The sequence below is a fragment of the Heptranchias perlo genome, chromosome 8, assembly GCF_035084215.1.
Source record: "Heptranchias perlo isolate sHepPer1 chromosome 8, sHepPer1.hap1, whole genome shotgun sequence".
NCBI lineage: Eukaryota > Metazoa > Chordata > Chondrichthyes > Hexanchiformes > Hexanchidae > Heptranchias > Heptranchias perlo.
Genome location: NC_090332.1, coordinates 48,433,042 through 49,519,021, shown reverse-complemented (window position 1 = coordinate 49,519,021; position 1,085,980 = coordinate 48,433,042). Strand labels below are relative to the sequence as shown.

General features: G+C 44.8%; 2 protein-coding genes and 1 long non-coding RNA gene across 3 annotated transcripts in view; 2 read left to right on the top strand and 1 right to left on the bottom strand.

Moving 5' to 3' along the window:
* The first annotated feature begins 224,910 nt into the window (after positions 1–224,910).
* On the top strand, positions 224,911–819,071 carry rps6ka2 (ribosomal protein S6 kinase, polypeptide 2). The gene is made up of 22 exons (XM_067989092.1): positions 224,911–224,994; positions 225,187–225,240; positions 608,812–608,928; positions 619,533–619,614; positions 682,444–682,524; positions 692,262–692,341; positions 696,227–696,333; positions 706,638–706,675; positions 706,809–706,951; positions 721,879–721,949; positions 723,064–723,152; positions 724,891–724,955; positions 746,406–746,508; positions 769,569–769,699; positions 774,062–774,184; positions 777,615–777,704; positions 784,233–784,391; positions 795,237–795,398; positions 798,268–798,344; positions 804,359–804,476; positions 808,285–808,422; positions 811,132–819,071. Exons 1-22 carry the CDS (start codon positions 224,950–224,952, stop codon positions 811,255–811,257), a joined length of 2,199 nt encoding a protein of 732 aa, XP_067845193.1. The 5' UTR covers positions 224,911–224,949; the 3' UTR covers positions 811,258–819,071.
* Positions 819,072–930,124: 111,053 nt separating this feature from the next.
* On the bottom strand, positions 930,125–1,013,921 carry LOC137324826 (chitin synthase chs-2-like). Its single transcript, XM_067989553.1, has 16 exons — positions 1,013,766–1,013,921; positions 993,490–994,523; positions 992,622–992,711; positions 986,784–986,969; positions 973,176–973,350; positions 968,210–968,276; positions 967,427–967,457; positions 964,311–964,356; positions 963,212–963,229; positions 961,733–961,874; positions 956,759–956,959; positions 940,440–940,724; positions 936,212–936,391; positions 933,502–933,880; positions 930,837–930,892; positions 930,125–930,261 (listed from the first exon to the last, which is right to left on the bottom strand). Exons 1-16 carry the CDS (start codon positions 1,013,919–1,013,921, stop codon positions 930,125–930,127), a joined length of 3,183 nt encoding a protein of 1,060 aa, XP_067845654.1.
* Positions 1,013,922–1,065,353: 51,432 nt separating this feature from the next.
* LOC137324609 (uncharacterized) overlaps positions 1,065,354–1,085,980 on the top strand; it is a 20,807-nt gene continuing 180 nt past the window's right edge. Inside the window, exons 1-2 of the long non-coding RNA XR_010963679.1 lie at positions 1,065,354–1,066,853; positions 1,083,659–1,085,980. The exon at positions 1,083,659–1,085,980 is cut by the window's right edge and continues 180 nt beyond it. This is a non-coding gene — a long non-coding RNA (uncharacterized lncRNA). The remainder of the gene's footprint in view (positions 1,066,854–1,083,658) is intronic.

Below are 1,085,980 nucleotides of genomic sequence, written 5' to 3'. Positions count from 1 at the left end.
CCCACCAGTCACGGAAAGCCTCAAGCGTACCGGCAGACACCGCGTGCTCCTTCTCCAGAGCCACCTGGGCCCGGAGAATGCCGCAAAGCAGAGGCAGACCGTCGAAGCGACCACCCACACGAGCCGCGTCTGACCTAGACCTGTGGATAGCCACCTTGGACAGGCCCAGAAGCAGACCCACAGGATGTCCTCCGACTTGCTCGCCCCCTTCCTCACCGGGTGGCCAAAGATCAGGAGTCTGGGACTGAAGTGCAAACAGAACTTGAGGAGCAGCCTCTTTAAATTGTGGAACAGTGGCTACAGCCTCCCACATCCTGTGAATAAATGGAACACGGATTGACAAATTTCTATTACACACTTTCCCCTTCCACACCAATAATTATAAGTGAAAAAGAGAAAAGTGAAAAAAGGGAATCTAGCCTTGGTATCCCTACTTACAAAAGTATGGGTCAAAAGGCAGAGCCCTGCTACGTCCGGCAGGCTACTTGGATAGGCGTTCTTTTCACACTTAAACGGGTACAGTGGCGCATGTAAGTTGTATTGGAAAGCTTTTTCCATATGTTCATAATAAACATATATACTATGATGACATTATTCACAACACAGAAACAAAAACGTCACTGTGACACCCTCGAGACTTTTTAGTCACCCAAAGCAATAACAAATCATTCTTAACACGCATTCCAGCTAATCAACAATTTACACTTCTATAGTGCTCCTCTCTTTTTAATTCTTTCATGGGATGTGGGGGTCGCTGGCAAGGCCAGCGTTTATTGCCCATCTCTAATTGCCCTTGAGAAGGTGGTGGTGAGCCACCTTCTTGAACCTCTGCAGTCCGTGTGGTGAAGGTTCTCCCACAGTGCTGTCAGGAAGGGAGTTCCAGAATTTTGACCCAGCAACGATGAAGGAACGGCGATATATTTCCAAGTCGGGATGGTGTGTGAGTTGGAGGGGAACGTGCAGGTGGTGTTGTTCCCATGTGCCTGCTGTCCTTTTCTTTCTAGGTGGTAGGGGTTGCGGCTTTGGGAGGTGCTGTTGAAGAAGCCTTGGCGAGTTGCTGCAGTGCATCTTGTAGATGGTACACACTGCAGCCACGGTGCGCCGGTGGTGAAGGGAGTGAATGTTTAGGGTGGTGGATGGGGTGCCAATCAAGCGGGCTGCCTTGTCCTGGATGGTGTCGAGCTTCTTAAGCATTGTTGGAGCTGCACTCATCCAGGCAAGTGCTAGGATGATAACAGAACTGAGAAGTTACACCTATCAGGAAAGATTGAACAGGCTGGGGCTCTTCTCTCTAGAAAGGAGAAAAGAGGGGTGACTTGAAAGACGTCTTTAAGATTATGAAAGGATTTGATAGGGTAGATGTAGAGATGATGTTTCTACTTGCGGGGGAGACCAGAACTAATGATCATAAAAATAAGATAGTCACTAATAAATCCAATAGGGAATTCAGGAGAGTGGTTAGAATGTGGAACTCACTATCACAAGGAGTAATTCAGGTGACTGGCATAGATACATTTAAGGGGAAGATAGATAAACACATGAGGGAGAAAGGAATAGAAGGATATGTTGATGGGGTTAGATGAATAAGGTTGGGAGGAGGCTCGTGTGGAGCATGAACACCTGCATAGACCTGTTGGGCCAAATAGCCTGTTTGTGTGCTGTACATTCTATGTAATTCTATGTAATATCATGGTATCATAGTAGGTACAGCACAGGAGGAGGACATTTGGCCCATCGTGCCTGTACCGACTCTTTGAAAGAGATATCCAATTGGTCCCATTCCCCTGCTCTTTCCCCATTGCCCTGTAAATTTTTTCCCTTCAATTATTTATCCAATTCCCTTTTGAAAGTTACTATTGAATCAGCTTCCACCAACCTTTCAGGCAATGCATTCCACATCATTACAACTCGCTGTGGAAAATAATATTTCCTCATGTCGCCCCTGGCACTTTTGTCGATCACCTTAAATCTGTGTCCTTTGGTTACCAACCCTTCTGCCACTGGAAACAGTTTTTCCTTAGTTACTCTATCAAAACCATCCATGATCTTGAACATCTCTATCAAATCTCCCCTTAACCTTCTCTGTTCAAAGGAGAACAACCCCAGCTTCTCCAGTCTCTCCACATAACTAAAGTCCCTCATCCCTGGTACCATTCTAGTAAATCTCTTCTGCACCCTCTCTAAGGTCTTGACATCTTCCTAAAGTGTGGTACCCAGAATTGAACTCAATACTCCAGCTGAGGCCTAACCAGTGTTTTATAAAGGTTTAGCATAACTTCTGTGCTTTTGTACTCTATGTCTTTATTAATAAAGTCCAGGATCCTATATGCTTTTCTAACAGCCTTCTCAATTTGTCCTACAACCTTCGAAGATTTGTGTATGTGCACCCCCTGGCGTCTCTGTTCCTGCACCCCCTTTAAAATTGTACCATTTAGTTTATATTGCCTCTCCTCATTCTTCCTACCAAAATGCATCACTTCACACTTCTCTGCATTAAATTTCATCCGCCATGTGTCTGCCTATTTCACCAGTCTGTCTATGTCCTCCTGAAGTTTGTTACTAACCTCCAAATTGTTTACTACGTTTCTGAGTTTCATGTCATCTGCAAACTTTGAAATTATGCCCTGTACAAGTCCAGGTCATTAAATACATCAAAAAGAGCAGTGGTCCTAATACTGACCCCTGGGGAACACCGTTGTATATTTCCCTTCAGTCTGAAAAATAACCATTCACTACTACTCCCTGCTTTCTGTCCCCTAGCCAATTTTGTACCCATGCTGCCAGCATCCCTTTAATCCCATGGGTTTAAAATTTGCTATTATGTGGTACTTTATCAAATGCCTTTTGAAAGTCCACATACACAACATCAACTGCACTACCCTCATCAACCCTCTCCGTTACTTCATCAAGAACTCAATCAAGTTAGTCAAACACAATTTTTCTTTAACAGATCCGTGCTGACTTTCATTTGTTGGCCCAAACTTTTCCAAGTGCCAATTCATTTTGTCCCAGATTATTGTCTCTAAAAGTTTCCCCACCACCGATGTTAGGCTGGGTTTATCACTCTCCCCTTTTTTGAATAGGAGTGCAACATGTGCAATCCTCCAGTCTTCTGGCACTGTCCCCATATTTAAAGAGGATTGGAAGATTGTGGCCAGAGCCTCCACAATTTCCACCCTTATTTCCCTCAGTAACCTAGGATACATCCCATTTGGACCGGGTGGCTTTTCTACTTTGGGTATTGCCAATCTTTTAAGTACCTCCTCATTATCTATTTTTATCCTATTCAATATTTACTGCTACAATAGCAGCATCCTCTTCTCTAATAGAGTCATAGAGTCATAGAGTTATACAGCACGGATAGAGGCCCTTCGGCCCATCGTGTCCGTGCCGGCCATCAGCCCTGTCTACTCTAATCCCATATTCCAGCATTTGGTCCGTAGCCTTGTATGCTATGGCATTTCAAGTGCTCATCCAAATGCTTCTTGAATGTTGTGAGGGTTCCTGCCTCCACAACCCTTTCAGACAGTGAGTTCCAGACTCCAACCACCCTCTGGGTGAAAAAGTTCTTTCTCAAATCCCCTCTAAACCTCCCGCCTTTTACCTTGAATCTATGTCCCCTTGTTATAGAACCCTCAACGAAGGGAAAAAGCTCCTTAGTATCCATAATGAAAATGGATACAAAGTATTAATTTAGTGCCTCAGCCATAAGAAGATATCCTTTTTTGTCCCTAATCGATCCCACCCTTCCTTTGACTACCCTTTTACTATTTATATATTTATAAAAGACTTTTGTATTAGCCATTAATCTAGTCTCATACTCTCTCTTTGCCCTTCTTATTACCTTTTTTAGATCTCCTCTGTACTTTCTGTATTCAGCTTGGTTCTCTACTGTATTATGAATCTTACATTCATCATAAGCATCCTTTTTTCCATTTCATTTTAATCTCTATATCTTCAGTCATTCATGGAGCTCTAGCTTTGAATGCCGTTCCTTTCCCCCTCATAGGGTTGTGTCAATTCTGTACTGGAACCAACTCCTCCTTGAAGGCCTCCCATTGTCCACTAATGTCCACTATTCTCTGGGAAAAGAACCACTTCCTAACATCTAACCTAGTTCTGGCCTTACATAACTTGAAATTGTGTCCCCTGGTCCTCCTTAACCTATTTAGTTGAAACAAACTGTCTACACATCTTATAAACCTTGATCAAATCACCCCAACTTCTATGCTTCTCTAAAGTGTAGTGTCCTAGCTCTTTGAGCCTATCTTGATAACTAAGATGCTTCAAACTGGGAATTAATCTACTGGCCCTCCTCTACATCTTTAGAACATTTCAAAGAGCTTTGCAACCAATGAAATATTTTTGAAGGGTAATTACTGTTATAATGTAGGCCAACACAGCGGTCAATTTGTACACAGCAAGGTCCCACAAACATTGATGAATAAATGACTCGATAATCTGTTTTAATGGTATTGGTTGGGAATAAATATTAGCTAGGACCCCTCCCCTGTGCTTCTTCAGATAGTGTCATGGGATCTTTTACATACACCTGAGAGGGTAGGCAAGACCTTAGTTTGACATCTCATCAGCAATTCTTGACTGTATAGCGAACCCTCAGTCCTGCACTAAAGTGCCAGCGTAAATTATGTGCTCAAGTCTCTGGAATGAGGCTTGAACCCACAACATTCTGACTCAGAAGTTAGAGTGTTACTACTAAGCCAAGGCTAATACTCTTCTATGTGACCACTCATCCTCTTTCCCTTCTTTTCTCACCTTCCAAAGCATTTCCCCCTCCCCCTTCTGCATACACCTCCACCGGGGAGGTGGGATGGTTTTCCTGCTCTTAGCAATGTTGTTTATGTAATGGGTATGCAAGGGTAACAACTTTATTTAATTCCAGTTGGCAAGGTAAACACTGATCTGGAAACTCCTGAGGCCCTGCTCTGCCAACGTAAGTGCGGCGGGGCAGTACTTATGCCTGTGGAAATCAGAGGAGGCTGTCCCTCCCGGAAATTCCAGGGTCAGCTCATTTAAATAATGCTGGGAGACAAGGGTGGGAGTCCTACCCACAGGGGCCCAGAAATGCTGGGGATCCTTGAAAATTCTGTTACAGGGCAGAGCAAGGGTGTAACTTCTCAATTTAAAAGTCTCCATGCAGTTGAGCATCTAATTTTTCAGAGGCTGATGTAGAAGTGCTGCTGGCACTATTTAGAAAATGGAGGAATGCCACAGTTGAAGTACCAGGCAGGAGGCCACTACATGCTTGAGTATAATTCATGTGGAAGGAGCTGGCTGTGGTTGTTAGTGGGAACTCCATAATCCCAATGAACCACGTGCTGTATCGGAGGATGTTTAATTACTTTACTAAGTCAGCAAAGGTTTTCAAATGAATAACAGGGCAGAGAAGTGAATCAAAGGGAAAATATATATGTATTCCATTGGACAAGGTCAAGCAATGCCCTTTAGAGTATCATATGGCAGTGTGTCCCTTCTCCCAGAAGCAGTGTCACTTGGCAGCAATTATGTTCAATGTTTTATATCTTGTAATGCATGCTAGCACACTAAAGTCTGACATACTAGGTCCTTGCTCCTTGACACCTAATCTTGCTACCATCCATTCCACAAATCCAGACTGCTTGTGAATGCAGGATCTAGAGAACAGCAGCAGCCAATAAACACAATGCATTCCTCCTGTCAGACAAGATAATAGATAATGCCAAGGAACACCAAACTATTGGAGGAAATGCCAACATCTGGCATTTGACACCAAATGACGAGGAAACAAAGGACATAATTGGCTTACACTCTAGCCTGGCAGTTGGGGATGAAGATATGGGAGTCTTTGTGCCAGGCAATAGAATTGTTACTGGAAGACTCCAAAGCACTACTCAATGAGCAGCCTGATTTTGGCATGCACATCATTGTAATATTCCTTGTGCCTGTTGGTTGTCATGGCAATGGATGTCATCAGCCAAGTTTGGAGAAGGTAGCCAGAATTCCCTATTCCCTATTCAAGATCTATTCCATCTCTATGGAATAGATCTTGAATGTTGGGCTGTTGCAGGATGCAACAGTTAGGGTAGATCCCAAGATACATGGAGGACGCTCAGATCGACATCGCATTCTACCAACACATTGACTGAATAATATCCCATAATTGTCTGATGCTAGGGGATTTAGGTGTTCAATGCCATCTACGTTTCCTTGCAGTCCTCAACTTCTTGTGCATATGTACTAAATACAGATATTAGTAATATTGCACATTGTGTAAACTGGGAAATATTTGCTGCACATTTGTCATTTTAACTTTGCTTCAACTTAAGGACATTCAATGACTGGAGTATTTAAGTAGAGATCAATGGAGGACAGCATCAGTGGAACTACTAATGCTACAAAAAAGGCCTAACCAGCTTGATGCTAGAAAAAATAATTCCTACCATGGATTTTAGCTCTAGTTTGGAGCTGATGGAGAAATCCAATTTCCATCTGCAGTGACAACTGCCATTGCTACCTCAAGTTCCAATGATCTCAGCAGGGTTTAACACCTCCAACTGTGACATAAAGGTGTAATTCCACCATAGAAATTAGCTGCAGAAAGTCAAGGTTCAGTTCCTGGTTTGTGCAGATTTAGCTAATCTCAGCTGGGTTAGGAAAGGGAAAATCAACCAGGGTTCTGAGTCATTCTGCCGGACTCCTGCCAGTGTTACAGCGGGAGTCCACATAAATGGTCCCTTTGTCCTTTGTTGGAGCTGATGATGACAGGTGTTTCCCAACAATCAAAGCAACACTCCTGTGGGATGGCACTGATACCTTTGTCTCCTGGTTGCTTGTAAGAGACTAGCCACCTTCTTGCCTGTGAGAGTCAATACGTGCTTGTCTATCTCATTTACAAAACCAGCATTTAATGCATCATACACAGTGACTTTAAAGAAAGTGCAAGTGTTATTGTGTGTTAAGAAGGGCCACCATATGCTTAAAGCATTTAATGTGAAGTATCACCCTGTGCTGTCTTTCTAAGATGAGTACTCCTTCTTACTGCCGTTTCTGTACCTCTAACTCTACCTCTACCTCTAGGGCTAAGTGCTTCCTGATATGAGACAAGCACTACCATATTTGTTGCTGAGGGCTACTGGATAAAGAAGGCCCGCTGTCTCTGTGTGCAAACAACCCAGGACTGACCAGGGTCGTTGTGCTGGACCTGAGCACCCCAGCTTCCTGTCTGTCATCTTCAGGGTTCGCTCTGACACCCTTCTCCTCTTCTTGGTCCTTGTCATCAATATCTGGAAGTCCATGTAGATAACATCCATAGACACTCCTTTATCTACCATGTTAGTTACCTCCTCAAAAAATCCAACTAGGTTCATTAGGCATAACTTGCCCTTTAAAAATCCGTACTGGCTCTCTTTGATCAGTTCATATTTGTCCATGTGCTCAGTCACTCTGTCTCTAATAACGGATTCTAGTAACTTCCCCATAACGGACGTTAGGCTAAGAGGCCTCTAACTTCCTAGTTTATCTTTCCTACCCTTCTTAAATAATGGAGTGACATTGGCAAGTTTCCAATCCAAGGAGGCAATTCCTGAATCAAGAGACTTTTGGAAGATCATGACGAGAGCATCTATAATTTCTTTACCTACCTAACCCTGGGAGGAAACCACCAGGTCCTGGAGTTTATCTATCTTTAGGCTCATTATTTTCCCGATATATACTTAAAAGGAAAAAAATTGCAGGGCTATGGGGATAGGGTGGGGGAGTGGGACTAGCTGGATTGCTCTTGCATAGAGCCGGCAAGGACTCAATGGGCCAAATGGCCTCCTTCCATGCTGTAACCTTTCTATAATTCTATGAACTCCAATTGCCCTATCCGAATGCACCATACTCCAACCCACTCGCCACTACTACTCCACATATTTCCTTTTTCACCATCATCCATGATTGAGCCCCTCCTTGATAAGTATACAGCTTCCCTTTGTGCTACTCTAGGCAACATCCTCTGTGTCTACTGCAGCTCGCACCATTGACTCTGTCACACTGTCTCATGCGTTTATTTCAGCATAAACCACAGCTACCTTCCTGGCCTTTAGCTGTCATGGCCCCAAATTCTTTAAGTCTCTACCTAAGCCTCTCCTTCTCGCTACCTCTCATCCATCCTTCAAAAGGCTCTTCAAAACTTCTTTGCTCATGAGCCAGAAATTGCGCAGAGAGGCAAGGCAACGCTCACCATAGCTCATGCGAATTTAATTAACGAAAATATTTACTGGGGGCTCTGTGGTGTCGAATTGCTTGAATTTGAACTTTAAAAAAAATGTGTGCTATCAACCCAGCCTCTTAGCAGCGTCAGTTGCCGCACGGCTGGAAAAGTCTATAAGGAGAAGTCACGCCCACAGTTTCATGCTGCATTGCTTAAGCAGGCAAGCAGACTTCATTCAGTTAATGTTAGTATTCTGTATGTCATTGTAAATAAAAATTTAAAATATTTTTATGAAAAGCCAAAGGAATAATTGAACTAAATTAAAGAGACAGAAGGGACAAGTAAAAAAAATGTTTAATTTTTTTTAACTAAAATTTTTTTTTGTAATGAGAAAAACTATTAAAATAAGGAGTAATATGAGACTCCACAATTTCAAAAGTTAATTTTAAGTTGTTTGGCAGTCATTAAGACTATCCGCGCTGTTAAAACTTAGTTTAGACCTGGTATTTTTAAGCATAACTGTTTGGTGGCGTAATTAGTTTCTTTCCAGCTGGGCAGATAAGCAAGTTGGTGCTTTTTCAATGATTTCTCTGATTAAAGTGTGTGATGGCCCTTTAATTCGAAGCTGTCATATCGCCGGTTAACCATTGGGAGCAAGTTCACAACTTCCAAGTTTCACTGCGCATGTGAAAACACGGGAACTTTCTCCTTCAGTTCACCACTAAAAACTGAGAGTAGTGTTGAGCTCCTCCATTATTTTGGGAGTGATTTCTGGCCCCATGTCTTCGATCACCTCCCGTTAGTCTTTTCCCATCAGTCCTTGGTCTCTGGTTTCACGTCTGTGAAGTGCTTTGGGACGTTTATTATGTTAAAGGCATCCTATCAGAGCAAATTATTGTTGCGGCAACGAAAAGGACATTGAAGCTTTGAAATAATGTCTGAGCAATTAATGATTCTTTTTCAAACCACAAATTTAAGATTTTGTTTAACACTGTAGCTGGATAAAATGTATTGCTGTATATTTTAAAGGCTGCGTGTTCTTCACAAGCAGTTACAGCATCATGAAATCTGTGGGTAAGTTAGTGTTGAAAACAGTGCAGATATCATCAAGGGACGATGATGCCAGTTACTATTTTAGAACAATGGACGTGATAACAGCTTTATGTGTATTCAAGCACAATGATGTCACACACTTATTTTTATCCGGGATTAAAGCTTTCATTTTTTTGTCAAATTTCAATGACTCCAAGGAAGGGTCTGGGAAACTAGTTTTTTAACAGCTGTTGCTAGATATAGATTTGTAATTTGCAAACCGGATAAAAGGGTCACAATGAACAGTAAAACGGAACAAAACTACGTGGAGGATCCAGTGAGATTTTTTAAAGTGGAATCAACAATAAGTAAAAACCTCCTGGAAGACATATTTTGGCAAATAAAACAATACGAATTGTGCTTAACCATCTGAGACTCTAAGATTTAGGATCTGACTTTACATAGAATTATATAGGCTCCGATATTTACGGGGAGGTGGGGAGGGAGTGGCAGCGACTTTTGGCGGCCGGGAAACCCAGAAATATGGGGAACGCAGACATCCTGCCGAATTTAACGGCAGGACCTCATTTGATTTTTTTTTCTCTGGGGAACGTCCGACAGAGAGCCGGATTGAGAGGCTGGCTGGCTGTCGGGCAGGAAGGCCTGCGGTAGAAGGCCACAGCCGGGGACTGGAGAGGTGGGAGGGAGGAATCACGTGGGGGGAGGGGGGAAGAGATCGTGGGGGGTGGAATCACAAGAACATAAGAACATAAGAAATACCATACAGCCCCTCGAGCCTGCTCTGCCATTCAATAAGATCATGGCTGATCTTCGACCTCAACTCCACTTTCCCACCCAATCTCCATATCCCTTGATTCCCCTAGAGTCCAATAATCTAACCATATCAGCCTTGAATATACTCAATGACTCAGCATCCACAGCCCTCTGGGGTAAAGAATTCCAAAGATTCACAACTCTCTGAGTGAAGAAATTCCTCCTCATCTCAGTCTTAAACGGCCGACCTCTTATCTTGAGACTATGCCCCCTAGTTCTAGACTCTCCAGCCAGGGGAAACAACCTCTCAGCATCTACCCTGTCAAGCCCCCTCAGAATCTTGTATGTAATTCCCCATGTCCTCTATTAAAATCTCCCCAGACTCTAGTGAGTACAATAGGATCATTCTCATCTTTAATGGACCCTAATTCTCTAGCCAGGGCGGCTTCGGGGATCTATTTTCAGTGTGTTGTGCCATGACCGCTCCTTGAGGGTTACTTCTCACACTGGTTGTTATCATATTTACAGGCTGGCTTCCCCAATCCCCACAATCAGGATTATTACAACGTGCTGCCTCTCTACCCAAAGAATCCCAATTTACATCATCTCCTCCATTTCCTTCTCCTACCCAACAGTTTGGTTTTCCTGTGGTAAAAGTTGATACAAAGACTGCCGGTTGTCCTAGTTTGCCCTGCAACTCATATATTTTCACCATTTATCTACGAGCTGCTCATGCATCTTCTAATTGTTGTCTCAAGACATCGTTTTCTCTCATTAATTCACCAATCTACATTTCATTTGCTGCGCTCCTAATCCCTGTGCAGCCTCAGTAGCAGCTCCTGCCTGTAACTGAGTCAAAATACATGTCAAATCTCGATTCCTACTTTCTATTTTTTTGCATTTCTTTTCTTTTTCTTCTTTGTCTTTTTGACTCTTGCATTGCTTGTTTTAATTTTTCCTCATTTCTCCGAGCGCTGAAATGAGTTGCATATGTCCGTAACAACTGTCTACCTTTGTCTAATTTCAACTTCTTGTCATCTATACTGTGGATTCAAATATTCCGTCTCCACTTGTCAGTAATAACACTAAATCTCTAACATAAATTCTCTCTAGTTTCTTTTGTAAGGCCTTTTCTACCTCTGCTTTTACTTCCATAGTTACCGAATTACTGGTAGGCGGTATCACCTCCTACACTCCCTAAAGTTTCTTTCCTTAATCAATTAGGTACGTCCCCATGTCAGTCCTAGGACATTCCTTTAGCTCAAATTCAATGTACTGTTTGTCACGTCCTGCTGTGGTCGCCAATTATGTGAGACAAATTTGGGCCTGACAGCAATTGGTTACAGTGATTGTTCTTTTATTTTGAGCATAAGCAAGGATTAATACATACAAGTATATAAGTGGTAATTTTACAGAGAATAAGGAATTATATTACCTGGGTACTTGTATTTTGGCTGGTGATAGAGATTATGGGTAACAATCCAATATCATTTACAATTACAACTGAATAGAACAATTTAAATACCAGTGAGGCTAAGGAATATCATTCAAACTTTGAAAACATTGCAAATAAACCGATATGGGAGATCAACCCATATTAATTGAACAGCTTTAAGATGCTAAATGCCCAGCAATAAGATGCCTTAGGCAAGAATGGCAGAAGCATTGAATGCCTGTTGCTGGCTGAATTCTGGAGGTGAGCTAAATGTTGGAATTCACAGAGGAGGAAATTAATTGTTCCAATTTAACCACTGCTTCTGCTGAATGGTGGTGTGGGAGTGAGTGAGAACGAAAAGGGGGTGAATTCATATCATTCAGATGAAATAATATTTTTGGATGGGTGGTGAAAAATGGGATTTTTTTTTAGAACATTCACATCTGGGAAGATTGAGCTCACTATTCTATATGGAGCTTTTTCAGGTCTCCAGATGAACCCCTTCAAGTCATCCTTCTTGTATCCTCCAGATTCTGTGCCTGGACCTTATAGATCAGGCACCATATACTTAACCAGGCCCTAAGTCTGCTCAGCTACCTATTTTTGAAGTGCAGAAAATTAACTAGGCATAACACCAATAAGTAACTCCTCATATCATCTAGCCCAGGAGTCAAAAAGTAAGAATTTGCATTTATATCTAGCATTTTATCATGTCCTGAGGATGTCCCAAAGTGGTTCACAGCTCAATTAATTACTTTTAAAGTACAGTCACTGTTCTGTAGGCCAACCCAGAAACCAATCTGTACACAGCAAGTTGGCAGAAAGACTATTATTTCATGGAGGTGTTGGTTGCAGGAAGAATTTTCACCAGGACATCATGGGAGGAAGGCTGAGCATGGGATCATTCACGTCCACTTTAACAGGCATAAGGCCTCATCTGAAAGATGTCAGCTCAGACAAAGTGTCAGCCTAGATAATATGCTTAAGTCTTGGCGTGGGACTGGTGCTTGAACCCACAACCTTCTGAATCAGAGGCAAATGTGCCACTAGCTTATCTCAACTGACACTGAGCGAGAAGTTCTTAGCTCTCTGGGTGTGTTCACGTGTACGTGTGAGTGTTTGTCTGCAGGGTGAACACGCAGTTTCCCTCTTTCCTTCCCTCCCTGAAATCCAGCCTCAGGACCTTTGTGTCTTAACATTTCTCATCTGTGGAGTTCCATGGGAGTCTTTTCAAAGCTGCCACCTGGTCCAGTTTTAGAAAGGAGAGATTGGTGTTTGAATGGGATTGATAGAAATTTCTAAATATAATCCAGACATCAAAGAGTAACTTTCTGCTTCACACACCTGGTGAAGAGTCTCACCCACTGGGAGCAAATATTACAAATTCAGGTGTTGCTGTGCTTGATTTGTCAATCATCTTGGTTGCAAAATCATGTGGAGTACATGCCCGATTTTCCAATATGGACTCCTGGTGGACAAAGCCAAAGTTGGAACAAGACTGCCTTGAGAAGTCAATTTCAGAGATATCAGTAATTGGATTTATATCAAATTTTCATTATCGAAGTAAATATTAAAACCTCAAAATTCCTGGTGGGTCGCTGTGCTGCTGGAGGTGTGGTAGGCCCAGATTTTCACCCGCCTGTTGGCCCTGCAATTGACCCCTTCCCAAATCCCATGGTTATGGTCATTAACATTAAGGGATTGGGCACCCACACCATTTGAGTCACTTCCTGGGTGTCTGGCTCATGGAGGGCAAGAAATATCACACAGGTCATTCTGGCCAAAGATTACTTATTTTTATAAATTGCTGTTATTTGCTGTTAGGAAACCGACAATGTGGGCCCCATTTCTGGCAGTATGTAATGCTGGCAAGCAAAGCATGCTTTCGAATTGGCAGGGGTACCTTGCATCATTGCAAACAAGGTGGGTCTGATTGCATTTCCAGCAGCTGGCATTATCTCACCAGTCCCATCATTTTCCAGTGTTGTCAGCATGGAAGCAGACAGGTGCAGACATAGGTTCTGTCCCAAATTTCCCTCCCCCTAACTTGCATGATATTCACGCTAGAAAAAGTGAGCAATTTCAGGACTCAGAACTCATGCCATGCTCACGTGCCATGTCTTGCTCCTATCCTGCTCCCTGTTCATTTTTGACTTGGCAAAATGACAACTGGCTTACCATGGTTTAGTGAAAGAAGGAACTCTTCTAACTGTGTTTACCTGTCATTCAGTAAGAATGTAATTTCACAAGGATGATTCTTACAGGTGATTCTCCTCCTTCCTTCCTGGCCGTCCTGGTTATCATCTTTTCTCCTCCTCCAATTTTCTCCCCTTAGTTCTTCCCCTATGATGGGCAAGCCTTGGTGGGGCATAGTTCCTGAAGCACAATGGGATATCCTAAGGACACTATGGCCAAGAAATTGCTTAGAATAGAATGGTGAGCTCAACAGCACTCACCGTTGTTAGTGACAAAATTGAGGAGCAAGTTCCAGCGTTCGCACATGTGCAGCGAAATGCGGAAATCAGGAACTTGCTCCTTCTGGTTCACCAGCGATATGACAGCTTCGAATTAAAGGTATATCGTCGACTGAAATCATTGGAATCAGCGAACAGCGCCAACTTGCTCATCAGCCCAGCTGAAAAGTAACGAATATCACCACAAAACAGGTATATTTAAAAATAGCACCTCTAAGCAAAGTTTTAATGACTGCCGAACAACTAAAAATTAACTTTTAAAAATGTGGGGGTTTAAATTGGATAAGCCCTGAAACCAGGCCCAGGTGTTATGGTGCGCAATTAACCCGTACTCAGTTGTTGAGATGCAGGCAGCACGTGAGATTCGTGCTGCCTGATAATCTCCATGATTTCTGCATGCGGCCAGCACTACCTGTGCTGCTGAGTGGCTGCATGCACCATATATGGGGGCCCGGTTATGGTGCGTGGCCAGCTTTTAAAGACAGCCAGTACCTCTTAAAGGGGAAGTGCACTGTCAATTCAATTGGTGGTGGAAGAAAAGTCTAATGGCTGGACCTGCGAGAGAACGTGCACCAGGTGGACGCATGGAGGGCCTCCTGTATCCGCACAGTGGCAGGAGGCTCTCTAGGCACCAGCTGCAGAGGCAGTGGAAGGAATTGGCGCTGGAAGTAAATGCCAGGAGCATTGCAACACACACGTGGATGCAATGCAGGAAAAAGTTCAATGATTTGACACTAGTAGCCAAGGTGAGTGAATTCAAGTGTCAAGTGGTACATCCTACCAACTGCACCACTGATCCAGCACAACACCCCCCATCACCCACCCACCTGCAAACGCTTCCCATCTGTATGCAATGCTGCATCTCACCCTCACATAGTATCACACTTGCAAGTCACACACCCACAACTCACAAGTCACACACACTGGCAGCTATTCAACCATGGCAGTCACATCACCCAAACATCTTGCAGGACACTCACTGACACACTTCCCTCTGTCTTGCAGAAGAAGGTGGCACATAACGGCCAGCAGCAGGAAAAACCTGGGAGAGGACAGGTGCGCCTACATGTCCTCATCCTCATGGAGGAGACAGTGCTGGGGATCATTGGACGGGCCGTGGCTGTGGCCGTGGCCACTGGCAATGCTGGAGGTATCGATGATGAGGGTCTCTGCATTCCTAATCTCCTTCTCGTTTCCCCCATCTCCCTCATCCCACAATCTTTTCTGATTCACATGCTGCAGATGGTGTTAGTATGCACATCTTACTTTCTCCTCTCCCCACTCCACAACTCAACCAGTCTCCCATTGTCATTGCAGATACCCAAGAACTGGAACCCGCACCGTCCGAGGAGGAGGAAGACACCAATAATGAAGCCGCACCGTCACTTGATCTGTCACTTTCAGCCACCAGCTCAGATATTGACACTGCATGACCTTTAGAGGCTAGGTTAGAGGAGGGATCTGCACGTGGTCAGACACCAGGCACAAGTGCGCAGGAGCCAGGGTGGGGAGAATAGATACCACAGGTGCCAACTCACCAGGGGGTGAGGTCGCTCACTAGTTCTGCTGCCGAGGAGTCAGATGATGACCTTGATGGGCCAGGTTGCAGAAGACGGCTGATGGGCGTACACCACCAAATGCCTGGGGCACTGGAAAGCCTGCCAGAAAGCCTCAGGGACATAGAGGAGTCCAGCTCCAACTTGGCAACAGCGCTTTGTGCAGAGCTTGGAGCCCATCCATTCCCACATGGAACAGGTGGTCACCTCCATCAGCACACCTGTGGAACCCACCATGATGCAGTGTCTGATGACTGACGTCACAGCTTCTACTGCAGCACAAGCATCTGCCATCCAAGGTCTGACTGCTGCTTTGGAAGCTCAGACTGCGGCTATAATGGCTCTGGGGACCATTGTGGAACGGGACTTCCAGGGCATCACAGTAGTCCAGCAATCAGTTCTCCAGCAAATCACCAGGATTGCTGTGCCCCACCCCGGGAGAGTGGCAGTGGCACAAGGCAGTCAGACCTGTTGTCCTCTCTCAGGATGAGAGCATTCCTGCTCCCATACCTGTCACTCCGCTAGTGCCCTTGCTGTTGCCTGTCAGCCAACCAGGCCAGACTGCTGCAGCCTGCTGCGATGGTGCAGTCTGAAGCCGGGCCCTCCCGACCCAGAGCTGCTCGAGGTCGTCCTCCACGGCCATCTGCACGCTCCTCAATTGAAGGTCAGCAGCCTTCACCACCCATGCTCCACCCACTGGGGATGCACCTTGTAGGAACACTAGAAAAGGAAAAGGCACACAAACGACAGGCACTAAGGGACTGCACAAGGGTGAATAGTGTAATGTTGTATACATGATTTCATGTGTAAATTTATAAATTTGGATTTGAAGTCGCAGTTGGTGGTGCATTTTATTTATGTGATGAGCTGCGGGAGGAAGCAATGTGTAATCATATCTTGTGGGAAAGGAAAGGTGAGGAGTGTAGGACTGTTAGTGACTTGGGAGGTGCCGTTGAGGTTAGTGATATCTCTCATGAATAAGGTGAGCATGCAGAGCCATGGCAGACAGGGCCTGTGCACCTTGTTGCCTCCTTGCCTCTTCCTCCACATCCTCCTCCTCCTCCTCCTCCTCCTCTTCCTTTTCCTCCTCTTCCTCTGCCTCTGGCTCAGGATCTTGCCGGAGAGGCAGTGGTAAGGGCTGTTCCCTCATAAGGGCGAGGTTGTGCAGCACGCAGCATACCACGACAAATCTTGACACCCGCTCAAGAGAGTGCTGCAAGGCTCCTCTAGAATGGTCCAGTCAGCAGAAGAGTTGCTTTAGGATGCCTACAGCATGCTCGATGATGTTCCCTGTGGCCACATGGCTCTCATTGTAGGCTTGCTCTACATGTGTGTGGCATTCCTGACTGGAGTCATCAGCCACCTCATGAGGGGATAGCCCTTGTCACCCAGTAGCCAGCCTTCGACTTGCCGTGCCAGTTGAAAGACAGGTGGGATATTGGACTGCTGCATAATGAAGGCGTCGTGACTGCTGCCAGGGTAGTGGGCATTGACCTGCATGATGCGCTGCATGTGGTCACACACCAGCTCCACATTGAGGGAGTGGAACCCCTTTCTGTTCATGAAGATGGCCGAGTTGAGATGTGGAGCAGTCAATGGCACCCTGCACCATGGGGAAGCCTGTAATGCGAGCAAACCCTCGTGCTTGCTCATTCTGCTTCTCTCTGTCAGGAGGGAACGTGATGAATTTGTTTCTGACTCCCTACAGAGCCTCAGTGTTCTCCCTTATGCAGCAGTGCACTGCATACTGCAAGATGTTGCATATATCGCCAGCAGAGGTCTGAAAGGATCCAGAGTCGTAGAAGTTTAGTGCCATGGTTACCTCACAGCCATAGGCAATGCTTTCCTTACCCTGCTCTGAGGCTGCAGTAGTGGCTGCAGCAGTTGACATATCTCTGTGAACCTCTTTCGTGAAACGCAGCCATCGGATGCATTGATCGTCGCTCAGGTTGAGGTAAGAGATTTGGCCCCTGAGGGCCCTCATTGGATTTGGCCTCTTGCTCAGTGCCCTGAGACTCATCCTCATCCTCCCTCCTCTTCTCGCAGCTCGATCTGCTCTGCGTGTCCTTTCTGCATGCTCCCAGTCGTGTTCAATGCCCAGTGGGAGCCCTAGCAGGCTACCCATGGTTGGCAGCAACCTTGTTCAGCACACGGTTGTAAATGACACCAACAGTAATGAAGGACCTGTCAGACCACTCTTTATATAATATTACAACTTTCTCTAAGTATAGGAAGCTTCAACAAACACATACCAGCAGCCAGAAGCAATAATCCAGCAACTAACCTGCAACACCTGCATGATCCCTATAAATAGCACTGGTGGTGGGTCCTCCGGGCCGTCTACGACCTCTTCAGCTCAGCGTGGTTAAGACAGTGCGTTGGCTGGAGCGTTGATTTCCAAAATCGTATCTGTCCCTTTAAATCAGTGTTACATACTGATCTACGGCATATTCTCCCTACTTTTCATGGTGTTCATTATCTGCGCGTGCACAAACGCCTTTACCAAGATGGCATCTGGCGCATGTCACGCTAGAAGTGTGCGCATGCATTCCGGACGCCATTTTGGGTCCTTAGAAGTTTACGTTGCACCTACACAATGGACGCTACGTGGCCCAATTTATAGCCTGTGGAGTCAGTTCATAAGTGTTAAACAGAATATTACAGCCAAAACCTGTGTGAGCCAGTATAATCAGGGCAATGGTGTTCATTGAACTGACTCTATTAGGAAAGAAAGAACTTGCATTTATAGTTTTTTTTATGAAGACTGTGTGGCACAAGGAACTCTGTCCTTTTCTCTTTGGGCCTGAGTTTATCTTTATCCTAGTGCTGATAGGTCCTTTGAGAAGCTTGTGCAGCCTCAACCTAGTTGGTATTAGGTGCAGGAGTGCTGACAACTTGACACTTAATTGATAATCTCATTCAGAGAAGGCCACAGGCTGGCTTTTGTACTAAATAAAGAACTTGTATTTATATAGCATCTTTCATGATGTCCCAAAGTGCATTTATAAATACAAGTTCTTTTGAATGAGTTCCCTTTGAAGTGTAGTCACTGTTATAATGTAGGGAAACGCAACAGTCAATTTGTGCACAGCAAGGTCCCACAAACAGCAATGAGATACATGGCCACGTAATCTGTTTTCTGTGGTATTGCTTGGAAAATAAATGTTGGGCAGGACACTGGGAGAGACTCTCCTAACCTTCTTTGAAAAGTACCATGGGATCTTTTACGTCCACCTGAGAAAAAGAAGAAAGACTTGCATTTATATAGCGCCTTTCACAACCTCAGGACGTCCCAAAGCGCGTTATAACCAATGAAGTACTTAAGAAGTGTAGTCACTGTGTAATGTACGAAACACAGCAGCTAATTTGCGCACAAACAGCAAAGAGTTAAATGATCAGATAATCTATTCAATGATGTTGGTTGAGGGATAAACATTAGGCCAGATACCAGAACTCCCATCTCTTCTTTGAATAATGCCATGGATCATAAGAATTTTTTAGCATTTTAAAACTTTTATGACAATTTAATTAATAGATTGTGAACTCTCAAATGATTTTTCCAAACTTCCTAAGATAATACTGTATATATCATTATACTAAAGGGAGGATAACAAGTTTTATGTGGAAGGAAATTGCATCCTATCTAACTCTTTTGATTAATTATCTGGCACAGGACAGACTACTTTTTATATGTACACATTAAGGAAGTGAGGATGTAGAAGATAAAGTTGTAGTATGTTCGCAGGATACCGGGTCACCTCGCAGCATTGATTCACAGCATATTTTTTCATTTTAGTGCAAAAATGACAACCCTCAGTTTTGTGACACTGAGGAAAACAATTTGGATGCAGAAGTGATGAAAAATTATTTTTTAAATTAACAAGCAATCAATTAAAAAGTAAATAACATTTGCTCAGTGGCTCAGTTGATTTATATAATGAGTAGCTGAGTTCCACAGGGCAGGAAGGTCATCAGTTTAATCCTTGACTGTGCTGAGGTAGGTGCTTTCATGTAGCCAACCGGCTGGATGGAACCTTAGATGCCCTGAGGTTAAACTCCGGTGTCTTCAGTTCCAGCTGCCCCCGGACCATGGGAATACAACAACCTTTAGAGCTCTTCGAGAACACACCTACTTCTGTCACAGGATATGATGTAACCATAGTGTGTGATAGTCACTAATAAATCCAATAAGGAATTCAGGAGAAACTTCTTTACCCAGAGAGTTGTGAGAATGTGGAACTTGCTACCACAAGGAATAGCATAGATGCATTTAAGGGGAAGCTAGATAAGCATATAAGGGAGAAAGGAATAGAAAGATATGCTGATTGGGTTAGATGAAGCAGGGTGGGAGGAGGCTTGTGTGAAGCAATAACGCTGGCACAGACAAATTCGGCTGGAAGGCCTGTTTCTTTGCTGTAGACTATGTAATTCTACGTAACCAAAGCACCATGTGCTATTCTCTTGGTCTGAAAAATGGGAGAAACCAGTTTTATGCAGTTCTGTAGTACAGAGATGAGGGCCCCGAACAGCGTCGGAGGCGGGGGCAGTGGGAAATGTGCGTGCAAGCTCTGGAGCGGGTGGAGCACTCAGAAACAATGGAAACATCAACGCCTAGATAATTTTAACTGCCGGGCCTCATTCCCATAAATTTTGTCCAACTTTTAAAAAAATTCGTTCATGGGATGTGGGCGTCGCTGGCGAGGCCGGCATTTATTGCCCATTGCTAATTGCCCTTGAGAAGGTGGTGGTGAGCCGCCTTCTTGAACCGCCGCAGTCCGTGTGGTGAAGGTTCTCCCACAGTGGTGTTAGGAAGGGAGTTCCAGGATTTTGACCCAGCGATGATGAAGGAACGACGATATATTTCCAAGGCGGGATGGTGTGTGACTTGGAGGGGAACGTGCAGGTGGAGTTGTTCCCATGTGTTTGCTGCCCTTGTCCTTCTAGGTGGTAGAGGTCACGGGTTTGGGAGGTGCTGTCGAAGAAGCCTTGGTGAGCTGCTGCAGTGCATCCTGTAGATGGTACACACTGCAGCCACGGTGCGCCGGTGGTGAAGGGAGTTAATGTTTAGGGTGGTGGATGGGGTGCCAATCAAGTGGGTGGCTTTGTCCTGGATGGTGTCGAGCTTCTTGAGTGTTGTTGGAGCTGCATTCATCCAGGCAAGTGGAGAGTATTCCATCACACTCCTGACTTGTGCCTTGGAGATGGTGGAAAGGCTTTGGGGAGTCAGGAGGTGAGTCACCCACTATAGAATACCCAGCCTCTGACCTCTGTTGTAGCCACAGTATTTATGTGGCTGGACCAGTTAAGTTTCTGGTCAATGGTGATCCCCAGGATGTTGATGGTGGGGCTTCAGTGATGGTAATGCCGTTGAATGTCAAGGGGGGGTGGATCTTGCTTGAGATGGTCGTTGTCCGACACTTGTTTGGCGCGAATGTTACTTGCCACTTATCAGCCCAAGCCTGGATGTTGTCCAGGTCTTGCTGCATGCGGGCAAGGACTGCTTCATTATCTGAGGGGTTGCAAATGGAACTGAACACTGTGCAATCGTCAGTGAACATCCACGTTTCTGACCTTATGATGGAAGGAAGGTCATTGATGAAGCAGCTGAAGATGGTTGGGCCTAGGGCACTGCCCTGAGGAACTCCTGCAGCAATGTCCTGGGGCTGAGATGATTGGCCTCCAACAACTATTACCATCTTTCTTGGTGCTAGGTATGATTCCTGCCACGGGAGAGTTTTCCCCCTGATTCCCATTGACTTCAATTTTACTAGGGCTCCTTGGTGCCACACTCGATGACATGCAGCCTTGATGTTAACGGCAGTCACTCTCACCTCACCTCTGGAATTCAGCTCCTTTGTCCATGTTTGGACCACGGCTGTGATGAGGTCAGGAGCCGAGTGGTCCTGGCGGAACCCAAACAGAGCATCAGTGAGCAGGTTATTGGTGAGTAAGTGCTGTTTGATAGCACTGTCGACAACACCTTCCATCACTTTGCTGATGATTGAGAGTAGACTGATGTGGCGGTAATTGGCCGGATTTGATTTGTCCTGCTTTTTGTGGACAGGACATACCTGGGCAATTTTCCACTATGTTGGGTAGATGCCAATGATCTTTACCCTAGTTAGTTATTTGAGGCCATTAAGAGCCAGCCCTGTTGCAGTCAACTGAAATCCCCTTGATTTTGGAAATGTTGTGTAATGTTGGGTCAACCTCTCATGAGATGTTTTGACACCCAATTGTCATAGGTGATTGACTTTTGAGGCTATAATTGTTTCTATCATTTTGGTAATTTCTTTGGTGCTCATGAAGGTGAAAAGTATTAACACTGAGAAATGAAACCCTTTCCCATTTCAGTCACCCAGGGGGTTAAATTATTTATTATATTTCTTGAAATTATTTCTTGTGCTAGAGTTAAGTGTGTGTTGATGTGCAATAATTTGGTGCATTAACACATTTTGCTCACATTTCCAAAACCATTCCTTGGGCTGAAAAAGTTTAATGTACTTTAATGCACAGGCTCAGCATTAATGTTTTTTTTGGCTTGTTAAGCACGAATTAATGATAAATATGCAAAGTCACACATGCTTGTCTGTCATTAATAAAGAAAGGCCTTCAAAAGGGAACTGGATAAGTCCTTGAAAGTAAAAAATTTGCAGGGCTAAGGGATAGGGCAGAGGAGTGGGACTAGCTGGATTGCTCTTGCATAGAGCTGGCATGGACTCGATGGGCCGAATGGCTTCCTTCCGTGCTGTAACCTTTCTATGATTCTATAAAGTATTCGTAGTCTTTAATCATATAGATAAATGTTTCAATGGCTGGCTCATTACTTCTCAGCTAAGCTCATTAACATACCAATCCCCTTTTTGTCTCAATGGCATCAGTCTGCCTCTGTCTAGGTGACAGAAAGTATGCTGTACCTTTGAGAATTAACCATTAAAAATCTCAAACCTGAGTTCATATCAGGAATATAGCTCAAACCAAAAATTCCTGCTAGATCAATTAACCAATTATTCCTCGTCATGACATTAAATTACTGAGTTAAAGGTCCAATAAAAAGATGGCTATTCCTAACCATAGTTATGGAAAAGGACAAAGATAGAATAGGAGTTAAAGTTCTAAATTGGGGAAAGGCCAATTTTACTAAGCTAAGAAGTGATTTAGCAAAAGTGGACTGGAAACAGCTACTTGAAGGTAAATCAATGTCAGAGTGGGAGGCATTCAAGGGGTGCAGAGTAAACATGTTCCCACAAAGAAAAAGGGTGGGACTGTCAAATCTAGAACTCCCTGGATGACAAGGAGCATACAGGGTAAGATAAGGCAGAAAAGGAAAGCTTATATCAGACACCGAGAACTCAATACTGCAGAAAGTCTAGAGGAGTATAAAAAGTGCAAGGATGAAATTGAAAAGGAAATTAGGAAAGCAAACAGAGGGCATGAAAAAATATTGGCAAGTAAAATCAAGGAAAACGCAAAGATATTTTATAAATACATAAAGAGCAAGAGGATAACTAAGGAAAGAGTAGGGCCTATTAGAGACCCAAAAGGTAACTTGTGTGTGGAGGTGGAAGATGTGGGTATGGTTCTTCATGAATACTTTGAGTCTGTCTTCACAAAAGAGAGGGACGATGCAGACATTGTAGCTAAGGAGGAGGAGTGTGAAATATTGGATGGGATAAACTTAGTGAGAGAGGAAGTGTTAAGGAGATTAGCATCTTTCAAAGTAGATAAATCATCAGAGTCGGATGAAATGTATCCCAGACTGTTAAGAGAAACAAGGGAGGAAATAGCAGAGGCTCTGTCCATCATTTTCCAATCCTCACTGGATACAGACGTGGTGCCGGAGAATTGGAGGACTGCTAACATTGTACCATTGTTTAAAAAGGGAGTGAGGGATTGACCGAGTAATTACAGGCCAGGCAGTCTAACCTCAATGGTGGGTGAATTATTGGCATCAATTCTGAGGGTCAGGATAAACCATCACTTAGAACGGCACGGAGTAATCAAGGACAGTCAGCATGGATTTGTTAAGGGAAGTTCGTGTCTGACTAACTTGATTGAAATTTTTGAGGAGGTAATAAGGAGGGTTGATGAGGGAAGTGTATTTGATGTAGTCTACATGGATTTTAGCAAGGCGTTTGACAAGATCCCATATGGCAGACTGGTCAAAACGGTACAAGCTGATGGGATCCAAGGGAGAGTAGCAAGTTGGATCCAAAACTGGCTCAGTGACAGGAAGCAAAGGGTAGTGGTCAACGGGTGTTTTTGTGACTGGAAGTCTGTTTCCAGTGGGGTTCCGCAGGGCTCAGTACTAGGTCCCTTGCATTTTGTGATATATATTAATGATTTGGACTTAAATGTAGAGGGCACGATTAAGAAGTTTGCAGAGGATACAAAAATTGGCTGTGTGGTTGATAGTGAGGAGGAAAGCTGTAGACTGCAGGAAAATATCAATGGACTGGTCAGGTGGGCAGAAAAGTGGCAAATGGAATTCAATCCGGAGAAGTGTGAGGTAATGCATTTGGGGAGGACAAACAAGACAAGGGAGTATACAATAAATGGGAGGATACTGAAAGGTAGTGAGGGATGTGCACCTGAAGTACCGAGACCTACAAGGCTACGGACCAAGTGCTAGAAAATGGGATTAGGCTGGGTGGCTCATTTCCGACTGGCGTGGACACGATGGGCTGAATGGCCTCCTTCAGTGCTGTAATTTTTCTATGATTCTATGATGCTATAACTACTGATCTTAAAAAATCTTACAGGCTTATTGTGAATCTGCAGCTGGATTGGTTCTTATTGCACTACTAATAACAATTAAGTGGCTGTTTAGGGTAGTTAATAATTCTAACAGGTACACTCGGTTTGGCATTACTTTTAGTTTATTGCATCCATGCTTCCAGAAAGCACAAAAGGTAAAGTTGTGTGTTTCTGTGAGTAGATCAACAAAGGTCAAAAATTGTCATTCCATCCCCACATAACACACACTACCTGTGTAGTGTAATTTTTTCCCACATCCTAAATTCATCAAGTACTTCCAGATGAGATAATGTACACTTAATGCAGAGTGAGGCTCCTTTTATTCTGCCCTATTGTATCAGTACAAGTACAATATTTTCCACTTCCCAACCACCCTTCATGATTAGAATTACCAAATTTGCCAAAGGCCAATGGCTAGTATGAGATTGCATAAACTCCACATTGGATCCTCACAGCTAGCAGAGAGCAAATATGTTCTATTATTTCCTCCTCTCTGTATGGGGTAATGGAACCAGTCACCATTGAGTAGCTTGGACTAATGACTTAATGGTAAGTGTTGTCAGGTAATTCAATCATAGGCATAGACACATCTGATATTCACACATCCATACTTCCAGTAGGAGTCACTAGCTAGAAATCAGGACTAGGAACTACTGATGGACTTTCTCCTCGACAGGCTGGTAATTGAACCTGCAGACTTCGATTGTCTGTATAAGCTTAGCTACTCATTGGACTTTAAACTCACTGAGCCACCTGAGAACCTGGCCTTTTCACCTCCCAATTCACTTCCCTTCCCCCCTGAAGGCACTGACTCAGAGTGGGCTATGGTTCATCCCTTTGATACCACGCCTAAATTTGTAGTGTTTTCATGCTCGCTTGTGAAACTATTTAATTTGCATGGTTACAGCTAATGTTCAGTTGGTTGGTTTCAGTTACAGCTGACATTGAATTACATTGTGAAAAAGCAGTAAATCACTTGTTAGCTCTTGGGCAGTGAATGCAGATAATTACCCTACATTTATTGCTAAAATCACCTTACCAACTCCAGCCTTGATGTCCAGCTGTTTCTGAATAATCTGTTAAAAACTTTCAACTTAAAGATCTTTAAAAAAAAATTAAGCTGATCTTTCATTAACAATGGAAGTTATTTAAATTGTTAGCTGCCTCCTGTAAAATCCATCTGTGGTTATGTCCTTGAGATATATTCTGTTAATGCATGTCCTCCATGTATCACTTGATTTAATAACCAGTTAGCCAACATCTACTTATTAACAGACTTCACAATACTAAAAAAAACTTTAATGGGACCTGAGGTGATACAATAGCAGAGAAAATGCATAAAATTGATGCAAATATTGATCACTTTTTAAAAGCTTGTTACATCAAGTTACATCGAATCTACAGCACAGGCCTTTTGGCCCAACTGGTCTTTGCTGGCGTTTATGTTCCACATGAGCCTGCTCCCACCCCTCTTCATCTAATCCTATCAGCATACCCTTCTATTCCTTTCTCCCTCATGTGCTTATCTAGCTTTCCCATAAATGCATCTAAGCTATTTGCCTCAACTGCTCCTTGTGGTAACGCATTCCACATTCTTACCACTCTTTGGGCAGAGAAGATTCTCCTGAATTTATTGGATTTATTAGTGACTATCTTATTTTTTATTCTTTTTTTAATTCGTTCATGGGATGTGGGCGTCGCTGGCGAAGCCAGTATTTATTACCCATCCCTAATTGCCCTTGAGAAGGTGGTGGTGAGCCGCCTTCTTGAACCGCTGCGGTCTGTGTGGTGACAGGTCTCCCACAGTGCTGTTAGGAAGGGAGTTCCAGGATTTTGACCCAGCGACGATGAAGGAACGGCGATATATTTCCAAGTCGGGATGGTGTGTGACTTGGAGGGGAACGTGCAGGTGGTGTTGTTCCCATGTGCCTGCTGCCCTTGTCCTTCTAGGTGGTAGAGGTCGTGGGTTTGGGAGGTGCTGTCGGAGAAGCCTGGGTGAGTTGCTGCAGTGCATCCTGTGGATAGTACACACTGCAGCCACAGTGCGCCGGTGGTGAAGGGAGTGAATGTTTAGGGTAGTGGATGGGGTGCCAATCAAATGGGCTGCTTTGTCCTGGATGGTGTCGAGCTTCTTGAGTGTTGTTGGAGCTGCACTCATCCAGGCAAGTGGAGAGTATTCCATCGTATTCCTGACTTGTGCCTTGTAGATGGTGGAAAGGCTTTGGGGAGTCACTCGCCGCAGAATACCCATCCTCTGACCTGCTCTTGTAGCCACAATATTTATGTGGCTGGTCCAGTTAAGTTTCTGGTTATATTTATGACCTCTAGTTTTGGACTCCCCACAAGTAGAAACATTTTCTCTACGTTTACCCTATCAAACCCTTTCATTATCTTAAAGACCTCTATCAGGTCAAACTATCAGAGGCCTGCTCTTTTCAAGAGAAAGAGCCCCAGCCTGTTCAGCCTTTCCTGATAAGTATAGTCTCTGGTATCACCTTGTGAATCTTTTTTGCACCTTCTCCCATGCCTCTATATCCTTTTTAGAATATGGAGACCAGAACTGTGCACAGTACTCCAAGTGTGGTCTACATGTTTGAGACAATATTATAGCTTTGGTAATTTAAAAAAAATCTTTGGACCAAGTTATATAGCCCAGTTGAGGATTGGCAGTTGGCCTCTTTCCATTGCCACTCTTTAACCAACTATTAGGTCCTGTCCAGGAGTGACTTGTGATAATCTCTTTCTCTATCTCGAACATTGTCAGTACCATATTTCAAAAGTGTAGGTGCTTAGTACAAGAAGTATCACATATACTTTTTAAAATCATGATTTATAAAGATAAATTTTTCATGGGAGTTATATTTCAATATTCAATATTCAATGAAGTAAACTTGATTAAATGATGACTCACTGAAAAGCAATAATACATGAGGTTTTTTTCTATTCATTCATGGGATGTGGGCATCGCTGGCGAGGCCAGGATTTATTGCCCATCCCTAATTGCCCTTGAGAAGGTGGTGGTGAGCTGCTTTCTTGAACCGCTGCAGTCTGTGTGGTGAAGGTTCTCCCACAGTGCTGTTAGGAAAGGAGTTCCAGGATTTTGACCCAGTGACGATGAAGGAACGGTGATAAATTTTTTTTTCAAAAAATATACTTTATTCATAAAATTTGCAGCAATACATACAATACAGTTGTCATATCACATTCCAAACGTACACAATACAGATTATACAATTTTCAGGTTACATCAAGTACAGTTCAATGAACACATTGGACATAATTACAGTTCATGACACTCTAGGGTGCCTCATTGCAATACACTCAATACACATTTTTTGATAACAGGTACGTTACAGATTCTTTACAGGTTCATTACAGATTCATTACAGTTACATTACATCAAATAAAATTTTACATTCTGCCCGAGGGGGTTTTTCCCTGATTGCAGCCCCTCGGTGTACAATGGCGGGAAGGCTCTAAACGGTTGCCTTTCCCCATAGAGCCTTTGCGGCGGCCGCACCCATCCTCAGTGCGTCCCTCAGCACGTAGTCCTGGACCTTGGAATGTGCCAGTCTGCAACACTCGGTCGAGGACAGCTCCTTGTACTGGAAGACCAGCAAGTTTCGGGCAGACCAAAGGGCGTCTTTCACCGAGTTGATGGTCTTCCAGCAGCAGCTGATGTCCGTCTCAGTGTGCGTCCCCGGGAACAGCCCGTAGAGCACAGAATCCTGTGTTACGGAACTGCTCGGGACGAACCTGGACAGATACCACTGCATCTCTCTCCAGACCTTCTTTGCAAAGGCACATTCCAGAAGGAGATGGGTGACGGTCTCGTCTCCACCGCAGCCTCCTCTGGGACAGCGCGCGGCGGCGCTGAGAGTTCGGGAGTACATGAAGGATCTGACGGGAAGGGCCCTTCTCACCACCAGCCAAGCTAGGTCTTGGTGCTTGTTTGAAAGCTCTGGTGCTGAGGCGTTCTGCCAAATGACATTGACTGTCTGCTCGGGGAACCAACCGACAGGATCCACCATCTCGTTTTCCCTCAGGGTCTCGTGGACGTTACGTGCGGACCACTTGCTGATCGCCTTGTGGTCAAAGGTGTTTTTCTGCACAAACTTTTCCACGAAGGACAGGTGGGGCGGAATGGTCCAACTGGACGGAGCGTTCCGTGGCAGCGTGGCCAGGCCCATCCTTCTCAACACCGGGGCCAGGTAGAACCTCAGCACGTAGTGACACTTTGTGTTTGCGTACCGAGGGTCTATGCACAGCTTAATGCAGCCGCACACAAAGGTGGCCATCAGGATGAGGGCCACGTTGGGCACGCCTTTCCCCCCTTTCTCTGGAGATTTGTACATCGTGACCCTGCAGACACGGTCCATTTTTGATCTCCAGACAAAGCGGAAGATGGCTCGGGTGATTGTCGCGGCGCACGAGCGAGGTATGGGTCAGACCTGTGCCACGTACAGCAACACCGAGAGCACCTCGCACCTGATGACCAGGTTCTTGCCCACGATCGAGAGGGATCGTCGATCCCACAGTCCCAGTTTCTGCTTAACCTTGGAAATGCGCTCCTCCCAGTTTTTGGTGCAGGCCCTGGCTCCCCCCGAACCAGATCCCCAGCACCTTCAAGTAATCCGACCTGACGGTGAAGGGGACAAAGGATCGGTCGGTCCAGTTCCCAAAGAACATGGCCTCGCTCTTGCTACGATTTACCCTGGCCCCCGAGGCCAGTTCGAACTGGTCGCAGATGCTCATCAATCTGCGGACCGAGAGCTGATCCGAGCAAAAGACGGCGACGTCGTCCATGTACAGGGAGGCCTTGACCTGAGTGCCTCCACTGCCTGGGACCGTCACCCCTCTTATGCCCGCATCCCTCCTGATGGACTCGGCAAAGGGTTCGATGCAACACATGAACAAGACGGAGGAGAGAGGACATCCCTGCCTGACTCCAGATTTGATCGGAAAGCTTTCTGATTCCCACCCGTTGATTGAAACTGCACTACTGATGTTTGTGTAGAGCAGTTGGATCCAATTGCGGATTCCCTCCCCAAACCCCATTTTGGAGAGCACGTCCATCATGTACGTGTGGGATATTCTGTCAAAGGCCTTCTCGTGGTCCAGGCTGATCAGGCAGGTGTTCACCCCCCTGTACTGTACCTAGGCGATCGTATCCCGGAGTAGCACCAGGCTATCAGAGATCTTCCTGCCGGGTACGGCGCAGGTCTGATCGGGGTGGATCACCACCTTCAGGGCTGACTTGACCCGATTGGCGATGACCTTGAACAGAATTTTGTAGTCCATGTTAAGTAGTGAGATGGGTCGCCAATTTTTGATTTCTTCCCTCTCCCCCTTCTGCTTGTAGATGAGGGTGATGATGCCTTTCCTCATGGAGTCTGACATGCTGCCTGCCAGGAGCATACCCCCGTACACTTCCAGTAGGTCTGGGCCTATCCAGTCCCACAGAGCCGAGTACAACTCCACCGGTAAGCCGTCGCTTCCGGGAGTCTTACTCTTCTCGAAGGAACGGACGGCCTTTGTCAGTTCGTCCGAAGTTAGCGGGTGATCCAGACTCTCCCGCTTGCTGTCGTCTAGAACCTCCGTGATAGACGACAGGAAGGACTGGGAGGCCACCCTGTCTGTGGGCTTCGCGGATGGTGTGTGACTTGGAGGGGATTGTGCAGGTGGTGTTGTTCCCATGTGCCTGCTGCTCTTGTCCTTCTAGGTGGTAGAGGTCGCAGGTTTGGGAGGCTGCTGAATACATTGTTAACATACAATAATCTTTCTTCCCCTTTCTAATTCTGCAGCTCATACATAAAAGAGGTACAATGACTTTCTTTATCACTGTAAAGAAACTGCACGTCAGTGAAATAGGATCATTAAAAATGTTTCACATTAATGAACGCCTAACAATCAAACCTAATCAACAATTTGCATATGCAAATTAGATTCCATTCTCCTGTTATAATTAACAGGTAATTTATGCATCATTGTACAAACTTTACATGCAGTTCGTAGAGATATTACTAAACATGCTATTTTAATCACTACATTTTTCAGCACAGCATCTGTTAAACAACTCTAGCCATTTGCAAAGTCACAAATTGTCACAAAAAGTTGGTTTAGTTGGTACATAGTCGAAGAGAACCTGTTGGAACAGGTTCGATCTATGCATTAGCTGATCTCAGGCAGAGTGGCAGTAGGAATGCTACAATTAGCCTCAGCATCTATGGACTAATGAGGCGAAAAAATAAACTAGGATTTCCACTCCTGTGCAATTTTGTGGACATCAAGTAAGAACAGGATTGAGCTCTTCTGTGATGCGCTCGCATAACCAAACAGTCTCCCAACACTCTTGTTTGTATATAGATGAAAAGAATGCAGTAGATATGGTGTAGGTGGATTTCAGAAGGCATTCAGGAGGTTTGTTACAAAAATTCAGGTATAGGGTATAAGAAGAAATGTAGCTGACAGACAGGGATCAAATTGGTAGGGTTAGTGAGGGTTAATCAGGTTCGAGAAGGGTTGGAAGTGGTGTACCCCAAGACTTTTGTATTTGACATATATAGAGATAATTTGGATTGAGGCGTAAGGAGCATGATATCTAAATTTGCTGCTGAAACAAAAGTAGGGAGCTTGGCAAACAATGAGGACTGTGAAAGTCTTCAGATCAACATAGAAAGGCTAGTAGAATGGGCAGACAGGTAGTAGGTGGAATTTAATGCAGAAAAGTGTAAGGTAATACTTTTTCGGAGGAGACACAAGGAATGCGAATATACACTAAATGCAAAAATGCTGAAAGATGTGGAGGAACAAAGAGACCTGGGGATTCAAATATTTATTTATAGAAATATAAAGAACATGTTCAGTTAGATAAAACCATAAAAAGCACTTGGGGTTTTATAAATACTGTTGGGTACAGAGTCGGGAAAATAAATAATGATAAATTAGTACAAGACAATGGTTAGGCCACAGTTAGAGTACTGTGTGCAGTTTTGCACACCCCATTATACAAAGGACATTAAAGCCCTAGACAGTGTACAGCGTAGGTTCACCAGAATGAAACCAGGCGCGAGAAACTATAATTATGAAGAGAGACTTGAGACACAGAGACTATTTCCATTGGAGCAGAGAAAGCTAGGATGAAAACTAATAGACTTTTTTAATATAGTGAAGGTTTTGATAAGGTGAATAGAGAAAGACTATTTCCTCTGGTTGGGGAGTCAGTGACGAGGAGTCATCATTTTAAAATTGTCCTATTTTTATCACTCTTACTTTATTTTAAAGCGAAATATACCTTATTCTACCAACATGTTTAAAATACTGTACTCACCTTTTTTACTCAGCCTTTGTCTATTTTGGAGCTGGGAGCGATATTGGAAAAAAGAAGCACAAGAGTGACTGAAACCAGCTCCAAAAGCTGTTTTCCCCTGCCAATTGAGGCCTAGAACTATAGAGACTGAACTGATCACCTGATAGATTTCAGCTCTCAGTGGTTCAGTAGTACCTCCTGGAACTGATTTCCACATGTGAAATATTCTAGGTTGAGTAATGACCGTTTCAAGTCACCTTGTAACTTGTTCAATTACATGGATTCTGACCTGCTCAGACCACGCAGCCTCTGAAACCATTGATCAGGCAAGTATCCCACAAAAATCAGGGGCAATGACTAAAATTGTGGACACACCAAATGGTTGGACCAGAAATTAGCAGTGCCTGCCATAACTTTATTGATGCCCTTTGGTGTCATTCCAAGATTTTTTGTTACACACATCTCCTCCCCGCCCCGCCAAATGAAGTCGAAACCTCAATGCTATAAAGTGGAATATGGTAAGGAGGGATGTATCTGGGAATATCTGCTATGCCATGAAAGCCCCCTGATTATCTATTGTTTTCATTTTACTTCTTTTTCTTTACCTTTAACCTTCTTAGAATCATAGAATCATAGAAAATTTACAGCACAGAAGGAAGCCCATCGTGTCCGCGCCGGCTGAACCACCCAGCCTAATCCCACTTTCCCACATTCGGTCCGTAGCCCTTGCAGGTCATGGCTCTTCAGGTGCACATCCAGGTATTTTTTAAATGAGTTGAGGGTTTCTGCCTCGACCACCCTCTCGGGCAGTGAGTTTCAGACCCCCACTACCCTCTGGGTGAAAACAAAAATCCTCATTTCTGCTCTAATCCTTCTACCAATCATTTTATTCTTCTCTCTATTTAATTCTCTCCCTTACTATCTTTTGATCACTCTCCATTTTTCTTCAGTAATGTCTCATGTCTGGTTTGGTTTACATTATAATTAATTCCTTTTATGTATACATGGATTCTTTGATGGTTCTGCTGGTTTAGGTAAAATGTAGTGAGCTATGTAAGACCCCTGTTTTGATCCAGTCTTTATTGAGTTAGCTGATCTCAGTTGGAGTAGTAGCTTAGGCACTACAATTACCCTCAATGTCCCTGGGTTTGGGAGGGGAAAATTAGCTCAGCTTCCCACTCTTGATTGTTATTCAGCGGCATCTGCTGGACATGCATATGGATGGATACTGGGTGATGATAGAATTGGGCTTGGCTGTCATGCTCCCATCGTTGAATAGTCTGCTACCACTCAATATCTAGATTCACAAATGCAGAGTCGCTGACTGGGTGAGGTAGCAGAGGTTGATTGGCGTCCATGGAACCATACTCCCAAAACAAGTCAGCAACTTTAAGAGAGCAGGTCAGGAGTTTCCCACAGCTCCCATAATCCCATAGTTTGATTCTCCTGGGTCCTTGACAACTTGAGGGAGAATTGAATTCATACTGTTGGAAGCTAACATTCCTTAGTCAAAGGACCCATTCTATGTCTGGCAGTTGCAAAATGACGTACACTTAATGTGATCCACATATATAACTGCTGAGTAATAAGTAGGCAAGTGGGATGATCAACAAAATATCTTCCTTTCTCTGCTGAAGGCATTGACTCTTGTGGTATCATTCTGTGGAGACCAGCAGTTCTCTAGTGCCTTACTGAAGTGGCCACTATTTATGTGTGAACCTAGACAGTGATTTTACTGTGAAATGCACCAAATCCTCTCTCCACTTGACGGCCATACACTGGAAAGTACTCAGGAACATGAATTGTTTTCCCATCCCTAGTCCAGGGGCATGGAGGCCAATTGCAACGCTACTACTGCTGGTCTGGCTGAGGGCCCTGACCAGGATTTGATCCTGAGTCCTTCTGGTCTGAATGGCTTGGTCCTACATCAAGAAATGTGTTTACCCCCTAAGCCTTTGGAAGAGCTTCAGACTCATTTTCTTAATCCATGAATTCTGGGTCATCTCATAAAGTCTAAGACATCTTGGCATTCTCTGCTTGCCACAAATTTTCAGTGAAAGTTACTGTTTCTTCTGAAAGAAATGTAATCCATTTCAGTGTGTCTCATTACTGAAAAAAAGATTAAGAACCCTCCAGTTCCCTCACTTTTCAAACACTGCCACTGTTTTTTCATAAAAGTCTCACTGTTTTCACTGGTCTGACCTTGGCATTGCTGTGGATACTGCATTCTTGGGGAATTTATGTCATTAACACCTTCATTTGCCTTGAATAATGCCTCAGGGATACACCAGCATTGCAATTATAAATTAATGTAACACATTTTTGAAAACCAACCACTTTTACTTCTACTGATGGCATTTGTTGGGCTGAGGTTATACCATTAAAAAAAATCATCATTCACATTATGGTAAGCATTAATCTGTATCATGAGGCTATGTGGGTAAATGCACCACTTAGTGTACTGAGCTATACAGACCTCGAAGGACCCAGATTTTGTTTTACAATTTTCTGCCTTCCTCACCTGAAGGCAACTACTCCTGCTGCGGTATGGTTCCACATATGCCAGCAGATGTTCAGTTTCTTGCCCACCTGCACATTCTGCATGTGTGAGTCTGGACAGGAAAAGGACATCACAGCCAAACCCAAAGGTGTCCACATACTTTCCAGCAGGGGTCGCTAGATAGTGATCAAGAGCGAGAACCCTGATTTTCCCCTCCCTAGGCCATTGAGCGCTATTGCCAATTGTACTTTATCTCAAGGGGGCTGGATCACAACTGGAAGGTATACTTCAGTTGTACAGAACCTTGGTCATACCCCATTTGGAGTACTGCGTTCAGTTTTTGTCACCAAACATCAGGAAGGATACATTGGCCTTGGAGATGGTGCAGCGCAGATTCACTGGAATGATATCGGGGCTTAGTGGGTTAAATTATGAGGGCAGGCTGCATAAACATGGCTTGTATTCCCATGAGTAGAGAAGATTGAGGGGTGATTTGATTGAGGTGTTTAAAGTGTTGAAAGGATTCTATAGGGTAGATATGATCTGGAATGCACTGTCTGAAAGGGTGGTGGAAGCAGATTCTTTCAAAAGGGAATTAGTTAAATCCTTGAAGGGAAAAAACTTACGGGGCTATGGGGAAAGGGCAGGGGAGTGGGACTAATTGGATAGCTCTTTCAAAGAGCTGGCACAGGCACAATGGGCCAAATGGCCTCCTTCTGTGCTGTAACATACTGATACTATGATTCAGAGAAACTATTTCCTCTAGTGGGGAATCAAGAACAAGGGGACATAATGTTAAAATTAGAGTTAGGCCATTTAGGAGGGAAATCAGGAAGCATTTTTCACATAAAGGGTCTAGAAACCTGGAATTCTTTCTCCCAAAAGGCTGTGGATGCTAGAACAATGGGAGTTTTCAAGACTGAGATCATTAGATTTTTGTTGGGTAAGAGAAACAAGGGATATGGAGCTAAGATACGTAAATGGAGTTGAGGTACAGGTCAGCCATGATCTAATTGAATGGCGGAGCAGGCTCGAGGAGCTGAATGGCCCACTCATCTTCCTATGTTCCTACTGACTCAGCTGCTGTTCCGGCTAAGATTAACTAGCTCAGAACAGACCAGGACTTAAAGTTGACATCTTCTGACCTGTGTTGTGTGTAGTGCTACACTGGGTAGAGTCTTTACCCCTTGGCAATAGTAGGAGCTGGAAAGTCACAAATTCAATCTCTGGTTTGTGCTGAATTAGCTAATGTAAGCCAATATATATAAATTAATGTAAGTGGTGAGGGCACTGAAGTTGGTCTCAATGCTCCCAGGTGATGAAGGGGAACAACAGGCATAGTTACCACTTATGATTATCATCTGCCAGAAAATATGTTTGCTCAGACATTGTGTGAGGACTGGCTCAGATGCAACTGTGCTGACCGCCCGAGTCCAATAGCCTGCCAGTGCTTATTGTTTAGGCTCACACATGAAGAATGGTCACTTGGGTGAGGTGCACAACAACAACAACAACAACAACAACAACAACACACATTTTTATAGCTCCTTTAACATAGTAAAACGTCCCAAGGCGTTTCACAGAAGTGTAATCAGACAAAATTTGATGCCGAGCCACATAAAGACATATTAGGACAGGTGACCAAAAGCTTGGTCAAAGAGGTAGGTTTTAAGGAGTGACTTAAAGGAGGAGAGAGGGGGAAGAAAGGGAAGAGGATAGAAACTGGCAAAATAAACAAAGAAAGGTTTGCCAAATCTTTTCTTTCACAAGATAATGCCTCTTTATTTGATTGGAAGACTTCAGTGCAATGTAATATGTGACTCTCTCAGCAGTATTGTCAAGGTTTATGCATCGGAAACATTTAATTATTGTTGAGAAAAAATTGGTATTGATTGGAAACTCAATGAAGTGAATAGAACTGTGACTATTTATTTATTTTAAGCTGAGACACACAAAGAAATAATGACTAACATAACTGATGCTTACACCCTCATTTCTGAAGGCACTGGCTTATGATGTAGCATGATTCCAATGTGATCAAAAGGAGGCTGAGATTAGCTAACTCTACAAATGGAAAATGTAACTTTTGCGAGATAAGAATAAAATTAAAGCCCCAGAGCAATGCTTCTACATCTTAATATCCTGGGTAAACATTGAAAGTGATCAAATATATTCATATGCTAAATATCACCATACAAAGGATAAACTGAAAAATTAGCTCATCAGTTAGTACTTTTCATTAATGATTTTAAGATTCTAATCATAAAACATTTACTGAAGCATTCTTCTGTATCAGCGATGTTGTGACTAAGTCACAAGTAAGCTATTATGAATGTGGTAAGTAGAGGTGTGTCTAGGTATATGTTTTACTCTTCCAATTTTTTTCCTGCTTTTGTCTTGTCCTGAAGGCTAGGATATGGATCCAGAGGAGTCAGCAACCCCCTGCACCTCCCCAAAGTGGCCATTCTTTATGTGTAGCGAAAGTTAAAACAGGGTATTGAACTATGAAGGGGAACACGGTGGAGCCCAATCCAAGATTACACGCACATTCTAGTGTCCTGACCAGCATTCATTCCACAATCAAAAACAATTTATCTCATCATTCATTCATTTGCTGTTTGTGGGACCTTGCTGTCTGCAAATTCTGTGCTATGTTTGCCTAGTTTGCCTGCATAACAATAACTATCCTTCAAGCGTATAGTCACTGCCTGTGAAGCACTTTGGAATGTCCTGAGTACGAGAAAGTGAGATATAATTGCAATTTTTTCTTTCTTATGAGCTAACTCAGCACAGACCAGTGATGAAATCAGGAACCTTCTTGTCTGTATGGCTTGGTACCACAATAAATGGCACGTTTACCAACTATGTCTTCAAGGAAGCTCTGGTCAATATTCTCAGCATAAATCTGGCACCTTGTAACAAACCTACCACTGCTTCAGCAGGGATTAGCTAACTGATCTCTGAATCCCCAGATGAGGAAGGGGAAAATCAGCAAGAGTTCCCAGTCTTGATCGATATCCAGCAACGCTTGTTGGGCGTGTGCTTGTTTGGACACTGAATTTGGTTGCGATGCGCTGCTGCTGTTGAATTGTTCACTGACTCTCACATATGAAAAATGATCACTTGGCTGAGGTACCGATGATGCTCCTGGAAAGATCTTCCTGAAAGGAGTCAACACCTTGTGTTGAGGATTAGGAGAGGCAAGAAAATTGGTGGAAAAAAGAAGAAAGTACAGGAAATACTTGGGGCTCGATTTTAGGATCGTGTTTCCGGCGGGTTCCCAGCGGGGTGGCCCCGAAAATCCCGATCTCCGGTCACGTGACCGGATCGCGACGAAATCCCGGCCACTTCCGGGTACCGCGCTGACGTGCGGGGCTGCGCGCGCAAGCCCCGCTGGTGGGAATCCCGCAGGCAATTAAAGCCAGCGGGGTTCCACTTGAGAGTACTTACCTTGCTCGTTGTGGTCAGTTAATGAGCTAAAGCAGCTGTCAAAAGAGGAAGTGTGGGATTTTCGGTTCAAGGCAGTGAGTTTCCCACACTGGGGGAAACAGTCTCCCTCCAACCAGGCGTGTTGCAGCCAGTAGCCTGTGGCAGGTGCCAAGGTGCGCTCCACGGGGGAGAGCCCTCACCCACGCAGGAGGCCACCGCGTCACATAGGGCAACCCCTGCCCTCCACCACCCCCCGCCAAGCCAGAGGACAGACCGACACGAAACCGCAGCCCCAGTCCGAGGAACCACACACCTACCCTGCACAACCCCTCAGACCAACACCTGCCAGTTGGGTGGTGTGTGGAGACCCTCGGAGGACGAAGAGCATGACCAGCACCAGCAGCCTCGCAGTCCACGCCGTCCGCCGCAGAGACGTGGATCCCCCCAACACGGTGTTGTTGCACGCCCACCTGCACAGCAGGAGGGAGGGCTACCGCAGAGAGAGACGCGTCGCAGAGGGCACTACCCTCGCCACAGGGTCCACAGACCGAGGCGCAGCTCCCCGGACCTCTCCGAGCAGCAGTGCACAGGGAGGCGCAGATTCGCTCGACATGTAGTCGTGGAGATCTGCAGCCTCTTTCATGCCGAGCTGCTCCTGGCTGGCCCCAGCACCAACTCCTTACCTGTCGCTGGCAAAGTCACCACTGCCCTCCACACCTTCTCCTCCGCATCCTTCCAGGGTGCAGCCGGCTACACCGCCGATGTCTCTCAGTCGTCTGCGCGGACGAGCCCTGCAAATACACCTGCACCTACTCTGCAGTAACACGATGGGTGGCATCAGTGGTGGGTCCTCATAGTGATACCCAGGAGCGGGCATTATTGGACACAACGGACAGGATTCGCGGAGACATGGCAGTGGTGGTGTCAATATAATGTGTGCTGTTTGTTGCTCTGAAATTCAATATGGGTAACACCCATGACAAACCCTCAGACACCCTTGTGCACCCCCTTCATGCTGACGAGACGTTTGCCTTACGCTGCCTACTGCACATATGTGATGCATGCCCTGTGGCTGCAGCACAGGTGGTGGCAGGTTGAGTGAGGCTGGCCGTGAGGGAGATGCACGAGAGGGTGAGTATGGGATGGAGCAATGAGATTGTATGAGGAGTCGGTTGCGTGTTAGTGGCAGGGTGAGTACTGGCGAGGTGAGTAGGTGGAGGTAAGATGAGGATGGGGTGTGAGTGGGTATGAAGGGTGATGTGACAGAATAGTGTTGGCGGTGCCGAAGGAGATGTGGGGTGGGGGCAGTGTTGTGGCAGACGGAGTGTAGGGGAAAGACTTTGTGTTCTCACTGCGGCTGACCTACTGCGGTCATTGCAGCGCCTCCTGCACTGTATGCAGGTGGGCGATATGTTGGTGGCGCAGGTGACCCCCTCTGCCACCTCGAGCCAGGCCTTCTTGGTGGCAGAGGCAGGCCGCTTCCTCCCGCCCGCCGGGGGGAAGATCTGTGTCCTCCCCCTCCTCCTCACCCCATCTGATGATACCTGGGGTGAGGCATCATTAAACTGGGAGCAGCCTTCCCCCTGGGCTGCTCCATGCTGCAATTTGTCCCATTGGTTGCAGCATCTGTCAGTGGAGGACTGCCCCTTTAACTAGAGAGCCTCCAGCTGACAGATCGTACTGCGCATGCGCAGCCCGACCGACGCGCAGGCCAGCGCCGTGGACCCCGGAGGAGCAGGTAATTGGATCCTATTAGTGGATTGCCTGCTACGATCGCGTGGGCAACCCACTAATTTCGCCGAGCGTGTTGACCATGCTCCCGGAGGACCACCCGCTGGGAACCCGCAGGCCTGCTAAATTCGGGCCCTTGATGTGAAGGAATTTTGTTCCATTGAATTCTGATGCTTATGGTAGAGTTGCTATTACAGCAATTTTCTTGCCAATAGCCTGCAAGTGCAGAACAGATGTTTAAAAAGATATATACTTACAATTAAAGATTTTTTTTAAGCAGAGGAAAAACGGTCTCCATCGTGTCTGCCATTTTGGCTGAGGCCCAGTTCAAGGAGCTGCAGCTGCACATTTCTACCCACCTGCAGCTTGACCCCATTTCCTTAACAGTACGTTATACAGGGATAGACTCACTTTTGGATCCGCCACTTCACCTCACCCTGCACTAATGCGGAAGTCAGGGGACTGGCTGATTTGATAGTGTGCTGCCCTAAGCGTGTTAAGTATAACTAATTTAAAAGTGTAATGTATCAGTAGGAATGAGTCTTACTTTAAAATTTATTTAAAATAACACTTACGGAAATGGCCTTTCTGCCTACATTTTAAAATTAATTTTCTCATCGTACTCTATTGTCATTTTTAAAGTAGTTGCCTCATTGTTTAATATCAGAAAATAAAAATCTGTTTCTAAAACTTGAAAGAGTCAAGGCAAATCCCAGGAGCAGACATTTCGGTTACTTTATCTCTTTATTTAGACAGCCACACATGGTGCTGTTTCTATAACAAATATTGTGCAACTTCCTCATGGTGCAGGGCATCACCTACGTGTGAGATCTTCCACAGAATTTTGGGGGATTGATTCTCCTGGAGGCATTTAACACAGATGTCATCATTTAGTCGTTTCATTGGATTTATTTTCCTTCCCCTGCCGACGCCGACTTATTTCAAGGTGGTAAGGTAACAAAAGGATAGGGACAGCTGGCATATGTAAACACCTCGTGACGCGCCAGTGTTTTCTTTTCCACAATGCAGAAAGGAATGGGCCACACCAAAGTTATTTTAAAAAGAATTAACTGTGCAGAATTGTTTTAAACAGGAATGTCCCTCTGGGGGTAGAGAAAATCGTTTTCAACGTGAAATTCCCTAAGAAACTTTCTGCATGCTGCTTTATATATCTGTTGGTTTAGCTCTGAAAACAACCTCAGAAGACCTGACCTGTTAAGGAAAGGAAAAGACTTGCATTTATATAGTGCCTTTCATGATCTTAGGATGTCCTAAAGTGCTTTACAGCCAATGAAGTACTTTGAAGTGCAGTCACTGTTGTAATGTGGGGAAGTGCTGCAGCCTATGTGCGCACAGCAATGTTCCACAAACAGCAAGGACCAGATAATCTGCTTTAGTGATGTTGGTTGAGGGATAAATATTTACCAGGACACTGGAGAACTCCCCTGCTCTTAGTACCATGGATCTTTTATGTCGACCCAACAGGGCAGATGGGGTGAGGCCTAGGTTTAACATAGAAACATGGAAAATAGGAGCAAGAGTAGGCCATTCGGCCCTTCGGGCCTGCTCCGACATTCAAAATGATCATAGCTGATCATCTAACTCAGTATCCTGTTCCCGCTTTTTCCCCGTATCCCTTGATCCCTTTAGCATTAAGAATTATATCTACCTCTTTCTTGAATACATCTAATGATTTGGCCTCCACTGCCTTCTGTGGTAGAGAATTCCACAGGTTCACCACTCTCTGAGTGAAGAAATTTCTCCTCATCTCGGTTCTAAATGGCATACCCCGTATCCTGAGACTGTGACCCCTGGTTCTGGACTCCCCAGCCATCGGAAACATCCACCCTGCATCTAGTCTGTCTAGTCCTGTTAGAATTTTATATGTTTCGATGAGATCACCTCTCACTCTTTTAAACTCTAGTGAATATAGGCCTAGTCGACCCAATCTCTCCTCATAAGTCAGTCCTGCCATCCCAGGAATCAGTCTGGTAAACCTTCGTTGCATTCCCTCCATGGCAAGGACATCCTTCCTCAGATAAGGAGACCAAAACTGCACACAATACTCCAGATGTAGTCTCATCAAGGCCCTGTACAACTGCAGTAAGACATCCCTGCTCCTGTACTCAAATCCTCTTGCAATGAAGGCCAACATACCATTCGCCTTCCTAACTGCTTGCTGCACCTGAATGCTCGCTTTCAGCAACTGGTGTACAAGGACACCCAGGTCTTGTTGCACATCCCCTTTTCCCAATCTATCACCATTCAGATAATAATCTGCCTTTCTGTTTTTACAACCAAAGTGGATAACCTCACATTTATCCACGTTATACTGCATCTGCCATGTTCTTGCCCACTCACCCAACTTGTCTAAATCACATTGGAGCCTCTTTGCATCCTCCTCACAGCTCACATTCCACCCCAGCTTTGTGTTGTCTGCAAACTTGGAAATGTTCCATTTAGTTCCCTCATCCAAATCATTGATATATATTGTGAATAGCTGGGGCCCAAGCACTGATCCCTGCGGTACCCCACTAGTCACTGCCTACCGCCCGGAAAAAGACCTGTTTATTCCTACTCTCTGTTTCCTGTCTGTCAACCAATTCTCAATCCATGCCAATATATTCCCCCCAAATCCCATGTGCTTTAATTTTGTATACTAACCTCTTGTGTGGGACCTTATCAAAAGCCTTCTGAAAATCCAAATGCACCACATCCACTGGTTCTCCCCTATCTATTCTACTAGTTACATCCTCAAAAAAACTCCAGTAGATTTGTTAAGCATGATTTCCCTTTCATAAACCCATGCTGACTTTGTCCAATCCAGTTAATGCCTTCCAAGTATTCTGTTATCACATCTTTTATAATAGACTCTAGCATTTTCCCCACTACTGATGTTAGGCTAACTGGTCTGTAATTCCCTGTTTTTTCTCTCCCTCCTTTTTTAAATAGTGGGGTTACTTTTGCGAACATTTCTGGGAACATGTCATCTGAAAGACGGCACCTCCTTCAGTACTGCACTAAGGTGTTGGCCTGGCTTATGTGCCCAAGTCTCTGGAGCGAAGACATATTACATGGGGTCTCTGCCATCTTTGCATTGCACAGATAATTCCTGGGCTCCCTAAAACCCACTGCCAGGAGGCATGTGAGGCCAGCTGGGAGAAGGGGAAAGGTGAGTGTCCATTCTAATTCATTCTCCCTCCCCTTCCCTGGAAGAAGTGTTTATCTTCCCACTTGGTCAAGATTGGCCTCTCACAAAGTGGGTAATCATGGTGGTAAACCTGTGCTCTCTATCTTGCAGCATGCTTGAAACCCTCATCCATGCCTTTGTTGCCTCTCGACTTGACTATTCCAACGCTCCCCTGACACCCCTCCCATCTTCCACCCTCCATAAACTTGAGCTCATCCAAAACTCTGCTGCTTGTATTCTAACTTGCACCAAGTCCTGTTCACCCATCACCCCTGTGCTCGCTGACCTATATTAGTTCCCGGTCCGGGAACGCCTCAATTTTAAAATTCTCATCCTTGTTTTCAAATCCTTCCATGGCCTCACCTCTCCCTATCTCTGTAACCTCATCCAGCCCTACAACCCTCCGAGATCTCTGCGCTCTTCCAATTCTTGCCTCTTGCGCATCCCCGATTTTAATAGCTCCACCATTGGCGGCAGTGCCTTCAGCTGCCTAGGCTCCAAGCTCTGGAATTCCCTCCCTAAACCTCTCTGCCTCTCTCTCCTCCTTTAAGATGCTCGTTAAATCCTACTCCTTTGACCAAGCTTTTGGTCATCTGTCCTAATACCTCCTTATGTGGCTCAGTGTCAAATTTTGTTTGATAATTGCTCCTGTGATGCACCTTGGGACATTTTAATACTTAAAGGCGCTATATAAATGCAAGTTGTCGTTGTATGGATCTGAAACATGGACACTGCTTAAGCAAGGCATGAAGAAGCTGGAAGCATTTCATTAGCACTACAACACAGGTAACAACGAGAACCAGACTGGAGAAGATTGAAGCCATCATTAATTGTCACACTGGGCATTCTTTGGTCAGCTCGCCCATCTTGGAGACAACGTTCCCCTAAACCGATCACTGCAGATCGGAATCAAGGTCTGGAAGGGAAATCGACCCGGAGATTGCTATGGGGTCGTTCTCGGTTGACTTGGCTATATCAGATCAGTAACGGTCCAGTGGAACTCTCTGATGCTTGGAATGAAGCAATGGAGCGTAGTCATGGACAGTCAACGCTACGGACCTCTGCTGTCTAAGCAATTACTTTGCTTGTTTGATGAAGGTCCATTGGATCTCAACCCTATGGTCTTCCCATTACAGCTTTTAACAACAACCCTGAGCTAAAAAGGTAGGAACTCAATTTAGCATCTTCTCTGAAGGACAGCATCCTCCAACAATGCTCAGTCCTTAAACAGAATATCCATTCAAGTCTTGGTGTGGGGCTTGAACCCATAACCTTCTCACAGCAGAGGCAAGAGTGCTACCAACTCAGCCAAGTTGTACGGGGTAACTTTTTGAACCTGCAATTTTCCAATATATATGAGTGGCAGGCAAGCAGGTACTTGGAAAATGACCTCTTGCTAAGTATAGGATAATTAAGCATTTAGCATTTGGCCCTGGAGTTGGAACTTGGAATGGGACCCGATTAGCTGGTTCTCCACCCCACTTGCCATGCACCAGCGTTTATGACAGCAGTGGATGCAGGGACTTCTTGCACCTGACTCTTAAATCCTGATGGCACTGAATGAGATGTGACTAGCAGGATGACATCATGCACCAGAATTCCCACCAGTTCCACCTCGTTATCTCCAAAGTTATGTATGACTACATGAAGCAGGTGTACATAATGTGCCAGGACATCATCCTGTCGGAAATGTAGCTAAGAACATTTTGATAGGCTGAGTTCTATAGGGCAACAGAATGGAACAATTGGTCGCCATAAGGAGAAAAAGCCTTTTGGGGAAAGGATCTTCATCCAGCACTGCTGACTAACAGATCGATGCTAACATTTCATCCCCCCCCCCCAGCCCCCCTCCACCCAGCTCCACCCCCCCCCAGCCCAGGGCCCCCCCCACCACCCCTACACCCAGCAGGTACCCCAGCTGCATGGCAAATGGCATGAGTGCCCAACTACTTCATGCTAATACCCTTGACACCGAGAATTTAGATGCTATCAGTGGCAATACTGGCCAGCGGGCAGAACTCCCACTCTGCCATTGTTATGGTAGTGGATCATGACTCATGGATTTTCAGGGCCTTTACATTTAGGGTTTTATCATACAATAGGGAACATATAAACCAAAAAAGTTCAGATAACATTGTGCTGGATTTTACTGTAAAAACAACGGTGAGGCTAACACTGCTCACCGTTATTTATGTGCAAATCAGACAGCAACTTCCAGATTTCCACGTTTAACTGCGCATGTGCGGTCGTCGGAAGTTACTGGTCCTCCAAAAGCTGCCTGAAAATGGCATCTCACTGTCTGACTCACCATTCAAATGTATTGAACAGCGTGTGGTTCCTGCACTGACATCGTTGATACAGACTAAACTTGCCAAAAAATGTTAGGGCTTGTCTATTCCAGTTTAAGTACTCCTTTAATGGCGTGGTAAGTCTTAATTACTGCCAAACAACCCTTCTGGCACTGAAAATTAACTTTTACAAGTGTGGAGCCTCATTACTTTGGCTTTTAATTATTGTTGGACATTTAAAAAAGAATTAAATACATTTTTTTTCTTACTTTTTCTTTCTTTTTTTCTCTCTCTTAATCCAATCTTTCTTTCCCTCTATTTCGCTTTCTGTACCCAATTTGACATTGAATTTGCTATTCCAACGTACATTTCCTGGTTTAGATTCTGTGCTGTTCATTAACGATTCATCAATCTGATTGGTTAGGGAGGCACACAGCTGCTTGCCCTGTTCACACAGGTGCCAGATGGCCTGTAGAGGGCACTGCACTGTTTGGATCTCTAACTTACTGTGCAAAACCCCTAGAAAGTCTATGGGCAAGTGCAAGTCTAATGAACGGCTGGCACAGTTTGTTTGCCGCTCCCAGCAAAATCAGACCCATTACATATCATCGATTGCAAGATGTTCCACAGCTTGCAAATCCACATAGACTGTAATGGAAAGAACATCTGGCACCACATTGCTGGAATACTGTGTCATGTGGTGAATAGCAGAAGACTGAATGAGAAACCTATCCAGGAGATTGAGAGAGTTCTACACTGGGAAACCAAGTAGGTCAAATAAACTGGATTGTAAAAAAAACTCCAGCTGCCACAGCTATAACACCTGCTGCAGGATACATAGGCCAACAGAGCAGTAACTGAGGTTGTTTTTAACAGCTATACCCTTTAAATGGAAAGCTACTGCTTGTAGTACTGGTTTCAGAGTTACAACTGCTAAGCTCATTACTTTACAAAGAAAGACATTTTTTGTTTTCGAGCAAGAAAGTTGGAGACCATCTGCAGTGCAAGCCCACTAAGACATACCAGCTAAACATGAAAGAGGGAGACAGAGCAAGAAGTTACATTTTTCCTGTCCTTCCTGAAAGCTCAGAGTGTTTCATGTTCTAAAACATTGTTGGGTTTGACACAAATCAGTTGGCAAATCCAACATTTCTGCCACACTGAAGAGAGGTCAATAGCCTTCATTGATTCTCCCTGCTCTGGTCAACAACATTCCTCACACAGTGGCCTTCCATTCCAAACATTAACAAAGAACACATTTTTTTTTAACAGCTGTTACCAACTCAGTAACCCTTGAATACAAACTACACATAAAGATATGCTAATAACCCATCTGCTGCTTTCCCCCTTCTCTTCAACAGTAAAACCTAGTAAAAATACTTGCTTAAATACATTGTTCTGAAATCATTTAAAACTCGTTAAATTGTACTCAATCTGTGGAATAATGAAACATTTATGAAGTTACAAAAGTTTGTTGAATAGCTTGGCATTCAGTTTAGCATATTATAGGGCCTCCTGCCAATAAGGATTAGGTTAATAATCTCCTAACTGAAGAATAAGAATTTAAAAGCAGTAACTGAAACAATTGGTTGGATATCACTTTACCACCAAACACATACAGCTCCAGGCTATTTCTCTATTGTCCTGTTGATAGTACAGCTGCAAATTTGCAATTTGTTGTGAATTTGTAGCTGGTTTGTAGTTAAGATGCTAATTAAATGGTGCAGCATTATTTACTCTGATCGCTGGATGACAGGTTTAATGCAAACAGGGAATCAGGGGATTTGCATCAGCCAATATGTTTACACTGGAGATTTTATAAACACAACACCATGTTAATAATACTGCAATATAATCATTGTTAAAGTATCCTGGTATAAATGTGCTCTTAAAACTCAGCCTTGGGGGTCTCTTGTTCAATGCTAACAGAGCGTTTACGAGTGTTCCCCTTAGAGGAAGATACCCCTAACAAAAAAGATGGTCTTCGCCAAACTAAAATTTCAAATGATAATCATTATATCAAAATCAATAAGACAGTCAACCCCATCCGGTACCCACCAGTCACAGAAAGTTATAGCTGCCTAGGGATGATTTGCATTGGTGGTTTCATGTTTTCCCTTCTGTTTTCCCCAGGCAGACTAGAAGAATATGCACCTGCTCCCAGCTGATCTGGTGCATGTTTCTGATTCATAGCAGTGTAGTTGAACAGCAGTCAGGTCCCTGACAGTTTAAAATTCCACTCTATTGACAATGGTTAGAGTAAGAAAGATCCAGAATGCATTTTGTTTCTTTAAAGAAAAAGAACAGTCAGTTCTCCCAGGCCCTCGCTCTCAATTCCTGCTGCTGCTGCTGCTTTCTCTTCCAATTCCCATTCTGGCACTCATAACTAAGTCTCGCTGATGATTTCCCAAGTCCCACTGCTTTATACTGCACCATGTTGTTCAGTAAGAGATGCAAGTTCCCCCTCCCAATGATATTCTCCCTTCTTCTTATATTGGAGTTCAGGCATTAGCGACCCCTCTGGTACCTCATCCAAGTGACTGTTCTTGATATCTGAGTCCAGGCAGTGAGGTCTAGTGGTCATGTAACCACCAGGTGGAGGGGAAGATCTGAAGGTTTTATATATGGTGCAAGTACTGTCGGTTCCTGAAGCACGACTCTCCTATACCTGGCTGTAAACCTAATGTTAAACTTTTGGGACTCACAAGGGCAGCTGTTACAAATTGGATAGGCAGGTGGTGAAGAATAGAATACTAGAGCCTAGTCTTCAGTTGCTTCCGAGCTTTTATTCACAAAGTTCCACATTACATCCACCACACCATGGATCAGCTCTCTTATAAATGGATATAAAAGCGTTCCCAATTGATATGCACCACCTGAATACAATTAATACTAATTGATATAAATCACATGGATACAATTAACAGATTCCTTTCTGTCTCTTTAAATAAAAAAATAAACTTTATATATACAATACAAACAAAAATCTCAAAAATCAAAAACTTCCATATTCTGTACAATTTATACTGTTCACAACATTACATTGTGAGGCCACTCTCCTCCATGACCCCTAATAATTCCTTTGTACATGTACCTCTTCTTGTAAAACAATCTGACAGTTGGTGGCTTGAATCCATCCTTTTAATTTTAGAGATTTCCTTTCTCTCCAGCATTTGTTTCAAGCCAACAAGATCAATCCATAATCTTTTCTCACTCACATTTTTCGTAGAGTGTACATTATCCCACAATGAACGATTGTCTACGTAACATTCAATGGGTATACTATCTTCAGTACTCCCATTGTACAGGATGTCATTCAAAATATTTGCCAAATAGAATCCCATATCCACTGTGTCGACAACAGCCAGTGTTTCAGCAGCCAGAGTACTTTTAACAACCCTTTTTATTTTCTTAGCTTCCCAAGGTAAAGGACAACATTTCCCATTCTCATCCATAAGAAACACTATGGGCTCAATTTTAAACTAAATTACAGGTGCGTTGGGGGTGGGAGGGGGGCTGCGAAAATTGCAGAAATGCAGAGCAGGTTTGGAAGCCGGCTCCAACCTGCCGACTTCCGAGTTTCCCACAGACGCACCTGTGTGTGCAAGGGCATCCCGAATCTGGAAGTCCCGCCGGCTTATGACAGTTAAAGAACCAAATGTACCTCATTGAGGTACTTAAGGCACTTTACTTGTGACCTATTAGGTAGTTAGAATGATTTTTAACTTGCCTTGGCGGCTTTCCCACAGCTTCTGATTCACACCTGGATCAGACAAAAAAGAAACAAAAATAAATTAAATAACAAACCATTGCACAAAGTTAAAATATAAAATCAACCCACCTTTCCACCCTGCTCCGATGTCCAATGTCTCCCTCTCCAATCTCCCCCACTTCCCCCCCCGATATCCCCTGATCTCCCCCTGATGTCCCCCTCTTTTCCCCCTGATGTCCCCCTCTTTTCCCCCCGATGTCCCCCGATCTTCTCCTCTCCCCCCAATCTCCCCCGATCTTCCCCTCTTCCCCCCCCATGTCCCCCAATCTTCCCCTCTCCCCCCCATGTCCCCCAATCTTCCCCTCTCTCCCCTGATCTTCCCCTCTCCCCCCCGATCTTCTGTTCCAGTGCCGGATGACGTCTCTCTCTCTCTCTTTCTCTCCCCCCTCCCTCGGCGTTGCAGCTCCTGTCGGCGACCAGCCAGTCAATCAGGCTGGCTGCTGGGGGCAAAACCTAGAAAGAACTTTAATCACAATCAATTACGATGTGATCGCATCGGAAACGGTAAGTATTTTTATTCGGGTTTGCCACGCGCATCTTCACCACCACCGCTGCCAACCCACCACCATTTCAAAATTGAGCCCTATGAAACCAGCTGCACTAGAATACCCATCAGGAAGATTAGCATATGAAACATCGCTAAAGATAACTAGCTCCATTTTCTTTGGGTCACCTAAGGATAGGAACTTAAGTATGCATTTGTCTAATTTTAATTTTTTTGTAATGTTCTATTTGCCCTTAAAACATTCTCCAATATGGGGTGTTTCATTGAAATGCTTAACTCCAACACATTAAATCTAGCATCTGGTCTAGTCTGAGTGCATAACCAGTTCAACTGACCAATCAAGCTTCGTAATTGCATTGTCTCTTCTTTAGGTATAACATCACCTTTCTGTGATGGCCTAGTACGATTCACCGGAACGGGAGTAACACTCTCATGAATATGTTGCCAAAAGAGCCAAAAAGATTTTTAAGATTACCTTTCCAGCAGTGGAAGAATCCACACGAACATTTGTATCATCCAGTTTCTCTTCAAAACCCTTAGCTAACAACCTCACTTTAGCCTTAAAAGTCGCATCTGCAAGGAGTTTTTTTAGTGCAAACTCATCTATGTGATAAAGCTGGTTGACCCTTATCTGTTACCTCAGAATAAACTACAAATTCTTTTCAACTATCTAACTCCCTTTTTTTGCCTCTCTTACTCGTTTATCCTCAAGTTTATTGGCAGCCACCAAAACTTCATGATCATGAGGACTTCTGCTTCTAGTTCTGTTACATAACTGTTCTGTGGTCTTTGTTTCATTGTCTGACCTAGTCAAGCTACGTCCTCTACTTCCACTTTTATGTCTGTAGGGACAACTACTGCGAGATCTCTCTCTCTTTCATCTCGAGTTCGTGATCGTTTTCTGACGTGAGATTCACTTCCGGACTTCTTATCCCTACTTGCACTCTCTACTCTGCCAGTCTGTGGACCTCATATCATGGCCATCATCCTGAACATTCAACCAAAATTTAAACCCATCAGTAGCTTTCCAAAATTGTCACATCCCTCCATTCATTAGTCCCTTCTGGAACATATGTCAACCTTGTACCCACTTTGGGCAATTGTTCTGTGAATGTGATAGCTCTGTCATGTGTTTCTTGATCACTGACATTACGACTGTCCAGCCTTTAATAAGAACATAAGAAATAGGAGCAGGAGTAGGCCAATTGGCCCCTCGAGCCTGCTCCGCCATTCAATAAGATCATGGCTGATCTGATCCTAACCTCAAATCTAAAGAACACAAGAAGTAGGAGCAGGACCCGGCCACTCAGCCCCTGGGCCCGCTCCGCCACCCACAGGGCCTTGACCGATCCGAACTCAGCTTCATGTCCAATTTCCTGCCCGCTCCCCGTAACCCCTAATTCCCTTTACTTCTAGGAAACTGTCGATTTCTGTTTTAAATTTATTTAATGATGTAGCTTCCACAGCTTCCTGGGGCAGCAAATTCCACAGATCTACTACCCTCTGAGTGAAGAAGTTTCTCCTCATCTCAGTTTTGAAAGAGCAGCCCCTTATTCTAAGATTATGCCCCCTAGTTCTAGTTTCACCCATCCTTGGGAACATCCTTACCGCATCCACCCGATCAAGCCCCTTCACAATTTTATGTTTCAATAAGATCGCCTCTCATTCTTCTGAACTCCAATGAGTAGAGTCCCAATCTACTCAACCTCTCCTCATATGTCCACCCCCTCATCCCCGGGATTAACCGAGTGAACCTTCTTTGTACTGCCTCGAGAGCAAGTATGTCTTTTCTTAAGTATGGGCACCAAAACTGTATGCAGTATTCCAGGTGCGGTCTCACCAATACTTGATCTACTTCATTCTATATCTCAGGAACACATATCAAAAAATCATGAACATTGGAGGCACAAGATACCTGGTTTCCTTCTATCAACTGCTCAGAGCCCGAGATTGTATAATTAATTCCAAATAATCGTGAGGAATGAATCCTAACAGTTTGATTGCCATGTTGGACAAGTACTGTCTTACCATTTCAAACTATTACCTTACCAGGGCCTTTCCATTCTCTATGACCCTCTCTCCTGAAATCTCCTGAATTGAACTCTGTCTCAGATGGTCTAATACGATGCCTCAGTGCTCTACGAATTTTCTCTGAAACCTCAGCCTTGATAAAAGCCTGACTTCCTGCATGCATAGCATTTAATTACTCAGAAAAAATGGCACTAATTGTAGTATCTTCTAGAGCAGGAGAATTAACACAAAGAACAAAAGGTAATTTGGGATTGCGCCCTCAGACTAGTTGGTAAGGACTGTATCCTCCAACCATCCGAAGAGAATTATTTGCATGAACTGCCCAGGCTAGGGCAATTGACAATTTACGCTCTGTCCGATCAGCCAAAATTTTATGCTCCATGCTATTGATCACAGCATGATTCCTTTCACAAAGATCATTGCTAACAGGCTCTCAGCTGCTGTATTCATGACAATTATATTCATGTTCTCACATATATCTCTGAACTCTGCGTTAGTGAATTCAACTCCATTATCAGTCAAAAACTTTGCTGGTATCCCAAGTCCAGTCCCTATCCATTTTTCCATAATTTTATCTTTAATAATCTTCTTCTCCTTACTATATATTAGTGTAGAAATACTAAATCTCGTAGCTAGGTCAATAAAATGCAAGATGAAAACATTTCTGTCCCATAACTTTAGATCCATGGCAACTAACTGGTTAAAGTCACGTACTTTACAATAGGAAGTGGGAGCGTCCGTCTATACTTCTTACAGATTTCACAGCTCTCACTAATCTCTTCTGTGAGCCTCGTATATTCCTGCATCTTTTAGCAAGATCTTTAAACGTTGACAAGTAGGGTGGGCAAATTGTCCATGTAACGCTTAGACAATTTTTTTTTCTCTCTTATCCTTATCGCCTGATGCCATTTATACTTGCCTAACACGCTGATGGGAAACATCAGGTTTTATTAAAGGGATACTATAATGCCGGGACTGGATAAACTGCAAATGAACTGATTTCCCAAAAATGATTGCCTCATCATGTTATATGTCAAGTTTCATTTTTGCCTTTTTCATATAAGGTTTACCCAAAAGCATAGCTTTCTCACTAGAGACTACCCAATAGTTATCTTACACAGAATTATCACTCTGAGTGACCTTAAGGTGTTGTCTTCTCCAAACCTAAAACACGTAGAACTTTTATATTCCTTAACCTTGCTTTGATCCTCATTACTTAGTGAGTCAAGATAACATTTTAACCAATCTACCCCGCATACAGTTGAAGTACATGCACTAACACCGCACAATTATCGAAAGCCGTGACTAATATATTCATCATAGGATTAAAGCTCCTCGTGACCAGTATAATCTGTTCATGTTTATCATTATCTTCATCTTCTTCCTCAGAACTATTTTCTTCATGCATCATTACAAAGACCCTGCGTCTTTGCTCTGGGCAATTTGCCTCATAATGATACTTAGAATCACATCTAAAGCATTTCCTGATTTTTCCTTGGGCATTCCTGGAATTCATTCGTCCATTATTACTGTCCCAATTTTGTCTTCTGTTGATATAATTGGATTTTCTGTACCTGCTTTCATAACTAATCTGTCTGTCTTTAATCCTTCCGTCATATTGACGCCTGCATCCGGCCTCTTGAAAAGTTTGAAACCTGGACTGGCGCCTGAGTTTAGTATCTGGAACATTTCGAAACCTGGTAACCATTGAATCTCCCATTCTTTGTGTCACAGCAGAAGAGCCCATTTGTTCCAGGAAGGCTGAAGGAAATGACGATTTCCCCAGGAATTTTTTTAAGGCAGCAGACATTTGATCCAACAGAGTCTCCTTTTCCAAGAACTGGACACCAGTTAGGACCAGTTGCCTGTCCATATGAGACACCTTAGCACAATCTAATAATTTAAATGCTAATACCGATCCAGGGTTTCCCAATTTGAACTTTGTCAACCTTTTGTACAATTTGTTAAAGTCCATGATATACTCTTCCACTGAATGACCATCTGTTTTCTGAAATCTATCAAATACTGACCAGGCCTCATATGCACTTAACAAGTCATCCTTCTTGTAGATTTTATCCAGAAATTATATTAGAAAGGTAAAACCTTCATCATTATCCAAAAGATCTGCATCCATCTCAGAAAATACCTTACTTCTGATTTTACATTGTTCAGGAAGCAACAATGCCTTGGCCATACCTTGTTTTCTCTTTGGTAGAGTAGTAACCCGTGTCCACATATCAACCTCATTCTTCCACTGGTCATACGGTTTAAACTCTGAGAACTTTGGAGAGAAATCGTATCTTGATGATTTAAACTTGTTTTTTGCCAATTTTCACAATAGCCACCAGGCTTTCGAGTTTTGTTTTTTTATGTCAAAAAAAAATCATAGTTTCCAACCTCCACCTTTAGGCAACCATTCTCTGCTACCATGTTAAAATTGGATAGGATAGGATAGGATAGGATAGGATAGGATAGGATAGGATAGGATAGCCTAGTCTTCAGTTGCTTCCAAGCCTTTATTCACAGAGTTCCACATTACGCCAACACCACACCATAGATCAGCTCTGTTATAAATGGATGCAAGAGAGTTCCCAATTGATACGCGCCAGCTGAATACAATTCACACTAATTGATATAAATCACATGGATACAATTAACAGCAGCAGCCTGGAACACCAACTGAAGAGTTTTACATTTGCCTGGAAGCTCACGGTACAAGAATCAGGGGGAAAACTCTCCAGTGGTTGGAGTCATACCTAGCACAAAGGAAGATGGTAGTGGATGTTGGAGGCCAATCATCTCAGCCCCAGGACATTGCTGCAGGAGTTCCTCTGGGCAGTGTCCTAGGCCCAACCATCTTTGGCTGCTTCATCAATGACCTTCCCTCCATCATATGGTCAGAAATGGGGATGTTCGCTGATGATTGCACAGTGTTCTGTTCCATCGCAACCCCTCAAATAATGAAGCAGTCCGTGCCCGCATGCAGCAAGACCTGGACAACATCCAGGCTTGGGCTGATAAGTGGCAAGTAACGTTCGCGCCAGACAACTGCCAGGCAATGACCATCTCCAACAAAAGAGAGTCTAACCACCTCCCCTTGACATTCAACGGCATTACCATCACTGAATCCCCCACTGTCAACATCCTGGGGGTCACCATTGACCCGAAACTTAACTGGTCCAGCCACATAAATACTATGGCTACAACAGAGGTCAGAAGCTGGGTATTCTGCAGCGAGCGACTCACCTCCTGACTCCCCAAAGCCTTTCCACCATCTACATGGCACAACTCAGGAATGTGATGGAATACACTCCACTTCCCTGGATGAGTGCAGCTCCAACAATACTCAAGAAGCTCAACACCATCCAGGGCTTGATTGGCACCCCATCCACCACCCTAAACATTCACTCCCTTCACCACCGGTGCACAGTGACTGCAGTGTGTACCATCTACAGGATGCACTGCAGCAACTCGCCAAGGCTTCTTCGACAGCACCTCCCAAACCCGCAACCTCTACCATCTAGAAGGACGAGCACATGGGAACAACACCACCTGCACGTTCCCCTCCAAGTCTCACACCATCCCGACTTGGAAATATATCGCCGTTCCTTCATTGTCGCTGGGTCAAAATCCTGGAACTCCCTACCTAACAGCACTGTGGGAGAACCTTCACCACATGGACTGCGGCGGTTCAAGAAGGCGGCTCATCACCACCTTCACAAGGGCAATTAGGGACGGGCAATAAATGCTGGCCTTTCCAGTGATGCCCACATCCCATGAACGAATAATAAAAAAAAGACCTATCCTTCCAATACTAGTGCAGGTCTCACACAGTATAAAAACAGTTAACAGTCGAGCATTATCCTACCCTCACCTGATTTACCCACAGCTTTGATCACAGGATAATAATTAGGAGCTGGAGCCTTGGCTGATTTCTTTCCCACTTCCTTAGCCCAGGGCAGTGAGATTGTCATGCCCTATCCTTACCCTAACTGAACACAGACTGTGATTCGAACCTTGGTCCTTCCTGGTCTGTGTGATGTATGCCACGCTGATTCTTAAACTGTGGTGCCTCTCCTGGTGGGGTGCAAGTCCTGTGTTATTTTTAACCTGTCTGAATGATACCCTAGTGATACTCTGGTGATTCCTGACGATTGGCAGCTGTCCATACCAGTCGCACTCTCTTCTCTTTCTTCTGCGGGCTCTCCTCAGAGAAAATGTTTTGCTCTTGCATACAGTCAACTATGATCCCTACCAGGTGGACAGTAAAATCAAAGCTGCGTTCACCAATAAGTGCATCATGGGAAAAGATATGCTAAGGGAATGGAAGTCCCTCTGCTCCCTTGATAGCTCAGCGAGTTTATCCAGTAAATAGCTAAGCTAAACAGAACAAGAAAGTTCCAAGGTTACTTCTCAGTCACTGGTGACCGCAGCTTCAAATTGGCCTCAGCAGCCTAATCTAGGGAGGTAAACAATTGGCCAGGGTTCCTGCTCCTGATTCAAGAAACCCCATTGGAAGTGTGTGAACTTTGGGACTAATTGAATAGCTGGCCTACACTCACATTTGAGGCTCACACATGAGTAATGGCCACCTGGGTGAGATGCGCTGGTCACTAGGTGGTGTGGGACTGTACCCCAGCAAGAATTGATCGCCTTTATGAGAGGAGGGAAGGGGAGGGGATTAAATTAATTAGACAAAAATGTCTTTATGCCAGCTGCAGAAATTTCTTTAAGTGGTCTCTTTACTGAAGCCAATCTGCCATTTCTGAGATCAGCAGCATTGTACTGCACGTTTGATCTTGTTGCAGAAATGTGCCATGTCTTCGTCAAACCTAAAATGTAACTGGGGCTTTACTGTGGAGGATATGCACTGGATTCTCAAAAGTGTAGTGGAGGAGTACAAGCATCTGATCTCTGGCCGCTTAGTGAAGAAGGGGTTGTGTATGCATCAGATGTGTGACGGCCTGAGAAACTACGTGTTGAATTGATGTTCAGTGTTGTGTTCCTTCAATGGCTCATTTATGGTAGTTGTATTGCATTTGTGGCATGGATTCAGGCTGAATTAGGAGCTGGATTTATGCCCTGGTTGGTTGCAGGGCATAAATCTAGTCAATCCACTGCCACCTAGAAAAAGGGGCCCCCAATGGCTCATTAAGTAAAGACAACATGTAACTAAGTCGTACAGAACAGGAGGTCCCAGGTGTGATTCCTGCTCTGTACTGAGTTTGATCTCAGCTGAAGTGTTACAATTTACCTCATCATCCCTGGGCTAGGAAGGAGAATGTCAGCTTTACTTCCCACTCATATTCTCTACCCAATGACATCTGCTGGATAACGTGTGTGCGAGTATGCATGTGTGTCTTTGCATGTGTGTGTTTGTGTATGCATGTGTGTATGCGTGTGTGTATGCATATGTGTGCACGTGTGTATGTGTGTGTGTATGCACGTGTGTGTATGCACACGTGTATATGCATGTGTATGTATGCATTCAAGCGTGTGTGTGCGCATGTGTATGTATGCGAGTGTGTGTATGTGTACGCGTATGTATGTGTGTGCATGTATGCGTGTAGGCATGAATGTGTATGTGTGTATGTGTGTGTATGCATGTGTGTGTGCGTGTGTGTATACATGCATGTGTGTAGGCATGAATGTGTATGTGTGTATGCGTGTGTGCGTGCATGTGTATGCATGTGTATGCATGCATGTGTGTATGCGTGAGTGTATATGCGTGTGTGTGCATGTGTGCGTATGTGTGCATATGTGTACACGTGTGTATGCATGTGTGCATGTGTGTATGCACGCACGTGTGTGTATGCATACTTTAGTGTGTATGTGTGTGTATGCTGCTTGTGTGTGTATGTGTGAGCACGTGTGTATGCATGTGTGTGTGCAAGCGTGTATATGTGTGTGTATGCGTGCACATGAGCATGTGTGAGTGTGTTTGCATGTGTGTACGTGTACATGTTTATATGTATGTGTTTATATGTGTGTGTGTGTGCATGCATGTGAGCGTGTATGCACGCTTTAGTGTTTATGTGTGTGTGTATGTGTGCATGTTTATATGCATGTGTGTGTATGTGTGGGTTTGTAGCATGCTTTAGTGTGTATGCATATGTATATATGTGCGTGTGTGTATGCATGTGTGTATGTTTGCGCATGTGTATATGCATGTGTGTATATGCATGTGTATATGCATCAAAGGTCCGATTTTAATCTCCCCCCATGTGCGATGAAAAGCGGGTGTGTGGGGGGTTAAAATATCGTCAGCGTGTGAGGCTCTCACCCCAGGCAAGCAAGGGCCTCATTGATTTGCAAATGTTGGGGTCTGATGATGTCATTCAGACCCCAATGTTATTTGAACCCCGGGTCGTGCAATTCACACACAGTGCTGATCGTGCCCAATAATGCTGGTGTGAGAAGGCTCCAGGGCCAGAAGAGGCCAACGGAAGTATAAAAAAAACTTTTTGATGGCCTGCTCCGGGCTCCACAAGGAATCCTTGGGCCTTCCCTGCTCCGGGTTTCCCTCCACCCCCGACTGTGATCATATCTGTAGCCTACCTCCCAACAATCCACTTACCTGACTGCCAGGACCATTCCCATGGGTCCCTGCTGCGCATTTTGTCCTTCCCGTGGGTGGGAGTTGGGCCTGGACTATGTTCATGAAGCCTGGGATTTAAAATGGCCCGGGCCCCGCGCCCCATGTTTGCTTCTCATTCTAGGTTAAAATCAGGGCTATACTCTCTGAGCCACAAGTGGTGTATGACTTGGTGACACAGAGGAGAGAAAAGGATACGAGTGAGTAACATATCCTTAAAAGAGATCTCAGGGCAAAAATTCCTGCTGTTAATATGAATGAGGGAACATACACATTCAATCTTTTTATTTAGATTTATTGATTGGTCGAATGACTGATCAAATGTGATGTGGAACAAAGCTTCACAGCTTGTTGTTTAAAGAATCCCTGATCTAAGCAGAACATTTTTTGGCAAACCAGCTGTGTGCTTATTTTAATTATTAGACAAAGGCACTTTTGAGAGATTTACTGCTAAGAAAGGAAAACCCAAACATTCCTTAGTAGTGTACGGTGTTTTTCAAAATGTGGCATTTTCTGTGTAATTTTTTTGATAGTACTGCTTTCACGTTGGCTCCATATCACTGGAAGGAGGATAATAACATGGCAACCTAGGGAGTTTAACATCTTATCACTGTTTTTGATGAAAGAGGTTGAAGGCTAATGAAAGAGGGACCACATGATGAAATATTTTTGTTCAGAATCCAGCTGAACATAAAATGAGTTATGAGTAATTCCTGAAGGGTTATAAGTATTGTATTATTTTTCTTCTGTGTATTTCTTTTGCTAAAAAGTTCTTACATTTTTCTTTGCCCTTCTAGAATCATAGAATTTTACAGCACAAAAGGAGGCCATTCAGCCCATCGCATCTATGCCAACTCTCTGAAAGAGCAATCCATTAAGCTCCATTCCACTTCTCTTTCCCAAAACCCTATATCAACTATTCATCCACTTCTCTTTTAAATGCTATTATGAATTCTGCTTTGACCACAGTTTTTGAAAGGCTTTCCATATCCTAATAACCTTCTGCATAGAGAAAATCCACTTTAACCTCTCTTTGTTCTTTTGGTGATGATCCCCCTTAGTTACTAACTCCTTTTAACCTACTCTGTTCTAATGAAAATAGCTCCAGATTGTCTAGTCTCTCTTCATATCTAAAGCCTTTCACCCCTGGTGTCATCATAATGGCCCTCTTCTGCACCCTCTCCATGGCCTTGACATCCTTCCTAATGTAGGGTGCCCAAAGTGGGACATAATATTCCAAGTGCCTTACCTCTTTGTTTTTGTGTTCTATGCACACATTTATAACACTTATGAACCCATATTCTCTTTCTATAGCTTTATCAGCTAATTCTACTTTTAAAGACTTGTGAATGGTTTAAGTCTCTCTGCTCCCCTATACCTCAGTTTCCCTGAGCTATGCATTCTATCTCAGCTGGAATGAGGGGACAGGTGATAATTTTCAAGGCCTCAGTCAACTCTAAATGTGAACAATCTCCATTTTGAAAATCTAATCAAAGGAAGAAAGAAAGGACTAACATTTATATAGTATCTTATAACATCCTCAGGCCACCCCAAAGCACTTTTGAAGTGCAGTCACTATTATTATTTACAGAAATTATAAAGTTATACAATTATGGATACAATACACGCATATATCAAATGACCACCTGGCAAAATCACAGATTTATGCACAAGAGAAATTCAAAATGGACATTCTAATTGAGCAAATTGGAGGACCGACAATGATGCTATGTTAGCTGTGAATATTAATCCAGGAGTGAATTGCAGAACAAGTGTGATCATTTCATTTTGTAACTTGATACATATCTATTAGTATATTAAGAATCTTGTGTATAGCGCAAGCTTCCTATAAGTGTGATATTTACCACCTATAAGACTTTTCTGTCATACTTTTTCCATCACATTATTTTAATCATGCCCTGTCATGCTTAAAAACTTGCTTATTTATTGCACTTATCCCTGATTCAATCCTCTCAGCTCCATCTCCAAGGTAGGTGGTCCTGTAACTGTGCTCACAGTGGTAAGTCAGGAAGCAGCTTTAAGTTGTCGAAAGCAGTTACTGTGCTTTTACTAACAACTCGCTGTACAGCCAATGAATTAGAAGAAGAAGAAGAAGAACTTGCATTTATATCGCGCCTTTCACAACCTCAGGACGTCCCAGAACGCTTTTCAGAAAATGAAGTACATTTGAAGTGTAATCACTGTTGTAATGTAGGAAATGCAGCACACTTTGCACACGGCAAGCTCCTATAAACAGCAATGTGATGATGACCAGATAATCTGCTTTAGGTGTTGGATGAGGGATAAATATTGGCCAGGACATCAGGGAGAACTTCCCTGCTCTTTGAAACGGTGCCATTGGATCTTTTACATCTACCTGAGAGGTCAAACGGAGTCTCGGTTTAATGTCTCACCTAAAAGACGGTGCCTCTGACAGTGCACCACTGCCTTAGTACTGCACTCAAGTGCCAGCCTGGATTATGTGCTAAAGTCTCTGTAGTGGGACTTGAAGCCACAATCTTCTGACTGAGAGGCAAGAGTGCTACCACTGAGCCATGGAAACCAGGCCTATTGTAAATAAAAATTACCTGTGAAGTGTAGTCACTGTTGTTTTGTAGGCAAATGCAGCAGCCAATTTGCACACAGCAAGATCCCACAAACAGCAATTGATATGTATGGTACTTGCATATTGTTAACTGAACACTAGATGGCACCCTGATGGGAGTAAGCACATTGTAGCAATTATACTCCAAAGTCTCTCTTGTATTGCTTTTGTTATTCTTTGATAGGAATATTCTAGAGGGTCTGGAAATAAAAGCAGCTAGTTATTACCACACCAGTTTGAGTCATCTGTTATTTGGACATAACTAATGAGATAAATAAGCTGAACTTTTATATCCACCTGAGGGGGCAGATGGAGCCGTGGTTTAAAGTCCAAAGGACAGCACCTCTGGCAATGAAATACTCCCTCAGTATTACACTCAAGTGTCAGCTGAGATTATGTCCTGGAGTGGGACTTAACCCCACAACCTTGCGAGTCATAGGCAAGAATGCTATCACTGAGCCAAGGCCGACAGCTAACAGTTTCAACAAGACAGTTGAAGCACAGTAAGTGCTTTGAACAACTTAAAGCTGGCTCCCTAGCCATGTCACGAATGTGGCTTTAGGCCTTTTCTGTAGATGCTGGGGTGGAGTTCCTGAATGTGCGATCCCAGCACTGATTTGGAAGTTTGTTTAAATTATTTAAAGCACATGGTGTACTTATACTGAAATTGCCAACATACAGTCACCAATTATAGTATTAGCCCACTTACTTTAAATAACTAAAACAGACTTCCCAGCTCAGTACGGTTGACAGGAGGAGAGAGATTCTGATCTGCCTGAGGGGCAGAAAGCCCTCTAGGCAACACCTCCGAAAAAGTGACTGAGAAGGTCAATGCAAGGAACTGACATAGAATGTACAGCATAGAAACAGGCCATTTGGCCCAACAGGTCCATGCCGGTGTTTACGCTTCACACGAGCTTCCTCCCTCCCTACTTCATCTAACCCTATCAGCAAATTCTTCTATTTCCTTTTCCCTCACGTGTTTATCTAGCTTCTCCTTAAATGCATTTATGCTAGTTGCCTCAACTACACCTTGTGGTAGTGAGTTCCACATTCTAACCACTCTGTGAGCAAAGAGGTTTCTCCTGAATTGTCTATTGGATTTATTAGTGACTATCTTATGTTTATGGCCCCTAGTTTTAGTCTCCCCGCATCTAATCTATCAAACCCTTTCATAATCTTAATGACCCCTCAGTCTTCTCTTTTCTGGAGAGAAGAGTCCCAGCCTGCTCAAGCTTTCTTGAAGGGTACAGTAGCATAGTGGTTATGTTACTGGACTAATAATCCAGAGTTATAAATTCAAAATCCCACCATGGCAGCTGGGGAATTTAAATTCAATTAATTAAAATAAAATCTGGAATAAAAAAAACTAGTAATGGTGGCCATAAAATGATTGGATTGTCATAAAAACCCATCCGGTTCACGAATCACCTTAAGGTGAAGGAAACCTGCTGTCCTTACCCGGTCTGGCCTATATGTGATGCCAGACCCACAGCAATGTGGTTGATTCTTAATTGCCCTCTGAAATGGCCAAGCAAGCCACTCATTTAGGGATGGGCAATAAATGCTGGCCTTGCCAGCAATGTCCACATCTCATGAATGAATTAAAAAAAACAAACTCTCAGTTCTGGTATCATCCTAGTAAATCTTTTTTGGACTTCTCCAGTGCTTCTATATCCTTTTTATAATATGGAGACCAGAACTGTTCACAGTGCTCCAAGTGTGGTCTAACCAAGGTTTTATATAAGTTTAACATAACTTCTCTGCTTTTCAATTCTATCCCTCTAGAAATGAATCCCAGTGCTTGGTTTGCTTTTTTTATGGCCTTATTAACCTGTGTCGCTACTTTTAATGATTTGCGAATCTGTACCCCGAGATCCCTTTGCTCCCCTACCACATTTAGACTTTTATTACTCAAGCATCATGTGGCCTCCTTATTCTTCCAACCAAAATGTAACAGCTCACACTTATCCACATGGAAATTCATTTGCCAATTATATGCCCATTCTGCAAGTTTATTAATGTCTTCCTGTATTTTGTCGTCGTCCTCCTCGGTATTATCTATACCCCCCAATTTGGTGTCGGCTGCAAATTTTGAAATTGTACTTCCGATTCCCGAGTCTAAATAATTTATGTAAATGTTGAACAACAGTGGTCCCAGCACTAATCCTCGTGGAACACCACTTCCCACCTTTTGCCAATCTGAGTGACTATCCTTAAGTCCCACTCTCTGTTTTCTGTTTTGTAGCCAGCTTGCTATCCATTCTGCTACTTGTCCCTTGACTCCACAAGCTCTGACCTTAGTCATGAGTCTACTATGTGGTACATTATCGAAGGCCTTTGGAAAATCCGAATATATTACATCTACTGCATTAACCTTGTCTACCCTTTCTGCTACTTCTTCAAAGATTCAATAAGGTTGGTCAAGCAAGACCTTTCTTTATTATATTTTCAGTTTCTAGATGTTTTTATATTACATCTTCGAGTAAGGATTTCCATACTTTTCCTACCACCAATGTTAAGCTAATTGGCCTATAGTTCCCTGGACGTGTTCCATCTCCTTTCTTGAATATAGTGTAACAGAGTAAGAAAGGGATGACATGTTGATGGTAGGAAAGATAATGGATTAGCGCAGGATGAAGGTGTTGTGGGGCTGTCGCCGGAAATTGGGCACGGGCCTGCATTATGCGCTGCCTGTGATCGCAAATGAGCTGCCCGTTGATGGAGTGGTGTTCCTTTCTGTTGAGGGAGCTGCCAGGCTGGTGATGGGGAGCATGCAGGGCAATGTGAGTGCAATCTATGCCCAGTTGGACCCTGGAGAAGCCTGTAATACATGCAAAGCCTCGTGATCTCTCGTCTTGCTTTGCTTGGTTCATGGGGAAGGAAGTGTAGATGTTCCACCTGAAGTAGAGAATGCAAATCATCTCCCTGATGCAGCAGTGCACAGCAAACTGGGAGATGTCTCTAAAGTCATCTGCTGAAGCCTGGTATGACCCTGTGGTGTAAAGGTTAAGGGCCACGATGATCTTGACAGCCACAGGCAGTGCTGTCCATGCCCTAGGGCTCCAGTTGTGACTGCAGCAGGTCACAGAGCTCTGTTTTAACTCCTTGTTGAAGTGTAGGTGTTTCACACATTGCTCCTCGGTCAAGTTGAGATAAGAAAAGTGTTCCCTGAACATTCGCAGTGTGTCGGGCCTCCTGCGCAGTGCCATCCTCCTGACTCTTCTCCCAGCTGCCCAGCTCACTTTTGTCTTCTCTGCTGCTCCAAAGGCAGACCAAACAGATTACCCGTGAGTTAAATAAAATATTTGCAAGGCAGGCAAGCAATCCAGCGATCCAATTTCTATGTCACAATCTTTGATTCGCTAACTTGATGGTCTGCTCAATGACGTCTCTCGTAGATACATGGGGCGCTAAATTGGGCCGTGTAGAGCTCATTGTTTCGGCGCTACATGGCCTCGCTGACATCCAAGATGGCGTCTTGGATGCGCACGCACGTTTCCAGAGTGACCTGCGCCGGACGCCATCTTGGTATAGGAGTTAGTGCATGCACAAATACCGAACGTTGGAAGCATGTAAAGTAGGGAGAAAATGCATGCAATCAGTGTGCAACACTGATTTAAAGTGATACACACCATTTTGGACCTTAACACTCAACTCAACGCAGTCTTAACCCCGACCTTCTGAACGTGTCTTACAGTGCCTGGAGGACCCCCACCAGCGCTATTTAAAGGGGCCATGCAGATGTTGCAGGTTAGTTGCTCGATTATTGCTTCTGGCTGCTGGTAGAGTAGGAAGTGTTTTTTGAAGCTTCCTATTCTTATTGAGAATTCCTAGACTACATTTGAGAGTGCTTTGGCAGGTACTGCCTTACAGGTTGTGAAGTTACAACCGTGGTTGAACAACATTCCTGCCAATCATGGGCAGTCTGCTAGGGCTCCCGCTGGGCATTGAGCATGACTGGGAGCATGCAGAGAGGCCACGCATGGCAGGTCAAGCTACGAGGAGACGGAGGACGAGGAGGCGCAGGACACTGAGCAGGAGGCCCTACCCAATGAGGGCCTTCTGGGACCAATTCTCTTACCTCAACATGACCCAGGGGGATTGCATCCGATGCCTGAGGTTCACCAAGGAAGCCGTGACCGAGATCTGTCAACTGGTGCGGCCACAACTGCAGCCTCAGAGCAGGGCGAGGACAGCATTGCCTGTGGCTGTGAAGGTCACTGTGGTGCTGAATTTCTACGGCTCAGGAGCATTTCAGGCCTCTGCTTGTGACATGTGTAACATCTTGCAGTATGCAGTGCACTGCTGCATAAGGGAGGTCACTAACGCACTGTACCAGATGGTTCATCACCTTCCCTCTCCACAGAGACAAGCAGAACGAGCGAGCATGGGGGTTCGCCTGCATTGCTGGCTTCCCCATGGTGCAGGGTGCCATTGACTGCACACATATTGCCCTGTGTGCCCCGCACATCAACTCAGCCATCTTCGTCAATCGAAAGGGCTTCCACTCCCTCAACGTGCAGCTGGTGTGCGACCACACGCATCGAATCATAGAGGTCGATGCCCACTACCCTGGGAACAGTCACGACGCTTTCGTCATGTGGCAGTCCAACGTGCCAGCTATCTTTCACCCGACTCGGCAAGTCAAAGGCTGGCTACTGGGCAACAAGGGCTATCCCCTCACACCATGGCTCATGACACCGGTCAGGAACCCATGCACACGTGCACAGCAGGCCTATAATGAGAGCCATGCTGCCACATGCAACATCGTGGAGCACACCATAGGCCTCCTCCAACAATGCTTCCACTGCCTAGACCAGTCGGAAGGAGCCCTGCAGTACTCCCCTGAGCGGGTGGGCAGATTCATGGTGGTATGCTGCATGCTGCACAACCTCGCCATCATGAGGGACCAGCCTTTGTCACCAGTGATTGGAGAAGACCCAGAGCCAGAGATGGAGGAAGAGGAGGCTGAGGAGGAAGAGGCGAAGGACAAGGAGGAGGAGGAAGGGGCTGAGGAGGAGGAGGAGGAGGAGGACAAGGAGGAAGAGGCTGAGGAGGAAGAGGAGGAGGGGGTGGAGCCTGAAGAGGAAGTGAAGGAAGACGTAAGGGTGCAACAGGAACCTCATGCCTTGTCTGCAAGGGCTCTGCGTGCTTGCCTGATCCGTGCCCGCTATCAATAATTTGAACTACATCCCCCAACTCACCAACAGTCCTACACTCCCCACCTTTCTGCTCCCACAAGACAATCAAATCGCCTTCCATCTGATTACACATTGGTGTCCCTCAGCTCATTGCATAAATAGAAGCCACCACCAAATGCAAAATCAAAGTCTCATTTTTCAATGAACAAATGAAATTATGCAAACATAACAGAACTATTCACTCTTGTGCATTCCCTTAGTGCCTTCTGTTCGTGTGCCTTTACCTATCCTAGTGCTCCTACGAGGTGCTTCCCCAATGGCTGGAGCATGGGTGGTGGGAGGCTGCTGGTCTTCAAAGGAGGAGCATGCAGATGGCCTTGGAGGACGACCTCGAGCAGCTCTGGGCCGGGAGGGCCCGGCTTCAGACTGCACCATCTCAGCATGGGCTGCAGCAGTCTGGCCTGGTTGGCCAATAGGCAACAACAGGGGCACTGGCGGAGTGGCAGGGGTGGGTGCAGGAAGGCTATCATCCTAAGAGAGGACAGGAGGTCCGACTGCCATGGCACCACTGCCACTCTCCCGGGGCGGCGCCTCAGCAATCCTGGTGATCAGTGGGAGAATGGATTGCTGGAGTGCTGTGACACCTTGGAAGCCCCGTTCCACAGTGGTCCCCAAAGCCACAATAGCAGCAGTCTGAGCTTCCAAGGCAGCAGTCAGACCTTGGATGACAGATGTTTGTGCTGCAATGGAAGCTGTGACATCAGTCATCAGACGCTGCATCATGGTGGGTTCCACAGGTGCGCTGATGGAGACCACCCAGTCCATGTTAGAAAGGATGGGCTCCAAGCTCTGCACAAAGCCCTGTGCCAAGTTGGAGCTGGACTCCTCCATGCCCCTTCTCATTATGCGCAGGCTTTCTGGCAGGTTTTCCAGTGCCCCAAGCATTTGCTGGTGTACGCCCATCAGCCGTCTTCTGTAGCCTGGCCCATCGAAGTCCTCATCTGACTCCTCTGCAGCAGAACTAGTGAGCGACCTCGCCCTCCAGCGAGCTGGCACCTGTGGTATCTGTTCCCCCTGCCCCGGCTCCTGCGCAATTGTGCTCGGTGTCTCACCACGTGCAGATCCCTCCTCTAACCTAACCTCTAAAGGACGCGCAGTGTCAGTCCCTGAGCTGGTGAAAGCAAGTGTCAGATCGAGTGACGGTGTGGCTTCAGTGTCTTGGGTATCTGCAATGACAAAGGGAAACTGGTTGAGTTGTGGGTTGGGGAGAAGAGCAAGTAAGACATGCGTGCTGACAGCATGTGCAGCACGTGAGTCAGAAAAGATTATGGGAGGAGGGAGATGTGGAAAAGGAGAAGGAGCATTAGATATGCAGAGACTCCCTTCATCGGGACCTCCAGCATGGCACGTTGTGACGGCTGCAGCGACGGCCCGCCCAATGATCCGAAGCACTGTCTCCTCTAGGGGGGTGAGGCCGTGTAAACGTGCCCGTCTACCCTCAGGTCTCTCCTGCTGCCGGCTGTTATGCGCCACCTTCTCCTGCAAGACAGAGGACAGTGTGTCAGTGAGTGTCCTGCAAGTTGTGTGGGTGATGTGCCTGTCGTGGTCAAATAGCTGCCAGTTTGTGTGACTTGTGAGTGGTGGTTGTGTGGCCTGCAAGTGTGGTACTATGTGTGGGTGAGATGCAACATGCCGAATGCAGCATTGCGAATGGATGGGCAGTGTTTGTTGGTGGGTGGGTGACAGGGTGTGTGATGCGTGGAGCAGTGGTGCAGATGGTAGGATATGCCACTTAACACTTGCATTTGCTCACTTTGACCACTCGTGTCAAATCATTGAACTTCTTTCGGCACTGCACCCAAGTGCGTGGTGCAATGGTTCTGGCGTTTACTTCCTGCGCCACAGCCTGCCAATGCCTATGGTGCTGCAGTCTGGAGGGTCTCTGGCCACCCTGCGGGTACTAGTTGGCCCTCCTTTTGTCCACGCCTTCCACCAGGGCCTCCAGAGCACGTTTAGAGAAGTGTGGAGCCCTCTCTCATGCTGGTCCTGCTATCCTCGTAGCCATCTTTCCCTCCTCCAACTAAGCTGTGTACCTTCCATTTGAAATGTGCACCTGTACCTTTAAGAAGTGCAGGCTGCTGATGACGTGCGCTGTGCACGCCCCATTTCCAACTTCCTCACTCTCCGTGCAGCCTCTCAGCTGCGCGGGTTGTGCTGGCTGCACGGAGATATCATGATAATTAGCAGGCAGCATGAAGTTCACTTGCTGCCTGCGTAGGGTCCATCAGGCGCAGGGTACTCTACCCCTGCCCGAAAGCGACCGTTATCGAATCTTTCCCCCATGTACTTCATTATACCTGTGCTCAGTCACTGTATCCAGCATCCACAGAGGGGACTCATGAGCCAACATCGACGGGCAAAGCCTTAGTCGCCAAGGAGCCAACCTTGCACATTTCTTTCCAGATCAGATAATGGGGAGACGGTGGATTGTCTTAAAATAAAAGCACCATAACTGCTACAGCGGAAGTGAGTATTGATCTGTATGATTCTGTAGAAATGGTCATGACGAGCTGCCCTTTGATGGTGATTTATAAATGCACCACTATTGTGTGCAGGAGCACATCAGGCTCTGTGTGTGCAATCAGTTACATCCCGGACTTTGGGAAATCCTGCCAGTTGGATAAAAATCTAGGGTCCTCTCCTGCTGTTTCCCTGGCCCATGCGGGAAGAGATGAATGAAGTTACTTACTCTGGCAAATAACATGTCATTCAACAGCTTAATACATATTCAACTGCAGATTGACTGAGGCAAAAAAGTTTATGGGTGAAGTGAACTTGACATCCATTGGCAATGCCATGTCTGCCCTGGGGTTTGGCTGCTTGCAACATACACCACAAATCCTTCACACCCTCCCTGATAAGTCAACGCACTTGCACACATTGTTCTTTAGACAAGTCCAGGTAAATAAACCGTTGTCTTTGTGTGCTGTTGAGCAGTCTGCTATGATATAATTTAGCTTGCCTTGTGTCCTTCGTTATTCCTCCTTTTCCTCTTTATCTAAGTGGACAATTATAGAGAGGTTCCAACAGGGATATCCATTTTTCCAAAGAATAAGTTGCTTGTAAAAATCATTGAAAGTTCTCCAGCAAACCCCCTTCATTCATACAATTGATCACAAAAAACAAAATCAACAAAAGTAAAAATTAAAAAAATTAATTCACACCCGAAAGTTGTTAACTATCTCTTTTTATAGCCTTCCCTTGAAACACATGGCCTGACAACCTTGAACATCCAATTCATATGGATAAGTTGAAAAAGCTGTAGCCTAGAGTTTCCTTACCTGTACTGCTTGATTTTCAGGTGGCGACTGTGCCATGATGCATTTTCTGGTGGGTAAGACCAGGGGTGGTAAAAGTGCCCACCTGAAATGGACGGGTGCTTCATTTCAATATTCATTTGTAGGAAGGTGTCAGTTCGATATATTACAGTTTTGACATGAAGGACACATGACATACAGCTGTCCATTTGAAATGGGCATCCAGAGCTGCTGGGCAGCGGTATGAATCTTGGAGGTCACGGAAAGCACACAGCAATACAAAAGTAAGCGTATTAATAGCCAGTTCTTAACTACTTTTCCTTTTTTTGGTCTCTTTTCTGTTGACTCATAAGGGCCAATTTTTACCCCTCCACCCCACCACACAGTGGGAATGGTCCAGGCGGGGTGGTGGGGAGTTTGTATCATGTTCCCAGTGCGTTCCCACGCCGTATCATTTTTACTTGCCTGAATTCAGGCATGGGAAGGCCGCCCGCCCCAGCAGAATGCCTAATTTAGATGACATCATTGGGACGCACATGCCTTTAACTGACTAAGGCCCGCACAGTCTCCAATCCACCAGTGAAAGGATCCTGGCCACAGGAGGCCCAGATGTGTGATTTGTTTTTTAAACGGTCCTTGCTAGAAATGCTCAGCAGCGTCTGTGGAGAGAAGAAGGTAGGCTTAAAGTTTCAGAACCAGTTTCTGACAAAATGTCATAGACCTGAAACTTTAACTTCGTCTCTCCGTAGATGCGGCCTGATCTGTTAAGTGTTTTTAGCATTTCCTGTTTTTATTTCAGATTTCCAGCATCTGCAGTATTTTGCTTTTTCTACTTCCATTTCAGTCTGTAAAAATGTACCAATAGCCATTCTGATGGTAATAACACCAACAGAGGGAAACTGAGGCTTATGTACTCCTGGTGTTGTAAGCAATCTCCTTACACCTGGGTCTGAAAGTACCCTCCATAGGTATTGGGAAGACAGAAACATACAGCATTTCAGGTGCTGATCATGAAAGCAGTTGCCAGTGGATTGTTCTGGGAAGACTTCTGAGCAAAGAAGGTGCTAGAAAGTTCACAGTGCCATATCATAGGCATCCATAAGAAGGTAGGGATAAAGTGAAGCAATGCAGAGGTAGGAAGAGATTACAATAGTAATATTTGGTACAATGCATAAATAGAAGCCGACATTGTCTTTTCTGGTGAGGTTACTGGATTTTTTGTGGCACTGCAGATATACCCTCTGTACAGTGCTGCTGTCACTGATGGTGTGTCTAGGGAGAGGGGAGGCAGCTGGGCCTTGTAAATGTAAACCCTTTGTCAGAACACAATGCAGGTGGAGCGGTTTGTTTTGATGATGTTGGCCTATTTATATTTTTGTTTCTTGGGCTGGTGGACCCACTGGGGATGAAATTCAATTTCGTCTGGTCACAAAACAGGTGGTAGCAGATCGGCCTTTCCATTCCCTGATTGAGGTGATCTTTTACATAATTTAACAGTTCTAGAGGACTAGAATACAAGGAGGTAGAAGTTGTACTACAGCTATACAATACCCTGGTTAGAGCACACCTGGAGAACTGTGTTCAGTTCTGGGCACCGCACCGTAGGAAGGATCTATTGATCTTGAAAGGAGTGCAGCGTAAATTTACTAGAATGGGACCTGGACTCCAAGGGTTAAATTATGTGGCGAGATTACACAAACTAGGGTTGTATTCCCTGGAATTTAGAAGATTAAGGGGTGATTGATCGAAATTTTCAAGATATTAAGGGGGAACTGATAGGGTAGATAGAGAGAAACTACTTCCGCTGGTTGGGGAGTTTAGGACTAGGGGACATAGCCTAAAGATTAGAGCCAGGATTTTCAGGAGTGAAGTTAGGAGACACTTCTACACGCAAAGGGTGGGGGAAGTTTGGAACACTCTTCTGTAAACAGCAGTTGACGCTAGCTCAATTGTTAATTTTAAATCTGAGATTGATAGATTTTTGTTAATAAGATATTAAGCGATATGGGACTAAGGCAGGTATATGGAGTTAGGACACAGATCAGCCATGATCTCATTGAATGGCGGAACAGGCTCGAGGGGCTAAATGGCCTACTCCAGTTCCTATGTTCCTATGTTCCTATTGAATTCAATGTAATGGAAAATTGGGCAGTGTGTATAATGGGCATCCGATCTGCTGCCAGTCATTTTGCGCCAACATTTTCTGGCTTCATTTCAAACCCCATGCAGTTTCAAATTTTTCCTTTTCTTTAATTTCTACCTTTTTCTCACCTTTTTGCTTATGTGGGCTGTCTCGTGTCTTTTCATCTTCTTAATCATTTGTATGTTTTATTAATGTCTTTCCATTCCCTTACTGAGGTGATCTTTTACATAATTTAACAGTTCTAAGCTGTTTGCAAGTCATTGAACCCATTAACTCTCTGTGATTGCAGTACCTGTTGATTCTCCCCCTCCCATTTTTCTCACTATTTTTCCAATCTTGCTAAAATGCTTGCTAATCTTTTAGTTTTCAATTCTGATGAAAGGTTAACTTGTCTTTTTTTTATATAGATGCTGACTGAGCTGTTGTGTATTACTGACATTTCGGTTTCTATGTTAGATTATGTAGACAGTTTTTTCTTTTTGTTTATATAGATAGATTGGTGACTTCCCAGAGTGGTAGGAAATGGCAGTCAATCCGATGCTGTCTATCCACATAAGGGCTTCTATTCTTTCGATTGGCAGATGGTCTGTAATGCCTAGAAAGTGATCCTCCTGATCGAAAGAGCTTGCCAGTGTTTGTCTGTCCACTATCTCCAACAATGGATTGATGAGACAGGCTATCAATCGTCTACAAGATTATGATTAGAGCAAAGCTACAAGGGTGCTGGTATTTAAGTCAGCAGTTAAACAAGATAGAAAGTTGATGCAACTGCATCTCAACATTATAAATCAGTCTAAAATACCTGCCCAGAATACCAAAACACAAAGCTTCACATATCTCCTCTCCCGCCTGTGGAGATATCTGGCAGAGACAGCATTGCTTGAAACTCCAAGCCTTGAATGCAGAAATTCAAATTCAAATGTAGAATTAACCTTCACTTGCTGACTCAGAGTTTTGGAGTATGCATGAGGCCATGGGAAATCTGTAACCTGCCCTTTGGCTTCAAAGCACAATTTCTCCAAGTCTTTTGATGCTCTCAGCAACCACTAGGTACAAATATGTGAAACATTTGTCCTTCTTACAGTTGTCGTCAGTGACACCCTGTTCTTATAATACCTAATGTGTAAAAAATGGTTTTCTCCTAGAAATACAATATGTTGAAAGAGATTAAAGCATCTTTTTAAATTCCTCCTTTATGCCTGAGTAATGAAAATTGGTACATTTCCAAATGTTTTGAAGTTCATTTCACTGGACAAGTTCCAACAGAGACTTCAATGTTCAAATGTATCTTAAGGGAAATATGCACCCATGGGCTGACACTCTAGTTCATGTTTTGCAATTTCAGGTTTATCTACATAAGCCATTGCATGGCCTAGCAACGACCGCTGATGGATATGATTGTACTAGGGTCAGTACCAAACAATCCTCTCACTGATTTGGTTCCATTCTCTGACCTGGTTAAAATATGGTTTTATCAATTTATTAAATGTGTTTTGTTTAGAAAAATACTACAAAGAATAATTTTCAGCAGTGATGTATTAATCACAAACTTTCAGTCATTGTTCCTATATCTATTGAATTTCTGTATTTTAAAGGACATCTTTATGTGTCTCCATTTACAGAAAGGAAAATGAAGAAAGCTGCTAATCTACAGAAATTATTATCGCTTTAGGAAATGTTTTAAATCTGCAAATCTTTTACAAACTAAGTGGGACGACAAATTTGTGAAGCCACTTTACATATTTTATTTCTTTTTGTTTATTCTTGGGATATAGGCAATGCTGGCATTTATTGTCCATCGATAGATGTGCTGAGAAGGTGGTGGTGGGCTTTGTCCTTGAACTGTTGCACTCTCTAAGGCATCAGTGCTCCCACATTGGTGTTAGGTAGGGACTTCCAGGATTTTGACCCGGAGATGATGAAGGAATGCTAGTACATGTCCAAGTCAGGATTGTGTGTGACTTTGAGGGGAACTTGGAGATGATGCTGTTCCTATGACATTGCTGTGCTTTTCCTCTTGGTAGTACAGATTGTGCGGCTAGGAGGTTCTGTCAAAGGTTTCTGCAATGCATCCTGTAGTTAGTACACATTGCAGTCACAGTGTGCTGATGGTGGATACTAAATTCAGTGCAGGGGCAACAATCATACAATCTGCTCTGTCCTGGCTAGTGTCAAGCTTCTTGAGTGTTAGAGGATTGAGAAACCTGAGGGTTTTCTTATTGACCCTTATTAACCTTATGCTGTGCTCCTTGGTGCCATACCTTATTCTAGTACTTCATACCTCATGTCTCATTCTAAGGTGCTACTCCTGGCATGCCCTTTTACACTCCTCATTGAACCAGAGTTGGTATCTTGGTTTGATGGAGGAGTGAGGAATGAGCTAAGCCATGAGGTTAGAAATTATGGTGGTGTACAATTCCACTGTTGTTGCCCCACAGCGTCCCTTGAATGCCTAGTTTTGGGCTGCTAGGTCTGTCCTTGGTCTATCCCATGTAGCATGGTGGAAGTGTCACACTATACGATGGAGGATTTCCTCACTGTGAAGATGAAGGCTCCTACCAATGCTATTGTGGACAGACATGTCTGTGACAGGTAAGTTGGTGAGGACAAGGTTACGCAAGTTATTCCCCTGTGTTCGTTCCCTGGCCACCTGATGCAGGCCCAATCTGGCAGCTATGTCCTTCAGGACCTGGCCAACTTGGTGGTGGACATTGAAATCACCCACCCACAGTGCATTTCATGCCTTTGCTTTCCTCAAAGCTTCTTGGAGCTTCCACCAAGTGGATGCTCAACGTGGAGAATTATTGATTTATCCCTTGAAAGGTTGGTGACAAGTGATAACCAGGAAGTTTCCTTGGTCTTGTTTGACCTAAAGCCATGAGACTTTAAGGGGTCTGGCGTGACTCTCGGAGCCATGTCCACTGGACTGTGTACCACTGTGCGCCCACCTCTGGTGGGTCTATCCTGTTGTAGGGACAGGTCAGACCCAGGGATGGTAATGGAGGAGTCTGGGATGTTGGCCAAAATATAGGTATATGTACAACTATGTCAGGGTGTTGCTTGACTAGCCTGTGGGAAAGCTCTCCCAATTTGGGCACCATTTCCCAGATGTTGGTGAGGAGGATTTTGCAGAGTCAATTATGGAAAGAGAAGATCTTTAGTAGAAATGAAATTGTATTCATAACAATCACAGATTATAAAGAAGTTTAAATTATGTTGAAAAGGCACTATCTCCCATTTTAAGAATAGGCAGCAGACAGTGGCAACCAAGGAAAGGGAATGGCAGAGAGGGAATGGAAAGCAAATAGTGGCAGCCAGGGAAGGGGAGCAGAGAACAGTTAGTGGTAATCAGAGAAAGGAGCAGAGGTTAGGTAGCAGTGGCAACAGAAAGAAGGCAGAGAGGAAGATAGCAGTGGCCGTAGAAATGAAGCAGATAGCTAGTAGCACCAGCTAGTGAAAGGGGCAGCGTGCTGATAGCAATAACTATGAAAGGGGAACAGTCGGCAAGGAGCTGCAGATAGGGAAATTGCAGCAATGACAGGCGCTAGGGAAAACGAGAGAAGATGAGAGTGGAGAGTCAGTCAGAGACCTAGATAAAGGCATAAAGGCTGTCAGATAGAAGTGAAGGAAATGTTTAAGGTCAGATTAGAGAGCCAGAAGTTGTGGAACATAGTCCTTGTCTGAAGATTCCTGAACTAGGATTTGGCTCAGTTGGTGAATGCATCTGTACTCCCTGGTGGAATCAATGGCCCTGATATTTACGGGGAGGCAGGGAGGGAGCAGGGGAGCGCAGTAGTGGGGGGGGGGAAACCCAGAAATCCCGGGGACACAGAGGCCATAGAATCATAGAAATATATGGCACAGAAGGAGGCCATTCAGCCCATCGTGTCTGTGCTGGCTGAAGAAGAGCTATCCAGCCTAATCCCACTTTCCAGCTCTTGGTCCGTAGCCCTGTAGGTTACAGCACTTCAAGTGAACATCCAAGTACTTTTTGAATGAGTTGAGGGTTCCTGCCTCTACCACCCTTTCAGACAGTGAGTTCCAGACTCCCACCACCCTCCGGGTGAAAAAATTTCTCCTCAGATCCCCTCTAATCCTTTTACCAATTACTTTAAATCTATGCTCCCTGGTTATTCACTTCTCTGCTAAGGGAAATAGGTCCTTCCTATCCACTCTATCTAGTCCCTTATAATTTTATACACCTCAATTAAATCTCCCCTCAGCCTCCTTTGTTCCAAAGAAAACAAAACCCTGATTAAACAAAACCCATCTATCGCAATAAAAGATTTGCCCAATATTAGGGTAAGAGTCTATGGACAGCAGAGCATCTTTGTGACTCCTGAGCTGGTTTTCACTTTCGGCTGCAAAGAACAATTATAAGGCTAATTGTTCTGTTACGTATTTCCACAAAACTGCGATGTTCAGTAAGAGGAAAAGGAGGTAAGAGTCTATCCAATCTTTCCACATAGCTAAAATTCTCTGGTCTTGGCAACATTCTCGTAAATCTCCTCTGTACCCCCTCTACTGCAATCACATCTTTCCTGTAATATGGTGACCAGAACTGTACACAGTACTCAAGCTGTGGTCTAACTAGTGTTTTATACAGTTCTAACATAATCTCTCTGCTTTTACATTCTATGCCTCGGCTAATAAAGGAAAATATCCTGTATGCCTTCTTAACCACCTTATCTACCTGTCCTGCTACCTTCAGGGATCTGTGGACATGCACTCCAAGGTCCCTCTCTTCCTCTACACCTCTCAGTATCCTTCCATTCATTGTCTATTCCCTTGTCTTGTTTGCCCTCCCCAAATGCATTACCTCACACTTCTCCTGATTGAATTCCATTTACCTCTTTTCTGCCCACCTGACCTGTCCATTGGTATCTTCCTGCAGTCTACAGCTTTCCTCCTCAAAAAGCAAGGGACCTGTACTGAGCCCTGCGGAACCCCACTGGAAATGGCCTTCCAGTCATAAAAACACCCGTCAACCATTACCCTTTGCTTCCTGCCACTGAGCCAATTTTGGATCCAACTTGCCACTTTCCCTTGGTTCCCATGGGCTTTTACTTTCCTGACCAGTCTGCCATATGAGACCTTGTCAAAAGCCTTGCTAAAATCCATCCAATAAAGGCCAGTCAGTTTAACCTCGGTGGTGGGAAAACTTTTAGAAACAATAATCCGGGACAGAATTAACAGTCACCTGGATGAATGTGGATTGATTAGGGAAAGCCAGCACGGATTTGTTAAAGGCAAATCGTGTTTAATTAACCTGAGTTTTTTGATGAGATAACTGAGAGAGTAGATGAGGGCAATGCAGTTGATGTGGTGTATATGGATTTTCAAAAGGCGATTGATAAAATGCTGCATGGTAGGTTTATCATCAAGATTGCAGCCTATGGAATAAAGGGGGCAGTAGCAGCGTGGATATGAAATTGGCTAGGTGACAGGAAATAGAGAGTGGTGGTGAACAGTTGTTTTTCGGACTGGAGGGAGGTGTACAGTGGTATTCCCCAGGGGTCGGTGCTGGGACCACTGCTTTTCTTGATATATATTAATGACTTGGACTTGGGTGTACAGGGCACAATTTCAAAATTTGGAGATGACACAAAACTTGGAAGGGTAGTGAACAGTGAGGAGGATAGTGATAGATTTCAAGAGGATATAGATAGGCTGATGGCATGGGTGCACACGTGGCAGATGAAATTTAATGCAGAAAAATGCAAGGTGTTGCACTTTGGTAGGAAAAATGAGAAGAGGCAATATAAATTAAAGGGCACAATTCTAAAGGGGGTAAAGGAACAGAGAGATCTGGGGGTATATGTACACAAATCGTTGAAAGTGGCAGGGCAGGTTGAGAAAGCAGTTTAAAAACTAAAGGGGATCCTGGGCTTTATAAATAGAGGCATAGAGTACAAAAGTACGGAAGTCATGATGAATCTCCATAAAACACTGGTTCGGCCACAACTGGAGTATTGTGTCCAGTTCTGGGCACCGCACTTTAGGAAAGATGTGAGGGCCTTAGAGAGGGTGCAAAAGAGATTTACTAGAATGATTACAGGGATGAGGGACTTTAGTTATGTGGATAGACTGACAAGCTGGGGTTATTCTCCTTGGAACAGAGACGGTTACGAGGAGATTTGATAGAGATATTCAAAATCATGACGGGTCTAGAGAGAGTAGATAGAGAGAAACTGTTCCCATTGGCGGAAGGGTCAAGAACCAGAGGGCATGGATTTAAGGTGATTGGCAAAAGGATCAAAGATGACATGAGGAAAAACTTTTTTACACAGCGAGTGGTTAGGATCTAGAATGCACTGCCCGAGGGGGTGATGGAGGCAGATTCAATCATGGCCTTAAAAAGGGAACTGGATAAGTACTTGAAAGGAAAAAATTTGCAGGGCTACGGGGAAAGGGCGGGGACTAGCTGGATTACTCTTGCATAGAACCAGCGCAGACTCGATGGGCCGAATGACCTCCTTCCGTGCTGTAACCTTTCATTGATTCTATGATTCTATGTAGACTACATCAAATGCCTTACCCTCATCGACCCTCCTTGTTACCTTCTCAAAAAATTCGACCAAATTAGTCAGACACGACCTTCCCTTAATAAATCCATGCTGACTGTCCTTGATTAATCCATGCCTTTCTAAGTGACGATTAATATTGTCCCTCAGAATTGTTTCAAATAATTTGCCCACCACCGAGGTTAGGTTGACTGGCCTGTAATTACTCGGTCTATCTTTTCCTTCCTTTTTAAACAATGGTACAACTATAGCAGTCCTCCAATCCTCCGGCACCACACCTGTATCCAGAGAGGATTGGTAATTGATGGTCAGAGCCTCCACTGCTTTTCTTAACAGCCTGGGATACATTTCATCTGGTTCTGGTGATTTATCTACCTTCAAAGATGCTAATCCCCCAATACTTCCTCCCTCACTATGTTCATCCTATCCAATATTTCACAGGGATCGGTGCTGGGTCCCTTGCTGTTTGTGGTCTACATTAATGACTTGGATATGAATGTAAAAGGTATGATCAGTAAGTTCGCTGATGATACAAAAATTGGTAGGGTGGTAATTCTAGGGAATGTGGCCGGCCAAGTGGAAGAAGTGCTAGTAGGTGAGCACTTTGGTGACAGTGACCATAATTTGGTGAGATTTAAGGTGGTCATGGAAAAGGATAGGGAGGGGCCGGAAATAAAGGTTCTAAATTGGGGGAAGGCCGATTTTAATAGGATAAGGCAGGATCTGGCCAAAATGGACTGGGATCAGCTGCTTGTAGGAAAATCCGCATCGGAGCAATGGGAGTCTTTCAGAAGGGAGATTGAGACCATACAATGGCAACATGTTCCCGTAAAGGTCAAGGGTGGTTCCAAGAACTCCAGGGAACCTTGGATGTCAGGGGATATACGAGAATGGATTAAGAAAAAAAGGAGGGCTTTTGGCAGATACAAAAGGCTAAAGACGCAGGAAGCCCTAGAGGAGTACAAAAAGTGCAGGGGGATACTTAAAAAAGAAATTAGGAGATCAAGGAGGGGCCATGAAATAACACTGGCGAGCAAAATAAAGGAAAATCCTAAGATGTTTTATAAGTAAATTAAGGGTAAGAGGATAACTAGGGAAAAAATAGGGCCCATTAGAGACAAAAATGGCAATCTGTGTGTGGAGCCGGCAGATGTAGGAGGGGTTCTAAATGAATTTTTTGCATCTGTTTTCACTATGGAGAAGGACGATGTAGACATAGAAATACGGCAGGGGGACTGTGATATACTCAAACATATTAACATCGAGCGGGAGGAGGTATTGGCGGTTTTAGCAGGCCTAAAAATGGATAAATCCCCAGGCCCGGACGAAATGTATCCCAGGCTACTGTGTGAGGCAAAGGAGGAGATTGCGGGGGCTCTGACACATATATTCAGAACCTCTCTGGCCACAGGGGATGTGCCAGAGGACTGGAGAACCGCTAATGTAATACCATTATTCAAGAAGGGGAGTAGGGAAAAATCGGGGAACTACAGGCCAGTGAGCCTAACATCAGTGGTAGGAAAATTATTGGAAAAAATTCTGAAGGACAAAATTAGTCTCCACTTGGAGAAGCAAGGATTAATTAGGGATAGTCAACATGGCTTTGTCAAGGGAAGATCATGTCTGACTAATTTGATTGAATTTTTTGAGGGGGTGACTAGGCGTGTGGATGAGGGTAACGCAGTGGATGTGGTATACATGGATTTCAGTAAGGCCTTCGATAAAGTCCCCCACAGGAGACTGGTCAAGAAGGTACGAGCCCATGGAATCCAGGGTGCCTTGGCACTTTGGATACAAAACTGGCTTAGTGGCAGAAGGCAGAGGGTGATGGTCGAAGGTTGTTTTTGTGACTGGAAGCCTGTGGCCAGTGGGGTACCACAGGGATCGGTGCTGGGTCCCTTGCTGTTTGTGGTCTACATTAATGACTTGGATATGAATGTAAAAGGTATGATCAGTAAGTTCGCTGATGATACAAAAATTGGTAGGGTGGTAAATAGCGAGGAGGATAGCCTCAGTCTGCAGGACGATATAGATGGGTTGGTCAGATGGGCGGAACAGTGGCAAATGGAATTTAACCCAGAAAAGTGCGAGGTGATGCACTTTGGATGGACTAACAAGGCAAGGGAATACACAATGAATGGGAGGACCCTAGGCAAGACAGAGGGTCAGAGGGATCTTGGTGTGCAAGTTCACAGATCCCTGAAGGCGGCGGAACAGGTAGATAAGGTGGTAAAGAAGGCATATGGGATACTTGCCTTTATTAGCCGAGGCATAGAATATAAGAGCAAGGAGGTTATGATGGAGCTGTATAAAACACTGGTTAGGCCACAGCTGGAGTACTGTGTGCAGTTCTGGTCGCCACACCACAGGAAGGATGTGATCGCTTTGGAGAGGGTGCAGAGGAGATTCACCAGGATGTTACCAGGGCTGGAGCGCTTCAGCTATGAAGAGAGACTGGGAAGATTGGGTTTGTTTTCCTTGGAGCAGAGGAGGCTGAGGGGGGACATGATTGAGGTGTACAAAATTATGAGGGGCACAGATAGGATGGATACTAAGGAGCTTTTTCCCTTCGTTGAGGGTTCTATAACAAGGGGACATAGATTCAAGGTAAAAGGCGGGAGGTTTAGAGGGGATTTGAGAAAGAACTTTTTCACCCAGAGGGTGGTTGGAGTCTGGAACTCACTGCCTGAAAGGGTTGTGGAGGCAGGAACCCTCACAACATTCAAGAAGCATTTGGATGAGCACTTGAAATGCCATAGCATACAAGGCTACGGACCAAATGCTGGAATATGGGATTAGAGTAGACAGGGCTGATGGCCGGCGCGGACACGATGGGCCGAAGGGCCTCTATCCGTGCTGTATAACTCTATGACTCTATGACTCTATAACTACAGTGTCAGCATCATCCCCCTCTTTTGTGAAGACAGAATCAAAGTATTCATTAAGAACCATACCCACGTCTTCAGCCTCCACACATAGGTTACCTTTTTGGTCTCTAAACTCTTTCCTTAGTTATCCTCTTGCTCTTTATGTATTTATAAACCATCTGTGGGTTTTCTTTGATTTTACTTGGCAATATTTTTTCATGCCCTCTCTTTGCTTTCCTAATTTCCTTTTTAATTTCACCCCTGCAGTTTCTATACTCCTCTAGGCTTTCAGCAATATTGAGCTTTAGGTATCTGACATAAGCTTCCCTTTTTTGCCTTATTCTACCTTGTATGCTCCTTGACATTCAGGGGGCTCTAGATTTGGGAGTTCCGCCCTTTTTCTTGTGGGAACATATTTGCTCTGAACCCTCTATCTCCTCCTTGAATGCCTCCCACTGCTCTGACACTGATTTACCTTCAAGTAGCTGTTTCCAGTCCACTTTTGCCAAATCACATCTCAGCTTGGTAAAATTGGCCTTTCCCCAATTGAGAACTTTTACTTCTGTTCTATCTCTGTCCTTTTCCATAACTATGCTAAATCTAACTGAATTATTATCACTACCACCAAAATCTCTCCCATTGATACTCCTTCCACCTGCCCAGCTTCATTCCCTAAAACTAAGGATTTAACGGCCGAACCTCATTATGATATTTTTCTTCTGTTTCTGCTGCCGGGCGGGGAAGCCAGCAGCAGGAGGTGGCAACCAGGAACCGTTGGAGACGGTACCCTGCGACCAGAAGAGATTGGGGCTTGGTGGTGTGGGGGTGGGGGGTTGGGGGGTTCGGACCCCGGCAATTGGGAGGGAGGGAAGGATCGGGGCCTGGTGGGGGGTCGGAGCCCGGCAATCGGGAGGGAAAGATTGGGGGTGGGATGGGGGGGTGGGGGGGTGGGGGTTGGTTTATCGTGGGGCAGGAGGCTAGAGAATGGGACTTGATTTCATAAAAATGGCGGCAGGCGCATATACAGCGGGTTGGGTTGTGTTCCCCAATTTTTAATTTTTAACCCCCACCCCGACCCTCTCCCACCGGTCGTGGGAGGGTTACTATCAACACCAATGTCTTCAGGAAGGGAAGGGAGGGGAGAAAATTGGCAGAGAAATGAGAAAAAAAACGTACATTGATTAAAACCTATCTGATGTCTAAAGAAGATTTGTAAACTGGATCAAGACATTTGGATAGTGTATAATACAATAGGAAAAAATACAGAAGTCAGTATCAATATCTTTGTATTATGAGTGTATTCTGTGTGATAGAGGCTAACACATGGTTTAGATTAGGTTGTTAGGATTCTACAGGGGAATGTTAAGTAAGCAGGAAGTAACAGATTAATTAAGTGTAAGAAGCATTAAATGGTTTGTGTAAGAATTATAGCTAGTTTGGAGACAGCATGTCTAGGTTTCAGTTGTTATTATTCTGGTAAGGTGTGATGTTTATAACATTGCAAAATTGTCTTATCTTTTACTGATAAGAAATGAAATGCATTTACATTTCAGTGAGAATGATATTCATATGCTGCTAGACTAGTAGATGACGTAACATTGCGATCTGCTGGTGTAGTAGCATCACATGACAATAATCTCAGAATCGATAGGTTTAACATTGTCTATCTAGGTGTACAAATAGGCTTTGGTATTCCGTGCTGAGAACTCGCCTGGATTGGTTAGTGGTTCGCGGACAATGATGACTATCCTATTTGTCAGTATATAGATGTATAACTTGCTTGAACTTTCTTTCAATATTAATAAAACCAACAAGTTGATCTACTTCCAGTAGAATTTGGATTAATCTACTTGTTTGATCTAACAAAGACCAGATAGTGAAAACATTCACTTTTTAATTTCCCTTGTCAATTTGTTCCACACCCTTTTCTGTCCTGGTGGTGTTGATTCTTTGCTGAGATAAATTTCCATGGATGCTGAGTGTCCTTGAATAGTTTGTCCAAGTGACCATTATTCTTGTGTAACCCCTGACCATGATTTTCAACATCAATTTGACTATGGGGAGCATAAGAATGGAAGCGAATCCTGTCCTTATCCAACATCTATGCATTTGCAGTTCTAACAGGGGTCACTAGACAGTAATCATGAGCAGGGACACTGCTGACTTCCCCTTCCCTAACCTAGGGACATTGAAGCCAAATTTGGTGCCCTTACTGGCATTCCAGCAGAAATCAGCTTTCTTAGCCCTTGGGTTCGAGGAATTGCAGGTCCGTTGGGGACGGGGGTGGGGGGGGCTCCAAAAATCGGGGAAATCACGTTTGGGTTCGGAAGCCTGTTCCAACCCACCGATTTCTGAGTTCCCCACGGACGCACCTGTGTGCGCGCAGGCGTCCCGAATCCAGATGTCCCGCCGGCTTTAATTGCCGGCGGGATGATAGTTAAAGAGCCAAATGTACCTCTTTGAGGTTTTTAAAGCACTTTACTTGTGACATATTAGGTAGTTGGAATAATTTTTAATTTACCTGGGCAGCTTGCCCACTGCTTCTGATTCATACCTGGTGAAACCAGGCATGAAGGGCCGGATCAGGCAAAAGGAAACAAAATAAATTAAATAAAAAACCATTGCATGAAGTTAAAACACAAAATCAACCTACCTTTTCACCCTGCTCCGATGTCCGATGCCTCCCTCTCTGATCTCCCCCTCTTCAACCCCCCCCCGATGTCCCCCGATCTTCCCCTCTTTACCCCCCCCCCCCCGACGTCCCCCTGATCTTCCCCTCTCCCCCTCGATCTTCCACTCTCCCTCCGCCCCCAATCTTCCATTCCAGCGCTGGATGATGTCTCTCTCTCTCTCTTTCTCTTCCCCCCAACCCCCCGCCCCCCCCCCCGTCATTAATCAGGCTGGCTGCCGGGCGCGAAACCTGAAAAGCACGTTAATCACCATCGATTACGATGCGATTGCATCGGAAACAGTAAGTTTTGTTTATTTGGGTTTGCCACACGCACCTTCACCCCCGCCAATGCCAACCCGCCACCATTTCAAAATTGAGCCCTGTAACTCAGCACAACCAGTTCTAAAATGGCAATCTCGCTCACACAGACCACAAGGATAGCTGATGTGGGAAATGGAGAAATGTCACAACAGTGCAGTAAGAAGCATCATTTTGAGGTTAGGGCTAAGACACACAAGGACTGATAATGCAGCTTTGGGCTTACCCCCCTTATTATCTGGTATGGAGGGCTGAGGTGTGCTCTGTGCCTGATGCACTGAGTGCAGGGCCATACAAGTGTGAAATGCAAGGACTTTAAGAGCCTGTGTACAAGGGTCATATAGAATCATAGAATCATAGAAAGTTACGGCACACCTTGTATGTGCCGGCTGTAAAAGAGCTATCCAGCTTAATCCTACATTCCAGCACTTGGCTGTAGCCCTGTAGGTTATGACACTTCAAGTGCACATCCAAGTACCTTTTAAATGAGTTGAGGGTTTCTGCCTCTATCACCCTTTCAGGCAGTGAGTTCCAGACTCCCACCACACTCTGGGTGAAAAAATTTCTCCTCAGCTCCCCTCTAATCCTTCTACCAATTACTTTAAATCTATGCCCCCTGGTCACTGAGCCCTCTGCTAAGGGAAATAGGTCCTCCCTATCCACTGTATCTAGTCCCGTCATAATTTCATATACCTCAATTAAATCTCCCCTCAGCCTTCTTTGTTCCAAAGAAAACAACCCTAGTCTATCCAATCTTTTCTCATATCTAAAATTCTCCAGGCCTGGCAACATCCTCGTAAATCTCCTCTTTACCCTCTCTAGTTCAATCACATCTTTCCTGTAATGTGGTGACCAGAACTGTACGCAGTACTCAAGCTGTGGCCTAACTAATGTTTTATTCAGTTCTAGCATAACCTCCCTGCTCTTATATTCTATGCCTCGGCTAATAAAGGAAAATATTCCGTATGCCTTTTTAACCACCTTATCTACTTGTCCTGCTACCTTCAGGGATCTGTGGACATACACTCCAAGGTCCCTTTGTTCCTCTACACCTCTCAGTAGCCTCCCATTTATTGTGTAATAGGCTCCATTTGCAATTCAAATAAGGCCTGCACCCCATAATGCAGCTGGTGTGCCTGAGAAGTTCATCAGTTGCACAGTTCTCATTGCAAACAGGTACTGCAAGGGAGGACCATGGGAAATTTTAAAAGGTTTTCCTGGGTGTCCCTGACTTTCTACTTGGGCCAATCAGCTTACCTGCAGCTGGACTGTGGTGCTGAAAAGGCCAATTTTGCTCAGGCACTGCCCTAAATAAAAGTTCCTTTGTAGTGTGGGTGCCAGTGGCTATTTACATTCAGGGTATCCTCTCTCAGCATTCTTCCAGCTTGTCATGAACAACATGCTGGGAGCAACATTCCAATTTGAAATCAGCTGATCTTGGATTATTGTGAGAGGTCAACTTATTTGTGTGAGGGCACATAAAGCGTCTGAGGAAGAACGGTCCCGGTAGTTCTGTGTATTGCAGGGTAGCGGGAACTTCACTTTGTAGCTGGCAATGTTTGATGTTGACATTGGGTGCCCGAAATGCCCAGCTTGATGTACACAATAATTCATCAAAATGTAACAAAAAAGCAGAAATGTTTCACATACAAAGTGAGCTACGCATTATTGTAAAAATAAAAGGTTTGGATGTATGTTACAAGGCCATAATACATTCTTGGAGTTAAAATGACTAGAAATCATTCACTCTTTGCTCTTACAACTTATTCTGCTATTAGAACTCCTTGACTATACTATGGCCTTGTTGCACACTCCAAGTCAATCATCATTCCGTGTGTCAGTCTTCCCAGTTACACTTGCTGAGTTGGTGACATTTGAGTTTCCTCCCCTATTCCCAATTTATATCTAAAATATTTAGCTCTTAGTTATCTGCAGTACATTCAATTTCCATAGAAACAATAAATGTTACATTTACAAAAAATGTTTTTTGGACCCTGTTTTGGAGAGGTGAAGATAAACTATTTTGTTTGGCACTGCTCTCGATAGCAACTGTGACACAATTAGCAGATGGAATTTATTCTGTTGACATGATGAATTAATTTTCCCAGACATATTTTCACAAAGCTATGACTCCAGAATGAGATGGCTGCCATAAAATTGGACCATTTCTGTCTCAGGGATAGGACTGAGTGCTCATCGAAGCGTCCACAACACTTACACGGAGGGCTCCCCTAATACCTAACATGGTACTAGACCATACAGGCAAGGAAGGTCCCAGGTTTTATTCCTGTTGAGTTAGCTGATCTCAGCTAGGACAGTGGCAGGAGTGCTACCATTGGCTTCTGTGTCTCTGGCCCAAGGAGGGGAAATTCAAGCTGGATTCCCAATCCCCATCTCGTGACTCCAGCTAGAAAGTGAATTTGTGTGGCCATAGGGTGAGGACAGGATTGAGCTCAGCTATGACGTCCACATGACTGAATAGCTTGTCAACACTCACTGTCTAGATTGAGGCATGAAGAGTGGATTCTGGATAGCTGCTGGCATTCATAAATGTAAGGAATCTTACAACACCAGGTTATAGTCCAACAGTTTTATTTGAAAATCACAAGCTTTCGGGGCTTACCTCCTCCTTACATTTGTCCACCCCAGTCCATCACCGGCATCTCCACATCATGGCTACTATTGACACCACAAACTGCCGGCTCACAGTGGAGAGGATCTCCAAGAAGATCGCGCATTCCTTACATTTGTCCACCCCAGTCCATCACCGGCATTCATAAAGAACTACATGCCAACAGAAGTCAGTGACTTCAGGGTGAAAAACAATGGAAACCAGGGAAAAAATAATAAAGAACAACTCCTGAGTAATCAATCATGGTGTAACACAATAGGGAGATTTTCTGATTGGTTACACTCAATAAATAGGTGTAAAGTGGGCATAACAAATTGGGAAAATAGGTAAACATCCATTACCAGATTTCGGCCCATTTAGCCTCCCATCCAATTTTGAGGTTGGCTATTGTACTGGCACTGGAAAATCCATCAGTTTTCAAATTACTATATTAGGTCCTGATGGTATCATTTAGATGCCCAGGCAATTCCCTGGTGTTTATGCCAATATAACACTGTTATTTATAAAATGGGTGTCCAGGGATGCTCGTGCTTGCATGGATTTAAAGAGTCCTATAGGAAGATTTGCAGCAACAGTTCTGAACATTTTCGCCTGCTATTTTTTAAAACTGTTTCAATTTAATCGGCTAGGGAGCTATGTGCCATATGTTCTGGCACTGACATTCTCTTGGTACTTCCACAATATTGGGACAGTGGGTTTTCCAATGGAAATTCTCCTTCACTTATGTTTTTTCATGGAAGAAAAGAAGGTGCAGTGGAGGGATGCCAGGTAGGTCAGGCAGACTGTGCCCATCAGTCAGTAGCCTTCCACCTGAGTTTGTAGACAGAAACTTCGCTCTTTTCGTCTGTGGTGAAGTAAATGGCCATATTTATTACAAGCCAGCTGATTCTGACAGCTATTTAGATTACATCTATTTCCAACACCTTTCTTGCAAAGTCTCCACCCCTTCTGGTTTCTCCATTTCCTTCGCATCTGTCCTAAAGATTCCATTTTCCACACCAGAGCTTCTAAAATAAGTTGCTATTTCTTCAGCCAAGGTTTTCCATTGTCTGTGGTCAATCAAATCTTCAGGTATATCTGCCCCATCTCCTGTGCTTCTGATTTGACTCCCTCTCCTTCCTCTCTCAATAAAGACAGGGTACTACTTATCTTTGCTTTCCATCACACGAGCCTTTGGACCCAGTAAATAAAGAAGGAACAAAATTGCGTTCATATAGTACCTTTCACAACCTCAGGACATGCTAAAATGCTTTACAGCCAATGAAGTACTTTTGAAATGTAATCACTGTTGTAATCTAGGTCATCTTCTGCCATTTACAACATGATCCCACTGCCAAGCACATCTTCCCCTCCCTTCTCTACATTGTGGAGTGATTGCTTCCTCTGTGCTACCCTTATTATCTCTTCTATCATCCCCCTTTCTGGAACCTTCTCATGTAATCATTGTAGGTGCCACACCTGTCCATTTATCACATCCCACACCATTATTCAGACCCCGAATCACTCTTCCTCCAATCTAGTATATTGTATTCGAAGCTCAAAATGGAGATATTTGACGAAGCGATTGCCCAATCTACCCTTGGCAAGTTCAGGAAGGCAGATTCCAAGGGTTGCCAAGGTAGGAGAGAATCTGATCAAATTGTGTACAGGATAAATGGCATTGAATTGTTTCAGTAGTATATTACCATCAGTAGTAAATATACATTGCTGTCTCACAAAATGCATTTGATATTGGTAGACAAATTCCTTAGTTTAGTAACTCATAAAATTAACTTGATTTAATTAATAACGGCAAGTGAAGACTTCATAGGATCTTAGTAAGTATGTACTTAGTGCAGAAAAAAATGATTAAAGTATTTTGAATGAAATGAAATGACAGTTAAAAGATGTATAACTGGCCAGTTTACTGGTACTTTGAGGATTGAAATGCAGCGCAGTTATAAACTCTATTGGAAAGAACTGTAAATGTGAATTGGAGGACAGTTGACCTGATTGGACTAGATTAATAGCTTGGAATTCTCCTCTCTTTCATTTCATGGGCAATTGGGGATATTCCAATTTCTAATTTATTCCTTTCTCACATGGATGTTTCCTTCTTCAAAGTCACAACCTCCTCCTGGTAGTTGACGCTATCCTTTCTCAGGATGTCATTCACTCAACCACCACTGCATGCTTTCCCTGCTTTCATGGGAAGAAAATGCAAATAGAAGTTAGCAGCTATAAAGCATAACATTCTTGCTTTCCTATCTGAACGTTTGTGGTTTTTTTCCTTTATTTGATGAATTCTGTGCCTATCATGTTAGTGCTGGGGAATGCAATGTTTTTCCACTTTTTCCATCCAGTGCTGGCAACACTGTAGCATAATTAGACATAGAATAAAGTTCCCTTTACTTGTCCCAACACTATGATTTAACCCCATCCAGTGTGAGCCCAACTATACCAGTGTGACATTTTAATTTGTCACAACAGTCATCCTAATGGCCTCTTTGAGACTGCCAACTTAATGCCAGTTAGTCCCAAATTATGGACAAAACAGTGCTATAGGCCCATGTCCTCTAGGAACTGGCTTAACATTATCCAAATTCATGCTGTGTACAGCCTTTATAGCCAGCAGAGAGAATTTAGTCTGGATTTCAATTCAGGTTGCACGCTGAGCCACTGTGCCATGACGACCGCCGGTATTAACACTTGTGAATCAATGCCAACTTGTTTAGTTTCATCTTGTTGGTTGAAGCCCCACTCTAGAGCTTGAGTGCAAAATCTAGTGCAATACTGAGGGAACGCATTAAACCTGCGACGTCTCCCCTCTCAGGTGGACGTAAAAGATCCATCAGCACTATTCGAAGAAGAGCAGTGGCATTCGTCTGGTGTCCTGACCAACATATATCCCTCAATCAACACCTAAAACAGATGATCTGGTCACTCATATCATTGCTGTGTGTGGGACCTTGCTGTTTGCAAATTCGCTGCCGCGTTTCCTACATTACAAACAGTGACTACCCTTCAAAAGTACTTCATTCTGGCTGTAAAGTGCTTTGGGATGTCCTAAAGTCATGAAAGGCGCTATACAAATGCAAGTCTTTCTTTTTTCATTCATATGACCCTCACAGATGGAAGGGGACTTCTATCCTAGTAGTCTGGGATGGATTCAAGCTTAGGTCATAGAAGTACAAGGACAGTGTTGCAATCCACTGAAGCAGCAGTAGGATCATAGAATCATAGAAAGGTTACAGTACGGAATTGGGCCCATCGAGTCCGTGCCGGCTCTATGCAAGAGCAATCCAGCCAGACCCACTCCCCCGCCCTATCCCCGTAGCCCTGCAAATTTTTTCCTTTCAAGTACTTATCTAGTTCCCTTTTGAAGGCCATGATTGAATCTGCCTCCACCATCCCCTCGGGCAGTGCATTCCAGATCCTAACCACTCGCTGTGTAAAAAAGTTTTACCTCATGTCACCTTTGGTTCTTTTGCCAATCACCTTAAATCTATGTCCTCTGGTCCATGACCCTTCTGCCAATGGGAACAGTTTCTCTCTATCTACTCTGTCTAGACCCTTCATGATTTTGAATACCTCTATCAAATCTCCTCTCAACCTTCTCTGTTCCAAGGAGAACAAACCCAGCTTCTCCAGTCTATCCACGTAACTAAAGTCCCTCATCCCTGGAATCATTCTAGTAAATCTCTTCTGCACCCTCTCTAAGGTCTTCACATCTTTCCTAAAGTGCGGTGCCCAGAACTGGACACAATACTCCAGTTGTGGCTGAACCAGTATTTTATAAAGGTTCATCATGACTTCCATACTTTTGTACTCTATGCCTCTATTTATAAAGCCCAGGATCCTGTATGCTTTCTCAACCTACCCTGCCACCTTCAACGATTTGTGCACATATACCCCCAGATCTCTCTGTTCCTGAACCCCTTTTAGAGTTGTGCCCTCTAGTTTATATTGTCTCTCCTCGTTCTTCTTACAGAAATGTATCACATTTTTCTGCATTAAATTTCATCTGCCACGTGTCCGTCCATGCCACCAGCCTGTCTATATCCTCTTGAAGTCTATCACTATCCTCCTCACTGTTTACTACCCTTCCAAGTTTTGTGTCATTTGCAAATTTTGAAATTGTGCCCTGTACACCCAAGTCCAAGTCATTAATATATATCAAGAAAAGCAGTGGTCCCAGCACCGACCCCTGGGGAATACCACTGTCCACCTCCCTCCAGTCTGAAAAACAACTGTTCACCACTACTCTCTGTTTCCTGTCCCTTAGCCAATTCTGTATCCATGTTGCTATTGCCCGCTTTATTCCATGGGCCGCAATCTTGATGATAAGCCTACCATGCGGCACTTTATCAAATGTCTTTTGAAAGTCCATATACACTACCTCAACTGCATTGCCCTCACCGACCCTCCCTGTTACCTCATCAAAAAACTCTATCAGGTTAGTTAAACACAATTTGCCTTTAACAAATCCGTGCTGGCTTTCCCTAATAAATCCTCAGTCGTCCAAGTGACTGTTAATTCTGTCCCGGATTATCATTTCTCAAAGTTTTCCCACCATTGAGTTTAAACTGATTGGCCTATAGTTGCTGGGTTTATCCTTATACCCTTTTTTGAACAAGGGTTTAACATTTGCAATTCTCCAGTCCTCTGGCACCACCCCCATATCTACGGATGTTTAGAAGATTATGGCCAGTACCTCCGCAATTTCCACCCTTACTTCCTTCAGCAACCTAGGATGCATCCCATCCGGACCGGATGACTTGTTATTGGTTCTGATCAAGAGTAGTTAAGATGGTTAGTTAAGATGGTTAAGATGGTCAAGATAGTAATTTTTTAACCTCCTTTTCCCACCAATTTTCTCCCCTCCCTTCCTTGTTTGCAGGCATTGACTCCTTACTGTGGTATGGTCCCTGGGCACACTCTTGTACATCGTCCAAAATAGCTACTCTTCCTGGGTGACCCTTGACAGTGAATATTGGCAGGTTTTTTACTGCAGAGGTCCACAATAGTCCAGGGATACCGAGGCCAATTGTAGTGCCCTTATTGCCTTCCCAGCTGAGAAAACAAACCAGAATTAAAAACAGAAAATATTAGAAAACATAGCAGGTCAATCAGAGAAAAGCCAGGTAAATTTTTCGCATGCGTACTCTTGATCAGAACTGAAGACTAAAAGATAAGGAAGCATTTTAGTCAAGTTGGTAAAAATAGAGAGGTAAAGCAGGCAGAGGGCTTTGGGGGTGGGGGGGCGGTGGGGGGGATTTTGACAGATGTTGCAATCACAGAATGACCTGCAAGCTGCTTAACAGAAAACTATTAGATGATATAAAAGATTATCGGTGAGGTGATGGAAACACATAAAAAGAACAAAATAATGTGCAATTAGTTAAGAGGGTGAAAAGACACATGAGAGGCCTACACAATCAAAAAGGCATGGAAATGGGGAACTTGGAGAAAGGAAACAACAGAATCACCTGGGGTTGAAACTAATAATATCTGGGTCTTTATGGCTCACTGTTACCCAATGTAATATCGCCCGTCTCTGCCTTGCCTCAGCCTTGCCTCAGCCCATCTGCTGCTTAAACCCTCATCTATGCTCATATTATCTCCAGACTTGACTATTCCAATGCTCTTCTGTCCAGCCTCCCATCTTACACCCTCCATGCACTTCAGCTCATTCAAAACTCTGCTGCCCATATCCTGACTCGCACCAATTCCTGCTCACCCAGCACCCCAGTGCTCGCTGATCTACATCGGCTCCCGGTCCAGCAATGCCTCAAATTTAAAACTCTCATCCTTGTTTTCAAATCCCTCCATGGCCTCGCTCCTCCCTATCTCTTTAACCTCCTCCAGCCCTACAATCCCCTGAGAACTCTGTGTTCCTTCAATTCTGATCTCTTGTGCATCCCCGATTTCCTTTACCCCTCCATTGATGGCCGTGCCATCAGCTGTCGAGGCTCCAAGCTCTGGAATTCCCTCTCTAAATCTGCCTCTCTACCTCTCTCTCCTTCTTTAAGATGCTCCTTAAAGCCTACCTCCTTGACCAAGCTTTTGGTCACCTGTCCTAATATCTCCTTATGCGGCTCGGTGTCAAATTTTGTCCAATAACACTCCAGTGAAGCGCTTTGGGACTTTTTTATTATGTTAAAGGCATTATATAAATGTAAGTTTTTGTTTACTCACTGGACCAGTGGAAGACAAAATAGGCCCCTTTTATCAGGAACAGTTTCACTGAATTTGGGAATATTGGCAGTTGTGCAGTCTGTGGGAGCGCATAGCTCCCAACACCTTGCCTTTGTTGAATCATTTTCTATATTGTTACAATAGGTGGATATTTCTGTCTAAAAGCTCATAATAGCCAATTGTAGATAAGACTGAAGGCCAGTTTCCATTCACAGTGCAGTGACAACAATGAACAATGCAATACTGTATAAAGGGAAAGGCAGCAGCCCACAGCTTGACATATTTTGCTTTTAGTACAATTCAAATGCCGGCTGCCCTTTAAAGAAAATATTTTAGTGCTAATGTCAAGGAAACAGTAATTCTGATTTCCAAGTACACAATTCATTGTATTTAATGCAAGGAGACTCCTGCCAGATTTAGCAGCATTATTGAACTCCATAGTTGGAAATGAGGTCACTTCCTGAGGCGTACACTTTGTGCCTATTTTAGTAGTGATTATTTTTCCAACTTTCTCCTTTATTTTAAGCATTTGTTGTAGTTTACAGTCAATCTGCTTTAACACAAATGGCCTGGCATTTATGTAATAGATCTGTCTGGTATTTCTCAGTGATAAAAGACCTGATGTAACAACCACTGTGAGAAATTGGAACAGTAACACTTCAGTTCCAGTTATTTAACTGGGTCATGCATGGCTGAATTCTATTGCTGACCAACAATGCAGTACCCACTGGCAATAAATCAATCTTTCCAAACACAGAATCAAACCACCCCTATGTGCTCCTTATGCAGGTCACGTGGCTCAGTTGGCTAATCTGGTCAGAAAGTCTTGGGTATGAAGTCTGGCAGGGTTCACTCAGTCTTTTATCCTTCTGAGTTGGATAAAATGAGAATTAGCATGTGAGGAGAAACAGGACACTGCAGGGACTGAGCAGTGTTTGTCAACCTGTTGGCTGGTTGGCAATGGAAACAGGGATTCGCACCACAACTGGTGTTCTGAATGAACACTGACCACTGTGGGCAGCCTTTCTCTTGTGAACTCCTTCTGTCATGAACTCTTTCTGTTCATACTGTAAAGAATAACACCGGCTGGAGGATGCTTCAAGCCATAAGAACAAAGCTCCATGCTGCTGTTACTTTGAACCTTGAGAGTTTTGCACGGTTTTGAAATTGCTCCTAGATTTTTTTTTCCTCCAATCTTCTCCAATTTTCTTTTCATTTTCCTGAAGATACTGGAGTACTGTTCCACTAGTGCCAGCCACCTTCAGTACCTCACCCAAATAGCCAGTTTCAACTTGTGAGCTGGACAGGGAGTGTTGTGAAGCTATTTCTCGCCTCCCTAGCCTGGAAGCACTGAGACCAATAGTGTCCATGCCACTCAGCCAGCAGAATTACCTTATCTCTACTGGCTAAGTAGCATGGTCACTAGAATGGATCTCAATACTCTTTGGTTAGGGAGGGGAGAAAAAAATCAGCTCGGGTTCCTGCTCTTGATTGCTCCCCAGTGAATCCTGCTGGAAAGCGCATGTGTTTCATTGTTCGATGATGAGCCTAGATTTTGCTGTGATGCCTCCATGATATAATGGCCTGTCAACACTTGTGTCCTAAAATTCATGAGAGCCTTTACTGCCACCGCAATGGCAGAGGAGTGGAACCCCCATCTACCCTAGCCAGAAGTTGTTGACCTTGCAGGGACATGGTCATTTGCATGGCTGGGACTGGTGCTTCAGTGGTGCATGCCCTGATACACCCTAAGAAGGTCTACAACCTAGGTGCCCTGAGGCCCTTCTTTGCCAAAGACAAAACTTAAAAAAAACTCTTCAGCTCCCAGCAGAGTTATTGTCCCCGCAGACTAGAGGGTTGAGTACTTTAGTCTAGCAATGGTTTTGGGTCTTTCTAAAGGCCTCAGTGGGATCAATGCCTGCTGTCTGATGACATGAGTTATGTTGAAGCTGACCAAGAGTATAATGGGTAGAATTCCTAGGGAAGCCTGGGAACTCCCCCCAGATATGCCCCCTTGATATGGTGGGGAGGGGCAGGCAGAAGTTCTGCACAAGCCAACTCCTCCACCGCAAGTTAATAAAGCAATGTGAACAGAGCGGAATTCTTGGGCTAACCAGCTTCTGCTCCAAGTTCCTACCCCTCCCTCTCTGGGTAGAACTCTTTCCTTTTGCTCTCTCTCACCTGAGGAATTTCAGGGCCTTACTTTCTAGGCTTCCACATGAACAAAGACCATTTTGGCAAGATGCTGCAGTATCTGGTCTCAGCTGATGTCCACATGCGTGCATTTTCCAGTAGAGTTCACTAGATAGCGATTAAGAGTGGGAGCCTCTTTAGCCTAGGGATGCTTAAATCAGGCCGCAGAGCTCATTGTTGGGTAGTGTATTTGCTGTAACATTAATTTTTACATTACACACAGCCCTTTAATGCTCCTCGCAAACCAGTTTTGATGATTTGTTAGGTAAAGATATTGAAGGATGTGGAGCACAGGTGGTGTAAATGGAGTTACAGAAAAAGATAGGAAGCTAGGAAGAAGAGTAGGCCCTTGAGCCTGTTCCACCATTCAATTAGATCATGGCTGATCTGTACCTCAACTCCATTTACTCGCTTTTTCTCCATATCCCTCAATACCCTCACCAAACAAAAATCTATCAATCTCAGTCTTGAAAATTTCAATTGACCCAGCATCCTCAGCCTTTTAGGGGAGTCATTTCCAGATTTCCACTACATTTTGTGTGGAAAAATACTTCCTGATTTCACTTCTAAATGGCCAACTCTAATTTTAAGACTATGCTCCCTCGTTTTGGATTCCCCCACCAGAGGAAACAATTTCTCTGAACCTACCCTATTGAATCCTTTTATTTTTTTAAACACCTCAATTAGATCACCTCTCAGTCTTCTAACCTCAAGAAAGCCAAGTTTATATAATCTGTTCTCATAATTTAATCCTTTAAACCCTGGTATAATTCTGGTGAATTTGCACTGTACCTCCTCCAAGGCCAATCCTGAGGTTCTGTGCCCAAAACTGAACACAATACTCCAAATGGGGTCTGACCAAGGTTCTGCACAACTCCAGCATAACTACTTCCCCTTTGCATACCAGCCCTCTTGAGATAAAGGCCAAATTCCATGAGCCATTTTGTTTACTTTTTGTACCGTGTACTAGCTTTTAGTGATTTGTGTATATGGACACCCAAATCCCTTTGCTCCTCCACAGTTTCTAGACTCTCACCATCAAGAAGATATTCTAACTTGTCTTTCTCAGAGCCAACATGGATGACCTCACACTTCCCCACATTGAACTTCACCTGTTATAGTTTTTCCCACTCTCTTAGTCTGTCTATGTGACTTTGTAACTTGCTGCTTCCTTTGAGGTACAGACCAGCCTTGATCCAATAGAATGGTGGAAGAGGCTTGTGGGGCTGAATGGCATACTCCTGTTCCTATGCTCCCATTAGGAAATTTTCAGGTTCAATCCCGAGTTAGCTGATCTCGGCCAGGGTAGCGGTTGGGGTGCTATTGTTTGTCCCAGTACTCCGAGCAAGGAAAGGGAAAATTGACCAGGGTTCTTTCAGCACTTAGGTTTTTATTTTCAATTCTATTGTGCAGTGGGTTGCTGCCCCAAAGTGCTATGATGCAAGTTAAACCCAATCAATCTCAGGTTAAAACGCATAAGAATATAAATATGCGCTAAACTATTTAATAACAAATACACGTTTCCTCACTTCAGAGGATCATATACAGTGACTCTGCCGGAAATGTGTGTGGATGAAGGGTGAGGTCAGGATAAGGGTTTTTTGAAATTTGTTCTTGGGATGTGGGCAATACTGGCAAGGCAGCTTTTATTGCCCATCCCTAGTTGAGAGCATTAAAACTGAATCACACAGTAGGTCAGGAGTGTCACAAAGGCCTGATCCTTCCCTGAAGGGCATTTGTGAAACAGTTGGGTTTTAACAACAATCTGGAACCCACAACTAATTTATTGAATTCAATTTCACAACTTGTCAGGGTTTAAAGTCACAATCTTTAGGTTTCTAGTCCAGTATCATAACCAGTAGGCTACCATACCCATAGCTCTGCTGTGATATCCTCCATGATGGAATTGCTTGCTGACTCTTACTGTCAAAGCAACAACTTGAATAATGCCCACTTTGGACTGGAATGCGTGGAACTCTATCGTAGAAAGCGAGTCAACACCTATAGGATGGGAAGGGAGAGAGTAAATTGGAGGAGAAAGAACGGTGAAAGAGTTTGCATGTAAATCCGCCAGCAGAAGGCATTATGAAAGGTAATTGTAAGACAAGTGGTTGAAAGCATTCACATTGGTGTATCTAATGGTTCCTGCTGAGTTCATTTTCAGTCGGAACTTAGGGCTCGATTTTAGGATGGCCGAGCGGGTGTGTTCGTGGCAGGGGGTATCCGAAAATTGGGGTTTCCCAGGGCGGGTCCGGAGCCCGGCTCCAACCCGCCCACTTCTGGGTCCCCAATGACGCGCGCAGATACGCGCGCAGCCCCTGCGTGCGGGACTCCCACTGGCAATTAAAGCCGGCGGGATCCCACTTAAACCAATTATTTTGATAGTTCAGGTCATTAACAGACCTGATTGGGAGGATATTTTAGGAGGGGTGGGATTTTCATCTCAACTGAGCGTGTTTCCCGTACTGGGGGAAACACTCCCAGTTGAAATAGACATGTTCCAGCCACCAGCCTGTGGGAGTTGCAAAGGTCCATTTGATAGATGTGGGAGGGAGACCCTCACTCATTGTAGGACGCCACTCTGTCACTTTGGACAAAGTTTGGCCTGCACCACCCTCCTCCTAACACAAAAAATCACCAACTTGGAACCTCAACCCCAGTGTGCAGACACATTTACCTACCTTGCGGACCCCCTCAAACTTACATCTTCCGGATGGGAGCTGCCATAGCTGCAGTCACGACCTCCTCGGAGGACAAACAGCATCATCAGCCTAGCCGGCCACGCTGTCCACCTCAGACACATGGAGCTCCACAACACAGTGCTGTGACACATCCTCCTGCACAGCAGGACGGAGGGCAACCGCAGAGAGAAATGCGTCGCAGAAGGCACTACCCTCGCCACAGGGACTACAAACTGAGGCTCAACTTCCTGGACCTCTCTGAGGAGCAGTGCATTCAGAGGCTCAGAGTGAGTTGCCAGGTAGTTGAGGACATCTGCAGCCTCCTTAATGACGAGCTGCTCCCAAATGGACTGAGCGCCATCTTCTTACCTGTTGCTGTCAAAATCACCACTGCCCTCAACTTCTTCGCCTCCGGATTCCTCCAGGGTGCCACCGGGGACATCACCGGGGTCTCTAAGTCGTCTGCACGCAAGTGCATAAGGCAGGTCACCAACGGCTTGTTCTGCAGGGCCTCGCACTATATCAACTTCCCCATGGATGACTTCAGCCAGATGGAGAGGGCAGTGGGATTCCACGCTGTGGCTGGCTTCCCACGGGTGCAGGGTGTAATCAATTGTACCCATATAGCAATACGAGCACCTCCACACGAGCCAGGACTGTTCATCAACAGGAAGGGCTATCACTCCATGAACACTCAGCTCATCTGTGACCACCACAAGAGATTCCTTCACGTGTGCGCCAGATACCCTGGCAGCTGCCACAATTCCTTCATCCTCCGGCAGTCCAATGTCCCGCCCCCCTTCCACTCACCCAACACCCGCAAGGGCTGGTTCCTCGGGGACAAGGGATACCCCCTGCACACGTGGCTCATGACACCTCCGAGGAACCCCACCACCGAGCCACAGCATTGATATAACGACAGCCACATCGCTACCAGGTCTACAAATGAACATGCTATAGGGCTGCTCAAGATGCGCTTCAGATGCCTTGATCGTTCTGGGGGAGCGCTTCAATACGCGCCACACAGAATGGGATGCATTATAGTCGTCTGTTGTGCCCTGCACAACACGGCACAACAGAGAGGGGTGCCGCTGGAGGAAGCCCCATCCACATCTGCCACCCATATTGAGGAGGAGGAGGAGGCCGAGGAGGAGGAGGACGAGGTGGAGGAGCAACCCACGGGCAGAACAGCAGCTCACCTGGCTGCTCTTGAGGCCAGGGAGTCACTGATATGTGAACGGTTCTCCTAACATCAGACAGTGTGAAGAGTCCAGCCTTCACCACCTGGACAGAGGAGCGGCCACACCAGCCCACTCCCCCGCCCCCTGCACAAAACAGTGGTGCAACTATACCTACACCCACTGTAGAATGACCCAATGGGTGACATCAAGTGTGGGTGTTCATGGTGAACCTTATGAAAGGGACTTATTGCACAAGCCAGTCAAGAATGGGCAAGATGTGGCAGTCGTGGTGACAATAATAATATTTACTGTGAATGTGAAAGAAAACAAATATAAATAAAAAACATGACAAATCGTTAAACACCCTTGTGCATCCCCTTTGTGCTCACAACACCTTTGGCTTACGCTTCCTACTACTCCTACGTGGTGCTTCCCCTGTGGCTGGAGCAGAGGTAGTGGGAGGTTGCTCTTGTTCATGTCCTGACCGATTAGATGCTTTTCGCGGACGCCCTCTGGGTTTCGGTGCTCGTGAGGGCCCCTCAAAAGACTGCTCCACCTGCACCTGTGCAGGGGCAGACTCAACCACCTGCAGAGGAGGCAGCATTGCGGGTACTGGTTGAGAGGGGGGCAATGGGTGAAACGTGGAAGTGCTTTGAGTGGCGTCCCCACTTCCATGCCCCCTTTCGCCATCATCCCTCTCCTGGTCCTTCTGGCATCTCTTCTCCTATCAAGGAAAAACACAGAGAGGCATGAATGAGTGATGGTTGCATAGTGACCCACTGCATGCATTGGTGTGGGTGGAGGTGACCGTGAGGGAGATGCATGGAAGGGTGTGTGTGAGACATAGCCATGAGATTGTATGAGGATTGGGTTGCGTGATAGTATTCGAATGGGAACTGGGGCAGTGAGTAAGTGCAGGCAAGGTGAGGATGATAGTTGAGTGGATGTGAGGAGTGATGCGAGAGCGTTGTGGTGGCAGTGCAGAAGGAGTTGTGTAGTGGTGGAGGTGATGTGGAAGACAGAGTGTGGGCGAATGCATAAGTTTACTAATTTTGGCTGACCTGATTAGGTCATTAAAGCGCTTCCTGCACTGGACCCAGGTTCGGGAGATGTTACTGCTGCTGCTGATCTCCTCGGCCACCTCAAGCCACACCTTCTTGGTGGCAGAGGCAGGCCACTTCCTCCCGTCTGATGGGAAAAATGTTTCCCTCCTCCTCCTGACCCCATCGAGCAGCACCTGGAGTGAGGAGTCTGAGAACCTTGGAGCAGCCTTGCCTCTGGGCTGCTCCATGCTGCCAATTTGGTTCTTTGCTGCAGGAGGAGCATTGGAGGACTGCCCCTTTAAATAGGGCTCCTCCTGCTGACAGCCTGTGATGCGGTTGCGCAGTGCACCCGCTGCGTAGGTCTAGAACGGGAAACCCGGAAGCACACGTAAGTACCTTCAATTAGACTGCGATCGTGTGCGGAGCACCCCGAATTCACTGGGCGCGTTACCCACACGCCCAGTCGACCCCCCGCTGCCAACCCGCCTCCCTCCTAATATCGGGCCCTTAGAGTTACTGTGAAGTCTGATGCATAAGCTGAACTTCAACCAAGGAGTGTGATATCTGCATTGATTTTTGTGGTAGCTAGGAGTCTGGAACTTAAATGAGAAAATTGGAGAAAATGTTCCTTTTTAAATTTGTAATTACTTTACAGGTGAAATGCTAGAAATGAATTCTTGCTTGAAATTAGATATTGGAGACCCCTGTGTATTGAATGTTTGTAAGTACATTTATTGATCGATGTACTAGAGGTGGGCCATATGTGGTTCTTTAGAATTTATGTGTTCTGTATATTCAGCTCTGTTTCGCTGCAACCCACATTTTCAGCTGTTTATAATTAACAATTTCCAGTCTAAACAGTGTATTTATTTACTCTGCTTTTACAGAAAGCGTTTGTCTCCTGACAGCAGTTGAAAGACAGCTGCAGATCAATGGAAACCCTTAGTGTATGCGTCAGCTGTTATTCTGATAATGTCCAGTATAAGAACTGACTGAGGGAGAATTCTGGGAAAGCTGCTATTTTAATACAGAGACACTAATGGATACTTGGGAGTGTTTGCATGCGAGTATTCCGATTGAAGAATTCAGATGATGTTATAAAGCATGAGAGCCAATCTCAAGCAGTTTTTTTTTTATTCGTTCACGGGATGTGGGCGTCGCTGGCAAGGCCAGCATTTATTGCCCATCCCTAATTGCCCTCGAGAAGGTGGTGGTGAGCTGTCTTCTTGAACCGCTGCAGTCCGTGTGGTGACGGTTCTCCCACAGTGCTGTTAGGAAGGGAGTTCCAGGATTTTGACCCAGCGACAATGAAGGAACGGCGATATATTTCCAAGTCGGGATGGTGTGTGACTTGGAGGGGAACGTGCAGGTGGTGTTGTTCCCATGTGCCTGCTGCTCTTGTCCTTCTAGGTGGTAGAGGTCGCGGGTTTGGGAGGTGCTGTCGAAGAAGCCTTGGCGAGTTGCTGCAGTGCATCCTGTGGATGGTATACACTGCAGCCACAGTGCGCCGGTGGTGAAGGGAGTGAATGTTTAGGGTGGTGGATGGGGTGCCAATCAAGCGGGCTGCTTTATCTTGGATGGTGTCGAGCTTCTTGAGTGTTGTTGGAGCTGCACTCATCCAAGCAAGTGGAGAGTATTCCATCACACTCCTGACGTGTGCCTTGTAGATGGTGGAAAGGCTTTGGGGAGTCAGGAGGTGAGTCACTCGCCGCAGAATACCCAGCCTCTGACCTGCTCTCGTAGCCACAGTATTTATATGGCTGGTCCAGTTCAGTTTCTGGTCAATGGTGACCCCCAGGATGTTGATGGTGGGGGATTCGGCGATGGTAATGCCGTTGAATGTCAGGGGGAGGTGGTTAGACTCTCTCTTGTTGGAGATGGTCATTGCCTGGCACTTATCTGGTGCGAATGTTACTTGCCACTTATGAGCCCAAGCCTGGATGTTGTCCAGGTCTTGCTGCATGCGGGCTCGGACTGCTTCATTATTTGAGGGGTTGCGAATGGAACTGAACACTGTGCAGTCATCAGCGAACATCTCCATTTCTGACCTTATGATGGAGGGAAGGTCATTGATGAAGCAGCTGAAGATGGTTGGGCCTAGGACACTGCCCTGAGGAACTCCTGCAGCAATATCCTGGGGCTGAGATGATTGGCCTCCAACAACCACTACCATCTTCCTTTGTGCTAGGTATGACTCCAACCACTGGAGAGTTTTCCCCCTGATTCCCATTGACTTCAATTTTACTAGGGCTCCTTGGTGCCACACTCGGTCAAATGCTGCCTTGATGTTTATAAGTACGAGATTAGATTCTGCTACTGGGCATTCCCACGAGAAGGAATACTTGTGACTCTGGAAACCGAGGGCCTGCAGCCTGTGATTTTCTGTGTATTAATTTTAATGGATGATAAATGGCAGGGTGCGGGCTCACGATTCCCTGACCTGTGTTGTCTGTGAGCTCTGCTTTTTTTTAGAAGCACCTGACTGCAAAATTGGCCCTTAGATTGTAGTCCTGAAACTTTGTCTGTTGTACACGTGCCTTCACTAAAAAAACAAAATATAAACAAATGGCGTCTGGGACCGAGGTCCAGCTGCGCATCTATACCAAGAATTTCTGCATCACCTTTTGCCATGCAGTACAAGCAGACAGAACTTTTGTGTGTTCTGTTATAATTTAAATGAAATTAAAAAATAAAGCAACTGATGTGTGTGACTTGTTTTTCATAGTATTTTTCTATAACTATTGGGTAGAAATTGGAACCCGTAGCACCCGCTTTACGGGTGCCAATGGGGGCAACGAGGCCTACGCACAAAGGATGCCTGAAAAATATCCGACCTGAAATTGAGTTGGGTATTTATCAGGCGTCCCTGGTGGCCTGCTAAACGGGCATTAGGTCCCTTAAATATGCAAAGTGCAGTCCTAGCACCTGTTCTCGGTCCCTTTCCAGATATTCAATTGCAATGAGCCTGCGCCACAGCCTCAAATGGCTGCTACAGCCTATGGAGTGGCCGTCAACTAATGGTAAGGTTTTGAGAATTTTGTAATAAAAAAAACTCCACAGTCATCGTGATCACCTCCCCCCTCCTCCCACTGCTTGGGCCACTGCATGCTCCAACTCCACATAGTATCATAGTAGGTACAGCACAGGAGGAGAGGCCATTTGGCCCATTGTGCCTTTGAAAGAGCTATCCAATTAGTCCCGTTCCCCTGCTCTTTCCCCATAGCCCTATAAATTTGAAAGTTATTATTGAATCTGCTTCCACCACCCTTTCAGGCAATGCATTCCAGATTATTAAAACTGGCTGCGTAAAAAAATGTTTCCTCCTGTCACCTCTGGCTCTTTTGTTAATCACCTTAAATCTGCACCCTCTGGTTACCGACTTTTCTGCCACTGGACAGTTTCTCCTTATTTACTCTGTCAAAACCTCTATCAAATCTCCCCTTAACCTTCTCTGTTCTAAGGAAAACAATCCCAGCTTCTCCGGTCTCTCCACTCAACTGAAGTCGCTCATCCCTGGCACCATTTTAGTGATCTCTTCTGCACCCTTCCTAAGGCCTTGACATCCTTCCTAAAGTGTGATGCCCAGAATTGAACACAATACTTCAGTTGAGGCCCAAGTAGTGTTTTATAAAGCTTTAGCATAACTTCCTTGTTTTTGTACTCTACGCCTCTATTAATAAAACTAAGGATCCCATATGATTTTATTAGCCTTCTCAACTTGTCCTGCTACCTTCAAAGATTTGTGTATGTGAACCTCCAGGTCTCTGTTCCTGCACCCCCTTTAAAATTGTAACATCTAGTTTATATTGTTTCTCCTCATTCTTCCTACCAAAATGCATCACTTCACACTTCTCTGCTTTAAATTTCATCTGCTATGTGTCTGTCCATTTCACCAGTCTGTTTATGTCCTTCTGAAGTCTGTTGCTATCCTCCACATTGTTTACTACATTTCGAGTTTCATGTCATCTGCAAACTTTGAAATTATACCTTCTATACCCAAGTCCAGGTCATTAATATATATCAAGAAGAGCAGTGGCCCTAACACTGACCCCTGGGGAACACCACTGTATATTTCCGTCCAGTCTGAAAAACAACCATTCACCACTACTCTCTGCTTTCTGTCCCCATGTTGCCACTGTCTCTTTAATCCCATGGGCTTGAATTTTGCTAACAAGTCTATTATGTGGTACTTTATCAAATGCATTTTTAAAGTCCATATACACATTATTAACCGCACTACCCTCATAAAATTCCTATCCCGGGACTTACCTTTGGGCTGTTGTTGGTGAGGCAAGTGGCCCTACGTTCATGCTCCTCAAAGGCACAAGCTGCTTGTGGAGGTGTGACAGTGGCGGCAGCACGTGCATAGAATGTTAATGAGGTCCGAGGCCCAATTCCGGCTGGTCTCGGGCCTCTCAGTTGGGGCACGTGCTGCCTGCACAGTGTCGAGGCCACACCTGCAAATGGGCCCAGATGAATTTCTACCCCTATTTCTCTACTTGGTTACCTAATTGTGGGGGGGGGGGGGGGGGTGTTGGGGAGATGGGGGTGGTGTGGGACGTCCCATAGATTTTCTATATGTGTTGCACCTGCAGTAGTTTGCTGCCAGAATACCAGAATTTTACATAAAGGTCCCTGAGGCAGTGAAAATGCCAGTTTGTGAGGGGATCTTAGCGATGATTAATCAATTGCAGCAACAAATCACTTGCCCTATTGCGATAGATTCCTAACAGTCTAATGGCAGAGTATGCATCCATTTTCTTGACGATTTATACTCACAGGCTGAACTATGCCATGCAAAACCTTGGTGTCCTGTAGGAGCCAGAGTTGAATTTCACACCATACATCCTATCTATCACCAAGATAGCTTATTTCCATCTCTGCAACATTGTCTGCATCCGTGCCTCCCTCTGCCTCACCACTGTTGAAACCTTTGCCCGCACTTTTGTCTCAAGTCCTCCTTGCTGGTCTCCCATTCTCCATCCTCCATAAATCCACCTTGTCCAACACTCACCTTCAAAATCCATCTCTTTGACCAAGCTTTTGGCCACCTCTCCTAACTCATCCTCCATGGTTTTGTGTTAATTTCTTTATTTAATTCTTTTCTTCCCCTTCTGTAAAGCACCTTGGGATGTTTTTTACACTAAAGGCATTATATAAATGCAAGTGTTGATGTATAAATTCGCTGACTGTGTCATTAGTATGGGAAGTCCAGGAATGGTTTGTGACCAGTCCCTGTTCTGAATCCTCAATTCATAGAACCATAGAAATTATAGCACACAAGGAGGCCATTCAGCTCATTGTGTCTGTGCCAGTGCCAGCTCAACATCTGGAGCTATCTGCCCTAATCCCTGTCCTCACCCCTTTCCCTGTATTAGTGTGATATTAGTTGTATAGGGGGAGGGCAACTAGCTGTGATCATTGGTGGTTTAGTGTACCTGCAGGTATGGATTTGGATCTTCAAATTCTACATGTAAATACACCAAGTTAAATTATTGTGCTCACCAAAATGAGGAATATCAGTCCTGGAGAATGGAACACTTTCCATTTTGGGCACCTGATATCAGCATCAAATATCAAACACACTCAACTCAGTTATAATATAACCTAGGTCAGCAATGGAGTATTGCTCTTTCTATTACAACAGTGACCATACTTCAAAAGTACTTCATTGGCTGTAAAGCGCTTTGCGGTGTCCTGAAGTTGTGAAAAGCGCTATATAAATGTAATTTTTTTCTTTCTTTTAATCTGCCCAATCTTGTGTCTTGAAGTGCATCGTCTACAAGCATTGGTGTGGCATTTTTCCATTTTCCGCAACAGACATATGACTTGGTTTTCTGAGTGATGATGGCAATTTAATGTCAAATTCTACTGAACTTCAGTCAGTTTTATGGTGTGGAACCATATCTACTAGAAATTGGAACGGCCAAACCTATTGCAGCTAGGACTTTGACAGCTTTCAGAATGAGTGGAATCTTACAACACCAGGTTATAGTCCAACAATTTTATTTTAAAAGATTCCTTACATTTGTCCACCCCAGTCCATCACCGGCATCTCCACATTCAGAATGAGTAGCATTTTCAACTCTTCTGTATGGACTAAACTGAACCCAGGTTCCAGCTTGCTAATGCAATAGCTAGTCAGAGCCCTCATATTGTGAATATTTAAATTTATAGATTATGAAGCATGAGCTGAAGATGAAACCCAGATAAAATTGGTTCATTACCCTTAATCTTAATAGGATTTGCAGGATCTCAAAGTATTTTTAAATGGAATGGTTCAAATGAGTCACTCATGCATTTTAAGCCAACCGGACCCAGCTCTACAATTATGTAGAGAAAGAACCTTCTCGTTTTTCACTAGTTCTTGGCCATAAAAAAGGAATTTTGAAATAGTCATTGTTCCTGAAAATCTCTTTCAGTGCCAACTGAAAAAGGAAAATGTAATACTACAACATGAGCTAGAGCTTTTTTTAAGCCAGCTTTCAGTCTCTGAAGAAATGAATTTTTTCCCAAATCATTAGCAAATCTAAGCCTCCAACTTATGATCAACCTCTAAACTTCCTGATTCTCTAAAATAGCTAGAATTTCATTCCTAATGTAAATGTTGAACTATTTCACTCAGAGTGGGCCAATGCGATGTTGATTGAATTTGATTTTCCATTGTAGAGTGGATGCCTTTATCATGCATTCCTTTACTATGAACTCTCAATAAAGGAAATTCTACACTCCTGTACAACTACTCAGAAACATTATCCACCTTTTAACTCAGTCAGAAAGGAGTCTCAAATATCCTTACAGTTTCAAGGTGTAGGTGAAACTCCTTATATAGAAATGCAAATACTTGACATTCTTTCTTTTTTAAAATTCTCATTAAAAAAAGTTATTTAGTTTTCTTTCCCTCTTCTTTTAGTCCCAGTGGGCTACGTGACATTCCTGGGTTGAGGTGGAACCCAGGAAACCTGTTCCCAGTCTTTTTCCAATGCTAGTTTTCAGCTGTCCAAGAGATCGCACACACATGCCGACCAGGGGTGAATATCTATCCAATTTCTCCTTGCTACGGGCAAGTCCCTGACCTTTGTTTCACACATCACTCCTCAGGTTCAAAAATGACAATTAGAACTTCACAAGAAAGTAAAGAAAAGCCAAATGGGTTAAAAAGAGTAGCTAGAAAAACATTACATTGGTTTAATGTTAATATAGACTAGCGACAGAAAAACACAGATAATTGTTTCAGCATGCTCCATTGAGATTGGCATTCCCTACAGATACTGGCAATCCCCAAAAAAGCTTCAAAAAGCTAACACCACCTCCAAAAGGCTGCCCTGCATATAGGCCTGACACATTAAGACGAGGAGTTAGCCTGAATACACAATGGGATGTGGGTCTTCCATAGCTGTAGATTAGGCTCCCATTCAACTAATTTTTTTAAACAAGGTTAACTCAAGACTTAAAGTACAGAAAGGTATAGTTTACAGCAGTGGCCAATATAGAAATCACTAAAGGAGTTGTGAGTGATGAAAGCATGAGATTTATTTTTTAGCAGGGTCTGCAGAGTATACCCCCAGAAATTTACTGATATTTGGTGTACTTATTGGCATTTTGGACCCTGCTGTAATTATGTCTTTAGCCATAAATAATTTTTCTAGGAAGGACCAAAAATATGCCAGATATGAAAATAAAAGTAGTTGTAACGAATGCAATAAAAATTGATAGGGTCCAGGCACCAATTTTAACTGGGTTTTGAGCTGGAGGAATGCACAACCCCTATTCCAGAAATGAAGCCCAGGCTATTTTAACTCCTGGGCCTCATTTAAATCCAGCTGGCCAACTTCCCGCCAGAACAGGCAGGAAGTTGGTGGGAAGCAGTGGAAAATTGCACTGGCCGTCTGCTTACACAATGCAACGACTTCTGAGCCCATCTCACGGGGGTCTCTCATCTGGGAAGGGGGGGGTGGTGTGGGGGAGTGTGGGATTGGGAGGCCTAAGCTTTCCTTGTGAGGCCTGGAGGAGAACTCCTGCTTCTACTGGCCCCACAAAGGAAAGAAAATCACATCGTTTTTAGCCTCTCCTTCTCCCCAACATGTCATGACTGGCTTTCACTTGACAGGAAAGCTGTGGAGGCTTCCCCCCTCAGGCTTCAGTTAAAACTGCAGTCGTGTCCTGATGATGTCATACATATGTAAAGAAGGACCTTGCCAGCTTTGGGTGGGTATCTTTGCTGCCTGCTCAAGAGAGCAGGTTAAGATCCCATACCGTGGGATTCTGGTGGCTTTTCGATGGGACCACTGCTGTATGCAGAAAGCGGCAGGGGGTGGGGCCCAGGTCCCAGCTGATTTTCCTCTTTACTGCCGGTGGTTCCCGGGGCTGCCATGGGGAAGGTGGCAGAAGGCCCCAGGATGAGGAGGTAACAGTTCTGAGGTGTCCCCAAAGGAGGGGCAGGGCCTTGAAGTGAAATTCTCACCCTCCATTCTGCCCCCAACATTTACCTGTTGAAGGCTCCGGTCTTGACCGAAGCCTTAAGTGGGACATCTATTACAATCCTAAGGTGCTTCTCCCCCTTTACGCAGCTCTAGGATCCTCTGCTGCTGTGGCGATGGTTTAATTGCAGCACTGCCAGGATTCTCTGCCCTCGCACTGGTGGGCTCTTTCTTGCTTGGGAGCCTGCCTTGCATACGTGATGAGCCCCAATCGAAGGAAATGGGTGGGGGATGGGCCAGACATGGAGCAGGGGGTGGAAATCCCATTTTGCTTTAGAAATCTTGAAACATGAGGCTAGAAATTAACATTGGCAAAAATAGCAGATGAACATTTAAACCATTTACATGCCACTCTTCTGTCTGCTGTGTGAATGGAGCTTTAACCCATTTAAAATAAACTCTAATATGGGAGGCGTGGGTTCTCTCTGCAGTTGCTGCATGGTAACAAAGGGATCTCTACCATCAACGTGTACTAACTGAAGGTGTCCTTCAGAATTAAAGAACATAACTGGGCTCTACAACTCAATCACAAACCATATGGCTCATCTTGGACAGTACACTGTAGTGCGATCCTAAATATGGGAATCTCAGTGAGTTGTTATAAACTATGCAAAATTTATCATCACTCCTACCCCATTCCCTATTTTATTTCCAAACACTGGCACTTCTGCAAGTGCAATGAAAGGAGTGCTCAACTAAACAATGCAATGTGGTCGGACCTGGGAGCATCTTATGTACCTCCAAAAAAATGGCTGCATCTTGGAGAAAATAAACCTTCATAAGAAAACAATCAAGCCTGCTCCAGAAAGTTCCTTCAAGAAAAATAAAGTTTTCAGAATACAAACAGAAAATTATGGAAATACACGGAAGACCAGTCAGCATCTGTAAAGAGAAAATATAGGTTCTGATGATCAGATATGTAAGAACATAAGAACATAAGAAATAGGAGCAGGAGTAGGCCAATCGGCCCCTCGAGCCTGCTCCGCCATTCAATAAGATCATGGCTGATCTGATCCCAACCACAAATCTAAAGAACACAAGAAGTCGGAGCAGGACCCGGCCACATAGCCCCTGGGCCCTCTCCGCCACCCACAGGGCATTGACCGATCCGAACTCAGCTTCATGTCCAATTTCCTGCCCGCTCCCCGTAACCCCTAATTCCCTTTACTTCTAGGAAACTCTTCATCAGAATTGGAAGACTAAAGTTTAAGCAAGCATTTTTAGTGAGGTTGGGAAAAGTAGAGGGGGTGGGAAGGATCAATCACAGTCACAGAGAGAGTGAATGATTGGCAAACTGCTTAGTATAAAACTGCTCGATGATATAAAGGATAACAAGTGAAGTGACGGAGAGATAGAAAAAAGATAAAAGTTCCATTGGGTTAGTACACTTTTCATCTCTGAAATTCAGACCAGATTATAGGCTAAAAATCCTCACTGCTTGCTGTAAGGGTCTTACATAAAATGAATTTGGACAATCTAAACATGACTCTTAGAAGGAGTCAACTATGGCACAAAACTGCTAAAAATTTGGTATTAATTTCACTCAGAGGAAAGAATGGCTAGTGTGGGAAATGGAGAAATTCACAATGGGTCAGTAGATATTGGCTCCTGCAGCCTCACATCAACAGCTGCCTCTGGTATCTCGCCCAAGTTGTATTATTTATGCGTGAGCCTTGACTTTGAGACAGTAACAGTGTCAGTGACACACAAGCACAACTCCACAGATTCACATATCCAGTAGAAGTATCCAGGCAGCAATCAGGACCTAGAACTCTGGCCAACTTCCTCTCCTTAACCCAGGGACTCTGAGGCGAATTGTAGCAACCTAGCACTGCCCATGTGGATGAGGACTCAATCTGGGGGTGTAGGTAATCAGATAGCCTGCTGACATTCACTGTCAAGGTTCACTCTTGGCTGAGGTCTTGAGGCTGCCCTGAAGAACTGTACCCCAGTGAGGCAATCAACGTGTTCAGGAGAGGAGGCGAATGGAGAAAATTCAGAGAAGAAAAATGGGGGAAAAAAGTCTGCATGTGTAATTGATTATTCCCTAGGAGTTTATAAATTTTACATTTGATAAGGTCCCACATTAGAGGCTGTTAGCTAAGTTAGAAGTCCATGGAATCAAGGGAAAAGTACGGACTTGGTTAGGAAATTGGCTGAGCGAAAGGCGACAGAGAGTAGGGATAATGTATTCACATTGGCAGGATGTGACTAGTGGAGTCCCGCAGGGATCTGTCTTGGGGCCTCAATTATTCACAATATTTATTAACAACTTAGATGAAGGCATAGAAAGTCTCATATCGAAGTTTGCCGATGACACAAAGATTGGTGGCATTGTAAGCATTGTAGATGAAAACATAAAATTACAAAGCGATATTGATAGATTAGGTGAATGGGCAAAATTGTGGCAAATGGAATTCAATGTAGACAAATGTGAGGTCATCCACTTTGGATCAAAAAAGGATAGAACAGGATACTTTCTAAATGGTAAAAAGTTAAAAACTGTGGATGTCCAAAGGGACTTAGGGGTTCAGGTACATAGATCATTGAAGTGTCATGAACATGTGCAGAAAATAATCAACAAGGTTAATGGAATGCTGGCCTTTATATCTAGAGGACTAGAGTACAAGGGGGCAGAAGTTATGCTGCAGCTACACAAAACCCTGGTTAGACCGCACCTGGAGTACTGTGAGCAGTTCTGGGCACTGCACCTTCGGAAGGACATATTGGCCTTTGAGGGAGTGCGGCGTAGGTTTACTAGAATGATACCCGGACTTCAAGGGTTAAGTTACGAGGAGAGATTACACAAATTGGGGTTGTATTCTCTAGAGTTTAGAAGGTTAAGGGGTGATCTGATCGAAGTTTATAAGATATTAAGGGGAACGGATAGGGTGGATAGAGAGAAACTATTTCTGCTGGTTGGGGATTTTAGGAGTAGGGGGCACAGTCTAAAAATTAGAGCCAGACCTTTCAGGAGCGAGATTAGAAAACATTTCTACACATTACGGGTATGGTAGCATAGTGGTTATGTTACTGGACTAGTAATCCAGAGTCATGAGTTCAAATCCCGCCACGGTAGCTGGCGAATTTAAAATTCAATTAATTAAATAAAAATCTGGAATTAAAATACTAGTATCAGTAATGGTGGCCATGAAACTACCGGATTGTCGTAAAAACCCATCTGGTTCACGAATGTCCTTTAGGGAAGGAAACCTGCCGTCCTTACCCGGTCTGGCCTACATGTGACTCCAGACCCACAGCAATGTGGTTGATTCTTAATTGCCCTCTGAAATGGCTCAGTTGTAAAATCTTGCTACGAAAAGTCAGAATAAGAATAAAACCGGACGGACCACCCGGCATCGGACCACTCGGCACCGGACACGACAACGGCAAAAAAACACCAAGCCCAGTCGACCCTGCAAGGTCCTCCTTACAAACATCTGGGGACTTGTGCCAAAATTGGGAGAGCTGTCCCACAGACTAGTCAAGCAACAGCCTGACATAGCCATACTCACAGAATCATACCTTTCAGCCAACGTCCCAGATTCTTCCATCACCATCCCTGGGTATGTCCTGTCCCACCGGCAGGACAGACCCACCAGAGGTGGCGGTACAGTGATATACAGTCAGGAGGGAGTGGCCCTGGGAGTCCTCAACATTGACTCTGGACCCCATGAAATCTCATGGCATCAGTTCAAACATGGGCAAGGAAACCTCCTGCTGATTACCACCTACCGTCCTCCCTCAGCTGATGAATCAGTCCTCCTCCATGTTGAGCACCACTTGGAGGAAGCACTGAGGGTAGCAAGGGCACAAAATGTACTCTGGGTGGGGGACTTCAATGTTCATCACCAAGAGTGGCTCGGTAGCACCACTACTAACCGAGCTGGCCGAGTCCTGAAGGACATAGCTGCTAGACTGGGCCTGCGGCAGGTGGTGAGCGAACCAACACGAGGGAAAAACTTACTTGACCTCGTCCTCACCAATCTACCTGTCGCAGATGCATCTGTCCATGACAGTATTGGTAGGAGTGACCACCGCACAGTCCTTGTGGAGATGAAGTCCCGTCTTCGCACTGAGGACACCATCCAACGTGTTGTGTGGCACTACCACCGTGCTAAATGGGATAGATTCAGAACAGATCTAGCAGCACAAAACTGGGCATCCATGAGGCGCTGTGGGCCATCAGCAGCAGCAGAATTGTATTCCACCACAATCTGTAACCTCATGGCCCGGCATATTCCTCACTCTACCATTACCAACAAGCCAGGGGATCAACCCTGGTTCAATGAGGAGTGTAGAAGAGCATGCCAGGAGCAGCACCAGGCATACCTAAAAATGAGGTACCAACCTGGTGAAGCTACAACTCAGGACTACATGCATGCTAAACAGCGGAAGCAACATGCTATAGACAGAGCTAAGCGATTCCACAACCAACGGATCAGATCAAAGCTCTGCAGTCCTGCCACATCCAGTCGTGAATGGTGGTGGACAATTAAACAACTAACGGGAGGAGGAGGCTCTGCAAACATCCCCATTCTCAATGATGGCGGAGTCCAGCACGTGAGTGCAAAAGACAAGGCTGAAGCGTTTGCAACCATCTTCAGCCAGAAGTGCCGAGTGGATGATCCATCTCAGCCTCCTCCCGATATCCCCACCATCACGGAAGCCAGTCTTCGGCCAATTCGATTCACTCCACGTGATATCAAGAAACGGCTGAGTGCACTGGATACAGCAAAGGCTATGGGCCCCGACAACATCCCAGCTATAGTGCTGAAGACTTGTGCTCCAGAACTAGCTGCGCCTCTGGCCAAGCTGTTCCAGCACAGCTACAACACTGGCATCTACCCGACAATGTGGAAAATTGCCCAGGTATGTCCTGTCCACAAAAAGCAGGACAAATCCAATCCGGCCAATTACCGCCCCATCAGTCTACTCTCAATCATCAGCAAAGTGATGGAAGGTGTTGTCGACAGTGCTATCAAGCGGCACTTACTCACCAATAACCTGCTCACCGATGCTCAGTTTGGGTTCCGCCAGGACCACTCGGCTCCAGACCTCATTACAGCCTTGGTCCAAACATGGACAAAAGAGCTGAATTCCAGAGGTGAGGTGAGAGTGACTGCCCTTGACATCAAGGCAGCATTTGACCGAGTGTGGCACCAAGGAGCCCTCGTAAAATTGAAGTCCATGGGAATCAGGGGGAAAACTCTCCAGTGGCTGGAGTCATACCTAGCACAAAGGAAGATGGTAGTGGTTGTTGGAGGCCAATCATCTCAGCCCCAGGGCATTGCTGCAGGAGTTCCTCAGGGCAGTGTCCTAGGCCCAACCATCTTCAGCTGCTTCATCAATGACCTTCCCTCCATCATAAGGTCAGAAATGGGGATGTTCGCTGATGACTGCACAGTGTTCAGTTCCATTCGCAACCCCTCAGATAATGAAGCAGTCCGAGCCCGCATGCAGCAAGACCTGGACAACATCCAGGCTTGGGCTCATAAGTGGCAAGTAACATTCGCGCCAGATAAGTGCCAGGCCATGACCATCTCCAACAAGAGAGAGTCTAACCACCTCCCCTTGACATTCAACGGCATTACCATCGCCGAATCCCCCACCATCAACATCCTGGGGGTCACCATTGACCAGAAACTGAACTGGACCAGCCATATAAATACTGTGGCTACGAGAGCAGGTCAGAGGCTGGGTATTCTGTGGCGAGTGACTCACCTCCTGACTCCCCAAAGCCTTTCCACCATCTACAAGGCACAAGTCAGGAGTGTGATGGAATACTCTCCACTTGCCTGGATGAGTGCAGCTCCAACAACACTCAAGAAGCTCGACACAATCCAAGATAAAGCAGCCCGCTTGATTGGCACCCCATCCACCACCCTAAACATTCACTCCCTTCACCACCGGCGCACTGTGGCTGCAGTGTGCACCATCCACAGGATGCACTGCAGCAACTCGCCAAGGCTTCTTCGACAGCACCTCCCAAACCGCGACCTCTACCACCTAGAAGGAAAAGAGCAGCAGGCGCATGGGAACAACACCACCTGCACGTTCCCCTCCAAGTCACACACCATCCCAACTTGGAAATATATCGCCGTTCCTTCATCGTCGCTGGGTCAAAATCCTGGAACTCCCTTCCTAACAGCACTGTGGGAGAACCATCACCACACGGACTGCAGCGGTTCAAGAAGGCGGCTCACCACCACCTTCTCGAGGGCAATTAGGGATGGGCAATAAATGCTGGCCTCGCCAGTGACGCCCACATCCCATGAACGAATAAAAAAAAACACAAAGGGTGGTAGAAGTTTGGAACTCTCTTCCGCAAACGGCAATTGATACCAGCTCAATTGCTAAATTTAAATGTGAGATAGATAGCTTTTTGGCAACCAAAGGTATTAAGGGATATGGGCCAAAGGCAGGTATATGGAACTAGATCACAGATCAGCCATGATCTTATCAAATGGCGGAGCAGGCACGAGGGGCTGAATGGCCTACTCCTGTTCCTATGTTCCTATGTTACAAAGTGGTCTCAGTTCTATGTCAAATCACAATTTCCAAGCTCTTTGCAGGAATGTTTTATGTGGCAGGTGTTCGGAGGGTCTTGTAACAACAGCTGTATAATAACGAGCAGAAAATGTCACCATGGAACGAGATGGTTTGTTTCTCTGTTAGATGAGTTTGGGAATATTTGTCTCGTTGTGAAAAACTGCAGCAGAAAGGCAGGGGTTGTGCGATGTCAAACTGGGATCTGGAATGCAATATCCAGTCTGTTTCAAATCGCCCTTTCCAAACAAAATCCCACTGATTTGAGCATCATCTCAGGCATGCTGTGGGAAAAGGTAGATGATCATAGAATGATACAGCACAGAAGGAGGCCATTCAACCCATCGTGTCTGTGCCGGCTCTTTGAAAGAGCTATCGAATTAGTCCCACTCTCCCGCTCTTTCCCCATAGCCCTGCAAATGTTTCCTTTTCAAGTATTCATCCAATTCCCTTCTGAAAATTATTATTGAATCTGCTTCTACCACCCTTTTCAGGCAGTGCGTTCCAGGTCATAACAACTCATTGCGTAAAAAAAAATTCTCCTCATCTCCCCTCTGGTTCTTTTGCCAATTACTTTAAATCTTTGTCCTCTGGTTACTGACCTTCCTGCCAATGGAAAGTTTCTCCTTATTTACTTTATCAAAACCCTTCATAATTTTGAACACCTCTATTAAATCTCCCTTTAATCTTTTCTGCTCTAAGGAGAACAATCCCAGCTTCTCTGATCTCTTCACATAACTGAAGTCCCTCATCTCTGGTACCATTCTAGTAAATCTCCTCTGCACCCTCTCGAAGCCCTTGACATGCTTCCTAAAGTGTGGTGCCCAGAATTGGACACAATATTCCAGCTGACTAACCAATGATTTATAAAGGTTTACCATAACTTCCATGATGGAAGCAGGAATGGTTTTAACAATATAGAATGTTGAGACACTGAGAACTGACAACCATCCATTTGGGATGCTGATCATTACTCAGTAGCCCCCTCAGTGATGCTGTTCCATATTTTATTCATTCCATTCACATTAATACTGATGGAAGTTAAGGCCAGAGAGATGATCATTTTCTGGCACATTGTGTGTGCTTTCCAATACTTGGAAATTTGTTTTTGGCCTGTGCCTCCTTGTAGTCATAGGGCCGATTCCCCTACAGTATATATTGGCAGTGCAGGTGCTGATTGAGTGAAGCTGGCCTTGTATTGTCTGATCACCCAAATACAGAACATACTATGACACCATTCTCCTTCTTCTGGGCATTTCCACAGCATGACTAGAGATCTTGTGGGAGTAGATCTCTGGGCAGCAATGAGGTAGCTGAAGTCCGCATTATGACTGTCAATCTGATTCTTCAATTTCCCGCAACTCCGTATTTGAATCTTTTCAGTCCCCTGACACTGAAATGATCCTAATCAAAGGCACAAATGACATCCTCTGTGACTGTGACCGTGGGTGCATCATCCCTGTTCATCCTTCTCGACCTCTCTGCATGCTTTGACACGGTTCACCACACCATCCTCCTTCATTGTCTCTCCACCGTTGTCCAGCTGAGTGGGACTGCCCTCGCCTGGTTTCACTTATTCAGTCATGGCCAGAGAATCTCTTGTAATGGCTTCTCTTCCAGCCACCGCAACGTTACCTCTGGAGTCCTCCAAGGATCTATCCTTGGCTCCCTCCTATTTCTCATCTATATGCTGCCCCTCGGCTATATCATCCGAAAACATATCAGGATCCACATGTATGCCGATGACACCTAGCTCTACCTCATCACCACCTCCCTTGACCCCTCCACTGCTTCTGTGTTGTCAGACTGCTTGTCCAACATACAGTTCTGGATGAGCCACAATTTCCTCCAATTAAACATTATGAAGACTGAAGCCATTGTCTTCAGCTCCCACCACAAATGTTCCCTAGTTACCGATTCCATCCCCCTCCTTGGCCACTGTGAAAGGCTGATCCAGACTGTTCACAACCTCAATCTATTTGACCCTGAGCTGAGCTTCCGACCCCATATCTTCTCCATCACCGAGACCGCCTACTTCCACCTCCATAATATTGCCCGTCTCTACCTCTGCCTCAGCCAATCTGCTGTTCAAACCCTGATCCATGCTTTTGTTACCTCCAGACTCGGCTATTCCAATGCTCTTCTGGCCAGCATCCCATCTTCCACCCTCCATCAACTTGAGCTCATCCAAAGCCAACAGATGCACCAATCAAGGGAGGTAGATCATGGGTTATATTGTTAAGTGTTCTGAATATATCTTGCTCACCAGACTCGTACCACAAGGTGTCAGCTGTGGCTCAGTTGGTAGCACTCTTTACCTCTGAGTCAGATAGTTGTGGGTGCAAGCCCCACACCAAAGACTTGAACATAAGCTAATGCTCCAGTGCAGTACTAAGGGCATTAAACCCAGGCCTTGTCTGCCCTCTCAGGTGGATGTAAACGATCCCATGGCACTATTTCAAAGAAGAGCAGGCAGTTCTCCCTGGTGTCCTGGCCAATATTGTTAAAAAACAGATTATCTGATACTTTGGGCTCGATATTAGCACCCGCTATCGGGTGCGTTCCTGGCGGGGGGGCTCCGAAAAACGGGGATTCCGGGGCAGGTCGGGAGCCCGGCTCCAACCCGCCCACTTCCGGGTTCCCCACAGACGCGCTGACATGCGCGCGCAGCCCCCGCATGTGGGACTCCCACAGGCAATTAAAGCCGGCGGGGTGCCACTTAAAGTATTTATTTAGGTATTTCAGGTCGTTAACAGACCTGATTAAGAAGATATTTCAGGAGGGGTGGGATTTTACAAACAACTGGGATTGTTTCCCGTACTGGGGGAAACACTCCCAGTTCAAATGGACGTGTTGCAGCCATCAGCCTGTGGCAGCTGCAAAGGTCCATTTGACAGGTGGGGTGGGGGGGGAGACACTCACTCATTGCAGGAGGCCACTCTGTCACTTGGGACAAAGTTTGGCCTCCACCACCCTCGTCCTAACAATCAAATTCACCAACTTGCACACCTACCCCGGGGTCCAGACACATGTACCTACCTTGCGGACCCCCTCAGATGTACATCTTCCGATGGGGGCCGCCGTAGCTGCAGTCATGCCCTCCTCGGAGGGCGAACAGCATCATCAGCCTCACCAGCCTCGCCGGCCATGCCGTCCACCTCTGACATGTGGAGCTCCACAACACAGTGCTGTGACACATCCACCTGCACAGCAGGAGGGAGGGCTACCGCAGAGAGAGATGCGTCGCAGAGGGCACCACCCTCGCCACAGGGTCCACAGACCGAGGCTCAGCTTCCTGGACCTCTCTGAGCAGCAGTGCACACGGAGGCTCAGAGTCACTCGACATGTAGTCGTGGACATCTGCAGCCTCCATCATGCCGAGCTGCTCCCGGCTGGCCCGAGCACCATCTTCTTAACCTGTTGCTGTCAAAGTCACCACTGCCCTCAACAACTTCTCCTCCGCATCCTTCCATGGTGCCACCGGGGACATCACCGACGTCTCTCAGTCGTCTGCACAAAAGAGCCCTGCAAATACACTTACACCCACTCTGCAGTGACACAATAGGTGGCATCAGGTGTGGGTCTTCATGGTGATCCTCAGGAAAGGGCATTATTGCACAAACCAGACAAGATTCGCAAAGACGTGGCAGTAGTGGTGCCAATATAATACGTAATGTGAGTTGGTCATAAATTAAATATAAGTAAAAACCATGACAAACCCTCAAACACCCTTGTGCATCCCCTTCATGCTCACGACACGTTTGCCTTACGCTGCCTACTGCACATATGTGATGCATGCCCTGTGGCTGCAGCACAGGTAGTGGCAGGTTGAGTGAGGCTGACTGTGAAAGAGATGCATGAGAGGGTGAGTATGAGATAGATCCATGAGATTGTATGAGGATTGGGTTGAGTGGTAGTGGCGGGATGAGTACTGGCGAGGTGAGTAAGTGCAGGTAAGATGAGGATGAGGTTTGAGTGGGTGTGAGGGGTGATGTGACAGAGTAGTGTTGGCAGTGCAGAAGGAGATGTGGGGTGGGGGCGGTGATGTGGCAGACGGAGTGTAGGGGAATGAGTAATTGTACTCACTTTGGCTGACCTACTTAGGTCATTGCAGCGCCTCCTGCACTGTATGCAGGTGGGTGATATGTTGGTGGTGCATGTGACCTCCTCTGCCACCTTGAGCCAGGCCTTCTTGGTGGCAGAGGCAGGCCGCTTCCTCCCGCCCGCCAGGGGGAAGATCTCTGTCCTCCCCCTCCTCCTCACCCCATCCAATGATACCTGGAGTGAGGCATCATTAAACCTGGGAGCAGCCTTCCCCCTGGGCTGCTCCATGCTGTAATTGTTCCTATTTCATGCAGCATCAGTCAGTGGAGGACTGCCCCTTTAAATAGGGCTCCGCCAGCTGACAGACCTTACTGCGCATGCACAGTCCACCCGCTGCGCAGCTCAGCAGTGGGGAACCTGGAAGACCAGGTAAGTGGATCCAATCAGCCTGCGATTGCGCGCGGGGCAGACTGATTTCACCGGGCGCGTTACCCATGTGCCCAATCGCCCCCCCGCCGCGAACCCGCCGCCCTGATAATATCGAGCCCTTTATTTCATTGCTGCTTGTGGGAGCTTGCTGTGTGCAAATTGTCTGTTGCTTTTCCTACATTACAACAGTGACTTTGCTTCAAAAGTACTTAATTGGCTGCAAAGCGGTTTGGAACATCCTTAGGGAATGAAAGGTGCTATATAAATGTAAGTCTTTCTTTGTTTACCAGTGTACATTTTAACAATCAAAATTGGCTGCATATAATGACACCACTATTCCTGGCCAGAATGGAGATGATTGGGTAATTCCCTGTCAATCATACCTAGAGCCTGCACTGCTGTAAGTGACTGGGATTGATTTTACACACATAATTTGTATGTAACTATCTTCCACTCACAGAGAAATCTCTGTGTTTTTATCGGGATAAGTTGCTTCAGTTTTGGTCATGATCTGTTTGCTGTATTTTGTCGAAACTCTTTTTAAATAGCCTCTGTAGACTGTTTGCTGTCGTGCGCTGTTTAAATAGGCTCTGTTTGCTGAGTAAATAGACTTTGTGTAAATCCTGCCGTAAGTGCCGGTCTGCCTCCAACTCATTGACTGACACAGTGTTGTCAATATACACTCTGATCAAAACTAGCTGACAAGACAATGGGTTCTTCCCAGTGATTATAATATGAATGATGGTACAGCAGGCTATCAGAGTTTGTTTCAACTTTTAAAATGTAACCTTTTATGGTACCAGCTGCTTTCACACTACAGCCAAAGCCCATCTTTCACAGTGTGAGACCACTGTTTCAGGATGATTCTTGATCGGTGGTTGGCTGAAAACACATCTTCTTGTGGTTACCTGGAAATGTGACTCAGCTGCTCTGATGATAACCAAAAAAAATCAGTGACTCAGAGGAGCTACATCAGTTGTAATAGGTCAGTGACGCACTAGGATTACAGCACAGTTAGACCATCTAACTTAACCTGTATGATGGACGCAGCTTGCTGCTTTTAACCATAGAATCATACAGCACAGAAGGAGGCTACTTGGCCTATCGTGTCTGTGCCGATTCATTGAAAGAGCTATCGCAGTAGTCCCACTCCCCTGCTCTTTCCTCATAGCCCTGCAAATTTCTCCTTTTCAAATATATATCCAATTACCATGTTTACAGTGTGACTGAAAATCTTACACCTGCCGAATGTTGACAGCTCTGTCAAATAGCTCGATGATACTCATGCCTAGATTTTCCAACTAGCCTTATCAGTCCATTTAGGTAAGGTATTGGGGAGTGGCTGGCAACTGTGGAACAGTACCTCAGTGGAACTGCAACCAAACACGAGTCAGCACCATCGGGAAAGTGGGGCGGAATATTGGAGGAACAATATATTTTTAAAAAATTGTCTGGAAGATTCAGGGCAGTAGTTGAATATCAGCAATAAACAGCAGGAGCTTCACTCTCCTGGTTTGTGATATCTTGCTTCCTCTGAGGGTCGCCCGCTCTTCTTGTATCTCACCACCAGGAATCCATTCTCCTGTCAATTAAACTTCACTCTTGGAGTCTGAGCGTAGTTGCTTTTTTTTTTAATTGGCTTTCGGGACGTGGACAACAACAGTTATTCTGAGTCAGTGGTCAGTTTAGATGACACGATTTAAGTTTCACACTATTTAGCCCCAGTTTTTTCACTACTTTATGTACATTGCCTAAATGATATATATCACACTGGTAAATCAACCCTTTACACGTGAATCATCCATATTCTTCCTCGCTCATTTCTGGCTTTTGAATAGATTTTCTCTCTATTTTTCATTCAGAGCTTCAAACTGTGCTGCACATGTAAAATATAGGCAAAATCAACTTTTATTTCAATGTTAAAAAGACAGGGGAGGCTACTGTAAATAATTTCATTGTAACCACACAGCCTTCCACCAACAATCTCTCTCCTCCTTCAAAAAACTCCTCAAACTTACCTCTTTGGCCATACCTTTCTCAACTCTTCTAGAATCATAGAAACTTAAGCACAGAAGGAGGCCATTGGTACTTGTATTGAACTGCTCATCCAGTGGTCCTCAAAGGGACTAATCCAGTGACCATGGCTCAGTGGTCGCACTCTCACCACTGAGTCAGAAGGTTGTAGGTTCAAGCCCCACTCCAGAGGCTTGAGCACAAAGTCTAGGCTGACACTTCAGTGCAGTACTGAGGGAGCACTGCATGTCGGAGGTGCTGTCTTTAGGATGAGTTGTTAAACTGAGGCCCTGACTGCGCTCCCAGGTAGACGTAAAAGATCCTATGGCATTGAATCTAAGAGCAGGGGAGTTCTCCCTGGTGTCCTGGCCAATATTTATCCCTCAACCAATATCACTAAAACAGATTATCTGGTCATTATTGCATTACTGTTTGTGGGACCTTGTTGTGTGCAAATTGGCTGTTGCGTTTCCTACATTACGACAGTGACTACGCTCCAAAAATACTTCATTGGAAGTAAAGTGCTTTGGGACGTCCTGAGGTTATGAAAGGTGCCGTATAAATGCAAGTCTTTCTTTCTTTAGTGCAGGCTGTTCAAAAACGAATCAGGTAAACTTTTAAAATGATTTTTATGGGCTCACCACAACACACATTTGGGGAGATCTTGCAGCCTCCTGTCTGATGGAAACAGGGGGCAGCATCCCAAAAATGGTGAGGAATAACTTATCGCCCCATTCCTGCCATTGCTTTGGCTGCCGCAATCTTCCCCAGGGCCTACCGCTGGGCGGCCGGAGCACTCCCATGATCAGGCGGTAAGCCTATTTAGTATGCAATTAGGGTCCTATGACATACATATAGGCAAATGTAGTGGCCAATTTGCACACAAGGTCCCATAAAGAGCAATGAGATAAATGATCAAAAAATGTGTTTTTAGTGATATTGGTTGAGATAAATGTTGGCTTCGACACTAGGAGAACTCCCCCGCTCTTCTTTGATTAGTGCCATGGGATCCTTTACCTCCACCTGAGAGGGCAGGTGGGGCCTCAGCTTAAGATCTCATCGAAAGACAGCACATCACTCCCTCAGTACTGCATTGAAATGTCAGCTTAGATTATGTGCTTATTGTGTGGAATCTATTGACTCAGAGGTGCAAGTGCTACTACTGAGCAAAGGCTGACACCCTAATGATATACCTTTTATTATGCTCAATTCTGGAGAATGTCTTCCATAAATGGAAGCACCTTCAATCATTGAATCGGAAGATCCCTAGTTGCCCTGAGAAGGTGGTGGTGAGCTGCCTTTTTGAACCACTGCAGTCCTTGTGGCATTCTTTGTCGTGGCTTGATTCGGCTGAGGGCAGTTAAGAGTCAACCACGTTGGTGTGGGACAGGAGGCATATATAGGTCAAACCAGGTAAGGATGGCAGGTTCCTTTCCCTGAAGGATATTAGTGAATCAGTTGGATTTTTATGTCAGTCATCTAGCTTCATGGTTACTTTTCCAGACTTTTTAAACTGAATTCAAATTCTCAATCTGCCATGGTGGGATTTGAATTCAGGCCTCTAGATTATGAGTCCAGTAACATAACCACAACGCGTCCTTAAGCAATTCTAAGTATAAGATCATTAAGACACTCACCAAGTACTCAGGGTGATTCATATATCTTAATTATGTAGGCAACCCACTAAATATAAAAATCAGGAACTTGCTGGAGGTTACCTGGTGGTTATGATGCTGCTTTTCCTCTTCAAATTCCAGTTTTGTGGAAAGAATTTAAAAGAATTATCTTTCTCTCCTTATTTCTTATGGGAGATCATGGATGTGCTCTGAATACTTGGTTGATAACTCCAGGTTTAGATACCTAACCTACATAAGCACAGCCAGGTATAGATATACTAAAACATACCTTTCTTTTTGTTCCAAGTATGAGAGGACTTTTAGCATTCTGAAGATATATTTGACAAACATTAATGTCCAAAGTGATACGCTATGATATATTCCTGAAATTGTCCAGCAAACATTGTGGCAAGCCATAGGTCATTCGACTTGAATCTAGGTAAACCTTGAAACTGAAATTTTAATCAGTTAAAGAAAGATTTAAATAGTTTTGACATTTAGTAGGTAAAGGTGATGTCTGATGCAGCACCAGAGCTTACATACTAGAATGTTCAAGGTTCAACCTGTGCTGAGTTAGCTGATCCCAATTGGAGCAACAGTTTTATTGCCAACGTTGGCCTTAGCACCCTTAGGCTAAGAAGAGGAAAAACAATCAGTCAGGGTTCCTGATTATTGTTCAAGGATTCCTGTAGCTGTGTGGACATTGGGTGAGGACAGGATTGGACTTGGCCCGAACGATGTTCAGAGCACCTGCCAGAATAATTAAACATCCTTCCAGCAAAGATTAATGATCACATTGACCACAAACTTATTCTGCAAACTGTTCATAAAATTGTTGGGCCGAATAGGACAATTTTATAACTTGAAATTAGATTGACTGAATAGTGATACTGTGTAAAGAAAGAAAGAACTTGCATTTATCTAGCACCTTTCACATCCTCAGGACATCCCAAAGCACTTTGCAACCAATTAATTACATTTGAAGTGCAGTTTTTGTATTACATAGGCAAAGATGGCAGCCATTTGAGCACAGAAAGGTCCCACAAACAACAATGAGATGAATGACTCATGAATCTGTTTCGGTGATGTTGATTGAGGGATAAATATTGGCTCGAATACCAAGAGAACTCCTCTATAATATTGAGGTTGTCAGCAACACCTTATTTACTAACTGTAAAGAAGTATCATATGTAGGGAGTTAACAGTGTTCTGAAAAATGATTGTGAAACACAGTCAGACAACATTATTACAAACTTACAGAAAGATGGTTTAAATAATCAGAGTTTTGAGTTCCATTTTTAATTTTCAATACAACCACAGGAGGGGTGCTAGGGAGAAAATGTTTATTTATAATGAAAGGTAACGCATTAGGTACTGCTTTTGCATACTAACTATCATATTCCATGGTCAAATAATCTACCAACATTCACTTTAATTACTTGATTTACAAAGATCTCAAACTTTTTTGAGGTATAAGGACATTTTGGAGTCACAGTGTAATTATAATATTAATACAGTGTGTTACATTAAAATACAAATATGATAAATGAAATCAAAATGCAAAACCAGTGCTTAAATTACTATACAAAACATTAACTGTACACAGAGTATTATCCTCAATCTCCACTCCTATCCAGCACCCACATCCACTTACTCTCTCCCAGTGCCAGGCTCTCTTTCTTGTTGCCTCCCAGCACCAGTGCTAGGGGCTCCCTGCTTCTCCCACGGTTCCAGCCCTGGCCTCCTGCTTTGTCCTAGCCCAATCCCCTCTGCCTCTGCCTCTCAGCCTGAATGTCTCACGATTTCTAGTTTCTCTCCCACTCAATGCATGTCACAATGCCTGTAGAATCTCCAACCCAGTACATGTTGGGTGCCATCTTAGTGTGTGCTATTGGTTTTAAAATGGTAAAAGATACAAACTGAGCAAATCGGTCAAACAGCATATGCGACAGGCAGAGAGTGGGAGAACTACAGAAGATAGAGCCACGGAAAGGATAGACTTTACAAAGAGATGGAGAGAGAAAAAGTCAGAAAAGGAGTCTGAAACAATCAGAGACTCAAAGCATCAAGGATAGAAAACATGAAGAGGCATATAGTGAGAAACGGTGAGAAATAAAGATTAGGTTGAAAGAGTAGAAGACAAACAGGCAGAGAGGAGGACACAAAGAGTTAGAGAGTGTGAGACAAGAAGACAAAGTTACAGGAAGACAGTGACAATTAAAAAAAAGTTTGTGAGCAATACCATGGGAGATAGCCAGTTATTATACATGATTATTGTAGCACCTTCCCCTGAGGATACTTGCTTTCTGTTTAAAGAACAGAATCTGAAGCCAAATACTTTCTGGTTGTGTGGTAGAAGGTGCAGCTGAGATGGAGCCTCTGTCTAATGTGTGGCTCTGTCTGTGGTTAAATGCTTCCTCTGCTTCCGGCCTTCAACTGAGTAGGTTGAGGTTGCTCATTTTCGAAAACAAGATCGAGTGTTACCATGGAAATTTATGTGAACTTTTCCTGAGTTTGTGGGTGTGCTTGTGTGTATGTGGTTGTTTTTCATTTAAAAAGTGATGCCAATTATGGGTAGTGAGTTACAACTGATGAATGATGAACACATTTTTTTTAACCTCCTAATAGTTCTGAATTTCAACCTGATAAAGCAGAGTCCCACTATTTCAAACACAAAATGAAAAGAGGAATAGTAATAGAAATAGAAAATGCTGCAAACACTCAATAGATCAGGCAGCATCTGTGGAGAAAGAAACAGAGTTAACGCTTCAGGTCGATGACCTTTCATCAGAACTGGAAGAAGCAAGTACACAGCCAGGGAAAAAGGGGAAGGGGGGGTGGGGGGGTAGGAAGGAATGAAAGGGACGATCTGTGATAGGGTGGAGAGCAGGAGTGATTAAACAACAAAAGGGATGATGGTGCAAGGCAAAAAGATGGGTCCAGAGGAGGTGTAAATTGTAGAATCATAGAATGATTACAGCATTCATACAGAAGGAGGCCATTCGGCCCATCGAGCCCGTGCCAGCTCTTTGTAAGAGCAATCCAGTTAGTCCTATTCCCCCGCTCTTTCCTGGTAGCCCTGCAAATTTTTTCCCTTTAAGTATTTATCCAATTCCTTTTTGAAAGCCATGATTGAATCTTCTTCCACCATCCTTTCAGGCAGCGCATTCCAGATCATAACTAATCTCTGCGTAAAAAAGTTTTTCCTCATGTTGATTCTTTTGCCAATCACCTTAAATCTGTGTCCTCTGGTTCTCGACCCTTTCGCCAATGGGAACAGTTTCTCTTTATTTACTTTAGCTAAACGCTTCATGATTTTGAACACTTCTATCAAATCTCCACTTAACTTCCTTTGTTCTAAGGAGAACAACCCCAGCTTCTCCAATCTATCCATGTAACTGAAGTCCCTCATTCCTGGTACCATCCTAGTAAATTTTTTCTGCACCCTCTCTAAGGCCTTCACATCCTTCCGAAAATGTGGTGCCCAGAATTGGACACAATACTCCAGTCGTGGCCGAACCAGTGTTTTATAAAGGTCCAACATAACTTCCTTGCTTTTGTACTCTATGGCTCTATTTACAAAGCCCAGGATCCGATATGCTTTTTTAACCACTTTCTCCACCTGCCCTGCCGCCTTCAAAGATTTGTGCACATATACTCCCAGGCCTCTCTGTTCCTGTACCCCCTTTGAATTGTACCATTTAGTTTATATTGCCTCTCCTCATTCTTCCTGCCAAAATGTATCACTTCGCACTTCTCTGCGTTAAATTTCATCTGCCATGTGTCCGCCCATTCCAGCAGCCTGTCTATGCCCTCTTGAAGTCTATTACTGTCCTCCTCACTGTTTAGTACACTTCCAAGTTTTGTGTCATCTGCAAATTTTGAAATTGTGCCATATACACCCAAGTCCAAGTCATTAATATATGTCAAGAAAAGCAGTGGTCCTACTACCGACCCCTGGGGAACACCACTGTATACCTTCCCTCAGTCCAAAAACAACCGTTCACCACTATTCTCTGTTCCCTGTCACATAGCCAATTTCGTATCCATTTATTCTTTTACTCCATGGGTTTCAATTTTGCAGACAAACCTATTATGTGGCACTTTTTGAGACGCCTTTTAAAGTCCATATACACAATATCAACCGCATTACCTTTATCGACCCTCTCTGTTACCTCATCAAAAAACTCAATGAAGTTAGTTAAACACGATTTGCCTTTAACAAATCCGTGCTGGCTTTCCCTTATTGATCCACACTTGTCCAAGTGACTATTAATATTGTCCCAGATTATCATTTCTAAAAGCATCCCCACCACCGAGGTTCAAATGACAGGCCTGTAGTTGCTGGGTTTATCCTTACATCCTTTTTTGAACAAGGGTGTAACATTTGCAATCCTCCAGTCCCCTGGTACAACCCCCAAATCTTTGGATTGAAAGATTATGGCCAGCACCTCTCCAATTTCCACCCATACTTCCCTCAGTAACCTAGCATGCATCCCATCCGGACAGGGTGACTTATCTACTTTACGTACAGCCAGTCCTCCTCTTTATCAATTTTGCCTATCCATTTACTATTTATACGCCCATAGAAGACTTTTGGACTCCCTTTTATGTTAGCTGCCAGTCTATTCTCATACTTTGTCTTTGCCCCTCTTGTTTCCTTTTTCACTTCTCTGTACTTTCTATATTCTATATTCTTGTTCTAGTGCTATCTGTCTCTCCCAATCCTTTGTTCACCTTCTTTCTCCTTTCTAATGCTACACCCTGGTGCCCATCCCCCAGCCAAATTAGACTAAACCCACCCCCACAGAACTAGCAAACCTCCCCACAAGGACATTGGTCCCAGCTCTGTTGAGGTGCAACCCATCCGGATTGTACAGGTCCCTCCTGCCTCAGAACTGGTCTCAATGCCCCGGGAATCTAAAGCCCTCCCTCTTGCACCATATCTCTAGCCAGGCATTCATCTGCTCTATCCTCCTATTCCTATACTCACTGGCACGTGTTCATCCAGAGATTACCTCCTTTGAGGTCCTGCTTTATAACTTCTTCCCTTGCTTCTGAAACTCTCACCGCAGGACGTCATCCCTTTTTTTTCCTATGTCGTTGGTACACACATGGACCACGACTTCTGGCTGTTCCCCTTCCCCCCGCAGAATGTTCTGCACCCTCTCCATGATGTCCTTTACCCTGGCACCAGGGAGGCAACACTCCATAAGGGACTCACATTGGCAGTCAGAGAAATGCCTGCTGTCCCCCTGATTATTGCATTTCTACACTTCACTGTGCCCCCATGCTGTCCTTTGCCCCATGGTGCCATGCACAGGACTGCACTCCTTCAAGGTGTCATCACATTCACTGGTATTCAATGCCAGTTTGAGAGTGCCACACACCCAAAAGATTCCTGCACTGCCTGCCTCTTCCTACCCATTCGGATGGCCGCCCACTTGCTATCCTGAACTCTCTGTGGCTGCGGTGTGACCACCTCCTGGAACATACGATCCAGGAAACGTTCAGCCTCCCTTAGGCTCTGCAGTGACTCCAGCAGCCCCTTAAGCTCAGAATCCTTCACATGAAGTGTCCTGCAGTTCCCACATGGTGTAGGAATTGCAGACAATGGGTCTCAGCTGTCTATCCATTATATTTAGAATTTTTTTTTTCCAAACTCCCTTTAGATACTCAATTATTATTAATTTACTTGCTCTTTACTTACCCCGATTAACCTACCCTTTTATTCCGGGTCTCTCAGAGCTCCTCCTCTCTGTTCTTAGTGAATGGAGCTGGTACCTGGGGCTCCTCCCCTGCTGCTTGGTGCTGCTTCTCTCGACTAAATGATCAAATTCTCAAGTTCCCACTCAGTTCACAATCCACTCTCTTCACGATGCGCTTTGTACTTCAGCCTATACGGCAACAGCAGAACAACTATCAGCACCTGCTACCTGAGAAAATGGGATCAGTGTTGAGGCCAAAAGGTAGTAAAGTGCCTAATTGAGAGATGAGGTGCTGTTCCTCGAGCTTACATTGAATTTCTTTGGACCGTGTAGGAGTTCGCGTACAGAGAGGACATGGTGGGAGTGGGATGGAGAATTAAAGTGGTAAGCGACCGGAAACTCAGGGTCACGCTTACGGACTGAACGGAAGTGTTCAGCAAAGCGATCACCCAATCTGCGTTTGGTTTCCCTAATGCAGAGGAGACTGCATTGTGTGCAGTGAGTACAGTATACTAAATTGAAAGAAGTACAAGTAAATTGCTGTTTCACCTGGAAGGAGTGTTTGGAGTCCTCGATGGTGGGAAGGGAGGAGGTGAAAGGGCAGGTGTTGCATCTCCTGAGCTTACATGGGAAGCTGCCGAGGGAAGGGGAGCGGGTGTTGGGCGTGAGGAAGAATGGACCACGGTGTTGCAGAGGAATTGTAATGGCCAACTACCATCAAGCTGCTCGGTCTTATCGTCCAGGGAGTGAGGTTCTCCACACCCTCAATAGTTTCCTTATTCGGCTTAATGTGCAAATGCAGCAACTTCGTGAAACTCACAGGGAGGTTAAGTGCGAGATGCCATTTTCACGAAGCTAATGGCAAATCATCCAGCAACTTGTGGCTATTCACAATTCACAGGGTAGCTCTTTCTCACTGTAAGTTGATTTGCACGTTAATAACAGGCTCATTGTTGTGAAGAAAAAAAATGTCTAGAACAAGAATGTGATAAAATCCCTAATGGCTCATTGTGTAAATGGACTTTTAAAAGGCGTTTGATAAGGTACCACATAATAGACTTGTTAGCAAAATTGAAACCCATTGGATTGAAGGGGCAGTGGCAGCATCGATACAAAATTGGCTAGGGGACAGAAAGCAGAGAGTAATGGTGAACGATTATTTAGCAGACTGAAGAGAAGTATACAGTGGTGTCCCCCAGGTATTAGGACCATTGCTCTTTTTGATATACATCAATGACCTGGACTTCAGTATAAAAGGCATAATGGCAGAGTTTGGAGATGACGCGAAACTTAGAAAAGTAGTAAACAGTGAAGAGGATAGTAGTGGACTTCAGGAGGACATAGACAGACTGGTGAAATGGGCAGACACATGGCAAATGAAATTTAATGCAGAGAGGTGTGAAGTGATGCATTTTGAAAGGAAGAATGAGGAGAGGCAATAGAAACTAAATGGTACAATTTTAAAGGGGGTGCAGGAACAGAAAGACCCGTGGGTGTGCATACACAAATCTTTGTAGGTGGCAGGACAAGTTGAGAAGGCTGTTACAAAAGCATATGTGATCCTGGGCTATATAAATAAAGACAGAGTACAAAAGCACAGAAGTTATGCTAAACCTTTATAAAACACTAGTTAGGCCTCAGCTGGAGTATTGTGTTCAATTCTGGACACCACAATTTAGGAAGATGTCAAGGCCTTAGAGAGGTTGCAGAAGAGATTTACTAGAATGGTACCAGGGATGAGGGGCTTCAGTTATGTGGAGAGATTAGAGAAGCTGGGATTGTTCTCCTTAGAACAGAGAAGGTTAAGGGGAGATTTAATAGAAGTGTTCAAAATTTTATGGGGTTTTGATAGAGTACATAGGAGAAACTGTTTCCAATGGCAGGAAGGCCAATAGCCAGGGGACACAAATTTAAGGTAATTGGCAAAAGAACCAGAGGGGAGATGAGGAGAATTTTTTTTTATGCAGCGAGTTGTAATGATGTGGAATGCATTGCCTGAAAGGGTTGTGGAAGCAGATTTAATAGTAACTTTCAAAAGGGAATTGGATAAATACGTGAAGGGGAAAAATTTTCAGGGCTATGGGGAAAGAGCTGGGGAATGGGACTAATTGGATAGCTGTTTCAAGAGCCGGGACAGGTACAATGAGCCGACTGGTCTCTTTCTGTCATGTATGATTCTATAATTCTATGACTCAATAGGTAAATGCAGCAACTTGTGTGGCACTGAGCCATTCAGAACAGGTTTGAATTGCTAGTCAGGCGGGAGTTAACTGATTTCAGCTGGGACGGTGGTGAGAGCTCACCAATTGACCTCAGCACCTCCATGCTAGGCAGAGGGGGAAAAATTCAGTCAGGGCTCCTGATCACCAGCCAAAGGTCCTCACTGGGATGTGTTCATGCTCAAATGTTTAATAAAGGCAGAATCTGTCTTACTTGTGGTGTGCCCCACAGTCATAAAACAGAGTGATATTCTCTGTCCAGGCTCACCAATGAAGAAAATTCACTTACCTTGTTGGGATGGCACAAAGCCAAAAAGCTTTCCCTCTCCCACTCCCTTGATCGTCTACACCCCAGTTATCTGGAGGTTTTGCTCCTCGTATTGGCTTAGGCATTGCAGGTTGGCTGATCTGCCTCCAGTGCAGGTTCCCTGCTAATGGTCAATCGTAGCCTTCTTACAACGAATCATAGGATACTTATGGATAAGCAAATCCATTCAGTCCATCTTAATTCATCCGTTCAGTACAACCCTACACTCTCCCCATTGCTACATCTAGTTGTTTCTTAATTGATCCCAGGGTTTTGGTCTCCACCACTCTGCCCTGAACCCCATTCCACTCTCGAGCGCTCTCTGAAGAAGAATCTCTTGATAACATTCCTAAAGTTACCTTTTACTAGTTTGAACCTGTGTCCTCTTGTCCTACTCCCACAGTTTATTTCAGATTCACAGTATTCCAGATTAACCTTTTCCACACCATTTATTATTTTTACTATACCTCAATAAGAGAGAAGGACGAGACTCTGAGTATTAGCAGGTGACACACGGTGCACCCCAATGAGCAGCCTATATTACACCTGGTGTGAGAGAATGAGCAGATATTATGCAAGAAGTTCAAAGGGCCATTTGGTGAGTTGGCAGTGAAAAGAAGCCTATCCCTTTGGCAGTACCAAGTTGGAGGTGCAGTTTTAGATACTTAGGAAGTTGAAGAAGTGAGAGGTGGGGCCAGGGCTTTACAGGCTGCATTGCAGAGGTGGTAACATACTGTGAGCTGAGTGCTTGCTATATGCATTGTACAGCCATCCCCTTGCTTTTAGTGAACACCTTTTAGTACCTATCTTTGCACTTTTCCTCAGTCCAGAGAATTATTTTCTCATTTATTCCCATGAGCAATGGATGCATTGAGTAAACAGCATTCACAAGATTAGACACCTCCTGCAATGCTAGGTTTCCACTCAACCCATGCAAATGCACCCAAGAGTGCTGAGGATCAAGGGCCATTTGTTGGCCTGACCGAGGATTCAACACTACAGATTACATCTGTGCCAGCGTCAAAAGATGAAAGTTGGGCTTGTGAATTCAGACCCCACATATCAGCACAAGATCATAAGACAGGTTGGGATGAAGGAGGACCTTAGACCCATTTGATCTCATCTTTGTAGAATATCCAACCCCACCTATGTTCCATTAATATTTTTAATGTCCATTTAAACAGGTGATGGAACCTTGGTTTAATGTTTCATCTGCAGAAACAGAAAAGCAACAACTTCAAATCTGTAGCAGGATTAAAGATATGTCCAAATGGAGACCATTAGGAACAGAATGCTCTCAGGTAACATTTTGCACCACTAGTCTGCTATATTTCCTCTACATAAATAAAGCACAGCTATTCAACAAAAGCAAAATACTGCGGATACTGTTAATCTGAAATAAAAACTGAAAATGCTGGAAACACTCAGCAGCTCAGGCAGCATCTGTGGAGAGAGAAACAGAGTTGATGATTCAGGTCGATGACCTGAAAACAAGCATACTGGATCCTGGAAGATGTTAGAGATGAACAGCTTTCAAACAAGTACAGATCCAGGGAAAAGGTGGGGGTGGCAGGAAAAGAAGGTTGTGACTATTTCCACCACTGTGGTGGAATTAAGGTAATTTGTTATTGTTACCCACAGGAAATGGGGGGACAATATTCACCCAAACCTTTGTCTGGAATGTGTAATTTGATCCAGTTATTGGATCAAATTACACATTCCAGACAGGCTACAGAGTTCAGAGAGCACACAGCGCCGACACTATTGATTTCAGGGAACAGACAGCGCTAACACTACCGAGTTCAGAGAACGCACAGCGCTAAAACTACCGACTTCAGAGAACGCACAGTGCTAAAACTACCAAGTTCAGACAACACACAGCACTAACACTACCGAGTTTAGAGAATGCACAGCGCTAAAACCACTGAGTTCAGACAATGCACAGCACTAACTCTACAGAGTTCAGAGAGTGCACAGCGCTAACTCGACACAGTTCAGAGAGCGCACAGCGCTAACACTACAGAGTTCAGAGAGCGCACAGTGCTAACTCTACAGAGTTCAGAGAGCACACAGCGCTAACTCTACAGAGTTCAGAGAGCGCACAGCGCTAACTCTACAGAGTTCAGAGAGCGCACAGCGCTAACACTACAGAGTTCAGAGAGCGCACAGCGCTAACACTACAGAGTTCAGAGAACGCACAGCGCCGACGCTGCCGAGTTCAGAAAACACTGAGCGCTGACACTACTGAGTTCTGATAGGAAGGGGTGAGGCCATGGAGGGATTTCAACATGAGGATGAGAATTTTAAAACCAAGGTGCTGGTGGACCTAGAGCCAATGTAGGTCCGTGAGCACAGGGGTGGTGGGTGAACAAGACTTACTGTAAGTTAGGGTACATGCAGCAGAGCTTTGGATGAGCTCAAGTTTATTGAGGGTGGGAGATGGGAGGCCAGCCGGGAGAGCATTGGAAGAGTCGAGTCTGGAGGTAACAAAGGATGAGGCTTTCAGCAGCAGATGGGCTGAGGCAGAGGCTAAGACGGGCAATGTTGTGGAGGTGGAAGTAGATGGTCTTTGTGATGGAGAGGAGATGGGGTCAGAAGCTCAGCTCAGTGTCAACTAGGATGCCAAGGTTGCGAACAGTCTGTTTCAGCCTGAGACAGTGGTTAGTGAGGTGCGTGGAATCAGTAGCGAGGGAACAGAGTTTGTGGCGGGGACTGAAGACATTGGGCACTAAATTGGGTGGTGCAGCACCTGTTGTTTCGGCGCTACACGGCCTCTCCGACATCCAAGATGGCATCTTGAATGCACACACACGTTTCCAGCAAGACATGCGCCGGATGCCATCTTGGTATAGGAGTTTGCGCAGGCGCACATAACGAATGCTGGAATCATGTAAAGTAGGGAGAAAATGGCTTCAATTAGTGTGCAATGGCTGATTTAAAATGATAGACACCATTTTGGGATTTAACTCTCAACTCAACGCATAGTCTTAACCTCGACCATCTGAACGTGTCTTAGAGTGCCTGGAGGACCCCCCACCAACGCTATTTAAAGGGACCATGCAGGATTTACAGGTTAGTGGCTGGATCATTGCTTCTGGCTGCCGAGACATTTGTAACTGTTTTTGGAGGTCTCCTAGACTTCAATACTAGGACGCGGGGACATAGCCTAACATTTAGAGCCAGGGCGTGCAGGAGTGAAGTTAGGAAATGCTTCTACACGCAAAGGGTGGGAGATGTTTGGAACGCTCTTCTACAGAGAGCAGTTGATGCTAGCTCACTTGTGAATGTTAAATCTGAGATTGATAGATTTCTGTGAACTAAGGATATTAAGGGATATGGGGCTAAGGTGGGTATATGGAGTTAGGTCACAGGTCCACCATGATCTCACTGAATGGTGGAACAGGCTCGATGCCACTGCCACTTGCTGCCTCCTGATATGCGCCACCTTCTCCTGCAAGAAAGTGGGACCTGTGTCTGGGTGATGTGCCTGTCTTGGTTGAATAGCTGCCAGTGTGTGTGGTCTGTGAGTTGTGGGTGGGTGGCTTACAACAGTGGCAATGTGTAAGGGTGAGAGGAAGCATTTGGTTGGAAGAGTTGAGAAAATATGGAAAGAGTCTGATGGTATGTGGGGGTGATGGGGGGTGTAGCGTGTGGTGCAGTTGGTAGGAGATGCTACTTGACAGTTGACCTCACTCACCTTGACCACTCATGTCAAAGCATTAAATTTCTTCCTGCACTGCATCCATGTTCATGATGCTCTGTGCCTGGCATTGACTTCATCCCCCACTGCCTCCCACTGCCTTTTGGATATATGTCTGGAGGGCCTCTTGCACCCACCCCCCACCCCCCCTGCGGATATAGGATGTCCCTCCTTCTGTCCACCTCTTGCACCAAGGCCTCTAGTGCATCAGCAGATAACCTTGGTGCATGCACTCTCACAGGCCTGGTACCAACTTAGATTGGCAGATTGGTGAGGTCTGGCATGCAGACTGGAGGATGTGGGATTTAGTAGTGCGCAACCTTTATTCAATGTTTTAGCATAGCTCATCACTGTGTAAACATAATGTGGAGATGCCGGTGATGGACTGGGGTTGACAATTGTAAACAATTTTACAACACCAAGTTATAGTTCAGCAATTTTATTTTAAATTCACAAGCTTTCGGAGGCTTCCTCCTTCGTCAGGTGAACAATGTGAAAATGAAATCCTCGAAAAATGTGTAAACATAGGGATGGGACCTGCATCTGTGTTTTACGTGTGTGACGTCTGATCTCTGTTCAGACTCCATGCAGACAGTAGACTGTTATTTTCAGCAAATAACAGGTACAAGCTACCTTTAAGAGATTTCGAAGAAACATCCTCCCTTTACGAGATTGAGCTCCCCCTGGTGGTGGAAAGTGCAAATTGCATTGATTCCACATGCAAGGCCTGGAATGGAATGCTGACTGCAGGTAAGTGCTCGGGTGGGCCGAAACTTGCGTCCTGCCTGAGCAGGGGTCACTGGGCGAGGGGTAATAGCACATCACGCTACCTACACCCAAAAACGACCCCAATCCAATTTTTCCCCCAATGTCTTTGGTCTTCCCAATATTGAATTGGAAGAATTGGCAGTTAATGACAATGTCAGGGTTGGACCTGAGAGAACGGAGTGCTGCATGTTTGGGAGGGATAGATTAGTGTGAGTGTGTGAATTGCTGCTCTGTGGAATTAGGATTATTGACTTACCAGCATTCTTTAACAACTCAAACCAACTTTGGAGTTGCATTAACGTATTTCAGAGAAGGTAAATACACAAGCTGTAACATACCAATATAGCACAGCAAGACTTAGCGTGCAACGTGCCATGTACTCACACTGAAATGATTGGTTAAAAAAAATCACTTACAACAGTTTATGGTAAATACTGCCATCTATTGGAGATAGTTAGCCCTTGCACAATGTAACTACTTTTATAACTGATTAATGTTAATGTTTCATATCATATTCTGCTTTAGCGTTGATGAACCTTAGCATCAAGTTACCTCACACATCAAACCATGCATTCAAGAGAAAATTCTAGAAAAGAGAAGGCTGAGAGAAGTCTTTAAGATATTAATAGGGTTTGATAGGGTTGACGTAGAGAAAATGTTTCCACTAGTGACTTAGATGAAGGGACTGAGTGTACTGTGTCCAAGCTTGCTGATGATACAAAGCTGGTGGGAAAGTAAGCTGTGAGGAGGATGCAAAGACTCTGCAAAGGGATATAGAGAGGTTAAGTGAGTGGGCAATAAGGTGGCAGATGGAGTATAATGTGGGGAAATGTGAGGTTATTCACTTTGGCAGGAAGAATAGAAAAACGGGAATATTTTTTAAATGGTGAGAAACCACTAAATGTTGGTGTTCAGAGAGATTTGGGTGTCCTCATACAAGAAACACAAAAAGTTAACATGCAGGTACAGCGAGCAATTAGGAAGGCAAATGGCATGATGGCCTTTATTGCAAGGAGGTTGGAGTACAAGAGTAAGGAAGTCTTACTACAATTGTACAGGGCTTTGGTGAGACCTGAGCTGGAGTACTGTGTGCATGTTTGGTCTCCTTATCTAAGGAAGGATATACTTGCCTTAGAGACGGTGCAACAAAGGTTCACTAGATTAATTCCTGGGATGAGAGGGTTGTCCTATGAGGAGAGATTGAGTAGAATGGGTCTATACTCTCTGGACTTTAGAAGAATGAGAGGTGATCTCACTGAAACATATAGGATTCTGAGGGGTCTTGTCAGGGTAGATGCTGAGAAGTTGTTTTCCCCGGCTGGAGAGTCTAGAACTAGGGGGCATAGTCATAGGATAAGGGGTCGACCATTTAAGACTGAAATGAGGAGGAATTTCTTTACTCAGAGGGTCGTGAATCTTTGGAATTCTCTACCCCAGAGAGCTGTGGATGCTGAGTCATTCAGTATATTCTAAGATAGATCGATTTTTGGACTCTTGGGGAATTAAGGGATATGGGGATCATAGAATCATAGAGTCATAGAATGGTTACAGAACGGAAGGAGGCCATTTGGCCCATCGAGTCCGTGCTGGCTCTTCGCAAGAGCAATTCAGCTAGTCCCATTCCCCCGCCCTTTCCCTGTAGCCCTGAAAACTTTTTCCCTTCAAGTACTTATCCAATTCCCTTTTGAAAGCCATGATTGAATCTGCCTCCACCACCCCCTCATGCAGTGCATTCCAGATAATAACCACTCGCTGTGTAAAAAAGATTTTCCTCATGTCACCTTTGGTTCTTTAGCCAATCACCTTAAATCTGTGTCCTCTGGCTCTTGACCTTTCCGTCAATGGGAACAGTTTCTCTCTATCTACTCTGTCTAGACCCTTCATGATTTTGAACACCTCTATCAAATCTCCTCTCAACTTTCTCTGCTCTAAGGAGAACAACCCCAGCTTCTCCAGTCTATCCACGTAACTGAAGTCCTTCATCCCCGGAACCATTCTAGTAAATCTCTTCTGCACCCTCTCTAAGGCCTTCACATCCTTCCTAAAGTGCGGTGCCCAGAATTGGACACAATACTACAGTTGTGGCCGAACCAGTTATAAAGGTTCATCATGACTTCCTTGCTTTTGTACTCTGTGCCTCTATTTATAAAGCCCAGGACTCCATATGCTTTTTTAACTGCTTTCTCAACATGCCACCTTCAACGGTTTGTGCACATATACCCCCAGATCTCTCTGTTCCTGTACCCCCTTTTAGAATTGTACCGTACAGTTATATTGCCTCTCCTCGTTCTTCCTACCAAAATGTATCACTTTGCACGTCTCTGCGTTAAATTTCATCTGCCACGTGTCCACACATTCAGCCACCCTGTCTATGTCCTCCTGAAGTCTATCACTATCCTCCTCACTGTTCACTACACCTCCAAGTATTGTGTCATCTGCATATTTTGAAATTGTGCCCTGTACACCCAAGTCCAAGTCATTAATATATATCAAGAAAAGGGATCGGGCAGGAAAGTGAAGTTGAGGTCAAAGATCAGCCATGATCTGATTGAATGGCGGAGCAGGCTCGATGGGTCGTATGGCCTACTCCTGCTCCTATTTCTTATGTTCATGGGAGAATCCAAAACTAGAGGTCATAAATATAAAATAGTCGCTAATAAATCCAATAGAAAATTCAGGAGAAACTTCTTTACCCAAATAGTGGTAAGAATGTGGAACGTGCTACCACAATGAGTATTTGAGGCAAATAACATAGATGCATTTAAGGGGAAGCTAGTTAAGCACATGAGGGTGAAAGGAATAGAAGGGTATCCTGATAGGGTTAGATGAAGTAGGGAGGGAGGAGGCTCATGTGGAGCAGAGACCAGTTGGGCCGAATGGCCTGTTTCTGTGCTGTACTTTCGATGTAACTCGATTTAAGAGCATTTTCTGTCCAATAAAATATGTTGAGTGGGAAATTCTGTGTTGGCTCAATCCAGATAACAGTGTCGTCTATGCTACCCTAATGAGGAATGCATAGCATTTCCACACATCGACAAGCAAAACGCAAGTAGAATTTTCCATTGGTCTTAAACCGTGCCTGGTCCATGTGCCTGGACATTTATAATGTGATGTGTGATTTCCAGACCGGATATAGTAACTGGCATGGAAACTTCAAAATATCCTTTGGCCTTCAGGGGATGTGGAACTAATCAGAAGATAGAGGAAACAGCAATTGAGACATTCATCATCACTATTGTGTGTGGAGCTGGGTTTGAATAAATAATCTAAATAGAAAAGATAGATCCAGAACATTACTTCCAACTACACTATGGGAGTGAGTTCAATCCAGTGAAAGGCAAATTTAGGACTGATGTCAGGAAATTCTTCTTCACGCCACAACAATAACTTGCATTTATATAGCGCCTTTAACATAGTAAAACGTCCCGAGGCGCTTCACAGGAGTGATATCAAAACAATTTGACGCCGAGACACATAGGAGATATTGGGACAGGTGACCAAAGGCTTGGTCAAAGAGGTAGGATTTAAGGAGTGTCTTAAAGGAGGAGAGAGAGATAGAGAGGCTGAGAGGTTTAGGGAGGGAATTACAGAGCTGCTGAAAGCATGGCCACCAACGGTGGAGCGGGCCAGAATTGGAGGAGCACAGAGATCTCGGAGGGTTGTAGGACTGTGGGAGGTCACAGTGATAGGGAGGGGTGAGGCGATGGAAAGATTTGAAAACAAGGATGAGAATTTTAAAATCGAGGCGTTGCCAGACTGGGAGTCAATATAGACTAGCGAGCACCAGGGGTGATGGGTGAACGGGATTTGGTGCAAGTTAGGATATGGGCAGTAGAGTTTTGGATGAGCTCAAGTTTACAGAGGGTGCAAGTGGGAGGCCGGCCTGGAGAACATTGGAATAGTTGAGTCTGGAGGTAACAAACGCATGGATGAGATGAGCAGCAAATGGGCTGAGGCAGGGGCGGAGATGGGTGAGGTTAAGGAGATGGAAGCAGGAGGTCTTGATGATGGAGAGGATATGGGGTCAGAAACTCAGCTCAGGGTCAAATAGGATGTCAAGATTGCGAACAATCTGGTTCAGCTTTAGACAGTGCCCAGGGAGAGGGATGGAGGCGATGGCTAGGGAAAGGAGTTTGTGGCACGGATCGAAAACAATGGCTTCAGTCTTCTCAATATTTAGTTGGATGAAATCTCTGCTCATCCAATACTGGATGTTGGACAAGTAGCATGACAACTCAAAGGCAGTGGACGGGTCGAGAGAGATGGTGGTGAGGTAGAGCTGGGTGTTGTCAGCGTACATGTGGAACCTGACGTATTCTCGGATGATGTTGCTGAAGGGCAGCATGTAGATTAGGAATGGGAGGGAGCCAAGGATGATTGTGGGCATATTTCTAGCCCTAAGGTCATTTGCATGCTGATTTGGAGTGAAAATCAGTAGTGGCAGGCGAGGGAGGCCAGCCACTATGTGGGAGTGGTGACAGCCTCAGAGCTACTGGTAAAAAGTTAACAAACAATTCTAAAATGTCTTACCTTCTGTGGGCTTGTGCATGGCAATGATTGGAGAGCCATAGTACAGGCCCTCATCATCGGGGACATTTTCTTTGTCCCTCAGCTGATCTTTGAATGCTGTATGCAAGGGCCTAACAGGCGGCCTCGGTATCCAGCATTGAATCAGGGCAAACGACACCATCTTTCCCTCATTATACTGGGATTTGCATGTGCTGACTCAATATAGGCTGCCAGGCTCATCGTCTGGAAAACGGAGGTGGGAGGGGTTGGATGGGAAGTGGGGCCAGGGTGGAGCACATCCCTGAGCAAATTGCTGATCCATTCATTCCTGATCCATTGGAAAACTGGTGAGATGGGACTGGAAACCCTAGGTCTATTTGTTTATTTTCTCGGAACCAATTAAAAAACAGTTCAGAGGTTTCCTGCTCTCATGCACTGTGGTGCAAGTGTAAGTTTTGCGTGGGGCAGAAAACCCGGCATGGAGCCCGAGAACTGGGAATTGGCCCGGAGTGCACTGCCTAGACCTTCCCAATTGGGCAGCGCTGGGGAATCATGGGACTTGTGCTTCTGGAATGCATAACCATTAAAGCTTAAAAACTTATGTTAATAAAAGAGAGGCTTCTCAACCCACCATTTTCTGTTGTTTGCTCCCAAAATACAATGTCACAGCTGGGTGCCTGTAAAAAAATAGGCACACTATCAAAGTGAACTGACTTCCTGACCTATCCTGACAGTGATTTTTTAAAAAAGTTTTTGGTTTGCTTTTGTTGTAATTATTTCAGTGCTTTTCCTTTTTGCTTTTTAGTTTAACTTTGCATTTTACTTTTTAACGTTTTTTCTCTCGTCTTGCCATCTGCTGTTCAAGGGAGTTACATTGTGATTGGCAACAGCCCCACTGATAGAATGGCCATTCTTGTTGGAATTCAGGGAGCTAGAGAACAAGGAGGAGTTGCAGAGGAGTGATCAGAGGGAGGTCAGCCTGTGCCCGGGGTGGGTTGCACAGACCTGCCATCGCCCAACTACACAGGTCCGCAGATTCTGCTAGATCTACTTGGGCAAGTCAGAGGAGATGTCCCTTCAATACGTACACTTGACAAGGGGGGCACTTTCTCCAAGTTGTAATTGTGCCCTCGAGGTACCATCTAGTTTTACAAGGAAAAATGTAGCTGGAAATTGAAGGAATATATGCACTGTGACAGATATGTGCATGCCAGCCTGGGTGTCAGTAAGTGACTATGCATCATGCAGCAAAATTGTTTTACAATGATGCGAGATGCTATGATCTGGGAAGATGTGAGTGTGTCAAGGCTTTGCATTGTACATTCCAACTTGAATGAGTAACCTACTGAGGTACAGGTAGGCATGAGATGCAATGAAAGATTATGTGAGGGCTTGGCACGGACAAGTAATAAATTGGGAATAATTTGTGCCATAGAATCTTGGGCCATCTACCCAATACGTGGCACTGTTGCCAATTTTTTTTTAAGTAGACCAGTTTCTTATGCATCTGTTCCTAGGTCCTGGAGGTAGTGTACATCAAGCATTGAGCCTGCTGCCCCTTGTGGAGGGTGCCCTGTAATACCAAATAGGGTGGCAACCCTCCTTGCATCAAACAGGCTGTACAACACCATCACATTGGGTTCCCTTTCACTTCATTTATTCCTGTGACTTCTCCGCTTCAGACAGCCATGACAAAGGCTGACAAGCTTGATAAAGGTTAAAAGAATATTTGTCCCCGTATTCATACCTTTAAGTGTATAAATCCTTTTAAATTTGACCTGTTGGCCAGATTTTCTGCATTCTCCATTAGCTTGCTCCCTATTCCAACTCAAAGTTGTGCAGGTAGCTATGAATTATTATTGAAGTGAGCTGTCAGTGGGGAATGGGGCATTCAGTTCACTGCACTGCTGGACAGAAAATTATAGGCTGGAGGTCCACAGCATGCATCAGGAGCATACAAGCAGAAATGTTACCCTCTGCATCTTTCTGCTTCTGTATCTATTTTTATTTACAAATAAATCTGGACTGTAGTTTAGCCTGTTCACAGTGGTCCAGTGGTGTGATATTTATCCCCTTCTGGGATGATGGGAAAATGTGATGGGCATTCCAGGTATTCTCCAGTAAGTCGCACAGTGTATTGCTGTGATTTGGGGTTAGTATACCTAGGTTATGTTAACCAATGCATGGCGGAGAAATAAGACCCAGGTTTTTGTCTGTTTGTGGAATCTGTAGCCTACATAGTTGACACTGTCCAAGTTTTGCAAAGATGTTATGCATTTTTGGCTTCCATTCATGCTGCTTGTCCTGAGCCTTAAAAGGTCACTGATATTCTAATACTGAACTGCCCTCTAATGTTCTCTCACTGAAACATTGTGCATGCACAGTAGAGATAACACACATTGCATAATGGGGCATGTTTATTGGTCCCTAGAGCTCTCCCTGTGCAAGAAACGTTGGCAAATATGAATGGGGTATTCCTGTGTCCAATTTCACTGTAGTCTAGTGAGGTATTTGTGCCACAGCACTATGGTGATCTTGGTACCAGGCTTCCCGTTTGAGTTATCTAATGGTCAAAAAGTTCTGTATTCGAGGTGGTCTAGGAAGGATCTTCATCTCCTTTTCCTGTTCCCAGCTGAGGAGTTAAGTCACAGCCTGCGGCGGAGAGGGGCACTTTGTGTCGCCCTCTGCTGGCTGAATTTTATTACTGCACCCTTCAATGACCCTAATGGTGTAAGAACAATATTAATTTTCAAATTTGAATTACCAGCATTTTAAATTTATGAATCTGAATCAGAAGGTCAAAAGAAAATCAGATTATCTAGGCTCTCTCCATCTCCAAAACAACACTGATGTCATTATAAAGTTTGGATCCCACATGACAACATTTCAAATACTTGTCCTTTTTGTAGCAGACCATCTGTTCTTCTTCATTTGGCAAAGAAATGTTTAAATATGGTCTCAAAAATGGAATTGATACTGTGGCGTATGATGCTGACAAAATAAAAATAGCACTAGCAAGGAGAGAAAAAGTCAGTCATTTTTGCCTGTAATTTAATTGATAAATGACAGATTGGGCGTCATGGTTTTAATGTCCCTTGCTATGCACTGAGAAAACTACAGTAATTCACATGCATTTATGTCTTCGACCATCATGTAACAAAACAAAAACCTTATACAAATGCCACGGACAAAGCATCCACCACCTTAAACATTCACTCCCTCCATCACTGGCGCATCGTGGCTGCAGTGTGTACCATCTACAGGATGCACTGCAGCAACTCGCCAAGGCTTCTTCGACAGCACTTCCCAAACCTGTGGCCTCTACCACCTAGAAGGACAAGAGCAGCAGGACATGGGAACACCACCACCTGCACATTCCCCTCCAAGTCACACACCATCCTGACTTGGAAATATATCGCCGTTCCTTCATCGTCGCTGGGTCAAAATCCTGGAACTCCCTTCCTAACAGCACTGTGGGAGAACCGTCACCACACGTACTGCAGCGGTTCAAGAAGGCGGCTCACCACCACCTTCTCAAGGGCAATTAGGGATGGGCAATAAATGCTGGTCTCGCCAGCGACGCCCACATCCCACAAATGAATTTTAAAAAGGCCCAATTTAGAGAGACTGTAGCAGACCTCATCAACGGAAAACAAAAGGAAGTTAATGATAATCTTTTGCCTTTGATTTTTAAAGTAAATAATGAATGGTGATAAGTGTCTTTGATGTTCTTAGGAGTTTGTGAGCCTGGGGAGTTTAATTTGCGATTTCTGCGGCTGGGAATCACTTCCTGCAGAGGTTTTTCTCTTCTTACTGCTTCTGACAGGCCCCTCACTGGCAGGATATTGGCCCCCATCCCTCCAACTCCCTACCCCCAGTGAGGGCTTCTCAGGAGCAGGTATGACATTCCCTGTGGGAATCTTTCAAAATTCATCATCATCACAGAGGAGGGCAAGAAGCAACACATAATGGAGCAAAGGAAAATCAGGCATAGGAGCAGGAGTAGGCTCCTCCGGCCTGTTTCTCCATTGAATTAGATCATGGCCGATCTGTATCTCAACTTCATTTATCCTCATTTGTTCCAGAGTTCCAGATTTCCACTACCCTTTGCATGAAAAACTGCTTCCTGATTTCACTCCTAAATGACCTACTTGTAATTTTAAGATTTTCCTCTCGCGTACTGGATTTACTCACCAGAGGAAATAGTTTCTCTATATTTACTCTATCGAATTGCTTTCTCATTATAAACAGCTCAATTAGATCACCTCTCAACCTTCAAAACTCAAGGGAATACAAACCAAGTTTATGCAAACTGTCCTCATAATTTAACCTTTTAAGCCCGATTTGTCTTTTTTGGATCCAAAGACCTCATGCTTGCCCACATTGAACTCCATTTGCCACAGTTCCGCCCACTCACTCTGACTGACTATGCCATTTTGTAACTGTCTGTTGCCTACTTCCCAATCATTTACCAATCCATGTCACAAGGTTACTTGCAATTCCGTGCACTCTCATTTTTGCTAATAATCACTTTTGCAGAACCTTTCAAATGCCTTCTGGAAATCCATATAGATAACATCCATAAACACTCCCCTATCTAGCATGTTGGTGATTTCCTCAAAAAATTCAACTAGATTAGTCAGACATCATCTACCCTTCCCAAATCCATGTTGTGTCTCTTTGATCAGGAGTGCTTCCCCCTGGCCCCACTAGCTTACCTGTTTCCCTCCCCGTGATCTGCCTCCCTCTCCACAATCAGTGCTTCAGCCGTTCCCTCAATGTACAGATTGTGTGTGACAAATGCAGAGGATCGTACATGTTAACGCCGGGCATGCTGGATGTTGTCAGGGCACATTCATCTTTCAAAATTCAGCTACTTCAGGGAAGAAAATCAGATCAGCAGGTGGCTTGTGGTTGCAATGCCTAACCCCTGTGCCCATCAATCACCCCGCTAAGAGTGGCCCGAACAGCAGCAGAGGAGCATGACAACATGGCACATTCCTCTACTAGATTGGTCATTGAGAAGGCGCTCAGGATTTATAGGCACACTTTCACTGCCTCAACAGATCAGGAGGGGCTCTGCAGAATGCTCCAGGTTATGTGTCACGAATAGTTATAACCTGCTGTGCCCTTCTCATTCAAAAAAAGGATGAACTTTGACATTGCTGGTGATGTGGGCTTGGCTCCGTTGGATCCAGAACTTTATGGAAGAGAGCATCACGATGACCTGCACTCAGATTACTCCTCAGTGACTTGCAAGGGGCATCAGGGCACATCTCATCAGTAAAGTCTTCTCTCCTGTGTAACACATTCTACCTTTAACATTACCGTCTTACCTCCCTCTCCCCCACCTTCAATAAACAGACTTCCCCTCAATCCTCCATCCAGCCTACAGCATGACAACACATCAGCCCTTGTTAACTTTACATGACTGTGATTGAATAAGTCAGCACCAAAAAAGTACAGCCTTTCCTGTAAGACTCTAACCTCTATGAATAATAATGTGTGATGTCAGTGCATATTCTATTTTGCTACAGTAAAGTCCAAAGTGAACACAAGCCAACCTACTCTTTCCTAGAATGGTGCTTCCCCTGGGTGGCTACATGTGCTTGCTATCACCTATTCTAGAGCTTCTCCTCTGTGCAACTTGAGGACTGGTATCAGAAGAAATGGTCGGCTGCTTATGCTTTATAAAAGGGTCAAGGCCCTGGAAGGGAGTCACTGCTGGTTGAATCTCTGGAGCTTGTTTGTGGCATCCTGGTGTCATCTCCTATGTTCCACTGGCTGTAAAGAGGAAGGTCAGAGGCCTGAAATATGCTGCTGTCCTGAGAGACAGCAGTGCCAGGCAGATCAACTCCAGCCACTCCACTGGGCCCTGGTTCTGTGGCCCCACTGATCAGTGGAATGGCTGGTCCAATGGCAGCTTTCAGATCCTGATAGACAGCAGCCTGCATCCAGCCACCATGGTCTGGAAGCCACTCTATTCTCTCCCCTATTGCCACCATCTTTTGGTGTAAAAATAGCGCAACATTATGGGACATAATAGATAAATACCGACCAGTGGTTTAGTAGAACAGGGGGACATAGATATAAAGTTAAAAGTGAGAGATTTAGTACAGAAAGCAGGAATGCACAACTGGATTTAGTGGTTGAAGCACAGACCATGCCAACTTTTAAGAATAGGTTAGATGGGTGGTTGAAGGAAAAGGGGGAAGAAAGGAATATGGGAATAGGGCGGTAACATGGGATTAGGACAACTGCTCATGTGGAAGGATAATCATCACCATGGCCCAGCTGGGACAAGCAGTCCATGTTGTAATTTCTATGTAATTCTATGTATAGTAAATATTTTTCATGGGCCTGATGAGCCTTTGGTTGGTTAGCATTGAGTCCATTTACTCTATTTTTTGGTGGCTTTTCTGTCTTTCTGTCTCATATTTACAGAAAGCACTTTTTACCTGCAAATGTGTACTTGAAATAGTGATAACCTGCAACTGTGTCATCCTTGGCTCAGTGATAGCACCCTCACCTCTGAGTCAGAAGGTTGGGTTCAAACCCAACTCCAGAGACCTGAGCACGTAATCTAAGCTGACATTTCAGTGCAGCAGTGAGGGAGTGCTGCACTGTCACAGGTGCCATCTTTTGGATGAAACGTTAAACCAAGGCCTTGTTTGCCCTCTCAGGTGACCATAAAAGATCTCACTGCAGTATTGAAGAAGACCAGAATAGTTCAGGTGTCCTGACAAACATTTATCCCTCAACCAACATCATTAAAGCAGATAATCTGGTCATTTATCTCATTGCTGATGTGGGACCTTGCTGTGCACAAATTTACTGCTGAGTTTCCTACATTACAATGGCGACTACACATCAAAAGTACTTAATTGGCTGTGAAGCACTTTGAGATGACCTGTAAATTCTTTCTTTAACTAGAAGTCTGTGTTTCTGCTTGTGGCTTCGTTTTTCCTGATTTTTTTTTCTTCTGTTGTTCTGTTCTACTAGCAATAAATGCTGACCTCTCCTGCCAGGTAATGCCACAGAGCTGTGTTTTTAACATTTATTTTATTAAATGTTGTTTTTTGTTAGGGATTAAACTTAAAGTTGTGTTCAGTGCTTTAAATTAAAGGCTGGAGTGTGCCTGGGATCCACCCTTTCTTCATTGCCTGAGGCTGCCAGAGCTGCCAGGGTGGTGGAATCCTCAACTATAGCAGAGCCCAGCACGTGACTACAAGAAGCGAGAATCTCCAGCCAAAGTGTTAATCCACAAAAAGCAGGACAGATCTAATCCAGCCAATTACCACCCTATCAGCCTTTTCCCAATCATCAGAAAAATGATGGAAGGAGTCATCATCAGTGCCTTCAAAGGACACCTACTTACCAATAACCTGCTTGTCAATGCTGTTTGGGTTCCACCACAACCACTAAGCCCCAGATGTCATCAGAGCCTTGAAACAGACATGGACACAAGAACTGAATTCCAGAGGTGAGATGAGAGCTTTTCTTTAATTCATTCTGAGAATATGGGTGTCGCTGGCAAGGCCAGCATTTATTGCCCATCCCTAGTTGCCCTTGAAAAGCTGGTGGTGAACTTGCTTCTTGAAACACTGCAGTCCATGTGGTGAAGCTACTCCCACAGTGCTGTTAGGTAGGGAAAAGTAGGAGAGTGAGTTCCCTTGACATCAATGCAGCATTTGGCTGAGTATAGCACCAAGGAGCCCGAGTAAAACTGAAGTCAGTGGGGATCGGGGGGAAACTCTCCAGTGGCTGGAGTCATACCTTTTTTTTATTCGATCACGGGATGTGGGCGTCGCTGGCGAGGCCAGCATTTATTGCCCATCCCTAATTGCCCTCGAGAAGGTGGTGGTGAGCCGCCTTCTTGAACCGCTGCAGTCCGTGTGGTGACAGTTCTCCCACAGTGTTGTTAGGAAGGGAGTTCCAGGATTTTGACCCAGCGACAATGAAGGAACGGTGATATATTTCCAAGTCGGGATGGTGTGTGACTTGGAGGGGAACGTGCAGGTGGTGTTGTTCCCATGTACCTGCTGCTCTTGTCCTTCTAGGTGGTAGAGGTCGCGGTTTGGGAGGTGCTGTCGAAGAAGCCTTGGCGAGTTGCTGCAGTGCATCCTGTGGATGGTACACACTGCAGCCACAGTGCGCCGGTGGTGAAGGGAGTGAATGTTTAGGGTGGTGGATGACACAAAGGAAGATGGTGTGGTTGTTGGAGGCCAATCATCCCAGCCCCAGGACATCACTGCAGGAGTTCCTCATGGTAACATCCTCGTGTAACCATCAGCAGCCCTTCATCAGTGACCTGCACTCTGCCATAAAGACAGGAGTGGGCTGATCACTTATGATTCTATAATGTTCAGCTCCATTCACAACTGCTCCACTAATGGAGCAGCCCCTGCTAGACCCCAGCAGGACTTGGGCAACATCCAATTATCGCATTGACTCCTTGCCAATGTGTGGTTCCGTGGGCACCAATTATGCTTCATTACCTCTGGCCAAGTGAACATTCTTCATGCATGATCCCAGACAATGAATGCGGACTGTCTATTTGATCACGGTGGAACCACAACTGAACCTGATCCTTTCCTTGCAAGCATCTACTCGTAGGCTGTTCCAGCAGGAGTTGCTGGAAAATAATCAGCTCTGGGAATCCTTGGCAATTTTCCTCACTTTTTCCTAGGAAAGCTGAGGCCAATTTTACCACACTTGCTGCTGTGCTGGCTGAGATCAGCTAACACAGCACAGGTTGGCAATTGATCCAGGAATCTTTCTGGATTGTTTGGCTTGTACTGTGCAGTACAGCCTTTACTGAACAACCTTGCAGCCAAAGTCAGAGTTACTATTTTTATCAGATAACCGGTTAGAGTTCTATATTGAGGTTTGAAGAAAGAATATGCATGAATATCAACTATTTGGATCAATGAATATACTTAAGTTTGATAATTAGTACTGGCACTGTTATACAAATGTTCAACACACTTGTATCAAACTCCTCTATCCACTGTTGTAGTGATGGTGTTAATCTGTTTAAAGTAAACAGGTTAGTGCCTCTGTTAAAAGAGTGGAGAGAGGCATTTGTTTTAACTGTGTTAAGCATTCGACAGTAACTGCTCACAGTCTTCATTTTTACTTCACTTATACGGAATTTTACAATAAACAAGTTACAACACAAATTTCAACACCCAGCTGTAAGTGATCTCACGCACACAGCAGTTGGTGAGTGGTTTCCTCTTCGACTTACGTAATGACCCAGATTTTGCTGTTAAAATAACGGTGAGGCTAATGGCGCTCTCCCATTATTTCTGCACAAATGATACAGCAACTTTTGGCGAGGGGCAGGTGTGTGGTTAAACTCAAAAATCCAAAAGTTGCCGTCCGAATTGCGCAGCTCCGCCATTGTCACCATGAAAATGGCATCTCGCTGTCTGTCTCACCACTGAAATGTATTGAATGGCGTGAAGTTGCTGTATTTGTGCAGTAGATACAAACTAAACTCATCACAGAAAGTGAAGTCAAGTCATTTCAAGCCTAAGATCCCTTTTATCAATATGGTAAGTATTAATTACTGCCAATCAATCTCTCTGGCACTGAAAATTCACTGTTACAAGTGTGGAGTCTCATTCCTTCAGGTTGTGAATTGTTTTAGGAGATTTTAAAAATATCAAATTTAAAATTTACATTTTTACTTATCCTTTCTGTCTCTTTTTTTCTCTCTTTCTTAATCAAATCTTTCTTTCCCTCTCTTTATTTCTCTTTCTGTACCTGATTTGACATTGAATTCACTCACTCTCAATCCTTCAATCTCATTGGTTAATGAGATACCCAGTTGCTTACCCTGTTCACTCAAGTCTCAGGTGCCCTGTTTCCCTCGCTGTGATGTTATCAGCTCACACTTTCAGCAACTTGCCACGTAAAAAATTTAAAAACCTAAAAGTGCAAGGGCAAGTCTAACAATCGAGACGGCCTGCTACAGCAAAATCTGGGCCAATGACATGCGCTCAAGTCCTTTATATTTTCCAGAGATAGTGCAGCAAGAGAAATACTACCTCAGCCATAGAATGGGGCATTGGCAACAAGATCAAACAACAAATAATCTCTCAATTTATAGCATTGCCCGAAGGAGAAATGCCTTGGAATCTTTAGCATCCATCTGAACTACCAGAATAGGCAGGCTAGTTCTCCATTTAATGACTTATTTGAAGGACTGCACCTCTGACAATGTAGCACATCCCTACTGCACTTGATGGTCAGCCTTGATTGTGTGCTGAAGTCCTGGAGTTTGACTTGAACCCACAACCTTCTGACTCAGAGGTGAGAGTGATACCAACTGAGCCAAGCTGCCACATTAGGCCTACTTTTACAAGGCTCCTACAGTGGTGGAGAGTCTCGTGGTGCCAAGTGTGAGTCATGAGATCAAATATGTGGGGACTTGCGCCCATTTCACAATGTGCCGAATTATCCGATGGTTGATTTTGAGGGCACAAATGATGCTGCATCTCAGGTAAGTATAAGTCTCATTTAAATTGAATAATCATAGAATCATAGAATGGCTACAGCATGGAAGGAGGCCAGTTGGCACATCGAGTCTGTGCCGGCTCTCTGCAAGAGCAGTCCAGCTAGTCCCTCTCTCCCACCTTTTCCTCGTAGCCCTGCAATTTTTTTCCTTTCAAGTGCTTATCCAATTCCCTTTTAAAAGCCACGATTAAATCTGCCTCCACCACCCCCTCATGCAGTGCATTCTAGATCTGTGTAAAAAAAGGTTTCCTCATGTCGCCTTTGGTTCTTTTGCCAATCACCTTAAATCTGTGTCCTCTGGTTCTTGACCCTTCCGCCAATGGGAACAATTTCTCTCTATCTACTTTGTCTAGACCCTTCATGATTTTGAATACCTCTATCAAATCTCCTCTCAACCTTCTCTGTTCCAAGGAGAACAACCCCAGCTTCTCCAGACTATCCACATAACCGAAGTCCTTCATTCCTGGAATCATTCTAGTAAACCTCTTCTGCACCCTCTAAGGCCTTCACATCCTTCCGAAAGTGCGATGCCCAGAACTGGACACAATACTCCAACTGTGGCTGAACCAGTGTTTTATAAACGTTCACCATAACTTCCTTGCTTTTGTACTCTATGCCTCTATTTATAAAGCCTTGGATCCCGTATGCTTTTTTAATTGCTTTCTCAACCTGCCCTGTCACCTGCAACGGTTTGTGCACATATATCCTGCACCCCTTTTAGAATTGTTTAGTTTATATTGCCTCTCCACACTCTTCCTACCAAAATGTATCACTTTGCACCTCTCTGCATTGAATTTCATCTGCCATGTGTCCACCCATTCCACCAGCCTGTCTATGTCCTCTTGAGGTCTATCACTATCCTCACTGTTCACTACACTTCCAAGTTTTGTGTCATCTGCAAATTTTGAAATTGTGCCCTGTACACCCAAGTCCAAATCATTAATATATATCAAGAAGACCAGTGGTCCTAGTACCGACCCCTGGGGAAAACCACTGTACACCTCCCTCCAGTCCGAAAAACAACTGTTCACCATTACTCTCTGTTCCCTGTCACTTAGCCAATTTTATATCCATGCTGCCACTGCCCCTTTTATTCCATGCACTTCAACTTTGATGACAAGCCTATTATGCGGCACTTTATCAAACGCCTTTTGGAAGTCCGTATGCACAACATCAACTGCATTGCTTGCATCGACCCTCTCTGTTACCTCATCAAAAAGCTCTATCAGGTTAGTTAAACACAATTTGCAAATCCGTGCTGGCTTTCCGTAATTAATCCACACTTGTCCAAGTGACTGTTAACTTTGTCCCAGATTATTGTTTCTAAAAGTTTCCCCACCACCGAGGTTTAATTGACAGGCCTGTAATTGCTGGGTTTATCCTTACACCTCTTTTTGAACAAGGGTGTAACATTTGCAATTCTCCAGTCCTCTGGCACCACTCCCATATCGAAGGATGATTGGAAGATTATGGCCAGCACCTCCCCAATTTCCACCCGTACTTCCTTCAGCAACCTCGGACGCATCCCATCCGGACTGGGTGACTTATCTACTTTAAATGTAAGGAATCTTACAACACCAGGTTATAGTCCAACAGTTTTATTTGAAAATCACCAGCTTTCGGAGGCTTTCTCCTTCGTCAGGTGAGGTGAAGTCAGGAGAAAGCCTCCGAAAGCTTGTGATTTTCAAATAAAACTGTTGGACTATAACCTGGTGTTGTAAGATTCCTTACATTTGTCAACCCCAGTCCATCACCGGCATCTCCACATCATATCTACTTTAAGTACAGCTAGCATTTCTAATACCTCCTCTTTATCAATTTTTAGCCCATCCAGTATCTCAACTACCTCTTTTACTGTGACTTTAGCAGCATCTTCTTCCTTGGTAAAGACGGATGCAAAGTACTCATTTAGTACCTCAGCCATGCTCTCTGCCTCCACACATCGATCTCCTTTTTGGTCCCTAATTGGTCCCACCCTTTCTCTTACTACCCGTTTACTGTTTATATGCCCATAGAAGACTTTTGGATTCCCTTTTATGTTGGTCGCCAGTCTATTCTCATACTCTCTCCTTGTCCCTCTTATTTGCTTTTTTACTTCCCCTCTGAACTTTCTATACTCTGCCTGGTTCTCACTTGTATTATCAACCTGATATCTGTCATAAGCCTTCTTTTTCTGCTTCAGCCTTACTCTCTATCTCTTTCGTCATCCAGGGAGCTCTGACTTTGGTTGCCCTACCTTTCCCTCTCGTGGGAATGTACCTAGACTATACCTGAATCATCTTTAAAGGCTGCCCATTGTTCAATTACTGTTTTACCTGCCAATCTTTGGTTCTAATTTACCCGGGACAGATCCCACTGTTCTCATCCCACTGAAATTGGCCCTCCTCCAATTGAATATATTTACTCTAGATTTTCCATAGCTAATATAAATCTTATGATGTTATGATTGCTGTTCCTTAATGTTCCCCCACTGACACTTGCTCCACTTGATGCACCTCATTCCCCAGAACCAGATCCAGCAATGTCTCCTTCCTCATTGGGCTGGAAACATACTGGTCAAGAAAGTTCTCCTGAACACACTTCAAAAATTCCTTCTCCTCCTTGCCCTTTACACGATTACTATTCCAATCTATATTCGGATAGTTGAAATCCCCCATTATCACTACTCTATGGCTGTTGTACCTGTCTGTAATTTCCTTGCAAATTTGCTCCTCTATACCCTTCCCACCAGTTGGTGGTCTATAGAATACACCCAGTAGTGTAATGGCACCTCTATTGTTTTTAACTCTAACCAAATAGATTTTGTCCTTGACCCCTCCAGGACATCCTCTCTCTCCAGTACTATTCTAATATTCTCCTTAATCAATACTGCCACCCCTCCTTTCTTTCCTTTCGTATCTTTCCTGAACACCTTGTATCCAGGAATAATTAGTATCCAATTCTGCCCTTTTTTGAGCCAGGTCTCCGTTATCGCTACAACGTCATATTCCCATGTGGCTATTTGCCCCTGCAGCTCACCAGCCTTATTTCCACGCTTCATGCATTTACACACATGCACCGTAAACCTATCTTAGGCCTTCTTGTATTCTCTCTTAGTCTGATCCCACCTAATACTGTACTATTTCTTACTCTAGTGCTATCTGTCTCTCCCAATCCTTTCTGCACCTTGTTTCTCCTTTCCAATGCTTCGTCCTGGTGCCCATCCCCCTGCCAAATTAGTTTAAACCCTCTCCCACAGCACTAGCGAACCTCCCCACGAGGACATTGGTCCCAGCATATTCATGCTAAAGAGGTACCATGCCAATTTTCATGAGTCGTTCCAAGATTCCACTCCCCACCATGTACCTCACCCATGGAAAATGGACCCATGACAGATCAAAGAGTCTGGCTGCTTTAGCCTAGTCCCTCAACCAAAATTTTTGGTGCTTTGTGCATTCTTTTGGCAGTGAGCATTTATGTACATCTTTATTTAACGCCTTGTGGAGTTTTTATAGCCTGTGGATTCTGTGTTTTTGCTAATGACTTATGAAGGGTACATTAACCTAGTTGTTATGATACTGGACTAGCAACCCAGAGGTCATGAGTTCAAACTCTATTATGACAATTTATGAAATTGAATTCAAATCTGCTAATTTGTGAACTACAACCAGAACATGACAATGAAGGCTACCCCAAATATGGCCCCATAATGTTGGAGAATGAAGGGATTCCCCCATGTTGGGAATTCCCTCAACCCCAGCCTGCCATTAACTTTGCTACTGGCATGAACCGGGTATAAAGTTCTGTAAAGAGGGCAGAAAAGTGGGACCCACTAGGGTCCGCATGTGAGGGTGATGACCTGGAACGCCTTGGAAATCAAGAGGGTAATCAGCCTTGCTCTTTGATCTTCAGGAAAGGGGATGAGGCCTGCTGGTAGTGCCCCTGAGTGGCTATGCACTGCCACATTTCCTGTGTTCCTTCCTATAGTGGGCATCAAAGTTGCACCCGTACTGACACGGACACCTGATGACTTTGTTATAATTCACATTCTCCAGCTGAGCCAGGAGCAAATGCAGCAATGCACGCTCTGCTGCACTCACTCCGGTAGAGTGAGGCTGTGGATTTTTAGGCCCAAAATCTTCAGAGTCAAAGACGCCGGTATGGTAGTGTAGTTTTTACGTTACTGGACTAGAAATCCAGAGGCTTGGACCAATAATACAGCAAAACTTGAGTTCAAATCCCACCATCACAATTTGAGAATTTGAATTCAGTTTTTAAAAAAATCTAGAAATAAATAGCTGGTATCAGTAAATGTAACCATGAAGCTGTCGCATTTTTGTATAAACCCAACTGGTTCATTAATGTATCTTAGGGAAGGAAACCTGCCATCCTTACCGAGTCTGGCCTCTATGTGACTCCAGTCCCACACCAACGTGGTTGATTCTTAACTGCCTTCTGAAATGGCCTAGCAAGCTGTTCAGTTGTATCAAAGCGCTACAAGGAATAACAAGAATAAAACTGGATGACCCCTCGGCTGCGACCTAGGCATTGGATCAGGACACAATGAGTGTATACCCAGCCCAGTCGACTCTGCAAAGTCCTCCTTACTAACACCTGGGGACTGGTGGAGACCAAATCCGTTGTCATACTGAGGACACCCTCTATTGTGTTGTTTGGCACTACCACCGTGCTATATGGGGTAGATTAAGAACAGATCTATCAGATTAATACTGGGCATCCATGAGTCACCTACCATGTGTCTGCCCATTTCACCAGCCTGTCTGTTCTCCTGATGTCTGTTACTATCCTCCTTACTATTTACTACATTTCCGAGTTTCGTGTCATCTGCAAACTTTGACATTATGCCCTGTATACCCAAGTCCGGATCAAAAAGAGCATACCGACCCCTGGGGGACACCACCTTATACCTCCCTCCACACTGAAAAACAACCGTTAACCACTACTGTCAACTTTCTGTCTCTTAACCACTTTCATTTCCACGTTGCCACTGTCCCTTTAATCCCATGGGCTTCAATTTTGCTAACAAGTCTATTATGAAGTATTTTATCAATTGCCTTTTGAAAGTCCATATACACAACATCAACAGCATTACCCTCATCAATCCTCTTCGTTTCTTCATCAAAGAATTCAATCAAGTTAGTCAAACATGATTTGCCTTTAACAAATATGTGCTGGCTGTCATTAATAACCCATACTTTTCAAAGTGACAATTCATTTTGTCTTGGATTATTGTCTCTGAAAGTTTCCCCACCATCAACATTAGGCTGACTGGCCTGTAGTTGCCGGGTTTATCCCTCTCCCCTTTTTTTGAATAGGGGTGTAACATTGGCAATCCTCCAATCGTCTGGCACTGCCCCCATATCTAAGGAGGATTGGAAGATTGTGGCAAGAGCCTCTGTTATTTCCACCCTTACTTCCCTCAGTAACCTAGAATACATCCCATCGGACTGGGTGACGTTTCTACTTTGAGCGTTGCCAATCTTTTAAGCACCTCATTTTTATCTATTTTTATCCTCTCCAATTTCTCTATGACCTCCTCCTTCACTGTGACATTGGCAGCATCCTCTTCTTTAGTGAAGATCGATGCAAATTACTCATTTAGTACCTCAGCCATGCCCTCTGCCTCCACAAGAAGATCCAGCAGCCTACCAGTTGGCATGGATCACATTCAGTAGAAGTTATTTGCACACATTGGGGTAGGAATTAGTATGCGTTTTGCCCACTTTTTGGGCGTAAAACGGGTGCAATTTCTGGGTTCCAGGTCCTGCACCTAATCTACATGGTAGTATATTAAATCCCATTTATATAAAAACATGTTGGTCCTCACTGTTTTTAGGTGTACCTGACGACTGCCTGAAATCATCGTTGGATCAATTTAAACATGCATTGATGCGTCCTGCACCTGTTTCAGGATCATTCTGTGAAATGCGTGAAAAACTAGGTGGAGTATGTGCTATGCTAGCTCCAACTAGTTTTTTTCAGTTCTACAATGGTCCTTAAAGGGACTGCTGGAGACCGCTGGAGAAATGGTAGGGAAAGTATTTTTTTACATCCCTTTCTGTGGAGCGTGGAGGAACAGGAATATGCCTCTCAGCTCCACAGCACTACTGTGGGCCACTGTTGGCCCGTACTCAGCCTTCCTGCATCTCACTCTTCCATGTATTGGAGTTTGTGGTGTAAAATCAGGGCGTGCAGCTCCCTGCGCACAGTGAGAATCCTCAGTCTCTTCTCCCTTGTTCCCCATTTGCCCACCATGATAACGATCTTTCACTGTTTACCCACAGTCCCTAGGTTTCATTCACCCCTTTACTGGCTGCTCCCAGCCCTGTGGGAAATACTGGGCCCCACAGATACCTAACCTCACACCATTCTCTAGTCCTCTCTCCACCCAACACACAAGCTGCAATCCCCTGAACACCCAGTCACCCCTCTCTCCCTACCCGAGTCAAAATCACCCTAATGCCCAGTCCTCAGTTTCTCTCTATCCCACTGCCCAAGCCCCAATTTCCCAACAACATTTCCCTAGCGCCCCTCTCTCCTCCCACCCAAGCCCCAATCTCCTCGAAGCCCAATTTCCCTCTCTCCCTCTGCCAGAGCCGCCATCATGACTTCCATTTCTCACTCTTATTTCCCCTGAGACCCCATCTCAGACCTCAAGTTCCTATTAACCTTTCCCAGACCTCTAGTCCATTATTACTCTTTCTTCTTGCTCCGAACTCCGATCACCCAACTCCCCTCGTTGCAATCTCCCAACTCTCCCCCGAGTCCTGATCTCTCAACTCTCCCCCGATTCCTGATCTCCCGACTCCCGATCTCCCGACTCCCCCCCGATTCCCGATCTCCCGACTCCCCCCTGAGTCCCGATCTCCCGACTCCCCCCCGATTCCCGATCTCCCGACTCCCCCCTGAGTCCCGATCTCCCGACTCCCCCCTGAGTCCCGATCTCCCGACTCACCCCTGAGTCCCGATCCCCCGACTCCCCCCTGAATCCCGATCTTCTGACTCCCCACTGGGGCTCGATATTACCAGGGCGGCGGGGGGGCGATTGGGCGCGTGGGTAACGCGCCCGGTGAAATCAGTCTGCCCCTCACGCAATCGCAGGCTGATTGGATCCACTTACCTGGTCTTCCAGGTTCCCCACTGCTGAGCTGCGCGTCGGGCGGACTGCACATGCGCAGTAAGATCTATCAGCTGGAGGAGCTCTATTTAAAGGGGCAGTCCTCCACTGACTGATGCTGCAAGAAATGGGAAAAATTACAGCATGGAGCAGCCCAGGGGGAATGCTGCTCCCAGGTTTAATGATGCCTCACTCCAGGTATCATTGCATGGGGTGAGGAGCAGGGGGAGGACAGAGATCTTCCCCCCAGCGGGCGGGAGGAAGCGGCCTGCCTCTGCCACCAGGAAGGCCTGGCTCGAGGTGGCAGAGGAGGTCACCTGCACCACCAACATATCGCCCACCTGCATACAGTGCAGGAGGCGCTTCAATGACCTAAGTAGGTCAGCCAAAGTGAGTACACTTACTCATTCCCCTACACTCCATCTGCCACATCACCGCCCCCACCCCACATCTCCTTCTGCACAGCCAACACTACTCTGTCACATCACCCCTCACACCCACTCAAACCTCATCCACACCTTACCTGCACTTACTCACCTTGCCAGTACTCATCCCGCCACTACCACTCAACCCAATCCTCATACAATCTCATGACTCTATCTCATACTCACCCTCTCATGCATCTCTTTCACGGTCAGCCTTATTCAACCTGCCATTACCTGTGCTGCAGCCACAGGGCATGCATCACATATGTGCAGTAGGCAGCGTAAGGCAAACGTGTTGTGAGCATGAAGGGGATGCACAAGGGTGTTTGAGGGTTTGTCATGGTTTTTACTTATATTGAATTTCTGACCAACTCACATCACATATTATATTGGCACCACTACTGCCACGTCTTTGCGAATCTTGTCTGGTTTGTGCAATAATGCCCTTTCCTGAGGATCACAATGAAGACCCACACCTGATGCCACCCATTGTGTCACTGCAGAGTGGGTGTAGGTGTATTTGCAGGGCTCTTTTGCGCAGACGACTGAGAGACGTCGGCGATGTCCCCGGTGGCACCCTGGAAGGATGCGGAGGAGAAGTTGTTGAGGGCAGTGGTGACTTTGGCAGCGACAGGTAAGAAGATGGTGCTCGGGCCAGCTGGGAGCAGCTCGGCATGAAGGATGCTGCAGATGTCCACGACTACATGTCGAGTGACTCTGAGCTTCCGTGTGCACTGCTGCTCAGAGAGGTCCAGGAAGCTGAGCCTCGGTCTGTGGACCCTGTGGCGAGGGTAGTGCCCTCTGCGACACATCTCTCTCTGCTTTTGCCCTCCCTCCTGCTGTGCAGGTGGATGTGTCACAGCACTGTGTTGTGGAGCTCCACATGTCAGAGGTGGACGGCGTGGCCGGCGAGGCTGGTGATGCTGTTTGCCCTCCGAGCAGGTCATGACTGCAGCTACGACGGCCCCCATCCGGAAGATGTACATCTGAGGGGGTCCGCAAGGTAGGTACATGTGTCTGGACACCGGGGTAAGTGTGGAAGTTGGTGAATTTGATTGTTAGGACAAGGGTGGTGGAGGCCAAACTTTGTCCAAAGTGACAGAGTGGCCTCCTGCAATGAGTGAGGGTCTACCCCCCCGCCACCTGTCAAATGGACCTTTGCAGCTGCCACAGGCTGATAGCTGCAACACGTCCATTTGAACTGGGAGTGTTTCCCCCAGTATGGGAAACAGTCCCAGTTGTTTGTAAAATCCCACCCCTCCTGAAATAATCCCTTAATCAGATCTGTTATCGACCTGAAATACCAGAATAAATACTGTTAAGTGGCACCCCGCCGGCTTTAATTGCCTGCGGGAGTCCCACATGTGGGGGCTGCGCATGCACGTCAGTGCGTCTGTGGGGAACCCGGAAGTGGGCGGGTTGGAGCCGGGCTCCCGCCCCGCCCCGGGTTTCCCCGATTTTCGGAGCCCCCCCCCCCCGCCAGGAATGCTCCCAATAGCGGGTGCTAATATCGAGCCCCTGATCTCCCGACTCTCCCTCGAGTCCCGATCTCCCGACTCTCCCCGAGTCCCGATCTTCTGACTCCCCTCTGAGTCCTGATATCTCGTCTGCCCCTTCATGTCCTGATCTCCTGACGCCCACCCAGTCCGGTTCTCCCGAATCCCCCCGTCCTGATCTCCCGCCCCGAGTCCTGATATCCTGATTTCCCCCCGTTTGGATGTCCCGATGATTGGTCCAGTCATCCAGGGACCAGTTCTCTATGCTAACGAAATGGGGGAGGGGTGGTGATGCCATGGACCGGGGAGGGGTGGGGGTGGGGGTGGTGGTGGGCGGGGGCGCTGCTGCTGCTGCACGAAATTTAAAAGCCGTAGTTCTCCTGAGCCGTATGTTTGACACCTATGTTCCCTCGAAATCTTTTCAGTCACATGCAGAATGAATTTGGGTTTGTGCACTGATATAAAGGCTGCGTACACCACCGTAAAAAACAATCATAACTTTGAATAGAACATCTTTTTAGAAAACATTATTCAGGGTAAATAATAAACAGAACAAATATACAAAATAATGGATACGAGCTGTCAAGGATTTTTAATTAAACAAAACTGCTTATCGAAATTTCAGAAGTAAACACTGTCACCAGAGGAATGGGGACATCATGACTGAGACCCAGAGTCTGTCGATGACAGGCCAGATGATGGAGGAGAAGGCGGCTGTCTCTGGGGCTGAGATGGTTTTCTCTTCTGTCTCTACCTCTCTTTCAGTGTTTATATATTTTGTCTAGGTTTACTTGACTGATGAGATTTGATCTGTATAAGCATATCAAGGTGATTTTCTTTCAAACCATTTGGTGTTTCATTTATATATTTTTCATAAGGCTGAAGCCACGATCACAATCAGCACTTGAAGCTTGAAATGCTGCACATATATCCACTAATTGTGAAACCACATTGTACCGTTCTGCATTTTGTGGACTGAAAGTCACCATGTCCTGAAATGTTGTCAATGACTTTGTTTCAATCTTCTCTGCAATTAGGTACTTGTGGTCATTGTATTGGCTCACAATGAGCTCCATCTCATCTATGATGTTTTGCCCAGAAAACCTTACTTGTTCAAGGATTTGCCTGTATTTATCAACCAGCTTTTCAATATTCTCAGTGCCAAATTCATAGCTGATTTGTTGTGGTGCAAGTGAAGCAAAATCGAAAGTGGACCGTTCATTGAGTTCATTTTCTGGGCTCCTTTCTTTCAGATGATCACCATATTAGGGCATGATGCAATTACATTTTCCAGTTCGGGGCGAGAGCAGGAAATGGCACCGATACAGTCATCAATGTACCGGAAAAAGACATGAAGGAGGGATCCTGAGTAAGACTGGAACAAAGAATGTTCCACGTATACCACGAAAAGGCAGGCATAGATGGGACCCATATGGATTCCCATAGTGACACCTTTTATTTGGAGGAAGTGAGTGCAGTCAAAGGAGAAGAACAAGTTCAGCCAAGCGGAGGAGGGTGATGGTGGGTGGGGATTGGTTTGACCTCCGTTTCAGCAAGAAGTGGAGGGCCTGCAGGCCACCCTGGTGGGGGATGGAGGTGTAGAGGGACTGGACGTCCATGGTGAAAAGGAGACGGTTGGGGCCGGGGAACTGGAAACTGTTAAAGTGGCGGAGGGTGTCAGAAGATAAATTTCATCAACTTTGCTTCCAATTTCCACCCGTCCCTTGCCTTCACATGGTCCATCGTTGACTCTTCCCTTCCCTTCCTTGACTTCTCTATCTCCATTTCTGGGGATAGGCTGTCAACCAATATCTATTATAAGCCCACCGAGTCCCACAGCTACCTTGATTACGCTTCCTCCCACCCCGCTTCCTGTAAGGACTCCATTCCCTTCTCCCAGTTTCTCCGTCTCCGTCGCATCTGTTCTGATGATACGTCCTTCCACACCAGTGCTTCAGATATGTCTTCCTTTTTCCTCAAACAACGATTCCCCTCCACTGTAGTTGACAGGACCCTCGACCGTGTCCGTCCTATTTCCTGCACTTCTGCTCACACCCCTTCCCTTCCTTCCCAGAACCATGATTGTCCCTTGTCCCCAACTTCCACCCCACCAGCTTCCACATTCATCCACCGCCATTTCCACCACCTCCAGCGCGATCCCACCACCAAACACATTTTTTTTAAATATTCGTTCACGGGATGTGGGCGTCGCTGGCGAGGCCAGCATTTATTGCCCATCCCTAATTGCCCTTGAGAAGGTGGTGGTGAGCCGCCTTCTTGAACCGCTGCAGTCTGTGTGGTGACGGTTCTCCCACAATGCTGTTAGGAAGGGAGTTCCAGGATTTTGACCCAGCGACAATGAAGGAACGGCGATATATTTCCAAGTCGGGATGGTGTGTGACTTGGAGGGGAACGTGCAGGTGGTGTTGTTCCCATGCGCCTGCTGCTCTTGTCCTTCTAGGTGGTAGAGGTCGTGGGTTTGGGAGGTGCTGTCGAAGAAGCCTTGGCGAGTTGCTGCAGTGCATCCTGTGGATGGTGCACACTGCAGCCACAGTGCGCCGGTGGTGAAGGGAGTGAATGTTTAGGGTGGTGGATGGGGTGCCAATCAAGCGGGCTGCTTTATCTTGGATGGTGTCGAGCTTCTTGAGTGTAGTTGGAGCTGCACTCATCCAGGCAAGTGGAGAGTATTCCATCACACTCCTGACTTGTGCCTTGTAGATGGTGGAAAGGCTTTGGGGAGTCAGGAGGTGAGTCACTCGCCGCAGAATACCCAGCCTCTGACCTGCTCTCGTAGCCACAGTATTTATATGGCTGGTCCAGTTCAGTTTCTGGTCAATGGTGACCCCCAGGATGTTGATGGTGGGGGATTCAGCGATGGTAATGCCGTTGAATGTCAAGGGGAGGTGGTTAGACTCTCCCTTGTTGGAGATGGTCATTGCCTGGCACTTATCTGGCGCGAATGTTACTTGCCACTTATGAGCCCAAGCCTGGATGTTGTCCAGGTCTTGCTGCATGCGGGCTCGGACTGCTTCATTATCTGAGGGGTTGCGAATGGAACTGAACACTGTGCAGTCATCAGCGAACATCCCCATTTCTGACCTTATGATGGAGGGAAGGTCATTGATGAAGCAGCTGAAGATGGTTGGGCCTAGGACACTGCCCTGAGGAACTCCTGCAGCAATGCCCTGGGGCTGAGATGATTGGCCTCCAACAACCACTACCATCTTCCTTTGTGCTAGGTATGACTCCAGCCACTGGAGAGTTTTCCCCCTGATTCCCATGGACTTCAATTTTACTAGGGCTCCTTGGTGCCACACTCGGTCAAATGCTGCCTTGATGTCAAGGGCAGTCACTCTCACCTCACCTCTGGAATTCAGCTCTTTTGTCCATGTTTGGACCAAGGCTGTAATGAGGTCTGGAGCCGAGTGGTCCTGGCGGAACCCAAACTGAGCATCGGTGAGCAGGTTATTGGTGAGTAAGTGCCGCTTGATAGCACTGTCGACGACACCTTCCATCACTTTGCTGATGATTGAGAGTAGACTGATGGGGTGGTAATTGGCCGGATTGGATTTGTCCTGCTTTTTGTGGACAGGACATACCTGGGCAATTTTCCACATTGTCGGGTAGATGCCAGTGTTGTCACTGTACTGGAACAGCTTGGCTAGAGGCGCAGCTAGTTCTGGAGCACAAGTCTTCAGCACTACAGCTGCGTTGTTGTCGGGGCCCATAGCCTTTGCTGTATCCAGTGCACTCAGCCGTTTCTTGATATCACGTGGAGTGAATCGAATTGGCCGAAGACTGGCTTCCGTGATGGTGGGGATATTGGGAGGAGGCTGAGATGGATCATCCACTCGGCACTTCTGGCTGAAGATGGTTGCAAACGCTTCAGCCTTGTCTTTTGCACTCACGTGCTGGACTCCGCCATCATTGAGAATGGGGATGTTTGCAGAGCCTCCTCCTCCCGTTAGTTGTTTAATTGTCCACCACCATTCACGACTGGATGTGGTAGGACTGCAGAGCTTTGATCTGATCCGTTGGTTGTGGAATCGCTTAGCTCTGTCTATAGCATGTTGCTTCCGCTGTTTAGCATGCATGTTGTCCTGAGTTGTAGCTTCACCAGGTTGGTACCTCATTTTTAGGTACGCCTGGTGCTGCTCCTGGCATGCTCTTCTACACTCCTCATTGAACCAGGGTTGATCCCCTGGCTTGTTGGTAATGGTAGAGTGAGGAATATGCTGGGCCATGAGGTTACAGATTGTGCTGGAATACAATTCTGCTGCTGCTGATGGCCCACAGCGCCTCATGGATGCCCAATTTTGAGCTGCTAGATCTGTTCTGAATCTATCCCATTGAGCACGGTGGTAGTGCCACACAACACATTGGATGGTGTCCTCAGTGCGAAGACGGGACTTCATCTCCACGAGGACTGTGCGGTGGTCACTCCTACCAATATGGTCATGGACAGATGCATTTGCGACAGGTAGATTGGTGAGGACGAGGTCAAGTAAGTTTTTCCCTCGTGTTGGTTCGCTCACCACCTGCCCCAGGCCCAGTCTAGCAGCTATGTCCTTCAGGACTCGGCCAGCTCGGTCAGTAGTGGTGCTACCGAGCCACTCTTTGTGATGGACATTGAAGTCCCCCACCCAGAGTACATTTTGTGCCCTTGCTACCCTCAGTGCTTCCTCCAAGTGGTGCTCAACATGGAGGAGGACTGATTCATCAGCTGAGGGAGGACGGTAGGTGGTAATCAGCAGGAGGTTTCCTTGCCCATGTTTGACCTGATGCCATGAGATTTCATGGGGTCCAGAGTCAATGTTGAGGACTCCCAGGGCCACTCCCTCCTGACTGTATATCACTGTACCGCCACCTCTGGTGGGTTTGTCCTGCCGGTGGGACAGGACATACCCAGGGATGGTGATGGATGAGTCTGGGACGTTGGCTGAAAGATATGATTCTGTGAGTATGGCTATGTCAGGCTGTTGCTTGACTAGTCTGTGGGACAGCTCTCCCAATTTTGGCACAAGTCCCCAGATGTTAGTAAGGAGGACCTTGCAGGGTCGACTGGGCTTGGTGTTTTGCCGTTGTCGTGTCCGGTGCCTAGTGGTCCGATGCCGGGTGGTCCGTCCGGTTTTATTCTTATTATGACTTTTCGTAGCGAGATTTTACAACTGAGTGGCTTGCTAGGCCATTTCAGAGGGCAATTTAGAATCAACCACATTGCTGTGGGTCTGGAGTCACATCTCGGCCAGACCGAGTAAGGACGGCAGGTTTCCTTCCCTGAAGGACATTAGTGAACCAGATGGGTTTTTACGACAATCCGGTTGTTTCATGGCCATCATTACTGATACTAGTATTTTAATTCCAGATTTTTATTTAATTAATTGAATTTAATTAATTAATTGAATTTAAATTCGCCAGCTGCCGTGGCGGGATTTGAACTCATGACTCTGGATTTTAGTCCAGGCCTCTGGATTACTAGCCCAGTAACATTACCACATCTTCCCCTCCCCTCCCCTTTCAGCATTCCGAAGGGACTGTTCCCTCTGCGACACCCTGGTCCACTCTTCCATCACCCTCGACATCTGGTCTCCTCCCCTGGCACCTTCCCGTGCGAGCGCAGGAGATGCAACACCTGCCCCTTCACCTCCTCCCTTCCCACTGTCCAGGGCCCCAAACACTCCTTCCAGGTGAAACAGCGATTTACTCATACTTCTTTCAATTTAATATACTGAAATCGCTGCTCACAATGCGGTCTCTTCTACAATGGGGAGACCAAACGAAGACTGGGTGATCGCTTTACTGAACACCTCCACTCTGTCCGCAAGCATGACCCTGACCTGCCGGTCGCTTGCCATTTTAATTCCCCTTCCTACTGTGACCTCTCTGTCCTTGACCTCTTACACTGTTCCAATGAAGCTCAACGTAAGCTCAAGGAACAGCACCTCATCTTTCGTTTAGGCACCTTACAATCTTCCGGACTCAACGTTGATTTCAATAACTTGAAATCATAACCACTGCTCCAATTTTTTCGATCAGTTAGTGCTGGTAATGGTTCTGCTGCTGCCATTTACAGCTACTCCTGATCAATCTTTTGATTCTTTATCTGTCCCATTACCACCTTCCTTGTCTTGCACCATCATCCCTTTTGTCATTTAATCACTCCTGCCCTCTACCCTATCATTGACCTTCCCTTTTGTTCTTTCCTCCCCTCCCCTCCCTCCCCCCTTTCCCTGGTTCTGTCCTTGCTCAAAAACTTTAACTCTTTTAACATCTTCCTGTTCTGACGAAAGGTCTTTGATCTGAAATGTTAACTCAATTTCTTTCTCCACAAAAGCTGCCTCACTTGCTGAGCTTCTCCAGCATTTTCTGTTTTTATTTCAGATTTTCAGCAACCGCAGTATTTTGCTGATGTCGCTATGGTGATACGGTAAGTAGAGTCTGAGAGCTTCTTCAGGCAATACTTGGCAACTGGGTCATTGTTCTCTGTTTTTTATCCACATAGTATTGAGGAAGAGCATCGTAATTGCACATCAGAGCACTAACAGCAAAATGTCTCGATAGCCACCTCACTTCATTTAGAGGTCAAAAGGACACAGCTTCACATTCTGTGTCATATGCAATTTCCTCAAATTGTCCTTTTCGAACTGAAGATCTGCAGAAGACTGTACAAATGGTTCTCAGCAATGTCTCTATTTTCTTTATCATTGGTACTTTGTTTCAGGCATCAATTGTTCCCAAATCTTCTCGATGGGCTGCACAGTGTTGGTCTACTAAATGCGGAATGGACTGCTTAAGCCATGTGGCAACGCCATTGTTTTTTCCCAGCATGACGGAAGCGCCACCTGAAGTGAACATCACCATTTTCATCATGTCCAGCTGATTCAGAGTGTAGAAGTCTTTTAGCCATTGTAATAGCCGGTGCATTGCAAGAAGTTAACTTAACAATTCCACCAAACACTGTCTTGCTTCCCTGAACTTAAAATAAATGATAAGCATCTTGCTGACTGAAATTTCCATGCTTTCATCAGTAATTAGTGTATGAAATAAAGATTGGTGAATCTCCGACATGATTTCAGCATGGACGATACTGCTGGTTGATTCCAAAAATTCAAAGGCATAGTTTTTGCTACACCAGCTCGCTGGTACCTGGAGATATTTAGCCACGTGGTCGTGTATATGTTGCAGAGAGTGCATGGAGTTGTTCATTTGTACTCCAGGCAGCACATTGTCTATGAGAATCTTTATTTCATCTGGCTTCGTCACTGTCTCTCCATCAGGTCCATTCTATTCTCTTTGTCAGCAGCAGTTTCTGTTCACATATTCCACAAACCAAATCCCAGTGGGCGAGAATTTCTGTTTCTAAGAATAACCACAGCAGATTGATGTGATTTGCTTGATAAATGCCTCTTCATACAGTCTAACTTCCATCCGTCTTCCCATTTCTTGCCAGTGGAGAAATCACCTAATATTTTTGATCCAGCACACATTTTGCAGATCAAGCCCACATCAGCACTATATTGGAATATCTCCCTCAGTTGTACACGGATTTTGCTTCTTGATCCATGAGATTCTGCCTCTACAATTTCATCTAGCCACTGTTCTTTGAATGAGAGACAGGATTTCTTCTTAGCACTGGCTGCATTGTTGGCTGATGCTATTGCCTTCCGCTTAAACACGTGTCTGACGGTGTGGTGCTGCAGTGACTCACGGGCTCGTCTGAGCCATTGTCAGCTGGCACGTCAACAGGCCCCAAATGACTTTGAACTGCATGTGACACGTTCTTGTCTGACACGCTGTTCAGTTGACAGACAGTAAATGAGGATGATGATTTCCCTTGCCTTAACAATTACACTGATTGGTCTAACCGGTGCAATGCAGACTACTCATAAATGTGCACACCTAGATTCCATATCATGGTCTCATACACCTAATAAATTAAAACAACAAATTGAACTGATTGCGTTTTATCCGGAGTCTTATTTGATTTAATTTATCAGGCTGCATTGTTTTTTAAAACAACCAAACTCAGCATTTACTAGGATGCTACCGGGACTTGATGGTTTGACTTATGGGGAGAGGTTGGATAGACTGAGACTTTTTTCCCTGGAGAGTAGGAGGTTTAGGGGTGATCTTATAGAAGTCTATAAAATAATGAGGGGCATAGATAAGGTAGATAGTCAAAATCTTTTCCCAAAGGTAGGGGAGTCTATAACGAGGGGGCATAGATTTAAGGTGAGAGGGGAGAGATACAAAAGGGTCCAGAGGGGCAATTTTTTCACTCAAAGGGTGGTGAGTGTCTGGAACGAGCTGCCAGAGGCAGTAGTAGAGGCGGGTACAATTTTGTCTTTTAAAAAGCATTTGGACAGTTACATGAGTAAGATGGGTATAGAGGGATATGGGCCAAGTGCAGGCAATTGGGACTAGCTTAGTGGTATAAACTGGGCGACATGGACACGTTGGGCCGAAGGGCCTGTTTCCATGTTGTAAACTTCTATGATTCTATTTGAATATTAAACAACCGAACACACTACAGTTAATATAATTATGTATTTATTCAGCTGAACTTTTTACTATGTGCCTGGAATGGATAATTTATATGCAAGTTATTTAACCTGAGCTGTAAGCCCAGAACAAAAGCAATAAATTAACAAGTCTCAAACAAAACTAGAGATTAGAATGAATTCCTCCCCACAAAGTAATGGGGATGTGTAAAAGAACTCCAGCTAAAGCATTAATGTTGTGTTCAAGCACACCTTTAAAAAATAAGTTGGAAGAATACCTAATTATGAATGGGATCGAAGATTGTAAGGGATAGATTCCAATCACGTGGAACATAATGGTTCCTGAGCTGATACCACGGACTGTATGAAGGGAATTGATGAAGGACATACAATGCAAGTTTTAAGGTTAGATTTTCTGCAGTTCTGCCCAGTTTACCGTTCAGGGAAAATTTGTAGCAATGTCATACCCATGATTTTACAAAGACCCCCACAGTTTCTTATGTCACAATATTTTCATTACCCTATATGTTTTGCGATTAGCTAAGTTCATTTGCCTCCATACAGACAAAGCCCTGATCAGAGACCCAAACGGTCCAAGTTACTGTACAACTTTACAGCTTTACTACGTGCGCGGATGGAATGATTAAGTGCGCGGCACACAACAGACTACTGCGGGCCGCGCACGTGCGCAGCTTAGAGGGAACAGTGTTTGACATGCCTGACCATTTACCTGCTTCTGTTCCATATCTCTTAATACCCTTACCGAACAAAAATCTATCGACCTCAGTCTTAAAAATTTCAACTGACCCAGCATCCGCAGCCTTTTTGGAGGGAGAGTCCTAGATTTGCTCTACCCTTTGTGTGAAAAAATGCCTACTGACTTCATTCCTAAATGGCCAACTCTAATTTTAAGATTGCGCTGCCGTCTTCTGGACTTCCAACTCCAGGGTACATGGATGAGTCCTCCCAGTCTTCATCTCCTGACCTCCCCCTCGTCCCGATCTCCCGAATTCCCCCTCGTCCCGATCTCCCAACTTCCCGACTCCCCCACCGAGTCCAGATCTCCCGACTCCCCCACCGAGTCCAGATCTCCCGACTCCCCCCCCCGAGTCCAGATCTCCCGACTCCCCCACCGAGTCCAGATCTCCCAACTCTCCCCCGAGTCCAGATCTCCCGACTCACCCCCCACCGAGTCCAGATCTCCCGACTCCCCCACCGAGTCCAGATCTCCCAACTCTCCCCCGAGTCCAGATCTCCCGACTCCCCCCCCCACCAAGTCCAGATCTCCCGACTCCCCCACCGAGTCCAGATCTCCCGACTCCCTCCCCCCGAGTCCAGATCTCTCGACTCCCCCCACCCCCCCGAGTCCAGATCTCTCGACTCCCCCGCCGAGTCCAGATCTCTCAACTCCCCACACTGAGTCCAGATCTCTCAACTCCCCACACCGAGTCCAGATCTCTCAACTCCCCCCACCGAGTCCAGATCTCCTGACTCCTCCCCCCCCGAGTCCAGATCTGCCAACTCTCCCCCGAGTCCAGATCTCCCGACTCCCCCCCCCCCCCGAGTCCAGATCTCTCGACTCCCCCCACCGAGTCCAGATCTTCCGACTCCCCACCCCGAGTCCAGATCTCTTGACTCCCCCCACCGAGTCCAGATCTTCCGACTTCCCACCCCGAGTCCAGATCTTCCGACTTCCCCCCCCCCCCGAGTCCAGATCTCTCGACTCCCTCGCCGAGTCCAGATCTCCCGACTCCCCCACCGAGTCCAGATCTCTCGACTCCCCACACCGAGTCCAGATCTCTCGACTCCCCCGCTGAGTCCAGATCTCCCAACTCCCTCGCCGAGTCCAGATCTCCCGACTCCCCCACCGAGTCCAGATCTCCCGACTCCCCCGCCGAGTCCAGATCTCCCAACTCTCCCCCGAGTCCAGATCTCCCAACTCTCCCCCGAGTCCAGATCTCCCAACTCCCCCACCGAGTCCAGATCTCCCGACTCCCCCGCCGAGTCCAGATCTCCCAACTCCCCCGCCGAGTCCAGATCTCCCAACTCCCCCGTCGAGTCCAGATCTCTCGACTCCCCACACCGAGTCCAGATCTTCCGACTTCCCCACCCCGAGTCCAGATCTTCCGACATCCCCCCCCCCCCCGATTCCAGATCTCCCGACTCCCCCACCGAGTCCAGATCTCTCGACTCCCCCGCCGAGTCCAGATCTCCCGACTCCCCCGCCGAGTCCAGATCTCCCGACTCCCCCCACCCCCCCGAGTCCAGATCTCTCGACTCCCCCACCGAGTCCAGATCTCCCGACTCCCCCCACCCCCCCGAGTCCAGATCTCCCGACTCCCCACACCGAGTCCAGATCTCCCGACTCCCCCCACCCCCCCGAGTCCAGATCTCCCGACTCCCCACACCGAGTCCAGATCTCCCGACTCCCCCCACCCCCCCGAGTCCAGATCTCCCGACTCCCCCGCCGAGTCCAGATCTCCCGACTCCCCCCACCCCCCCGAGTCCAGATCTCCCGACTCCCCCGTCGAGTCCAGATCTCTCGACTCCCCACACCGAGTCCAGATCTCTCGACTCCCCCATCGAGTCCAGATCTCTCAACTCCCCCCACCGAGTCCAGATCTCCTGACTCCTCCCCCCCCGAGTCCAGATCTGCCAACTCTCCCCCGAGTCCAGATCTCCCGACTCCCCCCCCCCCCGAGTCCAGATCTCTCGACTCCCTCGCCGAGTCCAGATCTCCCGACTCCCCCACCGAGTCCAGATCTCTCGACTCCCCCGCTGAGTCCAGATCTCCCAACTCCCTCGCCGAGTCCAGATCTCCCGACTCCCCCACCGAGTCCAGATCTCTCGACTCCCCCGCCGAGTCCAGATCTCCCGACTCCCCCCCGCCGAGTCCAGATCTCCCAACTCCCCCGCCGAGTCCAGATCTCCCAACTCCCCCCCCCCGAGTCCAGATCTCCGGACTCCCCCACCGAGTCCAGATCTCCCAACTCTCCCCCGAGTCCAGATCTCCCAATTCCCCACCGAGTCCAGATCTCCCAACTCTCCCCCGAGTCCAGATCTCCCAATTCCCCCCCCGAGTCCAGATCTCTGGACTCCCCCGAGTCCTGATCTCCCGACTCCCCCTTGAGTCCTGATCCCCCGACTCTCCTTTGTCCCAATCTCTCGACTCCCCCCTGAGTCCTGATCTCCCAACTCCCTCCCCCCGAGTCCTGATCTCCCGACTCCCCCCTGAGTCCTGATCTCCCAACTCCCTCCCCCCGAGTCCTGATCTCCCGACTCCCCCTTGAGTCCTGATCCCCCGACTCTCCTTTGTCCCAATCTCTCGACTCCCCCCTGAGTCCTGATCTCCCAACTCCCTCCCCCCGAGTCCTGATCTCCCGACTCCCCCTTGAGTCCTGATCTCCCGACTCCCCCTTGAGTCCTGATCTCCCAACTCCCCACCGAGTCCTGATCTCCCGATTCCCTCCATACTGATCTCCAGATTGTTTTGATCCAGTCATCATCCAGGAGCCAGTTCTCTGTGCTAACGGGATGGGGGGGGGGGGGCGGAGAGATGGTGACGTCACAGAGTGGGGCGGGGTGGGGGGGGACGTTGCTGCAGCACGAAATTTAAAAGGCGTAGTTCTCTCGGGCCGTATGTTTGACACCCCTGACCATTCACCCGCTTCTGTTCCATATCTCTTAATACCCTTACCCAAAAAAATCTATCGATCTCAGTCTTAAAAATTTCAATTGACCCAGCATCCGCAGCCTTTTTGGAGGGAGGGTCCTAGATTTGCTCCACCCTTTGTGTGAAAAAATGCCTACTGACTTCATTCCTAAATGGCCAACCCTAATTTTAAGATTGTGCCGCTGTCTTCTGGACTTCCGACTCCAGGGTTCCGTGGATGAGGGGCTTCAGTTATGTGGTGAGATTGAGGAAGCTGGGGTTGTTCTTCTTAGAACAGAGAAGGTTAAGAGGAGATTTGATAGAAGTGTTCAAAATCATGAAGGGTTTTGATAGAATAAATAAGGGGAAACTGTTTCCAGTGGCAGAGGGGTCAGTAACCAGAGGACACTGATTTAAGGTGATCGGCAAAATAGCCAGAGGCGATATGAGGAAACATTTTTTTCCCGCAGCGAGTTGTCATGATCTGGAATACGCTGCCTGAAAGGGTGGTGGAAGCAGATTCAATAGTAATTTTCAAAAGTGAATTGGATAAATACTTGAAGGGAAAAAAATTACAGGGCTATGGGGAAAGAGCAGGAGAATGGGACTAATTGGATCAAAGAGCCTGCACAGGCACGATGGGCCGAATGGCCTCCTCCTCTGCTGCACTAACTATGATACTCTCCCACCAGAGGAAACAGTTTCTCTGTATCCACCCTATCAAATCTCTTAATATTTTTAAATACCTTGAATAGATCACCCCTCCGCCTTTTAAACTCAAGGGAATATAAGCCAAGTTTGTGCAACCTGTCCTCATAATTTAACCCTTTAAGCCACGGAATTATTCTGGCGAATCTGTGCTGTATGCTTTCCAAGGCCAATATATCCTTTTTGAGGTTCGGTGCCCAAAACTATATGCAATAGTCCAGATGGGGTCTGACCAAGGCTCTATACAACTGAAGCATAACTTCCTCCCCTTTGTATTCCAGCCCCTTGAGATAAAGGTCAACATTCCATTAGCCTTTTTGTACCCGTGCACTAGGTTTTAGTGATTTGTGAACATCGACACCGAATTCCATTAGCTCCTCCACAGGTTCTAGCCCACCACCATAAAGAAAATACTCTGATTGTCTTTCTCGGATCCAAACTGAATGATCTTACATTTCCCCACGTTGAACTCCATCTGCCATGGTTTTGTCCACTCACTTAGTCTGTCCATGTCCCTTTCTAACTTCCTGCTCCCATCGACTCAACTTATTGTCCCTCCTAACTTAACTGTCATCTGCAAACTTATATATACAGCTCTCTATTCCTTCATCCAAATCATTGATATTTATGGTGAAATGCTGATGCCTCGTTACAGATCCCAAGGGAACACCACTTTTCACATCCCGCCAATCAGAGGTCAACCCTTCATCCATACTCTCTGTCTCCTATCTCCCAATCAATTACCGACCCATGTCACAAGGTTACCTCCAATTACGTGCGCTTTCATTTTTGCTAATAATCCTCCTCACTAACATCTGGGGACTTGTGCCAAAATTGGGAGAGCTGTCCCACAGACTAGTCAAGCAACAGCCTGACATAGCCATACTTACAGAATCATACCTTTCAGCCAACGTCCCAGATTCTTCCATCACCATCCCTGGGTATGTCCTGTCCCACCGGCAGGACAGATCGACCAGAGGTGGCGGTACAGTGATATACAGTCAGAAGGGAGTGACCCTGGAAGTCCTCAACATTGACTCTGGACCCCATGAAATCTCACGGCTTCAGGTCAAACATGGGCAAGGAAACCTCCTGCTGATTACCACCAACTGTCCTCCCTCAGCTGATGAATCAGTCCTCCTCCATGCTGAACACCATTTGGAGGAAGCACTGAGGGCAGCAAGGGCACAGATGTACTGTGGGTGGGGGATTTCAATGTCCATCACCAAGAGTGGCTCGGTAGCACCATTACTGAACGAGCTGGCCGAGTCCTGAAGGACATAGCTGCCAGACTGGGCCTGCGGCAGGTGGTGAACAAACCAACACGAAGGAAAAACCTACTTGACCTTGACCTCACCAATCTACCTGTCACAGATGCATCTGTCCATGACCATATTGGTAGGAGTGACCACCGCACAGTCCTTCTGGAGACGAAGTCCCGTCTTCACACTGAGGACACCATCCAACGTATTGTGTGGCATCATTGCCATGCTAAATGGGATAGATTCAGAACAGATCTAACAGCTCAAAACTGGGCATCCATGAGGCGCCGTGGGCCATCAGCAGCAGCAGAATTGTATTCAAGCACAATCTGTAATCTCATGGCCCGGCATATTCCTCACTCTACCATTTCCAACAAGCCAGGGGATCAACCCTGGTTCAATGAGGAGTGTAGAAGAGCATGCCAGGAGCATCACAAGGTGTACCTAAAAATGAGGTGCCAACCTGGTGAAGCTGCAACACAGGACTACATGAATGCTAAACAGCAGAAGCAACATGCTATAGACAGAGCTAAGCGATTCCACAACCAACACATCAGATCAAAGCTCTGCAGTCCTGCCACATCCTGTCGTGAATGGTGGTGGACAATTAAACAACTAACGGGAGGAGGAGGCCTGTAAACATCCCCATCCTCAATGATGGCAGAGTCCAGCACATGAGTGCAAAAGACAAGGCTGAAACGTTTGCAAACATCTTCAGCCAGAAGTGCTGAGTGGATGATCCATCTCGGCCTCCTCCCGATATCCCCAACATCACGGAAGCCAGTCTTCGGCCAATTCGATTCATTCCACGTGATATCAAGAAACGGCTGAGTGCACTGGATACAACAAAGGCTATGGGTCCTGCCAACATCCCGGCTGTAGTGCTGAAGGCTTGTGCTCCAGAACTAGCAGCACCTCCAGCCAAACTGTTCCAGTACAGCTACAACACTGGCATCTACCCGACAATGTGAAATATTGCCCAGGTATGTCCTATCCACAAAAAGCAGGACAAATCCAATCCGGCCAATTACCGTCCCATCAGTCTACTCTCAATCATCAGCAAAGTGATGGAAGGTGTTGTCGACAGTGCTATCAAGCGACACTTACTCACCAATAACCTGCTCACCGATGCTCAGTTCGGGTTCTGCCAGGACCACTCGGCTCGAGACCTCATTACAGCCTTGGTCCAAACCTGGACAAATGAGCTGAATTCCAGAGATGAGGTGAGAGTGACTGCCCTTGACATCAAGGCAGCATTTGACCGAGTATGGCACCAAGGAGCCCTAGTAACATTGAAGTCAATGGGAATCAGGGGGAAAACTCTCCAGTGGTTGGAGTCATACCTAGCACAAAGGAAGATGGTAGTGGTTGTTGGAGGCTAATCATCTCAGCCCCAGGATATTGCTGCAGGAGTTCCTCAGGGCAGTGTCCTAGGCCCAACCATCTTCAGCTGCTTCATCAATGACCTTCCCTCCATCATAAGGTCAGAAATGGGGATGTTTGCTGATGATTGCACAGTGTTCAGTTCCATTTGCAACCCCTCAGATAATGAAGCGGTACTTGCCTGCATGCAGCAAGAACTGGACAACATCCAGGCTTGGGCTGATAAGTGGCAAGTAACATTTGCGCCAGACAAGTGCCAGGCAATGACCATCTCCAACAAGAGAGAGTCGAACCACCTCCCCTTCACATTCAACGGCATTACCATCGCTGAATCCCCCACCATCAACATCCTGGGGGTCACCATTGACCAGAAACTTAACTGGACCAGCCACATAAATACTGTGGCTAGAAGAGTAGGTCAGAGGCTGGGTATTCTGCGGTGGGTGACTCACCTCCTGACTCCCCAGAGCCTTTCCATCATCTACAAGGCACAAGTCAGGAGTGTGATGGAATACTCTCCACTTGCCTGGATGAGTGCAGCTCCAACAACACTCAAGAAGCTCGACACCATCCAGGACAAAGCAGCCCGCTTGATTGGCACCCCATCCACCACCCTAAACATTCATTTCCTTCATCACCGGTGCACAGTGACTGCAGTGTGTACCATCCACAGGATGCACTGCAGCAACTCGCAAGGCTTCTTCGACAGCACCTCCCAAACCCGCGACCTCTACTACCTATAAGGACAAGATGTGGAGATGCCGGTGATGGACTAGGGTGGACAAATGTAAGGAATCTTACAACACCAGGTTATAGTCCAACAATTTTATTTTAAAATTACAAGCTTTCGGTGATTATCCCCTTCGTCAGGTGAATGAGTGGAAGGTTCTCAAATCGCATATCTTATATTAGGCTGGGACAGCATCACACCAATCAAAAGGTGTCGTTGTTGTTCAAACAGGCCAGTCATGGAGAACAGCACGTCCCAGTACACTGGATATACATTGTGTTAATTACACAGACAGAAAGAAAGAGACCCAAATGGCAGAGAGAGAGAGAATATTAAAACACATAACTTTTTTTTTCCCTTTTTGCTGGTGGGGTTACGTGTAGCGTGACATGAACCCAAGATCCCGGTTGAGGCCGTCCTCATGGGTGCGGAACTTGGCTATCAACTTCTGCTCGACGATTTTGCGTTGTCGTTTGTCTCGAAGGCCGCCTTGGAGAACGCTGACCCGAAGATCGGTGGCTGAATGTCCTTGACTGCTAAAGTGTTCCCCGACTGGGAGGGAACCCTCCTGTCTGGCGATTGTTGCGCGGTGTCCGTTCATCCGTTGTCGCAGTGTCTGCATGGTCTCACCAATGTACCATGCTCCGGGGCATCCTTTCCTCCAACGTATGAGGTAGACAACGTTAGCCGAGTCACAGGAGTATGAACCATGTACCTGGTGGGTGGGGTCCTCTCGTGTGATGGTGGTATCCGTGTCGATGATCTGGCATGTCTTGCAGAGGTTGCCGTGGCAGGATTGTGTGGTGTCGTGGACGCTGTTCTCCTGAAAGCTGGGTAATTTGCTGCGAACGATAGTCTGTTTGAGGTTGGGTGGCTGTTTGAAGGTGAGTAGTGGAGGCGTGGGGATGGCCTTAGTGAGGTGTTCGTCGTCATCGATGACATGTTGAAGGCTGCGGAGAACATGGTGTAGTTTCTCCGCTCCGGGGAAGTACTGGACGACGAAGGGTACTCTGTTGGTTGCGTCCCGTGTTTGTCTTCTGAGGAGGTCTATGCGATTCTTCGCTGTGGCCCGTCGGAACTGTCGATCGACAAGTCGAGCGTCATATCCCGTTCTTACGAGGGCGTCTTTCAGCGTCTGTAGGTGTCCATCGCGTTCCTCCTCGTCTGAGCAGATCCTGTGTATTCTTAGGGCCTGTCCATAGGGGATGGCCTCTTTGACGTGGTTGGGGTGGAAGCTGGAAAAGTGGAGCATCGTGAGGTTGTCCGTGGGCTTGCGGTAGAGTGAGGTGCTGAGGTGCCCGTCTTTGATGGAGATTTGTGTGTCCAAGAAAGAAACCGATTCTGAGGAGTAGTCCATGGTGAGTTTGATGGTGGGATGGAACTTGTTGATGTTATCGTGTAGTCTCTTCAGTGATTCTTCGCCGTGGGTCCATAGGAAGAAAATGTCGTCGATGTATCTGGTGTATAGCGTTGGTTGGAAATCCTGTGCAGTGAATAAGACGTGCTCGAACTTGTGCATGAATATGTTGGCGTATTGGGGTGCGAATTTGGTCCCCATGGCTGTTCCGTGTGTTTGGGTAAAGAACTGGTTTTCGAAGGTGAAGACATTGCGATCCAGGATGAAGCAGATGAGTTGTAGGATGGCGTCTGGAGATTGGCTGTTGTTGGTGTTGAGTACTGAGGCTGTTGCAGCGATGCCGTCATCGTGGGGGATACTGGTGTAGAGTGCCGAGACGTCCATCGTGGTGAGAAGTGTTCCTGGTTCAACTGGTCCGTGGGTGCTGAGTTTTTGTCGGAAGTCTGTAGTGTCGCGACAGAAGCTGGGGATTCCCTGTACGATAGGTTTCAGGATGCCCTTGACGTATCCAGAGAGGTTCTCACACAGGGTTCCGTTGCCTGATACGATAGGACATCCGGGTGTGTTGGCTTTGTGTATCTTTGGGAGGCAGTAGAAGTCTCCCATGCGGGGAGTACGTGGGATGAGAGCACGTAGGATGCTTTGAAGGTCTGGATCGAAGGTCTTGATCGGTTTGTTGAGCTGGTGGGTGTGTTCTTTGGTCGGATCTGTGGGTAACTGTCTGTAGTGTTCCTGGTTGTCCAGTTGTCGGTATGCTTCTTTGCAATAGTCCGTTCTGTTCTGTATGACAATGGCTCCTCCTTTGTCCGCTGGTTTGATGACGATGTTGCGGTTGGTCTTGAGAGCGTCGATGGCGTTGCGTTGAACTCGGGTGACATTCTGGACTGTCTTGTGAGTGCGGCTGATGAATCTGGCGTTGACGCATCTCCTGTCAGCTTGAGCATACATGTCAAGCTTAGGGCAGCGACCCTCCGGAGGAGTCCAGTTTGACTCTTTCTTCTTCGGTTGCTGTACCGCGGATCCCTCTGTCTGCTGTTCCGGATCGTTGATTGTCTCATTGGGCTCGCTGCTGAAATCTTGGGATTTGTGGAAGAATTCCCGGAGTCTCATTCTCCTGATGAATTCCTCTGTGTCTGCCGTGAGACCGATGGGGTCCATTTTGGTGGTGGGGCAGAAATTGAGTCCTCGGCTGAGAACCTCGATTTCGTCTGGTTGAAGGGTGTGGTCGGACAAATTGACGATAGAATTCCCTGTGGTTGTAACCGTGGTACCGGGGGAGGCTTGGTTGATGCTGGTGGTGATGTCGAGTTTCTCAAGCTTCCTGCGCTTGGTTTTCATGTCGGCAATGTAGTTCCGTTGCCTCGTCTGTTTGGTGGTGTCTCATAGCTGGTCTGCTGTGTCCTGAGTACAGGTTGAGAGTATGGACTCGATCTTGGTTTCGAGGTTGTGGCGTCTGCTGTAGAGTTGGTGTACGAGATGGTTGCGGAGTGTGCGAGAGGTACGACGGCAGAGTCTCTCAGCGTAATCTGAGTTCTATGTCGACTTGAGTGGGTTCTTGATCTGTAGTCCTTTCTCCACGATGTCCACGACACCACACAACCCTGCCACGGCAACCTCTGCAAGACATGCCAGATCATCGACACAGATACCACCATCACACGAGAGGACACCACCCACCAGGTACATGGTTCATACTCCTGTGACTCGGCCAACGTTGTCTGCCTCATACGTTGCAGGAAAGGATGCCCCGGAGCATGGTACATTGGCGAGACCATGCAGACACTGCGACAACGGATGAACGGACACCGCGCAACAATCGCCAGACAGGAGGGTTCCCTCCCAGTCGGGGAACACTTTAGCAGTTAAGGACATTCAGCCACCGATCTTCGGGTAAGCGTTCTCCAAGGCGGCCTTCGAGACACACGACAACGCAAAATCGTCGAGCAGAAGTTGATAGCCAAGTTCCGCACCCATGAGGACGGCCTCAACCGGGATCTTGGGTTCATGTCACGCTACACGTAACCCCACCAGCAAAAAGGGAAATAAAAAAGTTATGTGTTTTAATATTCTCTCTCTCTCTCTCTCTCTCTGCCATTTGGGTCTCTTTCTTTCTGTCTGTGTAATTGACACAATGTATATCCAGTGTACTGGGACGTGCTGTTCTCCGTGACTGGCCTGTTTGAACAACAACGACACCTTTTGATTGGTGTGATGCTGTCCCAGCCTAATATAAGATATGTGATTTGAGAACCTTCCACTCATTCACCTGACGAAGGGGATAATCTCCGAAAGCTTGTGATTTTAAAATAAAATTGTTGGACTATCCCGACTTGGAAATATATCGCCGTTCCTTCATCGTCGTTGGGTCAAAATCCTGGAACTCCCGACCTAACAACACCTTGGGAGAACCTGCGCCACACGGACTGCAGTGGTTCAAGAAGGCGGTTCATCACCACCTTCTCAAGAGCAATTAGGGATGGGCAATAAATGCTGGCCTCGCCAGCGATGCCCACATCCCATGAACGAATAAAAAAAAAATCTCTTGTACGGAACTTATTAAATGCGGCCTGGAAGTCCATATAGAGAACATCCATAGACACATCCATAGATACTCCCCTGTACACTATGTTAGTGATCTCCTCAAAAAATTCTACTAGATTAGTCAGACATAACCTACCTGTCACAAATCCATACTGACTCTCTTTGATCAACTGATACTTCTCCAAGTGCTCAGTCACTGTCTCTGATGATAGATTCCTGTATTCCCCACAACTGATGTTAAACCGATGAGTCTGTCTTTAACTGGTTTCTGCCTTCCTCCCTCCACTCTTAAATAATGGAGTGAGATTTGCAATTTTTTCACAGTTCCTGAATATGGAGAACTTTGAAAAATTATGACTGATGCATCTGCAATTTCCTCACCTATTTCTTTTAATACTCTGGGGTGGAAACCATCAGGTCCTCTGCCATCTTTCAACCACCTCCCAAGCCATAACCCATAGACCCTGTCCAAACCAAGGAAAAATCAAAAGATCAATGTTTATTTACTTTTATTGACATCAGTTATGAGATGTATACCCTACAACTGTGCTTCTGTTTCATGACTCTACAACTTGTGGTTGTCCTAGCCCGTAATCTGAGGCTATGTCTAAATGCTTCCTGAGTGGAAGGAGCAACTGTGTGGCAGATTATTGTTGGACGTAAGGATGGTTATAGTTTTGAACTACTGAGTGTGCATCATCAGATAGTCTGACAACAGCTGGAACCATTTCCAATAATGCAATGGCTGCCAATGTGGTCCACTCTCTGACTTTTCAACAATAATTTGGTGGAACTGGCTCGAGTGGGAGAATGTGTGGGCAGGTTGAGAACTTAACCAGCACTTTAAAACACTGACACGAGATGTCATGACATGGTAGGGTGTAGATCCATGCCTGCAACCCGTCCCCCTCACACTGCTAAGAACATAAGAACATAAGAAATAGGAGCAGGAGTAGGCCAATCGGCCCCTCGAGCCTGCTCCGCCATTCAATAAGATCATGGCTGATCTGATCCTAACCTCAAATCTAAATTCATGTCCAATTTCCTGCCCGCTCCCCGTAACCCCTAATTCCCTTTACTTCTAGGAAACTGTCGATTTCTGTTTTAAATTTATTTAATGATGTAGCTTCCACAGCTTCCTGGGGCAGCAAATTCCACAGACCCACCACCCTCTGAGTGAAGAAGTTTCTCCTCATCTCAATTTTGAAAGAGCAGCCCCTTATTCTAAGATTATGCCCCCAGTTCTAGTTTCACCCATCCTTGGGAACATCCTTACCGCATCCACCAAATCAAGCCCCTTCACAATCTTATATGTTTCAATAAGATCGCCTCTCATTCTTCTGAACTCCAATGAGTAGAGTCCCAATCTACTCAACCTCTCCTCATATGTCCACCCCCTCATCCCCGGGATTAATCGAGTGAACCTTCTTTGTACTGCCTCGAGAGCAAGTATGTCTTTTCTTAAGTATGGACACCAAAACTGTATGCAGTATTCCAGGTGCGGTCTCACCAATACCTTATATAACTGCAGCAATACCTCCCTGTTTTTATATTCTATCCCCCGAGCAATAAAAGCCAACATTCTGTTGTCCTTCTTGATCACCTGCTGCACCTGCATACTAACTTTTTGATTTTCTTGCACTAGGGCCCCCAGATCCCTTTGTACTGCAGTACTTTCCAGTTTCTCGCCATTAAGATAATAACTTGCTCTCTGATTTTTCCTTCCAAAGTGCATAACCTCACATTTTCCAATATTGTATTGCATCTGCCAAATCTCCGCCCACTCACCCAGCCTGTTTATATCCCCCTGTAGGTTTTTTATGTCCTCCTCACTCTCCACTTTCCCTCCCATCTTTGTATCATCTGCAAACTTTGATATGTTACACTCGATCCCCTCCTCCAAATCGTTAATATAGATTGTAAAGAATTGGGGACCCAGCACCGACCCCTGCGGAACACCACTGGCTACTGGTTGCCAGTCCGAGAATGAACCGTTTATCCCAACTCTCTGCTTCCTGTTGGATAACCAATCCTCCACCCATGCCAGAATATTACCCCCAATCCAGTGATTCTTTATCTTGAGCAATAATCTTTTATGTGGCACCTTGTCGAATGCCTTCTGGAAGTCTAAATACACTACGTCCACTGGTTCCCCTTTATCCACCCTGTACGTTATGTCCTCAAAGAACTCAAGCAAATTTGTCAGACATGACTTCCCCTTCGTAAAGCCATGCTGACTTTGTCCTATTAAATTATGTTTATCCAAATGTTCCGCTACTGTCTCCTTAATAATAGACTCCAAAATTTTACCCACCACAGATGTTAGGCTAACTGGTCTATAATTTCCAGCCTGCTGCCTACTACCCTTTTTAAATAAGGGTGTTACATTAGCAGTTTTCCAATCTGCCGGGACCTTTGCCGAGTTCAGAGAATTTTGGAAAATTATTACCAAAGCATCCACAATCCCTACTGCCACTTCCCTCAAGACCCTCGGATGGAAGCCATCAGGTCCAGGGGATTTATCCGCCTTGAGTCCCATTAATTTGCTGAGTACCAATTCCTTAGTGATTTTAATCGTATTTAGCTCCTCCCCCCCTAGAGACCCCTGTTTGTCCAGTGTTGGGATATTCTTAGTGTCCTCTACCGTAAAGACTGAAACAAAATATTTGTTCAGCATTTTTGCCATCTCCATGTTTCCCACCATTAATTTCCCGGTCTCATCCTCTAAGGGACCTATGTTTGCCTTAGCCACCCTTTTTCTTTTTATATAACTGTAGAAACTCTTGCTGTCTGTTTTTATATTTTTTGCTAATTTATTTTCATAATCTTTCTTCCCTTTCTTAATCAATCCTTTAGTTACTTTTTGCTGTCTTTTGAAGACTTCCCAATCTTCTATCCTCCCACTAAGTTTGGCTACCTTATATGTCCTTGTTTTTAGTCGGATACTATCCTTAATTTCTTTACTTAGCCATGGATGGCTGTCATTTCTTTTACACCCTTTTTTCCTCAGTGGAATATATATTTTTTGAAAGTTGTAAAATAACTCCTTAAATGAACACCACTGTTCATGTACCGTCTTACCCTTTAATCTATGTCACTGATGTCACCATGTTATTACGAGGATATGTGGATCAGAGACTTGCCCTTTTCCTACAGGAAAGAAGCAAGAGGGACTCATCAGTGGGCCACACTTACAAGTCTCCAATGGCTTGTTTCAGAATGAAGGAATCTTACAACACCAGGTTATAGTCCAACAGTTTTATTTGAAAATCACAAGCTTTCGGAGATTATCTCCTTCGTCAGGTGAGTGAGTGAATGAGAAGTTCTCAAATCGCACATCTTATATTAGGCTGGGACACCATCACACCAATCAAAGGTGTCGTTGGTGTTCAGACAGGTTAGCCATGGAAAACAGTAGGTCCCAGTATACTGAATACACAATGGGTCAAATTATACAGATAAAGAGAGAAAGAGACCCGAAAGGCAGAGAGAGAGAGAGAGAGAATGTCCAGTTGTATTAAAAACAGATAACTTTTTTTTCTGCTGGTGGGGTTACGTGTAGCGTGACATGAACCCAAGATCCCGGTTGAGGCCGTCCTCATGGGTGCGGAACTTGGCTATCAATTTCTGCTCGACGATTTTGCGCTGCCATGCGTCCCGAAGGCCGCCTTGGAGAATGCTTACCCGAAGATCGGTGGCTGAATGCCCTTGACTGCTAAAGTGTTCCCCGACTGGGAGAGAACCTTCCTGTCTGGCGATTGTTGCGCGGTGTCCGTTCATCCGTTGTCGCAGTGTCTGCATGGTCTTGCCAATGTACCATGCTCCGGGGCATCCTGAGGCTATGTCTAAATGCTTCCTGAGTGGAAGGAGCAACTGTGTGGCAGATTATTGTTGGATGTAAGGATGGTTATAGTTTTGAACTACTGATAGTCTTACAACAGCTGGAACCATTTCTAATCATGCAATGGCTGCCAATGTGGGTCCACTCTCTGACTTTTCAACAATAATTTGGTGGAACTGGCTCGAGTGGGAGAATGTGTGGGCAGGTTGAGAACTTAACCTTAACTTAAGGATGCCCCGGAGCATGGTACATTGGTACATGGTACATTGGTACATGGTACATTGGCGAGACCATGCAGACACTGCGACAACGGATGAACGGACACCGCGCAACAATCGCCAGACAGGAGGCTTCCCTCCCAGTCGGGGAACACTTTAGCAGTCAAGGACATTCAGCCACCGATCTTCGGGTAAGCGTTCTCCAAGGCGGCCTTCGGGACGCACGGCAGCGCAAAATCGTCGAGCAGAAGTTGATAGCCAAGTTCTGCACCCATGAGGATGGCCTCAACCGGGATCTTGGGTTCATGTCACGCTACACGTAACCCCACCAGCAGAAAAAAAAGTTATCTGTTTTTAATACAACTGGACATTCTCTCTCTCTCTCTCTCTCTCTCTCTCTGCCTTTCGGGTCTTTTTCTCTCTTTGTCTGTGTAATTTGACCCATTATGTATTCAGTATACTGGGACCTACTGTTTTCCGTGGCTAACCTGTCTGAACACCAACAACACCTTTGATTGGTGTGATGGTGTCCCAGCCTAATATAAGATGTGCGATTTGAGAACCTCTCATTCACTCACTCACCTGACAAAGGAGATAATCTCCGAAAGCTTGTGATTTTCAAATAAAACTGTTGGACTATAACCTGGTGTTGTAAGATTCCTTACATGTGTCCACCCCAGTCTATCACCGGCATCTCCACATCATTGTTTCAGAATGGTATTGGTGGAGACGTGTGAGCTTAAAAAAAGAGATAATTAACAAGCTAAAAATATCCGATTTCTGTTTTCATACGCATCATTTCTGATTGTTGTCCATTCTGACAATCTTTGCATGTGTTTGTTTTTTGTGGCTCCTGGAGTTACTTTGTCCACCAGTGCATTTTAGGATTCATGATGAAAGATTGTCCAGTCGGATCTGACTTGGATGAAATCCCATAAATCAGTGAGGTGTGGTGTGGCTGGGACTGAGCTTGCCTATGAAGTTTCAGGATCACAGGTAGTCTTTAGCATTCCAAACTGTAATAAAGCGATAAGTAATATTTTTATAGTTAAGCAATGCAGCTCAAAACAAATGGCGTGGGAGTATGGTTATTATCAACAATGATAGACTGAAACTGATAGTTTCTTTATCTACCCTAGCAAATCATTTAATCATCTTAAACACTTCAATTAGATCACCCCTTAATCTTCTATATTCAAGGGAAGACAAGGCTGGTTTATGCACCCTGTCTTCAGAATTTAACCTGTGTCATTCTGGTGAATCTGCGCTGCAGCCCCTCCAAGGCCAGTATATCGTTCCTGAAGTGCGGTACCCAGAACGGAATGCAGTGCCGAAGATGGGGTCTAACCAGAGCTCTGTACAGCTGTAACATAACATCCACCCCTTTGTATTCTAACCCTGTTGAGATAAAGGGCATCAGTAAAGGTTACTGAGGGAAGTAAGTGTGGAAATTGCAGAGGCTCTGGCCACAATCTTCCAATCCTCCTTAGATATGAGGATGATGCCAGAGGACTAGAGAATTGCAAATGTTACTACCCTATTTAAAAAAGGGGAGGGGGATAAACATGGCAATTACAGGCCAGTCAGCCTAACGTCGGAGGTGGGGAAACTTTTAGAGACAATAATCCGGGACAACATTAATTGGCACTTGGAAAAGTATGGGCTAATAAATGAAAGTCAGCACGGATTTGTTAAAGGAAAATCGTGTTTGATTAACTTGATAGAGTTCTTTGATGAAGTAACGGAGACTGTTGATGAGGGTATTGCGGTTGATGTTGTGTATATGAACTTTCAAAAGGCATTTGATAAATTACCACATAATAGACTTGTTAGCAAAATTAAAGCCCATGGGATTAAAGGGACAGTGGCAGCATTGATACAAAATTGGCTAGGAGACAGAAAGCAGAGAGTAGTGGTGAACAGTTGCTTTTCAGACTGGAGGGAAGTATAGAGTGGTGTTTAGCAGGGGTCAGTATTAGGACCACTGCACTTTTCGATGTATATTACTGATCTGGACTTGGGAATAGAGAATATAATTTCAAAGTTTGCAGATGACATGAAACTCAAAATGTAGTAAACAATGTGGAGGATAGTAACAGACTTCAGGAGGACACATGACAGATTGGTGAAATGGGCAGGCAAATGGCGGATGAAAAACAGATAGTAAGAGCTACAAAAAGGGAGTATGAAAAGAAACTTGGAAGGGATATCAAAATCAATACAAAAATTTTCTACAATAATATTAGGAAAAAGAGGGTGGCCAAGAGCAATGTGGGCCCCTTAAAAACTGATAATGGTGATATTGTAAATGAAAATAAGGAAATGGCAGACATGTTAAATAATTGCTTTGCATCAGTATTTACAGTAGAGGAAGAGGATAGCATGCCGGACACCCCAAGGAAATTAATTTTGAATCAGGGATGGGGACTCACCATAATTAGCATAAGCAAATTAACAGTAATGAAGAAAATAATGTCACTAAAGAGTGACAAATCCCCAGGACCAGATGGTTTCCGTCCCAGGGATTTAAAGGAAGTTGGTGAAAATGTTGCAGAAGCCCTAACTATAATCTTCCAAAGTTCTCTCGATTCAGGAACCGTTCCTTTAGTTTGGAAAATTGCACATGTCACTCCGCCATTTAAGAAAGGTGAGAGAGGGAAACCAGGGAATTATAGACCAGTTAGCCTAACATCTGTTGTTGGGAAATTACTAGAATCTATAATTAAACATAGAGTGTCTGAGCACCTTGAAAATTTTCAGCTGATCAGAGAGCGCCAGCATGGATTTGTAAATGGTAGGTCATGCCTGACGAAGCTGATTGAATTGTTTGAAGAGGTGACTAAAGTAGTGGATGTGGGAATGTGTATGGATGTTGTTTATATGGACTTCTAGAAGGCATTTGATAAAGTCCCTCATAAGGTGTTAGCTAATGTTGAAGCTCATGGAATTGTGAGCAAATTATTGACCTTGTTAGGAAATTGGCTGAGTGGCAGGAGACAGAGAGTAGGGATAATGGGCAGGTACTCAAATTGGCAGGATGTGACTAGTGGTGTCCCGTAGGGATCTGTATTGGGGCCTCAACTATTCACTGTATTTATTAATGACTTAGATTACGGGATAGAGGGCCACATATCCAAGTTTGCTGATGACACAAAGAGAGGCAGCATTGTATCAGTATAGATGGAAGCATAAAATTACAGAGAGCTATTAATAAATTAAGTGAATGGGCAAAACTGAGGCAAATGGATTTCAATGTAGGCAAGTGTGAGGTCATTCACTTTGGACCTAAAAAGGATAGATCAGAGTAACTTTTAACTGGTGAAAAGCTCGAAACAGTAGTGGTGCAAAGAGACTTAGGGGACCATGTACAAAAAATAATCAAAAATCAAAAAAGGCTAATGGAATGATGGCCTTTTATAGCTCGAGGACTAGAATACAAGGAGGTAGAAGTTATGCTGCAGCTATACAAAGCTCTGGTTAGACCACGCCTGGAGTATTGTGTTCAGTTCTGGGCACCGCATCTTAGGAAGGATATATTGGCCTTGGAGGGAGTGCAGTGTAGGTTTGCTTGAATGATACCTGGACTCCAAGGATTAAATTATGAGGCAAGATTACATGAACTAGGGCTGTATTCCCTGGAATTTAGAATATTAAGGGATGATTTGATCGAAGTTTTCAAGATATTAAGGGGAACTGATAGGGTAGATAGAGAGAAACTATTTCTGCTGGTTGGGGAGTCTAGGACTAGGGGACATAACCTAAAAATTAGAGCCAGGACTTTCAGGAGTGAAGTTAGGAAACATTTCTACACACAAAGGGTGGTAGAAGTTTGTAACTCTTCTGCGAACAGCAGTTGATGCTAGCTCAGCTGTTAATTTTAAACCTGAGATTGATAGATGTTTGTTAACCACAGGGTATTGGGGAATATGGGGCTACAGCAGGTATATGGAGTTAGGTCACAGATCAGCCATGATCTCATTGAATGGTGGAGCAGGCTCGATGGGTTAAATGGCCTACTCCTGTTCCTATGTTCCTATGTTCCTTAATTTAACGCAGAGAAGTGTGAAGTGGTGCATTTTGGTAGGAAGAATGAGGAGAGGCAATATAAACTAAATGGTACAAAGGAACAGAGAGACCTGGGGGTGCACATACACAAATTTTTGAACGTGATAGGACATGTTAAGAAGGCTGTTTTAAAAGCACATGCGATCATGGGCTTTATTAATAGAGGCATAAAGTGCAAAAGCACAGAAGTTATGCTAAACCTTTATAAAACACTGGTTAGGCCTCAGCTGGAATATTGTGTTCAATTCTGGGCATCACACTTTAGGAAGATGTGAAGGCCTTAGAGACGGTGCTGAAAAGATTTACTAGAATGGTACCAGGGATGAGGGACTTCAGTTACATGGAGAGACTGGAGAAGCTTGGCTTGTTCTCCTTAGAACAGAAAAGGTAATGGGGCGATTTGATGGAGGTGTTCAAAATCATTTTGACAGAGTAAATAAAGAGAAACTGTTTCCAGTGGCAGAAGAGCCGGTAACCAAAGGACACAGATTTAAGATAATGGGCAAAAGAGCCAGAGGTGACATGAAGAAACATTTTTTGCGCGGCAAGTTGTAAAGATCTGGAATGCACCGCCTGAAAGGGTGGTGGAAGCAGATTCAATAGTAACTTTCAAAAGGTAATTCGCTAAATACTTGAAGGGGAAACATTCACAGGGCTATGGGGAAAGAGCAGGGGAATGGGGCTAATTGGATAGCTCTTTTAAAGAGCCAGCACATCCATGATAGGCCGAATGGCCTCCTCCTGTGCTGTACCTACTATGATACTATGATTCCATTAGACTTTTAAATTATTTTTTGTACCTGTCCACTAGCTTTTAATGATTTCTGTACTTGGACCCCGACATCACTCTGCTCATCCACAGTTCCTAGCTTCTGGTCATTTAGAAAATACTCTGATCAATCTTTCTTAGGTCCAAAGTGGATGACCTCATATTTCCTTTCCCACATTGAACTCCATTTGCCACAGTTTTATCCACTCACTTAATCGGCCAATGTCCTTTGCAACTTTTTGCTCCTATCTACACTATTTACTGTGCCACCTAACTTAGTGTCGTTAGCACACTTAGATAGACTGCTCTCTATTCCTTCATCCAACTCATTTATAAATATAACGAAAAGCTGTGGCTCCAGTACAGATTCTTAGGGGACACCACTAGTCACATCCTGCAAATTTGAGTACATACCCATTATCCCCACTCCCTGTCTCCTACCTCCTAACCAATTCCCTATCCAAGTAAATAGGTCGCCTCCAATTCCATGCGCTCTCATTTTTCTAAATAGTCTCTTATGTGGAACCTTGTCAAATGCTTCCTGGAAGTCCATATAAATAACATCCATAGATATTCCCTTATCAACATGTTAGTGACCTACTCAAAAATGTCAACTAGATTAGTTAGACATGACTTACCCTTTACAAATCCATGCTGGCTCTCTCTGATCAGCTCATATTTGTCCAAATGCTCAGTCACTCTGTCCCTAATAATAGATCCAAGTAACTTCCCCACAACTGACATTAGACTAATAGGCCTATAATTTCCTAGTTTATCTCTCTTAACCTTCTTAAATAATGGAGTGACATTGGCAATTCTCCAATCCAAGGGGACATTTCTTGAATCGAGAGAGTTTTGGAAGATCATAACTAATGCATCAACAATTTCCTCACCTACTTCTTTTAAAACCCTGAGGTGGAAACCATCGGGTCCTGGACATTTGTCTATCTTTCTTGGCTCAGAAATTGTTCCCAGCAGCGAAGCAATGGTGCACGCCGCTCAGTAGATTTATACTAACCCAGTTGTGGGGAAGTCTTTACTGGGCGCACTTCCTCTAATAGGAAGCTGAGAAGAGCCCAGCGTTTGCTCCACTCCAGGACTCATGGGAGAAGCGAGAGGATCGATCTCTCCCCTCGACCAATCAGATTGCAGCATTTTTGACATGCTGCGAACAGTTTCTGCAAGCTGGAACATAAAATCCAGGAAGTGAAAGGTACATCATTACAATCATTTGTAAAAACAACTACAGACGGCGAAAAAAAGAGAGGGTAAGAAATAATTGAATTAAATAACAGAGACAGAAGGAAAAAGTAAAAAAAGAATTAAAATGTTTTAATTTTTAAAACTTTTTTTAATGCCCAAAACTATTAAAAAAGGAGTAATAAGCTTCCACATTTTTAAGAGTTATTTTTTAGTTGTTTGGCAGTCATTAAGACTTATCTTGCTGTTAAAAATTAGTTTAGACCTGGTATTTTTAAGTGTACCTGTTTTGTGGCGATATTAGTTACATTCCAGTGGGGCAGAAGAGCAAGTTGGCGCTGGTCCATGAATTCCATTGATTGCAGCCGGCGATATCCCTTTAATGCAAAGCTGTCATAGTGCCAGTGAACCAGAAAGAGCAAGTTCCGGATTTCTGCATTTGACCGAGCATGTGCGAACACCAGAACTTGCTTCTCGATTTCACCATTAACAACAGTGAGCGCTGTTGAGTTCACCGTTCTTTTTTAAGCAATTTTGATTTATTTTTAGTTTTCTGTCTATCGTTGGTATATTATCCTCATCCTCTACTGTGAAGACAGATACAAAGGGCTCAATTTTCAAATAGAAGACCGGGTGCGTTGGTGGCAGGGGGGCAATGAAAATCGGGAAAATCCGGAGCAGGTAAGGAAGCCGGCTCCAACCCACCAACTTCCACATTTCACACAGACACATCTGCGTGCACGCTTCAGGAATCCGAAAGTTCCACCGGAAATTAAAGCCGTTGGGCTGATATTTAAAGCAATCATTAAGATATTTAAACTTATTCATTTTATGGTGACTGAGGCAGGGTTTTCATTCTGCCTCAGTGTATTTCCCGTGCTGTGTGAAACACTCCATGTTGAAGGAGCCGTGATTCAGCCAGCAGCCATTTAGACATTTAAATGCTTGTTTGACAGATGGGGATAAAAGGTGAGTTATTGCAGCAGGGCACTCGATTCTCTCAGACAAACCTTTGGCTGAGAGATCTTTGTGTTCAGACTGAAAATTCTTGGTTTACATTCAGAATTATTCTGTTTACACATATTTACCAACTTTCCAGACATCCTCAACTGACATCATCAGAATGGGGGGCGCAATGGCTGCATTCACCGGTACATCCGAGGACGAGGAACATCACCGCCCTCGTCAAGCACAGCGTGCACTTCCGCCACTTGGAGCAACACAACACAGTGCTGCGCCACAGGCACCTGCACAAGAGCACAGAGGGGAACAACAGAGAGAGTGACGTCGCAGGAGGCACTACCCTCGCTACAGGGTCTACAGACCAAGGCTCAGCTTCCTGGACCTCTCTGAGGAGCAGTGCATACGGAGCCTCAGAGTCAGTTGCCAGGTAGTCGCAGACATCTGCAGCCTCCTTCATGCTGAGCTGCTCCCGGCTGGGCCTCGCGGTATCTCATTACCCGTCGCTGTTATAGTCACCACTGTCCTCAACATCTTCGCCTCCGGATCTTTCTAGGGTGCCACCAGTGACATCGCCAGGGTCTCTCAGTCATCTGCCCACAAGTGCATAAGGCAGGTCACCGACGGCTTGTTTCGACGAGCCTTGCAATACATCAACTTCCTCATGGACGACCTCAGCCAGACGGAGAGGGCAGTGGGATTCCACTCTGTGGCTGGCTTCCCAAGGGTGCAGGGTGTAATCGATTGCACCCATATAGAAATACGAGCACCTCCACATGAGCCAGGACTGTTCATCAACAGGAAGAAGTATCACTCCATCAACACTCAGCTTGTTTGTGACCACTGCAAAAGATTTCTTCACGTGTGTGTGAGATTCCCTGGCAGCTGCCACGATTCCTTCATTCTGAGGGACTCCAACATCCCAGGCCTCTGCCATGTTCCGAGCACCCTTACGGGCTGGCTCCTCTGGGACAATGGATACCCCCAGCTCATGACACCTCTGAGGAATCCCATCTGCGAGCAACAGCATTTATACAATGACAGCCACATCGCCACCAGGTCTATAATTGAACATGCGATAGGGCTGCCCAAGATGAGATTTCAGTGCCTCCATCATTCTGGGGGAGCGCTTCAATACGAACCAGCGAGAGTGGGGTGCATTATAGTCATGTGTTGTGTCCTGCTCAATATGGCACAACAGAGAGGGGTACTGGTTGAGGAGGCCTCATCCCCTCATCCACCATCCACTTCTGCCATCCACATTGTGGAGATGCCGGTGATAGACTGGGGTGGACGAATGTAAGGAATCTTACAACACCAGGTTATAGTCCAACAATTTTATTTTAAAATCACAAGCTTTCGGAGATTATCCCCTTCGTCAGGTGAATGAGTGAAAGGTTCTCAAATCACATATCTTATATTAGGCTGGGACAGCATCACACCAATCAAAAGGTGTCGTTGGTGTTCAAACAGGCCAGTCACGGAGAACAGTACATCCCAGTACACTGAATATACATTGTGTTGATTACACAGACAGAGAGAAAGAGACCCAAATGGCAGTGAGAGAGAGAGAGAGTATTAAAAACCGATAACTTTTTTTTCCCTTTTTGCTGGTGGGGTTACGTGTAGCGTGACATGAACCCAAGATCCCGGTTGAGGCCGTCCTCATGGGTGTGGAACTTGGCTATCAATTTCTGCTCGACGATTTTGCATTGTCGTGTGTCTCGAAGGCCGCCTTGGAGAACGCTTACCCGAAGATCGGTGGCTGAATGTCCTTGACTGCTAAAGTGTTCCCCGACTGGGAGGGAACACTCCTGTCTGGTAATTGTTGCGCGGTGTCCGTTCATCTGTTGTCGCAGTGTCTGCATGGTCTCGCCAATGTACCATGCTCCGGGGCATCCTTTCCTCCAACGTATGAGGTAGACAACGTTGGCCGAGTCACAGGAGTATGAACCATGTACCTGGTGGGTGGGGTCCTCTCGTGTGATGGTGGTATCTGTGTCGATGATCTGGCATGTCTTGCAGAGGTTGCCGTGGCAGGGTTGTGTGGTGTCGTGGACGCTGCTCTCCTGAAAGCTGGGTAATTTGCTGCGAACGATGGTCTGTTTGAGGTTGGGTGGCCGTTTGAAGGCGAGTAGTGGAGGTGTGGGGATGGCCTTAGCGAGGTGTTCGTCATCAACGATGACATGTTGAAGGCTGCGGAGAACATGGTGTAGTTTCTCCGCTCCGGGGAAGTACTGGACGACGAAGGGTACTCTGTTGGTTGCGTCCCGTGTTTGTCTTCTGAGGAGGTCTATGCGATTCTTCGCTGTGGCCCGTCGGAACTGTCGATCGACAAGTCGAGCCACATTGAGGAGGAGGAGCAGGTGAAGGAGGAGGAATCCATGGGCAGAGCAGCAGTTCACCTGGCTGCTCGTAAGGCCAGGGAGTCACTCATATGTGAATGGTTCTCGTAAGATCAGAAAGTGATTAGAGTCCAGTCCTCAAACCACCTGGAAAGCACCAACACCAGCCCCCTCTCCCCTTCCCTGCACAAGACAGTCCTGTAACTACACATACACTCACTGTAAAGTGACCCACTGGGTGGCATCAAGTGTTGCCGTTCATGGTGAAGCACATGAAAGGGCGGGATCACAAATGACACTCAAGAATGAGCAAGATGTAGCAGTAGTGGTGAGAATGATAACATTTAATGTGACTTTAACAAAAAACAAATATAAATGAAAAACATGACCATCTGTCAGACATCCTTGTGCATACCCTTCGTGATCACAAATCCTTAGCCTTCCTCTTCCTACCGCTTCTACATGGTGCATCCCCTGTGGCTGCAGCAGAGGTAGTGGCAGGTTGCTCATGTTCATGCCCTGACTGTTTCGATGCTTTCGGCCTTGACCCTCTGAGTTTTGACGCCCATGAGGGCCCCTCCAAAGACTGCTCCACCTGCACCTGTGCAGGGGCAGACTTGGCCACCTGGAGAGGAGGCAGCATTGCGGGTTCTGGTTGAGAGGTGAGCAACGGGTGAGATGTGGGAGCGCTTTGAGTGGCGTCCCCACTTCCATGTCCCCTTTCGCCATCATCTCTCTCCTGGGCCAGGCCCACATCACTCCTACCACTCTGCTGGACAACAGTTTTGAGGACATGTGTGATGCCTTGTAAGGCCAGTGCTAATGTATCTGTCTGCCTGTCTAAAGCAGCAGAATGTAGTTCACCCTAAGTCTGCACGGCAGTTGTCAGGGCCTGAATGGACTCATTTGTGAGCTGTGCTTGAAGCTCAACGGAAGCTAACCTTCTCTCCATCGCGGACATTCCTGCACTCACCTGCGACATTATCACAGACATTTCCGCAGTTACCTGCGACACTATCGTAGACATTTCAGCAGTTACAGATAGTGTCGCAGGGTTACCTGCGACACTATCTCAGACAGTTGCTCACGTCCCTATGACACTATCTCAGAGATTCCCTCCCGTACCTGTGCCACCATTCCACTCATGCAGGAGTTGGACTCCTTCATCCTCTGCGCTATTGTGGAGAGTGTGCAAGACACCTGTTCCAGCACCTGGCAAATGTGCTGCTGCCCCTCGATCATTCTCCTTTTAAATGATGGCCCCCAGGGTTCAGCATCTGTGTTCAGCTGAGCAGAGCCTGGAGAGGAGTGCTCCCACCGACTCGGACTCTCTGCAGCTGCCCCTGCCACCAGTGTCTGCTCGTGCTCACATGTGTGTGGTGACTCACCAGGTGCCAACCCAACTAACTGAGCACGAGGACCTACCGAGGAGTGAGAATCTGCACTGATGGATGACTCACTTAGATGTGACAGTGCACCCTCAGAGGCCTGGAGCTCCTCTGAGGAATCGCCCTCTCCCATCACTGCGGTTGTTGAAGGGCCTGTAAGAGAACAGAATGCAATATTAAGCATCATCACAGATGTGTCATGTTGCGATGAGCATACTGAGGTGTTCAACATTTTTAACATCAATTTATGTTGTGTGTGATGAATGTTAAAGTTGTGTCACCAGACGTTTGTGAGGTGCCAGTGTCGGCGTCTCTGACGGACAGGCACTCGAGGGTGCGGCTGATCTGCAGGGTCTCCTCCTCCATGTCTGTGAGGACCAGTTTTTGTGGAGGCCCCCCCTCCAGTCCTCGCCCTCTCGCCTGCATTCTGAGCTCTCTTCTCCTAGAAGGGGAGAAAGTACAGATGTGTGAGTGAAGTGACCAACCGATGAATGCATTGCTTTAGGTGAGACTGACCATGAAAGAGATGCATCAGAGGGTGAGTATGAGACATAGACTTTTCATTGGATAAGGATTGGGGTGAGTGGTAGTGGTGGGGCGACAGATGGGGAGGTGAGGAAGTGCTAAGGAATTGCAGGTAAGTTGAGGATAAGCCTTAAGTGGGTGTGAGGAGTGATGTGATAGAGTAGTGTTGGCAGTGCAGAATGAGTTTTGGTGGGGGGCGGGGGGATGGGGGCGGTGATGTGGAAGACGGAGTGTAGGAGAATCAGTAAGTGTACTCACTTTGGCTGACCTAGTTGGGTCATTGAAGTGCTTCCTACACTGGATCCAGGTGTGGGAGATGTTGGTGCTGCTGGTGACCTCCTCTGCCACCTCGAGCCAGACCTTCTTGGTGGCAGAGGCAGGTCACTTCCTCCCGTCCGCCAGGTAAAAAGTTTCCCTCCTCCTTCTCACCCCGGCCAGTAGAACCAGGAGTGAGGCATCGGTAAATCTTGGAGCAGCCTTGCCCCTGTGCTGCTCCAGATTGTATATTCTTGGTCTTTGCTCCAGCAAAAGCCACTGGAGCAATGGCCCTTTAAATCTAGACGCTGCAGCCGACAGCCTGTCATGCGGGTGTGCAGTGCGTCCTCTGCACAACTTTCGGACTGCAAACCCAGAAGCCACGTTAAGGGTCACCAATTAACTCCCGATCGCATGGGAAATGGTAAGTTTTTATTATCTGGGTTTGCCACGTGCCCATTGACCCCCCACCCCGCTGCCATCCCGTTGCCCTTTGAAAATTGAGCCCAAAGTAACTGTTTAGTAACTCTGCCATTTCCTGATTTCCAATTACACAATATTTCCTGCGAGTGTCAATAAGGGACCCACATTACTCTTAGCCACCACTCTCTTTCTCTTAATATATTTGTAAAAACCTTTATCATTATCCTTGATATCCCTCGCAAGCTTTTTCTCATATTCCCTTTTTGCGGCTCTTACTACTTCTTTTGTAACCCTTTGCTGTTCTTTACATCTCTCCCAGTCTGCAGGATCTGTACTGTCCTTTGCCTTTGTAAAAGCCTTTTCTCTTAGTTTTATACTATCTCTCACTTCCCTTGTTGACCAGGGTTGTTTAATTACACACATAGAGCTCTTGCCCTTTAGGGGTACGTACGGGTCTTGTATTCAACCAAATGCTTTTTAAAAACCTCCCATTGCTCATCTGTGGTTTTATCCTTTAACAGTTCTGTCCAGTCGATTGTGGTCAATTTCTGCCTCATCCCTTGGTTCCTGACTCAGCCTTCTCACTCTCAAACCTGATCATCAGATTATTGACTAATTCAGGCTCATTACTCATTATTAAATCTAATATGGCCAGTTCTCTTGTTGGTTCAAGACCATATCATTCCAGAAAACTGTCCCGAATACACACAAAAAATTTGCCGCCTTTGGGACTCGAGCTGTTCTGCTTCCCCCAGTCTATGTGAAAATTAAAGTCTCCCGTTATAACTGTTCTGTTTTTGCAACAAGCTTCTCTGATCTCACTACTTTATAACTGCTATCTGGAGGTCTATAAACAACTCTCACCAAAGTCTTGCATCCTTTTCTATTCCCCAATTCTACCCATTGTGTTTCTACTGCCTGGTCACTCTTACTGATATCCCCTCTTTCTAATGCTGCAATAGTGTCCCTTATCAATATTGCTACTCCTCCTCCTTTTCCAATTTCCTTGTCCTTTCTAAAGACTTTATAACCCAGTCATGCCCAGCTTGTAGCGAGGTCACAGTGATGGCCACTACATCATACCCTTTTAGCTGAATTTGCACTTCTAATTCACTTGTTTTATTTTTTGTGCTACGTGCATTAGTGTGTAGAACTTTTAATTTGACAAAAGGCCCTGAACTGTCCTTATGCCCTGATGTTTTTAACACATGTTTTAACTTACCACATTCCTTGTTTTTTAATCACTGCGGCTCTTTGTAAGAGCAATCCAGTTAGTCCCATTCCTCCGCTCTTTCCCCGTAGCCCTGCAAATTTTTTCCCTTCAAATATTTATCCAATTCCTTTTTGACTGAATCTACTTCCATCACTCTTTCAGGCAGCGCATTCCAGATCATAACTACTCACTGCATAAAAACGCTTTTCCTCACGTTGCCTTTGGTTCTTTTGCCAATCACCTTAAATCTGTGCCCTCTGGTTCTCGACCCTTCCACCAATGGGAACAGTTTCTTCTTATTTACTTCACCATTTGTTTCTCTTTGCAGAATAAAGAATCTCATAATAGAAAGGAGCAGCGAAGCGGGGAAGCCCCTAACCCATTCCGAGGAAATGACCTTCTAAACAGTGGACCTGTGATTGGCAGAGGCAATGACAAAGGTCTGGACAGCTGTGGACTAATACTTACCATTGGTTCTTAATCTTCTTCCACTTATCATTCACAAGCTCAGATCGTCACAAACTTAACATGCACGGCAGCATCATAACACACCATGTACTGGCAAATCACATTTGTTAGAAGTATTGTTGAGTTACTGTAATACTTGTTCCTCTTGTGTTTTCATACAGGTCCCTGAGGAACTGCCAATCACGCTGACTGAAGCTGCTGAGCTTACCGCCTCACAGCACACAGCCGTACTCACTGCACCTGTCACAAGCATCAACACAGATACTTCTGCTGTGATGAAATTTTGATCTTGGGATTGAGGAGGGAGCTTTGGATGAAGTATACAGCATGAGTGAAGAGGAGCAAGTGGAGGTGGCAGCAGAGAGCATGAATGGAGGGTCAGCACAAGGTCACCCTCAGCTGCTCAGCTCTGATTTATTTGTAGTTTGTGCTGTGGTAATTTTCTAAGTCACCATTGTTCAATGGATCAAATTTTCTTGTTCTTGGGCATATTGGATCACCTGGACACAGCACATGGAGGAAAATCGGATGTGGAGGCACATGACTGTAAGGGACCCTGCCTGACTTTTTGTCCAATTGCACCAAGTGACTCCATATGTTTCAATTCTATTTTGAGCTTAGATTTTCCAGTCATAAGACCAGTGGTGTAGGAACCTAACAGGCACAGGGCGACCAGAGAGCCTGGCTATACAAGACCATTGCCCCGATTTTAATTCCCACACGCCCGATGGGAACGGTGCCTGAGGGAGGTTAAAATAGGGGTAGAGTACCTACCTCCCCTTTTGTGCACTCCCGGCTGCTGTCAATTTAACTCGTGACTGTTGGGAAACATGTGACACGCTCACCGCAGGCGGGCGAGGACCTTGTAAATATTCGAAAGTTGGGTTCAATGACATCATTTGGACCCTGATGTGATTTTGACCCCGGGCTACTCTCGCTGAGTGCCAACCATGCCTGGAGAAAGCTAGCATCAGATGGACCCAGGGTCAGAAGAGGCTGAGCAAGATAAGTTTTAAAAATTTAGTGCTCCTCCAGGCCCCACAAGGAAACCGTGGGCCTCTTCTGTCCTGGCTTTCCCCTCCCCTGACTATGATCATCTTCCAACTCCCCTCCGCTGACTTACCTTAGTGATGGGTACAGATCCGTTGGGTCTCCCGGTGTCAGCCTAGCACCGCCTGGAATCCCATTCCCATCAAGTTCGGGCGGAAGTCAATATGGGGTTAAAATGGCTCAGGCCTTATGCCCGTGTGGCTGTGTGAGCCTATCACTCATCCTGCCCCTCCATGCCACACTCACGCCTCGAGTTAAAATGGCGGCTCAAGTATCCATATCTGTGAAATGAGTCATAGCTTTATTTAAATATTATAATACATTTGAGTGAAGCCCAGAACCATTTTCTCTCTGCAAGGCCAGAATTGAGCTGAGAGCTCACTCCTCCAATTTGAAATGACCTATGGGAAGGTCCATGAGTGATGGAGTTTTTAAAGAACCTGAATTTATTTTTTAGCTTTCTTTTTCATTTTGTGCTTATCAGTACATTTTCAGTACAGGCTTCTGTTACTAATTTTTGTTGGTATTTTATGAAAAATGTTCTCATCAATTTTTAAACCTTTTTTGGGGGAATAGTTTTCATTCCCCTAAGAGTACATTAATGTGGAATCTAAACTTGCTGAATATTATCTGCGAATTCATCGAAAAGCTGACTGCAATTGAAACACTTTATTTAAACAGGAAGAGTTAAAAAAAAATGGGACATGAAAAAGGAACTCTTAAAATTTAAACTGTCACAGAAGTTCAGGGAGCAACAAGCTATCTAAGTGAAGAGTACCTGGTGATCAGAAACTTGATTCACCTTAGTAATTTGGATTGATTTTGAAGTGCCCCAATCACTGTATTTCGTGGTTGATGTAGTACAAGATAAAAGAAAGCATGGCAAAGAGACCAGCAAGCATTAGACCCAGGTTGCCCACACCACCCATTATGCCACCAACCGTATCTGTAGGTCCTGGCGTACCAAACTGGGAATTTCTGTGAGGAACTGCTTCTGTAGGCTACAGGTCAGCATGGCACAGTTATAGATCTGCTGCAAGGATACCTGCTGCCTAACTGTACCATAGGATGGCACTACCAGTGACAGTCAAGCTTACTTCCTTCCTCAACATTTTTGCTGCCACCTCCTGGAATGCCAAGTCGAGTGTCCCTCCTCACATCTACATCTACTTCACCAGCATCTCAAATTCACCAGTCACCATCAGAGGGCTCGGATGCTGCACCACCCCATCACTTTCCCACAGATTCTGTTTCCTGCCTACATTTTTATTGTGTTATCCACTGCATTTTGGCAGCCACAGTTTTACTCCAAGTAGCCTTTGGAAAGACAGAAATACCGATTTAAAATATTTGCAATTTCTTTTAAAGGTTCACAAAATTTTACCCCAAAAGCAATCAATCACTTGCTTTCAAATGACCACATCCCTTTAATTTACCCAGCAGCCCAATTTGGTGAGTGCCTGTGGCCAGCCCATTACAGGCCAGGATTTGCCTACATATTTAGTTGGACCTGATACTGGAGGGTCTGTTACATTCTGAGTTTTTTTTAAACCGTGGAATATATTCCAAGGTAAATGGTTCCATGTTCCAAGCTTCGACTACTAGCTGTGCATTGTCTCAAAAATTGGTGCTATGTTCCCTAGGCAAACAACTAAGACCTTGATATAAATTATTATACTCACTGAACACTAAAATAATTTTTGCTGTTTTGCTCTGGAGTAGTCTTCTCAATAGCAGAGATTACATGATGAGAAACCACAGGCACGCATTAATTTGTGGATGGAAACTCAAGATCTGTGCACTCACAACACACTCCCTGTGAGCATTGCATCTGACTAAGAACAAAAGAGCACGGAATCAGCACTAGCATCTGTCAACGCCATCTTCACCAACTATATTCATTCACACTCCTTGAGTCCTAAAATAAGCCAGATATCAGCAGAGGTGATATAAACAATGCATTATGTTCCTCTGTTTTCAACTTCACTGTTATCCTGGTCTGTATGGCTCAGCTACTCATCAAACTCATTTCCTGAGCCACTGATGAAGAATTCCATCCCTCTGTATGTCTTTATATCTCTTTCCTAACCTTTTTATGTGTCTCTTTATTTTTATTGTTTTCCCATCATTAATTTATCCGAAAGCAAAATTTTCTTAGTTTTATTTTCATCTCCTCCTCACTGTCTGTTACCTCACTGACAAAAGGCTCAAAGCATGGGTGTTGATAAAATTCAAAGCCAAAGTACCACATTGCCTCTAGGTCAAAGGGGCACGGATGTATCCAGATGTAAAGTTTTGAAAGGAAGGATGCAGAAACTGGTGCAATGATGCAACGTATTAGACGACAGAATGGTAGATATTGGATTGCAACCAATTGAATTCCTGACCTCAACAATGTCAACTAGCAGTCAGGTGCTTCCCTGCAGAGAGAGGGCAAGAGAGACGGGAAGAGAAAGAGAAAGTCACTCTGAGTTGCTTTTGATCTCTTTCTGGAAGTTAGTTTATTACTGGAGGCCTGAATTTGGGTTGTCTGTCCACATTTTGGACTAGCGATGGAATATTTAGGAGGAGAGCTAGGAAAGGGGAGAAAATACCTTTGTTTTTCTTCCCAAAAATTAAATGACCAAATAAGGAAGGAGGAAGTCTGGCTTTCTCTTTATTTTTCAGTTTGTTTTTCTGTTGCCAGGCTTGTTGCTAAGTACAGTGACATCACAATGGAATCAATGCCTGCTGGTGACACAAGTATTGCTAAGCAGGTCACTGACTCAGTCATTTCATTCTGCTAACAACATATAGACACATAGGCTGTTCATAAGACACCAACAGCTGCTGATATAAATGGTGTTACATTTAATCATTTTGTATTTCAGGATTAACTATTTTTCCCTCTGATTTATGACTTGAAGTTTCTATTGATTATCGCAAATTCTCACATCCTTGGGCCATTGGAGTGGTTTCCGGAAAGGGAAGGCTGGCCGAAAGGATGGCTTTCACCTGAACTGGAACACCATCAATGCCCTTGTGGTGAAGGTAAATCAAGAATGGAGGAGGATTTAAATGACCATAACAGGGAGGTGGAACATCTAGGTTTGAGACTAAAGAGGTAGAGTAGTAAAGCTATTGGAATAGAAGCAGAAGGCTTAGCTGAAATAATTAGAAGGTACTATCAGAAGAGAAAATGAGAGGAACAGGGTATGAGGTAGTGAGAGATAGAACCACTATTGTAGAAGGGGCAATATTCCTAGTTCTAACATTTTCAAGAGAGACAGGGAGGGGAAAAGGGGTTCTTGACAGCATTATTAAGACAATTCATTTGGATAGAAATAGGAAGGGAAATAGTACAACTCTTGGTGTACATTAAAGGTCACTAAACAATGGAGATGAGATAGAGATGGAATTCTACAGACAGTTCAGAGCGATACATAAGAACAAGGCAACAGTTTTGGGTAATTTTAGCTATCCCAAGATAGATTGGTTAAAAGATAATCCACATGGTCAAAGTGTGCAACACTTTTTAGGACTGCTTCTTTGATTGGAGGAAGGAAGTATTGCTTGATTTAGTTCTGGGAAATGAAACAAGGCAAATAACTGATGTGAGAGTAGAAGAACAATTGGGAAATAACACACTTAAGTTCAATTTAAGAATTGAAAAAGACAGTGAAGAGTCGAAGACAATGCTGCTGGAATGAAAAAAGGCAAAGTTCAATGAGATAAAAGGGGATCGGTCCCAAATTAACTGGGCAGAAAAGTTATCAAACAGGTTGACAGATCAGCGGTGGGAAACCTTCAATTATGAGTTAAAAAGATTACAAAATAAATATATTCATAAAATGAAAAGGGTTATAGAATTAGAGATTAGAACTAAACTGAAGCTAATGAGGAATATAGAAAGTGTAGTAGGGAGGTGAAAAGTGAGATTAGAAAGTCTAAAAAAGAATATGAAAAAAGACTAGCAAATAGCATAAAAGGAAACAGTAAGGACTCTTATCAGCATAAGGACGGGTCCAGAGGAGGTGTACATGATAACAGCAGAACCATTACCAGCACCTGCAGTCCAAGAAACTGGGCACAGTGGTTATGATCTAAAGTTGTTGAACTCAACGTTGAGGCTGGAAGACTAAAGCGTCTAAACGAAAGATGAGGTGCTGTTCCTTGAGCTTCCGTTGAGTTTCATTGGAACAGTGTAGGAGGCCGAGGACAGAGATCAGAGTGGGAGTGGGACAAAGAATTAAAATGGCAAGCGACTGCAAGCTCAGGGTCACGCTTGCGGACTGAACTGAGGTGTTCAGCAAAGCGATCACCCAACCTGCATTTGGTCTCCCTGATGGAGAGGAGACAGCATCGTGGAGAGCGAATACAGTATACCAAGTTTGAAGAAGTACAAGTAAAACACTATTTCACCTGAAAGGAGTGTTTGAGGCACTGGATGGTGGAAAGGGAGGAGGTGAAAGGGCAAGTGTTGCATCTCCTGCGCTCGCATGGGAAGATGCTGGGGGAAGGGGAGTGGGTGTTCGGGGTGATTGAAGAGTGGATCAGGGTGTCGTGGAGGGAAGGGTCCCTTTGGAATGCTGAAAGGGGAGGGGAAGATGTGTTTGGTGGTGGGATCACACTGGAGGTGGCGGAAATGGCGGAGGATGATCCGTTGAATGTGAAGGCTGGTGGGGAGGAAGATGAAGTCAAGGGGGATCCTATTGTGTTTCTGGGAGGGAGGGGGAAGGGGTGAGGATGGAAGTGCGGGAAATGGGATGGACACAGTCAAGGACCCTGTCAACCACAGTGGAGGGGAATCCTTGGTTGAGGAAAAAGGAAAACACTGGTGAGGAAGGTGACATTGTTAGAACAGATGCGATGGAGACAGAGAAACTGGGAGAAGAGAGTAGAATCCTTACAGGAAACAGGGTGGGAGGAAGTGTAATCAAGGTAGCTGTGGGAATTGGTGGGCTTATAGTAGATATTGGTTGACAGCCTATCTCCAGAAATAGAGATGGAGAAGTCGAGGAAGGGAAAGGAAGAGTCGGAGATGGATCATGTGAAGGCGAGGAAAGGGTGGAAAATAAAAGCAAAGTTGATGAAATTTTCCAGTTCAGGGCGAGAGCAGGAAGCAGGATCGGCACCGATACATCATCAGTGCGCCGGAAAAAGAGGTGAGGGTGGGGACCTGAGTAGGACTGGAACATGGAATGTTCCACGTATCCCACAAAAAGGCAGGCATAGCTAGAAACCATACGGGTTCCCATAGCAACACCTTTCATTTGGAGCAAGTGACTGGAGTTAAAGGAGAAGTTGTTCAATGTAAGAATAAATTCAGCCAGGCGAAGGAGGGTGGTGGTGGATGGGGACTGGTTGGGCCTCCGTTCAAGGAATAAGTGGAGGCCCCGCATGCAATCCTGGTGGGGGATGGAGGTGTAGAGGGACTGGGCGTCCATGGTGAAAAGGAGACGGTTAGGACCAGGGAACTGGAAATTGTTAAAGTGGCGGAGGGTGTCAGAAGAGTCGTGGATGTAGGTCGGAAGAGAGAAAGGGAGAAAAAATAGAGTTGAGATAGGAAGAAATAAGTTACATGGGGCAGGAACAAGCTGAAATGATGGGTCTACCGGGACAGTCCTGTTTGTTGGTTGGGAAAGAGATAGAAGTGGGCTGTGTGGGGTTGGGGGACTATTGGGGGAAGATCTCCAGAGGAGATGAGGTCAGTGATGGTCTGGGAAACAATGGCTTGATGTTCAGTGGTGGGGTCATGGTCCAGGAGGAGGTAGGAGTGCTGCAAGTTCAGAGGGAGGTAGGTTAGAGTGGGTGAGGTGAGTAGAGAAATTGAGATGACCGATGTCACGCTGGCAATTCCCAATGAAAAGAGCAAGAGAAGGTAAGAAGCTAGAGAGAGAGGTCCAGGTGGAATGAGAATTCTGAAGATGGGAGAAAGGGTCGGCTGTGCGGGGGGAAGACTCCTGGCCAAAGAAGTGGACGCGGAGGTGCAGGCAATGGAAGAAGAGCTCAGCATCGTGTTGAGCTCAAAATTCATTGAGGTGGGAGCGTAAGGGGATAAAGCTGAGGCCTTTGCTGAGGACTGATCACTCGGGATCATAGAGGGGAAGGTCAGAGGGAATGGTGAAAACAAGACAAAGGGTGAGATTGAAGGGAGGGATGGGGTCAGAGGAAAGTGAAGGGGAAGAAGGATCAGGAGGGGTGTTGGTATCTAAGAGTTGTTGAACCTTGACACCTGAAAGAAAGAAAAAAATTGTTTGTTAAAGCGCCGGATGAGGCGAAGGATGAAATGGAACTGGGGACCAGGACAGCTCTGAAATAGAGTGAGTCAGTGCTGCTGAAGAGAGAGGTCGAGAGTGTACTTGTGGTGGTGCATGACGTTGAGTGTGGATCTCAGGAAGCGGCGAGAGCAGTGGCTCGAGGTGCTGTTTAGGCTGGAGAAGAGTTGGAAGTGGTGCAATGAGGAGTGTAGAAGAGCATGCCAGGAGCAGCAACAGACGTACCTAAAATTTAGGTGTCAACCTGGTGAAGCTACAACTCAGGACTACATGCATGCTAAACAGCGGAAGCAACATGCTATAGACAGAGCTAAGCGATTCATCAACCAACGGATCAGATCAAAGCTCTGCAGTCCTGCCACATCCAGTCATGAATGGTGGTGGACAATTAAACAACTAACGGGAGGAGGAGGTTCTGTAAACATCCCCATCCTCAATGATGGCAGAGTCCAGCACGTGAGTGCAAAAGACAAGGCTGAATCCTTTGCAACTATCTTCAACCAGAAGTGCCGAGTGGATGATCCATCTCGGCCTCCTCCCGATATCCCCACCATCACAGAAGCCAGTCTTCAGCCAATTCGATTCACTCCACGTGATATCAAGGAGCGGCTGAGTGCATTGGATACAGCAAAGGCTATGGGCTCCGACAACATCCCGGCTGTAGTGCTGAAGACTAGTGCTCCAGAACTAGCCGAGCCTCTAGCCAAACTGTTCCAGTACAGCTACAACACTGGCATCTACCCGACAATGTGGAAAATTGCCCAGGTATGTCCTATCCACAAAAAGCAGGACAAATCCAATCCGGCCAATTACCGACCCATCAGTCTACTCTCAATCATCAGCAAAGTGATGGAAGGTGTCGTCGACAGTGCTATCAAGCAGCACTTACTCACCAATAACCTGCTCACCGATGCTCAGTTTGGGTTCCGCCAGGACCACTCGGCTCCAGACCTCATTACAGCCTTGGTCCAAACGTGGACAAAAGAGCTGAATTCCAGAGGTGAGGTGTGAGTGACTGCCCTTGACATCAAGGCAGCATTTGACCGAGTGTGGCACCAAGGAGCCCTAGTAACATTGAAGTCAATGGGAATCAGGGGGAGCACTCTCCAGTGGCTGGAATCATACCTAGCACAAAGGAAGATGGTAGTGGTTGTTGGAAGCCAATCATCTCAGCCCCAGGACATTGCTGCAGGAGTTCCTCAGGGCAGTGTCCTAGGCCCAACCATCTTCAGCTGCTTCATCAATGACCTTCCCTCCATCATAAGGTCAGAAATGGGGATGTTTGCTGATGATTGCACAGTGTTCAGTTCCATTCGCAACCCCTCAGATAATGAAGCAGTCCGAGCCCGCATGCAGCAAGACCTGGACAACATCCAGGCTTGGGCTGATAAGTGGCAAGTAACATTTGCGCCAGACAAGTGCCAGGCAATGACCATTTCCAACAAGAGAGATTCTAACCACCTCCCCTTGACATTCAACGCCATTACCATCACCGAATCCCCCACCATCAACATCCTGGGAGTCACCATTGACCAGAAACTTAACTGGACCAGCCACATAAATACCGTGGCTACAAGAATAGTTCAGAGGCTGGGTATTCTGCGCCAAGTGACTCACCTCCTGATTCTCCAAAGCCTTTCCACCATCTACAAGGCACAAGTCAGGAGTGTGATGGAATACTCTCCACTTGCCTGGATGAGTGCAGCTCCAACAACATTCAAGAAGCTTGACACCATCCGGGACAAAGCAGCCCGCTTGATTGGCACCCCGTCCATCACCCTAAATATTCACTCCCTTCACCACTGGCGCACTGTGGCTGCAGTGTGTACTATCCACAGGATGCACTGCAGCAACTCGCCAAGGCTTCTTCGACAACACCTCCCAAACCCATGACCTCTACCACCTAGAAGGACAAGGTCAGCAGGCACATGGGAACAACACCACCTGCACGTTCCCCTCCAAGTCACACACCATTCCAACTTGGAAATATATCACCGTTCCTTCATCGTCGCTGGGTCAAAATCCTGGAACTCCCTTCCCAATAGCACTGTGGGAGAACCTTCACTACACGGACTGCAGCGGTTCAAGAAGGCGGCTCACCACCTTCTTCTCAAGGGCAATTAGGGATGGACAACAAATGCTGGCCTTGCCAGCAACGCCCACATCCCATAAACGAATAGAAAAAAAGCCCAGGCGTCAATGCGGATTCACTTTTGTTCTCAATATATAGATGATTTGGACATGGGTACAGGGAACACAATCTTGACATTCGATGAGGTTTGGCAGACAGTGACGAGGAATATAAAATATTTCAGGAAGACGGTTAAGGGGAGATTTGATAGAGGTGTTCAAAATCACGAACGGTTTTGACAGAGTAAATAAGGAGAAACTGTTTCCAGTGGCAGACGGGTCGGTAACCAAAGGGCTCAGATTTGAGGTGATCGACAAAAGAGCCAGAGACGACATGAGGAAACATTTTTTTATGCAGTGAGTTGTAATGATCTGGAATGCACTATCTGAAAGGGTGGTGGAAGTAGATTCAATGGTAACTTTCAAAAGGGAATTGGATAAATACTTGAAGGGGAAAAATTTACAGGGCTATGGGGAAAGAGCAGGGGAATGGGACTGAAAGAGCCGGCACAGGCATGATGGGCTGAATGGCCTCCTTCTGTGCAGTACCTACCTTTGATGCTATGATACATAGGTAAGTTGGAGGAATGAAAAGACAGGAGGCAGATGCAATTTAATGCGGTAAGTGTGAGATAATACATTTTGGGGAAAAAACAAGCCCACATTTAATGGAATGAACAGAGAGACCGAAGAGTTCAAATGGATATTTTCTTGAAACTGAGTACAGATAGATAAAACCTTTATAAAGCAGAGTAGTATTTTGGGAGCATTAACATTCGGCCGGCAAACTGCTCGGGCGGAAAGTGAATACCGGGGGGCAGCCCGCCAGCTCCGAGCCACTGCACTATCAGGCAGCCAGCCAGTAGATAGATCCATGGGGAATGGAGCAGTCTCAGGAGTTGGGGGGAACCAGAGCAGAGGCTGTCCAGGCTGGATTTGTGGAGCCCAGAGCAACACCCATGCTCCACCTGGCCCCACAAAAATAAACTCAAACTTACATGGGATCCTCTTTGGCTGGATCACCAGCTGATACCCAGTATGCTCCTAAAATGGCAAACGGGGTCCTATGTACCTCGTAGAAACCCAATGGATTAAATGGGCCTACCACCTGTCTCAGACGGGCACTCCGGTCGTCCATTGGTCGGCCCGGGCGAAGATTCCAGTGGCCACAGCGATGGTGAGAACGGGGCGGTAAGTCATTCCCTATCATTTTTGGGGCACTTCCGTTCCTGCTTCCAACCTGCGGGAGGCCTCAAAATCTCCCCCGTGTAGTTCAGAACAATTTATATGTCGTGCTTAAAACAACTCACAACATGACTTGTACTAACTGGTGTTTATGTCAGTTATGCATGGATTAATATACAATACTTACCTATTGTTTCAGGAGGCAGAACCCAGCTTCCTACTGGAAGCACTAGAAGCAGTGCCATAGAAAGCAGAAAACCCAGTACAACTAACCTACTATGTCAACAACTGACCCACACCTTTGCACCTAGCAGTAATGTTAGTTTACCAAGACTAACCATGCAGGAATGCTCGTTACTGCAACAAAAGCACTTCACTTGGGTGCCATCAAGGGGAAAACCACATTCCAGCTCTTTACATGGGTAATGGCACACATTTGATTGTGAAGCGGCCAAACCGTACACATGGGAACACTGATACACTGTGCCATGGGATAATATAAGATTCTTTTTAACAACAACCCAAACTTTGAGTTTCTAAATGTGTACACCACATAGTGGCTATTTCAAGCTAAGCATCGCAGATGCTTGGGAAAAAGATTCGCTACCCTCTTTTCGTGGTGCAATATTCTGTGTATAGTCTGACTCCCTTAAGCTTCTCCACCACCTACATGACACAAGTCAGGAGTGTGATGGAATACTCTCCACTTGCCTGGATGAGTGCAGCTGCAACAACATTCAAGAAGCTGGACACCATCCAGGACAAAGCAGTCTGCTTGATTGGCACCCCATCCACCACCCTAAACATTCACTCCCTTCACCACCGGCGCACTGTGGCTGCAGTGTATACCATCTACAGGATGCACTGCAGCAACTCGCCAAGGCTTCTTCGACAGCAACTCCCAAACCCCCGACCTCCACCATCTAGAAGGACAAGAGCAGCAGGTGCACGGTAACACCATCACCTCCAAGTTCCCCTTCAAGACACACACCATCCTGACTTGGAAATATATTGCCGTTCCTTCATCGTCGCTGGGTCAAAATCCTGGAACTCCCTTCCTAACAGCACTGTGGGAGAACCTTCATCACACGGACTGCAGCGGTTCAAGAAGACGGCTCCCCACCACCTTCTCACTAGGACTGGGCAATAAATGCTGGCCTTGCTAGCGACGCCCATATCCCAAGAATTAATTTTTTAAAATGATCCCAGGAGGCAGGGAACAAGTAACTTACAAAGTAAGGAAAACAGGAAATTAAATAAAACATTACCAGCTTCTAGTGAAATTTGTCAAAGTAAGTTGAATGATTCATAGAATAGCTGCCTCTATAGAATATTTTGACAGGCAATGACTTCATGTAAACGTAATTGTCATTTCTTGTCAGTTAGTAGAGTATGTCACAGTATTATTAAATTATCTGCCTCTCGCTCCAGAAACATCATTCATGTTTCTCCATCATACTTTGTTAACCCTTTAATATATGATAACATAAATGCAGGTAGCCTGATAATAGTGAAAATACACTCACACACACACATACACACACACACACACATCTAAGTAACATGGCATAATAAGTCTCGTTGACCGCTGTCTGCTGATGTTGCAGGTGTTGGTCACTAACTGAATCACATGTGCTAGTCTAACCACAGGCAGCAACTGGTCAAAACCAAACTCTCACTCTTCTTGACGCTCTATATCTTTCCCACTAACACTCAATCTCCCAGCTGCGGTCACTTCTGTTTCCATTCGGCACAACACGAGTAAGCCCTGAAGAAAATGTAAAAGGTATGAATTGTTTATTATTTGAGGCACAGTATATAAAAAGACAGATCACATCTATCTAAACCTGCTAGAAGAAGATTCCTGTTAGAAGAAATGTGTTGGTGACCTTGGGAAATGACATTTAAAAAAATATATTATTTTCTGCTTATTTTCCTTTCTACATAGCAGGGAAGTCCTCGCCTGCCGCTAGAGCATCGAAAGTCTGTCCTTAAAATCTTCTTTGCTTTCACTTTGTGTTGCTTTCCTGCAGCAATTTCCACATTGGGGATGCCCCCTCCAGACTCTCTGTTCCTCCGACTCTGGCCTCTTGTGCATCTCCTCTCCCTTCACCCCACCATTGGCGGCTGTGCCTTGAGCTGCCTAGACCCCACGCTCTTGAATTCCCTCCACCTCTCCTCCGTTAAGACCCTTTGAATAAGCTTTTGGTCACCCCTCCTAATAGGTTCCTTCCTTGGCTCGGTATCCATTATTGATTACGCCTCTTAAACGTGTTATATAAATGCAAGTTGTTGTTATTTCTAAATCATGATTAGGAACACAAGATGGAATTAGCTTTTCCCTGTACTGGGTCCCCCTGGCTATCCCATAATACTGGCTCAAAGAAGGGGAGGATTGGGTACTTAATATTCCTGGCTACAGGGTATTCAGGAAAGATAGGGAAGGAAGGAAAGGAGTGGGGTGGCAGTATTGATCAAAGAAACCTTTATAGTACCGGAAAGGGATGATGTAGTTGAGGGGTTAAAGACAGAATCTATTTGGTTAGAATTAAGGAACAATAGAGGAGTTATTACGCTACTGGGTGTATACTATACACCACTAAATAGTGAGAAGGAGATAGAGGAGCAAATTTATAGGCAAATTACAGAAAGATGCAAGAACTATAGAGAAGTGATAATGGGGTCTTCAATTATCCCAATATAAACTGGGACAGTAATAGTGTAAAGGGCAAAGAGGGGAAGGAATTCCTGAAATGTGTACAACAGAACTTTCATGATCAGTATATTTCCAGCTCAATGAGGATGGAAGCAATGCTGGATCTAGTTCTGGGAAATAAGTGGGGCAAATGGAGCATGTTTCAGTGGGGGAGCATTTGGTGAACAGTGATCATAATATCATTAGGTTTAGAATAGTTATGAAAAAGGACAAGGAACAATCAAGCGTAAGAATACTTAACTGGAGGAGGTCTAATTTCAGTGAGTTAAAAAGAGATCTTGCCCAGGTGGATTGGAATAATAAATTGGTGGGCAAAACAGTAATTGAACAATGGGAGGCCTTCGAGGAGGAGGTGGTTCGGGTACAGAGTAGACACATTCCCATGAGGGGGAACGGAAGGTCATCCAAAGCTAGAGCTCCCTGGATAACTAAAGATTAAACTTGAAAATGAAACAGGAAAAGGAGGTTTATGACAAATGTAAAGTTCATATTACAGTAGAGAACCAGGCTGAATACAGAAAGTACAGAGGAAATCTAAAGAAGGCTAACATAAAATGGAACCCAAAAGTCTTTTATAAACATAGAAATAGTGAAAGGGTAGTGAAAGGAAGGGTGGGGCCAATTAAGGACAAAAATGGAGATGTTCTTTTGGAGGCAGAGGGCGTGGCTGAGGTACTAAATAAATACTTCGCATTGGTCTTCACTAGAGAAAAGGATGCTGCCAATGTAGCAGTAAAGGAGGAGGTGGTAGCGATATTGGATAGGATAAAAATAGACGAAGAGGGGGTACTTAAAAGGTTGGCAGTACTCAAAGTAGAAAAGTCACCCAGTCTAGATGGGATGCATCCTCAGTTACTGAGGGAAGTAAGGGTGGAAAATACGGAGGATCTGGCAACAATCTTCCAATCCTCATTAGATATGGGTGCTTTGAAATGTAGGCACTGTAATGTAGACAAATGCAACAGCCAAGTTGTGTACAGCAATTTCTCACAAACAGCAATGATAAATAATCAGATAATTTGTTTTTGTGGTGTTGGTTGAGGGATCAATGTTAATTAGAACACTTCCCCTCCTCCTCTTCAAATCATTCCACAAGGTCTTTTACATCCACATGAGAGGGCAGATGGGGCTTCGGTTTAATATCTCATCCAACTAACAGCACCTCCGACAGTGCAGCACTCCTCACCTATCAATCTCAGTCTTGAAAACTCCAATTGTTCTAGCATCCACAGCCTTTTGGGGGAAAGAATTCCAGATTTCCACTACCATTTGTGCAAAAAAAGTGCTTCCTGATTTCCCTCCTACATGGCCTAGCTCTAATTTTAAGATTACATTCCCTTGTTCTTGATTCCCCTACCAGAGGAAATAGTTTCTCTGTATCAATCCTATCAAATCGTTTTAACATTGTAAATACCTCGATGAGATCACCTGTAAGTAAGTTGTTTACTGCTCGGTCTTTAATCAAAAAGGCTCTTGTTCCAAAGTAAAGGTTTCATTAAGAAGCTACACAAGTAGTAAAGATGTTAAAATACAATAGTACAAGTTATAAGTACAGTTATAAGATGTTGGGATACAACCTGGCAAAGTTTACACCAACAAGGTTCTCCGGTTGATCATTCCCAAAAGCCCTTGTAATATGATATAGAATGGTTCAGTCGCTCTGAGAATATTCTAACAAATATGTTTTACACTCCTACCTACATACCCATGATCACATATCAATCTGCTGTACCCCAAGCCTGCCCCGTATCTGCATGACAATCAACCTCTCTGCAAGCCAAACATCATCTGCTGACTCCTTATATTCCACAATAATATAGTTTCCAATGCCATCAGTATGTAGACATTAGATAATAATGCAGACATGGGGGTAAATTTTTACCCCCAAGAACGGGTAGGTTGGGGGCAGGTGTGAAGTAAAAATTCTTCATTTTCGGAGCAGAGCCACATCCTAGCTCCAACATACCTACTTCTGGGTTTGGTCCAGGTGCGTTTGGGTTTGCGCGTGCTACTGAAACCCAGAAGTCCCGCTGGCTTTATGTGCCGGTGGTATTTAAAGGGTTAATTAAGGTACTCAAAGTGCTTAAACCTGTTAACTTTTTGTGTATTGACCTACAAAAGCCATTTTAACTGCTCCTGAACGTGTGTCCAGTGGCCTCTGAAACATGCCATAGAAATGGAGGCGAGTTGGAGCCGGCCCTCATTTGACCTTTAAACCAGTGATTGACACCAAGAAATCTCTGTCTAAATGTGAAGAAAAGGTGAGTTTTTGCAGCAGGGCAATCAGTTCTCTCAGACAAACCTTTGGCTGGTAGTTCTTTGTATTTAGACTGAGATTTCTTGGTTTACACTCAGAATTCTTGTGTTCAGACATATTTACCTACAATTTGGACCCCCTCAAACTGTCAACATCAGGATGGGGAGCACAATGGATTTATTCTACAGTGCATCTGAAGAGGAGGCACATCAGCATCCGCGGCAGGCACGATGTGCAGTTCTGGGAATTGCAAATCCACAAGATAGAGGTGCGCCACAAGGACCTGCAGAAGAGCAGAGAGGGGAACAATGGAGGGGCCGAGGTTGCAGGAAGGTCCAGAGGCAAAGGCTGCTCTTCCTGGGCCTCTCTAGGGAGCAGTGCCTACAAAGGCTCAGATTGAATTGTCAGGTGGTCACAGACATCGACACACTCTAAGCTGGGCCTGGTGGCCACACATTGCCTATTGTAATTAAAGTCACCACTGTCCTTAATTTCTTCACCTCCAGATCCTTCCAGGGCGCCACTGGTGACATCACCAGGATCTCTCAGTCGTCTGCACATAAGTGTATTTGACAGGTCATGGATGGCTTGTTTGCCAGGGCATCCGACTACATCAACTTCCCCTACAATGACATTAGCCAGACTGAGAGGGCAGTGGGTTTCCACTCTTTGGCTGGCTTCCCACAGGTGCAAGGCACAATTGATTGCACACAGGTAACAATCCGAGCACCTCCACATGAGCCAGGACTGTTCATCAACCGAAAGGGATATCACCCTATCAATGCGCAGCTGGTTTGCGACCACCGGAATATGTTACTGAAGGTGTGTGCCAAATTCCCTGGCAGCTGCCATGATTCCTTCATTTCGCGTGAGTCCAACATCCCGGCCCTCTTCCAAGCACAAAACAGACTTAAGGACTGGCTTCTTGGAGACAAGGGATACCCACTGCGGACGTGGCTCATAACACCTGTGAGAAACCCCACCAGCGAGGCACAGCAGCGGTTCAACGACAGTTGCATCACCACCAGGTCTGTCATTGAACAAGCCATAGGGATGCTGAAGATGCGCTTCAGGTGCCTGGATTGATGTGGGGGAGCCCTTCAGTACTCACCAGCGAGGGTGTGCAGAATAATAGTCGTGTGTTGCCTCCTGCACAACGTCGCACAACAGAGAAGGTTACAGGTGGAGGAGCTCTCATGCGCTCATGTAGCATCCTCATCTGTCAGCAACAATGAAGAAGACGAGGAGGAGGAGGAGGTGGAGGACGAAGATGGGCAATTCATTGGTAGAGCAGTGGCACACATGGCTGCTCATGATGCCAGGGAATCACTCATATTTGATCGATGCCCATAAGGAGATTTGCAAACTGAAGATAGTAAAATAGTCAGACCGTCTGGAACGACCACCACCATCACCACCACCACCACCATCACCACCATCACCACCATCACCACCATCACCACCATCACCACCACCACCACCATCACCACCATCACCACCATCACCACCACCACCACCATCACCACCATCACCACCATCACCACCATCACCACCACCACCACCATCATCACCATCACCACCATCACCACCATCACCACCATCACCACCACCACCACCATCACCACCACCATCACCACCATCACCACCATCACCACCATCACCACCACCACCACCACCATCACCACCATCACCACCACCATCACCACCATCACCACCATCACCACCATCACCACCATCACCATTACCACCATCACCACCATCACCACCACCACCACCACCATCACCACCATCACCACCACCATCACCACCATCACCACCACCACCACCACCACCACCATCACCACCATCACCACCATCACCACCATCACCACCATCACCATGAAGTCTTCGCGCTCATGATGAAGCACATGAAAGGCCACTTTCACAAAACGGAATCAAGAATGGACAAGATGTGGCAGTGGTGGCGGCAGTTATAATATTTAATGTAAATGTAACAAAAAAACAAATATAAATGAAAAACACGACATTGCGTCAGACACCCTTGTGCAGACCCTTGGTAATTACAAAACCTTAACCTTCCTCTTCCTAGCACTTCTACGTGATGCATCCCCTGTGGCTTGAGCAGAAGTAGTGGCAGATTGCTCAAGCCCCTGCCCTGACTGCTGAGATGCTCTCAGCCTACACCCTCTGAGTTTTGGAGCCCGTGAGGGCCTCGCCAAAGACTGCTCCACCTTCACCTGTGCAGAGGCAGACTTGGCCATTGGGAAAGGAGGCAGCATTGCGGGTACTGGTTGAGGGGTGGGCAACGGGTGAGATGTGGAAGCACTTTGAGTGGAGTCCCCAGTTTCATCTCCCCTTTTATCATCATCCCTCTCCAGCGCCAGGACCACATCACTCCTACCACTTTGCTGGACAACAGCTGGGAACATATCTGTGAAGCATTGTAAGGCCATGGCTAAAGTATCTATCTGCCCGTTTAAGGCAGCAGAAAAATTGGCATCCTGAGTCCGCATGGCCATTGAGATGGCCTGAATGGACTCATTTGTGAGCTGTGCTTGAAGCTGAATGGAGGCTGTCATTCTTTTCATTGCAGATATTCCCCCACTTATCTGCGTCACCATTCCACTAATGCTGGAGGTGGATTCCTCCTTCCTCTCCACTATCGTGGAGCGTGTGTGTGGCACGTCTTCCAGTACCTCCTTCTCAACCCCCTGGGGTTCATACGAACATACGAATTAAGAGTAGGAGCAGGCCATTCGGCCCCTCGAGCCTGCTCTGCCATTTGATAAGATCATGGCTGATCTGATTGTGACCTCAACCCTACTTTCCCGTCTATCTACTATAACCTTTGACTCCCTTGTTAATCAGGAATCTATCTAACTCAGCCTTAAAAATATTCAATGACCCTGCCTCCACCGCTCTCTGGGGAAGGGAGTTCCACAAACCCACGAGCCTCTGAGAGAAAAAAAATTCTCCTCATCTCCGTCTTAAATGGGAGACCACTTATTTTTAAACTGTGACCCCTAGTTCTAGTCTCTCCCACAAGGGGAAACATCCCCTTAGCATCTACCCCTTTTAGTCCCCTCAGGATCTTATATGTTTCAATAAGATCACCTCTCATTCTTCTAAACTCCAGTGTATACAGGCCCAACTTGTCCAATCTTTCCTCATAAGATAACCCCTTCATCCCAGGAATCAGTCGAGTGAACCTTCTCTGAACCGCCTCCAAAGCAATTATGTCCTTTCTTAAATAAGGAGACCAAAACTGCAGACAGTATTATAGACGTGGTCTCACCAATGCCCTGTACAACTGTAGCAAAACATCTCTACTTTTATATTCCATTCCCCTTGCAATAAATGACAACATTCCATTTGCCTCCCTAATCATGGCTGTACCTGCATACTAACTTTTTGTGATTCATGTACTGGGACACCCAGATCCTTCTGTACCTCAGAGTTCTGCAATCTCTCTCCATTTAAATAATGTACTGCTTTTCTATTCTTCCTGCCAAAGTGGACAAGTTCACATTTTCCCACATTATACTCCATCTGCCAAATTTTTGCCCGCGTACTTAACCTATCTATATCCCTTTTGCGGGCTCCTTATGTCTCTCTACAACTTACTTTCCTACCTACCCTTGTGTCATTAGCAAATTAAGCAACCATACATTTGGTCCCTTCATCCAAGTCATTGATATAGATTGTGAATAGTTGAGGCCCAAGCACTAATCCCTGTGGCACTCCACTCGTTACATCTTGCCAACCTGAAAATGACCCATTTATGCCAACTCTCTGTTACCTGTTAGCTAACCAATCTTTTATCCATGCTAATATGTTACCCCCTACACCATGAGCTCTTGTTTTGTGTAGTAGCCTTTGATGTGGTACCTTGTCAAAAGCCTTCTGGAAATCCAAGTACATCACATCCACGGGATCCCCTTTATCCACGTTGCTTGTTACTTCCTCAAAGAACTCTAATAAATTAGTCAAACACGATTTCCCTTTCACAAAGCCGTGTTGACTCTGCCTGATTGCATTGAGATTTTCTAAGTGTCCTGTTATAACCTCCTTAATAATAGATTGTAGCATTTTCCCTATGACAGATGTTAAGCTAACTGGCCTGTAGTTTCCTGCTTTCTGTCTCCCTCCTTTCTTGAATAGAGGAGTTACATTTGCTATTTTCCAATCTGATCGGACCCTTCCAGAATCTAGGGAATTTTGGAAAATTAATACCAATGTATCTACTATCTCTGCAACCACTTCTTTTAAGACCCTAGGATGAAGTCCGTCAGGACCCGGGGACTTGTCAGCTTTCAGTTCTAATAATTTTTTCAAAACCCTTTCCCTGGTGATTGTAAATGTTTTAAGTTCCTCCCTCCCTTTCACCTCTTGATTCACAATTATTTCTAGCATGTTATTTGTTTCCACTACAGTGAAGACGGACACAAAATATCTATTCAATTCATCTGCCATTTCCTTACTCTCCATTATTAATTCCCCAGACTCACTCTCTAGGGGACCAATGCTCACTTTACTTACTCTTTTCCTTTTTAAATACCTGTAGAAACTCTTACTATCTGTTTTTATATTTCTAGCTAGCTTTCTCTCGTATTCTAATTTCTCCCTCCTTATTATTCTTTTAGTCATTCTTTGCTGTTTTTTATATTCTGACCAATCTTCTGACCTGCCATTAATCTTCGTGGAATTGTATGCCTTTTCTTTCAATTTGATACTGTCTTTAACTTCCTTAGTTAGCCACAGATGGTACATCCTTCCCGTAGAGTCTTTCTTTCTCACTGTAATGTATCTTTGCTGAGTGCTATGAAATATCTCATTAAATGTCTGCCACTGCATCTCTATTGACCTATCCCTTAACCTAAGTTCCCAGTTCACTTTAGCCAGCTCTGTCTTCATGTCCTCATAATTGCCCTTATTTAAGTTTAAAACACTAGTCTTAGACTTACTCTTCTCTCCCTCAAGCTCATCTGTGTCCAGCTGAGCAAAGCTTGGAGAGGAGTGCGTCCCCCGATGCGAAATCTCCACAGCTGGCCCTGCTATCAGTGTCTGCTCGTCCTTACCTGTGTGTGTTGAGTCACCAGGTGACAACCCAACTAAGTCTCTAATAGGACCCACTGAGGTGTGAGTATCTGCGCTGGTGTATGGCTCACTTTGTTGTGACAGTGTGCCCTCAGAGGCATGGAACTCCTCTGAGGAATCGTTCTCTTCCACGTGGTGTGCTGCTTCAGCAATCCTTTAAGACCCTGGTAGAGAACATACAGCAATATCAAGAATCATCGCCAACGTTATTTTGCGATGAGGATACTGAGGTGTGCAACAGGTTAATCATTGATAACATCAATTCATGTTGTGTGTGAAGGATGTTAAAGTTCTGTCACCAGCCATTTGCGGGTTGTCAGTCTCGGCATCCCCAACAGCCACGCATTCGACCGTGCAGCTGAGCTCCAAGACCTCCTCCTCCACCTCTGTCACCCCTCCGGTCCGACTCCTCTCTCATGCATTTTGCGGCCCCTTCTCCTACAAGGGGAGAGAGAACAGACGTGTGAGTGAGTGAGGGTGATGGAATCACCCGATGGATGCATTGCTTTGGGTGAGGCTGCCAATGAAAGAGATGCATCAGAGGGTGAGTATCAGACAGATTCATGACATCGCACCAGGATTGGGGTGAGAGGAAGTTCACAGAAAGTGAAGGTAAGTTGATAATGAGCCTTAAGTGGGTGTGAGAAGTGATGTGATGGAGTAGGCTCGGCAGGACAGAGTGTGACGAGGGGGGGGTAATGTGCACCGCAGAACGCAGGTGAATCAGTAACTGTACTCACTTTTCCTGACCTGGTTAGGTCACTGAAGCGCTTCCTGCATTGCACCCACATCCTTGAGACGGTGGTCCTGCTGCTCAGCTCCTCTGCCACTTCCAGCTAGGCCTTCTTGGTGGCAGAGGCAGGGCACTTCTTCCCATCAGCCGGGTACAGTGTATCCCTCCTGCTCCTCACACCGGCCAGTAGCAACACAAGAGAAGAGTCAATGAACCGGAGTTCTGGCCTCATCCTTTGTTGCTCCATCTCGTTAAATTACTCCTTTCTCCCTCAAAATCCATGGTTGTAATGACCCTTTAAATATGTCAGCTGCCAGCACATCATTCGGGTGCACAGTACACCCGCTGCGCAGCTTGGAGACGTGAAACCCGGAAGGCACATTAAGGGCCTTCAAGTGAGTCGCGATCACTCGAGACAACGCAGCAAATTTTTTCAGGTTTCCCATGTGCGTATTGATCCCCCTGCTGAGACCCCACTGGTATGTTAAAATTTACCCCATGGTGTTTCATGACGCACTATTATGACAAGATTTAAGCATTCTTTAGCTGAAGGTTGACATTTATGTGGACACAATTTTGTTGATGCTCCTTACCCGCTAGCCTGGAAAATATTGTTTCTTATATCACCCCTCAATCTTCGATACACAAGGGAATACAAGCCAAGTTTATGCAACCTGTTCTCATAATTTAACCCTCTAGGCATCATTCTGTACAATCAGTATATGTACATACGAACATATGAGAATGAGGGACAGGTAAAAACCGAATGGTCCAGCCAGCCTGACCCAGACAGCTGTGATGCCATACGCATTTAAACATTTTTTAAAAATTCATTCTTAGGATACAGGTGTCACTGGCAAGGCCAGCATTTATTGCCCATCCCTAATTGCCCTTGAGAAGATGGTGGAGAGCCTTCTTCTTGAACCGCTGCAGTCCATGTGGTGAAGGTTCTCCCACAGCGCTGTTAAGTAGGGAGTTCTAGGATTTTGACCCAGCAACTATGAAGGAATGCCAATATATATCCAAGTCAGGATGGTGTGTGACTTGGAGGTGGAAGTGTTCGACAGTTCTTTCTTTATCCTGGATGCTGTCAGGCTTCTTGAGTGTTGTTGCATCACAATACATATACAGCCCCCCCATGTTCTTATGGGAGAGGCAAAAAAAAAGATTAAAAACACAGGCCAATTAGGGGAAAAAACCTGGAAAATTCCTCTCCGATCTCCTGAGGTGATCGAAACTAGTCCAGGAGATGATATTGGTCTTGATTCACGAGCAGGCAACCTGTTCCACAGGTCCGCTATTCTCTGGGAAAAGAAAGAACTGCCTAACATCCAATCTAGTTCTGCCTTTACATAACTTGTAAGCAAGACCCTCGGTCCTCCCTGATTATATTCAGTTGAAATAATTGGTCTACATAAACACAATCTAGCCCCTTCATTATTTTAGAAACTGATCAAATCACCCCTAACTCTATACTTATGGAGACCCAGCATGTTAAACCTATCTGGGTAACTAAGATGTTTTAAATTGGGAATTAATCTAGTGGCTCTCCTCTGCACCCTTTCCAAAGCCTCAATATCACCCACGATATGAGGAGACCAAAACTGGGCACAATATTCCAACTGAAGCCTAATGAAGGTCTTATACAAGGACAAAATGGTACATTTCTTTTATAGTGAATCACTCTGCGAATACACTCTACACCTCTGTTTGCTTTAGCTATAAATTCACAGAAATGACCATCAACCTTTGGAGATTGATGAACTAAAACACCCTGATCGCTCTTTCACATATGAGACTCGATGTTACCAGGGCTGCGGGTTCGCGGCGGGGGGGCTATTGGGCGCATGGATAACGCGCCCGGCGAAATCAGTCTGCCCCCCCGCGTGATCGCAGCCCAATTGGATCAACTTACCTGGTCTTCCGGGTTCCCCACTGCTGATCTGCGTGTCGGGCGGACTGCGCATGCGCTGTATGCTCTGCCAGCTGGAGGAGCTCTATTTAAAGGGGCAGTCCTCCACTGACAGATGCTGCAAAAAATAGAAAAAATTACAGCATGGAGCAGCCCAGGGGGAAGGCTGCTCTCAGTTTAATGATGCCTCACTCCAGGTACCATTGGATGGAGTGAGGAGGAGGGGGAGGACAGAGATCATCCCCCCGGCGGGCGGGAGGAAGCGGCCTGCCTCTGCCACCAGGAAGGCCTGGCTCGAGGTGGCAGAGGAGGTCACCTGCACCACCAACATATCGCCCACCTGCATACAGTGCAGGAGGCGCTGCAATGACCTAAGTAGGTCAGCCAAAGTGAGTACACTTACACATTCCCCTACACTCCATCTGCCACATCACCGCCCCCACCCCACATCTCCTTCTGCACTGCCAACTAAACTCTGTCACATCACCCCTCACACCCACTCAAACCTCATCCTCATCTTACCTGCACTTACTCACCTCGCCAGTACTCATCCCACCACTACCACTCAACCCAATCCTCATACAATCTCATGGCTCTATCTCATACTCACCCTCTCATGCATCTCTTTCACAGTCAGCCTCACTCAACCTGCCACTACCTGTGCTGCAGCCACACGACATGCATCACATATATGCAGTAGGCAGCGTAAGGCAAACGTGTCGTGAACAGGAAGGGGATGCACAAGGGTGTTTGAGGGTTTGTCATGGTTTTTACTTGTATTGAATTTCTGACCAACTCACATTACATATTATATTGGCACCACTACTGCCACGTCTTTGCGAATCTTGTCTGGTTTGTGCAATAATGCCCTTTCCTGAGGATCTCAATGAAGACCCACAACTGATGACACCCACTGTGTCACTGCAGAGTGGGTGTATGTGTATTTGCAGGGCTCTTTTGCGCAGACGACTGAGAGACGTCGGCGATGTCCCCGGTGGCACCCTGGAAGGATGCGGAGGAGAAGTTGTTGAGGGCAGTGGTGACTTTGACAGCGACAGGCAAGAAGATGGTGCTCGGGCCAACCGGGAGCAGCTCAGCATGAAGGAGGCTGCAGATGTCCACGACTACATGTCGAGTGACTCTGAGCCTCCATGTGCACTGCTGCTCAGAGAGGTCCAGGAAGCTGAGCCTCGGTCTGTGGACCGTGTGGCGAGAGTAGTGCCCTCTGCGACGCATCTCTCTCTGCGGTTGCCCTCCCTCCTGCTGTACAGGTGGATGTGTCACAGCACTCTGTTGTGGAGCTCCACGTGTCAGAGGTGGACGGCGTGGCCGGCGAGGCTGGTGAGGCTGTTCGCCCTCCGAGGAGGTCATGACTGCAGCTACGGCGGCCCCCATCTGGAAGATGTACATCTGAGGGGGTCCGGGGTAAGTGTGCAAGTTGGTGAATTTTCTTGTCAGGAGGAGGGTGGTGGAGGCCAAACTTTGTCCCAAGTGACAGAGTGGCCTCCTGCAATGAGTGAGGGTCTCTCCCCCCCGCACCTGTCAAATGGACCTTTGCAGCTGCCACAGGCTGACAGCTGCAACATGTCCATTTCAACTGGGAGTGTTTCCCCCAGTATGGGAAATAGTCCCAGTTGTTTCTAAAATCCCACCCCTCCTCACATAATCCCTTAATCAGGTCTGTTAATGACCTGAAATAGCTAGATAAATATTGTCAAGTGGCACCCCACCGGCTTTAATTGCCTGCGGGATTCCCACATGCGGGGGCTGCGCGCGCACATCGGCGCGTCTGTGGGGAACCCGGAAGTGGGCGGGTTGGAGCCGGGCTCCCGACCTACTCCGGGATTCCCCAATTTTCGGAGCCCCCCCGCCAGGAACGCACCCGATAGCGGGTGCTAAAATGAAGCCCATGGTTTTAATTCTTTTCCCTGTCGGGTGTATGTATGTTTAGCATTTGATCTGCCCATGTGCATGACGCTAGACTTTTCTAAATTAAACATCATTTGCCAAACACGGGTCCAATATCCCAGCTAGATCTGCTTGTAGTAGTTAAGCAGCCTCCATAGTCCTACTCTCGCACATATCTTGGTATCATCTGCAAACTTGCGGCTCATTCCCCCAACACCTACATCTAAATCATCAATGAAAATAGTAAATAGCAAAGGTTCTAACACTGATCCCTGCAGGACACCACTGGTAACCGGTCTCCAAGCAGATCCAAATCTATTGACAACCACTTTCTACCTGTGGGCATTCAGCCAATTCTCAATCCACCCCAGCAGATCACCACTAATTCCACAAGATTGTATCTTGTAGAGAAGTCTCCTATGCGGTACCTTATCAAAAGCTTTCTGAGAGTCAATGTCTACTGGGTTAACCTCATCCACTAACCTGGTGACTTCCTCAAAATATTCAATCAGATTGGTAAGACCTTCTTTTCCGGAAGTTGTATTGGGTGTCCCTGATATTGCCTTCTCTGTCTAAGTGGACATATATTGCATCCCTAATGATTCCCTTGAGCATTTTCCCTTAATGACATCAAGCTAATGGGCCGATAGTTACCAGGTTCTGCTTTACCCCCCTTTTTAAAAATTGGAACTATGTTAGTCTCCTACCAGTCTAAGGGAACAGTCCCAGACTCTAGCGAACTATTAAAGATACGGGCAAGGGGCTTGCACAGCACCTGTCCCATCTTCATAAGGACCCTAGGGTGAATATCATCCAGACCGACAGCTCTACATATTTTTCAGTTCTTTATTCTTTCAAAAACAATATCCTCATCTATTTTAATATTACAATTTTAATATTTTTTATTATCTCCGCTACATCCTGAGAAACATTTCTGATTTGTCCTTTAGTATCATTCAATGGCTGAATACAGTCTTTGATGATCCTCTAACTCTTCACATAGCTGAAAAAGCTTTTCCCATTGCTGCCACAGTTGCCCACGTTCCCTTTTTTTGCATTAACCTTTTAGCTGATCTAATAGCAGCCGTAGTTATTTCAAACTGTTCATGTGCTTTCTTTGTTTTGTTGTGTATTATGTACTTTCAATTTATAAAAATAATTTTGGCTACTTCTTTCTACACTCCCTTCCTTTGATTTTAAGGACATACATGGATTCTACGTGTTTAAGTTTGCTCTTTAAAAGTTGCCATTTATAATTCCGTATCAGTTTCATCCTCACCCAGTAGGATTGGCCAATTGGCCCTTTCAAAATCCTCTGCCACTTTATTAAAGTTTGCCCTTTTGAAATCTGGAATTAATTGTCGGTTTGCAGCACCAGTGGAGTCTACCAGCCGATTGAAACCTTATAATATTGTGGTCACTGTTGCCCAGGTGTTCTCCCACATATATCCCAGTATCAAGTTAGGCTCACTACTAAACACTAAATATGATTACCCCTAGCTTCTTCTTTGACAAACAGTTAGGAAGCAGTCCTGTATTATTCCAACAATTCTTTCAGTTGCATTTCCCATCACTTCAGATGACATACCGTTGCGTCACTGAATTCCCGGAAAATTAAAGTCTTCTATCAAGCAGAGATCACATCTTTCAGAGGCTTTAGAAATTTGTTTCCATAGTAACTCATCATGTTCAGATGCCTGAACTGGCCGTCAATAACAATTACCACTAAATATTTACGAAAGATGTTGAGTAAATTGGTTTCAGTAAAGACAACTGTTTGTGTGCCGCTCAGTAGCTACCTGTGGTTAAATACTGGAAAACTTTTAGACTATATAAAGCCAAGTACTGGATGCATAGTCTAACAAAATAACATGGAGAGATAAAGGAAATTTTGAGGGTGAAATCACTATGGATATGAATGAGCAATAATACACTTATTGCATTCAATTACGTTTTACATTGACTTGCAGTGCAGACCTGCCTCTTCCTTTGTAGACCTTCTGAATCAAAGCCCATAACATAATATTTTTTAAGAATCCCACGCAATGGAGAATTTATCCCACACATGACCTTAAAGATAACAACCCAGGCATGATTTCACTGGAGTCACTTGTAAATATATTTCTACAGCTACAGGACTCCTGCATGCATTCTCTGGATAATATAGCTTCTTACCTTCTACCTATAACAAGCACTGAGAATGTTAACATAAGGAATGGCGAATGGCTGCTTAAAAGCATCCTGGTAAAAAAAAATGCAGTTCCACAGCCAAGAGACTTGGAGAAGGTGAGGGTCCGTTCATTGCTTCCACACAATTTGGTGAACTAAATCTCCAAATGCAGTTACTTGAGGTAAGGAGATAGAACCAGAGTGAGGCCAAAATTCACAATTGTCACCTATGCCTAGCTGTCTGACGATGAAGGATGCAATGTGACAGTCGATGACTCATTCAGAAGCATCTTTGCAACAGCGAGGAGTGTCAGGACATTTTTGGTCATGTTTATGAGGGAATACAGGATCCCTCATCCCTTTGTCAAAGAACTGTTGCATTGTTTATTCTTTGAAAGTATGCCTCTGTGTGTGTGTGTGTGTGTGGAAAGTGATCATAAGAGCCACTGATTTTCAGTATAACAGGGTGATGTGCCAGCAATGTACTGCTGCCTGTAAGTGATTCGAGTACAGTGAAAGTATATTGCATTTACTCAAGGTACAATGTTTGCGTAGGAACAGACGACCTTGTTTTTTTTATCATTTCCAGAAACCTTGTTCCATGCTATCATTGTGAAGTTGGAGGCTTGTGGTGGAAATTGCATAATTTCCTCTGCCGGACTGGTAGTAGCTTTCAAGGCAAAGTGCTCAAGTTCCTTTTTAAGTGATAAAACTATACATTGTCCATTTCTAATGCTGAGAAAGTTATCGTGTTAAAAAATGTGGAAGCTTTTCATTTTTCGCAACAAAAAATCTGCAAGAGTGGTGAGTTTAGTGAATGTGTGTTTGTCTGTCGAACAGCTTTCTTATTACAGTACAATTGGTAAAAGTGTTTGTAAAACTGGCAACCTTATGGACTAAAGAAATAATGGGACAGGCCCTGTGGTATTATTACTGTTATTTTTAATTTATGAGAGACTGATTTTTTTCTTTCCTTTTCTTTCATATACTCCTCAGAAACAAGAGCTAGCATGGAATGAGAACTTTTGTGTAAATGATCAATTTGAGAAGGTAAGATGCCTTTTTAGTGCCATTTCAGTGTCATTATTAAATATCTGGAGTAGGTGCAGCAGACAGTTGTTTCTGTGCAATGAGGTCCAAACCATTGCTAGATACCTTTAATAGTTTAAACACAAACTAGGAACTAGGGACAATGCTGCAGAATTTTTTGCCTTTCCATAGTATATGGGATTTAAGATATCAATTTGATAGTCTCCAAATAGAGTGTGAATAAAACTTGTCTTGAATTGTACTGCAAATCCTGCTGCCAGCCAAAGGCTGCAGTATGTTTTCTGAAATTGCAACAATGAGCTGTCGTTGTCAGACCTAGTCGCAACATGGTGGTACAATGATCTTATGTCGAGGCTCATTTCACTTCTCTGAAAACTCAAAAGAGTTTCTGGTTTTTGAAGATATTTTATGCAATCGAAAAGGAGAAATTATAGTTTACTCTGTGTTTGTAGAAGGTGAGGTTTCAGTGTACTCAGTATATATTTTATGTTGGCCCTACATACATAAACGCCCAGCCTTGTTTAACTAATCAACCAGAATTGCTGTAGCTGACTGATCTGAATTATCTGTCAAATATACTTATATGTGCCATTCAGTTTGTCATTTCATTTGATGTTGACTTGTTATGGGTGACTTTAACCCTGCTCACCTGGTGGAAACCGGGTGAGCGGGCAGCTAAAATCGCCCCGCCGAGGTCCCGCTGCCTTCCCGTAGGCTCCAAGCTTAACCTGCTCTTCTGAGCAGGCGAGTGAGACACCGACCGAAAGCTGGTGGGGTCCTTCTTTAAATATGCATATTGGGTGCTGATGACATTATTGGAGCCTGACTCCTATTTTAACCAGAGGCCTACCCACCAGGCCAAATAGTGGGAAGAAGAACCAGGGCTAGGATAGGCCCAAAAGGTGGTTTTCCTTTTAATTACTTTACTAGTGGAGCCAGGATGAGCAGGAATACTCTGCCAGGTCCAACAAGGAAAGTTTAGGTCTCTCCTGCCCCGGGTTTTCCATCGTCTAGCCCCCGCGTCGACCTCCTGAACCCTCTCCCAACCACTTACCTGAGTACTGGGGACCATTCCTTCGGTCCCCGGTGGCACCTCCTGCCAGCAGACAATCTGCTTTCACCTGTTAGCCAGCTGCCACTTCTCACCGGTTTCGGGCGGGATGGCCTATGTGGATGAGGCCCGGGAGTTAAAATCTCCTGGATGTCATGCTGCCGAGGTCGGGACAGTTTGCACTTGGAGTGGGGAGAAAGTGGGGGCAGGTTTGGGTTATTTCTTCAAACTCCTTAAACTAAATACAGCTCTTTTGGGGAAATGGTGGGAAAGAACAAGCAGAGAAAGGGACAGAGTTTCTATATTCAGTGCAGACACTTTGGACCGTGAAGGTGAGTGAGTATTTAATGTAGCTGCAGGGTGGAGAAACAATGGCCCCAATATTGATGGGGAGGCGGGGAGGGAGCGGGGGCACATGTCAGTGACTGAGAAACCCGGAAATACCAGGAAGGTGGAGGTCCTGCCGAATTTAACAGCAGGACTTCAATAGAATTTTTAAATTCTGTTTTCCTCTCAATCTGGCTGGCTGCCAGGTTGCAACCTGCTGTAGAAAGCCCCAGTCGGGGACCGCTGGGGTCAGTCCCCGGCAATTGAGAAAGGGGTCTTGGGTCGGGGGCTCGGACAGCGGCAGCGAGGAGGGCGAGAGAAATCGCAGGAGGGAGAAATCGCGGGGGTGGGGGGAGAGATCCCGTGGGGGTCGGCCGATCGCGGGGTAGGAGAGATCGTGGCAGAAGGTCTGCTTGAGGGTCCGGAGGAAGCACTCTTGCTCCTCCTGGCCCACAAGCAGTGCTGGAAAAGCACTTACCTGCTGGAACTGACAGCTCCCGCCTCCCTTCATCTGCCGGGTTTCCTGAGCGCTGGGAAACCCAGCCCGCAGCCGTTACATTCAAACGGCTGCCAAAATCTGAGGAACAGAGCCTCATTTAAATATTAAAAATACTGACCCACCTCTCGAGAGCAGGTTAATCGGCTGTCCCCCACGGGTAAGCTGGAAGTAGGCAAGTTCATGGCGGGCTGGGGTCGGGTTTCACATTTTTAACAATTTAACCTCCCTCGACTCTCTTCGCCATCGTGGGTGGGAGGAGGGGGGTTTAAAATTCCCTCCAGTGTAAATGTGACTGTTTAAAGGACAGAGGGAAGTCAAGGAAATGCAAATCTGTGCTGGCTTCATAAAGGAATAGGATCAAAAGGATTACAGATGGTTCAACACAGACGTGTTATTATATATTGGTCCAAGTCAAATCACCTAATGCCATGTTTATTAGAACCCACAAAACTTATATTTTGTTTGAAAGCTTTCTCATGTGGTTAAGATGTTGCTACAACTTTAAACACACCACCACCACCAGCCAGTTTCACTTTAGGTTCCAGGCCACCTGCACCACTCCACCCAAACGCAACAGTTACAGACAAGATTATGGGCACGGAGCAATATTGTTTGTGTGTGTGTGTGTGTGTGTGTGTGTACGTGTGTGTGTGGTATATGTGATGTGTGTGTGTGTGTGCGGCATATGTCTGTGTGTGGTGTGTATGTAGTGTGTGTGTGAGTGACTGAAAGTCTTATGCTAAGATTTAGCTAATGTTAACAGCCTTGTCTTTCACACAAAAGGTGATGCACGGTGTGTGTGTGTGTGTGCGGGGGGGAGATAAAACTAGGAGACTCGCAAAACCCATTATGTCCTTTTCTTAAATATTGAGTAACATCGAGTCTAAGCACAGAAACAGGCCATTTGGCCCAACAGGTCTGTGCCGGCATTTATACTCCATACGAGCCTCCTCCCTTCCTACTTCACCTATTCCTGATGTGGAGATGCCGATGATGGACTGGGGTTGACAATTGTAAACAATTTTACAACACCAAGTTATAGTCCAGCAATTTTATTTGAAATTCACAAGCTTTCGGAGGCTTCCTCCTTCCTCAGGTGAATGTGGAAACACATGTAAAACTGTTTACAATCACCTAATCCTGTCAGCGTACCCTTCTATTCCTTTCCCCTTCAAGTGCTTCTCCAGATCCCCTTAAATGCATCTATGCTATTTACCTCAACTACTCCTTGTGGTAACGGGTTCCACATTCTTGTGCCTCTTTGGGTAAAGAAGTTTCTCCTGAAATCCCTATTTGATTTACTAGTGACGATCTTATATTGATGACCTCTAGCTTTGGATTCCCCCACAAGTGGAAACAACTGGATACAGAAACCTTGGGTAAGGGCCAAGGCCCATAATGCAGGACACCTCTAAGGTTGAAAAGATTGGAGAGAAGATGCATTTATCATGGTAAATCAAGAAATAGTGGTTTGGTGACATAATGTTTAGATTTTAAAAGTTTGTGGGGGTTAAATTCGTGCTGCTTCCTGTTTTACATGGTTACTGTGTGCAGCCAGCCTACTTGTGCTGTTGAGAGGCTGCCCACCACCAGGGGGCCCAGATATTGCGAGTAACTAACACCACTTAAAGGCAGCCTGCACCTCTTAAAGGGAAGGTGCATTGTGGCTGCAGGAAGTGGTGGAAGTCACTGGTGAAGTGAATGTGTGCTGCAATATAGTGAAGCATGGTGATGATGGGAACTCTGGAATTTTTAATGGGCAACAACTTGGCTGCCCAAGGTTTGTGGGACTCTTATATTTTCAAGATATATGATACGGGTTTGTACAGAGATCAGAAATCGCACATGTAAAACACAGATGCAGGTTTCGTCCTTTTTGTTTACTAACTGTTGAGTTCCTTCAAAACATTGAATAAAGGTTGCTCAGCCCCCATCACCCACCTACCAACAAAGTCTTTCAATCAGTACTCAACTCTTCCAATCAGATGCTTCATCTCACCCAACATTATCAATGTTGCAAGCCGCACAACCACAGCTCACAGATCACACACAATGGCAGCTATTCAACCGTGATAGCCACATCACCCAAACATCTTGCAGGACACTCACCGACACACTTCCCACTTTCTTGCAGGAGAAGGTGATGCATAACAGGAGGTAGCAAGTGACAGTGACTCCATGGAATATGAGCCTGCTGTCCTCTCTCAGGATGATAATATTCCTGTCCCACCCCTACCACTCTGCCAGTGCCCTTGCTGTCGCCTGTCAGCTGGCCAGCCCACTCCCTGTAGAGTATTGAAAGTTTATTATAGGAACATAGGAACATGAGTAGACCACTTAGCCCCTCGAGCCCATTCCACAATTCAATGAGATCATGGCTGATCTGTGACCTAACTCCATATACCTACCGTAGCCCCATATCCCTTTATACCTTTGGTTAACAAAAATCAATCAATCTCAGATTTAAAATTAACAATTGAGCTAACATCAACTATTGCTTGCGGAAGAGAGTTCCAAACTTCTATCCCCCTTTGCGTGTAGAAGTGTTTCCTAACTTCACTCCTGACTGGCTCTAATTTTTAGGCTATGTCCCTAGTCCTAGTATTCAATATAGGAGACCTCCAAAAACAGGTACAAATGCATCAGCAGCCAGAAGCAATAATCCAGAAACTAACCTGTAACTCCTGCATGATCCCTTTAAATAGTGCTGGTGGGGGGTCCTCGATGCTGTTTAAGACCTGTTAGCTGTGAGAGATTAAGACAGTGCGTTGGCCGGAGCGTGGAGTTCCAAAATCGCATCTGTCCCTTTAAATCAGCGTTGCGCACTGACCTACGGCATAATCTCCCCACTTTACATGCTGTGGGCGTTCCGCAAACCTCTTTACCAATAGGGCGCCCTGCGCACTTCATGCCGGTAGTGTCTCGGACGCCATTTTGGGCCCTTAGGAGTCAGCGTAGTGTCTACACAACGGGAGCTACGCGGCCCAATTTAGCCCCCTGTATGTTTTAAATATACACAATTCCTTAGGCTTTGGCATGGTAACAATCAATGGTTCATATCGAAGCTACAGTGAACAAAGTTTGGACTGAACTTTCCCCCAGAAATAGCAAGGCTCCACTTCCATTGTTTTTTTTCATTCGTTCATGGGATGTGGGCGTCGCTGGCGAGGCCAGCATTTATTGCCCATCCCTAATTGCCCTTGAGAAGGTGGTGGTGAGCCACATTCTTGAACTGCTGCAGTCCGTGTGGTGAAGGTTCTCCCACAGTGCTGTTAGGAAGGGAGTTCCAGGATTTTGACCCAGCGACGATGAAGGAACGGCGATATATTTCCAAGTCGGGATGGTGTGTGACTTGGAGGGAAACGTGCAGGTGGTGTTGTTCCCATGTGCCCGCTGCCCTTGTCCTTCTAGGTGGTAGAGGTCGCGGGTTTGGGAGATGCTGTCGAAGAAGCCTTGGCAAGTTGCTGCAGTGCATCCTGTGGATGGTACACACTGCAGCCACGGTGCGCCGGTGGTGAAGGGAGTGAATGTTTTGGGTGTTGGATGGGGTGCCAATCAAGCAGTCTGCTTTGTCCTGGATGGTGTCGAGCTTCTTGAGTGTTGTTGGAGCTGCAGTAATCCAGGCAAATGGAGAGTATTCCATCACACTCCTGACTTGTGCCTTGTAGATGGTGGAAAGGCTTTGGGGAGTCAGGAGGTGAGTCACTCACCACAGAATACCCAGCCTCTGACCTGCTCTTGTAGCCACAGTATTTATATGGCTGGTCCAGTTAAGTTTCTGGTCAATGGTGACCCCCAGGATGCTGATGGTGGGGGATTCAGTGATGGTAATGCCGTTGAATGTCAAGGGGAGGTGGTTAGACTCTTTCTTGTTGGAGATGGTCATTGCCTGGCACTTGTCTGGCGCGAATGTTACTTGCCACTAATGAGCCCAAGCCTGGATGTTGTCCAGGTCTTGCTGCATGCGGGCTCGGACTGCTTCATTGTGATGTGGTACTAGATGTGAGCAGTTCGGAAATACAGCTAGAACGTTCTAGCCCTAATTCTCCATCACACACTGCTGTCTGGCAAGCAGTGCCCTGCAATTGCTGCTTTATAGAATGAGCAAACCTAATGAAAAGTTTAAAAAATAGCAAAGAGGTAGAAGAGTTCAGCCTGGGACTGTCAAACTTCTATGAACAGTGGTTAATTTACTATAGGCCTGATTTTAACTTGGGGCGTGCGGGGACTGTGGCAAGTTGTAAGCCATCTGACTCTTCGCAGTGTAAAGCCCGGGAGATTTTAACTCCTGGGCCACATTTAAATGATGGAACTCGGACTCCCACCCAAACCCAGTGGGATTTGCTACCTGGCTGGCGGGCGGAAGTGGGATTGCGGGAGGCAGGTCACCACCGAAGATTCGAGGGAATGGTCCCTGGCATAGGGTAAGTGGTTGGTGTGGGGTTCCTGAGGCGATCGGGGTTGGGGGAGCAGGAAGGAAGCCCGGGGCAGGGGAGGCCTGAGGTTTCCTTGTGGGGCCTGGAAGAGCACTCTTGGCCCACAAAGAAACCGAAATAAAATTGAAAGTAATTACTTTTGTTGGCATCTTCTGTCCCTGCTCCTGCTTGTCATTAAACTTCACTGGCACTGGGTGTCACTGCTGCAATCAACAGTTAAGATCACTTTGGTGTCTGAATGACATCATCAGGCCCCGATATTTAAATATTAAATGAGGCCCTTGCCTGCCTGCACGAAACCTGGCAGAGTTGGTGGTGGGGGCCAAAGACAAAGGCTTCGGTCTTCCCAATGTTTAATTGGAGGAAATTGTGGCTCATCTGGAATTGGATGTTGGACAACCGGTCTGACAGCACAGAGGCAGTGGAGGGGATGAGAGAAGTGGTGAAGAGATCAAGCTGGGTGTCATCAGCGTACATGCGGAACCTGACTCCATGTTTTCGGATGATGTTACCAAGGAGCAGCATACAGAAGCCGTAAGTAGGCCCCACAATGCCATGGCCAAACAGCGATCGATCCAAGAGAGTGCTCGGGCGCATACCCAGCAGCAAACAGGAACTGCTGTGCTGAAATTGATGAGCAAGAGGACCACGCAAAATTGGTCCCGGCGTGCCATGAGGCATCGTTACACAGAAAATGAAGTTTGACCGGCGGGGACTCCGACACCGGGGGGAAAAGAGCAGGAGGGACCGAGCAGTGGCCGGCAACTAACTGCAGTTTTAATGTGGAGTCAGAAAGAGCCAATCTATTTGTTGGCAGTTTCCAGTGGTCCCTTTAAGGACTGTTGGCTTGGCTGCTCTGCACCTGAGAGAAGTGACTGCAGCATATACAGTGCAAGCTGCACTCAGGCACCAAGCAATTTTGGATAGGGGCCTAAAATAGGTGTTGGGCCCCCGATTCGCATAGGCAATAGGCCTAACACCTGTTTCGGGCGGTGATCCTGGACGATTAACTAATGACAAGGAATAAGCATGTGCACGCCATATTGGACCCTTCAGTGTCCGTTTTTTGTCTGGAAAATGGTTGCTGGGCAATCCAATTTCTAGGCCAGTGTTTGCAGAGGATAAGATTCAACAAAGAGACTGTGACTGTGGTGTGCTGCATGCTGTAATGTGGCCTGCGGCCAAACGTCAGCACTGAGCTCGTTGTGGAGGTCAGTTAGCACCCAATTTTACTGTCTCAGACTCATTCCAAGCTGCCACAAAGGGCATCGACTAATCTTCAGTGCACAGAAGTATGAAGTAGATGCTTGATGCATTGTTTGCGAGAGCCAGCAATGTTATCACTTTACCCATGGACAACCTGCAACAGCACTACAGGGCACTGCATTTTTCAAACGGTAGAATTCCCCAAAGCCCAGGATATCTTTGATGGAGCCCATGTAGCATATTGGCCCCTGCAAATAATAACTGGTCATTTATGTACACCACTCATTCCACCAATGTGTAGCTCATCAGTAACCGTCTGCATGGGCTTCCCAGGCAGCAATCAGGATGGCTTTATGATAGACAATCCATTGTGCCACCATCATTTGATCTGCAAAGATAGGACAAAGTTTGGCTTCTACCCACAACCCAGGATCACTTGATGCTGGTGTGGTTGCTAAAAGTGTAAAAATGTTCTGTTATCCGTATTGACATCCCTTACCTAGATGAGCATAAAATACTAAAATATTGGCCCAGATTTTGCAGGAGTGGGGCATCTTGTGGTGTGCTCCGTTAGTCAGACTTTTTCCCTCACCCTCCAGCTCGAAAAATTTTTGCCCTGTAAATTGCTGGAAATTTGAGCTTATAACGAAGGCAATGGGGCATCTGGGACCTGGCAGCATCAACAGTCTATATTCTTAACCAGTGAGATTTAAGGATTGAGACAGAAACAAGATGAACGTCGGGGAAGGAAATAGGGTGAATTAGAGTCAATCAGCTTCAGAAAGAGAAATAAAAAGAGGGAAAGAAAGATTGGATTAAGAGAGAGAAAAAAAGAGACAGGAAAAGTAAGAAAAAAAAATTAAAAATTGAAAATTAGAAATTTTTCAAATCTCTAAGAAGAATTTACTATATGCAGGAATGAGGCTCAACAGTTTATATTGTTCCATTCTGGGCCGGAGAGGCTGGTTGGCATTTGCATTTCCAATTATCATGTTGTGAAAAGGGTACTAACGCTGTTAAGTAGAAGCCCTAACTTTTTGCGGTGAGTTTAATTCAGCAAATGCAGCGAGTTCTTAAAGATAACGGGGATAAGTACGAGCTGCCGTTTTCACGAGGCTAATGGCGGATCAGCACAAATCGTCCAGCAACTTGTGGCGTTTTGCAATTCACGGGGTGTCTCTTCCTTGCCACAAGTTGTTGGACGATTTACACGTTAATAACGGCGAGCGCCATTGAACTTGCTGTTATTTTGGCAGCAAAATCTGGGCCATTGAAATAATAGGGCCCATTCAGCAATCTCGGCTAAAAAATCACTAGGACTGCCATGCATGGCCCAAATTGTGCATTGGCAGAATGGTGAGCTGTCACGCTAGATGCTGGGAGGTCAGCTCATGAACATCATTAACATGCACTGCTTGTGCAAGGCGTGAAGTGGAGGGGACATGACCTGCTCGAAGTGCTTAAGCGCTGCAGTTTAAAATTAAATGGATGCAGTCATTTAAAAGGTTAGTGGCCACATATGGCCATAATGTTGGAGCTCTTTTCAAGGCTCAAAAATTATTTTGAAAAGTTTTCAGCCCTTGTAAAAGCTGCAATGGGGCAAAAGATAATGGGTGTGAGCAAAAAGGACAGAAAACTCAAACAGAGGTGATGGCCCCAACCTTCTGTTTTATGGCTGACAATGCGGATGTGATATTATATGAGGTGGATGCCAGAAGGATTGTCCCGTTTGGAACTCCAAGGCACTCTCCCCAGAGGACTGTAGTGCCTAATTTCCATAGGAGGTGGTAGCCAGAATCACTGCTGTCCACAGTACCTGGGAACAGAGGTGGCAGAAGATGGCACACTTTTAAAGAATCTGGCAAGGTAAGACTGCCCAGTAATACCACATACAAGGTGGATGTTCCAGATTCCATGCCACAGAATGTTACTGTCAACCTGTTCCACATTTCCTGTTCACCTGTGCCAAGCCATTATATAACTTTATAGCCTAGGATAAATTTAAAATAAATGATTTAAAATAAATGGGTTAATGTTGGTATCAGAATAATGGTGATTAAAAAATCTAGGCTTATATCTCGTGCGCACCTATACTTCAGCATAGGTGAAGCCTTGCTCCATGGACTTCAGGTTGTTCCCCACTCCCTCCCCATACATTGGGAAATGCACTAGTGTGATGACATTGATGACCTATGCCATGCTGTTCAGTGGGAAATGACCAATGGATCGACCACCTGTTTGACTCAAGTGTGAGCAGCGCATTGGATATTATAGTGCAAAGCTTAAAAGGAACTTGGACATAGGAACATAGGAACAGGAGTAGGCCATTCAGCCCGTCGTGCCTGCTCCGCCATTTGATAAGATCATGGCTGATCTGTGATCTAACTCCATATACCTGCCTTTGGCCCATATCCCTTAATACCTTTGGTTGCCAAAAAGCTATCTATCTCACATTTAAATTTAGCAATTCAGCTAATATCAATTGCCGTTTGCAGAAGAGAGTTCTAAACTTCTACCACCCTTTGTGTGAAGAAATGTTTTCTAATCTCGCTCCTGAAAGGTCTGGCTCTAATTTTTAGACTGTGCCCCCTACTCCAAGAATCCCCAACCAGCGGAAATAGTTTCTCTCTATCCACCCTATCTGTTCCCCTTAATATCTTATAAACTTCGATCAGATCACCCCTTAACCTTCTAAACTCGAGAGAATACAACACCAATTTGTGTAATCTCTCCTCATAACTTAACCCTTGAAGTCGGGGTATCATTCTAGTAAACCTACGCTGCACTCCCTCCAAGGCCAATATGTTTTTCCGAAGGTGCAGTGCCCAGAACTGCTCACAGTACTCCAGGTGCGGTCTAACCAGGGTTTTGTATAGCTGCGGCATAACTTCTGCCCCCTTGTACTCTAGTGCTCTAGATATAAAGGCCAGCATTCCATTAGCCTTATTGATTATTTTCTGCACCTGTTCATGACACTTCAATGATCTATGTACCTGAACCCCTAAGTCCATTTGGACATCCACTCTTTTTAACTTTTTACCATTTAGAAAGTACCCTGTTCTATCCTTTTTTGATCCAAAGTGGATGACCTCACATTTGTCTACATTGAATTCCATTTACCACAGTTTTGCCCATTCACCAAATGTATCAATATCGCTTTGTAATTTTATGTTTTCATCTACACTGCTGACAATGCCGCCAACCTTTGTGTCATCGGCAAACTTAAAAACGAGACTTTCTATGCCTTCATCTAAATCGTGAATAAATATTGTGAATAATTGAGGTCCCAAGGCATATCCTGCCAATGTGAGTACCTGCACATTATCCCGACTCTCTGTCGCCTTTCGCTCAGCCAACTTCCTAACCAAGTCCGTAATTTTCCCTCGATTCTATGGGCTTCTATCTTAGCTAACAGTCTCTTATGTGGGACCTTATCAAATGCCTTCTGGAAGTCCATATAAATAACATCCATTGACATTTCCCTGTCCATTACTTTAGTCACCTCTTCAAAAAATTCAATCAGGTTTGTCAGGCACGACCTACCTTTCACAAATCCATGCTGGCTCTCTCTGATTAACTGAAAATTCTCGAGGTGTTCAGTCACCCTATCCTTAATTATAGACTCCAGCAATTTCCCCACAACAGATGTTAGGCTAACTGGTCTATAATTCCCCGGTTTCCCGCTCTCTCCTTTCTTAAAAAGCGGAGTGACATGTGCAATTTTCCAATCTAGAGGGACAGTTCCTGAATCTAGAGAACTTTGAAAGGTTATAGTTAGGGCATCTGCAATGTGCTCACCTACTTCCTTTAAAACCCTGGGATGGAAACCATCTGGTCCTGGGGATTTGTCACTCTTTAGTGCTATTATTTTCTTCATTACTGTTGCTTTACTTATGTCAATTTTATCGAGTCCCTGTCCCCGATTCAGTATTAGTTTTCTTGGGATTTCCGGCATGCTATCCTCTTTTTCTACTGTAAATACTGACGCAAAGCAATTGTTCAACATGTCCGCCATTTCCCCATTGTCAATGACAATATCCCCACTTTCAGTTTTTAAGGGGCCAACACTGCTCCTGACCATCCTCTTTTTCCTAATGTAACTATAAAAGTTCTTCGTATTTGTTTTGATATCCCTTGCAAGTTTCTTTTCATACTCTCTTTTTGTAGCTCTTACTATCTGTTTTGTGACCCTTGATTGATCTTTGTATCTTTCCCATTCGCCAGGATCTGTACCATTTTTTGCCTTTTTGTATGCCCTTTCCTTATGTCTTATACTATTCCTTACCTCTTTAGTTGTCCATGGCTGTTTTTTTGGCAAGTAGAGTTCTTGTCCCTCAGGGGTATAAACCAATTCTGTACCACGTTAAATGTTTCTTTAAACATTTCCCACTGACCATCAGTCGTTTTACCCATTAACAGATTTGCCCAGTTTACTGTGGACAGTCTCTGTCTCATCCCATTGAAGTCGGCCTTACCCAAGTCTAGAATCTTAGCAGCTGACTCACTTTTTTCCCTTTCAAACACTACATTGAACTCGATCATGTTATGATCGCTATTGGATAGATGTTCACGCACAGTTAAGCCGTTAACTAAATTTGGTTCATTACTCATTACTAAATCTAGTATGGTTTGCCCCTTTGTTGCCTCTAGGACATACTGCTGTAGAAAACTATCCCGGACACACTCAAGAAATTCACTACCTTTCTGACAGTTGCTAGTCTGCTTTTCCCAATCTATGTGAAGGTTAAAGTCCCCCATTAAGACCACTATGCCTTTGTTACACGCTTGTCTAATCTCTGCATTTATACAGAGCTGCTGCCAGGGGTCCTATATACAACTCCCACTATAGTCTTAGATCCTTTCCTATTTCTCAATTCAACCCATAAGGTCTCTGTTGGCTGCTTACCCCTCGTTATATCCTCCCTTCTCATTGAAGTGATTTCATCTCTAATCACTAAGGCTACTCTTCCCCCTCTTCCATTTTCCCTATCTCTCCTGTAGACCTTATAACCCGGTATATTTAGTTCCCAATCCTGACCATCCTGCAGCCATGTCTCAGTAATAGCTATCATGTCATACCCTCCAATTTGAATTTGAACCTGTAGTTCATTTAATTTATTCCTTGTACTCCATGCATTTGTATATAGAACTCTTAGTTGAGCTATACACCCTAGCCTGGCCTTCAGCTTTGATGCTGGGTTAATCGTCTTACGCCTTCTAGTTTTCACTTTATCTGTAGTGCCTAAAGTACACTTTCTTTCTGCTGCTCTATGCTTTTCCCTTTCACTTGTTCTTGAACAACTGTTTGTACTATATGTATTGTAAATTTCCCCTGGGTCTTCCCCTCTCTTGCTGCTCTCAACTTTACTCCCTTCTGACTCCCCGCTAAGGTTCCCATCCCCCTGCCACTCTAGTTTAAACTTTCCCCAACAGCACTAGCAAACACCCACGCGAGGACATTGGTTCCGGTCCTGCTCGGGTGTAACCCGTCACGCTTGTACAGGTCCCACCTTCCCCAGAACCGGTCCCAATGTCCCAGGAATCTAAATCCCTCCCTCCTACACCATCCCAGCAGCCACGCATTCATCCTGTCTATTTTCCTGTTCCTATACTCACTAGCACGTGGCACTGGTAGTAATCCTGAGATCACTACCTTTGAAGTCCTGCTTTTTAATTTATCTCCTAACTCCTTAAATTCATCTTGCAGGACCTCATCCCTTTTTTTACCTATGTCGTTGGTACCGATATGGACCATGACTACTGGCTGTTCACTCTCCCCCTCCAGAATGTCCTGCAGCCACTCCGCGACATTCTTGACCCTAGCACCAGGGAGGCAACATGCCATACTGGAGTCACGTTTGCGGCCGCAGAAACGTCTATCTTTTCCCCTTACAATTGAATCCCCTATCACTATAGCCCTGCCACTCTTCTTCCTCCCCTCCTGTGCAGCAGAGCCACCCGTGGTGCCACGAACTTGGCTCTTGCTGCTTTCCCCTGATGAGCCATCTCCCCCAACAGTATCCAAAGCGTTATATCTGTTCGAGAGGGAGATGGCCCCAGGGGACTCCTGCTCTACCTGCCTAGTCCTTTTACTCTGCCTGGCGGTCACTCATTTCCTTTCTGCCTGCGTAATCTTTACCTGCGGTGTGACCACCTCACTGAACGTGCTATCCAGGATAGTCTCAATATTATGGATGCTCCACAGCGAATCCACCCGCAGCTCCAGCTCCGAAATGTGGTTAGCCAGTAGCTGCAGCTGAACACACTTCCTGCACACATGGTCGCCAGGGACACTAGTAGCGTCCATGACTTCCCACATAGTGCAGGAGGAGCATATCACGGGTGCAAGCTCTGCTGCCATGTCTAGCCTTAGATTTACACTGCATTCACCTCTCAGACTCTCCTTCCACTCTCGGTCTCTTCTTTTATACTGTGCTCACCTCTCGGACTCTCCTGCCTCACCTGTGATGTCGCACAGTAGTTTTCTCTTGTTGCAGGTCTGCTGCTGCTTTTATTCCCCAATCTTAGTCTTCTGCTGCTCAGGTCCACCGCCGCTCTGTGGAAAAAGTTAGGAAAAGCAAGGCAAAGCAGCACCTCCTTCCCCCACTTCACCGAACTCCCACACTTACCAAACTCTCAGCTGTCTCACTCTGTGCCCGCCGCACTCAGTGACGGTTGCACTAACAGGCCCCTGTATTTCTACTGTTTGTGACTCAGATGAGTCAGGCCTGCTCCTCCTTCAGGAACCAGTTTAATCCAGCCAACCAATTAACTAACTACAGCAGCTCTCTCTGCTGAAACCTGACAGAAACTTAAAAATTTAAACTTTAAAAGTTGATAGCAATTGAACTTAAACAGTTGATGGTCAGTAGTGACTTGGCCAGTCACTGGCAGTGCCAACCCTATGTTGCGAGTTGGAGGCAGGTATCCCTGTTCCAGATAGCAAAGCTCTGTTAGCTGACGCAGAGCAAACAGGTAGCTGACCTCCATCATTGGCTCGTGTGCCAAGGAATGGCACCTGCTGATCTCCCATTTCCTTCTTTCATCTTGTATCACCTCAGACATGGGTGTACAAGGCACAATTTCCAAATTTGCGGATGACAAAAAACTTGGAAGGGTAGTAAACAGGGAAGAGGATGGTGATAAACATCAAGAGGATATAGACAGGCTGGTGGCATGGGCGGACACGTGGCAGATGAAATTTAATGCATAAAAATGCAAGATGATACATTTCAGTGGGACGATGGAGGAAAGGCAATATAAAATAAAGGGCACAATTCTAAAATGAGTACAAGAACAGAGAAATCGGGTGGTATATGTATCTTTGAAGGTGGCAGGGCAGGTTGAGAAAGCAGTTAAAAGAGAATAGGGAATCCTGGCTTTATAAATAGAGACATAGGGCTCATAGGGAAATTGCGGGTGTGTTGGGGCTCTGAAAATTGGGGAAATCCTGTTCGGGTTCGGTACCCGGCTCCAACCGGCAAACTTCCCGGTTCCCCACTGACACGTCTGGGTGCGCGCCCGCCTCCCAAATGCGGAAGTCCCACGATGCATGTTAACATCAATTCATATTGTGTGTGCTAAATGTTAAAGTTATGTCACCAGACGTTTGTTGGGTACCAGTCTCGGCGTCCCCGACAGACAGTAACTTGAGGGTTCAGCTGAGCTCGAGGACCTCCTGCTCCACGTCTGTGAGGACAATGATTTGTTGTGGCCCCCCTCCGGTCCTTGCCCTCTCCCGTGCATTCTGGGCTCGCTTCTCCTATAAAGGGGAGAAAGTACAGACGTGTGAGTGAGTGATGGTGACATGGCCAACCGATGTTTACATTGGTTTGGGTGCGGCTGACCGTGAAAGAGATGCATCAGAGGGTGAGTATGAGACAGAGCCATGACATTGTATGAGGATTGGGTTGAGTGGTAGTGATGGGGTGACTAATGGGGAGGTGAGGAAGTGCTGAGGAAGTGCAGGTAAGTTGAGGATGAGCCTTAAGTGGGTGTGGGGAGTGATGTGATAGAGTGGTGTTGGCAGTGCAGAATGAGTTGGGGGGGTGGGGGCGGTGATGTGGAAGATGGAATGTAGGAGAATGAGTAAGTGTTCTCACTTTGGCTGACCTAGTTAGATCATTGAAACGCTTCCTGCACTGGACCCAGGTGCGGGATATGTTGCTGCTGCTGGTGACCTCCTCTGCCACCTCAAGCCAGGCCTTCTTGATGGCAGAACATAGGTACATCGGAACATAGGAACAGAAGTAGGCCATTTAGCCCCTCGAGTCCGCTCCGCCATTTGATAAGATCATGGCTGATCTGTGTTCTAACTCCATATACCTGCCTTTGGCCCATATCCCTTAATACCTTTGGTTGCCAAAAAGCTATCTCAGATTTAAATTTAGCAATTGAGCTAGTATCAATTGCCATTTGTGGAAAAGAGTTCTAAACTTCTACCACCCTTTGTGTGTAGAAATGTTTTCTAATCTCGCTCCTGAAAGGTCTGGCTCTAATTTTTAGACTGTGCCCCCTACTCCCAGAATCCCCAACCAGTGGAAATAGTTTTTCTCTATCCACCCTATCTGTTCCCCTTAATATCTTATAAACTTGGATCAGATCACTCCTTAACCTTCTAAACTCTAGAGAATACAACCCCAATTTGTGTAATCTCTCCTCATAACTTAACCCTTGAAGTCAGGGTATCATTCTAGTAAACCTACGCTGCACTCCCTCCAAGGCCAATATGTTTTTCCGAAGGTGCAGTGCCCAGAACTGCTCACAGTACTCCAGGTGTGGTGTAACCAGAGTTTTGTATAGCTGCGGCATAACTTCTGCCCCCTTGTACTCTAGTGCTCTAGATATAAAGGCCAGCATTCCATTAGCCTTATTGATTATTTTCTGCACCTGTTCATGACACTTCAATGATCTATGTACCTGAACCCCTCGGTCCCTTTGGGCATCCACTGTTGTTAACTTTTTACTATTTAGAAAGTACCCTGTTCTATCCTTTTTTGATCCAAAGTGGATGACCTCACATTTGCCACAGTTTTGCCCATTCACCTAATGTATCAATACCGCTTTGTAATTTTATGTTTTCATCTACACTGCTTACAATGCCACCAATCTTTGTGTCATTGGCAAACTTAGTTATGAGACTTTCAGAGGCAGGGCACTTCCTCCTGTCCGCCGGGTAAAACACATCCATCTTCCTCCTCACCCCATCCAGTAGCACCTAGAGTGAGGCATCGTTCATTCTTGGAGCAGCCTTGCCAGTGTGCTGCTCCATTGTGGTGTGTGGGTGTTTGCTCCAGGGAAAGCCATTGGTGGACTGCCCCTTTAAATAGAGCGCCTCCAGCCGACAGCCGTGATGCGGGTGCGCAGTCTGCTCCCTGCACAGCTTTCGGATGGCAAACCTGGAAGCCACGTTAAGTGGCACCAATTGACTCACGATCGCGTGGGGAACGGACAGTTTTTATTGGGCACGTTACACACATGCCCAATCACCCCCCTGCTGCCATCCTGCCTCCACTCTAATATCGGGGCCATAGAGTACAAAAGCAAGGAAGTGATGATCAACCTTTGTAAAACACTGGTTAGGCCACAACTGGAGTATTGTGTCCAGTTCTGGGCACTGGACTTTTGGAAGGATGTGAAGGCATTAGAAAGGGTGTGGAAGAGATTTACTAGAATAATTTCAGGGATGAGGGACTTTAGAGAAGGTTGCGAGGAGATTTGATAGAGGTATTCAAAATCATGAAGGGTCTAGACAGAGTAGATAGAGAGAAACTGTTTCCATTGGTTGAAGGGTCATGAATCAGAGGACATATATTTAAGGTAATTGGCAAAAGAACCAAAGGTGACATGAGGAAAAGCTTTTTTACACAGCGAATGGTTAGGATCTGGAATGCACTGCCCGAGGGGATGGTGGAAGCAGATTCAATCATGGCCTTCAAAAGGGAACTGGATAAATACTTGAAAGGAAAAAAATTGCAGGGCTACGAGGATAGGGCGGGGGAGTGGGACTAGCTGGATTGCTCTTGCATAGAGCTGGCACGGACTCAATGGGCCGAATGGCCTCCTTCCGTGCTGTAACCTTTTTATGATTCTGTGATTCTAGACATGAAATATATATTTAGGCACTTTAGAAACAAAATTATTTTAAAGAGTTAAAAAAAGCTTGAAAGAATTTTCACAAAAACATATATTGATAAAAATTTCAGAAATATGGAAAAAGTACTGAAATAACAAGAGAGTACATAAAATGCACTGTAAACTGTGCAAAAAAATATAAAGTTTGAGGCAGTTTAAGAGCTATTGCACCGTTTGTGCTTCCAGTGTGCATAAGGTAAAAAGAACAAAGACAGAATTGTGTTTGGTGTTCATCCAGATATTTTTTCATTAGATCTGGGGCCTAAATGAGGCTCGCACTTGAAATGGGCACCGGAACTCAGCTCATTAAATGTACAACAATGTGTGAATTGCAGCTCAGTAGGAAAATGGCACAGAGCACACTACCCCGATTCTTTCCATACAAGTTGTGCGATGCTCTCCCAGCCACAGAACTGCTGAACTGACCATAATAAGAAAATATAATAATGACCCTTACACATAATCATCCCGGTGAAGAGAACTTTTATTTATTTGAGTAAGAAACCATTAACAGCCCAGAACCTTACTACAGAGGCATATCATAAAATCATAGAATTTTACAGCACAGAAGGAGGCCATTCGGCCCATCATGGCTATGCCGGCTCTTTGAAAGAGCAATCCAATTAGTCCTACTCCCCTCACCTCACCTCTGGCTCTTTTGCCAATTACCTTAAATCTGTATCCTCTGGTTACTGACCCTTCTGCCACAGGTTCTCCTTATTTATTCTATTAAAACCTTTCATGATTTTGAACACCTCTATTAAATCTCCCCTTAACCTTCCCTTTTTAAAATGTATTCGTTCGTGGGATGTGGGCATCGCTGGCAAAGCCAGCATTTATTGCCCATCCCTAACTGCCCTTGAGAATGTGGTGGTGAGCTGCCACCTCTTAGTATTGTATTGCAACCAGCTCTTAGTAAGTGGCTCTTAGAAGAACAACCCCAGCTTCTCCAGTCTTTTCACATTACTGAAGTCCCTCATCGTGGGTACCATTCTAGTAAATCTCTTCTGCGGTCTCTCCAAATCCTTGACATCCTTCATAAAGTGTGGTGCCCAGAATTGAACACAATACTCCAGCTGAGGCCTAACCAGTGATTTATAAAGGTTTCGCATAATTTCCTTGCTTTTGTACTCCATGTCTCTATTCATAAAGCCAAGGATTCTGTATGCCTTTTTAACAGCCTCCTCAACTTGTCCTGTCACCTTCAAAGATTTCTGTACGTAAACCCCTAGGTCTCTCTGTTCCTGCACCCCCTTTAAAATTGTACCATTTAGTTTATATTGCCTCTCCCATTCTTCCTTCCAAAATGCATTACTTCACACTTCTCTACATTAAATTTCATCTGCCATGTTTCTGCCCATTTCACCATTCTGTCTCTGGCCTCCTGAAGTCTGCTACGAGCCTCCTCACTATTTACTACTTTTCCAGGTTTTGTGTCATCTGCAAACTTTGAAATTATGCCCTGTATACCCAAGTCCAGGTCATCAATATATATCAAAAAGGATTCCTGGAGGACACCAATGTACTTCCTTCCAGTCTGAAAAACAACCATTCACCACTGCTCCCTGCTTTCATCTCTTAGCCAAATTTGTATCCACGCTGCCACTGCCCTTCTAATCCCATGGGCTTCAATTTTGCTAATAAGTCCATTATGTGGTACTTTATCAAACGCCTTTTGAAAGTCTATATACACATCAACCCTCTTCGTTACTTCATCAAAGAACTCAATCAAGTTAGTCAAACATAATTTGCCTTTGATAAATCCATGCTGGCTGTCATTGATTAACCCATGTTTTTCCAAGTGCCAATTAATTTTGTCCCGATTATTGTCTCTAAAAGTTTCCCACCACCGACATTAGGCTGACTGGCCTGTATTTACAGGGTTTATCCCATTCCCCATTTTTGAACAGGGGTGTTCATTTGCAACCCTCCAGTCCTCTGGCACCAGTCCTATGTCGAAGGAGGATTGGAATATTGTGGCCAGAGCCTCTGTTGTTTCCACCCTTACTTCCCTCAGCAATCTAGAGTGCATCCCTTCCGGACCAGGTGACTTTTCTACTTTGAGCGCTGCCAAACTTTTAAGCACCTCCTCTTTAACAATTTTTATCCTATCCAATTTCTCTGTTACTTCCTCCTTCACTGTGACATTGGCAACATTCTCTTCTTTCGTGAAGACAGAAGCAAAGTATTCATTCAGTACCTCTGCCATGCCCTCTGCCTCCACAAGAAGATCTCCTTTTTGGTCCCTAATAGGCCCCACCCTTCCTTTGACTATTCTTTTACTATTTATATGTTTATAAAAGACTTTAGTGTTCCCTTTTACGTTAACTGCTGATCTATTCACATATACTCTCTTTGCCCCTCTTATTTCCTTTTTCAGTTCTCCTCTGCACTTTCTGTATTCAGCTTGGTTCTTTACTATATTATGAACCGTACATTTATCATAAGCCTCCTTTTTCTGTTTTATTTAAATATTTATATCTTTAGTCATCCAGGGAGCTCTAGCTTTGAATGCCCTTCCTTTCCCTCCCCCCACCCCACCCCGTGGGAATTATTCCAATCTGTACCCGAACTATCTCCTCTTTGAATGCCTACCATTGCTGATTTACTGTTTTATTTGCCAATATTTGATTCCAATCCACCTCTGTCAGATCCCTTTTCAACTCACTGAAATTACTCCTCCTCCAGTTCAGTACTTTTATATTTGATTGTTCCTTATCCTTTTCCATAACTACTCTAAACCTAATAATATTGTGATCACTGTTTCCCAAATGCTCTCCCACGAAACATGCTCCACTTATCCCACTTCATTCCCCAGAACTAGATCCAGCACTGATTCCTTCCTTGTTAGGCTAGAAATATACTGATTAAGAAAATTCTCTTGTACACATTACAGGAATTCCTCCCCCTCTTTGTTATTTTCCCTGTCGATATTGGGATAATTGAAGTCCCCCACTATCACTACTCTATAGTTCTTACATTTTTCTGAAATTTGCTCTGCGATCTCCTCAGCACTATTTGATGGATTATAATATATATCTGCATGTGCCTTGTCATTGTACCCTGATGCTTGACCATCTGTAGGGGGTGGTGGTGTGTGTCAGCTTCACCTCTGACTACTGAGCGGTCCGAATCGCTCCCACTCCCTGGGTTCTAGACCTTGGACTTATTTGGGGGTTGTGACAAAGTGCAGCAGACAACTGGTTTTGGTGCAAGAAACTTTGACCTTTATTCAAGAGAGGAAATACAACACAACAATCTTAACACTCTAATAAAATGGGGAACACTTCAGTACACGCGAGGGAAATTACAGTAGAAAGATACCTCACCCCTCCCAATCCCACTGTACTAGCTAGGTTGGACTCTAAAGGACCAGGGATAATGCTCACCAAACGAAACCTTGACAGTAATTCACCCAGAGGTAAGTCAGAAATAGATTGTAGAGTAGTAACTTTGCGGGTCTTCGGTTTCTCCCGAGTTGGTTATCTTTGGTCGCAGTGGCTCAATATTGGTTGGTGGTAATATTCGGTTGGTTGTTTCGTAAGGCCCTGTTGCTCTGGTTTCTTCTTGTGTGTCGGCGTGCTTCTAGAGCTGCTGACCTTCCCTGTCGAACTGCTTTCCTTGTTGTCTGCTGGAAACTGCTCTTCTTTCCAGACACAGGCAGAACCAAGACAGTTTCTTCTTGTGTGTCGGCCTGCTTCAAGAGCTGCTGATCTTCCTTGTCAAACTGCCTTCCCCTCGCCTTGTTGTTTGCTGGAAACTGCAAACTGCTCTTCTTTCCAGACACAGGCAGAACCAACACAAGCAGCCCACCAGAGCCAGCAAGCCAGAGAGAGAGCGAGAGAGAGAGAGAGAGCTTTCGCCTTGTGGCTGTCTCTCTTACAATGATGTGGAGATGCCGGTGATGGACTGGGGTTGACAATTGTAAACAATTTTACAACACCAAGTTTACCTGACGAAGGAGGAAGCCTCCGAAAGCTTGTAGATTTCAAATAAAAATTGTTGGACTATAACTTGGTGTTGTAAAATTGTTTACAATTCTCTTACAATGGTCTGTTTAAACAGTTCTTACAAAGTTCTTTGATGGCCTTTTGATGGTCCCAATCATATTGCAAATTGCTTCTCTCAATGTAAACAATTTTACAACACCAAGTTATAGTCCAGCAATTTTATTTTAAATTCACAAGCTTTCGGAGATTTTCTCCTTCATTGTTTTAATTCTGATTTAGAGCTTGTCACATAAGGCTTCCTTTTGTATCCAACGTCCTAGGTGTTGATAGGTTTTGCATTAAAACAAAAGCATGGCCCCACCAGTCTGGAAAACGTTGCCTCTTTCAATGGGAGTGATTGTCGACCCCCTGCGGTCGGTTTTGCATGAAAACAGAGACATGTCTGAAGCAGTAATTCTCCCACCTTCCACGTGTGGGTTGTGGATTGCGTCTGGTGACCTCTCAACTATCCTTCCATTTTTGGATTATAGTCAATGGTCAAAGTTTTCCCATACTCAGGGTAAAGGTGAATTTCTTTAGGGTTTTTCTCTGAGTTTTTGGGGGATCAGTGAATTTTTGAGAATCTTACACATCGTAATATAATTGTCATACTTATCTAGTGCTTCTGGGCAACACCCTGAACACAGCAGAAATCTCATTGTCTACTAATCTTTGACAGGTCATTCTAACCTGATATTACATTATCATATTGTTATTTATATCTTCACATGCATGCAGGTAACCCACTGAGAGTTTCCTTGCAGCTTGCAAAACATTTTCTGTTACGAAGACTGGACAGACAGATTAGATGCAGGGAATATGTTCCCGATGGCTGGGGAGTCCAGAACCAGGGGTCACAGTCTTAGGATACGGGATATGCCGTTTAGAACCAAGATGAGGAGAAATGTCTTCACTCAGAGGGTGGTGAACCTGTGGAATTCTCTACCACAGAAGGCAGTGGAGGCCAAGTCATGAGATGTATTCAAGAAGGATATAGATATATTTCTTAATGTTAAAGGGATCAAGGGATAGGGGGAAAAAGCGGGAACAGGATACTGAGTTAGATGATCAGCCATGATCATTTTGAATGGCGGAGCAGGCCCGAAGGGCCAAATGGCCTACTCTTGCTCCTATTTTTTATGTTTCTATGAAACAGTTGCTCATAATTATTTTCTTTACATCACGAAAGCTGATTCTTAAGAATGAGATTCAATGAAACGTAAGTCAAATCAGGGAATAATTACATAGAATTACATAGAATTTCACAGCACAGGAACAGGCCATCGGGCCCAACTGGTCCATACCGGTATTTATGCTCCACTCACCCTACTTCATCTTACCCGATAACCTTCTATTCCTTTCTCCCTCATGTACTTATCCAGCTTCTCCTTAAAGGTATCTATGCTATTCACCTCAACTACTCCGTGTGGTAGCAAGTTCCACATTTAACCACTCTGAGTAATGCAGCACTCAATGTTTTCTCTGGGACAAATAAACAAATGATAACCTTGTTCTTTTTCTTAAATGTCAAGTTGCTTAGTAAAGCTTTTAAAGTGTCAGATCAATGATGTCTAATGGAATATTTGAGCCATTTTAACAAAAATAAACTCTCTTGATTTGTGATCTCAGCCAAAGTATTAAACAAGAGAATCAGTTGGAAGGTTAGTTGTGTGGGTGAGGGCAGGATCATGAATGGTAGTGACATCACATAACTATCTCGCTGATAACTATTTCCCACATCAGAAAGCAACCATTGAATATAGCTGTGCTTATCAAGTATAATATCAATGTTAAAGTCACTGAAAACTGTTTTCATCACTCAGATTGAATAATCCATGATTTCTTTGGTACTTGTGTTGCGGACACTCGAGAACGATTCCACTTCACAGATCAGTAAATATGATGTGGTGCCATACTGCAGCAGGTGATATTCAAGTGTAGCATTTAAGGTGTGGTGAAATGCAGGAGTGTGTTGATGGTATGGTTAGAAATTATAAAGGGTGGGTTTTATGAGCAAACGAACAGATAAAAATGACAGGCAGAAAAAGACTAGATGGTCCATCAAGCCTGCCCCACACTCACGATGCTTGAAGGGTCTGAAGGGATTATTGGGGCAGGTTATTGAAGTGTGAGAAAGGGATTATTAGGACTGTTTTTTTGGAGGGCGAAGAGATTGTTGGGACTGGGTTTTGGAGTGTGGAGAGATTATTGGAGCTGGTTTTTGGAGTGTGGAGAGATTATTGGGGCTTGTTTTGGAGTGTGGAGAGATTATTGGGGCTTGTTTTGGAGTGTGGAGAGATTATTGGGGCTGGTTTTGCAGTGTGGAGAGATTATTGGAGCATTTTTTTTATTCGTTCGTAGGAGGTGGGCGTCGCTGGCGAGGCCGGCATTTATTGCCCATCCCTAATTGCTGTTGAGAAGGTGGTGGTGAGCCACATTCTTGAACCGCTGCAGTCGGTGTGGTGAAGGTTCTCCCACAGTGCTGTTAGGAAGGGAGTTCCAGGATTTTGACCCAGCGACGATGAAGGAACGGCAATATATTTCCAAGTCGGAATGGTGTGTGACTTGAAGGGGAACGTGCAGGTGGTGTTGTTCCCATGTGCCTGCTGCCCTTGTCCTTCTAGGTGGTAGAGGTCACGGGTTTGGGAGGTGCTGTCGAAGAAGCCTTGCGAGTTGCTGCAGTGCATCCTGTGGATAGTACACGCTGCAGCCACAATGCGTCGGTGGTGAAGGGAGTGAATGTTTAGGGTGGTGGATGGGGTGCCAATCAAACGGGCTGCTTTGTCCTGGATGGTGTCAAGCTTCTTGAGTGTTGTTGGAGCTGCACTCATCCAGGCAAGTGGAGAGTATTCCATCACACTCCTGACTTGTGCCTTGTAGATGGTGGAAAGGCTTTGGGGAGTCAGGAGGTGAGTCACTCGCCACAGAATACCCAGCCTCTGACCTGCTCTTGTAGCCACAGTATTTATATGGCTGGTCCAGTTCAGTTTCTGGTCAATGGTGACCCCCAGGATGTTGATGGTGGGGGATTCGGCGATGGTAATGCTGTTGAATGTCAAGGGGAGGTGGTTAGACCCTCTCTTGTTGGAGATGGTCATTGCCTGGCACTTGTCCGGCGCGAATGTTACTTGCCACTTATCAGCCCAAGCCTGGATGTTGTCCAGTTCTTGCTGCATGCAGGCACAGACTGCTTCATTATCTGAGGGGTTGCGAATGGAACTGAACACTGTTCAATCATCAGCGAACATCCCCATTTCTGACCTTATGATGGAGGGAAGGTCATTGATGAAGCAGCTGAAGATGGTTGGGCCTCGGACACTGCCCTGAGGAACTCCTGCAGCAATGCCCTGGGGCTGAGATGATTGGCCTCCAACAACCACTACCATCTTCCTTTGTGCTAGGTATGACTCCAGCCACTGGAGAGTTTCCCCCCTGATTCCCATTGACTTCAATTTTACTCGGGGTCCTTGGTGCCACATTCGATCAAATGCTGCCTTGATGTCAAGGGCAGTCACTCTCACCTCACCTCTGGAATTCAGCTCTTTTGTCTATGTTTGGACCAAGGCTGTAATGAGGTCTGGAGCTGAATGGTCCTGGCAGAACCCAAACTGAGCATCGGTGAGCAGGTTATTGGTGAGTAAGTGTCCCTTGATAGCACTGTCGACGACACCTTCCATCACTTTGCTGATGATTGAGAGTAGACTGATGGGGCGGTAATTGGCCGGATTGGATTTGTCCTACTTTTTGTGGACATGACATACCTGGGCAATTTTCCACATTGTCAGGTAGATGCCAGTGTTGTAGCTGTACTGGAACAGCTTGGCTAGAGGCGCAGCTAGTTCTGGAGCACAAGTCTTCAGCACTACAGCCGGGATGTTGACGGGGCCCATAGCCTTTGCTGTATCCAATGCACTCAGCCGTTTCTTGATATCACGTGGTGTGAATCGAATTGGCTGAAGACTGGCTTCTGTGGTGGTGGGGATATCGGGAGGAGGCCGAGATGCATCATCCACTTGGCACTTCTGGCTGAAGATGGTTGCAAACGTTTCAGTCTTGTCTTTTGCACTCACGTGCTGGACTCCCCATCATTGAGGATGAGGATGTTTACAGATCCTCCTCCTCCTGTTAGTTGTTTAATTGTCCACCACCATTCACGACTGGATGTGGCAGGACTGCAGAGCTTTGATCTGATCCGTTGGTTGTGGAATCGCTTAGCTCTGTCAATAGCATGTTGCTTCCGCTGTTTAGTGTGCATGTAGTCCTGAGTTGTAGCTTCACCAGGTTGGCACCTCATTTTTAGGTATGCCTGGTGCTGATCCTGGCATGCTCTTCTACACTCCTCATTGAACCAGGGTTGATCCCCTGGCTTGTTGGTAATGGTAGAGTGAGGAATATGCCAGGCCATGAGGTTACAGATTGTGCTGGAATACAATTCTGCTGCTGTTGATGGTCCACAGCACCTCATGGATGCCCAGTTTCGAGCTGCTAAATAGGTTCTGAATCTATCCCATTTAGCTGGTTTTTGGAGTATGGAGAGATTATTGGGGCTTGTTTTGGAGTGTGGAGAGATTATTGGGGCTTGTTTTGGAGTGTGCAGAGATTATTTGGTCTGTTTTGGAGTGTGGAGAGATTATTGGGGCTGGTTTTGGAGTGTGGAGAGATTATTGGGGCTGGTTTTGGAGTGTGGAGAGATGATTGGGACTGTTTTTTGGAGTGTGGAGAGATTATTGGGGCTTGTTTTGGAGTGTGCAGAGATTATTGGGGCTTGTTTTTGGAGTGTGAAGAGATTATTGGGACTGGTTTTTGGAGTGTGGAGAGATTATTGGGGCTTGTTTTGGAGTGTGGAGAGATTATTGGGGCTTGTTTTGGAGTGTGGAGAGATTATTGAGGCTTGTTTTTGGAATGTGGAGAGATTATTGGGGCTTGTTTTGGAGTGTGGAGAGATTATTGGGGCTTGTTTTGGAGTGTGGAGAGATTATTGGGGCTTGTTTTGGAGTGTGGAGAGATTATTGAGGCTTGTTTTTGGAGTGTGAAGAGATTATTGGGACTGGTTTTTGGAGTGTGGAGAGATTATTGGGGCTTGTTTTGGAGTGTGAAGAGATTGGGCTCGAATTTAGCAGGCCTGCGGGTTCCCAGCGGGTGGTCCTCCGGGAGCGTGGTCAACACGCTCGGTGAAATTAGTGGGTTGCCCGCACGATCGTAGCAGGCAACACACTAATAGGAATCAATTACCTGCTCCTCCGGGGTCCACGCTGCTGGCCTGCGCGTCGGGTGGGCTGCGCATGCGCAGTACGATCTGTCAGCTGGAGGCTCTCTAGTTAAAGGGGCAGTCTCCACTGACAGATGCTGCAACCAATGGAACAAATTGCAGCATGGAGCAGCCCAGGGGGAAGGCTGCTCCCAGTTTAATGATGCCTCACCCCAGGTATCATCAGATGGGGTGAGGAGGAGGGGGAGGACACAGATCTTCCCCCCGGCGGGCGGGAGGAAGCGGCCTGCCTCTGCCACCAAGAAGGCCTGGCTCGAGGTGGCAGAGGGGGTCACCTGCGCCACCAACATATCGCCCACCTGCATACAGTGCAGGAGGCGCTGCAATGACCGCAGTAGGTCAGCCACAGTGAGAACACAAAGTCTTTCCCCTACACTCCGTCTGCCACAACACTGCCCCCACCCCACATCTCCTTCGGCACCGCCAACACTACTCTGTCACATCACCCTTCATACCCACTCAAACCCCATCCTCATCTTACCTCCACCTACTCACCTCGCCAGTACTCATCCTGCCACTAACACGCAACCCAATCCCCATACAATCTCATTGCTCCATCCCATACTCAACCTCTCGTGCATCTCCCTCACGGCCAGCCTCACTCAACCTGCCACCACCTGTGCTGCAGCCACAGGGCATGCATCACATATGTGCAGTAGGCAGCGTAAGGCAAACGTGTCGTGAGCATGAAGGGGGTGCACAAGGGTGTCTGAGGGTTTGTCCTGGGTGTTACCTACATTGAATTTCAGAGCAACAAACAGCACACATTATATTGACACCACCACTGCCATGTCTCCGTGAATCCTGTCCGTTGTGTCCATTAATGCCCGCTCCTGGGTATCACTATGAGGACCCACCACTGATGCCACCCATCGTGTTACTGCAGAGTAGGTGCAGGTGTATTTGCAGGGCTCTTCCGCGCAGACGACTGAGAGACATCGGCGGTGTAGCCGTCTGCACCCTGGAAGGATGCGGAGGAGAAGTTGTGGAGGGCAGTGGTGACTTTGACAGCGACAGGTAAGCAGTTGGTGCTGGGGCCAGCCAGGACCAGCTCGGCATGAAAGAGCCTGCAGATCTCCACGACTACATGTCGAGCGAATCTGCGCCTCCCTGTGCACTGCTGCTCGGAGAGGTCCGGGGAGCTGCGCCTCGGTCTGTGGACCCTGCGGCGAGGGTAGTGCCCTCTGCGATGCGTCTCTCCCTGTGGTAGCCCTCCCTCCTGCTGTGCAGGTGGGCGTGCAACAACACCGTGTTGGGGGGCTCCACGTCTCTGCGGCGGACGGCGTGGACTGCGAGGCTGCTGGGGCTGGTCATGCTGTTCGTCCTCCGAGGGTGTCCACGCACCACCCATCTGGCAGGTGTTGGTCTGAGGGGTTGTGCAGGGTAGGTGGGTGGTTCCTCGCACTAGGGCTGCGGTTTCGTGTCGGTCTGTCCTCTGGCTTGGCGGGGGGTGGTGGAGGGCAGGGGTTGCCCTATGTGACGCGGTGGCCTCCTGCGTGGGTGAGGGCTCTCCCCCATGGAGTGCACCTTGGCGCCTGCCACAGGCTGCTGGCTGCAACACGCCTGGTTGGAGAGAGACTGTTTCCCCCAGTGTGGGAAACTCACTGCCTTGAACCCAAAATCCCACACTTCCTCTTTTGACAGCTGCTTCAGCTCATTAACTGACCTCAACATGCAAGGTAAGTACTCTCAAGTGGAACCCCGCTGGCTTTAATTGCCTACGGGATTCCCACCAGCGGGGCTTGCGCGCGCAGCCCCGCACGTCAGCGCGGTACCCGGAAGTGGGCGGGATTTCGGCGCGATCCGGTCACGTGACCGGATATCGGGATTTTCGGGGCCTCCCCGCTGGAAACCCGCAGGTAACCCGACGTGAAAATCGACCCCATTATTGGGACTGGTTTTTGGAGTGTGGAGAGATTATTGAGGCTTGTTTTTGGAATGTGGAGAGATTATTGGGGCTTGTTTTTGGAATGTGTAGAGATTATTGGGGCTTGTTTTGGAGTGTGGAGAGATTATTGAGGCTTGTTTTGGAGTGTGGAGAGATGATTGGGGCTTGTTTTGAAGTGTGGAGAGATTATTGGGGCTTGTTTTTGGAGTGTGGAGAGATTATTGGGGCTTGTTTTGGAGTGTGGAGAGATTATTGAGGCTTGTTTTTGGAATGTGGAGAGATTATTGGGGCTTGTTTTCGAATGTGGAGAGATTATTGGGGCTTGTTTTGGAATGTGGAGAGATTATTGGGGCTTGTTTTGGAGTGTGGAGAGATTATTGGGGCTTTTTTTGGAGTGTGGAGAGATTATTGAGAATGTTTTTGGTGTGTGGAGAAATTATTGGGGCAATTTTCTGGAATTTGGAGAGATTATTGGGGCTTTTTTTGTTGTGTGCAGAGATTATTTGGGCTTGTTTTGGAGTGTGGAGAGATTATTGGGACCGGTTTTGGAGTGTGGAGAGATTATTGAGAATGTTTTTGGTGTGTGCAGAAATTATTGGGGCAATTTTCTGGAATTTGGAGAGATTATTGGGGCTGGTTTTTGATGTGTGGAGAGATAACTGCATCTGTTTTCGAATTTATGGAGCGGTTATTACTTCCGTTTTTTGTGTGTTTGGAAAGATTATTGGGGCTGTTTTTGGAGTGTGGAGAGATTATTGGGGCTGTTTTTGGAGTGTGGAGAGATTATTGGGGCTTGTTTTTGGAATGTGGAGAGATTATTGGGGCTTGTTTTGGAGTGTGGAGAGATTATTGGGGCTTGTTTTTGGAATGTGGAGAGATTATTGGGGCTTGTTTTTGGAGTGTGGAGAGATTATTGGGGCTTGTTTTTGGAGTGTGGAGAGATTATTGGGGCTTGTTTTGGAGTGTGGAGAGATTATTGGGGCTTGTTTTTGGAGTGTGGAGAGATTATTGGGGCTTGTTTTGGAGTGTGGAGAGATTATTGGGGCTGTTTTTGGAGTGTGGAGAGATTATTGGGGCTTGTTTTGGAGTGTGGAGAGATTATTGGGGCTGTTTTTGGTGTGTGGAGAGATTATTGGGGCTTGTTTTCGAATGTGGAGAGATTATTGGGGCTTGTTTTGGAGTGTGGAGAGATTATTGGGGCTTGTTTTGGAGTGTGGAGAGATTATTGGGGCTTGTTTTGGAATGTGGAGAGATTATTGGGGCTTGTTTTGGAGTGTGGAGAGATTATTCGTGCTTGTTTTGGAGTGTGGAGAGATTATTGGGGCTTTTTTTGTTGTGTGCAGAGATTATTTGGGCTTGTTTTGGAGTGTGGAGAGATTATTCGTGCTTGTTTTGGAGTGTGGAGAGATTATTGGGACTGGTTTTGGAGTGTGGAGAGATTATTGGGAAAGTTTTTGGAGTGTGGAGAGATTATTGAGAATGTTTTTGGTGTGTGGAGAAATTATTGGGGCAATTTTCTGGAATTTGGTGAGATTATTGGGGCTGGTTTTTGGTGTGTGGAGAGATAACTGCGTCTGCTTTTCGAATTTATGGAGCGGTTATTACTTCCGTTTTTTGTGTGTTTGGAAAGATTATCGGGGCTGTTTTTGGAGTGTGGAGAGATTATTGGGGCTGCTTTTGGAGAGTGGAGAGATTATTGGGGCTTGTTTTGGAATGTGGAGAGACTGTTGGGGCTTGTTTTGGACTGTGGAGAGTTTATTGGGAATGTTTTTGGAGTGTGGAGAGATTATTGGGGCTGCTTTTGGAGTGTGGAGAGATTATTGGGAATGTTTTTGGAGTGTGGAGAGATTATTGGGGCTTGTTTTGGAGTGTGGAGAGATTATTGGTGCCTGTTTTGGAATGTGGAGAGACTATTGGGGCTGTTTTTGGAGTGTGGAGAGATTATTGGTGCTTGTGTTGGAGTGTGGAGAGATTATTGGGAATGTTTTTGGAGTGTGGAGAGATGATTGGGAATGTTTTTGGAGTGTGAAGAGATTATTGGTGCTTGTGTTGGAGTGTGGAGAGATTATTGGGTCTGGTTTTGGAGTGTGGAGAGATTATTGGGTCTGGTTTTGGAGTGTGGAGAGATTATTGGGACTGTTTTTGGTGTATGGAGAGACTATTGGGGCTGTTTTTGGAGTGTGGAGAGATTATTGGTGCTTGTGTTGGAGTGTGGAGACATTATTGGGAATGTTTTTGGAGTGTGGAGAGAATATTGGGGCTGGTTTTGGAGTGTGGAGAGATTATTGCGGCTATTTTTATGTGGGAGAGATTATTGGGGCTGTTTTGATGTGGGAGAGATTATTAGGGCTGTTTTTGGAGTGTGGAGAGATTATTGGGTCTGGTTTTGGAGTGTGGAGAGATTATTCGGGCTGTTTTTGGAGTGTGGAGAGATTATTGGGGCTTGTTTTGGAATGTGAGAGATTGTTGGGGCTTGTTTTGGAGTGTGGAGAGATTATTGGGGCTGGTTTTGGAGTGTGGAGAGATTATTGGGGCTTGTTTTGGAGTGTGGAGAGATTATTGGGGCTGGTTTTGGAGTGTGGAGAGATTATTGGGAATGTTTTTGGAGTGTGCAGAGATTATTGTGGCTGTTTTTGGTGTATTGAGAGATTATTGTGTCTGTTTTTGGTGTATGGAGAGAATATTGTGGCTGTTTTTGGAGTGTGGAGAGATTATTGGGAATGTTTTTGGAGTGTGGAGAGATTATTGGTGCTGTTTTAATGTGGGAGAGATTATTAGGGCTGTTTTTGGAGTGTGGAGAGATTATTGGGTCTGGTTTTGGAGTGTGGAGAGATTATTGGGTCTGGTTTTGGAGTGTGGAGAGATTATTGGGGCTGTTTTTGGAGTGTGGAGAGATTATTGGGACTGGTTTTGGAGTGTGGAGAGATTATTGTGGCTTGTTTTGGAGTGTGGAGAGATTATTGGGTCTGGTTTTGGAGTGTGGAGAGATTATTGGGTCTGGTTTTGGAGTGTGGAGAGATTATTGGGGCTGTTTTTGGAGTGTGGAGAGATTATTGGGGCTTGTTTTGGAGTGTGGAGAGATTATTGGGGCTTGTTTTGGAGTGTGGAGAGATTATTGGGTCTGGTTTTGGAGTGTGGAGAGATTATTGGGTCTGGTTTTGGAGTGTGGAGAGATTATTGGGACTGGTTTTGGAGTGTGGAGAGATTATTGGGTCTGGTTTTGGAGTGTGGAGAGATTATTGGGGCTTGTTTTGGAGTGTGGAGAGATTATTGGGTCTGGTTTTGGAGTGTGGAGAGATTATTAGGGCTGTTTTTGGAGTGTGGAGAGATTATTGGGTCTGGTTTTGGAGTGTGGAGAGATTATTGGGACTGGTTTTGGAGTGTGGAGAGATGATTGGGACTGGTTTTGGAGTGTGGAGAGATTATTGGGTCTGGTTTTGGAATGTGGAGAGATTATTGGGAATGTTTTTGGAGTGTGGAGAGATTATTGGGAATGTTTTTGGTGTGTGGAGAAATTTTTGGGGCTGATTTCTGGAGCTTGGAGAGATTATTGGGGCTCGTTTTTTGAGTGTGTGGAGAGATAACTGCGTCTGCTTTTCGAATTTATGGAGCGATTATTACTTTCGTTTTTTGTGTGTCTGGAAAGATTATCGGGGCTGTTTTTGGAGTGTGGAGAGATTATTGGGACTGGTTTTTGGAATGTGGAGAGATTATTGGGGCTTGGTTTTGGAATGTGGAGTGATTATTGGGAATGTTTTTGGAGTGTGGAGAGATTATTGGGAATGTTTTTGGTGTATGGAGAGATTATTGGGGCTGTTTTTCGAATTTATGGAGCGGTTATTACTTCCGTTTTTTGTGTGTTTGGAAAGATTATTGGGGCTGTTTTTGGAGTGTGGAGAGATTATTGGGGCTGGTTTTGGAGTGTGGAGAGATTATTGGGAATGTTTTTGGAGTGTGGAGAGATTATTGGGGCTTGTTTTGGAGTGTGGAGAGATTATTGGTGCCTGTTTTGGAATGTGGAGAGACTATTGGGGCTGTTTTTGGAGTGTGGAGAGATTATTGGTGCTTGTGTTGGAGTGTGGAGAGATTATTGGGAATGTTTTTGGAGTGTGGAGAGATGATTGGGAATGTTTTTGGAGTGTGAAGAGATTATTGGTGCTTGTGTTGGAGTGTGGAGAGATTATTGGGTCTGGTTTTGGAGTGTGGAGAGATTATTGGGTCTGGTTTTGGAGTGTGGAGAGATTATTGGGACTGTTTTTGGTGTATGGAGAGACTATTGGGGCTGTTTTTGGAGTGTGGAGAGATTATTGGTGCTTGTGTTGGAGTGTGGAGACATTATTGGGAATGTTTTTGGAGTGTGGAGAGAATATTGGGGCTGGTTTTGGAGTGTGGAGAGATTATTGCGGCTATTTTTATGTGGGAGAGATTATTGGGGCTGTTTTGATGTGGGAGAGATTATTAGGGCTGTTTTTGGAGTGTGGAGAGATTATTGGGTCTGGTTTTGGAGTGTGGAGAGATTATTCGGGCTGTTTTTGGAGTGTGGAGAGATTATTGGGGCTTGTTTTGGAATGTGAGAGATTGTTGGGGCTTGTTTTGGAGTGTGGAGAGATTATTGGGGCTGGTTTTGGAGTGTGGAGAGATTATTGGGGCTTGTTTTGGAGTGTGGAGAGATTATTGGGGCTGGTTTTGGAGTGTGGAGAGATTATTGGGAATGTTTTTGGAGTGTGCAGAGATTATTGTGGCTGTTTTTGGTGTATTGAGAGATTATTGTGTCTGTTTTTGGTGTATGGAGAGAATATTGTGGCTGTTTTTGGAGTGTGGAGAGATTATTGGGAATGTTTTTGGAGTGTGGAGAGATTATTGGTGCTGTTTTAATGTGGGAGAGATTATTAGGGCTGTTTTTGGAGTGTGGAGAGATTATTGGGTCTGGTTTTGGAGTGTGGAGAGATTATTGGGTCTGGTTTTGGAGTGTGGAGAGATTATTGGGGCTGTTTTTGGAGTGTGGAGAGATTATTGGGACTGGTTTTGGAGTGTGGAGAGATTATTGTGGCTTGTTTTGGAGTGTGGAGAGATTATTGGGTCTGGTTTTGGAGTGTGGAGAGATTATTGGGTCTGGTTTTGGAGTGTGGAGAGATTATTGGGGCTGTTTTTGGAGTGTGGAGAGATTATTGGGGCTTGTTTTGGAGTGTGGAGAGATTATTGGGGCTTGTTTTGGAGTGTGGAGAGATTATTGGGTCTGGTTTTGGAGTGTGGAGAGATTATTGGGTCTGGTTTTGGAGTGTGGAGAGATTATTGGGACTGGTTTTGGAGTGTGGAGAGATTATTGGGTCTGGTTTTGGAGTGTGGAGAGATTATTGGGGCTTGTTTTGGAGTGTGGAGAGATTATTGGGTCTGGTTTTGGAGTGTGGAGAGATTATTAGGGCTGTTTTTGGAGTGTGGAGAGATTATTGGGTCTGGTTTTGGAGTGTGGAGAGATTATTGGGACTGGTTTTGGAGTGTGGAGAGATGATTGGGACTGGTTTTGGAGTGTGGAGAGATTATTGGGTCTGGTTTTGGAATGTGGAGAGATTATTGGGAATGTTTTTGGAGTGTGGAGAGATTATTGGGAATGTTTTTGGTGTGTGGAGAAATTTTTGGGGCTGATTTCTGGAGCTTGGAGAGATTATTGGGGCTCGTTTTTTGAGTGTGTGGAGAGATAACTGCGTCTGCTTTTCGAATTTATGGAGCGATTATTACTTTCGTTTTTTGTGTGTCTGGAAAGATTATCGGGGCTGTTTTTGGAGTGTGGAGAGATTATTGGGACTGGTTTTTGGAATGTGGAGAGATTATTGGGGCTTGGTTTTGGAATGTGGAGTGATTATTGGGAATGTTTTTGGAGTGTGGAGAGATTATTGGGAATGTTTTTGGTGTATGGAGAGATTATTGGGGCTGTTTTTCGAATTTATGGAGCGGTTATTACTTCCGTTTTTTGTGTGTTTGGAAAGATTATTGGGGCTGTTTTTGGAGTGTGGAGAGATTATTGGGGCTGGTTTTGGAGTGTGGAGAGATTATTGGGGCTTGTTTTGGAGTGTGGAGAGATTATTGGGGCTTGTTTTGGAGTGTGGAGAGATTATTGGGGCTTGTTTTGGAGTGTGGAGAGATTATTGGGGCTTGTTTTGGAGTGTGGAGAGATTATTGGGGCTGTTTTTGGAGTGTGGAGAGATTATTGGGGCTTGTTTTGGAGTGTGGAGAGATTATTGGGGCTTGTTTTGGAGTGTGGAGAGATTATTGGGGCTTGTTTTGGAGTGTGGAGAGATTATTGGGGCTAGTTTTGGAGTGTGGAGAGATTATTGGGGCTGGTTTTGGAGTGTGGAGAGATTATTGGGGCTTGTTTTGGAGTGTGGAGAGATTATTGGGGCTTGTTTTGGAGTGTGGAGAGATTATTGGGGCTTGTTTTGGAGTGTGGAGAGATTATTGGGGCTGTTTTTGGAGTGTGGAGAGATTATTGGGGCTTGTTTTGGAGTGTGGAGAGATTATTGGGGCTTGTTTTGGAGTGTGGAGAGATTATTGGGGCTTGTTTTGGAGTGTGGAGAGATTATTGGGGCTAGTTTTGGAGTGTGGAGAGATTATTGGGGCTGGTTTTGGAGTGTGGAGAGATTATTGGGGCTTGTGTTGGAGTGTGGAGAGATTATTGGGGCTTGTTTTGGAGTGTGGAGAGATTATTGGGAATGTTTTTGGAGTGTGGAGAGATTATTGGGAATGTTTTTGGAGTGTGGAGAGATTATTGGGAATGTTTTTGGAGTGTGGAGAGATTGTTGAGAATGTTTTTAGTGTGTGGAGAGATTATTGGGGCTTGTTTTGGAGTGTGGAGAGATTATTGGTGCCTGTTTTGGAATGTGGAGAGACTATTGGGGCTGTTTTTGTAGTGTGGAGAGATTATTGGGACTGTTTTTGGAGTGTGGAGAGAATATTGGGGCTGGTTTTGGAGTGTGGAGAGATTATTCGGGCTGTTTTTGGAGTGTGGAGAGATTATTGGGGCTTGTTTTGGAATGTGGAGAGATTATTGGGGCTTGTTTTGGAGTGTGGAGAGATTATTGGGGCTTGTTTTGGAGTGTGGAGAGATTATTGGGGCTTGTTTTGGTGTATGGAGAGACTATTGGGGCTGTTTTTGGAGTGTGGAGAGATTATTGGTGCTTGTGTTGGAGTGTGGAGAGATTATTGGGAATGTTTTTGGAGTGTGGAGAGATGATTGGGAATGTTTTTGGAGTGTGAAGAGATTATTGGTGCTTGTGTTGGAGTGTGGAGACATTATTGGGAATGTTTTTGGAGTGTGGAGAGAATATTGGGGCTGTTTTTGGAGTGTGGAGAGATTATTCGGGCTGTTTTTGGAGTGTGGAGAGATTATTGGAAATGTTTTTGGAGTGTGGAGAGATGATTGGGAATGTTTTTGGAGTGTGGAGAGATGATTGGGAATGTTTTTGGAGTGTGGAGAGATTATTGGGGCTTGTTTTGGAGTGTGGAGAGATTATTGGGAATGTTTTTGGAGTGTGGAGAGATGATTGGGAATGTTTTTGGAGTGTGGAGAGATTATTGGTGCTTGTGTTGGAGTGTGGAGAGATTATTGGGAATGTTTTTGGAGTGTGGAGAGAATATTGGGGCTGGTTTTGGAGTGTGGAGAGATTATTGGGACTGGTTTTGGAGTGTGGAGAGATTATTCGGGCTGTTTTTGGAGTGTGGAGAGATTATTGGGGCTTGTTTTGGAATGTGGAGAGATTATTGTGTCTTGTTTTGGAGTGTGGAGAGATTATTGGGGCTTGTTTTGGAGTGTGGAGAGATAATTGGGAATGTTTTTGGAGTGTGGAGAGATAATTGGGAATGTTTTTGGAGTGTGGAGAGATTATTGGGAATGTTTTTGGAGTGTGGAGAGATTATTGGGAATGTTTTTGGAGTGTGGAGAGATTGTTGAGAATGTTTTTAGTTGTAAACAATTTTACAACACCAAGTTATAGTCCAGCAATTTTATTTTAAATTCACAAGCTTTCGGAGATTTTCTCCTTCCTCAGGCAAATGTTTCAAGATCTTGAAACATTTGCCTGAGGAAGGAGAAAATCTCCGAAAGCTTGTGAATTTAAAATAAAATTGCTGGACTATAACTTGGTGTTGTAAAATTGTTTACAATTGTCAACCCCAGTCCATCACCGGCATCTCCACATCATGACTACAATGTTTTTAGTGTGTGGAGAGATTATTGGGGCTTGTTTTGGAGTGTGGAGAGATTATTGGTGCCTGTTTTGGAATGTGGAGAGACTATTGGGGCTGTTTTTGGAGTGTGGAGAGATTATTGGGGCATGTGTTGGAGTGTGGAGAGATTATTGGGAATGTTTTTGGAGTGTGGAGAGATGATTGGGAATGTTTTTGGAGTGTGAAGAGATTATTGGTGCTTGTGTTGGAGTGTGGAGAGATTATTGGGGCTTGTTTTGGAATGTGGAGAGATTATTGGGGCTTGTTTTGGAGTGTGGAGAGATTATTGGGGCTTGTTTTGGAATGTGGAGAGATTATTGGGGCTTGTTTTGGAGTGTGGAGAGATTATTGGGGCTGTTTTTGGAGTGTGGAGAGATTATTGGGGCTGTTTTTGGAGTGTGGAGAGATTATTGGGGCTGTTTTTGGAGTGTGGAGAGATTATTGGGGCTATTTTTATGTGGGAGAGATTATTGGGGCTGTTTTGATGTGGGAGAGATTATTAGGGCTGTTTTTGGAGTGTGGAGAGATTATTGGGTCTGGTTTTGGAGTGTGGAGAGATTATTGGGGCTTGTTTTGGAATGTGGAGAGATTATTGGGGCTGGTTTTGGAGTGTGGAGAGATTATTGGGGCTTGTGTTGGAGTGTGGAGAGATTATTGTGGCTTGTTTTGGAGTGTGGAGAGATTATTGGGAATGTTTTTGGAGTGTGGAGAGATTATTGGTGCTTGTGTTGGAGTGTGGAGAGATTATTGGGAATGTTTTTGGAGTGTGGAGAGATGATTGGGAATGTTTTTGGAGTGTGGAGAGATTGTTGAGAATGTTTTTAGTGTGTGGAGAGATTATTGGGGCTTGTTTTGGAGTGTGGAGAGACTATTGGGGCTTGTTTTGGAGTGTGGAGAGATTATTGGGGCTTGTTTTGGAGTGTGGAGAGATTATTGGGGCTTGTTTTGGAGTGTGGAGAGATTATTGGGGCTTGTTTTGGAATGTGGAGAGATTATTGGTGCCTGTTTTGGAATGTGGAGAGACTATTGGGGCTGTTTTTGGAGTGTGGAGAGATTATTGGTGCTTGTGTTGGAGTGTGGAGAGATTATTGGGAATGTTTTTGGAGTGTGGAGAGATGATTGGGAATGTTTTTGGAGTGTGGAGAGATTGTTGAGAATGTTTTTAGTGTGTGGAGAGATTATTGGGGCTTGTTTTGGAGTGTGGAGAGACTATTGGGGCTTGTTTTGGAGTGTGGAGAGATTATTGGGGCTTGTTTTGGAGTGTGGAGAGATTAATGGGGCTTGTTTTGGAGTGTGGAGAGATTATTGGGGCTTGTTTTGGAATGTGGAGAGATTATTGGTGCCTGTTTTGGAATGTGGAGAGACTATTGGGGCTGTTTTTGGAGTGTGGAGAGATTATTGGTGCTTGTGTTGGAGTGTGGAGAGATTATTGGGAATGTTTTTGGAGTGTGGAGAGATGATTGGGAATGTTTTTGGAGTGTGAAGAGATTATTGGTGCTTGTGTTGGAGTGTGGAGACATTATTGGGAATGTTTTTGGAGTGTGGAGAGAATATTGGGGCTGGTTTTGGAGTGTGGAGAGATTATTCGGGCTGTTTTTGGAGTGTGGAGAGATTATTGGGGCTTGTTTTGGAATGTGGAGAGATTATTGGGGCTTGTTTTGGAGTGTGGAGAGATTATTGGGGCTGTTTTTGGAGTGTGGAGAGATTACTGGGGCTATTTTTATGTGGGAGAGATTATTGGGGCTGTTTTGACGTGGGAGAGATTATTAGGGCTGTTTTTGGAGTGTGGAGAGATTATTGGGTCTGGTTTTGAAGTGTGGAGAGATTATTGGGGCTTGTTTTGGAATGTGAGAGATTATTGGGGCTTGTTTTGGAATATGGAGAGATTATTGGGGCTGGTTTTGGAGTGTGGAGAGATTATTGAGAATGTTTTTGGAGTGTGGAGAGATTATTGGGGCTTGTTTTGGAATGTGGAGAGATTATTGGGGCTGGTTTTGGAGTGTGGAGAGATTATTGGGAATGTTTTTGGAGTGTGCAGAGATTATTGTGGCTGTTTTTGGTGTATGGAGAGATTATTGTGGCTGTTTTTGGTGTATGGAGAGAATATTGTGGCTGTTTTTGGAGTGTGGAGAGATTATTGGGAATGTTTTTGGAGTGTGGAGAGCTTATTGGCGCTGTTTTAATGTGGGAGAGATTATTAGGGCTGTTTTTGGAGTGTGGAGAGATTATTGGGTCTGGTTTTGGAGTGTGGAGAGATTATTGGGTCTGGTTTTGGAGTGTGGAGAGATTATTGGGACTGGTTTTGGAGTGTGGAGAGATTATTGGGGCTGGTTTTGGAGTGTGGAGAGATTATTGGGGCTGGTTTTGGAGTGTGGAGAGATTATTGGGACTGGTTTTGGAGTGTGGAGAGATTATTGGGGCTGGTTTTGGAGTGTGGAGAGATTATTGGGAATGTTTTTGGTGTGTGGAGAAATTTTTGGGGCTGATTTCTGGAGCTTGGAGAGATTATTGGGGCTCGTTTTTTGAGTGTGTGGAGAGATAACTGCGTCTGCTTTTCGAATTTATGGAGCGATTATTACTTCCGTTTTTTGTGTGTATGGAAAGATTATCGGGGCTGTTTTTGGAGTGTGGAGAGATTATTGGGGCTATTTTTATGTGGGAGAGATTATTGGGGCTGTTTTGACGTGGGAGAGATTATTAGGGCTGTTTTTGGAGTGTGGAGAGATTATTGGGTCTGGTTTTGGAGTGTGGAGAGATTATTGGGGCTTGTTTTGGAATGTGAGAGATTATTGGGGCTTGTTTTGGAATATGGAGAGATTATTGGGGCTGGTTTTGGAGTGTGGAGAGATTATTGAGAATGTTTTTGGAGTGTGGAGAGATTATTGGGGCTTGTTTTGGAATGTGGAGAGATTATTGGGGCTGGTTTTGGAGTGTGGAGAGATTATTGGGAATGTTTTTGGAGTGTGCAGAGATTATTGTGGCTGTTTTTGGTGTATGGAGAGATTATTGTGGCTGTTTTTGGTGTATGGAGAGAATATTGTGGCTGTTTTTGGAGTGTGGAGAGATTATTGGGAATGTTTTTGGAGTGTGGAGAGCTTATTGGCGCTGTTTTAATGTGGGAGAGATTATTAGGGCTGTTTTTGGAGTGTGGAGAGATTATTGGGTCTGGTTTTGGAGTGTGGAGAGATTATTGGGTCTGGTTTTGGAGTGTGGAGAGATTATTGGGACTGGTTTTGGAGTGTGGAGAGATTATTGGGGCTGGTTTTGGAGTGTGGAGAGATTTTTGGGGCTTGTTTTGGAGTGTGGAGAGATTATTGGGGCTTGTTTTGAAGTGTGGAGAGATTATTGGGGCTTGTTTTGGAGTGTGGAGAGATTATTGGGGCTTGTTTTGGAGTGTGGAGAGATTATTGGGGCTTGTTTTGGAGTGTGGAGAGATTATTGGGGCTGTTTTTGGAGTGTGGAGAGATTATTGGGGCTTGTTTTGGAATGTGGAGAGATTATTGGGGCTTGTTTTGGAGTGTGGAGAGATTATTGGGGCTTGTTTTGGAGTGTGGAGAGATTATTGGGGCTTGTTTTGGAGTGTGGAGAGATTATTGGGGCTGGTTTTGGAGTGTGGAGAGATTATTGGGTCTGGTTTTGGAGTGTGGACAGATTATTGGGAATGTTTTTGGAGTGTGGAGAGATTATTGGGAATGTTTTCGGAGTGCGGAGAGATTATTGGGAATGTTTTTGGAGTGTGGAGAGATTGTTGAGAATGTTTTTAGTGTGTGGAGAGATTATTGGGGCTTGTTTTGGAATGTGGAGAGACTATTGGGGCTGTTTTTGGAGTGTGGAGAGATTATTGGGAATGTTTTTGGAGTGTGGAGAGATGATTGGGAATGTTTTTGGAGTGTGAAGAGATTATTGGTGCTTGTGTTGGAGTGTGGAGACATTATTGGGAATGTTTTTGGAGTGTGGAGAGAATATTGGGGCTGGTTTTGGAGTGTGGAGAGATTATTGGGGCTTGTTTTGGAGTGTGGAGAGATTATTGGGGCTTGTTTTGGAGTGTGGAGAGATTATTGGTGCTTGTTTTGGAATGTGGAGAGATTATTGGGGCTTGTTTTGGAGTGTGGAGAGATTATTGGGGCTGGTTTTGGAGTGTGGAGAGATTATTGGGGCTTGTTTTGGAATGTGGAGAGATTATTGGGGCTGGTTTTGGAGTGTGGAGAGATTATTGGGACTGGTTTTGGAGTGTGGAGAGATTATTGGGGCTGGTTTTGGAGTGTGGAGAGATTATTGGGACTGGTTTTGGAGTGTGGAGAGATTATTGGGACTGGTTTTGGAGTGTGGAGAGATTATTGGGGCTGGTTTTGGAGTGTGGAGAGATTATTGGGACTGGTTTTGGAGTGTGGAGAGATTATTGGGACTGGTTTTGGAGTGTGGAGAGATTATTGGGGCTGGTTTTGGAGTGTGGAGAGATTATTGGGAATGTTTTTGGTGTGTGGAGAAATTTTTGGGGCTGATTTCTGGAGCTTGGAGAGATTATTGGGGCTCGTTTTTTGAGTGTGTGGAGAGATAACTGCGTCTGCTTTTCGAATTTATGGAGCGATTATTACTTCCGTTTTTTGTGTGTATGGAAAGATTATCGGGGCTGTTTTTGGAGTGTGGAGAGATTATTGGGACTGGTTTTTGGAATGTGGAGAGATTATTGGGAATGTTTTTGGAGTGTGGAGAGATTATTGGGAATGTTTTTGGTGTATGGAGAGATTATTGGGGCTGTTTTTTGAATTTATGGAGCGGTTATTACTTCCGTTTTTTGTGTGTTTGGAAAGATTATTGGGGCTGTTTTTGGAGTGTGGAGAGATTATTGGGGCTGTTTTTGGAGTGTGGAGAGATTATTGGGAATGTTTTTGGAATGTGGAGAGATTATTGGGAATGTTTTTGGTATGTGGAGAAATCATTGGGGCAATTTTCTGGAATTTGGAGAGATTATTGGGTCTGGTTTTGGAGTGTGGAGAGATTATTGGGGCTTGTTTTGGAGTGTGGAGAGATTATTGGGACTGGTTTTGGAGTGTGGAGAGATTATTGGGGCTTGTTTTGGAGTGTGGAGAGATTATTGGGGCTGGTTTTTGGAGTGTGGAGAGATTATTGGGGCTGGTTTTTGGAGTGTGGAGAGATTATTGGTGCTGGTTTTTGGAGTGTGGAGAGATTATTGGGGCTGGTTTTTGGAGTGTGGAGAAATTATTGGGAATGTTTTTGGAGTGTGGAGAGATTATTGGGGCTCGTTTTGGAGTGTGGAGAGATTATTGGGAATGTTTTGGAGTGAGGAGAGATTATTGGGAATGTTTTTGGAGTGTGGAGAGATTATTGGGAATGTTTTGGAGTGAGGAGAGATTATTGGGAATGTTTTTGGAGTGTGGAGAGATTATTGTGGCTGTTTTTGGAGTGTGGAGAGATTATTGTGGCTGTTTTTGGAGTGTGGAGAGATTATTAGGAATGTTTTGGAGTGAGGAGAGATTATTGGGGCTGGTTTTGGAATGTGGAGAGATTATTGGGGCTTGTTTTGGAGTGTGGAGAGATTATTGGGGCTGGTTTTGGAGTGTGGAGAGATTATTGGGGCTGGTTTTGGAGTGTGGAGAGATTATTGGGGCTTGTTTTGGAGTGTGGAGAGATTATTGGGGCTGGTTTTGGAGTGTGGAGAGATTATTGGGGCTTGTTTTGGAGTTTGGAGAGATTATTGGGGCTGGTTTTGGAGTGTGGAGAGATTATTGGGGCTGGTTTTGGAGTTTGGAGAGATTATTGGGGCTGGTTTTGGAGTGTGGAGAGATTATTGGGGCTTGTTTTGGAGTTTGGAGAGATTATTGGGGCTGGTTTTGGAATGTGGAGAGATTATTGGGGCTTGTTTTGGAGTTTGGAGAGATTATTGGGGCTGGTTTTGGAGTGTGGAGAGATTATTGGGGCTGGTTTTGGAGTGTGGAGAGATTATTGGGGCTGGTTTTGGAGTGTGGAGAGATTATTGGGGCTTGTTTTGGAGTTTGGAGAGATTATTGGGGCTGGTTTTGGAGTGTGGAGAGATTATTGGGGCTGGTTTTGGAGTGTGGAGAGATTATTGGTGCTGGTTTTGGAGTGTGGAGAGATTATTGGGGTTGATTTCTGGAGTTTGGAGAGATTATTGGGAATGTTTTTGGAGTGTGGAGAGATTACTGGGGCTGTTTTTGGAGTGTTGAGAGATTATTGGGGCTGTTTTTGGAGTGTGGAGAGATTATTGGGGCTGTTTTTGGAATGTGGAGAGATTATTGGGGCTTGTTTTGGAGTGTGGAGAGATTATTGGGGCTGGTTTTGGAGTGTGGAGAGATTATTGGGGCTTGTTTTGAAGTGTGGAGAGATTATTGGGGCTTGATTTGGAGTGTGGAGAGATTATTGGGGCTTGTTTTGGAGTGTGATGAGATTATTGGAACTGGTTTTTAGAGTGTGGAGAGATTATTGGGGCTTGTTTTGGAGTGTGAAGAGATTATTGGGCCTTGTTTTGAAGTGTGGAGAGATGATTGGGGCTGGTTTTGGAGTGTGGAGAGATTATTGGTGCTTGTTTTGAAGTGTGGAGAGATTATTGGGGCTTGATTTGGAGTGTGGAGAGATTATTGGGGCTTCTTTTGGAGTGTGATGAGATTATTGGGGCTGGTTTTGGAGTGTGGAGAGATTATTCGGGCTGTTTTTGGAGTGTGGAGAGATTATTGGGGTTGATTTCTGGAGTTTGGAGAGATTATTGGGAATGTTTTTGGAGTGTGGAGAGATTATTTGGTCTGTTTTTGGAGTGTGGAGAGAGTATTGGGGCTTGTTTTGGAGTGTGGAGAGATTATTGGGGCTTGTTTTGGAGTGTGGAGAGATTATTCGGGCTGTTTTTGGAGTGTGGAGAGATTATTGGGGTTGATTTCTGGAGTTTGGAGAGATTATTGGGAATGTTTTTGGAGTGTGGAGAGATTATTTGGTCTGTTTTTGGAGTGTGGAGAGATTATTGGGGCTTGTTTTGGAGTGTGGAGAGATTATTGGGGCTTGTTTTGGAGTGTGGAGAGATTATTGGGGCTTGTTTTGGAGTGTGGAGAGATTATTGGGACTGGTTTTGGAGTGTGGAGAGATTATTGGGGCTTGTTTTGGAGTGTGGAGAGATTATTGGGACTGGTTTTGGAGTGTGGAGAGATTATTGGGGCTTGTTTTGGAGTGTGGAGAGATTATTGGTGCTGGTTTTGGAGTGTGGAGAGATTATTGGGGTTGATTTCTGGAGTTTGGAGAGATTATTGGGAATGTTTTTGGAGTGTGGAGAGATTACTGGGGCTGTTTTTGGAGTGTGGAGAGATTATTGGGGCTGTTTTTGGAGTGTGGAGAGATTATTGGGGCTGTTTTTGGAATGTGGAGAGATTATTTGGTCTGTTTTTGGAGTGTGGAGAGATTATTGGGGCTTGTTTTGGAGTGTGGAGAGATTATTGGGGCTTGTTTTGGAGTGTGGAGAGATTATTGGGACTGGTTTTGGAGTGTGGAGAGATTATTGGGGCTGGTTTTTGGAGTGTGGAGAGATTATTGGGGCTTGTTTTGGAGTGTGGAGAGATTATTGGGGCTGGTTTTGGAATGTGGAGAGATTATTGGGGCTTGTTTTGGAGTGTGGAGAGATTATTGGGGCTGGTTTTGGAGTGTGGAGAGATTATTGGGGCTGGTTTTGGAGTGTGGAGAGATTATTGGGGCTTGTTTTGGAGTGTGGAGAGATTATTGGGGCTGGTTTTGGAGTGTGGAGAGATTATTGGGGCTTGTTTTGGAGTTTGGAGAGATTATTGGGGCTGGTTTTGGAGTGTGGAGAGATTATTGGGGCTGGTTTTGGAGTGTGGAGAGATTATTGGGGCTGGTTTTGGAGTGTGGAGAGATTATTGGGGCTTGTTTTGGAGTTTGGAGAGATTATTGGGGCTGGTTTTGGAGTGTGGAGAGATTATTGGGGCTGGTTTTGGAGTGTGGAGAGATTATTGGTGCTGGTTTTGGAGTGTGGAGAGATTATTGGGGTTGATTTCTGGAGTTTGGAGAGATTATTGGGAATGTTTTTGGAGTGTGGAGAGATTACTGGGGCTGTTTTTGGAGTGTTGAGAGATTATTGGGGCTGTTTTTGGAGTGTGGAGAGATTATTGGAGCTGTTTTTGGAATGTGGAGAGATTATTGGGGCTTGTTTTGGAGTGTGGAGAGATTATTGGGGCTGGTTTTGGAGTGTGGAGAGATTATTGGGGCTTGTTTTGGAGTGTGGAGAGATTATTGGGGCTGTTTTTGGAGTGTGGAGAGATTATTGGGGCTGTTTTTGGAGTGTGGAGAGATTATTGGGGCTTGTTTTGGAGTGTGGAGAGATTATTGGGGCTGTTTTTGGAGTGTGGAGAGATTATTGGGGCTGGTTTTGGAGTGTGGAGAGATTATTGGGGCTTGTTTTGAAGTGTGGAGAGATTATTGGGGCTTGATTTGGAGTGTGGAGAGATTATTGGGGCTTGTTTTGGAGTGTGATGAGATTATTGGAACTGGTTTTTAGAGTGTGGAGAGATTATTGGGGCTTGTTTTGGAGTGTGAAGAGATTATTGGGCCTTGTTTTGAAGTGTGGAGAGATTATTGGGGCTGGTTTTGGAGTGTGGAGAGATTATTGGTGCTTGTTTTGAAGTGTGGAGAGATTATTGGGGCTTGACTTGGAGTGTGGAGAGATTATTGGGGCTTGTTTTTGGAGTGTGGAGAGATTATTGGGGCTGGTTTTGGAGTGTGGAGAGATTATTGGGGCTGGTTTTTGGAGTGTGGAGAGATTATTGGGGCTGGTTTTTGGAGTGTGGAGAGATTATTGGTGCTGGTTTTTGGAGTGTGGAGAGATTATTGGGGCTGGTTTTTGGAGTGTGGAGAGATTATTGGGAATGTTTTTGGAGTGTGGAGAGATTATTGGGGCTCGTTTTGGAGTGTGGAGAGATTATTGGGGCTGGTTTTTGGAGTGTGGAGAGATTATTGGGGCTCGTTTTGGAGTGTGGAGAGATTATTGGGAATGTTTTGGAGTGAGGAGAGATTATTGGGAATGTTTTTGGAGTGTGGAGAGATTATTGGGAATGTTTTGGAGTGAGGAGAGATTATTGGGAATGTTTTTGGAGTGTGGAGAGATTATTGTTGCTGTTTTTGGAGTGTGGAGAGATTATTGTGGCTGTTTTTGGAGTGTGGAGAGATTATTAGGAATGTTTTGGAGTGAGGAGAGATTATTGGGAATGTTTTTGGAGTGTGGAGAGATTATTGGTGCTGGTTTTGGAGTGTGGAGAGATTATTGGGAATGTTTTTGGAGTGTGGAGAGATTATTGGGACTGTTTTTCTGTATGGAGAGATTATTGTGGCTGTTTTTGGTGTATGGAGAGATTATTGTGGCTGATTTTGGTGTATGGAGAGATTATTGTGGCTCTTTTTGGAGTGTGGAGAGATTATGGGGAATGTTTTTGGAGTGTGAAGAGATTATTGGGACTGATTTTTGGAGTGTGGAGAGAATATTGGGGCTGGTTTTTAGTGGGAGAGATGATTGGGGCTGTTTTTATGTGGGAGAGATTATTAGGGCTGTTTTTGGAGTGTGGAGAGATTATTGGTGCTGGTTTTGGAGTGTGGAGAGATTATTCGGGCTGTTTTTGGAGTGTGGAGAGATTATTGGGGTTGATTTCTGGAGTTTGGAGAGATTATTGGGAATGTTTTTGGAGTGTGGAGAGATTATTTGGTCTGTTTTTGGAGTGTGGAGAGATTATTGGGGCTTGTTTTTGGAGTGTGGAGAGATTATTGGGGCTTGTTTTGGAGTTTGGAGAGATTATTGGGGCTTGTTTTGGAGTGTGGAGAGATTATTGGGGCTTGTTTTGGAGTGTGGAGAGATTATTGGGACTGGTTTTGGAGTGTGGAGAGATTATTGGGGCTTGTTTTGGAGTGTGGAGAGATTATTGGGACTGGTTTTGGAGTGTGGAGAGATTATTGGGGCTTGTTTTGGAGTGTGGAGAGATTATTGGTGCTGGTTTTGGAGTGTGGAGAGATTATTGGGGTTGATTTCTGGAGTTTGGAGAGATTATTGGGAATGTTTTTGGAGTGTGGAGAGATTACTGGGGCTGTTTTTGGAGTGTGGAGAGATTATTGGGGCTGTTTTTGGAGTGTGGAGAGATTATTGGGGCTGTTTTTGGAATGTGGAGAGATTATTTGGTCTGTTTTTGGAGTGTGGAGAGATTATTGGGGCTTGTTTTGGAGTGTGGAGAGATTATTGGGGCTTGTTTTGGAGTGTGGAGAGATTATTGGGAGTGGTTTTGGAGTGTGGAGAGATTATTGGGGCTGGTTTTTGGAGTGTGGAGAGATTATTGGGGCTTGTTTTGGAGTGTGGAGAGATTATTGGGGCTGGTTTTGGAATGTGGAGAGATTATTGGGGCTTGTTTTGGAGTGTGGAGAGATTATTGGGGCTGGTTTTGGAGTGTGGAGAGATTATTGGGGCTGGTTTTGGAGTGTGGAGAGATTATTGGGGCTGGTTTTGGAGTGTGGAGAGATTATTGGGGTTTGTTTTGGAGTTTGGAGAGATTATTGGGGCTGGTTTTGGAGTGTGGAGAGATTATTGGGGCTGGTTTTGGAGTGTGGAGAGATTATTGGGGCTGGTTTTGGAGTGTGGAGAGATTATTGGGGCTTGTTTTGGAGTTTGGAGAGATTATTGGGGCTGGTTTTGGAGTGTGGAGAGATTATTGGGGCTGGTTTTGGAGTGTGGAGAGATTATTGGTGCTGGTTTTGGAGTGTGGAGAGATTATTGGGGTTGATTTCTGGAGTTTGGAGAGATTATTGGGAATGTTTTTGGAGTGTGGAGAGATTACTGGGGCTGTTTTTGGAGTGTTGAGAGATTATTGGGGCTGTTTTTGGAGTGTGGAGAGATTATTGGGGCTGTTTTTGGAATGTGGAGAGATTATTGGGGCTTGTTTTGGAGTGCGGAGAGATTATTCGGGCTGGTTTTGGAGTGTGGAGAGATTATTGGGGCTTGTTTTGGAGTGTGGAGAGATTATTGGGGCTTGTTTTGGAGTGTGGAGAGATTATTGGGGCTGTTTTTGGAGTGTGGAGAGATTATTGGGGCTTGTTTTGGAGTGTGGAGAGATTATTGGGGCTGTTTTTGGAGTGTGGAGAGATTATTGGGGCTGGTTTTGGAGTGTGGAGAGATTATTGGGGCTTGTTTTGAAGTGTGGAGAGATTATTGGGGCTTGATTTGGAGTGTGGAGAGATTATTGGGGCTTGTTTTGGAGTGTGATGAGATTATTGGAACTGGTTTTTAGAGTGTGGAGAGATTATTGGGGCTTGTTTTGGAGTGTGAAGAGATTATTGGGCCTTGTTTTGAATTGTGGAGAGATTATTGGGGCTTGTTTTGAAGTGTGGAGAGATTATTGGGGCTTGATTTGGAGTGTGGAGAGATTATTGGGGCTTGTTTTTGGAGTGTGGAGAGATTATTGGGGCTGGTTTTGGAGTGTGGAGAGATTATTGGGGCTGGTTTTTGGAGTGTGGAGAGATTATTGGTGCTGGTTTTTGGAGTGTGGAGAGATTATTGGTGCTGGTTTTTGGAGTGTGGAGAGATTATTGGGAATGTTTTTGGAGTGTGGAGAGATTATTGGGGCTCGTTTTGGAGTGTGGAGAGATTATTGGGGCTGGTTTTTGGAGTGTGGAGAGATTATTGGGGCTCGTTTTGGAGTGTGGAGAGATTATTGGGAATGTTTTGGAGTGAGGAGAGATTATTGGGAATGTTTTTGGAGTGTGGAGAGATTATTGGGAATGTTTTGGAGTGAGGAGAGATTATTGGGAATGTTTTTGGAGTGTGGAGAGATTATTGTGGCTGTTTTTGGAGTGTGGAGAGATTATTGTGGCTGTTTTTGGAGTGTGGAGAGATTATTAGGAATGTTTTGGAGTGAGGAGAGATTATTGGGAATGTTTTTGGAGTGTGGAGAGATTATTGGTGCTGGTTTTGGAGTGTGGAGAGATTATTGGGAATGTTTTTGGAGTGTGGAGAGATTATTGGGACTGTTTTTCTGTATGGAGAGATTATTGTGGCTGTTTTTGGTGTATGGAGAGATTATTGTGGCTGATTTTGGTGTATGGAGAGATTATTGTGGCTCTTTTTGGAGTGTGGAGAGATTATGGGGAATGTTTTTGGAGTGTGAAGAGATTATTGGGGCTGGTTTTTAGTGGGAGAGATGATTGGGGCTGTTTTTATGTGGGAGAGATTATTAGGGCTGTTTTTGGAGTGTGGAGAGATTATTGGTGCTGGTTTTGGAGTGTGGAGAGATTATTCGGGCTGTTTTTGGAGTGTGGAGAGATTATTGGGGTTGATTTCTGGAGTTTGGAGAGATTATTGGGAATGTTTTTGGAGTGTGGAGAGATTATTTGGTCTGTTTTTGGAGTGTGGAGAGATTATTGGGGCTTGTTTTGGAGTGTGGAGAGATTATTGGGGCTTGTTTTGGAGTGTGGAGAGATTATTGGGGCTTGTTTTGGAGTGTGGAGAGATTATTGGGACTGGTTTTGGAGTGTGGAGAGATTATTGGGGCTTGTTTTGGAGTGTGGAGAGATTATTGGGACTGGTTTTGGAGTGTGGAGAGATTATTGGGGTTGATTTCTGGAGTTTGGAGAGATTATTGGGAATGTTTTTGGAGTGTGGAGAGATTACTGGGGCTGTTTTTGGAGTGTGGAGAGATTATTGGGGCTGTTTTTGGAGTGTGGAGAGATTATTGGGGCTGTTTTTGGAATGTGGAGAGATTATTTGGTCTGTTTTTGGAGTGTGGAGAGATTATTGGGGCTGGTTTTTGGAGTGTGGAGAGATTATTGGGGCTTGTTTTGGAGTGTGGAGAGATTATTGGGGCTGGTTTTGGAATGTGGAGAGATTATTGGGGCTTGTTTTGGAGTGTGGAGAGATTATTGGGGCTGGTTTTGGAGTGTGGAGAGATTATTGGGGCTGGTTTTGGAGTGTGGAGAGATTATTGGGGCTTGTTTTGGAGTGTGGAGAGATTATTGGGGCTGGTTTTGGAGTGTGGAGAGATTATTGGGGCTTGTTTTGGAGTTTGGAGAGATTATTGGGGCTGGTTTTGGAGTGTGGAGAGATTATTGGGGCTGGTTTTGGAGTGTGGAGAGATTATTGGGGCTGGTTTTGGAGTGTGGAGAGATTATTGGGGCTTGTTTTGGAGTTTGGAGAGATTATTGGGGCTGGTTTTGGAGTGTGGAGAGATTATTGGGGCTGGTTTTGGAGTGTGGAGAGATTATTGGTGCTGGTTTTGGAGTGTGGAGAGATTATTGGGGTTGATTTCTGGAGTTTGGAGAGATTATTGGGAATGTTTTTGGAGTGTGGAGAGATTACTGGGGCTGTTTTTGGAGTGTTGAGAGATTATTGGGGCTGTTTTTGGAGTGTGGAGAGATTATTGGAGCTGTTTTTGGAATGTGGAGAGATTATTGGGGCTTGTTTTGGAGTGTGGAGAGATTATTGGGGCTGGTTTTGGAGTGTGGAGAGATTATTGGGGCTTGTTTTGGAGTGTGGAGAGATTATTGGGGCTGTTTTTGGAGTGTGGAGAGATTATTGGGGCTGTTTTTGGAGTGTGGAGAGATTATTGGGGCTTGTTTTGGAGTGTGGAGAGATTATTGGGGCTGTTTTTGGAGTGTGGAGAGATTATTGGGGCTGGTTTTGGAGTGTGGAGAGATTATTGGGGCTTGTTTTGAAGTGTGGAGAGATTATTGGGGCTTGATTTGGAGTGTGGAGAGATTATTGGGGCTTGTTTTGGAGTGTGATGAGATTATTGGAACTGGTTTTTAGAGTGTGGAGAGATTATTGGGGCTTGTTTTGGAGTGTGAAGAGATTATTGGGCCTTGTTTTGAAGTGTGGAGAGATTATTGGGGCTGGTTTTGGAGTGTGGAGAGATTATTGGTGCTTGTTTTGAAGTGTGGAGAGATTATTGGGGCTTGACTTGGAGTGTGGAGAGATTATTGGGGCTTGTTTTTGGAGTGTGGAGAGATTATTGGGGCTGGTTTTGGAGTGTGGAGAGATTATTGGGGCTGGTTTTTGGAGTGTGGAGAGATTATTGGGGCTGGTTTTTGGAGTGTGGAGAGATTATTGGTACTGGTTTTTGGAGTGTGGAGAGATTATTGGGGCTGGTTTTTGGAGTGTGGAGAGATTATTGGGAATGTTTTTGGAGTGTGGAGAGATTATTGGGGCTCGTTTTGGAGTGTGGAGAGATTATTGGGGCTGGTTTTTGGAGTGTGGAGAGATTATTGGGGCTCGTTTTGGAGTGTGGAGAGATTATTGGGAATGTTTTGGAGTGAGGAGAGATTATTGGGAATGTTTTTGGAGTGTGGAGAGATTATTGGGAATGTTTTGGAGTGAGGAGAGATTATTGGGAATGTTTTTGGAGTGTGGAGAGATTATTGTTGCTGTTTTTGGAGTGTGGAGAGATTATTGTGGCTGTTTTTGGAGTGTGGAGAGATTATTAGGAATGTTTTGGAGTGAGGAGAGATTATTGGGAATGTTTTTGGAGTGTGGAGAGATTATTGGTGCTGGTTTTGGAGTGTGGAGAGATTATTGGGAATGTTTTTGGAGTGTGGAGAGATTATTGGGACTGTTTTTCTGTATGGAGAGATTATTGTGGCTGTTTTTGGTGTATGGAGAGATTATTGTGGCTGATTTTGGTGTATGGAGAGATTATTGTGGCTCTTTTTGGAGTGTGGAGAGATTATGGGGAATGTTTTTGGAGTGTGAAGAGATTATTGGGGCTGGTTTTTAGTGGGAGAGATGATTGGGGCTGTTTTTATGTGGGAGAGATTATTAGGGCTGTTTTTGGAGTGTGGAGAGATTATTGGTGCTGGTTTTGGTGTGTGGAGAGATTATTCGGGCTGTTTTTGGAGTGTGGAGAGATTATTGGGGTTGATTTCTGGAGTTTGGAGAGATTATTGGGAATGTTTTTGGAGTGTGGAGAGATTATTTGGTCTGTTTTTGGAGTGTGGAGAGATTATTGGGGCTTGTTTTGGAGTTTGGAGAGATTATTGGGGCTTGTTTTGGAGTGTGGAGAGATTATTGGGGCTTGTTTTGGAGTGTGGAGAGATTATTGGGACTGGTTTTGGAGTGTGGAGAGATTATTGGGGCTTGTTTTGGAGTGTGGAGAGATTATTGGGACTGGTTTTGGAGTGTGGAGAGATTATTGGGGCTTGTTTTGGAGTGTGGAGAGATTATTGGTGCTGGTTTTGGAGTGTGGAGAGATTATTGGGGTTGATTTCTGGAGTTTGGAGAGATTATTGGGAATGTTTTTGGAGTGTGGAGAGATTACTGGGGCTGTTTTTGGAGTGTGGAGAGATTATTGGGGCTGTTTTTGGAGTGTGGAGAGATTATTGGGGCTGTTTTTGGAATGTGGAGAGATTATTTGGTCTGTTTTTGGAGTGTGGAGAGATTATTGGGGCTTGTTTTGGAGTGTGGAGAGATTATTGGGGCTTGTTTTGGAGTGTGGAGAGATTATTGGGAGTGGTTTTGGAGTGTGGAGAGATTATTGGGGCTGGTTTTTGGAGTGTGGAGAGATTATTGGGGCTTGTTTTGGAGTGTGGAGAGATTATTGGGGCTGGTTTTGGAATGTGGAGAGATTATTGGGGCTTGTTTTGGAGTGTGGAGAGATTATTGGGGCTGGTTTTGGAGTGTGGAGAGATTATTGGGGCTGGTTTTGGAGTGTGGAGAGATTATTGGGGCTTGTTTTGGAGTGTGGAGAGATTATTGGGGCTGGTTTTGGAGTGTGGAGAGATTATTGGGGTTTGTTTTGGAGTTTGGAGAGATTATTGGGGCTGGTTTTGGAGTGTGGAGAGATTATTGGGGCTGGTTTTGGAGTGTGGAGAGATTATTGGGGCTGGTTTTGGAGTGTGGAGAGATTATTGGGGCTTGTTTTGGAGTTTGGAGAGATTATTGGGGCTGGTTTTGGAGTGTGGAGAGATTATTGGGGCTGGTTTTGGAGTGTGGAGAGATTATTGGTGCTGGTTTTGGAGTGTGGAGAGATTATTGGGGTTGATTTCTGGAGTTTGGAGAGATTATTGGGAATGTTTTTGGAGTGTGGAGAGATTACTGGGGCTGTTTTTGGAGTGTTGAGAGATTATTGGGGCTGTTTTTGGAGTGTGGAGAGATTATTGGGGCTGTTTTTGGAATGTGGAGAGATTATTGGGGCTTGTTTTGGAGTGCGGAGAGATTATTCGGGCTGGTTTTGGAGTGTGGAGAGATTATTGGGGCTTGTTTTGGAGTGTGGAGAGATTATTGGGGCTTGTTTTGGAGTGTGGAGAGATTATTGGGGCTGTTTTTGGAGTGTGGAGAGATTATTGGGGCTTGTTTTGGAGTGTGGAGAGATTATTGGGGCTGTTTTTGGAGTGTGGAGAGATTATTGGGGCTGGTTTTGGAGTGTGGAGAGATTATTGGGGCTTGTTTTGAAGTGTGGAGAGATTATTGGGGCTTGATTTGGAGTGTGGAGAGATTATTGGGGCTTGTTTTGGAGTGTGATGAGATTATTGGAACTGGTTTTTAGAGTGTGGAGAGATTATTGGGGCTTGTTTTGGAGTGTGAAGAGATTATTGGGCCTTGTTTTGAATTGTGGAGAGATTATTGGGGCTTGTTTTGAAGTGTGGAGAGATTATTGGGGCTTGATTTGGAGTGTGGAGAGATTATTGGGGCTTGTTTTTGGAGTGTGGAGAGATTATTGGGGCTGGTTTTGGAGTGTGGAGAGATTATTGGGGCTGTTTTTTGGAGTGTGGAGAGATTATTGGTGCTGGTTTTTGGAGTGTGGAGAGATTATTGGTGCTGGTTTTTGGAGTGTGGAGAGATTATTGGGAATGTTTTTGGAGTGTGGAGAGATTATTGGGGCTCGTTTTGGAGTGTGGAGAGATTATTGGGGCTGGTTTTTGGAGTGTGGAGAGATTATTGGGGCTCGTTTTGGAGTGTGGAGAGATTATTGGGAATGTTTTGGAGTGAGGAGAGATTATTGGGAATGTTTTTGGAGTGTGGAGAGATTATTGGGAATGTTTTGGAGTGAGGAGAGATTATTGGGAATGTTTTTGGAGTGTGGAGAGATTATTGTGGCTGTTTTTGGAGTGTGGAGAGATTATTGTGGCTGTTTTTGGAGTGTGGAGAGATTATTAGGAATGTTTTGGAGTGAGGAGAGATTATTGGGAATGTTTTTGGAGTGTGGAGAGATTATTGGTGCTGGTTTTGGAGTGTGGAGAGATTATTGGGAATGTTTTTGAAGTGTGGAGAGATTATTGGGACTGTTTTTCTGTATGGAGAGATTATTGTGGCTGTTTTTGGTGTATGGAGAGATTATTGTGGCTGATTTTGGTGTATGGAGAGATTATTGTGGCTCTTTTTGGAGTGTGGAGAGATTATGGGGAATGTTTTTGGAGTGTGAAGAGATTATTGGGGCTGGTTTTTAGTGGGAGAGATGATTGGGGCTGTTTTTATGTGGGAGAGATTATTAGGGCTGTTTTTGGAGTGTGGAGAGATTATTGGTGCTGGTTTTGGAGTGTGGAGAGATTATTCGGGCTGTTTTTGGAGTGTGGAGAGATTATTGGGGTTGATTTCTGGAGTTTGGAGAGATTATTGGGAATGTTTTTGGAGTGTGGAGAGATTATTTGGTCTGTTTTTGGAGTGTGGAGAGATTATTGGGGCTTGTTTTGGAGTGTGGAGAGATTATTGGGGCTTGTTTTGGAGTGTGGAGAGATTATTGGGGCTTGTTTTGGAGTGTGGAGAGATTATTGGGACTGGTTTTGGAGTGTGGAGAGATTATTGGGGCTTGTTTTGGAGTGTGGAGAGATTATTGGGACTGGTTTTGGAGTGTGGAGAGATTATTGGGGCTTGTTTTGGAGTGTGGAGAGATTATTGGTGCTGGTTTTGGAGTGTGGAGAGATTATTGGGGTTGATTTCTGGAGTTTGGAGAGATTATTGGGAATGTTTTTGGAGTGTGGAGAGATTACTGGGGCTGTTTTTGGAGTGTGGAGAGATTATTGGGGCTGTTTTTGGAGTGTGGAGAGATTATTGGGGCTGTTTTTGGAATGTGGAGAGATTATTTGGTCTGTTTTTGGAGTGTGGAGAGATTATTGGGGCTGGTTTTTGGAGTGTGGAGAGATTATTGGGGCTTGTTTTGGAGTGTGGAGAGATTATTGGGGCTGGTTTTGGAATGTGGAGAGATTATTGGGGCTTGTTTTGGAGTGTGGAGAGATTATTGGGGCTGGTTTTAGAGTGTGGAGAGATTATTGGGGCTGGTTTTGGAGTGTGGAGAGATTATTGGGGCTTGTTTTGGAGTGTGGAGAGATTATTGGGGCTGGTTTTGGAGTGTGGAGAGATTATTGGGGCTTGTTTTGGAGTTTGGAGAGATTATTGGGGCTGGTTTTGGAGTGTGGACAGATTATTGGGGCTGGTTTTGGAGTGTGGAGAGATTATTGGGGCTGGTTTTGGAGTGTGGAGAGATTATTGGGGCTTGTTTTGGAGTTTGGAGAGATTATTGGGGCTGGTTTTGGAGTGTGGAGAGATTATTGGGGCTGGTTTTGGAGTGTGGAGAGATTATTGGTGCTGGTTTTGGAGTGTGGAGAGATTATTGGGGTTGATTTCTGGAGTTTGGAGAGATTATTGGGAATGTTTTTGGAGTGTGGAGAGATTACTGGGGCTGTTTTTGGAGTGTTGAGAGATTATTGGGGCTGTTTTTGGAGTGTGGAGAGATTATTGGGGCTGTTTTTGGAATGTGGAGAGATTATTGGGGCTTGTTTTGGAGTGTGGAGAGATTATTGGGGCTGGTTTTGGAGTGTGGAGAGATTATTGGGGCTTGTTTTGGAGTGTGGAGAGATTATTGGGGCTTGATTTGGAGTGTGGAGAGATTATTGGGGCTTGTTTTGGAGTGTGATGAGATTATTGGAACTGGTTTTTAGAGTGTGGAGAGATTATTGGGGCTTGTTTTGGAGTGTGAAGAGATTATTGGGGCTTGTTTTGAAGTGTGGAGAGATTATTGGGGCTGGTTTTGGAGTGTGGAGAGATTATTGGTGCTTGTTTTGAAGTGTGGAGAGATTATTGGGGCTTGATTTGGAGTGTGGAGAGATTATTGGGGCTTGTTTTTGGAGTGTGGAGAGATTATTGGGGCTGGTTTTGGAGTGTGGAGAGATTATTGGGGCTGGTTTTTGGAGTGTGGAGAGATTATTGGTGCTGGTTTTGGAGTGTGGAGAGATTATTGGGGCTGTTTTTGGAGTGTGGAGAGATTATTGGGGCTGGTTTTTGGAGTGTGGAGAGATTATTGGGGCTGGTTTTTGGAGTGTGGAGAGATTATTGGTGCTGGTTTTTGGAGTGTGGAGAGATTATTGGGGCTGTTTTTGGAGTGTGGAGAGATTATTGGGGCTTGTTTTGGAGTGTGGAGAGATTATTGGGGCTGTTTTTGGAGTGTGGAGAGATTATTGGGGCTGGTTTTGGAGTGTGGAGAGATTATTGGGGCTTGTTTTGAAGTGTGGAGAGATTATTGGGGCTTGATTTGGAGTGTGGAGAGATTATTGGGGCTTGTTTTGGAGTGTTATGAGATTATTGGAACTGGTTTTTAGAGTGTGGAGAGATTATTGGGGCTTGTTTTGGAGTGTGAAGAGATTATTGGGCCTTGTTTTGAAGTGTGGAGAGATTATTGGGGCTGGTTTTGGAGTGTGGAGAGATTATTGGTGCTTGTTTTGAAGTGTGGAGAGATTATTGGGGCTTGATTTGGAGTGTGGAGAGATTATTGGGGCTTGTTTTTGGAGTGTGGAGAGATTATTGGGGCTGGTTTTGGAGTGTGGAGAGATTATTGGGGCTGGTTTTTGGCGTGTGGAGAGATTATTGGTGCTGGTTTTGGAGTGTGGAGAGATTATTGGGGCTGGTTTTTGGAGTGTGGAGAGATTATTGGGGCTGGTTTTTGGAGTGTGGAGAGATTATTGGTGCTGGTTTTTGGAGTGTGGAGAGATTATTGGGGCTGGTTTTTGGAGTGTGGAGAGATTATTGGGAATGTTTTTGGAGTGTGGAGAGATTATTGGGGCTCATTTTGGAGTGTGGAGAGATTATTGGGGCTGGTTTTTGGAGTGTGGAGAGATTATTGGGGCTCGTTTTGGAGTGTGGAGAGATTATTGGGAATGTTTTGGAGTGAGGAGAGATTATTGGGAATGTTTTTGGAGTGTGGAGAGATTATTGGGAATGTTTTGGAGTGAGGAGTGATTATTGGGAATGTTTTTGGAGTGTGGAGAGATTATTGTGGCTGTTTTTGGAGTGTGGAGAGATTATTGTGGCTGTTTTTGGAGTGTGGAGAGATTATTAGGAATGTTTTGGAGTGAGGAGAGATTATTGGGAATGTTTTTGGAGTGTGGAGAGATTATTGGTGCTGGTTTTGGAGTGTGGAGAGATTATTGGGAATGTTTTTGGAGTGTGGAGAGATTATTGGGACTGTTTTTCTGTATGGAGAGATTATTGTGGCTGTTTTTGGTGTATGGAGAGATTATTGTGGCTGATTTTGGTGTATGGAGAGATTATTGTGGCTCTTTTTGGAGTGTGGAGAGATTATGGGGAATGTTTTTGGAGTGTGAAGAGATTATTGGGACTGATTTTTGGAGTGTGGAGAGAATATTGGTGCTGGTTTTTAGTGGGAGAGATGATTGGGGCTGTTTTTATGTGGGAAAGATTATTAGGGCTGTTTTTGGAGTGTGGAGAGATTATTGGTGCTGGTTTTGGAGTGTGGAGAGATTATTCGGGCTGTTTTTGGAGTGTGGAGAGATTATTGGGGTTGATTTCTGGAGTTTGGAGAGATTATTGGGAATGTTTTTGGAGTGTGGAGAGATTATTTGGTCTGTTTTTGGAGTGTGGAGAGATTATTGGGGCTTGTTTTGGAGTGTGGAGAGATTATTGGGGCTTGTTTTGGAGTGTGGAGAGATTATTGGGGCTTGTTTTGGAGTGTGGAGAGATTATTGGGACTGGTTTTGGAGTGTGGAGAGATTATTGGGGCTTGTTTTGGAGTGTGGAGAGATTATTGGGACTGGTTTTGGAGTGTGGAGAGATTATTGGGGCTTGTTTTGGAGTGTGGAGAGATTATTGGTGCTGGTTTTGGAGTGTGGAGAGATTATTGGGGTTGATTTCTGGAGTTTGGAGAGATTATTGGGAATGTTTTTGGAGTGTGGAGAGATTACTGGGGCTGTTTTTGGAGTGTGGAGAGATTATTGGGGCTGTTTTTGGAATGTGGAGAGATTATTTGGTCTGTTTTTGGAGTGTGGAGAGATTATTGGGGCTGTTTTTGGAGTGTGGAGAGATTATTGGGGCTGTTTTTGGAGTGTGGAGAGATTATTGGGGCTGTTTTTGGAATGTGGAGAGATTATTTGGTCTGTTTTTGGAGTGTGGAGAGATTATTGGGGCTTGTTTTGGAGTGTGGAGAGATTATTGGGGCTTGTTTTGGAGTGTGGAGAGATTATTGGGACTGGTTTTGGAGTGTGGAGAGATTATTGGGGCTGGTTTTTGGAGTGTGGAGAGATTATTGGGGCTTGTTTTGGAGTGTGGAGAGATTATTGGGGCTTGTTTTGGAGTGTGGAGAGATTATTGGGGCTGGTTTTGGAGTGTGGAGAGATTATTGGGGCTTGTTTTGGAGTGTGGAGAGATTATTGGGGCTGGTTTTGGAGTGTGGAGAGATTATTGGGGCTGGTTTTGGAGTGTGGAGAGATTATTGGGGCTTGTTTTGGAGTGCGGAGAGATTATTGGGGCTGGTTTTGGAGTGTGGAGAGATTATTGGGGCTTGTTTTGGAGTTTGGAGAGATTATTGGGGCTGGTTTTGGAGTGTGGAGAGATTATTGGGGCTGGTTTTGGAGTGTGGAGAGATTATTGGTGCTGGTTTTGGAGTGTGGAGAGATTATTGGGGTTGATTTCTGGAGTTTGGAGAGATTATTGGGAATGTTTTTGGAGTGTGGAGAGATTACTGGGGCTGTTTTTGGAGTGTTGAGAGATTATTTGGTCTGTTTTTGGAGTGTGGAGAGATTATTGGGGCTTGTTTTGGAGTGTGGAGAGATTATTGGGGCTTGTTTTGGAGTGTGGAGAGATTATTGGGAGTGGTTTTGGAGTGTGGAGAGATTATTGGGGCTGGTTTTTGGAGTGTGGAGAGATTATTGGGGCTTGTTTTGGAGTGTGGAGAGATTATTGGGGCTGGTTTTGGAATGTGGAGAGATTATTGGGGCTTGTTTTGGAGTGTGGAGAGATTATTGGGGCTGGTTTTGGAGTGTGGAGAGATTATTGGGGCTGGTTTTGGAGTGTGGAGAGATTATTGGGGCTTGTTTTGGAGTGTGGAGAGATTATTGGGGCTGGTTTTGGAGTGTGGAGAGATTATTGGGGCTTGTTTTGGAGTTTGGAGAGATTATTGGGGCTGGTTTTGGAGTGTGGAGAGATTATTGGGGCTGGTTTTGGAGTGTGGAGAGATTATTGGGGCTGGTTTTGGAGTGTGGAGAGATTATTGGGGCTTGTTTTGGAGTTTGGAGAGATTATTGGGGCTGGTTTTGGAGTGTGGAGAGATTATTGGGGCTGGTTTTGGAGTGTGGAGAGATTATTGGTGCTGGTTTTGGAGTGTGGAGAGATTATTGGGGTTGATTTCTGGAGTTTGGAGAGATTATTGGGAATGTTTTTGGAGTGTGGAGAGATTACTGGGGCTGTTTTTGGAGTGTTGAGAGATTATTGGGGCTGTTTTTGGAGTGTGGAGAGATTATTGGGGCTGTTTTTGGAATGTGGAGAGATTATTGGGGCTTGTTTTGGAGTGCGGAGAGATTATTCGGGCTGGTTTTGGAGTGTGGAGAGATTATTGGGGCTTGTTTTGGAGTGTGGAGAGATTATTGGGGCTTGTTTTGGAGTGTGGAGAGATTATTGGGGCTGTTTTTGGAGTGTGGAGAGATTATTGGGGCTTGTTTTGGAGTGTGGAGAGATTATTGGGGCTGTTTTTGGAGTGTGGAGAGATTATTGGGGCTGGTTTTGGAGTGTGGAGAGATTATTGGGGCTTGTTTTGAAGTGTGGAGAGATTATTGGGGCTTGATTTGGAGTGTGGAGAGATTATTGGGGCTTGTTTTGGAGTGTGATGAGATTATTGGAACTGGTTTTTAAAGTGTGGAGAGATTATTGGGGCTTGTTTTGGAGTGTGAAGAGATTATTGGGCCTTGTTTTGAATTGTGGAGAGATTATTGGGGCTTGTTTTGAAGTGTGGAGAGATTATTGGGGCTTGATTTGGAGTGTGGAGAGATTATTGGGGCTTGTTTTTGGAGTGTGGAGAGATTATTGGGGCTGGTTTTTGGAGTGTGGAGAGATTATTGGTGCTGGTTTTTGGAGTGTGGAGAGATTATTGGTGCTGGTTTTTGGAGTGTGGAGAGATTATTGGGAATGTTTTTGGAGTGTGGAGAGATTATTGGGGCTCGTTTTGGAGTGTGGAGAGATTATTGGGGCTGGTTTTTGGAGTGTGGAGAGATTATTGGGGCTCGTTTTGGAGTGTGGAGAGATTATTGGGAATGTTTTGGAGTGAGGAGAGATTATTGGGAATGTTTTTGGAGTGTGGAGAGATTATTGGGAATGTTTTGGAGTGAGGAGAGATTATTGGGAATGTTTTTGGAATGTGGAGAGATTATTGTGGCTGTTTTTGGAGTGTGGAGAGATTATTGTGGCTGTTTTTGGAGTGTGGAGAGATTATTAGGAATGTTTTGGAGTGAGGAGAGATTATTGGGAATGTTTTTGGAGTGTGGAGAGATTATTGGGAATGTTTTTGGAATGTGGAGAGATTATTGTGGCTGTTTTTGGAGTGTGGAGAGATTATTGTGGCTGTTTTTGGAGTGTGGAGAGATTATTAGGAATGTTTTGGAGTGAGGAGAGATTATTGGGAATGTTTTTGGAGTGTGGAGAGATTATTGGTGCTGGTTTTGGAGTGTGGAGAGATTATTGGGAATGTTTTTGGAGTGTGGAGAGATTATTGGGACTGTTTTTCTGTATGGAGAGATTATTGTGGCTGTTTTTGGTGTATGGAGAGATTATTGTGGCTGATTTTGGAGTGTGGAGAGATTATTGGGGCTCGTTTTGGAGTGTGGAGAGATTATTGGGAATGTTTTGGAGTGAGGAGAGATTATTGGGAATGTTTTTGGAGTGTGGAGAGATTATTGGGAATGTTTTGGAGTGAGGAGAGATTATTGGGAATGTTTTTGGAGTGTGGAGAGATTATTGTGGCTGTTTTTGGAGTGTGGAGAGATTATTGTGGCTGTTTTTGGAGTGTGGAGAGATTATTAGGAATGTTTTGGAGTGAGGAGAGATTATTGGGAATGTTTTTGGAGTGTGGAGAGATTATTGGTGCTGGTTTTGGAGTGTGGAGAGATTATTGGGAATGTTTTTGGAGTGTGGAGAGATTATGGGGAATGTTTTTGGAGTGTGAAGAGATTATTGGGGCTGGTTTTTAGTGGGAGAGATGATTGGGGCTGTTTTTATGTGGGAGAGATTATTAGGGCTGTTTTTGGAGTGTGGAGAGATTATTGGTGCTGGTTTTGGAGTGTGGAGAGATTATTCGGGCTGTTTTTGGAGTGTGGAGAGATTATTGGGGTTGATTTCTGGAGTTTGGAGAGATTATTGGGAATGTTTTTGGAGTGTGGAGAGATTATTTGGTCTGTTTTTGGAGTGTGGAGAGATTATTGGGGCTTGTTTTGGAGTGTGGAGAGATTATTGGGGCTTGTTTTGGAGTGTGGAGAGATTATTGGGGCTTGTTTTGGAGTGTGGAGAGATTATTGGGACTGGTTTTGGAGTGTGGAGAGATTATTGGGGCTTGTTTTGGAGTGTGGAGAGATTATTGGGACTGGTTTTGGAGTGTGGAGAGATTATTGGGGCTTGTTTTGGAGTGTGGAGAGATTATTGGTGCTGGTTTTGGAGTGTGGAGAGATTATTGGGGTTGATTTCTGGAGTTTGGAGAGATTATTGGGAATGTTTTTGGAGTGTGGAGAGATTACTGGGGCTGTTTTTGGAGTGTGGAGAGATTATTGGGGCTGTTTTTGGAGTGTGGAGAGATTATTGGGGCTGTTTTTGGAATGTGGAGAGATTATTTGGTCTGTTTTTGGAGTGTGGAGAGATTATTGGGGCTGGTTTTTGGAGTGTGGAGAGATTATTGGGGCTTGTTTTGGAGTGTAGAGAGATTATTGGGGCTGGTTTTGGAATGTGGAGAGATTATTGGGGCTTGTTTTGGAGTGTGGAGAGATTATTGGGGCTGGTTTTAGAGTGTGGAGAGATTATTGGGGCTGGTTTTGGAGTGTGGAGAGATTATTGGGGCTTGTTTTGGAGTGTGGAGAGATTATTGGGGCTGGTTTTGGAGTGTGGAGAGATTATTGGGGCTTGTTTTGGAGTTTGGAGAGATTATTGGGGCTGGTTTTGGAGTGTGGACAGATTATTGGGGCTGGTTTTGGAGTGTGGAGAGATTATTGGGGCTGGTTTTGGAGTGTGGAGAGATTATTGGGGCTTGTTTTGGAGTTTGGAGAGATTATTGGGGCTGGTTTTGGAGTGTGGAGAGATTATTGGGGCTGGTTTTGGAGTGTGGAGAGATTATTGGTGCTGGTTTTGGAGTGTGGAGAGATTATTGGGGTTGATTTCTGGAGTTTGGAGAGATTATTGGGAATGTTTTTGGAGTGTGGAGAGATTACTGGGGCTGTTTTTGGAGTGTTGAGAGATTATTGGGGCTGTTTTTGGAGTGTGGAGAGATTATTGGGGCTGTTTTTGGAATGTGGAGAGATTATTGGGGCTTGTTTTGGAGTGTGGAGAGATTATTGGGGCTGGTTTTGGAGTGTGGAGAGATTATTGGGGCTTGTTTTGGAGTGTGGAGAGATTATTGGGGCTTGCTTTGGAGTGTGGAGAGATTATTGGGGCTGTTTTTGGAGTGTGGAGAGATTATTGGGGCTGGTTTTGGAGTGTGGAGAGATTATTGGTGCTGGTTTTGGAGTGTGGAGAGATTATTGGGGTTGATTTCTGGAGTTTGGAGAGATTATTGGGAATGTTTTTGGAGTGTGGAGAGATTACTGGGGCTGTTTTTGGAGTGTTGAGAGATTATTGGGGCTGTTTTTGGAGTGTGGAGAGATTATTGGGGCTGTTTTTGGAATGTGGAGAGATTATTGGGGCTTGTTTTGGAGTGTGGAGAGATTATTGGGGCTGGTTTTGGAGTGTGGAGAGATTATTGGGGCTTGTTTTGGAGTGTGGAGAGATTATTGGGGCTTGCTTTGGAGTGTGGAGAGATTATTGGGGCTGTTTTTGGAGTGTGGAGAGATTATTGGGGCTGGTTTTGGAGTGTGGAGAGATTATTGGGGCTTGTTTTGAAGTGTGGAGAGATTATTGGGGCTTGATTTGGAGTGTGGAGAGATTATTGGGGCTTGTTTTGGAGTGTGATGAGATTATTGGAACTGGTTTTTAGAGTGTGGAGAGATTATTGGGGCTTGTTTTGGAGTGTGAAGAGATTATTGGGGCTTGTTTTGAAGTGTGGAGAGATTATTGGGGCTGGTTTTGGAGTGTGGAGAGATTATTGGTGCTTGTTTTGAAGTGTGGAGAGATTATTGGGGCTTGATTTGGAGTGTGGAGAGATTATTGGGGCTTGTTTTTGGAGTGTGGAGAGATTATTGGGGCTGGTTTTGGAGTGTGGAGAGATTATTGGGGCTGGTTTTTGGAGTGTGGAGAGATTATTGGTGCTGGTTTTGGAGTGTGGAGAGATTATTGGGGCTGGTTTTTGGAGTGTGGAGAGATTATTGGGGCTGGTTTTTGGAGTGTGGAGAGATTATTGGTGCTGGTTTTTGGAGTGTGGAGAGATTATTGGGGCTGTTTTTGGAGTGTGGAGAGATTATTGGGGCTTGTTTTGGAGTGTGGAGAGATTATTGGGGCTGTTTTTGGAGTGTGGAGAGATTATTGGGGCTGGTTTTGGAGTGTGGAGAGATTATTGGGGCTTGTTTTGAAGTGTGGAGAGATTATTGGGGCTTGATTTGGAGTGTGGAGAGATTATTGGGGCTTGTTTTGGAGTGTGATGAGATTATTGGAACTGGTTTTTAGAGTGTGGAGAGATTATTGGGGCTTGTTTTGGAGTGTGAAGAGATTATTGGGCCTTGTTTTGAAGTGTGGAGAGATTATTGGGGCTGGTTTTGGAGTGTGGAGAGATTATTGGTGCTTGTTTTGAAGTGTGGAGAGATTATTGGGGCTTGATTTGGAGTGTGGAGAGATTATTGGGGCTTGTTTTTGGAGTGTGGAGAGATTATTGGGGCTGGTTTTGGAGTGTGGAGAGATTATTGGGGCTGGTTTTTGGCGTGTGGAGAGATTATTGGTGCTGGTTTTGGAGTGTGGAGAGATTATTGGGGCTGGTTTTTGGAGTGTGGAGAGATTATTGGGGCTGGTTTTTGGAGTGTGGAGAGATTATTGGTGCTGGTTTTTGGAGTGTGGAGAGATTATTGGGGCTTGTTTTTGGAGTGTGGAGAGATTATTGGGAATGTTTTTGGAGTGTGGAGAGATTATTGGGGCTCATTTTGGAGTGTGGAGAGATTATTGGGGCTGGTTTTTGGAGTGTGGAGAGATTATTGGGGCTCGTTTTGGAGTGTGGAGAGATTATTGGGAATGTTTTGGAGTGAGGAGAGATTATTGGGAATGTTTTTGGAGTGTGGAGAGATTATTGGGAATGTTTTGGAGTGAGGAGTGATTATTGGGAATGTTTTTGGAGTGTGGAGAGATTATTGTGGCTGTTTTTGGAGTGTGGAGAGATTATTGTGGCTGTTTTTGGAGTGTGGAGAGATTATTAGGAATGTTTTGGAGTGAGGAGAGATTATTGGGAATGTTTTTGGAGTGTGGAGAGATTATTGGTGCTGGTTTTGGAGTGTGGAGAGATTATTGGGAATGTTTTTGGAGTGTGGAGAGATTATTGGGACTGTTTTTCTGTATGGAGAGATTATTGTGGCTGTTTTTGGTGTATGGAGAGATTATTGTGGCTGATTTTGGTGTATGGAGAGATTATTGTGGCTCTTTTTGGAGTGTGGAGAGATTATTGGTGCTGGTTTTTAGTGGGAGAGATGATTGGGGCTGTTTTTATGTTGGAAAGATTATTAGGGCTGTTTTTGGAGTGTGGAGAGATTATTGGTGCTGGTTTTGGAGTGTGGAGAGATTATTCGGGCTGTTTTTGGAGTGTGGAGAGATTATTGGGGTTGATTTCTGGAGTTTGGAGAGATTATTGGGAATGTTTTTGGAGTGTGGAGAGATTATTTGGTCTGTTTTTGGAGTGTGGAGAGATTATTGGGGCTTGTTTTGGAGTGTGGAGAGATTATTGGGGCTTGTTTTGGAGTGTGGAGAGATTATTGGGGCTTGTTTTGGAGTGTGGAGAGATTATTGGGACTGGTTTTGGAGTGTGGAGAGATTATTGGGGCTTGTTTTGGAGTGTGGAGAGATTATTGGGACTGGTTTTGGAGTGTGGAGAGATTATTGGGGCTTGTTTTGGAGTGTGGAGAGATTATTGGTGCTGGTTTTGGAGTGTGGAGAGATTATTGGGGTTGATTTCTGGAGTTTGGAGAGATTATTGGGAATGTTTTTGGAGTGTGGAGAGATTACTGGGGCTGTTTTTGGAGTGTGGAGAGATTATTGGGGCTGTTTTTGGAGTGTGGAGAGATTATTGGGGCTGTTTTTGGAATGTGGAGAGATTATTTGGTCTGTTTTTGGAGTGTGGAGAGATTATTGGGGCTTGTTTTGGAGTGTGGAGAGATTATTGGGGCTTGTTTTGGAGTGTGGAGAGATTATTGGGACTGGTTTTGGAGTGTGGAGAGATTATTGGGGCTGGTTTTTGGAGTGTGGAGAGATTATTGGGGCTTGTTTTGGAATGTGGAGAGATTATTGGGGCTTGTTTTGGAGTGTGGAGAGATTATTGGGGCTGGTTTTGGAATGTGGAGAGATTATTGGGGCTTGTTTTGGAGTGTGGAGAGATTATTGGGGCTGGTTTTGGAGTGTGGAGAGATTATTGGGGCTGGTTTTGGAGTGTGGAGAGATTATTGGGGCTTGTTTTGGAGTGTGGAGAGATTATTGGGGCTGGTTTTGGAGTGTGGAGAGATTATTGGGGCTTGTTTTGGAGTTTGGAGAGATTATTGGGGCTGGTTTTGGAGTGTGGAGAGATTATTGGGGCTGGTTTTGGAGTGTGGAGAGATTATTGGGGCTGGTTTTGGAGTGTGGAGAGATTATTGGGGCTTGTTTTGGAGTTTGGAGAGATTATTGGGGCTGGTTTTGGAGTGTGGAGAGATTATTGGGGCTGGTTTTGGAGTGTGGAGAGATTATTGGTGCTGGTTTTGGAGTGTGGAGAGATTATTGGGGTTGATTTCTGGAGTTTGGAGAGATTATTGGGAATGTTTTTGGAGTGTGGAGAGATTACTGGGGCTGTTTTTGGAGTGTTGAGAGATTATTGGGGCTGTTTTTGGAGTGTGAAGAGATTATTGGGGCTGTTTTTGGAATGTGGAGAGATTATTGGGGCTTGTTTTGGAGTGTGGAGAGATTATTGGGGCTGGTTTTGGAGTGTGGAGAGATTATTGGGGCTTGTTTTGGAGTGTGGAGAGATTATTGGGGCTTGTTTTGGAGTGTGGAGAGATTATTGGGGCTGTTTTTGGAGTGTGGAGAGATTATTGGGGCTTGTTTTGGAGTGTGGAGAGATTATTGGGGCTGTTTTTGGAGTGTGGAGAGATTATTGGGGCTGGTTTTGGAGTGTGGAGAGATTATTGGGGCTTGTTTTGAAGTGTGGAGAGATTATTGGGGCTTGATTTGGAGTGTGGAGAGATTATTGGGGCTTGTTTTGGAGTGTGATGAGATTATTGGAACTGGTTTTTAGAGTGTGGAGAGATTATTGGGGATTGTTTTGGAGTGTGATGAGATTATTGGAACTGGTTTTTAGAGTGTGGAGAGATTATTGGGGCTTGTTTTGGGGTGTGATGAGATTATTGGAACTGGTTTTTAGAGTGTGAAGAGATTATTGGGCCTTGTTTTGGAGTGCGATGAGATTATTGGAACTGGTTTTTAGAGCGTGGAGAGATTATTGGGGCTTGTTTTGGAGTGTGATGAGATTATTGGAACTGGTTTTTAGAGTGTGGAGAGATTATTGGGGCTTGTTTTTGGAGTGTGGAGAGATTATTGGGGCTTGTTTTTGGAGTGTGGAGAGATTATTGGAACTGGTTTTTAGAGTGTGGAGAGATTATTGGGGCTTCTTTTGGAGTGTGAAGAGATTATTGGGCCTTGTTTTGGAGTGTGAAGAGATTATTGGAACTGGTTTTTAGAGTGTGGAGAGATTATTGGGGCTTCTTTTGGAGTGTGAAGAGATTATTGGGCCTTGTTTTGGAGTGTGAAGAGATTATTGGACTTGTTTTGGAGTGTGATGAGATTATTGGAACTGGTTTTTAGAGTGTGGAGAGAGTATTGGGGCTTGTTTTTGGAATGTGGAGAGATTATTGAGGCTTGTTTTTGGAATGTGGAGAGATTAATGGGGCTGTTTTTGGAGTGTGGAGAGATTATTGGGGCTTGTTTTCGAATGTGGAGAGATTATTGGGGCTTGTTTTGGAGTGTGGAGAGATTATTGGGGCTTGTTTTGGAGTGTGGAGAGATTATTGGGGCTTGTTTTGGAGTTTGGAGAGATTATTGGGGCTTGTTTTGGAGTGTGGAGAGATTGTTGGGGCTTGTTTTGGAGTGTGGAGAGATTGTTGGGGCATGTTTTGGAGTGTGGAGAGATTATTGGGGCTTGTTTTGGAGTGTGGAGAGATTGTTGGGGCTTGTTTCGGAATGTGGGGAGATAATTGGGGCTGGGTTTGGAGTGTGGAGAGATTATTGGGGCTTGTTTTGGAGTGTGGAGAGATTATTGGGGCTTGTTTTGGAGTGTGGAGAGATTGTTGGGGCTTGTTTCGGAATGTGGGGAGATAATTGGGGCTGGTTTTGGAGTGTGGAGAGATTATTGGGGCTTGTTTTGGAGTGTGGAGAGATTATTGGGGCTTATTTTGGAATGTGGAGAGATTATTGGGGCTGGTTTTGGAGTGTGGAGAGATTATTGGGGCTGTTTTTGGTGGGTGGAGAGATTATTGGGGCTTGTTTTGGAGTGTGGAGAGATTATTGGGGCTGGTTTTGGAGTGTGGAGTGATTATTGGGGCTTATTTTGGAATGTGGAGAGATTATTGGGGCTGGTTTGGAGAGTGGATAGATTATTGGGGCTTATTTTGGAATGTGGAGAGATTATTGGGGCTGTTTTTGGAATGTGGAGAGATTATTGGGGCTGTTTTTGGAGGGTGGAGAGATTATTGGGGCTTGTTTTGGAGTGTGGAGAGATTATTGGGGCTGGTTTTGGAGTGTGGAGTGATTATTGGGGCTTATTTTGGAATGTGGAGAGATTATTGGGGCTGGTTTTGGAGTGTGGAGAGATTATTGGGGCTGTTTTTGGAGGGTGGAGAGATTATTGGGGCTTGTTTTGGAGTGTGGAGAGATTATTGGGGCTTGTTTTGGAGTGTGGAGAGATTATTGGGGCTTATTTTGGAGTGCGGAGAGATTATTGGGGCTTATTTTGGAATGTGGAGAGATTATTGGGGCTGTTTTTCGAGTGTTGAGAGATTATTGGGGCTGTTTTTGGAATGTGGAGAGATTATTGGGGATGTTTTGGAGTGTGGAGAGATTATTGGGAATGTTTTTGGAGTGTGAAGAGATTATTGGGAATGTTTTTGGAGTGTGGAGAGATTATTGGGAATGTTTTTGGAATGTGGAGAGATTATTGGGGCTGTTTTTCGAGTGTGGAGAGATTATTGGGGCTTGTGTTGGAGTGTGGAGAGATTATTGGGGCTTGTTTTGGAGTGTGGAGAGATTATTGGGGCTTGTTTTGGAGGGTGGAGAGATTATTGGGGCTTGTTTTTGGAGTGTGGAGAGATTATTGGGGCTTGTTTTCGAATGTGGAGAGATTATTGGGGCTTGTTTTGGAGTGTGGAGAGATTATTGTGGCTTGTTTTGGAGTGTGAAGAGATTATTGGGGCTTGTTTTGGAGTGTGGAGAGATTATTGGGGCTTGTTTTGGAGTGTGGAGAGATTATTGGGGCTGGTTTTGGAGTGTGGAGAGATTATTGGGGCTGTTTTTGGAGTGTGGAGAGATTATTGGGGCTGTTTTTGGAGTGTGAAGACATTACTGGGGCTTGTTTTGGTGTGTGGAGTGATTATTGGGAATGTTTTTGGAGTGTGGAGAGATTATTGGGTCTGATTTCTGGAGTGTGAAGAGATGATTTGGAATGTTTTTGGAGTGTCGCGAGATTATTGGGGCTGGTTTTTAGTGGGAGAGATTATTCGGGCTGTTTTTGGAGTGTGGAGAGATTATTGGGGTTGATTTCTGGAGTTTGGAGAGATTATTGGGAATGTTTTTGGAGTGTGGAGAGATTATTTGGTCTGTTTTTGGAATGTGGAGAGATTATTGGGGCTTGTTTTGGAGTGTGGAGAGATTATTGGGGCTTGTTTTGGAGTGTGGAGAGATTATTTGGTCTGTTTTTGGAATGTGGAGAGATTATTGGGGCTTGTTTTGGAGTGTGGAGAGATTATTGGGGCTTGTTTTGGAGTGTGGAGAGATTATTGGGGCTTGTTTTGAAGTGTGGAGAGATTATTGGGGCTTGTTTTGGAGTGTGGAGAGGTTATTGGGGCTTGTTTTGAAGTGTGGAGAGATTATTGGGGCTTGTTTTGGAGTGTGGAGAGATTATTGGGACTGGTTTTGGAGTGTGGAGAGATTATTGGAGCTTGTTTTGGAGTGTGGAGAGATTATTGGGGCTATTTTTGGAGTGTGAAGAGATTGTTGGGGCTTGTTTTGGAGTGTGGAGAGATTATTGGAACTGGTTTTTAGAGTGTGGAGAGATTATTGGGGCTTGTTTTTGGAATGTGGAGAGATTATTGGGGCTGTTTTTGGAGTGTGGAGAGATTATTGGGGCTTGTTTTGGAGTGTGGAGAGATTATTGGGGCTTGTTTCCGAATGTGGAGAGATTATTGGGGCTTGTTTTGGAGTGTGGAGAGATTATTGGGGCTTGTTTTGGAGTGTGAAGAGATTATTGGGGCTTGTTTTGGAGTGTGGAGAGATTATTGGGGCTTGTTTTTGAATGTGGAGAGATTATTGGGGCTGTTTTTCGAGTGTAGTGAGATTATTGGGGCTTGTTTTGGAGTGTGGAGAGATTATTGGGGCTTGTTTTGGAATGTGGAGAGATTATTGGGGCTGTTTTTCGAGTGTGGAGTGATTATTGGTGCTGGTTTTGGAGGGTGGAGAGATTATTGCGACTGGTTTTTGGAGTGTGGAGAGATTATTGGGGCTTATTTTGGCGTGTGGAGAGATTACTGGGGCTGTTTTTGGAGTGTGGAGAGATTATTGGGGCTGGTTTTGGAATGTGGAGAGATTATTGGGGCTTATTTTGGAGTGTGGAGAGATTACTGGGAATGTTTTTGGAGTGTGGAGAGATTACTGGGGAATGTTTTTGGAGTGTGGAGAGATTATTGGGAATGTTTTTGGAGTGTGGAGAGATTATTGGGGCTGGTTTTGGAGTGTGGAGAGATTATTGTGGCTGTTTTTGGTGTATGGAGAGATTATTGTGGCTGTTTTTGGAATGTGGAGAGATTATTGGGAATGTTTTTGGAGTGTGAAGAGATTATTGGGAATGTTTTGGAGTGTGGAGAGATTATTGGGAATGTTTTTGGAGTGTGAAGAGATTATTGGGAATGTTTTTGGAGTGTGGATAGATTATTGGGGCTTGTTTTGGAATGTGGAGAGATTATTGGGAATGTTTTTGGAGTGTGGAGTGATCATTGGGAATGTTTTTGGAGTGTGGAGAGATTATTGGGGCTTGTTTTGGAATGTGGAGAGATTATTTGAGGAGTTTTTGGAGTGTGGAGAGATTATAGGGGCTTGTTTTGGAATGTTTAGAGATTATTGGGACTGGTTTTGGAGTGTGGAGAGATTATTGGGGCTGTTTTTGGAGTGTGGAGAGATTATTGGGAATGTATTTGGAGTGTGGAGAGATTATTGGGACTGTTTTTGGAGTGTGGAGAGATTATTGTGGCTGTTTTTGGAGTGTGGAGAGATTATTGGGGAATGTTTTTGGAGTGTGGAGAGAATATTTGGGCTGCTTTTTATGTGGGAGAGATTATTGGGGCTGTTTTTATGTGGGAGAGATTATTAGGGCTGTTTTTGGAGTGTGGAGAGATTATTGAGGCTGTTTTTGGAATGTTGAGAGATAATTGGGAATGTTTTTGGTGTATGGAAAGATTATCGGGGCTGTTTTTGGAGTGTGGAGAGATTATTGAGGCTTGTTTTGGAGTGTGGAGAGATTACTGGGGAATGTTTTGGAGTGTGGAGAGATTATTGGGAATGTTTTTGGAGTGTTGTGAGATTATTGGGAATGTTTTTGGAGTGTGAAGAGATTACTGGGGAATGTTTTGGAGTGTGGAGAGATTATTGGGAATGTTTTTCGAGTGTGAAGAGATTATTGGGGCTGTTTTTGGAATGTGGTGAGATTATTTGGTCTGTTTTTCGAGTGCGGATAGATTATTGGCGCTTGTTTTGGAGTGTGGAGAGATTATTGGGACTGGTTTTGGAGTGTGGAGATATTATTGGGAATGTTTTTGGAGTGTGAAGAGATTATTGGGAATGTTTTTGATATGTGGAGAAATTATTGAGGCAATTTTCTGGAATTTGGAGAGATTATTGGGGCTCGTTTTTGGTGTGTGGAGAGGTTACTGTGTCTGCTTTTCGAATTTATGGAGCAGTTATTACTTCCGTTTTTTGCGTGTTTGGAAAGATTATCGGGGCTGTTTTTGGAGTGTGGAGAGATTATTGGGACTGTTTTTGGAGTGTGGAGAGATTATTGGGACTGTTTTTGGAGTGTGGAGAGATTATTGGGACTGTTTTTGGAGTGTGGAGAGATTATTGGGGCTGTTTTTGGAGTGTGGAGAGATTATTGGGACTGTTTTTGGTGTATGGAGAGATTATTGGGTCTGTTTTTGGTGTATGGAGAGATTATTGGGGCTCTTTTTTGTGTATGGAGAGATTATTGGGGCGGTTTTGGTGTATGGAGAGATTATTGGGGCTGTTTTTGGTGTATGGATAGATTATTGGGGCTGTTTTTGGTGTATGGAGAGATTATTGGGGCGGTTTTTGGTGGAGAGATTATTGGGGCTTGTTTTGGAGTGTGGAGAGATTATTGGGGCTTGTTTTGGAGTGTGGAGAGATTATTGAGGCTTGTTTTGGAGTGTGGAGAGATTATTGGGGCTGGTTTTGGTGTATGGAGAGATTATTGGGACTGTTTTTGGTGTATGGAGAGATTATTGGGGCTGTTTTTGGTGTATGGAGAGATTATTGGGACTGTTTTTGGTGTATGGAGAGATTATTGGGGTGGTTTTGGTGTATGAGGAGGTTATTGGGGCTGTTTTTGGTGTATGGAGAGATTATTGGGGCGGTTTTGGTGTATGGAGAGGTTATTGGGGCGGTTTTGGTGTATGGAGAGATTATTGGGACTGTTTTTGGTGTATGGATAGATTATTGGGGCTGTTTTTGGTGTATGGAGAGATTATTGGGGCTGTTTTTGGTGTATGGAGAGATTATTGGGGCGGTTTTTGGTGGAGAGATTATTGGGGCGGTTTTGGTGAATGGAGAGATTATTGGGGTGGTTTTGGTGTATGGAGAGATTATTGCGGCTTTTTTTGGTGTGTGGAGAGATTATTGGGGCTGTTTTTGGTGTCTGGAGAGATTATTGGGGCAGTTTTGGTGTATGGAGAGATTATTGGGGCTGTTTTTGGTGTATGGAGAGATTATTAGGGCTCTTTTTGGTGTATGGAGAGATTATTGGGGCGGTTTTTGGTGTCTGGAGAGATTATTGGGGCAGTTTTGGTGTATGGAGAGATTATTGGGGCTGTTTTTGGTGTATGGAGAGATTATTAGGGCTCTTTTTGGTGTATGGAGAGCTTATTGGGGCTCTTTTTGGTGTATGGAGAGATTATTGGGGCTGTTTTTGGTGTATGGAGAGATTATTAGGGCTCTTTTTGGTGTATGGAGAGATTATTGGGGCTCTTTTTGGTGTGTGGAGAGGTTATTGGGGTGGTTTTGGTGTATGGAGAGATTATTGGGGCTGTTTTTGTTGTACGGAGAGATTATTGGGGTGCTTTTGGTGTATGGAGAGATTATTGGGGCTCTTTTTGGTGTATGGAGAGATTATTGGGGCGGTTTTGGTGTATGGAGAGGTTATTGGGGCTCTTTTTGGTGTATGGAGAGATTATTGGGGCTGTTTTTAGTGTATGGAGAGATTATTAGGGCTCTTTTTGGTGTATGGAGAGATTATTGGGGCTCTTTTTGGTGTATGGAGAGATTATTGGGTCTCTTTTTGGTGTATGGAGAGATTATTGGGGCTCTTTTTGGTGTATGGGGAGGTTTTTGGGGTGGTTTTGGTGTATGGAGAGATTATTGGGGCAGTTTTGGTGTATGGAGAGGTTATTGGGGTGGTTTTGGTGTATGGAGAGATTATTGGGGCAGTTTTGGTGTATGGAGAGGTTATTGGTGTGTTTTTGGTGTATGGAGAGATTATTGGGGCTGGTTTTGGTGTGTGGAGAGATTATTGGGGCGGTTTTGGTGTATGGAGAGGTTATTGGGGCTGTTTTTGTTGTACGGAGAGATTATTGGGCTGCTTTTGGTGTATGGAGAGATTATTGGGGCTCTTTTTGGTGTATGGAGAGGTTATTGGGGTGGTTTTGGTGTATAGAGAGATTATTCAGGTGGTTTTGGTGTATGGAGAGGTTATTGGTGTGGTTTTGGTGTATGGAGAGATTATTGGGGCGGTTTTGGTGTATGGAGAGATTATTGGGGTGGTTTTGGTGTATGGAGAGGTTATTGGGTCGGTTTTGGTGTATGGAGAGGTTATTGGTGTGTTTTTGGTGTATGGAGAGATTATTGGGGCGGTTTTGGTGTATGGAGAGGTTATTGGGGCGGTTTTGGTGTGTGGAGAGATTATTGGGGCGGTTTTGGTGTATGGAGAGGTTATTGGGGCGGTTTTGGTGTGTGGAGAGATTATTGGGGCGGTTTTGGTGTATGGAGAGGTTATTGGGTCGGTTTTGGTGTATGGAGAGATTATTGGGGCTGTTTTTGGTGTATGGAGAGGTTATTGGTGTGTTTTTGGTGTATGGAGAGATTATTGGGGCTGTTTTTGGTGTATGGAGAGATTATTGGGGCGGTTTTGGTGTATGGAGAGATTATTGGGGCTGTTTTTGGTGTATGGAGAGATTATTGGGGTTGATTTCTGGAGTTTGGAGAGATTATTGGGGCTGTTTTTGGTGTATGGAGAGATTATTGGGGCGGTTTTGGTGTATGGAGAGATTATTGGGGCTGTTTTTGGTGTATGGAGAGATTATTGGGGCGGTTTTGGTGTATGGAGAGGTTATTGGGGTTGATTTCTGGAGTTTGGAGAGATTATTGGGAATGTTTTTGGAATGTGGAGAGATTATTTGGTCTGTTTTTGGAATGTGGAGAGATTATTGGGGCTTGTTTTGGAGTGTGGAGAGATTATTGGGGCTTGTTACGGAGTGTGGAGAAATTATTGGGGCTTGTTTTGGAGTGTAGAGAGATTATTGGGGCTTGTTTTGGAGTGTGGAGAGGTTATTGGGGCTTGTTTTGGAGTGTGGAGAGGTTATTGGGGCTTGTGTTGGAGTGTGGAGAGATTATTGGGGCTTGTTTTGGAGTGTGGAGAGGTTATTGGGGCTTGTTTTGGAGTGTGGAGAGATTATTGGGGCTGGTTTTGGAGTGTGGAGAGATTATTGGGGCTTGTGTTGGAGTGTGGAGAGATTATTGGGGCTTGTTTTGGAGTGTGGAGAGATTATTGGGACTGGTTTTGGAGTGTGGAGAGATTATTGGAGCTTGTTTTGGAGTGTGGAGAGATTATTTGGGCTATTTTTGGAGTGTGAAGAGATTGTTGGGGCTTGTTTTTGGAATGTGGAGAGATTATTGGGGCTTGTTTTGGAGTGTGGAGAGATTATTGGGGCTTGTTTTTGAATGTGGAGAGATTATTGGGGCTGTTTTTCGAGTGTAGTGAGATTATTGGGGCTTGTTTTGGAGTGTGGAGAGATTATTGGGGCTTGTTTTGGAATGTGGAGATATTATTGGGGCTGTTTTTCGAGTGTGGAGTGATTATTGGGGCTGGTTTTGTAGTGTGGAGAGATTATTGGGGCTTATTTTGGAGTGTGGAGAGATTATTGGGGCTTATTTTGGAGTGTGGAGAGATTACTGGGAATGTTTTTGGAGTGTGGAGAGATTACTGGGGAATGTTTTTGGAGTGTGGAGAGATTATTGGGAATGTTTTTGGAGTGTGGAGAGATTATTGGGGCTGTTTTTGGTGTATGGAGAGATTATTGTGGCTGTTTTTGGAATGTGGAGAGATTATTGGGAATGTTTTTGGAGTGTGAAGAGATTATTGGGAATGTTTTGGAGTGTGGAGAGATTATTGGGAATGTTTTTGGAGTGTGAAGAGATTATTGGGAATGTTTTTGGAGTGTGGATAGATTATTGGGGCTTGTTTTGGAATGTGGAGAGATTATTGGGAACGTTTTTGGAGTGTGGAGTGATCATTGGGAATGTTTTTGGAGTGTGGAGAGATTATTGGGGCTTGTTTTGGAATGTGGAGAGATTATTGTGACTGGTTTTGGAGTGTGGAGAGATTATTGGGGCTGTTTTTGGAGTGTGGAGAGATTATTGGGAATGTATTTGGAGTGTGGAGAGATTATTGGGACTGTTTTTGGTGTATGGAGAGATTATTGTGGCTGTTTTTGGAGTGTGGAGAGATTATTGGGAATGTTTTTGGAGTGTGAAGAGATTACTGGGGAATGTTTTGGAGTGTGGAGAGATTATTGGGAATGTTTTTGGAGTGTGGAGAGAATATTGGGGCTGCTTTTTAGTGGGAGAGATTATTGGGGCTGTTTTTATGTGGGAGAGATTATTAGGGCTGTTTTTGGAGTGTGGAGAGATTATCAGGGCTGTTTTTGGAGTGTGGAGAGATTATTGAGGCTTGTTTTGGAGTGTGGAGAGATTACTGGGGAATGTTTTGGAGTGTGGAGAGATTATTGGGAATGTTTTTGGAGTGTTGTGAGATTATTGGGAATGTTTTTGGAGTGTGAAGAGATTACTGGGGAATGTTTTGGAGTGTGGAGAGATTATTGGGAATGTTTTACGAGTGTGAAGAGATTATTGGGACTGATTTTTGGAGTGTGGAGAGAATATTGGGGCTGGTTTTTAGTGGGAGAGATTATTGGGGCTGTTTTTATGTGGGAGAAATTATTAGGGCTGTTTTTATGTGGGAGAAATTATTCGGGCTGTTTTTGGAGTGTGGAGAGATTATTGGGGCTGATTTTGGAATGTGGAGAGATAATTGGGAATGTTTTTGGTGTGTGGAGAAATTATTGGGGTTGATTTTGGAGTGTGGAGAGATTATTGGGAATGTTTTTGGTGTATGGAAAGATTATCGGGGCTGTTTTTGGAGTTTGGAGAGATTATTGGGAATGTTTTTGGAATGTGGAGAGATTATTTGGTCTGTTTTTGGAATGTGGAGAGATTATTGGGGCTTGTTTTGGAGTGTGGAGAGATTATTGGGGCTTGTTTTGGAGTGTGGAGAGGTTATTGGGGCTTGTTTTGGAGTGTGGAGAGGTTATTGGGGCTTGTGTTGGAGTGTGGAGAGATTATTGGGGCTTGTTTTGGAGTGTGGAGAGGTTATTGGGGCTTGTTTTGGAGTGTGGAGAGATTATTGGGGCTGGTTTTGGAGTGTGGAGAGATTATTGGGGCTTGTGTTGGAGTGTGGAGAGATTATTGGGGCTTGTTTTGGAGTGTGGAGAGATTATTGGGACTGGTTTTGGAGTGTGGAGAGATTATTGGAGCTTGTTTTGGAGTGTGGAGAGATTATTTGGGCTATTTTTGGAGTGTGAAGAGATTGTTGGGGCTTGTTTTTGGAATGTGGAGAGATTATTGGGGCTTGTTTTGGAGTGTGGAGAGATTATTGGGGCTTGTTTTTGAATGTGGAGAGATTATTGGGGCTGTTTTTCGAGTGTAGTGAGATTATTGGGGCTTGTTTTAGAGTGTGGAGAGATTATTGGGGCTTGTTTTGGAATGTGGAGAGATTATTGGGGCTGTTTTTCGAGTGTGGAGTGATTATTGGGGCTGGTTTTGGAGTGTGGAGAGATTATTGGGGCTTATTTTGGAGTGTGGAGAGATTATTGGGGTTTATTTTGGAGTGTGGAGAGATTACTGGGAATGTTTTTGGAGTGTGGAGAGATTACTGGGGAATGTTTTTGGAGTGTGGAGAGATTATTGGGAATGTTTTTGGAGTGTGGAGAGATTATTGGGGCTGTTTTTGGTGTATGGAGAGATTATTGTGGCTGTTTTTGGAATGTGGAGAGATTATTGGGAATGTTTTTGGAGTGTGAAGAGATTATTGGGGCTGTTTTTGGTGTATGGAGAGATTATTGTGGCTGTTTTTGGAATGTGGAGAGATTATTGGGAATGTTTTTGGAGTGTGAAGAGATTATTGGGAATGTTTTGGAGTGTGGAGAGATTATTGGGAATGTTTTTGGAGTGTGAAGAGATTATTGGGAATGTTTTTGGAGTGTGGATAGATTATTGGGGCTTGTTTTGGAATGTGGAGAGATTATTGGGAACGTTTTTGGAGTGTGGAGAGATTATTGGGGCTTGTTTTGGAATGTGGAGAGATTATTGGGACTGGTTTTGGAGTGTGGAGAGATTATTGGGGCTGTTTTTGGAGTGTGGAGAGATTATTGGGAATGTATTTGGAGTGTGGAGAGATTATTGGGACTGTTTTTGGTGTATGCAGAGATTATTGTGGCTGTTTTTGGAGTGTGGAGAGATTATTGGGAATGTTTTTGGAGTGTGAAGAGATTACTGGGGAATGTTTTGGAGTGTGGAGAGATTATTGGGAATGTTTTTCGAGTGTGAAGAGATTATTGGGACTGATTTTTGGAGTGTGGAGAGAATATTGGGGCTGGTTTTTAGTGGGAGAGATTATTGGGGCTGTTTTTATGTGGGAGAAATTATTCGGGCTGTTTTTGGAGTGTGGAGAGATTATTGGGGCTGATTTTGGAATGTGGAGAGATAATTGGGAATGTTTTTGGTGTGTGGAGAAATTATTGGGGTTGATTTTGGAGTGTGGAGAGATTATTGGGAATGTTTTTGGTGTATGGAAAGATTATCGGGGCTGTTTTTGGAGTGTGGAGAGATTATTGGGGCTGTTTTTGGAATGTGGTGAGATTATTTGGTCTGTTTTTCGAGTGCGGATAGATTATTGGCGCTTGTTTTGGAGTGTGGAGAGATTATTGGGACTGGTTTTGGAGTGTGGAGATATTATTGGGAATGTTTTTGGAGTGTGAAGAGATTATTGGGAATGTTTTTGATATGTGGAGAAATTATTAAGGCAATTTTCTGGAATTTGGAGAGATTATTGGGGCTCGTTTTTGGTGTGTGGAGAGGTTACTGTGTCTGCTTTTCGAATTTATGGAGCAGTTATTACTTCCGTTTTTTGCGTGTTTGGAAAGATTATCGGGGCTGTTTTTGGAGTGTGGAGAGATTATTGGGACTGTTTTTGGAGTGTGGAGAGATTATTGGGACTGTTTTTGGAGTGTGGAGAGATTATTGGGACTGTTTTTGGAGTGTGGAGAGATTATTGGGGCTGTTTTTGGAGTGTGGAGAGATTATTGGGACTGTTTTTGGTGTATGGAGAGATTATTGGGGCTCTTTTTGGTGTATGGAGAGATTATTGGGTCTGTTTTTGTTGTATGGAGAGATTATTGGGGCTCTTTTTGGTGTATGGAGAGATTATTGGGGTGGTTTTGGTGTATGGAGAGGTTATTGGGGCTCTTTTTGGTGTATGGAGAGATTATTGGGTCTGTTTTTGGTGTATGGAGAGATTATTGGGGCTCTTTTTGGTGTATGGAGAGGTTATTGGGGCTGTTTTTGGTGTATGGAGAGATTATTGGGACTGTTTTTGGTGTATGGAGAGATTATTGGGGTGGTTTTGGTGTATGGAGAGATTATTGGGGCTGTTTTTGGTGTATGGATAGATTATTGGGGCTGTTTTTGGTGTATGGATAGATTATTGGGGCTATTTTTGGTGTATGGATAGATTATAGGGGCTGTTTTTGGTGTATGGAGAGATTATTGGGGCTGTTTTTGGTGTATGGAGAGATTATTGGGGCGGTTTTTGGTGGAGAGATTATTGGGGCGGTTTTGGTGAATGGAGAGATTATTGGGGTGGTTTTGGTGTATGGAGAGATTATTGCGGCTTTTTTTGGTGTGTGGAGAGATTATTGGGGCTGTTTTTGGTGTCTGGAGAGATTATTGGGGCAGTTTTGGTGTATCAAGAGATTATTGGGGCTGTTTTTGGTGTATGGAGAGATTATTAGGGCTCTTTTTGGTGTATGGAGAGATTATTGGGGCTCTTTTTGGTGTATGGATAGATTATTGGGGCTCTTTTTGGTGTGTGGAGAGGTTATTGGGGCAGTTTTGGTGTATGGAGAGATTATTGGGGTGCTTTTGGTGTATGGAGAGATTATTGGGGCTCTTTTTGGTGTATGGAGAGTTTATTGGGGCGGTTTTGGTGTATGGAGAGATTATTGGGGCTGTTTTTGTTGTATGGAGAGATTATTAGGGCTCTTTTTGGTGTATGGAGAGATTATTGGGGCTCTTTTTGGTGTATTGATAGATTATTGGGGCTCTTTTTGGTGTATGGAGAGATTATTGGGGTGGTTTTGGTGTATGGAGAGATTATTGGGGCTGTTTTTGTTGTACGGAGAGATTATTGGGGTGCTTTTGGTGTATGGAGAGATTAATGGGGCTCTTTTTGGTGTATGGAGAGTTTATTGGGGTGGTTTTGGTGTATGGAGAGGTTATTGGGGCTCTTTTTGGTGTATGGAGAGTTTATTGGGGTGGTTTTGGTGTATGGAGAGGTTATTGGGGCTCTTTTTGGTGTATGGAGAGATTATTGGGGCGGTTTTTGGTGGAGAGATTATTGGGGCGGTTTTGGTGAATGGAGAGATTATTGGGGTGGTTTTGGTGTATGGAGAGATTATTGCGGCTTTTTTTGGTGTGTGGAGAGATTATTGGGGCTGTTTTTGGTGTCTGGAGAGATTATTGGGGCAGTTTTGGTGTATCAAGAGATTATTGGGGCTGTTTTTGGTGTATGGAGAGATTATTAGGGCTCTTTTTGGTGTATGGAGAGATTATTGGGGCTCTTTTTGGTGTATGGATAGATTATTGGGGCTCTTTTTGGTGTGTGGAGAGGTTATTGGGGCAGTTTTGGTGTATGGAGAGATTATTGGGGTGCTTTTGGTGTATGGAGAGATTATTGGCGCTCTTTTTGGTGTATGGAGAGTTTATTGGGGCGGTTTTGGTGTATGGAGAGATTATTGGGGCTGTTTTTGTTGTATGGAGAGATTATTAGGGCTCTTTTTGGTGTATGGAGAGATTATTGGGGCTCTTTTTGGTGTATTGATAGATTATTGGGGCTCTTTTTGGTGTATGGAGAGATTATTGGGGTGGTTTTGGTGTATGGAGAGATTATTGGGGCTGTTTTTGTTGTACGGAGAGATTATTGGGGTGCTTTTGGTGTATGGAGAGATTAATGGGGCTCTTTTTGGTGTATGGAGAGTTTATTGGGGTGGTTTTGGTGTATGGAGAGGTTATTGGGGCTCTTTTTGGTGTATGGAGAGTTTATTGGGGTGGTTTTGGTGTATGGAGAGGTTATTGGGGCTCTTTTTGGTGTATGGAGAGTTTATTGGGGTGGTTTTGGTGTATGGAGAGGTTATTGGGTCGGTTTTGGTGTATGGAAAGATTATTGGGGCTGTTTTTAGTGTATGGAGAGATTATTGGGGCTCTTTTTGGTGTATGGAGAGTTTATTGGGGTGGTTTTGGTGTATGGAGAGGTTATTGGGTCGGTTTTGGTGTATGGAGAGATTATTGGGGCTGTTTTTGTTGTACGGAGAGATTATTGGGGTGCTTTTGGTGTATGGAGAGATTATTGGGGCTCTTTTTGGTGTATGGAGAGTTTATTGGGGTGGTTTTGGTGTATGGAGAGGTTATTGGGGCTCTTTTTGGTGTATGGAGAGTTTATTGGGGTGGTTTGGTGTATGGAGAGGTTATTGGTTCGGTTTTGGTGTATGGAGAGATTATTGGGGCTGTTTTTTGTGTATGGAGAGATTATTGGGGCTCTTTTTGGTGTATGGAGAGTTTATTGGGGTGGTTTTGGTGTATGGAGATGTTATTGGGTCGGTTTTGGTGTATGGAGAGATTATTGGGGCTGTTTTTGGTGTATGGAGAGGTTATTGGGGTGGTTTTGGTGTATGGAGAGATTATTCGGGTGGTTTTGGTGTATGGAAAGATTATTGGGGCGGTTTTGGTGTATGGAGAGATTATTGGGGTGGTTTTGGTGTATGGAGAGGTTATTGGGTCGGTTTTGGTGTATGGAGAGGTTATTGGGACTGTTTTTGGTGTATGGAGAGATTATTGGGGTGGTTTTGGTGTATGGAGAGATTATTGGGGCTGTTTTTGGTGTATGGAGAGATTATTGGGGTGGTTTTGGTGTATGGATAGATTATTGGGTCGGTTTTTGGTGTATGGAGAGGTTATTGGGTCGGTTTTTGGTGTATGGAGAGGTTATTGGGGTGGTTTTGGTGTATGGAGAGATTATTCGGGTGGTTTTGGTGTATGGAGAGGTTATTGGTGTGGTTTTGGTGTATGGAGAGATTATTGGGGCGGTTTTGGTGTATGGAGAGATTATTGGGGTGGTTTTGGTGTATGGAGAGGTTATTGGGTCGGTTTTGGTGTATGGAGAGGTTATTGGGACTCTTTTTGGTGTATGGAGAGATTATTGGGGTGGTTTTGGTGTATGGAGAGATTATTGGGGTGCTTTTGGTGTATGGAGAGGTTATTGGTGTGTTTTTGGTGTATGGAGAGGTTATTGGTGTGTTTTTGGTGTATGGAGAGATTATTGGTGTGTTTTTGGTGTATGGAGAGGTTATTGGGTCGGTTTTGGTGTATGGAGAGGTTATTGGGTCGGTTTTGGTGTATGGAGAGGTTATTGGTGTGTTTTTGGTGTATGGAGAGATTATTGGGGCTGTTTTTGGTGTATGGAGAGATTATTGGGGCGGTTTTGGTGTATGGAGAGATTATTGGGGCTGTTTTTGGTGTATGGAGAGGTTATTGGGGCTGTTTTTGGTGTATGGAGAGGTTATTGGGGCTGTTTCTGGTGTATGGAGAGATTATTGGGGCGGTTTTGGTGTATGGAGAGATTATTGGGGCGGTTTTGGTGTATGGAGAGATTATTGGGGCAGTTTTGGTGTATGGAGAGATTATTGGGGCGGTTTTGGTGTATGGAGAGATTATTGGGGCGGTTTTGGTGTGTGGAGAGATTATTGGGGCTGCTGCATCTGGTTTCTTGTGGTAGCTTCTCCAAACTGAGTTAAAATGACCGAATTTGCACCTTGTTTGGATGAAACAGATTTTATGATTTTACTCTATGAGCAGTGGTGTGATTCACATGTAATCGGGTATTATTATTTTATTTTGACTATTCTGCATAAACGCAGTTCTCTTTTGAGAGCAATGCATCAAACTGTAGCTGCAAGAGAATGACTGACAGGTGGTTAAAATATATATGTGTTGTGATTTGTGTGCATCCAATTGAACTGTTGGATCGGGGGCAAACCATTTGACACACTACTCGAAGATGTGTAAAAATGTACCAATCAATTAAGCACATCTACAACATAATGATTTGTTATTTTGAGGAGAAACTGATATTGGCAGTTTTAAGGAGAAAGGGACAATGGCTGAGGAGGTGATACCATTTACAATGTCGCACAGGATGGGGCCAGTAAGGGAAGTTATATCTAAGTTTGTTTCAGTTATAAAGAATAATAACACAACTTGGGGTTGAGTTTCTTACTTATGCCTCAAAGCACCTCAAATGTTCACTCTATTGCTGCCTTGTAACGTATTGCAGATGGTAGCTCTGATCTTAACTCAGCCGACTGGTGGGAATGATATGGACGGGGAGTTAAAATGGCAGCCGAGCGGAAGCCATTCTGTTCCCATAGCGTTCCTGACCCATGGCCATTTTACGTGCCAGGATTCTGACAGCGTGGAGGCTGCCCACAACAGGCAGGTTGGGGCCTAATTAAAATGTGAAAGCCATGGCCTGATGACATCATTGACGCCGTGATGCAATTTTAGCTTAAAATTGTGGGAGACCCACAAGGTCGGGGAAACCTGGCGAGAGGTAGCAGAGTGGCCAGAAGAGGCCAAGGTAAGTATATTTGTTTCATTTTTGTGAGGATTCCTTAAGGGCCAGGAGGAATAGGAATGATCTTCCAGGCCCTGCAAAGAATCCTAGGGCCTCCTTAACCTCTGCCATCCATTGCCCTCCCACCATCAGAGCCCTTTGGAGACCCAAATCCAGGGAACCATTCCTTTCTGCCTGATTTCCTGCTCCTGCCTGCTGGTTCTGACATCATTCCTGCCAGTTTCAGGCTGGAGACGGTACAGACACATTTAAATAAGTCCTGGGAGTTAAAATGCTGAGGAGTCTGTGGGGAAATTCCGCCCGCCCCACACCCTGCCCATTCTGGACCCGCCCCAGGTTAAAATCCAGGCTGGTGTGTAGTAAGACATTCAACCCTGTTTCAGTTACACAGATAACTGTTCCTTTCATTATTGTGATTGGCTATATTCTGAATTGGTTCGAATTTGATTCTGGTTTTGGAATGTATCCAAGAAGGTCTAAGAGTCGCCTTAGTGAAGTCTTGAGTTAGGCTGGCGGAAGCCATTGCCTTCCTGACAACAACTTTAGACAATCCCCGAGCATAACAGTTGAAACTCAGCAAAGTAGCTGGATTGTTTGGTTCAACAATAAAGGTTGAGAAAATCAATGGCCGAGCAATACCTCAATGGAGCACCAATGCACAGTACTATACACACCCAGAACTCCCCATGCAATGCAGAAAGACTGAGGGCGCTAAATTGGGCCTTGTAGCGCCCATTGTTTCGGTGCTACGCGGCCTCTCCGACATCCAAGATGGCGTCTTGGATACGCACACACGTTTCCTGTGTGACGTGCGCCAGACGCCATCTTGGTATAGGAGTTTGCGCAGGTGCAGATAAGAGACGCTAGAATCATGTAAAGTAGGGAGAAAATGGATTCAAGCAGTGTGCAATACTGATTTAAAGTGATAGACACCATTTTGGGACTTAACGCTCAACTCAACACACAGTCTTAACCCCGACCATCTGAACATGTCTTAGAGTGCCTGGAGGACCCCCCACTGGCGCGATTTAAAGGGACCATGCAGAATTTACAGGTTAGTGACTGGATTATTGCCTCTGGCTGCCGAGACATTTGTAACCGTTTTTGGAGGTTTCCTAGACTTCAATACTAGGACGAGGGGACATAGCCTAACATTTAGAGCCAGGGCGTGCAGGAGTGAAGTTAGGAAATGCTTCTACACGCAAAGGGTGGGAGACATTTGGAACACTCTTCTACAGAGAGCAGTTGATGCTCGCTCACTTGTGAATGTTAAATCTGAAATTGATAGATTTCTGTGAACCAAGGGTATTAAGGGATATGGGGCTAAGGCGGGTATATAGAGTTAGGTCACAGGTCCACCATGATCTCACTGAATGTTGGAACAGGCTCAAGAGGCTAAATGCCACTGCCACTTGCTGCCTCTTGATATGCGCCACCTTCTCCTGCAAGAAAGCGAGGCATGTGCCTGGATGATGTGCCTGTCATGGTTGAATAGCTGCCGGTGTGTGCGGCCTGTGAGTTGTGAGTGGGCGGCTTAAAACAGTGGTAATGTGTGAGGGTGGGAGGAAGCATCTGATGGGAAGAGTTGAGTACTGATGGAAAGAGTTTATTGGTATGTGAGAGATGGGTGGGGGGTGTAGTGCGTGGTGCAGTTGGTAGGAGACGCCACTTGACAGTTGACCTCACTCACCTTGCCTACTCATGTCAAAGCATTGAACTTCTTCCTGCACTGCATCCATGTTCATGATGCTGTGCGCCTGGCATTGACTTCGTCCCCCGCTGCCTCCCACTGTCTTTTGAGTATATGTCTGGAGGGCCTCATGCCCCTGCGGATACAGGATGTCCCTCCTTCTGTCCACCTCTTGTACCCAAAGTCTCTAGTGCATCAGCGGAGAACCTTGGTGCATGCACTCTCGCAGGCCTGGTACCAACTCAGATCTGCAGATTAGTGAGGTCTGGTGTGCAGATTGGAGGATGTGGGATTTAGTAATGCGCAACCTTTATTCAATGTTTTAACGTAACTCATCAGTGTGTAAACATAGGGATGGGATTTGCATTTGTGTTTTACGTGTGCGATGTCTGATCTCTGTTCAGACTCCATGCAGACAGTAGACTGTTATTTTCAGCCAATAACAGGTACAAGCTACCTTTAAGAGATTTCTAAGAAACATCTTCCCTTTAAGAGATGGTGCTCCCTCTGGTGGTGGAAATTGCAAGGCCTGGAAAGGAAGGCTGATTGCAGGTAAGTGCTTCCTTGAGACCAAACTTGCGCCTTGCCTGCCCAGGGTCCGTTGGGCACGGGGTGTTAGCGCTAACACCGCCCAGAACGGACCCTTAACCAATTTTTCCCCCTGAGTTTTGTAAATGGGGGGAAATAAGTTTAAAAAAACCTCAAAACAGAGACCATTCCTTTCTTGGAATGGGGATTGGCACTAGGGTTGAGTCTGTGATTCGACAGTCCCAGCTACATCGCTCCCACTGGGAACATCGCTCCCACTGTGGAATCACCTCTAATAACTTCATTTAACTCAGATTATGAATCCTTTCATCTACAATGGTGCAAAAATCTCAAAACTCTTCCCTAAGTGGGATTCCTGAATCTGAAGATCTGGAAATCAAGATACATCGAATTACATAGAAATTTACAGCACAGAAACAAGACATTCGACCCAACAGACCTATGCCGGTGTTTATGCTCCACACGAGCCTCCCCCCACACTGCTTCATCTCACCCTATCAACATATCCTTCTATTCCTTTCTCCCTCATGTACTTATCCAGCTTCCCCTTAAGGCAAATGATATGTTGGCCTTTATTGCAAGGAGGTTGGACCAAAAGAGTAAGGAAGTCTTGTGCAATTGTACAGGGCTTTGGTGAGACCACACCTGGAGTACTGTGTACAGTTTTGGTCTCCTTACCTAAGGAAGGATATTCTTGCCTTAGAGGCAGTGCAATGCAGGTTCACTGATTGATTCCTGGGATGAGAGGGTTGTCCTATGAGGAGAGATTGAGTAGAATGGGCCTATACTCTCTGGAGTTTAGAAGAATGAGAGGTGATCTCATTGAAACATATAAGATTCTGTGAGGGGACTTGACGGGGTAGATGCTGAGAGGCTGTTTCCTTTGGCTGGAGAGTATAGAACTAGGGGGCATAGTCTCAGGCTAAGGGGTCGGACATTTAGGACTGAGATGAGGAGAAATGTCTTCACTCAGAGGGTTGTGAATCTTTGGAATTCTCTATCCCAGAGAGCTGTGGATGCTGAGTCATTGAGTGTAGTCAAGGCTGAGATCAATAGATTTTTGGACTCTCGGGGAATCAAGGGATATGGGGATCGGGTGGAAAAATGGAGTTGAGGTTGAAGATCAGCCATGATCTGATTGAATGGTGGAGCAGGATCGAGGGGTTGCATGGCCTACCCCTGCTCCTATTTCTTATGTTCTTATGTTATTAAATGCATCTATGCTATTCACCTCAATCACTCCATGTGGTAGCGAGTTCTTTTCCAGTTGGTTTGAAGACTATGACAAACTGCCTCTCAGTGTCACTGGATGGTAGTGAAGCTTTTACAAAAAGGCTCAAATGCTCAGTTGAACAGCTGTGTGGCCAGCTGTTACTGGGTTACGCTTGTGATCTGATGCTTTTTTGCACCACTAATGAGAACACCGATATTCGGAGGAAGCAATATCTCCTGATCAAATAGTGTGTGAGGCAGCCATGATGGGCCAGATGGTCTTTTCCTGCCCATTATTTTTGTATGTTCATAAATGTACCGATTAGAAGCAACTTTGTTGGCCTAGGCAAATTCTCAGATAGTCTTAGAAGCTCACTAACTTACTCACAATAGGTGAAGCAGGGGCTAAGCCTATGTCTGTAACCTCAGGTACATTATATGATCAACTAACAAAAGCATTGACAAGATGGAGTCAATTTTAACCCTGAGCAAATTTCGGGTGGGGGGTTGGTGTTTCAAGTCGAGTGTGAAATGTGCTTACTGGCCTAAATTTCAGGCCTGGGCTATTTTAACTCCCAGGCCTAGAACAGTTGCTGGCAGGGGAAGATTGGGCAGCCCTTGGTCTCCCGCCGGCTTGCAGGTAAGTGGCGAAGAGGGAGTTTAGGGGTGGTCTCATGGGAGGGGATGGCGGCGGGGGGGGGGGGGGAGTTCGAAACAGAGGAGGCCATGATCTTCATTATGGTGCCCGGTAGAGCCCTCCTGAACCTCCTGTCCTTACAAAGGACATTTTTCACTTACTTGGAAGACCTCTTCGTCCTTCCCACCAGCTGCCAAACTGCTGCAGCGACTTCCCTGCTTAGGCCCCAGTTAAAATGCCATCGGGGTCCTATTGATGTCATGGGACTCCGTATAGCATTTATGAATGAAATTCCCACCCGAATCCAACAGGTGCCTCATTCGCTTCAAAACCAGTATCATTTAAATCAAAGATCGGTGGAAATGGAGCATTTTCGCTGCTCACCTGCTCCATTCCTGCCCAGTGGGGAAAGTTAAAATTCCCTGCCCCCGACATATAATATTTGAAGCGGATAGAGAGTGTTTGGGACTACCTGCAGTCAACTGATGTAGAAGAGGAGAGATGTTACCACCTAAAAATGAAAGAGCATTGTTCGTGTTTGACGTTCTTGATCCTCGTGAAATTTTTATCTCAGTAAATTTTTAATAATCAACCTGATGAATATATATCCCAATGAGCCTCTAGAAGAAAGTATTTTACTGATTGAATCAAACACCAGGCTTCAAAGAGCTCTCATGCCAAATGGTTGCTTAAAGACAGCAGCAAGGTTCATCTGGAAGACCTATCTTCACTTTACAATCAGATGAAACAAAACTCTTTTATTTCAGGTCATAAATAGAACCAAAACAGCGCAGCAAGAATTACAAACAGAAGTTATAGGGATGTGTTTTAAGTTAGTGAATACAGCTCACACTAGCCTGCTATTGAAAGTACCTATTTGTGCTGATGCTAGCTTATAGTTTCTTGTTGCACCTTTTGAAGATATAATTGGGCCAAAATTTGCTGGCAAAATAACGGCGAGTTAAAGGCACACACCGTTATTGGTGTGTAAAAAACCCAGCAATTTGTGGTGAGGTAGAGATACGTAGTGAGTTGCGAATCGCCACAATTGCTGGACGATTTGCGCCTCTCCGCCGTTAGCCTCGCAAAGTTCGTCGTCAACCTTCTCAAGCTTTCCCGGGTATATTCACACTCATGCATATATGGGGAAAAATTGTTCAAAATTAACTTTTGTAACTTACTGTTCCTGTCTGACTTTGCTGCCCATTGTTTCCTCTTTCTAATTTTTCTTTCATTTTTCTTTGCTTCTCTCTTTCCTTTCCTTTCTCTCTCAGTCTTTGAGTCTCTCAATGCACCCTCTTCCTGCCCAACACCAGAATGTAGCCTGTTTTTTTTTATTTGTTCATTGGATGTGGGCGTCGCTGGCGAGGCCAGCATTTATTGCCCATCCCTAATTGCCCTCGAGAAGGTGGTGGTGAGCCGCCTTCTTGAACCGCTGCAGTCTGTGTGGTGAGGGTCTCCCACAGTGCTGTTAGGTAGGGAGTTCCAGGATTTTGACTCAGCGACGATGAAGGAACGGCGATATATTTCCAAGTCAGGATGGTGTGTGACTTGAAGGGGAATGTGCAGGTGGTGTTGTTCCCATGTGCCTGCTGCTCTTGTCCTTCTAGGTGGTAGAGGTCGCGGGTTTGGGAGGTGCTGTCGAAGAAGCCTTGGCGAGTTGGGTGAGATGGGTGAGATCCTGAATGAATATTTCACATCGGTATTTACGGTTGAGAAAGGCATGGATGTTAGGGAACTTGGGGAAATAAATAGTGATGTCTTGAGGAGTGTACATATTACAGAGAGGGAGGTGCTGGAAGTCTTAACGCGCATCAAGGTAGATAAATCTCCGGGACCTGATGAAATGTATCCCGGGACGTTATGGGAGGTTAGGGAGGAAATTGCGGGTCCCCTAGCAGAGATATTTGAATCATCCACCGCTACAGGGGAGGTGCCTGAAGATTGGAGGGTAGCAAATGTTGTGCCTTTGTTTAAGAAGGGCGGCAGGGAAAAGCCTGGGAACTACAGAGCAGTGAGCCTAACATCTGTAGTGGGTAAGTTGTTAGAGGGTATTCTGAGGGACAGGATTTACAGGCATTTGGAGAGGCAGGGACTAATTAGGAACAGTCAGCATGGTTTTGTGAGAGGAAAATCATGTCTCACGAATTTGATTGAGTTTTTTGAAGGGGTAACCAAGAAGATAGATGAGGGCTGTGCAGTAGACGTGGTCTACATGGACTTCAGCAAAGCATTTGACAAGGTACCGCATGGTAGGTTGTTACATAAGGTTAAATCTCATGGGATCCAAGGTGAGGTAGCCAATTGGATACAAAATTGGCTTGACGACAGAAGACAGAGGGTGGTTGTAGAGGGTTGTTTTTCAAACTGGATGCCTGTGTCCAGCGGTGTGCCTCAGGGATCGGTGCTGGGTCCGCTGTTATTTGTTATTTATATTAATGATTTGGATGAGAATTTAGGAGGCATGGTTAGTAAGTTTGCAGATGACACCAAGATTGGTGGCATTGTGGACAGTGAAGAAGGTTATCTAGGATTGCAACCGGATCTTGATAAATTGGGCCAGTGGGCCGATGAATGGCAGATGGAGTTTAATTTTGATAAATGTGAGGTGATGCATTTTGGTAGATCGAATCGGGCCAGGACCTACTCCGTTAATGGTAGGGCGTTGGGGAGAGTTATAGAACAAAGAGATCTAGGAGTACAGGTTCATAGCTCCTTGAAAGTGGAGTCACAGGTGGATAGGGTGGTGAAGAAGGCATTCAACTTGCTTGGTTTCATTGGTCAGAACATTGAATCCAGGAGTTGGGATGTCTTGTTGAAGTTGTACAGGGCATTGGTGAGGCCACACTTGGAATACTGTGTACAGTTCTGGTCACCCTATTATAGAAAGGATATTATTAAACTAGAAAGAGTGCAGAAAAGATTTACTAGGATGCTACCGGGACTAGATGGTTTGACTTATAGGGAGAGGTTAGACAGACTGGGACTTTTTTCCCTGGAGAGTAGGAGGTTTAGGGGTGATCTTATAGAAGTCTATAAAATAATGAGGGGCATAGATAAGGTAGATAGTCAAAATCTTTTCCCAAAGGTAGGGGAGTCTATAACGAGGGGGCATAGATTTAAGGTGAGAGGGGAGAGATACAAAAGGGTCCAGAGGGGCAATTTTTTCACTCAAAGGGTGGTGAGTGTCTGGAACGAGCTGCCAGAGGCAGTAGTAGAGGCGGGTACAATTTTGTCTTTTAAAAAGCATTTGGACAGTTACATGGGTAAGATGGGTGTAGAGGGATATGGGCGAAGTGCAGGAAATTGGGACTAGCTTAGTGGTATAAACTGGGCGACATGGACATGTTGGGCCGAAGGGCCTGTTTCCATGTTGTAACTTCTATGATTCTATGAGTTGCTGCAGTGCATCCTGTGGATGGTACACACTGTAGCCACGGTGCGCCGGTGGTGAAGGGAGTGAATGTTTAGGGTGGTGGACAGGGTGCCAATCAAGCGGGCTGCTTTGTCCTGGATGGTGTCAAGCTTCTTGAGTGTTGTTGGAGCTGCACTCATCCAGGCAAGTGGAGAATATTCCATCACACTCCTGACTTGTGCCTTGTAGATGGTGGAAAGGCTTTGGGGAGTCAGGAGGTGAGTCAATCGCCGCAGAATAACCAGCCTCTGACCTGCTCTTGTAGGCACAGTATTTATATGGCTGGTCCAGTTAAGTTTCTGGTCAATGGTGACCCCCAGGATGTTGATGGTGGGGGATTCGGCGATGGTAATGCTGTTGAATGTCAAGGGGAGGTGGTTAGATTCTCTCTTGTTGGAGATGGCCATTGCCTGGCACTTGTCTGGCGCAAATGTTACTTGCCACTTATGAGGATCGAAACAGTTGCTACAGTGGTTTTTCAGTGTCCTGAACCTGCGAGGTTGCCTTCAGTGTCACAGTGAAGAGGTTTTTGCTGTGTTGTGACATGAAGTTGCTGTGTAAATGGGGAATGAGGCCAATGATCTCAGAGTAGATTGCACTGGAACTGCGGAAGTGAAATCCCCACGAGAGGACGATTTTACACCTCACCTGCAGTGTTCTTCTGCACTTCAGGTTCAAAAAGGACACAGCTGGCAATTTGCCATTAAGGCAATAAAATTGGAAATTTAAAGAAAACACGTTAAACAATTGATTGTCTCTTCTTGGGATAATCTAGGTAACGGTTCCATTGCTCGTAGCTTTAACTGTTTAAGCTGAGTTTTCCTCCACTATTGGGCAGGTAAGAGAAGGAAATGGTGAGAAAATAAAGGCGTGAGACCTGCTGCTGCCTCCCTGCTTCATCCTCGTTTTTCCTCCCTCTCGACCACTCCGGACCACTGCTGTCGGCTCTTCCCTGGCTGCCACATAAATATTGGCCAGGGGACGGGCGGCTGGGGGATGGCGAGGATCAAAACCTGACCTCCCATCCCATTTCCCTTCCACCTGCTTTTGTTACCGCTGCTCCCCAAGACCACTTGGTGGAAGGTTGTCGTCATCTTGGGGTAACAGTGGCAATGGTCACAATCTGCACAAAGAGAGGGAAAGGGCCTAATAGTGGGCTCCTCTCCCTCTATTCATGTCCAATTAACTTACCTTTTTATGGCTCTGTAATGGTCTCCACCTCGTCACGTGCTGGAGTCACTTCCAAACCTTCTCCAATCTTAGTAACAACCATTACTGATAACCATTTGCTTTCTGTCTGTCAACCAACCTTCTATCCATGCTGCTACTTTTCCACTTGTATCATTCACCTGAATTTTCATAATTTGCCTCCTGTGCGAATCCTTATTGAATGCCTTCTGAAAATCCATATGCACCACATCTTTTGCACGCCATCTAACTATCAAATACTTCAAAAAACTCTATTAGATTATACAGATCTTCCGTGGAATTTCTCACAGTGAGTTGGAAGTTTTCGAAGAACGGCAGTTCTGTGAAGTGTTATGATCAGGACCACTGATATCAGCCCTGGTGGAACCCCTGAGATTTGGAAGAACTGGGATGGGGTCTCAGGGTCAAGCGGTATTTTGAGGTGTGCCATTAGTGTTTGGGAATTCAGGGTTCTGACAACACGGGGGGAATTCTGGGATTGCTGGGAGAAGGATCCTGGGATCTGGTGTATTGGGGAAGGAGTTCTCAAGGTCTGGGAGCTTTGGGGTGGTTGTGGGATCATAAAGTACAGGCAATGCAGTCTAAGGGCTTATGAGCACCGAGAGCAGATCAAACAATCTGGGGGGGCAGGATGTCTGATGAAGCTGATTCCTTCTGTGGGTGCACTGGCACAGGACGCATGCTTACCAGGCACCGGAGCAGATACGAGCACTTCGGTGGTCCTGTTAGAGAGTTAGGTGGGTCCTGGTGAATCAGTTTACAAATGAGCACGAGCAGAGAGTGGTGGTAGGGATAGCTGTGGAGAGTCCGTGTCGGAAGGCACCATCCTCTCCAAGCTCTGCTCAACTGGACAGAGATACTGAACCCTGGGGACCATCAATGAAAAGGAGAATGAAAGAAGGTCAAATATGTGAGGTACTGGCAGTTCTGCCAGGCATACTCTCCACAATATCAGAGAGGATGGAGGAGTCCGTCTCAAACATTTGTGGATTGATGTCGCAGGCCGTTGCGAGGATGTCTGCATTGAGAGAATGGCCTCCTCTGTGGAACTTGAATCACGGCACACTAATCAGTCTCTGCAGGCCCTGACCACGGCCGTGTAAACTAGGGATGCAAACATTTCTGCCACCTTAAACAGGATAACAGATACCTTAGCTGTGGCCTTACAAGGAGCCACTAACCTGCTCGAAGCTGCTCCTCTGCAAAGAGGTAGGAGCGATGTGCCGCTGGCCCAGGAGAGTGAAAGAGGACTTGGAAGTGGGAACTCCATTCAAAGCGTTCCTACATCTCACCCATTGTTCCCCCATCAACCAGTACCCAACATGCTGCCTCCTCTCACGATGGCTGAGACTGCCCCTGCACAGGTGCAGGTCGAGCAGTCTCCTGGTTGATCTGGTGGTGCTTGGATTGCCATATGTGTGCAATCAATGGCATCCTGCACCTGTGGGAAGCCATCCAGCAATGCGAATCCGAGTGCCCGCTCATTCTGGCTATTCTCATCACAGGGGAAGTTTACATACTTCCCAATCCTGGCAAACAATCCATCAGTCACCTGCCTTATGCATTTATGTGCAACTGACTGTGAGATCCTTGATATGTTTCTGGTAGCGCCAGAAGGAAAGGAACTGGAGGCAAGGAAATTGAGGGCAGTGGTGACTTTCACAGCCACTGATAATGAATGGCCGCCAGGCCCAGCAGGGAGCAGGTCTTCCTGTAGGAAGCTGCAGATGTCTGTGACCACCTGATGTGACAATCTCAGCCTCTGGAAGCACTGCTCTGCCGAGAGGTCAAGGAAGCTGAGCCTCTGTCTGTAGACCCTGTTAAGTGAGCTGTGCCTCCTGCGAACTCGACCTCTCTGTTGCTCCCCTCTCTGTTGTCCACCTGTAGCTCCCTCCCCAGCACAACCTTGCTAATGTGGATGCTGATTGTCTTCCTCATCTGAAGTCCAATCAAAAGCAGCCATGATGCCACCCATCCTGATGCTCTCTGTGTCAATATCTCCAAACTGTACAGATAGGTCTTCCAACAAGTACTCTCACCAAACCGCTTTCCGGAGGGAACTCAGAAAGCAGCTGTGAGCACTGAGCCTTTATTCATATTGGGACTCCTGACCTTTAACCATCCCAATGAAGTACCTCTAAATCACACCTCCATTTTACTGCGGAGTTTCCCAAACCCCGGGAAAGCTGTGCCAGAGGCATTAATTTCAAATCGCTGCCAAAATCTCCATAAAGGACCCTCATTTAAATATTATAATTATGGATCCACCTCTCCAGAGCGGATTACTCGGCCGCATCCAAACCCACCATGATTAAACCGGAAGTAGGCGCATTCATGGCGGGTTGGGGTTGGGCATCACATTTTGACTGATTTAACCCTCCCCGACCCTCTCTCACCCATCATGGGGCGGGGGGGGGGGAGGGGGGTTAAATTCCTCCCAAACAGTTTTTAGTAAAGATAAATTTCCATCAACAAACAAAAATAACTTCATAAAACACTCAAAAGTTCATAATTAATGCAGTTTCTAAGTTTTTAGATATATGTAAAAAATCATTAAGCCTCAAAAATGGTTAAGGAGAGATTTTTTAACTGAACAGATACAACAAAAAATGATGATTGACTAAAAAATTTTTTACATGAAGAATTCTGTTTTATTTTCTAACCATTAACAAAGAGCCCATGATAACAGCTGTTACTGTTCCCTCTGCTACCTTTTATGTGATAATAGTTCTCACTGTCCCACATCCTGATTCTCGCTTAGTAACAATTGTTTTTGTTCCCATGTGCTGTCTCTTACATAATAACATGTCATTTTTGTCTCTCACATGATAAAGATCTGTTACTGTTCCCACTGCAGCCTCTTCTTTCTGTGAGCAGTTCATTATGAAAAAGCACAATTGTAATATAATTATATGAAATAAAGCTCCAGTTACTTTCAAAGTTTTCTGGAAAAAGCAAAGAAATAGTTAAAGCCGCATTAATTAATGTTCAGAATGAGCAGATTGCATGTTGGGAAATTCAGCAAACGTCATGTGTTCAAAATACACAGATGTGATAGAAAACTTTCTCTTCACTGTTGTGGTAAATATGCCCAGTTGAAGCATTGGATTTTGAAGCAGGCTGAGGCCTTCAAGTAAAAGCTTTGGAAGGTATTAAAAGTCACAAAAGGCAGTTCAATAAATACATGTAATCATGTTATTGTGAACTATGTAAGCCTTTTTAAAAATTTCATTTCAACCCTTATTTTGGACATTAGAAATTTCTGTTACTGAGAAAAAAGGTACATCAGAAATTTTCAGATGAAAGTGAGCAAACCTGCTCCACACCACTGTCTAGTGGCCAGATCCTGAAACTACATGCAGGCTCAAAGCAAGTGCTTTTCAAGGGGAATTGCAAAGAGTCATAGGGGTTTGTGACAGGGAAAACGTGGCAAAGGGATAAGTGCTCTATATGGGAAAATCGTATTACAGCACAACCTACAGACATTACAGGCAATTACAAACTTAACAGGGGTGTGAACACTATTAACATCAGAAAGTCCACGGAAAGCATTTACTGGTGATAGGACATACTGATTTTAATAATGTACAGATTTGATAAACATGATTTGCCTTTAATAAATCCATGCTAGCTGTCTTTAATTGTCCCTCTAGCTGTATTTAATTATGGAATCTACGAGTTTTCCCACAGCTGAAATTAGACTAACTGGTCTATAGTTAGCCACCTTATTCTTCTCTCCCTTCTTGAACAGAAATCCACCCATATCTATCTATCTGTTTTATTAAAAATATTAAAGTGGTACAACCTGGACAGGAGGGAAGTTAATCTGGAGCATTATTTCAAGTTAAACTATGAGGGGAGGACTGAAGGACATAGGTACAAACTGGCAAAAGACAAGTTCAGGACCAATGTCAGGAAACACTTCTTCACGTAGCAAAAAACTGATAAGTAAAAACTGAAGTAATCGTCCGATGGTTAGTGAAGGCAAAAGCTCTAGAATCATTTAAGAGACAATTAGATGCTGCAATGGGGAGATCACAGCTTTCAGTGGAAAGATGAGCAAATTGGGCTATAAGGCCTCTTTCATCGGAACTTATCTTTGCGATTTTTGAGATAGACGGAGAGTGAAAGAATTATAAAGTGTGAGACAAGTAGAGGCAAAGAGAGAGTCTTCAAAAAAAAATTGTCCATGGGCAATGCCACCGTGGATCAACTCACATTGTATTATAAAATGGCTAAGGGTTTACCTCTATAGTGGATAAAATGGTATGAAAGGATTTTCACTGTACTTAATGCTTAGTTCAATAAATGTATCAAATAATAGATTTTGGGGGTGAATTTTCATGGGGGTTGTCCTGAGTATCCACAGAAACTCTGGAAAAATGATGTAGATGGTCCCTATTCACCCCTTTGGCTCATAAATTTAAATTGTTTCACTTCAATGAGTTTTTAAGCACTTATGATTATGTCTCAATTTCATGTTTCCCTCTCTTTTCCCTTCACTAAAAGCCATGTTGCAATTAGGGTGTGTTTACACTGCAAGCTTAGGATCAATGCAGAACGATTTCTGCTTCATACCAGTGCTAAACTTGCAGTGTAAGTCCAGAATGAAGAGGCATGAGATTTGCTAAAGGCAGTAATCTCGCACCACTTCAATTTGACTCCACATGGAGTTTCCTGATTCACAAAATATTGTATTTTAGTGAGAAAATCTCAATTCTGAGTTTCCACGCTGTTTAAACCTTCAGACTGTAATAGGAACCGCAATTACAAGAGGCAGCAACGTAGGACCTAAAAGCAAAGGAACCTCTAAATATAAATACATGAAAAACTTCATGGGGGTTATATTGGATAACCCCCGAAACTGAGCGCGGGGTTCGCGGTGCGCGATTAACCCGCACCCAGTCGTTGAGATGCAGATAGCATGTAACATTCGTGTTGCCTGGTGATTTACCTGATTGCTGCATCCAGCCAGCCCTACGTGCACCATTGAGTGGCTGCTCACCAGTAGGGGGCACAGATATCGCAAGTGGCTAGCACCACTTAAAGGCAGCCTGCACTTCTTAAAGGGGAGGTGCAGTGTGGCTGCAGGAAGTGGTGGAAGACAATTGGGAAGTGAATCTGTGCCGCAATATAGTGCAGCATGGTGATGATGGGACCTCTGGAATTTTGAATTAGCAACAACTGGGCTGCTCAACGTTTACACGACTCTGATATTTGCAAAATATAAGATACTGGTCCGCACAGAGTCTGAACGGAGATCAGAGATCGCACACGTAAAACACAGAAGCAAGTCCCGTCCCTATGTTTACAAACTGTTGAGTTATTTTAAAACACTGAATAAATGTTGCGCACTACTAAATCACACATCTTCTAATCTGCACGCCAGACCTCACTAATCTGCCGATCTGAGTTTGTACCGGGCCGGTGAGACTGCGTGCACCAAGGTTCTCTGATGATGCAATAGAGGCCTTGGTGCAAGAGGTGGACAGAAGGAGGGGCATCCTGTATCTGCGGGTGGGGGGGGTGTGGTGGCAAGAGGCCCTCCAGACATATGGTCAAGAGGCAATGGGAGGCAGTAGGAGATGAAGTCAATGCCAGGCGCATAGCATCACACACATGGAAATAGTGCAGAAAGAAGTTCAATGTTTTGTCATGATTGGTCAAGGTGAATGAGGTCAACTGTCAAGTGGCATCTCCTACCAACTGCTCCACACACTACACCCCCCATCACCCACATAACAACAAACTCTTTCAATCAGTACTCTACTCTTCCATCAGATGCTTCCTCTCACCCTCACACATTACCACCATTGCAAGCCACACATCCACACCTCACAAGTCACACACACTAGCAGCTATTCACCCATGACAGGCACATCACCCAGACATCTTGCAGGACATTCACTGACACATGTCCCACTTTCTTGCAGGAGAAGGTGGCGCATAACAGGAGGCAGCAAGTTACAATGGCTCCATGGAACGTAAACCTGCTGACTTTCTCAGGATGACAGCATTCCTGTCTTACCCCGTCATTCCACCAGTCTGTCAGCTGGCCAGTCCACTCCCTGTAGGGTATTGAAACTTTATTATATACACACAGGAAGATAAGGACAGAAGTAGGCCATTTAGCCCCTCGAGCCTGTTCTGCCATTCAGTGAGATCATGGTTGATCTGTGACCTAACTCCGTATACCCACCTGAGCCCTATATCCCTTAATACCTTTGGTTAACAAAAATCTATCAATCACAGATTTAAAATTAACAATTGAGCTAGCATCAATTGCTGTTTGTGGAATAGCGTTCCAAACTTCTACCACCCTTTGCATGTGCAAGCATTTACTATCTTCACTCCTGCAAGTCCTGGCTCTAATATTTAGGCTATGTCACCTAGTCCTAGGATTCAAGTAGAGGAGACCTCCAAAAACAGGTACAAATGCATCAGCAGCCAGAAGCAATAATCCAGCAACTAATCTGTAACTCCTGCATGATCCCTTTAAATAGCACTGGTGGGGGGTAGGGGGGTGGGGGGGTCCTCCATATCGTTTAAGACCTGTTCTGCTGCGCGAGATTAAGACAGTGCGTTGGACGTAGTGTTGAGTTCCAAAATTGCATCTGTCCCTTTAAATCAGCATTGCACACTGATCTACTGCATATTCTCCCTACTTTACATGCTGCCGGCGTCCATTATTGCACGAACGCCTTTACCATCTGGTGTCCGGGACATGTCACGCTAGACTTGTGCGTGCGCATTCCGAATGCCATTTTGAATCCTTAGGAGTCCACGTAGCGCCTACACAACGGGCCCTACATGGCCCAATTTAGAGCCCCATAAGTCTTTATTAAATGTTGTCGTAGACAGGGGTTGTGCTAGGTAATCCTGTCAGATTTATTCCTATATAATCCCTAATGTATCGACGCAAATCCAGTGCCCTGTTAAATAATACTATACCAATAGATGACATTGTTACTGAAAGATGTAATTCCATTTCCTTTCTTATTTCTACTTATTCCTTGCATTTTATTTTTAGGCATAAATAGAAAAGACTTAAAACAAAGGATTAATTTTCGAATAACAACAAAAAATGTCTTCCTTTCATCAGTCATCCACTTTTCTCTGCTTTGATGCTGAATAAAGAAGCTTGGCTTGAGTAGTGAAAGACAGAAAGGCAAATCAAATCTTTGTGTTTAGAGAGAAAAGGTAGCCTCTAATGACTTGAGTTCAGTGAGCAGGAGTCTGTATTCACTGCAGGCAGGCAGCTGGAGTTCAATATTCTTTGACTTTTTTTTTGTGAAGGGTCAAGCTGGATGATTTGTTTTAAAGTGGATTCTGTGCTGGCAGCAGGTTTAGGAGAGTCACTCAAATTGATGAGCCCATCCATTTTTTTCTCTCTGTGGTATATAAACATCGGCAAGGTATTATTCCTTCTGTAAACAGATAGAGAGGCTGTGTTAGGAAATTGCCTGGCCTTGCTTGCACTTCCCCATCAGCGTGATGACAGACAGACTCATGAGTGGATCTGGTTTTGCACTGTTTTCACCTGATATTGGCTGTAAAACGCAACCTGCATGATCTTTTTAAATCTATCACCACCTTTGAGGGTGATATGTTTGCGGTGACGTGCTTAATCTAAGAGGGTCACAAAGGTTATTAGCAAAGAAGATGAGAGGTGTTTATCTAGTTGAAAAGCTTTCTCCGAGTTCCTGTAGCAGTGATTTGTGGTTTTAAGCAGGAAAATGATGAAACTGCCTCACCAAAAACTCAGAAGGTTCTTTATAAAGAGGGTAAGTAAAATGGTTTCCTCCTTCTGAGATAATTGTTTGAAAGACAGGTCTTTGAAGAGTTTTACCATTACATGTCTGAGTGGGTGGAACTATCAGCTCAAACTAGTTTAAACACAGGCAGTGAGTGAATGATCAGTTGGCTATTAACCCTTAGAAAACTGCTGTGATATTTCTGCATCAAAATTTAAATACATAGAGAATAATTGAGATCTGAGATAGAATTTTACAGACAATAATAGATACTTGGAACAAAGCTGGTTGATAGTTGTAGGCTAAAATGGAGAATTATAGATATCAGAGTTATTATGAGGTAGTAATCATATCAAAAATTTCAGATGATGTCAAAACCATGAAAAGGAATAGTTATGCTGTGTGCAATCGTCATTTCTGTTCCTTGATGAAATTGTAATCTTGGAAATTATACAAACATAGAAATTACAGCACAGAAGGAAGCTATTCAGTCATTACGCCTATGCCAGTGCTAACTCTTCAAATAGAGCGAAACAATTTAATCCCATTTCCCTGTCCTTCCCCCATTGAATTCTTAAATTCAATTCTCTTTTAAATATTGTCATAATCTCTGCCCCACTAGCCAGTTGCGGTAAAGCATTCCATGTCCTAATGATCTTCTGTGTGAAATTATTTCTTTTAATTTCCTTCACCATTCTTTGCGGAGCAGGCTCGAGGGGCCGATTGGCCTACTCCTGCTCCTATTTCTTATGTTCTCGTGATAATCCTGATTCTGCGATCCCTTTGTCATCGATTTACCAACAATCTTTCACTATTTACCTTCTGAAAACCTTTCAGAGTTTTCAAAACCTCAATTAGATTTCCATCTTAACCTTCTCTGTTCCAATGAGATACATCTGAAATGTTCAAGACTTTCTTCATAACATTAACCTATCATTCCTGGTGACATTCTAAATGTACCCTTTCCCTGGCTCTAATTTCCTTCCCTGGTGTCCAGAATCTGAAACAGGTGGTTAATCAATATCTTCTATCATGTAGAAGTATCCATCTATCTCTGTTTCACTCTCGCGCATACATACGCACACACACACACACCCCTACACACACACTCACACTCACACAAAGACACACACAAATAACATTTCTGCTTTAATTGACACTTTGGGCCTGATATCCTGGTCTTGGCCAAGATATAGGAACATAGGACATTGGGAACAGAAGTAGGCCATTCATGGCTGATCTGCATCTCAACTCCATTTTCCTGCCTTTGCTCCATATCCCTTGATATCTTTACCTAACAAAAATGTATCAATCTCAGTCTTGAAAGCTCAAATTATCCTAGCAGCCACAGCTTTTTGGGGGAGAAAGTTCCAAATTTCTACTACCTCTTGTGCGTATAAGTGGAGTAGATCTCCAATCAGTCAACCGGCAGAACCCGTTTCCACTGGGATTCCACTGGCTTTGCATCCTTGCAACAATTTCCAATGGGGAACTTGCCCACATCAAGGGGACATGACTGAAAGAGTGCCCATTATGCCCTCGGTAAGCCTCAACAGAACTCTGCGAATTGAAGAGGACTCCATCCCTGGGATTTGGGATGGGGCCTGTGTATTATGTCTGGTTGACTAGCAGTTCCACTCTGCCAAACTTTTGTTGGCTGAGCGGGTTTCACAAAACTTTGGCCCCTTGGTATAAACTTTACCTGCATAAAAGCTTTTAAAATTTGTTCTCTGACTATTATTTAAATAATTCTGAAAAACAAACACGTAGATAGCATTGGAGGCTGAATGGAAACATTTTTCCAGTTGGGCTGACTGAATGCCACTGATGCATCCTGGGAAACTGTGCACATAGCACTTGCTTAGACTGCAGGTCTGCTTTCAGCTAAAAGACTCAAAGCCCTGGACAAAAATATTAAGTCCAAGCCCAGGCTTCTGGGAGAAGCTGAGACCTTCAAATAACAAGTTTAATGAAGATACTAAAAGGCACAAAAGGTAGTACAGTGGATAATCTGCAATCATATTATTATGAAATATGTAATTTTAAAAATGTTTTTATTTGATTTAGAACCTTATTTTGAATGATTTGATTGGTTCACCGTTTCCTTTCATTTATTGGTATGTTCTCCTGTCTGGTCATTCAGGATTGGTTGTTTTCATAATAACTTAGCAGTCTCTTATTAGCATTTACTTGAAGGCCTCATTAGCAGCACTGGGGAGAGGGAGAGGGAGAGGCCATGACTCTGCTCACACTGTGGGAGAGGGAGGCCATGACTCTGCTCACACTGGGGATGTTCCAGGGTTTAGAAGAACTGGGATGGGGATTCTGGACTGTGGCAGAAGTGTTGAGCTTTTGCGCACAAGGGGTGGGCGCTGGACTTTAGCATCATGGGGGTGGGGGTTTTGGGGTTTAGTAGTACTAAGGTGGGGGTGATCCTGCAGTTTTCCAGTAGTGTGGTGTAGGTCCTGTGGTTTTGTAGCACTGAGAGGGAGGCCCTTGGTTGAGCAGCACTGGGGAGGCTTTTAAAATCTTGGAGAATTGAGAAAGTAAATTCCAGTACTTGGCATCATTGGGACGGAGTGTCACTGGGTGTAACAGAGCCGGGAGAGAAAGATGGTTCTACCAGATCCCAGGACCCTCCCATACTGTGCTACCAGATCCCAGGACCCTCCCATACTGTGCTACCAGATCCCAGGACCCTCCCATACTGTGCTGCCAGATCCCAGGACCATCCCATACTGTGCTGCCAGATCCCAGGATCCTCCCATACTGTGCTGCCAGATCCTGGGACCCTCCATACTGTGCTACCAGATCCTGGGACCCTCCATACTGTGCTGCCAGATCCTGGGACCCTCCCATACTGTGCTACCAGATCCTGGGACCCTCCCATACTGTGCTGCCAGATCCCAGGACCATCCCATACTGTGCTGCCAGATCCCAGGATCCTCCCATACTGTGCTGCCAGATCCTGGGACCATCCCATACTGTGCTGCCAGATCCCGGGACCATCCCATACTGTGCTGCCAGATCCCAGGATCCTCCCATACTGTGTTGCCAGATCCCGGGATCCTCCCATACTGTGCTGCCAGATCCCGGGATCCTCCCATACTGTGCTGCCAGATCCCAGGATCCTCCCATACTGTGCTGCCAGATCCTGGGACCATCCCATACTGTGCTGCCAGATCCCGGGATCCTCCCATACTGTGCTGCCAGATCCTGGGACCATCCCATACTGTGCTGCCAGATCTCGGGATCCTCCCATACTGTGCTGCCAGATTCCGGGACCATCCTATACTGTGCTGCCAGATCCCAGGACCCTCTCATACTGTGCAGCCAGATCCCGGGACCATCCCATACTGTGCTGCCAGATCCCAGGACCCTCCATACTGTACTACCAGATCCTAGGACCCTCCCATACTGTACTCCCAGATCCCAGGACCCTCCATACTGTACTACCAGATCCCAGGACCCTCCCATACTGTGCTGCCAGATCCTGGGACCCTCCCATATTGTGCTACCAGATCCTGGGACCCTCCCATACTGTGCTGCCAGATCCTGGGACCCTCCCATACTGTGCTTCCAGATCCTGGGACCCTCCCATACTGTGCTGCCAGATCCCAGGACCCTCCCATACTGTGCTGCCAGATCCTGGGACCCTCCCATACTATGCTGCCAGATCCTAGGACCCTGCTCCAATGCTTCTAACCCCCAGGAACCCCTGTGAGAATGAAAAAACATTCCAAGGGTTGTGGGGGCTGTTAGCACTGGAGAGTCCATGGGGGTGAATTTCCTTGGAGCTGATCCTTTTCCACTCCCGTAACTTCACCAGCAGTGAGATGGAAACCCCGTTTATGCGCATAAATTCTGCTAGCAGAGCAGAAGCAGGTCAGAGGAAATTCCTGGCCCTGGGGTCTGGCAGCATGAAATGTAGGGATCTAGTAGCAATGGGAAGACAGCCCTGGGGTCTGTCAGACAAAGGCTCAGGATGTATTTTAGGGACAGAGATGGAGGACAATGTAGACTAAGAGCCTTCATCTTACCCCAGCTCTATATCCCTCATCTCCTCCGCTCTCATTCTCCCTGTTCCGCCCCCTCCCCCTCATTCCATCCACTTCCCTCCTTCACCTCCACTGTTCCCTTCACCCCATTCTCGTTTGTATGCTGTCAATAGATGAAAATTTCCTGTTTGTCGATGTGTAATGATTGCCACACTGAAAGATTGGTGATCATGAAATGTCCAATGCAGGTTTATTGGGTGATTATAAAGTGTTGAATAGCAGGATAAAATATGATCAGTGTATATTATAACAGGATCTCTTTCAGATTGTTCTGGGAATACTGTGAATTAAGGAATCTCAGGTAGCTCCACGTATTGCCCTTTTTAAAAGAAAAATAATACAAAAGATTAATTGTATTTAGATTGGAACCGATAAGAACTTCCCATTCTTAAGGCATCAGAGTCAAACACTGCTAAATTCCTAGAAAAGACACGATGAGCTGATACTATTATTTGAACCTTGAATGCGCTCGTATCAAATGCCTCTTGCCGTTAACCTGTTTATTTTAAACCCCAAAGAGTAATATTTGGGCCAATCTCTAACAAACCTGAACCCATCCTGAAAAATGCTAAAACTATAAAGGGTTGAATGCTCACTGAGGACCATGTGCCTCCCTCCTCAGTGCCAGCACCTACAGACAGTTCAAGTTTATCTTCATTCCTACTACACTGAATTGGTTTTAAGGTTGACTTTTTATTTTCAGGCTTGATGCATTAACTCTACTGAGATCTCTGTTGTAATATTCAGCTCTAGAAACATGGAGGAGTTCCTTCTCCCCTTACTCTCCAAGTGTTGATTGAAGAGTCATTTGAAAGCGAGGGCAGGCTCCTCAAAGAGCTAAACCCAAATTTGGGTTGTTAACTAACAGTTTACCCAGGTATCATTATTCAGTCCATCTTTTATGTAAACTGCTGCAGAACAGAATAATCTACTGTAACTAAGTTTAGATGTATTTGGTCTCTGGTCAATAGATTTGGATCAATGCTTCAGTGTTACATGGTGTCCTAGCAGCAGAGCTTGTGCTGGTATGATGTACTGTTCCACATTAAAAACATTGCAGGAATTAATCAGCAACTGTCACCTGCTCTTCTGTAACAAGCAATTATCGTTCTCTTCGGTCTTTTACAATTATTTAAAGTGGATTTTTCCCCTCTCCTCATCCCAGGTCTCCTCTCAGGTCTCTCCCCATTCTCGGGCTGTGAGGAAAACCAAACAGCCAAAAACCTGCTCCATTGCATCTGCCACCATGGATGCTAAGAGATGCACAAGACAGGCATGGGGCACTTACAGATTTTTCCTCCCCTCCTTCTCCATGTGGGGAAAAAGTCTCACCTGCACTCAATGCTTTTCTCTCTGCAGTAGCAGGAGGCCTGCCCACAAACCCACCATTTGGGGAAGCATGATTGCAGACCCGCATGCTACCACTCTGTGCTATATCATGTGCTGATGTGTTGTATTGCCTCTGCAGAATCTTTTAAACAAAAGTCTAGCTCTCTGAAAAGCACTGTCATTTGTAAAGAGTCAACTCCACATTCAGAATTTACTTTAGCACTCATGGGTAGAAGTTCAAACTATGAGCACAAATGATATACAGTCTATTCAGACTACCAGATTTGATCTGGATTTGAATTCGGTTTCAGTGACCTTACTGAAAAATGGCCAACTTTGCTCCTACATTATTGGGACAATGATCAGTAAATTGTTCCAGGATTGAGGAGACATTAACTTCCTGCACTGGAGTATCAGCCTAATTTATGTGCTCAAATCTTGAAGTGAGATTTGACCCCTTAACCTTTTGATTCAGGCAGACGTGCTACCAACTGAGCCAAGCTGACACAAATTGTTGCACATGTGGGCTACATTAAAGGGTTTACTGAAGAAAGGCATTATCTGAGGTCGGTAACATGTAAACCACCTTCTTGGATCCTAGACACATGTGTTCTGGTGACACTTGGGCAACGAGAAAAAGGATGAAAACGGAAGACTTTAACACCCTCATTTAAAAACAAGATGCCCAACTTTTTGATATGCTTGGGCCGATTTTTCTATACTTTGCGCCCGGAATTGATTGTTCCATGAGTCTAAGGCACAGGAGAAAGGGGAGGAGACCCATGACTCGATCCCATTTACAATCTTTTGGCATTTCCGTGGCTACCCATGAGGGGGCAGAATGCTTGTGCCTACCATAAACACGGGCTAAGGGCTGTCATGGTAATGAGGCAAGGGGTGACTACCTGGCCCTCCTGCTTCATTTCCCTCCCCCAATGCTGGAAGGGTGCCCATTTTGAGGGGCAGCCAGAGGCAGTGGGCCTTAGGCCCTGGGCCAAGCCCCCCTCCAATTAGAGTGGGGGGGGGGAACCATGGAATCCAAAGTAAGTTGATTTTATTTGCAGAGAAGGGATTGGCACTGGAGGCCTGCTGGCTGCTGTTTTTGGACAGAAACCAGAAGGCAACAATGCTGGAAGCCATTCCCCCTGCTGCAGGGCAGCAGTGGCTGACTTTCCTCCTGAGCTTTTAGGTGCTAGGCCCTGCCAGAGGATAAGATTGCGCCGTGGGATGATCTAATCTGTATAAATGACCTGGCCATGGAAATACAGGTTTGGTTCATGCCATTGTAGGCGGATGGCACTTTGGATGCATTTCGTCTTCATAGCGCCCAGATGCAGAGGGGACAGGAATATTGGCCCCTTAGTATTTTCAGCTCAGGAAAGACAGAGAATGAATCAATCTATCTCAAGCTTGAAGGCGTTGCACATCTTGGTCTCACTGTGTTTAGGTAATGAACTTAGGACCATAAGAACAGGAGTAGGCCATTCAACCCCTCGAAACCTGTTCTGCCATTCAATTAGATGTTGGCTGATTTATATTTACCCGTCTTTGCTCCATATCCCTTGATACCCTTATCTAACAAAAATCTTTCAAACTCAGTCTTGATAATTTCAATTGACCCAGCATTTACAGCCTTTTGGTGGAGAGAGTGCTTCTTGAATTCACTCCTAAATGGCCTAGCTCTAATTTTAAGATTATGCCCTTTTGTTGTATATTCCCCCACCAGAGGAAATAGTTTCTTTGTATCTATCCTATCAAGTCGCTTTATCATTTTAATCACCTCAATTAAATCACCCCTCAACCTTCTAAACTCAAAGGAATAAAAGCCAAGTTTATGTAACCTGTCCTCTATATTTAACTCTTTAAGCACTGGTATCATTCTGGTAAATCTGTGTTGTTCACCCTCCAAGTCCAATATACCTTTCCTGAGGCACAATGCCCAAAACTAAATGCAGGCACTCCAGATAGGGTCTGACCAAGGCTCTGTACAACTGAAGCATAACTTTCTCACTTTTGAATTCCAACCCATTTGAGATAAAGGCCAACATTCCATTAGCCATTTTGATTACTTTTTGTACCTGTACACTAGCTTTTAGTGATTTCTGTATGTGGACATCTAAATCCCTTTGCTCCTCTACAGTTGTAGTCTCTTACCATTCAGAAAATATTCTGATTTGTCTTTCTCAGATCCAAAATGAATGACCTCACACTTCCACACATTGAATTCCATTTGCCATAGTTTTGACCAGTCATTTAGTCTGTCGATGTCCCTTTCTAACTTTTTGCTCCCATGTACACAACTTATGGTGCCTTCTAACTTAGTGTCATCTGCAAACTTAGAAATGTCCTTCATCCAAGACATTGATATATATGGTGAAAAGCTGATCCCTGGGGAACACCACTTTCACTTCCAGAGAATCAGAGAGTGTTTCTTTTATCTCTACTCTCTGTCTCCTACCTCCCAACTAATAACTAACCCATGTCACAAGGTTACCTCCAAATCTCTGTGCTTTCATTTTTGTTAATAATCTCTTGTGTGGAACCTTATCAAATGGCTTCTGGAATTCCATATAGGCAACATCCATTGACACTCCCTATCCACCATGCTAGTGACCTCCTCAAAACATTTAACTAGTCAGACATGATCTATCCTTCACAAATCCATGCTGACTCTCTTTGATTAGCAGATACTTGTCCAGGTGCTCAGTCACTCTGTCCCTAATGATAGATTCCATTAACTTCCCCACAATTGTTAAACTGACAGGCCTGTAGTTACCTGGTTTCTCCCTCCCTCCCTTCTTAAATAATACAGTGACATTTGCAATTTTCCAAACCAAAAGCACAATTCCCAAATCTAGAGAGCTTTGGAAAATTATGATGATCGTAGCTGCAATTTTCTCACCTGTTTCTTTTAATATTCTGTTGTGGAAGCCATCACATTGTCGAGATTTGTCTATCTTAAGTCCCATTATTTTCTCCATTACCATTTTTTTAATACTTATATTAAATCCACTAAGTTCCTCCCTTTGACTTATTTTTAGGTTCCCTTACATCATTGGTATTTTGTCCTCTTCATCCATTGTGAAAACAAATAAAAATTATGCATTTAACAAACCATTTTCCTATTTTCCATTTCAGTCGCCTCTATCTGTCTTTAATGGGCCCACATTCCCCTCTTTCTCTAAATATGCTTATAATACCTTTTTCTGTCAGCTTTGATATCCCTTGCAAGCTTTTTTTCATACTCCCTTTTAGCACCTCTTATTACTTTCTTTGTATCCCTTTGTTGTTTTTTACAGCTCTCCCAGTCTGCTGAGTTTCGACTTTCACTTGCATTTGTGCAAGCCTTTTCATTTAGCTTGTTATTGTTTCTTACTTCATTTGTTGACCATGGTTGTTTAACTACACAGTGGACCCTTTGCCTTTTTGAGGTATGTACTGGTTTTATATCAAATCAAATACTTCTTTAAATACTTCCCGCTGTTTGGCTGTAGATTTATCCACTAACAGTTCAGCTCAGTTTATGGTGGCCAATTTATTTCTCACCCCTTTGAAGTTTTCCTTATTTAAATTTAAAACCTTGGTTTGTGACTCTCCCTTCGTTCTCTCAAACCTAATATCAAATTCAGTCATTACCATTTGCAAGATGTTCCCTTACCGACAGATTATTAACTAATTCTGGTTCGTTATTCATCACTAAATCTAATATGGCCTGTTCCCTTGTCAATTTTAAAACATACTATTCTTGAAAATCGTTCTAGAAATTCATTGCCTTTATTATTTTAGCTGTTCTACTTGTTTCGGTCTATGTGAAAATTAAAATCTGCCATTGCAACAGTATTATTTTTGCTGCATGCTTCCCTAATCTCTGTATTTATATATCCCTCCACTATGTCACCATTATCAGGAGGTCTGTAGACAACTCCCACCAGACTCTTGCATCCTTTGTTGTTTCCTAACTCTACCCATAGTATTTCCAATGCCTGATCACCCTTACTGAAGTCCTTTCTTTCTACTGCTGTAATTGTATCTTGTATCAATATTGCAACTCCTCCTCCTTTCCAAATTTCTTGACCTTTCTGAAGATCCTATAGCCTGGTATAATTAGTTCCCAATCATGCCCAGTTGTAGCCAGGTCTCTGTAATGGCTTCTACATCATACCCTTTAAGCTGAATTTATTTCTTATTCTACATGCATTCGTGTCTTTTTTCTCCCACTTTTTGACTTATGTGTGGATTTTCCCAACTGACGCCCTTAACTAGTTTAAATCTTTCCCCACTGCCCTATTTACCCTTTCCGCAAGGACACGTGTGCCTCTCCAGTTTAGGTGAAGGCAATCCCATCTGTACTGTCTCCCAAGAGTAGTCCCAGTGTCCCAGGAATAAAAATCTCTCCCCTGTACACCATCTTTCCAGCCATGTGTTGACAATCCTAATCGTTCTCTCCCTGTCTAGTCCAGCACGTAGCCGTAGGAGTTTAGCTCCTTAATCTAGAATTTAACTCCTTGAAGTCCCTTTGCAGAACCTTGAACCTACTTCTATCTATGTCATTAGTTCCCATTTGAACCACGACTTCTGGTTGCTCGCCTTCCCATTCCAGAAGCTTCTGTATTCACTTATTGATGGTCCAAACCCCAGCACCTGGGAAGCAACATATCATTCGGGACTCTAGATTATATCTACAAAAGAATTTATCTAACCCCTGACTATAAAATCCACAATCACCACTCGCTTATTCTTACTACTTGTACTTTCCCCCATGGGTAACCACTTGCTCTCAGTGCCTTGTAGTCACTCGTGGTTGTCCTCCTTTGTGTCACCCTTTTTGTCCACATCTGTAGTACTTAAACAGGCATATCTATTAGACAAATCCAGCTCCACAGATGATCCCCTTTCTACCCTCACCTGTTGCTTCTTGCCCTGTCTGCTGATGGTCACCCAATCTTTCAGACTTTCTAGTTCTAGCAACCTGTGGAGTGACCATTCTCACTCCAGAAAACTTTCTCCCTCCCAAAAGTTGCGCAATGTGCCCAGTTGACTCTTAAGTTGTATAACTTTCTGCTCAAGGAGTGCACCCTTCGTACACTTCATAAATATCTGCATGGTAAGTGAGTCCAGATAGGTCCAAATCATGCATGTTGTACACATCACTCTCGACTCTATGGCTATTTATATATTTAACCCAATAGAAATTTTTTAAAGTTATTGTTTATTGAGTTATTTCTATTTAGTCACTCTAATTTATATAATGTTTTATGACATTTTTCAAAAACATCTCACGTACAATTATTTACTTCGGAGTGCATTTACTTTTAAATAGGTAGAACATTCAAGCCAAATGCAAAAGAACATTTGGGTGAGTCAAGAGGATCAGTAATTAAATTCTTGCCATTGCTTGCTCTCCTAATGAAGGTGTTGTTATGTATGATCCTGACCCGCCTATGTTAGGCATAGTTGTACCTAAGTACCCACCAGCAGGATTTCTGCCATTCATGATGACATGGATCCATATGGTAAGGTGGATGACCCAGTTAGAAAGGACAATACTTTGTTTAAAGGAGCAGCAAATTAAGTTGATGTATGGCTGAATCCTGTTGGGAGAGCAGGCCAATTTTCCAACTTTGTACTATTGGTGGGGAGTTGCACCTTCTGGTTGTACATATTGGAAAGTCAGGCGTGTGCAGCACGCAATTCTGCAACCATTAGATTTGAAAATCATGCATGTTGTATCCAACATACACTGCTGTGGGCATGCCTCTCATTGGTATCACAAAGTTGGAAAATTACCTCTGGAGCGCCAGCTTGGATCTTGGATCCAACTCGATGGAATTTTAAAATCTAATCATTGTCTGAATCTCTAAACAATGAGTCAACAACTGTTGGACGTATTCTCTTGTTATAACTCTTGTAAGAATTGTTTGTACATTTTCATTAATAGTTCTGAACTTTATTGTTAGATGTATTTGTTGGAATAAAATTCTGTAAAAAGCAATTGAAAAATGAATGTAAACTTCAATTAGCCCCACACATACAACTATTGCTGTCAGCTTGGCTCATTTAGTAGCCTCTGAGTCAAAAAGTTATGGTTTTAAGTCCCACTCCTCGACTAGAACACATAAATTAGGCTGACATTTCAGTGTAGTACTGAGGGAATGCTGCATTGTCAGAGGTGCTGTCTTTGGATGAGATGTTAAATCAACTTTCCATTTGCCATTTCAGTTGGAGTTGAAGATTAAAGATCCCATTACATTTGAAAAAGAAGAGCAAAGAGTTCTTCTGGTGTCCAGGCCAATATTCTTCCCTCAACTGACACCCTCCAAAAACAGATTAACTGGTGCAAAATGGTCACTGTATTGCGTACATAACAACAGTCAATGCACTCCAAAGTAGTTAATTCTATGTAAAATGTTCCTGAGAAATGTGGTAAGGCGCTATATAAATGAACGCCTTTATTACACCCTCATTAAAACTCTCTGACAAATGACATCCACACATAACATAGTCACTATAATACTTTGATATAACACACCCGTATCAAACACTCTCAATAAAATACCTTTTACAGTAACATAGTTCTATTTTTGTAACTCCCAGTGACAATTACTGAGAGGCTTTGCTGCAGTCAATTAACATCTCCCAATGGTGAGAATGTTAAACAACTTATTAAAACATAATTAGCAATAGATAATAGGTGTTCTGCAATAAACTCAGCAGTATTCCTCAGAAGACCAGCAGTGCATATCTTCTGTGAGTTGATTAGCAGCAATCTTTCACACTGGTAAAGAGTCACAGAAAGAACCTGCATTTATATAGGAACTTTCACATCCTCAGAATATCCCAGAACACTTCACAGCCAATGAATTATGTTTGAAGTGCAATTATTGTTGTACCGTAGGCAAACGCAGCAGCCAACTTGAGCACAGCAATGTTCCACAAATAGCAATAGCATAAATAACTAGATAATCTGTTTTTGGTGGAGTTCATTGAAGAATAAATATTGGCCATGACACCTCCCATGCTCTTCTTCACCTAGTGCAATGGGATTTTTTAGCCTGAAAGGGTAGACATGGCCTTGGTTTAACTTCTCATTGGAAAGACGGAACCTCTGACAGTGCAGCATTCCTACAGTACTGCACTGAATATCAGCCTGTATTGTGGCCGGGAATTTCCTCGGAGCAGCTCCGCTCTGGCACCGTAACTTCGCCAGAGGTGGCAAAGTTATGGCAGAGGAGCTGTTGTAGCTCTATGGAAATTCCCACTCCATTGGCCACATGACAGGCAGGAGACAGTCAGGGTGGGGGAGGTTAAAATATCAGGATCGGGCAACACGCCTCCATTCCCAGCCCTTTAAATTTTAAAGTGCAGGAATGAGGCCATGGACGAGGCTCCTGCAAAAGGCAGGCGGGGGCCTGATTAACATTCCAAAGTAACAACCTAATGATATCATTGGCACCACGACTTAAATTTAACAGTAAGTGAGGGGGAAGCCCAAGCTGTGGAATTCCTGGCAGTTGATCCAAGTAGGGAGCTGCCAGCTCCTCAAGGTAAGTGGCTCTTTTAGCACTCCTTGTGGGCCAGGAGGAGCAGGAGTGTTCCCCCAACCCCCTCAAGGAATCCTTCAGGTATCCCTAGTCCCAATCTCCAGCCCCCTCCCAGCCCTCTCAATCACAGGCCTCCCCCCACCCTCCCGATCACAGGCCTCCCCCCAGCCCCCCCGATCACAGGCCTCCCCCCACCCTCTCAATCACAGGCCACCCCCCACCCTCTCAATCACAGACCTCCTCCCAGCCCTCTCGATCACAGGCCTCCCCCCAGCCCTCCTGATCACAGGCCTCCCCCCAGCCCTCTCAATCACAGGCCTCCCCCCACCCTACCGATCACAGGCCTCCCCCCAACCCCGATCACAGGCCTCCCCCCAGCCCTCCTGATCACAGGCCTCCCCCCAGCCCTCTCGATCACAGGCCTCCCCCCAGCCCTCTCGATCACAGGCCTCCCCCTAGCCCTCTCGATCACATGCCTCCCCCTAGCCCTCTCAATCACAGGCCTCTCCCCAGCTCTCTCGATCACAGGCCTCCCCCCCCGATCACAGGCCTCTCCCCAGCTCTCCCGATCACAGGCCTCCCCCCCCCCCACCCCGATCACAGGCCTCCCCCCAGCTCTCCCGATCACAGGCCTCTCCCCAGCCCTCCCGATCACAGGCCTCTCCCCAGCCCTCCCGATCACAGGCCTCTCCCCAGCCCTCCCGATCACAGGCCTCTCCCCAGCCCTCTCGATCACAGGCCTCCCCCCCCCCACCCCGATCACAGGCCTCTCCCCAGCTCTCCCGATCACAGGCCTCTCCCCAGCTCTCCCGATCACAGGCCTCTCCCCAGCTCTCCCGATCACAGGCCTCTCCCCAGCTCTCCCGATCACAGGCCTCTCCCCAGCTCTCCCGATCACAGGCCTCTCCCCAGCCCTCTCGATCACAGGCCTCCCCCCCCCACCCCGATCACAGGCCTCTCCCCAGCTCTCCCGATCACAGGCCTCCCCCCAGCCCTCTCGATCACAGGCCTCCCCCCCCCCCCACCCCGATCACAGGCCTCTCCCCAGCCCTCTCGATCACAGGCCTCCCCCCCCCCACCCCGATCACAGGCCTCTCCCCAGCTCTCCCGATCACAGGCCTCTCCCCAGCCCTCTCGATCACAGGCCTCCCCCCAGCCCTCTCGATCACAGGCCTCCCCCCAGCCCTCTCGATCACAGGCCTCCCCCCAGCCCTCTCGATCACAGGCCTCCCCCCAGCCCTCTCGATCACAGGCCTCCCCCTAGCCCTCTCGATCACAGGCCTCCCCCCAGCCCTCTCGATCACAGGCCTCCCCCCCACCCTACCGATCACAGGCCTCCCCCCAGCCCTCTCGATCACAGGCCTCCCCCCAGCCCTCCCGATCACAGGCCTCCCCCCAGTCCTCCCAATCACAGGCCTCCCCCTAGCCCTCCCATTTGACGCCCGAAGCTCCCTTCCCAGTCAGCTGCGGCCTCCTGTTGCTAGTGTTCCCTCCCTCTCACCCGCCTGCCAGGCTGCCCATTTGGCTATTGGCCAGATGAGAGTCAGAGCTACAATAGGTCAATGGGGCCCTGCCATTAAGATCAGCATAGCCTCCATGTTGCCAGGTTCTTTGGCTGATTTCGACCACCCCTGCACCCTTCCCAGCTCCCCGTTAATATCTGTGTTCAAGTGTCTGGAGTGGGGACCCGTAACCGTCAGCTTCAGAGGTGAGAGTGCTACCACTGAGCCAAGGCTGATAAAAGTGTAAACTTTAACTTTGAAACAATGTGTTTAGTTTTAGGATAAACTGAGCACACTAAGTGGATGCTATCGATTGTGTGATGTACTAGTGTCTGTGAGTTTAGCCTGCACTTTTCCTTAAGTAGCAGTAATTATTTTTTAAATTAAAGTTGCAGGGGAATTATGTAAAATGGATCGTTTGTGCTGGCAGTATTTCTGCAGTGTTTCTTTATGCCACAAGTCACTTAGTAAAGCAGTACCATATGTATTTGCTGTTGGTTAATCATGAAGTAGTAAAGCACATCCAAAGGCACTTTAGGACTCATAGCTCCCTCTGGATCAGTGGGTAAAAGTAGTAAACATTGAAGAAGATCTCAAGTTCAGCCTGTGGTTTATGTTGATTCAGCTGACCAGTTGGGATGTTGCATTGATTTCGGTGCATCAGATTAATTAAGCAAAGACTCTACTAGCATTCCTACTTCTGCTTACTATCCAGAGGGATCAGACGGGGGGGAAATGTGAGGCAGACTACAATGGGTTTGGAGTGCATGTGTGTAAGTGCATGGAGCGTGGTAAAAAAGGTTGGTGAGCTGCAGGCACAAATTGCCACATGAGATTAAGATATAGTGGCAATTACAGAGTTCTGGCTCAAACAAAGGGAGGATTTGGGAACTTAATATTCTTGGATACAAAGTATTCAGGAAAGATAGTGAAGGAATAAAAAGAGGGGTGGGGTGGCAGTATTGATCAAAGACACTGTTACAGCACTGGAAAGGGATGATGCACTTGAAGGTTCAAAGACAGTATCTATTTGGTTAGAATTAAGGAACAATAGAGGAGCTATTACACTGCTGGGTGTGCACTATAGGCCACCAAATAGTGGGAAGGAGATAGAGGAGCAAATTTACAGGCAAATTACAGAAAGATGCAAGAACTATAGAGCAGTGATAATGGGGGACTTCAATTATCCCAATATAGACTGGGACAGTAATAGTGTAAAGGGCAAAGAGGGGAAGGAATTCCTGAAATGTGTACAAATGAACTTTCTTGATCAGTGTGTTTCCAGCCCAATGAGGAAAGAAGCAGAGCTGGGGAATAAAGTGGGGCAGGTGGAACATATTTCCATGGGGGAGCATTTGGGAAACAGTGATCACAATATCATTAGGTTTAGAGTAGTTATGGAAGAGGACAAGGAACAATCAAAAATGAAAATACTCAATTGGAGGAGGGCTAATTTCAGTGAGTTGAAAGGGGATCTGGTCCAGGTGGATGGGAATCAAAGATTGACAGGTAAAACAGTAAATGAGCAATGGGAAGCCTTCAAAGAGGAGATAGTTCAGGTACAGACTAGACACATTCCCACAAGGGGGAAGGAAGGGCATCCAAAGCTGGAGCTCCCTGGATGACTAAAGATATAGAGATTAAAATGAAACAGAAAAAGGAGGCTTATGATAAATATCAGGCTCATATTACAGTAGAGAACCAAGTTGAATACAGAAAGTACAGAGGAATTCTAAAATAGGAAACAAGAGGGGCAATGAGAGTTCTTGGGAATAGATTAGAGAGTAACATAAAAGGGAACCCAAAAGTCTTTTACAAACATATAAATAGTAAAAGGGCAGTCAAATGAATGGTGGGGCCGATTTGGGACCAAAAAGGAGATCTTGTGGAGGCAGAAGGCATAGTTTAGGTACTAAATGAATATTTCACATCTGTCTTCACTAAAGAAGAGGATGCTGCCAATGTCACATTAAAGGAGGAGGTAGTAGAGAAATTGGAGAGGATAAAAATAGATAAACAGGAGGCACTTAAAAGGTTAGCAGCACTCAAAGTAGAAAAATCACCCGGTCCGGATGGGATGCATCCTGGGTTGCTGAGGGAAGTAAGGGTGGAGATAATGAAGGCTCAGACCACAATCTTCCAATCCTTTTTAGATATGCAAGTGGTGCCAGAGGACTGGAGGATTGCAAATGTTACACCCCTGTTCAAAAAAGGGGAGAGGGATAAACCCGGCAACTAAGGCCAGTCAGCCTAACTTTGGTGGTGGGGAAACTTTTAGAGATGATAATCTGAGACAAAATTTATTGTCACTTGGAAAAATATGGGTTAATAAATGACAGCCAGCACATACTTGTTAAAGGCAAATTGTGGTTAACTAACTTGATTGCGTTCTTTGATGAAGTAATGGAGAGGGTCGATGAAGGTAGTGTGGTTGATGTGTATTTGGACATTCAAAAGGCGTTTGATAAAGTACCACATAATAGATTTGTTAGCAAAATTGAAGGGGCAGTGGTAGCGTGGTTATGAAATTGGCTAAGGGACAGAGAGCAGAAAGGTAAAGTGTAGAAGTGGTGTCCACCAAGGGTCAATATTAAGTCTTGGATAATCAGGGCATAATTTCAAAGTTTGCAGATGGCATGAAGTTCAGAAATGTGAGGAGGATAGTTACGGACTTCAGGAGGACATAGAGACTGGTGAAATGGACAGACACATGGCAGATGAAATTTAATGCAGAGAAGTGTGAAGTGATGCATTTTGGTAGGAAGAATGAGGAGAGGTCGTATAAATGAAATGGTACAATTTTAAAGGGAGTGTAGGAACAGAGAGACCTGGGGGAATACATGCACAAATCTTTGAAGGTGGCAGGACAAGTTGAGAAGGCTGTTTAAAAAGCATATGGGATCCTTTGTTTTATAAATAGAGGCATAGGTTACAAAAACAACGAAGTTATGCAAAACCTTTATAAATCACTGGTTAGGTCCCAGCTGGAGTATTGTATCTAATTCTGGGCACCACACTTTAGGAAGGATGTCAAGACATTGGAGAGGATGCAGAGGAGATTTACTAGAATGGTACTAGGGATGTGGGACTTCAGTTACATGAATAGACTAGAGAAGCTGGGCTTGTTCTCCTTTTAGAGCAGAGAAGGTTAAGGGTAGATTTAATAGAGGTGTTCAAAATTATGAAGGTTTTTGATAGAATAATTAAGGAGAAAGGCAAAAGGGTCGGTAACCAGAGGACACAGATTTAAGGTAATTGGCAAAAGAACCAGAAGTGAGATTAGGAGAATTTTTTTTTAACACAGTGAGTTCTGCTCTGGAATGCACTGTCTGAAAGGGTGGTGGAAGCATATTCAATAATAACTTTCAAAAGGGAATTGGATATATACTTGAAGGGGAAAGATTTGCAGGGGAGTGGGACTAATTGGATAGCTCTTTCAAACAGCCGTCACAGGCACGTTGGCTGAATGGCCTCCTTCTGTGCTGTATTATTCTATGATTCTATAAGAACCAGAAGAGAGTATAGGATTAAAAATATGGAATTTAGATCATTCAGAACAAATACGTCTCATTCATTTATTTCAAAGGATCTAAATGTGCAGTTTCTGGCAGTGTATCACTGGTGGGCTCCAGGTATTGTACCACTATGCCAACTATTGCCTGCCCTGTTGCAAGAGCTCTATCTTTCCAAATCATGGTTTTCACTGCTCTTACCATGAACTGGTTAAATTGTGTTTGAAAAAAGTGGGTAAATTACTTATTAAAAAAGAACTTCTGCTCTTATGTCTGAATAAACACTTAAATTGGTGTGGTAATAACTCACTGCTTTTATTCCTAGACCCTTTAGAATATTCCATTAAAGACTAACAGAAGCAATACAATACAATATATTTTACAAATATATTAAGAGAAAGAGGGTGGCTAAGATTAATGTGGGTCCTTTAATGACAGACGCAGGTGATTGTGTAATTGGAAATCAGGAAATGGCAGACTTACTAAATAGCTACTTTGTATCAGTCTTCACAGTAGAGGATGAGGATAAAGTACCAGAGATGCAAGGGAAACGAAGAATAAATCAAGGGGAGGAACTTACTAGATTCAATATAAATTTAAAAAATGGTGATGGAGAAACTAATGAGATTAAAGGTAGACAAATCTCCAGGACCTGATGGTTTCCACACCAGGGTTTTAAAAGAAGTAGGTGAGAAAATTGTTGATGTATTAGTTATGATCTCCCAAAACTCTCTCGATTCAGGAATTGTCCCCTTGGATTGGAAAATTACCAGTGTCACTCCATTATTTAAGAAGGGTAGGAGAGATAAATTAGGAAATTAGAGGCCTATTAGTCTAAGGTTAGTTTTGGGGAAGTTACTATAATCTGTTATTAGGGAAAGGGTGACTGAGCAATGGATAAATATGAGCTGATCAGAGAGAGACAGCATTGATTTGTTCATGTTTAACGAACCTAGTTGATTTTTTTTGAGGTGGTAATTCACATGGTGGATAAGGGAGCGTCTATAGACGTTACTTCTATGGACTTCCAGAAGGCATTTGACAAGGTTCCATATAAGAGACTGTTAACAAAAATGAAAGCACATTGAATTGGAGGCAACCTATTGGCTTGGATAGGGAATCCACTAGAAGGTAGGAGATAGAGAGTAGGGATGATGCATACATATTCAAATTGGCAGAATGTGACTCATGGTGTTCCCCAGGAATCTGTACTGGGGCCTCAGGTTTTCACTATATTTATAAATGATTTCGATGAGGAAATAGAGAGCTGTGTATCTAAGTTTGCTGATGACACTAAATTAGGTGGTACAGTAAATAGTGTAGATGGGAGCAGAAAGTTGCAGCGGGACATTGATGGATTAAGTGAGTGGGCAAAACTGTGGCAGATGGAGTTCAATGTAGGAAAGTGTGAGGTCATCCACTTTGTAAAAAAAATTGATCAGAGTATTTTCTAAATGGTGAGAAGCTGGGAACTGTGAAGAAGCAGAGAGATTTAGGGGTCCAAGTACAGAAATCACTAAAAGCTAATGGACAGGTACAAAAAAGTATTAAGAGGCTAATGGAATGTTGGTCTTTATCTCAAGAGGGCTGTAATTCAAAGGAAGTTATGTTACAGCTGTACAGAGCTCTGATTAGGCCCCATCCGGAGTACTGCATTCAGTTCTGGGCACCACACCTCAAGAAGGATATATTGGCCTTGGAGGGGGTGCAGCGCAGATTCACCAGAATGATACTGGGGCTAAAAGGATTAAATTATGAGGCCAGGTTGCATAGACTAGGCTTGTATTCCCTTGAATATAGAAGATTAAGGGGTGATCTAATTGAGGTGCTTAAGATGATTAAAGGATTTGATAGGGTAGATAGGGAGAATCTATTTCCTCTGATGGGGGAGTCCAGAACAAGGGGGCATAAGTTTAAAATTAGAGCTAGACTATTCAGAGACAAAGTCAGAAAGCATTTTTTCCACACAAAGGATAATGGAAATCTGGAACTCTCTCCCCCATTAAGCTGTTGAGGCTAGGTCAATTGAAAATTTCAAAACTGAGATTGATGGATTTTTGTTAGGCAAGGGTATTAGGGGATACGGAACCAAGGCGGGTAGATGGATTTAAGTTACAGATCAGCCATGATCTAATTGAATGGCAGAACAGGCTTGAGGGGCTGAATGGCTTACACCAGTTCCTATGTTCCTAGAGGACTTGGAGTGTAATTGCTACAATGTGCTTACGCCCATCTGGGTGCCATCTAGTGTTCAGTTAACAATATGCAAGTACCATGCATATCATGTGCAACTGCCAACTTGCTGCAAGCGTGTGCAATATGTTAGCTCGAGCACATTCTCACAATGTTCTTCTTAATTTCAAAATGGCCAGGGAAGAAGGCCAGTAAGAACATTTAAACCAATGAACAAGAGGATAAGATCATTGCAAAAGGTTGGAGCCATTTTTTCCTTGCAATTGGTGAAAAGGCCATGCAGTCTAGGTAGGACATGGTTCCACCAACAGGGGTAATGCTTCTCAGTGCTCAGAGCTGCATCCTGATTGTTTCCCTAAGCAGTAACAGGTTACTGTTCTGTCTCACTGTCAACTGCTTTGACTTACTAATCATCTTAACTTTGGAAGAAAAGTACATCTATAAAATGTTAGTAAACATCTCTTTAGCTACATAGCATTCAAAAGAGCATTTTGGAGAAGATGCAAAGGATACATTTCAACTTCCTCCATTAATGTCATCATGGAACAGTCAGAAAAACATTAGAATTGACATTATGAGTTACAGATTGGTAAACCATTTAAATATTTAGAAGTGGGTTTATTTTTCAGAGTGCCATGCATCAAGATAAACCAGAATGAATGAATGTCACACTTCAGTTCGAGTCAAAACAATTGTTTTATAAAAATCCTTTTTTCAATCAAATTTTAAAGAAGTTGGTGAAGGCAGGATTTGAGCACGCCTGGTTACGATCCATTCTCATGGAGAACGCATGCTGTATATTCAATAAGGAGGTGCAGCTGTAGAAAGAAATAGTTCAGTGTATTGTAAGCTGCGATTAAGTTGATGGACCAGTACAAATGCAGTCTCCACAGGGGAAGCTGTTTTAATGGTGTCATCATGCAGCCTTTGACAAGAATAGTGTAATTTCATTTATCTGCCTGTTAAACCAGTTCAGCTTCTGGATTTTCATTACCAATAAATACTAAACATAAACATTTACCTGCCATATCATCACCTAAAAAAACTGGTGCTGAACAACGAAAATTCTGGCCTAGTGAAATTAAAGAGCCTTCTGGTGGTTAATTAGTGTTGGAGTAGTCAATGAATTGTGAACTGCTGCTCTGGGATTTATGTGACATAATGACACCTTTAAATCATCAGCTTGCAGTAAACCTCAGCATGAAGAACAAGGCCCTGCCTCTGCTATTTTAGCTGCTGATAACTCGTCTCAACACGACACAAGACTCCTCACGAAGATGGACACTTACATGTGAACTTTTGAGCTCAGTAACACTGTCCACTGCCCTATTTGCTCGTGCCTAGTGGCTGAGATGTTCTCCTCCCCTCATGTAATTATGCACAATGGTGCTGACCCCGCCAGAACAACATGAAACTGCTTGGTGAAACCACCTGCCTGTGAGTTGAGAGAGTGGCCCTGAGGTGATATGCGTTGCTGCAAATTTCCACTGCCCTGCCAAGTGGGCCGAGAAGTGCACCAGCTGCAACAATTCCTTCTCTTTTGAGAAATTGATGAGAAGAAAGAAAGGATATAAAGAAATGAGTCAGTGCAGTGCCTTCAGTGGACCGAGATGGAGCATGTCCGGTGACTGGGAGCTGCTGTGTCCGGGTCTAGAAGCACTCTCCATGGACAGCGCCTTCGCATCGCTGGCAGAGGATGAGGGGTTAGCTGATGTTTCTCCAGGGCTTTCGACAGTGGTGGGTGTATACTGAGCCTGTGTGAGCAATTATTACTTCCTTTTCTGATATTTTACTGAAATTGGTCTCCAGTTATTAAGGACTCATTTGATTTATCGCTCTGACATCCACAATAAGGGCGTGTTGACCCTTTTACAGTTCTTATATGTGGTCAGGAGGGTTGGAAAGGGAACCTGAGATCGGTGCCAGCACATTGCTGACGTTATAACATGACACGGCTCTGTCTGCGTAAATGAAGTCCGAACGCATGAGAGCCTTACATCAATTCAGCAACTCTACCTTAGTGACACCACAAACAGCCCACACAAAGGGAGGCTTAAACTAAACAAGAGTAGAATCTGTTCTTTTCTTTCTTTGTGTGGAAAAAATGCTATTTTGCAGACATTAGGTGAGGGTTTCTGTCTCTTGGCTGTTTGTACTTTGACTCCATTGAATGTTCATGAGTAAATAAAATGCAGGATTATAAAGAGTAGCTGCAGTATGTTGTTACCCTGAGGGACTTGGCTAAAGGCATTCTGTGTAAGGAACCAGCTGCAGCGTTGCTATGGTAACTAAAGCCACCTTGTTGCCAGGGGTTTAGTGACATGGTTCTTTCAACATGAGTGACATAGAAAAGTAGAGGAGGAACCAATACTGAGTGTAGTTGAACAGGGCTTTGCATGTTGCTGTTTGAAAATAATTCACAATTTCCTGCTTTTTAATAGAAACTCTGTTACTTTTAATTTTGGGGTCCTGGCATCTTGAAAAGGGCTTGGTGCTGTTGCCTCATTGGTGGAAAAATCCTAAATCAGAACATGAAGTTCTATTACTATCTGCAGCTTTAGATATATTCATATGAATGGGACCATTGATTTATATTTTATAGGCAACATTTTATGCTTTGGATGAAAAGTAGAGTAAAGTCAATGTGATGGGGTTTGTCCCTGTCTGATTTAAGAACATAAGAACATAAGAAATAGGAGCAGGAGTAGGCCAATCGGCCCTTCGAGCCTGCTCCGCCATTCAATAAGATCATGGCTGATCTGATCCTAACCTCAAATCTAAATTCATGTCCAATTTCCTGCCCGCTCCCCGTAACCTCTAATTCCCTTTACTTCTAGGAAACTGTCGATTTCTGTTTTAAATTTATTCAATGATGTAGCTTCCACAGCTTCCTGGGGCAGCAAATTCCACAGACCCACCACCCTCTGAGTGAAGAAGTTTCCCCTCATCTCAGTTTTGAAGGAGCAGCCCCTTATTCTAAGATTATGCCCCCTAGTTCTAGTTTCACCCATCCTTGGGAACATCCTCACCGCATCCACCCGATCAAGCCCCTTCACAATCTTATATGTTTCAATAAGATCGCCTCTCATTCTTCTGAACTCCAATGAGTAGAGTCCCAATCTACTCAACCTCTCCTCATATGTCCGCCCCCTCATCCCCGGGATTAACCGAGCGAACCTTCTTTGTACTGCCTCAAGAGCCAGTATGTCTTTTCTTAAGTATGGAGACCAAAACTGTATGCAGTATTCCAGGTGCGGTCTCACCAATACCTTATATAACTGCAGCAATACCTCCCTGTTTTTATATTCTATCCCCCTAGCAATAAACGCCAACATTCCATTGGCCTTCTTGATCACCTGCTGCACCTGCATACTAACCTTTTGATTTTCTTGCACGAGGACCCTCCTACTGACTCATGAATTATTGTGGGGATCAACGTCAGTCTCGTGATTTTGACAGGCTTCCAGCAGGATTCGCACCTGTGCCCAGAAACTCGCTGGGAGCGGGGAGGCGGAGGACTGGAGAAAGGCAGCTAGAGTGGGTCTCAGGCACCTGCCACAATGGATTAGAACCAGCTGACGAGGAAGTCCTAGTTACTAAAAAAAAAGTTGAAAAATTGCATGGTGCTGGAGTGCAATCAATTGACCTGCAATTGAGTGCACCTCTTTATGTGGCCTTTTGGATCTCAAATCCCTTCTCACCTGCCATTAGCAACGCTGGATGCCAGTAGTACATCATTCTTTTTATCCGTTGTTGTATGGCAGTAATGACAGAAAATCTATGAATGAAGTCACTTTATCATTGCCACACAATTTGAATACACCAACCCATATTTGGGCAGACCATTGTCACCAGCTGCTGTCACATCTGGTAGAAAATCCCTGAAGCAGCAATCTGAGAAGCATCTCTTCAGCCAATTTCCCACTCCAGCCTGCTCCTGAAATACCCAAAATTGGGCAGAAAAAGGGCCAAAACCCTTAGCTATATGTGGGGCCCATGAGGCTTCATGGAATACATCTAAGTGGTCCACAAAATATTTGACCTGAAACTGATCTCCTGTCTTAAGTATGTTGTACAACATACTTAAGATAGAGGTGAGATCAGTTTCAGGGTCAAATAGCTCAAGATCTGATTTTGTAGGCACCCCAACCTAATAATTGTAACATAGGTTCCATTTCTTTCTTCATTCATTAGTTCGCCTATTGTTGCCTCCTCCAGTTTCCAATCCCCACTTTCTGCTTCCTGCTCATCACAAACTTGGGTCACACATCATTTTGCAGCGAGAAGATAGACAAGTGATACTTCTATTTACTATGTTCTTAATTGGGTTGGAAAGAGGTTAGCACTAGCTAATCCAGCCTCAGAGGTTCCTTTGCTCCGCTCGCTCATCACTTAGAGGGTGAATTTATCATGTGAGGCATCACTTGGGAGAGGACAGGGATTTCAGTGTTTCCTGTGCCTGTATTCTGCTGCTTGTGTAGTGAGAAATCAAACAATTTAGGAAAAGGGGAAATGCTCAACCAGTTGATTTTTAAAACTGATTGGAATCAAATTGTATAAATGGCTAGAGGTACAATTGTGAGCAGAGTTTGGTGACATAAGTATGCAAAGGTTGGAAGTGGAAAACTTTCTATCTCTGCTTTTGTTCATTGTGAATCAGGAATGACCCTGGAGTATTCTGATTTTATCCCTCACAGTTCCGTGGCAACCCTCCAGAAGCTTAGCCAAATAGTCAGTCTTCATGAGACACCAAATGTCAGCATGCTATCCAACTGACCCTATCCTCATGTGACATCCACACATGATCATTTTCCGGCATAGCCTGTTGGTTAATAATCAGAATTGGTAACCCGAGATGATTTCTTTGCCTCCCTAACCCATGGCTACCCGAGAGCAATTGTAACACTCTGACTGCCACCATGGCTGAGATCGGATAACTTTGCACAGACTGATGGTCAAACATGGGACTTTCCCCAGTTTGCATGGTCCAATTCCACACTGGACTTTGCATTCACCTACTAAGCCATGGGTGCTTTAATTGTTCTGACCTCAAAACTATAAACAATATGTGCCAGTAATAAAGCTGATGTACTATTGACTCAAAAGCAAATTACTTTAGAACTTAGAGATGAGGACTGTATCAGCTGATCTCAGGTCACATCACACTGTACTTTTTCTCTCATCAATTTGCAAGAATTGGCATTAAAAATTGAGTATTGGAAGAAATCTTTGCATGATAATTTGAATGAATATCACACTGACTTGGTTGAGATTTTGTTTTCTGTCCTCGTATGCTGTTTAGTCAGCTCATTGTTTAAGTGCACACCCTTCTTTGGATGTTTTAATTTACACATGTCATTAATGGAGAATGGTGTGCAGCAGATGATTATTTTACCAATATCAGGAACAGGAGTTCCATTTCCACACAAGTTTTTAATGTATCTTTATTCAGTACCGTACTGGATTTTTAAAACAGAAAAGCCCATAGCTTTCAGATCCAAGTTGCGGATCTTTTGAGACACTTCACGATAATTAACCTTTGAACCCCAGGGTTGTGGCAAATGCTGCAAATGTAAGTGATCTTCTGCCATTGTCAATTTGCGTCATGATTGTCAGTGTCACTTTTAGACTGGTGTGGCATTTGCATTGTTTTCTTCCCAACAGTCATTGTTTTGTATTGTTGAGTTGTTCCATTACTACTTATTCATCATATATCTTAAATGTTCCTTGAGGGAATTGGCAGTGTGACGTTGGGCACAAAGGCTTATGTTCCTAAGGACAATGGGACATGTTGAGGGGAGGGGCGTGGTAGTGGACTGCAGGTTAGTTAGGTACATCCAGTGATGCTTCATGGGCAACCATGGTCTTTTGGAACTTGCCTGATCGCTTTAGGGAATTGGGAAGGAAAGTCTCAGAATTTTTCCTGAAGTTTGTTGTAGGTTTTTTTCCCCCTCTTTTTTTTGCATCTACCAGAATTTAGCATCACTAGCATGAGAGAGGGTAACCCAGTTAGGTGTGTGTATAACAAGCAGCGAAACCACTACTGGCCATTTTGCACCACTGTTGAAAGTTAAAATTAGCCCTTCATAACAACTAACGTAATCAGACAAAAATTGACACCAAGCCAAAGAAGGAGACATTAGGACAAGTGACCAAAAGTTTGTAGGTTTTAAGGAGCGTCTTAAAGGAGGAAAGAGGTTATGGAAGAGAATTCCATACCTTAGGCCTAGACAGCTGAAGGCACAGCCACCAGTGGTGGGGTAAAGGGAGTCAGGGATGCACAAGATGCCAGAGGGTTGTAGAGTTGGAAAAGGTTACCGAGGTGGGAGGGGTAAGGCCTTGGAGGGATTTGAACACAAGGATGAGAATATTAAATTCAGGATGTTGGTGGACCAAGAGCCAATGTAAGTCAGAAAGCACAGGGGCAATGGGTGAATGTGACATGGTGCAAGTTTAGATGCAGGCCACAGAGTGTTGGATGAGCTCAAGTTTATGGAGGGTGGAAGATGAGAGGCTGGCAAGGAAAGCATTGGAATAGCCTGGAGTCTGGAGCTAACAAAAGCATAGATGAGGGTTTCAGCAGCAGATGGGCTGAGGCAGGGATGGAGACAGGTGATATTGGGGTGGTGGAAATAGGCAGTCTTGGCGATGGAGAAGATATGGGGTCGGAAGCTCAGCTCAGGTTCAGCTAGGATGTCGAGATTGTGGACAGTCTGGGTCGGCCTCAGACAGTGGCTAGGGAATGGAGTTTGTGGTGGGGACCGAAGACAATATTTAACTGGAGGAAATTTCTGCTCCACACAGTAATGGATATCAGACAAACAGCCTGACAACACAAAGGCAGTGGAGGGGTCGAGAGAGGCGGTGGGGAGGTAGTGTTGGGTGTCGTCAGCATACATGTGGAACCTAATGTGTTTTTGGTTGATGTCACCGAGGGGCAGGATGTAGATGAGAAATAAGAGAGGGGCCAAGGATAGTTTCCTGGGGGGACTCCAGAGGTAATGGTGTGGGAACAGGAAGAGAAGTCACTGCATGTGATTCTCTGGCTACAACTCGAAATATAAGAATAGAACCAGGTGAGGGCAGTCCCACCCAGCTGGACAGTGGAGGAGGATGGTATGGTTAACCGTGTCAAAGACTGCAGACAGGTCGAGAAGGATGAGGAGAGATAATGCACCATGATCACAGTCACACACAATGTCATTTGTTACTTTGCTAATTTTAACTACTGCCAGAAAATGGGCAGGCAGCAGGCAACGTGCGTGAGGCCATTGTAGGCCCAGGCATTAGTCACATTCTGCCTACGAATTGTGGGGACCAAGCAGGTGCCCAGCTGCAGCTCACCGTTTCTGGGAAGGCAGGAAATTGGTCGGCTGAGCTGGCCAAAAATTGGAGCCTGAGGGGGAGGTGATCTGGGGGCAGATTTGGATGGGCCGGAAGTGGCTCGTTCTTGCTCTTCCTGGTCCCACCAAAGAATGGAGGGAGTTAAAATCGACCCTATGATTTTTAATTTCACTATACCAAAATATTGGGAGTAAACAGTTAACACAATGCATCAGAAAAGGAGCAGTCACTGTCTAAGAATTAATTAACACTTTCACGTTGATTCACATAGAGTGAAATAATTCTTATCAGAAAGAGAATGCATTAAATAAGAGGTAATAGTTTTCCTTTTCTTTTAAGTACGTGCTCAGGAACTCACAACCTTACACTGCACGATTAAGAACCTATCAGAACCCGCCTGCAGTACCGCTGCTGATCCACGTGTTAAGCTGTTAACTGCACTAAATGAGCTGGAACCTGCAAAACCTGGTCAATGCTGCGGTGAACTGCTCGTGCACCTAGTGCTTTTTATTCCAATTGGATCCAATTAAAGTGTGAGGATCTCAATGTACCCATGATGGCAACCATTCTGTAATCTGTGATTAAAATAAGTCGGGTCAGTCTGAAGGCCTCGAACACAGGAACTTCCAATGTAGGGAGTCCCTGCTCGCCCATGCACCCTCCTTACAGTGATGGCCTTGTAAGGTTCTACCTCCCAAGGCCACCCTGGAAAGTTTGCTGTAGGGTCAGGATTCGACATAACCTGGTCCCGGCCTAGCCTTGCTGTTCTGGTGTACCCCTACTGAAGCTATGGAATGGCTGTGGGTTTTCAGGACCATGCTGTTGACTCACTGGTGACATCTGAAGGCCACAGTTAGCTGCCGGCGCCTCTATGATATTATATAGCCCCATATCTTTGAGATTGTTTATTTGGGACAAGTGGTATGATTTGATTTTACCTTTACACATATCAAAAGGAACACTACCACAGTCTGTCAGTGACTTTTCACTCACCAGTCTGCATGGTATCGCTTGTTCTTGTTTCATTTCCACTCTCTTGTTTTGTATTGCCTTTCACTTTCAAATTCTTTCTGGTTTTCCTTTAACACATACTTTTTCCCCTTTACTTCTCCATTTAACGGGCTGCCATCTTCTTGGAAGTGTTTGGCAAACCATTTTTCTATTTGTATTAAGCATGTTACAGTGATGTGTTTCATTGCAACTTACATCACTGTGTCACCACCATTATAACAACAATGTGAAATTGTTCTGCTGCCTTTTTTCCTTTCCCAAACAAAATGAGGTATGCTAAAGATTTTTTTTGCATGAAAACAGTCCCTTCTAAACTTCAGCATATCTCACCATTTCTTTTCCTCATCTGTGTCTCCTGGAGGACTCAGAATAAAATTAAAATGAGTTGTACAGACCGGGAGTGACTGGAGAGATAGCAGAAAGCAAAGGAAAGTTTGAGGACAAGATGCAGATTCTAAAAGTTGACTTTATAAAGAAAGAACTTGCATTTATATAGCACCTTTCACAACCTCAGCATGTCTCAAGGTGCTTCACAGCAATAAATTACTTTTGAAATGTAGTCACTGTTATCATACAGACAAACATGGCAGTCAGACAAACATGATAGTCAATTTTGTCCACCGCAAGGTCACACAAACAGCAAATGAGATAAATGACAATTTCATCTGTTCTTGGTGGTGTTGCTTGAGGGAGGAATGTTGGCCAGGACACTGGAAGAACTCCGTTCTTCAAATGAAGCCATGGAATCTTTTACATCCACCTGAACAAGCAGCTAAGGCCACGGTTCAGTGTCTCACATTAAAGACGGCACCTCCGACAGTGCAGCACTCCCTCAGTACTGCACTGGAGTGTCAGCCTAGATTATGTGTTCAAGTTTAGGAACCCAGTCCCCACCACCACCACCACCACCCCCACCCCCCACCAACTCCACAGTTTTCCCTCCATTTAAATTTAAAAGTTATAAAGGTGCACAAAATATGATTTTAAATGCTGATGATCTGCAGAACTAAATAAAGATTTAACACCAGTGTCATTTTTTTTTTTTCAATTTGCTCTCCTGCTTGCCCCTTCTCTCCTGAAGGCAATTGATTTCTTTCCCCCTCCATAGTTCAGTGGCATCAAGGCCAATTATGGCAATCCTCTGCAGAGATCAGCTAACTCAGCGCAGACTGGAAATGGAACCTGTGATTTTGTGTGACTCACTTGGTACCACAGTAGGTGTTGTATTTGCCTCCTGATTGTCAATATCATTCCCAGCTCACAAATTTTTAGAAGTGAATTAAACAAGCAGATAATGGCATTGCAATTTGACTGCCTCAGTGCCTGCAGCAAGATATATTACACAGTTTGAACCAAATCATGTGAGAAATGCCCTCAAATATCCCTGAAAGCAAAGCTTAGGATTTCTGATTGTCGGACTTCAATGTACTCTATGGAGTTGAATTCCTGCAGGGATTCCCCTGATTGTCTCCAATGTAACTTCAGTTGAAGATCCGGAGAAATGGTGTGAAAGCCATTTACGCCGTCTCTCCAGGGTTTCCAGATTTTCCACCAAAGTTATGGCAGATGATCGGGAGAATCCCTGCAGGAGTTCAACCCATTTGCCATCTACCTTGCTTATTTTCTTAAATCTTTGTAGGAGTAATTTTAAGGCTTTGCAGCAAAGTACATATATTGGAAATTTAGGTGAGCATTGCCCACAATTTTTCAACCATTTAAAATAATGGGTAGAAATCATGCACAGACCATTAACCAAATTTCCAATATGCACTCCCGGTGGGCAAGGCGCAATGCTAAGAGAGCAAAGTTGGAAGGCTGGGTATTCTGCGGCAAGTGACTCACCTCCTGACTCCCCAAAGCCTTTCCACCATCTACAAGGCACAAGTCAGGAGTGTGATGGAATACTCTCCACTTGCCTGGATGAGTGCAGCTCCAACAACACTCAAGAAGCTCAACACCATCCAAGATAAAGCAGCCCGCTTGATTGGCACCCCATCCACCACCCTAAACATTCGCTCCCTTCACCACCAGCGCACAGTGGCTGCAGTGTGTACCATCCACAGGATGCACTGCAGCAACTCGTCAAGGCTTCTTCGACAGCACCTCCCAAACCCACGACCTCTACCACCTAGAAGGACAAGGGCAGCAGGCACATGGGAACAACACCACCTGCACGTTCCCCTCCAAGTCACACACCATCCTGACTTGGAAATATATCGCCGTTCCTTCATCGTCGCTGGGTCAAAATCCTGGAACTCTCTACCTAACGCACTGTGGGAGAACCTTCACCACACGGACCGCAGAGGTTCAAGGCAGCGGCTCACCACCACCTTCTCAAAGGCAATTAGGGATGGGCAATAAATGCTGGCCTTGCCAGCGACACCCGCATCCCATGAACGAACTTAAAAAAAACCACACCCTTTCAGGCAGTGAGCTCCAAACCCCAATCACCCTCTGGGTGAAAAAATTTCTCCTCAGCTCCCCTCTAATCCTTCTACCAATGACTTTAAATTTATGCCCCCTGGTCACTGACCCCTGTGCTAAGGTAAATAGGTCCTTCCTATCCACTCTATCTAGTCCCGTCATAATTTTATATACCTCAATTAAATCTCCCCTCAGCCTCCTTTGCTCCAAAGAAAACAACCCTAGTCTATCCAATCTTTTTCATAGCTAAAATTCTTCAGCCCTGGCAACATCCTCGTAAATCTCCTCTGTACCCTCTCTAGTGCAATCACATCTTTCCTGTAATATGGTGACCAGAACTGTACGCAGTACTCAAGCTGTGGCCTAACCAATGTTTTATACAGTTCTAGCATAACCTCTCTGCTCTTATATTCCATGCTTTGGCTAATAAAGGAAAGTATCCCGTATGCCATTTAACCACCTTATCTACCTATCCTGCTACCTTCAGGGATCTGTGGACATGCACTCCAAGGTCCCTTTGTTCCACTACACCTCCCGTTTATTGTGTACTCCTTTGCCTCGTTTGCCCTCCCCAAATGTATTACCTTACACTTCTCTGGATTGAATTCCATTTGCCACTTTTCTGCCCGCCTGACCAGTCCATTGATATCTTCCTGCAGTCTACAGCTTTCCTCCTCACTATCAACCACACGGCCAATTTTTGTATCTGCAAACTTCTTGAACAAGCCTCCTACGTTCAAGTCAAAATCATTAATGTGTACCACAAAAGTACTGAGCCTTGCGGATCCCCACTAGAAACAGCCTTCCAGTTACAAAAACGCCCGTCAACCATTACCCTTTGCTTCATGCCACTGAGCCAATTTTGGATCCAACTTGCCCCTCTCCCTTGAATCTCATGGGCTTGTACTTTTTTGACCAGTCTGCCATGTGGGACCTTGTCAAAAGCCTTGCTAAAATCCATAAAATCCATCAAAGTGTTACCCTCATCGACCCTCCTTGTTACCTCCTCAAAAAATTCAAGCAAGTTAGTCAGAGGCGACCTTCCCTTAACAAATCCATGCTGACTGTCCTTGATTAACCCATGCCTTTCTAAATGATGATTTATTCTGTTCCTCAGAATTAATTCCAATAATTTGCCCACCACCGAGTTTAGACTGACTGGCCTATAATTACTCGGTCTATCTCTTTCTCCCTTTTTAAACAGTGGTACAACATTAGCAGTCCTCCAATTCTCTGGCACCATGCCTGTAGCCAGGGAGGATCGTAAAATGGTGGTCAGAGCCTCCACTATTTCCTCGCTTGCTTCTCTTAACAACCTGGGATACATTTCATCCGGGCCTGGCAATTTATCCACTTTCTGAGATGCTAAACCCCTTAATACTTTCTCTCTCACAATGTTTATCCCATCCAATATTTCACACTCCTCCTGCTCCTTAACTGCAAATTCTGCATCGTCCCCCTCTTTTGTGAAGATAGACGTAATCTATTCATTAAGAACCATACCCACACCTTCCGCCTCCACACATAGATGACCTTTTTGGTTTCTAATAGGCCCTACTCTTTCCTTAGTTATCCTTTTGCTCTTTATGTATTTATAAAACAATTTTGGATTTTCCTTAATTTTACCTGCCCTCTCTTTGCTTTCCTAATTTCCTTTTTAATTTCACTCCTACTCTTTCTATACTTTCCAGGCTTTCTGCAGTATTGAGCTCTCGGTGTCTGACATAAGCTTCCCTTTTCTGCCTTATCTTACCCTGTATGCTCCTTGTCATCCAGGGGGCTCTAGATTTGACAGTCCCACCCTTTTTCTTTGTGGGAACATGTTTACTCTGCACCCATTGCATCACCCCCTTGAATGCCTCTCACTGCTCTGACATTGATTTACCTTCAAGTAGCTGTTTCCAGTCCATTTTTGCTAAATCACTTTTTAGATTAGTAAAATTGTCCTTTCCCCAATTTAGAATTTTTACTCCTGTTCTATCTTTGTCCTTTTCTATAACTATGCTAAATCTAACTGAATTATGATCACTACCACCAAAATGCTCTCTCACTGATACTCCTTCCACTTGCTCAGCCTCATTCCCTAAAACTGAATCCAGAACTGTCCACCCTCTTATTGGGCTTGCTACGTACTGGCTAAAAAAGTTCTCCTGAATGCAATTTAAGAATTCTGCGCCCTCCATACCTTTTGCACTGATTGTATCCCAGTTAATATTTGGGTAGTTGAAATCCCCTACTTTACTGCCCTATTGTTTTTGCACTTCTCAGAAATTTGCCTACATATTTTCTCTTCTATCTCCCGCTGAACTTTTTGGGGTCTATAGTTCACCCCCAGCATTGTGATCATCCCTTTTTTGTTCCTTAGCTCAACCCATAAGGCGTCATTTGATGATCCTTCTAACATATAATCCCTCCTCACAGCTGTAATTGTTTCTTTAACCAATATTGCCCCCCCTCCTTTTTATCCCCCTCTCTCTATCTCGTCTGAAAACCCTGTAACCAGGAATGATGAGCTGCCATTCCTGCCCCTCTTTAAGCCATGTTTCAGTAATAGCTAAGATATCATACTTCCACGTGTCAACCTGTGCCCTTATGTTTTGATCTCTTCCCCTCCTCTCTCCACTTTCTCCTCCCTCCTGCAGAAGATATTGGGGTAGATTTTCATCTTTAGTGCTCCTGGAGCAGAGGTCACAAGTTGGGAGGGCATATTGGAAATCTGGCTGTTCACCAACAATGATTGTCTGCCCAAATTTCCAAAATACGTTCCCGCACAGAAAGCACCGCACCAAGAGATGAAGATGAACCCAGTGATCCCTCTTGCTGGTGGACAGTTCTACAGGTGCCAGCAGCCCTCTGATATCTTGCCCAAGTGACCCTTTATCACATGTGAGCCTAAAGAGTCAGCTATTTGACCTTTGGGACCATTATAGCTAAGCCTGATCTGGCCCTCACCAAACTTCCAAGCATGCACTTTACAGCAGGGGATAGTGATCAGGAACAGGAATGCTGGCTGATTGCCCCCCACTCTAACCCAGGAAAGTTTAGATTAATTACAGGACCCCAAGTTGCCTTGGCTGACATCCAAAGCTGTCAACATTGGGGAAATATGAGGATTGAGATTAATGAACCAAAAGATTGAGACAGTTTGTCGACAAACTTAAACATATTAGCTGTGGTATTGGATAATATGATGTTTTATAATGACAGGTGTGTTATGCCATGTAATATTATTCTATTGCTAACAATGCACTCTGTTTAACCTTGTCTGCCCCTTTAAGATCAAAGTCTAATTAGTGTAAATAGGCACTTCATAGGCCATATAGAGGGCAATTGTTGGTGACACAAGTTTGTAAATTGGCAGCTGCATGCAGAGTCCTGGCTCCGAGACAGAAGAAAGCAGAAGAAAATGACTGGCTTTCCTTCTCTTGTTTTTATAATAATTTTGACAGTTTAATTGCAATATCTGGGGTATTATGGAGCTATGTTTATTGTTAAGAGGGAGCCACATCAGAGTAGACCACTCCTTGTAAACTAAAATGATAAGCCTCTGTCCAAATGAGTGAGAATTGACAGAAAATCATGGACTGTGTGCCTACAATCTCCCGAGATGCCTTCCCTGCGAATAACGCTGCCTGCAGATGCACGGGATCATGGAATTTCCCCTTTTTTAGGAACAGGAGTAGACCATTCAGTCCGACTGGCCTGCTCCACCATTCAATTAGATCGTGGCTGATCTGCACCTCAACTCCATTTTCCCCTTACTCAGCAGTTAGTTATGGAATGAAGAGATTCATCCTGCACTTACATTACAGTACTGTAACCAGACACACTCCAACTCTAACAACAGTGCTGCAATATAAATACAGTGACCCCCCCAGTACCTCTGGTGGCATAGAGCCCACCTCAAGGGGTAGTTTCTTCCTGCAATGCTAGAGGTAAAGTGTCAATACTAACAAACAGAAACAGCTGCCAGTGGCTGTCATTTTGTTCTAGGCAGGGTTGGGGTGAACTCTCTCTGCTGATCCTTGCAGACCAGCAATGCAACTTTAGTATTGCTAGATCGTCCCTAACATTGGAACCAGTAACAAAGATAAAATCATGACTTTTGAACGACTGCAGACGCCATAGTGACATACAAGCATGAGTAGAGTTAACACATTACGGAGCTGCTTCTAGTGGAAGTGTATCCACAATGTTAGCAACAGCAAAAATTTGCATTTATGCAGCGCCTTTAATGTAGATAAATGTTCCAAAGCGCTTTACAGAAGTGCAATCAAAAAATTGACACCAAATCAAAGGAGATATTAGGAGGGGTGACCAAAAGCTTGGTCAAATAGGTAGATTTTAAGGAGAGTCTTAAAGGTACAGAGTGAGAGGTAGAGGGGCTTAGGGAGGGAATTCCAGAGCATGTGGGGTAGACGGCTGCAAGCACGGCTGCCAAAGGTGGTGAATGGGCAGGGTTGGGGAAAGCAGATGAGGCCAGATTCAGTGGAACAGAAAGTTCGTGGTGGGGAGGGGCGTGGAGCTTGTAGAGCTAGAGGAGATTAGAGATAAGGAGGTGCAAAGTCATGGAGGGATTTAAACACGAGGATGAGAATATTAAATTTGAGGCCTTGGAGGACCAGGTGCCAATGTAGGTCAGCGAGGACAGGTGGGATTGACTTGGTGTGGAATAGGATATGAGCATCAGAGGTTTGGATGAGCTGAAGTTTATGGAGGATGGGATGCCGGCCAGGAAAGCATTGGAATAGCCAAATCTGAGGGCAATAATAAGAGATCTGATGCAAATACTGCAGTTTGTTCTGAGCAGAAGCCTTTTTTACTCACGTATGAAATAGCTTGAGCTCTATGTTTCACTTGGCACAAGAGGAAATTTTGCTAACAAAAGGGACACAGGTTCTTTAATCCTGTCCATGAGGGTGACAGGATGCTGCAGGCTTAGTTCAAAGCAAATGCTTTCCAAATGGTAAAACATTAATGGGCTGGATTTTGCTGTAAAAATAATGGTGAGGATTACAGCGCTCACCATCATTATTTATGCGGAAAGCAACTTCAGGCGACCGCACTTGCGCACTAAACACGTAAATCCGGAAGTTGCTGTCCAAGATGCCCTGCTCCTCCCAAAGCTGCGTGAAAGCTGCACCTCGCCATCTGACTCGCCATTCAAATGTATTGAACGTCGTGAAGTTCCTCATAGAGGTGGACTAAACTCTCCACAAAAAATGAGGGCTTGTCCATTCCAGTATAAGTCCCCTTTTAATGGCGTGGTAAGTCTTAATTACTGCCAAACAACCCCTCTGGCACTGAAAATTAACTTTTACAAGTGTAGAGTATCATTCCTTCAACTTTTAATTATTGTTGGATATTTTTTAGAAATATATATTTTTTTACTTTTTCTTCCTGTCTCTTATCTCTCGCTCTCTTAGTCCAATCTTTCTTTCCGTCACTTTATTTTGTTTTCTGTACCTGATTTAACATTGAATTCACTATTCTAACTTACACTTCCTCGTTCAGACCCTGCGCTGCTTATTAACGATTCTTCAATCTGATTGGTTAAGGAGATTCACAGTTGCTTACCCTGTTCACCCAGGTCCCAGATACCCTGTAGAGGGCGCTGCGCTGTTTGGCTGTCCCGTTGATGGCTGGTGCTGTTCATTCGCCGCTAACATCAAAATCCAGCCCTATATGTATTTCTTTATAGAGGTCACTGTGGGATTAAGGGCTCACAGCAACCTAGTTATGGATAGTACGAAGGGTTAAAAGCTTTTAGTCCTTTAATTCCATTCAGACCTAAATTAATCCATTTGATCTGTAGATAATCCATCATTGCAGTTTAAGACAATAGGGCAGAGCCTGTGCCCTGAAGGAACTTGTTTTGACATTTTGGACTGAATGTGAACTTGCCCTAGATTAAACAATGTGGGATTTCCACCCACTGGGTCAGATTTTCATGTGTCCGATTCCATCAGGCCAGAGGCTAGTAGTGCGAGCTCACCGCCTGCCCGATGAAATCGGTCCAAGGACTGACCAATTATCATGGTCAGGCCTTGTTTCCATACTGTCACCGCATTTCTCGCCGCTTGCTAGTCGGGGAAGGATGTAAATTCGGCGACTCCAGCATGGAATCCAGCCTCTTGGAAAGTAAGTTAAAGCAATTCCAGGGGATGGCTGCAGAGCGAAGGGCATCACAGGGGTCAATTTTTGTGGGATCAGGAAGGCCACAGAATCACCTTAAATGTTTGAGGGGCCTGCAGTGGGATCTTTAAGGACCGCTAGTTAAGCTGCTTGTGCAAGTATCAATGGGCAGAGTGTGCGCAGTGCATACTGCACGCATTGATATCTGAAAATTGCATTGGGCTCCTATTGATGTCATAGTACCCCAATTTAGATACTTTAGTAAACCTCCTGCCTATTTCAGGCACACTGGCCGCTTATGTCTATGCCCTGATCAAAATGGTGGTGGGCAGATCAGCAATGGGAACAGGTGGTAAGTTCTGCTCTCCCATTTGTATTGCACTACCATTCTATTCCTGCCCAAAAACAGGAACGAAAATCAACCCCACTTTTTTATTTCTAGTCCATCATAAGCTGCTTGCCGAATAACACTTTTTGGGGGTTAGAGGACAGGATACCTCTAGCTGTACATTTCTATATGACCAGTGTTAATAAGATATCCTGCATGTAACAGTTAACTGACATGACTCGTGAGTGACTCTGGTGGGGTCAGCCAGTTGGGTCATTGGCGGGGTGCATTTTCAGGCCCGATTTATTTTGTCTCCGCTCTTGATCTCTTCAATCTTGCAGACACCTTGCACTATGGGCCTTTGCCCTTAGCCTAAGTTTCTCAACATAAAACTTGGGTGTACAAGGCACAATTTCAAAATTTGCAGATGATACAAAACTTGGAAGTGTAGTAAACAGTGAGGAGGATAGTGATAGACTTCAAGAGGACATAGATAGGCTGGTGGAATGGGCGGACACATGGCAGATGAAATTTAACGCAGAGAAGTGGGAAATGATACATTTTGGCAGGAAGAATGAGGAGAGGCAATATAAACTAGAGGGCACAATTCTAAAGGGGGTGCAGGAACAGAGAGATCTGGGGGTGTATGTGCACAAATCTTTGAAGGTGGCGGGGCAGGTTGAGAAAGCAGTTCCTGGGCTTTATAAATAGAGGCAGAGAGTACAAAAGCGAGGAAGTTATGTTGAACCTTTTTAAAACACTGGTTCAGCCACAACTGGAGTATTGTGTCAAATTTTAGGAAGAATGTGACGGCTTTAGAGAGGGTGCAGAAAAGATTTACTAGAATGGTTCCAGGGATGAGGGACTTCAGTTACGTAGATAGACTGGAGAAACTGAGGTTGTTCTCCTTAGAGAAAGGTTGAGAGGAGTATAAACCGAAAATGCTGGAGAAGCTTAGCAAGTGGTTGAGAGGAGATTTGATAAAAGTGTTCAAAATCATGAAGGGTTTAGATAAAGTAAATAAAGAAAAATTGTTCCCATTGGCAGAAGGGTTGAGAACCAGATTTAAGGTGATTGGCAAAAGAATCAAAGGCGATGTGAGGAAAACTTTTGTACGCAGCGAGTAGTTATGATCTGGAATGCGCTGCCTGAAAGGGTGGTGGAAGCAGATTCAATCGTGGCTTTCAAAAAGGAATTGGATAAATATTTGAAGAGAAAAAATTAGCAGGACTACGGGGAAAGAGCGGGGGAACGGGACTAACTGGATTGCTCTTACAAAGAGCCGGCACAGGCTTGATGGGATGAATCACCTCCTTCTGTGCTGTAACCATTCGATGATTCTTCTATGAAAACAAAAGTCCTCACTTGATATCCACACATATTCACTTTCCAACAGGAACAAATGAGTGGGAATTCGGAGCAGGAATTCCAACTGATTTTTTTTCTCTCTCTCCACTCATTAGCACCCCTATTGCCACACTGGCTGAGATCAGCAAACTCAGCACAGACTAAGATCAAATCTAGTACCCCTCTAGTCTGTAGGGCTCCAAACCAGAGCCCTAAGTACAGCGCACTTAACAACTGAGCCAACAGATAAACTAATGAATGCAACAGTATGAACAAGGGAAGAATTGATTAACTGTTCCTTACTTATTAATCGATCCTTTCTTGTAGCAGTAATGATCTTTCATTTTTCATGTTAATGATATAAGTAATCATCAATTTGATAAGGCAGTATATGCATAGTAATTCCTGCTATTCAGTCATGCCGTAAAGATTCAGTTGTATAATAACTTCAGCTGGTGACAGGCTTGGTAGAAGTTGGAGAATGATGTGAAATTCTCTATTTCAAGGAAGTTGCATTTCCTGGTCTTTGTGCTACCTCCATTTTTGGAAGTCACACTCTCTCACTGTTGAGAAAAAACATTCATAACGTTGCAGAATTTACTGTTTCAATTCCAAAACTTTTAAATATTGAAGAAAGTTTCACTGGACAGTAAAACCTTGGAATAATCTATTTATTAATAGCCTTGATTACTGTGACAGGATATATGAACTGTAAGAAATTGTTTTAACCTCCTTAATTGAACTATACTGAAGGGAGCCAGTCGCAGTAACAGAAACTACTTGGATGGGCTGCTGCTGCTGCCTTGTTTTTCTCCTTCCTGTTGGTGTTACCTCCCTTTGGGATAAACTTAGCAACAAGTGTTCGTGACTCTGAATGTTTTTTTTTATTCATTCATGGTTGTGGGCGTCGCTGCCAAGGCCAGCATTTATTGGCCATCCCTAATTGCCCTTGAGAAGGTGGTGGTGAGCCGCTGCCTTGAACCGCTGCAGTCCATGTGGTGAAGGTTCTCCCACAGTGCTGTTAGGTGGGGAGTTCCAGGATTTTGACCCAGCGACGCTGAAGGAACGGCGATATATTTCCAAGTCGGGATGGTGTGTGACTTGGAGGGGAACGTGCAGGTGCCTGCTGCCCTTGTCCTTCTAGGTGGTAGAGGTCACGGGTTTGGGAGGTGCTGTCGAAGAATGTGGCCGTGGGCTTGTGCTCATTATTAACCAAGCAATGAACTTCTGATTTCAATTGGAGGTCAAGCACTTCCCTGCAGGAAGGGCAAACTATAAAAAATGATTTTCGTTTTTGCTGTGCCTGGGGAACAGTCCATACCCAGGCTCAGCAAAGAGGAAAAGGGAGTGAAGACTCATTTTATGGCAAGGCTGCACACCCACCACGCTGCTCCAGGGTCTTCTGAGCTTCCCTAAGTGGGCGTTGCTGGCCTGTTCCTAAGCTGATGAAGCAGGAGGGGGCATTTCTGGCTCTCCCTCCTTACTTTCCTGTAAGTCCATACTTGCTCCAGGACCACTCTTCAGACTCTGTCAGCTTTTTGGGAGCAATCTAAGGATGACATCTGGAGGCAAGTAATGTTCTCCTCTTCCCTTCCAAGGGTGATCTTTCGGTTTTCCAGCAGCAGAAGAAGGCCCAACGCTAGTGGCCAGGAGTACTGCTTCGTTTTCTGTTTTGTTGCCCTACCAAAGTCAGGCCTTGCTAGCGGGCGGGACTGCACCGGAGGCTGCAACCAAGCTACAGTAATGGCCTGGGACAGAAAAGTAGAGTAATCCTAGCCCTTCTTGGTTGCAGGATCTCTGAGGTTCCATTAACAGTGATGTTCTTACTATATCTAATGCAGTATAATGTTGCTTCTGTTTATACTGGCACATCACCTAGGTGACCCAGCTTCCTCCAAAGCTCAGAGCCTCAGAGTATCTATGCATTTCTACTGAGTTTCACAGGAAGCTGGAACCCTCTGTGTACTGACACACTACCAACCCAAGAAGCCAGTAGATAGATATCGAGCAGTTCCAAAGAGTGTTGCGATGTTCTATCTGGCATTGGGTTATGTGTGTTGTGTTGTGTTACTTCGAAGTATTAGACTAGAACCAACCTTTGACTCCTTTGCAGGACCGCCACCTTGGAGGCTCTGGTGGAATTGATACTGTCAGAGTGATTTTAGATTTGACAGCTCCACACTGATTTTTATGCTGCTCATACACTGCTATAACCATAACTGTGATGTGAACATCTGAATACAACAAGGGCATTAGCCCATCTCTGAAATGAAATATGTAACCAGCAAGCCCTGCAGTCATTAGAATTGCTGCATCAAATGCATTTGTGAGCTGAATACCAGTTTGTCAAGAAATGCAGATGTTTGATTTTAAGGCTGTAAGCATCTGTAACACAATACTGCATTGAACATTTAGTTTCCCCAGTCTGCCTCAGATAAACATTTTGCCTTCTGAGATGAATATGAATTAGATCAGGCTGTTGGCCTTGTACCTCTGTGTAAATACTAACATTTCTCAATCCTTATAGTGATGTATTGCGCATGTTGTGCTTTATGGAACTACACCACCAAGAGGCATAAATCTTTCAGCATCATGGAGTTTAATGTGACAAAATCAGTGTTAAATATGTGGACAGAATAAAGTGTTGAGAGTATGGCTGCATTCATATCCTTTTCATTTTATGACTCCAGGGAACTATTTAAAAAGCACTGCAGATGGTGGTATTTTAATTTACACATATATCTCAGTTAATAAAGTTCATGGAATGGATTCTCAGTTGACATTGAAATAAAGGATTAAGCCATAAGAATGAAACACCTCTTCTGTCTTAAATTCTATCTATTTCGTCCAGCTGTATGCTGGTTTAAATCGGGTTCTGGCTTTGAATTCAAATGCCTACCCAACAATAATGAGGAATTCCCCTCCATGCTATACTACTCATGGTACTTTTTGTTCTTCTACTTTGTGTTGAGTTTTGTGCCTATCCAGATAAGGATGTCCATACTCTGAATGGAACATTTATCTATATTTTTGCATACAACTTAAAACCAAAGTTGTACCATCTGTGCCAAATTATAGGTGGTTTTGTCCAATGGATTGATGCCCAATGGAAATTAGGCTAAGGCTGCCAAACTCATTTGAGTTAAGATCCTGTTACCCATCAATTAGATTGGATTCAAGAGGTGAAAGGTCAATTTGCTAATCCACTAACTGAATTGCCAGTGTTAGACGGGACAAACCGATGGCTTTTGTGCAAGGATTAAAACTCACAGTGTGTGGAGAGATGAATTTCTATGGTTGAAGGTTAAGGCACATTGTTAAGGCAGAGTAGAGGGACATTTGCACTGCATTCTCCTACTATATGTGACTTGGGATTGCTTCATGCTGACAGGTTAGAGAAAATGGAAATATGAGCCATTACTAAGTACTGACATCCCTCAACTTCATGAGCCAAAAAATGACCACAGATCTTTGATATCTTGGTGTCAAATTTTGAAGGAGTTGGATAGGGTAGATGTAGAGAAGGTATTTCCACTTGTGGGGAGTCCAAAACTAGGGACCATTAATATATCTCTGAAACCCCCTCCAGCCCTACAACTGTCCAAGAACTCTGTGTTCTTCCAACTCTAGCTGCTTGTGCATCCCCCACTTCCTTTGCACCACCACTGGCAGTTGTGCCTTCAGTCGTCTAGGCCCTAAGGTCTGGAATTCCCTCACCAAACCTCTTCGCCTCTCCATGTCTCTTATCCTTTAAGATGCTCCTTAAAATCTACCTCTTTGACCAAGCTTAAGGTTACCTGTCCGAATCATAGAATGGTTACAGCATGGAAGGAGGCCATACGGCCCATCGAGTCTGTGCCGGCTCTTTGTAAGAGCAATCTAGTTAGTCTCATTCACCCGTTTCCCCGTAGCCCTGCAAATTTTTTCTCTTCAAATATTTATCCAATTCCTTTTTGAAAGCCATGATTGAATCTGCTTCCACCACCCTTTCAGGCAGTGCATTCCAGATCATAACTACTCGCTGGGTAAAAAAGTTTTTACTCATGTTGCCTTTGGTTCTTTTGCCAATCGCCTTAAATCTGTGTCAACTGATTCTCGACCCTTCCGCCAATGGGAACAGTTTCTCTTTACTTACTTTATCTAAACCCTTCATGATTTTGAACACTTCTATCAAATCTCCTCTCAACCTTTTCTGCTCTAAGGAGAACAACCCCAGCTTCTCCAGTCTATCCACATAATTGAAGTCCCTCATCCCTGGAACCATTTTAGTAAATCTTTTCTTCATCGTCTCTAAGACCTTCACATCCTTCCTAAAGTGCGGTGCCCAGAATTGGACACAATTGTGGTCGAACCAATGTTTTATATAGGTTCAACATAACTTCCTTGCTTTTGAATTTTATGCCTCTATTTATACAGCCCAGAATCCCATATATTGGGCTTTATAAATATGCTCCCCTGTCCAGGAGCCAGAGGTCGTGTTTCATAACGGTACCAACAACATAGGTAGAAAGAGGGATGAGGACCTGCAGGAAGATTTTAAGCAGTTAGGATAGAGAGTAAGAAGCAGGACCTCAAAGGTAGTAATCTCTGGATTACTCCCGGTGCCATGCACTAGTGAGCATAGAAATAGGAGGATAGAGCAGATGAATGCATGGCTGGAGAGATGGTGCAGGAGGGAGGGTTTTAGATTTCTGCGGGAGGTGGGACCTGTACAAACCAGAGGTGTTGCACCTCAACAAGGCTGGGACCAATACCCTTGTGGGGAGATTTGCTAGTGCTGTTGGGGAAGGTTTAAATTAGCTTGGCGGGGGGATGGGAACCTGAGTGTAGATTCAGATGAGACAGAATCAGAACTGGAGATAGAAGACAGAAAATTAGTAAGTGACTTAGAGGCAGAGGAAACAAAGGTTAGAAAATAAACAGCAAGGGAGTTTGGCAGTGCTTAAAGGTATATACCTCAATGCAAGGAGTGCAGTGAATAAGGCAGAGGAGCTGAGGGCACAGATAGACACGTGGCAGTATGATATCTTAGCTATTACAGAAACATGGCTTAAAGAGGGGCAGGAATGGCAGCTCAACGTTCATGGTTACAGGGTTTTCAGACAAGATAGAGAAGGGGATAAAAAGGAGGGGGGTGGCAATTTTGGTTAAAGAAACAATTACAGCTGTGAGGAGGGATGATATGTTAGAAGGATCATCAAATGAGGCCATATGGGTTGAGCTAAGGAACAAAAAAGGGGCAGTCACACTACTGGGAGTGTACGATAGACCCCCAAAACAGTCAGAGGGAGATAGAAAAGCAAATGTGTAGGCAAATTTCTGAGAAGCGCAAAAACAATAGGGCAGTAATAGTAATGGATTTCAACTACCCTAATATTAACTGGGTCACAAACAGTGCGAAGGGTATAGAGGGTGCAGAATTCTTAAATTGCATTCAGGAGAACTTTTTTAGCCAGTACGTAGCAAGCCCAACAAGAGAGGGGGCAGTTCTGGATTTAGTTTTGGGAAATGAGGCTGGGGACGTAGAAGGAGTGTCAGTGGGATAGCATTTTGGTGGTCGTGATCATAATTCAGTCAGTTTTAGTATAGTTATAGAAAAGCCCAAAGATAGAATAGGAGTTATAGTTCTAAATTGGGGAAAGGCCAATTTTACTAATCTGAGAAGTGATTTAGCAAAAAGTGGACTGGAAACAGCTACTTGAAGGTAAATCAGTGTCAGAGCAGTGGGAGGCATTCAAGGGGGAGATTCAAGGGGAGCAGAGTAAACATGTTCCCACAAAGAAAAAGGGTGGGACTGTCAAATCTAGAGCCCCCTGGATGTCAAGGAGCATACAGTGTAGGATAAGGCAAAAAAGGGAAGCTCATGTCAGACACCGAGAACTCAATACTGCAGAAAGTCTAGAGGAGTATTAAAAAGTGCAGGGGTGAAATTAAAAAGGAAATTAGGAAAGCAAAGAGAGGGCATGAAAAAATATTGGCTAGTAAAATTAAGGAAAACCCAAAGTTGTTTTATAAATATATAAGGAGCAAGAGGATAACTAAGGAAAGAGTAGGGCCCATTAGAGACCAAAAAGGTAACCTATGTGTGGAGGCGGAAGATGTGGGTATGGTTCTTAATGAATACTTTGCATCCGTCTTCACAAAAGTGAGGGACGATGCAGACATTGTAGTTAAGGACGAGGAGTGTGAAATATTGAATGGGATAAACACAGTGAGAGAGGAAGTATTAAGCATCTTTGAAAGTAGATAAATCACCAGGGCCGGATGAAATGTATCCCAGGCTCTTTTTTATAAAAAAAGAAGCAAGGGAGGAAATAGCGGAGGCTCTGGCCATCATTTTCCAATCCTCACTGGATCCAGGTGTGGTGCCGGAGGATTGGAGGATGCTAAAGTTGTACCATTGTTTAAAAAGGGAGCAAGGGATAGACCGAGTAATTACAGTCCAGTCAGTCTAACCTCAGTGGTGGGCAAATTATTGGAATCAATTCTGAGGAACAGGATAAACCATCACTTAGAAAGGCACAGAGTAATCAAAGGCAGTCAGCATGGATTTGTTAAGGGAAGGTCGTGTCTGACTAACTTGATTGAATTTTTTGAGGAGGTAACAAGGAGGGTCGATGAGCGTAGTGCATTTGATGTAGTCTACATGGATTTTAGCAAGGCTTTTGACAAGGTCCCACATGGCAGACTGGTCAAAAAAGTACAAGTCCAAGGGGAGTGGCAATTTGGATCCAAAATTGGCTCAGTGACAGGAAGCAAAGGGTAATGGACGACGGGTGTTTTTGTGACTGGAAGGCTGTTGCCTGTGGGGTTCCGCAGGGCTCAGTAAAAGATCCCTTGCTTTTTGTGATATGTATTAATGATCCATCACCAAGAGTGGCTCGGTAGCACCACTACTGACTGAGCTGGCCGAGTCCTGAAGGAGATATTTAATTGAGGTGTACAAAATTATGAGAGGCCTAGATAGCGTGGATAGGTAGGACCTATGTCCCTTAGCAGAGAGGTCATTAACCAGGGGCATAGATTGAAAGTGATTGGTAGAAGGATTAGAGGGGATCTGAGGAGAAATGTTTTCACCCAGAAGTTGGTGGGGGTCTGGAACTCACTGCCTGAAAGGGTGGTAGAGGCAGAAACTGTCAACTCATTTAAAAAGTACCTGGATGTGCACCTGAAGTGCCGTGACCTACAAGGCTACGGACCAAGTGCTGGAAAGTTGGATTCGGCTGGGTGGCTTATTTTCGGCTGGCGCAGACACGATGGGCCGAATGGCCTCCTTCTGCGCCGTAAGTTTTCTGTGACTCTATTCTATGCTTTTTTAAGTGCTTTCTCAACCTGTCCTGCCACCTTCAAAGATTTGTGCCTGTATACCCCCAGGCTTCTCTGTCCCTGCACCCTCTTTAAAATTATACCATTTAATTTATATTGTCTCTCCTCGTTCTTCCTGCCAATATGTATCACTTCGCACTTCTCTGCATTAAATTTCATCTGCCATGTGTCCACCCATTTCACTAGCCTGTCTATGTCGTCTTGAAGTCTATCACTATCCTCCTCACTGTTTACTACACTTCCAAGTTTTGTCATCTGCAAATTTTGAAATTGTGCCCTGCACTCCCAAGTCCAAGTTATTAATATATATCAAAAAAAGCAGTAGTCGTAGTACTGACCTCTGGAGAACACCATTGTATACCTTCAATCCGAAAAACAACTGTTCACCACTACTCTCTGTTTCCTGTTACTTAGTCAATTTTGTGTCCATGCTGCCACTACCTGTTTATTCCAGGGCTTCAGATTTGCTGACAAGTCTATCATGTGGCACTTTATCAAATGCCTCTTGAAAGTCCATATACACCACATCAACCACATTGCCCTCATCAACCCTCTCTGTTACCTCATCAAAAAACTCCATCAAGTTAGTTAAACATGATTTACCTTTAACAAATCTGTGCTGGTTTTCCGTTATTAATTCACACTTGCCCAAGTGACTATTAATTTTGTCCCGGATTATCGTTTCTAAAAGCTTCCCCACCACCGAGGTTAAACTGACTGGCCCATAGTTGTCCGGTTTATCCTTGCACCCTTTTTTGAACAAGGGTGCAACATTTGCAATGTCTCCTTCTTCGGTTCGATGTCAATTTTTGTTGCCTAACGCTCTTGTGAAGTGGCTTGGGACATTTTACTATGTTAAAGGTGCTATATAAATGCAAGTTGTTGTTGAAATGTTTTTAAATTCTGCCACCCATTCCCCAATTGGTAGGTTTAAAGAGACATACGCTAGTCTTTATCCAGAAGTGTCTTGAGAGTTGTTTCTGTTTGTTGCCAAAAATTGGGTGTAATGAAGCTGCTTGCATCAAAACATATCACTTTCGCAAAGACATCATAATATCATATGTGTGTGACAACACTGTGACTATAGTGACACCTGCTTGTTGCCTCTTTCTTCCTGCCCGGCAGAAGGACAGTTTCTCTTTAAATACGTAGTTATATTCCTGGGCCACGTGATAGTTGATTTTTTAATCTTTTTGTTTTCCTGTTTTTTTTCCCCTGATGATTGAGGACATAGTGCATGCTGGTAAATTGCTCAGTTTTCTGCACAGAATCAGGTATTCATTTGCCCTCCACTAGGAGGAGACAAAGGCAGAGGTTTTGTTTTATGCCTCGTTCACAATTCCGAACTGCTGAATGCCTCAAGCACAGAAAGGTGCCTAGTCTGTACTTTGACTCTTTCTTCAGCATTGACATAGTCTAGCGCAGAGGACATTTTTTCTTCACCCTTTCCTGACTGGAAGTTATTTCCGTTATTTTTAACAGTCGGTCACAGAAATGCCTCACTGTTTTGAGTAGGGGAGGGTTAATTTTCTCTTGCACCCTATTTACACTCAGACCCAAAGTCATGTTGTGGGACTAGACCTCAGCTACTATTCCTTCTCTCTCCTGCAGGGTGGTCTCATGAAAAATAAGGGATAAGACATGGCTCTAATTTCATAAAAATTGGGCCTTCTCTCCATTTGAAAGAAATGACACACACACACAAAATCTGCACGCTTCGCTTTGCCATTTTGTTAAAGTGTTAACTTACATGGCAAAAAGGTGAGTATAATATAAATGAGTGAGGGAGGGCAAGACAGCTGTGAAGGGGAAAAAAAAGATGGGTTAGCAGCAGCCATGTTTTGGCACTCCTGCAAGTTCCAGGGTTGCAGTGCATCAGCATGTAGAATAGTGGGAGAGCTGTGTTTGGTGTGCTCGTTCTGATTCAACTAATCAGCAGCGTTTCATTTTGGTGATATTTCTAATCGCAAATGGGAGCTGAATCATCTGACTGTATTGGGGAGGGGGACTGGAAGGACGGAGATCATCTGTAGTCCTTGATTATAAATGAATTTCTAAAGGTTACAAATGTCCTCATGATAATCATGGAGCCTGACGGTTCAGATCTATTTATTTCCAACTGATGGACACTGTTTTTGTGAAAGAATATAACTTTTCCTGTCTGAAAGAAAAAGTTTTGTTCGTATCTTTGGGTTTACAATTGCTGTAACTTTATTTAAAATGAAACATAGCACTAATTTCCCATGCCCTGACCTTGGCAAGCTTGCAGTTTATTGAGGAAGCTTTGGTTACAATTGCCTTACATAAACGTGTTTGCGTAATGAACATTCATTTGGGGGGGGTTGGGGGTGGGGAGAGGGGAAGGGAATAATTAATCTAGTTTTCCTGTTGCTCATTCTCAGATTTCTCTGGAATAAATATTGTTCACTGTGTGACAGGGCAGGCAGAGGACCTATTTCCAGACTTCTGCCAATGCCTCAGTAAAGGTAACAGCCAGAAGAGGTTTGATTAGGGGGAGCACCTAATCACCACATGATGTCTCCTCTTGACTCAGATCAGGAGCTCCCTGCATGGGGAATCATGGGACCAACTTCCTTTTATTAAGTGCCACCTTGCACCTTGCCACATTCACCAGCCTCTGCCTGTAGTCCTCTTGTGAATATAGACTAGCATAAATCCTGCTGATTTATTGTACAGGACTGTCTCTCACAAATATCACTAATCATTGTGCAGGGTTTACAGATCATACACGGTAGCACCTGTTGGATATATGTCATACATCATCAGAGGCCACCAGGTTTTTATTTGCAAATACTGTACATAAAAGGTTTTTAAAAATATTTCAAATGTTTGAAGCCCATTATTCATGTAAAAGTAGGTTTACCAGCAGAAACATAGATTTACTATTGGATTTGTGTAATGCAGTGTTTAACTCAATCTTTGTTCTTTAGCACCAGGTTAGGAGTTCAAAGTGGCAGCTCAGGCTGAACATGGAAGAAATGTAGTTCCATAAAAATCTCATGGTGTTCTGTCATAGTAATAAAGAATGAAGTCCATGGCATAAGACAACTTAATTTGTGTCAGCCACAAAAAAGGCGAATGTTTCTAAAATCTCTCTTTAGGGATTCAAATACCAAAAATAAACCATCCATAGCAATGATAGTTTATTTTGATCCCACAGGCCATTTTCACTGTGGCTGCACAATCTCACCTATATCCCTTTCTTTCTCCATAGTATCATGGTAGGTACAGCGCAAGAGGAGGCCATTCGGCCCATCATGCCTGTGCTGATTCTTAGAAAGAGTTATCCAATTAGTCCCATTCCCCTGCTCTTTCCCCATAGGCTTGTAAATATTTCCCCTTGAAGTATTTATCTAATTGCCTTTTGAAAGTTACTATTGAATCTGCTTCCACCACCCTTTCAGGCCGTGCATTCCAGATCATTACAACTCACTGCATATTCTTCCGATACATTGCTCATCTGTGTCACTATCAGCCACATGGGCTGCTGTTGCACTTTTTAATTTCAGAAGTTTTCTAGGTTTGCATTTTTAAATTTTATTTTTGTCCCTGTCATTTTTTTGCTGGACAGATTGTATAATCCACGTTCCACTGCTCCAGCTTCTTTCTTATTACTGGTTTCTCTTTCTCCAGTCCACATTTTCTCCGCTCCATCTATCTGTAACTTGCCCTTTTTTTCCCCTCTGTTTATTCTGTATCTACTCCAATGGCCTCAAGTGAAGAACACATAGTTCCCAGGCACTGTGAAGAGGAAGTTGGGGTGAAAACCCGTTATGTCCGGTCTCCACCCCCACAACAGTGACCCGGGATTACTGGGCTTTCCCTAAATGGTCATAACTGGGCCAGGGTCTGGGCCTACGCTCAATAAACCTGGCACTGAGGCCAGCGTAGGGATCTCCACAGATTGAGGGTGGCTTCAGGTTGGTCAGGTCTTTTCATTCCCCAAGCCCACCTCCACCCCCCAGAACAATCTTCAGACCTCAGGTCCTTATGGCTGCTGTTTATATTAGGTAAGGTATCAAGGGATATGGATCAAAGGTGGCTTAATGGAGTTGAGATACAGATCAACCAGATCTAATTGAATGGCAGAACAGGGTCAAGAGGCTGAATGAGCTCCTCCTGTTCCCACATTCTAGTTCTCCATTTAAATGGCCCAGGCCAGGAAATTGGAACATTCTGTTGTAGCACAGGCACAATGCAGCTACAGTACATTGTGCCTGTTGGCTGCCCCACTGTGACCTGAGAGGAAAATTGGCCCCCATTTCTGTATTGTTTCCCACCTATGTTTCTCCCTCTCCCGCTCTCCTGAAGGTGCGGTCTCATGTTTGAGGCACTGTAGACCCTAGTGCCTCACCCAACTGATCAATCGTCATGTGTAGGTCTGTTATCCTCCATAGTGGAGGAGAGGTCACTTTCCCTGCTTTCTGTAAAAGTGACTTCATATAATATGTACTCACATGTAATGTGCACCCAGGTATTTGCCCTTGTTTCCCAATGCATGTGTTATATGACAAACATCACAGCACTACTCAGGATCATGCCATCTCTCTTTACAATGACACCAACAATCTGTCAGATAAAAATATATGTAATTTTCAAAATGTGTTGTTTCATGCTGAGAAGCCATTCTGTTATCCTACCAGCGCTACCACTGGGTGAGCTGAGCAGATTACTAATGGGCGTTACGGCCTAATCAGAGCCCGGCCTCTCCTTCCCGTTACCTAGGTAACCTCTGTGATAGTGACAGATGCTGTGGGGTCACCATGTCCATTACTGCTTTCAGCTCACCTGGACAGAGAGTGATGGCAAGAAGGGCAGGTTATACTAAGGAATCAATTTAACAGCTACTCAAACTGATAATTAAAAAAAAACTGTGTCCAGAAGGAATGAGGGTATATTGAAGTCACATTAAAAACTAAAAATGGATAGTGTGTACAAATGTTCTCAGACTTTATCACACGGTGGTGTGCAGGTAGGGTCTGACACAAATCCAGCCCACCACTGGCTCCAAAACGCTTTGTTGAGTTCTTATCAGCAGAACCTCAAACTTCTCGTAATGTCTTGCTTCTGTGGCTGGTTTCTTCCTGCAGCAAAGATTAAAGTTGAATGAGGTCACTGTTGTGGCTGAAGCATTTGCTTATAACATTTTATAACTGACCCTGAGCTATAGGTGCAGGAAAAAAATTTCAAATCATAGAAAATTTACGACACAGAAGGAAACCATTCAGCCCATCGTGTCTGCGCCAGCTGAGAAACGAGCCACCCAGCCTAATCCCACTTTTCCACATTCGGTCCGTAGTCCTGCAGGTCACGGCTCTTCAGGTGCACGTCCAGGTATTTTTTTAATGAGTTGAGGGTTTCTGCCTCTACCACCCTCTCAGGCAGTGAGTTCCAGACCCCCACCACCCTCTGGGTGAAAAAAAAATTCCCCATTGCCGCTCTAATCCTTCTACCAATCACTTTAAATCTATGCCCCCTGGTTATTGACCCCTCCGCTAAGGGAAATAGGTCCTTCCTATCCACTCTATCTAGGCCCCTCATAATTTTGTACACCGAAATTAAATCACCCTTCAGCCTCCTCTGTTCCAAGGAAAACAACCCCAGCCTATCCAATCTGTCATCATAGCTAAAATGCAGGATATCACCAAAAAAAAGCAAGAAATCAGATTTGTATTTAAAGATGTGGTGTGATTTTTAAAACAAAGAACGTACAGCATATATTAACCAGGATGGTCCCAGGGATGGGAAACTGTAGATATGAGGAGAGACCTGAGATACTGGGGCTATTTCCACTGGAACAGAGAAGATCAAGAGGAGATTTAATAGAGGGCTTTAAAATAATGAAAGGTTTTGATGGGATGAACAGGGAAAGGTTATTTCCTCTGGTTAGAGACTCAGTGATCAGTCATCAATAGTTACTAGAAGAGTAAGGAGAGAGGTCAGCAGAAATATCTTTATTGTAACCAATTTAATTGCTACTAATTTAATTGAAAGCAAGTAATTAGTGCATGTGGCTAGTGTTTTTTGCCCTGGTGAAAGTGTATATTTTGTGTGTCTACAACTAACCTAATGCTCCTTATAAATGCTTCCCAGTGACAGGAATACGTGAGGTGGCTGTCTGCTGGGTGTGAGTGAGCACCTCTTATAGTGAAGTAGTTCTCTACTTCCTTGTAGTGGGTCCTGAGATGACCCTGCAGCTGATGCAGCCATGTCCAATGCTGTGCTGGTCCTGCCCACTCATTGGCACATAGTTTCTCATTTGAGGAGCTGAAGCTGAATGGGCCATGTAGTAGAGATATGGAACTCTCTTCCCCCAACAGACTGGATGCTGCAACAATTGGAGCTTTCAAGACTGAGATCAATAGATTTTTGTTAGGTAAGGATATCAAGGGATATGGAGCCACAACAAGTAAATGGAGTTGAGTTTAGGGGAGAGATACAAAAGGGTCCAGAGGGGCAATTTTTTCACTCAAAGGGTGGTGAGTGTCTGGAACGAGCTGCCAGAGGCAGTAGTAGAGGCGGGTACAATTTTGTCTTTTAAAAAGCATTTGGACAGTTACATGGGTAAGATGGGTATAGAGGGATATGGGCCAAGTGCAGGCAATTGGGACTAGCTTAGTGGTATAAACTGGGCGACATGGACATGTTGGGCCGAAGGGCCTGTTTCCATGTTGTAAACTTCTATGATTCTATGATTCTACAGATTAGCCGTGATCTAACTGAATTGCAGAGCAGGCTCGAGGGGCTGAATGGCCTAATCCTGTTCCTATATATGGCACCACCTTAAGGGCAGCAGCTACATCGATAGCAATTCCAACCATGGCTCTGCTGGCAGTCCTTCAGCATGTGGACAGCAATGCAAATGAATTATCAGCCCTCATATCACATCATGTGTTACAGAACCAATTTTACTTGATGCCATTCTGTAATATAGTAGAATATAAAACATTTGGGTGGGAATGAGTTAACTGTAATTTTACAACTTTGTGCAGTGTTGTGATATTTTGTTGCATTACATCAAGTGTTCGAGCATGAACGTTACAGGAGTTGATATTTTGGATGTTAATTGGAATTTTCTCCGTATCACCTACAGCAAGTCCACTGAAGACAGTAAACAAGTGAACTGAGTGTCATTTCTGCATTGGTTAATGAGAATAGGTGATGACTAGAGAAGAGTAAGTGAAATAGGAGCATAAATAAATGATGCTTCTGATTGGTGGATGTGTTGTCTCATTATAAAGTGCTACAACTTAATGCTATAGAAAATAAATACTTGTTTGTGCGACGTCAGCATCTGCCTGCCTGCCCAGATTCTGCCGGGTGGGCAGGGCTAAAATCTCCCTTCCAGATTATCTAATAGATGTTATTTTAACGCTGGCAGCAATCCATACAACCGATTTGTTTTAAATGGGTTACTATCGGCACTAAAACAACCCAGATCAGAAAGTGTTGCGAACATGCATTCACTCACTATTGTATTCCCTCACTCACTGTATTGCTGAGACATCCTCTCATACATTCACTCAAGAGCTGGATTAAGAAGTCTTGGGGTGGTGGGCACCAAGACCTCCCCCACCTTGGGTCTTGCAGAAAGCGCACTCCCCATCACTCCTCCGGCCAAGGGCAGGATTTTAACTGTGAAAAGTGGATGGGTTGGGTGGGGGGGGGGGGATTGAAAATTGCAACAATTACAGACCCGCCTCCAACCCGCCCATTTCCAGTTTTCGCCGGGGCAGGACGAGAGGCAGGCAACCAACCTGCTCTAAGGAGGTGGGTTGGTCACTAAAACCTTTCGAGGAGGCTGCGGGCCTCCATTTTGAAAGGTTTTGCGATTGCAAACCCTGGGGCCGGGATTCCCGGGCCTTCTCCTTCACGCCACATGAGAAGAGGTGAGAAGGCCTGAAATTGCAGCTCAGTGCCTTTCTGGCACAGTTCGTGGGCCCGGAGGAGCAGGAGTGCTAACCCAGGCCCGACAAGCCTACCTGTAGCGACCCCACCTATGATCACGGACTCCCCCACCCCCTCGGTGACTGACACCGATGATCTCCGATCTCCCGACCCCCCGGTGACTGACCTCCCCCCCCCACCCCCGTACCCACCGATGCCCACATGCCCCCCGTCCCCTAATGCCCCCAACCCCCATCTATACAATCTAAGACTTACCTGAACATTTACCTTTTCACGTCCTCTTCCTTGCTCTGTTCCTGTCCAACTGAGACCAGCCTGTCAATCAGGCCAGCCTGTCAGACGGCAAAGTGACAAAAAAAAATAAAAGACGTCCTTACATCAAAATTGTAAGGACATCTGGGAAACCATACTTCCGGGTTTCCTGTCTGTGATTCGACTCCCCGCCCACTTCCTGGCTCTGGGTCAAAATCCTGCCTAAGTGTGGTGTTCCCACCCCGAGTTTTCAGTCTGGTTTTGAGAGGCGGTGCTATGCTGGAGCAGATCCTGGAATAGGGAGCAGCCTCCTGTAGCTTGCAGGGTTTGGCCTGTTGGAGAGCAATCAGTGGGCAGCAGAACCGCGCTTGGCATTTGCTAAATTTGTTACATCAGCATTAAACTTACTGTCCCTGGCACTGCCTCTATGCTCTAAGCCGTTCATTAACTTGCTTACAATCATTCATGCTCGTGCAGTCCTGCATACACGTGTCAGCATGCTTATTTACTTGTTTTCTGACTTAGTCTCCTGCTCTCATTTCTCACTGTGTTTCCTGCTCTTTCTCAGTTTCCTGTACTCAAAATTGCTCAGTCTCCTACTTGCTTTTTCTTTCACTCAGTCTCCGACTCAATCTCCTGCTCACTCTCTGTCACTCTCGTTCAGTCTCCTGCTCTCACTTACTGAGAACAGATCTGGCCCGGGTAAATTGGAATCAAAGATTGGCAGGCAAAACTGTAATTAAACAATAGGTGACCTTTTAAAGAGGCGATGGTTCGGGTACAGTCTAGGCACATTCCCACGAGACAGAAAAGTAGGGCAACTAAAACAAGAGCTCCCTGGATGACAAAAGAGATAGTGAGTAAGATGAAATGGAAAAAAGGGGCGTATGACAGATGTCAGGTTGAAAACACAAGTGAGAACCAGGCAGAATATAGAAAGTTCAGAGGGGAAGTGAAAAAGGAAATAAGAGGGGCAAAGAGAGAGTATGAGAATAGACTGGCGACCAACATAAAAAGGAATCCAAAAGTCTTCTACAGGCATGTGAACGGGCAGTAAGAGGAGGGGAGGCGTCGATTAGGGACCTTAAAGGCGATCTACTCATGGAGGCAGAGGGCATGGCTGAGGTACTAAATGAGTACTTTGCATCTGTCTTTACCAAGGAAGAAGATGCTGCTAGAGTCTCTGTAAAGGAAGATATAGTTGAGATACTGGATGGGCTAAAAATTGATCAAGAAGAGGTACTAGAAAGGCTAGCTGTACTTAAAGTAGATAAGTCACCCAGTCCGGATGGGATGCATCCTAGGTTGCTGAGGGAAGTAAGGGTGGAAATTGTGGAGGTACTGGCCATAATCGTCCAAATATCCGTAGATACGGGGGTGATGCCAGAGGACTGGAGAATTGCAAATGTTACATCTTTTACATCAAAGGGTGTAAAGATAAACCCAGCAACTATTAGCCAGACAGTTTAGCCTCAGTGATGGGAAAACTTTTAGAAACGATAATCCGGGACAGAATTAACAGTCACTTGGACAAGTGTCGATTGATTAGGGAAAGCCAGCATGGATTTGTTAAAGGCAAATCGTGTTTAACTCACCTGACAGAGTCTTTTGATGAGGTAACAAAGAGGGTTGATGAGGGCAATGCAGTTGATGTGTATATGGACTTACAAAGTGCGTTTGATAAAGTTCCGCATGGTAGGCTTATCATCAAGATTGCGGCTCATGGAATAAAGGGGGCAGTAGGAACATGGATACAGAATTGGCTAAGTGACAAGAAACAGAGAGTAGTGGTGAACAGTTGTTTTTCGGACTGGAGGGAGATGTCCAGTAGTGTTCCCCAGGGGTCGGTGCTGGGACCACTGCTTTTCTTGATATATATTAAAGACTTGGACTTGGGTGTACAGGGCACAATTTCAAAATATGCAGATGACACAAAACTTGGAAAGGTAGTAAACAATGAGGAGGATAGTGATAGACTTCAAGAGGATATATACAGGCTGGTGGCATGGGTGGACATGTGGCAGGTGAAATTTAACACAGAAAAATGCGAAGTGATACATTTCGGTAGGAAGAACGAGGAGAGGTGATATAAACTAGAGGGCACAACTCTAAAAAGGGGCGGAGGAACAGAGAGATCTGGGTGTATATGTGCACAAATTGTTGAAGGTGGCAGGGCAGGTTGAGAAAGTGGTTAAAAAAGCATGCGGAATCATGGGCTTTATAAATAGAGGCATAGAGTACAAAAGTATGGAAGTCATGATAAGCCTTCATAAAACTCTGGTTCGGCCACAACAGGAGTATTGTGTCCAGATCTGGACACCGCACTTTAGGAAGGATGTGAAGGCTTAGAGAGGGTGCAGAAGAGATTTACTAGAATGATTCCAGGGTTGAGGGACTTTAGTTATGTGGATAGACTGGAGAAGCTGGGGCTGTTTTCCTTGGAACAGAGAAGGTTGAGAGGAGATTTGATAGAATCATAGAATCATAGAAGTTACAACATGGAAACAGGCCCTTCAGCCCAACATGTCCATGTCGCCCAGTTTATACCACTAAGCTAGTCCCAATTGCCTGCACTTGGCCCATATCCCTCTATACCCATCTTACCCATGTAACTGTCCAAATGCTTTTTAAAAGACAAAATTGTACCCGCCTCTACTACTGCCTCTGGCAGCTCGTTCCAGACACTCACCACCCTTTGAGTGAAAAAATTGCCCCTCTGGACCCTTTTGTATCTCTCCCCTCTCACCTTAAATCTATGCCCCCTCGTTATAGACTCCCCTACCTTTGGGAAAAGATTTTGACTATCGACCTTATCTATGCCCCTCATTATTTTATAGACTTCTATAAGATCACCCTTTAACCTCCTACTCTCCAGGGAAAAAAGTCCCAGTCTGTCTAACCTCTCCCTGTAAGTCAAACCATCAAGTCCCGGTAGCATCCTAGTAAATCTTTTCTGCACTCTTTCTAGTTTAATAATATCCTTTCTATAATAGGGTGACCAGAACTGTACACAGTACTCCAAGTGTGGCCTCACCAATGCCCTGTACAACTTCAACAAGACATCCCAACTCCTGCATTCAATGTTCTGACCAATGAAACCAAGCATGCCGAATGCCTTCTTCACCACCCTATCCACCTGTGACTCCACTTTCAAGGAGCTATGAATCTGTACTCCTAGATCTCTTTGTTCTATAACTCTCCCCAACGCCCTACCATTAACGGAGTAGGTCCTGGCCCGATTCGATCTACCAAAATGCATCACCTCACATTTATCTAAATTAAACTCCATCTGCCATTCATCGGCCCACTGGCCCAATTTATCAAGATCCCGTTGCAATCCTAGATAACCTTCTTCACTGTCCACAATGCCACCAATCTTGGTGTCATCTGCAAACTTACTAACCATGCCTCCTAAAAATCATTAATATAAATAACAAATAACAGCGGACCCAGCACCGATCCCTGAGGCACACCGCTGGACACAGGCATCCAGTTTGAAAAACAACTCTCTACAACCACCCTCTGTCTTCTGTCGTCAAGCCAATTTTGTATCCAATTGGCTACCTCACCTTGGATCCCATGAGATCTAACCTTATGTAACAACCTACCATGCGATACCTTGTCAAATGCTTTGCTGAAGTCTATGTAGACCACGTCTACTGCACAGCCCTCATCTATCTTCTTGGTTACCCCTTCAAAAAACTCAATCAAATTCGTGAGACATGATTTTCCTCTCACAAAACCATGCTGACTGTTCCTAATTAGTCCCTGCCTCTCCAAATGCCTGTAGATCCTGTCCCTCAGAATACCCTCTAACAACTTACCCACTACAGATGTCAGGCTCACTGGTCTGTAGTTCCCAGGCTTTTCCCTGCCGCCCTTCTTAAACAAAGGCACAACATTTGCTACCCTCCAATCTTCAGGCACCTCACCTGTAGCGGTGGATGATTCAAATATCTCTGCTACGGGACCCGCAATTTCCTCCCTAACCTCCCATAACGTCCTGGGATACATTTCATCAGGTCCCGGAGATTTATCTACCTTAAGACTTCCAGCACCTCCCTCTCTGTAATATGTACACTCCTCAAGACATCACTATTTATTTCCCCAAGTTCCCTAACATCCATGCCTTTCTCAACCGTAAATACCGATGTGAAATATTCATTCAGGATCTCACCCATTTCTTGTGGTTCCGCACATAGATGACCTTGTTGATCCTTAAGAGGCCCTACTCTCTCCCTAGTTACCCTTTTGCCCTTTATGTATTTGTAGAAGCTCTTTGGATTCACCTTTGCCTGATCTGCCAAAGCAATCTCATATCCCCTTTTTGCCCTCCTGATTTCTCTCTTAACTCTACTCCGGCAATCTCTATACTCTTCAAGGGATCCACTTGATCCCAGCTGCCTATGCATGTCATATGCCTCCTTCTTCTTTTTGACTAGTTGCTCAATCTCCCGAAGTCATCCAAGGTTCCCTACTTCTACCAGCCTTGCCCTTCACTTTATAAGGAATGTGCTTACCCTGAACCCTGGTTAACACACTTTTGAAAGCCTCCCACTTACCAGACGTCCCTTTACCTGCCAACAGACTCTCCCAATCAACTTCTGAAAGTTCCTGTCTAATACCATCAAAATTGGCCTTTCCCCAATTTAGAATTTTAACTTTTGGGCCAGACCTATCCTTCTCCATAGCTATCTTAAAACTAATGGAATTATGATCACTTGTCCCAAAGTGATCCCTCACCAACACTTCTGTCACCTGCCCTTCCTTATTTCCCAAGAGGTATTCAAAATCAGACAGAGTAGATAGAGAGAAACTGTTCCCATTGGCGGAAGGGCCTAGAACCAGAGGACATAGATTTAAGGTGATTGGCAAAAGAACCAAAGGTGACATGAGGAAAAGCTTTTTTACACAGCGAGTGGTTAGGATCTGGAATGCACTGCCCGAGGGGATGGTGGAGGCAGATTCAATCATGGCCTTCAAAAGGGAACTGGATAAATATTTAAAGTAAAAAAATTTGCAGTGATACGGGGAAAGGGCAGGGGAGTGGGACTAGCTGGATTGCTCTTGCATAGAGCCAGCCCGGACTCGATGGGCCGAATGGCCTCCTTCCATGCTGTAATATTTCTATGATTGTCTCTCTCTCTCTGTCTCCTGCTCTCTCTCTCTCTCTCTCCTGGGGGGGAATTTTAACCCCCAAGAATGGGTGGGTTGAAGTCGGGTGGAAGGTGAAAATACTAGTTTTTGCAATCGTGACCGCAACCCGGCTCCAACGCACACCTTCGGGTTTAACGTGGGTGTGTTTGCATGCGTGGGTGCAGCCGAATTGCGGAGGTCGCGTCCCCAATTAGTTCCAGCGAACATGTATTTAGCGGGGCACTTAACGCCCTTAAGAGACGTTAAGTAGCATTTTTTAATTGAATGTAACTAAGCTTTAAATTTAACGCCTCCAGGGCGGCATTCCCGGGGCTCGTGAATCTCGTCAGGTCAGAGGCGAGAAGGGCCGGTTCATCAGGTAAATGTCTTTTTTGCACTGCTCGTGGAGCGGGGGGAGCAGGAGTGTTTCCTCCACGCCCAACGAGCTTATCTGCTGCGATTGGACCCCAGCGATCGGCTGACCACCTCCCCCCACCCGCCGATGGCCAAGACTCCTCTGCACGATGTCCCTGACCTTCCTCTGATGTCCACAGCTCCCGATCTGCCTGCCTGTCGCACCGGGAGCCCGGAAGTAAAATTGTAATCATTCAGTTAGATCACGATCGCACATTCCGACCTGCCAACTTCGCTTCCAGGTTTCCCATGTGAAAATCTATCCCACCTCTCTCTTCCCGGCTCCAGCTAAAAATCTGTCTCCTGCGTGGAAGGAGGCCGTTCGACCCATCAAGTCTGCACCGGCTCTATGCACAAGCAATTCAGCTAATCCCATTCTCCCGCCCTTTCCCCATAGCACTGCAAATGTTTTCCTTTCAAGTACTTATCCAGTTCCCTTTTGAAGGCCATGATTGAACCTGCCTCCACCACCCCCTCAGGCACTGCATTCCACTCGCTGTATAAAAAAGCTTTTCCTCATGTCACCTTTGGTTCTTTTGCCAATCACCTTAAATCTATGTCCTCTGTTTCTTATCCCTTGACGCTAATGGGAACAGTTTCTCTCTATCCACTCTGTCTAGACCCTTCATGATTTTGAATACCTCTATCAAATCTCCTCGCAACCTTCTTTGTTCTAAGGAGAACAGCCCCAGCTTCTCCAGTCTATCCACGTAACTAAAGTCCCTCATCCCTGGAATCATTCTAGTAAATCTCTTCTGCACCCTCTCTAAGCCTTCACATCCTTCCTAAAGTGCAGAGCCCAGAACTGGACACAATACTCCAGTTGTGGCCGAACCAGTGTTTTATAAAGGTTTATCATGACTTCCATACTCTTGTACTCTATGCCTCTATTTATAAAGCCCAGGATCCCGTATGCTTTTTTAACCGCTTCCTCAACCTGCCCTGCCACCTTCAACGATTTGTGCACGTATACCAGCAGATCTCTCTGTTCCTGTACCCCTTTTAGAGTTGTGCCCTCTGGTTTATATTGCCTCTCCTCGTTCTCCCTACGAAATGTATCACTTTGCATTTTTCTGCGTTAAATTTCATCTGCCACGTGTCTGTCCATGGCACCAACCTGTCTATATCCTTTTGAAGTCTATCACTATCCTTCTCATTGTTTACTACCCTTCCAAGTTTTGTGTCATCTACAAATTTTGAAATTGTGCCCTGTAAACCCAAGTCCAAGTCATTAATATATATCAAGAAAAGCAGTGGTCCCAGCATGGGCCCAGTGAACACCACTGTACACCTCCCTACAGTCCGAAAAACAGCCCCTCACCGCTACTTTGTTTCCTGTCACTTCTGTATCCATGTTGCTAATGTCCCCTTTATTCCATAGGCCACAATCTTGACGATAAGCCTACCATGCGGCACTTTATCAAACGCACTTTGAAAGTCCATATACACCACACCAACTGCATTGCCCTCATCTACCCTCTCTGTTACCTCATCAAAAAACTCTATCAGGTTAGTTAAACACTTTAGAAATCCGTGCTGGCTTTCCCTAATCAATCCACCCTCATCCAAGTGACTGTTAATTCTGTCCCGGATTACCGTTTCTAAAAGTTTCCCCACCACTGAGGTTAAACTGACTGGCCTGTAGTCGCTGGGTTTATCCATACACCTATTTTTGAACAAGGGTGTAACATTTGCAATTCTCCAGTCCTCTGGCACCACCCCCATATCTATGGATGTTTGGAAGATTATGGCCAGTACCTCCGCAATTTCCACCTTTACTTCCCTCAGCAACCTAGGATGCATCCCATCCGGACCGGGTGACTTATCTACTTTAAGTACAGCCAGCCTTTCTAATACCTCTTCTTCTTTATCAATTTTTAGCCCATCCAGTATCTCAAATATATCTTTCTTTACTGAGACTCTAGCAGCATCTTCTTCCATGGCAAAGACAGATGCAAAGTATTCATCAACAGCCCTCTGGGGTAGAGTATTCCAAAAATTCACAACCCTCTGAGTGAAGAAATTCCTTCCCCATCTCAGTCTTAAATGGCCGACCCCTTATCCTTAGACTATGCTCCCTAGTTCTAGACTCTCCAACCAGGCGAAACAGCTTCTCAGCATCTACCCTGTTAAGCCCTCACAGGATCTTATCTGTCTCAATGATATCACCTCTTATTGTTCTAAACTCCAGAGAGTAAATGCTCATTCTACCTTATCTCTTCTCTTGGACAACCTTCTCATCCCAGGAATCAATCTTTGTTGCACCGCCTCTAAGGCAAGTATATCCTTCCTTAGATAAGGAAAGCAAAACTCTACACAGTCCTCCAGGTGTGATCTCACCAATGCCCTGTACAATTGCAGGAAGACTTCCTTACTCTTGTACTCTAACCACCTTGCAATAAAGGCCAACATGCCATTTGCCTTCCTAATTGGTTGCTGTACTTGCGTGTTAACTTTTTGTGTTTCTTGTACGAGGACACCCAAATCTGGCTGAACACCATCATTTAATAGTCTCTCACCATTTAAAAAATATTCTCTTTTTTTAGACTTCCCACCAAAGTGAATAACCTCACATTTCCCCACATTATACTCCAACTGTCACCTTCTTGCCCACTCACTTAACCTGTCTATATCCCTTTGCAGATTCTTTGTGTCCTCCTCACAGCTTACTTTCCCACCTAGCTTTGTATCGTCAGCAAACTTGGATACATTACGCTCGGTCCCTTCATCTAAGTCATTAATTAGATTGTAAATAGCTGTGGCCCAAGCACTGATCCTTGCGACACCCCACTAATTACAGCCTGCCAACCTGCAATGACTCATTTATCTCTACTTTCTTTCTGTCCATTAACCTATCCTTTATCCATGCTAATATATTACCCCTAACCCCATGAGCCCTTATATTGCACAACAACCTTTTATGTGGCACCTTATCAAATGCCTTTTGAAAATCCAAATATACTACATAGAATCATAGAATTGTTACAGCAAAGATGGAGGCATTTCGGCCCATCGAGCATGTGCCACATCCACTGGTTCCCCTTTATCTACCCTGCGAGCTACATCCTCAAAAAACTCTAATAGATTTGTCAAACACAATTTCCTTTCATAAAACCATGCTCCTGCGTGCTCGCCCCCTCTAACCCTGGCGCACGCTTGCCCCCTCTGTCCCCGGCGTGCCATTAATGAGGGAGTGAGAGAGTGAGTGAGTGAATAAGTGAGCGAGCGAGTAAGTGAGTATTTTACAGTACATTAAGTTAATCAGGCATTGGATTCGCTTTTGAAACTCATCCTCGAGCCTTCCCATACAACAGATGGTTTTAGCAGCCCACAGCTAACTGCTGCTTCATGCCTGGTCTAATCGCTTCCTTCCAGGGTCACTTTGCAACCCTGTGGTGAGTTCTTTCCCACCTTCCTTTGGATGCTGTGTTGGAAGGAGACGAAGAAACTACACGTGAGAATTGTAAACATTCTGCTGTTGCATGCACACTCACTCTTATGCAGTAATTATTTAAATTGTTTTAAACTGTTCATTTCAACTTCAGGGTCCCGTGTTAGCGGGGAGGCGGGATGGCAGTGGGGGGAGTGGGGGGCGATAGGGCATGTGGGTAACCCGGCCAATAAAATCCGTCCATTTCCCACGCGATCGCAAGTAAATTGGAGCCACTTAACATGGCTTCCGGGTTTGGTGTCCAAAACCTGCGCAGTGGGTGGATTGCGCACCCCCATCATAGGCTGTCAGCTGGAGGAGCTCTATTTAAAGGGGCAGTCCTCCAATGGCTGCTCCTGGAGGAAACACCCAAATAGCACAATGGAGCAGCTCAGGGGAAAGGCTGTTCCTAGATTCAGTGATGCCTCACTCCATGTGCTATTGGATGGGGTAAGGAGGAGGAGGGATGCGTTCTATCCGGCGGACGGGAGGAAGTGGCCTGCCTCTGCCACCAAGAAGGCCTGGCTCGAGGTGGTAGAGGAGGTCACCAGCAGCAGCAACATATCCCGCACATAGGTCCAGTGCAGGAAGCGCTTCAATGACCTAACTAGGTCAGTCAAAGTAAGTACACTTACTCATTCTCCTACATTCCGTCATCCACATCACCGCCCCCACCCCGCAACTCATTCTGCACTGCCAACACTACTCTATCACATCACTCCTCACACCCACTCAAAGCTCATCCTCAACTTACCTGCACTTCCTCACCACTTCCTCACCTCCCCATTAGTCACCCCACCACTACCACTAAACCCAATCCTCATACAATGTCATGGCTCTGTCTCATATTCACCCTCTGATGCATCTCTTTCACGGTCAGCCGCACCCAAACAAATGCATTCAGCAGTTGGCCACGTCACAATCACTCACTCATGCCTCTCTACTTTCTCCCCTTATATAAGAGAGTCCAGAATGCACGGGAGAGGCCGAGGACCGAAGGGGGGCTGCAAGAGATAGTTTTGCTCACAGAGGCGGAGCAGGAGGCGCTGGAGCTGAGCCGCACCCTTGAGTGCCTGTCCGTCGGGGACGCCAAGACTGGCACCTGACAAACGCCTGGTGTCAGAACATTCAGCACACACAATATGAATTGATGTTAATGTGCCTTGCCATCTTCGGCACCTCAGCATCTGTCATCTTACAGGGCCTTTGGCGATCGCCGTGATGGCGGAGGGTGATTCCTCAGAGGACCTGCCGGCCAGTGCAGATACACACACCGTGGTGGGTCCCCATCCACAGTTAGTTGGGGTCGCACCTGGTGAGTTACCACACATGAGAACTCGAGCAGACACTGGTGGCAGGGACAGCTGTGGAGAGTCTGCATCGGTGGGAGCACTCTTCTCCAGGCTCTGCTCAGCTGGACACTGATGCTGAACCTTGGGGACCATCCATTAAAAGGAGAACGATCGAGGGGAAGCAGCAAATTTGCGAGGTGCTGGAACAGGTGCCACGTGCACTCTCCACAATCGCGCAGAGAATGGAGGAGGTCAACTCTTGCATGAGTGGAATGGTGGCACAGGTAAGGGAGGGCATATCTGAGATACTGTCACAGGGACGTGAGGGCATCTCTGAGATAGTGTCGCGGGTAAGTGCGGGAATGTTTGCAATGGAGGGAAGGCTAGCCTCCATTGAGGGTCAAGCACAGCTCACAAATGAGTCCATTCAGGCCCTGACAGCGGCCGTTTGGACTCAATGTGATCAACATTCTGCCGCCTTAAACAGGCAAGCAGATACACTAGCACTGGCCTTACAAGGCTTCACACACGTCCTTCAAACTGTTGTCCAGCAGAGTGATAGGAGTGATGTGGGCCTGGCCCAGGGGAGGGATGATGGCGAAAGGGGACATGGAAGTGGGGACGCCATTCAAAGTGCCCCCACATCTCACCCATTGCCCCCCTCTCAACCAGTACCTGCAATGTTGCCTCCTCTCCAGGTGGTCGAGTCTGCCCCTGCACAGCTGCAGGTGGAGCAGTCTTTGGAGGGGCCCTCACGGGCACCGAAATCCAGAGGGTGTAGGCCCATATCATCGAATCGGTCAGGGCATGAACAAGAGCAACCTGCCACTATCTCTGCTGCAGCCACAGGGGATGCACCACATAGAAGTAGTCGGAAGAGAAAGGCGACGGTTTTGTAAGCACGAAGGGGATGCACAAGGGTGTTTGACGTTGGTCATGTTTTTTATTTATATTTGCTTTTTGTTAAACTCACATTAAATATTATTATTGTCATTACTGCCACATCTTGGCCATTCTTGACTGGCTTCTGTAATAAGTCCCTTTCATGAGGTTCACCGTGAACGCTGACACTTGATGCCACCCATTGGGGTCACCCTACAGTGGGTGTAGGTGTAGTTGCAGGACTGTTTTGTGCGGGGGGGGGGGGGGGTGGGGGGGGGTGGCTGGTGTGGCCGCTGCTCAATCCAGGTGGTGTGAGGACAGGACTCTTCACACTGTCTGATGTTAAGAGAACTGTCACATATCAGTGACTCCCTGGCCTCACGAGCAGCCAGGTGAGCCGCTGTTCTGCCCATGGAATGCTGCTCCTCCTCCTCCTCCTCCTCGTCAATGTGGGTGGCAGATGTGGATGGGGCCTCCTCAAGCGGCACCTCTCTGTTGTGCCATGTTGTGGAGGGCAAAACGCACGACTATAATGCATCCCACTCTATCTGGTGTGTATTGAAGCGCTCCCCCAGAACAATCAAGGCACCTGAAGTGCAGCTTGAACAGCCCTATAGCATGCTCAATTGAAGACCTGTTGGTGACGTGGCTGTCATTATATCGACGCTGTGGCTCGGTGGTTGCGTTCCTCAGAGATGTCATGTGCAGGGGGTATCCCTTTTCTCCGAGGAGCCAGCCTTTGCGGGTGTTCGGTGCGTGGAATAAGGGCAGGATGTTGGACTCCCGGAGGATGAAGGAATTGTTGCCGCTGCCAGGGTATCTGGCACACACATGAAGGAATCTCTTGTGGTGGTCACAGATGAGCTGATTGTTGATGGAGTGATAGCCCTTCCTATTGATGAACAGTCCTGGCTCGTGTGGAGGTGCTCATATTGCTGTATGAGTGCAATCGATTACACCCTGCACCTGTGGGAAGCCATCCACAGCGTGGAATCCCACTGCCCTCTCCGTCAGGCTAAGGTCATCCATGGGGAAGTTGACGTAGTGCGAGGCCCTGCGAAACAAGCCGTCAGTGACCTGCCTTATGCACTTGTGTGCAGACGACTGAGACCCCGGCGAAGTCCCCGGTGGCACCCAGGAATGACCCGGAGGCGAGGATGTTGAGTGCAGTGGTGACTTTGACAGAGACAGTTAAGGAGATGCTGCTTGGCCCAGCCGGGAACAGCTTGGTATGAAGGAGACTGCAGATGTCTGTGACTACCTGGTGACTGACTCTGAGCCTCCGTATGCACTGCTCCTCAGAGAGGTCCAGGAAGCTGAGCCTCGGTCTGTAGACCCTGTTGCGAGGGTAGTGCCTCCTGCGACGTCGCTCTCTCTGTTGTTGCCCTCCGTGCTCTTGTGCAGGTGCCTGTGGCGCAGCACTGTGTTGTGGAGCTCCACGTGGTGGAGGTGGACGCCGTGCCTGGTGAGGCTGGTGATGTCGCTCATCCTCGTATGAAATGATGAATGCAGCTATGATGCCCCCCCATCCTGACGGTGTAAGTTTGAGGGGGTCCGCAAAGTAGGTAAATATGTTTGCACAGCAGAGTTTTGGGTGGAATGTAAGAATTTTGAGTGGAAACACAAAGGTCTTGCAGTCAAAACTTTGTCTGAAGTGACAGAATGCCCTGCTGCAATAAATTAGGTTTTCCCGCCACCTGTCAAATCATCATTTGCATCTCCCACTGGCTGCTGGCTGAAACACGTCTGTTGCAACAGGGAGTGTTTCCCACAGCACGGGAAACACGCTGAGGATCCTTCAAAATTGCACCCCTGCCAAAATGTCTACTCAATCAAGCATCTGAAGCACTTTAACTATGTGTACAAGTATGTAAATATGTGGGACTCCCGCATTCGGGAGGTGCGCGCGCACCTGAACGCGTCACTGGGGAACCCGGAAGTCAGCGGGTTGGAGCCGGGTTCCGAACCTGCTCCGGATTTCTACAATTTTAGGAGCCCCCGCCCCCAACGCACCCACTCCGCCATTCGAACATCGCCCCCCAGATGTTTTTACATGGTCCCAAGACAGTTTGCAAGGTAAGTCACCAACCAGCTTTAAGAGGAATGAAACGGATGTAGGAGGCAGTGGCTGTGGTTGGTGGTACCTGATATTTAGCAGCAAGCCCTGCGTACCAATGAAATGGCCAGTGCACTCCGAAACCCTGAATCAGATAGACTGGGTTGTTTAGTTTTCCAAAAAAAAGACAGATTCAACAAATTAGTGCATTCATTTGATGTTCTTTTGGAATATAAATTACAGCGTGAGAGTGAACAAATGTTTGTGATCATTCACCATGTGAATGAGTGTATAAGTAATGTTTGCACACAATGAGTGTACTTTTTGCAGTAATATTCATTATTGTAATGTTCATTACCATGAGACAAGGGTTATTTAATTCCACTGTTGGCCATTGTCTAGCCTTGCAAACACCCCTTTTCTTCCACCTCAAATGGCGTTGTGTGCAGCAAAGTTCTTCGTATTTATACTCAGATTGGGTTGAATGTGTTGCCATGTTTCCTTCTGTGGATTTACCTCCTAGTAAAGTTCACCAGGATACCCCACAAAGTTACTACATCTCCAGCCACAGCATCACCTGGTAGCTCCAAACTTTCAAACTTCTCTGGTGCGCTACATGTAAGTGAGAAAGGAAATGAGAGTGACTGAATGTGTGAGCAAGCTAAAGAAAAGAGAAGGCAGGAGACTGAATGAAAGGGAAAAAGAGCAATAGAGAGAACATAGAAGTTTCAATTGAAGAGCAAGAGAGAGAGAACATGAGCCTGAGAGTCAGCAGGAAACTGTGACAGTGTCAATATGGTGGGAACTCAGCAGGTGGGTGAATAGTCGTGTAGGAAATCGGGAAAAATTTTCAGTGCATCGGCTCGAGCGATCGCACCTAAATTGAAGGCCCTTAATTTTACTTCCGGCTTTCACGTCTCCAAGCTGCACAGCGGGCGTACTGCGCACCCAAATGACGTGCTGTGAACTGGAGTATTTAAAGGGCCATTACAACCATGGATTTTTGAGGGGGAAAGGAGGAATGTTCAGAGATGCAGCATCACAGGAACACTGTAGAACTCCATTTTAGCGACTGCTCTCTTGAGTTGCTACTGGCTGGTGTGAAGAGCAGGAGGGACATATTATAGCCGGCTGACCGGAGAAAGCGCCCTACTTCTGCCACCAAGAAGGCCTGGCTTGAGGTGGCAGTGGAGCTGAGCAGCAGGAGCATGGTGGCAAGGTCATGGGTACAGTGCAGGAAGCGCTTTAATGACCTAACCAGGTCAGGAAAAGTGAGTACAGTTACTGATTCACCTACATCCTGTGGTGTACATTACACCCCCTCACACTCTGTCTTGCCAAGCCTACTCCATCAAATCGCTCCTCACACCCACTTAAGTCTCATTATCAGCTTACCTTCGCTTTCTGTGCACTTCTTCACCTCCATTTGTGAACCCATCTCTCCCACTCACCCCAATCCTGGTGCAATGTAATCAATCTGTCTGATAGTCACCCTCTGATGCATCTGTTTCATTGTCAGCCTCATCCAAAGCAATGCATCCATCAGATGACAACATCACCCTCACTCAGTCACACGTCTGTTCTCTCTCCCTTTGTAGAAGAGAGCGCAAAATGCACGGGAGAGGAATAGGACTGGAGGGAGGAGGGGGGGAACCACCACAAATAGTGGCCCTGACAGAGGCGAAGGTGGAGGCCTTGGTGCTCAGCCGCACCATGGAATGCCTGGCCGGTGGAGATGGCGAGTCTGGCAACCTGCAAACGGCTGGTGACAGAACTTTAACATCTAACACACATCTTGAATTGATCTGTTATTAATGATTGACCTGTTGCACACCTCAATATGCTCATTGCAACTAACTTCTGCGATGAGTCTTAATATTGCTTTATGTTCTCTTCCTGGGCCTTCAAGTATTGATGATGTCGCATGTGCCATGGAAGAAGGCGAGTCCTCAGAGGAACTCCATTCCTCTGAGGGCGCAGAGTCACATCACATCCAGCCATGCACCAGCACAGATACTCCTCGCACGTCATGGGTCCTATTAGGCAGATAGTTGGGTTGTCACCTGGTGATTCAACACTCAAGTGTGCACGAGCAGACACTGGTGGCAGAGGCAGCTGTGGAGAGTTTGCGTCGGGAGGTGCACTCCTTACCAGGCTCTGCTCAGCTGGACACATGAAGAACTCTGGGGGACAACATTGAGTGTGAGAATGATCGAGGTACAGCTCCAGCTTTTGCGAGGTAATGGAAAGGTGTCACACACATTCTCCACAATAGCGGAGAGGATGGAGGCATCCAACTGCATCCTTAGTGGATTGGTGGCACAGGTAAGTGCGGGAATGTCTCCAATGGAGAGAATGGCAGCCTCCATTGTGCTTCAGCCACAGCTCCCTAATGAATCAATGCAGGTCAGGACAGTGGCCGTGCGGACTCTGGATGTCAACATGTCTGCCGCCTTAAACAGGCAGACAGAAACTTCATCAGTGGCCCTGGAAATCGCCAAATCTCTTCACCAGCCTGCTGTCCAGCAGTGTGGTGGGAGTGATGTTGTGCTGGCCTGGGAGAGGGATGATGGCGAAAAGGGACGTTGAAGTGGGGACTCCACTCAAAGCACCCCCAGGTGGAGCAATCTTGGGCAGGGCTCTCACAAGCTCCTAAACCCAGAGATCATAGGCCGAAAGCATCTAAGTAGTCAGGACATGAATCTGAGCAACCTACCACTACCTCTGCTGAAGCCACAGGGAATGCACCACGTACAGTTTTGGTCTCCTTATCTAAGGAAGAATATACTTGCCTTAGAGGAGGTGCAACGAAGGTTCACTGGATTGATTCCTGGGATGAGCGGGTTGTCCTATGAGGAGAGATTGAGTAAAATGGGCCTATATTCTCTGCAGTTTAAAAGAATGAGAGGAGATCTCATTGTAACATACAAATTTCTTAGAGGGCTTGACAGGGTAGATGCTGAGAGGCTGTTTCCCCTGGCTGGAGAGTCTAGTACTAGGGGTGATGGTCTCAAGATAAGAGGTTAGCCATTTAGGACCGAGATGAGGAAAAATGTTTTCACTCAGAGGGTTGTGAATCTTTGGAATTCTCTACCCCAGAGGACTGTGGATGCTCAGTCATTGGGTATATTCAAGATTGAAATGGATAGATTTTTGGACACCAAGGGAATTAAGGGATATGGGGATAGGGCAGGAAAGTGGTGTTGAGGTAGAAGATCAGCTATGATCTTATTGAATAGCGGAGCAGGCTCGAGGGGCTGTTATGGCCTACTTATGCTCCCATTTCTCACGTAGAATTGCTAGGAAGAGGAAGGCTAAGGTTTTGTAATCACCAAGAGTCTGCACAAGGGTGTCTGACGGAATGTCATGTTTTTCATTTATATTTGTTTTTTGTTAAATGCACATTAATTGTTATAACTGCCACCACCACTGCCACGTCTTGCCCATTCTTGAGTCCCTTTTGTGAAAGCGCTCTTTCATGTGCTTCATCGTGAACGGTGAGACTTGATGCCACCTTTTGGACGTGTGTACAATGGGTGTATGTGCGGTTGTAGGACTGTTTTGTGCAAACAGAGGGGGGTGGGAGCTGCTGGTGTTGGTGGTTGTTCCAGGCGGTCTGAGTAGTTCACTATCTTAACTTTGCAGATCTCGTTATAAGAACCTGTTAGGTATGAGTGAATCCCTGGCATCACGAGCAGCCATACATGCTGCTGCTCTGGCGATGGGTTTCCCATCTTCGTCCTCCTCCTCCTCATCGTCTTCTTTAATGTTGTTGGTGGATGAGGATGCTTCATGAGCGCTTTCGAGCTCCTCCCCCTGTAACCCTCTCCGCTGAACGATGTTGTGCAGGACGCAACACACGACTATTATTCTGCATACCCTCGCTGGTGAGTACTGAAGGGCTCCCCCACATCAATCCAGGCACCTGAAGCGCATCTTTAGCATTCCAATGGCTTGTTCAATGACAGACCTGGTGCTGATGTGACTATCGTTGTACCATTGCTGTGCCTCGTTGGGGTTTCTCAAAGGTGTCAGGAGTCACGTCTGCAGGGTTATCCCTTGTCTCCAAGGAGCCAGCCCTTAAGTCTGTCTTGTACAGAATGAAGAAATCATGGCAGCTGCCAGGGAGTTTGGCACACACCTGCAGAAATCTCTACCAGTGGTCGCACACCAGCTGATATCCCTTTCAGTTGATGAACAGTCCTGGCTCATGTGCAGGTGCTCAGATTGCTACCTGTGTGCAATCAACTGCACCCTGCACCTGTGGGAAGCCAGCCAGAGAGTTGAAATCCACTACCCTCTCAGTCTGGCTGATGTCGTCGCAGGGGAAGTTGATGTAGTCGGGTGCCCTGACAAACAAACCATCTGTCACCTGGCGTATACACTTCTGTGCAGACAACTGAGAAACCCTGGAGATGTTACCAGTGGTGCCTTGGAAGGATCCGGAGGCAAAGAAATTAAGGGCAGTGGTGACTTTAACTGCCACAGGCTATGCATGGCCACCAGGCCCAGCCAGGAACAGCTCTGTATGAAGAAGCCTGAGTATGTCTGTGACCACCTGGCGACTCAATCTGCGCCTACATAGGCACTGCTCCTCAGAGAGGTCCAGGAAGCTTAGCCTTTGCCTATACACCCTCTCACGTGGGTAGTGCCTCCTGCGACCTCGGCCCCTCCATTGGTCTCCTCTCTGCTCTTCTGCAGGTCTTTGCAGTGCACCTCTGTCTTGTGCACCTGCAACACTCAGAACAGCACGCCGTGCCTGCCATAAATAGTGATCCTCCTCCTCAGATGTACTGTTGAATAAATCTATTGTGCTCCTCCATTCCAATGTTGTCATTTTGAGGGGGTCCAAAATGTAGGCAAATGTATCTGAACACCAGAATTATGAGTGTGAACAAAGAAATTTCAATCTAAACACAAAGAACTCATTTCATAGGTTTGTCTGAGAGAACTGAGTGCCCTGCGGGACTTCCGGGTATCAGAAGCGCGCACATCCAAACACATCTGGGTCAAACCCGGAAGTGGGTGCGTTGGAGCTCAGACATGGCCCCACTCCGAAAACTTGGCATTTTTACTACCCACCCGCCCCCAACCCACCCGTTCTTGAGGGTTAAAATTTAACCGAGTGTCTCAGAGAGTGCGTCGGTGAGTGAGGAATGGGAACACGAGTGAGTGAAACAGTGAGAGCAGGAACCTGACAGAAAGTAACAGACTGAATGAGACCACAGAAAACTAAGAGACACAAAGCAAGAAAAGCAGGAGATTGTGAGAGAGAGACAGAGAGAGAGAAAGCAAAGCAGGATACTGAGACAAATAGTGTAGCAGAGAGTGAGAGAAAGCAGGAGATTGTGAGTGAGTGTAGGAGACTGAGAAAAGAGCAAAGTAAGGAAGAGCAGAAGACTGAATGAGGGCAAGTGGAAGAGACTGGAAGAGCAGGCGATTGGAGAGCACTCAGGCTCATTCATTGGCAGTAATTTTAACCCTCAAGAATGGGTGGATTGGGGGCAGCAAATACAATTTGTTTTTGGAGCAGGACCACATCCCAGGTTTAGCCCAAGCATGTTAGGGTGCGTTAGGGTCCCTGCAGACATGGCCCATCACTTCTGTGCGAAACCTCATCACTGAGGTACAGCAATGGTACAACCAGGGCCACATCACCACCATTGAGCAAGCCATAGGAATGTTAAAGATGCACTTCAGGTGCCTGGATAGATCTAGAGGAGCCCTTCATTACTCACCAGTGAGGGTGTCCAGAATAATCATCGTGTGCTGGGTCCTGCACAACATAGAGCAGAAGAGAGGATTACTGGTGGAGGAGGTCGAATGCGCTCATGCAGCATCGTCATCTGGCGGCAGCATTGAAGAGGAGGAGGAAAGTGAAGATGGGGAACCCATCGCCAGGGCAGCAGCGCACATTGCTGCCCATGATGCCAGGGATTCCCTCATCTCTAACAGGTTCTCGTAATGAGAGGTGCAATTGAAGAGTTTGAAATATTCAGGCCGCCTGGAACAACCATCACCACCACAAAATCCTCCTCTCCCTTTGCACAAAACAGTCCTTCAACCACGCATACACCCATTGCACACGCACCCAATGGATGGCATAATGCCTGCATTCATGACGAAGTGCATGAAAGGACGAATTCACAAAAGGGGGACTCAATAATGGCCAAGACGTGGCAGTGGTGGTGATAATTATTACATTTAATGTGCCATAACAAAAAAATATATAAATTAACAACATGACAGCTCGTCAAACACCCATGTGCATAACCTTGGCGAATTACAATTGTTTAGCCTTTCTCTTTCTACCACTTCTACGTGCTGAATCCCCAGTGGCTCCAGCAGAGGCATTGGCAGGTTGCTCAGATCCCTGTCCTGACTGCTGAGATGCTTTCAGTCTACGACCTCTGGGTTTTGGAGCCCGTGAAGGCCCCGACAAAGACTGCTCCACCTGCACCTGTGCAGCGGCAGACGTGGCCATCGGGAGAGGAGGCAGCATTGCGGGTACTGGTTGAGGGGGGGCAATGGGTGAGATGGGGAATGCTTTGAGTGGAGTCCCCACTTCCGTGTCCCTTTTTGCCATCATCCCTCTCCCGAGTCAGCGCAACATCACTCCTACCACTCTGCTGGCCAGCAGGCTGGTGAACAGATTTGCTGCATTCTAAGGCCACAGCTAAAGTATCTATCTGCCTTTTTAAGGCGGCAGACATGTTGGCATCCAACATCTGCATGGCCATTGTCATGGCCTGCTTGGACTCATTTGACAGCCATGCTTGAAGCTCAATGGAGGCTGCTGCACTCTTCCTCGAAGACATTCCCGCACTTATCTGCACCACCAATCCACCAGCGATGGAATTGGACTCCTCCATCCTCTCCCCTATATGTTTTCCAGCACCTCGCAAAGGTACAGCTGTACCTTTATCATTCTTATTCTCAATGATGGCCCCTGGGGCTCAGCATCTGTGTCCAGCTGAGCAGAGCTTGGAGACGAGTGCTTCCCCCCGATGCGGACTATCTACAGCTGCCCCTGCTACTAATGTATCTTCTTGTGCACACTTGAGTGGTGAATCACCAGGTGACAACCCAACTAACTGTCTAACAGGACCCACCCAAATGCCAGAATCTGCGCTAGTGCATAGCTGTGTGTCACGGTGCATCCTCAGAAGGAATGAGATCGTCTGAGGAATTGCTTTCTTCCATCTCGGCATTTTCCTTTTGTAGGCCTGAAGGCCCTGGAAAACAACAGAAGCCAATATTAATTATTCATCAGAAAAGTGACAGTCTTTCCATTGACCATACTGAGGTCTGAAACAATTCAATCATTGATAAGATCAATTCATCACTTGTGTGAAAGATGTTAAAGTTCTACCACCAGCCATCTGTGGGCTGCCAGTCTCTCCATCTCTGAAGGATAGGCATGCAACGGTGCAACTTATCTCCATGGCCGCCTCCTTTACATCTGTCAGCTGGACAATTTGTGGTGGTCCACCTCCAGTCTTCCTCCTCTCCCTTGCATTTTGCGCTCTCTTCTACACGGGAAGAAAGAACAGACCTGTGAGTGACTGTAGGTGAGGTCTTCACCTGATGGATGCATTGCTTTGGGTGAGGCTGACAATGAAATAAAACCATCAGAGGGTGACTATTATACAGATGCATCACATTGCATCAGGACTGGGATGAGTGGCAGTGGTGGGTGCACAAATTGGGAGGCGAGGAATTGCATAGAAAGTGAAGAATAGCTGATGCTGAAACTTAAGTGTGTATGAGGAGCGATGTGATGGAGTATGCTTGGCAAGGTAGAGTGAGAGGGGAGTGTTTCACAGGATGTGGATGAATCAGCAAATGTACTCACTTTCCCTGACCTGGTTAGGTCATTAAACTGCTTTCTGTACAGCAGCCAAGACCTGGGCACATGGTCCACACCTTCTTGTTGGCAGAACAAGGTTTCTACCTCCCATTTTTTGGGTAAATTACCCCCCTCCTGGTTCTCACTACACCCAGCAGGACTTCCAGTGAAGCATCAATAAACCTGGATGTCGTTTTTGCTTTCCTGGAATCCATTTCTCCCTTCTCCTTCAAAATCCATTCTTGCACTGGCCCTTTAAAATGGGCTTTAAATTGGGTCATTTGGATATGCACTAAGCTTGCTGCGCAGTTTGGCGACGTGAAGCCTGGAAGCAAAGGTAACTGACTGCAATTGAGATATAATTGCAGATTTAAATGCACCTACTTTGCTTCCGGGTTCCCCACCAGCAAATCTACCCACCCGCTGATTTCCCACTGCCATGCTAAAATCATGACCATTGAGTCAGTCATTAATTCACTCTCATTAATTTATTCACTTATCCACTCACTCTCATTAATTTATTCACTTATCCACTCACTCATTAACTCACACCTTCATTAATTCACTCACATACACACTTACTTATTAATTTACTCACTTATTCACTCATTAATTCAGTCAGTCATTCATTCAACCACTGAAACTCTTCCAGTTTTATTCAGGATTAAATGCACCTTGAACGTAAGTTTTGTGATTAGTGTCGCTGGTGCGGATTCTCACTTTGTGACTTTCATACCAGTCAAACTGTGTATGTGGGGGCTCAAAATCACTTCTGTGCCACGCCTTTTGGTTGCCTGGACACAGAGGATTAGAATATGGTGATGCCAGTGATTATCAAGTCTCACTTTGTTGGTATCCTTGTTAACTATAATTTGAGCTTGCATGTTGTGTGAGTTAATGTGAACAGGATGCTTCTGATAGCAACCAAAAGTAGTACATGAGAACTTAAGAAAGAGGAGCAGGAGTAGGCTATACGGCCCCTTGAGCCTGCTCCGCCATTCAATTAGATCATGGCTGATCTTCGACCTCAACTCCACTTTCCCGCCCCATCCCCATATCCCTTGATTCCCTTAGTGTCCAAAAATCTATCGATCTCAGTCTTGAATATACTCGACGACTACGTACGATTTGATAGCGATTACAGAGACATGGCTGCAAGATGACAAAGGCTGGAACCTGAATATTCAAGGGTACTTGACATTTCGGAAGGACAGAAAGCTAGGAAAAGGTGGAGGGGTAGCTCTGTTAATTAAGGATGACATGAGTATAATAGAGAGAAATGACCATAGTTCTACGGATCAAGATGTAGAATCAGTTTGGGTAGATAAAAGAAATAGTAAAGGCAAGAAGTCACTTATGGGAGTAGTTTATAGGCCCCCGAACAATAACGACACTGTGGGACAGGGTATACAGGAAAAAATAATGGAGGCTTGTGAGAAAGGAACAGCAATATCATGGGTGATTTTAATCTACATAAAGATTGGAAGAATCTGATTGGCAAAGGTAGCCTGGAAGATGAATTCATAGAGTGCTTTCAGGACAGTTTCTTAGAGCAGCACATTCTAGAGCCAACCAGAGAGCAGGCTATTCTAGATCTGGTAATGTGTAATGAGACAGGATTAATTAATGACCTCATCGTAAAGGAGCCTCTAGGTAGTAGTGATCACAATATGATTGAATTTCACCTTCAGTTTGATGGAGAGAAGAGTAAGTCTAAGACTAGTGTTTTAAACTTAAATAAGGGCAATTATGAGGGTATGAAGACAGAGCTGGCTGAAATGAACTGGGAGGTTAGGTTAAGGGATAGGTCAATAGAGATGCAGTGACAGACATTTAATGAGATATTTCATTACACCCAGCAAAGATACATTCCAGTGAGAAAAAAAGACTCTAGGGGAAGGACGTACCATCCGTGGCTAACTAAGGAAGTTAAAGATAGTATCAAATTAAAAGAAAAACCGTACAATTCCACGATGATTAGTGGCAGGTCAGAAGATTGGTCAGAATATAAAAAACAGCAAAGAATGTCTAAAATAATAAGAAGAGAGAAATTAGAGTATGAGAGAAAGCTAGCTAGAAATATAAAAACAGATAGTAAGAATTTCTACAGGTATTTAAAAAGAAGAGTAAGTAAAGTGAGCGTTGGTCCTCTAGAGGCTGAGTCTGGGGAATTAATAATGGAGAAAAAGGAAATGGCAGATGAATTGAATAGATATTTTGTGTCCGTCTTCACTGCAGAGGAAACAAATAACATGCCAGAAATAATTGTGAATCAAGAGGTGAAAGGGCGGGAGGAACCTAAAAGCCTTACAATCACCAGGGAAAGGGTTCTGGAAAAAATATTAGAACTAAAAGCTGTCAAGTCCCCAGGTCCTGATGGACTTCATCCTAGGGTCTTAAAAGAAGTGGCTGCAGAGGTAGTAGATGCATTGGTATTAAATTTCCAAAATTCCCTAGATTCTGGAAGGGTCCCATCAGATTGGAAAATAGTGAATGTAACTCTTCTATTCAAGAAAGGACGGAGACAGAAAGCAGGAAACTACAGGTCAGTTAGCTTAACATCTGTCATAGGGAAAATGCTACAATCAATTATCAAGGAGGTTATAGCAGGGCACTTAGAAAATCTCAATGCAATCAGGGAGAGTCAACACGGCTTTGTGAAAGGGAAATCATGTTTAACTAATTTATTAGAGTTCGTTGAGGAAATAACAAGCAACGTGGATAAAGGGGATCCTGTGGATGTGGTGTACTTGGATTTCCAGAAGGCTTTTGACAAGGTGCCACATCAAAAGCTACTACACAAAATAAGAGCTCATGGTATAGGGGGGTAACATATTAGTATGGATAAAGGATTGGTTAGCTAACAGGAAACAGACAGCAGGCATAAATGGGTCATTTTCAGGTTGGCAAGATGTAACGAGTGGAGTGCCACAGGGATTAGTGCTTGGGTCTCAACTATTTACAATCTGTAAACAATTTTACAACACCAAGTTATAGTCCAGCAATTTTATTTTAAATTCACAAGCTTTCGGAGGCTTCCTCCTTCGTCAGGTAACATTCAAGAAGCTCGACACCATCCAAGATAAAGCAGCCCGCTCGATTGGCACCCATTCCACCACCCTAAACATCCACTCCCTTCACCACCGGCGCACAGTGGCTGCAGTGTGTACCATCCACAGGATGCACTGCAGCAACTCGCCAAGGCTTCTTCGACAGCACTTCCCAAACCTGTGACCTCTACCATCTAGAAGGACAAGAGCAGCAGGCACATGGGAAGGCTTCCCATGTGCCTGCTGACGAAGGCTTCCTCCTTCGTCAGGAGGCTTCCTCCTGACGAAGGAGGAAGCCTCCGAAAGCTTGTGAATTTAAAATAAAATTGCTGGACTATAACTTGGTGTTGTAAAATTGTTTACAATTGTCAACCCCAGTCCATCACCGGCATCTCCACATCATTTACAATCTGTATCAATGACTTGGATGAAGGGGCCGAATGTACGGTTGCTAAATTTGCTGATAACACAAAGGTAGGTAGGAAAGTAAGTTGTGAAGAGGACATAAGGAGTCTGCAAAGGGATATAGATAGGTTAAGTGAGTGGGCAAAAATTTGGCAGATGGAGTATAATGTGGGAAAATATGAACTTGTCCACTTTGGCAGGAGGAATAGAAAAGCAGTATATTCTTTAAATGGAGAGAGATTTTAGAACTCTGAAGTACAGAGGGATCTGGGTGTCCTAGTACATTTTAAAAAATTCGTTCATGGGATGTGGGCGTCGCTGGCAAGGCCAACATTTATTGCCCATTCCTAATTGCCCTTGAGAAGGTGGTGGTGAGCCGCCTTATTGAACCGCTGCAGTCCGTGTGGTGAAGGTTCTCCCACAGTACTGTTAGGAAGGGAGTTCCAGGATTTTGACCCAGCGACAATGAAGGAACGGCGATATATTTCCAAGTCGGGATGGTGTGTGACTTGGAGGGGAACGTGCAGGTGGTGTTGTTCCCATGTGCCTGCTGCTCTTGTCCTTCTAGATGGTAGAGGTCACAGGTTTGGGAAGTGCTGTCGAAGAAGCCTTGGCGAGTTGCTGCAGTGCATCCTGTGGATGGTACACACTGCAGCCACTGTGCGCCGGTGGTGAAGGGAGTGGATGTTTAGGGTGGTGGAATGGGTGCCAATTGAGCGGGCTGCTTTATCTTGGATGGTGTCGAGCTTCTTGAATGTTGTTGGAGCTGCACTCATCCAGGCAAGTGGAGAGTATTCCATCACACTCCTGACTTGTGCCTTGTAGATGGTGGAAAGGCTTTGGGGAGTCAGGAGGTGAGTCCCTTGCCACAGAATACCCAGCCTCTGACCTGCTCTTGTAGCCACAGTATTTATATGGCTGGTCCAGTTCAGTTTCTGGTCAGTGGTGACCCCCAGGATGTTGATGGTGGGGGATTCGGCGATGGTAATGCCATTGAATGTCAAGGGAGGTGGTTAGACTCTCTCTTATTGGAGATGGTCATTGCCTGGCACTTATCTGGCACGAATGTTACTTGCCACTTATCAGCCCAAGCCTGGATGTTGTCCAGGTCTTGCTGCATGCGGGCTCGGACTGCTTCATTATTTGAGGGGTTGCGAATGGAACTGAACACTGTGCAATCATCAACGAACATCCCCATTTCTGACCTTATGATGGAGGGAAGGTCATTGATAAAGCAGCTGAAGACGGTTGGGCCTAGGACACTGCCCTGAGGAACTCCTGCGGCAATGTCTATGAATCACAAAAAGTTAGTATGCAGGTACAGCAAGTGATTAGGAAGGAAAATGGAATGTTGTCATTTATTGCAAGGGGAATGGAATATAAAAGTAGAGATGTTTTGCTACAGTTGTACAGGGCATTGATGAGACCACACCTAGAATACTGTGTGTGGTTTTGGTCGTCTTATTTAAGAAAGGACATAATTGCTTTGGTGACGGTTCAGAGAAGGATCACTCGACCGATTCCTGGGATGAGGGGGTTATCTTATGAGGAAAGGTTGGACAAGTTGGGCCTGTGTTCACTGGAGTTTAGAAGAATGAGAAGTGATCTTACTGAAATATATAAGATCCTGAGGGGACTAGAAGGGGTCGATGCTGAGAGGATGTTTCCCCTTGTGGAAGAGACGAGAACTAGGGGCCACAGTTTAAAAAATAAGGGATCTCCCATTTAATATGGAGATGAGGAGAAATGTTTTCTCTCAGATGGTCGTGAGTCTGTGGAACTCCCTTCCCCAGAGAGTGGTGGAGGCAGGGTCATTGAATATTTTTAAGGCTGAGTTCGATAGATTCCTGATTGACAAGGGAGTCAAAGGTTATGGTAGGTAGACGGGAAAGTAGGGTTGAGGTCACAATCAGATCAACCATGATCTTGTCAAATGGCAGAGCAAGCTCGAGGGACCGAATGGCCTACTCCTGCTCTTAATTCGTATGTTCTTATGACTGAGCATCCACAGCCCTCTGGGGTAGAGAATTCCAAAGATTCACAACCCTCTGAGTGAAGAAATTCTTCCTCATCTCAGTCCTAAATGGCCAATCCCTTATCCTGAGACTATGCCCCCTAGTTCTAGACTCTCCAGCCAGGGGAGACAGCCTCTCAGCATCTACCCTGTCAAGCAATCTCAGAATCTTATATGTTTCAATGAGATCACCTCTCACTCTTCTTAACTCCAGAGAGTATAGGCCCATTCTACTCAATCTTTCCTTATAGGACAACCCTCTCATCCCAGGAAACAAGCTAGTAAACCTTCATTGCACCCCCTCTAAGGAGACGAAAACTGTACACAATACTCCAGGTGTGGTCTCACCAAAGCCCTGTACAATTGCAGCAAGACTTCCTTACTGTTGTACTCTAACCCCCTTGCAATAAAGGCCAACATACCATTTCCCTTCCTAATTGCTTGCTGTACCTGCATGTTACTTTTCTGTGCATCGTGTTCAAGGACACCCAACTCCCTCTGAACACCAACATTTAGTAGTTTCTCACCATTTAAAAAATATTGTTTTTCTATTCTTCCTACCAAAGTGAATAACCTCACATTTCCCCACATTATACTCCATCTGCCACCTTCTTGCCCACTCACTTAACCTGTCTATACCCCTTTGCAGACCCTTTATGTCCTCCTCACAGCTTACTTTCCCACCTAGCTTTATATCGTCAGCAAACTTGGATACATTACGCTCGGTCCCTTCATCTAATTTATTAATATAGATTGTAAATAGCTGAGGCCCAAGCACTGATCCTTGTGGCACCCCACTAGTTACAGCCTGCCAACCTGAAAATGAACCTTTTATTCCTACTCTCTGTTTTCTGTCCATTAACCAATCCTCTATCCATGCTAACGTGTTACCCCCATCCCCATGAGCCCTTATCTTGTGTAACAGCCTTTTACGTGGCACCTTATCGAATGCCTTTTGAAAATCCAAATCTACTACATCCACTGGTCCCCCTTTATCTACCCTGTTAGTTACATCCTCAAAAAAATCTAATAGATTTGTCAAACACGATTTCCCTTTCATAAAACCATGGTGACTCTGCCTAATTATATTATGATTTTCTAAGTACCCTGTTACTATGTCCTTAATAATAGATTCTACTATTTTCTCTACTACTGATATCAGGCTAACTGGCCTGTAGTTCCTTGTTTTCTCTCTTCCTCCTTTCTTGAATAGTGGTGTTACATTTGCTACCTTCCAATCCATGGGGACTGTTCTAGAATCTAGGGAATTTTGGAAGATCACAACCAATGCATCTACTATCTCTTTAGCCACCTCTTTTAGAATCCTAGGATGTAGGCCATCAGGTCCACAGAATTTGATGGCTTTTAGTCCCGTTAATTTCTCCAGAAAGTAGAAGCAATCCAGATCCTAATGTAAACTTGCTGCCACTTACAGACTTAACAGCGTTTAAGTTGGTTGGTTACAGGAGTCTGCTGTATCAGCTGAACATGGACAGGAAGAAAAGTTTGCTGCAGATGAAATGAGCCTTGGAGCCTGTTCTGACACAAAGCAGCTGTAATCAAAAGTGACAGCGAATTAAGCAACGTGACTTCATTTTCCATTGATGTTCAACTTAATATCGCACCAGATTAAGAGAACTCAGCTGATGAGGGTCTCAGTTGCCCGAAAACTTCATTAAAATGTATACAAAGCTGAGAGGTTACAAATGGGGAAGAAGAGAAGCTAAGTAACTCTCACTCGCAGCTAAATAAAAGATGAAGAAAGCAAAGTCTGAAAAGGTAAAGATAAAAATAGAAAGTCCAGAGAACATAACCCTGTCCTGAATCCATTTTTGCTCCTTCAAGATCTCTGATTAAGCTCCACTGGTCTTTCGTTTCCCAGAGTTGCGTTCCCAGAATGACAAACAGACACATCATGACAAAAAAATCCAGACTTGCAGCATTTATGCTGCACTGGGTAGGAATAAAAAATTTTTTTCCCTAACAAAACCTTTGTGCCTGCATTGTCCATTTCCAGAAAGTATTTGATTTGTGCTTTTCCCATTCAAAGCCATGTGGTTCATGACTCATGCAGGTTGGCATTCATTTGGTTAAATTTACATCAGAGCTATCGTAACAGGAGAAATCTCCTGGCATTGTTCCGTCGGGGTGAATGCCGAATTGCTGGAAGGGAGGGGGATGTGGAATGTGCTTTTGCGGAACCAGAAGAGAGCAGGGAAAAAGTTGATTCTCACCTGAGGAAACCCTGAGCTTAATGTAAGTTAAGAAACAATTGCTTCAAACTTCAAACAGTCAGTTATAAAGCAAACTTAAACACGATGGAAAAGATGAGAGCTTGGTTAAAGCATTCAGAGAGGAAATGGACGGGTTTCTTATCTGACAAGGCATCAAGGGAAACTTTGGAGATAGTTTCTGGAAAGCTCAACCATTATCTTATGATATTCTGTGCATGTTTAACAGTATAATATAATCAGGACAGATTTCCCCTTTTTTCCAGTTGAACTTCAAAGGAGTTAGAAGTACATCTCATACAGGCTTGTCTGAATTCAGAGTCCTTCTGAAGAGTGAGTGGCAAGAAGCTTTGTAGAATGTTTAGCAAAAAATATAAAAACAGATAGCAAGAGTTTCTATAGTTATATAAAAAGAAAAAGGGTGGCTAAGGCAAACGTAGGTCCCTTAGAGGATGAGACCGGGAAATTAATGGTGGGAAACATGGAGATGGCAAAAATGTTGAATAAATATTTTGTTTCAGTCTTTACGGTAGAGGACACTAAGAATATCCCGACACTGGACAAACAGGGGGCTTTGGGGGGGGGGGTGGGTGGGTGGAGAGAGGAGCTAAATACGATTAAAATCACTAAGCAATTGGTACTCAGTAAATTAATGGGACTCAAGGCGGATAAATCCCCTGGACCTGATGGCTTACATCCTAGGGTCTTGAGGGAAGTGGCAGTAGGGATTGTGGATGCTTTGGTAATAATTTTCCAAAATTCTCTGGACTCAGCAAAGGTCCCGGCAGATTGGAAAACTGCTAATGTAACACCCTTATTTAAAAAGGGTAGTCGGCAAAAGGCTGGAAATTATAGACCAGTTAGCCTAACATCTTTGGTGGGTAAAATTTTGGAGTCTATTATTAAGGAGACAGTAGCAGAACATTTGGATAAACATAATTTAATAGGACATAGACAGCATGGCTTTACGAAGGGGAAGTCATGTCTGACAAATTTGCTTGAGTTCTTTGAGGACATAACGTACAGGGTGGATAAAGGGGAACCAGTGGACGTAGTGTATTTAGACTTCCAGAAGGCATTCGACAAGGTGCCACATAAAAGATTATTGCTCAAGATAAAGAATCACTGGATTGGGGGTAATATTCTGGCATGGGTGGAGCATTGGTTATCTAACAGGAAGAAGAGAGTTGGGATAAATGGTTCATTCTCGGACTGGCAACCAGTAGCCAGTGGTGTTCCGCAGGGGTCGGTGCTGGGTCCCCAACTCTTTACAATCTATATTAATGATTTGGAGGAGGGGACCGAGTGTAACATATCCAAGTTTGCAGATGATACAAAAATGGGAGGGAAAGTAGAGAGTGAGGAGGACATAAAAAACCTACAAGGGGATATAGACAGGCTGGGTGAGTGGACGGAGATTTGGCAGATGCAATACAATATTGGAAAATGTGAGGTTATGCACTTTGGCAGGAAAAATCAGAGAGCAAGTTATTATCTTAATGGCGAGAAACTGGAAAGTACTGCAGTACAAAGGGATCTGGGGGTCCTGGTGCAAGAAAATCAAAAAGTTAGTACGCAGGTGCAGCAGGTGATCAAGAAGGCCAATGGAATGTTGGCTTTTATTGCTCGGGGGATAGAATATAAAAACAGGGAGGTATTGCTGCAGTTATATAAGGTATTGGTGAGACCGCACCTGGAATACTGCATACAGTTTTGGTGTCCATACTTAAGAAAAGACATACTTGCTCTCGAGGCAGTACAAAGAAGGTTCACTCGGTTAATCACGCGGATGAGGGGGTGGACATATGAGGAGAGGTTGAGTAGATGGGACTCTACTCATTGGAGTTCAGAAGAATGAGAGGCGACCTTATTGAAACATATAAGATTGTGAAGGGGCTTGATCGGGTGGATGTTCCCAAGGATGGGTGAAACTAGAACTAGGGGGCATAATCTTAGAATAAGGGGCTGCTCTTTCAAAACTGAGATGAGGAGAAACTTCTTCACTCAGAGGGTAGTAGGTCTGTGGAATTTGCTGCCCCAGGAAGCTACATCATTAAATAAATTTAAAACAGAAATCGACAGTTTCCTAGAAGTAAAGGGAATTAGGGGTTACGGGGAGCGGGCAGGAAATTGGACATAATTTAGATTTGAGGTTTGGATCAGATCAGCCATGATCTTATTGAATGGCGGAGCAGGCTCGAGGGGCCGATTGGCCTACTCCTGCTCCTATTTCTTATGTTCTTATGTTTAGCAGGCAAACTTCCCACATAATGTTATGGTCATGGACCTTGTTTCAAAATCAGTTTTACCATGGGTTTAATGTAGGAAATGTGGCTTCTTATGCTTTTCTATATTCCAGGGAGGAATGGCTGCTCTGTATATTACTGTAAATTTGCTGTTTGTTTTGGCTACCTCTTTCTTACCTACTTATTATTAACAAATTTATTCAGTAGTTTATAGCCTAATAGGTAGTCTGATTCCGCTACCTTCTGAAATCAAGGAGATTGTTTGGTGGCAGGTAATATACCTGGTGGGCTGAATACAGTAACAAGGGTTTCTGTTGAAGTCCTGGGCTTGCTACAAGCACCTGGATATTGGGTGTGTATAGGCACACTCTGGTTTGTAGGGAGTCAGTTCTCACTTAGGTCTAAAGATAGTATCTGAATAAAAGTGCAGAAATGTAACATGGGCTGTTCTCCTTAGTGTCTCTATCGACATTGCCTCGGGTGGAGGGGACAGAAGGGTACTCCTGTTGCCATCTTCGTGGGATGCATCTTGGGCTGCGGTTATGAGGAAACGCAAGAGCTTGCCCACGTTGGGCAATAAATCAGATAAAAGAGAAAAATGAAATGGCAGCTGGTTCTGACCAATTAAAAAGCATTGAGTGCATTTACTGACAAACTATATCAGTGATATGGTTCGGGATTTTTCTCATGTAAACAACTCAACAACAGTTTTTGTAAGCAGACCATCTCTCTTAGGAGGTCATTAGTCGATTTTCATCCATCAGTGATAATCAGCACGTGTAATAACTGCTTTCTTATTTCTCAAGGACCTTAATTGTCAGTTAACTGTGGAAAATAGAGGAAAGATTGCTTAATCCAGTATTGGAATAGGAACATAGTAACAAAGGTGGACAATTCAGCCCCTCAAGCCTGTTCTGCCATTCAGTTAGATCATGGCTGATCTGTGCCTTAACTCCATTGTGTTTGTTCCGTATCCCTTGATAACCTTACCTAACAAAAATCTATCGATCTCAGCCTGGACAATTTCAATTGAACCACAACCTTTTGGGGAAGAGAGTGCTGGATTTCCACTGCCCTTTGTGTGGAAAAGTGCTTTCTCATTTCACTCTTAAATGGCTTAGCTCTAATTTTAAGACTATTCCTCCTTGTTCTAGATTCCCCCATCAGAGGAAATAATGGGGGTTAAAATCAGGAGTGCCCACTTCTGCTCCCCCACCCCCCGGCACAGCATTATTACCTCATGCACAAATGGTGAGATCCGAGAAGCCCCAGACATTGGGCCTCGGAGGTCATCACAATGAAGACGGTGCTGTGGGAGGAGGTAGGTGCTCCATATTTGGGCCATTGCTAGCACAGCGGCCCACATGTAGGTGCTTAAATCATAGAATCATAGAAAATTTACGGCACAGATGGAGGCCATTCGGCCCATTGAGTCTGCACCGGCTGAGAAACGAGCCACCCAGCCTAATCCACTTTCCCGCATCCAGGTATTTTTTTTAAATGAGTTGAGGGTTTCTGCCTCTACCACCCTCTCAGGCAGTGAGTTTCAGACCCCCACCAACCTCTGGGTGAAAAATGTTTTCCTCATTTCTGCTCTAATCGTTCTACCAATCACTTTAAATCTATGCCCCCTGATTATTGACCCCTCCGCTAAGGGAAATAGGTCCTTCCTATTCACTCTATCTAGGCCTCTCATAATTTTGTACACCTCAATCAAATCACCCCTCAGCCTTCTCTGTTCCAAGGAAAACAACCCCAGCCTATCCAATCTATCATCATAGCTAAAATTCTCCAGTCCTGGCAACATCCTTGTAAATCTCCTCTGCACCTTCTCTAGTGCAATTACATCCTTCCGGTAATGTGGTGACCAGAACTGTGCACAGTAATCAAGCTGTGGCCTAACTAGTGATTTATGCAGTTCCAGCATAACATCCCTGCTCTTATATTCTATGCCTCGGCTAATAAAGGAATGCATTCCATATGCCTTCTTAACCACCTTATCTACCTGTCCTGCTACCTTCAGGGATCTGTGGACATGCTCTCCAAGGACCCTCACTTCCTCTACACCTCTCAGTATCCTCTCATTTATTGTGTATTCCCTTGCCTTGTTTGCTCCCCCCAAATGCATTACCTCACACTTCTCTGGATTGAACTCCATTTGCCACTTTTCTGCCCACCTGACCAGTCCATTGATATCTTCCGGCAGTCTACAGCTTTCCTCCTCACTATTCACCACACGGCCTACCTTTGTGTCATCCGCAAATTTCTTAATCGTGCCCCCTACATTTAAGTCCAAATCGTTAATGTATACCACAAAAAGCAAAGGACCTAATACCAAGCCCTGCGGCACCCAGTCGCAAAAACACCTGTCTACCATTACCCTTTGCTTCCTGCCACTGAGCCAATTTTGGATCCAATTTGCCACATTCCCTTGAATCCCATGGGCCTTTACTTTTTTGACCAATCTGCTATGTGGGACCTTGTCAAAAGCCTTGCTAAAATCCATGTAGACTACATCAATTGCGCCACCCTCATTGAATTTTTCGAGGAGGATCAATCAAGTTAGTCAGACATGGCCTCCCCTTAACAAATCAATGCTGACTGTCCTTGATTAGTCCGTGCCTTTCTAAGTGACAGTTTCGCCTGTCCCTCAGAATTGATTCCAATAATTTACCCACCACCGAGGTTAGGCTGACTGGCCTGTAATTACTCGGTCTATCCTTCGCTCCCTTTTTAAACAACGGCACAATGTTAGCAGTCCTCCAATCCTCCGGCACTTGGCCTGTATCCAGAGAAGTTTGGAAAATGATTGTGAAAGCCTCCCTGGCTTCTTTTAACAACCTGGGGTACATTTAATCCGGCCCCGGGATCGGCAGGGGGTGGGGGGCGGGGGCGAGTCGTTATCGGGGGCTTCAGAGGAGCGATCGGGGGCTGATGGGGAGTGACTAGGAGGTCGGATCCAGGGCCTGGAGGTCGGAGATCGAGGATCTCAGGACCGGGAGTGGCAGAGATCGGGATGGTGATGATAAGTACTTACCTTTTTAATTTATCCGATGTTAGGGTTGGTTTTCCCCGAGGCAGTCAGTGCTGGTGCTGGCTGCCTCGGGGAAAACTAATGTTGCAGCAAGGACCTGAAGCAGGCATTGGGCCCCTTATTTGCAGATGCAAATGGCCTAACGCCTGCTTCAGGTATGGATAAAGGACGTGTCCTGTTGTCCTTACTGAATATGGCGGCAACACTCTTCTGGTTGGAAGTGTGCCTATGCTTCCTGCCTGCCATTTTGGGGCTTTAGGAGGATAGCACGTGAAAAATGGGTGCTATGTGGCCCAATTCAACTCCCAGTTTTTCTGTATCTACCTTATCAAATTCCTTTATCAATTTATTGAATTAAATAAAAGAGACAGAAGGGACAAGTAAAAAAAAATTTTTTTTTAATTTTTAGAAAGCGTTTCTTTAATTACCAAAAGCTGTCAAAATAAGGAGTAATGAGACTCCACATTTTTTAAAGTTATTTTTTAAATTGTTTGGCTGTCATTAAGACTGTTAAAACTTAGTTTAGATCTGTATTTTTAAGCGTACCTGTTTGGTGGCGAAATTAGTTACTTTCCAGCTGGGCAGATAAGCTAGTTTGTACTTTTTCAATGATTTCTCTGATTGCAGAGTGCGATGTTCCTTTAATTGAAAGCTGTCATATCGCTGGCGAACCACTAAGAGCAAGCTCTGGATTTCTGTGTTTCACAGCCGGAACTTGCTCCTCCATTTCGTTGTTGAGCTCTACGTTATTTTGTGACCGATTTCTGCCCCAATGTTCCTAATTTGTCAGTGAGGTGCAAGAGAAATGGACAACTTTAATATCAAATGATTCTCTGACTGTGACTGGATGTGCAGCGAATCCCTTAGAGAAACTCTTGTAGTACAAAATGTTCCATTAGATAACGTCATCAGATTATACAGCCTGTCCCTTTGCTCTATTCTTTTTAATTATTTTTTACCAGACTGCTCCATAGTGCCCACTCATAATATTGAATTTTGAATGGTAAAATGACAGACTATAAATAGAGCAAATTGCATTATGCTGTGAATGACCTCAGCCTTTGCATTGCTAAAGAAGGCGCTGTTCTTTCAGTCCCTCCATTATATAATTATTTTCTGTGAGGTCCGAAGCAATGTTTATATCAAGCGTGACCTGTTTCACAATTCAATATTAACTAACTTCAATTTTCTGTGTTTTATTAATTAAAGCTGTTTTTATTTCAGATTTCTAGCATCTGCAGTATTTTGCATTTCATTTTACATCCCGGGTATAGCAACTTTCAGTATTGCATTTTACTTATTTATCGATCTAAAACTGAACAATGACTGAATGATATATACTGCAGGCTGCCAATTACAACCAAACCCAGAGGCCTGTGGCACTGCTCTTCTGCCTTGTGGTAAATTAACCTTTTTGTATTTTTTTCCCCCCCAGTGTTTTCCCCTCCTTTCACAAAGGCACTGACTCTTGCTGGGATCCATGGGGACTGGTAACCCTCCCGTACCTCAACTAATTATTATTCTTCATGTACGTTGCAGGTTTTGTCAGGTTATTCAACCACAGGGGCATCACAACCAATCCCACACCTGTCCTTACCTGATGTACACCTGACAGATGTCACTGGATGGTGATTGGGAGCAAGAGCCTTGGCCGACGTTTCCTTTTCCTTCCCCAGGAGCATGAAGGCCCAATGTAGCACTGCCACCCCACCTGAAATCAGCTAACTCAGCACAGGTTAGGGATCAATTCTATGTGACTCAGTACCACATCACATGGTACAGCTGTCCACTAACCCATCAGGGGACCTCATCAAATGAGTCTGAAACTTGGGAGGGGATGCACATTTTACTAGAAATTATATCCATTTCATGTTGCTCCTTCTTTTCCACTTAGTGTCCCACTCACAGATATAACCCTTGTTTGTTTGCCTGCTGCTAGTTAGATCATAACCTTGTACCGGGACTGATCAAAGCAACACTTTAGAGACAAGGAGCAGTAGTGCATAATTGGAATAGCAAATGCAATCAGAATAATACAAGAAATTTGGAGTGCTCAAGTAATTGCTCATAAAGACACTGGAAGGTAGTTTGATCATTAGTGCTCTGAAAAGCCACTTCAGGTAATCAAAATAAAACCAAAATTATCCCAGATTTATCCATGCTACAAGACAATATAAACATGGCACAACATATAGTGGCAGATTGGGACGCATTCCCCTTTTAAAATTTTTTAACCACCACCACCCCCCCACCCCGATGTCTCCCACCTTTTGTGAGGGGCTTAATATTGAGGCCTAAACCTCTTAATTACTATTGAAGAAATGTATTGTAGCACATTGTAAAGACATAAACAACTAGGGCTGAGCTCGCCACTCCAGGCGATTTCTACCCCAATATATTTAGGAGTGCCTTCTAACTGTTTTGCAATGATATCAGTTGGAGTCTCCAATTGAAAGGCAGCTGTACATCTGATATCATCAATATGAGTTACCGTAAAGTCTTGTCTGTAGATCTCCTCCTCAGAGAATAAGGTCATGAGTTCAAGCCCTTTTAGGACATGATCGAATAATCTAGGCTGACACCTTAATGCAGATCTGAGAGAGTGCCTCATTATCAGAGGTGCTGTCTTTCGGATGAGATGTTAAACCAAACCCAGGTCTGCTTGCCCAGATGAATGCAAAAGATCCCATGGCATTATTTGAAGAAGAGCAGGGAGTTCTCCCGGTGCCTTGGCCAACATTCCTCTCTCAATCAACCAGAAACAGATTATCTGGTCATTCAGTTGCTGTTTGTGGGACCTTGTGCGTTCAAATAGGCTGTCATATTTGCCAACATAACAACAGTGATTACACTTGAAAAGTAATCCATTTGTTGTAAAAGCACTGTGGGACTTTCTGAGGAAGTGATAAGGTGCTATATAAATACAAGTCTTTCTTATCAAGTTTTGGACAGTCAGATTTTTCAGTAGACTGTCAGAAATCTCTGAAATTTACAATCATAAAAGTTTAAAAAATTTAAATAAAATTTAATTTTTCACTTCCTTCTGTGTATCATGCTGGTAATGCATCAATTAATAAAATTATTAAGATTTCCAATGAATTAGCATCATTGGCAAAGCAAACCTCAGTACCCAAGCCCTGATCCTATTCCCTGACCTACCCCTATCTCTTCCATGTTTGATTTTGGACTTTGCAAAAGGTGACACCCGATACCATCATGAAAGTTTCTCTAATCTTCAGATCTGGGGATTTGACTTTATGCACAAGGCATTACCACCGAATGTGGATGTTACTAATAAGCCCTACAACCTGCCCACTGAACATGAGAGTGTGAGGCATATTCAGACAATTTAGATTAAACATTCCAATATAATCTGGAATTTTGTGTTTTCCAGCTCTTAAATAACATTTTTTGGAGGGTGTGCTATTTTTGTATTTGCCAGTGCGGGGAATAAATACAGGGTAGAGTTCTCTATGGGGGTTCTCCTGATCTCCCGCCATAACCCCGTTAAGCACACCCAGGTTAGATAAAGCATTGCCATATTAAGAGGAAAGTTGGCTGCAGTGTGCCTCAATAATAGAATTGAAATTGTGCTGTGGGTTATTAGTAATGGACATGTTAATGTGTTTGTGTGATATTCCATGTCCACCATTTTAATAAAGGTATAATGCCTTTTTTAAAATAACAGGCGTAAAGATTTAGAGTCATAGAGTCATAGAGTCATAGAGTTATACAGCACGGATAGAGGCCCTTCGGCCCATCGTGTCTGCGCCGGCCATCAAGCCCTGTCTAATCTAATCCCATATTCCAGCATTTGGTCCGTATCCTTGTATGCTATGGCATTTCAAGTGCTCATCCAAATGCTTCTTGAATGTTGTGAGGGTTCCTGCCTCCACAACCCTTTCAGGCAGTGAGTTCCAGACTCCAACCACCCTCTGGGTGAAAAAGTTCTTTCTCAAATCCCCTCTAAACCTCCCGCCTTTTACCTTGAATCTATGCCCCCTTGTTATAGAACCCTCAACGAAGGGAAAAAGCTCCTTAGTATCCATCCTATCTGTGCCCCTCATAATTTTGTACACCTCAATCATGTCCCCCCTCAGCCTCCTCTGCTCCAAGGAAAACAAACCCAATCTTCCCAGTCTCTCTTCATAGCTGAAGCGCTCCAGCCCTGGTAACATCCTGGTGAATCTCCTCTGCACCCTCTCCAAAGCGATCACATCCTTCCTGTAATGTGGCGACCAGAACTGCACACAGTACTCCAGCTGTGGCCTAACCAGTGTTTTATATAGCTCCATCATAACCTCCTTGCTCTTATATTCTATGCCTCGGCTAATAAAGGCAAGTATCCCATATGCCTTCTTTACCACCTTATCTACCTGTTCCGCCGCCTTCAGGGATCTGTGAACTTGCACACCAAGATCCCTCTGACCCTCTGTCTTGCCTAGGGTCCTCCCATTCATTGTGTATTCCCTTGCCTTGTTAGTCCCTCCAAAGTGCATCACCTCGCACTTTTCCGGGTTAAATTCCATTTGCCACTGTTCCGCCCATCTGACCAACCCATCTATATCGTCCTGCAGACTGAGGCTATCCTCCTCGCTATTTACCACCCTACCAATTTTTGTATCATCAGCGAACTTACTGATCATACCTTTTACATTCATATCCAAGTCGTTAATGTAGACCACAAACAGCAAGGGACCCAGCACCGATCCCTGTGGTACCCCACTGGCCACAGGCTTCCAGTCACAAAAACAACCTTCGACCATCACCCTCTGCCTTCTGCCACTAAGCCAGTTTTGTATCCAAAGTGCCAAGGCACCCTGGATTCCATGGGCTCGTACCTTCTTGACCAGTCTCCTGTGGGGGACTTTATCGAAGGCCTTACTGAAATCCATGTATACCACATCCACTGCGTTACCCTCATCCACACGCCTAGTCACCCCCTCAAAAAATTTAATATCCTATCTCAAGGCCACTCTTGACTGCAACAATGTAGTATTCTCATTTTTCCACACCAATCAGCCTTGTTGCCTCGCTGATTCAAATTGCCAATATTTGGGCTGTTTTGTGTTATGGATTGAGACCGCCCAAAGTTGAGTTGATGCGCGGAGTAGACGAGCCCCTGAACCAGACAGTCCCCTTAAGTGGGGAGAGCGAATGGGTAGGAGGGGGAAAACAGATCTTTTATGTAATTTATCCCCTGATGTCATAAGGATTAGGTCCTTTGATGCGATTCTACCTATAACCTTTAAGGAGCAGATATTTTGTGCTTTCTAACTTATTTTTCTTATTTGTTTTGGTGTTATTTTCATTTGTTGGTATTTTTGTCAGACAAGAGCAACAATATTGAGGGAACACCATCACCTCCATGTTGCCTTCCTAGTCACACACAATCCTGACTTGGACATACATCGCCATTCCTTCATCATTGCTGGATCAATATCCTAGAATTTCTACCTAACACCATCACCAGCAGTTCTTATATAAAAAAACTATAAGAATGTCATCTTCTGATGATGAAATTAAAAAGAGATCTGACACGTAGAACAACAACAACAAACTTACACCTTTCATTTAAAAAATATTTTTATTTGCTCTCGAGTTGTGGGCGATACTGACAAGGCTCAATTGCCCATCCCTGGTTGCCCTGAGAAGGTGGTGGTGGGTCTTCTCCTTGAACTGCAGGTGATGGTGTTAGGTAAAAATTCTAGGATATTGATCCAGCAATGATGAAGGAATGGCGATGTATGTCCAAGTCAGGATTATGTGTGACGAGGAAGGCAACATGGAGGTGATGGTGTTCCGTCAATATTGCTGCTCTTGTTCTTGTTGATAATGGAGGATAGGATACAGGGGAGAGAGGTGCTGGTGAAGTAACCTTTGTGAGTTGCTGCAATGCACCCAGTAAATTTAATGTAACAAATGTTCAAGGGAACCGAAGGAAGCTGGAGAGAAGTTATGGGAGGTGACTGAAGTAAAAAAGGTACAGATTTGTACCTTTGCTGTAGAATTCATTGTTCTTTTAATAGCTGACAGTTTCTGCCAGTCTACACTTTTACTATTGCACTGAAATGTTTAAATGCATGTCAATCAGTCTCTCACAGTGTTTTTCCTGGAGCTGTCATATTAGAGTGTTCAAAGCAGGTGATACCCTTAGAAGACTGACAGGTATGAAATGTACTCAGATTACCCACCTTTTTAAAATGATCTTCAAATTGAGATGATGGGTATTTTAAAAGGACTATTGTAAAATCTAAAGTGTGTTTTTCCATATTTTTCGCCACTTTCCTTCTCTCCTCTGTTGGGACACTGATTCATGCTGCATCTTAGTGATTTGAACTGTAGCAAACATCTCCTTTTGGAAATATGCTATCAATTCCTGCTATTGTGAATGAAAAGGGCCGCTTTAAACTCCTGGCAGGAAGCCGACCGGAGCGGACAGCATTCCCACCCAGGAATCTTCATCGGAGGGCTTGGTAGATTTTGACTGCTGTGGCTCATTTGAATGCTGTCAGCTGCTCACCCAATGTAGGCAGAAAGTCAAGTCTGCATGTTTAAATCTGCAATTGCAACTCGATTGCAGGCAATTATCTTTGCTTCCAGGTTTTGTGTCTCCAACCTGTGCAGTGGGCATACTGCACACCCGAATGATGTGATTTAAAGTCCACTATTTAAAAAGGGCCAGTCCAAGAACAGATTTTGAAGGAGAAAGGAGAAATGGAGTCCAGGAAAGCAAAGGCTGCCTCTAGATTTAATGCCTCCCTGGATGTACTGCTAGCTGCAGTGAGAGCCAGGAGGCAGATAATGTTTCCAGTTGATGGCAGGAAGAAATTGGCTGTGTAACCAAAAATACTTTTCTGGGAGGTGGCAGAAGAGGTGAGCAGCAGGAGCACGGTGCCCAGGTCTTGGGTTCAGTGCAGCAAGCGTTTTAATGACCTAACTAGGTAAGAAAAAGTGAGTACTGATGCTGATTCACCCACATCCTATGTTGTTCTCTACCCCCCCTCCCCCCACACCTACGCCATCACATCTCTCCTCACATCCATTTAAGTGTCAGCAGCAGCAACCATCCTTCACTTTCTTTGCACTTCCTCAACTGCCCACTTATTCACTCACCACTGCCACTCACCCCAATCCTGATACAATGTGATGTATCTGTCTGATAATCACCCTCTGAAGCATCTCTTTCATGGTCAGCCTCACCCAAAGCAATGCATTCATAAGGTGAATACATCACCTTCAGTCACTCACAGGTCTGTTCTTTCCCCCTTTGAAGGAGAAGATTGCACAAAATGCAAGGGAGAGGAGCAGAACTGGAGGTGGCTCACCACAGTGGAGGTGACAGAATTGGAGGAGGAGGCCATGGAAATAAGTCGGACCATCGCATGCCTATACATTGGAGATGGAGAGACTGACAACCTGCAGATGGCTGGTGACAGAACTTTAATATCAATTCATCATGTGTGTGAAAGATATTATCAATGATGTAACTGTGCCAGACCTCAATATGGTCATTGGAAAGATTGTCACTTTCGCGATGAATCATTAATATCACTTTCTGTTGACTTCCAGGACCTTTTCGCCTTCAGGAGGAATCAGCAGAAATGGAAGAAAGCGATTCCTCAGAGGAGCTCAATCCATCTGAGGGTTCACCATCACACTACATACAGCCATGCACCAGCGCTGATACTCGCACTTCGGTGGGTCCTGTTAGGTAGATAGTTGGGTTGTCACCTGGTGATTCGCCATTCACAAGTGAACACGAGCAGACACTGGTGGAAGGGGCAGCTATGGAGAGTCCGTGTCAAGGGGCATACTCCTCTCCAAACTCTGCTCAGCTGGACACAGATGCTGAACTATGGGAGCCATTGTTGAGAAGAATGATCAAGGTATAGCTCCACCTTTGTGAGGTACTGGAAAATGTACCACGCACATTCTCCACAATAGCGGAGAGGATGGAGGAGTCCAACTTCATCATTAGTGGATTGTTCTCACAGCTAAGTGCGAGAATATCTGCAAAGGAGAGAGTGGCAGCCTCCATTGAGCTTCAAGCATGGCTCTCAAATGAGTCTATGGAGGCCATGTCAATGGCCGTGCAGACTCTGGATGCCAACATGCCTGCCGCCTTAAACAGGATGACAGATACCTTATCCATGGCCTTACAATGCGGCACAACTGTTCACTAACCAGCTGTCCAGCAGATTGGTGGGAGTGATGTTGCGCTGGCCCGGGAGGGGGATGATGGTGAAAGGGGACATGGAAGTGGGGACTCCACTCAAACCACTCTCACCCGTTGCCCCCCCAACACAACCAGTACCCGCAATGCTGCCTCCTTTCCAGATGGCTGAGTCTGCCCCTGCTCAGGTGCAGATGGAGAAGTCTTTGGCAGGGCCTTCAAGGGCTCCAAAACTCAGAGGTCATAGGCCGAGAGCATGTCAGCAGTCAGAGCATGTATCTGAGTAACCTTCTACTACTTCTGCTGAAGCCACAGGGGATGCACCATGTAGAAGTGGTAGAAAACGAAAGGTTAAGCAATTGTAGTTCACCAAGGGTATGCACAAGGGCGTTTGCCAAAATTTCATATTGTTCATTTATCTATTTTTTTTATGCTGCATTAAATTTAATCATTACCACTACCATGTCTTAGCCATTATTGCATCCTGTCTGCGATGTCACCATTTCATTTGCTTCATTATGAATGCCAAGACACGACGACATCCATTGGGCTAGTGTGCAATGGGTGTATGCTTGGTTGAAGGACTGTTTAGTGCAAAGGTGGGGTGGAGCTGACAGTGGTTGTTCCAGGTGGGCTGAGTGTGTCAAATTCTTTACATTAACAGGTTCTCAACGAGTTGTGCAGAGATGAGGGAATCCCTGGCATCACGGGCAGCAATGTGCACGGCTGCTCTGGCGATGGGTTCCTCATCTTCATTCTCATCCTCGTCCTCATCTTCAATGTTGGAGCCAGCAGAGGATGCTTGATGAGCACATTCGACCTCCTCCACCTGTAACCCTCTTTGCTTAGGAACATAGGAACATGAGTAGGCCATCAGCCCCTCGAGCCTGTTCCGCCATTCAATGAGATCATAGAGTCATAGAGTCATAGAGTTATACAGCACGGATAGAGGCCCTTCGGCCCATCGTGTCCGCGCCGGCCATGATCATGGCTGATTTGTGACCTAACTCCATATACACACCTTAGCCCCATATCCCTTAATACCTTCGGTTAACAAAAATCTATCAATCTCAGATTTAAAATTAACAATTGATCTAGCATCAATTTCCGTTTGCAGAAGAGTTACAAACTTCTACCACCCTTTGTGTGTAGAAGTGTTTCCTAACTTCACTCCTGAAAATCCTGGCTCTAATTTTTAGATTATGTCCCCTAGTCCTAGACTCCCCAACCAGCAGAAATAGTTTCTCTCTATCTACCCTATCAGTTCCCCTTAATATCTTGAAAACTTCAATCAAATCACCCCTTAATCTTCTAAATTCCAGGGAACACAACCCTAGTTTGTGTACTCTCTTCTCATAATTTAAACCTTGGAGTCCAGGTATCATTCTAGTAAATCTACACTGCACTCCCTCCAATGCCAATAGATCCTTCCTAAGGTTGGCTGAGTGGCAGGAAACAGAGAGTAGGGATAATGGGCAGGATGTGACTAGTATCTGTATTGAGCCTGAACTATTCACTGTATTTATTAAAGACTTAGATGGCGGGGTAGAGGACCACACATCCAAGTTTGCCGATGACACAAAAGATAGGTGGCATTGCCCAGAACAGGCCACAGTACTCCAGGTGTGGTCTAACCAGGGCTTTGTATAGCAGTAGCATAACTTCTACCCACTTGTATTCTAGTCCTCTAGATATGAAGGCCAGCGTTCCATTGGCCTTTTTGATTATTTTCTGTACCTGTTTATAACATTTTAATGATCTATGTACATGGACCTCTAAGTCTCTTTGGACCTCTACTGTTTTAAGCTTTTCACCATTTAAAAAGTGCTCTGATCTATCCTTTTTAGGTCCAAGTGGATGACCTCACACTTGCCTACATTGAAATCCATTTGCCACGGTTTTGCCCAGTCACTTAATTTATTAATAGCTCTCTGTAATTTTATGCTTCCATCTACACTGCTTACAATGCTGCCTATCACCGTGTCATCGGCAAACTTGGATATGTGGCCCTCTATCCCGTAATCTAAGTCATTAATAAATACAGTGAATAGTTGAGGCCCCAATACAGATCCCTGTGGGACACCACTAGTCACATCCTGCCAATTTGAGTACCTGCCCATTATCCCTACTCTGTCTCCTGCCACTCTGCCAATTTCCTAACTAGGTCAATAATTTTCCCTCAACTCCATGAGCTTCCACTTTAGCTAACAGTCTCTTATGAGGGATTTTTATCAAATGCCTTCTGGAAGTCCATATAAACAACATCCATAGACATTCCTCTGACCACTACTTTAGTCACCTCTTCAAACAATTCAATCAAGTTTGTCAGGCATGATCTACCCTTTACAAATCCATGCTGGCTCTCTCTGATCAGCTGAAAATTTTCAAGGTGTTCAGTCACTCTATCCTTAATTATAGACTCGAGTAATTTCCCGACAACAGATGTTAGGCTAACTGGTCCATAATTCCCTGATTATCCTTTCTCACCTTTCTTAAATAGCGGAGTGACATGTGCAATTTTCCATACTAAAAGGAACGGTTCCTGAATTGAGAGAACTTTGGAAGATTATAGTTGGGGCTTCTGCAACGTTCTCACCTACTTCCTTTAAAACCCTGGGATGGAAACCATCTGGTCCTGGGGATTTGCCACTCTTTAGTGCCATTATTTTCATCATTACTGTTAATTTGCTTACGTTAATCATGGTGACCCCCTGTCCAAAGCAATTATTTAACATGTCCGCCATTTCCTTATTTTCATTTACAATATCACCATTATCAGTTTTTAAGGGGCCCACAGTGCACTTGACCACCCTCTTTTTCCTATTATAATTGTAACGACTTTTTGCGTTGATTTTGACATCCCTTGCAAATTTCTTTTCAAACTGTCTTTTTGTAGCTGTTACCATTTTGTCACCCTTTGCTATTTTTTGTATTTTTGTATGCTTTTTCTCTTAGTTTTATGTTGTCCCTTACCTCATTTGTTGTTCATGGATTTTTTTTTGCCAAGTAGCCCATGTTCCTTAGGAGTATAAACTGGTTCTGTATCACGTTAAATTCTTTTTTGAACACCTCCCACTGATCTTCTGTCGTTTTACCCATTGACAGATTTGCCCAGTTTACTGTGAACAGTCTCTGTCTCATCCCATTGACATCGGCCTTACCTAAATTTAGAATCTTAGTAGTTGATATGGGTTTCTCCCTTTCAAACACAACGTTGAACTCGATCATATTATGATCGCTATTAGATAAATGTTCACGCACCATTAGGCTGCTAACTAAATCTGGCTCATTACTCATTATTAAATCTAGGACATATTGTTGCAGAAAGCTGTCCTGAACACACTCAAGAATTCGCTACCTTTCCGACATTATCTCGACTGCTTATCCCAATCTATATGAAAGTTATTTCAGTTGTAACGCTATTACCCCCCCCCCCCCATAAATGTCAAGACAGACACACTGGGGCTGATTTTAAATTGCCAAAATCAATGTTAATGGGTTACCAGTGTTAATGGTCTCAAAATGGGCCAGAACATTGACCGCTGCCATATTTACAGAAGCCTATAGTTGGGCCGCTGAAACACTTGCCCGTTTCTGGCGGTAGGCCCTTTTTTAGTATGCAAATCAGGGTCCTATGATGTACATACGATCTCAATTGCCATCTTAGGACTAGTTGAAGTGTGCGCCGTACACCTTCTGACTCTTTTTATTGGCGATACAGCTTAAGAGGCCCCGAAAAGATGAATTTTAAATGATTTTGTGGGGCCAGGAAGACCTTGATGCCGGCTGGGTGGCCCAGTATTGCACTAACCTGACTCCAGCAAGCTGGATCAGGCACCTGATTAGAGTGGGCAGCTTGCCGGTTCTATTTAAAATTAGGTCCAGGCCTCAAAATGGCTGCCGAAACAGGGGAGCTGCTGGTGAGCTCTGCCTGTCAACCCCACACATGCAGGGATAATGGAAGACACAGGAAGATACTGGACTTCCCATTCTATACCCGCTGTTGATTAATACTATTAGAGAAACTGGCTTGGAGCTGTTGGCTCTGTGCCAGGAATTAAGGTTCTAAATGCAGAGTCTTAGTTTTGCAGATTTTATTATAGGAATATTACAGAGAACACACATGGCGATGTGAAGACTGCAGACGACCTCACTTTATAGTTGCTGAGCTCAAGCCACAGGTTGGCTATCTCTTGATCAGCCTCACTTCCTGACAATGGTCTCGCTTTTTGAACTCAGCTAAAAGTCCATTACATCACATCCATTCCATTACCCTCACTCCGTGTTTACATTAGATATTATTAGCTCAATATACCAAAGACTCTCTGTCTTGCGGTATCAGGAGGTAAAAGACTCTACAGTATGGTCTCAGGACATAACACAAACTACCTTATCTATTCACATGTACAGAAATGAAGAAACATTTAGTAGCCAACCGGATAGATGTATCCATGAGAAGGTCAGAGCTTCCAAATCTATCTTAGATTTGACTGTCTCATTGACATTCTCCAGATACTAGCTGTTCCAGCTTCTTTTCACCCACAAAATGAAGTTTTTAAATTCAAAATAGAATTCAAATACAACTTCACCTGGCATAGCTTCTTTAACATCTTCCCCATTTTGTGGCCCTGAGAGAAACTGTCAGGTTCACACACACTATCTCGTTAGCGTCATATACCCATCTTTATCCACCTGTACCTGATATATAATACATTGCACAGCAAGTAAACATTTAAAACCAATTATCTCCCAATTACTACTGTACACTAAGAAATCATCAGGATGACTTAAAAGATTCTCCAGCTCTCCTTTATCGTTATCTTAAGTATTATTTCTTCCTAGTCTTCAACTGTTCAAAATTCAGTGTTAACACAGGGGAACCAACTCTGAATTTTGGAATTTCAAATTCTATGTCTCACTCTACTTTAATTTTAATCCCTCTGATAGGTATCGGTGTGAATAACTCTATCCTGATTGTTCATTAATTTGTACATAAAAAGTCAGTTTTTCTATGGAGCATATGTGAGTGCCTTGAGTAAAAGTTTCAATTAGTGGTGATACAGTATACATTCTCACTCTCCTGAGCCACAGTAACCATTCCATGTAGTGGTGTTATGACTGACCACGTCTGAGACCCATTCTTCAGTGCATCTTCATCATACATTCCACATATTGGATCCATCCTTGGCTTTCTCCTTCTTTATTTACATGCTGCCCTTTGGTGACATCATCTGCAGACATGGGGTCAGCTTTCAGATGTACACTGATGTCACCAAGTTCTACCTCTCCATCAGCTCCCATGGCTCCTCTACTGACTTTGTGCTGTTAAGACTGCTTGCCGTTCATCCAGTCTTGGATGAGCTGAAAATTCCTCCAGCTAAGCATTGGAATGACTGCCACAAACTCTGTACTCTTGCGACCAACTCCATCCCCCACCACAGCCACTATCTCAGGCTAAACCAGACTGTTTGCAACCTTGGTGTCCTATTTGATCCTGAGCTGAACTCTTAACTTCATATCCCCTCCATCACAAAGACCGCCTATTTCCACCTCCAAACATCGTCCACCACTGCTTCAGCTCATCTGCTGTGAAACCTTCACCCATGCCTTTGTCACCTCCAGACTCAACTATTCTAGTGCTCTCCTGGCCGGCCTCCTATACTCACATGCCATAAACTGAAATTCATCCAAAGCTCTGCTGCCTGTATCCTATCCCACACCAAGTTCTACTCACCCATCACCACTGTCCTACATTGGTTCCTGTTCCGCCAGTGCCTCAGATTTAAAATTATCATCTTCATGTTTAAATCCCTCCATGGCCTCGCCCTTCCCTTTCTCTAGCACTACTACCCCTTCTCCAAAATCTCAGTTCTTCTGATTCCAGCATCTCGTGCATTCCCCTTTTGTCCTGCCGTTGGGGTCCCTTAAACCCCTAGGCCCCATGCTCTGGAATTTCCTGCCTAAGCCTCTCCACCTCTTCACCTCCCTCATCTCCTTTAAGATCCTACTTAAAACCCAACCCTTTGACAAAGCTTTTGCTCGTCCTTCCTAATATCTCCTTCTTTGGCTCGGTGTCCATTTTTCCTTTGCACCTCTGAAGCATTATGGGACATTTTACTATCGTAAAGGCACTATATAAATGCAAGTTGTTATTGTCGTTAGAAAGAGGTACATTTATATTTTAATATTGCAAATTTTTATGCAGTACTTTTTCAATTTTTAATCATTCTGCAGGGCCCCAAAATAGGCTAGCTAATTGTGAGCTTCGTGCTTTGATTACATAAATATTTTCTGATGAACAAGTAAATAGTAATGGATTTTTTTTGCTGCACTAATCATGCAGAAGCACAAATGGCTTGTAAGAAATTCATGAGAACAGGGATTAAAAAGTTATTTGATGTATTTCCCCCATTTTATATTTGCAGATAGTGAAAATGATTACAATTGTAATGTCAAATTTATGTTATTCAACCATTTTTACTGGAAGCAATGTGTTAAAGTTGGTGCTGAGTTTGCCAATTTATATTACAGGATCACTGAAACAACTTTCAGTCACAACTTTAGTGGGATGCCAGGGTATCTGGCTCCCAATGTTCTCAACTTGTGGAGCCGCAGGCAATCTCAGAGTGAACTTACTGCTAATAAAACCCAACATTAACCCTGTGTGTACTGCAGCAATACTTACTGGATTTGTTAAGGCTGGTTTGCCCATCTTCCTGGTGACCAACCTTAGCGAATCGAGCAATTTACTCTTCAATTATCACAAGCTGCACAGGATCCGTCCAGTGGAGCTGACAGACCAAGAACTCCACTACGCACAGTACAATAGCAGCTTTTAATGTTTTGGCTGTAGATTAGCATGTCTGCAGCCGGACTAAGACGGTGTCCAATGCCGGCAACCATTTATGTTTGTAGTTGGTAGCACTTTGGCTCCAGGAGCTCAGGGAGAACGCATCTCTTGAGCTGCTCTCCATGATATCGGGGTCACTAGTGCCAGCTTGCTTACATTACATCATTGTTGCCTGAGGCAGGGTAATCTCTGGCGCCAACGTTGTAAGGTAAGTACAACACTGCCACTCATTACAAAAACACATACAAAAGAGCCTTATTACTGGCATGGAATTAACTTTAGAAACTGTTACACTTCAGCACTGCAATATCAGAGAATTACTGTGTTTGACAGCAGTCAGGAAGGATGTTATGCCTATTATCTAATTATCTCTTTTGTTGTTTAACTTGACAGTCTGCTGGCCTTTCAGCAGATGAAGCATTTTGCCTGAAGGCAGCACCATCTGATGTTTCTCATGGAGATGTCAGGGGGAAAGAAGGCGATCCCGCTTAAAACTGAGAAGTGCGAAGAGCACCATCAGTGTTGGCAGTGGGACAGTAGTAATATCACTGTATATCATTCACAGTATTTACCACTGGCGATGTACAGGAAACTTAGAAACTATAAAATACAAAATTTAAATTTACACAGCTGAAAGGATAGTTTTAGTGTGTGCTTTCAGTAAACAATGGGCTTTATTTCTGAAACTAAAATAGGCACATTTAAAAGGGATATATTATCCTAATGTTGCAGCGGTGAAAGGTTGCTTACTATTAAACGTAGTGCGCCCAGAATCGCTTGCTGTAGCCCATTTTGTTAGGTTTTGTTTCCTATTCCCCCATTATTTGTTTTTATTTTTTTGACTCCTTCAGTTTTCCCCATCACTGGGCACCATTTCCTCAGCAGGTGACCTACTTCCACCCTTTGCTTAACAACGCTCATTAACCAGCCACAAGGAGATGCCAGAGAATGGCTAGTGGTTACTCACTGTTTTTCTTTCTGTTTGGGGACCCCTTGGTATTACTATGTGTGGAGGTCACTGACCTTCGCCTGTGTCCCACCACTTTATAGCATGGCACATAGACAGATTTAATTCTACATGGGCCTGGGCTCCGTTCAGTTAAATTTATCTATCAATCTTTAAAGGTCCCATGTATAGCACAATTTTCATGAAGTACAGTGCCCAAGTTCATTGTGAAGTTAATATGTACAAAATAAAGCTTCCCTACTTTGTTGGAGCTCTTTACCAATTGATTACAGAAGAAATGGAAGATACAGCCAGCACAGTTTTTTTAAAAACTTTATAAATATACTGTTAAGGATTTAACAATCCATTTTGGAATAGCAGGTGTGGGCCAGAGAGGGGTGGAACATTTTTTATAAAAAAAAGAGAATGGATTGTGTGTCAAAATAAGTGTTTTTCCCTGTGTTAGTTTATTGATTGTTTTCTTTATTATTAGCTGCAGTACACACAGGGTTAATGCTGGGACCTATTAGCTGTTTCTGCAAGGTACAGGGAGACATTTTTCATTCAGGCAGGTCAAAGTCAATTATGTGCACTTGAATTTTGGTTCCAGTCAAACAGAGGGGAGTTTAATATGATAATGTTGATTGGATGCAGACTCACCGGTGTCATTTGGTCAAATAGTACCTTTGATAGATAACTGGACAATGTGCTAATTGCCAGCCATTACAAGTAACTCAAGTTCCCTGGCACAGATCAAAGGACAAAGCTAGCCTGGGGTGGTGGTTTTGATTGACAGCTGTGAGAAAGGACAACAAACTACAATACAGGTGCTATATAAATGCAAGTTAATGTAGAAAAATGTCCCAAAGTGCCTAAAGAGGTGTATAAGACAAAAATGGATGCTGAGGCAGAGAAGGAGACATTAGGAGGGGTGACCAAAAGTTTGATCTGAAAGAGGTGGGTTTTAAGGAGGTCTTAAAGAAGGAGAAGGAATGAGAGCAATGATGAGGTTTAGGGAGGGAATTCCACAGCATGGGGCCTGCACAGCTGCTGGCACAGACACCAGTGATGGAGCAGAGGGGGAAACACAAGGTCATAGTCAGAGAAATGGAGAGTTTGGGAGGGTGGGATGTTGTTGGTCTGGAGGAGGTTACAGAGATAAGGAGGTGCGAGGCCATGAATTGATTTAAATATGAGGATGAGAATTTTACATTGGAAGTTGAGGGACCGGGAGAGTCAGTGATTGATTTTAGTCTTTTGATGGACAGTGTTGTGGTTGGACGTTTCTGGTGTGGGTTGATCTAGGGCTCTGGGCACCCAAATTGCTGGTCAGTCTGAATCTAGCATAGAGACTGCATTAAATCAGTAACTCTGTGGTAGTGTAATTAGTGAACATCCGTTTTAAAGGTTCAATATATACTGAGAGATAGCTCATGGAGAAACATCTTGTAGCACAACGTTTTGCACCAAATGCTGTTCATTTCCCTGTCCTATGTTAAATAAGTTGTCAGTTGGTTTATAACCTGAGCCTCAGTTTGATAGTATAATTTGCATACTAAAGACAAAAAGAATAACATGATACATTCAAGTAAGCCATACTATGGCGACAAGGGTTTTGTGTTCATTCTCTGGATTTCGCGACTGTTGACCTAGATGTTGAGCAGGTAAAAACATGCTCCGATTCAAAGGGAATAGGAGATCCTCTTATGGGAGTGGTCGGTGACATTAAGCCTGAGTGGAATATCAAGTGTAAAACTGAAATGTAACAGGAGACTATATGGAATATTCGGTTGAAGCGTCTTGTGTAGTGGGGAATAAAACGTTATTTGGTTAATAGATAAAATGGTGGATAAGAGTTTTGTTGAATATTGCAATCTGCATTTATTGTGTTGGTGAAGTGTTCAAACCATTCAGAATTGGAGGAACATGACAGCCAATCACAAACTGTCTTTTTGTCATGTGAGTATTGTGCAGTCATAATGGCTAGAATAGATTGGTCAGTTTCTCGACAATATGACTGTTCTCCATCAAGACAAAAGCTGATTAAACTTAACCTTGGATGTCAGGATTTACTTTACAGTGCTGCAAAGAGTGAACTAAGATGGGCCAAATGGCCTCCCTCATCTCTAGTTATCTTACAATCTATTGCTAAAGTTACCAGAGTTTCCTCTAAGGTCATGTTATATTAGAGTGCAGCCAATGGTAGATGCTTGGGTCTCCCTGCATCGGCTGCTGCATTCTGTGGCTGAGGTCAGATTGCTGACCTTATCCAAAGTCTTTGTCATAACTGCTTGTTAATCAACTCCAAGATGTCACATGACAGAAGTCCAACAATGACTTTCCCTACAATTTTCATTACCTCTACTTGCCACCTCCTCAGGGCAACACAGCTGAGCCTAAGGCTTCCACAGAGTGGAGTGTCAATCCTGTGCCCTTTCACTCCATGTCACCAACCTCTAGCACGCCATTAAGGCAGAGGTGCCCAAGCTTTTGTCTTTGTGGGTCACATAAGTGCATACATGGAGGCTTGGGGAAAATACCTAAAATTTTAATCCATATTCCCTATTATAAATATTATCCCATATTTATCTCAAGTTGGTGATACAAAAAGGAGTTTACATTTGGATTTAGGATTTATCCAACAATGAAGCAACCACACTAAATAACAACAACTACTTGCATTTATATAGAGCCATCAATAAGGCAAAATATACCAAAGGCACTTCAGAGTCATAATGAAAAAATGGACACTGAGCCAAAGGAGGAGATTATTTAATAGCCTATCATAGAATGATACAGCACAGGAGGCCGCCAATCGGCCCATCATGCCTGTGCCAGCTCCTTGAAAAAGAGCTATCCAATTAGTCCCATTCCCCTGCCCTTTCCCCTTCACATATTTATCCAATTCCCTTTTGAACATTACTATTGAATCTGCTTCCACCACCCTTTCATGCAGTGCATTCCAGATCATACCACACCGTGTAAATGAATTTCTCCTCATCTCACCTCTGGTTCTTTTGCCAATTTCCTTACATCTGTGTCACCTGGTTACCAACCCTTCTGCCACTGGATCGATCCCTCCCTCGATTTATAGAGGATCATAGAAAGTTACGGCACAGAAGGAGGCCATTTGGCCCACTGTGTCCGTGCCGGCTGAAAAAGAGCTATCCAGATTAATCCCACTTTCCAGCACTTGGACCATAGCCCTGTAGGTTACAGCACTTCAAGTGCACATCCAAGTACTTTTTAAAATGAGTTGAGGGTTTCTGTCTCAGGCACTGAGTTCCAGACCCGCACCACCCTCTGGGTGAAAAGATTTCTCCTCCTCAGCTCCCCTCTAATCCTTCTACCAATTACTTTAAATCTGTGCCCCCTGGTCACTGACCTCTCTGCTAAGGGAAATAGGTCCTCCCTATTCACCCTATCCAGTCACGTCATAATTTTATATCCCTCAATTAAATCTCCCCACAGCCTCCTTTGTTCCAAAGAAAACACCACCAATCTTTTCTCATAGCTAGAATTCTCCAGCCGCGGCAAAATCATAGAATCATAGAATCATAGAATCATAGAAGTTACAACATGGAAACAGGCCCTTCGGCCCAACATGTCCATGTCGCCCAGTTTATACCACTAAGCTAGTCCCAATTGCCTGCACTTGGCCCATATCCCTCTATACCCATCTTACCCATGTAACTGTCCAAATGCTTTTTAAAAGACAAAATTGTACCCGCCTCTACTACTGCCTCTGGCAGCTCGTTCCAGACACTCACCACCCTTTGAGTGAAAAAATTGCCCCTCTGGACCCTTTTGTATCTCTCCCCTCTCACCTTAAATCTGTGCCCCCTCGTTATAGACTCCCCTACCTTTGGGAAAAGATTTTGACTATCTACCTTATCTATGCCCCTCATTATTTTATAGACTTCTATAAGATCACCCCTTAACCTCCTACTCTCCAGGGAAAAAAGTCCCAGTCTGTCTAACCTCTCCCTGTAAGTCAAACCATCAAGTCCCGGTAGCATCCTAGTAAATCTTTTCTGCACTCTTTCTAGTTTAATAATATCCTTTCTATAATAGGGTGACCAGAACTGTACACAGTACTCCAAGTGTGGCCTCACCAATGCCCTGTACAACTTCAACAAGACATCCCAACTCCTGCATTCAATGTTCTGACCAATGAAACCAAGCATGCTGAATGCCTTCTTCACCACCCTATCCACCTGTGACTCCACTTTCAAGGAGCTATGAATCTGTACTCCCAGATCTCTTTGTTCTATAACTCTCCCCAACACCCTACCATTAACGGAGTAGGTCCTGGCCCGATTCGATCTACCAAAATGCATCACCTCACATTTATCTAAATTAAACTCCATCTGCCATTCATCGGCCCACTGGCCCAATTTATCAAGATCCCGTTGCAATCCTAGATAACCTTCTTCACTGTCCACAATGCCACCAATCTTGGTGTCATCTGCAAACTTACTAACCATGCCTCCTAAATTCTCATCCAAATCATTAATATAAATAACAAATAACAGCGGACCCAGCACCGATCCCTGAGGCACACCGCTGGACACAGGCATCCAGTTTGAAAAACAACCCTCTACAACCACCCTCTGTCTTCTGTCGTCAAGCCAATTTTGTATCCAATTGGCTACCTCACCTTGGATCCCATGAGATTTAACCTTATGTAACAACCTACCATGCGGTACCTTGTCAAATGCTTTGCTGAAGTCCATGTAGACCACGTCTACTGCACAGCCCTCATCTATCTTCTTGGTTACTCCTTCAAAAAACTCAATCAAATTCGTGAGACATGATTTTCCTCTCACAAAACCATGCTGACTGTTCCTAATTAGTCCCTGCCTCTCCAAATGCCTGTAGATCCTGTCCCTCAGAATACCCTCTAACAACTTACCCACTACAGATGTCAGGCTCACTGGTCTGTAGTTCCCAGGCTTTTCCCTGCCGCCCTTCTTAAACAAAGGCACAATATTTGCTACCCTCCAATCTTCAGGCACCTCACCTGTAGCGGTGGATGATTCAAATATCTCTGCTAGGGGACCCGCAATTTCCTCCCTAACCTCCCATAACGTCCTGGGATACATTTCATCAGGTCCCGGAGATTTATCTACCTTGATGCGCGTTAAGACTTCCAGCACCTCCCTCTCTGTCATATGTACACTCCTCAAGACATCACTATTTATTTCCCCAAGTTCCCTAACATCCATGCCTTTCTCAACCGTAAATACCGATGTGAAATATTCATTCAGGATCTCACCCATCTCTTGTGGTTCCGCACATAGATGACCTTGTTGATCCTTAAGAGGCCCTACTCTCTCCCTAGTTACCCTTTTGCCCTTTATGTATTTGTAGAAGCTCTTTGGATTCACCTTTGCCTGATCTGCCAAAGCAATCTCATATCCCCTTTTTGCCCTCCTGATTTCTCTCTTAACTCTACTCCGGCAATCTCTATACTCTTCAAGGGATCCACTTGATCCCAGCTGCCTATGCATGTCATATGCCTCCTTCTTCTTTTTGACTAGTGCCTCAATCTCCCGAGTCATCCAAGGTTCCCTACTTCTACCAGCCTTGCCCTTCACTTTATAAGGAATGTGCTTACCCTGAACCCTGGTTAACACACTTTTGAAAGCCTCCCACTTACCAGACGTCCCTTTGCCTGCCAACAGACTCTCCCAATCAACTTCTGAAAGTTCCTGTCTAATACCATCAAAATTGGCCTTTCGCCAATTTAGAATTTTAACTTTTGGGCCAGACCTATCCTTCTCCATAGCTATCTTAAAACTAATGGAATTATGATCACTTGTCCCAAAGTGATCCCTCACTAACACTTCTGTCACCTGCCCTTCCTCATTTCCCAAGAGGAGGTCAAGTTTTGCCCCCTCTCTAGTCGGGCCATCCACATACTGAATGAGAAATTCCTCCTGAATACACTCAACAAATTTCTCTCCATCCAAGCCCCTAATGCTATGGCTGTCCCAGTCAATGTTGGGAAAGTTAAAGTCCCCTACTATTACCACCCTATTTTTCTTGCAGCTGTCTGTAATCTCCTTACATATTTGCTCCTCAATTTCCCTTTGACTATTTGGGGGTCTGTGGTACAATCCTATCAAAGTGATCTCTCCCTTCTTATTTCTCAGTGCTACCCATATGGACTCAGTGGGCGAACCCTCGGATATATCCCCTCTCACTACTGCCGTGATGTTCTCCCTAATCAAGAACGCAACTCCCCCTCCTCTCTTACCTCCTGCTCTATCTTTCCTATAGCATCTGTACCCTGGAACATTGAGCTGCCAGTCCTCGTAAACCTCTGTACCCTCGCTAGTACAATCACATCTTTCCTGTAATGTGGTGACCAGAACTGTACGCAGTACTCAAGCTGTGGCCTAACCAATGTTTTATATAGTTCTAGCATAACCTCCCTGCTCTTATATTGTAAGCCTTGGCTAATAAAGGAAAGTATCCCCAATGCCTTTTTAACCACCTTATCTACCTGCCCTGCTACCTTCAGGGATCTGTGGACATGCACTCCAAGGTCCCTTTGTTCCTCTACACTTCTCCTCAGTATCCTCCCATTTATTGTGTACTCCCTTGCCTTGTTTGCCCTCCTCAAATGCATTACCTCACACTTCTCTGGATTGAATTCCATTTGCCACTTTTCTGCCCACCTGACCAGTCTATTGATATCTTCCTGCAGCCTATAGCTTTCCTCCTCACTATCAACCACAGGGCCAATTTTTGTATCATCTGCAAACTTCTTGATCAAGCCCAAATCATTAATATATATCACAAAAAGTAAGGGACCTAGTACTAAGCCTTGCAGGACCCCACTGGAAACAGCCTTCCAGTTGCAAAAACACCCATCAACCATTACCCTTTGCTTCCTGACACTGAACCAGTTTTGGATCCAACTAGCCACTTTCCCTTGGATCCCATGGGCTTTTACTTTTTTGACCAGTCTGCCATCTGGGACCTTGTCAAAAGCCTTGCTAAAATCCATGTAGCCTACATCAAATGCGTTACCCTCATCGATCCTCCTTGTTACCTGCTCAAAAAATTCAATCAAGTTAATCAGACATGACCTTTCCTTAACAATCCATGCTGACTGTCCTTTGATTAACCCATGCCTTTCTAAGTGATGATTTATGCTGTCCCTCAGAATCGATTCCAATAACTTGCCCACCACTGAGGTTAGACTGACTGGCCTATAATAACTCGGTCTCTCTCTTTCTCCCTTTTTAAACAATTCTACAACGTTAGCAGTCCTTCAATCCTCCAATACCACGCCTATAGCCAGGAAGGATTGGAAAATGATGGTCAGAGCCTCCACTATTTCCTCCCTTGCTTCTCTTAACAGCCTGGGATACATTTCATCCAGGCCTGGTGATTTATCTACTTTCAAAGATGCTAAACCCCTTAATACTTCCTCTCTCACTACATTTATCCCATCCAATATTTTACACTTCTCCTTAAACTACAATCTCTGCATTGTCCCCCCTTTTGTGAAGACAGATGCAAAGTTTTCATTAAGAACCATACCCACATCTTCCGCCTCCACACACAGGTTACCTTTTTGGTCTCTAATAGGCCCTATTCTTTCCTTAGTTATCCTCTTGTTCTTTATGTATTTATAAAACATTTTTGGGTTTTCCTTAATTTTACTTGCCAGTATTTTTTCATGCCCTCTCTTTGCTTTCCTAATTTCCTTTTTAAATTTCACCCCTGCACTTTCTAGACTTTCTGCAGTATTGAACACTGGGTGTCTGACATAAGCTTCCTTTTTTTTAGCCTTATCTTACCCTGTATGCTCCTTATCATCCAGGGGGCTCTAGACTTGGCAGTCCCACCCTTTTTCTTTGTGGAAATATGTTTACTTTGAACCCCTTGAATCTCCCCCTTGAATGCCTCCCACTGCTCTGACACTGATTTACCTTCAAGTAGCTGTTTCCAGTCCACTTTTGCTAAATCACATCTCAGCTTAGTAGAATTGGCCTTTCCCCAATTTAGAACTTTTACTCCTGTTCTATCTCTGCCCTTTTCTATAACTATGTTAAATCTAACTGAATTATGATCACTACCACCAAAATGCTCTCCCACTGATACTCCTTCCACCTGCCCAGCTTCATTCCCTAAAACTAAATCTAGAACTGCCCCCCCCCCCCCGCTCTTGTTGGGCTTGCTACATACAGTCTAAAAAAAGTTCTCCTGAATGCATTTTAAGAATTCTGCACCCTCTATACCTTTTGTACTGATTGTATCCCAGTTAATATTAGGGTAGTTGAAATCCCTTACTATTACAGCCCTATTGTTTTTGTACTTCTCAGAAATTTGCCTACATATTTGCTCTTCTGTCTCCCTCTGACTGTTTGGGGATCTATAGTACACTCCCAGCAGTGTGACTGCCCCTTTTTTGCCTCTCCACCTCCAAGGCATGCAATTCCAATCCAGGCCCTCAGTTTGCAGTGAATCCACTGGAAGATGTTGACTTCTCATATTCTCATATCTCATATAAGGGAGATAATTCAGCAAGATTGGCTTAATATAGATGTCCATTGTAGCCTGATCTACACTCATTGAAAAAAATGAGTCTGTATGATACAATGAGAAACCTAGGTGAAGGGTCAAGGCCCCATTAGAGCATGACATCACGCCTTCAAATCGAGTAAGATTGCCTGTTGTATTTCCGGTACAAGAGGGTAGATTGGAAAGTAACTAAAGAGTAGGAAAGAAGATCAAGTAAAGTCAAGTGGTTGGTGACACCAAGCTCAGGTTTTACAATTCGGTGGATTGGAGCAGAATGGGAAGACTGAGAGCAGTAAGGAATGTCACAGCTTTGAGATTCTGGGGGAAAAAAAATTATGGTAGGACACAGTGCCATGAGTCATGATTTCAACAATGTGAGGAGGAAGATAGTGCAGGATGGTGTATTCGAGCGGAGCAAGAACGAGAGATATCTAGAGGAGCAATGGCCATAAAGCAATTATATATAATGAAACATAGGACCAAACCCATTGAGGATCTGTCAGATATACTTGTTATTAGTAAATTTTGTTTGCTGAAATTTGAAATTGCAACCTGGAGTATTTCTTCGGGGGAATTTTAACCCGCTTCACCGGGTATGAGTGTTAAAAATGAGGGGAGCAAACTTACCGTTCCATTCCCACTTGCTTTGCGGCCGCCGCCATCTTATCAGGGTGGACCTCAAAGTCGGCCAAGGCTCCCACAGGCAGGCGCCTCATCAATGGCCTGCAAATCAGCCGGGCCTCATTAGAATATGATTGGGCAACTGCTGCCCACGCAACGGACCAGCCAGCCCGCCAATCATATTATAATGAGGACCAGCCGATCGCCCCTCCCGGACCCCCACCCCCACCCCCGATCGCTGATCCCACCTCCCAGGAAAATCAACGCCTTCAAATCGAGTAAGATTGCCTGTTGTATTTCCGGTACAAGAGGGTAGATTGGAAAGTAACTAAATAATAAAGTATTAGTAAACAACAGTACTGAAGTCTTCTCCTTCACTTGACCTGTTAGTCCAATACTTCTGGACAGTACAGAAAGGATCAATGGAAGGTACAATTGGCCGGATTTTGCTCTGAGCGACGAACGAATGCTGCCTGCTGCTCATTAGACTTGCACTTGCCCATAGACTTTTCATGAGTTTTTACATTGCTAGTTCCTCTCATGGGGCCTTCAATCGAGTACGGGGCCCTCTCCCGAGCATCTAGGACCAATGTGAATGGGGCAAATGGCTGTGTATCCCCTTAATCAATCAGATTGAAGCATGTGAAGAAACAGTGCAGACACAGAACCAGGGAGTGTAAGTTAGAAGAGTGAATTCAATGTCAACTCAGTTACAGAAATCGAAATAAAGAGAGGGTAAGAAATATTGGGCCGGGAATCGCACAGAGCAGCAGGGCATGGCTCTCCACAGCTCCTACGAATTAAAAGAGTGAAAGTACTTACTGCGGGTTCCTGGCGTCCACTTGCTTGATTTTGAAGTTTTGTGAGGTTGTGCGCTGTCAATTCATCCTCTCAGCAACGTAACTGATTCGTCTGTGGGGATGGAAGACACGCCCGCAGAATCTGCCAGGAAGAGGAGACATGCCCAGAAGCAGACTTCATTCATTTAAAATTATTATTCTGTACGTCATTGTAAATAAAAAATTAACTTTTTAAATGAAAAGCCAAGCAAATAATTGAATTAAGTTAAAGAGACAGAAGTTAAAAGTAAAAAACAATGTAACTTTTTAATTTTCAAAAATATTTTAATGATCAAAAAGTATTACAATAAGGTGTAATATGACATCCCACATTTAAAAAATTTAATTTTTAGTTGTTTGGCAGTCATTAAGAGTCATTTAATCTTTTAAAAAGTAGTGTAGACCTGGTATTTTTCAGCGTACCTTTTGGTGGCGTAAGTAGTTACGTTCCAGCTGAGGAGATGGGCAAATTTACGATTTTTCCGTGATTTCAAAGATTGTAGCATGTAATTCCCCTTTAATTCACAGCTGTCAAATCGCCGGCGAACCAATAGGAGCAAGTTCATGATTCCCAGGTTTTAGTGCACATGTGCAAATGTGTGAACTTACTCCTTCGATTCAAGGACACATTGCGATACCCCATTGTTTGGTGAGCAATTTCTGGGTCATTGAATTAAAAGACAGAGATAAAAGAGACAGAATGAAAAAGTGTCCAACAACAATTAAAATGTGAAGGAATAGGACTCCACACTTGTAAAAGTTAATTTTCAGTGCCAGAGGGTTTGTTTGGCAGTAATTAAGACTTACCACGTTGTTAAAAGTTTGCTTAGACTTAAAAACGTGACGTACCTTTTTCTGGTGAGATTACTTCGTTTCCATCAGGGCAGTAGAGGAACTTCACGCTGTTGCAGTCATTTTAACGATAAGTTAGTCAGCGAGATCTCCTTCCCACGATGCTTCCAGAGGAGCAGGGCATCTAGGACAGCTATACCTGACCCGGGAGTGCTTTATGTTGACACTTGACACCCAAAACCTCAATTACTACCAGTAACAATCCTCTCCTTAATAATCACAAATGTCATCGCACTCCCTTCCACCTCTAGAAAAAATCAGTGCCTAGTTTGAATGGTAGTGGATAATTCTCCTTTGTTATTGACCTGATGAAACAAATGCAATCCTAATGCGATTGTGCGGTCACCGGAAGTTGCTGTCTGATTGGCACTGAAATAACAGTGAGCGCTGTTGGGCTCGGCATTATTTTTACAGCAAAATCCGGTGGGTGAGGTCATGACCTGGTAGCAAACATTGTTAAAGTCATAAGTTGTGGTCAGCCCTACAGGAAGGTTATAATTCACATCCCATAGGCTTTTATAATCTATTCTGTTCATACTACACGTGAAAAATTAATCAGTTTAAAATGTGGTAAAGTTAAATATTATTAGAAGTGAAAAAGATGTGTTTAATGTATTCCTTTGTGATTTGGTTCTGTTGTAGTTGGACAGTATGAGAGCTGATTGGTCTGATCTTTTGGAATGTAAGTTCAGAATATTTATATTTTCAAGATTCCCTTCAAGCTAATTTTCTAAGCAATTAATCTGCGTATGATGTGAGGTGATCTGGATGAAAAATGAAATGCATTCAATAGAAATCATCACACTTGGTAATACTGTGTTCATATTAATATTCATTCTCAGTTTTTGCAGCAGTTTAAGCCACTACCATACTTTTCTGATTCTTTGCAGGTTTGAAAAACCTTTGCCTGAGGAAACTGGGCTAACACCCTGTACTTTCATCAGTGGGATCTGAGCTTGAATCTATCCCAAGCTGATTAGATGAAAGGCTTTTCCCTCTGCTGTTAGTAAAGGCCCTATGTGAAATGAGTGCAAGTATGTTCCTAATGGGTGTGAGTCTATAGCACAAACTGCCTGCAATTGAATACGAATTAGAATCTTTGCCACAGGGTCCTTCAGCAGGGCTCGTGTAAAACACTGCTGCCTTTGGGCTGCTCCTCTGGGGGTGGCATTAAGGTGTGTCCTTGAGACAGAGAGTAGGAGCTTCACTCACTGTCTGATTGTGCTACACCTGACCCGGGAGTGCTTTATGCTGACACTTGGCGCCCAAAATCTCAATTACTACCAGTAACAATCCTCTCCTTAATAATCACAAATGTCATCGCACTGCCTTCCACCTCTGAAAAAATCAGTGCCTAGTTTGAACGGTAGTGGATAATTCTCCTTTGTTATTGATCTGATGAAACAAATGCAATCCTAATACATCTGCTACTGTGGTACTTATGAGCAGGTTATTTGTACATATAATTTCTTTACCTGTTTATGCAACATAAAAGTATGACACACAATGGCATTTGACACTAGTTTCTGTGACTCATACCATTAAGATTTTGACGAATGTATGAGATGCGGGCGGGTGAGGTAATGTGTGTGTGGGATGCCAGCTGCCTGTTGAGAGCTTATTTTAATGTGATTAACCTTTCCCATGTGCTGTACGTAGAACAAAGTGTTATAATTGGATGGTCATGTGGTGAAGGATAGAATACTAGAGCCTGGTCTTTAGTTGTTTCCAAGCCTTTATTCAGAGAGATTCCCCTCACTCACACACCACACCCTAGATAAGCTCTCCTCTAAAAAGAATACCAGAGAGCCCCCAGTTGATACCCACCACCTGAATACAATTAACACTCGTTGATATAAATCATGCATTTAACACAAAGTTCTCAATGTATTGAGTATTGAAGCAGTTTACCAGTATAAGAGCTTCCGTGCATGATTTTTTTTCACAGCTCCATTGCTGCTGACACAGATACTGAGCGCACTTCCAAGTGTCTGCCATTCTACAGCTCGTGTACAATCCACTCTAGCATTGATTTTATTCAATCTATTTGATTTCCTGAACAAAGATTCTGCAAAATTTCCTCTTGCACACTTCAGGGAGTAGAAATCATTATGCGTTTCACCCACTTTTCAGGTGTAAAACAGGCGCAAAGCATACCAATTCAACAGTGAGTTAGGCTATGCCCAATCTGCTCAGGCATTGGCCCCACTGCTATAGTCATCAGGCCCGTACTCTAGACTCAATTTCTCAAATACTCTCCTCACAAGCCTCCATGTTCTACGCATACAAGCTCCAACTTGTCCAAAAATCTGCTGCTTGAATCCGAAGACCTGCTTGCCAATTATTTTGAATCCTTGCCAACCTACACTGTATCTCCAAATGCATGGATTTCAAAATCCTCGTCCTCATTTACAAATCACTCCATAGCTGGGTCCCAATATACCTCAATGACCAACTCCAGCTTTATATCGTGTCGTGAGCCCTTTGGTCATCCAAATTTTGTGCATTGGCCTCCTTGTCTCCGTTCTACTAACACTGGTAGATCTTTCAGCTGTCTCGTCGCCACTCTTCCTCCCTCAACCTCTCTGCTGTGTTCATCTCTTCTGCCTTTATCAGCCTTCCCAAAATCTACCTTTTGAACCATGCCTCTCTCCTCCACCCCTAACTCTTCTACATGTTTGGTGTTCATTTTTATTCCCCTGCGAAGCACGTTAGGACATTGTTTTATGTTAAAGGTACTACATTTATTCAAATTTGTTGTCATTGAATGTTGAATGCAATGACGTTTGGGATTATTATAGGTGCTTTAAATTCAATGCTTCAGTTGACTAATTAACATGACTCCCAATGTAAAGTTGCATTGAAGTCTCCACAGCTACTTTTATTTTCAGATATAAAATATCTGTAATCTTTTCAGGAGAAATTTTGGCTTAAGAAGCAGAATTATTGGGAAATGTATCAAATAAAGGTTAGAAACATAAAAACATAAATAGGAGCAGGAGTAGGCCAATCGGCCCCTCGAGCCTGCTCCGCCATTCAATAAGATCATGGCTGATCTGATCCTAACCTCAAATCTAAATTCATGTCCAATTTCCTGCCCGCTCCCCATAACCCCTAATTCCCTTTACTTCTAGGAAACTGTCGATTTCCGTTTTAAATTTATTTAATGATGTAGCTTCCACAGCTTCCTGGGGCAGCAAATTCCACAGACCTACTACCCTCTGAGTGAAGAAGTTTCTCCTCATCTCAGTTTTGAAAGAGCAGCCCCTTATTCTAAGATTATGCCCCCGAGTTCTAGTTTCACCCATCCTTGAGAACATCCTTACCGCATCCACCCGATCAAGCCCCTTCACAATCTTATATGTTTCAATAAGATCGCCTCTCATTCTTCTGAACTCCAATGAGTAGAGTCCCAATCTACTCAACCTCTCCTCATATGTCTGCCCCCTCATCCCCGGGATCAACCGAGTGAACCTTCTTTGTACTGCCTCGAGAGCAAGTATGTCTTTTCTTAAGTATGGACACCAAAACTGTATGCAGTATTCCAGGTGCGGTCTCACCAATACCTTATATAACTGCAGCAATACCTCTCTGTTTTTATATTCTATCCCCCGAGCAATAAAAGCCAACATTCCATTGGCGTTCTTGATCACCTGCTGCACCTGCATACTAACTTTTTGATCTTCTTGCACTAGGACCCCCAGATCCCTTTGTACTGCAGTACTTTCCAGTTTCTCACCTTTAAGATAATAACTTGCTCTCTGATTTTTCCTGCCAAAGTGCATAACCTCACATTTTCCAATATTGTATTGCATCTGCCAAATCTCCGCCCACTCACCCAGTCTGTCTATATCCCCCTGTAGGTTTTTTATGTCCTCCTCACTCTCCACTTTCCCTCCCATCTTTGTATCATCTGCAAACTTTGATATGTTACACTTGGTCCCCTCCTCCAAATCGTTAATATAGATTGTAAAGAGTTGGGGACCCAGCACCGACCCCTGCGGAACACCACTGGCTACTGGTTGCCAGTCCGAGAATGAACCGTTTATCCCAACTCTCTGCTTCCTGTTAGATAACCAATCCTCCACCCATGCCAGAATATTACCCCCAATCCAGTGATTCTTTATCTTGAGCAATAATCTTTTATGTGGCACCTTGTCGAATGCCTTCTGGAAGTCTAAATACCCTACGTCCACTGGTTCCCCTTTATCCACCCTGTACGTTATGTCCTTAAAGAACTCAAGCAAATTTGTCAGACATGACTTCCCCTTCGTAAAGCCATGCTGACTTTGTCCTATTAAATTATGTTTATCCAAATGTTCCGCTACTGTCTCCTTGATAATAGATTACAAAATTTTACCCACCACAGATGTTAGGCTAACTGGTCTATAATTTCCAGCCTTCTGCCTACTACCCTTTTTAAATAAGGGTGTTACATTAGCAGTTTTCCAATCTGCCGGGACCTTTGCCGAGTCCAGAGAATTTTGGAAAATTATTACCAAAGCATCCACAATCCCTACTGCCACTTCCCTCAAGACCCTCGGATGTAAGCCATCAGGTCCAGGGGATTTATCCGCCTTGAGTCCCATTATTTTACTGAGTCCCAATTCCTTAGTGATTTTAATCGTATTCAGCTCCTCCCCCACTAGAGCCCCTTGTTTGTCCAGTGTTGGGATATTCTTAGTGTCCTCTACCGTAAAGACTGAAACAAAATATTTGTTCAGCATTTTTGCCATCTCCATGTTTCCCACCATTAATTTCCTGGTCTCATCCTCTAAGGGACCTACGTTTGCCTTAGCCACCCTTTTTCTTTTTATATAACTATAGAAACTCTTGCTATCTGTTTTTATATTTTTTGCTCATTTATTTTCATAATCTATCTTCCCTTTCTTAATCAATCCTTTCGTTACTTTTTGCTGTCTTTTGAAGACTTCCCAATCTTCTATCCTACCACTAAGTTTGGCTACCTTATATGTCCTTGTTTTTAGTCGGATACTGTCCTTAATTTCTTTACTTAGCCACGGATGGCTGTCATTTCTTTTACACCCTTTTTTCCTCAGTGGAATATATATTTTTTGAAAGTAGTAAAATAACTCCTTGAATGAACACCACTGCTCATGCACCGTCTTACCCTTTAATCTATTTTTCCAGTCCACTTTAATCAATTCCGCTCTCATACCATCATAGTCTCCTTTATTCAAGCTCAGTACGCTTGTTTGAGAACCAACCTTCTCACCCTCTAATTGGATATGGAATGTAACCATGTTATGGTCATTCATTCCAAGGGGATCCTTAACTAGGACATTATTAATTAATCCTGGCTCATTACACAGGACCAGGTCCAAGGTTGCTTTCCCCCTTGTAGGATCATACATACTGCTCAAGAAATCCATCCCTAATACACTCAATAAACTCTTCCTCAAGGCTGCCCTGCCCAATTTGATTTGTCCAGTTAATATGATAGTTAAAATCCCCCATAATTATAGCTGTTCCCTTATTACATGCCCTGACTATTTCCTGATTAATACTTCTTCCAGCAGAGTTGCAACTATTAGGAGGCCTATATACTACGCCCACTAGTGTTTTATTCCCCTTATTATTCCTTATCTCTACCCAAACTGTTTCATTATCCTGATCCTTTGTCCCAATATCATTTCTCTGTATTACAGTGATTCCTTCCTTTACTAACATAGCCACCCCACCTCCCCTTCCTTCCTGCCTGTCCTTCCTGATTGTTAAATAACCTGGCATATTTAATTCCCAGTTGTTGTCACCCTGCAGCCATGTTTCTGTAATGGCCACAAGATCATACCCATATTTGTGCCGTTAACTCGTCCATTTTGTTGCGAATGCTACGTGCATTCAGATAAAGAACTTTCAAATATGTTTTGTGACACTTAGTTCCTGCTTTTTCCTTTTTTAACTCTTTACCTTTTACTCCATACCTTCTGTCCCTTCCTGACACGCTTTCCTCTGTCTCCCTGCTCCGGTTCCCAACCCCCTGCCACAGCTTTGATGCTGGGTTAATCGCCTTACGCCTTCTAGTTTTTATTTTTTCTGTCGTGCCTAAAGTACACTTTCTTTCCGCTGCTCTACGCTTTTCCCTTTCACTTGTTCTTGAACAACTGTTTGTACTATTTGTATTGTAGATTTCCCCTGGGTCTTCCCCTCTCTTGCTGCTCTCAATTTTATTCTCTTCTGACTCCCCGCTCAGGTTCCCATCCCCCTGCCACTCTAGTTTAAACCTTCCCCAACAGCACTAGCAAACACCCCCGTGAGGACATTGGTCCCGGTCCTGCTCGGGTGTAACCCGTCACGCTTGTACAGGTCCCACCTTCCCCAGAACCGGTCCCAATGTCCCAGGAATCTAAATCCCTCCCTCCTACACCATCCCTGCAGCCACGCATTCATCCTGTCTATTCTCCTGTTCCTATACTCACTAGCACGTGGCACTGGTAGTAATCCTGAGATCACTACCTTTGAAGTCCTGCTTTTTAATTTATCTCCTAACTCCTTAAATTCACCGTCAGGACCTCATCCCTTTTTTTTACCTATGTCGTTGGTACCAATATGGACCACGACTACTGGCTGTTCACCCTCCCCCTCCAGAATGCCCTGCAGCCGCTCCGTGACATCTATATCATGTGTGGGAGGGGAGGAGGAAATGCCTGTAGCCCCCATTAGGAAATAAGGGATAGATTTTACAAATGAGCGCACCCAGCACAGAACTCTCTGACAGGAGCATATATCAAGCATGGAGGTCAATGTACCTCAATGATTTTCCATCCATTCAAATTAAAAGATGGAAAACCATGGAGATATGCTAACGTCCATGCCTGAATTCCTGTTATCCTTTCCTGTGGCGTAAAGCTGTGTGCTGGGAGCGCTAAATCGTAAATTCTATTCTTAAATTTCATGATTCAGAACTTGCATCCCACTTTCTAAATTCATCCCTGCTGCAAACCGAGCTTCTGTGTACTTCTCCCTCACAATAAAAGTAATAGAATGTTGGGTATACCTGCAGCAAACCCTGCACTTTCAGTCTAACTTGTTGTCTTCACGTGGCATAAGGCCGATATTCATAGCTGTTTTTTGAGCTATCGGGTATTTTTCAAAGTTGTTGGATAGTTTTTGCTAGTTTTCTATTTTTGGCATGTGTGGCTTTGAAAGGTATAAATAAAGTACTTTAAGAAATTAATAAATGCTTGCAACCGTCTTCACAAAGTAAAATGCTGAAAGGAGTTGATGTGCATCAGCAGCTGCATTCTCAGTGCCTCCTTCCCGTGGAATTTTGTACTTGATCCAGGCAATGAAGATGTGCTCTACGTTATGCGGTCAGTGGAGAGATGGTGAATTACTCCCTGTGCCAAAAAGAAAATGTCTGCATGCATTACACTAGAAAGAAAGAAAGAATTTATATAGCACTATTCACGACGTCAGGATGTCCCAAAGTGCTTCACAGCCAATAAAGTACTTTTGAAGTGTAGTAATGTAGGAAACGCAGCAGCCAGTTTGCACACAGCTCGGTCCCGCAAACAGCAATGTGATAATGACCAGATAAACTGTTTTAGCGATGTTCGTTGAGGAATAAATATTAGACTCGACATCGGGGAGAGCTCCCCTGCTCTTTTTCAGAGTAGTGCCATGAGACCTTTACGTCCACCTGAGGCCTCGGTTTAACATCTCATCTGAAAGACGGCACCTCTGACAGTGCAGCATTCCCTTAATACTGTACTGAAGTGTCAGCTTCGATTTTGTGCTCAAGTGTCTGGAGTGGGGCTTGAGCACACAACCTTCTGACTCAGAAGCAAGAGTGCTACCACTGAGCTACGGTTAACAATTGTATTACGCAGATAATGATGTTTCCACGTTTTACAGGGTCTAACCCAGAATTTTTAAATTCATCCTTTGGGGAATTAATATCATGTTTAATTGGGGTTAAACCCTGAAATCAGAAGACTTCAGTATAATGCACACAGATGGCTCAGATATTCTGTAGTTTGCAGACACTAATTTCCATCAATCCATGAGAAATACCTCACTGTCTAAGGAATGGCAGAATGATGCACAAATGATCATCATAAGTAGGCAGTCATTGCACTGCAGCAGGGGTATCATTCCTTTGAGCTACATGATAAATGATTGGGCACTTCATTTTTTTCATTATATCAGATGTCATTCTTGTTGGTGGCTTGTCAAATGTTCAGTTGTTCTGGGGGCGGTAGAAGTGAAGCTATCCGTGCCAGCATTGTTAAAAGAAGGTTGCCAGAAAATTTTAAACATGAGCTATGGTTTGACCTTTATCGACTTGCAAAGGTTGATGGATTGATTAGAGAATTGAAAAGAAGCTCCCTGAGAGCTGGAGGTGTAACTTCAACCATACACAATGTAATTTAACACCACAGTGAGTCTATTAGTGAATTTAGACCGCAGATACTGAGAAATCCATTAGGTATTCAAAATAATTTCTAGATCTATAAAAGAAATGATGTTCCAGTGAATTCCTTAATCATGCGAGACTGTGTGCACCCTTAGCTTGAATGTCTGTACAATTACATTCCCTTGATAATCGCTCTACAGTTTCGCTAAAAACACCAATTAGGCTAGTGACGTTAAAAGGTTAAAAAGACAATTGTTGTTTTCTTTAGCTGTTTTACTCACAGTTAAACTGAAGCCTGCATTAATTCAAGGAATCAAAGTGTTACAGATGCTATGTGACTTTATTGATCTGCTTATGAACCCAAAGGAAATGAAGTGTTCCTGCCTCTAATAATTCTTAATGCTCATTTGTGAATAAGGACACACGTAGCAGAGACCACGAGTACATGTTAAAATGTACCTTCATTTGGCTGAAATGGATGGAAAGGAACAAAACTGCTTCAGGATGTATTAAGAGAGCTAGATGTTGTAAATTCAGCCTAACTAAGGCATTTTTTTTTTAAAAAAAGGTCATTGCTGGAGTGATTACTATTGACATTTTTAAAAATCCATTTTTTTAAATCTTCCATTCATTTTTTTGAAGTGAAACTAGATTTTGCTGCAGTACGACAATAACTGGATGCTGACATCTTAATTTGCTGTAAGCTTTGCCGACTGAGAAACTAGTCATTTCTGGCCATCACCCAGGCTTCTTCTGTCCAACCACTGTTCAACTTTCTTGTTCCTTCCTGCCCATGATGTTGGCTCCTCTCCTTTAATAACACTTTCACTTTCTTCCTCTCCATAGAACGATAGAAGTTTACAGCACAGAAGGAGGCCATTTAGTGCGTTGTGTCTGTGCCAGCTGTTTGCTAGAGCAATCCAAAACCAATTCATTGTATTCCTCCCTCTGCATAATACTGCATCTTCTTCTGCTTCTAATGTTTATCCACTTTTCCCTTATAATATGCAATGGTCTTTGCCTCAACCATTCCCTGTGGTAAAGCATTCTATGCTCAAACTATGTTCTGCATAATGAAATTTCTCTTAACCTCTTTCCTCACATGCTTAGTAGCAATTTTAAATTGACGACTCCACATCACTGACTCTCCAACCAGTGGTGAAGGGTCATCAATTTCCCTATTCACACCAGAATTTTTTTTAAAACTTCAATTAAATCTCCTCTTAGTCCTAAGGAAATAGTGCCAATATCTTAAGTCTCTCCTCATAACTATAGTTTTTTATCCTCCCCTTCACTTCTGCTGCCTGGGCCTCTTTTTTCTTCTCACCTGCTGTCCTTGCTTCTCCGTAATCTCCTTTATTGCTCACTTTGTGGTGGAGTTCAAATGGGGCAGGACATCTGCCTGCTTTTCCATACCTACCCCAGCCTGGCCCATTTTTCTGGGATTGCCACAGTTCCAGAAGAGGTGGTGAGGGACCTTGAAGGAGTACGAGCACACTGAAGATCAGAAGGAAGGCTTCCACTGAAGGCCTCAGCTGAGACCAAGGTCTTCAGCAGGTAAATCTCTGGGGTTGATAGGAGGAAGAGGAGGCTTCTACAAGGTGCTCTCCCTCTCTTGAGGCCTTTACCACCACTCCTGGGACGAACCGCCACCAACAGCATAGTGGCTATGGGAAGCGGCAATAACTGGTGCGGAAAGGAGGGAAAATGCCAGATGCCCAGGCTCTGTACGTCCCTCTATCATTTTCGTGCGGCATACAGGGAAGGAGCCTCACAGCCTGAATTTTCTGATATTTTCCGCATCCTGGAGGAGAACTCCCCCCATTAGGTTGCCTGGGTAAGTTCCACTTCCCATTGTGTTTGCTTAGCATCACTAAATGTACTGGGTCTATTATGACTGTAATCTTCAGCTGAATCCTGAGATTAGATTGCAGTCTTGATGCCTTGCAGCCTTGCCTTTTTTTTAATTCATTCATGGGATGTGGGCGTCGCTGTCAAGGCCAGCATTTATTGTCCATCCCTAATTGCCCTCGAAGGTGGTGATGAGCCGCAATTTTCTTGAACCGCTGCAGTCTGTGTGATGAAGGTTCTCCCACAGTACTGTTACGTAGGGAGTTCCAGGATTTTGAGGCAGCGACGATGAAGGAATGGCGATATATTTCCAAGTCGGGATGGTGTGTGACTAGGAGGGGAACGTGCAGGTGGTGTTGTTCCCATGTGCCTGCTGCCCTTGTCCTTCTAGGTGGTAGAGGTCGTGGGTTTGGACAGTGCTGTCGAAGAAGCCTTGGCAAGCTGCTGCAGTGCATCTTGTATATGGTACACACTGTAGCCACAGTGTGCCAGTGGTGGAGGGAGTGAATGTTTAAGGTGGTGGATGGGGTGCCAATCAAGCGGGCTGCTTTGTCCTGGATGGTGTCGAGCTTCTTGAGTGTTGTTGGAGCTGCACTCATCCAGACAAGTGGAGAGTATTCCATCACACTCCTGACTTGTGCCTTGTAAATGGTGGAAAGGCTTTGGGGAGTCAGGAGGTGAGTCACTTGCTGCAGAATACCCAGCCTCTGACCTGCTCTTATAGCCACAGTATTTATGTGACTGGTCCAGTTAAGTTTCTGGTCAATGGTGACTCCCAGGATGTTGATGGTGGGGGATTTGGTGATGGCAATGCCATTGAATGTGAAGGGGAGGTGGTTAGGCTCTCTCTTGTTGGAGATGGTCATTGCCTGGCACTTGGCTGGCGCGAATGTTACTTGTCACTTCTCAGCCCAAGCCTGGATGTTGTCCAGGTCTTGTTGCATGTGGGCACGGACTGCTTCATTATCTGAGGGGTTGTGAATGGAACTGAACACTGTGCAATCAACCCTAAGCTGAACCTCCGGCTCCATATCGTCTCCATCACAAAGAGTGCCTACTTCCACCTCCATAACTTTGCCTGTCTTTGGCCCTGCTTCAGCCCATCTGCTGCTGAAAATCATCCACCCCTTTGTCACCTCCAGATTCAACTATTCCAATGCTCTGGCCAGACTCCCATCTTCCACATTCTGTAACCTTCAGCTTATTCAAAACTCTGCTGCCCATATCCTATCCCACATCAAGTCCCGCTCACCCATCACTACTGTCCTGGCTCCTGGTCCCCCAATGCCTCCAATTTAATATTCTCATCTTTGTGTTTAAATCCCTTTATGGCCTTGTCCTTCCCAATTCTGTCTTCCTCCTCCAACCACCACAGAACTCCCTGTTCCTACAACTCTGGCCTCTAGTGTATCCCCCTTCCCTTTGCCCCATCATTGGCAGCTTGAGCCATCTAGGCCCCATGCCCTGGAATTCCCTCCCTAAACCTCTCCTCCTTTAAGACTCTCCTTAAAACCCACTCTTTGACCAAGCTTTGTGTTACCCCACCTAATATCTCCTTGCTTGGCTTGGTGTCCATTTTTGTTTTGATTATGCCTTTGTGAAGCACTTTGGAACATTTTCTGTTAAAGGTGCTATATAAATGCAAGTTGCTGTTGTTGATCTCACTGTAGAAATTAAGTATACTATAAACCTGCGAATGTGTTGTTTTAAATACAATTGGAGAATCACTGCCTCCATCACCCTTGATGGTCTTAGAGCCTGTTTCTTGTCACTTCTATGTAGAAGGTTTTGTCTTGTATAGTTTGCTAACCCCTCTCCCCTTCGCAGTCTAAAGGAAAGAAATTGGCCCTGATATTAATGGGGAGGCGGAGAGGGTGCGGGGGTGCACGGTAGCGCGGCCCGGGGACCGGGGACCGGGAAGTCCTGCCGTTAAACAACATGCTGCAGTCCCGCGTCCCACAGCCCGCCAGATTGACAGCCTGGCGGGCGGGAACACAAACAAGCAGCAGGAGGCCGCGGCCGGGGACCCGTGGGGAAGGGCCCCGGTACTTCGTGTGTTTCAAAGCTCGAGGCCACAATCGGGAAGGGCGAGGGAGCGTTTCAAAACTTGGGACCGCGATCAGGAGTGGGAGAAAGGCGGAGAGGTCGGGGCCACGATCGGGAGAGGTCGGGGCCAGGATCGGGAGAGGTCGGGGCCGCGATCGGGAGAGGTCGGGGCCGCGATCGGGAGAGGTCGGGGCCGCGATCGGGAGAGGTCGGGGCCAGGATCGGGAGAGGTCGGGGCCAGGATCGGGAGAGGTCGGGGCCACGATCGGGAGAGGGGGGGGGGAGGCTGAGAGGTCGGGGCCACGATCGGGAGAGTGGGGGGGGGGGAGGCTGAGAGGTCGGGGCCGCGATCGGGAGAGTGGGGGGGGGGGAGGCTGAGAGGTCGGGGCCGCGATCGGGAGAGTGGGGGGGGGGGAGGCTGAGAGGTCGGGGCCGCGATCGGGAGAGGGGGGGGGGGGAGGCTGAGAGGTCGGGGCCGCGATCGGGAGAGTGGGGGGGGGGGGAGGCTGAGAGGTCGGGGCCGCGATCGGGAGAGGTCGGGGCCGCGATCGGGAGAGGTCGGGGCCACGATCGGGAGAGTGGGGGGGGGGGAGGCTGAGAGGTCGGGGCCAGGATCGGGAGAGGTCGGGGCCACGATCGGGAGAGGGGGGGGGGAGGCTGAGAGGTCGGGGCCGCGATCGGGAGAGTGGGGGGGGGGGGGGGGAATAGGCTGAGAGGTCGGGGCCAGGATCGGGAGAGTGGGGGGGGGGGGGGGAATAGGCTGAGAGGTCGGGGCCGCGATCGGGAGAGTGGGGTAGCCCAGTGTAAGGGAGGCCCAAGGCGGGATGCGGGATGGGTGGGGGTAAGTGACTCCCATTATTTTAACTGCCGCCCCTGCCCGGTTTCTGCTCCGTGAGGGCAGTTAAACTCGGGCCATAATCACACTGAGAAAAGTCCTTCAGGTGATAGTGAGAGTATGAAGAATTTATTATAATGAAGGATTAGAGTTGATTTTAGTTACTTTACATGGACAGGTTATATAATGTGACCCAGTTCATTTGCTGTGGAATAGAATGTCTGAGAATTTTGTTATCATGGCTGCAGGCCCCTTTTGAACCTTTGAGAAGATCTTTTTTAGACAATTACAGTTCATGTTTTTTTGACTATTTTTGGGTGAAGCTTTGGGCTTGACAAGATAAGAGATGTCAGTTCTGAGGAATGGTGCACTTCTACTTTTGGCACATGATGTCAGTGCCAACATTTCCAGGTCGCGTCTAGCAGCGGTCAGGTACAGAGTGTCACTCCTTTTACTGAGTCTCAATAGTGCGCCTTTTTTTTTACATAGAAATTACAACACAAAGAACAAGCCATTTGGACCAGCCAGCCTGTGATGGTGTTCATCCTCCACACAAGCAGTCGTCCTAATCCCACTTGCCTGCCCCGTTCCCATATCCCTTTATTCCCTTTTCGTTAAACCACCTAGCTAACTTATTCTTAAATGTGGATATAGTTTCTATTCAATCAATATCACTGGTACTACATTTCACAGCCTCACAACCCTCCATCTAAAAAAGTTATTCCTGTTCTCTGTCCTAAATCTCTTACATTTAATCTTCTATCTCTGTCTTCTTGTTCTAAAACCTCAATCACCATGAACACTTTGTTTTTATGTACTCTGTCTCATCCCTTCATAATTTTAAATGACTCTATCAAACTACCATAATCTCCTCTCTTCTAATGAAAACAGCCCAATTTTTATAGTCTTTCTTTGTATTTATATTTCCTCATACCAGGCAGCATCCAGTAGATTTGGAACTGTATCCACTCTATTGCCTCAATATCTTTCCTATAGTATGGAGCCCAAAATTGCACACAGTACTCCAACAAGGATGATACCGGAACTGAGAGGATATACTTATCAGGAAAGGCTGAACAGAGAAGACAGAGGGGACAACTAATAGAAATCTTTAAGATAATGATAGGGTTTGATAGGGTACGTGTAGAGAAAATGTTTCCACTTGTGGGGGGGTCCAAAGCTAGAGGTCATCAATATAATATAGTCACTAATAAATCCAATAGGGAATTCAGGAGAAACTTCTTTACCCAAAGAGTGATAAGAATGTGGAACCATAAGGAGTAGTTGAGGCAAATAGCATAGATGCATTTAAGGGGAAGCAAGATAAGCACATGATGGAGAAAGGAATAGAAGAGATGCTTATATGGTTAGATGAAGAGGGGTGGGAAAAGGCTCATGTGGAGCATAAATGGACCAGTTGAGCCGAATTGCCTTTTTCTGTGCTGTAGACGCGACGTAACTCGATGTAACTGTGGTCTTCCTAAGGTTTTATATAGATTCACCATTTCATCTCAACTTTTATATCCTATACCTCTTACCATAAAACCCAACATTCCATTTTTTATGGCCTTTATTCACTTAAGGTGCTGCTTTTAATGTCTTGCGACTCGGAACCTCCAAATCCCTCTGCTCTTCCACATCACCCAGCTTTCCCCCATTTAAAGTACAATTAAATTTTTTTTACCAAAATGTACCACCCCACATTTATGGAGGTTGAATTCCATCTGCCATTTTTCTGTCCATTCCATCATATTATCAATATCCTCTTGTAGCATCCTTTGGTCCTCAGAATTATTTACTCTGCCTCCTATTTTAGTACTGCTTGTAAATTTGAACACCGCTCCCTCTAGTGATAGATCCAAATCACATAGTAAAGAGAACCACATACTGCTTGGACAATAAAACTCTAAATGGGACAGAGGAGCAAAACGATACACAAATCACTAAAAGTGGCAACGCAAGTTAATGAGGCCATAAAAAAACAAACCAAGCACTGGGATTCATTTCTAGAGGAGTAGAATTGAAAAACAGAGAAGTTATGTTAAACTTGTATCGAACTTTGGTTGGACCACATTTTTACAACTCTTTGGGTTAAGAAGTTTCTCCTGAATTCCCTATTGGATTTATTGGTGACTGTCTTATATTTATGGTCCCTAGTTTTGGTGTCTCCCACAAGTGGAAATATTCTCTCTACATCTACCCTATCAAATCTCTTCATAATTTTAAAGACCTCTATCAGGTCACCCCTCAGTCTTCTCCAATACCTCTATATCCTTTTCATAATATAGAGACCTGAACCGCACACAGTATTCCAAATATGGTCCAACCAAAGTTCGATACAAGTTTAACATAACTTCTCTGTTTTTCAATTCTACTCCTCTAGAAATGAATCCCAGTGCTTGGTTTGTTTTTTTATGGCCTCATTAACTTGCGTTGCTACTTTTAGTGATTTGTGTATCATTTTGCTCCTCTGTCCCATTTAGAGTTTTATTGTCCAAGCAGTATGTGGTTCCCTTATTCTTCCTACCAAAATGCACCACCTCACACTTACCTATATTGAAAATCATTTGCCAATTACACACCCATTCTGCAAGTTTATTAATGTCGTCTTGTATTTTGTCGCAGTCTTCCAGTATTCAGTGTACCCCACAATTTAGTGTCGTCCACAAATTTTGAAATTGTACTTCTGATTTCTGAGCCAAAATTATTAACATAAATTGTGAACAGTGGTCTCAGCACTGATCCCTGTGGAACACCCCATCCCACCTTTTGCCAGTCTGATGGGGTACAGATTCTCTGTGAAAGAATGGGAGTTGGATCGGGTACAGAGTCTCTGTGAAAAGATGGGAGTCGGATAGGGTACAGCATCTCTATAGTAGGATGGGGTACAGTGTCTCTGTGAAAGGCCAGGAGTTGGATGGGGTAAAGTCTCTGAAAGGATGGGAGTTGGATAGGGTACAGCATCTCTATAGTAGGATGGGGTACAGTTTCTCTGTGAAAGGCTGGGAGTTGGATCTGGTAAAGTCTCTGTGAAAGGGTGGGGAGTTGGATGGGGTACTGCGTCTCTGAACTGGGATGGAAGGGTTGAATATATGAATGTTATCATTAAGGTAACTTTTGTGGAAGTGATGGTTTGTTGAAAGTCTAAATGGCACCTGATTTTCTATTTCAGATTAAAAATCTATTAATTGCAAAAGTTAAAAGTCCCTAAAATGAACCAGAATGCATAATTGTAATGTAAAAATTCAAAGTTTTCTGGGGGAGCAAGTCCCGAGGTCCCATAGAAATACACCATTAATTATGTGCATACAACATTTGGATTTTTCCCTTCAAGCTTTCATGTAATGATGTTATTTTCCTTCAATACAAGTAAAGTATGTTGTGTATACTTAAAGCTTAAGTTACATAACTAGTTTATTCACATGTCATAGGCTAATAAATCAGGATCATTGTTTTTGTGAACTGTCAGCTTTTTGAAACTGTTGGTCAGTTTTTGCTAGTTTTCTCAGTTGGTGGGTATGTGGAGTGGCTACAAAGGGAGAAGATCTCATTTTATGTGTCTCATGGTAGCTCAAAAGTTATTGCTCTTAAAAATTAATCTTCCGTAATTCCAAATTGAGGCCATTTTTCCATCTCTCTTACAGGCCATTATTGAAACCTCTCTTCCCAAGTTGCCCCTGTTCACTAAGAACTGGGATGATACTACCCCAAATCCACTTCCTATAGTCAGCCTAAATTCAGAAATGTCCTTACCTGAATGTGTACGCACTTTCCAGGAGGGATCGCTGGATTTAAGTCTGGAGCAAATACGGAACCTTCCTCCCCTCACTAGTCCAGTAACACAGAAGGTAATTATAGTGTCCCCACCATTGGCTAACTCAGCCAGAGAGGGGATTGAACCTGAAAGGATCTTCACCTAGAGGACCTAGTCCCACATTATTAATTTGAAGAGGTGAACAACTGTGTTAAAATCGCAATAAAGGAATGGAGGTAATTAAACCCCTAATTGTACCTGCCCTCGTTTAGGTAAGTTGTTTTCAGCTTTGTGCATAGCCCTCCACTGGAGCCCTGAAAGGACCACAAACACCCAATAGCAGGCAAAAATTCAGCTACTACTTATCTGGGTATCTATCATGTAGGCTGTCTATTATCTACATAATTGCCTGTCTTTTTCTTGATCAAAATTCTTGTTATTTATCTATTTGTACCTGTTTAACAAGTTGCCTATCAATCTTATCTGCTTGCCTTGATGTGTGCATGAAGATGCTTCTTTTGTCCTGAACCTGTAGGTCAATTTAATATAGTCTGCAGCATTGAGAGCTTCTATGCTATAGCGCTGCCTTGTCTTTTCACATAGCAGAGCTCAGATTTATATCTAAGTTTTCCCATCAGATCATACCAGGATAAATGAGGAACAGTCGCAGAAGAGGCTGAAGAAAGGCAAGTATTTTTCTTTACTTTGTGTGGCCAGGTGGAGCAGGAGTGCTCCTCTGAGCCCCACAAGGAAAGTTTAGGCCTCACCCACCCCAGACTCCCCCCTTCCAGAACATAAGACTCCCACGAGATGCCCCCGGAACCCGATTCCGCCACCTACCTGTGTTGGCCTCTGGGCTACATGATTTTCCGCTGCTTCCCACTGACTTCCTGCCTGGAATGTACAGGAATGGTCGGGAAGTGGACCAATGGCATGTTAGTGAGGCCCGGGAGTTAAAATAACCCGGGCCTGATTCCTACGGCAGCACCTAACCAACCATCTGTCCAAAACCTGCACGGAGTTAAAATCGGGGTTAATATATAACATGGCAGGACTTAGGTTTAATTTCAAATGCCTTTTAACTTTGAATTGTTAGTGTATATTTTTATCCAGAAGATTGAAAGTCATCATTCCTTAAGCTTGTGCTTTGGAGTAACTGAGGCAAAAATTGCATACGAGGTGAAATGTTTCCGATGATGAGTCATCATCCTTTTTATAGCACAGAACCACTTCAGGAAACAGTTCATCTGAATTCCAGTCTCTCTGCTGTTAAAGTCCAACCACAAACATGACCACCATCAGGTTGAGCAGCTGAAGTTTGTACCAGTGAGGATAATGAAATGGACTCATGAATTGTATAGAAGGGGACACGCAGCCTGGTGACAACCATATTTGTTTGCTGCCTCCTCATTTCAATGTCTTTATCATTTCTGTTTACATTGCAGGCAGAGGTAGCCCTGCCATCAGAGGCCCAGCCGAAACCGTTACCTTTTTGGTGCCTCCAACCTAAGAGTGCCATAGATGTATAATACAAATGGTGTATAATGATGGCTGAGTTGTTAATTTGCACTCCCTGCGCTGGAACTGAGCCGTGCACAACGGGAGGGTTCCAGGTTCAATTTCTTGTCTTTGCTGTGTTACTGAACTCAGTTAGGACAGCAGTAAGACCACTCAATTTGACCGCAGCTTGGAAGAGGAAAGTAATGAACCACAGCTCCTGTTTCTGATTGGTATCCGGTGACTGGTTGGAAAGTGTGTGTGTGTGTGCGTGCATTGATAGTTGAATTGCTCGGTGATAGATTTCCCAATCGAGCCTCCAATTGGGCATTAGACAGGTGCCGCGTTATCAGCATTTATCTGATTATATTGAGCCTGGCATTGGGAGCTTGTCAGAGGACAGACAGGACATCTTCTGAATAAAAAGCCTTTAAAAAGTTGCTTGCAACAGATGATCTGTAAATTTAAAGGGACACAGCCACTTAAAGATCAGTGGTTGCATATGGGGGCCTGACATTGTTGGCAGCAATTACAAAGACTGCTAATATTTTTTATCCGTATTTTAAACTTTGCAAAGGTTGTTTGGGTAACAAAACCGAGTGACTGCCACAATAAATGTGATGGCAAGAAACCAAGTCTGGCAAGTGATGGAGCATCACAGTACTTGTGTCGCAGTACATGCATCCGTCATGGCTCAATGATAGCATTCTCGCCTCTGAGTCAGAGGCGAACTGTGGGTTCAAGTCCTACTGCGGAGACTTGAACACAAAATCTAGACTGACACTTCAGTACAGTACGGAGGGAGTACTGCACTGTTGGAAGTGCCATCTTTCAGATGAGACGTTAAACCGAGGCCCCTCTCGGGTGGACGGAATAGATCCCATGGCACTGTTGCGAAGAAGAGCAGGGGGGTACTCCCCGGCGTCCCTCAACCAACATCACTAAAAGATTATCTGATCGTTATCTCATTGCTGTTTGTGTGACCATGCTGTGCACAATTTGGTTGCCGCATTTCCTACATTACAAAGGTGACTACGCTTCAGAAGTATTTCATTGGCTGTAAAGCACTTTGGATTGTCCTGAGGTCATGCAAGGAGCAACAGAAATGCAAGTTATTTCTTTCTTTTACTGAAACCCCCAGTTTGATGGCTGGTGCAATTTAGGTTATGAAGAATGAGGTGGCACCAAAGAAGGTGGCCCTGGTTGCCGCTCCAGGATACCCTCCTATAGGACAGCAACACAGCATTGAAGGAGGCAGAGGAAGAAGAATTGAGAATGCAGCTGACCATTACAGCCAGTGACAGTGCCAGCTCAATGGCACATGTTAGCTGTTTAGCTCCTTGTAACAAATGGTAGAGCTCTCTTATCAATAGTTGGGAGACATCTGCCTCTGGATCTCATAACTGCTCCTTCATTTCTTCCTCCAAAAAATATGAACAAAAGGGGATTCCCATTGGGAAACCTAATGTCCCAATATCGTGGAGATACCAAAAGAAATGGCAGTGACATTTGGCACAGAGCCTCCTGACCAACAAAAACAAAGCAAGGCGGAAATTTCAGAAATAGCCTCATAATGTTGTTACAAATCTTACCACATGGCTTTTTAAATACACTTCCATAAATAACACTCTCCACCAGCCCTAGATCCCATTTGATATGGTTGGGTAGATGACTGAGCACTACACCAGTATACACATCAGGGAATTGTATGAATGATGTGGTTAACTGTGGCTAATTTTAAGATAAGTAACTGAAAACTGGTAGGTATTTATGACTGAAGAAATTGAATAGGTGCCAAATGGGTGGGATCTGGGTTATGGGTCTTCACCCATTTGTCAGGTTGGTTCCATTCCCTTTTTGCGTATTAATTGGGTGTAACCAATCGTAAACCCCTTCTGTATCTAGGCTAACATATGAAAAATGGCCAGTTACAAAGGGTGCACCTGGTTTCCATGAAACCATAATTCTCATTTGAGTTCACTCCCATAGGAGGAGAGAGGACAAAATTGGAGGAGGGAAATAAAAAAAAGGGAGGGGGAAATTAAAACAAAAATAAAAGCTGTTAAAAATTGTTTAGTTCTCTTGTATTTGCATTTTCATTTTTAATTCAGATCGTGATTCAGATTCATTTTTAATTCTGATAGTGATTAGTTATTCAAATGCAGTGGGTAATGAAGTTTGACGCTGAGTTGTATTGGCTTTAAACCTTTCACATTTCAATTATAATAAAACTAATCATAGCATCCCTTACATTGAAAATTAATTTTGCGTTGCTATTTTGTGCTGAACCATCATTTTTTGACACTTGTGAGCTGAGTCCATGCCAACAGTAATACAATGCAAATCACACAGCAAAGGATTGATGTGATACCTGCAGATTGTTTAAAGGAGGTGTGTTGGTGATAGAAAGCTGAAAGCATATTTATTCATAAAAACTTAAGGGAATACCATTAATTGTGGGAGTATAGCTTTATTCTGGATGGATGTGAAGGGATGAGAGGGTTGTCCTATGAGGAGAAGTTGAGTAGAATGGGCCTCTGCTCTCTGGAGTTTAGAAGAATGAGAGGTGATCTCATTTGGTGAGATATATCATGAAATATAAGATTATGAGGGGGCTTGACAGGGTAGATGCTGAGAGATTGTTTCCCCTGGTTAGAAAGTCTAGAACTAGGAACATAGGAACAGGAGTAGGCCATTCAGCCTCTTGTGCCTGCTCCGCCATTTGATAAGATCATGGCTGATCTGTGATCTAACTCCATATACCTGCCTTTGGCCCATATCCCTTAATACCTTTGGTTGCCAAAAAGCTATCTATCTCACATTTAAATTTAGCAATTGAGCTAGTATCAATTGCCATTTGTGGAAAAGAGTTCCAAACTTCTACCACCCTTTGTGTGTAGAAATGTTTTCTAATCTCACTCCTGAAAGGTCTGGCTCTAATTTTTAGACTGTGCCCCCTACTCCTAAAATCCCCAACCAGCGGAAATAGTTTCTCTCTATCCACCCTATCTGTCCCCCTTAATATCTTATAAACTTCGATCAGATTACCCCATAATCTTTGAAACTCTAGAGAATACAACACCAATTTGTGTAATCTCTCCTCGTAACTTAACCCTTGAAGTCCGGGTATCATTCTAGTAAACCTAAGCTGCACTCCCTCCAAGGCCAATATGTCCTTCCGAAGGTGCGGTGCCCAGAACTGCTCACAGTACTCCAGGTGCGGTCTATCCAGGGTTTTGTATAGCTGCAGCATAACTTCTGTCCCCTTGTACTCCAGTCCTCTAGATATAAAGGTTAACATTCCATTAGCCTTATTGATTATTTTCTGCACCTGTTCATGACACTTCAATGATCTATGTACTTGAACCCCTAAGTCCCTTTGGACATCCACTGTTTTTAACTTTTTACCATTTAGAAAGTACCCTGTTCTATCCTTTTTTGATCCAAAGTGGATGACCTCACATTTGTCTACATTGAATTCCATTTGCCACAGTTTTGCCCGTTCACCTAATCTATCAATATCGCTTTGTAATTTTATGTTTTCATCTACAATGCTTACAATGCCACCAATCTTTGTGTTATCGGCAAACTTAGATATGAGACTTTCTATGCCTTCATCTAAGTCGTTAATAAATATTGTGAATAATTGAGGCCCCAAGACAGATCCCTGTGGGACTCCACTAGTCACGTCCTGCCAATGTGAGTACCTTCCCATTATCCCTACTCTCTGTCGCCTTTCGCTCAGCCAACTTCCTAACTAAGTCCGTACTTTTCCCTCGATTCCATGGGCTTCTATCTTAGCTAACAGTCTCTTATGTGGGACCTTATCAAATGCCTTCTGGAAGTCCATATAAATAACATCCATTGACATTCCCCTGTCCACTACTTTAGTCACCTCTTCAAAAAATTCAATCAGGTTTGCCAGGCATGACCTACTTTCACAAATCCATGCTGGCTCTCTCTGATTAACTGAAAATTCTCGAGGTGTTCAGTCACCCTATCCTTAATTATAGACTCCAGCATTTTCCCCACAACAGATGTTAGGCTAACTGGTCTATAATTCCCCGGTTTCCCTCTCTCTCCTTTCTTAAACTAGGGGGCATAGTCGCAGGGTAAGTGGTCAGCCATTCAAGACTGAGATGAGGAGGAATTTCTTCACGCAGAGGGTTGTGAATCTTTGGAATTCTCTACCCTAGAGGGCTGTGGATGCTGACTAATTGAATATATTCAAGGCTGAGATGGATAGATTTTTGGACTCTAGGGCAATCAAGGGATATGGGGATCGGGCGGGCAAGTGGAGTTAAGGTCGAAGATCAGCCATGATCTGATTGAATGGCGGAGTAGGCTCGAGGGGTCGTATGGCATACGCCTGCTCCTATTTCTTATGTTCTTATGTACTGAATGGAGTTGCTCATCCATATCTATCTTGTTAACAGTTAGCTCTGACATAGCTGGACATAGATAAATATATAATAAATAACTGCTGTACAATAAATAAATCAATATAGAATAGATAATGGCAACACAGGTAGTGTATTTAGATTATAAACAGTGAAACTATCCCGGATGACCATATCTGCAGAATATGTCGTGAGTCACTCCTGCTCAGAGTCATTGAAAGAGTGGTGTGGGAAGGACGGGTTCCATTTCATGTGACACTGGCACCAGTACTGGGACAGGAAGGTGCTGTATTGCTTGGACAGGCTACACCTGAACCGGGGTCTAACAAAGGTCCCAGCGGAAAGGATAAATAAGATTGTAGAAAGGAATTTAAATCAATAAAGGGGGGAGGAAGGTGGAAATAATAAAAACCGAACAATATGAAAAAGAAGGGATAAGAACAAAGGTCAGGGTACAAAAAGTGATAAAGATAATGTAAATACTCAGGGAACAGAAAAGGTTATAGGAAGTAATAATAAAATGCCTGTTAAAAATAATTGTAAACAATTTTACAACACCAAGTTATAGTCCAACAAATTTATTTTAAATTCCACAAGCTTTCGGAGGCTTCCTCCTTCGTCAGGTGAACGGTGTGGAAAATGACGAAGGAGGAAGCCTCCGAAAGCTTGTGGAATTTAAAATAAATTTGTTGGACTATAACTTGGTGTTGTAAAATTGTTTATAATTGTCAACCCCAGTCCATCACCGGCATCTCCACATCATGTTAAAAATAAAGCAGGAGTGATGAAAAATAAGAACATATTACATTGCCTCTATAGCAATGTACAGAGCATCAGCAACCACAAGTGTGAGATGTCAAAAAGGAAATACACCATCTGGCAATATGGGGACAGTTACTTAAATAAGAGTTTTGTACATGAATGCTCATAGCATAAGAAATAAAACAAATGAGTTAGAAGCACAAATTAATCTTAAAGGGTACGATGCTATGGTCATGACCTAGCTTAAAGTAGGGCATGACTCAAGGCTAAATATTGTAGGCTATAGGATTCTTTAGAAAGGACAGGGACATTGGGGAAGGAGGAGGAGTGGCAATATTGATAAAAGACTCAATTACAGCAATAGAAAGAAAGGACTTCAGTACAGCATTGAAACATTGGAAACACTATGGATAGAACTAAGGAACAGCAAAGAATGCAAGACTCTGGTAGGAGTTGTCTACAGAGCTCCTAATAGTTGTGATGTAGTGGGGGATGTCTGAATACAGAGATCAGAGAAACATGAAGCAGAAATAATGTGGTTATAACAGGAGATTTTAATTTTCACAATCCAATCCGGCCAATTACCGCCCCATCAGTCTACTCTCAATCATCAGCAAAGTGATGGAAGGTGTCGTCGACAGTGCTATCAAGCGGCACTTACTCACCAATAACCTGCTCACCGATGCTCAGTTTGGGTTCCGCCAGGACCACTCGGCTCCAGACCTCATTACAGCCTTGGTCCAAACATGGACAAAAGAGCTGAATTCCAGAGGTGAGGTGAGAGTGACTGCCCTTGACATCAAGGCAGCATTTGACCAAGTGTGGCACCAAGGAGCCCTAGTAAAATTGAAGTCAATGGGAATCAGGGGGAAAACTCTCCAGTGGCTGGAGTCATACCTAGCACAAAGGAAGATGGTAGTGGTTGTTGGAGGCCAATCATCTCAGCCCCAGGGCATTGCTGCAGGAGTTCCTCAGGGCAGTGTCCTAGGCCCAACCATCTTCAGCTGCTTCATCAATGACCTTCCCTCCATCATAAGGTCAGAAATGGGGATGTTCGCTGATGACTGCACAGTGTTCAGTTCCATTCGCAACCCCTCAGATAATGAAGCAGTCCGAGCCCGCATTCAGCAAGACCTGGACAACATCCAGGCTTGGGCTCATAAGTGGCAAGTAACATTCGCGCCAGATAAGTGCCAGGCAATGACCATCTCCAACAAGAGAGAGTCTAACCACCTCCCCTTGACATTCAACGGCATTACCATCACCGAATCCCCCACCATCAACATCCTGGGGGTCACCATTGACCAGAAACTTAACTGGACCAGCCATATAAATACTGTGGCTACGAGAGCAGGTCAGAGGCTGGGTATTCTGCGGCGAGTGACTCACCTCCTGACTCCCCAAAGCCTTTCCACCATCTACAAGGCACAAGTCAGGAGTGTGATGGAATACTCTCCACTTGCCTGGATGAGTGCAGCTCCAACAACACTCAAGAAGCTCGACACCATCCAAGATAAAGCAGCCCGCTTGATTGGCACCCCATCCACCACCCTAAACATTCACTCCCTTCACCACCGGCGCACTGTGGCTGCAGTGTGCACCATCCACAGGATGCACTGCAGCAACTCGCCAAGGCTTCTTCGACAGCACCTCCCAAACCCGCGACCTCTACCACCTAGAAGGACAAGGGCAGCAGGTGCATGGGAACAACACCACCTGCACGTTCCCCTCCAAGTCACACACCATCCCGACTTGGAAATATATCGCCATTCCTTCATTGTCGCTGGGTCAAAATCCTGGAACTCCCTTCCTAACAGCACTGTGGGAGAACCGTCACCACACTGACTGCAGCGGTTCAAGAAGGCGGCTCACCACCACCTTCTCAAGGGCAATTAGGGATGGGCAATAAATGCCGGCCTTGCCAGCGATGCCCACATCCCGTGAATGAATAAAAAAAAAATATATATATTTTCACATAGACTGGGAGAAGCAAAACAGCACAGGTAGTAAAGGCAATACATTTCTGGAATGTATTCGCGACAGTTTTCTAGAACATTGGCCCAGAAATTGCTCGGAGCGGCGAACCAACGGCGTTTGCCGCTCCATAGATTTATACCAACACACTAACGTACCGCAGTCTTTACTGGGTGCACTTCCTCTAACAGGAAGCTGAGAAGAGCCCAGCGTTTGCTCCAGTGAAGCTAGGACCCATGGGAGAAGCGAGAAGATCGTTCTCTCCCTTCGACCAATCAGATTTCACCATTTTTGACAAGCTGCGAATGGTTTCTGCAAGCCGGAACATAAAATTCAGGAAGTGAAAGCTACAATGCTGAAATCGCTGTCAAAACAGTTACAGACAGCAAAAAAAGAAGGGTAAGAAATAATTGAATTAAATAAAAGAAACAAAAGAAAAACAGTTTTTTAAAAAATAATTTTTTAATGAAAAACATTTTTTTTAAGACCAAAAACTATTAAAATAAAGAGTAATGAGACTCCACATTTTTAAAAGTTATTTTTTAATTGTTTGGCAGTCATTAAGATTTACCATGCTGTTAAAACTTAGTTTAGATCTGGTATTTTTAAACATACCTGTTTTGTGGTGATATCAGTTACTTTCCAACTGGGCAGAAGAGCAAGTTGGCGCTGGTCCGTTGATTCTGTTGATTGTAGTCGGCGATATCCCTTTAATGTAAAGCTATCATGTCATCGTGAATCAGGAGGAGCGATTTCCGCGTTTCACTGTGCATGTGTGAATGCTGGAACCTGCTCCTCGATTCCACCGCTAACAACAGTGAGCGTTGTTGAGCTCACTGTTCTTTTTTTTTAAGCAATTTCTGCCCCAATATGTTTTACAACCAACAAGGGAACAGGCCATACTAGATTTAATGATGAATAACAACCAGAATTAGTTAACAATCTGATGGTAAGGGAACATCGTGTAAACAGTGACCATAATATGATTGAATTTGATATTAAATTTGAGAGGATGAAGGCAGAATCCAAGGTTTTAAATATAAGTAAGGCAAACCTAAAAGGGTTGAAAAATAAATTGACCACAGTAAACTGGGCTGAACTATTAGTGGATAAACCTACAGACAAACAATGGGAAGCATTTTGGTACACTACAAAACCTAAAAGGCAAAGGCTCCACTTGTGTAGTTAAGCAACTATAGTCAGCAAATGAGGTAACAGACAATATCAAGCTAAAAGAAATGACTTACACAAATGCAAGGAAAAGTGGAAATTCAGCAGACTGGGAGAGCTGTAAAAAACAACAAAGGGATATGAAGAAAGTAAGAAGAGATGCCAAAAGAGAATGTGAAAAAAACTTGCAAGGAATATCAAAGCTAACAGTAAAAGTTTTTATAAATATATTAAGAGAGAGTGCTAAAGGGGAACATGGGCCCATTAAAGCACTAGGTGTTGCTGTAATAGACAATAAGGAAATGGCAGACTTGTTAAATGATAAATAGCGTAGTGGAAATCTAGTACAGTCTCCACCAAAAGGCTGTGGATATTGGGTAAATTGAAATTTCTAATTGATACATTTTTGTCAAGTAAGGGTATCAAGGGATATAGATCAAAGACTCAAAAATGGAGTTGAGGTAGAGATCAACCATGATCTGGTTGAATGGCGGAACAGGCTTGAAGGGCTGAATGGCCTATTCCTATTGCAATGTTCCTACCTTATGTTGTGGAAATATCAAAATATTGTGTACACCTTATTGCACCACTTGTTTCAGGTGTAATGGTGACAAAACTGCACCTTAGCTCCTCGAGGCTCTTTTCCTCCCCAGAGCAGTAACAATTTCTCAGTCCCAAATGGCTGTCCTCTTATCTTGACACTATGCCCCCCTAGATCTAGATTCTCCAGCCAGGGGAAACAGCCTCTCAGCATCTACCATGTCAAGCCCTCTAAGAATTTTATAGTTTCAATGAGATCATCTCTCATTCTTCTAAACTCCAGAGAATATAGGCCCATTCTACTCAATCTCTCCTCATAGGACAACCCACTCATCCCAGGAATCAATCTAGTGAACTTTCGCTGCAACCCCTCTAAGGCAAGTATATCCTTCTTTAGGTAAGGAGACCAAGACTGTACACAGTACTCCAGATGTGGTCTCACCAGAGCCCTATATAATTGCAGCAAGACTTCCTTACTCTTACACTCCAACCCACTTGCAATAAAGGCTAACATACCATTTGCTTTTCTAATTGCTTGCTGTACCTGCATGTTAACTTTCTGTGATTCGTGTACAAGGACACCCAAATCCCTTTGAATAGCAAAATCTCTTAGTCTCTCACCTTTTAAAAAATATCCTGCTTTTCTATTCTTCCTACCAAAGTGAATAATTTCACATTTCCCCACGTTATTCTCCATCTGCCACTTCTCGCCCACTCACTTAACCTGTCTGTATCCCTTTGCAGCCTCTTTGCGTCCTCCTCACAGTTAACTTTCCCACCTAGCTTTGTATCATCAGCAAACTTGGATACATTACACTCTGTCCCTTCATCTAAGTCATTGATGTATATTGTAAACAGCTGAGGCCCAAGCACTGATCCTTGCTGCACTCCACTGGTTACAACCTGCCTACCGGAAAATGACCCATTTATTCCTACTCTCTGTTTTCTGTCCATTAACCAATCCGCAGTCCATGCTAATATATTACCCCCAACCCCATGAGCCCTAATCGTGTGAAACAACCTTTTATGTGGTACTTTATCGAATACCTTTTGAAAATCCAAATATACTGCATCCACTGGTTCACTCTTATCCACCCTGCTAGTTACACCCTCAAAAAACTCTAATAAATTTGTCAAACACTATTTCCCTTTCATAAAACCGTGTTGGCTCTGCCTAACCATATTATGATTTTCTAAGTGCCCTGTTACTACATCCTTAATAATAGATTCTAGCATTTTCCCGACTACTGCTATCAGGCTAACTGGCCGAGAGTTCCCTGTTTTCTCTCTCCCTCCTTTCTTGAATAGCATGGTTATATTTGCTACCTTCCAATCCATGGAGACTCTTCCAGAATCTAGGGAATTTTGGAAGATCAAAACCAATGCATTCACTATCTCTGCAGCCACCTCCTTTAAAACCCTAGGATGTACGCCATCAGGTCCAGGGATTTGTCGGCTTTTAGTCCCATTCATTTCTCCAGTACTTTTTCTTTACAAATCTTAATTGCTTTAAGTTCCTCACTCTCATTAGACTCTTGGTTCCCCACTATTTCTGGTATGTTTTTTGTGTCTTCTACTGTGAAGACAGGTATAAAATATTTGTTTAACGTCACTGCCATTTCCTTATTCCCCATTATAATTTCTCCTGTCTCTGACTCTAAGGGACCTACATTTACTTTCGCTGATCTCTTCCTTTTTACATTCTTGTAGAAGTTCTTACAACCTGTTTTTATATTTCATAGAATCATAGAAAGGTTACAGCATGGGAGGAGGCCATTCGGCCCATCGAGTCGGTGCCGGTCTATGCGAGAGCAATCCAGTTAGTCCCACTCCCCCGCCCTATTCCCGTAGCCCTGCACATTTTTTCCTTTCAAGTACTTATCCAGTTCCCTTTTGAAAGCCATGATTGAATCTGCCTCCATCACCCCCTTGGGCAGTGCATTCCAGATCCTAACCAATCGCTGTGTAAAAAAGTTTTTCCTCATGTCACCTTTGGTTCTTTTGCCAATCACCTAAATCTATGTCCTCTGGTTCTTGACCCTTCCGCCAATGGGAACAGTTTCTGTCTATCTGTTCTGTCTAGACCCTTCATGATTTTAAATACCTCTATCAAATCTCCTCTCAATCTTTTCTGTTCCAAGGAGAACAACCCCAGCTTCTCTAGTCTATCCACGTAACTAAAGTCCCTCATCCCTGGAATCATTCTAGTAAATCTTTTCTGCACCCTTTCTGAGGCCTTCACATCTTTCCTAAAGTGCGGTGCCCAGAACTGGTCACAATACTCCAGTTGTGGTCAAACCAGTGTTTTATAAAGGATCATCTTGACTTCCTTGCTTTCTTGCCAGTTTACTCTCATATTCAATTTTCTCCCTCTCTATCAATTTCTTCTTCATCCTTTGCTGATTCATAAAGCCCACCCAATCCTCAGGCTTACTACTCTTTTTGGCAACATTGTAAGCATCTTCTTTTCATCTAATACTATCCTTAACATCTCTAGTTAACCACTGTGGAGTTTTTGTTCCTCAAGGGAATGTATATTCGTTGAGAATTATGAATTATTTCTTTATATGTTTGCCATTGCTTATCTACCATCATATGTTTTAATCTAATTTCCCAATCTACCTTAGCCAACTCGCCCCTCAGACCTATGTAATTGTTTAAATTTAAAACTCTAGTGTCAGACTTAACTACTCCACTCTCAAATTCAATATGTAATTCTATCATATTATGATCACTCTGCCCCAGAGGATCCTTAACTATAAGATTACTAATTAACCCTGTCTCATTACATAATACTAGATTTAAAATAACCTGTTCCCCAGTTGGTTCTTCGACATATTGTTCTAGAAAACTGTCTCAAATGCATTCCATGAACTCATCCTCCACACTACTTTTGCCAATTTGGTTTGCTCATCTTATATGAAGATTAAAGTCCCCCACGATTATTGCATTACTCTTGTTACACGCTCCTCTAATTTTCTGATTTATACTCTGTCCAACACTTTGGACAAACTATTTATGTATTCAGTAAATAAAACATTATTGAAGAATAAATAATATACGATGCGGAAGTGGACAGATAATTTAGAAATGTTCTTGATTTTAATGGGTAAAGTACAGGGAGCACTTTTCCTCAGGAGATTAAACAAATTGGATAAGAGTCCATGATGGTTTGTACATGTGAGAACAATGAGCATTTTTGTTGAAGATTTAGCATAGGAATGGCTTCTGTTACAGTACAGAAGGGGATAAAAATCAATTTCATTCAGAGGAATCATATAGAACTTCACTTGATACAATTGTTATAAATTTTTGCCAGTTTGTCTGTACCTGGTGTCCAATGGAGGGATAGCCACTTAATTCAAACACAAGCATCTTGCGGGAGTTGTTCAAATAAGTATTTGATTGGCAGCTTTTTATTGTTGAGTTGAGCACACAGTTATTTAAATCTGCCTTATCCCGATCACTTTCTTAGAGATACTTATTACTCTCTCTCACCTTGGTCATTCCCCCGGTACAGCCCTCATCTCCACTCCCTTATGTCCAAGGGACACAGACTTCAGTGTTTATGGTAGACGAGTGGTTTAGCCATTCATCGCCAGATCTGGTTGGACCACATAAAGCACTATCGGGCCCTGCTTTCCTCTGCCAAAACTGTTCACTATTACAGGATCATTCTGGAATTCAAAGATAAACCCCAGCTTCTCTTCTCCACTACAAACCATCTTCTTAAACCTCTCTCCCCTGCCTCCTCTACCCTCACCTCCAACAACAGGTGTGAGGAGCTCATGGACTTCTTTGTCACTAAAATTGAGACCATCCGTTCGGCTGCCTCTGCACCTTCCCTCCCTTCCCTAGCCCACCATGCTAAACTTCCCCTAAGGTTCCCCCCTGCCCTAGCCCTGAACTCGCATCTTTCTCTAATTTATCTCCTATCTCTCATGCCTTCTCCAAGCTCATTTTGTACATGAGACCCATCTCCTGTTCCCTTGACCCAATTCGCACCAAACTGCTGACCATCCAACTTCCCTTCCTGGCCCCCATGTTAGTTGATCTTGTTAACGGTTTTCTCTCCTCAGGTACTGTCCCCTCTCCTTCAAATCTGCCATCATCACTCACCTCCTTAAAAAACCCACCCTTGACCCCTCTTTTTTTCACAAACTATCACCCCATCTCCAACCTCCCTTTCCTCTCCAAAGTCCTTGAACGCGTTGTCGTCTCCCAAATCCGTGCTCATCTTTCCCGCAACTCCATATTTGAATCCCTCCAATCAGGTTTCTGCCCCTAGCACAGTGTTGAAACGGCCCTTATCAAAGTCACAAATTACATCCTATGTGGCTGTGACCTGATAAACTATCCCTCCTCATCCTTCTTGACCTGTCTGCAGACTTTGACATAGTTGACCACACCATCCTCCTCCAAAGACTCTCCTCCGTCGTCCAGCTGGGTGGGACTGCTCTCGCCTGGTTCCATTCTTATCTATCCAGTCGTAGTCAAAGAATCACCTGCAATGGCTTCTCTTCCCGCTCCCACACTGTTACCTCTGGAGTCCCCCAAAGATCTATCCTTGGCCCCCTCTATTTTTTACGTACATGCTGCCCCTCGGTGACATCATCTGAAAACACAACGTCAGGTTCCACATGTACGCTGACAACACCCAGCTCTACCTCACCACCACCTATTTCGACCCCTTCACTGCCTCTGATTTGTCACATTGCTTGTCCAACATCCAGTACTGGATGAGCAAAAATTTACTCCAACTAAACATTGGGAAGACTGAAGCCATTGTCTTTGGTCCCCGCCACAAACTCCGTTCCCAAGCTACTGACTCCATCTCTCTCACTGGCCACTGTCTGAGGCTGAACCAGACCGTTTGCAACCTTGGCATCCTATTTGACCCTGAGACGAGCTTCTGACTACATCTGCTCTCCATCACCGAGACCGCGAATTTCCACTTTGGAACATCGCCGGTCTCTGCCCCTGTCTTAGCTCATCTGCTGCTGAAGCCCTCATCCATGCCTTTGTTACCTCTAAACTTGACTATTTCAATGCTCTCCTGGCTGGCCTCCCATCGCCTAACAGTGTTTTATAATGGTTTAACATAATTTCCTTGCTTTTGTACCCTATGCTTCTATTAGTAAAGCCAAGGATCCCTTATGCTTTTTTATCAGCCTTCTCAATTTGTCCTGCCACCTTCAAAGACTTGTGTATGTGCACCCCAGTTCTCTCTGTTCCTGCACCCTCTTTAATATTGTACCAATTAGTTTTTATTGCCTCTCCTCATTCTTCCTATCAAAACATATCACTTCACACTCTCTGTGTTAAATTTCATCTGCCATGTGTCTGCCCATTTCACCAGTCTGTCTTTGTCCTCCTGAAGTCTGTTACTGTCCTCCTCTTTGTTTACATCTAGGTCATTAATATCTGCTCGTCCATCCATTTAGTACGGTAGTTGCAAACTACTTTTTTCTACAACTTGAGTTACTGCTGTAAAAATCTATGTTGTGCTATTATTACTATTTACTTGTATCTATAACTATTTAAGAAATTTGTTTGGAAGTTAAAATCTAAGTCAAAATCCATTGTAATATTGTGTTTTATTCCTAAGACCAGGGGGATGATCAAAGCAGTAGCCAAAAATAAACTGAAGAGGGTTCTCTGTTCATTCCCTGGGCATGCTACAAATTTGCCTACTATCTGTGAAAGTGAAGATTGTCTCTGTGACACAGTGAGCTTGGGGCTCACCTACAAGAGCAGTCTGATACTTGTAGAGTAGAAAAGGGCAAAGAAACCCCAAAACACAACAGCAGACTGTTTGACTTGAATGGTCTTTTCTTTTGTTCTATGCGGTTTTATGTTCCTAAAAAGACATTATCATCACATCGTGGAATAATTGGGAACGTCCTGTTATGGAGTCTTAGTGGCTGCTTTGGTACGTTTGTGGATGCGGTATAGCATGATACTATTACATCTGCCTTTATACCTACAGTAATGTGAACTTTTACAATCCACTTTTTGCAATGCATTCATAAAAGTAAAAATCAAAATTACCAATGACCATTGTGACCCAAGGGGCCTACTTTCCTCTGGTAGCACACTGCTTAATGTGTTCCTGTAAAACTGACTGATGTGTTATTTTAGTGTGTTATTTTTAAAATAAACTGGTTAACAACTGCTTTAAACTAGCTTACAAATGAACTTTACAGAAGAAATTAAACCCCAATGAGTTGAAAAGTTGACTGCGCAGATATCATTCACCATTCACATTTCTAATGAATGCTTGTTTCATTCTCCTTACACAAGGCTCCCCAGGGAAATACTCCCAGGCAGAGCCATTCCAGGCTTTCAGACAGTAGTTCGATCTTGGGACTAAAGTGGCCACTGAAAAACGTCACTGGAGCAATCCCACCAGTAACAAATAGTAATAAGTCTGCAGGGATGGAAGGTGTCACCCAGTAAATTTGGGTGGGGGGGGGGGGTGGTAGAGAGAGGAAGGTGTGGGGGAGGAGAAATGTTTGTTAACGGCGGAGCAATCTGACTGATACTAGGGGATTCATTTCTCTGGGGGTTCTCCCACTCATCCACCATAACTACGGCAGAAGAACTGCAGGAACCCTGGGAAAATGACATAAATGATTTTTCTGGGGTTTCTGTGGCTCTTCCACCAAGTTTCAGCGGATAAGTTGGAGAACCCCCACAGAAATTCACCCTAAACGTCAGCCTTGGTTGACGGTTAAGTGGTAGCACACTTGACTCTTGAGTTAAGAAGGTTATGCGTTCAAGTCCCACTCCAGAGATTTGAAGATATAAGGCTCGATGTTAGCAGGGCTGCGGGTTCGCGGCGGGGGGGCTATTGGGCACGTGGGTAACGCGCCCGGTGAAATTAGTCAGCTACCCGTGCAATCGTAGCCCAATTGGATCCACTTACCTTGTCTTCCGGGTTCCCCGCTGCTGATCTGCGTGTCGAGCGGGCTGCGCATGCGCAGTAAGATCTGTCAGCTGGAGGAGCTCTATTTAAAGGGGCAGTCCTCCACTGACAGATGCTGCAACAAATAGAAAAAATTACAGCATGGAGCAGCCCAGGGGGAAGGCTGCTCCCAGGTTTAATGATGCCTCACTGCAGGTATCAATACATGGGGTGAGGAGGAGGGGGAGGACAGAGATCTTCCCCCTCGGCGGGCGGGAGGAAGCGGCCTGACTCTGCCACCAGGAAGGCCTGGCTCGAGGTGGCAGAGGAGGTCACCTGCACCACCAACATATCACGCACCTGCATACAATGCAGGAGGCGCTCCAATGACCTAAGTAGGTCAGCCAAAGTGAGTACACTTACTCATTCCCCTACACTCCATCTGCCACATCACCGCCCCCACCCCACACCTCCTTCTGCACTGCCAACACTACTCTGGCACATCACCCCTCAAACCCACTCAAACCTCATCCTCATATTACCTGCACTTACTCACCTCGCCAGTACTCATCCCTCCACTACCAATCAACCCAATCCTCATACAATCTCATGACTCTATCTCATACTCACCCTCTCATGCATCTCTTTCACGGTCAGCCTCACTCAACCTGCCACTACCTATGCTGCAGCCACACGGCATGCATCACATATGTGCAGTGGGCAGCGTAAGGCAAACGTGTCGTGAGCATGAAGGGGATGCACAAGGGTGTTTGAGGGTTTGTCATGGTTGTTACTTATATTGAATTTCTGACCAACTCACATTACATATTATATTGGCACCACTACTGCCATGTCTTTGCGAATCTTGTCTGGTTTGTGCAATAATGCCCTTTCCTGAGGATCACTATGAAGACCCACAACTGATGCCACCCATTGTGTCACTGCAGAGTGGGTGTTGTTGTATTTGCAGGGCTCTTTTGTGCAGACGGCTGAGAGACGTCGGCGATGTCCCCTGTGGCACCCTGGAAGGATGCGGAGGAGAAGTTGTTGAGAGCAGTGGTGACTTTGACAGCGACAGGTAAGAAGATGGAGCTTGGGCCAGCCGGGAGCAGCTTGGCATGAAGGAGGCTGCAGATGTCCACGACTACATGTCGAGTGACTCTGAGCCTCCATGTGCACTGCTGCTCAGAGAGGTTCAGGAAGCTGAGCCTCGGTCTGTGGACCCTGTGGCGAGGGTAGTGCCCTCTGCGACGCATCTCTCTCTGCGGTTGCCCTCCCTCCTGCTGTACAGGTGGATGTGTCACAGCACTCTGTTGTGGAGCTCCATGTGTCAGAGGTGGACGGCATGGATGGCGAGGCTGGTGAGGCTGGTGATGCTGTTCGCCCTCCGAGGAGGTCATGACTGCAGCTACGGTGGCCCCCATCTGGGAGATGTACATCTGAGGGGGTCCGCAAGGTAGGTACATGTCTCTGGACCCCGGGGTAAGTGTGCAAGTTGGTGACTTTGATTGTCAGGAGGAGGGTGATGGAGGCCAAACTTTGTCCCAAGTGACAGAGTGGCCTCCTGCAATGAGTGAGGGTCTTCCCCCCCCCTGCCAAATGGACCTTTGCAACTGCCACAGGCTGACAGCTGCAACAGGTCCATTTGAACTGGGAGTGTTTCCCCCAGTATGGGAAACAGTCCCAGTTTGCTATAAAATCCCACCCCTCCTCACATAATCCCTTAATCAGGTCAGTTAATGACCTGAACCAGCAAGATAAATACTTTAAAGTGGAACCCCACTGGCTTTAATTGCCTGCGGGATTCCCACCAGCGGGGGCTGCGCGCGCACGCCGGCGCGTCAGTGGGGAACCCGGAAGTGGGTGGGTTGGAGCCGGGCTCCGGTCCCGCTCCGGGATTCTCCGATTTTCGGAGCCCCCCCGCCAGGAACGCACCCGATAGCGGGTGCTAAATTGATGCCCATAATCTGAGGGAGTGGTGCACTGTTGGAGCTATTGCCTTTTGGATGAGCTGTTAAACCGAGGCCTCGTCTGTCCTCTTAAATGGATGTGAAAAATCCCAGGGCACTTGTCCTGGCCAGTATTTATCCTGGACCAGCGTCACTTTTATTAAAAAATAATTCAATTATCTGGTCATTATTTCTCATTGCTGTGTGTGACCTTGCTGTGAACAAGTTGACTGTCATGTTTGCCTGTATTACAACAGTAACTATACTGCAAAAGTATTTTGTTGGCTGTGAAATATTTTGGGATGTCCTGAGGTTATGAAAGATGCTGTATAAATGTAAATTCTTTCTTTTGCATCAGGATATCTTTAAGCTCAGGTAGTATTTTGGGTTCAGGCACACTCCCTTGTCCACCCCTCCCCCTCCAAGCTATGCTGTCTAGGAAGCTGAGGCACAGATTTAAATGTGAAATAGAGAAGAGATCCTGCAGCTTAGATATAGTGTTCCATAAAAGACACAGCCCCGGACATTAAAAGGTGTCTATGTTAAAAAAATAAAATAGAAATGCAGACGAATAAAATTCTAAAGGTTGGATCATTCTGTTTGAGTTAAATGGTACATTTAGGATAAGAAGCTGTGTGTTGCTGTGTAATATATGGTTACATAAACTCTACTGGAATTGGTTCTGGTGCACTTGTGACAAAGCAGACTGATCTAATTAGTGAATTAGAATCATGCCAATTCAATAAGCACATCTGACATAAGATTTGATCAATTCTACCCTCACAGTGGCATGTTCTAATGTTTGAGACAGTAAATCAATAAGGAGCAACAGTTTTTATTGTATAATATATAAATTAAATATATTTGATTCATAACTAATCATGTAATAATGGAATCTGTGCTACTTTATAAATTGTTGTTTTTACCCAGAGAGTGGTTGGAATATGGAACCTGCTACTACATGGAGTTGAGGCGAATAGCGTCGATGCATTTAAGGGAAGCTAGATACGGACATGAGGAAGAAACGAAAGAAGGATATGTTGGTAGGGTGAGATGAAGTAAAGTGGGCAGAGGCTCGCATGGAGCATAAACACTGGCATAGACCTATTGGGCCGAATGGCCTGTGTCTGTGCTATTAATTCTATGTTGTAATAATAAGTCTTCATAGACCCTAAGGCTTGTAAATCTACCTTCCTGACAGAAAAATAATAAGAATACATTTTAATTATAGATATAAAATCCAGGGATGACTCTGTCCCATTAAATTGTCAAATTATGGATCATTAAACTCAGTTTTTATTGCCAATTTAAAAATCCATATTTTTGAGTTTTCCAGGTTTTGTTTTTAGTGTAATAAAACAGGAGAAAATCAGTCGGAAATAAATTGGATCTCAAAAATCCTGGGGAAATTTGGGGAAAATCAGTAAATGCCAGTTTTTGTTTTGAACACTACTAAAAGAAAGAAACAAGAATGGTGTCAGCCGTGGCTCAGTGGTGGCAGTTTTCCTTCCGAGTCATAAGGTTGTGGATTCAAGCCCCGGTGATGTATTGTCGGAGGTGCTGGCTTTCGGATGAGACGTTAAACCGAGGTCTCATCTGCCCTGTCAGGTGAAAGATCCCATGATGCTATTTGAAAAAGATGAGGGGAGTTCTCAAAGTGTCTAGTCAATATTTATCCCTCAACCAACACCTAAAACAGATCATCTGGTCATTTATCTCATTGTTATTTGTGGGACCTTGCTGTGCACAAATTGGCTACCGTAGAAATCTTGGCTGGTCTTCCCCCTCCCTCCTCGAGGGATGCTGAAACCTTTTCCACTACCCTGACTGAAGTCGGCTAACACAGCACAGAAGGATAACCTGGGAATTTTCAGGCCTTTTGGTTCATGGGCTGCTGTATTTACTCATTCAGACATTAGAGGAGTTCATTAAACGCTTTTGTTAAAGGAATTGACAGTGCATGTTGCACCCAGTTGTACACAGAAGTTTGATTTCAGGGTTGAAACATTTCACAAGATTGAATTTCAGCAAATTCATTTTTCAGGGTTAGCAGAAGAAGAATAACAAGGGAAGATTTCTTCTGTGCATTAGGTGCAATAAGATTGTAAACACCTTCATAAAGAACTGGCTTACAATTTTGCTACACATTACAATCAAAGGAAATCTTCACCCAGGTTAATATAAATCTCAAGGCCTATGGAGCAAATTAAAATGTTGCAGCACCACTTTTATGTCATTAGAGGGAGCTCTTATTTCCTATAGTTTACCAAGCTCCTTTGCTGAAAGACACTTGGGCCCTGATATTTATGGGGAGGCGAGGAGGGAATGGGGGCTGCCTGTAAGCGGCCAGGAGACCCTGAAATACTGGGAAGGCTGAGGTCATGCTAAATTTAACAGCAGGACCTCATTAGAATTTTTTACTCCGTTTGCTGCCTGGCAGCTGGCCAGATTGAAAGGCTGGCTGCTACAAGGCGAGAAAACCTGCTGTAGTAGGCCGCAGGCGGGGACCGGAGGGAGTGGGGAGGGGGGGGGGGGGTGAAAAATTGCAGGGAGCAATCGGATCATGGGGTGCTCCCCTTGGCTCACAAGCAGTGCTGCAAGAGCTGTCAGTTCTTGCCCCCCCTTTAATTGCCGGGTTTTCTGAGCCCTGGGAAACCTGTGCTGGAGGTCTTAAATCCAAATGACTGATAAAATCTGAGGCACGGAGCCTTATTTAAATATCATAATTACCGACTGTGAGTGTTCTTAAACAGTAAGGGTTGTTTAAATCTTATTCCTCCACTCAGTATAACTTAAATAAAGAGTTATACTGAGTGGAGGAAAAGATAGTTTTACCCACCTACTTAAACACAGCAGGAGGGAGGGCAACGGCAGAGAGAGATGCTTCACAGAAGGCACTACCCTCACCACAGGGTCTACAGACCGAGGCTCAGCTTCCTGGACCACTCTGAGCAGCAGTGCACATGGGTGAGGTGAGATGTGTGAGAGGGTGAGTATGAGATAGAGCCATGAGTTGTATGAGGATTGGGTTGAGTGGTAGTGGCGGGATGAGTACTGGCGAGGTAAGTGCAGGTGAGATGAGGATGAGCTTTGAGTGAGTGTGAGGAGTGATGTGACAGAGTAGTGTTGGCAGTGCAGAGGGAGATGTGGGGTGGGGGTGGTGATGTGGCAGACAGAGTGTAGGGGAATGAGTAAGTGTACTCACTTTGGCTGACCTACTTAGGTGATTGAAGCGCCTCCTGCACTGTATGCAGGTGCGTGATATGTTGGTGGTGCAGGTGACCTCCTCTGCCACCTCGAGTTTCGATAGTTATATAAAAAGAAAAAGGGTGGCTAGGGCAAACGTAGGTCCCTTAGAGGATGAGACCGGGAAATTAATGGTGGGATACATGGAAATGGCAAAAATGCTGAACAAATATTTTGTTTCAGTCTTTACGGTAGAGGACACTAAGAATATCCCAACACTGGACAAACAGGGGGCTCTGGGGGGGAGGAGCTAAATACGATTAAAATCACTAAGGAATTGGTACTCAGTAAATTAATGGGACTCAAGGCGGATAAATCCCCTGGACCTGATGGCTTACATCCTAGGGTCTTGAGGGAAGTGGCAGTAGGGATTGTGGATGCTTTGGTAATAATTTTCCAAAATTCTCTGGACTCGGCAAAGGTCCCGGCAGATTGGAAAACTGCTAATGTAACACCCTTATTTAAAAAGGGTAGTAGGCAGAAGGCTGGAAATTATAGACCAGTTAGCCTAACATCTGTGGTGGGTAAAATTTTGGAATCTATTATCAAGGAGACAGTAGCGGAACATTTGGATAAACATAATTTAATAGGACAAAGTCAGCATGGCTTTACGAAGGGGAAGTCATGTCTGACAAATTTGCTTGAGTTCTTTGAGGACGTAACGTACAGGGTGGATAAAGGGGAACCAGTGGACGTAGTGTATTTAGACTTCCAGAAGGCATTCGACAAGGTGCCACATAAAAGATTATTGCTCAAGATAAAGAATCACTGGATTGGGGGTAATATTCTGGCATGGGTGGAGGATTGGTTATCTAACAGGAAGCAGAGAGTTGGGATAAATGGTTCATTCTCGGACTGGCAACCAGTAACCAGTGGTGTTCCGCAGGGGTCGGTGCTGGGTCCCCAACTCTTTACAATCTATATTAACGATTTGGAGGAGGGGACCGAGTGTAACATATCAAAGTTTGCAGATGATACAAAGATGGGAGGGAAAGTGGAGAGTGAGGTGGACATAAAAAACCTACAGGGGGATATAAACAGGCTGGGTGCGTGGGCGGAGATTTGGCAGATGCAATACAATATTGGAAAATGTGAGGTTATGCACTTTGGCAGGAAAAATCAGAGAGCAAGTTATTATCTTAATGGCGAGAAACTGGAAAGTACTGCAGTACAAAGGGATCTGGGGGTCCTAGTGCAAGAAGATCAAAAAGTTAGACGTGAGCAGGTGATCAAGAAGGCCAACGGAATGTTGGCTTTTATTGCTCGGGGGATAGAATATAAAAACAGGGAGGTAATGCTGCAGTTATATAAGGTATTGGTGAGACCGCACCTGGAATACTGCATACAATTTTGGTCTCCATACTTGAGAAAAGACATACTTGCTCTCGAGGCAGTACAAAGAAGGTTCACTCGGTTAATCCCGGGGATGAGGGGGCGGACATATGAGGAGAGGTTGAGTAGATTGGGACTCTACTCATTGGAGTTCAGAAGAATGAGAGGCGATCTTATTGAAACATATAAGATTGTGAAGTGGCTTGATCGGGTGGATGCGGTAAGGATGTTCCCAAGGATGGGTGAAACTAGAACTGGGGGGCATAATCTTAGAATAAGGGGCTGCTTTTTCAAAACTGAGATGAGGAGAAACTTCTTCACTCAGAGGGTAGTAGGTCTGTGGAATTTTCTGCCCCAGGAAGCTGTGGAAGCTACATCATTAAATAAATTTAAAACAGAAATCGACAGTTTCCTAGAAGTAAAGGGAATTAGGGGTTACGGGGAGCGGGCAGGAAATTGGACATGAATTTAGATTTGAGGTTAGGATCAGATCAGCCATGATCTTATTGAATGGCAGAGCAGGCTCGAGGGGCCGATTGGCCTACTCCTGCTCCTATTTCTTATGTTCTTATGAGACAGGCCTTCTTGGTAGCAGAGGCAGGCCGCTTCCTCCCACCCGCCGGGGGGAAGAGCTCTGTCCTCCCCCTCCTCCTCACCCCATCCAATAGTACCTGGTGTGAGGCATCATTAAACCTGGGAGCAGCCTTCCCCTTGGGCTGCTCCATGCTGTAATTTTTCCTATTTCCTGCAGCATCAGTCAGTGGAGGAATGCCCCTTTAAATAGGGCTCCTCCAGCTGACAGTCTATGCTACGCATGCGCAGTCCGCCCGCTGCGCAGCTTTCCAGCGTGAAACCCGGAAGCACAGGTAAGTGGATCCAGTTAGCCTGCGATTCTGTGCCGAGTCGACCCAATCTCTCCTCATACGACAGTCCTGCCATCCCAGGAATCAGTCTGGTGAACCTTCACTGCACTCCCTCTATGGCAAGTATATCCTTTCTTCGGTAAGGAGATCAAAACTGCACACAATACTCCAGGTGTGGTCTCACCCAGGCCCTGTATAACTGCAGTAAGACATCCTTGCTCCTGTACTCATATCTTCTTGCAATGAAGCCAACATACCATTTGCCTTCCTAACTGCTTGCTGCACTTGTTTGTTTGCTTTCAGTGACTGGTGTACAAAGACACCCAGGTCCCTTTGTACATCAACATTCTCCAATCTATCACCATTTAAATAATATTCTGCCTGTCTGTTTTTCCTTCCGAAGTGGATAACTTCACATTTATCCATATTATTCTGCATCTGCCATGTATTTGCCCACTCACTCAACTTGTCAGGTTTATAATACAAGTGAAAACAGGCTGAATATAGAAAGTTCAGAGGGGAAGTGAAAAAGGAAATAAGAAGGGCAAAGAGAGAGTATGAGAATAGACTGGTGGCCAACATAAAAGGGAATCCAAAAGTCTTCTATAGGCATGTAAAGGGGTCGTAAGAGGAAGGGTGGGGCCGATTAGGGACCATAAAGGAGATCTACGCATAGAGGCAGTGGGCATGGCTGAGGTACTAAATGAGTACTTAGCATCTGTCTTTACCAAGGAAGAAGATGCTGCTAAAGTCACAGTAAAAGAAGAGGCAGTTTAAATACTGGATGGGCTAAAAATTGATAAAGGGGAGGTACTAGAAAGGCTGGCTGTAATTAAAGTAGATAAGTCAATCAGTCCGGATGGGATGCATCCTAGGTTGCTGACGGAAGTAAGGATGGAAATTGCGGAGGTACTGGCCATAATCTTCCAATCATCCTTAGATATGGGGGTGGTGCCAGAGGACTGAAGAATTGCAAATGTTACACCCTTGTTCAAGAAAGGGTGTGAGGATAAACCCAGCAACTACAGGCCAGTCAGTTTAACCTCAGTGGTGGGGAAACTTTTAGAAATGATAATCCAGGACAAAATTAACAGTCACATGGACAAGTGTGGATTAATAAAGGAAAGCAAGCACAGATTTGTGAAAGGCAAATCATGATTCACTTACTTGATTGAGTTTTTCGATGAGGTAACAGAGAGGGGCGATGAGGGCAATATGGTTGATGTTGTGTATATGGATTCCCAAAAAGCGTTTGATAAAGTGCCACATAATAGGTTTGTCATCAAAGTTGAAGCCCATGGAATAAAAGTGGCAGTGGCAGCATGGATATGAAATTAGCCAAGTGACAGGAAACAGAGTAATGGTGAACGGTTTTTTTGAGGACTGGAGGGAGGTATACAATAGAGTTCCCCAGGAATCGGTGCTGGGACCATTGCTTTTCTTGATGTATATTAATGACTTGGACTTGGTCACAATTTCAAAATTTGCAGATGACACAAAACTTGGAAGTGCAATGAACAGTGAGGAGGATAGTGATAGACTTCAAGAGGACACAGACAGGCTGGTGGAATGGGCGGACACATGGCAGGTGAAGTTTCACGCCGAGGAGTGCGAAGTGATACATTTTGGTAGGAAGAATGCGGAGAGGCAATATAAACTAAAGGAGACAATTCTAATAGGAGTGCAAGGGCAGAGAGATCTAGGGGTATATGTGCATAAATCGTTGAAGGTGGCAGGGCAGGATGATAAAGCGGTTAAAAAAGCATACAGGATCCTGGGCTTTATAAAAAGAGGCACGAGTACAAAAGTAAGGACGTTTTGACGAACCTTTATAAAACACTGGTTCGGCTACAACTGGAGTATTGTGTCCAATTCTGGGCACCGCACTTTAGGAAAGATGTGAAGGCCTTAGAGAGGGTGCAGAAGAGATTTACTAGAATGGTTCCAGGGATGAGGGACTTCAGTTACGTGGATAGAATGGAGAAGCTGGGGTTGTTCTCCTTAGAGCAGAGAAGGTTGAGAGGAGATTTGATAGACGTATTCAAAATCATGAATGGTCTAGACAGAGTAGATAGAGAGAAACTGTTCCCATTGGCGAAAGGGTCAAGAACCAGAGGTCATAGATTTAAGGTGATTGGCAAAAGAACCAAAGGCGACATGGGGAAAAACTTTTTTACACAGCAAATGGTTAAGTTCTGGAATGCACTGCCCGAGGGGGTGGTGGAGGCAGATTCAATCGTGGCTTTCAAAAGGGAATTGGATAAGTACTTGAAGGGAAAAAATTTGCAGGGCTACGGGGATAGGGCAGGGGAGTGAGAACAGCTGGATTGCTTTTGCAGAGAGCCAGCATGGACTCGATGGGCTGAATGACCTTCTTCCATGCTGTAACCTTTCTATGATTCTAGCACTGTCAATATAACTTTGGCAAAATCTCTTAAGGCTTTTGTGAAGCATTGCTGATTTCATTTAAGTACTTGTCACCATTTGACACTGGTGCTAAGAGCCTTACAGAATTAGAATTTTTTAATAGGTATTTCATTCACAGGATGTTATTCAGTTGTGAAAAGTTATTGCGGGTAATTTTCACTTTGTGCGATCACATAAGACTGGTGAAAGCGAATCGGCAGCACGTTTTATGATTCTCCTGATTTTTTTAAATTTCTAATGAGGTCAATCGGGAGATGTAAAACGTGCTGCCAATTCATTCTCATCCATTGTACACTATCGCACAAAGCCAAAATTATCCTCATTGACAGAACAATGAAGAAGGAGGTATTGGAAACAGCCATATTGTGAGTGCTGTCCAGAATGAAGCTTGTTGAAGCCTAACAACAGGCTCATCTTGTGATGTGGTTAAATTAGTAACAAATTATATTCTGGAATTCAGTGCTGTCACCCGCACAGTATCTCGTTAACTTTGTTATTCTTAATGTCTCTATTGACTGAGGTGGACCACCAATTCTAGAATGGAAATGTCCCAATCGAACTTAAAGGCCCCAAGCAGTTAGGAATTTCTTTTTTGCAAACAAAACATTTCTATTGGCAGACACTTACATGGTAAAGATCTTTTGGTGGCTTATTTAAGAAATGTGGCAGTAGTCAGACGATTAATACATTGATTATTATGAAAATCATGGTGGTGTTTAGCTAATAGACACTGTCAATGATGGTAAAATGGATATGATGTGTTGACGTCTAACATAGTGCTATGTAGTGGCAAGGTGTGCATTTAATTCCTTACTCTGCTCAGTTGTTGAACTGAGCAACACTGGACAGGAAGGTGCTGGGAAGAAGGGAAGGGAAAATTAGATGGCAACATCCTGCTTAGGAGGTACTTTATGGGGCCGATTTTTGGATGGCGGAGCGGGTGCATCCTAAATGGCGGAATCCCGGAGTGGGTCCAGAGCCCGGCTCCAACCCGCTGACTTCTGCATTCCCCAATGACGTATTCGGGTGTGCGCGCAGCTCCCGCATGCAGGACTCCCACCGGCAATTAAAGCCAGCGGGATGATAACTTACATTGTTATTTAGGTAGTTGAGGTACTTGGCAGACCTCATTGATTGGAGATTTTGGCAGGGGTGCAATTTTGAAGGATCCTCAGCATGTTTCCCGTGCTGTGGGAAACACTCCCTGTTGGAGCAGACGTGTTTCAGCCAGCAGCCAGTGGGAGATACAAAGGATTATTTGACAGTTGGGGGGAATACCTCATTTATTGCAGCAGGGCATTCTGTCACTTCAGACAAAGTTTTGGCTGCAACACCTTTGTCTCTCCACTCAAAATTATTAATTTATATCCTAAACTCTGCTGTGAAAACACATTTACCTACTTTGCGGACCCCCTCAAACTCACACCGTCAGGACGGGGGGGTGGGGGCGCCATAGCTGCATTCATCACTTCACCGGAGGACAAGCAACATCACCGGCCTCGCCAGGCATGTCATCCACCTCCGCCACGTGGAGCTCCACAACACAGTGCTGCGCCACAGGCACCTGCACAAAATAGTCGTACAACTATACACATACACTCACTGTAGGGTGACCCAATGGGTGGCATCAAGTGTGGGTGTTCATGGTGAACCTCATGAAAGGGACTTATTACACGAGCCAGTCAAGAATGGCAGTAGTGGTGACAATAATAATATTTAATATGCCATTAACAAAAATCAAATATAAATAAAAAACATGACAAACCGTCAAACACTCTAGTGCATCCCTTTGTGCTCACAAAACCTTTGCCGTACGCTTACGAGTACTCCTACATGGTACTTCCCCTATGGCTGCAGCAGAGGTAGTGGCAGGTTGCTCTTGTTCATGCCCTGACCGATTAGATGCTTTGGGCCTACGCCCTCTGGGTTTCGGTGCCCGTGAGGGCCCCTCCAAAGACTGCTCCACCTGCACCTGTGCAGGGGCAGACTTGACCACCTGGAGAGGAGGCAGCATTGCGGGTACTGGTTGAGAGGGGGGCAACGGGTGAGACATGGGAGCGCCTTGCGTGGCGTCCCCACTTCCATGTCCCCTTTCGTCATCATCCCTCTCATGGGCCAGGCCCACATTACTCCTACCACCCTGCTGGACGACAGTTTGGAGGACATGTGTGAAGCCTTGTAAGGCCAGTGCTAGTGTATCTGCCTGCCTGTTTAAGGCGGCAGAAAGTTGCTCACCCTGAGTCCGAAGGGCCGTTGTCAGGGCCTGAATGGACTCATTGGTGAGCCGTGCTTGAAGCTCAATGGAGGTTAGCCTTCCCTCCATCGCAGACATTCCTGCACTTACCCGCTACACTATCTCAGAGGTGCCCTCACGTTCCTGTGACAGTATCTCAGAGATTCCCTCCTGTACCTGTGCCACCATTCCACTCATGCAGGAGTTGGACTCCTCCATCCTCTGCGTGTGTCCAGCTGAGCCTGGAGAAGAGTGTGCCCACCGAAGCGGACTCTCCGCAGCTGCCCCTGCCACCAGTGTCTGCTCGTGCTCACGTGGGTGTGGTGACTCACCATGTGTGACCCCAACTGACTGAGGACGGGGACCCTCCGAGGTGTGTGTATCTGTGCTGGTGGATGGCTCGCTCAGATGTGACGGTGCCCCCTCAGAGGCCGGCAGGTCCTCTGAGGAATCGGCCTCCGCCGTCACGGCGGTCGCTGAAGGCCCTGTAAGAGAACAGAAGGCAATATTAAGCATGATGACAGATGTTGAGGTGCTGAAGATGGCAAGGCATGTTAGCATCATTTACTATTGTGAGTGCTGAATGTTAAAGTTCTGTCACTAGCCGTTTGTCGGGTGGCAGTTTCGGCGTCCCCGACAGACAGGCACTCGAGTGTGGCTCAGTTCAAGAGCCTCCTGCTCAGCGTCCGTGAGGTTGTGGCCAACCTCCGGTCTTCGCCCTCTCTCGTGCATTCTGGGCTCTCCTCTCCTATAAGGGGAGAAAGTAGAGAGGCCTGAGTGAGAGATAGTGACGTGGCCAATCGCTGAATGCATTGGTTTGGGTGAGGCTGACCGTGAAAGAGATGCATCAGAGGGTGAGTATGAGACAGAGCCATGAGATTGTATGAGGATTAGGTTGAGTGGTAGTGGTGGGATGAGTACTGGGGAGGTGAGTAAGCGCAAGTAAGTTGAGGATGAGGTTTGAGTGGGTGTGAGGAGTGATGTGATAGAATAGTGTTGGCAGTGCAGAGGGAGTTGTGGGGTGGGGGCGGTGATGTGGAAGACGGAGTGTAGGAGAATGAGTAAGTGTACTCACTTTGGCGATCCACGTGCGGGAGACGTTGCTGCTGCTGCTGACCTCCTCTGCCACTCGAGCCAGGCCTTCTTGGTGGCAGAGACAGGCCACTTCCTCCGTCTGCTGGGTAGAAAATCTCTCTCCTCCTCCTCACCCCATCCAGTAGGACCTGGAGTGAGGCATTGTTAAATCTGGGAGCAGCCTTTCCCCTGGTCTGCTACATGCTTTACTTTGGGTTGTTTGCTGCAGGAGCAGCATTGGAGGACTGCCCCTTTAAACAGGGCTCCTCCAGCTGACAGCCTGTGATGCGGGTGTGCAGTCTGCCCGCTGCGCAGGTTGACAGCAGGAAATCTAGAAGCCACAGTAAGTGCCTTCAATTTACCCGCGATCGCGTGGGGAACGGACCGATTTCACTGGGCGGGTTACCCACGCGCCCAGTTGCCCCCCCTCCCCCGCTGCCATCCCACCTTGCTGGTAATATCGGGGCCTATGCATCCAAAGGCCTGACAGCAGTCTGCCCACTCCATCCTGCCTCTCTGAGATAAAAGGATGTATAGTGAACAATTATTAAAAATAAATCACAGGCTGTTTGATAAGTTCCAAGGCCTTTATACACGAGTGTTATCAAAACATTGGGCTCGATTTTAACTCCTGGGCAGGAATGTGGCAAAGTGAGCCACATGCCTGTCTGGGAGCAGCAGCAGGCAGGCTTGGCTGATTTTGCCGTCTGGTCCTCCGTTAAAGGGCTGGGAGGTTGGTGGGAAGTAGCTGCCTGGCCTTTAAAATCAGGCGGCAGGGTGCTGGCACCGGTGACCTGCGGGAACGGTCCCTGGCACAAGGTAAGTGTTGTAGGAGGGGATTCCTGCTCCTCCTGGCCCAAAAGGAAACTATAAAACATTTTTAAAAACTTACCTTGCTGAGCCTGATCCTGGCAGAGAAACAATTACTGCTCCTCCACTCAAGTTAAAATAGCAGATCAGGCCCCGATGATGTCATCGGAGACCAATCTGCATATTTAAGGATGATCCTGTCTGCTTCGGGTGGGTGTCCTTGCTACCTGCCATTTAAAATGGCAGTCGGCAGATCAGGGTAGGAAAGGAATGGGTCATTCCCCTGCTCCATTTTAACTGCCCCCCGCCTGTTTTCCGCCATGCAGGGGAGTTAAAATCAATCCTATTGTCTTTAAAGGAAGAAATTCTTGGTGACATGGGGCCATGGTCGCCATGTTTTTGGAAAATGTGTGTCTGATTGTGGGGGAAGAGGGGTGGGAACTGTTGATAAAACTCGGGTTACCACATTTTGCCAAGTCAATAACTGAACAGGAAAGGAAACCTTTGCTTGATGTTCATCAAATAGCTTGGTAAGCTTAATAACTAATGCCTCCGCATCTTTAAACAAATGTTAGTGGGAAAGATGAACAAGGGTTTTAAATGTCAGACTTCTGGGGCTCGAGTTTCCTGGGAAATTGTGCGTGCGTTATGGGGCGGGGGAGCTCCGAAAATCGGGGAAATCCCTTTCGGGTTCGGAGCCTGGCTCCAACCCGCTGACTTCCGAGTTCCCCATGGATGCACCTGTGTGTGCACGGGTGTCCCAAATCCGAAAGTCCCGCCAGCAATTAAAGCTAGCGGGATGGTAGTTAAAGAGCCAAATGTACTGGTACTTGTGACATATTAGGTAGTTAGAACAATTTTTAACTTACCAGGGCGGCTTTCCCACGGCTTCTGAAGGGCCGGATCAGGCAAATAGAAACGAAATAAATTAAATAAAAAAACCATTGCACGAAGTTAAATCACAAAATCAACCGATCTTTCCACCCTTCTCCGATGTCTCCCTCTCCAATCTCTCCCCTTCACCCCTCCGATGTACCCCTGATCTCCCCTTCTTCACCCCCCTCAATGTCCCACCGTTCTCCCCTTCTTCATCCCCCGATGTCCCACCAATCTTCCCCTCTCGGCCCCCCGGTCTTCCCCTCTCGGCCCCCCGGTCTTCCCCTCTCGGCCCCCCGGTCTTCCCCTCTCGGCCCCCCGGTCTTCCCCTCTCGGCCCCCCGGTCTTCCCCTCTCGGCCCCCCGGTCTTCCCCTCTCGGCCCCCCGGTCTTCCCCTCTCGGCCCCCCGGTCTTCCCCTCTCGGCCCCCCGGTCTTCCCCTCGGCCCCCCGATCTTCCACTCTTCCCCCCACCCCGATCTTCCACTCTTCCCCCCCCCACCCCGATCTTCCACTCTTCCCCCCCACCCCGATCTTCCACTCTTCCCCCCACCCCGATCTTCCACTCTTCCACCCCCCCCACCCCGATCTTCCACTCTTCCACCCCCCCCACCCCGATCTTCCACTCTTCCCCCCCACCCCGATCTTCCACTCTTCCCCCCCCCACCCCGATCTTCCACTCTTCCCCCCCACCCCGATCTTCCACTCTTCCCCCCCCCACCCCGATCTTCCACTCTTCCCCCCCCCACCCCGATCTTCCACTCTTCCCCCCCCCCCCCCACCCCGATCTTCCACTCTTCCCCCCCACCCCGATCTTCCACTCTCGCCCCGGATGACATCTCGATGTCTCTCTTTCTCTCCGCCCCCCCCCCCCCCCCCCCGCCTGTCAATCAGGCTGGCTACCGGGCGCGAAACCGGGAGAGCACGTTAATCACCATGAATTACGATGCGATCGCGTCGGAAACAGTAAGTTTTGTTTATTCGGGTTTGCCACGCGCATCTTCACCCCCCACTGCTGCCAACCCACCACCATTTCAAAATTGAGTCCCTGATGTTTGACTGACTTATGTCTGTCTTCTACAGAAAAGTTTTGAGAGCACCTGTGATACTTCAGACATCACACTTCAAAGAAAGGCAGTCATTTCATGTTGTGGACATTAACAGGTTAACTTTTGTCAGTGAGGGAACTTTGTAGGATTGACCTATAGCCAAAAATTACTTGGTATTTTGTAAGCTTTCTACATGAGCAACTGTTGACCTGGAATTGACCTCCAGGATGTTTATGGACCACTTCTCTACAGGGAGTTTCTCAGTACGGACATTAAAAGAATAGGCCAGGTTAACAGCTAAGCATTATTACTGTGCTCCAGACTCCAGATAAACTGTGGACAATGCCATGGGAGATAGCGAGTTTTACAAATTTCTGCTCACTCCACTCACAATCAAATGGATGGTGACCCCAGGTTAAACAATATCAGGAACTCTATTTTGAGGCCCACTATTGTATGATGGAGGGCATTGAGACATTTATTTATTTGTATGAATGTTAAAATAAACTGCAACACAATCACTGCACAATTGTAAATAAGCTAAAAAGTTATGTACCAGGTCAAGGGATAGAAATTAGTGTGCGGTACACTCATTTGTCGGGTGTAAAACGGACACAAAGCATACCAATTTATCAATGGGAGTGCCTGTGCCCAATCTGTGCAGGCATTGGTTCCACTGATAAACTCATGGAGGCCATATTTTAAATGGCCTGTATGGGCGTTAGGCCCCTTAAATATTTAAATTAGGGGCCTAACGCCTGTTGAAGGACCCCATCGAGAAATTAGTCAATGATGTGCAGGGCAAGCATCGGGTCTGCCCTGTTCATGATTCTTCACCGTTGTAAATGTAGGAAAAAATGTCAATAGTCGCCTTTGTGAGTGAAATGAATCATTGGTCAATACACAGTGAAGATAACTTAATAACATGAATTTTCCTTGCTCGAAGTTATAATTTGCATGCAAGCAATTGGCTGTTAAATCACATTTTGGAGTAAAGCCATAATCAGCGTCCCAGATCATTGGTATTGAAGGAGGTAGTGGTGGCTCAGAGACTATTTCAGACTCAGCTTGCTGGTGATTTTAGGCGTATTGCGGAGTAAAATTGGACAAAACTCTGAAGCTTGGCCAGCACTGGAGAATGGAAATGCTATCTACTGCAGAGATTCTGTTGAGACTGAGCATGAAACTATATTGCTGCATTGGGAGACACTAAGGGGATGATTTTAGGAGGCAAATGCGGGTGCGTTGGGGGCGGGGGAAGGCTCCGAAAATCGCGCAAATCCCGTTCGGGTTCGGAAGCCGATTCCAACCCAGCGGCTTCCGAGTTTCCCGGGGACCCACCTATGTGCGCGCAGGCGACACAGAAGTCCCGCCGATAATTAAAGCCGGCGGGATGACCGTTAAAGAGCCAAATAAACCTCATTGAGGTACTTAAGGCACTTTACCTGTGACAGATGAAGTGATTAGAAAGATTTTTAACTTACCTGGGCAGCTTGCTCACAGCTTCTGATTCACGCCTGGTGAAACCACACGTGAAGGGCCGGATCAGGGAGAAAGAAACTAAATAAATTAAATAAAAACCATGCAATGAAGCGAAACCACTAAATGCACCTACCTTTGAAACCTGCTCCGATGTCCGATGTCTCCCGCTCCAATGTCCCCCTCTTCACCCTCCCGATGTCTCCCCGATCTCCCCACGATATTCCTCCAATGTCCCCCCAAACTCACCCTCCTGATCTTCCCCCGATCGCCCCCCAATCTCCCCCGATCTTCCCCCCCTTCCCCCGATCTTCCACCCTTCCCCCCAATTTTCCCCTTTACGTCCCGATCTTCCCCTCTCCTCCCCCACCCCTGGTCTTCCTCTCTCCTCCCCCCCCCCGGTCTTCCCCTCTCCTACTCCCCCCCCCCCCCCCCACCCCCGGTCTTCCAGTCCAGCGCGGATGACGTCTGGCTCTCTCTCTCTTTCCTCCACCCCCCACCTTGCGTTGCAGCTCCTGATGGCAGCCAGCCTGTCAATCAGGCTACCTGCCGGGCGCAAAACCCAGAGAGGATGTCAACCACTAATCAATCGATGTGCGATCGTGTCGGAAACGGTAAGTTTGGTTCATGCGGGTTTGCCACGCACCCAACCACACCTCCCCCCCCCCCCCCCCCCACTTGCTGCCAACCCGCCTCCCCGCTAATATCGGGGCCTAAGTGTTGTCACTAACTCCTGCCTTGGGTATGCATTTGGTACCATCACTGAACCTGAAGTGGAAAATATTCCATCCTTTGTTTTCCTTCCCCTCACCAATTTTCTCCCCTGATGGTGCTAACCCACATTAAAGCTCTGTTCCATGGACTCCAGCAGTACCTCCTGTACATTGTCCAAGTGACCATTCTGCATTTGTGAGCCCATACGGTGAGCATGGCCAGGATACTGAACTATGGGAACATTTTATCTTGTCCTCACCCTGTCTCCATTTCAAATAGACTTTTCAGCAAGAATCATTGAATAGCAATCAGAAGCAGAAGCCCTGGCTGAGTTCTCGCCCCACTCTTTCCCCAGCCCAGTGGTGCTGAGGCTAATTGCAATGCTTGTTTCCAATAACTGACTCTCAGACCTTCCTAGTCTGTATGACTAAGTTCCACATTTACCATCTGGGCTATCGGGACAGATACAACCTTTGATTCGTTTTTATCTTATCCTTGTTTTCAAATACCTTTATGCCCTCGTCCCTCCCTATTTCTGTAATCTCCTCCAGCCCTACAACCCTCCGAGAACGCTGCGCTCCTCCACCTCTGGCCTCTTATGTATCCCCACTTCCTTTGCTCCAATCATTGGCAGCCATGATCTAAGCCTTAAGATCTGGAATTCCCTCTCTAATCCTCTCTGCCTCTCTACCTCCCCTTCCTCCTTTAAGACCCTCCTTAAAACTTACCTGTTTGACCAAGCTTTTAGTCACCCCTGCTAATATCTCATTTGGCTTGGTGTCAATTTTTGTCTGATTACGCTTTCTCTGAAGCACCTTGGGATGTTTTCCGACGTTAAAGGCACTATATAAATGCAAGTTGTTGCTGTTTCGGCTTTCTTTTGTGAAATTTCTTCTGATCAAGGTGAGGGATGTTAGTGCTGGAGTAGAAACCTTACCATTTAAGCACTCACTGTCAGTATCAGTGATTCTCAGGTCAGGTGCAGTATAGCAGTTAGATGTAGAGTAAAGCTTCCTCCACTGTGCCCCAACAGTACAAACTTAGAAGCCTAGCCTGCCTCTAAGAGAAGCGGTGTGGAGCACCAGGGGAGGAACCCCAGGTATCAGTCCCATTCACTAAGAACAGAGAGAGCGACGTCACAGTAAATAGAGAGGAGGAGCTCTGAGAGACCGGAATAAAAGGGTAGGTTAATCGGGTAAGTAAATTAATAATTAAGTATCTAAAGGGAGTTTAGAAAAACAAGGTTTCTAAATATAATGGATGGGCAGCTGAGACCCATTGCCTGAAATTCTTGTGCTATGTGGGAATTTCAGGACACTTTGTGTCCTGGAGGGCCACATGTGCAGGAAATGCCTCTAGTTGCTCGAGTTCAAGATGAGAGTTTCTGAGCTTGAGGGGCGGCTGGAGTCACTGCAGAGCATAAGAGAGGCTGAAGGTTTCCTGGATTGTACGTTCCAGGAGGTGGTCATCCCACAGCCACAGAGTTCAGGGTAGTAACTGGGTGGCCATCGAAAGGGGTAGGAAGAGGCAGGCAGTGCAGGAATCTTCTGGGTGTGTGTCACTCTCAAACCGGTATTCAACATTGAATACCAGTGAGGGTGATGACACCTCGAAAGAGTGTAATCCTGAGTGTGGCACCATGGAGCAAAGGACAGCACATGGGGGCAGGTAGTCAGGGGGACAGACAGGCATTTCTGTGACCTCCGACAGGAGTGCTGCATGGTGTTGCCTCCCTGGTGTCAGGGTAAAGGACAGCATGGAGAGGGTGCAGAACATTCTGTGGAGGGAAAGGGAACAGCCTGAAGTTGTGGTCCCTGTGGGTACCAATGACATAATCAAGAAAAGAGATGAGGTCCTGCAGTCAGAGTTTCAGGAGCGAGGGAGGAAGTTAAAAAGCAGGACCTCAAATGTAGTAATCTCTGGATTACTCCCAGTGTCATGCGCTAGTGAGTACAGAACTAGGAAGATCCGTCTTCACTTTAGAGGATACAAATAACATGCTAGAAATAATTGTGAATCAAGAGGTGAAAGGGAGGGAGGAACTTAAAACATTTACAATCACCAGGGAAAGGGTTCTGAAAAAATTATTAGAACTAAAAGCTGACAAGTCCCCAGGTCCTGACGGACTTCATCCTAGGGTCTTAAAAGAAGTGGCTGCAGAGATAGTAGATGCATTGGTATTAATTTTGCAAAATTCCTTAGTTTCTGGAAGGGTCCCATCAGATTGGAAAATAGTGAATGTAACTCCTCTATTCAAGAAAGGAGGGAGACTGAAAGCAGGAAACTACAGGCCACTTAGCTTAACATCTGTCATAGGGAAAATGCTAGAATCTATTATTAAGGAGGTTATAGCAGGGCATTTAGAAAATCTCATCGCAATCAGGCAGAGTCAACACGGCTTTGTGAAAGGGAAATCGTGTTTGACTAATTTATTAGAGTTCTTTGAGGAAATAACAAGCAACGTGGATAAAGAGGATCCTGTGGATGAGGTGTATTTGGATTTCCAGAAGGCATTTGACAAGGTGCCACATCAAAAGCTTCTACACAAAATAAGAGCTCATGATGTAGGGGGTAACATTAGCATGGATAAAGGATTGGTTAGCTAACAGGAAACAGAGAGTAGGCATAAATTGGTCATTTTCAGGTTGGCAAGATGTAACGAGTGGAGTGCCACAGGGATCAGTGCTGGAGCCTCAACTGTTTACAATCTGTATCAATGACTTGGATGAAGGGACCGAATGTATGGTTGCTAAATTTGCTGATAACACAAAGGTAGGTAGGAAAGTAAGTTGTGAAGAGGACATAAGGAGTCTGCAAAGGGATATAGATAGGTTAAGTGCGTGGGCAAAAATTTGGCAGATGGAGTATAATGTGGGAAAATGTGAACTTGTCCACTTTGGCAGGAGGACTAGAAAAGCAGTATATTATTTAAATGGAGAGAGATTGCAGAACTCTGGGGTACAGAAAGATCTGGGTGACCTAGTACATGAATCACAAAAAGTTAGTATGCAGGTACAGCAAGTGCTTAGGAAGGCAAATGGAATGTTGTCATTTATTGCAAGGGGAATGGAATATAAAAGTAGAGATGTTTTGCTACAGTTGTACAGGGCATTGGTGAGACCACATCTAGAATACTGTGTGCAGTTATGGACTCCTTATTTAAGAAAGGACATAATTGCTTTGAAGGCGGTTCAGAGAAGGTTCACTCGACTGATTCCTGGGATGAGGAGGTTATCTTATGAGGAAAGGTTGGACAAGTTGGGCCTGTGTACATTGGGTTTAGAAGAATGAGAGGTGATCTTACTGAAACATATAAGATCCTGAGAGGACTTGAAGGGGTAGATGTTGAGAGGTTGTTTCCCCTTGTGGGAGAGACTAGAACTAGGGGCCAGAGCTTAAAAATAAGGGATCTCCCAATTAAGATGGAGATGAGGAGAATTTTTTTCTCTGAGTCTGTGGAACTCCCTTCCCCAGAGAACGGTGGAGGCAGGGTCATTGAATATTTTTAAGGCGGAGTTAGATAGATTCCTGATTAACAAGGGAGTCAAAGATTATAGTAGGTAGACGGGAAAGTAGGGTTGAGGTCAGAATCAGATCATCCATGATCTTATCAAATGGCAGAGCAGGCTCGAGTGGCCGAATGGCCTACTCCTGCTCTTAATTCATATGTACGTACGTATGTTCGTAAGATAAGGCACGTTAATGCGTGACTGGATACATGGTGCAAGAGGGAGGGCTTCAGAGTCTTGTGGAATTGGGATCAGTTCTGGGGCAGGAGGGACCTGTACAAGATGGACATGTTGCACCTCAACAGAGCTGGGACCAATGTCCTCACAGGGTGGTTCATTAGTGCTGTGTGGGAGGGTTTAAATAATTTGGCAGGGGGATGGGCACTAGGATGTAGCATTGGAAAAGAGAAACAAGGTGCACAAAGGATTGGGAGAGACAGATAGCACTAGAGCAAGAAATAATACAGTATTAGGTGGGATCAGAGCGAGAGAATATGAGAAGGTCTATGATAGGTTTACGGTGCATGTGTGTAAACGCACAAAGTGTGGTAAATAAGGTTGGTGAGTTGCAGGCACAAATAACCACATGGGAATAATGTGTAGTGGCGATAACGGAGACCTGGCTCAAAAAAGGGCAGGATTGGGTACTAAATATTCCTGGATACAAAGTGTTCAGGAAAGATTGGGAAGGAAAAAAAAGAGTGGTGTGGGGGTGGGGGTGGAGGTTGCAGTATTGATTAAGGAGAATATTGCAGTGCTGGAGAGAGAGGATGTCCTGGAGGGGTCAAGGACAGAAACTATTTGGTTAGAGTTAAGAAACAAGAGGCGCCATTACACTACTGGGTGTATTCTATAGGCCACCAATCAAGTGAGAAGGGTATAAAGGAGCAAACTTGCAGGGAAATTACAGATAGGCACAAGAACTATAAAGTAGGGGGACTTCCAGCGAGGAAGGAGGCATTGCTGGATCTAGTTCTGGGGAAAGACGTGGGTCAAGTGTCAGTGGGGGAACATTTAGGGAACAGTGATCATAGTATCATAAGGTTTAGATTAGTTATGGGAAAGGACAAGGAGCAATCTAGAGTAAAAATACTTAATTGGAGGAGGGCCAATTTCTGTGGGCTGAGAATGAAACTGGCCCGGGTAAATTGGAATCAAAGATCAGAGGCAAAACAGTAATTTAACAATGGGTGACCTTTAAAGAGGAGATGGTTCAGGTACAGTCTAGGTACATTCCCATGAGGGGGAAAGATAGGCCATCAAAGTCACAGCTCCCTGGATGACGAAAGAGATGAAGCAGAAAAAGGTGGCGTATGACAGATGTCAGGTTGATAATACAAGTGGGAACCAGGCTGAATATAAAAAGTACAGAGGAAAAGTGAAAAAGGAAATAAGAGTGGAAAAGAGAGAGTATGAGAATAGGCTGGCGACCAACATAAAAGGGAATCCAAAAGTCTTCTACTGGCATGTAAATAGTAAACTGGTAGTAAGAGGAAGGGTGGGGCTGATTAGGGACCAAACAAGAGATCTATGCATGGAGGCAGAAAACATGGCTGAGGCACTAAATGAGTACTTTGCATCTGTCTTTACCAAGGAAGAAGATGCTGCCAAAGTCACAGTAAAAGAGGAGATAGTTGAGATACTGGATGGGCTAAAAATTGATAAAGAGGAGGTACTAGAAAGGCTGGCTGTACTTAAAGTAGATAAGTCACTCGGTCCAAATGAGATGCATCCTAGGTTGTTGAGGGCAGTAAGGGCGAAATTGCATTGGTACTGACCATTATCTTCCAATCATCCTTGGACATGGGGTGGTGCCAGAGGACTGGAGAATTGCAAATGTTACACCCTTGTTCAAAAAAGGTGTAAGGATAAACCCAGCAACTACAGGCCAGTCAGTTTAACCTCAGAGGTGGGGAAGCTTTTAGAAACGATATTCCAGAACAAAATTAATAGTCACTTGGACAAGTGTGGATTAATAAAGGAAAGCCAGCATGGATTTGTTAAAGGCAAATCATGTTTAACTAACATGATTGAGTTTTTTGATGAAGTAACAGAGAGGGTTGATGAGGGGAATGCGGTTAATAGGGTGTATATGGACTTTCAATAGGCGTTTGATAAAGTGCCACATAATAGGCTTGTCATCAAAATAGAAGCCCATGGAATAAAAGGGACAGTGGTAGCATGGATACGAAATTGGCTAAGTGACAGGACATAGAGAGTAGTGGTGAACGGTTGTTTTTTGGACTAGAGGAAGGTATACAGTGGTGTTCCCCAGGGTTCGGTATTAGGACCACTACTTTTCTTGATATATATTAATGACTTGGACTTGGGTGTACAGGGTGCAATTTCAAAATTTGCAGATGACACAAAACTTGGAAATGTAGTGAACAGTGAGGAGGATAGTGATAGACTTCAGGAGGACTTAGAGAGGCTGGTGGAATGGGCAGACATATGGCAGATGAAATTTAATGCAGAGAATTGTGAATTGATACATTTTGGCAAGAAGAACGAGGAGAGGCAATATAAACTAAATGGTATATTTCTAAAGGGTGTGCAGGAACAGAGAGACCTGGGGATATATGTACACAAATCCTTGAAGATGGCAGGACAGGTTGAGAAATCAGTTAAAAAAGCATATGGGATCCTGGGCTTTATAAATAGAGGCATTGAGTAGAAAAGCAAGGAAGTTATGTTGAACCTTTATAAAACACTGGTTCGGCCACAACTGTAGTATTCTTTCCAATTCTGGGCACCGCACTTTTAGAAGGATGTGAAGGCCTTAGAGAGGGTGCAGCAAAGATTTACTGGAATCGTACCAGGAATGAGGGACGTCTGTTACGTGGATAGACTGGAGAAGCTGGGGTTGTTCTCCTTAGAGCACAGATGGTAGAGAGGAGATTTGATAGAAGTGTTCAAAATAATGAAGGGTTTAAATAAAGTAAATAAAGAGAAACCGTTCCCATTGGTGGAAGGGTCGAAAATCAGAGGACACAGATTTAAGGTGATTGGCAAAAGAACCAAAGGCGACATGAGGAAAAACTTTTTTACGCAGCAAGTTATGATTTTTTTTTTGTTTGTTCATGGGATGTGGGCGTCGCTGGCGAGGCCGGCATTTATTGCCCATCTCTAATTGCCCTTGAGAAGGTGGTGGTGAGCCGCCTTCTTGAACTGCTGCAGTCCGTGTGGTGAAGGTTCTCCCACAGTGCTGTTAGGAAGGGAGTTCCAGGATTTTGACCCAGCGACGATATATTTCCAAGACGGGATGGTGTGTGACTTGGAGGGGAACATGCAGGTGGTGTTGTTCCCATGTACCTGCTGCTCTTGTCCTTCTAGGTGGTAGAGGTCGCGGGTTTGGGAGGTGCTGTCGAAGAAGCCTTGGCGAGTTGCTGCAGTGCATCCTGTGAATGGTACACACTGCAGCCACTGTGTGCCGGTGGTGAAGGGAGTGAATGTTTAGGGTGGTGGATGGGGTGCCAATCAAGCAGGCTGCTTTGTCCTGGATGGTGTCGAGCTTCTTGAGTGTTGTTGGAGTTGCACTCATCCAGGCAAGTGGAGAGTATTCCATCACACTCCTGACTTGTGCCTTGTAGATGGTGGAAAGGCTTTGGGGAGTCAGGCGGTGAGTCACTCGCCGCAGAATACCCAGCCTCTGACCTGCTCTTGTAGCCACAGTATTTATATGGCTGGTCCAGTTCAGTTTCTGGTCAATGGTGACCCCCAGGATGTTGATGGTGGAGGATTCGGCGATGGTAATGCCGTTGAATGTCAAGGGGAGGTGGTTAGACTCTCTCTTGTTGGAGATGGTCATTGCCTGGCACTTGTTTGGCGCGAATGTAACTTGCCACTTATCAGCCCAAGCCTGAATGTTGTCCAGGTCTTGCTGCATGCGGGCTCGGACTGCTTCATTATTTGAGGGGTTGCGAATGGAACTGAACACTGTGCAATCATCAGCGAACATCCCCATTTCTGACCTTATGATGGAGGGAAGGTCATTGATGAAGCAGCTGAAGATAGTTGGGCCTAGGACACTGCCCTGAGGAACTCCTGCAGCAATGTCCTGGGGTTGAGATGATCGGCCTCCAACAACCACTACCATCTTCTTTTGTGCTAGGTATGACTCCAGCCACTGGAGAGTTTTCCCCCTGATTCCCATTGACTTCAATTTTACTAGGGCTCCTTGGTGCCACACTCGGTCAAGTGCTGCCTTGATGTCAAGGGCAGTCACTCTCACCTCACCTCTGGAATTCAGCTCTTTTGTCCACGTTTGGACCAAGCCTGTAATGAGGTCTGGAGCTGAGTGGTCCTGGCGGAACCCAAACTGAGCATCGGTGAGCAGGTTATTGGTGAGTAAGTGCCGCTTGATAGCACTGTTGACGACACCTTCCATCACTTTGCTGATGATTGAGTGTAGACTAATGGGGCGGTAATTGGCCGGATTGGATTTGTCCTGCTTTTTGTGGACAGGACATACCTGGACAATTTTCCACATTGTCGGGTAGATGCCAGTGTCGTAGCTGTACTGGAACAGCTTGGCTCGAGGTGAAGCTAGTTCTGGAGCAAGTTCTGGAATGCACTGTCTGAAAGGGTGATGGAAGCAGATTCAGTCGTGGCTTTCTAAATGGAATTGGATAAATACTTGAAGAGGAAAAAATTTGCAGGGCTACGGGGAAATAATGGGGGAATGGGACTAACTGGATTGTTCTTACAAAGGGCCGGCATGGGCCAAATGGCCTCCTTCTGTGCTGTAACCATTCTATGATTCTACTGCACCAGTGTGACATTTTTCTTTTTCCATTTCCCTTGCCACCCTGAACCTCTGAGGGAAATTGCCAAATTAGAGGCATTTTTGTGGCCCATCCCCACTAGAAATTTGGTTAAAACTACTAAAACCTATTATACGTAGAACCCTTACTGTCATCCCATTAGTTGGGGCTGGATTTGAACCGAGGTCCTAGCAATGAAAGGCCAGTGTGTAACCCACTGCACCTACCTTCCTTAGCTTTATAAGTCTCAAACTGTGGATAACAGCATACAAATAACTTGGTGTAAGAATAAAGGGAGTCAATAATGTTATCAAAATATCTAGCTTGCAAGCTAGCAATTGCTGTATACAAATAGCAACAAGTATGGTGAATCAAAGTTGATGTTAATCCACATCTGCTATGGATTGTACAAATAAATATATATATTGTTTTTGAGACTGTTTCACGGAGTGATCTCATCATTTCTAATTGTCCAAAAGAAATCTTTCTGATAAAAGTCACAACAGCCCCGCATTGCCTCCAACTTTGTTCCTCCATACCATCTGCTGCATTACACAGAATTTCTGGCATAGAAGCATTGCTCCCTAATGATATCACCTCACATCGATGTCAGCTGTTTATTTTTGCGTTGTGTTGCTTTTTGGCGGAATGTTCGATACCTTTTTAATTTTTGCATCTTTTGGCATGGAGACAACAATGTATTCATCTGGTTCACTGCAGGCGCCTGTTGGTACATCTTCCCGAGTAGTTACTGTAAGGAAGAATTAATTAGACAACTGCTATACAGCGGGTGTGTTTGTTGTGGGCTGGAGCTGTTTGCTATCCAGTATACAGTTGTACTTCACATAGTGCTTTTAGTTCTTTTGTTTATCGAAGTGGCAGGAAACAGCATTACAGCACGGACTCAGTGGGAGCACTGTTGAATTTGTTATACTGTATTTCACAGACTCACGAAGGCATGACTAATTTTTAGTCTTTGCATGGAGCTGAAAATGGAATGGGCTTAAATGAGCTGCAATGGATGAGTACACTTAACCTTTGCAACACACCCCTTGAAAATGATACTTAGATCTTGGAAAACACAGTCTGGAGTGTGGCACAAGGCAGTAATAGAACCCAGGCTTGAAATTATGCCACAAATGTTGCTTATTTTGTCAGCGTCATCTCAGCTTCACTTGTTACATCTGTGAAGCACACTTTAGTCTGAGAGTTCATAGGGATGGTTTATGTTGCGTTTTTCAATTTGGGTAAGGTCATGGCAGATACAGATAGCTACACACATAATTGAATCGTGTGATTAGGATTGATGTGATATTCTACCACAATCAGCATACAATTTTTTTTTCTTCCTTTTCTGCCTCCCCATCTCTTCTCCCGAAGGCATTGATCCTCCCTGTGGTGCAGTTCCAGGAGTGTTACGCACACTCCAGTACCTCGTCCAAATAGCCAGTCTTCACATGTGAGCCTCTATAGTGAGACGGCCAACTTAGTACCAAGTTGGGGCCATGCTGACGAGAAAGTGGATCAATGTCATTACACGTAGCATCCGTGCTACCATCTGTCTGGGCTTGGTTGGCAGGCTATTAAACCATGAAAGGTATCTCAGCCCAGCTTGACCTTGTTCTCAACTGACATCCACACATGTTTCCAGCATAGCATCAGTAGTGTGAACCCTAGCTGATTTTTTTCTTTCTCATACCAGGATGCTAAGGGCAATTGTAGTGACCTTAGTGCCACACCAGCTGTGATCAGTTAACTTAACACAGACCTAGCAATTCACTCTGGGACTTTTATTACTTAATGAGCTAAGCAATTTGGAATGCCTATTATTTTTAATGTTTTTCTCATTTTCACGCCATGCAGCTAATGAGGCAGATGCACAGGCTGCAGCCATTGCCGTTTCTAACCGGTCAAAAGAGGGGCCAGAAACTGCCCTGTCATGATTCTCTCACCTGGTTTTCCCCTCCCCTTTGCTGAAGGACACCACAATCTCTACCTGATAACACCAAACCCCTTGTCTATTTGTTGCAGGGGATTGTGCACCTGAAACACATCATACCATATTTGGAGAGGCAGGGACTAATTAGGAACAGTCAGCATGGTTTTGTGAGAGGAAAATCATGTCTCACGAATTTGATTGAGTTTTTTGAAGGGGTAACCAAGAAGATAGATGAGGGCTGTGCAGTAGACGTGGTCTACATGGACTTCAGCAAAGCATTTGACAAGGTACCGCATGGTAGGTTGTTACATAAGGTTAAATCTCATGGGATCCAAGGTGAGGTAGCCAATTGGATACAAAATTGGCTTGACGACAGAAGACAGAGGGTGGTTGTAGAGGGTTGTTTTTCAAACTGGATGCCTGTGTCCAGCGGTGTGCCTCAGGGATCGGTGCTGGGTCCGCTGTTATTTGTTATTTATATTAATGATTTGGATGAGAATTTAGGAGGCATGGTTAGTAAGTTTGCAGATGACACCAAGATTGGTGGCATTGTGGACAGTGAAGAAGGTTATCTGGGATTGCAACGGGATCTTGATCAATTGGGCCAGTGGGCCGATGAATGGCAGATGGAGTTTAATTTAGATAAATGTGAGGTGATGCATTTTGGTAGATCGAATCGGGCCAGGACCTACTCCGTTAATGGTAGGGCGTTGGGGAGAGTTATAGAACAAAGAGATCTAGGAGTACAGATTCATAGCTCCTTGAAAGTGGAGTCACAGGTGGATAGGGTGGTGAAGAAGGCATTCGGCATGCTTGGTTTCATTGGTCAGAACATTGAATGCAGGAGTTGGGATGTCTTGTTGAAGTTGTACAGGGCATTGGTGAGGCCACACTTGGAGTACTGTGTACAGTTCTGGTCACCCTATTATAGAAAGGATATTATTAAACTAGAAAGAGTGCAGAAAAGATTTACTAGGATGCTACCGGGACTTGATGGTTTGACTTACAGGGAGAGGTTAGACAGACTGGGACTTTTTTCCCTGGAGAGTAGGAGGTTTAGGGGTGATCTTATAGAAGTCTATAAAATAATGAGGGGCATAGATAAGGTCGATAGTCAAAATCTTTTCCCAAAGGTAGGGGAGTCTATAACGAGGGGGCATAGATTTAAGGTGAGAGGGGAGAGATACAAAAGGGTCCAGAGGGGCAATTTTTTCACTCAAAGGGTGGTGAGTGTCTGGAACGAGCTGCCAGAGGCAGTAGTAGAGGCGGGTACAATTTTGTCTTTTAAAAAGCATTTGGACAGTTACATGGGTAAGATGGGTATAGAGGGATATGGGCCAAGTGCAGGCAATTGGGACTAGCTTAGTGGTATAAACTGGGCGACATGGACATGTTGGGCCGAAGGGCCTGTTTCCATGTTGTAAACTTCTATGATTCTAACATCGTAGAGATCAGAGTTTGGTCTGTGAAGGAAAATCCTGAAATGTGTATTACCATACAAAGAAAAAGGACTAAAGCTCTGTTCTTAACGAGAAACTGCAGGTCTATATATTACTATCTAAATATGATCAGAAGTGGGCAGGAACATCCAGTTTCAAGATATCATAAACAAAGAGTTGCTGGAAAGTCTCCATAATATACAAAGGCTGAAACCAGAGTGTTGTTGTATCTTAAGGCCTATGATTAACAGATCAGTGCAATGAACTTCTCTCTCCCATGAATACAAATCTTTGAGTGCATTTGAATGGAATGTGACTTTTTATAAAGACTGTGTAATAGGATTGTACAGTAGGGTTGCAGAACAGAACCATGTAATATGATTGTGTAGTATGGCTGTATTTTGAACTGCATTTTATGTTGGAAAATAAGAGAAAGGTCTGTGGAGCAGCAATGACTCAAGACTTCTGTCCAGATAAAGAATCGTTAGTCTTACAAATCGAATTCCCTGTGTGGAAAATATGATCATAGGAGAAACCTATTATGGTATTTCGATAAAGTGCATGTTGATAGATGTTTCATAAATCTTGGGGCCTGTGCTTCATAGTACAAGCTGATTTTTCAGTTTGGCTTAGTAATTCTCTCTATCACCTTACATTACAGCATTTTTGGGGTCCTCTTTTTGATTATTCTCCATGTTACTCTCTCCTCAATGTTCATTATTCTCTATCGTAGCAGGGTGATCGAGGGCCGGTATGTCAGCCTCAGACAGACGAGAGCCCTGATACCCGAGTAAAGGTATGGCCCCTTTAAGAACGTCACCTTTAAATGGTAATTGCTACTGGAGTTGGTGGAGACTTTCCCCAGCCAGGTGACCATAAAAAAGTGTGGTTCAAGAGAAGTAAAAGAGCTGGAAGAGGCTAGGGAGAGTTTTGCATGTATTGTTAAATTGAATGTGCTGTGTGGTGTTTCGCGTTGTGTGAATTATAAAATGTGTTTGAAGTACGGATTGTACTATGAAGCACAGGCTCCAAGACGGTAGGACCGTTTAACCTGTGGTGTCAGAAGTGGGATCTGCATCTCTCGTAGAGAAAGAAAGAGACCAAAAGAAATCTTTAGAGAACTGGTGCGGACCACATGAGCTCTGTAAGAGGCCCAGCAGGAGACCACCCAACTACTATTGAACCAGGTCGCCCAGAGTCGGGTAGAGATCGCTGAATTGATGCAGTAGCGGGGCCAGATAGAGGATCAGGAATCTCCCATCCAACCTACCCGAACCAGTCTAATGCTGCAGAAAATGACTCTGGAGGATGATGTGGAGGCATACCTCTTGGCCTTTGAAAGATGTGCCAAGCGGGAGAGGTGGTCATAAGACCAATGGGCTGACATTGTGGTACCCTTCTTAGAGGGCGATGCTCAGAAGGCCTACTTTGACCTGGGGCCACAGGCGGTGGTCAACTACCCACAGTTGAAGGTGGAGATCCTTGCCAGGGCTGTCAACTTAACTGTATGGACTCAGAGGCCTGGTGCTACCAGGACAAGGCACCCTACTCTTTAATGTTTGATTTGATTCATATGGCCGAGCGGTGGCTTCAACCTGACAGCAACTCCCGTGCATGGATCATTGAGTTGCTGGTAATGGACCACTACCTACGAGCCCTTCCACCCCAGGTCAGGAAGTGGGTAGGTTAAGGGAACCCGGCCAATGCCCAAGAGTTGATTGCATTGGTGGAAAGACAACTCGCTGCAGAGGAACTGGTCAGATGCCCGATGCTCTCCAGGCCATGCAACCTTGGGCGACCCATGAGTCCGAAGAATGGAACTGGATCGGGCAGATAAAACTCTAGTGGGGGCAAAGGGCGCTGAAGAGCAGCGAAGGCACTTATGATTGTGGCCCATGTAACTATAAATCCTGGAGTAAACAGTAAACCAGGGAAAATGTACCCGTGTTACTGTTGTAATGAGTAGGGCCATGTAGCGACACACTGCCCAAACCAGGAGCAGCCCATGCAATGCAGCCTCAGAGAATCCGGGCATGCCGGCAGGGATTATCTGAGTTGGGTAGTGCAGTTTGTGAGCCACGTTGAGGCCGTTCACCCCTTCCTAGAGAAAGAAAGGGTTAATGGGAAGGAGGTGATGCCCCTTACTGACTCTGGGTGCAATAACACTTGTTTCCTCGACCCTTTTACGCTCTTCAGATTTAGACCATGTGGACAAAACAGGATTCAAGTGTGTACATGGGGATGTGTTCTATTACCCCATCACGTGGGTCAAGGTGGAAGTGAAGGGATGTGCCTGGGATGGTACCAAAGCTTCCTCAGCCTGTCAAACTAGGAAGGATTTCCCATGGTTTAATACCCTGATGCAAGGGAAGCAAGGTAATACAGACTGCCTACCTGAAAAGGGGCAGGTTGAGAGCCTCTCTCAAGTGTTTCCCTTCTCCGATCTGGAGTTGTATCAGGGAACCGGGAAACCCAGAAAATCAAAGCGAATGGAGGAAAGACAAAGCCCAAGGAAGTAGGGCAGAGGTTCCTAAAATTTTAGTCGGGGACCAAGACCCTAACCCCTCTGCTTCTTCAGCCCCAGAGGAGGGGCCTGGTATGAGTGGGGAGAGAGAAGCTTCTCAGGCCGACCTCCGAGGGGAGAAGGGGATACACTTTGAGGGACCGGATATGTGTGCTTCTGACTTTCAACTGGAACAGGTAAATGAGCCAGTCCTACAGAATGTGAAGCAAGAGGTGGTAGTGATAAATGGGCACCCTGTTGAAAGTAAAACAAATGGTGAATGGTGGTGGAAAATTAAACAACTAACGGGAGGAGGAGGCTCTCAAAACATCCCCATCCTCAATGATGGCGGATTCCAGCATGTGAGTGCAAAAGACAAGGCTGAAGCGTTTGCAACCATCTTCAGCCAGAAGTGCCGAGTGGATGATCCATCTCGACCTCCTCCCAATATCCCCACCATCACAGAAGCCAGTCTTCAGCCAATTCGATTCACTCCACGTGATATCAAGAAACGGCTGAGTGCACTGGATACAGCAAAGGCAATGGGCCCCGTCAACATCCCGGCTGTCGTACTGAAGACTTGTGCTCCAGAACTAGCTGTGCCTCTAGCCAAGCTGTTCCAGTACAGCTACAACACTGGCGTCTACCTGGCAATGTGGAAAATTGCACAGGTATGTCCTGTCCACAAAAAGCAGGACAAATCCAATCCGGCCAATTACCGCCTCATCAGTCTACTCTCAATCATCAGCAAAGTAATGGAAGGTGTCGTCAACAGTGCTATCAAGCGGCACTTACTCACCAATAACCTGCTCACCGATGCTCAGTTTGGGTTCCGCCAGGACCATTCGGCTCCAGACCTCATTACAGGCTTGGTCCAAACATGGACAAAAGAGCTGAATTCCAGAAGTGAGGTGAGAATGACTGCCCTTGACATCAAGGCAGCATTTGAACGAGTGTGGCACCAAGGAGCCCTAGTTAAATTGAAGTCAATGGGAATCAGGGGGAAAACTCTCCAGTGGCTAGAGTCATGCCTAGCACAAAAGAAGATGGTAGTGGTTGTTGGAGGCCAATCATCTCAACCCCAGGACATTGCTGCAGGAGTTCCTCAGGGCAGTGTCCTAGGCCCAACCATCTTCAGCTGCTTCATCAATGACCTTCCCTCCATCATAAGGTCAGAAATGGGGATGTTCGCTGATGATTGCACATTGTTCAGTTCCATTCGCAAACCCTCAGATAATGAAGCAGTCCGTGCCCACATGCAGCAAGACCTGAACAACATTCAGGCTTGGGCTGATAAGTGGCAAGTTACATTTGTGCCAAACAAGTGCCAGGCATTGACCATCTCCAACAAGAGAGAGTCTAACCACCTCCCCTTGACATTCAACGGCATTACCATCGCCGAATCCTCCACCATCAACATCCTGGGGGTCACCATTAACCAGAAACTTAACTGGACCAGCCATATAAATACTGTGGCTACAAGAGCAGGTCAGAGGTTGGGTATTCTGTGGCGAGTGACTCACCTCCTGACTCCCCAAAGCCTTTCCACCATCTACAAGGCACAAGTCAGGAGTGTGATGGAATACTCTCCACTTGCCTGGATGAGTGCAGCTCCAACAACACTCAAGAAGCTCGACACCATCCAGGACAAAGCAGCCCGCTTGATTGGCACCCCATCCACCACCCTAAACATTCACTCCCTTCACCACCGGCGCACAGTGGCTGCAGTGTGTACCATCCATAGGATGCACTGCAGCAACTCGCCAAGGCTGCTTCGACAGCACCTCCCAAACCCGCGACCACTACCACCTAGAAGGACAAGAGCAGCAGGCACATGGGAACAACACCACCTGCACGTTCCCCTCCAAGTCACACACCATCCCGACTTGGAAATATATCACCGTTCCTTCATCGTTGCTGGGTCAAAATCCTGGAACTCCCTTCCTAACAGCACTTTGGGAGAACCTTCACCACATGGACTGCAGCGTTTCAAGAAGGCCCCTCACCACCACCTTCTCAAGGGCAATTAGGGATGGGCAATAAATGCCGGCCTCGCCAGCGACGCCCACATCCCATGAACGAATAAAAAAATGGTCCTGGGCTATATTATGTAGTGAAGAATGCCCTTTTTACACAGGGTGACTCAGAGGCAGCGGGAGGAAGTGAAGCAATTGCTGGTGCCACGGACACCTAGGCAGATAGTCTTTGACTTAGTCCTCAAGCATTTCGTTGGAAATCACCTGGGGATGGAGAAAACTCTGGAGCTGCTGTTGAGGTGGTTCTTCTGGCCAGGGGTGTATTAAGTATGCTGGTTCTGTCCCTCCTGTCCTGAGTGTCAGCTCTGTGGACCCAGGCCTCTCTATTGTGCTCCAATAATTCCTTTCTCAATAATTGAGGTGCCCTTCAAAAGGATTGCTATGGACCTAATGGACCACCGGAGAGGTTAGCACGGGGACAACAATATATTTTAGTAGTTGTTGACTCTGCCACGCGATATCCCAAGGTGATTCCACTAAGGAACACAACCTCTAAAACCATAACAGGTAAGTTAGTGAAGATGTTCTCCAGGGTAGGGATCCCAAAGGAGATCATAATGGACCAGGGGATTCTCTTTGTGTCCAAACTGATGAAAGACCTTTGTACCCTGCTCCACATTTAAGAGTCTAAGGACCTCTGTGTATCATCCTCAAACTGATGGCCTTGTGGAGAGTTTCAATAGAACCCTCAAGATTATGTTTAAAAAAAGGTTGTGGATAAGGATGGGAGAAAGTGGAAAACCTTCTTGCCGTATCTCATGTTTGCAGTCAGGGAGGTGCTACAGTCCTCTACAGGATTTTCCCCTTTGAGCTGCTGAATGGGTGGCAGCCTCGCAGAATCCTCGACATAGCTAAAGAGGAATGGGAGGAACAAACTGGTTTTGCAGCTCCCGTACATCGTCATGCCATTTGGATTGCATGGGGCCCCAGCCACCTTCCAAAGACTCATGGACCAAATGTTGAGGCCTCATACCCGGCATACTTGGGTTCACGTTTATGTGAAGTAGAGGCTGTATTAGACAGCCTAAGGATATTTGGGCTCACGGCAAACCCAGAGAAATGCCACCTGGCGTTATCAGAGACCAAATACCGAGGGTCCACTGTAGGGGGCGGGGTGGTGAACCCTCAGGTAAACAAAGTGGAAGCTATAAAAGTCTGGCCCCAACCAGTGAATAAGAAGTAGGTCAGGGCCTTTTTGGATATTGTCAGTTACTGCAGATGATTTATTTCTGACTTTGCTGCCTGAGCCGCCCCCCGCTTACTGACCTGACCAAAGCAAAAGCACCAAACCTGATACGGTGGAACCCTGAGGTGGAGGCTGCTGTCAGGGACCTGAGCCAAGCGCTGTGTAATAATCTTGTGCTCATGGTCCCAGACTTTAGAAAAAAATTTGTTCTACATACTGATGCCCCTGAGGTGGGTTTGGGACCTGTAATCTCTCAAATAACTGAGGGAGAGGAACATCCAATGCTCTATATTAGCAGAAAACTGCTGCTTCGGGAGCAACGATATGCTATGGTAGAGAAGGAGTGCCTGTCAATCAAATGGGTCATAGAAATGTTAAGGTACTACCTGTTGGGACGCCAGTTTCTCTTAGTCGTCGATCACGCACCCCTCAGGTGGATGCGGACTAACAAGGGAAAAATTGCTCGCTGTTCATTATTCTCTGTGTAACTCTCTCCTTGATGTTCATTATTCTCTATTGTAGCAGGGTGATTGAAGGCCGGTATATCAGCTACAGGCTAAGGAGGGCTCTGATATCTGAGTGAGGGTATGGCCCTTTAAGAAACCTCACCTTTAAATGGTAATTGCTACTGGAGTGGGTGGAGACTTTCCCCAGCCAGATGAGCATAAAAGGACAAGGGTGATTGAAGGCCGGTATATCAGCTACAGGCAAAGGAGGGCTCTGATATCGGAGTAAGGGTATGGCCCTTTAAGAAACCGCACCTTTGAATGGTAATTGCTACTGGAGTGGGTGGAGACTTTCCTCAGCCAGATGAGCATAAAAGGGCAAGGGTCAAGGGAAGTAAAAGAGCTTGGAGTTGGAGAATTTTGTAAGTATTGTTAAATTGACTGTACTGTACGGTGGTTTGTGTTGTGTGCATTGTAAAAAGTGTTTGAAGTACGGGTTGTTCGTGGACTACTGTTTGTAGGAGAAAGGAGGCTTTGAGATGGTAGGACCGTGTAGCACTATGTAACACTCTCCTTGATGTTCGTTATTCTCTGTGTAACTCCCTCTCCTTGATGTTTGTTATTCTCTGTGTAACTCCCTCTCCTTGATGTTTGTTATTCTCTGTGTAACTCCGAGTGCTATTCCACTGCATCCTTTTTTTTTATAACCGTCAGTAATAATGGCACCAATGGTGATATGAAAACTGCATTATATTCCTGTGTGCCTTGCTTTTTCAGACTGGATGACTGGCATGTATGTAGTGGGCAAGGGTCAATGTGTATGGTACACAGTGGTGTACAGAGAGTTACATATGGCTTCTTCTAATAGCCATTCCATGGGTCCACTTGTGTAACGAGAAGCACTCTCACACTGGATGCTAATGGGGAGAGGGAGAAGCACTCTCACACTGGATGCTAATGGGGAGAGGGAGAAGCACTCTCACACTGGATGCTAATGGGGAGAGGGAGAAGCACTCTCACACAGGATGCTAATGGGGAGAGGGAGAAGCACTCTCACACTGGATGCTAATGGGGAGAGGGAGAAGCACTCTCACACAGGATGCGAATGGGGAGAGGGAGAAGCACTCTCACACTGGATGCGAATGGGGAGAGGGAGAAGCACTCTCACACAGGATGCTAATGGGGAGAGGGAGAAGCACTCTCACACTGGATGCTAATGGGGAGAGGGAGAAGCACTCTCACACAGGATGCGAATGGGGAGAGGGAGAAGCACTCACACACTGGATGCTAATGGGGAGAGGGAGAAGCACTCTCACACTGGATGCTAATGGGGAGAGGGAGAAGCCCAACAAGAGGGGGGACAGTTCTGGATTTAGTTTTAGGGAATGAAGCTGGGCAGGTGGAAGGAGTATCAGTGGGAGAGCATTTTGGTGGTAATAATAATCATTCAGTCAGATTTAGCATAGTTGTGGAAAAGGACAGATATATAACAGGAGTAAAAATTCTGAATTGGGAAAAGGCTCATTTTACTAAGCTGAGAAGTGATTTAGCAAAAGTGGACTGGAAACAGCTACTTGAAGGTAAATCAATGTCAGAGCAGTGGGAGGCATTCAAGGGGGTGATGCAAGGGGTTCAGAGCAAACATGCTCCCACAAGGAAAAAGGGTGGGACTGCCAAATCTAGAGCCCCCTGGATGACAAGGAGTATACAGGGTAAGATAAGGCAAAAAAGGGAAGCTTATGTCAGACACAGAGAGTTCAATACTGCAGAAAGCCTAGAGGGGTATAGAAAATGTAGGGGTGAAATTAAAAAGGAAATTAGGAAAGCAAACAGGGCATGAAAAAATATTGATAAGTAAAATGAAGGAAAACCCAAAAATGTTTCATAAATACATAAAGAGCAAGAGGATAACTACGGAAAGAGTAGGGCCTATTAGAGACCAAAAAAGTAACCTGTGTGTGGAGGTGGAAGATGTGGGAATGGTTCTTAATGAAAACTTTGCATCTGTCTTCACAAAAGAGGGGGATGATGCAGAGATTGTAGTGGAGGAGGAGTGTAAAATATTGGATGGGATAAACATAGTGGGTGAAGAAGTATTAAGGAGTTTAGCATCTTTGAAAGTGGATAAATCGCCAGGCACAGATGAAATGTATCCCAGGCTGTTAAGAGAAGCAAGGGAGAAAATAGCGGAGGCTCTGACCATCATTTTCCAATCCTCCCTGGCTACAGGTGTGGTGCCGGAGGATTGGTGGACTGCTAAAGTTGTATGGTTGTTTAAAAAGGGAGAAGGAGATAGACCGAGTAATTATAGGCCAGTCAATCTAACCTCGATGGTGGGCTAATTATTGGAATCGATTCTGAGGGACAGCATAAATCATCATTTAGAAAGGCATTGGTTAATTAAGGACAGTCAGCATGGATTTATTAAGGAAAGGTCATGTCTGACTAACTTGATTGAATTGTTTGAGCAGGTAACAAGAAAGGTTGATGAGGGTAAGGCGTTTGATGTAGTCTGTATGGATTTTAGCAAGGCTTTTGACAAGGTCCCACATGGCAGACTGGTCAAAAAATAAAAGCCCATGGGATCCAAGGGAAAGTGGCTTGTTGGATCCAAATTTGGCTTAGTGGCAGGAAGCAAAGGGTAATGGTTGATGGATGTTTTTGCAACTGGAAGGCTGTTTCCAGTGGGGTCCCACAAGACTCAGTACTAGGTCCCTTACTTCTTGTGGTATGTATTAATGATTTGGACTTGAATGTGGGGGCTTGATCAAGAAGTTTGCAGATGACATAAAAATTGGCCATTATGGTTGACAGTGAGGAGGAAAGCTGTAGATTGCAGGAAGTTATCAATGGACTGGTCAGATGGGCAGAAAAGTGGCAAATGGAATTCAATCCAAAGAAGTGTGAGGTAATGCATTTGGGGAGGGCAAACAAGGCAAGGGAGTACACAATAAATGGGAGGATACTAAGGGGTGTAGAGGAACAAAGGGGCCTTGGACTGCATGTCCACAGATCCCTGAAGGTAGCAGGACAGATAGATAAGGTAGTTAAAAAGGCATACGGGATACTTTCCTTTATTAGCCGAGGCATAGAATGTAAGACCAGGGAGGTTGTGCTAGAATTGTATTAAAACATTGGTTAGGCCACAGCTTGAGTACTGAGTACAGTTCTGGTCACCACATTACAGGAAAGATGTGATTACGCTAGAGAGGGTACAGAGGAGATTAACGAGGCTGTTGTCAGGGTTGGAGAATTTTAGCTATGAGAAAAGATTTGATAAGCTGGGGTGGTTTTCTTTGGAACAAAGGAGACTGAGGGGAGATTTAGTTGAGGTGTATAAAATTATGAGGCCTAGATAGAGTGGATAGGGAGGACCTATTTCCCTGAGCAGAGGGATCAATGACCAGGGGGCATAGATTTAAAGTAATTTGTAGAAGGATTAGAGGGGAGCTGAGGAGAAGTTTTTTCACCCAGAGGGTGGTGGGGGGGGTCTGGAACTCACTGCCTGAAGGGTGGTAGAGGCAGAAACCCTTAACTCATTTAAAGTACTTGGATGTGCACTTGACGTGTCATAACCTACAGGGTTATAGACCAAGTGCTGGAAAGTGGGATTAAGCTGGATAGCTCTTTTTCTGCCGGCACGGATACAGTGGGCTGAATGGCCTCCTTCTGTGCTGTAACTTTCTATGATTCATTCAGAAGATGTTAATGGGGAGAGGGAGAAGCACTCTGAGGATGTTAATGGGGAGAGGGAGAAGCATTCAAAGGAAATTAATGAGTTGAATTATCTGCAACCTGCTTAATTGAGAAACAGGGAACAATTAGATGATATAAAACAGGTTATTATCCAATGTTACCATCCTGGCCAGCTTCACCCACCAGAGGTGCATATCGGACATTCATGTGTGTACTGTATATGATTTTCTGACCACCAATTGAAATAGTAAGGAAATCATCTGCAACGCGTGCCAAAGTTTCCAATATTCACTCCAGGGTGTCAGGCTGGCAGCACAATAAGAAAGTTAATCTTAAAATGTCATTTAGGTGAGGCAATGAAAAGACAAAATAAGGTGCAAATGACTAAGGTGGTGAAAAGGCACGTTGGAGACCAACATGAAAAAAAAAGCAAAATGACTGGAAAAATAGAAATAAATCCTACAGCTGCTGGAGGTCTGAACTGAAAACAGAAAATGTTGGAAACAGTGTGCCTGTCCCAAATGGAGGAAAAAATAGCCAACATCCCAAGGGTGCCTTCCCCCATTCGGGAAGGGTCTACACCCTAAAAACCAACCCAGCTTCTTTCCACCTGGATATTGACAGATCTGTCCCACATCTGCATTTCCACTGCATGTAAACTTGCTTAAGGTCTGAAGCTACTAAAGCCTGTGTTCAGACCAGAGTCAGCCAAGTGCCCAGGAGAAGCATGAGATACTGTTCCTGAACCTTGCGTTGATCTTGGTTGGAACAATGTAGTAAATTAAAAACAGGAAAGTGGGAGTTAACGTGGTGCGACACGGAGGTCAGAGTGGGATTGGGAGGGGTGTTTAAAGTGATATCACTTTAATCATTAGGTTTAGAGTAGTTATGAAAAAGGACAAGAAACAATTAAATGTGAAAATATTCAACTGGAGGATGGCTAATTTCAGTGAGTTGAAAGAGGATCTGGCACAAGTGGATTGGAATCAAGGATTGGCAAGTAAAACAGTAAATGAGCAATGGGAGGCCTTCAAAAAGAAGGTGGTTCTGGTACAGACGAGACACATTCCCAAGTGGGATAAGTAAGGGCATCCAAAGCTAGAGCTACCTGGATGACTAAAGATATAGATTAAAATGAAACAGAAAAAAGAGGCTTATGATAAATGTCAGGCTCATAATACAGTAAAGAACCAAGCTGAATACAGAAAGTACAGAGGTGAACTGAAAAAGGAAATAAGAGGGGCAAAGAGTGTATGAGAATAGATTAGCGGGTAATATAAAAGGGAACCCAAAAGTCTTATAAACAAATAAATAGTCAGAGGAAGGGTAGGACCAATTAGGGACCAAAAAGAACATCATCTTGTGGAGGCAGAGGGCATTGCTGAGGTACTAAATGAGTAATTTGCATCTGTTTTCACTAAAGAAGAGGATGTTGCCAATGTCACAGTAAAGGAGTAGAGAAATTGGAGAGGATAAAAATAGATCAAGAGGAGGTACTGAAGGCCAGCAGCATTCAAAGTAGAAAAGTTATCTGGTCCAGATGGGATGCATCCTAGGTTGCTGAGGGAAGTAAGGGTGGAGATGGCGAAGGCTCTTCCAATCCTCCTTAAATATGGGAGTGGTGCCAGAGGACTGGAGGATTGCAAAAGTTATGTCCCTGTTCAAAAAAAAAGGGGGATAAACCCGGCAACTACAGGCCAGTCAGCCTAACCTCAGTGGTGAGAACTTTCAGAGACAATAATCCAAGACAAATTAATTGGCACTTGGAAAAATATGCCAGCACGGATTTGTTAAAGGTAAATCGTGTTTGACTAACTTGATTGAGTTCTTTGATGAAGTAACGGAGAGGGTTGATAAAGGTAGTGCAATTATGTATATGGACTTTCAAAAGGCATTGATAAATTACCACATAATAGACTTGTTAGCAACATTGAAGCCCATGGGATTAAAGGGGCAGTGGCAGCATGGATGCAAAATTAGGTAATGGACAGAAAGCAGAGAGTAGTGGTAAATGGCTAGTTGTTTTTCAGACTGGAAGGAAGTATACAGCGGTGTCCCCCAAGTGTCAGTATTAGGACCACTGCTCTCTTTTGATATATATTAATAACCTGGACTTGGGTATACAGGACATAATTTCAAAGTTTGCAGATGACACAAAACTTGGAAGTGTAGCAACAGACTTCAGAAGGTCATAGACCTGAAATGGGCGGACACATGGCAGATGTAATTCAACGCAGGGAAGTGTGAAGTGATGCATTTTGGTAGAAAGAATGAGAAGAGGCAATATAACCTAAATGGTACAATTTTAAAGGGGGTACAGGAACAGAGAGACCTGGGGGTGTACGGACACAAATTTTTGAAGGCGGCAGGACAATTTGAGAAGGCTTTTTTTTTAAAGAAAGCTTACCTTTATTACGAGGCATGGAGTACAAAAGCAAGGAAGTTATGCTAAATTTTTATAAATCACTGGTTAGGCCCAGCTGGTGTATTGTCCAATTCTGGGCACCACACTTTAGGAAGGATATCAAGGCCTTAGAGAGGGTGCAAAAGAGATTTACTAGAATGGTACCAGGGATGAGGGACTTCAGTTATGTGGAGAAGCTGGGGCAGAGAAAGTTAAGGGGAGATTTAATAGAGGTGCTCAAAATCATGAAGGGCTTTGGTGGAGTAAATAAGGAGAAACTGTTTCCAGTGGCAGAAGGGTTGGTTACCAGAGGACACAGATTTAAAATAATTGGCAAAAGAATCAGTGGTGTGATGGGGAGAATTTTTTTTATGCAGTGAGTTATGATTATCTGGACTGCACTGCCTGAAAGGATAATGGAAGCAGATTCAATAAAACTTTCAAAAGGAAATTGGATATATACTTGAAGGGGAGTTGGCAGTGGGGGGGGGGGGTTGGAAATTGCAGGACTGTGGGGAAAGGGCAGGGGAATAGAACTAATTTGATAGCTCGTTCAAAGAGCTGCTGCTGGCAAGATTGGTCTGTGCTGCACCATTCTATGGTGAGTCATCAGGGGGGGGGCGTTAAAGTGGTGGGGTCAGAACGGGATTGGGAGGGGGACTTAAGGTGGAGGTCAGGGAGGGATTGGGAGAGGGATATAATGTGGTGAGACACAGGGAGGTCAGAGTGTGATTGGGAGGGGGAGTTAAAGTGGTGAGGTCAGGGTCACAACAAATACTTTCCTTCTATTGATTTGTGAGCTATAAAAATCTGTCAACAGCAGTGAGCAGATATAATTGGGATTAGTACAAGTAAGATGAAAAAGTGCATCTTTTTTGCATTTGAATTGTTAACGTTACATTCATTTAGAATGTTCCATCAGAGACATCTCCTCAAATGGATAAAAGTATTAAATAATTAAACACATCACTCACTCTGTAGTAGGGTGTTTTATCAATCTGTTAACATTTCATGCTCCAGTAATTTCTTTTTAATGTGCAGTGTCATATTAACACTGAAGCCCATTTTCTTTTCGAAAGGTCTTTGCAGCATTGATTTGCCTATTATTGAACAGGTTATGACGGGTGGCTGGTGGTTTGAAAACTTAACATCAATTGTTTTCATGCAATCTAATAAATACTATCTGAAAGCATGAGATGCCATGCACCAAGGAGGGAGTCACATGAAGAATGACACAGTGAAAGAGAATTATATACTCTGAGAAAGAAGTTACATTGAGAAAAACACCCACAAAGTGGGGGTTACATACAGAATAACTTCCACTGAGGGGAGGCATTAGATAGCAAATGACATACACTGAGAAGGCATTTGCATAGAAAGTGACATATTATAGTAGGTACAGCACAAGAACATAAGAACATAAGAAATTGGAGCAGGAGTAGGCCAATCGGCCCCTCGAGCCTGCTCCGCCATTCAATAAGATCATGGCTGATCTGATCCCAACCACAAATCTAAAGAACACAAGAAGTAGGAGCAGGACCCGGCCACACAGCCCCTGGGCCCTCTCCGCTACCCACAGGGCATTGACCGATCCGAACTCAGCTTCATGTCCAATTTCCTGCCCGCTCCCCATAACCCCTAATTCCCTTTACTTCTAGAAAACTGTCTATGCACCCATTCGGCCCATCGTGCCTGTGCCGGCTCTTTGAAAGAGCTATCCAATTAGTCCCATTCCCCTGCTCTTTCACCATAGCCCTGTAATTTTTTTCCCTTCAAGTATTTACCCAATTTCCTTTTGAAACATATTATTGAATCTGCTTCCACCACCCTTTCAGACAGTGCATTCCAGATCATTACAACTTGCTGTGTTAAAAAATGTTTCCTCATGTCCTCTCTGGTTCTTTTGCCGATCACTTTAAATCTGTGTCCTCTGGTTACCGACCCTTCTACCACTGGAAACAGTTTCTCCTTATTTACTCTATCAAAACCCTTCACGATTTTGAACACCTCTATCAAATCTCCCCTTAACCTTCTGTTATCAGTAGAACAACCCCAGCTTCTCCAATCTCTCCACATAACTGAAGTCCCTCATCCCTGGCACCATTCTAGTAAATCTCTTCTGCACCCTCTCCATGGCCTTGACGTCTTTTCTAAAGTGCAGTGCCCAGAATTGAACACAATACTCCAGCTGAGGCCTAATCAGTGTATTATAAAGGTTTAGCACAACTTCCTTGATTTTGTACTCTATGCCTCTATTAATGAAGCCCAGGATCCCATATGCTTTTATAACAGCCTTCTTAACTTGTCCTGCCACCTTCAAAGATTTGTGTGCTTACAGCTCCAGGTCTCTGTTCCTGCACCCTGTTTAAAATTGTATCGTTTAGTTTATATTGCCTCTCCTTGTTCTTCCTACCAAAATGATCATTTAACACTTCTGTGTTAAATTTCATCTGCCATGTGCCTGCCTATTTCATCAGTCTGTCTGTGTCCTCATGGAGTCTGTTATTATCCTCCACATTGTTTACTACATTTCAGAGTTTTGTGTCATCAGCAAACTTTGAAATTATGCCCTGTATACCTAAGTCCAGGTCATTAATAGATATCAAAAAGAGCAGTGATCCTGGGGAACACTACTGTATACTTCCCTCCAATCTGTAAAACAACCGTTCACCACCACTGTCTGTTTTCTGCCCCCTAGCCAATTCTTTATCCACACTGCCACTATCCCTTTAATCCCATTGCCTATAATTTTGCTAACAAGTCTATTATGTGGTGCTTTATCAAACCCCTTTTGAAAGTCCAGATACACAACATAAACTGCACTACCCTCATCAACCCACTCCGTTACTTGATCAAGGAACTCAATCAAGTTAGTCAAACACTATTTTCCTTTATTAAATCTGTGCTGACTTTTATTTATTAGCCCATACTTTTCCATGTGCCTGTTAATTTTGTCCCAGATTATTGTCTCAGTTTCCCCACCACTGACGTTAGGCTGACTGGCCTGTAATTGCCAGGTTTATCTCCCTCCCCTTTGTTAAACAGGGGTGTAATATTTGCAATCCTCCAGTCCTCTGGCACCATTCCTCTATCTAAGGAGGATTGGAAGATTGTGGCCATAGCCTCTGCCCCTCCAACCTTATGTCCCTCAATAACTTAGGATGCATCCCATCTGGGCTGGGTGATGTTTCTACTTCAGGAAGTAACAACCTCCTCTTTATTTTTATCCTATCCAATATCGTTACCACCTCCTTCTTTTACTGCTACAATGGCAGTGTCCTCTTCTCTATTGAAGACCGATGCAAAGTATTCATTCAGTACCTCAGGTATGCCCTCTGCCTCCCCAAGAAGATCTCATTTTTTTGTCCCTAATCTGTCCCAACCTTCCTTTGACTACCCTTTTACTATTTTTATGTTTATAAAAGACTTTGGGGTTACTTTTTATATTAGCCACTATTCTATTTCCATACACTTTCTTTACCCCTCTTATTTCCTTTTTCAGTTCAACTCTCTACTTTCTGTATTCAGCTTGGTTCTCTACTATATTATGATCCTTACATTTGTCATAAACCTTTATCTGTTTCACTTGAATCTCTATATCGTTAGATATCCAGGGAGCTCTAGCTTTGGATGCCCTTTCTTTCCCTCTCATAGGAATGTGACTACTCATACTCAAACCTTCTTGAAGGCCTCCCATTGTTCAATTACTGTTTTGCCTACCAATTTTTGATTCCAATCAGAGACCTTCCCTTTTGTTCTTTCCTTCCCCACCCCCCCCCCCCCCCCACTTCCCCTGGCTCTGTGCTTGCTTAAAAACTGTTTAATCTTCAATTTCTTCCCGTTCTGACAGGGTCATTGACCTGAAATGTTAACACCATTTCTTTCTCCATAGATGCTGCCTGACTCACTGAGTATTTCCAGCATTTTCTGTTTTTATTTCAGATTTCCAGCATCTGCAGTATTTTGCTTTTGATTCCAATCTACCTGGGCAAGATCCCTTTTTAACTCACTGAAATTAGCCCTCCTCCAGTTAAGTATTTTCAGAGTTGATTGTTCCTTGTCCTTTTCCATAACTATTGTAAACTTAATGATATTATGATCACTGTTCCCTAAATGCTCCACCTGCCCCACTTCATTCCCCAGAACTATATCCAGCACTGCTTCTTTCCTAGTTAAGCAGGAAACACTGTTCAAGAAAGTTCTCTTATACACCTTTCAGGAATTCCTACCCCTCTTTGCCCTTTACACTGTTACTATCCCAGCCTATATTGGGATAATTAAAGTCCCCCCATTATTACTATTCTATCGTTCTTGCATCTGTCTGTAACTTGCCTGCATATTTTCTCCTCTATGTCCTTCCCACTATTTGGTGGCCTATAGTAAACACCTAGGGCTTGATATTAGCACCCGCTATCGGGTGCGTTCCTGGTGGGGGGGGCTCCGAAAATCGGGGATTCCCGGAGCGGGTCGGGAGCCCGGCTCCAACCCGCCCACTTCCAGGTTTCCCACATACGCGCTGACGTGCATGCGCAGCCCCCACATGTGGGACTCCCGCAGGCAATTAAAGCCGGCGGGGTTCCACTTAAAGTATTTATTTAGGTATTTCAGGTCGTTAACAGACCTGATTGAGGAGATATTTCAGGAGGGGTGGGATTTTGCAAACAACTGGGATTGTTTCCCATACTGGGGGAAACACTCCCAGTTCAAATGGACGTGTTGCAGCCATCAGCCTGTGGCAGCTGCAAAGGTCCATTTGGTGGTGGGGGGGAGACCCTCACTCATTGCAGGAGGCCACTCTGTCACTTTGGACAAAGTTTGGCCTCCACCACCCTCCTCCTAACAATAAAATTCACAAACGTGCACACTTACCCCGGGGTCCAGACACATGTACCTACCTAGCGGACCCCCTCAGATGTACATATTTCGATGGGGGCCGCCGTAGCTGCAGTCATGACCTCCTCGGAGGGCGAACAGCATCATCAGCATCACCAGCCTCGCCGGCCACACCGTCCACCTCTGACACGTGGAGCTCCACAACAGAGTGCTGTGACACATCCACCTGCACAGCAGGAGGGAGGGCAACTGCAGAGAGAGATGTGTCGCAGAGGGCACTACCCTCGCCACAGGGTCCACAGACCGAGGCTCAGCTTCCTGGACCTCTCTGAGCAGCAGTGCACACGGAGGCTCAGAGTCACTCGACATGTAGTCGTGGACATCTGCAGCCTCCTTCATGCCGAGCTGCTCCCGGCTGGCCAGAGCACCATCTTTTTACCTGTCGCTGTCAAAGTCACCACTTCCCTCAACAACTTCTCCTCCGCATCCTTCCAGGGTGCCACCGGGGACATCGCCAACGTCTCTCAGTCGTCTGCACAAAAGAGCCCTGCAAATACACCTACACCCACTCTGCAGTGACACAATGGGTGGCATCAGGTGTGGGTCTTCATTGTGATCCTCAGGAAAGGGCATTATTGCACAAACCAGACAAGATTCGCAAAGACGTGGCAGTAGTGGTGCCAATATAATATGTAATGTGAGTTGCTCAGAAATTAAATTAAGTAAAAACCATGATAAACCCTCAAGCACCCTTGTGCATCCCCTTCATGCTCACGACACGTTTGCCTTACGCTGCCTACTGCACATATGTGATGCATGCCCTGTGGCTGCAGCACAGGTAGTGGCAGGTTGAGTGAGGCTGACCGTGAAAGAGATGCATGAGAGGGTGAGTATGAGATAGTTCTATGAGATTGTATGAGGATTGGGTTGAGTGGTAGTGGCGGGATGAGTACTGGCGAGGTGAGTAAGTGCAGGTAAGATGAGGATGAAGTTTGAGTGGGTGTGAGGGGTGATGTGACAGAGTAGTGTTGGCAGTGCAGAAAGAGATGTGGGGTGGGGGCAGTGATGTGGCAGACTGAGTGTAGGGGAACGAATAAGTGTACTCACTTTGGCTGAACTACTGAGGTCATTGCAGCACCTCCTGCACTGTATGCAGGTGGGCGATATGTTGGTGGTGCAGTTGACCTCCTCTGCCACCTTGAGCCCGGCCTTATTGGTGGCAGAGGCAGGCTGCTTCCTCCCGCCTGCCGAGGGGGGATGATCTCTGTCGTCCCCCTCCTCCTCACCCCATCCAATGATACCTGGAGTGAGGCATCATTAAACCTGGGAGCAGCCTTCCCCCTGGGCTGCTCCATGCTGTAATTTTTCCTATTTCCTGCAGCATCAGTCAGTGGAGGACTGCCCCTTTAAATAGAGCTCCTCCAGCTGACAGACCTTACTGCGCATGTGCAGCCCGCCCGCCGCGCAGCTCAGCAGCGGGGAACCCGGAAGACCAGGTAAGTGGATCCAATCAGCCTGCGATTGCGCGCGGGGCAGACTGATTTCACCGGGCACGTTACCCACGCGCGCAATAGACCCCCCGCCGCGAACCCGCCGTCATGGTAATATCGAGCCCCGAGTAGTGTAATAGCACTTCTATTCCTTAATTCTAATCAAATAGATTCTGTCTTTGACACCTCAACTACATCATCCATTTCCAGTGCTATAATAGTTTCTTTGATCAATACTGCTGACGATCCGGATTCTTTCCCCTCAGTCTGGTTCAGTAATAACTGAAGTCGAATACATTTTAAAGTCCAACACATCTTTAATAGCAGGGTTCTTAGTCTGCAGCATTGATTTGGACTCCTGATAGAGTCCCTCTATGCTGGCAGAGCAAGAACAAAAACATACAGAAATCCACACGTTTTTATACAGATGAATAGGGTTGGAACATACTTAACGAGGGTCAACACCAATCATAAGCCGGGCATAGGTTGCCATGCGAGGTTACATTATTTCCGGCCAATCCTAAATCGTCCATGTGCTGATCATGTTGCCATTAGACATCAAAGGGGATAACTTCCTCACTTTCCAACTTAGAATGTTCTTCCCTGTTCCTTCTGTTCCTTATCTCCCAACCTGGAATGTCCTTCAACTTTGGCTAAGCTCGTTCCCTATATTGATCTGCCATAAACATGGAGACATTCAGACCAGTCCTTGACTCACATCAAAGACCTATCATTGATAAGACAATGCAGGCCTGCTGACTAAGCAAACATATGGCCCAGCAGGAGGGCCAGGCCACTTGTATCAATCTCAGTTACTAACTAATTAACCCTTTCTAACCATTTTGCATTCTGCTTCTTTGCCACGTAGACATTTTAATATTTTACCGAAAACTGACCACGTAGGGATTCTCATTCCCCCCTTTTATCATTTTATGATAACCAATTATTACGGTGCTCACTGGTTCTGCAGGTTCTGCAGCGCAGCAACATTTAAGTAAGCAATAAACTATAAGAATTATAACAATGAATATGACTAGCCCTTGAACTAGAGAAGTCCCAATAGAACACAGACATGTTTCATCAATACGCCTTTGTACTCTTATCTGTTCTCAGGAACAGACTCCTTCTAAACATCTCTCAAGTAAGTTGCGAATGTCCTTGGTCAGCTAAACCTATTCATGTTAGTTTGAAAAGGCTAACAAGGTCAAATGTCCTATGGTGCTTTATATTTTGTTTCCAGCCTAACTAGACTGAATGGTACCTTTCAGACCATTTTACACCTGTGAATTGGTGCCCTCCCCATTATATCCCTTAATCCAAATTCTCCCTACAATATCCCATTAGATGCTGTACCTCATCTTAACCAGGTTCCCTTCGTGTTGGCCACCAGTCCGGGTGGAAGAGAGGCAGAGCATCTGATAATCCTATCAAGCTATAATCGTCTTCCCTTTTACATGCACCTTACCCCAGCGGGTGCTACTCCCAGTACCATTAAGATGTGTTCTTAGTTGAAACCACAGAGACAATGGGGACATTCTCACCCAGGCTCTGTTTTACTATCTTTGCCAAACCCTTCATCCTCTGCTTACATTGATTACATGCAATGAAAATCAAGAAGCACATTACAACAAACTGCACTACGACTAATACATATGAAACTAATCTAATCCAAAGATGGACCTGTATATTCAGTCCCAAATTCCAGAGGTCATTTCACCAGGTGGTGACTTTAATTTGGTCAATGTCATGCTTAATGTTGTTATTGTCCTGTTGTAGGTTATAATAAACCTTCTGGGAGAGGCGTATCTCCATTCGCAATGCTTCCAAGTATTTAGGCAACAGGGGTGTCAGATACCCAAATGTGTCCTGATATGCTTTTAAGTCCTTTCTGACATTCTCAGAAACTTGTAAGGTGGTGAGGTTATGCCGGTGTATCTCTACCAGTTCCTCGGGTCCAATCCGAACCAGGACTTCAGAAATGGAGCAGAACTCTGGACTTAAAATATCACAAGTTAGATTGGCATATTTAAACGTTTTCAAATTAGTTGTAACACAGTATTCGCCCTCTCCGGCATATACCACTTAAGTGGGTTTTAGATCCACCTCTAGGACCTCCATGGTACAGTTAATATCCGGATTGGTACCGGTATTATTAAACCCACACTGTGCTTCTAGGCTGTGTCCAACACTATGTGGACACACAGTGACAGCATGTCTAGTAACACATCCCTTTAATTTTGTTCCAGCCAATCTGCTTAAATCTACGTCCTCTAGTTCTTGAACCCTCTGCTAGGGGAAACAGGTACTTCCTGTCTACTTTATCTGGGCCCCTCATAATCTTGTAATTTTGTATCCATCGTGCGGATATCTTCTAAATATTGTTTCTCCCAATTTCACTGTTAACTGATGGGAACCTAACCCTGAATTTTGGAAATCCAAATTACTGTGTCCCTCTTTACTTTAATTTCAGTCCTTTTGATTGATCCCAGTGTTTCCTGACTGTTTCATTAATTAGTTGGTTTCTCTATGGACCATGTGTCAGTGCCTTGTTTAAAAGGATTTCTCACTCGCCTGGACCACATTAACCATTTTCCTGTTGTGCTGTTGTCAAGTAACTGAGCCTGTCTGAGACTCATTCTTCAATGTATCTTCTTCATGTATCTCCGCATACTAGCAGCATCTCATAGGAATGAGCTTAGTGTTCTTGGATATTAACTTTCTGCTGGCCAGTCTCTTCTTCCTCATGGTATTTCCGAACATTTTCCATGGCACACATCATATGACCTGTAGGATTCAGTCCTGTAAAAGCAACTGGTTTGTTTAAAGAGTGGTTGCAATAGCTCACCAGGCCATAGGCCTTTGTAATCGTGTTCTTCATCCTGATCTCCGTTTCAGATGATGGCAACATACATTTGTATCTTTTATGTCCACTGTAGCCACTCTTAGGTTTTCAGGTTATCTCATCAAAAAGATCAGGGGTGTCTAGAGTGCTTATCTCCCCCTGCATGGTCCCGATGTCAGGGTAGTGGCCAGGCTATTGAGTGTAGTTTTCTCATTATTCATTATAGGCAAGGACACAAATATCTCCACGAGAAAGCTATCAATTTACTATTCTCAACTACACTTTCCTGACTTCCACTAGATTGTATATTTATGCCAGATTGATTTTTTTATCATGCCCAATTCAATGACTTTAGAGAAATTCCCATATCTCCCCACCTCGAGCATTCTGTCTCGGAAGACAACAAATAGGCTAAAACAAAACAAATCAAAATGTTTTCAAAAGAAGAGAATCAGGTTGATATCACCTCACTGTGACATTTGGTATCCGCTGATGTCTGCAGCTAAAGTCTTAAATCTTTAACACCACTGGATCGTTTCCTGCACCAAATTTCTCCAGCAAAGGTTGCACCGTAACTTTGTAACTACTCTTGGTAATCCTGCACCATCAACACTCACGTGGTCCCAAAAAAAAACCAGGGTCACCTGTTTTAAAAGAAACACAGAAAATCCATTGCGGCTCTTCTTGAGAGCCCAAGTGATTAATTTGTCAAATCTTCATTTATTATTTATCAATCCAAAGGAATAATCCCTATACCCAAAACAAATTCAGAAAACAAAACAGGAGAGAGAAATTGCCTAGTTCCACGCTCTTTCTCTGAAGCCCGCAGCCTGTCTGAAATAAACACTGTCTCTCCCACATACAGATGTACGCAGGGCTGCAGACTGGAATTTCTAACTCCAAGTCCTGATCTCTGTGTTTTCAAGATGTAACCACATTAAGCAGATATCATTAGCAGCCGCCTGCTAAGATACGTTATATTCCTCTTTTATTAATTTATTAATGGTTTGGGCATGTGTTTCTAGCACTGTAGCTATCCTTTGCAAATATATGGTCAGCATTTGATCCTCAGACAATTCCTTATCTGTATTTTCATTTATCTTTTAATATATCTTTAATGCGAGACCCTAAATCTCTGACCTTTTGATCTAATGTTGTCAAATCAATGGTGTTAACAACTGAGGCAAAGGCAGTTGCTATATCACTTATCACAGATCTTTACGTCTCCATATTTGCCTATCTCTTTTTACGATGTCCACCTTCATTCCATGTCGCTCTTTGTTTTAACACTTGAGTTAGGAGGTGTTGATCTAATTGTTGAGTTTTCTTAGCAGTCTCAATGCGAGTTATATAATTTGTCAGGGAAGGTCTCCCCTCTTTGGTCAGATCTTGTATTCTACTATTAATGTCAAATAAAATTGAATAGCCCCAGAACTTGTCAAAACTTTCTTATCATACTGTGGCAGGGTAAAACTGATAGGCGTTTAGTACCCTGTGTCAGTACATAGCTCAAGTAATGGACTTCCAATTGTCTAACCTATGCTTCCTTTTCATATGATTTGTTTCACATTCCTTTCTTATCAATTTTTCACTGTAGCGTGAAAACTTATATCTCAGTCAATTGTAGCCTTTGGCATTTCCGAGTGATTGGGACAATTTTACTAATATAACCTATACCAATTATTACCTCATGTTCACCTGTGTTCTGGGCAAGCCTCAGACAGTTCTCAACCGACTGGGTCATTTCTATCTGTTTGAACTGGTCTTGGCATGACAGTCTGGCTTCTTGGGATGGAAGGGGTTAATATTAACTTGCTCTTGTGGTCGGAGTAACTTGATCCTTCTCCCTTTTGAGATTAAGTTCCCACCTTCAAAATTTCACTTCACACAGGTTTGACTGATTTTTTTACTTCTCACATTTGTGGATTGCTTTATACTATATTTTTGCACACTATTTTTTTACATACTTTTAGTGGATGTGATTATAATCAATGCTCCGAGCTGTTCCAGCTTTCTGACTTTTCCTATCACAGTGATACCAGATAGTTTTTTAATGTATCCCGTTAATTTTTAACCTCTTTTTAAACCACAGCCAATCACAAAATAAACATTCAAAATGCCAATTTTTTGAAGATCCCATGTCTGGAATTTAACATGCCCACACTTTATAAGAACCAGAATTTAATAGGTCACTTAACCTCAATAACTCCAATTTTAATTCGGCAGTATCAGAATTAAACACACGACAAGACAGATACATTACACAAAGGAAGAAAACACACAAGACACAGTAAGAAGGGGGCGTAGCCCACAACACCGACAAAAAAAACACTGATCAAGACAGGCTTTTTAAAGGGACAGTACACTTAAACAACAAAACCTTTCTTTTTCGGGTCTCTGTCTTTTAAACGTTTGTCTAGTCACTTAATTCTATCCATATTTTTTTACAGTACTGTTTCCATAAAGCAATTAGTTCTTTGGCTGAGGTACCTCTGTTATTTTTCCAAATTAATTCCTGAGCCTTTTTTCGGCATCTAAGTTTTATCAATAGTTCCTGTTTATATCCAATCATCAGGAACTTAAACCCTGACTACCCTCAGTGATATTAACCACTGACCTACCGCTTACACGTTATTCCCTCAGTGATATTCGACCACTGACCTCCTCCTGCTATTTCTGTGTATTCGCCAGACTGACCTGAATCTTGTAAGAACGCACACGCGAGTGTTAGCGATTGGACGATTCGTCGTCAGACTGACGGATTGGAGGAAAACCGACGTAGTAAATTAAGACTACTTACATCGGGGCGCCATTTCCTTCCTCCGTGTCTGAGACAATCCGCCTCTTACTCCGCGAACTCTCGGTGAACGACCGTTAAGATCCCACCTCTGACACCAAATGACGATCCGGATTCTTTCCCCTCAGTCTGGTTCAGTAATAACTGAAGTCGAATACATTTTAAAGTCCAACACATCTTTAATAGCAGGGTTCTTAGTCTGCAGCATTGATTTGGACTCCTGATAGAGTCCCTCTATGCTGGCAGAGCAAGAACAAAAACATACAGAAATCCACACGTTTTTATACAGATGAATAGGGTTGGAACATACTTAACGAGGGTCAACACCAATCATAAGCCGGGCATAGGTTGCCATGCGAGGTTACATTATTTCCGGCCAATCCTAAATCGTCCATGTGCTGATCATGTTGCCATTAGACATCAAAGGGGATAACTTCCTCACTTTCCAACTTAGAATGTTCTTCCCTGTTCCTTCTGTTCCTTATCTCCCAACCTGGAATGTCCTTCAACTTTGGCTAAGCTCGTTCCCTATATTGATCTGCCATAAACATGGAGACATTCAGACCAGTCCTTGACTCACATCAAAGACCTATCATTGATAAGACAATGCAGGCCTGCTGACTAAGCAAACATATGGCCCAGCAGGAGGGCCAGGCCACTTGTATCAATCTCAGTTACTAACTAATTAACCCTTTCTAACCATTTTGCATTCTGCTTCTTTGCCACGTAGACATTTTAATATTTTACCGAAAACTGACCACGTAGGGATTCTCACTGCCACGCCCCCTCCTTTCTTTTCTTCCCTATCTTTCCTGAATACCTTGTAGCCAGGAATATGAAGTACCCAATCCTCCTCTTCTTTGAGCCAGGTCTGTGTTATTGCCACTATATCATAGTCCCATGTGATGACCTGAGCCTGCAGCTCACCAACCTTATTTACCATACCACTTGCATTTACGCACATGCACTCCAAACTCATCTTAGACTACCTTGCATTTGTCCCTGTCTGATCCCTCCTATTTTTGAACTATTCTTCACTCTAGCTCTATTTGTCTCTTGCAGTCTTCTATGCACCTTGTTTCTCCTCTCTAAGGTTTAATCCTGGTGCCCATCCCCCAGCCAAATTAGTTTAAACCCTCCCCCACAGCACTAATCTCCCCATGAGGACATTGGTCCCAGCTCTATTGAGGTGCGACCCGTCCATCTTGAACAGATCCTTCCTGCCCCAGAATTGGTTCCAATGACTCAGAAATCTGAAGCTCTCCCTCCTGCACCATTTCTCCATCCAGGCATTTTATCCTACTATTCCTATACTCACTAGCTTGCGGCACTGGGAGTAATCCAGTGATTACTACCTTTTTGAGGTCCTGCTTTTAACTTCCTCCCTAGCTCCTGAAACTCTGACTGGAGGATCTTGACTTTTTTTTTCCTTCCTATGTCATTGGTTCCCACATAGACCATGACTTCTGGCAGTTCCCCTTCACGCCCCCCCCCCCCACCCTCGCCTCAATGTTCTGTACCCTCTAAGTGATGCCTCCCTGGTGTCAGGGTAAAGGACAACACACCATGCTAGACTCACGTCGGCAGTTGCAGAAACACCTAACTATCCCCCTGACTATCAAATCCCCTGTAACAACTGCATTTCTTGTCCCCCCTGTGCAGCTGAGTCTCCCACGCTGCTGTGGATTTGCTCCTGACGATACTGCCCCTAGGTGTCAACACCCTCACTGGTATTCAACACTGAATACCGGTTAGTGAGTGCCACACTCCCAGGGGATTCCTGCACTGCCTGCCTGTTCCTCCTAGTCTGTCTGGTCACCCATCCCTCTTTGCCTGAACTCGCTGTAGCTTCCATGCCTCTTTCTTTGCAGGTAGAGTATCATTAGTCCAGGTCATACACCTCGTGTAACATGTTTTCCACTAAACTCTTTGCTTCCCGTGCACACTGTAGTGATGCCAGTCGCCACTCAAGCTCAAGCAGTTGGCGGCACTTCCTGCACACGTGGTTTTCCAGGATACATTAAGTATTCTGGTGTTCCCACATGGCACAGGATACGGATATGACTGGCCCCAGCTGTACTGCCATGTTAGCTAACAGTTATTTTAAACTGTTTGACAGCTTTAAGGCAATTTACTCTTTAACTACCACTAAAGATACTAACCACTAAGAACAATAACCACTAATCAATAAACTAAATACTTACCGTCTTACCCTTGGTGCCACTCCATGTGGTGTGATGTCACTTTTTGACTTTTTTTTTGATTCCCCTTTCGTGCTGCTCCGTCCGTCTCTCAACTCTTTATACTCACCGGGTCTCCCGCTCTGTCCGTCTCTCAACTCTTTATACTCACTGGGTCTCCCGCTCTGTCCGTCTCTCAACTCTTTATACTCACTGGGTCTCCCGCTCTGTCCGTCTCTCAACTCTTTATACTCACTGGGTCTCCCGCTCCGTCCGTCTCTCAACTCTTTATACTCACCGGGTCTCCCGCTCTGTCCGTCTCTCAACTCTTTATACTCACTGGGTCTCCCGCTCTGTCCGTCTCTCAACTCTTTATACTCACTGGGTCTCCCGCTCTGTCCGTCTCTCAACTCTTTATACTCACTGGGTCTCCCGCTCTGTCCGTCTCTCAACTCTTTATACTCACTGGGTCTCCCGCTCTGTCCGTCTCTCAACTCTTTATACTCACTGGGTCTCCCGCTCTGTCCGTCTCTCAACTCTTTATACTCACTGGGTCTCCCGCTCTGTCCGTCTCTCAACTCTTTATACTCACTGGGTCTCCCGCTCTGTCCGTCTCTCAACTCTTTATACTCACTGGGTCTCCCGCTCTGTCCGTCTCTCAACTCTTTATACTCACTGGGTCTCCCGCTCCGTCCGTCTCTCAACTCTTTATACTCACTGGGTCTCCTGCTCTGTCCGTCTCTCAACTCTTTATACTCACTGGGTCTCCTGCTCTGTCCGTCTCTCAACTCTTTATACTCACCGGGTCTCCCACTCCGTCCGTCTCTCAACTCTTTATACTCACTGGGTCTCCTGCTCTGTCCGTCTCTCAACTCTTTATACTCACTGGGTCTCCTGCTCTGTCCGTCTCTCAACTCTTTATACTCACCGGGTCTCCCGCTCTGTCCGTCTCTCAACTCTTTATACTCACCGGGTCTCCCGCTCCGTCCGTCTCTCAACTCTTTATACTCACCGGGTCTCCCACTCCGTTCTCCGTTATATGAATAGAAGAGTTTCAAACTGAGAATAATTTCCTGAAACTGGATTGAAGGTATATTGCCCATACACATAGCAAGAACTTTGGCGTTAAACTAAACCAAAGTAAATAGTGAAACAAAGAATGAGTGGATATGAATTGGAAAATTGATGGGAAGCTCGGTACCACATGAGAATTTGGGTATGACCACAATGATTGTGAAATCCATAAAGTATAATTTATTCACACACTGGAACTTAGATGAGTCGGTACAATTTCAAAACATCAGTGCAATGTTCAAATGGATTAAACATGATTTATCTTTCATTTTAACATCAGTTTGTAAATACCTTAACATCGAAGACCATTAAAGCACCATCTGTTACAAAAAAGTCTTACGGTAGAATTTGGACTTACACTGCTTCATGTGTTCTTATACCACTTATGTTTTCATTCACCCTCACTCTCTTTCTCTTTTCTCCCTCTGCTTTCTATATATTTCCTTTCATGTCTGTCTTCCCTTCCCTTCATACTGTCTGTCTTGCACATCATTTCTCTGCTTTGTCTTTTTTTTTCCAACCTTTTTTCTCTTTTTCTTTCTCTCGAGTTCAATTGATGCCTGCCCATCGAGTTACCCCTTTTGTGTGAAATATATTTATAATATTTTTTAATAGCCATGGATCCTTTCAAATGTCAGGAACTTGTCTGCCTCCTTTTTGCTACCTCTTAAAGTTTCCTGTTTAACCACCTACACTAGCAAATTGTTTCATATGTTGATCAACTGTTTGTTTGAATTGCCTGTTTCCTGGTGCTGATTCTAAGTCCTAACTTGAATGGTAAATCGGGGGAGGTGTATAGGCGGTCAATCCGATATGACCCATTTTATGCTATCAACAAAAGTTAAAATGACTCCTTGAGTTTCCCTCCAGGTTTATGACCCCTACAAGTGGTCTCTCAAGTTCATGGGATTCCACATGGCTTAAACCTATAACTGCCAATTTCCAGGATGAGGATAGCTCTTACATAGAGCGTACTGCACACAAACAGGCCATTCAGCCCAACAGGTCCATGCTGGTGTTTATGCTCCACATGAGCCTTTTCCCTCCTTCATCTAACCCTATCAGCATATCCTTCTTTTCCTTTCTCCCTCGTGTTTATCTAGCATCCCCTTAAATGAATCTATGATAGTTGCCTCTGAGTAAAGAAGTTTCTCTGAATTCCCTGTTGGATTTATTAGTGACTCTTATATTTATGGCCCCGAGTTCTGGTCTCCCCTGCAAGTGGAAACAACATCTCTGTCTACCCTTTCATAACCTTAAAGACCTCTATCAAGTCACCCCTCCGTCTTCTCTGCTCCAGAGAAAAGAGTCCCAGCCTCTTCAATCTTTCCTGATAGGTATAACCTCTCAGTTCTGGTATCATCCTAGTAAATCGTTTTTGCACCTTCTTCAGTGCCTCCTATTTATATTATGGAGACCAAGGGCCCGATTTTAGCACCCGCTATCGGGTGCATTCTCGGCGGGGGGGGGCTTCGAAAATCGGAAAATCCAGGATCCCGAACGGATCCCGCCTCGATCCCGCCCACTTCCGGGTTCCCCACTGACGTGCCGGCGTGCGCGCACAGCCCCCGCTGGTGGGAATCCCGCAGGCAATTAAAGCCAGCGGGATGCCACTTGACAGTATTTATTTACCTATTTCAGGTCATTAACTGACCTGATTAAGGGACTGTGTGTGATTTTTGAACAACATGGGACTGTTTCCCACACTGGGGGAAACAGTCCCAGATCGAATGGACGTGTTGCAGCTGTCAGCCTGTGGCAGCTGCAAAGGTCCATTTGACAGGTTGGGGGGGGAGACCCTCACCCATTGCAGGAGGCCACTCTGTCACTTGGGACAAAGTTTGGCCTCCACCACCCTCCTCCTGACGGTCAAAGTCACCAACCTGCACACTTACCCCAGGGTCCAGAGACATGTACCTACCTTGCGGACCCCCTCAGATGTACATCTTGCGGATGGGGGCCGCCGTAGCTGCAGTCATGACCTCCTTGGAGGGTGAACAGCATCAACAGCCTCGCCATCCACCTCTGACACGTGGAGCTCCACAACTGAGTGCTGTGACACATCCACCTGTACAGCAGGAGGGAGGGCTACCGCAGAGAGAGATGCATCGCAGAGGGCACTACCCTCGCCACAGGTTCCACAGACCGAGGCTCAGCCTCCTGGACCTCTCTGAGCAGCAGTGCACACGGAGGCTCAGAGTCACTCCACATGTAGCCGTGGACATCTGCAGCCTCTTTCATGCTGAGCTGCTCCTGGCTGGCCCGTGCACCATCTTCCTACCTGTCGCTGTCAAAGTCACCACTGCCCTCCCGAACTTCTCCTCCGCAGCCTTCCAGGGTGCAACCGGGGACATCGCCGATGTCTCTCAGTCGTCTGCGCAGAAGAGCCCTGCAAATACACCTACACCCACTCTGCAGTGACACAATGGGTGGCATCAGTGGTGGGTCCTCATAGTGATACCCAGGAGCGGGCATTATTGCACACACCGGACAGGATTCGCGAAGACATGGCAGTAGTGGTAACAATATAATGTGTGATGTGAGTTGTTCTGAAATTCAATATAAGTAACAACCATGACAAACCCTCAAACACCCTTGTGCATCCCCTTCATGCTCACGACACGTTTGCCTTATGCTGCCTACTGCACATATGTGATGCATGCCCTGTGGCTGCAGCACAGGTGGTGGCAGGTTGAGTGAGGCTGGCCGTGAGAGAGATGCACGAGAGGGTGAGTATGGGATAGAGCCATGAGATTATGAGGATTGGGTTGCGTGGTAGTGGCGGGGTGAGTACTCGCGAGGTGAGTAGGTGCAGGTAAGATGAGGATGGGGTTTGAGTGGGTATGAGGGGTGATGTGACAGAGTAGTGTTGGCAGTGCCGAAGGAGATGTGGGGTGGGGGCAGTGATGTGGCAGACGGAGTGTAGGGGAAAGACTACGTGTACTCACTGTGGCTGACCTACTGAGGTCATTGGACTGCCTCCTGCACTGTGTGCAGGTGGGCGATATGTTGGTGGCGCAGGTGACCCCCTCTGCCACCTCAAGCCAGGCCTTCCTGGTGGCAGAGGCGGGCCGCTTCCTCCCGCCCGCCGGGTGGAAGATCTCTGTCCTCCCCCCTCCTCCTCATCCCATGTATTGATACCTGGGGTGAAGCATCATTAAACTGGGAGCAGCCTTCCCCCTGGGCTGCTCCATGCTGTAATTTTTTCTATTTGTTGCAGCATCTGTCAGTGGAGGACTGCCCCTTTAAATAGAGCGCCTCCAGCTGACAGATCTTACTGCGCATGCGCAGCCCGCCCGACACGCAGATCAGCAGTGGGGAACCCGGAGGAGCAGGTAAGTGGCTCCAATTAGTGGGTTGCCTGCTACGATCACGCGGGAAACCCACTAACTTCACCGGGCGCGTTACCAACGTGCCCGCTTGCCCATCCGCCGGGAACCCGCATCCCTGGTAAAACCGGGCCCCAAAACTCCCAAGTGTGGTCTAAGCAAGGTTCTATACAAGTTTAACATAACTTCTCTGCTTTTCAATTCTCTCCCTCTCGCAATGAACTCCAGTGCTTGGTTTGCTGTTTATGGACTTGTTAACCTGCGTTACTACTTTTAGTGATTTGTGTATCTGTACCCCTGGATCCCTCTGCTCCTCTATCCCGTTTAGACTCTTATTATCCAAGGAGTATGTGGTCTCCTTATTCTCCCTACCAAAATGTACCACCTCACACTTGTCTTTATTGAAATTCATTTGCAAATTACATACACATTCTACAAGTTTATTAATGTCTTCCTGTACTTTGTCACAGTCCTCCTTGGTATTGACTATACCCCCCAATATAGTGTTGTCTGCAAATTTTGAAATTGTATTACTGATTCCAGAGTCTAATTCATTGATGCACAGAGTAAGGGGAACCCAAATGAGATAGAGAACGAGGATCCACAGAAACTGATCCTATCCAATAGGTGCAATGAACTTGCTACCTGTGAGGATAAGGATAAATACTGTCGGAAGGACAGCCAGAATGCTGATCACGGCACCTTGGAGCAGGAGGTTGTCCAAAGGGGAAGGAGGAGGAGAAGCATTATGTGTTAGTTGTACGGGATTCAATAATTAGGGAGACAGATCGCCTCCATTTGTAAGCAGGATCTCGAGTCCCTCATGGTATGTTACCTACCTGGTGCCAGGGTTAGGGACAGCTCAAACTGGCTTGAAAGGTAGGGGGGAGGATCCAGTCATTGTGGTCCATGTTGGGACCATCCAACATAGAGTAGGAAAGATTTCCTGTTCAGAGAGTACTAGGAGCTAAATTTTTAAAAAAACAGGACCTCAAGGGTTATAATCTCTGGATTACTACCCGAGCCATGTGCGGGTATTGGTTTAGGGATAAGAAGATTAGAGAGATGAACACGTGGCTGAAGGAGTGGTGTGGGAAAGAGGTTCCATTTCATGCGACACTGGCACCTGTACTGGGACAGGCAGGAATGTACCATTGGGACAGGCTCCACCTGAACCGGGCTGAGTCCAGAGTCCTAGCAGAAAGGATAAACAGAGTGGTCACAAGGACTTTAAAGTAGTAAATTGGGGTGGGGGTAGGGTTCAGGTGGAAAGGGTAGTACAAATAATAATTCTAAAACAAATGAAATGGAAGGAAGTAGAGTGATAGTCAGAAATTATGCTTTACGCACTACAGGCAAAGGGAAAACTAAAAGATGTAAAGGAATTTAGGAGAGAGAAATAAGAAATGTGAGAAAAACAACATTAGAGCAGAAGGACGCGTTAGAGTATATGACCCAAATAAGCGTTCTTTATACAAACACACATAGTATAAGGAACAAATTGAATGAATTGCAGATGCAAATTCAACTTAAAGGGTATGACATGGTAGCCAATACTGAGACATGGCTGCAAGACAGTCAGGACGGGAACTGAATATAACAGGTTATACGGTCGACAGGAAGGATAGGGAAACTGGTAGAGAGGAAGGAGCAGCCTTAATTAAGGATGAAATTACTTCAATAATAAGAGAGGATATAATGAGAGGTAAGCAGGCAGTGGAGACTTTATGGGTAGAATTAAGAAATAGGAAAGGATTTAAGACTGTAGTGGGAGTTGTGTATAGGCCCCCTGGTAGCAGCTGTGAAGTGGCAGAATGTATAAATGCAGAGATTAGACAAGCATGTAGCAAAGGTAGAGTGGTTTTAATGGGGGATTTTAATTTTCATATTGGTTGGGATAAGCAGATGAGCTCATGTCAGAAATGTAGTGCAATTCTTGTGTTCAGGACAGCTTTCTGCAACAAAATATCCTAGAACCATCAAGGGGGCAGGCCATATTAAATTTAATAATGAGTAATGAGCCAGATTTAGTTAACAGCCTATCGGTGCGTGAACATATCTAATAGTGATCATAATATGATCGAGTTCAACGTTGTTGGAAAGAGCGAAACCCGTATCAGCTACTAAGATTCTAAATTTAGGTAAGGCTGACTTCAATGGGATGAGACAGAGACTGTCCACAGCAAACTGGGCAAATCTGTTAATGGGTAAAATGACAAGATCAGTGGGCGGTGTTCAAAAAAGAATTTAACGTAATATGGAACCAGTTTATACCCCTAAGGGGCAAGAGCTCTACTTGGCAAAAAAAGCAGCCACAGACAACAAAAAATGTAAGGGGCAACATAAAACTAAAAGAAAAAGCAGACAAAAATGCAAAAAATAGTATACATCCTGGCGACTGGGAGAGATACAAAAAACAGCAAAGGGTGACAAAACAGATAGTAAGAGCTACAAAAAGGGAGTATGAAAAGAAACTTGCAAGGGATATCAATCAACACAAACAAATTGTACAATTTTATATGGGGGGGGGAACAGCGGGTGGTCAAGAGCAATGTGGGCCCCTTAAAACTGGTAATGGTGATATTGTAAATGAGAATAAGGAAATGTTAAATAATTACTTTGCATCAGTATTTACAGTAGAGGAAGAAGAGAGCATGCCAGACACTCCAAGGAAACTAATTTTGAATAAGGGATGGGGACTCACCATAATTAACATAAGCAAATTAACAGTAATGAAGAAAATAATGGCATTAAAGAGTGACATCCCCAGGACCAGAAGATTTCCATCCCAGAGTTTCAAAGGAAGTAGGTGAGAACATTGCAAAAGCCCAAACTATAATCTTCCAAAGTTCTCTTGATTCAGGAACCATTCCTTTGGATTGGGAAATTGCACATGTCATTCTGCTATTTAAGAAAGGTGAGAGGGAAACCAGGGAATTATAGACCAGTTAGCCTAACATCTGTTGTCGGGAAATTACTAGCGTCTATAATTAAGGACAGAGTGACTGAACACAGCGGAGAAAGCCAGCATGGATTTGTAAAGGTAGGTCATGCCTGACAAACCTGATTGAATTTCTTCAAAAAATTCAAAGTAGTGGACATGGGAATGTCTATGGATGTTGTATATATGGACTTCCAGAAGGTATTCGATAAAGTCCCTCATAAGAGACTGTTAGCTAAAGGTAAAGCTCATGGAATTGAGGGCAAATTATTGACCTGATTAGGAAATTGACTGAGCTGCAGGAGGCAGAGAGTAGGGATAATGGGCAGGTACTCAAATTGGCAGGATGTGACTAGTGGTGTCCCACAGGGATCTGTGTTGGGGCCTCAAATATTCACTGTATTTATTAACGATAGAGAGCCACATATCTTAGTTTGCCAATGACACAAAGATAAGCACAAAGATAACTCGGGAGATTGAGGCCCTAGTCAAAAAGAAGAAGGAGGCATATGACATGCATAGACAGCTGGGATCAAGTGGATCCCTTGAAGAGTATAGAGATTGCCGGAGTAGAGTTAAGAGAGAAATCAGGATGGCAAAAAGGGGACATGAGATTGCTTTGGCAGATAAGGCAAAGGAAAATCCAAAGAGCTTCTACAAATACATAAAGGGCAAAAGAGTAACTAGGGAGAGAGTAGGGCCTCTTAAGGATCAACAAGGTCATCTATGTGCGGAACCACAAGAGATGGGTGAGATCCTAAATGAATATTTCACATCGGTATTTACGGTTGAGAAAGGCATGGATGTTGGGGAACTTGGGGAAATAAATAGTGATGTCTTGAGGAGTGTACATATTACAGAGAGGGAGGTGCTGGAAGTCTTAACGCGCATCAAGGTAGATAAATCTCCGGGACCTGATGAAATGTATCCCAGGACGTTATGGGAGGTTGGGGAGGAAATTGCGGGTCCCCTAGCAGAGATATTTGAATCATCGACAGCTACAGGTGAGGTGCCTGAAGATTGGAGGGTAGCAAATGTTGTGCCTTTGTTTAAGAAGGGCGGCAGGGAAAAGCCTGGGAACTACAGACTTACCCACTACAGCCTGACATCTGTAGTGGGTAAGTTGTTAGAGGGTATTCTGAGAGACAGGATCTACAGGCATTTGGAGAGGCAGGGACTGATTAGGAACAGTCAGCATGGTTTTGTGAGAGGAAAATCATGTCTCACGAATTTGATTGAGTTTTTTGAAGGGGTAACCAAGAAGATAGATGAGGGCTGTGCAGTAGACGTCGTCTACATGGACTTTAGCAAAGCCTTTGACAAGGTACCGCATGGTAGGTTGTTACATAAGGTTAAATCGCATGGGATCCAAGGTGAGGTAGCCAATTGGATACAAAATTGGCTTGACGACAGAAGACAGAGGGTGGTTGTAGAGGGTTGTTTTTCAGACTGGAGGCCTGTGACCAGCGGTGTGCCTCAGGGATCGGTGCTGGGTCCGCTGTTATTTGTTATTTATATTAATGATTTGGATGAGAATTTAGGAGGAATGGTTAGTAAGTTTGCAGATGACACCAAGATTGGTGGCATTGTGGACAGTGAAGAAGGTTATCTAGGATTGCAACGGGATCTTGATAAATTGGGCCAGTGGGCCGATGAATGGCAGATGGAGTTTAATTTAGATAAATGTGAGGTGATGCATTTTGGTAGATCGAATCGGGCCAGGACCTACTCCGTTAATGGTAGGGCGTTGGGGAGAGTTATAGAACAAAGAGATCTAGGAGTACAGATTCATAGCTCCTTGAAAGTGGAGTCACAGGTGGATAGGGTGGTGAAGAAGGCATTCGGCATGCTTGGTTTCATTGGTCAGAACATTGAATACAGGAGTTGGGATGTCTTGTTGAAGTTGTACAAGACATTAGTAAGGCCACACTTGGAATACTGTGTACAGTTCTGGTCACCCTACTATAGAAAGGATATTATTAACTAGAAAGAGTGCAGAAAAGATTTACTAGGATGCTACCGGGACTTGATGGTTTGACTTGTAGGGAGAGGTTGGATAGACTGGGACTTTTTTCCCTGGAGAGTAGGAGGTTCAGGGGTGATCTTATAGAAGTCTATAAAATAATGAGGGGCATAGATAAGGTAGATAGTCAAAATCTTTTCCCAAAGGTAAGGGAGTCTATAACGAGGGGGCATAGATTTAAGGTGAGAGGGGAGAGATACAAAAGGGTCCAGAGGGGCAATTTTTTCACTCAAAGGGATGTGAGTGTCTGGAACAAGCTGCCAGAGGCAGTAGTAGAGGCGGGTACAATTTTGTCTTTTAAAAAGCATTTGGACAGTTACATGGGTAAGATGGGTATAGAGGGATATGGGCCAAGTGCAGGCAATTGGGACTAGCTTAGTGGTATAAACTGGGCGACATGGACATGTTGGGCCGAAGGGCCTGTTTCCATGTTGTAAACTTCTATGATTCTGTGATTCTAAGCAGCATTGTAAGCAGTGTAGATGGAAGCATAACATAAGAGAGCTATTAATAGATTAAGTGAATAAACAAAACTGTGGCAAATGGATTTCAATAGAGGCAAGTGTGAGGTCATCCACTTTGGACCTGAAAAGAATAGATCAGAATTCTTTCTAAATGGTGAAAAGCTCAACGGTGGAGGTCCAAAGAGACTTAGGGGTCCATGTACATAGATCATTAAAATGTCATGGACAGGTACAGAAAATAATCAAAAAGGCTAAAGGAATGTTGGCCGTTATATCTAAAGGAGTAGAATACAAGGGAGCAGAGGTTATGCTACAGCTGTACAAAGCCCTGGTTCGACTAGACCTGGAGTACTGTGTTCAGTTCTGGGCACCACACCTTAGGAAGGATCTATTTGTCTTGGAGGGAGTGCAGCATAGATTTACTAGAATGTACCTGGACTCTGGGGGTTAAATTATGAGGAAAGATTACACAAACAAGGGTTGTATTCCCTGGAATTTAGAAGATTAAGGGGTGATTTGAAGATATTAAGGGGAACTGAGGTTAGATAGAAACTGTTTCTGCTGATTGGGGAGTCTGGGACTAGGGGACATAGCCTAAAAATTGGAGCCAGGGCTTTCAGGAATGAAGTTAGGCAACACATCTACATGAAAAGGGTGGTAGAAGTTTAGAACTCTCTCCCACAAACAGCAGTTAATACTAGCTCAATTGTTAATTTTAAATCTGAGTGATAGATTTGTGTTAACCACAGGGTATTAAAGGATATGGGGCTAAGGGTATATGAAGTTAAGTCACAGATCAGCCATGATCCCATTGAATGGCAGAACAGGCTTAAGGGGCTAAATAGCCTACTCCTGTTCCTATGTTCCTATAAATGGTGAACAACAGTGTTCCTTGCACCAATCCTTGTGGAACACCACTTCTCACCTTTTGCCCATCTGAGTAACTCCCTTTAACCCCTACTCTGTTTTCTGTTTTGTAGCCAGCTTGCTAAGCATTCTGCTACTTGTCCCTTGACTCCACATGCTCTGACCTTAGTCATGATTCTACCTTACTGAAGGCCTTTTGGAAATCCAAATATATTACATCAACTGCATTACCCTTACCTGCCCTTTTTGTTACTACTTCAAAAAATTTGCTAAGGTTGGTCAAACATGACCTTCCCTTTTGAAGTCCGTGCTGACTATTCTTTATATTTTCGGTTTCTAGATGTATTTCTATTACATCTTTGAGGATTCCCATATCTTTTCGACCACAGACATTAAGCTCTTGTAGAGTTCATCTGATTTTGGCAGTAAGAAATAAAATGTTACTTGTGATGGTTGCTTCTCCTGTCTCGGGATGTTCATTTGTACATTAGACCCAAACAGGCCTCCCAAGTTAACGTTGCTTGCCATGGCCCCACGACTTTGTAACTCCTACATATCAAAAGTATACATCTCACTGTGGGATCCATTATGGAGGGAGGGCAATCTGAATTAAAATGGTATTCAATATCTCTAGGGACTACAACAAACATTAATTTGATCTGTCAAATTAATTTTAATATTTATATTAGTGAGGAGCAATTCACTTGCATTTACATGCAAGTGCTAGAGCTCTTCCTAACTATTCATTATTTTTATTATATTGTAACATTGCCAGTTTGATTCATGTACTTGAGAGAGGAAGAATGACATCTATACTGCTGGACTTAAAAGTTCCCGCAGGACATCATTGCATACTTGCCAGTGGAAACCCATTGACTTAAGCTTTAGGAACGCAGAAAATCTCTGCTCTTTTGCATGCACACACATGCCTAACAATTATTCTTTACATAGTTTGGGCAAAACTTTCCAATAACAGTAACAAAAATAGACAGAGGTATGACATTAACACTTGGGAGCTCTGTATTCAATTACACCTCATTACACCCAGGAATCTCACAGCTGGTTACCTCGATGATCAAATCGAGGTCGAGAGCATACTGGTGCTACCCTGACTGTACACAGGAAGCTGTGAATAACCTGGTTGTTCACATCAGATAAGGTATTGGCATTCCTTGCCAAGTCCCATGATCATTTGTGCATTTCATATGCTAATTTCTAACAGATCTTGGAACTAGTGCTGTTCAGTTTGAGTGGGTTCAACAAATAGGGACATGCATACACAATAACTACAAGCATTCCAACTAGAACTCCATTGGGTTTTTTAAACATGGCTATCTTCCTCGGCTCAATGCTACTCAAGTGTTTATAGTGAAGTAGGCAACAGTGTACAGTATTATGATATAAGCAAATACAGGACATTATGTGGCAAGTCATGAGGAGTTACAATTATTTTTTGCATGGAGGTAGAATCCTACATCAATGCCATCTAGTTTCCATAAGGTACAAATATTCCACAAACTTACCTGATAGAAACTTCCAGTCAATGAAATCAGTGCCCATTGCAGTACAGGTAGAAACAGATCATCTATATATCTCTAAAGTTTTAAAGAAAGGTCTCTTGTTTCAGGTACAGTGGAAATTATCTAACATATACTTCTAGATTCAAAATGTTTCCAAGATTGGTACTATGGAGTGTATCTTAGTGCAATGTACTTCCTGTTTTCTCATCCCTCAGCTGAAGTTTTTAAATTCTACTCATGGAGAGAAATAATTTCCACATTGTATCATAGCCCAGTGGAGACAGACAAGTCAGCTAGAGAACCTGAGTACTGATCAGCTGATTTCTGGTAAGGGTTCAGCAATTGCCTGTTTTCACTGAGATAACAGTAATTCCCAGCTTTTTCATTCCTGAATGGTGACTGGAAGTTGCCCCTTGCACTATAGAGGCTGAACGGGAATTTGCAACCAATGTTGCATTGGTTAAGTTTCTGCTAAAATTCATTTTCATAATCACAAACATAAAATCTTCCATGACCCAGTGCGATCAGACAGCATAACCGAATGTAATCGCTTTTTTTTTCTTTCCATTAAAAAGTATTCCTTGATGTATTTAAGTGGTAACCTGATGCAGTTTTATTAATTCAGCTGAAAATCAGTTTATCATCAAACTTAAGAATTTTTAGTAGTGGTGTCCAATCTTCCACCTATGAGTAATTAGATTTAAAATCACTGAAAATCAATTTTAAAAACTATACTGAACCATTTAATAGTTTCATTGATGTACACTAGTCAGTTTCTTAGTAAATTAAATATTTTTTGATAGGCACATTTTAAAAGTTTTTTCATTAAAAAATGAGCACAATTTGAAGAACCTTCCCAAACCTGCGCAATTGGCAGAATCTCTGTTTCGACCTGGGGGGTGCACGGCCAGTTTTGTGAGCGAGGTCTGATTCAGACCTAAAAGCATTCTGGGAATACTTTCACCACATGGACTGCAGCAGTTCAAGAAGAAGGTTCACCACCTTCTCAAGGGCAACTAGGGATGGGCAATAAATGCTGGCCTTGCTAGCGATGCTCATAGCCTGAGAATGAATATTTAAAAAAAAGTTTTGTGTTAATAATTCCTGAATGGCAATTCCACAATTTTAGCCAAGCTATTAGTTGGGGGGGGGGGGAGGGGATGAGAGTTGAGAGGCTGTGAAGGTGAAAATATTCCACACAGGAAGTCATGAGAGACAAAATAAGTTATCTGGCTGAAGCTTCCAAGTGGAAGCAGCCCACTGACTGGTTAAGATTGAAAGAAAAGAAAGAACTTGAATTTATTTAGCATCTTTCATGACCTCAGGACACAGAATCATAGAGTGATAGAATAGAAGGAGGCCATTCGGCCTATTGTGTATTAGAATAAATGAATTATTTTTTGAAGTACAATTATGTAGGCAAATGCAGCAGCCAATTTGCATTGCCTTCATTCTCACTGGAAGAACCAAGAGGGAAGGAAGAAGGTTCTTGAACTGAAGGCTATTAGACCATGGGATGCTTCACCACAAGTAACTATTGAGGCAGAAGTTAGAACATCTTTTAAAGGGAATGGGATAAATACATGAAAAGGAGGAATATAAAAGTACCTGAATAGGGTTACAGGAGAGAGAGCCAGTATGGGGGGCTGGACTATAATTTCTATAATTCTATGAAAAGTCTCCTTTATTGAGTTCGAGCCCAGGGAGCGGTTTAGAAATGTTTGTGCTGAGCTGAGTTTAGGACGATGTGTCCTGTGAGAAGTGCCCCAAACACCAAGCTCACTGCCCTTTATGTGATCTTCCAGTTTGGTTTAGGTTGGTCTTTATCGGCCGGTTTTGGCATTGCTGGCAAGGCCAGCATTTATTGCCCATCCCTAGTTGCCCTGGAGAAGGTGGTGAACCACCTTCTTGAACCGCTGCAGTCCATGTGGTGAAATGTCCAAGTATAGATCAGCTCTGACTGAGGTTCCCAGTTCAGAGTTATCACCTTCACATAGAACCAGAATCCAAGGAGACAGGGAGAGATGAGGCCTGTTAAAAGTGACATCGACTGCGGAGCCTGACTGCTCTTTGTGCAGTGCAGGGGATTTCTGGCTGTAGTTACAGGATGAATATCAATGGGTTATAAGATTACTATTAGTTACAGGTAGGATATCAGGGCATTACATCTATTACTACCAATTACATATATTGTAGACTATCAGTGAGTTATTGTATTACTGTAGGTTATGAAGGGAATCTGAGTGTTACCAGTATTACTATTTGTTATTGGTGCAATTTCAGTGAGTTACTATTTAGTTACTGAAGGAATGAAAGTAACTCCCACCTCTGGTTTTCTCTGCAAATCGCTTTCCCACCTTTTGGTTTCCTCTCTTCCATGCCCTCTGTTTCCCTTCGCCTGCTCATGGGTGGCATCCTGGTGCTCTGAACATCTTGCACAACAGCTGCTGACGTGAAACCACGAGCAAAGCTACTCAATTACAGGGGATCCAACCTTTTATAAGGTAAATGCAATAACACTTGCAGATGTCTGTGATCAGATGTCACGTGATCAGACATCACAAAATCTTAGCTGCACTTCGGTGCAATACTGAGGGAGTGCTGCACTGTCGGAGGTGCCATCTTTCCGATGAGATGTTAAACTGAGGCTTTATCTGACCTCCGGTTTATCCTCAGGTGGATATAAAAGATCCCATGGCACTATTTTGAAGAGCAAGGGAGGTCTCCCCGGTGACCTGGCCAACATTTATTCCTCAACTAACACCACTGAAACAGATTATCTGGTCATTATCTCATTACTGTTGGTGGGACTTTGCTGAGTTCAAATTGGCTGCTGTATGTCCTACCTTACTACACTTCAAAAGTACTTTGTTGACTGTAAAGTGCTTTGGGTTGTCCTGAGGATGTGAAAGACACTATATAAATTCAAATCTTTTTATCTGCTCAAGTCCTGGAGTGGGGCTTGAAAATCTGTCTCAGAGTTGAGGTATTCCTTTCAATAATGATGACTCATTCCTCCCACTCCCCCTTTACTGGAGCTCATTGTGTGAGCATATCAGGAGTGCAGACTCGTGTCCTGCTGTCCTATGGTGCATCACGTGAGCTCACCAGTGTGCTACCCTACCGGGGTTAGGCTGTCTAAATTACAGCTTTAAAATGCCACTCTGAATAAAGCCGAACATATAAATTAAAAATCTTGCTCACTGCCAACTGAACTCACTTGTCAAGCACAGTAACACGACACCTGGTGCTGAACAGGCTCACTGAGGGTGGGATATGCACCACAACCCTATACCCTGGAATTATCACAAGCTGGCAAATAGTTTTTTTTAAAAGCTGGAATTTCTTCACCTAATGATTCTATTCACATTTAATTCCTCCGGTTTTTATCACAGTAAGCTCCGTTACCTGCCCCTTTTGATGTGTAATTGAACACTGCGGCAGATTGTGGTTTTTTTTGTGTAACTTTAATTCTTCCTTTTTTTTATAGCTGAGACTGAAATTGTTGGAGGGAGTGGGGTTTGTAGTGACAAAATGTAGCGTGATTTGATGCTAGAGAGGGTATAAATTTCACCAATCTGCAGCAGGAATGAGGACCGTTTGCTGCTTCTAGCCAGCACTGTGCAGATGATGACAATGCTTTCACCCCCCGGCAGCCTCTTTCCCACTAAGCATTGACCACTTGGTCATAGCTGAGGCACATCTTGCTGTGCGAGGTTCTGTTGCAGCCGGGGGAATGTCTTTTGTGTCCCAGAAGTTCAGAAATGTGGAGAGCGGAGCATCCATAATACATAACAAGGGTGTCAGATGTGCAGTGGCGGCAAGCTGTCATCTGCCAGTGCCTGCTGTGCTTGAAGCGTTTACTGAGGGACTGATCGGGTGTGGCGGGACCTGAGGCAACGGAGGGAGGGGAGAAGAGAAGCGAGTGAGTTGAGCTGTGGCAGTGCCTGGTGCTGAGGACAGCAGCTCCACTCCTCAGCACTGCTGTACTGGATTGAAAAGAAAGATGCGGGGCTCAGCAATTCGCACCCATTGTTGAGAGATCGTTACCTTTTCGGTGGGGGGAGGTTGAGCTGTGTTTACAGACCAGTTTGCTCTCGTTTGGAGGCGAAGGATATTCTGGATTAACCATTCACGGCGAGGACTTGCAAAGTTCTTCAGTGACCAAACATTCTTTTCAGTTGTGACCAGAAAGAAAGCAATGGACATGAACGTGAAGAAATTCACAGTGCGACGCTTCTTCTCCGTCTACCTGCGCAAGAAATCTCGATCTAAGAGCTCTAGTTTAAGCAAATATGAGGTTTGTGTCCAGATTTTTCCTGAATGAAAAGAAAATGGCTTGGGCTATTGTACAATTTATAATCGTGGGTGCTGACAATAATGAAGTTCTGTTGTTGGATGCGATTGAATGAACAGAGAAAGAGACAATGTAGAGCGAAGAGATTGTTTGGTGTGGATGGGATGCAGTGACTAGGAATGACTGGGAACATATATGTACACCGGTGATTCACTAAAACAGCCACATCTGGATGTGGTGGATCTTGCTGTATTTGGAAAGCTATTGAACAAACAAGTTACATTTTTACAGAAAATATACCAGGTACCACCCATTGATGTGGCAGAATTTCACCTTCACAGGGCTGAGGTTCCCCAAAACACCTGCCATCATTTTGTGATTACCGTTCGGGATCTTGGTGGTTCAGGATTATTTGTGCCTCAGTATGATTGTTTCCTCTCGTCAGCCTGCACTTTGAATTATTGACAAACAGCGAGAATTTCAAAGCCAACTCATAATAACTGTTAAAAAAAAAACGCCTAGAAGTTAGGTTACTGAAAATGTTTTACAAAACAATAACGGAATAACTGGTTTTGGACAATTTTTTTTTGAGTCTCACCCCATCATCACAAAAGAATGATAAAGTCACCGATGCTGGTAGTGATTTAAACAAGTGCAAAAACTGCAGAGCTGGTTAAAAAGGCGCTTGTATTATTACAGTCGAAAGGGCCAGTGCACAATTGATTCCATTTAGGTGCAGTCAGCATTGTGTAGCAGGTGAACATAGATTGCAGTGTTGGATCTGTGGTGACCAGATTGGGTTTGTTCAAAGTGAAAATCCAACAAAGACGAGGTATCCAGGCCAGGCCAATTCATTCCCCTAGCCTCCTTTGTAGATTTGAAATCAAATCTCCAGCAGCCGTCCCTTCTCATGCTATCTCTTCCTGCATGACAACAGCTTGCTCATGCTCAAAATCTAAACAAAAACCTTTCTGTGGAGACAGGAAATATCTTCACCCCTCTTAAGAATATGTCGGCAATGGCATGAAATATGATATCTGACATGTTGGCAAACCAAAATAATGCAAAATCAGGTCACTGGTGTCCGTTTCATCTGCTGCATCAAAGATGTTAAGTTGTTTTATTACCCTTCCAATGTTTCTCCCCTCCTCTCCTGAAGGCACTGACTGGTGCTGGGATATAGCTCCACGGGCACTAGCAGCCCTCCCAAGTGACCCATTCTTTATGTGTGAGGTTAGACAGTGATTGTTAGCAGGATATTTGACTGCAGAAAGCATCTCAACCAAGCCTGATTCTGTCCCTAACCGACTTCTGAACATCCACTCCTTTCAGCATGAATCATTTGATGCCCTTTAGGATTAATAACCCTTGCCGCTGATCTTTTTTGTTTCCCCTCCCCACCCTTCCCCAGCCCAGGAGTGCTGAGGCCCGTTGCAGTGCCCATACCATCACACCAGCTGAGATCACTTAACTAAGCACAAAATGCAATTTGAATGTGAGACTTAACTGTTCTCTGGCTCAGTTTCACACCAGGTAGTGCAGTTCTGGAATTCCCAACTGAAACCTCTCTACCTCTCTCCTCTTTTAAGATGCTACTTAAAACCTACCTCTTTGACCAAGCCTGTTCTAATATCTTTTTATGAGGCTTAGTGTCAAAATTTTGTCTGAAAATGCTCCTATGAAGTGCCGATGTTTTACTACGTTAAAGGCGCTATATAAATGCAAGTTGTTGTTATGAACTCAGTCACCATGGGAGCTTTCTGCACTGTCCAAGTATGCCTTCTGTTGGATTGACCTGGTGGCAATATCAACATTTGTCTGCAGATTGACCAAGGAATGTACATGCACAATGCACTTCATTGCATTAATAAACAGAATAAATGTACATTACATAAAAAACCAACTCAGTGTTACTAATAGGATCTGAATAAATTATAAAATCTAAGTATTATAACGATTTTGGCCCAGAAAATGCATGGAGTTGTGATCCTCGCAGTTACACTGGGACTGTGCCTTCTGCTGAAGTAAGCTGCTGACCCTGCTGAAGTTTATGGGGACAGAGGGTGAGGATTCCTGGAGTGAACCTTCAATATTTTGGTGGTGTACCAGCGGCTGCTTTAGAAGGTTTAAAAAAAATCCAGCCTCCCCTCATCTTTGAGGGTCCAGGCCCTGATCCTGGCCATGATCCCCATGTGGACCCTACTTCCACCAGTTTGGGCCATTTATACTTGATCACAGTCTTTGCTTCATTAAAACATTCAAATTTTGGTCATTTACAAATCTCAACTATGGATAGTTATTTTGGGTGATGTTTTTTGATGCTCAGTTCCCAGGTGCGAAGGAAACAAAAAGGGATTAGGAGCCTGTGATGCTGGGTCTCCACCCCTTTACATTGCCCTAAGATTTCCTGAGGTCACTGGGGTGGGGTGTTGAGTGCTCGCTCCTTAAGCAGGCGCAAGCGTAGGACGGACAGCTGTAGAAACAAGGTGGATGGGAGCCATTTTTCTCCAGCTACTGTGAGTGGGTGCTAATTTGGAGGGTGTGCTTGAAGTTGGTGATAGTCCTTTCACCTGGCCCTCCCTCAGATTGAAGGATCTGAGAGAAGGCAGCAAGGCCTCAAAAGATAAGTGAAAACTTTAAAAAAAAATCTACAATGGATCATTGTGGCTGGAGGCCTTCTGGCTGCTTTATGTGGACAGGCCATTTATTTGCCATTCCTGATTATATAGGAGTATTGCCAACCATGCTTTATCCATTAATGTTTTTTTATTATTTATTCATGGGATATGGGTGTCGCTGGCAAGGCCAGCATTTATTGCCCATCGCTAATTGCCCTTGAGAAGGTGGTGGTGAGCCGCCTTCTTGAACCGCTGCAGTCCGTGTGGTGAAGGTTCTCCCACAGTGCTGTTAGGAAGGGAGTTCCAGGATTTTGAGGCAGCGACGATGAAGGAATGGCGATATATTTCCAAGTTGGGATGGTATGTGACTTGGAGGGGAACGTGCAGGTGGTGGTGTTCCCATATGCCTGCTGCCCTTGTCCTTCCATGTGGTAGAGATAGTGGGTTTAGGAGGTGCTGTTAAAGAAGCCTTGGCGAGATACTGCAGTGCATCCTGTGGATGGTACACACTGCAGCCATTGTGCACCAGTAGTGGAGGGAGTGAATGTTTAGAGTGGTGGATGGGGTGCCAATCAAGCGGGCTGCTTTATCTTGGATGGTGTTGAGCTTCTTGAGTGTTGTTGGAGCTGCATTCATCCCGGCAAGTGGAGAGTATTCCATCACACTCCTGACTTGTGCCTTGTAGATGGTGGAAAGGCTTTGGGGAGTCAGGAGGTGAGTCACTCGTCACAGAATACCCAGCCTCTGACCTGCTCTTGTAGCCACAGTATTTATGTCGCTGGTCCAGTTAAGTTTCTGGTCAATGGTGACCCCCAGGATATTGATGGTGGGGGATTTGGCGATGGTAATGCTGTTGAATATGAAGGGGAGGTGGTTAGACTCTCTCTTGGTGGAGATGGTCATTGTTTGGCACGAGTGTTACTTGCCACTTATGAGCCTAAGCCTGGATATTGTCCAGGTCTTGCTGCATGCGGGCATGGACTGCTTCATTATCTGAGGGGTTGCGAATGGAACTGAACACTGTGCAATCATCAGCGAACATCCCCATTTCTGACCTTCTGATGGAGGGAAGGTCATTGATGAAGCAGCTGAAGATGGTTGGGCCTAGGATACTGCCCTGAGGCACTCCTGCACCAAATCCTGGGGCTGAAATGATTGGCCTCCAAGAACCACTACCATCTTCCTTTGTGCTAGGTATGACTCGAGCCACTGGAGAGTTTTCCCCCTGATTGCCATTAACTAGGGCTCCTTGGTGCCACACTCTTTCAAATGCTGCCTTGATGTCAAGGGCAGTTACACTCACCTCACCTCTGGAATTCAGCTCTTTTGTCCACGTTTGGACCAAGGCTGTAATGAGGTCTGGAGCCGAGTGGTCCTGACCTCAAACTGAGTATCGGTGAGCAGGTTATTGGTGAGTAAGTGCTGCTGGATAGCACTGTCGACGACACCTTCCATCACTTTGCTGATGGTTGCGAATAGACTGATGGGGCGGTAATTGGCCGGATTGGATTTGTCCTGCTTTTTGTGGACAGGACATACCTGGGCAATTTTCCACATTATCGGTTAGATGCCAGTGTTGTAGCTGTACTGGAACAGTTTTGCTAGAGGCGCAGCTAGTTCTGGAGCACAAGCCTTCAGCACTACAGCTGGGATGTTGTCGGGGCCCATAGCCTTTGTTGTGTCCAGTGCACTCAGCCGTTTCTTGATATCACGTGGAGTGAATCGAATTGGCTGAAGACTGGCTTCTGTGATGGTGGGGATATTGGGCGGAGGCTGAGATGGATCATCTACTCGGCACTTCTGGCTGAAGATGGTTGCAAATGCTTCCGCATTGTCTTTTGCACTCATGTGCTAGACTCCGCCATCATTGAGGATGGGGATGTTTACAGAGCCTCCTCCAGTTAGTTGTTTAACTGTCCACCACCATTCGCGACTGGATGTGGCAGGACTCAGAGCTTTGATTTACTGAAATATACAGCCTTTAGTTTTGCACATGTATTTAGTGGATTGTTGCGTCAGTAATGTTGTGAAGGACATGAATGAAAGATTTTTGGATAATTTACTTTATCAAGCAATTATTGCAATTTTAACAAAGTAATGTGAGACCCGAGAGCTTTATCCAGCTGGTATGTTCCCCATTGTGTTCATCGTAAATAATTTTTTTTACCATTCCGTATTTCTTTTTGGAGGTATATATCCTTCGACGATGACATGCAGTTTCTTTTTAAGTTTTTGCCCCATGCAGGCTATGCCACTGTAGACCAAGCACTTCCTGTGCCTGAGAGGACAGGGTGAGCGAGCTGATCCCAAGCAGTGCTAGTGGTGTTCTTGGTTGGCTTCCAGGAGGGATATGAAAGAGACATGGTAGAGATTTGCCAACTGATTTTTCTTTCTCCTGTGAGGTGGTACCTACCCTTTGGTCAGCACTCCCTCACAAAGCATAGCTGAGATTGAGAGCTCTGTGGAGTGGGGATCAAAATTGTGTCCCTACACTATGGCAGCACACTATTTTGTCTCAATTGTCATATCACTTCCCCCCGCAATTTATCTCTGCCTGGAACATGCTCACAATTCATTAGCTGAGATGGTGGGCGGTAGGTGTCTTTTCCAGTTCTTTAGCAGTCCTGGTCTTGAACCAGCAGCTAGAATGTCGTTGATAGCTGCCTGCATGATGTGTCCATAAGTTACCCCTTTCTTCCGATTGATAAATGTCTGCTCTTTGTTTCATCCTAGTTGTATGCTTGAAAGTTGCTTTCTTACTCCGAAAATGTGCAATTTCTCCTCTTGGGTATGACTAATTCCAAACAACTTTATTTCTTTTAACAATGTTTATGGAAGGAGCATCAGGATGAAATTACTCTTTCTTTCCCTCCTGCCTAGAGTATTGCACTTTAATTCTGATCAATGCAATTAACAGGAAAAGAAATAAAACATATCCTTCACTCTTGGACAACAAAGCAGCTAGCTCCCATACCCCAGCAGCTAGACTGGTGGAATGCAAGAGTATTCGGATTATTGAAATATTGGCATACTATTCAAACATCACAGTGTCCTCCTCAGGTTCTCCCTCCAACTTCCTTATGCAGATTTCTACTGCATGATCTTGAATGATCAGTTGACTCCCTTGAACAAGTGTTCGAGATTTCTCCTGCCTTGCAGCTTGACCCTCTTGGTAAATGTAGAATTCCCTGCCCAGACAGTGGGGGTGATTTGCGGACCCGTTTTTGGGCGGGAACAGGGTGGTAACAAGCAGGAAATCATGGCGCACTACTTACTACCCCGTATCTGGCAACATTTGGCCTGCAGTGATTTTGGAGTGGGCCAGGAAACAGGTGGAGCCTATGTCAATATGCCTATGATGTATGTAGGACCCTGATGCAATTTTCAAGTACTAATGGGCAGAGTGCTTGTTGCACATGTTTCTGCTCATGGTCCTTGACGTACAGCAGTCTAGCCACTGGTCCTGACAGGAACAGCTGTAGGCTGCTCTGAAAACAGGAAAAAACAGCTGTGGCACAGATGTTTGTGGGGTCAGAGAGCATGAATGCTCCTCCTAGCCCTGCAAAAATCTTCTCACCCACTACCAGTCCCTCCATACCCCTCCTTGCCAGGATTGCCTCCCATCTCCCCTTTATGAGCCTACTTCCTGCTTGATTCCACAGAGAAGCATCCAGATTTCCCTCCCTTCTAATCAGTGAGCTACCTGTCACTGCTCGTTGAGTACTGGTAGCATGCAGAAGGTCTTGTAATGGGCTTGACATGAAAATGGTTCAGGATTCTCAATGGCACTATCGGGTGAATGGTGCAGTCTCTCCACCTTCCACCCATCTGAAGTACCTCCAATAACTCAAAGCTTCTCCTGTCATGGACACAGTTAGTGATGAAGGCTTCATGCTGCTCCACAAGATCCTGCACAATGGCTCCAAGGCCATTCTGCCTCTGTTCTCCAGGTACCTGGGTGATCAGTACAATGTTGGCCAGATACTCGAGGTGACAATAGTGCCAGGCATCACTTAGATCTTCCAGGCTCTTGACAGTGACCTTAAGCTTCTCTTATACATTTGCTCCAAGTGATGATAGCGTCCAAGTTTACATTGCAAATGATAATTTGGCTCTAGGCTTTTCCATTACAGATAAGGTCCTGGACTGCAGCTCCAGGTTTCCCTGCACTGACTCTAGTCGACATCTTCTAATTTGCCCACATCAGGCTTCTCAGCACTGATGTTCAGAAGGCATCTAAAGATGGCTGTAACCTCCTTTGCCCAAAAGATTTGGTCAATAACTCAGAGCATGAATGGTTCTACCTCGGAAAAATGGACAAACTACCACACTCCAAGCTGCCATTTTGATTCTGGCAGAATCACTTCAGATATGTCATCCTGTCACTTCTGTAAAATATCGATCAAGACCACAACTGTCATTAAAACATAAAGTTCATTCTGTCCCACTTCAACTAAAGTGGTCAAGTTTGCTTGAATTCTGACATAAGGCTTGATTCCACATTCATCAACAATCAGACTGGTTCACAATTCTGTCTCAATTTTTGATCTACCATTCGGTACAAACAGTAAGGAGTTTAATTAATCAGTGTATGGATATAAAATTACTCAAGTCTTCCCAAAATGTTTTTATTTCATCACTTTACATACTGAAAAAAGCTGTCACCTGTGACTTTGCTTGCCAGACACTCATACAATTAATTTAAATTATAATTGAAAATGTTAGGGAATGATTTCATATTTGCAGATGGCATTTATTCTGTGGATATAACTTATAATTCCCTGCTGTCCAGTGATGTATGTATTATTGAGCTGGTCCAAGCCCTGAGACTCCTTTCACAGAGTATTTAAACCTTAAATTAATCCTCCATGGAATAAATTGGATATTGCACCCATTGGCAGTATGTTACCAAGGTTCTTATAGTTATGTGAAAAAACATTAGGGGCACTAAATTGGGTCGTGCAGCGCCCATTGTTCCAGCGTGACGTGTGCCAGACGCCATCTTGGTATAGGAGTTAGCGCAGGGGCAGATAACTAACGCTGGAATCGAGTAAAGTAGGGAGAAAATGGCTTCAATCAGTGTGCATCGCTGATTTAAAGTGATAAGTCCCAAAATGGTATCTAACACTCAACTCAATGCACAGTCTTAACCCCGACCATCTGAACGTGCGTTAGAGTGCCTGGATACCCCCCACCAGCGCTATTTGAAGGGACCACGCAATATTTACAGGTTAGTGGCTGGATTATTGCTTCTGGCTGCCGAGACATTTGTAACTGTTTTTGGAGGTCTCCTAGACCTGAATACTAGGACGTGGGGACATAGCCTAACATTTAGAGCCAGGACGTGCAGGACTGAAGTTAGGAAATGCTTCTACACGCAAAGGGTGGGAGACGTTTGGAATGCTCTTCTGCAGATGGCAGTTGATGCTAGCTCAATTGATGTTATCTCATTGAATGGTGGAACAGGCTCGAGGGGCTAAATTCCACTGCCACTTGCTGCCTCCTGATATGCACCACCTTCTGCAAGAAAGCGGGACATGTGTATGGGTCATGTGCCTGTCATGGTTGAATAGCTGCCAATATGTGTGGCTTGTGAGTGGGCGGATTGCAATAGTGGTAATGTGTAAGGGTGAAGGGAAACATCTGGTTGGAAAAGTTGAGTACTGATGCAAAGAGTTTGTTGGTATGTGGGTGATTGGGGGGGGTGGTGGTGATGGTGTAATGAGTGGTGCAGTTGGTAGGAGAAGCCATTTGACAGTTGACCTCACTCACCTTGACCACTCATGTCAAAGCATTGAACTTCTTCCTGCACTGCATCCATTTTCATGATGCTGTGCGCCTGGCATTGACTTTGTCCCCTGCTGCCTCCAACTGCCTTTTGGACATATGTCTGGGGGGGCCTCTTGTCCCCCACTCCCCCTGTAGGTATAGGATGTCCCTCCTTCTGGCCACCTCTTGCACCAAGGTCTCAAGTGCATCAGCAGAGAACCTTGGTGTGTGCATTCTCGCAGGCCTGGTACCAACTCAGATCAGCTGATTGGTGAGGTCTGGCATGCAGACTGGAGGATGAGGGAATTAGTAGTGTGCAACCTTTATTCAATGTTTTAACATAACTCATCAGTGTGTAAACATAGGGATGGGGCCTGCATCTGTGTTTTACGTGTGTGATGTCTGATCTCTGTTCAGCTCCATGCAGACAGTAGACTGTTATTTTCAGCAAATAAAAGGTACCAGCTATCTTTAAGAGATTTCAATGAAACATCCTCCCTTTAAGAGATTGAGCTCCCTATGGTGGTGGAAAGTGCAAATTGCATTGATTCCACGTGCAAGACCCGGAATGGAATGCTGATTCCAGGTGAGTCCTCGCGTGGGTCGAAACTTGCATCCTGCCTGTGCAGGGGTCATTGGGCACGGGGTAATAGCATATCATGCTACCTGCACCCAAACACGGCCCCTGTTTAATTTTTCTCCCCCCTAGAACTTTTTCCCACTTACAGGGCTCATGAGTCAATGGCCTTTTTCCCCTGCCATGATTCTCATTGTACAATGTCTAATGTCTTAATACATTTCAGATAGAGCAATGGAGGACAGACAGTGATTGCAAGAATTAAAATCTAATCAAGAAGTTCACATGGACATAGTCTATAATACTGATGTCAAATTACAGCCTTGAAACTTCCCTATCTCAGTTATTTATAAAGCAGGCAGAGCAATGTTTCCCAATTCATGTAACCTTGTATCGGTGATGTCACAAATGTAATCTTTAATTTATGGTGTTATAAGTAACAGTACTGCATGTGTTATTAAAAAGGATCTATAGGAACAGTAGTAGGCCTTTCAGCCCCTTCAGCCCGTTCTCCCATTCAATTAGATTATGTCTGAATTGTACCTCAACTCCATTTACCCACCTTTGCTCCATATCCCTTACCTAACAAAAATCTGTCGATCTCAGTCTTGAAAATTTCAATTGACTCAGCATCCTCAACCTTTCGGGGGATAGATTTCCAGATCTCCACTACCCTTTGTGTGAAAAAATATTTCCTGGTTTTGCTCCAGAATGACCCAGTTCTAATTTTAAGATTGCGCCCCCTTGTTCTGGATTCTCTACCAAAGGAAATAACTTCTTTGTATCTAACCTATTGAATCCTTTTATCATTTTGAACACCTCAATTAGATCACCTCTCTAACTTCCAAACTCAAGGGAATACAAGTCAAGTTTATGCAACTTGTCCTCATAATTTAACCCTCTAACCCCCGGTATCATTCTGGTGAATTTGCGTTGTATCCAGAGCAAGGCCAATATATCCTTCGAGGTTCAGTATCCAAAACTGAACGCAATACTCCAGATGAGTTCTGGCCAAGGCTCTGTACAATCAAAGCATAGCTTCCTTCCCATTATATTCCAGCCCCCTTGAGATAAAGGCCAACATTTAATTAGGCTTTTTGATTACTTTTTGTAACTGTGCAGTAAGCTGGACACCCAAATCCCTTTGCGCCTCCACAGTTCCAAGTCTCCATCAAGAAAATATTCCGATTTGTGTTTCTTTGCTCCAAAGTGGATGACCTCACACTTCCCCACATCTTCATTCAGAGTACATTCGCTTTATCCCTACTCTCTGGGCTAGAAGCTCGGCCACGTAGTGCCCATTGTTTCGGTGCTATGTGGTCTCCCGAAGTTCCAAAATGTCGTCCTGGATGCACGCGTGCGTGCAAACCTCTTCATCTTGTTGAAGGGGTTTGCGCAGACACAGATAACGAGCGCTGGCAGCATGTAAAGTAAGGAGAATATGCGTTTGATCAGTGTGCAGTGCCGATTTAAAGGCATAGACACCATTTTGGCACTTAACACTGCAGCCAACACACTGTCTTAACCACCACCAGCTAAACATGTCCTAGACAGCATGGAGGACCCCTCACCAGCACTATTTAAAGGGACCATGCAGGATTTACAGGTTAGTTGCTGGATTATTGCTTCTGGCTGCTGATGCATTTGTACCTGTTTTTGGAGGTGTCCTATACTTGAATACTAGGGGACATAGCCTAAATTTAGAACCAGGACTTGCAGGAGTGAAGTTAGGAAACGCTTCTATGCGCAAAGGGTGGGAGAAGTTTAGAACCCTCTTCCGCAAATGGTAGGTGATGCTAGCTCAATTGTTAATTTTAACTCTGAGATTGATAGATGTTTGTTAACCGAGGGTATTAAGGGATATGGGGCTAAGGCGGGTATATGGAGCTAGGCCACAGAACAGCCATGATCTTATTGAATGGTGGAACAGGCTCGGGGGATTAATTGCTATTGCCACTAGCTGCCTCCTGTTATGTGCCACCTTCTCCTGCAAGAAAGTGGGATGTGTGTTGGTAGGTGTCTTGCAGGATGTTTGGGTGTTGTGCCATGATTGAATAGCTGCCAGTGTGTGTGACCTGTGAGTTGTGGGTTTGTGGCTTGTAACAGTGATAATGTGTGAGGGTTAGAGGAAGCATCTAATTGGAAGAATTGAGTACTGATTGAAAGAGTTTGTTATGTGGGTGATGGGGGGTGTACTGCGTGGAGCAGTGGATGCGGCTAGTGGTGCAGTTGGTCGGAGAAGCCACTCGACAGTTGACCTCACTCTCCTTGACTACTCGTGTCAAAGCATTGAACACCTCTATTGTGAAAATGGGTAAAAAATACTCATAACAAGTCTGCCTTTTCCTTATTGCCCATTATAGCATCACCTGTATCTGTCTTTAATGCACTCACATTCTCCCTTACCACTCTCTTTCTCTTAATATATTTATAAAAACCTTTACTGTTTGCTTTGATATCCCTTGCAAGTTTTTTTCATATTCACTTTTTACATAGAATGTACAGAACAGAAACAGGCCATTCGGCCCAACAGGTCCATGCTGATGTTTGTGCTCCACAGGAGCCTCCTCCCACCCATTTTCATCTAACCCCATCCACCGATGCTTCTATTCCTTTCTCCCTCATGTGTTTATCTAGCTTCCCTTAAATACATCTATGCTTGTCGCCTGAACTACTCCTTGTGGTAGCAAATTCCACATTCTAACCAGCCTCTGGTTAAAGAAGTTTCTCCTAAATTCCCTATTGGATTTCTTAGTGACTATCTTATATGTATGGCCCCTAGTTCTGGTCTTCCCCACAAGTAGAAACATCTTTTCTATGTCTACCCTAGCAAACCCTTTCATAATCTCAAAGACCTCTATTCGGTCACTGCTCAGTTTTCCCTTTTCTACAGAAAAGAGCCCCAGCCTGTTCAATTGTTCCTGATAGGTATAATCTCTCAGTTCTGTTATCATCTTAGTAAATTTTTTTGCAACTTCCCCAATGCCACTATATCCTTTTTATAATATGGAGACCAGAACTGTTCACCGTACTCCTAAGTGTGGTGTAACCAAAATTCTTCACCACATCCCTGCTTTTCAATTCTGTCCCTTCTGAAATGAACCCAAGTGCTTTGCTTCCTTTTTTATGGCCTTATTAACCTGTGTCGCTACTTTAATGATTGATGTATCTGTACCCCCAGATCCCTCTGCACCTCTACCCCATTTAGACTCTTATTTTCCAAGGAGTATGTGGCCTCCTTATTCTTCCTACCAAAATGTACCACCTCACACATATCTATATTGAAATTCATTTGCCAATTACACGCCCATTCTGCAAGTTTATTAATGACTTCCTGTATTTTGTCACAGTCCTCCTTGGTATTAACTATACCCCCCAATTTGGTGTCATCTGGAAATTTTGAAATTGTACTTCCGATTCCTAAGTCCAAATGGTTGATGTAAATGGTGAACAACAGTGGTCCCAGCACCGATCCTTGTGGAACACTACTTCCCATCTTTTGTCCGTCTGAGTAATTACCCTAAACCCCTACTGTCTGTTTTCTGTTTTGTTTAGTGTTTTGCTTGCTATCCATTCTGCTACTTGCCTGCTGACTCCACATGCTCTTACCTTAGTCAAGAGTCTACTATCTTATTACCTTGTCGAAGGCCTTTTTGAAAAATGAAATATATTACAGATACTGCATTATCTTTGTCTACTCTTTCTGTTACTTTTTCAAAGAATTCAATAAGGTTGGTCAAGCATGACCCCTTTTGAAATCCGTGCTGACTAGCCTTTATTATATTTTCGGTTTCTACGTGAATTTCTGTTACATCATTGAGGAAGGATTCCATTATCTTTTCTACCACTGACGTTAAACTCATTGGTCTATAGTTCCCTGGACTTGTTCTAGCTCCCTTTTTAAATATAGGAATCATATTAGCAGTCTGCCAGTCCTCTGGCACTGTTCCCTTTTCTAATGAATTTTTATATATATATATGTAATAGTGCCTCTCCTATCTCTTCCCTAACTTCTTTTAATATTCATAGGTGCAATCCATCCGGACCAGGGGTTTTATCATCTCAAGTTTGATTAGTTTATCAATTATCTCTCCCTTTTCTACCTTAAATGTCCTTATATCTTTTTTGATCTCTTCTTCTAATGTCATGCCCACCTTATTAGTCTCACTGGTAAATACTGAGGCAATGTAATTATTTAATATTTCTGCCATCTCTCTGACATTACCTGTGAGTTTACCATGTGTATCCCTTAGTGGCCCTATCCCTATCCTGATTTTTCTTTTGTTATTTATGTGTCTGTAGAATACTTTACTATTTCTTTTTATATTCTTTGTTAATTTATTTTCGTAGTTTCTCTTTGCTTTCCTAATTGATTTTTGGACTTCTTTCCGAACCTCTGCATATTCCCTTTTGTCATCCTCCTTTACTGTTTCTGTACTTAGAGTTTGCCTTTTTCTTTAGTTTCAATTTTGCACTTATTTCTTTATTCATCCATGGTGTGTCATCACTGGCTAGTTTGTTCTTGCTTTTTAGTGGGATATATTTCTCCTGGACTCTATTGATCACCACCTTAAATGTTTCCGACAGCTGTCCTATTTCTTTTTTTGTCAGTAAACGTTTTTAGTTTATTTTTCCTAGTTTCATTTTCATCTCCTTAAAATCATCTTTTTTCCAATTTATTACTTTGGACTTTGTCATACTTATGTCCTTCTCAGTCTTTACCTTAAACCTCATTATGTTGTGATCATAGGGGACATAGCCTAAAAATTAGAGCCAGGACTTTCAGGAATGAAGTTAGGAAACACTTCTACACGCAAAGGGTGGTGGAAGTTTGGAACTCTTTTCCGCAGAGAGGAACATGGGAACAGGAGTCGGCCATTTAGCCTCACGAGCCTGTTCTGCCATTCAATGAGATCATGGCTGATCTGTGACCTAACTCCATTAAACTTCACTTTACAAGCTTTCTGAACTCAACATTGATTTCAATAACTTCAGATCATAACCACTGCTCCCATTTTTTTGGTCAGCTAGTGCTGATAATGGTTCTGCTGCTGCCATTTACAGCTACTCCTGATCAATCTTTTGTTTCTTAACCTGTCCTATTACCACCTTCCTTGCCTTACACCATCATCCTTTTGTCATTTAATCACTTGTGCCCTCTACCCTATCACAGACCTTCCCTTTTGGTCTTTTCTCCTGCCCTCCACCCCTCCCCCTCCTTTCCCTGGCTCTGTACTTGCTCAAAAACTTTAACTCTTTACATCTTCCAGTTCTGACGAAAGGTCTTCGACCTGAAACGTTAACTCTGTTTCTTTCTTGATGCTGCTTGACTTGCTGAGCTTCTCCAGCATTTTCGTTTTATATTGCCCACCTTAGACCCATATCCCTTAATGCCTTCGGTTAACAAAATTCTATCGATCTCCGATTTAAAATCAACAATTGAGCTGGCATCAACTGCTGTTTGCGGAAGAGAGTTCCAAACTTCTACCACCCTTTGCATGTAGAAATGTTTCCTAACTTCACTCCTGGAAGTGCTGGCTCTAATTTTTAGGCTATATCCCCTAGTTCTAGACTCCTCAACCAGTGGAATTAGTTTCTCTCTATCTAACCTATCAGTTCCCCTTAAATCTTAAACTCCGATCATATCATCCCTTAATATTCCAGGAAATACAACCCTAGTTTGTGTAATCTCTCCTCATAATTTGGAGTCCAGGTATCATTCTAGTAAATCTATGCTGCACTCCCTCCAAGGCAAATAGATCCTTCCTCAGGTGCGGTGCCCAGAACTGAACACAGTACTCTAGGTGTGGTCTAACCAGGGCTTTGTACAGTTGTAGCATAACTTCTACCCCCTTGTATTCTAGCCCTCCAGATATAATGGCCAACATTCCATTAGCCTTTTTGATTATTTTCTGTACCTGTCCATGACATTTTAATGATCTATGTACATGGACCCCTAAGTCTCTTTGGACCTCCAATGTTTGGAGCTTTTCACCATTTAGAAAGTACTCTGATCTATCCTTTTTAGGTCCAAAGTGGATGACCTCACGGTAGTCTACATTGAAATCTCTATTGCCTAACTGTTTCCCTACACTTACTTCTCTTATCTGTTCTGGTTCATTCCCCATTACTAGATCCAGCAGAGCTTCCTCTCTTTGGCATTTTACATGTTGGGTAAGAAAGGAGTCCTGCACACAATAAAGAAACTCCATTCCTTGTACCCCTTTACCTATTTCTTGCCAGTTTATTTGGGGATAGTTAAAATTTCCCATGATTCTTAATCTATGGGCTTTACTCATTTTGCATTTTTGCTTATGTATTTCTTCCTCCACCTCCTTTCCACTATTAGGTGGTCTGTAGTATACCCCTATTAGCATAATCGATCCCTCCTTATTTTTTATTTCAATCCATATGGATTCTGTTTCTAGCCTTCTGTTAATTATGTCCCTTTTTTCTACTGCCATTATGTTATCTCTAATTAGTACAGCTACTTCACCCCCCCCTTACCACTTTTTCCTTCCCTATCCTTTCTGATTAAGTTATAACCTGCAATATTTAGTTGCCAGTCCAGTACTTTATGTAGCCATGTTTGTTATTCCTACTACATCTGATTCCTCGCTAGGGATTATTGCCTCCAGTTCTCCCATTTTATTTTGGACCCTGTGAACTTTGCTGTACAGGCAGTTTAATTCGTCTTTAATAGTTGTTCCTTTTAATTTATTTTTAACAGTCCTTTTATACTTCTGTTTTTTCTAATTGTATTTATTCCTTGTTATCTTTATTTCTTACCCTGGTCTGACCTTTACATTCATCTCCTGTTTCTTTTACCTTTACGTTTTTGATATTACTACCAGATCCACCCCCACCCCCCCCATCTTGCTAGTTTAAAGCCTTATCCACCCCCTATTTATCCTTTCCGCTAGCACTCTGGTCCCATTCTGGTTCAAGTGAAGCCTGTCCCAGTGGTACAGCTCCTTCCTGTCCCAGTACTGGTGCCAGTGTCCCATGAAATGGAACCCCTGCTTCCCACACCACTCTTTCAGCCACATATTCGCCTTTCTGATCTGCCTTTCCCTATGCCAATTAGCACATGACTCAGATAGTAAACCTGAGATTACCACCCATGACGTCCTGCTTTTTAATTTAGCTCCTAGCTTTGATATTCCCTTAGGACCTCCTCCTTGTTCTTCCTTTTTTTGTACCTCTTGTTACTTCCTTTGTTGCTTTTTATAGCTCTCCCTGTCTGGTGGATTTCCACTTTTCCTTGCATTTGTGTAAGCCTTTTCTTTTATCTGGATATTATCATTTACCTCATTTGTTGATCATGGTCGCTTAACTACACAAGTGGAGCCTTTGCCTTTTAGGGTTGTGAACTAGATTTGTATTGTACCAAAAACTTCTTTGAATACTTCCCACTGTTTGTCTGTAGACAACTCCCACCAGAGTCTTGCATCCTTTACTGTTTCTTAGTTCTACCCATACTGGTTTCCATTGCTTGTTCACCCTTACTGAAGTCCTTTCTTTCCACTGCTGTAATTGTGACCTTTATAATATTGCTGCTCCTCCTTTCCCAATTTCCCTATCCTTTTCTGAAGAACCTGTAGTCTGGAATATTTAGTTCGCAATCATGTTTAGCTTGTAGTCAGACCTCTCTAATGGCTTCTACATCGTACCTTTTTAAGCTGAATTTGTGCTTCTAACTCATTTGTTTTATTTCTTATTCTACATGCATTTGTGTACAGAATTCTTAATTTGGGTAACTAACCCCACCCTGCCCATATGCCTTTTTTGACCTATCACACTTGTGTTTGTGAGGTCGAAGATCAGCCATGATCTTATTGAATGGTGGAGCAGGCTTGAGGGGCGTATGTCCTACTCCTGCTCCCATTTCTTATGTTTGATGCTATGTACATTACTATACAGGCCATTTAATAAGTTTTTATTTTTCATCACTCCTTTTATTTTTAACAGGCATTTTATTATTATTTCCCATAACTTTTTCTGTTCCCAGAGTATTTATGCTATCTTTATCAGTTTTTGTACTCTGACTTTTTTTCTCTTTTTTTTGTCTTAAGGTTTTTATTATTTCTACCTGGGAGCCCCCAATCTCCCTCCATTGGTTTAAAGTCCTTTCTACAGTTCTATTTATCCTTTCTGCTAAGACCTTGGTCCCAGCTCGGTTCAGGTATAGTCTGTCCCAGCAGTACAGATCCTTCCTGTCCCAGTATTGATGCCAGTATCCCATGAAATGGAGCCCCTTCTTCCCACACCAGTCTTTCAGTTATGTATTTACTTCCTGATTGGTTTATCTTTATGCTAATTAGCACATGGTTCAGTAAGTAACCTGCCCTGCTTCTTGATTCAGTGCCTAGCTCCTGATATTCTCTTAACACGACTATCTTCCTGTTCCTTCTATGTAGCTGGTTCCAACATGAATCACAACAACTTCCATTCCCTTTCCAAGATCCTTTCCAGTGGATTTGAGATTTCCCTTATCCTGGCACCATGTAGGTGACACATCCTCCTGGACTCTTGATCGTATGAAAAGGAAACCCTTTAGACCTCCAATTGTCAAAGCCCCCATAAGTACAACTTTTCTACCATGCTGTTCAACCCCTTCGACTGCAATCTGGTCCACGATGTCTTGGTTCGCACTCTGACCATCCTGCTCACAACCTTCTTCCTTATCCCCACAGGACACGACCAATTCTTCAGTTTGTCGTTCCCTGCCTTTACTAGGTGTGTGTCAGTCACACACTGCTCTTTCTGTACCTGTATCTCTCCATGTGGTGTGACTGTACTCTGGAGTAAACTATTCAGATCGTCCCCTCCCTTTTTTATGTGTCGGAGTGTCTGTAACTTGCACTCTAGCTCAATGACTCTGAGCCGGAATGATTCAAGGCAGAGACATTTCCCACAGGTATGTTCAACCAGGACGATTTATTGCTCAGATTAGTTTAATTAGCCTTGTTCTTTATTTTATTGGCATCAGATTTTATTTATTTTTTTATTACTTAAAAATACTAGTTAGGTTTTTGCCCTTGCCTCTTATTTATTAATTTCTATTTTTATTAACTTTAGTAGCCCCTTAATCTACCATATAGTGAAATGCAAAAGTATGAGTCAATGATTATCACATTACCTTTTTGTTCCTTGGTTAATTTACTTACCAACTCCTTCCCCCTCTGTACCTAATTCCCACTCCCACCAAATTCCATTTCAGAAATCCCCAGCTCACCCTGCTGTGCTCCATGCTTGCGTTCTCAGAGCTCCATATTTTATATCATGGACATTCCTGCCTTTGACAAGGCGATCTCTTGTGGCTTTACATATGGGAAGGCAAGACCAAGTGTAGTTTTCAGGTGAAGCAGGGCTGGAGAGTGAAAGGGAGATAATTTCAGTGATGATTTCAGTGTCACAAACTTACATACACTTTTCATTATAAAGGTGGACAAAGGAATTTTTAATGGAAAAAGTTAACACAAAATTGTGGCAAAACCAAGACAAGAAGTTGTAAGGTTTTGTAGACAGGAAGTGCAGGCAGATGTAAGATTTGTAATATTATATTGATGTGTTGGCTTGGTTCAGTTGGTAACATTCTCATCTCTGAATCAAAAGATTGTGGGTTTGAACCCCACTAGCAACTTGTGTAGGGAAATCCTGATTTCCAATGAACCTTGAAACTGGACAACAGTCAAGGAAAGTCACACTCATAGTAGTTTTGTTAATCAAAAGTAATTATTTAATGGTGTTGTTATAATTCACACAAGCACAATGAAAGATCCAAAAATACATATGACCTTACTCAACCCGTTATACACTTAGTGGATCTCCATGTGATTATTTAACAATTTAAACGATTCATGAAAGCGTCAGGCAAAACAAGTAATATGTACAACCTTAAACACCAAGGGATTTTGCATCAAGGCCGAAATGTGGTCAGCTCTTTCATAGCTTGAGATCTTTGTCGTCTTGTTGGATGTCCTTCCTATAGGCGAAGCTTCTTCAGACTCCGTTGACTGCAGGGTCTGTACTCATTGCAAAGTCTTTTTATATTGTTTTTCACCAATGGGATACAGAATTGTGGAAAAGTGGCATGTTTTTGTCCAATCATTACCTCTGTTACTAGGGCTTCATTCATTACTACGTCTCTTTGATGTACCTCAGTAAAAACCATCTCAGACCACGGAATGCGTAAGCTTCTCTTATCTGTGTGCAAATCCTCTTGGGCAATTTGGAATGTATGGGGCTTCATTTATATATATGGGTTATATACCTATATAGATTATCTATATCTATTTAATGGGTAAAACGACTGATGATCAGTGGGAAATGTTTAAAGAAACATTTAACGTGATACAGAACCGGCTTATACCCCTGAGGGGCAAGAACTCTACTTGCCAATAAAAAAAGCCATGGACAACTAAAGAGGTAAGGGACAGTATAAGACATAAGGAAAGGGCATACAAAAAGGCAAAAAATGGCACAGATCCTGGCGAATGGGAAAGATACAAAGATCAACAAAGGGTCACAAAACAGATAGTAAGAGCTACAAAAAGAGAGTATGAAAAGAAACTTGCAAGGGATATCAAAACCAATACGAAGAACTTTTATAGTTACATTAGGAAAAAGAGGGTGGTCAGGAGCAGTGTTGGCCCCTTAAAAACTGAAAGTGGGGATATTGTCATTGATGATGGGGAAATGGCGGACATGTTGAATAATTACTTTGCGTCAGTATTTACAGTAGAAAAAGAGGCTAGCATGCCGGAAATCCCAAGAAAACTAATATTGAATCGGGGACAGGGACTCAATAAAATTAACATAAGTAAAACAACAGTGATGAAGAAAATAATAGCACTAAAGAGTGACAAATCCACAGGACCAGATGGTTTCCATCCCAGGGTTTTAAAGGAAGTAGGTGAGCACATTGCAGATGCCCTAACTATAATCTTTCAAATTTCTCTAGATTCAGGAACTGTCCCTCTGGATTGGAAAATTGCACATGTCACTCTGCTTTTTAAGAAAGGAGAGGGAAACCAGGGAATTATAGAGCAGTTAGCCTATCATCTGTTGTGGGGAAAATGCTGGAGTCTATAATTAAGGATAGGGTGACTGAACACCGAGAATTTTCAGTTAATCAGAGAGAGCCAGCATGGATTTGTGAAAGGTAGGTCATGCCTGACAAACCTGATTGAATTTTTTGAAGAGGTGACTAAAGTAGTGGACAGGGGAATGTCAATGGATGTTATTTATATGGACTTCCAGAAGGCATTGATAAGTCTCACATAAAAGACTGTTAACTAAGATAGAAGCCCATGGAATAGAGGGAAAATTACGGACTTGGTTAGGAAGTTGGCTGAGCGAAAGGTGACAGAGTAGGGATAATGGATAGGTACTCACATTGGCAGGATGTGACTAGTGGAGTCCCGCAGGGATCTGTCTTGGAGTCTCAATTATTCACAATATTTATTAACGACTTAGATGAAGGCATAGAATGTCTCATATCTAAGTTTGCTGATGACACAAAGATTGGTGGCATTGTAAGCAGTGATAGATTAGGTGAATGGGCAAAATTGTGGCAAATGGAATTCAATGTTGGCAAATGTAAGGTCATCCACTTTGGACCAAAAAAGGATAGAACAGGATACTTTCTAAATGGTAAAAAGTTAAAAACAGTGGATGTCCAAAGGGACTTAGGGGTTCAGGTACATTGATCATTGAAGTGTCATGAACAGGTGCAGAAAATAATCAATAAGGCTAATGGAATGCTGGCCTTTATATCTAGAGGACTAGAGTACAAGGGGGCAGAAGTTATGCTGCAGCTATACAAAACCCTGGTTAGACCGCACCTGGAGTACTGTGAGCAGTTCTGGGCACCACACCTTCAGAAGGACATATTGGCCTTGGAGGGAGTGCAGCGTAGGTTTACCAGAATGATACACGGACTTCAATGGTTAAGTTACAAGGAGAGATTACACAATTGGGGTTGTATTCTCTGGAGTTTCGAAGGTTAAGGGGTGATCTGATCGAAGTTTATAAGATATTAAGGGGAACAGATAGGGTGGATAGAGAGAAACTATTTCTGCTGGTTGGGGATTCTGGGAGTAGGGGGCACAGTCTAAAAATTAGAGCCAGACCTTTCAGGAGCGAGATTAGAAAACATTTCTACACACAAAGGGTGGTAGAAGTTTGAAACTCTCTTCCGCAAACGGCAATTGATACTAGCTCAATTGCTAAATTTAAATCTGAGATAGATGGCTTTTTGGCAACCAAAGGTATTAAGGGATATGGGCCAAAGGCAGGTATATGGAGTTAGATCACAGATCTTATCAAATGGCGAAGCGGGCTCAAGGGGCTGAATGGCCTACTCCTGTTGCTATGTTCCTATACACAGTCTTGTTTTATAGCCATGGTGTATCTGATTCTAATGGCTTCAAAGATTACTTCCTTTTTCTTATCAGTTAGAAATTTCTGAAAGCTCTTCAAATTCCTGCATTTGTTCTAAAAGCTTTTCAACTTCCTGCAGTTGTTCTAAAAGCTTTTCAAATTCTGGCAGTTGCTCTGTTTACAGTTTTCAAATGTAATGTTTTAAAAGGAACACAGTTAACCGTTTTCTTCAAATGTAACATTGTTCAAGGGGTTTTAACCCCATACTTAAACATATTACTGAGATGGTCCTACATTACTGAAGGTGCTGTTTTATAGATGAACTGTTAAGCTGATGTCCTGCCTGTCTCTTCAGGGGGAAGTAAAATAATCACATGGTGCTATTGGAAGAAAAACAGTTCTCCTGGTGTCCTGGCCAACATTCCTCCCTTACTGATCACCACAACAACAAATCATCTGGCCATTCATTCATTTTCTGTTTATGGGACCTTGCTGTGCATAAAATTGACTATCACATTTGTCTATATAACAGCAATATACTTAATTTCACATAACCCATTGATTGGGAAGCACTTTTGGGATATCCTGAGGACATGATGAGATGGTATCTTTCTTTATTTAGATGTGCTTTTCATTGTGCTGTGGATGCCGTGTGCAGTGAGGAAACTGCAGGTGCTTTTTGTTTTGTAAGTTGTAAGATACATATTTTTTTCTCACCAATATGTTGCCCCATTTCCTCTCTTGAAGGCATTGACTCCTGAATTCATACTGTTATGGGTGCCAGTCACCCTCCAATTCCTTGCCTATGTGCAAGTCTTGACTGTGAGTGCCAGTGGGCTATCTGACCATGGAGCATTGCATCACAACCAAGCTCAATCTTGTCTTCACTAGATTGCATTTAGGAATGTGACCTTTCCCTAACCTGGAGATTCTGAGGCCAATTGTAGCATCATTATTAATGTCCAGGCTGAGATAAGCTAACTGAGAACAGACCAAGGAATGATTGAACCTGGGTCCTTGCCCGTCTGTATGGGTCAGCTGCTCACTGATTCTGCTAACTATCAGGGGAGCTAGATGTTGCTACCTCTGTCCTGGTGGTGGTAGTGATAAAAACGAGAGTATATAGAAGCTAATATTTTTTTTGCCTTTGCTTTGTTTTAGTCCATGCCACAATCTTAAACTTTCTCTCTCCTATAATATACTGTCTCATTCATGTTGTTAGTGACAGGATCCTGTGGTTTTCATCATAAATAGCCACCAGTTGATCAGAGAAGAATTATATATATACAGTACATATTGCAACAAGGGCACAGCCTCAAACTTAGAAGAGGAAGGGTGAAAGGATAGTTTAAATTTAAGTACTTTACACAGAAGATAATGAATGGAATGCCAAGTTTGGCAACGGTGGTTGATTGTATCAGCAAATTCAAGAAAGACTTGGATATGTACCTGCAGAAAAAATTGCCACAAAGATACGTCTATTCTTGGGATGTAATTTATTCTCACCAATGTGAAGGATCTCATTGGTGGAGGAGTCTGGAACATCTTTTGTACCCAGTGTCAACAGCGATCAATTACAGGTCAGGTATCACATGAGTTAGGTACTCGGTAAAGCTCCCCTTACTGTGCCCTAACTCACAGCCTTATCAGAGCACCCTGCACTACGTCTTTTTGATATTTTGATGCCCACATCATGCCAAGTTATAGGAAGTTTTGCATGATGGACTTCTGTTCGCTAGGAATTTCATTGAGACTGCCTCAGTGCTTTCTTCGTTTAGGATGCTTACAGCTACCAGGGAGACGAAACTCCATTCCATCAGTCTGGGCTAGAATCAAACCCAGGTCCCAGAGGTAAAATGTGCATGCTCATTCCACCACCCAGTTCCCCTACCTAATATGTGTAATGACATTAAAAATATAATTGTAAATCACTTTTCCTTTTGTGTTTGAAAGACTTTTACTCATATTGCACCAAATCACATTTCTCAGAACTGTCTCAAAGTACTTCACATGAAATAAGTTACTTTAAAATTCAATAGTAGTTGTTGTTGAGGGAGGAATGTTGGCCAGAATACTTAGGAGAACCCCTTGCTCTTCAAATAGAACCATGAACTTTTAACTCCCGCCTCAACCACACAGACTTAATTAGTTCAATATTTTACCTGAGGATGGCACCTTTGACAATCCAGCACTCCCTCAAAACTGCACTAGACTGCCCACATAGATTATGTATTCAAATCTCAGACTGGGGCTTGAATTCGCAATCTTGTGACCAAGAGGCTGAACCAAACAGACATAACTAACTGCAATATTGTCTTGGATTAGGGAAAAATAAATCGGTGCATTGCCGTGTAAAAGGTTAAATTCCATGACAGATGACATGACTATTAATATTTGGTAATTTTAAAATGATTTATTAATCATCAAAGTAATTTAATGTGACATGCCATTAATGTTAGTCATCTGAGGGTATTATCTTGTGTAAAGCCCATGGACAGAAACCAGTTCCTGCCTTTAGAAAAAAATCATTAGTAATGTAGCAATGCACATACACTGATTTTAAAATAAACCCTGCGAGTTTGCAGAAGATAAAGCTGGGATCTCCATTCAGCTAATTATATTTGAGGAGAAATTACTGTGATATAGACAACTGCCTCATTTTCAAGTTGTTTTATTCCAAGGATTAATATGCATTTGAATGAAGTTTGATGAGCAGCTTTTAATAATTTCCCCTGAATTGTGTTTTTTTTTCTCCAACAGCTGAATTTTATTTGTTTTAGCATTGATTGGTAATGAGGCTTGAAAGGACTCAGACCTATAATGCCCTTGTCCCATCTGGCTAAGCGTGTATTAGTGACTGTAACAAGGACTGCTAACAACTCTATTACCTCACCTACATGGATGAAATTCAGCAGAGTAAATCAGTACAATGCAAGTTTCAAATTCTAAAAAATGAGACAATGGTAACGGTATTTAGAACATAAGAACATAAGAACTAGGAGCAGGAGTGGGCCATCTGGCACCTCGAGCCTGCTCGGCTATTCAACAAGATCATGGCTGATCTTTTACTTCAACACCATTTTCCTGCACCATCCCCATATCCCTTGATGCCTTTAATATCTAGAAACCTATCGATCTCTGTTTTAAATGTACTCAATGATTGAGCCTCCACAGCCCTCTGGCATAGAGAATTCCTAAGATTCACCATCCTCTGAGTGAAAAAATGTCTCATCACAGTCCTAAAAGGCCTACCCCTGGTTCTAGATTCCCCAGTCAGGGGAAACATCCTCCCTGCAACTACCCTGTCGAGCCCTGTATCAATGAGATCACCTCTCATTCTTCTAAACTCTAGAGAATACAGGCCTAGTCTTCTCAATCTCTCCTCATACGACAATCCCGCCATCCCAGGAATCAGTCTGGTGAACCTTCGTTGCACTCCCTCTATGGCAAGTATATCCTTTCTTAGGTAAGGAGACCAAAATTGTACACAATACTCCAGGTGCGGTCTCACCAAGGCCCTATATAATTGCAGTAAGACATCTTTACTCCTGTACTCAAATCCTCTTGTAATAAAGGCCAACATGCCATTTGCCTTCCTAATTGCTTGCTGCACCTGCTTGTTAGCTTTCTGTGACTCATGTACAAGGACACCCAGGTCCCTTTGAACATCGACATTTCCCAATCTCTCACCATTTAAAAAATACTCTGCATTTCATTTTTTCCTACCGAAGTGGATAACTTCACATTTTTCCGCATTATATTCCATCTGCCATGTTCTTGCCTACTCATTTAGCCTGTCTATATCCTTGAAGCCTCTTTGCATCCTCCTCACAACTCACATTCCCACCTAGTTTTGTGTCATCAACAAACTTGGAAATATTACAATTGGTCCCCTCATCCAAATCATTGACATAGATTGTGAATAGCTGGGGTCCAAGCACTGATCCCTGCTGTAACCCACTAGCCACAGTCTGCCAACCTGAAAAATACCCGTTTATTCTTACTCTCTGTTTTCTGTCTGTTAACCAATTCTCAATCCATGCCAGCATATTACCCCTATTCCCATGTGCTCTAACTTTGTTCACTAACCTCCTGTGTGGGACCTTATTGAAAGCCTTCTGAAAATCCAAATACACCACATCCACTAGTTCCTCCTTATCTATTCTACTAGTTACATCCTCAAAGAACTCCAATAGGTTTGTCAAACATGATTTCCCCTTCATAAATCCATGTTGACTCTGCCAAATCCTATTATTATTTTCTAAGTGTCCTGTTATCACATCCTTTACAATAGATTCTAGCATTTTCCCTACTACTGATGTCAGGCTAACAGGTTTGTAGTTCCCTGTTTTCTCTCTCCCTCCTTTCTTAAATAGTGGGGTTACATTTGCTACCCTCCAATCTGCAGGAACCATTGTTGTGCCTCACAGCTAAAGAAATGCTCTGCTTGCTGTATGCAATGACATTGGAACTGCGTTTGGAGAGATTTCCTCGGTTTGTAAATGCATTCTTTCACAACATATTTATTATTTTACTGGAATACTGAACAAAGGAAACCTCCATGACGGCATGTCACTACACATGGCAACCAGGGGAATTCTTAACCCTAGTTAAGTGACATCTCTCCCTCTGGACTGTCAGTAGACCAGTATCTTAAAGCCATCTGTGTCATTACTTGTACTTACCAAATACTGAGATTTATTTAGTTTGTTGTCCCCATATGCAATTTTTCATCACTTTATATTTAAAACAATGGTAATTTTCATGATACAATTAGAACATCCTATCGGTTTTTGTATGGCCGAGGATGCTAATGAGCAGCTCATGGGATGTGATGACAGTAGTATTTGTCCGGCGCAATCCGAGTGGAGTGGGAGTTAAAATTGAGTGGGTCAATCTGTCGCTCCATTCACGCCTTGCACCGATTTCAACACTGCTGATTTTTATGGCGGCTGAGGCGTCTGCCTGAATCAGGCTGGAGCCTCATACATTTAAACAAATCGGGGTCCTATGACATATGCAGGTAATTTTTGTGATCCAGTTATTTTGTAGTAGCGTGGCGTCCGAAACTTTTCGAAGAACTTTGTCTTTAAACCTGAAGGCTGAAGACTATAGGCCACACGCATAATGGATTAAAGAGGGTTGTTAATATTTTGTGCAGGGAGTGAATCTGTGTCATTATTTTTGCTTTGATGTTTTTGCATTGCCAGACACTCTGTGCTACAGGTCCGGAAACTTGCTCTTGGAAATGAGTGGCTGTGATATGGCTGGCTATGTCTGTTGCAGCCTTCTCTGTACAATGAAGGGTAACAGCGTATTACTAGTATAGTCTGTGAGCTGAAGAGATCCTGTCCCTGATTCCCAATCAGAAGGCTAGGGGTGTGTGTCACGCAGACTCTCTCATGTCTTTTATTAGTTCGTACCATAGCAAGGAGTTCTATTGAAATTTGATTTACATGAAAACTGATGTTATCTGGCTCGCTATGTCTGTCTCCTACTGGCTGATCACAGAGCAGCATCAATGGTGGAAAAGGAGACATCTGAGCATGTGCCAACCCTCTCCCCTGGCTGTAAGAGGGTGGGTGATTGTAAGTAAGTCACAAACATCCAAAACAAATTAAATTCACAGTTTTAGATCTGTTTGCCAAGGTAGTATTTATATTGAAGGGGTGCTGCCTTCACCTAGGGCTGTCTGTAAGCACATAATCTGACCCTGTAAATCATGTGAAAATGTATCATGTTACTGGCTTCTTATATGACTAAAAGGGAACACAGTGAGGTTTTTGAAAGACAATTTTTAAAAGATTGCTTAAGAACAATATCAACACAAAAAGCTTCAATACAATGTACAGCGAAGAGAATAGCAAAGAATTCTATCAGAATGGAAGGTACTTAGCAGTGGAATCCAACATCTAAATGGAGTCATTACAACCAAGAACAATATTTGCATTGATCAATTGATACATCTTCTGCTCAATAAATAAGGCGAAAGCTGAGTTGGAGGTCCTGAGGCATGGCGGTGCCAAATGCATTTCATGGCAATAATATCCTTTCACTTTGGATTTTGTAATTAACACAGAAAATGCTGGCAATATACATCAGATCAGTCAGTATCTAAAAGAGAAATGATTGGTAAATATTTCAGCTTGACCAGAACAGACTGATGAAAGGTCTCACTTGAAGTGTTAACCTTTCTCTGACAGGTGCTGACTGGCCTGCTGTGTAGTGGGGACATTGTTTGTTTCAGATTTCCAACACTTGATGTTTTGATTTCTATATTTCCCCAGACATGTTGGGGTAAATTTTAACCGGGAGCCGGGAAGAAGGGAGTGAGGGGGGAATTCCTGATGGGAAACCTGGAAGTACGGGTTATCCAGACGTCCTTATGATTTTGACGTAAGGATGTCTTTTTTTTGTAGGTTTTCCCCCGCGATAGGCTGGGGTTGGGGGTCATCGAGGGAGTCATCGGGGGGTCGGAGATTGTTGGGGGTTGCGGAGATCGTGGTGGGAGGGATGGAGATTGTGGGGGTGGTGTTGAAGATCGTGGGGGGTGGTCTGAGATCGTGGGGGTGTCTGAGATCGTGGGGGGGGGTCAGAGATTGTGGTGGGGGTTCGAACATTGGGTGGGAGGAAGTTGGTCAATCGCACATGTGGAATCGTTGCAGGAAGGCTTGTTGGGCCTGGAGGAAGCACTCCTGCTGCGCCTAGCCCACAAGCAGCGCAATAAAGGTACTTACTTGCTGATCCAGGCCCTCTAGCCTCCTCTTATGTGGTGTGAAGCAGAAAGCACGGGAATCCCGGCCCTGGGAAGTTAAAAATATAAAAGCTGTCAAAATGGAGGCCCGCGGCCTCCAAAAAAAGTTTTCACTGACCGACCTGCCTCCCCAGAGCGGGTTGGTCGCCCGCCCCTTGACCTGCCTCCATGAAAACTGAAAGTGGACGGGATGGAGGCGGATTGGGGTCGGGTTTTAGTTTTTTACAATGTTTGCAATAGCACTGATAATATCTCTTTTTAGTATTATTCAACATAACAGTAATGTAGGATGGTGATGAGCTCATTATATTTCTGGCAAAAATGTGGATTCCTTCCCTGCCTCCCTCCCTCACAATTTGCAGACAAGTAATCTTTTGCCAGACTTTCAAAATGTTTGCATAGCTATTTTTAGTTTATTAAAATGCATTATCACTCTATGTCCTGAGTGCTTGTACCATATGTAGGGGCAATACAGTTATTAGAATTTATTTTTAAAATGTTTTTAGAATTTAGTTATAGCTTTCCCCTATCCATGCTCCTGTCGGATTCATCTCAAGGCCAAGATATATCAGAACAATCATTAATGTTTGTATATCAGATACTTGGGATTCTCAAATATACCATAAATATATCATTCCTTTGATGCTCAGTAGTTGAAATTATGCTGTGTGATATTAATAACAAACATGATCATGTGAAATTTATTTGCCCAATATTTTAAGACAGAACCTGACGAATTTACTTGACTGCCTTTGTTAAAATGGCAGACAAAAAAAATCTTCAAGCGACTGCATTAATGCATTTGTTACTAATGTCACATATCACAATTGTTTTTACTTGTTATATCAATAGTTAAGAGCAAGGTAAATCTCAGGTAACACAGCATATTGCTACACCACTTCATTATGCCATGAATTGGCTGGGCACAGGTTTACAACATTGGCTCTCCAAGTGGTGAATTTTTGATCTCAGCTGTGGAAGAAGAAATAGGTAGAATTTGTATTTATTTAACAATCATGTCCTCAAGATGTCCCAAAATGCACCAATGGACTACTTTTGAAGTGCAGTCACTGTTATGTAGACAAATGCAACAGCCAATTTGCACATAGCAAGGTCCCACAAACAGCAAATGAATGAATGACTAGTTAATCTGATCTTTTTTGGTAGTGTTGGTTGAGGGAGGAATGGTGACCAAGACACAGGGAGAACTCCCTGCATTTCTTCAAATAATGCCATGAGATCTTTTCCATCTAACTGAACAGTAACACAGGGCCTCAGTTTAACATCTCTTCTGAAAGATGGCACCTCTCCGAATGCTGCACTCCCTCAGTATTGCACGGTGTGTCATTCTAGATCCATAGTTGGGCTCAATTCCACAACCTTCTGTCAGAGGTGGGAATGCTACCAACTGAGCCAACCTGTCACCCTTGTAATGTAGTTGTGGGGAGGTACAGTTCAGAGGTGAGTCTCCTTAGGCCAGTCTTGGGTGCCTCCTAGCAGCTGGTTGGAAAAGCAATATTGGTGGAGGTCCAGGAATAGGTTACCTGCTTGCCCATTCAGCTGAGTAATATATTATATTGGGAGACTTAAAGAAGGGAATGGGAGAAAATCTGAAAGAACTTAACTCGCCAGAAAAGTTAAGTTCAATGTTTTTTCCAATTTTTCCCCCCCTTTTTATTCTCCCCTGAACGTGCTACTCTTGTTATTCTTTCATGGAGTACATCACAACCAGGGTGGCAGTAGGGGCTGTACAATTGGTGTCAGCATCCCTGGAGAAAAAGATGGAGAAAAAGTCATTCAGTTTCCCACTCCTGATCGCCATCCAGTGACTCCTTACTGGAAAGTGTGGGTAGTGAGCATTGGCTGAGGGCAGGAACAGATGCAACCAATGTCTAGACCCGGAGTGAAGTACCAGGCGGTGCTGGCCTCTGTAGAAGTGTACTCCACCATGAGTCAGCACCTTCAGGAGAGGAGGAGAGGAAATGGAGGGCGGGGGGGAGAGAAAAAATAAAAATAAAATTTCAGCTCAGGCCAGATGGCAGTTGTTCAGGGTAAGAATGTTTATTTTATTAAGAAATATATAGTAATGTACATTGCATAGTAATATACTTTGATAGGGAATAATCAAAGATAAAGCAATGGTAGGACATTATTCTGGATTATTCCTTCAATGCTACTGAAAAGCTGAAGAAAACATGGTTGATGTTAAGGGACACAAGTATTTGCTAAACATTAAAACAAGAAATATGGAGGAAAATAAAATTCCTATCTTTGCAAAAAAAGTCAACTTGAGTACAAAGTTTGTTACTCACATTGGGGGTAATTTTGACTTTGGGCAATAATGTAAAATGGGTGATATTGAAGTCAATGGAAATGAAAATTCAGGAGAGATGTATATTGAGCGACTGATCCGATATCACCCATTTTACACTATTGCCCAAAGTCAAAATTGACTTTTTCATTTAAAATTAGCAAAGATAGGCAGTGCTCTGAAGGTCTGACATCGAACTGCAAAATAGGATAGCTTCTCAGAAAACCAGCAGTTCTGTGCATTAAAATTAGCGACTTGCATCATCCTTTTGGGAAGAATTGAGATTCTTCAGCTAGGCCAAGTTAAATACCACCAGGCAGCTGGAGCGTATTGAAGGGTTGGGTCAAGAACATTGCTGCTTGAACCTTAAATGATTATTATAAAACCAACCTACTGTTGTTCTTGATGAACAGAAATTCAATTTCGAAAGTATCGCTCGTGATATAAAATTTATTGTCGGCAGCTGCAGATGAACAAGTGGATCTGCAGTGTCAATACATCACCATGTACTATATCTTGCTCCTTTTGGATTTCTGTAGTCATTGAACATGGTTGCACTATAAAGGAATCTGAGGTACTCCTTAATAGCTGTTCCATTAACTCTGCCACTCATCTCTGAAGTTGTAAAATTCCAAAGCTAAAATGAAGAATATAATCAATTTGAATAGAACAAAAGCAAAAAATCCTGGCAGTGAACAACAGGTCAGTCAGCATCTGAAAGATAGATTAATGCTTTTGGTGAGACCCTTCACTAATCTCCCAAGATTCCCTCCAAAGCTCATGACCTAGGCTCATACATGAATGTCCACATGAGCATGATCTGGAGGGCTACTGGGACCTGTGGAGTGATACCTTGGGAAGAGTCATTGCCTTCAGGATAGAACAGGAAAGAAGAGAGATACAAAGAAAAGCAAGTAGTACAACAGATAGTAAGAACTACAAAAAGGGAGTGTGAAAAGAAACTTGCAAGGGATATCAAAATCAACACAAAAAACTTTTACAATTATATTAGGAAAAAGAGGATGGTCAAGAGCCAGATTTAATTAGCAGCCTAATCATAGAATCGTAGAAAGTTACAATACAGAAGGAGGCCATTCAGCCCAATGTGTCCATGTCGGCCGAAAAAGAGCTATCCAGCTTAATCCCACTTTCCAGTTCTTGGTCCGTAGCCCTGTATGTTACGGCACTTCAAGTGCACATCCAAGTACTTTTTAAATGAGTTGAGGGTTTCCACCTCTACCACCCTTTCAGGCAGTGAGTTCCAGACCCCCACCACCCTCTGGGTGAAAGAAATGCCCCTCAGCTCCTGTCTAATCCTTCTACCAATTACTTTAAAATCTATGTCCCCTGGTCACTAACCCCTCTGCTAAGGGAAATAGGTCCACCCTATCCACTCTATCTAGTCCCGTCATAATTTTATATATCTCAATTAAATCTCCCCTCAGCATCCTTTGTTCCAAAGAAAACAACACCAGCCTATCCAATCTTTTCTCATACCTAAAATTCTCCAGCCCTGGCAACATCCTCGTAAATCTTTAGTGCAATCGCATCTTTCCTGTAATTTGGCGACCAGAACTGTACACAGTACTCAAGCTGTGGCCTAACCAATGTTTTATAAACTTCTATCATAATCTCCCTGCTCTTATATTCTGTGCCTCGGCTAACAAAGGAAAGTATCCCATATGCCGTTTTAACCACCTTATCTACCTTCAGGGATCCGTGGACGTGCACTCCAAGGTCTCTTTGTTCCTCTGTATCTCTCAGCATCCTCCCATTTATTGTGTACTCCCTTACCTTGTTTGCTCTCCCCAAATGCATTACCTTGCACTTCTCTGGATTGAATTCCATTTGCCACTTTTCTGCCCACCTGACCAGTCCATTGATATCTTCCTGCAATCTACAGCTTTCCTCCTCACTATCAACCACATGGCCAATTTTTGTATCATCTGCAAACTTCTTGATCAAGCCCCCCTCATTCGAGTCCAAATCATTAATATATACCACAAAAAGCAAGGGACCTGGTACTGAGCCTTGCGGAACCCCACTAGCAACATTCTTCCAGTCACAAAAACACCCGTTTGCTTTACTGCCTGTCACTGAGCCAATTTTGGATCCAACTAGCCACTTTCCCTTGGATCCAATGGGCTTTTACTTTTTTGACCAGTCTACCATGTGGGCCCTTGTCAAAAGCCTTGCTAAAATCGATGTACACTACATCAAACACGTTACCCTCATCGACCCCCCCCCCCCCCCCACCCTTGTTACCTGCTCAAAAAATTCAATCAAGTTAGTCAGACATGATCTTCCCTTAACAAATCCATGCTGACTGTCCTTGATTAACCCGTGCCTTTCTAAATGACAATTTATGCTGTCCCTCAGAATTGATTCCAATAATTTGCCCACCACCAAGGTTAGACTGGCTTATAATTACTCGGTCTATCTCTTTCTCCCTTTTTAATGGTGCATGAACATTTATCTAATAGCGATCATAATATGATTGAGTTCAACATTGTGTTTGAAAGGGTAAAACCCCCGTAACAGCTACTCCGATTCTAAATTTAGGTAAGGCCGACTTCAATGAGATGAGACAGAGGCTATCCACAGTAAACTGAACAAAGCTGTTAATAACAGATGGGTAAAATGACGAAGATCAGTCCGAGGTGTTCAAAAAAGAATTTAATGTGATACAGAATCAGTTTATTCCCCTAAGGGGCAAGAGCTTCACTTGCATTAAAAAAAATGCCAAGCATGACAAAAGAGGTAAGGGTCAACATAAAACTAAGAGAAAAGCTTACAAAAATGCAAAAAAAAGCTCAGATCCTGGTGACTGGGAGAGATACAAAAAACAGCAAAGGGTGACAAAATAGATAGTAAGAGCTACAAAAGGGGAATATGAAAACAAAGTTGGAAGGGATATCAAAATCAACACAAAAATTTTTACAATAATATTAGGAAAAAGAGGGTGGTCAAGAGCAATGTGGGCCCCTTAAAAACTGATAATGGTGATATTGTAAATGAAAATAAGGAAATGGCGGACATGTTAAATAATTACTTTGCATCAGCGTTTACAGTAAAGGAAGAGGATAGCATGTCGGACACCCCAAGGAAACTAATTTTGAATCAGGAACGGGGATTCGCCATAATTAACAGTAATGAAGAAAATAATGGCTCTAAAGGGTGACAAATCCCCAGGACCAGATGGTTTCCAGAGTTTTAAGGGAAGTAGGTGAGAACATTGCAGATGCCCAAACTCTAATCGTCCAAAGTTCTCTTGATTCAGGAACCGTTCCTTTAGATTAGAAAATTGCATATGCCACTCTGTTATTTAAGAAAGGTGCGAGAGGGAAACCAGGGAATTATAGACCAATCAGCCTAACATCTGTTATCGAGAAATTACTAGAGTCTATAATTAAGGATAGAGTGACTGAACACCTTGAAAATTTTCAGCTGATCAGAGAGACCCAGCATGGATTTGTAAAAGGTAGATCATGCCTGACGAATCTGATCAAATTTTTTGAAGAGGTGACTAAAGTAGTGGACAGGGGAATGTCTATGGATATTGTTTATATGGACTTCCAGAAGGCATTCAATAAAGTCCCTCATAAGAAACTGTTAGCTAAAGTTGAAGCTCATGGAATTGAGAGCAAATTATTGACCTGGTTAGGAAATTGGCTGAGCGGCAGGAGACAGAGAGTAGGGATAATGGGCAGGTACTCAAATTGGCAGGATGTGACTAGTGGTGTCCCGCAGGGATCTGTATTGGGGCCTCAACTATACAATGTGTTTATTAATGACTTAGATGACGAAATAGAGAGCCACATATCCAGGTTTGCTGATGACACAAAGATAGGCAGCATTGTAAGCAGTGTAGATGGAAGCATAAAATTACAGCGAGACATTAATAAATTAAATGAATGGGCAAAAGTGTGGCAAATGGATTTCAAAGTAGGCAGGTGTGAGGTCATCCACTTTGGACCTAAAAAGGATAGATCAGAGTACTTTCTAAATGGTGAAAAGCTCAAAACATTGGAGGTCCAAAGAGACTTCGGGGTCCATGTACAGAGATCATTAAAATGTCATGGACAGGTACAGAAAATAATCAAAAAGGCTAATGGAATGCTGGCCTTTATACCTAGAGGACTAGAATACAAGGGGGTAGAAGTTATGCTACAACTATACAAACCCCTGGTTAGATCACAGCTTGAATACTGTGCTACGTTCAGGGCACTGCACCTTCGGAAGGATATATTGGCCTTGGAGGGAGTGCAGCGTAGATTTACTCCAAGGGTTAAATTACGAGGCGAGATTACACAAACTAGGGTTGTATTTCCTGGAATTTAGAATATTAAGGGATGATTTGATCTAAGTTTTCAAGATATTAAGGGGAACTGATAGGGTAGATAGAGAGAAACTATTTCTGCTGGTTGGGGAGTCTAGGACTAGGGGACATAGCCTAAAAATTAGAGCCAGGACTTTCAGGAGTGAAGTTAGGAAATACTTCTACACACAAAGAAAGGGTGGTAGAAGTTTGGAACTTACTTCTGCAAACGGCAGTTGATGCCAGCTCAATTGTTAATTCTAAATCTGAGATTGATAGGTTTTTGTCAACCGAAGGTAATAAGGGATATGGGGCTAAGGCGGGTAAATGGAGTAAGGTCACAGATCAGCCATGATCTCATTGAATGACTGAACAGGCTAAATGGCCTCCTGTTCCGATGTTCCTGTAAAGCTAGGAAAATAAAACTGATTCAAAATGATGCAATTTTTGGGAAGGTGGAAAAATGCTCCAAATTCCACAAATTCGTGAATTTAAATCCAGGTCTTTAAAATGATGGGTCCCACCCAAAAACTACTCTTCCTGATGTTTACCCATCCAATGTGCATTTCCAGCATTTTGTTTTTTTTTAGATTACCAGCTTTTAAGTTTTTTTTAAATTATTTCTGAATTTAAAGAGATATTTGACAAGTCAAAGTGTCTTCTTGGTCCATTAGCAGTGTGCCTTAGCATAGTGGCACACTGTAGGTTTGTACCCATGACCCTGACATGGAAGTTCCTTGATTCAGACAAATTTTTAATTTCCCCCCAGCTTTTTAAAGATTTACATCATTGGGTCGGTTTTGATCTTGCTAACGCCACATTTTGGCTTAAAACTCGCCCAGCGGATTGACCCACCGGCTTACCATCGGTTTTCCCATTCTGATTTTCAGGGGACCTCAATTTAGGCGACCAGAGCTCCTGCCAGAAATGCACAGGGGCATCATTAATATATGCAAATCGAGGTCCGGTCACGCAGTTAAGATCCCGATGCCATTCATTTTTACTGCAGTTGTTTGTGTGATTTGAGCATAAAGGCTTCCAATATTTGATCTTCATGCTGTTTTAGATGCTGCAAAAATTTTCCCTCCCCTATAAACTGCTGTTCCCTTTCACTCCTGGGCCTAAATTTTAACCCCATGAACGGGTGGGTTGGGAAGGTAAAAATTGTAAAAAACTAAAACTCGACCCCAACTCACCTCCAACCCGTTCACTTCTGGTTTTAATGGAGGCAGGTCGAGGGGCAGACGACTGACCCGCTCTCAGGAGGAGGTCGTCCATTTTAATAGCTTTTTTATTTTTAACTCCTGGGGGCTGGGATTCCTGGGGCTTCTGCTTCACTCCACGTATCAGGAGGCGAGAAGGCCCAGAAAAGCAGGTAAGTGCCTTTATTGCACAGCTTGTGGGCCTAGAGGAGCAGGAGTGCTTCCCTAAGCCCAAGAAGCCAACTTGCCGTGATCCCACACACCCCTCACGATCTCCGACCCACACACCCCTCGCGATCTCCGACCCACACACCCCTCGCGATCTCCGACCCACACACCCCTCACGATCTCCGACCCACACACCCCTCGCGATCTCCGACCCACACACCCCTCACAATCTCCGACCCACACACCCCTCGCGATCTCCGACCCACACACCCCTCACAATCTCCGACCCACACACCCCTCGCGATCTCCGACCCACACACCCCTCACAATCTCCGACCCACACACCCCTCACGATCTCCGACCCACACACCCCTCGCAATCTCCGACCCCCCCCCCCCCTCGCGATCTCCGACCCACACACCCCTCGCGATCTCCGACCCACACACCCCTCGCAATCTCCGACCCCCCCCCCCCTCGCGATCTCCGACCCACACACCCCTCGCGATCTCCGACCCACACACCCCTCGCGATCTCCGACCCACACACCCCTCGCGATCTCCGACCCACACACCCCTCGCGATCTCCGACCCACACACCCCTCGCGATCTCCGACCCACACACCCCTCGCGATCTCCGACCCACACACCCCTCGCGATCTCCGACCCACACACCCCTCGCGATCTCCGACCCACACACCCCTCGCGATCTCCGACCCACACACCCCTCGCGATCTCCGACCCACACACCCCTCGCGATCTCCGACCCACACACCCCTCGCGATCTCCGCCCCCCCCCCCCCCCCCGCCCAAAGACGTCCGAGCCGCACCCCCCAGCTGATGATTGCACAGTGATCAATTCCATTCGCAACCCCTCAGATAATGAAGCAGTCCGAGCCCGCGTGCAGCAAGACCTGGACAACATCCAGGCTTGGGCTGATAAGTGGCAAGTAACATTCGCACCAGATAAATGCCAGGCAATGACCATCTCCAACAAGAGAGAGTCTAACCACCTCCCCTTGACATTAAACGGCATTACCATCACCGAATCCCCCACCATTAGCATCCTGGGGGTCACCATTTGACCAGAAACTTAACTGGACCAGCCACATAAATACTGTGGCTACAAGAGCAGGTCAGAAGCTGGGTATTCTGCGGCGAGTGACTCACCTCCTGACTCCCCAAAGCCTTTCCACCATCTACAAGGCACAAGTCAGGAGTGTGATGGAATACTCTCCACTTGCTGGATGAGTGCAGCTCCAACAATACTCAAGAAGCTCGACACCTTCCAGGACAAAGGAGTCCGCTTCATTGGCACCTTATCCACCACCCTAAACATTTACTCCCTTCACCACCGGCGCACTGTGGCTGCAGTGTGTACCATCCACAGGATGCACTGCAGCAACTCGCCAAGGCTTCTTCGACAGCACCTCCCAAACTCGCGACCTCTACCACCTAGAAGGACAAGAGCAGCAGGCACATGGGAACAACACCACCTGCACGTTCCCCTCCAAGTCACACACTATCCCGACTTGGAAATATATCGCCGTTCCTTCATCATCACTGCGTCAAAATCCTGGAGCTCCCTTCCTAACAGCACTGTGGGAGAACCGTCACCCCCACGGACAATAGTGGTTCAAGAAGGCAGCTCACCACCACCTTCTCAAGGGCAATTAGGGATGGGCAATAAATGCCGGCCTTGCCAGCGACGCCCACCTCCCATGAATGAATAAAAAGAAAGAATTGTGTTTTTAAAATTGATTTACAAATGAACTTGTGTCGGAGGATTGGATTGAGAAGGGTTTAGGCCGGGCCGTGCAGTGGGATTGAAGTGCTGCATCACTATGTGCAAGGTAGTCCTGTGTTATTCGCAGTCAGGTCTCCCAGCTGCTAGGTTTCAGTCGGTGCTTTTTCTCATTTGGCAGAAACCCAGCAAACATAGGCTGAGCTGAACACACTGGTTGACTCTTGACACCACTCTGCCTCCAACAAAATTTTTGGCGGTTCGCTCACTGCTTCCACTAGGAAGAAAATAATCACGGCAATCCATTTTTTAACGTGTTTATTTATATTTATGGGACAAACACTGTAACTCCCTCCATCTACTTCAGCTATAACATGCCACAAAATTTTCATGACGTCAATCTGCTCTTCCCTTTACATTGGCAGTTCCTGCTGTTGTCTGAGATCAGAGTTCACAGATTATTGTATACTCTACCCAATCTTTGTATGACTGCCGCTAAATTAGATAGACCGTTACAAGAGGCAGGAATAGAGTGGCAGATTCAGACAGAGAAATAAATCAATAGAGAGAAAATAATACAAAGCAGTTCAGAATAATAGAGAAATGGAAATAGAGAACTAGGTGGACAGATGCATCCCGTAAACTGTCATCTGCTTCACATGTTTTCATATTTCATGAATGTTGCAGTTGGTTGTTGCTGCAATTATATTTTTGTACATATATTGCCAAATTTAAAAAAAATACACACACAACAATGTAAAATGAATTTCAAGGCATTTAAATTAAAAATATATAGTGGAAATGCACAGCAAGTCACAGAGCATCTGAAAGCTTATAACCAGTTAACGTCTCAAGTGGGACCCTTCGTCAGAAGGGATCTATTTCATGGCTGGAGAAGCCGCTTGCAGGTTCCGATCAAGGGTCCAACTAAAACATTAACATGCTTTAGATGCTGACTGACCTGCTGTATGTTTCCATATTTAAAGTATTTCCATTCTCAATCACTCATTATTGTGCAGTGTATCAGTGGTCCCAATCCACAGCCCAACACACTGTACCATTAAATGGTCCACACATGCCTTAAACTAATTGCAAATAAAATCTTTGTAATTAAAAGTAATTAGGTGAAGAGAATAGATTACAAAGACCCATGAGATGTATGTTATATCCCACTCACAGAAACTAAATGAGATCCCCTAGGCCTCCAGAACTTATCCTGTCTATGTGTGGTAGAGAAACAAATAAGCAGAAGCCCAATTACTGCAGCCACAATCATCTGTCTGATATTAAGAACATATTATAGTTATTGATTTGGCTTGACTTAAAGTGGATGGTGCATAGAGTAAATATGTCACAGTGTATTAAGTCACATATGGATCAAAGCGTAAAATTCACTGCAAACTGCACACCATGCATAATAAATTAACTAAGATGCTTATGACCTAATAAATTATAAAAATGATCATTATGCATTATAAATTACCAAAGTAAGGGATTTTTTGTTTAACTCTGCATATTTTTTATAAAATATTCTTACCTTGGAATGGCTGGCCTTCCTATCTGCACTGACATTTTCTTTTTAATGAATAAAGGTTCCCTCCCAAAGCTGCTGACACATGCTGGGGTATGTTCCCACAATGTTACCTTCTGGTACCTCACCGAATTGACCCTTGCTTTGTGTGTGGGCCGAGATGGAGAAAGTCAGCATGCTATTCCATGGCTGACATCACAAGTGAGCCTGATCCTGTCCTCAGCTGACACCCACACATGCACTTTCTATCATAGGTCACTGGTTTGTGGTCAGGTGCAGCAGTCCATGTCCATTTTTGCTTCCCTAGTGCTTGGGCACTGAGGCTTGTAGGCTCATATGCTCCAGCCATAGTTGCAAATTAAGTCACTCCTGTCCAATCAGAGAGGGACCATAATATAATAGAATTCGATATTAGGTTTGAAAGGGAGATGGGTGAGTTATAAACCAAGGTTTTAAATTTAGGTAAGGCTGACTTTGGAGAGATGAGGCAGAAATTGACCACAATACACTGGGCAGAACTGTTAAACTATGGATGAACAGTGGGAGGTGTTCAAAGAAGTATTTCATAGAATACAAACTGTGTACATCCTCCTAAAGGGCCAGATCTCTACTTGTGTAATTAAACAACCTTGGTCAACAAGGGAAGTGAGAGATAGCATAAAATTAAAAGAAAGGGCTTACACAAAGGCAAAGAACAGTGGAAATCCCGCAGACTGGGACAGATATAAAGAACAGCAATGGAACAGCTATTGAGAAAGTGGTAAGAGCAGCAAAAAGGGAATACAAGAAAAAGCTTGTGAGGTTTATTGAGGACAACATTAAAGGATTTTCCAAATATATTAAGAGAAAGAGGGTGGTTAAGAGTAATGTGGTCCCTTCAATGACAGAGGCAGGTGATATTGTCATTGGAAATCAGGAAATGGCAGACTTACTAAACGGCTACTATCGGTCTTCACTGATGAGGATAAAATACCAGAGATACAAGGAAAAACAAAAATAAATCAAGGGGAGGAACTAACTTGATTCAATATAAGTAAAAAAAGGATGATGGAGAAACTAATGAGATTAAAGATAAACAAATCTCCAACTCAGGGAATTTAAAGAAATAGGTGAGGAAATTATTGATGCATTAATCATGAGCTTTCAAAACTCAATTCAGGAATTGTCCCCATAGATTGGAAAATTGCAATCTTCACCATTTAACACACATAAGAGAGATAAACTAGGAAATTATAGGCCCATTAGTCTAAGGTTAGTTTTGGGGAAGTTACTAGAATCTATTATTAGGGACAGAGTGACTGAGCATTTGAACAAATATGAACTGATCAGAGAGAGCCAGTATCGATTTGTAAAGGGTAAATCATGTCTAACGAACCTAGTTGAATTTTTTGAGGCAGTAACAAATGTAGTAGATAGGGGAGTGTCTATGGATGTTATTTATATGGACTTCCAGATGGCAGTCAACAAGGTTCCACATAAGGGACTGTTAACAAAAATGAGAGCGCATGGAATTGGAAGCAACCTATCGGCTTGGATAGGGAATTAGTTAGGAGGTAGGAGACAGAGAGTAGGGATAATGGATATGTACTCAAATTAGCAAGATGTAACTTGTGGTGACCCCCAGAGATCTGTACTGGAGCTGCAGCTTTTCACTATATTTATAAATGGATGAGGAATAGAGAGCTGTATATCTAAGTTTGCTAACAACACTAGATTAAGTGGCACACTAAAGAGTGTAAATGGGAGCAGAAATTTGCAAAGGGACATTGATGGATTAAGTGAGTGGGCAAAACTGTGGTGGATGGAGTTCAACGTGGGAAAGTGTGAGGTCATCCATTTTGGACTTAAAGATAGATCAGAGTATTTTCTAATTGGTGAGAAGCTGGAAACTGTGGATGAGGGGAGAGATTTAGGGATCCAAGTGTAGAAATCACTAAAAGCTAGTGGATCTAATTCTGGGGAATGAAGTGGGGCAGATGGAGCATGTTTCAATGGGGTACATTTGGGGAACGGTGATCATAATATCATTAGGTTTAGAATAGTTATGGAAAAGGACAAGGAACAATCAAATGTGAAAATGCTTAACTGGAGGAGGGCAAATTTCAGTGAGTTAAAAAGAGATCTTGCCCAGGTGGATTGGAATCAAAAATTGGTGGGCAAAAAAGTAATTGAACAATGGGAGGCCTTCAAGCAGGAGTTGGTTTGGGTACAGAGTAGACGCATACCTACGAAAGGAAAGGAAGGCCATCCAAAGCTAGAGCTCCCTGGATGACTAAAGATATAGAGATTAAAATGAAACAGAAAAAGTAGGCTTATGATGAATGTAAGATTTATAATAGTGGAGAACCAGCCTGAATATAGAAAGTACAGAGCAGATCTAAAAAAGGAATAAGAGGGGCAAAGAGAGAGTATGAGAATAGATTAGCTGCTAACATAAAAGGGATCCCAAAAGTCTTTTACAAACATATAAATAGTAAAAGGGTAGTCAAAGGAAGCGTAGGACTGATTAGGGACAAAAAAGGAGATCTTCTAATGGAGGCAGAGGGCATGGCTGAGGTACTAAATGAATACTTTGCATCAGTCTTCACTAGAGAAGAGGATGCTGCCATTTTAGCAGCAAAGGAGGAGGTAGTAGCAATATTGGATAAGATAAAAATAAAGAGGAGGGTGGAAATTGTGGAGGCTCTGGCCACAATCTTCTAATCCTCCTTAGTTATGGGGATTGTGCCAGAGGAATGGAGGATTGCAAATGTTACACCCCTGTTCAAAAAAGGGGAGAGGGATAAACCCGGCAACTAAGGCCAGTCAGCCTAACGTAAGTGGTGGGGAAACTTTTAGAGACAATAATCCGGGACAAAATAAATTGGCACTTGGAAAAGTATAGGTAATAAATGTAAGTCCGCACGGATTTGTTAAAGGAAAATCATATTTGACTAATTTGATTGATTTCCTTGATGAAGTAATGGAGAGGGTTGATGAGGGTAGTGCAGTTAATGTTGTGTATATGGACTTTTAAAAGGCATTTGATGAAGTACCACACAATAGACTTGTTTGCAAAATTAAAGCCCATGGGATTAAAGGGACAGTGGCAGCGTGGATACAAAATTGGCTAGGGGACAGAAAGCAGAGAGTAGTGGTGAATGTTTTTTTCCATAATACAGTAGAGAACCAGGCTGAGTATAGAAAGTACAGAAGAGATCCAAAAAAGGAATAAGAAGGGCAAAGAGAGAGTATGAGAATCGATTAGCGGGAACCCAAAAGTCTTTTATAAACATATAAATAGTAAACGGGTAGTCAAAGGAAGCGTGGGACCGATTAGGGACAAAAAGGAGATCTTCTTGTGGAGGCAGAGGGCAAGGCTGAGGCACTAAATGAATACTGTAGGGAGTATGCAGTTGTGTTCCCCAGGGGTCAGTATATTAGGACAACTGCTCTTTTTGATCTATATTAATCACCTGGACTTGGGTATAGAGGGTATAATTTCAAAGTTTGTAGATTTCAGGAGGACACAGACAGAATGGTGAAATGGGCAGACACATGGCAGATGACATGTAACGCAGAGAAGTGTGAAGTAATGTATTTTGGTAGGAAGAATGAGGAGAGGCAATGTAAACTAAATGGTACAATTTTAAAGAGGGTGCAGGAACAGAGAGACCTGGGGGTGTAAGTACACAAATCTTTGAAGTTGGCAGGGCAAGTTGAGAAGGCTGTTAAAAAAACATATGAGATCCTGGGCTTTATTATTAGAGGCATAGGGTACAAAAGCAAGGAAGCTATGCTAAATCTTTAGGCCTCAGATAGAGTATTGTGTTCAATTCTGGGCACCACACTTTAGGAAGGATGTCGAGGCCGTAGAGACGATACAGAAGAGATTTACTGGAATGGTACCAGGGATGACGGACTTTAGTTTTGTGAAGAGACTGGAGAAGGTGGGGTTGTTCTCCTTAGAAGAGAGAAGGTTAAGGGGAGATTTGATAGAGGAGTTCAAAATCGTGAACGGTTTTGACAGACTAAATAAGGAGAAACTGTTTCCAGTGGCAGAAGGGTCGGTAACCGGACGACACAGATTTAAGGTGATTGGCAAAAGAGCCAGGGACGACACGAGGAAACATTTTTTTACGCAACAAGTTGTAATGATCTGGAATGCACTGTCTGAAAGGGTGGTGGAAGCAGATTCAATAGTAATTTTCAAAATGGAATTGGATAAATATTTGAAGGGGAAAAAATTAGAGGGCTATGGGGAAAGAGCAGGGGAATGGGATTAATTGGATCGCTCTGTCAAAGAGCTGGCACAGACAACATGGGCCGAATGGCCTCCTCCTTTGCTGTAACTATCATGATACTATGATACAGGTACAAAAATGAAAATTAAAAAGGCCAATGGAATGTTGGCCTTTATCTGAAGAGGGCTGGAGTACAAAAGGGTGGAAGTTATGTTAGACCCCATCTAGAGTACTGCATTCAGTTCTGAGCTCTGCACCTCAGGAAGGATATATTAGCCTCACAGGGGGTGCAGCGGAGATTCACCAGAATGATACCGTGGCTAAAAGGGTTAAATTATGAGGACTGGTTGCATAGACTAGGCTTGTATTCCTTTGAATATAGAAAATTGAAGAGTTTAAGATGATTAAAGGATTTGATAGTGTAGATAGAGAGAAACTATTTCCTCTGGTGGGAGAGTCCAGAACAAAAAATTAGAGCTGGGCCATGCAGGAGTGGTACTCCTTTACTTGACACTGAGCATTACTGTGCCACTAGAACTGGCATTCTTCAAAATGAGAAGGCACAACATCTTCCACGACTCAGCACCCTACCTAATTACAAATGGTCTGGACAGGTGGTGATAGGTGGGGGAGGGGAGACATTGTACAACTGTGTGTTTTTTATGACAACTACTGATGTAAAATGAGCTAAGAGGGTATTGGGGTGAAAGTAGAAGAAATATCTACAATGATTTACAAAACATTTATTACACTGACTAGAGAAGGTTCTGCTTCAACTATGACTGCTGTAATCTCTTGTGCAGGAACAAAATGAAAATACAAGTACTGTCTCTCATGAACTGTGGTGTCAGGGCCAACTAGGGTGTAAGCCATGACTACCCACCATGTCCAATGTATCTGGTGAAAACTAAACCCTCTGACTGTAGCCTCCGAGTATAGCTTTCATACAATACTACGTAACATGACACCTGGCCTCACACAGGAGGAAGTCTTTCATCTTTTTCTTTCTTTCTCTCTCTCATGTCTCTAAGCAACAGGGGATAGCAGCCTAGTAACTCAAGTTGCACTGGCATCCATGCAAAATAGAATCAGTAAGGTCCCAAGGCAACACAGGACTTATTGAAACAGTGCAGGCTCGTACCATAGGCAAGCCAGTACAAACCCAGTAGAAATGCAGTGGTAGTCAAGTCAGGCAGGGGTTAAACGATTACATAATGGTGGTCGCAATGGCTAGAAGCCATGGTCTGTAAAACACAGTCGTTTTTAATGGGCGTGCAGCTAACTGTTTACAATTTGATAATTTACAATTTATAAGCATTATTATAATTAGTTCCAGTCTTCTGATGTTGTGCACTTCACTGCTGATTGTCTGACCTGTAATTGACTCTCAAAATCAAATAGAACTGGCGTTGCTCAGATGTAGTCCAGGATCTGAAGCCTGGGGCTAAACGCTTAGCCCTTCCACCCCATAGAATCAGGGTGGTAGCACCCCAAAAATGGTGGGCAATGAACTGCCACCTCATTGCCACCATCTCTGTGGCAGCAGCAATGTTCACTGGCGCCTACCACTCTGCGGCCATAGCATTCCCGGAGTCAAGCAGTAGGCCAATTTAAAATGGAAATCAGGGTCCTATGACATCAATAGGGCCCCATTGCCAACTTTGGATTGTTGAACTGGGTGGAGCATGCACTGTGCAAGCTTTGACCGGCATTAGCTGGCGGCCCGGCAGAATAGGGCCCAAAGGGTGAGTTCCTCTTCAGTTTTGTGTGGTCGGGAGGAGAAGGCCGGCTGGGCCACCTGATATTGCGGTAAACATTAATCGCACCAGCAAAACCTCATTCCAAAGAAAACCATTGGCTCAGAAATGTTATTTAATGCTTTTAGCTGTGTGAAACTGAAAAAAATTAAATTTTTGTGCTTTTGATATTTTTTCCTGCTGCCTGAGCCTTATAGTCATTGTTTATATATTCTCTGCCTGGTTGTCACAAGTACAGTCTGGATCTTGTATATTCACAAGAGCAGGGTGAAAACTACAACTCCCATGTTGTATCTTCTCTCACTCCCTCACACTCACCACACACGTGCACACACCGCACACACTCACAGCATGCACACACCGCACACACACATATATCGCGCACACATATACACCACACACCGCACACACACACACCACATACACCACACACATATACACCACACAGACCACACACACACCACATACACCACACACACATACACATCACACACACACACCACATACACCACACACACATACACATCACACACACCACATACACCACACACACATACACATCACACACACACACTCCACATACACCACACACACACACACCACATACACCACACACACACACACCACATACACCACACACACATACACATCACACACACATACACATCACACGCACACACATACACCACACGCCAGACACAAACACACAAAATTTTGGATGATCATGTGAAATGGACAATATCGATTCAGCATCTCTCCAGATTTTCATTTCCACTGAAGTTATCACAATATAATAGAGTTTAGAGAGATAGAAGAATTTATTACTGGTGTTACTGCACTACACCACAATGTAATACAATGTAAAATAATAGAAGAGTTTATTACTTGTATAACCTGTGCATTAACATAATGTAAAGTGTCAGCCATGGCTCAATGGTAGCACTCGGGCCTCTGAGTCAGAAGATCATGTGTTCAAGCCTCACTCCTGGATTTGAAACTGTAATTCAGGCTGACACTTCAATGGAGTACTCAAGGAGTGCTGCACTGTCGGAAGTGCCGTCTTTTGGATGACACATTAAACCACAACTGGAATATTGTGTCCAGTTCTGGGCACCGCACTTTAGGAAAGATGCGAAGGCCTTAGAGAGGGTGCAGAAGAGATTTACTAGAATGATTCCAGGGATGAGGGACTTTAGTTACGTGGAGAGACTGGAAAAGCTGGGGTTGTTCTCCTTGGAACAAAGACGGTTGCGAGGAGATTTGATAGAGCTATTCAAAATCATGAAGGGTCTAGACAGAGTAGGTAGAGAGAAACTGTTCCCATTGGTGGAAGGGTCAAGAACCAGAGGACATAGATTTAAGGTGATTGGCAAAAGAACCAAAGGTGACATAAGGAAAAACTTTTTTACACAGCGAGTGGTTAGGATCTGGAATGCACTGCCTGAGGGGGTGGTGGAGGCAGATTCAATCATAGCCTTCAAAAGGGAACTGGATAAATACTTGAAAGGAAAAAAAATTGCAGAGCTACGGGAAAAGGGCGGTGGAGTGGGACTCGCCAGATTGCTCTTGCATAGAGCCGGTTCCGAATTGATGGGCCGCATGGCCTCTTTCCATGCTGTAACCTTTCTATGATTCTATGAAACTGAGGCCCTGTCTGCTTTCTCAGATGGGAGATCCCACTGGACTAGTCGAAGAAGAGCAGGGGAGTTCTCCTGGCGTACTGGCCAACATTTATCCCTCGACCAACTCTGGAAACAGATTATCGGCTCATTTATCTCACTGCTGTTTGTGTGACTTTGCTGTGCACAAACTTGCTGTTGCATTTTCCTACATTACAACAGTGACTACACTTCAAAAGTACTTCATTGGCTGTGAAATACTTTGGGGGCCTATTGCAATTTCCTCTAAATATGGATACTAATCCTGATTGTATACTAATGAACTTGTAGAGTTTTTACCAAAGTGATGACCATAAAACTAGACTGTAACTTATATATCAGTTTGACTTATACACAACCTGTAGTATTTGCATTATGAGAAACACATAACATCCTGTTATCCCTGTTAAGTCACATGGTACAATATCATGTCTGGTCTCGTCAAATGGTACTCACATGGAAAGTTTGCTTCCTATTTGAAAAGGCCTAAGTAATGCTCATTAGCACTATAAATGATGACAGGGCTGTCATAATATGATAATATTTCACTGGTAACCATATAAATCAGAATTTTGAGTGTTATGGGCACCACTTTGAACATAAGAACATAAGAAACTAATTTCCAAATCCATGTTCCTGGAGCTGAGCTTTGGCACTGGGAGTGAGTAACAGGAAATCATGGGTGCAATCCTTGTAATGAGGGAAGTAAGAGTGGAAACTGTAGAGGTGCTGACCATAATCTTCCAATTTTCCTTAGAAATGGAGGTGGTGCCAGAGGACTGAAGAATTGGAAATGTCACACCCTTGTTCAAAAAAGGGTGTAAGGATAAACCCAGAAACTACAGGCCAGTCAGTTTAACCTCAGTGTTGAGGAAGCTTTTAGAAATGATAACGTGGGACAAAATTAATAGTCACTTGGATAAGTGTGGATTAATAAAGGAAAACCAGCACGGATTTGTTAAAGGCAAATCATGTTTAACTAACTTGATTGAGTTTTTTGATGAGGTAACGGAGAGGGTTGATGAGGGCAATACGGTTAAAGTTGTGTATAAGAACTTTCAAAAGGCGTTTGATAAAGTGCCACATAATAGGCTTGTCAGCAAAATTGAAGCCATGGAATAAAAGGGGTAGTGGCAACATGGATACAAAATTGGCTAAGTGACAGGAAATGGAGAGTATTGGGAAACGGTTGTTTATCAGACTGGAGGAAGGTATACAGTGGTATTCCCCAGGGGTTGGTACAAGGACCACTGCTTTTTTTGATATATACCAATGACTTGGACTTGGGTGTACAGGGCACAATTTCAAAATTTGCAGATGACCGCACAAAACTTGGAAGTGTAGTAAACAGCGAGGAGGATAGTGATAAACTTCAAGAGGACATAGGCAGGTTGGTGGAATGGGCGGACACATGGCAGATGAAATTTAACACAGAGAAGTGTGAAGTGATAGATTTTGACAGGAAGAATGAGGAGAGGCAATATTAACTAAATGGTACAATTCTAATGGGGGTGCAGGAAGCAGGAATGGAGAGACCTGGGGGGTATATATGCACAAATCTTTGAAGGTGGCAGGACAGGTTGAAAAAGTGGTTAAAAAGCATATGGGATCCTGGACTTTATAAATCGATGCATAGAGTACAAAAGCAAGGAAGTTATGCTGGACCTATATAAAACACTGGTTCGGCCACAACTGGAGTTTTGTGTCCAATTCTGGGCATAGAGAGGGTGCAGAAAAGATTTACTAGAATGGTTCCAGTGATGAGGGACTTCCGTTACGTGGATAGACTGGAGAAGCTGGGGCTGTTGTTCTGAGAGCAGAGAAAGTTGAGAGGAGATTTGATAGAAGTGTTCAAAATGATGAAGGATTTAGATAAAGTAAATAAAGAGAAACTGTTCCCTTTGTTGGAAGACCATAGAACCATAGAAAAGATACAACACAGAAGGTGGCCATTCGGCCCATCGTGTCCGTGCCGGCTCGAAGAACAACCAGGTGCCCATTCTAATCCCACCTTCCAGCACCCAGTCTGTAGCCCTGCAGCTTACAGCACTTTAGGTGCAGGTCCAGGTACTTTTTTAAAGAGTTTAGGGTCCCTGCCTCTACCACCAATTCAGGCAGTGAATTCCGTACACTCACCACCGTCTGGGTAAAAAAGTTTTTCCTCATGTCCCCTCTAATCCTTCCGCCAATCAGCTTAAATCTATGTCCTCTAGTTCTTGAACTCTCTGCTAGGGGAAACAGGTACTTCCTGTCTACTCTATCTGGGCCCCTCATCATTTTGTACACCTCAATCAAGTTTCCCCTCAGCCTCCTCTGCTCCAAGGAAAACAACCCCAGCCTATCCAATCTCTCCTCGTAGCTGCAATTTTCAAGCCCTGGCAACATTCTTGTAAATCTTCTCTGCACTCTCTCCAGAGCAATTACGTCCTTCCTGTAATGTGGTGACCAGAACTGCGCACAATACTCCAGCTGTGGCCTTACCAGCATTTTATACAGTTCCATCATTACATCCCTGCTTTTGTATTCTATACCTTGGCTAATAACGGAGAGCATTCCGTATGCCTTCTTCACAACTTTACCTACCTGTACTGCCACCTTCAGGGACCTGTGCACATGCACTCCTAGGTCTCTTACTTCCTCTACCCCTCTCAATATATTCCCGTTTACTGCGTATTCCCTTTTACTGTTTGTCCTCCCTAAGTGCATTACCTCACACTTCTCCGGGTTGAACTCCATTTGCCACTTTTCCGCCCACTCCATCAAGAGTCAAGAACCAGAGGACACAGATTTAATGTGATTGGCAAAAGAACCTAAAATGACATGAGGAAAAACTTATTTACGCAGCGAGTAGTTATGATCTGGAATGCGCTGCCTGAAAGGGTGGTGGAAGTAGATTCAATTGTGGCTTTCAAAAAGGAATTTTGAAAGGAATAAATACTTGAAGGAAAAAATTTCCAGGGCTACAGGGAAAGAGCGAGAGAATGGGACTAACTGGATTGTTCTTATAGAGAGCCAGCACGGGCTCGATGGGCTGAATGGCCTCTTTCTTTGCTGTAACCATTCTATGATTCTATGAATTTCCTATTATGCGCTCCCGGCAACCAAAGCTCTGCTTAGGGAGCCAACATTCATAAGATCTCTCCTTAAGTATCTGCTCGCATCCTGCAGATATCATTGAAAAATCAGTGTCAGTATATCAGTAATTATTGCCTCAAGCTTGTGAACTTTTAAAAAGCATCCTTGATAACTACTAATGAGCAAATCATATGACATTAAGCTACAGACATGAAAGAAAGAAAAACTTGCAATTATATAGTATCTTGTCACAACTGTCAGAAACACCTCATATCTGTTTTGGTGGTGTTGGTTGAGGAAGGAATGTTGTCCAGGACATCAGCAGGTATATTAGGCAATCCTGCACTCCCAGCATTGAGCTGCACTTGAACGGGAATGCGGATTGGAGAATATGGACTACATTATTGCAGCTCTGTCTCTGACCCCTGCTCCATTTGAGCGTGGCTCAAAGCTGGGAGTGCCTGATTGTGAACCGCCTGAACCACAAGGTTAATGTCTCATCTGAGGGGTGGCATTAATGCAACGCTTCTTCAGCACCAACTCGGAGAGTCAGCTTAATGTATGTTTTCAAATTTTCGAGTGGGGTTTAACAAACAACCTTCTAACTCAAATGGAGCTGTGCTCCCAATTAAGCCAAGCTGATGCATGCCATAAACTATAAAGAAAGACAGAGGCACATTAGTAACTATTCAGCAAATACCTCCCCTTTCCAAAGTTTAAGATTATGAATCATTTCAGATGAATGGACTGCCACATTAGGAGAATTGTTTCACAGAAGATTCCTTGGGCAGATTTAATGCCTGGCAAAGCGAAGAGCAGCCTGTTCTGAGAACTTTGCTCTAAAATCATTATGATCACTGAGGAAATGTAGCAAATGCAGTTTTGGTTTATGTCTGTCGATTTTAATGCATCCTTTTCATAAATGGGAAAAATAATAGTGGAATATGCAATTGGTAATGCAGTGGCTCAGTTGGGTGCTGACTGTGTCACCATGCTGTCACCTGTCTGCTAGCCTGGGAATGATAAGGGAGTTTACCAAACAGCAATGTTCCTTCAATGTCCTGAATTACACTAGAGAAATGTTAACCCATTAAAATTGAGGAACTTTCAAAGATCAAACTCACATTTATGCTCAACAAAGACATTTGTAATATCTGCAAATAACTTATTAGATGAGTTATTCAATAATACATACTGACTTATATTCATTAAAAATATTAACAAATGATGGTGCATTAATTAGCCCTGTATATGCGATGTATACTATTTGAAATGGTGAAAACCAGCACCAACCAGCGTATTAACTCTGAGAATCCATCGGGGTGCACTGTAGGAATCTGAGATTAGCTGCGATAAAAGTCAATGTTGTCGATACTGTTTTGTTTCCTGCTATGTCCTTCTCCCCCTCACTCCACCCCATTTTCTCCCCCGCCCCACCTTTCCTGAAGGCTTTGACTCATGCTGGGGTTTTGGTTCCCCAGGCTGCAACAGCCCAAGTGCTTATTCTTTAGGTATGCATTATTATTCAAATACGTCAAGCATTTTTCTGCTCAGATCGCCAACAGTAATTGCTGGGTTAAGAACTTTTAAGATCATCCAATCCTGAACCATGAGTACCTAAACTGAAAAATCTCTAACTGCCCAAGTCAGTTTGTGACCAACTTATCGGTTAAACTGGCATGTAGCTGCCTCAATGAATTGGGTATCATTGTATACATAAAATGTCTTTAAAGTTTAGTAAATCTTTTGTCGTTTGAGAACCAGTTATTGCCTTACTTGTGCATTATGGTAGCATGACAAACAATGGTTGCCTCCTTCCCTGAACAGGAAAAGGTTTTCCAGGCACCTTGTCATGAGAGGGCCCCCTTAAGCTGCAAGGCAATTACTGAGATCAAAACATTCCCATAGCCATCCAAAAATATACAGTTTTCTGAGGGATTCATTCTTTCATTTTTCCTTTTATGACATGACCCAAAAATCAACTGATTAGTGAAAGTACCAAAGAAAAGGGGTGGAACAGTGAGAGGGGTCACTAACTAGTTGATATCTACCCCAAGAAGTACGTGCAACAAGAATATTTAATACTCACTCCATGAATGGTGTAGAAATAGCTGAAAGAGAGATTGAAAGTGTAATGGGGGTGTTAGTAGAATTGGCATTTAACATGTCGTCACTATGGGAAAACATGCTGAATTAGAGGGTATTATACTGAAATTGTACAGTGCTCTGCTGAGACTCCTCCTTCCTCTTAAGTCCAGTTTCATCACCAAGAAACATAGGGGACATTCAGGCAACGGAGCTGCTTCCCAGCTTCAGAGAACTGACCTGTGAGGAAGCCTGGAAAAACTGGGCTTTTTAATCTTGAAAGAAGGTAACTGAGTGGGGACATTCTAGGAATCTACAAGGTATTAAATGGTATAGAAATATGGGAGCCCTCTTTCTAGGTAAACTATAATAGTGAAATAAAGGTTCAAACAGCTGAAAGGTAAATCTAGGACTGATGCATAAAGATTTTCTGTACATAGAGAATAGGCTTCCAGAAAGAGTCGTGGAGACAATAATCTTAAAGTAATACAAGAACCACTTGGATGTCATCTTAGGGGAGTGGGAGGGCAGGGTGCTGTAGTTTTTTTTCTGGTTGGTTGTGCTAAGGTGGACCTTCACATATGTATTTATCTGTATTTATCTTGTGAGCTGCCAAAATTCAGCACACCTCATTCCAAACTTTGAAAAATAAATACTAACTTTTCCAGACATTCAGAGAACCTATGAAATTCCCTCTCCAGGGAACTCAAAATGGATGGACTTATAGCCTTAGAACTGCTAAGGAATCTAAAATGAAGAACACGGTTACTAGAATTCCAAGGAAACCAGACTGAATACCAGGGAAATTGGACCAACAGTTACAAAAATGAAAAATTGCAAAACCGATCACCTAACAGCCAATCCCTTGATATCCATGTACAAACTTTCGAAGTGCTAACAAGATGGCACAGACCATGAGAAAATAAGAATATAAGAACATAAGAAATAGGAGCAGGAGTAGGCTATATGACTCCTTGAGCCTGCTTCACCATTCAATAAGATCATGGCTGATCTTCTATCTCAACTCCACTTTCCCACCCTATCCCGTATCCCTTGATTCCCTTAGTGTCCAAATATCCATTGATCTCAGTCTTGAATATACTCAACGACTGAGCATCCACAGCCCTCTGGGGTAGAGAATTCCAAAGATTCACGCCACTCTGAGTGAAGAAATTTCTCCTCATCTCAGTCTTAAATGGCTGACCCCTTATCCTGAGACTATGGGCTCAATCTTCCCAGGAAATTGCAGGTGCATTAGGGGCGGGGCTCCGAAAATCGGGGAAATCCCATTCGGGTTCGGAACCCAGCTCCAACCCGCAGACTTCCGGGTTTCCTACTGACGCGTCTGGGTGCGCACGCGGCTCCTGAATGCGGAAGTCCTACCGGCAATTAAAGCCGGCAGGGTGATACTTTACACAGTTGTTGAGATAGTTTAAGTACTTGAAGAACTTAATTTTCTCCACTTTGAGGCAGGGGTGCAATTTTGAAGCATCCTCAGCGTGTTTCCCGTGCTGTGGGAAATACTCCACGTTGCAACAGACGTGTTTCAGCCAGCAGCCAGTGAGACATTCAAATGCTTATTTGACAAATGGGGAGAAAAGGTCACTTATTGCAGCAGGGCACTCAGTTCTTTAAGACAAAGTTTTGGCTGCAAGATCTTTGTGTTTTCACTGAAAATTCTTACTTTCCACACAAAAGTCTTCTGTTCAAACATATTTAACTACTTTGTGGACCACCTTAAACTCACACCGTCAGAATGGGGGGGCGCCATGGCTGCACTCACCACTACATCCGAGGATGAGCAACATCACCAGCCTCGCCAGGCACGGCGTCCACCTCCGTCACTTGGAGCTCCACAACACAGTGCTGCGCCACAGGCACCTGCGCAAGAGCACAGGGGTCAACAAGAGAGCAACGTCGCAGGAGGCACTACCCTCGCAACAGGGTCTACAGACCGAGGCTCAGCTTCCTGGACCTCTCTGAGGAGCAGTGCATATGGAGTCTCAGAGTCAGTCTCAAGGTAGTCGCAGTCATCTGCAGCCTCCTTCATGCTGAGCTGCTCCCGGCTGGGCCGAGCAGCATCTCCTTACCTATTGCTGTCAAAGTCGCCACTGCCCTCAACTTCTTTGCCACCAGATCATTCCAGGGTGCCACCGGAGACATTGCCGGGGTCCCTCAGTCGTCTGCACACAAGTGCATAAGGCAGGTCAACAACGGCTTGTTTTGCAGGGCCTCGCACTACGTCAACTTCCCGATGGACGACCTTAGCCAGGCGGAGAGGGCAGTGAGATTCCACTCGGTGGCTGGCTTCTCACGGGTGCAGGGTGCAATCAATTGCACTCATATAGCAATACGAGCACCTCCACACGAGCCAGGGCTGTTCATCAACAGGAAGGGCTATCACTCCATCAACAATCAGCTCGTTTTTTTAAATTTGTTTATGGGATGTGGGCATCACTGGCGAGGCAAGCATTTATTGCCCATTTATTGTTTGTGACCACCACAAGAGATTCCTTCACGTCTGCGCCACCTGGCAGCTGCCATGATTCCTTCATCCTCCAGGAATCCAACATCCCACCCCTCAACATCTCAACAACTGTGTAAAGTATCACATCCCACCCCTCTACCACACACCAAACACCCTTAAGGACTGGCTCCTCGGGGAGAAGGAATACCACCGGGGACATTGCCGGGGTCCCTCAGTCGTCTGCACACAAGTGCATAAGGCAGGTCAACAACGGCTTGTTTTGCAGGGCCTCGCACTACGTCAACTTCCCGATGGACGACCTTAGCCAGGCGGACAGGGCTGATGGCCGGCGCGGACACGATGGGCCGAAGGGCCTCTAATCCGTGCTGTATAACTCTATGACTCTATGACCCCCTGCACACATGGCTCATGACATCTCAGAGGAACCCCATCACCGAGCAACAGCGTCGATATAACGACAGCCACATCGCCACCAGGTCTATAATTGAGCATGTTGTAGGGCTGCTCAAGATACAATTTAGGTGCCTTGATTGTTCTGGGGGAGCGCTTCCATACGCATCAGAAAGAGTGGGACGCATTATAGTCGTGTGTTGTCCCCTGCACAACAAGGCACAACAGAGAGGGGGGCGGCTTGAGGAGGCCCCATCCACATCTGCCAACCACATTGAGGAGGAGGAGGAGGAACCCATGGGCAGAGCAGCGGCTCACCTGGCTGCTCGTGAGGCCAGAGAGTCACTGATATGTGAATGGTTCTCCTAACATCAGACAGTGTGAAGTGTCCAGTCCTCACACCACCTGGAAAGAGCAGTGCCCACACTGGCCGCATCCCCCCCCCCCACCACTCCCTGCACAAAACAGTCCTGCAACTACACATACGCCCACTGTAAAGTCATCCAGTGGGTGGCATCAAGTGTCACCGTTCATGGTGAACCTCATGAAAGGGCCCAATTACAAAAGCCAGTCAAGAATGGCCAAGATGTGGCAATAGTGGTGACAATCGTAATATTTAATGTGAGTTTAACGAACAGCTAATATAAATAAAAAATATGACCAACTGCCAAACACCCTTGTGCATCCCCTTTGTGCTTACAAAACCTTCGCCTTTCGCTTCCGACTACTTCTACGTGGTGCATCCCCTGTGGCTGCAGCAGAGGTAGTGGCTCTTGTTCATAGCCTGACCACTTAGATGCTTTGGGCCTACGCCCTCTGGGTTGCGGTGCCCGTGAGGGCCTCTCCAAAGACTGCTCCACCTGCACCTGTGCAGGGGCAGACTCGGCCACCTGGAGTGGAGGCAGCATTGCGGGTACTGGTTGAGAGGGAGGCGATGGGTGAGACGTGGGAGTGCTTTGAGTGGCGTCCCCACTTCCATGTCCCCTTTCACCATCATCCCTCCCCTAGGCCAGGCCCACATCACTCGTACCACTCTGCTGGACAACAGTTTGGAGGACATGTGTGAAGCCTTGTAAGGCCAGAGCTAATGTATCTGCCTGCCTGTTTAAGGCGGCAGAATGTTGTTCACCCTGAGTCCGAATGTCTGTTGTCAGGGCCTGAATGGACTCATTTGTGAGCTGTGTTTGAAGCTCAATGGAGGCTAGCCTTCCCTCCATCGCAGACATTCCTGCACTCACCCGTGACACTATCTCAGAGAGTTGCTCACATCCCTGTGACACTATCTGAGAGATTCCCTCATGTCCCTGTGCACTATCTCAGAGAGTTGCTCACATCCATGTGACACTATCTGAGAGATTCCCTCACGTCCCTGTGACATTACTTCAGAGATTCCCTCCCGTAACTGTGCCACCATTCCACTCGTGCAGGAGTTGGACTCCTCCATTCTCTGCGCCATTGTGGATAATGTGCGTGGCACCTGTTCCAGCACCTCGCAAATGCGCTGCTGTCTCTTGATCATTTTCCTTTTAAAGGATGGCTCCCAGGATTCAGCATCTGTGTCCAGCTGAGCAGAGCCTGGAGGGGAGTGCTCCCACCGACGTGGACTCTTCGCAGCTGCTCCTGCCACCAGTGTCTGCTTGTGCTCACGTGTGTGGTCACTCACCAGGTGCAACCACAACTAACTGAGGACCAGGGCCCACCGAGGTGTGAATTTCTGTGCTGGTGGATGGCTCGCTAAGATATGACGGTGCACCCTCAGAGGCCGGCAGGTCCTCTAAGGAATCGCCCTCTGACGTCACAGCGGTTGCTGAAGCCCTGTAAGAGAACAGAAGGCAATATTAAGCATCATCACAGATGTGTCATGTTGCGATAAGCATACTGAGCTGCTGAAGATGGCAAGGCATGTTAACATCAATTCATATTATGTGTGCTGAATGTTAAAGTTATGTCACCAGACGTTTGTCAGGTGCCAGTCTCGGCGTCCCCGATGGACAGGCACTCGAGGGTTCGGCTGAGCTCCAGGGCCTCCTGCTCCGCGTCTATGAGGACAACGATTTGCTGTGGCCCCCCTCTGGTCCTTGCCCCCTTCCGTGCATTCTGAGCTCTCTTCTCCTATAAGGGGAGAAAGTACAGATGCGTGAGTGGGTGATGGTGACGTGGCCAACCGATGAATGCATTGGTTTGGGTGCGGCTGACCATGAAAGAGATGCATCAGAGGGTGAGTATGAGACAGAGCCATGACATTAGATGAGGATTGTCCCTTTCGCACGTGATCACGAGTCAATTGGAGCCATTTAACGTGGCTTCCGGGTTTGCCATTCGAAAGCTGCGCAGCGGGCGGACTGCGCACCCGCACCACAGGCTGTCAGCTGGAGGAGTTCTATTTAAAGGGGCAGTCCTCCAATGGTAGTGGTGGGATGAGTAATGGGAAGGTGAGGAAGTGGTGAGGAAGTGTAGGTAAGTTGAGGATGAGCCTTAAGTGGGTGTGAGGAGTGATGTGATGAGTAGTGTTGGCAGTGCAGAATGAATTGGGGGGTGGGGGCGGTGATGTGGAAGACAGAATGTAGGAGAATCAGTAAGTGTACTCAGTTTGACTGATCTAGTTAGATCATTGAAGCGCTTCCTGCACTGGACCCAGGCGCGGGAGATGTTGCTGCTGCTGGTGACCTCCTCTGCCACTTCGAGCCAGGCCTTGTTGGTGGCAGAGGCAGGGCACTGCCTCCCGTCCGCCGGGTAAAACAGATCCCTCCTCCTCCTCACCCCGTTCAGTAGCACCTGGAGTGAGGCATCGTTACACCTTGGAGCAGCCTTGCCCCTGTGCTGCTCCATTGTGGTGTGTGGGTGCTTGCTCCAGGAGAAGCCATTGGAGGACTGCCCCTTTAAATAGAATTCCTCCAGCTGACAGCCTGTGGTGCGGGTGCGCAGTCCGCCCGCTGCGCAGCTTTCGAATGGCAAACCCGGAAGCCACGTTAAATGGCTCCAATTGACTCGCGATCGCGTGCGAAAGGGACATTTTTGATTGGGCGGATTACCCACGCGCCCCATTACCCACCCCCTGCCCCTGCTGCCATCCCGCCTCCACTCCAGCATCGGGGCCTATGACTCTAGTTCTAGTCTCTCCAGCCAGGGGAAACAGCTCCTCAGCATCGACTCTGTCAAGCCCTCCAAGAATTTTGTGTATTTGAATGAGATCACTACTCATTCTTCGAAACTCCAGAGAATATGGGCCCATTTTACTCAATCTCTCCTCATAGGACAACCCTCTCATCCCAGGAATTAATCTAGTGAACCTTTGTTGCACCCCCTCTAAGGCAAGTATATCCTTCCTTAGGTAAGGAGACCAAAACTATACACAGTACTCCAGGTGAGGTCTCACCAGAGCCCTATATAATTGCAACAAGACCTCCTTACTCTTATACTCCAAACCCCTTGCAATAATGGTTAACATACCATTTGCCTTCCTAAATGTACCTGCATGTTAACTTTCTGTGATTCGTGTACAAGGACACCAAAATCCCTCTGAATACCAACATTTCTTAGTCTCTCACCTTTTAAAAAATATTCTGCTTTTTTATTCTTGCTTCCAAAGTGGATAATTTCACATTTCCCCACATTATATTCCATCTGCCACCTTCTCGCCCACTCACTTAACCTGTCTATATCCCTTTGCAGCCTCTTTGCATCGTCCCCACAGCTTACTTTCCCACCTTGCACCCCACTCGTTACAATGTGCCAATCCGAATATGAAACATTTATTCGTACTCTCTGTTTTCTGTCCATTAACCAATCCTCAAACCATGCTAATATATTACCCCCGATCCCATGATCCCTTATCTTGCATAACAACCTTTTATATGGCACCTTATCGAATGCCTTTTGAAAATCCAAATATACTACATCCACTGGTTCCCGTTTATCTACCCTGCTGATTACGTCCTCAAAAAACTCTAATAGATTTGTCAAACACAATTTCCCTTTCATAGAACCGTGTTGACGCTGCCTAATTATATTATGATTTTCTAAGTACCCTGTTACTACGTTCTTAATAATAGATTCTAGCATTTTCCCTACCACTGATGTCAGGCTAACTGGCCTGTAGTTCCCTGTTTTCTCTCTCTCTCCTTTCTTGAATAGCGGGGATACATTTGCTACCTTCCATGGGGACCAGCAGCTAGGGAATTCTGGAAGATCAAAACCAATGCACCCACTATCTCTGCAGTACTTCTTTTAAAATCCTAGGATGTAGGCCATCGGTTCCAGGGAATTTGTCAACTTTTAGTCCCATTAACTTCTCCAGTACTTTTTCATTACTAATCTTAATTCCTTTACGTCCCTCACTCTCATTAGATCCTTGGTTCCCCATTATTTGTGGGGTTTTTTGTGTCTTCTACTGTGAAGACAGATACAGAATATTTGTTTAACGTCTCTGCCATTTCCTTATTCCCCATTATAATTTCTCCTGTCTCAGCCTCTAAGGTACCCACGTTTACTTTGCTGATCAAATCCTTTTTACATACTTGTAGAAGCTCTTACAATCTGTTTTTATATTTCTTGCTAGTTTACTCTCATATTCAATTTTCTCCCTTTTTATCAATTTCTTGATCATCCTTTGCTGATTTCTAAAGCCCTCCCAATCCTCAGGCTTACTACGCCTTTTGGCAACATTGTAAGCCTCTTCTTTTAATCTAATACTATCCTTAACTTCTATAGTTAGCCACGGTTGGATCATTTTTCCCGTGGAGTTTTTATTCCTCAAGGGAATGTACATTCATTGAGAATTATGAATTATTTCTTTAAATGTTCACTGTTGCTTCCCCAGAGCAAATAAAGAATGAGGAAATACACCCAATTATCCCATTGCCAATGTGCTGGGTTATTGCTGCAAAGGCACAAGAGAATCTGAACCCCTATGACCCCTATGGGCAATATAAACTAAATGGTACAATTCTAATAGGAGTGCAGGAACAGAGAGATCTGGGTGTATACATGCACATATCTTTGAAGGTGGCAGGGCAGGTTGAGAAAGCAGTTAAGAAAGCATATGGGATCCTGGGCTGTATAAATAGAGGCATAGAGTACAAAAGCAAGGAGGTTATGATGAACCTTTATAAAACACTGGTTTGGTCACAACTGGTGTATTGTGTCCAGTTCTGGGCATCGCACTTTAGGAAGGATGTGAAGGCCTTAGAGAAGGTGCAAAAGAGATTTACTAGAATGATTCCAGGGAAGAGAGACTTCAGTTATGTGGATAGACTGGAGAAGCTGGGGTTGTTCTCCTTAGAGCAGAAAAGGTTGAGAGGAGATTTGATAGAAGTTGATAGAGATATTCAAAATCATGATTTGATAGAAGTGTTCAAAATCATGAAGGGTCTAGATTGAGAGAAACTGTTCCCATTGCCGGAAGGGTCAAGAACCAGAGGACATTGATTTAAAGTGATTGGCAAAAGACCCAAAGGCGGCATGAGGAAAAACCTTTTTACACAGCGAGTAGTCATGATCTGGAATGCACTGCCTGGGGGGGTGGTGGAGGCAGGTTCAATCATGGTTTTCAAAAGGGAATTGGGTAAGTACTTGAAAGGAAAAAATTTGCAGGGCTACGGGGTAAGAGTGGGGGAATGGGTCTAACTGGATTGCTCTTACAGAGAGCCGGCACAGGCTCGATGGGCTGAATGGCCTCCTTCTTTGCTGTAACCATTCTATGATTCTATGACAGTGCTACGTATGTGAATAGATTTGTGATTGTATTTATCAGAGTCATCAAGCAATGTGTAGGAGTAGCTAATGAGTCCCTATGTTGTGGAACCTGTTCCCATTTCTTTACATCAGTGAAAGCATGCAAGATATAGCTCTGTAGCCAGGCCTGACTAGGATCAAGTATTTTCTTTACTCAATGGAAATTACACTGAGAGCATATTTTGTTTCAAAGAAAGACCTTGTTGCTCTCCACCCACCATGCTCAGTAAGCCTCCTGACCCATTCTCCAGAACTCCCTGTATTGAGGAAAAGATACTGGGGGTGAATGTGGACTTTGTTGCGCTCATTTTCTGGGCAGAAAACAGATGCAAAGAGGACAAATTTAAGAGGACAATCTCCCGTGCCGAAATAGCGTCCCTGGTGACTGCCTAAAAAAAGGCATTAGGCCCCCTGAATATGCTAATAAGTGCCCTAATGTCTGTTTGAGGACACAAGCTGGAAATTGGTTTACCCTGAACGCAGCAAGCGTCGGACCTGCTGCACTCAACATTACCTGGTCTACGTGAGGCCTAACCAGCATCCTTAAAAGGACCACTGGAGGCTGCCACCAAAAAAGTAAATTTTTAAAAACTTATCTCCCAACTCCTCATCAAAACTGCGTCATTGCTCGCCCCCCCCCTCCAGATTGCCCCCCCCCCCACTAGACTCACCTTAGGTCCTCGGTCAGCGGGTACGCCAGCCGATCTTTCTGCCCCCTGTGACCGGTGAGTTGCCTGGCGCCCGCAGCTTGCCAGTAATAAACAAATGAGGCCGGCAGACCAATTTGCCATAGTCCTGCCGTTGGCCTCATTAGGTGCGCTGCACCCGAATCGCCACCCCAGTTCGGGCACAATCCAATTTCTGGGTCTCTGACTCTGTCAGTTTGTTTAGTTCATGACTACTGAAAGGTTGAGGTCACAATCACAGGTGTAAATGGGCAATTAAAAGCAATCTTCACAGTGTATAGTGGTTCCCAGGTACTTGTATGAAAAACATTGCTTCAGTGTCCAAATGGGCCAATGTGGGTTAAGAAGATCATGTGCAGGTTTATTGCTCTTTCGAGGGGTCTCCATCTAATGTAATCTTTTGTGTGAATATTTCCCTGCAGGACGAAGGTATTGTGAAAGAAATAGACATCAGCAACCACGTGAAGGAAGGTTTTGAAAAAGCAGACCCCTCTCAGTTTGAGCTGCTCAAAGTGCTGGGTCAGGGATCCTATGGAAAAGTAAGTGAATTACTCGAATTGCTTGGTTCCTTTCTATTATAAGAGTCCATTTAGAAAATTAAATGGTTTAAGATATTCCCCACATAAATGTCACATTCAAAAACGTACCTTTTTGTCATCTGATTGAAGTTTTATCTAATTGGAATGTTACCAAATCTTCCCCACCTATATTTCTTAAAGAAAATTTTAATGGAAAAGAAAATCGGGTGCAGTGCAAAACAGGCTGGCGATTCCTTATCGCCTGTCCTGCGCTTACACCAAAGACAAATTTCACCCCTGCACATTTTGTGGGATGATTTCCTGTGTGTGCTATGTGTAACAAAATTGTGTGTCCCTCTATAATGAATGGATTTATGATTTATAAATTCTGCTGAAGAAGTCTAACCAATAAAGGCCAGAAGAATACAATCTGACTCATGCGTATCTTTATCCAGTTTCAAAAAGCAGAAACAAAAAGAAAGAAATACTTACATTTACTCAATGACCTCAGGGTGTCCCAAAGTGCTTTACAGCCAATGAAGTACTTTTGAAGCATAGTCACTGTAATCACTGTTGTAATGTAGGAAACATAGCAGCCAATTTGCACACAGCAAGGTCCCACAAACAGCATTGTAATAATGACCAGATAATCTATTTTTAGTGGTGTTGGTTAATAGGGTACCATATTCCCATCTTGCCATGCTGTCCTTCCTTCCTTTCCTCCCAATTCCCATGAACACAGGAACAAGGGAGGAAGAAGAGTCATGAAAACCAAGCTTCATTTTTGTCACCACAACATCATGGGGGTAATTTTCACTTTTGTCACCAGGCGGAAAACAGGTGATAACAATCCGACACTCTGTCTTACACCTCACCCGACTTTCTTTTTCATTGACACCAGGTCACTGTCACTCATTTTCCACCCAGCGATAAAAGTGAAAATTACCCCTCATGTGTGCAAGTCCCCTCATGGTGCATTGTGATGTGATTTATGGCAGTTTGGTTCTGTGTTTTGTGATGAAACAACAAGAGGACTGCTGGAGACATTTTCAGGAAGAAGCAGTCCCTTTAATAGGTGGCAAAGCCTTATACTTGCCAAATTGAAAATTGTTCTCAATATAATTTAAAGATAAATATTAGTGATGGGGTAGGTACTGGGGATGGTGATACAAAACCCTGAGGCCAGTCTCAGGCCATTATTATTATGATAATTTTTATTATTTAAATGCTGTTTGTTTTTCCTGTAATTCCATTTAAAGAGCTTCTTCACAGTTGTTGTTGGTAAAGGATTCAGCAGACAGGTGAAGGTGGTGTTGGCCAAGTGGGTAAGAAAGAAATACTTACATTTATATAGCGCCCTTCATGACCACAGCATGTCCCTAAGCACTTTACAGCCAATGAAATACTTTGAAGTATAGTCACTGTTGTAATGTAGGGAACACAGCAGCCAATTTGCACACAGCAGGCTCCCACGAACTACAATGAGGTAAATAATTAGATAATCTGTTTTAGATATTGGTTGAGGGATAAATGTTGGCCAGGACACCAGCAGAACTCCACTACTCTTCTTCAAAATAGTGCCATGGGATCATTTATGTCCACCTGCGAGAGCAGACAGGGCCTCAATTTAACGTTTTATCCGAAAGACGACACTCCCTCAGTACTTCGCTGGAGTGTCAGCATAGATTATGTGCTCAAGTCTCTGGAGTGGGGCTTGAACCCAGAGCCTTCTGACTCAGAGGCGAGAGTGCTACCACTGAGTTTATGCAACCTGTCCTTATAATTTACATAGAATTTTACAGCACAGAAACAGGCCATTCAGCCCAACAGGTCTATGCCGGTGTTTATACTATACACGAGCCTCCTCCTCCTCCTCTTTATCTAACCCTATCAACATATTCTTCTATTCTTTTCTCCCTCATGTATTTATCTAGCTTCCCCTTAAATGCATCTATGCTATTCGCCTCAACCACTCCATATGGTAGCAAGTTCCAAATCCTCACCACTCTCCGAATAAAGAAGATTTTCCTGAATTCATTATTGGGTTATCAGTGGCTACCTTATATTTATGGCCCCTAGTTTTGGACATCCCCACAAGTGGAAACACTTAACAAGTAAAACAAGTAGAATTTAACCCCCTAAGCCACGGTAGACACAGTGACTACACTTCAAAAATACTTTATTGGCTGTGAAGCACTTTGGGACATCTTGAGAACATGATGAAGTGCTATGTAAATGCAAATTCTCCTTTCTTTATGTACTCACCTCCTGTTGGCAGTCTCTGCGGTGCTGATCTCAGTGGAACAGCTTCATTTAAAATCAATCCAGCGTCTGGCTGTTGAAATGTGGTTCTGATTTGCTGAGCAGTATATTTAAACAGCCAGGCTCCATATTGATTTTAAAGTTGGCAGCTCTGTGTAAGCTGCTGCAGGTGAACAGGTAGGGCCGAAATTCTACACAAATTCTGACGTAACAGACCGGAATATGGGATGTCAGTCAGATACACCAGAGTTACACCCATTCTAACATACACACTAGAGCCTAGAAATTGTATTGCCTGTTTTCAGGTGCTGCATGGACACCTAAGGCCCCAAAATGGCGGCAGTATGCCACCCGTCATATTGAGTAACGACAAACAAGAGGCATCCTTACCCACACCTGGCGCAGGCTATGCAGCTCTTTGCATATGCAAGTAAGGGGCAAAACGCCTATTTGGTGTCCCCTCTCCAAGATTGGTTTGCCCTGAGGCAGCCAGCGTCATTGCGGGCTGCACTCAGGGAAAGCAGCCCTAGGGATTACCTGTAACAAAGAAGGTGAGTAACTTACCTGAATTTGGAGCAGGAGTGCTCCTCCCGACCCCATGTTTAACCACCGTCTCGATTGCCGGCGCCCCGACCCCTGATTGTGGAACACCCGGCTCCTGTGACTACAGGCTCCCTGACCTGGCCCCCCGCTCTGCGTTATCTCACGCCCCCCCCCCCACCCCCCCCCGACCCCGGGCCACTGCAACGATAGCAGTGGCTCAGTTTTTCAATACTCCTCTCCTGTCTTCGATGGTGGGCTGTTGCGCCATGCTGGCTCTATTACAATAAGGTCCGAAGCCCAATATCAGGGGATTGATCCCTGCGTCCCCTGTGCGCCCAGAGATGGGCACGCCCGGATTTCTAGGCCTAAATTGCAGTAGAATTGGCTTCTGGCAGAAGATGTGACTGCTCCCCAAAGTGGTGCATGTTTGTAAACAGAAGCTGCTGTCCCAAAGCTTCCACCATTTACATCAGAATTACACCTGACTTAATTTGAGCCTGTAGAAAAGAGAGGCAGGTTATCAAGAAGTGGCTGAATTGACAGGCTTTAATTGGCCAGAATCTTTATCTGAAGCATCATCTTTGACTCAAACAATTAGAAAAATCTTCTTGCATCTAAAAAAGGATTCTGCACTTTTAGCTGTTTCAGGCAAGGAAATTTTTCCCGCAATTCTGTCATGAGGTTCACTATGGACATTTCCGTATGTGCCCTCATTATGGAGGCAGAACAGGAGCAGGAGGAAGTGGGAATGTAAAGGAATATTCATATTAAGTAAGGGAGACCTCACCTGAAACAGGAAAAATCTTGAGGTGAACAAGATGGCATTTCATCAGCAGATGCCTCATGTTACACATCCTTAAAGTGAGACAGGGAAGACATTTAAGATTAGTTTAAAAAATGTGGAAATAACCTGCTCTACCCTAGATAAAATTAACTGGAGGCTAGAATAGGCAGTCCAAAAAGCTGGCTATCCAGGACTATATAGGGAAGATTTCATAGGTATTCCATGCGCCCAGGTTCACTGGATCACTTGGGCGCATCAAGTATTGGAAAATCAAGTTGGACAGACACTTATAAAGGACTCATGGTGGGACTTCCACCTCCACTGTGGAGCCTGCTTTGTGGCAGGAGGAAAATGGCTGCAGCAGGCCTCGAGTGCATAGTGTCTTGTGGGCAGCTGAATAGCAGGCCTAACTTTATGTGAAACTTTAAAACTCCAAGCTGCAGGAGTGCAATTGATCACCTTACTTGCCAGAGCAACGCTGAAGGCCAGTATCAGTACCGGCATCTTTGTGTCCAGCGATCCTATGGCTGTGATGATGGCATCACTCATCATAAACGCCTACCCACATTGTGCTCGCTGACCTACATTGGCTCCAAGTGCAGCAACACCTCAATTTAAAAATTCTCATCCTTGTGTTCAAATCCCTCCATGGCCTCGCCCCTCCCTAATTATGTAACCTCCTCCAGCCCTACAAACCTCCGGGTTCTCTGTACTCCTCCAATTCTTGCCTCTTGCGCATCCCCGATTTTAATCGCTCCACCATTGGCGGCCCTGCCTTCAGCCATCTAGGCCCTAAGCTCTGAAATTCCCTCCCTAAACCTCTCTGCCTCTCTACCTCTCCTCCTTTAAGTCGCTCCTTAAAACCTACCTCTTTGACCAAGCTTTTGGTCACCTGTTATAATATCTCCTTATGTGGCTCGATGTCAAATTTTGTCTGTAAAGACACCTGTGAAGCACCTTGAGACATTTTACTACGTTAAAGGCGCTATATAAATGCAAGTTGTTGTTGTTGTTCAATGTACTCATGGAACACCACTTCCCACAGAAAATCTCAGAAGTTGGTGGGGAGCTGGCTCATTTCCCACCCGTCACCCACCAGCATAACTGAAGAGGAAAATCCACCCTACTGTATCAACCGACACCCCGTTATGTTATGGGCTGCCTTCACCAACAGCTTAGTTTTGGAGACAGCGCTGTAATATAAATAGCAGAGAGCCATTTCAGGAGGTGGTGTTTGCCTACTGTTCTGGAGAAAGCAGCATTGCTGCCGGCAAATGTAAACATATGTATAAAATGGCAATGGCTGCTGTTTCTCTGGGCAGGTGTTTGCGGTAGCAACCCCAGAATGCTATACCGTCGCATTGTATATCATCAAGTAAGTAGACTAGATTATTGTGAATCATGCGCTCATGTTACACAAATAAAAAATGTCAAAAAACCAACATGTGGGTGTCTTCATATTCATTACTGCCTAATTCGTCTCATGAAATATTAGCATGAGAATAGGCCTGAATTTTGAGATAATTCCATAACACTCATTTTCACTGCCCCCGCACCACACACATACACTTATTTATTTGGTAATAGGTCCATCTCTTCTCAGTCTTTTGATTTATTTCTCATTCTGTCATCTTCTATATGAACCTAATTACGCCTTAAGATGTCTACCAAACTAAGCCTGACAGTGAGACATCTCCTCTGCAGCATCAGTGATCCACTTTTGGCCTGCTGTGGTATCTAACCCTCATGAAATCACATTACTTTTTGAAATGAACCAGATTATCTAAAGCTAATTCTCATTGACAGCGTAGGACTGAAATCAGCAACCTAGGACTGTCTCTGGAAACTGGCAGCGCGCAGTTTGTACAAACAGTCCTTTGCCTTTCTGTAATTCTGACTTTGTTTCTTTCTGAAGAATTGTACTTTCTTCCCAAGAGCTTTCAAAGTTCTGATATGAATATCAAATATAGAAAGGATTCTCTAATGTGGAGAATATAGAACTTCTGGGAGCAAGGTTCATACATGACACACAGGTTTCAGGAGGCTTAGAAACCAAGGCTGTGTCATTGGCGGGGAGGCAGGGAGGGAGCGGGGGTGCGTGTCAGCGGCCGGGAAACTCGGATAAACTGAGAAGGCAGAGGTCCTGCTGAATTTAATGGCAGGAGCTCATTATAATTTTTTTACTCTGTTTCCCGCCCAGCAACCAGCCAGATTGATGGCTGGCAATTGGAGAAGATCAGGGGTTGGGTTGGTTGTTGGTGCTTGGAGCGCAGCAGTGAGGAAGGAGGGAGGGAAAGATTGTGGGGAGGGAAAGATCATGGGGGGAGGAGAGAGAGATCTTGGGGGGGTTAGATTCAGGGGAGGAAGAAAAGAGGGGTCCTGAAGATCGTTGGGGGTGGGGTCAGCCAAATGTGGGGAGGGAGAGATTGTGGTAGAAAGTTTGCTCAAGGGGCTGGCGGAAGTACCTCTGTTCCTCCTAGCCCACAAACAGTGCTGGAAAAGCACTTGCCTGCTGGAACCGACAGCTCCCGTCTCCCTTCAGCTGCCAGATTTCCCGATCCCTGCCAGTCAGCAGCCGTTAAATTCAAATGGCTCCCAAAATCTGAGGAACAGAGCCTCATTTAAATATTAAAATCACTGACCCGCCTCTCCAGAGCGGGTTACTCGGAATCCCCCAAACCCGCCTTGGTTAAACCAGAAGTAGGCACGTTTGCAGCGTGTTGGAGTCAGGTTTCATATTTTTACCAATTTACCCCCAACCCGACTCTCTCCCACCCATTGTGAGGGGGGTGGGGGTTAAAATTCCCCCCATGAGAATGAAGCTCAGGCAGTTTGTACAGTTAGCCAAAGTCTGTGACTGTATTACAGCCTTTGAAACACTCGCAAATATTCCGTGGGGATTCTCCTGTTTGTCCGCTGTAGAGCGGAAGAGCTGCAGAAACCCTGGAAAACAGTGTAAAGGGTGTTTATGTGGTTTTTCCAGCATTTCCGTGTCTCTTCCACCAAAGGTACGGTGGACCATTGGGAGAATCCTCGCGGAATTCACCCTGGCAATGTTTACAGTTCCATTTACCTGCTGCACCTTAACCTTTGGAGTTTGTATCTCGCATTACCAACACAATACCCTGCCAGTACATAGGAACACAGGAACAGGAGTAGGCCATTCAGCCCCTTGAGCCTGTTCTGCCATTCAATTAGATCATGGCTGATCTGTATCTTAACTCCATCTACCCGCCCTGATTCCATAATCCTTAATACCCTTACCTAACAAAAATCTATCAATCTCAGTTTTAACATTTTTAATTTACCTGGCCTCAACAGCTATTTGGGGGAGAGAGTTCCAGATTTCCACAACCCTTTGTGTGAAGAAATGCTTCTTGATATCATTCCTGAACAGCCTAATTTTAAGGCTATGCCCCCTTGTTCTGGACTCCCCCCCCCTCCCCAGAGGAAATAGTTTCTCCCTATCTACCTTATCAAATCCTTTAATCATCTTAAACACCTCAATTAGATCACCCATATTCAAGAGAATACAAGCCTAGTCTCTGCAACCTGGCCTCATAATTTAACCCTTTTAGCCCCTGTATCATTCTGGTGAATCTGCGTTGCACCCCCTCCAAGGCCAATATATCCCTCCTGAGGTGTGGTGCCCAGAACTGAACACAGTATGGGGTCTAACCAGAGCTTTATATAACTGTAACATAACTTCCACCCCTTTGTATTCCAGCCCCTTTAAGATAAAGGCTAACATTCCATTAGCCGTGTTAATTATTTTTTATACCTGTCTACTAGCTTTTAATGATTTCTGTACCCTAAATCTCTCTGCTCCTCCACAGTTCCCAGCTTCTCGCCATTTAGAAAATATTCTGATTTATGTTTCTTAGGTCCAAAGTGGATGGCCTCATACTATCCCATCTGCCACAGTTTTGTCCACTAAGTGTTTTCCCAAGTGGTTACACATTTACAACAACAGCAGCAGTAACAACAGTAACAACTTGCCTTTATCGAACGCCTTTAACTAAAAAGTGTCCCAAGCCACTTCACGAAACGGAAATAAATGAGGAAACTGATACAAAGCAAAGAAGGGAGAAATGAGGTACAAGAGGGTCAGGTGTTAGGAAGTGAGCGCTGAAGAATAAAGAGATCCAGTAAAGGAACTTCAGGCGTGATTTGAAGAAAAGCAAAATGGCTGATCTGAGTTAGCTATTTGAGTGGCCCCTTGACTTAAATATCATGTAAGTACTAGATAACTGAATAAAATCCTCAGCACAGATAACATCCTTATTAGTGTAATAGTGAGTATTCCTGCCTGTCAGGTGGGAGACTAGGGCCTGGATTTTTACTCGGAGCCATGAAGAGAGCGGGGGGTTAGGGAAGGGTTTCCAAACCCTGTAGTATGGGTTTCCCGGACATCTGGCAGACTTTAGCTGCAGAACTTCTTTTAAATTTTCTCAGCAGGTTTCCGGCATGACAGCCAGCTACATTGACAGGGTGGCTGTCTGTCAGGCGGGAAAGCAGCTGGGGAGCAGATGACAGGTAAGTCTGACATCGCGGGGGGAGGTTGGTCATCGGCAGTGGGTGGTGGTCGGAGACATCGGGAGGGGTCGGCCGATCATGGGGGTCCGATCATGGCAGGTAAGATTGTTGGGCCTGGAGGAAACACTTCTGCTCCCTTGGCCCACAAGCAGTGCAATAAAGGCACTCAGCTGATGACTCAGCCCTTCTCGCCTCCTCTTACCTGGTGAGAATCACAAGCCTCAGGAATCCCGGCCCCCATGAGATAAAAATAAAAAGCTGTTAAAATGGAGGCATGCAGCCTGCCCCCCGAACCGCCTCCGTTAAAAGTGGGCAAGTTGGGATCGGGTTTGACATTTTTACAATTTTTACCTTCCCACCCACCCCCAACCCACCCTTCCTTGGGGGTTAAAACTCCCCCCTAGGGTTCAGTTCCCCAATGGGGAGATGATACATTTTTCGCAGGGCTGATATATAAAAGTGCTTTCTATTAGAGCTGCTTTTTCTGTAAGGTGGTGCTTTTTTTTACAGCAATTGTGCCCCAGAAGACAACTGAATGAGTTCATCATTGTATATATCAATGACTTGGATAAAGCAATAGAGAGTTGTATATCCAAGTTTGGAGGCATTAAGTTAGAAGGCACAGTAAGTTGTATAGATGGGAGTAGGAAGTTACAAATGGACATCAGCAGTAAGTGAGCAAAACTGTTCCAGATGGAGTTCAGTGTGGAGAAGTGTGAGATAATCCACTTTGGATCCAAGAAAGACAAATCAGAATATTTTCTTAATGGCGAGAGACTAGGAACTGTGGAGAAGCAATGGGATTTGGCTGTCCAGGCACACAAATCACTAAAAGCTACTGCACAGGTACAAAAAGCAATCAAAAAGACTAATGGAATGTTGGCCTTTATCTCAAGGAGGCTGGAATATAAAGGGGATGAAGTTATGCTTCAGTTGTTTAGAGCCTTGGTCAGACCCCACGTGGAGTGCTGCATTCAGTTCTGGGCACCACACCTCAGGAAGGATATATTGGCCTTTGAGGGGGTATAGTACAGATTCACCAGAATGATACCAGGGTTACATTATGAGGACAGGTTGCATAAACTTAACTTGTATTCCTTTGAGTTTAGTAGCTTTAGGAGTGATCTAATTAAGGGGTTTTAAATGATAAAGGGATTCAATAGGGTAGTTACAGAGAAGCTGTTTCCTCTGGTGAGGGAATCCAGAACAATCTTAAAATTAGAGCTAGGCCAGGAGCAAATCAGGAAGTCATTTTTTACACAAAGGGTACTGGAAATCTGGAACTCTCTCTCCCAAAAGACTGTGGATGCTGGGACTGTCGGATTCTTATTATTAATTTCAATTACTAGTTCTAACCTTGAGCGGACGCGACAACCACAGAAACTGGTATTAAAATTACAAAGCACTTTATTCGATTGCTGAACAACAATAAGCAACAGCTCTAATCAATACTCACAACTACGGTTCAGAACACGGATTGACCAGACCATTGTTCTGGGGAGGGCCAGGTGTGTCTAACAAAGCGATTCTTCCTTGTCTTCTTCATGTTGCCTCCCCTGATGATAGCAGAGTTCACTCTCCTTTTTACACGGTTTTGAGGCTTAGTCTTATGGCTTCAGAATACCATAAAAGGTTTTTTTTGATGCAGTGTCCAAATTTGTGACCTTTTTATGTTCTATGTCTGTTTTCTAGTTGTTTTTCTTAGCAGTGGACAAAAGTCTGTGGTTTATGGTTGACAATGTCTGTTCAACAACTTACAGGCTGGGTTCTTTTCATTAGCCAAAGAGTCAAAAGTTCATCACATTTAACTCAAACCCAAAACAATCCTGTACCTTACGGGTCAATTGAAATTTTCAAGACTGAGAGTGATCGATTTTTGTTAGGTAAGGGTATCAAGGGATATGGATCAAAAGTGGGTAAATGGTATTGAGGTACAGATCAGTCATGATCTAACTGAATGGCAGAACAGGCTTGAGGGGCTGAATGGCCTACTCCTGTTCCTAGTGTTCATGTCACGCTACACGTTACCCCACCAGCGAACAAATGTTATCTGTTTTTAATATAACGGGTCAGTTGCTGTCTTTTCTATGTTTCTACCTCTCTATCTCTGTTTTTTTTTGTTTGTTGTTTTTTTTTGGTGATTTGTATATTCTGTGAGACCTGGCAGGTAACACCTGTCTGTCTGCACACTGATTGCCTTGGCAACGGGCAGTTGAAAAAACTGTCTGTACTCACCAAGCATTGTTCTGTGAATTATAAATGCGATTTCATTTCGAGGATTTCATTTTCACATCGTTCACCTGACGAAGGAGGAAGCCTCCGAAAGCTTGTGAATTTAAAATAAAATTGCTGGACTATAACTTGCTGTTCCTATGTAACATCCTTGTAAGTAGAAAAGGCTGATTTATGAAAGGCGTTCTACACTTAAGGACTAGTCTTGCACTATTCACCTCCATAAAAGGAATGTACATTACATTTTTGTATATTTTCTTCCCCTAAGGTTTTTCTTGTTAAGAAAATAAAAGGCTCTGATGCTGGGCAGCTCTACGCTATGAAGGTACTAAAGAAGGCCACACTGAAAGGTGAGTGCTGTAGGAGTGAGACACTGTTACATGTTGTGTTATTACATATGCAAGATACATATCTCATTGCAAAGAAGTCCATATCATTGCTCTTTGAGTCGGATGGTCCTTTGTTATGCTTGCAATTGTGTTGAGCTTGACTCTTATTTCTCCATTTAAGAATTCACTGCTCAACCCTGTTACCTCCAGTTTTCTTAACAAATACCAATGTAGGAAGACAATAAATTATGGAATAAAAGGAGGCCAACTTGCTCCTTCCAACAGCAATTTGCACTGTCACGGACTCTTCCAACGTATCGAATCTCCTGGTGAAGGTGAGTAACCTTAGTTAAAACTTCCAGGCAGATAAAATTCTGTGAATTACTCCCGAACCCCTTTCCCCACCAAAATAATTGAGGGAAAACACCAATGATGTTGCAATGCTTCCAGCAGCACAAGAATAATTATGTTTTATAAGAATCATTGTGCCGTGTAGAGCTTTTACCTTCTTTGTCCATAATTTCCCCCGCACCCTTCAATCTTGTTCTAAACCAAATATTTGTACAGCTGTTTCTTGCAGGACTTTGACAACATCTATGTAATATATTAAAATTCTTGTATGTAGCATGCACTTCCTGTAAGTCTAATACTTCTGTCTCACTTTTCAGTCATTCATTTTAACAATTCTCATTTATTATAATTAACCTGAAATGTATTCCAGTCTACCCAAATTTCTTTTATTAACGTCCGACTGGCTGATTCAGACAAATGATTGACTTCCACTTCCTCAACACCTACAACAGACCACAGGAAAGTAAATTAAAGCAAAAGGGTAAATTCAGCGATTCCACACAAGGGATGTGCGATCGGTGGATTTACCCTAAACTAAAAACAGTTGAACAGCTCCAAACTAGGCGTAAAAGTAGGAAAGTTTAAACAATCTTTCTTATAATTAGGATAATTAACACTTCCTGCCTCCGACGCTGAGCGTTATTCTGCCTGGTTTCTTCCAATCTCCCACAATAACTTTGGCGGAAACTCTGCAGAAAAGGCCTATATAATCTTCAGGAGAGGTCCCGGCAGATTGGAAAACTGCTAATGTAACACCGTTATTTAAAAAGGGTAGTAGGCAGAAGGCTGGAAATTATAGGCCAGTTAGCTTAACATCTGTGGTGGGTAAAATTTTGGAGTCTATTATTAAGGAGACAGTAACGGAACATTTAGATAAGCATAATTTAATAGGACAAAGTCAGCATGGCTTTATGAAGGGGAAGTCATGTCTGACAAATTTGCTTGAGTTCTTCGAGGATATAACGTATAGGGTGGATAAAGGGGAACCAGTGGACGTAGTGTATTTAGACTTCCAGAAGGCATTCGACAAGGTGCCACATAAAAGATTATTACTTAAGATAAAAAATCACGGGATTGGGGGTAATATTCTGGCATGGGTGGAGGATTGGTTATCAAACAGGAAGCAGAGAGTTGGGATAAATGGTTCATTTTCGGACTGGCAACCAGTAACCAGTGGTGTTCCACAGGGGTCGGTGCTGGGTCCCCAACTCTTTACAATCTATATTAACGATTTGGAGGAGGGGACCGAGTGCAACATATCAAAATTTGCAGATGATACAAAGATGGGAGGGAAAGTAGAGAGTGAGGAGGACATAAAAAACCTGCAAGGGGATATAGACAGGCTGGGTGAGTGGGCGGAGATTTGGCAGATGCAATATAATATTGGAAAATGTGAGGTTATGCACTTTGGCAGGAAAAATCAGAGAGCAAGTTATTTTCTTAATGGCGAGAGACTGGAAAGTACTGCAGTACAAAGGGATCTGGGGGTCCTAGTGCAAGAAAATCAAAAAGTTGGTATGCAGGTGCAGCAGGTGATCAAGAAAGCCAACGGAATGTTGGCTTTTATTGCTAGGGGGATAGAATATAAAAACAAGGAGGTATTGCTGCAGTTATATAAGGTATTGGTGAGACCGCACCTGGAATACTGCATACAGTTTTGGTCTCCATACTTAAGAAAAGACATACTTGCTCTCGAGGCAGTACAAAGAAGGTTCACTCGGTTAATCCCGGGGATGAGGGGGCGGACATATGAGGAGAGGTTGAGTAGATTGGGACTCTACTCATTGGAGTTCAGAAGAATGAGAGGCGATCTTATTGAAACATAAGTTTCCACCCGATCCAGCATCCACCCGATCAAGACCCTTGTGAAGGGTCTTGATCGGGTGGATGCAGTAAGGATGTTCCCAAAGATGGGTGAAACTAGAACTAGGGGGCATAATCTTAGAATAAGGGGCTGCTCTTTCAAAACTGAGATGAGGAGAAACTTCTTCACTCAGAGGGTGGTAGGTCTGTGGAATTTGCTGCCCCAGGAAGCTGTGGAAGCTACATCATTAGATAAATTTAAAACAGAAATAGACAGTTTCCTAGAAGTAAAGGGAATTAGGGGTTATGGGGAGCGGGCAGGAAATTGGACATGAAGCTGAGTTCGGATCGGTCAATGCCCTGTGGGTGGCGGAGAGGGCCCAGGGGCTATGTGGCCGGGTCCTGCTCCGACTTCTTGTGTTCTTTAGATTTGTGGTTGGGATCAGATCAGCCATGATCTTATTGAATGGCGGAGCAGGCTCGAGGGGCCGATTGGCCTACTCCTGCTCCAATTTCTTATGTTCTTATGTTCTGCAGTTTCTCTGTGGTTTCGTTAATCTTCCACCAAAGTGTCCAAGAATACACCACTCCCACACTGTCTCCAAATTTATAACTGACCTGTGAATAAAATATATCCAACATTCTCATCTACAACCCGACCTGGAGCTGACCTCAGCATTTATTTCAAGAGTGACAGAGAAATTGCATCTGATAACAAATTTTGGGTCTGTTTCTTTCATTCGTTCATGGGATGTGGACGTTGCTGGCAAGGCCAGCATTTATTGCCCATCCCTAATTGTCCCTGAGAAGGTAGTGGTGAGCTGCCTTCTTGAATTGCTGCAGTCCATGTGGTGAAGGTATTCCCACAGTGCTTTTCGATGGGGAGTTCCAGGAATTTGAGCCAGCGACGATGAAGGAACGGCGATATATTTCCAAGTCAGGATGGTGTGTGACTTTTTTTATTCGTTCATGGGATATGGGTGTCATTGGCGAGGCCAGCATTTATTATCCATCCCTAATTGCCCTTGAGAAGGTGGTGGTGAACCGCCTTCTTGAACCGCTGCAGTCCGTGTGGTGAAGGTTCTCCCATAGTGCTGTTAGGAAGGGAGTTCCAGGATTTTAACCCAGCGACGATGAAGGAACGGCGATATAATTCCAAGTCAGAATGGTGTGTGACTTGGAGGGGAACCTGCAGGTGGTGATGTTCCCATGTGCCTGCTGCCCTTGTACTTCTAGGTGGTAGAGGTCACGGGTTTGGGAGGTGCAGTCGAAGAAGCTTTGGCGAGTTGCTGCAGTGCATCCTGTGGATGGTACACACTGCAGCCACAGTTCACCGGTGGTGAAGGGAGTGAATGTTTAGGGTGGTGGATGGGGTGCCAATCAAGTGGGCTGCTTTGTCCTGGATGGTGTCGAGTTTCTTGAGTGTTGTTGGAGCTGCACTCATCCAGGGAAGTGGAGAGTATTCCATCACACTCCTGACCTGTGCGTTGCTTGTACCTTATGGAAAGGTTTTGGGGAGTCAGGAGGTGAGTCACTCGCCCCAGAATACCCAGCCTCTGACCTGCTCTTGTAGCCACAGTATTTATGTGGCTGGTCTAATTAAGTTTCTGGTCAATGGTGACCCCCAGGATGTTGATGGTGGGGGATTCGGTGATGGTAATGCCGTTGAATGTCATGGGGAGGTGGTTAGAGTCTCTCTTGTTGGAGATGGTCATTGCCTGGCATTTGTTTGGCACGAATGTTACTTGCCACTTATCAGCCCAATTCTGGATGTTGTCCAGGTCTTGCTGCATGTGGACACGGACTGCTTCATTATCTGAGGGGTTGCAAATGGAACTGAACACTGTGCAATCATCAGCGAACATCCCCATTTCTGACCTTATAATGGAGGGAAGGTCAATGATGAAGCAGCTGAAGATGGTTGGGCCTAGGACACTGCCCTGAGGAGCTCCTGCAGCAATGTCCTGGGGCTGAGATGACTGGCCTCCAACAACCACAAACATCTTCCTTTGTGCACTTATCTCCATTGAGCCCTCCTCCGCATCAGTTAGTTCCACAATCTGTGGAGGTCCACCGCCAATCTTCACCCTCTTGCTTGTGCTTTGCGCTCTTTCCTCCTACAAGGGGCAACGGAACAGACCTGTGAGCGACTGAAGGTGCCGAATTCACCTAATTGATGCACTGCATTGAGTGAGTGTCACTGTCACACAGATGTATCCCATTGCAGCAAGATTGGGGTGATTGACAGAGCTGGTTGCATAAAAGGGGAGGTGAGCAAGTGGATAGAAAGTAAAGGATGGTTGCTGGTGACACTTAACTGAGTGTGAGGAGTATTGTGATGGAGTAGGCTTGCTAAGACAGCGTGATGAAGGGGGGTTGTTTAAGACAACAGAACGTGGGTGAATCAGCAAATGTACTCACTTTTCCACACCTGGTCAGGTCATTGAATTGCTTCCTGCACTGTAGCCATGAACTGGGCACCATGCTTCTGCTTGTCACCTCTTGCGCTACCTCCAGCCAAGCCTTTTGGTGATAAAACCAGTTTTCTTCCTGCCGTCCCTTGGATATAGAACCTCCCTCCCAGCTCTCACTGCAGCCAGTAGTATATCCAGGAAGGCTTCAGTAAATCTAGGCGCTGCCTTTGCTTTCCTAGACTCCATTACTCCTTTCTCCTCCAAAATCCATTTTTGTACTGTCCCTTTAAACACTGCAGTTCCGATCGCATCATTCGAGTGTGCAGCTTGGAGACACGAAACCTGGAAGCAAAGATAATTGCCTGCAATCGAGTTGTGATCACAGATTTAAACATGCACACTTGACTTCCGGGTTCGCCACACGCAAATCCACCCAGCCACTGAGTCCCCAGCCTCCAAGTTAAAATCCAGGCTATGGTCCCCCTTTATTCAAATTCCCACATCCAGGCTTCCTCTGTTAAAATAATAAGGATATTGGACCTTTGTGAATTAACCTTTAAAAATCATGAACCTGAGTTCATATCAAAAACATATCAAAGCTTAAACCAAAAATTCCTGCTAGGTCAAATAGTCAAAAATTCCTAATTGTGACACATCTTCTAGCCTTAAAGTGACTTACACCTACATCATATTGTACATGCTACAATGTTCTTTCCTAATAAAACAGTACGTCCACTGATTTATTGTGAACAGTTTACAGGAGATTCATTGGTATGTTTACAGCATTGATGGATCTAATGTGCGTTTTATCCATCATGCCACACTTCAGGCACACCTTGGCACAACACTTTGGGCATCCCATCTCCATACATATAATTTTCTTCCTGCTGATTGCCTGAAGTTTCACATCATGAATAATAATCAAGTGCCTGAGAGAGTTTCCTTGGATATTTTAAGAGAAAGATTGGGATACAAGGCAGTAAAACATCTCTGCATTAACGTGATTTTAATAAACCCCTTCACATTTACTCTTTCAATTTATGATGTTATTTGAACCACTTGATGTATGCCTGCCTTGCAACACGCTTCTACTTATCAATTATCCTCTATGACTATTATACTACATTTAATAGTGTATAGTCAGGGAGAAGAAAGACAGATAGAAGACATGGGATGTTTGATAACTTTAAGTCGTGTCTCATGATCATCTTTATTATCCTTTTACCTGCATCAAGCAATCATAAACATGAGGAACCCAGATAAGCCTGAGCCAATGGGATATAAAAAAAAAATCCAATTTCTTAGATTGTCTCCATTAAATAAAACCTCACCAATAGTGATTTTACATAAGAACATAAGAAATAGAAGCAGGAGTAGGCCATTGGCCCCTCAAGCCTGCTCCGCCATTCAACAAGATCATGGCTGATCTTTTATCTCAACACCATTTTCCCGCACTATCCCCATATCCCTTGATGCCTTTAATATCTAGAAATCTATTGATCTCTGTTTTGAATGTACTCAATAACTAAGCCTCCACAGCCCTCTGGGGTAGAGAATTCCAAAGATTCACGACCGTCTGAGTGAAAAAATTTCTCCTCATCTCAGTCCTAAATGGCCTTATTCTGAGAATGTGACCCCTGGTACTAGACTCCCCATCCAGGGGAAACATCCTCCCTGCATCTACCCTGTTGAGCCTGTCATTTTAAATACATTGGACAAAGGTTGATGCTGGAGAAAATGTCTCTATAAGGGAATTACCTCATTACCTCAAGGGAATTACAGAGAGGCAATTACAAAAGCTATAGAGTAGTGATAACTGGGGACTTCAACTATCCTAATATAGACTGGGATAACAAAAATAATATATGGGGCAGAGAGGGGGAGGAATTTTTGAAATGTGTTCAGGATAACATTCTTAACCAATACATTTCTGGCCCAAAGAGGATGGAGGCATTGCTGGACTTGGTTCTAGGGAATGAGGTGGGCCAAGTGGAGCAAGTGTCAGTGGGAGAGCATTTCGGGAGCAGCGATCATAGTATCATAAGGTTTAGAATAGCTATGGAAAAGGACACGGCCCACTCTAAAGTAAAAATACTCAGTTGGAGGAGGGCCAATTTCAATGGGATGAGAACAGATCTGGCCTGGGTAAATTGGAATCAAAGATTGGGCAGCTTTTAAGGAGGAGATGGTTTGGGTACAGACATGGCACATTTCCACGAGGCAGAAAGATAGGGCAACTAAAGTCAGAGCTCCCTTAATGACAAAAGAGATAATGAGTAAGATGAAACGGAAAAAGAGGTGTGTGACAGATGTCAGGTTGATAACACAAGTGAGAACCAGGCAGAATATAGCAAGTTCAAAGAGGAAGTGAAAAAGGAAATAAGAGGGGCAAAGAGAGAGTATGAGAATAGACTGGCGACCAACATAAAAGGGAATCCAAAAGTCTTCTACAGGCATGTTATCAGTAAACGGGTAGTAAGAGGAGGGGTGGGGCTGATTAGGGACCATAAAGGCGATCTACTCATGGAGGCAGAGGGGATGGCCGAGGTACTAAATGAGTACTTTGCATCTGTCTTTACCAAGGAAGAAGATGCTGCCAGAGTCTCAGTAAAGGAAGATATAGTTGAGATACTGGATGGGCTAAAAATTGATAAAGAAGAGGCAATAGAAAGGCTAGCTGTACTTAAAGTAGATAAGTCACCCGGTCCAGATGGGATCCATCCTAGGTTGCTGAGGGAAATAAAGGTGGAAATTGCAGAAGTACTGGCCATAATCTTCCAAACATCCGTAGATACGGGGGTGCTCCAGAGGACTGGAGAATTGCATATGTTACACCTTGTTCAAAAAAGGGTGTAAGGATAAATCCAGCAACTACTGGCCTGTCGGTTTAATGCAGTGGTGGGGAAACTTTTAGAAACGATAATCCGGGACAGAATTAACAGTCACTTGGACAAGTGTGAATTGATTAGGGAAAGCCAGCATGGATTTGTTAAAGGCAAATCGTGTTCAACTAACCTGATAGAGTTTTTTGATGAGGTAATAGAGAGGATAAATGAGGGCAATGCAGTTGATGTGGTGCATTTGGACTTTAAAAAGGCATCTGATAAAGTGCCACACGATAGGCTTATCATCAAGATTGCGGCTCATGGAATAAAAGGGGCAGTAGCAACATGGATACAGAATTGGCTAGGGAACAGGAAACAGAGAGTAGTGGTGAATGGTTGTTTTTTGGACTGGAGGGAGGTGTACAGTGGTGTTCCCCAGGGGTCAGTGCTGGGACCACTGCTTTTCTTGATATATTAATGATTTGGACTTGGGTGTACAGGGCATAATTTCAAAATTTGCAGATGACACAAAACTTGGAAGGGTAGTAAACAGTGAGGAGGATAGTGATAGTAATCAAGAGGATATAGACAGGCTGGTGGCATGGGTGGACACGTGGCAGATGAAATTTAATGCAGAAAAATGTGAAGTGATACATTTCGGTAGGAAGAATTAAGAGAGTCAATATAAACTAGAGGGCACAATTCTAAAAGGGGTACAGGAACAGAGAGATCTGGGGGTATATGTGCACAAATCGTTGAATGTGGCAGGGCAGGTTGAGAAAGCAGTTAAAAAAGCATATGGGATCCTGGGCTTTATAAATAGTGGCATAGAGTACAAAAGTATGGAAGTCATGATGAACCTTTATAAAACACTGGTTCGGCCACAACTGGAGTATTGTGTCCAGTTCTGGTCACCGCACTTTAGGAAAGATGTGACGGCCTTAGAGAGGGTGCAGAAGAGATTTACTAGAATGATTCCAGGGATGAGGGACTTTAGTTACATGGTGGACTGGAGAAGCTGGGGTTGTTCTTCTTGGAACAGAGACAATTGCGAGGAGATTTGATAGAGGTATTCAAAACCATGAATGGTCTAGAGAGAGTAGATAGAGAGAAACTGTTCCCATTGGCTGAAGGGTCAAGAACCAGAGGGCGTAGATATAAGGTGATTGGCCAAAGAACCAAAGGTGACATGAGGAAAAATGTTTTTACACTGCGAGTGGTTAAGATTTGGAATGCACTGCCTGAGGGGGTGGTGGAGGAAGATTCAATCATAGCCTTCAAAAGGGAACTGGATAAGTACTTGAAAGGAAAAAAATTGCAGAGCTACAGGGAAAGAGCAGGGGAGTGGGACTAGCTGGATTGCTCTTGCATAGAGCCAGTGCGGACTCGATGGGCCAAATAACCTCCTTCCGTGCTGTAACCTTTCCATAATTCTGTGATTCTATGATTAGTCTTGCCTCAACGTACCAGTTAGAAACCATTAAATATAACATAGAGGCTCACTATTATAGTGGGACAATTACATTTTATAAGGGAACCAATAAATGCCAATGCCTGCCTTACCCAAGACACAGATGGGCCCATCGCCAGTGCAGGCCTTCAGATTGAGGAGTGTGCATGTGGGCAGGAAAACAACATCAGCATAGTTGTCAACTCTTCTTGCAGCAACCAATGTACCTCAATCACTATGCATGTGCTCTTAGGCTGCTTCTGTCACCCTGCCTCCTGATGCACCCGAATTGGTTCAACAAGCCCTGACACGACTAATGTACTTGAGACTGATTAAACACGCATTGGGGGCAGGGGGGATTCTCCTCAATGATGTGGTGTTCTGACAGGACACTCCTTGAATTGGAAAACCAGTCAAAAACTGGGATGCATGTATGAAAATTGGGCAGCCTGGCTCGTAAATAGATTGAACAGCTGGAAATTGGATGGCTGGAGTCCTGGCCAATTTTTCCCTCCCTGTGGCCAATTCAAGAGCGCTGACCATCACCCTCACCGAGGTCAGCTACCTCAGCACAGATCGGGAATCGTACCGTGGACCTTACTGGGATGAATTTCCTCAGCATTTCTCTCGCTCCGTCACTGTAACTTTCGGCATAAGTGCAGCAGGAACTCCATTTGTGCTTGTAAATGCGTTTCCCACTGCTCTGCTGCTGAAGTTACACTGGCGGAGTAAAAAAAAATAAAGACTTGCAGTTATATAGTGCCTTTAACAACCTCAGGACGTCCCAATGCCCTGTACGGCCAATGGAGTAGTTTTTGAAGTGTTGTTATGTACGAAATGTGGCAGCCAATTTGCGCACAGCAAGGTCCCACAAACAGCAATGTTACAATGAGCAGATAATCTGTTTTTAGTGATGTTGATTGAGGGATAAATATTGGCCAGGACACTGGGGAGAACTCCCCTGCTCTTCTTCGAAATAGTGCCATGGGATCTCTTACGCCCACCTGAGTGGGCAGACGGAGCCTTCGTTTAATATCTCATCCAAAAGACTACACCTCTGACAGTGCAGCACTCCCTCAGAGTGAAAGAAAGAACGTTTACAATCAGCAACCATTATGATCTGACAGTGCCTGGATCAATGTACTCATCTGTGGCATTCGAAGGGTTAAATTTAGAAACCGTTCTTTTTAACTAAATTATTTATAAATACTGATGGTAAGAAGAGCCTTACACATGGATCCGACAGTAAAGAGCATAAAATCACTTCATTACTACACTCATCTCAAAGGATGAAGCTTTTTGCTTATTGCTCCTACATGAGCCGTCACCAACCATGACCCCCTTGCTCATTCAAAATCAATATTAGAGCATCCCATTAATTTTTACTACTTGAGAATGCATCTCATGATTTTTGTAGTTCAGTTTCATGATTTTTTAGTGCCCATCTTCTATTTCCCGAGCTCCAGGGGTTGTTATTGCCACATAACACACTCAGGCAATATTAATTATCCGCAGCACAGTCTGACTGCACTTAGCTTGCATTAGTCATATGGTGAATCTCGAGCATGAATTTAGAGGATCACAATCTGGACTGTACTTCTCTGCACATAGTTATATTTGTATCCACTGGTACAGAAGAAATAGAGGATAATAGGTGATAGATATAAATATAATTATAATTGTACACATATTCCCTAGCATGACACATCTGCACAGGTTACAGGAACACAAATTCAGACAATGTTTAATGGATTAGCAGGTGAATAATACTATAAATGCTTGAAAGTAACCTACTTAATTCAGAAACTAGAGTCTTAAACTTAAATAAAGCCAATTACATAGGTATGAGGGGCGAGTTGTCAAAGGTAGACTGGGAAATTAAATTAAAGGGTTTGACAGTTGAAAAGCAATGGCAAACATTTGAAGAAAAATTTCAATATTCTCAACAAGTATACATTCCATTGAGAAATAAAAACTACACGGGAAAAGTGATCCACCCGTGGCTAACTAAACAAGTTAGGGAGAGTACTAGATTGAAAGAAGAAAGAAGAGGCCTATAATGTTGTCAAGAAGAGGAATAAGCCTGAGGATTGGGACAGTTTTAGAAACCAACAAAGGACAACCAAAAAATTGATAAAAAGGGAGAAAATAGAATATGAAAGTAAACTAGCAAGAAATATAAAAACGGATTGTAAGAGCTTCTACAAGTACATAAAAAGGAAGAGAGTAGCAAAAGTAAACATTGGTCCCTTAGAGGCTGAGACAGGAGAAATTATAATGGGGAATCAGGAAATGGTAGATGCGTTAAACAAATATTTTGTATCTATTTTCAGAGTAGAAGACACAAAAAACATACCAGAAATAGTGGGGACCCAAGGGGTAAATGAGAGTGAGGAACTTAAAACAATTAATATCACTAGAGAAAAAGTACTGGACAAGCTAATGGGACTAAAAGCCGACAAATCCCCTGCACCTGATGGCCTACATCCTGGGGTACGAAAAGAGGTGGCTGCAGAGATAGTGGATGCATTGATTATAATCTTCCAAAATTCTCTAGATTCTGTAGTGGTCCCAGTGGACTGGAAGGTAGCAAATGTTACCCCATTATTCAAGAAGGGAAAACAAGGATCTACAGGCCAGTTAGCCTGACATCGGTCTTCGAGAAAATGCTGGAATCCATCCTAACAAGGCACTTAGAAAATCATAATATGATTAGGCAGAGTCAACATGGTTTTATGAAAGGGAAATCGTGTTTGACAAATTTATTAGAGTGTTTTGAGGATGCAACTAGCAGGGTAGATAAAAGGGAACCGGTGGATTTTCAAAAGGTATTCAATAAGGTGCCACATAAAAGGTTGTTACACAAGGCAAGGGATCATGGGGTTGGGGGTAATATATTAGCATGGATAGAGGATTGGTTAACAGACAGAAAATAGAGAGAAGGGATAAACTGGTCATTCTCAGGTTGGCAGGCTGTAACTAATGGGGTGCCACAAGGATCGGTGCTTGGGCCTCAGCTACTTACAATCTATATTAATGACTTAGATGAAGGGACCAAGTGTAACATATCCAAGTTTGCTGATGATACAAAGCTAGGTGGGAAAGTAAGCTGTGAGGAGGACACAAAGAATCTGCAAAGGGATTTAGACAGATTAAGTGAGTGGGGAAGAAGGTGGCAGATGGAGTATAATGTGGGTAAATGTGAGGTTATTCACTTTGGTAGGAAGAATAGAAAAACAAAATATTTTTAAATGGTGAGAAACTATTAAATATGTTGGTGTTCAGAGAGACTTGGGTGTCCTCGTACAAGAAACACAAAAAGTTAGAATGCAGGTACTACAGCAGGCAATTAGGAAAGCAAATGGCATGTTGGTCTTTATTGCAAGGGGGTTGGAGTACAAGAATAAGGAAGTCTTACTACAATTGTACAGGGCTTTAGCGAGACCTCACCTGGAGTACTGCATACAGTTTTGGTCTCCTTATCTAAGGAAGGATATACTTGCCTTGGAGGCGATGCAACGAAGGTTCACTAGATTAATTCCTGGGATGAGAGGGTTTTATTCTATGAAGAACAGCTGAGTAGAATGGGTCTATACTCTTTGGAGTTTAGAGGAATGAAAGGTGATCTCACTGAAACATATAAGACTATGAGGGGGCTTGACAGGGTTGATGCTGAGAGATTGTTTCCCCTGGCTAGAGAGTCTAGAACTAGATTGCATAGTCGCAGGATAAGGGGTTGGCCATTCAAGACTGAGATGAGAAGGAATTTCTTCACTCAGAAGGTTGTGAATCTTTGGAATTTTCTACCCCAGAGGGCTGTGGATGATGAGTCATTGAATATATTCAAGGCTGAGGTGGAGAGATTTTTGGACTCTAGGAGAATCAAAGGATATGGGGATTGGGCGGGAAAGTGGAGTTGATGTTTAAGATCAGCCATAATCTTATTGAATGGTGGAGCAGGCTCGTGGGGCCGTATGGCCTACTCCTGCTCCTATTTCTTATGTTCTTATGTCCTTATAATCAGAAACAGAGAAATGGAATAACATACATTGTTATAGTCAATGAGGTAGAGGGGGCTGTGATACAGATGCTCTCCATAAATGTTGATATATTTGCCTTTCTGCACTCATAAGGCTTGCCAGGTATACTGAAGGAGAATCACAACAGAAACATAAGCCTTGTTCTACACCCTAATTGATAATGATGTGTCCTTTAGCACCTGTCTTAAAACTTTCCTGTGATTACTAATTTACATTTTTTGTATTGTCTTCCAATTGCAACTTATAAACTTGATTCGCCATTTACAAATTTGTCCTGTACAGATTTAAAGTTGTAGTTCTCATAGCATATACACTCTGAACTGTTGTTTTGACCTAAAATCACTTAAACCTTGATTTTAAAATCGCGGCAGTTAGTGAAGTCGGAGTCTGGTGCCAGCTTCGCCAACAGTTACAGGCGGCAAGAAGCAGCAGGCCATGAAGAAAGCCGCAAAGATAAGATCATTATTATTAAAAAGTATTCCTTGTGGGTCAGGAGAAGCATTTCTGCTCTTCCAGGCCCCACTAGGAAACCTAGGGCCTTCCCTGCCCCAGGGTCTCCGCAATCACCTCTGGAACCCTTCCCACCTTTGGTGGTAACCATTCCTGCAGCTCTCAATGCAGCCCTTGCCCACTGCTGCCTACCTGCGCCATATCATTGACGCTGGGTTCAGGTGCGAGTCGGGCCTAACTTATTTAAATGAGGCCTGTGAATCACACCCACGAGCCTGATGTGTGCCCCACCAGCCCCATTTAAATTTGGGGCTTTAATTACATCCTCAGCTCTAACTGTGCTTGCTGACCCTTCCTTCAATAAGTTAAAGCTGCTAACATCTACAAAAACCAGGCTAGTAATACAGGGTGAATTGGATGAATTAATAAGGACACATGGCAGAGTTATAGGGGAGACATTGGGGGGAATTTTAACCACCCTACAACGGACGGGAGAGGTTCGGGGGATGTGGTTAAATCGGTAAAAACTTGAAACCGGAACCCAACCTGCCGCGAACGTGCCTACTTTTCGGTTTAACCGTGACAGGTTTGGGGGCAATCGAGTAAACTGCTCTGGAGAGGCGGTTTAGTAATTATAATATTTAAATGAGGCCCTGTTCCTCAGGATGGGTTTCCCAGGACTCGGGAAACCCGGCAGCTCAAGGGAGATGGAAGCTGCCAGATCCAGCAGGTAAGTGCTTTTCCAGCACTGCTTGTGGGCCAGGAGATGCAGGAATGCTTCCCCCCGGCCCCTCAGGCAAATCTTCTGCCGTAATCTCCCCCTCCCGTGATCTGTGTCTCGCCACGATTGGCCCAACCCATGTGATCTCTGCCTCTCTCCTCGCTACCACAATCCGAACCCCATCACCCAGCCCCGATTTTCTCCGATTGCAGGGCACCATCCCCAGCGGTCCCCGGCTGCGGCCTTCTACCACTGGCTTACCTGTACGGAGGCCGGTCAACCTCTCAATCTGGCCAGCTGCTAATGAGGTCCTGCCGTTAAATTTGGCAGCACCTCTGCATTCTCGGCATTTCCGGGTTTCCCGGCTGCAAACACACGTCCCGCTCCCTCCTTGCCTCCCCGTAAATATCAGGTCCATCGTCATAACCAGCCCTCCAAATTATTGGCACTGCAGGACTGAGTTAAAACATCTACAACATTATCTGTATTCTGTTTACACCACCACATAATTTGCACTCTGTTATCAATTTGTGCTGTTTTTTGCTGATTTCACTGTGGAGTGTCACACATGGGAAATTCATGCAAAACAACCTGAAATTAGCAAAAAGACATTTGAAAAAAAGTAACTTTGTTTTATCATCAACATTTTTTTTCAAATTTTGATAATTTGCTCCTTGAAATTTTTCCTCTTCTCATGAAGGGTCAAGAACCAGAGGACATAAATTTAAGGTGATTGGCAAAAGAACCAAAGGTGATGTGATGAAAAGCTTTTTTACAGAGCGAGTGGTTGTGATTTGGAATACATTGCCCGAGGGAGTGGTGGAAGCAGATTCAACCATGGCCTTCAAAAGGGAACTGGATAAGTACTTGAAAGGAAAAAATTTGCAGGGCTACGGGCAAGGTTCCCTCTAATTTTTTTCAGCGAGGTGCAGAATGAATTTGGGTTTGTGCACTGATATAAAGGCTGTGTGCGTCACCGTAAAAAAAAAATCACAACTTTAAATAGAAAATCTTTTTAGAAAACATTATTCAGGGTAAATAACAAACAGAACAAATGTGCAAAATAATGGATAATTATAACAATTTAATATTATATTAGCTGATAAATTTATGTAATTTATGAAAGAGGTTTCTTAAGTTGCACTAGGATTGAGCAGACCAGTCTCGTTATATTTTATTAAAAATTATCTGAGCTTAATGACTCTGATTCAAACAGAAATAAATCATGTGCAATCAGAATTTTTAAATTGAGTCGGAAATACAAAACAGCTGTCAAATCAGTCAGTGAGAATTTGGGGATAGGGAACAGTTTAATTAAAGCTCTCCCCTCCCCACATTGAATCCTCAGCAGGGTTTAAAAAATTATTGCATTACAGTTGTACATCTTGCAGGTCTCATTAGTTTTGGCTGCCTCTAATAATGGGCCCCTCATCTGTGATTGGATGGAGGTACCTGGTCTCTGATTGGGTGGAGATGCCTGGTCTCCGATTGGGTGGAGATGCCTCGTCTCCGATTGGGTGGAGATGCCTGGTCTCTGATTGAAGGGAGATGCCTGGTCTCTGATTGAAGGGAGATGCCTGGTCTCTGATTGGGTGAATAGGTCCAGTCTGTGATTGGCCACTGACAAACGCATCGGTTTCATTTTACTTCCTGGTCTGGTTTCTGCGCTGCTCATTGACTGCATTTCCTAGCAACACGGTGAACAATGCAACGGCTGGGGCCGGGATTTGACGCTCGGACCTCCGGTCACTCGGACACTACCCAGCACCAGAGGCAGAGCAGCCCACCTGGAGCTGGAGCACTGGGGACCGGGGAGGCAGAGTTGGAGAAAGACCTGGGGTCCGGACACTGGTCAGTGTGAGAGAGGGCCCTGGGACTGGTCAGTGTGAGAGAGAGGCAGAGAGCACTGATTTGGTGTGTGGACAGAATGTTTAAGTACAGGGCACACAACAGACTGCTGGATGCAGCTTAGAGGGAACAGTGGCTACGCGGATAGGGCAGGGGAGTGGGACTAGCTGGATTGCTCTTGCTTAGAGCTGGCACATACTCAATGGGTCTAATAGCCTCCATCCGTGCTGCAACATTTCTATGATTCTATGAAGGCACTGATTCCATAGGCACTGGTCACCCTCTGCTACCTCAATAAATAGGCATTCTTTATGTGTGAACCTAGAAAATGAGTGGCAGTAGGCTATTCAACCATGGGGAACAGCCAAATCCAACTCTGATCTTGCCCAGCATCCATGTTAGGGCATTATCCACTTGGGATTGCTGGATAACAATTAAGAGCAGGAGCCTAATTGATTTTCCTCTCCTTTAGCCCTGGGGTATCGAGACCATTTATAGTGCACCAAATGTTGCCCTTGCTGAGATCAGCTAACAGCACAAAGTAGGATTGAAACCTGGGACCTTCTGATCCATGTATGGCTCAGTTACATGCTGGATTTACCAATGAAGCATCATCAACATGCATTAAAATATATAGGACATATCTCAGGAGCGAGTGGCTTATGAAAAATTGAACCATTCTGCCCCAACAAATTAACTCATTATTTCACTGCCATCCATTAGGGATATCAGTATAACTTTAATGCAAGCTGTATAAGTGAGATCAATTAATACAAATAAACATGAACCATACCTGCTGAAAAGTACTGGTTCGGGTTTGTGATACTTTTCAGGTAGTTACACTGGCTTCAAGCGTTCCTGTTTTTTTTATGCCATTTTGAATATCCTGGGCATGTTGAGGGGTGAATGTGTTCAATTATGATTCCTTCTGGCAGAGAAAGTAATGTGGAAATGATTGATCCCTTCCACTGATTTGCCACTTCTAATGGGATTGTACTATTTATTTTGAATGCTTCACATCTAGTTATCCAGGGCCGATACGACTTAATTGACTTTTAAATAGGTGAAATCAGGGGAGTCTTGCCATCAGTACTCTTTAAAAAATAAATGGTGATTTTTCATGAAGGTGACACTTCTTTAAGACAGACGATTGGCCTTTGTTTTCCAATTTAGATTGCTTTTTTCAAATATATGTTTGAAACTGCCAGCAATAATCTAGCTTTAGGGATGCTGACTTGTATGAGTTACAATGCCTGATTGCAAAGGAGCTGAATTAACACACACATAGATGAAATGACACAACCATCAAAGCATTCTGTATTAATGACTATATTGACTGCTGTTACTCCCTCACAGTGTCAGGCTCTGTCCTGCTTGTTCGACATCCAGTCCTCAATGAGCCAACATTTCCTCCAATTAAACATTGGGAAGACTGAAGCCATTGTTTTCGGCCACTGCCACAACCTCCTTTCCCTAGCCATCGATTCTATCCTCCTCCCTGGCCACTATCTCAGGCTGAATCAGACTGTTTGCAACTTTAGTGTCCTATTTGACCCAGAGCTGAGCTTCCTACCCCATATCCTCTCCATCACAAAGACCACCTACTTCGAACTCCGTAATACCTCCCGCCTCCACCCTTGCCTCAGCCCATCTGCTGCTGAAACCTGTATGCTTTTGTTACCTCCAGACTCGATTATTCCATGGCTCTTGTGGCCAACCTCCCATCTTTCACCCTCCATAAACTTGAGCTCAGCCAAACTCTGAGGCCTGTATCCTAACTCGGATCAAGTCCCATTGAATCATCACCCCTGTGCTTGCTGACCCACATTAACTCACCCGGTTTACCAATGCCTTGATTTTAAAATTCTCATTCTCATGCTCAAATCTCTCCATGGCCTCACCCATTCCTATCTCTGTAACCTCCTCCAGTCCTACGAAGCGTTGAGAACTCTATGTTCCTCCAACTCTGGCCTCTTGTGCACCCACACTTCCTTCACCCCAATGTTAGCAGCCGTGCCTTCAACTGTCTGGGCTCTATGCTCTGGAATTCCCTCCCCAAACCCTTCTGCCTCTTCACTTCTCTCTCCTCCTTTAAAACCCTCCCTAAAACCTACCTCTTTGACCAAACTTTTAGTCACCTGTCCAAATAGTTCCTTCTTTGGGTCGGTGGCAATTTTTGTTTGATAATGCTTCTATGCAGCCCCTTGGGACATCTTACGATGTTAAATGGCACTATATAAATGCAAGTTGCTGTCATTGTAAAATAGATTATTGTGGCAGCCATTTTACATGAAAGCAGTCAAAATGGAAGCTTTATTTTGTAGAAGTTCACTCCAAAAAAAATTTGGGTGCATATTATGAAAAACTTGTGCTGCACATTGAACTCCATATTCCATCTTGAAAGAATTGAGAGTTCTGACTGTCCAATAGCTACCTACTGGCAAGAGTCTATCACCACAGGCCAGTAGATTTCAAAGTGTTATATTATGGAATGACAGGCCACAGCTTTAATCCCCGCACACTGAGCCATACTTCCTCAAAGAGGCACTGTGTGAAAACTAGGCTTTTTCCACAGGGGGAGCCTCATGCCAATCAATAGATGCAGTACAAGTATGTAGCCAAGTTATAGTGGGTACATATCTATCGGCTAAGACCAATGACTGAATGCACAGCAACTTTAATGCAATCATAATTTTATTCACACCATATTGTGTGAAAGTGACTAGTGCTTCTTACCACTGTGCTTTCCCTTGCTGCCAATGTGTGATGTTAGAATTCTTCACCTTACTGCTCCTCCTAGGTGCTATCAGGTATGGGTGCATGAAGTGCCTGGCTGCTGTTGGTCCAGATTAGCCTCTTGAGACTGAGATGGCTGTGAACTCATGGTAGCTAAGTCCTGAGATGGGCGTAGTGCCAACCGTACCACCCCATCTCCAACCTCCCTTTCCTTTCCAAAGTCCTTGAACGTGTTGTTGCCTCCAAAATCCATGCCCATTCTTTCCACAACTCCATGTTTGAATCCCTCCAATCAGGTTTCCACTCCTGCCACAGCACTGAAACGGCTCTTATCACAGTCACAAATGTCATCCTTTGTGACTGTGACCGTGGTAAACTATCCCTCTTCATTCTCCTTCATTGTCCAGTTGGGTGGGACTGCCCTCACCTGGTTCCATTCCTATCTATCCAGTCGTAGCAGGAGAATCTCCAGCAATGACTTCTCTTCCTGCTCCTGCACCGTTACCTCTGATGTCCCCCGAGATCTATCCTTGGCCCCCTCCTATTTCTTATCTACATGCTGCCCCTCGACGAAATCATCCAAAAACACATCAGTTTCCATATGTATGCTGCTGACACCCAGCTCTACCTCACCACAAACTCTTTTGACACCTCCACTGCCTCTGATTGATCACGCGTCTTGTTCAACATCCAGTCCTGGATGAGCAGAAATTTCCTCCAATTAAATAATGGGAAAAACAAAACCATTGTCTTCGGTCCCCGCCACAAACTCCGTTCCCTAGCCACCAAATCCATCCCTCTCCCTGGCCACTGTCTGAGGCTGAACCAGACTGTTTGCAACCTTAGCATCCTATTTGACCCTGAGCTGAGCTTCCGACCCCATATCCTCTCTGTCACCAAGACCACCTCCACAACATCACTCGTCTCTGCCCCCGCCTCAGCTCATCTGCTGCTGAAACCCTCATCCATGCCATTGTTGCCTCTAGACTTGACTATTCCAATGCTGTCCTGGCATGCCTCCCACCTTGCTCTGCTATTTTAGTGCAATAATTAATCAATGCATTAAAATAGCAGAGAAAGGAATTTCATGTAAATGTGCTAAGCATTTGCGTGGTAATATCATACAATACAATTTCACCCAATCTATTTATTTATGATACCAGTGGATCTCCCACTTGTCATATTAAGTCAGATGATACTTTGCCTTATAAGGACAGGAATGTTATCACATGCAATGCACAATGTTTAAATTCTGCTGCTACGTGGCTATGAGGCTACAAAGTCAAATTGCTGTTAAGTAAACATAGTCTCAAATCCGTCAGTTAAAAGTTGTTTGGTGAAGGGATTTTGCAGATTGGAAAGTGCTTGTGACTTTCAAGCACCAGGTCAATGACTGGCTTTTTTTTTAAAGATCATTTAACATCTATCACAATGTGTGACATCTGGCGAGTGACATTTGGAAGGTGACAGATGCATGCTAAATGTAAGACTTTTATATATACAGCAACAGTTCTCCCATGGTGTTGCTCACAGTGCATTGGTGATTGTTATTTTGCAAGGGAATGCTGGGTTGCGGAATTGGGAGAGGGGTGTGCATCTCCAGTGAAAGAATTTAGAAAGATGATTGCAAAAGGTCCCCCCGGAGATAGTGAAAGAAGTGTGTTTTGATTGGTTCCTTGTAACTAAATAGTGTTTTTATTACCTACTGCAAGTAAATTAATACATCCGATGGTTAGTAGTTAAATGGTTATGGTACTGAACCTTCAGCCCAGAGTTGTGAAATTGAATTTTTAAAATCTAGTAATTTAAGGGTTAGCACGAGAAAAAAATGACCATGAAAACTGCTGGATTGTCATAAAAACACAACTGGCTCACTAATATCCTCCAGGGAGGGACCTGCCACCCCTACCCGGTCTGACTCACATGTGACTCCAGTCTCACAGTATGTGGTTGACCTTTAATGCCCTCAGGGCAACAAGGGATTTTGCAACAAATGCTGCCTTCTCAGGGTTGCCCAAATCCAAAGAACAGATAAAAACAAGTTATATAACAAATCTTTGCATGTTATGTGAGGAATAGCTCTTATTATTCATCTCTTAGGCTGTAGCTGTTTACATTAAAGGCCAAGAAATATACAAATTTTTAGTTTAATCTTTTGTTGTTTGTATCTTTCCTTCTTTATCAAATATTTTAACATCAATACTCCTTAGGGCAAAAATTCCCCAGTGCTGCTGTGCTCGCAGAAGTGCGGTGGGATGAAACTTCTGGCTGCCCCCATCCGAAATCCCAGGGTCGGATTTATTTAATTAGGCTCATGCCTTTAGTGGCACAACAGAGCTATCTACCCCATTGATCCATTGGGAACCCAGAGAGGCACATTGCCATTTTGAAAGGGGGCACTAAGCCTGGATTGGGCTGAACACAAAGTTTAAAATGGTTTCAAAGGATCAGCAGGGCCATTTACTTAAGGTAATTAATCCTTCTGGGACAAATTACCTTTGTATTTTTTACTCTTGGAACTTTCACTGGATTCTCCTGCTTTCAGCAGGGGAATCTGTTGGGCCAATCAGGGGCACTTCAGTCTGAGTTCCTGGGAAAGCTCGGGAATGCAGTCAGACATGTCCGCAAAATTCTTTTCCAACAGAATGGTGGCGGAGAGAAGAAGGTCCCACTTCCCCCTGAGCGCAATTTGTCGGGCAAGTTTGAAAAATTTGGATTCTTCCCAAATTATGGCTCCTCCTGCCAGAATTATGGCCCAATTTCATCCTCCCATTCATGCAATTTGTTGGGCTAGTTCATTTACACAGATTAATAAGGGGTTTTGATAGAGTAGATAGGAATAAACTGTTTCCACTGGCAGGAGGGTCAGTAAACACAGGACACAGGTTTAAGATAATTGGCAAAAAATCCAGGGGGGAGATGAGGTGAAATTTTTTACTCAGCGAGTTGTTAAGATCTGGAGTGCACTGCCTGAAAGGGTGGTGGAAGCAGATTCAATAATAACTTTCAAAAGGGAATTGGATATATACTCAAAAAGGAAAAATTTGCATGGCGAAAGAGCAGGAGTGGGACTAATTAGTAACTCTTTCAGACAGCTGGCACAGGCATGACAGGCTGAATGGCCTCCCTCTGTGCTATATGATTCCATGAACTATTGGTAAAGTAGTTTGAGTTCTTTTATGACAAACCTACCTCCAAACTTGAATAATGGTACAGTCCTTCCACATGTTGTTTTGATGTATTACTCCTTGTACAATGGAGCGTACTATGTAACATATATAGAGAATATCTAAAGATAATACAATACTCAGAAGAGTGTGGAGCCCTGTGTATTAGTTAATTCATGGTTTTACAGAAGTGTCATTCCTCTTACACAGAGGGCAGATAATCCAATGGTGAGCATCTGAAGCAAAATGCATTTGTGTCATGAAATATAGAATTTTGTTACAACTCAAAACAAAACTTCTGACTTTGGAGTGTCATACCGTTTAATGCCAAATGTAAACTTGCAGCTTAACACTGTTAATCTGCATTAACAGTGCAGATCGATATTAACGGGTATGATATAGTAGCGATTATGGAGACATGGCTGCAGGGTGACCAAGGATGGGAACTGAACATCCAGGGGTATTCAATATTTAGGAAGGACAGGCAAAAAGGGAAAGGAGGTGGGGTAGCGTTATTAGTAAAGGAGGAAGTCAATGCAATAGTGAGGAAGGATATTGGCTCAGAAAATCACCATGTGGAATCTGTATGGGTGGAGCTAAGAAACACCAAGGGGCAGAAAATGTTTGTGGGGGTTGTCTATAGGCCCCCAAACAGTAGTGGAGATATAGGGGAGGGCATTAAACAGGAAATTAGAGACACATGCAAGAAGGGTACAACTATAATCATGGGTGACTTTAATCTACATACAGATTGGTCAAACCAAATTAGCAATAATACTGTGGGGGAGGAATTCCTGGAGTGTGTATGTGATGGTTTTCTAGACCAATACGTTGAAGAACCAACTAGAGAACAGGCGATCCTAGACTGGGTATTGTGCAATGAGAAAGGATTAATTATCAATCTTGTGTGGGGTCCCTTAGGGAAGAGCGACCATAACATGATAGAATTCCTCATTAAGATGGAGAGTGAAGTAGTTGAATCCGAAACTAGGGTCCTGAATCCAAATAAAGGAAATTACGAAAGTATGAGGTGCGAGTTGGCTATGATAGATTGGGGAACTTTACTAAAAGGGATGACGGTGGATAGGCAATGGCTAATAGTTAAATAACGTGTGCAGGAATTACAACAATTATTCATTCCTGTTTGGTGCAAAAATAAAACAGGAAAGGTGGCTCAACCGTGGCTTACAAAAGAAATTAGGGATAGTATTAGATCCAAAGAGGAGACATATAAAATTGCCAGAAAAAGCAACAAGCCTGAGGATTGGGAGCAGTTTAGAATTCAGCAAAGTAGAACAAAGAGATTGATTAAGAGGGGAAAAATAGAATATGAGAGTAAACTAGCAGTGAACATAAAAACTGACTGTAAAAGCTTCTATACATATGTCAAGAGAAAAAGATTAGTGAAGACAAATGTAGGTCTCTTACAGCCAGAAATGGGGGAAATTATAATGGGGAACAAAGAAATGGCAGAACAATTAAACACATACTTTGGTTCTGTCTTCACAAAGGAGGACACAAATAACCTCCCAGAAATGTTAGGGAACCAAGGGTCTAGTGAGAGGGAGGAACTGAAGGAAACCAGTATTAGTAAAAAAAAATAGTGCTAGGGAAATTAATGGGGCTAAAGGCTGACAAATCCCGAGAGCCTGATAATCTACATCCCAGAGTACTAAAGGAAGTGGCCCTGGAAATAGTGGATGCATTGGTGATAATTTTCCAAAATTCTATAGACTCTGGAACAGTTCCTACAGATTGGAGGGTGGCAAATGTAACCCCACTATTTAAAAAAGGAGGGAGAGAAAAAACAGGGAATTACAGACCAGTTGGCCTAACATCAGTACTGGGGAAAATGCTAGAGTCTATTATAAAAGATGTGATAACAGAACACTTGGAGGGCATTAACGGGATTGGACAAAGTCAGCATGGGTTTATGAAAGGGAAATCATGCTTAACCAATCTACTGGAGTTTTTTGAGGATGTAACTAGTAGAATAAATAGGGGAGAACCAGTGGATGTGGTGTACTTGGATTTTCAGAAGGCTTTTGATAAGGTCCCACACAAGAGGTTAGTGTGCAAAATTAAAGCACATGGGATTGGGGGGAATATACTGGCATGGATTGAGAATTGGTTGACAGACAGGAAACAGAGAGTAGGAATAAACGGGTCTTTTTCCGGGTGGCAGGCAGTGACTAGTGGGGTACCGCAGGGATCAGTGCTTGGGCCCCAGCTATTCACAATGTATATCAATGATTTGGATGAGGGACCTAAATGTAACATTTCCAAGTTTGCAGACAACACAAAGCTGGGGTGGAATGTGAGCTGTGAGGAGGATGCAAAGAGGCTCCAATGTGATTTAGACAAGTTGGGAGAGTGGGCAAGAACATGGCAGATGCAGTATAACGTGGATAAATGTGAGGTTATCCACTTTGGTTGTAAGAACAGAAAGGCAGATTATTATCTGAATGGTGATAGATTGGGTAAAGGGGAGGTGCAACGAGACCTGGGTGTCCTTGTACACCAGTCGCTGAAAGCGAGCATTCAGGTGCAGCAAGCAGTTAGGAAGGCGAATGGTATGTTGGCCTTCATTGCAAGAGGATTTGAGTACAGGAACAGGGATCTCTTACTGCAGTTGTACAGGGCCTTGGTGAGACCACATCTGGAGTATTGTGTGCAGTTTTGGTCTCCTTATCTGAGGAAGGATGTCCTTGCCATGGAGGGAGTACAACGAAGGTTTACCAGACTGATTCCTGGAATGGCAGGACTGACGTAGGAGGAGAGATTGGGTTGACTAGGCCTATATTCACCAGAGTTTAGAAGAATGAGAGGTGATCTCATCGAAACATATAAAATTCTAACAGGACTAGACAGACTAGATGCAGGGAGGATGTTCCCGATGGCTGGGGAGTCCAGAACCAGAGGTCACAGTCTCAGGATACGGGGTATGCCATTTAGAACCGAGATGAGGAGAAATTTTTTCACCCATAGTATGGTGAACCTGTGGAATTCTCTACCACAGAAGGTAGTGGAGGCCAAGTCATTAGATGTATTCAAGAAGGAGATAGATATATTTCTTAATGCTCAAGGGATCGAGGGATATGGGGAAAAAGCGGGAACAGGGTACTGAGTTAGATGATCAGCCATGATCATTTTGAATGGCGGAGCAGGCCCGAAGGGCCAAATGGCCTACTCTTGCTCTTATTTTCTATGCTTCTATGTTTCTCTTCTGCTAAATGCCATCCATCCTGGCAAAATACTCTGGTCCCTTCAGTGTCAGTTGCAGACACACGTACTGCCATTATGTGCCCATTTAGGTGTCACTGATGTTGTGTTTAGTATGCTGAAAGAAAGTTCAATTTGCATGCTCATTTGATGAAGCAGAAGTATTTTCCAAAGTTAAATAATCTGACCCCAATCAGTATGTATGAACCTTGTCTCGCCGACCCTGAATCACTCAAGCTTTAAAAAAACAAGGCTCCCTTTTCATGACTGATTCTTGTCCTTCCTTAGTTTGTACAACTGTGCAGCAGTTTTTCTTTCTTCACTTATCTTGGCCAGTTGAAGATAAATTTCGCTTTGTCCTCTCTCAAAGTGCATCATGTAGGATAGTATGTAATATAATAGGTTTATCGCTTGGCATAGATAAAAGGGTGTCATGGGATAACTAGCATAGAGGACTACAGTAAAGAAGGAAGTGTTGAAACCACAGACATACATTGGGCATGATTCGATAGTAAATTTAGAACATCTACGGTTGAGAAAGGCATGGATGTTAGGGAACTTGGGGAAATAAATAGTGATGTCTTGAGGAGTGTACATATTACAGAGAGGGAGGTGCTGGAAGTCTTAACGCGCATCAAGGTAGATAAATCTCCGGGACCTGATGAAATGTATCCCAGGACGTTATGGGAGGTTAGGGAGGAAATTGCGGGTCCCCTAGCAGAGATATTTGAATCATCCACCGCTACAGGTGAGGTGCCTGAAGATTGGAGGGTAGCAAATGTTGTGCCTTTGTTTAAGAAGGGCGGCAGGGAAAAGCCTGGGAACTACAGACCAGTGAGCCTGACATCTGTAGTGGGTAAGTTGTTAGAGGGTATTCTGAGGGACAGAATCTACAGGCATTTGGAGAGGCAGGGACTAATTAGGAACAGTCAGCATGGTTTTGTGAGAGGAAAATCATGTCTCACGAATTTGATTGAGTTTTTTGAAGGGGTAACCAAGAAGATAGATGAGGGCTGTGCAGTAGACGTGGTCTACATGGACTTCAGCAAAGCATTTGACAAGGTACCGCATGGTAGGTTGTTACATAAGGTTAAATCTCATGGGATCCAAGGTGAGGTAGCCAATTGGATACAAAATTGGCTTGACGACAGAAGACAGAGGGTGGTTGTCGAGGGTTGTTTTTCAAACTGGATGCCTGTGTCCAGCGGTGTGCCTCAGGGATCGGTGCTGGGTCCGCTGTTATTTGTTATTTATATTAATGATTTGGATGAGAATTTAGGAGGCATGGTTAGTAAGTTTGCAGATGACACCAAGATTGGTGGCATTGTGGACAGTGAAGAAGGTTATCTAGGATTGCAACGGGATCTTGATAAATTGGGCCAGTGGGCCGATGAATGGCAGATGGAGTTTAATTTAGATAAATGTGAGGTGATGCATTTTGGTAGATCGAATCGGGCCAGGACCTACTCCGTTAATGGTAGGGCGTTGGGGAGAGTTATAGAACAAAGAGATCTAGGAGTACAGATTCATAGCTCCTTGAAAGTGGAGTCACAGGTGGATAGGGTGGTGAAGAAGGCATTCAGCATGCTTGGTTTCATTGGTCAGAACATTGAATGCAGGAGTTGGGATGTCCTGTTGAAGTTGTACAGGGCATTGGTGAGGCCACACTTGGAGTACTGTGTACAGTTCTGGTCACCCTATTATAGAAAGGATATTATTAAACTAGAAAGAGTGCAGAAAAGATTTACTAGGATGCTACCGGGACTTGATGGTTTGACTTACAGGGAGAGGTTAGACAGACTGGGACTTTATTCCCTGGAGAGTAGGAGGTTAAGGGGTGATCTTATAGAAGTCTATAAAATAATGAGGGGCATAGATAAGGTCGATAGTCAAAATCTTTTCCCAAAGGTAGGGGAATCTATAACGAGGGGGCACAGATTTAAGGTGAGAGGGGAGAGATACAAAAGGATCCAGAGGGGCAATTTTTTCACTCAAAGGGTGGTGAGTGTCTGGAACGAGCTGCCAGAGGCAGTAGTAGAGGCGGGTACAATTTTGTCTTTTAAAAAGCATTTGGACAGTTACATGGGGAAGATGGGTATCGAGGGATATGGGCCAAGTGCAGGCAATTGGGACTAGCTTAGTGGTATAAACTGGGCGACATGGACATGTTGGGCCGAAGGGCCTGTTTCCATGTTGTAACTTCTATGATTCTATATCTGGTGAGAAATAATGAGGAAAAATAGCTCAACAATACAGAAGTCAGTACTAATACCTTAGTATTATGAGAATGTATTCCGTATGATAGAGGCTAACACATGGTTCAGATTAGGTCGTTTGGATTCTGCAGGTCAAAGCTAAGCAATCAGAAGCTGTTGTCAGTCTGCGTCTGCAGATGGCCTCTATGACGATTCTCATCCAGAATGGGTGGGATGTCAGCTGATGGAATTTAAATGAGGCCCAGATGGTAAAATAGCCCTGACCTCGTTTCTGGAGCAGTGGGTGAGTTTCTAATGCACACCACTACCGCCAGCCCAGAGTTAAAATCAGGGCCTTTGCCATTGTTAAATTTATATCATGAAGTAACCATAAGTGAAATAGCTAACGGAGGTGGAAATTAAGTTAATGTTGGAGTGAAGAATGTGAAAGAGTCAGTCAACTGAAACAATACAAGCCTTTTTTAGCTTTTCGTTTATCACTGTCAAAAATGTATAAGTTCTGATAGATCTCTCAATTGCTCATAGAGACTGGGGAGTTCTGAAGCACAATTGAGTCTGATTTGGATCGGAGGCCTGCTTTACATCTCGTCAGATTTTACTCTCCATTGAAGTCAGTGGAAAGTAAGATCGGGCAGGGTGTAAAGTGGGCATCTGACCCGAACCTGCCCTGTTCCCACCGGGGGGTTAAGTTAAAATCGGGGCCAGTGTTGTTCAATCAATTCTTTTGTGAGATTTTGGCTACACGGATTCCAAAAGAGGAAGGTTTATTCATTTCTTAATACATCTATTTTCTGCCTTGTTAAAATAACATGCAGGGTGAGTAATGCTTCTCTACATACTTACGTAAGGCTGAATCTACACCACAGCAAATGTTCCGTGCAATGCAGATGATTTTCTCTGCCTGTGACGAGATGTTGAGCATCATGCAGTCTTATTTTTAGCCGGCAAAAGCAGCATATAAAATGGGGAGCTGCTGTCATGATTAATGATGTGTTACATTCTAGTATACACCACAGATCTTGAGCATGTAATCAAGGCCAATACTCCAGTATGTACCGAGGGAGTTGCATGCAAGTTAGTGTTCAGAGTAAGTGGTGTAAGTGCAGTGGTGGTGCAGCGTCTGTAAAGACTGCAGCCTTCATTAGAGCACTTGGGCACAAGGGGAGGCTGCAGGGATTCTTTGCTCGATCCCTTTGCACTTTACCATCCACGGCATCTCCCACATTCATCTGAAGTGTCTCTTGCCATGACCATGAGCAATCACAGGCCAGCTGTGCCCACCAGACAACTTGACAGAGCTGCATCTTGTCAAAAGGCTGTACATTTTTCACAGGAAGGCCTACAAGCCCTCCTGGAAGAGGTGGAAGACAAGATGCACTAGGTGATGTTGCACAGATCTCCTGTAGCACCTTAAAAAAAATTCAGGCAGTGGTCACTTTCATAGCGACAGACAGCCATTCTGGCAGTGGAGCAAGGCTGAAGATCTGTGTGAAGAAGATTACACAGATGTGCAATGGCAGCCTTGGACAATCGCACCTATTGACTCCTTCAAGAGGTCCTCAAAGGATCTGTGCTGCCCATATACATGCTGCAGAGGGTAGTACCTGCTGGGCTGCTGTCTTCTACTATGCTGCCTTATTCTCCTCACCTCCACATACAGCTGGTCCTCCTCCATAAGAATGGCATGGAGAGGTGTGCCCATGGGGAATACCACACCTTCTCCAGACTGTTCTAAGTGTGGGGGCAGGGGGTGAGGGCTCATAAACTGCTGGGCTGGGGTGAGATTGTGACACTGTGGGAAGGTTCAAGTGCAAGTCTCATTGAGCCAAACAATGAAAAAAAAAGTGTTGATAAAATATCTGTGAAGCCAGAAATCAGTAAACAAAGTTCAGTGACTCTTCAAAGCTCTCAATCTCCTCACTTCCACATGAATCAGTGACTGGGGAAGCAGCTGCACCTGTTTTACATGGGACTAACTTTCCCAGAGAGCAGTAATAGTGTAAAAGCAGGAAATTCCTGGGTACAGTGCCACCAAAAACTGCCATAAAGTTTGAGGGAGTTCACGTCTCGCATTAACAGCAGATAAGGAACATAGGAACATTGAAACAGGAGCCTGGTCCACCATTCAGTTAGATCATAGCTGATCTGTATCTTAACTCCATCTACCCACCTTGGTTCCATAACCTTTAATACCCTTGCTGAACATGGATTTGTAAAGAAAAAGCAAAATACTGTAGATGCTGGAAATCTGAAATTAAAAAAATGCTGGAAAAGCTCAGCAAGTCAGGCAGCATCTGTGGAGAAAGAAACAAGGTTCTTAACTTATCCCATTACAACCCTTCTTCCTTGCACCATCATCCCTTTGGTCATTTAATCACTCTTGCCCTCTACCCTATCACAGACCATTCCTTTTGTTCGTTCCTCCCCTCCCCCCCCCCCTTCCCCTGGCTCTGTACTTGCTTAAAAACTTTAATTCTTTAAAATCTTCCAGTTCTAACGAAAGGTCTTCGACCTGAAACGTTAACTCTGTTTCTTTCTCCACAGATGCTGTCTCACTTGCTGAGCTTCTCCAGCATTTTCTGTTTTTATTTATGGATTTGTAAAGGGTAGGTCATGTCTAACAAACCTAATTCAATTTTTTTGAGGAAGTAACTAATGTAATAGACAGGGAAATGTCTATGGATATAGTTTATATGGACTTCCAGAAGGCATTCACTCAGGTTCCACATAAGAAACTGTTAGCTAAAATTAAAGCTCATGGAATTTGAAGGCAAATTATTGACCTGGTTAGGAGATTGGTTAGGCGGTAGACCAGAGACTGGGACAATGGGTATGTACTCGAATTAGAAGGAAATGACTAGTGGTGTCCCAGAAGGGCCTGTGCTAGGGACTCAACTTTTCACTATATTTATTAATGACTTAGATAACATAATAGAGAGCCATATATCCAAATTTACTGATGACACAAAGATCGGTGGCATAGTAAGTAATGTAGACAGGAGCATAACATTACAAGGAGACATTGATAAAGTGAGTGGGCAAAACTGTGGCAGATGGATTTCAATACAGTTAGGTGTGAGGTCATCCATTTTGGACCAAAAAAGGATAGATCTGAGTATTTTTTAAATGGTGAAAAGCTAGGAACAGTGGACGTCCAAGGAGATTTAGGGGTCCATATATACAGATCCCTAAAATGTAGAGATCAGGTATAAAAAATAATCTAAAAGACTAATAGACTGTTAGCCTTTATATCTAGGGGGCCAGAATGTAAAGGGGTGGAAGTTTTGCTGCAGCCATTAGTGGTTAGACCACATCTGGAGTACTGTGTACAGTTCTGGGCACCGCAAGTTAGAATGGACATACTGGCCTTGGAAGGAGTGCAGTGCAGATTCACCAGAATGTTACCAGGGCTCCAAGGGTTAAATTATGAGGAGAGATTACATAAACTAGGCTTGTTTATAAAAGGTTAAGAGGTGATTTGATAGAGGTTTTTAAGATTTTGAAAGGAATTGATAGGGTAGATAGAGGGAAACTTTTTCTGCTGGTGGGGGAGTCTAGGACAAGGAGCCAGGCCATTCAGGAGAGAAGGTAGGAAACACTTCTTCACGCAAAGGGTGGTATAAGTGTGAAACTCTCTCCCACAAAAAGCAATAGATGCTAGCTCAATTAATAATTTTAAATCTGAGATCGATAGATTTTTGCTAGCCAAGGGTATTAAGGGATATGGAGCAAAGGCGGGTGGATAGAGTTAGGATACAGATCAACCATGATTTAATTGAATGGCTGAACAGGCTCAATGGACTGAATAGCCTACTCCTGTTCCCATTATCCTTTGTTCCTAACATGAATCTATCAATCCCAGTTTTGAAATTTTTAATTGACCTAGCCTCAACGGCTTTTTGGGGGAAGAGAGTTCCAGATTTCCACTTCTCTTTGTGTGAAGAAGTACTTTCTGACATCACCCCTGAATTGTCAGGCTCTAATTTTAAGGTTATGCCCCCTTGTTCTGAACTTCCCCACCAGAGGAAATAATTTCTCTCCATCTACCCTATCAACTTCTTTAATCATCTTAAACACTTCAATTAAATCACCCCTTAATCTTCTGTACTCAAGGGAATACAAGCCTAGTCTATGCAACCTGCCCTCATAATTTAATCCTTTTAACCCCGGTATCATCCTGGTGAATCTGGGCTGCACCTTCTCCAAGGCCAATATATCCTTCCTGAGGTGCGGTGCCCAGAAGTGAACGCAGTACTCCAAATGGGGTCTAACCAGAGCTTTATATAACTGTAACATAACTTCTACCCCTTTGCACTCCATCCCCCTTTGAGATAAAGGTAAATTTTCCATTAGTCTTTTAAATTATTTTATGTACCTGTCCACTAGCTTTTATCGATTTCTGTACTAGGACCCCTATGTCTCTCTGCTCCTCCATAGCAGCATAAAGCATTAAATGCAAGTTTCCTTCATCATTTTTAGCGCATTAACAGCGTAATAGTGTAAGTGCTGAAGGTAACAAGAAAATTCAGGGCCATTGTTGATAGTTCAATAAAATGCTGAGGTATCTCAAGTTAATTTAAAAGATTGTGGATCACAGTATTTAAAGAAAAATCAGTTATAATGATTAACATTTTTTGTGACAATTTCTCTGGAGTTTCAAATGGTTAAATGGTCATCGCTGGTGAATTTACTGGTGGTACTGGCTTCAAAGGGTCACTGAAGCAGTTCAAGTGAGCTGAATGGATATATATGGTTAATGTTTAGTCATCCTAGGGTTTGTGACTGTCACATGTCCTCCCTGGATGTCCACTTGCAAGAACTCACCTCCCTCACAGCCTGCCTCAGTAACTCCTTTAAGCCATCAGCATTCACCATTTAAACAAAAACAATGTGGAGAGTGATAAATGTGGACAGAACAAAGAGGGTGTTAATCATAATTCTGTTAGAAAAGGGACTTGATAATGCCTCACTGTCATTTTTTCTGAATGCCAATGTCGATTTAAGATGGGAGTTATCATGCAGCTGTTAATCAGGGGGTTTAGTGGCATTAATTGGTAAAGGATGATTCAATATTAGATATGACTGCAGAAAAGGAAAGGCAGCAGCAACGTAGGGAGAAATTAGTAATGTTAAGGGCAGCATAATTATCTACTTGCAACTGCTATTGATTGCCAACTCGACATGAGTAGGTAGGAAGAAAGCCATTTAGGCAAGTAAAGAAAGCTGCAGGAAATGAGAATGTGTCAAGATGATTTCCATATCTCAGAGGTAAAATGGAGAGACCAGAGACAACTGGAAGGGAGCAATGTAAGTAGAAGTAATTTCATAGGGTCAATCATCGTAGCACAATATATAGAATCATAGAAAGATTAAAGCACGGAAGGAGGCCATTCGGCCCATCGAGTCCGCGCCGGCTAGTCCCATGCCCCCTATGTTGTATTAGATGGTAAAATCTGCAGTCATGATCCACAGGCTCAGCAGCACTTTAACCAGCAGTTAAGTACTAGTATTCTGCCTTTCTTTGATCACCTGAACACAGACAAGATTACTAGCACGCTCCGCACGTTAAACAGGATCATGATTAAAATCAAAAGGGCCCATAAGGCAGAGAAACATACCAGCAGACTGTAACAAATAACCCTATTTTGTAAGACCAGGGATCCAGGACCTAAAGTGAATTTTTGTTGTGCTTAAATCCTGGAAAACATACTTTATGTGGTAATTTCCATTACACAGATTCCCTAAATCAGCAATAAAGGAGTCCCTTCCAAAAAGGTTAAATTGATGCAAGACACTTGTACTAAAATGAATCCCTAGTCCCCTGTAGAGCATACCATTTATAAAGAAAAAAACTTGTATTTTATATGGTGTCTTTCATGACCTCAGGACATCCCAAAGGTCTTCAGCTACTGAAGTACCCTTTGAAGTGTTGTAATATAGGGAAATAAAGCAGCCAATCTACACACGGCAAGGCTCCACAATGAAATAAGTGATCAGATATTCAATTTTTAAAAATGTTAGTTGAGGGATAAATGTGGACCAGAACACTGGGAGAACTCCCCTGCTCATCTTCAAATAGTGTCATGGGACCTTTTATGTTCACCTGAGAAGGGAGACAGGGCTTTGGCTTAACGGCTCATTGGAAACATTCCAGTGAAGTGTCAGCCCAATTATGTGCTCAAGGCTCTGGAGTAGGGCCTGAACCCACGACCTTCTGACTTCGAAAATCAAGATGGTACCACTGAACTAAGGCTGAAACTACATCTGTGAAATACACACAAAACTCGTGTTCTAATTGTGAGAAATATAATACACAGCTTCCAAAGGAAGTAAAATACTTAAAAATACAATCAATCCTCCAACCCAAGGTATACAGAAATGGCTTGCCTTTGATTCACCATCAGCAGGACCCATCTCAATCTGCAGTGAATCAACCTGTCTAGAAGCATATCACCAATTCAAGTGCTCCTCTTCTGCAAGACATTCGTTTTTATGCTGGTGACAATTCCAGATACACATCATCCCCGATCTACCATTCTAAAGCAGGATACTTGAGGCAGCTACTATATTAGTATTTTGTAGTCCACCTGAACTGACTAGCAGAGTGGAAATAGATGAACATTTGGATTTGAGTGATCACTGGATAGTTAGGTGTGATATGGCAACCAAGGCAAGATAAAATAATAATACAGTTCTGACAGGAATTCAGAGAAGCAGGTTTTGGAACTGTGAGAAGAGAGGGTCAGGAGGGAAGTGGAATTAGAAAATAAAACAACAGAAGAAAACTGAATATTTTTAAGCCTATTTTAAGGTTTGTAGAAAAGAAGTGAGAAGATCCCCTTACTAACTGAACCATCGGAGAAACTTATGTCGTTTCCATCATTACTTTTTCCAGTTTTATATTTTATTCAGGTTACAGGAATGTTTGTTGTACATATTTAATAGTGTTGGGGAGGAGATCTACAGACTCTGCCAAACTATATGTCTTGGGAATGTGGAACTCGCTGCCATGTGGAGTGGTTGAAGCAGAGAGTATTGACACATTTAAGGGGCTTGATGCATACATGAAGGAGAAGGGAATAGAGGGATATGGTAGCAAGGTGGAAAGAGGTAATTAGAGTGGGAGGAGACACGTGTGGAGTATAAATACTGGCATAGGCCACGTGGGCCGAATGGCCTGTTTCTGTGCTGTAGATTCTATGTAACGCTATGCAACTCTATGAGGAGCATTGACAGAACAAGATCGCAGTGGTAAAATCTGCACGCCAGGCAGAAATATTTTAAAAGGTAGAAATAAATACGTATGAGAACAAGAGGGTAGAAACTGGACCCTGTTGCACCCGTTTTACAGTCCCAATTTTGAGGAACAAAGCCTTGTGACAAAAGGATGCCTGAAAAATGTCCAATCTGAAATGGCATATGTTAATGAGGGGCCTAACGCCAGTTTTAGGACCCCTCTGGGAAATTGGGCCGCTCTGAGTATAGCAGGAATCGGGCCTGCTCCACTCGGGTTCTCTAGACGTGGATGAGGCCTAGCCAGTGGCTGCCATTGAAAGGGTAAGTTAAATTTTTTTTAAAAAGTGATGTGGGGCTAGGATCAGCAGGAGTTCTGCTCCCGGCTCCACAGCACTCCTGTTGGCTGCTGCGGGCCAGGAAAGCCCCCCCCTCAACCCCCGGCAACGCTGCTCCTCCCCCCCAGCACTTACCTGAAGCCGCTGCCAGCAAGGCAAGCAGCCCATAATTTGTTTTACGAGATGGGTGAGCTGCCTATTGAGGCAGGTGCCAGCACTGTGGCGGGTATTGGTTGAGGGGGTTACAGGGAAACATATGTGCTGACATCCTGAGAAAGGGTAACACATACTGCTCCTATAGCCCACTGCCACTCCCACAGGGCAGGGGCTCATCACTCCCACTGAGCTGCAGGAGAGCAGACTTGAGGAGATCAGTGACAGACTGAAAACCCCAATCAATGCGGTCCATCTGTCTCTCCAAGCTGGAGCCCAGGTCCTGGATGGCAGCTGTTTGAACTTCCATCAAAGCTGTAAAGTCTGGTAACACAGACTCTTGTTGTGAGGGCCCGGCTGCAGCGTCCCTGGAGATGGCCACATGCTCCATAGACTGCAGAGTGGTGATGCCATGCAAGGTGACAGTACACAAGCTGAAAGCGAACTCTTCCATACTTTCAGCATTGATGTCGCAAATCCTTGGCAGACCATCCAATACCTAGTACAATTGCTTGTATGGTTCAAGGAATCTTCTTTTCAAGGCTGGACCCCTAATATCTGCATCTTGATCCTGATCAGCAGAGCTGGGAGGTGACCTTACCTTCTGGTGAACCATCTCCCTGGCACCACTACCTACCCGTGCTCACTTGTAATGGATGCTTCACCATGTCAGACCTCTCAAACTCAGTCTGTAACCCACCTGGAGTACCGGTCACTATGCTGTTGCTTGGGAGGGATGAGCATGTGACAGTGGCCTTCCATCAGGATCGTCCTCCTCCGAGGTGTCTTCCAGGTGCTGAGAAGGATCTAGAGGAAAGAGAAAGGGGATAAGATGTTAAAGGGGGTACAATTTTAAAGGGAGTGCGGAACAGAAAGACCTGAGGGTGCAAATACTCAAATCTTTGAAGGTGGCAGAACAAGTAGAGAAGGCTGTTAAAAAAGTATATATTTGTTTTATTCGTTCATGGGATGTGGCCGTCGCTGGCATGGCCAGCATTTATTGCCCCATCCCTAATTGCCCTTGAGAAAGTGGTGGTGAGCTGCCTTCTTGAACCGCTGCACTCTGTGTGGTGAAGGTTCTCCTACAGTGCTGTTAGGTAGAGAATTTCAGGATTTTGACCCAGCGACGATGAAGGAACGGTGATATATTTCCAAGTTGGGATGGTGTGTGACTTGGAGGGGAACGTGCAGGTAGTGGTGTTCCCATGTGCCCCTTGCCCTTGTCCTTCCAGGTGATAGAGGTCGCGGGTTTGGGAGGTGCTTTCGAAGAAGCCTTGGTGAGTTGCTGCAGTGCATCCTGGTGGATGGTACACACTGCGGCCACGGTGCGTCGGTGGTGAAGGGAGTGAATGTTTAGGGTGGTGGATGGGGTGCCAATCAAGCGGGCTGCTTTGTCCTGGATGGTGTCGAGCTTCTTGAGTGTTTTTGGAGCTGCACTCATCCAGGCAAGTGGAGAGTATTCCATCACACTCCTGACTTGTGCCTTGTAGATGGTGGAAAGGCTTTGGGGAGTCAGGAGGTGAGTCACTCGCCACAGAATACCCAGCCTCTGACCTGCTCTTGTAGCCACAGTATTTATATGGCTGGTCCAGTTAAGTTTCTTATCAATGGTGACCCCCAGGATGTTGATGGTGGGGGATTGGGTGATGGTAATGTCGTTGAATGTGAAGGGGAGGTGGTTAGACTCTCTCTTGTTGGAGATGGTTACTGCCTGGCGTAAATGTTACTTGCCACTTATGAGCCCAAGCCTGGATGTTGTCCAGGTCTTGCTGCATGCGGGCTCGGACTGCTTCATTATCTGAGGGGTTGCGAATGGAACTGAACACTGTACAATCATCAGCGAACATCCCCATTTCTGACCTTATGATGGAGGGAAGGTGATTGATGAAGCAGCTGAAGATGGTTGGGCCTAGGACACTGCCCTGAGGAACTCCTGCAGCAATGTCCTGGGGCTGAGATGATTGGCCTCCAACAACCACTACCACCTTCCTTTGTGCTAGGTATGACTCCAGCCAATGAAGAGTTTTCCCCCTGATTCCCATTGATTTCAATTTTACTAAGGCTCCTTGGTGCCACACTCAGTCAAATGCTGCCTTGATATCAAGGGCAGTCACTCTCACCTCACCTCTGGAATTGAGTTCTTTTGTCCATGTTTGGACCAAGGCTGTAATGAGGTCTGGAGCCGAGTGGTCCTGGTGGAACCCAAACTGAGCATCGGAGAGCAGGTTATTGGTGAGTAAGTGCTGCTTGATAGCGCTGTCGACGACACCTTCCATCACTTTGCTGATGATTGAGAGTAGACTGATGGGCCGGAGATTGGCTGGATTAGATTTGGCCTGCTTTTTGTGGACAGGACATACCTGGGCAATTTTCCACATTGTCAGGTAGATGCCAGTATTATAGCTCTACTGGAAATGTTTGGCTCGAGGTGCAGTTAGTTCTGGAGCACAAGTCTTCAGCACTGCAGCCGGGATGTTGTCGGGGCACATAGCCTTTGCTGTATCCAGTGCACTCAGCCGTTTCTTGATATGACGTGGAGTGAATCGAATTGGCTGAAGACTGGCTTCTGTGATGGTGGGGATATCGGAGGATGGATCATCTACTCGACACTTCTGGCTGAAGGTGTTTGCAAACGCTTCACCACTCACGTGCTGGACTCCGCCATCATTGAGGATGGGGATGTTCATGGAGCCTCCTCCTCCTGTTAGTTTTTTAATTGTCCATCATCATTCACGACTGGATGTGGCAGGACTGCAGAGCTTTGATCTGATCCGTTGGTTGTGGAATCGCTTCGCTCTGTCTATAGCATGTTCCTTCCACTGTTTAGCATGCATGTAGTCCTGAGTTGTAGCTTCATCAGGTTGGCACCTCATTTTTAGGTACACCTGGTGCTGCTCCTGGCATGCTCTTCTACACTCCTCATTGAACCAGAGTTGATCCTGGCTTGTTGGTAGAGTGAGGGATATGCCAGGCCATGAGGTTACAGATTGTGCTGGAATACAAACCTGCTGCTGCTGATGACCCACAGCACCTCATGCATGCCCGGTTTTGAGCTGCTGGATCTGTTCTGAATCTATCCCTTTTAGCACGGTGGTAGTGCCACACAACACGTTGGATGGTGTCCTCAGTGTGAAGACGGGACTTTGTCTCCACAAGAACTATGCAGTGGTCACGCCTACCAATACTGTCATGGACAGATCCATCTATGACAGGTAGATTGGTGGGGATGACGTCAAATGTTGGTTCACTCACCACCTGTAGCAGGCCCAGTCTGGCAGCTATGTCCTTCAGGACTCGGCCAGCTCGGTCAGTAGCGGTGCTACCGAGCCACTCTTGGTGATGGACATTGAAGTCCCCCACCAAGAGTACATTCTGTGCCCTTGCTACCCTCAGTGCTTCCTCCAAGTGGTGCTCAACATGGAGGAGGACTGATTCATCAGCTGAGGGAGGACAGTTGGTGGTAATCTGTTTGACCTGATGCCATGAGATTTCATGGGGTCCGGAGTCAATGTTGAGGACTCCCAAGGCCACTCCCTCCTTTCTATATAACACTGTACCACCACCTCTGGTGGGACTGTCCTGCCGGTGGGACAGGGCATAGATATCCTATATGGAGTCACATATAGGCCAGACCAGGTAAGGATGGCAGGTTTCCTTCCCTAAAGGACATTAGTGAACCAGATGGGTTTTTACGACAATCCAGTAGTTTCATGGCCACCATTACTGATACTAGTTTTTTTTTCCAGATTTTATTTAATTAATTGAATTTAAATCCCCCAACTGCCATGGCGGGATTTAAACTCAGGATTATTAGTCCAGAACTCTGGTAGTCCAGTAACATAACCACTATGCTACTGTACCCAACTATGGGATCCTGGGCTTTATTAATAGAAGCATAGAGTACAAAAGCAAGGATGTTATGCTAAACCTTTATAAAACACTGGTTAGGCCTCAGCTGGAATATTGTGTTCAACCTGGGCACCACACTTGAGGAAGGATGTCAAGGCCTTAGAGAGGTTGCTGAAGAGATTTACTAGAATGGTGCCAGGGATGAGGGACTTCAGTTATATGGAGAGACTGCAGAAATTGGGGTTGTTCTCCTTAGAACAGAGATTTAATAGAGGTGTTCAAATCATGAATGGTTTTGACAGAGTAAATAAGGAGAAACTGTTTCCAGTGGCAGAAGGGTTCAGTAACCAGAGGACACAGATTTAAGGCGATCGGCAAAAGAGCCAGAGGTGACATGAGGAAACATGCAGCGAGTTGTAATGATCTGGAATGCACTATCTGAAGAGTGGTAGAAGCAGATTCAATAGTAAGTTTCAAAAGGGAATTGGATAAATACTTAAAGGGAAAACATTTACAGGGCTATGGGGAAGAGCAGGGGAGTGGGACTAAATGGATAGCTCTTTCAAAGATCCGGCACAGGTATGATGGGCAGAATGGCCTCCTCCTGTGCTGTACCTACTATGATACTCTGAAGAGATAGGATGGCACTGACAGGCTTGACATTAACAGCTGATAGTCTTCAGAATGCAGCTTGAAGTTGTCAAACTGGATGAATATGCAATTTGCTGCGTTGAATGAAGGGAATACAAGTAATGGGCGGACACCCTGTTCAGATAAGCCTCCAGCCTCACCTTCCCTAATGCTCAACGCTTTTGCCATGTCACTAATCTCTCCGGCTTCCTGCTCATTTGGTTGAGGGCCATGATGCTCGGAGTTCCTTCCCCAGTCTTGGGTCTCTCCCTGGCAATGTGAACTGTTTTGTCCTGCAGAAAGAGAGTGCATGAGTTAGTAAGTGGCTATTGAAAAGGAAAGTGGAGATGTGAAGGGCTTCTGTATATCATGCATCTTCTGAACATAAGAACATTACAAATAGGAGCAGGAGTAGGCCATCCGGCCCCTCGAGCCTGCTCCGCGATTCAACAAGATCATGGCTGATCTTCTACCTCAACACCATTTTCCTGCACTATCCCCATAACCCTTGATGCCTTTAATATCTAGAAATCTATTGATCTCTGTTTTGAATGTACTCAATGACTGAGCCTCCACAGCCCTCTGGGGTAGAGAATTCCAAAGATTCACCACCCTCTGAGTGAAGAAATTTCTCCTCATCTCAGTCCTAAATGGCTTACCCCTAATTCTGAGACTGTGACCCCTGGTTCTAGACTCCTCAGCCAGGGGAAACATCCTCCCTGCATCTACCCTAGAGAATACAGGCCTAGTCTACTCAATCTCTCCTCATACGACAATCCCGCCATCCCAGGAATCAGTCTGGTGAACCTTCGCTGCACTCCCTCTATGGCAAGTATATCCTTTCTTAGGTAAGGAGACCAAAATTGGAAAAGAAGCAAGTTGGAATGAAGAAGGGGAGGAGATGAAAGGAAAGCCATGTGTGTGGAATGTGAAATGAGGAAGCAGTACTGAGAAAAGTTGCTGGTTCTGCCAGTGCTAAAATGTGAGAAAAGAACGGTGTTAGTCTGGAGTGAAGCTGTTAGTCTGTTTCGGTGGGTTTGATTGAACATAAGAAATAGGAGCAGGAATAGACTATCCAGCCCCTTGAGCCTGCTCCGCCATTTGATTGATGAGTCGACATTAGGATTTATCATGGAAGCCTTTTGTTCCAAACAGCTGGGAGATAATATAGGAAACAACTGAAAAGCAGAGTAGAACCAAACTTTCCCATCCCCATTCTATAATTATACAGATACTCTTGTATCCCATTGTACTACAGAGCCATTTTGTTCCAATTCCAGTTTCAAATTCTGCACATGGCTCTTCCATGAATGATCCAATTTTGTCTCTTCTGTTTTCCTAAACAAAAAAAAAATGGTTTATCGCACAGTTTTTCTCCAAGATTCCCCCTTTAAAAAGCCTGTGGACCTTTTAGCAGCCAGTCCAACGACAATACATCAGTGGCAGCTGGGTCAAGTGGCTATTGCAATGCACAATGTTTTCTGAATGGATATCTACAAATTTAAATGCTAAACTTTCAGTTACTTCAAGGATTTTTTTTGCATGAATAGGCTTCCTGTGATGTTATCCCCTTTTTTTTTGGAATGGGGACAAAAGGCTCAGCTGAAGTAAATAGTGAGAAAATACTATCAGAAGAGAAAGGGAAAGAAAGAGGCTATGCAGCAGTGAGAGAGAAAACCACAGTTGTGGAAGGGACAAAGCATATTGAAAAATTAAATGAGAAAACCAAGAAAAAAAATGAGTGAACATTCCAAAAATTAGATTCAGGATTGAGTGGTTTGTATGTGTAAAAAAATTGGGGAGTTAGAAGCATTAGTAACTATGGAAGGGTGTGATATAGTAGTTGTAACTGAGGCATGGCTTAACTTTGGACAAGACTGGGAACTTAATGGGTCATATTTTGCCGTGAGGCTAACAGTGCTCACTATTATTTATGCACAAATCGAACAGCATCTGCCGGGGAACGCACATGTGCAGTTAAACGCAGAAATCGGGAAGTTGCTGTCCGAGATGCGCTGCCCCTCTGCAAGCTGCGCGAAACTCGCCGTTTGGCTCCCCATTCAAATGAATTGAACAGCGTGAAGTTCCTGCATTGACGTTGTAGATATGAACTAAACTCGCCAGAAAAAGTTAGGGCTTGTCTGAACTGACCCGAGGAGCCTGTCTTGCCACCATTTAAAGATCATGCATATTTAATTAAGCCAGGATTCAGCCGGAGGCAGCTTTTTAGCTGTCAGAGACTTGTACAAAAAGTCTGTGAGAGCCGGGTGTCAGATTTTTTCACATTTTTTTCAAATTTATGTGACATAAAGAGTCCTGGAAGTGCTTAAAGAGGCCTGTGTGGAAAAAAAAAATGAAAAAATGCCTTTTCCACTTGGGATCCCACTGTTTATAAAAAGTTTTTAAAAGTTCATATACAGTTGAACTAACTTTCTATATTTAAGAGGTCATTTGAAGACTCTACTCATCTCTCTGTAAGACTCTTGGCTGAATTGGTGGGTGTGCCTTCTCTTCACTGTTTAGACCTTTCTTGCACGATTCCAAATGCTACTCAGAGGCTGCCGTGCTGTATTGAGCTCCCAATGACAGGAGCTTGCTGTGCAAAAGCCCATTGAAAATCTATGGACAAGTGCAAGTCTGACGAACGGCTGGAGTTGTTCGTTTGCCGCTCAGAGCAAAATCCGGCCCAATATCCCTGGTTGCAACTAAGGAGGCAAAAAGGAGTTAGGATGCCAGTGTTAACGAAGGATGCTATCACAGTGCTAGAACATAAGGATATCACATGGGGTTGCACTAAGACAGAATCCATATGGATAGAGTTAAGAAATAGAAAGGGAAATGGTCCAATGGTGGAAATAGTGTGCATTACAGACCAGCAATCAGTTGAGATGAGTTAGAGGGGGAGATCTACAAACAGTTCAGAGAGATGTGTAAGCAATGCAGGGCAATAATATTGGGTGACTTTAGCTATCCCAAGATAGGCTGAAATAAAGGTAATGATGTGGTCAAAGTGGGGAACACTTTTTAGAATGCATTCAGGACTGCAGAGAAGGCTAAGAGGAGATTTAATAGAGGTTTTTAAAATTATGAAGGGTTTTGATGGTGTGATTAGGTAAAGACTATTTCCTCTGGCTGGAAAGCCAGTGATGAGGAAGGTCAGCATTTTTGAATTAACACTAACAGAATGATACTTGCTGTATCTCTGTTCTGAGGAGAACAACCCAGCTTCTTTAGAATCTCCACATAACTGAAGTCCCGCATCCTTGGCGCCATTCTAGTAAATCACTTCTGCACCCTCTGTAAGGCCTTGACATCCTTCCTAAAGTGTGGTGCCCAGAATTGGCCACAATACTCCAGGTGGGGCCTAACCAGTGATTTATAAAGCCCAGGATCCCTTATGCTTTTTTAACAGCCTTCTCAACTTGTTCTGCGACCTTCAAAGATTTGTGTAAGTACACCCCCTGGTCTCTGTTCCTGCACCCCCTTTAAAATTGTACCATTTAATTTATATTGCGTCTCCTCATTTTTTCTACCAAAATGCATCACTTCACACTTCTCTGCATTAAATTTCATGTGCCATGTGTCTGCACATTTCACGAGTCAGTCTATGTCTTCCTGAAGTCTGTTACTATTCTCTTCACTGTTTACTGCATTTCCGAGTTTCTTGTCATCCGCAAACTTTGAAATTATGCCCTGTATACCCAAGTCTAGGTCATTAATATATATCAAAAAGAGCAGTGATCCTAATACTGATCGCTGGAGGTCACCACTGTAAACTTTGCTCCAATCTGAAAAACAACCGTTCATCACTACTCTCTGCTTTCTGTCTCTTAGCCAAGTTCATATCCATGCTGCCACTGCCCCTTTAATCCTATGGGCTTCAATTTTGTTAACAAATTTATTATGTGGTAATTTACTAAACGTCTTTTGAAAGTCCAAATATACAACATCAACCGTGCTACCTTCATCACCGTTATTTCATCAAAGAACTCATCAAAAAATGCTCAACATTTACAATTAGTTTTTTGATAGTAAAATAGTTAATATATTTTAAACATGGTATTTTGGCAGACCCTTTGTATGCCTCAACAATACCCTAAATTACTAACTTCGAGAGGAAGAGATCGAAAAGTTAAAATATGGCTCATATTTACATCAATTTGTGGCAGTTCCACCAACGACCCCCCCCCCCCCGCCCCACCTCAACCCCCTGCTTCCCTTGACAAAGAGTCACTTTAAAAGCCACGACACAGCAGACCCTAGGCTGTATCTAATGGTGCACACATTGGGCCCGATATTACCATGGCGGCGGGTTCGCGGCAGAGGGTAGATTGGGCGCGTGGGTAACGCTCCCGGTGAAATCAGTCTGCTCCGCACTCAATCGCAGGCTAATTGGATCCACTTACCTGGTCTTCCGGGTTCCCCGCTGCTAAGCTGCGCGGCGGGCGGACTGCGCATGCGCAGTAAGGTCTGTCAGCTGGAGGAGCCCTATTTAAAGGGGCAGTCCTCCACTGACTGATGCTGCAAGAAATAGGAAAAATTACAGCATGGAGCAGCCCAGGGGGAAGGCTGCTCCCAGGTTAATGATGCCTCACTCCAACTCTTCTTGGCGGGCGAGAGGAAGCGGCCTGCCTCTGCCACCAAGAAGGCCTGGCTCAAGGTGGCTGAGGAGGTCACCTGCACCACCAACATATCACGCACCTGCATACAGTGCAGGAGGCGCTACAATGACCTAAGTAGGTCAGCCAAAGTGAGTACACTTACTCATTCCCCTACACTCCGTCTGCCACATCACCGCCCCCACCCCACATCTCCTTCTGCACAGCCAATACTACTCTGTCACATCACCCCTCACACCCACTCAAACCTCATCCTCATCTTACCTGCACTTACTCACCTCGCCAGTACTCATCCCGCCACTACCACTCAACCCAATCCTCATACAATCTCATGGCTCTATCTCATACTCACCCTCTCGTGCATCTCTTTCACGGTCAGCCTCACTCAACCTGCCACTACCTGTGCTGCAGCCACAGGGCATGCATCACATATGTGCAGTAGGAAGCGTACGGCAAAGCATGAAGGGGATGCACAAGGGTGCTTGAGGGTTTATCATGGTTTTTACTTATATTTAATTTCTGACCAACTCACATCACATATTATATTGGCACCACTACTGCCACGCCTTTGCGAATCTTGTCTGGTTTGTGCAATAATGCCCTTTCCTGAGGATCACAATGAAGACCCACAACTGATGCCACCCATTGTGTCACTGCAGAGTGGGTGTAGGTGTATTTGCAGGGCTCTTTTGTGCAGACGACTGAGAGATGTCGGCGATGTCCCCGGTGGCACCCTGGAAGGATGCGGAGGAGAAGTTGTTGAGGGCAGTGGTGACTTTGACAGCGACAGGTAAGAAGATGGTGCTCGAGCCAGCTGGGAGCAGCTCAGCATGAAGGAGGCTGCAGATGTCCACGACTACATGTCGAGTGACTCTGAGCCTCCGTGTGCACTGCTGCTCAGAGAGGTCCAGGAAGCTGAGCCTTGGTCTGTGGACCCTGTGGCGAGGGTGGTGCCCTCTGCGATGCATCTCTCTCTGCGGTTGCCCTCCCTCCTGCTGTACAGGTGGATGTGTCACAGCACTGTGTTGTGGAGCTCCACGTGTCAGAGGTGGACGGCGTGGCCGGCGAGGCTGGTGAGGCTGTTCGCCCTCCGAGGAGGTCATGACTGCAGCTACGGCGGCCCCCATCCGGAAGATGTACATCTGAGGGGGTCCGCAAGGTAGGTAAATGTGTCTGGACCCCGGGGTAAGTGTGCAAGTTGGTGAATTTTGTTGTTAGGAGGAGGGTGGTGGAGGCCAAACTTTGTCCCAAGTGACAGAGTGGCCTCCTGCAATGAGTGAGGGTCGCCCCCCCCCCCACCTGTCAAATGGACCTTTGCAGCTGCCACAGGCTGATGGCTGCAACACGTCCATTTGAACTGGGAGTGTTCCCAGTACGGGAAACAGTCTCAGTCAGTTGCAAAATCCCATCCCTGCTAAAATAACAGGTCAATCAGGTCTGTAAACAACCTGAAGTACCTGTTCAAGTACTTTAAGTGGCACCCCGCTGGCTTTAATTGCCGGTGGGAGTCCCACATGCGGGAGCTGCGCGCGCATGTGAGCGTGTCAGTGGGGAACCCGGAAATGGGGCGGGTTGGAGCCGGGCTCCAGACCCTCCCCAGGAATCCCCAATTTTCACAGCTCCCCCGCCACGAACGCACCTGATCGCAGGTGCGAACATCGAGCCCATTAACTTATTATTTAAATATCTTGCCAAGCAGAAATTAATTCACAGTGCAGGATGTGACTGGTTACAGGGGACCTAGTTAATCTGTGGAACGTAGGTTAGTTACAGTCTAGTGCCAGCTGTACTGTTTACTTATCTGTTTGGATGTCTCCCTTGAGTGGTGTGCTTTGGAAATGAGATATAGAAAGCATAACAGGGAAGATATTTCAAACTAGGACTCATTGTACTTAGTTTATGTCTGCATGTGGCCAGATCCAACGTCTTCTTCCAAGATATTTTACCTGGTTTTTAAACACTGATGATCAAATTGATGTTACGATGCATTGTAGAGCGGTTCATACGAGAACAATAGAATGATTTTAGGACTAAATTGTGAGGATAACTTGATGAAAGTGACCTTGTTTTCATTGGATAAAGAATATGGAGAGTGAAAATGATCCAGGGCTTTAATATGCTGTTAGAATATATAATGTTCATGTAAGCAGTTTTTTTAATTGCATGACAAGAGGAAAATTGGAAAACATCAAGCAAAACTAGTGAGTAGGAGAATTGACTCCCAGCTAATGCAGATAATGTACTCTGATGAAGGATGACACTCAAACTTTGATCTGTTTTAGATTGTGATCCATTTATTGTACATTTCCATCATTTGTTGTGGTTAAGGTTAATTCTACGTTGATTACTTTGTTTTAAAAAGAGCTGATTTAATTTTTGATTAGATTCGGGATGAGGGTAATGGAGACAAGTGTCCACACTTTTGTTTAAAAGCACTGTGCAAGATCACAAGGTCAGTGTGAATATGGAAGGCAATTCGATCTGTCTTATTTCACCTATTGAGAAAGAACCCTATAGTCCTTCCAAGGCTGAGAATGTCAAATTTCTCTAGTATTTCCTCATACCTCACACCTTTCATGCTGGAGACCAGCTTTGTGGCTCTTTTCTGAACTGCCTTGAGGGCTTGAATGTAAGTCTTACGCCTCAATGATCAGAACTGGACACAGTACGCAATATGTGGTTGGACCAGAGTACTGTACAATTTGGGCATAACTTCCTCAAACATATACTCTATTGTTTTGGTCGTATAGTTTAGCACTCAATTTGCTTGGTTAACTGCTACTGTATAACAGTTGGATACATTGAGCATTGAGTCTACTAAAACCCCTAGATCTCTTTCAACACCATCCTTAGCTATTTCTGTACCATTGATGGAGTATTTATGTTTCTTCCTTGTGCATTAAACCGAAGCCCCGTCTGCTCTCTCAGGTGGATGTAAAAGATCCCATGACACTATTTTAAAGAGGAGCAGGCGAGTTCTCACCGGTGTCCTGGCCAATATTTATCCCTCAACCAAAATCACAAAAGAACAATTATCTAGTCATTATCTCATTGCTGTTTGTGGGACCTTGCTGTGTGCAAATTGGCTGCTGTGTTTCCTACATTGCACCAGTACCTACACTTCATAACTACTTCATTGGCTATAAAGCACCTTGGGGTGTCCTGAGATTGTGAATGTAACTATATAAATGTAAGTCTTTTTTGATTTCTGGCTACCTGCCACAAGTTTTTCAGTGGATCTAATGCAGGTGGGGACAGAAAATTGTTTGGCACATCTCTGCTATATCCCAGCCTTTGTGTGCCTTCCTCCCTCCCAAGTTCCTGGTGGCCAGCCCAGATGATGCAGAATACATGCATCCATGCATAATTGGGCAGGCATATATTAAACCTATGCAAATGAGGGAAATATACTCTCCGATGTATTTCACTCGATTTGCATCATTTGAATGCTGGACGCAAGAATTGCCGATCAGGCCCCAGGCATCCAGCGCTCTGATGTCAGCAGAGGGGGTCACAGAATCTTCTTTCACAGCCTGGGCTTGTGCTGGAGCGTGATCGAGTGCTGGCCTATGAGGAGGGTGACATTTTATTTAATTCTTTACCGTTACACCGGTAGTTCGGAGGCTGCTGATATTCTCCCTCTGAGGCCTTCCGCTGGAATGTGTTACCACAATTTCCACAGTTCCCCCAGTTAGAGGATAGGGGAGCCCATCTCCAACATGTAAATATCCCTGAGGCCAGAAATTTGACTGGGGTCCAGTGCATCTTTGAGGCAGGTGAAAATATACAATCGCTTAAATTAAGTTAAATTGAGGCGAATAAGGCAAGGCACAATTTTCTGTCCATGTAGGATGGGTTTGTGCTCGACACCCTACTCACCTATCTGTAAATGGGTGTAAAGGAGAACTCCTTGTGTGATGCACTTTTTTGTATAATAGGCTCAATTTTAGGGGGAAATTGCGGTTGCGTTCGGGGTGGGGGGGCTCCGAAAAATCGCAGAAATCCCGTTCGGGTTCAGAAGCCGGCTCCAACCCGCCGACTGCCAAGTTTCCCAGGGACCTACCTGTGTGCATGTGGGTGACCCGAAACCGGAAATCCTGACTGCAATTAAAACCGGTGAGATGATAATTAAAGAGTCAAATGTACCTCATTGAGGTACTTAAGGCACTTTACCAATGACAGATTAAGTGATTGTAACGATTTTTAACTTACCTGGGGAGCTTGCCCACTGCTTCTGAACCAGGTGTGAAGGGCCAGAAAAGGGAAAAAGAAATAAAATAAATTAAATAAAAAACCATAGAAGGAAGTTAAAACACAAAATCAACCTACCTTTCCATCCTGCTTCGATGTCCGATATCTCCTTCTCTGATCTCCTCCTTTTCACCCCCCCCCGATGTCCTCTCAATGTCCCCATCTTCACCGCCCGATATCCTCCCAATCTTCCACCTCCCCCCGATCTCTCCCCCGATCCTCCCCTCTCCCCCCTGATCTTCCCCTCTCCCCCTCGATCTTCACTCCTCCCCCGATCTTCCCCTATCCCCCTCAATCTTCCCATCTCCCCCCCTCCCGATCATCGACTCTCTATCCCCCCACCCCGACCTTCCGTTCCAGCGCCGGATGATGTCTCTCTTTCTCGCCCCCCCCCCCCCCCCCCCCCGTATTGCAGCTCCTGGCGGCAGTCAGCCTGTCAATCAGGCTGGCTGCTGGGCGCGAAACCCGAAGTGGACGTTAATCATCAGGAATCACCATGCGATCGTGTCGGAAATGGTAAGTTTTGTTTATTCGGGTTTGCCACATGCACCTTCACCCACTACGCTGCCAACTCGCCACCATTTCAAAATCGACCCCAATGTGTTTAATTTTCATTTTTGCAGTAACTTTTAGGTGTTTTTTCCCCCTCTTCTCTTAATTTTTTTAATCTTAGAGTATTTTTGTATTGCTCTTCAATTTATTTTTGGAATTTTTTTGTATCAGACAAATAGGGGATGTTTATGTTGAAACAAAAAGAACGGAACATCTACTAAATCACCGGAAAGCCAACTGCAATTGAAGTATTTACAAGACTTCACAGAACAGGAAGAGGTTAAAAAGGAGGTGACATATAAAGGGACTCTGATCATATAAACTTTCACAGGAGCTCTGGGAATGACGAGGATTTAACGGCAAGCTCTAGACTCCTGTGGTGGTCACAAAGTCAAATTAAAATTCATGATGGAGGTTCATTTTAAAGCATCCTGCATGAAGTATTTCAAGGCCAAAATGATACAAGATAAAATAAGGCTTGTCAGCAAGCACCACAGCGAGGCTACTGAGCCTATCACAATGGCACCATCTATATCTGTAAGCTCTGGCACTGACCAAGGGGAACTGCTTTCACAGGTTTTGGGTCAGCGAGGAGCCAGTTGCAGGCTCAGCCATCTGTTGCAAGGAGACCTGTGGACAATCTTGTACCATAGGGACAACACTGTCAGTGGCAGTCAAGTACATCGCTGCCCTCAATTTTTCTGCCTCAACCTGCTTCCAAGCTAGCATTGGGATCATTCGTTGTATACACGTTTATCAAACAGTTGACTGATGCATAGGTCACCAGGTCCAGTAACAGCAACAGGAGCATGACATGGGTGCCCAATGTCATCACTGCTACATTTCCAAAAGTACTGATAGTGGCCATGTGGACTTCAGATTGCTGCTTCTCCTCTGCCGCTGCCTCTTGCTCCTCTTGACCTGTAAGCTGTGACTTACATGATACTACCTCCTCCAGCTCATAACTGCCTTCTTTGCAATTTGTGCAGATATGCTGGTGCTTCCAACTGTTGATGTAAGAGAGAAGCAGGGTACTGTGAGAAGCAATCTTGTTCTGACCGCCTGACAGTGCTGTCTAGCTATTTTTCCAGGCCTGAAATGATAGAAAAGGAACAAATATTAGAATGCTGGCTCTGAAGACACACCTTGAAACCGATCTTGACTTGCATTATACTTTGTGTGATGTGTACGTTAGGTACGATGGCCGCTAAATTGGGCCATGTAGCACCCGTTGTTTCGGCGCTACACAGCCTCTCCGACGTCCAAGATGGCGCCTTGGATGCCCACGCACATTTCCTGCGTGACGTGTGCCAGACGCCATCTTGGTCTAGGAGTTAGTGCAGGCGCAGATAACGAATGCTGGAACCATGTAAAGTAGGGAGAAAATGGCTTCAATCAGTGTAGAACGCTGATTTAAAGTGATACACACCATTTTGGGACTTAACGCTCAACTGAACGCACAGTCTTAACCCCGACCATCTGAACGTGTCTTAGAGTGCCTGCAGGACCCCTCTTTGGCGCTATTTAAAGGGACCATGCAGGATTTACAGGTTAGTGGCTGGATTATTGCTTCTGGCTGCCAAGACATTTGTAACTGTTTTTGGAGGTCTCCTATACTTGAATACTAGGACGCTGGGACATAACCTAACATTTAGAGCCATGACGTGCAGGAGTGAAGTTAGGAAATGCTTCTACATGCAAAGGTTGAGAGAAGTTTGGGAAGCTCTTCTGCAAACGGCAGTTGATGCGAGCTCAATTGTGAATTCTAAATCTAAGATTGATAGATTTCTGTGAACCAAGGGTATTAGGGGATATGGGGCTAAGGCGGATATATGGAGTTAGGTCACAGGTCCACCATGATCTCATTGAATGGCGGAACAGGCTCGAGTAGCTAAATGCCACTGCCAATTGCTGCCTACTGATATGCGCTACCTTCTCCTGCAAGGAAGCGTGATGTGTGTCTGGGCAATGTGCCTGTCATGTATGAATAGCTGCCAGTGTGTGTGGTCAGCGGCTTGCAACAGTGGTAATGTGTGAGGGTGAGAGGAAATCTCTGATTGGAAGAGTTGAGAACTGATGGAAAAAGTTTGTTGGTAGGAGGGTGTTGGGGGGTTTAATGCGTGGAGGAGTGGATGCAGTTAGTGGTGCAGTTGGTAGGAGATGCCACCTGACAATTAACCTCACTCACCTTGACCACTCATGTCGAAGCATTGAACTTCTTCCTGTACTGCATCCATGTTCATGATGCTGTGCGCCTGGCATTGACTTCGTTCCCCGCTGCCTCCCACTGCCTTTTGGGCATATGTTCTGCAGAGCCTCTTGCTCCCCCCCCCACCCCCCCACCCCCGCTGATATAGGATGTCCCTCCTTCTGTCCACCTCTTGCACCAAAGCCTCTGATGCATCAGCAGAGAACCTTGGTGCACGGAATCTCGGGTCGGCCGATTGGTGAGGTCTGGCATGCAGATTGGAGGATGTGGGATTTAGTAGTGCGCAACCTTTATTCAATGTTTTAAAATAACTCTTCAGTATGTAAACATAGGGGTGGGACCTGCATCTGTGCTTTACGTGTGCGATGTCTGATCTCCGTTCAGATTCCGTGCAGGCAGCAGGCTGTTATATTCAGCAAATAACAGGTACTAGCTATCTTTAAGAGATTTCTAACAGACAGCCTGCCTTTAAGAGAATGGAGATCCCCCTGCTGGTGGAAAGTGTTGCATGGAATCCTCGTTCAACTCTGATTTCCAACGCAGATTGCAGGTGAGTCCTCAGGCCTGAAAAAAATCTCGCCCTGCCTGCGCAGGGACCAATGGGCGCGGGGTAATAGCGGATCATGATATTCCCGCCCAAAAACAGGCCCTATCCAATTTTCCCCCCGATATGTACATATGTGGTTATATATATATTTTTTTATTCGTTCATGGGATGTGGGTGTCGCTGGCGAGGCCGGCATTTATTGCCCATCCCTAATTGCCCTCGAGAAGGTGGTGGTGAGCCGCCTTCTTGAACCGCTGCAGTCCGTGTGGTGACGGTTCTCCCACAGTGCTGTTAGGAAGGGAGTTCCAGGATTTTATGGGGTACGGTAGCATAGTGGTTATGTTACTGGACTAGTAATCCAGAGTCATAAGTTCAAATCCCACCATGGCAGCTGGTGAATTTAAATTCAATTAATTAATTAAATAAAAATCTGGAATTAAAATACTAGTATCAGTGATGATGGCTATGAAACTACTGGATTGTTGTAAAAACCCATCTGGTTCACTAATGTCCTTTAGGGAAGGAAACCTGCTGTCCTTGCCCAGTTTGGCCTAAATGTGACTCCAGACCCACAGCAATGTGGTTGATTCTGAAATGGCCTAGCAAGCCACTCAGTTGTAAAATCTTGCTATGAAAAGTCATAATATATGCAAGATATGAATAGGAATGTAAATATCTTGAGCTTGAAGGAGGTCTTAGCTTCATTTTTCCCTACTGCCCTGATGCTCTTATATGCGTTCAGTTCTATTATGTGTCATCTTGTCATTCAATCTGAGAAATAGTCTTGACATGTTGAAGAAACACATATGCATGTACCTAACTTACACCCCATCCTATGTGTCAGTATGTGACCATGTATCATACAGTAAGTTTGTGTAACAATGATTCTATCTGTGAAGCCCTTTGGAGATGTTAGTATCCTAAGGCTTTCAATTGTAAGTTGTAGTTTGAATGTGCACCCTGTTGGAATATGAGTATACATGATAAGCAAAGAAAGAGACATAAGATTGTGTGATGGCTTGGCATGGTCCCATAGTAAATGTTTGTAGGTTGACAAGCAACATTTTGTGGCAAGTATATTTGGGCCATCGACCTGCCAATGAAACTGTTGTGTAGTTTTACCTTGGCAGCTTCCTTAAGGAGTACAGTCTTCTTCTGCATTTGTTTCTAGATCGTACAGGTAGTGTACACAAAACTGACCCTAGCCATCACACTATACTATTGTCATCTGGGAAAGGTGCCCTGAGTCCCAAATAGAGTAGCCCTTTATTAACATACAACAACACTTTCACTTCACCAGCCATCAAATAGGGGGTTTTGGGTCCTGTGCCCCTCCCATCATTTGTCCATATACTTTATTTCTTGCATCTCTTTTTGCTTTTGACATCTAGTGACTTTGGCCAGCTGCTTCTTTTGCCTCTTACAGTCTTTTGAAAGGCTGAAAAATAATTTATCTCTTCATGTGGTCACTTACCTTTAAGTGGCTACATCCCTTTAATTGTGTTACGCAGCCCTTTAAGGGCTGCTGATATTCACCATTTCCTTTCCTCCTCAACCCTCCACATTTTGCAATCCCGACCAGTAGGCTCAATCCAGGCTGAATGGTTGTCTTGCATAGTAAATCAAAGCTAACCTAAAAAAAACTGGCAGCTTTTCCCCTCAACAATTTCAGTGAGTGACCCTCAGCACTGGGGTCCTACTGTTTCAGCAGTGGGAGTGGAAAATAGGCCCTAAAATGTTTCTTATTTCCAATCCAATCACCATTTGAGTACAGTTTAATTAACCATAGAATTAAACTATAGTTAATTTAACTATAGTTAAACTATAGTTTATTTAACATTAGAACCACAATAGAATTTAGGATGTGGAATGTGCATTTTGGCAACTCCCCAATATAGTTATAGTACCGTATAACTATACTTTGCATAACTAATACAATACAAGAAGTTCACATAATCAAGACAGTTGAGTTCAAACAGTTCATTATCTGAATCATGTAATTGTGCTACAGTTTGGCCTCAAACAATTATGCCAGTCAGTTGTAGTTTGAAATATTTATGATCTTGTTATTTCTGTCACTTTCTGTCACTGCCTCCATCAAATTATACTGTTTGGGTTAGTTTCTTTCACTGTCACCCCCAGGTATTGTAATACAAGCCGACCTACAGAAGGCTGTCACAACAACTTCACATGACAGCTAGAAAGGGTGAGACACAAGTGTTATTTGTAGTGTGTTAGCAAGATATCAGTTTCCTTCAATGCTGTATGGAAAAGTAATTCTTCAAAATTAGGACTTGTTTATGATCTGTGGTTCAGTCAACTGTGAGCTCTTTTATTTTGGGTAATTATCAGCAAATTCGTAGCAGTAAAAGCTGTGAGATATCGCTTGGTTACAGACCATAATTACCTCTTCTGCTTAAAAGTGTTCAGCCTAGAATTTTGATACTGACAGCTATAAGGAGCAATGCGGCTTCCACCAGCAATTCCTCATTGTCATCCTGCTGTTCTCAGAGTTGCAACAATAACGTAAAAATGAGGGAATAGTGCAAATTGAACATTGGATATAATCACTGAGGCTCTGTGGTAAAATAGATGATTCTAACTCATGGGCTAGGGGGGCAACTGAATGTCTTGCACCCAACCTCACTTCTTGAGAATATGCCCCATGTGGACTGGATCCTAATTCTTCATTGGCTAAGATTTATTTTAGGTTCATTATTGATGGTACTAATGCTGATTAGCACTAACAAATCAAGCAACATATTATTATCCCTACGTGGCAACTGTAAATCCCTTCTTCCATTAATAACACTTTTTAAATTTTGAGTCATCTTACTATTGAAAGGGGCGGATTTGGAGGTACTGACAAAGTAATTTTAGTTTGCCTTTTTAAATGGCACATACAGTACTAGCGTCAGAGAAAGCTCCACCTGAAGATATCACTACACTGCCAGGGCATTTGTATGTTGGCCAAGAAGTACTTACCAGTTTATGGAACCCATGACTTGCTTTTGGTCTATTTGTTTTAAATCTATAAATCTGAATTCTTTACCCCAGAGGGCTGTGGATGTTGAGTTGTTGAGTATATTCAAGGCTGAGATGGATAGATTTTTGGACTCTAGGGGAATCAAGGGATATGGGGATCAGGCAGGAAAGTGGAGTTGAGGTTGAAGATCAGCCATGATCTTATTGAATGGCGGAGCAGGCTCGAGGGGCCGTATGGCCTACTCCTGCTCCTATATCTTAGGTTCTTATGGGGAAGGTAAAAATAACACCCATAGAGAATGGCATAGTTCCCATCAGTAATTCCTGCATTTACTAGGCTGTTCTTCCCAGGTGTTGTCAGCAGTGAGCCCTACCATTAAAGGAGTAGGTGAGAGTTGGGACTTTCCACCAAGTGAACAATTGGAAGGGGGATTCCCCACTAAGGGAGCAGGTCAAGTGTGTTAGGGAACATGTGCATGTAGGTCTAAATGTATTTTAGCAAACCTTAAATGGGCACTGTAGGAATGTTAAAGCCTGTACTCAACGATTCAATATTTGATAGAATAATAGGGAACCTGAAGGACTTTGGCCTCGATATTAACAGGGAGACGGAGAGGGTGCGGGGGAGCACAGTAGCCTGGGGAAAATCCAGCAAGGCCAAGGACGATTGGCAAGACCTCATTTAAATAATCTGTGGCAGACTCCTGCCTGCCTGACAGGTGAGAGCGGGAATTTGCACCGGAGGCTGCAGCCAGGGACCTATGGGAACAGTCCCCGGCAGTTAATGGGGGTGATGCCATGATCAGGGATTCTTGCTGTGATCGGGGGAAGGGTGGGACTTGCCGCCATCGGGGGGGGGTGGTGGTAGCCCGGTGCAAGGGAGTCCCAAGGCTTCCTTGTGAGGCCCAGATGAGCACTTCTGCCCCTTCAGGTCTACAAGAAAACATGAACAATAAATTTAAAACTTACTTTCTGGGCCTCCTCTGGCCAAGGATTCGGCTCCCGACAGCTTTACCTGACACTGCCCCCCAACCCTCCTCAGCTTGAAATTGGAGATCGGGTCCTCATGACATCATCGGACCCGATCTGTATAGTTAAAGTAGGACCCTGCTTCCTTCCTGTGAGTGTCCTGCTCAAAAGAGCAGGTTAATATTGGAACACAGCGGGAAGGAAGTGGGATCGGAGGGGGTAAGTGACTCCCATTATTTTAACTGCCACCTGCCCAGTTTCTGCCAGGTGGGGGCAGTTAAATTCAGCTGTGTTTAAAATGGCCTCTTTAAATATCGTAGTGAAGTTGCCAGCTCTCAGCTAAAGGTTTACACAGCTTGTAGAATCATAGAATCATAGAATCATATAGCACAGAAAGAGCTAGACAATTAGTCCCACACCCATGCTCTTTCCCCATTGCCCTGCAAATTTACCCTTTTCAAGCATATATCCAATTCTCTTTTGAAAGTTATTTTTGAATCTGCTTCCACCACCCTTTCAGCAATGCAATCCAAACCACAACTTGCTGCTTAAAAAAATTCTCCACACCTCCCCTCTGGTTCATTTGTCAATTACTTTAAATCTATATCCTCTGGTTACCGACCTCCCTGTCTGTGGAAACAGTTTGTCCTTATTCATCCCTAGTTACTGAGGGAAGTAAGGGTGGAAATTGCAGAGACTCTGGCCACAATCTTCCAATCCTCCTTAGATATGGGATGGTGCCGGAGGACTGGAGGATTGCCAAATGTTACACCCCTGTTCAAAAAAAGGGAGCAGTTGGAAAAGTATGAGCTAATAAATGAAAGTCAGCACGGATTTGTTAAAGGAAAATCGTGTTTGACGAACTCGATTGAGTTCTTTGATGAAGTAATGGAGAGGGTTGGTAAGGGTAGTGCGGTTGATGTTGTGTATATGAACTTTCAAAAGGCATTTGATAAAGTACCACATAATAGACTTGTTAGCAAAATTAAAGCCCATGGGATTGAGTGGACAGTGGCAGCATGGATACAAAATTGGCTAGGGGACAGGAAGAGGAGGGTAGTGGTGAACGGTTGTTTTTCAGACTGAAGGGAAATATACCGTGGTGTTCCCCAGGGGTCAGTATTAGGATCACTGCTCATTTTGATATACATTAATGACCTGGACTTGGGTATAGAGGGTATAATTTCAAAGTTTGCAGATGACACAAAACTCAGAAATGTAGTAAACAATGTGAAAGATAGTAACAGACTTCAGGAGGACATAAATAAACTGGTGAAATGGGCAGACACACGGCAGATGAAATTTAAGTGAGAAGTGTGAAGTGATGCATTTTGGTAGGAAGAATGAGGAGAGACAATATAAACTAAATGGTACAATTTTAAAGGGAGTGCAGGATCAGAGGGACCTGGGGGTGCACATACACAAATCTTTGAAGGTGGCAGGACAAGTTGAGAAGGCTGTTAAAAAAGCATATGGGATTCTGGGCTTTATTAATAAAGGAGTAGAGTACAAAAGCAAGGAAGTTATGCTAAACCTTTATAATACACTGGTTAGGCCTCAGCTGGAATATTATGTTCAATTCTGGGCACCAGACTTTAGGAAGGTTGTCAAGGCCTCAAAGAGGGTGCAGAAGAAATTTACTAGAATGGTGCCAGGGATGAGGGAGTTCAGTCATGTGGAGAGAACCATAGATCCATAGAACCATAGAAAAGATACAGCACAGAAGGGGGCCATTCAGCCCATTGTGTCCACGCCGGCTCGAAGAACAAACAGGTGTCCATTCTAATCCCACCTTCCAGCACCCGGTGGGTAGCCCTGCAGCTTACAGCACTTTAGGTGCAGGTCCAGGTACTTTTTAAAAGAGTTGAGGGTCCCTGCCTCTACCACCAATTCGGGCAGCGAATTCCATACACCCACCACCCTCTGGGTAAAAAAGTTTTTCCTCATGTCCCCTCTAATCCTTCCACCAATCAGCTTAAATCTATGTCCTCTAGTTCTTGAACTCTCCGCTAGGGGTAACAGGTACTTCGTGTCTATTCTATCTGGGCCCCTCATAATTTTGTACACCTCAATCAAGTCTCCCCTCAGCCTCCTCTGCTCCGAGGAAAACAACCCCAGCTTATCCAATCTCTCCTCATAGCTGCAATTTTCAAGCCCTGGCAACATTCTTGTAAATCTTCTCTGCACTCTCTCCAGAGCAATTACGTCCTTCCTGTAATGTGGTGACCAGAACTGGAGACTAGAAAAGCTGGGGTTGTTTTCCTTAGAACAGGCAAGGTTAAGGGGAGATTTGATAGAGTTGTTTAAAATCATGAAGGGTTTTGACGGAGTAAATAAAGAGAAATTGTTTCCAGTGGCAGATAGGGTTGGTAACCAAATTACACAGATTTAAGGTGATTGACAAAAGATCGAGAGGCCACATGAGGAAACACTTCTTTCCGCAGCTAGTTGTAATGATCTGGAATGCACTGCCTGAAAAGGTGGTGGAAGCAGATTGAATAATAACTTTCAAAAGAAAATTGAATAAATATTTGAAGGGAAAACATTTACAGGGCTATGGGGAAAGAGCAGGGGAATGGGACTAATTGGATAGTCCTGTCAAAGTGCTGGCACAGGCACGATGGGCCGAATGGCTTCCTCCTGTGCTGTACCTACTATGATACTATGAATTGAAGGAGCTGTAGCTCAGAGAGTGGATTCTTTTTTCATCAATTCTCTCCTTTCTCCTCCACCCCTTTTGAAAATATTGGCTCCTTGCCGTGGTACAATACAAGATCCTGATCACCTTCTGGTACATCACTCAAGTACCTTTTCTTCATGTGTGTCCTTGGCCATGTCATGAGATCATTTGAAAGGTGTTATTAGAGCTTCTCAGAACCAGATTGATTGGAAATGGGACTGGAATCAAACAATGTTACTTTCTGCCATTATATGTTGTGCACAAACTTGACAGAAAAATTTAAGATCAGCTGTTGGTTTCTGAGGGTTGCAATCATGGGTGTGTTTATTTAATGTTTGCCTCCAAAGAAACAAATCATCTGATAAAATGCAGCTTCTAAAAACATTTTATTTTCTTCCAAAGGAACTTTCTGGGACTTGCCTGGATGTTGTTTTATGTGAAAGTATAGGTCTAAAAAACTGGGCACAGGCGAAGATCCCTATGCTGGGACGTGTAGGTCCAAGGCCCATCCAATATTGGTGCTTATTTACATGAGGCCAGCAAGCTTCAGACACCTGCTAGGCATCCCCAGGCAGGTCTCTGGTGAAAACCATTTGAATTTTGGGCTCCTGCAGTGCTGGCAGTGGTCCACAGGTTGGTCTTAGATGGGGAGGAGCGATCGGAAGGGTGGGTTATGACTGGGAGAGGTGGGGAAGTAAGTGGGAGGAAAGGGGATGACCGTGAGAGGAAGGGGAGTCATTGGAAGGATAGGGTGTAAGTGGAAGAGCAGGGAAGTGAGCGGGAGGTAGGAGGACAATCATGAGAGGGATGGAGGCAGTGACTGGGAAGGGAGGGGGGAAGTGATCGGGAAAGGGAGGGAAGGAATGATCAGGAAAGGGAGGGAGGGAACGATCGGGAGAGGGAGGGAGGCAACGACCAGGAGGGGGTGAGCGGTGGCCAGCAGCGACCCGTGATTTTAATGTGGAGCCGGGAGGAGTACTGCTGCACCTTCTGGCTACATATTGAGGTAAGTATCTTTTTAAACACTTACCTTTTTGGTGGCGGCCTACAGCAATCCCTTTAAGGACCGTTAGCTAGACCGTACATAGACCTGGTTTTCCTGAAGGTAATTGGCCTGACACCGGCTGCGTCAGGGCAGCCCAATTTTACAAAGGGACCTCAAACAGACGTTAGGCCCCTGCTTTGCATAAGAAAAGGGCCTAAAGCCCTTTTGATGCCTATACCAACGTGGCAGGCGGCGCTATCTGGCTCAGAATGCACGCGTGCACGCCACCCACCATATTGGATGCTTTTGTGCTCGTTTTACACTTGTAAAACAGGCACAACGTCATCAAATTTCTAGGCCATATTTTCTTCAATACTGGTTGCATAAGAGATAAAGTGGATGTGCCCTGGTATGAATTCATTAACTGGCTTGATCTGACAATTCCTGTAAATGTACCTGTGTGATTGGCCAAGGTTTGGAAATAAAATCAGGAGTGAGGTTGGCAATTCACATTCACAATTACAGTAGGATGCAAAACGTCCATAAATGCACCCAAAGGCTGTCTGAGACAGCATGCCCCACAGAAAATAAATCTCATGCTTTTATCTCTCTACTACTAACTGTGATTTAGTGTACTACAATAAAAATTATTGAATATTGGGCATACTTGCACTATAGGTTATGCCAAGCTGATATCCCACTGCACTTTCAGTTTAACTCTTTGCCTTTATGTGTGATAGATTATATTCAAAGCTATTTTTGAGCTGTCAGCTTTTCTCAGGCTGTGTCAGAATCACAAATTTGAGGTCTGCGCGAGGTGTTCTCTTGTGTTCCATATAGCGGTCTCTCCCATTAGCATAGCCTCTAACCCCCCCCAGTCATGATCGGATGTTTACCTTCACTGCCCAATATCTAGTCAAGTGATAGTGTGACCTGGGGTTGTAACATTGAAGCCCTTTGTTGTGTGCACTTGATAGTGTAACCTCGTACTTGCGCCCACTTATCTTCCAGAAGACGGACTGATAAACACTCTAATGACACAGAGCCAATTGTAAACCAAGAAGCTGGTTTATTGTATTAGTAATATGTGAAAGAAGAGAATACAGTGTTCAGTAAAATGTTATCTATTTCCTATTGTTCTTTGTAACATCAAAAATATTTAATTATGCAAACTTAGCCCCTGCTGCAGGCTAAGCATCACCATTACAAGTCAGTATTCACTGAACTGACTGGCTCTAACCTTACAAGGAGTAATATCTCTATGACTGTTTTCAGTCCAAATTTCTTCAAATTGTCCTTTTTTAGCTGGACAGGAAATGAAAGACTTGACCTCTGACCTTCCACAGCTCTTTGGCGGATGAGCTTGCAATCAAACCAACTGGTGCTCCGCTGGCAGCCAATGAATGAGGCCATTCCAACATTGTATATGTGAATATGCTTAGAATGTATTAACAAACCCCATTGTCTCAAACTGATATTGTATGTAAGAAACACAATTTTGTCAGCCACTTCCCAGCTACTGAGTTAAATGCGTTGTATAGATTGATTTAACACCCTGTGTGCTGAATTTAACTTAATAGCAATATCTTGATATAAATTAACCCAAAATTCTTTCTAGGCCATATAGCCAAAAATCTTGAAATGTGACAGTCAGCTTTTTTAAAGCTGCTACTCAGCTTTTGCTGGTTTTCTGGGTTGACATGTATAGGGTAGCACTGTTTATCAGGAAAGATTTATACTTTGCTGAGAGGAAGGAACTGGAAATTGTCACAGAGCCTCCTTGGGTAGATCTGCAAGATAGAAAGGAAAAAATATTAATGGTCGGAATATTTTGTAAGCCACCACAAAATAAGAAGGGGCTGAATGTACTGCTGTGAGAAGTTATAAAGATAGTGCAGAGGTGTCAGTTGTAATGGAGTTTTCAGTCTTCCTGACACAAACTGGACCATATAGCGGAAACAATCTATATGCATGAGATGGTTTACTGAAGTACTTCAAGAATCTTTGCTTGAACAGCAGCTGAGAAAACTCATTAGGATTTGCTCCTAACTAATAATAATAAACCAACATTTGGCAACATTTGGTCTTTAAGAATTTCACAGGTATAGAGAATTTGGATCCAGGAATGTTCTTTAGGGCACAAAATTCAAGGATTAGAGGGGACAGTTAAGGTATCAAAAGCAAACAGGAAATTTAAGGAACATTTTTAAGTAAGAGGGTGATACATTTGTAGAACAAATTAAAACTACTGGGGGTGTATTAAAAAAACATAGCAAATTTAAAAAAGGACTCGATAAATTGCTGCTGGTGAATTGGATGCAGAGCTATTAGCTCTAGAATCACATTAGGGAACCTGACGGGAGGTCTAGATGGACCAATGATCTTCTCCTGACTGAAATATTACTATGTTATTATACGTCACTTTCCTGGGAAATAAGATCCAACTTTTTTTAAGGGTTTGTTTATAAGACATTTGGTAAGTCCAACCAGAATTCATTGTAATGTACGTCACAGACAGGATACAAAGTTAAGACAGAGACATTGGGCATGATTTTAACTGTGAAAAACGGGTGGTTGTGGGGGGACATTGAAAATTGTGACAATTTCAGACCCGCCCCCAACCCACCTCCAACCCGCCCGTTTCTGGTTTTCACCGGGGCAGGACAAAGGGTGGGCGACCAACCCGCTCCCAGGACGCAGGTTGGTCACTAAAACCTTCCAAGGAGGCTGCGGGCCTCCATTCATTCAGGTTTTGCACTTGCAACCCCTGGGGGCCAAGATTCCCGGGCCTTCTCCTTCATGCCGCGTGAGAGGAGGTGAGAAGGCCTGAAACTGCAGCTAAGTGCCTTTCTAGCACAGCTTGAGGCCTGGAGGAGCAGGAGTGCTTCCCCCAGGCCCAACAGGCCCCCCCCCACAACGATCACGACCCCCCACAACGATTACGACCACTTCCCAACGATCGCGACCCCCTCCTCCAATGATCACAATCCCCCCCCCAATAATCACGGACCCCCCCAACGATTGTGGACCCCTCCAAACTATCATGACCGCCCCAAACAAGTACGGACCTCCCAATGATCGTGGACCCCCCAAACGATCGTGGACTACCAACCCCAAAAGCCCCCCCCCACCTCGGTGACCGACCTCCCGGTGCCTGACACCCGACCCCCCCCTGCACCCCATGACTGACTCCCCCGGTGACTGACCTCCGATGACTGAGCTCCCCTCTCCCCCAATGACTGACTCCCCCCCTCCCGTGACCCCCATGCCCCACGGTGCCCCCAGGCCCATCAATGCCCCCATGCCCATTAATGCCCCCATACTCTCCATAACCCTCATGCCCACCGATGCCCCCGCCCCCCCCCCCCCCCCCATCCATACAATCTCAGACTTACCTAAAGACTTACCTTTTCACGTCCTCTTTCTTGCTCTGCTCCCGTCCGACTGAGGCCAGTCTGTCAATCAGGCCAGCCTGTAGGATGGGAAACCGACAAAAAAAAATAAAAGACGTCCTTCCCATCCACGATTTGACCCCCGCCCCCTTCCCGACTCCAAGTCAAAATCCTGGCCATTGTTTTATTAATTCAGTTCTTTTTTGTCTCCTCAGTGCGCGACCGAGTCAGATCAAAAATGGAGCGTGACATTTTGGCTGAAGTCAATCATCCTTTCATAGTAAAATTGCACTATGGTAAGTTTTGTGCTTTCAATTCAAACTTATCATTATCATTGGTTACCATCACTACCATTACCATCACCAACATGATCAAGATGAGCATAAAGGGTCAAAAAATAGCCAAACTGTATAGGCTAAGAATGGGCCTCTTTTCAGATTTTAAATCTTAATATATTACTTTCAGATCCATTTTGGATATTTGGATTCAGTCACAAAAGCCTGAATTTTGGCCTAATTTTAGTGAAATGGATGGTCTATCAGCCCCTTTGAGACAGATGATACAAGATATGCACAGTGGAACACTTTACTTTTTTTTTAGTCTAAATATGAGACAACTGTCAATCATCACTGGAGGGAGGGGAGAGAGAAATGCGCAGTTTGGACACAAGGACAGGTATTGAATCAGGGTAAATTTTCATCGCAGGACAAAAATTCATGGGCAGTACGCATTCTATTTTCCGATTTGTGCTCCTGGCATATGAACATCTCCATCGGTAGCACTAAAGATAAAAATTTACCCCAAGAAATGATACGAACAAGAAAAGAACAATTAGTTTGTTCTCTTTTCTTAGATCACCTCAACTAGAGAGTAAGTGTTAAGGGTTGCTACTCAGACTGGCAAAAGGTGGGAAGTGGTGTTCCACAAGGATCGGTGCTGGGACCACTGTTGTTTACAATTTACATTAACGATTTGGATTCAAGAATTGAAAGTACAATTCCAAAATAGCGGATGACCACCTAATTGGGGGTATAGTTAATACAAAGGAAGAATGAGTCAAAATACAAGAGGACATTAATAAACTTGCAGAATGGGCGTGTAATTGTCAAATTAATTTCAATATAGATAAGTGTGAGGTGGTGCATTTTGGTAGGAAGAATAAGGAGGCTGCATACTGCTTGGATAATAAGATGTGGAGATGCCGGTGATGGACTGGGGTTGACAATTGTAAACAATTTTACAACACCAAGTTATAGTCCAGCAATTTTATTTTAAATTCACAAGCTTTCGGAGATTTTCTCCTTCCTCAGGCAAATGTTTCAAGAGCTCCTTGAAGCCTACGCATTTATACATATTGAACAATACATGGTGTTTACAGACTGCCCCTGCAACTGCCCGTTGCCAAGGCAATCACCGTGTTCAGACAGAGAGCTGTCACCTGCAGAACCCCCGAATACACATTCAACAAAAAAACAAACAGGGAAAAAAAACAGAGAAAAAAAACAGAGAGAGGCAGAAACATCCGGAAGGCAGAGAGAGCCAGCAAATGACCCATTATATTAAAAACAGATAACATTTGTTCGCTGGTGGGGTAACGTGTAGCGTGACATGAACCCAAGATCCCGGTTGAGGCCGTCCTCATGGGTGCGGAACTTGGCTATCAATTTCTGCTCGACGATTTTGCGTTGTCGTGTGTCTCGAAGGCCGCCTTGGAGTACGCTTACCCGAAGGTCGGTGGATGAATGTCCATGACTGCTGAAGTGTTCCCCGACTGGGAGGGAACCCTCCTGTTTGGCGATTGTTGCGCGGTGTCCGTTCATCCGTTGTCGCAGCGTCTGCATGGTCTCGCCAATGTACCATGCTCTGGGGCATCCTTTCCTGCAACGTATGAGGTAGACAACGTTGGCCGAGTCACAGGAGTATGAACCATGCACCTGGTGGGTGGTGTCATCTCGTGTGATGGTGGTATCTGTGTCGATGATCTGGCATGTCTTGCAGAGGTTACCGTGGCAGGGTTGTGTGGCGTCGTGGACGCTGTTCTCTTGAAAGCTGGGTAGTTTGCTGCGAACGATGGTCTGTTTGAGGTTGGGTGGCTGTTTAAAGGCGAGTAGTGGAGGTGTGGGGATGGCCATAGCGAGGTGTTTGTCCTCATTGATGACATGTTGAAGGCTGCGGAGAACATGGCGTAGTTTCTCCGCTCCGGGGAAGTACTGGACGACAAAGGGTACTCTGTTGGTTGCGTCCCGTGTTAGTCTCCTGAGGAGGTCTATGCGATTTTTTGCTGTGGCCCGTCGGAACTGTCGATCGATGAGTCGAGCGTCATATCCCGTTCTTACTAGGGCGTCTTTCAGCGTCTGTAGGTGTCCATCGCGTTCCTCCTCGTCTGAGCAGACCCTGTGTATTCGCAGGGCCTGTCCATAGGGGATGGCCTCTTTGACGTGGTTAGGGTGGAAGCTGGAAAAGTGGAGCATCGTGAGGTTGTCCGTGGGCTTGCGGTAGAGTGAGGTGCTGAGGTGCCCGTCTTTGATGGAGATTCGTGTGTCCAAGAAAGAAACTGATTCTGAGGAGTAGTCCATGGTGAGCTTGATGGTGGGATGGAACTTGTTGATGTTATCGTGTAGTCTCTTTAGTGATTCCTTGCCGTGGGTCCATAGAAAGAAAATGTCGTCGATGTATCTGGTGTATAGTGTTGGTTGGAGGTCTTGTGCAGTGAAGAAGTCCTGCTCGAACTTGTGCATGAAAATGTTGGCGTATTGGGGTGCGAATTTGGTCCCCATGGCTGTTCCGTGTGTTTGGGTAAAGAACTGGTTATCGAAGGTGAAGACATTGTGATCCAGGATGAAGCGGATGAGTTGTAGGATGGCTTCCGGAGATTGGCTGTTGTTGGTGTTGAGTATTGATGCTGTCGCAGCGATGCCGTCATCGTGGGGGATACTGGTGTATAGTGCCGAGACGTCCATCGTGGTGAGAAGTGTTCCTGGTTCAACTGGTCCGTGGGTACTGAGTTTTTGTAGGAAGTCTGTAGTGTCACGACAGAAGCTGGGGGTTCCCTGTACGATGGGTTTCAGGATGCCCTCGATGTATCCAGAGAGGTTCTCACACAGGGTTCCATTGCCTGATACGATGGGACGTCCGGGTGTGTTGGCTTTGTGTATCTTTGGGAGGCAGTAGAAGTCTCCCACGCGGGGATTACGTGGGATGAGAATGCGTAGGATGCTTTGAAGGTCTGGATCGAAGGTCTTGATCAGTTTGTTGAGCTGGTGGGTGTGTTCTTTGGTCGGATCTGCGGGTAACCGTCTGTAGTGTTCCTGGTTGTCCAGTTGTCGGTATGCTTCTTTGCAATAGTCTGTTCTGTTCTGTATGACTATGGCTCCTCCTTTGTCCGCTGGTTTGATGACGATGTTGCGGTTGGTCTTGAGAGCGTTGATGGCGTTGCGTTGTGCTCGGGTGACATTCTGGACTGTCTTCTGAGTGCGGCTGATGAATCTGGCATTGACGCATTTCCTGACAGCTTGAGCATACATGTCCAGCTGAGGGCAGCGACCCTCCGGAGGAGTCCAGTTTGACTCTTTCCTCTTCGGTTGCTGTACCGCGGATCCCTCTGTCTGCTGTTCCGGATCGTCGATTGTCTCATTGGGTTCGCTGCTGAAATCTTGGGGTTTGTGGTAGAATTCCCGGAGCCTCATTCTCCTGATGAATTCCTCTGTGTCCGCCGCGAGACTAGTGGGGTCCATTTTGGTAGTGGGGCAGAAATTGAGTCCACATACAACTCGGATTACGCTGAGAGACTCTGCCGCCGTACCTCTCGCACACTCCGCAACCATCTCATACACTAACTCTACAGCAGACGCCACAACCTCGAAACCAAGATAGAGTCCATACTCTCAACCTGTACTCAGGACACAGCAGACCAGCTACGTTATACCGCCAAACAGACGAGGCAACGGAACTACGCTGCCTACATGAAAACCAAGAGCAGGAAGCTTGAGAAACTCGGCATCACCACCAGCAACGACCAAGCTTCCCCTGGTACCACGGTTGCAACCACAGGGAAGTCTATTGTCAATTTATCCGACCACACCCTTCAACCAGACGAAATCGAAGTTCTCAGCCGAGGGCTCAATTTCTGCCCCACTACCAAAATGGACCCCACTAGTCTCGCGGCGGACACAGAGGAATTCATCAGGAGAATGAGGCTCCGGGAATTCTACCACAAACCCCAAGATTTCAGCAGCGAACCCAATGAGACAATCGACGATCCGGAACAGCAGACAGAGGGATCCGCGGTACAGCAACCGAAGAGGAAAGAGTCAAACTGGACTCCTCCGGAGGGTCGCTGCCCTCAGCTGGACATGTATGCTCAAGCTGTCAGGAAATGCGTCAATGCCAGATTCATCAGCCGCACTCAGAAGACAGTCCAGAATGTCACCCGAGCACAACGCAACGCCATCAACGCTCTCAAGACCAACCGCAACATCGTCATCAAACCAGCGGACAAAGGAGGAGCCATAGTCATACAGAACAGAACAGACTATTGCAAAGAAGCATACCGACAACTGGACAACCAGGAACACTACAGACGGTTACCCGCAGATCCGACCAAAGAACACACCCACCAGCTCAACAAACTGATCAAGACCTTCGATCCAGACCTTCAAAGCATCCTACGCATTCTCATCCCACGTAATCCCCGCGTGGGAGACTTCTACTGCCTCCCAAAGATACACAAAGCCAACACACCCGGACGTCCCATCGTATCAGGCAACGGAACCCTGTGTGAGAACCTCTCTGGATACATCGAGGGCATCCTGAAACCCATCGTACAGGGAACCCCCAGCTTCTGTCGTGACACTACAGACTTCCTACAAAAACTCAGTACCCACGGACCAGTTGAACCAGGAACACTTCTCACCACGATGGACGTCTCGGCACTATACACCAGTATCCCCCACGATGACGGCATCGCTGCGACAGCATCAATACTCAACACCAACAACAGCCAATCTCCGGAAGCCATCCTACAACTCATCCGCTTCATCCTGGATCACAATGTCTTCACCTTCGATAACCAGTTCTTTACCCAAACACACGGAACAGCCATGGGGACCAAATTCGCACCCCAATACGCCAACATTTTCATGCACAAGTTCGAGCAGGACTTCTTCACTGCACAAGACCTCCAACCAACACTATACACCAGATACATCGACGACATTTTCTTTCTATGGACCCACGGCAAGGAATCACTAAAGAGACTACACGATAACATCAACAAGTTCCATCCCACCATCAAGCTCACCATGGACTACTACTCAGAATCAGTTTCTTTCTTGGACACACGAATCTCCATCAAAGACGGGCACCTCAGCACCTCACTCTACCGCAAGCCCACGGACAACCTCACGATGCTCCACTTTTCCAGCTTCCACCCTAACCACGTCAAAGAGGCCATCCCCTATGGACAGGCCCTGCGAATACACAGGGTCTGCTCAGACGAGGAGGAACGCGATGGACACCTACAGACGCTGAAAGACGCCCTAGTAAGAACGGGATATGACGCTCGACTCATCGATGGACAGTTCCGACGGGCCACAGCAAAAAATCGCATAGACCTCCTCAGGAGACTAACACGGGACGCAACCAACAGAGTACCCTTTGTCGTCCAGTACTTCCCCGGAGCGGAGAAACGACGCCATTTTCTCCGCAGCCTTCAACATGTCATCAATGAGTACAAACACCTCGCTATGGCCATCCCCACACCTCCACTACTCGCCTTTAAACAGCCACCCAACCTCAAACAGACCATCGTTCGCAGCAAACTACCCAGCTTTCAAGAGAACAGCGTCCACGACGCCACACAACCCTGCCACGGTAACCTCTGCAAGACATGCCAGATCATCGACACAGATACCACCATCACACGAGATGACACCACCCACCAGGTGCATGGTTCATACTCCTGTGACTCGGCCAACGTTGTCTACCTCATACGTTGCAGGAAAGGATGCCCCAGAGCATGGTACATTGGCGAGACCATGCAGACGCTGCGACAACGGATGAACGGACACCGCGCAACAATCGCCAAACAGGAGGGTTCCCTCCCAGTCGGGGAACACTTCAGCAGTCATGGACATTCATCCACCGACCTTCGGGTAAGCGTACTCCAAGGCGGCCTTCGAGACACACGACAACGCAAAATCGTCGAGCAGAAATTGATAGCCAAGTTCCGCACCCATGAGGACGGCCTCAACCGGGATCTTGGGTTCATGTCACGCTACACGTTACCCCACCAGCGAACAAATGTTATCTGTTTTTAATATAATGGGTCATTTGCTGGCTCTCTCTGCCTTCCGGATGTTTCTGCCTCTCTCTGTTTTTTTTCTCTGTTTTTTTTTCCCTGTTTGTTTTTTTGTTGAATGTGTATTCGGGGGTTCTGCAGGTGACACCTCTCTGTCTGAACACGGTGATTGCCTTGGCAACGGGCAGTTGCAGGGGCAGTCTGTAAACACCATGTATTGTTCAATATGTATAAATGCGTAGGCTTCAAGGAGCTCTTGAAACATTTGCCTGAGGAAGGAGAAAATCTCCGAAAGCTTGTGAATTTAAAATAAAATTGCTGGACTATAACTTGGTGTTGTAAAATTGTTTACAATGGATAATAAGAGTCTAAATGGGATAGAGGAGCAAAAGGATTTCGGGGTACAGGTACACAAATCACTAAAAGTAGCGACGCAGGTGAATAAGGCCATAAAAAGGCAAATTAAGCACTTGGGTTCATTTCTAGAGGGATAGAATTGAAAAGCAAAGAAGTTATGTTAAACTTGTATCGAACCTTGGTATGGTATAGACCACACATAGATTATTGTGCACCGTTCTGATCTCCATATTATAAAAAGGATAAAGAGGCATTGGAAAGGGTGCAAAAAAGATTCACAAGGATGATACCAAAACTGAGAGGCTATCCTTATCGGAAAGGCTGAACAGGCTGGGGCTCTTTTTTCTAGAAAAGAGAAGGCTGAGGGCTGACCTGCTTGAGGTCCTTAAGATAATGATAGGGTTTGATAGGATCGACATAGAGAAAATGTTTCCATTTGTGGGGGAGTCCAAAACTAGATGTCATAAATATAAAATATTTGCTAATAAATCCAATAGGGAATTCAGGAGAAACTTCTTTACCTACAGAATAGTTAGAATGTCGAACTCGCTACCACAAGGGGTAGCTGAGGCAAATAGCATAGATGCATTTAAGGGGAAGCTAGATAAGCACATGAGGGAGAAAGGAATAGAAGGATATGCTGATAGGGTTAGATGAAGTTGGGAGGGAGGAGGCTCATGTGGAGCATAAATGCCAGCATGGGCCAGTTGAGCCAAATAGCCAGTTTCTGTGCTGCAGTTTTGATGTAACCTACTTGCTATCTCATCACATTCCTCAATCCCTTCTTATTTCAGAATGCAACCAATCATCTCTTAAAATCAAAATATTGTACAATTTAATAGCCGCCCCTTTGTAACTTATTTCCCAAGTCTATTACCTTTTGAGTGAAAAGTTTCACCTGATTTCTTACTGTTAACTTCCTCATTTTTAACTTGGGCCTTGTGGTATTTGACCATAGTGGATAATTTGTCTTGATCAATATTATCAATTCCTTTCATCATCTTGAAAACTTCAAATCAGTTACCTCAGTTAATACCTTTCTCAAGAAAATGAGATCAACTTCCTTAACTATTTATTTTAATTTAAATCCCTGGTATCTGGAATCATCTTTGCCTGCTTGCATACCCTCTTAAGTGACTAGGTGACGAGAACAGCATAAGTTACTCCAAATAAGGTCTAACTAATGCTGTATACAGCAACGGTTGATGCATACTCTGGCCTCTGCTTAAACTTTATTTACTTTCCTTTTAACTGTAGATATGCACTAGGCTGATGGTTTCATTGATTTATCCACTTTAACTCCTAAAGCTCTCTTTTGATCAGCCGACTGTACCACTGTTACATTTAACACATTTCCTCTTTTGGAATTTTGCTTTTATACAAATTATTTTACACTAATCTACATTGAATTACATCAGCCACTTATTAACCCCATTATCGAAAAGATCTAGCGGAAAATTTGAATCTGAAACGCTCTCAGCTCAGAGCTTTGCGTGACAGGAGTACATATTGAGTATTGAGGCACAGAGGTCAGAGTGCCTAATTTGCAGGCAACTCAATTTCCCATCCATTAATTTAACACATGTAGGATCATATGGCTATGAATTGAATATGATAATCTCTGCACCTGAAATCCTAATATGCACAGCTCTGTGCTAGAAAGGGTGATCTAAAGCCTCGATTTTAACTTGGCATGTGTTTGGAGGGGGCGGGGTACCAGGTATCCCCTGCGGAGTGTTGAGCATGCGGCCCGGGCCATTTTAACTCCCAGGCCTCATTAGCAATTGGCAGACCTGTCTCCTGTCAAAACCGGCAGGAGTGACTTCAGGGCCGGCAGGCGGGAGCCGAGGACCCAAGGAAATGGTCCCGTCATAAAGTTAGTGCTTGGGGGAGGGGGGGGGTTTAAAAGGAGATGTCGGCACTGGAAGTGAGTGTCTAGCATTTTTTGTTATTGGGCCAAATTTTGCCGTAAAAATAACGGCGTATTAATGCACAAATTGGCCAGCAAGTGCAGGCGATTAAGAGATAGATGGGGAGTTGTGAATCTCCAGAAGTTGCTGGTCAGTATACGCAACTCCTTTGCTTCTCACAAATGGCATCTCGCCTCCCTGTTACTTTTAAGAACTTGCTGAACTTGCATGTTAATTGCCCATGAAACTCACCGTAGAAAGTTAGGGCAGGAACAGCGTAAGTACCTTTTTAATGACATACTAATTGTTAATGACTATCAATTAACTTCTCCGGCCCAGAAAGAGAACAATTGAAACTGTTCAATCTCATTCCTTCAGGTAGTAAATTGTTATAGATTTTAAAAATGTCAAATTTTAAATTTTAAATTTTTTTCTTACTTTTTCTTTCTGACTCTTTTCTCTCTCTCTCAATCCAATCTTTCTTTCCCTCTCTTTATTTATCTTTCTGTACCTGATTTGACTGTAATTTACCCTCCTTCTCTGTCATTCTTCTGTTCTTTCTCAATCCTTAAGGATCATTGGTTAGTGGAATAGACCATTGGTCCTGCCGTTCACTAAGGTCCCAGATGCCCTGTTTCCCTCACCACTCCATTATCAGCTCACACTTCCAGCAAGTTACAACGCAAATTTTTTTCGAGCTATAGGGCGCAGAAAAAAGTCTAACAGCCCACGCAGCGAAACGCACACACCAATAGGAACTGGCCCAATATTTCAGGTCCCAAGCACTGTGCAGCTAGATTTGCCTTATCAGCCTCATTACATACAATAACTGGTTCATTACAAAACATTGGATGTTCAACAAACTAAATAAGGAAGCAATCCTGCACCAACTCTAGAAATAAAAAAGGCAGAAAACTGAAAATATTAGAAATCTAAAATTAAAACAGGAAACACTGGAAAGACACACCAGGCCTGTCAGTATCTGAAAAGATAAGAAAATATAGTTGGTGTAGACCTCTCATCAGCTCAGAATGTTAATGGATCCGCTGTAAATTGCAAACATTTTCTGTTTGTATTTTAACATCTTGAGAAACATACACCCTTCTTTCATTGTTGTTCTGCTTTTTTCTCAATCAGTGCCTAGGTCATTGAATTACTCCCTCATTAATATTGTGATGCTGTTTCAGCCTCCATGATCTGCAGAAATATTTTCCTCTCTATCCAAACTTCCTGTCCAGTGCTCTACTTTGTCTTTGCTACCGGCCAATAAAACATTTCTTATCTTTTCTGTTGTATTTACTCCATATTTAGTAATTTTCCTATTTTTCTCCCTGTTTTCTCCATTTCTCCAGGGCTTTATTTCTTGCCTTAAGATCACTTTTTCTTGGTGCTGTTTCTATATTTGATACTATGAATCAAATAGTAAAATCAAGTAAGACGCCTTCATTTCTTTTTGTTTCTTCTGCAGCATTCCAGACTGAAGGAAAATTGTATCTGATTTTAGATTTTCTAAGAGGTGGTGATCTTTTTACAAGACTATCCAAAGAGGTACGTTGGTGAAATTTTATTGGCTCCATTATAGGAAAAATGCCTCATCTATACCAAGACTCAATTGTGTAGTCCAGGCCCAGAAGGGTGAATGTCCTTGGGTGGTTTAGTACAGCTACCAAATTTACACTAGCGAGTACCAAATACTGAGTTTTATTTAGAGATTTGTTGGTTAATTGCTTTTGAAAATTTTGCAATTTATTATTGTTACTAAGAAACTTTGAGGCCTGATCGAGTTTTCTGTGATGTGCATTGCAGTAAAGGAAATGCTATATTTCACTTGCATTTTAGTTTTTATTGCAATCTTACCACATTCTTTGTCTCAAAGAAGTTCACATACAATTAATTTCTTTTGAAGTGCAGACTGTTGTTATGTAGACAAATAGCAAAATCTGACAAACAGCAAATGAAGTGAATGATTCATTAATCTGTGTTTGGTGGTGTTGGTTGGGAGAGGCGTGTTAGTGAGGATATTAGAGAGCTCCCTGTTCCCCTTCCAATAGTGCCATGAGATGTTTTATGTCCCCCAAACCAACAGAACAGGTAGATGGGTTCCCGGTTTAACATCTCATCTTAAAGGTACATTTTATTGTGAGCATTGAAAAAGAATTTAGGATCAGACTAATCAACACAATGAATTTAAACCAGCTGAGGAATAAGAAACTAAAGAAAAACATATGCAGCTTTAATCTCTGACCGCAGCCGGGTCGCACAATGGGTTAATGCACTGTCCTTTCATCCCTGGAACCATGGGTTCAGAGCCAGCATGGCCTGATGTCCTCTCTTTGTTAGTTTTTAGGGTGTTAAATGGAATTAAACTGGATAATCTTAACATAGTTGGTGCTTCTCCCAGCTGGCTCTACAGTGAGTGCCAGTGGGTTATTAAACCAGGGGATATCACAATCAAATCTAATCCTGTCTACAACTATTGTCCACACATGCACTTTCCAGAAGGGGGTTACTGGAACAGTAATCCTGTATGATATTTCTCCTCCCTATCCTGGGACACTTGTTGCGTACAATCTCTAAATTTCTTACAATAATAAGATGTTACTTTGCTAATATTAACCTAGTGTGGACCAGCTATTTGTAAAAGGAATCCCGAGAACAGAGGAGGCGGAACCATAGGTCCTGATATTAATGGGTTGCTGGGGGTGGGAGCGGAGGTCCTGCTGTCATTATCATTTTAAAATTCCGTTTCCCGCCAGGCAGCCGGACAGATGGAAGGCTGGCCAGCTCCCAGGCAGGTAAGCCTACGGTAGCAGGCCGCAGCAGATTGTGGGGCATGGGGGGGGGGGTGGGGGGTGGGCGGACTGGCAATCGGGAGGGAGGAAAAGAGCGTGGGGGGGATCGGCAAAGATCGCGGGGCATAAGGAAGGGGTCGGCAGATTGTGGGGCAGAAGTCTTTCTTCTTTCTCTGGTGGTCTCTCTCCTTGGGCTCGGGCATGGTCTTTGGATGTTTCTTCCTTCAGAGAGTCCAGAGCTTGGCTCAATATATGCCCCACTTGTATATTACAAAATTCTGCCAACCTAGACAGTCTTAGCTGCTCTTCCTGAGAGTAGATAATATAGGATCAAATTATCACCATTTCAACAATGGGACTCAGCTCAACTGAGACATTCATAAGTGACCCAACCGTCTTCCTTGTTAGTCTTTCTCAAAGTTCCTTTAATTGAGTTCATTGCTAATTAGTTTTTCTTACAAGGTTGTTTCTAAAAAAGCTTTTGTTCCATTGGGGTTACCAGTTTCATGGATTCTCTGTCATTAGGGTTAGCAATCTTGTGGATTCTCTGTGAAGCAATTCAGGACTGATGTCTGGAAGCACTTCTTAGTACAAAGCCTCATTAATACCTAGAATTGTTTGGCTAGTGGAGTAGAGGCAAAACTCTGAAATCATTCAAGATGCTGTGATGGGGAAGTCCTTTTAGAAGGGTGAAATGGTTGGACTGCAGCTTTTCATTTGTCAGATCATAACTAACTCTTCCTGGGTGGGTGAGGCACATTAAAAAGTGCCATGATTTAAAAAGACTAGGCCTCATATATTATTCTCCCTAAAAATAATGTTTAGTTTTTTTTAATTTGTTCTTGGGGATGTGGGCTTTGCTGGCCAGGCCGGCATTTATTGCCCATCCCTAATTGCCCTTGAGAAGTTGGTGGTGAGCCGCCTTCTTGATCCACTGCAGTCCGTGTGGTGACGGTTCTCCCACAGTGCTGTTAGGAAGGGAGTTCCAGGATTTTGACCCAGCGACAATGAAGGAACAGTGATATATTTCCAAGTCGGGATGGTGTGCGACTTGGAGGGGAATGTGCAGGTGGTGTTGTTCCCATGTGCCTGGTGCTCTTGTCCTTCTAGGTGGTAGAGGTCGCGGGTTTGGGAGGTGCTGTCGAAGAAGCCTTGGTGAGTTGCTGCAGTGCATCCTGTGGATGGTACACACTACAGCCACTGTGCGCCGGTGGTGAAGGGAGTGAATGTTTAGGGTGGTGGATGGGGTGCCAATCAAGCGGGCTGCTTTGTCCTGGATGGTGTTGAGCTTCTTGAGTGTTGTTGGAGCTGCACTCATCCAAGCAAGTGGAGAGTATTCCATCACACTCCTGACTTGTGCCTTGTAGATGGTGGAAAGGCTTTGGGGAGTCAGGAGGTGAGTCACTCATCGCAGAATACCCAGCCTCTGACCTGCTCTTGTAGCCACAGTATTTATGTCGCTGGTCCAGTTAAGTTTCTGGTCAATGGTGACCTCCAGGGGGATTCAGCGATGGTAATGCCATTGAATGTCAAGGGGAGGTGGTTAGACTCTCTCTCTCTTGTTGGAGATGGTCATTGCCTGGCACTTGTCTGGCGCAAATGTTACTTGCCACAAGCCTGGATGTTGTCCTGGTCTTGCCGCATGCGGGCACGGAGTTCTTCATTATCTGAGGGGTTGTGAATAGAACTGAACACTGTGCAATCATCAGTGAACATCCCCATTTCTGACCTTATGATAGAGGGAAAGTCATTGATGAAACAGCTGAAGATGGTTGGGCCTAAGACACTGCCCTGAGGAACTCCCGCAGCAATGTGCTGGGGCTGAGATGTTTGGCCTCCAACAACCACTACCATCTTCACATACTGCTTGGAATTAATGGACCAAAATTACACGGTCCTTTCAGCGGAACAACGGCAGAAATGGGCAGGGTCCCAGGCTTTGTTGGGAGTTTCTGGGGTTGGGGGGGCCACCCCAAACATAGTCCCCTGCACCTGAGGGGCTGGAACCAGGGCTGGGGTAGGGAGTCCTCGTGCTGGGAGTTACACCTTCCTGGGTAACGTAGTGGGTTCTAGCGTAAGGTTGGAGGCCAGTACGCCCGATGAGATGAGGCCTACATAAGAACGAATATGGTCCCCTCCTGGTGGGGTCCAGGCCCAGGAAGCAGCCTGCACCCCTGAAGATTGTGTAAAAGAATTATCATTATCAGCACCAGCTGGGTCCATGCACATGAGGTGTTCTCCCGCTGACCCTGCATACCCTGGCACAGCCGGCGTGGATGGCACCAGTGGGCACAATCCCCATACAACTGCTGAGATCACTGCCTGTGCAATTTCAGGGTCAATAGCTTAGTATTATTCCACTTTACAATATCAAACTGCACAGAAAATCAGTTTTGCAGATGCTACGTGATTATGGATACTTTAAAAATGGTGAAGAACTCCTCAGATCAATTGAAACAAAATAATTTATCTGAAGGACTGTTATTCATTTCTGTATGACTGACATTTTAAATATCTTATACAGTGCTGAGGTTTTTACAGGATTTGGCTATTTAAGAAGAATGGGTACCTTAATGTGCCAAATAGCCAGTTAAATGCTGTTTAAAAGTATTGAATTAATTGGGTAACTTTCTTCCTGTAGGTGATGTTTACAGAAGAAGATGTCAAATTCTATCTAGCTGAGCTGGCCTTGGCTTTAGACCACCTCCACGGCCTTGGGATCATTTATAGGGACTTAAAACCGGAAAAGTAAGATATGTTTTTTCTTCTCCCCAAAAACAAAATAACACTCATGAAATGTGCAAAAGATTCTAATTTCCCCCATTCATGTCTTAATTTAACACAGGTGACAATGTAGTATTCATCTTAGTTTTGTTTTGTTTCAAACAAAGCCTTTTCTTAAGAAGCTTATTGAGAAATGTGGCTTGGTGTGTTTGCACGCAAGTATTTAAATATACATATATAACATACACACACACACACACACACACACACACACACACATAATATAAATATTATAAAACAACTAGTTACCAGCCTGTTGATTTGAGAGTGCTGTTGACAGCAGGAGGGCCTTGCGTTGTGTGTCACTGGTTCTCTTATCAATGTTAAAGTATCTTTGTAGTTTGTTTGTCAGCCTCGATTCTCAGCTTGTAATCAGCCTGGAACAGTGAGCATGCTACATATTTCGTTACTGTCTAAAGATCAAAGGGAAAAAGCTGAGCTATTTCTTTGTCAGGAGGTATTTTGACATTTAACAAAAATACTGAAGCATGAAGTAAATATCTTTACTGCACAATATCAATAAAAACAGGACAGCATGATATTTACTGTTTCAAAGCCTAATCCATCTCGTGAAACAGAGGAATTCACACAAAAGATTACATTCCCTTCCAAAATAGGCACCTTTTGCAAGACTTGAGAACTTTTCTTTTTTAACCAAATCTCAAATCCTAGCCTCACCAGAGCTGTAGCCAACACTGAGGCAACTCAAACTGCTGCCTCAGTAACATTTCTGTCCTGACCTATAAACACAATACTTTTCAGTTATGACTATGCAGAGAAAGTATTCTTCTTGTAGTGTAGAGTGACAGTATTATTTTCCAAATGTGTTGCTCTGTGTTTTTTCCTGATGGGGGGGAAAGAGATAGAAGAATTTGGCAGTACATTAAATGGACTAAAATTAAAAAGAAAAAAGAAAAACTTGTAATAATATAGCACCTTTCATGACCACAGGAAGTCCCAAAGTACTTTACAGTCAATGAAGTACTTTTGAAGTGTCGTCACTGTTGTAACATTGTAACTAGTAGAAGTTGGAAACACACAGCAGGTTTCTGCAAAGAGCAAAGCTGAGTAAATGTTTCAGGTGCAGATCCTCGATCAGATCTGAAGTCTTTTGCATTTCAGATGCTGATGGACCTGCCGTATTCACATATTTTGCTGTTTTTATTTCAGTGTTCGCAGTTTTAAAAAAATATTTTTATCTTTGTTAAATTGTCTAAGTAGTTATTTGGAGGTCCAAGAATGCATTATTTAAAAATGGCAGTTTGGCAAAGGTTAATCAATGAGGCGGACAAATTTTCATCATCAGGCACAGAGCTTCATGTGCCGAGAATTGGTGTCAGAAATTCTGAGATCCTTCCCCATAATTTTCTGTCCATTTAATGTTATGAGGGTCATGTGACCGAATGCCTGATTTGGGCATCCAGCATGTGAAGTTCTTTCACTAAAGATAAATTTACTGCAAGGTCATAAGAACATAAGAACATAAGAAATAGGAGCAGGAGTAGGCCAATCGGCCCCTCGAGCCTGCTCCGCCATTCAATAAGATCATGGCTGATCTGATCCTAACCTCAAATCTAAATTCATGTCCAATTTCCTGCCCGCTCCCCGTAACCCCTAATTCCCTTTACTTCTAGGAAACTGTCTATTTTTGTTTTAAATTTATTTAATGATGTAGCTTCCACAGCTTCCTGGGGCAGCAAATTCCACAGACCTACTACCCTATGAGTGAAGAAGTTTCTCCTCATCTCAGTTTTGAAAGAGCAGCCCCTTATTCTAAGATTATGCCCCCTAGTTCTAGTTTCACCCATCCTTGGGAACATCCTTAAAGCATCCACCCGATCAAGCCCCTTCACAATCTTATATGTTTCAATAAGATCGCCTCTCATTCTTCTGAACTCCAATGAGTAGAGTCCCAATCTACTCAACCTCTCATATGTCCACCCCCTCATCCGCAGGATTAGCCGAGTGAACCTTCTTTGTACTGCCTCGAGAGCAAGTATGTCTTTTCTTAAGTATGGAGACCAAAACTGTATGCAGTATTCCAGGTGCGGCCTCACCAATACCTTATATAACTGCAGCAATACCTCCCTGTTTTTATATTCTATCCCCCTAGCAATAAAAGCCAACATTCCGTTGGCCGCCTTGATCACCTGCTGCACCTGCAAACTAACCTTTTGATTTTCTTGCACTAGGGCCCCCAGATCCCTTTGTACTGCAGTACTTTCCAGTTTCTCACCATTAAGATAATAACTTGCTCTCTGATTTTTCCTGCCAAAGTGCATAACCTCACATTTTCCAATATTGTATTGCATCTGCCAAATCTCCGCCCACTCACCCAGCCTGTCTATATCCCCTTGTAGGTTTTTTATGTCCTCCTCACTCTCTACTTTCCCTCCCATCTTTGTAACATCTGCAAACTTTGATATGTTACACTCGGTCCCCTCCTCCAAATCGTTAATATAGATTGTAAAGAGTTGGGGACCCAGCACCGACCCCTGCGGAACACCACTGGCTATAGGTTGCCAGTCCGAGAATGTACCATTTATCCCAACTCTCTGCTTCCTGTTAGATAACCAATCCTCCACCCATGCCAGAATATTACCCCCAATCCAGTGATTCTTTATCTTGAGCAATAATCTTTTATGTGGCACCTTGTCGAATGTCTTCTGGCATAGAATACAAGAGCAAGGAGGTTATGATGGAGCTGTATAAAACACTGGTTAGGCCACAGCTGGAGTACTGTGTGCAGTTCTGGTCGCCACACTACAGGAAGGATGTGATCGCTTTGGAGAGGGTGCAGAGGAGATTCACCAGGATGTTACCAGGGCTGGAGCGCTTCAGCTATGAAAAGAGACTGGGAAGATTGGGTTTGTTTTCCTTGGAGCAGAGGAGGCTGAGGGGGGACATGATTGAGGTGTACAAAATTATGAGGGGCACAGATAGGATGGATACTAAGGAGCTTTTTCCCTTCGTTGAGGGTACTATAACAAGGGGACATAGATTCAAGGTAAAAGGCGGGAGGTTTAGAGGGGATTTGAGAAAGAACTTTTTCACCCAGAGGGTGGTTGGAGTCTGGAACTCACTGCCTGAAAGGGTTGTGGAGGCAGGAACCCTCACAACATTCAAGAAGCATTTGGATGAGCACTTGAAATGCCATAGCATACAAGGATACGGACCAAATGCTGGAATATGGGATTAGAGTAGACAGGGCTGATGGCCGGCGCGGACACGATGGGCCGAAGGGCCTCTATCCGTGCTGTATAACTCTATGACTCTATGACTCTATGACTCTATGACACTACATCCACTGGTTCCCCTTTATCCACCCTGTACGTTATATCCTCAAAGAACTCAAGCAAATTTGTCAGACATGACTTCCCCTTTGTAAAGCCATGCTGACTTTGTCCTATTAAATTATGTTTATCCAAATGTTCTGCTACTGTCTCCTTAATAATAGACTCCAAAATTTTACCCACCACAGATGTTAGGCTAACTGGTCTATAATTTCCAGCCTTCTGCCTACTACCCTTTTTAAATATTGGCAGTTTTCCAATCTGCCGGGACCTTTGCCGAGTCCAGAGAATTTTGGAAAATTATTACCAAAGCATCCACAATCCCTACTGCCACTTCCCTCAAGACCCTCGGATGTAAGCCATCAGGTCCAGGGGATTTATCCGCCTTGAGTCCCAGTCTCTGTGGCAAAGCTTTGGAGAATGAGGTGTTAATATATGTGGTGTTAAATATGCAATACATATTAACCTGCTGTACATCTGATTACAATTGGAGCTGGATGGTCTGTTAAGTGTCTTCTGTAAATGATGTTGAACAAGCTATAGTTGGTTTTACATTGGTGCCTGTTTAGTTTGGACCGAGGGAGAGTGGCAGCTGTGCACCAGCTCCCCACAGTTACTTTGCTAAATGCAACTCTTTTTTCCTGCTGACAGAATTAAAGATTCCCTGGATGTTGGTGCATTTATACTATGAAGTGCATCCAACAGACATGTCTTCCATCTGCTACATGTCTGTAATGTAAAACTTCCGTTTTGTTTGTGAGTGATTTGGATGATCATTGCTTTACTGTATTATAAATTAATAACAGGTATCAAACTGTAATCTAACTTCAGGATGATGATAGCAATATTGATAAGGGACACTATTACAGCATTGGAAAGAGGGGATATCAGTAAGCGTGAGCAGGCATTAGAAACGCTATGGGTAGAATTGAGGAATAGAAAAGGATGCAAGACTTTGGTGGGAGTTGTTTATAGACCTGCAGATAACAGTGATAAAGTAGCAGGATATATAAACACAGAGATCAGAGAAGCTTGTTGCAAAAACAGAGTAGCTATAACAGAGACTTTCATTATCACATAGACTGGGAGAAGCAGATGAGCTCGAGTCCCAAAGGTGGCGAATTTCTTGAGTGTATTCGGGACAGTTTTCTGGAACAATGGGATCGATTTTAGGATGGCCAAACGGGTGCATTGAGGGCGGGGGGGGGTTCGTAAAATTGGGGAATCCCGGAGCAGGTCCGGAGCCCGGCTCCAACCCGCCCACTTCCGGGTTCCCCAGTGATGCGTTCGGATGCGCGCGCAGCTCCCGCATGCGGGATTCCCACCGGCAATTAAAGCTGGCAGGATGACAATTTAAATACTTACTTACCTAGTTGAGGTACTTGACAGACCTCATTAACAGGAGATTTTGGCAGGGACGCAATCTTCATGGATCCTCAACGTGTTTCCTGTGCTGTGGGAAACACTCCCTGTTGGAGCAGACGTGTTTCAGCCAGCAGCCAGTGGGAGATGCAAAGGCTTTTTTGACAGTTGTGGGGAAAACCTCATTTATTGCAGCAGGGCACTCTGTCACGTCAGACAAAGTTTTGGCTGCAACACCTTTGTCTCTCCACTCAAAATTATTAATTTATACCCTAAACTCTGCTGTGCAAACACACTTACCTACTTTGAGAACCCCCTCAAACTCACACCGTCAGGATGGGGGGGCGCCATATCTGCATTCATCACTTCATCCGAGGACGAGCAATATCACCGGCCTCGCCAGGCACGCCGTCCACCTCCGCCACGTGGAGCTCCACAACACAGTGCTGCGCCACAGGCACCTGCACAAAATAGTCGTACAACTACACATACACCCACTGTAGGGTGACCCAATGGGTGGCATCAAGTGTGGGTGTTCATGGTGAACCTCATGAAAGGGACTTATTGCACAAGCCAGTCAAGAATGGCCAAAACGTGACAATATAATATTTAATGTGAGTTGAACAAAAATCAAATATAAATATAAAACATGACAAACCGTCAAACACCCTTGTGCATCCCCTTTATGCTCACAAAACCTTTGCCTTACGTTTCCTACTACTCATACGTGATGCTTCCCTGTGGCTGCAGCAGAGGTGGTGGTTGGGTGAGTGTGACTGTGAAAGAGATGCATGAGAGGGTGAGTATGAGACAGAGCCATGAGATTGTATGAGGATTGGGTTGAGTGGTAGTGGTGGGATGAGTACTGGCGAGGTGAGTAAGTGCAGGTAAGTTGAGGATGAGGTTTGAGTGGGTGTGAGGAGTGATGTGATCCAGTAGTGTTGGCAGTGCAGAAGGAGTTGTGGGATGGGGGTGATGATGTGGAAGATGGAGTTTAGGAGAATGAGTAAGTGTGCTCACTTTGGCTGACCTGGTTAGGTCATTGAAGCGCCTCCTGCACTGTATCCAGGTGTGGAATATGTTTCTGCTGCTGCTGACCTCCTCTGCCACCTCGAGCCAGGCCTTCTTGGTGACAGAGGCAGGCCACTTCCTCCCGTCCGCCGGGTAGAAGATCTCTCTCCTCCTTCTCACCCCATCCAGTAAGACCTGGAGTGAGGCATCATTAAACCTGGGAGCAGCCTTTCCCCTGGGCTGCTCCATGCTGTAATTTTGGCTGTTTGCTGCAGGAGCAGCATTGGAGGACTGCCCCTTTAAATAGGGCTCCTCCAGCTGATAGCCTGTGATGCGGGTGCGCAGTCCGCCCACTGGGCAGGTTTCCAATGGGAAACCCGGAAGCCAAGGTAAGTGGCTTCAATTTACTCGCGATCGCGTGGGGAACCCACTGATTTTACTGGGCTGGTTACCCATAACCCAGTCGACCCCCCGCTGCCAACCCACCTCCCTAGTAATATCGGGGCCAATATGTTCTTGAACCAACAAGAAAATAGGCCATATTAGATTTAATGATGAGTAATGAGCCTGAATTAGTCAATAATCTAATGGTAAGGGAACACCTGGCTAACAGTGACCATAACATGATGGAATTTTATATTAGGTTTGAGAGGGCACAGGGTGAGTCACAAACTAAGGTTTTAAATTTAGGTAAGGCTGACTTTGGAGGTATGAGGCAGAAATTGACCACAATAGACTGGGCAGAACTATTAATGGATAAAACTATAGATGAACAGTGGGAGGTGTTCAAAAAAGTATTTGGTAGAATATAAGACCTGTTCATTCTCCTAAAGGGCAAGAGCTCTATGTGTGTAATTAAACAACCTTGTTCAACAAGGGAAGTGAGAGATAGTATAAAACTAAAAGAAAGGACTTATATGAAGGCAAAGATTCCGTGGACTGGGAGAGATATAAAGAACAGTGAAGAGATACAAAGAAAGTGCTAAGAGCCACAAAAAGGAATACAAGATGAAGCTTGCGAGGGATATCAAGGACAACACCAAAGGTTTTTACAAATATATTTATATATATTATACACAAATATATGTTGGCATCACTCATTAACAAGTCACCCTGTCCAGATGGAATGCACCCTTGGTTGCTGAGGGAAGCAAGGGTGGAGATCACAGAAGCTTTGACCACAATCTTTCAATTCACCTTAGATATGGGAGTGGTGCCAGAGGACTGGAAGATTGCAAATGTTACACCCTGTTCAAAAAAGGGGAGAGGGATAAACCTGGTAACTACTGACCAATCAGTCTAATGTCAGTGTTGGGAAAACTACTGGAGACCATTATCAAGGTTAAAATTAATTCTCACTAGGAGAAGCATGGGTTAATAAGGGACAGCCAGTATGGATTCATTAAAGGCAAATCATGTCTGACTAACCTGATTGAGTTCTTTGATGAAATAACAGAGAGGGCTGATGATAGTGCAGTAGATGTTGTATATATGGACTTTCAAAATACATTTGATAAAGTACCACATAACCGACTTATTTGGAAAATAGTAGTACATGGGATTAAAGGGACAGTGGTAACTTGGGTATGTAATTGGCTAAGGGATAGGAGGCAGAGAGTTGTGGTGAACGGAGGTTTTTCTGACTGGAGAGAAGTTTGCAGTGGAGTCCCCCAGGGATTGGTATGAGGACCATTGCTTTTCTTGTTATATATAAATGACCTGGAATTGGGTACAGGGAGTACAATTTGGAAGTTTGGGGAAATGACGAAACTTGGCAATGTAGTAAAGAGTGAGCAGGATGGTAGCAGACTTCAGGAGGACATAGACAGACTGGTAAAATGGGCAGACTTATGGCCGATGCAATTTAATGCGGATAAGTGTGAAGTGATACACTTTGGGAGGAACAACATGGAGAGACAGTATAATCTAATTGGTACTATTTTGAGGAGGTGGAAGAGCAGAGGCACCCTAGGGTGCATAGTCACAAATCTTTGAAGTTGATAAGATGGTTAAGAAAGCGTATGGGATACTTGGCTTTGTAAATAGGGCATTGAAATCAAAAGCAAGGAAATCATGCTAAACCTTTACAAATCACTGGTTAGGCCTCAGCTGGAGAATTGTGAATAATTCTGGGCACCACACTTCAGGAAGGATATCAAGGCCTTGGAAATGGTACAAAGGAGGTTTACCAGGATGATACCAGGGATCAGGAACTTCAGTTATGTGGAGAGATTGGAGAAGCTAGGATTGTTCTCCTTAGAGCGGAGAAGGTTAAGGGGAGACGTAATGGAGGTATTCAAAACTATGAGGGGTTTTGATAAAGCAAATAGGGAGAAAATGTTTCCTCTGGCAAGTGGGTTGGTAACCAGAGGTCATAGGTTTAAAATAATTTGCAAATGAACTAGAGGGGAAATTAGGAGAATTTTTTTTCACACAAAGGGTTGTTAAGATCTGAAAGGTAGATAGAGAGAAACTATTTCTTCTGGTGGAAGAGTCCAGAATAAGGGGGCATAAACTTAAAATTAGAGCTAGGCTTTTCAGGGATGATATCAGAAAGCACTTCTTCACACAGAGGGTAGTCGGAATCTTGAACTCTCTCCCCAAAAACCCGTTGAGGCTAGGTCAATTGAAAATTTCAAAACTGAGATTGATAGATTTTTGTTAGGCAAGGGTATTAAGGTTACGGAACCAAGACGGGTAGATGGAGTTAAGAAACCGATCAGCCATGATCTAATTGAATGGCGGAACAGGCTCGAGGGGCTGAATGGCCTACTCCTGTTCCTATGATTAGAAACCATATGAACTTCATTCTTTCACTTTATGCCATCATCAAAACCAATGGATTCCTACCTTGTAATCACTCCCAGTTATCCATTACTCCCTATGTAAACTGTCTGAATCCCTCAATTGGATTCCTGCCTTGTAATCACTCCCAGGTATCATTATTTCTCTCTTTAACATTTTACTATTTCTTATTTTGAAGATTTATATATATAAGCACAGAATAACCGCACAACGTGGCCTTGGTTATAATCCTTGCCACATGCGTAAGGGGTTAAAATTGGGGAAATCCACTTACTGCCTCGTTCCCAAAACTCAGCCAGTGGGGGGGGGGCTGCTCGCAGAAGACCATACCCAACCTAAATGGTCTATGAGCCAAAAGTCAGTTTTCTGGCAATTTCGGAGAAGCAGTGCTTTAGGAGGCAGTGCTTCACCAGGCAGGTTTCATAAAACCTAGGGGTTGTCTGCGACTCATTTCTGACTAAACCCCTTCTTGTAGCAATGAAACAGCAAAACCACCCAGAAGGGAATGCACCCTCCCTTTGAGAGGTGCGTTCCTGCTTTAAATAGGACTCTGGCTAACCCACTGGAAATAGCTCCCCAGAAGTGGGTGGTTTTCTGGTCGGGTCAGCAATTCAGAATTAAACTCACTGGTGAGATATAATGAGGCCCAGGAGTTAAATTCTCTGAGTCTGTTTTTGGCTGAAACGGGTGTGTTTTAAACTGAAACGAAAACTCACCTGTCCAAAACTGACCCAGAATTAAAATCGAGGCTCGAGTTAAAATCGTGGCCCACATCATTCACACCCTCAGGATATTGCTCTTCACAGCCAGTCATTTAGTTTTTGAGATGTAGTCACTGTTTTATTAGCAAACGTAACAGCCATTTTGCACACAGCAAGGTTCCACAAACTGCAAATGAGATAAATAATCAACAGTGTTGGTTGAGGGAGAAATGTTGGCCAACACACCAGGATATCTCCCTGCTCTTCTTTCAATAGTGCCGTGGAAGTGTTTGCAAGGCAGAAATCCAATCCAGGGGTCCAGATAGTATAAATGGATATGGCCACCTGAATAAGCAGATTGGGCTTCAGTTTTAGGATTCATCTGAAAAGTGACACTTCTGATGATGCAGCAGTCCCTCAGTAATGTACTGAAGTTTCAATCTAGATTACGTGTTCAAGACCTGGAGTAGTGCTTGCATCCACAAGCTTCTGAACTGGAGGTGAGTGCCCACCTACTGAGCCAAGCTGACACTAATCAAATAACCATTCACTAAATTGAGATGTTTTTGCTCATGCGAGAAACTGAAGGAAGCTTGTGAATTACAACTCACTCACGCTCGCAACATATAATCCAAAATGTCTTTATTAGCCCTCAGTAATAAGTTACCCCCTGTTTAACAATGTGACAGTTGCTGACGATTCAGAATCAGTGAGCCATCAGTTTGCTGAAAGCATTGAAAGAAGACATTAATTACAACTGTCTCCATCTTCTGCCTACCATCAGTAATGGAAACAGAGTTAATCCTGTCTGGGAGCATTTCTATGTGCTGTTAGTGCATACTGATAATCACTTACACTTGACCTGACTTTGAAGTCCAGAATTGACTGTAAACCTCGAATGAAAAATCACTAGAATCTGTGATTGGTACTGACAACATTAATTATTTTAAGCCAGATAGTTCCATATTCCTGTTGACAACATTGTCAATGGAAAAATACTTTGTGAAATGTCTGAGTTTCAAATGTGGAGGTGGGCTTCAGTATTTGTCTACATAGAGGGATTTCTCATGCCATCTTCCTGCTGTTTGAATTTCAGTGTACTTCTAGATGAAGATGGCCACATTAAAATAACAGGTGAGTGCACTTTAGATTAATGTTGGTGAGAATCAAACCAAGCAGCATTGAAATTAAACGTTTGAGATCCACGCATCGTTTCTGACAGTTTTACAATATTTCAGCAATACTAAAAGTCGTTCTTGTTGCTCAGACTTTGGGCTCAGCAAGGAGGCTGTCGATCATGACAAGAGAGCCTATTCCTTCTGTGGGACAATAGAGTACATGGCTCCCGAGGTAGTCAACCGGCGAGGTCATGCGCAAAGTGCAGATTGGTGGTCCTTTGGCGTTTTAATGGTGAGTGAAATAATCTTCTGCCAATGATGAGAAAAGCGTTATGACCTTCTCTCAGGTCTGTTTCCATATAATTTCTCACAGGTGCATTACATGGTTGGCAGTATTTGACAGTCTTATTTATTAAAGAAAGACATTGCTGGTAGCTAACTTTCATTTTTGTCAAGGGAAGTTGGATGAGTAAATATTGGAGGCTGGAAGTGAATGCAAATGAGGTAAAATCAGCGTGTACCAATGACACGTGAGAATTGAGATCATTCTGCAAGCTGGAACTTCTGTATTGGTATGAATGAAATTAAATTGATGTTTTATTAAATTTACCATCTATATCCAAACTATCATTTTCTTGGTTACTGTTTTCTTTCCTTCCTCCTTCTCCGTGATGTAGTTATTGATTTAACAAGTATTAGAAACCATTTGCATTTTTGTTTTGAATTTTTTTAAGAATCTGACAGAATAGCAAATTGGTTCAGCAGAATAAATTTAGTGACACGTACAACAACATATCTGCCTGATTGATATATTTAATTATAATCCCTTGAACACCTTTGCAGAGACAGCAATGCCAATTACATCAGTATTTTGACAAGAAAATCCTGATTTGTTCAAGAAATTAAAATGGAAATTGCTATCTGTGTGACAGGCCTTTTAACTGTATTTGCAGTTGATGTATTTGTCTAAAACATGTCATATCCTAGCATTGGTTCCTCATTTACATCAGTCATTGTAGATGACAAGATTTGCTCCCTCCTAGGATTTATGGCCTAGAAATTGGGTCATGTAGCGCCCTTTTTTTCAGGCGCTACCTGGCCTCCTAAGGCCCCAAAATGTCGGTCAGTAAGCACGCGCGCACTGCCGACCGGAAGTGTGCGGTCTGCTGTAAGGACAAACAAGAGGCGCTAGCCTGCACTCAGGGAAACCAACCCTAAAGATAGCCTGGGAAAAAAAGATAGGTTACTTATCTATAAAGCAACTGTCATTTTTTTTAGCATTTTACCGTTTTGAAGTAATATGACACAAGCTTGAAGCTAATCCATAGAGGTACTTGCTTTTTGGTGAATTATTCTGGATATTTTTCTCAACCCTTTTCTCTGATTTTATGGCTAGGGGAACCTGCCAGTGTGGAGTGAGGGAGAGCTGACTTCAAATTTTGCTTCTTGTTGGGAAGCACTTGGCTTCTGATCACTGTGTCCCCAGGATAACTCATTGTGTGGAGAATGGTGGCAAGTTCCTACTGCCCCATGTCACAATGCACTGAAGTACCTATGTACTGTTCCACCATGCTACCTATCACAGGTACAGTTTTCATAGTAGATGGGCAAATTTGTAGGTGTAGTAAACTGGATTCGTAAGTTGATATGCTTAGCTTAGGGGATGGGACAATATTGTGTATAAGCAAGCAGCATGGGTCCTACTATGGGTATTTATTGGGCATCCCAGATGGTAGATATCATGGAGGTTGTTTGTAAAAAGAAATATAGTGCCTTTTTATGACCTCAGGACGTCCCAAAGCGCTTTACAGACAATGAAGTACTTTTGAAGTATAGTCACTGTTGTAATGTAGGAACGACACTGAATAACCTGAGAGAGTAATTTGAGTTTGATATTAAGTTAATAGTTTCCAGAAACCAAACTATGAGTATGGATGATTGTCAGTGTTTGAGGTGAAATCGCACTGTGCATTCACATGATATTTCTCTGCCTGTTATTTGAGCAAAGCTATTAATCCATTTAACCTTCATTAATATTGTGGACAGAGACATTCCACATGAGCACATTAACATGATATTGAAATCACATATCACAATTTAACACCAGTTGTGTCAATATGGCTTCAGTATGGTGTTCATAAAGATGTAAGAATGGGGCAGAACTTACTCAGCTCACGTGCCATTCCTCAGTGGCATCCTGTCCAACTGTCGTCATATCCATTGGAGCAAGTTTGCGAATGCACACATGCGCATTAAAACCCTGAAATCACAAACTTGCTCCGATTGGTTCACCGGCGTTTTGACAGTTACGAGTTAAAGGGCCACCGACTCTACAATCAATACAATCACCAAACAATCGTAAACCTGCCCAACTGGCCAGCTGGAACGAAGGTACTTACACCACGAGAAGGTGCGCTTGAAAATACCAACTCTACACTACTTTTTAAAAGCACAGTGACTTATAATGACTGCAAAACAACAAAAAAAATGTTTAAATGTGAAATGTCTAATTATTCTTATTTTTAATATTTTTTGATCATTAAAAAAAGTATTAAAATATTTTTAAAAAACTTTTAATTTATGTATTTCATAGAATCATAGAACTGTAGAAAGTTACAGCTGGGTCAAAGTCCTGGAATTCCCCACCTAACAGCATTGTGGCAGTACTTTCACCACATGGACTGCGCAGTTCAAGAAGAAATCTCACCACTACCTTCTCAAGAGTAACTAGGGATGGGCAATAAATGCTGGCCTTGCCAGCGACACCCACACCCTAAAAGATGATTTTTAAAAATGTGCACTATCTGGAGTCAACTGTAATTAATTTGAAAGGCCTCTAAACCTTTGCCTTACACTCATGTGTGGTGAAGGGGTCGCTTTCGAAATTGAAAGTTTTTTCTGTCACTGTTGCTGAATAATTATATTGTTCAGTCTTCACTTCAAATTCAATAATATATGAGACAGAACAATTTTACAAGAAATCAATTTTATTAAACTCAATTTAATTTATTTTTCAGCTGTAATGCAATCTGGATAAAGGAAACTGCAGAATAATCCTAGATTTTATCACACTTTCTGTAACATTTTTGACGGCAAGAATGTCATAATCAAGGTTACTGCGAAAGGCTCAGACTTGTCATGATAAACTGGACAGGCACCATCTGGTGTCAAGCAAACATGTTGTTAATGACATATGTAAATGCTTAACAAAGAGATGCAGCTCAGTCTGTACACTGTACATTGAGATAGACATTGGGCCGGAACTTGCTCCAACCGGTGTGGCAAGACTGTCCGCACATCCTGCGGATAAAAAGTATGAATGTACTCACTGTGTAGGCCATGACGTCCATTTGCTGAATTTTGAAACCTTCTCCAGTGGTGCGCTCCGAGAGCAGCGCAGGCCATGTGCGCGTGCAAAGACTGTGGGAGTGCAAGCCCTGCCCACAAGCTCTCCGTGTGTGTGATTTTCAGGAGAAATTGGAGGTGAACATTGTGCAATAATCAGCAAATAGCCACACTTCTGACCTTATAATGAATGTAAGGTAATTGATGAAGCAGCTGAAGATAGTTGGGCGTTTGTCTATGCCCTGAGAAACTCCTGCAGCGATGTCCTGGGGCTGAGATGATTGGCCTCCAACAACCACAACCATCTTCCTTTGTGCTAGGTATGACTCCAACCACTGGAGAGTTTTCCTCCAATCCCCATTGACTTCAGTTTTACTAGGGCTCCTTGGTGCCACATTCGGTCAAATGCTGTCTTGATGTCAAGGACAGTTACGCTCACCTCACCTCTGGAATTCAACTCTTGTGACCATGTTTAGACTAAGGCTATAATGAGGTCTGGAGCCAGGTGGTCCTGGCAGAACCCAAACAGAGCATCGGTGAGCAGGTTATTAGTGAGTAAGTGAAACTTGATAGCACTGTCGATGACACCTTCTATCACTTTTCTGATGATTGGGAGTAGGCTGATGGGGTGGTAATTAGCCGGGTTGGATTTGTCCTGCTTTTTATGGATAGGACATCCCTTGGCAATTTTCCACATTGTTGGGTGGATGCCAGTGTTGTAGCAGTACTGGAACAGCTTGGCTACATGCGTGTCTAGTTTTGCAACACAGTCTTCGGGGCCCGTGGTCTTTGTTGTGTCCAGTGACTTAGCCATTTATTGATGTCACGTGGAGTGAATCGAATTGGCTGAAGACTGGCACCTGTGATGGTGGGGACCTCGAGAGGAGACCAAGACGGATCATCCACTCGGCACTTCTGGCTCAAGATGGTTGAAAGTGCTTCAGCCTTGTCTTTTGCACTCATGTGCTGAACTCTGCCGTCATTGAGGATGGGGAAGTTCATGGAGTCACCTCCTCCCGGTAGTTGTTTAATTGTCCACCTCCATTCATAACTTGATGTGGCAGGGTTGCAGAGCTTTGACCTGTTTCTTTAGTTGTGGGATCGCTTAGCTCTATCTATAACATGTTGCTTTCACTGTTTAGCATGCATATGGTCCTGTGTTGTGGCTTCACCAGATTGGCACCTCATTTTCAGGTACACTTGGTGCTCATGATCTTCTCCTCATTGAACAAGTGTTGGTCACCTAGCTTGATGGTGATGAAGGAGTGTGGGATATGCCGGACTATGCAGTTACAGATTGTGGTGGAATACAATTCTGCTGCTAGCAGTTTGATACAACTGAGTGGCTTGCTGGGCCACTTCAGAGGGCAGATAAGAATCAACCATGTTGATGTGGGACTGGAATCACATATAGGCCAAACCTGGTAAGGATGGCAGGTTTCCTTCCCTAAAGAAAATTAGTGAATCATTTGGGTTTTTATGACAATCTGGCAGCTTCATGGTCACTTTTACTGATAGGAGCATTTGTTTCCAGATTTTTTTAACAGAATTCAAATTTTCAAACTGCCACGGTGGGATATAAACTATGTGTAACTTGGTATAAACATTCAGAGAATAAATTTGATGAGTTTCTGCACACAGACTGGAGCCTCACTGGTGGTGGGCACAGGACTAACCTCACTCACCTGATTCAATGCATGCCACATTTTATGGGCCTCATTAACATTGCATATTTAGTAACATTTGGCCCACACCATACTTCATAACTCCGGGTGAGGTTATATCCACAGTGCATACCTCACCCATATAAAAAGGGCACATTGGGAATCCTAGGACCTAGCCTGTTCAAATAGGCTTCTTAAAGGAAGATTATTGTTTGATTTGCTGGTAAAAGTTTTTTTACAGCATTTGTAAATACATTTTGTTCCATGCATTATTTGGCTCATCATTTGTGCACTAGTTCAAGGTTTTTTTCTGCCAGTACCTTCCTTCATTATTCTTGGTTGCTCTGCTATTTAAGTAGGACCATATAAAGTGGTGAGGATGGGAATTCCTTTGGGGGTTTCCATAATGTTGCATGATTTAGATGAGGGAAACGAGTTCATGAGGCAACAACACCTGATGTGCTTTGTTTACACTGTGACTACCGTAGGTCCTGCAGTTGTAGACCACTACACACATACCTGGGTGCGTTAGGGTTAGGGTATTTTTGTCTTTGCCACTTCTTCTTCACAAGACAGGCTATCACAGAATTAGACCATCTGCTTTACGATGACAACATCTGAACCGGAGATGATTCTTCCTCTATAGGTGAAGTTGACCACAGCATGAAGTTTTCATGCCCTTCCAAGTTTCAGCAAGGGATATGTGTCACATCAGGCTATTTGCAATGCACACATATAGAGTCATAGAGTCATAGAGTTATACAGCACGGATAGAGGCCCTTCGGCCCATCGTGTCCGCGCCGGCCATCAGCCCTGTCTGCTCTAATCCCATATTCCAGCATTTGGTCCGTAGCCTTGTATGCTATGGCATTTCAAGTGCTCATCCAAATGCTTCTTGAATGTTGTGAGGGTTCCTGCCTCCACAACCCTTTCAGGCAGTGAGTTCCAGACTCCAACCACCCTCTGGGTGAAAAAGTTCTTTCTCAAATCCCCTCTAAACCTCCCGCCTTTTACCTTGAATCTATGTCCCCTTGTTATAGTACCCTCACTTGCTTGGTATATATATATATATACCAAGCAAGTGATCAATGCTATGTTTGCAAGGACATTACTTTCCCTGTGGAAAGGAGGCATTAGCTAGATTGGGCACAGAGCTTTCACCCAATGGCTGGGTTCCCTCAAATGTATGACATTGTAAATGGCACCCAGGTGGGAATCAAGGCTCTTCATATCAACTCTGTGACCTATATAAACATAAAGGGTTTACATTCAATCACTGTTCATGTGGTATGCAACAACAGAAACATCATTATTCACATCAATGGCCTTTATCCCTCAGATAATGAAGCAGTCCGTGCCCGCATGCAGCAAGACCTGGACAACATCCAGGCTTGGGCTGATAAGTGGCAAGTAACATTCGCACAAGACAAGTGCCAGGCAATGACCATCTCCAACAAGAGAGAGTCTAACCACCTCCCCTTGACATTCAACGGCATTACCATCGCCGAATCCCCCACCATCAACATCCTGGGGGTCACCACTGACCAGAGACTTAACTGGACCAGCCACATAAATACTGTGGCTACAAGAGTAGGTCTGAGGCTGGGTATTCTGTGGCAAGTGATTCACCTCCTGACTCCTCAAAGCCTTTCCACCATCTACAAGGCACAAGTCAAGAATGTGATGGAATACTCTCCACTTGCCTGGATGAGTGCAGCTCCAACAACACTCAAGAAGCTCAACACCATCCAGGACAAAGCAACCCACTTGATTGGCACCCCATCCACCACCCTAAACATTCACTCCCTTCACCACCGGCGCACAGTGGCTGCAATGTGTACCATCCACAGGATGCACTGCAGCAACTCGCCAAGGCTTCTTCGACAGCACCTCCCACACCCGCGACCTCTACCACCTAGAAGGACAAGAGCAGCAGGCACATGGGAACAACACCACCTGCACGTTCCCCTCCAAGTCACACACCATCCCGACATGGAAATATATCGCCGTTCCTTCATCGTCGCTGGGTCAAAATCCTGGAACTCCCTTCCAAACAGCACTGTGGGAGAACCTTCACCACACAGACTGCAGTGGTTCAAGAAGTTGGCTCACCACCACCTTCTCAAGGGCAGTTAGGGATGCCAGCGATGCCCACATCCCATGAATGAATAAAAAAAAATCCAGGAATCAGCTATGATGCCTTCGTGGTCCAGCAATCCAACGTGTCCAAATTATTTGAAGCAGAAGAAACAATGTGGGGATGGTACTTAGTAAACCAGGGCTAACATCAACATTAATGTCTGCTGACCCCACTACGGAACCCTCAGTCGCTGCCTGCATCTGCAAGAAAACTCTGCATGCCAGCGATATGCAAAAGGACTGTGGTTGTCTGTAGTGCTTTAAATGATGCCTCCAGTCTTTTTTTGACTTGGTTCCAGCTCTGTTTAGCATATCCTCTTAATTGTTTCTGTAGAAAATGGATGTATTCTAGCTCCTTGGAGGAATTGTTCATAATACAAAATGACCATGTGTGCACACCTAGGATAAGGTGTCATATTGAAAGTATGAACTTTGTTTGCTTTAAAAATACACACGTGAATCTAAAGGCAGGTGGTGTCTGCATGTCAATGTTTGTGATTAGTGTGACATTTTAAAGCTCTGGGTGGCTTACTGTTTGCTGCCTCTTCACCACATAGAGCTCTAACATTGTCAGAAATCAGCAATTATCGATTGAAACAGAAATGTTGTTCGCTAGCATGTGTAAAGTGGGTACATAGAAAGGATAAAGTTAAAGGATTTAATGGAAGACAGAAACCAGACAAGAGTATTTTTCTCATTACTGTCTGTAACCGTTCCTTTGTTTACCCAGAAGTTGTTAATTTTGACAGATTGATTATGAAGTGTGTTAATGAACAAAAAAACTTTCTTCTGAAGGAAGGGAGTAACAGAAATTAACATTGGGCATAGCAAGGTTAATTATCACAAAAATACAACCACACAGAAAGTATTACTTAATGCCAAATATTCCCCTCCTGTCTGGGAGCACTGCACCATGCTCAGTGAGGTAGCAGATGCTGCTAGTTGACCACATGTAGTTTAATATCTCTATTGTCAATCCATCACATATCTGTCACTATTCACATATGGACAGCTTGTCAAAGATCATCTTTTGTACAATGAAATCTATTATCTTGATTCAATTTCAACATGAATGATTAAATGGGCCAAGATATAAATATTACCATGCTAATCATTGTTCTTTTTTATCAGCAGACTACAGAAATACTGATCCAAGTATTAAATATTATTAGCAATCTAGATTTATGATTGTCAGCATTCAGCTGAAGTGGGCATAGGCTGGGTAACAGCTGTTAATTTAGCACATGCCCAACTCAGGCTGCTGGTTCACTTTCCTGTGGCAATTAATGGGGTAAGAAAATGTATGTGGAAAACCACAGAGATGTGGGAATTGGTTAAAGAATTATGGATTCCTGACATTTTGGCCTTGCTAGTTTTTGATATGGGCAGAGGGAATAGCTAGAAGGTTGGTTTTTGGAATATAAATTGTTCAAGTCAGAACAATAGCATATTATATAGGGCTCCAAAGCTCTTTTAAAGGGATAGACCTCCCAACTAGTGCTTGAAATGAATACCCCACTCTCAGCAAAGGAAACTCTGGAACTCAAAAGGGAAGCAGAGGCATAACTGTGATGTGGCTGCAGCAATCTGGGTAGGGAAGGGTGAACAGGATATGATGGAATGTGTCAAATGCTTCCAGAGTGTGGTCTGTTTATAAGGACTGATTTTTTTTTGACTAGTTTCAGTACTGACTTTTCAAAAAAGAATCTTGTGTATTTTGCTCATTTCTGAATGTTTAGTAGAAAACTTTTTGCACTTTGGCACAGGAATGGTTTTGCACGGAAAGAGCAATAGTATTTTCTGTGATATCTGGTAGATTATGCCCCTCAGTGCTTTTTAATGACTGTCCATGAGTAGATGCATCTGTCCTTCTTGCCCCACTGAGGTTGTGCCCACTCATTTACCCATTGGTTCAATTAACATGTGATATTAGAAGCATCCATTTGCTGAGTTATCAACAGTTTACAATCTTGTCAGATTTTCACACTTATGAATTCTGTGCACTGTGGTTATCTTGGCTGTGTAGACATACCACAATACGGCAACAAAGAAGGAAAGGAAGATGGAAAAAGAACAGTTCAAAGAAAATAAGTTACTGTACAGAAATCGAACTGGAAAGGAGCTGAGTCTATCAGAACAGACTGTTGTACTCTCTTCTCCATTCCTTTAAATTTTATTGCTGGCACATGCTCCACATCTCATTGCAGCCCCCCACAAGAAATGCAATAAAAGTTGCTGATGAAAATATTATGTTTTTTTCAGATTCACCTTGGTACCTATGGGCATGATTTTAAATGAGAAAAACGGGTGGGTTGGGGGCAGTAAAAATGTAAAAAATCTAAAACCCACCCCCAACCCGCCCACTTCCAGTTTTCATGGAGGCAGGACGAGGGGTGGGTGACCAACCTGCTCTTAGGAGGTGGGTTGGTCAATAAAAGCTTTCAAGGAGGCTGCAGGCCTCCATTTTGACATTTTTTTGTTTTTAACTCCTGGTGGCCGGGAATCCCGGGCCTTCTACTTCACGCCACGTTAGAGGAGGCGAAATGGCCCGAAACTATAGGTAAGTGTCTTTATAGCACTGCTTGTGGGCCCGGAGGAGCAGGTGTTCTTCCCCCAGGCCCAACAAGCCTACCTGCAGCGACCTCCTCCACGATTTCCGACTCCCCCGCCATGATCTTCGACCCCCCCCCCACGAGCTCCAACCCCCCCCCCCCCCCACCCGCAAACTCCAACTCCCCGGCCACAATCTCCGACTCCACCCCCACGATCTCCGGCTCCCCCGCCACAATCTTCGACACCCCCTCCCCATGATTTCCAACCCCCCCCCCCCCCCCCGCAAACTCCGACTCCCTTGCCATGATCTCCGACCACTTCCCACGATCTCCGACCACCTCCCACGATCTCCGACCACCTCCCACAATCTCCGACCACCTCCCACGATCCCTGACCACCTCCCACGATCTCCGATCCCGACCCCCCGATGTCTGAGCCCCCTGATGATTGACCCCCCCCGATGATTGACCCCCCAATGATTGACCCCCCGATGACCCCTGATGGCTGACCCCCCCGATGACTGACCACCCCGCCCAATGACTGACCCCCCTGATGACTCATCCCTTCCCCTGATGATCCGGATGACTGACACCCCCCCCCCCCACTGCTGACTGACCCCCCCTCGCCAATGACTGAGCCACCCGATTTCTGACCCTCCCCCGTTGACTGACCCCTCTGATTAATGACCTCCCCTGCCCTGATATCTGCTCCTCTTGGTGACCTCTGAGCCCCTCCCAATGACCCCTGACCCCCCCCCATCTGACACTTACCCGTTCATGTCCTTATCCTGCCTCTTCTCCCTTCTGACTGAGACTAGCCTGTCAATCAAGCCAACCTGTCGGGCGGGAAACCGTCAAAAAAAAGACATTCTCATATCAAAATCGTAAGGACATCTGGGAAATCCGTACTTCTAGGTTTCATGACAGGAATTCCACTCCCCCCACCCCCTCAAGAAAATTATGCTCTATATGTCTATTTTACCTCAATAAAAAAAACTCTCCTCATTTCCTGTATCACTTCTATATTTTATATTTTCTTTTGCTGTTGCCTTTTCTTTCTTTCACACTTCTTTGCTGTTGCTTAATGGCAGCTACTTAATAATTTTTGAGTGAAGTTGAGGGATGTTAGTGTTGGGAAAGCAAATTCTTTCCCCATTTTTTGCCCCCAACTGTGGACATTAAGCACACCCAGGTTAAATGTTAAATTTCTTTTAATCTGCTCCAGCAGAGGGAGTCCCAACTTCACCAGGGTAATGGGGGTAATTTTAACTTAACCTGTCCTGCCGTTGATTTCAATGAAAAGTAAAATCGGGCAGGTTATAAAACAGGTGGCCGATCTGATTCTGTCAGTTTCCTGCTGGGTGAGTTAGGTTAATACTCCTCAGATCTTTTGGCATCTCTGGGTGAGATTGTGAAACAGCACCAAGTTATGGGCCGTTTTGTGCTGTGCATATTCATTCGGAACTAATCTGAGATTGGTCAGACAGGAAGAATTGATTGAAAGTCTATTAGAAGGCTGTAACTTGTGCAAAGAATTTTGTGTGTGTAGCAAACTGAGAGATTGAAACTTTACTTTGTGGATGTCATCTGGAATAATATGGGTTGAAAGAAAGAAATTCCGCTGGGGAGCTGATCCCTGCCTCCCCACTGCCATTTGCGTGTGGCAGGTGGAGGAAGGAGCAGGCAGCAGCGGCCCCAGCCTGAGCAGGAGAAAGGAACTCTCTGTCAGGATAGTGTGGTGGCAGTAAGCCTCACCACCCCATTTTCTTGCTGTTTCTGCCATGATCTTTGCATCTGTCTTTACCAAGGAAGAAGAAGCTGCCAGAGTCTCAGTAAAGGAAGATATAGTTGAGATACTGGATGGGCTAAAAATTGATAAAGAAGAGGGACTTGAAAGGATAGCTGTACTTAAAGTAGATAAGTCACCCAGTCCGAATGGGATACATCCTAGATTGCTGAGGGAAGTAAGGGTGGAAATTGTGGAGGTACTGGCCATAATCTTCCAAACATCCGTAGATACGAGAGTGGTGCCAGAGGACTGGAGAATTGCAAATGTTACACCTTTGTTCAAAAAAGGGTGTAAGGATAAACCCAGCAACTATAGGCCAATCAGTTTAACCTCAGTGATGGGGAAACTTTTAGAAACAATAATCTGGGACAGAATTAACAGTCACTTGGACGAGTGTGGATTGATTAGGGAAAGCCAGCATGGATTTGTTAAAGGCAAATTGTGTTTAACTCACCTGATAGAGTTTTTTGATGAGGTAACAGAGAGGGTAGATGAAGGCAATGCAGTTGATGTGGTGTATATGGACTTTCAAAAGGCATTTGAAAAAGTGCCGCATGGTAGGCTTATCGTCAAGATTGCGGCCCATGGACTAAAGGGGGCAGTAACAACATGGATACAGTATTGGCTAAGGGACAGGAAACAGAGAGTAGTGGTGAATAGTTGTTTTTCGGACTGGCGGGAGGTGTAAAGTGGTGTTCCCCAGGGGTTAGTGCTGGGACCACTGCTTTTCTTAATATATGTTAATGACTTTGACTTGGACTTGGGTGTACAGGGCACAATTTCAAAATTTTCAGATGACACAAAACTTGGAAGCGTAATAAACAATGAGGAGGATAGTGATAGAAATCAAGAGGATATCGACAGGCTGGTGGCATGGGCAGACATGTGGCAGATGAAATTTAACGCAGAAAAATGCAAAGTGATACATTTTGGTAGGAAGAACGAGGAGAGGCAATATAAATTACAGAGCACAACTCTAAAAGGGGAAAAGGAACAGAGGGCAGGTTGAGAAAGTGGTTAAAAAACATATGGGATCCTGGGCTTTATAAATAGAGGCATAGAGTACAAAAGTATGGAAGTCATGATGAACCTTTATAAAACACTGGTTCGGCCACAACTGGAGTATTGTGTCCAGTTCTGGGCACCGCACTTTAGGAAAGATGTGAAAGCCTTAGAGAGGGTGCAGAAGAGATTTACTAGAATGATTCCAGGGATGAGGGACTTTAGTTACGTGGATAGACTGGAGAAGCTGGGGTTGTTCTCCTTGGAACAGAGATGGTTGCGAGGAGATTTGATAGAGATATTCAAAATCATGAAGGGTCTAGACAGAGTAGATAGAGAGAAACTGTTCCCATTGGCAGAAGGGTCAAGAACCAGAGGCATAGATTTAATGTGATTGGCAGAAGAACCAAAGGTGACATGAGGAAAAACTTTTTTACACAGCGATTGGTTAGGATCTAGAATGCACTGCCCGAGGGGGTGATGGAGGCAGATTCAATCATGGCCTTAAAAAGGGAACTGGGTAAGTACTTGAAAGGAAAAAATTTGCAGGGCTACGGGGATAGGGCGGTTGAGTGGAACTAGCTGGATTGCTCTTGCATAGAGCCAGCGCGGACTCGATGGGCCGAATGGCCTCCTTCCGTGCTGTGATTTTATGATCCTATGATCCAGCCTGACTTCAAATGGGATCTTGGAGGGAATTTCTCACCTCCACCACCTTTATCTCTCTGAAGATATCTGCACCACCTCATTGAGCCACGCATAGAGCTACTCAATTAATCTTGCTCCAGTTATATAGGGCTCTGGTGAGACCACATCTGGAGTACTCTATACAGTTTTGGTCTCCTTACCTAAGGAAGGATATACTTGCCTTAGAGGGGGCGCAAGGAAGGTTCACTAGATTGATTCCTGGGATGAGAGGGTTGTCCTATGAGGAGAGATTGAGTAGAATGGGCCTATATTCTCTGGAGTTTAGAAGAACGAGAGGTGATCCCATTGAAATGTATAAAATTCTTAGTGGGCTTGACAGGGTTGATGCTGAGAGGCTTTTTCCCATGGCTGGAGAGCCTAGAACTAGGGGTCATAGTCTCAAGATAAGAGGCCGTTTAGAACCAAGATGAGGGAAAATTTCTTCACTCAGAAAGTTGTAAACCTTTGGAATGCTTTACCCCAGAGGGCTGTGGATGCTCAGTCATTGAGTATATTCAAGATTGAGATCGATAGATTTTTGGACACTAAGGGAATGAAGGGATATGGGGATCGGGCAGGAAAGTGGAGTTGATGTAGAAGATCAGCTATGATCTTATTGAATGGTGGAGCAGGCTCGAGGGGGCCGTATGTCCTACTGCTGCTCCTATTTCTTATGTTCTTATCTTAATAACGTGAGCTGTGCGTAACGGAAAAGCCTCGCTCTCAATTTATACACCCAGTTTATGTCTTATTCCAAAAGCTTCTATAATGGTGCTGATTTCCCATTGCCAGCATAAATTAGGCAAATGAAAGTGAGTTGCTGGCCTGCACAGGTGGCCTGCGAACTCAGTCTGTCGGTAGCTGGAATCAAACATGGTGGATCTAAGGCAATTGTTGCAGGAGGTTGGTTTTTACAATTGATAGTGGCAAATTTGGTCTAGGAGGCACCCAGCACAACCATATCCTGAAGAGCTCTTGGTGCATCTAAAGGCACTGCTGCCAGGCTGTTTACATCACGTTAGAATGGTTTTCCATTGGACACAACCCTGCAAAGTAACTTGGAAAGAGAACATTAAAGTGGCTGTACAAGGATGTAGAATTAAACAGATTATAGTGACACCACAAGAGTCTGTTGTGCCCAAGACAGAGTCTTTTGTTTATACTAGAGACTTAAAAACTGATGCATGTCAACATTTTGTATTAATTCAAAACAAAACAGCAGCAAAGCTTAACCCATTGCTTGTCCTGCCTGTGAAACCATTGAATTCTGTACCTTGTGTGCAGAATGGACCGTCATTGACTGAACCTGGATTGTTGGCCCATGAATTAAATTATTGGTAATTTGAGACTCGCCCTTTGATGTACTGTACAAATTCCTTCAAGCTTTTCCAAATCCTCTCAAAAGCCTCAGTGGTTAAGTTGATAAGATATCTTGTTTGTTATTGTTGTCCCTGGCTCCACCCAATTGTTAATCACCTAATATCTAAAAAAAAGAGTTGCTTGGAAGAGAAGGACATTCATTTGTACAAACCATACTGACTACTTTTGATGCTCCAACAGGATGTGCTGGTTGGTTAACAACTTCACTTCTACCACTGAATGGGATGAATAATTTGAATAGTCAAATGATTCATGCAGATGGTGTTGGCTATTAAAACGATGCATGGCAGATTTATCTGTATTATATATCTTGGCAAAAGAACCAAAGTTAACATGAGGAAAAACTTTTTTACGCAGCAAATGGTTATGATCTGGAATGCACTGCCCGAGGGGGTGGTGGAGGCAGATTCAATCGTGGCCTTCAAAAGGGAATTGGATAAGTACTTGAAAGGAAAAAATTTGCAGGGCTACAGGGATAGGGCGGGGGAGTGGGACCGGTTGGATTGTTCTAGCATAGAACTGGCGTGGACTCGATGGGCCAAATGGCCTCCTACTGTGCTGCAACCTTTCTGTGATTCTATGATTCTATATGGACAATTGAATTTGTCACCAAGTACACAGGTGATATCTGTAACATATTTGTTTTGATTTTATTTCCTAGTTTGAGATGTTAACAGGGTCACTGCCTTTCCAAGGCAAGGACAGGAAGGAAACCATGGCACTTATCCTCAAGTGAGTTTTTTTTTTTGAAAAATTGTAAGATTCATTCACATGCTTAAAGCATTTAGTCACTATGCATTATGGGTATCCTATTTCAAATAGCACATTGTATGAGAGAAGGGCTGGTGATACTTTTGGAGAAAGGGGCTGCTTAGCTCATCTTTCTAGTTACAAGTTTACATCCTAGCCTGGGTCAATATTCCAGTCTTCCTACTGCATTTGTGATGAGAAGCTTCAATAGTTTTCTTTTAACCAAGCTGTATGGTAGGATTGTAGTAACCCAGGTGGTTAAATGGGGTTGGATCATTCATTTTGCCCATCCCTGCCTCCATACGTGCATATGTCTGTACTAAAATTTGCCTTTCCACTTGGCCTACTAGCCAATGCTAAAGGTTCACGTTTAAGAGAGATATCTGCATGGCAGCCTTGATGCTCGAACTCATTGCATCAAAAGCAGTCCAGTGATTATCTCAAAAGGTGAATTCTTTATCTCAGATGTAATATGAAGAGGAGGCATTGAATAGAGTTTAAGCACCTCAACACAGGTAGGGAGGGAAGGAAAACGAGAGTTGAGTCACTTATATGTGACACCATTGTTACCAAAATTATACATAGAGCCTCTAGCTCCTCTACCCTTGCCAAACAGAAAAAAAAGTGTTGTCAGGCAGACTGTGCCCCTTTAACTTGTAATAAATAATCTACCCCATTCCCTGGGATTCTGTATAGACTGTATTGATTTTTGACGTATTTTACTGCTTCTTCCGCAGATTCTCAGGCTGTGTTTATACTGTATCTAGAAGTCTGAGACTGCTTCAGTGCAAATACATTTAATCTGAGGCAGAAAAGGAAAGACAGGAAGAGTTCAGTTGGGATGCCCACTATAGTTGACCAGTCTGTTGATATTCACTCTCTTGGCCCTCAGTTACCAAATGGCCGCTTAGCAGAGGTACCAGTAGGTTCTGGTACCTGTGGGGCCATATATGAGACACTGCTTTCAGGAGAGAAGGTGAAAGTTAGGAAATTAAATAATCTGAGGGGAAAAAGAATAGATTTCCCCATAACGCTTTTAAATAACTTTTGTTTGTTTTATTCACTGAAAAGTATTCATTGTGTGTATATCTTCTAGAGCCAAACTTGGAATGCCACAGTTCTTAAGCCCAGAAGCCCAAAGCCTTTTGCGAGCACTTTTCAAGCGGAATCCTGGCAACAGATTAGGTAGGTATGTTTTACATCTTCTTGGAAAACTGCACGACCAACTATAAATGTGATTATTAAACTAAGCCATCTTTATTACCTGATCTTAATCTATGTGTTTTCCTGGGTAACTCAATGAATTTGTTCACCGGTAATAAAGCATGGATTGGCTACAACATTAGGGGTCTGTGAAAGCAATAAAGTGTATATTTTGAGATACTTGTGATTCTCAGCTCTCCCCATATCAAAGACTTTTCTGCTGGCATTGAGGATAAGGAAACCTTCAGGCTCTGATTTGGCTGCTGGATGTTTTCTCCATTGTAAAGGAGCACAGGTTTTGAAGTCTAGTTGACTGGTTTCACAGTTCATGCAAGTTTTCTCCAAAGCGGAATTATTTCACAGTAAATATTTCTTCAACTTATTTTTTCTTCACACAACGTTGTACAAAGAAAGAAAAGCATCCATCATGCAGAGAAAGTGTTATTTTGAGAAAAGTAATGCAATATTGTAATCAAAATTAATTTTTAAAACTGGCAGAATAAGGAGGCCACATACTTCTTGGAAAATAAGAGTCTAAATGGGGTAGAGGAGCAGAGGGATCTGGGGGTACAGATACACAAATCATTAAAAGTAGTGACACAGGTTAATAAGGCCAAAAAAAAAAGAAAAACAAGCACAGGGGTTCATTTCTAGAGGGATAGAATTGAAAAGTAGCGAAGTTACATTAAACTTGTATAGAACATGGTTAGACCACACCTGGAGTACTGTGCACAGTTCTGTTCTCCATATTATATAAAAAAATAGAGACACTGGAGAAGGTGCAAAAAAAAATTACTAGGATGATACCAGAACTGAGAGGTTATACCTTTCGGGAAAAATTGAATGGGTTGGGGCTCTTTTCTCTAGAAAAGAGTGAGACTGAGGGGTGACGTGATGGAGGTCTTTAAGATTATGAAAGGGTTTGATAGGATAGACGTAGAGAACATGTTTCCACATGTGGGGGAGACCAGAACTGGGGGCCATAAATATAAGATAGTCACTAATAAGTCCAATAGGGATTTCAGGAGGAACGTCTTTACCCAGAGAGTGGTTAGAATGTGGAACTCACTGCCACAAGAAGTAGTTAAGATGACTAGCGTAAATGCATTTAAGGGGAAGCTAAATAAACACATGAGGGAGATATAAATAGAAGGATATGCTGATAGGGTTGAATGTAATAGGGAGGAGGAGGCTCCTGTGGAGCATTATCACTGGCATGGACCTGTTGGGCTGAATGGCCTGTTTCTGTGCTGTGCATTATATGTAATTCTATGTAAATGTAACAGAGCTATTGACTGGTTCCTTAAAAACACACATCAGATCTGAGCGATCAATTGGGAATAGTTGGTTTGGAGTGTGTCAAACTCCAAGTTTATGTTGTTGCCTTTAACTCACTTTAACACAACTACTCTTTTATATGCAGAATATAGCAATTGAATTTATAATTTTTTGGAGTCCCAGAGTAAGCTGTAGTTTTACAATTCACCGTAACCAACTTCAAAAGAGGATGCTGGTTTTGAGATCGCATAGCGGGAAGAAAAATAATTGAGTGTATGATGAAAGCCTTCAGCTTTGTCACATTACATGACCAGAAGAACCAATGACACAAATTCCATGTAGTGTGCTGCATACATTATAGGTTAGATTTATGTGCCTTTATGTAGCAATGACTTTTCAGAAGCATTGATTCCTTAGTTTGTATTTTTATTTTCGTTTTAAGGTGCTGGACCTGATGGAGTTGAGGAGATAAAACGACACTGTTTCTTTGGAACTATAGACTGGAATGTAAGTGCATCACTGCTGAGCTGTAGTTCAGCAGTTTGAATTTTTCTATAATTAATGAGATTCAATATTAATGAACGAGATTCTGTACCCCTGATCAGCTTCTTTGAAGTTAAAAAAATGTTTCCCTTGTTTATGTTGTGGAGATGCATTGTAATGTGATTGACCTTTCTGGCTGCTATTGCCCTGTTTATACTGCGGGATAATTTCAACAGCTGGAGGGACAAGAAAATGACTGCATTGGTAAATGACATGGCGAAAACAGCCACTTTACATCTGTCTGCAGTTAAGGCTGTTTTCATGAGGTCTGTTTCAAAAAGCTGAGCTAAAAATAATTGTGAAAAAAGTAACAACTTAGGTTGTGCTAACTTGCTAAATTCTGGCAAGCGAGTAGTTTTCTAGTTACATTTGTTGATCTTTCACACATGTCGAGTACAGTTTTTATATATTCAGTATCTGTACTCAGTGACTTTTTAAATGCTCACTGTCAGTACTTTCAGTACATTTTTATAAACTCCGTATTGGTACTGTGAGTTTTAATATTCACTATTAGTACGCTCAGTGAGGGTTTATATACTCAATGTTAGTATATTAGTACTTTCAGTGAGGGTTTATATACTCACTATTAGTACGCTCAGTGAGGGTTTATATACTCACTATTAGTATATTAGTACTTTCAGTGAGGGTTTATATACTCACTATTAGTACACTCAGTGAGGGTTTATATACTCACTATTAGTACGCTCAGTGAGGGTTTATATACTCACTATTAGTATATTAGTACTTTCAGTGAGGGTTTATATACTCACTATTAGTACACTCAGTGAGGGTTTATATACTCAATGTTAGTATATTAGTACTTTCAGTGAGGGTTTATATACTCACTATTAGTACGCTCAGTGAGGGTTTATATACTCACTATTAGTATATTAGTACTTTCAGTGAGGGTTTATATACTCACTATTAGTACACTCAGTGAGGGTTTATATACTCACTATTAGTACACTCAGTGAGGGTTTATATACTCAATGTTAGTATATTAGTACTTTCAGTGAGGGTTTATATACTCACTATTAGTATATTAGTACTTTCAGTGAGGGTTTATATACTCACTATTAGTACACTCAGTGAGGGTTTATATACTCACTATTAGTACGCTCAGTGAGGGTTTATATACTCACTATCGATACTTTCAATGAGGGTTTATATACTCACTATCAATACTTTCAGTGAGGGTTTATATACTCACTATCAATACTTTCAATGAGGGTTTATATACTCACTATCAATACTTTCAATGAGGGTTTATATACTCACTATCAATACTTTCAATGAGGGTTTATATACTCACTATCAATACTTTCAGTGAGGGTTTATATACTCACTATTAGTACGCTCAGTGAGGGTTTATATACTCACTATTAGTACGCTCAGTGAGGGTTTATATACTCACTATTAGTACGCTCAGTGAGGGTTTATATACTCACTATCGATACTTTCAATGAGGGTTTATATACTCACTATCAATACTTTCAATGAGGGTTTATATACTCACATCAGTACTCTCAGTGAAGGTTTATATACTCCATCAAAAGCAAAATACTGCAGATGCTGGAAATCTGAAATAAAAACAGAAAATGCAGGAAATACTCAACAAGTCAGGCAGCATCTGTGAAGAAAGAAATAGAGTTAATGTTTCAGGTCGATGACCTTTCGTCAGAACGGTCTTTCTATACTCAATATTAGTACTTTCAGTGAGGGTTTATATACTCATTATTAGTACTCAGTGAGGATTTATATTCTCCCTATCAGTACTCTGTGAGTTTTTATACACTCGGTATTACTATGAATTCTTATATACTCAGCATCAGAACTCCTAAGTTTTTATATACTCAGTATTAGTTTCCTCATGTAATTTTTATAGAACCTGAATATTGGAACCTGGCAGGAAAGCTGTAGTCTCACTGGATGTCCGTCATTTTCGGGAGTTTCTTCTTTGTCTTTTAAGGTGCTTCCATCTACCCCTTACAGGGAACCGAAGACAGGGGTGGGGACTCCCGACTGCTCCTCATTGTAGTAGTAGCAGTCAGTACTCAGGGTGAGTGGAGATGTCCTGGCCTGTACAAGGGCGGATATAGGCTCCATCGGTGGGAACCAGGCCAAGCAAAAAGTCTGAACCCCCGAAGAACTTAAAAAAAATACTGCAGATTGTTACTTGTTACTTGTATGTATTTCTATATATAGCACATTCAGTTGGGGGAACTTTCAACTTGGGAATGCCTGTTTTACCTCCAAACAATGAGCTCTAATGCACTGAAAGGTGAGTCTCAATTTTGCATTCCCGCTTCGCACAGAAAATGCACCCGTCACCATTTTGAATTGGGGCTTCTTTTAGGCATCTATCATGCTTGCCTGTAAGCGGCTGGCATCTATTTACATGTGCTAGTGAGGGTCCTGCACTTGTTTCAGGGCCCAAAAACCCTTTTCAACAGCTCAGGCGTCCTAGTCACCAACTCTAAATCAGTCATACAAATCCTGGCTGGGAACAGTGTGGAGGGTGCCATTTCTAGTGATATTCAAAGAGATCATCAGCTGCTCTCAGGCAGGAACATAAGAAATAGGAACAGGAGTAGACCATATGGCCCCTCAAGCCTGCTCCGCCATTCAGTAAGATCATGGCTGATCTTCTACCTCAACTCCACTTTCCCACCCTTTCATCATATCCCTTGATTCCCTTAGTGTCCAAGAATCTATCAATCTCAGTCTTGAAAATACTCAACGTCTGAGAAACCACAGCCATCTGGGGTAGAAAATTCCAAAGATTCACAACATTCTGAGTGAAGAAATTTTTCCTCATCTCGGTCCTAAATGGCCGACCCCTTATCTTGAGCCTATGGGATCAATTTTGGAATGAAATAGCGGGTGTGTTGGGGTTGAGTGGGCTCCAAAAATTGCGGAAATCCCGAGCGGGTTCGCAACCCAGCTCCAACCCACAGACTTTCGGGTTCTCCATTGATGCATCTGGGTTCGCGCGCCTCCCAAATGCCGAAGTCCCACTGGCAATTAAAGCCGGCAGGATGACAGTTAAGAGACTTATGTACTTACTTGAAGTATTTGAATTACTTAATTTTGTCCACATTAAGGCAGGGGTACGATTTTGAAACATGCTCAGCATGTTTCCCATGCTGTGGGAAACACTCCATGTTCTACCAGACGTGTTTCAGCCAGTTGAACATTCAAATGCTTGTTTGACAGATGGGGAGAAAAGGTGAGTTCTTGCTGCAGGGCACTCAGTTCGTTCACACAAACATTTGGCTGCGAGTTCTTTGTGTTTTCACTGAAAATTCTTACTTTCCACTCACAATTCTTCTGTTCATACATATATAACAACCCCCTCAAACTCACACCATCAGGATGGGGGGGCGCCATGGCCGCATTCACCACTACATCTGAGGGTGAGCAACATCACCAGCCTTGCCAGGCACGGTGTGCACTTTTGTCACTTGGAGCTCCATAACACAGTGCTGTGCCACAGGCACCTGCACAAGAGCACAGAGGGCAACAACAGAGAGAGCGACGTCGCAGGAGGCACTACCCTCACAACAGGGTCTACAGACCGAGACTCAGCTTCCTGGACCTCTCTGAGGAGCAGTGCATAAGGAGGCTCAGAGTCAGTCACCAGGTAGTCACAGACATCTGCAGCCTCCTTCATGCCGAGCAGCCCCCGGTTGGGTCAAGCGGCATCTTATTACCCGTTGCTGTCAAAGTCACCACTGCCCTCAACTTCTTCGCCTCTGGATCATTCCAGCTTGCCACCATGGGCATCGCCGGGGTCGCTCAGGCGTCTGCACACAAGTGCATAAGGCAGGTCACCGACGGCTTGTTTCGCAGAGCCTCGCAGTACGTTAATTTCCCCATGGACGAACTCAGCCAGACGGAGAGGGCAGTGGGATTCCCACGAGTACAGGATGTAATCAGTTGCACCCATATAGCAATACGAGCACCTCTACACGAGCCAGGACTGTTCATCAACAGAAAAGGGTTTCACTCCATCAACAGTCTGCTCATTTGTGACCACTGCAAAAGATTCCTTCATGTGTACGCCAGATTCCCTGGCAGCTGCCACAATTCCTTCATCCTAAGAGAATCCATAATCCTGCCCCCCTTCTACGCATCGAACGCCCTTAAGGGCTGGCTCCTCGGGGACAAGGGATACCCCCTGCACACATGGCTCATGACTCCTCTGAGGAACCCCACCACCGAGCAACAGCATCGATATAACGTCAGCCACTTCGCTACCAGGTCTACAATTGAGCATGCTATAGGGCTGCTCAAGATGCGCTTCAGGTGCCTTGATCGTTCTGGGGGAGCGCTTCAATACGCACCAGACAGAGTGGAATGCATTATAGTAGTGTGTTGCGCCCTGCACAACATGGCACAACAGAGAGGGATGCCGCTTGAGGAGGCCCCATCCACATCTGCCACCCACATTGAGGAGGAGGAGGAACCCATGGGCAGAGCAGCAGCTCACCTGGCTGCTCGTGAGGCCAGAGAGTCAGGGAGTCACTGATTTGTGAACGGTTCTCCTAACATCAGAAAGTGTGAAGAGTCCAGTCGTCACACCACCTGAAAAAGCAGAGCCCACACCAGGCCGTCCATCCCTCCCTGCACAAAACAGTCCTGCAACTACACATGCACCCACTGTAAAGTGACTCAGTGGATGGCATCAAGTGTCGCCATTCATGGTGAAACTCATGAAAGGGCCCTATTACAAAAGCCAGTCAAGAATGGGCAAGACATGACAGTAGTGGTGAGAATGCTAACATTTAATGTGACTTTAACAAAAAGCAAATATAAATGAAAAACATGACCATTTGTCAGACATCCTTGTGCATACCCTTCGTGATCACAAATCCTTAGCCTTCCTCTTCCTACTGCTTCTACATGGTGCACCCACTTTGGCTGCAGCAGAGGTAGTGGCAGGTTGCTCATGTTCATGCCCTGACTATTTAGATCCTCTGGGTTTTGGAGCCCATGAGGGCCCCGCCAAAGACTGCTCCACCTGCACCTGTGCAGATGCAGACTTGACCACCGAGAGAGAAGGCGGCATTGCGGGTACTGGTTGAGAGGGGGACAACAGGTGAGACGTGCGAGTGCTTTGAGTGGCGCTTCCGTGTCCCCTTTCGCCATCATCCGTCCCCTGGGCCAGGCCCACATCATTCCTACCACCCTTCTGGAGAACAGTGTGGTGGACGTGTGTGATGCGTCAGAAGGCCACTTCTAAAGTATCCATCAACCTGTTTAAGGTGGCAGAATGTTGTTCACCCTGAGTCCGAACAACCGTTGTCAAGGCCTGAATGGACTCATTTGTGAGCCGTGCTTGAAGCTCAACGGAGGCTAGCCTTCTCTCCATCGCAGACATTCCCGCACTTACCTGTGACACTATCTCAGGGAGTTGCTCACGTCCCTGTGACATTATCTCAGAGATTCCCTCACGTCCCTGTGACACTATCTCAGGGATTCCCTCACGTCCCTGTGACACTATCTCAGGGATTCCCTCCCGTACCTGTGCCTCCATTCCACTCATGCAGGAGGTGGACTCCTCCGTCTTCTGTGCTATTGTGGAGAGTGTGCGTGGCACCTGTTCCAGCACCTCACAAATGTGCTGCTGTCCCTCGATCATCTCCTTTTAAAGGATGGCCCCCGGGGTTCAGCATCTGTGTCCAGCTGAGCAGAGCCTGGAGAGGAGTGCTACCACTGACACGGACTCTCCACTGCAGCCCTTGCCACCAGTGTCTGCTCGTGCTCACGTGTGTGGTGACTCACCAGGTGCCAACCCAACTAACTGAGTACTAGGACCCACCGAGATGTGAGTATCTCACTGGTGGATGGCTCACTAACGTATGACAGTGCACCTTTAGAGGCCGACAGGTCCTCTGAGGAATCGCCCTCTGCCGTCACAGCGGTGGCTGAAGGCCCTGTAAGAGAATAGAAGACAATATTAAGCATGATCACAGATGTGTCATTTTGCGATGAGCATACTGAGGTGTCGAAGATGGCAAAGCATTGATAACATTCACTCATGTTATGTGTGATGTATGTTAAAGTTGTGTCACCAAATGTATGTGGGGTGCCAGTCTCACCGTCCCCAACGGTCAGGCATTCAAGGGTGTGGCTCAGCTCCAACGCATCCTGCTCCGCGTCTGGTGACCTCCTCTGCCACCTCGCGCCAGGCCTTCTTGATGGCAGAGGCGGGCCACTTCCTCCCGTCCGCCAGGTAAAACACATCCCTCCTCCCCCTCACCCCATCCAGTTGCACCTGGAGTGAGGCATCATTGAATCTTAGAGCAGCCTTGCCCCTGTGCTGCTCCATTGTGATCTGTGGGTGTTTGCTCCAGCAAAAGCCTTTGGAGCAACGGCCCTTTAAATAGAGCTCGTCCAGCTGACAGCTGTGATGCGGGTGTGCAGTCTGCCTGCTGCGCAGGTTTCAGACGGCAAACCCAGAAGCCACGTTAAGTGGCAACAATTGAATTACGATCTCATGGGAAACGGATATTTTTTATTGGCCGGGTTACCCACGCATCCATTCACCCCCCCGCTGCCATTCCACCTCCATTCTAATATCGGGCTATGACTCCTAGTTCTAGACTCTCCAGCCAGGGGAAACAGCCTCTCAGCACCTGTCAAGCCCTCTAAGAATTTTATACGTTTTAATGAGATCACCTCTCATTCTTCTAAACTCCAGTGAGTATAGGTCCGTTCTACACAATCTCTCTTCACAGGACAACCCTCTCATCCCAGGAATCTATCTAATGAACCTTGGTTGCACCCGCTCTAAGGCAAGTATATCCTTCCTTAGGTAAGGAGACCAAAACTGTACACAGTACTCCAGGTGTGGTCTCACCTGAGCCCTGTATGATTGCAGTAAGACTGGCTTACTCTTATACTCCAACCCCCTTGCAATGAAGTCGAACATACCATTTGCCTTCCTAATTGCTTGCTGTACCTGCATGTCCCTAATTGCTTGCTGTACCTACAAGGACACCCAAATCCCTCTGACTAACAATATTTCTTAATCTCTCACCTTTTAAAAGCTTTTCTAGTCTTCCTACCAAAGTGGATAATTTCACATTTCCCCACATTATACTACATCTGCCACCTTCTCGCCCACTCACTTAACCTGTCTATATCCCTTTGCAACCTCTTTACATCTTCCTTACAGCTTACTTTCCCACCTAGCTTTGTATCATCAGCAAACTTGGATACATTACAATCGGTCCCCTCATCTAAGTCATTGATATAGATTGTAAACAGCAAGAGCCTTGCTCGCAAGTGAAGGCACCTTCTGGTCGGAGGTGCAGAGAGGGATGGTGATTGTTGATCTGCTGGCAGAGTCCAAGGGGTGGGGCGAGCAGAGCGGGAAGGAGGTGGGCACTTCAGAGAATCCTGAGAGAGGCACAGAATGAAGCTGTGGGCTTTTTTTTTATTCGTTCATGGGATGTGGGCGTCACTGACAAGGTCAGCATTTATTGCCCATCCCTAATTGCCCTTGAGATGGTGGTGGTGAGCAGCCTTCTTGAACTGCTGCAGTCCGTGTGGTGAAGGTTCTCCCACAGTGCTGTTAGGAAGGGAGTTCCAGGATTTTGACCCAGCGACGGTGAAGGAACGGCGATATATTTCCAAGTTGGGATGGTGTGTGACTTGGAGGGGAACGTGCAGGTGGTGTTGTTCCCATGTGCCTGCTGCTCTTGTCCTTCTAGGTGGCAGAGGTAGCGGGTTGGGGAGGTGCTGTCGAAGAAGCCTTGGTGAGTTGCTGCAGTGCATCCTGTGGATGGTACACACTGCAGCCACTGTGCGCTGGTGGTGAAGGGAGTGAATGATTAGGGTGGTGGATGTGGTGCCAATCAAGCGGACTGCTTTGTCCTGGATGGTGTCGAGGTTCTTGTGTGTTATTGGAGCTGCACTCAGGCAAATGGAGAGTATTCCATCACATTCCTGACTTGTGCCTTGTAGATGGTGGAAAGGCTTTGGGGAGTCAGGAGGTGAGTCACTCGCCGCAGAATACCCAGCCTCTGACCTGCTCTTGTAGCCACAATATTTATATGGCTGGTCCAGTTAAGTTTCTGGTCAATGGTGACCCCCAGAATGTTGATGGTGGGGGATTCAGTGATGATAATGCCATTGAATGTCAAGGGGAGGTGGTTAGACACTCTCTTGTTGGAGATGGTCATTGCCTGGCACTTGTCCGGCGCGAATGTTACTTGCCACTTATCAGCCCAAGCCTGGATGTTGTCCAGGTCTTGCTGCATACGGGCTCAGACTGCTTCATTATCCAAGAGGGAGTCAAGACTGGAACAACGGCAGGAGAGTAGGAAGGCAGGAGGAATGAAAGATAAGAGAAATGGATGGTTATAGGAGCAAGCGCCATGTGGCATTCTTCCTCCTCCCAAGACCTTCTGCAACAGCTCAGGCAGCCCCCCCTGCCCACATTGTTCAAAGTAGCCTCTTCAACAGATGAGAGCACGTGTAAGGAATAGAGTCCCTACTCCTGTGTGGGTCCTCTCCCTGGTATTGTGCACTAGTTTGTTCTGCAAAAGGAAAGGGAGTGTGTTAGCAAGTGGCGTACTGAAGAGTTCTGAACATCTGTGTGTTAGGGTAGTCTAGTTTGCCTGGTGTTATGAAGATGCATCAGGTGTGTGGAAGGTGGAAGAGAGGGCATTAACAGTGACAGTAGTAGAAGTGCCAGAGTTTGGAAGTAGCAGCAGGAAGGTGTTATACTGATTGGATGAGAGGAAAGTGAAGCGAGGGAACTCAAGATTTTCATTGATGCTGTTACAGTGAAGTGGTGCAGGGCTGTGCTGGCAACGACAACAAGACTGAATGAGTGTCTTACCTTAACAGCCCAGGTCAGGAGCTTCTTCTTGAACTGCTTCCAGGGTCTTTGGGGCTAAACTGCAGGCATTGACACACTCAACCACCTCAGACTATCCTTCTCTGGTAGTGTGGTGAGGCATCCTTCTCCCATCTGCAGGAAGTAAGACATTCCTTCTCCTTCCTACTTCCTCCGCTAAAGTCTCCCAGGCATTACACCAAAATCAGCTTCAGCTCAGCTCCACAATGAGCACTCCACCTCCCCTTAAAGAGGTGCAGGCCACCAAGAGCTGATGTTGGACCAAATTCCATCCCCGCAATGGGTGAGATGTCCAACTACCAACACGATTCATACTAACAGCTCATCCACCAAATTTAAATGAAGCACGAACCACCTTGTGCTGGGTCTTTGAACGAGCTATCCAATAAGTCCCACTCCCCTGCTTTTCCCCATAGCCCTGCAATTTTCTCCCCTTCAAGTACTTATCCAATTCCCTTTTGAAAGTTACTCTGCCTCCACCACCCTTTCAGGCAGTACATTCAAGATCCTGTTTTGGGTGCGGGTTGACAGTTGCCCCCCACCCCTGCCTACAGTGAATTTTCTGAAGTTGTTGCGTATTTTCCTCTTAGTTTGGAAACATCACATGAGTTCTTAAAAGGTTAATACTTTCAATTACTACCTGAGATCTCTCACAAGGATGAGCATTATTCCCAGTGCAGAGTATTTAAGAAGCAGATAGCCAGGAATGCCCTGAGTCATACACATTCTATGTGTTGAAAGGATATCCTTCCACAGCTTTCCCCAAGATCAATTCCTTTAACCTTGATCAATTCCTGTGTATGATAATATCATCTATTAGTGCAACATCAGTTTCTTTGGAACAATTAATTTATAGTTTAATCGTTGTAACTCATTACTGTTGCTTTGTGACTATGATAAGCTTGGATGCTACCATAGTGTTGTCATGGTCAATTAACTGAGCATGTAGCATGAAGGGTTTTGATAGAGTAAATAAGGAGAAACTGTTCCAACTGGCAGAAGGGTCAGTAAGATTAATATAAGTGGCAAATGAGCCAGAAGTGAGATGAGGAAAAAAAATTTACCCAGCGAGTTATGATGATCTTGAATGCACTGCCTGAAAGGGTGGTGGAGGCAGAGTAACTTTCAAAAGTGAATTGGATAAGTACTTGAAGGGGAGAAAATTGCAGGGCTATGGGGAAGAGCAGGGGAGCGGGACTGATTGGATAGCTTGTTCAAAGACCCAGCACAGGAACGATGGGCTGTGTGATTCTATGATTCTGTGTCTAGGCGCAGTCATTATTATTTAGATTAATTTTGTGAACATTACAGCACCAATCTTTTGCACTTAAATATAAACAAAGCATCAAGGTTACAAATGTGAGACAGGCTGGATGGACCAGAGGGTCTTTTCCTGTTCGTCATTCTTTGTATGTTCATAAAAGTGCCAGGCAATGACCACCTCCGATAAAAGAGAATCTAACCACCTCTCCTTGACATTCAACGGCATTTTCATCGCCGAATCCCCCACCATCAATGTCCTGGGGTTCACCATTGACCAGAAACTTAACTGGACCAGCCATATAAATAACGTGGCGACAAGAGCAGGTCAGAGGCTGGGTATTCTGCGGCGAGTGACTCACCTCCTCACTCCCCAAAGCCTTTCCACCACCTACAAGGCACAAGTCAGGAGTGTGATGGAATACTCTCCACTTGCCTGGATGAGTGCAGCTCCAACAACACTCAAGAAGCTCGACACCATCCAGGACAAAGCAGCCCGCTTGATTGGCACCTCATCCACCACCCTAATCATTCACTCCCTTCACCACCGGCGCACCGTGGCTGCAGTGTGTACCATCTACAGGATGCACTGCAGCAACTCACCAAGGCTTCTTCGACAGCACCTCCCAAATCCATGACCTCTACCAGCTAGAAGGAGAAGGGCAGCAGGTACATGGGAACAACACCACCTGCACGTTCCCCTCCAAGTCACACACCATCCCGACTTGGAAATATATCGCCGTTCCTTCATCATCGCTGGATCAAAATCCTGGAACTCCCTTCCTAACAGCACTGTGGGAGAACCTTCACCACACGGACTGCAGCGGTTCCAGAAGGCGGCTCACCATCACCTTCTCAAGGGCAATAAATGCTGGCCTTGCCAGCGACACCCACATCCCATGAACAAATTTTTTTTTAAATGGAAAATACTGTCTGTTAGCATCTGAAAAGAGGAAATAGAGGTTTAAATATTTCAAATAAAGACCCGAAGGCAGATTTTCACTTTTGTTGCATCTGGGGAATGCTCCGTTCCTAGGTGCAGGGAAGAGGAAATGGGAGTGGAGGCCTGTTACCGAAGGTCTCTTTCTCCATCAAACTGTCCTGTGATATCTGAGGCTTCCCCGATTAGTTATAACTCGGCCTGTACATCTAGTGGATACAGGTCCAGTGTGAGCATTCCCAGTCTCCTGCCTCACTTTCCTCTCTGTCTGCATGGGGAGACCGAACAGAGGAGCATCCCAAAATGGCCGGGGGAAGAGTAGGGAAATGGGGCTAATTGGATATCTCTTTCAAAGAGACCAGCACAGGTACGATGAGCCGATGGCCTCCTCCTGTGCTATACCTACTATGATACTATGAAAAGACCTGGCGCAGGCCGTGGGGGTCCTGGAAGCACGCAAGTGATTGAAGGAGCCACAAGTTTCCTGAAGGTATATTATCCTGTTTTTACTGCTCTTTGGCAGCAGCCAGAAGGCTCCAATGCTGGCGGCCATGAGCGCAGAGGTAGGTCCCTTCTTCCGCCCCTCCCAGCTTCTCTACAATACTAACGCAAGGCCCCTCAAAGGCGCAGTTCACTCCTGGGATGCTGCACCTGGCAGCCATCCAGAGGGGACTAGAGAGGTACATTGGTTGGTCTTTGTTGGAGCTGAATTCAGATGAAGGGTCTATACTTGAATCATTGGCCTGCCCCTTTTTCCATATGCTGATCATCCTGCCATGAGTTGCTAGCCTTTTCTGTTTTTATTTCAGATTTTCAGATTCTTTTTATGCCAAGATTACCATGTTGGAACATGTACTGAATAAGTTCACACATCACTAAGCTCCGAAGTAAATATCATTAATGGTCTTGTAAAAATCATGAGACATGTAATCGCTTCAGTTATGATTTGACAGGAAAGACACAGCCACACTGTTCTCACACAACCCTGCTGCCGATGACTTCACAACCTCCAGGCAATTCTCACTCACTCGTAACTCTTTGATACCCCCTTACTATGACCACAAAATGTTTGTGTTTTATCGCTTGTTTAACATTTAGAAGACTTTTTTGGTGCTGAACAAGGAGAGGGATGGTGTCAGTGTCAAGCACTCACAGGTGTAACATGGGCAAGGCAGAGTAAAGCTCCCTCTGGTCTGGCTCAACCTCCACTGTACTGGCATGTCATTTTCATTTTCCACACCAATTATCTTTGTGGTCTCTGAATGAGGCTATGTAAGAAAGGTATAAGTTACTAAATAACACATAGCATTTCTTTATTTTCAGCTTTTTTCTCCCTTAAAGGTGTTGATTCTAGCTAGGGTACAGTTCCAGTCCCCCAGCACCTTGCCCTAGTGGCCATTCTTTGTGTGAGACCAGAGAATGAAAATTAGTTGGCTGTTCACCTGTGGAGGGCAACAGAGACAAGCTGATACTTTCTTTAACAATGTCCTCAAGGGCAGACTGGAGTCACTGGATAGTAATCAGGAGTGGGAAGCCTGGCTGATTTTCCTCTCCATTTCCAAGGGGCACTAAGGCCAACTTTAGCACTCCCAACGATTACTCTGGCAGAGACAGGCAGTATCCATCTGAACTCTGTGGATTTAATGCTACATCGGGCAGTACCTTTACCCACTGAGCCATTGGGGGAACTATGCAGCATATCTGTAGTTAAGCACATTGTACCTATTGGATGAAGAATTCTGTTTTGTCCCCCTGCCTGTTCTTCTCTATTGAATTCAGTGGTTCCGCCCGCTACCTCCTTCCATCAGGAAAGTAGTATCATAGAACCATACAGCACAGAAGGAGGCTATTTGGCCCATCGTGTCTGTGCCAGCTCTTTGAAAGAACTATCCAATTAGTCCCTGCTCTTTCTCCATAGCCCTGCAGATTCCGCCTTTTCAAGTATTTATCCAATTCCCTTTTAAAAGTTACTATTGAATCTGCTTCCACCACCTTTGTATAAGTAATGCATTCCAGATCATAACAACTTGCTGCATAAATAAATCTCTCCTCATTTCCCTGCTGGATATTTTGTATGGGCTGGCCCGAGGATTAGTTGCCTGATATTTGTACTATAAAATATTTCTGTTTCTGACCCTTGATTGAAATGCTGATCTTTTACTTCAGTGAACGTTACGTACTAAATAATCTCTAAATATTGTGTCAGCGATACCTAGTTTAAGACACCTGATCTATGAGAAGAGGCTGAAGAACCTGGGATTATTTACTGTGGAGAAGAGAAGTCTCAGGGAATGTATTGTACAAGATTCCTAAGTTAAATCGAATCCTGATTTTTTTTTTCAAAAAATATACTTTATTCATAAAATTTGCAGCAATACATACAATACAGTTGTCATATCACATTCCAAACGTACACAATACAGATTATGCAATTTTCAGGTTACATCAAGTGCAGTTCAATGAACACATTGGACATAATTACAGTTCATGACACTCTCGGGTGCCTCATTGCATTACACTCAATACAGATTATTGATAACAGGTACGTTACAGATTCTTTACAGGTTCATTACAGATTCATTACAGTTACATGACATCAATTAGAATTTTACATTCTGCCCGAGGGGGATTTTCCCTGATTGCAGCCCCTCGGTGTACAATGGCGGGAAGGCTCTAAACGGTTGCCTTTCCCCACAGAGCCTTTGCGGCGGCCTCACCCGTCCTCAGTGCGTCCCTGAGCACGTAGTCCTGGACCTTGGAATGTGCCAGTCTGCAACACTCGGTCGAGGACAGCTCCTTGCACTGGAAGACCAGCAAGTTTCGGGCAGACCAAAGGGCGTCTTTCACCGAGTTGATGGTCTTCCAGCAGCAGTTGATGTCCGTCTCAGTGTGCGTCCCCGGGAACAGCCCGTAGAGCACAGAATCCTGTGTTACGGAACTGCTCGGGACGAACCTGGACAGATACCACTGCATCTCTCTCCAGACCTTCTTTGCAAAGGCACATTCCAGAAGGAGATGGGTGACGGTCTCGTCTCCACCGCAGCCTCCTCTGGGACAGCGCGCAGTGGCACTGAGAGTCCGGGAGTACATGAAGGATCTGACGGGAAGGGCCCTTCTCACCACCAGCCAAGCTTGGTCTTGGTGCTTGTTTGTCAGCTCTGGTGATCGGAAAGCTTCCTGATTCCCACCCGTTGATTGAAACTGCACTACTGATGTCTGTGTAGAGCAGTTGGATCCAATTGCGGATTCCCTCCCCAAACCCCATTTTGGAGAGCACGTCCATTATGTACGTGTGGGATATTCTGTCAAAGGCCTTCTCCTGGTCCAGGCTGATCAGGCAGGTGTTCACCCCCATGTCCTGTACGTGGGCGATCGTATCCCTGAGTAGCGCTAGGCTATCAGAGATCTTCCTGCCGGGTACAGCGCAGGTCTGATCGGGGTGGATCACCACCTCCAGGGCTGACTTGACCCGATTGGCGATGACCTTGGACAGAATTTTGTAGTCCGCGTTAAGTAGTGAGATGGGTCGCCAATTTTTGATTTCTTCCCTCTCCCCCTTCCGTTTGTAGATGAGGGTGATGATGCCTTTCCTCATGGAGTCTGACATGCTGCCTGCCAGGAGCATATCCCCGTACACTTCCAGTAGGTCTGGGCCTATCCAGTCCCTCAGAGCAGAGTACAATTCCTCCGGTAAGCCGTCGCTTCCGGGAGTCTTACTCTTCTTGAAGGAACGGACGGCCTTTGTCAGTTCGTTCAGAGTTAGTGGGTGATCCAGACTCTCCCGCTTGCTGTCGTCTAGAACCTCCGTGATAGACGACAAGAAGGACTGGGAGGCCGCGCTGTCTGTGGGCTTCGCGTCGTACAGTCCGGCGTAAAAGGATTTGCAGATCCTCAGTATGTCGGGCTGCGAGGACGTGACCAAGCCATCCTCTTCCTTCAGGCTGCTGATCACAGAGCTCTCTCTGTGCACCTTTTGGAAGAAGAAGCGCGAGCAAGTCTCGTCCTGCTCCACGGAGCGGACTCTGGACTGGAAGATCATCTTGGAGGCCTCGGAGGCAAAGAGCGAGGCTTGCTGGTCCTTCACCTGAGTTCCTCCCCGACATCGATCCCCATCGACTGAAGCAGGAGAAGATTCTGCATGCTTTTCTGGAGTCGGGACGTTTCCCTCTGCCTCTCTCTCGCCTTCTGAACACCTTTGAGGATGAAGAACCTCTTGATGTTCGCCTTGATGGCTTCCCACCAGTGCACTGGGGAATCAAAGAGGGGCTTTACAGTTCTCCAACCTTTGTAATCCCTCGTCAGTTCCTCAATGTTTCCCGGGGTCAACAGTTTCACGTTCAGCTTCCATGTCCCCCTGCCCACTCTCTGATCGTCCTGTAGGTGACAGTCGGCCAGGAGGAGGCAGTGGTCAGAGAAGAACACCGGTGTGACCTTGGTGGATCTGACCTTGAGCTTCGGGGACACAAACAGGAAATCTATCCTGGAACGGACGGACCCGTCTGGTCTGGACCAGGTGTATTGACGCGCCGCCCCGTCTGCAGGGTGGCTGAAGACGTCGCACAGCTTGGCGTCTTTCACCGCTTCCATCAGGAGTTTGGACGTGGTGTCCAGTTTGCTGTCGGCTCTGCCGGATCGTCCAGCCACACCGATGATGCAGTTGAAGTCACCGCCGAGAATGACCGGCTTGGACGTCACCAGCAGCAGTGGAAGCTGCTGGAAGACGGCTAGCCGCTCGCTCTTCAGAGCTGGGGTGTACACGTTGGTCAGCCGGAGCGGAGCGTTTTTGTACATTACGTTTGCTACGAGGAGACGACCCCCCACCACCTCCTTTACCTCGGTGATGGTGAAGTTACCTCCCCGCAGCAGAATCCCCAGGCCGGAGGCATGGCAATCGTTGCCTCCCGACCAGATCGACGGCCCGTGGGCCCACCGCTGCGACCATTGCCGGTAATTGCTGAGATTTGGCAGGCCGCACTCCTGCAAGAACAGCAGGTCGCTCTTGACCTTGGCCAGGTAGTCCAAGGTCGACACACATCGCGTAGTGCATTTAACGCTACGCACGTTAATGGATGCGACTTTCAGACCCATTTTAACAACAGTTTAAAGTCTCACCCGACAGTCCGTTTGCAGTTTCCAGCTCTTTGCCGTGTCCCTGCATCCAGGTGATCTGTGCAAAGTGTTCCACGCTCCCTGAGCTGAGGTATGAGTTCTGTTCTGCCTCAGAGAGGGGGTCGTCGTTCCACCGGGGTGACATCGGCGGTGTGCTGTCGGGTGAAGAGTCCGTGCGATCCTCGATCGGTTGGGGCTCCTGATAGTATGTTTGAGATTGCCACAAACTTTAGCACAAGGAACATAGGCTCAAGCTTAGAAGAATGGTGGTGTACAGTTTATTTAACTCCTTTAAACAGAGGGTAGTAAACATATTGAATGCGGTGCCCAGGGAGGCAGTAACAGCAGGTAGTGTGGAACAATTTAAGGGTGAACAGGATAGGTATTTGAGGGAGTGGCTGATTGAGGGGTGTTAGTTTTTGGGACCGCTCAGCTGAACGGCAGAGTCTTTTCCAGTCCTGTACTTTCCTACATTCAAATGAGGTTTCGACTCATCCAAGGATTCTGCTTGGATAGCGTCTGAATCGAGGCACAATCCGCATGCAGCGTGCGTCTATCAGGGTCTGCATCAGGACCATGGCAAATTGGTCCACCAGCCTTGTTCGTACAGTACCAGCGAGCTGCGGGCAACAGTTACGGCCCCAAAGGAAAATCGCCGGTTGTAGGGAGGTAGCAAGATCGGCCGGCTGACAGTAGTGAGGGAGGGCAGTGAGCAATGGCCAGCAGTGGCCCGCAGTGTTGTGTTGGAGCTCCTACTCCTCCTGGCTCCACATTAAGGAAAGTATAATTTAAGAAATAAGGTCCCTTTAAGGACTGCTGGTTAGGCCACATGTAGACTAGATATTTCTGAGTGCAGCAGGCCCAACATCTGTTACGTTCACGGCAAACCAATTTCCAGTTCGGCTCCTAAAACAGGCTCCTGCTGATCATTGCTAGCCACATGAGGGGGTCGAGAGTTTGGTGGGGCTGGTAGGGTGGCATTTGGCTCCATTCAGAGCCAGAGGTTTCATTTCAGGCAACAATGCCTGGAGTTGGGCTGCCCAGCAGTCGTGGAAGATTCAGTCCGCAGTTGGGGAGTTGAAGCCATCTCAGTGTATCGTGGGCTGTTTTCCTACCAAAAGGTCTCTGCTGATGTGCTTGTCAAGGTCCTGGGATTGTTGTGCTGGGATGCAAATGTCAAACATGTAGAGAAGGCTCAGGAGCACATTCATCTTTATAATGCTCATTTTCCCCAGCAGGAAGATGAATGTGCTGTTTCTAATGTTCAAGTCAACACATATGCGGGAAAGGAGTTTTTTTTTTCTTTGAAGAGCTGGAAGTTTGGATGTAACTAATATCCCTAGGTACTTAAAACCCATTTATCTCCAGACAAAGGGGTAGGCCTTCTATATTTTAATTGGGATATCCTGAGCAAGAGGCATGCCTTGAAGTAGTTGAGCTTATAGCCCAATGGTTGCCCAAATTCTTTGATGGTCTGCAAGATGCTGGGTTTGGTGACACTGAGCAAGATGTCATCCACATCGAGGAATATTTTCTGTTCCACTCCATTGGCCTGCATTCTTTGGGCGAAGTTTATCTTATGATTGAGGCCCGGGATTCTATGGTCAGGGCAAAGGGGTGGAGTGGGGTAAAAGGTACACTGCTGCCTGCACCCTTACTGGAGGGAAAATGCTGGTGTGGGGAAACCATTAGTTTTCACAGAGCATAAAAGGTGGGAAAAGAGGATTTTATACAGTAATATTTTTGTAGCCTTCATATAGTGATAGACAGGGAGCACAAAGAACTGCTTGAGCACCTCTTGAGTACAGGAACATGTTACTGAAAGTTGCTGAAGAAAAAAAGCAAAGAAATAAATGACATTTCAGAAAGTGAGATGAATGAGAGGACTCAAACTTAAATTTGCAGTGAAGGAAAATCTACAGGAAGAATTGATGGAAAACTGTGAGAAAAGAAACGGATATTTAGGAGAAAAAGTGCATAAAGTTTATGCGCAGGATTACAACATTTTAAGTTGACCTGACAGACATCAAAGTAACATTCCAACAAGCATCAATGAACCATTTCTAGGATACTTATGAGCAGTGCTCAGATTTTTTTCAATAAAAGAAGACAGCAATTTATGATGGAGGTGCTAGTTCCCTGAGTTACATGCTTAGTAAATTAGGGTATTAGAAATTTTCCACTATAATTGGAGTTTCACTGGGCCTGAATTCATTCTATGGGGGTACAGCTGTAATATGTATTGTAGTTGCATAACGTGTAACTGAACACCAGAGGGCCCCTTAATGGGAGCAAGCATATTGCTGCAATTACATTTCAGGATCTCCTCTTATTATGTATATCTAGAAGAATGTTTCAGAGTGTCTGAAATAAAAGCAGCCATCACCAACATGTGTGTCTATCTGACACAAGAAGTTACATTTGGTTTATTTATTAGTGAGGAGCCTATATATATACATATATATGTGTGTATGGTTTATAATAAGGAACTATTTGGGGAAAATGTCTTTAGTGCAATCTGAATGACCCATTAATAAAGAACATATTTATAACTTTGTTACACATAGTGCACAGGAGAAATCTCCCCCCTTGTATTTACTTACTGGTATACATGTATCAAAATCAGAGACAGAAAGGAAAACTAAAGCATTAGGGATAAGAATTCTTCTGGGTGCCATTGGCATAGTTCTACAAATTTATATCCCAGGCAGGGTCTTTGCCTGTCAACGGTGTCCATCAGGGATTTGGACACACAATTTGCTGTCCATTTGTAAATGAGACCTTATGTGTAGTGATGTTGTAAATGAGTTTGTGAGGATTTCCTCTGTTCTTAGTTATTTTAGAAAATGTTACAATTTCACAAGAAATAGTGAAGAGAAAACATCACCAAAGATTCATTGACAATGATGCTGTCATTGGAATTTTTACCCCTAGGTGCGGCGTTAATGTTACTGTGTATGTAGGAACATTAGCTCAGTTCCGCCACCGGATTCAGTCATGTTACCTTTCCTGATCTAAGCAGCAGTTTCATCTCCTGACTTATACTGTACTGGATGAAAGATCCTGCATCACCCTCTCTGATATGTAGTACAGTACTTTTGTATGTCTTTATGTTTAGCAAAAAATTGCAACATTTTCCTCCCCTTTCTTCCTCTGTGCTTGACATCCTGAGGAATTGCAGTGGTTGCCTCTCCATGAAATGTGGTTTGATTTCTCGGAAAAAGACCAGCTGGATCACTTTTGAGTGACAAATGCTTGAGTGAACTACAGGCAGTTTTGTGCAGCATGGAGCCATTTAGTAATCTCCACATGGCATTCTTAAAAGCTTGGCTTTAAAAGTAAATTATTTTCAGAGGAATTGTCTTTTGTAAGGCTAGAAAACTGGGGTAGACAATACTTTGACCGCATTTTTTTTTCTGCACTTTAAAGCCTGCATAAAAGCAGCAGCTTAGCTCAGTAATAGCACTCTTGTCTCTGAGTCAGGAAGGTAGTAGGTTCAAGCTCAATCTCAGGACTTGAGCACATAATTTAGTCTGACACTTTGGACAACACATTAAACTGAGGCCCCATCTGCTTGTTCAGGTGAAGTTCAAGAACCCATGGCATTATTTGATAAAGTTCTCCCAGGATCCTTACCAACAACACCCACCTCAACCTCCATCACCAAGAATAGATTAACCGATCATTCGTGTCATTATGTTGGTGGGACACTGTTATACGCAAAATGGCTGTCACTTTTGCTTACATAACAACGGTGATTGCACTTCACAGCAATCCATTGATGTTGAGTAGCTCACACATTAATTGTGCTCTAAGGTCAGTCATTTTTTTTTGGTAGCATTGATGAAGCCGATGCTAGCTTTTGCCCATCCTCCTAAAATTGCTGCTGGGAGTAAACAGGTGTAATATGTGCTAAAGGATTGACCCAGCATTTGTGTTTTTTTTTCCTTTTTGAGTATTTGTTAAGCAGCAACAAGAAACTTGCAGATTTATTCAGGATTTACTTGATTTGCACAATCAAAACTAGTACAAAGGTACAAGAGAGAACATGCAGAGTTCGAAGGGTGAGTAGAGGAGGAAATAGCTTACAGAGATCATCAAAGGAGTTGAATACAGCGTGGATGTAGTATGAAGTCTCCCTCCCTGAGGATGCAGATTTCCTATAGCCTGTCCATCAACATAGCTCAATGCTGCCAAGTAACTTTGGTGACTTTTACTGAATTTAATTTCTTGGATCAAAGAATGACTACAGATGATTTTATATTACCATAATGTAGCTGATGGGAGCTGTGCAATTCTCCAAGTCAGCTGCATATTATAGTATAAACGCCCCATTGCTTGGGGAACATAGTTGGTCAGGTGCTGTAGGATAGTAAAGTAAATGTAAGCAGCTGATCCCCTGTTGAAATTAAATTGAAACTGGAAGAAAGCATAAAATTCATCAACTCCAAGCAGTTGCCAGAGGCAAATTTAAAGGAACAATGTGTACAATGCCATATCATTCCCAATGTACAGGCACATCGCTAGTAAATGTACATGATGATAGGAGAACAATTAGAACAAGAACATTATTAAGGTTTGAATAATTCTACACCTACAGGTAAATTTCTTGGTTTTGGTCTTATGTTTATAATATTATAAACATATTATTATAATGTTTATAATATGAGCCAAGATGACTGCCTAGGGAGTAAAAGCAGAGTGGTACATGGAGATCACGCTCCCTAGATAGGAAGAGTACAAATAGGCAGTGTAAAGCACTTAAAATACCCACTAATCTTTATTCTTTATTTAGTCTACCATTTATTTCAAGACAGCAAGGTTCATTTTCAAGTTTACTTTCGTTATAGAGAGGATGTGCTGAGTGCAATGAAATGGATGAAGTCATAATGAAGATAGTGTTGATGTTGGATCTGACAGTATCTGGCTCTATAGTAATACATCACCAGTACCTTTCTGCAATGAATTAAGAGTAAATATTCAGGATAATATAATAAATAATGAGGTTTGCAATGTTGTGTCATAACTTGGTATGAAACATATAGAGGTTTAGTTTTTTCTGTGCACTATTTTACTGCACTGGTTAATGCATATTTTAATGGATCAATGGCTATGCTAAAATGGCACAGACAGGAATTTAATGTAAAAGCATTAACCAGTGCACAAAGAACAGAGGAAACTAAAGCTCATCCTGTTTAGTTCTGAGTGACTGAAATATATTATTTCCCAACAGAAATTATACAGGAAAGAAATTAAACCGCCATTTAAACCAGCTGTGGGAAGACCAGAGGACACATTCCACTTTGATCCTGAATTCACATCAAGGACACCGACTGGTCAGTGGTTTTTTTGTAGTTCTCTGAATGGCTCAGTTTAACTCCATTCATTAAACATTGGAAGGGTAATTTTGACTTTGCACGATGGTGTGAAATGGGTCTTAGCGAATCGGCAGCTGTTTTATACAGTGGGGGTAAATTAAACTTGACCCGCTGGGCAGAATCAGGTTGTCCATTGAAATCAATGGAGAGTAAAATCGGACCGGGTGTAAAATAGCCATCTGACTTGAACCCAGCCGTTACCCTCCCAGTGGGTTAGGTTAAAATGACCCCCTAAGATCTGAACCCATACCTTCAAGACCAGTGCTGTTCCACAGCATTATAGTAAACATGTGAAGAATACATGAACTCAACATTTTGACAGATTAATGATGTTCCTAGGACCACAAACTGCTGTCATTTTTGTTGCAGTTTATGGCCCTGAGGAAGACACGTAATTTGCTATATTGATGAAATAAAGGCCTAGAAATTCGGGCACATCCCTATTTGGACACAGGGTACAATCCCTGTACCTCAATGTTGAGGTCCGAGGCACCTCCAATATTGAGCCTCAGGCCTCATTTCCATGGAGCCAGCAAGCTGCGCAAAGCGTAACTGAAGATTGGGCCATTGCTGGTGTCACAGCGGCCCTTAGGTAAATGAGGAAGGGTGGGCGATTGGGCCGGGAAGGGTGGGCGATCGGGCCTTGGGGTGGGAGAGGACATTCGGTGGTTGGGGGGTGGGGGGCGATCAGTGGTCGGGAGGGACATAGCTCCATACAGCTCCACATTCAGATAAGTATGGCGACCTTCCTGCCATGTAGCACTACAGTGTGCTGTGCGAGTTCATCATGTGACGTGTGAAGCACAGGGGCATTCGAGAATTGAAAATGGGTCCTGCAAGAAGTGCAGGACCCTAATTTGAATAAATTATTTTGATCTTTAAATGTTCCCAACATGTCCTCCTGCAACCAGCGCATCTACCTTATCCTCCCAATATGGTAGGCGGCACACTTCCAGCTCGAAATGTACGTGCACTTCCTGCCCGCCAATTTAAGAGCATAGTAGGCTGGTCAGCAGCTGTATTTCTGGGCCAAAATGTTCTTGGACATTTTTGTGATGGTGCGCACACAAACACACTGAATATTTTCAGTCAAGTCTTGCTCTTCAGAATAAACCTTTAATTATAACAACAATATGAAATAGATACAACAAAAACATAGAATCCTTGGTATGTACATTGGGATAGATTTTCTGATCGGATCTCCAATTGGGCATTACTTGGCCATATGTAATTAGTACCTGTCTGACTCTTTGTGCACTGACTCTGCCTAATTTTACGGAGTGAGCTTCATTTACATGTCAAGGATGAGCTCCTGCTCCAAATTAGGCCTGGCGTTGGAAGCTTGCGATGGGGAAGGAAGGCCTGCTTACAAAGAATCATGGGTACTTTTAAAGGGATGTAGCCACTTAAAGGTAATATATATTTCGGCCTTTTCAAAGGTTACTGGATAGCAAAAATGCCTAGAAAAAACCTCTTTTCGGAACAATAAATGTGGAGGCAGGTAACCCAGCCTATGTCTAAATTAGGGAGTGATGCAACACACCAACCCCCTGTTTAATGGCTGGCAAAGTGCAGCTGGTACAGAATGACGTGGTAGCAAGGAAGGTGGTCCTGCCTATAGGAGCATGCCTGAAGGAAGCAGCACTTGCAAGCACAGCCACTAGTAGTGTCGGCCCTACCGTGTTTGTTAGCTGCAGATGTCACAGCTCTGCCTATGGCTGTCTGCTGAACAGATGCCTGAATAGTGAGTTTTGCATGGCCAATGCCAGATAGATATGCCTGTAGATATGTCAGGTAGATATGTCTGCAAATGCAGATGGGGAGGGGGATATCAGCAGGTGGGTGAAGTCTGCCTCTGGTGCATTCTGACCTGCCTGGCATTTCTCCATAAGCTCCTCTGCTTTGTTCTCCAAAATTCAAAAGTAAAAGGGGATTCCCATTGGGAAATCCATTGTCCCAATATCATGGACATAACAAATAAAAATAGCCATACATTATAGAGTGACTGAACACCTTGAAAATTTTCAGCTAATCAGAGAGAGCCAGCATGGATTTATAAAGGGTAGGTCATGCCTGATGAATCTGATAGAATTTTTTGAAGAGATGACTAAAGTAGTGGACAGGGAAGTGTCTATGGATGTTGCTTATTTGGACTTCCAGAAAGCATTCAATGAAGTCCCTCATAAAAGACTATTAGCTAAAGTTGAAGCTCATGGAATTGAGGGCAAATTATTGACCTGGTTAGGAAATTGACTGACTGGCAGGAGACAGAGAGTAGGGATAATGGGCAGGTACTCAAATTGGCAGGATGTGACTAGTGGTGTCCCACAGGGATCTGTGTTGGGGCCTCAGCTATTCACTGTATTTATTAAGACTTAGATGACAGGATAGAGAGCCACATATCCAAGTTTGCTGATGACACAAAGATAGGCAGCATTGTAAGCAATGGAAGTGTAAAATTACAGAGAGATATTAATAAATTAAGTGAATGGGCAAAACTCTGGCAAATGGATATCAAAGTAGGCAGGTGTGAGGTCATCCACTTTGGACCTAAAAAGGATAGATCAGAGTACTTTCTAAACGGTGAAAAGCTCAAAACATTGGAGGTCCAAAGAGACTTCGGGGTCCATGTACATAGATCATTAAAATGTCATGGACAGGTACAGAAAATAATCAAAAAGGCTAATGGAATGCTGGCCTTCATATCTAGAGGACTAGAATACAAGTGGGTAGAAGTTATGCTACAGCTATACAAAGCCCTGGTTAGACCACACCTGGAGTACTGTGTTCAGTTCTGGGCACCGCAACTGAGGAAGGACATATTGACCTTGGAGGGAATGCAGCGTGGATTTACTACAATGATACCTGGACTCCAAGGATTAAATTACGAGGAGAGATTACACAAACTAGGGTTGCATTCCCTGGAATTTAGAAGATTATGGGTTGATTTGATCGAAGTTTTCAAGATATTAAGGGGAGCTGATAGGGTAGATAGAGAGAAACTATTTCCGGTGGTTGGGGAGTCTCGGACTAGGACTAGGGGACATAGCCTAAAAATTAGAGCCAGGACTTTCAGGAGTGAAGTTAGGAAACACTTCTACATGCAAAGGGTGGTAGAAGTTTGGAACGCCCTTCCGCAAACAACAATTGATGCTCAAATAGTTGTTTATTTTAAATCTGAGATTGATAGATTTTTGTTAACCAAAGGTATTAAGGGATATGGGGTTAAGGTGTGTATATGGAGTTAGGTCACAGACCAGCCATGATCTCATTGAATGGCAGAACAGACTCGAGGGGCTAAATGGTCTACTCCTGTTCCTATGTGTCAGAACACTTTACACAAAGCCTCCTGACCAATTAACGAGAAACAGGAAAAAATAAGGAAATGGTTCAGAAATAGCCTCAAAAATGAAAATGCTGCTATGAAAGGCTCTTTAAATGCAGTTCCATAAACAACATACCTTAGAAGTCCTGGATACCCATTTGATGCCTGAGCAGTACACCAGCATAGATACCAGGGAATAGCATGAATATTAAATAATGTCAATGTTAGATAATTCTAATATAATTAATCGCAAACTGGTGGACACTTCTAGTTCAGTACAAAACCCATCTTGACAAATGAATGGGTGCTGAATGGATGGAAGTTTGACATAACAGGTCTCCATCCATTTTTGCAATCAGTTATGTCCACTTTTAATTGGTCGTGTCCAACCCTAATGTGTTTTCAGGAGCACTGGTGTGTATTTTACAGTTCACTTTAAAATTAATACTTAGTGCATGAGAATATCACTTACATCCTTACTACAACAACAACTTGCATTTATATAGCACCTTTAACATAGTAAAATGTCCCAAGGCACTTCACAGGAGTGTTATCAAACAAAATCTGACACCGGGCTACACAACTAGATATTAGGACAGGTGACAAAAAACTTGGTCAAAGAGGTAGGTTTTAAGGAATGTCTTAAAGGAGGAGAGAGAGGTAGTGAGGTGGAGAGGTTTAGGGAGGTAATTCCAGAGCTTAGGGCATGGGAAGCTGAAGGCACGGCCGCCAATGTTGGAGAATGAAAATCGTGGATGCGCAAGGGGCCAGAATTGGAGGAGCGCAGAGAACTCGGTGAGTCGTAGGGCTGGAGGAGGTTATAGAGATAGGGAGGGGAGAGGCCATGGAGGGATTTGTAAACAAAGATGAGAATTTTAAAATCGAGGCGTTCCTGGACCTGGAGCCAATGTAGGTCAGCGAGCACAGGGCTGATGGGTGAATGGGATTTATAGAAGGGAAATCAGGTATGTGTGCTGGTGTGGTCTTCAGATATCAAATGGGTATATTTAGGTTTAGCAGTTTTTCCAACACTTACATTAAATGTAGTACAGTACTTAGAGTATTATTGGCCATACTATTAAAAGAAAAACTTGAGGAATATATGTTTCACCTGATAGAGATATCTTTGATTTACTCATTCACTTTCAACCCACATTTTCTGCTCATTCTACTTCACGTACCACCTGTGGCTGAGGGGACCTAATATCGTCTATGCCCAAGCCCCCGCCACTATTGTTTTGCAATCACTGTTGAGAGTGTGCATGGGTGACTATCATCTGATTTTTTTTCTTGCCTTCCTATGAGGATATGCTTGGCTTATGGTTGTAACCACCTTACAGGCACCTGGCTGAGAGGTAATCTGTGATAATGTGCTACGGATTGATTTATGTGACATGTAAACACATTCCTTCCAGGATTTTTAATCAGTATGCCCAGGTCAGCAATCTAGCATTATTACTGAATAAATCTGTGATCATTTTGTACTTTGTTACATCGAAGACTACGGGCTATAAATTGGGCCATGTAGCGCCCATTTTGTAGGCACTATACAGCCTCCTAAGGACCCAAAATTACATCCAGACTGCACGCACACTCTTCTAGCGTGACATGCGCCGATGCCATCTTGGTAAAGCCGTTCGTGCACACGCAGATAACGAACCTTGGCAGCATGTAAAGTATGGAGAATATGCGTTAGATCAGTATGCAGCACTGATTTAAATGGACAGATATGATTTTGGAACTCAACGCTCCAGCCAATTGTTGGCCAGGGGCTGCAGAAACTACTGAGTTTATTCCAAACTGCTGACACACAGGCAAAAGCAACTTTTGAACTGAAGTAACCTGAGATTCCGAGCGTATAAGCTATATGTATATGATCTAATGGCGTTAATAAGGCGAATTGAGAGTTAAGAGAGAATTGACTCTTCTCCTCTTTGTACTAAGCCAATAACCATAACCGGTAACCTCCGGTCAACACAATGCACTGTCTTAACCACACACAGCTGAACAGGTCGTAGATGGCCCGGAGGACCCCCCCCCCACCAGTGCTATTTAAAGGGATAATGCAGGTGTTGCAGGTTAGTTGCTGGATTATTGCTTCTGGCTGCTTATGCATTTGAATATGTTTTTTAAAGTTTCCTATACTTGGAGAAAGTTGCAATATTATATAGAGAGTGGTCTGACAGGTCCTGCATTACTGTTGGTGGCATTTACAACAGTGTTCTGAACAAGATTTCTGGCAACTATGGGCGGTCTGGTAGGGCTCCCACTGGGCATTGAACACGATTGGGAGCATGCAGAGAGACCGTGCAGAGCAGGTCGAGCTGCGAGGAGAGGGAGGAGGAAAAGGAGGCGCAGGGCACTCAGCAGGAATCCATATCCAATTAGGTCCTTCAGGGAACAATACTCTTACCTCAACCTGAGCGACAATCAGTGCATCCGATGGCTGCGGTTCACCAAAGAGGTCGTGATGGAGATTTGTCAACTGCTGCAGCCACGACTGCAGCCTCAGAGCAGGGTAAGGACAGCATTGCCTATGGCTGTGAAGGTAACCATGGCACTAAACTTCTACGACTCTGGATCCTTTCAGGCCTCTGCTTGCAATATGTGCAACATCTCGCAGTTTGCAATGCACTGCTGCATAAGGGAGGTCACGGAGGCTCTGTACAAGCTGCGCAACAAGTAGATCACGTTCCCTCTTGACAGAGAGAATGAGTGAGCATGAGGGTTTGCTCGCATTGCAGGCTTCCCCATGGTGCAGGGTGCCATTGACTGCTCTACATCTCAACTCGGCCATCTTCATGAACAGAAAGGGGTTCCACTCCCTCAATGTGGAGCTGGTGTGTGACCACATGCAGCGCATCATGCAGGTCAATGCCCACTACCCTGGCAGCAGTCATGGCACCTTCATTATGCGGCAGTCCAACATCCCACCTTTCTTTCAACTGGCACGGCAAGTCGAAGGCTGGCTACTGGGTGACAAGGGCTACCCCCTCATGAGGTGGCTCATGACTCTGGTCAGGAACGCACACACACGTGCAGAGCCGGCCTACAATGAGAGCCATGTGGCCATGCGAAACATCATCGAGCACACCCTAGGCATCCTAAAGCAACTCTTCTGCTGACTGGACAGTGCAGCACTCCACTGAGCGGGTGTCAAGATTCGTTGTGGTATGCTGCGTGCTGCACAACCTCGCCATTATGAGGGAACAGCCCTTACCACTGCCTATCTGGCAAGATCCTGAGCCAGAGCCAGAGGCAGAGGAAGAGGAGGAGGAGGAGACGGAGGAGGAAGTGGAGGAAGAAGCAAAGAGGCAACAAGGTGCACAGGCCCTCTCTGTCAGCGCTCTGCATGCTCACCTTATTCATGAGTGATATCAGTAACCTCAACGACACCACCCCATTCACCAACAGTCCTACACTCCTCACCTTTCCTCTCCCACAAGACCATCAAATCGTCCTCCTTATGACACCCGCAGCTCATCGCATAAATAAAAATCACCACTAACTGCGACTTCAAATCCAAATTTATAAACTTACACATGAAATCATGTATACAACATTACACTATTCACCCTTGTGCATTCCCTCAGTGCCTGTCGTTCGTGTGCTTTTTCCTTTCCTAGTGCTCCTACGAGGTGCTTCCCCAGTGACTGGAGCATGGGTGGTGGAAGGCTGCTGACCTTCAATTGAGGAACATGCAGATGGCCGTGGAGGACGAACTCAAGCAGCTCTGGACTGGGAGGGCCCGGCTTCAGATTGCACCATCTCAGCTTGGGCTGCAGCAGTCTGGCCTGGCTGGCTGACAAGCAACAGCAAGGGCACTGATGGAGTGGCAGGGTTGGGAGCAGGAATGCTGTCATCCTGAGAGACGACAGCAGATCCAACTGCCGTGGTGCCACTGCCACTCTCCTGGGGCGGTGCCTCAGCAATCCTGGTGATCTGCTGGAGAACAGATTGTTGGTGTGCTGTGATGTCCTGGAAGCCCCGTTCCATAGAGGTACCTAAAGGCACGATAGCTGCAGTCTGAGCTCCAAATGAAGCATGCAGACCTTTGATGGCAGATGTTTGTGCTGCAATGGAAGCTGTGACATTGGTCATCAGACGCTGTATCATGGTGGGTTCTGCAGGTGTGCTGATGGAGGTGACCACCCGTTCTATGTGGGGAAGGATGGGCTCCAAGTCCTGCGCAAAGCTCTATGCCAAGTTGGAATTGGCCTCCTCCATGCCCCTTCTCATTGTGTGCAGGCTTTCTGGCAGGCTTTCCAGTGCCCCAAGCATTTGCGTGTACGCCCATCAGCCGTCTTTCGTAACCTGGCCCATCGAAGTCAGCATCTGACTCCTCTGCAGCAGAACTGGTGAGCAACCTCCACCCTCTGGTGAGCTGGTATCCGATCCCCACCCCCCGGCTCCTGCGCACTTGTGCTCGGTGTCTCACCACGTGCAGATCCATCTTCTAACCAAACCTATAAAGGACGCGCAGTGTCAGTGTCTGAGCTGGTGGATGTGAGTGTCAGATCAAGTGACGGTGTGGCTTTAGTGCTAGTGTCCTCCTCCTCCTCCTCCTCCTCGGACGGTGCCGGCTCCAGTTCTTGGGTATCTGCAATAACAAAGGAAAACAGGTTGAGTTGTGGAGTGGGGAGAGGAGCAAGTAAGAAGTGTGTGCTGACACCTTCTGCAGCTTGAGAGTCAGAAAAGGTTGTGGGATGAGGGAGATATGGGAAAGAAGGAGGATTAGGAATGCAGAGACCCTCATTATTGATACCTCCAGTGCCGCCAGTGGCCATGGCCGCAGCGACAGCCTGCCGAATGATCCCCAGCACGGTTTCCTCCATGGCAGTGAGGTCGTGTTGCCGTGCCTGTCCTCTGTCCGTTCTTTCCTGCTGCCAGCTGTTACACGCCACCTTCTCCTGTAAGACAGAGGGAAGTGCATCAGTGAGTGTCCTGCAAGACGTTTGGGTGATGCGCCTATCGTGGTTGAATAGCTATCAGTGTGTGTGACTTGTGAGTTGTGGGTGTGTGGCTTGCAAGTGTGATACTATGTGAGGGTGAGATGCAGCATCCAAAGTGCAGCATTGCGTATGGATGGGAAATGTTTGTTGGTGAATGGGTGATGGGGAGTGTGATGCGTGGAGCAGTGGAGCATTTGGTAGGATGTGCCACTTGACACTGGCATTCACTCACCTTGATCGCTCATGTCAAATTATTGAACTTTTTCCGGCATTGCATCCATGTGCGTGGTGCAGTGCTCCTGCCATTCACCTCCAGGACCACTCCCTCCCACTGCCTCGCAGCTGGTTCCTGGAGGGCCTCCTGCCACCGTGCGGGTACAGGCTGGCCCTCCGTGTGTCCACCTCCTCCTCCAAAGCCTCCAGTGTGTCATTGGAGAAACTCAATGCATTTGCAGGTCCAGCCACTCCACTTGTCTTCCTCCACCGATTGCATTGATAGTGTACCTCCCCTTTCAGAGGTGGAGGCTGCCTTTAAGTAGTGCTGGCCATGCCCCATATTGGGCCCCCTGCTGGTGCGTGCAGCCACTCAACAGTGCAGGAAGCGCTGGCTGCTCGCAGCAATCATGGAGATGTGCCGACAGCACGAATCTCACATACTGCCTGCATCTCAACGACTGGGGGCGGGTTAATCGCGCACCGTGACCCCCGCAACCAGATTTGGGGATTATCAAATTTAACCCCCTCTCTGTTTTGGGCAAAAATAATAACAATATCACAGGCATGACATTGCAGCAGGATTTTAAATAAATGCCATATGAGTACAAAGTAAACATTTAGCTCCCAATAGCTCAGAGTTTATCTGGCATGCAACTGACCAATAAGGACCAGGAAGGTCCCAAATTTGATGCTGATTTGCACAAAGTCAGCTGAACTCAGCCAGGTCAATGGTGGAGGTGCTACAGCTGACCTCTGTCCCACCCGACACCAAAAGTACTATCAGTCAGCATTCCTACTCCTGATCGCTATCCAGTGGCTCATGCTGGAAGTACATGTGTATTGATGTTGAATGAGACAGGACCAAATTTTACTGTGCCCCAACAGTCGAATAGCCAGACAACACTCACCAATCATACAAGAGTAATGGCTATTTGGGTGAGTTACCCGAAGGAAAATTCCCCCATAAAAAATAAATTAAAATGAGATTTTAAAAAAGTAATGGATAAATAACTACTTAAAAATATTGTACGTTGAGTAAATAGCCCCTGCTGGGTTTTTATTGTAAAAGATCTTGTTACTTTACTCAATGCTGAGGGGAAATTTGAGTTACTTCAGAGTTGTTAACACATGTGAAAGCTTCAATTGGCATTCCCTATCGGGAAATTATCCCGGTTAGCTCAATTGTAACAAGCACTGAACTAAGTTCAAAATTCTCCCAGTTTGTGACATCACTTAAGGATTTGTAGTGTTTCTCTGCATCCTTTCAGCTAAGAAAATGCATCGCAAAGACACAAAAAATAATTGTCGGAACCTATGCAATATAGAGAATGTGGTAAAGTATTTAATTCATCCAATCCTTTGAAACAGTAGGAGAATGAATAATATAGAGCAAGCAAGTTATTTCATTTAAATCTCAAGTGCAGAACTAAAAGATAGAAACACAGTATTAGCAAACCTCAAACAAGATTTGAAATTAGAAGTCCCCCACCCCGGAATGCTGGATCTGTGGAATAGACTGCAAGCTAAAGCAGTTGATGCTTTTAATCATCACAGCCTCAACAGAAGAGCTGGATGAAAATCTGGTTAGGAACAGGACTGAGGGTGATAAAGACCTACAGCCATGCTGTGTGGAGTGACATGGTTCCTGAGCGCATGACACCATGCAAATATTACAGCAAGAACTCTGAGAGAAGTATAGGAATTTGCTGGTACAAGTTGAAAAGTTCACTAATGGTTCCCCTGTTGCCTTAGCAGGTTTATTCTGTTAAAGGTTTGATCCCAGTCACAACAACACTGCAATTAGCCCTGGGCTAGGACTTAGGGAGAAGAAAATTGGCCAGGATTCCCACTCTGGATTACAGTCCAGTGACCCTTGCTGGAAGCGTGTGCTTGTGGATGTTGGTTGAAGGCAGAATTGAATTTGGTTGTGATGCCTCACACTGTTGAATAGATTGCCAATACTTAGTGTCAAGACTCAAACGTGAATGGCAGGCACTTGGAGGGCAGGTGGCAACGTTTCACTGTTCTTTATCCATAAATGTACTACTCTATATTTCTCTGCATTGAACTGTATCTGCAACCGTATCTGTGTACTGTGCTAGCCTATCTATGTTCTCTTGCAATTTCCGGCGTTCTTCCTCACAGTTGGCCATGATATCACTAGTATCATTGGTAAACCTTGTTATCATTCTTCTTACACCAGTGTCCAGATCATTTATGTGACTGGAAAACAAAATCGTCGCAACACAGATCCCTGGGGCAGATCACTACCTTTATACCGTCAATCTGAAAAGCATCCAATCATTCATACTAATTCTGTCCCCGAGCCCCGTCTCCATACATACCTGCATTCCCTTCAATACCATGTGCTTCAATTCTCATAACAAGCCTCTATGTGGCATCTTCTGAAAGAAATTCCAATGGCACAATTGCATTGTCAGAACTAAGGTGGAGCAGTACTGCCACTCACCTTTAGGTAATGGCATTAACCCTGCCATCACTTGCAGTGTTAATTCATGTAAGTAGGCAAAGGCAAGTGAGATGTGTAAATACAGCCTGCAACACCTCAGATATACTGGGAGGGAGGTGGGGGATAGTACAGGAGCGGGAATTAGGCCCCAAATGGATAGGAAGGGTGGGGAGGGGGAGTAGGGAAGTGGGTGTCAGAAAATACTTGGATGAGAGGTAGAGATCTGGTGCAGCTGCAGGATATAAAACTACTTAAAGTGGCAATGACAGCACTGGAGGAAGCAGATAACCCAGAAGAGAAGGATGGTGGCCAGATAAAACAAACAAGCGGTAACCTTCATAGAGCTGGAGCTGCAAGGTTCTCAAAAACGGAGATACAGGAGCAGGACGGTTGGTCTGTTTGCGGTCGGGAATGTTGTGTGCACTTTGTGGAGGGAGATGGCTGTGGCAATCAATGCCACCTTCTTGAACTCTGGGACTCTTTTGCAGTGCAAGAAGTTTAATGACCTCACCAGAGCAGACAATGTAAGCTACCTACTCCCCCTGACCCTTCTTGCAGTCTCTTTAAATGTGTGACTTCTTCATTCATTACCCTCAATGTGTCTGAGGTGAAAGTAGGATATGACAGTGAGAAGCATAGGCTCGACATAAGTGAGCAGACTTTTATCTCTGGAGGCCTGCTTTAAAAAGGATGCATGATGAGCATCACCGTCAACTGGAGACACTGAGGATCATCTCAGAGACATATGGCAGGGGTCATAATGAAGTCTAATGCCATCCTCAGCACCATTATTCTAGAAGCTGGAGTGGTTGGCAATACCATGAACATCTGCATCTGCATCCACCCCTCCCCCCCAACCCCAACAGAGAGAGCCCCAGACCAGTCAGAGCCTCCAAAATGGATGCTTTGACCACTGGCCTTCAGGCCTTGGGGGACCATTGGGAAAGAATAATGGAATGCAGCTTCAGGGTGACATCTCTCAGGGTATGCAGATCTAACTGATACCGTCAGGTATTCCCTCTCACTGATCAGTGGGCACGCAGATCCAGGACACGGTACAAGTGGCATGGCTAGAGTCTGCCCTCATGATGTTGTCCTCTCTACTGGTGACAGCTTTGTGACATTTCTAGCCAACACCCTCATATACCTGCTCTTGTAGGTGTCAGGATACAGGATCAGGCTGCCCACACGCCTGATGAGTTCTCTGCAGTTTGTGTGACCTTGTGTGTAAATTGGCCACTGCATTTGCCTGCATAACAGTGACTACACTTCAAAAGTAATTCATTGGCTGTAAAGTGCTTAAGGGACATCCTGTGAAGGAGCTATATAAATAAAAGTTTACCTGATGAAGGAACCTTTTTTTATCCTAAAATCCTAAAAGCTTGTGCAATTCCAATATATCTAGTTCATCTAATGAATATAATTGTACATGGTAATGAAAGTTGTTTTTGCTGGACCAAAACAGTTGATTCTTATGTAAATATTACTGAAATATGAATATGTTCTTTGTGACGTGTTTGCATGATATATGTAACTAATACTGGGAGTTCTATTTCTGTCAAACATGAACTATTGATTTGAGCATTCCATATTAATCCATAAGGTCTGCATGGAAAACTAACATTTTACACACGGCCTATCCTGCCTTTGGAGCTCCATCTCAGATAATTGTGTCTCCTGGAAATCTGTCCCATAAATGCAGAGTTAACCATTACTTCAATCAGAGTTGTTGGAGTATATGTTACACTATAGAAAGGCTCTAAACTTAATTCTTGGCACCCATCATCAAATTCTCCAGACCTTCTCCACTTTCTACAACTGTAAACAATTTTACAACACCAAGTTATAGTCCAGCAATTTTATTTTAAATTCACAAGCTTTCGGAGGCTTCCTTCTTCCTCAGGTGAATGTTGTGGAAATGAAATCCTCGAAATGAAATCGCATTTATAAATCACAGAACAATGCTTGGTGATTACAGACAGTTTTTTCAACTGCCCGTTGCCAAGGCAATCAGTCTGCAGACAGACAGGTGTTACCTGCAAGGTCTCCGAATATACAAATCACCAAAAAAAACAGAGATAGAGAGGTAGAAACATAGAAAAGACAGCAACTGACCCGTTATATTAAAAACAGATAACATTTGTTCGCTGGTGGGGTAACGTGTAGCGTGACATGAACCCAAGATCCCGGTTGAGGCCGTCCTCATGGGTGCGGAACTTGGCTATCAATTTCTGCTCGACGATTTTGCGTTGTCGTGTGTCTCGAAGGCCGCCTTGGAGTACGCTTACCCGAAGGTCGGTGGCTGAATGTCCTTGACTGCTGAAGTGTTCCCCGACTGGGAGGGAACCCTCCTGTTTGGTGATTGTTGCGTGGTGTCCGTTCATCTGTTGTCGCAGCGTCTGCATGGTCTCGCCAATGTACCATGCTCTGGGGCATCCTTTCCTGCAACGTATGAGGTAGACAACGTTGGCCGAGTCACAGGAGTATGAACCATGCATCTGGTGGGTCATGTCCTCTCGTGTGATGGTGGTATCTGTGTCGATGATCTGGCATGTCTTGCAGAGGTTACCGTGGCAGGGTTGTGTGGTATCGTGGATGCTGTTCTCCTGAAAGCTGGGTAATTTGCTGCGAACGATGGTCTGTTTGAGGTTGGGTGGCTGTTTAAAGGCGAGTAGTGGAGGTGTGGGGATGGCCATAGCGAGGTGTTTGTCGTCATTGATGACATGTTGAAGGCTGCGGAGAACATGGCGTAGTTTCTCCGCTCCAGGGAAGTACTGGACGACAAAGGGTACTCTGTTGGTTGCGTCCCGTGTTAGTCTCCTGAGGAGGTCTATGCGATTTTTCACTGTGGCCCGTCGGAACTGTCGATCGATGAGTCGAGCGTCATATCCCGTTCTTACTAGGGCGTCTTTCAGCGTCTGTAGGTGTCCATCGCGTTCCTCTTCGTCTGAGCAGAGCCTGTGTATTCGCAGGGCCTGTCCATAGGGGATGGCCTCTTTGACGTGGTTAGGGTGGAAGCTGGAAAAGTGGAGCATCGTGAGGTTGTCCGTGGGCTTGCGGTAGAGTGAGGTGCTGAGGTGCCCGTCTTTGATGGAGATTCGTGTGTCCAAGAAAGAAACTGATTCTGAGGAGTAGTCCATGGTGAGCTTGATGGTGGGATGGAACTTGTTGATGTTATCGTGTAGTCTCTTTAGTGATTCCTCGCCGTGGGTCCATAGAAAGAAAATGTCGTCAATGTATCTGGTGTATAGTGTTGGTTGGAGGTTCTGTGCAGTGAAGAAGTCCTGCTCGAACTTGTGCATGTAAATGTTGGCGTATTGGGGTGCGAATTTGTTCCCCATGGCTGTTCCGTGTGTTTGGGTAAAGAACTGGTTATCAAAGGTGAAGACATTGTGATCCAGGATGAAGCGGATGAGTTGTAGGATGGCGTCTGGAGATTGGCTGTTGTTGGTGTTGAGTATTGATGCTGTCGCAGCGATGCTGTCATCGTGGGGGATACTGGTGTAGAGTGCCGAGACGTCCATCGTGGTGAGAAGTGTTCCTGGTTCAACTGGTCCGTGGGTACTGAGTTTTTGTCGGAAGTCTGTAGTGTCGCGACAGAAGCTGGGGGTTCCCTGTACGATGGGTTTCAGGATGCCCTCGATGTATCCAGAGAGGTTCTCACACAGGGTTCCGTTGCCTGATACGATAGGACGTCCGGGTGTGTTGGCTTTGTGTATCGTTGGGAGGCAGTAGAAGTCTCCCACGCGGGGAGTACGTGGGATGAGAGTGCGTAGGATGCTTTGAAGGTCTGGATCGAAGGTCTTGATCAGTTTGTTGAGCTGGTGGGTGTGTTCTTTGGTCGGATCTGCGGGTAACCGTCTGTAGTGTTCCTGGTTGTCCAGTTGTCGGTATGCTTCTTTGCAATAGTCCGTTCTGTTCTGTATGACGATGGCTCCTCCTTTGTCCGCTGGTTTGATGACGATGTTGCGGTTGGTCTTGAGAGCGTCGATGGCGTTGCGTTGTGCTCGGGTGACGTTCTGGACTGTCTTGTGAGTGCGGCTGATGAATCTGGCATTGACGCATCTCCTGACAGCTTGAGCATACATGTCAAGCTTAGGGCAGCGACCCTCCGGAGGAGTTCAGTGTGACTCTTTCCTCTTCGGTTGCTGTACCGCGGATCCCTCTGTCTGCTGTTCCAGATCGTTGATTGTCTCATTGGGTTCGCTGCTGAAATCTTGGGGTTTGTGGAAGTATTCCCGGAGCCTCATTCTCCTGATGAATTCCTCTGTGTCCGCCGCGAGACTAATGGGGTCCATTTTGGTGGTGGGGCAGAAATTGAGCCCTCGGCTGAGAACTTCGATTTCGTCTGGTTGAAGGGTGTGGTCGGACAAATTGACGATAGACTTCCCTGTGGTTGCAACCATGGTACCAGGGGAGGCTTGGTCGATGCTGGTGGTGATGCCGAGTTTCTCAAGCTTCCTGCTCTTGGTTTTCATGTAGGCGGCGTAGTTCTGTTGCCTCGTCTGTTTGGCGGTATCTCGTAGCTGGTCTGCTGTGTCCTGAGTACAGGTTGAGAGTATGGACTCTATCTTGGTTGCGAGGTTGCGGCGTCTGCTGTAGAGTTGGTGTACGAGATGGTTGCGGAGTGTGCGAGAGGTACGACGGCAGAGTCTCTCAGCGTAATCCGAGTTGTATGTGGACTTGAGTGGGTTCGTGATCTGTAGTCCTTTCAGGATCTTGTCTGCTTTCTTGCAGCTCTGTAAAAACTTGATGTCTGTGTCTATATGCGCGATCTTCTTGGATATCCTTTCCACTGTGAGCCGACAGTTTGTGGTGTCGATGGTAGGCATGATGTGGAAATGCCGGTGATGGACTGGGGTTGACAATTGTAAACAATTTTACAACACCAAGTTAGAGTCCAGCAATTTTATTTTAAATTCACAAGCTTTCGGAGGCTTCCTCCTTCCTCAGGTGAATGTTGTGGAAATGAAATCCTTGAAATGAAATCACATTTATAAATCACAGAACAATGCTTGGTGATTACAGACAGTTTTTTCAACTGCCCGTTGCCAAGGCAATCAGTCTGCAGACAGACAGGTGTTACCTACAAGGTCTCCGAATATACAAATCACCAAAAAAAACAGAGATAGAGAGGTAGAAACATAGAAAAGACAGCAACTGACCCGTTATATTAAAAACAGATAACATTTGTTCGCTGGTGGGGTAACGTGTAGCGTGACATGAACCCAAGATCCCGGTTGAGGCCGTCCTCATGGATGCGGAACTTGGCTATCAATTTCTGCTCGACGATTTTGCGTTGTCGTGTGTCTCGAAGGCCGCCTTGGAGTACGCTTACCCGAAGGTCGGTGGCTGAATGTCCTTGACTGCTGAAGTGTTCCCCGACTGGGAGGGAACCCTCCTGTTTGGTGATTGTTGCGCGGTGTCCATTCATCCGTTGTCGCAGCGTCTGCATGGTCTCGCCAATGTACCATGCTCTGGGGCATCCTTTCCTGCAACGTATGAGGTAGACAACGTTGGCCGAGTCACAGGAGTATGAACCATGCACCTGGTGGGTCGTGTCCTCTCGTGTGATGGTGGTATCTGTGTCGATGATCTGGCATGTCTTGCAGAGGTTACCGTGGCAGGGTTGTGTGGTGTCGTGGACGCTGTTCTCCTGAAAGCTAGGTAATTTGCTGCGAACGATGGTCTGTTTGAGGTTGGGTGGCTGTTTAAAGGCGAGTAGTGGAGGTGTGGGGATGGCCATAGCGAGGTGTTCATCGTCATCGATGACATGTTGAAGGCTGCGGAGAACATGGCATAGTTTCTCCACTCCGGGGAAGTACTGGACGACAAAGGGTACTCTGTTGGTTGCGTCCCGTGTTAGTCTCCTGAGGAGGTCTATGCGATTTTTCGCTGTGGCCCGTCGGAACTGTCGATCGATGAGTCGAGCGTCATATCCCGTTCTTACTAGGACGTCTTTCAGCGTCTGTAGGTGTCCATCGCGTTCCTCCTCGTCTGAGCAGACCCTGTGTATTCGCAGGGCCTGTCCATAGGGGATGGCCTCTTTCTACAACAACCAGGATCAATTATGTTGCAGTGGCCTCTGGCTGGATTCTATTGCTGTGCTGTCTAATGGAAAAAATAGCACCAATAATTTGACAAGCTGCTATTTCAATTAACTTTGGATTGATAAGCTCGCCTGCCCTGTTACTTGGTTCTGAAATTATTGATACAATTTTAGAACACTAATGTAATTAAACTTGTCCCTAACTTTCAAAACTCTGAAATTCATTTTGCTGAAGCCACGACATCTTTTTACTAAAATAAAAACAAAAAGTGCTGGAAACACTCAGCAAGTCAGGAGAGAAACAGAGTTAACGTTTCAGGTTGATGACCTTTCACCAGAAATATTCTGATGAGTTCTGACGAAAGGTCATTGACCTTAAATGTTGGCCACAGTATTAACGGGGAGCCGGGTGGATGTGGTGGAGGCCGAAATTGGACAAAGAATCTGGCAAGTCCGGGGACGTGGAGGCCCTGCTGATCTTATCGCAGGGTGAAGGGGGAGGCCTACAATCGGGGGGGCCGTGGGGGGGCAGGCCTGCAATCGGGAGGGCCAGGGTGCGGGGGGGGGGAGGCCTATGATTGCGAGGGCCGGGGGGGAGGTTTGAGGGCGGGAGGAGGTTTGAGATCGGGAGGGGCGGGGGGAGGTTTGAGAGCGGGAGGGCCGGGGGGAGGTTTGAGAGCGGGAGGGCCGGGGGGAGGTTTGAGATCAGGGCTGGGAGAGGACGAAGGATTCCTTGAGGGGCCTGGGGCAAGCACACCTTCTCCTCCTGGCCCACAAGGAGTACTAAAAGAGCCACTTCCCTTCAGGTGCTGCCAGCTCCCTATTTGGATCAGCTGCAGGGAAACCCCTAACTCGGGCCTCCCTCTCATTTACTATTAAATTTAAGGCGCGGTGTGGATGATGTCATCAGGCCGCGACTTTGGTATGTTACTCAGGCCCCTGCCTGCCTGCCTTTTTGCGGGATCCTCATCCATGGCCTGATTTCTGCATTTCAAAATTTAAAGAAGCGGAAATGGGGTTGGGTTGGGATCGGGTTGCCTGATCCTGGTATTTAAACCACTGACTCTCCCCACCCCCACCCCCGACCCTCTCCTGCCTGTTGGTGGCGGGGAGAGTGGGGGAGGCTAAAATCAAGGCTGTTAACTCTGTTTCTCTCTCTACAGATGCTGTTGATCTGCGGAATGTTTCCAGCATTATCTTTTTTTATTTCAGAATTGCAGCATCTGCAGTATTTTGCTTTTACATTTTTTACTAATCCACTCATTAAATAAATATAAACCATTAAATATAAAAAGCCTTTGGATTTTTTGCAATGAGACACAGTGCTGGTCCAAGAGTTGAAAAACACTGACTGTTGTCATGGACATTAGTATTTAGATAAGAACCTCCTTTGTCCCAAAGAACAACGTGTTAAATAAATGAATTGAAATCATGTATTTTGCAACAAAGTATAGCTTGTACAGTGTCTGGGAGTCAGAGTGCCCAGAGTTTCAATGAAGCACTTTATTTCAGGAGCTTCAGAGCACCAATACCATCAAATCCATGAAAAGGAGACACGGGGGGAGTTTGAACCCCCCCCCCCCCCCACACCAAGCCGACAGGTGGAAGAGGGTCGGGGTGGGGGGGTTAAATTTGTAAATATGTGAAACCTGCCGCGAGCGCGCCTACTACTGGTTAAACCGTGAAGGGTTTGGGGGCGCCGAGTAACCCACTCTGGAGAGGCGGGTCAGTAATTTTAATATTTAAATGAGACTCCTTTCCTCACATTTTGACAGCCATCTGAATTTAATGGCTGCGGGACGGGTTTCCCAGGGCTCGGGAAAACCGGCAGCTGAAGGGAGGTGGGAGCTGTCGGCTCCAGCAGATAAGTGCTTTTCCAGCAATGCCTGTGGGCCAGGAGGTGCAGGATGCTTTCCCCAGCCCCTCGAGCAAATTGTTTGCCGCAATCTCTGCCTCCATCCCTCCGATCTTCCTTCAGACACCCCCGCGACCTTTAGACCCCCCCCCCACCGTATTCAGCCTCCGCCCCGCCCTCTGCGATCTCTCCCTCCTCGCGATCTCTCTCTCCCACTGTCCCTCCTTGTTGCTGCGTTCTGAGCGCCCCCACCCCACCAATCCACTGATCTCTGCTTGCCGGGGACCGCCTCAGCAGTTCCTGGCTGCGGCCTTCTACCGTTGGCTTTCCCGCCCGGCAGCCGGTCAGTCTCTCAATCTGGCCGGCTGTCAAGCGGGAAACAAAGTAAAAAAAATGTTAATGAGGTCCTGCCGTTAAATTTGGCTGGACCTCCGCCTTCCTGGGATTGCCGGGTTTCCTGGCCGCAGACACACGCCCCCGCTCCCTCCCCGCCTCCCTATCAATAGCGGGGCCACAATGTCAGAGATCTGAGCAGTATTAGAACATAATTAGCGTGAGATAGCAGATAAAGCCCATTCTGGCTCGGCCCTACTCCTGTTCTCTTTGTGAAATTGTACACTGGCAGTGATCCAGATTATAGCGGTGCATCCATTCCGCACCATTGTCAGACTGCAGTTTTATTTGATCTCCACTTTCTGCCCAAGGCATGACTATGGCTTCGACATATGCTTACATCCCTCCATGTCAAAATGTACAGATGCACATTTGCCCATGGGTTTAATGGAGTTAATGTATTCTGCAAATAATTTAACCAAGCTGGAAGGCACTGTAAGGTGGCAAGAGTATCTGCAGTCACGTTCCTTGAAATAGTACAACTTTTGGTTCTTATTTGAAAGCATATTGGAGAGCTTCCCTTCAGAAACTATCAGAAATTCAGATGATTCCTAAAAGTAGCTTTTAATTTCTTCAGTCCATTACCAGGAATGAGATTTTATGAACATAGAATCAAGCAGATTACAAGTCCCTTTAAATATAGCCAAACCTTATTACCCAGAGCTGAGCTCATTATCAGGCCTTCATTGTGTTGAGGGTTGAGCTGCTCCGGGGAAAGGGTTTGTAACGACAAACATTGATGCATTGATGGAATTTTTAAAAAATTGATTTCTGGTCAAATTCTGTTCTCTTACCCTCTCCCATCTTCCTATCAAACACGTTATTTGCATTGTCTCTTTAAAGAGAGGCAGAGGCAGTATTAATGCAGCACGTTAATTTTTGTTAACTGTTTCTTGTAGACCAGGACTTGGGTTGACACTGCCCAAAATGTTTTTCGCTCAAGACTCTTCAGCCAGGATTTTTCCAATCAGGTCTGTCTGATTCACGCTCCAAGATAGACTGCAGTGTGCTGGTGCCGTGCAACAGGATGCCAACCAAGCTGAAAGTGGACTCCTCCATGCTTTCAGCCATGTTGTGTCAACTCCACGGCAGGCCTTCCAATACCATATATACGAGGGGTTTTCTTTTCAAGGCTGGGCTCCTGAAACCGTATCTCTGTCCTGCTCAGTAGAGCTGGGAGACAACCTTACCATGGCAAGCCATTTCCTGGGCAGTCCCTGCCACCACTCCCTGCTCCTGCTCAATTTTGCTGGGTGCTTCACCAAGCATTGACCCCTCTAACTCACTGTCTAACCCACCTGTGGTGCTTCTCTCTCTGTGCTGTTTGGGAGGGATGGAGCATGTGACAGTGCATCCTCAGGTGGATTGTCCTCCTCCGAGGTGTCATCTTTAAGGTCTTACTGTTAAGAACCTAGAGGAGTTAGCATAGCACTGACGGGCTGTACAGTAGCAGATGACAGGCTTTACAATGCAGCTGGAAGTTGTCAAGCTGGCTGAATGTGCAATTTCTTGAGGTACAAGTAATAGGCAGACACCCCTGCTCAAATGAGGCGCCAGCCTCACTAGCTCCAATGCTCATTGCTCTTGAAGGGCCTCTGATTTCCAGTGCTTGCTGCTCCATCTGGGTGAGGGCCATGATTTTGGCTGGTCGCACCCAGTCTTACTTCACTCCTTGTATTGTGTGCTGTTTTCTCCTTTAGAAAGATAGGAGGAAAGTTAGTGAGTGGCTATTGAAAAGGAGAGTGTAGATGTGTGGGGCTTGTACTGGTAGCCCATCTGCTGAGAGATGGAGAAGAAGCAAGAGGCAAGCAGGATGGGAGCTGTTGCATGGATAGCAAGTGGCTGGAGTGTGGCCAGCCAATGCTGAAAATCTGAGATGGTTTGGGTCTCAGATCAAGCTCTGAAATGAATCTTGGTCAACCCAGAGTCCAGGCACATTGGCTAAGTTTGAGACAGAAAGAAATATTTCAAATGTTCACAATCTAAAATAAAAACAGAGAATACTGGAAATATACGGCAGTTGTGACGAAGGGCCCCAATCTGCTGCTGACTGATCAGCTGTGCGTTTCCAGCCTTTCCTCTCTTTTTAAAAATTTTGGCTATGTTTGAGTCACTTGGGGGAGGAATTGGTTAGCGCCTGACTATAGACTCAAAATGGGCCACATGGACCACGACGACTAGATCCTCCCTCTCATGCTCCAAGTTCTTTTCCAACCCTTAACCCTGGCACCAAGCAGGCAACACAGCCTTCGGGACTTTCGGTCACAGCTGCAGAGAACAGTACCTATCCCCCTGACTATACTGTCTCCTACCACTGCTGCATTCCTTTTCACTCCCCCCACTTGAATGGCCCCCTGTACCACAGTGCCATGGTCAGTTTGCCCATCCTCCCTGCAGTCCTTGTTCTCATCCATGCAGGTAGCAAGTACCTCGTACCTGTTGGATTAGGTCAAGGGCCAAGGCTCCTCCATCACTACATCCTGGGTCTCCACACCTGCCTGACTTGCAGTGCCACTGCAACAAGGTCGGCCCAAGGATTGCCCGAAATTAGTCCTAGAGTATAATTACCATGACACCGGCAAGCGGCAGGTGCCAATCGGACGTCCCAATGCAGCTCGTCTGTTGGGCCCAGCGCAAAATCGACCAGCTCAGATGCCGGCAGCGATCCTGGGGTAGGTCCTGGGAGGTGATCAGGAGGGGGGCAAGCACAGTCCCACAGCAGCTCGCAGTAGTGGAGCCAGGAGGAGCACCCGTTCTCCTCCTGGCTCCATATTAAAGTAAATGATAAAAAAGTTCACTCACCTTGCCTTCAACGATCCCTTTAAGGACCTCTGGTTAGGCCGCTGTAAACCCGGAAAAACTAGTCACAGCTTGGACAACGCAAGTTCCACCTAGTATTTGACCAAATTTCAGATCGGGGTCCTAAAAAGGCATTAGATCCATGGTTATGAAAGGGGGCCAATAGCTGCTTCAGATGGGCACCATAGATGCCTAAATACCACCCAATTCAATTTTCCATTTGGCCCAGATTGGGGGTGAGTTCAGGACATAGCGCCCTGAAATTGGTAGGTTGTGCACTTGTTTAATGCCTGAAAAATGGGCGCAATGCATAACGATTTCTCCCCATTGGTTTCCCAAATGGTCTCAGATTCAGCAAAATTGCCATGCAGAGCGAACATCGCTTTGGAATACAAGATGAATTGTAAGAACAGGTGGTGCACCAATGTTTAGAAACCATTTCCGTAGTAAAGTCAAAGGTCATTCACTATTGCTGAATATTTGTTAACTAAAATGTGCCATGTCTGCACAATCCTTTGGTTCTTAACGCTACTCCATCAATGGTTGAAGACATGAAGACTAATACCCTTTTGTCCTTGAGGAATGTGAGAAGTGATCAAATTGTTCTCAGTCCAAATTACACTGTGTGCAAAGAGTAATTAGACAGTGCTTGAATCAAGATGACCTGGATCTGGAGGATTATGATGTAGGGAAACAGGAATATATGAGACAAACTGATTAGTATTTGTCACAACATATTATGAAAGTCCATCTTTTTAAAAGTTTGAGCCCTCTGCTTTCAACTTGCATTTGAAACATTTATAATCAGTCTGTAACTCATGCAAGCTTACTCCATGACTGTAATATTGATCGTTATTAGTGTCCTGCTGAACAGCACACTACAAGGTCTCACCAGTCAGAACTTTATTTTTTGTTTTGTCCCAACTATCCCATTTGATCTAATGAATTTCTCTTTACAGACTCACCTGGTGTGCCTCCAAGTGCCAATGCACACCAGCTTTTCCGAGGCTTCAGTTTTGTCGCAACCAACCTTGGCCAAGAGCAGACACAGCCTGATCCTCGCCAGCTCATTGAGCATTCAATTGTGCAGGTCAGACAGTTCTTAAGATCTTAACACTAAAAACACTAGAGCTACTTAAAGGGGAATTCATTCTCTGATGCTATCACATTTTCAGTCAGCAGAATGTTTCACATGAAGTTTATAAAAAGGTTTATAGATCAGTAACAGAGGCTAGGTGTTGTGGACGCTGGATCTTTTACAATGCATGCGTTGGTTTGATTGTGTTCTTTCCTAAGGTTATGTGTGTAACCAAATCCTGTAGAAGCAGACCAATGGCAACAATCTCAGAGCATTCTTAAAGCAATATTAGCAAGATATATTACACAGAGCAGTATTTTGTGCCTGGAATAAGTACCCCTGCTTATTCCATACAGTAGCTATTAAACATGCATATAAATGAAGCATAATATGTATCTTTGGAAACCTCAACTAAAGGTGCACCCAAACATTGACAAAAGTAAAGGTTACAAGCAGCCATCTTTAAATAAAAAGCAAAATATCAATTACAAAATTTGCATTTTCAAAATCTCAACCATTCATTTTTTAAAATCACAAAATTAGCCTGGAAACTATTCAACATGCAATGAAAATGGACCCTGCTTTTCTATATGGTAGCAGCATCTTCAATAATAACTTAAATATTAACAGTTAAACAGTTCAGTAAACAAATACTGACATAACATCCTTGCTATGATTGGTTGCAATGGTTTTCTAAATATGTAATAGTGCAAAAATTATGAACACTTTTATTACAGTGAAATCCTTTAATAGTGAAATCTTGTTTGTTAGAATTCCCATTAAGTGGAGCTGGAGTGTTAACTATTATAGATGAACTATCCATTGCTGACAGAAGTTTGATAGACTGGATAAAACACGAAGGTCAAACTCAGTTACATTAAGCAATTGCTTTATCTTAAAATCACTGCTTTTAACATTGACCCAGAAGCTCTCTAATTCAGAGCAATTGCTACATTCTCCGTTTCTTCAGATTGGTAAGCTGACTTGAACCTGACAGCATTTTTCCAAAAAAAAGCAATCATGATCCTCTCCTATTATTTTTTCCTGTAGTTAAACTGAAAAAAACATTTTTTTTAAGGTGCAGTCAGTTATTTGTGCCCGGATAAACCCTTTAAGACATTGAAGTTCCATTGTTCTGTGAGACACAATAAGGTGTTTAGATCTTTACTGTAATTGGACAATAGTTTTACTATAGGTTCAAGTGAGAATTCAATTTTTCACAATAGCCAGGTTTTACCATATCCAAGTTCACTCTGTGTTCTAGTGCATCATATCATCAGAATACACTTTATTGGTATTTTGTTACGGTTTCCTTTTGATTAAAGGAGGATAAAAGTCTAAGGAGAATATCTCTAATATAAAATGCTCCCCATCCAGTTCTTTTGATAAATATAGTTACAGCAATATATAGTATCTCATATAAAATATCAAATTTGTTGTGTCACAGAGAACAACCATTAGGCATCTCCTTTCCCCACACCGTAACATAAGTTATGAAGCTGTATGTGCCCCTGAATGGCTTCATTCACTTCAATTTACTTATAAGTTTCATTTAAAAAGCATTTGAATCACCTAGAACATCATTGTGCCAATAACTATTCTATTTTTTTCAACTTTAACTCTTTCAATCCAACATGGGACTCCTAGGTTCTAACTGTGCACAGTTCTGGTCTCTATATTATAAAAAGGATTTAGAAGCACTGGAGAAGGTGCAAAAAAGATTCACAAGTATTATGCCAGAACTGAGAGGTTATACATATCAGGAAAGGCTGAACAGGCTGGGGCTCTTTTCTCTAGAGAAGAAAAGGCAGAAGGGTGACCTGATAGAGGTCTTTAAGAATATGAAAGGGCTTGGTAGAGTAGACGTAGAGAAGATGTTTCCACTTGTGGGGGAGTCCAAAACTAGAGGTCATAAATATAAGATAGTCACTAATAAATCCAATAGGAGAATCTTCTTTACCCAAAGAGTGGTAAGAATTTGGAACTCACTACCATATGGAGTGGTTAAGGCAAATGGCATAGATGCATTTAAGGGGAAGCTAGATAAACACATAAGGGAGAAAGGAATAGAATCATAGAATGGTTACAGCACAGAAGGAGGACATTTGGCCCATTGAGCCCATGCCGTCTCTTTGTAAGAGCGATCCAGTTAGTCCCATTACCCTGCTCTTTCCCCATAGCCCTGCAAATTTTTTGTCTTTAAGTATTTATCTAATTCCTTTTTGAAAGCCACGATTGAATCTGATTCCACCTCCCTTTCAGGCAGTGCATTCCAGATCATAACTACTCGCTGCGTAAAAAAGATTTTCCTCATGTCGTTTTTGTTTCTTTTGCCAATCACCTTAAATCTGCGTCCTCTGGTTCTCGACCCTTCCACCAATGGGAACAGTTTCTCTTTATTTACTTTATCTAAACCCTTCAAGATTTTGACCACTTCTATCAAATCTCCTCTTAACCTTCTCTGCTCTAAGGAGAACATGGCCAGCTTCTCCAGTCTAGTCACGTAACTGAAGTCCCTGGAATCATTCTAGTAAATCTTTTCTGCACCCTCTCTAAGGCCTTCACATCCTTTCTAAAGTGCAGTGCCCAGAATTGGACACAATACTCCAGTTGTGGCCGAACCAGCATTTTATATAGCTTCCTTTTGTAATCTATGCCTCTATTTATAAAGCCTAGGATCCCGTACGCTTTTTTAACCGCTTTCTCAACCTGTCCTGCCACCTTCAAAGATTTATGAACATATACCCCCAGGTCTCTCTGCTCCTGCACCCCCTTTAGAATTGAACCATTTAGTTTATATTGCCTTGCCTCATTCTTCCTGCCAAAGTGTATCACTTCGCACTTCTCTGCGTTAAACTTCAACTGCCAATTGTCTGCCCATTCCACCAGTCTGTCTATCTCCTCTTGAAGTCTATCACTATCCTCCTCACTGTTCACTGCACTTCCAAGTTTTGTGTCATCTGCAAATTTTGAAGTTGTGCCCTGTACACCCAAGTCCAAGTCATCAATATATATCAAAAAAAGCAGTGCTCCTAGAACCGACCCCTGGGGAACACCACTGTATACCTTCCTCCAGTCTAAAAAACAATCATTCATCATTACTTTCTGTTTCCTGTCACTTAGCCAATTTCATTTCCATGCAGCCACTGCCCCTTTTATTCCATGGGCTTCAATTTTGCTGACAAGCCTGTTATGCGACACTTTATCAAACGCCTTTTGAAAGTCCATATGCACAACATCAACTGCATTGTCCTCATCAATCCTCTCTGTTACCTTATCAAAAAACTCGGTCAAGTTAGTTAAACATGATTTGCCTTTAACAAATCCATGCTGGCTTTTCTTTATCAATCCACACTTGTCCAAGTGTCTATTAATTTTGTCCCATGATATGCTGATTGGGTTAGATGAAAATGGGTGGGAGGAGCCTTGTGTGGAACATAAATGACCAGTTGGGCCGAATGGCTTTAGACTCTATGTAATTCTATGTAATGTAACTGTATAGTCTCTCAGGAAAATTAAAACTGCCATTGTAACATTTAATGAAATAACAAATAAATTAATTGCCAGTGTCAGGTGGTTCCCTTTTCAAGTTTGTCCCTCTCTTGGTGTGAAAGTGCCTGGGGTCACAGGGAATGGACTTCCAGTTAGAATAGAATCATAGAATCATAGAATGGTTACAGCACAGAAGGAGGCCATTCGGCCCATCAAGCCCCTGCCGGCTCTTTGTAAGAGCAATCCAGTTAGTCCCATTCCCCCGCTTTTTCCCCAGAGATGAAAGTAGTGGAGGTGAGAACGTTGGGATCTTTTAAGAAACAATTGGATGCTGCAATATTGGGATTTTAGGATCCTTCTGGATGGATGAATTAAGATGGGCCAAATGGCCATCCTCATCAGAAATTATCTTGTAATCTTATGACTCTCCCTGGTATTCTTCCCTAAAGGCCTTTAAAGTAATTAATTCTATCATTGGGAAGTTACAGGTCTGTGCCTGTGACCTAGGTCTTGAAATCCATGAAGGTTCCCCCAATCCCTCTCCATAACTTTGGTGGGAGATCAGCGGAACCCGCAGAGAAATGGCATAAAGGGTCATTTTCAGCCATTGTTTTTATGGCATATTGGAACTCTGGAGCTTCAGTCACCAGCAGATCTTAAGGGACAATATCAGCATAAAACTTTACCACATTTGAACAAAGAAAAGTTCACAATGGCAGGCATTGTGGGAATAATGTTATTGTATCTGCTACTACAGATTTATTAATTTAAATTAAAATGAAGATAAAATATGAAGCTTGTTCTTAAATACAGGAGCCCATTCTGATTACTATCATTGCTCTTATTATTTTCCACTTTTCACTCTCAATTCTGTTCCAGCAGTTACACGGGAACAGTATTCATTTCACAGACGGCTATGAGTTGAAAGAGGACATTGGTGTTGGTTCATACTCGGTATGCAAGCGATGTGTTCACAAAGTCACTTCCGTGGAGTACGCTGTAAAGGTAAGCATTTATGTGTCGGCACAGGAAACGGACTATGTTCATTCAAAGCACATGGAAAAGGTCCACGCACCAAGCTCTCTGCTACAGTAATACAGGATAGCAAAGAAGAATTGACAGGTTGTTATTGGAGTGCACATTCATTTTAACACCCCCTCTCGCCACTCACCGCCCCCCCCCCCCCCAGTTTTCTCCCCTCCTCGCCTAAAGATACTGACATATACAAGGATAGGGTTGCACGGCACTGGCTGCCCACTGATACCATGCAAAGCTCCCATTCTTTGTCTATAAGCCTAGATGGTGAATGTTGGCAGACGATTTCAGCACACGAGCCAACATAATTAAGTCTGATCCTATCTTTACGCGAGAACTGCATCCAACATCTACACAGGTGCACTTTTCAACAGCAGTGACTGAAAAGCAGTCAGGAGCGGATACCTTGGTTGACAAGAACGTCAACATCTTGGTGCAGATGGTGCTATTTGTATCTAGTTAATGTAAACACATTGAAAGAAGAAAAGGGTTTGGATATAATTACAGTTGCCACCGCTCACAGCGGGCGTGTTCGTGCAAATGTGATTTCCCCGCTATACAGATGGCCGGTATAACGTGATACAGTATGAGATTAGAAGAGCAGGACTGTCATTTTAAGGATTCTTTAAAGCTGGATCCTAAGAAAGTGGTGAGATATGGAGCGCAGCAGGGGTACAATATGATTAATAAGGTGTGAATGGGCTTGTAATGAATATTTAGAATTGTCAAAAATGTTATATTTTAACTGGGGGTTTAATTGGTGCAATACACACCTAGAAAGAATCTCAGTTTCTGTTTCAATCACTCTCCCGTTATACCACCTTTCAATTAATTTGATTTTTTTTGAACGAGAAAGCCCTCGCCAATCGTGTTTTTATTTATCATTTGTTGTCCTTCTCTATATTTTCAGCCTGAGGAACATGCCCATCTGTCCCTGTTCCAAGGGCCCCTCGGTGATTATTAACAGCCTCAGCTGCACATGCACATCTAATCCCCAGTAAAAGCAGGTTTTTGTGTAATTGAATTTGGAACTTAGGATAATTTGATGATAAAGATCCTACACAGGAAGTTACAGGTCACTGGAGTAAGAGAGTTAGCTTCATCCTAGAAACGTCACTAACAGGAAACAGGCAGTAACGCGCCAGGCTGCAGCTGATCTTCAGAAGCAAACCCGGGATTGAAATATTCTCTCAGTTCTTTGAAATACAATACAAGAATATAGCAAGAATATTGTATATAAATGGAGCATTTAAGACGCAATCGTCTTTAACCGGCAACTTTGAAATTGACGTTAATGCAAATGGCTGATGGTTAGTGCTTTTTGGCCTATTTAAGCAACTGCCCATTTTAAATGTGGACATTTTAAGTGATGGGGACTGTACTGATCATTTGCTAACCGTATGTAGTCAACAGATTAATCAAGTATTGAGACACATCATTTGTCTGTAAGTCAAAGTAAGTTATTATAACTATTACCAGTGAACTTAGGTTTGGAATATTGTGTGTAACTTTGGCCACTGTACCTTCAAAAGGACATTGATGCATTGGTGAGGGTTCAGAGTGACTACGACTGAATTTTAAGCAGAGGCGCACAGAGCTAAATTCATTTTAATTAGAGAAAGATGATTAAACGAAAACATGAGTCAGGCCCTTAAAATATTTAGAGGCATGAATGATGTAGAAATAAACAGAGTACTTGACTTGAATGGTGAACATAAGAACATAAGAACATAAGAAATTGGAGCAGGAATAGGCCAATCGGCCCCTCGAGCCTGCTCCGCCATTCAATAAGATCATGGCTGATCTGATCCCAACCACAAATCTAAAGAACACAAGAAGTCGGAGCAGGACCCGGCCACATAGCCCCTGGGCCCTCTCCGCCACCCACAGGGCATTGACCGATCCGAACTCAGCTTCATGTCCAATTTCCTGCCCGCTCCCCATAACCCCTAATTCCCTTTACTTCTAGGAAACTGTCTATTTCTGTTTTAAATTTATCTAATGATGTAGCTTCCACAGCTTCCTGGGGCAGCAAATTCCACAGACCTACCACCCTCTGAGTGAAGAAGTTTCTCCTCATCTCAGTTTTGAAAGAGCAGCCCCTTATTCTAAGATTATGCCCCCTAGTTCTAGTTTCACCCATCTTTGGGAACATCCTTACTGCATCCACCCGATCAAGACCCTTCACAATCTTATATGTTTCAATAAGATCGCCTCTCATTCTTCTGAACTCCAATGAGTAGAGTCCCAATCTACTCAACCTCTCCTCATATGTCCGCCCCCTCATCCCCGGGATTAACCGAGTGAACCTTCTTTGTACTGCCTCGAGAGCAAGTATGTCTTTTCTTAAGTATGGAGACCAAAACTGTATGCAGTATTCCAGGTGCGGTCTCACAGATTTAAAGTTAACATCCCTTAAGTGAGACTAGTCATTATAAGACATTTTTCCCACAGAGTAGTAGATATGTGGAACTGAAAACATAACTAATTTTGTATAAGTTAACTATCAAAAAGCAACTGGAGAAATGTCTGGTTGAGAATAGGATTGGAGGTTAAAGGGATTATATATGGACTGAGTGGTCAAATATTGCATGGGATATGATAGTTCCCGTGCTTCTCAGTTGGAACGGGAAATGTCAGTGAAGGAAAGTGAGTCATAATAATTGTGGAGATAGATGAATGTTCTGAAGTTTTGTTTGATTATTTTTGGGAACTAGGGTATATTTCTGCAGAATTTCCCTTCAGGAGATTACATAGTTGGTTTGGTTACATGGTCCGTGGTTGGGTTGTTTGTACACCGCCTCTAAGAATTGCAGCTGTGTGCCAATTCCCACCTCCCTCTCCCTGCAGATGAGGTCCTCATTTAACCTCCTCATTTCCATACTGTGGAGCCTGAGCCTGTCTAAGCTTCCCTCACTGTTTCAATCCTATTACAATTGGTGTCTGTGCGACCTCTACAGTGTATGAATGTTTTTTCTGTGCTGAGTTGAGCAGATTTGAACGCAGTATGCCATGTAGTGAGTAGGATTTTTTAAAATTAGAAGCATTGTCATGTTAGATTAATAAGATTTAGTCATCTTTTTCAATTATTCAGCCCCCTTGCCTCCTCCCTTGCTCTGCAAGAAGTAAGGCTGGGAGGCTTAGGAGGTTTTACTTACTCTGATCATAGGAACTGTAGAAATTTCATCACTATGGATACCAACAGGTTCTTGCTGCTGAATTTACAGTGAAGCCATTCCCGAACATGATTGCACTCCAGGGAGCAACAGTGTAAAGGGAGAAAATCTGAAGGAAAATAAGAGGAGAAAAAAAAATAAAGTGCACGTTGCTCACACAGAGGGTTTTATGAAATTTTAAGTGGCTGTGATTAATAACACTGCTTTCACTGTGTTACTTCCAGATTATTAATAAAGGCAAAAGAGATCCATCAGAGGAAATTGAAATTTTGCTGCGATATGGACAGCATCCAAATATTATCACCTTGAAAGATGTGAGTTGATCAGACTGATTGTTAGCCTGCAGAATGGGGTACATCTGTCATTTGGCAAATGTTGTTATAACAGAAATGACACAGATTGATGTGGACATTTGTTAAACTTTATGGAAAATACTTGATCAAGCTTTTACTTTGATACGTCCCACCTCACTTCCTCTTCATAAGGATTTGTTAGAATTTCTAAATGTGGGATATGACACTGGATTTTGATTGGTTCTTTAGTTACAATACATGGACATGTATTGCCTTCATTGTACACAGTTTATCTTTCTTGGAGAAGTAAGTTGGGTCTCTTTGAGGTGAGTTTGCTGCAAGATGACAAGCCAGGCCAGGAAAAATGGAATCGAGTAGTCCTGGTAATCTGGTGCCTGAGCCAGACCGATCCACAGCACTCCAGGGCTCTGCTGATGATTGACGAGCTTGGCTCACTAATGAAACCTGGAAAGATAGACCTGAATTCTTCCCGCTCTGCAAGCTAATACACTAATGGATAGAGTGTCCTAGCTGGACAAGTAGCTCGGTAATGGTAATCTGTGTGTTTCTTACTGCAGCAGGATGGGAAATGTCATGAGCCTTGATTCTTTCCAAGTTGTGCATATGTTCTGTGGGCTTGGGCAAGTGGAGTGTGTCCAAGTGGGGAGAGAGTGTGCCCTGCATATCAGGCAGACAGAAACGATTTATGTGGATTTCTTGGCAGTTTGATTTGGAAACTCTTGAAGCGTGGTGATGGGCTTCTGTCTGTGACAGAAACCTGGATTACAAAAAAAAGTATACAGTTTAAATAGTATAATACATATGTAACATGTTGCAGTCAATGTGCTTTACAGAGTAGCTTCATCCATAGATGATCCTGGAGACTGATATGCGAAATGTCTGTGGCATTAGTGTGTACATCCACTAAGAAGCAGAATGCTATTGATACCACACGGAATGCACGATGATAGGACACAAACTGTTGTAACCGCACAGACTAAATAATGATGATATGTATTATACTATTTAAACTGTATACAGTTTCTTTCCTCGTTCTTCCTACCAAAATGCATCACTTCTCATTTTTCTGCGTTAAATTTCATTTGCCACGTGTCCGCCCATGCCACCAGCCTGTCTATCACTATCCTCCTTGCTGTTTACCACCCTTCCAAGTTTTGTGTCATCTGCTATTGTTTCCACTCAGAGTGAATGATGATACCACACAAGCTACTGTTACCACATGGAGTAAATAATGATACTACACAAACTATTATTACCACACAAATTGAATGATGCTACTATACAAACTATTGTAACCACTCAGACTGAATCATGATACTACACAAACTGTTGTTACCAAATGGACTATATGCTGATACTACACAAACTATTATTACCACACCGACTAAATGATGATACTAAACAAACTACTATAACCACACAAATTGAATGATAATTCTAGACATTCCTATGTCCCCCAGCCCACAATCAGAGAGGGGTAATATGAGTGTCAGGAACCTTCTGTGTCCCTTTTGCGGCAAAGGCGGAGAACTGGGAGCAGGTTATCTGGCTAATATCTTGACACCTGAAATAGTGCAGAGGCACCAGAAAGAGAGAGAAAATGCTTTAAAAATAGAGACAGCAATCCCAATTGGATTTAAGTACAGTTTCTGAACTAATTAAGGGTCAGAACTATTATTTTCTGATTTACACCAGAAAGGATTGGTCATCAAGGATATTTAGAAGTTAATACAGCATCCTTCTTTCTTTATTAATAACAAATGTTAAATATATAAATTAATTCGATAGGAAAGTTGAACTACTACCTCATCAGGTTGGAGTCATTAATTTTTGCATTGGTACCGAGCTACCATGTTTTATACATCATGATTTTAAAGTTATCGCATCAACTGGATGAGTTAGGTAACTGAATTGAAGCATCTATTTTATGAGTCCTTGGTCCTGGCAAGGAACCTGGCCTCCTGCAAGTGAAGGTTGGACATTTAGGAACATAGGAACAGGAGTAGGCCATTCAGCCCCTCGAGCCTGCTCCACCACTTGATAAGATCATGGTTGATCTGTGATCTAACTCCATATACCTGCATTTGGCCCATATCCCTTAATACATTTGGTTGCCAAAAAGCTATCTATCTCACATTTAAATTTAGCAATTGAGCTAGTATCAATTGCCGTTTGCGGAAGAGAGTTCCAAACTTCTACCACCCTTTGTGTGCAGAAATGTTTTCTAATCTCGCTCCTGAAAGGTCTGGCTTTAATTTTTAGACTGTGCCCCCTACTCCTAGAATCCCCAACCAGCGGAAATAGTTTCTCTCTATCCACCCTATCCGTTCCCCTTAATATCTTACAAACTTCGATCAGATCACCCCTTAATCTTCTAAACTCGAGAGAATACAACCCCAATTTCTGTAATTTCTCCTCGTAACTTAACCCTTGAAGTCCATGACAGTATTGGTAGGAGTGACCACCGCACAGTCCTCGTGGAGATGAAGTCCCGTCTTCGCACTGAGGACACCATCCAACGTGTTGTGTGGCACTACCACCGTGCTAAATGGGATAGATTCAGAACAGATCGAGCAGCTCAAAACTGGGCATCCATGAGGCACTGTGGGCCATCAGCAGCAGCAGAATTGTATTCCAGCACAATCTGTAACCTCATGGCCCTCATATTCCTCACTCTACCATTACCAACAAGCCAGGGGATCAACCCTGGTTCAATGAGGAGTGTAGAAGAGCATGCCAGGAGCAGCACCAGGCGTACCTAAAAATGAGGTGCCAAACTGCTGAAGCTACAACTCAGGACTACATGCATGCTAAACAGCGGAAGCAACATGCTATAGACAGAGCTAAGCGATTCCACAACCAACGGATCAGATCAAAGCTCTGCAGTCCTGCCACATCCAGTCGTGAATGGTGGTGGACAATTAAACAACTAACGGGAGGAGGAGGCTCTGCAAACATCCCCATCCGCAATGACGGCGGAGTCCAGCACGTGAGTGCAAAAGACAAGGCTGAAGCGTTTGCAACCATCTTCAGCCAGAAGTGCCGAGTGGATGATCCATCTCGGCCTCCTCCCGATATCCCCACCATCACGGAAGCCAGTCTTCGGCCAATTCGATTCACTCCACGTGATATCAAGAAACGGCTGAGTGCACTGGATACAGCAAAGGCTATGGGCCCCGACAACATCCCAGCTGTAGTGCTGAAGTCTTGTGCTCCAGAACTAGCTGCGCCTCTAGCCAAGCTGTTCCAGCAGAGCTACAACACTGGCATCTACCCGACAATGTGGAAAATTGCCCAGGTATGTCCTGTCCACAACAAGCAGGACAAATCCAATCCGGCCAATTACCGCCCCATCAGTCTACTCTCAATCATCAGCAAAGTGATGGAAGGTGTCGTCGACAGTGCTATCAAGCGGCACTTACTCACCAATAACCTGCTCACCGATGCTCAGTTTGGGTTCCGCCAGGACCACTCGGCTCCAGACCTCATTACAGCCTTGGTCCAAACATGGACAAAAGAGCTGAATTCCAGAGGTGAGGTGAGAGTGACTGCCCTTGACATCAAGGCAGCATTTGACTGAGTGTGGCACCAAGGAGCCCTAGTAAAATTGAAGTCAGTGGGAATCAGGGGGAAAACTCTCCAGTGGCTGGAGTCATACCTAGCACAAAGGAAGATGGTAGTGGTTGTTGGAGGCCAATCATCTCAGCCCCAGGACATTGCTGCAGGAGTTCCTCAGGGCAGTGTCCTAGGCCCAACCATCTTCAGCTGCTTCATCAATGACCTTCCCTCCATCATAAGGTCAGAAATGGGGATGTTCGCTGATGACTGCACAGTGTTCAGTTCCATTCGCAACCCCTTAAATAATGAAGCAGTCCGAGCCCGCATGCAGCAAGACCTGGACAACATCCAGGCTTGGGCCCGTAAGTGGCAAGTAACATTCGCGCCAAACAAGTGCCAGGCAATGACCATCTCCAACAAGAGAGCATCTAACCACCTCCCCTTGACATTCAACGACATTACCATCGCCGAATCCCCCACCATCAAAATCCTGGGGGTCACCATTGACCAGAAACTTAACTGGACCAGCCATATAAATACTGTGGCTACGAGAGCAGATCAGAGGCTGGGTATTCTGCGGCGAGTGACTAACCTCCTGACTCCCCAAAGCCTTTCCACCATCTACAAGGCACAAGTCAGGAGTGTGATGGAATACTCTCCACTTGCTTGGATGAGTGCAGCTCCAACAACACTCAAGAAGCTCGACACCATCCAAGATAAAGCAGCCCGCTTGATTGGCACCCCATCCACCACCCTAAACATTCACTCCCTTCACCACCGGCGCACTGTGGCTGCAGTGTGTACCATCCACAGGATGCACTGCAGCAACTCGCCAAGGCTTCTTCGACAGCACCTCCCAAACCCGCGACCTCTACCATCTAGAGGGACAAGAGCAGCAGGCACATGGGAACAACACCACCTGCACGTTCCCCTCCAAGTCACACACCATCCCGACTTGGAAATATATCGCCGTTCCTTCATTGTCGCTGGGTCAAAATCCTGGAACTCCCTTCCTAACAGCACTGTGGGAGAACCGTCACCACACGGACTGCAGCGGTTCAAGAAGGCGGATCACCACCACCTTCTCGAGGGCAATTCGGGATGGGCAATAAATGCTGGCCTCGCCAGCGACGCCCACATCCCGTGAACGAATTTAAAAAAACCTACGCTGCACTCCCTCCAAGGCCAATATGTCCTTCCGAAGGTGCAGTGCCCAGAACTGCTCACAGTACTCCAGGTGCGGTCTAACCAGGGTTTTGTATAGCTGCAGCATAACTTCTGCCTCCTTGTACTCCAGTCCTCTAGATATAAAGGCCAGCATTCCATTAGCCTTCTTGATTATTTTCTGCACCTGTTCATGACACTTCAATGATCTATGTACCTGAACCCCTAAGTCCCTTTGGACATCCACTGTTTTTAACTTTTTACCATTTAGAAAGTACCCTGTTCTATCCTTTTTTGATCCAAAGTGGATGACCTCACATTTGTCTACATTGAATTCCATTCACCTAATCTATCAATATCCCTTTGTAATTTTATGTTTTCATCTACACTGCTGACAATGCCACCAATCTTTGTGTCATCGGCAAACTTAGATATGAGACTTTGTATGCCTTCATCTAAGTCGTTAATAAATATTGTGAATAATTGAGGCCCCAAGACAGATCCCTGCGGGACTCCACTAGTCACATCCTGCCAATGTGAATACTTACCCATTATCCCTACTCTCTGTCGCCTTTCGCTCAGCCAATTTCCTAACCAAGTCCGTACTTTTCCCTCGATTCCATGGGCTTCTAACTTAGCTAACGGTCTCTTATGTGGGACCTTATCAAATGCCTTCTGGAAGTCCATATATATAACATCCATTGACATTCCCCTGTCCACTACTTTAGTCACCTCTTCAAAAAATTCAATCAGGTTTGTCAGGCACAACCTACCTTTCACAAATCCATGCTGGCTCTCCCTGATTAACTGAAAATTCTCGAGGTGCTCAGTCACCCTATCCTTAATTATAGACTCCAGCAATTTCCCCACAACAGATGTTAGGCTAACTGGTCTATAATTCCCCGGTTTCCCTCTCTCTCCTTTCTTAAAAAGCGGAGTGACATGTGCAATTTTCCAATCTAGAGGGACAGTTCCTGAATCTGGAGAACTTTGAAAGAATAATGTTAGGGCATCTGCAATCTGATCACCTACTTCCTTTAAAACCCTGGGATGGAAACCATCTGGTCCTGGGGATTTGTCACTCTTTCGTACTGCCCACAATCCCAAATTTCTGATCTGCATTCCCATTGGGCAAGGCTCCATACTGGACGCATGACCTCATAAAATGACCCACTTAAATGTAAGCACTTAATAGTTGTCATCATTATCTCCTACAGGGTTACTGATGATTAGTAGTGGGCTACAAGACATCAGCTGCAGTGAGCACACCAGCAGAGCCCTTGATTATTTGCAATGTATTTGTTGTTCCTTATAATATATAGGGAGCAATGAGATGAGTCAGCTCTTGCACACGGGAGTCTCACCTACTAGAAGGGCATTACAGATAATCGGGTGCTTACTGCTCATAATTTTCCAACCAAAATGCATGGACTCATAAAATGACTACCATAGTGTATCATTTAATTTTTCTAAAATGTGTTACTTTTTGGTGTTATGTAGCAGACATACTAAGCTCAGTAGAACTGACATTACACCAGATGAAATGATAATAGCAATATACGTGACATGGGGGTGGTAGGCATATGGCATCATATATTATTATTGCATCAATACCAGTCTCTATTCTCCTAGAATAATAACAGAAAACATATCGTAAACTGTATATTAAAAATGGCTCTATGCAAGGAATATTAGCTTGAGGCTCCGAAGTGTGCCATTTGGCCTATGAACGTTTGCTGCATTGTGTAGTTATTGTAAAGAAATATATCTTGCCTGGCCCTGATTTTGTTTGTGTTGATTATTCAGGTATATGATGACGGAAAATATTTGTATCTTGTCATGGAGCTAATGAGAGGAGGAGAACTGCTTGATCGGATTCTACGGCAGAAGTGTTTCTCGGAGAGAGAGGCCAGCGCAGTACTTCACACAATCACGAAGACCATAGAGTACCTACATTCACAAGGGGTATGTTCTATTTGTTAATCTGGCAGGTTTCAATTTCACAATATTTTAAAAGTGATGACTAACAAAAGCACGGAATTGCACAATATGCACACATATAAAAAATAGACGACTAAGAAAGATGTAGATTTTCCTGGGGAGCATTGTGTCTGGGCACTGTCCAGGCTATGGAACACCCACCTTTTCTGGGTAGGTTATTATCATGGCCTGGTTGCATCCCCAATGCAGGCCTGTTCCCTGGAAGTAGAACAGGAAAGTCTACAGCTGCTGCAGGCCTGAGAGGTTGAGGAACAGCATCCAGAAGGCCCGAAGATCACTGGGGAGGCTGCAAGCATCTTGGCACCCAATTGGTTAAAAACAACAGGAAATTAAGGCAGAAGGGCTAGGAACAGACCTGCCCACCTCATTTAAATGGGAATGCTTGGCCTGTTACTTTCGCAGCCCAGATTCTGTTCCAATGGGAGATGTTCCATAAATCGCTGGGCGGTGGAGGCCCAGTGCTGACCCTAGAAACAATAATCCCTTAAACTCTACAGAATCTGTGATTGGGTATGAAGTAAATGCAACCAGCAAAGAGGGATCAAAAACTGTTCAAAGCCTCAGCTGTGATCATGGAGAGGATAAAACAAGGCTAATGGGTACAGAGGGTGAACAGTGGGCACTAATGGAAAGTAATATCTGTGTTCAGGGGATAATTTCTTTTGGGGGCTGTAGGATGTGGGACAATTGTACAGCTCCATACAGCGTCCAATCTCTTTTACTCAATCTGACCTCAATTTTAATACCACCTCAAAGGTGGTAATCTCAGGATTATTACTCGAGCCATGTGCTAATTGACATAAGGACAAACAGATCAGGAAGGTGAACACGTGGCTGAAGGAGTGGTGTGGGAAGGAGAGGTTCCATTTCATGGGATACTGGCATCAGTACTGGGACAGGAAGGAGCTGTACTGTTGGGATGGGCTGCACCTGAACCAGGTTGGGACCAGAGTCCTAGCAGAAAGGATGGTAAAAAGGACTTTAAACTAATAAATTGGGTGAGGTCTCAGTCAGAAACAATAGTAAAAATGATAGTTTAAAGATTTAAAAATGGGATAAGAGCAGAGTTCAAGTCACAAACAGTGATATAGATATTCCAGGTGAAGGGAATGCTAAAATAACTAAAGTAGTTACAGCAGGAGTGACAAATAAGAAACGTGTTAAGTTAAATGGTGTGAGAAAGACAGCAGCAGGGCAGAAGGACAGGTTAGAGTCTCTTGCCCAAATAAGAGTTTCATATACTAATACATGGAGTATAAGAAATAAATTGAGTGAATTAGAGGCTCAAAAGCAGCTTAGAAATGGCTGCAAGCTGGTCATGATTGGGAGTTAAACATTCCAGGTTATAAGGTCATTAGAAAGGATAGGGAAACTGGAAAAGGAGGAGAGGTAAACTTATTGATTAAAGATACTATTACAACATTAGTAAGAGAGGATATTGAAGAAATTGATAAACAAAGGGAAAATAGAATGAGAGTAAACTAGCGAGAAACATAAAAATGGACTGAAAGCTTCTATAGGTATGTAAAAAGGAAAAGATTGGCAAAGGCAAATGTGGGTCTCTTACAGACAGAGAAGGGAGAATTTATAATGGGGAATAAGGAAATGGCAGAGAAATTAAACAAATACTTTGTGTCTATCTTCACGGAAGAAGACACAAAAATCCTCCCAGAAATATTTGAGAACCAAGGGTCTGGAAAGAATGAGGAACTGAAGGAAATTAGTATTAGTTAAAAAAAAATAATGCTAGAGAAATTAATGGGACTGAAAGTCGATAAATCCCAAACATCTCAGGGTTTTGAAAGAGGTGGCTGTAGAGATAGTGGATGCATTGGTTGTCATCTTCCAAAGTTCTATAGATTCTAGAATGGTTCCTGCAGATCGGTGTGTAGCAAATGTAACCCCACTATTTAAGAACGGAGAGAGAGAGAAAACAGGGAACTCCAGACCTGTTAGCCTGACATCAGTAGTAGGGAAAATGCCAGGATCTGTTGTAAAGGATGTGATAACAGGACACTTAGAAAATAATAATAGGATTTGGCAGAGTCAACATGGATTTATGAAGGGGAAATCATGTTTGACAAACCTATTGGAGTTCTTTAAGGATATAACTAGTAGAATAGACAAGGGGGAACCAGTGGATGTGGTGCATTTGGATTTTCAGAAGGCTTTCGATGAGGTCCCACACAGGAGCTTGGTGAACAATGTTAGAGCATATGGAATTGGGGATAATATACTGGTATAGATTGAGAATTGGTTAACAGACAGAAAACAGAGAGTAGGAATAAATGGGTATTTTTCAGGTTGACAGACTTGTGACTAGTGGGGTACCACAGGGATCAGTGCTTGGACCCCAGCTATTCACAATTTATATCAATGATTTGGATGAGGGGACCAAATGTAATATTTCCAAATTTGCTGATGACACAAAACTAGGTGGGAATGTGAATTGTGAGGAGTTTGCAAAGAGGCTTCAAGGGGATATAGACAGGCTAACTGAGTGGACAAGAACATGGCAGGTGGAATATAATGTTGAAAAATGTGAAGTTATCCACTTTGGTAGGAAAAACAGAAATGCAGAGTATTTTTTAAATGGTAAGATATTGGGAAATGTTGATGTTCAAGGAACCTGGGTGTCCTTGTACTTGAGTCACTGAAAATTAATATGCAGGTACGGCAAGCAATTAGGATGGCAAATGGTATGTTGACCTTTATTACAAGAGGATTTGAGTACAGGAGTAAAGATGTCTTACTGCAATTATATAGGGCCTTGGTAAGACCGCACCTGGAGTGCTGTGAACAATTTTGGTCTCCTTACCAAAGAAAGGATATATTTGCTATAGAGGGAGTGCAATGAAGGTTCACCAGACTGATTCCTGAGATGGCAGGATTGTCGTATGAGGAGAGGTTGAGTAGACTAGGCCTGTATTCTCTAGAGTTTAGAAGAATGAGAGCTGATCTCATTCAAATATACAAAATTCTTACAGGGCTTGACAGGGTAGATACAAGGAGGATGTTTCCCCTGGCTGGGGAATTTAGAACCAGGGGTCACCGTCTCAGAATAAGGGGTAGGCCATTTAGGACTGAGATGAGGAGAAATGTCTTCACTCAGAGGGTGGTGAATCTTTGGAAATCTCTACCCCAGAGGGTTGTGGAGGCCCAATCATTGAGTACATTCAAAACAGAGATCGATAGATTTCTAGATATTAAAGGCATCAAGGGATATGGGGATGTTGCAGGAAAGTGCAGATCAGCATGATCTTGTTGAATGGTGGAGCAGGCTGAAGGGGCCGGATGGCCTACTCCTGCTTCTATTTCTTATGTTCTTATATAGTAAAGGAAAGCAGTCAGTGGAGACTCTATGGCTAGAATTGAGGAATAAGAGTTGTCGGAGTTGTCTACAGGCCTCTTGATAGCAGCAATGAAGAGGCAGGATGTATTAATTCAGAGATTAGAGAAGCTAGTAGCAAAAGCAGAGTTTTAATTGGAGACTTCAATTTTCATATAGATTGGGAAGAGCAGAGTAGCTCAAGTCAGAAAGATAGTGAATTTCTTGAGTGATTTCAAGATAGTTTTCTGGAGTAATATGTTCTCGAACCAACAAGATGGCAGGTCATACTAGATTTAGTAATGAGTTATGAGACAGACTTAGTTAATGATCTAACAGTAAGGGAACATAAGTGTTCATAATATGATCAAATTCAAAGTTAGCTTTGAAAAGGAGAAACATAACACAGTTACTAAGATTCTAGATTTTGGTAAGGCCAACTTTAATGGGATGAGACAGAGACTGATGACAGCAACTGGTCAAAACTGTTATTGGGTCAAACTGCAGATGAACAGTGGGAGGTGTTAAAAAAAGAATTTAGCTTAATACAGGACCAGTATATACCTCTAAGGGGCAAGAGCTCTACTTACAAAATAAAACAGCCATGGTCAACAAAAAAGGTGAGAGATAACATAAAACTAAAGGAAAGTGCATTTAAAAGTGCAAAGAATAATGCAGATTCAGGGGATTGGGAGAGATATAAAGAACAACAAAGGAAGACAAAAAAGATAGTAAGAGCTGCAAAAAGGGACTACAAAAAGAAACTTGCAAGGGATATCGAGATTAGCACAAAAAGTTTTTACAATTACATTAGAAGAAAAAGGGCAGTCAAGGATAATGTGGCCCTTTAAAAACAGATGCGGGTGATATTGCAAATGAAAATAAGGAAATGGCAGACTTGATGAATAATTATTTTGTGTCAGTCTTCACAGTAGAGGAAGAGGATAATATACCTGACATTCCAGGGAAACTAATAATGAATCAAGGACTGGAACTCACTAAAGTTAATGTAAGCAAGTAAACAGTATTAGAAAATATAATGGCACTAAAGACTGACAAATCCCTGGGACCTGATGGTTTCCACCCCACGGCTTTAAAGGAAGTAGGTGAGGAAATTGCAGCTGCTTTAGCCACAATATTCCAAAGCGCTTTCAATTCAGGAATTGTCCCTTTCAGATAGGAGAATTGCAAATGTAACTCCATTATTTAAGAAAGGTGAGAGAAGCCAGGAAATTATAAACCTGTTATTCTAACACCAGTTGTGGGGAAGTTATTGGAATCTATAATTAAGGACAGAGTGACTGAGCACTTAGAGAAATTTGAGCTGATTAGAGAGAGCCAACATGGATTTGTAATGGGTAGGTCATGTCTAATGAACCTAATTAAATTTTTTGAGGAAGTAACTAAAGTAGTAGACAGGGGAATGTCTATGGATGTAGTTTATATGGACTTCCAGAAGGCATTCGATAAGGTTCCACATAAGGGACTGTTAACTAAACTTAAAGCTCATGGAATTGAAGGCAACTTATTGACCTGGTTAGGAGATTGGTTAGGCAGTAGAAGAAAAGAGAGTAGGGATAATGGTATGTACTCGAATTGGAAGGAAGTGACTAGCGGCGTCCCACAAGGATCTGTGCTGGGGCCTCAACTACTCAGAATATTTATTAATGACTTAGATAATACAATAGAGAGCCATGTATTTAAGTTTTCCAATGATACAAAGATAAACGGCATAGTACATAGTGTAGACAGGAGCATAACATTACAAAGAGACATTGATAAAGTGAGTGGGCAAAACTGTGGCAGGTGGATTTCAACATAGGTAAGTGTGAGGTCATCCATTTTGGACCAAAACAGGATAGATCTGAGTATTTTTAAAATGGTGAAAAGCTAGGAACAGTGGAGGTCCAAAGAGATTTAGGGGTCCACGTACACAGATCACTAAAATGTAATAGTCAAGTACAAACAATAATTGAAAAGGCTAATGGAATGTTAGCCTTCATAACTAGAGGGCTAGAATATAAAGGGGAGGAAGTTTTTCTACAGCTATACAAAGCCCTGATTAGACCACATCTGGAGTACTGTGTACAGTTCTGGGCACCGCAAGTTCGAAAGGACATACTGGCCTTGGAAGGAGTGCAGGTGCAGATTCACCAGAATGTTACCAGGGCTCCAAGGGTTAGATTATGAGGAGAGATTACATAAACTAGGCTTGTCTTCCCTGGAATATAGAAGGCTAAAGATTTGGTTGAGGTTTTTAGGATTTTGAAAGGAATTAATAGGGTAGATAGAGAGAATTTTTTCCACTGGTGGGGGAGTCTAGGACAAGGGGACATAACCTTTAAATCAGAGCCAGGCCATTGAGAGAAGTTAGGAAACATTTCTTCACAAAGAGTGGTAGAATTGTGGCTCTCTCCCATAAAAAGCAGTAGATTCTAGCTCAATTAATAATTTTAAATCTGAGATTGATAGATTTTTGCGAGCCAAAGGTATTAAGGGATATGGAGCCAAGGCTGGTGAGTGGAGTTGAATGATGGAACAGGCTCAAGGGGCTGAATGGCCTATTCCTGTTCCCATGTTCCTAATACTAAAGAGAACCACTAGTAATTAGAAATATCCAGCAGAACTCGGTGAAGATGTTGACATCCAGGACTAAAGAATACCTTTGCACACAATTGTGAGGGTGGAGAAAACTCAATAAAAACTTGTTGCTCGGCCTCCTAAAGGATGCTGAGAAGCATCAGCCTAGGGTGGAGAGGCGCATGGATATTGGGCATTTGAGGAGCCACTCATCTCCAACCAAAAGCAAGTGCCATGGGGGGATTCTCATAGGATATGCAGGAAGGAGCCACTGCTACCACCACTTCTCATGAATACCACTGCCCATCCTGAAGATTTAAGTGCACCTTAATTAGGATTGTGAATTTTCTCAATTTCAGTTAGACCCAGGAAAGGACCAGCACGTGCAGCTGCAGATTTTCTGGCAGTGACAGGGGGGAGGTACACAAGGACCATGCTCAGAGACTACAGGAGTTAAATTTCTCCTCTATATGGTTTTAGCAAAAGCTGTGTGAGTACAAACTAGGATTTCCTATCTTTTATCCCCACTGACTTGTTCACTGAAATTATTGACGGGAAAAATTTTGTCCCATACATTATTCCAGAAACCTGAGAAAAAAAGAATGTGCATTCATATAGCCGCTTTCATGACCTCAAGATGTCCCAAAGCGCTTTACAGCCAATTAAATACTTTTGAAATGTGGTCAGTGTTGTAATGTAGGGAAAAAAGGCAGCCAATTTGCGTACGGTAAGGTTCCACACACAGCCATGAGATAAATGACAAGATAATCTGTTTCATTGATGTTGTTTGAGGGATAAATGTTGGTCACGACACCGGGAGAACTCTCCTGCTCCTCTCTGTATAGTGTCATAGAATCATAGGATCATGCAATACAGAAGGAGGCCATTCGGCCCATCACATCTGTGTCGGCTCTCTGAAAGAGCTATCTAAATAGTCCTACTCCCCTGCATTTTCCCCATAGCCCTGCAAATTTCTCCTTTTCAAGTATATATCTAATTCCCTTTTGAAAGTTACTATTGAATCGGCTTCCATCACCTTTCAGGTCGTGCATTCCAACTCGCTGCGTAAAAAAAAATTTAATTTCTCCCCTGAAATCATGGGATCTTTAAATCCACTAGGCTTCGCTTTAATGTCTCATGCAAAAGACACCACTGACATTGCAGCATTAAAGTGCTAGCCTAGATTATATGCTCACATCTCTACAGAGGGGCTTGAGCCCATATTCTTCCGGAAGAGGCGAGAATGCAACCATCAGCTGAGCCAAGGCTGACACTTGTAGGTTTCTTAGTGGGAACCTTACATTCTGTGAGTTCCTTTACATCATTGATGTTCTATTGAGGAGCAGAAGGCTACACAAACTATATTTAATTTCACATAGCAGTACAAGAGTAGTCTATACTTTCACAAAGAAGAATCATTTTGTACTACTTTAGAAACCATTTACAATACAAACATTTTCTTTATAGGACAGAGGACTTCCAATCATAACTATATAAAGTACATTGTGTGGGATATACCTTTACAGAGGTTTGCAAGCCTGGCAATGTGAATGATGCAACAGTGTGATTGAGATTTGAATGGTCACGATGGGTTTATTTCTTCAAGTAGTGCTCCAGTTAATGCATTTGCTAAAGTTCTTTTGCATGCTATTTTAACATAGGCGTTAACAATATTTATGGTCATTGGGTTAATTGCAACATTAATATAATGAATAAAGGAATTTTATGCAAATGTATTAATCAGTGCACTACCGGAGAATTTTTTGCCCTTTTTAATCCTATCTGGCCTCCCTTGTTCACCCTTATCCACAACATCAAAATCCTGCCCTGCCTCCTGTCCCTCCGCTCACAAGTATTTTATTCAGTTTAGCTGATCTGTCTTGGTTGACAGTATTTTACAGAGACACAATGAACAAGCATTTAACAACTGTTTACAGTATTATTAAAGTAGTGTCTTTCATAATGAATGTTTGTTTGTGTGATATGCCTGAAAAACAGACAGAGACATCTCTTGTTTCAACAGTAAACATGTTGGAACATTCATACTAGGTTTGTGTTTATCTCAACTTTCCAATGCATTCTTAGAATGAACTCACTCGTTTACATCTGCTAAGAGTGGAGTCTCAGAACACTCGTTAATACCAGGCTAGTGACACTGATCTTTGGGGCACTAATTATTTCATCATAAAATAGGAGGGCATACGTTCAGTTTCCCACTCCATTCAATTCCTGGCCTGAGTTGTGCAAGAGAGGAGCTGGGGGAAGCCAAAATAGCTCCCTGCAAGGAGAAGGAAATATCAGTCGTGGTGTTGTCACTGGTTCATTATGGTATGGCTTCTGGTGGCCTTGAGATCTGTTTTGGCCCATCAAATAGCTTCTTTGCATTAAAATTTATAACGTGGATGGTATTGTTTCGTACACAACCTTACAACGAAGCATCTATAGAAGATAAAGAAAGACACCATTCAACTTTTCACTCACTTTGCATTTTAAAGTACACTACCAGTAGGTTTCCCACTTTGGATGGTGCTAGTACATTGTCCTTTCACATTTCGGACCTGGGTTTGAATTCAGCACAAACCAGGAAGAAAATCTCTTGTCTCAGCCATTGAGGCTGGGATTCTTCCCACTAAGCTCCAGATAATCCTGCAAATCAATGCCCTAACACATAGGATGATCCTGGTTGGTTAAGCATTGGAAAGCTTGGTCAATGCTGGTCAGTTGTGGCGTTTTATTTGGTTAAACATCAGCAGTACCCCAATGTGCAAGTGGGGTCTCTAAGCCTCAGCTTTGCAAACTGTACCTAAGCTTTCCAGACTTAGGTAAGTTGGGATATGCGCCTATAAGAAGAGAGTAGTTTTTTTTAACCCTACCAGACCAGTGAAAACCTCGTAGGTGGGCAGTTAAAATGCCCCGGGTTACTTACCTGCCGAAAAGCCGCCTGAATCCCACTGTTTCTGATGTTGTCGGATGCTTGCTAAGCTGCCCGCCCAAAGCCAACTGAGTCCTAATTCACATATGCTAATTGAGGTCCGATGATGTCGTTGACTCCCAACAGCAACTTTAACTTTGGCCTGAGCGGGGAGGCCCCCGAGGCTTTCCCACCAGTTGAAGGCCAGTGTAAAGAGGATCGGGAAGGTGAAGAGGCCCTGCAAATAAGTTTTTACTTTTCTTTGTAGCGATAGTACCGGGCGCCACAAGGAATGTTATGCCTCCTCTTCCCCCGGCCTCTCCCCCCACAACCTTCCCTACTGCAAGACACTCCCTGGAACTCTCTGCCCAACACTTACCTGAGTACCGGCAGGAGGCCAAAGTCAGCCTGAGTTTCCAGAGGCTGGCAGCCACTACCCGCCCACTTCCTGCCCGGAATGTTAATGAGACCTGCCGGTTAAAATCATCGTGGCCTCGTACTGCGGGTGGGAAACGAACTGAAACCAACAGTTTCCCGATGGAAACCCACTGGCAGTTAAAATCCTCTCCCCCCTACCCCCCCCCACCCCCCACAGTGTGCACTCTATATCGAGCAAACAGAAATTGTGTGGATTTACGGTGTCAGTCGTGGCTCAGTGGTAGCACTCTTGCCTCTGAGTCAGAAGGTTGTGGGTTTCAGTCCCACTCCAGAGACTTGAGCACAAAATCTAGGATGAGGCTCCAGTGTAATATTGAGGGAGTGCTTCACTGTTGGAGATGCTGTCTTTTGGATCAGCTTTATGTACAAGATCCCAGGGCACTATTTGAAGAAGAGCAGGGGAATTTCCCCATTGTCCTAGCCAATCCCTCAATCAACATCACTAAATCAGATTATCTGGTCATTATCACATTGCTGTTTGTGGGACCTTGCTGTGTGCAAATTGGCTGCTGCATTTCCTACATTACAACCGTGATTACACTTCCTTGGTTGCAAAGCACTTTGGGACGTGCTGAGGTCATAAAAGGCACTATATAACTAGGCACTATATGTCTCCTAGCTTAGAGGGTGATGGGTTTCTATGCAAGTCAGACATCAGCTGACCAAAAAAAAATCTCTACTGACTACAAAAGTGAAATGAGGATGGAAAGTCTCTACTTACTTCCTGCTAAATATCATCATAGGAACATAAAATTGCTGTAATTTGGTACTAACTGATAATTTCACTCAGAGGGCCAGGACGATGCCTAATGTGAAGATTTGAAATGTCACACTGGTGTAGCAGGGAGTGCTCTTCTCAGGTCAGCGTTATTTTTAGGGTAGGCCAGATGGAGCTTCATTCTATATCTCGCCCATGCTACACTTGACCTGGGCCTCTTTGATGCTGATGCTGACACTAGGTGGTCAAAATGAAAAGTACTTCATTCTCTGGAACTGACATCCCCTTACCTTGATAATCACAAGACCGGTCAACAAAAACAGTATGGGGTTGAATTTCCTAGAGGGTTGAAATTCCTCCATCTGCTCTTTTCAGCACACTGGTTAATGCATTTATATACAATTCTTCTATGCACTATTTTTAAATGTGTCATTAACCCATTTATTTTAAAAGTCACCCACAATGCTTGATGCAAACATGTTGAGGGTAATTTTCACCTTCATTGCCTGGGATGCAAATTGAATGGTTTCCATAGGGGACGGGTGATCTGCTCCACCAGATTACTGCCCAGACGGTGAAGGTGCAAATTAATAAACTAATACTTTAAAAATAGTGCACTTATGAATTTTAACTCTTAACTGACTGCAGACGCTGTACAAGACTGGCTAGCACAATGTATAAGAGGTGATTATGGAATCCAGCACTCTCAGTAAGGAGCAACACTCACAGGGAGCACACATCAGGAAATCCCAGGCCTGAAGCTAGATTTATAGTTGATTTGATCATTTGTGATTTATCGTTGGTGATTCAGTACTGCTTTCTCACTCCTGTTAGGTTGTTCATCGAGACTTGAAACCAAGTAACATCTTGTATGTGGATGAGTCGGGAAATCCAGAATCCATTAGGATATGTGACTTTGGTTTTGCGAAGCAGCTTCGAGCTGAGAATGGCCTTCTAATGACTCCGTGTTACACCGCCAACTTTGTAGCGCCTGAGGTAAGCAGCTTCACACTTCCATATGCTGTTTATCTGAAGAATTTAACAGGAACCCAGGAATACTGGAAACTGATGCATGTTTCAAATGGCATTTTGTCCAACCCTGTTGATACTCCAAACATATTCTTCAAAATGTGTCCTATTTAGAAAAGATTGACGCATTCGTGCGCAACGTATCAGAACAATAATAACGTTCTTACCCTATTGAGGTCTTTTACAAAGTGCACTATCAGATGCTTTTTCTGGAATACTCTGTGGGAGTCAGTTGCTGGATAATTGCCCGGAATAATGAGTCGAGTTTATAACATTTCGAAAAAAGGTACAAAAAAAGGTACTTTTTGTGGCCTGAATGAAAAACAAAAAAAAATGATCTTTCAAATATTTTAAAGGCCAGGGGTGCCAAATTATATTGAATGCATTGGAAAAAGTTGCATTTTGGGATTTTCAAGCATTTTTCCATGGAAAGGATTTGGTTATGAGTAATATGAAGTGTTACTATTAAGCTAATTTGAGTTCTGATAGTCACATGCTGGAGCGGCAGGGACCAAGAGGGGATTGGTATGTTGATAAGTTTATCCAAGAGCTAATGAGAAGCCATTGAAACTGTTACCCATAATGATCTGGAACAAATTTGATTGAGTTTTTTGAAGGGGTAACCAAGAAGATAGATGAGGGCTGTGCAGTAGACGTGGTCTACATGGACTTTAGCAAAGCCTTTGACAAGGTACCGCATGGTAGGTTGTTACATAAGGTTAAATCTCACGGGATCCAAGGTGAGGTAGCCAATTGGATACAAAATTGGCTTGACGACAGAAGACAGAGGGTGGTTGTAGAGGGTTGTTTTTCAAACTGGAGGCCTGTGACCAGCGGTGTGCCTCAGGGATCGGTGCTGGGTCCGCTGTTATTTGTTATTTATATTAATGATTTGGATGAGAATTGAGGAGGCATGGTTAGTAAGTTTGCAGATGACACCAAGATTGGTGGCATTGTGGACAGTGAAGAAGGTTATCTAGGATTGCAACGGGATCTTGATAAATTGGGCCAGTGGGCCGATGAATGGCAGATGGAGTTTAATTTAGATAAATGTGAGGTGATGCATTTTGGTAGATCGAATTGGGCCAGGACCTACTCCGTTAATGGTAGAGCGTTGGGGAGAGTTATAGAACAAAGAGATCTAGGAGTACAGGTTCATAGCTCCTTGAAAGTGGAGTCACAGTTGGATAGGGTGGTGAAGAAGGCATTCGGCATGCTTGGTTTCATTGGTCAGAACATTGAATACAGGAGTTGGGATGTCTTGTTGAAGTTGTACAAGACATTAGTAAGGCCACACTTGGAATACTGTGTACAGTTCTGGTCACCCTATTATAGAAAGGATATTATTAAACTAGAAAGAGTGCAGAAAAGATTTACTAGGATGCTACCGGGACTTGATGGTTTGACTTATAGGGAGAGGTTAGATAGACTGGGACTTTTTTCCCTGGAGAGTAGGAGGTTAAGGGGTGATCTTATAGAAGTCTATAAAATAATGAGGGGCATAGATAAGGTAGATAGTCAAAATCTTTTCCCAAAGGTAGGGGAGTCTATAACGAGGGGACATAGATTTAAGGTGAGAGGGGAGAGATACAAAAGGGTCCAGAGGGGCAATTTTTTCACTCAAAGGGTGGTGAGTGTCTGGAACGAGCTGCCAGAGGCAATAGTAGAGGCGGGTACAATTTTGTCTTTTATAAAGCATTTGGACAGTTACATGGGTAAGATGGGTATAGAGGGATATGGGCCAAGTGCAGGCAATTGGGACTAGCTTAGCGGTATAAACTGGGCAACATGGACATGTTGGGCCGAAGGGCCTGTTTCCATGTTGTGACTTCTATGATTCTATGATAATAGGAAATTCTTCATCTCACTTCAGATGCTTCCAGTGGGCATTTACAATTAAGGAAACTGGCCTAGGATTAGATTGGTGGTCAGGTTTCAGCGAAAAAGGAAAGTGAATATATTTTAGCCCACAAGAGAGGGTCGGTGTGGCATATTTTCTAATTTTACTGACTAAAATAAAGCAGTTTAACAATTGGAATCTGGCCTTGTCTAACTGTAAGTGTTACTCCTTCTGCCTTTCGGAAGATTGGGGAAGTGCATGTGAGGCAACGTGTGGGGATCATGGCATCCTGTTCATACAAGTGTCTCATTGTTGCACCTCCGCCCCAGGTTACGCTATCATATGCTTAGATAGTGGGCAGCAAAAGTAAACTTTGATCGTCAGGGATGCATGTTCATTTACGGGAGGGACTGGTGATGCTATCGGAGAGAATATCTAAAGCAGACCCAAAATTTGTAGCAGGATTCACCAGCCATTTTTACAAACACACTGTTACAATACTTTCTGGTGTCTCAAAAATGTGGTGTGAGCATAGGGTCACAGTTGCAATTCCCATATGACCATGCTCAGTACCACACCACACAGTACATGAACCCACTGAGCCATCAGGAGAGCTCCATGTTATACTTTTATACAGGACGAATAATTGTATGAAATTCATCCGTTTCCAAATTTAAAACCCAATAGATTTCTCTTATATCCTCTGCATTACTAATCACCTTCTGAGAGATTTCTTCAGAAACATGACAGGTGATATAAAGGGGCTTCCAAAGAAATGATAGCAAGGGGTCAAACAATATTTCCATAGATTTTTCTGGAACAGTGTTCATCACAAAGCCATTCCTTCAATTAAACATAGATTCATACATTCTGATGATGCATCATGGTTTCCCTAGCAATTTGACTTGAGTTAATTGAAATGAAACTTTTATTATTGATCCATTGTATCACCATAAGCTGAGTAGTAAATCATTTCTTATAATATTTCTGCTATAGGTACTAAAGAGACAAGGATATGATGCAGCCTGTGACATCTGGAGTTTAGGGATTCTACTCTACACTATGCTGGCGGGGTAAGGCAGCTGTTGTTTTCATCAATAGGATGTATGATTGGCTGCCAGGAGGGTGAAACGAACAGCATGAGTTTTCTTTCTCTCTCCTTCCCCCTTCCCAAAGTGCATTGTTGCACTATCATGAGGCCCTCAAGTCTCATCACCCTTACCATGAACTGCAGCTGAGACATAGAAGTGACAGGCAGCAATGGAACTCAGATCTGTAACCTCATTGCGCAGCTCTGGGCATCACTAGCAGAGGGATTGTATGTACACAGAACCCGAATGTTCGTAAATTAATTTAGAGGCTACATGTGTCTTTTAAAAGAGGATTGGAGGTTCATGTAGAGGCATTTAGGAGATGTACAATTGACCCTTCAATGTATGCAATATGACTGTCCATGAACAGGTGTGATCCAGTTACCCCACTGATTTGCTCTCATGAGTTTTTTGTCTTGTAAATCTTTTTTGCAAATGACACAAAATGTTTAAAGGGATAGGACCATTATGAATGTGTTTGCCAAACTATTTTTGTTAGAGAGGATGAAGAACCATGCACCATTGTGATGTCACACACAAATGGCAGGCTGGTACATTACAACCCAAATTACAATTGTGTAAAAATTAAATTACCTAAACATTTTATTATAAAGGAAATGATGCCCTTTTTAGCTTCTAATGTGTGAGAAATTTTTCTGCAAATTATTGAGGCTGCTTTGAAATGCTTCCAAGTGTTCTTTATTGGATTATCTGACAAGAAGTTTCTAAGTGAAGAGTAAATAACAGGAGCGGAGTCCAGTATACTCATGGGATTGACTGTTTATACCTTATTTATTCAGTGGAATTGACTTTGTGATCATTGCTTGTAGTGATCATATGGAGTTAGTACTCCAATCATAACTATTAATATTAACTGTACATTTTCCCATCATTTGTATTGTGCTAGACTCCCCATAGAGCTACAGGACATAGATGCTTAGAAGCTGTCTCTGGCACGTTAAACAGCTCATCATTAAACCTTGTAACAGTGCCATCTCTGCTTGGTTTCTCCTTCCCCATGTGCTGCACAGCCACCCATCTCCCATGTGGTGCTAGGGGTCTCCTCTTCCAAGTGCTAATTGGTGCATCCTCACCCATGTCCTGCTTGGCTTTTCTTTCCCACGTCCTACTCGGCTTTTCTTTCCCACGTCCTGCTCGGCGCCCCCTCTCCCACGTCCTGCTCGGCGCCCCCTCTCCCACGTCCTGCTCGGCGCCCCCTCTCCCACGTCCTGCTCGGCGCCCCCTCTCCCACGTCCTGCTCGGCGCCCCCTCTCCCACGTCCTGCTCGGCGCCCCCTCTCCCACGTCCTGCTCGGCGCCCCCTCTCCCACGTCCTGCTCGGCGCCCCCTCTCCCACGTCCTGCTCGGCGCCCCCTCTCCCACGTCCTGCTCGGCGCCCCCTCTCCCACGTCCTGCTCGGCGCCCCCTCTCCCACGTCCTGCTCGGCGCCCCCTCTCCCACGTCCTGCTCGGCGCCCCCTCTCCCACGTCCTGCTCGGCGCCCCCTCTCCCACGTCCTGCTCGGCGCCCCCTCTCCCACGTCCTGCTCGGCGCCCCCTCTCCCACGTCCTGCTCGGCGCCCCCTCTCCCACGTCCTGCTCGGCGCCCCCTCTCCCACGTCCTGCTCGGCGCCCCCTCTCCCACGTCCTGCTCGTTGTCTCGTCCTCCTGTGCTGCTCAGCCTATCTACCTACCGTGACTGCTCTCTGACCAAAAGTAACAGAGTCCAGCACTGTAGGAGAACCTTCACCACATGGAATGCAGCAGTTCAAGGCCTTCTCAAGGGCAATTAGGGATGGGCAATAAATGCTGGCCTTTCCAGCTACGCCCACATCCCATGAGTGAATTAAAAAAAAAATCTGAAATCTCCTCTTTTAGTGTATCTCCCACCTTGCCTTTTTCACTTACTGTTCAAAGAATATTATTTTGCATTTATGACTGGTGGGATCCTTGTGTGGATGCACTGAAAAAGATTCCCCATGGTGCAAAGCAGCACCAGTTATAGATGGGGCATTTTCTTTACCATTCTATAGGTAGAGCATCTTTAGGGCCACTGTGCATTATGGGAATTCAGATGCTCCATTAACTTGATGTTGTACTGATGAGGCAGACGGGTGGGAGATTGTGGTCTCATGCATTGAATTCTGACAGGGGTACATAGAAGATCTACACGGTTAATCTCAGAACTGCAGGGAATGATGCATGCTACTCCCCAGCTGTTTTCGGGCGGGAGTAGCGTGATGCGCTAGTACCCTGTGCCAATTGGTCCCTACGAAGGCAGTACATGAACTTCGTGCTGCCTGCTACTTACCATGATATCTCTGTGTGGGCAGCGCTACCCAGGCTGCTGAGAGGCTGCACGGAGAATGAGGAAATGGGGCGTGCACAGCGCACGTCATCAGCAGCCTTCACCTCTTAAAGGTGCAGGTGCACATTTCAAAGGGCATGCACAGCTTACATGGAGAAGGGAAAGATGGCCACGAGGATAGCAGGACCGGCATGAGAGAGGGCTCCATGCTTCTCCGATGATGCAGTGGAGGCCCTGGTGGAAGGGGTGGACGAAAGGAGGGCCAACATGTACCCGCAGGGTGGCAGGAGACCCTTCAGACTGCAGCTCCGCAGGCATTGGCAGGCTGTGGCGCAGAAAGTCAACGTCAGGAGCATTGCACCACGCATGTGGGTGTAGTGCCAAAAGAAGTTCAATGATTTGACATGAGTGGTCAAGGTGAGTGAATGCAAGTGTTAAGTGGCATATCCTACCAACTGCACCACTGCTCTACGCATCACACTCCCGTCACCCACCCATCAACAAACACTGCCCATCCATACGCAATGCTGCACTCACACAAACTGGCAGCTATTCGACCACGACAGGCACATCACCCACACACCTTGCAGGAGTCTCACTGACACACTGTCCTCTGTCTTGCAGGAGAAGGTGGCGCATACAGCCGGCAGCAGGAGAGACCTGAGGGTGGACGGGCACGTTTACACGTCCTCACCCCCCTAGAGGAGACAGTGCTTCGGATCATTGGGCGGGGCGTCGCTGCAGCCGTCACAACGTGCCATGCTGGAGGTCCCGATGAAGGGGGTCTCTGCATATCTAATGCTCCTTCTCTTTTTCCAAATCTCCCTCCTCCCATAATCTTTTCTGACTCACGTGCTGCACATGCTGTCAGCACACAAGTCTTATTTGCTCCTTTCCCCATTCCACAACTCAACCTGTTTCCCTTTGTCATTGTAGATACCCAAGAACACATGGCGGCACTGTCCGAGGAGGAGGAGGAGGAGGAGGAGGGGGATACTGAAGCCACTGAAGTCACTCAATCTGACACTTGCTTCCACCAGCTCAGAGACTGACACTGTGCGTCTTTTAGAGGTTAGGTTAGAGGAGGGATCTGCATGTGGTGAGACACCGAGCACAAGTGCGCAGGAGCCGGGGCAGGGGGAACGGATACCACAGGTGCCAGCTCGCTGGAGGGCGAGGTCGCTCACTAGTTCTGCTGCAGAGGAATCAGATGAGGACTTCGATGGGCCAGGCTACAGAAGATGGCTGATAGGCGTATATCACCAAATGCTTGGGGCACTGGAAAACCTGCCAGAAAGCCTGTGCACAATAAGAAGGGGCATGGAGGAGTCCAGCTCCAACTTGGCACAGGGCTTTGCGCAGAGCTTGGAGCCCATCCTTTCTAACATGGACTGGGTGGTCTCCATCAGCGCACCTGTGGAACCCACCATGATGCAGCGTCTGATGACTGATGTCACAGCTTCCATTGCAGCACAAACATCTGCCATCCAAGGTCTGACTGCTGCATTTGGAGCTCAGACTGCTGCTATCGTGGGTCTTGGGACCAGTGTGGAACGGGGTTTCCAGGGCATCACAGCACTCCAGCAATCCGATCTCCAGCTGAGCACCAGGATTACTGAGGCGCCGCCCCGGGAGAGTGGCAGTGGCGCCATGGCAGTCGGACCTGCTGCCCTCTCTCAGGATGACAGCCTTCCTGCTCCCGCCCCTGCTACTCCGCCAGTGCCCCTGTTGTTGCTATCGGCCAGCCAGGCCAGACTGCTGCAGCCCATGCTGAGATGGTGCAGTCTGAAGCCGGGCTCTCCCGGCCCAGAGCTGCTCGAGGTCCTCCTCCAAGGCCATCTGCACAATCCTCCACTGAAGGTCAGCACTCTCCCACCACCCATGCTCCAGCCACCGGGGAAGCACCTCGTAGGAGCACTAGGATAGGTAAAGGCAGACGAACAAAAGGCACTAAGGGAATGCACAAAAGTGAATAGTTCTGTTATGTTTGCATAATTTCATTTATTCATTGATAAATGAGACTTTGATTTTGCATGTGGTGGTGGGTTTTATTTATGCAATGAGCTGAGAGGGACACCAATGTGTAATCAGATGGAAGGCGATTTGATTGTCTTGTGGGAGCGGAAAGGTGGGGAGTGTAGGACTGTTGGTGAGTTGGGGGATGTAGTTCACATTATTGATAGCGGGCACGGTTCAGGCGAGCACGCAGAGCTCTTGCAGACAAGGCTGGTGGTTCCTGTTGCACCCTTGCGTCTTCCTCCACTTCCTCTTCCAGCTCCACCCCCTCCTCCTCCTCAGCCTCTTCCTCCTCCTCAGTGTCTTCCTCCTCAGCCTCCTCGGTTGTCGAAAACGGCTGAGTTGATATGCGGGGCACGCAGGGCAATATGTGTGCAGTCAACGGCACCCCCGTGCTCGCTCATTCTGCTTGTCTCTGTGGAGAGGGAAGGCGATGAACATGTTCCTCATCTGGTACAGTGCATCTGTGACCTCCCTTATGCAGCGGTGCACTGCATACTGCGAGATGTTGCACATGTCACCAGCAGAGGCCTGAAATGATCCTGAGCCGTAGAAATTCAGCACCACGGTGACCTTCACAGCCACAGGCAATGTCCTTGCCCTGCTCTGAGGCTACAGTTGTGGCCACACCAGTTGACAGATCTCGGTCACTGCTTCCCTTGGTGAACCTCAGGCGTTGGATGCAATTCTCCTCGGTCATGTTGAGGTAAGAGAATTGGTCCCAGAAGGCCCTCATTGGGTAGGGACTCCTGCTCAGTGCCCTGCGCCTCCTCGTCCTCCGTCTCCTCGCAGCTTGACCTGCTGTGCGTGGCCTCTCTGCATGCTCCCAGTCATGCTCAATGCCCAGCGAGAGCCCTAGCAGACTGCCCATGGTTGCCAGGAATGTTGTTCAACCACGGTTGTAACTTCACGACCTGTAAGGCAGTACCTACCAAAGCACTCTCAAATGTAGTCTGGGATCTCTCAATAAGAATTGGAAGCTTCAAAAAACACTTCCTACTCTACCAGCAGCCAGAAGCAATAATCGAGCAACTAACCTGCAACATCTGCATGGCCCCTTTAAATAGCGCTGGTGGGGGTCCTCCAGGCACTGTAAGACACGTTCAGAAGGTCGGGGTTAAGACTGTGCGTTGAGTTGAGCGTTAAGGTCCAAAATGGTGTCTATCACTTTAAATCAGCGTAGCACACTGATTGCACGCATTTTCTCCCTACTTTACATGCTGCCAGTGTTCAGTATTTGTGCATGCACTAACTCCTGTACCAAGATGGCGTCCGGCGCACATCACGCTGGAAACATGCGTGCACATCCAAGATGCCATCTTGGATGTCAGAGAGGCCATGTAGCACCAAAACAACAGGCGCTACACCGCCCAATTTACCGCCCATGCTCTTGTTCTTCATTAATGTCAGTGGATGGAAAATTGTAGCCAAACTGCCTGTGATTTTCCAATGATTTGCCTGCTGCACGTGAGCCTCCATCGGTGGCACACGGACCTTTGAGCTATCCGTTTAGAAATCTAGTCAATGTAAATTCAGGAAATATGGAATGGATTGTTTGTTAATTGCTTGAGACTCTCTACCGGGTTACACTTACTCCGATTATTGTGCTGATGTCCGTAGAATAAAACTATGAGGGAAATTCAAAGATTGAGTGATTTTCTTCCTTCTCAATTAGGTTCACACCGTTTGCAAATGGGCCTGATGATACTCCTGAAGAAATCCTGGCACGTATCGGAAGTGGGAAATATGCCCTCACTGGAGGAAACTGGGACACTATTTCTGATGCTGCCAAGGTGAGTAGGACTAATATAGGTAAACAAGCAAGCCACTGAGCCCTGTTTTCCATACACAATGGGCTCGATTTTCGAGTGAAGTAGCGGGTGTGTTGGGGGCGGGGGGCTCTGAAAATCACAGAAATCCTGAGCGGGTTCGGATCCCGACACCAACCCGCAGACTTCCGGGTTCCCCATTGACGCGTCTGGGTGCGCGTGTGCCTCCCAAACGCGGAAGTTCCACCGGCAATTAAAGCCGGCGGGTTGACTATTTACACAGTTGTTGATAGTTGAAGTACTTGAAGAACTTAATTTTCTCCACATTTTGGCAGGGGTGCGATTTTGAAGGATCCTCAGCGTGTTTCCCGTGCTGTGGGAAACACTCCACGTTGCAACAGACGTGTTTCAGCCAGCAGCCAGTGAGAGATGCAAATGCTTATTTGACAGATGGGGAGAAAAGATCACTTATTGCAGCAGGTCACTCTGTCACTTCAGACAAAGTTTTTGCTGCAAGATCTTTGTGTTTTTTCACTCAAAATTCTTACTTTCCACTCAAAATTCTGCTGTTCAAAAATATTTAACTACTTTGCGGACCCCCTCAAACTCACACCGTCAGGATGGGGGGGTGCGGGGGGCACCATGGCTGCATTCATCACTACGCCCGAGGACGAGCAACATCACCAGCCTCGCCAGGCACGGCATCCACCTCCGCCACGTGGAGCTCCACAACACAGTGCTGCACCACAGGCACCTGCGCAAAAGCAGAGAGGGAAACAACACAGAGGGGCGAAATTTGAGAAGGCCCCATCCATATCTGCCACCCACATTGAGGAGGCGGAGGAGGAGGAGGAGCAGGAGCGGGAGCAACCCACAAGCGGAGCAGCGGCTCACCTGGCTTCTCGTGAGGCCAGGGAGTCACTGATATGTGAACGGTTCTCCTAACATCAGAGCCCAGTCCTCACACCACCTGGATCGAGCAACAACCACCCTCCCCACCCCCCCCCACCCCTCCCTGCACAAAACAGGCCTGCAACTACATATACATCCACTGTAGAGTGACTCAATGGGTGGCATCAAGTGTCGCCGTTCATGGTGAACCTCATGAAAGGGCCCTATTACAGAAGCCAGTTAAGAATGGCCAAGACATGGCAGTAGTGGGAACAATAATAATATTTAATGTGAGTTTAACAAAAAGCTAATATAAATTAAAAAAACATGACCAACGTCAAACACCCTTGTGCATCCCCTTCGTGTTTACAAAACCGTCGCCTTTCTCTTCCGACTACTTCTATGTGGTGCATCCCCTGTGGCTGCAGCAGAGGTAGTGGCAGGTTGCTCTTGTTCATGCCCTGACCGATTAGATGCTTTGGGCCTACGCACTCTGGGTTTTGGTGCCCACGAGGGCCCCTCCAAAGACTGCTCCACCTGCACCTGTGCAGGGGTAGACTCGGCCACCTGGAGTGGAGGCAGCATTGCGGGTACTGGTTAAGAGGGGGTCAACGGGTGAGACGTGGGAACGCTTTGAGTGGTGTCCCCACTTCCATGTCATCATCCGTCCCCTGGGCCAGGTCCACATCACTCCTACCACTCTGCTGGACAAACGTTTGGAGGACATGTGTGAAGCCTTGTGCGGCCAGTGCTAGTGTACCTACCTGCCTGTTTAAGGCGGCAGAATGTTGTTCACTGCGAGTCTGAACGGCCATTGTCAGGGCCTGAATGGGCTCATTTGTGAGCCGTGCTTGAAGCTCAATGGAGGCTAGCCTTCTCTCCATCGCAGACATTCCCGCACTTACCTGTGACAGTATCTGAGAGAGTTGCTCATGTCCCTGTGACACTATCTCAGAGATGCCCTCACATCCCTGTGACAGTATCTCAGGGAATTGCTCAGGTCCCTGTGCCACCATTCCACTCATGCAGGAGTTGGACTCCTCCATTCTCTGCGCTATTGTGGAGAGTGTGCTTGGCACCTGTTCCAGTACCTCGCAAATGTGCTGCTGCCCCTCGATCATTCTCCTTTTAAAGGATGGCCCCCGGGGTTCAGCATCTGCGTCCAGCTGAGTAGAGCCTGGAGAAGAGTGTGCCCATCGCCGCGGACTCTCTGCAGCTGCCCCTGCCACCAGTGTCTGCTCGTGCTCACGTGTGTGGTAACTCACCATGTGCCAACCCAACTAACTGAGGACTAGGACCCACCGAGGTGTGAGTATCTGTGCTGGTGAATGGCTCGCTCAGATGTGTCGGTGCCCCCTCAGAGGCTGGCAGGTCCTCTGAGGAATCGCCCTCTGCCATCACTGCGGTCGCTGAAGGCCCTGTAAGAGAACAGAAGTCAATATTGTGCATCATCACAGATGTGTCATGTTGCGATGAGTATACTGAGGTGCTGAAGATGGTAATGTTAACATCAATTCATATTGTGTGTGCTGAATGTTAAAATTATGTCACCAGTCATTTGTTGGATGCCAGTCTCGGCATCCCCGACGGACAGGCACTCGCGGGTTCGGCTGAGCTCCAGCACCTCCTGCTCCGCGTCTGTGAGGATGACGATTTGTTGCGGCCCCCCTTCTCTCTGCATTACCTTACTGAAGTGGTCGTTCTACACGTGTGATCCTAGTTAGTGAATGTTCATAGACTATTTTACCATAGAGATGGGGATGATGGGCATCACTGCTGAACTCAATCCTGTTTTCATCCAACATTTACACACATTCACTGTCCAGTAGAAATCACCAGACAGTAACCAGCTGCAAACGCTGTACTAACTGAGATCAAATACTCAACACAGATCATTACCACTCTATGTGCTGCACTTACCCACTGAGTCCTTAGGAGAGCCTCTTTCTGCAAATGAGAGTTTGCTGAGATTTTACAGATTTGCTCTGGGTCAGAAGTCGTGAGTTGAGGACTCACTCGAGACTTAAGTATAAAGGGGTGGAATTTCCATGGGGTCCTCCTGACCGGCTGCCGTAACTTTGGCCGAGGATCAGCCATTTCTCTAGCGTTTCTTCAGATCTTCTGCTGAAGTTACGGCAGCCAAACAGGTGAACCCCTGTGGAAATTCATCTCAATAATCTAGGCTGTCACTTCAGTGCAGTATTAAGAGTGCGGCACTATCGGAGTTGCCATCTTTCAGATGAGTTGTTAAATCGAGGTCCTGCCTGCTCCCCTGGCATTATTTGAAGACGAGCAGGGGAGATGTCCTGGCCAACATTTATTCCATAACCATTACCACCAAAACAGATCATCTGATCATTTATCTTATTGCTGTTTGGAGGAGCTTGTATAAATGGGCTGCCAACATTAAACAGTGAATAGGCCCTAAGCCCTGGAATTCCCTCCCCAAAACTCTCCACCTCTCTCTCTCTCTCTCCTCCTCTAAGACGCTCCTTAAAACCTACCTCTTTCACCTGTCTTAAAATCTCCATATGTGGCTCTGTGTCAAATTTTGTTTGATAATCGCTCCTGCGAAGCGCCACAGGACGTTTTACTAGGTTAAAGGCACTATATAAATAGAAGTTGTTATTATATACTTCAAAAGTAATGTGTTGGCTATAAAACATTTGGGACGTCCTAAGGATGTGAATGGTGCTAGTTCTTTTTAAATGGGTTGATGCCTTTGCTAAAATAGCAGGCAAAGAAGTTTTGTACAGATACATTTGCACATCTGTTTTTAAATTTTGCATAATACAATTTCAACAACAACAACTTGTGCCTTTAATGTAGACACTTCACAAAAATTGACACCAAGCCAAAGAAGGAGATAATGTAAATATAAAATATTTTAACATTTTTAAAAAGATGCTGCTTGTCTAAAGTATTGTGATTTCCGCCACAGGACATGGTATCTAAGATGTTACATGTAGATCCTCATCAAAGGCACACAGCAGCGCAGGTTCTTCGACACCCCTGGATAGTGAACAGAGAATACCTGTCACAGAATCAGCTCAGCAGACATGACGCCCATTTGGTCAAGGCAAGTTCCAGATACCTTGGTTAAATATAAGTCTTGTTTTTACCATTGTGCCCTCGATTCCCCCTATCCTGTAGTCCCCGCCACTTGGCTGTGGAGAGGTGCTCATAGAGAGGAATGGAGTTGCTCAAAGGGACAGGCCATTAGCAAATGGTCTCAAAGGGCTCCTGACAGTGGCCTGGATGGTCCTCGTGACCATCACTGAGATGGACAGGACATTCCATCTCTAGCCTCTGCCTTTGCTACTCTGTAACCAGCCTGTAGGAACTATGCATGATCGGCTGAACTCTGATTTCCCTCCATCCCAGTAGAGCAGCGTATCACATCCTCTCAGCATCTCCTCCTCATGACTTGGCGAAAATCAGGAAACTACCACACAAGGAGCATGACAGATGTAGAACATAGTGTTCTGTGCTGCAGCATGTTGGCATTCCAGTAGCATGGGCACAGATTAAAATAATTTAATCCTGGCAGCCTAACGTAGAAATTGTTAGATCTGTCATATATGTCAAAGGTCTGATTGCTGTGTTGTACGGGGAACTCACAGAAATGGACAGTGGGACAATCGCAATGCTGTTTTCTGTTGTGAGCTGAAGGTTTGATGTGGCAAAACCATATAAAAAAAAATCATAGCAACTCTGGAGGAAAGAGTTGTAAACGTTGAAGGATACTGATCTTTTTCTTTTGCTGTTGGATTTGTACAGTTTAGCCGTTGTACTCAACTCTTGTATTCTGGATTGCTGGATTAGTGTTAGTTTCCTGCAGGATTTATCAAGGAGACCAGTGAGTAAGGGAGTCCAATGCAGACACTGCACTTTGACGCATTGCTACTGACTGATAAGTTACACTACAGTCATCAATAAAACTAAAAACATAGTTAATAAAAACACAGTTCAGGCAGACGACCATGATTAAAGATTCCCTGTAATAAGGCCATGGGCAATATTTCCACTTGGGATCACAGCAAATGTCGTGTTCTGGGTTTGGCTCTTGTACAAAGGACCTACGCCTGTATCAGTGATATGGGTAGTTTCACCTCTGGCCAGCCACAATGTGAGGGAGTGAGCAATGTGTGTGGCTGTGCAATGAGGGTAAGTCAGGTAGCAGAGGGGCTTAATGGGTGACAGTTGAGAGCTGGTAGTACTGTAATTCAAGGCTGGAAAACGTGAAGTTTAGAAAGGCTGCTTTGCTAGCGGTCACAGGAGATTTGGGCTGAGTTATTTAAACTGGGAATGCAGCGACGAGAGTCGATTTGTGGAATCACAGGATAGTTGTGCCACTGCTGCATACACAAAGTTGATGCAGTACGTGAAACACTGATTGCATGATTTTGATTTGAAAATACAGAATGGCACCTGATTTTGTGCTCAACCCCTCACACTACCTCTGCAGAGAGACACAATATTACCACTTACTTAAAACTTGTTTTTCTTTTAACTTGCTGACCTCTGACTCCAGTCAGCAGGTCATGGGTTCACAGAAGCCGTTTTCTTCTGTATTTTGGTTATTACAAGACCAGGGAGGAAGTAATCACTTTAATTTTCATATGCTCTGTGAGGTCATTTCCTCGAAGATGCTTAAGCGCCAATGTACTCTTAACAAGATTACTATATTTTTTGGCAAGGAAAGAACAGCTATTCACAAGGAAATCTGTCTTTATCAGTGAAGCTTCTAGATTTACAATATTGGAATATATCAAGAGATTCTAAAACTTAGTGATTTCTTCCTTTCAATTAAGTTGCAATGGTAAAATAGCACAGTCAAAAATGAGGGGACATTCTTTGGCTCTGTGACTTCCTTAACAGAAAACACAGTAATTACAACAAAGAGGTTGGGTGCTGGCCATCCCTTCCTCGGCCACCACATGTATGTTATGCTCCTGCAGCATCCTGTTTAAATGTATAGCAAGTGAGCTGTAAATGCTGCTCACTCCTAGTTTACTACATTTCTTTTGAACTGGTTTAGAGGCCAATTAGAACCAACCTTTGATAATGGTCTAAGCTTCTTAAAGCTCCGGATACGGCTCGAGGTTTTTTTATTTTATGAGGCAGGACTCCAGCCACAGATTTTTCCTACAATTAAATTATTTCTTAAAAGCCCACTTACCCTGAGCTTACACTCTGAGCCAGAGACCTGATCTTGGATTCAGTGCTGGAGGAGAGCACAATTTCACCCCTTCAATGTCTGATGCCCACCAGCAGTGAGTTAAAATATTTAAGTACATGTCTTTTGTCAATCAATGGAAAACAACGTGGGCAGAGAACCTGATGAGTTCCTTATACCTGACTAGTGGAAAATTACCTGTTCAGCAGTTAAGCAGGACTACCAACAAGGGTACAATTTTTTTAAAGCAAATCTCTGTCTTAGCACTGTTAGGCTGGGGAGGTGGATAAATCAGCCATGGTTCCAATTCCTAATCATCATTCAGGGTTTATTGCTGCTACGTTCATGTATGTGGACACTAGCTGAGAACCCAGGGATTGGGCTTGGATGTGATGCCCTCCAGTGTCAAATAGCCTGCCAACATTCACTTCTAGCCTCACACACAAAGAATGGTCACTTGGGTGGGGTACTGGAAAGCTGATGGCATCTGTATTCCAACAAGGGAAAAGAAGAAGAGAGAAAATTTTATAAATCATGTGCTCTAGTTCAGCAGTTGGAATCTAAATTGTAATGCCCATTTTTCAGATTTTGTTTTAATTCTTATTACAGGGTGCAATGGCTGCCACCTACTTTGCTTTAAACCGTACACCTCAGGCACCAAGACTAGAACCTGTATTGGCATCAAACCTGGCTCAGCGAAGAGGAATGAAAAGATTGACTTCTACAAGACTATAACATCTATCGTGCACCAACTCTAGAAAGTTTTCTTTTCATTATATGTAAAAATATATGGACCTCTCTTAGCCAATGCAAGAGGCCACAAAAGACCCAAAGTATTCACAGAGGTTGGGCCTAGTTTCAGGCTCCAGTTATTCAGTGTTTCCAGAACAGACAAAGTATCATTCACCTAACTTGCTGCACTGTAAAGGATAAGAGATGAACAAGAGTTAATTCCTTTTCTAAATTAACAAGAGAGTCTTTGTTTTTTGCCTGATGATATTTGAAAAGAACAGGCAAACACTGAACGTGAAAGCTAGACTTAACCTCTTTCATAAGTGGAAAAGGATAAACACACAAGTGCTTTGAGGAAACACTTGTGCTCGGCACTCTGTAAAAAGTGGAGCAATGTTCTTACCTCTTAATTGTTTAAAAAAGAATAAGGTGGGGGGGGAAGAAAAGAGAACAGATTGAAGCAGACAAATCTCTACCCTGAGAATCCTGCTTGTCTAGGCCTACGGAGTCTAAACTCTTAATTTTTGTTCTTTTTTTGTTTGTTTTGGAGGCAAACAAACAAATTCAGTTCCAGTGAAATGTTTGTGAGCCAACCAAGCATCCTCATTGATGTTTTCATATTTTATCATTACAATTTTTTTTAAATGTCCTGAGATAATGTGAAGTAGCACTAAGCATAATGTACTTCCAAAGTGTGGAAAGACACTAGACTTGTAAGCTCTATCTTTTCAGTGATGGGTGCATGTGGAGTACTGTGATGAGACAGTGCTATAGCAGCTAAATGTTGACTAGTTTTGACATAATTCTGTTTCTAACCACCATACAATAGTTTGCACTAGATTTAGCTTTAACCTGTGGTATTTTATAATGTACTTACATTGAAAGGAATGGCATGCCTTAATATGGCATTATTAGTGATAGAATCAGCAAAGTTGTGATTCTACTCATAATAATCAGTAAGATGCTAAGAAAATGATTTTTCTTCTTACCCGTTTTCTTCCTGTCTCTCCTCTCCTGAAGATGTCGACCTCCTGCTGGGGTATGGCTCAACGATCACCAATCCTCACTCAAAAGGTCATTACTCACGTGTGAGCCTTGACTGTGAGTGTAAATAGGTTGTTCAATCACTGGTGGAACCATAGCCAAGCCCGATCCTGTCCTCATCCAACATCAATATAAACAACAACACTTCCAGTAGGATTTGCAGATAGCAATCAGGAGAAGGAACCCTGGCCAATTTTGCCCTCCCTAATCCACATATGCTGAAGCTAAGTGTCGTGCCCTTACGCCACTGTGGCTGAGATCAGCCAACTCAGTAGTCACATATTTTGTGAATTCATTGTTCAGTTTAGTCACATGCTACACACAGGAGAATACCCTGGTACTTTGGAACTGTTGTGCACATGAGCTATTGGATCAAAAGCATTTGGTGACAATTCATGGCATTTGCCTACATCACAAGGACATCAAGCAGTGGCCGTCAGCGGCCCGCGGTTTTAATGTGGAAGCGGGAGGAGCCTGCTTCTCCTGGCTCCACAATAAAATAAGTAAAAAAATATGTAAAACGTACCTTTTGGGCGGCAGCCTCTACCAGTCCCTTTAAAGATCCCGCCAAACCCCCCATACAGGCAGTCACGCCCGGTAGCGAGTGAGAGGGCCTGAAGAAACTGACCACAGTAGGCACGGCGCATGCTGCAGTCATTCAAGAACCAATTTGGCAAACGGGCCTGAAACAGGCGTTCGGTCCTCAATTTGGATATGCAATGAGCCTAACACCAGTTTCAGGTGCATCCCCTGGACTCCTACTGAGCAGACCAAACCAATATGGCAGCTAGCGCACATCAAGCGTGGAATGAGCGCGTGCACACCACCCACCATATTGGACCATTAGGCGGCTGTTTTACACCTGTAAACCGGGCGCAGCACAATCCAATTTCTAGGCCATTTTCTTTCAGCTATCAGTGATAGTTGTGCTGGCTTATGTGTTGCAGTGGATGCTTGCCCTCAACTGGGAAGACCCAGCAAACTCAGGCTGGATCTGCAGGAATCGTGTGGCTCCTTATGTTCTTTCTGACTTCCTGGACTGCTGCCTAAACTTGTTGAATGCAGAACATAACCAGAACTCATGTTACCATCTGCGTGTCTGACTCCAGCCCTTCTGACAACAATCCCCAGAGAGATGGGGATTTGTAAAGTAGCTGTAGTATGCTGAATATGTAATCTTGAGCTGACCCTCTTGCATTCTGCTGCTGGTGGTTAGTTGAGAGTCTGCTTCCATATTTGAGAATGATTGTCCTAACTGTATTTTAATGAAGGTTAAAGGACCACTCTGGGAGGGGGTGAAATTTCTTTATGCACGATAGTTAATGCAGTCATGCCAAATTGCTGAATTTTAACGATGCAATGACCCATTTAAAGGGTTAATAACAGCAGGACTGGAATTTGATGCAAACGTGTTAGAGCACTGAAAATACCACACAGAGGAATTTCACTCTCTGTTGTCCTGCCAGGGATATTGTGGTCAGATTGAGAACTGCAACAATGGCCAGGAAATTCCTTGGGGTTTCAGCCTCTCTTCCAGGGAAGTAACACTGGCGAAGAGGGAGGAATTTGCCAGCCTACATGTTGCCTGAGCCCTGAGGCAGCAAGTGTTGCAGAGACAGACACCATGAGGTAAACGTTGCCAGACTCCTTGCTGCCAGCGAAGGCTCGCACACGGCCAGAGCCGCAGTAAAGATTTCATGGAGTCCTGGGCACGAACAACATTCGGCGGCTCCCCCACTCCCACAGTACAACCCTCCCCCCTCCATTAAAACTTTTCAGCAGCGTCAGTGTCCACATTGGACAAACTGACACCTTGAGGCGGATCATTACCATCGCCCTCTCCAGCCCCTATACCGCGCCCATCAGCAGGAGTGACGGACACACCTGACCTGCTCACAGGCCCCGGCCGTGTCTTCGCGCCACCGGGAGCACATGCCGGCAGCATGGCGCAGGCGCGACCTTCTTTGGCAGGGCCTGGTGCGGCCTGGGCCTCCATTCAGTTAACTCAACCCCGGCAGGCAGTGCTGGTTAAGATGGAGCTCTGTTAATGTGGCCCCCGCACACAGCCAGTAGGGATTCCAGAATCGCAGGTACAGTTTCCTATCCACTGAAATCCAGCAGCCCATGCTGCTACTAGATTTCACATTGCATCCAACATCATAACTGAGCTGGAGACAGCGCAGTGGGAGGTGAGGATAAACAATTAGCACAAATAATTTTCAAAAACTGCTCCTCTGAGCAATGCAACTAATTTCATTAAAAGCAAATTATACGTTGCACCCATCCTCAAGGAGAAACTCCAGGAAACAACCTAGGAAGCCTGTTACTAAAACTCACTTACACTCTGCTGAGTACAAAACAAAAGACAACTATTGTTTCAAATATAAAATTGATTTTTTTTCCCCCATCCCCTCAAGCAATCTGTTCCATGACAGAAGAGGACAATTGGTAATCAATGAGTAATTAACCTGTAATTGACTGCATTGAGCTGGTTCAAACAAGGAGCTGTCTGCCCCTACTCTGAATCTTTCTGTCTGTTGACCCTTTTTGTATTACAGAAACACTTCCATTTTAGTTAGATCTGATGATGCATTTTGTGCATAAGCAGCTTGTCAAAGTGATAACTTTCCCTAATGTCAGGCAAAGGCCAGCATTGACTAATAGAAGGTGCAGTAGTGGGTAGTGAGTGCCAATTGACCAGATATGATAAATACTTGGACTTTCTTGTTAAAGCATGTTTTATTAGATTGCATTAAGATTTCTGAACCCTAAATATGCTAGTCTGTTTGAACTGTTTTCACAGTATGTGGGAGGGAAACCTTTACATAAATTGGCTATGATGACCAGTCACAACTGCTGGTGTAAGAACCATTGGGTGCAGCCACTTAATCTGTCTGTAATAATCCAGTATGTATATTTAGTGGAAATTAACAGAACAGATAATTTACATATGCAAAGCATTGCTATGTTGAGAAATATTTATTAATTTACAGATTTTATTTTAAAGTGATATCAATAAAAATTAATAACTTATTTGAGGTAAAAAGAAAAACTACAAATGCTAGAATCTAAAGTAAAACCAGTAAATGCTGGAAATGCACAGCAGTGCTTAAAAAGGAAAAGATGGATTCTGCGCTTTCTCTTTTCAGATGTGTATTCCCAACATTTTTTGTTTCTATGTAATAACTTACTTGGAGCTGCCAGTTTTTAAAATATTTAACACGTATTTATTTGCTGTATTTTGTACATACAGAATGAATGGATCTGCCTGCACTGCTGTTGATGTTACTGAGCAATGATCTGGGCATTAAAACAGTCGCCATATCCTAAATATCCTGACATGAGTAATTTAATTCAACATCATTTTGTTATGTTTTGATATGAGAGTTTTTCAATGTATGATGCAGAGCTGATTATTGGATGTGTTGAATATGGTCTTTTAACAGGAGCACTGATTGCAGGTATAAACACTGTAATGTGATCAGTATTTTGCTTGTTCACAGTAATTTAACAGTTACAAAACCTGAGTCAAAAAACTTGATGGAACACAGTCTGTAATTTGAGATAGATGTAAGGTCACTGAAATGGATTCTTTCACATCTGCAAAATCCTGCAGATAGGGCCTTTCTCCTGTGGTATGGTCAAACTGGGACAACTATCTTTTATTTAAACTGAATGTCAGGGATTGTTGAGTAGAACATTATGAATCTATATACCTGATGATATGTGCTTCAAATTTTGATTAGCCCATATATCAGACCGAATAGTTATATTTCACTTTCTGTTCAATGTAAGGGCCTGTGAATTAGTGTCTGGCCATGGTTTTAGGGGCATTAAAAAGTAATGTTAATGAGCTGTCAATGCAGTTCATGCCAGCTTGGCTCCTTCTGTTTGACAGTAGCAATGTTATCACTGAGTTAGCATTGTGTTAACAGTTTTGTGTCACCGTTTATTTTGTTGCTCCATTGGAGCATTTTCAGCACAAAAGCATACTTGCTGCTGATAGGACAGTAGCCTTGCCCAAATGTCACACAATGATCCACAGTACCTGGCCTGGGTGCGGGTGGATGAGAATAGTCTGGGATTTATCAGAGCTGTGTGTAGCCATTTGATTCGATGCTCCACACTCAAACTGGTGGTAGCAATGCATAAAGTTGCCACTCAGTCCTTCTCTCTGCTGTGGGAACTGCTTGGGACACTTTATTATATTAAGGTGCTATACAGATGCCAGTTGTTGTTACTCGGCTCCAGAATTAACGTCAGCCCCAGAATTGAGTTGAGTAACAACAATGACATTCACTGAGTTGGTCACTGATGTTACCTGAGAATGTGTTTCTCTTAACAAAAAGAAACATCCATGTATGGGAGTTACAAAGTATTTTCCCCCTATAGTCCTGTTCCTCCTTAAAATTTCCAAATGGAAAAATAGGAAAAACAGTTACAAATAGACATTATTTATTCAATCTTTGAGGTATATTGTACCAACTGGTAGAATTGCTTCAATTAATTTGACTTTCACTTGATGAAGGATCCATCTCATTCTGAAAACCTTCCTAAAGTTCTGGTAAAAGGTAGTGAGAAACTTTTCTTGCCGGAGGGAGAAAACGACAAAGTGAATTGTGGGCAGATAATTGTCAAGACATGTACAAGAGATCAAAAAAACATTTGAGAGGAACACAATACTCAGACATGTTAATCAGGTTATATGAACAAGATCTGATCACCTCCCTGGCATAACATTACTATGGTAACCTGACATCACTGGCCAGTTTCCTCAGGTTTGATCTCTGATCTGTTCTGAATTAGTCAGCTAGGGCTATCCAGTGACTTCTGCTGGAAAGTTCACCTATGTGGACATGTCTAATGTCACACTAGAGGAGGACATGTGCTGATGAAGGGCTAGAGTACCGATCAAGGTACCTGTAGGAGCTGCTGCAGTCCCTCCTACAGGCCTCTCTGCAGTCTTACTCCTAGTGAATTGAAGTCAGCCCTAACAGCTTCCTGTATTTTGTCAACAAAGGCTCCCATAGTTGCACAGACATAATGGATGTCTGGCCTTACGCACCAGTGCATCAGCCTGGCATATCTAGAGATTCTGAGACCATCTGTATCATTTTTGTTGCTGCCCCGGTTGAGATCAGCCAACTCAGCACAGACCAGCGCTGTTTAGTATGTGGCACTGATAGGAACCTCCCTGGACAACATATGCGCCTCCATCATGGACAGAAGGCTATTTCTGAGCCCACACACAAGGTTCCAGGGTCGTTGGTGCGAGTGGCAGTCAGTCTTCGCTGAACCTTCCACTCTGCCTTCTGTCTCCTGCAGTGATTCAAGACAGTACAAATTGCTCAACATTTCCTCGGAGATACAATAATTACATCAGGGGCTATGGGCACCAGTGGAGAACTACTGCACTGAGCAGAAACAGCCCTAGTGGGCATTAAGAGTCACCAATAAACCCTTAGTTGGCAATATTAACCAAAGGGGATTAAAGTAATGTCAGAATTTTAGTGCTTTTTTTCATAAAGCAGAAAATATGTCATTGCATTAAATCTACTAAAGGAGGCTGCTGAGGCCTTTCTGCCCCATCAATGTGCCAGCAGTGGAAAACATACCTTAGCATGCCCACTACATAGATATATTTTTTATTAAAAAAGAAAACTAGCTTTCACAACTTGGAAAAGAAGTCAACATTTTACGAAAATTGAGCTACTAGTTGTTATTGCCCGAGGTTATTGGGCCAGTCCCCGCAGTGAAGCCATTCTCCACATTTAAGTTGCTATTTCCACTCACCTTGGTGTAATAGTGGGGTGAAACTGATTAAACCACAGACAGCGTATTGCTTTCAGTCAGATCTTTGCTCCACTACAGAGATCTAAAGGGACAGTTGTAATGCTGAACAGGAAGGTTGGAATATATAGTCTTGGTGAATGATTGAAATGTGATGTCAATCAGGGACACAAGCCTTCTACTCTTACGTTTTGCTCTCTGGGAGTTTTGAAGCTGTCTAATTAATTAATATACATGTTCGGCTTTGTTGGCGTTTTTCCAGCACCTTTAATTTGCAATTTTTTAAAATTGTGTCATAAATTATTCTTATAATTAATAATTTGTTTTGTATTCGAAACGTTGCTGCTCGTATGCTTAAGTTTGGCAAATGGTACTTTGTGCAGTATCAGTAGATGGAAATGAATTCCTTGAATATGTTTATTAAGCTTATTTGACATGACAAAATACATTTTGTAATGTAAATGGGTTTTATGAAGTGTAATATTTTTATAGCACTATGATAAACATAGGACTTTGTATATTAAAACGGACTGCTCCACAAGATGAGTGCGCTGCCTTTTCTCAGACTGTCCTGCGGGTTGACCCTGCAAATTGCTCCAGCCGTTTCCAAGGTGGCGAGTAATCTGATTCCAGCTCTGGCAGGGTCAGCAGGGCCAGGCCCCGGTCACTAGCCTCAGCTAGCATGCTTGTACTGTTCTTGGTCCGGCTGCATTGTGGGGTCCTTAAAGGAAAGAAGCTGAAAGAGCACTTGCTTGTGACGAGTGCCCGGCCGCTGCGAGCTGAGGAGCTTTCCCTGCAGTCTATTGAAAATAATCTTTTCATGTTAACTCCATTCATTTGTCTCAGCCGCGTGGATTTCTATAGGAGAGGGAAAAAACTGCAAAATACATCATTTATGGATAATCATTTGTACTCTGCCATAGCTTTGCATGTCATTTTACATTATGTCTTTATACAGAAGAAATAAAGAATCCTGGAAAATAGTTTTCTGGATTTTAGTTTTCACTATAATTTGTTTTTTCAAAACCACGGCAGTTCTTGTGGTGATGGTGCTCCCACAATGCTGTTGGACATATTGGAGGAGCTGTGTATTTGGCGCTTATGCTTCACCAGGGAGGCAGTTAGGGAACTTTGCCGAGCCAGATCTCCGAACCTCCATGACTGACACAACTGAACCTGTAATCGGGAAACTTCTCTGCCACTGGCTCCTTTCAGGCTGCAAATGAAAAGCAAAAAAACTGCAAATGGTGGAAAACTAAAACACGAACAGAAAATCCTAGAAACATGCAAAAGGTTAGCCACCATCTGTGGAGAAAACAGACAAGTTAACATCTCAGGAGTACAGCCCTTCAGAACTAAAAAAATGAAAGATGAACAACCATTTTAACAGAATACGACCTGTGATATGCTTATAAGAAAAACAGGAGATTTTTAGATGGCTGTGATGATCTTTACATCAGAAAATGGAAAGACGCGTTAAAGAAATTAAAGACATTAAAGAAACAAAGATGCTAGGGCAATGGGAGGCAAAATGAGGAAAAGATGAGACGATGGATTGAAAGCCTGTAGATTAGGTTTGAAATTAGAACGAGAAGCTGGTAAGATAGGGTGGGGTCAGCTGGGAAATAGAAGAGCAGACCAACACTAGAAGGTGCAGAATCTCCCACCAATGCTGTGTTCTGACAAAGGGGCTCTATCCCAAGGGCCAACCCACATTCCCTTCCCCCAGCACCCATTAGACCCATCTGACATCACCAGCACCCCCTGATGTAAAGGAAATGGAGGCTGTAGTTATGGCTCTGAATTTATTAGATGGTAGCCATGATGTGGAGATGCCGGTGATGGACTGGGGTTGACAATTGTAAACAATTTGACAACACCAAGTTATAGTCCAACGATTTTATTTGAAATTTACAAGCTTTCGGAGGCTTCCTCCTTCCTCAGGTAAATGTCAGGAACTCCTCGAAGCCTTTATAAATCACAGAACAATACATGGTGATTACAGATAGTCTTTGCAACTGCCCGTTGCCAAGGCAATCACCATGTTCAGACAGAGAGGTGTTACCTACAGAGCCCCCGAATATACAGTCAACAAAAAAAAACAAACAGGAAAAAAGAGAGGCAGAAACATCCGGAAGGCAGAGAAAGCCAGCAAATGACCCGTTATATTAAAAACAGATAGCTTTTGTTCGCTGGTGGGCTTACGTGTAGCGTGACATGAACCCAAGAGGTATCCAGAGAGGTTCTCATACAGGGTTCCGTTGCCTGATACGATAGGACGTCCGGGTGTGTTGGCTTTGTGTATCTTTGGGAGGCAGTAGAAGTCTCCCACGCGGGGAGTACGTGGGATGAGAGTGCGTAGGATGCTTTGAAGGTCTGGATCGAAGGTCTTGATCAGTTTGTTAACATCGAGGGCATCCTGAAACCCATTGTACAGGGAACCCCCAGCTTCTGTCGAGACACTACAGACTTCCTACAAAAACTCAGTACCCACGGACCAGTTGAACCAGGAACACTCCTCACCACGATGGACGTCTCGGCACTCTACATCAGTATCCCCCACGATGACGGCATCGCTGCGACAGCATCAATACTCAACACTAACAACAGCCAATCTCCAGACGCCATGCTACAACTCATCTGCTTCATCCTGGATCACAATGTCTTCACCTTCGATAACCAGTTCTTTACCCAAACACACGGAACAGCCATGGGGACCAAATTTGCACCCCAATACACCAACATTTTCATGCACAAGTTTGAGCAGGACTTCTTCACTGCACAGGACCTCCAACCAACGCTATACACCAGATATTTCAACGACATTTTCTTCCTATGGACCCACGGCGAAGAATCACTAAAGAGACTACATGATAACATCAACAAGTTCCATCCCACTATCAAGCTCACCATGGACGACTCCTCAGAATCAGTTTCTTTCTTGGACACACGAATCTCCATCAAAGACGGGCACCTCAGCACCTCACTCTACCGCAAGCCCACGGACAACCTCACGATGCTCCACTTTTCCAGCTTCCACCCGAACCACGTCAAAGAGGCCATCCCTTATGGACAGGCCCTGCGAATACACAGGGTCTGCTCAGACGAGGAGGAACGCGATGGACACCTACAGACGCTGAAAGACGCCCTAGTAAGAACGGGATATGACGCTCGACTCATCGATCGACAGTTCCGACGGGCCACAGTGAAAAATCGCATAGACCTCCTCAGAAGACTAACACGGGACGCAACCAACAGAGTACCCTTCGTCGTCCAGTACTTCCCCAGAGCAGAGAAACTACGCCGTGTTCTCCGCAGCCTTCAACATGTCATCAATGACGACGAACACCTCGCTATGGCCATCCCCACACCTCCACTATTCCCCTTTAAACAGCCACCCAACCTCAAACAGACTATCGTTCACAGCAAATTACCCAGCTTTCAGGAGAACAGCGTCCACGACACCACACAACCCTGCCACGGTAACCTCTGCAAGACATGCCAGATCATCGACACAGATGCCACCATCACACGAGAGGACACCACCCACCAGGTGCATGGTTCATACTCCTGTGACTCGGCCAACGTTGTCTACCTCATACGTTGCAGGAAAGGATGCCCCAGAGCATGGTACATTGGTGAGACCATGCAGACGCTGCGACAACGGATGAACGGACACCGCGCAACAATCGCCAGACAGGAGGGTTCCCTCCCAGTCGGGGAACACTTCAGCAGTCAGGGACATTCAGCACCAACCTTCGGGTAAGCGTACTCCAAGGCGGCCTTCGAGACACACGACAACGCAAAATCGTCGAGCAGAAATTGATAGCCAAGTTCCGCACCCATGAGGACGGCCTCAACCGGGATCTTGGGTTCATGTCACGCTACACGTAAGCCCACCAGCGAACAAAAGCTATCTGTTTTTAATATAACAGGTCATTTGCTGGCTTTCTCTGCCTTCCGGATGTTTCTGCCTCTCTCTTTTTTTCCTGTTTGTTTTTTTGTTGACTGTATATTCGGGGGCTCTGTAGGTAACACCTCTCTGTCTGAACATGGTGATTGCCTTGGCAACGGGCAGTTGCAAAGACTATCTGTAATCACCTTGTATTGTTCTGTGATTTATAAATGCGTAGGCTTCGAGGCGTTCCTAACATTTACCTGAGGAAGGAGGAAGCCTCCGAAAGCTTGTAAATTTCAAATAAAATCGTTGGACTATAACTTGGTGTTGTAAAATTGTTTGCAATTGAATTTATTAGAGACAATGTTAAAGCAATAAGGCTGTAGAGTGCCCAGGAGAAAGATAAGGAGCTGTTCCAGGAGCTTGTGTTGAGCTTCATTTGAACAGTTATAAGACCAAGCATGAAGAGGCCTGAGTGGGAGTGGGTCAGGGAATTAATGTGGTGAGTCACAGGGAGCTCAGAGTCACACTTGCAGACAGAACAGAGGTATTCAGCAAAGCGGTCACCTAAACTGCATTTGGTCTCACCAGTGTAGAGGGCATCGCACCGTGAACAGCGAATACTAAATTACAGGAAGCACACTTAAATTGCTATCTCACCCAGAAGGAGTGCCTGGGGCCTTGGACAGTGGTGTGGGAAGAGGTGAATGGTGTATCTCCTGGGCTTGCACGGAAAGGTGGCAGAAGGGCAGCTGGAGCCAGGGATGGTGGAAGTGTGAACCGGGATGTCCTGGAGGGAATGGTTCCTGATGAAGGGCTTCACTCCTGAAATGTTAACTAATCTGTTCTCTTCACAGATGCTGACTGACTTTCTGTTTGTTCCCGGCATTTTCTGGTTTTTGTTCCTTCCAGGTTGCCAAGGGTGCCATCTGTCAGATCAGCCATGTATGGTGTACAATGCTGAACATAGCAGGTCAATGAGGTATTATTTGTCAGGGCTATTGATTGTAACACTTTTCCTAAGGATGAGGAACATCAACAAATGGAACACACAATAGGACTGCTGATTGCACTGTCTGGATGGGTACATTGGGGTGTGTTGTACATCTCTAAAAAGATCTTTAAAATTACAGCCGTCAGCTGCATGATGCACAATTCTGTTGTCAGCGTGCAGCTGGGGCAAGAGGGGGGGTCGGAAGGAGCCGAAGAAGATAGAGAAAATGAGGCTGAGCCTCAGGAGTTGCCAACTCCATTGGAGCAGCAACCTGGCCGTCAAATCTGGCAACATCCACCGGAGAACCAATTTTCTAAAAACTTGGAAGACTTCTAGCACAAACATTTCTGCATCATATTCTCAATAAACTATCACACAACCTCACATAACATTGTGACCCCATATGACACCTCCTGCTCCATGTATGCACAGCGAGTCATATGTTTAAGCAGAAAGCCGAGCGATACTAACGAATTTCCATCACAAATTTCAAGTGCAAAATATCCACAATTTATGAGAAACAGGAGTCTCTTGTGCGATGTTGTTCCCTCCTCTGGTGCTGCCCCTTTGTGACAATGTACGATGAGGAACTTTTGCTAATTACCTGAATGCTCTTCTAGGTGCTATGGCAATGGGAGAAGAAAGTGAGGTGGCTGGATGCTGGATGTTGTTGTCAGAAAATGTTCCTGCAACTGCATGCATTCCAATCCGCCTAATTTTCCAACATTCACTGCGCTCAGGTCATCCAGCACGTATGGGAAAATTTCCCCTATTGACTCCATCTTCCTTGACCCTACCCTGATCCTCCTCTTCCCCCTGCTGCATGCTGAATGCTGAGCTCTCTCCTGAAATCACAATTGTGCAACATGAATGACAACACATTACCTGCCCAATTCCATGGACTCCACATGCAGCGGTGAGAAGCCGTTCCCTGAGTGTGAAGTCAGAGAATTGTCCTTATAGCCTCAACTATAGACCAATATTCAGGGAATCAGCTTTATAGTCTTAACTACAGACCAATATTCAGGGAACTGAACTGATCGGGAGTTATATTGGATAATCCCTGAAAAAGGGCGCTGGGATCGCGGTAAGCGATTAACCCACACCCGGTCATGGCAATACAGGTAGCACAATGCATTCGTGCTGCCTGATGATTTCAATGATTGCTGCGTGCAGACAGCGCTACCAATGCCGTTGATTGGTTGCACGTACCAGCAGGGAGTCCTGATACTTTGAGTGGCGAGCTCAACTTAAAGGTAGCCTGCACTTCTTAAAGGGGAGGTGCACTGTGGCTGCAACTGGGAGACAGCTGGCACCAAGGTTCTCAGATAGTGCACTAGAGGCCTTGGTGGAAGAGATGGGTGCAAGGAGGGCATCCTATATCCACGGCGGCGGGGGGGTGGGGGGTGCAGGGCAGGATGCTGCATCTTTCCCTCACACATTACCTCCCTCACACATTACCACCCTTGCAAGCCACACACCCACAACTCACAGGTCACACATGCTGGAAGCTATTCAACCACAACAGCCACATCACCCAAACATCTTGCAGGACACTCACTGATACACATCCCTCTTTCTTGCATGAGAAGGTGGTGCACAATAGTAGGCAGCAGGAAACATCTGAGGGAGGACAGGCACACCTAAACGTCCTCACCCCCATGGAGGAGACAGTGCTGTCCATGTTTGAGACTGCTGGCAGCGCTGGAGGTATCAATGATGAGGGTCTCTACATATCTAATCCTCCTTCTCGCTTCCCACTTCTCCCTCAGCCCACAATCTTTTCTAACTCACGTGCTGCAGATGATGTGAGCACGAACATCTTACTTTCTCCCCTCTCCGCACCACAACTCAACCTGTCTCCCTTTGTCATTTCAGATACCCAAGAGCTGCAACTTGCACAGTTGGAGGAGGCAGAGGAAAATGACAGTGATGATGAAGCCACATCAACACTCGATCTTACACTCACAGCCACAAGCTTAGATACTAACACAACGCGTAGTTTAGACGCTAGGATAGAAGAGGGATTTGCACGTGGTGAGACACCATGCGCAGGTGCTGGGGCGGGGGATCGGATACCGCAGGTGCCAGCTCGCCAGAGGGAGAGGTCACACGCTTTCTGCTGCAGAGGAGTCAGATGATGACTTCGATGGGCCAGGCTGCAGAGAAAGGCTGATGGGCGTACACTACCAAATGCTTGGGGCACTGGAAAGCATGCCAGAAAGCCTGCGCACAGTGTCAAGGGGCATGGAGGAGTCCAGTTCCAACTTGGCACAGGGCTTTGCGCAGAACGTGGAGCCCATCCTTTCCCACATGGAACGGGTGGTCACTTCCATCAACACACCTGTGGACCCCACCATGATACAGCGTCTGATGACCAATGTCACATCTGCCATTAAATGTCTGACTGCTGCCTTGGAAGTTCAGACTGCTGCTATCGTGGCTCTGGGTTCCACTGTTGTGTCAATATCTGAGCTGGTGGCTGCGAGTGTAAGATCGAGTGATGTGTGTCTGCATCATCACTGCCGTCTTCCTCTGCCTCCTCTAATGATGCCAGTTCCAGTTCTTGGGTATCTGAAATGACAGAGGGCCACAGGTTGAGTTGTGGTGCGGGGAAACGATCATGGCTGATCGACTAAACTCAGTACCCTGTTCCCGCTTTTTCCCCATATCCCTTGATCCCTTTAGCATTAAGAAATATATCTATCTCCTTCTTGAATACATCTATTGACTTGGCCTCCACTGCCTTCTGTGGTAGAGAATTCCACAGGTTCACCACCCTCTGAGTGAAGAAATTTCTCCTCATCTCTGTTCTAAATGGCATACCCCGTATCCTGAGACTGTGACCCCTGGTTCTGGACTCCCCAGTCATCGGGAACATCCTCCCTGCATCTAGTCTGTCTAGTCCTGTTAGAATTTTATATGTTTTGATGAGATCACCTCTCATTCTTCTAAACCCTCATATGTCAGTCCTGCCATCCCTGGAATCAGTCTGGTAAACCTTCGTTGCACTCCCTCCATGGCAAGGACATCCTTCCTCAGATAAGGAGACCAAAACTGCACACAATACTCCAGATGTGGTCTCACCAAGGCCCTGTATAACTGCAGTCAGACATCCCTGCTCCTGTACTCAAATCCTCTTGCAATGAAGATCAGCATACCATTTGCCTTCCTAACTGCTTGCTGCACCTGAATGCTCGCTTTCAGCGACTGGTGTACAAGGACACCCAGGTCTCGTTGCACCTCCCCTTTTCCCAATCTATCACCATTCAGATAATTTGCCTTTCTGTTTTTACAACCAAAGTGGATAACCTCACATTTATCCACGTTATACTGCATGTGCCATATTCTTGCCCACTCACCCAACTTGTCAAAATCACATTGGAGCCTCTTTGCATCCTCCTCACAGCTCACATTCCACCCCAGCTTTGTGTCGTCTGCAAACTTGGAAATGTTACATTTAGTTCCCTCATCCAAATCATTGATAGTTATTGTGAATAGCTGGAGCCCAAGCGCTGATCCCTGCGGTACCCCACTAGTCACTGCCTGTCACCCGGAAAAAGACCCGTTTATTCCTACTCTCTGTTTCCTGTCTGTCAACCAATTCTCAATCCATGGAAGTATATTCCCTCCAATCCCACGTGCTTTAATTTTGCACACTAACCTCTTGCGTGGGATCTTATCAAAAGCCTTCTGAAAATCCAAGTACACCACATCCACTGGTTCTTCCCTATCTATTCTACTGGTTACATCCTCAAAAAACTACAGTAGATTTGTTAAGCATGATTTCCCTTTCATAAACCCATGCTGACTTTGTCCAATCCAATTAATGCCCTCCAAGTGTTCTGTTATCATATCTTTTATAATAGACTCTAGCATTTTCCCCACTTCTGATGTTAGGCTAACTGGTCTGTAATTCCCTGTTTTTTTCTCTCCCTCCTTTTTTAAATAGTGGGGTTACATTTGCCACCCTCCAATCTGTAGGAACTATTCCAGAATCTATAGAATTTTGGAAGATGATCACCAATGCATCCACTATTTCCAGGGCCACTTCCTTTAGTACCCTGGGATGTAGATTATCAGGCTGTGGGGATTTGTCAGCCTTTAGCCCCATTAATTTCCCGAGCACTATTTTTTTTTACTAATACTGGTTTCCTTCAGTTCCTCCCTCTCACTAGACCCTTAGTTCCCTAACATTTCTGGGAGGTTATTTGTGTCCTCCTTTTGTGAAGACAGAACCAAAGTATGTGTTTAATTGGTCTGCCATTTCTTTGTTCCCCATTATAATTTCTCCCATTTCTGACTGTAAGGGACCTACATTTGTCTTCACTAATCCTTTTCTCTTGACATATTTATTGAAGCTTTTACTGTCAGTTTTTATGTTCCCTGCTAGTTTCCTCTCACACTTTATTTTTCCCCTCTTAATCAATCTCTTTGTCCTCCTTTGCTGAATTCTAAACTGCTCCCAATCCTCAGGCTTGCTGCTTTTTCTGGCAATTTTATACGTCTCCTGTTTGGATCCAATACTATCCCTAATTTCTTTTGTAAGCCACGGTTGAGCCACCTTTCCTCTTTTATTTTTGCGCCAGACAGGAATGAATAATTGTAATTCCTGCACACATTTTAAAAATATTAGCCATTGCCTATCCACCGTCATCGCTTTTAGTAAAGTTCCCCCATCTATCATAGCCAACTCGCACCTCATACTTTCGTAATTTCCTTTATTTAAATTCAGGACCCAAGTTTCGGATTCAACTACTTCACTCTCCATCTTAATGAGGAATTCTATCATGTTATGGTCGCTCTTCTCTAAGGGACCCTGCACAACAAGATTGTTAATTAATCCTTTCTCATTGCACAATACCCAGTCTAGGATCGCCTGTTCTCTAGTTGGTTTATCAATGTATTGGTCTAGAAAACCATCACGTACGCACTCCAGGAATTCCTCCCCCACAATATTATTGCTAATTTGGTTTGACCAATCTATATGTATATTAAAGTCACCCATGATTATAGTTGTACCCTTCTTGCATGCGTCACTAACTTCCTGTTTAATGCCCTCTCCTACATCTCCACTACTGTTTGGGTGCCTATAGACAACCCCCACCAACGTTTTCTGCCCCTTGGTGTTTCTTAGCTCCACCCATACAGATTCCACATCGTGATTTTCCTAGCCAATATCGTTCCTCACTATTGCATTGATTTCCTCCTTTACTAACAACGCTACCCCACCTCCTTTCCCTTTTTGCTTGTCCTTCCTAAATATTGAATACCCCTGGATGTTCAGTTCCCATCCTTGGTCACCCTGCAGCTATGTCTCCATAATCGCTACTATATCATAACCGTTGATATCTATTTGCGCTGTTAATTCATCTAGCTTATTGCAAATGCTCCGTGCATTAAGACACAATGCCTTTAGAATTGTCTTTTTAAGATTGCTAGTCATCTTAGTTTTATTTTGCACTATGGCCCTATTTGTTTTTCGCCCTTGTTTTCTCTGCCTTCCACTATTGCTTCTCCCCTTTCTGTCTTTTGTTTCTATCTTTGTTTCCCCCTCCTCTGTCTCCCTGCTCAGGTTCCCATCCCCCTGCCGTTCTAGTTTAAACTTTCCCCAACAGCACTAGCAAACATCCCCGCGAGGACATCGGTCCCAGTTCTGCTTGGGTGTAACCCGTCCCACTTGTACAGGTCCCACCTTCCCCAGAACCGATCTCAATGTCCCAGGAATCTAAATCCCTCCCTCCTACACCATCCCTGCAGCAATTCATTCATCTGGTGTATTCTCCTGTTCCTATACTCACTAGGACGTGGCACTGGTAGTAATCCTGAGATCACTACCTTTGAGGTCCTGCTTTTTAATTTATCTCCTAACTCCTTAAATTCACCTTGCAGGACCTCATCCCTTTTTTTACCTATGTCGCTGGTACCGATATTGTCCACGACTACTGGCTGGTCACCCTCCCCCTCCAGACTGCCCTGCAGCCGCTCCGTGACATCCTTGACCCAAGCACCAGGGAGGCAACATACTATCCTGGAGTCACGTTTGCGGCCACAGAAACGCCTATCTGTTCCCCTAAATGTAAGACGTGCGTGCTCACACCATCTGCAGCACATGAATCAGAAAAGACTGTGGGCTGATGGAGAAATGGGAAGTGAGAAGGAGGATTAGATATGCAGAGACCCTCATCGTCGATACCTCCAGCACAGCCAGTAGCCACGGCCTCAGCAATGGCCCTTCCAATGATGGCCAGCACGGTCTCCTCCATGAGAGTTAGGACGTGTAGGCACGCTTGTCCTCCTCCAGTTCTTTCTTGCTGCCTACTATTATGTGCTACCTTCTCCTGCAAGAAAGAGGGAAGTGTGACAGTAAGATGTTTGGGTGATGTGGCTGTCATGGTGAATGGCTGCCAGTGTGTGTGACCTGTGAGTTGTGGGTGTGTGGCTTGCAACAGTAGTAATGTGTGAGGGTGAGATGAAGCATCTGACTTGAAGGGTTGAGTGCTGATTGAAAGAGATTGTTGGTAGATGGGTGATGGGGGGGGTGTAGTGCATTAAACAGTTGATGACGCTAATGGTGCAGTTGGTAGGAGAAGTCACTTGAAAGTTGAACTTGCTCACCTTGACAACTCATGTCAAATCATTGAACTTCTTCCTGCACTGCATCTATGTTCTTGGTGCTATGCTCCTGGCATTGACCTCGAACACTGCTTCCTCCCACTGCCTCTTTAGCATATGTCTGGAGGGCCTCTTTGCACCCTGCAGATATGGGATGCCGTTCCTTCTGTCCACCTCTTCCACCAATGCATCATCAAAAACCTTGGTGCACGCTCTCTCTCAGGCGCAGCCCAGGATTCACTTCTCACACCGCTCCTGCCACTTCCTGCAGCCACAGTGCACCTCCCCTTAAAGAGTTGTAGGCTAAGTCGAGCTAGCCACTCCCGATATCAGGGCCCCCTTGCTGATGCGTGCAGCCGATCAACAGCACAGATATTGCTGGCCTCACGCAGCTAACATTCAAATCATCAGGCAGCACGAGTGTTACGTGCTGCCTGCATCGCAACCAACAGGCACGGGTTAATTGCACACCACAATCCCAGCGCCCGTTTTCGGGGGTTATCCAATATAACCCCATAGTCTTAACTACAGGCCCATATTCAGGGAATCGGCCTTTTAGTCATAACTACAGACCAATAGACTAAACAACATTCTTTGACCAGGGAGATAAAGTGAGCAAGTTGCTAGTTAGACACCGAAATAGGCAGAAGCAGTTACAACTATTCCATTGAGTAAGAATGGCAAGGGAGCTCGAGATAGCCCCAGTAAAATTTTATACCTTTCTGTCTCAATCAAAATTCCAGCCAGGAATGTTTGGATATTGTTCATCTTTTTGAAGGTCTTATGATTTCAAAATCCCTCTGCAATCAATTGGGGCACCCTAAATAGCTAACTTGGAGCCCTCCAAAGAGCTAGCTAAGGTGCAAAGCATAATAAGAGACATGTAAGTGAGTAAGTCACATGGCTTTAATAGGCACACAGTAGTATTCTACAGCTGGGGTCTGCATTTCTGAAGGTTTTTAACAGATATCCCTGGATGGAAAAACTCTCTCAGTAATGTTCTTATTTCAGTGTCATTAAAAAAAAAATGGGAAGGACCCTCCCTACCCACAACAATAGGTACAGGCCTACCTCAATGTTAAATTTTCAATTCAAAATACTTGCACTTCAGACAGAATCAGTGTTTTTGCACCTGATACGCAATGATTGGGGGAGATTTATATAAAAAAGATCATTACTCCTCTGACACTATTTCAGTTGGTCGGTTGCACAGTAACAATGTCCACTTTCCCCATGACAATTTGTAGTGGTTTGGATTGCCATAGGCATCCCAGCATTCCCCCCTGGAACCCACTGATGTCTTAATTTATTGATTCGCCAGTGCCAATTGCTCCATTATTTTTTTAATTTACGAGTGTATCAACTGCTGTCTATAATTTATTAAGTTGCTAGTGCCTATTGCTCTCTGAATTTATTGATTCACTGTGTTGGTTTCTTTGGGTACAGTTTTTCTGTTGTGATATACAATCAAAAAAAACAGTGGCCCCGATTTTAACTCCAGGTTAGTTTTGGGAAGGTGAGTTTTGAGCCCCGATATTAATGGAGAAGTGGGGAGGGTGTCTGACAACCATCCAAATTAACAGCCTGGCCGGCGGGTGGCAGCGCAAACATGTGGCAGGAGGCCGCAGCCGGAGACCCGTTGGGATGATTCCCGGCAGTGAGTACAGGATGGAAGCTCCAGGCCGCCATCAGGAGGGAAGGGGGAGAGAGAGAGAGAGAGGACAATGGGGCCACAATTGGTCATGGGGTGGGCTGTGCAGAGAGAGAACAACGGAGCCACGATTGGTCATGGGATGGGCTGTGCAGAGAGAGAACAACTGGGTCATGATTGGTCGTGGGAGGGGGGGTGTGGAGAGAGAGAAAACAATGGGGCCATGGTTGGATTATTGGGAGGGGAAGGGGAGAGAGGACAATGGGGCCATGGTCGAGTTATTGGGAGGAGAGGGGGAGAGAGGACAACGGGGCCACTGCTGGGTCATCGGGAGCGGAGGGGGAGAGAGAGAACAACAGGGCCATGGTCGGGTCATCGGGAGCGGAGGGGGACAGAGGACAACGGGGCCATGATTGGTCATGGGGAGGGTGTGGAGAGAGAGAACAACGAGGCCACAGTCGGGTCATCGGGGGGGGGAAGGGGGGAGAGAGGATAACGGGGCCACAACCTGGGCTGCATGGGGGAGCTGGGGAAGGACGAAGGCTTTCTTGTGAGGCTTGGGGGGTACACTCCTGCTCCTCCTGGCCCAAAAGGAATGCTAAAAGGAGCAGATCCTAAACATTTACCTTGGCCATGGGCACCTCTCATCTCAGATCTGCTACCGGGAATCCCACAGCTCGGGCCTCCCTCTCACTGTTAAATTTAAGTTGTGGTGCCGATAATGTCATTGGGCTACGACTTTTGAATCTTACTTAGGCTCTCCCCGCCTGATTGACTTTGTTAAATTTTAAACAGGAGGGAATGGGGTTGGGTTGCTCGATCCCTATATTTTAATCACCCCCCCACCCCACCACGCCCCTCTCCCCCCGCCCTGACGTTCTCTCGCCAGTCAGGGAGATTAAAATTGAGGCCATGATTTCAGTTTAAAACTCACACGCTTCAGCCAAAAATAGACCTGGGATATTTTAACTTCTGTGCCTGATTATAATCTCACCGGCTGGAAACCCACCCACATCTGGGGAACAATGTCCAGCGGGTTAACCAGAGGCCTATCTGAGCATCGGGAGCAGCCCCAAGAGCTCAGGACAGTAAGTGGGTGGCCATCTGGCAGGGTAGGAAGAGGCAGGCAGTGCAGAAATCCTCCAGGAGTGTGTTACTCACTAACCGGTTTTCAGTATTAACGGCACCTCGAAGCAGTGCAGTCCAAAGCACGGCACTGTGGGGCAAAGGACTGCACAGTGGAGCACAGTGAAGTATAGGAATGCAGTGGTTATAGAAGATTCAATAGTCTGGAACAGACAGGTGTTTCTGCAACCGTTGATGTGAGTCCCGCATGGTGTGTTGCCTCCCTGGTGCCAGGGTAAAGGACATCACTGAAAAGGTGCAGAACATTTTGAGGGGGGAAGGGGAACAGCCAGAAGTCATGGTCCACGTGGGAACCAATGACACAGGAAGGAAAAGGATTGAGGTCCTCCAGTCAGAGTTTCAGGAGTTAGGGAGGAAGTTAAAAAGCAGGATTTTTCTTTATTTGTTCATGGGATGTGGGCGTCGCTGGCGAGGCCGGCATTTATTGCCCATCCCTAATTGCCCTTGAGAAGGTGGTGGTGATCCGCCTTCTTGAACCGCTGCAGTCCGTGTGGTGAAGGTTCTCCCACAGTGCTGTTAGGAAGGGAATTCCAGGATTTTGACCCAGTGACGATGAAGGAATGGCGATATATTTCCAAGTCAGGATGGTGTGTGACTTGGAGGGGAACGTGCAGGTGGTGTTGTTCCCATGTGCCTGCTGCCCTTGTCCTACTAGGTGGTAGAGGTCGCAGGTTTGGGAGGTGCTGTCGAAGAAGCCTTGGCGAGTTGCTGCAGTGCATCCTGTGGATGGTACACACTGCAGCCACAGTGCACCGGTGGTGAAGGGAGTGAATGTTTAGGGTGGTGGATGTGGTGCCAATCAAGCGGGCTGCTTTGTCCTGGATGATGTCGAGCTTCTTGGGTGTTGTTGGAACTGCACTCATCCAGGCAAGTGGAGAGTATTCCATCACACTCCTGACTTGTGCCTTGTAGATGGTGGAAAGGCTTTGGGGAGTCAGGAGGTGAGTCACTCACTGCAGAATACCCAGCCTCTGACCTGCCCTTGTAGCCACAGTATTTATATGGCTGGTCCAGTTAAGTTTCTGGTCAATGGTGACCCCCAGGATGTTGATGGTGGGGAATTCGGCGATGGTAATGCCGTTGAATGTCAAGGGGAGGCGGTTAGACTCTCTCTTGTTGGAGATGGTCATTACCTGGCACTTGTCTGGCGCGAATGTTACTTGCCACTTATCAGCCCAATCCTGGATGTTGTCCAGATCATGCTGCATGCGGGCTTGGACTGCTTCATTATCTGAGGATCTCAAAGGTAGTAATCTCTGGATGACTCGCCATGCAACACGCTAGTGAGTCTAGGAATAAGACAGGTCAATGCGTGGCTGAAGAAATGGTGCAGGAGGGAGGGCTTCGATTCCTGGGGCATTGGGACCAGTTCTGGGGCAGGAGGGATCTGTTCAAGACGGACAGGTTGCACCTCAACAGGGCCGGGAACAGTGTCCTCGCGGGAGGTTAACTGGTGCTGTGGGGGAGGGTTTAAACTAATTTGGCTGGGGGATGGTCACCAGGATGAAACATTAGAGAGGAGAAACAAGGTGCACAGAGGACTGGGAGAGATAAATAGCAGAAGAGTAAAGAATAGTTCAGAAATAGGAAGGATCAGACAGGGGGCAAATGCAAAGCAATCTAAGATGAGTTTCGAGTGCATGTGTGTCAATGCACATAGCGTGGTAAATAAGTTTGGAGATCTGTAGACTCAAGTTGCCATATGGGACTATGATATAGTGATAATAACAGAGACCCAGCTCAGAAAAGATATGGAAGGAAAGAAAGGAGGGGGGTGGCAGTATTGATCAAAAAAACTATTATAGCATTGGAAAGGGATGATGTAGTTGAGGGCTCAAAGACAGAATCTATTTGGTTAGAATTAAGGAACAATAGAGTAGCTGTTATCCTATTGGGTTTATACGAGAGGCCACCAAATAGTGGGAAGGAGATAGAGGAGCAAATTTGCAGGTAAATTACAGAAAGATGCAAGAACAATAATTAAATTATCCCAATATAGGCTTGGATAGTAACAATGTAGAGGGCAAAGAGGGGGAGGAATTCCTGAAATGTGTACAAGAGAACTTTCTTGATCAGTGTGTTTCCAGCTCAACAAGGAAGGAAACAGTGCTGAATCTAGTTCTGGGGAATGAAGTGGGGCAAGTGGAGCATGTTTCAGGGTGGGGAATTTGGGGAGCAGTGATCATAACATCATCAGGTTTAGTATAGTTATGCAAAAGGACAAGGAACAATCAAACGTAAAAATATTTAACTGGAGGAGGGCTAACTTCAGTGAGTTTAAATGGGATCTTGCCTAAGTGAATTGGAATCAAAAATTGGTAGGCAAACAGTTACTGAACAATGGGAGGCCTTCAAGGAGGAGGTGGTTCAGATACAGAGTAGACACAATAGAGGAAAAGGAAGGGCATTAAAGCTAGAGCTCCCTTGATGACTAAAGTCTTTTATAGACATATAAATAGTAAAAGGGTAGTCAAAGGAAGGGTCGGGCCAATTAGGGACAAAAAAGGCGATCTTATGGAGGCAGCGAGTCTGGCTGAGGTACATAATGAATACTTCACATCAGTCTTCACTAGAGAAGGGGATTCTGCCACTGTAGCAGTAAAGGAGGAGGTAGTGGCAATGCTTGATGGGATAAAAATAGATAAAGTGGAGGTACTTCAAAGATTGGCAATACTCAAAGTAGTAAAGTCACCTGGTCCAGATGGGATGCATTCATGGTTACTGAGGGAAGTAAAGGTGGAAATTGGGGAAGCTCTGGCCACAATCTTCCAATCCCAATGAGCCACATAAGGAGATATTCGGACACAGAGGTAGGTTTTAAGGAGTGTCTTAAAGAAGGAGAGAAAGGTAGAAAAGTGGAAAGGTTTACGAAGGGAATTCCAGAGCTTAGAGCCTAGGCAGCTGAAGGCACTGCCACCAATGGTGGAGCGAAGAAAATCGGGGATGCGCAAGAGGCCAGAATTGGAGGAGCACAGAGATTTTGAGGGCTATAGGGCTGGAAGAGATTACAGAGAAAGGGCGGGGCGAGACCATGGATAGATTAGAAAACAAAGATGAGAATTTTAAAATTGAGGCGTTGCTGGACCAGGAGCCAATATAGGTCAATGAGCACAGGTGTGATGTGTGAACAGGGCTTGATGCGAGTTAGGATATGGGCAGCAGAGTTTTGGATAAGCTCAAGTTTACGGAGGGTGCAAGATGTGAGGCCAGCCAGGAGAGCATTGGAATAGTCAAGTCTAGAGGTAACAAAGGCATGGATGAGGGTTTCAGCAGCAGATGAGCTGAGGCAGAGTCGAACACAGCGATGTTACGGAAGTGGAAGAAGGTGGTATTGGTGATGGTGAGGATATGAAGTCGGAAATAGGATGCCAAGGTTGCGAACTGTCTGCTTCAGCCTCAGACAGTGGCCAGGGAGAGGGATGAGGTCGGTGGCTAGGGAATGGAGTTTGTGGTGGGGACCGAAGACAATGGCTTCAATCTTCCCAATATTTAATTGGAGGGAATTTCTGCTCTTCCAATACTGGATGTCGGACAAGCAGCATGACAAATCGGAGGCAGTAGAGGGGTTGAGAAAGGTGGTGGTGAGGTGGAGCTGGGTGTCGTCAGTATACATGTGGAATCCCTGAAGACTTCTGAGGTGGCAAAAGTTCAGCCCTCTTATAAAGGGGTCTAATTTCTACAGTGTTTTGAATTTTCAGCCAATTACCCAGCTTCTGGCCTCAGCGACTGTCAAATGCTGCAACTTGCAACCTCCCCCTAGTGGCGCCCAATCTTGCACAAGCGCAGCCCGACTTATTTATATGTGGTGAGCCTGCCCTGACCCCGAATACTCCAGCGGGGTCAGGAGACGGGTCGACAGCAGAGAGGAATGTGGAGTTTCAGCCCTCGTGTTACCATAGTCACAGCTCCTATTGTCCACGGTTTCAGGATGTATGGTTATCACATTCCTTGGGAACATCAAGGTAAAACTATTCAACTAGTAATCATTAGTCATTGTGGAGGTTGAAATTTACAAACAACTTACTGACTTCTAATTGATCTCACTTACAATTACAAATATCTATAACTGTCTGTATTCCCATTGGAAGTGCTTGATCAGTGGCCGTAAAGGGACAGGCCAGATTAGCAGTTCAGTATCCCAACTGTGCTCCAGCCCTCAGACTACCTATCAGCCACATTACAGCAGATCCACGACTGCTACAATAATAATAAAAACCTGCTAGATATTGTAAAGAACTGACTGTGCTGATCTTAACCTCCATCTTGTCTAACGTCTCTCTGTAGCATTACATCTCAAAGATGTCACACGTCCATAGGCTGGAAAACTGTGACTGGCTCAAATCTGTCAAGTTAACCATCTGATTGGTTCATATTTATTGAATTGGATATTTGAGCCAATCAAGTTTAATTCCCTAGAGAAATAGGAAAAGCTTGCCAGTCACCAACAAACAACCAAAGGAAAAAGACATGAACAATGCAGCTTTAAGAGATGTCACATGATCCCCAAGAACACCTGATTTGCATTGGATCATAATTTAAAATAAAGCTCTTGTGCTCTCAGTACGAGGGAGGACACCATCGGCAGGCCAACCAGTCAGGAAATGTGGGCAAAACACAAAGTCGGCAGAAAGAGTTCCTAAACTGGTGATTTTCCATGCCCAGTTCACACAATTTGCAGTAGCACTTCTGCTGGTAGAAATCTACAGGTTCTGACAGTGGATCAGCTACTTTTGACATTATTAAGACTAAATTTTGAATTTGCTCCAGTCAACCTTTACAAGAACTTGACACAGGACTGAAGCTGAATATGACTCATTGTTCATTTTTGACCAAACATCTGGAGGTCCATCTTTCACAGATTGGTAAAGGGCCAGACTAGAGCCAAGGTGAAATGAAAGTTTGATTCCCTATTTCTGTCAGTTTCAAGTCTAAGCTACTTCTCTGATGCTTATGAACCATACGTTCTATGCATTTTTCTTGAAATGCACTGAATTCTACAGACAACCTCTCGTTGTCAAAGTGTTGGAGATATGAGGGGAGCGAAAGAACCATATTCTTTGGGTACCTATAGTTACAGGTGGATTGAACTAAAATTCTTTTGCCCATTGCTTCTCTACTCCCCCACATTGTGCATTATAAGTGATCTTGATTGCATGACAACCCCAGCTCACAAGTTCTGTTTCCTTCTCCTCAGTTAAGTACCCTCAGGCAATAGCTTATTGTATGCCAGGGGAAGGGGTTCTGTGATAGGATCTGGATTGGCAGCAATATCAGAACAACTACACACATGGAGCTGCTCTAAAGTAACGTTCACAACTTTACAGTATTGGCAAGGGACCTCGCCTGATGTTGGGGGAAGTAGTTTTCCTCTGTTTACTTACTACAGCTTTACCAGTAACTGCTAGAAACAGAGGTACATTCTTCTCTCAGACTACTGGCCTTTAAGCACTCAAGATGATCAACAGGTGTCATTGCGTCACTTGTGTATGATGCCATTATATACGGCAGCTTTAACTGGTCCATCTTCTTGTGATGAAGATGGGGAGGGCTCTTTTTAGATACTATTATACTTACAGTGCTGATGAGTCGATGTAGATAGTACATTTTGGGGGAAACAACAGTGAAAGGAAATATATCCTAAACTGTAGGATTCCAAACAGAGTGGAGGTTCAAAGAGTTGTAGGACTGTAGATCTTTAAAGGTGAGAGTGCAGATTGAAAAGGTCATAAAAAAGCAAATAGGATTCTGGGTTTCATAGGTAGGGCCATTGAACATAAACACAAGGAAATTATGTCATTGTGATTGTAAATGCCAATTATCAAAATGTACTATTTCCAGAGCATTAACTGAGGCAGTTCTGGGAACAGAAAATGACTCCTGTATCATTATGCAAATGAGACCATTGAATAACAAAAACATATGTACACCCACACAAATGGTGTAAATAGCGTAATGTACTCTTACTCTTCTATAACCTTATATAATATAACCAATTCCCAAATAAACTGTTGCCACCAAATTGCATTCATGTATCAGGAGTTCACAGTGGATTATTAGCAAAATATTTCTTGCGCACATACTTTTGACTGTAACAAAACATTTCCTAAATGTCAAATATGTAATCTATTTTAAATTGCTATCATTCGTTAGAGGGAAGAAGGTATTTGCCAGGAAGCCTGTGAAATCTACTTACACTGGACATGGAATTCTAGAAACTGCAACACAATCAGAGGACATTGGCCTGTGCTGGTGCGAGTGCTTTGATTGGAACTAACTACTCTTATCTCATTTCCCTGCCCTTTTCTTATATCCATTTTTTTTTTGAAATACATATCTAACTCCCTTTTAACCTTATTACCTTAATAGCCACTGAGGAAAACCATTCAATGTTTTAATAACCCTCTGTGTGGAAACATGTCTTCTAGTAATGATCTTGTGTCCATGTCCCTCGTAGCCAACTTGCCAACTAGTGCAAACAATTTTTTACTGCTTCCCTCTCAAAACACCCAGATTTCTCCATTCCTCCACTCTGTTAAGAATTTTACCATTTAGCGAATATTGCATTTAAATGTTTGCTATAAATAGCTAACATAGTTTGCCTGTTGGTTGTTTTAAGTGCCTTTTGATAGTCTGAAATACTATAATATGCAAGAGATTTTTTTTAATTGAGAAGCCTAGAGGAACGACCAAGACCCATACTGCAGGACACCAACCAGCTGTGAATGAATGCAGTTACATTTATATATAGAGGCAACATAAAATCTATAAGCTTATCATCCAAGTACATCTCTTTTGTCCTCCCTCCATGTACTTGAGATCCTTCCTAAAGTAGAGCACGCAAAATTCAACACAAAGGGACAGAAATTGCTGGAAAAATAATGGCAAATAAACGGCGCCTGCTATTATTAGTTCGTAAAAAATCCAACAATTTGTGGCAAAGATGTTCCGAGATCCAATTATCCACAAATTGCTGAACGATTTGAACCACTCTGCTAGTTAGCCTCGACAAAACCGAAAATGTTACCATCTTGCGTGAGCCTCTCCATTGAAATTTATTGCGTGTCATGAAATTGCTGAATTTACGCCAAAAATGCAAATTAATCTCGCCCCAGCCATTTAGGGCTGGTAATTCATTTCATAAGGACCCTGTTAATGACATGATTTATGGTCCTGATATGACACTGAACCTTGGTGGCCCAGAAAGGGAACAATGAAGCTGTGGAGTCTCACTCTTGCAGGTAGTGAATTGTTCCTATAGGTTTTCAAAACATTTTGGATCTTTGGCTGTCAAAGCTCTCCACCACTGGAGCTATCCTCACCTCATGTCTGAGTCTGTTGTAGGCTGATTGATAGAGATTGATTGCCGTGATTAGTCAATAACTCCATTATCATTGTACCATGCAACTACCAGGATGGTAGAAGGCGAACTAGATGGATCTTTTCTCATCTAGCAATTCCTATGTTCTTATGTAAGCAGTGAAATGGCGTACCCACTGGGTGATCCACTGTTTTTTATTTGTTCATGGGATGTGGGCGTTGCTGGCAAGGCCAGCATTTATTGCCCATCCCTAATTGCCCTTGAGAAGGTGATGATGAGGCGCCTTCTTGAACCGCAGCAGTCCGTGTGGTGAAGGTTCTCCCACAATACTATTAGGTAGGGAGTTCCAGGATTTTGACCCAGCGACAATGAAGGAACAGCGATATATTTCCAAGTCAGGATGGTGTGTGACTTGGAGGGGAACGTGCAGGTGGTGTTGTTCCCATGTGCATGCTCTCCTTGTCCTTCTAGGTCATGGAGGTCACGGGTTTGGGAGGTGCTGTCGAAGAAGCCTTGGCGAGTTGCTGTAGTGTATCCTGTAGGTGGTATGCACTGCAGCCACAGTGCGCCAGTGGTGAAGGGAGTGAATGATTAGGGTGGTGGATGGGCTGCCAATCAAGTGGGCTGCTTTGTCCTGGATGGTGTCGAGCTTCTTGAGTGTTTTTGGAGCTGCACTCATCCAAGCAAGTGGAGAGTATTCCATCACACTCCTGACTTGTGCCTTGTAGATGGTGGAAAGGCTTTGGGGAGTCAGGAGGTGAGTCATTCGCCGCAGAATACCCAGCCTCTGACCTGCTCTTGTAGCCACAGTATTTATATGGCTGGTCCAGTTAAGTTTCTGGTCAATGGTGACCCCCAGGATGTTGATGGTGGGGGATTCGGCGATGGTAATGTCGTTGAATGTCATGGGGAGGTGGTTAGACTCTCTCTTGTTGGAGATGGTCATTGCCTGGCACTTGTTTGGCGCGAATGTTACTTGCCACTTACGAGCCCAAGCCTGGATGTTGTCCAGGTCTTGCTGCATGCGGGCAAGGACTGCTTCATTATCTGAGGGGTTGCGAATGGAATTGAACACTACAATCATCAGCGAACATCTCCATTTCTGACCTTATGATGGAGGGAAGGTCATTGATGAAGCAGCCGAATATGGTTGGGCCTGGGACACTGCCCTGAGGAACTCCTGCAGCAATGTCCTGGGGCTGAGATGGTTGGTCTCCAATAACCACTACCATCTTCCTTTGTGCCAGGTATGACTCCAGCCAATGGAGAGTTTTCCCCCTGATTCCCATTGACTTCAATTTTACTAGGGCTCCTTGGTGCCACACTCAGTCAAATGCTGCCTTGATGTCAAGGGCAGTCACTCTCACCTCACCTCTGGAATTCAGCTCTTTTGTCCATGTTTGGACCAAGGCTGTAATGAGGTCTGGAGCCAAGTTGCCCTGGCGGAACCCAAACTGAGCATCGGTGAGCAGGTTATTTGTGAGTAAGTGCTGCTTGATAGCACTGTCGACGACACCTTCCATCACTGCTGTTGTTCCTGATCACAATGGACGGGGCTGCTGGTTCTATATTTCATGTGTCAAGAATGTTTATACATTTTGCACACCTACCCTGCCATTCACTCATTAACTTCTCAAGGATCAATACAACAATTATCAAGCACAATTGGGTTACAGTCCTCTTCTTCTGCTTGTTCTTTTTAATTCTTTTCTTACTTTTCCTTTTTGTCTCATTTTTATCCACTCTTGTTCTTTTCCTTTATTTCTCTTTCTGTCTTTAATTTGACTCTAATTTACCCTATTTTCTTCTCCAACATACACTCTGTTTATTTCTCTATCTTCTTTCATTGGTTAAGGAGATAAGCCATTGGGCATGACATTCATAAAGTCCCAGATGCGACATTGACATCGCTGTGCCATTATCACTTCGCACTCCAGAAATTTGCGGTGCAAATATGGTGCGATCTGAACAGTGAGGTTAAAAATCCAATTAACATTGCTCGCCGTGAGATGTGCTATTGCAGAAATTTCTGGACCATTATTCTAATTGCGGCCTAGTTTCACTGAACTCTTTATGTTTGGATCTCTGTGCTGAATGATGGTGTGTATAATGTAGCTTGTTAAACAATGTTGTAAATGATAGAAGTACTACTGCTTTGTCAATATTGTGTTGCTTGTATAAACAACAGATTTTGTTTTAATTGTTCTCGGGTTGTCTTTGGCAAGGCCAGCATTTTATTGCCCATTCCTGTTGCCCTTGAGAAGGTGGTAGTGAATCTGTTTCTTGAACCACTGCAGTCCATGTGGTGAAGGTACTCCCACAATGTTGTTAGTACAAATATTTTGACATTTGTTCCTCAAGTAGATGGCCATTGATTGGCTGTCACTCAGATTTTCCAGGGATGCAAAGGCAAATCTGTTTTTTTGGTAGGGTAGTGGGAGGGCAGTTATGTTGTCAAAGAACCAGTGCAACTTTGTTTCCGAACTAATAGTCGTCTAAAAGTGCCTGTAGTGCAACTATACAAAGAAAATTAAAGTCAATAAAGAGCCTAAAGTCTGACTCTATTTCTCTGCAGGATGACCTTTTGAAACACTCCTATCCGTGACAACACAGGGAAGGGTAAACCAGAGATGTTCTGCTTCATGTTGCTTTAACTGCACATGTTGATTGTGGATCACAGAACTAGCAGTTAGAAAGCACCACATTGGGCCAAATGGCCTGTTTCTGTGCTGTAAATACTATGTAATACTATTTAATCCAGTGCTGCTTTGTTCTCACGGAATATGTCAGGGTGAGAAGACATACAAAAAAACAAAGCAACTGGAAACAATTGCCAAATAATTGTTAGAAAGTGTTTGTTGTTCATTATTATGAAGTGGAACAGGAGAAATATAACAAGTGTTAATTAACTTGGATAATTGCCTGATTAAATTCAAAGCAATTCTACTCTTGTCACTGAAGAAATTGTACAAAATCAGTTTACTGTTCAAATCCCTAGTCTGCACTGTACATAAATCTGTTTTCAAAGTTCCATGTTCCTATTTCTATTCTATTTCATTATTCATAGCACCCAAGACCATTAACACCTAATTATATTATTAATATTATGGTACAAATTATCTTTCACACAAATGTATTGAGTTTGATAACTTAACATGCAGTTAGGTGTTTTCTTTAAACTGTCTTGAATGAGGCTGTCTGCAACAATGTGTTCACCCAAAAAAACTATTGTTTGATTTACTAATGTAGAGTGCCAGTGTTTGCTGACGGAATTCAGAGAAGAGCCTTAGTTTTGAAAGTTCCAGACAGATGTATGATTTATGCTATAACTGTGGGCAATGGTCTGGCAATACGAAAGTCACCTTTGTACTGTTTTTTTAAACTCTTTGGAGTAGATCTTCAATGGGAATAAAAATCGGGAGAGATGTAAAACGGGCTGCTAAAGCTATCACCCGTTTTTCACTATCGCACAAATTCAAGATTTACCCTTAAGTTTGAAGTCAGTGTAGTGTTAAGAATTTCATGTCCAATTTGGCTTTGCCTTTTCAAGTAACATGGGAATGTGATCACATTAATGGAATGTCATTAATGTCATCTGTCCAGGATTCCTTCCTTTTATTGAGTGGGTACAGTATGTAAGGCTGGACTCTTATTTATAATTGTAAACAATTTTACAACACCAAGTTATAGTCCAGCAATTTTATTTTAAATTCACAAGCTTTCGGAGACTTCCTCCTTCCTCAGGTAAATGTTCAGGAGCTCCTGAACATTTACCTGAGGAAGGAGGAAGTCTCCGAAAGCTTGTGAATTTAAAATAAAATTGCTGGACTATAACTTGGTGTTGTAAAATTGTTTACAATTGTCAACCCCAGTCCATCACCGGCATCTCCACATCTTATTTATAAAGTAGCAATGGAGATTTACGTGTCTATAATACACACATTCATAAGTGAGATCAAGGAAACTACATGTGTCTCCAGTTATTCTGGATACTTGGCTACTTGGTAACCTAACAGATATGATGGTATAATATGCATTACTTTGTTATTTCAGTGTATTGGAACTGCTCACAATTCATGGGTATAATTAACATAATACACTAATAATGCAATTCTGCAGTCTTTTAAAGGTAAGTGTTTATTTAGATAAAAATTACCTTAAGATTTGTTGAACTTTCTGTGGGTGATGTGAAAGTGTGCTTTCTTATTGATTTTCCATGTTCTCACTGGGAGAGGTGCATGGTACATGAGCTAATATATTTGACCAGTTTGTACTATGATTTTTACTCTCACTTGTGAAGTAACATGAATGACCATATAAGTAGAGTGTGATATATGGCAACCTACAGGGTAACCCACATTCGGGAATGTGTTGAAGGGTCATAAGACCTTCAGATGATGTCATAAACTGCAAGAGTAAAATGCGGGAGGATGAGCTGACTTCGATAGACAACGACAATCTACATTTAAATACGCCTTTAACATCATTAAACGGCCCAAAGCGCTTCACAGGCGTGTAATCAGACAAAATTTGACACCGAGCTAAAGAAGGAGACATTAGGACAGGTGACTAAAAGCCTGGTCAAAGAGGTAGGTTTTAAGGAGCATCTTAAAGGAGGAGGGAGAGGTGGAGAGGTGGAGAAGTTTTCGCCTCTTGTGCATCTCTTGGCCTCCCGGTCCAGCATCGCCTCGATTTTAAAATTTTCATACTCGTGTTCAAAACCCTCCACGGCCTTGCCCCTCCCTATCTCTGTAACCTCCTCCAGCCCTACAACCCTCCGAGATCTCTAAGCTCTTCCAATTTTGGCCTCTTGTGCATCTCTCACTTCAAAATTGGAGGATGGAAATTTTAAAATCGAGGCATTGGTGGACTGGGAGCCAATATAGATCATCGAGAACAGGGGTGATCAGGACTTGGTACAAGTCCGGATACAGGCAGCAGAGTTCTGGATGAGCTCAAGTTTATGGAGGGTGGAAGATGGGAGATCAGCCAGGACAGCATTGGAATAGTCGAATCTGAGGTAACAAAAGCACGGGTGAGGGTTTCAGCAACAAGAGAGGCTGAGGCAGGAGCAGAGACAGGCGATATTACGGAGATGGAAACAGGTGATCATGGTGATTGAGATTATATGTGGTCAGAAGCTCAGGTCAGGGTCGAGAGAGGTGGTGGTGAGGTAGAGCTGGGTGTCGTCAGCGTACGTGTGGAACTTGACGTCATGTCTTCGGAGGATGTCACCGAGGGACAGCATGTAGATGAGAAATAGGAGGGGGCCAAGGATGGCGTGGTCAACCATATCAAAGACTGCAGAGAGATTGAGATGAGGAGGGATAGTGCACCACTGTCGCAGTCACAGAGGTTGTAATTTGTGACTTTGATTAGGGCCGTTTCAGTGCTCAAGCCATAGCCTGCCCGGCTGAGGGTAGTTGCTGGAGCTGTATACAGGAGCAGAGACTTGGACTGTCAAGGACTGCAGATAAAAGAAAACAAGGTTCCCTGTCTCTTATAAAATGTATATTTTGCATATCAATGCATTTCTTTTATGTCATTAAAGGCTGCAGTACATCATCTGTGCCACAAGATGGAGTCATGGTGTGCATAGTTTTCCGATGAAAGCAAGCAGCACAGTGATAAATGTTTGCATCTTGCCTGCACATATATCCACATTGTTTTACAATTTATTTTATTAAAACGTGGCTTCTGCCTATGCTAAATGTGGTGGGTCTCCAACTGTGTCAGACAAGAGTAATCGGAGAATTTTTTTGTCATTTTTTGACGCTTTTGGCCCACCATCAGAATGTCCCAACATGTATAGGTATGCGCAGATAATATTTAGGTGTGCACTGTCTGAATACCACAGCAGTACGTTAAAATACCTAAATGAATGTCAAATATACCCATAGCAGGGCTCACTGTTAGCTGACCTAGGTTGTTTCTATTGTGAATGAACACACCTGTGCTTCTGCTGCAGATGTACCTGGTTGATGTGTGTGTGCTTCAACCTCTTGTTCCTCTGGGCCATCCTGAGCCCTATCTGTTCTTTTGACTTAGAAGCCTCATTGTCAGAAGCCATATTGGGGTGGGGAGGGGGTAATGCAGCATGTTGGTATAATCCCAAAGGCCTTTCAGGGTTTAGATTGGAAGTTCCTCACCCAACCCCCTCCCTTCACACAAAATCTAAACGATACATTTTTAATACACTGAAGCAACACTTTTGCAATACAGCATCTAGAACTGCTTTGTCCTTTGCATGGAGTTTGTTAACTGGGGCCTTTTAGTCTGGCTCACTCACCACAGTCAGTATCACCTAAGTGGTGATGGTGCTGGAGGGACTAGAAAGAGATCAATCTCAAAAGCAGGTGTCACACACCTGGTTTCTGCTGCAGAATTTCACAGGCAAGTTCAACTCATATTTTCCTATATTTTAACAATAAATGCCTGTGCCTCTGAAGCTCGACCAATTTGTTGATCCTCAAGGCCGATTCGCAATTTACTGGGCTTCAAGTTACACAAGCAGTTCGATGAATGCAAAGTCGTGCCGATCAAAATGAGAATCCTTTCTTTACATACCAAATTTGAGTCATTTCTGGTGAGAAGCCAGCACAAATCTCATTTAGGAGAGAGAATTTCTAAATGTCAAGTACATAATATCATAAATTTACCCACATTAATGAAGATGTAAGAAAATAGGAATGACTATTCAGCATATCAAGCCCACCCCGTCAGTTGGATCTTTTATGGAAAAAAATAATTTTTCAGAACAGCAAAAGGTTAGTTAGCCAAACAAGCCCATCTTTGCTTTAGGACCTCAAATGATTATTTATATCTAGCTCTGGCACAAGTCACATCCTTTTGTTTCCTGTTAAAACTGGAATCAGTCACATTCATTTTGGACAGCAGTAACTGAGGCAGCATTTGCTGTGCTAAATAGCAGTTTATTCTATAAGTTAACTCTTTTAAGTGTGAAAAAAAATTCTCCATCACTTGCATTTAATTTTAGCTTTCTTAGCTTAGGTTCACAGGGTAATTTTTCCAAATGGATGGACCATCATGGAGAGGTCATGCTCGGATTCTTGATATACGCTCCTGCCAGGTGAAGCTCCACGCTGTGAGGGCAAATTCATAAAATTACCCCCATAGGTTTCATCTTTGGCTGCCTCTTATTTCTCATCAATACACCGGGCGACAACACCTGCAACCATGAGGTCAGATTTCATATTTATACTGACGAAAACCAGTTCTTGACCATCACTGTGCTGTTCCACTATCCTTCTGGATGAGCTAGATGTTTCTTCAGCTAGACATCAGAAAGACCAAAGCAATCTGTTCAACACCCACCAGAAATGTTGCACCTCAGGCACTCATTCCATATCCCATCCTTGCTGCTTCTTTAGACTGAATCCCATGTGCAGGACTTCAGTGTCCTGTTTGACCTTAAGCTGAGCTTCAAACCTCACACTTTGTCCATCCACTAAGAAAGCCACGGAATATCGTTCAGCTTCACTCCCATCTCACGCCCTCTGCCAGTGAAATCCTCAGCATTGCCTTTGTCGCTTCAATGCTCACCCTGCAACTCCACCCAACACAAACTCCAAATCACCCAAGTTTTGGTCAGGTGAATTTGAAAGATTATTTCCTCTGGTTGAGGGGTCACTGGACACTGAAGGGTGGGGGGGGCGTCATCATGAAAAATTGTCGCTAAGGGTGAGAAGGGAGGTTAGAAGAGATTTCTTTAGACAGAGGATTGTTGGAACGTGGAATGCTTTGTCACACGGAATAGTTGAGGCAGAGACCATTGCACCTTTAAATGTAAAAGTATATAAATACTTGAAGCAGAAATAGGGCAATATGGAGAGAGGAGGGCTATGGGAATAATTTTAGATTGCTCTAGCAAATAACTGGTATGGACATAATGAGCTGAATGGCCTCCATGTGCGCTGTAAACTTCTATGGTTCTAACTGCAGCCTGAATCCTACCCTACACATCCATCGCCCCTGTTTCCACTGAATTCCACTGACTCCTTGGGCTCGATTTTAGGGTCGGGTTACCTGCGGGTTTCCAGCGGGGGGGCCCCGAAAATCCCGATCTCCGATCACGTGACCGGATTCGGACGAAATCCCGGCCACTTCCGGGTACCGCGCTGACGTGCGGGGCTGCGCGCGCAAGCCCCGCTGGTGGGAATCCCGCAGGCAATTAAAGCCAGCGGGGTTCCACTTGAGAGCACTTAACTTGCTCGTTGTGGTCAGTTAATGAGCTGAAGCAGCTGTCAAAAGAGGAAGTGTGGGATTTTACGGTCAAAGCAGTCAGTTTCCCACACTGGGGGAAACAGGACCCTTCAAACCAGGCGTGTTGCAGCCAGCAGCCTGTGCCAGGTGCCAAGGTGCGCTCCACGGGGGAGCGCCCTCACCCACGCAGGAGGCCACCGCGTCACATAGGGCAACCCCTGCCCTCCACCAACCCCCGCCAAGCCAGAGGACAGACCGACACGAAACCGCAGCCCCAGTCCGAGGACCCACCCACCTACCCTGCACAACCCCTCACACCAACACCTGCCAGATGGGTGGTGCGTTGACATCGTCGGAGGACGAACAGGATGACCAGCCCCAGCAGCCTCGCAGTCCACGCCGTCCGCCTCGGAGAGGTGGGGCCCCCCAACACGGTGCTGCGGCACACCCACCTGCACAGCAGGAGGGAGGGCAACCGCAGAGAGAGATGCGTCGCAGGAGGCACTACCCTCCGCACAGGGTGTACAGAGCGAGGCTCAGCTTCATGGACCTCTCCGAGGAGCAGTGCATACGGAGGCTCAGAGTCAATCGCCAGGTAGTCGCCGACATCTGCAGCCTCCTTAACGACGAGCTGCTCCCTGATGGACCAAGCAGCATCTTCTTACCTGTCGCCGTCAAAGTCACCACTGCCCTCAACTTCTTCGCATCCGGTTCCTTCCAGGGTGCCACCGGGGACATCACCGGGGTCTGTCAGTCCTCTGCACACAAGTGCATAAGGCAGGTCACCGATGGGTTGTTCCGCAGGGCCTCCCACTACATCAACTTCGCCATGGACGAGCGCAGCCAGATGGAGAGGGCGGTTGGATTCCATGCCATGGCCGGCTTCCCACGGGTGCAGGGTGTAATCGACTGCACCCACATCGCAATACGGGCACCTCCGCATGAGCCAGGGCTGTTCATCAACAGGAAGGGGTATCACTCCATGAACGCCCAGCTCATCTGTGACCACCGCCAGAGATTCCTACACGTGTGCGCCAGATACCCCGGCAGCTGCCACGATGCCTTCGTCCTCAGGGAGTCCGCCGTCCCGCCCATCCTGCAGGCACCCAACGCCGGCAACGGCTGGCTCCTCGGCGACAAGGGGTATCCCCTCCACACGTGGCTCATGACACCTCTGAGGAACCCCATCACCGAGCCGGAGCGTCGGTACAATGACAGCCACACTGCTACCAGGTCTACAATTGAGCAGACCATAGGGCTTCTCAAGATGCGCTTCAGGTGCCTTGATCGTTCTGGGGGAGCGCTCCAATACACACCATTCAGAGTGGGACGAATCATAGTTGTCTGCTGTGCCCTGCACAACATGGCCCAACAGAGAGGGGTGCCGCTGGAGGAGGCCCCATCCACACCCGCCACCCACATTGAGGAAGGCGAGGGCGAGGAGGAGGAGGAGGAGGAGGAGGAGGCGGAGGCGGAGGAGGAGGACGCGCCCGAGGATGTTGGACGACCCATGCGCCGAGCCGCGACTCACCGGGATGGTCGCCGGGCCAGGGACGCACTCATACGTCAACGGTTCTCCTAGAGTCAGACACTGCGAGGCGCTCGCATCTCCTCACCTGCACATGCGAGCGGCCATACCAGCCCCCTCCACTGAAGAGTGCTGCCAGTAATCCTGCACCCACAGCAGTGTGCCCAATGGGTGGCAGCAGGTGTTCGCCGTCATGATGGCCTCCACGGAACGCAACTACTGCACAAGCCGCGGAAGAATGGACGAGAGGTGGCAGGAGTGGTGAGAATAGACTATTTAATATGTGGAATGTGACATCATTTAAGAAACAAAGTACAAAATAATAAACACCCTGGTGTATTCCCTTTGTGATTATAAGGCCTTTGGAATTCTTCTCCGGGAACCCCTACGTGGTGCTACCCCTGTGGCTCCAGCAGAGGTAGTGGCAGGTTGCTCGTCTTCTTGCCTTGACCGGGTAGATGCTTTTGGCGGACGGCCCCTGGGTTTCGGTGCCCGTGAGGGCACCTCCACAGACTGCTCCTCCTGCACCGGGGCAGGGGCAGACTCGGCCACCTGGAGAGGAGGCACCATTGCGGGTGCTGGTTGAGAGGTGGGCGACGGGTGGGACGTGGGGACGCCTTGAGAGGCGTCCCCGCTTCCATGTCCCCGGTCACCATCATCCCTCTCTTGGCCTCGGCCCACATCACCCCTTCCACCCTGCTGGACGGCAGTTTGGATGGCATGTGTGAGGCCTTGCAAGGCCACCCCTAGTGTATCCCTCAGCCTGTTGGTGGCGTCGGAATGTTGCTCACCCTGAATCCGTACAGACGTTGTGAGGGCCTGCAAGGACTCGAAGTGGAGCTGTGCGTGACGCTCGAGGGAGGCCAGCCTGTCCTCCACCGCAGACAGTCCCGCACCTACCCGCGACACTGTGTCGCCGGTACCCTCCTGTGCCTGCGCCACCAATGCCCACATGCAGGAGGTGGACTCCTCCATCGCCTGCGCTATTGTGGACAATGCGCGCGGCACCTCTGCCAGCACCTCAGCAATTAGCTGGTGGCCCTCGACGACTCTCCTTTTCTCTGGTGGCCCCCTGGGTTCAGCATCTGGGTCCGGCTGAGCAGAGCCTGGAGATGAGTGCTCCCTCCGTCGCGGACCCTCCGCGGCTGCCCCTGCCACCAGGGTCTGCTCATGCTCACTCGTGCGCAGTGACTCACCAAGTGCTACCCCAACTAGTTGGCGAGGGGGACCCACCGAGGTGCGTGTCTCTGCGCTGGTGGATGGTTGGCTCTGATGTGACGATGCACCCTCAGAGACCGCCATGTCCTCTGAGGAATCGCCCTCCATGCTCGCTTGATCCAAAGACGCACCTGCAAGAGAACAGAGGGCACTTTGAGGCATGTGGACCAACTTGACAGTGCGCCTGATGGCAGGTGATGATACGGTCACTCGCGATCATGGGTGTTGAGTGTCAGCTTTCCCTTACCGGCCGTTTCGGCAGCGACACACTCGCCATCGGCCACCGACAGGCAATGTCGCGTGCGGGCGAGGTCGAGCGCCTCCACCTCTGCGTCGGTGAGCTCCACCACTTGCGGCGGCCCACCTCCGGTGCGTGCCCTTTCGCGGTTGTTCTTGCTCCTCTTCTCCTGTGAAGGCAAAACACAGATGTGTGAGTGGGTGCGTCTTGCATCGTGAGACGCATCGAGCATCGGTGTGGTTGGGTTGAGCGTGGCGCGGAACGGATGGGAGGAAGTGTCGGCCACGTGCCCATCCCATTGCATGGGGATTGGGGTGTGTGGTAGTGTTCGGGTGGGGTCAGGGACGGTGGGTACTTGCGTGCACGGCGAGGATGGTGAATGAGTGGCTGTGAGGATTGCTGATGGAGCGCAGTGGTGGCTGTGCAGGAGGGGGTTGTGATCTGCTTGGCGTGATGGTGGGGACGGGATGTGGGAGGGTGCGTTGGTGTACTCACCTTGCCAGACCTAGTCAGGTCATTGAAGCGCTTGCGGCACTGCTCCCAAGTCCTTGGGGTGTTGCCCCTGCTGCTCACCTCCGCTGCCACCTCTGCCCATGCCTTCCTGGTTGCGGCGGCAGGGAACTTGCGCCCATCCTCAGGGAAGAGTGTTTCCCTCCTCCTCCTCACGCCCTCCAGCATCAGCTGCAGTGCCAGATCTGAAAAACGGGGCGCAGCCTTTCCCCTTGGTTGAGCCATTCTCCCAGACCTCTTGCTTGCAGCAGGAGGGGCTTTGGGAGACTGCCCCTTTAACTGGAGCTCCTACATCGCGTCGACGGTACTGCGCATGCGCAGCCGGCCGGCACGCAGCTGGGGAGCGCAGAACCCGGAAGCAGGCCTTAATGGGTCCAATTATCCCGCGATCGCGTGGGGGACGCACACAATTACCCGTCCGCGTTTTCGACGCTCCCGGAGGACCACCCGCTGGGAACCCGCAGGCCTGCTAAATTCGAGCCCCTTATCTCATTTTCAAATCCCCCCATGGCCTCACATCCCTAACTCTGTAATCTTCAAATAAAAAAATCAGACCTGCAGGACAAATCAAACCTGGCACAATAGCAAGCATTTTGCTAGCAGGACACACTTGTTGGGATAGCTATTGCAGTTAATCTCTTGGTCTTTTTCTGAATGACCTGGTTAATAAATTAATTACTGCCATCACTGGGTGGGATTTTCAACTTATGACACTTTACAGGCATAACATATGATCTGGTCCTTAACGACTGTTGTGTGTTTGATAGAAAACTCCAAAATGGTAAAGCATTGTTATACAAATAACCCATAACTTGGTTAGCGGCGTTCAAAGGTTTCTGGGTTATCCACAGCCAGGAGAAGATTTCTTATGCCATGTAACACGTAAGGGGAAATGTTGGATAAGGGCTGTTTTTGGGCGTAGGTAGCGTGATATGCTAATACCCCACGCCCAATGACCCCTGCGCAGGCAGGGCACAAGTTTCAGCCAGCCTGTGGACTCACCTGCAATCAGCATTCCATTCTGGGCCTTGCACATGGAATCAATGCAATTCCATCACCAGGGGGAGCTCAATCTCTTAAAGGGAGGATGTTGCTTAGAAATCTCTTAAAGGTAGCTGGTACCTGTTATTTGCTGAAAATAACAGTCTACTGTTATTTTCAGCAAAGTCTCAATGGAGATCAGACATCGCACATGTAAAACACAGATGCAAGTCGCATCCCTATGTTTACACACTGATGAGTTATGTTAAAACATTGAATAAAGGTTGCGCACTACTAAATCCCACATCCTCCAATCTGCACGCCAGACCTCACCAATCTGCTGATCTGAGTTGGTACCAGGCCTGCGAGAGTGCGTGCACCAAGGTTCTCTGCTGATGCACTAGAGACCTTGGTGCAAGAGGTGGTCAGAAGGAGGGACATCCTACATCTGCAAGGGGAGTGGGGGGGGCAAGAGGCCCTCCAAGCATATATCCAAAAGGCAGTGGGAGGCAACGGGGGACAAAGTCAATGCCAGGCGCACAGCATCGTGACCATGGATGCAGTGCAGGAAGAAGTTCAATGCTTTGACAAGAGTCAACTGTCAAGTGGCTTCTCATACCAACTACACCACACACTACACCCCCCATCACCCACATACCAACAAATTCTTTCCATCAGTACTCAACTCTTCCAACCAGATGCTTCCTCTCACCCTGACACATTGCCATTGTTTCAAGCCGCCCACCCACAACTCACAGGCCACACACACTAGCTATTCAACCAGGACAGGCACATCACCCAGACACACATCTCACTTTCTTGCAGGAGAAGGTGGCGCATATCAGGAGGCAGCAAGTGCCAGTGGCATTTAGCCCCTCGAGCCTGTTCCACCATTGAATGAGATCATGGTGGACCTGTGACCTAACTCCATATACCCGCCTTAGCCCCATATCCCTTAATACCCTTGGATCACAGAAATCTATCAATCTCAGATTTAACATTCACAAGTGAGCTAGCATCAACTGCTCTCTGCAGATGAGTGTTCCAAACGCCTCCCACCCTTTGCGTGTAGAAACATTTCCTAACTTCACCCTTGCACGTCCTCGCTCTAACTATTAGGCTATGTCCCCTAGTCCTAGTATTCAACTCTAGGAGACCTCCAAAAACAGTTACAAATGTCCTGGCAGCCAAAAGCAATAATCCAGCCACTAACCTGTAAATCCTGCATGGTCCCTTTAAATAACACTGGTGGGGAGTCCTCCAGGTACTGTAAGACATGTTCAGATGGTTGGGGTTAAGACTGTGTGTTGAGTTGTGCGTTAAGTCCCAAATGGTGTCTATCACTTTAAATCAGCGTTGCACACTGATTGAAGCCATTTTCTCCCGACTGTACATGATTCCAGCTTTCGTTATCTGTGCCTGCGCTAACTCCTATACCAAGATGGCGTCCAGCGCACATCATGTTGGAATCGTGCGTGCGCATCCAAGACACCATCTTGGATGTCGAAGAGGCCGTTTAGCGCCGAAACAACGGGCGCTACACGGCCCAATTTAGTGCCCTCTGCCCCTTCCTGACACACTCTGCTTGTTTTTACCCAAATTGCTACTCTGATCTACAGCCTTGACTTTTCTCTTTAGACTTATAAATTTACCCTTTCCTGAAACCTCCCCCGCCCCCCCCCCCCAAACTTATTAGTTTAAAGCCTTATCTACCGTCCTAGTTATTCGATTCGCCAGGACACTGAGCCCATTCCAACGGAACAGTTTGCCCTTTCCCCAGTACTGGTATCAGTACCCCATTAATTGAAACCCCTGCTTCCCACATCATTCTTTCAGCCACACATTTAACCATCTAATCTGTCCCTGTGCCAATTTGCACGTGGCTCGGGTAGTAATCCAGAGATTATTACTTTTGAGGTTCTGCTTATTAATTTGGACCCTAGCTCCTCAAACTCCCTCAGCAGAACCCCATTCCTAGTTCTGCCTATGGTTCCTACGTAGACCAGGACAACTGGATCCTCCCCCTCGTACTCCAAGTTCTTCTCGAGCCGCGAGGAGATGTTCTTAACCCTGGCACCGGGCAGGCAACACTGCCTTCGGGACTCCTGGTTGCGGCTGCAGAGATCAGTATCTATCCCCCTGACTATACTATCCCCTACCACTACCACGTTCCTTTTCGCTCCTCCCACTTGAATGGCCATGATGCTGTGGTAAATTTGCCCTTCCTCCCTGCAGCCTTTGTTCTCATCCATAGAGGTAGCAAGTACTTCATACCTGTTGGACGAGGACAATGGCTGAGGCTCCTCCATCACTGTATCTGGGGTCCCCTTAAATGCCTGACTCGCAGTCACATCCTCCTGTCCCTGACCACTAACCAAATCTAAGGGGTGTGACTGCCTCCTGGGTCAAAGTGTCCAGGTAAATCTCCCTCTCCCTGATGCTTTGCAATATCTGCAGCTCAGACTCCAGCTCAAGTTCCTCTAGTTGCAGACACTTATTGCAGATGCCTGGGATCACGCTGCTCTGCACAAACTCCCACATTCTGCAGTTACGGCACACCACCTGCACTGCCATTTCTATCTAACCTTGTTTTATTTATTTACTTAAAGATTTTATGTAATTAATTCACTTGGTTTATTTTTAGTTACTTTTTGAACTAATCAAATTATCTAGTTTGAGCTATTAATTTAATAAAGTATCAGCAAGTTCTAGGTTCCTAGTTTAAACCACTCCCCTAGCTTAGGGAGCAATAACATGTATTACTCACCAACCAGTCACCAACCTGCTGTTCTCTGATGTCACTCTTTCAAACTTCTGCCTTTGTTTGAGTTGGTCTCAGCTTTATGTCCCCGCTCTGCTCTCGGTCACTGGTCCCCGCTCTGCTCTCGGTCACTGGTCCCCGCTCTGCTCTCGGTCACTGGTCCCCGCTCTGCTCTCGGTCACTGGTCCGCGCTCTGCTCTCGGTCACTGGTCCGCGCTCTGCTCTCGGTCACTGGTCCCCGCTCTGCTCTCGGTCACTGGTCCGCGCTCTGCTCTCGGTCACTGGTCCGCGCTCTGCTCTCGGTCACTGGTCCCCGCTCTGCTCTCGGTCACTGGTCCCCGCTCTGCTCTCGGTCAGTGGTCCCCGCTCTGCTCTCGGTCACTGGTCCCCGCTCTGCTCTCGGTCACTGGTCCCCGCTCCTTCTGCTCTCGGTCACTGGTCCCCGCTCCTTCTGCTCTCGGTCACTGGTCCCCGCTCCTTCTGCTCTCGGTCACTGGTCCCCGCTCCTTCTGCTCTCGGTCACTGGTCCCCGCTCCTTCTGCTCTCGGTCACTGGTCCCCGCTCCTTCTGCTCTCGGTCACTGGTCCCCGCTCCTTCTGCTCTCGGTCACTGGTCCCCGCTCTGCTCTCGGTCACTGGTCCCCGCTCTGCTCTCGGTCACTGGTCCCCGCTCTGCTCTCGGTCACTGGTCCGCGCTCTGCTCTCGGTCACTGGTCCCCGCTCCTTCTGCTCTCGGTCACTGGTCCCCGCTCCTTCTGCTCTCGGTCACTGGTCCCCGCTCCTTCTGCTCTCGGTCACTGGTCCTCGCTCCTTCTGCTCTCGGTCACTGGTCCTCGCTCCTTCTGCTCTCGGTCACTGCTCCCGCTCCTTCTGCTCTCGGTCACTGGTCCCCGCTCCTTCTGCTCTCGGTCACTGGCCCCCGCTCCTTCTGCTCTCGGTCACTGCTCCCGCTCCTTCTGCTCTCGGTCACTGGTCCCCGCTCCTTCTGCTCTCGGTCACTGGTCCCCGCTCCTTCTGCTCTCGGTCACTGCTCCCGCTCCTTCTGCTCTCGGTCACTGGTCCCCGCTCCTTCTGCTCTCGGTCACTGGTCCCCGCTCCTTCTGCTCTAGGTCACTGGTCCCCGCTCCTTCTGCTCTCGGTCACTGGTCCCCGCTCCTTCTGCTCTCGGTCACTGGTCCCCGCTCCTTCTGCTCTCGGTCACTGCTCCCGCTCCTTCTGCTCTCGGTCACTGGTCCCCGCTCCTTCTGCTCTCGGTCACTGGTCCCCGCTCCTTCTGCTCTAGGTCACTGGTCCCCGCTCCTTCTGCTCTCGGTCACTGGTCCCCGCTCCTTCTGCTCTCGGTCACTGGTCCCCGCTCCTTCTGCTCTCGGTCACTGGTCCCGCTCCTTCTGCTCTCGGTCACTGCTCCCGCTCCTTCTGCTCTCGGTCACTGGTCCCCGCTCCTTCTGCTCTCGGTCACTGGTCCCCGCTCCTTCTGCTCTCGGTCACTGGTCCCCGCTCCTTCTGCTCTCGGTCACTGGTCCCCGCTCCTTCTGCTCTCGGTCACTGCTCCCGCTCCTTCTGCTCTCGGTCACTGGTCCCCGCTCCTTCTGCTCTCGGTCACTGGTCCCCGCTCCTTCTGCTCTCGGTCACTGCTCCCGCTCCTTCTGCTCTCGGTCACTGCTCCTGCTCCTTCTGCTCTCGGTCACTGGTCCCCGCTCCTTCTGCTCTCGGTCACTGGTCCCCGCTCCTTCTGCTCTCGGTCACTGGTCCCCGCTCTGCTCTCGGTCACTGGTCCCCGCTCCTTCTGCTCTCGGTCACTGGTCCCCGCTCCTTCTGCTCTCGGTCACTGGTCCCCGCTCCTTCTGCTCTCGGTCACTGGTCCCCGCTCTGCTCTCGGTCACTGTTCCCCGCTCCTTCTGCTCTCGGTCACTGTTCCCCGCTCCTTCTGCTCTCGGTCACTGCTCCTGCTCCTTCTGCTCTCGGTCACTGGTCCCCGCTCCTTCTGCTCTCGGTCACTGGTCCCCGCTCCTTCTGCTCTCGGTCACTGGTCCCCGCTCTGCTCTCGGTCACTGGTCCCCGCTCCTTCTGCTCTCGGTCACTGGTCCCCGCTCCTTCTGCTCTCGGTCACTGGTCCCCGCTCCTTCTGCTCTCGGTCACTGGTCCCCGCTCTGCTCTCGGTCACTGGTACCCGCTCTGCTCTCGGTCACTGGTCCCCGCTCCTTCTGCTCTCAGTCACTGGTCCCCGCTCCTTCTGCTCGCGGTCACTGCTCCCGCTCCTTCTGCTCTCGGTCACTGCTCCTGCTCCTTTTATCCCCAGTAACCACTAATAACCACAACAACCACTAATAACATTCACCAATGAACTAAATACTTACTGACTTACGCTCGGCTCACCTCCTTGTCTTGTGACGTCACTTTTTGACTTTTTCTTGATTTTTGATTCCTCGTGATCCCTTTATGCTCTGTTCAGTCTTAGTCTCTAGTTCTTTGGTTTAAATCACTTAGCACCTCCTTCCCCCTCTGTACCTAATTCCCACTCTCACCAAATTCCCAATTGAACGTCCTCATTGTGTTAGCAATTCACTCCATTAGAGGTTCACTCTGTCTTTCCTAACCTCTATGCTGAAGCTGGATACAGGCTGCTCCACCTCATTTCACATTTCACATAGGGCAGTTACAGCCATCAGTGAGAGGAGACTTGATTTTCTTTTCCTCTTCACATGTCCTGAAGGTGCTGACTCTTGCTGGCTCGCTGTTCCAAAGACACCATTAACCCTCTGGTCCTCTGTAAAGCTCCCTGGTGACTCATCCAAGTGGATATTCATTATGTGTGAGCCTGGGCAATGAGTGATGGCTGATGACATGCACATGTGTCGCGTATGAAACACTCTACTCTTAAATGACTAACTTTTAAAATTTGCTTATGTTGACAAAGCTCATGCCGAAAAATTAAAATGGTCCCCAAAATGTCGACATAAGTGGATAGGACTGTTTACAAAGTGCAATTTTAACCCATTACAATCTGATCCTAAAATCAAGCTTTCTGTGAGCCCTCAAATATCAGAAACCCAACTCAAAAAAGAAGAATCACTTTCATACCTGTACGTTCCATCTATTGCTCCGATAAGTGATTCAACGTATTTATTAAGAACCCTCTTCTTGGTGCGTGCCTGTTTATCTGTAACTTTCCTGAATGCATCATCAAACATAATGTGAACTTCAAAATCAAAGCTGTCATCACTTTTGTCTGAAGTCTTCCAATGTTTTTCCTTGAATTTGTCCAACCTGTTAGCAAATAAACAAATACAGTCACAAATATGTCACAATCATCAGATCTCCACTAGCAGATTAAGGAACAATAATTGTTAATCCTAAATCTATGAAAATCACTGGTTTGCACGATAAATACAGCAAAATGTATTCTACCCAGGCAAATACTTGGTATCCTGGAGGAATTCAGCTTGGTTTTAATTATTTTGCTAATTCAGAGATAAAAATACCAGCAAAACAATAAGGCTGCATGATAAATGTGTGTGTAGGAGATAAGAATCTAACCAGAGCTCCACTCCTACAAACCATTGGCATATAAAATGAAATAAAATGAATCAACGGTGTGCTGGCTCTCGGCAGTATCGAGTGCCAGCTGTAAACCGAGGAACTGCTGCCAAGTAGCCGCTTTTGTGGCATTAATATCATTCACAAAGGGAGTTGGTGACACACAGCTGAAACTGCAACAATAAGGCACTATCACACTGCCACCCTGCTTCTACAGACATCCTGCCACCATTCACTGCTTTAGTCAGTTCTGTGCAAGAAAAAAGAGATTAAAACCCCACCAACTAGCAGGCAAGTTTATTTTATGTTTTTAACAACATAACATGAAACTCAGTTCCCCTGATAGCTCAGGTCATTTAACTCAGCACAGATGTAGGACCTTCTTGACCTGTATCACATATTCTGCCACGCTGATCAGGAGAGTCATACGTCTATGCTGAATTAAATGGCCTAAGTTGTGGGGTCGGGGGGCTGCTGCGTGGTGGGTATTCTACAACTGACCACATTGTCCCTAGCTAGACAAGGGAAAAAATGAAAGTCCTGATCATTATCCACTGACCCTTGTTGAAAAGTACATATGTGTTGATGTCACGTAGAGATGTCATGTTGGCATCTACTGTGATGGCCTGTCATGGTCTAATAGCTTGCTGACTCTCTACTATCTAGGATAACACATAAAAAATAGTCCCTTGGCCTAAGTATTACAGAGGGTCTGGCATCTGTGGAACTATAATCCAAGATGAGTCAGCACCTTTAAGAGGGGAGGAAAGGAAATTGACCCCCCCCCTCCCCCGCAATCCAATAGCATAGGCAGTTGGTTACACTGCTTGTTCACAAGGGAAAAGCATATGTAAAACTCACAACTCCATTGCTTGTAAGTTATACAGCTCTCCTTTACTGATAGAAAATTGGGGGCTAAATTAGGCCATGTAGCGCCCATTGTGTAGGGTTACATAGACTCCTAAGCCCTGTAAATGGCGTCCGCGATGCATGCGCACACTTCCGGCGTAATGTGCGCAGGACGCCATCTTGGTCATGCCGGCAGCATGTAAAGTGGGGAGATTATGATTTTGATCATTGAGCAAAGTTAATTTGAAGCAGCCAGCGGCATTTTCGAAGTCCCCGCTCCAGCCAACGCACTGCCTTGACCTCACACAACTGAACAGGAGTTAAAGGGCATGAAGGATCCCCAACCAGTGCTATTTAAAGGGAGCTTGCAGGGGTTAGAGGTTAGTTGCTGGATTAACTTTTCTGGCTGCTGGTGCAATTGTGGGTGTTTGTGGAAGTTCTCTATCCTTAGAGAAAGTTGTATTGTATAGAGAGTGGTCTGGCTGGTCATGCAGTACTGTTAGTGGCATTTAAAATAGTGTGCTGAGCAAGGTTGCTGCCAGACATGGGTGGCCTGCTAGGGCTTCCTCTCGGAATTGAACATGACTGGGAGCATGCAGAGAGGCCACGCAGAGCAGGACAAGCTGCGAGAAGAGGGAGGAGGAGGCGCAGGGCACTCAGCAGGAGGCCATATCCAACAAGGGCCATCAGGGACCAATTCTCTTACTTCAACTTTAGCGATGACCAGTACATCCAATGGCCACAGCTTATGAAAGAGGCTGAGATTTGTTAACTGCTGCAGCCACAACTATAGCCTCAGACAGGACAAGGATAGCATTGCCTGTGGCTGTTGTCGAAACTTAACACTATACCAATGCACTAACACACTCAGACCAGTATCACAAAGGGAAAAGTTTTATTTTAATTGACTTGTATACAAGGGAAGCTGTACTCTGAACAATGGTCAGAATAACCTCTTCACTGAACAAAGGAAACAGTTCACATTTATACAGTTTGATTAGTAATGTCCACCTGTCATAGAATATGGGCATACATGTACATTCTTTATTGGTTCAGGTAGTTGGTCAATCAAGTAGTGAGCCTGCCCCTCTGGACGTCCATAGCTCATTCCTGTTTTGGCACGTAGGCCTCGTAGGCCTGAGCACATTATCCTCCCTACATTCTTGAGCTGGTTATCAGTAGGGCTGAAGTCAGTCTCAAGGCCACATGGCCTCTCAAGAAACTGTATTCTCATTATATTTTATAGTCAGCAATACCCTTATCTGCTCGGGGGGCCAGACGGTACTAAGCACCTGCACAGCCAACTTAATTATCAACATACCAAGGCTTAAACGTAATTACACAATTGTGTCTTTCTGTGTGTGTGTGCTGTAGCTACCCCATTATGGGAGCCAAAGAGTTAACATTGGTCAAATATCCATCATGCATTTCTTCTTTAATATGGTCAAGTAACTGTTCACGCATTTCTACATTTCCCCCTTTTGTCCTATATAAAGGACAATATTCTAGTGGAGCATCACCTTAGTTAACCGTTCAAATTCTTCCCGCACCTCGTCTCCTCCCATCTCTACTTGTACCATTAAATTAGTGGGTGTTATATTTGTACCCAAATTGGACATCATAGCACAGCAACATTTAAGTAAGCAATAAACTATAAGAATTAAAACAACGAATATGACTAACCCTTGAACTGGAGAAGTCCCAATAGAACCCAGCCATCCTGTTGCCCAGCCCCAAAGAGTGAACGGAGGGGGCTGCTTAAGTTTCTCAATTTGCTTTTGAATGTGATCAGCCAAATTAGTAATCTCTTCTGAACTATCAGGTATATAGGTACAACATTCAGATCCAGTTAGTGCGCATGTCCCCCCTTTTTCTGCCAATAGGTAATCAAGGGCCATACGGTTCTGTAAAGTGACCGTTTGAATGGCTATCATCTCTGCGCTCATTTTCTTTAAGGCTTCTGCCATATCGTTAGCAATCTCTTCCAAGATTTTGGCCATATTTCTCTGGTGACCTTACCCATTCCCCACCAAGGGAAAGCAATGGCCCAGAACCGGTCGGCGTCAGTAATTACACTTTTTACTCGTTGCCAGGCAGGACGTTGAGGCAGGGACAATGAGTGTCGGACATATGGTATTACATAATCCCAAGTAAGGTGATCCTGACCAATTTTGGGGCAACCATGGATATGCCTTGTGGCCACAAATAAAGTAAGTGCCATTGTACACAGTCGTTGCAGGAAAACTTTCTTCATGTATGAGGTCTGTGGAATTTTGGCCGCCTGTGCAATGTTCCCATGTGATGCGGTTGCCGTCGCTGTCTGTGGTCATATTCACATACTGAGTGCAATTACTCCATCCTACCATATCTCCTTCTGTAGAGTTCGTGCTCAAACATATTGTTCCATTAGGTCTTGATGTATTTGTGAGGATTAAAAATGAGGGTTTATGGGCCCGATTATAATTGGGTTGGTACCACCCCTGAAATTTGGTTTCACATTTTGTTTTGTTTGAAAACTCCTTCCACATTCCTCTCGTATATACCTGATATGATCCTCCGGTAGTGCTCGCCCCCTCCCTGTATCCGTCCTTGTCAGTTCCATTTTGATTTAATACCCATTCTGCCATTTCTGGGGAAGTTAAGGGGACTGGTTTGAGGGGAATGCCTCCCTTGGAATGGATGGGGATATGGGAGCACACCCAGCAAGTAGAAATATTCAGGCGTTTTGCATAAATATAGGACATATATAAGAAAGCATTTACGTGTAATTCCCTTGAAGCGCGACTGGTCCTACTTGCAGCGGGGGTAGTAGCAGGTCCTACGTTAATTCCCACCCGTAGGATCAGGCATGCAAAGCCAATCATTCCCAAATGATTTAACAGTTTAGGACATGCCATGCTGCAACAGTCTCTTATGATAGTTTAATTAATCAGTCTTTTCCTTCGGTTCGGCTGGTTCGCCACCGCCGGGGTCCTTGTATGGGGATTTTTTACAGTGGGAAGCGTGTATCTACGTAGGTCGTTCCTTCACTTTCACGGCGGTGTTTGTTGTGAGGAGCACTTGATAAGGTCCTTCAAACCGGGGCTGGAGCCCGTTCTTTCGCTTAAAGATCTTTATGTAGACAGTATCTCCTGGTTCGATACTGTGACACTTCTCTCCCGTGGGTTTGAGTTGTGCTTGTTTGACCTGCCAGTGAAAACTAGAAATACAGTTAGTTAACGTGACACAATACTGTAGCATGTCCTCCTCCATTGTATGTATATCCATCTGTTTTACAGACAGGGGTGCTGAGAACGGCAGACGTTGTGGCCGTCCCATCACAATCTCATGTGGTGACAGTCCTGTCACCCTGCTGGTTGAGGACCTCATGACCATGAGCGCTAAAGGTAGTGCATCTACCCTCTTAAGCCCCGTTTCCTCACAAAGATTAGACAATTTGTTTTTTAACATGCCGTTGTATCGCTCTACTGTGCCTGATGACTGTGGGTGATAACTACAGTGAAAGTGTTGATCAATCTGTAGTCCTTTACACAGTTCCTTTACAACAATCCCTGTAAAATGTGCCCCGTTGTCGCTTGACAACTTATGGGGTATACCGAAGCGCGGTATAACTTCTCTAAGCAAACATTTAGCCACAGCTGTAGTATCATTCTTTCTACATGGAAAAGCTTCAATCCATCTAGAAAACATGTCAATTATTACTAATATATATTAATATCCCATTCATGGGGATAATTCAATAAAATCCATTTGCAAGTGTGTAAAGGGTCCTTCAGGATCCGGATGCACAGAACGTACTGTCTTTTCAGTTTTACCAGGATTCATTCGGTGACAGATGGTACATTGGTCGCTAATTTGTGTGAGAGCCTTGGTTAGACCTGGCGCAAACCATGTTTGATTCACATAGTCGGTCATTCCGGTCTTACCAGCGTGCGTAAAGGTATGAACACATCTAGCGAGCCAGGGTAAAAGTTGGCGAGGAGCCACCACGCGGCCGTCGTGGTGGACCCATAAACCTTCCTAGTTCTTTGTACAATTATGATTAACCCATTCCACCACCTCGTTTTCCCCCGCTCTAGACTGATGTTCAATGACATCGTTTAATGATGGGGGTACCGATTCTGGATCTTTCTCTCTGGAAACCATAAGGGAGACCAGAGGTCCTGTGTCAGAAAGTGCTGCTTGTTTTGCTGCTAAATCAGCTCTTTCATTGCCCAAGGAGACTTGGTCTCGTCCTCCGGTATGGGCTTTACATTTTACCACAGCCACTAAAACAGGTTCCATTAGTGCTAGCAAGAGATGGTTGTTCCATTTGATGTCAGGAATCCACGCAATTTCCAAATCTGTCCATAATCATGTGCAACACCGAATGCATATCGTGAGTCTGTGTAAATGGTGGCTGTTTTCCCAGTAGCAACAATACAGGCTCGTGTGAGGGCGAATAGTTCTGCCTGTTGTGCTGAAAAGGTGGGTGGTAGTGAATAGGCTTCTGTAGCAGAATGGTCATCAACAATCGCGTAACCTGCACGAGGGGACCCTCCTCTGTCTCGCAATGCTGACCCATCAACATAGAGGTTTAATTCACAGTTTGAAATAGGTTGTTCGAAAAGGTCAATTCGTGGCTTGGTTACTAGCTGAGTTACTGCCTCGCAGCAGTGTGGTGAGCCGTCTTCTTCAGTAGGCAGTAGAGTAGCTGGATTCAGGGTAGTATAGCGTTGTATGGTAAGATTAGGATTTGACAACAGTTCCACTTCGTACCTGCTGCTTCTAGCAGTAGTGTTGTGTTGGGTAGCACATTGTGTCAGCAGGATTTCCAGCGAATGGGGCACATACAAGGTGGTTCAATGATTGAGGGTAATAGTCTGTGCTTTCTGCACTGCATATGAGGCAGCAGCCAATGCCGGAAGGCAGCCGGGTAGTCCCCTAGCGACTGGGTCCAGCTGGACACTAGTATGCTAACGGTCTCTCATGGTCACCGTGAGATTGGGTGAGGACTGCTTGTGCAAACCCAGCTTTATGATGGACATACAGATGGAATGGTAGCTCATAATTGGGGAGTCCGAGTGCAGGTGCAGATATTAATGCCTGTTTCATCTGCTCGAAGTGGTCTCGTGCTTTATCGTTCCATATAAGATTGACTGGTTTGTCGTCACCTATCATGTCCAGTAGAGGTCTCGTTATTTCAGAATAACCCATTATCCATTGCCTACAGTATCCTGTCATTCCAAGAAAATGTTTCAATTGTTGTTGGGTCTGTGGGACAGGAGCCTCACAAATAGCTGTGACTCTTTTCTTCGATAATCGTCGAGTGTCTTTATATAATTCGTGTCCCAAATACTCTACAGTTTCCGAAACAAACTGGAGTTTAGATCTAGAGACCTTGTGCCCTTTTTTTGCCAGGGCACATAACATGGTAATAGAGTCAGCCTGGCAGGCGGAAGAATTAGGTGAGGCTATTAACAGATCGTCTACATACTGGATCAGAGTGGAACCTGCTTCTAAGACCATGTCCTGCAAGTCTGCTTTTAAACACTGTGAAAATATGGTTGGGCTCTCAGTGTAGCCTTGAGGCAATCGTGTCCATGTATATTGTCTTCCCTTAAATGTGAAAGCGAAAAGAAATTGGGAGTCGTGATGAATTGGGATACTGAAAAACGCTGAACATAAATCAATCACTGTGTAATGGGTGGAGCCGCAAGGTATACTGGTGAGAATTACAGCAGGGTTGGGAACAACAGGGTAAACAGGGAGAACAGAGGCATTCACTTCCCGTAAATCTTGTACGAGCCGCCACTTGCCTGTTTGCCTCTTTTGAACAGGCAAAATAGGAGTGTTGCAAGGACTTTTAGTTGGTATAATGATTCCCTGATTTAACAAGTCCGAGACCACCATGGAGATGCCTTCTTCTGCCTCTGCTGACATGGGGTATTGAGACACTCTAGGGAAGGGCACTCCAGGTTTCATAGTAACCCTGTATGGCTGAGCAGTTAGCATTTTTCCCACTTCATTCGAATGTTGGGACCAGAGTTGCTCCGGGACCCCTTCTAACAAATTCGCTGCTTCCGTGGTACATACATATTCACTCCAGTTTCCGAGGAAGTCTCTGTCTAACACCTTTCGTTCAAAGGTTGCGTGATTGTTTACAGAAGGATATATGAAAATGGCAAAGCCAGCTCCTTCATCCAGCCGTACTACGATACCTCCTCGGATATCCTCGACTTTAGTCCACGTTAAATGGTTTAAGCGCTTGACCATGGGTCCAAGGTCCTTTTGACTATGGCCTTCTGCAACTGCCAAAGTGCTGTGGGGTGCACTGTTGGCTACCTTAAATAAGGGTTTTACATCACTGGGTAGTATGATTGACACAGCTATGCCAGCCGGACCTATCAGGATCGTATCCCAGGTGAGATTAAATTCGCGTCCTTCAAATGTTTGATAAAAACGTTTTTCACAAATATCGTGTCCAGTTTTATCAAAGTTGGCTGTACAGTGTAAATTGTATTTCCAAGAGGTTAAATTAAGGAATGCTAGGTAGTCAGATGCCGCCCTAGATACGTACTGCAGGGACCCCACCAATCTTCGAAGTTTTGTGGCCAGAGAGCCACTGTTGTTCATTGACCATTTATAAATGACGGGTGACTCAAATTCTCGGAGGGAGTACATTCCATAAGTTTCTTCGGGGATAGACACTTCTAATCCCTTATCCGTACATATGATGGTGGCTCTCATTCTGCATAAGAGATCACGTCCGAGTAAATTAACGGGTGCGCCCTTTGATAGTAGGAATGCATGTTGTCCGTGGAATACTTCTGATTTTATGTCTAATGGTTCTGACCATTGCATGGCCAACACATTGTACACTTTTATCCGTTTTGGGGGCTTCTTTTGCCATTTCTTTGGTCAATAAAGAGTTAGTAGCACCCGTATTAACAAGGAAGGGCACTTGTTTTCCCCCCATGTGTAGATAGAGGCATGGTTCTTGACCAGCGTTCACAGAGACTATCGGCATTTGACAATCAGGTTTCTGACACAGGGGGGTTCGAGGGCGTCATGCGGGATAATTTCCGGGATCGTTATGATTTGAATTACGCCATGGATTCCCAGTCGAAAATTGAGCTTGGGGTCGAGTGGTGGGTTGATCAGCATAATTTTGCGGTGGACCATTGGCAGACCTTCTGTTGGGCTGAGGACAATTCGATCGCCAATGTCCACTTTTTCCACAATTAAAACACAGACCATAAAAAGGTTTCTGAGGATTTCCAGCACCGGAATGCTTAAAACCTCCTGGTTGAGGTGGGCCTGATCCGCGTCCGCGTTGTGAGCATCCCCTCCCTCTATTATGTCCCACAAAATACAAGGTGAGCGAGTCATTTGGAGTCACCTTTATTTCTGCGTACATGGAAGTTTTACTTTTATTCTCTTTGCTTTCTCTACTATGATCCTGGACATTCTTTAGAATGGACGTCAATTGGGGCACAGTTTTGTGTCTCCAATCTAGGCATATTAAGGTCAGTGGGTCCTTTAATTCTGGTCTAAGTCCGTTAATGAGGGCGTTAACGAGCGGCACTTGGTATGCATCTTTAGCCATACCAGAACATTGGTCAAAAATATTCTCCATTCTTTCTATATAATCCTCAACATCCTCATCTTTCTTTTGACTGGTTTCTGTAATCTTAGTCCAATCTGTTTTCTTTAGGAATTTTACGTGCATTACACCACACAAACTTTGGCAGAATGCATCATCTGCCACTGTCTCGTCCGGTTTGTTAGTTGCCCTATGTTCTCGGATAAGGGCAAAGCTATCATCGCCCTCACACAGTCTTTTATATTTATTATCTTTCAACCATGCGCGTAATAATTGATCCATATCTACTATAGTTGGTTGGTGACAAATGACTATCGTTTTCAATTGGTCAATAGATTTTTCTAAGTCTTTGGAGAGGTAAGTCCTGAATGATTCCTTTCAATTCAGTGGCTGTCCATGGACGGTGGATGGAAACTGGGTCTCCGTCTGCGACATGGACATTGGGGAAACGTCTTAAGGGCAGTTGTGTTCTGGCTGGGGTGGGCCTAGACTCCCCCTCGTCTCCCTCCTTCGGCTCTCTACGTCTTATGGCGCCCCGGGTACCCTGACTTGGGTTCGTAGTCTGGGAGGGCGTCTGGGCAGCTATCCCACCAGTAGCGCCGCCCTCCAGATTAAGTGGAGATGAGGGATTTGAAGGGTTAACAGGGCCCCCTTTGTTCTCAGGCAGTGCGGGTGCCTCCTCCTGATAAGCCGGGGGGTTTCGCGGGGCTCGCATCTGTCCTGTGAAATAATCATCATCATCATCATTCGGGGCAGTGGGTATTGCAGGATATAATGGCACAGCTAATGGCGGCTGTTTCTTCATTATCATTTGTTTAATTTTTATATCTTGTTTAGTATTGGCTGTACTGACTGCCTTACTTTGTTCGTGTCTTGATTCGGCTTCTTTCTTCCAATCTGAGAATGCCGCCCACTTAACCCTTTTTTTACCTTTCCTACTCGGGTCTCTGTTCTCTAAACATTCCTCTAAACATTTGATTCTATCCATATTAAATGTACCGTCTTCGGGAAAGGGATATTTCTTAGTTTTGGTCCATTTTGACCAAACTATCAACTCGTCAGTTGTTTCTTTCCCAAAGTTTTTGTACATGTAAGCAGCAGGTGTTCCCTTTGGAGGGACTTTGCTAGTGTTGGCGCCCATGGTTTATAGTTTATACAATCCTTCACACTATAATTACACAATAATCAAGACCTATCTTAACTATCACAATTCTATACTTGATAATTCAGCTGATTGGACAAGACGTCATGTGCTCTCTACACCTACTTTAGGGTCCTGGCCTTCACGTGGGGTTAAAACCCTCTTAATAACCAGCTCAGGCTAGGTGTGTGAGAGAAACGTCTGCAATTGGTTGGATCAGCTGACTTACACAAGTTTCTTATATACTTTAACACTGCGCGACATTAACACCAGCCTGCATTTGTCTCCACTACAGACTTGTTCAAATTACAATTTCACACTTAAAAAAAATTTTTTTTTTCTTTACAAGTCCATAATCTGGTTACCTTTCTCTTTTCCTGGCGCCTCTTTTTTTTTCACTTGCAGCTGACCGTCTGTTGGCTCTATACAGCAGCCTCAATGTCACTCTAGTAATCACCGGTATCACAGATCTACTCCGTTATTGCTCTCTCTAAGCCCGTTACTACAACACCGCAGCTGACAATATCGAGTAATCTGACAAGTTCCTTTTCCCCTTGTTTATACGAAACACATTTCTTATGATCGCCTTCCAATTCCTAAAGGCAAACAGAAGAATTAGTCACGTCAGTTAATGCATATATTTACAGATTGCAGTGTGTCTGCGGCTTGCACAGAACACCTAGTTGTAATAACAACATGTGTCCGTACTTACTGGGGATCACAAGCGATCTCGGTGGAACCTCCAAGAAACTGTCGAAACTTAACACTATACCAATGCACTAACACACTCAGACCAGTATCACAAAGGGAAAAGTTTTACTTTAATTGACTTGTATTCAAGGGAAGCTGTACTCTGAACAATGGTCAGAATAACCTCTTCACTGAACAAAGGAAACAGTTCACATTTATACAGTTTAATTAGCAATGTCCACCTGTCATAGAATATGGGCATACATGTACATTCTTTATTGGTTCAGGTAGTTGGTCAATCAAGTAGTGAGCCTGCCCCTCTGGACGTCCATAGCTCATTCCTGTTTTGGCACGTAGGCCTCGTAGGCCTGAGCACATTATCCTCCCTACATTCTTGAGCTGGTTATCAGTAGGGCTGAAGTCAGTCTCAAGGCCACATGGCCTCTCAAGAAACTGTATTCTCATTATATTTTATAGTCAGCAATACCCTTATCTGCTCGGGGGGCCAGACGGTACTAAGCACCTGCACAGCTAACTTAATTATCAACATACCAAGGCTTAAACGTAATTACACAATTGTGTCTTTCTGTGTGTGTGTGCTGTAGCTACCCCATTATGGGAGCCAAAGAGTTAACATTGGTCAAATATCCATCATGCATTTCTTCTTTAATATGGTCAAGTAACTGTTCACGCATTTCTACACTGTCAAGGTAACCATGGCGCTTAATTTTTATGGCTCTGTCTCCTTTCAGGCTGCTGCTGGAAATATGAGCAACATCTCGCAGTTTGCAGTGCACTTCTGAATAATGGAGGTCACTGAGGCTCTGTATTCACTCCGAAACAGATTCATCACATTCCCTCTTGACAGAGACAAGCAGCATGAGCGAGCGCAAGGGTTTGCTCGTATTGCAGGCTTCTCCATGGTGCAGGGTGTCATTGATCACACGCATATTGCCATGTGTGCTCCTCATCTGAACTCGGCCATATTCATGAACAGAAAGGGATTCCACTCCCTCAATGTGCAGCTGGTGAGCGACCACAGGCAGCACATCATGCAGGTCAATGCCCATTATCCTGGCAGCAGTCAGGACTCCTTCGTTCTGCGGCAGTCTAACGTGCCACCTATATTTCAACAAGCACGGCGAGTCAAAAGCTGGCTACTGGGTGATCAGGATTAGCCCCTCATGGAGTGGCTCATGACTCTGGTCCGGCATGCGCACACATGTGCACAGCAGGCTTACAATGAGACCCATGCTGCCACATGGAACATCATTACGCACACCATAGGAATCCTCAAGCAACGCTTCCACTGCCTGGACCGTTCTGGTGGAGCCCTGCAGTATTCAGCTGAGTGGGTATCAAGATGAGTAGTTGTATGCTGCACGCTGACCAACCTCGCAATTATGAGGGTCCAGCACTTGCCACCGCTTATCCTGCGAGAGCCTGAGCCAGAGGAAGAGGAAAAGGAGGAAGAGATAGAGGAGGGAGTGGAAGAGGAGGAGGAGGAAGTGCAGAGGGAAGTGGAGGAAGAGGCAGGGAGGCAACAAGGTAGACAGGCCCTGTCAGTCAGGGCTCTGCATAATCAGCTGATTAATGAGCGATACCAGTAACCTCAACAACATCTCCCCATTCATCAACAGTCCCACACTCCTTACCTTTCCTCTATCACATGACCATCAAATCGTCCTCCTTATGCTTACACATTGCTTCCTCCCTCAGCTCAACACAGAAATGAAAACCAACACCAAATACAAATTCAAATCCAAATTTATAAATTACACATGTAATAATTCAAATAAAACGAGACTATTCACCCTTGTGCATTCCCTTAGTGCCTGTTGTTCATGTGCCTTTACCTATTCTAATGCTCCTACACTATGCATCACCAGTAGCTGGAGCATGGGTGGTGGAAGGCTGCTGACCCTCAGTTGAGGAGTGTGCAGATGGCCTTGGAGGGTGACCTCGAGCAGTGCTGGGCCGGGAAGGCTCGGCTTCAGACTGCACCATCTTGGCATGGGCTGCAGCAGTCTGGCCTGGCTGGCTGACAGACAACAGCAAGGACACTGGCGGAGTGGCAGGGTGAAAGCAGGAATACTGTCATCCTGAGAGAGGACAGCAGGTTCATCTTCCTTGGTGTCACTGCCACTCTCCTGGGGTAGCACCTCAGCAATCCTGATGATCTGCTGGAGTACAGATTGCTGGACTGCTGTGACACCCTGGAAGCTCCGTTCCACAGTGGAACCCAAAGCCATGACAGCAGTCTGAGCTCCAAACACAGCAGTCAGACCTTGGTTGGCAGATGTTTGTGCTGCAATGGAAGCAGTGACATCAATCATCAGACGCTGTATCATGGTGGGTTCCACAGGTGCGCTGATGGAGGTAACCACCCGTTCCATGTGGGAAAGGATGGGCTCCAAGCTCTGCGCAAAGCCCTGTGCCAAGTTGGAGCTGGACTCCTCCATGCCCCTTTTCATTGTGCGCAGAACTTCTGGCAGGCTTTCCAGTGCCCCAAGCATTTGGCTGTGTACGCCCATCAGCCGTCTTCAGTAGCCTGGCCCATCAAAGTCATTATCTGACTCCTCTGCAGCAGAACTAGTGACTCCAGCGAGTTGCCACCTGCGGTATCTTCAACCACCCCAGCTTCTGCGCACTTGTGCCCAGTGTCTCACTATGTAGATCCCTCCTCTAACCAAGCCTCTAAACTATGTGCAGTGTCAGTCTCTGCTAGTGGCTCTGACTGTAAGATCAAGTGACGGTGTGTCTGGATCATCACTGTCATCTTCCTCTGCCTTCTCTGACGATACCTATTCCAGTTCTTGGGTATCTGCAATGACAAAAGGTGATGAGTTGAGTTATGGAGAGGGGAGAGTAGAAAGTAAGACATGTGTGCTTACATCATCTGCATTGTGGGATTCGGGAGAAATGGGGAGTGAGAAGGAGGATTAGGTATGCAGAGACCTTCATCATCGACCCCTCCAGCACCGCCAGTGGCCATGGCCGAAGCGAAGGCCCATCCAATGATGGACAGTATGGGGATGAGGACATGTAGGCAGGCCAGTGCTCCCCCAGGTCTTTCCTGCTGCCTGTTGTTATGCGCCACCTTCTCCTGCAAGAAAGAGGGAAGTGTATCAGTGAGTGTCCTGCAAGATGCTTGGGTGATGTGGCTGTCATGGTTGAATAGCCGCCAATGTGTGTGACCTGTGAGTTGCGGGTGTGCAGCTTGCAAGAGTGGTAACGTGTAAGTGTGAGAGGAAGCATCTGATTTGAAGAGTTGCGTGCTGATTGAAATAGTTTGTTGGTAGGTGGGTGATGGGGTGGTTGTAGTGCTTGGAGCAGTGAATGAGGTTAGTGGTGCAGTTGGAAGGCTTAGCCACTTGACAGTTGAAGTCACTCACCTTGGCCACTTGTGTCAAATCATTGAACTTCTTCCTGCACTGCATCCATGTGCGTGATGCGATCCTCTTGGCATTCACCGTGTGCGCCACTTCCTTCACTGCCTCTTCAGCATGTGCCTGGAGGGTTCCCTGCCCTCCTGCGGATAAAGGATGCCCCTCCGTTCATCCACCTCTTGCACCAAGGCCTCTAGTGCGTCGTCGGAGAACCTTGGTGCACGCTATCTCTCAAGCTCAGCCATTGCTAAGTATATTGCAGCACGAGTTAGTTGCCACACCAATTCCAGGTCTCTCTGCAGCCACAGTGCGCTTTCCCTTTAAAAGGTGCAGGCTGCCTTTAAGTGGCGCTAGCCAATCAACAGTGCAGGTAGCACAGGCTGCACGCAGCAATCACTGCAACCACGAATGTTACGTGCTGCCTGCATCTCAACGATTGGGCATGGGTTAATCACGCACCGCGATCCCAGCGCCCATTTTTGGAGGTTAACCAATTTAACCCCCATTGTTTTCAGCAATTTCCTAAGCAATGTTCATCATACATTCCATTGTTCTTTACTTATTATAGAATGCGATTGAATTTAGATAAGCAAATATCTCATCCCAAGTATAGTTCTGATGTAAATATAAGATTCCAATTTGCTATTCCCATTCCAGTCAGTTACCTGAACAGTGAAGTTATCATTCGTAACATTTCTTCTACTGTTTCATGCCACAGCATAGCACACACATAAATCATCAGATTTTCTCTTTTCCTTTTCCTGCCAAATAAAAGAATTTTACAATAAAATGGTCTGAACAGAGTTTTAACTTCAATTTAGTATTCTAATGAACTAGAAATACTTTTCTTGTACTATTTAAGGTTTCTGCTTGGCTCAGTTGGTAGCACCTTTGCCTCTGTGTTAGAAGCATTTGGATTCAGATCACTACAATGCAGTAGTTAGGTACAAAAAATAATCAAAAAGGCTAATGGAATGTTAGCCTTTATAACTGGAGGGCTAGAATATAAAGGGGAGGAGGTTTTACTACAGCTATACAAAACCCTGGTTAGACCACATCTGGAGTACTGTGTACAGTTCTGGACACCGTGCCTTAGAAAGGACATACTGGCCTTAGAAGGAGTGCAGGTGCAGATTCACCAGAATGTTACCAGGACTCCAAGGGTTAAATTATGAGGAGAGATTACATAAACTAGGCTTGTATTCCCTGGAATATAGAAGGTTAAAGGGTGATTTGATTGAGGTTTTTGGATTTTGAAAGGAATTGATAGGGTAGATAGAAAAATGTTTCTAAGGCAAGAGGACCTTAAATTCAGAGCCAGGCCAATCAGGAGAGAAGTTAGGAAACACTCCTTCATGCACAGGGTGGTAGAAGTGTGGAACTCTCTCTCACAAAAAGAAATAGATGCTAGCACAATTAATAATTTTAAATCTGAGCTCGATAGATTTTTGCTAGTGAAGGGTATTAAGAGATATGGAGCCTAGGCGGGTGGATGGGGTTAGGATACAGATCAACCATGATCTCACTGAATGGCGGAACAGGCTTGAGGGACTGAATCTCCTACTGTTCCTACATTCCGATGTTCCTATGTAAAAGGCACTACGTAGGAACATTTATATTTGACAAACTTATTAGAGTTTTTTGAGGATGTAACTAAAGGTTAGATAAGAGGGATCCAGTGGATGTAGTATATTTGGATTTTCAAAAGCATTCCATAAGGTGCCACATAAAAGGTTGTTACACAAGATAAGGGCTCATGGAGTTGGGAGTAATATATTAGTATGGATAGAGGATTGGTTAATGGACAAAAACAGAGAGTTGGAATAAAGGGGTCATTTTCAGGTTGGCAGGCTGTTACTAGTGGGGTGCCACAAGGATCAGTGCTTGGGCCTCAGCAATTTACAATCTATATTAATGATTTAGATGAAGGGAACAACTGTAATGTATCCAAGTTTGCTGAAGCTGTGAGGAGGACACATTGGGAATGATTTTAAATGGGAAAAACGGGTGGGTTGGGGGCAGGGGGGGCAGTAAAAATTTTATAAATCTAAAATCTGCCTCCAACCCGCCCATTTCCGGGGTGTGGGGGGGTCAGTAAAAGCTTTCAAGGAGGCTGCGGGCCTCCATTTTGACTGGTTGTTTTTAACCCCTGGGGGCCAGGATTCCCGGACCTTCTACTTCACGCCACATGGGAGGGGGCAAGAAGGCCCGAAGCTGCATGTAAGTGCCTTTATAGCACAGCTTGTGGGCCCGGAGGTGCAAGAGTGCTTCCCCCAGGCCCAACAAGGCTACCTGCAACGACCACCTCCCCACAATCTCCGAGCAACCGCCCCCCCCCCCCCCACCACCGCCACGATCTACAACCCCCCACGACCTCCAACCATCCCCTACGATCTCCAACCCCCCTCCAACAATCTCCAGTCCCCCTCACAATCTCCGGTCCCCACGATGACCCCTGACTCCGAACCCCCCCGATGACTGACGCCACCCCCCCCCCCGATCATCCCCGATGACTGACCCCCCTCCAACCTGGTGACTGACCCTCCCCGGAGAATGAGCTCCCGATGGCCCCGATGACTGATCCCACCCCCCAGTGACTGATGCCCCCCCCAACCCCGGCGATTGAGCCCCCCAATGACTGACCCTCCCGATCACCCCTGAAGACTGACCCCCCCCACCAACCTGGTGATTGACCCTCCCTGGAGACTGAGCGCCCCCCGATATCCCCTGGTGACTGATCCCACCCCCTGATAATTGACCCCCTAGATGACCCCCGATGACTGACCCCCCCCCTCCCCCCACCGGTGACTGAGCTACCCCAATGACTGACCCCCTCCCCCAACAGCCCTGGATGACTGACACCCCCTGGGACTGAGCCCCCCCAATGACTGCCCCCCCCCCGATGACCCCGATGACTGACCCCTTCGTGACTGGCCCTCCCCCCCGTGACCCCTGATGGCTGACTACCCCGGTGACTGACCCCCTCCGGAGACTGAGCTACCCGATGACTGACTCACCCCACACCCCGCAGTTGACTGAGCCCCCCCGATGACCTCCGATGACTAACCCACCCCTCTATGGGTGACTGTCCATCCCTCCCCCGATGACCCCCGATGACTGACTCCCCTCACCCCCCCCCCCCCCGGTGATTGAAGAGCCCCAATTACTGACCCCCTCCCCGACTTCCCTGAATGACTGACCCCCCCGGTGACTGATCCCCCCAACCATGACTGACCCCCCGATGACCTCAAATGACTGACCCCACCCCTGATGACCCCCAATGACTGTCCCATCCCTCCCCGATGACTGAGCAGCCCCAATGACTGACCCCCTCCCCGGATGACTGACACCTCCGGTGACTGAGCCCCTCCCCCCCAGGTGACTGCCCCCCCCACAACCCCCAATGACTGACTCCCCCCAGAGACTGAGCTCCCCGATGACTGACCCACCCCCCGATGACTGACCCCCCCGCCGATGACTGAGCCCACCCCCCCCACCCCGATGACTCCTGATTACTGACCCCCGCCGTACTTCCGGGTTTCCCATCAGGAATTCCACCCCCCTCCCGTCCCCTCGATAAAATCATGCCCAAAAGGTATGCAAAGGGATGTAGACAGGTTAAGTGAGTGGGCAAGAAGTTGGCAGATGGACTATTATGTGGGGAAATGTGAAGTTATTCACTTTAGTAGGAAGGATAGAAAAAAAGAATATTTTTTAAATGGTGAGAAACTATTAAATGTTGGTGTTCAAATGGATTTGTATATAAAACACAGAAAGTGAACATTCTGGTACAGCAAGCAATTAAGAAGGCAAATAGTATGTTGGCCTTTATTGCAAGGAGGTTGGCGTACAAGAGTAAGGAAGTCTTGCTGCAATTGTACAGGGCTTTGGTGAGTCCACATCTGGAGTACTGTGTACAGTTTTGGTCTCCTTACCTAAGGAAGGATATACTTGCCTTAGAAGGGGTGCAACAAAGGTTCATTCCTGGGATGAGAGGGTTGTCCTATGAGGAGAGTTTGAGTAGAATGGGCCTATACTCTCTGGAGTTCAGAAGAATGCGAGGTGATCTCATTGAAATATATAAGATTCTGAGAGGGCTTGACAGGGTAAATGCTGAAAGGCTGTTTCCCTTGGCTGGAGAGTCTAGAACTAGGGGGCATAGTCTCAGGATAAAGGGTCGGCCATTTAGGACTGAGATGAGGAGGAATTTCTTCACTCAGAGGGTTGTGATTCTTTGGAATTCTCTATCCTAGAGGGCTGTTGTTGCTGAGCCATTGAACATATTCAAGACTGAGATCGATAGATTTTTGGACTCTAGGGGAATCAAGGGATATGGGGATCGGGCGGGAAAGTGGAGTTGAGGTCGAAGAACAGCCATGATCTTATTGAATGGCAGAACAGGCTCAAGGGGCCATATGGCCTCCTCCTGCTCCTATTTCTTATCTTCTTATGGTCTTACTATTCGATAAAAAGCAAGGGAGTTCTCCCTAGTGTCCTGGCCAATATTTATCACTCGACCAACATCACTAAGGCAGATCATCTGGTTGTTATTTCATTGCTGTTTGTGGGACCTTGCTGTGTTCAAATTGGCTGCTACGTTACAACAGTGACTACACTTCAAAAGTATTTCATTGGCTGTAAAGTGCTTTAGGACAACCTGAGGTTGTGAAAGGCGCTATATAAATGCAAGCTCATTTGTTCGTTCATGAGACTTTATTTTAAATGTATGTTAAGCATACTTTGTGCATCATCCTCATTGAGGTGCTCAGAATATCCTGAAAATCCTTTTGTGTTGTTAGAATCATATAATCATAGAAAGGTTACAACATGGAAGGAGGCCATTTGGCCCATCGAGACTGTGCCAGCTCTATGCAAGAGCAATCCAGCTAGTCCCACTCCCCTGCCCTATCCCCGTAGCTCTGCAAATTTTTTCCTTTCAAGTACTTATCCAGTTCCCTTTTGAAGGCCATGATTGAATCTGCCTCCACCACCCCCTCTGGCAGTGCATTCCAGATCCCAACCACTTGCTGTGTAAAAACGTTTTTCTTCATGTCACCTTTGGTTCTTTTGTCAATTACCTTCAATCTGTGTCCTCTGGTTCTTGATCCTTCTTTCAATGGGAACAGTTTCTCCCTATCTACTCTGTCTAGACCCTTCTATCAAATCTCCTCTCAACCTTCTATATTCCAAGGAGAACAGCCCCAGATTCTCCAGTCTATCCATGTAACTAAAGTCCCTCATCCCTGGAATCATTCTAGTAAATCTCTTCTGCATCCTCCCTAAGGCCCTCACATCTTTCCTATAGTGCGGTGCCCAGAACTGGACACAATACTCCAGTTGTGGTCGAACCAGTGTTTTATAAAGATTCATGATGGCTTCCTTGCTTTTGTACTCTATGCCTCTATTTATAAAGCCCAGGATCCCGTATGCTTTTTTAACCGCTTTCTCAACCTGCCCTGCCACCTTCAACGATTTGTGTACATATACCCCCAGATCTCTCCGTTCCTGTGCCCCTTTTAGACTTGCGCACTCTAGTTTATATTGCCTCTCCTCGTTCTTCCTACCAAAATTTATCAATTTGCATTTTTCTGTGTTAAATTTCCTCTGCCACGTGTCCACCTATGCCACCAGCCTGTCTTTATTCTCTTGAAGTCTATCACTATCCTCCTCATTGTTCACTACACTTCCAAGTTTTGTGTCATCTTCAAACTTGGAAATTGTGCCCAGTTGTTGCCTTAAAATAATTAAAATTTCCACCTTACCATATGGTGCAGTTCCCTTGTTTGCATAGCTGCCAATCTGTAGTGTTCACACTGGTAGCTAAAAATGTCATTATGTGGACTAAACATGTGTAAATGGTGAGTCACTTTTGATTTACTTGACTTGTAACTAAGATGATACCATGCACTATTTTATTGAATGGGATTTGCAGAAGCTTAAATGCATTAGAACAGGTATAAGGAAGTTTCAGTCAGTGCACCCACAATAATACTGCTTAGCCGTTTTGGTACAGTGCTAATAGTGCATTTGAACTGAAATCTGTAAAGAAAGTAACATTTTGGGATACAGTATATGAATAATTTGAGACATGATGTAATAAGTGTAGCATGTTTGGGAGGAACAGGTGACTTTGGATCTATGGTCCCCCAAGCTCTCCACCACTGGGGTTTTCCTCATGTCATTTCTGGGTCTGTTGTAGACTAATTGATAGAAATTGATTGCTATGATTAGTCAACAATTTCAAAATCGTTATATCAGGCGACTACCAGGATGGTAGAAGGTGAACTAGATGGACCTTTGTTTCTTTCGTCCAGCAATTCTTGTGTTCCTAAAGCTTTGTTAATGCTGCTGCAGTATGCCCATCTACAGTGCTTCTTGTTCTAAATGCCTTAGATGAATCTATGAAAGGAAGGCTCTCCATTCATGTGGCTCCTGAAGAACAAACCATCAATCATTTATAAATGAAGCACTGCAGCATGCGTTAATTGTTTCTTGTTGCAGGAATGCACTCGATGTCGATTTGAAAAGTCGCAGCTGCAGTCCACTGATGTCTCAATTGACAAAGTGAAGAATGTGGGGCAAGGAAAGAAAAAGTGTTCAATTTAAATTCAAAACAGAAACATTTTCATTTAAGAGTTCAAAACCTCAAGGTACTAAGAGTGTAAAATATTCAATGGAGTTACTTATTTTGTGGAATATTTGTAAAAACTGAGAGTTATGGAGCCATGATCCCTTGACCAAAATCACCAAATATAAATTAGAAAGGTTCTTTAGAATTTATTTATTTTCTAAATTTGCCACAGACTGTTCCACTAAAAGTAAACACTCAGAATGACTTACTGTTATCAGGCTGTATATGGAGACCATGGATTCAGTCTGAATGCAAGTTTCCACAGACACTTTGCAATGGTCAGAATGCTAGGGATTAACAGTGTGCAGCCCAGTATAAGATGACTGAAGGGTTTGTTAGTAAAATGTGCTGAATCATCATCTGTGGCAGAAATCAGCAGGAGAAGAGAAACCTAGAGAAAATCGGATAGTAAATATGCTAGTAGGAATGCGATAAATGGGGCTTATAATGTATCCAGTGGTAAATTATATATTACCTAGCACCTATTATAATAGTCTTATTGTGAATATAAACAGCCCTCTGAGATGCACTCGTGTGCTGCACTGTTGCAGTACTTTGTTTCTTCCATAAGATGCTGCTGTTGAGATATCTAACTTCTTGTGGCCTCTAAAAATTATGGTAAAAATAATGCACTGTTACACCACAATTCACAACAGTGGAGATAAAAAAAAACTGGAAATGCTGCAAACCTGACACAAAAACAGAAAATGCTGGAAATACGCGTGAAGTCAGTTAACATCAGGACGGAGAAAAGTTAGGTTAATGTTTTGGGTATAGACCCTTATCAGAACTGAAACTTGGGACATTAGGAAACCTCTTTGTTGGACTGAAGGGGCAAGGAAGAACAACAAGTAAAAGTCAAGAAACAAAAACAGAAAGTGCTGGAAACACTCAGCCTGTCAGGCAGCATCTATGGATAGAACAGAACAGACAAGTTAATCTTCCAGATCTTGATCCTTCATCACAACTGATGTGGACAATTTAAAAAAATTAATTCATGGGATGTGGGCGTCATTGGCAAGGCCAACATTTATTGCCCATCGGTAATTGCCCTTGAGAAGGTGGTGATGAGCCGCCTTCTTGAACCGCTGCAGTCCGTGTGGTGAAGGTTCTCCCACAGTGCTGTTAGGTAGGGATTTCCAGGATTTTGACCCAGCGACGATGAAGGAATGGCAATATATTTCCAAGTCGGGATGGTGTGTGACTTGGAGGGGAATGTACAGGTGGTGTTGTTCCCATGTGCCTGCTGCCCTTGTCCTTCTAGGTGGTAGAGGTCGCGGGTTTGGGAGATGCTGTCGAAGAAGCCTTGGCGAGTTGCTGCAGTGCATCCTGTGGATGGTACACACTGCAGCCATGGTGCGCTGGTGGTGAAGGGAGTGAATGATTAGGGTGGTGGATGTGGTACCAATCAAGCGGCTGCTTTGTCCTGGATGGTGTCGAGCTTCTTGAGTGTTGTTGGAGCTGCACTCATCCAGGCAAGTGGAGAGTATTCCATCACACTCCTGACTTGTGCCTTGTAGATGGTGGAAAGGCTTTGGGGAGTCAGGAGGTGAGTCACTCGCCGCAGAATACCCAGCCTCTGACATGCTCTTGTAGCCACAATATTTATATGGCTAGTCCTGTTAAGTTTCTGGTCAATGGTGACCCCCAGGATGTTGATTGTGGGGGATTCGGCGATAGTAATGCCGTTGAATGTCAAGGGGAGGTGGTTAGACTCTCTCTATTTGGAGATGGTCATTGTCTGGCACTTGTCTGGTGTGAATGTTTCTTGCCACTTATCAGGCCAAGCCTGGATGTTGTCCAGGTCTTGCTGCATACGGGCACGGACTGCTTCATTATTTGAGGGTTGCGAATGGAACTGAACACTGTGCAATCATCAGCGAACTTCCCCATTTCTGACCTTATGATGGAGGGAAGGTCATTGATGAAGCAGCCGAAGATGGTTGGGCCTAGGACACTGCCCTGAGGAACTCCTGCAGCAATGTTGAGATGGTTGGCCTCCAATAACCACTACCATCTTCCTTTGAGCTAGGTATGACTCCAGCCGCTGGAGAGTTTGCCCCCTGATTCCCATTGACTTCAATTTTACTAGGGCTCCTTGGTGCTACACTCGGTCAAATGCTGCTTTGATGTCAAGGGCAGTCACTCTCACCTCATCTCTGGAATTCAGCTCTTTTGTCCATGTTTGGACCAACGCTGTAATGAGGTCTAGAGCTGAGTGGTCCTGGCGGAACTCAAACTGAGAATCGGTGAGCAGGTTATTGGTGAGTAAGTGCCGCTTGGTAGCACTATCGACAACACCTTCCATCACTTTACTGATAATTGAGAATGGACTGATGGGACGGTAATTGGCCGGATTAGATTTGTCCTGCTTTTTGTGGACAGGACGTACCTGGGCAATTTTCCACATTGTCGGGTAGACACCAGTGTTGTAGCTGTACTGGAACAGTTTGGCTAGAAGTGCGGCTAGTTCTGGAGCAGAAGTAAAAGTCAAGAGTCAGGTAAGGTGACCCCTTCACACGAGGCAGTTAATCGGTTTATTAAAAAGCTGGATAAAGGTGAGTAACATCATCACAGGGAGGCAGTGATAAGGCATTTAAAGAACAAAGAGGTGTGATAATAGTATGGCAGTGAGAAGGAATAGAAATAGCTCCAAAATGCAGATGAATGATGTGATCGGGAGAAACAGAAACAAAATGGGGAGACAGTTAAGGTCAGATGTTGCTAAATTCAATGTTCATTACAGAGTACCAAGGAAAAATATGAGATATTGGCCCTGAAATTCCATAGCCCATGATCCGGGCACATATACAGGGATTGTATAGTGCTGATCCTACCAAAGTTTGGGGGCTCAATGAGTTAACACCTAATTAACATTGGGACAGGAAGTGCCCACTCCACTCTGGGCACATCTCTGGCCCCTGCCTGCACCAAGCTGGCAGGAAATCCAACCTCTGCTGCCAGGTCTGGGGAGATCTCCCCCAAGACACACTCAAGATTGACCCCAAGCTGTCCCCTGGGAGCCACAATAACCACAAAAAAAAACTTACCACAAATCTTTGGGGGTCCACTACTAGCCGCATCCACTGCTCCACGCACTACATCCCCCTTTACCCACATACCAACAAACTCTTTCCATCAGTACTCAACTTTTCCAATCATATGCTTCCTCTCACCCTTACACATTACCACTGTTGCACACCCACAACTCACAGATCATACACACTGGCAGCTATTCAACCATGACAGGCACACCACCCAAACATCTTGCAGGACACTCACTGACGCACTTCCCGCTAACAAGAGGCAGCAAGTGGCAGTGACTCCATGGAACAGGAACCTGCTGGCCTGTCTCAGGATGACAGCATTCCTATCCCACCCCTGCCACTCTGCAGTGCCCTTGCTGTTGCCTGTCAGCTAACCAGCCCTCTCCCTGTAGAGTATTGAAACTTTATTATAGAAACATAGGAAGGTAGGAACAGGAGTAGGCCATTTAGTCCCTCGAGCCTGTTCCACCATTCAATGAGATCAGCTGACCTGTGACCTATTTCCATATATCCTCCTTAGCCCCATATAGAAACATAGAAAATAGGAGCAAGAATAGGCCATACGGTCCTTCGGGCCTGCTCCGCCATTCAAAATGATCATGGCTGATCATCTAACTCAGTACCCTGTTCCCGCTTTTTCCCCATATCCCTTGATCCATTTAGCATTAAGAAATATATCTATCTCCTTCTTGAATACATCTAATGACTTGGCCTCCACTGCCTTCTGTGGTAGAGAATATCCCTTAACACCTTTGGTTAACAAAAATCTATCTATCTCAGATTTAAAATGAACAATTGAGCTAGCATCATTTGCCGTTTGCAGAAGAGGGCTCCAAACTTCTACCACCCTTTGCGTGTAGAAGAGTTTCCTATCTCCACTACTGGCTCTAATTTTTAGGCTATGTCCCCTAGTCCTAGTCTCCAAGTATAGGGGACCTCCAAAAACAGGTACAAATGCATCAGCAGCCAGAAGCAGTAATCCAGCAATTAACCTGTAACTCCCGCATTATCCTTTTAAATAGTGCTGGTGGGGTGTCCTCCATGCTGTTTAAGACCTATTCAGCTGTGCGAGATTAAGACAGTGCGTGGCTCAAGCGTTGAGTTCCAAAATTGCATCTGTCCCTTTAACTCAGCGTTGCACACTTATCTACCGCATTTGCTCCCTATTTTACATGCTGCCAACGTTTGTTACCTGCGCGAACGCAAACACCTTTATCAAGTTGGCGTCCTGGCGTTATTAGTTAACTAATTTTTTGCACCGTATCTTGCTGGAAGTACGAGCTGATAATGACACGGGGAGGGCAACGGGGCATCTGGGACCTTCGTGAAAGGTGGGACCAACAGTCTGACTCCTTAACCAATGAGATTTAAGGACTGAGAAAGAAACAGAGGAATGACAGAGAAAGGAGTGTGAATTAGAGTCAAATCAGGTAGAGAAAGAGGAATAAAGAGAGAAAGAAAGATTGGATTAAGAGAGAGAGAGAAAGAGAAAAGAGACAGAAAGGAAAACTAAGAAAAAAAATTTAAAATTTTACATTTTTTAAATTTCTAAGAACAATTTACCACCTGAAAGAGTGAGACTCCACAGTTTAAATTGTTCAATTTTTGGTCCAGAGAGGTCGATTGGCATTGTATTAACAATTATCATGTTGTTAAAAACACTATTAATTACCAGACTTAACTTTCTATGGTGAGTTTAATGGGCAATTAATGTGCAAATCCAGCAAGCTTTTTTCAAGTAACGGGGACGCTAAGGATGAGATGCCGTTTGTGCGAAACAAATGGCAGAGCGGCATAAATCAACCAACACGTTCTGGAGATTCTCAATACATGGCATATCTCTTAATCTCCTGAACTTGCTGGCCGATTTGCATGTTAATAATGGCTTGTATCGTTAACACGCCGTTATTTTTACAGCAAGATCCAACCCATTAGACTGCAACAACAATGACAACAACTTGCACTTATATTGCGTATTTAACGTAGATAAACATTTCATGTGGTTCACAGGGGAGTTATCAGTCAAATACTGACATCGAGCTAAAGGAGACATTAGGACAGGTGACCAAAAGCTTGGTCAAAGAGGTAGGCTTTAAAAGGAGGAGAGAGGTGGAGAGGCGGAGAGATGTAGGGAGGGAATTTCAAAGTGTAGGGCCTAGATAGCTGAAGGCATGGCTGCCAATGGTGGGATGAGGGAAGTGGGGGTGAACAAGAAGCCAGAATTGAAGGAACTCAGAGTTCTCAGGGGGTTGTCGGGCTGAAGGAGGTTACAGAGATAGGGTGGACCAAAGCCATGGAGGGATTTGAACATGGGAATAAGAACTTTAAAATCAAGGGGTTGTTTGGTCATCCGGGTACCAATGTAGGTCAGTGATGGGTGAACCATCATTCCCTAGATTCTGGAACAGTCCCAGTGGATTGGAAGATAGTAAATGTAACCCCGCTAATCAAGAAAGGAGGAAGAGAGAAGACAGGGAATTACAGGCCAGTTAGCCTGATTTCAGTCATCAGGAAAATGCTGGAATCCATTATTAAGGAAGTGATAAGAGGGCACTTAGCAAATCATACTATGATTAGGCAGAGTCAACGTGGTTTTATGATAGGGAAATCGTGTTTGACAGATCTGTTAGAGTTTTTTGAGGATGTAACTAGCAGGGTAGATAAAGTGGATGTAGTATATTTGAATTTTCAAAAGGCATTCGATAAGGTGCCACTCAAAAAGTTGTTACACAAGATAAGGGCTCATGTGTTTGGGGGTAATATATTAGATTGGATAGAGGATTGGTTAATGAACAGAAAGCAGAGAGTTGGAATAAATAGGTCATTTTCAGGTTGGCAGGCTGTAACTAGTGGGGTGCCGCAAGGATCAGTGCTGGGCCTCAGCTATTTACAATCTATATTAATGACTTAGATGAAGGGACAGAGTGTAATATATCCAGGTTTGCTGATGATAAAAGCTAGGTGGGAAAGTAAGCTGTGAGGAGGACACAAAGAGTCTGCAAAGGGATACGAACAGGATAAGTGAGTGGGCAAGAAGATGGCAGATAGAGTATAATGTGGGGAAATGTGAGGTTATTCACTTTGGTAAGAAAAATAGAAAAATGAAATATTTTTTAAATGGTGAGAAACTATTAAATGTTGGTGTTCAGAGGGATTTTCTTCAATATCACATTTGCTTTCTTCCAATCCACTGGGACTGTTCTAAAATCTAAGGAATTTTGGAAGATCACAACCAATGCATCCACTATCTCTGCAGCAACCTCATTTAGAACCCCATGTTGTAGGCCATCAGCTCCAGGGGATTGATTGGCTTTTAGTCTCACTAGTTTCTCCAGTACTTTTTCTCTACTGATATTAATTACTTTAAGTTCCTCACTCTCATTAGGCCCTTGGTTCCCCACTATTTGATATGTTTTTTGTATCTTCTACTGTGAACATAGATACAAAATATTTGTTTAACGTCTCTGCCTTTTCTGTATTCCCTTATAATTTCTCCTGTCTTAACCTCTAAGAGACCAACATTTACTTTCACTACTCTCTTCTTTTTTACATACTTGTTGAAACTCTTACAATCTGTGTTTATATGTCTTGCTAATTTACTTTAATATTCTATTATCTCCTTTTTTATCAATTTTATGTTGTCCTTTCCTGGTTTCTAAAACTCTCCCAATCCTCAGGCTTACTAATCTAATACTATCCTTAACTTCTTTAGTTAGCCGCAGATGAATCACTTTTCCCGTGGAGTTTTTATTTCTCAATGGGATCGGGCTGGAAAAAGGAGTTGAGATCGAAGATTAGCCATGATCTTATTGATTGGCAGAGCAAGCTCGAGGGGCCATATGGCCTACTCCTGCGCCTATTTCTTATGTTCTTATGATCTTATGAATGGAACTTGATGTGAGTTAGGATACAGGCAGCAGAGTTTTAAATGATCTCAAATTTATGGAGGGTGGAAGATGGGCAGCCAGCCAGGGGAGCATTGGAATTGTCGAGTCTGGAGGTAACAAAGGCAGTAGATGAGCTGAGGCAGGGGCAGAGATGGGCGATATTATGGAGATGGAAGTAGGTGGCTTGGTGATGTAGGGGATATGGGTTTGGAAGCTCAGCTCAGGGTCAAATAGGACACCAAGGTTGTGAACCGTCTGGTTCAGCCTAAGATAGGGAAGCGGATTGAGTTGTTGGCTAAGGAACGTAGCTTATGGGCTTATGGTGTGGGCCGAAGACAATAGCTTTGGTTTTTCCAATGTTTAATTGGAGGAAATTACGGCTTATCCAGAACTAGATGTCGGACAAGCAGTCTGACAACATAGAGACAATGGAAGGGTCGAGAGAGGTGGTGGTGAGGTAGAGCTGGGTGTTGTCAGTGTACATGTGGAACCTGACATCATGTCTTCGGATGATGTCGCTGAGGGGCAGCATGTAGATGAGAAATAGCAGGGGGCCAAGGATAGATCCTTGGTGGACTCCAGAGGTAACGGTGCGGTTGTGGGAAGAGAAGACTTTGCAGGTGGTTTTCTGGCTACAACAGGATAGGTAAGAGTTGAACCAGGTGAGTGCAGTCCCACTCAGCTGGATAACAGAGGAGAGGCGATGGAGGAGGATGGTGTGGTCAACCTTGTTGAAGGCTGCAGACAATATGGGAAGAATGAGAAGCAGTTGGAAATTGTTATTTCTCATGGCAGGAATGTTTGGGATCCTGGAAAATGTGGGAAGAAACAAATGACAGGTGTTGAATTCCGCTATTATTGCGTGGCAAGGTAGCAGATGAAAGGCAGCTGGTAGTTTGGGTAATACAGAAGTGAACAAGGGTATCCAGAAGGAAATAGTACCTTTGAAAAGCAGAGACTAGAGGTGACGATCTGCTTGATGTTGGGATAATGTTGTAGTGGTAGATATGGTGGAAAATGATCTGGCAAATGCGGAGGCTAATAAGGTGGAAGGTGACAACAAAAGGAGACCTGTTGCTGTTGTACCTCATTTTTTTCTGGCAGTGATAGAGAAGTACTTTTTAATGGGTCTTCTGAGCTGCTGCCATATTCACCCCACCACTGGCCTGGGTTGAGATCAACCTGTTATGTTTACGAGGTTTTTACTTGGACATTTTCCTCATACTTAAGGCCTGATTTTAACTCACCCTGCCTGGTGGAAACTGGGTGGGGGGCAGTTAAAATGAGGACAGTGACTGCCTTCCTGCCGCGTCCCGTTGTTAGCCTGCTCTTTTGAGCAGGACACCCGCCCCAATCTGCCAGGGTCTTGTTTAAGTATGCAGATCAGGGCCACATGACATAATCGGGAGCAGTGACGGCTTCCTCGTCAGGCCAGACCTGCCAGGAGGGGTATCGTGGGCCAGACGAGGAGCAGCCAGGTAAGTTTTAAACTGTTATTATAGGATCTTGTGGGCCAGGAGGAAGCCCAGGGCTTCCCCCCTCCCCCCCACTACAATCGAGTCTCGAGTTTCCTTCACCATTTATTTGTCTGCTGGGAATCGATTCGGCAGGTTCACGGCTGTGGCCTCCTGCCACCCGAATTCCCCACTCCTGCCCGCCACCAGGTTGTGGATCTGGCCTGGTTCGAGCAGGAGTCGGAGGACATTTATGGAAATAAGTCCCGGTCATTAAAATTGGCCGGGCCTCCACGTCCTTGTACTCCCTGGGTTCGCTGCCCACTTTGGGGCTCACACAATTCGGGGCCTCAGTGTCAGAGATCACTCCAATAAGTGAACCCTCACTTCCTATGAGCAGAGTGGGGCTTTATTCGCACAACATCTTGTAATGTAGCATACCCAGAGGTTGATCAGAAACCCTTGCTGCTGTCTTCAATATACTGGATATATCACAAGACCTCTTGGGATCTCCTGGTTTCAGAAAGCAATAGAATAAACTTCTATTGGACTGTGGCTTAGGTTATAAATTATAGAACAGATTTATCAACAATAAATAGATAACTAATAGTATGCAGTAGCAAAAACAAACCATAGATTTATGTTAATATACAGAACATACATATTCCCTCTCAAATAAAGAAAATAATAGAGATGCATCCTTGCACTAAAACTCAAAGTAAAACTGGGCCTAAGATAAAACTGGACCTATGATAGTGTCCCTTGATGATAACTTTATGTTGGGTTCATGGCAAAACTTCCCATGGAGTCTCCTAACCCTCTCTCAGATGACCTCAGAAAGACTACTGAAGAGCATTGGAGATCATCTTGGAGATATAATTTGGGTATCCTTTGAAGTTTGACCATGTATCTTTCACAATTGCATCAGGCTGCCAAATATACACAACACACAAGGGAGGCTTGTGGATGAGGGCATGTGTCTTGAACCTTTGCATTCAGACTGAGGATGCAGGATTCCAACTATTAACTGAGATAAGTTGTTATATCATTCGACTTCATTGTATCATAGTAGGTACAGCACAGGAGGAGGCCATTCGGCCCATCGTGCCTGTGCCGGCTCTTTGAAAGAGCTATCTAATTAGTCCCATTACCCTGCTGTTTCCCCATAGCCCTGTAAATTTTTTCCCTTCAAGCGTTTATCCAATTCCCTTTTGAAAGTACTATTGAATCTGCTTCCACCACCCTTTCAGGCAGTGCATTCCAGATCATTACAACTTGCTGCGTAAGAAAAATGTTTCCTCATGTTGCCTCTGGTTCTTTTGCCGATCAGCATTAATTTTGTGTCCTCTGGTTACTGACACTTCCGCCCTGGAAACAATTTCTCCTTATTTAATCTGTCAAAACTGTTCATGATTTTGAACACCTGTATCAAATCTCCCCTTAACCTTCTCTGTTCTAAGGAGAACAACCCCAGCTCCTCCAGTCTCTCCACATAACTGAAGTCTGTCATCCTTGGCAGCATTCCAGTAAACCTCTTCTTCAACTTCTCTAAGCCCTTGACATCCTTCCTAAATTGTGGTGCCCAGAATTGAACACAATACTCCATCTGAGGCCTAACCAGTGTTTTATAAAGGTTGAGCATAACTTCCTTGTTTTTGTACTCTATGCCTCTATTAATAAAGCTCAACATCCCATTTGCTTTTATATTAGTCTTCTCAACTTGTCTTGCCGCCTTCAATGATTTGTACGTACACCCCCAGGTCTCTCTGTTCCTGCACCACCTTTAAAATTGTACCATTTAGTTTATATTGCCTCTCCTCATTCTTCCTACCAAAATGCATCACTTCACACTTCTCTGTGTTAAATTTCATCTGCCATATGTCTGCCCATTTCCTCTGTCTATGTCCTCCTGAAACCCGTTACTATCCTCCACATTGTTTAATACATTTCCGACTTTCGTGTTATCTGCAAACTTTGAAATTACACCCTCTATATCCAAGTCCCAGTCATTAATATATATCAAAAAGAGCAGTGGTCCTAATACTGATCCCTGGGGAACACCACTGTATACTTCCCTCTAGTCTGAAAAACAACTGTTCACCACTGTTCTCTGCTTTCTGTCCCTTAGCCAATTTTGTATCCACGCTGCCACTGTCCCTTTAATCCCATGGGCTTTAATTTTGCTAACAAGTCTAATATGAAGTACTTTATCAAATGCCTTTTGAAAGTTCATATACACATCAACCGTACTACTCTCATCAACCCTCTCCGTTACTTCATCAAAGAACTCAATCAAGTTAGTCAAACATGATTTTCCTTTAACAAATCCGTGCTGACTTTTATTTATTAGCCCATACTTCTCCAATTGCCAATTCATTTTGTTCCTGATTATTGTCTCTAAAAGTTTCCCCACCACCGACGTTAAGCTGACTGGCCTGTAATTGTCGGGTTTATTCCTCTCCCCTTTTATGAACAGGAGTGTAACATTTGCAATCCTCCAGTCCTCTGGCACCATCCCCATATCTAAGGAGGATTGAAAGATTGTGGCCAGAGCCTCCGCAAATTCCATCCTTAATTCCCTCAGTAACCTAAGATGCATCACATCTGGACCTGGTGACTTTTTTTTAATTCATCCATGGCATGTAGCAAGACCAGCATTTATTGCCCATCCCTAATTGCCCTTGAGAAGGTGGTGGTGAGCCGCCTCTTGAACCGCTGCAGTCCGTGTGGTGAAGGTTCTCCCACAGTGCTGTTAGGAATGGAGTTCCAGGATTTTGACCCAGTGACGATGAAGGAACGGCGATATATTTCCAAGTCTGAATGGGCTCTCTCGTACCCCCCCTCCGGATTGCGGGCTCGGGCTCTCTCACCACCCCCCCCCCCCACCCGGGATCGCGGGCTCTCTCGCCCCCCCCCCCCCAACTCCGGATCGCGGGCTCTCTCGCCCCCTCCCAATTGCTGGGGCCTCCTGCCGCTAATGTTCCTTCCTGCACACCAGCGAGGCTGTCTATTTGGCCGGCTGCCAGGCAGGAAACGCAGCTAAAATATGTTATTGATGTCCTGCCGTTAAGTTCAGCAGGACCTCCATGTCCCCGGACTTGCTGGTTTCTAAGGCCGTTTTCAACCTCATCCACACCCTCTCTGCCTCACTGTATATATGGGGGTCAATGAATTGGATGGATCTTAGTACACCATAAGATAGGAGTGTGAGTTTGGGTTTTGGAAGGTTTGGTTTCAAAGGCCCTTAAAGATTTGTAGAGATGAAGTCTTGCCTGATAATGGAGTTGCTTTGTTATCTTCCCTAGAAAATAAATAAGCAAAATTGATAGGAGCAATCCCTTTCATCATACTACAGCTGCATGGAATATTGACACATACTCACCACTTGATCACCAGGGAATGTAGTCACATCCCTGCCCATTAGTTCGTAAGGATCAGATATATACATACTTCACATACTTCCTCTACTCCAGTGGGCTGTGGATGCTCAGTCGTTGAGTATATTCAAGGCTGAGATTGATAGGTCTTTGGACCCTAAAGGAATGAAGGGATCTGGGGATAGGGCAGGAAAGTGGAGTTGAGGTAAAAGATCAGCCATGATCTTATTGAATGGTGGAGCAGGCTCAAGGGACCATATGGCCCACTCCTGCTCCTATTTCTTATGTTCTTATGAACTACCTAGATTAACATGACTACAAGAACTCCGGCACACAAATTCACAACTAGTCTTCAAGGGAAATTCTGCACATATCTTGTCAACAAATCGACAAATGATCATCTCCTTACTTGACCACTGACTAAAATTCAAAAACAGTGGGTGTGAAATTGATCTTGGGTGCTAAGGCCAAACGGGTGATGGTGAATCGACAGCCATTTTACACCCTGCCCAATTTGTCTTTTCATAGAAGTTCACTTGTGTGCAATGCTCCTCTGAACACTCAGCTAAGCACACCTGATGCTCTATTTGGTTACCAATTATACATTTCCCATCATTAAGGACAATAGTAACTGGCAAAATGGTATCTGGTACTTTTTGTTTCAAACAATGTTTAGATTTGTTCTTATTTTAAGAACCTTTGGCTTAATTTGTTGGGGAGAGGGGGAATCCAATTGTTGGTGGGCTAGTGAGGAAAGGCATCCAATTTGGCTGACTGTTTCCAACAGTGTACTAATTTCTATGTTTCAATACTCTGTCAGAGTGGTCCAGGGAGTGCTATGTACAGTCGTGAGTGGAGGGTAGAAATTATGTTATTGTACAAATGCTTAATAGTTCATATCAAATTCCTTTCGTCTAAATGAAAGTGCTAACATGGTTAAATGGGTTAGTTCTTCCATTAAATTAATGGAGAGGGGAATTTGATATGAGTGCATTCTGTATTTATAAAATAACATCACCAACAGTAAATTCTACCCTAGTGTTTCCAGTCATTGATAGTCTGGTGGTTGAAGTACATCTGTGATCTATCCTAGTCTGAGTAGTAAATAAGTTAAATAAGGTAGGTAAATAAGTCCCCAGTCTCTTATAAACTGGTGTGGGGAATGCATCCAGGTTCAGTGACAGTCAAGGGAAGTTTGTATGTCTTGGAAGGGCTTCTGCGTTTAGCTTATGCAAGCTGTTAAATGAGTACTAGTGGAAAAGTAAATAAAATGCCCGAAGAACTAGGGACTACATACTCTAAAACAATTTAGAATGAATAAGGAGTTGAAGATTGAAAACTTTAACACTAAATAATAGAAGGGAAATTTCTTTTGGGCAGATCCAGCCTTTCATGATATGGATGTAGAGTCTTCATTTTGCAAATTTAGTGAAGATATTCACCCATTTAAATTAGTGAGCTGAGTATTTGTACAATAACACAACAGGCACTGATTTCTACTCTCAGATCATGTAACTTTTCGCACAATGTTTACAAATGAGGGTGGGAGGCTAATAATTAGATTAGTGATATCATAAATTGTAAAGATTTCCTCAGTTTGAGCATGTTTATAATTCTATTAGAAATACCAATCACCCAACAGAAAATCTTTACAAATACGTTTACGATGTCACAGCACATAGCAACCACAGGAAATCTTATCACGTGTGAATAATAGTGCAAAACAACAAGACCTCTTTACATGTTACAGAATTCTTATTTCTTTTCAAAATTATTCATTACTCACCATATTTCTTCTTTACTTTGGGCAGCACTGTCCATGTTGCCTTAGTAGGCTTTTCCATACTCAAATATTTCCATCCGTTGGCTGTAAGTGAGAACAAGCACTGTATCTGGATTGACAGTCTTTGGAATTGACTGAGTTCTTGCTACGATTCAGTTATAATTTGTGTGGCACACCCAGTGGCACATTTTGACAAGATCGGGTGCACTCTTATTAAAAATATTCTTGTGTCCAATCAGCTCAGTCTGATTTTTATAACCATTTTTGTAAATTAAATATTCTGATGAAGTGACCACCCAAAACCTTAAAATATCTCCTCTTATTGGGAGTAGAACTTTCAAGGTGTGCTTTCTTTAATAAATTGGATGAAACTTTTGTTTATTAACAAAGTTGTTTATTTTGACAGCTTTTTTCAAAAAATCACACAGAAGGATTTCTGTCCTTGATGCTGGCTGACCTGTTGTGCATTTATTTCTTAAATTGCAATTTAAATTATTTCACCAAATTAATTTGCCATGTATTTCAACACAAACGAGAAGAATTTTAATCATCTGTTATTGGGCATAAGGGCTGGTCAACAAATCAATTTGTCAGAATTGTCATGGCTCAGTGCATCAAATTTTGAGTCTGCATTAGACACATACAATAAAAAGAGAGAGGACAAAGTGTTCAAGTGTCGAAGAATCAGATGTGTTTTCCGTTTTCCTATTTGAAAGTTGAGTGGGGGTTAAATTGGTTAACCCCCAAAAACAGGCGGTGGGATCGCAGTGCGCAATTAACCTGCGGCCATTGGTTGCGATGCAGGCAGCACGTAACATTCCTGCTGCCTGATACTTTGAATGATTGCTGCGTGCAGCCAGCGCTACCTGCACTGTTGATTGGCTGCACGCATCAGCAGGGGGCCCTGATATTGGGAGTGGTTAGCACTACTTAAAGGTAGCCTGCACCTCTTAAAGGGGAGGTGCACTGCGGCTGCAGGAAGTGGTGGGAGTTGTGTGAGAAGTGATTCCAGGGCTGTGATACTTGGAAGAATGGCTGTGCCTGCGAGACAGCATGCACCAAGGTTCTCTGATGATGCACTAGAGGCCTTGATGGAAGAGGTGGACAGAAGGTGGGGCATCCTGTATCAGCAGGGGGGCAAGAGGCCCTCCAGACATATGCTTGAGGCAGTGGGAGGAAGTAACGGATGAGTTCAATGCCAGGCGCATAGCACCAAGAACATGGATGCAGTGCAGGAAGAAGTTCAATGATTTGAAAGGAGTGGTCAAAGTGAGTGAGTTCAACTTCCAAGTCGCATATCGTATGAACTACACCACCAGCGTCATCGACTGTTCAATGCTCTACACAACCCCAACGCCCCCCATCACCCACCTACCAACAATCTCTATCAATTAGTACTCAACCTTTCAAATCAGATACTGTATCTCACCCTCACCCATTGCCACTGTTGCAAGCCGCACACCCACAACTCACAGGTCACACACGCTGGCAGCTATTCAACCATGACAGCCACATCACCCAAATATCTTGCAAGACACTCACTGTTACACTTCCCTCTTTCTTGCCAGAGAAGCTGGCGCACAACAATAGACAGCAAGAACTGGAGGAGGACAAATGCGCCTACATGTCCTAACTCCCATTGAGGAAACAGTGCTGGCCATCACTGGAAGGGCCAGCGCTGAGGCCGTGGCCACTGGCGGTGCTGGAGGGATCGATGATGAGGGTCTCTGCATACCTAATCCTCCTTCTCACTTCCCACTTATCTCTCATCCCACAATCTTTTCTGACTCACGTGCTGCAGATGATGTATGCACCCACGTCTTATTAGCTTCTCTCCCCTCATCACAACTCAACTCGTGTCCCTTTGTCATTTCAGGTACCCAAAATCTGGAACCTGCCCATTCAGAGGAGGCAGAAGAAGATGACAGTGATGATGAGGATACACCATCACTCGATCTTACACTCACAGCCACCAGATCAGAGAGTGAGACTGCGCATAGTTTAGAGGCTAGGATAGAGGAGGGATCTGCATGTGGTGAGACACCAGGCACAAGTGCGCAGGAGCCAGGGTGGGGGGGTTGCAGATACCGTAGGTGCCAGCTTACCAGAGGGCGAGGTCACACACTAGTTCTGCTGTCGAGGAGTCAGATGATGACTTTGATGGGCCAGGCTACATAAGAGGGCTGATGGGCGTACACAGCCAAATGCTTGGGGCATTGGAAAGCCTGCCAGAAAGGCTGCGCACAATGTCAAGGAGCATGGAGGAGTCCAGCTCCAACTTGGCACAGTGCTTTGCGCAGGACTTGGAGCCCATCCTTTCCCACATGGAACGGGTGGTCACCTCCATCAGCACACCTGTGGAACCCACCATGATACAGCGTCTGATGACCAATGTCACAGCTTCTATTGCAGCACAAACATCTGCCATTCAAAGTCTGACTGCTGCCTTGGAAGCTCAGACTGCTGCTATCATGGCTCTGGGTTCCACTGTTGAAAGGGGCTTCCAGGGCATCACAACAGTCCAGCAATCTGTTCTCCAGCAGATCACCAGAATTGCTGAGGCCCCGCCCCGGGAGAGTGGCAGTGGCACCATGGCAGTAGCACCTGCTGTCCTCTCTCAGAATGACAGCATTCCTGCTCCCACCCATGCCATTCCGCCAATGCCCTTGCTGTTTGTTGCCTGTCAGCCAGCCAGGCCAGACTGCTGCAGCCCATGCCGAGATGGTGCAGTCTGAATCCGGGCCCTCCCGGCCCAGCGCTACTCGAGGTCGTCCTCCACGGCCATCTGCACGTTCTTCAATTGAAGGTCAGCAGCCTTCACCACCCATGCTCCAGCCACTGGGGATGCACCTCGTAGGAGCACTCGGATAGTAAAGGCACACGAACAACAGGCACTGAGGGAATGCACAGGGATGAATAGTCTCATTTTGTTTGCATCATTTCATGTGTTAATTTCTAGATGTGCATTTGGATTTGCATTTGGTGATGGTTTTTATTTCTGCGATGAACTAAAGAAGGAAGCATTGTGAAAGCATAAGGAGGATAACTTGATGGGCATGTGAGAGAGGAAAGGTGAGGAATGTGGGACTGTTGGTGAATGGGGAGGAGTCGTTGAAGTTACTGGTATCGCTCATTAATAATCTGATCACACAGAGCCCTGGCAAACAGAGACTGTACCTTTTAGCCTCCCTGCCTCTTCACCACTTCCTGCTGTATTTCCTCCTCCTCCTCCTCTTCTTCCTCCATTTCTTATTCCTCCTCCTCTTCCTTTGCCTTTTCCTCCTGCTCATATTCTGGCCAGATAGTCTGTGGCAAGGGCTGTTCCCTCATAATGGCGAGGTTGTTCAGCATGCAGCATACCACGACAAATCTTGATACCCATTCAGCTAAGTGCTGCAGGGCTCCTCCAGAACGGTCCAGGCAGTGCAAGTGTTGCTTGAGGATGCCTATGGTGCGCTCGATGATGTTCCATGTGGCAGCATGGCTCTCGTTGTAGGCCTTCTTTGCACGTTTTTGTGCGTTCCTGACCGGAGTCATGAGCCATTTCATGAGGGAATAACCCTTGTCGCCCAGTAGCCAGCCTTTGACTTGCCATGCTGGTTGAAATTTAGGTGGAACTGACGACTGCCACAGGATAAAGGAATCGTGACTGCTGCCAGGGTAGTGGGCATTCACCCACATGATGGGCTACGTGTGGTCATACACCAGCTGCACAATGAGGGAGTGGAATCCCTTTCTGTTCGTGAATATGGCCAAGTTCAGATGAGGGGCACACATGGCAATGTGCGTGCAGTCAATGGCACCCTGCACCATGGATAAGCCTGCAATACGAGCAAACCCTTGCGCTCGCTCCTCCTGCTTGTCTCTAACAAGAGAAAATGAGACGAATTTGTGTCTCAGTGTGTAGAGAGCCTCGGTGACCTCCGTTTTACAGAAGTGCCTTGCAAACTGCAAGATGTTGCTTATATCCCCAGCAGCAGCCTGAAAGGAGCCAGAGCCGTAAAAATGAAGCGTCACAGTTACCTTGACAGCCACAGGCAATGCCTGTTTTGAGGCTGCAGTCGTGGCTGCAGCAGTTGACAAATCTCAGTCACGATCTCTTCAGTGAACCGTAGACATCTGATGAACTGGTCGTCACTGAAGTTGAGGGCGAAAGACCCTTCTTGGATATGGCCTCCAGCTGAGTGCCCTGCTCCTCCTCCCTCTTCTGGCAGCTTGTCCTGCACTGCGTGGCCTCTCTTCATTCTCCCAGTCATGTTCAATTCCCAGAGGAAGCCCTACGAGGCCACCCATGTCTGGAAGCAACTTTTTTCAGCACTATATTTTAAATGCCACTAAAAGTACTGCAAGACCAGCCAGATCACTCTCTATAGAGTATTCAAACTTTAGGCAAGTATAGAAAACCTCCAAAAACATGTACAATTGCACCAGCAGCCAGAATAAATCATCCATCAACTAACCTGTAAGTACTTCATGATCCCTTTAATTAGCACTGGTAGAGGGTCTTTCATGCTGTTTAAGTCCTGTTCAGCTGTGCAAGGTTAAGACAATGCATTGGCTGGAAAGTAGCACTCCAAAATTTCATCGGTTGCTTCAAATCAGCGTTGCACACTGATCCGCGTCATCATCTCCCTATTCTACATGCTGCCAGCGGTCATTAGGTGCGCGAGCGTAAACCTCTTTACCAAGAAGGCATCCTGCGCACTTCCTATTGGAAGTGTGCTCGCGCATCTCAGACACCATTTTCAGGACTTAGATGTCCGCATAGTGCCTACAAAACGGGTGCTACATGGTCCAATTTCGCCCCGTAGCTTCAAAAAACTGTACTTTTGACTTTTGCAATGAGTCTTTCTAAAAGCAGAAAAAATTGGGAAGCTGTATAAAGTACCTGCTCCATTCTCTAACTCTGGTTCCTTAAAGTACAAAGCAATTGCCATTTCATCTTTTAAATTTGAACAAAACTATCATATATGACATTTTCACCCTTTGTCAAAAGAGAAAACTGGAGGGGGAGGGTGAACAGCCAGTTGTCGTGGTGCATATAGGCACCAACGATATAGGTCAAAAACAGGATGAGGTCCTACAAGCTGAATTTAGGGAGTTAGGAGTTAAACTAAAGAGTAGGACCTCAAAGGTAGTAATCTCAGGATTGCTACCAGTGCAACGGGCTAGTCAGAGTAGGAATGACAGGATAGCTAGGATGAATACGTGGCTTGAGAGATGGTGCAAGAGGGAGGGATTCAAATTCCTGGGCCATTGGAACCGGTTCTGGGGGAGGTGGGACCAGTACAAATTGGACGGTCTGCATCTGGGCAGGACTGGAACCAATGTCCTAGGGGGAGTGTTTGCTAGTGCTGTTGGGGAGGGTTTAAACTAATGTGGCAGGGGGATGGGAACCGATGCAGGAAGTCAGTGGGAAATAAAGTGGTGACAGAAACAAAAGGCAGTAAGGGAGAGTGTACAGAACATGACCGGACAGATGGTCTGAGAAAGCAGGGCAAAGACCAAGGGAAGTCTAGATTAAACTGCATTTATTTCAATGCAAGAAGTCTGATGGGCAAGGCAGATGAACTCAGGGCATGGATGGGTACATGGGACTGGGATGTTATAGCTATTACTGAAACATGGCTAAGGGAGGGGCAGGACTGGCAGCTCAATGTTCCAGGGTACAGATGCTAGAGGAAAGATAGAGCAGGAGGTAAGAGAGGAGGGGGAGTTGCGTTCTTGATTAGGGAGAACATCACGGCAGTAGTGAGAGGGGATATATCCGAGGGTTCGCCCACTGAGTCTATATGGGTAGCACTGAGAAATAAGAAGGGAGAGATCACTTTGATAGGATTGTACTACAGACCCCCAAATAGTCAATGGGAAATTGAGGAGCAAATATGTAAGGAGATTACAGACAGCTGCAAGAAAAATAGGGTGGTAATAGTAGGGGACTTTAACTTTCCCAACATTGACTGGGACAGCCATAGCATTAGGGGCTTGGATGGAGAGAAATTTGTTGAGTGTATTCAGGAGGAATTTCTCATTCAGTATGTGGATGGCCCGACTAGAGAGGGGGCAAAACTTGACCTCCTCTTGGGAAATAAGGAAGGGCAGGTGACAGAAGTGTTAGTGAGGGATCACTTTGGGACCAGTGATCATAATTCCATTAGTTTTAAGATAGCTATGGAGAATGATAAGTCTGGCCCAAAAGTTAAAATTCTAAATTGGGGAAAGGCCAATTTTGATGGTATTAGACAGGAACTTTCAGAAGTTGATTGGGAGAGTCTGTTGGCAGGCAAAGGGACGTCTGGTAAGTGGGAGGCTTTCAAAAGTGTGTTAACCAGGGTTCAGGGTAAGCACATTCCTTATAAAGTGAAGGGCAAGGCTGGTAGAAGTAGGGAACCTTGGATGACTCGGGAGATTGTGGCCCTAGTCAAAAAGAAGAAGGAGGCATATGACATGCATAGGCAGCTGGGATCAAGTGGATCCCTTGAAGAGTATAGAGATTGCCAGAGTAGAGTTAAGAGAGAAATCAGGAGGGCAAAAAGGGGACATGAGATTGCTTTGGCAGATAAGGCAAAGGAGAATCCAAAGAGCTTCTACAAATACATAAAGGGCAAAAGAGTAACTAGGGAGAGAGTAGGGCCTCTTAAGGATCAACAAGGTCATCTATGTGCGGAACCACAAGAGATGGGTGAGATCCTGAATGAATATTTCACATCGGTATTTACGGTTGAGAAAGGCATGGATGTTAGGGAACTTGGGGAAATAAATAGTGATGTCTTGAGGAGTGTACATATTACAGAGAGGGAGGTGCTGCAAGTCTTAACGCGCATCAAGGTAGATAAATCTCCGGGACCTGATGAAATGTATCCCAGGACGTTATGGGAGGTTAGGGAGGAAATTGCGGGTCCCCTAGCAGAGATATTTGAATCATCCACGCTACAGGTGAGGTGCCTGAAGATTGGAAGGTAGCAAATGTTGTACCTTTGTTTAAGAAGGGCGGCAGGGAAAAGCCTGGGAACTACAGACCGGTGAGCCTGACATCTGTAGCGGGTAAGTTGTTAGAGGGTATTCTGAGGGACAGGATCTACAGGCATTTGGAGAGGCAGGGACTAATTAGGAACAGTCAGCATGGTTTTGTGAGAGGAAAATCATGTCTCACGAATTTGATTGAGTTTTTTGAAGGGGTAACCAAGAAGATAGATGAGGGCTGTGCAGTAGACGTGGTCTACATGGACTTCAGCAAAGCTTTTGACAAGGTACCGCATGGTAGGTTGTTACATAAGGTTAAATCTCACGGGATCCAAGGTGAGGTAGCCAATTGGATACAAAATTGGCTTGACGACAGAAGGCAGAGGGTCGTTGTAGAGGGTTGTTTTTCAAACTGGATGCCTGTGTCCAGCGGTGTGCCTCAGGGATCGGTGCTGGGTCCGCTGTTATTTGTTATTTATATTAATGATTTGGATGAGAATTTAGGAGGCATGGTTAGTAAGTTTGCAGATGACACCAAGATTGGTGGCATTGTGGACAGTGAAGAAGGTTATCTAGGATTGCAACGGGATCTTGATAAATTGGGCCAGTGGGCCGATGAATGGCAGATGGAGTTTAATTTAGATAAATGTGAGGTGATGCATTTTGGTAGATCGAATCGGGCCAGGACCTACTCCGTTAATGGTAGGGCGTTGGGGAGAGTTATAGAACAAAGAGATCTAGGAGTACAGGTTCATAGCTCCTTGAAAGTGGAGTCACAGGTGGATAGGGTGGTGAAGAAGGCATTCGGCATGCTTGGTTTCATTGGTCAGAACATTGAATGCAGGAGTTGGGATGTCTTGTTGAAGTTGTACATGGCATTGGTGAGGCCACACTTGGAATACTGTGTACCGTTCTGGTCACCCTATTATAGAAAGGATATTATTAAACTAGAAAGAGTGCAGAAAAGATTTACTAGGATGCTACCGGGACTTGATGGTTTGACTTACAGGGAGAGGTTAGACAGACTGGGACTTTTTTCCCTGGAGAGTAGGAGGTTAAGGGGTGGTCTTATAGAAGTCTATAAAATAATGAGGGGCATAGATAAGGTAGATAGTCAAAATCTTTTCCCAAATGTAGGGGAGTCTGTAACAAGGGGGCATAGATTTAAGGTGAGAGGGGAGAGATACAAAAGGGTCCAGAAGGGCAATTTTTTCACTCAAAGGGTGGTGAGTGTCTGGAACGAGCTGCCAGAGGCAGTAGTAGAGGCGGGTACAATTTTGTCTTTTAAAAAGCATTTGGACAGTTACATGGGTAAGATGGGTATAGAGGGATATGGGCCAAGTGCAGGAAATTGGGACTTGCTTAGTGGTATAAACTGGGCGACATGGACATGTTGGGCCGAAGGGCCTGTTTCCATGTTGTAACTTCTATGATTCTATGATTCTATAACCTATTCCACAAGGTGTACTTATTCAAATCTACAGTCCCCTACTATTCTACTTTTCTGGGGCCACGGGGATAGCAGAATGAATTCTACAGTTAGTCTTTTTTCTGGGTCTTGTAAATCTTAGTCTTCTTAAATATGATGGCAAAATTTTGATGAACTTCATTCTCTCTAGATCATTCTTCATCCTTCTCACATCTTTCAGCGATGTTGTCTAATGTAATGGAACTAGAAGCAATTCATCACGAACATGGTTGCTCTTTCCTTTAGAATATCTAAGTTAATACTAGACATCTTGCAATTGCAGAGCTCAATGAACCAACCTTGTTGAAGAGTCGGGATTATTATCCAAGCTAAAGCTGAGCTGTCCAGTAATCATTTTCAAAAATTTACTCTGATTCCCCTTGGAACTAAACATTGCTGAACACTCCTTTCCGAGTTCACTCTGGTGTTTTAGAGCCACGTACATACTTCTGCTGGCAATGTACTTATCTACCTATGAATACCATCTGGCCACCATTAAGCAAAGCTCCTTGTTGTCATTGTTGATGTTGGCATCTCTATGGTCACTTTGCTTGGCCTCGAGTTCAGTCAGACCATGGAATGTCTCTGATATTAACTGAAAGGATATTATGACAGAACTGTTGACGTTCTTAGTGCTGCTACCATTGGCATTAGTTTGCTCTCTACTGCTCTACAAGTGTGTATAAGTTATTTCTGCTTTATTCCTGCTGAGCTGGACAATATGCAAATAACACATTTTAAGACTGTAAAAAGGTTAAATGCTTAAAGTAGTGGCACATTTTGAGGGTGTTCGACCATCTTTTCACTGAGAGGATTTGGAAAAAAAGTTATTTTTAAATGTCAACCTACTGATGTAGGGAAGGAAGTGCAGCCTTTTTATTATTTTGTACTTTTGCACAAAGACAAGTTGTACTGAATGAAATAAGTGAATCTGATCATAACTGTTTCTCTGTATGTTCACTTGCTTTTGAAATAAAGTAGCTTAATGATTTGTATCTGGCCTTGTTTCACCAAGTATTTTCTCATTATTAGTAAAGTTAGTGAAGCTTTAACTGATATTTTTGCACATACCCTAAATTCAGGAGAGTTTCCTGAGTATTGTGAAATGGCTCATTATTTTTTTAAAAATCAAGAGGCATACGTAGAAACCATAGACCAGTAGATTGAACATTTGTTATAGGGAAGCCATCTTGAGAAATCTAGTGGATGACACCTAGAAAAGCATACCTTATTAAAGGGCAGTCAGCTTGGATTCAGGAAAGGGAGGTCATGTTTAACTGACCAGCTGTAGATCACTGACACGATGCACAAGGGAAATACAGCCAATATTATACACTTGGTCTCTCAGATTCTTTTTGACAGAGTCCCACATATAAGGAAACACAGAACAGAAGGTGACGTGTGGCACTGGATGGAACATTGGTTAAAAACAAGAAACAGAGAATGACCATACATAGGAACTATTCAAGCTGGGAAGAGGTTGTAAATTGGATATCCCAGGAATCAGTCTTGTTATTTTTAATATATATTAATGACTTGGACAAGGGTTCTGTAAGTGAAACCTTAAAGAGGAAACTTCAGGCAGCTTTAGCAATGGAGGAGATTTGGGAGCTTCATTTGAGGTCAGAGGAAATAGTGAGGCAAAAAATGTCAATAAATGAAACAGTTAAGGGTGGAGCATTCAAATGTGAATGAATTACTGGTTTGTGCATTGGTATGTGTATTTTGAATAATTTGATTTACTAAAACCTGTTACTGAGTGGATATAGAATGGATGGAATAATACCAAGGCCTAACTTGATGATCCTTCGAAGGGCAACTGTACATGGCCTATCACGAACACTACCAATTTATTTAATCTCTCAGACTAACCATCGGTGAAGCTTCCAAAAAGTAAAGCTCTCTGTAATTTCCTCTGACTCTCTAAGATAACTTCAGGATATCAGTTTAACGTCATAGCTTTCAATATTCAAAACTTACCAGCTGCATTCCACTGATGTACTTTTAAGATCTTGGAAAAGTTAAGAATGATCATGTTCCATACAATATTGATTATCTCTGACTATATAATGAAGAAACAAAGTTTAGGGGGAGTTCTCTTTATCCAAAGTGATTTCCCAATGTTTATTGGAAAAAAAATTATGTTGAGCCTACCAGAACGAAATTTGCACAGTCTTAATTCAGTGCTGAGTAGGCACTATCTATCACCCTCTTTGCCTTATTATTTCCTCTGACCTCAAATGGAGCTCCCCAATCTCCTGCTCTGCTAAAGCTGTCTCCAAAAAGCTAGTTTTCCTTTTTGGGCCAAACACTTATGTTTCCCTCAACAACTCCTGAAGTCTGACAAAGACTTAAATAATGCACCGATCTTTACTCTTCTGGTGTCTCTCCAATGTTCCTGGTCGGGATACAAGTCAAAGCTCAAAATTTGACAAGCAATTTTTCCCTCATCTTTAGCCTCCAACCTCTCTCTTTTCATCACAACCTTTCCTGCCTTTCAATTTGATTGACGCAAAACTTTACTTTCTCCCATCCCAATATTTCCCCCTGATGTAGGCCCCATCTTCACTTCCTCAAGTTTAAGGGGTGCAGATTTGAGCATATCTAAAGCACAACTGGTTCAGCCTTGAAGTGTTATGGGCCTTATTCTCCTCTGCCAAACACCGCCCACTTTTCGAGGATCATTCTGGAAAGCAAAGATAACCCTAAGCTTTTCCCCACCACCAACTGTCTCCATAAGCTCACCAAACCAAACCTCTGCCAGGTCTTCTGTCTGCCCTAGCCCTGAACTCATATCATCCATGAGGCCCACTTACTACTCCCTTGGCCTCATTCCCACTAAACTGCTAATCATTCAATTTCCCCTTCTGGGCCCCATACTAGCTGACATTGTAAACTGTTCCCTCTTCTCAGGTACTGTTCCCTCTCCCTTTCAAAACTCCCATCGTCACTCATCCCTCAAAAAACCCATCCTTGATCCCTCTGTACTTGCAAATTATCGTCCCATCTTGATCGTGTTGTCACTTTTCAAATACTTCTCCATCTTTCCTGCAATTCTATGTTTCAGTCTCTCCATTCACGTTTCCACCTGTGCCTCAGCATCAAAACTGTCCTAACCAAAGTCACAAATGGCATCCTCTGAGACTGTGTTATCTCTCCCCATCCTCCTCAATCTCTCTGCAGCCTTTGACACCTTTCTCCCCCAACACCTCTCCTCAATCAGTCTCAGTTCCTTTGCTTGGTTCCACTCATTCCTATCTGATCATAGCCAAAGCATTCTCAGCAATGGGTTCTCTTCCCAATCCCGCTCCCGCACTGTTACTTCTGGAGTCCCTCAAGGATCTGTCCTTCGTTACCTCCCTCTTTTTTATCTACATGCTACCCCTTGGCAACATTATCCTCAGACATAAAGTCAGCTGCCACATGTACGGTGACGCCATCCATTTCTACCGCTCCATCGCTGCCTTTGTCTGACAACCAGGCTTGAATGAGCTGCGATTTCCTCCATTAGGCCCTGGTCACAAAGTCCATAACCTTGCCACCAATTCCATCGCTCTCCTCGGCCAGTCTACCAAAATACCCCACCTCACACTTATCTATATTGAAATTCATTTGCCAATTACACGCCCATTCTGCAAACTTATTAATGTCTTCTTACATTTTTATGTAGATTAGATTGTTCACAACCTTGGCACCCTATTCGACCCCAAGCTGAGCTTCCGACCCCATATCCTCGCCATCACGAAGACCATCTACTTGCTCTGCCATAACAGCACCTGTCTCCACCCCTGCCTCAGCCCATCTGCTGCTGAAACCTTCACCCATGTCTTTGTCACCTCCATATTCACTATTCCTGTGGTTTCCTCATCAGCTTCTCATCCTCCACCCTCCAAACCTCTGTTCCTTATCCTGTCCCACTCCTCCATCATCCCACTGCTCGCTGTCTACATTGGCTCCCAGTTCCCCAGTGCCTCAAATTTGAAATTCTCATCCTTGTGTTTAAATCTCACCATGGCCTACACTGCTCCTTATCACTGTAAACTCCTCCAGTCCTACAATTCCCCTCAAACTCTCCATGCCTCTGACTCTGGCCCCCAAAAATCTGGTACAAAATGTAATCAAAAATGCTAATGGACTGTTAGGAACAGGAGTAGGCCATTCAGCCTGCTCTGCCATTTGATAAGATCATGGCTGATCTGTGATCTAACTCCATATACCTGCCTTTGGCCCATATCCCTTAATACCTTTGGTTGCCAAAAAGCTATCTATCTCACATTTAAATTTAGCAAGTGAGCTAGCTAGAGTTTGCGGAAGAGAGTTCCAAACTTCTAGCACCCCTTATAATCTCACTCAGGAGTGAGATTATAAATGTTTTCTAATCTCACTCCTGAAAGGTCTGGCTCTAATTTTTAGACTGTGCCCCCTACTCCTAAAATCCCCAACCAGCGGAAATAGTTTTTCTCTATCCACCCTATCTGTTCCCCTTAATATCTTATAAACTTCGATCAGATCACCCCTTAACCTTCTAAACTCTAGAGAATACAATCCCAATTTGTGTAATCTCTCCTCGTAACTTAACCCTTGAAGTCCGGGTATCATCATCTTGGCCTTTATCTCAAGGAGGTTGGAAAACAAAAGTGAGGAAGTGATGTTTCAGTTGTACAGAGCCTTGGTCAGACCCTATCTAGAGCACTAGGTTCAGTTTTAGGGACCACATCTCAGGAAGGATATATTGGCCTTGGAGAGGGTACAATGCAGATTCACCAAAATGATACTGGGGCTTAAAGGGTTAAATTATGAGGACAGATTGCATAAACTTGGTTTGTGTTCCCTTGAGTTTAGAAAGTTGAGGGGTGATCTAATCAAGGTGTTTAAAATGTTAAAGGGATTCAATAAGATTGAGACAGAGCAATTATTTCCTTTGGTGGACAAATGTAGAACATGGGGGCATAATCTTAAAATTAGAGATAAGTCTGTTGGGGGTGAAATTGGGAAGCAGTTTTTCACACAAAGGGTAATGCAGATCTGAACTCTCTCCTTAAAGGCTATCGATGCTGGGTCAATTGGAATTTTCAAGATTGAGATCAACACATTTTTGTTAGGTAAAACTATCAAGGGATATAGAGAAAAAGTGGCTAAATGGAGTTGAGGTACAGATTATCCATGATTTAATAGAATGGAAGCACAGGCTTGAGGAGCTAAATGGCCTACTTCGGTTCCTATGTTTCCTCCTTTACTCCACCATCATGGTCAGCTGTCTAAGCTCCATGCTCTGGAATTCCCTTCTTAAATGCTTCCAACTCTCCAACTCCCTCTCCTCATTGAAGACACTCCTGGAAACCAAACTCTTCAACCAAGCTTTTGGTCACCACTCCTAATATCTCCTTTTTTGACTCAGTGTCCATTTTATTTTGATTAGGCTTCTGTGAAGTGACTTCAGGCATTTTTTCTACTTTAAAGGTCATATATAAATACAAGAATGATGATGATGATGATGACTCTACTACTAATGGTCATAGCTTCTCTGGACTTTCTCTCCCTTATTCTCCCTAAGCTTCAAGCATATTATCGTACATACCTTTCCTCCTTCCTGCCCTCATTGTGTTCAAATCTGAACTCAACGCACACCCAGATTATGCTGACATCACAAATGAGGAAATTTAGCTCCAAACTTGTTAACAAGATAAGTGGTCATGTATTCTATATTGAAACATATGGGCCCTGGTGGGAGAGGGATGGATTTGGGGCAGAGTGTAACTTCTGCCTGCCCACTTTCAGTGCCCCGACCCATCAGAAATCCTGGGGTCAGGCTCCCTTGAATATTTTGAATGGCTACCTGCACCGTTTCTATATATCACAATTTGGAAGTTTGTTTGCTTTTCCAAATTATTTAAAAACAGCTGGAGAATGAAATTTATTTTAAAAATTGAGTTAGAAGTTTCAGAGGAAAGCTATTTTGTAGTGCTTATATTTTACTTTGGAAACAATCTAACAGCTGATAGAGGGAGTCAAACATGGAGATAGAAACAGAGTGATGATTAGAATAGATTTGCTTTATTTGAAACTGAGAATTCAATAACAATTATTATTTTTCCATTGCAAAAACTGTTATCAAGAGCTTATTTTTTACTTCAGATAAAGACACTGGCTCAGAGAAAGAGAAATAAATGAACGGGAGTGATTAAAGCATTTGTGCTTTATTCTGTTTATAGTGAGAATTCAAAAAATAGGCAATGTTTACACAAAAATGGGTCTATACGGCTGTGTTGGCTATGTATCCAGCTGCAGTGAGTAAGGAAAACACTAATGAGTTATTTTCTAGAAACCAATTGAAAAACATTGGCCCAGAAATTACTTACCTTGGATGCCGCTCCGTAATGGCGTCCATCCCAACCGCCATTGAATCCATCGGAACAAGTTCACAAACACAAACATGCACTGTAAAACCCGGAAATCACAAGCTTGCGATTGGTTCAACGGCATTTTGACAGTTCTGAATTAAAGGGCCACCTATTCTATAATCAATACAATCACCAATCGTAAACTTACCCATCTGCCCAGCTGGAACAAAGACACTTACACCACGAGAAGGTACGCCTGAAAATACCAGCCCTACACTACTTTTTAAAAGCACAGTGACTCGTAATGACTGCAAAACAACAAAAAAATTACATTTTCAAAATGTGGAACGTCTAATTATTCTTATTTTAATACTTTTTGATCATTAAAAAAATTTATTGAAAAATATTCTTTTTTAATTTTTAACTTCTGTATGTTTCAGTACATTAAATCATTTTCTTGCATTTTTATAATAAGGTAAGTTAAATTTTTATTTAGACTAACACAGGGAATGTCACTTTAAATGAATGAGCTTTACTTGCCTGCGTGTGGGCGGGGCTTGCACTCCCACAGTCTTTGCATGCGCACGTGGCCTGCGCTGATCTCGGAGCTCACCACTGGAGAAGGTTTCAAAATTCAGCAAATGGACGTCGTGGACCACGCAGTGAGTACATTCAAACTTTTTATCCGCAGGATGTGCGGACAATCTTGCCACACCGGTGGTAGCAAGTTCCAGCCCATTTACTTCAATGGGCCAAATCTTGTTGGAGCAAGGCATCTCACGCTTTCATGCACCCTTCAGCTCGAAATTCTTTTGCGTCGTAACTTGCTGGAAGTGCGAGCTGATAACATTGTGGCGAGGGCAACGGGGCATGTGGGGCCTCAGTGAACAATGGGACCAACAATGTATCTCCTTAATCAATGAGATTTACGGATTGAGAAAGAAACAGGAACGAAGGTAGGTTAATTAGAGTGGGTAAATCAAATCAGGTACAGAAATAAAGAGAGGGAAAGAAAGGTTGGATCAAGAGAGAGAGAGAAAAGAGACAGAAAGGAAAAGTAAGAAAAAAATTTTTAAAACTTAAATTTAAAATTCTTTAAATCTCTAAGAAGAATCTTGCATCTATGCAAGATGAGACTCAACAGTTTAAATTGTTCCCTTTCTGGGCCAGAGAAATTAATTAGCTTTACATTAACAATAATCACATCATTAAAAGGGTACTTATGCTATTAATTATGAGCCCTAACTTTCTGTGGCGAGTTTAATGGGCAATTAATGTGCAAATCCACCAAGTTCTTAAAAATAACAAGGAGGCTAAGGGCGCGATGTCGTTTGTGAGAAGCAAACGGAGGAGCGGCGTAAATCGACCAGCAAATTCTGGAGATTTGCAATTCACATCATATCTCTTCATCCCCTGAACTTGCTGACCGATTTGCGCATTAATAACTGCGTGTGTTATTAACACAACATTATTTTTCCAGAAAAATTTAGCTCATTATCTTTGAATTGAAGTCTTAGAAACTTTTCCCCTAATTCTTTCACTGGAGATGGCACCCTGACCCATTTCTTCACCTCAGTAGCCACAGGTTGCATAAAGCATGAACTTTTGAATGTTTTATGAGATCATTTTTGATGCATAAAACATTGGAGCCAGTTTTTATCCCCTTTTTCTGGCAGGAGCAGGGCAGTAAAGAGCCAAAAATTGCGGCACAGCACTTACCAACCCATTCCCGCCAACTCTGGCACACTGCAATTTTGGAGCAGGTCAGGAATCAGGTGATCAACGTGAAACAGGTGAGAGCCTATTTAAATATGCAAATCAGAGTGACTACGCCGCAAGTAGAACCCTGATGCAATTTTGGTGTTCTGCTGAGTGGATCACATGCATTGCCCAGAGGAACTGAGCCTTGAGCGGCCGAACCAGCAGTCCCTAAATGAATCACTAAAAGCCACTCCAAAACGAGGTACAAAAAGGTGTGCCACTGATCTTCCCATCCACTGCCAGTCTCTTCATGCCCCCCCACCAGGTTGATTTCCCCCTCCTTTAATGTCCCACTTCTGGCTTGGCTCTGTGGAGGAACAGCTGGATTTCCTACCCCTCCCCTCCACACCCCTTAATCCACAAGTTGCCTGTCAGCACTTGTTCAGCGCTCGCAACTCGCCGATATTATTGTCATGCAGCTCAAGCATGAAAATGGTTCAGGCCTCTCCTTGACGCACATAGGGTTGGGGGGGGGGGTGCACAATCGCTCCACCCGCTGCCTGCCTGAAGTGCACCCAAAGTTAAAATCAGTCCCAATGTATGTGCTAAGGGTTGTGTATATGTGCAGTTTATATTTATTAAAGCAACCATGTATTTATTTACCATTAAACACAGATTTATTTCTTTATTTTCTCAAACCATCTAAGAACCTTTTTCACCATCTCAAGGGGACTTTTTACAAACCTCTTTCACAAATTGTCAGCCCCCCCCCCCTCCCAACTCCCACCACAATGCTGGCAGACCCCACATTCCACCCCCATCTCTGTTCTGCCAAATCCCTGGACTGCTCCCAATGCTGCCACATCTTAGGAATGAACCCCTTCCTGTGCTGCTAACTCTCAGGATCTCCACCACAGTGCTGCTAAACTCTATTACTCACACTCCAATTCTGCCAAATCTCAGGATCCCCAATGTTGCTGCGAGCCCTTAGGATCTAAGCGCAGTGTTCCCAAGCTCTAAGACTAGCCATTACTGTTCCAAACTCCCCTTACCAGTGTTGCTATAAAACAGTGGGCGCTAAATTGGGCCCGTTGTTTCAGCGCTACGTTGCCTCCCGAAGTGCCAAGATGGCGTCTTGGCTGTGCACGCACGTTTCCAGTGTGCCGTGCGCCGGATGCTATCTTGGTATAGGAGTTAGCGCAGGCGCAGATAACGAACGCCGGAAGCATGTCTTTACAAAGAGAAAATAGATACCATCATTGTAAAAAGCTGATTTAAAGTGATAGACACCATTTTGGGTCTTAACACTCAACTCAACGCACAGTCTTAACCCCGACCATCTGAACGTGTCTTAGAGTGCCTGGAGGACCCCCCACTAGCGCTATTTAAAGGGAATATGCAGGATTTACAGATTAGTGGCTGGATTATTGCTTCTGACTGCCGAGACATTTGTAACTGTTTTTGGAGGTCTCCTATACTAGGACTAGGGGACATAGCCTAACATTTAGAGCCAGGACATGCAGGAATGAAGTTAGGAAATGCTTCTACACACAAAGGGTGGGAGATGTTTAGAACGCTCTTCTACAAATGGCAGTTGATGCTAGCTCACTTGTGACTTCTAAATCTGAGATTGATAGATTTCTGTGATCCAAGGGTATTGAGGGATATGGGGCTAAGGCGGGTATATGGAGTTAGGTCACAGGTCCACCATGATCTCATTGAATGGTGGAACAGGCTCAAGGGGGTGAATGCCACTGCCACTTGCTGCCTCTTGATATGCGCTACCTTCTCCTGCAAGAAAGTGGGACGTATGTCTGGGTGATGTGCCTGTCATGGTTGAATAGTTGCCAGTGTGTGTGGTCTGTGAGTTGTGGGTGGGCAGCTTGCAACAGTGTTAATGTGAGGGTGAGAGGAAGCATCTGATTGGAAGAGTTGAGTACTGATGGAAAGAGTTTGTTGGTAGGTAGGTGATGGGGGGTGTGATGCGTGGAGCAGTGGATGTGGCTAGTGGTGCAGTTGGTAGGAGATGCCGCTTGACATTTGACCTCACTCACCTTGACCACACATGTCAAAGCATTGAACTTCTTCCTGCACTGCATCCATGTTCATGATGCTGTGCGCCTGGCATTGACTTTATCCCCTACTGCCTCCCACTGCCTTTTGGGTATATGTCTGGAGGGCCTCTTGCCACCACCCCCCTACAGATATAGGATGTCCCTCCTTCTGTCCGCCTCTTGCACCAAAGCCTCTGGTACATCAGCAGAGAACCACTCACCTGACGAAGGAGCAAAGCTCCGAAAGCTTGTGATTTCAAATAAAGCTGTTGGACTATAACCTGGTGTTGTGCGACTCCTTACATTTAACATAACTCATCAGTGTGTAAACATATGGATGGGACCTGCATCTGTGCTTGTCTGATCTCCGTTCAGACTCCGTGCAGACAGCAGACTGTTATTTTCAGCAAATAACAGGTACCAGCTACCTTTAAGAGATTTCGAAAAGACAGCCTGTCTTTAAGAGATTGGAGCTCCCCCTGCTGGTGGAAAGTGCCAATTGCATGGAATCCTCGTTCAACTCTGATTTCCAACGCAGATTGCAGGTAAGTCCTTAGGCCTGACTAAAGTCTCGTCCTGCCTGCGCAGGGGCCGTTGGCGTGGGGTAATAGCGGATCGTGCTACCCCCGCCCAAAAGCAGGCGTTATCCAATTTTTTTCCCCCCAGTATCTTTCAACGCACCATGATCCACATATACAAAAAAGAGTCTTGTATCCAGTGTGCGTTTGTCACATTGTTAGTGTGTGTTTGTTACTTTGCTAAATATGCAAAATAATCTTACAAAACAGAGAGAAAGCTGATCATTAATCTGGAGCCTGAAATTTGCAAGCAGGTGCTTAACAGAATAAAGAACAGGTGCTCTAATCTGTCTCTGCCCTCAGTGTATCTCCTTCTCTCTGAACCAGCGTCTCTCTCTGAAGTAAAAATATAAACAGCTGATAGCAGTTTTTCTCTGACCTCAGCAGTTTACAGTTAGTGTCAATTACCTGGATTTGCTTATTTAGAGCAGTGGCTAGGTTAACAACTAAACATCACAACTGTGCTTCAGATATGAGATTACCCACAAACAATGCCTTGGGAGGTGCACTGCCATTATATACTTTGACAGCAGTGAAATCATGGTCAAATTTACATTTCCATGCTTTTACTTTGTATAGATAGAGAGACAGACAGGTTGACCTCAATCAGAAATTATGAAAATAGTTTGAGCTATAAACTGCCTTCCTATTTTTACATTTACATTTAGGCTAATAATGGCCTTATCTTTAATACCTACCTTCGATAATCCATTTTAATTTTTTAACCCATATTAAAACCATACTTATTAAAAAAAACACAATCATTTTGACAAAATGAATGTCTGTGAACCTAAAAATGTATTGTGACAGTCAACCTGGAATCAGAATCATAGAATTTTACGGTGCTGAAGGAGGCCATTTAGGCCTTCAAAGACTGTGATGGCTCTCTGAAAGAGCTATTCACTTAGTCCTCTTCCTCTGCCCTTTCCCCACATCTTTTAAATTATTGTTATCTGTATTAAAACTGCCATATGGATATTTTGAAACAAATTTTAATGCCTTCACATTACATAAATATGTATCGCTGAATTGAGCCTCTACACAATCTGTAGATTGAAAATGAGAGTTATAAAACAGATTTATACACAAAGTTCAGTTCAGGACCTTTACATTGCATCACATTTATTACCATATAATTAGTTAACATTAAATAATGAAGTAAATTCACCGGTCCTGAGCTCCCAGCAATAGAGTCATAGAGTCATAGAAGTTTACAACATGGAAACAGGCCCTTCGGCCCAACATGTCCATGTCGCCCAGTTTATACCACTAAGCTAGTCCCAATTGCCTGCACTTGGCCCATATCCCTCTATACCCATCTTACCCATGTAACTGTCCAAATGCGTTTTAAAAGACAAAATTGTACCCGCCTTTACTACTGCCTCTGGCAGCTCGTTCCAGACACTCACCACCCTTTGAGTGAAAAAATTGCCCCTCTGGACCTTTTTGTATCTCTCCCCTCTCACCTTAAATCTATGTCCCCTCGTTATAGACTCCCCTACCTTTGGGAAAAGATTTTGACTATCTACCTTATCTATGCCCCTCATTATTTTATAGACTTCTATAAGATCACCCCTTAACCTCCTACTCTCCAGGGAAAAAAGTCCCAGTCTATCCAACCTCTCCCTATAAGTCAAACCATCAAGTCCCGGTAGCATCCTAGTAAATCTTTTCTGCACTCTTTCTAGTTTAATAATATCCTTTCTATAATAGGGTGACCAGAACTGTACACAGTATTCCAAGTGTGGCCTTACTAATGTCTTGTACAACTTCAACAAGACATCCCAACTCCTGTATTCAATGTTCTGACCAATGAAACCAAGCATGCCGAATGCCTTCTTCACCACCCTATCCACCTGTGACTCCACTTTCAAGGAGCTATGAACCTGTACTCCTAGATCTCTTTGTTCTATAACTCTCCCCAACGCCCTACCATTAACGGAGTAGGTCCTGGCCCGATTCGATCTACCAAAATGCATCACCTCACATTTATCTAAATTAAACTCCATCTGCCATTCATCGGCCCACTGGCCCAATTTATCAAGATCCCATTGCAATCCTAGATAACCTTCTTCACTGTCCACAATGCCACCAATCTTGGTGTCATCTGCAAACTTACTAACCATGCCTCTTAAATTCTCATCCAAATCATTAATATAAATAACAAACAACAGCGGACCCAGCACCGATCCCTGAGGCACACCGCTGGTCACAGGCCTCCAGTTTTGCTTGGTTTCAATGAATTGCAGTTGAAGGGAAAGCGGGTCAGAGACAAGGCTACAACACTGTAGTCCCAATTCTCTGACCTGTGCTCCCTTCGAGAAGCTGACCACCGGGAGTGTGGGATCAGTGAATTTATCTTGATATGATTTAGCAAATTATTATTTATACTAAACAGTTCAGTAGAAAGGATTAGATATAGAAATAGTAGAATTTAAATGTCAATAATTGATAAAACATTTCAGTGCAGTTTTTTAATAGCATATGTTTAAAAGTGATGTAGTAAAATAATTGGTGCAGGAACCGTCATCCCAACAGATGTTTTGTGCAGCTAGTTATGTGAAATAGTTCCAGAACTACAGAGCAATAAAATGTAATTATGAAAGAATGACCATTTTAATATTGCATTTGAAATTATTTTCTTATTCAATACATTATAAATGTTATCCACAGCAATAATACATCTATAATTATCTGGAAAAAGTTATATGCATGTTAGGAATTAAGGTACAGTAAAATTGGTTTGTAATGCTGTATTTGAGGCTATGGGAAGGCTTGATTTGGGATTTATGTTCAGACTTAATTTGTTTTGGTGAAATCAAGCTTTAAATCAAGCAACAAAAGCAGCTCCATTAAGAAGAATAATCACTGAATACAGGAGCCCAAGTCATCTATTACCTCAGAGACTCAACACGAGGAATCATGTATTTCAAAACAAAACTAATCATTCATTTTATACACCATATAGAATATTATGATAGAGCCACAGTATTACATGAGGTTAACAGGATGACAATATAACAGGATCTAATTTCTGTAATCAAAGCATACACCTGAAGAACAATGTGTACATATAGTTCAAAGAGAGTTCTGGCCTCAGAGCTGTAGGGGCAGTGGCGACGGATAGTTTGACTGCATAGCCTGATGTATAAATAAGAATGCAATTTCTTACAGCCTTTTTCTACTTTCTGATTCTAAGCTCTGTCTGTCCTTCTTTCTCTATCTATACCAAGCAAAAGCATCTATAGTACTGCAAGATGCAAAGATAGGCAATGGCTGGAGGAGCAAGCAATCCATCCACCCAATGTACTAATACAAATGTGTTTTAAGACCATTGAACTATCTTTCTAGCTGCTATGATGCAGAAGAATCTATGTTACCTTGTAATCAGTGCATCTAAAGTCTTTTTACTCAGCAGTTTTCTCTCCTTTCATCGTCCCCTAAGACTTTGACTCCTTGCTGAGATATGGTTGGCCTCTAGTGGCTCACCTGACAAGCCATTGTTACTTGTGAAACTTGACAGCATCATTGCTGGTCCTGACCCTGTCCTAACCTGACATCTGCACATGCACACTTTCTGTCAGGAATTACTAGATAGTGATCAGGAACTGGAACCCTGGCTGATAGTCTCCTTCCTAATCCAGGAGCTCTGAGTAGCATCCCTGCCCTTGCCCCATCTAACCTTTCTGAGCGCAGACTGGAGATCAAACCTGGGACCCTCTATAAAGCTGGTTCAGTTGCTACTGGAGAAACTCATTGAGCCATGGAGGAAGCGCTGTTGAAGATACTTTATTCTTTCCATCTAATGGTGTTGTTTTGTCTTCTCTGATCATGATGAGCCACAACAGATTTTTATTGAAAGAGACAGGGTGGAAAATAAATCCTGAATCTTGTCTTGAAAAGACAATGGTGTAAACTTTCATCTTCACTTCATAGATGATAATGTAGCAGTGTGGATTGCCCACCCATTATAGAACCCATTCAAATTGAAATCAACAGGTTGAAAATTGTGTGAATTCTATAATGGGTTCGGGTGAGCTGCTCCACCAGATTACCACGCAGGTGGTGAAGACTAAAATTTATCCCAATCAAATAAAACTCCTTTCAATAAATTAGTGCAGGAGTGAAGTATCACACCAATGCATAAGTGGGAAACATCTTGGTTAACAAGGGGAGAATGTCAACAAGCCAGAAGAGTGGAGATGTGCAATATGGGAGTGGAGAATGCGTGTGTACCTTAAGCTGTTATTAGATCCTTTGGTCATTTATAATCAACAGCTTTACTTTCAGGCTGTCAGAAAATCCAATTAAGCACTTTAGAAGGTAATATAAACCTCCCTGTTCTTTGGCAGTCTCTCAAACTTTTGACAAGCTTGTTTGTTATAATTCATAAAGCCCTTCAAGACATTCTTGCCCAATAATGGTGCTTAATGGTGATTTAGTCTATTATGCTGCTATTGTGAATGTAATTGTTAATTTACATCCTTATACCGGATGATTTTTGTTATGATTCTGTTTCAAAGAATGTTAACAATCTTGTAATTAGGACTTGGTGAAATTTATTTGACCAGCAAAAGAAGTATTTGACCCTGTAAAACTGTTTCTAATTTAATCCCTAAACTGCCAATATAAGACAAAACATAAGAATTTTTAGGAACAGCAAAATTCCATTAGGCCCTTTATCAGAGATCAACCCCACTTAGCCAGCTTCTAACCATAAAAGTGAATCAATAATTCTAAACATCACTCAATTCATCAATAATATTAAAATAATAAGCAATATAGTTTCAACTCTACAAAGTCACACTAATGAGGCTGCTTCATCCCGATTCCCATTAATGACAAAACCACAATCCATGTCAAATTAGAGTGCTTTGAGGAGGGACTAGAGTTAAAAATACTTTGGAAGCAGTATCCAAACCTAAATAAAACCTTTCTGATGAAAGATCATTTACCTGAAATGTTAATTCTATTTCTCTCTCGACAGATGCTGCCTGACCTGTTGTGTGTCTCCAGCATTTTCTGTTTTAACTTCAGATTTCCAACATCATCAGTATTTTGTTTTTGCCCAAATAAAACCAATTGTTTATTCCTACAAGATGTGATCAAACATGGTTAAATGGTGCCAAATTCTTTTCACTAATCATTCTTACATAGAATTGCATAGAATTTACAGCACAGATGCATGCCATTCAGCCCAATTGGTCCATGCCGGTGTTTATGCTCCACACGAGCCTCCTCCCTCCCTACTTCATCTAGCCCTTTCAGCATACCATTCTAATCCATTCTCCCTCATGTGCTTATCTAACTTCCCCTTAAATGCATCAATGCTATTGACCTCAACTATTCCATGCGGTAGCAAGTTCCACGTTGTAATCACTCTTTGGGTAAAGAATTTTCTCTTAAATTCCTTATTGGATTTATTAGTGACTAATTTATATTTATGACCCCTAGTTTTGGATTCCCCCACAAGTGGAAACATCTTCTCTACATCTACCATGTCAAACCCCTTCATTATTTTAAAGACCTCTATTAGGTGACCTCTCAGTCTTCCCTTTTCTCAAGAAAAGACCCCCAGCCTGTTGTTATTTTTGCATTGTAAGCTTTAGTAGTCTGACTGGTACGTGTTCACCAGTGTCGAGTATCTCCTGATGCCTGTGATTGTCTCGATGGACAGTTCTTTCTTCAGACTGACTACTTCTAAAAAAAAATAAAATATTGTTTAATTGATTAGATCTTTGTTGTGTAGAGAATTTACAGAAATAGCAGTGAGGATTTTCATTCATATTATATACTAACGACAGTTCCAAAGCACTAGTGTAACTAATAATGGATCTTTAAAGGTAAATTAAAGGTAAAGGTAAATTCTTTTGATTCATTGAATATTAATACACTCCACATCCCATCAGTAGGTTGCCTATCTGACTAAAAAAATCCAACAGGGATTGCTTCAGGAACTTCTTGGATGCACTTTCTCCTCCTGCATTATTAAGATGCCACTCAGTGACTGCCTTCAGTTCTACTATGAGCAAGTAAAACCAGAGCAACATACTTACACAATTGATGAGCAAGACAGTACAAAGCCAACCTGAATTATCTTCAACATAAACCAAACTACCTTTATTGGGTCTTTTTAGTAGGTATCAGCCTTGGCTCAGTGGTAGCATTGGTGCCTCTGAGGCAGAAGGTTATGGGTTCAAGCCTCTCTCTGGAGACTTGAGCACATAATCTAAGCTAATACTTCAATACAATACTGAGGGAGTGCTACACTGTCAGAGGTGCTGTCTTTCAAATGAGACATTAAACTGAGGTTCTATCTGCCCTCTCTGATGGATGTAAAAATGATATTATGGCACGATTTTTGAAAAAGAGCAGGAGGAGGTCTCCTGGACCTAGAAATTAATTTGCGCCCGACTTCGGCAATGGACCCAGTGGAAAACGTGAACCGCCACACTGAAACTGATGAGCAAGAGAGCCACGCAAAATTGGTCCTCTTGCATCATCAGGATATGCCCGGCATGTTTAGGATGCCAATCGCACCAAAGGGACAGAGCATCAGTCGTGAAAAGAATGAAAATCGACCTGTGAAGACACTTGCACCAAGCAACCATGGGGTTGGCGGGGAGGCGGTTGGGAGGGTTGACAAGCAATGGCAGGCAGTGGCCGCCAGTTTTAATGTGGAGTCAGAAGGAGCACAATCAGGCACCAACTAATTTTGGGAATGGCCCAGAAATAGTTGTTAAATGACAAGAAGAGGTTTTTTTGGCAAGGGGAATGGAAGATGCCTTCTTAGGGTATTTTGCCATTCTCTACATTCTTAGGTTTCCTATAACACAAATCATCCCCAGATGAGAGGGCCGAAAGGCCACCTAAAAAGTAGATTTGAAAGTAACCATGGGAGCTGCACATGAGTAGCCTGAAGTGCGTATCCTTTCAATTTTCCCATTTTTTCCTAGTGGTTTCTTATTACAGTGTCATGGGGATTGGGAATTCAACACATGGGGATCATTGGCATGAATCTGCATCCAGCGCCTCTGGTGAGCTTCACTGCACAGCCACCTTCCATCAATTTATTAAAAGATGAACACTGCAATTTCCGTACTTAGTCAAGTCCCAAACTTGGGCAGTTCACCAAGAAGATGTAGCAAGCTGAAGCGATGCCGTAATGAGGGAGAGGAAAACCTCGTACATAACAACTGGCAGCTCTGTACAGTTGGCAAAGGGCAGTGTTAGGAAAGGGTTAATCAGATGGGACTGCTATTGATTTCTCTTTATATTACTTTATTTATATTAACTGTGTTCAATAACTTTCCAATTGTAACTGTTAAATGATCGAGACTAGGTATAGAATCCAATTTGTAAGTAAAGAATGCATTTTGTATTAAACCTCTAAGGTTAAAAGTTTGCAGAGTCTTGCACAGAATTCAGAAACAGCTTGGTCTCAAGGTTAAACAATGCATTGATTACATTTATATCTGGACATTCTCACAAATACTTGTATGCTTATAGACTAACTTATCTATAGCATAGCCATAATAGAATCCTAAAACCAGTAGCTCCTGCTAGCCTTCGGGACCATGTTTGTTAGATAGAAAGCCCAAGATGACTTATGTGTAGAAAGCCTGTATTTTCTTGATAAAGGCTGATTTTCTTGATAAAGACTGATAAGGTACAGAATGTTTAAGGGTTATGGAATATAAGTGAAGGAATGCAGATGGACACTTAAACAAAGAGTGAGATCCACAGAAGTGAGGAGGAGAAGAAGAAAATTTAGAAAGTTGGGCTTAACAGCTGTAACACGTGATCTCCTACATCCCTTTGTGTTCTGAGGTGTTGTCTGTGAGTATTTTTATTTGATTCCTAATAAACTTGTAAAGTGTTTGGGGGCTTAAATTGGGCCAAATGGTGCCCATTTTTCAGGCGTTACTTGGCCTCCTAAGGCCCTAAATGGCATGCAGGAAGCATGCGCACACTTTCAACATAGAAACATAGAAAATAGGAGCAAGGGTAGGCCATTCGGCCCTTCGGGCCTGCTCCGCCATTCAAAATGATCATGGCTGATCGTCTAACTCAGTACCCTGTTCCCGCTTTTTCCCCATGTCCCTTGATCCCTTTAGCATTAAGTTGATCCCTTTAGCATTAACAACCATGCGACGCCCGCCATTTTGGGTAAGGACAACAAGAGGCGTCCTTTATCCATGCTTGTATATGCAAATATGTGCTTTAGGCACCTGTTGCATCATCGGTTTGCCCCTAGGTAGCGCTGCTGCGGAGAAAACAAACTTTAAACATCGCATAAGTAAAAAAAATGTAAATTCTTACCACAGTAGCCACCGCTCCTGATCCCTGACCTCCAGGCCCTGGCCCCAGCCCCGATCTCCAGGCCACCCCAATCTCACTCCCTCCCCCCCAGCCCTGACCTCCAAGCCGATCTCACTCCCTCCCCCCTAGCCCTGACATCCAGGCCCCCCCAATCTCACTCCCTCTCCCCAGCTCCAAACTCCAGGCCCCTCCAATCTCACTCCCCCCCAGCCCCAACCTCCAGGCCCCTTGATCCCTTCCCCCTGGCTCCTGATATTTTCTCTGAGGCCCCAATCCTCCCCCACGGCCCCCGTCATCTGACCCGACCACTTACCTGTGCGGCCTCCCATCACAGCGCCATCTTCATTATGATGACGTCTAAAGCCCAATATCCAGGGATCCTCAGACCTCACCATTTGTGCGCGGGATACTAATGCTAAGCAGAGGGTCACCCAAAAGTAGGCGCTCCTGAATGTAACCTCCTTTGACTCCTGCATCTCAAACTTTCATTTCTAGTACATAGAGAAGGACTGCAGCATTCGTATGCAGGCAAGTTATGAAGAGTCTTACTTTTCTTGTGGCTGGTCAGATGTTCATTGTGCTGTGATGGAGTTGGTTCTGTTACAGCTAATGACGTCAAATGGATGAAAGCGTAGATTCTGTAAATTAAATAAAAATATCATTTTGATTTAAAAAATGTGAATCATAGCCATCATTATCTGGTAACTATTGTGCAGAATTTGCAAAGCAGCCTAAGTGAATCCTTTCCATTAGGTCAAGACTTGTAAATAAATATAAACAGTAGTAACGCATTGAAAGGATTATCAGGACAGTTACTGTGAATCAGTCTGACCAATGTGACAATACATATTACATATTATACAGAATTTTACAGCACCAAAACAGGCCATTCAGCTTAACAGGTCTATGTCAGTGTTTATCCTCCACACGAGCCTCCTCCCACCTTACTTCATCTCACCCTATCAACATATCATTAACCCAAGCATTTCTAAATGCTCACTTATTTTATCTTGAATTGTGGATTCTAAGAGTTTGTCTCCAACTCCTGCCTCATCCTTGCCAACTCCAACATGGCATCTTACCTGTCCCAGCACCAGCCCAAATACACCCATTTGAGAGGAAGTAATTAGTGAGTTAGAAGAGTTTTCACCGGGTCAGGCACTGAACATTATTAAGCTTTAGGACCTGGGAATCCTAATGCAATGAAATCTGTACTAGAGATATATTCATGATCCAGGCTTGAATGTGCTTTCGAATATCATATTTCTAAGTGATAGCACTTCCACCTTTGAGTCAGTAGGTTGTGGATTCAAGTCAAACTCCAGAGATTGAGCACAAAATCCAGGCTGACACTTGGCAGTGCTGCATTGTCGGGGGTGCCGTCTTTTGAATGAGACGTTAAACCAAGGTCCCAGCTGCCCTCTCAGGTGGGCGGTAAAGACCTCATGGCACTGCTCGAAGAAGAGCAGAGGAGTTCTGGCCAATATTTAGCCCTCAACCAACATCACTAAAACAGGTTATCTGGTCATTATCACACTGATGTTTGTGGGACCTTGCTGTGCGCAAATTGGCTGCCGCGTTTCCTATAGTACAATAGTCACTACATTTTAAAAGTACTTCGTTGGCTGTAAAGCACTTTTGGATGTCCTGAGGTCATGAAAGGCACTATATAAATGCAAATATTTCTTTCTTTCTAAGAGACCACTTAAATCAGAGGCGACATGAAGAAACATTATTTTATGCAGAGAGTTGTTATGATTTGGAATGCACTGCCTGAAAGGGTGGTGGAAGCAGATTCAATAATAACGTTCAAAAGGGAATTGGATAAATACTTGCAGGAAAAGAAGTTACAGGGCTATGGGGAAAGAGCAGAGGAGTGGGATTAATTGGATAGCTCTTTCAAAGAGCCAGCACAGGCACAATGGGCTGAATGGCCTCCTTCTGTGCTGCACCATTCTATGATACTATGAAATCAGCCCTGAAGGTGATCACTCTAAAAATGGGTTCCTTTGATTGTATTTTCTGCCTGACACTCAATATTTTTGATTATTAATTTTCCTTTTTATTTTTCACTGTGTATATAGAAAAAGTAACAGAAGAATATTATTAGTAGAATAAAAAATTAAGAATTATATACCTGTGGTACAGCAATGTGAAAAATTGAATAAGAATAATAATCGCAAAGGAGATTAGAAACATGAATCCAAGTGGTTCTATCGCAATGTACTGTCCAAATGCATACTCTCCGTTGTTAAGAATCTTTGGAATATAGATTCTAGTAGTAGAGGCAGCAAGCTGTAGGATAAAAGTTCCTCCTAACCATATCAAGTTAATTATGATGAATGCGAAAACAGCCTGGTGAAAAAGATGGCAAAACGTCAGTGTCATTTAATGTTCATATATTCTATTATCAAATAAAAAGACAATGATCCTAATTTAAGAGTTTATTAATTGAAATTTTCTTTAAGGCTCTCCACAATCTTTTGTTGCCACAGAGAAAATCCCACATTTATTTCTCAATTCACTTTGATATTTGATTCTGCCAGCATGACGATTAAAAAGCTGACTGATTTGACCTCCCTTGTCTCAGTAGGAGTGGCCCTTTTTTGGTCACCTAAGGCTTTTTTTTTTGCCTCCTCCCTGCTTTAAGAAAATTGTCTCTTGGTACAGGAATCGGACAGTTTGCAATCCAACTCAAGCCGGAGTTTTTCACTTCTGCATTTACAAGCCTGCAATTTCCCATCCGTTAAAATGAATGGAAGGGAAAAAGCACGGACTGGTGAGTGCAGAAGAGGAAAACCCCGAACATTACCTGGAATTCTTTTTTAAGCATTTCTCAAGGGTCCAACATGGCTGTCACTGTTACCCATCTCTGAATTTCCCATTGAGACAAGAGGCAATCAAATGGCCATCAGTTGGTAACCACATGGATATCAGTTGTGGCCGTCAGAACTTGGGGAGACCTTTCTACACTAAAGGGACATTTTGAAGTTTACGCTTAGCATACAGCCATTATAATTAAAAGAAAATTTTTCTACTAACAAAAAATAAGTCAGGCACAGTTCTCCCAATGGTTCAGTAGGTAGATGCATTGTGTAGTCTGGTATTGTACCATAATGACCAAGAAGATCTCAGGTTTGACCCCCCCACCCCTTCCCCCAGGTTTGTAATGAATTAGCAAATCTCAGCTGTGTTGGCAGTGGGGGCTGTACAATTGGTCGGAGTATCCATGTAAAGACAAGAAAAAGCAGCTAGGCTTCCTGCTGTTGATCACTATGCAGTGATCCCAGCTATAAGTGTACGTGTGTGGATGTCACGGTGGAATAGCATGCCAATGCTTAATATCTTGTCTAACGTGTAACAGATGGCTACTTGGATGAGTTGGCAAAATGTCAGTGACATTGGTGAACTGTACTCCAGCATAAACCACTCTCTTCAGGAGACAGAGTGAGGGGGAACAGTAGAAGAAACAGAATTGAAGCCCAGAAGCTGAGTAGGTAATAATTGTAAGCACTGAGCTCTGAGTAATGGCCACTTCAAAGTAGGAAGAAATGGAGGGAAAATCATAATGAAACTAGCACTGAGAGTTTCATTTAGTAATAGACTACAAGTGTCAATCTCAATTATTATTCATTCTGACCCGACAGAACAGAAAGCAGAAATTCTGCTGAGCCTACCTTGTTCCTCAAAGATAAGAGATCGTGTTTAACCTGCTCCATTTGGACTTTATCTTCTTTGAGAGGTTTCAGGTATCCCTCAATCATCTCACTCCAAAATAAGGTTTCATCCTTCAGTGAGAGAAAGGTATACTATGTTCTCCTTGATATTTGTTTGCATAATCTACTTTCAAATGACTCATTGTTTCTCTGGAGGAATATCACTAAGCTTTTACACAACGAATAATTCCTAACGGGATGATCATAGGTTTGACTTTGTGGGCTGCCAGCCATTCAAGCCCCCATTGCAACAATCGGGATGAGTATCACTAATTTCTTACCAAGCATGAGCTGGACACCTTCTGATGAGATAGAATGTCTTTTTATTTATGGAAAGAAAACTGACATTGCTTATTCCATCCCTATTACAGGCGGAGAAGTTTAAAAAGAGCCCAGCAACAGCAGAACCCGGCACAGTAAGCTCAGGGAAAAATCTGAAAAAGTGATGTCATACACTGCACAGAGGGAGGAACGGTGCATCAGAAGGAATTTAAGCTGTGTTTAATTTAACCTTATCAAATTTTATCAACATTAAATAAATAGTTACATAAATAAATAATCAGAGTAATTAATTACTAATTAATTTGAAATCAAGCTAAATCCATCTATTAAATATCATCTAGACTTTAAGTGATTCTATTAGTTCTGGAAATAAATTACTGATAACTAATAAATAAATAAAGATCAGAAATGGCAGCACAAGCAATGTGCCAGGACTGCAGTATCTGGGAGCTTGTGGACAGTGAGACTGTCCCAGATTGCCACATCTGTAGGAGATGTCTCTGCCTTGAACCACTCCATTGAGCTGGAATGCAAGTTAGACACCCCAATACATAAGGGAGGGGGAAGAATATCAGGATAGTTTTCTCCAGAGTACAGTCACACCTCAGAGGAAAGCACCAGTTCAGGAAGGAGAATGTGTGACTGGCAGTTAGCCAGGTAGGAGGAACCTAGAGGAGGTAGAGAAGGAGGTCCCGCAACCACTGGTTCTATCCAACAGGTTCAGTGCGAGGATAAGGAGAAAGGCTGCGGGAAGGACAGCCACAATGCTGACCAAGGCACTGCGGAGCAGAGGGCTGTCCAAAGGGGGGAGAGCAGAATAGAAATGTGGTAGTTATAGGGGATTCAATAATTAGGGGATAGATAGCATCCTCTGCAGTCACGATTGAGAGTCCTGAAGGATGTGTTGCCCACCTGATGCAAGGGTATCTCAAAGCGGCTGGAAAGGAGCCTAGAAAGGGAGGGGAAAGATCCAGTTGTCATGGTCCATGTCGGGACAAACGACATAGGAAAGAACAGGGAGGAGGACCTGCTGAGGGGTTATCAGGAGCTAGGTGCTAAATTAAAGGCAAGACCTCATGGGTAATAATTTACCCAAGCCACGTGCAAATTGGCATAGGGACAACAAGATTAGGAAAGTAAACACGTGGCTGAAGAATTGGTGTGAGAACAAGAGGTTCCATTTCATGGGACACTAGCACCAGTACTGGGACAGGATGGAGCTATACAATTGGGACTGACTGCATGTGAACCAGGATGAGGCCAAGGTCCCAGCTGAAAGGATAAATAGGGATGCAGAAAGGACTTTAAACCAATAAAAAGAGGGAAGGGCTCAGGCAGAAATAAAAATAAAAGTGAAAATAGCCTAAAGATAAGAAAAAGGGATGAGAGCAAAGCCCAGATCATCAATGGTGTTAAAGGTAATATAAATACTTCCTCTTCAGAAAAAATATGGGAAATAATAATAAAATAACTGATAAAGATACAACAGGAGTAATGAAAAATAAGGAGTTAAAATATGTGAGAAAAACAGCATCAGGGCACTGGGGCAGGGTAGGGTCTGTTGCCCAAATAAGAGTTCTATACACAAATGCACGTAGCATAAGGAATAAAACAAATTAATTAGAAGCGCAAATTCAGTTTAAAGGATATGGCATAGTGGCCATCACTGAGACCTGGCTACGAGCTAGGCATGAATGGGAGATAAATATACCAGGTCTTTAGAAAGAACAGGGAAATTGAAAAAGGAGGAGTACCAATATTGATAAATAACACTATTACAGCATTAGAAAGAGGATAGTTAAGGAAAAGATGGGACCTATCAGGGATGACAAGAGGATAGTTAAGGAAAAGGTGGGACCTATCAGGGATGATAAGGTTAACTTGTGTGTAGAAGCAGAGGATGTGGGTAGGGCTTTAAATGAATATTTTGTCTCCGTATTCACAAAGGAAAGGGATGATCCGGATATAGTAGTTAAAGAGGAGAGGTGTGAAATATTGGATGAGGTAAACATAACGAGAGAGGAAGAACTAGAGGAACTGGAATCCTTGAAAGTTGGTAAGTCACCAGGGCCAGATGGATTGTTTCCTAGGTTATTGAAGGAAGCCAGGGAGGAAATAGCAGATGCTCTGAGGATCATTTTCCAATCCTCACTAGATACAGGTGAGGTACCAGAGGACTGGAAGACTGCAAACATAGTACCATTGTTTAAAAAGAGTATGAAGGAACGGCCGAACAATTATAGGCTGGTCAGTCTTACCTCGGTGGTGGGCAAACTATTAGAATCAATACTGAGAGATAGGATAAACTGTCACTTGGAAAGGCATGGTTTAATCAGGGATAGTCAGCATGGATTTGTTCAGGGAAGGTCATGCCTTACAAATCTGATTAAATTCTTTGAGTAAGTGACAAGGAGGATTGATGAGGTTAGTGCAGTGGATGTTGTCTACATGGATTTTAGTAATGCATTTGACAAGGTCCCACGTGGCAGACTGGTCAAAAAGGTAAAAGCCCATGGGATACAGGGAAATGTAGTGATTTGGATCCAAAATTGGCTCAGTAACAGGGAACAAAGGGTAAAAGTTGATGGATGTCTTTGCGAATGGAAATCTATTTCCAGTGGTGTGCCACAGGGCTCAGTGTTGGGTCCCTTGCTGTTTGTGGTATATATTAATGATTTGGACTTGAATGTAGAGGGCATGATTGGCAAATTTGCAGACGACACAAAAATTAGCCATGTAGTTGATAGTGAAGAGGATAGCTGTAGACTCCAAGAAGATATCAATGGGTTGGTGGAGTGGGCGGAAAAGTGGCAAATGGAGTTCAGCCTGGAGAAGTGTGAAGTAATGCACTTAGGGAGGGCGAACAGTAAAAGGGAATACACAGTAAACAGGGAATATATTGAGAGGGGTAGAGGAAGTGAGAGACCTTGGAGTGCATGTGCACAGGTTCCTGAAGGTAGCAGTACAGGTAGATAAGGTTGTGAAGAAAGCATACGGAATGCTCTCCGTTATTAGGCAGGTATAGAATACAAAAGCAGGGATGTAATGATGGAACTGTATAAAATGCTGGTAAGGCCACAGCTGGAGTATTGTGCGCAGTTCTGGTCACCACATTACAGGAAGGACGTAATTGCTCTGGAGAGAGTGCAGAGAAGATTTACAAGAATGTTGCCAGGGCTTGAAAATTGCAGCTACGAAGAGAGATTGGATAGGCTGGGGTTGTTTTCCTTGGAGCAGTGGAGGCTGAAGGGAGACTTGATTGAGGTGTACAAAATTATGAGGGGCCTAGATAGAGTAGACAGGAAGTACCTGTTTCCCCTAGCGGAGAGTTCAAGAACTAGAGGACATAGATTTAAACTGATTGGCGGAAGAATTAGAGGGGACATGAGGAAAAACATTTTTACCCAGAGAGTGGTGGGTGTATGGAATTCACTGCCCGAATTGGTGGTAGAGGCAGGGACCCTAAACTCTTTTTAAAAAGTACCTGGACCTGCACCTAAAGTGCTGTAAACTGCAGGGCTACGGACCGGGTGCTGGAAGGTGGGATTAGAATGGGCACCTGGTTGTTCTTCGAGCCGGCACAGACACGATGGGCCAAATGGCCCCTTTCAGTGCTGTACCTTTTCTATGGTTCTGTGGTTCTATGGGATATCAGTGGACTGAGCGGGCAGTAGAAACTCTCTGGGTAGAATTGAGGAATACAGAAAGATGTAAGATTTTGGTGGGAGTTGTCTACAGACCTCCTGATAGCAGTGATAAAGTAGCATGATGCATAAACACGAAAATCAAAGAAACTTGTTGCAAAAACATAGTAGTTATAATGGAAACACTTGGCTAACAGTGACCATAATATGATAGAATTCGATATTAGGTTTGAAAGGGAGAAGGGTGGGTCATGAACCAAGATTTTAAATTTAGGTAAGGCTGACTTTGGAGGGATGAGGCAGAAATTGGCCACAATAGACTGGGCAGAACTGTTAATAGATAAAACTATGGATGAACAGTGGGAGGTGTTCAAAGAAGTATTTGGTAAATACAAGACCTGTTCATACTCCTAAAGGGCAAGAGCTTTACTTGTGTAATTAAACAACTGTGGTCATCTAGAGATGTGAAGATAATATAAAACTAAAAGAAAGGGCTTACACGAATGCAAAGAATATTAGAGATCCCTTGGACAGGGAGAGATATAAACACAGCAAAGGGATACAAAGGAAGTGGTAAGAGCTGCAAAAAGAAATATGAGATAAAGCTTGCGAGGGATATCAACGACAACACTAAAGGTTTTCACAAGTATATTAAGAGACAGGGAGTGGCTAAGAGTAATGTTGGCCCCCTAAAATGGGACAGACGCAGGTGATACTGTAATTGAAAATCATAAATCGGCCATAGATCCTGGCAAGGCTGGTGACTTGGAGGTCCTGCCGAATTTAACAGCAGGACCTCATTATCATTTTTTAGTTGTGTATTCCGCCAGCAGCCGGCCAAATAGACAGCCTGGCGGCGGCCAGAAGGGAATACCAGCGGCAGGAGGCCACAGCGGGGGACCTTTGGGGATGGTCCCCGGCAATCGGAAGGAGGGGAAGGTCGGCTATCGGGGCTGGGGGGAGAGGCCATCTGGGCTGCGGAGGGGGAGGTCGGCAAACATGGTGGGGGAAAGGCCGTGATTGGCAGGGGTGAGGCCGAAGGCTTCCTTGACGGGCCGGGAAGAGCACTCCTGCTCCTCCTGGACCACAAGGTGTGCTGTAAACTTACTTTGTGCAGTTCCCACCTCCCTTTCACTGCTGCGTTCCCTGACCCCTAGGAAACCCGTGCAGCAGCAGTGAATTTTAAATCAGGCTCTGTTGAAGCCTGATTTAAATGTATTGATGAAGTGTCCTGCCTCTCCACGGCTGGTCACTTGGATGCCCTGATATCCACCGCCGTAAAAAAGACGGCGGGTGCTTGCATGATGTGTTGGGGACACATTCCCTATATTTAAGTCTTTAGCTCTCGCTCCCCTGACCCTCTCCCACCCATCGTTGGGGGTTAATATTGAGGCCAGCGAGTGCGGATAATGGGTATGTACTCCAATTGGCAGGTTATGACTGGTGGTATTCCCCGGGGATCTGTACTGAAGCCATAGCTTTTCAAAATATTTATAAATGACTTGGATGAAGGAGTAGAGAGCCGTATATCCAAGTTTGCTGATGACACCAAATTAGGTGGCACAGTAAATAGTGTTAATGGGAGCAGAAAGTGTCAAAGGGACATTGATAAATTAAGTGAGTGCCAACATGCCTTTCCATCCCTACTGCACGCATGTCTCTGCATCACTACTGCAAACATCCTTCTCTATCCCTACTTCAAGTATGCCTCAAAGGCTTTTTGAAAGTCTATATACACCGCATCCACTGCATTTCCTCCCTCCACCATATCTGTCACCTCCTCAAATAACTCTATTAGGTTTGTCAAGCACAATCGTCCTTTCTGAAATAATTGTTAGCTGCTTCTAATTATTTTCTCTTCATATTTGGAGAGGTGACCAAAAGATTGGTCAAAAAGGTGAGTTTTAAGGAGGGACATAAGGGAGGAGAGGGAGGTGGGGAGGTGGAGGGGTTTAGCGAGGAAACTCCAGAAAGTGGGACTAGGCAGCTGAAGGCATGGCCACCAATGGTGGACAAATGGAGGGGGATTGAAACTAATGGATGGAAAACTCAGCAAGCTCTGTAAGCTTTTCTACATGTTCACCCACTACATTTCAAAATTGTTCAATGGATTTCCCTACAACAGATGTTCAACTTATTGGTGAACTTTATAGGTGTGTCCTTGACTACTTTTTAAAAATAATATGGTTATGTCAGCCATTTTCCAGCACTTAGAAATATCTCCTGAATTTAGTGAATTTACAAAAGGTTTCAGTCCCCATCTCCCTTAAGATTCATTAATGTTGCATTTGAAGATAATAAATATCTTCTGGATAATCAATTACTTTCACAATGGCATATTTTAGACTGCAGCTGCAATTTTTAAATTTATTTATGTAGTTGAGGAAAAGCTATAAAAAGAACAATAGGCTTATAAAGGTGTTTCTTCTGACTGCATTTGCCAGTGAGGATTTGGTAAATGTGTTGCATCTGTTAGGAAAAGATGAATTCAGAGCTCCTGTTAACCTGGACAGCTAATCAGTTAAGGCCACTGTAGTTGGTTACACTGCTGGTAAAACTCATATAAATCTTAACAGAACACTGTCGTACCTCTTCCATTACATCTTCAGTGAAATGTATACTTGGCTTTGTGTTTGTTAATTCAGGAATCCAACCTGGAAAATATAACAGTAAAAGAAAGCTTCTGCACATTCTGGATTACCAGGACCATTTACGTTCCACCATAGTGCCAGACAGGGTAACATTATTTGCTACCTACAGGATAACTAGAAGGCACACTCTCTTTGCCTATACTATTAGTTTAGTAAAGTAAAACACTTGGATTGTACTTTGCTGAGTTACCTGGGCTTTACACAGATGTTATTAATATCTTGCCCATGATATAGAATGACTCATGGATGGAAGGCTTTGGCATCTATTTGACACAGACTTGAGTTGGTCATTAATCAGCTGTAGACTTTAGTACTTAATTTCATTCGCGTCATAAATCTTGAAATAAGTGTGGTACCATAAAAAACTGATGGGAAATGTGTTTAAAATCAATATCTATGGTCTGGTCAAAGTGGCCTTAACATCAGAAATAATCTCTATAATATACAGGTGCAACTTAGGTCATTAAAGGGCAGCACAAAGGTGAAGTGTGATAGATGTTTACCCTACATGTATGAGATTACTCCCACTACAAGGTCAGTTAGAAGTGCTAAAAATATTTAATGTGCTCTTTACTCACAGTCTTCCAGAGGTGGATCTTCTTCCACTGGATATTGGATTGCATCTTTATTTGTACTGGGAAAGTAAGACAATATGTTAATCAAAAATATTTGTAAAAAAACAGCTAACTGCAAGCATCATAGCATTTGACTTATTCTATTTACATGATTCAATATAAAACACAAAGGGGATAATTTTAACTTTGTGCAATAGTGTAAAATGGGTGCTGTCGGATCGGCTGCCCGATTTTCATTTCCAATCTGTGGGTGAGGGCTGAGGCGGACAGGAAGCCGTTCATATTGTGAGGAGATTGTAATTCCTGGTCTCATTGCATGGGTCCTGTCAGTCTCTCAGCCTTCCCCAGCATTGACATCCTTTCTCTTGATGAGCACAATTCACCACAAATGGTGTTTTGTATATATCAAATTTTAAAGTCAATTTGCATACCTTATCATTGGAGGTTTAGAAATGCTTGCTAAAATTTACTTTTTGAACACTGATTTTTTTAAAATTTACAGATGGAGTATGAGAGCTGATGAAGTGATGAACTTGCTTATATTGGTGCTTTGACCATAACAGTGTTTGTATTGGTTAATCATTGGTGTAGTCAAATTCTGAATACATACACACCTTTGCATTTATTATTGTTCAATTAGATTATGAGAAAAATACAAAGCAGAGGTTTGACTAGTCTAAGTCTTCTAAATCTCCTGAAAACTTTGACATAGTATCAAGACCTTTCATTGAATCAAACCAATTGTAATGGACTCAAGGGATTCTGATACACAGACTGAAATTTTAATAATGGGTCAAGACACAAATGAGCTTAACCTACCCTGGGTGTGGTCCTTTCAGTTCATTAATGGGTTATTGTGAAGGAGAGATCCACTTGCCCAAAGGGGTGGCACTAATGTGCCACAAGAAGTACGATTATTACTGATGATAACAGTAAACATTCCAGCTGATTTTATGCTAAAATAAAGCACCTTGAGCAGATGAATCAAATTTGCTGTGTCTAGCTTTTATCAGCTCAGTCCCTAATTCCACTGTAAAACATACTGTAAGATTCATTATTACTTTTAGCCATTTCAGAATTGTGCAATAGGCAACCCAATAATTTTGACCATGGAATATACAGTCCAGAATATAGAAATGCTTTGAGCTGAGAACTTCTCTAGAATATTAAATTATGGTAGAACATAATTGGGCTCATAATCAGACTGTTAGGTACTTTTATCCCCAATTGCAGCCATGCTAGAAATGCTAGGAGTTTAAAGCTATTCTGGGCAATATCAATTATATTTTGTAAATTTTCATGTAAGTTTAATATGTTGGCAAATGTTTTATGCTGGGGCCCAAAATCTCTAATTGAGACGATTATTGAGGGGGTTGGTGGAAGGAAATTAATTTCAAGAGAAGAACTACTTGTGAGGCTTTCTATTAACTACATAACGTCAGTGGTAGCACTCTTGCCTCTGAGTCAGAAGGTTGTGGGTTCAAGCTCCACTCCAGAGACTTGAGCACATAATCCAGACTGACACTTCATTACAGTACTGAGGGAGTGGTGTATTGTTGGAGGTACTGTTTTTTTGGATGAGATGTTAAACCGAGGTCCCATCTGTCCTCTGAGGTGGATGGATAAAATCCCATGGTGCTATTTTGAAGAACAGGGGAGTTCTCCCCAGTATCCTGGCCAATATTTATCCCTCAACCAACATCACTAAAACAGATTATCCAGTTATTGTCACATTGTTGTTTGGGGGCCTTGCTGTACACAAATTGGCTGCCACATTTCCTACATTACAACAGTGACTACACTTCAAAATGACTTAATTGACTGTAAAGCACTTTGGGACTTCCTGAGGTCGTGAAAGATGCTGTATAAATGCAAGTTCTTTCTTTTTATTAACCCTTGCAATGAAGCTGACAAGTTATTATTGTCTGGACACCATTGTGCTGCTGAGGTCACCAGCAAGATTACTCATGGTACTGTGGTTCTCCCTGGGTGATGCATGAAAATAAAGCTAAAAATTGACCTGGTTGTGTCACAGATTGGATTATGTGTCTCAAACCGTACACTGATGACAAATGACAAAAAAAAGATCGGAGTTGGCGTTCAGTCAATCAGAAGTGAGGTCTTACAATGTATGTACTGTATGTTTGTCTAAAATAGATGTTGTGAGCCTTGAGGTAGAGCAAAGCAACTATGGAAGGAGTTCATAGTTCAATTGGGGGGGGAAAACATAACACCTAGAGTCAAGTATATTCATTCTCAATAAAGTAAAAAGAAAAGCTAAATAATAAAATTAGTAGAAAGAGAGAAAGATGGGGAAGAAGAAAGACTAGGAGAAATGGGAGGGCATGACAATGAGATGTAGAATCTCTATTTTTTTCTCAGTATTTTTGCCTCTCCCAGGAGATTACAAGGGTTGGTGGGGCGGGGGAGGGGGGGGTGTGTGAAGGAAGGGAGGAAGTGTTTAATCATGATGCTCCGGCCATCATGAGAGTGGGGCAGGCTTGATGGACCAGCTGGTTGTTTCCTGCTTGTCAGTTTCGTATGTTCATATTGGCATTCTAAGGGTTCAGTCGTAAGGGAGTGAGGATGCTTAACCTGCCTGATCAATAAACAGGAATCTGCATGTCTGCACATGAAATATGATGAAAAGTGTATAAATAATAAGTACCTTTCTGGAGTTTGCAGGAGAATGAATTCAGTAGGTTTCTGGACAGTTCGATTATGAACTATACAATGAATATACCAGGAGCAGAATTTCCACTGCTTGTGGATTTTTTCTTTAATTGCTGAACCATTGTCTTCTGCATCTTTACTTTGGGTCTTTACTACAGACTCTCTTGTGCCCCAAGAAGTGACATTCAAATTTACAAATGTATAAATGGATAGGATAAGCGAGCCACAGGGAATACATATCAGGTAGAGTGGACCATATGCCACAAGTGAGAACTCAGTGGGGTGCAGTAGTGCAGTGATCAAATAAACAAGTATCATCGATGTAACAAAAATACCAGTTGGCGAGATAACTGTTCCTTCCGCAACTATTTGACCTATAATAGCAAAAAAAGTTTATGTTAAAAAGATTTTTGTGCATAGCAATGTTCCACAAACAGCAATGAGACAAATGACCAATTCTACTGTTTTAGTGATGTTGATTAAGGGATAAATATTGTCCAGCACACTAGGAGAACTCCCCTGCTCTTCTTCGAATAATGCCATGGGATCTTTTACATCCACTTGAGGAGGCAGACAGGACCTCAGTTTAACGTCTCACCAAATGTACCTTTGACAGTGCAGCATTTGCTCAGTACTGCACTGAAGTGTCAGTCTAGATTATGCACTCAAGTATCTGAAGTTAGGCTTGAACCCATGTCCTTCTGACACAGAGGTCAGTGTGCTACCACTAAGCCAAGGCTAATCCTACTGCCCTGCTTCCTTCCCATATCTCTGTATCTTTCTCTGCTTCAAATATTTATCCACTTTTCCCTTGAAAAGTGTAATGGTCTCTGCCTCTACCATTCACTGTGACAAAGCATTCCACACCCCTACAACAACATTTCTCCTATCCTCACTCATCACTCTCTGAATGACTATTTTAAATTGATGACTTCCCAGCCAGAGGAAGTAGCCTTTCCCCATTTGCTCTGTCAAAACCTTCACAATTTTGAAAACCTCTATTGTATCTTCTATTTGTCTTCTCTGCTCCAGCGGAAATAGTCTCAGGATCTCAAGTCTCTCCTCATACTTTCCCATTCCTGTATCATCCTGGTGAATCTATGCTATATGTTCTCTAAGGCTTTAATGTGCTTTCTATAATGGGGCGCCCAACACTGCACGCAATACTCTTATTGTGGCCTAACCATTAACTTGTACAAATTTATCATAACTTCTTTACTCTCCTACAAAGAGTATTTGTACAAAGGCTAAACGCGTTTGTATAACATTACTTTGGCCAGTATGTTAATGGGGCCACGAATTGTTTTGAAATATTGGAAGCACAGGGCTGAAATTCCTGGGATCCCCTCCAAAGGTTGGAAGTGCAGTGGGGCAGGACCTCCAGCCACCGACTGCTGAGGATGACAACCTGATCCCAAATCCCAGGCACCAGGTTATTCTAATATTCAGGGCGAGCACAAGCACACACCTATAGAGGTGCTTGCCCTGAAGAAATGCTAGGGTATTGGAACGATACTTTGGAATCAGAGACCCCAGAGGTAAGTTAAAGTTAAAATAAAATCTTATTCCCCCACAGAAAAACAAAATTGACATACTGAGATGATTGATATCCTCTGGGATCGATTACCTTTGTTCCTTAAGATGTCTGGGGCCTTCTGCAGGCCATGTATGATACCCACACCTGGTCTCAGTAGATATGGCCTCTGCTAGGTGTATGGAGGGCATGCTGGGCAGAAATCCCAGAGTAGCCCAGAAACACCCACAGACATGCTTCCAAATCTGACTGTGGAAGTAGGGAGTAGGTGAGAGAATTATTCGCCACACCCCTTGCCAATTACTATTTCAGACGGATCTTAAATGGGGCAGAAATCCGGAAGATCTGGGTCTAACCCCATATTCCTGCTCCCCACCACCCCCCCCACCTCCTGAGGTACGCCGTCCCCCACCACAGCAATTTCGGCCCAATAGAAATTTCAGCATGAATGATCAATTCAGCCTATCCTGCCTGAGCTGGTGCTAACTCCGCATTGGAGCTCTCTACTCTAGTCTGCTCTTTCCCCAGATGGTTTGATTTTTATTTTCTTCAAGTGTTTATCTAATTCCTTCTTAAATGCTGTATTTGCCTGAGCTTCAATAGCCATTTGCATTTCATATTCTAATTACGCATTACATGAAAAAGACATTTCTTTCCCTCCTCCATTTATGTTCTTCGTACTAGCCCTAATTTGATGCCCTCTTGTTACCAAGAGTATTAAAAGGTTCTCAGGCTGTTGCATGATTGCAAATATATTCAAACTTTGGCCTATAAGGCACTTACTAACAGAGAAATCTAATCTTATAAGGTAGTGCAGTGGAGTAACTTGTTGGGGCTCCCGCATTCTACGTTACAAGTCATAGGACTTGTACTGTCTTCAGAGTGTTCTTACAATCTGAGTGTTCTTACAATCTGAGTTCCTGATCTTGGCATGCTCTCTAGGGAGGTAAAAAGCAAAGATGGAAAGGGAGTTGAGTTGAGCAAGCAAGCTGTATGAGATTTGGTACTTATGGAACTGACTTAAAGACTTAAAGAAATGTTCATACTATGTCCTCTTGAACTGTGAAAAACACCAGCAATTATAACTGACTTAAAGACACAAGATGAAATGATTTGTAGGAAATAAAATGAGAAATGGAGTGAAAAAATTGCATTTAAGCTGCACACTCACCAATTATAGTGAATAACGATGAAGTCATTAAAAAGGCATACATCACGCCTAGAACTGCTCCCACAATGATCTGTATATCTGGCTTTGTCATGTAGCAGATAATTATGTAGAATATAGGAACGATAATTGAAAATATCATAGCACCAATAGGATTCCAGTGAAACACATATGTCATGACAGCTGCAGAGTCAAACAAGAATAATTACTGAGTGTCGGGAAAACATTTTAAAGCAATTTCTCCTCAGTGTTGGAATCTGCACAGATCCACCTAATTGCCTCGCACACTGACTTTCTCATCCCGAATCTGCCCTTTATATGCACATGCATATGGCCTTGATTGCTGCACAGTTTAAACCTTATGATGCACACATTGCATAGTCAGTGTGAATGTACAAAATAAATTGGACAAATAAGGTAGTTTGCATCTTGTAATCGTTTTGCCATCACTTTCTTCCTTTGTATACAATGTGTTTGCTGATTATACCCAGAAGAACCCAGGTCTAATATGTGCCCTGTTTTTAAACCCAGACTCATTTATTGGAGAATGTCAACACATCACAGGTAATTCTGTCACACTGTGCCATAAGCAGCCAATTCAATACTTGCCTTCTGTAAATTAGTAGCTTGTTGCATTTTTGACAGCTTAGAACCATCAAGGTACCATAAATTGAGACCTCTCCTCAACAAAAATAAAACCCATGTCAGTGTTATTGCTAGGATTTCAGTAAAACATAATGATGTGCAAGTGAAATGTTCATACTGTGTCCTCTTGAACTGTGAAAAACACCAGCAATTATAACTCTTGTCCTTCCTATCTCGGGTTGTGTCCATTGTGTAGCATTGTCGAAGGTGCTATCCTTTGATTAGATGTTAAAGATCCCTTGGCACTAATTGAAGAAGAGCTGAGAGTGCAGACCAAGATTCCTCCTTCATGTGGCCAGAGAGATCATTTTGAGGCATACAGTATTAGTGTGAAGTATTGGTTACAGGTTTATTATTAGAGTCAGTAGAAAGACTTGCATTAATGCAGGAACTTATTACTTATTGCATCTCTCAGCAGTATCTAAAAAGTGCTTCACATACAATGAATTACTCTCAGAGTGCAAAGGTAGCAGCCATTTTTCACATAGCAAGTCCCCACAAGCAGTAGTGAGATGAATGACCAGTCAGTAAGGTTTGGTCTGCACTCTCAGCTCTTCTTCAATTAGTGCCAAGGGATCTTTAACATCTAATCAAAGGTTAGCACCTTCAACAATGCTACACTTCTTCACTATTGACCTGGAATGCCATCTAAGATTATGGCCCCGATATTTATGGGGAGATAGGGAAGGGAGCGGGGGAGCGTGGTAGCACGGGGGAAACTGAGCAATGCCAGTGATGCAAAGGTCCTGCCGAATTTGCGGCAGGACCTCATTATAAACTTTTTCTTCTGTTTCCCTCCCGACAGCCGGCCAAAAGGACAGGCCGGCCGGCTGCCAGGCAGGAAAACCAGTGGCAGGAGGCCACAGCCAGGAACCCTTGGGAACAGTCCCCAGCAGACACGACAATAAATCAGGCATCAGTTGGGGGTGGGGGTCGGCGTTCGCAGGTCAGGCATCAGTTGGGGAGGGGTCGGCAAATTGCAGGTCAGGCATCCGTTGTGGGGGGGGGAGGTCGGCAGATTGTGGGGCAGGCATCAGTTGTGGGGGGTCGACAGATTGCGGGTCAGGCATCAGTTGGGGGGGGTCGGCAAATTGCGGGTCAGGCATCCGTTGTTGGGGGGGGGTCGGCAGATTGCGGGTCAGGCATCCGTTGAGGGGGGGGTCGGCAGATTGCGGGCCAGGCATCCGTTGAGGGGGGGGTCGGCAGATTGCGGGCCAGGCATCCGTTGAGGGGGGGGTCGGCAGATTGCGGGCCAGGCATCCGTTGAGGGGGAGGTCGGCAGATTGCGGGCCAGGCATCTGTTGAGGGGGGGGTCGGCAGATTGCAGGCCAGGCATCCGTTGATGGGGGGTCGGCAGATTGCAGGCCAGGCATCAGTTGAGGGGGGGTCGGCAGATTGCGGGGCAGGTGTCAGTTGGGGGGATCGGCAGATTTTTTAAAATCGTTCATGGGATGTGGGTGTCGCTGGCGAGGCCAACATTTATTGCCCATCCCTAATTGCCCTTGAGAAGGTGGTGGTGAGCCGTCTTCTTGAACTGCTGCAGTCCGTGTGGTGACAGTTCTCCCACAGTGCTGTTAGGAAGGGAGTTCCAGGATTTTGACCCAGTGATGATGAAGGAACGGCGATATATTTCCAAGTCGGGATGGTGTGTGACTTGGAGGGGAACGTGCAGGTGGTGTTGTTCCCATGTGCCTGTTGCTCTTGTCCTTCTAGATGGTAGAGGTCGCGGGTTTGGGAGGTGCTGTCGAAGAAGCCTTGGCGAGTTGCTGCAGTTCATCCTGTGGATGGTACACACTACAGCCACTGTGCGCCGGTGATGAAGGGAGTGAATGTTTAGGGTGGTGGATGGGGTGCCAATCAAGCGGGCTGCTTTGTCCTGGATGGTGTCGAGCTTCTTGAGCTGCACTCATCCAGGCAAGTGGAGAGTATTCCATCACACTCCTGACTTGTGCCTTGTAGATGGTGGAAAGGCTTTGGGGAGTCAGGAGGTGAGTCACTCGCCGCAGAATACCCAGCCTCTGACCTGCTGTTGTAGCCACTGTATTTGTATGGCAGGTCCTGTTAAGTTTCTGGTCAATGGTGACCCCCAGGATATAGATGGTGGGGGATTCGGTGATGGTAATGCCGTTGAATGTCAAGGGGAGGTGGTTAGACTCTCTCTTGTTGGAGATGGTCATTGTCTGGCACTTGTCTGGCGTGAATGTTACTTGCCACTTATCAGCCCTAGCCTGGATGTTGTCCAGGTCTTGCTGCACGTGGGCTCGGACTGCTTCATTATTTGAGGGGTTGCGAATGAAACTGAACTGATTGCGGGGCAGGCATCAGTTGGGGGGGGAGAGTCGCCAAATTGCGGGGTAGACATCGATTGGGGTATCGGAAGATTGCGGAGTAGGCATCGATTGGGGGGGACGACAGATTGCCGGGCAGGCATCGATTGGGGGGGTCGGCAGATTGCGGGGCAGGCATCATTTGGGGGGGTCAGCAGAATGCGGGGTAGACATCGATTGGGGGGGTCGGCAGATTGCGGGGCAGGCATCAGTTGGGGGGGTCGGCAGATTGCTGGGCAGGCATCAGTTGGGGGGGTCGGCAGATTGTGGGGCAGGCATCAATTGTGGGGGTCGGCAGATTGCGGGGTAGGCATCGATTGGGGGGGTCGGCAGATTGCCGGGCAGGCATCAGTTGGGGGGGTCGGCAGATTGCTGGGCAAGCATCAGTTGGGGGGGTCAGCAGATTGCGGGGCAGGCATCAGTTGGGGGGTCGGCAGATTGCCGGGCAAGCATCAGTTGGGGGGGTCGGCAGATTGCGGGGCAGGCATCAGTTGGGGGGGGTCAGCAATTGCAGGGCAGGCACAGATCGGTGCTGGAAGTGGAGGAGTTCACTGATTTATTTAGCAAGTTGGCACCAATATACTACGAGGTGGTGGCAGGGGCAAGACTGAGGCCAGGATCGGCACAAGGACGCCGAAGGTTTGGTTGTTTGAGGGGCCAGAGAGGGCACTCCTGTTCCTCCTGGCCCCAAAAAGCACTTACCTTCTGGAGCCGACTGCTCCCATCTCCATTTCGTTGCTGGATTTCCTGAGCAACCGTTAAATTCAAATCAGATGCCCAATTGCACCATGGAGCCTGATTTAAATATGATAATGAAGTGTCCCGCCTCTTCAAGATGGGCATTCACACGGCAGGAAGCCTACCGCTGTAAAAAACGGCAACAGGTGGGTACGCATCTGGTTGGGGATGCGGTCCCCATTTTTTAGTGTTTAGCCTCCCCCTCCATAACCACCTCCCACCCATTTGGGGGTGGGGGGGCTTAATAGCGAAGTCTTAGACCCATTTTTATCTGGGTCTACAAGTTGCTGCCAGTCAACGGAAACCAGATTTAAAAGTCAGAATACAGGGAACTGGCTTCCGAACACCGCCTCCTGGAATTTGATTAAAGGAAGACCAATATAATAGGCCATTAAGAATCTCACACATTAAAACATATTGGTTTAAGTTCAGTTTTTCCTATAGCATATTGGTGCCAACTTGCTAAATAAATCCACTTGTGACAACATTGTATGTTACAAAATTAAATGGATAACACTTACCTGCTACCATCAAACAGACTGTAGCTGGCCCTATAAGAGTTGCTATCATATATATAATTTGATACAGGAGAAATAGTCTCGAAATACATGGGTTTTTTCTTGATGTCTGCAATCCATTTTCTAACAGGTCAATGGTATTTGCTATTTTTGATGGATCCCAGCGCCGCCGTTGGTTGAAAAACTCCTTGAATTCCTGAGGGGCATTGGTGTACGAGTCTGATCCTGCACAGTATTCGATTCGCCAACCTTGCTGCAGCATCAAGAGACAAAGCCACCTGTCTTCACCTGTAAGGCACATTCAAGTCACATTATGATAACAGTAAAGACCAAACTAGAATTGATAAGAAAGAAAGAACTTGCATTTATATTGCGCATTTCACGATCTCAGGGCATCCCAAAGCATTTACTGCCAAGGAAGTACTTTTGAAGTGTAATCACTGTTGTAATGTAGGAAATGTGGCAGCCAATTTGTGCACAGCAAGGTCCCACAAACAGCTATGTGATAATTACATAGAATTACATGGAAAATACAGATAGAAACAGATTATTCGGCCCAACAGGTCCATGCCGGTGTTTGTGCTCCAGATGAGCCTTCTCCCTCCTGACTTCATCTAACCCTATCAGGATATCCTTCTATTCCTTTCTCCCTCATGTGTTTATCTAGCTTCCTCTTAAATGCATCTATGCTAGTTGCCTCAACTACTCCTTGTGGTAGCGAGTTCCACATTCTTACCACTCAATGGGTAAAGATATTTCTCCTGAATCCCCTATTTGATTTACTAGTGACGATCTTATATTTATGGCCCCTAGTTCTGGTCTCCCCCAAAAGTGGAAGCAACTTCTCCATGTCTAATCACTGGATTGGGGGTAATATTCTGGCATGGGTGGAGGATTGGTTATCTAACAGGAAGCAGAGAGTTGGGATAAATGGTTCATTCTCGGACTGGCAACCAGTAGCCAGTGGTGTTCCACAGGGGTCGGTGCTGGGTCCCCAACTCTTTACAATCTATATTAACGATTTGGAGGAGGGGACCGAGTGTAACATATCCAAGTTTGCGGATGATACAAAGATGGGAGGGAAAGTAGAGAGTGAGGAGGACATAAAAAACCTACAAGGCGATATAGACAGGCTGGGTGAGTGGGCGGAGATTTGGCAGATGCAATACAATATTGGAAAATGTGAGGTTATGCACTTTGGCAGGAAAAATCAGAGAGCAAGTTATTATCTTAATGGCGAGAAACTGGAAAGTACTGCAGTACAAAGGGATCTGGGGGTCCTAGTGCAAGAAAATCAAAACGTTAGTTTGCAGGTGCAGCAGGTGATCAAGAAGGACAACGGAATGTTGGCTTTTATTGCTAGGGGGATAGAATATAAAAACAGGGAGGTATTGCTGCAGTTATATAAGGTATTGGTGAGGCCGCACCTGGAATACTGCATACAGTTTTGGTCTCCGTACTTAAGAAAAGACATACTTGCTCTTGAGGCAGTACAAAGAAGGTTCACTCGGTTAATCCCGGGGATGGGGGGGTGGACATATGAGGAGAGGTTGAGTAGATTGGGACTCTACTCATTGGAGTTCAGAAGAATAAGAGGCGATCTTATTGAAAGATCAAAGATTGTGAAGGGGCTTGATCGGGTAGATGCGGTAAGGATGTTCCCAAGGATGGGTGAAACTAGAACTAGGGGGCATAATCTTAGAATAAGGGGCTGCTCTTTCAAAACTGAGATGAGGAGAAACTTCTTCACTCAGAGGGTAGTAGGTCTGTGGAATTTGCTGCCCCAGGAAGCTGTGGAAGCTATATCATTAAATAAATTTAAAACAGAAATAGACAGTTTCCTAGAAGTAAAGGGAATTAGAGGTTACGGGGAGCGGGCAGGAAATTGGACATGAATTTAGATTTGAGGTTAGGATCAGATCAGCCATGATTTTATTGAATGGCGGAGCAGGCTCGAGGGGCCGATTGGCCTACTCTTGCTCCTATTTCTTATGTTCTTATGTCTACCTTACAAAACCCTCTCATAATCTGAAAGACCTCTATCATATCACCCCTCAGTCTTCTCTTTTCTAGAGAAAAGAGCCCCAGCCCATTCAATCTTTCCAGATAGGTATAACCTCTCAATTCTGGTATCATTCGAGTAATACTTTTTGCACCTTCTACAGTACTTTTTATAATATGGAGACCAGAACTGTTCACAACACTCCAAGTGTGGTCTAACCAAGGTTCTATTCAAGTTTAACATAACTTCTCTGCTTTTCAATTCTATTCCTCTAGAAATGAACCCTAGCGCTTGTTTTTTTTTATGGCCTTATTGACCTGCTTCACTATTTTTAGTGATTGTATATCTGTACCCCCAGATCCCTCTGCTCCTCCACCCCATTTAGACTCTTATTTTCCAAGGAGTATGTAGCCTCCTTATTCTTCCTACCAAAATGTACCACCTCACACTTATCTATATTGAAATTCATTTGCCAATTATTTGCCCATTCTGCAACTTTATTAATGTCTTCCTGTATTTTGTCACAGTTTTCCTCAGTATTAACTATACCCCCAATTTGGTTTTGTCCACAAATTTTGAAAGTGTACTTCTGATTCCCGAGTCCAAATCACTTCTATAAATGGTGAACAACAGTGGTCCTAGCACGATCCTTATGGAACACCGCATCCCACCTTTTGCCGGTCTGAGTAACTACCCTTAACCCCCATTCTCTGTTATCTGTTTTGTAGTCAGTTTGCTATCCATTCTGCTATTTGTCCCATGACCTTCGGACTCAGAGTTGAGAGTGTTACCACTGAGCCAAAGGGAGAAATTTTAACTGCACGAATGGGTGGGTTGGGGGCGGGTGGGAAGGTAAAAATTATAACAAAACCAAAACCCGACTCCAACCCGCCCACTTCCAGTTTTAACTGAGCTGGGTCAAGGGGCTAATGACTAACCCGCTCTCAGGGGGTTGACCTTCCCTCCATCATAAGTTCATAAATGGGGATGTTTGCTGATGATTGCACAGTGTTAAGTTCCATTCGCAACCCCTCAAATAATGAAGCAGTCCGTGCCCACATGCAGCAAGACCTGGACAACATCCAGGCTTGGGCTGATAAGTGGCAAGTAACATTTGCACCAGACAAGTGCCAGGCAATGACCATCTCCAACAAGAGAGACTCTAACCACCTCCCCTTGACATTCAACAGCATTACCATCGCTGAATCCCCCACCATCAACATCCTGGGGGTCACCACTGACCAGAAACTTAACTGGACCAGCCATATAAATACTGTGGCTACAAGAGCAGGTCAGAGGCTGGGTATTCTGTGGCCAATGACTCACCTCCCGACTCCCCAAAGCCTTTCCACCATCTACAAGGCACAAGTCAGGAGTGTGATGGAATACTCTCCACTTGCCTGGATGAGTGCAGCTCCAACAACACTCAAGAAGCTCGACACCATCCAAGACAAAGCAGCCCGCTTGATTGGCACCCCATCCACTGCCCCAAACATTTAACCCGGAAAAGTGCGAGGTGATGCACTTTGGAGGGACTAACAAGGCAAGGGAATACACAATGAATGGGAGGACCCTAGGCAAGACAGAGGGTCAGAGGGATCTTGGTGTGCAAGTTCACAGATCCCTGAAGGCGGCGGAACAGGTAGATAAGGTGGTAAAAAAGGCATATGGGATACTTGCCTTTATTAGCCGAGGCATAGAATATAAGAGCAAGGAGGTTATGATGGAGCTGTATAAAACACTGGTTAGGCCACAGCTGGAGTACTGTGTGCAGTTCTGGTTGCCGCACTACAGGAAGGATGTGATCGCTTTGGAGAGGGTGCAGAGGAGATTCACCAGGATGTTACCAGGGCTGGAGCGCTTCAGCTATGAAGAGAGACTGGGAAGATTGGGTTTGTTTTCCTTGGAGCAGAGGAGGCTGAGGGGGGACATGATTGAGGTGTACAAAATTATGAGGGGCACAGATAGGATGGATACTAAGGAGCTTTTTCCCTTCGTTGAGGGTTCTATAACAAGGGGACATAGATTCAAGGTAAAAGGCGGGAGGTTTAGAGGGGATTTGAGAAAGAACTTTTTCACCCAGAGGGTGGTTGGAGTCTGGAACTCACTGCCTGAAAGGGTTGTGGAGGCAGGAACCCTCACAACATTCAAGAAGCATTTGGATGAGCACTTGAAATGCCATAGCATACAAGGCTACGGACCAAATGCTGGAATATGGGATTAGAGCAGACAGGGCTGATGGCCGGCGCGGACACGATGGGCCGAAGGGCCTCTATCCGTGCTGTATAACTCTATAACTCTCTATGACTCTATGACTCCCTTCACCACCGGCGCACTGCGGCTGCAGTGTGTGCCATCCACAGGATGCACTGCAGCAACTCGCCAAGGCTTCTTCGACAGCATCTCCCAAACCCGTGACCTCTACCACCTAGAAGGACAAGAGCAGCAGGCACATAGGAACAACACCACCTGCACATTCCCCTCCAAGTCACACACCATCCCGACTTGGAAATATATCGCCGTTCCTTCATCGTCGCTGGGTCAAAATCCTGGAACTCCCTTCCCAACAGCACTGTGGGAGAACCTTCACCACACGGACTGCAGCGGTTCAAGATGGCAGCTCACCACCACCTTCTCAAGGGCAATTAGGGATGGGCAATAAATGCTAGCCTCGCCAGTGACGCCCACATCCCACGAACAAATAAACAAAAAAGGAGCCGGGTCAGTCAGAGAAAGCTTTCAAGGAAGCTGCGGGCCTCTATTTTTTACAGATTTCTTGTTTTTAACTCCTGGGGGCCTGGATTCCCAGGCCTTCTGCTTCATGTCACGTGAGAGGAGGTGAGAACGCCCGGATCAGCAGGTAAGTGCCTTTATTGCGCTGCTTGTGGGCCCAGAGGAGCAGGAGTATTTCCTCCCGGCCCAATAAGCTTACCTGCCGTGATTCCACACACGCAACCGACCAACACACCCCCCCGCCCGCCATGTCTGACCCCCCTCCCATGATCTCCAAACCCCTCCATGATCTTCGACCCCCCCATGATCTCTGACCCCCCCCACGATATCCGACCCCCTGATGACCGCCCCCCCCCATGACTCCCACTGATGACCGACCCCTCCCCCGATGACCCCTGATCCCCCTCTCCAGATGACTGACCCCCACCCCCCCCAATCTTAGGCTTACCTGCTGGCATCAACTCCCTGGCTCTTCTCCCGTCTGACTAGCGGCCAGCCTGGCTGTACACAGTGGGTTGGGATCGCATTTCACAATATTTAATTTTTAACTCCCGACCTTCTCCCGCCCATCGTGGGGGAATTTATGTTCACCCCACTAACTCAGAACAATTGTTACATTTATTCCTGAGCCATTGTAGCCCCAGAATTTAAGATGAATAAACTATTTATAAACCTCGGTGCATGAATTCTTCACAGGAACAAAGGTTTACTTCTATGACATTCTCCTTGTGGAGGCAGAGGGCACGAGGGAGGTACTGAATGAATACTTTGCATCTGTCTTCACAAAAGAAGAGGATTAAGTTAATGTTGCAGTACAGGAGGAGGGAGTAGAGATATTGGATACGATAAATGTAGATAGAAAGTAGGTGCTAAATAGGTTGACATCACTCAATGTTAACAAGTCACCGGGTCCAGATGGGATGCACCCTACGTTGCTGAGGGAAGCAAGGGTGGAAATCGCAGAAGCTTTGACCACAATCTTTCAATCTTCCTTAGATATGGGAGTGGTGCCAGAGGACTGGAGGATTGCAAATGTTACACCCCTCTTCAAAAAAGCGGAGAGGGATAAACCTGGTAACTACAGGCAGTCAGTCTAATGTCAGTGGTGGGAAAACTACTAGAGACCATTGTCAAGGACAAAATTAATTCTCATTGGGAGAAGCATGGGTTAATAAGGGACAGCCAGCCTTTGTTAAAGACGAATCGCGTCTGAATAACCTGATTGAATTCTTTGATGAAGTATCAGAGAGGGTTGATGAAGTAAATATTTATATGGACTTTCAAAAGGCATTTGATAAAGTACCACATAACGGACTTATTCGGAAAATAGAAGCACATGGAATTAAAGGGATGGTGGTAACTTGGGAATGTAATTGGCTAAGGAATAGAAGTAGTGGGTGAACGGATGTTTTTCTGACTGAAGAGAAGTATGCGGTGGAGTCCCCCAGGGATCAGTATTAAGACCATTGCTTTTCTTGTTATATGTAACCTGGACTTGAGTATAGGGAGTACAATTTTGAAGTTTGCAGATGACACAAAACTTGGCAATGTCGTGAATAATGAGGAGAATAGCAGCAGACTTCAGGAGGACATTGACAGACTGATGAAATGGGCAGACACATGGCAGATGCAATTTAATGCAGTTAAGTGTGAAGTGATGCACTTTGGGAGGAACAACGTGGAGAGACAGTATAATCTAAATGGTACTAATTTGAGGGGGGTACAAGAGCAGAGGGACCCGAGGATGCATATTCACAAAGCTTTGAAGGTGGCAGGGCAAGTTGATAAGGCAGTTAAGAATATGTGTGGGATATTTAGCTTTGTAAATAGCGGCATTGAATACAAAAGCAAGGAAGTCATACTAAACCTTTACAAATCACTGGTTAGGCTTCAGTTGGAGCATTGTGTACAATTCTGGGCACCACACTTTAGGAAGGATGTCAAGGCCTTGGAGAAAGTATAGAGGAGGTTTACCAGGATGATACCAGGGATGAGGGATTTCAGTTATGTGGAGAGATTGGAGAAGCTGGGATTGTTGACCTTAGAACAGAGACGGCTAAGAGAAGACCTGATAGAGGTATTTAAAATAATAATGGGTTCTGATAGAGCAAATAGGGAGAAACTGTTTCCTCTGTCAAGTGGTCACGGATTTAAAATAATTGGCAAAAGAACTAAAGGGGAAATGAAGAGAAATTTTTTCACAGAGAGGATTGTTAAGATTTGGAATGCACTACCTGAAAGGGTGGTGGAATCAGATTCCACAGGAACTTTCAAAAGGCAATTGGAACATGTACTTGAAGAGGACTAATTTGCAGGGTTAAGGGGAAAAAGCTGGGGTGTGGGACTAAAATTGGACAGCTCTTTCAACGAGCTGGCACAGGCATGATGGGCCAAATGGCATCCTTCTATGTTGTAAGATGCTATGATTCTACGATTCACTTTTGCTTTTCTGATTACTAAATTCTTTGTGCCTCGTTTGTTCAGCGGAATGAAATCAAGCGGCGAGATATTTGCAAATGAATATGTTGATTTTTTTGAATGAAACCCCTCCCTCTGCTATTTTAATGAAGATGTTGACTTGGAATGGTTAGTGAGTCCGTTGAAGTAAAACTTTCATAGAAGCACATTAGCACCATCATATGCAAATATTGTTTATTGTGCTTTCACTGTGTAACTTTTTTAAAATTCTGTTTTTCTGACCATTATTTTTATTCCATTCCACTTAACTCTTCCTTTCTTTCTCTTTCAGTCTTTGTGTTTTTAGCTTTAATTTTCTTTCCCCTCCATTATCATTTGTTTTTTCACTTCTCAATTTCCCTCACTTAATTTTCATTTTTTTTGGTTTACCCTCTGGCACATTTTCTTCCCGGTTCCATTGCTTCCTTTTCTAATACAAACAACTTAGTGGATAATGAAAATATTGGAGCTGGGAGGGATTGTGGGACTAGGGTAATCAAAGTAACAAAGCCAGAATCAGATAAAAATAAACCCCAGTGACGAATAGAATTATGGGTGGGGAACCAAATCGAAACAAACCAAACAGCTGAATCAGACAATATGTGGAAGGTTACAAACAATGTGCAGAAGGTTATAATGTGCAGAAGGTTATAATGTGCAGAAGGTTATAGACAATGTGCAGAAGGTTATAATGTGCAGAAGGTTATTGACAATGTGTAGAAGGTTATAATGTGCAGAAGGTTATAGACAATGTGCAGAAGGTTATAATGTGTGGAAGGTTATAATGTGTGGAAGGTTATAATGTGCAGAAGGTTATTGACAATGTGCAGAAGGTTATAATGTGTGGAAGGTTATAATGTGTGGAAGGTTATAATGTGCAGAAGGTTATTGACAATGTGCAGAAGGTTATAATGTGCGGAAGGTTATAATGTGTGGAAGGTTATAATGTGCGGAAGGTTATAATGTGCGGAAGGTTATAATGTGCGGAAGGTTATAATGTGCAGAAGGTTATTGACAATGTGCAGAAGGTTATAATGTGCAGAAGGTTATAGACAATGTGCAGAAGGTTATAATGTGCGGAAGGTTATAATGTGCGGAAGGTTATAATGTGCGGAAGGTTATAATGTGCGGAAGGTTATAGACAATGTGTGGAACATTACAGACATTGGGTGCTAAATTGGGCCATGTAGCGCCTGTTGTTTCGGCACTATCCGGCCACTCCAACATCCAAGATAGCGTCTTGGCTGTGCACACACGTTTCCAGCGTGACGTGCGCTGAACGCCATCTTGGTATAGGAGTTAGCACATGTGCAAATACCAAACAGTGGAAGCATGTAAAGTGAGGAGAAAATGGATACAATCAGCATGCAACATTGATTTAAAGTGATAAGTCCCAAAACGGTGTCTATCACTCAACTCAACGCACAGTCTTAACCCCGACCATCTGAACGTGTCTTTGAGTGCCTGGAGGACCCCCCACCAGCGCTATTTAAAGGGACCATGCAGGATTTACAGGTTAGTGGCTGGATTATTGCTTCTAGCTACCGAGACATTTGTAACTGTTTTTGGAGGTCTCCTATACTAGGACTAGGGGACATAGCCTAACATTTAGAGCCAGGACATGTGGGAGTGAAGTTAGGAAGCATCACAAAGGGTGGGAGAAGTTTGGAACACTCTTCTGCAAACGACAGTTGATGCTAGCTCACTTGTGAATTCTACATCTGAGATTGATAGATTTCTATGAACCAAGGGTATTAAGGGATATGGGGCTAAGGCGGGTCTCTGGAGTTAGGTCACAGGTCCTCCATGATCTCATCTTGAGAGGCTAAATGCCACTGCCACTTGCTGCCTCCTGATATGTGCCACCTTCTCCTGCAAGAAAGCGGGACGTGTGCCTGGATGATGTGCCTGTCATGGTTGGATAGCTGCCAGTGTGCGTGGCCTGTGAGTTGTGGGTGTGTGGCTTACAACAGTGGTAATGTGTAAGGGTGAGAGGAAGCATCTGATTGGAAAAGTTGAGTAGTGATGGAAAGAGTTTGTTGGTATGTGGGTGATGGGGGGTGCAGTGCGTGGAGCAGTGGATGCGGCTAGTGGCGCAGTTGGTAGGAGAAGCCATTTGACAGTTGACCCCACTCACCTTGATCACTCATGTCAAAGCATTGAACTTCTTCCTACACTGCATCCATGTATACAGTTCTGTGCGGCTGGCATTGACTTCGTCCCCTGCTGCCTCCCATTGCATTTTGGGCATATGTCTGAAGGGCCTCCTGTCTCCCCCCCTCCCTGCGGATATAAGATGCCCCTCCTTCTGTCCACCTCTTACACCAAAACCTCTAGTGCATCAGCAGGCATACACTCTCGCAGGCCTGGTACAAACTCAGATCGGCAGATTTGTGAGGTGTGGCGTGCAGATTGGGGGATGTGGGATTTAGTGGTGCGCAAACTTTATTCAATGTTTTAACATAGCTCATCAGTTTGTAAACATAGGGAAAGAGCTGCATCTGTGTTTTGATCTCCATTCAGATTCCGTGCAGACAGCAGACTGTTATTTTCAGCAAATAACAGGTCCCAGCTACCTTTAAGAGATTTTTAAGAAACAGCCTGCCTTTAAGAGATTGGGGCTCCTCCTGCTGGTAGAAAGTGCGAATTGCATTGAACCGTAGTGTCAACGCTGGTTCGGAACGCTGCTTGATGTTAAGTCCTCAGGCCTCACAAAAGTCTCGTCCTGCCTGCGCAGGGGCCATTGGGCACGGGGTAATAGCGGATTGCGCTACCCACACCCAATAATAGGCCCTATCCAATTTTTTTTTTTTGCCCCCAATGTGTGTAATGTTACAGACAATGTGTAGAAGGTTATAATGGGTGCAACGTTACAGACAATGTGTGGAAGGTTACAGACAATGCGTGGGAGGCTACAGACAATGTATGGAAGGTTATGGACAATGTATGAAAGGTTACAGACGATGGGTTAAATTTTAACACCGAAAAACAGGTGGGTTGGTTCGGGTGGAGAGTGAAAATTCTCTGATTTCGGAGTGGGGCCACATCCCGGCTCCAACGCGCTGACTTCTGGGTTTGACCCAGACGTGTCTGGTTGCACACGTGGTTCTGAAATCTGGAAGTCCTGGCAACACGTAAAACCAGTGGTGCAATATTTAAAGGGCCAGTTGAGGTACTTAAAGTACTTAAAGATGTAATATTTTTGTGGTTTGACCTACATAAGCTATTTTAACTGCTTCTGAACTGACCTCTGAAAGAGACCGTGGAAACGGAGGTGAGTTGCAGCCAGCACCCATTTGGACTTTTAAACCAGTGGTCGACACGTGAAGAAAAGATGAGTTTTTGCCGCAGGGCAATCAGCTCGCTCAGACAAACCTTTGGCTGTGAGTTTAATGGGGGGGAGGAGAGGAAATCGATAGGGCCCATTATTGGGCGCGGGTAGCGTGATCCGCTATTACCCTGTGCCCAATGGCCCCTGCACAGGTAGGACGAGACTTTCATGAGGCCTGAGGACATAACTGCAAGTTGCGTTGGAAATCAGCATTGACACGAAGATTCGATGCAATTCACACTTTTCACCAGCAGAGGGAGCCTCAATCTCTTAAAGGGAGGATGTCTCTTTAAATCTCTTAAAGGTAGCTGGTACCTGTTATTTGCTAAAAATATCAGTCTGCTGTCTGCACGGAATCTGAACGGAGATCAGACATCGCACACATAAAACACAGATGCAGGTCCTGTCCCTTTGTTTACACACTGATGAGTTATGTTAAAACATTGAATAAAGGTTGCGCACTACTAAATCCCACATCCTCCAATCTGCATGACTGACCTCACCAATCTGCCGATCTGACTTTGTACCAGACCTGCAAGACTGCGTGCACCAAGGTTCTCTGCTGATGCACTGGAGGCCTTGGTGCAAAAGGTGGACAGGAAGAAGGACATCCTATATCCGCAGCAGTTGGGCGGGGGGGGGGGGGGGGGGCAAGAGGCCCTCCAGATATATGCCCAAAAGGCAGTGGGAGGCAGCGGGGGACGAAGTCAATGCCAGGGGCACAGCATCATGAACATGGATGCAGTGCAGGAAGAAGTTCAATGCTTTGACACGATTGGTTAAGGTGAGTGAGGTCAACTGTCAAGCGGCATCACATACCAACTACACCACTAGCTGCATCCACTGCTCAACGCAGTACACCCCCATCACCCACATTCCTAACAAACTCTTTCCATCAGTATGTCCCTGCGTCCTAGTATTCAAATATAGGAGAAACAGTTATAAATGTATCGGCAGCCAAAAGCAATAATCCAGCCACTAACCTGTAAATCCTGCATGGTCCCTTTAAATAGCACTGGTGGGGGCCCTCCAGGCACTCGAAGACACGGTCAGATAGTCATGGTTAAGACTTTGCGTTGAGTTGGACATTAAGAGCGAAAATGGTGTCTTTCACTTTAAATCGGCGTTGCACACTGATTGTATCCATTTTCTCTTTACTTTACATGCTTCCGACATTCGGTATTTGCGCATGCGCTAATACATATACCAAGCGCCCTTTGTGTGTAGTCTGAGACTTCTTGGTTCACACTGAGAATTCTTGTGTTCAGACATATTTACCTACATTTTGGACCCCCTAAACTGATAACATCAGGATGGGGGTGCAATGAATTTATTCTACAGGACATCTGAGGAGGAGGCCTACATTCTAGGGTTCTAAAAGAGGTGGCTGCAGAGATAGTGGATGCATTGGTTATGATCTTCAAAAATTCCCTAGATTTTAGAACGGTCCTAGCGGATTGGAAGGTAGCAAATGTAACCCCACTATTCAAGAAAGGAGAGAGAGAGAAAACAGGGAACTACAGGCCAGTTAGCCTGACACCAGTTGTCGGGAAAATGCTGGAATCCATTATTAAGGAAGTGGTAACAGGGCACTTAGAAAATCATAATATGATTAGGCAGAGTCAACATGGTTTTATGAAAGGGAAATCGTGTTTGACAAATTTATTAGCGTTTTTTGAGGATGTAACTAACAGGTTAGATAAAGGGGAACCAATGGATGTAGTATATTTGGATTTGCAAAACGCATTCGAGAAGGTGCCACATAAAAGGCTGTTATGCAAGATAAGGGCTCATGGGATTGGGGGTAATATATTAGCATGGTTAATGTATTAGTTTGGTGAGACCTCATCTGGAGTACTGTGTACAGTTTTGGTCTCCTTATCTAAGGATGGATATACTTGCCTTTGAGGCGGTGCAACAAAGGTTCATTAGATTGATTCCTGGGATGACAGGGTTGTCCTATGAGGAGAGATTGAGTAGAATGGGCCTATACTATCCGGAGTTTAGAAGAATGAGAGGTGATCTCATTGAAACATACAGGATTCTGAGGGGGCTTGTCAGGATAGATGCTGAGAGATTGTTTCCCTTGGCTGGAGTGTCTAGAACTAGGGGATATAGTCTCGGGATAAGGGGTCGGTCATTTAAGACTGAGATGAGGAGGAATTTCTTCATTCAGAGGGTTGTGAATTCTCTACCCCAGAGGGCTGTGGATGCTGAGTCGTTCAATATGTTCAAGGCTGAGATAGATAGATTTTTAACTCCGGGGGAATTAAAGGATATGGGAATCGGGCGGAAAAGTGGAGTTGAGGTCGAAGATCAGCCATGATCTGATTGAATGGCGGAGCAGGCTCAAGGGGTCGTATGGCCTACTCCTGTTTCTATTTCTTATGTTCTTATAGGAACATAGGAACATAGGAACAAGAGTAGGCCATTCAGCCCCTCATGGCTGATCTGTGATCTAACTCCATGGGCTCGATTTTACCGTCGGGTTTCCTGTGGGTTTCCAGCGGGGGGGCCCCCGAAAATCCCGATATCCAGTCACGTGACCGGATCGCGCCACGATCCCGACCACTTCCGGATTCCCCGATGACGTGCGGGGCTGCGTGCGCGGCCCCCACTGGTGGGAATCCCGCAGGCAATTAAAGCCAGCGGGGTTCCACTTGAGTGTACTTACCTTGCTTGTTGAGGTCATTAAATGAGCTGAATCAGCTGTCAAAAGATAAGTGTGGGATTTTACCTTCAACGCAGAGCGTTTCACACACTGGGGGAAACAGTCTCCCTCCAACCAGGCGTGTTGCAGCCAGCAGCCTGTGGCAGCTGCCAAGGTGCACTCCACGGGGATGGGGGGGGGGACGGGGGGGGTGGGGGAGAGCCCTCACCCACGCAGGAGGCCACAACATCACATAGAGCAACCCCTGCCCCCACCACCCCCCGCCAAGCCAGAGGACAGACCGATGCGAAACTGCAGCCCCAGTCCAAGGAACCACCCACCTACCCTGCACAACCCCTCAGACCAACACCTGCCAGATGGGTGGTGCGTGGACACCCTCGGAGGACGAACAGCATGACCAGCCCCAGCAGCCTCGCAGGCCACGCCGTCCGCCGCAGAGACGTGGAGCCCCCCAACACGGTGCTGTTGCACGCCCACCTGCACAGCAGGAGGGAGGGCAACCGCAGAGAGAGATGTGTCGCAGAGGGCACTACCCTCGCCACAGGGTCCACAGACCGAGGCGCAGCTCCCAGGACCTCTCCGAGCAGCAGTGCACACGGAGGCGCAGATTCACTCGACATGTAGTCGTGGAGATCTGCAGGCTCTTTCATGCCGAGCTGCTCCTGGCTGGCCCCAGCACCATCTGCTTACCTGTCGCTGCCAAAGTCACCACTGCCCTCCACAACTGTGGGGTGGGGGCAGTGTTGTGGCAGACGGAGTGTAGGGGAAAGACTACGTGTCCTCACTGTGGCTGACCTACTGCGGTCATTGGAGCGCCTCCTGCACTGTATGCAGGTGGGCGATATGTTGGTGGCGCAGGTGACCCCCTCTGCCACCTCGAGCCAGGCCTTCTTGGTGGCAGAGGCAGGCCGCTTCCTCCCGCCCGCCCGGTGGAAGATCTCTGTCCTCCCCCTCCTCCTCACCCCATCTGATGATACCTGGGGTGAGGCATCATTAAACTGGGAGCAGCCTTCCCCCTGGGCTGCTCCATGCTGTAATTTGTTCTATTGGTTGCAGCATCTGCCAGTGGAGGACTGCCCCTTTAACTAGAGAGCCTCCAGCTGACAGATCGTACTGCGCATGCGCAACCCGCCCGACGCGCAGACCAGCAGCGCGGACCCCGGAGGAGCAGGTAAGTGGCTCCAATTAGTGGATTGCCTGCTACGATCGCGCGGGCAACCCACTAATTTCACCGGGCGCGTTACCCGTGTGCCCAGTCGACCCCCTGCTGCCAACCCGCCTCCTTCCTAATATCCGGCCCAATGTGTGGGAAGTTACAGACAATGTGTGGAATGTTACAGACAACGTGTGCAAGGCTACAGACAATGTGTAGAAGGTTACAGACAATGTGTAGAAGGTTACAGACAATGTGTAGAAGGTTACAGACGAAGTGTAGAAGGTTATAATGTGTGGATGGTTACAGACAATGTGTGGATGATTACAGACAATGTGTGGAATGTTACAGACAACGTGTGCAAGGCTACAGACAATGTGTAGAAGGTTACAGACAATGTGTGGAAGATTACAGACAATGTGCAGAAGGTTACAGACAATGTGTAGAAGATTATAATGTGTGCAGGGTTACAGACAATATGTGGAAGATTACAGACAATGTGCAGAAGGTTACAGACAATGTGTAGAAGATTATAATGTGTGCAGGGTTACAGACAATGTGTGGAAGCTTACAGACAATGTGTGCAGGGTTACAGACAATGTGTAGAAGGTTACACACAATGTGTAGAAGGTTATAATGTGTGCAGGGTTACAGACAATGTGTGGAAGTTTACAGACAATGTGTGGAAGTTTACAGACAATGTGCATTAGGTTATGTATGGGAGGTTACAGACAATGTGTGGAAGTTTACAGACAATGTGTAGAAGGTTACAGACAATGTGCATTAGGTTATGTATGGGAGGTTACAGACAATGCGTGGAAAGTTACAGACAATGTGTGGAATCATAGAATCATAGAATGGTTACAACAGAGTAGGAGGCCATTCGGCCCATTGTGTCCGTGCCAGCTCTTTGAAAGAACAATCCAGTTAGTCCCATTCCCCCGCTCTTTCCCCATAGCCCTGCAAATAGTTTCCCTTCAAGTGTTTTGAAAGCCATCTTTTCAGGTAGTGCATTCCAGATCATAACTACTTGCTGCGTAAAGAAAGTTTTTCCTCATGTCACCTTTGGTTCTTTTGCCAATCACCTTAAATCTGTATCCTCTGGTTCTCGACCCTTCCACCAATGGGAACAGTCTCTCTTTATTTACTTTATCTAAACCCTTCATGATTTTAAACACTTCTATCAAATCTCCTCTCAGCCTTCTCTGCTCTAAGGAGAACAACCCTAGCTTCTCCAGTCTATCCACGTAACTGAAGTCCCGCATTCCTGGAACCATTCCAGTAAATCTTTTCTGCACCCTCTCTAAGGCCTTCACATCCTTTCTAAAGTGCGGTGCCCAGAATTGGACACAATACTCCAGTTGTGGCCGAACCAGCATTTTATAAAGGTTCAACATAACTTCCTTGCTTTTGTACCCTACGCCTCTATTTATACAGCTCAGGATCCCGTATGCTTTTTTAACCGCTTTCTCAACCTGTCCTGCCACCTTCAAAGAATTGTGCACATATATGGAATATATGCATGGGCAATGTTTGCCCTGAGAAACCAAAACAGAGGACAGTGACTACAAAGTATAATAAGGAACAAATCAAGTTTGCATGCACAAGTAGTTCTCTCTGCATATAAACTCATCACTGGTTTGACATTTTAAATCCTTGAGAGAAGTAATGTGACACTCTTGTAGGAGGAAGACAGTGCTCCCAATAGGCCTTGGGTGTCACTCTCCTGAATTAGCTGCCCTTTAAGATTTTCATGGTGACTCAGCCAGTTTGATGAGAGACCTCCAGGACAATAAGCTGACAAAATGTCTATAGAAGTACATGTGCCCCTGAGGCAAGAGATGCAGGAAACTAAAAAATCAAATCTAAGGGCAGCTAATTGAGGAGAGTGACACCCAAGGCTTATTGGGAGCACTGTCTTCCTGCTTTGAGTTGGCTATCAAATACAGACTATAGGTGAGAACATTTATCTTACCTTGATCATACTGTAAGTGGTCCATTGCTTTAATGGGCTTCATTGTATATCTTCTCAATACATTATCATCCATTAGGGCTGCTGCTCTGAACAAAGTGAAGCATCCTGGACTGCACAGTACGCACCCTAACACGTGTTCAGCTGTTTTCTGTAGCCAGTGACCAACAGCATACTCAAACTTCTGGTACCAGATCATAGGACCTAAGACATATAAAAAGAAAAGAATGAGTGTTTTATATTCATGTGCCATCCATTTTGTTGAGACAAGTTATGGCCAGTGTTAGTAAAACACAAATACAGTGAGCATTGCTGTTTTTATTAAAGGTAATACTTCCTTACTGGTCTGATGTGTAGACCAAGGCGCGTAGATGAAGTTAAGATACAGATCAGCCATGATCTAATTGAATGGTGGAACAGGCTCAAGGGGCTGAATGGCCTACTCCCATTCCCACATTCCTATGTTGCTTCCTATGTTCCTATGCGTGACCATTCATCCCCAAGGAAATTTTCCATTATTTTAAATAGGAATTACCAACCACCCTTGGCAGCAAACGATCTGCACCTGCACCCTTCTTACTTAATTATGCTCTACGTACCTAGGCTAATTTTCTGATTATAGTCCCTCACAGGGAGGAGGGAGAACCCATGTGCCTGGAATACACACAGCTATTCCAGATTTCACAGCTGTTTTAGCTCTAGACAGCAGTATAAAAAAAACATTAAAATCCTGACAGTACCATTCGGTGGGTTCGTTTGGCTCAGTGCAAGTAGCTGTCTTGCAGATATCTTGAAATGCTGACTTACCCGAAGTTAGTTGCCACTATTCATGTAGAGTTAGAGATACTTTAACTTCCTGAGTCATAGCCAACTTTAGGCAGAAACTTCAGACATGGATTCAGACGTTGATTTGTCCTCATGCCAAATTGAAGGTAGGGTGACTTAACCACCAGTGAATGTAGCTCACTGATACAGCTCAGGCAAATGGCAAAAGCAGCACTATCTTCCAATATTCACTTGAAGAATATAATAACCATATACTTAACAGAGAGCATACCAGCTTGTATAGTTGCACGGAATCATAGAATCATACAGCACCAAAGAAGGCCATTCAGCCCAACGTGCCTATGCCAGCTCTTTGTAAGAGCTATCCAATTAGTCCCACTCCCCTGCTATTTACTCAAAGCCCTGCAAATTTTTCGTTTTCATGCATATATCCAATTCCCTTTTGATAGATACTATTAAATCTGCTTCCACCACTATTTCAGGCAATCCATTCCCGATCATAACAACTCGCTGCGTAAAAAAAATTCTCCTCATCTCCCCCCTGGCGCTAGTGCCAATGATCTAAAATCTGTGTCCTCTGGTTACTGACCCTCCTGCTAGTAGAAACAGTTTCTCCCTATTGACTCTATCAAAACCCCTCATAATTTTGAACACCTCTATTAAATCTCCTCTTAATCTTCTCTGCTCTAAGGTGAACAATCTCTAGTCTCGCCACATAACTGAAGTCCCTAATTCCTGGTACCATTCTAGTAAATCTCCACTGCACCCTCTCCAAAGTCTTGACATTGTTCCTAAAGTGTGGTTCCCAGAACTGGACACAATACTCCAGCTGAGGCCTAACCAGATTTATAAAGGTTTACCATAACTTCCTTGCTTTTGTACTCTATGCCTCTATTAATAAAGCCCAGGATCAGATCAGCCATGATCTTATTGAATGGCGGAGCAGGCTCGAGGGGCCGATTGGCCTACTCCTGCTCCTATTTCTTATGTTCTTATGTTCTTATGATCCAATATGTTTTTGTAACAGCCTTATCAATTTGTCCTGCCACCTTTAAAGATTTGTGTATGTGCACCCCCAGGCCTCTCTGTTCCTGCACCCACTTTAAAATTGTACCATTTATTTTATATTGTCTCTCCTCATTCTTCCTTCCAAAAAGCATCACTTCACATTTCTCTGCATTAAATTTCATCTGCCATGCATCTGCTCATTTCACCAGTCTATCTATGCTCTCCTGAAGTTGTTTACTATCCTCTTTTTTGTTAACTACATTTCCAAGCTTTGTGTCATCTGCAAACTTTGAAATTAGCAGACTCAGGTCCTTCATCGGATCAATAGACTTGTTGAGCACTTAAGTTTTCAGGACCCTTTTCATCAACAACTAATGCTGTCCTATTAGCATGAATAGCAGGGAAAACGGCAAAGAATTCCAGAGATTACTTTTCTTACCATGGAGCAGATTATGCTTGCAACTATGCTGCCCTCAGGTAAAAGGAAGTGACGTGTATGCCTGTAAGAGAAGGCTTATAGGGTGTGGTAAAGACTTTCCTATTTGCAATGCTTTGCGTCCCCTGTATATTCAAAGTCACATTCTTGGTATGAATCTTACGCCAGTAGGAATATTGTGCATAAAATAAAGCCCATAATTCATTTCTTTTTAGAGAAATTTATATTGCTATGGATACTATAAACCTAGTTCATTGGGTATTTTCATTGGTCGGATTGTTTTAAAGGTACAAAATATGTGAGGCATGCAGATGAAGATAGTCTTAAAGGAGCATTGCTTAAGAAACACTTTGGAGGTAATTTTAACCTAACCCGCCTAGCAGGAAACTGATGGGATCACATCTACCACTCGTTTTACACCCTGCCCGATTTTGCTCTCCGTTAAAATCAGTAGAGAGTAAAATCAGATCTGATTCCATGAGTTTCCCATCCGGCTGGTTAGCTTAAAATTACTCCCTTTGTAATAAAACAGCCATGGACAACGAAAGAGGTAAGGGACAGTATAAGACATAAGGAAAGGGCATACAAAAAGGCAAAAAATGGCAAAGATCCTGGCAAACGGGAAAGATACAAAGATCAACAAAGGGTCACAAAACAGATAGTAAGAGCTACAAAAAGAGAGTATGAAAAGAAACTTGCAAGGGATATCAAAACCAATACAAAGAACTTTTATAGTTATATTAGGAAAAAGAGGGTGGTCAGGAGCAGTGTTGGCCCCTTAAAAACTGAAAGTGGGGATATTGTCATTGACAATGGGGAAATGGCGGACGTATTGAATAATTACTTTGCGTCAGTATTTACAGTAGAAAAAGAGAATAGCATGCCAGAAATCACAAGAAAACTTATACTGAACTGGGGACAGGGACTCAATAAAATTAACATAAGTAAAACAACAGTAATGAAGAAAATAATAGCACTAAAGAGTGACAAATCCCCAGGACCAGATGGTTTCCATCCCAGGGTTTTAAAGGAAGTAGGTGAGCACATTGCAGATGCCCTAACTATATTTCAAAGTTCTCTAGATTCAGGAACTGTCCCTCTAGATTGGAAAATTGCACATGTCACTCCGCTTTTTAAGAAAGGAGAGAGAGGGAAACCAGGGAATTATAGACCAGTTAGCCTAACAACTGTTGTGGGGAAAATGCTGGAGTCTATAATTAAGGATAGGGTGACTGAACATCTCGAGAATTTTCAGTTAATCAGAGAGAGCCAGCATGGATTTGTGAAAGGTAGGTCGTGCCTGACAAATCTGATTGAATTATTTGAAGAGGTGACTGAAGTAGTGGTCAGGGGAATGTCAATGGATGTTATTTATATGGACTTCCAGAAGGCATTTGATAAAGTCCCACATAAGAGACTGTAACTAAGACAGAATCCCATGGAATCGAGGGAAAAGTACAGACTTGGTTAGGAAGTTGGCTGAGCGAAAGGCGACAGAGAGTAGGGATAATGGGTAGGTACTCACATTGGCAGGATGTGACTGGTAGAGTCCCGCAGATATCTGTCTTGGGGCCTCAATTATTTATAATATTTATTAACGACTTAGATGAAGGCATAGAAAGTCTCATATCTAAGTTTGCCGATGACACAAACATTGGTGGCATTGTAAGCAGTGTAGATGAAAACATAAAATTACAAAGGGATATTGATAGATTAGGTGAATGGGCAAAACTGTGGCAAATGGAATTCAATGTAGACAAATGTGAGGTCATCCACTTTGGATCAAAAAAGGATAGAACAAGGTACTTTCTAAATGGTAAAAAGTTAAAAACAGTGGATGCCCAAAGGGACTTAAGGGTTCAGGTAAGTAGATCATTGAAGTGTCATGAACAGGTGCAAAAAATAATCAATAAGGCTAATGGAATGCTGGCCTTTATATCTGGAGGACTGGAGTACAAGGGGGCAGAAGTTATGCTGCAGCTATACAAAACACTGGTTAGACCGTACCTGGAGTATTGTGAGCAGTTCTGGGAAGGACCTATTGGCCTTGGAGGAAGTGCAGCGTAGGTTTACTAGAATGATACCCGGACTTCAAAGGTTAAGTTACGAGGAGAGATTACACCATTTGGGGTTGTATTCTCTGGAGTTTCGAAGGTTAAGGGGTGATCTGATTGAAGTTTATAGGATATTAAGGGGAACAGATAGGGTGGATAGAGAGAAACTATTTCCACTGGTTGGGGATTCTAGGAGTAGGGGACACAGTCTAAAAATTAGAGCCAGACCTTTCAGAAGTGATATTAGAAAACATTTCTACACACAAAGGGTGGTAGAAGTTTGGAGCTCTCTTCCGCAAACGGCAATTGATACTAGCTCAATTGCTAAATTTAAATGTGAGATAGATAGCTTTTTGGCAACCAAAGGTATTAAGGGATATGGGCCAAAGGCAGGTATACGGAGTTGGATCACAGATCAGCCATGATCTTATCAAATGGTGGAGCAGGCTCGAGGGGCTGAATGGCCTACTCCTGTTCCTATATTCCTATGTTCCTAAAATAAATGTTTACTTATTACCTGGTCCTTAATGCACCTGCTTCGACCCTTCCTTTTGACAGTTTCTATTTTTAAGAATTACCTCGTGGATCATGTGCTATAAAGAAATAAATGGCTCTCCAAATGAATAGTTGAGTCATATAGACCAGGAAAATCCCAGGCTCAATGCCCAGCCTGTGCTGATTTAGTTGACCCACCAAACCCAGTTGGGTGTATTCGACCACATGCAGCTCCTACTTCAGGGTATCGTCTAAGTTTGTCAATCAGCAGAGTTACAGCAGATGGTTGGAATTCAGTGTCTCCATCCAGTGCCAAAATGTAGGTGTTAAATTTCTCTGTCTGAAAAATACAAAAGGGATCAACATTATTAAATCCAAATTTCCTATATTTTTCTCTCCCCTTTCCTGAAGGTTGTGCTCATTCTGGGGTCCGGTTCCACAGGCACCAGCAGAACTTCGGTTCTTCACCATGTGAGCCTTGAGATTTAATATTCTATGTTCTGGGTGTCAGCCTAGGCTCAATGGTAACACTCAAGCCTCTGAGTCAGAAGGTCATGCCCTACTCCATAGACTTGAGCACATAATCTAGGCTGACACTTTAGTGCAGTGCTGAGGGAGTGCTGCACTGTTGGAGGTGATGCCTTTCAGATGAAACATTAAATCGAGGCCTCATCTGCCCTCCCAGTTGCTTATATATGATCTTGTGATACTACGTGAAGGAGAGCAGTGAGGTTCTCCCAGAGTCCTAGCCAACATTTATGTCGATACCACCAAAATCGGATTATAGAATCATAGAAGGTTATGGCACAGAAGGAGGCCATTCACCCCATCGTGTCCGTGCCGGCCGAAAAAGAGCTATCCAGCTTAATCCCACTTTCCAGCACTTGGTTCGTAGCCCTGTAGGTTACGGCACTTCAAGTGCTCATCCAAGTACTTTTTTAAATGAGTTGAGGGTTTCTGCCTCTACAACCCTTTCAGGCAGTGAGTTCCAGATCGCCACCACCCTCTGGGTGAAAAAATTTCTCCTCAGCTCCCTCTAATCCTTCTACCAATTACTTTAAATCTATGCCCCCTTGTCACTGACCCCTTTCCTAAGGGAAATAGGTCCTCCCTAACCTCTCTATCTAGTCCCATCATAATTTTATATACCTCAATTAAATCTCCCCTCAGCCTCCTTTGTTCCAAAGAAAACAATCCCAGCCTATCCAATCTTTTCTCATACCTAAAATTCTCCAGCCCTGGCAACATCCTCATAAATCTCCTTTGCACCCTCTCTACTGCAATCACATCTTTCCTGTAATGCGGTGACCAGAACTGTACGCAGTACTCAAGCTGTGGCCTAAACAATGTTTTATACAGTTCTAGCATAACCTCCCTGCACTTATATTCTATGCCTTGGCTAATAAAGGAAAGTATCCCGTATGCCTTTTTAACCATCTTATCTACCTGTCCTGCTACCTTTAGGGATCTGTGGACATGCACTCCAACATCCCTTTGTTCCTCTACACCTCTCAGTATCCTCCCATTTATTGTATACTCCCTTGCCTTGTTTGCCCTCCCCAAATGCATTACCTCACACTTCTCTGGATTGAATTCCATTTACCACTTTTCTGCCCACTTGACCAGTCCACTGATACCTTCCTGCAGTCTACAGCTTTTCTTCTCACTATCAACCACATGGTCAATTTTTGTATCCTCTGCAAACTCCTTGATCAAGTCCCCACATTCAAGTCCAAATCATTAATATATACCATAAAAAGCAAGGGACCTAGTACTGGGCCTTGTGGGATCCCACTGGAAACAGCCTTGCAGTCTCAAAAACACCTGTCAACCATTACCCTTTGCTTCCTGCCATTGAGCCAATCTGGATCCAACTAGCCACTTTCCCTTGGATCCCAAGGGCTTTTACTTTTCTGACCAGTCTGTCGTGTGGGACCTTGTCAAAAGCCTTGCTAACATCCATGTAGACTACATCAAATGTGTTACCCTCATCGATCCTCCTTGTTACCTCCTCAAAAAATTCAATCAAGTTAGTCAGACACGACCTTCCCTTAACAAATCCACGCTGGATTTGTATACGTTATCTGGTCATTTATCTCATTGCTCTTTGTAGGACTTTGCTGTACACAAATTGACTGCTGCGTTTTCTTACATTACAACAGTGACTACACTTCAAAATACTTCATCGGCTGGAAAGCGCTTTGGGGCGTATTGAGGTCATTAAAGGCACCATATAAATGGAAGTTCTTTCTTTCTTTTCTATTCCAACAGGAAAGCATTACCACCAAGCCCAATCCTATCCTTAGCCCATGAATCATGCACACCTTCAAGCAGGGTGACTAAACAGCACTTAGGTGCAGGAGCTCTTCCTGTTTCTTTCCCTCCCTAGCCTGCAGATGCTTAAGACTAATTGCAGCATTTTCATTGTCCCTGATAAGAACATAAGAAATAGGAGCAGGAGTGGGCCGTACGCCCCCAAGCCTGCTCCGCCATTCAATAAGATCATGGCTGATCTTCTATATCAACTCCACTTTCCCACCCTATCCCCATATCCCTTGATTCACTTAGTGTCCAAAATTCTATCGATCTCAGTTTTGAATATACTCAACAACTGAACATCCGCAGTCCTCTGAGGTAGAGAATGCCAAAGATTCACAATCCTCTGAGTGAAGAAATTTTTCTTCATCTCAGTCCTAAATGTCCGACCCCTTATCCTGAGACTATGACTCCTAGTTCTAGACTCTCCAGCCCGTGGAAAGAGCCTCTCAGCATCTACGCTGTCAAGCCCTCTAAGAATTTTATATGTTTCAATGAGATCACCTCTCATTCTTCTAAACTGCAGAGAATATAGCTCCATTCTACTCAATCTCTCCTCATAGGACAACCCTCTTATCCCAGGGATCAACCTAGTGAACCTTTGTTGCACCTCCTCAAAGGCAAGTATATCCATCCTTAGTTAAGGAGACCAAAATTGTACCCAGGTGTGGTTTCACCAAAGCCCTATATAAGTGCAGCAAGACTTCCTTACTCTTATACATCAACCCCCTTGTAATAAAGGCTAACATACCATTTGCTTTCCGAATTGCTTGATGTACCTGCATGTTAACTTTCTGTGATTCGTGTACAAGGACACCCAAATCCCTCTGAATACCAACATTTACTAGTCTCTCATCTTTTAAAAAATATTCTGCTTTTCTATTCTTCCCACCAAAGTGAATAACTTCACATTTCCCCACATTTCCCCATCTGCCACCTTCTTGACCAATAACTTAATATCCCTTTGCAGCCTCTTTGCGTCCTCCTCACAGCTTACTTTCCGACTTAGTTTTGTATCTTCAGCAAACTTGGATACATTGCACTCGGTCCCCTCATCTAAGTCATTGATATAGATTGTAAATAGATGAGGCCCCAGCACTGATCCTTGCGGCACCCCACTAGTTACCTGCCAACCCGAAAATTACCCGTGTTAATATATTACCCCCAACTCCATAAGCCCTTATCTTGTGTAACAAGATTCTTGTGACGATCATTGATGAACTCAGCCCCGACAAAGAGCATATCTAGAAGAGTCTTTGTTCGGAAGAATTGCTCGCAGCATTAAATTTGCTGGGGGAAAAAGATTCGATAAGGGCCATTTTCGGGCGTAAGTATCGTGATGCGCTATTACCCTGCGCCCGATGGCACCTATGCAGGCAGCACGTGAATTTCGAGCTGCCTGCTACTTACCGTGATATCTCCGTGCAGCCTCTCAGCAGCGTGGGTAGCGCTGGCTACCTGCTGGAGAATGAAGAAGTTGGAAATGGGGCGTGCTCAGCGCACGTCATCAGCAGCCTGCACCTCTCAAAAGTGCAGGTGCACATTTTAAATGGGACATGCACAGTTCACTAGGAGGCGGGAAAGATGGCCGCAAGGATGGAAGGACCGGCGCGAGAGAGGGCCCGATGACGCACTGGAGGCCCGGGTGGAAGGGGTGGATGAAAGGAGGACCAACATGTACCTGCAGGGTGGCAGGAGACCCTCCTGACTGCAGCTCTGCAGGCATTGGCAGGCTGTGGAACAGGAAGTGAACGCCAGGAGCATGGCACCATGCATGTGGGTGCAGTGCCAAAAGAAGTTTAATGATTTGACACGAGTGGTCAAGATGAGTAAATGTAAGTGTCAAGTGGCACATCCTACCAACTGCACCACTACTCCACGCATGACACACCCTGTCACCCACCCACCAATAACCACTGCCCAGCCATACACAATGCTGCACTTGACATGCCACACAAAGTCCCATGCTTGCAGGCCACAAAATCATCACTCACAGGTTACAGGCACTGGCAGCTATTTAACCACGACAGGCGCATCACCCACACACCTTGCAGGACACTCACTGACACACTGTCCTCTATCTTGTAAGAGAAGGTGGCGCACAACAGCCGGCAGCAGGAGGGACCTGAGGGTGGACGGGCACGTTTACACGTCCTCACCCCCCAGAGGAGACAGTGCTTCGGATCATTGGGCGGGCCGTTGCTGCAGCCGTGACAACATGCTCCGCTGGAGGTCCCGATGAAGGGGGTCTCTGCATGTCTAATGCTCCTTCTCCTTTCCCACATCTCACTCCTCCCATAATCTTTTCTGACTCACTTGATGCAGATGCTGTCGGCACACATGTCTTGCTCCTCTCTCCACTCCATAACTCAACCAGTTTCCCTTTGTCACTGTAGATACCCAAGAACACCTGGTGGCATCGTCTGAGGAGGAGGAGGAGGGGGACACTGAAGCCTCACCGTCACTCGATCTGACACTTGCTTCCACCAGCTCAGAGACTGACACTGCGCGTCCTTTAGAGGCTAGCTTAGAGGAGGGATCTGCACGTGGTGAGACACCGGGTACAAGTGAGCAGGAGCCGGGGGGTGGGGAATGGATACCACAGGTGCCAGCTCGCCGGAGGGCGAGGTCGCTCACTAGTTCTGCTGCAGAGGAGTCAGATGAGGACTTCGATGGGCCAGGCTACAGAAGACGGCTGATGGGCATACACCACCAAATGCTTGGGGCACTGGAAAACCTGCCAGAAAGCCTGTGCACAATGAGAAGGGGCACGGAGGAGTCCAGCTCCAACTTGGCACAGGGCTTTGCGCAGAGCTTGGAGCTCATCCTTTCCAACATGGAATGCGTAGTCACCATCGCAGCACAAACCGATGTCATCAAAGGTCTACAAGCTACGGTTGCTGCTCAGACTGCTGCAATGCAAACTCAGACTGCTGCTATCTTGGCTCTGGGGACCACTGTGGGACGGGGCTTCCAGGGCATCACAGCACTCCAGCAATCCTTTCTCCAGCTGGTCCCCAGGATTGCTGAGGCGCCACCCTGGCAGTGGCGCCATGGCAGTCAGATCTGCTGTCCTCTCTCAGGATGACAGCATTCCTGCTGTCACCCCTGCCATTCCGTCAGTGCCCCTGTTGTTGCCTATTGGCCAGCCAGGCCAGACTACTGCAGCCCATGCTGAGATGGTGCAGTGTGAAGCCGGGTCCTCCCAGCCCAGAGCTGCTCGAGGTCGTCCTCCAAGGCCATCTGCACGCTCCTCCATTGAAGGCCAGCAACCTCCCACCACCCATGCTCCAGCCACTGGGGAAATATCTCGTAGGAGTACTAGGATAGGTAAAGGCACATGAACAACAGGCACTAAGGGAATGCACAAGGGTGAATAGTTCTGTTCTGTTTCCATAATTTCATTTATTCATTGCTAAATGTGACTTTGAATTTGCATTTGGTGCTGGTTTTTATTTGTGTGATGAGCTGAGAGGGAAATCAATGTGCAATCAGATGGAGGGCGATTTGATTGTCTTATGGGAGCGGAAAGGTGGGGAGTGTAGGACTGTTGGTGAGTTGGGGGATGTAGTTGACATTATTGATAATGGGCATGGATGATTTCTCTGTGCAGCCAGTGCTACCTGCGCTGCTGAGAGGCTGCACGGAGATATCATGGTAACTAGCAGGCAGCTGAAAATTCACCTGCTGCCTGTGATGGGGCCATCGGGCACGGGGTAATAGTGCATTGTGCTACCCGTGCCCGAAAATGGCCCTTATTGAATTGTTTTCCCCCAAGGTATTTGAGGGGAGGACATGATTCAGTTGCTTGAAGTGTTGGGAGTCATAGATACTGGAGATGTAAGCAGTTATATAACTTGAAATGTGAGTGTTGATTTAGAAAACACAAGTACAAGATTAACAAGTATCAATCGAGACAATATAGGAAGACAAATATCTAGTCAGAAATGTCACTGAAGGCTTGGGGCTAAGTATAGATGGATTTAATAATATTTCATGGAACATGATGGTTCCTATGTTGAGGCAGGTCCTTGGTGGATAAGTGAACAGGAAAATTCACTTGTGGAATGTCAGGTTTGAATAGTGGAGTTGTGTGGATTCATCAATATGCTGGGGTTTTCCTTATTACCTTTGGAGGTCAGTCAGAGAGAAATTATATCAGTGATCAAGTCTCAGACTGTCCTCCAGACTTGTAAATCTCCCCACCTTCACACCACACAGGGCACAATTACTTATTCATTGACTTGTCTGGTTATGGGAGTGAGCTTCACCTCTTCAGGTTTCCTATAAAATTTTCACTCATTCACAACACTTTTCTTACCTCTAAATATGTAAGAAGTTTGTCTTTGATCTCTGGATGCAGTTGTTTGGTAATAAAGTGCTTCCTGTATAGCTTCCAACCCAGAAGATAATACATATACATCACCTAAATGGAAAATGTGTCAGTTAAAATGGGACACGGTTGCAAATAAGCAAACAATAGTTTCTATTTGAGCACATACAGGAGTATCTGCCTATAGTGTCTATCACTGGAACTGAATTCAGGACCTATTTATAGTAGGGCCTCAACTCTTGACCAAACTTTTACCGAGTGCTCTTGTGTTTCCAAGTGTAGTTTTAAACACTTTCCTCTGTACTACCAAAACCTAAAACACAGTCATAAAAATCGGACCAACATTGCAGCTTTGGTGCTGTTCTGCTTTTTAACAACAGTTAACGCGTCTGTTCAAAAGTAATGTCATGTGAATGCACTAAGCAATTATGCGTTAATGTTGCACACAGTTAGGTTAATAAGTACTGTTTCATGAGGGTTTACTGTTCAAATTATAACAAATTATAACGTACAAAGTATCAGTGTGATAAGACATCCTGGGAGATACTTGATTTTGAAGAAAATAAACAGCATTTTCTATTTTCAAAAATAAATGGCTAAAGCTGTGTAATGTTTCATTCATTATAGATTTTACTTTGAAGTGTTCAAAGTAATTAATGTGAAAATGTCTTGTTCCATTTTAAACTGGAGATTTGTGTAAGGCTTGATTCATTGTACTTTTCAATGTGAGGTATTCATTAATACGGCTGTTAGGAATTATAAAATAATATATGTTTTAAGCACACACCACATCAGTGTATTCTTATTGGTTAAAAGAAAAATAACAAAAAAAACCTATATTACTTTCCACCCTTTTCCTGTGAATGTATTTCTGAGGCACTGCCACAGGGAGCAGGAAATTCCCCAACCAATCTAGCTATTGCTTTGTTTCTCATTCCTCTTATTTTCTGCCTGTGTTCTCTCTCTCTCTCTTTCAGCTGGCAGGGTAGTAGCAGTTGGCTGCAAGAAAGTAATTTTCTGAGCAGAATTTGAGGACCTGGGCTTGGTCAGCACCACCATGATATATTGGTCTGATTGTTATTGATTTGCTGACTCAATATTACATCAGTACAATAGTAGTCATCTTTGAATGGAACACGGAGTAATAAATGAGTAAGGAAAATCCTGGTTTTGCCAGTTTTTAAGGAAACCCCATCCAAATAGAGTTTCATTAGTAATCTGGGAGCCTTATTGCTGATTGGTGGTTTCCTAATCATCTGTTTAATACTGAGAATATCATTAGGTAGTTATTAACATGTTTTACTCTGCCTCAGCAACACCAAATACTACTGGTAAGGGAGGGCAATGATAGACTGTCTTTTAGATCAAATTAGTGTAACAGCAGAGTAAATTGCACCAACACACACTTACATGGTATGCACAAAACCATTCAGGAATTAAATATTATTAAGTTGCACAGAAGTATTCATAACAAATTAAAAAGGAAGAGAAATAAATGAGAACACAAAAGGTTAAAAATTAGGCAATCCCCTCATTTTATTAATCCATTCTCTGGGCTGACACTCCAGTGCAGTACTGAGTGAGTGCTGCCCTGTCAGAGGTGGTGTCTTTCAGGTGAGACATTAAACCGATATTACCAGGGAGGCGGGATGGCAGCGGGGGAGGGGGGGGATGATTGGGTGCATGGGTAACCCGCCCAGTGAAATCCGTCTGTTCCCCACGTGATCGCAGGTAAATTGAAGCCGCTTCCGGGTTTCCTGTCATCAACCTGTGCAACGGGTGGACTGTGCACCCGTATCACAGGCTGTCAGCTGGAGGAGCCCTATTTAAAGGGGCAGTCCTTCAATGCTGCTCCTGCAGCAAACAACCAAAAGTACAGCATGGAGTAGACCAGAGGAAAGACTGCTCCCAGATTTACCAATGCCTCACTTCAGGTCCTACTGGATAGGGTGAGGAGGAGGAGAGATATTTTCTACCCGGCGGACGGGAGGAAGTGGCCTGCATCTGCCAACAAGAAGGCCTAGCTCGAGGTTGCAGAGGAGGTCACCAGCAGGAGCAACATATCCCACACCTGGGTCTAGTGCAGGAAGCGTTTCAATGACCTAACTAGGTCAGCAAAAGTGAGTACACTTACTGATTCTCCTACATTCTGTGTTGCACATCATCACCAACCCCCACTACCCTGACACCATTCTGCACTGCCAAGACTACTCCATCACATCACTCCTCACACCCACTTAAAGCTCATCCTCAACTTACCTTCACTTCCTGAATACTTCCTCACCTCCCCATTTGTGACCTCGCCACTATCACTCAACCCAATCCTGATCCAATGTCATGGCTCTGTTTCATACTCACCCTCTGATGCATCTTTTTCACAGTCAGCCTCACCCAAACCATTGCATTCAGTGGTTGGCCACATCACCATCCCTCACTCACGCCTCTCTACTTTCTCCCCTTATAGGAGAAGTGAGCCCAGAATGCATAGGAGAGGGCGAAGACGGGAGGGGGGCCGCAACATCTGGTCATCCTCACGGACGCGGAGCAGGAGGCTCTTGAACTGAGCCACACCCTCGAGTGCCTGTCCATGGGGGACGCCGAGACTGCCACCCGACAAACGGCTGGTGACAGAACTTTAACATTCAGCACTCACAATAGCAAATGATGTTAACATGCCTTGCCATTTTCAGCACCTCAACATCTGTCATCATGCTTAATATTGCCATCTGTTCTCTTACAGGGCCTTCAGCGACTGCCGTGATGGCGGAGGGCAATTCCTCAGAGGACCTGCCAGCCTCTGAGGGGGCACCGTCACATCTGAGTGAGCCATCCACCAGTGCAGATACTCACACCTCGGTGGGTCCCCGTCCTCGCTTAATTGGGGTCGCACATGATGAGGCACCACACATACGTGAGCACGAGCAGACACTGGAGGCTGGGGCAGCTGTGGAGAGTCAGCGTCGGCGGGAGCAAACTTCTCCAGGCTCTGCTCAGCTGGACACAGATGCTGAACCCTGGGGGCCATCCTTTTAAAAGGAGAATGATCGAGGGGCAGCAGCACATTTGCGAGGTACTGGAACAGGTGCCATGCGCACTCTCCACAATCGCGCAGAGGATGATGGAGTCCAACTCCTGCATGAGTGTAATGGTGGCACAGGTACAGGAGGGAATCTCTGAAATACTGTCATAGGGACGTGAGGGCATCTCGGAGATAGTGTCACGGGTAAGTGCGGGAATGTCTGCGATGGAGGGAAGGCTAGCCTCCATGGAGCTTCAAGCACGGCTCACCAATGAGTCCATTGAGGCCCTGACAACGGCCCTTCGGACTCAGGGTGCGCAATATTCTGCCGCCTTAAACAGGCAGGCAGATACACTAGCACTGGCCTTACAAGGTTTCACACATGTCCTCCAAACTATCGGTCCAGCAGGATGTTAGGAGTGATGTGGGTTTGGCCCAGGAGAGGGATGATGACGAAAGGGGACATGGAAGTGGGGACGCCGCTCAAAGCATTCCCACATCTCACCTGTTGCCCCCCTCTCAACCAGTACCCGCAATGCTGCCTCCTCTCCAGGTGGCCGAGTCTGCCCCTGCACAGGTGCAGGTGGAGCAGTCTTTGGAGGGGTCCTCACGGGCACCGAAACCCAGAGCATCTAATCGGTCAGGGCATGAACAAGAGCAACCTGCCACTACCTCTGCTGCAGCCATAGGGGAAGCACCATGTAGGAGTACTCGTAAGCGTACGGCAATGGTTTTGTGAGCACAAAGGGGATGAACAATGGTGTTTGACGGTTTGTCATATTTTTTATTTATATTTGATTTTTGTTAATGGCACATTAAATATTATTATTGTCACCACTACTGCCACGTCTTGACCATTCTTGACTGGCTTGTGTAATAAGTCCCTTTCATGAGGTTCACCATGAACACCCACACTTGATGCCACCCATTGGGTCACCCTACAGCGGGTGTATGTGTAGTTGTACGACTATTTTGTGCAGGTGCCTGTGGCGCAGCACTGTGTTGTGGAGCTCCACGTGGCGGAGGTGGATGGCGTGCCTGGCGAGGCTGGTGATGTTGCTCGTCCTCAGATGAAGTGATGAATGCAGCTATGGTGCCCCCCCATCCTGACGGTGTGAGTTTGAGGGGGTCCACAAAGTAGGTAAATGTGTTTGCACAGCAGAGTCTAGGGTATAAATTAAGCATTTTGAGTGGAAAGACAAAGGTGTTGCAGTCAAAACTTTGTCTGAAGGACAGAGTGCCCTGCTGCAATAAATGAGGTTTTCTCCCCACCTGTCAATTAACCTTTGCATCTCCCACTGGCTGCTGGCTGAAACATGTCTGCTCCAACAGGGAGTGTTTCCCACAGCACGGGAAACACGCTGAGGATCCTTCAAAATTGCATTCCTGCCAAAATCTCCACTCAATGAGCTCTGTCAAGTACCTCAAGTATCTAAATATCTATGTAAAGCAGCATCCCGCCGGTTTTAATTGCCGGTGGGAGTCCTGCATTTGGGAGCTGCGCACACACCCAAACGTGTCACTGGGGAACCTGGAAGTCAGCGGGTTGGAGCTCCAAACCCGCTCCGGGATTCCGCCATTTCAGGAGCCCCCAACGCACCCACTCGGCCATCTGCCTGCTGAAGGTGGACGTAAAAGATCTTTTGGTACCAACTGAAGAAGAGCAAGGGAGTTCTCCTGGTGTCATAGCCAACATTTATCCCTCAAACAACATCACTAAACAGTATTATCTGGCAATTTATCATATTGCTGCTTGTGGGACTTTACTGTGCATAAATTGGCAGCCACATTTCCCTATATTACAAAAGTGACTACACTGCAAAAGTAATAAATTGGCAGTGAAGCACTTTGGGACATCCTGAGGATTTGAAAGGTGCTATCTATATGTATATAGCCAACTTGTGTTCTTTCTTTCTTTAAATTAAATTTGCATTTGTTAAGCAACAATAACATAAAACAGTTTTGCATCTAACCTGTGACCATCTTTTACGATTTTGGATAAGCTGTTTGTCTTTCAGATGAACATGTAAGCCACTTCCACAAGGTAATATGTAAGAGAGTCTTCCTCCATAAGGAGTCGAGATCACTTTTGTTACTGAAGCCCCTTTTTCATCAGGAGAAACCATTGAACTGTGATCTTGAAAAACCCTATGACACAAAAGAACGTTGTTACTCATTTAATATTTGCCTTGTATAAACACCTCTGTTGCAGAATGACCAAGTAGCTGATTTTTTGAGTAGCAGTAATTTTTACACCCATCTTATTGCAATGCCGTAACTGGCAGACCACAGGGTTAAGTGGCAAATGTGGAAATTGTGACATAGATTTAAGGAGAGCAATTCTCCTCCATAATCCTGTCTGCAATCGGATGGGATTGCAGTGGAGAATGTCAGGCGGCCTAATCTGTCCCTGCAGACTAAAGTCAATCCAGTTGAAATCATTAATACTTTTCAAAATGTACCAGTTAAAATGCCTGTGTCTACCATTCTGATATATGTGGAAACATCATGCACTAATATTACTGAGTTGTGCCTATATTGGTGCACTGTGCATTATGTACAACAAACCCCTTTTGGATTACAGCATGTTAGTACTTTATTGTCAATGCACACATTCAATATGGATATAAATGTTTGCATTGAGGTAAAGGTAACATTTCTGGCAGAAGTCAAGCCATCGTCAAGATGAATATATTAAGGATAAAAGGTTCATGGGTTAAAGGGACATCACGGGGTCTGAGCATTCCAGGTACAGATGCACCGACTGGTGAACAAGAAGTAAAAAAACACTCCAGTCTATGTATGAACTGCCATCAAAAAAAAAACTGGAGGGGGAAGAAGACACCAGATGCATAAGTGAGAAAAATAAATTACTTTACAGCCAATGAAGTACTTTTGAAGTGTAGTCACTGTTGCAATGTAGGAAACACGGCAGCCAATTTGCACACAGCAAGGTCCCACAAACAGCAATGTGAAAATGACCAGATAATCTGTTTTTTTTAGGTGTTGGTTCAGGGATAAATATTCGATAGGACACCAGGGAGAGCTCTCCTGCTGTTCTTCAAAATAGTGCCATGGGATCTTTTACATCCACCTGAAAGGGCAGATGGAGCCTCAGTTTAATGTCTCATCTGAAAGACAGCATCGCCATTGGGGAGTTCTCCCTCAGTACTGTCCTGAAGTATCAGCCTAGACTTTTTACCCAAGACTCTAGAATGGACTCAAACCCACAATCTTCTGACTCAGAGGTGAGAGTGCTACCCACTGAGCCATGGCTGACAGGGGAGTGCAGTTCAAGGTGGACAGTTCAAAGGGGGAGGGGAAGCAATGGGATTGCAGTGCTAGTAGGAAGGGAAGGAGGTAGTCAGAACAGAGGGGTAGGGGATGCAATGGAAGTGAGGGAAAAGGCATGGCTAGGCACAGGAAATAAGCTGCTCAGAACTGTAGGCCTCACTTTCCCTACACTCACGACCAGGATTTAATCAGTTCATTTACCTGCATTTTTCTATTTAGACAACTTACCCAAAGGGGAAAGTTTAGCTCCTGAGGTTAAATTGAGTCTTTGTAAGAATAAAGGTTGAAGCGAATAGTAGACTATAGCAGCTCACGTAGCACCATGCATCATTGCAAGAGGGCTGATGTTAAAAGGAGGATGGAGTTCATCTTCTCTGTGGGAAGGATAACTTACAGAAACCCAGGAGGTCATTAAAAGAATGCTGAGGTATTAGAATGATGAAAACAACCAAAAGTCATTAGACAGCTCATAGAGATAGTTGCTAAAGAAACCACATACCAAGACCTAATAACAGTGAAAGGCTGCAAATAGTATGGCCATCCTTGGTTGTGTTTCACAGAGTCAGCACAGTGGGATGTTTACAAACAGGAGATAAGGACAGAGATGTGTACGTGCAGAACAACACAGCCAAATAATATAAAGATAGGGCATGCTCCCTCCTAAAAGTTAGAGCTCTCGAGAGGGGACAGTCAGACATCTATTGCCACAGGCTGTCCACGGAGGTCAGGTCTGATCTCCTGAATTCATGGAGAGATCAGGTTGTATTGATTGCTTGTGATGTAATGTAATCTGAAGACAGTTGTACATGTTGTGAATCAATCTATTAAAGCTTGCTATTTATAACCAGTTGGGCTAAAATCAAGTGGAAGTTATTGTTGAAGGATTAACAACCCATAGTTGCAACAGTAACAGGGAAAATCCACTAACATATGGCATCCCTGGATGGGCCTGAGTTTTAAAGGTTTGGAGTAGCTAGTGTTAAGCGATTGACAGAGTAATTCTGATGAGACGGCGAGGAATAATAAGTGGTTGTGACTGAGTGAGCTAAAGATAGCCACCCCTCAACCCCATAAAAGAAGACGGGGAGAAGGAATAAGTAGTTAGAAGCAGCCAACAAGCCCGTGAGAGAATAAACCATGGCGAGTGCACCGAATTGTTTATGTTCGACAATCCACGTATATGTGGAAAGGTCATTAGAATCCTACATGTCCTTGAGAAAAGAGAAAAGAAATTATGCAGGAGGATGAGGAGTTAAAATAGCAACTTGTTCTGTAAGATCTGTCAGACTTTGTGTGAGGTGGAGACTAAGATTAAGAAACTGGTAAAGGAGAAGGAAATTAAAGAGGAGGATTGGAAAGCGGGAGCTTTGTTGTTTCAAACACAGGAGTTAGGGAGGTTGAGAGAAGAAGTTGAAATTCAGAAGGATAGGTTGAAAGATGAGGAAGAAAGAAAAACATAAAGAAAGATGGAGGGACCTTCACCACACCAGGCTTGGGTAAGGACACAGATTGTGAACTTGAAACTACGAGTCGGTGCAGAATAGGGTTAAGTCACAAATATCAGAAATTGAAATTTGGTTTAAATAAAAAAAGGGTAGTCTATGATGGAATCAAGAAGGAGAAATGGAGAGGATCACAAGCTACAAAATGTGTCTTTTGTTTTCAGTGTACTGTCTCTTTAAAAAGCCTATCCTCACTGTGAGTGCTTTCTTTTCGCTGTTGCGGGCTACGCCTCCTATTTAATGCTTGTTATGTGTTTTCCTCCTTTGTGTAATGTAACAAAGATTTTGTTTAGCTTTGAAAGCAGTTATTTCCAGTATTTTCACAGTTTGTGGAAAGGCCCACCTGAAGAAGAACAAAATAAAAGGTGGTGTAATTTAATGGGTTTTAGTAAGTACATGCTAAATTGATAATTTTATCTGTTCTGTCATACAATCCTAGAATCATAGAAAGGTTACAGCATGGAAGGAGGCTGTTCAGCCCATCGAGTCCACACCAGCTCTATGCAAGAGCAATCCAGCTAGTCCCACTCCCCCGACCTATCCCCGTAGCCCTGAAATTTTTTTCCTTTCAAGTACTTATCCAGCCCCCTTTCAAAGGCCATGATTGAATCTGCCTCCACCACTACCTTGGGCAGTGAATTCCAGATCCTAACCACTCACTGTGTAAAAAAGTTTTTCCTCATGTCACCTTTGTTTTTTTTGCCAATCACCATAAATCTATGTCCTCTGGTTCTTGACCCTTCCGCCAATGGGAACAGTTTCTCTCTATCTACTCTGTCTAGACCCTTCATGACTTTGAATACCTCTATCAAATCTCTTCGCAACTGTCTCTGTTCCAAGGAGAAAAACCCCAGCTTCTCCAGTCTATCCACGTAACTAAAGTCCCTCATCCCTTGAATCATTCCAGTAATTCTTTTCTGCACCCTCTCTACGGCCTTCACATCTTTCCTAAAGTGCGGTGCCCAGAACTGGACACAATTCTCCAGTTGTGGCCGAACCAGTGTTTTATAAAGGTTCATCGTGACTTCCTTGCTTTTGTACTCTATGCCTCTATTTATAAAGCCCAGGATCCCGTATGCTTTTTTAACCGCTTTCTCAACCTGCCCTGCCACCTTCAACGATTTGTGCACATATACCCCCAGATCTCTCTGTTCATGTACCCCTTTCAGAGTTGTGCCCTCTAGTTTATATTGCCTCTCCTTGTTCTTCCTACCGAAATGTATCACTTCACATTTTTCTACATTCTTCATCTGCCACTTGTCCGCCCATGCCACCAGCCTCTTTATGTCCTCTTGAAGTCTATCACTATCCTCCTCACTGTTTACTACCCTTCCAAGTTTTATGTCATCTGCAAATTTTGAAATTATGCCCTGTACATCCAAGTCCAAGTCATTAATATATATCAAGAAAAGCAGTGGTCCCTGCACTGACTTCTGGGGAACACTACTGTACACCTCCCTCCAGTCCAAGAAACAACCAACCATTCACCACTACTCTTTGTTTCCTGAACCTTAGCCAATTCTGTATCCATGTTGCTATTGCCCCCTTTATTCCATTGGGCGCAACCTTGATAAGCCTACCATGCAGCACTTTATCAAATGCCTTATGAAAGTCCATATAGAACACAACAACTGCATTGCCCTCATCTATCCTCTCTGTTACCTCATCAAAAAACTCTATCAGGTTAGTTAAACACGTTTTGCCTTTAACAAATCAATGCTGGCTTTCCCTAATCAATCCACACTTGTCCAAGTGACTGTTAATTCTGTCCCGGATTATTGCTTCGAAAAGAGGTTAAACTGACTGGCCTATAGTTCCTGGGTTTATCCTTCCACACTTTTATGAACAATGGTGCAACATTTGCAATTCTCCAGTCCTCTGGCACCACCCCCGTATCAAAGGATGTTTGGAAGGCAATTTCCACCCTAACTTCCCTCAGCAACCTAGGATGCATCCCATCCGGACTGGGTGACTTATCTACTTTAAGTACCTCTTCTTTATCAATTTTTAGCCCATCCAGTATCTCAACTATATCTACCTTTACTGAGACTCTGGCAGCATCTTCTTCCTCGGTAAAGACAGATGCAAAGTACTCATTTAGTACCTCGGCCATCCCCTCTGCCTCCATGAGTAGATCTCCTTTATGGTCACTAATCGGCCCCACGCCTCCTCTTACTACCCGTTTACTGTTTACATGCTTGTAGAAGACTTTGGGATTCCCTTTTATGTTGGCCACCAGTCTATTCTCATACTCTCTCTTTGCCCTTCTTATTTCCTTTTTCACTTCCCCACTGAATTTTCTATATTCTGCCTGGTTCTCACTTGTGTTATCAACCTGACATCTGTTATACGCCTCTTTTCTCCGTTACATCTTACTCACTATCTCTTTTGTCATCCAGGGAGCTCTGGCTTTAGTTGCCCTACCTTTCTGCCTCATGGGAATGTGCCTAGACTGTACCCAAGCCATCTCCTCCTTAAAGGCCGCCCATTGTCCAATTTACCCGGGCCAGATCTGTTCTCATCCCATAGAAATTGGCCCTCCTCCAACTGAGTATTTTTACTTTAGAGTGGTCCGTGTTATTTTCCATAGCTTTTCTAAACCTTATGATACTATGATCGCTGCTCCCTAAATGCTCTCCCACTGACACTTGCTCCACCTGGCCCCCCTTATTCCCTAGAACCAAGTCCAGCAATGCCTCCTTCCTCGTTGGGTCGGAAATGTACTGGTTAAGAAAATTATCCTGAACACATTCCAAAAATTCCTCCCCTTCTGTGCCCCTTATGTTATTATTGTTATCCCAGTCTATATTAGGATAGTTGTAGTCCCCAGTTATCACTATTCTGTAGCTTTTGCACCTCTCTGTAATTTCCCAGCAAATTTGCTCCTCTACATCCTTCCCACTACTTGGTGGCCTATAGAATACACCCAGTAATGTATTGGCTCCTTTTTTATTTCTTAACTCTAAACAAATAGATTCTATCCTTGACCCCTCCAGGACATCCTCTCTCTCCAGTACTGCAATACTCTCCTTAATCAATACTGCCACTCCACCCTCCTTTCTTTCCTTCCCTATCCTTCCTGAACACCTTGGGGGCAAAATTCACTAAGGGCCGTTTTCGGGCGGGGGTAGCGTGAAGCACTAATACCCCGCTCCCGATGGCTCCTATGCAGACAGCACATGAACTTCGTGCTGCCTGCTACTTACCATGATATCTCCGTGTAGCCAGCGCTACCCGCGCTGCTGAGAGGCTGCATGGAGAATGAGGAATTTGGAAATGGAGCGTGCACAGCGCACGTCACGTCAGCGCATGTCGCCAGCAGAGGTCTGAAATGATCCTGAGCCGTAGAAATTCAGCGCCACGGTGACCTTCACAGCCACAGGCAATGCTGTCCTCACCCTGCTCTGAGGCTGCAGTTGTGGCCGCACCAGTTGACAGATCTCGGTCACGGCTTCCTTGGTGAACCTCAGGTGTTGAATGCAAATCTCCTCGGTCAGGTTGAGGTAAGAGAATTGGTCCCGGAAGGCCCTCATTGGGTAGGGCCTCCTGCTCAGTGCCCTGCGCCTCCTTGTTCTCCGTCTCCTCGCAGCTTGATCTGCTATGTGTGGCCTCTCTGCATGCTCCCAGTCATGCTCAATGCCCAGCAGGAGTCCTAGCAGACCGCCCATAGTTGGCAGGAATGTTGTTCAACCACGGTTGTAACTTTCCGACCTGTATGGCAGTACCTGCCAAACCACTCTCACATGTATTCTAGGAACTCTCAGTAAGAATGGGGAGCTCCAAAAAACACTTCCGACTCCACCAGCAGCCAGAAGCAATAATCCAGCAACTAACCTGCAACATTTGCATGGCCCCTCCTTTAAATAGCGCTGATGGGGAGTCCTTCAGGCACTGTAAGGCACGTTCAGATGGTCGGGGTTAAGACTGTACATTGAGTTGAGCGTTAACGTCCAAAATGGTGTGTATCACTTTAAATCAGCGTTGCACACTGATTGCACGCATTTTCTCCCTACTTTACATGCTTCCATCGTTCGGTATTTGCGCATGCACTCACTCCTATACCAAGATGGCGTCCAGCACATGTCACGCTGGAAACATGCATATCCAAGACGCCATCTTGAATGTCAGAGAGGCCGTTTAGCACCCTTTTTTGAGCCAGGTCTCCGTTATTGCCACAACATCGTATTCCCATGTGGCTAATTGCATCTGCAACTCACCAACCTTGTTTACCATGCTTCGTGCGTTTACACACGTGCACTGCAAACCAGTCTTAGACTTACTTGTACTCTCTCTTAGTCTGATCCCTTAGTCTTTCTCCCCCGATCCTTTGTGACCCTTGTTTCTCCTTTCCATTGCTACATCCTGGTGCCCATCCCCCTGCCAAATTAGTTTAAACCCCCCCCTACAGCACTAGTGAACCTCCCCGCGAGGACATTGGTCCCAGCCTGTACAGGTCCCACCTTCCCCAGAACTGGTCCCAAGGCCCCAGGAAGCTAAAACCCTCCCTCCTGCACCATCTCTTCAGCTATGCATTCATCTGCTTTATCCTCCTATTTCTATACTCACTAGTGTGTGGCACCAGGAGTAATTCAGAGATTACTACCTTTGAGGTCCTGCTTCTTAATCTCTTTCCTAACTCCTTAAAATCTGCCTGCAGGACCTTATCCCTCTTTCTACCGATATCATTGGTACTGATATGGACCACGACCTCCCCCAGAATGTTTTGTGTTTAATTTTGATATTGCTGAACTAAAATTGGACTTATTGGGGTTAACTAACTTATCAAATTGTGGAAACCAGACTTTTATTGTGGCCACAGTAAAATTCTGGTTCTTATAAATTTAAATGTGAGAATCTCAAATTCTGGATATGAGATTGTCACATATGAAAATTAATCTGATTGGAGTTGTGTTGAGTATTGGTGAGTGTGAATTGATCTGATTGGAGTTGTGTTGAATATTGGTGAGTGTGAATTGATCTGATTGGAGTTGTGTTGAATATTGGTGAGTGTGAATTGATCTGATTGGAGTTGTGTTGAGTATTGGTGAGTGTGAACTGATCTTATTGGAGTTGTGTTGAATATTGGTGAGTGTGAATTGATCTGATTGGAGTTGTGTTGAATATTGATGAGTGTGAATTGATCTGATGGATGTTGTGTTGAATATTGGTGAGTGTGAATTGATCTGATTGGGGTTGTGTTGGGTATTGGTGAGTGTGAATTGATCTGATTGGAGTTGTGTTGAGTATTAGTGAGTGTGAATTGTTCTGATTGGAGTTGTGTTGAATATTGGTGAGTGTGAATTGATCTGATTGAAGTTGTGTTGAGTATTGGTGAGTGTGAATTGATCTTATTGGAGTTGTGTTGAATATTGGTGAGTGTGAATTGATCTGATTGGAGTTGTGTTGAATATTGGTGGGTGTGAATTGATCTGATTGGAGTTGTGTTGAGTATTGGTGAGTGTGAATTGATCTGATTGGAGTTGTGTTGAGTATTGGTGAGTGTGAATTGATCTGATTGGAGTTGTGTTGAGTATTGGTGAGTGTGAATTGATCTGATTGGAGTTGTGTTGAATATTGGTGAGTGTGAACTGATCTGATTGGAGTTGTGTTGAGTATTGGTGAGTGTGAATTGATCTGATTGGAGTTGTGTTGAGTATTGGTGAGTGTGAATTGATCTGATTGGAGTTGTGTTGAATATTGGTGAGTGTGAATTGATCTGATTGGAGTTGTGTTGAATATTGGTGAGTGTGAATTGATCTGATTTGAGTTGTGTTTAATATTGGTGAGTGTGAATTGATCTGATGGATGTTGTGTTGAGTATTGGTGAGTGTGAATTGATCTGATTGGAGTTGTGTTTAATATTGGTGAGTGTGAATTGATCTGATGGATGTTGTGTTGAGTATTGGTGAGTGTGAATTGATCTGATTGGAGTTGTGTTGAGTATTGGTGAGTGTGAATTGATCTGATTGGAGTTGTGTTGAGTATTGGTGGGTGTGAATTGATCTGATTGGATTTGTGTTGAATATTGGTGAGTGTGAATAGATCTGATTGGAGTTGTGTTGAGTATTGGTGAGTGTGAATTGATCTGATGGATGTTGTGTTGAGTATTGGTGAGTGTGAATTGATCTGATTGGAGTTGTGTTGAGTATTGGTGGGTGTGAATTGATCTGATTGGAGTTGTGTTGAATATTGGTGAGTGTGAATTGATCTGATTGGAGTTGTGTTGAGTATTGGTGAGTGTGAATTGATCTGATTGGATTTGTTTTGAATATTGGTGAGTGTGAATTGATCTGATTGGAGTTGTGTTGAGTATTGGTGAGTGTGAATTGATCTGATTGGAGTTGTGTTGAGTATTGGTGGGTGTGAATTGATCTGATTGGAGTTGTGTTGAATATTGGTGAGTGTGAATTGATCTGATTGGAGTTGTGTTGAATATTGGTGAGTGTGAATTGATCTGATTGGAGTTGTGTTGAGTATTGGTGAGTGTGAATTGATCTGATTGGATTTGTTTTGAATATTGGTGAGTGTGAATTGATCTGATTGGAGTTGTGTTGAGTATTGGTGAGTGTGAATTGATCTGATTGGAGTTGTGTTGAATATTGGTGAGTGTGAATTGATCTGATTGGAGTTGTGTTGAGTATTGGTGAGTGTGAATTGATCTGATTGGAGTTGTGTTGAGTATTGGTGAGTGTGAATTGATCTGATTGGATTTGTGTTGAATATTGGTGAGTGTGAATTGATCTGATTGGATTTGTGTTGAATATTGGTGAGTGTGAATTGATCTGATTGGAGTTGTGTTGAGTATTGGTGAGTGTGAATTGATCTGATTGGAGTTGTGTTGAATATTGGTGAGTGTGAATTGATGTGTAAGGAGTTAATGTGTGTAACAGTAAATCGAACAACGATATCTTGTTATCTAGTACAGGGCATCAAATTTGAGATAATCATCTTGGTTGTACTGAAATGTGATCACTGTTAGCAAACTGACAGCACCTCTTTTATCTTGTGGTTGGCTGTGGTCAGAAAAAGTGACAGAAGAAAGAAAAGATTAAATAAAGGATATCTCGTATCTCTGACAAGAATTGGGAAATGTCGTGTCGTCGGACTATCTAAGAGTTAATAAATCTCCTTGATAGAAAAAGCAGAAAACCTAGAACAGCTAGGAGAGTTGGTTAAGGTACCAAAGAAAACAAAACCATGTGAGAAGGGAAAAGTGGAAAGCTACAGTCGTGTTAGGGCAAGGACAGCAAATTATAAAACTTGAGAAAGAATTAGAAACCAAGGAAGACCGCAACAAAAAGTTGACGGAACAAAAATTAGAGGTGGAAAATCAATTAGCTCATATAACTTACCTTCAAATCAAAGGTGCAAATAGAGCCAGAAAATTAGTAGCATGTAATGCCGAACAGGAAGGTCAGGATAAAATGTGGAAAAAGAAGGTAAATGAGTTAGGTAGTGCCTTACGAGGAGTCCTAGGTCAAAAACAGGATGACCAGCGTAGTGTAGCAGGAGTGGGAGATCATACCCACTGTCAAAAGAAAATGCAGGAGCTGGGGGAAAGATTAAAATCCGAGACAGACACTCTGAGACAGGAGATCGAATTCTTGAACAAGCGCTTAGATCATTCCAATCCTCCCCTTTACCAGTGTGGAAGCATAAACAGCTCAGCACTGCCCTATGAAGGTCAGGGACAGATAAAATGATGGTATGAGGCATCTCCGGTCAATGGAGCCCTTTGCGCATTGCACCGGGACACTTACGGAAGACCCCATACCGAAGCACGGGTTGGAGGCTGCCCAAAAACATTGCTAGTAGATACCGGCGTGTCACATACCATGGTATAGGGCACACTTGACCAACAATTTGAAATTCAAGGCACAATAGTCTAGGGGGCTTTTGGAAGAGGAGGCGATACGAGGAAGATGATAGAGATGGAAGTCACAATAAGAGATATAAACACTCGTAATGTGGATTCAAAAATGACAGGAGACGAGGATGGTATCTTAGGAGTAGATTGAATGGAGAAGAACAATGTGGTAGTGGACATGGTAAATATGTGTTTGTGGCAAATGGGTGCAGACTCTCCACAAGGAGAGCTACAGTTCTACCAGGACCGGACAGGACGAATTTGGTCAATAGGGATACAAGGTCAATATGACCTAGCAGTGTGCCTCCTATAGCCTCGCAGCGATTTCACAACTCACCCTCCATTTTTCATCAGATGTTGAAGGACATCTTGACCAAATTTTCTGACAAATCGGCAATAGTACAGTATGTGGGTGATAGTTTGCTACATCCTGACACTATGGAACAACATTACGATCAGTTAAATGAACTGTTCAAAGTGATCACAGTGAGTGGATTAAAATTAAAACCAAAAAAAGGCACAAGTTGCCTGTGATCGGGTAGACTTTCTAGGAGTGACTAACTCCAGGGCTCAGAAAAATTAGTTTTAAAAGTAGCTGCAACAGCCATTTTACTTGTTTGCCACTGTCTGATTATTTACCTATCTGGGAGAAACAATGGTTTACCTCAGCAGATGGAAAGCCATTACCCACTGCTGACCCCTTTCAAAAAGTTTGGAACTGGCCTGAAATCAAACACTTATGGTAGCTGTTGTAAAAGCAAAGGCACATTCTAAAACACGCCATGGGTGGCAGAAAATGGAAAAGCTGATTTACTGGCTAAAGCTTTCCAGCAGAGTGGTGAAAGGTGCACCCCCCCCCCCCCCCCCCCTTAGCAAATGACCTCAGATGGTTTCTGTCCAAATGGCTTGTGAACAGTTAAATTTGATAGATCGGGACCATGCAGGGGGAGATAAGCAAAGATCTCCAGACACCCCACCAATCTTTTGATAAGATAACCTGAAAGCCCAAGAATGGCATCAATGGTCAGGAAAAGTACAAATTGCCATCAATTGGAAATGGAGACCAGGATGAAGAACATGATTACAAAGGCCTATAGCCTGGTGAGCTATTGGAACCACTATTTAAACAGAGCAGTTGCTCTTACAGGATTAAATCTTACTGGACATATGGTGTGTGCCATGGAAAACACATTCGGAAATACCATGAAGGAAAAGAAATTGACCAGCAGAAAGTTAATATTCCTGTGATATGTTGCGTGTGAGGCAACTAGTATGTGGAAATATGTGATAAAAATGCACTGAAGAGCAGGACTCAGACATGCTCAGTTACTGAACATCAGCATGATATGAAATGGTTAATGTGGCTGAGGAGAGTGAGAAAACCTTTTAAACAAGGCACTGAGGCATGCTCCATATAGAAACCAACTAATTAATGAAACAATCAGCAAACACTGGTACCAATCAGAGGGATTGAAATTAAAGTAAAGAGGGACATAGTAATTTGAATTTCTAAAATTCAAGGTTAGGTTCCTTTCAGTTAACAATGAAATTGGGCTAGAGAGAAAAATACTTAGCAAAAATATTCACAAGCTGGATATTAGTAAAAGGAAAACAGGAGAATCTTTTAAGTCCATCGTTTCTTGATAATATGGTATACTGTAGGTTTCTGTATTAACCAAATGAAACTTAGAAGCAATATGTATATGTTTATGTGTACTTATATAAACTGAGGATGATCTTAGGTAAGACCAAGAAGAGAGTTGAGGGATAGAGTGAAAATTGAACCAGAGTGGTTTCACTCAGGTTCAAGAGGAGGAAGATGTAAGAATATGGTTTGAAACGAATAGTAGACAATATCGGCTCGCATAGCGCCATGCATCTTAGCACGAGGGCAGATGTTAAAAGGAGGGCAGAGTTCATATCTCTGTGGGAAGCATAACTTCCCCAGAGGGCTGTGGATGCTGAGTCGTTGAGTACATTCAAGGCTGAGATCGATACATTTTTGGACTCTAGGGGAATCAAAGGATATAGGGATCAGGCAGGAAAGTGGAGTTAAGGTTGAAGATCAGATTGAATGGCGGAGCAGGCTCGAGGGGCCATATGGCCTACTCCTGCTCCTATTTCTTACGTTCTTAACTTACAGAAACCCAAGAGGTCATTGAAAGAAGGCTGAGGAATTAGAATTGCGAAAAACAACCAAAAGTCATGAGACAGTTCGAGGAGATAGTTCTAAAGAAACCACATAAAGAAACCACACAAGACCTAATAACAGTGAAAGGCTGCGTAAAAAAGTAGACATTGCAGAAGCCATTCAAGGCTGACATGGAACAAATTCTTTATGCAGCAGAGATAAGGGATAAGGCAGCCACACTAACATAGTATGGTCATCCTTGGTTGTGTTTCACAGAATCAGCACAGTGGGATGTTTACAAACAGAAGACAAGGACAGAGATGTCTACATGCGGAACAACGCAGCTGAATAGTATAAAAATAGGGTATGTTCCCTCCCAAAGGTTAGAGCTCTCGAGAGGGGACGGTTGGACGTCCATTGCCACAGGCAGGCCGCAGAGGTCAGGTTTGATCATCCTGAATTAGTGGAGAGATCAGGTTGTATTGATTGCTTATCATTTAATGTAATCTGAAGACAGTTGTATTATAACTATAATAGTGTTGTGAGTCACTCTATTAAAGCTTGCTATTTTATAACCACTCGGGCTAGAATCAAACAGAAGTTATTGTTGAAGGGTTGACAACCCATAGTTGTGTCAGTAACAGGGAAAATCCGCTAACACTCTTGTGCACCCAAAGTAAATCGAGAGAAGAATTTGTTCATTTCTACAGCAATCGGTCAAGCATTTGTTGCACACGGTGCTGGGACCTGAAAGAGTGAATTTCAAGGATAACTACTAACGCCATACCTGTACGTTTCATCTATTGCTCCAATAAGTGACTCAACATATTTATTAAGAACCCTCTTCTTGGTGCGTGCCTGTTTATCTGTAACTTGCTTGAATGCATCATCAAACATAATGTGAACTTCAAAATCAAAGCTGTCATCACTTTTCTTTGCAGTTTGCCTACGTTTTTCCTTGAATCTGTCCAACCTGTTTGCAAATGAACAAATACAGTCACAAAAACTTCACAATCATCAGGTCTCCACTGGCAGATTAAGATCTTCAATAAACTGGAACTGTAAGTAACATGAGAAATGTGACTTCTAATACATCTAGAGCATAGTAAATATATGAAATTACTAGTCAACCTCCTGTGGCATTGCACACAGGGAGTCAAGATGATGTGCAGTTTTCAGGTTAAGTGGACTGAGAGGGTAAGGGATAATTGCAACAGGGTCAAGGGAGAGCTGTGATACTGGAGACCAGAGAGGGGGAGGTAGAGCAGAGTGCAGGGGAGGAGAAGGTACAGTGAGGTTAAATGCCAGAGAGGGGGGAGGTAGAGTTGGGATGGAGGGGTGGGAGGAAGGAATTCAGGTGAGACACAGGTTGATGAGATAGTCATGAACCACTCTTGCTGCCAGTTGCTGTTGTTCGGCAGGTTGACCTTCATCATCGAGCTCCTCTTCGCCCTGAAGCTAACAGGTCTGGATGATCCTCCATCTCAAGTGGCTGGCCACCCTGCAAGGCAAAATTATGTAGGATGCAGCCTGCCACCACCATGCACAACAATGTATGGGGGCTGCATTGGAGGGATCCCCCATACCTGTCTAGGCGTCCGAGGCATTGTTTCAATATGCCGATAACCCACCCTATATTGGATCTTGTACTGCCATGGCTCTGATTATATCTCTATTCAGCGGGCGAGTGAGAGTTTTATCCCCCAGGTGGCAGGAGGGTATCCCGTATCCCCCAACAGCCACCTGCGCACCGGGTGCTCCTGGTCGAACAGTGCTTAAGTCGACGAATGCGGCAGTATGGAGGCATTATGGCTCCTCCCCAGAAAGTGCGCACACACTTGCATTATGCACATGGCATGGTCAATTATCAGCTGCATGTTAAGGGAATGAAACCCCTTTCGGTTGAGCTATGCTGCCAGCACATGGGGAGGTTCCCAGATGGCTACAAGTGTGCAGTCTATTACTGCCTGGACTTGGGGGAAGCCCGCTATGGCTACAAAGCAAACAGGCTGCTCATGCTGGCTCCTGCTGTCCATAGGCACGGAGAATGATGTGTTGGCCCTGCGACAAAGGACGTCGATGGCCGGTCTTATTTAGGGGTGCATGGCAGACTGCCCATTGTGCACCATAATACCGGCTGCAGCCTGAAAGAAGCCTGAGACAAAAGAGTTCAGAGCTATAGTCATCTTTCCAGCCGGAGGCGAGGCATGTCCACCTTTCATTGTTGGCTCGAGGACTTGCTGCAGCAGGTGGAACAGGGCAGTCACAACCTCTCAGCCAAAATGTGGCCTCCTCAGACATCGCACCTTATTGAATTTGAGGTAGGTGACTCGGGTTCTGTAAAGCATTTGTGGTGGGTAGCCTCGCTTTCATACTGCTCCCCTCCCCCCCACTCCCTCCAGCCTCCAGTGCAGCTTCCCAGGCTCGCTGCAACTGCTGCTGCTCTTTCTCCTCCTCCTGCACTCACATTTCTAGAACATTCTCAGTCTCACAATCTACCAATGCTGTGGAACAAGTCAGGCTTCTTTCCACCTAGATTCACTGATCCAACAAGTTTCAAGTGAGTGCCCATTTAAATAGTGCTCCAAATGACCTCTCTGCGGCTGTACCGCCCACTTTGCTGGGGGATGCTGCACTCAGCGGAATTCTGCTATTTGTTATTAAAGTCACATCAGGGTCCTACCTACATCATAAGACCCAAGTTTACACAATGAAATGAGGCTGCCAACGTAAAAAGGCAGGTGCCAGGGCTAAACTGGTCAGAACCCAATCCAAAATGCCGTTGGCCACATAGTCAGTGTAAATGCGCCGATAATTATACTGACACGATTTTCAGGACATTACCGCCACATTTATGCCAGGTGGGCTGAGTTAAAATTGGCCCCCTCATACGCAACACCACAACAGATCAACTAGTATGAAGAGAGTATGAAAAGAAACTCACAAGGGATATCAAAACCAATACGAAGAACTTTTATAGTTATATTAGGAAAAAGAGAGTGGTCAGGAGCAGTGTTGGCCCCTTAAAAACTGAAAGTGGGGATATTGTCATTGACAATGGGGAAATGGCGGACATGTTGAATAATTACTTTGCGTCAGTATTTACAGTAAAAAAAGAGGATAGCATGCCGGAAATCCCAAGAAAACTTGTATTGAATCGGGGACAGGGACTCGATAAAATTAACATAAGTAAAGCAACAGTAATGAAGAAAATAATAGCACTAAAGAGTGACAAATCCCCAGGACCAGATGGTTTCCATCCCAGTGTTTTAAAGGAAGTAGGTGAGCACATTGCGGATGCCCTAACTATAATCTTTCAAAGTTCTCTAGATTCAGGAACTGTCCCTCTAGATTGGAAAATAGCACATGTCACTCCGCTTTTTAAGAAAGGAGAGAGAGGGAAACCGGGGAATTATAGACCAGTTAGCCTAACATCTGTTGTGGGGAAAATGCTGGAGTCTATAATTAAGGATAGGGTGACTGAACACCTCGAGAATTTTCAGTTAATCAGAGAGAGCCAGCATGGATTTGTGAAAGGTAGGTCGTGCCTGACAAACCTGATTGAATTTTTTGAAGAGGCGACTAAAGTAGTGGTCAGGGGAATGTCAATGGATGTTATTTATATGGACTTCCAGAAGGCATTTGATAAGGTACCACATAAGAGACTGTTAGCTAATTTAGAAGCCCATGGAATCGAGGGAAAAGTACGGACTTGGTTAGGAAATTGGCTGAGCGAAAGGCGACAGAGAGGAGGGATAATGGGAAGGTACTCACATTGGCAGGATGTGACTAGTGGAGTCCCGCAGGGATCTGTCTTGGGGCCTCAATTATTCACAATATTTATTGACGACTTAGATGAAGGCATAGCAAGTCTCACATCTAAGTTTGCCGATGACACAAAGATTGGTGGCATTGTAAGCATTGTAGATGAAAACATAAAATTACAAAGCGATATTGATAGATTAGGTGAATGGGCAAAACTGTGGCAAATGGAATTCAATGTAGACAAATGTGAGGTCATCCACTTTGGATCAAAAAATGATAGAACAGGGTACTTTCTAAATGCTAAAAAGTTAAAAACAGTGGATGTCCAAAGGGACTTAGGGGTTCAGGTACATAGATCATTGAAGTGTCATGAACAGGTGCAGAAAATAATCAAGAAGGCAAATGGAATGTTGGCTTTATATCTCGAGGACTAGAGTACAAGGGGGCAGAAGTTATGCTGCAGCTAGACAAAACCCTGGTTAGACCGCACCTGGAGTACTGTGAGCAGTTCTGGGCACCGCAACTTCGGAGGGACATATTGGCCTTGGAGGGAGTGGAGCGTTGGTTTACTAGAATGATACCCGGACTTCAAGGGTTAAGTTACGAGGAGAGATTACACAAATTGGTGTTGTATTCTCTCGAGTTTCGAAGGTTAAGGGGTGATCTGATCGAAGTTTATAAGATATTAAGGGGAACAGATAGGGTGGATAGAGAGAAACTATTTCCACTGGTTGGGGATTTTAGGAATAGGGGGCCAGACCTTTCAGGAGCAAGATTAGAAAACATTTCTACACACAAAGGGTGGTAGAAGTTTGGAACTCTCTTCTGCAAACGGCAATTGATACTAGCTCAATTGCTAAATTTAAATGTGAGATAGATAGCTTTTTGGCAACCAAAGGTATTAAGGGATATGGGCCAAAGGCAGGTTTATGGAGTTAGATCACAGATCAGCCATGATCTTATCAAATGGCGGAGCAGGCACGAGGGGCTAAATGGCCTACTCCTGTTCCTATGTTCCTAGTAATATATAAAGGTTCACAACAACAACAACAACTCGCAATTATATAGTGCCCTTTACATAGTAAAACACCCAAGGTGCTTCGCAGGAGCAATTATCAGACAAAACTTGACACCAAGCCACAAAGAGATATTAGGACAGGTGACCAAAAGCTTGGTTAAAGAGGTAGGTTTTAAGAAGCACCTTAAAGGAGGAGGGAGAGTTTTAGGGAGGGAATTCCAGAGCTTAGGACCGAGGCAGCTGAAGGCACCGCCACCAATGGTATAATGAAGGAAATCAAAGATGCACAAGAGGCATCAACTGGAGGAGCACAGAGATATCGGAGAGAAGGTTACAGAGATAGGGAAGGGCTTGGCCATGGAGGGATTTGAACACAAGGATGAGAATTTAAAAATCGAGGCATTGCAGGACCGGGAGCCAATGTAGGTCAGTGAGCACAGGGATAATGGGTGAGCAGTACTTGGTGCGAGTTAGGATATGGGCAGCAGAATTTTGAATGAACTCAAGTTTACAGAGGGTGGTAGGTGGGAGGCCGGTCAGGAGAGCACTGGAATAGTCGAGTCTGAGGTGAGAAAGGCACGGATGAGGGTTTCAGCAGCAGATGGGCTGAGGCAGGTGCGGAGATGGGTCATATTATGAAGGTCTTAGTGATGGAGAGGATATGGGGTCAAAAGCTCAGCTCAGCTGAGGGTCAAATATGATGTCGAGGATACAAACAGTCTGGTTCAGCCTCAGACTTGGAGTTGGTGGCCAGGGAACGCAGTTTGTGGCAAGGACCAAAGACAAAAGCTTTGGTCTTCCCCATATTTAATTGGAAGCAATTTCTGCTCCCCCAATACTGAATGTCGGACAAGCTGCTTGACAAATCAGAGGCAATGGAGGGGTCGAGAGAGATGCTGATTACAAGAATTAGCTTTAAACAGATTAAACCCTCTCGGTGCCATAGTCTCACTTTGACTAAAAATATAACTATGAAAAGATATTGGCCCAGAATTTGCTGGAGCAGGGTATCTCACTTCATGCCCGGTTAGTTAAACTTATTCCTGCACCCTTCAGGTCAAAGATTTTTTGTCCACAAAGTTGCTGGAAGAGCAACAGGACATCTGGGACCCTGGTGAACAACAAGACAAACAGTGTACCTCCTTAACCAAGGAGATTAAAGAATTGAGATTTAAATAGAGGAAGGACTGAGAAGGAGAGCGAATTAGAGTGGGTGAATTCAATGTCAAATCAGGTACAGAAATAAAGAGAGGTAAAGAAAGACTGGATTAAGAGAGAAAAGAGACAGAAAGGAAAAGTAAGAAAAAATATTTTAAAAATTAAAATTTTGACATTTTAAAATCTCAACAACAATTCACAACCTGAAGGAATTAGACACCACACTTTTAATTGTTCACTTTCTGGGCAAAAGAGGTTGATTGGCAGTCATTAATGATTATCACATCGTTAAAAGGATACTTACGCTGATAATTACTGGGCTTAACTTTCTGTGCCGAATTTAATGGGCAATTAATGTGCAAATGCAGCAACTTCATGAAAATCACAGGGAGATTAAGGGCAAGATGACAAACTCACGAAGCTAACGGCAGAGCAATGTAAATCGGCCAGCAACTTGTGGCGAATCGCAATTCATGGGCAATCTTTTCCTCGCCACAAGTTGCTGGCCGATCTGCACATTAATAACGGCATGCATCGTTCACACCGTTATTTTTTCAGCAAATTGTGGGCCATTAAAAACTCACAGGCTAATCGTTACTGTGGATAATAATTGATCTAAACTTGTAAATATTAGCTATGGTAATATCACTGATACAAAGAGACACAAATTCCAAAGGTGTTTACCTGAACAATGAAGATATTACTCGTATCATTTCCTCCCCTGTTTCATGCCACATAGTCGCACACACGTAAATCATCATCTTTTCTTTTTTCCTTTACAATTAAACAGAACCATGACACTAGTCAGCAGTATAGCATTAAACACTGCAGGTTGCTAAGCGATCATGTTCACCCATAGTTTGTGTAAAAGTCTGAAATTTCATTAGGAATTAAACATGCGCTAACTGGTGTAGATAATCAATATAACAGCAACAACAAATCATTAGGGCCAATTGATTTGTTGTTGCTCGGATCTGTTCAGAAACTAACATGATCACTGCCATCAGGATTTTTTATGTGAAATTGCAGCAATGGGGCAGCAACGTGCAGTGTTTATTGTGGGACGTCACATAGTATTAAAACACTTGCCCTAACCATCTTAAACCAGAGTATTAAACAATTCCATTTTACAGTTTGAGTCTGAGTTATTCAGTGCTTTGTGTATATTGCATAGAGAATAGCCAACACCAGGGACTGAGTACAAGGCAGTAATCCAATTGAGTGACTCAAGTGATGTCACAAAGAGTAACCAGCATTTGAACCACGGTTAGATTACAAATTTGAAATCACTCCATAATAGTCTGCTATTATTTGTAATTATTTAAATTGATGTGAAACTTTTATCTATCCTGAGTCATTTGTAAGCTGCCAGCAGCTGACACTGCAGAAGGCAAACATATGTTTCTGTATATCCTGTATTTTGGTTTTATGCTGGGCTAGAAAACAGAATTATGAACATTCAAGTTAGCAAATAAATTGGAATATCTTGATCAGAATGACAATATGGGAATCTCCTGCTAATTAAACATAAAACATTCCATTATGTCTGTACCTTGGATCACTTTCCTCTGTGCAATGTGGACTAATGTGAATTCTTTTGTTAAGCAGCATGGATTGTTCTAGAAAGGCAGCTTCGTACGTCCTCCGAACAAAGATCTCTGATGTCCGTTGTATTCTGTTGATGTTCTGAATCCACACGTAGATTGTTGTAAAAATTAGCCCAGTCCACCAGCATGCCCCAGCTATCCCTACTAACCAGAGACTGGCCTGATTTGTTGTATCTCCCTGGCTGCAGATGCTGTGAATGATTTCTGAAAAAAGGATCTCCACACTAAGTGTATTATTGGCACTGTTTGTGGAATTAGCACAGAAATATGAGAGATTGAAATTGTTATTTGTTTGTAAAAACTCATTGTAGCGAATTCTAAAAATCAACAGAAAAAAAGTGAGAACCACAGGAGTATTTAAAACCAAAGGAAGGGCGAAACTTCGTCTCAACGCATGGATTTTACATGCAACCCCCCCAAACCAGGAACAAAGTACTGATGCCCCAGCCTGCACCGCAAAAAGACTCAGGATTATTCTGATTTCATGAGAAGCAACATTACTGACAGTTGCCCACTCCAATTCTTTAATAGGAATCCTAGCTCCCACTACAAAAGCTGTAATAACAATTCTCACTATACTTGTCCAGAGGTTCACCATATTCCTGGATTTATCCAATTCAGACCGTAGACGTTTAAATATTGGATACTTCCAATTTGAGATAAAATTTTCCCACCAGGTCAGAGATGTTAAAACAGAGAAAAAACCGATGAGTCCCAAGTATACACCATCATGTTCCTTTAGATCCAAGCACTGACCAACTAGAAAGAATATGTAACCACACAAGAGGAGAAGCAACCCTGTCAGAGGTCCTGCCACAATGAGCTGAAGGCTGGTTTTCTGAGAGACCACTTGCAGAATGGATGGGATTAAACAAATACTGTTAGAAATGAACACATTTGTCAATATGTCATAGTGGGGCAGGCAGATGACAACCAGTGATGCTGTACCGAGGGATCCAAATGCTTCCAGGATGCAGACCTGAAAGAAAAGCAAGAGGCTGGTTAACTTTTAATGTGAGTATTTCAAATAAATTCCAAATGATTTAGTAGCGGCAAAACATATGCAACTCCTCCAAGCCAGATTCTTCTGTTAATGTCTTGATTTCTTGTTAATTTGCCAATAATGATTATGTTGGCAATATTGGCCCAGATTTTCCTGTCAAAATAATGATGAGGTTAATGGCGCTCGCCATTATTTATGCGCAAATGGTACAGCAACTTCAGGCAAGGAGGAGATGTGTGGGTAAGCTCAAATATCCAAAAGTTGCTGCCTCTCCGCCGTTAGCTTCGCGAAAACGGCATCTCGCTGTCTGCCTTCCCATTGAAATGCATTGAATGGTGTGAAGTTGCTGTATTTGCGCAGTAGTTACGAACTAAACTCGCCAATCTTGTCCATTCCAGTCTAAGTACAGTTTTAACAACATGATAAGTGTTAAATACTGCCAATCAACCTCTCTGGCACTGAAAATAAACTATGTCAAGTGTGGAATCTCATTCCTTCAGGTTTTAATTGTTGGAGATTTTTTAAATGTCAAATTTAAAATTAAAACATTTTTTAAAACTTTTCCTTTCTGTCTTTTTTCTCTCTCTTAATCCAATCTTTCTCTCCCTCTCATTATTTTTCTTTCTGTACATGATATGACATTGAATTCACCCACTGTAATTTACACTTCCTTCTCAGTCCTTGCGCTGGCAATTTCACAATCCTTAAATCTCATTGGTTAAGGAGATACACAGTTGCTTGCCCTGTTCACTCAGGTCCCAGATGCCCTGTTTCCCTCACTGTGACATTATCAACTCGCATGTTCAGCAACTTGTCATGCAAAATATTTAAAAACCTAAATGTGCAAGGGCAAGTCCAACTAATAATAAATGCCGTTAGATGCCCTGCTACAGAAGAATTTGGCCTACTGACATTGTTATGATCTGGAATTAAAGAATGGTAGAAGCAGATTAAATAGCAACTTTCAAAAGGGAACTGGATATATACTTGAAAAGAAAACATTTGCAGGGCTATGGGGAAAAAACAGGGAGGTAGGACTAATTGGATAGCTCTTTCAAAGAGCTGGCACAAGCACAATGGGCTGAATGGCCTCCTGTGCTGTATGATTTCATGATAATAGTAACATAGTAACAGTTTCAGGCAGGAGAAGACCTACGATCAATCTACCCACCTATCCACAGTTTTCCTTTTCTAATAACGCAATATTTCTAATAACTCTGAATCTCTTTTGTTGACAAGAACCTGTCTAATTCCTTTCTGAAACCCATTAAAGTCTCGTGTTTGACCACTGGTACCAGTAATCTGTTCCACAGACTTACCACCCTTTTAGTAAAAAAAGTTGCTCCTTCATTTCGTCTTTTCTTTTGCTGTCCTCGATTTGTAAATATGACCCCTTGTGCTTAAATTCTGTACACGATAGTAAAGCTTCTTTGGATCCAATTTGTCCAAACCTTTCTTAATTTTAAACATGTCTATCATAAACCCTCAGTCATCTCTTTTCAAAAGAGAAAAGACCCAGGATAGTCAATCTTCCCTCATACTTCTTTCTCTTAAGTTCTGGGATCTACCACGTAGACCCTCTCTGTACCCCCTCCAATAACTGAATATCCTTTTTGAATTAGGAACACCAGAACTGCAAACAGTACTCCAGATGTGGTAAATACTGTTTGAAAATTACCTCCCTCGATTTGTATGTTACACCCAACATTTTGTTTGCATTTGGAACAGCCTGGGAACATAGTGCTGATGGTTCTAGTCACCTGACCACAAAAACCCCAAGATCTCTCTCATGTTCCAATACCTCAAATTCATTCACAAAAATTATATAATCCACATCAACCTTCCCTCTGCCAAATCTCATAACCTTACATTTCCTTGTATTAGGCTGCATCTGCCATTTCTCCGCCCAATGATCAAACTTGACAAGACTTTGAATTTATGCGCAATGATATTCATCATTTGCCACTGTTCCCAATTTGCCATCATCTGCAAATTTGGACACTGTGGGCACAATTTCTTCCTCTAAATCATTTATACAAATCAAAAACAACAGCAGCTCCAACACTGAACCTTGTGTCACTCCACTGCCAACTATTTACCTGCCCATGCACAACTACTCATTGTCTACCAACCATTCACCAGTCCATTTATATACATTTGCATCTACCCCATAAGCTTGTACCTTATGTACTAGTCTATTATGTGCGACAGTAGTAACCTGAAAAAAGTCAATAAGAACATAAGAAATAGGAGCAGGAGTAGGCCAATCGGCCCCTCGAGCCTGCTCCGCCATTCAATAAGATCATGGCTGATCTGATCCTAACCTCAAATTTAAATTCATGTCCAGTTTCCTGCCCGCTCCCCGTAACCCCTAATTCCCTTTACTTCTAGGAAACTGTCTATTTCTGTTTTAAATTTATTTAATGATGGAGCTTCCACAGCTTCCTGGGGCAGCAAATTCCACAGACCCACTACCCTCTGAGTGAAGAAGTTTCTCCTCATCTCAATTTTGAAAGAGCAGCCCCTTATTCTAAGATTATGCCCCCTAGTTCTAGTTTCACCCATCCTTGGGAACATCCTCACCGCATCCACCCGATCAAGCCCCTTCACAATCTTATATGTTTCAATAAGATCGCCTCTCATTCTTCTGAACTCCAATGAGTAGAGTCCCAATCTATTCAACCTCTCCTCATATGTCCACCCCCTCATCCCCGGGATTAACCGAGTGAACCTTCTTTGTACTGCCTCGAGAGGCAGGAAAGTCCGAGAGGTGAGCACAGTATAGAAGGGGAGACCTAGAGTGGGACGAGAGTCTGAGAGTCTAAGGCAAGTCATGGCAGCAGAGCTCGCACCCGTGATATGCTCCTCCTGCACTATGTGGGAAGTCATGGACACTACCAGTGTCCCTGGTGACCATGTGTGCAGGAAGTGTGTCAAGCTGCAGCTACTGGCTAACCGTATTTCGGAGCTGGAGCTGCGGGTGGATTCACTGTGGAGCATCCGCGATGCTGAGACAATCGTGGACAGCACGTTCAGTGAGGTGGTCACACCACAGGTAAAGATTACGCAGGCAGAAAGGAAATGGGTGACCGCCAGGCAGAGTAAAAGGACTAGGCAGGTCGAGCAGGAGTCCCCTGGGGCCATCTCCCTCTCAAGCAGATATTCTGCTTTAGATACTGTTGGGGGAGATGGCTTATCAGGGGAAAGCAGCAAGAGCCAGGTACGGGGCACCACGGGTGGCTCTGCTGCACAGGAGGGGAGGAAGAAGAGTGGCAGGGCTATAGTGATAGGGGATTCGATTGCAAGGGGAACAGATAGGCGTTTCTGCCGCCGCAAACGTGACTCCAGGATGGTATGTTGCCTCCCTGGTGCTAGGGTCAAGGATGTCACGGAGCGGCTGCAGGGCATTCTGGAGGGGGAGGGTGAACAGCCAGTAGTCGTGGTCCATATTGGTACCAACGACATAGGTAAAAAAAGGGATGGGGTCCTGCAAGGTGAATTTAAGGAGTTAGGAGATAAATTAAAAAGCAGGACTTCAAAGGTAGTGATCTCAGGATTACTGCCAGTGCCACGTGCTAGTGAGTATAGGAACAGGAGAATAGACAGGATGAATGCGTGGCTGCAGGGATGGTGTAGGAGGGAGGGATTTAGATTCCTGGGACATTGGGACCAGTTCTGGGGAAGGTGGGACCTGTACAAGCGTGACTGGTTACACCCGGGCAGGACCGGAACCAATGTCCTCGCGGGGGTGTTTGCTAGTGCTGTTGGGGAAGGTTTAAACTAGAGTGGCAGGGGGATGGGAACCTGAGCGGGGAGTCAGAAGAGAATAAAGTTGAGAGCAGCAAGAGAGGGGAAGACCCAGGGGAAATCTACAATACAAATAGTACAAACAGTTGTTCAAGAACAAGTGAAAGGGAAAAGCGTAGAGCAGCGGAAAGAAAGTGTACTTTAGGCACGACAGATAAAATAAAAACTAGAAGGCGTAAGGCGATTAACCCAGCATCAAAGCTGTGGCAGGGGGTTGGGAACCTGAGCAGGGAGACAGAGGAAAGTGTGTCAGGACGGGACAGAAGGTATGGAGTAAAAGGTAAAGTGTTAAAAAAGGAAAAAGCAGGAACTAAGTGTCACAAAACATATTTGAAAGTTCTTTATCTGAATGCACGTAGCATTCGCAACAAAATGGACGAGTTAACGGCACAAATAACTACGTATGGGTATGATCTTGTGGCCATTACAGAAACATGGCTGCAGGGTGACAACGACTGGGAATTAAATATGCCAGGGTATTTAACAATCAGGAAGGACAGGCAGGAAGGAACGGGAGGTGGGGTAGCTATGTTAATAAAGGAAGGAATCACTGTAATACAGAGAAATGATATTGGGACAAAGGATCAGGATAATGAAACAGTTTGGGTAGAGATAAGGAATAATAAGGGGAAAAAAACACAAGTGGGCGTAGTATACAGGCCTCCTAATAGTTGCAACTCTGCTGGAAGAAGTATTAATCAGGAAATAGTCGGGGCATGTAATAAGGGAACAGCTATAATTATGGGGGATTTTAACTATCATATTAGAATCATAGAATCATAGAAGTTTACAACATGGAAACAGGCCCGTCGGCCCAACATGTCCATGTCGCCCAGTTTATACCACTAAGCTAGTCCCAATTGCCTGCACTTGGCCCATATCCCTCTATACCCATCATACCCATGTAACTGTCCAAATGCTTTTTAAAAGACAAAATTGTACCCGCCTCGACTACTGCCTCTGGCAGCTCGTTCCAGACACTCACCACCCTTTGAGTGAAAAAATTGCCCCTCTGGACCCTTTTGTATCTCTCCCCTCTCACCTTAAATCTATGCCCCCTCGTTATAGACTCCCCTACCTTTGGGAAAAGATTTTGACTATCTACCTTATTTATGCCCATCATTATTTTATAGACTTCTATAAGATCACCCCTAAACCTCCTACTCTCCAGGGAAAAAAGTCTCAGTCTATCCAACCTCTCCCAATAAGTCAAACCATCAAGTCCCGGAAGCATCCTAGTAAATCTTTTCTGCACTCTTTCTAATTTAATAATATCCTTTCTATAATAGGTTGACCAGATCTGTACACAGTATTCCAAGTGTGGCCTTACTAATGTCTTGTACAACTTCAACAAGACATCCCAACTCCTGTATTCAATGTTCTGACCAATGAAACCAAACATGCTGAATGCCTTCTTCACCATCCTATCCACCTGTGACTCCACTTTCAAGGAGCTATGAACCTGTACTCCTAGATCTCTTTGTTCCATAACTCTCCCCAACGGCCTACCATTAACGGAGTAGGTCCTGGCCCGATTCGATCTACCAAAATGCATCACCTCACATTTATCTAAATTAAACTCCATCTGCCATTCATCGGCCCACTGGCCCAATTTATCAAGATCCCGTTGCAATCCTAGATAACCTTCTTCACTGTCCACAATGCCACCAATCTTGGTGTCATCTGCAAACTTAATAACCGTGCCTCCTAAATTCTCATCCAAATCATTCATATCAATAACAAATAACAGCGGACCCAGCACCGATCCCTGAGGCACACCGCTGGTCACAGGCCTCCAGTTTGAAAAACAACCCTCTACAACCACCCTCTGTCTTCTGTCATCAATCCAATTTTGTATCCAATTGGCTACCTCACCTTGGATCCTGTGAGATTTAACCTGATGTAACAACCTACCATGCGGTACCTTGTCAAAGGCTTTGCTAAAGTCCATGTAGACCACATCTACTGCACAGCCCTCATCTATCTTCTTGGTTACCCCTTCAAAAAACTCAATCAAATTCGTGAGACATGATTTTCCACTCATAAAACCATGCTGACTGTTCCTAATCAGTCCCTGCCTCTCCAAATGCCTGTAGATCCTGTCTCTCAGATTACCCTCTAACAACTTACCCACTACAGATGTCAGGCTCACCGGTCTGTAGTTCCCTGGCTTTTCCCTGCCGCCCTTCTTAAACAAAGGCACAACATTTGCTACCCTCCAATCTTCAGGCACCTCACCTGTAGCTGTCGATGATTCAAATATCTCTGCTAGGGGACCCGCAATTTCCTCCTTATCCTCCCATAACGTCCTGGGATACATTTCATCAGGTCCCGGAGATTTATCCACCTTGATGCGCGTTAAGACTTCCAGCACCTCCCTTTCTGTAATATGTACACTCCTCAAGACATCACTATTTATTTCCCCAAGTTCCCTAACATCCATGCCTTTCTCAACCGTAAATACCGATGTGAAATATTCATTTAGGATCTCACCCATCTCTTGTGGTTCCGCACATGGATGACCTTGTTGATCCTTAAGAGGCCCTACTCTCTCCCTAGTTACTCTTTTGACCTTTATGTATTTGTGGAAGCTCTTTGGATTCTCCTTTGCCTTATCTGCCAAAGCAATCTCATGTCCCCTTTTTGCCATCCTGATTTCTCTCTTAACTCTACTCCGGCAATCTCTATACTCTTCAAGGGATCCACTTGATCCCAGCTGCCTATGCATGTCATATGCCTCCTTCTTCTTTTTGACTAGGGCCTCAATCTCCCGAGTCATCCAAGGTTCCCTACTTCTACCAGCCTTGCCCTTCACTTTATAAGGAATGTGCTTACCCTGAACCCTGGTTAACACACTTTGAAAGCCTCCCACTTACCACACGTCCCTTTGCCTGCCAACAGACTCTCCCAATCAACTTCTGAAAGTTCCTGTCTAATACCATCAAAATTGGCCTTTCCCCAATTTAGAATTTTAACTTTTGGGCCAGACCTATCATTCTCCATAGCTATCTTAAAACTAATGGAATTATGATCACTGGTCCCAAAGTGATCCCTCACTAACACTTCTGTCACCTGCCCTTCCTTATTTCCCAAGAGGAGGAGAAGTTTTGCCCCCTCTCTAGTCGGGCCATCCACATACTGAATGAGAACTTCCTCCTCAACAAATTTCTCTCCTTCCAAGCCCCTAATGCGATGGCTGTCCCAGTCAATGTTGGGAAAGTTAAAGTACCCTACTATTACCACCCTATTTTTCTTGCAGCTGACTGTAATCTCCTTACATATTTGCTCCTCAATTTCCCGCTGACTATTTGGGGGTCTGTAGTACAATCCTATCAAAGTGATCTCTCCCTTCTTAATTTTCAATTCTACCCATATGGACTCAGTGGGCGAACCCTCGGATATATCCCCTCTCACTACTGCCGTGATGTTCTCCCTAATCAAGAACGCAACTCCCCCTCCGCTCTTACCTTCTGCTCTATCTTTCCTATAGCATCTGTACCCTGGAACATTGAGCTGCCAGTCCTGCCCCTCCCTTAGCCATGTTTCAGTAATAGCTATAACATCCCAGTCCCATGTACCCATCCATGCCCTGAGTTCATCTGCCTTGCCCATCAGACTTCTTGCATTGAAATAAATGCAGTTTAATCTGGACTTCCCTTGGTCTTTGCCCTGCTTTCTCAGACCATCTGTCCGGTCATGTTCTGTACACTCTCCCTTACTGCCTTTTGTTTCTGTCACCACTTTACTTCCCACTGACTTCCTGCATTGGTTCCCATCCCCCTGCCACATTAGTTTAAACCCTCCCCAACAGCACTAGCAAACACTCCCCCTAGGACATTGGTTCCAGTCCTGCCCAGATGCAGACTGTCCAATTTGTACTGGTCCCACCTCCCCCAGAACCGGTTCCAATGTCCCAGGAATTTGAATCCCTCCCTCTTGCACCATCTCTCAAGCCACATATTCATCCTAGCTATCCTGTCATTCCTACTCTGACTAGCCCGTGGCACTGGTAGCAATCCTGAGATTACTACCCTTGAGGTCCTACTCTTTAGTTTAACTCCTAACTCCCTAAATTCAGCTTGTAGGACCTCATCCCGTTTTTTACCGATATCGTTGGTACCTATATGCACCACGACAACTGGCTGTTCACCCTCCCCCTCCAGAATGTCCTGCAGCCGCTCCGAGACATCCCTGACCCTTGCACCAGAGAGGCAACATACCATCCTGGAGTCTCGGTTGCGTCCGCAGAAACGCCTGTCTATTCCCCTTACAATTGAGTCCCCTATCACTATAGCTCTGCCACTCTTTTTCCTGCCCTCCTGTGCAGCAGAGCCAGCCACGGTGCCATGAACCTGGCCGCTGTCACCTTCCCCTGGTGAGCATCCAAAACGGTATACCTGTTTGAGAGGGGGATGGCCACAGGGGACCCCTGCATTACCTGCCCACACCTCTTACTCTGCCTGGTGGTCACCCATTCACTTTCTGCCTGTACACCCTTTACCTGCGGTGTGACCAACTCGCTAAACGTGCTATCCACGAGTTTCTTTGCATCGCGGATGCTCCACAGTGAATCAACTCCAGCTCCGAGATACAATCGGTCAGTAGCTGCAGGTGGACACACTTCCTGCACACATGGTCGGCAGGGACACTGGTAGTGTCCATGACTTCCCACATCTTGCAGGAGGGGCATATCACGGGTGCGAGGTCTGCTGCCATGACTTGCCTTAGCTTAGTTACCACTTTTAAATAACGTTCAAATTAGAAAATGTTAACTATACTAGGGACCTAGGTTCACTAAAAAAAACACTACCTGCTATAAAACCTGCAGACCTTAAGGTTAGTTAATTAGTTAATTATAAATGTGGTTATGTTACCTGGTTTTATTGTAACTTAGCCCACAGTTCTAAGAAAAAGAAATACTCACCACCAACCACCCTCCTGCTTTACCTGTGACGTCACTCTTTGATTTTTTTTGATCAGAACCCGGTTGGTCCGCTCTCGCTCTGCGCTGTTTTTATCCCCGCTCCGCTCTCGCTGTTTCCCACCGCTCTGGTCCGCTCTCGCTCTGCGCTGTTTTTATCCCCGCTCCGCTCTCGCTGTTTCCCGCCGCTCTGGTGAGCTCTCGCTCTGCGCTGTTTTTATCCCCGCTCCGCTCTCGCTGTTTCCCACCGCTCTGGTCCGCTCTCGCTCTGCGTTGTTTTTATCCCCGCTCCGCTCTCGCTGTTTCCCGCCGCTCTGGTGAGCTCTCGCTCTGCGCTGTTTTTATCCCCGCTCCGCTCTCGCTGTTTCCCGCCGCTCTGGTGAGCTCTCGCTCTGCGCTGTTTTTATCCCCGCTCCGCTCTCGCTGTTTCCCGCCGCTCTGGTGAGCTCTCGCTCTGCGCTGTTTTTATCCCCGCTCCGCTCTCGCTGTTTCCCACCGCTCTGGTCCACTCTCGCTCTGCGCTGTTTTTATCCCCGCTCCGCTCTCGCTGTTTCCCACCGCTCTGGTGAGCTCTCGCTCTGCGCTGTTTTTATCCCCACTCCGCTCTCGCTGTTTCCCGCCGCTCTGGTGAGCTCTCGCTCTGCGCTGTTTTTATCCCCGCTCCGTTCTCGCTGTTTCCCGCCGCTCTGGTGAGCTCTCGCTCTGCGCTGTTTTTATCCCCACTCCACTCTCGCTGTTTCCCGCCGCTCTGGTGAGCTCTCGCTCTGCGCTGTTTTTATCCCCGCTCCGCTCTCCCTGTTTCCCGCCGCTCTGGTGAGCTCTCGCTCTGCGCTGTTTTTATCCCCGCTCCGCTCTCGCTGTTTCCCGCCGCTCTGGTCCACTCTCGCTCTGCGCTGTTTTTATCCCCGCTCCGCTCTCGCTGTTTCCCACCGCTCTGGTGAGCTCTCGTTCTGCGTTGTTTTTATCCCCGCTCCGCTATCGCTGTTTCCCGCCGCTCTGGTGAGCTCTCGCTCTGCGTTGTTTTTTATCTCCGCTCCGCTCTCGCTGTTTCCCGCCGCTCTGGTGAGCTCTCGCTCTGCGTTGTTTTTATCCCCGCTCAGCTCTCGCTGTTTCCCACCACTCTGGTGAGCTCTCACTCTGCGCTGTTTTTATCCCCGCTCCGCTCTCGCTGTTTCCCGCCACTCTGGTCCGCTCTTGCTCTGTGCTGTTTTTATCCCCGCTCCGCTCTCGCTGTTTCCCACCGCTCTGGTCCGCTCTCGCTCTGCGCTGTTTTTATCCCCGCTCCGCTCTCGCTGTTTCCTGCCGCTCTCGTCCGCTCTCGCTCTGCGCTGTTTTTATCCCCGCTCCGCTCTCACTGTTTCCCGCCGCTCTGGTGAGCTCTCGCTCTGCGTTGTTTTTATCCCCGCTCCGCTCTCGCTGTTTCCCACCGCTCTGGTGAGCTCTTGCTCTGCGTTGTTTTTATCTCCGCTCCGCTCTCGCTGTTTCCCACCGCACTGGTGAGCTCTCGCTCTGCTTTGTTTTTATCTCCGCTCCGCTCTCGCTGTTTCCCACCGCACTGGTCCGCTCTTGCTCTGCGTTGTTTTTATCCCCGCTCCGCTCCCGCTGTTTCCTGCCGCTCTGGTCCGCTCTCGCTCTGCGCTGTTTTTATCCCCGCTCCGCTCTCGCTGTTTCCTGCCGCTCTGGTCCGCTCTCGCTCTGTGCTGTTTTTATCCCCGCTCCGCTCTCGCTGTTTCCTGCCGCTCTGGTGAGCTCTCGCTCTGCACTGTTTTTATCCACGCTCCGCTCTCGCTGTTTCCCGCCGCTCTGGTGAGCTCTCGCTCTGCGCTGTTTTTATCCCCGCTCCGCTCTCGCTGTTTCCCGCCGCACTGGTCCGCTCTCGCTCTGCGCTGTTTTTATCCCCGCTTCGCTCTCGCTGTTTCCCGCCGCTCTGGTCCGCTCTCGCTCTGCGCTGTTTTTATCCCCACTTCGCTCTCGCTGTTTCCTGCCGCTCTGGTGAGCTCTCGCTCTGCGCTGTTTTTATCCACGCTCCGCTCTCGCTGTTTCCCGCCGCTCTGGTGAGCTCTCGCTCTGCGCTGTTTTTATCCCCGCTTCGCTTTCGCTGTTTCCCGCCGCACTGGTCCGCTCTCGCTCTGCGCTGTTTTTATCCCCGCTCCGCTCTCGCTGTTTCCCGCCGCACTGGTCCGCTCTCGCTCTGCGCTGTTTTTATCCCCGCTTCGCTCTCGCTGTTTCCCGCCGCTCTGGTCCGCTCTCGCTCTGCGCTGTTTTTATCCCCACTTCGCTCTCGCTGTTTCCTGCCGCTCTGGTGAGCTCTCGCTCTGCGCTGTTTTTATCCACGCTTCTCTCTCGCTGTTTCCCGCCGCTCTGGTGAGCTCTCGCTCTGCGCTGTTTTTATCCCCGCTTCGCTCTCGCTGTTTCCCGCCGCTCTGGTGAGCTCTCGCTCTGCGCTGTTTTTATCCCCTCTTCGCTTTCTCTGTTTCCCGCCGCTCTGGTGAGCTCTCTGCACTGTTTTTATCCCCGCTCCGGTCTCGCTGTTTCCTGCTGCTCTGGTTAACTGGACAAATCAAATTGGGCAGGGCAGCCTTGAGGATGAGTTTATTGAGTGCATTAGGGTTGGATTTCTTGAACAGTATGTAACTGATCCTACAAGGGGGCAGGCAACCTTGGACCTGGTCCTGTGTAATAAGCCAGGATTAATTAATAATGTGCTAGTTAAGGATCGCCTTGGAATGAGTGACCATAACATGGTTACATTCCATATCCAGTTAGAGGGTGAGAAGGTTGGTTCTCAAACAAGCGTACTGAGCTTGAATAAAGGAGGCTATGATGGTATGAGAGCGGAATTGATTAAAGAGGACTGGGAAAATAGATTAAAGGGTAAGACGGTACATGAACAGTGGTGTTCATTTAAGGAGTTATTTTACAACTTTCAAAAAAAATATATTCCACTGAGGAGAACAGGGTGTAAAAGAAATGACAGCCATCCGTGGCTAAGTAAAGAAATTAAGGATAGTATCCGACTAAAAACAAGGACATATAAGGTAGCCAAACTTAATGGGAGGATAGAAGATTGGGAAGTCTTCAAAAGACAGCAAAAAGTAACTAAAGGATTGATTAAGAAAGGGAAGATAGATTATGAAAATAAATTAGCAAAAAATATAAAAACAGATAGCAAGAGTTTCGATAGTTATATAAAAAGAAAAAGGGTGGCTAAGGCAAACGTAGGTCCCTTACAGATTGAGACCGGGAAATTAATGGTGGGAAACATGGAGATGGCAAAAATGCTGAACAAATATTTTGTTTCAGTCTTTACGGTAGAGGACACTAAGAATATCCCAACACTGGACAAACAGGGGGCGCTAGGGGGGGAGGAGCTAAATATGATTAAAATCACTAAGGAATTGGTACTCAGTAAATTAATGGGACTCAAGGCGGATAAATCCCCTGGACCTGATGGCTTACATCCGAGGGTCTTGAGGGAAGTGGCAGTAGGGATTGTGGATGCTTTGGTAATAATTTTCCAAAATTCTCTGACTCGGCAAAGGTCCTGGCAGATTGGAAAACTGCTTATGTAACACCGTTATTTAAAAAGGGTATTAGGCAGAAGGCTGGAAATTATAGACCAATTAGCCTAACATCTGTGGTGGGTAAAATTTTGGAGTCTATTATCAAGGAGACAGTAGCGGAACATTTGGATAAACATAATTTAATAGGACAAAGTCAGCATGGCTTTACGAAATGGAAGTCATGTCTGACAAATTTGCTTGAGTTCTTTGAGGATATAACGTACAGGGTGGATAAAGGGGAACCAGTGGACGTAGTGTATTTAGACTTCCAGAAGGCATTCGACAAGGTGCCACATAAAAGATTATTGCTCAAGATAAAGAATCACTGGATTGTGGGTAATATTCTGGCATGGGTGGAGGATTGGTTATCGAACAGGAAGCAGAGAGTTGGGATAAATGGTTCATTCTCGGACTGGCAACCAGTGGCCAGTGGTGTTCCACAGGGGTCGGTGCTGGGTCCCCAACTCTTTACAATCTATATTAACGATTTGGAGGAGGGGACCGAGTGTAACATATCAAAGTTTGCAGATGATACAAAGATGGGAGGGAAAGTAGAGAGTGAGGAGGACATAAAAAACCTACAAGGGGACATAGATAGGCTGGGTGAGTGGGCGGAGATTTGGCAGATGTAGTACAATATTGGAAAATGTAAGGTTATGCACTTTGGCAGGAAAAATCAGAGAGCAAGTTATTATCTTAATGGCGAGAAACTGGAAAGTACTGCAGTACAAAGGGATCTGGGGGTCCTAGTGCAAGAAAATCAAAAAGTTAGTTTGCAGGTGCAGCAGGTGATCAAGAAGGCCAATGGAATGTTGGATTTTATTGCTAGGGGGATAGAATATAAAAACAGGGAGGTATTGCTGCAGTTATATAAGGTATTGGTGAGACCGCACCTGGAATACTGCATACAGTTTTGGTCTCCGTACTTAAGAAAAGACATACTTTCTCTCGTGGCAGTACAAAGAAGGTTCACTCCGTTAATCCCGGGGATGAGGGGTGAACATATGAGGAGAGGTTGAGTAGATTGGAACTCTACTAGTTGGAGTTCAGAAGAATGAGAGGCGATCTTATTGAAATATATAAGATTGTGAAGGGGCTTGATCGGGTGGATGCGGTAAGGATGTTCCCAAGGATGGGTGAAAGTAGAACTGGGGGGCATAATCTTAGAATAAGGGGCTGCTCTTTCAAAACTGAGATGAGGAGAAACTTCTTCACTCAGAAGGTAGTGGGTCTGTGGAAATTGCTGCCCCAGGAAGCTGTGGAAGCTACATTATTAAATAAATTAAAAACAGAAATAGACAGTTTCCTAGAAGTAAAAGGAATTAGGGGTTACGGGGAGCGGGCAGGAAATTGGACATGAATTTAGACTTGAGGTTAGGATCAGATCAGCCATGATCTTATTGAATGGCGGAGCAGGCTCGAGGGGCCGATTGGCCTACTCCTGCTCCTATTTCTTATGTTCTTATGTTCTTATGTCTTTTCTTAAGTATGGACACCAAAACTGTCTGCAGTATTCCAGGTGCGGTCTCACCAATACGTTATATAACTGCAGCAATACCTCCCTGTTTTTATATTCTATCCCCCTAGCAATAAAAGCCAACATTCCATTGGCCTTCTTGATCACCTGCTGCACCTGCATACTAACGTTTTGATTTTCTTGCACTAGGACCCCCAGATCCCTTTGTACTGCAGTACTTTCCAGTTTCTCGCCATTAAGATAATAACTTGCTCTCTGATTTTTCTTGCCAAGGTGCATAACCTCACATTTTCCAAAATTGTATTGCATCTGCCAAATCTCCACCCACTCACCCAGCCTGTCTATATCCCCTTGTAGGTTTTTTATGACCTCCTCACTCTCTACTTTCCCTCCCATCTTTGTATCATCTGCAAACTTTGATATGTTACACTCGGTCCCCTCTTCCAAATCGTTAATATAGATTGTAAAGAGTTGGGGACCCAGCACCGACCCCTGCGGAACACCACTGGCCACTGGTTGCCAGTCCGAGAATGAACCATTTATCCCAACTCTCTGCTTCCTGTTAGATAACCAATCCTCCACCCATGCCAGAATATTACCCACAATCCAGTGATTCTTTATCTTGAGCAATAATCTTTTATGTGGCACCTTGTCGAATGCCTTCTGGAAGTCGAAATACACTACGTCCACTGGTTCCCCTTTATCCACCCTGTACGTTATGTCCTCAAAGAACTCAAGCAAATTTGTCAGACATGACTTCCCCTTCATAAAGCCATGTTGACTTTGTCCTATTAAATTATGTTTATCCAAATGTTCTGCTACTGTCTCCTTAATAATAAACTCCAAAATTTTACCCACCACAGATGTTAGGTTAACTGGTCTATAATTTCCAGCCTTCTGCCTACTACCCTTTTTAAATAAGGGTGTTACACAAGCAGTTTTCCAATCTGCCGGGACCTTTGCCGAGTCCAGAGAATTTTGGAAAATTATTACCAAAGCATCCACAATCCCTACTGCCACTTCCCTCAAGACCCGAGGATGTAAGCCATCAGGTCCAGGGGATTTATCCGCCTTGAGTCCCATTAATTTACTGAGTACCAATTCCTTATTGATTTTAATCGTATTTAGCTCCTCCCCCCAGAGCCCCCTGTTAGTCCAGTGTTGGGATATTCTTAGTGTCCTCTACCGTAAAGACTGAAACAAAATATTTGTTCAGCATTTTTGCCATCTCCATGTTTCCCACCATTAATTTCCCGGTCTCAATCTGTAAGGGACCTACGTTTGCCTTAACCACCCTTTTTCTTTTTATATAACTGTAGAAACTCTTGCTATCTGTTTTTATATTTTTTGCTAATTTATTTTCATAATCTATCTTCCCTTTCTTAATCAATCCTTTAGTTACTTTTTGCTGTCTTTTGAAGACTTCCCAATCTTCTATCCTCCCATTAAGTTTGGCTACCTTATATGTCCTTGTTTTTAGTCGGATACTATCCTTAATTTCTTTACTTAGCCACGGATGGCTGTCATTTCTTTTACACCCTGTTCTCCTCAGTGGAATATATTTTTTTTGAAAGTTGTAAAATAACTCCTTAAATGAACACCACTGTTCATGTACCGTCTTACCCTTTAATCTATTTTCCCAGTCCACTTTAATCAATTCCGCTCTCATACCATCATAGTCACCTTTATACCAGCTCAGTATGCTTGTTTGAAAACCCACCTTCTCACCCTCTAATTAGATATGGAATGTAACCATGTTATGGTCACTCATTCCAAGGGGATCCTTAACTAGGACATTATTAATTAATCCTGGCTCATTACAGAGGACCAGGTCCAAGGTTGCCTGCCCCCTTGTAGGATCAGTTGCATACTGCTCACGAAATCCATCCCAAATACACTCAATAAACTCTTCCTCAAGGCTGCCCTGCCCAATTTGATTCGTCCAGTTAATATGATAGTTAAAATCCCCCATAATTATAGCTGTTCCCTTATTACATGCCCCGGCTATTTCCTGATTAATATTTCTTCCAGCAGAGTTGCAACTATTAGGAGGCCTATCTACTACGCCCACTTGTGTTTTTTTCCCCTTATTATTCCTTATCTCTACCCAAACTGTTTCATTATCCTGATCCTTTGTCCCAATATCATTTCTCTGTATTACAGTGATTCCTTCCTTTATTAACATAGCTACCCCACCTCCCGTTCCTTCCTGCCTGTCCCTGATTGTTAAATACCCTGGCATATTTAATTCCCAGTCATTGTCACCATGCAGCCATCTTCCTGTATTGGCCACAAGATCATACCCATACGTAGTTATTTGTGCCGTTAACTTGTCCATTTTGTTACCAATGCTACGTGCATTCAGATAAAGAACTTTCAAATATGTTTTGTGACACTTAGTTCCTGCTTTTGCCTTTTTTAACACTTTACCTTTTACTCCATACCTTCTGTCCCGTCCTGACACGCTTTCCTCTGTCTCCCTGCTCAGGTTCCCAACCCCCTGCCACAGCTTTGATGCTGGGTTAATCGCCTTACGCCTTCTAGTTTTTATTTTATCTGTCGTGCCTAAAGTACACTTTCTTTCCGCTGCTCTACGCTTTTCCCTTTCACTTGTTCTTGAACAACTGTTTGTACTATTTGTATTGTAGATTTCCCCTGGGTCTTCCCCTCTCTTGCTGCTCTCAACTTTATTCCCTTCTGACTCCCCGCTCAGGTTCCCATCCCCCTGCCACTCTAGTTTAAACCTTCCCCAACAGCACTAGCAAACACCCCCGCGAGGACATTGGTTCCGGTCCTGCTCGGGTGTAACCAGTCACGCTTGTACAGGTCCCACCTTCCCCAGAACTGGTCCCAATGTCCCAGGAATCTAAATCCCTCCCTCCTACACCATCCCTGCAGCCACGCATTCATCCTGTCTATTCTCCTGTTCCTATACTCACCAGCACGTGGCACCGGTAGTAATCCTGAGATCACTACCTTTGAAGTCCTGCTTTTTAATTTATCTCCTAACTCCTTAAATTCACCTTGCAGGACCCCATCCCTTTTTTTACCTATGTCGTTGGTACCAATATGGTCCACGACTACTGGCTGTTCACCCTCCCCCTCCAGAATGCCCTGCAGCCGCTCCGTGACATCCTTGACCCTAGCACCAGGGAGGCAACATACCATCCTGGAGTCACGTTTGCGGCGGCAGAAACGCCTATCTGTTCCCCTTGCAATTGAATCCCCTATCACTATAGCCCTGCCACTCTTCTTCCTCCCCTCCTGTGCAGCAGAGCCACCCATGGTGCCCCGAACCTGGCTCTTGCTGCTTTCCCCTGATAAGCCATCTCCCCCAACAGTATCTAAAGCAGAATATCTGTTTGAGAGGGAGATGGCCCCAGGGGACTCCTGCTCTACCTGCCTAGTCCTTTTACTCTGCCTGGCGGTCACCCATTTCCTTTCTGCCTGCGTAATCTTTACCTGCAGTGTGACCACCTCACTGAACGTGCTATCCACGATTGTCTCAGCATCGTGGATGCTCCACAGTGAATCCACCCGCAGCTCCAGCTCCGAAAGACCGTTAGCCAGTAACTGCAGCTGGACTCACTTCCTGCACACATGGTCGCCAGGGACACTGGTAGTGTCCATGACTTCCCACATAGTGCAGGAGGAGCATATCACGGGTGCGAGCTGTGCTGCCATGACTTGCCTTGAACTCTCAGACTCTCCTCCCGCTCTCGGTCTCTCCTTTTATACTGTGCTCACCTCTCGGATTCTCCTGCCTCACCTGTGACGTCGCACAGTAGTTGTCTCTTGTTGCAGGTCTGCTGCTGCTTTTATTCCCCAATCTCAGTCTTCTACTCTCAGGTCCACTGCCGCTCTGGTGAAAAAGTTAGGAAAAGCAAGGCAAAGCAGCACCTCCTTCCCCCACTTCACCGAACTCCCACACTCACCAAACTCTCAGCAGTTCACACCGTGAACTTTATTTGCTTTTAAAAGGAATTCTGATGTCAAGCCGGGGGTATAAAGATGTGAATTAGCAGGCGTTTTGCATTCCGTCCAATTTCATGTTCAATGAAAATAAAATTGGATGAAGTGCAAAGATGGGCCATCTGGTTTTTGCCCGTTTTTGCTCCACTGCCCAAGACTAATTTATAACCCATGGTCCGTTAATAACACTGAGATTTATTCTTTGACGTAAAGTTGACTTTGGTGTGTGGTTGACATCCCATAATGTTTTATGTATCCAAATAGATTCGCCACCCAATACAAAAGTGCATTAAAAAATGCTGAAGATAAAAACAGAAAATGCTGGAGAAGCTCAGCAAGTCAGGCAGCATCTGTGAGAAAGAAACAGAGTTAACGTTTCAGTTCGAAGACCTTTCATCAGAACTGGAAGATGTTAAAGAATTAACAGTTTTTAAACAAGTACAGAACCAGGGAAAGTGGGGGAGGGAGGGGAGGGGAGGAAAGAACATAAGGGAAGGTCGGAGATAGGGTAGAGGGCAGGAGTGATTAACTGACAAAAGGGATGATGGTGCAAGGTAAGCGGGTAATAGGACAAGTTAAGAAACAAAAGATGGGTCTAGAGGAGCTGTAAATGGCAACAGCAGAAGCATTACCAGCAGCTGCAATCCAACATAAAAAAGTAATGGGAGCAGTGGTTATGGTCTGAAGTTATTGAAATCAATGTTGAGTCCGGAACGTTGTAAAGTGCCTAAATGAAAGATGAGGTGCTGTTCCTCGAGCTTCCATTGAGTTTCATTGGAACAGTGTAAGAGGCCGAGGACAGAGAGGTAAGAGTGGGAGAGGGACAGGGAATTAAAATGACAAGACACCGGCAGGTCAGGATCACACTTGTGGACAGAGTGGAGGGGTTCAGCAAAATGATCACCTAATCTACGTTTCGTCTCCCCGATGTAGAGGAGACTGCATCGTGAGCAGCAAATACAGTATACTAAATTGAAAGAAGTACAAATAAATCACTGTTTCACCTGGAGGAGTGCTTGGGGCCCTGGACAGTGGGAAGGGAGGAGGTGAAAGGGCAGGTGTTGCATCTCCTGCGCTCGCATGGGAAGGTGCCGTGGGGAGGGGAGCGGGGTGTTGGGGTGATGGAAGAGTGAACCAGGGTGTCGCGGAGGGAGCGGTCCCTTCGGAATGCTGAAAGGGGAGGAGACTCTGCCGACTCTTTCGACTCTTCTGACACCCTCCGCCACTTTAACAGTTTCCAGTTCCCCGGCCCTAACTGTCTCCTTTTCACCATGGACGTCCAGTCCTCATTCACTACCACCCTCCTCTGCCCGGCTGAACTTGTTCTTATGTTGAACAACTTCTCCTTTGACCCCACTCACTTCCTCCAAATAAAAGGTGTCGCTATGGGAATCCATATGGGTCCTAGCTATGCCTGCCTTTTTGTGGGACACGTGGAACATTCTTTGTTCCAGTCCTACTCAGGTCCCCTCCCTCACCTCTTTTTCCAGTACATTGATGACTGTATCAGTGCCGTTTCCTGCTCTCGCCCCCAACTGAAAAATTTCATCAGCTTTGCTTCCAATTTCCACCCTTCCATCGCCTTCACCTGGTCCATCTCCAACTCTTCCCTTCCTCGACTTCTCCATCTCCATTTCTGGGGATAGGCTGTCAACCAATATCTATGAGAAGCCCACCAACTCGCACAGCTACCTTGATTACACTCACTCCCACCCCGCTTCCTGTAAGGGCTCTATTGCTTTCTCCCAGTTTCTCCGTCTCCGTCATATCTGTTCTGATGATGCTACGTTCCACACCAATGCTTCCGATATGTCTTCCTTTTTCCTCAACCAAGGATTCCCCTCCATTATAGTTGACAGGGCCCATGCCTGTCCTATTTCTCGCACTGCTGCTTTCACCCCTTCCCCTCCCTTCCAGAACCATGATGTGGAGATGCCGGTGATGGACTGGGGTTGACAAATGTAAGGAATCTTACAACACCAGGTTATAGTCCAACTGTTTTATTTGCTCACCTGACGAAGGAGAAAGCCTCCGAAAGCTTGTGATTTTCAAATAAAACAGTTGGACTATAACCTGGTGTTGTAAGATTCCTTACATTTCCCAGAACCATGATAGGGTTCCCCCTTGTCCTCATCTTCCACCCCACCAGCCTCCACATTCAACGTATCATCCTCCATCATTTCCGCCACCTCCAGCACGATCCCACCACCAAACACATCTTCCCCTCCCCTCCCCTCCCCTTTCAGCATTCCGAAGGGACCGCTCCCTCCGTGACACCCTGGTTCACTCTTCCATCACCCCCAACACCCACTCTCCTCCCCACGGTACCTTCCAGTGTGAGCGCAGGAGATGCAACACCTGCCCTTTCACCTCCTCCCTTCCCACCGTCCAGGGTCCCAAACACTCCTCCCAGGTGAAACAGCGATTTACTTGTATTTCTTTCAATTTATTACACTGTATTTGCTGCTCACGATGCGGTCTCCTCTACACTGGGGAGACCAAACGCAGATTGGATGATCACTTTACTGAACACCTCCGCTCTGTCCACAGCGTGACCCTGACCTGCCGGTCGTTTGCCATTTTAATTCCCCTTCCCACTCCCACTCTGACCTCTCTGTCCTCGACCTCTCACACTGTTCCAATGAAGCTCAATGGAAGCTCGAGAAACAGCACCTCATCTTTCATTTAGGCACTTTACAATCTTCCAAACTCAACATTGATTTCAATAACTTCAGATCATAACCACTGCTTCCATTATTTTCTTTTTGTGGCACCACAGCTGCTGATAATGGTTCTGCTGTTGCTATTTATAGCACCTCTAGACCCATCTTTTGTTTCTTAACTTGTCCCATTACAACCCTCCTTGCCTTGCACCATCATCTCTTTTGTCACTTAATCACTCCTGTCTTCTAACCTATCACAGACTTTCCCCTCTTTCCCTGGTTCTGTACTTGCTTAAAAACTGTTAACACTTTAACATCTTCCAGTTCTGACGAAAGGTCTTCCACCTGAAACGTTAACTCTGTTTCTTTCTCCACAGATGCTGTCTCACTTACTGAGCTTCTCCAGCATTTTCTGTTTTTATTTCAGATTTCCAGCATCCACAGTATTTTGCTTTTGATATGCTGGAGATGCCTGCTTTAGAAATTGCAGTTTCTGGTTTAGTCACAGTAACGGAACAACGTAAGAAATACATGTTCCCTGGCAATACATCTACTGCCTTTTTTATTCTAAAATGTCCAGGTTTGCTGATTAACTCAATGAAAATACCTGCTCTATCACAGATACACATGGAATTGCTGACATTGGTGTTGAAGTGTCTCCTTTATATTGTATTTATATTCACACTTTGCTACCAATGACACCCTCCAAAGTTGCTGGAACAAAGGGGTGCTGTGGCATTTCCAACGCCAACCCAAACGATTTCAGTGGCAGCCAAGTATTTTGGCTGTCGGCATGTTGAGCAGCTGAGGTGCTCATTCTCTTCAGCCACTAGATATGGTACTGGCCCCAGCAAAATAGCTGTTGTTGATGGTTTTAAGTTAACTGTGCAAGTGCAGTTTCTTTTAAATGATATGTGGCCAGTGTAGAAATTATCCCGTCAACATGAACAGGTGGTTTCTGCAGCAGTGGAAATGCAAATCAGTATTGGCAACAGTTTGCCAATATAAGTGCCACATTAGATGAAAGATGAACAGAATGCCATTGAGTACCTGTCCTAATATCTCCTTATGTGGCTCAGTGTCAAATATTATCTGATAACACTTCTGTGAAGCCTCTTGGGACTCTTTACTGTGTTAAAGGCACAACATACATGCAAGTTGTTAGTGTTGTATCAATGAAAAAACATCTGTTTAATGCTTCATGTATTGCACGTTTCCTAAACTACACTTAAGATTAAAATTACTTGTGTATCTGAGATAGAGCAGGTGTTTTCATTGAGCTAATCAGGAAACCTGGACATTTTAAAATAAAAAACGCAGTAGATGGATTCTTAAGTAAAATATAATCTATTACTCTCCATACAGGCAGGCACAAAACCTTCTGAGTCAAACTTCACAGTGAAAGAGCTGAATTATTCTTTGATTTTGAGGTTATCTTTTTCAAACCCCTGTCTAATATTTTTTGCTCTAAGACCTATTGGTACCATGTGGCCTCTCCCTGTTGGAGATGGTTGGGTTAGTGGGTTTCCAAGGAGAGAGTTACAAACTGATCTGAGCAGTATATACTGATTTGCTACTGATAGCAAGTATGGGATGTTTAGAGAGCATTCCACAACTGCTATGGTCACATCATGGGCCGATCTGAAAGCTGTTACTGCAAACTTTTACAAAGCATTGAATTTTTCCTTTGAATTTCTGCTGCTATACCCCACCTCTTGTACAGTGGTAGGGCTCTAGAGTGACAGTATCTCAATTACCTTACCAAAATGGACAAACTCCTAGTATGGATGTGGACAATTTGTCAGTACTTGACCATAGTGGCTATCAAATCGAGCCCAATCTTATCCTTACCCCAAATCCCCCCCACCACCACCATTTCCTTCCTGACCTGATCGCTGCCCCTTCCCAGTCACCCCCCCTTCCCTGTTGTCCCCCTTCCCGGTCACCCTCCTTCCCGGTCGACCCCCCCTTGCCGGTTGCCCGTCCCCCCCTTTCCTGTTCTCCCCCCCCCCCCCCCCCCCGTCAGTCGCCTCCCTTCCCGGTTGCCCCTCTTCATTACTTACCTGAGGGCCAATGCCGGGCCCAATTTTCAATCCCACTTCGCCGCGCGCTGCCTGTTGCCTGTCCGCAGCTCATCGGCAATGAGGCCCGAGGCCCAATAATAGGTGCGCCTCCAGCCTCACCATTCAGGCGCACTGTAACCCCGGCAACCACAAAAATGGGCATGCCCAAATTTCTAGGCCAAGGACCTTTTTGTTTGTTTGCTAGACGTGTAATGTTATGTTTAGTTACAAAAGCTCAACTGGGCCACTTGCACATAGGACTAATACAATGAAAATAAGAACCTGCTTCCTCCCATTCATAAAGATAATGTCAATTTAATACAAATTGCTCTATAAATGTAAATACTCTGCATTTACTTACTGTTATCAGGCTGTATGTGGAGACCATAGATTCAGACCTAAATGCAAGTTTCCACAGACACTTTGCAATGGTCAGAATGCTAGGAATTAACAGTGTGCAGCCCAGTATAAGATGACTGAAGGATTTGTTGGTAAAATGGACTGAATCATCATCTGTGGCAGAAATCAGCAGGAGAAGAGAAACCTAGAGAAAATCGGATAGTAAATATGTTACAAAAGGTAATAAAATTACACTGTTAGTAATTAGAGAGTGTAAATGCATTCAAGCATATAACACCTCTGAAGTCAGATGCAAAATATAAACATACAGCAGCCTACCTTCCGCAGTCCTCCAACATAAATGAACCATTAGATATTTAGAAGAAAAACAGGCTTATTGTGGATGTTTGCAACACTGGGATAATGTTGTCAGTGAACTAATAGATAACATGCTGGCCTTTTAATACTGTTCTACTGTATAATGTGTTGGGGTGCTCCAAGGTGCTGTGCTATATTCCACCCAACTCGTTCCTGCCGCTCAAAAAGAGGTCACATGCATTACAACGACTCCTAAATTAACCATACAGCTTATGTCTTGCTATACACTGTACAGCATGTATTAGATTCAGCTTTCACCAGCATGTGCATTTAATTATTATTTATTTACCTGTATCTGGTACCAGCAATGAGGGAATTCAGTTACGTGGAGAGACTAAAGAAGCTGTGATTGTTCTCCTTAGAGCAGAGAAGGTTAAGGGGAAATTAAGGGAGATTTAATAGAGGTGCTCAAAAATTATGAGGGGTTTTGACGGAGTAGATTGGAGAATTTTGTTTCCATTGGCAAGAGGCTTGGTAACCAGAGGAGACAGATTTAGGATAATTAGCAAAAAATCCAGGGCGGAAATTAGGAGAATTTTTTTTTATGCAGCGAGTTGCTATGAACTGGAATGCACTTCTTGAAAAGATTATGGAAGCAGATTCAGTAGTAACTTTCAAAAGGGAATTGAATATATACCTGAAAAGGAGAAATTTGCAGGGCAATGAGGAAAGAGCAGGGAAGTGGGACTAATGGGACAGCTCTTTCAAAGAGTCAGCACAGACATGATGGGCAGAATGGCCTCCTTCTGTGTTGTATGATTCAATGATCTACCCAACAATTTGGAAAAGGTATGCCCTATCTACAAAAAGCAAGATAAATCTAACTAAGCCAATTACTGCCCTATTAGCCTCCTCCCAGTTAGCAGTAAACAACAACAACTTGCATTTATATAATGCCTTTAATATATGGCGAATCATCCCAAGGTGCTTCACAGGAGCATTATCAAACAAAATTTGACATCGAGCCACATAAGGAGATATTAGGACAGGTTTTAAGGAACGTTTTAAAGGAGGAGAGAGAGGTAGAGAAGCGGAGAGGTTTAGGGAGGGAATTCCAGAGCTTAGGCAACTGAAGGCACAGCCGCCAATGGTGGAACAATTAAAATTGAGGATGCGCAAGAGGCAAGAATTGGAGGAGCGCAGAGATCTCGGAGGGTTGTAGGGCTGGAGGAGGTTACAGAGATAGGGAGGGGCAAGACCATGGAAGAATTTGAAAACAAGGATGAGAATGTTAAAATCGTGGCGTTGCCGGACCGGGAGCCAGTGTAGGTCAGCGAACAGAGGGGAGATGGGTGAACAGGACTTCGTGCGAGTTAGGATACGGGCAGCAGAGTTTTGGATGAGCTCAAGTTTATGGAGGGTGAAAGATGAGAGGCCGGCCAGAAGAGCATTGGAATAGCTGAGTCTAGAAGTAACAAAGGCATGGATGAGGGTTTTAGCAGCAAATGAGCTGAGGCAGGGACGGAGACAGGCGATGTTATGGAGTTGGAAGTAGGTGGTCTTGATGATGAAGCGGGTATGTGGTCAGAAGCTCGTCTCAGTGTCAAATAGGACGCCAAGGTTATGATTGGTCTGGTTCAGCCTCAGACAGTGGCCAGGGAGAGGGATGAGGTCGGTGGCAAAGGAACGGAGTTTGTGGCGGGAACCAAAGACAATAGCTTTGGTCTTCCCAATATTTAGTTGGAGGAAATTTTCACTCATCTAGTACTGGATGTCGGACAAGCAATGTGATAAATCATTGAGAGTGGAGGGGTCAAGAGAGGTGGTAGTGAGGTAAATCTGGGTGTCAGCATACATGTGGAACCTGACTTTCTATTTTCGAATGATGTCGCCGAGGGGCAGCGTGTAGATAAGAAATAGGAGAGGCCAAGGATAGATCCTTGCAGGACTCCAGAGATAACAGAATGGGAGTGGGAAGAGAAGCCATTGCAGGTGATTCTCTGGCTACGACTGGATAGATAGGAATGGAACCAGGAGAGCGCAGTGCACCCAGCTGGACGTAGGAGAGGTGCTGGAGGAGGATGGTGTGGTCAACTGTGTCAAAGGCTGCAGACAGGTCGAGAAAGATGAGGAGGGATAGTTCACTATCATCTGTGTCACACAGGATGTCATTTGTGGCTTTGATAAGGGCCCTTTCAGTACTGTAGCAGGGGCGGAAACCTGATTGGAAGGATTCAAACACGGAGTTGCAGGAAAGATGGGCACAGATTTGGGAGGTGACAACACGTTCAAGGACTTTGGAGAGGAAAGGGAGGTTGGAGATCGGGCGATAGTTTGCAAAGACGAAGGGAACAAGGGTGTTTTTTTTGAGGAGGGGGTTGATGACAGCAGATTTGAAGGGGGGGGGACAGTACCTGAAGAGAGAGAACCGTTAACAATATCAGCTAACATGGGAAGGGAAGTTGGGTGGTCAGCAGTTTGATGGGAATAGGGTCGAGGGAGCAGGAGGTGGGTCTCATGATCAAGATGAGCTCGGAGAGGGCATGAGGGGAAATAGGAGAGAAACTAGAGAAAGATCTGAGTTCAGGGCTAGGGCATGTGGGAACCTTAGGGGAAGTTTGGCTTGGTCGGCTGGGGAAGGGAGGGAAGCGGCAGAGGCAGCTGAGCGGATGGTCTCAATCTTAGTAACAAAGAAGTCCATGAGCTCCTCACACTTGTTATTGGAGGTGAGGGTGGAGGAGGCAGGGGATAGGGGTTTAGGAAGATGGTTTGTAGTGGAGGAGAAGCCCAGGGTTATCTTGTATTCCAGGATGATCCTGGAGTAGTGAAAAGTTTTGGCAGAGGAGAGCAGGACCCAATAATGCTTTATGTGGTCTAGCCAGATCTTGCGATGAATGGTTAAACCAGTTGTCCATCATAAACGTTCAAGTCTGTGTCCCTTGGACTTCAGGGAGCAGAGATGAGGGCCGTGCCAGGGGGAATGACCAGGGTGAGAGAGAGTAATGATTTTAATGGGGACAAGGGCATCAAAGGTGGAGGTGAGAATGTGATTGAGCAGATCGGTAGCTGCAGAAATGTCGTGGTGAATGGAGGGCAAAAGGTTGAACAGTTGGGAATTTGAAGTGACTTGGTGGAGAGTTTTTTCCAGGGGTAGACACAGAGGAAGTGGGGTTGGAAGGGGGAAGGGGGTTGTGAGTGGAGAGGGATACAAGGAAGTGATCAGAGATGGCCTTATCTGTGATTGACACCATGGAAGTTGGGAGGCCACGTGAGATGACAATGTCGAGGGGGCGACCGTGAATGTGGTTAGGGGAATTTAAATGGAGGGAGAGATAAGGGGAGGATCGGAGGGCAGTGAACTCAGAGGGGAGAGGGCATGATGAGTTGAGATGATGGTTGAAATCATTGAAGATGAGAAGTCGCTCGGTGTAGAGGCTGCGGGAGGAAAGCAGTGATAATATCTCGGTCAGAAGCTTGGTGTTGTACTTGGGTGGGCGGTAGAGAGTGAGGATTTTAAATGACAGGTGAGAAGGGTGGAACAAGGTGAGATGCTCAAAGGAGGAGAAGGTGCCAGAGGAGTGGGGGACAGACCAAGATGTGATTTGGTGATAAGGGTCACACCGCCACCACGGCGGTCTGGGTGGGGCAAGTGGTGGAAGATATAGCCAGGCAGGGAGGCTTTATTAAGGGGAAAGGTGTCATCATCCATCAGCCAAGTTTCCATCAAGGCCATGATGTCAATGTAATCATCCACAATAAGCTCTTGGATGGCAAGGGTCTTGTTCACAAGTGAACGGACATTCAGGAGGGAGATGCGGAGAGGGGGGGATAGCTGATCAGCTGGCAGAGTCCACAGGATCAGCGCTGGGAAGGATAAGTGGGACGGGAAGGAGATTGGCAAGGTTAGCTCCCAGCAGGCGCGCTGGGCAGGTAAGTCGGTGAGAGAGTAGGATGGGGCAATTGGGGTTGCTGTTTGTAAGGAGGCAGTGACGAGTGCCTTGATGGACCCTACAGAGGATGCCAAGAGAGGCACAGAGGGAAGCTGGAGGCTTATTTAAGAGGGAGTTAAGCCTAGGACAGCAGCAGGAGAGTAGGAAGTTTGAGGAGTGCTGAAATATTGGGGTAGGGATTTGGGGAAAAGGGTACCCAAGAGGGGAGAAATGAAAGGAGGCATGATGACAGGAGAGAGGGGCCTAGGAGGGGTAAAGAGAAAAGAAGGAAAAAGGTGAAGAAAAGGGGAAATAGAAGTGATGGGTTTGGGTCTGGAGCGGCAGCCAAAATGTGCATCTGAATGGACACAGGGAAACTCAAGTTACATAGGTGTGGTTATATAGCAAGATTGGGATATATATGTTCTGGTAATAAACAGGGACTAGCAGAGAGTCTAAAGTTAAAGTCAGAGGTCCCGTGGTGGGATAAAGTTGACATAGATAAGGTAGAGTCAGCTTAGAGCATCGACGAACTCATGTCCAGGTTTGGAGACAAGTGTTGAGGGCGAGTGAGTCCAGAAGCTATTTGAAGTGTAGAGTATCGAAAGACTCTCTGCTCGAGGTATTTCCATAGGAATGAAGAGACAGGAGGTCTGCAGAATCGATCGCGGAGCAAAAAAACGGTGGCAAGGTTGGAGATCACTATAAGATCCAGAAGCAGCGGAGAAATGGACTACAGCCCAGGAGAGTAAATTTCTGGCCAGGAACCACACTGTAACAAAATAAAGCTGAAAAACCAGTAGGACCAGTAGGACAGTCACAGGCTCAGCAGGTAACAGCAGTGATGGGGGATGGGCTATACGCCAGACAAAGTTATCTTAAAACTTAAGCAACTGAATAGCAGATCAGAGTCACAGCAGTTGAGTCTTTGCAGTGTAGTCCACTGGAGTAGCGTAGTCTTGACAGCAGAGAAGTCCATGTATTTGGAAGGCAAATTTGAGCAAAGATCCAGTGCTCACTGATGAAGACAAGAGCAGGCACGGTTGGGGGATGGGCAGTGGGCCCAGGTAACTTTAAACTTGCAGTTTGAACTTGTAGTTAGGACTAAAATGCACCTACTATTAGAGCCAGGAGAACTTATACAGTAGAAGAGAGGAGATTTGGGGAGAAATGGCAATAGATGGCCAAGGATAGTGTTGCACAGCAAAGTAGCTCCCGAGGGAGCTGCCAGCCCGGGAGCCATCTAATGGAAGTGAGAATAAGTCACAAAATTGCCCATATTTTGGGATAGGCTCAGAATCAGAGGGCTCAAATTATGAAATTAATCTCTGAGGCCAGGTGAGAACTATTTGGGAGATATACACAGTCAAGAAGATCATGACCAGGTGGGCTAAAGAATAGTAGTTAGATTTTATTGCAGATTAATGCAAGGTAATAAATGTTGGACCAGGAAACAGTAAACACGTGTTAAGGGGCAGAATGGCCATATGGGAAATCTGTACATTTCCCGGGTGCCCCCATGAATAGTTCTACAGCGCTGTATGATAGGTGCCCCCCTTTCTCCTTGAGAATCTTAAAGAACCCTGCGGAACCAGTCCCCCCCGTATGTGACCATTACCAAAAGTGGAGAAAGAAAACCATTTAGGGGTGGGTTTGTTTGTACATGTGGAGTTTAATTGGAGCTAGGGTATTTGGTCACCACCTTTGTCCCTTCCAAGATGATGTGTTTGGCCAGCTCACCTGGCATCAGGAGGGGCACTGTGGGCTGGAGCTCCCTGGAAGCAATGCTGCAGTGCTTGTGACGGGTAGGAAGCTTTGGTCACACTGCAGTCAAAACTTTAATTCACAAAGGAGTTTGTGATGCACGTGGCCTTAGAGGAAATGCAGGTGTTGGAGCGAACCTGCTTCATCATTTTCGACACGTGTAATCTTGTTTAAATCACCGGTGAGGTGACAATTGAGTGCATCTTTCAAAGGCTTAACTTCGGAGAGTGTTAAAAAAAATGTAAGGAATCTTACAACACCAGGTTATAGTCCAACAGTTTTATTTGAAAATCACAAGCTTTCGGAGGCTTTCTCCTTCGTCAGAAGGGCAAGGCTGGTAGAAGTAGGGAACCTTGGATGACTCGGGAGATTGAGGCCCTAGTCAAAAAGAAGAAGGAGGCATATGACATGCATAGGCAGCTGGGATCAAGTGGATCCCTTGAAGAGTATAGAGATTGCCGGAGTAGAGTTAAGAGAGAAATCAGGAGGGCAAAAAGGGGACATGAGATTGCTTTGGCAGATAAGGCAAAGGAGAATCCAAAGAGCTTCTACAAATACATAAAGGGCAAAAGAGTAACTAGGGAGAGAGTAGGGCCTCTTAAGGATCAACAAGGTCAGCTATGTGCGGAACCACAAGAGATGGGTGAGATCCTAAATGAATATTTCACATCGGTATTTACGGTTGAGAAAGGCATGGATGTTAGGGAACTTGGGGAAATAAATAGTGATGTCTTTAGAGAGTATTACAGAGAGGGAGGTGCTGGAAGTCTTAACGCGCATCAAGGTAGATAAATCTCCGGGAGCTGATGAAATGTATCCCAGGACATTATGGGAGGTTAGGGAGGAAATTGCGGGTCCCCTAGCAGAGATATTTGAATCATCGACAGCTACAGGTGAGCTGCCTGAAGATTGGAGGGTAGCAAATGTTGTGCCTTTGTTTAAGAAGGGCGGCAGGGAAAAGCCTGGGAACTACAGACCGGTGAGCCTGACATCTGTAGTGGGTAAGTTGTTAGAGGGTATTCTGAGAGACAGGATCTACAGGTATTTGGAGAGGCAGGGACTGATTAGGAACAGTCAGCATGGTTTTGTGAGAGGAAAATCATGTCTCACGAATTTGATTGAGTTTTTTGAAGGGGTAACCAAGAAGATAGATGAGGGCTGTGCAGTAGACGTGGTCTACATGGACTTTAGCAAAGCCTTTGACAAGGTACCGCATGGTAGGTTGTTACATAAGGTTAAATCTCACGGGATCCAAGGTGAGGTAGCCAATTGGATACAAAATTGGATTGACGACAGAAGACAGAGGGTGGTTGTAGAGGGTTGTGTTTCAAAATGGAGGCCTGTGACCAGCGGTGTGCCTCAGGGATCGGTGCTGGGTCCGCTGTTATTTGTTATTTATATTAATGATTTGGATGAGAATTTAGGAGGCATGGTTAGTAAGTTTGCAGATGACACCAAGATTGGTGGCATTGTGGACAGTGAAGAAGGTTATCTAGGATTGCAACGGGATCTTGATAAATTGGGCCAGTGGGCCGATGAATGGCAGATGGAGTTTAATTTAGATAAATGTGAGGTGATGCATTTTGGTAGATCGAATCGGGCCAGGACCTACTCCGTTAATGGTAGGGCGTTGGGGAGAGTTATAGAACAAAGAGATCTAGGAGTACAGGTTCATAGCTCCTTGAAAGTGGAGTCACAGGTGGATAGGGTGGTGAAGAAGGCATTCAGCATGCTTGGTTTCATTGGTCAGAACATTGAATACAGGAGTTGGGATGTCTTGTTGAAGTTGTACAAGACATTAGTAAGGCCACACTTGGAATACTGTGTACAGTTCTGGTCACCCTATTATAGAAAGGATATTATTAAACTAGAAAGAGTGCAGAAAAGATTTACTAGGATGCTACCGGGACTTGATGGTTTGACTTATAGGGAGAGGTTGGATAGACTGAGACTTTTTTCCCTGGAGAGTAGGGGGTTTAGGGGTGATCTTATAGAAGTCTATAAAATAACGAGGGGCATAGATAAGGTAGATAGTCAAAATCTTTTCCCAAAGGTAAGGAGTCAAAAACGAGGGGGCATAGATTTATGGTGAGAGGGGAGAGATACAAAAGGGTCCAGAGGAGCAATTTTTTCACTCAAAGGGTGGTGAGTGTCTGGAACGAGCTGCCAGAGGCAGTAGTAGAGGCGGGAACAATTTTGTCTTTTAAAAAGCATTTGGACAGTTACATGGGTAAGATGGGTATAGAGGGATATGGGCCAAGTGCAGGCAATTGGGACTAGCTTAGTGGTATAAACTGGGCGACATGGACATGTTGGGCCGAAGGGCCTGCTTCCATGTTGTAACTTCTATGATTCTATGATTCATGACCTCAGGATGTCCCAAAGCAATTTACAGCCACTGAAGTACTTTTGAATTGTAATCACTGTTGTAATGTAGGAAAAGTTCTAAGAAGAGATTTACAAAGCTTTAAGTGAAGAAAAGAAGACTGAGAGGAGACATGACTGTGGGTTAAAAATACTGAGAGACATAGATGATGTAGATGTAATCAGGCTATTTGACTTAGACAAAGAGTAGAGGAGCAGAAGATACTGGTTTTAAAATCAATGAGATTCAAGTGATAAGAAGATGAATAGCGAATGCTAGAAATCTGTAATAGAGAAAATACTGGAAATGCCCAGCAATGAGTTAACATCTTCAAGAAAAAGGTAGGTTAGCCTGTTGGGTGGAACGCTGCATCAGAGCAGTTCTGAAAAATGATATAATAAATAAAAACCTGTAATAGTGTAATCTGGAAGATTAGGCATACTTGACAAACTTTGGGTCAAAAATTCAGACAAATGTTCTTAGTTCTTAATATAGTAATAAGTGCTAAATCGCATGGAGAGGCCAACTCACCTTGCTTAAGAGGGCAAGACCAAGCATTAAGATGGCAAGCACTGTGCAGCAGAAGAACTGGATTATGGTCATACATACTGTGGTGGTTTCTTCTTCAGTGTTAACTGCAGTGGCAACAAACTGATCCCAGATTTTCCTATTTAATAATAATATATCATTTAAAACAATCACGTGCATAAAGTTCATAGATTTCAGACAATGACAAAAAATTCACAGGAATGCTCTGTGTTGTCCTCGAGGTAACATATAGCACACCACTCTGCATAGCAGCAGCAAAATGCTATTAAAGCTTGTATAGCATCAACAAGAACAAGGGCATTACTTCAAAATTCATAATCCAGATTTTCTGTTGAAAACATTTGGATGTAGCACTTTATGTATGTCGGTAATTCTGGCTCTTATTGCTGAATTTATCAAAGTTTCACTCTTCATGGATGGGTTTGGAATTCACACACATATTTTCCATTTGATGCATTAGCTGTGTATACACGTTTAACAACTTATTATAAATCATGATCTCATTCTTGTCCCCGTCAAGTTAATTTCAGATCACAAGACATGCAGCAATCTGCCAGAGCTACTCCCAATAGTAGCCAGTAATCACTGGTTTCACACTAGTTTGGTGCAACTATTACTGGTGAGAAAATCCAGACCAAGATATGTTGAGAAAAGAAAGAGAGACTTGCATTTATATAGCGCCTTTCACGACCTCAGGATGTCCCAAAGCGCTTTACAACCAATGAAGTGCTTTTAAAGTGCAGTCACTGTTGTTGCATAGGAAACGCGGAAGCCAATTTGTGCACAGCAAGCCCCATAAACAGCAATGACAAGATCATCTGTTTTAGGTATTGTTTAAGGGATAAATGCTGGCCAGGATTACCGAGAGAACTCCCCTGCTCTTCTTGGAATAATGCCGTGGGATCCTTTATGCCATCTGGGAAGACAGGTGGGGCCTTGGTTTAACTTCTCATCGAAAAGACGGCATCACCGACAGTGCAGCACTCCCTCAGTACTGTACTGGAGTGCCAGCCTCGATTATGTGCTCAACTCTATAGAGCGGGACTTGAACCCACGACCTTCTGACTCAGAGGTGAGTGTGCTACCATTGAGTCATGGCTGACACATGTTAGGGCTGATTTTCCCCTCTGGACTCCCAGCTGGGCACCAGACAGTTACAGCTTACTGGAAGTGTGCTGCACAAGTGCGGGCAGTGGTACCTACAATTGGAATGGCCTGGGGGCACACCTGACAGGGCCTTGCACCAGTATCAGGGAGCAGAAACTCCTGGCCATCAGTATTAGTGCCTTCCGGTTACTGTTGGAGAGGCCCAAAGATTGTCCAGGTGGAGGAAAGTACTGCTGAAACATCAATACCGTAATGTCTCCTTTTATCTTCAGGTTGTCCTTGGGCCCCCCACAGATCCTCCGATCCTCTGCTCTGGATAAAATGAAGTGGGACTCCGGGAACATCCCCCCTCCTTACCATCCAATTGCAATATGTATGCTGGGCTCGGGCCTACAGCAGGCACAAGCCCAGTGATGTATGTCTGGGGACACCCAAGGAATCCCAGGGCAGTGTTGTGGGAATGGAGACCTGAAGTAACATGACTCCACCCTCTTGCCTTCTTCACTGCACCTGACAATTCCCCAGGTGCAATGAAGAGGGAATTCTCCCCTGTGGTCCTTCATCCAATTTCACAAAACTTTAAACACCCGGGTGATGCCTGAATTCATGTCATTATGGAGGACCAAAATCCACTTTGAAATTGTTTTGATTGGAACCACGTAAGACCTGGCTGTTACATACCATTATTACCAATACCATTATTCATGTATGGTACTACAAGTCTTTTTGCTTACATTAGGAGGACAGTTTCAAAGGGGATTAGTGTTTAACATGAATCTAAGCAGTTTCTGCATCACTGATTACACAACATTAAAAAGATTTTTTTTACATTAAAAGTCCAACATTTCACCACCTGTGTAGGCAATGACTTCAGAAGTACCAAAACAAGTGAGGTCAGCTGTTAATGGCAAAAAGCAGTGCTTTAAAAAAACTACAGATCTAATAGATTGCAAATTAACAAAAACCTTGAGGTGTTACAAATTACATGCAGCAAGAAAATCAACAAGTTAACAAAACCCTACGAGATGTGTAAGACCCCGAGCTGACCATAGTATCCTACTCCCAATAGTAGCAAGCCTGGCGTCTATTCAATCCATTATGAGGGTGGCATAGCCAATGTTGAGACGGGGCATCATCTGCAGATCTGGTTGTCAACCATAGATACGATTTGAGAAATAAGGTTGTCTAATGGTCAGCTCCCACAGACCATGCCTTGCAGGAAGTTCATAATCTGAAATTTGATGAAGCCAAATTGATCGTTCCCGCTCAATTTGAATTGAAGTAAAAACTGTAAGAAGCCACATAAATCCTAAAGACCACTTAGTTCTCAATTCCAAAGGTGGACTTGTCTTTAATGACAGCTGGCTGCATATAATTGAAGTTACCTGGGCAACAGTTTAAAGGTTCTTGTTAATTGTTTTTTCTGGATGTTTGTAAATTAGGTTAAGCAGCTGCTTAAGAGATTTTCTAATTTGCAAACTATTGCTGTTTAATAGGCCTTCCTTTTGCCATTATTTAATCATTCATCTCAATAATTTTCAATGACAGTTTTTAATTTTTAACAGAAAAAATCAATTTGAATGATCAGCAGGTGGGATTTCACCCCAGAATTTTCAAAAAGTGTTGAATTCTCTGTAGTATTCTTGAAATTAATTGGTATTATTAGTTAAACAAAAAGAACCAGGATATTTGTATGATGGTGCTTCCCTTGCTAAGACCAGAGTTAATTCTCTATGCCACAGAATCATTGAGGTACAGTAGCTGTGGGTGAGCACAGTACAATTATATTGACTTACTTCAACAATACCTTAACTTTACTGCACTTTGAAATGTACAGCAGAAAGGAGATCTGAAATGAGTTGATCTATTACAAATTCAGATCGGCCGTGGATATTAAAGAAAGACAGCACTCATTCAGTACTCACTGAAGTATCATTCTGGATTTTGTGTTCAAGTCTCTGGAGTGGGACTTGAACCCACAACCTTCTGACTGAGAGGCAGTGTTACCACTGAGCCAAGGCTCTTCTTAATTAATTAGAGTTATTCACTACTCACCTAGTTTCTTCTTTATTTTTACTAACCATGATACCTCTGTCCAGATTCAGACCTTCACTAGTGTTCTTAAGACAACACGCGGGTACATCATCATTCTCAGTTGTGACAGGAGTTTGTTGAGTTTCTGGTTATGTTGTGACACACCCATACAAAATGATTAGGATGAGTGTGACGTTCCACCAGTGTAGTTAAATTCCTTGCATATGAATTAAGATTGAAAAAATGTTGACGGACGTAAGTTCAAACCACTTTCATAACCAGTTTTGTTATGAGTAGCACACATCCCAGACAATGATAACTACTTTGTACAAAGCACTGGTCTATCCACAACTACAGCAATATGTATAGTTCTGGGCACTGCACATCTACACTGCACTTGGAGGGAGTACAAAGAGAGGAAAATAAGTTGATAAATGGGATGGGCACCTGTGGAATGAGGAAAAACTATGCCTATTAAGAATGTTTACATGAAGAAAATAAATGTTTAGAGGTCAACTTATTGAGATATTGATGATTTTAAAGGAAGTAGATCTACGGGATCCCAGAGAGATGTTCAATATTGACACAAGCTCTAGGGCAAGGGGACATTCAAGCTTAGATGAGAAAAGGTGACAAACAGGGTTAAGATATAACAGGGCATTTTTTTCCTTACACTTGACCCTGGGGACTCCCATTCTTCTGGGTGCAAAGGTCAGGAAAAAGAAATAGAGACCCTTTTACTTTGCCCTATGTATCCAGGGCATTTATGAGAGGGCAGAGGTCAGCCTGTACCTGCCGACTTCAGGCGGGTGTCCTTGCCACCTGCTCACAAGAGCAGATTAAAATAGAAGACGGCAGGATTGGTGTGGGACATGTGCAGGTAGGTCGCCCAGCTGATTTTAACTGACCGCCCAGTTTCCGCCGGATAATGGGAATACATGATGTAATATACCTCTTGTCAAGTCAACCTCAGCAGTACTGGGTGCAAGGTACATTCCTGGCATCCAACGTTGCTGTAAGTGGCGGATAGCTGGATTTCCCTCAAAGGTAGCTACATTGATTCAATTCAATAGGCTGCAGCAGGTCTCTGATGCCTGCCATGGCCATTGGGCAGGCTCCCCAGTGCAGACTGGGAAGGCTGGCTAAATCATGCAAAACAGCCCAAGCCTGGAAAATCACCGGGGGTTGGGGACTATCCTTGTGGGGGTGGAATTCCCACTCTACCATAGATACACATGATTCAGCAAAAATGGAAAATCCTTGGCTTTCACGTAGGGGCCTAGGAATTTGTTGATGTCGCGTCCATTTTCTAGGCATAAAACGGGCGTCTAAGCGTCCAATATGGCGGGCAGTGGCACGCGCACATTCCATGCCAGAAATGCACCCCCCGACATATTGGTAAAGGCTCCAGTTTAGGAGTCTAGGTCCCACACCTGAAACAAGCGTTAGGCTTTTTGCTATGCAATTAGGGGGCCTAACAGTTGTTTGAGACCCCATTCCCGAGATTAAACTGCCCTGAACGCAGCCGGCGCTGGGCCTGCTGCATTCAGGATAACCATGTCGACATCCAGTGGTCCTTAAGTATTTTTAAAAACACTTATCTATATGTGGAGCGGAGAGGAGCAGGAGTGCTCCTTTCGGTTCCACAGCAGTCTCAAAAACCATTGCCAGCCCTCCCTCAGCTCCCTCACGATCGCTCCCTCTCCACCCACCTGTCACTCCCTTTTTCCCGATCACCTCCCCTGGAATCAGTGAGCTGCCTCTGCATGCTGTCCTCAGCTTGCCGGCAGTATGTTGATGAGGACCAAGGCCTAAATTTGGCTATTTCAGGCCCAAAAATGGGCCAAAACTAATTTCCACTCCAAAGTGTCCTCTGCACTGAGGGACTCCTCATCCTCAGTGATTTCAATATCCATCTCAACTCACCTTGCCGCTTTCCTCTCTCCTCTGACTTCACTGTGTTAGGGAATGGATGTTCTTACTGAAGTTTATAAGTTATTCCACAAGATAATAGAGTTCAACGGCATTCATCGGCTTATACAGGAAATAAGTATACAATGATAACTAATATTAATAATAAATACACATATACTTAACATACATATGAAATAAGTTACCGGAGAATTCACACATTACAGTTCTCCAGCTCGAGGGGAACGGTTGATTAGGCCTTGTTGAATTCTGAAGTATCTGTTCTAACATCTCTCTTTACATATTTTTTCTCTAGTGCGGATTTATATGTTATCAAAGGTTTATCTCGTTCCGTTATTAACTTAATTAATTTTAGTTTTAACAAGAAGGCCTCCCATATACCTTATCAAGGCTTTATCTTGACTAGGTTGTCAATCAGATCATTTAACTGCAGACAGTTATAGAAGCCCAATATTTTAGTTATCATTTGACCATATTCCTGAACAACATTCTCGGGGGAGTTGGCCATCCGAGCTATAATTTCCCAAAAGGATGGCACCATTAACCTGTCAACTATCTCACAGCTGCACGACCTATGGAAGTCGTTGCAGCCATCCAACAAAGAAAGTGGGTGCTAAATTGGATGGTGTAGCACCCATTGTTTCAGCGCTACATGGACTATCTGACATCCAAGATGGCACACGCACGTTTCCGGCATGACGTGCGCCGGGCGCCATCTTGGTATAGGAGTTAACGCAAGCGCAAATATCGAACGCTGGAAGCATGTAAAGTAGGGAGAAAATGCGTACAATCAGTGTGCAACGCTGATTTAAAGTGATAGACACCATTTTGGACCTTAACGCTCAACTCAATGCACAGTCTTAACCCCAACCATCTGAACCTGTCTTACGGTGCCTGAAGGACCCCCCCGACCAGCATTATTTAAAGGGGCCATGCAGGTGTTGCAGGTTGGTTGCTGGATTATTGCTTCTGGCTGCTGGTGGAGTAGGAAGTGTTTTTTGGAGCTCCCCATTCTTACTGAGAGTTCCTAGAATACATGTGAGAGTGGTTTGGCAGGTACTGCCTTACGGGTCGGAAAGTTTCAACCGTGGTTGAACAACATTCCTGCCAACTATGGGCGGTCTGCTAGGGCTCCAGCTGGGCATTGAGCATGACTGGGAGCATGCAGAGAGGCCACGCATAACAGGTCAAGCTGCGAGGAGACGGAGGACGAGGAGGCGCAGGGCACTGAGCAGGAGGCCCTACCCAATGAGGGCCTTCCGGGACCAATTCTCTTACCTCAACATGACCGAGGAGATTTGCATTCAACACCTGAGGTTCACCAAGGAAGCCTTGACCGAGATCTGTCAACTGGTGTGGCCACAACTGCAGCCTCAGAGCAGGGCGAGGACAGCATTGCCTGTGGCTGTGAAGGTCACCGTGGTGCTGAATTTCTACGGCTGAGGATCATTTCAGGCCTCTGCTGGCGACATGTCTAACATCTCGCAGTATGCAGTGCACTGCTGCATAAGGGAGGTCACAGACGCGCTGTACCAGATGAGGAACAGGTTCATCACGTTCCCTCTCCGCAGAGACAAGCAGAACGTGTGAGCACGGGGGTTCGCTTGCATTGCTGGCTTCCCCATGGTGCAGGGTGCCATTGACTGCACACATATTGCCCTGCGTGGCCCGCACATCAGACTCAGCCGTCTTCATCAACCAAAAGGGCTCGTCATCGTGAAGGACCAGCCTTTGCCACCAATGATTGGAGAAGACCCTGAGCCAGAGGTGGAGGAGGAGGAGGCTGAGGAGGAGGAGGAGGAGGAGGAGGAGGTGGAGCCGAAATAGGAAGTGGAGGAAGACGCAAGGGTGCAACAGGAACCACACGCCTTGTCTGCAAGGGCTCTGCGTGCTCACCTGATCCGTGCCAGCTATCAATAATTTGAACTACATCCCCCAACTCACCAACAGTCCTACACTCCCCACTTTTCCACTCCCACAAGACAATCAAATCGCCTTCCATCTGATTACACATTGGTGTCCCTCTCAGCTCATTGCATAAATAAAAACCACCACCAAATGCAAATTCAAAGTCACATTTAGCAATGAATAAATGAAATTATGGAAACAGAACAGAACTACTCACCCTTGTGCATTCCCTTAGTATCTTTTGTTCATGTGCCTTTACCTATCCTAGTGCTCCTACGAGGTGCTTCCCCAGTGGCTGGAGTATGGGTGGTGGGAGGCTGCTGGCCTTCAACTGAAGAACGTGCAGATGGCCGTGGCGAACGACCTCGAGCAGCTCTGGGCCGGGAGAGCCCGGCTTCAGACTGCACCATCTCAGCATGGGCTGCAGCAGTCTGGCCTGGTTGGCCGACAGGCAACAACAGGGGCACTGGCAGAGTGGCAGGGGTGAGAGCAGGAAGGCTGTCATCCTGAGAGAGGACAGCAGGTCCGACTGCCATGGCGCCACTGCCACTCTCCCGGGGCGGCACCTCAGCAATCCTGGTGATCAGCTGGAGATCGGATTGCTGGAGTGCTGTGATGCCCTGGAAGTCCCGTTCCACGGTGATCCCCAGAGCGACAATAGCAGTAGTCTGAGCTCCAAATGCAGCAGTCAGACCTTGGATGGCAGATGTTTGTGCTGCAATGGAAGCTGTGACATCAGTCATCAGACGCTGCATCATGGTGGGTTCCACAGGTGCGCTGATGGAGACCACCCAGTCCATGTTAGAAAGGATGGGCTCCAAGCTCTGCACAAAGCCCTGTGCCAAGTTGGAGCTGGACTCCTCCGTGCCCCTTCTCATTGTGTGCAGGCTTTCTAGCAGGTTTTCCAGTGCCCCAAGCATTTGGTGGTGTACGCCCATCAGCCGTCTTCTGTAGCCTGGCCCATCGAAGTCCTCATCTGATTCCTCTGCAGCAGAACTAGTGAGCGACCTCACCCTCCAGCGAGCTGGCACCTGTGGTATCTGTTCCCCCTGCCCCGGCTACTGCGCACTTGTGCTCGGTGTCTCACCACATGCAGATCCCTCCTCTAACCTAACCTCTAAAGGACGCGCAGTGTCAGTCTCTGAGCTGGTGGAAGCAAGTGTCAGATCGAGTGACGGTGTGGCTTCAGTGTCTCCCTCCTCCTCCTCAGACAGTGCCGCCATGTATTCTTGGGTATCTGCAATGACAAAGGGAAACAGGTCGAGTTGTGGAGCGGGGAGAGGAGCAAGTAAGACATGTGTGCTGACAGCATGTGCAGCATGTGAGTCAGAAAAGATTATGGGAGGAGGGAGATGTGGGAAGGGAGAAGGAGCATTAGATATGCAGAGACCCCCTTCATCGGGACCTCCAGCGAGGCATGTTGTGACGGCTGCAGCGACGGCCCGCCCAATGATCCGAAGCACTGTCTCCTCTAGGGGGCTGAGGACGTGTAAACGTGCCCGTCTACCCTCAGGTCTCTCCTGCTGCCGGCTGTTATGCGCCACCTTCTCCTGCAAGATAGAGGACAGTGTGTCAGTGAGTATCCTGCAAGGTGTGTGGGTGATGTGCCTGTCGTGGTCAAATAGCTGTCAGCTTTTGTGACTTGTGAGTGGTGGTTGTGTGGCCTGCAAGTGTGGTACTATGTGTGGGTGAGATGCAACATGCCGAGTGCAGCATTGTGAATGGATGGGCAGTGTTTGTTGGTGGATGGGTGACAGGGTGTGTGATGCGTAGAGCAGTGGTGCAGTTGGTAGGATGTGCCCCTTGACACTCGCATTCACTCACCTTGACCACTCGTGTCAAATCATTGAACTTCTTTCGGCACTGCACCCAAGTGCGTGGTGCAATGCTCCTGGCATTTACTTCCTGCGCCACAGCCTGCCAATGCTTGCGGAGCTGCAGTCTGGAGGGTCTCCTGCCACCCTGCAGGTACATGTTGGCCCTACTTTCGTCCACCCATTCCACCAGGGCCTCCAGAGCATTTTCCCTCCTCCAAGTAAGCTGTGTACCTGCCACTTGAAATGTGCACCTGCATCTTTAAGATGTGCAGGCTGCTGATGACGTGCGCTGTGCACGTCATCAGCAGCCTGCACATCTCCATGCAGCCTCTCAGCAGTGCGGGTAGCGCTGGCTACATGGAGATATCATGGTAAGTAGCAAGCAGCACAAAGTTCACGTGCTGCCTGTGTAATGTCCATCGGGCGCGGGGTACTTACACATCACGCTACCCCCGCCCGAAAGCGACCCTTATTGAATTTCTCCCCATTCTGTTTTTGCCTTTGCTGAACTCTTATCAGCTACTTGTCCCTGTCTTTGCTTTTCATTTCACTGGAAATGAAACTGAAACTGACATGTCCAGCCTTCTAACGGACACTCACTTAGCAGGCAAAAGCCAGAAATTAATATAAAAAAGAATCAATATTAACCCACTCATTACAACTGCCCCCATGTTAGCTGTCATTATAAATCCTTTAGCCTCTCCCTCCATATAAATTCTCCCAGCCATAATCAGGGCCATTCCCTTGACCTTGCCATCTTATGTGGCCTCTTTACTCCCATTGTCTCTATCGCTGACAAGGCCATCACTGATCACTTCCTTGTACTTCTCACCACCACGATACTGCAGCTGTCAATCTGCTCAATCACTCTCTGATCTCTGCCTTTGATGCCCTTGTCTCCAGTAAAACCCTTACTCTCTCCCACTCTGGTCGTTCATGCTGGTACTCCCTCGTCCAAGAAACGCAGACTTGAACTTATCTGGCCCACAACTGGTTTGGACATCCATCACCTGATCTGGCTGGACCACATCAATACTGCTTGATGTGGTCCAGCCAGATCAGATGATGGATGTCCAAACCAGTTGTGGGCCAGATAAGTTCAAGTCTTGATCTCCTCTGCCAAAATCGTTCACTATTCCAGGATATTCCTGGAATGCAAAGATAACTGCCTGGCTTCTTTTCTCCACGACAAACCATCTCCTTAAACCCCAATCACCTGCCCCCTCCACCCTCACCTTCAACAACAATTGCAAAGAGTTCATGGACTTCTTTATCACTAAAATTAGGTCCATCCCATCAGCTGCCTCTGCTGCTTCCTCTGCTCCCCTTTGCCCATCAAGCCAAACTTCCCCCAAGGTCCCCCCCCCCCCGGTTTTAACCCTCTTCTTCCTTTAGCTTCTCTCTATGCCCTCTCTGAGCCTATCTTGTCCATGAGACCCATCTCCCGCTTTTTTGACCCCATTCCCACTAAATTGCTGATCACTCATCTTCCTTTCCTGGACCCCATGCTAGCTAATACTCTAAATGGTTCTTTTTCCTCAGATTCTGACCCCTCCCCACTTCAAAAGCATCGTCATCACTCCCGTACTCAAAAAACTCAACCTTGACCCTTTCCTTGCAAACTACCACTGCATCTTCAACTCCTCTTTCTTCTCAAAAGTCCTTGAAAGTATTGTCGCATCCCAAATCCGTTCCCACCTTTTCCAGAACTCCATGTTTGAATCTCTCCAATCAGGTTTCCACCCCTGCGACAGCACTGAAACAGCTCTAATCAAAGTCAGAAATGATACTGTCTGTGACTGTAACCATGGTGTACTATCTCTCCTTGTCCTTCTTGACCTCTCTGCAACCTTTGACATGGTTGACCACATCATCTTCCTACAATGTCTCTCCTCCACTGTCCAGCTGAGTGGGACTGCCCTTGTTTGGTTCCACTCTTACCTACTAAATTGTAGCAAAAACATCGCCACCAATAGCATCTCTTTCCACTCCCACACCATTACCTCAGGAGTCCCCCAAAGGATCTATCCTTGGCCCCCTCCAATTTCACATCTACAAGCTGCTCTTCGGCGACATTATCCAAAGACATGACGTCAGGTTCCACATGTATGCTGACAACATGCAGCTCTACCTCAGCACCACCTCTCTCGACCTCTCCACTGCCTTTCTATTGTCAGATTGCTTGCTTGACATCCAGTCATGGTTCAGCCGCTTTTTCCTCCAGTTGACTTTGGGAAAACCGAAGCTCTCGTCTTCAGCCCCCACCACAAACTCCATACCCTTGATTCCATCCCCCTCCCTGGCCACTGTCTCAGTTAAAGCCAACTACCTTAGCATCCTATTTGTCCCAAGCTGAGCTTCCAACCCCACATCTTTTCTATCACAAAGACAACGTGCTTCTACCTCCATAACAATCACCTGTCTCCAACCCTGGTCCAGCCCATCCACTGCCGAAACTATCACCCATGCCTTTATCACCTCCAAACTTGAATATTCCAATGCTCTCCTGGCCAGCCCCACATCCTCCGTCTGCCATTAACTTCAGCTCATCTAAATTCTGCTGCCCATATCCTAACCCGTACCATGTCACGCTCACTCATCACCCTGTGCTCGCTGACTTACATTGGCTCCATCTTCATGTTTAAATTCATTCATAGGCTCCCTCATCCCTATCTCTGTAACCTCCACCAGCCCTACAATCCTCCAACTCTGGCCTCTTGTGCATCCCCCGCTCCCTTTGCCCCCAGCCGTGACTTCAGCTGTCTCGGCCCGAAGCTCTGAAATTCCCTCACTAAACCTCTCTGCCTTTCCACCTCTCTCTTCTCCTTTAAGACCCTTCATAAAACTTACCTCTTTGACCAAGCTTTTAGTGGCCCCATCTAATATTTTTTTGGCTTGGTGTCAAGTTTTGTCTAATCACACTTCTGTGAAGTGCCTTGGGCTGTTTTCCATGTTAAAGATGTTATATAAATTCTAATTGTTATTGTGTCACCAAACTGGAATTGCTTCTTCTCAATCAACAATATTATATTTCTATTTGTATGCGGAATTAGTATAACTGAAGAGAAATATTGTATAATTTGAACGTTGATAAAGCTAGTTAATGTGTTCATTCCACAAGTGGGTGGAACAAGTCAGAGCCTGCAGTTCCTCCAGGATTACTATAGCAATAACACACCATCAGGAGGGAAAAACTAACCTGTCGCACAACAGTCTAACCCAAGCTCATGTTCCCTATTAGTGGGTGAACAATGGTTGGTGAATCCTGCATCACGATGAAAGGTCATTGACCTGAAACGTTAACTCTGTTTCTTTCTCCACAGATGCTGTCTGACTTGCTGAGCTTCTCCAGCATTTTCTGTTTTTATTTCAGATTTCCAGCATCCGCAATATTTTTCTTTTCAACAGCAATGGCCTAGAAATCATGCCAGGTAGCATCCATTTTTTAGGTGCTATGTAGATTCCTAAGGCCCCAAAATGGCAGGCGGGAAGCATACACGCACTTCCGACCAAGTGCGCTGCCTGCCACATTGGGTAAGTACAAACAAGAGGCATCCTCTACCCACACCTGAAGCAGGCGTTAGACCTCCAAGCTCCCCTCCCCCCCGATCTCCCACCCCCTCTCCTGGCCCGACCTCCAGGCTTCCCTCCCTCCCGATCTCCTCCCCAGGCACCGACAGCACCCCAACCGAGGTCTGCAATCCCCTCCGAGGCCCACGATCTTCCCCAAGGAAGTAATGCCCCGAGGCCCACAACACCCCATCCCCGCGAAAGCCACCGATGTCCACGACCCCCCCTCGGGGCCTGCGATCTCCACCCCCAAGGCCCGCGATCCTTCACTTACCTGAGGGCCGCTGTGCTGCTAGCAGCAACCCAATCTTTGTTCCTTCTTCCCGGAGGCCTTCACCCTGGCCTCATGGTAATGATGTCCGAGGCCCAATATCTGGAGCACCACGTACCTCTCCATTCTGGTGCAGGGTACTGAGTAAAAATTTCTAGGCCAATCCGTTTTAGTGATATTGGCCAGGACACCAGGGAGAACTCCCCTGCTTTTCTTTGAAATAGTGCTATGGAATAATTTTACGAGAGGGCAGACAGGGCCTCGGTTTAACATCTCATCCGAAAGATAGTGAAGCATTCCCTCAGTACTGAACTGGAGTGTCGACCTAGATTTTGTGCTCAAGTCTCTGGAGTGGGATTTGAACCCACAACTTTCTAACTCAGAGGCCAGAGTGATACCACTGAGCCAAGGCTGGTAGGTACTGGTCTCAGCAGAAGAACAAATACAGAGGAGAGATTTTATTCTTCTTTTTAACAGCTTTGACCATACACGATACATTTCAGCGTCCAGTAGTTTATGCAAAAATTCAGAGTGGTGCTGAACTCAGAAATGTGCGAATTGAAAGCAAGGAGCATCTGTGCATGCTGGGTGCAATTATAAAGAACAGAAAACTTACACTTGTACAGCACCTTATCACATCTCATAGAAATGTTTCAAAGAACTGACGAATATATGAAACTGACAAGCAGGAAAAGACCAGCTGCTCCATCAAGACTGGAGCATCATGACTGGACACTACCCCCCACCCCCCACTGCCCTTCCACAGCTTTGTAACCCTCCTGAGAGAGGCAAAAAAAGAGAAAAAACCCAGGGCCAATAAGGGAAAAAATACTCTGGAAAATTCCTCTCTGCCCCCCCCCCCCTCAGGTGATCGAAACCAGTCCAGGAGATCACATGGAACAAGTGTTATCTATAAAGACACACTTATCTTCTATATGATGCAATCTCGGCCTCAGTCAAGAACCGGTTCAGCTCCTACTTGAAGGCATGCAGAGAGTCAGCACCCACCACACCAGCTGACAATGTATCCCAGAGGTTCAATACTCTGTGAAAAGAAGAACCACCTAACATCCAGTCTATTCCTACTCTTACATAGTTTAAACTCATGTCCCCTGGTCCTCCCCAATCTGTTAAACTGGAATAATCTATCAATAGAGAGATGAAGTGGATAGGTAGAGTCCATGAAAGAGTAAACTGTGAAAGGAACAGGCATGATAGGTCAAATGTTGTTTTTTTTAATGTTCTGATGAATATACTAGAATCATGTGAATACTACAGATTAGCATCAGCTGTTATCTTCCAGTAATCTCTTTGTTGATGTACACACAATTCACACTTAAAACAGCACTGTATTGGGGAAGTGGTATTTGGCAAACCTTTCTTGTTTGGAGTGGATCAAAAGCCAGGACAGTAATTTTCGTAGCACCTGTACATGATGTGAGGATGCATTTGAATGTGATTTATGTTGCTGCACCAGATGCTGCGAAACAAGTATTGAAAGATTGGCCAAACACTTTTTCATGAAGACAGTGTTCCTTTACAGCCTGTGTTATAGCAACATAGCGGCGGCGGACCTGAACGGGGGAGCAGAGGAGAGAGACCGAGAGCGGGGATAAAAGAGCGGTGGCCCGAGGCCCGAGACCAGAGCAGCGGCGGACCTGAACAGGAGCAGAGGAGAGAGACCGAGAGCGGGGATAAAAGAGCGGTGGCCCGAGGCCCGAGACCAGAGCAGCGGCGGACCTGAACGGGAGCAGAGGAGAGAGACCGAGAGCGGGGATAAAAGAGCGGTGGCCCGAGGCCCGAGACCAGAGCAGCGGCGGACCTGAACGGGAGCAGAGGAGAGGGACCGAGAGCGGGGATAAAAGAGCGGTGGCCCGAGGCCCGAGACCAGAGCAGCGGCGGACCTGAACGGGAGCAGAGGAGAGGGACCGAGAGCGGGGATAAAAGAGCGGTGGCCCGAGGCCCGAGACCAGAGCGGCGGCGGACCTGAACGGGAGCAGAGGCGAGAGACTGAGAACGGGGATGTAAACAGCGGCGACCCGAGGCCCGAGACCAGAGCGGCGGCGGACCTGAACGGGAGCAGAGGAGAGAGACCGAGAGCGGGGATAAAAGAGCGGCGGCCCGAGGCCCGAGACCAGAGCAGCGGCGGACCTGAACGGGAGCAGAGGCGAGAGACCGAGAACGGGGATGTAAACAGCGGCGACCAGAGGCCCGAGACCAGAGCGGCGGCGGACCTGAACGGGTCAAAAACAACAACAGAAAACCAAGGAGTGACGTCACAGGACAGCAGGTAAGTGATTGGTTGGTGAGTATTACTGTTTTTTTCTCTAAATTAGGTCATTGGTTTAAACTAAGAGCTGGGAAACTAAGCAGGTTTTATAGCAGGTAGTGTTTTTTTTAGTTAACATTTTCTAATTTGAACGTAATTTAAAAGGGGTAACTAAGCTAAGGCAAGTCATGGCAGCAGACCTCGCACCCGTGATATGCCCTTCATGCAAGATGTGGGAAGTCATGGACACTACCAGTGTCCCTGCCGACCTTGTGTGCAGGAAGTGTGTCCACCTGCAGCTACTGACCGATCGTATCTCGGAGTTGGAGCTGTGGGTGGATTCACTGTGGAGCATCCGCGATGCAGAGAAACTCGTGGATAGCACGTTTAGCGAGTTGGTCACACCGCAGGTAAAGGGTGTACAGGCAGGAAGCGAATGGGTGACCACCAGGCAGAGTAAGAGATGCAGGCAGGTGGTGCAGGGGTCCCCTGTGGCCAGCCCCCTCTCAAACAGGTATACCGCTTTGGATACTGTTGGGGGAGATGGCTCACCAGGGGAAGGTGACAGCGGCCAGGTTCATGGCACCGTGGCTGGCTCTGCTGCACAGGCGGGCAGGAAAAAGAGTGGCAGAGCTATAGTGATAGGGGACTCGATTGTAAGGGGAATAGACAGGCGTTTCTGCGGACGCAACCGAGACTCCAGGATGGTATGTTGCCTCTCTGGTGCAAGGGTCGGGGATGTCTTGGAGCGGCTGCAGGACATTCTGGAGGGGGAGGGTGAACAGCCAGTTGTCGTGGTGCATATAGGTACCAACGATATAGGTAAAAAACGGGATGAGGTCCTACAAGCTGAAATTAGGGAGTTAGGAATTAAACTAAAAAGTAGGACCTCAAAGGTAGTAATCTCAGGATTGCAACCAGTGCCACGGGCTAGTCAGAGTAGGAATGACAGGATAGCTAGGATGAATACGTGGCTTGAGAGATGGTGCAAGAGGGAGGGATTCAAATTCCTGGGACATTGGAACCGGTTCTGGGGGAGGTGGGACCAGTACAAATTGGACGGTCTGCATCTGGGCAGGACTGGAACCAATGTCCTAGGGGGAGTGTTTGCTAGTGCTGTTGGGGAGGGTTTAAACTAATGTGGCAGGGGAATGGGAACCAATGCAGGAAGTCAGTGGGAAGTAAAGTGGTGACAGAAACAAAAGGCAGTAAGGGAGAGTGTACAGAACATGACCGGACAGATGGTCTGAGAAAGCAGGGCAAAGACCAAGGGAAGTCTAGATTAAACTGCATTTATTTCAATGCAAGAAGTCTGATGGGCAAGGTAGATGAACTCAGGGCATGGATGGGTACATGGGACTGGGATGTTATAGCTATTACTGAAACATGGCTAAGGGAGGGGCAGGACTGGCAGCTCAATGTTCCAGGGTACAGATGCTATAGGAAAGATAGATCAGGAGGTAAGAGAGGAGGGGGAGTTGCGTTCTTGATTAGGGAGAACATCACGGCAGTAGTGAGAGGGGATATATCCGAGGGTTCGCCCACTGAGTCTATATGGGTAGAACTGAAAAATAAGAAGGGAGAGATCACTTTGATAGGATTGTACTACAGACCCCCAAATAGTCAACGGGAAATTGAGGAGCAAATATGTAAGGAGATTACAGACAGCTGCAAGAAAAATAGGGTGGTAATAGTCGGGGACTTTAACTTTCCCAACATTGACTGGGACAGCGATAGCATTAGGGGCTTGGACGGAGAGAAATTTGTTGAGTGTATTCAGGAGGAATTTCTCATCCAGTATGTGGATGGCCCGACTAGAGAGGGGGCAAAACTTGACCTCCTCTTGGGAAATAAGGAAGGGCGGGTGACAGAAGTGTTAGTGAGGGATCACTTTGGGACCAGTGATCATAATTCCATTAGTTTTAAGATAGCTATGGAGAATGATAGGTCTGGCCCAAAAGTTAAAATTCTAATTTGGGGAAAGGCCAATTTTGATGGTATTAGACAGGAACTTTCAGAAGTTGATTGGGAGAGTCTGTTGGCAGGCAAAGGGACGTCTGGTAAGTGGGAGGCTTTCAAAAGTGTGTTAACCAGGGTTCAGGGTAAGCACATTCCTTATAAAGTGAAGGGCAAGGCTGGTAGAAGTAGGGAACCTTGGATGACTCGGGAGATTGAGGCCCTAGTCAAAAAGAAGAAGGAGGCATATGACATGCATAGGCAGCTGGGATCAAGTGGATCCCTTGAAGAGTATAGAGATTGCCGGTGTAGAGTTAAGAGAGAAATCAGGAGGGCAAAAAAGGGGACATGAGATTGCTTTGGCAGATAAGGCAAAGGAGAATCCAAAGAGCTTCTACAAATACATCAAGGGCAAAAGAGTAACTAGGGCGAGAGTAGGGCCTCTTAAGGATCAACAAGGTCATCCATGTGCGGAACCACAAGAGATGGGTGAGATCCTAAATGAATATTTCACATCGGTATTTACGGTTGAGAAAGGCATGGATGTTAGGGAACTTGGGGAAATAAATAGTGATGTCTTGAGGAGTGTACATATTACAGAGAGGGAGGTGCTGGAAGTCTTAACGCGCATCAAGGTAGATAAATCTCCGGGAACTGATGAAATATATCCCAGGACGTTATGGGAGGCTAGGGAGGAAATTGCGAGTCCCCTAGCAGAGATATTTGAATCATCGACAGCTGCAGGTGAGGTGCCTGAAGATTGGAGGGTAGCAAATGTTGTGCCTTTGTTTAAGAAGGGCGGCAGGGAAAAGCCTGGGAACTACAGACCGGTGAGCCTGACATCTGTAGTGGGTAAGTTGTTAGAGGGTATTCTGAGAGACAGGATCTACGGGCATTTGGAGAGGCAGGGACTGATTAGGAACAGTCAGCATGGTTTTGTGAGAGGAAAATCATGTCTCACGAATTTGATTGAGTTTTTTGAAGGGGTAACCAAGAAGATAGATGAGGGCTGTGCAGTAGACGTGGTCTACATGGGCTTTAGCAAAGCCTTTGACAAGGTACCGCATGGTAGGTTGTTACATAAGGTTAGATCTCACGGGATCCAAGGTGAGGTAGCCAATTGGATACAAAATTGGATTGATGACAGAAGACAGAGGGTGGTTGTAGAGGGTTGTTTTTCAAATTGGAGACCTGTGACCAGCGGTGTGCCTCAGGGATCGGTGCTGGGTCCGCTGTTATTTGTTATTTATATTAATGATTTGGATGAGAATTTAGGAGGCATGGTTAGTAAGTTTGCAGATGACACCAAGATTGTTGGCATTGTGGACAGTGAAGAAGGTTATCTAGGATTGCAACGAGATCTTGATAAATTGGGCCAGTGGGCCGATGAATGGCAGATGGAGTTTAATTTAGATAAATGTGAGGTGATGCATTTTGGTAGATCGAATCGGGCCAGGACCTACTCCGTTAATGGTAGGCCGTTGGGGAGAGTTATAGAACAAAGAGATCTAGGAGTACAGGTTCATAGCTCCTTGAAAGTGGAGTCACAGGTGGATAGGATGGTGAAGAAGGCATTCAGCATGCTTGGTTTCATTGGTCAGAACATTGAATACAGGAGTTGGGATGTCTTGTTGAAGTTGTACAAGACATTAGTAAGGCCACACCTGGAATACTGTGTAAAGTTCTGGTCACCCTATTATAGAAAGGATATTATTAAACTGGAAAGAGTGCAGAAAAGATTTACTAGGATGCTACCGGGACTTGATGGTTTGACTTATAGGGAGAGGTTGGATAGACTGAGACTTTTTTCCCTGGAGAGTAGGAGGTTTAGGGGTGATCTTACAGAAGTCTATAAAATAATGAGGGGCATCGATAAGGTAGATAGTCAAAATCTTTTCCCAAAGGTAGGGGAGTCTATAACGAGGGGGCATAGATTTAAGGTGAGAGGGGAGAAATACAAAAGGGTCCAGAGGGGCAATTTTTTCACTCAAAGGGTGGTGAGTGTCTGGAACGAGCTGCCAGAGGCAGTAGTAGAGGCGGGTACAATTTTGTCTTTTAAAAAGCATTTGGACAGTTACATGGGTAAGATGGGTATAGAGGGATATGGGCCAAGTGCAGGCAATTGCGACTAGCTTAGTGGTATAAACTGGGTGACATGGACATGTTGGGCCGAAGGGGCTGTTGCCATGTTGTAAACTTCTAAACTTCTAAACTTCTATGTTTACTAGTTGTTGAGCTCCATACACAGATCAGTTCAAAGAGACCAGTAGAAAAATTGCCACACTCTCACACCATTGCTGACACTGCACCTAGTGACATACGCGGGAGTCCAGTACCAACAGGTGGTTTCATTGTTACCTCTGGATATTGGGCAGTAAAGGTAAAGTCCTGATCGTAACCGAAGTGGCGTCTGCTAATGGGAGAGACCCAAAATATCTCGTGCAGGCACAAAGTTTTTCTTTTTTTATTCATTCATAGGTGTGGGCGTCGCTGGCAAGACCAGCATTTATTGCCCATCCCTAAATGCTCTTGAACTGCTGCAGTCCATGTGGTGACTGTTCTCCCACAGTGCTGTTAGGAAGGGAGTTCCAGGATTTTGACCCAGCGACGATGAAGGAACGGCAATGTATTTCCAAGTCAGAATGGTGTGTGACTTGGAGGGGAACGTGCAGGTGGTGTTGTTCCCATGTGCCTGCTGCTCTTGTCCTTCTAGGTGGTAGAGGTCGCGGGTTTGGGAGCTGCTGTCGAAGAAGCCTTGGCAAGTTGCTGCAGTGCATCCTGTAAATGGTACACACTGCAGCCACGGTGCGCCGGTGGTGAAGGGAGAGAATGTTAGGGAGGTGAATGGGGTGCCAATCAAGTGGGCTGCTTTGTCCTGGATGGTGTTGGAGCTGCACTCATCCAGGCAAGTGGAGAGTATTCCATCACATTCCTAACTTGTGCCTTGTAGATGGTGGAAAGGCTTTGGGGAGTCAGGAGGTGAGTCACTCGCCACAGAATACCCAGCCTCTGACCTGCTCTTGTAGCCACAGTATTTATGTGGCTGGTCCAGTTAAATTTCTGGTCAATGGTGACCCCCAGGGTGTTGATGGTGGGGGTTTCAGTGAAGGTAATGTCGTTGCATGTCAAGGGGAGGTGGTTAGACTCTCTCTTGTTGGATATGATCATTGCCTGGCACTTGACTGGTGTGAATGTTACTTGTCACTTATCAGCCCAAGCCTGGATGTTGTCCAGGTCTTGCTGCATGTGGGCACGGACTGCTTCATTATCTGAGGGGTTGCGAATGGAACTGAACACTGTGCAATCATCAGCGAACATCCCCATTTCTGACCTTATGATGGAGGAAAGGTCATTGATGAAGCAGCTGAAGATGGTTGGGCCTAGGACACTGCCCTGAGGAACTCCTGCAGCAATGTCCTGGGGCTGAGATGATTGGCCTCCAACAACCACTACCATCTTTCTTTGTGCTAGGTATGACTCCAGCCACCGGAGAGTTTTCCCCTGATTCCCACTGACTTCAATTTTACGAGGGTTCCTTGGTGCCACACTCGGTCAAATGCTGCCTTGATATCAAGGGCAGTCACTCTCACCTCACCCCTGGAATTCAGCTCTTTTGTCCATGTTTGGACCAAGGCTGTAATGAGGTCTGGAGCCGAGTGGTCCTGACAGAACCCAAACTGAGCATCGGTGAGCAGGTTATTGGTGAGTAAGTGTCGCTTGATAGCACTGTCGATGACACCTTCCATCACTTTGCTGATGATTGAAGTAGACTGATGGGGCGGTAATTGGCCGGATTGGATTTGTCCTGCTTTTTGTGGACAGGACATACCTGGGCAATTTTCCACATTGTCGGGTGGATGCCAGTGTTGTAGCTGTACTGGAACACCTTGGCTAGAGGCGCAGCTAGTTCTGGAGCACAAGTCTTCCGCACTACAGCCGGGATGTTGTGGGGACCCATAGCCTTTGCTGTATCCAGTACACTCAGCCGTTTCTTGATATCATGTGGAGTGAATCGAATTGGCAGAAGACTGACTTCTGTGATGGTGGGGATATCGGGAGGAGGCCGAGATGGATCATCCACTCGGCACTTCTGGCTGAAGGTGGTTGCAAACCCTTCAGCCTTGTCTTTTGCACTCACATTTCGGACTCTGCCATCATTAAGGATGGGGATGTTCATGGAGCCTCCTCCTCCCGTTAGTTGTTTAATTATCCAACACCATTCACGACTGGATGTGACAGGACTGCAGAGCTTTGATCTGATTCGTTGGTTGTGGAATGGCTTAGCTCTGTCTATCGCATGTTGCTTCCGCTGTTTAGCATGCATGTAGTCCTGTGTCGTTGCTTTACCGGGTTGGCACCCCAATTTTAGGTATGCCTGGTGCTGGTCTTGGCATGCTCTGCTAAACTCCTCATTGAATCAGGATTGATTCCCTGGCTGGTTGGTAATGATAGACTGAGGAATATGCCGGGCCATGAGGTTACAGATTGTGCTGGAATACAATTCTGCTGCTGCTGGTGGCCCACAGTGCCATATGGATGCCCAGTTTTGAGCTGCTAGATCCGTTCTGAATCTATCCCATTTAGCACGGTGGTAGTGCCACACAACACGATGGATGGAGTCCTCAGTGTGAAGACGGGACTTCGTCTCCACAAGGACTGTGCGGTGGTCACTGCTACCAATACTGTCATGAACAGATGCATCTGCGACAGGTAGATTGGTGAGGACGAGGTCAAATAGTTTTTTCTTTCATGTTGGTTCGCTCACCACCTGCTGCAGGCCCATTCTGGCAGCTATGTCCTTCAAGGACTCGGCCAGCTCGGTCAGTAGTGGTGCTACCGAGCCACTCTTGGTGATGGACATTGAAGTCTTCCACCAAAAGTATATTCTGTGCCCTTGCTACCCTCAGTGCTTCCTTCAAGTGGTGCTCAACATGGAGGAGGACTGATTAATCAGCTGAGGGAGGGCGGTAGGTGGTAATCAGCAGGAGGTTTCCTTGCCCATGTTTGACCTGATGCCATGAGATTTCATGGGGTCCGGAGTCAATGTTGAGGACTCCCAGGGCCAATCCCTCCTGACTGAGTAAGGAACTGAGTGAAGGAACACTCCTAGCAGAAATTTGGAGATGTATAGGGCACTCCATTAGCTTGCGAGCCTTCCTGGTAAGGATTCTAAGTACTTTAAGACAGTGTGAGGGGGAGGTAATTGTTACTCCCTGTGAATAATCTGATAAAGGATCGGTCCCAACGAGACTGGAGGGTGTTTTGTTCCAAATTATAAAGCTTTTGTAATCGAGAAGGGCACTTCAAATCTCTTTGCCCACTTTCCTGCGACATTGTTCAGTTTCACCATCACCTCATCCCCCACTTCAAGAACCTTAACATAAGGGCCAAGCATGTGCCGGCACTTATTATTGTGGCCAATGGATTGGGCAGAAATTAGATACACCTGTCGTAAATAAACCTGTAACTGCTCCATATATGTGTCCAGGGTAACACTCTTGTATTGAGGTCCAGTGAGGGCACCTCCCAGTCAAAGCTCTGGCAACCGCATCCGGCATCCAGTCATGACCTCAAACAGAGTATGTCCCGTTGCCCAGGACGGGTTACCCCAAATGACCATTAATATAAGAGGCAATACAACATCCCAAGCATGGTAAATAAGGTTGGTGAGCTGCAGGTGCAGATTGCCACATGGGAACATGATGTAGTGGTGATAAAGGAAACCTGGCTCAAAAAAGGGCAGGATTGGCTACTAAATATTCCTGGATACAAGGTGTTCAGGAAAGTTAGGGAAGGAAATAAAGGAGGGGAGCGGGGAGGTGGGGGGCAGTATTGATTAAGGAAAATATTGCAGTGCTGGAGAGGGAGTATGTCCTTGAGGGGTCAAGAACAGAATCTATTTGATTAGAGATAAGAAATAATAGAGGTGCCATTACACTACTGGGTGTATTCTATAGGCCGCCAACTCGTGGGAAGGATATAGAGGAATAAATTTGCAGGGAAATTACAGAGAGGTAATCTTTGAAAATAGATTAATCACCAGGCCCGGATGAAATGTATCCCAGGCTGTTAAGAGAAGCAAGGGAGGAAATAGCAGAGACTCTGACCATCATTTTCCAATCCTCCCTGGCTACAGGTGTGGTGCCAGAGGATTGGAGGACTGCTAACGTTGTACTATTGTTTAAAAAGGGAGAAAGAGATAGACTGAGTAATTATAGGCCAGTCAGTCTAACCTTGGTGGTGCGCAAATTATTGGAATTGATTCTGAGGGTCAGCATAAATTGTCATTTAGAAAGGCACGGGTTAACCAAGGACAGTCAGCATGATAAGGGAAAGTCGTGTCTGACTGACTTGATTGAATTTTTTGAGAAGGTAACAAGGAGGGTCGATGAGGGTAATGCCTTTGATGACGTGTACATGGATTTTAGCAAGGCTTTTGACGAGGTCCCACATGGTAGACTGGTCAAGAAAGTAAAAGCCCATGGGATTCAAGGGAAAGTGGCCAGTTGGACCCAAAATTGGATGTTTGGCAGGAATCAAAGGGCAATGGTGGATGGGTGTTTTTGCGACTGGAAGGCTGTTTCCAGTGGGGTTCCGCAAGGCCCAGTACTAGGTCCCTTGCTTTTTGTGGTATATATGAATGATTTGGACTTGGATGTGGGGGGGCTTGATCAAGAAGTTTGCAGATGATACAAAAATTGGCCGTTTGGTTGATTGTGAAGAGGAAAGCTGTAGATTTGCAGGAAGATATCAATGGACTGGCCAGGTGGACATAAAAGTGGCAAATGGAATTCAATCCAGAGAAGTGTGAGGTAATGTATTTGGGGAGGGCAAACATGACAAGGGAGTGCACAATAAATGGGAGGATACTGAAAGGTGTAGAGGAACAAAGGGATCTTGGAGTGCATGTCCACAGATCCCTGAAGGTAGCAGGACAGGTAGATAAGGTGGTTAAAAATGCTTACGGCATACTTTCCTTTATTAGCCGAGGCACAGTATATAGGAGCAGGGAGGTTACACTAGAACTGTATAAAACATTGGTTAGACCACAGCTTGAGTACTGTGAACAGTTCTGGCCACCATATTACAGGAAAGATGTGATTGCATTAGAAAGAGTACAGAGGAGATTTCCGAGGATGTTACCAGGGCTGGAGAATTTTAGCTATGACAAAAGATTGGATGGGCTGGGATTGTTTTCTTTGGAACAAAGGAGGCTGAAGGGAGATTTAATTGAGGTGTATAAAATTATAACGGGACTAGATAGAGTGGTTAGGGAGGACCTATTTCCCTTAGCAGAGGGATCAGTGACCAGGAGGCATAGATTTAAAGTAATTGGTAGAAGGATTAGAGGGGAGCTGAGGAGAATTTTTTTCACCCAGAGGGTGGTGGGGGTTTGGAACTCACTGCCTGAAAGGGTGGTAGAGGCAGAAAACCTCAACTCATTTAAAAAGTACTTGGATGTGCACTTAAAGTGCCGTAACCTACAGGGCTACGGACCAAGTGCTGGAAAGTGGGATTAAGCTGGGTAGCTCTTTTTCAGCCGGCGTGGACATGATGGGCCGAATGGCCTCCTTCTGTGCTATAACTTTCTATGATTCTAGGTGTAAAACCTTATTGTAGTGATAATGGGGGGACTTCAATTATCCTAATATATACTGGGATACAAACAGTGTAAAGGGCAATGAGGGGGAGGAATTTCTGAAGAGTCTTCAGGAGAACTTTCTTGATCAGTATGTTTCTGGCCCAACGAGGAAGGAGGCATTGCTGGATCTGGTTCTGGGGAATGAAGTGGGTCAAGTGGAGCAAGTGTCAATGGGAGGACATTTAGGGAACAGTGATCATTGTATCATAAGGTTTAGATTGGTTATAGAAAAGGACAAGGAGCAATCTAGAGTAAAAATATTTCATTGGAGGAAGGCCAATTTCAGTGGGTTGAGAACGGATCTGGCCCGGGTAAATTGGAATCAAAGATTGGCAGGCAAAACTGTAACTGAACAATGGGCGGCCTTTAAATGGAGATGGTTAAGGTACAATCTAGGTACATTCCCACGAGGGGGAAAGGTAGGACAACCAAAGTCACAGCTCCCTGGATGACGAAAGAGATCGAGAGTAAGATGAAGCAGAAAAAGTATGACAGATGTCAGGTTGATAATACAAGTGAGAACCAGGCTGAATATAGAAAGTACAGAGGAGAAGTGAAAAAGGAAATAAGAGGGGCAAAGGCAGAATACGAGAATTAACTGGCGGCTAACATAAAAGGGAATCCAAAAGTCTTCCATAGGCATGTAAATAATAAACGGGTAGTAAGAGGAGATTCAAAAAGGAATTGGATAAATACTTGAAGGAAAAAAATTTGCAGGCTAAGGGGAGAAAGTCGAGGAATGGGACTAACTGGATTGCTCTTACAAAGAGCCGGCATGGGCTCGATGGGCCAAATGGCCTCCTTCTGTGCTGTAACCATTCTATAATTCTATGATATGCTTAGAGAAAAGACATTAATTAAAATTCTTAAAATACTTCCAACATCAAAGACAAGACTACAGAGGGATAAACTGCTTTTAGCTCTCTGAAAAGAGGGTGGAGCTGACACCGAAAAAAAACAACACACAGACAAATTTTAAGAGAGACTTCTAAACAAAAGAAATGCTGTAGCTTGATGTTGAGCCATCAGCAAACTTCCATACATTCACACATTAGAAAAAATGGACACTAAGTCAAAAAAGGAGATATTTGGAGGAATAGTCAAAAGCTTTGTCAAAAAGATGGGTTCTAATCCTCTGTAAGCATTGCCGAGTCTAAGGAGGGTTTTAAAAGAGGGGAGGGAGGTGGTGAGGCAGAGGGGTTTAGGGAGGGAATTCCAGAGTGGGGGGGCCTAGGTGGCTGAAGGCACATCTGCCAATTGTGGGGTGAAGTGCGAGTGTTGGGGGGGAGGGTATACTAGAGTCTAGAGTCAGAGGAAAGGAGACCTGGTGGAGCTTACATGGAGAGCAATGTGAGGCCAAGAAGGGATTTAAACACATGGTTGAGAATTTAAAATTTGAGGTGTTGGAGGACTGGAAGCCAATGTGAGCAGGATTTGGTGTGGTATAGGATATGGACAGCAGATTGGGATGAGCTGAGATTTATGGAGGGTGGAGGATGGGAGGCTAGTCAGGAGACCACTGGCAAAGTTAAGTCTGGAGGGGACAAAGGCTTTTATAACGGTTTCAGCAGCAGATGGGCTGAAGTAGGGGTGGAGACAGGCAATGTTATCGAGATGGAAGTAGGTAGTCCTTGTGATGGAGAGGATATGAGATTGGAAGCTTAGCTCGGTATCAAATAGGATGCTGAGGTTGCAAACAGCGTAGTGCAACCTGACAGATTGGCTGGGGAAGAGGGTGGAATCGGTGATGGGGGTATGAGGTTTGTTCTGGGGGCCATAGACAGTGCGTTTGATCTTTCCAATGTTTAGCTGGGGGAAATTGCAGCTTATCCAAAACTGGATGTGGAATAAGCAAGCTGACAACGCAGTAGTGGAGGGGCAGAGAGAGGTAATGGAAAAGTAGGGTGGGTCTGGAAGAGATTATGGAGATAAGGAGGAGTGAGGCCATGAAGGAGTTTAAACACAAATGAGAATTTTAAATTTGAGGCGCTGAGGGATCGAGAACCAATGTAGGTCAGCGAGCACAGGGCTGATAGGTAAGCAGGACTTGGTCCATTAGATGGTGAAGAAACCCACATGGAGCCTGGAAGGAACCAGTGGCATTAAAGGGCCATGGTTACTTTTGCTGTGACTGGTGGCGCAGTGTCTCTGGTAGAGGTTAGCTCCAGGTCCAGGGCAAACAGCTGGCGCAACTCAGTAATTGTCTCTGGAGCTTTCACAAGCATTGCCAAGTCATAAGGTTAAAATACGATCATCTGGACACAGAGGTGTGAGTAACTGTGGATAGGGGGCATCATGAGGTAACAGAGAGTGTTGATGAGGGCAATGCAGTTGATGTGTATATGGACTTTCAAAAGGCTGTAGCACCAGCGTTCTGGCGATTTTTATGAATCATATTTTAAATCCAATACCCCCAAGAAAGAACTGTTGTTTGGCAAGCTTGTGGGAGTGGCTTAGAGAACAGGATTGATTGACAGGAGTTTCGAGCCAGGCTAGCCTGACTAAGGTGCAAACGGACATTTCACACTGACAGGCTGGGTGGAAGGGAACCCAGGCTGATTGACGTCATCACCATTTAACATGATTACTGGAAACAATACGCCGAGAGGTAACTCAGAGGCACTCAGTCTCCTGGTGGAAGGCAGGAGATGGCCGGGCCATTGTCTTCCAGGAGAGAAGCCAGGAGAGAAGCAAGATCAGTTTGAGATCAAAACCCATTACATGCTAATGGGGGCCATCAACTGAGGAAACAACAGGCACCCAGTAATCAGCACCCATTGTCTCTCCAGGTGCAAGGCTTGGGAGAGGGATAACGAAATAGCAATTTTCACAAAGATTTCAAAGGTTATGAGTTACTCCAGGCCACGGTGGGGGGGTGGTCCAGACAGATCAGCTGAGTCATTACATCGATCAATATAGGATCTGCTGGGCTCAGCTCTCTTCTCTCTTCTCTCCTCAGCATCAATCTACAGCGAGTCTCCCGAGTGGGGCTCCGCTCGATTCAACGGAACACCGCCAGAAGCAGAGTGCTGCTCTTCATCCCTCCTCAACGGACCTCGACTCAAACTGGAACTTGGATACTGCGTCGGCGGTATGGAACCAGGAGCGAGATGTGCAGGAAGGAGCTGCAAGCAAGACAACGGGCAATCGGGGCGAGCACATTGCCTGGGTCTACACATCCACAAGAGCACTTAGCTGTGTGAGGGGCTGATTGTAAGTCCCAACCAAACCTTAGAGGGTTTTAGTGCTGGGGGGGGGGGGTCCTGTGTCAGTTTATTTCACGGTGAGGGGGGGTTTCTCTTATTAGGCCGTGGTAATTTATACAGTAGGGCTTATTGGACAAGCCAGGGTTGTGCGGTTTGTACTGGTTACTAGTGTCATTGTTCATAGAATCATAGAAAATAGGAGCAAGAGTAGGCCATTCAGCCCTTCGGACCTGCTCCGCCATTCAAAATGATCATGGCTGATCATCTAACTCAGTACCCTGTTCCCGCTTTTTCCCCATATCCATTGATCCCTTTAGCATTAAGAAATATATCTATCTCCTTCTTGAATACATCTAATGACTTGGCCTCCACTGCCTTCTGTGGTAGAGAATTCCACAGGTTCACCACCCTCTGAGTAAAGACATTTCTCCTCATCTTGGTTCTAAATGGCATACCCCGTATCCTGAGACTGTGACCCCTGGTTCTGGACTCCCCATCCATTGGGAACATCCTCCCTGCATCTGGTCTTTCTAGTCCTGTTAGAATTTTATATGTTTCGATGAGATCACCTCTCATTCTTCTAAACTCTAGTGAATATAGGCCTAGTCGACCCAATCTCTTCTCATACATCAGTCCTGTCATCCCAGGAATCAGTTTGGCAAACCTTTGTTGCACTCCCTCCATGGCAAGGACATCCTTCTTCAGATAAGGAGACCAAAACTGCACACAATACTCCAGATGTGGTCTCACCAAGGCCCTGTAAAACTGCAGTAAGATATCCCTGTTCCTGTACTCAAATCCTCTTGCAATGAACGCTAACATACCATTCGCCTTCCTAACTACTTGCTGCACCTGAATGCTCGCTTTCAGCGACTGGTGTACAAGGACACCCAGGTCTCGTTGCACCTCCCCTTTTCCCAATCTATCACTTTCAGATAATAATCTGTCTTTCTGTTTTTACAACCAAAGTGGATAACCTCACATTTATACACGTTATACTGCATCTGCCATGTTCTTGCCCACTCACCCAACTTGTCTCAATCACATTGGAGCCTCTTTGCATCCTCCTCACAGCTCACATTCCACCCCAGCTTTGTGTTGTCTGCAAACTTGGAAATGTTACATTCAGTTCCCTCATCCAAGTCATTGATATATATTGTGAATAGCTGGGGCCCAAGCACTGATCCCTGCGGTACCCCACTAGTCACTGCCTGCCATCCGGAAAAAGACCCGTTTATTCCTACTCTCTGTTTCCTGTCTGTCAACCAATTCTCAATCCATGCCAGTATATTCTCCCCAATCCCATGTGCTTTAATTTTGCACACTAACCTCTTGTGTGGGACCTTATCAAAAGCCTTCTGAAAATCCAAGTACACCACATCCACTGGTTCTCCCCTATCTATTCTACTAGTTACATCCTCAAAAAACTCCAGTAGATTTGTTAAGCATGATTTCCCTTTCATAAACCCATGCTGACTTTGTCCAATCCCGTTAATGCCTTCCAAGTGTTCTGTTATCAATCCTTTATAATAGACTCTAGCATTTTCCCCACTACTGATGTTAGGGTAACTGGTCTGTAATTCCCTGTTTTTTCTCTCCCTCCTTTTTTAAATAGTGGGGTTACATTTGCCACCCTCCAATCTGTAGGAACTGTTCCAGAGTCTATAGAATTTTGGAAGATGACCACCAATGCATCCACTATTTCCAGGGCCACTTCCTTTATTACTCTGGGATGTAGATTATCAGGCCCTGGAGATTTGTCAGTCTTTAGCCCCATTAATTTCCCGAGCACTATTTTTTTACTAATACTGGTTTCCTTCAGTTCCCCCCTCTCACTAGACCCTGGGTTCCCTAACATTTCTGGGAGGTTATTTGTGTCCTCCTTTGTGAAGTCAGAACCAATGTATGTGTTTAATTGTTCTGCTATTTCTTTGTTCCCCATTATAATTTCCCCCTTTCTGACTGTAAGGGACCTACATTTGTCTTCACTAATCTTTTTCTCTCGACATATTTATAGAAGCTTTTACAGTCAGTTTTTATGTTCCCTGCTAGTTTACTCTCATATTCTATTTTTCCCCTCTTAATCAATCTCTTTGTTCTCCTTTGCTGAATTCTAAACTGTTCTGAATCCTCAGGCTTGCCGCTTTTTCTGGCAATTTTATACGTCTCCTCTTTGGATCTAATACTATCCCTAATTTCTTTTGTAATCCATGGTTGAGCCACCTTTCCTGTTTTATTCTTGCGCCAGACGGGACTCAATAATTGTTGTAATTCCTGCACATGTTTTTAAAATATTAGCCATTGCCTATCCACCGTCATCCCTTTACTAAAGTTCCCCAATCTATCCTCGCCAACTCACACCTCAAACTTTCGTGATTTCCTTTATTTATTGTTAATCTTATTAAACACAATACGGTTGAGCCCGAGTCTGATCTGTCCTTATAATCCCTATCGTTCCAGAACTTATAGTAAGAGACGTGTTTTCGGTACGCCCGAGAAGGCCACTTAAAGGCGTTTGATAAAATGCCACATAATAGGCTTGTCAGCAAAATTGAAGCCCATGGAATAAAAGGGGTAGTGGCAGCATGGATATGAAATTGGCTTAGTGACAGATAACAGAGAGTAGTGGTGAACGGTTGTTTTTCGGACTGGAGGAAGGTATACAGTGGTGTTCCCCAGGGGTCAGTGCTAGGACCACTGCTTTTTTTGATATATATTAATGACTTGGACTTGGGTATACAGGGCACAATTTCAAAATTTGCAGACGACACAAAACTTAGAAGTGTAACAAACAATGAGGAAGATAGTATTGGACTTCAAGTGGACATAGGCAGGCTGGTAGAATGGGCGGACATATGGCAGATTAAATTTAATGCAGAGCAGTGCGAATTGATACATTTTGGCAGGAAGAACAAGGAGAGGCAATATAAACTAAATGGTACAATTCTAAAGGGGGTGCAGAGAGACCTATGCCAACCACAATGTTCTGCCATAGAGTCAAAGTTCTCTTGTTCTACATAAAGAAAGGACTTGCAATCACACAGCACCTTTCATGACCTTAGGATGTTGCAAAGTGCTTTACAGCCAATGAAGCGTAGTCACTGTTGTAATGTAGGGAAATGTCTCTGGAGTCAGACTTGAACCCACAACCTGCTAACTCAGAGATAAGAATGCTACCTGCTGAGCCACAGCTGACACCCTACATGCTGCTGTCCATAGGGAAACTGTTGAAGGCCTCTGTCGCCTGCTAGGTGCATTTTTACATGGCTGGTTGGGTGATTTGGTAGATATTTTCCAATGCGGGGGAAGCAACTCATTATGCAAAAGTTCACGGTAGTGCTCACCTTGATAGCCACTGGCAGAGCTGTCTCTGGCATGGAACTATTATGAATTTTTGGGTGCAAGAGGATTGCATATTTCTACTAATGTATCACTCAAAAGTCATAGCCTCAATAGGCAGACTTCCTCTGACATGTGAGAGGCAGGTGCATGTTGTTCTGTGGTTGGATAAGGGGTATGCTATGACCACTGACGATGTAAACACATCTCCATCATACATCCTCAGATCCTCCTCTAGAACCAGCGAATATATTGATATACCGAGTGGAGCATCCATGGTTAGAATTGCACTTGGCAAATATCTACTGATAGGGTTCCAACAGAAAATGGGAAAATTCAATGAAGATTGACGCCCCCAGGGAACCATGGGAACAGTCTCCGGCATAAGGTTAGTGCTGGGAGGGTGGGTCTCCAGACTGCTGTCAGCAGTGGGAGGGAGGAGGAAGGCTTGGGCTGAGGAGGCACAAGGATTCCTTGTGGGTCCCAAAGGAGCTCTCTGCTCCTCTTCATCCACAAGGAATCTTCACAAAAATGTTAAAAATATACTTGGTCTCTTCTGGCCACTCTTCTGCCTCCTGCCGGTTTCCGCTGGCGGATTTAGCGCCATGTGGGCCTTCCAATTTCTGCGCAATTACATCACCGGGCCACGATCTTCACATTTTAATTAGGCCCCCTGTAGCAGGTGGCTTCCACCCTGCCAGAATCCCAACAGTTAAAATGGCAAGGACACAGCGCGGGTTAAATTGGATAACCCCCAAAACGGGCACAGGGATCACGGTCCGCAATTAACCCATGTCCGTTTATTACGCTGCAGGCAGTACATTAAATTTGTGCTGCCTGCTGATTTTAATGATTGCTGTATTCTGCCAGCACTACTGGTGCTGTTCATTGGCTGCACGCATCAGGGGAGTGTTCCCGTAATGGGGAGCGGCTAGCGCTACTTAAAGACCACCTGCATCTCTTAAAGGGAGGTACATTGTGTTGATAATCGTTTGTTAACTGAAATGGCTGAACCTGCAAGAGAGCATACACCAAGGTTCTCTGATGCTGCACTGGAGGTCTTGGTGCAGGAGATAGAGAGAAGGAGAGACATCCTCTATCCACAGTGGGGCAGGAAGTCTTCACGACATATGATGAGGAAGCAGTGGGAGTAAATCACAGTGGAGGTGAATGCACGGAGTGTGGCTCCAAGAATCTGGATGCAGTGGTGCAAAAAGTTCAATGATCTGACAAGAGTTGTCAAGATAAGATCAATCTTCAAATGGCATTTCATAACAGCTGCACCACTAGTCTCATCAACTGCTGAATTCACATCCCCCATCCCCCACCTACCTACAATCCCATCAATCAGTACTGATCACTTCAATTCATATGCTTAATCTAACCCTCACACACTCAGCACTATAGAAAACTTCACATCCACAATTCACATCTCACACACACACTGCCGACTGCATGACAGCCACATCACCCAAACATATCCCTCTTTCTTGCAGGAGAAGGTGGTGCATAATAGGAGGCAGCAGACTGCAATTGGTGGAGACGCAGCACACATCCACGTACTCACCTCCGTGGAAGAGACAGTCCTTGCTATAATGGGAAGGGCCATTACAGAGGTCGCGGCCACTGATGACGCTGGAGGAATCGATGATGATGGTTTCTGCTACCTAATCCTCCTTCTCTATTCTCACTTCTAGCTCACCCCACGCATTCTGAATGAGAAGCTCCTCTCCCTACACCACAACCTAACCATTGTCCCTTTCTCATTTCAGTGGCAGCTCCTCAGCCAGTGGAAGAAGAAGAGAGCAATGATGAAAATGCACTGTCACTTGATTTCACTCTGGCAGCCACCAGCTCAGAGACTGATACTCTTTTGAGGCTAGGATAGAGTAGGGATCTGCATGTGGTCTGTCACTGGGTACATGTACGCGGGAGCCAGGGTGGGGGAATCAGAAATACAATTTCAAAATTTGCAGACGACACCAAATAGCGGGGTATAGTTAATGCCGAGGAGGACTGCAACAAAGTACAGGAGGACATTATTAAACTTGCAGAATGGGCGCGTAATTGGCAAACGAATTTCAATATAGATAAGTGAGGTGTTACATTTTGATAGGACAAACAAGGGGGCCACATACAGCTTGGATAATAACTCTAAATGGGGTAGAGGAGCAGAGGGATCTGGGGGTACAGACACACAAATCACTAAAGTAGCGACACAGATTAATAAGGGCATAAAAAAGCAAACCAAGCACTGGGGTTCATTTCTAGGGGGATGGAATTGAAAAGCAGAGAACTTATGTTAAACTTGTATAGAATCTTGGTTACACCACATTTGGAATATTGCAAACAGTTCTGGTCTCCTTATTACAAAAAAGGATATAGAGGCACTGGAGAAGGTGCAAAAAAGATTTACTAGGATGATACCAGAACTGAGAGGTTATACCTGTCAGGAAAGATTAAACAGGCTGGAGCCCTTTTCTCTAGAAAAGAGAAGACTGAGGGATGACCTGATAGAGGCCTTTAAGATTATGAAAGAGTTTGATAGGGTAGACGTAGAGAAGATGTTTCCACTTGCGGGAGAGATCAGAACTAGGGGCCATAAATATAAGATAGTCACAAATAAATCCAATAGGGAATTCAGAAGAAACTTCTTTACTCAGAGAGTGGTTAGAATGTGGAACTCACTACCACACGGAGTATTTGAGGTGACTGGCATAAATGCATTTAAAAGGAAGTTGGGTAAACACATGTGAGGGAGAAAGGAATAGAAGGATATGTTGATAGGTTAAATGAAGTAGGGAGGATGGAGGTTCGTGCAAAGCATAAACACTGGCACAGATCTGTTGGGCAGAACGGCCTGTTTCTGTGCTGTATATTCTATGTAATTCTATGAAAGGACGCCACTGATGCCAGCTTGCTGGAGGGCAAGGTCGAACACTGGTTCTGCTGCCTAGGACTCAGATGATGACTTCAATGGGCCAGGGTACAGAAGAAGGCTGATGGGTAAACACTGCGAAATGCTTGGTGCACTGGGAAACCTGTCGGAAAGCTTGCGCACAATGTCAAGGAGCATTGAGGAGTCCAGCTCCAACTTGGCGCATGGCTTTTCGCAGAGCTTGGAGCCCATCCTTTCCAACGTGGGACGGTTGGTCATCTTGATCAGCACAGCTGTGGAACCCCACCATGATGAGCGTCTGATGTGTGAGGTATATTCTCATCTTTACTACCTGGGTGGTAATCTGGTGGAGAGGATCACCAGCTCATTATAGAACCTGCCCGATTTTCATTTCAATTTGTTTTTTTTTTATTCGTTCATGAATGTGGGCATCGCTGGCGAGGCCAGCATTTATTGCCCATCCCTAATTGCCCTTGAGAAGGTGGTGGTGAGCCACCTTCTTGAACCGCTGCAGTCCGTGTGGTGAAGGTTCTCCCACAGTGCTGTTAGGAAGGGAGTTCCAGGATTTTGACCCAGCGACGATGAAGGAACGGCGATATATTTCCAAGTCGGGATGGTATGTGACTTGGAGGGGAACGTGCAGGTGGTGTTGTTCCCATGTGCCTGCTGCGGTAGAGGTCGCGGGTTTGGGAGGTGCTGTCGAAGAAGCCTTGGCGAGTTGCTGCAGTGCATCCTGTGGATGGTACACACTGCAGCCACAGTGCGCCGGTGGTGAAGCGAGTGAATGTTTAGGGTGGTGGATGGGGTGCCAATCAAGTGGGCTGCTTTGTCCTGGATGATGTCGAGCTTCGAGTGTTGTTGGAGCTGCACTCATCCAGGCAAGTGGAGAGTATTCCATCACACTCCTGACTTGTGCCTTGTAGATGGTGGAGTCACTCGCTGCAGAATACCCAGCCTCTGACCTGCTCTTGTAGCCACTGTATTTATATGGCTGGTCCAGTTAAGTTTCTGGTCAGTGGTGACCCCCAGGATGTTGATGGTGGGGGATTCAGCGATGGTAATGCCGTTGAATGTCAAGGGGAGTTGGTTAGACCCTCTTGTTGGAGATGGTCATTGCCTGGCACTTGTCTGGTGCAAATGTTACTTGCCACTTATCAGCCCAAGCCTGGATGTTGTCCAGGTCTTGCTGTATGCGGGCAAGGACTGCTTCATTATTTGAGGGGTTGTGAATGGAACTGGACACTGTGCAATCACCAGCGAACGTCCCTGTTTCTGACCTTATGATGGAGGGAAGGTCATTGATGAAGCAGCTTAGTTGGTTGGGCCTAGCACACTGCCCTGAGGAACTCCTGCAGCAATGCCCTGGGGCTGAGATGATTGGCTTCCAACAACCACTACCATCTTTCTTTGTGCTAAGTATGACTCCAGCCACTGGAGAGTTTTCCACCTGATTCCCATTGACTTCAATTTTACTTGGGCTCCTTGGTGCCACACTCAGTCAAATGCTGCCTTGATGTCAAGGGCAGTCACTCTCACCTCATCTCTAGAATTCAGTTCCTTTGTCCATGTTTGGACCAAGGCTGTAATGAGGTCTGGAGCCGAGTGGTCCTGGCGGAACCCAAACTGAGCATCGGTGAGCAGGTTATTGGTAAGTGCCGCTTGATAGCACTGTCGATGACACCTTCCATCACTTTGCTGATGATTGAAGTAGACTGATGGGGCGGTAATTGGCCGGATTGGATTTGTCCTGCTTTTTGTGGACAGGACATACCTGGGCAATTTTCCACATTGTCGGGTGGATGCCAGTGTTGTAGCTGTACTGGAACACCTTGGCTAGAGGCGCAGCTAGTTCTGGAGCACAAGGCTTCAGCACTACAGCCGGGATGTTGTCGGGGCCCATAGCCTTTGCTGTATCCAGTGCACTCAGCCTTTTCTTGATATCACGTGGAGTGAATCGAATTGGCTGAAGACTGGCTTCTGTGATGGTGGGGATATCGGGAGGAGGCCGAGATGGATCATCCACAATTAGTTCTCGACTTTTGAATTCTACACTTGTCGTAAAATCCAACAGCATTTTTATGGCCTCATTCACTTGAGGTGCTGCTTTTTGTGAATCTGAGCCCCCTAAATCCCTCTGCTTCTCCACATCACCCAGCTTTCCACATTCAAAGTAGTACTTTTATTTTACAGCAACAATGCTGGGAGTATTTATGAAGGTTCACCAGGGAAATGTAGACAGGGTCAAAGCGTTGTAACGTGCAATCCCAGCAAACGGCTGGTGGTCAATGGGCCAAGCAGTTAAATCTAGACTGACAGCTCCAAGAATGAAGCTTGGACATAACTTTTAAATATTGTTCCTTTTCCTTGAATTTCTCACCACTGTAGGAGCACGTAACATAAACTGTTTCATTGAACAAAAGAAACATAAATGCAGGCTGTCTGAGGTAAATGCAGAGAATTTCTGTGCAGGTGAACAGAGAGAACAAACAGATTGACATGCCACCTTTGCCTTCACTGTATGGGCAGGCTGAGAGCTCAGCCGTGGGCACTTGCAACATGCGGCACTTGGCAGACCCCCTTTGCAAGTTTGCGTTCTATACCTTTGGAATCGTGTAAGGAATCTTACAACACCAGGTTATAGTCCAACAATTTTATTTTAAAATCACAAGCTTTCGGAGATTATCTCCTTCGTCAGGTGAGTAGTGAATCGTGTACAGCATTAAAGTAATATTACGATGTAATACACCCGTGAGATATGGCGTGCTGAATGCAAGGGCTTATCAAGGAGTAATCCTCATGCAGTGGAGATGGAGGGTGTGTCATGTATCTTCAAATCTATGGGAATGGAGGAGGAATTTGCACGGCTGATCTGATCTGTGTTTTCCATTGTCCGCCGCTCCTTCCCGGTCGCCCCCTCTCTGTCCCCTCACTTACCCGAGGGCAGTGACGCGCCAGCGGGGCCCGATCTTCAATCACTCTCCGCTGCTCGCTGGAAATGAGGCCGGAAATAATATGGGCGCGCCCGAATTCTTGCTTAGAATATCCTTCGGGTGAAATGCTTCAATTTAAATTTCATCTGATAATGACTCCATAGTATTAATCCCACCAAATGTAACTGACAGCCACTTGATTATTGAATGTTTACCATCACACCCCCATACACATCACCAGCATCAGGCCGAGCTACCAATTCAACTGACTGTTGTAACCGCTCATTGTAAAATTGTCATGGAATGCAGAATTCTTTAAAAAGCAGGGTTCACTTCTGGCCGGCCCTTTCCCCACTCACCACCTGCTAATTTCCTTCCATTCATCCCCTTACTGCCACATCTTGAGACTTGCAGGAGAAAGGTGGCCGTAGCCCCAGGGTTGCGGCAGTAATGGTCCCAAAGTCTCCTGATGGCGGGGGGGGGGGGGGGGGGCGGGTGGTGGGGGGCTACTAGAGGCCTCGTCTCCCTCCAATTCAGCGCTCATCACAATGCCAGGGTCTACAAAGCCGGTAAGTTTGTTCATCTTTCAGGCTCTTCTCACCATGCCTTCTAATGCTCCGGTGCCAGTCTTGCTGCAGCACTGTCTCTTCATTAGAATCATAGAGTCATACAGCACAGAAGGAGGTCATTGGGCCCATTGTGCCTGTGCCATCTTTCTGAAAGAATTACCAATTAGTCCCACTCCTCTGCTCTTTCCACATTCTGCTCCAGAACTAGCCGCGCCTCGAGCCAAACTGTTCCAGTACAGCTACAACACTGGCATCCACCCAACAATGTGGAAAGTTGCCCAGGTATATCCTGTCCACAAAAAGCAGGACAAATCCAATCCGGCCAATTACTGTCCCATCAGCCTACTCTCAATCATCAGCAAAGTGATGGAAGGTGTCGTCGACAGTGCTATCAAGCGGCACTTACTCACCAATAACCTGCTCACCGATGCTCAGTTTGGGTTCCGCCAGGACCACTCAGCCCCAGACCTCATTACAGCCTTGGTCCAAACATGGACAATAGAGTTGGATTCCAGAGGTGAGGTGAGAGTGACTGCCCTTGACATCAAGGCAGCATTTGACTGAGTGTGGCACCAAGGAGCCCTAGTAAAATTGAAGTCAATGGGAATCAGGGGGAAAACTCTCCAGTGGCTGGAGTCATACCTAGCACAAAGGAAAATGGTAGTGGTTGTTGGAGTCCAATCATCTCAGGAGTTCCTCAGGGCAGTGTTCTAGGCCCAACCATCTTCATCTGCTTCATCAATGACCTTCCCTCCATCATAAGGTCAGAAATGGGGATGTTCGCTGATGATTGGACAGTGTTCAGTTCCATTCGCAACCCCTCAGATAATGAAGCAGTCCTTGCCCGCATACAGCAAGACCTGGACAACATCCAGGCTTGGGCTGATAAGTGGCAAGTAACATTTGCACCAGACAAGTGCCAGGCAATGACCATCTCCAACAAGAGAGAGTCTAACCACCTCCCCTTGACATTCAACGGCATTACCATCGCCGAATCCCCCACCATCAACATCCTGGGGGTCACCATTGACCAGAAACTTAACTGGACCAGTCACATAAATACTGTGGCTACAAGAGCAGGTCAGAGGCTGGGTATTCTGCAGCGAGTGACTCACCTCCTGACTCCCCAGAGCCTTTCCACCATCTACAAGGCACAAGTCAGGAGTGTGATGGAATACTCTCCACTTGCCTGGATGAGTGCAGCTCCAACAACACTCAAGAAGCTCGACACCATCCAGGACAAAGCAGCCCTCTTGATTGGCACCCATTCCACCACCCTAAACATTCACTCCCTTCACCACCGGCGCACTGCGGCTGCAGTGTGTACCATCCACAGGATGCACTGCAGCAACTCGCCAAGGCTTCTTCAACAGCACCTCCCAAACCCGCGACCTCTACCAGCTAGAAGGACAAGAGCAGCAGGCACATGGGAACAACACCACCTGCACGTTCCCCTCCAAGTCACACACCATCCCGACTTGGAAATATATCGCCGTTCCTTCATCGTCGCTGGGTCAAACTCCTGGAACTCCCTTCCTAACAGCACTGTGGGAGAACCTACACCACACGGACTGCAGCGGTTCAAGAAGGCGGCTCATCACCACCTTCTCAAGGGCAATTAGGGATGGGCAATAAATGCTGGCCTCGCCAACGACGCCCACATCCCATGAACGAATTTAAAAAAAACATAGTCCTGCTACTTTTCATTTTTAAGTGTACGTCTAATTCCCTTTTAAAAGTTACTTGCACCACCTTTTCAGACAGTGCATTCCATATCATAACAACTCGGGTAAAAAAATTCTCCTAATTGCCTCCCTGTATTTTTCGCCAATTACATTAAATCGGTGTCCTCTGGTTACCGACCCTCCTGCCAGTGGAAACAGTTTATTCTTTCAAAACCCCTCATCATTTTGAACATATCTATTAAACCTCCCCTTAACCTTCTCTGCTGTAAGATTTTTAGCCTCTCCACATAAGTGCTTCATCCCTTGTACCATTCTGGTAAATCTCCTTTACATCCTCTCCAAGACCTTGACATCGTACCTGAAGTGTGGTGCCCAGAATTAGATACAATACTCTAGCTGAGGCCTAACCAGTGAATTACAAAGGTTTGCCATAACTTCCTTGCTTTGGTACACTATGGCTCTTTATAAAGCCCAGGATCCCGTATGCTTTTTAACAGCCTTTTCAACTTGTCCTACCACCTTTAAAGATTTATATATGTGAAACCCCAGTTCTCTCTGTTCTTGTACCTCCTTTAAAGTTGTACCATTTAATTTATTTTGCCTCTCCTCATTTCTCCTCACTTCACACTTCATAATCATTGTTAATTCAAATAAAAGGACCAGTTGAGAAAGAAAAATTATTACTTCAACCCAGGGAGGGTGATACAGTGTGTGTGTCTGTTTTCTTATTAAGGAACCTTGGTAAAGGGCACAAGGTCGAAAGTATAGAACACCACTCTGATTAAAAACATTAGTGGACTGGTTGTGTGTCCATCTTTTCTCCATTTTTTAGTGCAATGTCACTGCGCCACCTTGGAGATTGAATGTATTGCAACCAATGCACAACTATTCAGCCAATGGAAACAAATGCACAATAATGGTGCATCGGTCCAGGTGTGAGTGAGTAAATTGGAGTGCTGATGGAGGGAGTAAGGTATCGAAATGTACATTTCCCAGTTGAGGCTGTACAAGTCACTGTGGACTGTGTGACAGAATTACAAAAATATCCTCAATGGGTTGGAAGGTCAATCCACAAATAAACAGCAAGCCTAGCAGGCGTGGCGGGCAGTCACATGTAAAGTAAACATAGTGGGGGTGAAATTGGGTCGTTTAACGCCCATTTTTTAGGGACGACGCAGCCAACTAAGCCTTGAAAATGGGGTCCAAGATGCATGCGCAGGATGACATCATGGTGAAGGGGTTTGCGCCACGCACCTAATGACCTCTGGCAACATTCAGAGTAAGGAGAGTATGACACGAATCAGTGTGCAACGCTGATTAAAGGAACTGCTGCTATTTTGGAACTCCACGCTCCATCTTAACCTCGCACAGCTGAATACGACTCAAAGAGCATGAAGGACCCCCCACCAGCGGTATTTAAAGGGATCATGCAGGAGTTACAGGTTAGTTGCTGGATTATTTCTTCTTGCTGCTGGTGCAATTGTATATGTTTTTGGAGTCAATACTCTACAGGGAGTGGGCTGGCTGGCTGATAGGCAACCGCAAAGACACTGGTGGAGTGGCAGGGGTGGGAGCAGGAATGCTGTCATCCTGAGACAGGACAGCAGGTTCGTGTTTCATGGAGCCACTGCCACTTGCTGCCCCCTGTTATGTGCCACCTTCTCCTGCAAGAAAGACAGAAGTGGGTCAGTGAGTGTCCTGGAAGGTGTTTGGGTGATGTGGCTGTCAAGGTTGAATAGCTACCAGTGTGTCTGAACTGTGAGTTGTGGATGTGTGGCTTGCAACAGTGGTAATGTGTGTGAGGGTGAGATAAAGTTTATGATTTGAACGGTTGAGTACTGATTGAAAGAGATTGTTGGTAGGTGGGTGATGGGGGTGTAGTGAATTGAGCAGTGGTGCAGTTCGTACGATATGCCACTTGAAACTTGAACTCACTCACCTTGACAACTCATATTAAATCATTGAACTTCTTCCTGCACTGCATCCATGTTCTTGGAGCTATGCTCCTGGTATTTATCTCCTCCCCTACTTCCTCCCACTGCTTCTGGTACAGCAACTGGGTGTTTTAAACCAAAGCTAACTGATTAAAAGTGTTACAATCAAAAGCCCCGCTCGTGTCAATGAATCAAAACAATGACATGTCTCTCTATTTATAACATACCTGCTTTCTGTCAGCTTTCCATTATAACTTCCTACATCCACATTCATAATGAAAACTGCCGATCCAGAACTGGCAAGCTGTAATTACACTCTCCCCCACTGTAGATGCTGCAGCACCACCACTGATAGCAGGGTGTAATTACACTAAGTTAAATGGCACAGTAGTGTCGATGGGAACAGAAAGTTGCAAAGGGACATTGATCGATTAAGTGAGTGGGCAAAACTATAGCAAATGGAGTTTAATGTGGGGAAGCGTGAGGTCATCCACTTTGGATCTAAGAAAGATAGATCAGAGCATTTTCTGAATAGTGAGAAGTTGGGAAATGTCGAGGTGCAAAAAGATTATGGGGTCCAAGTACAGAAATCACTAAAAGTTAGTGGACAGGTACAAAAAATAATTAAAAAGGCTAATGGAATGTTGGCCTTTATCTCAAGGGGGCTGGAATACAAAGGGGTGGAAGTAATGCTACAGCTGTACAGAGCTCTGGTTAGACTCCATCTGGAGTACTGTGTTCAGTTCTGGGCACCGCACCTCAAGAAGGATATATTGGCCTTGGAGGGGGTGCAGCGCAGATTCATCAGAATGATACTGGGGCTAAAAGGGTTAAATTATGAGGGCAGGTTGCATAGACCAGGCTTGTATTCCCTTGAGTATAGAAGATTAAGGGGTGATCTAATTGAGGTGTTTAAGATGGTTAAAGGATTTGATAGGGTAGATAGAGAGAAATTATTTCCTCTGATGGGGGAGTCCAGATCAAGGGGGCTTAACCTTAAAATTAGAGCTATGTCATTCAGGCGTGATATCAGGAAGCACTTCTTCTTGCAAAGGGTAGTTGAAATCTGGAAGTCTCTCCCTCAAAAAGCTGTTGAGGCTAGGTCAATTGAAAGTTTCAAAACTGAGATTGATAGATTGTTGTTAGGCAAGGGTATTAAGGGTTATGGAACCAAGATAGGTAGGTGGAGTTAAGATACAGATTAGCCATGATCTAACTGAATGGTGAAACAGGCTCAAGGGGCCGAATGGCCTACTCCTATTCCTATGTTCCTACAGCATGACCAGTTTACACAGACTGGGGGTAATTTTAACTTTTGGTGATGGTGTAAAATGGACGATATCTAATTGGCCGCCCATTATATGCCCCATTCAATTTTCACTTCAACTGACTTCAATGGAAAAGAAAATCGGGCGTGATGTATAACGCGTGACTAATTGGATATCATCCTTTTTACACCATCGCCCAAGGTTAAAATTACTCCCAAAGTTCCCATCATAAATGTGGACATAAGAATTTATGACAGCAACATATAAAAATAAGGACAGGATATATTCCATTAAAATAGAGACTGAACGATATCTGCACATCCTGGGCCAATTGTGCCTTGACCTCTAACTCAGCTTCACCTGAAGACGACGCTTGTTCTTTACTACTTGTGTGCAACACCAACAGAGACCAACTAATACATTATTAAAATTCTTGTGCTGCTTCCTGAAATGCTTTTTTATGTCAGTATTTATAATGGAACTTTACTATTTAAAAATTTATAATGGGTTTCTGCATGTAATGATTTTATAATGATAGAACTGTAAATAAACATTTTACTATCATGGTTTGTGCATGAACCAATTGAATCACTCAAAATGCTTTTTAAAAAATATTTCATCTGTCATTTTTTCTCAGTAATTAATATCAGCAAGTATAAATAGGCAGTAGAAACACACTGGGTAGAATTAAGAAAGAAAGATCTTGCATTTATATAGCACCTTTCACAACCTCACAACGTCCCAAAGTGCTTTACAACCAATGAAGTACTTTTGAAGTGTAATCACTGCTGTAATGTGGGAAACACAGCAGCCAATTTTCCACAGCAAGGTCCCACAGACAGTAATGTGATAATAACCAGATAATCTATTTTTGGAGGTGTTGGGTGAGGGATACATTTTGGTTAGGACACCAGGAGAACCCTATAATCATTACTTACAATCACCTTTACAATCATCAAGCCCTCTAAGTGTCCAGTCTTGCGATCAATCATCAAAATGTCGAGACATTGTAGACGCAGGTGCATGCTGGGAACTGTAGGCTCCTAACATGAGACTCTTCAATTGATTTTGATACATTTGGGAACTGGCATGAATTGAGGCTTAGGCTTCTCACATAAACACAGGCCCGTGACAAAAAACATTAATGGAGGCATTTCTAACACTGAATATCCTTTTACAAGTAAGTTTCATGGCGCCCCCCAACCTGATGGTGTGAGTTTGAGAGGGTCCAAAAAATTGTTAAATATGTGTGAACAGAAGAATTTTGAGTGGTAAATAAGAACTTTCAGTGAAAACACAAAGATCTTGCAGCCAAAAGTTTGTGTGAAAGTATTGAGTGCCCTGCTGCAATAACTCACCTTTTATCCCCATCTGACAAACAAGCATTTGCATGTCCAACTGGCTGCCGGCTGAACCACGTCTGTTGCAACATGGAGTGTTTCCCACAGCGCAGGAAACATGCTGAGGCTGAATGAAAATCAGTCCCCTGCCTCAATGACCATAAAATTAACTAGTTCAAATACTTCAACTAACTAACTGTCTTAACTGTCGTCCCGCCGGCTTTAATTGCCGGTGGGACGTCTGCATTCGTGAGGTGCGCGCGCACACAGACGCATTGGTGTGGAACTCGAAAGTCAGCGGGTTGGAGCCGGCTTCCGAACCCGCTCAGGATTTCCCCGATTTTCAGAGCCCCCCGCCTCCAACACACCAGCACTTTGGTTCTAAAATCGGGGCCATAGAGTCTACAGAACAGAAACAGGCCATTTGGTCCAACTGGCCTATCCCAGGCGTTTATGCTGCACACGAGCCTCCTCCCACCCCTCTTCATCTAACCCTATCAGCATATCCTTTTATTCCTTTCTCCCTCAAATGCTTATCTAGTTTACCCTTAAATGCATCTATGCTTTTCACCTCAACTACTCCTTGTGGTAGCATGTTCCACATTCTTACCACTCTTTGAGTAAATAAGTTTCTCCTGAATTCCCTATTGGATTTATTAGTGACTATCTTATATTTATGACCTCTAGTTTTGGACTCAAAACATTTTCTCTACATTTACCCTATCAAACCCTTTTATAATCTTAAAGACCTCTATCAGGTCATCCCTCAGCCTTCTCTTTACGAGAGAAAAGAGCCGCAGCCTGTTCAGCCTTTCCTGATAAATATGTCCTCTCAGTTCTCATCCTTGTGAATCATTTTTGCACTTTCTCCAGTGCCTGTAAACCCTTTTTATAATATGGAGACCTGTGCACAATACTCCAAGTGTGGCCTAACCAAGGTTCTATACAAGTTTAACATTCTTCTCTGCTTTTCAATTCGATCTGTCTAGAAATGAACGCTAATGCTTTGTTTGCTTTTTTTATTGCCTTTAAACCTGCATCACTACTTTTAGTGATTTATGTATCTATAACTCTAGATCCCGTTGCTCCTCTACCCTCTTTAAACTCTTATTATCCAAGTATGTGGCTTCCTTATTCTTGCCACCAAAATGCACCACCTTACACTTACCTATATTGAAATTAATTTGCCAATTACATGCCCATTCTGCAAGTTAATTAAAGGTTTCTTGTATTTTGTCACATTTTTCCTCAGTATTAACCATGTCCCCCAATTTGGCTTAGTTCGCAAATTTTAAAATTGTACTTCCGATTCCCAAGTCCAAATTGTTGATGTAAATTGTGAACAACAGTGGTTCCAGCACTGATCCCTGTGGAACACCATTTCCTACCTATTACCAGTCTAAGTAACTATCCTTAACCCCTACTCTCTGTTTTCTGTTTTGTAACCAGTTTGCTGTCCTTTCTGCTTCTTGTCCCCTGACTCCACATGCTCTGACTTTAGTCATGAATCTACAATGCGGTACCTTATTGAAAGCCTTTTGAAAATCCAAATATATTACATCTACTGCATTACCCTTGGCTACTAGTATAATAGTATCATATTATGATACAGCCCAGAAGGAGGCTATTTAGCCCAATGTGCCTGTACTGGCTCTTTGGTAGATTTATCCAATTAGTCCCACTCCCCTGCTCTTTCCCCATAGCCCGTGGATGCAATCCATCCAGTCCAGTGGTTTTATCCTCTCTTAAGTTTGACTAGTTAATCAATTATTTCCCTCCTTTCTATCTTAAATGTCTTAATATCTTTTTTGATCTCTTCTTCTAATGTTGGTCTCTGTGGTAAATACTGAGGCAAAGTAACTATTCAGTATTTCTGCCATTTCACTGTCATTCCCTGTGAGTTTATCTTGTGCATCCCTCAGTGGCCCTATCCCTATTCTGATTTTTCTTTTGATATTTATGTGTCTGTAGAATACTTTACTATTTCTTTTTATATTCCTTGATAATTTAATTTCATAGTTGCCCTTTACTTTCCGAATTGTTTTTTTTAATTCTTTCCTAACCACTTCATAGTCCCTTTTGTCATCATCTCCTTAATTGTCCATGTACTTAGATTATGCCTTTTTCTTTAGTTTCAATTTTACCCTTATCTCTTTATTCCTCCCTGGTGTTTCATTATTGGTTAGTTCGTTCTTGCTTTTTAGCAGAATATATTTCTCCTGAACTTTATTGATCAATGTTTCAAATATTTCCCACTGCTGTTCTATCTGTTGTCATTTTTTCCAGTTTACCTTCCCTAGTTCCATTCTCATCCCCTTCTTGTAATTTTTGTAATTTTTACGGCTTTAGTATGTAACATGGTTTATAAATGCTCAGCTTAGTGGAGAGCCCAAAATGGAAGCTTAACGGATTTTCAAAAAGTGTTGTCAGTGATTTGAATGGTTCGCCGTCTTCTTTTTGTGTGGTAGTTGTTGCTGACTGCTCGTTTTTGATTTGTATTTGTTTGAACTTCATTCTTGGTCGTTTTCAGTCCTGCTTTGTTATTGCTGGCATTAAGCTGGAGGAAATTTCGGTGCTTCATGTCTTAATGTTGGACATAATGTTGTACAGTTTTAGGATCAATGGAAGAGGTGGTGAGATAGAACATAAGAACATAAGAAATAATAGCAAGAATAGGCCATTCGGCCCCCGAGCCTGCTCCGCCATTCAATAAGATCATAAGAACATAAGAACATAAGAACATAAGAAATTGGAGCAGGAGTAGGCCAATCGGCCCCTCGAGCCTGCTCCGCCATTCAATAAGATCATGGCTGATCTGATCCCAACCACAAATCTAAAGAACACAAGAAGTCGGAGCAGGACCCGGCCACATAGCCCCTGGGCCCTCTCCGCCACCCACAGGGCATTGACCGATCCGAACTCAGCTTCATGTCCAATTTCCTGCCCGCTCCCCATAACCCCTAATTCCCTTTACTTCTAGGAAACTGTCTATTTCTGTTTTAAATTTATCTAATGATGTAGCTTCCACAGCTTCCTGGGGCAGCAAATTCCACAGACCTACCACCCTCTGAGTGAAGAAGTTTCTCCTCATCTCAGTTTTGAAAGAGCAGCCCCTTATTCTAAGATTATGCCCCCTAGTTCTAGTTTCACCCATCTTTGGGAACATCCTTACTGCATCCACCCGATCAAGACCCTTCACAATCTTATATGTTTCAATAAGATCGCCTCTCATTCTTCTGAACTCCAATGAGTAGAGTCCCAATCTACTCAACCTCTCCTCATATGTCCGCCCCCTCATCCCCGGGATTAACCGAGTGAACCTTCTTTGTACTGCCTCGAGAGCAAGTATGTCTTTTCTTAAGTATGGAGACCAAAACTGTATGCAGTATTCCAGGTGCGGTCTCACCAATACCTTATATAACTGCAGCAATACCTCCTTGTTTTTATATTCTATCCCCCTAGCAATAAAAGCCAACATTCCGTTGGCTTTCTTGATCACCTGCTGCACCTGCATACCAACTTTTTGATTTTCTTGCACTAGGACCCCCAGATCCCTTTGTACTGCAGTACTTTCCAGTCTCTCGCCATTAAGAAAATAACTTGCTCTCTGATTTTTCCTGCCAAAGTGCATAACCTCACATTTTCCAATATTATATTGCATCTGCCAAATCTCCGCCCACTCACCCAGCCTGTCTATATCCCCTTGCAGGTTTTTTATGTCCTCCTCACTCTCTACTTTCCCTCCCATCTTTGTATCATCTGCAAATTTTGATATGTTGCACTCGGTCCCCTCCTCCAAATCGTTAATATAGATTGTAAAGAGTTGGGGACCCAGCACTGACCCCTGTGGAACACCACTGGTTACTGGTTGCCAGTCCGAAAATGAACCATTTATCCCAACTCTCTGCTTCCTGTTCGATAACCAATCCTCCACCCATGCCAGAATATTACCCCCAATCCCGTGATTTTTTATCTTAAGTAATAATCTTTTATGTGGCACCTTGTCGAATGCCTTCTGGAAGTCTAAATACACTATGTCCACTGGTTCCCCTTTATCCACCCTATACGTTATATCCTCGAAGAACTCAAGCAAATTTGTCAGACATGACTTCCCCTTCATAAAGCCATGCTGACTTTGTCCTATTAAATTATGCTTATCTAAATGTTCCGTTACTGTCTCCTTAATAATAGACTCCAAAATTTTACCCACCACAGATGTTAAGCTAACTGGCCTATAATTTCCAGCCTTCTGCCTACTACCCTTTTTAAATAACGGTGTTACATTAGCAGTTTTCCAATCTGCCGGGACCTCTCCTGAGTCCAGGGAATTTTGGAAAACTATCACCAAAGCATCCACAATCCCTACTGCCACTTCCCTCAAGACCCTAGGATGGAAGCCATCAGGTCCAGGGGATTTATCCGCCTTGAGTCCCATTATTTTACTGAGTACCATCTCCTGAGTGATTTTAATCGTATTTAGCTCCTCCCCCCCGAGAGTCCCCTGTTTGTCCAGTGTTGGGATATTCTTAGTGTCCTCTACTGTAAAGACTGAAACAAAATATTTGTTCAGCATTTTTGCCATCTCCATGTTTCCCACCATTAATTTCCCGGTCTCATCCTCTAAGGGACCTATGTTTGCCTTAGCCACCCTTTTTCTTTTTATATAACTATAGAAACTCTTGCTATCTGTTTTTATATTTTTTGCTAATTTCTTTTCATAATCTAACTTCCCTTTCTTAATCAATCCTTTAGTTACTTTTTGCTGTCTTTTGAAGAATTCCCAATCTTCTATCCTCCCACTAAGTTTGGCTACCTTATATGTCCTTGTTTTTAGTCGGATACTATCCTTGATTTCTTTACTTAGCCACGGATGGCTGTCATTTCTTTTACACCCTTTTTTCCTCAGTGGAATATATTTATTTTGAAAGTTGTAAAATAACTCCCTAAATGAACACCACTGCTCATGTACCGTCTTACCCTTTAATCTATTTTCCCAGTCCACTTTAATCAATTCCGCTCTCATACCATCATAGTCTCCTTTATTCAAGCTCAGTACGCTTGTTTGAGAATCAACCTTCTCACCCTCTAATTGGATATGGAATTCAACCATGTTGTGGTCGCTCGTTCCAAGGGGATCCTTAACTAGGACATTATTAATTAATCCTGACTCATTACACAGGACCAGGTCCAAGGTTGCCTGCCCCCTTGTAGGATCAGTTACATACTGCTCAAGAAATCCATCCCTGATGCATTCAATGAACTCGTCCTCAAGGCTGCTCTGCCCAATTTGATTTGTCCAGTTAATATGATAATTAAAATCCCCCATAATTATGGCTGTTCCCTTATTACATGCCCCGACTATCTCCTGATTAATACTTCTTCCAGCAGAGTTGCAACTATTAGGAGGCCTATATACTACGCCCACTAATGTATTTTTTTCCCTTATTATTCCTTATCTCTACCCAAACTGTTTCATTATCTTGATGCTTTGTCCCAATATCATTTCTCTGTGTTACAGTGATTCCTTCCTTTATTAACATAGCCACCCCACCTCCCCTTCCTTCCTGCCTGTCCTTCCTGATTGTTAAATACCCTGGCATATTTAATTCCCAGTCGTTGTCACCCTGCAGCCATGTTTCTGTGATGGCCACAAGATCATACCCATACGTAGTTATTTGTGCCGTTAACTCGTCCATTTTATTACGAATGCTACGTGCATTCAGATAAAGAACTTTCAAATCTGTTTTGTGACGCTTAGTTCCTGCTTTTTCCTTTTTTAACACTTTACCTATTACTCCATACCTTCTGTCCCTTCCTGTTACGCTTTCCTCTCTCTCCCTGCTCAGGTTCCCAACCCCCTGCCACTTTAGTTTAAACCCTCCCCAACAGCACTAGCAAACACTCCTCCTAGGACAGCGGTCCCGGCCCTGCCCAAGTGCAGACCATCCGGTTTGTACTGGTCCCACCTCCCCCAGAACCGTTTCCAGTGTCCCAGGAATTTGAATCCCTCCCCCTTGCACCATTCCTCTAGCCACGTATTCATTTGAAATATCCTCCTATTTCTACTCTGACTAGCACGTGGCACTGGCAGCAATCCTGAGATTACTACCTTTGAGGTCCTATTTTTTAATTTACCTCCTAACTCCCTATATTCTGCTTTTAGGACCTCATCCCCTTTTTTACCTATATCGTTGGTGCCTATGTGCACCACGACAGCTGGCTGTTCGCCCTCCCCCTCCAAAATGTTCTGTAGCCGCTCCGAGACATCCTTGATCCTTGCACCAGGGAGGCAACACACCATCCTGGAGTCTCGGTTGTGGCCGCAGAAACGCCTGTCTATTCCCCTTACAATTGAGTCCCCTATCACTATAGCTCTGCCACTCTTTTTCCTCCCAGCCTGTGCAGCAGAGCTACCCGTGGTGCCAGGAAGTTGGCTGCTGCTGCCTTCCCCTGATAAGTCATCCCCCCCAACAGCATCCAAAGTGGCATATCTGTTTGAGAGGGGGATGGCCACAGGGGACCCCTGCACTACCTGCCTGCATCTCTTACTCTTCCTGGTGGTCACCCATTCACTTCCTGCCTGTATACCCTTTACCTGCGGTGTGACCAACTCGCTAAACGTGCTATCCACGAGTTTCTCTGCATCGCGGATGCTCCACAGTGAGTCCACCCGCAGCTCCAGCTCCGAGATACGATCGGTCAGTAGCTGCAGGTGGACACACTTCCCGCACACATGGTCGGCAGGGACACTGGTAGTGTCCATGACTTCCCACATCTTGCAGGAGGAGCATATCACGGGTGCGAGGTCTGCTGCCATGACTTGCCTTAGCTGAGTTACCCCTTTTAAATTACGTTGAAATTAGAAAATGTTAACTATACTAGGGACCTAGGTTCACTAAAAAAAAACACTATCTGCTATAAAACCTGCAGATCTTCCCTTTCTTATTACTTTACTTACAGTAAAATGGTAGAAATACTCACCTGAACCTACTCACCAATCAGCTGCCTCCCCTGTGCCGTGTCACTTTCTGACAGGTGACGTCACCCCGAACTGCCGCTGGTCTCAGAGTCTCGCTCTCAGAGTAAGCTCTGGTCTCGCTCTCTCCGCGCTGTTTATATCTCCGCTCTGGTCTCGCTCTCTCCCGCCGCTCACCGACTGGACTCTCGCTCTCTCCGCGCTGTTTATATCCCCGCTCTGGTCTCGCTCTCTCCCGCCGCTCACCGACTGGTCTCTCGCTCTCTCCGCGCTGTTTTTATCCCCGCTCTGGTCTCGCTCTCTCCCGCCGCTCACCGACTGGACTCTCGCTCTCTCCGCGCTGTTTATATCTCCGCTCTGGTCTCGCTCTCTCCCGCCGCTCACCGACTGGACTCTCGCTCTCTCCGCGCTGTTTATATCTCCGCTCTGGTCTCGCTCTCTCCCGCCGCTCACCGACTGGACTCTCGCTCTCTCCGCGCTGTTTTTATCCCCGCTCTGGTCTCGCTCTTTACCGCCGCTCACCGACAGGTCTCTCGCTCTCTCCGTGCTGTTTATATCCCCGCTCTGGTCTCGCTCTTTACCGCCGCTCACCGACTGGACTCTCGCTCTCTCCACGCTGTTTTTATCCCCGCTCTGGTCTCGCTCTTTACCGCCGCTCACCGACTGGTCTCTCGCTCTCTCCGCGCTGTTTTTATCCCCGCTCTGGTCTCGCTCTTCACCGCCGCTCACCGACTGGACTCTCGCTCTCTCCACGCTGTTTTTATCCCCGCTCTGGTCTCGCTCTTTACCGCCGCTCTGGTCTCGGTCTTTACCTTGCTGTACCTGATCTTCGACCTCAACTCCACTTTCCCACCCGATCCCCATATCCCTTGATCTCAGCTTTGAATATACTCAATGACTGAGATAATTCCACAGCCCTCTGGGGTAGAGAATTCCAAAAATTCACAACCTCTGAGTGAACAAATTTCTCCTCATCTCAGACCTAAATGGCTGACCCCTTATCCTGAGACTATGCCCCCTAGTTCTAGACTCTCCAGCCTTTCAGCTTCTATCCTGTCAAGCCCTCTCAGAATCTTATATGTTTCAATGAGATCACCTCTCATTCTTCTAAATGTCAGAGAGTATAGGACTATTCTACTCAATCTCTCCTCATAGGGCAACCCTCTCATCCCAGGAATCAATTTAGTGAACCTTCGTTGCACTCCCTCTCAGGCAAGTATCTCCTTCCTTAGGTAAAAAGACCAAAACTATACACAGGTGTAGTCTCTTCAAAGCCTTGTACAATTAAGGTACTCCAACCCCCTTGCAATACAGGCTAACGTACCATTTGTCTTCCTCATTGCTTGCTGTACCTGCACTTACCTGTAACTTACTGTGTTTCTTGTACAAGGACAGCCAAATCTCACTGAACATCAACATTTAATAGTTTCTCACCATTCAAAAAATATTCTGTTTTTCTATTCTTCCGACCAAAGTGAATATCCTCACATTTCCCCACATTATACAACATCTGCCACCTTCTTGCCCACTCACTTAACCTGTCTCTATCCCTTTGCAGACTCTTTGGGGCAGAACTTACTGAGTCGGGATGCCGCTCCGTAATGGCATCCTCTCCGACCACCAATGAATCTAACGGAGCAAGCTTGCGAATGCGCACATGCGCAGTAAAACCCCGAAATCGTGAACTTGCTCTGATTGGTTCACCGGCGTTTTGCCAGTTATGAATTAAAGGGCCACCTATTCTATAATCAATACAATCAGCAAACAATCGTAAACTTACCCATCTGCCCAGCTGGAACAAAGATACTTACGCCACGAGAAGGTACGCCTGAAAATACCAGCCCTACACTACTTTTTAAAAGCACAGTGACTCGTAATGACTGCAAAACAACAAAAAAATTACATTTTCAAAATGTGGAATGTCTGATTATTCTTATTTTTAAAATTTTTGATCATTAAAAAAAATTATTAAAAAATAAATCATTTCCTTGCAATTTATCATAAGGTAAGTTAATTTTTTATTTAAACTAACATAGGGAATGTCACTTTAAATGAATTAATTTTACTTGCCTGCTTGTGGGTGGGGCTTGCATTCTCACAGTTTATACATGCACATGAGGGCCTATGCTGATCTTGGCGCACACCACTGGAGAAGAATTTAAAATGGAGCAGGTGGACGTTGTGGGTGACACAGTAAGTATCTTCATACTTTTTATCCGCAGGATGCTCAGAGAGCCTTGCCACGCCGGTCGGAGCAAGTTCCGGCCCGCTGTGACCTCCTCACAGCTTACCTTCCCACCTAGCTTTGTATCATCAGCAAACTTGGATACATTGCACTCGGTCCCTTCATTAAAGTCACTAAAATAGATTGTAAATAGCTGAGGCCCCAGCACTGATTCTTGCAGCACCCCATTAGTTACAACCTGCCAACCTGAAAATGACCCGCTTATTCTGTTTTCTGTCCGTTAAACAATCCTCTATCCATGCTAATATATTACCCCCAACCCCATGAGTCCTTACCTTGTGTAACAACCTTTTGTGCGGCACCTTATCGAATGCCTTTTGAAAATCCAAATATACTAGATCCAGTGGTTCCCCTTTATCTACCCTGCTAGTTACATCTTCAAAAAACTAATAAATTTGTCAAACACAATTTCCCTTTCATAAAACCATGTTGGCTCTGCTTAATCATATTGTGATTTTCTAAGTTCCCTGTTACCACGTCCTTAATAATGGATTCTAGCATTTTCCTGATGACTGATGTCAGGCTAATTGGCCTGTAGTTCCCTGTTTTCTTTCTCCCTCCTTTCTTGAATAGTGGTGTTACATTTGCGACCTTCCAATCTGCTGGGACCGTTCTGGAATCTAAGGAATTTTGGAAAAACACAACCGATGCATTTACTACCTCTGCAGCCACCTCTTTTAGAACCCTAGGATATACGCCATCAGTTCCAGGGGATTTGTTGGCTTTTAGTCCCATTAATTTCTCCACTACCTTTTCTTTACTAATATTAATCACTTTAAGTTTATGTTTTTTGTGTCTTCTACTGTGACGACAGATACAAAATATTTGTTTAATGTCTCTGCCATTTCCATATTCCCCATTATAATTTCTCCTGTTGAGAATCCCTACGTGGTCAGTTTTTAGTAAAATATTAAAATGTCTACGTGGCAAAGAAGCAGAATGCAAAATGGTTAGAAAGGGTTAATTAGTTAGTAACTGAGATTGATACAAGTGGCCTGGCCCTCCTGCTGGGCCATATGGTTGCTTAGTCAGCAGGCCTGCATTGTCTTATCAATGATAGGTCTTTGATGTGAGTCAAGGACTGGTCTGAATGTCTCCATGTTTATGGCAGATCAATATAGGTAACGAGCTTAGCCAAAGTTGAAAGACATTCCAGGTTGGGAGATAAGGAACAGAAGGAACAGGGAAGAACATTCTAAGTTGGAAAGTGAGGAAGTTATCCCCTTTGATGTCTAACAGCAGCATGATCAGCACATGGACGATTTATGATTGGCCGGAAATAATGTAACCTCGCATGGCAACCTATGCCCGGCTTATGATTGGTGTTGACCCTCGTTAAGTATGTTCCAACCCTATTGATTTGTATAAAAACGTGTGGATTTCTGTATGTTTTTGTTCTTGCTCTGCCAGCATAGAGGGACTCTATCAGGAGTCCAAATCAATGCTGCAGACTAAGAACCCTGCTATTAAAGATGTGTTGAACTTTAAAATGTATTCGACTGCAGTTATTACTGAACCAGACTGAGGGGAAAGAATCCGGATCATCATTTGGTGGCAGCGGTGGGATCTTAACGGTCGTTCACAGAGAGTTCGCGGAGTAAGAGGCGGATTATCTCAGACACGGAGGAAGGAAATGGCGCCCCGATGTAAGTAGTCTTAATTTACTATGTCGGTTTTCCTCCAATCCGTCAGTCTGACGACGAATCGTCCAATCGCTAACACTCGTGTGGCATCCTTACAAGATTCAGGTCAGTCTGGCGAATACACAGAAATAGCAGGTAGGTCAGTGGTTAATATCACTGAGGGAATAACTTGTAAGCGGTAGGTCAGTGGTTAATATCACTGAGGGTAGTCAGGGTTTAAGTTCCTGGTGATTGGCTATAAACAGGAACTATTGATAAAACTTAGATGCGGAAAAAAGGCTCAGGAATTAATTTGGAAAAATAACAGAGGTACCACAGCCAAAGAACTAATTGCTTTATGGAGACAGTACTGTAGAAAATATGGATAGAATTAAGTGACTAGACAAAGGTTTAAAAGACAGAGACCCGAAAAAGAAAGGTTTTGTTGTTTAAGTGTACTGTCCCTTTAAAAAGCCTGTCTTGATCAGTGTTTTTTTTGTCGGTGTTGTGGGCCACGCCCCCTTCTTACTGTGTCTTATGTGTTTTCTTCCTTTGTGTAATGTATCTGTCTTGTCGTGTGTTTAATTCTGATACTGCCGAATTAAAATTGGAGTTATTGAGGTTAAGTGACCTATTAAATTCTGGTTCTTATAAAGTGTGGGAATGTTAAATTCCAGACATGGGATCTTAAAAAAATTGGCATTTTGAATGTTTATTTTGTGATTGGCTGTGGTTTAAAAAGAGGTTAAAAATTAATGGGATAGATTAAAAAACTCAGGATCATTGTGATAGGAAAAGTCAGAAAGCTGGAACAGCTCGGAGCGTTGATTATAATCACATCCACTAAAAGTATGTGAAAAAATAGTGTGCAAAAATATAGTATAAAGCAATCCACAAATGTGAGAAGTAAAAAATCAGTCAAACCTGTGTGAAGTGAAATTTTGAAGGTGGGAACTTAATCTCAAAAGGGAGAAGGATCAAGTTACTCCTACCACAAGAGCAAGTTAATATTAACCCCTTCCATCCCAAGAAGCCAGACTGTCATGCCAAGACCAGTTCAAACAGATAGAAATGACCCAGTCGGTTGAGAACTGTCTGAGGCTAACCATTACACAGGTGAACATGAGGTAATAATTGGTATAGGTTGTATTAGTAAAATTGTCCCAATTACTCGGAAATGCCAAAGGCTACAATTGACTGAGATATAAGTTTTCACGCTACAGTGAAAAATTGATTAGAAAGGAATGTAAAACAAATCATATGAAAAGGAAGCATAGGTTAGACAATTGGAAGTCCATTACTTGAGCTATGTACTGACACAGGGTACTAAACGCCTATCAGTTTTACCCTGCCACAGTATGATAAGGAAGTTTTGACAAGTTCTGGGGCTATTCAATTTTATTTGAAATTAATAGTAGAATACAAGATCTGACCAAAGAGGGGAGACCTTCCCTGACAAATTATATAACTCGCATTGAGACTGCTAAGAAAACTCAACAATTAGATCAACACCTCCTAACTCAAGTGTTAAAACAAAGAGCGACATGGAATGGAGGTGGACATCGTAAAAAGAGATAGGCAAATATGGAGACGTAAAGATCTGTGATAAGTGATATAGCAACTGCCTTTGCCTTAGTTGTTAACACCATTGATTTGACAACATTAGATCAAAAGGTCAGAGATTTAGGGTCTCGCATTAAAGATATATTAAAAAATAAATGAAAATACAGATAAGGAATTGTCTGAGGATCAAATGCTGACCATATATTTGCAAAGGATAGCTACAGTGCTAGAAACACATGCCCAAACCATTAATAAATTAATAAAAGAGGAATATAACGTATCTTAGCAGACGGCTGCTAATGATATCTGCTTAATGTGGTTACATCTTGAAAACACAGAGATCAGGACTTGGAGTTAGAAATTCCAGTCTGCAGCCCTGCGTACATCTGCATGTGGAAGAGACAGTGTTTATTTCAGACAGGCTGCGTGCTTCAGAGAGAGGGAGAGAGTGGAAATAGGCAAATTCTCTCTCCTGTTTTGTTTTCTAAATTTGTTTCGGGTATAGGGATTATTCCTTTGGATAAATAAATAATAAATGAAGATTTGACAAATTAATCACTTGGGCTCTCAAGAAGAGCCGCAATGGATTTTCTGTGTTTCTTTTAAAACAGGTGACCCTGGTTTTTTTTTTGGGACCACGTAAGTGTTGATGGTGCAGGATTACCAAGAGTAGTTACAAAGTTACGGTGCAACCTTTGCTGGAGAAATTTGGTGCAGGAAACGATCCAGTGGTGTTAAAGATTTAAGACTTTAGCTGCAGACATCAGCAGATACCAAATGTCACAGCATGGTGATATCAACCTGATTCTCTTCTTTTGAAAACATTTTGATTTGTTTTGTTTTAACCTATTTGTTGTCTTCCGAGACAGAGTGCTCGAGGTGGGGAGATATGGGAATTTCTCTAAAGTCATTGAATTGGGCATGATAAAAAAATCAATCTGGCATAAATACACAATCTAGTGGAAGTCAGGAAAGTGTAGTTGAGAATAGTAAATTGATAGCTTTCTCGTGGAGATATTTGTGTCCTTGCCTATAATGAATAATGAGAAAACTACACTCAATAGCCTGGCCACTACCCTGACATCGGGACCATTCAGGGGGAGATAAGCACTCTAGATACCCCTGATCTTCTTGATAAGATAACCTGAAAACCTAAGAATGGCTACAGTGGACATAAAAGATACAAATGTATGTTGCCATCATCTGAAATGGAGATCAGGATGAAGAACATGATTACAAAGGCCTATGGCCTGGTGAGCTATTGCAACCACTCTTTAAACAAACCAGTTGCTTTTACAGGACTGAATCCTACAGGACATATGATGTGTGCCATGGAAAATGTTCGGAAATACCATGAGGAAGAAGAGACTGGCCAGCAGAAAGTTAATATCCAAGAACACTAAGCTCATTCCTATGAGATGCTGCTAGTATGCGGAGATACATGAAGAAGATACATTGAAGAATGAGTCTCAGACAGGCTCAGTTACTTGACAACAGCACAACAGGAAAATGGTTAATGTGGTCCAGGCGAGTGAGAAATCCTTTTAAACAAGGCACTGACACACGGTCCATAGAGAAACCAACTAATTAATGAAACAGTCAGGAAACACTGGTATCAATCAAAAGGACTGAAATTAAAGTAAAGAGGGACACAGTAATTTGGATTTCCAAAATTCAGGGTTAGGTTCCCATCAGTTAACAATAAAATTGGGAGAAACAATATTTAGAAGATATCCGCACGATGGATACAAAATTACAAAATTATGAGGGGCCCAGATAAAGTAGACTGGAAGTACCTGTTTCCCCTATCAGAGGGTTCAAGAACTAGAGGACGTAGATTTAAGCTGATTGGCTGGAACAAAATTAAAGGGATGTGTTACTAGACATGCTGTCACTGTGTGTCCACATAGTGTTGGACACAGCCTAGAAGAACAGTGTGGGTTTAATAATACCGGTACCAATCCGGATATTAACTGTACCATGGAGGCCCTAGAGGCGGATCTAAAACCCACTTAAGTGGTATATGCCGGAGAGGGCGAATACTGTGTTACAACTAATTTGAAAACGTTTAAATATGCCAATCTAACTTGTGATATTTTAAGTCCAGAATTCTACTCCATTTCTGAAGTCCTGGTTCGGATTGGACCCGAGGAACTGGTAGAGATACACCGGCATAACCTCACCACCTTACAAGTTTCTGAGAATGTCAGAAAGGACTTAAAAGAATATCAGGACACATTTGGGTATCTGACACCCCTGTTGTCTAAATACTTGGAAGCATTGCGAATGGAGATACGCCTCTCCCAGAAGGTTTATTATAACCTACAACAGGACAATAACAACATTAAGCATGACACTGACCAAATTAAAGTCACCACCTGGTGAAATGACCTCTGGAATTTGGGACTGAATATACAGATCCATCTTTGGATTAGATTAATTTCATATGTATTAGTCGTAGTGCAGTTTGTTGTAATGTGCTTCTTGATTTCCATTGCATGTAATAAATGTAAGTAGAGGATGAAGGGTTTGGCAAAGATAGTAAAACAGAGCCTGGGTGAGAATGTCCCCATTGTCTCTGTGGTTTCAACTAAGAACACATCTTAATGGTACTGGGATTAGCACCCGCTGGGGTAAGGTGCATGTAAAAGGGAAGACAATTATAGTTCGATAGGATTATCAGATGCTCTGCCTCTCTTCCACCCGGACTGGTGGCCAACACGAAGGGAACCTGGTTAAGATGAGGTACAGCATCTAACGGGATATTGTAGGGAGAATTTGGATTAAGGGATATAATGGGGAGGGCACCAATTCACAGGTGTAAAATGGTCTGAAAGGTACCATTCAGTCTAGTTAGGCTGGAAACAAAATATAAATCACCATAGGATATTTGACTATGTTAGCCTTTTCAAACTAACATGAATAGGTTTAGCTGACCAAGGACGTTCGCAACTTACTTGAGAGATGTTTAGAAGGAGTCTGTTCCTGAGAACAGATAAGAGTACAAAGGCGTATTGATGAAACATGTCTGTGTTCTATTGGGACTTCTCTAGTTCAAGAGCTAGTCATATTCATTGTTATAATTCTTATAGTTTATTGCTTACTTAAATGTTGCTGCGCTGCAGAACCTGCAGAACCAGTGAGCACCGTAATAATTGGTTATCATAAAATGATAAAAGGGGGGAATGAGAATCCCTACGTGGTCAGTTTTTAGTAAAATATTAAAATGTCTACGTGGCAAAGAAGCAGAATGCAAAATGGTTAGAAAGGGTTAATTAGTTAGTAACTGAGATTGATACAAGTGGCCTGGCCCTCCTGCTGGGCCATATGGTTGCTTAGTCAGCAGGCCTGCATTGTCTTATCAATGATAGGTCTTTGATGTGAGTCAAGGACTGGTCTGAATGTCTCCATGTTTATGGCAGATCAATATAGGTAACGAGCTTAGCCAAAGTTGAAAGACATTCCAGGTTGGGAGATAAGGAACAGAAGGAACAGGGAAGAACATTCTAAGTTGGAAAGTGAGGAAGTTATCCCCTTTGATGTCTAACAGCAGCATGATCAGCACATGGACGATTTATGATTGGCCGGAAATAATGTAACCTCGCATGGCAACCTATGCCC

Excerpts from the sequence above, each read along its gene's own strand:
- rps6ka2 (XM_067989092.1), top strand. The coding sequence starts at position 224,950 with ATGTGGAAGCTTTTCATTTTTCGCAACAAAAAATCTGCAAGAGTG. Across the intron at positions 706,676-706,808 it reads TGGCCACATTAAAATAACAG|ACTTTGGGCTCAGCAAGGAG; the intron begins GTGAGTGCACTT and ends CTTGTTGCTCAG. Across the intron at positions 784,392-795,236 it reads AGTACCTACATTCACAAGGG|GTTGTTCATCGAGACTTGAA; the intron begins GTATGTTCTATT and ends CACTCCTGTTAG.
- LOC137324826 (XM_067989553.1), bottom strand. The coding sequence starts at position 1,013,921 with ATGGAGATGGAGAAGTCGAGGAAGGGAAGAGTTGGAGATGGACCAGGT. Across the intron at positions 973,351-986,783 it reads GCAATAGATGAAACGTACAG|GGTTTTTCAAGATCACAGTT; the intron begins GTATGGCGTTAG and ends TTTGTGTCATAG. Across the intron at positions 967,458-968,209 it reads CTTTATTACCAAACAACTGC|AGAGAAATCATCCATGCCCA; the intron begins ATCCAGAGATCA and ends CACTGGCTGCAC.